Below are 1,036,240 nucleotides of genomic sequence, written 5' to 3' on the forward strand. Positions count from 1 at the left end.
TCCCTGTGTCCATGTGTTTTCATTGTTCAACTCCCACTTAAGAGTGAGAATATATAGTGTTTGGTTTTCTGTTCCTGTGTTAGTTTGCTGAGAATGATGGTTTCCAGCTTCATCCATGCCCCTGCAAAGCACATGAACTCATTCTTTTTTATGGCTGCATAGTATTCCATGGTGTATATGTGCCACATTTTCTTTATCCAGTCTATCATTGATGGGTATTTGGATTGGTTCCAAGTCTTTGCTATTGTAAATAGTGCTTCAATAAACACACGTGTGTATGTGTCTTTATAGTAGAATGATTTATAATCCTTTGGATATATACCCAGTAATGGGATTGCTAGGTCAAATGGTATTTCTGGTTCCAGATCCTTGAGGAATCGCCACACTGTCTTCCACAATGGTTGAACTAACAATGGAGATATTTTCTGGGAAATGCATTGTTAGGTGATGTCATCATTGTGCGAACATCATCGAGTGTACTTACACAAACCCAGATGGCAGAGCCTACTACACACCTAGGCTAGATGGTATGGCCTGTTGCTCCTAGGCTACAAGCCTGTACAGCATGTTACTGTAGTGAATACTGTAGGCAGTTATGACACAATGGTAAGTATTTGTGTATCTAAGCATGTTTAAACATAGAAAAGATACAATTAAAATATGGTATAAAAGATAAACAATGGTATACTTGTATAGGGCACTTACCGTGAATGGAGCTTGCAGGACTGGAAGTTGCTCTGGGTAAGTCAGTGAGTGAGTGGTGAGTGAATGGGAGGCATAGGATGTTACTATATACTACTGTAGATTCTGTTAATACTATACACTTGGGCCACCCTAAATTTATTTTTAAAAATTTTCCTTCTTCAATAAAAAATTAACTTTAGCTTACTAAAATCTGGCCTTGGATTAGGGCAAACAAAGCATGTCCCATTCAGCAACTTTTTTACTTTATAAATCTTTAAATGCTTTTTAACTTTTTATTCTTTTGTAATAACACAGCTTAAAACCCAAATACATTGTACAGTTGTATGAAAATATTTTCTTTCTTTATATTCTTATTCTATAAGCTTTTAAAATTAAAACTTATTTTATTTTACTTTTTAGACTTTTTTGTTAAAAACTAAGAAACAAACACACAAATTAGCCTAGGCCTACACAGGGTCAGGGTCATCAATCTCACGGTCTTCTACCTCCACATCTTGTCCCACTGGAAAGTCTTTGGGGGCAATAACACACATAGAGCTGTCATCTCCTATGATAACAACAACTTCTGGATACCTCTTGAGGGACCTGTGTGAAGCTGTTTTACAGTTAAGTTTTTTATTTTTCTGAGTAGAAAGAGTACACTCTAAATTAGCAGAAGAAATATAGCAAATACGTAAATCAGTAACAGCCATTTATTAACATTATCAAGTATTATGCACTGTACAGAATTGTATGTGCTAGACTTTTATAGGACTGGCAGCTCGGTAGGTTTGTTTACACCAGCATCACCACAAATACATGAGTAATGTGTTGCCTTATGACATTACGATGGCTATTATATTACTAGGCAATAGGAATTTTTCAACTCCATTTTAATCTTATGGGACAAACATCATTGGTGTATGTGGTCATGTGGTGCATTAATATATCTATATCAATATCTATCTATCTGTAGTCTAATTTATTAGATTATAAAATTGTATTGCTTGTAAGGAATGTTTAGTTTACCCTTTAAGCATTTGAACTCCTAGAAGAGAACCTTAAATATGTGAAATTTGCAAATATAGTTAAAATGCTTATGGAAATGACTAAGAACTTGGGGAATTAACTAACTTTGTAAATGGGAATGGCTATTAAAAGGAATTTAGCCTGTTTAGCTTAAGTTAATCAGGTATTAATAAAATAATAACTAAAAGTGACTCATATTTTATTAGAATTTCAAATAAAATCAAATGTCTTGTAAATTGCACTTAAAATTTAAGGCAGATGGGTTTTAAATTTTGTAACATTAATAAGTGACTACTAATTGAAAACCAAAGTGACTGTAAACAGTTCTTTCTCTGTACAAAGGCCCCCTTGGACTCTAAAAGGCTGCACATTGACACATTTTCATTCTGGATGAATAGAGGCTTTATGCAGCAATTCCCTGTTTACTCAGCCTGTAGCACTTGTCTAGACAGGACAATAGGCTGGTTAGTGCCAAATATGAAGGCAGCAGCAGGTTCCAAGAACTTGTGGTGCACTGTGGTTGTTGGACGTGATCTTCTTCTACGATTCCCGCCACTCTATCCCTTGCACAACATTCTTACTTAAAACCATTTTTTTTTTCTAACTAAAAAGAAATCTGGCCTTGGGTTAGGGCAAACAAAGCATGTCCCATTCTGCAGGTGTGGTTACTCTGACAATGGAGCCCAACTTGCATTGCTCAGTGGGCTCCATTTTCCCCGCTTCGAGTATGTGTTCTTCTGGTGAGAGACTTCAAGACCACCCTCCAGAAAAGGAAGGATTCAGTATTTTCATATTTTCTGGCAAATGATTTTAGGTTGTACTGACATCCTTTCTTGTTCAGCAGAACTTCAGTTTATTTATCTCGGCTGTAGCAGAATGTTGGAGATTCTGAACCTGCTGAAGAATCGTTCTATTCACGGTCCTCTGTTATTTTCCTTTTTTCGGGTCTAAATGGATTACCAGTGGAATAACAGCTATTTCCACCAGGATGGAGTGGGCTTGTTGGTTCTTCCTGGCATCTCCCTGTGTGAGGCTGCTGGAGGAGTGCTCAGCACTCACTAGTAGGTTTGTGAGTTCGGGATTTGAGGTAGACCTGGCTCTTGGAGTAGCCAGCAGGGGCTCCGCCTCTGATAACGTCCCGCCTATTCCTCGGTGACAGTCGCGTCTCAAGAAGTCAGGAGCCCTCCCATGTGCTCCTTCCTATTATAAAATCTCTATTACTTCAGCACAGCTTCCTTTGTCAACTGGTTTTATTTATTTATTTTTGAGACGGAGTGTCATTCCGTCGCCAGGCTGGAGTGCAGTGTCGCGATCTCGGCTCACTGCAAACTCCGCCTCCTCGGTGCAAGCGATTCTCCTGCCTCAGCCTCCCAAGTAGCTGGGATTACAGGCATGAGCTACCATGCCGGCTAACTTTTGTATTTTTAGTAGAGAGGGGGTTTCGCCATGTTGGCCAGGGTGGTCTCAAACTCCTGACCTCAAGTGATCCGCCCGCCTCGGCCTCCCAAAGTGCTGGGATTACAGGCGTGAGCCACTGCGCCTGGCCAACTGGTTTTATTTTAATTCAAAAATTTTACCTGATGCTCTCAAGAGTAACTTCAGTTCCAAAGCCCTCTTTTGACAGGAAGTGACAGAATTCACAACAAAGAGACGTCCCTGATAGCCAGACAGGCATACAGGGAACGTGTCACTTAGCCCTTTGGCTTCCAGAGATTATTTCTAACCACACAGAGTCCTCAGAGCGGGAGAGATTTGGGATTGCTTTCCAGCCAGGTCGCTGGGCACAGACTCAGCCCCCTGGGCTGTGCCTCCTGTTGTGTTTCCCCAAATGCCTGGCCTGGGCCTCGTCCCTGGGCCCTCTCTGCGTTCTGTCAACCTCCTCATGTGGGGCAGAGTGTGGTTGAGTCCCTGCCACTGTCTGGCCTTGGCATAGTTCTGAAAGACAGTGCTACTGGCACTTCAGTGTGCTACAAACCACCTGGGGAGCTTGCGAAAATGCAGGTGCTGACTCCCCGGGTCTTGGCTGGAGAGCAGGGGATGGGGATAGCTGAGGGCCTGGGTTTCTGTCGAGCTCCGGGTGATGATATGTTGCAGTTCTTGGACCAAAATTTGAATAGAAAAGATTGAAAATGTAGTTTAGGTCTCTCTCAATCTCTCTCCCTCTCTTTCGTTCTCTCCCTCTCTCTCCCCACTCTTCCTTCCTGCCTTTCTTCCTTCACTTTCCTCTTGTTAGTAAGACTCCTGTACCTAATTAAGGTCACATGATTTCTGTCTCTTCGAACTTGAGTTACACTTCAAAAATTCCCCCCTACACCTACACCAGGATTTAGGAAAAAAGATGTGTGTTTGTGGTGGAGATGGGCTGAAAAAACCCACTTTGTCATTCAAATGGCAGCCTTCTAAAATTACCTTCAGTCCAAAAACTTCTGCCCATAGTCCTTGTGGATTATTTATTTATAGTGTGTCAAATAAGAATCTAATCCTCTTTATATCACTTGTCTTTCCTTTCTTTTGAACAACAGGTCTCAATATTTAAAAAAAATTTTTCTCTTTAGAAAAAAATAATTTTCCTATTAAATTCTGGTGATATGACCACAACCGGATCCCAGGATCCCTATTGGTAGTCATCATTTATAATACAATTTAATGTTCTAAATAGCTTGCCTATTATGCTGGGGTGAGAAAAAATTATTCCCTACAATGAATGAATATTAAAATCAAAAGGATATTAAGTTTCTAGTCAATTTTGGAACTGAAAACTGCAGTAATTATTTTGTTTGTTGTGTGCTCTGTACATATATACCAGCTTTTTAATTCTTTCGTGTTATTCTTTTTCAACTTTTGTAGCAGCAGCTGATCTAGTGCACTTACCAAAGGTGCTCCATTTCCTTGCTGTGTTGTCATGTCAGATGTGGTCAATGATATCCTGTTTCTGTGGGAACAAGTGCAACTTCCTTCATGATGCAGAAGCAGGAGCTACCTCTGAGAATTAATAGATTCCATTAAAAAATGCTAAAAATTATCATTATAACTTTACAGAGAGGAAGGCTTAAAGATTAAACACTGTTGATGCCTCTCCACTCTCACTTTCAACCTCCAACATTTGCCAAGAAATTAGAGGCAGATCAAGAAGATGTTGCTCACATTGCTGATTCTGTGGCTCAGTACCCTCCAGGTGCCTTGGCACTCAGGTGCTATTTAGTCTAAGAAAGCATCTTAAAACCTAAACATTAATCAAGAAAATAATGATCATTTACCAATTATGACCTGAATGTACAGAAAATAATTTTGTTGTATAGAGGAGAAGATGTTTTTAAAAATGGGGGGAGGGATAGCATTAGGAGATATAACTAATGCTAAATGACGAGTTAATGGGTACAGCACACCAACATGGCACATGTATACATATGTAACAAACCTGCACGTTGTGCACATGTACCCTAAAACTTAAAGTATAATAACAAAAAAAAACAATTAAAGGGGGGAAAAAAGAGTAAACAATACCAATAAATAAATAAATAAATAAATAGAAATGGTGCTCTCTAGTTGTCAAACATTCTAGGTACATTAAAGTCACAGGTTTATACATATCAGGAGATGTGATCAAACCCAGCTCTAATTCTATGCTTCTTTACCTCTACTCTATACTATTTAATTATTAGCAAGTTTGTCCATTTTCTAAAGATAGTTTGTTGTCTACCAGTACAGAGTAATGGTTAAAACACTGACTATATAGCCAATATAACAGAGCATTCTCTCTCCTTGGGAAACTTTACTTTTAGTGAGGAAGAAAAACAATGTAATCATTTGAGCCTTTTTACAAATGTAACTGGTGTTTTGTTATTTGTATTGCTTTTGTTTTGCTGCTTTAATTCACAAGGTGGGTGGATAGGAGGTAGATGGATGGGGGCTGAAAAGTAATGAGGGTCAAGATGTTTTTCAATTTCCCAGCAGATGGAGAGCCCTACATAGTGTCTATAGGGCTCACTCACCTTATACCCAACCTATCCAAGGTGGTAGTAAATGCTTTTCTGCTTCTAACTGGGTGAGGAGGAATATTATGATTTGACTCAGAACATGGAAAAGAGACTTAAATGGGAAAGACAGGAGTGTCTAGCTGTGTGTGCATGCATGGGGGAGGGAGGAAGTACAGGTCTCCCTAGACAGAAGGAAGGTAAGGCGTTTGAGGGGTTGCTGAGTGTTGAGGAGTGGGGTGTGTAAGGTCGGGTGAATCTCTGCCTTAATGGAAAGTCAGTCCAGACTGGCCAATACATGCTGGGGCTTTTAGTAGGTTCAAGGGTCCTGTGGTCTTTCTGTAACTGGTGGAGAGGATTGCTGGGGTGGGGGTGGAGTGGTCCCTGAGTTTGCCAGGGAACCAGTACACCAGACCAGCATGCAACTGCAGCATCAATTTTCTGTGGAGAAACAGTTTTCTGGTGTTGCATAAATTCAGAATTCTTGGGTGATCTCATGAGGGTGTGGGGTGGGGAAGGAGCCCACAGATTAAATTCTCATGAGTCAAGAGGCTGAGAATTAGGAGCACATTTAGTTTTAATTTTAGGAATAATGGAATGTGACATTTTTTTTTGCACCTGAGTAATGAAGAGTGAAATTCCTGCTTGCTATACAAATAAACAAGCAATTGCAACACAGGGTGATGAACAATGTTGGATGAAGCATCAAGTTCACAGAGAGCACTTAGGAGGGCAGGGAAGGCCTCCTGGGAAGAGTTGTCTAAGCCAAGACTGAAGAACATTAGCCAGGAGAAGGGATGTTGGGAGGCACTAGGGAGGGAGAGGAGGAAGAATGCTCCAGACAAAGGGAATAAAGGCACAAAGGCCAATGGGAGAATGAGCAGGAGTACCTGGAAATGCAGCATGACTGGACAAGAAGTTATGGGGGGAAGATTGGCCCAAGGTGAGGTGAGCTGAGGACAGACCAGAAAATTAGGGATTTATCCTGAAGGCAATGGGGAAGCAATTGATGTGTTTTACACAGAGGAGTGACATAATAAGATTTACATTTTTAGAAAGATCTCTCCGACTATCAAAAGGAGAACAAAATGTAGGGGGCAGGAAGGACAACTCTATCTGAAGACTAGCCAGCTGAAGGGAGACAGGGCTTAAGGTGCTGTCAGGGCCATGCCCTCTCTAGTGCTCTAGGGGAGAATCTGTTCCATGACATATTCTTAGCTTCCAGATTGCTGGCAATTCTTGGTGTTCCTTGGTTTGTAAATCCATCACTCCAATGTCTGCCTCTGTCATTGAATGGCATTCTCCTTGTGTGTTTCTGTGTTTTCACATCATCATCCCTCTGTATGTGTCTGTGTCTCTTCTCCTCTTCTTATGAGGACACCAGTTAGATTGGATTTATGGCTCATCCTACTCTAGTATGAATTCACCTTGACTTAAGTAGTTATATCTGTAAAGAACTGATATGGTTTGGCTGTGTCCCCACCCAAAAGCTCATCTTGAACTGTAATCCAAATTATAATCCCCATGTATTGGGGGAGAGACCTTGTAGAGGTGATTGGATAATGGGGGCAATTCCCCTATGCTGTTCTCATGATAGTGAGTGAGTTCTTACAAGATCTGATGGCTTTATAAGGGGCCTTTTCCTGCTTCGCTCTACACTTCTCCTTCCTGCTGCTATATGAAGAAGGACATGTTTGCTTCCCCATCCACAATGATTGTAAGTTTCCTGAGGCCTCCCTAGCCCTGCATAAATGTGAGTCAATCAAACCTCTTTCCTTTATAAATTACACAGTCTTGGATATGTCCTTATAGCAGTGTGAGAATGGACTAATACAGTAAATTGGTACCAAGGGAGTGGGGTGCTGCTATAAGGATACCTGAAAATGTGGAAGTGACTTTGGAATCAGGTAACAGGCATAGGTTGGAACAGTTTGGATGTTCAGAAGAAGACAGAACAATGTGGGAAAGCTTGGAACTTCCTAGAGACTTGGAGGGCTTAGAAGATAGGAAGATGTCAGAAAGTTTGCAACTTCCTGGAAACTTGTTGAATGGCTTTGACCAAAATGCTGATAGCAATGTGGACAAGGAAGTCCAGGCTGAGATGGTCACAGGTGGAGAAGAGGAACTTGTTGGGAACTGGAATAAAGATGACTCTTGATATGCTTTAGTAAAGATACTGATGGCACTTTTCCCCTGGCCTAGACATCTTTGGAATCTTGAACTTGAGAGAGATGATTTAGGATATCTGGCAGAAGAAATTTCTAAGCAGCAAAGCATTCAAGAGTTGACTTGGGTGCTCATAAAAATCATTCCATTTTTATCCATTCACAAAGATATGGTTTGGAACTGGAACTTATGTTTAAAAAGGAAACAGAGCACAAAAGTTCAAAAAATTTGCAGCCTGACAATGCGATAGAAAAAACAACTCATTTTCTGAGGAGAAATTCAAGTCAGCTGCAGAAATTTGCATAGGCAATAAGGAGCCAAGATAATCGGGAAAATGTCTCCAGGGCATGTCAGAGGTCTTTGAGGCAGCCCCCGCCCCCATCACAGGCCCAGAGGCCTAGGAGGGAAAAATGGTTTCATGGGCCAGGCCCAGGGCCTTGCTGCGTCCTACAGTCTTGGGACTTGGTGGGCTGTATTCCAACCATGGCTAAAAGAGACCAAGGTACAGCTTGGATCATTGCTTCAGAGGGTATAAGCCCGAGGCCTTGGTGGCTTCCACATGGTGTTGAGCCTGCAGGTGCACAGAAGTCAAGAATTAAGGTTTGGGAACCTCTGCCTAGATTTCAAAGGGTGTATGGAGATGCCTGGCTGTCCAGGCAGAAGTTTGCTGCAGGGGCGTAGCCCTCATGGAGAACCTCTGCTAAGGCAGTGCAGAAGGGAAATGTGGGGTTGGAGAGCCCACAAAGAGTCCCCACTGGGGCACTGCCCAGTAGAGCTGTGAGAAGAGGGTCACCATCCTCCAGATCCCAAAATAGTAGATTCACCAACAGCTTGCACCATGCACCTGGAAAATGCACAGACACTCAACATCAGCTTATGAAAGCAGTCCGTAGTGGGGCTGTACCCTGTAAAGCCACAGGGGCAGAGCTGCCCAAGGCCATGGTAGCCCACATCTTGCATCAGCGTGACCTGGATGTGAGACATGGAATCAAAGGAGATCATTTTGGAACTTTAAGGTTAAATGACTGCCCTATTGGATTTCAGACTTGCTTGGGCCTATAGCCCCTTTATTTTGGCCAATTTGTCCCATCTGGAACAGGTATATTTACCTGATGCCTGTACCTCATTGTGTCTTGTAAGTAACTAACTTGCTTTTGATTTTATAGGCTCATAGGCAGAAAGGACTTGCCTTGTCTCACACGAGTCTTTGGACTTGGACTTTTGGGTTAATGCTGGAATGAGTTAAGACTTTGGGAGACTGTTGGAAAGGCAGTATTGTGTTTTGAAAAGTGAGGATATGAGATTTGGGAGGGGCCAGCAGGTGGAATGATATGGTTTGGCTGTTTCCCCACCCAAAGTTTCATCTTGAATTGTAATCTGATTTATAATCCCCATGTGTTGGGGGAAGGACCTCATAGGAGGTGATTAGATCAGATGGGTGGTTCCCCCTGCTGTTCTTGTGATAGTAAGTGAGTTCTCATGAGATCTAATGGTTTTCTAAGGGGGTTTTCTCCTCTTCACTCTGCACTTCTCTTTTCTGCTGCCATGTGAAGAAGGACATGTTTGCTTCACCTTCTGCCATGATTGTAAGTTTCCTGAAGCCTCCCAAGCCCTGTGGTACTCTGAATCAATTAAACCTCTTTCTTTTTAAATTACTCAGTCTCAGGCAGTTCTTTATAGCAGTGTGAGCATGGACTAATACAAGACCCTGTTTCCAAGTAAGGTCACATTCCAAGGTTCTGGAAAAGAAATGAATTTGGGGGATGGGAGGACACTATTCTTCTACCCAGTACAAGTTTCATGTGAGCACAACAAAGTTGATCACTGCTGGTTCTGAATTATAAGGCACCAGGCTGCTGCCTAATCAGTTATTTTCTCTTACAAAATCAACCCCATGCAAGTAGGGACTAATGTATTCCAGAAGTATGCCCCCTTGGGTAGCTTGCACATAGATTATCATATAGATTCACTTGGCTTTTTCAGATCTGGAAAGGCTGTAATTGAAGTTCCAAGGAGTAGAAAGATTACAACAAGCACTTGTTCACTTAAGTACATGCTATATTCTCCATTGAGACAACACACTGTATTTTTGACTCAACATAACCTATAAGAACTCTGTGGAAACAGAAGTCAAATATATATTATAATGGCATAATGCTATGCAAACATACACATCAATTTTATAAAATGCTAAAGAAAAGTTAGAATAATCTATTGTTTTAGGAAAGGAAAATACTTTTAGTTTTGAGGTCAAAATCTGTTTATAACCTGATAAGCTTATAATATATATGTAAGCTTATAATATAATATATAAGCTTATCAGAAAAATCAGAGAAAGCTTATATTTTGTCACCAAACATCAGTTTCAGCTATTTATCAAAATGATAAAACTGAGACATCAAGCAACTGAGTTTAATTCTTATTATGTCATATGCATATTTAGTGTGACACAGTCACAAGCTGTATGATTTACATGCTATATCTCTCTTCTTTCTTGCTTGCTTGCTTTTTTCTTTTTTCTTTCTTTTTTTCCTCTCTTCCTCCCTCCTTTCTTTCCTCCCTCCCTTCTTTCTTTTCCTTTCTTTTTTCTCTTCCTTCCTTCCCTCCCTCCTTCCTTCCTTTCTTTTCTCTCTTTCTCACTCTTTCTTTCCTTCCTTCCTCCTCTCTCACTTTTTCTTTCTTTTTTTTTTCTCTCTCTTTCTTTCTTTCTTCCTTTTCTGACGGGGTCTTGCTCTGTCACCCCAGCTGGAGTGCAGTGGCATGATCATAGCTCACTGAAGCCTTGAACCCCTGGCTGGGCTCAAGCAGTCCTCCTGCCTCAGCCTCCTTAGTAGATGGGACTATAGGTGCATACCACCACACCTGGATAATTTTTTATTTTTATCTTTTGTAGAGATGGGGCCATGCCATGTTGCCCAGGCTGGTCTTGAACTCCTGGGCTTAAGTGATCCTAATGCCTTGGCCTCCCAAAGTGTTGGGATTACAGTGATGAGACACTGTGCCCAGCCCTCCCTTTCTATAGAAGGAATATATCCCTACATATATGGTTAGATGGGTAGTTTAACATTTCCTTGCTTTTAGTATGGAGCAGAACACTTATACTTTATTGTATTCTCTGTGAATTCAGACCATATAGTCTATGATAACAACATTTATTTTGAAAATTAAATTTAGAAAAAAATTCAAAGGGCCTAGACCCATTTTTCTGGTCTGTAGAGAGAGGTCCTTTTGGGTCCTCAATCCATCATAAGACAGATGACTTATTTTATCTAATGAGAAGTCATATTTTGTCAGACTGCCGTCAGTGCTTGTATTAGCCCATTCTCACATTGCTGTAAAGAACTACCTGAGATTGGGTAACTTATAAAGAAAAGAGGTTTAATTAGCTCATGGTTCTGCACACTTTAAGGAAGCATGGCTGGGGAGATCTCGGGAAACTTACAATCATGGCAGAAGGCAAAGGGGAAGTAAGCACATCTTCACATGGCCAGTGGGAGAGAGCAAGCAAGGGGGCAGGTGCTACACACTTTTGAACAACTAGATCTCGTGAGAACTCTATCATGAGAACAGCAAGGGGGAAATCTGCTCCCATGATTTAATCACCTCCTACCAGGCCTTTTCTTCAACATTGGCAATTATAATTTGACAAGAGATTTGGGTGGGCGCACAGAGCCAAACAAAATCAGTGCTCTTTTCTAATTTGTCCATGAAATTTTTGAACTGGAAGGGTAGCACTGTGGTCCTACCCACAGCCCTCCAGGTTTACATCCCCCTTTGGTGAGAGCAATCAACCACATGCAGATCCATGTGGCTGTTCATCACTGGCCCCTGGGTTTCCCATGCACTTCAGGTAGTGGTTGATGAGATTTTGCTGTGTGTCCTGCTAAACCCAGTAGCACTTTGTCTATTTACCTCTTTTTATATGACTTGCTAGTAAGTAGGTGTGGGGGTAACCATGTTAAAAAAGAAATGAGGTTAATTGTAGCTGATTTGTTAATGTACCCACTATAGCTGTCAGTGATCACATGCTTTCTTTTTAGATGCTGAAAAAAGCTCTATTTGACAATCAGTTTTGGAATTTTGCCCAGGATTAACATCACCAATACATACGTCAAAGACATAATAATAACTCCCAATTATTATTTTATTGAGTGTGTCCCCTATGCTAGGCATTGTGTTAAGTGCTTTACTTATATTATCTCACTGAATTTCTACCACAAGCCTATGGAATTGATTTTACTCCCAGATGGAGGATGAAGGCCACAGTAGTTTAATTATTTTTCCAGATCCACATAGCTTGTAAGTGGCAGAGCCAGTATCATCCTCTAGCCTGTCTGACTTACAAACCCATGCTGATAACAACAGCTCTGGTTGCCCGATAATGTCCTATACAAATCAGTATCATTACACTTTCCAAATTTTTACTGTATTATCTGTTGAGTGTCTCCCTTCTCTGGGAACCATGTCTAATTTCTCTTTATAGGAAGGATCTCAAAAAGTTTTTGTTGAATAAATGTATTAACAATGTCTTTCTATTACTCAGAATCTCCCATTTGCCCACCCTTACGCAATACTTAGCTTCTTGTTCACAACAATTTCAGATAGTGGCTCAATTATGTCAGTGTTTCTGGCAGCTAGGGGTTCTCATAAAATTCTCTCTCATTCAAGACTTAACCAAAGCCTTTGTTTGAGCTTTTAGAATCTGATAAACATCACCTAGGGAGAAAACAAGGTGAAATAGAAAATGACTGGTTGTTTTTTCTTTTTATCCATTAACTTTTTAACAGCTGCCAAGTAAGAATTTATGTCTGCCGTATTCTTCATCTCTGAATATGAATTACTACCCTTATTGCCCTTAATCTTTTTCTTTATGAAATGGATGGTCATATTTAAATCAATAATACATTGGAGTAAGACACTTAGAACTGAGCACTTCTTGGCCTGGAGTCTCATTTGTTTATTCATTAATCAAATCACACTTTGGGAGGGAGAAGGAAATGGGAATAATTAATGGGTACAAAAAATATAGTTAGATAGGATGAATAAAGATCTAGTATTTGATCTTTATTCAACAAGATAACTACAGTCAACAACAACTTATTGTACACTTTTAAATAACTAAAAGAGTGTAACTGGAATGCTTCTAACACAAAGAAATAATGAATACTTAAGGTTATAGATACCCCATTTACCTTGATGTGATTATTACACATTGTATGCCTATATCAAAATATCTCATGTACCGCATAAAAATGTACCTACTATGTGACTGTAAAAATAAAAAAAAATTAAAAAATTAAAAACAAAAAAACCTAAATCATATTTAAGATGTAATTTTGATAATGTAAGAATACTGGGAGGAGAGTAAGTTAACAAATACTCCCTGATACTTAAGGAATTTTGAATTATGTGCATATTTATGGCAACCTCAAAAACAGGAGGAAAAGCAAAAAGATGACTATAGTCCTTAAAATGTACAGACACTCTTTTTTGGCTTTGGCTAACATGTACCCATTCTACTCTGCCTATTCTGCCTATAACATGTGTCTCCCACTGGATACATTCCCAACCAGGAAGGTTTGATAGTTATCTCTTTCCAGTCAAGAATTCTGTGTTTTGGTCAATAATTTGTAATAGGCTTGACATGTGATTCAGTGTGGTCTCTAACAGAAAAGTCTGCTTTAGGGAATAAACTGGATGGTGAAGGTCAAAATTTTTACCTACTCAAGGGTTGTAACTGAACTAATGGACTTAGCAAATGCCAAAAACAAGGAGTGCTCAGAAGGAGAGTCATTTGCTGAGATCCATTACTAGGAAGGAATAAGACTAGAGTGTCTCCAAGTCATAGAGGAACCAGGTCTAAAGTCAGCTGTGAATCTGGATTAAAGAGGATACCATGGCACACAAGTGGAAAGAGATGTTTCTAGATGGCGTCTGTCCACTGATCTTATCAGGAGATGCCCGTGCTATGTATCTCTTAACGTGGTGGTACTTCATTGACCCCTTTACATGCTATTTATACAGCTATTCAATCCATGCAGTAGATTTGTTTGTTAACCACCATTAGGAGGACATTGCTAGGTGTTAGGGATGCCAAAAATGATTGAAGTCAATGTATTTTCAGGGTAGCAAGTGAAGCAATCATGCCAAACAACACATCCGTTTTCCATCATAACATAAGAAACAAGCAATTAGAAAACTGTACATCTAAATCACCATTACAAGATGGAGAAAAAGGGATGCATTACTACGTGCTATGCATGATTATCAAAGTGCCTCTGAATGTTAAGGATTATGAACATGATGTATATGGTGCAGACCTTACCAAGATATACCATTTGATACATGTAAATAAAGTCTACTTTCTATACTAAAGTCACACTTTTGATAATAAATTATTATGCATTGAGTAATTACTCATGAAATTATTGTTCTTTAGTGCCACATTTGCCTTTCTCTCTCTCTTTCTATGCACACACACACACACACACACACACAACCATTATTAACTTTCTGGCTAAACCATTTGAAAATAACTTTCACACAATATGACCCTGACCTTTCACTCTTAAATACCTGATCATACTTCTAAATGCCTCCTAAGGACAAGAACTTTCTCTTACATAACCATAATTCAATAAACAAATTCAGGAAATTTAACAGCAATACACATTTCTATTACCCAACATACACCTCATATGAAAATTTCACCAATTATGCCAATAATTAAATGTCCTCTAGGGCATTTATTTTTTTGATCCAAGAGCCAGTCCAGGATCACACCCTTCAATTTTGTTGTCATGCCTCTCATGTCCTTTTCCTTGGAATAGTCCTCACCCTCTCTGTTCCTTTGATGAAATGGACATTCCTGAGGGGTACCAGCCTGTGTGTAGAATGTCCTTCAGCTGCGTTTGGCTGGGTATTTTGCCAGGTTTTTTGTGGAGTTCCTGGACACTGCCTCGTGTGCGATCTGGAGCAGGTCTCTTTGGTTCTCTCTGGCGCTGTCCCTGCTTTCCACGTGGTGGCCACTGTGCTCCTCCATTGCAAAAGAAAGCCCAGCTATTTCTGCTCAATCCTCTTATGCCTCAGAGAAAGTGCACTGCAGCCCCATGGCCATTAGATGGGTGCTTCTTCATTGCCCGCGGCACACCTCAGGCCAGGCTGTGGCTTTTACATAAAACTTCAGGGCTTGAGGTTAACACAAGTGTAATACAAAGAATAATGTCAAACTGCTGCTAAACATTGCTACTCTTCAAGCCCACATCCTAAATCACCATTTGAGAGTCTTTAAATAGAGTGATTTCTGCCTTAACGCTGGCCTGCCTCCATGTGGAGGGGTTGGCTCACTCTAGCACGTGTGCTCCCGCGACGTCCATGCTAGACAGTTCGGATCCAACAGATCCCCAGGCCTGGAGAGGGGAAAACATCATTCTCTACCCCAGCCAGTGACCACTTTGTTTCCTGATTTGGAAGGATTTTCTTCCCAGGAAGAATGACTCTAAGGACTCTTCTCCCTCTACCTGCTAACCTACCTCTAAAGAATTAGGCTTCTGTGACTCAGCAAGTCCAGTCCTCCCAGACCACACTGACTAAAGTTAGGCTGTCCAGTCTTATGTAACAGCAATGTGGGATAACCAGAAGCAGCCTGGAAGCACAGCCCCAAGCCAGATGCAATTCCTTTACAGCCTTTTCTCCAGCATGCGGTGAAGTGCAGAATGGTCTTTCACATGAACCCTAATATAGCCCTGTTTTCATTCCTGATCTCCTATAAACAAATGCAGGACAAGAACCCATACACACATTTCCCAAGAACAACCAGCATTTTTCAGACATAAATTCTAAATCTAGATTGAGGGGAAAAAATTTATACCTCTGCAGGAACATAATTGAGCTTAAGATATACCCAATTTACATTACTAAATAGACTGTCCAGAGCATTTGCATTTGGGTTACTGCACTGCATTTCGACTTTCTTTAAGAAAAATAGTGAGTACTTGCCCTTACACCTACATAATTAAAAGGCCCATTGAAATTATGTTTGTAAAAAACCGACTTAGCAGTTTGGCCCCAATGGTAGATTCTAGCCTTCACCCGACTGCTTGTAACTTTAAGACTGGAAGGCTTTCCAGCCTCAACTATTTTCACTATTTTAAGGCAGATTTTCCACACTGCACCTGGTTAGAGACAACATCCTTCAAATATGCCCTATCTTTCCCACTTATCACACTAAGCCCATCCTGCTGATTTCTCACTGTGTCCCTTATTTTCTCACTTCTAGGCACTTGCTTTTGTTGAATATGCTCCTCAACACTCCAGTCCCTCAAGATTCTACTTGGTCTTTAAAGACAAACCTAATGCTATCTCCTGATCTTCCCAACTGAATGTGATCACTCTTTCCTCTTAAAATCCCATAACACAAGATCTGCACCTTTCTCTTAGGGTGGTTATAATCTACCTTATGTCACAGTGATTTGGGTTCATGTTTCCTGTTCTACTAGGCTTTCTCCAGGTCAATGACAAACCAACAGTCATCCTGGCACCTCTCCCATTACCTAGCATGGTGCCTTGCAAAGAACAGGCATTCAAAATGCTTGCAGAGTTGAATTGAACTAAAACCTAGTGAATACAAGGTCTTACAGGAAATTTTAGTTCTGACCTAAATTACATAACATGGGAAACTTGAAAATATTAGTAAAAGAAAGAGAGAAGAAATGTTTCAGTCTGTTCATTTGCCAACTGCAGATGTGGCCAAATATTAACAAAGACAAGTATTGTAAATGAAGCTCCTTTATATCCTGACTTAATGAGCATTCAATGACACAGAGTAGAGCAACTGGATAAAATGATTCTTGGGCTGCAGAGTTTGAGGTTTACAAGAAAAGTGTGATCCCAGCTAAATAACAAATACAAAATTGCTACTGCTCTCTCTACCATTTAGTTGGCTGTACTGAAAGGAAAATTAAAAGTAGAATATAAGAATGTAATAGACACTAAACAAAGATCTTTAGTAACACATTTCTGATGATTACATCGCTGATATCAGATAGAGCCCCCAAGAGCCTTATTAGAGCTGACTATTGAGCAGCTGACTCTATCACAGTATAACGAGAAAGAAAAATGCTATATGGCAAATGCTACATAGGTTTCTCTTGGGGTGGGGGTAGGGGGGCTCACCTTTATTATGGGTAGATCCTTGAGAAGGCTGTTAAGAGAAATAAGTCTCTGTAGGTCTTCTGAGGAAGGAAGGAGACATGGAGAAATGTGTTTGCAACTAGAGTGGGGCTGAGGGAGAAGGGAGAGACAGGAAAGAGAGAACAAGGGACATGAAGAAATGCCATGTTCGGTGGAATATTATGAACGGCACAGGGTAACTCCTCTCTATGACCCTATGAACATTCAGAAAATTTGACAAAAAGCTTGAGGTGATTGGATTTCTTGTGAAAATCAAATCTCATGAAAAACTGGCCAAATTCTGCATCAGAATTTTTGTGAGAAAGTAGAGACAGTAAGTTCTGGTGCAGGGGACTGCGTGAGAGGGCATAAGTTCCCAGAAATCCTGGGGACTTCCCCACCCCATGGAAATTAGGGGCTTTGAAAAATTTCCCCCAGGGCACAGAAATAGAGAAGACCTTAGATAAAAATCAGCCTTATAGCAAATTTAGTGGCCACAGGTTTATCATTTAATATTCTAGGGGTATTAACCCAGGACCTATTTATATAAACACTGCCTCCATTGTAAGAAAAGAAAATAAAGCTTGAGGCAGTACAATGTGGCACATATGAGCATAGATCCTGGAGCCAAATGCCTGAGTCTGGTTCTGTGATCTTGAACTATGTGATCTTGGTAAGTTACCTGACACTCTGTGCATCAGTTTCTTCACTGGAAAAATAGGGATAATGAAAGCACCTATTTGTGAACAAAGAGTTTAACAAAACCTGTTATTCCTCTGGGAGACTTGAACATTGGTTGACTATGCAAGTTCTGTCCTGGTAGCCTGGAAAAAGTAGAAGTGTTAACTATATCACCAGCATCATTGTTTATGATAAGAATGAACCCTAATCAGTAAATTGCATCTGAACTTGGGGAATTAGAAGTGAACTGTAAGTATGTGATGGGGATGCCCTGCTTTGGGCTGCCATGAGTATGGTGACCCTGGTAACTGGGCCTGTGCTTTGCAGGATCCTTGTAGCTGTACCTATACAAGTCTTTTTTATATATATATATATATATATATATATATATATATATATATATATATATGCCTCATTTCATACTTTTTAAAAATTTGAAACATAGAAATAGGAAAAGGAAAAAATTTCTATAGGAGAGATTAACGTATAATCGAACAATCATACTCCCTTGTATTTACCCAAATGAGTTGAAAACGTATGTCCACACAAAAACCTGGACACAGATGTTTATAGCAGCTTTATTCATAGTTGCCAACACTTGGCAGCAGCCAAGATGTCCTTCAATAGGTGAGTGGATAAATAAACCATGATACATCCAGACAATAAAATATTATTCAGCACTAAAAAGAAGTGAGCTATCACATCATGAAAAGACATGCAGTGATATTAAATGCATATTACTAAGTGAAAGAAGCCATTCTGAAAAGGCTGTATGATTCTAACTAGATGACATTTTGGAAAATGTAAAACTGTAGAGACAGTAAAAAGATTGGTGGTTGCTGGGGGAGGGGGATCAGAAGGATGAATAGGTGTGGCACAAGGAATTTTTAGGGCAGTGACACTACTCTGTATACTAGAATACTGGTTACATATCACTGTACATTTGTGAAAAATCCGTAGAATGTACAACACACAGAATCCTATTGTAAACCATGAACTTTTAGTTAATAATAATCTATTAACATTGTTTCATCAAGTAAAACAATATATCACACTAATGGAAGACGTTAACATAATAACAGGGGAATCTGTGTGCCCATATAGGGCTGAGGGGGTATATGGGAAATTTCTGTACTTTCCACTCACTTTTTCTGAAACCTGAAACTGCTCTAGTCTGGTGGAGAATGAGGCTTCTAGGCCAGAGTAAATCCTGCACTTACCCCCTGTGGATCTTTTTTCCCTGAACCTGAGCTGTTGGACGACTTCAAAACTGCCAACTGCCATTGAAGGGAACAGTCTGAAGCTGCCCTGGGGTGAGCTGTGTTTCCGGTCTTACATCCTTCTCAACAGGCTGGTGGCCTGTGGTCACTTTGTAAGTCTGAACATCTGGTAGAGTCTAAGAAAACCACCTGTTGGGTGATGCACTATCTCAAAAGTGTTGTGACAATTAAATGAGGAGTTAACACAGGCAAAACACTCCGAACAGGGCTTGGGACATATAAGTGCTGTGTAATTACAGTTGTTGTAGGTGTGAGTGGTTGTGGTTTAACATTTTAATAATAAAATCTCAAAAAAGTATGAGTGATATGCCATCTGCAATATCATATATTTATCTCCACAGATATAGATATCATATATTCATTATATAATACCTTGCAAATAATTTTCTGCTCCTCAGGCAGCCCCCAAAATTCCATTATCTGGACATGTTTAAGTGATTACACCATGGAACCCAAATTAGGACTGCAAGTTTCCAAAGTCCAGCCTGCCCTCAGCATAGCTGAGCTCCCCTCAAAATGAACTAACTGACCCCAGAGCTTTTGAGTGACTATGTGTCTGAAATCTATGCTTTCCTTGTTATTGTATCCCAAGTTCCTAGCATGAAGCCTTGCACATATTCATTTATTCACAGACTAATGTTTATCAAGGGCCTACAATGTACCAAGTGCTGGGCTAGTATTAATAGTTGTTTTTATTTTTATTTTTATTTATTTATTTTTTTGAGATAAGGTCTCGCTCTGTTTTCCAGGCTGGAGTGTGGTGGCACAATCTTGGCTCACTGCAGCCTCCACTTCCTGGGCTCAAGCGATTCTCCTGTCTCAGCCTCCCAAGTAGCTGGGATTATAGGCACATGCTATCATGTTTGGCTAATTTTTGTATTTTTAGTAGAGATGGGGTTTCACCATGTTGGCCGGGCTGGTCTCAAACTCCTGACCTCAAGTGATCCATCTGCCTCGGCCTCCCAAAGTGTTGGGATTACAGGTGTGAGCCACCATGCCCAGCCTAATATTTGTTTTTTAAAAGTCCTAATTGAAAACATGAACCTTGTGTTGAACACATTCTATGTGCCACCTCAGAGCTGCTTGGCCTCACTACCTCCTGGGCCCTTATTGCTTGTGTCTCCCCTGCAGTCAGCTCCCTGCCAGTCTCACACTCTACAGCCTGAGGCCAATGTCCAGAGTCTTGGATGAAACACCAAGGCACAGGTTAAACACATCTGTCTTCACATACTGAAGGGGCCAGATGATGTCATGGAAGTTTATGGGAGTTAACTCTGTGGGGCAAACTGATGAATGAAGACGGCACATAAATCGCTTCTCCATCCCTCCCAACAATGGACTGTTCTGTGGTACGGTGCTCAGGGAGCGCATCTGGAGATGGCTCCTTTATAAAGAGGCTACTTACACACTTTGTAAAGTGTCTCTTTACAAAGGAGCAACCCATCTTGTGTTTCCCTCCGTTCCTTCCAACCTTACTTCCTTTCTCCCTCACTTTTGCTGCCCTGGGATTGAAACTCCCCCACAAAACATTAGCAATTAAAGTTTTGCCACAGGCTCTGATTTCTGGGCCACCTGGGCTAAGCCTTGCTCATAGATCCATGCCCTTAGTAATCCTAGTTACCCTTCTGTTTATTGTACCCTGGGTCCACTCCTTGCCCTCTCATTCATCACACATTCCAATTCCACTTGGCTCAGTATCACAACTTTCCTGAGTATGTCTCAGTGTTGATTCCACATACTCACACCCACCTTGGTTTATCCCAGTCTCCTTTGCTTTTGCTTTTCCAGCCTCCATTCCTCCTTCTTACAGCTAGTGATAGTTTTCTGTTTCCTTGGGGAATTTGCTACTCTCTTCCCCTTGGTCCCTATGGTTCAGGTGGGACTGAGCCTCCTCCCACATCACCCAGGTCCTGGCCAATCCGTGTATTCCAAAGACCCAATCATAGTGATTGGTTTGGACACAGGGACATGACTAAATCAGTCCAAACAGAGCTTGTCTTGAGATCTTTGCCAGAACTACTGAGGTTTAAAAGCTCTTTCCCTTATTAGAAAGACAAAGGAAGAGAGCTTGGATATGGAGAGAACCTGAGAACAGAGTCAGACCCAAGGTGGGGCAAGGGGTTGGCCTTTGATGGGGAGATTTCAGCCACTGAATTAATTCATGCCTGAAGTTTCCTATCTTCAATTTGGCTTTCTCTATCTACAACAGAAGGTGAATGAACTAACTGGTTCTCTCTCTATATAAATCCTGGGCATTAATATAAAAACCTGGAGTACCCAATGTAATACAGTGGAAGTGCTCACTATCACCTTGTGATCTGCATATCTTTCCACTGCAGGGTTATGGGATGGGCTTCAGTGAGTCATTTCACAGAGTCAAGGCTTGGGACATGGGCCCTGAGGGCACACACTCCACCTGGTGCTCAAGTGGCTGTTCCTTCCACAGCGCCGCCTGGCCTGTCTCGGCTTGTATCTTCCCTTTCCCCCCTGACATGTGTTTCTGTCTGAGTGCCTTGCCAGCAGTCTGATGCAACTTCTCAAATTCTTCATACTGCAGGGAGATTTTACGGCCATTTAGGCATACAGTTCTTCAGCAGCGCAGAGCAGGTGGAATTTCTGGCACCCTACCAGATGGGAGATTCAAGAGCAGGTCTTTTGCTGTGGGAGGTGGTGGCAGCTCTCAGAGAAACTTTCCAGCTGGACCACCCCATGCCTTACACGGTTGGATTCTGCTTAACATTTCTACTTGACTCATGTTCCTGTCTTTCCTAATTCTCCTCATAATGCAGTTTTACATCTGTTTCTGGGCTCTCCACATTCTCAAACTGCCCTGGGTAATGTTTCTTCACCCATCCTTGACCCTTCAGACTCTCCTCCTTCCTTTAAGTTGCCCCTTTAGGAAGGCAGGTCTTATCAGTTCTATGCCAACCTGATGAATAGGACCTGGCCACTGGCAAAGTTTAATTACTGTTTCTTCTGGCTCAAGATCACGGTGTCCCAGTGTGTCCCAGGCTAGAACCAAAGACAACTTAAAAACTCATCCTCTACCCTGCCAGTTGTCCAGCAGACCTCTAGAATTTATGTCTATCCTGCTGTGTTTTCAGAGAAGTGTCCTCATGCAGTGATCAGATGTGTATTGAGCAAAGTCTAAAGCACATTTGGGGCTATCCTGCTTGCAGATGAGTGAGTGGCTGATGGTGAAGTCTTAAAGCAAGACTGAAAAATATTTCCACTCATGCAATGCAGCAATTTCCTCTGACACGTTAGCCACTTTAGTCCTGCACAATTTCTGGAGTTTGCTTGGTAACCTGCACAGCAGCCATACCCTGTCTACTGAACAGACATACTCTGGGCAACCAGTTGAGTTTCAGGCAATATTGATGGTGGAATTCGGGTGTAATATGCATGGACCAAACAATAATCATAAACATCTTTCATATGCAATGCTCTGGCTAGTGGCTAGTGGTTTAAACAAGAAAACATTAAATGAAAACATTATTATAAATTGTGAAATATGCTTTGAATATTTGAACTTTGAATAAGCAAGAGTCAGAGACAGAATAATTGGGGAAGGTGTCTATTCAGGGAAGGCCTTTCTGAAGAGGTGACATGAGATACAGCAAAAAGTGAGAACAAAAGAAATGAGAAAGTAGAACAAAAAGAATGAGATAGAATGCAAACAGTTGAAGGAAGGGTGTTACAGCTAGAAAAAAACAGCCTGTACAAACTCCCTAAGGTAGGTATTTTACAGGAGTGGAAAGAAAATCAGTGGAGCTGAAGTATAATGAGCCAGGTGGAGAAATGATACAAGATAAGAATTGAGGCATGGGCTAGGCATGGTAGCTCACGCCTGTAATCCCAGCACTTTGAGAGGCCGAGGCAGGCAGATCACTTGAGCTCAGGAGTTCAAGACCACCCTGGGCAACATGGTGAGACTCTATCTCTACCCGAAGTACAAAAGATTAGTTAAAATAAAACAAAACAAACAAACAAAAAAAACCTTTCTTAAAAAAAAAAAAATTGAGGTATGATCAGCGGCAGAATGTAGGGCCCTAGGGAGCTCATATATAAATCCATGTGAGAAATGAAGGCATTGATGTGAGAGAATAAAGTAGAATAATTGAAATTCCAAGGTCACCCTTACTGCAAAATGTATGGAGAATGGGTTGTAGATGGCAGAAGAGGAAGCAGGGGAGCCAGTCAGGAGGCTGCCCCTGGGTGTGGCGGCTGCGGGGAGGAATGAAGGATTTCTCCATCCTCTTGGAGGTTGATCAGTAGGACTTCCTGTTGGGTTCAACAAGATTGGTAAGAAAAAGAAGAATCAGCATGACTCTTAGGTTTCTGGTTTAAGAGACTGATTCATGGTGGCGTCACTTAGTAATCCGGGAAAATCTGAGAGGTGAGTATATTTGTAGGGGTGAGTGAGAATCCATTTCATTTTGGAGCTGAGTTTTAGATGTTTGTGAGACAGCCAAATGGAGCCATCCAATGGGAAGTTGGAATACGCACCTGAAACTTGGGCAGATGTGTAGAGGTAGGGATTTGGGAATCATCAACATACAGATGGCCTTTAGAGCCACAGGCATGAAAAAGGTCTCTAGGAGGATGTGGTAAAAAAACAGGAGGGCAGAAGGCCCTTCACCCCAGTTCCTCCCCTCAAGTCTTCTACACATGTCCTAGTCCTTCATTCTTTAGGCTTCATGTGCAGAGGATACAGTCCACTTCTGCCCTCTCACATGGAGTCTGATGGCCCCTCAGCAAGTTGGCCAACTGTGGTCACCCTCTCAGAAAGCCCAACCCCCATGCCTTTATCTTCTATACCTTTCAGATAAGATTCCTGCCCCCTCCCCACCCACTCTCTAGGTCACCAAATGATCTTCATGGCAAGAGAAAAGGAAGGAAGGAAGAAACCCTAAACAACACTGCCATCATCACCCAGCCAAGCAGCTAAACCAATAAGCAAAACTACAGCATGAGCTTTCAGAGAGATTACCCTGCTGGCCAAGTCTTGGAAGATAATTTGCTGTCCTGCGATTTGCCTTTGGGGTGAATCATGCTTCCAGACTGCTCTCTTTTGACTTAGCAGTTAGTTTGTCAGCGTATAGCCTGGATCACACGGAAGGCTGGAATAAGAGAATTTTACCAGGACCACTCTTTGATGAGCATATGCTCCATTGACAATGGATCCTAAAGGGAAAATGAGTCCCGAAGCCAATATGCACCTGTAAAGACACCACATGTTTTTCAGTGTGGTGTGTGAGTTTCAGAGACCCCATTGTGTAATTCTCCACTCCTTTTATGTTAAAGGGTGAGGATCTTCTCTTATCTCTGTATGAATATTCCCTATTCCTGGCAGATTCCCCCTCTTACCTGCTGCCTCCCACAGCTCCCAGACTATGCCAGGAGCTAATTCCTGTACCAGAAAGAAGCAAACAGGAAGTGCCCTCTTTACGGCTGTAGATAACCCGCAGCATTGAGGTTTCCTTTCGGTGTTTTGCACCTCTGCTTCAGTTCATTTTGCCCTGCCCCTTTCCTTCCGGTGCAGCATCAGGCCACTTTTCTGGCCTTTCTCTGCAGTTCTTAAGGCCACATGTTTCTCATCTTCCCACTATTTTCCTTGACCAATCATTTTATGTGCTGCTCATACAAGTGATGTGATTCGCAACTTTGCCCTGAAGCTCAATTTGTTCATGCATCTGGGCTCCCGGCTCCTCATCAGGTTTGCAAACCTGCTGTGCAACCCAGACCCATAACTTCCGCATGTGCTTTGTTCCCCCAGCTCCAGCTTGTGGCCTATCTTTGTACTAAGCCACCACCCCCACAGTTCCTCTGCTGACATATAGTGTGCACATGAAAAACTGCTTTTTGTTTCATGACTGCTTTAAATACCTGGATCCTGTGATCCTGTGCTTGTGTCTCTGTGCCTCCTTACTTATGTATTTTATGACATTTTGACTCACCCAAAACTACTCCATCTCTGCTCCCCACTGAAAGGGTCTGCCTTCTGCAGCTCTTCCCTAGGGGTCAGCATTTATGTGTATCACTACTCCTAAGCAGGGTTACCCTTTTTTTTTTTTTCTGAGATGGAGTTTCACTCTTGTTGCCCAGGCTGGAGTGCAATGGCATGATCTTGGCTCACTGCAACGTCCGCCTCGAGGGTTCAAGTGATTTCCCTGCCTCAGCCTCCTGAGTAGGTGGGATTACAGGTGTGTGCCACCACGCCTGGCTAATTTTTGTGTTTTTAGTAGAGACAGGGTTTCACCATGTTGGCCAGGCTGGTCTCAAACTCCTGACCTCAGGTGATCCACACACCTCAGCCTCCCAAAGTGCTGGGACTACAGGTGTGAGCCACTGTACCCAGTCACAGGGTTACTATTGATTAGTAAAAGTGTTTCTTTTTCCTGACCTAGAAATGTCTATTTCATGTTAATTCATCATTCAGAGCTGCTTGGGAGACCTGCGTTCAGCCAGAAAAGAATAAAGCAAGGGTGGGGAATGATAAACTGATGGTGGTCCAGCCTTTACTGACATTTAATATTAAATCTATTTCATAGGTGTGATTAGTGAAACTCTTTAAGGAAAGGATGTGTGGTTGTCACTAGTGCTGTAAACTAAATTATTCTGGGTCTCCTGGATGCATATGGTTCAATTATACTTCTTTTCTCTGAAAAAGTTAGGAAGGGCTGTGTGAGTTGTTCGGGACAAAGAAATTTTAGCAGAAGTGATATGTGTTACCTTGGAGTGGAGACTTTAAGAACCATTGTAGACTTTGGCATACTTTCCTTTCTCTGCCAAGGCCGGCATCCTCTGACAGAAATACAGTGTAAGACATATATGTCATCTTAAGTGTTTTAGTAGTCTCATTAAAAAGGTTGAGAGAAAAAAGTAAAATTAATTTTAATAATATATCCAAAATATCATTTCAACAGGGAATTGATATTAAAAACTATTTGTGAGATATTTTATAGTCTTTTATATTCATATTAAGTCTTTGAAATCTAGTGTGTATTTTACAATTACCTCTCAGTTCAGAATAGCCACTTTTCAAGGATTCAACAGCCAGAGATGCCTAGTGAATGACAGCTGGACAGCACAGGCCCCAGTCAGCATGGAAGCACAGATAGAGCTTCTTTCTCTTCACCTGGCTCCCTAAGGAGAGTGGCATAGGCACAGCTGATCTGCAGCGGATGCATAGGTGGAAGTGAGAAGTAAGACTCTGTTGTTTTCAGACACTCAGACTTTAGGGTTCTCTGTTGCTGCAACATAAGGTAACTAATAGAGACGTTGATATAAGGTATTATATACTGATGTAACAATATGCTGAAATATGCGGTGCTATTAGCTACAGGAGCAAGCAATGAGTAGCAAGGAAATTCTTACCAACTAAAAGGATAGCAATTCACTTTAAGTAGTGGTAAGACATTGGGTAAATCACTTTTGAAAACTTAGAAGGTAGTAGGTAATGCACTTGCAGTTCTAGGGAAAGAGGTTGGATGACAACATTTAGAAGCATGTGTTAGTTGCCATTGGCTGCATTTATGGAGGAATTACAAGAAAAGAAATCAGCTGAAAAGAGAATTGTTTGATTTGTAAGTAAGAATAAAAGGGAATAATAGAGATTGTCCCCAAATTGTGCAATTCATGTGGCAGAGACTTATTGCTTATTATTAACCACATATGGCAAAAAATAAAATTAGGAAATTCACTTGAAGTCAAAGGCAGATTCAAACACAAATTATCAAATTTGTGTTTACTTACTACAGATTATCAAATCAAGGCCTGACCATGGAAACCTCTGAATGGATTAAATAACTCTTTAAATTGGATAAAAGAGCTTAAGGAAAAGATACTAAAACCCTCTTTCTTAGACCCAAGGAATTCATAATTTTATGTTTGTATTGTATCCTTACCTACATAGCCTACTAAACTTTAAATTTTACTATCCAAAAAACCATGAGCCAGGACTTTAAAAATCTATGACTTTCCTCTCCCAGACATTTATGCCTCTATCAACAAATGTTTAGGAAGGGTGATGGAAATCATCCCTTCAACCTGCAACACCACCAGCCTTGCCACCACAATCAGCCTTGAATATTCCGAAGCTAATTTAAAGGGTTCCTTTAATGTGCTTGTGTTGGTCATCACAGGGAGGTCCAGAAACCCAAGTACTATGGTTCGACTGTTTGTATTCCCCTCAAATTAATATGTTGAAATTCTAACCCTCAAGATGATGATACTAGGAGGTAGGACTTTTGGGAGGTGATTAGATCATTGAAACAGAGCCCTCATGAATGAGATTATTTCCCTTCTGAAAAAGATCTAGAGAGACCCCTTGTCTCTTCTTCCTGTGAGGTTAGAGTGAGAAGACAGCTGTCTATGAGGAAGCAGCCCTCACCAGACATAATCTGCTGGCACCTTGATTGTGGGCCTCCTAGCATCCAGCACTGTGCAATCAACTCCTCTGTGTATCAACCAGGCTGATCTTCACAGATGTAAATCAGGCTGTGCTGCTCTCCACTGAAATTTAGCAAGGGCTCCCCATTCCATGTATGATAGAAATTAAGTCTCTTTAACCCACTAGACAGGGCTCTTCATGCTGTGGCTCCTGTTTTCTTCTGCAGCCTCATTTCTTGCTGCTCACATCCTTATGTCTTATGCTTCAGGAACACCAAAGTATTTTAAGTTTCTTGCTCGATGCATGATACTTCTCTTTATTCAAACTTTCCTGGAATACCCTTCTTCCTCTTTTTTGCCTAGCTAATTCCTACTAATTGTTTAAAAACTTAATTCAAGTCTCATCTCAAAGAAGTCTGTGCAGGCTGTCAGAATTATTAGATGTTCTTGTTTGACCCACCCTAAGACCTTACACATCTACCGTTAAGGTTATCACTTTGCATTAAAATTATGTATTTATGGGCCAGGCATGGTGGCTCAGGCCTGTAACCCTAGCACTTTGGGAGGCCAAGGCAGGTAGATCACTTGAGCTCAGGAGTTCGAGACCAGCCTGGCCAATAGAGTGAAACCCCATTTCTACAAGAAATACAAAAGTTAGCTGAGGATGGTGGCTTGAGCCTGTAGTCCCAGCTACTTGGAAGCCTGAGGCAGGAGGATCGCTTGAGCCCAGCAGGCAGAGGTTGCAGTGAGCCAAGATGGCACCACCACACTCCAGCTTGGGTGACAGAGCAAGACCCTGTATCAAAAAAAACTATGTATATATTATATATCTATTATATATAAAATATATATATAATATATATATAATTTACATTTACGTATAAACGTTTCTTGAAGAAATGTTTCTGGAAGACAGAGCCAGTGATCACAGATAAGAATGGATGAGGAAACTCTTCCCAGAGAGTAAGGTTAGTAGAGGCTTCATAAATGTTTCCTGAGTAAGTGGCAAGTGAGAAGTTTGTTGTTTAAGTAGTAGAATCTGACTGTAATTTACATTCCCAGCATGGCGAGTGTATTTCTGTACCAATAATGGATCATAATTTCTAGAAGCTCTCATTTTTTACCTGATAGGCACCAAAACTCTGATGGTATAAGCTAGTCAGCTTTTCCTTGCCAGCTTATCAGAGAAGGATCTCAAATGCCTGATCTTTTACCACAGCTTGCTGACATACCCTGCCTGAAGACAGAGAGGTAAGAAGCCACAAGAGTTTTCGTGGTGGAGGGAGTTAGTTATGCGGTAATTGCAATAATGGCTTATCTGACTGTGCAACCATGGCCAAGGGCTTAACAGCCTTTGACATAGCTATAACGTTGAGAGTGTATTTTTGGACCGTGATGTGAAAAGCAGACATTTGTGAAGTTTTTATCAAATGCCAAGGTTATTGGGAATTTAGGAAACTGTCTGCCCAGGAAACCATATCATACCTTCTTCTCCCCTTGAAACTTGCATTGTCTCTTCCTTGTGACTACTCTGGGGCCCTATTATTCCTTTACTTGACACTTTGGCCATAATGGATTGGTTTATGAGTAGAAACATGGACCCAGTTGGACCAATCATAAAACTCGACAGCTCCAAATCATACCTGACTGGTACAAAGATTATCATCTGACCCAAGATTGACTAATAAAATCCAGGATTGTTGTGCTTGGTAAAAGAAAGTTTGGAAGTCATAAGATGTGAGACTTGGGAGACTTATTTGAAAAATTCAGGTATCTGTGAGAAAGAATGCAACCAACTTGCAAAAAGAAAAGAAATGAATTGTACATAGATGGTGAGGAACAGTAGCCTCACAATAAACATAATTTAAATGGATACCTCAGCTAAATGGCAGATTTATTTTATGTCATGGACCTACAGGATGATTCTAATATAAATGTAGCCGTAAATCTTAGATTATGAAATATGACCCATTATATTTACAGACAGAAGGACAGAATAAGAGAAGGAAAGTGGCACCAAGATAATAAATACCCCAGTGAAAGAGGCTAGATTTGAGCTTCAAACTATATCGGCAGAGCTCTGATTCCAAATCTCCTGCTCTGTTAAAGAGAAGAGAACCATAGATTCACCTCTATGGTGGAGTAAAGATGGTCACAAAATCTTTGACACTTTTCCCATTGTGAGATGGACTCTATGTCTCCTCCACTTGAACTTGGGTGGGCTCTGTGACTGGTCTGATGGATAGAATATGGTGGAAATGACACTGGGCGTGTCTGGCCTTGAGAAACTGACAGCTTCTGCTTCCTATTACCTAGAACACTGACTCTTGAAAGGCAGCTTCTATGTGAGAAGTATGACTACCCTAAGAGTACCATGTTGTGAGAAGCCAAGGCTATGTGAAGAGTCGGTGGAGGATGAGACACCATGTGGAGCAAGAGAGAGACCAAAGAGGATGGAGATGCTGGACAGATGAGTGAGACATAGGAGCCCTCTTAGAAGTGGATACCCGGCCCCAGTGACTCGGGCTGACAACACATGAATCAGAAACAAGCTGCCCAGCTACAGTCATCATGAATTCCCAACCCAAAATTTTAAGTAAATAATATAGTTGTTTGGGGAAACTAAATGATGGATAGGGTATTATGCAGCAATAGATAACAGGAACAGATAGACGACTAGAAAAGGGGTGCTGCCATCACAAAAATCTAAAATATATAGTATGGGTTTTTTTTTTTTTTTTTTTGAGACGGAGTCTTACTCTGTCGCCAAGGCTGGAGTGCAGTGGCACCATGTCGGCTCACTGCAACCTCCGCCTCCTAGGTTCAAGCAATTCTCCTGCCTCAGCCTCCCAAGTAGGTGGGATTACAGGCACCCACCACCATGCCTGGCTGGTTTTTATATTTTTTGTAGAGATGGGGTTTCACCATGTTGGCCAGGCTTGTCTCGAACTCCTGACCTCAGGTGATCCACCTGCCTCGGCCTCCCAAAGTGCTGGGATTACAGGCGTGAGCCGCCGTGCCCGGCCAATATATAGTATTGGTTTTGGGAATGGACAGTGGGCAGAGACTGAAAAAGCCTCAAGGAAAGTGTTAATGAAGCCTGGAGGACAGAAGGTCATTATCGTGGGTCGGCGGGAACATGACACTTATCGTATAGTAGCAGGAGGTTTAGCAAAACAGTCATCTGAGATATTCTGGAAAATAAAATATAGGCCTAATAAACTGATGGGTTTTGCTAAGTAGATTTCCACATAGAATGTTAAAAGTGTCACCTTGTTCTTTTATCCATACACGATAAAGTAAGGATGGGGGAAATCAGAAATAATTATTCAAAATTTTTAGCAGAATTTAGAGAAAATATATAGCAGTCAGGACTTGTTGGCTTCAAATAGGACTATTTCTCATATGTTTTCCTGATGGTGTCTCACTGTGTTGCTGAGGCTAGCCTCAAACTCCTGGCCAATCCCAGCGCTTGACATCCCAAAGTGCTAGGATTACATGGGATTACAGGTGTGAACCACCGCACCCAGCCTAAGAAAACATTTTTAAAGCCAGAAGTAGCCTCCAGGTAGAGATCAAAACCAGGGCAATAAGACAAAGACTCAGGCTAAAAGTTAAATCGAAGCTGCAACTGTAAATCCCTTTGATAAGACTTCCGAAAAATTTAAGTTGATGCTTTGTGGGCCCTTTCAGCTAGACAAAAGATTTTCTTTTTCTTTTTTTTGGTGGGGGGGATGGAGTCTCGCTCTTGTCACCCAGGCTGGAGTGCAGTGGCGCGATCTTGACTCACTGCAACCTCCCTCTCCTGAGTTCAAGCAATTCTCCTACCTCAGCCTCCCGAGTAGCTGGGATTACAGGTGCCCGCCACCACACCCAGCTTATTTTTGCATTTTTAGTAGAGACGGGGTTTCACCACGTTGGCCAGGCTAATCTCAAACTCCTAAACTCAGGTGATCCACCCGCCTCGGCCTCCCAAAGTGCTGAAATTACAGGCGTGAGCCAGTGCGCCTGGCCAGACAATAGATTTCTAGGATTTTAAGAGTGTGCCTTATGGGCCTATCTGTTAAACTAGCAGTTCCCAGCCTCTTTGGCACCAGCGCTCAGTTTCATGGAAGACAATATTTTCACGGACGAGGTTGGGGCTGGGAGGGGGTTAGGGGTGGGGGGATGTTTTCTGGATGAAACTGTTTCACTTCAGATCATCAAGCATTAGTTAGAGTCTCATAAGGAGCATGTAACCTAGATTCCTCGCATGCTCAGTTCACAATAGTGTTTGTGTTTCTATGAGATTCTAATGCCACCGCTAAACTGACAAGAGGTGAAGCTCAGGTGGTAACGCGCGCTCACCCGCTGCTCACCTCCTGCTGTGCCGCCTGGTTCCTAACAGGCCATGACTGGTACCGGTCTGTGACCTTGGGGTTGGGGACCCCTGTATTACACAACAGATTCTAATAATCTTAAGGATAATTGCCCCATTTTTAAGCAGCTTTGCAGAGGGCCCAGGGCAGAGAAGAATCTACCTCAAAAGGATTTGTGGCCATGACTTTTATGTAACACAACAGATTATAATTCGATACACAAGAAGCCCATGACGTTTTAAAAGAAATTATATCACCTTGGACTTGAAAGAGTCAGAATCAATATCAAATTAAAAAAAAAGCCCTTGGACTCCACCCCAAACTAATACAGCCAGGATTCAGGATGAGAAATTTACTCCGCATAAAACACAGGCTATTTCTTAAGGAAAAAGAGGACTGACTTACAGGACAAAACCAAGAGCCCAAAGGTCAGAACCAAAGGAAGCAGAGAATCACACCAAAGGTGCAGGACCGCGGCTGCATCCAGGAGCTGGCAACATCCACTACCTGAATGTCAGTGTTGTTCTGGAGCAGTGACAGCCCTGAGCCTCTCGCTTTCCCCCTTTTTGAAAGGGCGTGTTTACACATTTCCACCCATCATGGTATGTTGGAGTGTGTGTGTCTCTGTGTGTGTGTGTGTGTATGTGTGTGTGTGTGTGTGTGAGAGAGAGAGAGACAGAGAGAGAGAGAGAGAGTCAGGGGAAGATAATTTATTTCTCTATTTCCAGGATTTCAGATTGAGAGGACATGCACTTGAGGAACCAAACGGAAGATTTATTTGTACCTGGACCTGAGATCTGGAACCTTGAACCTAAGCTTAGTAACATAAGGGGATGAGACTTTTGGGGACTGCAGAAGATGATTAGCACATTTTCATGTGGGGAGAGTATTGTTTGTGACCACAGGGCAGAGTGTGGCAGATCAAAGGTGGCCACAAATTCTTTGACACTTCTCCCATTGATAAGTGGGAAGTTTGTGGTCCCCTGCTTAAATCTGGTTAGATTCTGTGGCTGTTTTGATCAATTGAATAAGGCCAAAGTGAAGTCGTGCCAGTTTCTTGAACCAGGTTTTAGGCAGTTGGCAACTTTCATTTCCTGTTCCTTGGAACTCTCAGTTTGGGGATCCAGCTACCCCTTGAGAAGTATGACTGTACTGACACTGCCATGCTGTGAGATGCCCGGCCATGCAGAGAGGCCCTGGGGGAGGAGGCATCATGCAGAGAGAGAACCAAAGAGAACCCATGTACCATGCATGAGTGAGAGTTATCTTGGAAGTGGATTCTCCAGTCCTAGCTGATGCCTCGTGGATTAGCAAGAAACTCAGAATGCATGATGCATAAAACCCCCGAGCAAAATAAACAGGCAGTTTTGAGCCACTGTGTTTAGGGTAGTTAATTACACAGCCACAGATGACCAGAACAACTTCTACTTGGAATTCACTATTTAATCAAAAGCACTTGCTCTTCCTGTCATGAAAATTGTTGGTTATAAAAAATTGGAGTTTGTCTGACCTCATGACTTCTGGCCAATAGAATGCAGCAGAAGTGATGTCTCCATTTTGAGCCTGGGCCTCAGGAGGCTCGTGTCCTTCTGCTCTTTCTCTTGGAAGCTTTGGAGCCTGAAGACACGAGTTATCCCAGCTGCCCCGCTGGCTGACCACAAACTTATGAGCAAGCCCAGCTGAGGTCAGCTGAGCCCAGCGGCCTAGAAGAACCCACCCCGTTGGACCCAGCCTAAATTGCCAACCCACAGAACCATGAACTGAAAAATGGTTATTGTTAAGCTGTAAGTTTTAAAGTGGTTTCTTAAATAGTGATAGCTAACTTTAATAGTGATACAACAGCCTTCTATTTGATTTACTGCCAACCAAGAACAAAGTGGAGAAATATTGGCTATGCTGTCTAGTTTTAGGGAATTTGTTTACTTTCATTTCTTTACACATTGGAGGATGAAACCAATTAACTTTTAGGATTTCTTTGTGACAGAATATGATGAGGAACATGGCAACACTTCTGTGACATTTCTGCCAAAAATAAAAACCTGAACCTAATTATAAGAAAACATCAGATAAACCCAAACCCAACGACATTCTTCAAAAGTGTCAAGGTCACAAAGGACAAGGAAACACTAAGAAACTCTTCCAGTTTGAAGGAGACTAAAGAGATGTGACACCAAAAATGCAACATGTGGTTCTGGCTGGATCCTTCGACTAGAAAGAGCATTATTAGAATGCTGGGCAAAATGTGGGCATTTATGGTTTGTTTAGAGGAGTGCACTAGCATTAACTTACCAGTTTTGGTGGTGGTATTGTGGTTATTTAGAAATGGCTTTGTTTATAGAAATTATACATGAAAGTATTTGGAGGCTTGGGGCTTCATGTAAATGACTTATTCTCAATAGTTCAGTTTACAAGTTTAAAAAGAAAAAGAATGTCATAGAAAAGAATTGTTTTGTTTTGTTTTGAGACAGAGTCTCAGTCTGTCACTCAGGCTGGAGTGCAGTGGCGCCTTCTAGGCTCACTGCAATCTCCATCTCCTGAGTTCAAGTGATAGAAAAGAATATTAATGTTGTGGCAGTTCTAATCCCATGAGATAATAAAGAACAGGTTTCTCCCACTTAAGGCAGTAATTTGTGTTTGATCAGCAGACTTACTGCCCTCCAAAAATACTCCTTGGGAGCCTATTTCCTATTATTTTCCCTCCATTATTTTATTTATTTATTTATTGGAGACGGACTGTTACTCTGTCTCCCAGGCTGGAATGCAGTGGTGCGATCTCGGCTCACTGCAACCTCCACCTCCCTGGTTCAAGTGATTCTCCTGCCTCAGCCTCCCAAGTAGCTGGGATTACAGGCGCATGCCACCAGGCCTGGATAATTTTTATATTTTTAGTGCAGATGGGATTTCACCGTATTGTCCAGGCTGGTCTCAAATGCCTGACCTCAGGTGATCCACCTGCCTTAGCCTCCCAGAGTGCTGGGATTACAGGCATGAGTCACCGTGCCCAGCCTCCCTCCATTTTTTAAATGAGAAAAATTATATGCTTGGCATATCAAACTAGAGCACCTAATCAATTTATATAACCTGGATCCAAAACACAGTCAAACGCCCATATATCAAAACATCATGCTAGTATGTAAAACATTTCAAACATCGCTCTCTGATCACCAAATATTTAATATGGTTATTAACAAACTGTTGCTTTGTGTGCAGTATCTCAGCCACAATCCCACTTGCTGTCACTTGATGTGCTTTTCAAAATGGTCTACACATGATGACATGATATGAGTATGATATTCTACTAATTTTGTTTGACTCAAGACTATTATTTATTCTTATTATTCTTTGTTAAGATTTATTTCCTCCATAGTTTAGTTTAAAATAAGGTATTGAATTTTAGGGAAAATTATACAATTTTCCTATATAAGCAGTGATAAAAAAGAGTGTGCTAAAATAAGTATGTTTGATGAAGTTTGCATAGTACAATCCAAGAAGTGTTCTAGTAAAAAAAAAAAAAAATTATCTACAAAGACATAGGGGCTGTGCCTGTATATTAAGAAGCCACAATCAGTTCAGCTGTACGTCTTAAATAGCTCAATAAAACAGAAGAGATTTACCCTCAAATGAAAGAATTACATCTATACTATATAACACTATAAATATTTGGCAAGTGAGTGAGATTATTGGCTAGCAATTGGGAAAATGGTTTAGACCTATACAACATTATGAAAATCAGTTTCAGAGAATTTACAAAGTTAAACACTTTAAAACAGAAAATCTAGAAGAAAGTGGAACTGAATTTCTTCATTTTATGCATTGGAAGAGTTTCCTAAGGATAGAAGCAACAGAAGTCAATAAAAGAAAAACACATGGATTTGGTTACAGTGAAATTTTAAAATTTTGTGTGTATGAGTTTAAAAGGAAAATAAACATTTACAGCAAATAGGAGACCAAGCATCAAATATTAAGAACTCACACAAATTAGCCCATCGCAGTGTCTCATGCTTATAATCCCAGCACTTTGGGAGGCCAAGGTGGGTGGATCACTTGAGGTCAGGAGTTCGAGACCAGCCTGGGCAACATGGTGAAACCCCCATCTCTATTCAAAATACAAAAATTAGCTGGGTGCGGTGGTATGTGCCTGTAATCCCAGCTATTCAGGAGGCTGAGGCATGAGAATCGCTTGAACCCAGGAGGGTGAGGTTGCAGTGAGCCAAGATCGTGCCACTGTACTCCAGCTTGGGTGATAGAGCAAGATTTTGTCTAAAAAAAAAAAAAAAGTCACGCTAATCAATTAAAAAAACATTAAGACAATGTAGAAAAGGGCACACCAAGACCATTTATAAGAGAAAAAATATGAAATTATTGGAAAAATGACTTTGCTTGTAGTCAGATAAAAATCATAACCCTGAGCTACCATAGCCATCTATTAAATTAAAGACATCGTTAAAAATATCACGCTATCCAGTGGCAATGAAGGGTGTGGCAAACTAGCTGGGAACTCTGCACATAACTAGTGTACAAATAAAATAACAGAGCCCTTTGGGAAAGTAATTTGGTATGCTGACCCAAAAGCCATAAATATTAACACATTTTGACCTGTTTTACTTTTGGAAGTTGTTATTATTCTTGCACAAAGGTGATCTTTGCAATATTGTTTACAATGGCAGAAGAAAGTGTGTGTGTTAGAGAGAGGGCAGAAACTAAACAGCTGGTAGTTAAGTAAGCTATGCTACCAACACTTCATGTAATGATATGTAGTCACTAAAATAGCTTTAAAAATGAACAGAAGTGGCTGGACACAGTGGCTTACACTTACAGGGATTACACACCTGTAATCCCAACATTTTGGAAGGCTGGAGCAATAGGATCATTTGAGCCCAGGAGTTCGAGACTAGCCTGGGCAATATAGTGAGACCTGATCATCTCTACAAAAAATTTAAAAAGTAACTGGGCATGGTGGCATGCGCCTGTAGACCCAGCTACTTGGGGGGCTGAGGTGGGATGATTGCTTGAGTCCGGGAGGTCGAGGCTGCAGTGAGCCATGATTGCACCACTAGACTCCAATCTGAGTGACAGAGTGAGATCCTCTCTCAATTAAAAAAAAAGAAAGAAAGAAAGAAAGAACTGGCCGGGTGCAGTGGCTCACGCCTGTAATCCCAGAACTTTGGGAGGACACAGGGTGTGGATCACCTAAAGTCAGGAGTTCAAGACCAGCCTGGCCAAAATGGCGAAACCCTGTCTCTACTAAAAATACAAAAAATTAGCCAGGCATGGTGGTACATGCCTGTAGTCCCAGCTACTCAGGAGGCTGAGGCAGGAGAATCGCTTGAACCCTGGAGGCAGAGGCTGCACTGAGCTGAGATTGGACCACTGCACTCCAGCCTGGGCAACAGAGTGAGACAATGTCATAAAAAAAAAAAATAAAACAAAACAGAAGTGATGATACAATGTTGAAAAAAAAGTAGAACCCAAAATTGTGTGCTCTGTCTGATTACACAACCTTAACAATGCATACAAATAAGTAGTGAGATTATACACCAAGATATTAACAACGGATGTGAGAAGTAATGAATCAATAAAAAATTCTTTAAAAATACTGTTTCTATTTTTCCAAATTAAAAGAGAACATATATTGTCTTTATAATTTAAATATATATATAAAGAAAGAGGTCAGGAGAGATGATGTTACAGTGCTTGTAGTCACCTGGGAAATTTTTCCTGTACAACTGTTTAATAAGCATCACCCAAAGTCCATGAAACAATCACACAGACGCTGATGACTGCACTCTGGAAAGCACAGCTGGAACATGACAGGCCGCTATAAAAAGCCAGTATCCCTTTAGGAGCTGATGACAACACTACCTAAGACTGAGGTCATGCACCAACCTGCCCAAGGAGTCTTTCCATGCAGTCACAGCTGCTGTAATACTTTAACAAGGCTTCATAAACACATCAAACGCTTACTGGCCAGGAAATAAGCCTGGTAGTTAGATATTTTTGTTTACGTTCAACATAAAGTGTGTCTGTGTTTTTCAACTTTTCATAAGGTTAAGGTCACAGTGTTTTTCCATTATAAAATTGCTCATGTAAGAAAAAAAATACCCACAGTTGCACCATAGAAAGTGTTTTTATTATAGGAGTAATCAGTAGACGTAGGATCCATTTTCTCCCCCAAATATCATTTTAAATGTTCAAGTTGCATTTGTGCTGGTAGTATCAAGGAAGTACACTGGTAATATCATTTTACTTGTAGTTTTGCTGCTCCTTATATTGGAGGATGTTTAAAGTGAATGTAATACAGTAGGGGGTAATCTTCCATTTAGCTTGATAATTCTATCAGCAAAATGCCAGGGGAGAAGGAATATCATGTTCTCTTTGAATTGCATTTTTGCAACCTGAGATTCAAGTTCAGGTTTCTTGGTGCACCCTTGGGCATTGAATATGAATTCATTATTGTGTCCAATTTCCTCCGCCTAGCCCCTAAGGCAAGTGCAAACGAGCCATCAACGTCACCCCCATGGCCGCTAGAGATCATATCAAAGGAAAGCGCAGAGTGATCCACTGCGCAATGTTCCACTGGTAAGAAGTTTTTTTTTTTTTTGAGATGGAGTCTCACTCTGTCACCCAGGCTGGAGTGCAGTGGCGCGATCTCAGCTCACTGTAATATCTGCCCCTGGGTTCAAGGTATTCTCCTGCTTCAGGATCCTGAGTAGCTGGCATTACAGGTATGCACCACCATGCCCAGCTAATTTTTGTATTTTTAGTAGAGACGGGGTTTCACCATGTTGACCAGGCTGGTCTCGAACTCCTGACCTCAGGTGATCCGCCTGCCTCAGCCTCCCAAAGTGCTAGGATTACCAGTGTGAGACACCTCACCTGGCCCACTGGTAAGAATTTATCCATTGGGAAGGACTGAAGGGAGAGTCAGGCTGGCCCAAATTGGAAGCTATTCGATACACTTAATATCTTCTAATTTAATTCACACCTTCCAGGTGTGGATTAAATCACATCAAGAACCACTGTGCTCTGATGATTAAAGGAGTAATTTCTTTTCTTTTTTCCTTTTTGTCACTGTAGTAGCAATTAGCTAGGCACTGCCTGCAAAGGGGAAAGCAGGCCTCATGCCAGGCTGCATGCTGCTGATGGGGTCACCACCCATTCTTAGCGGGAACATGGTTCTTTATGACAGGTGTGAGATTTGGCCTCAAAGAATGACTCACAAAAGCAAAAAGCAGATATAGGTCTTTCTAAAGCTCTTGCTTCTCCAAAAGATTTTTAAAACCCTCAGAGTATTTTATTTCCTATGATTTTGTAAGTCCCTAATAAATAATGATGGGCCTGTAATCCTAGCACTTTGGGAGGCTGAGGCGGGCAGATTACCTGAGGCCAGGAGTTCGAGACCAGCCTGGCCAACATGACGAAACCAACTCTACAAAAAATACAAACATTAGCCAGGCATAGTGGTGCACACCTGTGGCTCCAGTTACTCAAGAGGCTGAGGCACAAGAATCTCTTGAACCCACGAGGCGGAAGTTGCAGTGAGTGGAGATCGCACCACTACACTCCAGCCTGGGCGACAGAGAGAGACACTGTCCCAAAAACCCCCATAAAAACCAAAAAACAAAAAAAAAAAACCCACAAAACAATCAAGTAAAAATGAAAAAAAATGTAATGATGGGATTAATAAAGAAATTTCATTATTTTGTCCTCTAAAATGTGTGTGCCTGCTCTCAGATTGTCTTTTTGTCTTGGCTGCGATTCTGCATAAAATCTCTCACTGAAGCACTCAAAAGGCTGGTCCTGTGGGAAGAAAAATAGAATAGCGTTTCTTATTCTTTTTATTGGAGACTTAAGTGAAAATTTTCCTTCCTCTTAATGTAAGTTTTAGGGCAAAATTATTGAGAAAGACTTTATAAATCACCCATGAGTTTAATTCTGCACGAGAGAGTATTTTAAAAATAAAAATAATAAACATTATTATTAATAACAATGAATAATAATGAAAGCTAGCAGAGAGACTGTACAGTAACATGGTCAAGAAGTGGATGAGAGTCAGACAGACTGGTGTAGAATCCCAAGCTAGTAATGGTCAAGACTGAGATTTTACTGCCTCTCTAGAGGCCATTATTATTGATGGCGGTTTGTTATTTCTTGTATGGCTAAGGTGAATATGTAGGTGAGGAGGAGGGAGGTCAAATACCAAGAGAGAGCTGGAGAGGCTGCCAGGACCAGATTATGAAAGGCCTTGCTTCTGAGTTTGGATTGAATTATAAGCTTGACGTCCACTGGAAAAAATGTATCTTACAGAGAATGACATACACCTTGGACATTCTGGCTCATGATGGAGAATGCATGGCCAGGGCAAGAGTGGAGACATGACCTGCTAGGATAATACAGTGGTCCAGTGAGAGGTCACGATGTCAGAGACAGTAGAGATGGGAACAATGGGTATATTCTGAATTTATCTAGAAGTTAGAATCCACAGGACATGGATTGGATGGAAGTGTCAAGAATGAATACTACCTTACAGAATTAAAAGACAAGGTGTGACTCTCCTGGTGTCTGTTGTGTATTAACAGGGACCGTCTGACAAATGGTAACTTAATCCAGAAGAAGAGTAAATCTAGGTTGTTCTGTGCAGGCTTTTTGGACAAAACCCTTTTCAGGCCCTGACTGGTTGCTCAGCCCATTGACCCACAGGGCTGACCATCAGAGTACATTCAAGCGACTCATACTTTTTATAAGCTTTGGATTCATAATTGAAAAACCTAAATCTTTCATGCTGTCTTTTAAGTACAATACTAATTTTTCTTTAGTAAAGATTGTTAATTATATTTTCTTTACTAAATCTGTGTCTTTATGTAAAAGAGGAAAAATTAATCTTTACTTTAAAAATCCTTATATAATGTGTGTGTGTGTATATATATATATATATAGAGAGAGAGAGAGAGAGATTTTTTTTTTCTTTCAGGTAGAGTCTCGCTCTGTTGCCAAGGCTGGAGTGCGATGGCGTGATCTCAGCTCACTGCAACCTCCGCCTCCCAGGTTCAAGCGATTCTCCTGCCTCAGCATCCCTAGTAGCTGGGATTACAGGTGATCACCACCACACCCAGCTAATTTTTGTGTTTTTAGTAGAAACGGAGTTTCGCCACGTTGGCCAAGCTGGTCTCAAACTCCTGACCTCAGGTGATCCGCCCACCTCAGCCTTTCAAAGTGCTGCGATTAGAGGTGTGAGCCACCATGCCTGGCCTATAAAAAGTATTTTAAAAAATTAAAAGCAATTTAAATATCTAGGCAAGTTACCAAAATTTCCAGTTCATTAAATTGTAAGTAGCTGCATGGCCTGTTTGTAGCTTTCCCTTGGTGTGTTCTTTCTAAAGCATAAATCAGTCTTGAAAGAAAAAGCCAACGTTTCAAGTGGTATTTACTGAATGCAGAGCCTTGATACAAGTATGCAAATAAGTATACCACGATTGGATAGTATTAAAAAAATCAGAATTAACAGCCTGGGCGTGGTGGCTCATGCCTGTAATCCCAGCACTTTGGGAGGCTGAGGTGGGCGGATAACGAGGTCAAGAGATCGAGACCATCCTAGCCAACAGGGTGAAACCCCATCTCTACTAAAATACAAAAAAAAAAAAAAAAAAAAAAAATTAGCTGGGCTTGGAGGCGCACACCTATAGTCCCTGCTACTCAGGAGGCTGAGGAAGGGGAATAGCTTGATCCCGGGAGGCAGAGGTTGCAGTGAGCTGAGATCACGCCACTGCACTCCAGCCTGGCAACAGAGCAAGACTCTGTCAATAAATAAATAAATAAATAAATAGTAAAATAAATAAAAATCAGAATTAACAAATATCCCATTCTGACTTTGCTATAATTTTTATGATTAATAATATATTTTAAAACCCTGTTTGTTTTTTCCCCCTGGAGACTGATTTTTGTCTCTTTTGTTAACTTTATTGTTTACATTGAGAAATAATTCCTCAAAGGTAAGACAAAAAAGTTACTTGAAGACTTAATATTGTTTTAACTTAATATATTACTTTATTCTTCAAGCATTTATTCTTTGATGACAATAAACCAACCCTAGCCTTTTTTTTAAAAAGAGAAAAATCTGTATCATACTATTTATCTTTCTAACCTAGAGCATATCATTTAGGTCACATATACTTTCCAGAGTTATAAACCAGAATTTGTGTGTATTAACTTACTAATATCTTTAATGAATTGACTATAGTCAATAAACAGTTAATGTTAATGATGATAACCACTTGCCTCTGTGTTACGCTACAGCTTACGCAATGCTTTTTTTTTTTATCTTATTTATCATCTGAAATGGTCTGTAACATAAATGAACGAGGTATTAATCCTTCTTTTTAAACATGAGAAAACAGAAACTGAAGAGCCAAGTATCTTTCTCAAATATCAACTATTGGTAAGGCGGAAAGTCAGCCTTGAAAACAAGTCTCTGGGTAGTGCCTTTTTCTATCACAAACCATTGTCTTTGTCAGTTGCGAGTTAGTAAGTCCCAGGATATTTTTTTAGAAATAAATGAGAACAGATTCAAGATCATCCCTATACTAACATAACTTTTGTTTGCATTCCACTGTTGCCTTTTTGAATCAGAGAGAAAGTTTTGGGCTTTTGGTTAATATTTTGCAGAACTGTGGCCAAACTTGCATCCCCCTATTGTTGTGGGTTGAACTGTGTAGCTCAAAAAATATATGTCAACGTCCTCACACTCAGTACCTCATAATGTGACCTTATTTGGAAACAGGGTAATTGCAAATGTGATGAGTTAAGCTGAGGTCCTGCTGGGGTAGCGTGGGCCCCAAATCCAATAAAATTGTTGCCATTATAACAAAGAATGCCATGTGAAGAGACAGAGATGCACAGAAGAAGATATCCATATGAAGATGGAGGCAGAGGTTGGAGTTACACTGTCACAAATCAAGAAATGCCTGAGGCTACCAGAAGCTGAAAAGAGGCAAGAAGAATCCTCCTCAGAGGTTTCAGCGGGAGCATGGCCCTGCTGACGCCTTGATTTCAACTTGTAGCCTGCACAACTGTAAGGCAATACATCTCTATTGTTTTAAGCCACCCAGTCTGTGGTACCTGGTTATGGCAGTCCTAGGAAACTCATACACCTATGGAAGTGCACTGTGTTTGAGAAGTGTTGTTTTGAAGAGAATATGGCTGGGCGCGGTGGCTCCTACCTGTAATCCCAGCACTTTGGGAGGCTGAGGTGGGCAGATCACCTGAGGTCAGGAGTTCAAGACCAGCCTTACCAACATGGTGAAACCCCGTCTCTACTAAAAAATACAAAAATTAGCTGGGCGCAGTGGCACATGCCTGTAATCCCAGCTACTCAGGATGCTGAGGCAGGAGAATCGCTTGAACCTGGGAGGCAGAGGTTGCAGTGAACCTAGATCACACCACTGCACTCCAGCCTTGGCAACAGAGCTAGACTCCATCTCTAAAATAAATAAATAAATAAATAAATAAATAAATAAATAAATAAATAAAATATTTCTTCAAAGCTGTACAGAAATTTGTGGTTGCTAACTATGAAATTTTGTGACTAGCTAGATGTCTGCAAAGTTCATCATCAACGTTCATTAAGGGTCCCAATGCCTCACCCATGTAATCCAAGTCTTGGGAAGGCTTGTGCCATCATAAGATGGCACAAATGACCAGAGTGACCAAGGCAAGCAGGCAGTGATGAAGGGCCTGGGCAAGGAGTCTGCCTCCAAAGATTGCCCCAAGAAAAGTTAGAATTGGGCATTTCCAGGGCAAGTGATTCCTGACTTAGCTCTAGAATTCTCAGCTGGAAGTGAAGCTCCAGTGGAGCACTGGGATTCTTGGCTGTCCCTGTATTTCAAGGACATATCTTGGGCACAGTAGATGTCAGGACAAAAGTACAGGACTTTGGGGTTAATACTTGAAGGGCAAGCAGTGGACTGACGGTGACTACTGAAGACGCAGTGGACAGACCTGTAATTTCATTAATGAATTCATACAAAGACATGAGAATGGGAAATGCTGGTACCTCAGCTATGGGCTAAGCAGGTCACCTATAGGCTAACAGTTGATGATGGTATTGTTTCAAAACAGAATAATCCAGAATGTTTAGCAGTTTGTCTATAATTTAGATCCCAAGAGTCCTAGTCGAGGAAAGATTCATCCCTGCAACCCCCGACCCACCAGTCAGCTGAGGGCTTGTAGCAGTCAGGATCCTGGGAGAAAGGAGGTGACACTCTCTAGCTGAGTAATTAAGGTGATTTTAGTAAAAGTACTATTTGCAAATGTGTGGGCAGGATTTAAAAAGAGCAATAAAAGACTTTGCCCTACTTTAGGCTAGTCACAGCAGGGAGCCATTTCCACATCTAGGTGGGAAGGTACAGAGGAAGGGAGAAGTTACCAAGGCTGGGAGACAGCTGTGTGGATGAGGCTGCTGCCAGGAGCTGTGCATTCAGGAGAGGCCTGCACAAAATCCACAGGGCCTGGATGGAGCAGTGTCGGGGCAATAAATCCTAAGCCTCACTCTCCCCTCACTCCATCTCCTGCTAGGGACTCTAATTGGTAAACTCCAACTAGAAGTAGGAGGGCAAGGGAACCCATGGATGTAATCCACACAGTTAGCTTTTGGGGATGCAGAACAAAATGAGGACTATGGATGGAGGGAATAGCCAAGTAAATGAAGATAACCAGCACAGGCAACCAGGATCCTTCCAATTGCAAGTGACAGAACCTTATCAGAAACTAACTTAGATAAAAAAGGAAATTTATTGGAAGTTGCTATGGTTTGAAGGTTTGTGTCCTTTCAAAATTCATGTTGAAGCTCAATCTCCAATACAATACTGTTAAATAGTGTGGCCCTTTGGAGGTGATTAAGTCATGAGGACAGAGTTCTCATGGATGGATTCAGTGACCTTATAGAAGAGGTTAAAGGGAGCTCACTGGCCCTTTCACCATGTGAGGACACAACAACAAGGCACCATTTATGGAGCAGAAGACAAGCCCTTACCAGTCACTGAATCTGCTGGCACCTTGATCTTGGCCTCCCCAGCCTCTAGAACTGTGAAAAATAAATTTCTGTTCTTTATAAGTTACCCAGTCTTAGGCATTTTGTCGTAGCAGCCCAAACGGGACAAAACAGAAATTGGTAGTGAGAAGTGGGGTGTTGCTATAGATACCTGAAAATGTGGAAGTAGCTTTGGAACTGGGTAACAGGTAGAGGCTAGAAAAGTTTGGAAGTGATGCTAGAAAAAAACTATATTGTCATGAGCAGGACATTAAGGATGATTTTGGTGAGGGCTCAGAAGAAGAGGTAGGCAGTAGAGAATTCTTCAAACTTCATAGTGATTAAGAAATAATTAACAGAATGTTGGTAGAAATATGAACAGTAAGGGCCATTCTGATGAGGTCTTAGATAGAAATGAGAAACATGATACTGAAGATGGAGTAAAAGCCATCCTTGTTATAAAGCAAAAAACAACTTGGCTGAATTGTATTTGTATCCTAGTGTTTTGTGGAAAGCAGAACTTAAGAGTGTTGAATTAAGATATTTGGTGGAAGAAATCTCTAAGGAAAGTGTTGAGGATGCAGCTTGGCTTCTCTTAACTGCTTATAGTAAAATGTGAGAAGAGAGAAGCAAATTAAAGACAGAATTTTAACCAAAAAGAAGACAGAACATGATGATTTGGAAAACTGTCATCCTGGCTAGGTAGTAAAGAGTGAGAAAGCATGCCTGGCAGAGAAAACCAAGGGTGTGGCCAAAAGATCATTTGATGAGGAGATTAGCATGAATGAAGGAAGCCATGTGCTATTCATCAAGACAATGGAAGAATGACGCTGAAGGCATTTGGAGATCTTTGGGGCTGCCACTCCCATGACTGGCCCAGAGTGCCAGAGCCTTGAGGGCAGAACGGGTTCTAATGGCAGAGCCCAGATGGAAGTGCTCGTGTGACCTCGAGGCTCCTGCCTAGGGCCACCTTAAGTTCCTGTCCCCCACTTTCCAGTGTAGCGCTCCTCTGCTGCCCCACATGTGGCTCCAGTAGGCCCATGTGCAGTGCGGTCAGCTATGGCCACACCTCTAGAGGGCAAAAGCGGTAAACCTTGGCAGCATCCACGTGGTGCTAACTCTGCAGGCACAAAGAGCTTGGGGGCATGGCTACCTCCACCTAGATTTCAAAGGATGTTCTGGAGATACTTGGGGCCTAGGCAGAGAACTGCTGCAAGTGTGGAGCCACTACAGAGAGCTCCCACCAGGGCAATCTCTAGTGGAGTCACAGGAGGGGGGCACCCCTGAGACCCCGGAACTCTAGTGTTACCATCATGCAGTGCCAGCCTGGGAAAGCCACAGGCACATGATTCCAATGTGTAAGAGCTACTGCATGGGCGGCACCAAACCAAGCCATGAGGGCAGGGCTTACTGGAGCTTTGGGGACCCAACTGTACCCGCAGTGTGTCCAGAAGGTGGGGTGTGTAGTTAAAGAAGATTATTCTGGACACTTACGATTTAATGTTGGGCTGGGCGTGGTGGCTCATGCCTGTAATCCCAGCACTTTGGGAGGGCGAGGTGGGTGGATCACAAGGTCAGGAGATCAGGACAATCCTGGCTAACACGGTGAAACCCCGTCTCTACTAAAAATACAAAATATTAGCCAGGCATGGTGGCGGGCGCCTGTAGCCCCAGCTACTCAGGAGGCTGAGGCAGGAGAATGGCGTGAACCCAGGAGGTGGAGCTTGCAGTGAGCCGAGATTGTGCCACTGCACTCCAGCCTGGGTGACAGAGCGAGACAAAGATGTAATGTTTGTCGTGATGGATTTTGGATTTGATTGGCATCTGTTACTTTTTCTTGTTTTCTATTTCTCCCTTTGGAAAGGGAACGTCTATTCTATGCCTGTCTAAGCATTGTGTTTTGCAAGCAAATTTTTTTGACTTCACAGACTCACAGCAGGAGGGGGAATTTGACTCAGGATGAATCATACCTCAAGTGTCACCCATATCTGATTTAGAGCAGACTCTTCAGACTTTTAAGTTGATACTGGAACAAGTTAAGACTTGGGGGGCTATTGGGATGGAATGAATGCATTTTGTATGGGAGAAGGACTTGAATTTTAGTGGGCCAGGGGTGAAATGCTGTGATTTGAATGTTTGTGCCTCCTCCAAAATTCATGTTGAAACTTAATCTCCAGTGCAACAGCATTAAGTGATGGGGCCTTTAGGAGGTGATTCAGTCATGAGGGCAGAGCTCTCGTGGATGGGATCAGTGACTTTATAGAAGAGGTTGAAGGGAGCTCCCTTGCCCTACCACCGTGTAAGGGTGCAGCAAGAAGTCATCATATTGCAGCTGAGAGCAAGGCCTCACAAGACACTGAATCTTCTGGTGCTCCAATCTTAGCCTCCTCAGCCTCCAGAACTGTGAAAAATAAATTTCTGTTCTTTATAAATTGCCCAGTCTTAGATATTATGTTATCGCAGCACAGACTGAGGCAGAAATTGGTAGTGAGAAGTGGGGTGGTTGCTATAATAAATACCTGGAAATATGAAAGTAGCTTTGAAACTGGGTTATGGGTAGAGACTGGAACAATTTTAAAGTAAATGCTAAAAAAAAAAAAAAAAAAAAAAAAAAGCCTGTATTGCCATGAACAGAGCACTAAGGGTGATTCTGGTGAGCACTCAGAAGAAAAAAGAGCCTTGATCTTCTTAGTAATTATTTAAGTGGTTCTGATCAGATTGCTGGTGGAAATATGGACAGAAAAGGCTATTTTGATGAGTTCTTAGAAATTAAAACAAGGTATTGGGAACTGGGGGAACGGTCGTCCTTGTTACCACATGGCCAAAAACTGAATTACGTCCATGTCCTACACTTTGTGGAAGGCAGAATTTAAGAGTGATAAACTAGGATATGCGGCAGAAGAAATTTCTAGGCAGCAAAATGTTCAGGGTGGTGCATGGCTTCTTTTAACTGCTTATAAAATATAAGAAGACGAGAAAATGTGAGAAGAGAGAAATGATTTAAAGACAGAATTTATCATTAAAAGGGGAGTAGAAGTTAAAGATTTGAAAAATGTTCAGCCTGGCCATGTAAAGCATGAAAATAAGCGTGTTCAGGAGAGAACACCAAGGGTGTGGCCAAGCAACCATTTGATGAGGAGATTAGTATAGACAGGAGGAAGCCAGGTGCTATTCATCAAGAATATGAATGGGAGAATGACCCTGAAGGCATTCTGGAGATCTTTGAGGCTACCATGCCCATTACAAGCCAGGGTGACAGGGCCTTGAGGGCAGAATGGTTTCCAGGAAAGAACCCAGGATTCCCATGGAACATAGGGGTTCACTTAGGCCATCTTAAAAGTCTCTGCTCCCAGCATTCTTGTGCAGCCCTTCTCGGCTGCCCCAGTTGTGGTTTAAGCAGGCACATGTGGCTTGGAATACCTCTCTGTAAGGTACAGGTCATAAACCTTAGTGGCATCCATGTGGTGTCAATTCTGCAGTCTAGCAGAATGCAAATGCTATAAAGGCATGGCTGCCTCCAGCTAGATTTCAAAGGATGCCTTAGCGACCTGCAGAGCCCAGGCAGAGAACTGTCACAGGAGCAGGGGTGCCAAAGAGAGCCCCCACTAGAGACATGCTTATTGGAGTTAAGAGGGGAGGGCCACTGCAGAAAGTCACCTCTAGGGCAGTGCTCAGTAGAGCCATGGGAATAGGGCTGCCCCTGAGACTCCAGACCTGTAGAGCCACCAGCGTGCAACACCCGCCTAAGAGAGCCACAGGCACCTGACTCCAACCTGTGAGAGGTTTAGTGTGTGTAGTGTCCAGCAAAGCCATGGAGACGAGCCTGCAAAGAGACTTGGAGGTTTAACCCCTGTCCCAGTGTGTCCAGAATCCAGGACATGGTGTCTAAGAAGATTATTCTCGAGCCTCTAGATTTAATGTTGTTTGCCTTGTTGGGTTTTGGTCTTACCTGGAACCTGCTACCCCTTATTCTTTCCACTTTCTCCTTTTTGGAATAGAAATGGCCAAACTGTATTTTGGAAGCACATAAATTGTTTGGTTTTGCAGGCTCACAGCTGGAAGGAAATTTGTCTCAGGGTGAATTATGGCATGAGTATTATCTATATCTGATTTAGATGAGACTCTAGACTTCAGACTTTTGAGTTGATGCTGGAATGAGTTAAGACTTTGAGAAATGGAATGAATATATTTTGCATGTGAGACGGACATGAATTTAGCGGAGCCAGAGTGGAATGCTGTGGTCTGAATATGTCTCTTCCAAAATTCAGGAGTTGAAACTTAAGGGCAATGTGATAGTGTTAAGAGGTAGGGCCTTTAAGAGGTGATTGGGTCGTGAGAGCTCTTCCTCTCATGAATGGGACTAAGGCCCTTATGAAAGAGGCTTCAGGCCACGTGTGGTGGCTCACACCTGTAATCTCAGCACTTTGGAAAGCCGAGGCAGATGGATCACTTGAGGTCAGGAGTTTGAGACCATCCTGGCCAACATGGCAAAACCCCGTCTCTACTAAAAATACAAAAATTAGCCAGATGTGGTGGCACATACCCATTGTCCCAGCTACTTGGGAGGCTGAGACCGGAGAATGTCACTTGAACCTGGGAGGTGGAGGTTGCAGTGAGCTGAGATTGCACCACTGTACCACTGTACTCCAGCCTAGGTGACAGAATGAGACTCCATCTCAAAAAATAAATAAATAAAAAAGAGGTTTCACACAGTGTTTGCTTCTCTTGCCCTTATGTGTCCAGAATAGGTGGGTTCTTGGTCTCACTGACTTCAAGAATGGAGCCGCGGACCCTCACGGTGAGTGTTACAGTTCTTAAAGATGGTGTGTCCGGAGTTTTTTCCTTCTGATGTTCAGATGTGTTTGGAGTTTCTTCCTTCTGGTGGGTTCATGGTCTTGCTGCCTTTAGGAGTGAAGCTGCAGACCTTCGCGGTGAGTGTTACAGCTCTTAAGGTGGCGCATCTGGAGTTGTTCATTCTTCCCGTCTGGAGTTATTCATTCCTCCCGGTGGGTTCGTGGTCTCGCTGGCCTCAGGAGTGAAGCTGCAGACCTTCGCGGTGAGTGTTACAGCTCATAAAAGCAGTGTGGACCCAAAGAGCCAGCAGCAGCAACATTTACTGCAAAGAGTGAAAGAACAAAGCTTCCACAGTGTGGAAGGGGATCCGAGCGGGTTGCCGATGCTGGCTCGGGCAGCCTGCTTTTATTCCCTTATCTGGCCTAAGCCACATCCTGCTGATTGGTCCATTTTACAGAGAGCTGATTGGTCCATTTCACAGAGACCTGATTGGTCCGTTTTGACAGGGTGCTGATTGGTGCATTTGCAATCCCTGAGCTAGACACAGAGTGCTGATTGGTGCATTTACAATCCTCTAGCTAGACATAAAAGTTCTCCAAGTCCTCACCAGATTAACTAGACATGGAGCACTGATTGGTGCATTTACAAACGTTGAGCTAGACATAGAGTGCTGATCGGTGTATTTACAAACCTTGAGCTAGACACAGAGTGTTGATTGGTGTATTTACAATTCTTTAGCTTGACATAAAGGTTCTCCAAGTCCCCACCAGATTAGCTAGGTACAGAGTGCTGATTGGTGCATCCACAAAACCCGAGCTAGACACTAAGTGCTGATTGGTGCATATACAATCCTCCGGCTAGACATAAAAGTTCTCCCAGTCCCCACCTGACTCAGAAGGCCAGCTGGCTTCTCCTAGCAGATCCTGCACCAGAGCCGCAGGTGGAGCTGCCTGCCAGTCCTGCGCCATGCGCCTGCACTCCTCAGCCCTTGGGCAGTCGATGGGACCGGGCGCCGTGGAGCAGGGGGCTGCACTCATCGGAGATGCTTGGGCTGTGCGGGAGCCCACTGCGGGGGGGGTTGGGCATGGCAGGCTGCAGGTCCCGAGCCCTGCTTCACAGGAAGGCGGCTGAGGCCCAGTGAGAATTCGAGAATGGCGCAGGCAGGCTGGCAGTGCTGGGGGACCTGGCGCCCCCTCTGCAGCTGCTGACCCAGGTGCTAAGCCCCTCACTGACCAGGGCTGGTGGCGTCTGCCAGTGGCTCCAAGTGCGGGGCCCACCAAGTCCATGCCCACCTGGAACTTGCGCTGGCCCGCGAGCACCACGCGCAGCCTGCTGCTCTCCCTCCACACTTCCTCGCAAGCAGAGGGAGCTGGCTCTGGCCTTGGCCAGCCCAGAGAGGGGCTCCCACAGTGCAGCGGCAGGCTGAAGGGCTCCTCAAGGGTGGCCAGAGTAGACGCTGAGGCCGAGGAGGTGCTGAGAGCAAGCGAAGGCCACCAGCACATTGTCACCTCTCACTTACACCTTCTGCCATGTGAGGACACAGCATTTCTCCCTTCTGGGGATGCAACAACAATGCACCATCTTGGAAGCAGAGAGCAGCCCTCATCAGACAACTGAACTAGTAGCACCTTGATTTTGGACTTCTTAGTCTCCAGAATTGTGAGAAAATAAATTTATCTTCTCTATAAATTACCCAGTCTCAGGTATTTTGTTATAGCAGCATAAATAGACTATCTTAGGCCATTCTTGCATTGCTTTAAATAAATACCTGAGACTGGGTAATTTATATGGAAAAGAGATTTAATTACCTTACAGTTCTACAGGCCTTATGAGAGGCATGGTGCTGATGTCTGCTCAGCTTGTGCTGAGGCCTTAGGAAGCTTACAGTCATGGCAGTAAGTAAAGTAGGAGCAGGCACTTCACATGGTGAAAGCAGGAACAAGAGAGAGAGTTGGCAGGGAGGTCCCACACAGTTCTAAATGACAAGATCTCATAACAACTCACTCACTGTCACAAGAATAGCACCAAGGGGATGGTGCTAACCCATTCATGAGAAATCTACCCCTGTGATCCAATCACCTCCCACCAGGACTCACCTCCAACATTGGGATTTACAATTCAACATGAGATTTGGGTGGAGACAAATATATAAATTACATCGCAGGCTGAGACAAACACTCTCTAGTATGGTTTGGCTCTGTCCCCCCCCCAAATCTTATCTTGAATTGTACTCCCATAATTCCCACATGTTGTGGGAGGGACCTGGTGGGAGATAATTAAATCATGGGGATGGTTTCCCCCATACCGTTCTCGTGATAGTGAATAAGTCTCATGAGATCTGATGGTTTTATCAGGGGTTTCCGCTTTTGCATCTTCCTCATTCTCTCTTTGCCTGCTGTTATCCACATAAGATGTGACTTGCTTCTCCTTGCCTTCAGTCATGATTGTGAGGCTTCCCCAGCCACGTGGAACTGTAAGTCCAGTTAAACCTCTTTCCTTTGTAAATTGCCCAGTCTCAGGTATGTCTTTATCAGCAGCATGAAAATGGACTAATACAGTAAATTTGTACGAGTAGAGTGGGGTGCTGCTGAAGAGATACCCCAAAATCTGGAAGAGACTTTGGAACTGGGTAACAGGCAGAGGTTGGAATAGTTTGGAAGGCCCAGAAGAAGACAGGAAAATGTGGGAAAGTTTGGAACTCCCTAGAGACTTGTTGAATGGCTTTGACCAAAAAGCTGATAATGATATGGACAATGAAATCCAGGCTGAGGTGGTCTCAGATGGAGATGAGGAACTTACTGGGAACTAGAGCAAATGTGACTCTTGTTATGTTTTAGCAAAGAGACTGGTGGCATTTTGCCCCTGCCCTAGAGATTTGTAGAATTTTGAACTTGAGAGAGATGATTTAGGATATCTGGTGGAAGAAATTTCTAAATAGCAAAGCATTCAAGATGTGACTTGGGTGTGTTGAAAGCATTCAGTATTAAAAGGGAAACAGAGCATAAAAGTTTAGAAAATTTGCAGCCTGACAATGAGGCAGAAATTTACTTAAGCAACAAGGCACAGAATGTTAATCCCTAAGACAATGGGGAAAATGTTTCTAGGGCATGTCAGAGGTCTTCATGGCAGCTCCTCCCATCACAGGTCTGGAGGCATAGGAAGAAAAAGTGGTTTCATGGGCCAGGTCCAGCTTCCCTGAGCTGTGTGCAGCCAAGAGACTTGATGCCCTGCGTTCCAGCTGCTCCAGCCATGGCTGAAAGGGCCAACGTAGAGTTCAGACCATGTCTTCAGATGGTGCGAGCCCCAAGCCTTGGCAGCTTCCATGTGGTGTTGAGCCTGTAGGTGCACAGAAGTCAAGAATTGAGGTTTTGGAACATCTACCTAGATTTCAGAAGATGTATGGAAATGCCTGGATGCCCAGGTAGCAGTTTGCTGCAGGGGTGGGGCTCTCATGGAGAACCTCTGCTAGGGCAGTGCAGAAGGAAAATGTGGGGTCAGAGCCCCCACACAGAGTCCCTACTGGGGCACTGCCTAGTGGAGCTGTGAGAAAAGGGCCACTGTCCCCCAGACAGTGAAGCTGTCATAATCCACCGACAGCTTGCACTGTGCACCTGGAAAAGCCGCAGACACTCAACACCAGCCCATGAAAGTGACTGGGAGGGAGGCTGTACCCTGCAAAGCCACAGGGGCAGAGCTTCCCAAGACTATGGGAACCTACCTTTTCATCAATGTGACCTGGATGTGAGACATGGAGTCAAAGGAGATAACTTTGGAGCTCTGAGATTTGACTGCCTCTCTGGATTTCTGATTTGCGTGGGGCCTGTAGCGCTTTTGTTTTGGCCAATTTCTCCCACTTGGAATGGCTCTATTTACCCAATGTCTGTATCCCCATTGTATCTAGGAAATAACTAGCTTCCTTTGATTTTACAGGCTCATGGGCGGAAGGGACTTGCCTTGCCTCAGATGAGACTTTGGACTGTGGACTTTTGAGTTAATGCTGAAATGAGTTAAGACTTTGGGGGACTGTTGGGAAGACATGATTGGTTTTGAAATGTGAGGACATGAGATTTGGCAGGAACCAGGGGTGGAATGATATGGTTTAGCTCTGTGTCCCCACCCAAATCTCATCTTGAATTGTACTCCCATAATGCCCACGTGTTGTGGGAGGGACCTGGTGGGAGATAATTGAATCATGGAGGCAGTTTTACCCATACTGTTCTCATGGTAGTGAATAAGTCTCATGAGATCTTATGGTTTTATCAAGGGTTTTTGCTTTTGCAACTTCCTCATTTTCTCTTTGCCTGCTGCCATCCACGTAAGATGTGACTTGCTCCTCTTTGCCTTCCATCATGATTGTGAGGCTTCTCCAGCCATGTGGAACTGTAAGTCCAATTAAACCTCTTTCTTTTGTAAATTGCCCAGTCTCAGGTATATCTTTATCAGCAGCATGAAAATCAATGAATACACTCCGCATGCAAATTGCATCCTAAAAGTGCAATTCATTTGCTATTCCCTGGGAACAGCCCATGTCACCACGTCTGGTTGCCTCCTTTTCTTTCATCTCCTACCTTTCTTGGTCCTACTAATCACTCGAGACCCTGCTCAAGTCTCACCATCTCCATCAGAACATCCCTGCTCCTTCCAGGGGGAAGGAAACTTTCTGCCCCTGCTCTTTTGCTGTGTATCAGAAAGCTATTTACATATCTGTCAAGGCCACCTTTTCATCATGACTAGTGATCTACATCAGTCTCCCTCATGAGACTGCAAGATCCTAAAGGGAAAGTCTCCTATATTCTGGACACACTGCCATACTCACATGCCCACACCCACACCCACGCTTGTGCTTGGCACTGGGCTTATGTGTTTTTGATGGAAGGAATCTTGGGAGCTGTGGGAAGGAATGAGGACTTGACTCTCATTTTGCGCCCTCCCCCCACTTCACATACCCTCACTAGCTTTCTCCTTCTTCTCATGCTTCCTGTCTGCTCCTGGCTTTTCAGTGGTTTGTTATAAATATGGTCACTCTTCTTATCCACATTGGGATAGATTTAAGATCGAACTTTGGCTTTTAAAAGCATATGCCTAAGACACTGAGCTTGTAAATCTACCCTGGTTAAACATGTGACAAGTGTTGTAAAGCAAATGTGACTGTATTTCCTTTTAGAAACTGATGTTCCTCATAAATGTCAGAACTGAAATATTTTAGGGAGTTATATTTTTACAAGAACTTTTAGAAAAGTGTTGATTATTAGCCACATTAGTCAAAGGTGCATAGGCTCAAACATCATTTGCCTATCCAAAGGGGGAGCTCAGTCTGACCTTGGTAGCTGTGGTTGCATTATAACTTCTTTTGTTCAGAGACATTTTGCTTTGAAAATGGTTTACACTTCACTGTTCAGAAACAGAAGTAAAACTGTTCATAGAGTGGATTGAGGGTCAACGGGCTTTCCTTCTTTCTTTTTTGGTGTTAACCACAGATGTCTTTAACTGAACATGGCCTTTCTAAATGACCCTTTCAGTTTCTATAGCTACTGCTTTGTGGACTAAAGTTCAACAGTTTGTGGGTTGGCCAATTTGACTTGGTAACCCCCTAAGCACACTCTGGAACAAAGTAAAAGACATAACATCTCTGTGAAGGGATCTGCTGGAATCCAGGTAAACAATAAGCCCTGAGTTTTATGACTACCAGTTAATAGTACATCTGTTCCAGGCCCTAGAACAACCAAAATGCAGCTTCTAATTATTAAAGCCACCATCTTCGTTTGTCCAACTAAGTAAAAGAGAGAACGTTAACCTTTCTGTCACTTCCAGGACATCAAAAAAGCAATTCCCTCTCCCTCTTCTTTTCTCCATCAAACCAGGAAGGAAAAAGAAAAGAAGGAAGGAAAAAGAAAAGGAAGGAAAAAACCTGAATATTTTCTACAATCAAACAAGAGAAATTTTAACAACTTTTCAAGAATAAGTGTAATGTTTCCCAGACAAGAATCTTTAATATAGTTGAGTAAACCAGATACTCTAAACTACTCTTCTTTTAGCACTCAGCCCCCATAATGACATATTATTGAATCCACATTTTGACACTAATTATGATAATTTTTCTAGAAGCAAAATGGAGCAGTAGTACAAGGGATGTGATGACATTCAAAGTGGTTGTGACATGTTGACTGACAGAGGACCAAAAAGGAGCATTGAAGATGGCTTTACAGGTTTAAGCCTAATGACTGGGAAAATGTGTAACCGAAGTAGGAAATCAAGAAGGGAGCTAGTTTTATGAAGCGGTTGCTTAGTTCAAGTTTAGATGTTGGGTTTGAGGTAGAGACAGCAGTATGTTCAGTGGAGGCCTACGGGGGCAGATAAAATGGAGCCTACGGGATATTGGACGTAAAGTATAATGCCCCTTCTGGTGCTGCTCCCTAAGATATATTTTGCATAGGAAGTGCAATGGTCTTTCTTAAAATAGGGTGTATAGAGTGTTTCAGAGAGGCAAATGATCACATATTTATGGTCTGTACTTGTCAAAAGTGAGGCCTGAAAATTTTGGGGTTTGGTAATAATGGCCCTGTATTAGTCATTTTTTGCATCACTATGAAGAAGTACCTGAGGCTGAGTAATTTATAAAGAAAAGAGGTTTAATTGGTTCATGGTTCTGCAGGCTGTGCACGAAGCATGGTGCCAGCATCTGCTTCTGATTGGGACCTCAGGAAGCTTCCAATCATGGCAGAAGATGAAGCAGGATAAGGTGTATCACATGGTGAGAGTGGGAATAAGAAAGAGAAGGGGGAGGTCCCAGACTCTTTTAAACAACCAGATCTTGAATGAACTAACCGAGTGAGAACTCACTCGTCACCATGGGGATGGCACTAAGCCATTCATGAGGAATCCAACCCCATGATCCAATCACCTCCCACCAGGTCCCACCTCCATCATTGGGGATTATATTTCAACATGAGATTTGGAGGGAACAAACAGCCAAAGCATATCAGTGCCCCAAAATAAGAAATTAACACTCCATGCCAAGAAGGATAAAAACACCCAGAAGTATACCCCCAAGCCAGGAAGAAGGGAATCTAAGCTGGATAATGCTGATACAATTCCCACAACCACACTAGGTGTTACCACCAACTTCAGAGTGAGAAAGAAGCAGCATATCCAGAATCACCTATACATTTACATTCAAGTTACTTGTTTAATAAACTAGATGTAGTTGTCATTCTCAACAAATCCTTTGCCACATCCCTAGGTTAAGGAACCTCTCTTAAAATTATGTGAAGCTTGTGTTATACAAGGGTTGATCCCATGCACATCATCATTCAGCTGGAGGTTGAGAAGGTAAGGTTTTCAGAAGTAAAGGGAATATCTAAGTTTCTCAAATTTTCTGCATGGAGTATAATGTGTTTATTTTAAAACACACAATTATTGAAAAAAGTTATTAACAAGAAAACTTTCTGAGCCCACAAAATAAAAATATACTTAAATAAAAAAAAATGTTAGGAGGATAGAACAAGGTGAATGCAATCCTCCTTATAATAGTGTAGTTTTGTTAAGTCAGTGTGAGCATCTGGCCTTCTTTCCAAGGGTTTCATCTCCTCAAAGAGAGTTTATCTGTACACCAGGTTGTCAAGGCAGCTGAGAAACAAGCAATAGGCTTCAAACACTGGAACTAATCATATGAATGCCAGCTAACAGATTTCTTTCTTTTTTTTCTTTTCTTTCTTTCCTTTTTTTTTTTTTTTGAGATAGGGTCTGGCTCTGTCTCCCAGACCGGAGTGCAGTGGCGTGATCCCGGCTCACTGCAACTTCTGCCTCCCAGGTTCAAGAGATTCTCCTGCCTCAGCCTCCCGAGTAGCTGGGATTACAGGCACGTGCCACCACGCCCGGCTAATTTCTTGTATTTTTAGTAGAGATGGGGTTTCACCATGTTGACCAGGCTGGTCTCAAACTCCTGACCTCAGGTGATCCACCCGCCTCGGCCTTCCAAAGTGCTGGGATTACAGACGTGAGCCACGGTGCCTGGCCCAGCTACCAGATTTCTTTTACTTTGTGTAAAATATATATAATGTCCTGAGCCCAGCATTCACATTCTACTTTGGCTTACATTTTGAATACTGTTGTCCTTTCACAGATAAGGATGGTTATGAATGCATACTAGGTATGTTCATGTATGGAGTTATACGATCCACTGCTCATAAAAAGGTGTATGACCTACGTATCCATGTACAGGGAAGAAAGTATGCCTCTTTAAAAAACATAAATAGAGAAAGAGCTGCTCAAGGAAAAAGATCCTCCAAAACAAACAACAATCATGAAAAATCTTGATTATTCACATTTGAATTGAAATGAAAGACCAAATGTTTTGGATTTTTCTAGGCACTCTCCCGCAAGAAAGAAACAAATTTGAAATCCACCTGAACTGAGAGATTTACTGGAAATGTCATTGCTTTGTGCTCTGGCACTTTCTACAACGAGAGTACTTGTCAGTTGGTGGGGGTGGGGGGTGGGAGGCGAGGGGTGGGTAGCAGAAGGCTGAGGAAAGAGGATGCAGATGAAAGCAGCAACTGGCAGTGTGGATGAGAACGATGGGGCCAGGAGATGCCTGGGAGGTGAGGAGGGCCCAGTGCTGGAAGGCAGATGGGGTCCAATTCAGGTAATGAGTCAGGAACCAGGCGATCCAACTCAACGAGCAGGCATCACCCAAATTCTGTGGTGAGCAATGCGGTTCAATCCTGCCTTTGCCTTTTCAACTTGTGGCCTGGGCACAACGGAAAAAGGGAGATGTTGTCCTTTGGCCCTGACAACAATGCTTGAAAACTCTCAACACCAAACCTTGAGGGCAGTGGCCAAGACACAGGCTGTCTCAGCTCCTTTCTTGCCATGGATGTCTGCTGCCGTTCACATAAGCCCCTTGCAGCTGCCTGAGGTACTTGGCTAGAATTCCCACCTCCTGGGGCGCAAACCTAGTAGTTTGTGGACCCCTTGGCCTGCTTGTCTGCTCCCCTGCCTCTTCCTCTCTCTCCTCTGAGGCTGGAGCCCATCTCCCCACAAGGCCCTCCTGCTCCTCCACTCAGTGCTCTCCCATCTCTCTTTCTGACTGAATTCTCAATCCTAGCTCCTAAATCTGCACTGGATCATGAAAATGAAGATTGTGAGGTATTGCAAATTCTTCAACACTCTACATTCCTTGGAGGTGGGAATGTGTCTGTAATGTTTGCCACACGTGTCTAGCCCCTAACAGCGTCTGCATGTGCCTGGCATGGAGGAAACACTAACAAAAGAATGAAAAATTAAAGTGAGTTGGTTATGTAGTATTTACAGAGAGTAGGAAACTTGGATTTTTTTTTTTTTTTTTTTTTTGAGACTAGGTCTTACCCTATCACCCAGGCTGGAATGCAGTGGCTCAATCACGGCTCACTGCAGCCTTGACCTTCTAGGCTCAAGTGATTCTCCCACCTCAGCCTCCTGGGTAGCTGGGACCAGAGGCATGCTCACCATGCCCGGCTAATTTTTGTATTTTTTGGTAGAGACTGGGTTTCACCACATTGCCCAGGCTGGTCTCGAACTCCTGAGATCAAGCAATCCACCTGCCTCAGCCTCCCAAAGTGGTGGGATTGCAGATGTAAGCCACCGCTCCTGGAAGGAAACAGGTTTTTAACATAGATTGAAACAAAAACATTTTTCTGCTTAATGAGAAAATTAAAATAATGAGAAACTATGAAAAATTAAAAGAATGGAAAACCATATTTATGGTTGATTGAGATTTAAATCCCAAGTATTTCATCCTCAAGGTCCCTCAAATATGCCAAGCAGCCTCACCCTTCAAGGCCTTTGTGTTTGCTGTTCTCTCTGCCTGGAATGTCCCTCCATCAACTCTCCACATAGCTCCTGTGTTCTGCAATGAAGAAAAGGGAACACACGTACACTGTTGGTGGGAAGGCAGATTAATACAATCTCTATGGAAAACAGTATGGAGATGTCTCAAAGAACTAAAAATAAAACTACCATTTTATCCAGCAATCCCACTACTGGGTATCTACTCAAAAGAAAAATCAGCATGTAAAACAGATACCTGCACTCATGTTTATTGCAGCACTATTCACCATGGAAAAGATATGAAATCAATCTAAGTGTCCATCAATAGATGATTGGATAAAGAAAATGTGGTATATACATATAAATTCCATGGAATACTATTCAGCCATAAAAAGAATGAAATCATGTCTTCTGCATCAACATGTACAGACTCGAGGCCATTATCTTAAGTAAAGTAACTCAGAAACAGAAAGTCAAAATACTGCGTGTTCTCACTTATAAGTGGGAGCTAAATAATGTGTACACTTAGACCCAGAGACTGGAATAATAGACTTTGGAGACTCAGAAATGTGGGAGGGTGAGAGCAGGATGATGGATGAGAAATTACTTAATGGGTACAAGGTACACTATTCGGATGATGGTTACACCAAAAGTCCAGACTTCGCCACTCCACAGCGTATCCTTGTCACAAAACTGCACTTGTGCCCCCAAATCTATAAAAACAATTTTTTTTTTTTGAGACAGAGTCTCACTCTGTTGCCCAGGCTGGAATGCAGTGGCAGGATCTCAGCTCACTGCAAGCTCCGCCTCCTGGGTTCACACCATTCTCCTGCCTCAGCCTCCTGAGTAGCTGGGACTACAGGCGCCTGCCACCATGCCTGGCTAATTTTTTTGTATTTTTTTTTTAGTAGAGACGGGGTTTCACCATGTTAGCCAGGATGGTCTCAGTCTCCTAAAAATAATTTTTTTAATTATGAAAGAAAATAGCCTGGTATATTTAATTTTATTGGACTTAAATACAAACTGACCTTCTGTTTACAAACATTGTGACATGGGAGTACATACTCCTCATTTTAACATACCCTTTTGATCTTCATTAACCTATTCTAAAATATGTTACTGCTTACTTACTCCACAATATTTTATCTGTCGGCTAAATAAGACAGAACAGCTGCCTCCTAGATACATAGAATGAATCATAAAACTACATACTCAGGTTATGTGCAGCAAAAGCAGGGGTCTTCATACACACTCATGCTTAATCTTTAAATGCATCTTTTAATGGGGCTTTTGACACTCAAATAGCCAAAGTGCATTTATGAATTAATGCTTTTAAAGCAGCTCACTACTCATTCATGGATAATTCTGTTGACACTTGTTTTTTTCATATCTAATGGGAAGTTTCAAGCCTACTCCATGGGAAAGCATACATTGAATTTGGGGATTTATCGTGGTATCATATGTTAGACACCAGATTCTAGTCTTTGACTTCCCTGCTAAGCCAGAGAGCCCTGAAAAGTGTAAACACACTTGTCATTCCTGGGAGGTCACTGTTCAACATGGATATAAAAGGATTATAAACAAAGATCAGGATAATTGGAGCAAGGGTGGTGAGGGGTCAGGTCTGGGAAGTGATGATGATCTAGAATGCCCAGGGAAAATGGCATAGGTCATTGAACAGGGGCTGGATCCACAGAGTATTTTTAGTGTCCCAAGCAAGATTTAAACTTTTATCTTTAGTTATTAAAACATAAGGCAGAATCTCCTGCTATTTTTTCTCAAGGAAGAACTGTTACTAAAGCTTCTACAAAGAAGCCTAAGACCCCTCCCTCTCTTACCAGAAGCTAAACGTAACAAATAAGGACCCTGGTCTCTGGTCAGAAAACCATTCCCTTGGCTGGAGGAGAGTTACTCAACTTCTCTGAGCCTTGGTTTCCTTACTTGCTAAACAGAGTAATAATGTATATCATAGGTTGCCATAAATATTAAATGAAACTCGCCACGGTGGCTCATGCCTGTAAGCCCAACACTTGAGAGGCTGAGATGGGAGAATTGCTTGAGCCCAGGAGTTCAAGACCAGCCTGGACAACACAGAGAGATCACACCTCTAATAAAAATGAAAAATTAATCAGGCGTGGTGATGTGTATCTTTGTTTCCAGCTATTCAGGAGCCTGAAGCAGGAGGATTGCTTGAGCCCAGGAGGTCAAGGCTGCAGTGAGCCATGACGGTGTCACCGCACTCCAGCCTGGGTGACAGAGTGACACTCTGTCTCAAAAAGAAACCAAAAAAACAAAACCAAATGAAGCCCTCAAAAATATTAAATGAGATAAGGTACATAAAGTGATAAGCTTGGGACTCATGATTTAGTAAGCACTCAAGAAGCTCATATTAATGTTTACTTCTTCCACATTCTTCCTGTTCCCTTACTCCTCTCTGCTTCGTTTCTCCTTCCTTTGTTTTTCTCTCACTGTAGAGCCTGATTGTAATGATTGTTTGTAAGTATTTATTGAACATCAATCCATTATCATTAAATAATAATTCAGGAGAGTCAATATGTATGTGAGGATTTACTAAACAACCCTCAGAAGCAATGGGCTAGGAGATACAGGTCGGAGACTGTGCGTTCGGTCCCCCTGATGGGTGCACACTCCCACAGTGATGCAATGCAGGGTGTTATTCCATAGTGGGGGGCAACATAGCTTTTGGATGGCTGAAGGTGGCTGGCCTTGATAAAAAAGTAAAGGCCTACAGTAGTTGGAAGGTCTGCTCCCATTTGGAAGCCACAGGTTCCTGGGTAAAGGTTTTCTAGAGAGGGGACATGGGAAGAGACTAGTTTTACTGCTTCTTAGAATCCCTGAGACACTGGAGAACAGGCTTTGTGAACTCTGAAGTGGCAACTCTCTGAGGGCTGTGGCTAAGAAGAGGGCATACCAGGGAAATGCCTGTGTTCCCCAGAGGCATTCTGATCCGTTAGAGCTAGACATGGAGCTGGGGAGGCTGCTTCATGAGCCCCCTCTCTACCCTTTTCCCTGCTCATACCTTTGTCCTACCTGGTCTGCTCTCTGCCCCTGGCCATGCCCTTCACGGGACTACCACTTCTTGCCTCCATGTGTCTACTTCAGCCATGTTGAAATCCTTCCAGTTTCCTAAAGGGCTTTATTTATTTATTTGTTTGTTTGTTTGTTTGTTTGTTTATTTTGAGACAAGGTCTCGCTCTGTCGCCCAGGCTGGAGTGCATGGCACGATCTCACTACAACCTCCACCTCCTGGGCTCAAGCAATCTTCCCACCTCAGCCTCCTGAGTAGTTGGAATGACAGGAGTGTACCACCATGCCTGGCTAAGTTTTTGTATTTTTTGTAGAGATGTGGTTTTGCCATGTTGCCCAGGCTGGTCTCTGACTCCTGAGCCCAAGCAATCTGCTCCCTGGGATTACAGGCTTGAGCCACTGCACCTGGCCATCTTCTTTATTTATGAAAGGCAGAGCTGCTGCTTCTGCCTTTAATATTCTTTTTGGCCTACCTTCTATTTGTTGTCAAGACCCACCTCTGTGCAGTCTCCCTTCATCCCCATCCCTTCCACAAGGCGCCCCTGCAGTGTGCATGGTCTTGGTACTGTGGCCTTGTGGCCCTCATCAGTCAGTGTATAATTGCTAGGACCTCTCACTCTCCTGGAAGTCTGTTGAGAGTAGAGATGGTATTCATTTCTCTAATCTCTGTGTTGCTAACACACAGCACGGTGCCTGATGCATAGAAAGTGCTTAGTAAGTGTTGGTGGAGTAAACTAATAAGAATCTCCATCCTCCCTACATCCTCCATCTGAAAGTGAACTGTGACGGCTTCCCCCAAATAATTAAGTTGTGTTTAAAAAGCACAAACTTGGTTGGATGCAGTGGCTCACGCCTGTAATCCCAGCACTTTGGGTGGTTAAGGCAGGTAGATCACCTGAGGTCAGGAGTTCGAGACCAGCTTGAACAACATGGTGAAACCCTGTCTCTACTAAAAATACAAAAAATTAGCCAGGCGTGGTGGCGAGCGCCTGTTATCCCAGCTACTCGGGTGGCTGGGGCAGAAGAATAGCTTGAGCCCGGGAGGTGGAGGTTGCAGTGAGCTGAGATTGCGCCATTGCACTCCAGCCTGGGCGACAAGAGTGAGACTCCATCTCAAAAAAAAAAAAAGAAAAAAGAAAAAGCATACACTTTCACCTTTCTCCTTGGGTGTCAGAAAGATTAATGTCTATTTGGCAACGAAGATTTTGTAAGGAGACTTAGCTCTTTGAAGGAAAGGGGCCATGCATGTTTTAAAAGACATTAATGATTTTGATCTGTGGTGATTGCCACATCTGTCCTCGTACTCTGCTTGTGGAGAATACAAGTATCCTTCACTACTTAGGAAAGTGGTACAACTTTTAAATGACTAAAAATGACCCTATATTACCTTGAATTCTGGTCAGATGAAATAATTTTTAAAAGTTATTCTGACCAAGTAAAACAAATAAGATGAATTTGATTCACTTACTCTCTGTCCTCTAACAGGGGAGGAGCAACTGGTTTTTTTAAAAAGAATGTGGGCTGCCAACATTTCTTTTTTCTATCCTGAGATATATGTTCAGACATCACATGTCACATTGCCGTAGGCAGCAATTACAGAAGATGAGTCGAATACAGGTTCAGAAATGCATGCCAAAAAAAAAAAAGGTATTCACTAGGTATCAGTGGCTACTGTACTTGGCTTTTGGGAAGTCCACAGGGAGGTCCTTGCTAAGTAATTGTGAGGGTTTATTGAACACAAAACATCATTCCTCCAACAGTTTGCTGTGCCCCTTAATTCCTTTCAAAATAAACTCTTCCACTTACTCTTGTTCCAAGGCACCCCTTGCCATTGAAGATTGGCCTTCCCTGAATGATAATAGGTGGAGACAGATGAGTCTAATTTTGACCTACTTCCTAATAATGTCATCACCCAGGATTTGTCAAGTAATTGCTGAAAGTCCTAAAAAGTTTGAACAACATGGGGAAACTTCAAAGATGAGCATAAAGATATGCACTGCATACTTAATTGTTGAAATGCTTCTTATATCCCTGAGATGCCTCCAAGGAAATGTCCTTAAAATGTCACCATAAAGAGACAACATTATCACCGTCAGCAAGGAAAATTTCTACATAAGTTTCTAAACTACAAGATTAGAGCTTTGGCCAGCTAGGAGACAGTGTGATTGTTGTGAAAGAAAAGCGTGGACTTTGTAGTACAGGCCAGGTTCATACCCGCTCCCTGACTTAGAGGCTGTGTAACGTTGGGCAAATTACTTAACTTCAGGAAGACTCTCTTTCTTATCTTTACATTTGGGTTCCTAACTACCTCATAAATTTATTGTTTATTGAATCAAGTAATTAATAAATGTTTATTTATTGAGCTGGGTGCTAGAGATTTAAAAATAAGATACAGTGTTCTCCCTCAAATATTTCATTGTCTAGGAGCAGAAACTGTTGAATACAAAAATAATTGTAGCACACTGTGAAACTGTCTTAATGCTAGTAAGTTCAAGGTGGTACAAAGGAGAAAGTGATCAGGTCTACTTGGGACAATCAAGGAAGGCTTCAAAGAAGAGAAATTTAGGCATCATCTAATGTTTAACAGATGAATAAAATGGAAAGACATCAAGTGCAAAATCAACAGAATGCTCAATGGCATTGTAAACAAATTCAGAACTTCAAGAGTTCAGGAAATGTCAAGTTGTTCAGCATCTCTGTATATTTAAGAAGTGGAAGAAGCTTGGTGACCATCTGCAGGAGAAGGCATAGCAAAGAAAAGAATGACATTCAATTTTCTGTATTGAGTTGCTTTGCTGAGCCTGATGTCCTTTACTGAGGGACATAAGAGGAGATGGTAAAGATAAAGAGATAACATTGGGACGAGTTGAGTGTGAGAGTTCTTTGAAATGTCTGCATGAAATGTCTTGTAAACAGTTCATTGTAGTGTTCTGGAACTCAGAAGAGAAAACTGACCTGGAGATTCAGGCTCAGAACCCAGAGCCTTATTTCTAGGGCCAGATGAGCACTTGGATCTTCCCTCTTACACAGGATGGCTTCAAACCAGCAATATTAAGAAGCCTGGGTTGTAGGGGTAGTGTTCAAGAGAGAATCCACAGGTCAGAGTCTTGGGGAGAGGAGTGATATGCTTGAAAAACTCCTTATCCATCTTTTTTTTAAATCTGAAATTCAAATCTTTTTTAATTTTTTTTATTATACTTTAAGTTCTAGGGTACATGTGCACAACGTGCAGGTTTGTTACATATGTATACATGTGCCATATTGGTGTGCTGCACCCGTTACCTCATCATTTACATCAGGTATCTCTCCTAATGCTATCCCTCCCCCCTCCCTCCACCCCACGACAGTCCCTGGTGTGTGATGTTCTCCACCCTGTGTCCAAGTGTTCTCATTGTTCAATTCCCACCTATGAGTGAGAACATGTGGTGTTTGGTTTTCTGTCCTTGCAATAGTTTGCTGAGAATGATGGTTTCCAGCTTCATCCATATCCCTACAAAGGACATGGACTCATCCTTCTTATGGCTGCATAGTATTCCATGGTGTATATGTGTCACATTTTCTTAATCCAGCCTATCATTGATGGATATTTGGGTTGCTTCCAAGTCTTTGCTATTGTGAATAGTGCTGCAATAAACATACATGTGCATGTGTCTTTATAGCAACATGATTTATAATCCTTTGGGTATATACACAGTAATGGGATGACTGGGTCAAATGGTTTTTCTAGTTCTAGATCCCTGAGGAATTGCCACACTGTCTTCCATAATGGTTGAATTAGTTTACAGTCCCACCAACAGTACAAAAGTGTTCCTATTTCTCCACATCTTCTCCAGCACCTGTTGTTTCCTGCCTTTTTAATGATCACCATTCTAACTGGTGTGAGATGGTATCTCACTCTGGTTTTGATTTGCATTTATCTGACGGCCAGTGATGATGCATTTTTTTCATGTGTCTGTTGGCTGCATAAATATCTTCTTTTGAGAAGTGTCTGTTCATATCCTTTGCCCACTTTGTGATGGGGTTTGATTTTTTCTTGTAAATTTGTTTAAGTTCTTTGTAGATTCTGGTTATTAGCCCTTTGTCAGATGGGTAGATTGCAAAAATTTTCTCCCATTCTGTAGGTTGCCTCTTCACTCTGATGGCGGTTTCTTTTGCTGTGCAGAAGCTCTTTAGTTTAATTAGATTCCATTTCTCAATTTTGGCTTTTGTTGCCGTTGCTTTTTGTGTTTTAGACATGAAGTCCTTGCCCATGCCTATGTCCTGAATGGTATTGCCTAGGTTTTCTTCTAGGGTTTTTATGGTTTTAGGTCCGAGATTTAAGTCTTTAATCCATCTTGATTTAATTTTTGTATAAGGTGTAAGGAAGGGATCCAGTTTCAGCTTTCTACATATGGCTAGCCAGTTTTCCCAGCACCATTTATTAAATAGGGAATCCTATCCCCATTTCTTGCTTTTGTCAGGTTTGTCAAAGATCTGTTGGTTGTAGATGTGTGGTGTTATTTCTGAGGCCTCTGTTCTGTTCCATTGGTCTATATCTCTGTTTTGGTACCAGTACCATGCTGTTTTGGTTACTGTAGCCTTGTAGTATAGTTTGAAGTCAGGTAGCGTGATGCCTCCAGCTTTGTTCTTTTGGCTTAGGGTTGTCTTGGCAATGCGGGCTCTTTTTTGGTTCCATATGAAATGTAAAGTAGTTTTTTCCAATTCTGTGAAGAAAGCCATTGGTAGCTTGATGGGGATGGCATTGAATCTCTAAATTACCTTGGGCAGTATGGCCATTTTCATGATAGTGATTCTTCCTATCCATGAGCATGGAATGTTCTTCATTTGTTTGTGTCCTCTCTTATTTCCTTGAGCAGTGGTTTGTAATTCTCCTTGAAGAGGTCCACATCCCTTGTAGGTTGGATTCCTTGGTATTTTATTCTCTTTGAAGCAATTTGTGAATGGGAGTTCCCTCATGATTTGTCTCTCTATTTGTCTGTTATTGGTGTATAGGAATGCTTGTGATTTTTGCACACTGATTTTGTATCCTGAGACTTTGCTGAAGTTGCTTATCAGCTTAAGGAGGTTTTGGGCTGAGACAATGGGGTTTTCTAAATATACAATCATGTCATCTGCTTTTCCAAATTGAATACTCTTTATTTCTTTCTCCTGCCTGATTGCCCTGACCAGAACTTCCAACACTATGTTGAATAGGAGTGGTGAGAGAGGGCATCCCTGTCTTGTGCCAGTTTTCAAAGGGAATGCTTCCAGTTTTTGCCCATTCAGCATGATATTGGCTGTGGGTATGTCATAAATAGCTCTTATTATTTTAAGATACATATCATCAATACCTAATTCATTGAAAGTTTTTAGCGTGAAGTGTTGTTGAATTTTGTCAAAGGCCTTTTATATGCTGGATTACGTTTTTTGATTTGTGTATGTTGAACCAGCCTTGCATCCGAGGGATGAAGCCCACTTGATCATGGTGGATAAGCTTTTTGATGTGCTGCTGGATTTGGTTTGCCAGTATTTTATTGAGGATTTTTGCATCGATGTTCATCAGGGATATTGGTTTAAAATTTCTTTTTTTGTTGTGTCTCTGCCAGATTTTGGTATCAGGATGATGCTGGCCTCATAAAATGAGTTAGGGAGGATTCCCTCTTTTTCTATTGATTGGAATAGTTTCAGAAGGAATGGTACCAGCTACTCTTTGTACTTCTGGTAGAATTCAGCTGTGAATCCATCTGGTCCTGGACTTTTTTTGGTTGGTAGGCTCTTAATTATTGCCTCAATTTCAGAGCCTGTTATTGGTCTATTCAGAGATTCATCTTCTTCCTGGTTTAGTCTTGGGAGGGTGTATGTGTCCAGGAATTTATCCATTTCTTCTAGATTTTCTAGTTTATTTGCATAGAGGTGTTTATAGTTTTCTCTGATGGTAGTTTGTATCTCTGTGGGATCAGTGGTGATATCCCCTTTATCATTTTTTTATTGTGTCTATTTGATTCTTCTCTCTTTCTTCTTTATTAGTCTTGCTAGCTGTCTATCAATTTTGTTGATCTTTTCAAAAAACCAGCTCCTGGATTCATTGATTTTTTGAAGGGTTTTTTGTGTCTCTATCTCCTTCAGTTCTGCTCTGATCTTAGTTATTTCTTGCCTTCTGCTAGCTTTTGAATGTGTTTGCTCTTGCTTCTCTAGTTCTTTTAATTGTGATGTTAGGGTGTCAATTTTAGATCTTTTCTGCTTTCTCTTGTGAGCATTTAGTGCTATAAATTTCCCTCTGCACACTGCTTTAAATGTGTCCCAGAGATTCTGGTATGTTGTGTCTTTGTTCTCACTGGTTTCAAAGAACATCTTTATTTCTGCCTTCATTTTGTTATGTACCCAGTAGTCATTCAGGAGCAGGTTGTTCAGTTTCCATGTAGTTGAGTGGTTTTAAGTGAGTTTCTTAATCCTGAGTTTTAGTTTGATTGCATTGTGGTCTGAGAGACAGTTTGTTATAATTTCTGTTCTTCTACATTTGCTGAGGAGTGCTTTACTTCCAACTATGTGGTCAATTTTGGAATAAGTGCAATGTGATGCTGAGAAGAATGTATATTCTGTTGATTTGGGGTGGAGAATTCTGTATATGTCTATTAGGTCCGCTTGGTGCAGAGCTGAGTTCAATTCCTGGATATCCTTGTTAACTTTCTGTCTCATTGGTCGGTCTAATGTTGACAGTGGGGTGTTAAAGTCTCCCATTATTATTGTGTGGGAGTCTAAGTCTCTTTGTAGGTCTCTAAGAACTTGCTTTATGAATCTGGGTGCTCTTGTATTGGGTGCATATATATTTAAGATAGTTAGCTCTTCTTGTTGAATTGATCCCTTTACCATTACGTAATGGCCTTCTTTGTCTCTTCTGATCTTTGTTGGTTTAAAGTCCGTTTTATCAGAGACTAGGATTGCAACCACTGCTTTCTTTTTTGTTTTCCATTTGCTTGGTAGATCTTCCTCCATCCTTTTATTTTGAGCCTATGTGTGTCTTCTGCATGTGAGATGGGTTTCCTGAATACAGCACACTGATGGGTCTTGACTTTTTATCCAATTTGCCAGTCTGTGTCTTTTAATTGGAGCATTTAGCCCATTTACATTTAAGGTTAATATTGTTATGTGTGAATCTGATCCTGTCATTATGATGTTAGCTGGTTATTTTGCTCGTTAATTGATGCAGTTTCTTCCTAGCCTCGACGGTCTTTACAATTTGGCATGTTTTTGCAGTGGCTGGTACCAGTTGTTCCTTTCCATGTTTAGTGCTTCCTTCGGGAGCTCTTTTAGGGCAGGCCTGGTGATGACAAAATCTCTCAGCATTTACTTGTCTGTAAAGGATTTTATTTCTCCTTCACTTATGAAGCTTAGTTTGGCTGGATATGAAATTCTGGGTTGAAAATTCTTTCCTTTAAGAATGTTGAATATTGGCCCCCACTCTCTTCTGGCTTCTAGAGTTTCTGCTGAGAGATCCACTGTTAGTCTGATGGGCTTCCCCTTGTGGGTAACTTGACATTTCTCTCTGGCTGCGCTTAACATTTTTTCCTTCATTTCAACTTTGGTAAATCTGACAATTATGTGTCTTGGAGTTGCTCTTCTCGAGGAGTATCTTACTGGCATTCTCTGTATTTCCTGAATTTGAATGTTGGCCTGCCTTTCTAGGTTGGGGAAGTTCTCCTGGATAATATCCTGCAGAGTGTTTTCCAACTTGGTTCCATTCTCCCCGTCACTTTCAGGTATACCAATCAGACGTAGATTTGGTCTTTTCACATAGTCCCATATTTCTTGGAGGATTTGTTCATTTCTTTTTACTCTTTTTTCTCTAAATTTCTCTTCTCACTTCATTTCATTCATTTGATCTTCAATCACTGATACCCTTTCTTCCAGTTGATCGAATCGGCTACTGAAGCTTGTGCATGCATCATGTAGTTCTTGTGCCACAGTTTTCAGCTACATCAAGTCATTTAAGGTCTTCTCTATACTGTTTATTCTAGTTAGCCAATCTTTTTTTCAAGGTTTTTAGCTTCTTTGCAATGGGTTTGAACATCCTCCTTTAGCTCAGAGAAGTTTGTTATTACCGATCTTCTGGAGCCTTCTTCTCTCAACTCGTCAAAGTCGTTCTCCGTCCAGCTTTGTTCTGTTGCTGGCGAGGAGCTGCGTTCCTTTCGAGAAGAAGAGGCACTCTGATTTTTAGAATTTTCAGCTTTTCTGCTCTGGTTTTTCCCCATCTTTATGGTTTTATCTACCTTTGGTCATTGATGATGGTGATGTACAGATGGGGTTTTGGTGTGGATGACCTTTCTGTTTGTAAGTTTTCCTTCTAACAGTCAGGACCCTCAGCTGCAGGTCTGTTGGAGTTTGCTGGAGGTCCACTCCAGACTCTGTTTGCCTGGGTATCACCAGCAGAAGCTGCAGAACTGCAAATATTGCAGAACGGCAAATGTTGCTACCTGATTGTTCCTCTGGAAGCTTCACTGGGGGGGCACCCGTCGTTATGAGGTGTCAGTTGGCCTCTACTGGGAGGTGCCTCCCAATAAGGCTACTCGGGGTCAGGGACCCACTAGAGGAGGCAGTCTGTCGGTTCTCAGATCTCAAACTCCGTGCTGGGGGAACCACTACTGTCTTCAAAGTTGTCAGACAGGGACGTTTAAGTCTGCAGAAGTTTCTGCTGCCTTTTGTTCAGCTATGCCCTGCCCCTAGTGTTGGTGTCTACAGAGGCAGGCAGGCCTCCTTGAGCTGTGGTGGGCTCCACCCAGTTGGAGCTTCCTGGCCGCTTTGTTTACCTACTCAAGCCTCAGCAATGGCGGGCACCCCTCCCCCAGCCTCGCTGCTGCCTTGCAGTTGGATCTCAGACTGCCATGCTAGCAGTGAGCAAGGTTCCATGGGTGTGGGACCCTCCAAGCCAGGCATGGGATATAATCTCCTAGTGTTCTGTTTGCTAAGACCGTTGGAAAAGCACAGTATTAAGGTGGGAGTGACCTGATTTTCCAGGTTCTGTCTGTCACGGCTTCCCTTGGCTAGGAAACGGAATTCCCCAACCCCCTGTGCTTCCCAGGTGAGGTGATGCCTCACCCTGCTTTGGCTAATGCTCAATGGGCTGCACCTGCTGGCCTGCACCCATTGTCCAACAAGCCCCAGTGAGATGAACCAGGTACCTCAATTGGAAATGCAGAAATCCCCTGTCTTCTGCGTTGCTCATGCTGGGAGCTGTAGACTGGAGCTGTTCCTATTCGGCCATCTTGGAACCTCCTTCCTTATCCATCTTTAGAGCAGAACTGCCATCAAAGAAAACCTGCCCAAACCCAGTAAGCGCTGTTAAAATAGTTAAAGTTATTTTATTTTATTTTATTTTTGCTTGGGTTTCTTTAATATTTTGAATGAATACATAGACCATAGAAACACTTAAAACCTCATCTCTTTCCCGTTTACTTCTCTCTCATCACAGACTGCTCCTCCAACACTCCTGCACATTCTGCAAAGCCTTCTTCTAGTCCTAGCCCCCACATCGCCTGTCTCTACCTCCCTCCCACTTTCTCCTTATTCTATATCTTGCAATCTGCAAAGATTTCAAAGAAGTCTTTGGAAATGTTTGAAAAGAAGATTTCCAGTCTGGTGAGGCAAGAAGAGGCTTTCTGAAGACTGAGAAAGGAGAAGAAATGATGCCAGCAAAGTGAGGATTGTTTTAGAGGCCAGGAGTTGGGGAAAGGTTGGAAGGGCTCTTCCATTAATGTTTTTGTTCCTGTCACAGTGGACTCAAAAGCCAGGCTGATCTTCTAAATAAGTCATACATGCAAAGAGGCTTAGCAGAGAGCAAGGACCCTTGTACCAGGAAGTAGACGGCAACCAAATGAAAGAAGAAGGTTCTGATCAGTGGGTGAAAGATACTGCCCAGAGAAATTCCCTGACCTGCAGAGAATGGGTGAAGCAGCTTGTACAGGTTCTAGTGGTCTCTAGCACAGGGGAAAGGAGCCACTAAAGTGCTAATGAGGCCTGGACATCATTGGAAGAAGGTATAGAGTGAGAAGAAAACAAGAGTCAGGACAGATGCTTATGGAGCAAGTGGAAAAAAAGAGTCAATGAAAGATTCTGATGAGAAACTGTCAAGGATGTGGACGAGGACCAGGAGTGTGTGGTGTCCTGGAAATTAGGAAGTATTTTTTAAAGAGACAGTATCAAATATTTCATAAAGGTCAAGTTTGATAAGGAATGGAAAGTATCCATTGGGCGTGGCAATTGAGAAGTTACTGGTGACCTTAACAAAAGCATCTTTAGTGGAATGGTGGGAGCAAAAGGCAGTTTGCTCATTAAGAGTGAAACATGACAAGCTCCAGACATGAGGACAAGTCTCCTGAGCAGCCTGTCTGAGGAGTGGCACAGGACAATAGCTAGAGGAGTTTATCCCACCCTCCCTCCCTCCCTCCCTCTGTCTGTGTCTCCTTCCTTCTTTCTCTTCCTTCTCTCTACATTCATAATAGGCAAGACATATACTTTTTTTTTTGTATGAGATGGAGTCTTGCTCTGTTGACCAGGCTGGAGTGCAGTGGCGTGATCTCCGCTCACTGCAACCTCTGCCTCCCGGTTCAAGCAATTCTCCTGCCTCAGCCTTCCGAGTAGCTGGGATTACAGGCATGTGCCACCATGCCCAGCTAATTTCTTGTACTTTTAGTAGAAATGGGGTTTTGCCATGTTGGCCAGGCTGGTCTCAAACCCCTGACCTCAAGTTATTTGCCTGCCTCGGCCTCCCAAAGTGTTGGGATTACAGGCGTGAGCCACCACGCCCAGCAACATATACTTTTTTAAAGGCTGTTAAGTAGGATCTTGTGATGAAGAGTCTGAAAGTCCAGAATGGAAATGGCACAGATGGAGGCATTGACCTTGAATAAGAGAAGAAGGAAAGGAATATCTGTTCTTCTGAGGATGGAGGGCATGGATTAAGGGAAAGGTGTACATAGGAAGGTTTTGTGAGAAAGCAGGAGGTGATCAGTCAGCAAGTTGAGGGAGTTTGTCTGTTAGCCTCCAACCTCCAAGTTCTCTGCAAGGGAGCTAGCAAGATCATCCTCTGAGAGCAAAAATTAGGAGGCAAGGACAGGCTCAGGGGACATAGAGAGGTTTGGAATAATGACAGTAGAGAATGGGAGAGAGGGACAAAATAAATGGCACAGAGGGCTCACATGTGTGGGACCACATGTTTGTGAAACCAAGTATATTTGAAACTCATAATACATTTTTTCCCTGCTGCATCTGAATGAGGTGTAGAGATACTCATGTGAGATGTGCTCAGGGGTGGCAGGTGGAGGTAGATGAGGTGTTCAGTAAGTATCTGCTCCCCCACTAGGCAGTGCAGGTTGGTAGTACAGAAATATGCAACTGTGACTTTCCAGTGAGAAGAAATATTTCCATTTGATGAAGTTAATATCAAGGATATGAAGGTCTTCTAAAATTGTTGATTTCAGGCTGAGCACAGTGGCTCATGCTTGTAATCCCAGCACTTTAGGAGACCAAGGCAGGAGAATTGCTTGAGCCCAGGAGTTCAAAACCAACCTGGGCAACACAGTGAGACCCTATCTCTATAAAAAATAAAAATAAAAAAATTAGCTGGGTGTGATGGCATGTGCCTGTAGTCATAACTACTCAGGTGGGAGGATCACTTGAGCCCAGGAGTTTGTGGTTACAGCGAACCATGATTGTGCCACTGCACTCCAACCTGGATGACAGAGTAAGACCCCAATCTCTAAATAAATACATAAAAATAAAAATATATAATTGTTGATTTCAAGTTTGGGAAGGTAAACAGCAAAATATCAGGTGGTGCTACTTGGTTATTGGACCTGGGATTGTGACTGCCCTTATCTTGAGAACACAACAGAAGTAATTAACTTCCTTCCTGCTCTACCCAAGTCAAGGGAGACAAAAGAATTTCCAAAAGATCCAATCTTGACTTTGCAGATAACCTTCAAAGGAAGTAATAGGACAGTAAATTTTGGGAACATGCTCATGAAGTGTCCAGCACATGAGATCATTTATTACAATAATTGCATGAAAGCAGAAATACCTTTTTCTTAGAAAAGAGATCTGAATTCAGATAAGGCAGGAGCAAGAGTAAGAGAACAAGAGCCTGAATGAAACAGTTTGTCCTCTTTTGCCTGGTTGAGAAAGTAAATCAATCCTCTTGCAGGTAGGTGTCAAAGCAGGAAAAGGATATGAGGAATATTGGAAATAACGTCCAAGGATATGTGGAGACGGTCATGGATATGCTACTTCTTGAAATTGATGTTTGTGTAAGATTTCAGAAAGAAACCCACATCTGAGCCAGAGCTTCTCTTGTGGGATTGATTTTGATTTGAACTGGTAGCACAGCTCCCGTGTGAGTGTGAGTGGATGAGGTAGTGCAGGCCTGTTAGGAACTGGGCTGCACAGCAGGAGGCGAGCAAGCAAAGCTTCATTTGTATTTACAGCCGCTCCCCATCACTTGCGTTACTACCTGAGCTCTGTCTGTGGTCAGATCAGCAGTGGCATTAGATTCTCACAGGATCGCAAACCCTATTGTGAACTGCACATGCAATGCCATCAGATCTTGGTTGGGTGCTCCTTATGAGATGCTAAGGCCTGATGATCTGAGGTGGAGCTGAAGCAGTGATGCTAGCACTGGGGAGTGGCTGCTAATTCAGACTAACATTAGCGAGAGGTTTGACTGAACAGAGACCATAATAAATCAATTGCTTGCAGACTCATATCAAAACCCTATCAGTAGGTAGTAAGTGACAATTAAACTGCATCTGGTGGCGGGCTTTAAGTACGAATCTGACACTTATTTTAGTCTGCATGTGGTCTATTATTTTATTTGCCACTTCCATCTGTGCCTCTTTCCTGCACTGAACACTTGTCTCAGTCACAGTTTTGGTAAGTCCACAAGCTAACCCTAGCCAAAATCAGAAAAAAAAAACAAATGCCACTGGAGAGTTTCTTTGAAAAGGGGAAAGACCCAGTGATGAGACAGAAGAAGACTCTAAGACTGCCAACAAAAAGAAAGCTGCATTTAAAAGAAAATACTGAGTCCTACTTAAATTACGAGTTCATTGCAACAGGTGATTCACATTCTCCAAGCCCACTTATATAGTACGTGGTGACCAGATATCCAATGAAGCCATGAAGCCTTCAAAACTGCTTTGCCATATGAAGACCTGCACCCTGCCTTTGGAGTTTTTCAAAAGAAAAACAATGTGAACATGAAGAATAGAAGCAATTATTGAAGGCCAACACTTCATCAAATGTGTCTGCACTGAGAGCATCATTCTTAGTAGCTAACCACATTTCTAAACCTAAGAATCCCATTACTATTGGTGAAGAGTTGATCCTGCCTGCTGCTAAGGACATTTGTTGTGAACTTTTAGGAGAGGCTGCGGTTCACAAGGTGGCACATATTCCCCTTTTGGCTAGGATCATAACAGGCAAATTGATGAAATAACAGAGGATATTGAGGCACAATTGTTAGAGAGGATTAATGAGTAACTGTGGTTCACAATCCAGGTTGACGAGTCTACCAATGTTGACGATAAGGCAACAATGCTTGTTTTGTGTGATATATTTTTCAGGAGGATGGGCATGAGAATGTGTTATGTGAACTTTTGTTGCCAAACAACACCACAGCTACAGAACTATTCAAGCCGTTGAATGATCACATATCAGAAAAACTGAATTGGTCATTTTGTGTCAATATGTGCATGGACAGAGTTGCTACCATGACTGGATGGCTCTCTGGTTTCACTGCTTAGACCAAAGAGGTAGCTTCTGCATGTAAGTCTATGGACTGTGTCATCTATAGAGATATGCTGGTTAGCCGAAAAATGTCATCTGAACTTAACAACGCTTTGCAGAATGTGATTAAAATTATCAACCACATTAAAGTATATGCCCTTAACTCACATCTGTTTGCTCAGCTGCATGAGGAGATGGACACAGAACACACATGTCTTCTCTTATACACAGAAGTGAGATAGCTTTCTAAAGGTAGATCACTGGCCAGAGTTTTTGAGTTACTAGAGCGGCACCAGAGATTTCTTTTAGAAAAACAGTCACCACTGGCTGCACATTTCAGTGACACAGAATGGGTCACAAAATTTGCTTACTTGTGCAACATATTCAACCTGCTCAACAGACTCAATCTGTCACTTTAGGGGAGAATGACAACTGTGTTCAAGTAGGCAAATAAAGTGGCTGCCTTCAAAGCCAAAATGGAATTATGTGAGTGACGAGTGAACATTGGAATTTCTGACATGTTTCAAACATTAGCAGAGATTTTGAAAGAGACTAAGCGAGGGCCTGGTGCATGATCACTTATCTTAGCTTTCAAAAGAGTTTAAGCATTACTTCCAACCACAAAAGACCCCCAAACTGGGAAGGAATGGGTCTGTGAACCATTTCCAAATAAGCCAGATGGGTCAACTGGTTGAGATCACAAATGACAGTGACCTTAAAAGTATGTTTGAGACAACTTCAAATCACGATACCTTCTATATTAAAGTCAAGGCAGAATATCCTAAGATTGATACAAGCGCATCGAAAAGCTTGCTGCCATTTCCAACATCCTGTCTTTGTGAAGCAGGGCTTTCTGCAGTGACAGCAACCAAAATGAGATTATGAAGTAGATTGGACATAAGCAACACACTTCAGGTGTCACTGTCTCCCATCACCCCCAGATAGGACCGTCTAGTTGGAGGAAAACAAGTCAGGGCTCCCACTGATTCTACATTATTGGGAGTTGTATAATTACCTAATCATATATTACAATGTAATAATAATAGACATAAAGTGCACAAAAATGTAATGTGCTTGAATCATCTCGAAACCATCCCCTACTCCTGGTCCATGGAAAAATTGTCTTCCACGAAACTGGCCGCTTGTACCAAAAAGTTGGGGACAACTGATGTAGTACAAAGGGGAAAGAAATAGCTAACATTTGTTGAGCCCCTACTAAGTGCTAACAACTCACTTTTCCCCATTTGATTAACATAACACTGTGCCATAAATATGACTTCCTACATTTTATAGGGGAAAGAATCTGGGGCTCAGAGTAGTGTAAGAACTTGCCCAACTTTACATGCACAGACCGTCCTGTGCATCTCAGGTATGGACCATGGAGACAGGCAGAGCAGGCCTGGGATCTGGCTCTGCCACTAACCAGCCCTGTGACTTGGGAAACCAGTGAAAAGTAGTATCCAGGATGGTCAGTTTTATACGTCAGCTTGGCTAAGCTACTGTCTCCAATTACTCAATCACAGATGCTATTCCAGGCATCGCTGTCCTCAATCAGAGAACGTGTTTTGTAGATGTTGTTAAAGTCCATAATCAATTGCCTTTAAGTAAGGAAGGTTATTCTGGATAATCTGGGTAGGCCTGATTCAATCAGTTAAAAGGACTTGAAAGCAGGGCTAAGGCTTCCCTGAAGAAGAAAGTCCATCTGTGGACCAGCTTCCCTGAGTGCCTCAAATTCCAGCCTGCCTTTCTTAATGGCCTGCCCTATGGATTTTGGACTTCCTTAACCAACCCCACAATCAAATAAACCTACACATAAAAATTCTGAATATCTCTTGCTGGTTTGGTTTCTCAGGTGGAACTCTGATACAGTGCCTCCCTCATGTGTGGTGAAGATTAACTGAAGTCATGGTATTACCAGATGGGAAGCATTTGACATGGTGCTAGGAACATTCAAACAGGTTTGAAACATGGTCATTATTACTGTGAGGACTTGGCAAACACCAGGTTAAGCCTACATCTAATTGGCTCTCAAGCCTGACACTCTACCCAGCACAGACTTGGTCAATAGCTATAGTCACCAGTTCTATCACAAATTCAGTGGGACCTACCACAAACTCAATGTGACCTTGAGCTGGCTGCAAACTCGATGGGCCCTGGCTTCCTTCCTGTAAAGTGAGGGGATTGTGTACCAAATGATTTTTGTATAAACTTCCAGCTCTGATGTTGTCTGGGTCAGTTTTGACCTAATTGATCAGATTGTTATTAGGCCATGTCTACTTCCTCCAGCCACCAGACAAGATTTGTTCCATTACTGGTACATTCAGAGCTCTTCCTTCACAAATGGCCTTCTAATTACTGGGTGGTTTATGGCCCAAGAAAATGCAAACTGAGTTTAATATTAACTTGAGCAGAGCATTCATGTCAATTTAGTTCTAGAGCTCCCACTCTGCCCCAGACGATGGGCCATACAATATATTAAAAAAGCATTAAATCTGGTCCCTGCCCTTAAGGAGCACAGGGAGACCTCCAAAAATCAGGTCCTACTGTGAGGGAGTAGGTAATTAAGACTAAGCACTATAAGAGTTGATAGTAAGGAGGCAGTGAGATCATTCTGGGCTGGAATGATCAGAAAAGCTTAGCAGAAGAGATAGGAATTTAGATAGGTGACATGTGTATGTAAGAGGTAAGAAGGAAGTTAAATCTTCCACTTTTCCAGTGCATCATGCATCTCAAAATCCAATGGGTATGATTTTGGGAGCTCTTTACATTACTGTTTGTCTTTGCTGGCAGAGAATCAAGAAGCAAATGCCATGAGATTTCAGGCTTTCTCTCCTATTCTCCCTGACATCCTCATTAACCACCATTGTTCTGCACAAAGATGAGCATGCACAGTAAGTTCACTACATCACACACATTTATACACACGTATCTGCAGATGCCCTGACAGTCCCATCATTTGTGCATCTGGGGACTCCCATAGTAGAATAAGTTTCATTAAGGTGGGTGGGTCCTAATTAATGTTTCTCTTGTCTACTGCGTATATCTTACCTTCCACAAAGCAGGCCTTCAATAAATATTTATGGAATAAATAAATGAAAGTATAATCACTCTCCAGACTATGGGAGACACAAAGGGAAAGTTTCCCTATCTGAAACTTTCAATGGCATTAAAACCCTAATAACGGTGAGTCTTACACTTTGAAGATTCTTTGATTTTTAATGTCAGCCCAATCTAACTCCCTGCTCCCACTTTTAAAAAAATATTGCTTACATCCTACCATCAGGGCTTCTTATTCAAAGAGCCATTGATAGAACCACAGCCAAAAACTTGCTGGAGCTGAACAACAACAACAACAAAAAAAAAAACAGTGGGTGTAGGTAGAAGAAAAGTTATGCTTGAATGACAAGCAAACACCAGAAGGATTAATTTTACAAGCTCACCTTTGCGATCAGATAAAGGCAGCCTGACTTTTTAAAGACAATATTTATTTTTATCAGTTTAATAAACAGCTCTTAGCAACATTGATAGTCATCCTTCATGGACAAAAACAAAGAAGGCTTATTAACTTAAATTTAAATTGTTCACTAATCTTACTTCAGTTTGCTGCCTCTTTCATGATGATATTTTGCTAAATGAGTCTTAAAAAAAAACTTGGTGATGTGTGTAAACAAGCCAGAAATTCTCAAGACTGTGGTCTAATGAAAGCAAATAAATAGAGTTTACAAAATAATTCAGAACACTGAAAGAGACAGTGTTTGGGATGTAAATATAGATTTCTACAAACAAGCAGCTAATAATCATAAGTCAACATTCATAAGGATCACTCTAAAGACTGGAAGTGAAAAAAATATCCTCTGGATTCAGAAGTCTTCTAGCCAATTGCAAAATAATTCTGTCCATGGAGTTCTAATTTGATGATTATTAACGTTTATATTCCAACAGATTTCTGAAAACATGTATTGAGCACCAGCTATGTGCAATGAGTAGTTCTCAAAACACTGCATCCAATCAATGCAACCAGTCATTACTTATTTGCCAAGGACTGTACTATGAGTAGTATGGATAATGTAATGTACATATGCTGTTTTTGCCTGATCAGCCTCTATGAATTCCCCCTTCTTCTGTTAACAATGCCTGAATTTTCCTTTGGCCAGGCACTCTACTTTATTCCACACGCTGTGCTCAATACGACTGACCTCACCCTCCTAGCTCCAAGGGTCTTCAAGTGATCATGACTTGCTCAGTCCTATTTTGGCCTCAGTGATTGATTTAGAGATGGGCATAAATACAGATTGAAATAGAGATGGGTTTGGTTATATAAGCGAGGTCAATAAGACTAAATTCAGTGGCGGGGGATGTTGCTCAAAAACCTTGGGCAAGAGAAGCTCTCCTCCTGTAGCTTGCAAACTGTGAGGCTGATAAGCAAGACCCTGGTTAGGAAGAGGGTGGAGAGCAAGTCTGACTTTGTGATGGTGCTGCATATCTTCCACTTTCCCCAGGTCTACCCTCTCTTCCTGTCTCTCGGCTGACTACATAAACTCTTCTCTGGCTTCCAAATGGGAGTGCTGACGGAAAAATTGGGTTATTTATTTCCCTCTCTGTGGGGCCTCCTGGGACTGGCTGTGTCTCCCTACTGAAGGCTGCAGCTCTCTCAGGGAACTGTCTCCACACAGCTCTTGGTCTTCAGGTTCCAGCAGCCACTCTTGCTTTGCTCCTTCAGGGTTAGCGACAACAGTGTCCCACTATTACTTAATCTGGTACTTCAATATCCCTCGAATTTCCTAAGCCCCACCCTCATCTTTGTAAGTAGTCTTCTTTTTAAAACCCAACTGGACGGAGCCATCTATTTCCTGCCATAATCCCAACAGATACAATGCCAGCATTTGTGTTCTGGATCTAGACATGCCTAAAGATAGTGACACTCTTGGACTCTTTTCAGTTTCTCAAGCCAGTAAATGCCCTTTTTCCTTAACCCTGTTTGGTTTTTCTGTTGCTTACAACAGAGAGTCCTAATAGAGTCTGCTAGACTATCGAGATCACATAGACTCATACAAGACACTTTTTTAAAGGGAGCGGGCCTTGTTATGGACCGAATTGGGTACCCCCCAAAATTCATATGTGGAAGTCCTAACCCCAAATACACTAGAATATGACTGTATTCGGAGACAGGATATTTAAAGGGGTAAGTTAAAATGAGGCCTTATGGTGAGTCCTAATTCAATATGACTGGTGCCCTTATAAGGAGAAGTGGTTTGGACACAGACATGTTCAGAGGGAAGACCATGTGAAAACACAGGAAGAAGGCAGCTGTCTATGAGCCAGGACAGAGACATTAGAAGAAATCAATCCTGTTGATCCCTTTGTCTGAGACTTCCAGCCTCCAGAACTGTGAAAAAGTTAACTTCTATTGTTTAAGCCACCTGGTCTGTAGTACCTTTTTTTTTTTCTTTTTTGGGGCAGCCCAGGCAGATTCATCTAGGCACCTATGGACTAGAACTGGGGGAGACACTTGTAGAGGCCAGCGGCTGCCTCCAGCAATCTGAGCCAGCATGGCCTCCTAGCTGTGGCTGATATGTCTCTCCCTACATTGGGTCCATTTGCCTTGGCTACTCACTGGCCCATCTTCTGTATTTCCCAGTCCGAAGTAACTGAAACTAACTGACTTGGTTAACTACTGTCATTACCACTGGGTAAGACCTTTGCACAGGCCCACCTCATGGGTTTCTGGCAAGCAATGCATAAGCTGCCTTTGGGTCCTATGCCCACATCTGGTTCCACCAGTGGCTGCCATGTGTCAGGGACAGTTCCCTGATGGTCCCCTGTGTAGAACATGGTGGGGGTGCTCAGCTTCAGTGTGAAAGAGATGACAGACACAGGTGGCATTTGAAAAGTCCAACATTGGGTCCCCTGAGCGAGTGGCATTGCTAATTACATGAAAACATCAATTCCAACACACCCTGCTCAGATTTGGCCTCAGTTTTTACTGTGCAGCCAATTGCTCATTCCAGTCACTCACAAGGCCACTCTCTTGACCTTGAGTTTTGTGAGATTCCCCAGAATCCTTACCCCAGCCACTTGGCTGGCTTGAGTTAGTTTGATGTGAGTTGATGTTACTTTGAAACGAAAAAGGCTTGATTAAAATAGTTTCCAAAGAAAACTGCAATTTGGTCCAGGAAAGAGGGATCTGTTTATGAGTAAACATGAGTGTTACAGATTATTTACAGATTATTCCTGACAATGCCATCAACTGTATGACTGTGCGAGTAGTCAACTCTTCATCTAAATGAAATGGAAGGAAAAACAAACAGTGTTTTCCACATCCCAGGAAGGCTGCCAGAGGTTCTGAAGAAGGTATCTCATGGGTCTTCCACTCCTTTCTCAGGCAGGAATTCTTTTCTTGTAGTTCCTTGATCCCGAAAAGGAAAATTATTTCAAGTTTCCTGAATTGATCAATTGATTAATTGATGTTTTTTACTGCTCTACTGACTTTGCTTTCTTTACTTTGTTTTTTCTTTACTCACTTCCTGACACCTCAGAAGACAGAGGCATCTCTTAGTACAGGATTTAAGTGGATGCAGGATTTCAGTTTCATGGTCCGTGGCACAGATACCATGTGTTCGAAGGTTTAATTCATTTCTGTCTTTGGTCATTTCCCCTTTTGGGGAGTTTGTGGGTAGTACATGGTGTTGGCCTGCGGTGGAACATGAGCTTATAGGGTATTTAGGCTTTCAAGCCTGCTCTGCTGCCCAGTGACCCATCCAGCAGAATGTTTGCCCAGTGGGATTTCACAAGTGCCACAAAACAGTGACTGCTTCCCCTTTTGGCACAGGATGTTGATTTTTGTTAACCTATCTCTGTTCCACCCTTATATGTTTAGCGGGGGTGCTGTTCAGCAAATGTTCTCTTCAGCAAATGTTCTCTCTGTCTCTTTTCCTCACCTATATTAGGAGTATCATAATCTCTCCATTGATGTTGGGGCTGGTCATGGAGTTGTTCTGGCCAATAAATGTGAGCAGAGGCTTTGAATGTGCCTGCACCCTTTGCCTTGACTTCTCAGTCTTTTGTGTTCCTTCCTACTCTACCATTAAGAAGAGCTTGCCCCAGGTAGCCACTGTTCCTCCAATGTGGGTCCCAAAATGAGAGACTCATGGGACAGACCTGAGCCTCACCCACAGCACAGAGCAGGGCTGCTGTAGCTGACCAGCCAACCTGTGGGCAAGAAGTAAATGTTTTGGTACTGCAAACCACTGAGAATTTTTTTTTTTTTTTTTTTTTGAGACAAGGTCTCACTCTGTTGCCCAGGCTGTATTGCAGTGGTGCTATCACAGCTCACTGCAGCCTTGAGCACCTGGGATCAAACAATCCTCCCACCTCAGTCTTCCAAGTAGCTGGGACTACAGGCATGCGCCACCACTCCCAGCTAAACCCAGAAATTGTGCAACATTATCACAACAAAAGCTGATTAATACAGCTGGTAAAGTTTCCCAAGGAAGGGAGGAATGATTCTATTTGGGATTTAAAACTGAGGAAGTAGGTAGGAAAGAAAGTTGAAGGGCTTTTTTGGATAAGGAGGCACTCTATATCCAAAATCAGATTAGAGTATTCCAAACACCACACCCCTGAGAGATGCTAGAAATGTTTCCAAATGACTAGAGTCCAATAAAGTATTCTTTATGCAGTGTTTTATGTCAAACTTTAACAATTAGTGATACTATTAAAACTCAGGCAATGATATGCAGAAAATGGAATCTGGTCCCCTTCCTTATACTATATACAAAAATTAACTCAAGATGGATTAAAAACTTAAAAACTACAAAAAAACAAACAAACAAACAGAAGAAAATCTAGGCAATACCATTCAGGACATAGACACAGGCAAAGATTTCATGACGAAAATGTCAAAAGCAATTACATCAAAAGCAAAAAAATTGACAAATGGGATCTAATTAAATCAAAGAGCTTCTGCACAGCGAAAGAAACTATCATCAGAGTGAACAGACAACCTACAGAGTGGGAGAACATTTTTGCAATCTTTCCATCTGACAAAGATCTAATATCCAGGATCTACAAGGAACTTAAACAAATTTACAAGAAAAAACAACCCCATTAAAAAGTGGGCAAAGGACATGAACAGTCACTTCTCAAAAGAAGACATACATGTGGCCAAAAAAAATATGAAAAAAAGCTCAACATCACGGATCATTTGATAAATGCAGATCAAACCCACAATGAGATACCATCTCATGACAGTCAGAATGGAGATCATTAAAAATCCCAAGAAACAATAGATGCTGGCAAGGTTGCAGAGAAAAAGGGATGTTTTTACACTGTTGGTGGGGATGTAAATTAGTTCAACCATTGTGGACAACAGTGTGGCGATTCCTCAAAGACTTAGAGGCAGAAATACCATTTGACCCAGCCATCCCATTACTGGGTATCTACTCAAAGGAATATAAGTTATTCTTTTATAAAGATACATGCATACATATGTTCATTGTGGCACTATTCACAATAGCAAAGACATGGAATCAACCTAGATGCCCATCAGTGATAGTCTGGATAAAGAAAATGTGGTATATATACACCAATGGAATACTATGCAGCCATAAAAAGAAACGAGATCATGTCCTTTGCAGGCACATGGATGGAGTTGGAAGCCATTATCCTCAGCAAAGTAACACAGGAACAGAAAACCAAACACTGCATGTGCTCATTTATAAGTGGGTGCTGAATGAAGAGAACACATGGACACATGGCAGGGAACAACACACACTGGGGCCTGTTGATGGGGGGTCGGGGGGAGGGAAAGCATCAGACAGAATAGCTAATGGATGTTGGGCTTAATACCTGGGTGATGGGATCATCTGTGCAGCAAACCACCATGGCACACGTTTACCTATGTAACAAACCTGCACATCCTGCACATGTACCCCTGAACTTAAAAGTTGAAGAAAAAAAAACACCTAGGCAAAAATTACAGTCCCAGACAAGGTTCTATAATAAAGAAATACTGGGCTGGGCACGGCGGCTCATGTCTGTAATTCCAGCACTTTGGGAGGCCCAGGCAGGTGGATCAAGAGGTCCAGGAGTTCAAGATCAGCCTGGCCAACATAGTGAAACCCCGTCTCTACTAAAAATACAAAAAAATCAGCCAGGCGTGGTGGCGCATGCCTGTAATCCTAGCTACTCGGGAGGTTGAGGCAGAAGAATTGCTTGAACCCAGGAGGCAGAGGTTGCAGTGAGCCAAGATTGCACCATTGCACTCCAGCCCAGGGGGACAGTGCAAGACTTCACCTCAAAACAAAACAAAACAAAGCAAAACAACAACAAAAAAACAAAAACAAAAACAAAAAAAAACAAGAAATACCTTGGGAATCAGATAGAGATATAGAATCCTAATAAATGTTAGAATCTTATGTTCTAGAATGACCTATGTTAGATCATTTTTATGCAGAATACACAAGTATTAAAGACACACTTTCAACTGTGTTTTTATTATAAATACCTTGAAGATAATTGTTAAAACAGACATCTGAGACAAAAATTAACTTTTATATTTATAGAACAAGATTGAAAAGTTACTTGTTCATTTTTTGAACCATAAGTTTGCACCTGTTAAGATGAATATAGATATAATTAAAATCCTTATTATAACAAAGTTATTAGAGTATGCCAATAATGGATTAACTAATAATAACATTGATATTTATTTCACTCTGATACAAACTATATATTTAATTTCATGTTAAGCAACATTTGATGCAACAAAATACCTACATAATATAATAATACAGACTTACCCATGGAGTTTGTTTTCATAGGAGCTGATCTATGTTCAATGACTGCAAACCACTTGAACAAGTTTTACTTGTGTTTCTAAGAGACAGGTTTTAAATAACATTTATTTTTTATTTTTTTCCTGGCATTAACTGGGGACAATCTTGCCACAATTTTCCTTTACAAAACTACAAGGAAGGAACACTCAATATGATGTTCATGTAAAATATAATTACCTACTTTTCTTCCTTTACAACATGTACTCCAGAGACAGGATGACAAGCCAGAGGCACATAACGCACTGTCTGTCATTAATAACAAGTACATGCTTTTGAAATGATTTCACAGTAATGCTTATTCAAAATATCATTTATTTGCTTTTTTGACTATTTTATGAACATTATAGCCCCTCAACAAGTATTGCCTGTTTCAAAGCAATGATATAAATAGGAATTTATTGAATTAAAAAGTTCACCAGGTACAATTATAAATATTATAAATTTTGACATGTACAAAGTGTCATCTCTGCGCATGACTCTCAAGGTGGTCATGCTGGCAGGCTCATGGTGCCTAAGTCAGGATTGCGGAGAGCTGGGAGAAGCAGTTCTCCACCTTGCCCTAAAGAAGTGTCACTCATCCTTCGAGGCTCTTCTCAAAGACCACGTGTTAAATGAAGTCTTTCTAGTGTCTCCTGAGAAGACATGATCTTTTCCTTCTTTAAATCCATAGAGCATCTATTTTTTCTCTATAATAATGCTAATAATAGTAAAAATCACACTGCCTTGTGATTGAGAACTTCCACTATGCTTCAACCATGCTAAAGTCTACAGCCGGTGTCTTTCTTCTTTGCAGCACTCCTGCAAAGAAGGTATCATTCTTTCCTTTTTATAGATGAAAAAATTGGGCAAGGATTGGAATTCAGGCTATAACTGCAAAAATGGTAGTCTTAACAATGCTGTTTTCACACTTGATTTGCAGTTAAGTTATGTGTGACTTTTGTCTCCCTGCTCTGTGGGCTAGTTCTTCCAGCAGGTACTACTGTGACCCTTTCTATCCCATGGGAGTGTTTTGCATAGTAAGTAGTCAACAAAAATAAATACTGTATTTCTTTCTTTCTTTTTTTTTTTTTTTTAGACAGGGTTTTGCTGTGTTGCTCAGGCTGGAGTGCAGTGGGGGCAATCATAGCTCATTGTAACCTCAAACTCCTGGGCTCAAGTGATCCTCCTTACCTCAGTCTCCCAACTAGCTAGGACTACAGGTGCATGCCACCATGCTCAGATAATTTTTTAAAATTTTTGTAAAGATGCGGTCTCTCTCTGTTGTCTGGGCTGATCTCCAACTCCTGGACTTGGCCACCCACAGTGCTGGGACTACAGGCCTGGCTCTTGTGTCTGCCCAGTACTGTATTCCATATATTCCAAACAGCAGCCCCTTTTTCTACATTTAAGCGTCTCTTAAATTGGAACATATGTTCAATTGATGCCTCGATTTATATAGTAGTCTTTTCTTGTTTTCTTTTCCTAAAAAGCTGTTATTAGTTCTTAGTTGTCTCCTAACCAATTTAATCTTAGAATCAAGGAGTAGTTATGCAAATAAACTGGGTAGAACTCAACCTAATGAGAGACTGCTCAGAGAAAAGATCAAGGTAGATTTCTTTAGGTTTCTTAATGCTATAAGAGTATTAAGCACAGGGGGAATTCAGAGGATAATCCATCTGAAAATGAAAGGGAAGGTGATCAGAGGTGGCTTAGTAAAAATGAAGAGTCAGTGGTTTCAAGGGAACATACAGATAACGGCAAGATCTCATGAGGAGAGGACACTTCCAAACGCTTGCTTTCCTGTGATTCTAACACCAAGGTAAGCCAGAAACACAGCTGGAGGGTAACTGGAGGGATTCTGAGTCCATCTGACCCTGAACTACACATAATCCATTCCCCGATATCCTGGCAATAGCATTATAATGAGAAAGATCACATTAAAATGCTGCAAACAGTCTTTGAGGCAAGGACATGGGTAGTCTGTCTTCTAGCTGTAGCTGTAGCTGTAGCTTGAAGAAGTCCTGGGAGAGTTTGGTAGTGATGCCATGAAGGGAAATGATTAAGTATAAAATGATTAACAAGCCTGTGTTCTTTTGTCTCCTCCTTGTCTTGCTTTAGACATCGGCCTTATGGCTTGAAAGGAAATGTAGTAGATCATTTTTTTTTTCCATTAGCTTAGCTTGGAAGAGAAGAGAGAACTTTAAGTAGCTGTGTTGGGGAGAGCGGCTTGGGGTTCAGGGAGGTTTCATGTTTTTATAAATAGAAAAGACTTGAGAATGTTTTTATGCTGAGAAGGGAGAGCGAGAAATGAGAGAGAGAGAGAGAGAGACAGAGACAGAGACTGTGGTAGAAATTAGCTAAAGGGAATAATTGAAGGAGCAAGTTCTCAAAAGTAGCAGTATTAAATGGGGGCTCAGGTCACATAGAGAGGTATTATCCTTGGTCTGAGAGAGAATGCCTTTCCACTGAGCTGCAGGAAGGTGTTAAGAGTGGGCACAGATGTGGATGTATTTAGAGTAGGGTAGGGTTGAAATTGAAAAAGGGAATAGTTAATGGTTTCTGAGTTTTTTGCGGAGGAGATGAGGCTCACCACTAAGAATGAGAGGGACACAAATGAAAGGCTTCCAGAGATTGGTGAGAGTTTGCAATGAGTGTGCAGTGGACAGTGAGAGAACTGCCCTGTGCTGAGGGCATAATTGAGATTGGAGACTGTCTTGGTCCATTTATGCTACTATAGCAAAGGACCACAGGCTGGGTCATTTATATATAACAGGATTTTGTTTCTCACAGTGCTGGAAGCTGGGAAGTCTAAGACTAAGGCACTGGCCTTGGTGAAGGCTGCTCTGCTTCCAAGGTGGTGCCTTATGGCCACATCCTCTGGAAGGGTCAAACGCTGTGTCCTCACATGACAGAAAAGCAAAAGAGCAAAAGGGGCTAGTTTCTTCCAGCCCTTTTATAAGGCACTAATCCATTCATGAGTGATATGGTTTGGCTGTGTCCCCACTCAAATTTCATCTTGAATTGTAATCCCCATAATCCTCACATGTTGTGGGAGGGATCCGGTGGGAAGTGATTGGATTATGGAGGTGGTTTCCCTTATGCTGTTGTTGTGATAATGAGTGTGTCTCATGAGATCTGATGGTTTTATAAGCGTCCGGCATTTCCCCTGCTCCCACTCGCTCCGTTCTGCCACACTGGGAAGAAGGTGCCTGCTCCTCCTTTGCCTTCTGCCATGATTGTAAGTTTCCTGAGGCCTCCCCAGCAATGCAGAACCATGAATCAATTAAACCTCTTTCTTTATAAATTACCCAGTCTTGGGTCTTTCTTCATAGCAGCGTGAAGACAAACTAATACAATGAGTGATTTAGTCACTCTGCAAAAGGCCCCACCTCTCAGTACTACCACAATGAAGATTAAGTTTCAACATATGAATTTTGTAGAACTCTCAGGCCACAGCAGAGACCACTTGTACTTGGCGTGGTCTGTATGGCATTATGTGTTTCTGCAATTGTGACTATTTGGGGGTAAAGAAAAAGGAGAAGAGACAGATTTCTATCATGGGTGGAGAAAGTAGAAAAGTTTTCTGAGACAGAGACTCACTGGGAAAGTTAGACCAATATTAGCAGCAGTCTTTTGGAATGTAGGTCTTCACAGTGTGTCTCATGTTTGGTTTAAAGCACTTCCAAAATATCAGACAGTTATGTCTGAATGGAATCACACAAATGTATCACGAAGTCAAATATAATTTTTTTTTTTTTTAGTTTCTAAAATGTGTGGGTTCTTGTTCCTATATATAACTTTCTGTTCTTCAGAGAAGAGCCACATAGAAAGGGCAGGCATTGGTCTTATAGGGATCACCTTATAGGATCTAAACCAATACATGCCTTACACTTTACTTACAATACAGCATAAAATGCCTCTGCTAATGACTTGAGCATTGTGTTTCTTGGATCTGTGATCACTTATTATTTTAACCTTTCAAAGCCAATAGTTTTAGAGCATTCAACTCAAACGACTTTTATTGGCCTGGAAATGTTTTATTGCAGTTTGGCTGACATTTTCTTTTAATAATGTCATTAGCACTCCTTAAAAATGAATTCTGTTGGGGTATATAGTACTACCTTTGTTTTGAGAAAATGTTATGATTTTGTTTGTACATGAGGTGGGTCCCATAGCTACAAACATTAGCAATATGTTTCTGATTCAACAGAAAGATCTTTCTGATTCTACAGGCACGCTTCCATTTCTATTAAGCATAAATAGTTTGGTTGGTAAAAAGACCCGAATTTAGATGTACTTTTTCAGAATTAAGTTGAATTCTCAACATCTTTTAAGAGGGAGTCCAGCTTCTGAGTCACTAGGCTTAATTAAAATCTCTAGCACTTAGTCAGTTTATATGCCTTACCTATTTTGTAGGTTTAGCTCTCGTAACTGTTGTTATGCTGACACTGGTTTCCAGTGGGTCACTGAAATCAAATTAATGCAGGCCTCTGAAAAGTCAGACATCAATTGTGTTCATTCATTAAGATTCCCATATTTTAAAAGGTACAAAATAAGGAAAAGTGATTCTGTTTAACCTTGAAGTATCCTGAATGGATGGACATAGACTACGAGCATTTTAGTGGAAAAATAAAAATTATTTGTAAGAAAAATCCTAAAGAACAAAAACCAAAAGCAAAATAAGAACAAAATTCCTTTCTATACCAATTCTTTTCTGAATACGTAAAGACTCAAGGTCCAAACTCCATTTCCTAGGCCTTTGGAAATGCTTTTAGAGCGTACTCAATACTGTACATTCTGTACTACTATCGAGAGCACTCAATTTCTTGTGCATTCAATTTCTTGGTCCAAGTGCGGTAGTTCTCAAAGTCTGGTGTCCACCATCAGGCCTAGGAACCTGCTAAAAGTGTCAAGTCTTGAGCCTCACTCTAGACATCCCAAACTAGAAACTTGATGGGTGGGGCCTGCAATTTGTGTTTTAACAAGTCCTCAGCCGGGCGCAGTGGCTCACTTCTGTAATCCCAGCACTTTGGGAGGCCGAGGCGGGTGGATCACGAGGTCAGGAGTTCAAGACCAGCCTGGCCAAAATGGTGAAACTCCATCTCTACTAAAATTACAAAAAATTAGCTGGGCGTGGTGGGGGGGGTGCCTGTAAGCCCAGCTACTAAGGAAGCTGAGGCAGAGAATTGCTTGAACCCGGGAGACAGAGGTTGCAGTGAGCTGAGATCGTGCCACTGCACTCCAGCCTGGGCAACAGAGTGAGACTCCATCTCAGAAAACAAAACAAACAAACAAACAAAAAACAAAAACAAGTCCTCCAGGCACTCTTTGGTTTGCTCTAAAGTTTGGGAACTTCTGGCCTAGAGCATTGTTCTCAAGTATTTGTGTACACCTACACCACAAGCTCCTGGAGAAGCTTGACTTAACATGAGTCTCTCACTCAGGCCGTGAGATTTGGAGGCAGTAAATGCAGGAAGCTGTGTGGGAATCTGTATATATATATATATAAAGTAGGTGATTCTGGTGCAGGTGGTCTGTAGAACACAATTTGAGAAATTCTGCCTTGAAGTGGAATTTAAGTGTTGACAAAATTAGCATTTCCCCCCACAAAATCCTCCTCCATAACTAAGCAAAAACCTTTGAACTCTGACTTACAAATATCTATAGCTTTCACTTAGCCTGCAGAGTGCCTGCTTCTGAAGAGCTATGCAGGCTTCCCTCATCACTGCCATAGGGGACTGAAGCTTCTGTGTGCTCCAGGTGTGAGGCTTTGCCTGCCTCTGCTACAGGTGTGCACCTGTTTCAACACAGGGATGTATGCTCAAAGGATGCGGCATAACCCACACCTCCACAGAATGTACAGTATTGAGTATGCTCAGCCAAGACAAAACACAAGGAGAGATGTCATTTTTATTTGCCCTGAGATGATAGCTGGAGGAAGACTGCTTTGAGCAAAGAGGTTTGATCCCTGCATATCCTGCCAGAGGAATACCCTGTTCTAAGCAAGGTGACCTTTCAAGCAAGTTTTGAGAATTACTGATTTAGTATGCAAGGTATGCATAAATATATCTAACTGTGATTTGGGGTCAGACACACACTGCATATCTTTTTTCCATTGAACCTTTTATAGATCAGAGGTGAAAAAAGAGATTTTTTAATGCAGAAAGGTGAAGTTTGTGATGGCAAAAAAAGGGATTACTTGTGATTTTATTAAATCAGTCATATGTTTTCTTCAAGGTATTGGGACCAAATTCATGCATTAATAACATTACTTTGTTTTCATTGTATTTGTTTTTATTGTCATCTGACATTTAAGGCAATTAATACTGTATTTCTACTTATGTTAATAATAAAAAATACCTTTAAATAATTTTATTCCAGTAAAATGTATGAATTAATTTAAAGGAAAATGTTAAGTAAATATTAGTGCAGATGGCAATATTCTGAAGATGCCACATGAATAATCAAAGTGTGGGAAACCCTGACATTATTTTCATGAGTTCAGCATAATCCATTTTACCACTTTTCCAATGCTGAGCTTTATATTTGTTTTCTGTTATAAACAGTGCTTCAAAAAACCTCTTGTAGCTAAATATTTTTCATATCCATAATGGTTCTCTTAGGAGAATTCACAGATGTGGAATTGTTGGAAGAAAGGGCAATAATTATATTATTTTAAAGTTTAAAATTAGTGTCCATTAACCATTTCCCTAAGATTTTATGAAGACATTTAGGAAGTTAGTAAAGCAGTATTTATGACCTACGGGAATACTTTCTTCCTTGTTACTCAAAGGGTTGCTTAAGGCAGTGGCCTTCAAGTGTGTTCTGGGACCAAATGACAATTTCTCCCCAACCAGCAAAGCCCTGTGGTGGGGAAAAGGCTTGGTGGAAGATCTGGTTTGTAGTTAATGTTAAGTAACCTTTCCACTTAATTAGCTTTGTGATCTCGTGCAAGACACAACTTCTCTAAGCTATAATTTTCTCATCCAGAAAATTATACTGAAAATAATACTTTGTTTATCTCACCAAGTTGTGAAGATTAAATAGAGTGATATGTGTGAAAATAGCTTGTAAATGAAGCATGATGTAAAATGTTATTGGTATTATGAAAGCCCAATATATGTTCTCCTCTTGAGAGATTCTTAAAGCACAATTCTCTGACTTCACAGATACGTCGTCTGATGCAATACAGATACTTTTTAGTATCATATGGGGTTAGCGTCTAGAAAAAGTGAAGGGTATGAAATAATGAAGAATGAAATTCCAGTGAGACTCTATTTCTTTACAGATTGCTCCTCCCTGTCCCTTACTCAACACTAGAACCTGGTATAGCGCTGTAATCAATACTCTGTGTGTGTGTGTGTGTGTGTGTGTGTGTGTGTGTGTGTGTGTGTGTGTGTGTGTGTGTTTTAGACAAGGTTTCATTCTGCCGTCCAGGCTGGAGTGCAGTGGTGCAATCTCAACTCATTGCAGCTTCGATATCTTGGGTTTAAGCGATCATCCCCTGTCAGCCTCCTGAGTAGTTAGAACTACAGGCACGCACAACTACGCCCAGCTAATTTTTGTATTTTTTGTAGAGATAGGGTCTCACTATATAGCTCGGGCTGGTCTCAAACTCCTGGGCTCAAGTGATCCTCCCACCTCAGCCTCCCAAAGTGCTGGGATTACAGGCATGAGCCATCTCGCCCTGCCAACACTAACTCTGGACTTTCATTTGAGCTTTGCTGCTTATCATCAAATCTCAATGAAAACATTAGTTGCTCAGAAGTCACCTTACTTGTTAATCTAGAAATGGTCTGGTGGCTCAGGATTTCTGAGTCTGGGCTGGGACCAGAGCCAGCTACTCCTGGCACCTGTGTTGCTGGGGAAACATGATCTTCACTGAGACTCTGTTCTCTTCCCATAATGTACATTATCCAAATGGTCTCTTGTTGTGGGTGGATTCGGGTAAAAATTGTCTTCACCACGTGGGGCCTCAGTTTCCTCATCTGCAAAAAAAAAGGAGTTAGATGAGAATCTGGTCACTAGCCGGTCTTCTAGGTCTCTCCCCACAGTTAAGATCCCATAATTCTGCAGGTCAGTTTATGACCTGCAAAGGGATTCTTCCCTGAGGGCCCTCACAAGGTTTTGAATGGCAGAGCAAATGGAAATGGGGGAATGTCCTTCCCAACCTCCCACCATGGGCAGGAGAGGAAGTGTTGTCCAAGAGGGCCTCAGCTGGACCATCTGGAGGAGTGAGGATTCCACTCTGTGACATCACAATATCCAGCCCAGGTTTGACCTTGACAACTGGGAAGGAGAAATAACAGGAGGCGCAGTTACTGATATAGCCAAGGTGGGACACTACTGGAGGGAGCTAGAAGGGATCAGCCAGCCATGCCTCCAGTTCAGGTACTTGGCATTGCTAAGCTCAGAACAGGACTTGCCAGTGTCTAGATGAAAAAGAGGAGAGATCTCAAGGTGAGTGTGTCTCCAAGCTTAAGAAGAATAGTATAAGCACAGACGGCTTGTGCCCCAGCTGCGTTAGGGTAATGTAAGGTTCCACACGAGCAGAAGCAGAGCTGGGCGCATCTTGCCAACAGCCAGGCTGCTTGCCATGAAGCCGGACGGTGAGGACATTTCCGAGGCTGTAGTCCACTTGTGCTGCTGGTGATATATTTCTATTTAGAGGTTTTTTTCTTTCAATAGCTCCTCCCCGGATGACAGGGTAGAGTAAACAAAAATAAGTTAACTAAGGAAGTATTTTAATAGAAGCCAGTACAAAAACAAACAAAAGTAATAAAAGGTGCAAAGTTGTATTATGGGTTAGCAAGCAAGACTGACTCTAAGGTCAAGTTTTGAAAGTTCAAATCTTGAAAGGCAAAAGGATACCCCTATAAAGAGTAAAAGAGAAGGGCCTTTTGGTTGAGAAGTAAGTAAAACAGCTCTGCTGGAACATATACCGGACCCCCCACCCCGCCCCCAGCAACTCCTGCCAGTGAAATCATTGCTGGGGATGCGGACAGTTCTGTTTTCTTTACCTTGCCTTGGGGTTTTGGCTTCTACAATACTTGTTTCTTCCTGGAGTCTTGGGGCCCTGAGAGGCTCTGAGTGACGGCAAAGAACTGTTCTGTTTACCAGTGGGGCGGAGCATGGGGCCAGCGCCAGGCCCTGACTCATCCCCATGTGGACTCCCTTGGGTCTTAGCACACTGCGACCCCGGAGTTGGAGCACAGGACAGCTCAGGCAGGCACGCTGAGCTCTGCCTGCAAGGTCAGAGTTGATGGCGATGCTCCCTCAGTGGGAGTAAGAGTCCATGTTCTGACAGGTAGGTCAGTTACCCACAGGGGACCCCAACAGCCATCGACAAGAAGAGGAGGAGATGGATTCTCTATCCACAGGACACAACTCTAACTCTCCTTGGCCTCCAACACATCACGAATAAATATATCACAGCAGTAAGGTCAATACTCTCACACTCTATGAAAGTAGTAATAGTCCCCAAAGCATGTAAAACTGAGAGATCCAGATAAAAGCAAAATATACTTGCACATAAACTTCATAGCACACATTCAACTTCTGTACAGAAGTCACTGTGATTTTCACAATTAGGTTATGATCTAATCATAACCACTTAAGACTTGAACATTAAAATCTCATTGGCCCAGTTTTTAGGCTTCCTTCATTGATAGCCATTGAAAACTAAGTTTAAGCTGAACCTCAGATAATACCCACAAAACACAGAATGTCCTAACTCATCTCCATTTGCATTTGTTGACTGTAACGTTCCCTGATCCTTGTGTTAGTCACATGCTGCTGCAGCCTGTCGCATACTGCAGAATTTTAGAGTCGGAGGGGAACTAGAAGATCATCCATTCCACAGCTTCGTTTCCAGGAGAAACCACACAGAGAAGTGTCTCAGCTAAGGGTATCAAGCTAGTTAGTGCTGGGGACTAAAGTTTAAGCCCCCTCACTCTTAGCCTGGTGGCCTCTCCAATACACTCTGCCCCACAATGAATGAATGTATTGGTTCATATTTGAACTAACTCTTTGATTTTCTAAGTTAGAATATTCTAAAAGGAGGAAATCTCATTTATCACCTTGGTGTGGTTATTGGTAAAAGCAGATATTCTCCTAGCCTCTGCACCTCCATACAAGATAAGCTTTGGTCAATGACAAGAAAAAGCACTGAAGACCCCATTCAAAACACTGAGATAACAGTGAAAATAAAACCAGGGAAATTGACTAGCTACTGTAAATTGAGGGCTGATTAGAAGTAATCCTTTTTTTCTTAAAAAAACATGTATACAATTTACCAGATTTTTACTTTATAATAAATATACGGTCTTCCTGTGGCCTTGTCTTTTCCTGTTTAGGTAGATAATACTTTGTTTATGAATGTGTGTGTGTATACCCTTGAATGTACAGATGAGTAAACACTTTATCTGGCAGGTGTGGGGCTGGCTATTACATCCATCCGTGGTATCCGACCTACACTTACTTACCTAATATATCTTCTATATGAGCCTTCTGTGACTTATCCCATGAATTAATATTCTATTTGGAATTAACATGATAGTGTAGGAGGAGCCTCCTTAGACTTGTCCAGGGTTTGACATACATGAAGCTATATATGTCTTGCATCCGTAATTAATCTGCAAGTTTGAGCCCAGGCAGTCCCTGGGTGCAGGTAGTCAGCGTTTTTCCAATTAAATTTATTGCAAATGTACTAATATCAGCCCAAAGATCCAAATTCTGAAAGAAAATGAAATGAAATGAAGAATTTTTAAATATAAATAGAGACCTAACTTTTATAGTCATCAGCGCCATCATTAACCTTAGAGATGTCTGGTAAGTATTTTCTAGGCCATTAGATTGTTTTTTAGCCAACTAAAATGTGTACTTCCTGTAAGGATTTTCCATATGTTTCTGGTATTACATGCAGGTTGCCTTTAATAAAAGATAATTATGAAGCAATTACCAACAAGAAGGAGCATAAGAAAGAGCATTCCATCATGGCATAGGCTTTACACAGTTGTTGTAATAACTTTCAGCTTCCTTATTAATTTTAAAAGTTGTGTAATATACTGAGTAATTTTACACACACTACAGTGTATAACTGCAGAAGAAAGCTAATTGTGAAAAACAGAGGGATAAAAGAAGTTTTAGTTTCAGGATTCTTTTTTTTTTTTTTTTTAATGTTTTTTTTTTATTATTATACTCTAAGTTTTAGGGTACATGTGCACATTGTGCAGGTTAGTTACATATGTATACATGTGCCACGCTGGTGCGCTGCACCCACTAACGTGTCATCTAGCATTAGGTATATCTCCCAATGCTATCCCTCCCCCCTCCCCCGACCCCACCACAGTCCCCAGAGTGTGATATTCCCCTTCCTGTGTCCATGTGATCTCATTGTTCAATTCCCACCTATGAGTGAGAATATGCGGTGTTTGGTTTTTTGTTCTTGCGATAGTTTACTGAGAATGATGGTTTCCAATTTCATCCATGTCCCTACAAAGGACATGAACTCATCATTTTTTATGGCTGCATAGTATTCCATGGTGTATATGTGCCACATTTTCTTAATCCAGTCTATCATTGTTGGACATTTGGGTTGGTTCCAAGTCTTTGCTATTGTGAATAGTGCCTCAATAAACATACGTGTGCATGTGTCTTTATAGCAGCATGATTTATAGTCCTTTGGGTATATACCCAGTAATGGGATGGCTGGGTCAAATGGTATTTCTAGTTCTAGATCCCTGAGGAATCGCCACACTGACTTCCACAATGGTTGAACTAGTTTACAGTCCCACCAACAGTGTAAAAGTGTTCCTATTTCTCCACATCCTCTCCAGCACCTGTTGTTTCCTGACTTTTTAATGATTGCCATTCTAACTGGTGTGAGATGATATCTCATAGTGGTTTTGATTTGCATTTCTCTGATGGCCAGTGATGATGAGCATTTCTTCATGTGTTTTTTGGCTGCATAAATGTCTTCTTTTGAGAAGTGTCTGTTCATGTCCTTCGCCCACTTTTTGATGGGGTTGTTTGTTTTTTTCTTGTAAATTTGTTTGAGTTCATTGTAGATTCTGGATATTAGCCCTTTGTCAGATGAGTAGGTTGCGAAAATTTTCTCCCATGTTGTAGGTTGCCTGTTCACTCTGATGGTAGTTTCTTTTGCTGTGCAGAAGCTCTTTAGTTTAATTAGATCCCATTTGTCAATTTTGGCTTTTGTTGCCATTGCTTTTGGTGTTTTGGACATGAAGTCCTTGCCCACGCCTATGTCCTGAATGGTAATGCCTAGGTTTTCTTCTAGGGTTTTTATGGTTTTAGGTCTAACGTTTAAATCTTTAATCCATCTTGAATTGATTTTTGTATAAGGTGTAAGGAAGGGATCCAGTTTCAGCTTTCTACATATGGCTAGCCAGTTTTCCCAGCACCATTTATTAAATAAGGAATCCTTTCCCCATTGCTTGTTTTTCTCAGGTTTGTCAAAGATCAGATAGTTGTAGATATGCGGCATTATTTCTGAGGGCTCTGTTCTGTTCCATTGATCTATATCTCTGTTTTGGTACCAGTACCATGCTGTTTTGGTTACTGTAGCCTTGTAGTATAGTTTGAAGTCAGGTAGTGTGATGCCTCCAGCTTTGTTCTTTTGGCTTAGGATTGACTTGGCGATGCGGGCTCTTTTTTGGTTCCATATGAACTTTAGTTTTTTCCAATGCTGTGAAGAAAGTCATTGGTAGCTTGATGGGGATGGCATTGAATCTGTAAATTACCTTGGGCAGTATGGCCATTTTCACGATATTGATTCTTCCTACCCATGAGCATGGAATGTTCTTCCATTTGTTTGTGTCCTCTTTTATTTCCTTGAGCAGTGGTTTGTAGTTCTCCTTGAAGAGGTCCTTCACATCCCTTATAAGTTGGATTCCTAGGTATTTTATTCTCTTTGAAGCAATTGTGAATGGGAGTTCACTCATGATTTGGCTCTCTGTTTGTCTGTTGTTGGTGTATAAGAATGCTTGTGATTTTTGTACATTGATTTTGTATCCTGAGACTTTGCTGAAGTTGCTTATCAGCTTAAGGAGATTTTGGGCTGAGACGATGGGGTTTTTGCGGTTTTGAAGTTTCAAATCTCTCCAGTAAAATGAAACACAGGTATGCCAAGCAAACTTTTGAAATGTTTTCTCTTGAATTACCGGAGAAGATGCAGCCTTGACAAGTTTTATTTAAGAGGCTTGGAAGGAAAAAAAGCAAAAGGAAGCTACCTCTCTGAAGATCCTGAGAGAGCAGAGTCTCCTCTTGCTGCCGTCCCCTGAGGCGCCTTGGCAGGCGGCCACACTGGATCTCCGACACGCGCAGGACACTGCCTGTCATCCCAGCCCAGCCCCCATGCCCACTCTCCCAAGAATTGTGCAACAGGGCCTTTGTAACCTGAGGCCTGTGAAGTCTGTGGAGGAATGTGACCCAGAGCCAAGGGGCGTTGGTGCCACCAGGGCTGAGAAGGAGCTCTCCTGCTGTTTACCCTGCTATCCCATGGGAACCTCAGAAGGGGGAAGGTTATGCTCTAAAATGCATGGGGAGTCAAGTCCTTGGCACAGCTGTGAAGCAAGCACTCTAGTTAGTGTCTTTTCCCCTCATCTTTGCTGACCTCCGGAGGCATGCTTCATGCTGCTCCAGAGAGTAGAACCCAATGTGCTTTAATTTTTATTGTATTTGTATAAATATATGGGGTACAAGTGCAATTTTTAAAAATGCATAGATTGTGTAGTGGTCAAGTTTGGGCTTTTAGGATACCCATCACCTGATCCCCTCATCCTCCTTTCAAGCCACTCCTCGTCCTCCTCCTCTTAATTGTGTCTCCTACTGAAAGCTACAAGTTGTGGTCCCATTATTCCAATGCCCTGTAAGGGTAAAGGGTATCCTGCTGTCTGGGGAGCAGGGATCCATATTAAATGTGATGTGGATGGTAGAGTGCCAGGCACTGGTGGCAGGACAGCCCCGGAAATCTTTGAGATTCATTGATTTACAAAACCAGCTTCCTGCCTCCTCTCCTCACCTCTTCCATAGACATCTTCCTCCAATATGACAAGTACACAATCTGGCCACCATAATACTTGGGGTTGTCCCGTCTCTTCTGCCTGGGGAAAATGTTACGAGCTGAGTCATGAATACTGTCCTTTTAAGTTACCCAAACATCATGATGGCCACACAAATGGAGCTCTAACCAAAAGGAAGTGAAAGATTCACTCTCAGTCTTGCCATTTAAGTGGTGTGGAGTACTATGGCATGTAATTCACTATAAATGAAAGTTCCACATTTTTATATTACCAATATTGTTGTCACAAAAGGTGGTCTCAGGAAAACAGACGTTTTAGCCAGTTGAGAAGACAACTTACTTGGCAACTAGAAGACCAGTATTTTCGTCCTTTCAAGTATATTTAGAATGCAAAATCATTATTATTACGAGAGGGAAAGCCTTTTTTTAATGTTAGGATATGTTCCTCTGCATGGTAGGAACTGACGCTATCTCCCTCCCCGCATCAAGCTTATCTCCTCTCATACTATGTCCTTTCAAGGAGGTTGTTTTCCACACTCCTTTCTATGCCAAATGAATTCAATGTCAGTTTCAATCCCGTTTGTATTTTTGAAAACTTAATATGCACCTGGGACTGTACTAGGCACTGTGACAACAGCAAAATAAAATGTTTGACATAAGTTGGGCTCTTTAAGAGTTAAGAATTTAGTTGAGACAAGATGTACACCTGCAAAGAGTTCAAAAGCAAAGAGGAAACTACAAAACTATGTGAAAAATGTGCGCACTGTGAACTTCAAAGTGCCCCAGGGGCTCAGAGCGAAGAAGCAGTGTTGTCTGGAGTGTTCAGGTTGCTCATGAGGGCAGGTCAGCACTGGGACTTGGGAGGAATCTTGAAAGGAAGAGAAACAGACTATGACTGATTGACACAAACTTAGGGAGAAAAACAATTTCCTAGTGAAAATTTTGGCCCCGGCACAACCGCTCTTCTCTTACTCACCGGCGCTCATGTCCACTCTACCTGCGCTTTGACAACTCATTCTTGGCGTGCAAAGCAAATAATTCACTTTGCTTCATTGGGATATGAAAAAGAGGAGTCATGGAAACACAAGGACACCAGGAAGAATAAAATGAACTCTAACAGGTGGTTTCTGTGAACCGCCCTGCATGCTGAAACCAGGGCTGTGTCTGATTTTAATTAGGCACGAGGGCTTCTAGAGCCTACACCCTGAAGTCAACATGTTCCAAAACTAATTCATTATCTTTGGCAAACCTGTTCCCCCTTTGTGATTCCCACCTCAGCCAACGGGCCTCACCATATTCCCAGTTTCTCTGGCGAGGATCTCAGGTCCCCTCTGATCCCCGAGTCACTCTCTACTGCTGCATTCGGTCATTGAACATTGAGCCTAGGGGGTTGGATCTCCACATCTTTCCCGAACCCATCACCTCAGCCAGTTCTTCCTGCTGCCACCCTGGTCTGGGCCCTCATCTCCTCATCTTCCTCTAAGATCACTCATCTCTCCAACCTCATTTCTCTGCACTCGTTGGCCACGCCTTTCTAAAATAGAAACCGGCACTCCCCAGTTTCAAGTTTTTCCCGTTGTTTATAAAACGAGGACTAAACTCCTTTGCTTGGTTTTCAAGGCCTCTCACCTTCTCTAGCTTCACTGGACCAAGCCTCTCCCCTTGGCTACCCATTTATCCATTCTTCCCCACCTCTTATGCACCAGGTAGATCTGTCTGCCTTCAATTTTCCAGCTTGCCCAATACTTTTCTTGCCTCCATGGTCTTGCTCATGCAATTTCTTCAGCTTTTCTGATAGTTGAACTCCTAATCCGGCCTCCTCCAGGATTCCTGCTTCACATGGACCACTGCTTTCCTCTCTCTGCTTCCTACCTTCATCATTTGTGACATTCTCCTGACATTTAAAAAATTTGACCCTTTGCGCTGAAGGAGTGAGCCAGGTGGGATTGGGAGACCAGGGCAAAGGGAGTAGAAGAATGTTTTGAGACAGGGAACAGCATGTGTAAAGACTCAGAGGACAGAGACAATGGTGTATTCATGGAGCTAAACAGTGTATAGTAGTTAGTAGAAACTGGGTTTGAGTGGACAGGATGGCATTGGGAAGAAGTGGCACTGGAGGAAGAGGCAGGGGCAAGTCCGTGGGGCTGGCCCTGCTAAGAAGCTGGACTTTTAGCTAAAGATCAATGGGCAAGTTTGAAGAGTTATCAGCAGGGCAGTGATGAGATAACATTTGCATTTGAAAGGGATGTAGTATATGGGGACCAGAGAAAGACTGGAGAAAGGACTGTCAGTTAGGAGGCTGGCAGGAGATAATAAGCTTGGTCAAGGGTAGTGACCAAGTTCACTACCTCTATTCAAGAAACAGAGGAAGAGAGTGGACTTTAGAGCTTTAGAAAGGAGATGTGATTAGGCCTGGTTAATTGATCGGCCTGGTTTAAATGGAGAGGGTGAGTGAAAGGAGACACCTGGGTTTCTGGCATGGCCCAGAAATGAAACTATCCATGCCACAGTATCACTTCCTGCTGATGCCCTCTAAAGAGACTGGATCTCTCTCCCTTCTCAGAGCTGAAACTTTTGACAGTGAGGGTGGGGGTGGTCGAGAGCCCCTCAGACATTTGCTTTGGAGAAGACACTTCCAGTTGATATGGGGCCTGGATCTCATTCATTTGTTACAGTCTCCAGGGCAACTAGTTATTCAATAAACCTTGGTGAATAAACAACTGTGCCTATAAATACTGTTCCTGGTAGTCTTCCTGTTATGTTTTCTAAAAAATATTGGGCATTTTATCTTTTATTGCCCTTCATAGTGTAAATGTAATGGAGCCTGTCTTCCTCCCCAACTCAGATTTCAGTTGAAAGTCTTCATCAGGAGGCGAGTCTTCTGCCAGCCGGGTTATTTGATAGACTTCGTAGTCTTCATGGTGCTCCTTGATGGCTATTTAATGTCTGGTAGCTCAGAGTCATGACCAGAAAATCAACTGTGTCCTTTGACACCTTCCTGGGCCAATGTCCATTTCCTACATCTTCTTTTCTCTTCAAAGTCATGGCCTGTACAACAAAAGATTAAAATCCCCTGGAGACCTATGTCCTTTATTCCTACCTAGAACCTTAAAGGAACTAAACATACCATTTCTTCTGACTGCATCTTTTCTTATGAATCATTTCAAGGCATACTCATGTTGTCAGAAAGTAGTTCATCTCCAGAATCATGGGTCACAATGGACTTGCTGTGTCCTTCCCCTGCCACCACTGCCCCCTTCCTCTACTGGTAAGCCCACCTGCTAGAGTGGGGAGATCTCCTTCTCTTCCTCCTCCACCTGCAGTATGTGCTTTTGTGGCATGTTCTTTTTTTTTCTTTTCTTTTTTCTGAGACAGTGTCTTGCTCTGTCACTCAGGCTGGATTGCAGTGGCAAGATCTCAGCTCACTGCAACCTCTGCCTCCCAGGTTCTAGCGTTTCTTGTGCCTCAGCCTCCCGAGTAGCTGAGATTACAGGTGCCCACCACCATGCCCTGCTAATTTTTGTATTTTTCATAGAGATGGGGTTTCACCATGTTGGCCAGGCTGGTCTTGAACTCCTGACCTCAAGAGATCTGCCTACCTCGTCCTCCCAAAGTGCTGAAATTACAGGCATGAATCTTTCCTTATTCACATCTTGAGGCTGCTCACAGTCCTCCCTTGTGTCTGGAATCTCATAGTGATGGCTTTCTCCTGGGCTTATGCTCGTGAGAGCCCCTCACCACCTCTATAAGTTGCAGAAGCAATCATTGAGCACTTTCTTCAGCCACTTTAGCAGACAGTCAGGTTTGCATATCAGTGATTTCATCATAACTAGGGAATGGTAAAATCATAGTACAATTAATATGATTCTTTAATTTTAAAGAACTATACAAATAGAAGGTAGTTATCAATATAAATTTAAAAATGTCTTTCCCAGAGTTTAAGGTAATGATATTGCCACAATTGATACACACATATGTTATTATAAATGCTCATTTTAGAAGATGAAATATACCATCTGAATGGCATACAAATAATAAGTGCTACTTAGGTCATTATTGGCATTTCCTCCTACCTCTTAAACAACATAATTTCAATCAGCTTTACATTTAGACATCATTTCTTGCTTAGTTTTGACATAACAGAATTAGCAATCATTAAAAGCAACCTATTTTTTTTAAGCACCTACTGTATTAGTCAGGGTTCTTCAGAGAAGCAGCACCAGTAGGAGAGATGGATATATGTGTGTAATGTATGCATTTTGTATATACACATATATAAAATAAGGAGTTGGCCCATGTGGGTATGGAGGCTGACAAGTCCCAGGATCTGCACTCAGCATGCCTGAGACCCAGGAAGAGCCAATGTTTCAGTTTGAGTCTGGAGGCAGAAAAAAACCAATGTCCCAGCTCAAAGCAGTAAGGCAGGAGGGTCAATCTTTTTCTTCCATTCAGGCCTTCAGCTGATTCGATGATGGCCACTCACAGTGAGGGTGGGGTGGGGGGCAGCAACCTGCTTTACTCAGTCAACTGATTCAAATGATTCAAATGTTCATCTCACCCAAAACACCCACGCAGACACACCCAGAATCATGTTTGACCAAATATCTGGGCACTCTGCAGCCTAGTCAAGTTGACACATAAAATTAATCATTGCACCTACTATGTCATCAGTTGGCCTAGTAATTACCTCATTTAATTGCCACAAAGACCTCCCATATGGAAAGTAGTCTTATTCCCATTTACTCCACAGCTGTTTATTTAATAAATGTTTGCACATTTTAGAGATGAAGAACTGAGCCTCAGATAATTGAAGTAACTTGTCTAAGGCAGCACAGCTAGTAAATGGCAGGGCCAGGATTTCAACACAAGTCTAAAACACTCAGCTGGGTACTCTGAACCAGTATGGCCACTGCCTCCCAGCACTGGTGCTGTGCTCCCCACAGGCCCTGAGGGTTCCTCCTTAGGATGGAGAAGAGCTGAAGGCATTGGCCGCTGGCCAACACTCAGGGCAGCAGCAGGGCAGGCACACCTGAACATGTGGGACCTGAGTGCAGCTGGGAGCCTGGAGAAGGCTCCCCTTTCCTTTGCCTTTGAGATGACCCACAGAGCATGAATAGTTGCTGGTATTTGTTGAAAGCTACGTGCTCGTGCTTTGTGTGGATATTATTATTTAATATTCACAACATTTCTGTTCTTCTCACCACCCCACTCTGCTTGGGAGGGAGGCAGTGACAGTGCCCCCATGAGGCAGCCATGGGCAAGGACTAGGAGGCATCCTTTTAAACTGCTGTCCTCAGAGCCACCAAGAGTGCCCTAGGTTGCCTTAAATGGCCCCATGGGCCAGTCCAATCCTGTTCCATCTCTCCTCAAAATCTGCCCATCAAAACTGCTTAAAATGTGCATGAATCAATGATTCCGCAGGTGCGTGCTGCCTGCTGATTCACCCACGAGCAGGCCTGGGCTTTCCCTTCTTTTTATTTGCTCCTCATCGCTTGATACATTGCTGTTCCTCATTTTCCATTTCCACTAGAGCTTGGCAAAAACACTGTCTAGTTCTAAACATAACTATGAGCCCCTAAATAAATCTTGTATAAAAGGAGCTCCTTTGTCTTTGACTCCCTGCAGCACTCTCTGTTTGCTCTACGGAGTCCCCTTCATCGTGACAACATAAGCAGTCCTCATGGCATTGCCCAGTTAGCTTCGCCCACAGCAAAACTCTCATTTTGCAGAGGAGGAATCGGAGACTCAGGAGAGCATGGGCCTTCCCCAAGTTCACACAGTTAGAAGCCAAGCCATCCGTATCCCAGTCCAGTGCTTCTGGTGTATCCCACAGACATCAGTTCTTATGGGGTGGGATGGGCAGGTCAAAAAGCAAGACATCTGGAGGTGGCCTTGCAGGAAGGCACGCAGGCTGGCCTGGGGCCACACAGGAGGTCGGCACCTGTTTTGCATATTTGCCTCCATGTACAACCATGTGGGTGCAACACAAACAAAGGTACTGGAAGAGGAACTGGGATAGGGAAATACTTTTTACATTGGCAGAAGCAGATCCCCTCTGGTGTGCATGCTTTGCTGGAAGGCCCGGGAAAGAGCTGAGATTCCTAATTGACTAGAATATGACTCACTTAGGACTCCCATTCCCAGAGGAAGTGGCTTTGGCTCATATTATGTGTTTACAGAGAATCATCTCATCCATGTAAGCCCTCAGCACTGGATCCACCCAGCGGATTCTTCTCCATGACATCTTGGTGGGTCTCCAGACACGCATTTGGCTTCCATGGGATGATGTTTCCAGATCAGACCCTTGCTCTGCTCCCGAGCTGTGAACCAGATCACAGGAGCAGAGGGTGAACTGTCTTGTTTCAGCCTAGGACTCTGAGAATACTCTACCAGCCGAACACTTCCACAAGGAAACACAATTGGTGGTAACAACTCTCAGAGGAAAGGGAAATAAAACTGCTTCTTGCTTTCAAGATCATTCCGCTTTTTTTTTTTTTTTTTTTTTTTGGTAGCATAAAGGGTAAATAAACTTTAGATGCCTTGAGAGCAATTGAATCATAGTTGAGAAGGCAGCACACCCTAGAGGTGGAAAGAGAATTTGGATGGTGTCCAGAGATGTGGGAGCTCGTTCTGGATACGAAGGTCTCACTGGTAAAATCACTGCAACGCTTGACCTGGGATGCTCAGAATTGGGAGACCCATGTTCCTACCCTTGCTCCGTTAATAACTGTCTGATGTGTACATGAAACCCCTCTGAGCCTCAGTTTCTTGATTTATAAAGTGGGAATAATAACACTTGCCCTGCCTACCTGTCCCAGGTGTGTGGGTCAAATGACCCTATGTGAACACACTTTGTTAACAAGGGAGTATTCTCTCTATTGTTGTTGTTTTGTGTGTGTGTGTGTGTGTGTGTGTGTGTGTGATGTAAGTGGGAATGTCTTTTGCTGGAAGTGAGATGGGAATGCTGAGGAGTGGTGGAGAATGGTAAAAGATCTTACTGGGACACACAGAGGGTGCTGGGTAGGGTTGCAGCCCCCTAGCACTGGAGACCCTGGGTCTGCAGTGCCAGCATTCACCCCACCAGCAGATGGACATACAGTCCAATGTTGGCTGGGGTGGTGGATAGAGTTAGGAGTATTGACAAGGCAGCAGTTACAATGGTGATCTCAGAGATTTCACTGAACAGGGAAAGAGCTGAAGAAAGGGACCCAGCAGATAGGCTTGGGGAGCTCGGAGGTATCAGAGAAATGTAAGCATCACGTGCATGAGGGAGTTGTTGGCAAGGTGGCAGTGGTGGGCAGAAAGGCAAAGCTGGAGTTTCAGATTTGAGAGGTGGAGGGCATCCAAGATCTGACAAGGAAGGCGGTGCTGAAGGGCCCCAGGCCAATCACAAGGTTGGAATGGAGAGAGTAGAAGCTGAGTGCCAGGGTCATCTCAAAGAATATGGTGGAGTTGTCACACCTAGGGAGATGGGAAATCTGTGAGTGGTCAGGACATCAGAGGTGGGGGCAGGTGTCTGGAAGGGCTGGGAGGAGAAGGCTGATGCTGCTTTAGGGTAATGGAGGCCCAGAAAACAGATCTGCCTGGACGCATGCTCAGATTTGAAATTGGATATGAATTACATACAAATTGGTCATTTTACACATAGATAACCAAAAGTTGTTGGGTCATCTTGTCCTCAATAATACAAAATATGCATTAAAAACTGTGCTAAATAACTCCTTTTAGCTATCGACATTTTTCATAAAATAGCCCCAAGGGCATGGTTAGTATCAATGAAAGAGAGCCACACATTGCTGAATTTTCAGGAGTTTTGCAAGCCAGGTGTTATGTTGATAGCTTGAAATAGGCCTCGAAGGGAAATCAGCAAACATTACAAACCAGGGCTTCCCTCCAATAATGCCCCCACCATCCCTGGAAATCTAGTTATTAAATATTTCCCAGCACCACTGCCTAGGCATAAATAAAATCTCCAAATCTGCCCAACTTTACAATCCTGTTGTGGACTGAATGTGCTGCGCCTGTAAAAGAGACATGTCCTAATCTCTGGTGCCCGTGGATGTGGCCTTATTTCAAAGCAGGGTCTTTGGAGATGTCATTAAGATCTAAATTAAGATGAGGCCTTACTGGAGTAGGGTGGGCCCTTAATCCGATATGACTGGAGTCCTCCTTAGAAAAGGAGAAGAGATACAGAGAGATACACACAGAGTGGGGAAAACTATGTGAAGACGCAGACCCAGGGCAGAACAGCATGTGACATTGGAGGCACACCACAGTGACACAAACCAATGATTGCTGGCGGCACAAGAGGCCAAGAGAAAGACATGGAACCAACTCCCCTCAGAGCTCCAGAAACAACCAACCCTGCAGACACCTTGACTTCTGACTTCTGACTTCTGGCCTCCAGACCTGTAAGATGAGACATTCCTGTTGCTTTAAGCCATGCGGTTTGTGGTACCTCGTTACGGCAGCCTGGGGAATCTGACAACCCTGTCACAGCCTCATGTTTGGGCAGGAGGGCATGGAAGTTCTTCCACATGAACAGCAAAGGGAAGGTCGACTTTTACCTTTCCCTGTCTCTGCTCCTAGGGGACCTTCCCTCTTCCCGGCACCTCCAGCACATGTTTTCTTTACCATGATCTGGTCCTTCCCATTAGGTGCCAAGTATTGTGGGTCATGCTTCATGCTTTCCCTTCTAAATGGCAATCAGGGGTTGTAAACGCAGATGCCCCTGTGGGTCAGAGTTGTTCAGCGTGATGCAGGGAGAACTTTTTCAAATTGGAAAGTGCATTCTGTATTTAAATTAAACACCCCAATGAGCTGGCCAAGGAAAACCTGGCTGAGACCTGACATTTTGGGAACTCTTTGACGTGCTCTGAGAGGTGGAGGACATCTCTTAGCCTTGGCATTCCCCAGCAGCCCCCGGCAGCATTTATTCACTGCTGGTGAACTGGCTGATTGTGTCTGGCTGGTTCCTGGGTTTTTGTTGTCATTTGCTACCTGGATCTCTCAGGGGTCTTTTGTCTTGACCTAGCTGAACAGCGAATGGAGTGGAGATCTCAGAATTTCCACAGTTGCTCCAATGTTTCTCCCTTCAGACAGAAGCCTTACAAAAAAACCAGATTTTGTAGGTTATAAATCCCCCAACGGACAAGCTCTGGGATGCTATTGCAAAACTCTAGTTTCAGAAGAATGCACCAAGAGGGCGGCGTCCTCTCCAGACATGACCTGCCCCACCCGGATATTTCCAGGAGTGTTTTCCTCGGCAGCTCTCGTCATCTTAGGTGGCTGGGGGACAGGCATCAGGCACATGGAAAATCAAGGTTGATTTGGGGTGAGAAATATTTTGAAGTTGTAACTCCTGTTTACAGTTTCTTTCTTTATGAACACCAGAGGGCACCACAGTCATACTGAATGGTGGGTCGGCCTTGCTTTAGGACTGAAATCCTGGTACCCAAATTTTTTTTTCTTTTTAATTTAAGAACTAAGAAGTGCTGAATTGAATATGTATTCATTTGAATATTTTGCTCAGGCTTCTAAGAAAGTTGCAGAAGAGGCTTTTGGGGCCACTTGCTGGATGTTCACGCCCAGGGCCTGGGGCAGGGGGACCTGTGGGGCAGCACTCCTTGCCTGCCCTCCCACCCAGTCCTGAGATTGTCCAGCTCTGGTCGGTTCTGCGGCAGGGCTGGAACTGTGTCCCAGGCCAGAGCTACCTCGTGCAGGGACCCAGCTCGTTGCTTCCTGGGCTCATCCTTTTAAACTGGCTCTGTGAGTTGTTCCACTTAGCATCTGGAGGTGAGGCCTGGCCCTGGGGGAATGGAGGATTCCCCAGGGAAGGTTGAGGGATTGCTGAGGTTGCACAGTTGTTGCCTCAACAGCAGTGGGGCTTTGGCAACAGGGACCAGTTGACTGGTGTGTGTGTCTGGGGTCTTGAACAGTTTCCCACTGATGCCCTCTGGTAGCTTCCCACTGACAGCAGAGCATTCATGGTTCTGGAGAAATATAGAAAATTTTCTGTAGGCTCCTAAAAGGCTCTGGAAGGAGCAGGAGCAGAGCTACTGAGGGCATGAGAGGCTTCGTGGGTGCTGGGGGCTCTGTGAAGGGGTAGCTGGGCTGACCTCCAGAGAGACCTGAGACCTGGGAGGAGAGACCACGTGGGAGAGGTGCCTTGCCAGAGGTGGGCAGCAGAGGGAGATGCTACCAGCACCATCTCCTGTCTAATCGTGAGTGTCTGGGCCCCAAGAGGGTGTGTGTATGCTTGTGGAAGAATCTGTACCAGATGACACAACTCATTCAGACAGGGGCTTTTCCATTCTAACCTCTGGGACGGTCCACTCAGTGTCAGCCATACGGTTTTGGGAACCTTCCGATGACACTCAGCAGAGAGCAAGGCTGTTCTTAGCAACAGCATATTGTAAATAGCAAAGGAGCACTCGATCTGCAGGAAAGCAGACGGCTTTGCAGACCAGAAGCTCTACTAATGAGTTGATGGCAATTTAGTGAGCCTTGGCTGTTTGTATGAAAGAGAAAACTTCAACAAAATGAGGGGAGAACGTATATCTATAAAAGAGAGTATGAGGGCATGGCTGTGACCTCCACCAGCAAGTTGAAACGTTCCACTGAGAAGATCCACTGTGGATAATGGGAACTAGTGCAAGGCCATGATCTGCTTGGTGCAGTGGGCCCAGGAGGCAGGCAGAGGGACTGCCCTGCTTCCAAGACCAGTGACCGCTGCAGGGTCTACCTGGCCACGAGGGGGTTCCCTTTGTCATTTACAATTCACTTGCTCCATTCAGTCTTTTTATTTAACTGGGATCAAAAAGGATATAATTGGTAGCAGATCATTTGGATTCCAGTTCCAGATTTGTGACCCTCATGAGTGATGTTCAGGCTTGGCAGAAGTCACATGATCACACCTAACAGGTTACCTTTCTTAAAATGGGCACCTATTAATAATATCAAATAATGGATATGATATGACCTGTGAAGGCACTTAGGAATTGATCCAGTGTGACATAGGTGGTGTCATTAATCTCAGGAGGGAATCTTTAGCATTTCTTTCTCTTTCAAATATGTGTCTGTTACTTGGGCTGAGTGAGGCTCCATTTGAAGGAGGCTTATTTAGAGTTAAGATAAAGATATATCTTCAGGCCTATGCTTTTACCATCACCAAACAAATAGGATTGGAAAGTATTTTGGGTTCTGGGTACTCATGGCTTTGTAGACTGCTTAGCCACATTCAGACAACAATTTGCAGAGCAACTTCCATATTAGAACTTTTTGTGAAAAAACACAAAATAAAATTCAGTTTAACTCAAGAAGTATCCAAAAACATTCACTAAAAAGGACTACTTTTGTCCTGAGCAGGGAATACCATCCTTGTTTTTGTTTTCTACCTTTTTTTAAGCTAACGTTAGAGACATCTTGGGCTAATGGGAACAGGGAATAACTACTGGCAAAATCAGGGATCAAGGTTCTGTTTATGTTTTGTCAAACAAATACATCTGTTTGACCTGAAGCCTCCTTGGTTTATTACAGCAATTGCTTACTGTAAGTAAGCAACAAGGTGTTTAAATTTCACACATGTGAAATACATATTATGTTGCCTAGCAGGGGCCAAGACTCAGTCAATATTTTTTTGTAGCACAGTTCTCAGATTCTGAGCTTTACTTAACCAAAAGTTTACTTAACCAAAGGAAGCAAGTTCTTAACCTTGACACTAGAACTGTGAGTTAGACTTTATTAGTGAACACACTTATTGGTAGTTCCTTGTTTAAGTCCATTACCACAATGTTTTTCTTTAGCTTTAACACATGCACCATTTGGCACAGTCATAGACCGATAAGCAAGGGAATATAGCAGGCAGCAGTCCCCTGGAATTACAAGCTCCTGAAGCAAAGCTCCGTAATGGGTGACAGCTTGAGCTATGGAATCAACCAGCCTGATTTCAAAGCCAGAGTCCACTGTTCACTGGCTGGTTACCTTGGGCAATTCACTCAACCTCCTCAATCTTAAATTCCTCCTCTAGAAAATGAGTGCATAAAAACACCCACTTCATACTTTTTTTTTTTTTTTTTTTGAGATGGAGTTTCTCTCTTGTTGCCCAGGCTGGAGTGCAATGGTGCGACCTTGCCTCACTGCAACCTCTGCCTCCTGGGCTCAAGCGATTCTCCTGCCTCAGCCTCCTGAGTAGGTGGGATTATAGGTGCCCACCACCATGCCTGGCTCATTTTTTGTATTTTTAGTAGAGACGGGGTTTCATCATGTTGGCCAGGCTGGTCTCGAGCTCCCGACCTCAGGTGATCCACCAGCTTCAGCCTCCCAAAGTGCTGGGATTACAGGCATGAGCCACTGCGCCCAGCCCACTTTATACTTTTTAGGGCTTCAGTGAGATAATCTAGTCAGTGTTAGCTACTATCACTAACATCATCATCATCATCACTGCCTCTTAGTCTCCTAAAATACCCAGTATAGTGCCTTACACTGTGATAAAGGGGGAACAATTCCCATTTGTTGTATAACTCATTCCATCCACTGATGCATTTTAAATTTGGAATGAAATCTATCAGGATTACAGATTCAAATTCTTAAAGCTCTTCCAATGTACTTTGTTCCCATTTTGGGGGGCAGGGAGAGAGTAACTTCTTAAAAATTTTCCAAACTTCAACCCTAGAAAATAATCTATGTATATAAACGTTCTTAGTATAATTCTTGGCACATCGTAGTAGACATTTCATAAAAGTTCTAAGAGATAAAAAGTAAAATGGGTTTATATTTTATGATGATTTTTAGGGGAGACATAGGCTTCAAGAAAGTGACTTGCGGCCACACACAGTGGCTCACACCTGTAATCTCAGCACTTTGGGAGGCCGAGGCAGGCGTATCATGAGGTCAGGAGATCGAGACCATCCTGGCCAACATGGTGAAACCCCGTCTCTATTAAAATACAAAAAATTAGCCAGGAGTGGTGACACGTGCCTGTAGTCCCAGCTACTTGGGAGGCTGAGGCAGGGGAATCACCTGAACTCAGGAGGCGGAGGTTGCAGTGAGCCAAGATCGTGCCACTGCACTCCAGCTTGGCAACAGAGTGAGACTCCATTTAAAAAAAAAAAAAGTGACTTGCCCAGTGTTTAAGAAATAAGAATGTTTTTGGATACTCATTCTTGAGTTAAACTGAATTTTATTTTATGTTTTTTCACAAGGATGCCATTATCTTCAGTAAATGTTTTCTTGGGAAACTCAGGCAGTGGGAAATTCCTCTAGAGAGTTGCTGGTCGGCAGGTGTTTTCCACATTACTTGACTGGAGAGCTGTCGGCAGTCAGATCTCTCTGACATGGGGTAAACAGCGGCTCTCGATCCAGGCAGCTCTTTAGAACCGCCCCATGAGCCTTAAAAAGTGCATAAGCCCAGCCCCACTGAGCCAGATTTTTGCTTTGGGATAGTCTGGGTGGGCCCTGGGCGTCAGAATTCTTAAAATCTTTCCAAGTGTTTCTAGAGAGAGTTATAAATAGTTCTCTCTGCTTAGCCTTCGATAATTCTATGTTTTATACATGTTTATAGATTTCAGCACACATTAAAATTCTCTCCCCTTTGTAACTTCTCTTTAAAAGGGACTTTTTTTTTAACTTTGTAAAATGATAAAACATAATAGGAATTAACCAGTTTGTTCTTCTGAAGAAACATATAAGCACTTGATTTTACAGAAGAATTGCCAGAATTGTTCAGTAGCTACATCTTAGATAGAGTGGTAGTGACGGCTTTTTCATTTTATACAATCAAAGCAACCACCTGTTTTTTCCCTTTCCCAAGTAAGTTAACACAATGAATCTTGATCAGATGATTTATCTCTTTGAAATTTACAAGTGATGGCTTGAGTTTCATATATTGCATACTAATAACATAAATGATGTAGAGAGGTACTAAAAATAATAATATTAGTAACAATAATGCCTTTGTTCATCATGTCCTTGCACATCACATGTTCGAAACAAGTGGTGTTTGAGCCTGCTGAGATATGAAATTTAAAAGAAAGACTATGTAACCCTAATGCTTATGTGTTAGATAGCTTGGGTTGAATATTCAAATAATTGATCTGGTACCTGCTGCAGATTCTGTGGTAGTGCACCAGTCATTTCTTAAAATAGCCCTAACCATATGTGGCAATTGAAAGAGGTGTATAAGGGGTCCCTAGGAGCCCCTAAGGGAATGGTGAAGACCTCACAAATAGAGAAAACAAGGGAAATTAGCAAGTAAAACCCTCCTCCCAATCATGGTTCTATCTTAAGTTTCCTGCCTCAGAGACAGGACTTTTTGGTTCAATCTTGGAAGATATACTAAGTTCTTTTTTTCAAAACATAAATGATCCACTTGGCAATGCTTTTACAATACATTTAGTGCATTTTGAATCAAGGAATTGTTTAATGTGCTTACCATGAGTTATTTCCTTTTACAAATATCATTTGAAACTCACCATTTCTAGAAAGCCTCACCTGGTTACGTGGAATATGATCCCATTGATCTCTGGCTGTATCTTTTGATATCAGAAGCCATATGCTTATAGGCATGTAATGACGTCCTATGTATGACAGCACACATCAGAATGTCCCTTTAATTTCTCCGACTTAAGCACGTAGGACCTTTGAACATGCTCTTCCACCTGCTTGGAATATATCTGCTACTACCAGCAACTCCTTTATCTAGTTCTTTTCAGATCTCTGCCCAGTTGTTTTTGTTCAGGGAAGCTTTCTCTAATCTTCCTCTGTTCACTGATTTTACGTTCTTGCAGCATCTCTCCAAAGTCTCACTTTTCCACTTTTTTGAGTGACCATTTGATTGCTCACTGCCTGTCTTGGAAGGCTGTAACTCTTTGACTCACACACCCAGGGTCTGTGTTGACTTTTGTTTATCAGTATATTTCTAGAAGTTAGTCCAGTGTTTGAATTCAATAGGTGACTAATTGTTGAATGAATACTGCACTTTCTCTTTGAAACTCAGCTACAGTTTCACTTTGCTGAAGAGTTCTGCACTACTTAACTTTTTGAAACTAATGTTCTATGTAATACTTTAAAGATTAATGGTTAAGGAGAGTGATTCATTGTGCAAAAAGAATGACTTTTACTAAAAGTATTTCTTATTAGACTAAATTTGAAACATAAACTAAAACATACATTTTTAAAAAGCTACCCATAAGCTCACCATATTTACATAGCAACTATTTTTATTTCATCAAAGGACACTGTCCTTAAGCTGAAGTCATGCTGGAACTTGGGTATTTCATTCTAAATTTGTTTGTGTTTCTTCTTCTTCTTCCTCTTCTTCTTCTTCTTCTTCTTCTTCTCCTTCTCCTTCTCCTTCTCCTCCTTCTTCTTCTTCCTCCTACTCCTCCTTCTCCCTCTTCCCTCCTCTCTCCCCCTCCCCCTCCCCCCTCCCCCTCCTCGCACCCCTCTTCTTCGTCTTCTTCTTCCTCTTCTGTGATGATGGGCAGCTTCATAAACTCTGGCTGGAAATCCGAAGGTATCTAAAAAACTCTCAACTAGAGGTGAGAGTGCTCTGAATCATTCACACAAAATTGCCTGAAGCTGGGCTACCTGTCTTGGTAAACAGCACACTTAAACTACTCCTTCAGCCTCCAGGACCCCACTGTGCCAAATTCAGGAATAACACCTGTCTCATGTAAAACTTTTTTAGTCTGTAGGATCTTACTCTAAATCATAGGAATTGTTGTCTCACGAGACTTTTTAATGTCTGTGAGAGTATGGACATTAGCAAGAGATGCCTTAACTCTTAAAACCACCTCAGTCAGTACTGTGACTCAATGCCTCTTAACTAGGCGAGGGTTAAATATGCAGATTTGAAAATATTGGGTTAATAAATAGTGAGCAGTTAAAGTTTCCCCCTTATTAGTGTTGCATGTTCTTTCCAGTAATTTTAAATCAACTGATCAGTAGTAGCCTTAGATCAAAAAGGAAATGAAGTTTGAAGGAACCCACTTCACATGTAAGGAGATGAGCTTATTTCCTTAATGGAGAGTCCCGGTGGAGACGCTGGAGGCAGTTCCTCAGTGGTGTTTGGTTGAACCAAGCACCAGTCAACAAAGGATCAAAAGTGGGCTGCAGCATATATTTTGGTATCAGTGGATGCCTTGTAATTGCAAGCTTTACGGTCATGCATGTTTCATTCTCTCTTTGTTGTGTTTTCCAGAGGGATAACCAATTGGCTGGCAAAGTAACAAATGAAAAGTAACCTGACTCTATTGACCTGCTTAACCCTGCATGGGGGGGAAGGATGGAAAGGAGCAGCTGTTTGCTTTGAAACGGTGGAACAGGTATGGAACAGCAGCTTTTGCTGTTGCCTTCTTTTATTTCTTTGCACATCTATTTCCAGACCAGTTGAAAACAGCAAGTTGTTCCTGTTTGCGGACACAGAATCGGGGTTCCGGGTTCCAGGAACAGGTACTGTGGTTTACTAGTAACATTCTGACTTGCCCCATCTTCAGGTTGCCATTTATATAAGGATTAGTGCAATGAAAAGAACCTTTTTTTTTTTTTTTTTTCCTTTGAGATGGGGTCTCACTCTGTCACCCAGGCTGGAGTACAGTGGCGCCATCTCGGATCACTGCAACCTCTGCCTCCCAGGTTCAAGTGATTCTCCTGCCTCAGCCTCCTGAGTTGCTGGGATTACAGGCACCCGCTACCACAGCTAATTTTTGTACTTTTAGTAGAGACAGGGTTTCACCATGTTGGCCAGGCTGGTCTGGAACTCCTGACCTCAGGTGATCTACCCGCATTGGCCTCCCAAAGAGCTAGGATTACAGGTGCGAGCCCGGCCAAGAGCATTGTTTTCAAATAGCAAATAAGTAATCCTGCTAGGGAGAATTATTACTTTTAAACATAGGATTTGCATTTTGGAAGTTCATTTAGCTTTAAGATACATTATTTGGGCTTATGGGAATTTTGCTCCACTAAACAAATTTCTATGAAGGAATCATAGAAGTAATGACAAAGCAGCAAAACTTGTTGATTTCCCCAGTGAATGCCATGGAAAGTGTGTTTGCTGTGTTTAATGATCTAATCTCCTCTGCCCACATTCATTTTCTCAGTTGTGAAGGGACCCTGCCAAGAAAGGCATAGTTTGACTTTTTCTATTTTTTCAAACTTCACATAATAGATATAGGTGAAGCTTCTTTTGCTTCGAAATGAAGATTTCATTTCAACACGAAAGATTTAGAACCACACCCGTAGGACCCCTGGAATTAGAATCTTTAAAATTTTTGTTAACTTTGAGTCAGTGCCTATTGTCATTGGGGGGTTGTACCTTCTTTCAGTTACATCCATTATCAAGAGGCACCTGAGCAGTACCTGGTTTGGTAGTCACTCTATAGAGGTCAATGGTTTTTGTAATATTAATGGCTTTGTCGTGCAGCTAGAAAGTAATTTTAAGTTCAGAAGATTAAGTATCATGTACTAGATGTTCAAAATTAAATCACTTAATGACTTTTCTCGACAAGATTTTTCTCCCCATTGGATGCCTGATAGATGAGGGACTATGAATAAATAATAAAGACTTGAAATTTGCATAGGAATATTATAATTCAAAAGGTTACAGAAAAAAGAGTTTTAAAAGTTGTATTTTATATAAGGAATTTTAAAAGGTTATGGGCCCACTATTTAAGGTTATTTAAGGAAGAGATTTTATGTTATTATGTTCTCAGGACATAACATCTTTACAGTCATTAAAGGTTTCAATGTATTACTCTATTGAATCTGAAACTAAATATCATAGAAATCAATAATATATGAAGAATCTGGTTTCTAGCTTAACAAGGAGGCAGAAAAAGTAGTGTGTTGTTGCTGCTTGAGGCACAAAGCAGCTTTCTGGTCTTTTGGTTCCTTCATGTTTCAGTGTGTAGAGTCAGCCAACTACTTCCCACATTGACCAACTATCTTTTGCTTGCATTTTAACATGATGCAAATGGACTTTTTAAAAAAGTTTCTTCATTAAAAGATGTTGTCTGTCTGAAAGGAAATATTTGGGAATAGGGCAAAAGAAGATGAAACAGACAATAAACACTCTATACTACCCATTCTGAATATTGATCAATGCATATTATCAAACAAGTTGGCTACTGGAATTTCATTTAGTGGGAATAGATTATAATGTGATTCAATTTTTAAATGAAGTGATGATTGGAAAAAACATTATAAACCAAAGAATTAGCTAGCTACTGTGTCTTCCCGGGTGTGAGTTTTTATCTATGAAACTCTTCGAGAAATGGAATCTGCCTTTTTTTTTCATACTAGAAAAGGGAGGGTAGAGAAGCAAAGGCCTGGGGCAGAGAAAGACAGGCTCCAGGCTGTTTCCAGGACTGTTCTCTGGAAGGGGCTGGGAGCAGCCCCTGCCTGAGCCCATTTCTCTTTTTCCACACCTGGGATAATTTTGAAGGAGGGAGCCTTGGAGAAAACCATCCTCAAAGGGCACCAGAGGGCTCTGCAGGCTCCCCAGGGCTGCTTTCCTCACACAGGAAAAGATACTGGACAGGATTCAGGCACCCTCAACTCCAGAAACCTCGGAGTCTTCCTTTGTGAAAAGCATGAATGCTAACGTTAGGCTGCTTTGCTCACAGACATTGGTGTACCCAGTAAAAGTGCTGCCCAACGCCAAACCTAACATGCCCCCATCCTGTCACCACCCAGTCAGCAGGGAAAATAAGAACCAGGAGTTTGGGAATGGAGAGGTGGTAGGAGCATGTTTAACAAGACTAGAAACGCTCAGGGCTATGGCTCATGTGGTTCCTGTAGCCCTGAGCCACAGGGCTTCCTGGAAATCCTCAGGAGGTTTTGACCCAGAGACCAGGAATCTTCTTTCCTGTGTGGCTTACAAACTGGGCTCCCTGCAGAAGTTCTGAAATTCTTGCATAACCCACACATTCCTCTACTTCCAGGTAACTCTACTTTCCTAACTAACCCCTTCAGGAGCTCCCTCTTAGTCCACGTGCAGGCTCAGTGGCTGCGCAGAGGGAAAACACTTGCCACCATAGCCCTTAGATCCCACTGCGCCTTCCTGTGGCCCCTCACCGTGGACAGAGCTGCAGGGCCCCTCACGTCCTGCAGCTGGACACAGTGCAAGGCTGCTTCAGTTCAGTGTCACCACTATTCAGAGTTCTTGTGAGGATTAGATGAGATACTAGTTGGGGGAAATTGTAAATTGTAAAGTATCTTAGAAATGTCAAGTGTTATTCAATATGACACTCCAGTAAGAACATGGGCTTTAGAACCAGATAGCTCTAAATTCAAAACTTGCCTGTGTGAACCTGGGCAAGTTGCTTTACTTCAGGGAGACTCACTTCTCTCATCCATAAAATGAGATTGCAAAGGAGAGAGGTATATGCCCGCTGCCCCTCGGGGGCTACAGGCTGCTTGTCTTCTAAAGACTTCATATGACAGTATTCATCACCATATCATGAACTTACCGTGGTCAAAACAGTGAAAGGCTGTCCAGTTCTCAGCCTTGGAAGCTCAACCAGCTGAGATGGCGGCAGCCAGAGAGCAGGGCCTTGCTGAAGGCCACACTCCCTGCAGCCACGTTCTCCGGATGGTGCACAAACTTTGGATGTCCATTATTTTATGAAGGGAAATAGCTATCCTTGGATGAAGACCACTTGTGTCAACATGACCCATTCATGCCCTCCTTGTGGGTGGATCTCAGGGCAAGACAAATCATCAACAGATTCCAATTTATTCATTTACCAGGAGATAGAATTGTCCCTGAGACCAGTGAAAAGAACTGAATCCATGTGACCAGTGCATTCTCTTCCTTGAGGAAGACTTATGTAGGACGCCAGATAATAACCAAAAGGAGACTTGACAGCATGGAGTTAGATTAGTCGAATTTTAACAATGAGGGCCAAAATTGCTGGATGGGCTTCTCTCAAGAGCAACCGTTTGGCCAATGGGGCCTGAGTCCTTTTCCTCCTTCCTTGCAATAGTGCTTGGATGGCCCAGCCAGCATTGGCCTCCGCATTTGTTTTTCTCTGCCTGCCCATGTCTGCTCATCCTCCTGAATAACCGACACAAGAAGAACCTGACACTGTCAGTTACGATTATGCAGTTAATCAGGTTCTATCAGGTCTTGCAGGCCCAGGAGCCATTTATCTCTTTAAGATGATTTTATAAGATAGCTTCTTCCTGATCCAGCATGCACTGATCTCCCATTTTAACTCTCAGAAAACCGTTTTATTTATCTTACTCCTAAGCTTTTGGGGGTCCCTCTCTGATGTCCCTAAGTACCGATAACAGGATTAAATGACACCATATACGAAAGTTGTCATTCTGGTGCATAGGAGGGGCTCAGTAAAGCCTAATTCCCTGTTCTCCTTCCCTTTCATGCAATATGACAGCTCTTAAGACTTTTATGGAACATAGCCCTGTGCTATGTCAGTTGTATTTCAAAGATTAATATAAAATAGGATTCCAGCCCCTGAGGAGCTCAGAGTATGGTGGTGCAGGGACATTTAAGTGAATAATGTTTTGTTGAGCATAAAAACCCTGTTGTTGCCAGGCCCACTGGCTGTGGGAGTAAATGTAGCCTTCCTGGTATTCATGTATTCATTTTGCTATGCTGCTAGACCTCACCTGTACAAATACAGGGCCCCGCCTCCTGCAGAATCCTCCCAAAGATGTGCCAGTGCTCAGGGAGAGTTGCAGAGAAGAGCTTTAGTGTCCACCCTTTATCACCATTATCTCCATTAGCATTAGTCCACACCATGCCCATTTTAAAATTTGAATCAAGGATGTTTTCTTAACTCCAGCTAAAGTATATGCAAAGCAACCTGAAGGCCCCCCACTAGCCACCACCCAGCTGCTCACCCTCACTCTTCCTGCCCCTTGCTGGTACCCTTTCCTACACTGTGATTCTGGAGCTTCCAAACACCCCACATATTTCTGAGTATCCCTAGAGGGTATTGCAAATGTTTTCTGAAATGACTCTGGGCCTTCTGCCACCAGCCCTTCTCCTATCAGGCCTGGGGTTGGGGGAAAGGGCAGGCAGCAGTGTCAGCTTTCTGCCATGTTCTCTGTCGCTACTTTCTTCGTAGGAAAATGTTGGCCCAGCCTGGCCTGGGTGCTGCCTCTCCCTATGAAACGGTTTCAAAGTTGCAGATCTTTGTTCCCTTTAGTCTTTACAGAGGGCTTATGCAAACATCTCTTCAGTCTCTAAGTTCTCCCCCAGAGGAACTCAAAAACACATTATTGGGTAGGGCAGGGGACCAGTGGGCATCATCTGGTCTAAACTCCCCTCATCTTCTCTCTGAGCTAGATCCCAATCAAAATTTCCTCCCTCGTCTTTCAGTCCCCAAACCCAGAAGTCCTAATTCATGTTGATATATGCAAATAGATGACCAAGAAAGTCACTGGCCACCAAGACCATACAGATCTGAGGTTAGACTTAGATAGAAGGGCAATAATAGAAAAATATGAACCAAGTTCTACTGCAGAAGCAAGTGGTAGTGTTGCTTTCGGTTCAGGCTTCACCTTTTCTGCGAGGCCATCCCCTCCCACTCTCACTCAAGTTAAGCACTTGCTCTTGAATCACCCAGCGGACATTTGCCAATACCTAATATGTGCCAAGCACAAAGCGAGGCCTCTAATGGCATGGTTCCCAAGCAGAATCCTGTCCTCTATGAGATCCCTCGTCTGTTTGATCTCTATACTTGGTACTTCTCTGACCCTGAACACTAGTTTCATTTTGGCTTATACATTTGGATCCCATATTAGTCTGCAACCTCTCTGAAGACCTAGCCCACACTTTAGGCTTCTGAATAAATACTGTCATCTGAATAACAACATTTTGGTCAATGTCAGACTACATATACAATGGTAATCCCAGAAGATTGTAATGGAGTTGAAGAATTACTATTGCCTAGTGACATCATAGTTGTCATAATGTAGTGTGACACATGATTCATGTCTGTGACAATGCTGGTGTAAACAAACCTACTGCATTGCCTGTTATATAAAAGTGTACAATGACCTAGGACTTCATATTCACTCATTGCTTACTCACTGATTCAGAACAACTTCCAGTCCTTTGAGCTCCATTTGTGGCAAGTGCTCCATATAGGTGTACCAATTTTTATCTTTCACACTACATTTTTACGGTACCTTTTCTGTGTTTAGGTGTTAAAAAGTCGCCTACAATACTCAGTACAGTAACACACTGTACAGGTTTGTAGTCTAGGAGCAATAGGCTATACCATATAGCCTTGGTGTGTAGTAGGCTCTATTATCTAGGTTTGTGTAAATACACTCTGTGATGTTCACACAATGATAAAATCCCCTAAAGATGCATTTCTCGGAACATAGCCTCATCGTTAAGTGGTGCGTAACTGTAACTGAATTGTCGGCTGTGGGTGTTATCATAATCCGTGTAGTAGATTATCTTCAGTAACCTGTATATCTCTTTCCTGGATTAGTGACAGCAAGATCCAAGTAGGAAGCAATCAAAGTGAGTGAGTCATAGAGCACGATGCTCACAAGCATGAAAATTATGCTCCTCTGTGCCTTGTTAAAATTGATTTTACAACTATCTGTTGATTTATGGGAGTCATGACATCTCTTTTATTTTATGACATAGATGATGAAGAGGAAATACATTTTTCCCTCAAATTGAAACTATCAAAATGGTTTCTTTTGGATGTTGCATATAGAGAAAAATCGATAAAGCAGACATAACTCTTCTTATCTGTACTAGAAATGTCAACACAATACATTTGAATCTGTTGGGTTTGAATATCTTAGTTTATCACTATTATTTTCCCAAAGTATTCTTTCCCAAGTACCCAGAAGCCACATTCAACTTAAAGGCAGAGTAGGTGCAGTGATTTAAGAAACATCCACAATAGTTAGTCTGGCTTGACCATGCTCAGGGAGCTGCCACTGGTGTTTAATTGAGAGAGTATAATAGCACTTAGGAGTCCTGGGTGACAGTGACCAAAACCTAGCTGAAACACACAAGAAAAAATATGCATGTACATTTGTACATGGAGAGGAATTTTATTGGCTCAACCCAAGGAAGGGTTGATAGACAAGCTGTTGTAAGGTAAGAGTTGCAGGTGGACCCAAGAACAACCGGAGCCAGGAACTGAACCCCACTGAGGCTCTCACTCTCTTTCACCCTCTCTTAATTCAGGCCAGCCAACAATACCCAAATGTTCAATTGTATAGGTTTCACCATCTGATAGATAGTTCTATATTTTTAAAATCCTAGGGAAGGATTCTAATTGGTCTGGCTTGGGTCAGGTACTTCTTCCTGGTGGACTAACTGAGATCAGGTAAGGCCGAGGCAGGTCTCAGGAAAAGCACAAGATGCAGTGGGGACCTATGCACTCCCCAGAAAAAGAAAAGCTAAACGGCTAATAGGAAAATTATCTACGACTATGATCTCTGGCCAGAACTCCCCAAAAGGCATTTGTTAAGATGGCCTAGATGGCCTCTAACTCTATATTCTTCAGTCCTAGGATTTGAATTATTATGTTGATTTGTTCATTTATTTGACAAATAAAAATTGTGTATATTTATGGTGTACAGTGTGATGTTTTGACTTATGTGTACATACATGGTGGAATGGTTAAGGTAAGCTAATTAGCATACACAGTAGCTCATTTCTCATTTTGTTGTGTGGTGAGAACACTTAAAATCTACTCCCTAGCGATTTTCACATACATATATAATATATTGTTATTGACTATTGTCACCAAGTTGTACAACAGATTTCTTGAACTTATTCCTCCTATTTAACTGAAATTTAGTATAATTTGGACAACATCCCCCAGCCACTGCTTGTCCCATATCCACCACTTCCATTGCTGGCTAAATTTGGAAAATATATGAAAAAGAAGTTAAGCAAATTCCAGAAAAAAATGAAAGACCAAAAAGCTCTACATTTGCCTGGCCTTTGAGGATTGATTCTCAACAATTCTGAATTCACTGGGTGTTTAGATGACATTTTGCTTCTATTTAACCGTGTGGAGAAAGCCCTGTTCCATTTGCATGGCTGCCTGTATTCTTTAACACCCTGATTCAGAGCTCTGCTTTTGGCTCTCCTAACCCTTTTCTCCCCTCTTTTTGTAGTTGGTACACAAATATTCTTCAAATTGTCATTTTACAAAAGGTCAAAAATGAGCTGTCTTCCCCTTTAGAGAGTGGGAAGTAGTGTGCATAACCTTCATGGCTATTTTCTCCCCTTTAGTTTTGCAGCCTTAGAAAATGGCATGTAACATACCTAACCAAAGACAGCGGACTCTGTCAACAACAGGAGAAGCTCTATACGAAATTCTTGGTCTGCATAAGGGAGCATCAAATGAAGAAATTAAGAAAACCTACAGGTACGGATTTCAATGGTGACATTTCTTCTGCTACTAGTGAGTTATTTTGTGACTGGCAGATTCCTCCATTAAAGACATAAGCTTCTCACTAAGACCAGTAATCCAAATTTTAGATCCAATGTTCCCTGCTCTACAACATAGGAGTTAGGAATGGAAAGGCATGACAGTGATTTTATGAAAGAACTCACTGATGATGCTGGGCCTTAGGAAAGGGCAGCCTGTGTCTTAGACCTGCAGTGAAAGAGAGAGAGAAAGACAGAGAGAGAAATGAGTGAACCAACCACAACCAATTGCTGTCATTTTTTTTTTTCTTTCTTTGACAGAGTCTCACTCTGTCGTCCAGGCTGGAGTGCAGTGGTGCAATCTTGGCTCACTGCAACCTCCGCCTCCCAGATTCAAGCGATTCTCTGCCTCAGCCTCCTGAGTAGCTGGGATTACAGACACCCAGCTAATTTTTTTTTTTTTTTTTTTAGTAGAGATGGGGTTTCACCATGTTGGCCAGGCTGGTCTCGAACTCCTGACCTCAGGCAATCTGCCCACCTCGGCCTCCCAAAGTGCTGGGATTACAGGCATGAGCAACCGCGCCCTGCCAATCGCTGTCATTTAACCCATCTGATATAGCATCACTGAGTCAGAGGAATTCTTTTTTAATAAAAGGAGTTTGGTGGAATGCTGTATTTGTAAGCTATACTTCTCAAGCCCTTAATTTTGATCTTTTGTGGTCTAGTTCCAAGTTAGCTATTTTTGGAAAACTTTGAAATGTCTTTTTATTTTAAGTCCAAGGAATAAAAAAATGTTGAGGGAGAAATGCCATTACTACAACCCAAACATATGAGAGAAGCTGTCTGAAAATTAAAGTCAAAGGGGCAAATCCCCAACTCAAAGCACAAAAAAAATCATCTTCTTCTACACCGAAGTCTAGAAAGGCCTGTCAGTGACAGAAGAAGCACTGGTTTGGGGCTTCCTACTCCAGGAGACTTTCTGCACTGGTGCTATAGTATGTCAGTCCTCTAAGAATTCCATGATGATTTTAATGAATTTCTGAAAACTCTGTTATTTGTCCCACCTATAAGGCATGTAGCCTATCTGATACTTGTCTTGACAATATTTTGGGACCTCTTAGGGCATTTTGAGGTATTTAACTGTCTCTTGGCTAGTTGGAGGAAGAAAGATGTGTGGACCTTAACCACCTTCTGGACAGGAGAGCTGCTTTCAGAGAGAGAAAATCTTTCCAAGAGAGTGCTTGTTTGTTTGCTTGTTTGTTTAGAGTTAGGGCCTCACTTCTGTCACCCAGGCTGGAGTGCAGTGGTCTGATCATAGCTCACTGCAGCCTTGAACTCCTGGGCTGAAGCAGTCCTCCTGCTTCAGCCTCCTGAGTAGCTAGGACTTCAGGCTAGCTACTCAGGCTATCAGGACCACCATGCCTAACTAATTTTTTAAAATTACTTTTTTAAAAAGATGGGATCTTGCTTTGTTTTCCAGGCTGGTCTTGAACCCCTGATTCAAGTAATCCTCCCACCTTGGCCACCCAAAGTGCCAGGAGAGCTTTGACAGTTTCACATTGAAGTCTAAATTTGCTAAGACTCAGGCTCTTTCTTACATATAGTTTTAAGTAGATGAAACAACCAGAAACTTTTGACTTGTGATACTCTACCAGGAAGGACATGGTGATAACAGAAATAGTGGAATAATTTGTGCTTGTAAACATTTAAGATTCACCTGTGGGTTTTGGTGACTGATGATTAAACTGTTTTCCAACTTGCAAAAAAAAATGTTGAGTACAAAATTAATTTGCTTACTGTAGAAATTTTGCAAATTACCAAAAATGAAGGCAATAACATTTATCCATAATCCTACCTCCAGTAATAATTATCATTAATATTCTGTTTCCTTCTAGTCTTTTTTTTTCTATCTAGAAAAGACATTTAAAAATCAGGTTGTATTAGTCTATATTCTTCAACTACCTTTTTTTTTTTTTTTGAGATAGAGTTTCACTCTTGTTGCCCAGACTGGAGTGCAATGGCGCGATCTCGGCTCACCGCAACCTCCGCCTCCCAGGTTCAAGCAATTCTCCTGCTTCGGTCTCCCGAGTAGCTGGGATTACAGGTGCCTGTCACCATGCCCGGCTAATTTTGTATTTTTAGTAGAGACGGGGTTTCTCCATGTTGGTCAGGCTGGTCTCTAACTCCCGACCTTAGGTGATCCTTCCGCCTCAGCCTCCCAAAGTGCTGGGATTACAGGCGTGAGCCACCGTGCCTGGCCTACTACCCTTTTTTTTTTTTTTTTAACAAGGTCTTATCATGAAAATATCTTGATGTTATTAAATAGCCTGATTTTTAATGGCTGTGGCCTACGGTTATTTTGTAATTTATTTAGTCACATTGCAAGCTGTTATTGAACATGTAAGTTCTTTTACTTATTCCTTATACTTAATATACATATATTATAACACATATTTTCAATTACTTATTTTCTTATGCGGTATAAAGCTATGCCTTTACAGGAAAAAAATAATCAAAATATAAATAAATTTTCAGATTTTAATCAGTTACTTCTTGATTTAGTCTTGAATTAGGTTTTATAAACCTAAGTGCTTTTTCTTACTGTACAGAAGTTTAAAATTAGGCAAATTTGTTAGTCATTTATGACTTTTGTTTTACTATTATGGTTAAAAGACCTCTCGCAATTACAACACTATAAAAATATTCACCGTATCTTCTTCTAGCACATTTATGATTTTGCTTTGACACTAAATCTTGATCCAATTGGAGTTTATTTTGGCATAAGGAATGAGGTAGAATTCCAGATCTGATTTTTTCCCAAATCCTTAGCCCACTAATACTTATTGAGTCTCTATTTTTATCTATTAATGGGAAATTCTTTGGGTTAGGGTTGGAACCTTCACCATGTGGCAAATTGTAGGAACTGAAATGCCTTTAAGAAGCATGTTTTGAAGAAAAAATGGCAATGGTGTGAACTGCAATTTGGAACCAAATAGTTACATGAAAATGGTAGAGTCTGATAAAACTCAATATCAATCTTCTAGTTTATATTTCCCTTAAGGTGCTAGGGAGAGAAAAGTCTTTGCTGTTTCATTTTGCCCTAGACCTATCCAGAGGCGCGTGCCTGGGAGCTGCCCACACCTGTTGGTGGACGTCCTTGGCTGAAGATCACTGAATTTGACTGAAGGCTTCAGGCTGGGACACTGTGCTGGGGTAGGGGAGGTGGGAGGGAATGCCATAATTGCATTGTCAGTTAATTTTTGTAATATCTACAAAAATGCTCCCCAAAATGGGGAGGGAAAAAAGTGACATCCAACTTCCTTGTAATTTTTAAAATCCACTTTACTTTACAAATGTGACTCTTAATTGTCTTTATTAATTTTGTAAGCCAAAATTTCAGGTCATATGTTAATTAAGGCATTAATTATGCTGAGTTGTTTGCAAGTTTAATAATTACAACATAAAGTCTATTCATGTAATTAGTGTCTTGCTATTAATTTTGTTTTAATGTCATACAAATATTATTTTTTCAGGTGATTAGGGTACTAGTATGCTGCCAAAAGCATCTACTTCTCCCTAAATTACACATTTGTATTCTGCAAGTTATTCAAAATGTATGAGTAAGCTGGAAATCCACTGAGAATATTATTCTTATATTGTAGGATCTGGATCAAAGCAGTCACAATATAGTGAATTAAAAGTCAGTGAAATTTAATAAAATTACCAGCTGTTGAATCTATACACCACTTGGCCACTGTTATAATATTTGGCTGTGCTCTTGAAAACAAGGCTGAGTTAGAAGACTTCTTTCTTCTTTTGCATTTTATTTTTAAAAAGATAATCTTTCATTTGATTAAAAGGAAAACAGGTATATAAAAAAGTCTTTCTCTTACCTCATATCACCCAAGTCACTTTCCCAGGGGAAACAATATTATCAATTCTTTGTATACCCTTCTAGAGAGATCTTATGTCTAAATAAGCATATATAGACCAGGCACGGTGGCTCACACCTGTAATCCCAGCACTTTGGGAGGTCAAGGCGGGTGGATGGATCACTTGAGGTCAGGAGTTTGAGACCAGCCTGGCAAACATGGGAAACCCCATCTCTACTAAAAATATAAAAATTAGCTGGGCGTGGTGACGCATGCCTGTAATCCCAGCTGCTCGGGAGGCTGAGGCACGAGAATCGCTTGAACCTGGGAGGCAGAGGTTGCAGTGAGCCGAGAGCCGAGATCATGCTGCTGTACTGCAGCCTGGGTGACAGAGTGAGACTGTGTCTTGGAATAAATAAATAAATAAGCATATATTCAGAACTTCCAGTCTAAGAAAGATGATGTAGACTTTTCTCTCCCTGCTAAGCACAACTAAAAACCTTGGAAATAACACAAGAGACAACCAAAAGAGAACTCTGAAAGGTAGAAAGAGAAAGGTTAACTGGTCAGAAATCCCAGGTCACAGCAGCAGGGCATTTTATAATCCCCTCCACCCCAACCCAACAAAAGATAACCCAGGCCCAGCTTTTCCCAATACCCAATCTAGCAGAAGAAGGCATCCAGGTAGTCTCATTCTTCCTCCAGATTGAACAGAAGTCCTGCCAACAACATTAGACAAGCCCCACAGAAACAGCAAGGGGCACCAATTGAAAGCTCCCCATCAACATCTTGCTGGGAAATGCTGTCTTTTCCCACCACCAGTCTGGGACTCCTCTCTCTCACCTAGAGACCCCACTTGACAGAGGAAATTAGTAGGGGGATTCCACCACAAGCACCCAGCCCAGGAATGCTTTTGTCCCCACAGGCTGGAAAATCCCTTCACCTAAAGGCACCTGGCTCCTCAGCTACTACCAACAAGGAGTGTTGGGAGCCTCAGAAGCGGGAGACAAACCAAACAAACCAAAGAAGCACCGTAAAGACTCTGAAAAGTAGATTGTTATTGGAACCACTCACAAAAGTAGGCTAGAACCTGCATGCTAAACCTAAAGGGGGCTGCCTGCTAAAATAAAACAACTTAAATAGAACCCATTATCTCCCAACATGATAACCAAAATATCCAGATACAAACAAAATGACCCATCCTACAAAGAAGCAAGAAAATCACAACTTGAATAAGAAAAGACAATCAGCTAACTCCTGTGCTGAGATGAACCAGATGTTGGAACTATCTGAAAAGCATTTTAAAGTAACCATCATAGGCCGGGTGCGGTGGCTCTCGCCTGTAATCCCAGCACTTTGGGAGGCCGAGGCTGGCGGATCACGAGGTCAGGAGATTGAGACCATCCTGGCTAACACAGTGAAAGCCCATCTCTACTAAAAATACAAAAATTAGCCGGGCTTAGTGGCAGGCGCCTATAGTCCCAGCTACTCGGGAGGCTGAGGCAGGAGAAGGGCGTGAACCTGGGAGGCGGAGCTTGCAGTGAGCCGAGATCGCGCCACTGCACTCCAGCCTGGGCGACAGAGCAAGACTGTCTCAAAAAATAAATAAATAAATAAAGTAACCATCATAAAAAATTCAACAAGTAACGACAAATTCTCTTGAAGCAAGTAAAAAAAAATGGAAATTCTCAGTGAAGAAATAGGAATTAACAAAAAAGAACCAAATGGAAACTATAGAACCAAAAAATAACACAAATAATAAAACTAACTGGATGAGCTTAATAGTACAGTGGAGATGACAGAGAATAGAAATTGAGGACAGATCAATAGAATGTTCCCGATCTGAACAACCGATAAACAATAAACTGAAAACAGAGTCTCAGAAACCTGTGGGACAATAACAAAGATCCAACATTTATAGCATTGACATCCTAGAAGGAGAAGAGTGAAACAATGGGACTAAAAGAGTACTAAAAGAAGTAATGGCTGGAAATTCCCCACATTTGGCAAAAAATAGAAACCTACAGATTCAAGAGGCTGAGAGAACTCCGACAGGATAAACCCAAAGCAATCAATGCCAAGAAACATTATAATTAAATTTCTGAAAACTACAGACAAAGAAAAAAATTTGAAAGCAGCCAGGGAGAAACAATGCATGGCCAAACACCCATTTGAATGGCAGCATATTTCTCATCTAAAGCAACAGCAGCCTGAAGGAAGTGACAAAAGATTTTTCAACTGATGAAAGAGAAGAACTGTCAACAGAAAATTCTGTATCTGGTGAAACTATATTTCACGAGTGAATGGGGAAATACGTTCTCACATAAAGGGAATCTAAAAGAATTGTCACTAGCAGATCTCTTCTTAAAGAATGGCTAAAGGAAGTTCTTCGAAAGAAAGGAAATGATAAAGAAAGGATCTTAGACGATCAGGAAGAAGGAAAGAACAAGGGAGAAAGCAGAAATATGGGTAAATACAAAAGACTATCCTTTTCCTCGTGAGTGGTGTGTGTCCTCCCACCCTCGATGGTGGTGTGTTCTCGCTCCTAGCCTGTACTTTGTATTCCCTTAACAGTATATCTTAAAGATAATTCCAAGGAAAGATCAGTTCATGAAAGGTTTTCTCATTCTTTTCTTATTACCATGTAGTATTCCACGACATGGATGTCCCATGACTTAAATAGTTTCCTATTGATAGATATTCAGGTAGTTTCCCATCAAGTCTGTCTTTTTTTCTTTAAAGGCTGTCTTTTTAAAACCAACTTTTTGCTTCTCGGAGAGGGAAACCCTGTAGTCCAGAAAGGTAGATAGAGGTGGGGAAAGGGAAACAATCTTGGTTCCTGATCCCTTTTCCATATTTGCATGTCCTGATCCCAAACTCCTGGAGCAAAGATCTCATGGACCCAGCCAGATCAGATGCCCATTCATGTCTAACTAGCTCTGATTCAGGGAATCACAACTTCCCACTACCACTTAGCAAGGAGGTGTGATCCAACTTTTACTGGACGGGAAAGGGACAGTGTTCTCTAAAAAAGGGGACAAAGTTGGGAAAGAAATTTTCAGTATCTCCAGTTCTTCATTCTTTTACAGAATTAACCATAAAGCAGCCTCAAAGACCTATCTCAGTCCCTCCTGTGTCAATTTGTAGATCTTTATCATAGAGTCTTCCTGTGCATAAAGCACCTTTTTCCTCTTTCATCTGAAATTCAACCATACTTCATTAGTCAGCTGATAAAATGGAGTCCCCAGCTACCTCAAATGACAGCTGGGAAAGGTGACAAGAGGAAGGCTTTTACTGTGCCAATCCATCAGGTATTGAAGCTCTTGCCTTATTGACATTTTGTGAAGAGAAATGAGATCTTTTTTTTTCAAGGGATGCCAAGCTCTTTGTGGCAAAGCACAGTGAAAATATCAGGTACTACTGTGGATGAAAAAATATCCAAGTCTAAAATTATCCTGCCCTTTGGTGCTGCTGTTTAAAAACCATTTATCTAGCATAAGATGAATTTGTGATCCAAGTCAAAAGTGACATATCACAGGGTGAAACTCATGGTATGGTCTCATCCAGGGCCTTCATTATGGAATAAATCTGCCTTTAGTATTGCAGAGCATAATCATCCCAAAGGGGTTGAAGTCTAAGGCTCATTTAATCCAATTTTATCATTGCTAGATCATGTCACTTAATCTGACCAGTGTTTGCATGAGATAAGCAAATATTTTACCTGCTTCTCCCACTGCCTAAAATTCTTAAGTCTCCCCTTATCATGCTGTCTGAAGGAGACTTATTTGAGTTAATCTTTTAAATTCAGATAGGCCTAGAAGAAGTCATCCATCATTCATACATTTGCCTGAACTTTAAACTGGTGTGTCTTGCCTTTCCACCTAATTTAGATATCGCTCCAAGAGCCAACAGGAATTTTGAGTTAGAAAGCTAGTGTAGGAGTTGAGGAGGAGGGAGAGTCACTAGTGGACAGTGGGATGATTGAACAATTGGGGAGATGGGAGACTGCTGAAATAAGAAACTCAAAGCTTTTTCTCTACATAACCTCAATACTCAGGTTCAAGACCCTTTAAAGTGACTTGAGAACTTGGGTTCACTGAAGAGTCTCTGCCGTCCTTCTTCTAGGGGTCTCCTCTGCGGAAGTCTCCCAGGGCGTGGGAGGCAGTTCATCTCCATGTAGTGGCATTGTCCACCAAGCCATGTTGCCACCCTGTAGCTGATGCTGCTTTGCCATTTGCTGTGTGGGCATGTCCACAGTCACTGCTAGACATAACCTTGGGTGCTAGACTCTGCTGCTGCAGCTCCCCTGCCACTCAGCTGCATCACCCTGCCAGGCACGGTAGGCACAGAAGGTGCTCCTTGCCAACCTCTCAGTCCCCAAGTCCCGACCGCTCCTTCAGGCCCAGAAGCCTCTTCTGCTGTTTACCTTGAGAGCCGAGGGAACACCAAAGCCTGCTGGGCTGTACCTCTGGCAGGATTGAGGCTGGGCATAGTGGATGGCTCCTTTCCTCCTCTTTGTGATATGCTCTGTTAGAGCCCCCTATGAGTTCAAAGCATGGTAGAAAAGCTCCTTCCAGTTTTCCTTGTAGCTCTGTTTTTCTCTAGGACCCAGACACATGCTCAGGGGGTGAGCCAGACACTAGCAGTAATGTCGCTCTGCTTAGACTCTAGATCTCATCCAACAGACCCCCCTCCTCTTGTGTCAAGGTCATCACACCTGGCTCTTTCCTAAGATGCATTCTTTTCCAGAAGATTCTACAGTTCCCTCCCCAGACTAAGAGAGGTTTGTGTCAGGCTGTACCACTGGTTCTTTAGACGTACCCAGCTGGGGCTGTCACAGCCGTGGCTTGTATTCCTTTCTGGAAGCCTCTTCAGCTCTCTGGGACTTCTGGGAGGCCACTGCTACCAGCTTTCCAAACACATCCTGATGTGCCCTAACCCCGTGCAGTGAACAATGGGCGACAATGACTCAAAGAGCAGCCCTACCGTATTCCTGCAGCAAGTCCACCTGATTCTGTGTTGAACTGGGTAAATAAAGTGTATTATTTTACTGTTTGTTGCTCAGCAAGAACTGTGGGTGTGTGATTAGGTTTCCTCTTTTCTTGTTGGCACATAAAGGACCTTCACTCCAAAGTCATTAGATTGTTGATCCATACTGCTACCTAATGATAGCAGAAGCCAAGAAGGCTGATCAGAGCACGTAGCAACCACCAGTATGTCTAGAGTCTCTGACACTATCAATGGCTTTATACCAGCAAGTCTGGTTCATTATTCAACGAATATGTATTGAGCACCGCCTCTGTGTTGGCCACTGTCCTAGGTAAAATAGCAGTGAACAAAACAGACCTGCTTCCTTAAACCTGTTTTAAATAGGGCCAGGGGAAGGGGGAGGCTTAATAATGAACACATAAGTAAGACACACAACATATCAGATGTTGCTAAATGCTAGGAAGAAAAGCAGAAGAGGGTAGGGAGTGTTAGGTAGGAGTATGCTGGAAGTTTTACATTCTCTTTGAGATGTTCACATAAACACTAAAATCACTCCATTGAAGTGTATTCTAAATATAATGTAGCAGTTAAGAGCACAGGGTATTTCTGAGTGTGGTGGTGCTTGCCTATAGTCCTAGCTACTCAGGAGGCTAAGGTGGGAGGGTCTCTTGAGCCCAGGAGTTTGAGGCTGTAGTATGCTATGACTGAGCCTGTGAATAGCCACCGCACTCCAGCCTGGGCAACACAGAAAGATCCCATATCTAAAAATGAGTGCAAGGTATTCGGAAAGACCTGAATTCAACTCACTTTTCTCAGCCTCATTCTCTTCATAAGTAAAGTGCAGATAATGATCCAATCTCAGAGGGTTGTGGAGGATTACATGAGATGATGCATGCAAAATGCTTAGCCAGGGTTTGGCACATGGGTACTGGGTGCTACAAAGGATATACAAGGGCCTGAGAACCAACCATACATAATGGCAGTTTCCAAACTCAGCTAGGGCACGGGTGCAGGGTGACGTGCCAAGAAGTGTTGAGTATGTGAATGAGAAAGAATGGATAGAGAGAGAGAGAGAGAGAGAGTGTGTGTGTGTGTGTGTGTGTGTGCGCGTGTATAAGGGGTACTTAGATTATGTGACATTTAGATTCCATTGAATACATTTAAAAGAATGTTACAACTGTTTTATTTTAACATGCTGATGTTTATAATATGCTGAAAATTACATTCTTTGCATCTGTTTAATCTTATAAAAATTTTTAGATGCCAAGTTAAAAATGTTGAAGGGACACAGTTTCTCAATATTATTTTAAGAGGTGTCTAAGCAAAAAGAATTGAACTGGGGGTGGGGAGGACAGAAGAAACCCAAACATCCCACCGAGAGTGATGACAAGGAGGCATTCAGGTGGCTTCGGGGAGTGGCAGCCTGTGGGGGCGCAGCCGAGCCCCTTCCTGAGGGCTTTCCTTTGCTTCCTGGCCCACTGCGCTGTTCCAGCAGAGCACTGCAGCCTCACAGACAGTAGTTCCCTTGCTGCTTTTCTGCCTCTCCCATTCCATCAGTTCCTTGAGGGCAGACACTGTGCCTGGTCTCTCACTGTACTTTCAGCCCTAGCACCATGCTAGTATTTGCTGAATGCAAAAAAGAATTAGAAAATAGAAAATGTCTGGAAAATGTCTGTTTTCTCCTCGATTATAGTCTCAGCTTCTTCAGGACCATTTCTCAAATAATTAGTTTGGTCACTTTGCTGAACAGGGAGTTATTCACTGACCCAATAAACAGAGGAGGGGCAGATCAGAAAGGAAAGATACTAGCTTCCATCTGGGATCCAGAGCATTTTGTATGATTCTGGGACCTTCAAGTGAAAAGTAGTTAGGGGATAAGAAAAGGAAAACTAAAAAAACAGCCAGATATGCAATTTAGAGAATGTGTCTTCAGAGTTTAAAATCTCATTTGTAACATAAACATTGGTTTTTATTTACACCAATACATACATTTTTGAAGTGAGCTGGAAACAAGATTAAGATGCCCCAAAGTGAGGCTGACTGGTTTCTCTAGCATGTTGGGTGCAAGAGCCTAACAAAATGCTGGGTAAGAAATCATGCAAAGATCTAGCTCTTCCTTGGCTTTTTAGAGAGCCACAAAATTGGAGTGAGGCTGGCTGTGGTGGCTGTTGCCTGTAATCCCAGTAATTTAGGAGGCTGAAGTGGGAGGATCAATTGAGCCCAGGAGTTTGAGGCTGCAGTGAGCTATAATCATGCCACTGCACACCAGCCTGGGTGACAGAGCGAGATCCTGTCTCTAAACAAAACAAAACCCTAAATAGATATTAACGTATAGACAGGCTTGGTGGCATGTGCCTGTGGTCCTGGCTATTTGGGAGGCTGAGGTGGGAGGATCTCTTGAGCCCAGGAGTTTGAGGCTGCAGTAGGCCATGATTGCACCACTGCACTCCAGCCTACGTGGCAGAGTGAGACCCTGACTCTAAAAAACAAACAAACAAAAAATCAAAGTGAACTAGTTTTGCACATTAGCACTTGGGTCTCTGTGTCTCATGAATAAGCTTAATTCCTCCTTGTTGACAAGGTACCAAGTATTCTGATTCACATGACAGCAGAAGACTCAGTTGACTGTTCTTTTTCATTTGACTTCACATGGAATTTTCTAGAAATTATCTTCCGGTTCTGCAGAAATGAGTTGCCTCAGAGTAGACCAAAGTGAGGCAAATTCTGTTTTCAAAAGAAGCAGAAAAGAGTGCCATTTCCATAATAATCTGTGGCAACCCCAATCTGTGGTGCTTTTACCCATCTTTATTAGCAATTACAGGTGAAAACAGAGACTGCTTATGAATAAAGTGTAAATGTCAGGGGAATGCATAGTTAATAGAAGAATTGTAAATATTTACAAGGCAGAGTGATGATTCAAGCTCACAAGATTAATTGACATTAATCTCTATCAAGCACTAATTTGCTTCCTGAGTTCTAAAACCTTCCACTGAAAAGAAGAGTATGTGAGGCCATACTCACAGCCCACTTGGAAGAGTTGTCTTCCGGTGGGCTGCATAACCTCCCTTGTCCCTCGTCAAGTCTTTCACTTGATCGAACCTCTTAGTTCTTCATGCAGTGCCAATCTCAGTCATTCCTAGGTGCCAGAATCATTACGATCCGTAACTTTTTCACTCACTCATTCACTCAATATCTATTTAGTATTGGATAATTATTTATATTATACTATGAGAGATGAATATACATATAATATTCATTGTATTCATTAATATGAACCCTATGCTCAAGTTCATCTATCCCACTCACTGTACTCTCCCTTGTTTTGCTTGTCTTTGAGACATATCTTTTCAACCTTATTAAATTTTACTCTATGTAGTAAACTCTTTAAATTTACTGGCTCTGGTTTGCATGGTTGTGCAATCTTCTCCAGCAATGCTGGCCAGCAGAGAAACAGGAGTGGAATTAGTGGGTAGCTAATGTCATCTTCTTGGGGGTGAAACAGGAAATCAGAATGATTAAGAAATTGAGTAAGATGGTTTGAGTAGCATTCAAGTGCATGAACACAAGATTCAGCCTGTATAGTTAAGGAAATTGTCAGTGAGACTGCCAGTCTAGAAAAATAGGTCCTATTAGGTTTAAAAAGTGAGTTTGGGGAAAAATGGGTTTAGGAAGAATAAGAAAGTGAGAGCTTGACGTAAAGATCAGAGGATAATGCTGTTTGTTTTTGCACTGAGAAAACTGAAAGACTAGAGACACTGGGAGCCTGAAAAGAGCTATTGGCAGGGACTGCTTCTGAAAACTACCAGGACCTGCTTGGAGCTTTGTCACTGGAACTTAAGCCAGAAGCCGGCAGGAGGAAGGCCTAGAGAGAGCAAGTGCTTGCTGAGAGCTTTGACTAGAACCAGGGGTGCGAGCTGCTATTGAAAGTAGGAGACAAGATATCAGGCGGAGGAAGTCTATACAGCCATTTCTCCTACACCGCAGTCTTATCCTCCCTTGACCTTCTAGTTCAGTAGAGATTGCTGGCCTGAAGAAAAACCACAAATGTAAATTTTCCCCCAGGAAACATAATAAAGTTAGATGCCCAGAAACTTTTATTGGGAGCTTGGGCCAGATACAGATATTTTGAGCTGTATGCAGCCTACAGATTCTGAGTGAGCTGTGGGCTGGTAGGTTGTTGGAAAAGGATTATATTATACAGTACACAGAAATCTTAGTGGCGTGCTAAAAGCTGTCAGTGACCCACTGGTGTCAGAAGTTCAGGTCCTCATCCCCTAAAGTAGTGCCTTATGATTGGTGTTGGACATGTATTTTATCTACTGTGTTTGCACAAATATCCCAGTTCCTTCTACCTTATTAGAGAGGGTAATGAACTGGCTCTTAATCAGCCATAGGAAAAAACTGTAGTGACCAGAAAGCTACCTTAAAAAAAGATTAAGTATTGTTGTACTTTTAATCCTTACATTTAAAAAATCAAGTATAATTCCTCATAAAGTCAAGTTAATACACATTCTAGTAAAAATGTGGGGAAATACTTTTCAAGCGATGATTGAGACACAGTGGTTTCACCAACTCCACTACCACTAGAGGTCAGCACTTGACTCTCCATATGGTTCTGTACGAGGGAAAAGACCAATTCTCTGAAACAGATCATCATCTACGGTTCGTGTTGTTATCTCATGCCATCTGTCTTGAATCACAAAGGTGACTGCATCCCAGAAAATGAGAGAACACTCAAACAATGGTTGGGGTGAGTTGCTCAGATATTCCATCTGCAAATGTGAGAAAATCATAGGATTGTGTAATGTGGCCTTCAGTGTGTCCTCAGTGGGGCCTTGCTGGTCAAAGTACTTGAATCATGTACTATGGTAGCAGGTGTTTTAGAAATAATTACACAGCAGGGGTAGCACTGGCATCACAATCTGCAATTTGAAACCAAATGGTGCCCCGAGCTTTCTATTCTGTCCCTTATGAAGGACAGAGACTAATCCTGGCCCAGTGGCTCCTGAGTCCCTAAGCCCTGCTAGCATTCTCAGCCACATACTGTACTCAAGCTTCTTGTGGGAGGGCAGTTGTACTAGGTGCAAGTGCATGAAGTGGTTGTAGGGGGCTGTAGGGTTGAAGGATTTAGGGGCTGATCAAGAGAAAAGATATGACCACAAGAGGCAATAACACATCATAAGCTTTGTTGGTGCTTGGGTGCTTCGATATGGCTGTGTGAGAGGGGCCCTCATAGCATAAGACTGCCCAGGGGCTTTCAGTGAAGGGGCACCATCTGGGAGAGGAGGGTGAGGGAACTTCTAAGGAAGAGGGGGTCAAAAGAGGGGCTTACGGGTCTAGTTATGTCATCCAGCAGCATGGCAGGTCTTTTGAGTCAGAGAGCTCCAAAGAACTATAAAAGCTTGAGGTCTTATAACCACAAAGCTCCATCTTATCAAAAGCCAGCAGAAGTGGAGTGAGGTTTTGCAGGGTAGGTAAAGCAGACTGGCTCTACGTGGCTGGAAATCTGATGGTCAGGCTATTTTTTAGATAATTGGATGTGTTAAATAGACATTTCTCAAAAGAACATATACAAATGGCCAACAAACATATTTAAAAATGCTCAACATCACTAATCATCAGGGAAATGCAAACTAAAACCACAATGAGGTATCGCCTTACTCCTGCAAGAATGACCATTATTAAAAAGTCAAAAAACAATAGATGTTGGCACAGGTGTGGTGAAAAAGGAATGCTTATACATTACTGGTGGGAATGTAAATTAGTACAACCACTATGGAAGACAGCATTGAGATTCCTTAAAGATCTAAAAATAGACCTACCATTTGATCCAGCAATCTCACTACTGAATATCTACACAAAGGGAAAGAACACAGTATATCAAAAAGACATGTTCATACATGTACTTATTGCAGCACAATTCATGATTGCAAAGATACAGAAGCAACCTAAGTGCCCATCGACCAATGAGTGGCTAAAGAAAATGTGATATATATACATCATGGAATACTACTCAGCTATAAAAAAGAGAAAAATAATGTCTTTTGCAGCAACTTGGATGGAGCTGGAGGCCATTATTCTAAATAGATAACTCAGGAATTGAAACCAAAACACTGTATGCTGTCACTTATAAGCTAAGCTATGGGTACACAAAGGCATACAGGGTGACATAAGGGACTTCGGAGACTCAGAAGGGGGAGGGTAGAAGGGGGTGAAGGATAAAAAACTACAATGTATACTACTCAGGTGTTGGATGCACTAAAATCTCAGACTTCACCACTATACAATTCATCCATGTAACCAAAAACCACCTGTACTCCAAAAGCTATTGAAGTTTTAAAAATATTTAAGAATAAATACATAAACAGATGTATAAAAACCTGACTTTGGTGCTGGCAGGCTTTTGAGCTACTGGGTTTCAGCCTGCAGTGAAGAAATTTTTAAAAAGCTAGGGGCCAATACACAAAGGCTGTCTTTGGCTCATATGTGTAACAGCATGTAAGGCCTTTGGTGGGATTAACATATAGTTGAAAGAAGACAACGAAGACATAAGTGATCATCAGGAGTTTCCTGGTTCTCACTGACTAGGTAATTTGTACCAATTGTTCCTCCTGCTGACAGCAACTAGAAAAACTGAAAGAACACACCCCCCACCCTCCCCCACTTCCCACCGCCCCCCACCCCCACATATTTTAAAAGCATTTGCGAGTAAAGAATTACTGCTAACTGGGCCCTGATCTTGGAGAACAGAAGCTGAAAGGCTAAGCAGGACTTTAAAAAACAGCCCTACAGACAAAAGAGGAGAAAACTTGGACACTAGCCCAACAAGGATGAAGGTCCTGCAATTTTATTGAGATTCTGAAGTGCTGTAATCCAGGAGAAAGGGTAAATTAGAAGGAAATCTTCTGTGGTTGACAATTACTTTGGTGGTCATCAACAACCATGCCTGCTGGTTTTCATGTCCTTGTGTTGTAAGTCATGAATCTGGGATGGCTCTCTGACCCAATTTAACCCATAGAATATGGCAGAAGTGATGCTGTGCCTAAATATTAAAAAGGTCTACTAGTTTCTGCTTTTGTTTTAAGCTAGCCATCATTCCAGAAATTTAACTACCCCAAGACCATCTTGTTGTGAGAAGCCTCATCTAGCCATGAGGAAAAGCCACATGGAGAACAGAGTTCCCCAGACAGCAGCCCTAGCTGAGCTCCCAACCACAGCCAGCACCAACTTATTGGGATATATGTGAAGCCATCTTGGGAGCATATCTATCAGCTCCAATGAAGTTTCCTCAACCAATGCCAAGCAGAGCTCAAAATTGTCCCCACCAAGTTCTGCTCAATGACAACATTTGAGCAATTAAATAAAATGCTTGTTCTTTTAAGTTCCTAAACTTTAAACTTTATGTAGCTTGTTACAGAGAAATAAATAATAGGAACACCAGTCTTGTATGGACTGCAACTGAACTTCGAGTCATCTGGGTAGCCAAGGAAACCTTGATCTTTAATATTGGATTAAGATGATCTTAGTTTTGCAAAGACCACAGAAATCTGAAAATAGGAAATAAAAACACTTTCTGGTTTAAGATAATATCTTCTTAGTCCTCAAATTATTTCTTAAATATGTTTTAATGCAATGTTTGACACAGAGATAAGCATACAAATCAAGACAATATGAACAAGATTTAGCAGAAATAATAGGAACAGAGCCATGAGAATTTTAGACATTTGAATGATCAGATACAGATCTTAAAATAACTATCTATGACCAAGAAGATAAAATATGAGACTGAGAATTTTTTTTTAAAATCCTGAAAATTATGGAAAGGGATATTTCAGATTTGCAAAAGAAACAGAAACTCTACAACAGAAAATACAATCACCAAAGGAAAAAACCTTTACCAGGTTAGAGAGTTGACTAGAAGATAGCTTAGAAGAAAATACCAAAGAAGAATTACAAAAAGATGGAAAATGAAAAAAGATTTAAAAATAGAAGATTTATTAACAAGATAAAAACGAAGTTTCATTAACAAGAAAGAATTACAAAAGGATGAAAAATGGAAAAAGATAAAAAACATAGAAGATTTATTAAGTTAGATATAAGCAAGTGGAGTCTAAAAAGGAGAGTAGAAAGAGAATGAGGAAAAGCCATTTGAAAAAACAACATGTCGATTTTCCAGGTTCATGAAAGATATTAAACCACATATACTCAATAAAAGCAAGTAAAATAAAGACAAAGAACTCTATACCCAGGCACATCACAGGAAAACTTCCAGAATCTAAACATGTGTAAAGCCTTTATAGCAACCAGAGGAAAAAATACATATTACTTTTAAAGCACAACAATTAGACTTACAGCTGATTTTCCAACCAAGGTAACAGAAGCCAGAAGACAGAGGACAAAAGTCTTCAATATGGTGAAAGAAGGTAACTGATAACCTACAATTCTACATCCAGGGAAATTTTCAAAATTTAGTTGAAATAAAGACATATTTTTTTTTAGAGAAAACTGTGAATTAATCCCCAGTGGATTTGAGAAGAATGATAAAAGAATATATAATTTCTAAACCAACAGGGAAAAAAAGTAGAGTAATGAGAAATTAATCCAACAAGAAGGCAAGAAAGGAAAGGGAAAAGAAATATGAGTATATTTTAGAAGGGACAAGTAGAATACGGTGACTAAACCTGAAAAATATCAGAAATTACATTAAAAATAAATATAGACCAAATGCTTCAATTAAAAGAAAAAAGTCACTTTGAATAAAAAACTGACATCATATGGTTTTTACAAAAGACATATCTAATATTTAAGAATACAGAAAATTTGAAAATAAAAGGAGGGGCAAAGATGCTATGCAGATGCTTACCAAAAGAAAGCTGTATAGCTTTATTAAAATTAAAATGAAGACAGAAAGCATTACTACAGATAAGGAGCGATACTTCATAATGATAAAAATTTGACACCCTCCAAAGTCTAAACCAGGAAGAAGTCGAATCCCTGAATAAACCAATAACAAGTTCTGAAATTGAGGCAGTAATTAATAGCCTACTAACCAAAGAAAGTCCAGGACCAGATGGATTCACAGCCAAATTCTACCAGAGGTACAAAGAGGAGCTGGTACCATTCCTTCTGAAACTATTCCAAACAATAGAAAAAGAGGGAATCCTCCCTAACTCATTTTATGAGGCCAGCATAATGCTGATACCAAAACCTGGCAGAGACACAACAAGAAAAGAAAATTTCAGGCCAATATCCCCGATGAACATGGATGCAAAAATCCTCAATAAAATACTGGCAAACCGAATCCAGCAGCACATCAAAAGGCTTGTCCATCACGAACAAGTTGGCTTCATCCCTAGGATGCAAGGCTGCTTCAACATATGCAAATCAATAAACATAATCCATCAAGTAAACCGAACCAATGACACAAACCACATGATTATCTCAATAGATGCAGAAAAGGTTTTTGACAAAATTCAACAGCCCTTCATGCTAAAAACTCTCAATAAACTAGGTATTGATGGAACGTATGTCAAGATAATAAGAGCTATTTATGACAGACCCACAGCCAATATCATACTGAATGGGCAAAAACTGGAAGCATTCCCTTTGAAAAACAGCACAAGAAAAGGATGCCCTCTCTCACCACTCCTATTCAACATAGCAGTGGAAGTTCTGGCCAGGGCAATCAGGCAAGAGAAAGAAATAAAGGTATTCAAATAGGAAGAGAGGAAGTCAAATTGTCTCTGTTTGCAGTTGACATGATTGTATATTTAGAAAACCCCATTGTCTCAGCCCCAAATCTCCTTAAGCTGATAAGCAACTTCAGCAAAGTCTCAGGATACAAAATCAATCTGCAAAAATCACAAGCATTCCTATATACCAATAACAGACAGAGAGCGAAATCATGAGTGAACTCCCTTTCACAATTGCTACAAAGAAAATAAAATACCTAGGAATCCAACTTGAAGGGATGTGAAGGACTTCTTCAAGGAGAACTACAAACCACTGCTCAAGGAAATAAGAGAGGACACAAATGGAAAAACATTCCATGCTCATGGATAGGAAGAATCAATATTGTGAAAATGGCCATACTGCCCAAAGTAATTTATAGACTCAATGCTATTCCCATCAAGCTACCACTGACTTTCTTCACAGAATTGGAAAAAACTACTTTAAACTTCATATGGAACCAAAAAAGAGCCCGCATAGCCAAGACAATTCTGGGCAAAAAAGAACAAAGCTGGAGGCATCATGCTACCTGACTTCAAACTATGCTACAAGGCCACAGTAATCAAAACAGCATGGTACTGGTACCAAAACAGATATATAGACCAATGGAACAGAACAGAGGCCTCAGAAATAGCACCACACATCTACAATCATCTGATTTTTGACAGACCTGACACAAACAAGCAATGGGGAAAGGATTCCCTATTTAATAAATCGTGTTGGGAAAACTGGCTAACCATATGCAGAAAACTGAAACTGGACCCCTTCCTTACACCTTATACAAAAATCAACTCAAGATGGATCAAAGACTTAAATGTAAGACCTAGTACCATAAAAATCCTAGAGGAAAACCTAGGCAATACCATTCAGGACATAGGCATGGGCAAAGACTTCATGACTAAAACACCAAAAGCAATGGCAACAAAAGCCAAAATTAACAAATGGATCTAATTAAATAAAGAGCTCTGCACAGCAAAAGAAACTAGCATCAGAGTGAACAGGCAACCTACAGAATGGGAGAAAATTTTTTGCAATCTATCCATCTGACAAAGGGCTAATATCCAGAATCGACAAAGAACTTAAACAAATTTACAAGAAAAAAACAAACAACCCCATCAAAAAGTGGGCAAAGGTTATGAACAGACACTTCTCAAAAGAAGACATTTATGCAGCCAACAGACACATGAAAAAATGCTCATCATCACTGGTCATTAGAGAAATGCAAATCAAAACCACAATGAGATACCATCTCATGCCAGTTAGAATGGTGATCATTAAAAAAGTCAGGAAACAACAGATGCTGGAGAGGAAGTGGAGAAATAGGGATGCTTTTACACGTTAGTGGGAGTGTAAATTAGTTCCACCTTGTGAAAGATAGTGTGGCGATTCCTCAAGGATCTAGAACTAGAAATACCATTTGACCCAGCAATCCCATTACTGGGTATATACCCAAAGGATTATAAATCATTCTACTATAAAGACACATGCACACGTAAGTTTATTGCAGCACTATGCACAATAAAAAGACTTGGAGCCAACCAAAATGTCCATCAATAATAGACTGGATAAAGAAAATGTGATACATGTACACCATGGAATACTATGCAGCCATAAAAAAGAATGAGTTCATGTCCTTTGCAGGGACATGGATGAAGCTGGAAACCATCATTCTCAGCAAACTATCACAAGGACAGAAAACCAAAAACCACATGTTCTCACTCATAAGTGGGAGTTGAACAATGAGAGCACATGGACATAGGGAGGTGAATATCACACAGTGGGGCCTGTCAGGGGGTGGGGGGGTAGGGGAGGGATAACATTAGGAGAAATGTTTAATGTAGGTGACGGATTGATGGGTGCAGCAAACCACCATGGCACGTGTGTACCTATGTAACAAAACTGCATGTTCTGCACGTGTACCCCAGAACTTAAAGTATAATAAAAAATTGATTCACCAAGAATGTATAACAGTTATAAGTTTATGGGCTTCTAAAACACATGGCCTAAAATATACAAAACAAAGAGTTGGCAGAACTTTAAGGAGAAATCTGCAAACCTACATTCATAGTGGAAAGTTTTAACACATCTGGCTTGATAAATCAATAAAATGGCTAAGGATATAGAAGATTTGAACAAAACAATTAACAAACAAAATCAAAAACTATAAAAACAAAGTACCCAATAAGAACAGAATATATACCCTTTTCAAACACACATGTAACATTTATAAAAATAATAAGACATAAGGCAAGTCTCAAATTTTAAAGGATTTCAATCATACCAAATATGTTCTCTAACAGCAATGCAATTATGTTAAAGAGCAAAATTTTTAAATAGCTGGAAATTTTCCGTATGTTTGAAAATTAGGAGGTATAATTTAAAACAACTAGTGGCTAAAAATAACAAACCATAATTAAAATTATAAAATATCTATAATTCAGTGCTACATATTAAGATGTGAAATGCAGTCAAAATAGCACTTAGAGGAAAATTTATAGAGTTTAATGCACATATTAGAAAACCAAGCCCAGCAATAAATTTTAAAAATACATAATGACCAAACTGAGTTTATCCCAGAAACATAAGCTTCATCTAACATTTAAAAACTCAATCAATCACATTAACAGGCCAAAAGAGAAACAAGATATCTCCTCTATAGGTGCAGAAATAACATTTGGTAAAATTCAGCATCCATTCACTCATAGTGAATTCAGAAGAAGGACACCTGTTACAGCCACTTTTGACATCGTACTTGGGGTGGGGGGTCTTAGCCAAGGCAGTACAATAAGGGAAGAAATGTAAATGATATAAGGATTCGAAGGGAAAAAATCCAATTATCACTTGAGCTTATATAATTGTCTATGTAGAAAATTTAAAAGAATTTATAATTTAATAAAATTTGGACATGAGCTTGGGAAGTTGGAAGAATAAAAAAATCAACATACAACAATTATTTCAAACATAAAAATAGAAAAAAATTATTTTTATCTGCAATAAATAATTAGGAACATTTTTAAATGTCAAAACCACAAAAAATTAAGCTCCCAGGACTAAATCCAAGAAAATATACATAGAACATAAAGGTAAAAATGATAAAACTTTAAAATTCGTTAAAAAGATTGAAATAGGTCGACATACTATACAAAAGTCAATCTCCAAATTAATCTATAGAGTCAATGCAATTGCAATAAAAATCTCAATAGGTTGTGTGAATGTGCATGTGTTCATGTGTGTGTGTGTGTGTGTGTGTATGTGTGTGTGTGTAAATTGACAAGCTAATTCTAAAATTCATGTGGAAATGTACAGGACCCAGAATAACCACAGAACTCTTGAAGAACAGCAATATGGCAGAATTTGCTCTTTAAGATATGAAGACGTATTTTAAAGCATCACATGTTAGACTGTTATTGGCCCAGAAATAACCAAATTGACCAATGGAGCAGAATAGAGATCCCAGAAATCCAGGGAAAGGATTTTCTTTTCCTAATAAATGGTGCTACAAGAGTGGAATATCTATTTAAAGTAAGTGAGATTAGACATCTACCCTCCAGCACATTAAAATGTCAGGTATCAATGGGCCATAGACTTCCATATGAAAGGAAAAGCTATAAAGATTTTAGAGTTATAGAGAGTTTATAGAACAATATCTTCCTGAATTGAGGAACAAATTGGTTAATTCAGTAAATTAAAAGAAAGAATTTGTGATTACCAAGAGATACCATAAAGTAAAACAACAAGAAAGCCCCAGAATGGGAGAAGATATATGCAATACATATAACTGACAAAGAATTCATATCTAGAATATGCATTTTTAAAATACTACAAATTAATTTTAAAAACCAAAGTAAAAATTTGTAAAGGACTAACATGCACTTAGAGAATATCCAAACGGTATATATAACAGCCTCATATAAACCACGAGATTGACAGACATTAAAATATTTTAAGAGCTGGGGCAGCATGGTTAGAATCAGGCCTCAGGTGACTCAGAGACTGGTAGAGAGTGGTAGGTAGCAGTAGTTTGATTGCATCTTGAAGTGTTGGATGGGGCAAGGAAGAGAATGGAGCAAAACATTGTAACTCTTAGAATTATGTCACTGCCTCAAAATAGGAAGATCTTGAGGGCTTTAGATAATTATAACTATAAACCACATGTTTATCTTATCTGCCACTAATTAAATTCACTATGCATTTTAGTTGAAAGCTGTCATTAGATTTTGAAGTGGAAATTAGAGGCATTGAATGCTATTTCTAATATTAGCTATAGCCACATTGACAGGTGACCAAGAGTGTAGAGACATTTAGAATTAAAGGCTCACATTCTGGTTGAATATTATGTCACTTTAAGTATCAATGTAGAAATGACAACAAATGCCTTTAACAATGGATAGGTGCCTATTCTATTTAAAAATACTCCAAGCACTTCCTTAAACTCTACATTCTATAGTTGTTTCCTTGCTCTATGGACAACATGCAAGAGGGTGAGGCATTGCACGACCACCTCCTTGACGGTTGTGGAATTTTGGCAGCTGTCTCTGCTCACCATACTTCCCGAGGATTCCTCAGAGCCAAGAGTATCTGCCAAGAGGAATCAAAATGTTGCTGATGACCAGGAATTGGATGTGTTACAAGTGGAGGTGTTCCAGCTCTCCGAATTTGCCAACTCCATTGTTAGGAGTGTGATAAATGGATTGGGTGCATCTGCCCTTGTGAGCTGACAGAGATCCAAGCTGTTTAAAAAATGACAGGAAGCCACCCTAGAAACAAGAAAATGTATGTAAAGAGGCATTTTCCAGAGATTTCTTCCTTCCTGTTTTTTTGTTTGTTTGATTTGGAGTCTCGCTGTCGCCCAGGCTGGAGTGCAGTGATGCAGTCTTGGTTCACTGCAACCTCCACCTCCCGGGTTCAAGCAATTCTCCTGCCTCAGCCTCCTGAGTAGATGGGATTACAGGTATGTGCCACCACACCTGGCTAATTAGTAGAGATGGGCATGTTGACGAGGCTGGTCTAAAACTCCTGACCTCAAGTGATCTGTCTGCCTGGAGATTTCTTCCTTTCAAGGCAGAAATAACAGCCCTTTCATTTGATTGGCCTAGACATGATATCTTTGGAACCATGGGGGGGGAAATGCTGCAATTCCTATTTCAGGGCCCAGAGTGAGAATTCCAGGAATATTAATAGTGCTGAAATATAGTAAACATAAAAGTAAAAAAATGACAAAAGGCATTTTATGCTATTAGCAAATATTTCATTATAAATTCTGCATGTAAAAAAACATGTCTACAATGGTCCTATCTATAAGAATTTATAAATACCCCAGATATCTTTCAAAAAGGATGAAAATAAGTTTTGGTTAAATAAATTTAACACGAACCATCATTGTTTGATTTTTAAAAATTTATTCTGAGTTTAGGATTAGAATGGATTATACATCATGATTTATGCTTTTAAATATTTTGGTAATGTAAAGCATCCTGATGCTGAGCTCCTTAAATATTCATCTACTTCCTAATCAATAATAGTTCAGTTCCTAAAATAGATGTGATTTGTTCCATTTATCATGTAGATTGATTTATAAGGTGTACTCTACTTTTCTGCTTTACTTCTGGACTTACTGTTTTAAAATGAAACAATTTGTTCTAAACTAATACAGTAAACAAAAGCTTAAGGTGTGTTCCTACATAGACGTATGATAGGCACAGTAGGGAGATGAGTCAGGTGGAATTTCCAGCAGAGTCCCTCAGAAACTGCTTTCTGATCCACAGAGGAGAAGGCCTTATGCCCACAAGAAAATTTCTATAGATTATTAAGTGGAAAACCCTATTTAGAAAGAGGCCAAATATGCATTTGAATACAAAGGAAGTCACAGTATTTGTTCAGAAAACCAAGAGTTAGTTAGGACTTGTGGAAGATTAATGAAGGGGTCTTAATTTTGTTCAAGAGAGACTTTTTTGATAGCTGAGTTGAACTTTTAGAATATATGTTGTGACGTTCTGTTAATTCTGGAAAATTCTTCTGGTTCTAAATGGAAGTTTGGTGTAAACTGGTCCTGTTGCTGAAACTCTTAAAGGTCTGTAGGGGCGGGCTACTGATAGCTTCTTGGTAAAAAGAAACTTCGCATATTTGCCAACAACAAATGTCTCTCAGACTCAACAGTCATGCAGATACTGAGAATTCCTTTGGAAATGTGAGAGGAGAAATAGTACTATTGCGCCTGTGCATTCGAACCAAGGGACATCATTTAGTGAAAATGTACTTGTTAATCACCGCTAGTCTGAAACTCACCATTTCACAGTATTTGCGCTAATAAAGAATATACAAATGAACAGTGCCCTTCTAAAACGCCATGGTTCATTCTTGTCAAATAACACACTCTCCTTGTTTTTCTTTTATTTTAAAAGAAAATTGGCCCTGAAACACCATCCAGACAAGAATCCAGATGATCCAGCTGCTACTGAGAAGTTTAAAGAAATCAACAACGCCCACGCAATACTTACCGACATTTCAAAGAGAAGCATATACGACAAGTACGGATCGCTGGGACTCTACGTGGCCGAGCAGTTTGGAGACGAAAACGTTAACACCTACTTCATGCTGTCGAGCTGGTGGGCAAAGGTGAAACTGAATTTCCTTTCTTCACAATCTCCTGTAAGACCATGATATTAATCACTCTTTTAGATTCCATCTCAAAGGAAGTCTAACCTTCCTGCTATTAAACTCTGGTAAATAAAAGGAGATATTGCTTCCACTGAATGCTATTATTTAGGATCATTTCTGGTTTAGCTCATCAAATAATTGTAAGATACAACATGATTTAAAATACTTCTAGACATTAATTATATTTGAATTTGGAGCTTCAGATTAATTCTTTATAATGACTAAGTAAGGACTGACTCATTGCTCAAAACCAAAAATAATTTATTAGTGTGACAACTGCTTAATAAATTATTACGGGGCAAATTTAGCCATGTCCTTTTCTATCTATAGCATAGGCTACATCAGCAAACACAATACTGGGAAGAATGAGTGGTAATTATGTCAGAGACTCACTTGGAGCCTGCTGTGAGGTAGAGGAGAAGGAAATTAGGGGGAAAAGGTGAGAATTTACTAGTGGAGGACAGGGAATTGGAGAGGCAGAGATGGGGACAGAGAGCAAAATGGATACCTAGTCAAGAAAAGGGCGACATTTTTAAGGGCTTAGTGCAATCAGAATTGACTTTCGTGTGGTAAATTTTGTTTGGTTTCCTAGGAATCTCTAGTATATATATGTTTGGTGATGGTTTTTATTTGTTTGTGAATATTAATATCCTTATCTTCTGATAAAACTATGTTTACACATGGGTCATACATGTAGTCCATCAACATATTTTGTGGACGGTTCACATTCATATAAGTTCCAATACATAATAATAATTATTAAATATCTAAAAAGGCAGGTTTACTAGTAGTATCTGTTTGCTATTTTCTTCCACTAAATCTTGCTAAATTGAGTTTTATGTATGCAGGAAGACAGAGAATATGTTTTTGTACATCAGCATGCAAAAGGATTCTTGCAACCTAGCCTAATTTGCTTACTATAGTCCTCAGAGTTCTGTTTCTCAGGGATACCTGGGATTCCCCTTTGAAACCCCTTTCTCTGTTGTTGAAGACTTAGGGGAGAGACAAGTTCCTGTTGAGCAGATTTGGAATTTGGAATGAGAGTGTACACACCGACAATGTCATTTATGACAATAGATTGAACGTTCATAGGACAGTACAAGCTTTTGTGGGTTTGCGTGGGAACCCAACCTCTGGGCGTGACACTCTTTCCATGGGAAGATACTGCAGAGGCAGGTCCAGATAATTACACACATCCACCTGATGGCACCTCAGGGCCTGCCTGCATAAAAATGAGAATAAACTTCCTTGCTTTGGAAGCTGACAAAATTGATCAAAATTCACATGGACAAGCAGAATCTGCCCAGTAGTGTGAGAGATATGCAAAATAATTCCTGGTGTGGTTCTTTAAACATAAGACCACAGAAAAACATATCTTTTCCTTCTCCTTGTGCCAAAGCCCAATTTCACGGCACCCATCAGAATGGCCCTGCACGTAGCAATCATGTGATAAATATGCACTACATGAATGAATCAGTGTACCACAAAGATACATACTTATAAAAATATTGGACACCTACCTGTGCCTAGTACTGTACTAAGCACTGTAAGGGATAAAGCAAGTCTATTTCCACAGAAGGCAAACAATCAAGTTGGAATAAAGAACAAAACATTATATGAATGAAAAGAAAAAGTTCAGAGAAGAGAATAATATGGGAATTGCATGGTAAAAACAAAAAGGACAAAAATAGCTTAAAAAAGGGAGGAGTTTCTTGGGGCAATGGCTCAAGAACACTGCACAGGAGGCTGTGGAGACTGTTAGTGAGGTGGCGGGTGTTGTAGTTGTTTACAGAGTAATTTACCTAAGACTACGAAAATGTAAATTTTCCATAGCAAAGAGATTATATGTTTGAGGATGTGACTGAAGCTCCCCTACTCCAAGCCACCAGAGGCTCCACCTCAAACCTGGGGCCAGAATCAGAGATGAAGCCCAGGTCTATGAAGCAGGAGTGGGGCAGGTGAGGGCTGTCAACATTAAAGATTTCTACCTGAAGTTATTGAAGAAATACACAGGCACACAAGTCCTCTTTGTCCCTCTTGCTCCCTTAATTAGATAAAATCTGTGTTTCAATTAAAGGTGTATAAACCTCTTTCTTTCTATTTCAAATTACATATTTTTGATAAAATCTTAAATTGATTTTGCTCAATTCACAAAAACTGACTTTTTATAACTTCACATTGGAGGAGTTGAGAGTTTCTTTTAGTTTTTAGCTATAACAAACAGCGAGCAAACCTTTCATGTTTTTGGGGAAATCCTGCTGCTGTTCACCAGGTGGAGCAAATCATTTGTTTATTTATTACTTTATACAATCATTAATTCAGCTGGTATTTTATAAGCATCTAACACATACCAGGTACTAAGTCCTTCAGTAGGAGGAACTGAAAGATGACTAGCTGACAGTGCCAGCTTGCAGGAAGCTCACAGTCTAGTCCAAACTGATCAATGTTCTAAAAGTATCACTTAAAAAAAGCACCAAAGTAGAAGTCTGCATGAAATGCAACTGGGGACAAAGGAGGGAGTCATTGTTTTGGGCAGGATCAGGAAAGATGTCATAGAAGGGATCTTTAAGATGAGTCTTACACACCAGGTGGATATTTTGTTAGGTGACTGGGGAACTGGGAGGTGGACGTCCAGACAGATGAATCCACAGGGAGAGCAGAGTTATAAGGCAATGAAAGGCAAGAACAGGGCTGTGCTGGTGCAGGGAGGCATTGGCAGAGCCAGATCACCATAATAAGGATCTTGGCTGTATCTCAGAGGCAGGAGCGCCATCACATGGGTTCAAGAGAACATGTATTTCAGAAAGTTCACTCTATCAGCAATGCGCAGCATGGATTTGAGGGAGGCCAGAGGGGAGGCAGGGAGGCCAGTTGCGAGGCTGCTGAAGTGTCCAGACTAGACATAGTGAAGGTCTGTTCTGAAGCCCTGCTGGCCAGGATAGAGGCATGAGGGAGGATGCAAGAGACTTGAGGAGAGACGCTATCCAGGACTTGGTGACCAGCAGGAATGTGAGTGTAGGAGGGGGAGGTATCGGACAGTTCATTCTTTATCATTCTGGTGAGAATGATTCAGCTCCCCTGGGCAGGGGGCTTGCTAACTCATTTCACCTGCAGAGGTTTTGTTGGTTGGTTTTTTGGTTTTTGTCTTGCTTTGCTCTGCTCTTAGTAATGATCACCATATAGCTTAAGAATAAAAAAAGGAAGGCCATACTTTATTACTTTGGCTACAAGTCATTTCCTCTGAGTCTAATTTACTAGGCAAAACTTTACCAGGAAATTGGTTTCTAAGGAAGTGAAATAGTTCTTATGTGGAGTAAGGATGAGGGTGAAGATGTGGCCTGTGGGGTGAACTGTGAAGTGTTCAGGTCTCTGGGGGTACCTGGGTACAGACTTGATTTCATGGGTTCTCCCCTCACCCCATCACCCCTCATCCTCATTTTGCTTTACCTCTGTTTCCCTAGGCCCTGTTTGTCATCGTTGGCCTCTTGACGGGCTGCTACTTTTGCTGCTGCCTGTGCTGCTGCTGCAACTGCTGCTGTGGACACTGCCGGCCCGAGTCATCAGTGCCAGAAGAGGACTTCTATGTGTCCCCAGAGGATCTGGAGGAGCAGATCAAGTCTGACATGGAAAAAGGTGGGGTAGGATGAGAGCAGAGGTAGTGAGTGTCCATTCATAGGCCTGAGCAAGCACCAGGTCCCACGGGGACAGCTATCACTATAGTAGGAGAGCTCCCACAACCAAATGGGTGGAACTTCACAGACTGTCAGCTTTGGTACAGCTTCTGGGGAGAATGAAAAGATAGATACCTTTACCAGGCATAGAGAAAAGCAGTGCCTGATGCCGTTAGAAAGAAAATCATGAAATATGCTGATGATGAATCAAAGGAAATACAATTCAGGTCTCATTACAAGAGAGTGAGCACTGGATTCAGGGAGGATTGGGTGAGAATGCTCAGGGCAGGAGAACCAAGGTAGAAATTTTTTCACAGAAAAAGTATTTCAGCCGGTTCCTTTAAGATCTCCTTTGAAATAGAAGAAAGTGGGCATCAAAAAAAGTCACCAACCCTTGACTTTGCTTCTTTTTAATGACTTGATTATGAATTTGGGTGAACTAGGAGAGAGAAGTCCTTCTTTACCTGAAATATAGCTTCTTTCAGGAGTAGCCTCAAACCAGCATCAAGGATGGGACTATTTGCGTTGCTAACCCACCTCCGTGTGTCCATGTGTATGCATGACTGTGATGTAGTACTTGATTCTTCAAGTTCATGCTATCCAAAAATGAAAAAATTTTAAAAATGTAAAGAAAGATGAGATCTCACAGGATTCACAGCACCAGGAATACTTTACGTCCTCTGGGAAATGCCTTTGTTTAAAGAAGCTGGGGTCAGACCTGCCATTGTCCTGCTCCACCTTACAGCCAAGATCCTCCTGTCATTCTCTCCCATTATTCTCTCTCATAGTTATCCTGGAGTACAGACTTTATCACTGAATCCCCAAAAAACCTAGACAGCCAAATAAAAGAATTACTTGATAATTCAGACAGTGGCCCATTTTTGTCAGAACTGCTAAAATTAGGAACAGTGTACTTTTCTGGACTGTATTGTACTCTGATTCTTTTGATCATACTGAAAAGGAAATTCCAGGTTGTCAAGCACTGGAGACTAGTTAAAGGCTTCCACACACCTTTTATTCCCTATGAAATGCAGTGTTAAGTAATATCCAGGTATTACCCACCCTGACTCCAGCTCAGAGGAAGGGGTCTTCAATCATGTAAATTGTACAGATTCCCAGACTCTTTCAGGCTTGGGAGCTTAGAGAGGACAGAAGGAGTTTTCTTGAAACCTGGGACCCCTTGCTGTGGGGACCTGTAGGTGGCCAATCCAGCAAACAGAGGGGTTGTTCTGACCATTTTTTATTACTGACCTTGAAGCCAAATTGTGGGCCCATGGTGAAACAGAATTATAACTTTATTTTCCTTTATTCAAGATGTAAAAGGACAAATTAATCTTTTAATGGGGTCATTTATACCAAGAAGACCAAGCAAGCAGGATTACAAGTAAATGGGTTAAGGAGTAATGTATGCATGGAAACTCCTTTTCTTCAGGAAAAGGTCCGTGACATTGACACAACTTGCCTGAGAATGACAATCCTAGCATCTGAATCCTATCTGCTCTTGTAAAGGAGAGAAACTGTTACAAGATTATGTCAGGGGTTGCTGGCCCCATAGACCATAGGATCTCCCATAACATCCATCAGCCCAGCCCAGTACTCAGTCACTGACAGGACCAGAAGAGACAGCAAGATAGGAGAGTATCTTCAACATCCTCCACTGGGTCAACCTAACTGAACTTTTCCTTTACAGTGGGAAAACCAAACCTAGGTATCCCCTAGGATACCTAGGTTCAATCTAGGATTGAACCTAGATATCCCCAATCCAGTGTTTCACACTTCTCTGAACAGCCTCACAGTCTTTCCTGTTTTAAATTAGATAAAAGCTTCACCAGGTCATTTCAGTAGACCTTCTTTGTGGAAGATTTCTTTTCTGGAACAGAAATCCATACTAGGTGCCAGATTCCACCCAGGTTTCCTCCCTGCTGGGTGATTGGTGATGAATCTACATGTCTCTCACTGTTCTCAGCTCTGACACCCCAGAGCTATCAATTCCATCACAGAGGTCAGATCCTGGATGAAGTAAACCACGATCCTGTTTGACTATGTTAAGAATTCTTAACCAAAAGGAAAAGCTTTATCTTGTTTCTAAATATTTAGCAGCTCCTATGCAGGGATCCAGATTTTGTGGGACTTGAAATTTACACAATTTGGGCAAACCTCTTTAAGAAAAAGAACACAAAATTGATCTGAAAGTGAATATATATTTAGAATGAGAAAAAGAAATCACAACAAATTGCAAGGCTTAAATACTTAACAATACCATAAATTTCACAAAATCTAGAAAAATCGCAATTGTTTAATTAACTGTCTGGCACAGCTCTGCAACACGCTTCCCCTGAGGCTTTGTGGCTGCACATCCATTGATTGCTTCTTCATATTAATATAGCAATAATTTTGTAATATTTTCTTTTCTTTTCTTTTTTTTTTTTTTTTTTTTTTTTGAGATGAAGTCTCTCTCTCTGTTGCCCAGGCTGGAGTGCAGTGGCACGATCTCGGCTCACTGCAACCGCCGCCTCCCGGGTTCAAGCAATTCTCCTGCCTCAGCCTCCCGAGTAGATGGGACTACAGGCATGTGCCACCACACCCGGCTAATTTTTTGTATTTTTAGTAGAGATTGGGTTTCACCGTATTAGCCAGGATGGTCTTGATCTCCTGACCTTGTGATCCTCCTGCCTTGGCCTCCCAAAGTGTTAGGATTACAGGTGTGAGCCACCACACCTGGCCATTTTGAAATATTTTCTATGAAAAAAATAGAAAAATCTGCCTTTCCTCTAGCATGTTTGATCAAAAAGTTTTATTACTGGTAAATTAGAAAAGTTTATTTCAGCTTTACAACTCATTATTGATAATGTTGTCTACATTTTTAGGGATTGTTGTCAAATTCAGGAAAACACCTATTTAGTTTATTTCATATAGAAGATATAAGATTTGGAGGAATTTTCCACAGAACACCTTTGATTTGTACATTTCAAACCTTGTTGTCCTTACTCCAACCAGTACTCCCAGCATTAGAGCCCAATGGACACATTCACATTTTGTAACATCACCTCTGGTTTAGATTTTCATGTCCCCTCAGCAAGTGAATTGGCACAGTGAGCTGTAGGAATCTACCTAAAGTCATTTCTACACTCGTGGGGCTACAATAATTAACAAACAGAGTTGCTGCAAACCACAAAAACGTATCCCACTAAATTAAACTGAAACCTATCCCTAACTCTTTATCCCCTTAATCAAATCCCCAAAATGTCTACAGTCCCTCTGCTGCCACTCATCAGACAGAGAAATGTGATGGAAGGAAAGTCAAAGTGGAAAGAGATGTTTTTGTTGATTGTGGCCAAAATATCTGTCTTTTGCAAATAACACAAAATGTGAACACATCGTTAGGGCCCCAACAGGCCCTTGGAAGGCACAGGTGAGGGTCCCTGAGCTGAAGTTTCATTAACTGTGCAGTAAATCCAGCACTGCTCTTGGATCTACCCTCTCCTTATAAGGAACTATGCCTTATTTGCAGTTAGTTGTATTAGTTAGATTCACGTTTATACTCCACTAATCCAGAGCTCAGGCTGGTTAAGGATGAAAATCAGACTTCATCTGAAGACTAAGCTTTCTGGACTGTGGTCCAATAAATGGACTGGACTTGCATCTGCTCTGCAAAAGAAGGGGACTCACTTAAGGTTCTTTAAGAAAATACACTTGAAAGAGTCTACTAGCCACTTAAAAATCAAGTGACTCAAGACAAAGAATAAACAGCAATCATCAAGGTTTGAATCCATTAGAAGGCACTGGTATGACACTGGGGCTTTAAGAATCTTATTTTAATGATTCTGAAGTTTAATTCAAAAATGGCAAACTGTTTATCACTTGGGGAATCCTTCATTCTTAGGTAGGATCTAATAAAAAAAATCTTAGGATTTTAGACTTGGGAGGAATCTGAGGAATCAACCCTCACCTCTGCATGGCTTTTCTAGGCAGCTGCTCAGTTGAAAGCCGCCTGTGGTGGGGAGGTTTAGGACTTTGTTTATAAGTAAGAGATGCCCATAAAAATTCAGCCACCAAAGGAGGGCATAGAGTCTAACATAACTCTACAGTCCACCCTCAGGCACCACTCAAGGATACCAAAACACAATTACATTTATACAGTTTTTGTGTAAACTTTTTTGTGTTTTACAAAAATGTGGTATCCACATGTTATTATGCCCTTTTCCTGCATCTTTGCAGAGGAAAATTTTGATGAAATCATATTTATCAGTTGTTTTTTAAGTTGATTGTGCTTTTGTGGTGTTATGTTGAGAACTCAGACTAACTTTATGTCATAAAGACTTTCTCCAATGTTTTCTAAAAGTTTCTGAGTTTTATGTTTAACATTTAGATTTATGACGCATTTTGAGTTAACTTTCATATAAGGTGTGAGGTTTAGGTTCAGACTCTTTTTTTTTTCTTCTTGAATATGGAATCTAATTGTTCTAAGACCATTTGTTGAAAATGTTCTCTGTATCCTCTACATGGTCTCTACTATGTATCCTTTCTTCATTGAATTGTCTTTCCATCTTTGCCAAAAATCAATTGGCCAGGGCCGGGCACAGTGGCTTACATCTGTAATCCCAGCAATTTGGGAGGCGGAGGCTGGTGGATCGCTTGAGGCCAGGAGTTCAAGACCAGCCTGGCCAACACAGTGAAACCCTGTCTCTACTAAAAATACAATAATTAGCTGGGCATGGTGGCAGGTGCCTGTAATCCCAGCGACTCAGGAGGCTGAGGCACGAGAATTGCTTGAACCCGGGAGGCAGAGGTTGCAGTGAGCAGAGGTCGTGCCACTGCACTCCAGCCTGGGTGATAGAGCAAGACTCCATCTCAAAAAAATAAAAATAAAAATAAATCCGGGAGGCTGAGGCAGGAGAATTGTGTGAACCCGGGAGGTGGAGCTTGCAGTGAGCGGAGATTGCACCACTGCACTCTAGCCTGGGTGACAGAGCGAGACTCCATCTCAAAAAATATATATATATATATCAATTGGCCATATTTCTATGAACCTATTCCTATACTCTCTAGTCTGTCCCATTGATCTATGTGTCTATCTCTTCATCAATTCCACACTGTCTTGCTCTCTTGTAGCTTTAAAGTAAGCCTTAAAATCAGGTAGTGTGATTCTTCCAACTTTATTTTTTTTTACAAAATTGTTTTGGCTCTTCTAGTATCTTTGCTTTTCCATATAAATTTTAGAATCAAGTTGTCTATATCTACAGAAAAATCCTGCTGGGATTTTTATTGGAATTGCATTAAATTTGTAGATCAGCTTGGAAAGAATTGACATCTTTACTATGTTGAATATTCCAATCCATCAACAATATGTATCTCTACTTATCCACGTCTCATTTGATTTCTTTCATGAACATTTTGTAGTTTTTGGCATACAAAGCTGGTAATGTCTTGTTAAATGGGTACCTAAGTATTTCATTTTGGAGAGAGCTATTGTAAGTGGCATTGGTTTTAATTTTGCTTGCAGTTGTTCATTGCAAGTATTTACAATTTCTTTTTATATTGCCTTTGTATCCCATGTCTTTGCTAAACTCATTTAACAGTTTGGATTTTTGTGTGTGTGTAAATTCCTTGGGATTTTCTATGCAGACAATTATATCATCTACAAATAGAAACAGTTTTATTTCTTCCATTCCAATCTGTATTCCTTTTGTTTCTTTTTCTTGCCTTGTTGCACTGTCTAAGATTTCTAGCACTTGGTTTGCTGCTGTGCTGTCACTGTCTTAAAATTCTTAATTTTTGAATAAGGTACCTCACATTTTCATTTTGAACTGGGTTTGGCAAGTTATATAGCCACTACTGAGGATATTTCCTTGTGTGTACTATAAATCAGGATTTCAAGTTTGATGACTTTTGCCAACAGAAATTTTTCTTTGAAGGAACTATTAGCTACCTTTACATTTACATTAAAAAATCTACATTATATAAAGATGTTTAAAAGAACAGAGGAGCCAACCCTCACTGGCAAGGAAGAAGACAAAATGCCTCCAGAGCATAATACTCTGGTTTTAGGGAAGGGGAAAACTAATTAAGATGAGACAAGGTGGGATGGGGAAGACTAAGTGGAGCCAGGGCTTTATATTAATTACCCATCTAAATTCTATGTTACAGATTATTATATTGTACTTGGAGATTTGACCAGCATATGAAGATTACCACAGGAAATTAATTTTTCATACATGAGCACTAATTTTAAGGAAATATGGTTAGCAGTTCTTTCTTCTATTATTCTCCCCATCTTTTATCCAGAAATGTCAAGATGCAAAGTATAGTAAAACTGATATGGGGCAATCTTTACTCCAGAATAAAAGTAATAGCTACTTAACACTTTGTCTTCTTATACCTTACTATACTAAAAAATAAGAGAAAGGAACAGGGATTAACTAGGGAAATACATTTATGATTTGAATTCAGTTACTGTATTAGTCTGTTTTCACACTGTTATAAAGATACAACCAGAGTATGGGTAATTTATAAGCAAAAGAGGTTTAATTGACTCACAGTTCCTCATGGCTGAGGAGGCCTCAGGAAACTTACAATCATGGCAGAAGGTGAAAAAGAAGCAAGCACCTTCTTCATAAGGTGACAGGTGAGAGAGAGTGAGCAAAGGGGAAGTTCCACACTTTTAAACTTTCAGATCTCATGAGAATTCACTCACTATTGTGAGAATGGGATGAGGGAAACCAGCCCCATAATCCAGTCACCTTCCACCAGGTCCGTCCCTCAACTCATGGAGATTACAATTTGAGATAAAATTTGATAGGGACGCAGAGCCAAACCATATCATTCTGCCCCTGGCCCATCCCAAACCTCATGTCCTTTTCACATTTCGAAACCAATCATGCCTTCCCAATAGTCCCCAAAAGTCTTAACTCATTCCAGCATCAACTCAAAAGTCCAAGTCCAAAGTCTCATCTGAGACAAGGCACATCCCTTCTACCTATGAGCCTGTAAAATCAAAAGCAAGTTAGTTACTTCCAAGATACAATGGAGGTACAGGCGTTGGGTAAATGTTCCCATTCCAAATGGGAGAAACTGGTCAAAACAAAGGGACCACAGGCCCCAGACAAGTCTGAAACCTGGCTGGGCAGTCATTAAATCTTGAAGCTCCAAAATCTCCTTTGATTTTATGTCTCATATCTAGGGCATGTTGATGCAAGAGGTGGGCCCTCACAGCCTTGGGCAGCTCTGGCCCTGTGGCTCTGCAGGGTACAGCCCCTGCAGCTGCCTTTCCCAGCTGGCATTGAGTGCCTGTGGCTTTTCCAGGTTCTTGGTGCAAGCTATTGATGGATCTACCTTTCTAGGATCTGGAGGATGGTAGCCTTCTTCTCACAGCTCCACTAGGCAGTGCCCCAGTAGGGACTGTGTGTGGGGGCTCCAAACCCATATTTCCCTTCTGCATTGCCCCAGCAGAGGCTCTCCATGAGGGCTTTACCCCTGCAGTAGACTTCTGCCTGGACATCCAGGCATTTCCATACATCCTCTGAAATCTAGGTGGAGGATCCCAAAGTTGAGCTCTGGTCTTCTGCACACCAGGAGGCCCAATACCACGTGGAAGCCACCAAGATTTGAGGCACCCTCTGAAGCAATAGCCTTAGCTGTACCTTGGCCCCTTCCAGCCTCATCTGGAGCTGGAGTGGCTGGGATGCAGGGCACCAAGTCTTGAAGCTGCACAGAGCAGTGGGGCCCTGGCCCTGGCCCAAGAAACCATTTTTTTTTCTCCTAGGCCTCCAGGCTTGTGATGGGAGGTCCTTCTGTGAAGGTCTGTACATGCCCTGGAGACAGTTTCCCCATCATCTTGGCTATTAACATTCAGCTTCTCGTTACTTATGCAAATTTCTGCAGCAGGCTTGAATTCCTCCCCAGAAAATGGATTTTTCTTTTCTACCATATAGTCAGGTTGCAAATCCAAACCTTATGCTCTGCTTGCCTTTTAAACATAAATTCCAATTTCAAACCATCTCTTTGTGAACACATATAACTGAAGGCTTTCAGAATCAGCCAGATCACCTCTTGAATGCTTTGCTGCTTAGAAATTTCTTCCACCAGATACCCTAAATCATCTCTTTCGAGTTCAAGGTTCCATAGATCTCTAGGGCAGGGGCAAAATGCTGTCAGTCTCTGCATGAGTGACCTTTGCTTCAGTTCCCAACAAGTTCCTCATCTCCGTCTGAGACCACCTCAGCCTGGACTTCATTGTTCATATCACTATCAGCATTTTGGTCAAAGCCATTCAACAAGTCTCTAGACAGTTCCAAACTTTCCCACATCTTCCTGTCTTCTTCAGAGCCCTCCAAACTGTTCCAACCTCTGACTGTTACCCAGTTCCAAAGTCACTTCCATATTTTCAGGTTATCTTTATAGCAGTACCCCACTCTGCCTGTACCAATTTTCTGTATTAGTCTGTTATCACTCTGCTATAAAGATACCACCTGAGACTGGGTAATTTATAAACAAAAGAGGTTTAATTGACTTCACAGTTCTGCATGGCTGGGGAGGCCTCAGGAAATTTACAGTCATGGAGGAAGGTGAAGGAGAAGCAAGCACCTTCTTCACAAGGCGACAGGAGACAGAGGAGTGAGTGAAAGGGAAGTGCCTCACTTTTAACCTAATCAGATCTTGTAATAACTCACTATCAAGAGAACAGCATGGGGGAAACCGTCTCTATGATCCAATCACCTCCCTTGACATGTAGGGATTACTATTCAAGATGAGATTTGTGTGGGAACACAGAGCCAAACCATATCAGTGACCAAACACCACAAATTTCACTTTTGAGTACATGTTATAGGACATTATAACTATTTCTTAATTTATGAAATCCAAATTTGAAATATCAAATCCTTTCTTAACTGTTGACTTATAAAAACTATTAGAAATATTTTTCACCTGCCTTAAGATACTTTTAACAATTCTAATTATGTATCTAAGACTTTTTCTTGCATATTTATTATTATGTGCATATTCAAACATGCCTACTCCTTGACTCTAGCTAAAGTCTAAGATACCTTTTGATGATACAAAATTGTATCAATCTTTGTTCAATAGTGGTGGTACAGGGTGGGATTTGGTAGCAGAAGGGAGAGATTTGTTTGGGTTTTTATGTCCCTTTAAACTATATCGGAAAGTATAATCCAGCTTCTACCTTTAAGAAATAAAGGGGGGAAGTTCAAACAGTGGCATCTTCAGTATTCACTGGCAACTACAGAACTTATAAGCAGATTCCTATGTCTTTCTTAAAATAGAAATATACTCCCAATGAGATCCCAGGAACACAGAGGCATTCTATTGTTCTTATGAATCAATCAAGATCAAATGGAAGATAGATAGTGTCTTGGGGGAACCCTTCCCCAGTTTTGTTGTCTTTGAAAATTTGAAACCTTAAAGGTAAAAGGTAATAGGTACCAACTTATTTCCCTTACTTTCATATGTTCACAAATTAGGAGTTCTACATTGTGAAATTTGGGGTGGTATATTTTTAAAAAGCTCACTTAGACCCTATACTCCTCTAGCAGTTGAAGGCCACAATGAAATCAGAATTCCACTATGAGGGCTTTACAGACCATCTTGAGAGAGAGCCTTGTTTCATGGGACAATGTATGTGTATGTAGTGTGTGTGCGTGCAGGCATGTGTGTGTGTGTGTGTGTGTGTGTGTGTGGTAGAGAGAGAGAGAGAGAGAAGGTATGGAAGCAAGAGCCCAAATCGGAACCAGTTACCTCTGAACACCCTGGCAAAGCAAACCCAAAATATAAGATCTAAATTCAGTTTGGTTTTTCCAAGCTGAAGGCAGTAGAATGACATCCAACCAAAATTTCCAGCTAAACCCTAAAACAAACAAACAAACAAAAAAACTGTGGAGTCATGATTTCCCCAATTTTTTTTAAAGGAGGGAGAATAAAAGAGAAAGTGTTTTATATTATTGACCTTGGATCTAAAAATGTGAGATTCGGTGCATAGAAAAATCTGTTGACTGCTTAACTGTTCTTGCCACTCACCTGGATAAAACCCAAATACATTCACAACCACACAACCACTGAGATGAAGAGGCCATATGGCTTGTAATTAGACTCTCACTTTCGGCCAAGATATTGAGACATTTATTACATTTGCTATTTAGTATTCATCACATCTTACTGCCCAGGAAAAAGGCACCAAGGAAGAGATTAAATTCATCCTTCCCCTTTTTGCCACTCACCACTCAAGCTTCATCCTACCCCTTTCCCCCAGTCAAAAGGAATCAATTTCTAAAAATAATACATGGAAAACAATGCTTGCAACTAGTCAAGAATGCTTTGCTTCTTCTTTATATGAAAATATCAAGCAAGCACCATCAAGCTCTTGGGCCAGAGCAGTAAGACAGGCTTGTCAGCTCTGAATGCTCCCCCAAAAAGCAGCTCAAAGTGAACCCAAGATTTCTTTGATTTTTGGCCATCTAGGTTCAGTGAGCAAACTTACTGGTCAGGTTTATTGAGATAGTCTTTCAATAGCAAACATTTGCTGAGCACTTAGTATTTGCCTGATGCCATGCCAGGGGCTAGAGGAAATGAAGACATAGTTCCTGGTACTTTGGACCTTACAAACTAGAAGGGGAGAAGGGAAGACAAATATTAAGTAAATAATCACATGAAGAACTAGTTAATTTACAGGTACAATAAGCCTGCCAAAGGAGAAGCACAGGGGCTGTGAAAGTGAGCACTTGGGGCCTCACCTGCGTGCAGGTTGAGGACACTTTCCCACGAAGTGACATTTAAAGCAGAAGACTTTAAGAAGGAGGAGGAGTTGAGGGGTAGGGGATTCTGGGGATGGTGCACTCTAGAAGGGACCAATCTTAGTACAAGCAAAGAATTGTCACAGCCTCTCCCCATATTCTTGTGGATAAGATGGTGAATGGAGCTTTGCATGCCAGGCAAGGCAGGTAGAGTCATATTGGGCTGTTCTATTGAATAGTTTTATCAAGTAATCGAATGAAGCAGAAGTTGTGCAATGACTATTTTTCAAAGAAACCCAAACTGAGATATGCTTAGACAAAGGTTCAAACCATCAAAATGAAACATGATAAGTGGAAGTAGCTGGAATCCCCATCCCCAATGTACTAGAGAAGTGCAAGAGTGGTAGGATTACCTAGGAAAGGGGAAAAAGGACTTGAGAGACTCCATGGTGAAAAATGCAAAAATATAGAGGGGAGGTGAAATATTATTCAGCCGTAAAAAGGAATGAGGTACTGATACATGTGGATGCTACAATATGGATGAACCTGGGAAGATCATGCTAGATGGAAGAAATCAGACACAAAAGGACAAACATTGTATGATTCCATTTATATGAAATATTCAGAATAGGTAAATCCAAAGAGGCGGGAAGTAGATTGGTGGTTGCCAGGGCCTGTGGGGCAGGAAGAATAGGGAGCAACTGTTTAATGGGGACTGGGTTCCCTTTTGGGGAGATAAAAATGTTTTGCAATTAGACAAAGTGTGAGTCATACATTAACTGTATATGTACTCAATGCCACTGAATTGTTCACTTTAAAGTGGTTGGTTTTAAGTTATGTGAATCTCATCTCAATTTTCAAAATATATAGTAGGGGAGAGGGTAGACCAAGATTTGACTAGAAAAAGAAACTGAACACCCTTCCTTCAGAAAAGGAGAGTCCTTTGTTCTCTGCAAATTCACGCAGCACAACGAGTGGAGGAAATCACAGGCCTAAGCCAGGCATTAACATCCACGAAAAGGGACAGGGCAAAGGTGACTCAGCCTATTACACCAGCTACCTTGAGGGCAGTCTACGCCAGGAGCTAGGACAGAGGGCTGTGGAGTCAGACAATCCTGGCTCAGGCCTCAGCTCTCTAAGATACTGGTTGAGGTTCTCGGGGTAATTCGCCTAACTCCTTTATCTGTTATTGTTTTTCTCAAATATTAAATGATACAAATAAGTATGACCTGAGTTTCTACCTCAGAAAAAGAATGTTACCATCACCTTTAGAGCTCCTTGTTTGCTCTTCCCTCCTCAGACGTAATGATCTTAAATCATGTGTAACCAGTTCTTACTATTCTTTTTAGTATTACAACTATATTTATAATCTTAATGGCATATTGCTTGGTTTTCCCTATTTTTGAACTTAAATGAATAGATTTATATGCAATAATTATCTTTCTTCATCTTTATTTTTACTGTGTAATATTTCTTTTTTAAAAAAATAGTTTCAACTTTTATTTTAGATTCGTGGGTACATGTGCAGGGTTGTTACATGGGTATATTGTGTGACGCTGAAGTGTGGGGTACAGATCCTGTCACCCAGGTAGTGAGCATAGTACCCAATAGTTACTTTTTCAACCCATGTCTGCTTCTCCCCTTCCCACTCTAGCAGCCCGCAGTGTCTGTTATTCCCATTTTATGTCTGTGTGTGCTCCATTCAGCGTTGTCCTTCTGAGATTCATTCACATTGTGACTGTCATTCATGTATTTTCACTGTTGTATAATATTTTGGGAGAACATCCCATAATTTACTTATCCATTCTACTGCTAATGGACATTTGAGTACTGTCCACTTTTTGCCATTACAAACGGTGCTGTTATGAATGTTCTTGCATGTATTTTCTGGTGCATGAATGCTAGAGTTTTTCTAGGTATATACGGAGGATGCAATTACTTAGTCAAAGGATATGCACTTGTACAACTTATTAGGTAACATCAAGCAGTTCTGCAAAATCATTGCACTAATTTACATTCCCACTAACCGGTAACGAGAGTTCCTGTTGCCCCACACCCTTGCCTCCACTTGACATCCCCTGATGGTAAATGTGTGACAATCTAGTAGGTGGGAAATGGTGTGTCATTGTGGTTCTAATTTTTATCTCCTTGATTAAAGTTGAACATCTTTTCATATGTTCATTGCTCATTTGGGTTTCCCCTTCTATGAAATGCCCTTTCAGATCTTTTGCAGGTTTTAAAATTATATCATCTGCCTTTTCCTTACTGATTTTTAAAATATTCTGGGTATTGATTCTTCATTGATTATGTTTATTTAAAACATATTCTCCCAGTTTGTGATTTGGTGTTTTACTCTTTATGGCATTTTTTGATGAATCAAAGTTCTTGATTTTAATGTAGACAGACTTTCAGTCTTTGCCTTTACGTTTAGTGATTTTTGTGGTTTGATTAAGAAATCCTGTGCTACCTCAAACATATAAAGATGTTCTCCTATATAGATTTTCAAAGTTTTATAGTTTTGCCTTTTCACATATAAGAGTTTAATCACCTGGAATTGATTTTTACATGTAGTATGATGTGGGACTCCAATTTCATTTTTTTTCCAGATAGAAAACAAATTGTTTCAGCACACTGATTTCTAATTTTGGTTTTGATAAACATTAAGTTTCAATAGATATATGGAGCAGTTTCTGGGCTTTCTGTTCTAGTCCGTTGGTCTTTTTTTTTATGCAATACCAAGCCCATTTATCACAATCCCTAATATCTGTTTAAGCAAATCCTCCTCACTTGTACTTCAGGTGAGTCATATATCCTTAGCATTTTGCTTTCTTATATAAATCTCAAAATCAGGTTTTTGTCAAGTTATTTAACAAGAATTCCCTAAGCAAAACTTTTTAGGATCTTGGTTAGAATTGCAGTGAATCTACAGATCAACAGGTAGAATTGACACCTTTAAGAATCTGAGTCTTTTAATATGTGACATGGTATATTTCACCATTTATTAGCTTTCACTAAGGATGTATTTTCTATATCTTTATTACATTTATTTTTGAATACTTTACCATTTTTCTTACTACCAATCAATTATATATGTATTTTCCTACTTGTTTTCTGGCATATAGAAATGTACTTTTAAAAACATTGATTTTTGAATCCAAGAAACTAGGTAAACTCTCTTGCTAATTTTAATTATTTACCTGTAAATTCTTTAGGGTTTCTACTTAACTGTTTGTCTCATCTGTGAGTACTGACAGTTTTGATTCTTCCCCTCCATCTCTTATCATTTTTTATTTTTTTTAAACCGCACCAAGTATGTGAACCCAGTTTTTGTTTTGCCTTTCTGTGTTTGCCAAGACTACTAGTAAAATGTTGAAGAGAAGGTACTTTCAGGGTTGCATCATAATTAGTAGGTTTGCCGTAGGTTTTTGATCAGGTTAAGAAAATTGTCTTCTATTCCTATTTTGTTAGACCTTCATATTTGATCACGGATGTAAAATTTTTTCAAATATTTTTTCTTCATCAGAGATGGTCATGATTTTTCTCCTTTGATCTGTTAATGTGATGAATTATGTGAATTGGTTTTCCAATATTAAAACAACTTTGCACTCCTTAGATAATTAAATTCAGCATAGTCTTCATGTATTGACTATTGTATTATTTGATGAAATGAGCTGGTCAATATTTTGTTTTAGATGTTTGTGACAATATTAATGAGAGTGGTCTATAATTTCCCTTTCTCAAACTTTCCTTACTGTATTTTGTATCAAGATTATGCCTCATGAAATAAATTACGAAGTATTCCTTTGTTTTTTACTTCTCTTGGAGAGTTTGTGTAATACTGGGATTCTTTCTACAGGATTCTGAAGAACTTTCTGGGCTAGCATGTAACTGTGCAAATTTTAAACTATTGATTTAATTTACTTAATGTTTATAGACCAGTTAGGTTTCCCTTCTTTTTTATTTACAAAAAGAAAAAATGGTTTCTTCAAGATTTCCTCTTATCCTTCATACATCTATAGTATCTGCATGATTATTCTGTTTTTTATTCTTTACATTGGTCATTTCTGCTTTCTCTCTCTCTCTCTTTTTTTTAACCATTCTCACCAGATGTCTTACAATATTATCAGTCTTCTCAAATAAACAACTTTTGGTTTTGTTGATTGTTTCTACTTAATTTCTTTCTTTCTTTCTTATTTCTCAGTTTATTTTGTTCATTTTCTAACTTCTTAATTTTTGTACTTCTTAATTTTCAGCCCTTCCTCTGTTCTTACATTAAAAATTTAAGACTATAAATTTTGAATTTTCTTATAAGTTATACTTTAGCTTGACACACACACACACACACACACACACACACACACACATACAATGTTCTTATATTGTTCTCATCATCTGAGTTCTAAATATTTTCTGATTTCTATTATGATTTTTTCTTTAAGCTAGGCCTGTGTATATCTTAATTTTCAATCTTGGGATTTCGAGGTTACTTTTTGTTGTTTGTATCTAACTTGACTGCTCTGTGATCAGAAAATGTCAACACTATGATACCAGTGCTTTGAAATGTCTTAGGACTTGCTGTACAGCCTGGAACTTAGCCAGTTTTTATAAATGTTCCACATTGCTTCAAAACAACACATTCTGCATTTGTTATGTTCATTGTTCCATATATGTCTATTGAATAAAGCTAATTTATTGTATATATTAGTTTGCTAAGGCAGCCATAACAAAGTACTACAAACTGGGGGTTTAAACAACAGAAATTTATTCTCTCACAGTTCTGGAGGTCAGAAGTCAGAGATCAAGGTAGCAGGGTTGGTTTCTTCTGACACCCCTCTTCTTGTTTTGTAGCTGTTCATCTCCCTATGATTTCACATGGTGTTTCCTCTGTGTCCAAATCTCTTCTTGTAAGGACACCAGTCCTGTTGGATTAGGGCCCACTCTAGTGACTTCCTTCTAACTTAATTACCTCTTTAAAGACCCTATCTCCAAATATGATCACATTGTAAGGTACTAGGAATTAGGACTTCAACATACGAATTTTGGGGAGACACAATTCTGTCCATAACATAGTCCTTTTCAAATTCTACATAAGATTTCCTTGCTTGATTTCATGAGTTAGGTGCTGAAAGCAGTCAAATTTTCCACAGTGATGATGAATTTTTCTATTTCTCTATAAAGTTCTTTCGATTTTTGATTTATGATTTTGATTTTGAGGTTATGTTATTAGTATATATAAGTTTAGAATATTTACAGCTACTTGGTGAATTAAACATTTTATTATTATGGAGTCACTTCTAGCCCCAGAAATGCTTTTGTCTTATATCTTATTTTGTCCATTAAAATATACTTACATTAGCTTTCTTCCCACTAGTGTTTGTGTGGTAAATATGTTTTCATCATTTTAGTCTCTATTTTTATCCTTATTTTTAAATGTAGCTTGGGTTTTTAAAATTCAGTCTGACAATATTTTTCTTTTAAATAGAGTACTATATCCATTGGTATTTATTATCTTCAATATAATGTACTTTGATCTTTTTCTACTAACCTACTTTTCGTGAGAGGCAATAGAGAAATAGTCTTGAAGAGAACAGACCTCTGAGAAACACTGCCTTGGTTTGAATATCAGCTCTATTGCTCACTACCCGTGTAACCTTGGCCTAGTTACACAGTCTGTGCCCATTTTCTTATTTGTAAAATGGTTATAATAACAACCCTACCTCATAGCATTATTATAACTATTGAGTGAGTTAATATACATAAAGTGCTAAGAACACTGCTGGACATGTAATAAGATATATACATATACCTACTTTCTGGTAATTTTTTTATCATTATATTTATCACTTTAAGTTGACATGTTTTTCCTGTTTCTTTTTTTTTTTTTCTTTTAAATTGTCAGAGTGTCTTTTCTTATTTGATTTCCTTCTGTCCTCTGATTTGGAAATTATATTCTCTTTTCTGTTCTTTTGGAATTACCCTGAAAATTTATCAAATGTACTTAATTTGTCAAAGTTTAAAGTCAATTCTTATCTTTACCCTCCTCTTGAACAATACAAGAATTTTGTAACACGTTAACCCTGATCAACCTATTTCTGACTTATACATTATTTTTATATTTTAGATTTTTCTCAATTTTAAGCCTCGTAAATTTTTATTATTGCTTTGTATATTCAATAATTATTTGGTTTTACTGACATATTTTCTGGGTTTTTTTTTCAATTATTTTCTTTTTACAGCTCAATTCTTTCATCTGATAACTGTTTCTGCCTGAATTATATCTCTAAATTGGGTCTGCAGTTAGAAAAATTTGTTTTTACTGACTGAAAATATCTTTATCATGCTCTTTTAAAAAAGAAATGTAACTTATTAAGAGGGTTTGTCAAAAAATATAGGTTGATGTCTTCTTTCAGTATATTGGAGACATAGTTTCAATATGTTTTAGCTTCACAGTTTTTTTAGCTCCATAGTTTTAGCTTCCATATTTGCTATTGAGAAGTAAGATTGCTTTTAATATCCTTGTCTTTTCTTTTTTTTTGAGACGGAGTTTCGCTCTTGTCACCCAGGCTGGAGTGCAGTGGCACAATCTTGGCTCACTGCAACCTCCACCTCCTGGGTTCAAGCGATTCTCCTGCCCCAGCCTCCCAAATAGCTGGGCTTACAGGCACCTGCCACCAGGCCTGGCTAATCTTTTTCTGTACTTTTAGTAGAGACGGGGTTTCACCACATTGGCCAGGCTGGTTTTGAACTCCTGACCTCAGGTGATCTGCCTGCCTCGGCCTCCCAAAGTGCTGGGATTACAGGCGTGAGCCACTGCACCCAGCCCAAAATCTTTATCTTTTGTTCTGCAATGTGACTAAGATGTTTTAAATATGATTTTTTTGTTTTTCTTTGAGACAGAGTCTCACTCTGTCACCAGGCTGGAGTGCAGTGGCGTGATCTTAGCTCATTGCAACCTCTGCCTCCTGGGTTCAAGCAATTCTCCTTGCCTCAGCCTCCTGAATACTGGGACCACAGGTGTGTGCCACCACGCCCAGCTAATTTTTGGATTTTCAGTAGAGACAGAGTTTCACCATGTTGGCCAGGATGGTCTTGATCTCCTGACCTCATGATCCACCTGCTTCGGCCTCCAAAAGTGCTGGGATTACAGGAGTAAGCCACTGCACTCTTTAATTTATCCTGGCTTGTTCTTGGATCTATGGATTGGTGTATTTCATCAATTCTAGAATAGGCTCAGCCATCAAATCTTCAAATATTGTCTCTCTTTTTTTTTTCTTTCTGAAAGTTATGTTAGATATGTTAGACCTTATAATTCTATCCATCATGTCCTTTGACCTCTTTTATATTTTCTCTTTGTCTCTCTTAAATTTTGGATAATCTCTTCCAATCTGTCTTCTACTTCACTAATTCTTTCTTTAGCTGTTAAGCCAATTCATGAAGGTTTTTTCCATGTTTTAATCTCCAGAAATTCTGTTTAAAATTTTTATGATCTATTATTTTACTTAATTTATTTAATTACTTTTAAAACATAATTCTTTTGTATTCTGTGTCTGATAAAAGCAGTTATTGAAGTCTTTCTGGGTCTGATTTAGCCTTCTGCTGTTTATATTGGATCTTAGCATGCATTGTTTCCATATGTAATCTCTGTCTCTCTGTCTGTCTCTCTCTGTCTCTCTCTCTCTCTCTAATTCTCTGTCTCTCTCTCTGTCACACACACACACACACACACACACACAACTTCTATTTCTCTACCTCTAATAGTTTTTATTATGAGCTCATGTTTCTTGCAATTTTATAATGATATTTTGAGGCCTAGGTTGAAGGTGAGGTCATTCACTTTTGCTAAGTGCTTGAGAGCACATCTTGCACTGGACCTCTTTAAACTAAATTATCATCTTGAGGTTTCTCAGAACACAGAGGTATTGAAAACTTGGTCTGCCAACTTGTGTATTCATTGGCTTGCCATTGAACATTTTTGGGGCAGCTTTCTCAACTCAGCACCCAAATCAAAGGCTAACAAATCTCTCTGTAGATTTAGGAGTAGATTTAGTGATTTTAGAGAAAGCATAACCATTTTGGGCACTAGCTTTATGTGAGGAGATTTCTATTAGACTCTCCCTCTAAGCAAACTCTCAGTTTTGACTCCTGTCCCAACAAGGGCCAGTCATCCAATTGTACACTACATAATGCCAGGGTGCATCTTTCATATAAACTATACCTTTCCTGTAGATATACGTTGTAGTCTATATGAAAGGTGCCCTTTGATAATGTTCAGTTTCCAATCTGCACAACTGTATATGATGGTTCTGTCTGTATTCCCACAAGATGGTGAAAACTAAAGTTCAAGTTCACCAGGTTCAGCAAGTGCCCTCCAGGTGAAAGCTGGGTTTGGTGCTTTGGTTTTATAATTCCATAACTGACAAAATTTGAATAGAGTAAAGACAGTGCCTCCTCCCTTTCGAAGTCCTTAAAATGGTAGGTATATTGATATCTTATGAATTGAGTTGATTTGCCAGTCATGAATTCAACAAAAATACCTATCACTTGCTTCATTAAAAGAACTGTAACATGATGAGAGTGTTTATTGCTTTGCTTTGTTTATTTTTAGATGTGGACTTTCCAGTTTTTCTCCAGCCTACAAATGCAAATGAGAAAACACAGCTAATCAAAGAAGGATCTCGAAGTTATTGCACAGACTCTTGATATTGAGCCCTCAGAGAGTCCACAGTCCCTCCTCTCAGTTCAGTCTTGTCTCCAGATGGTCGTAGGGGAGCGTGTGGGGCATAAAGTGCTGTGAACTTTTCCATCTTGTTGTTTTATTTTTGGGTTAGGAAAACATGATTGCTATATAATTTTCTCAGTATGCAGACTTTCTCTCTGAGTAGAATTTCTTATGAAACACATTCAATTTGGGTGAATAAAGGCCTGAAGAGTTATTTTACCCTCCTTGCCTGATGTAGGACAGTGGAATTGTACAGCCTTTATGAACCTGCCCTTTATGTGTGGCAGATCTGATTCCTAACTGACCAAAGTAATATTCCAGAACAAAAGCCACTTTTCTTACATTTAACACAATATTCATATCTACCACGAACATGATCATCAAAATATATGAGAACTTATAAAGAGTTTTTGTGTGTGGAGCCTCTTCCGTGTCAATATTCAATAAAGTTATAGAAATGTTTCAAGAGCCAGAAAGGGATGATTTTTTTTTAAATCACATTTTTAAGGTATATTTTTGGAACATTAAAAATTGGCATTTACTGAAAACTGGAAACCAGGAAGAAACAGGTTTTGTGTGTACTTTTAGATTGGCTTAAAAACAAAACAAAACAAAACTTCAACCTGGTTAAATGTTGTAAGTGAACCAGAAAATCATTCTGAGCCTGAACCCGCCCCATCAGCATGTTGATCATTTTCTAGTAAAATAATTTTTGTATAACTGGCTCAGATTAGCCAGACTAAGGGAAAAAAAACAGATGAAGGGGTAGAACTCTATACTCTAGAGCCTAAATTTACACCAAAACATGTATCACCTCATTTTTGTTAAAATTAGTTGCCTTGACCAGAAATTGCTCAGCTCTGTGCATGTTACACAATTTAAGCCCAGAGGTCATCTCTGCATTTGCTTGTTTGATTCTTGTATTTATTATGTGGTAGAAACCATGTGCTATTTCTAAAATACTATGGCAGAAAAAGTGTTCGTTTTTCTAGCTCTTTCTTACTTTTTTATATAATATTGCATTTTCAAGATCTTGTTATGTTTTTATATAATATTGTATAAAATGCCTTTATCTTTTTTCTTGTTTCTTATTCCCACCCAAAAAATTATAGTTAATTGCTGCTAAATATATATTGTAAGTGAGAATTAGTGTTATAGCTCTGATAGTTCTGAGGTCATTAAAATTCCACTCTAACTCTTTAGTTACTGAAATTCTTTTTCTAGGCAATCAAGTAGACAGAGCCTTGGTTTGAAAGCTAAGAAACCTGGTTCTAATCTAAGCTTTCATTAACTAGCCTTGTGACCAAGTGAGATGAAAATAACATGGCTAATCTCTCTATGGCTCTGTTTTCATATCTGCCCTGACCACCTTCCAAGTTGCTGGATGACCAGATAAAATGGCTGAAGTGAAAGAAATCTGAAAAGTCAAATGTTCAACAAATGTAAGGTGGTTTTAAATGAATTTGTATATGTTGACGCACACAGACAAATGTACTATGACTCTTGATGCATATAAACTCTCTCACCCAACAAGACCCATGGAGACACCCAGTATTAACAGCTCCAGTAACCAGCAAGTGCTTGGAACGCTGTATTCAACAAACAAATGCTACTTTCCATTTGGAGGAAACAATAGGATAAATAGCGCAATCTGTGGATAATTTGAGCCATTCCATTTCCTTCCTGTGGCCTTTTTAAGCAAAAGGTCAGGTCTATTTTGAAAAGCAACTTACAAATTACAAAGCTCACCTTCTCTTTCTTGCCCAGACCTCATTTTCCTTTCTCACATGGAATTTTTTGCTTCCACTCCTAGTTCCCCAGGAAGCTGGTCCAAGAGTGGTTAAGATGAGAACAGGACATGGATCAGAATCAGAATCAGATGGTAGAATCAAATTGCTAGAGGGGTTCTGGCCAATGTTCCTCACAAAGGGCTAGTTTCTGGTTACAATGATGTGTGACAAATGCAAACACTTGAATACCTATGAATGAGGGAATGAATTCTGCAGAATACTCCTTCAGCTACAGAGATACAAGAATCCACTCTTCATCAGAGGAGGAGCTGCTGAAGTATATTGTGGGGGTCTACAGAAGTGCTATCCAAGAAGCACTGGCAGTCATTCTGAACCCACAAGAAGTCTTCCCTTAGCAGGGAAGCTTCAAGGCAAGAAGAGAAATGCTGAGCGTGAGCCTCATCAGTGGTCACACAGAGTCCAATGAACAGCCCGTGTCAACAGCTCACCACCTCTCCTGGGCACTGTGCTACTGGAATAGGAGACTTCTTAAAAAGTTCCATGAGTCATCCATTTATTTTTTTGCTGTCTTACAGTAGAACATAATAAAAAAATACATGTGCATTTTTCTTTACCAAAACACACACACACACACATATATATCTCAATTCTTTTAGAATAAGCGACATTCTATATCTAGAATGAAAAAACTGTCTATACATTAATTAACTTATTATTATTATTTTTTTGAGACAGAGTCTCACTGCAATCTCTGCCTCCTGGGTTCAAGCAATTCTTGTGCCTCAGTCTCCCGAGTAGCTGAGACTACAGTCACGTGCCACCACACCCAGCTAATTTTTGTATTTTTAGTAGAGACAGGGTTTCACCATGTTGGCCAGGCTGATCTCGAACTCCTGACCTCAGGTGATCTACCCGCCTAGGCTTCCCAAAGTGCTGGGATTACAGGTGTGAACAACCGTGCCCGGCTACATTGATTAACTTATTAGCATAATAGTTTTATATAAAATGCCTTCATTTCAAAAAAGTTTTTATTGTATTTGGCATGGAAATTATTTTTTTAAATCAATGTGTAACATACTAGAAAATCAGCTACCAAAACTTGAAAGATACATGTTATTCTGAGTCAAAGGGTAAAGTTTTAACAAAATAAAATGAGTTACCTTCCTACTCACATTCTGCATTTCTTAGCTCTCTCTTTTACCTCTTCCCTTAGCATCCCATCCCCCAAAATAGAGGATTTGAAAGTGTTGGCCTTAGGCTCATAAGTGCATTTACTTGTATTTGAGAAAGATGATTTATTCTTTCACAAATTAAAAATAAAATTTCTAAGAGAATAATAACCAAGAGTCGTAGTGCTTAGTACCTGACACTGCCCTAAGAGCTTTATATTGATTCATTTAATACAACAACCTGTGAGAGAAGTACTGTCACCATCATCATCTGTCATTTTCTAGACTATGTAACTGGAACACAGAAAAGATAAGTAACTTGGCTAAGAACACCTAGCTATGGAGTAGAGCAGGCTGGTCCTGAGGCCACAATATTAACAGCTGCACTATATAGCCTCTCCAGGATGACCTTGTGTTTCCAACTACATTTGTTCTTGAACATGAATCCTAGTCTCTTCCCCACTCCCCATCCAACTCTTTCCCAGAGTTCTCTGACTTTCAAGAGAATATACTCACTGTGTCACTCCCTTTATTAACTACCTTTCTCTTCAACTGCCCTTTGCAGCTCAAGGAGATTCCCCTAAGAAATCTTCCTTGTTAATTCCCTGTGACTTCCTCAAGAGCAAATCTGAAGGCTTCCTATATCTCTTACTTCACTCCCACTCCTTCCCCTTCCCCTTTTTCTTCCTCTCCCCGCTCCCCGCCACCCCAGCACTTCCTTATTTGGGAGATCTCTGTGGTCTTAGCAGCTATGTCTTTACCACCTTCTCTTCTCTGACTAACCCATAACTGCAACCCTAATCAAGTGAAAAGTTGGATTTTTAAAAAATTTTCAAAGTGATTCTAGAGCAGCTGGTTCTAATAATTGTGATTTTAAAAATTCTGATACATAACTTCCTGACATAATTTTCCAGGATGTTTAGATAGTGCCGAGAAAACTTTTAAAGATAAAATAGCAAACATATGTTGTGCTTACTATGTGCCAGACACGATTCTAGCTGCTTAATATAAGTTAACTCATGTAATTCACACAGCAACCCTATGAGGTAGGCACAATTACTATTTCCCATTTCACAGATGGGAAAATTGGGCAGCAGAGAGTCATTAATTAACTCAGGCTGTTAATAATGGGAGAGCCAGCATTTGAACTCAGCTAGTCTGGTTGTAGCATCTGTCTGCTTAATTACTATGCCACCTTGGTGCCCTAAGACATATCTGAATTCTGTAAACTTGGATTTACAACTGCTTATTTAATGTCAAAATAGTGTATACATTGAGTATGTTCTAATTTGTCCCTCTCACCAAAAGTGGATACCATAAGCTTATAAATCCAAGTTAATACAATTTGCTCTATTATTCTGAGTCCATAAGATTGGGGTGGGAACATTTGTTACTATATATAAAAATAAGGCATCTTAATATCACTCATACAATTAGAAGTAAAATATTTTCATGTTATCCATTCATAATAAAAGTGAAATTCTACCCAATTTCTCCATTGTACAAAATATGATACAAATTATGAAGTAAAAATATACCATTGAATCTGCCAGACTACTAAATTAGCAATGCTTTATTATTTTTCATAGTATTATACAAAGGAAATACAATTTGCAAATTTTTAAAAAGAACTTTGTTGCCATTTAAAATAAAGAACGTGTGTATGTTCATGTGTATGAATACATTTGTGTGTGTATATGTGTATGAATATATGTGTGTGGTGTGTGCATGTGTGTATATATACATAGATGTCTATATACCATAAGCAATTTATTTTGCTTCCGGTCATCTGTGTCATTTTGCCATTATAGGAAGCACAACACCTGCCACACTCCTGCTCTACTGTGCTTTATTTTTCTCTTTGGCATTCATTACTGTACAGCCTACTGTATATATTATTTATTGTCTTCTTATTGTCTATTTACCCTTCCAGAATGTGTGCTTCACCAAGATAGAGATTTCTGTCTGCTTTGCTTACTGCTGTATCCTTATCCTCAGCTCTAGAACAATGCCTAGCACATAGTACAGACTAAATAAACATTTAAATAAAAGAATAAATGTGAGTCTCTGAAGAAAACCTCCTGGCCACACCCTCCCACCACCACCAATCATACCTTTCGGAAAGATGCTGTATGAGCAAGATGATGCTCCCACTTCCCCGAGCATGGAAGACTGCAAGTGAGCTTTCAGGACTTACAGAGCCCTGGGAATGAGATGGGTTGGCCTTGCCATCTCCCAGTAGTACAAATGTTAACCCCCTTCAAAGGGGAGGTAGGCTGGGGCTTGGTCTCATTAAATATCTTTTGATGTAGTGATTTGGCATATAATTCAGGATTGCATTTGGGTGAATAATGCAGTCAATCTTCATTCCATATTTGTGGAGTTACCTACCTAGAAGAGGACAAACTTTCTTTACACAAACTGTAGGGGAGGAAATACTTCCTTCTGTCATCTTAGGTTCTGTGGCTGGGCCTAAGAATTAAACGATAATAGCATAAAACATATTAACAGGAGAAAAGCATACGCATCTTATTTAATATTTATATGTCCATGGAAGTCTTTATAAGAAAAATGAAGACCCAAAGAAGACATTAGGTCCAAAAGCTTAAGTACCTTTTTAAACAAAGAATGATAAATATTAGGGATGTGGCAAGACAAAGGGGCTTGGTCTGGGTATAGTAGACTGTGGGGTTGTGAGTGGCCAGGGGCATTGTTCAATATCAAAGAATTTTTTTAAAAGATAGTACCTTACTGGCAAGGTACTTCCTGACTTCAAGGATAAAGCATGGATGGAAGCAATCCAGAGAAAGGGTTCTCATTGTCCAGGCCTTCTTGTTGTGCAACCAAAAGACTGGCTGCTGGTGTTTTATCTTTTTCCTTCAAGGCTTGGTTGTTAGCAGCTTCACAGATAAGGGCAGTCTGACTCATAAACCCAATGGCGTTTGCACAAAACAGTAGAGGTAGCCTATCCCTTCCTGCCTTAAATCTTGGGGCTCACTTCTCATCCCTACTAATACATGTCCTTTGTGACATTTTTTTTTCCCAGAATAGGGCATTGTCATCTGCATTAAATACCATTCAGGCAGATCTCTTTTCTCCTCAATGATTTTCTTAATGACATCCAGAAATTCACCTGCTGCCTCTTGGTCAGGAAGCTGCTCTTGTTATCTTGACATTTTTAAAGCCAAAACTGCTTTCTAAAATTATCAAACCTTCCTTTGCTGGCATTAAATTCTCCAGCTTTAGACCCTTCCCCTTCCTTTTGCCTTAAGTTGTCATATAATGACTTTGTTTTTTCTGGAATTATATTAGAGTCTATAGGTATGTCTTTCTTAGAGCAATTCCGTACCCATGTAAAAGCTGCATTTTCAATACAAGATAAAGAGGTTTTTGGCAAAACGTGCAAGGGTTTCATGCCTGCTAGCCAGCTGTAGTGACGGCTTCACAAAGGTCCTTACACTGGATTCATTTATCTTGAAATGCCTGGCAACCACAGCTGTAGACCTCAATCTATGGTCCATATTAAGCAATTCAACTTTTTCTTTTTGGATCAAGACTTTTCTCTGCTTCTTGGGAGCATATCCAGCATCATGAGTGGCACTTCGTATGGGTCCTGTGGTGTTATTCAAGGTTTGTGGTATTTCACTACAATTAAAAAATCCTCGAGACCCACAAGAGATCACTTTTTACTGCCACAGGCAATTTGCTGGAGAGACAAACTGCTCATAGGGAGATTATTAAAGTCACGTACATGGCATTTTAAGCAGATATTCGAAATACTTGAGGTCACCACAGTAGCAATGGGAGGTGGCTATGAAATTATCACAGTAGTACAGTATGTACTATGGTTAATTTTATGCAGCTGTGATTTAATATTGCATCTTTATGTTTATTCACATTTCTTTTAACTGTGCATGGTGCCATGTACAATTTGGGTTTGTATAAGTTTTGAGAAATTTTAACTTCTTAAAATTTTATGGTAATACATGACAAAATAGACTACTATCTACATATATTTCATGCATTCATGATATACCTTTGTCTTAATTTTTTAATATTTGTAGGCTATTTGGCTCATGTCAAGTTTTTTCAAATTGTTGCAGATCTCCAAAAAAATTTCCAATATATTCATTGAAAAAAATCTATGTATGAATGGACCTACCCAGTTTAAATTCTTGTTTTTCAAGGATCAACTGTATTAAATAAGGTGTCCTTCAACAGAAACACACATAAAACAAGATTATCCATTGATCAGTTGACAAAAACATTATGGCCAGAGCCTCCGTTTATTTCCCCTGGGAGCAATGTTTTCAGCATTCACTAAATCAGAGTTCAAAATGACTTTATACAATGTAATTACACGAATAATGAGAATCAAGTGTACCTTCCCTGGAATTCCCCAGAATAGTTCCCTTTCTGACCTAGAAACAACATCTCTGTGGTTTCTCACAAATATCCTTCTTGGAGATGGTGCATATTTAGAGAAAACCATGGATAAGTCAGTAAGCCTGAATACAGCCTTGCTCCCCTAATCTGGATGGTCATCCTAAAGACATTGTTTAATCTTTCTGGGTAGAGCTTCCTGATCTGTAGAATGGTTTCCTTGACTGAAAGGAAAAACTTGAAAGCTCTTTAGTGCACATATGTCTAAGGAATAATTTTTCAAATAAACAATGGCTTTTTTTTTTCACATTTCACGGAGTCTTGACACACCTCCTTGGAGCACTGCTGTTAACAAATTTAAGGGATTTCACCTTTGGATTTAGAGGTGAGAAGAGAATAACCTTTAATAGATGAAACGCTTTTCTACTCCCAGAATGTCCATTTTCTGACCGTACTGGCATCAGAACCTGCCTTTCAACCTCCTTCCTCCCAGAGTAGCAGCTGCCAGCCCAATATCCCTAACCCAAGTGTCCATCTGAGGACAGAGAGACCAAGCAGTGCTACAGAAAGCCCTGGCTGTGATTCAGGAGGCCTAAGATCTCATATGCCACTTCTCCCCTCTGTTACCTTGGATAAGTCATTTCACATATTTGGGCCTCAGTTTCTTCATTCTTAAGCAATTTTTATTACAGAATATCTATAATTAGATGACAATTATGGGACACTCTGACCCATACGTGTTATGTAAAATAACTTACATATGGTTAAACAAAAATGTAATGATGTCAAAAAATGCAGAAACAAAAGCAAATTTCTTCACCATCCCCATATAGTTTGTTAGGGCTATCATAACAAAATATCACAGACTGGGTGGCTTTTAAAAAGATAAATTTGTTTTCTCACACTTCTAGAGGCTAGAAGTCTAAGCTCAAGGTATTGGCAGGTTTGGTTTCTTCTGAGACCTCTCTCCGTGGCTTGTAGATGGCCGTCTTCTCCCTGCGTCTTCCTGTAGCCTTCTCTCTATGCATGCATGTGCCTGCTGTCTCTGTATTCTGTTCTCCTTATAAGGACACCAGTTGTATTGGATCAGGGTGCACCCTAATGACCTCATTTTTGCTTAATTACCTCTTTAAAGGCCTTATCTCCAAATACAGTCACATTCTGAAGTACTAGGGGTTAGGTCTTCAACAAATAAATTGGGGTGGGGAGGGAAGACAGAACACAATTCAGCCCAACAACAAGCATGCCATCAATTTCTCAAAATTGTGCCATATTTCAGTTTGCTTTATATTTGAACCACGTATTTTTTATAAAGTTTTTTTTTGTTTTTTTGTTTTTTTTAGAAATCCCTGAGTATCTTCGTTCTGTCTTTTTGAGAAAAGTGACATGTGCCTTTATCATATCTCTAAGGTCTCCCAGATCCTTAATCACACTACTATTGTAAAAGAATCCGCTTCTTTTTGAAAAATAAACTTCCCAGAGCCCTCTAACTTTTTTTTCCTCCCCTTAATTTGTCCTGATTGCTTTCTTTGCCAGCTGCATCACTGTCAACCTGAGATTTTCTTTTCATTGAGTCCCTGGGTTGGTTTCCTTTTTTCTTAAATCCTGTGTACTCCTCCTTCTTGGATTCTTACTTTGCTTTGCTGAAGTACATCCATGGCATACACAGAGACATGCTGCTAGACTGCCTTTCAAGAAAGAACTCACTGCCCAGCTGCAAGGAGGATGGTTAACTAGTAGCCATCAGGTGTTAACTCCTCTAGCCAAGGTTCTAAGCCTCTGGCCAATGACTGAGCAAGGTGGTGATGCTAGGGCCCCACCATTTCTGCCCAACTTGAGACTCCTCCAAAAGGAAATCTTTGCTCTGGAGCCACCAAGAGGGTTGGCAGAAACTTTGTCGGGTCTGCATCACTGTCTAATGACTACCCCTACCCAATCCTGTGTCCTCCCCTTTTCCATTCACAGATGTTACTCCCCTGTAAAATGTTGTGCTCTAATTCTGCATGAGCTTCAGCTTACTGGAGAACCCATCCAGTACAACATCCTCAAATAATGTTTACTTACTTTTTATTTGTTTCAGAGAGGAATCATAGATTTAAACTTTATGAGACCTTGCAACTATGAACTATTAGTCCTCATATGTGATTGCTACTTTGATTGGCATACAATTCTAGGCTTAAAATTATTTCTTTGCAGAGCTTTGAAGGCCATGCTCAACTGTCTTCTAGCATCCAGTAATGATGATGAGAAGTCTGATCATAATCCAATTCTTATTCCTTTGTAGCTAGCCTAGTTCTTGTTTAGATTTTGCTTTGTTTTCCTCCATCTCTGAAAGTTACAGGGTTTCATCTTTATCCTCAATGCTTTTGAATGTCACTAGGCTGTGTCCAGGCATGGTTATTTTTCATTCATCCTAACTTGCATGATCCTTTCCATCTGATGACCAATGTCTTTCTTTTATTCTTACCCCTGCATTGTCTCTGTTTTCTCTTTCTGGAGCTCATATTAGATACTCTTTATGTCTTCAGGATCTATCTTTTCTTTTTTTTTTCTTTTCTATCTTTTTTTTGGTGTGTGTGTGTGTGTGTGTGTGTGTGTGTGTGTGTGTGTATAACCAGATCTCACTCTGTCCCAGGAGCTGGAGTGCAATGGTGCAATCAATCATAGCCCGCAGCAGCTTTGAACTCCTGGGCTCAAGAGATCCTTCTGCCTCAGCCTCCCAAGTAGCTGGGACTACAGGTAAACACCACCATGTCTAGCTAATTTTCGTATCTTTTGTAGAGATGGGGGTCTTGCTTTGTTGCCCAGGCTGGTCCCAAACTCTTAGCTTCAAGCAATCCTCCCGCCCTGGCCTCCCAAAGTACTGGAATGACAGGGGTGAGCCACTGTACCCAGTGTCATGTTTTTATTTTTTGCTTTCCATGGTCTGATGTCCTGGGATATATTTTCCATTCTATCTTCTATATCTTCATAGCTGATCTTTAGCCATGACCAGTATGTTACTTTTCACCTTAGCAATCATACTTTTAGTATTCAGGAACTCTCTTCTTCCCTAGTTGCTCCTGTTAATATCACTGTATTTTGGTTTTCATTGCTGTAACTCTCTCTTGGATGTCCTTGAGGATATCCCTAACTACTTTTTTGTTAAATAGTTCTGTTCTATTCTTTGCATTATTTGTTTTCTCCTCGGTCATTTATTTAACTTGTTCATCTTGGACTTTCTTTTTGAAGTTGTTGTTATTTCCTCCCAAATGTCTGGTAAACATAACGTGTCCTTCATGATACATTGCTATCTGTAAAAATGGCTGTGTCCTGCGGACTATCAGGCTTTGCATTTATGGTGCATGAGTGGAGAACAGCCATGCTGGCCCAAGATCCTCCAACCTGCCAACTCAAGAAAGAACTCGCTCTGAGAGTTGGGTACGGTGGCCTTCCTGTTCCTTCCATCTCTATTAGGCTCTACTCTGCCCTACTCCCTAGCCCTATACCACTCCACAGGCTCTAGTCTGGCAAATCTACTCTACTTAAGCCATTCTCCAGTGGGATCTCCCTGGCAAAAAATTCAGCAACGGCTGCACAACATTGTGGGCGGCTGACCTCTGTGCTGCTGCCTCTGTGCGTGGAGTCTCTTGTGAGCTCCATGGGGAGAATGGTTTTGTCTCTGCTAGCTTACAGAATGTGCATTTGGAGCTGTGTTTTTCTCCATTATAATCTCATTTGATTTTCACCTTGTAGAAGTTATTTAAAATCTCTATTTGTTACTTATACCTACTGTAGTTTTCCATGTTGCAATAGATTTTTTTTCTTTTGTGTATTTTTATCATCTTTTCAATGTACTCCTGGGGAGGAAGGGGTATAGTCGTATGCGCCCAACCTTCATACATGTAATCCTGATCCCTGGACACAGTGGGTGAGCACCTAAGTGAGGCCAAGAATAATGGAGAGTTTTGCAGTCAGGCCTGAGAAAGAGAAGTGACTCTCTGTGTGATAGACTGTGAAGAATAAAGCTCCAGAACTTTTAGGGTGGGGGACAGCACCATGTTTCCAACTGTGTGCACTAGAGCAGAGCTGAGAAACACTGAGAGAGAAACCTTTAAGAAGGCCTAGTTACATTTCATCTCTGCTTTCCTGGGGACACCCCTGTATCATTAAAATAAATGTCTTGCTTATACTAACTCTTGTGAATTTCTGTCACTTACAAGTAAGAAGGCCAAAAATCACACGTTTGGCCTCCCTGAAACCTATTACTCAAGTAAGGTTGGCTGTTGGGGAAGAGGGCTTGGCTAGGTATGGTAGCTCGTGCCTTAATCCCAGCACTTTGGGAGGCTGAGGCGGGAAGATCACTTGAAGCCAGGAGTTCAAGACCAGCCTGGGCAACAAAGCCAGAGCCAGGTGAGGTGGCACATGCCTGTAATTCCAGGAGGCTGAGGCAGGAGAAGCACTTGAGCTCAGAAGTTTGAGGCTGCAGTGAGCTATGATGGCATCACTGCACCCCAACCTGGGTAACAAAGCAAGACTCTGTTTCTAAAAAATAATGAAAATAATAATTTAATAAACACCCTGCTCGCCACCTTTGTAAAATAAGGAGAAGGTAGGACTAAAAGGAGGCACTTTTCTCTTAGCCTGATTTTCATGGTTCTGTCCACAAACTTGAGCCAGAGGGGTACAACTCACCTCCCCCACCTCTCAGAGGTCATTTTCTCAAACTCTCAGAAATGCTGTATAACTTTAAAGATACGTCGGCTTGTTACATGCAAAAATGGCAAAATGTTCACCAGGAAACAAAAATAATCTCATGTTTGTGCAGTCTTAAGGAAGCCGCTTTCCCACTTAAAAATCCAGCCCTTTTCTTTTCTCTAACTTCGTATTTTATCTTCCCTAATTTTACATTTTATTAAAGCTTTTACTTTTGGGAACTGCTATCTTACAGGGGAGATTTAAGAAATAATTCCAATCTCCCTTCCACAAATATTACTATAATAACATTAAAATAGAAACTCAGTTTGCCCAAACCAACATGATGCCTTCTTGGTTAAAAGATCTCTAAGGGCAAAACCCAGGTCGTTGGATGGTTTTTACGCTACGCTAACAACTGAGTGGGAATATGGCAGCAAACCTTAACAATTTATAAACGCTATGACCTTACAAAAATAGGCCGACGAAGCAGGATTATAAGCCTATCTGGGATTGAATAACTTTTTAAAATTAAACATAAAATAGGAACCAGATCAAAAAGACATTCTATGTGATCTTCTTCCCTCTCTTTGCTTAGCCGGGGGTTGGTGAGGGGACTTTCTCTAGGAACTTAGTGACTCTGATGTCTTAGTAGATGCGGTGGAACCAGCTCTGTCTACAGAACCCCGGGCTTCAGTGGCGTCTTCCTAACCCGGCTTGCCTGCCGGGGGCGTTCCGAGACCCTCGGGGCCTTCCCTTCACCCCGCGGGAGTTGGACCGGTGGCGCTGGTAAGGCCTCCCGGGCTCAAAGTGCAACGGACACTGCAGAAATCCAAACTGCTGGCATTCGCGGTTTGGGGACGCCAGAGGAGGTAATGATTTCTGGTTTGTTAACCTCAAGTGACAATAATGCCGAGCCAGGCAGGAGCTGGACCTACAATCTTCTGATGCGTGGTCAGACACGTTATCCCTTGCGCCACTGGCCTACCACGCTACTCCTTCAGTCGCCGTTGGATTACTGTGTGTTGAGAACACACTCGGCAACCACTTTAAAGGACAACGCAGGCTGGTAAAGGAAAAGTACGACAAGGGGGGGCGGTGGAATCGCAGGGTCTTGGCATCGCGGACCCCAGACACCTGGGTTGAGGGCCTTTCCCGGGTCAGTCAGGCTAGCGAGCCGGAGCGTTCTGTCTTTCTGCGCACGCGTAGAGCACACAGGCCGGCTCTGGGGCTCTGCGCTCCTCGGATTACGCATGCTCAGTGCAATCTTCGGTTGCCTGGACTAGCGCTCCGGTTTTTCTGTGCTGAACCTCAGGGGACGCCGACACACGTACACGTCCCTTCGATAGCTCAGCTGGTAGAGCGGAGGACTGTAGCTACTTCCTCAGCAGGAGACATCCTTAGGTCGCTGGTTCGATTCCGGCTCGAAGGAGACAAGTGCGGTTTTTTTCTCCAGCTCCCGATGACTTATGGCACTTTCCTTGGGTGCCTTCAGTGACACATTGCATTCCAACGAGCAGTTTGAAAGTCTAGCGCTTTCTCCCCATTTTGGGCCTCCCAGCCTGCACGGTAATTCTTTTTAGCCATTCGCCCTGCGGGAACGTGTCCGGGCAGGTTCCCAGCGCAGCTGTGGGTCTGCGCTTGGCCGAGCGACTGCCGGGTCACGACTTCTGCGTCTTCTTAACCCGTCTTTGGCATTGCCCGGGCCCCGAGTCACACAGGAGGCAGCGCCGGCTCCAGGGGGCCAGGCGGGGACCTTCTCCTCAGAGCCCCGGGCAGCTTCTGCGACCCGAGGGCTCGCAACGGCTGCCGTGAGGAGGTGGGGGGTCCGCGGGAAGAGGTATCTGGCGCTCCCGGAACCTGGGAATCAGAAAGAGAGAACACAATACTAAAAACACGAAGCCTAAAAATGACACAATGTTATGGAGACAAGGCGGCACCCGGGAAGCTGTGCCCGCTCCCTTCGATAGCTCAGCTGGTAGAGCGGAGGACTGTAGGCGCGCGCCCGTGGCCATCCTTAGGTCGCTGGTTCGATTCCGGCTCGAAGGAGAGACACCCCCCCCCCCATTATTTTGTTGCTTTGAACCAAAAAAGTCTGTCTTCAGCGCTCAATGTTCTGACCCTTCTCTAAAGGAACAGATAATAAGCCGTGCCCAGCCGTGGGGGATTAGCTCAAATGGTAGAGCGCTCGCTTAGCATGCGAGAGGTAGCGGGATCGATGCCCGCATCCTCCAGTTTTCCTTCCTGTCCCGTACGGTTTTTCTTTCGATTCTCAGCCCAAACTAGAGCTGAAAAGTCAGACGAAGTCAGGTGAAGAGTAGGGCGAGCTCCAGCTTACCACTCTAAAACTTCCCAGACAATGAGTGGTGGGCGCTAGCAGTTTATCCTTCTAGCTTTAAATTTTTAGACCCATTTAATTGGGGGGAAATTCACGAAACTGGTTATTTTTGCTTCAAAAATGGCGACAGATTGCCGTCACATGTATTATCACTCAGAATCCTTTATGATTTGTGATAAGATGTCTGCATTTCCAGGGACTCATCTGAGGCTAAGCTGCCCATAGTTCGGGGAGACCCACAGGGAAAACAAAACAAGAAACAGAGAACTTGGAAACGGACGCTGATTACTTTGAACGTTTGCTCAACCGAGGAAGCAGGAACTGTTCGGCCCCATCTCAAGTCCGCAGGGCGGACTGCCTGGCTCTGGGCAGATCCGAGGTGGATAGGACAAGGCAAAAGGTAGCCCTGGAGAGGTGAGTGGATAAAGTCCCTGGACACAGGGGCTGCCGTTGGAGGAGGTTGTAATGTCATTGTCCTCCTGTGGAAGTTAACTGTGGAGAATTAACTAGAGACCAGCGCTGAGAGAGAATTAATTGGATAAAAGTTCTATCTAGGACAGTCCTTGAGCGTAATTTTGTGAAGCAAACACAAGACAACAACAAAACGAGTAAAACCTAAACACACATCCACACACTCACTGAAAGATTCAGAGATTGCACAGAACACAAAGACTTTTCTGGTAATAAAATCTCCCTATCCTAATTTTCTAGAAAAAAAGCTGTTGAAGCCACCGCGCAGTTCTTACAAGACATAACACAAATCTTCCACACAAAGGCAGAAATACAGTATCAACCTTTGTGAGGAGTACAGCAAATAAATGATGTTTCTTTAGGGTCCTAGGCAACCTGTATGCTTTTGTTACCAGTGTATACAACATGGTATGGTTTATTGCTATCTTTCATTTTCTAGGGTGGTCTCCATTTTTACCTCGTTTTATTATTTTCAATAGTCTTTTAGTTGAATGTATTGTAAATTACTTGAAATATAACATCAGGATGTTCATAAAAACAAATTCACAAAGTAAGAAAAAGAATTATTTTATCAGATGACATGTCCCAGTTTCTAGTTTGGGATTATGGGTGTTCTAGCTGGCTGAGGGGAGGAACTGGCAGTGAAACTTTAAGTGACCGAAAGAGCAAGAAGTAAGTAGTAAGTCAAAGGAATAGGAAGTAATGCGCCCAAAACCCAGTGGAGGACACACGTTTCGGGGAGGTGACCTGGGCCAAAACTCAAAGGATATCTCAGAGTCAGCAACCCAAGCTGGGAATGGAATTCACATACAAAGCTCAAAGGTACAAATCAGGAAGCAGTAATGCATAGTGGTTAGTCAGGCAGGCTGTAAAACCTGATGGCCTTTCTTGGCTTTGCTACTTGTAGCTGCATGACCACAGGCAGGTTGCTTGACATTTCGGTGCTTCAGTGTCTTTGTTTCTCAAGTGGGGATATAATAATGATACCTACTTTTAATTAAGATATAACATGTAAAGGCCTTAGTACAGTGCCTGGCACATAGTAAACACAAAGTAAACATTAGCTGTTATGAGTGTGCAAGGAAAGAAGAAACAGAAACATAAAATGCCATTTCCCTGGCAAACTGTAGAGATTCGGACACATTTCAGCACCTAGAGGCCGGGCAAGCATAGCATCATACAGCGAAGGCCTGGGGGAATTAGTCTAAGGGTTTGTATATGCGTTTATATAAATATATATGGAAGTGCTTGGAAAGAGGTGCTTGGATCTACTGTGTAGGGAAAGTAGGAAGAACAATGCTAAAAATACAATATGATGGTTAGATATATTATGGTATGGCCATGTAACGAAATATATATAGCTCTCAAAATTATATTTATTAAGAACTTATATTGACATGGGAAATGTTAATAATCAAATTCTAAGAAATAAAGTAGGTATAGAGCAATATAAACAAGCATAAGTTATTTATAGAAAAGACTAGAAACAGGTCGGCATGGTGGCTCATGCCTATAATCCCAGCACTTTGAGAGGCCCGGGCAGACAGATCCCTTGAGCTCAGGAGTTCGAGACCAGCCTGGGCAACATGGTGAAACCCTGTCTCTACAAAAAATACAAAAAGTAGCTGCGTGCGGTGGCGTGTACCTGTGATCCCAGCTGCTCGGGAGGGTAAGGTAGGAGGATCTCTTGAACCTGAGAGGTCGAGGCTGCAGTGAGCAGTGATTGCGCCACTGCACTCTAGCTTGGGCGACAGAGGGAGACCCTGTCTCAAAAAAAAAAAAAAGAAAGAAAGAAAAAAGACTGGAAACATGCATTAAAATGTTAACAACAGTAATGATCTCTCATAAAGAGAACACCAGCCCCTGAGGCTTCAGTAGTGAATTCTACCAAACAATTAAGGTAGAAAAAAAATACCAATTATATACAAATTTTTCCAAAAAAACTGATGAAGAGGGAGTACTTTCCAACTCATTCTATGAAGTCTCTGATACCAAAATCAGGCAAAGACATTATAGAAAAAGAAAATTACAGACCAATATAGCTTATGAATGTAGATGCAAAAATTCTCAACAAAATTTTAGCTAAGTAAATCCAACAACATATAAAAAGGAAAATACATTATGACTAAGTGAGATTTATCCCAGGAATACAAGACTGGCTCAACATTCAAATTCATAACATTAAACAGATTAAAGAAAAAAAATCATGTGATCATCTCAGCTGATGCAGAAAAAGCATTTGACCAAAGTCAACATCCATTCCTGCTTTTTAAAACTGTCAGCAAATTTGGAGGGGAAGGGAACTTATTCAACCTGATGAAGGACATAAGTGAAACACATGCAGCTTACCTGATGCTTAATATTAAAGAACAGTGCTTTCCTCCTAAGACCAAGACCAAGGCAAGGGTGTCCATTCTGAGTTTTCAGCTCTTGCCAGGGCAATAAAGCAAAGGAAATGAAGTAAAAGACCTCCACATAGGAAAGGAAGAGGGAAAACTGTCTCTGTACGCACATCTAACTTTTAAACAATATTGGTTACATGTTGAAATGATAATATTTTAGATGTTCTGGGGTTAAGTAAAATACAATAATATTTTTATTTATTTTTAGATTTTTTAAATGTGGCTACTACAAAATTTAAAATCATGTATATGGCTCATATTTGTCACATACATCTTATTTCTCTGGACAGTGCAAGTCGGAGAGATAGGCAAGGGCCAGATCATATCAGGTCTTGGGACCACAGTGAGGATTAATATCTTTATCCTAGAGGTGATGTGACCATTAATAGGTTTTAAATAAGGGGTGACTTGTGAGAAGTGGATTGCAGAAGGCAAGAGTGAATTCAGAGAAATCAGTTAAGAGGGTCGGGTGGAGGAGAAGTGGGGGTGGGTATGGGTGGTGAGGGTGAAACCAACGTTTGGGGTTCAGACATGGGCCATTGGGAAGACCTTGGGCTAAAGTATTCGCTACTTGTTGGGACTGTCGCTGCTTATTTCTGGCACATATGTAATGAGTGTTTCTTATTGCCAAGAAGTGTTCAGAGGAGGCCGGGCACGGTGGCTCAAGCCTGTAATCCCAGCACTTTGGGAGGCCGAGGCGGGTGGATCACGAGATCAGGAGATCGAGCCCATCCTGGCTAACACGGTGAAACCCCATCTCTACTAAAAAATACAAAAAAACTTACCCGGGTGTGGTGGCGGGCCCCTGTAGTCCCAGCTGCTCGGGAGGCTGAAGCAGGAGAATGGCGTGAACCCGGGAGGCGGAGCTTGCAGTGAGCCGAGATCGCGCCACTGCACTCCAGCCTGGGGGACAGAGCGAGACTCCGTCTCAAAAAAAAAAAAAAAAAAAAAAAAAAAGAAGTGTTCAGAGGAAAGTAAAATATGTTTATTTTACTAACATTTCCTCAGAGATCTTTATGATGAAGTAAAATTTATAAACAACAGATTTGAAGAAGGAGTGATTATCAAATGAACAAAAGATTTCAAGCAGAAGTTGGCAAACCATCTAATGAAAGAAATGCCAGTGTTAGCTACTGTTTAGTGCTTTTCAAGTTCATTTCTTTTTGATTTTAGATTTTGTAAGATGTTTCTTTTCATTAAAAATTTAAAAATCACATATGCAAGCTACCTATTGCCAGGTAGACAGCTAAATAGAAAAGACTGATGACACAGGCAGAGGGAAAACATTTAGTATTTTGTAGATGTCATGGGTCAAGTCCTCAGTGCAAAGGGATGGCAAGAATCTTTGTATGGAAAGAGAGTTCTGGGTTATATTTTTTGGAATAACTTTTAAAGTTGTTACATGGAGGGAAATTTCTAAGCCAAATAATGGTTAGAAAGTGCTTTATTTGGGCCACACCCTGAGCTCTAGGATACCAAAGGAAATAACATTATGCCTTCTGTGGTCAGATGGGTTATATCTGGCAGGACTGATAACAGAGCCTGGTGCTTGGAACACCAGCTCATTGAAATCCCAGATGAAGTGTGGCCTTCTCTCCGCTGCTCATGAGTGGTGTTCTCACTAAAAAAGGGAGGGATGGGTGGATGGATGGTTGGATGGATGGATGGACAGGTGGATGCATGCATGCATGTGTGAATATTGCAAGAAAGAATTAACAGCCTCACTGGCTCAGTTTAAGAGGACCTGGTTTGCACAAGATTAAGTGTTGACCTTTGTTTTGGCATGGGATTAAAATAATTTTCAGATTATATTGGTGCTGGAGTTGACCTGAAAGTCTTGGTCCACTGGTGCCCTAGTGCTCCAGCCCAACTAAACTTCCTTCTTCAGCAATCACTGACTCTCTGCCTCCACATCCACATCATCTGATGTTCTTTCCCTGTTTTAATTCTTAGGCAGCCACCCTCTTTCTCACTTCCAGTGGGCACAAGAAAGCAAGAATACTTCCTTTCTACCTTAGAGGCTGAGCCAAGAGTAAGATCAGTCTTCCGACTCCTCTTGTTTTCTCTTTCATCAGGACTGCACTCTCTCTGCTCACTGTTTTGCTTCAAACCATATCGGTTTTTTATTTCCTTTTAGCTGTACTCTCCATCTAACCATAAGTTCTTTGTTCTGTTTGATGAACAAATGGCTCCTTAAACTAAGCCTGGATTATTTTCAAGTACCTGGACTTGCAATTACCTGCACCAAAGAGACAAAAGAGAACATGGGTAAGTGAAATGCCAAGGATGTTCTGGAATCTTCAGGATTCTTTGGGATTTTCTAATGTCTCCCGTTCTCAGAATGCTCTGACCTATTTTGACAGTTACAATGAAGAATCAGTGCTGCTCTTCTGACCATTCTGGGGCGAGTGGGGATTCACATCACTCTAGCCAGAGAGTACAAAATCACCAAAAGACGGTGACCCAGTTCTTGTTGGAGAGTCCTTCATATGCATTTGAATTTGCCCCCAATATTTTTTTATATCTCATGTTCTAGGGCTGGTTGTCTAGTATAATAACCACTATCCACATGTGGACATTTAAATATAAGTTTAAATTAATACAGTTTAAAATTTAGTTTCAGAGCTGCACTGTGCACATTCCAAGTACTCAAGAACCACAAGTGACTAGAGATTGGACACTACAGATATAGAACATTTCCATCATTAGCGGAAATTCTTATGGACAGTGCCCTTCTAAAGCATGGGTGTGGTGCAGCTTAGTGGGTGAGGTCATGGGCTCTGTGCTCAAAAGATGTGTCTCTCAGTGTGCATCACAGTTCAGCAGCCACGTGACTCAGGGCAACTACTTAACTTGCTCAGCCACAGTTGACTCAGTGGAGATAATAATACCTGAGACAGGGAGCTGTGACATGAAGTAATGGGTATTCAGTACATATTTATCATATTTGTTGTAGTGGTATAATAGTAAAAATAATTTTAGCATCCCTTTCCTCTCTTCCCTAGATGAAAAACACACTGAGCTCTTACTATATAATAAAGAACTTAGCTGGTCTTTGTCCCAAGTCCCTGAGTGGGAGCCTCTAAATCCTTAGAATTTCCCGAGTGACAGACATGCCTTTGTTATTCATCGTGGGCCCTGCTAGTTTATGCTAATGAGATAACTATGGACGGGGAAGGGGGGTTGGGGCTAGCCATGTCAGAAAGACCAACCATGAGATGAGAATCTTGGGGCTTTAAGCCATGTGATGTCAGCCCAACCTCCAGGGAGGCAAGGAGAAGCTGAAGATTGAGATCAGTCACAAAGCTAATGATTCCATCAATCATGCCTGCATAATGAAACCCCCATAAGAACTCTGGACACAGAAGCTCGGGTGACCTTCCCTGGTTAACAGCACTCTGTGTGCATTGTTACACATTCGTGTGCCAGGAGGGTGATGCATCCTGACTCCACTGGGAGAGGACATGGAAGTTCACATTTGGGACACCCTGCAACCTTGCCCTATGCATTTCTTCTTTTGGCCGGTCTTAATTTGTATTCTTTTTGGCTCTAATAAAACTGTAATCATAAATATAATGTTTTCCTGAGTTCTGTGAGTCATTCTACCAAACTAAGGGGGTAGTGGGAACCTCCAAATTTGTAGCCAGTTGGTCAGAAGTGCAGGACCTGGGAACCCCAGAGTTTGCTGTTGGTGTCTGAAGTCAGGACAGACCATGCCCTTTACTTGTGAAATTTGGCCTAACTCCAGGTAGGTCATGTCAGAATTCCATTGCAGATCTACATCTCTTTCCTGGGCCCTGGCCCCTGAAAAAGCCTGGTTCCATTTGGCCCGGCAGCTACAGGTTGAAAGAGGTCAAAAGCCTTCTCTTTTTGTTGTTACCCTTCAGCGTCACATCCACTGTTGGGTGCACACTCAGGTTCCTAGGGACCCATCTAATTTCCCCAGACATACCTGGGAGACTGGAAAACTGTTGAAAGAGGGGAAGGTGGTGGTGACTTTGCTTCAGTTTTTCAATGTGTCTTAACATACTCCAGCCCCAGGCTGGTGGGACTCAGAAACGAGGGACAACCAGGACTTCCAACCATGGCAGCTCCCTGTGTAATTGCTCCCGATCAGTTTCTAGCTTCTGTCCTGATGTGTGTGGTAAGAGTGGGGGTGGAAGTGGGGCAAGCAATGCAGTCCTTCTATATAAACCAAAATACCTTCAGGAGACTACACTTTGTTGAATTAAGTTTGACCTAAAGCTACCTTCATACATATTTTAGGTTTCACCTAAAGATTTCTTGTACATAGTGAACTGTCACCCAACTGGGTGTCTAAACAGACTGTAACGTGCTCTTGTAACAGGTCGCTGAGTCTCAGCCAATCCCAGGTGGTCAGCTGTTAAACTGGGTTCAAATAAGGCAAACGCTGAGCTGTTACCAATCCAGCTAACTCTGTGCCTCACTTCTGTTTTCTGTATATCACTTCCTTTTCTCAGTCCATAAATCTTATCCAACCGTAGGGCAGCCCTTGAATCACTGAATCTATTCTGGTTCTGAGGGCTGCCCCATTCATGAATCATCCTTTGTTCTATTAAATTTTGTTAATTTTAATTTGTCTAAATTTTTTCTTTTATCAGCTGGTTTTCATGTCCCTGCGCAGGCTCAGGTCCACTCCAAATCCCGGAGCCTGAAGATGACTTAAATTCTGATTCAAGTCCAGAATTTCCCCAACCTCCTGGACCCTGTGAATGATTTGGGAGTGAATAAAATGTTCTGATTTCTCCTTAGAGCAGAGCACTCCCTCCTGTGTCCCACTTACAGCTCACACACCCACCCCATGGATTGGTGTCTGAGAGCAGGGAGGAGCAAGGAATGGAGAAAAAAGAATGCAGAGAGGAAGGTGGTTATTATTCATGTTGGGAAGGGAAAATAAATCTTGGGGCCCCCAAATCACTAAGCTAAAGGGAAAAGTCAAGCTGGGAACTGTTTAGGGCCAACCTGCCTCTCATTCTATTCAAAGTCACCCCTCTGCTCACTGAGATAAATGCATAAATGGAGAGGCTAATCAGAAACTGAAAAGAATGCAACCATTTGTCTCTTATCTACCTAGGACCTGGAATCCCCCTCCCCGCTTCGAATCTTCCCGCCTTTGCTTCGAGCTGTCCCACATTTCCAGACCAAGCCAATGTTCATCTTGCATGTGTTGATTGATGTCTCATGTCTCCCTAGAATGTATAAAAACAAGCTGTGCTCTGATCACCTTGGGCACACGTCGTTAGAACCTCCTGAGGCCGTGTCACAGGCATGCATCCTCAACCTTGGCAAAATTAACTTTCTAAATTAACTGAGACCTGTCTCAGATTTTCGGGGTTCACAAGGTAAACCAAAAATATGATTCTAAGCCCCCCAACTCACTGATGGATGCCCCTTCTCGGCCAAGGTCATTCCAAAGTAAACCTAAAAAACTAGTTCAGGCCATTATGGGAAGATCACACATGACTCCTTCTAGCCTCTTCCTTTTAGAATTCAGGCTTAGCTGATCAGTATTAACACTAAAACAGAGATCTTAAGACTGAACAAACAGACTCTTTGTAGCAATAAGATACCAAATTCCAATCTGACTCTAGTATAGCATCGTATGACAGATAGCAGGCCCTGAAAGAAATTGAAGTATTTTACCCCAAAATATATTTCTTTGAAATATTTTGAAATGGCCCTGCAACACTGTCTCTTCTGAGGAAAATCTACATTCTATAGAGAATCCCTTCCTTTTGCAGGTCTTTTCCCTGATCCAGGAGAGATTTAACTAAGATTTAACTTCTATTCTCTCTGAAGCCTGCTACCCGGAAGCTTCTTCTGCACAAGGGCATTGGTCTTCACAACCCCTTATCTAAACCCAGACATATCTTACTATAAATTCCAGGTCCTTAGATAATATCTTAACTCTTTTAACCAACTGCCAATCAGAAAATCTTCAAATCTACCTATGACCTGGAAGCCCCCACTTTGAGCTGTCCCATCTTTCAGACCAAATTAATGTATATCCCCACATATATTGATTGATGTCTTATGTCTCCCTGAAACTTATAAAACTACACTGTAGCCTGACCACCTTGGGCACCTGTTCTCGGGACCTCCTGGGGCTGTCACAGGTCATGGTCCCCATATTTGGCTCAGAGTAAATCTTTTCAAATATTTTACAGAGTTTTACTCTTTTTCATTGACATTCATCAACTGGGCTCTTACTCCTGTGGGATTCATGCTGTTTTCCTGTGTAGCCTCCAGGGACAGTTCTAAGAAAAAGTAAAAGGCAGGGAGCAAGAAAGAACAGAGAGAAAAAAAAAGAGAGAGAAAGGAAGATAGAGATCAGCTCTGTAATCCCAGAGTTTTGGGAGGCCAAGGCAGGAGGATGGCTTGAAATCAGGAGTTCAAGACCAGCCTGGGCAACATAGCAAGACCCTTGTCTCTGCAAAAAATTTAAAAAATTAGCTGGGCATAGTGGTACACGCCTGTAGTACCAGCTACTCAGGAGGCTGAGGTGGGGGGATTGCTTGAGCCCAGGAATTTGAGGTTTCAGTGAGCTATGATTGCGCCACTGCACTCCAGTTTGGGCAACAGAGTGACCCTCTGTCTCTTAAAAGAAAATTCTGTTTCAGAGGTTTTTGTTTTTTTCTACAAATACTGCTAAATTAGGTTATGAACCCCACTCACTTATAGAGGGCAGAACTGAAATCCTCCTAGGTGAAGTCACTTTCCAAGACCACAAAGGGAGGTAGATGCAGAAGCTGGGAGAAAGCCTGACTGTCTCTGACTCACTCTGCAGCCTCTCACTACATCGTCGGTTACTCAGGCTCAGGCATCTGAGTCATCTGTGTGGATTCTACTTTCATAGCAGCCCCAGGGATCATTTCCTCCTTTCCTTCCCCACTGCCATGACCTGTGCCAGGGCTTCGCGACCTCTCACCTGGACTATTGGCAACAGCCTCTGATCTGGTTTTTAGCCAGCCACCTTCATGCTAATCTAACCCAATCATCGCTGAAAGATCAATCTAACCAACCACTGCTCTCACGGAAGTGTCCAGTGAGAAACTTTTAACGACTTCCTGCTGCTTAACTTATTAAGTGTTAAAAACTCTTTAGCACAGTATCCATGGCCAGCCAATGCTTGAGCGCGTGCCTGCACTCCAGCTCAAGCCACCGTGGCTCTGAGATCCCCTGCATGCCTGTGCATGCCCATGTTGCTGCTTCTGTGCCTTCTCTTGGAAAGCCCCAGCCATGCCCCACCTAACTACACGTCCATCCCTCTGAGATCCTCGGTGCAGCAGTTCAAACACTACCCCCACCCATGAAGCCCTTCTGATTCCTCTGACCCTGAAATGCTGTAGCTGTTGTGAAAGGAAAATAAATATTGGTATCCCAAAATCATTAAGCCAAAGGGAAAAGTCAAGCTGGGAACTGCGTCAGGCAAACCTGCCTCCCACGTTATTCCTAAATAAGATAGCTACAAAGATTTAAACGCTACATACCTCCCTTACAATTTGCACACTGGGAAATTCCTTATAGGCCCCAATATCTTTACCCTAAAACAGTTTTGTTGAATTTTACCCTGACAGTGTAAATTGACAGCTTATCTTCACAGGCATGGTACGAAGGACAGAACTCTAAGTCATCTCTCTGCTCACCTGAGACAAATGCATATCTGCTTTCTTCCTCTAATGTAAAAATGCAGACTCACTGAGCTAAAGGAAGACATAAATGACTATTATTCCTCTACCCACCGCCCAGCCCCAACATGTAAATTATGTATTTGGTGAAAGGCTGATCAAAGACTCAGAAGAATGCAACTGTTTGCCTCTTATCTACCCACAACTGAAATTTTTTTTCTCTTTCCCCAATATCCATTCTTTTCCCTTTAAATATTAAAGCCTTCGAAATCTTCTTTGGAGAAAGATGCAGGCCTGCCTCCTGGCACGCGCCCTTAACCTTGACAAAACAAACTTTCTCGATTGAGACCTGTCTCAGGTACTTTTTGGCTTGTACTCTTTATCACATTTTATTTTGTACTATGTTCTGTGTGTGCATGTCTCATCTCCACTCTTATACTGAGCTCCTTGAGGCCAATGACCTATGTCTTGTTCATCTTTCAATACCCAGAGCCTCACACAATGGAGACACACTACACATATCCAATGAATGTATTTTGAAGGAATGAATTCCTTCTAAAAGAAAAGACTCTGCTGCAATGTGCATGATTAGTCTAAGTGCTTTTACTTAGATAGCAAGGTCTTTTGCAGTAGAAACTTAATCTTTCCTAGAAAATATCCCACATATTGTACTCAGACCTCCCCTCCATAGCCCATGAATTGATAAACACAATTAACTGCCTAGGCTGGGTGAACCAAAGTAACTCAGTAAAAAAACTTTACCAGTTCCCGTCCTCCCTGTAGTTGCTAAATAAATATTGAAAGGACTAAGATAATTCTCTAAAGATCCCTGATATGCTTATGAATATATATAACTTATTATTAGTTAATAGAGCTTACTAGATTCTCAATAAGCTCTCCGTGCACACAGCACTAAGACCACACATAACTGACCTACACTTCACTGGTAATTTAATTCACACCAGGGATATGTTAACAAAATGTGTTTATTGCCCAAGGTTTTTAAAATGAAGGAGAAAGAAAGCCGAAATTTATCACATATAAACAGACTTGGATTTCTTTTTTATTTTTGATCTGATTTAAACATTTTTAAATACAATATGTATTGGTTAAACTGTTGCTTCACAAAATCCTGATGAATGTCAGAATCGATGTTTATGACTCAAGAGCAGACCAAGAATATCAGAAATGACCAGAGAAACTATGGTTTAACAAGTCACCTTGGAGGAAGGGGAAATGCAAGGGAGAATAGGTATTTTGGAGGCAGATGAAATGCAGATATGGAAGTAGGACTCCATTTATACTTCAGTTGTCAATGGCACTGGTAACTGTCCCCCAAGGGATGACAAAATAAAATAATAGATCTGCCACCTCCAGGTGCCTGCCAGTTACTACCTCATTACAGATTATTGTTGCAAACTATTATATAATTTAAGAATTTAAATAATCAGTAAAAGACTATCAAATTTTCTTTGTGTTTTTGGGTGTATGTAGGAGGTGGGGCAGTATAGGATGAAAGAGGGCCAAGGAAGAGGAAAGCAATGTGGAAGAGCAAACAGCATACTAGAGTTGTTTTATAATGTAACTTTTTTCTCAAATAATTAGATCATCCACTGGTTTTGAATTTTTATTTATGCATGTATTTATTTATTTATTAGGTGGATACCTTTATGGTGAAGGGATTTGAATTTAGCTTTTAAATTGGAATTTTTCAAAGACCACAACCCCAGCTGACAAAGATGAAATACTTAACATTAAGAAAGTCTTTTTGATGATTGCCTTTGTGAAGCCAGGATAACAATTTTCGAGACATGTTTTGTTCATTTTCACCTAAGAAGGTGCTATTAGGCTACTTTCCGTGACTCAATTCCTACACTCTCAAGACAGGGCTGGCATTAGTTACACAGACTCTGTGCTGCGTTCTGCCCCTTCCTGGAGAAGCCATCGCCAAGTTCTCAGTGAGTGCTCACAGAGGGCATGGTTCAGTGGCTAGGCATGCACATTTGCATTTGTTGTTGACAACTGTCAGCTTCGACCTCCTTCTCCTCACAACCCCGTCTAAATGGGGTTTGTAATCCTCCTTCCCACCCACTCTCTTCACTCCCTGGGGCAAGAATGTTGACTCCTGCTCTCCGTCACCTGTCAGGATCCATCCTCCTGTCACTGGCTTATATGGACACGTCAGCCCACCGTCACGTGACCGCAGGCTGCTAAAAACAGCTCCAGCACCCACTCCAAACCAGGGCCTGAAACAATGTCCTCCACCGAGAGAAACGTAAAGGACACTTGATCACACAATCCCTGGAATAATATCCAGGAAACACTTGCTGGAGCCACTCGCAGCACCCTTCCCTGGCAGCACACTTGGGGACAGCGAGGAGATGAGCGCATCTCTGAATTACAAATCTTTTTCCAAAGAGCAGCAGACCATGGATAACTTAGAGAAGCAACTCATCTGTCCCATCTGCTTAGAGATGTTCACGAAACCTGTGGTGATTCTCCCTTGTCAGCACAACCTGTGTAGGAAATGTGCCAGTGATATTTTCCAGGTAGGTTTGTTTGGAATTTGGTTGAGGGGAGGGGGTGGAAAAGATTCCCTCCTCTTGGAATCAAGTGCTTAACATTGAGGTGAAATCCTTTAAAAAACTTTATAAGGTTGCCGGGCGCTTTGGCTCACGCCTGTAGTCCCAGCACTTTGGGAGGCTGAGGCCAGTGGATCACCTGAGGTCAGGCCTTCGAGACCAGGCTGGCCAACATGGCAAAACCCCATCTCCACTAAAAATACAAAAAAAAAAAAATTAGCTGGGCATGGTGGCGGGCACCTATAATCTCAGGTACTTGGGAGGCTGAGGCAGGAGAATTGCTTGAACCCAGGAGGCGGACATTGCAGCGAGCGGAGATCGTGCCATTGCCCTCCGGCCTGGGCAACAGAGCAAGACTCTGTCTCAAAAAAAGAAAAACAAACAAACAAAAAAACTTTATAAAGTTGCATTTACTTTCAAGAAAAACACGTTTCTTTTAATGATTTGGTTTGTGTCCTCTTTACTCCCAAATCTAGTTTTATTTTAATACTAAGAATCATATTTTTTTTTAAGTCAAACCATTTAATGTGTTTCAAAACTATAAATGAGTAACTGCTGAAGACATGAGTGTGGAGTTTCTGGCTGGAACTTTTGGTTCTGAAAGTGGTGGACGGAAAAGCACCTTACGTGGACAATGGTATATTCGCAGATGACTGTGGATAAGGTCTGACCCTGTGTTTCAGGACCACTTGCTGAGAAAGCCCTGAGGGATGATCTTATGGCAAGCTTAAAGTAGAAGTTCATGTTGTTTGTAGTAGCAGAGAGTGAAAATAAGTCTCAGAGAAGCTGCTTGTGGCATTACCCAATTCCTTTTTTCTTACTTGGCAAGAACAGGCCTCTAACCCGTATTTGCCCACAAGAGGAGGTACCACCATGGCATCAGGGGGCCGATTCCGCTGCCCATCCTGTAGACATGAAGTGGTTTTGGATAGACATGGGGTATATGGACTTCAGAGGAACCTGCTGGTGGAAAATATCATTGACATCTACAAGCAGGAGTCCACCAGGTAACACTCTTCCACTCTTCCATGTGTCAAGCCCATCTGAAACTTGTTTTTGTTTGTTTGTTTTAATGGGTTGCTACGCTGAATGCTTGTTTATCAATCACAGACTGTTTTATGGAAAAATGGTTTTCCAAGTCAGTCCTTCCCAGTGAGACTGAGAGTTGCTCACAGCAGGAGAGAGGGGAGTTGGTGCCCATGCTTTTGTATCAATTTAAGAATGAAGTGACTCATTAACACCAATCCATTCCAGATGGTGATGCTGAAAGAGACATACTGCTGTCCCCCTCCACCTTAAAGCCTGGTATTACATCCATTTTACACATTTTGCACTTCACAGGCACTTTGTAGCTCCAGATCCCTACAAAGCAAAGAAAAAAAAATCTAGTAAATACTTAATAGAAAATTAATAGAAATGGCATCTTCCGAAGTAGCCCAGTTCCTAGTTCAGACAGTCTTGCCTTAAAATTGTTTGGATGATAATAAAAACAAAATCCTCTAACATAGGTTGTCACTGTATTTACTCTAAGGGAAGTCACAAAGCAAGGCAAAACCCTGGCCTTTAGGGACTTAAACTTCAGAGCCATGAGGAAAAAAAAGGGTGAAATTCAGGTTATGTTTCCCTATTCCTTATACTGTATTTACTGCATAGTCAGCATTCACTTGTTGATTGTGAATAACATCGTGATAGCATTATATATCTATCCATTCATTTTTAAAAAATAACAAAAAAGGCTTCTTATTCACCAAACCACATTGGCTATAGAATTCCTTTCCTAGACACAATGCTGCGGGAAGCTTATTCCTAGAAGGCACGGTGTGAAGAGCCCCTTTTCAATTGTGTGCAGGTCAGTCCAGTCCACAAAGCTTGATAGCAATATTGAGACCATCTAGAAATGGCCTCATTGTGATTCCATTAGGGGACACGTATTTATGGAACATCTGCAGAGCTCTAAGAGGCTTGTGCTCTTGGAAGGAAAGCTGTTCTATAAATCTAACATAATTATTATAATTATTATAGCTATTAATTTCCGCTAAAGATCCAAAACTAAATTAGACAGTACCAGGATCTAGATGGGTTTGGGGAAGAATTGCTGATGACATATTGCAGAGATTGCAGCTGGCTGTTTCCCTTGCTTCCAAAGTCTCTTGACAAGAACAAAAGTACTATTGCTGTTGCTGTTACTTTACAGATTTGATCTCATTGTATTTCACTACTTTAAAATACAAATACACACTTGTCTCTTAAAAACTTAACCAGCCAATTAAAAACCAATTAATTATGAGATTGATGCAAAAGTAATTGCGATTTTTGCAATTACTTTTCATGGCCAAAACAGCAATTACTTTGCCACCAACCTAATATTAAGAGAGTTTATATAACAAGAGTTTCAGTGCTAGTCCAGTGTCTTGCACAGAATAGTTGCTCCATAAATCCCAGCTGATTAAGCAATACCACAAATATTCTTACGTAACAAGTTTCAGAGCTAGTACAGTGCTTTGCACAGAATAGTTGCCCCATAAATCCCAGCTGATTAAGCAACACCACAAATATTCTTTCATGTTCTATTTATTGCAATAAATTTATGTTTTGTTACTTGTCACAGTGGGAACTTGAGACATGAAAAAATAGCAATACTTGTTATGAAATCCAGAGAAGAGATGTTAAAACTTGCAGTATTGGTAAAACTACAAAACACATCTTCACCTTAGCTATGAAGTTGGCTTGGTGCAGCTGCCAAAAATAGTACCCAGGCCTGGGAAGTAAATTGCGTAAAAGCAATGAACCAAATTTCCAACAATAAAGCTCATAGTTGAGTGAACTAGGGATGCTTTTGTGATTTTCTGTGATTTTGTTATGCTGTTTTTTCTTGAACTTGAGACTTTCCTGTGGGACAATTTTACTTGGTAGCAAAACCACAAGTTGCACAGAGCACTTGGCCACATGTCTGGGAGGAAACGCAGTTGTCCCCTGGGGGCAGACAGCCTTACTAGACCAGAATCTTGAGCCTCAGGGTACATTAGGTAACACTGGAATGACCTTGGATATACAGAATGAAAAGAGTTCAGCTGTGGCTATTGGAAGGGGGTCGGGGGGGGTGACCAATCACAGACTGGGATGTTGTCAGTCAACTCTGACCTCCTCCAGAAAGGCTGGAGACTGTAAGTCTCCACAAAACCTAGCATTCTTTTTTTTTTTTTTTTTTTGAGATGGAGTTTTGCTTTGTTTCCCAGGCTGGAGTGCAGTGGCGTGATCTTGGCTCACTACAAGCTCTGCCTCCCAGGTTCACGCCATTCTCCTGTCTCAGCCTCCCAAGTAGCTGGGACTACAGGCACCTGCCACCACGCCCAGCTAATTTTTTTGTATTTTTAGTAGAGATGGGGTTTCACCGTGTTAGCCAGGATAGTCTCGATCTCCTGACCTCTTGATCCACCCGCCTCGGCTTCCCAAAGTGCTAGGATTACAGGCATGAGCCACTGCGCCCAGCCAAAACTTGGCATTCTTATCCAGAATTCTGCATGGTGCCAGACTAGCCACAGTTGGGAGTGGGAGATGGTAAGAGAAGGTACTATTTTGGCTAATATTAATAATTAATATAATAATAATTAACTTTAAAATATAACAAGTAAAACTACTATGTGCTGCATGCCAGACACTGTTCAGGGTGCCTAACACATGAATCATGTGCAATTCTTTAATTCTCACAATAATCCGGTGAGGTGTTGATTATTATAATTACTGCTACCCTATTAAAGCTTTTAGTGCCTTAAAGTAATCAACATACACAACTTTTAGAATTCATTACTACTGGGCCTCTGAAGAGAAATGCAGTCTCCACTCTGTTCTCTCTTTACCCACCCCCAAGCCTCATTCCCCAGAGTCAACCACTTTTAATTCTTTTAGCTGTTTTTCTGCTATTTATCACCAATGACATGTGCATACTACTGGTATGCTCCTATTCTTTGATTTTTCAATTTTAGACATTTTCTATTGACTTTCCACTGTAGACAATTAGGACTGAGCCCTCACATGGCTGGGCTTTACCTCTACTTGGGAATTCTTTTACTCTCCCCCTGGGTTGAACCCCTTGCTCCCTGGATTCCAGGTCTCCTTGTTTGGTGGCTTACTCTCTTATTTCTATGGAGCACATCCTCAAGTAATCTCTTAAAACATGCACAAAGTCCTCCTCTTTTCAGCCTCTCCCAGTCTGTCACCGCCTACTTCCACCTTCAGGACTACTGGCTCCTGCAGTTCCAGAGCCTTTCCAGGGTTCCATAGCTCAAGTCAGCTTGCTTATTGTAAGCTTCTCACTGCAGGAATGTAACAGAACTAAGATGCAACTCAAGTAGGTCATGTCCCTTCATCCAGATGTTCCTAATTTCCAACATTTGGTTGACATCTCTCATCTGCTGTCATCTGTGCTCACTTTTTGTCCTTATTGATTTATGCCCTTTTATTTCCTTATCCTCATTTCACTGGGATTTCAGCAGAATAAATACATAAATACATACATACATATATAAATACATAAATAAATACATGCTTGTGTTCATTCTGCCACATTTAATTAGAAGACCCTTAATCTGATATTTGATACGAGTAAAAACTGAGACCAGAAGAGGTTAAGTAACTTGTCTAAGGCCACATAGCCACTACATGGAGAAGCTGAGCTGAAATGAAGCTTTAAGATCAGTTTGGGCAGGCACAGTGGCTCACGCCTATAATCCCAGCACTTTGGGAGGCTGAGGTGGACAGATCACCTGAGGTCAGGAGTTTGAGACCAGCCTGACCAACATGGTGAAACTCCATCTGTACTAAAAATACAAAAAAATTAGCCAGGTGTGGTGGCAGGCACCTGTAATCCCAGCAACTTGGGAGACTGAGGCAAGAGAAATGCTTGAACCCGGGAAGGTGGAGGTTGCGGTGAGCTGAGATTGAGCCATTGCACTCCAGCCTGGGCGACAAGCAAAACTCCATCTCAAAAAAAATATCAGTTTGACTACAAAGTTACTACTTCAATTGCCTCACCAAGACCAGATGCCCACTCCTCAGGAAACTCTAGGGTGGCCCCGGGAACCTCAGAGACCAGAGACAGCAGGCTACATACTTCTCAGTCTAGCCTACACTGAACGGTGAGGGGCCACAGCCAACATTTAGCACTGGGCCCTGACCACAGCTGTGAGCTTGGCTGCTCTCACCTCATAAACATGTATTTATGTCATTCTTTTACATGCCAAATCGGTCCCAAGTCAGTTACATGTTTGAAGTTGTACAGAGGTTTCATTATATGCTCATCTATGAGTAAGTGGTGCCTCTGGGGCTGGGCTACAACCTAAATAAGAAAAACCCAATGAGGAATATGGGAAATTGTTCTCAGTGTATACAGCACCATGAAAAAAATAAATAAATTGAATCACAAACAAAACTAAATGTAGAGCCTTATGGCTGTTTTCACATTTTCAATATTTGCATATACTGCATAGACCTGTGCTCTATGACGCAATCTCTGGTCACAGCTGTTGATATCAGAACAGCATGTGGGACCCAAGCTGCCCACTCTTGCTTAGCCCACATTAATAATAAGGTGGAGATACCTACGAGGGAAGGGTTTAGAGGGGAAGAAGCCTTTGACCAGGCAGAGACCAACTTGCCAGTCCCAACCCCAGAGGGCACTGTCATTTATTAAAGGAGTAATCAGGATGTGGTCTGGTCTCTTCCTCTGCCACTCAGGAGTGCCAGGTGATCCCAGGCTTTCCCCATATTTGCCATGCCTTCTCCAGCTGGGTGGTGTTACACTAGAGCACAGGGAATACTGTCCATTTAATAGGTCAAATTCCCTTTCATTGTCTCACTCATTTGTGCAACAAATATTTATGGAGCCACTGCCTCTGTGCAAGGCACTGTTCCGAGTACTGGAGATGCAGCAAAAAAAAAAAAAGACTCATCATGGCCCCTGCCCTTATGGAGCTGATATTCTAGTGGAGGAAACAGACAGACCTGAGAGGAGGATAATTTTCTCAATTGTGGAGTTGACTTCCTTATTTGAGTTCCAAATAATGTGGTCAAATCAGAAGGTCATAGACTTCATGGAAAGCATATTGCTGCAAGACCAGACAGAAATTCCTTTTGCAACAGTCAGATTCTAAAATTTTGAAACTGGAAGTCCGTGCAATTTTCTTACAAGACCCAGGGCTTCTCCCAATGTTTAGCCTAATCTCAAGTAATTGACGTCCACCTAGCAACTTATAAAGGAACATTAGCGTCTTACAGAGGCACATCAGCACGTTCTCTGCCTTTCTCTGAGTTCTGGGTCTGCAGCTACAAGATACCACACATCAAAAAAGATGGGTTTCAAACACTTGTATTCATGATTTACAGTAGGAAGTGCATTTTACATTGTGACCACTTACATATATGGACGGATATATATACACACACATATGTATATACACACATACACAAACACACACACACACACAAACACACATATACTTTTGTTTCAGTCACATATATACACACGTACACCTGAAACAAAAGTTTCGAACAGCAATACTTATTTTTACTACATGTAATTCACAGTATTTGCTATTCCATTCTATTTTTATTTTAACAATGCAGATCATAGCTCCCTAAATTGATTTCATGGCTCATAAAAACCTGTAGTTTTTAAAAATTGGATCTGTATAGCAACAAAACAAAATGTAGTCCCAAATCTAAGATGTTGCTAAATAACTATGTGTTTGGAAATTTGAAGAAAGCTTCTGGATTTGGATTTGAATTTTTTGAATACTTCTGAAAACTATTAGCAGCCTCAGTCATTAGATAGGATATATCAGAATTCCTGGGGTTTATATAAGGAGGTACACCCACACTTGCGTCTCATACACATTTGCATCCAACCAGTACTTGAATTAATAATCAGAAGATTTTGGTTCCATGTGAGCCACACCTATCCTCATTTCTTCAGGTGAAAAGGGTCTTTCCTGGGGCCAGAGGCTGGAGGGGGGCGATCTAGCTACTCCTAAAAGCTGGTGCAAACTCGACTTTTAGTTCATCAACAATTTCCTGTTCTTGGTCCATAATGGGAAAGTGTCCCTTGAGAAACTTGTGAGCATGTAGACACAGTGCTGGACCACGTTCCTGATGGCTCACCAGGGTTCGATATTCTACTTTCAGGAATTTCACTACCAGATTCTGAAACCTTAAATAACTTAAAATTGGCCATGTGGAAATACACCATGGAAATGGGCAAATGGTACAAATCAGGATCTCCACGTCTCTGTCCCTACCCCAAGCAGGTTGTTAGAGATTTGCCAGCACTCCCCTGCTACACCTGCAGGGAAGCTGAATTTGGTGGGCTCTGAGCATGTGAAAGGGCCCCTGGGGGTCTTCTGGAATAGAATTGCTGGGCATACAGGGAAGAGAAGGAATTTGCAAGGCAGAGCAACATCAGCTCTGCCTTGATGAGATTGCCCCAGTGAGAGCTGATGGACATTTATCTGCCTACCTCCTCCCAGGCCAGAAAAGAAATCCGACCAGCCCATGTGCGAGGAACATGAAGAGGAGCGCATCAACATCTACTGTCTGAACTGCGAAGTACCCACCTGCTCTCTGTGCAAGGTGTTTGGTGCACACAAAGACTGCCAGGTGGCTCCCCTCACTCATGTGTTCCAGAGACAGAAGGTAACAGAGCTGCTCCCTCCCTCCCGCAACCCCTCCCCATCCCCACACCTTAGGGCCTTCCTGGGGCCAGTGTGAGTGGCTCCCTGCGGTGGAGGAGGAAGCCCAAGCCACGCAGGGCCATGGGACACTGGAGGGCACACAAGGTCTGCAGGAAGACATGTGCACAGTTGTGCACGAGGCACACACCAAATTCCCTGGACGGTGGGGGACCAGGCGAGACAGGGCAGGGGTGCCCAGGTTCAGGAAGTGGTGCAGAACGGCACGATCCCTGTTTTTGTGCCCTTTGGAGGTTGCTGATGATGAGCAATGTTAGGGGACCCAGCAAAAGCTCAAACTGCTCCAGCTTATGTGAAGTTTAGACTACAGATAAGAAAAGGACAGCTTTTTACCCTAGTCACAGAATACTTTCCTTCATCCACCCATGAAAGATTTCTTTGGCCCTCCTCAATGCCTTTTATCCCGCACTCTTAGTGAGGGAGGGTTACACTGATGACATGCAGTTACAGAACAGCTTTAAAACACAGACTTGTGCTGGCCCTCCTGTCACCAGGGCCAGTTGCCTAAAAACCCCTCTGAGTGTGGTGTCTCCCCCTGACCCCAGGGCCTCAGCCATGGCCCCCTAATTCTGAGCAGACAGAAAGACAGTGTCTCCCTCTACACATTACCAACCTGCCAACCTGGTTTCATTCATGAGCAGGTCAGAATTTATCCATCTGGTACAGATAAAAGTGGAGTTGGGTACTCCAATAGGTGCAGCCACTCCAGGCACCGAGAACTTGAGCAGTTCCACTACTCAGTTTCTTTCATTTAGAATCATCAGTTCCACATTTGATCAGTGTTTTACTGTGAAGATCAGTGCTGAAATCAAATTTGGAAGCAAAACTCTTGGGCAACACCAATTACAGCTAGTGGCCACTAAGTCCTAAAGAAACAGATTTTGCAAATTATCCACAACATTTGTTTATTTTTGAATCCAGTTACAATTTATTCCCCCTTCTCTTCTGCCCACCTCCCCCAAAGCATAGCATAATAGAACTGGATGGTAGCTGTTTCACACTCCTTCCTTCAGAGCCTGGAGACTCATGTGAGATGGACAGAAGAACAGACTGGTGGGACCCTCACCCTTGCTCCTGTTTGGCCAAAGCAGCTTCACCTCCATATTAGCTTTCACTTGAAGAAGGTTCTGCAGCTTTAAAATATTTTATAATCACTGTTCTGGTCCAATCTTCTCCTTCTAAATGTGAGAAAATTAGGGTCAAAATTGAATATATGTTTTGCCCAACATCACAGAGAAGTTGGGGGTAGAGTTGGACCAAGCGCATGGGTCTCCCAAGTGCCCCTCCAGTGCTCCTGGTGGCTCCATCAGCCAGTCTTGGGAAGGGGGTAAATAGGAACAATAGAATCTCTTCCTAAGTCAAAAGAGCAAAGGAATTTAAAAGTTGACATTTCTCCCCTAGAACTAGTTCTTTGTTTCAGTGTGAAGTTTGTAATGACTTAGTCTAATGTGTGAGTGTTTGTGTCTGTATACACTATATTCTTATGCCCATAATAAGTATTTGTTGAATAAATGAGTATTTACTATACACATTTCCCAAGTAAAATTGACCCTTAGTTCCACTAGGCAAATAATTCCATTTGGGTCCCTGAAGTCACATATTGGTCTCCATGCTATTTATAAACAATACTTAGAATTCTTTAGCTTGAACATGTTGATCTTAATATTAAGACTGATGAAAACTGTGAAACCTTTCCCTGCACAAATGGATTCATACACAAAGGTTTGCTTGCAATATCAGAAGGTCCACAGGCCTCCCTGTTAGTCCTTAGGGGTTGCATGGATCCTAAATTAAGAACCTGTAAAGACAATATTATGACCAATTCACAGTCGGGGTGGCTAGGAAACCCCTAAGATATTGGGTTCATGTTTTCTCTTCATTAGTCTGAGCTCAGTGATGGCATCGCCATCCTCGTGGGCAGCAACGATCGAGTCCAGGGAGTGATCAGCCAGCTGGAAGACACCTGCAAAACTATCGAGGTGAGTCAGGTGACTCCCACAGCGTCTCAACCAAGCCTGCAATGCCTGGGGGTTTATGACTTCCTTAGTGCCACACTAGACATCCCTATTCTGACCTTTCATTCTTTGCTTCTAGAATGGCCTCCTTCCTGATATGTCTCTGAAATATTCACCTCCTGCACAGAAAGAGACATTATCACATGAGTCACTGAGGCAGATGTTACCACAATTACTAGGGCTGTTGCTGTATGTGTTGTTCTTTCTTCCTTTTGAAAGATTAGCTACAAGAAAATTAAATCCCCCATCATGGAAATCAGTGTTGTTGCTATTACAGCAAACTTTCCTGGTGGAAATCCAAACTGTCTTAGGAAATGCTCATCGGTGCTTTAGACAGTCATAGGCAGGTTTGAGCTGCACTTCTCTGCTCTTACAGCAGTGCTGCGAAGTGGCCATAAGGAGGAGAAAGATCTGCCTAGCTGTAGTTAGAGAATGGCTCAGTGGCTGGGAGCTCATGGAGGCCAAGAGTTTGAGCTCATTCATCTCCACTTGCCCTCTGCCTGGCCCAATGCCTGGCACATAATCAACACTGAAAAAAAAAAAAAAAAAAAATCTTGCTGAATGAAGAGATGAGTGGCCGGTTGTTTAGCTCATATTTGAGCTTGCCGTATAATAAATAGAGCAAATCTACTTGTCCCTCAAGATCAAATATAAAGTATGTCATTACCGGAGGCCTTTAAAGTGTGGAAGCCTAAAGAGAGTTAGCTATGTGGCAGATATCTTTTCAGGAATTGAAAATTCACTGACTAGTTACATCCGTGCTGCTCTGGGGCAGGTGCAAGACACCTGGGTTCAAGTCCAGGCCCTGGCTCTGTAACTGGAGCAGTCCATTACAATCTCCCTGCTCTAAGATTTGGGGTCATTGTTTTTGTAGTTGGACCTCTGTGCAGAGGGTGGAGGTATGATGCTGTTCAGTTCATGGCATATAGTTCTCATTGCTGTGTGCAAGCCTCTCTTGTTATCTATTTATTTCCCGTTATCCTCATTTCCCACTCTTGTTCTCCTCCCCATAGATTGCCACTCTAACATGTTTGATGTTCTGTTTGTATTCTTATAAAATACGTATTGTGTTATATACATGTCTTTTAATTTTATAAATGGTACTATGTGGTATTTTTCATTCTGCTTCTTACTTTTTAAAAAACTAAGCATTATGTTTTTGGGGTTTTTGTTTGTTTTTTGGGATGGAGTCTCACACTGTCACCCAGGCTGGAGTGCAATGGCATGATCTTGGCTCCCTGCAACCTCCACCTCCCAGGTTCAAGCGATTCTCCTGCCTCAGCCTCCTGAGTAGCTGGGATTACAGGCTCCCGCCACCATGCCCAGCTAATTTTTTGTATTTTTAGTAGAGGTGGGCTCTCATTCTGTTGGCCAGGCTGGTCTCAAACTCCTGACGTCCTGATCTGCCCGCCTCGGACTCCCAAAGTGCTGGGATCACAGGCGTGAGCCACCACGCCCAGCCAGCATTATGTTTTTAAGATCCATTCGTGTTGCTACAAGGAGATTCAGTTTCTCAGTTTTCTCCTCTGTAAAAATGGGGCAATCATGGTACCTATCTTATAGAGTTACTATGAATAATTAAATAAGCAGAAGCAAAATGCTTAGCACAGTGCCTGGCATGTGGTGAGTGTTCAATAAATACTATTCTTATTATTTTATCATTAGAAAGGCAAGTTCTATTCAAAGCTAAAGGCCATTTTCTAAATGAGGGCTTTAGGACATTAGCTATACTTATCTCATTTTAAATTTGCACACTATTAAAATCAATCTCGTTTCTTCTCCACACTCATATTCCTGAAAAGATCCATGATCAGTCTGGGATCCATTTATAGAAGGAAAGTTTTCTCTTGGTGAAGAGCCGAAAGAGATTAGGAAACAGACAGTACAAACTTTTTTCTTTGTACTTATTTACAGTAAAGGCAAAATACAATTTGGTCATAACACCGTGAATCAGCACTCCAGGGTAGTACCAAGCTGAGTCTTGAGTTTATAAATAGGAGCACGTTGCTTGTGGGTGAGCGAGGTAATCTCAGGGCTTTACCGGAGATGTCTGTTGGAAGGAACAGGCTTTCTGTCTGGGATGGAGAAGCTGGAGAATGCACAGGAGAAGAGTCCTGGGGGGTCCATCTGGGCCTTGAGCAATTTGATTCTTGAGCAAATGCAAATGATTAGGGCTCCCTTTAGCCAGCATCAGAGGACACTGAGTGGGCCGCAGAGATTTGACAACAGGTTTTCTTCATAGAAGCCGATCAGGGGCATGGTAGGAAGTGCTGTTTTTATTCACCGAAATGACAAGAAGGAACAGGTTTGAAGTTAAATCAGCAGAAGGGATTAGTGCAGATGTCAGGAAGAACGTCCTGGCAGGGAAGGGCAGGATCATTACCCCCATTCTTATTGGCAATACAATTCATTGAACATGACACACTTTTCTAATAAGCATTTTCACAGGTGGCTAGGGGAGGGTATGTAATCATTCCCTGCAGGACTTTATGATGAGGCTGCAAATTATCAGGAGTCTTAAAAGTCCATCCTTTTACCTGTTTATTTCATTTCTTTCATTTATTTCATACCTGTTTTTATAAGATGAAAAAACATAGCAAATATACGTTCTTATTTATTGTTTAGGATGTATATTCATATATAACAGTACAGAAAGTACAGTCATGCACCATGTAACATTTTGGTCAATGATGAACTGCATATATGATGGAGGTCTCATAAGATTATAATATCATATTTTTACTGTACCTTTTCTATGTTTAGATATGCTTAGATGCACAAATACCATGTATTACATTTTCCCATAGTATTCAGTACTGTAGCATGCTGTACAGGTTTGTGTCCTAGGAGCAATAGATTGTGCTATACAACCTAAGTGGGCAGTAGGCTCTGCCATGTAGGTTTGTGTAAGTACATTCTGTGATGCTCACACAATGGAACTGCCTAAGGATGCACTTCTCAGAACATACTAGTTAAGCAACCCGTGACTGTGGATATTTACATATAGCCTCCTATACATTCATGGGGAGAAATTAGGAATGAAAAACACCAAAAGTTTAAGGGCAGCGAATAGTGGGACTGCAGGTGATTTTCACTGCCTCCCTTATGTATTCCTGTATTCACATTTTTATAAAGTAAGTCTGACATTTTTAATAACCAGCAAAATAAAGAATAAGTGAATATGACTCACATGAGCATAGTTCTTTCAGATCAGTTTAGGTGGCTCATCTGGAGATGTAGAGATGTTCTCAAAGCCCCATGGAGGTCTCCGACTTTATGAATCCCTCTTGACACATTAACCTTTGTTTGAAGCATCCCTGAGGACAGGGGCACTTCCAGATGGCCACCCTGTGCATCTGTCATCGCTGGGGTGATCTCCCAGAGCCAGTTCCATATCAGTGGGCAAAGCCCAGAGGCTCAGCTTCTTGCCAGCCTGCAAGGCAGGACAACATGCAGCAAACCAGGTCCTTGGCTTGCAGTGAAATGGTCCTAGCTTGAGAGCCTGGTGGATTATCTACCAGGGTCAGGGCCACAGAGCTCTTGTGTCTCTGGTTCTGCCCGGGGTTCGTTTTCCTTTCTGGCTTTGCTCCCACCTGCCCAGAAACATGTTCTGAGAAGCTATGAGTGGTTCCTGGCCAGGGGGTGGAGAGCTGTTGTTAAAGAATTCTCTTTTCTGATTGGTGAAGAGTTCCTTAGGGATGGGAAATGAAGTAGTCCCTGGGGTGGGTATTATCCTTCCATAATTACACAGCCTCTCCCCGCCTGGGGCACTGACACCTGCCCCAGAGCCCTTTGGTGGCTGTGCTTTCCTTGCACATGTCTAATTTTGTCCTAATCATGTAATGTCACACAGGACTGGCCTGGGGAGGCACCTGTCCCAAGACCAGCCCTGAAGCAATGCTGAGCTTAGGGTAAATTACACTGTGGACTCCTTGTTATCCTTTAAGAATAATGTCTGCATTAACATGAATTTACTGTGATAATGAAGAAGGATTTGAGAATGCCTATAGTTGCAAAAGGGTGGTTTGAAAGGGGGAGTGGCATTTTCCTTCCATGCTGTGGGCTGATGGTGAATGAACTGAGCCGTGAGTCTTTTTACCTCCGCTTCTTGAGAGTGGCTTGGCCTAAGACGTTCCCTGAACTCCGGACTGCAGGCTGATGGAGGGCTTCTGGGCTGTTCCATGAGCCCAGCATGATCTGAAGGTTCACTTGCCTTTCTAGGCCTGGAGCTGTTCTGGAACAGAATGGAACTGGATGGGGGGCTGCCTGTAGGAATGGAAATGTCCACTGGGGAGCTCTCTGCTTCCAGGGAAACATGCTTGACTTTCACTTCTCATCCCTAGAGAACATAATCTACCTCTTGTGAACTTTACCAGTGGAACTTATCCTATGTCACTGGATACTTAAGGGCACAGGCTGTTAATACTGGCCATCCCAAAGGCAGGCTGGCAGGCCTAGAAACATCCCTGTTTTGTATGGCCTGTCTAGTGGAAACTGTTCCAAGTAAATAATAAATATTTGATATTGAGCATTTCCAATCTCTGAAAAAGGACAACTTGAATAAAACCCTCCAATGATTTTGCAGTGATAACAAATTCATTGTATTTCCAAAACAGTGATTTTACCCAAAATGACCATTTCTAGTCTCTGAGACATTGTCCATGCCATTACAAATATGAAGTATGAATATAATTAGAGTTGTTTAAATACCATGCCAGAATTTTAAAGGCAATATAACATATGTTTAAAAGAACAGATTTCAGAGTTTGAGTTTTAGTTCTGTTGCTTAATTACACGACACTGGGCATGTTACTTAAGCTTCCTGTCTCTCGGCTTCCTCAGCGTTACAGTGGGGATGATAATACCTTCTTCACAGCATTGTCATGATGACGAAGTTGAAATAAGAGGTACATTCCAGGGGCTTGGTAAATGTCACCTTACAGCCTCAGAGTCATCTTGGAAAGCACACACTTATTCTGATGATGTGATCCAATAGGAACCTCTAGAGATTCTGGAGCATCTTTTAAATGATGTCAGAAGACTATCAGGTCCTAGTTAATTGTGATGGCAGGACTGAGCATCTCCCTCTAGAGGGACACGTTGAGAATGAATGGAGCTACAAATGACTTCCGTTATTTATCTAAGAGGCTTTGTGGCAACTGGAAATATAGGCAACCAAGGGAGACTGAGCCTCTTCTGGGAAACATGGTGACTACCCACAGCAGACCAGAGTGAGATAAACATCTGCTCAGTCTGACAAGTGGCTTTCACTGAACCATGGGGTTCCTGTCAGAACAGGCCCACCTGGCCCTCAGCCCTTATAGCGTCTACTCAAGAAGATTCTAAATGATCTGGCTTAGCCCAGAAAAACCAAAATGCCAAGAACCCCAAGAGTAAGTGTTAGAAATCCCTCAAATTACCGTATAATTATCCTTCGAACATGGAGCGGCAACATGAAGTAGTAGAAAAGAGCCTGAGTTTGGAAGACCCGAGATCCACAGCCACTGAATGGAGTTGTTTGCTGAGCACTACACAAAGGGGCCAGCTGGTGGAGGGCTGAATCCCAGCCTGGGTGCCCAGAAGTTGGTGTCTCTGTAGTTTATCTGTCCCCTTTCTAGGGACACCCTAGTCTGTACTCATGGGACTTCTCCAAGTGCTTGTAACTGGAGCTTTATGAATGAAAGGCTGGATTTGATTTTCTTGGAAGGAACTTCTTACTTTAATGTAGTTCTTTTTTCAGTATTGTTAATCTACAGGCTGCTTTTCTTTTCTTTTTTGGAGGGTTGGTGGCAGGAAATCCTGTTTGCTTATTGAAGGGAATTTTGAAGTTCCTTATTTCAAATGAAGGTATAGCTCTAACAAGTATGTCTCGATGAATGTTGGAGGAATGTGGTGGAGATATGAATGGGCCTAATCAAGCCACAGTTGCTCAGTGACAAGTGGTGGGTCTAAGAGCTTATCTTCAGCTCTATTTTGGTCACAGAGCTGTGTTCCTTACATGGTAAGAGCAGTGGTCATTGTTGCTTTAGGTTTTTTTCCTATTGTGGCCATGGCACGTGTGCAAGCTAGTGCTGAGCTTTCAGGGCTAGGACATGTAATGTATATCTTAATGCTGTCGATGACACAAGACTTGCCAGGAACAGAGGGAAGCACATCATAGCCTAATGACTCTCTGAAACTTCTTCACATTTACCTGAAATTAGAGAGTCTTGGCACTGTAGAGTCAGAAGGGACTTTAGCAATTATATAATTCAGTCTTTCACTGTACAAATACAAACATACTAACAACTGTCCTGAGGTTCAATGGTTTCCCAAAGGTTGCATAGCTATATTTTACTGGTTTCTTGGTTTTTGGGTTTTTTTTTTTTTAACACTGAATGAAGCAGAAGCTTGGAATATCCACTTAAATACCTATTTCTTTGGAACAGAACAAAACTGAAGCTTTTGCATGAAGGCTGAATATTTCTAGATGCAAGTCACATTTTATTCATTCATTCATTCATTATTTCAATCTATATTTCTCGAGGGTGCATTGTGTGCCATGTTCTGTACACATAATGCTGGGAACTAGTGATGAGCTAAACATAAAAGGTTCTGTTCACAGGCATTTTTTATTCTAATAGAGGAGTTAGGCAGTAATCAAATGAACAACAAGATCATTTTAGAGAGTGATAATTACCTGAGAGAAAAGTGAACCAATAAAAATCTAGCCATTTAAAACAGTGGTATGATGGTGCTTTGCTTGGAAGGCTGTCTTCTCTTTTAATGTAAGGTCATCTATTGTTGATTTTTCTTTCCATGAAATGTTCTCTTTACAGTTGCATATTTTGTTTTTCTTATTACTACTAAAATATAAAGGTGGCTAGAAATTGGAGTCTGCCAATTTTAACATTTCCATGATGGCAACAGTTCAACAATGGCTTTAGGTCAATGTTAAATGTTACCTACTCACTTCTAAGGAAACAACCAAATGACCATTTGATTTTTTTTCTTTACATCCAGAAATGTTGGCATTGGTTAGAAACAAATATCCCACCCATCATCATCTTACCATTTCAATATGGGAGGGATGATCTTCACTTTATAAAATCATCCCTTTTTGGTATATTGCATCCACACTGCATTCTCCCTAGAAATGGGATGAATTTTATTTTCATTAAAATATTATAGACAACTTTAATTTGGTTCTCCCAAGAAGCCAAGAAATATAACTGTCCTAGCAGACCCAGGAGGAAGGCTGTGCAGCAGCCAGAGGCTTTGCATCAGAGTATACCCGGAGACCAATACCTACTTCATTTATGGTGGAGGTATACTTCACTTGCTAAGCACACTCACACAGGTGCACACACAGAGGATGTAGGAAGCACAGACATCAAAAGGAAGAAAATGGAGACTATTTGAAAAGATAAACTCGAAAGCTCAAAAAGTGTATATCTTGATTGAATTACTGTCCAGAGAAGAGGGGAGGTGTATGGCTCCGAATTGGTCTTAAAGATACATACCTTTTTACTCAAGTAAATGAAAAAGTATGCTAAAAGCAAGGAGCAGTCTTTGAGATGAGGAAGTTTTTGTGGAGAAGAGACAAATATGGTTGCTATCATGCTTTTGTAGGTAACAACAGTCCTTTAAAGTGTTCTGTCTGCAGACGTTTTCACAATGCAAAAGTCCACATTTTTTCCTATTCCATTTTTCAGGCTGCTAGAAAGTCACTGCTGAAAGTGTTGCAGATTCACATTAACAAAGGCACAGTAGGTACTGAAATTCAGAGTCATCACTGTCAGTAGCTAGGTGGCCTCTGAGAACATTTTTTTTTCATGGCACATATCTGTTCCCTCATCAGCTTAGAGGGCAAATTGATAACCTGAGGTGTTTATTGTTCCCTGACTTTCACAGCACTTTGATGGTCTTGAAGCCAAGAAAGATTAGGGGACATCTAAGTTAGTCTCTTGTGTGTGGGTTCTACCTCAAAGAGTGTGAAAAAATAGGAGACTTCATTTCATGGAGTATTTCACATTTGAATATGACATTAGGTTAACCTGAACATTTTGAGTTAATTTCTAAAAGTCTGTAAGTTCCAATTTCGTAATTCCAAAGAAGAGGCATGTATTTTTGCCGTTTCAGAAACAGATTTATCTAACTCTTACCATTTTTTGCATAGAATTATATTAAAAGCTAATTAAACAAGAGAAAAAAGTTTTTTCCATTAGGAATTAGAAAATATAATGATTTTATATTTATCATTTATGATACTTTTTTTTGTTCATTATTCTCCAAAACAATGGAAAATTATGGCAGGTTATTAGATCATACAATGCCAGGTACAAAGTCAGTGGTTGGTGAATTTTGTTGAAAGAACTAGGAATATAATTCTGAAACAATTTAAGATGCCTTGCCTTTAAAAAATCTACCTTAAGCATAGTGAATTTGGGTTTTGTTTTTTTTTTCTCTTTTGGAGGTGGAGTCTCACTCTGTCACCCAGGCTGGAGGGCAATGGCGCGATCTTGGCACACTGCAGCCTCCACCTCCAGCCTTGGCCTCCCAAAGTGCTAGGATTACAGGTGTGAGCCACTGCACCTGGCCAGTACATTTGTTAAAAGGCATATATTCCATTTACAAGCACTTCATATAATTTTTTAAAGTTACTTAAAATATGGGCCCAGCTGGGTGTGGTGAGAGTAGCAATGACCCAGGAGTTCAAAGACCTTGACTGTAGGCCAGGCACCAATAATAAATGGTCGGATGGCCTTGAGAAAGTGACAGCTCTGCTGGGTTTCAGTTTCCACATGAGTGACATGATTGATTTGGAGCAGGTTACTTCTAATATTCCATGCAGCTTCAAAATTCCACAACTGAATAATTCAGGTTAAGGAATTTGTACCTAAATTTAATAGACACTGATCCAGTACCAATATATGCCAGGTAATATTATAAGCACTTTACAAAGTATTTAATGATATAATAATTTTAATAAAGCATAGACCGCATATGGGGTAGCATTTCCTGCACTATGAAGTATAAACAAATGATAGTAGTTTTACTAACATTCAATATAAGTTATTTAAAAAAACAGAATAGAAATAAAATAATGCTTGGAATTGCAAGTAATATAGGAATGAAATTAGTTATTCCATTTAAACTGCCAAAAAAAATTATATGGTCAAAATAAGTGATTTAATCTTTATTTGACTTGAGAGAGTACACTAGATTACACATGCTTCACATCTGTCTCATTGTAAATGACTTGGCTGCCATAAACTTGAATGTTCTCACATATTAAATCACATAGGAGAAAATTTTTGTGAATCAAAGACTTTCTACCTGTATTACATCTTAATATAATACTCATATTATAAATGTTTCAAGTGCACAACTCATTTGGGAGAAACAAGCTGGAAACCATTATATGATCACAGTAGAGCTTCTAAATATCAGAGAGGCTTATTTCATGTGTACAGTGGGCACCTGGTTGCCTGAAGGTTGGAACAAAAGATAATACAGTGAAAGAGAGTTTGATTGGAAAGCTACTAATAGGTTTCAGTTTCTAGGCCTGGTTGAACAGTCCGACTCTCAAGCTAAAGGGCTGGAAATGAGTGGAAATTTGTCAAGCCAGGCAATTTCCACATCTTGACATGCTGCATGGGCCCTTGTTCCATTACTTTCACAACTGCTAGGACTTCAAGCATTTTCATCCCCTCCTCAACCTCCTTTACTCCTATTCCTCCTTAAGGTCAAGTTCAAGTACTAATTCCTCTGAGAAACTCTTCCTGAGTCAACATTTCTGGCTCCCCTCAAAGTTCCTCCACCTACACAAAGGGTTGGACAAAGATTCCATAAATGCTTCTAAAGCATCTGGTATAAATCTCTAAAATATTTACATTATTCAGCCTACCATATTGAATTACATTATTGGTCTATAGTCTTTCTCAGTGAACTGTGAGCTCCTTGAGAATAGGAACTATGTTAATTCTTTTTTGGATCCCCAGAGTCTTGACACAAATGACATGCATTGTTTGTTAAATCCATGAATGAATGGGTGGATGACAGTGGTAAGGCATTTACTATTAAAATAGTTGGCACCACTGGATCTCCATGCATTATAATTTGGTTGGGAACTGTGATGAGAATTGACTGTTCCAAGGAAGGCAATGGAGTAAGGGATGTATTTCTTGCACATTTGCAGAGTATCTTCATAATCAACAATTTGGTTTAGGTCATTCTCCCTGACTCCATACTGAGAATAGTAGAGAAATTGAGAGGAAATGAAACACATTAAAAAAAAAATCTATTCCGCCAGGATTGGTGGCTCACGCCTGTAATCCCAGCACTTTGGGAGGCCGAGGCGGGTGGATCATGAGGTCAGGAGTTTGAGATCAGCCTGACCAATATGGTGAAACTCCTTCTTTACTAAAAATACAAAAATTAGCCGGGCAAGGTGGCATGTGCCTGTAATCCCAGCTACTCAGGAGCCTGAGGCAGGAGAATCACTTGAACCTGGGAGGTGGAGCTTGCAGTGAGCCGAGATCGCGCCATTGCACTCCAGCGTGGGTGACAGAGCATGACTCCATCTCAAAAAAAAAAAAAAAAAAAAAAACCACAAAATCTATTCAACAGATATTTAGTGAACAGCTACTATCCAAGGTGCTCTGTGTCCTAGGCAGACCCAGATTCTACCCTCAAAAAAAATATACTTTGGATATTTAAGAAATTCACATAAAGGAAGAAAGCAATACATGACATAAAAGACTTCAATGTTTACCAAAATGAAAGAATATGTAATAAAGGGTATAGAATGGTCAGAGATGTCAGAAATAAATTTGCTGGATTCCCAAGAAGCTCTCACTGTGCGGGAGAGCTAGGTTAGATCACTATGGCTCACAACCTGCTCTCAGCTATAAAGGTCCTGGACCCAGAGATGGTCAAGTCCAAGGAGATTGGCATACATGCACACCAAGCTTACCAGGGATTGAAAAACCAAAAGGCCAATGACTAGATGAACTGGATAATTAATTATGATTTAAAGATGGGCCCAGACTAAAGGGATCTGGATGGTACTGGAGATACTTCAGCCACACAACACAAATGTGCAAGCCAGACTTCCAACACAGCCTTTCTCTCCAAGAGCATAGACCAGATACAGTATTACCCATTCTTAGGCAGTATTGGATAAATAGAGGATCTGGTAGATACAGATATATGCTATCAATGGTAACTATTATGAGATTTCAGAAAGTTAAAAGTTGCATTCAGCCATAAACATCAAGGGACACTTTATGGAAGAAGTGGTAGTCTGACAATGTCTTTGAAATTGCATAGAGTTTGCAGTGGTGACTTGGGGAAGAACACTGTAGACAGAAGGGAAAGCATGAACAAAGAAAGTGAGTGGTTTATTTTTGCTGGAATTCAGGGTATACAATGGAGGATAGTAGAATGTTATGAGAGAAATTGGAACCAGATCATGGAGGGGTCTTGAAAGCTAGTTAGGAAGTTTAAGTGTTATTCTTTGTGTAATAGGGAGTCATCATAGAAAAAAACATGATTAAGGCCGGGCACGGTGGCTCACGCCTGTAATCCCAGCACTTTGGGAGGCTGAGGTGGGCGGATCACTGTAGGTCAGGAGTTCAAGACCGGCCTGGCCAATGTGGTGAAACCCCATCTCTACTAAAAATTCAAAAATTAGCTGGGTGTGGTGGCAGGTGCCTGTAATTCTAGCTACTTGGGATGCTGAGGCAGGAGAATTGCCTGAACCTGGGAGGCGGAGGTTGCAATGAGCCGAGATCACACCACTGTACTCTAGCGTGGGCAACAGAGCTAGACTCTGTCTCAAAGAAGAAAGAAAGGAAAGAACAAAAAAACATGATTAGAACTGTACTCTGAGAAAATTAACTTGGTTGCAGTGTGTAAGTTGACTGGGAGGAGGGAATCCTAGCTGCAGAGGCCTTTGGGAAGCTACAAATTCTATATAGGAGGACTGAAACTAGGACAATATTGGTATAGGTGGAGCAGAGACTTTAAGGTACAAACCAGGAAGTATCATAGTATTTTCCTTGCATGCACACACATGCACACACACTCCAAAGCAAAATATAACCTATAACCTATGTAACCCAAATATAATATAAAAGAAAATCATTCTTTATTTCTATGAAATTCTCCATTTATAAAGAACAGAAGATTGAAAAACCATTGATTCATGTAGCCAATTTAATTGAGTTTTAGATAGTCTAAATATCAAATTTGTTAAAAATGGAATTTCCAAAGCACCAACATAGTGGGTATCCATACCTAAATAGACATCTTCAGGGAAAAGAAAAAAATATCCTACATAAGTAAATGTTCTTCTTTCCCAGGATAACTAGGTGATTTCTCCAAATCGACTTTGTTTCAAATACTTTCTAACATTAGCTAACCCAACTAATAGGAATGTTGCAGAAAACAGAAACAAGAGCTTTGTGAGAAGTTTGATTACCTGTATGGCATTTTGGAGGAGAGGAAGAATGAAATGACCCAAGTCATTACCCGAACCCAAGAGGAGAAACTGGAACATGTCCGTGCTCTGATCAAAAAGTATTCTGATCATTTGGAGAACGTCTCAAAGTTGGTTGAGTCAGGAATTCAGTTTATGGATGAGCCAGAAATGGCAGTGTTTCTGCAGGTAAGTCTCTTTTTGGCACCAAAGTAACAACCCAAAAGGTGGGTGTTGGAAAATTAGTTATCACATTTTTATTATTTTATGTACATTTCAGTTTTTATTTATTTTACCAACTAAAATATAAACCCCATGTGCTTATATATTAATCTATTTAAACAACTTAAATAGCATGTCTATGATACTGCTTAAATCTAATAGGGTTCTGTTATAAGACAGCAGTTATTTATGACATTTAGAAACTAAGCTATGAGATTCTCAGAGTCAACAAAGGAAATAATTGTCTTACCACTGTCTTTTGTGGAAATAATTTAAGTAAGACTATCTTTTGTTTGCTTTCACAGAATGCCAAAACCCTGCTAAAAAAGTAAGAACTTTTTATTTTATGTAAAAATGCATATTTTCACCTTTACCCAAGGCTATCCAATTTTCAACAGTGACAGAAAGTGGCAACTTGTCTTTGTTGCAGAATCTCGGAAGCATCAAAGGCATTTCAGATGGAGAAAATAGAACATGGCTATGAGAACATGAACCACTTCACAGTCAACCTCAATAGAGAAGAAAAGATAATACGTGAAATTGACTTTTACAGAGGTTTGTTATTCTTTTGACCATTTGGCCGAAGTTGCAGGTGTGTGAAAGCTGCCGAAGAGTTGGGTGGGAGGAAAGCGGGGATTCAGAATCACCTCCAGAATCAATGTCGACAACTTTACAAGGATCATATCCAATGTGAAGCTCTATTTCATTACAGGATCACATCGTTTGTTGACAGTGTTTATTTAGCTTTGCACATATGGTGCCTTTTTTTTTTTTTGATGGACTCTCACTCTGTTGCCCAGCCTAGAGTGCAATGGCACGATCTTGGCTCACTGGAACCTCCACCTCCTGGGTTCAAGCGATTCTCCCGCCTCAGCCTCCTGAGTAGCTGGGATTACAGGCACCTGCCACCACACCCGGCTAATTTTTGAATTATTAGAGAGGTAGGGTTTCGCCATGTTGGCCAGGCTGGTCTCGAACTTCTGACCTCAGGTGATCCACCTGCCTTGGCCTCCCAAAGTGCTGGGATTACAGAAGTGAGCCACCATGCCCGGCCTGGTGCCTATTTTAATGTCAGGTTGGGTATTTGACTCTTGATAAGCAAATGCTTCATAATTGATAATGATGATATCTCAACTTCAATCCTATGCACAGTGTTAGCCAAAATAATGTAAAGTGTCAGCAGGAGCAAGGTTAAAGATGAGATAAAAACAATACATAGGAGGCATGTGGGTTAGATATTGCAGCACATCAACTTAATCAAAATTTAGAGGACAAGAATAGTAACAACTCATAGAATAAGTCACAACCTGAACATAAACCTGGGTCTGTGTGACTAGTTATACTCCCTGAGCTATAACCACATTCCTACCTTTTGGCCCAGAAGTCCCATTTCTGAAATTTTATCCTGATTAAATAATTGAAAAGTGAAAAACAATCTTGGAGCTGACCAAAACTTTGATCACTTTGACTCATGCTAGCCCACCTAGATGATCACACCCCTCAGCTAGACCACTAGACCACTAGTAATGCTATGAGGCTGCACCAACATCCACAGACAAAATTTTAAAGGCAAATCTTTAGGATGTATCTTTTTAAAAAAATCGCTTAATATTGCCTGTCCTTAATGTCGCCTGAGGGAATATTAAGATCAGTGGGTCAGGAAAAGAGTCACGGCATTCCAGCACTTTGGGAGGCCAAGGCGGGTGGATCACTTAAGGCCAGGAGTTTGAGACCAGCCTGGCCAACATGGTGAAACCCCATCTCTACTAAAAATACAAAAAAATTAGCCGGGCGTGGTGGCGTACGCCTGTAATCCCAGCTACTCCAGAGGCAGAGGCAGGAGAATCACTTGAACCCAGGAAGCGGAGGTTCCAGTGAGCTGAGATTGCACCACTGCACTCCAGCCTGGGTGACAGAGTGAGACTCTGTCTCAAAAAATAATAAATAAATAAATAAATAAATAAATAAATAAATAAATAAATAAAAGAGTCGTGACATTAATTATGGCAAAAGTCAGTATTCACTGAACAACAGAGGTAGAAAGCTAAAATGACAAAAGGGCTTTGTATGTTTTCTGAGACAGGGAAGACAGTTGCACTTCCATTTAATCTGACAGAGATAAATAAGTGACAATCCCAGGCCTCCAGGAGCTTGCAGATGTGGCAGACTGTAATAAAAATGTGGACGGGCTCTGGAAGGTGAAGGGCATTATGCACAGCAGAGGTGAAGACTTTGTACTGGGGAGGAGAACAAGGAGGATAGGGATGGTTCCTTCACATTTGTCCAGTCCACATTCCACTAGAAGCACAAAGCCCTGGCACGGCACACTTGGACCATTGTCAAGTGTCTGTCAGAGAAAAACTCCCCAGCCTTGACCTTAACTAGGGCTATAAGCACTGGCCATTAACTGTGTCCATGGCTGCAGAGATAGTTATAACAATTTACAAGATACCTTACCTTACCAGAAGATGAAGATGAAGAAGAAGAAGAAGGCGGAGAAGGAGAAAAAGAAGGAGAAGGAGAAGTGGGAGGAGAAGCAGTAGAAGTGGAAGAGGTAGAAAATGTTCAAACAGAGTTTCCAGGAGAAGATGAAAACCCAGAAAAAGCTTCAGAGCTCTCTCAGGTGGAGCTGCAGGCTGCCCCTGGGGCACTTCCAGTTTCCTCTCCAGAGCCACCTCCAGCCCTGCCACCTGCTGCGGATGCCCCTGTGACACAGGTAACCCCTCCTGAGTCTCTTTCTACAGGGCACATGGGCGTGTCTCCTTATGGAATAGCCTAAACAATTTACCCTATTCTGCCTTAAGAAAAAGATAACTATATGCCAGACATTCGTATATGGTAGACGAAAGATTTCAGGACAGTCCTCATGTCGGGGAGAAAAGTCCTCTAGGTGATTCAACAGGTTCTTTGTTGTTATTGTTAGTTAACAAAATTTAATACAACTTTCCCACCAGTAATGCCCTCAAATCAAAGGCAATCTTTGTCTGGAAATTGTGTGTGTGTGTGTGTGTGTGTGTGTGTGTGTGTGTGTGTGTCCATGTCTGTGTGTCATGTTAATTCATAGAGAGCTGATATCATGGGGACTGGGTCTGCTCTTTGTTACTTAGTGAATGTATATGTAGGGTATAGGATGAGAAATAAATAGCATACAGAGTAAGAAATAAAAGTGATTATACTTTCAGAACTTTGAATTTTCTGTAGATAATTGAGGGGGTAAATAGAGAAACTACACTAGTTTATGTTCCTGTTGCTTACCCTGAAATACAACTTATGTATTTTTCCTTCAGTGAGCAAACAATGAAGCCTGGTTTTCTATGGATTTGTCATTTGATGAGATTGTGTGTTGACAGAATTGTTTAAAACATATCTTAAGAAATAAGCTCACCCCAGATGCTGCACCTAATTGGTTGACCTCATGTTTCTAATACGTCACCGTCCAGTTTTCAAGCCTTTGTGCAGACTCCATGATACTTCAGCAGACAGGATCCCAACCTTTTGAGTTTGCAGGCAGTGCAGACTCATCAGAGAGGAGTCCTGCTTCTGCAACTGCTTTTGAAGTGGATTGAAACAAAACTCCAGAGGGGGATCTCAGAGATGGAACTGTATTTCTATGCTCTGTCTCCACAGGAAACCAGGCTAAAATGCCATTTATAGTCTAGAATTTTTAAATTCTGAGCATTTCAGTTGTATTAAAATTGAAAGAGGTATAGTAACTAAGTGAGGGTTGGATTTGATCAATAAGATTAATTTTTGTTTTTTATAATGAGGTTTTTGGGACTCACGTATAAAGCCAACAAATTATTCTAGTCAATAGTTTGACCCTTTTCCCATATCTGATATTTTATAACCAACATTCACTGAGGTTTCTGCTCTCTGCCTGCCTGGGCTCCCAGTGAGTGAAAGACAAGCTCAGAAAAGAAGAGGGCACCCATCCAGATGCTGGACAGAGGGGCACTGTAGTCACCATTCTGCCCTTAGCGCTTCTGGAGGGTGGGATGAACTAAAACGGCCACCAAGGCACTGCATGCAGGGAGCGCACAGTGTTCAAACCCAAAGGGAACTAAAATCAACTGCTTTTTCTTCTTCTTCTTCTTTTTTTTTTTCTTTACTTTTGAATTTATCTGTCCTGATTAAGGGGGAGGTTGTACCCACTGGCTCTGAGCAGACCACAGAGTCTGAAACTCCAGTCCCTGCAGCAGCAGAAACTGCGGATCCCTTGTTTTACCCTAGTTGGTATAAAGGCCAAACCCGGAAAGCCACCACCAACCCACCTTGCACCCCAGGGAGCGAAGGTCTGGGGCAAATAGGGCCTCCAGGTTCTGAGGATTCGAATGTACGGAAGGCAGAAGTGGCAGCAGCCGCAGCGAGTGAGAGGGCAGCTGTGAGTGGTAAGGAAACTAGTGCACCTGCAGCTACTTCTCAGGTTAGTGATGATGCACTTGTGTCTATGCTTTCCCGCGCCCCCTAGGGTCCCACTGGAACAGGCCACAGCAAGAAGAAAAAGGGTTTTCAAAGGGGCAGAGAGAAACCTCAGCCAGGGGAAAAGTACAGAAACAATTCATCCCCCAATGTTGGCTTGTTTTGAGCTCTATATAAAAGAAAACATAAAACAAAACAAATTTGAGTTCACTCTCCTGGTGCATGGTGACCTCACACCTGGCTTCCCAGGGGAGGGGTGCAAGTGAGCCTGGCCCTTAGGCATGCTACTGAGCGCTGCTTCATCTGCAGTGACTGGCTGTGTCCCCAGTCCTCCTTACCAACGGCCACTTGCCCTTGCTCAGCCTTCCCTGTGTCCTCCTTGGGCTTCTAAAGACTAATCCCCTGCTTTTGTGTCATTCCCAGCAACCCCCAAGGAGCACACTTGAGTTTTAAGTCTGTTCTGGAGAATAACCTCTGATTCATGGATTCTTGGAGTGTGCTGGCTACAGCTAGACAGAGACAGTCTTGGCTTGATTAAACCTGTGCTTCCTAAGCATGTACTCCTGGGAGTGGAAAAGCACAGGTGCTCCTCCACAGAGATTTTTTTCAAGAGACTCTTTCTTTATATGATGAGTTTGAAGTCCATGTCTTCCCCCTAACACTTGGTTAGATGTTTGCATGTCTTGAAGAGTCCACAGAAGAAATCTTTTACAATTTCTTCACAAGGAAGAATGTTCATGGTGACTCCATACTCATGAGCATTCTTAAATGATGTGTAGGGTGTGAGTGTTGCCCAGGCAAGAAGCTGCCAGAAAGCACTCTCCAGTTCCATGCTCCTGGGTCATCAGGTGATTGATTATGAACCACAAACAACATGTTCTCAAAAATCAGACAATGACTTATTATTTTGATTGTATCTGCCCAAGAGACTTCAATTCCATGAGGTAGTAAAAGGAAATGATTTTGGAAAATTAAAAGTAACATGCTTTGGGGTTGGATGTTTATTTTCACAGATAAAATGACAAAAATAAATGTTTGGTGGGAAGAAATCTTATGAGGTGGTTTTTAGGTAAAAGATGCAGTAGACTGATTATTTCTAGAAAATGTGTGGCAATTCTTATACATGGTAGTAGAAGCTGTGTGCGGAGGGGCTGTTTTCTGAAAACAGTAGTGCACTACCCCATGAAGAGCACGTAGTAGGGCTCAAGCCAAAATGAAAAGTCCATTGAAATAATGTTGAAAATAATTATTTGTGATAATATCAGTGAAGCTTTCTTCTTGTTTTCTCACAGGAGTTAGTAATCTGCCTAGCGCTTTTGGCTTTTCTTATTCTTCACTACATCTGGAGTCAGATTCAGTGCTTGATTTTTACTTTAATGGGTAGGAAATATTTTCTTTTCCCTTGACTAACATCTCACATAGTTTCTTCCATAATGTTCCTCTTCTATAGGCCCAGAGATTAATTTCTCCCCAAATCTTGAGGCTCAGTCCTCCCAAAAGAACATTGTTCTCAGATTATACTGGAGGCCTCAAGCTCACACAATGCAATCGCCTCAAGACCTCTTTCTGAGGAGAATTGCTCCATTATCTATTCCTGCATGGAGGGGAACCTTGACTGAGAACAGTAACTCCATGGGCAATTATTCAGTAATCCAGGAGGAGCAAACCCTCCAGAATGGTCATTAGGGGAGGCCAGTTTCAAGTGTCCATAATGCGGTGAGGACTTACTGCTCGTAGAGAAAGGAGCGGCAAAGGACTCCTGCAGGAAAATGCAGGTTTCCATAGATTAAGTACAAGCATTTCATCTGCTTACACCAGAGATGCCCAGGAGGTGGCCAAGTGACTCCTCGTGGGATGATGTTCTAGGCAGTTCCTATGCAGGTGAGCAGGTGGGTTCTCTTTGAACCCTCAGACTCTACAGAGTTTCTCCTGGGAGAGGAGGTCCCTGAGAGAAAGATGCCCTGACTGAAGAAATATCTGGGGGATTGCAGCCACGTGAGACCTGAATGAATTAACAGCCAGAGGATCAATGTGCACTTACCAGCTATCAGGAATTAGAACCAAGAACTAAGCCATAAAGTCATCAAGCAGTCCATTTATATTATTTCCGAGTCACCGTTCTCATAGCCAAGCCTTTGCTTGATTGCTGTTATGAGGTTTGCTTGAGGACTGACATCATAATCCTTTAATACCCTTTTGAAAGTTCTCAGTTTAATTAATAATATTTAAAGATTCCAACTTCCATGTACTTTTGTGTAAATGACCCTGCTGGGCCTGAGACCCAACTCCTTGTTCCTGTAGCTCAAAGGCAGTTCAGGGTCAATGGTGCTGAAAAGCCTCGGCTATTTCTGGCTCACTGACTTTTCCCTGGGTTGACACTGACTCTTCTGGAAGCTCCCTTCATAGACTTTCTGCCTCATTAGCCATCTGCTCAGCAATGGCGGTGGCGTCTCCATTGGTCTCTGCCGTGTCTGGAACTGTGTGTGAGCAGGACCTGCCCACAATGTCCAATAGTCAGCTGGAAACCTGTGCACCCTAGAGTGTCCTGAGTGTCCTTACAGTCTGCTCAGCTGCCCAACTCCTTCAGACATTATCTGTGGTAAAAAGGAGTGGGAGGATGTATTGGCCATGGACTCAGAGGGGTGAATGGTGAGAGAGAAAACTCCATGCTTTATTGGAACCAGGACCTAATTGTGGATCTGAATAATTGTCTGAAGGGTTCTGTTTACATTCTGAGAATTCGGGTTTAGGGCTTTGTCACTACATATATGTCTTGTATTGCTTCTCTGAGGCTGCAGAGGGAGTGTCATGCTTCAAGGCTGTGATCCACTGAGCCCATGTCATGTATGCTGACATCCACGTGCCTGCCTAGGGAGAGGAGGGTGGGGCAGGTGGAGCAGGTGTGGGGAGGGCGTTGACATCCAGTATTGCAAAAAACCTTACTGTATAGTTCTTGGTGTTTGAGGAAGGGCCTTTCACATAGAGAAGGACACCTGTTCATGATGGAGTACTACTCTTTGATCCCAGAAATGGGATATGGGCAGGTTGATAGAGACCTCACTATAGTAGCAAATTCCCGGCCTCTGAGAATATTTTGCAGGTCTGATTCACCTTCACCACTTCAGAACCCAGTTTACCAGATTCATATTTGTCCAGTTCAAGGTTAGAGTGCTAGAATTTCACATTTCATCACTAGGCTTACCTTGAGTATTTAGGATGTGGTAAGAGTTCTCTTTGATTCAGTGGTGGTCTTATCTCTCTTTACTAGGTGGTCCCGTGTCAGAGTAATGCTGCCTTTAAAACTCAGAAGCATCTCAGGCTCACTTGCTGATCTGTAAACTACATTCAGCCCACAACAGCTGAACTGCAAACCTTTTAGAAGCAAATGCTCTATTTCCTGGTGCTTTCCTTACATCCATGTACACAGTGAAACATGCCCTCGATTTTACTGCCTGTGGTTTCTGGTGCTGAACAATTTCTGCTTTATCACATACCTTACCTTCTCTCTTCACCCAAGTACACAGGCAAAAAAAACCGGTCATGGCAAAAACCAAACATCAGCTTCCTCTACGAGTGATGGACAGGACCACTACTTTTTGTTAGATCAGAAGAGTGCTGTAGCTCCCCCATGGGCATTCTCTAAGAAAAAGCAAGGTTTGGATTCAGCCTTGTGGTGAATTTGAACTCATCAAAGGCCCCAGTTTCCTTGGGCTTCTACAGGATCTCTATTTGGTGGATTAACTCAGCAGCTGCTCTGGCTGATACTTGAGCTGGACACAGCAGCTGCCTCAGGGTAAGAGGATCTCCCCACCACACACACACACACACACACACACACACACACACACACACACACACACACACACACACACTGCAGCCAGAGCCAATTGCTTTGGAGATAGGGACTTTGGCATTGAAATCCTTGTAATTTCTCCCTCTATATAGAACCACAGCTCAGTATTTCACCAGAACACAAAGTTGCAGTGATAAGAGGCCCTGAAAGCTTTACTATATCATAATGATTTGTTGTTTCAAAAATATCCATTTTTTACATTCTATTCTTCAAGCCTGAAAAATAGACAAACAAATTGGGTAGAAATTTTGCCAAAGCTCAAGACTGTGGGGATCCAAAAGTTAGAAGAAAGGACTTCAGATCTGGTCCTGGAGCTGCTTCAGTGTCTGACTCTGGGCATCTAAATTCTTGAAGCCTCAGTTTTCTCATCAGGAAAATAAAGAGACTACTTAACGAATAGATTCATTTATTTTCACACTGGGCTGTGAAAAATCTAGTACTAGGAATTTTATAATTGGTTTCAGGTATTTTCATTGGGAGGGTTATGGACTTAGGCCTGACACAAGTCATTATGAGTGACAATAATTATAATAGATTCTCAGTGAGTTAGAGAGTCCATTGCATTTCTCAAAGTACATTTCTTGACTTGAAGCTCTTACATAAATCCCAATTTCCCAAACCATTTTCCAGATTTCTCCCTAGGCACTCATTTAGCTGAATGTTTACACAGCTGCTATTACCTCCTTCAGATTCCATGAACTCCACAGCCATGATGACTCCACTCTGAAGTCGCCTAAAGTTACTTACAGACCTCACTGCTCAGTAGAGCAAAGACAGGATGTACACAGCAGAGGCAGACACAGAACAGTCAGTGGATGAAGAAATGAAAGATGTGATTTTTTAAATCAACTTTATTGAGATATACATACACTAAAATTTACCCATTTTAAGTGTACAGTTCAGTGAGTTTGGACAAATGTGTAGCATTGTATAGCTACCACCACAGTTAAGATGTAGAATATTTTCATCACCCCAGAAAGTTCCCTCATGTGTCTTTACCATTAAATCCCTTCCCCGCATCCCTGCCTCTGGCAACCACTGATGTGTTTGATTGTCATTGTAGTTCTGCCAGTTCCAAACTGTCTTGTGAATGAAAACATACAGTATTGTATGCTTTTATAACTGGCTTTTTTTCACTTAGCATAATGCTTCTGAGATTTGTTTATTTTGTGGCATGTATAGTATCTCAGTTCTTTTTATTCCCAAGTGGTAGTCTATTGTGTGGGTATGCCACTAGTTATTTATCTGTTCATCACTTGATGGATGTTTGTGTTCTTAGCAGCTTTGGCTATAATAAGTAAAGCTGCTGTGAACACTCACATATAGGTCTTTGTGTGAATACATGTTTTCATCTCTCTTGAGTAAATGAAGGAGTGGAATTGCTGGATTGTATGGTAAGTTTGTGGTTAACTTCATAAGAAACTGTCAAACTGTTTTCCGTAGTGGTTATTCAACTTTTTCTGTTTCCACCAGCAAGGTAAGAGAGCTCTACCTACTCTACGTTCTACCAGCTCATGGTATTGTGTCAATCTTTCATATTTCAGCTATTCTGGGTGGATGATTATGCATGGTTTCTCCTTGTGGTTTTAATTTGCATTTTGACAAAGACTAATGGTTAGCACCTTTTCTTGTGCTTATTGGTCATCTTTATATTTTCTTTGGTGAAGTAAATGTACACATCTTTTGCCCAACTTTTTATTAAGTTGTTTATCTTCCTAGAAGTTCTTTATGTGTTCTGGATAAAACTTCCTTATCAGATAGATGTTTTGCAAATAATTTCTCCCAGTCTGTGGCTTTCCCTTTCATTTCTTTTAATTTTTTATTTTTTTATTTCAGTAGGTTTTTGGGGAACAGGTGGTGTTTGATTACCTGAATAAGTTTTTTAGTGGTGATTTCTGAGATTTTGGTGCACCCAAGCAGTGTACACTGTACCCAATGTGTAGTCTTCTATCCCTCCCCAACCCCTACTCTTTCTCCCAAGTCTCCAAAGTCCCATGTATTATTCTTATGCCTTTGCATCCTTATAGCTTAGCTCCCACATATAAGTGAGAACATACAATGTTTGGTTTTCCATTCCTGAGTTACTTCACTTAGAATAATAGTCTCCAATTCCATCCAGGTTGTTGCAAATGCCCTTACTTCATTCCTTTTTATGGCTGAGTAGTATTCCATGGTGTGTGTGTGTGTGTGTGTGTGTGTGTGTATCACATTTTCTTTAGCCACTCATTGACTGATGGGCATTTGGGCTGGTTTCATAATTTTTCAATTGTGAATTGTGCTGCTATAAACATGCATATGATGCAAGTGCAAGTATCTTTTTTGTATAATGACTTATTTTCCTCTGGGCAGATACCCAGTAGTGGTATTGCTGGATCAAATGGTAGATCTACTTTTAGTTCTTTAAGGAATCTCCAAACTGTTTTCCATAGTGGTTGTACTAGTTTACATTCCCACCAACAGTGTAAATTGTTCCCTTGTCACCTCATCCCCACCAACATTTTTTTTTAATATTTTGATTATGGCCATTCTTGCAGGAGTGAGGTGGTATCGCATTGTGGTTTTGATTTGCATTTCCCTGATAATTAGTGAGGTTGAGCATTTTTCTGTACGCTTGTTGGCCATTTGTATATCTTCTTTTGAGAATTGTCTGTTCATGTCCTTTGCCCACTTTTTGATGGGATTGTTTTTTTTTTTTTCTTGCTGATTTGTTTGAGTTCCTTGTAGATTCTGGATATTAGTCCTTTGTTGGATGTATAGATTGTGCAGATTTTCTTCCACTCTATGGGTTGTCTATTAACTCTGCTGATATTTCTTTGGCTGTGCAGAAGCTTTTTAGTTTAATTAAGTCCCATCTATTTGTCTTTGTTTTTGTTATATTTGCTTTTGGATTCTTGGTCATGAAGTCTTTTCCTAAGCCAATGTCTAGAAGGGTTTTTCTGATGCTATTGTCTAGAATTTTTATAGTTTCAGGTCTTAGATTTAAGATGGATTTAAGATCCATCTTGAGTTGATTTTTGTATAAGGTGCAATATGAGGATCAAGTTTCATTCTACTACATGTGGCTTGCCAATTATCCCAGCACCATTTGTTAAATATGGTGTCCTTTCCCCACTTTATGTTTTTGTTTGTTTTGTCGAAGATCAGTTGGCTGTAAGTATTTGGCTTTATTTCCGGGTTCTCTATTCTGTTCCATTGGTCTATATGCCTATTTTTATACCAGTACCATGCTGTTTTGGTAATTATGGCCTTCTAGGATAGTTTGAAGTTGGGTAATGTGATGCCTACTGATTTGTTCTTTTTGCTTAGTCTTTCTTTGGCTTATGAGGGCTCTTTTTTGGTTCTATATGAATTTTGGATTCTTTTTTCTAGTTCTATGAAGAATGATGGTGTATTTTGATGGGAATTGCATTGAATTTTTAGATTGCTTTTGGCAGTATGGTTATTGATTCTACCCATCCATGAGCATGGGATGTGTTTCCATTTGTTTGTATCATCTATGATTTCTTTCCACAGTGTTTTGTAGATTTCCTGGTAGAGGTCATTCATGTCCTTGGTTAGGTATATTCCTAAGGTTTTTTTTTTTTTTTTGCAAGTATTGTGAAAGGGGTTTGAGTTCTTGATTTGATCAAGAATAGCTTGGCTGCTGCTGGTGTATAGCAGAGCTACTGATTTGTGTATGTTAATTTTGTATCCTGAAACTTTGCTGAATTCATTTACCAGTTCTAGAGCTTTTTGGATGAGTCATTAGGATTTTGTAGATATATGATCCTATCATCAGCAAACAGCAATAGTTTGACTTCCTCTTTACCAATTTGGATGCCTTTATTCCTTCTCTTATCTGATTGCTCTGGCTAGGATTTCCAGTACTATGTTGAATAGAAATGGTGAAAGTGGGCATCCTTGTCTTGTTCTTGTTCTCAGGGGGGATGCTTTCAACTTCTCCCTGTTCAGTATTTTGTTGGCTGTGGGTTTGTTGTAAATGGTTTTTTATTACCTTAAGGTATGTCCCTTCTATGCTAATTTTGCTGAGGGTTTTAATCATAAAGGGATGCTGGATTTTGTCAAATGCTTTTTCTGCATCTGTTGAGATGATCATGTGATTTTTGTTTTTAATTCTGTTTATGTGGCATATCACATTTATTGGCTTATGTATATTAAACCATCCCTGCATTCCTGGTATGAAACCCACTTGATCATGGTGAACTAAATTTTTAATATGCTGTTGGATTCAGTTTGCTAGTATTTTGTTGAGGATTTTTGCATCTATGTTCATCAGGGATATTGGTCTGTAGTTTTTTTTTTTTGTAATGTCCTCCCCTGGTTTTGGTATTAGGGTAATACTGGCTTCATAGAATGATTTAAGGAGGATTCCCTTTTTCTCTCTCTTTTGGAGTAGGGTCAATAGGATTGGTACCAATTCTTCTTTGAATGTCTGATAGAATTCAGCTATGAATCCATCTGGTCCTAGACCTTTTTTTGTTGGCAATGTTTTTATTACCATTTCAATCTCACTGCTTGTTATTCATTTCTTAGAATTTTTTGAGGAGTAAACATTTTTAGTTTTGATGAAGCCCAATTTTGTTTTCTTTATAGTTTGTGCTTTTTATGTCCCATTTAAGAAAACTTTGCTTAACTCAAAATTACAAAGATTTCTCCAATGTTTTCTTCTAGAATTTTTATAGTGTTAGCTCTTAAATTAGGTCTAAGATCATTTTGTTAATATTTGTGTAGATGAGATAAGGATCAAAGTTTGTTATTTGCTTTTTGATATAGATATTCATTTATTCCAGCACTATTTGTTAAAAGGCTATCCTTTTCCTCAGTGAATTACCTTAATACTTTTGTAGAAATTCAATTGACCATATATGTGTGAGTCTATTTCTGCACTTGTATTTTGTACCATTGATATATATGTTTGTCCCTCCCCCAGTACCACACTGTCTTGATTATTATAGCTTTAATAGAAGCCTCCAAATAAGTCAATGTAGTCTCCAGCTTCAATCTAGTTTCCACAATGTTCCATCTTTAAAAAAAACCCAGCTTTTGGCTTTGTTGGTTTTCTCCATTTTTTGGTCAGTTTTTCTATTCTATTCATTTCTGCTCTTAATGATTTTCTTCATTGTGCTTACTTTGGGTTTAATTTTCTCTTCTCTTTCTGTTTGTTAGGGTTAAAGCTCTGATTATTGACATGAGATTTTTCTTGCTTTCTGATACAAGCTTTCAGTGCTGTAAAGTTACTTCTCATCACTGCTTTTGCTGCATCCCACAAGTTTTGATATGTTGTATTTTCATTTTTATTTAATTTAAAACATTTTCTAGCTTACTTTGTAGTTTCTTCTTTGACCCATGGGTTATTTAGATGAGCGGCATTTCGTTTCCAGATATTTGAAGATTTTCAGATATCTTTCTTTTTGACTTGCAGTTTAATTCTGTTGTGGAGAAAGACCAGAATATACTTTATATGTTTCCAATCTTTTTAAGTTTATTAAGATTTGTTTTATGTCTCAGAATGTGATCAACCTTGGTGAATGTTCCACATGCATGTGAAAACACAAGTGTTTTCTGTTGTTGTTGGGCATGGTGTTCTGTACCTGTCAATTAAGGCAGTTGGTTGATAGTGTTGTTTAAGTCTACTATGTCCATATGGATTTTCAGTTTACCTGTTTCATCAGCTTCTGAGAGAGGAATTTTGAGATCTTTGACTAGAATTGTGGATTTGTCTATTCTTACAGTATCAGTTTTTGCCTTATGTGTTTGGAAACTGTTTAGGTACATTCATATTTAGCATTGTTTATTTTCTTGAAGAATTGATTCCAAGATAAGTGTTTTTTTTTTTTAAAGCAAAACTTGTCTACCTCTCCTCTTTTTGTGTCTGCATGCTGAAATGGGTAGAGAGAGGGTCCTCATTCACATACAACATCTTCCAAGGTAACTTTAAAAAGACAGGGGTGGGGCACCTGGAGGGGAACTATGCTGACAGTCATTAAGGCGTTATTCCACATGGCAGGCCATGGGGAAGGCTTCACTGCCTGAGTCCAACAAGCCTGCGTCCCCTTCCTCCTTCAGCCACAAGCACGGCCAAGCACAACAAAGACTGGGACGGTTGAGGTGCCTGATACCTTTAAGTGTCTAAGCTGAACCTCACAGTCTGATAATTAGTTGTCACTGTTCTGTGGGGCTCTATTTTTAGTTTTGATATCACTTGCTTTAGAAGCTAATATCTCTTGTACATTTTCATGACATACCTGTGCCCTAGTTCATCCCTTGTTCTGTCTAAACCAGTTTCCACAAAACTGCAGAGGCCACCTGTCATGGACCAGTGACTTCCAGCACTGGCTTGTCCTCTTGGCTGAGAAAGTCCAATGGTTCCCAGCCCAAGTATCAACAAAAAGGTGCAAATAGTCCCTTCCCCTTTCCCAAGTGTCCCCAGTTTCTTTCTATCTGACACATAATTATCTCAGAGACAGCCTCAGGAACAAAGTGGGTTCCTCACACCTTATGGCTCTTCACTCTCAAATAGCAGCGATGCAGAGGGCAAGGCCAATAGCCTACTATAGGCAGATGCAGTGGAGAAAATGTCGCCAAGGAAAACCAGCCTGCAGTCCTCTTAGTCTCCAACCCAGGCTCTGTGATAGTTGTTTTGTAAGATTATAAAGGTGATCCCAGAGGAAAATAAAAAACATTACATTACAGAAAAAAGGCAGGGAGGAAAGGAAAATGGAAGGGAAAGGAAAAATGGGAAGGAGGAAAGAAGGAAGGAAGGAAGGAAGGAAGGAAGGAAGGAAGGAAGGAGGGGACTTATGGTTTAAATGGTTTAAAAGACTGGTAGCGGGTAAGGGAGGAAGGGGCTAGCAAAGCCTCTTTTCCCCCTTGAACCCCAGGGTTTATTTCCCAGTCTTTCAGAAACCAATACACGTGTCCCCAGACCTGAGCCTTTCACATCACTCAAGGTTCAGCGCCCTTGAAAATATTCATATTTTCCTAAGCCAGGATGGACAATGGGCCAAAGTTCCAAGGAGGAGCAACCTTTGTGAGCCCCGCATCTCTACTGGGTATAACTTGCAAAAAGATAAAAGCATTTTATGCAAAAGATTTTTGAGACCAAGCTATACATTCTTATTTCAAGTGCAAACGTCCACTCCAGCTGCCACTAGAGACTGAGAGGTGAGAGATGCAGGAGGCTAGAGGGCCAGAAGCTGCTTTTCTGAGGAAGATTAATTTCACAAGATATTACAAAGCATTAAAAAAAAAAACTAGAGACTAAGAACATGATTTCCCATGAGTGTGACTATAGGTCTCAGGTTCTTTGAAATGATCTATTTAATTTTCCAAAACAAACGGAAGTGAATGAAAATTTAACTCTGTTCTCTAAATTTAATTGAAGGATTCAGGGTGTCAAATTATTTTCAAACAGAGATCCCTACTGAGAGCAATTGCTATGTGTTTTACAAATTAGGAGATTCAAGCTTACAAGTTGCTGATATGCCAGGCGCCCTGACCGTGCTGGAATTTCAACTTGATAACAATAGAGAAAAACTGATCCGTCCTCAGGACTGGCCTATATTTACTCCAAAATATTGTCCGGGGCCTAATAATCCTGGAAATTATAAGAAGCTATGGTAGTGAGATGCAGACATTCTTACCTAGGAAAAAAAATTGTAGGAGAGGGTAACATTTTTTTAACAAGTAAGTTTGAATGAGACCTTTACATTAACATTATTAATGCTTTTTCATTTGTACCCTACAACTGCAATATTATTTTTCTGGGCTTTTTTTTTTTCCTACTGAGAAAGTGCCAGATATTGGGGGCCTTGGGGAAATTTACATCCAGGTCCCCACAGCTGGGCTGCCATCTCCTCAATCTCCTCAAGGCCCCCAATATCTGTCACTATATCTCCTATTAACTGTCAATTTGGGGGTTTTACCAGAAGGACAATAAAAAAGTCAATACTAAAATTGTAGACTACATTTCTCAGGATCAAATGGCATCCTAAGTAAATGTCACTTTAATAGGAAGCTAAAATGGATGTATCCATTTTAAAGAGGAAAATATAATGTAAATTGTGTGTGAGTAGGGTAATGAATTCATTCATTTCCCCTGGCAATCTGTGCCTACAACTCTACAATTCTGTGAACACAGCTCTGGGAGAGCTCTCTTGGGGAGCTGTTATGACACAGCTAGCTGAGCTAAGCTTCCTGTGTTTTCAAATTGTTTATTATTCTGATTTAACCTAAGACTTTTGTTAGTGCTGTACATCCTGTGGGATTTTTTCTGTCTTTATTTGTGTATCTCAGTGATTTTCATGGTACACCTCTTCTTCCACTACACTCCACGAAGTGAAGAGTTAGTCCACCAAGGTGTTAATGCATCTGAAAAAACAATGGCACGTGGCAGTGGCTGTAACAAATGTGTGCCCATTGCTTTATCATCTACAAAGTCTTTCATAAGGATTCTCTCGTTTAAACCTCACAACAGCCCACTAGAGTAGGAACTGTTAAACTTTCCCATTTTATAGTGGAGGAAAATGAGGATTCTAGAGGAGGCATGACTTGCTTAGGATCACAGAGTAGCTGGGAGCTTGTTGCCTTTTGATCTCTCGTCCTCCACCAAGTGGGGCATGCAGTGTAATGGAAGCCAAGTAGCATCTAAGAAAAGTGGATGAATCCCCACTTCACTTAGGTTCATGGGACTGAGGCAAAAATCAGCGTGACCAGGGGCTGTTCTGCTTTGACTCACCACTCAGGATAGATCGGCACAGCCTCACAAGAACAGGTGGGTCGTTTCTAGGCCTCCACTCCTGGCAGGGATGTAGCTGTCCACTGCAAATGAGGGCGAGCCGATCCTTCAGTTGCATCCCATGCTGTCAACCAACCTGCCTCTCTGTCTGCCTTCAGTGGAGAGGCTGACCCTGTCCCGAGTCTCAGGTGTGCAACAACACCAGCTGCCCTCTTTCCCTTTGGACTTCTGGTCTCTATGAACAACTCTTGGCACTTTATCCTAGAGTTACTTTGAGCAAGGTCCTCAAACTTCCTGAGTCTGAACTTTCTCATCTATAACTGATAGTAATACTATCGACCTCCCATGGTTCTTAAGGACAACCTGTTGGGTCTGTTTGCCTAACGCAATGTAAGAAACCCCTGTCTGTGAAGAATTAATGACCTAATTCTTCACAATCCAGTTCTTTTTTCAGGAAGAGCAAGAATACATACACTGTCTACATGACACAAAATTGTCAGCTCCATATCTGAGAAGAAGGCTGGCAGCAAGTTTTTGCCAGGCTGTGATATCAACTTCCATAACCTGTCCTCTCCACCCTGATCCCATCAATTCCTGGACAACACACTTAACACAAACCAAACAGTACACACCACAGCATCCTCCTCCACGTCAGGAAGAAGTGAGTTTAATTCCTGCTTGTTTGATGGGCCTCAGGAAATTATTCTCATTTCCGATTTTCTCTTAGCAAGAAGGAGGCAGCTGATGGCAACAAAGCCCCCCAGTCAGTTCACTCCACACACCCCCTTAATCACTCAGTTTGTATGGCTGTGAATCCTCCCAAGAAAAAATGCTTTTCTTTTTTTTTAGAAAAAGGATCTCGCTGACATCCAGGCTAGAATGCAGTGGTGTGATCATAGCTCATTACAACCTTGAACTCCTGAGTTCAGATGATTCTCCCACCCAGCCTCCTGAGTAGCTAGGACTGCAGGCATGTGCCACCACATCCAGCAATTTTTTAAAAGTTTTTTGTAGGGGTGGGGTCATGCCATATTGCCCAGGCTGGCCTCGAACTCCTGACCTCAAGCAATCCTCCTGCCTCAGCTTGCCAAAGCACTGGGATTACAGGCATGAGCCATCATGCCTGGCCAAAAAATGCATTTTAGCGAGTGTTTTCCTTCCAGGCTCTTTTTGGGGGTTCCTATTTTCTGCTTCCTCTAGCTGTGCTGTATTTTCACAGCTCTACATTTCATTCCTAACATACCTTGATTGCTCTGTCCCAAACAGAAATGTCTGCATTCCTGTGAAATAGACACCTATGATGGCAGAGCTGCCTAACAGAGTTTCTAAGGCTTTGACCCTTGGCTGTGAGTCAGAGATAGTGCCTCAGTTACTTCTCACCATGGGTGACTGGCCTGGGTTCTTGGCTGTACTCTCCTTCCCAGTTAGGAATCTGTAACACCTAAACTATCCAAGAGCCTGAGGTTCAGGAATGCTAAGTAGGAGAGCGGGCCAATGCTTGGGCTTGGTCTTTCTGAATAAACATTCTAAACTTGGTCTCAGCATTCCTACTCACACCTGCTTCCAGCATCTGGCTTTGGTTCTCTGACCCAGCCTAGCAGGTGCAAGATGGATACTGGGTGGTTGCCCACTCAGCAGCCTTAAGTCTAGCCGTACCCCTCCTGTCCACATTCCTTTAAGGCAAAGGCATTTCATGATAGATGGGCAAAGATTTCTTTAAATTGACCCAGAAAGACAGGCATTTAACATGCATTGGTAACCAGATCCTATGTCAGGTTGAATTTCTGACTGGCATTCCTTGCAGTACTCAGAGATTGAGGAAATGGCAGCCCAGCTGTGGGGGCCTTGGCGTAAATTTCCTCAAGGCCCCCAATATCTCCTCAATGGCCTGGCATCAGTCATCCCTCAGGATAAGACATGAATATTTCTAGGTAAAGTATTATCTGGCAGGGGCATACATGAGGCCATCATTATCCATTAATGTCTTCGTTGCAATGCATCTTCTCAGCTTGATTGCTATCGCTTGACTGAGCCTTAAGGAATGGAACACAAGACAGGTAAGCGTTAGTGGATCAGAGTCATGGATGATGTAGAGAATGATCATTTAGGGAAGGGTTGATGCTGGCATGTCATGGAGGCCCTGGGAAACTTAGAGACTCAAAGGCACTGGTCACTGATTAAAATAAGCTCACTCTTCTACTTTGGGGCAGCTAAAAAAAATAATGCCCCCCCACAAATGTGGCTACCCAAACTTGTGCCAGAGTGAATGTCAGGAAAGCATTTGTTTAGTTTCATTAGGTAGAAGAGGTGGGGTGAGATGCATTTGGGGTAAAGGGGGCTACTGGCATTGACCCCCAAGCTCAAACAAGCGCATATCCACCAATCTGCACCCAGTTATATTCCCTATGCTAAGATCCTGGGGACTAATCTGCACTCAAATGAATTTTAAAGGCAGTTTCATGCTTTCACTGTCAAGATTCTTGCCATGAGACATACTTTGGCTTTAAAAAAAATCACTCATCACATTTAACATAAAAATCAAGCCAAATCTCCATTGAGCATTTTACTTCCTTTTCTTTGACACCTTCAACTAAAAATTAACCTTCTGTTAAGAGCAGTAAGATTGTGTGCCTTTAGGAGCCGAGAAGGTAACATGAATGAAAAAGCAGGCCAGGTAACAGAAAAATGTTAATAGAAGCATAAATACAAGACATTGCTTGCTTTCCTTTTTACTCTGAGCATAGCAACTGTGTAAGCACAAAGATAAATGGCAACTGAAACCAGCCTTGCAGCAGGGGCAGCAAAGGGAGTGTTGAGCGCTGTGACCCTGACCGAGATGGGCAGAAGGGACGGAGCATTCCCAATCCAAGGCACAACACTGCTTAGCTCTCCATGCAAGTTCTGGGTTGTTCATTTTTGCTTTGTCCAAAGAACCTGCAAATCCATATTTTAATGTGATGTTGCCTGAATTTTTTTAAAATTTTTTATTCTAGTAAAGAATGCAGAATATAGATTTACCATCTTAACCACTCCCATTACACATTCTAAGTGTCTATAGTGTCTGTTAAGAGCAATAAGTTTGTGTTTCTTTAGGAACCAAGAAGGTAACATGAACGAAAAAGCAGGCCAGGTAACAGAAAAAAATGTTAGTATAAACAGTATAACAGAAAATGGGAGTATATAATGTGTATACTCCCATTACACATTCTAAGTGCCCAGTTCTGTAGTGTTAAGTATATTCACACTATTGTGCAACCAATTGCTAGAACTTTTTCATCTTGCAAAACAGAAGCACTGTACACATTAAAGAAAAACTCCCCATTTCACCCTTCCCCAGCCCCTGGTAACCATCATCCTAGTTTCTGTCTATGAATTTGACCATCTAGATACATCATGTAAGTGGAATCATATAATATTCGTCCCTTTGTGTCTGGCTTATTTCACTTAGCATAAGGTCCTCAAGGTTCATCCACATTGTAGCATGTGCCAGAATTTTTCTCCTTTTTAAGGCTGAACAGTGTTCCATTGTATTCCATTGATTCTTGACATGTATGTATGCATGACATTTTGTTTATCTGCTTCTCCAAGGATGGACTCTTGGGTTGTTTCTACCTCTTGGCTATTGTGAATAATGTTTCTGTGAACATGGCAAGTATCTGTGCCAGGTCCTTCTTTTTTGTTTGCAACGAATTCACATTAAAAAAAAATACCCTGCAAACATTAAGCAATTAGGAGTGAGGATGTGGTAAAATTGGAACCCTCATGCACTGCTGGGAGAATGTAAAATGGTCCATAGCAGCTGCTATAGAAAACAGTACAGAGGTTCCTCAAAAAATTTAACAGAGTTACCATAAAATCCTGCAATTCCACTTCTGAGTATATACTCAAAAGAATTGAAAGCAGGGCCTCACACAGATATTTGCACACTCCTGTTCAAGCAACATTATTCACAATAGCCAAGAGGCAGAAGCAACCTAAATCTAAAATCATTTCTTGTTGATGGGTGTTAATGAGCATGCACTCTGACAGAGCCTTGTAGACATCTGTCTCTGTGTACAGGACAGTTCCACGTTACGGACAGTGTTTGCCTAACCCAAACTGAGGTTCGTGTCTAAGTACGTTCTGTAATGTTTACATAACAACAAAATCACCTAAGGATGCATTTCTTTTTTAAAAACACTTTATTTTAAGTTCAGGGGTACAGGTTTGTTACATAGGTAAACTTGTGTTATGGGGGTTTGTTGTACAGATTATTTCACACCCAGGTAGTAAGCCTAGCGCTCATTAGTTGTTTTTCCTGATTCTCTCCCTCCTCCCACCCTCCACCCTCCACCCTCCGAAAGGCCCCAGTGTGTGTTTTTCCCCTCTATGTGTTCATGTGTTCTCATCATTTAGCTCCCACTGATAAGTGAGAACATGTGGTATTTGGTTTTCCGTTTCTGTGTTAGTTTGCTAAGGATAATGGCCTCCCGCTACATCCATGTCTCTGCAAAAGACATGATCTTGTTCTTTTTTATGTCTGCTTAGTATCTAAGGATGCATTTATTAGAAGGTATCCCTGTCATTAAAAAACATGTGACTGTAATATGGACTATCAATCTGTTGTTTACCTTTTTATACATATCAGACCAAACTGGAATGCAGGACAAGCTCCCAAGCAGATAGAGGAGATCAGTGCTTGTAATTCTCTGTCCCTTGTTCTGCTTCATAGAACATCACTATTCCCAAGAAATAGCACTTTCTGTGATAAAGGAGAGACAGCATTTAAGAAACTATTTGAAGGAACACATATACACAACTCCATCTCGGGAAGGCTGTAGGAAAAAGATCTGCTTTTGATTTGATGGGCTGTGCTTACAGAAAAGAGTTTTAGATCTTTAACTCATTCTTCCTTTATGAGGTAGCCATGTATGAAGTTGGGCCTCTTGGAGATACACTGGACAGTGTCATTGATGCCTGTGATTACAGCACACTGAAGGGATTAAATCATAGAAAAGATGCCCAATTCTGGAAAAATGAGATTGCAAATACTATTGTCTTTTCTTATTGGGGTGCTATTGTATATGGTTTGTCATAAACAGTACCCAGGGGATTCTGCATGGCAGAGGAGCCTCTTCACTGTTGAAAGAAAGGAGGGGGGAAGAGGGGAAGGAAGGAAGGAAAGAAGGAAGGAAGGAAGGAAGGACCAACCTAATATAAGTGAGGCATGTGTAAAGTGCTTTATGTGTATTACTTTATTCAGTCCTTACGACAACCTTGTAAGGTAGGTTCTCATCTCTATTTTACAGAAGAGAAAACTAAGGCTCAGAGAGTTAACTAACTTGTCCAAGTCATACAGCTAATAAGTAGTTTGTGTGGGATTCAAAACTAGGCTAAGCCTCTTTGCACAGAACTTTCTTTGCTGAGCTGGTTGTTGGGTCCTCAGTGGATATAAACAAGACCAAGGAGATGGTGCAATTATCTAAAGATACTCAGGATAACCTCTGCTATTGGATAACCCCCCACTCTGGTACTGGCTTTTCTTTTCTGAAAGATAGCATTGGTCCATATTGTTTGGAGGAAAACTTAATAATTTCCTGGAAACATGGAAGTGTAAGAGAAGCCAACCCAAACTATGTAATCCCAAATATGAAGGCAATAGTGGGTTAACAACTAAAACATTTTAAATGGAAGATAGATGTCAATCTCTAGTAGAGGAAAGCACAAAAATTTATACATATTCCAAAAGCAGTCCCAGGGGCTTGTTCGCTACCAGCAGTTTCCCAAAGGTTCTGCCTTCTGCAGAAAACACATTACCCAACTTGTGTCACCCTTCAACTATGTCAGAACAGCTGCCATGGAAGTTCCCTTTAGATTAGAAACTGCCTTCAAGAAAAAGAGGCCACAAAATGGACCTTGATGGTCTGTTCATCCAGGCGGAATTCGCTATTTGCTCAAATTGAATGGTTAAAAATAAGTCTTTTTATATATGCCCAGGTCATTTGGGCTTTCGGGGTTTTTTGTTGTTGTTGTTTTTTGCATAAGCCATACATGAGACTTAAGGGTTTGTTTTTTGTTTGTTTGTTTATTAGCCAGGGTAAGAGGATTATGGTGGGCAAGGAAGGAGTTGGACGTGTAAAAATAGGTGCAGGATTCTGTCAGGATAATGTTTATTTTACTTCACTTTCAAGGACATTGAGGTATCTGACACATTACCAACAGAATCTAGTAACGTTCTTTTTCAAAAAGCCCAATTTCGCTTGATGTTTCCACTATTCCTTCATAGAAAACTACCTATTTCAGTTTTATTCTACTGTGGCTAATATGATTTCATGGCCCTTTTTAACTTTCTATCAGGAAGCAATGTGGCAGTACAAAGGATTATCCCAAAGCCATAAAGACTTAGGATAATTTTATTGCTCTTGAAACATCATCCCCAAACATATGTTTAGGGTAAAATCTGGTAAAGTGCAGGCCAATAACTCATTTTGCTCTCAAGACTATTTTGAGTGGCAGTAAAACAACATACTTAACCAAAGTTCTGCTTTACTTGTGCCAGGTATTATCCATTCATATCGCAGCTTCATAAAATCATCCAGGGCTTCTGAGCTGAATGCATGTGGCTACCTCACTGCTTTGAAATCAGTGGCATTCTAATCTGGTGGGATAATTTTACCAGTGATGTCATCGGAACATGTTTGCTTATTTATCCATAGTTCTCCTAGGAAGGACGGTGTTTGTCATGGTACCTTGAAATGTAAAGAGTTTGAGCTCATAAAATCAAATTGCATTTCAGCAAGACTTCTTCCTGATTGTCCCTCATTCCATTAAGTTGTGATTTTTAAAGGCAAAACAACATAAGTAAATTTTGCTTATGACATAGATTAATCAATAAATTCAGAATTGCAACCTGTCTATCTCAGGTGCCTACAAAAGATAATTATTTCTTTAGACATGCTTATATTGGATTTGATTTAATATAGATATGGTTATTAGATTTTATTACCTAGAGAAAAAAAAATCCCATCATGATTTGCCCAAAATTAAGCCTGTAGTTTTGTAAAAATTATAGTAAGAAAATATATATGTATATGCATGCTAGAAACTTCTTCAGCAGTGGAGGGATTATATTAATATGTCCCACAATGTCATGTGGCATAGCAGTGCCATTTAAATTTGGAATTTTTTCAAATTCTGCAACCCTTTCTAAACCCAGTTCCTAGAGGTTTCAATGAGACTTTCATCTGAATAAATCATGTACAAGTGGACTTAAAAAAAAAAAAAACTAGAATAGCCTGAACTCCTTTTTCCCAAGAACTTCTCTCCACTGCATGCATTACTGTTCCTTCTTTTTGTATCATGAGTGTGAATTATTTTCATGACTCTTGGCTGTAGCCAAAATAATCTGAGCTTGCTTTCTATTTCTAATAATTATGTGCCATATAATAATATTGTTATTATAATAATAATTGTTATTATTATTATACTTTCTCCTCAATAGAAAAGTGACTGGACCAATCCAAAAAGAACAAACCTCTTTTTTCTCTGATTCCCATTTTCTTCCATTGCAGATTGGATTTGAGGCTCCTCCCCTCCAGGGACAGGCTGCAGCTCCAGCGAGTGGCAGTGGAGCTGATTCTGAGCCAGCTCGCCATATCTTCTCCTTTTCCTGGTTGAACTCCCTAAATGAATGATATTCATTCCAACTGCTGCCCCTCTGTCTGCCTGGCTGAGATGCATGTGGGCAGCAGGAAGCCCAAGTGAAATTAATATTATGCAGATGATGAAAGGGACCTCTGAACAGGATTTCTGCAAAAATAGCCCCAAACTGCAATTCCATATGACTTATCTAACATCTTGGGGGGAAAGAATATTTTGAGAAAATAGTTGCAGAAAGCACTGGAAATAATAAACTTGATCTTATACAAATCTTCTATTGTGTGGAAAATGTTGTGAAGGGTGTGTAGGTGTGGTACATGTGTATGTCACTAACAAGTGGCAAATGGTGAAAAAAGTGGTCACTATGCTTTTGTCTCTCATAGGCACTGACTTTTTGTTATTATATTATGGTAGCTTTCATTTCCTTTACTCTTTAACAGTGCAGGTGGTCAGTGAAAATCAGTGTCAACTCAGAAGTGACTGATTTATCAATACATGGACAAAAAGTAAATCATTGACCAAAGCTATGAAATGTTTCACAAAGTTTTCCTCTTTTGCATAACAGATGTCACTGGATGTACATTCAGAAATGTTCTTTGAATTTGGTGACACTTTCATGGTCCAGAAAGCTGAAGGCCTGGGCATCTCTTGTGACATTTTTCTAATATTAGTTTTAGATTTTCACGTATTAGGCACTTTAGTTGAATCTTCCAGCAAAAGCTGTCTACTTTCTCTTTTATTCACTGTGGCACCAATCTGGTAAATTGTAGAACAATTGCATGTGTTTAAATATATATACAAACATATCACACATTAAATATATATATATTTAAATCATGCTTTGTTAATATTTGTCCCACCATAATGCCTCCTTCAGAACATAAGTGTAACTTTATATGAACTCTTAAATAAATGATGTTTTTAAAAGCTTCGTCTTATAATGATTTATTCAATGTTCTGTATTATCTTATTCATCCATTAGTTAAGTGTATTTCAAGGGTCCCAGGATAAGATGCATCTTCATACAGACAAATTAATTTTGAAGTATTAAACATTTGATTGAATTGTTTAAAGCTATAACTAAACTACCAAAGGCAAATGCACTGTAAAACTAATTAAATGTGCTGTTCAGTTTTAGAAATGAACAAAGGTAGTTCCTGTTCCTAAGAATAAAAGTGATTAGGGTTGACATAAGCAAAAATGTGGAGGATATTTGTGTAATTATTAAAGTCAAAATGTTCTTCATAAGAAAATTTTCCTATGTGACATTTTATAATGACTAAATTTAGTCGTCTTAAGTGGAGATGCTATTAAGTTTCTCTTATTAGATGTAGTCATTGGAAAATAGCTTAGAAAAAATAGTTTTATGGTACCAAAGTAGTAGTTTGACAGAGTGAGTTTTTCTCATAGAAAAAGAATGCAGCATTTTGGCCATACAGTTTGGAGGAATTTCTAGCTTGACACTTCTCTCTTCCTCATCTTTTCCCCACTATCTCCAATTATTTCATATATTTTAATTGATCAGGGCTAAATGTTATTTCCATTATAAAATGATCTTCCCTTTTAGAATTACCATGTTTTAGAGCTGCTGGGAGCAACTTCCTGAATTATTAACTCAACCTCAGAGAAGTAGTCCATGGCACAGAGATGAGCCCAACGTGATTGCAGGGTCTGTGTAAGCCACTGACATATGTTTGCATTTTTAGTGGAAAAATATAATGCAGGAAGTTTTGCTTTTCTTTTCTGGTGCTGAAGACAATTTGGAGGAAGCTAAGAGAGTATTTCCAGTGTATGAGCACTGAAGAGAAACAGTAAAGTCATGATTACCTTTGCAACTTTTATTAAAAATATAAGTATTCAACATTCTCTTACACAACCAAACTGACCAAGGACTGGAAAGATGTTTTATTACTGAAACGTTTACAAGAGAAAGTTGTTTCAAAGAGCTTACAGATTTAGTCTTACCCACCCAAGAGAATGGCATTCTCTTTGGCTCAGACCACAACAAAAACAATTGAGTGACTTCTGTCTGCTTTTTCAAACAAAACGTTTTCTCACAGGTCTACATTCTCTTTAAAACACCACTATAAACACCTGGAAACGGAAACTAAACGTAGACAAAACGAATAACATTGTGTTGCTGCTGCACGTGAATACACTTTGTGCATGCTAAGTAAGGGGTATAGGCTCTCTCCCTCTCTCCCTCTATGTTTCAAGCTATATAAAAATAAACAAATGGCATAAGAGCAGCGCTATGGTACAGAATACTGTATTTTTTTAAATTTTTTTTGTGCTAAATGCAGATTCTTTTTGGCCAAACGCACCGTTTTATTTCCCAATAATCTCCATGAGTTTCCTGTTGCTGTGAGCTTGCTGTGCTAACTGCTCGGCCCTGGCCATTTCCAAGACTTCCCGGAGGAGGTGGAAGGTGAGATCCAGGGAGATGGGAGGCTCCTCGGACCGCCTTTCTCTCTCCGGTGCCTCCTGGTGGCCGCCGAGGGCATTCCTAGCGCCGCGCTCCGCGAGAGCCGCGGGGCTGTCGAGCGAGCGCCGAGGCAGCAGCAGCTGCTGCAGCAACACGCGGAAAAAGTTGGCGGTCGCCTGTTCCGGCGAAGGGCGGCTGCCGCTGCCTCCGGCGAGGAGCGAGGAGGCGGGCGAAAGGGGAGCGGCCGGGCTCTTGTTGAGGTTCCCCAGGCGGAGGAAGTACTCCTCTCCCATGCGGAGCAGGACCGGCCGAGCCTGCGGCTGCTGGGGCTGCTCGGACTGCGGCGGCGGCTGGAAGAAATCCAAGGGCTGAGGGTGCTGCGGCGCCTGCCGAGCTCCCGGGACCGGCCCGCGGCTCAGGAGCGCCCTGCATGGCGGGCAGGGCAGGAGAGCCACCAGCAGGACTCCCGCGGACACAAGCAGCGGCAGCCGCATGTTAGGGGCACTCGCTGCGGCACAGAGGTGGGCGGAGGGCGGAATGAGAGAGGGGAAGAGAGAAAGAAAGAGTTGGTTAGAGTTCGCTCAGCTGGGAGGTGCACACGGGGTCTTCCTACGGGACTGCCTTAGACGTGCTGGGCTTTGGCCTCAGTGATTCGGATGGGCGCTGTCCGCGGTGCTGAAGCGCCTGGGGAGCGGGGAAAGGGGGCGCCTGCAGGGCTCCGCACCTAAGCTCATGCGCTCACCGGCCAGGAGTGACCCTTCTTTCTAGACTCTGAAAGGACGGTCCCTGCGTCCTCTTCCTAACGATCCTCAAAACTAATTTTCCCGATCCTAGAGAAGAGCCACAGATTTAAGATCCCACCCGCGCTGACTACCTCCCTTCCGGATATTTCAGCATTTTCTTCCAAATTGAGAACTACTGCCTCATGGTCCTCCCTCTCCACTTCTGCCCTTGCTGCCTTATCTCGGGGGTTAGGATAGAAGGGGGTGGGGGAGCTCCTTTACACAGCCAGCAAGGAGCAACTGGCAGCACGGGTAACGAAGAGCAGCCGTCTAAGTTTGCTTTTGCCACATCCCAGCTACTATTGTAATCTTAAGGAATAGTCCGCGAACACGCGCGCACACACACACGCACGCACGCGCGCATACACACACACACATACGCATACACACATGCATACACACACACACACGCACGCACACACATGCATACACACGTACACAGGCAGGGGCAGCCGGCTCCGCGGCGCACATCGCGGCAGCTCAGGCAACGCAAAGTTGGTGGCGTGTTCCGTCCAGGCGCTCCCTACCTTCCCAGGCGCTTCGCAGGTGAGCCGGGTGCTGCCGCCTCTCTGCAGAGAGACGTCTCCGGGGGCTTTCTCTGGAGGTTGTCTTCCTTTCTCTTTACTGTTCCCACTCTCTTTTTCTTTCTCTCCTCTCTTTCCCCTCAGTCTCTCAATGGACTTGGTCTCTGAGTTTCTCCACTCCAGAGCCTGGAGTGGGATTTTATAGTGTCGACCCTCTTCAAAAACCACGCAGCATTTGCCTAATAAGCTGACGCTCTCTTGACAGCTCGATTGCGTGCTGCCTCTGCTCCTGCATAAATCATAGGGCCCTGCCAAGGAACGAGGGGCAGAATTTTGCTATCTCAACACTGAATCTCACATCCAATTATATCAACAGATATTTATCGCCTCTTGGTGACGTCAACGAGCCCTAAAATGGAAGGGCTTCTTATGACTTGTCCATTGACAAAAATTCTTGAATGAGATTTCCCAAGTGTGAAAACATATTGACCTCTTACTATGAAAGGCCATATTAGGGGTGTGCAAAGAGACAGCGAATGGGAGGAGGAAGGGGAAGTGGGAAGGAAGTGAGGTGTCCCAGTGCAGCCCTGCCAGGAAAGCAGCAGCCAGTTGGAGGGGGTGGACCTGGATGCCCCTTCTCCTAACCTCCCTGACCAGGTGTCTCTGACAACACCTCAGTATCTGGAAATATCCCTTTGCTAGAGACAGAGTCCCACCATCTTTCTGCCTGGAAAAGAATGAAGCATCAGGAGAGGGGTGTGCAGGAACATCCAGCTTTTAAACGTCTATCTGCTTTTTCCTCCCAAGAGCAAGCACATAAAGGAGTTATGAGCCTGCAGAAGCAAGGCCAATAAATCTCTCAAAATGCAGTTCAAGTTTTTTAGATGATGACAAGAGCTACTCCCATAGTGAAGGGGCACAAACCGGGGTTAGTAAGGGGTGCGGCAAAGATTTTAGGTTATCTCAGAAACTCTCTGCTCCTTTTTTTGTCTCTCTTCTCACAATCTAAAATTAATTGTGGACTCCCTTTTCTATTCCCAAATTAAAGAGAGAGGCGGCCAGTGAGAGATGCATGAGTTAAACAAGCTTTACTTATTCTACTGAATGCAAACTCAATGAGAGGCATCCATTCTAACTTCCTAATCTATGTTGAAAAAGGCTTAAACTGCTTGACTACAGGGCTAAATTCATTAGTTACATGTTTTCATTGGTCAATATTGAGTCTGTAAAAAAAAACTCGTTCATTTCACCTCCAAATACTATCAACATCCATAATAGTATCCACATCTGGGCCACCCAGGGTGGTTCTTTTTAATTATTTCTTTTTCCAAATCCAAATGTGCTTCATGTCAGCCTGTTAAATAAATAAATGCTCTCTGACATGTCGCAGAATGGAATGGAATGCTAAGCCTGTAAAACTATATTCAATTTTTGATTAATTGACACTATCATATAGGTGGGAGGCAGTTACCTCTAATTCTGCAATTCAAAATGCAATTCCAAGTTCTTGTGCCTGTGATTCAATTCAGCTTCCAGATAACCATCAGAGTTGTTTATCGGAAATTTCCTGCTCCTCATTTCTGATTACTTCTGCTGCTTCCTTTGTAGCTAATGTGACAAATGATGCAATGCATATTTCAACTTCCATTTTGGGTCTATACCAATCCACAACTGCTCTTAGGAACAAAGGGAAGGCAGGGAGAGAAATGTTGACAGTTTGCAGAGAAGCCAGCCCATAGTTGGATCACTGCACCATGTTATGTACTTTTGACATAAGAGAACAGAGAGAATGTGCCTACTTGGAAAGATGTGAGTTGTTAATAGAAGATCATGATTATGGAAAATGGTTGAGTTTCTGGGAGAAAGCTGTGTTTTATATTGGTAGGAAAGCACACAGAACCTTAGATTTTGTTATTGTGGGCTTTTTTTTTTTTTATTAAGCTGGAATGGGTTCAACATTTTTGCTTACTTTCCTTTATGAACTGTTTTCTGACCCTGTTAGCAGATTTCAGCTTGGATGTCAATCTGGAGGTGAAACGTTGACTTGGAATAGGAAGTTTCAGTGCAGTAAATGGACACAGAAGATAAACTAGGAAAGGGATGTGGTTATGAGTTTAGCTGGGGAGGTCTGGGAGGTTCTTCCAGAGAAGACACAACAAGTTTTGGGCTCTGACTAAACCCATGCCCATACAAATCTCTCTCCCATTGGGCTATCTGGGGGATATTGTTTTAGTATAGCTCCCTCATCACTGTTGAGTCCTTGCTGTGAGGTTTTCTTGGGGTAAGTCATTAATAGAGCCAAAGTGGCTCCAACTAGGGAGTAAGGAAAAAAATGTTCCTGAACCCCAGAGGAAGAGAAGCTATGCACAGCCACAATTTATCTGTATTTGTCTGTTCTCACACTGCTAATAAAGACATACCTGAGACTGGGTAATTTATAAAGGAAAGCAGTTTAATGGACTCACATTTTCACATGGTAGGGGAGGCCTCACAATCATGGCAGAAGGCAATGGAGAAGCAAAGACACGTCTTACATGGTGGCAGGCAAGAGAGAGCATGTGAAAGAGAACTCCCCTTTCTAAAACCATCAGATCTGATGAGACTTATTTACTATCACAAGAACAGCATGGGAACAACCCACCCTTATGATTCAGTTACCTCCCACCAGGTCTCTCCCACAACACGTGGGAATTATGGGGGCTACAATTCAAGATGAGATTTGGGTGGGGACACAATCTAACCATATCATTATCCAAAATGTATATCTCATTAAATCACGCAGTTTTCACATTAGAAATGACTTAAAGAGATCACTTGGTTTAAATGAGAACCAGAGAAGTTAAGTGACTTACCTGAAGTCACTCAGCAAGTTAGTGGTAAAGTGAGAATTAGGAACCAGCTCTTTTGATTGCAAGCCCATATTATTTGCATAATGTAACAATAACCTTTGGACTTTCTTTTCCAGCAGAGGCACACAAACTGAGGTGAAAAGATGAATTTTAAAATATTTTAGAGCTAGAATCTCACTTTCTTGCCCAGGCTGAAGGCACTGTGATACTCACTGCAGCCTAGAACTCCAGGACTCAAGCGATCCTCAGACTCCTGAGCAGTTGGAATTATAGGCATCAATCACCATGCCTGGCCTGAGAAGATGCATTTAGATAAAGTAATATATTCACACACCAATTGTGGAGTAGCTTTTTATACATTTTCCTTATTTGATAAACTAAGGCATGAGAATGCAGAAATTCTCTGTGCATGCTCATGTCTGTGGCACCTGATTTTCAATCTGTGTGTGCATACATTGCAATTTACTTTTCAGTATTACCAAATTAAAAGCATTAATTTGATTATTCTGCCTAGGTGACCTTTGAAAAAAGTGATCTTTGGATACAGTATGGAGGGTGAAAGGGATTCTTAAAATTATAATATAGATCTATGATTTGAGAAATAACATAATGCAGATAACTTAAATGTGCTATAAACTAAATATCCAAATACATAGAAATCACCACTGACAGATCTGATCTTACATGTAAGAATAACTTCTGGAAAGGAGTCATTGGAGAATCAATTTCAATGCTTTTAGAACCTAAAAACACAATCCAAGAAACATGGGCACAAAAACAGGGATTACTTCATGTTTTAAATCATATTTTTCAATGGCTACATAATATACGGTATAGGTAAATTAAAACAGAGCCAACACAACAGTCTAATAAAGAAATATCAGAAATAATAGGTAACTAGTGGGCATATTTTTGTCACTTGTATCACCTTGTACCTTCACAAGCTTCTATTAGCACAGCTCGTGGTGAACAAACACCATCTCCAAGTTGGCTAACAGAAACATTTGTTGAAATGAATCTACTGTTTCCAATGAGAGCCTTCAGAAATGCCTAGGGTGGACAGGTGGTTTGGTAATTGTTTGTAACTGTTCTTTAGATAGATTAAGTAACTGCCTTCTGCTTCCACAGGAGGACTGAGGAAAGGCCCTCAAACAGCAAAATATCTAACTGCTTCACTGGCAACAATAACTTCTGTTAGTCTCTTCTGATTATCAAAGCCATATGTGCTCTTTGCAGAAAACTTAGAAAAATCAGAAAAGCATAAAGAATATAAAATTCCTCAGAATATCTGAATCTAAAGATCATCACAGATAATTAATATTTTGTTGTTTCCCTTGAGCATTTTTCCTGAGCTCATAATCATAATTTTGATAACACCATGTTCTTAATACTGAATCTCTGCTTAAAAAAAAAACTCTCATTTTAACATTTAAAATAATTGAGAGAGTAAATTTTAAATGTTCTCATCACCAGAAATTGGTAAGTAAGTGAGGTAATGGATATGTTGATAACTTGATTTAGCCATTCCACAATATACGCATATATCAAAACATGTCATACACCATAAACATATACAATTTTTATTTGTCAATTTACATTAATTAATTAATTCATTGCAAAATAATTTGTTGAAGAAATCTTCCCCAGATTCCTATATTAGGTTCAGCACCTGTGCTTCATATTTTCCTAATAGCATGAATGTCCTTCATTGTAAAGCTCACATTTTGTTATAGTTACTGGTACAATATGTACCTCCTTTGCTGGACAGTAAACTGTGTAGCAGGGCTTTGATCATCTTTGTAAGTTGCCATATCCATTTCTCTTGCCCCAAACATGGTAGATTTCCAGTAAGCCTGTTGAATGAATGAAATGCAGAAAATCTGTTGAATGAATGAAGTATAAAAATTACCCATAAACTGTACATATTATCCAGACATAACTAAATAACATTTTATAGTTAAAATTTTATAATCTACTTTTTTCCATTTAAAATTATATCTCAAGCATTTTCCTATATCCAAGTGAAATCCTTTTTTTATTGCATGGTATTGCATCAATATGTGCCAAATTTTCTATTCATTCTTCATTGTTGATCACTGCCCTAATGACCTGCTTTTTATTCTTTTTCATCTTACCCTTGCACTTTTAAGTAATATACCCACAGAATTATTTCTTGAGTCTTCAAATATAAACAATATCTCTTAACTCCCAGATTGTAAGATGAGATTATTTATCCCTTCAACTTTTCAGACACCCTCCTGCACCTTGATCTCTCAGTCTCTTTCATCTATACTTCTACTTCTAGATTGTCCGTTAATTATTTTTATAATCATAGTTAAATCTCCCATGCTTTTATGCTTTTACTATAATTGATTCTACACTTGATCTTAGCCAAAGGGCCAAGAAGCTCTAGATAGATATAGATAGACAGATGATGATAGATAGATAGATAGATAGATAGATAGATAGATAGATAGATAGATAGATTCTAAAAGTAGGAAGTCAATATAGTTTTTAATTATTGACTATGAAAGTTGTTCACTGAAGAATAAGATCATAGACTCTGATTACATTTCCTATCTTGTTTTTTTTTCTACAATTTTCAATTGACACTTTTATATTTTTTATAATCCCAGTTTGGTTTTTTCCTAGAATTACGAACTGCCTTAATTTTGTTCTCATATTTTTTCAAATTTTCAATCATGATAAGTAATCTATTAAGTCCTCCCCCTCTTTTTAAGACCTTGATCCTTGAGCATGCTAACCTGCTGCTTTCAAACTAGTTACTTTCTAAATCTGATGCATAGGTTTCTTCCTGGGACTTCTCTTTTCTTCTTCCCTGGATTGAATTCCCTGTCCGGAATCACAGGACTTTTTCCCTTTTGATTTCTGAATTTTATTTTGCTGGAGAACATCCTCCGGTAACTTTCTAGGAAAGGATGTATGAGAAGCATGTTTTCTGACTCCTTGCATTCCTGAAAATTGTTATATTTTACCCAGATATTTGAGTGATGCTTTACCAAGGTATATAATTTCAAGTTAAATATAATTCTCTTCTAGAACTTAAAGTATTATTCTCTTGTGTTGTATTATCCAGTGCTGCTGATAAGAAATCCAGTATCATTCTAATTTTCCTTTTATTTCTTTCTTTTTTTTTCATGGAGTCTCACTCTGCTGCCTACGCTGGACAGTGTAGTGGTGCGATCTCAAATCACTGCAATCTCTGCCTCCCAGGTTCAAGCGATTCTCCTACCTCAGCTTCCCAAGTAGCTGGGAATACAGGCATGTGCCACCATGCCTGGCTAATTTTTGTATTTTTAGTAGAGATGGAGTTTCACCATGTTGGCCAGGCTGGTCTTGAACTCATGACCTCAAGTGATCCACCCACCTCAGCCTCCCAAAGTGCTGGGATTACAGGAGTGAGCCACCATGCCCAGCCTGATTCTCATTTTTCATAGGACCTTTTTTCTTATTCTCTCTTGAAGCTTTTAGTCTCTTCTTTTTTTGTTGATGTTCTGAAATTTTAGAATGGTCTTTGGGTCTTTTTTTCATGTACTCATTTTAATTTTGAGGTTCTTACTCTTCAATGGTGAAAAAAACCTCCTGTATTATTTATATTATAATTTTTTCCATTTTCTCTATTCTTTCTTTTTAGGGATTTCTGTTATGAGATGTTCTCCCCTCTATTGGCCATCTGTGTTTACTATTTTCTGTCATGTTAGAACTTTTAGTTTGCGATTCTGCTTTCTAAGATATTCTTCAATATCTTCCAGCTCTTCAGTTACTTTCATTTTACAACTGTATATTCAACCTCCAGACTTTTTATTCTTTCTCCATTCCTTTTTAATAACTCCTGTTCTTGCTTTACAGTGGAATGTTCTCTCCTATTTCTTTAAGAATGTTAACTAGAAGGTTTCTAAGTTTTCTTTCTTTCCCTGAATTATCTCTTCCATCTGTGGTCATTTAAAAATCTTTATTTATCTTAATTTCTCAATTTTATGCTGGAGATCTTTGTGAAATCCCTGAAGGCGACCCTGTGTATGATTGGTAGCACCCTCATGTTTAATAATTATTCAGTACAAAGTTGATGAAGAACTCTATATGCAGGGTAAGGAGCCTGCTTCTCGCCAAGCAGCCTTCCTTCCAGGGTGATCACATGGTGAGCTAGTCTTTACTTGGGATACCCATGAATGTCATATTGTAGAGAATTCCTCTCTGTAGCCATTCAATTTTATTTAAGAAAAATGTATGTATTAGTTTTCTGAGTATGCCATAGCAAATACCAGACTGGATAACTTAAACAGCAGAAATTTATTTTCTCCCTTCTGGAGGCTAGAAGTCCAAGATCAAAGTGTCAACAGAGTTGCTTTCTTCCCAGGCCTCTCTCCTTGGCTTGTGGTTGGCCATCTTCTCCCTGTGCTTTCACACGGCCTTTCCTCTGTGCATGTCCCTGCTTCCATCTTCTCTGCCTACAAAGACATCAGCCATATTGTATTAGGGATAACCCATATGACCTAATTTAACCTTAATTACCTCTTTAAAGGCTCTGTTTCCAAATACAGTTACATTCTGAAATATGAGAAGTTAGGACTTCAACATGTGAATTTTTCTACATCTAGGAGACACATTTAGGCCAATAACAGTATACCTGGCAATGTTTATTTCTTTATTTGCTTGTTGCCTAACAGGCAGACATTTGAATGTCTGGCATTCTTCACATGGGATGAGAAAAGTTGGTGGAGAGGTTGACTCTTCCATATATAAACTTTCAGGTATTCTCCGTATTTTTGACCCTTTTCTCACTCCTGTCTTTGGCGAGACTTGGAGGTTCTGAGCCTTGAGCCCCTCCTAGGCTCTGCAGATGGACTCCTCCCTCAGCTGCCTGCCTCCTACAGCCTCTTCATCTGCATTTTCCTCTGGAGACACAGCATCTTCTCTGTCCTCCTCCTTCCTGTCCCTTTGTGGACCCCTTACAGCTGCTTTCTCTCCCTTTCTTCCTCAAACACCATCTTCTCTGCTCTCATTATTTCAGAAGTTTGCTAAACCCTCTCACTTGCTTACGTTATCCTGTTATTTTCATCATTTGGGTTTATACTATCATTTTAATGGAGTCTCATAGAAATGAGAGGTAAACACACAAGCATTTTGGAAAGACCCCTCTGAATGCAGTATGGAGGGTACATTGGTGGGGCAAGAAGGCAGAAAAGAGACTTATGGTCTTTGGGTTATTAGCCTTGGGCCTCTGCAGAATGAGCATCACAGGCCCAGGATGACAGGAGGTGCGGAAGGCAAGGGCAGCATCCCAGGAGCCCAGGACTCTCTACCAGTGGGCAGCCACATCGCTGTCCACGGTTTGGTGGGGAAAGTTCCCCATCAATCAAAAATTCTGTCAGCACCCATGAGTCATCACTGAGTGTCTTACCTCCTTTCCTGAGAAAATGGCAAGGACTTTGTTACCTGTGCATCTATTTTTCCATAAGTTGAGAAGTAACTGACCCTGGGAAGATGACTCAGAGCATCAGAAAACCAGCACGTTTCTGCTTCTCTTACAAGCCCTGGTCTTGACAGACACGATTGCCCTTTCTATTTACATCATAATACATTGATTGTTCTGTTTGAGACTCCAGGTAATGGATGGAGGGCAGTGAAAGGATGTGTGTGAACTTTCTGTCATGAAAGACAATTTACAGGAACTAATCATCTTACAATTGTTGCTCAGAAAAAAGAAATTCATCAACCAGGCACCCCCAAACAGGTATTTATATTCATGAACATCACTTAACTCTGAAGAAAGAGTTCCTTCCCAAAGAAGCCTCCTAGGAATGTTGCTGGTGTCATAAAAAGGGAAGGGAAAAGTTAAAGAAAACCTAAATTCATATTTTACTGCAGAATTTGTTAGTGTTTTTAAATTTTTATTCAGCAGTGTAAATCCCTAAGTCTTTAGCATTTCCCAGACTCATTTGACCACAGAACATGTATATCATTGGACTAGCTGGGAAATATAATAAGCCCAAAGGCATTTTATGAGGAGTCCAGCTAGACTTTTTTTTCTTTACCATTTGATATTTAAGTTCATGATTAGAGCTACTAGTAATTTTCTACCACTCCAAGGAGAAAATTTTAAATGTCACTGTTTGCCTTTGAAGAGAGGGTCCCAGGGTATGGAAACTTGTCTGTTTTCACTGCTTCTGAGGATTACCTGCCCTGGGAAAGGTCACCTTCAAACAAGAAGCTGCCAAACCTCTGCTTACCATGCATAAAATGGTCAACTCTGTTTGCATAATCACCCTTGAAGGGTGATTATGGCAAACCTATGTCTGAAAAAGAAAGGATCTGATTTTCCACATTCACTATTCTTTTTGCATTTTAGGAGTGATCTGAGCAACAGCATTGTCAGGATAATAGAAAAAGACTTAGCGGCCCTAAGCAGCAGTGATGTTTAATGCCCCTATTCATATAAAGTTAAATATAGATACATATTTGAGCCTCACCTTATTTTCCAACTTGTTTTCTTTGTACTTTAATTCCTAATAGCTATAAAGTTCCTGGTCAGAGGAAGGAGTTGGTCTTTACAGAAATGTAGCCCAGTGGAAATCCATGGACCTACCTTGCAAAGGAGAACCCTCTTAGAGTAGGCAGGCGTGTCCTAGACAAAATTGGTTGCAATGGATGAAGTTGGGCTTTTCATAAGGGAAACTCAGTTATTCAAGAAAGAGCAAGCAATGAGGGCTACAGAGGTGGACAGAAACTTGGGAGGCCAACATTCAGGAGCTGTGGATTTCAAAGATGTTACAGGTTGTGGGTTCAGACCTTTCGCAAACCTTGGAACAAGATCTTTTCATCTTCAAGGCTTCTGTTATCCATCTGTAGAACATTCTTTTCCATTTTGAGAGCTAGTTATTTTTGATCGTGTGTGTGTTTATCTGTCTGTCCTCCAGTTCATTTATGAACTTACCTCCCACTTCTTTTAGTCCATGAATCCTAATATACTGCTTATGCATGGTACATATTTGTTGTTGGGGATTGACTATGTGTGTCCTACTTAGGAGAAAGGCTACATCAATTCAAGATGGTCTTATAACTGTGAAAGCCAATGAGTCCTTGAAGTGTGATTGTGGGAAACCTATGTCTGAAAAAGAAAGGATCTGATTTTCCACAGTCACTATTCTTTTTGCATTTTAGGAGTGATCTGAGCAACAACATTGCCAGGATAATAGGAAAAGACTTAACCGCGCAAAGCAGCAGTGATGTTTAATTCTCCAATTTATATAAAGTTAAATATAGATACATATTTGACCCTCACCTCATTTTTCAACTTGTTTTCTTTGTACTGTAATTCCTAATAGCTATAAAGTTCTGCCTTGTGCTAATGTACTTTTATCTTTCCAGAGAAAATGATACTTGTAATAAAGGGATGTTTTTTATTTGAATGGAGAAATACAATTATATAACCTGATAGATTTATTCTATAAAAGTGCTATTCTGCTTTTTGAAGTAGGACAGTGCCTTGGACTAAATGTTTGTGTGTCCCCAAAATTCATATGTTGAAGCCTAATCCCCAATGTGATGGTATTTGGAGGTGGGGCCTTTGGAAGGTAATTAGGTCATGAGGGTGGAAACCCCATGAGTGGGATTAGTGCCCTTATAAAAAGAGACAGAAGAGATGATCTCTCTTCCTCTTGCCTATGTGAAGATACAGTGAGAAGTCATCCATCTGCAAACTAGGAAGAAGGCCCTCGCCAGACACTGGATCCACTGGCAGCTTGATCTTGGATGTCCCAGCCTCCAGAACTGTGGGAAATAAATGTTTGTTATTGAAGCCACCTAGTCTATGGTATTTTTTTTTTTTTTGGCAGCCCGAACTGATTAAGGTAAGCAGCATATCTGATTCTTGTCTGTAATGGAATTTGTTCTAATATCTTTACTTAAATATTTCACTAAAAACAAAGCACTTCAAAGCAGCTTTACAACACTTTTCTGTGGGGACACACTAGACTTCTAAGTATGACATTTGTCAAGCTACCTGAATACAGGTCTGACTCTTGCTTTCTAGCTGGGTGACCTTGGGCAATTTATTTAAATTTTCCAAACTCATTTCCTTTTTTTTTTTTTGTCAAACCAGTATAAAATGTAAGTCCCCTTATTTGTTTCTCTTGTGGGAGTAAATGAGATAGTGCACTCAGGGCCTAGTTATAAGTATTCAATAAACATTTGTCGTTGTTGTTGGGGTAATGATGTGTTGCTTGGTACTGTTGAAGGTGGCAACTCTGTCTAATCTCAGGTCCTCCAAGCCTACCATTCTGTGCTCAGTCACAATAAGTGTTTATTAATGAAATAAAAGAATAAGATAAATATACTCACTAGGTTTTTCTTCTAATATTAGAAGCTTTCAGCCACCTAGTTGATTGAAGATTATTTTTTTCAATTTATAGACTATTTTATAACAGTGATTTTAGATTGACAGAAAAAATGAGCAGAAAGTAGACAGTTCTGAGAGATTCTTTCTCCCCACCCCATACCACCCCTCCCTTTAGTTTTCCCCTATTATTAACATCTTGCATTTGTTTCAATTGATGAGCCAATATTGATGCATTATTATTAACTAAAGCCCATGGTTTCCATTAGGGTTCACTGTTGGCATTTTATATTCTGTGAGCTTTGACAAATGCATTGTCTCATGTATCCACCATTACAGTATCATACAGAAGAGTTTCACTGCCCTAACTGTCCCCTGCACTTCCCCTATTCATCCCTTCCTCCCTTCAGCCCCTGCCAACCTTTCATCCTTTTAGTTTCTGTAATTTTGCTTTTTTCCAGAAAGACATGCAGTTGGAATCACACAGTATGGAGCCTTTTCTGACTGTTTTTTTTTCACTTACACAATATATATTTTATGTGTAAGTTCCTCCATGTTTATTCAAACAAAGCTATGTTTTTACTTAGGAATAAGGCCATTGCTATGGGAATTATCCATTTGGCTAATGTTTCTCTTCTTAGTAAATGCTCACTTAAGAACTAGTTCCTTGTTGAAACCCCTATTCTTAGTCTAATTCATTAATTTAACTGAAAACAGGTACACTTAAAGGGGAATTTTGCATCTTAAGGAGAGGTTAAAAACAATGATTAAAAATGATTAGTAATTAAGTAATTAGTAATTGGTAATGAACTGCTAATTAAAAGTAAAATTCAAGAGTATATGTATACCTTTTTCCTTTCATGATTAATAAGTCCATCATCACTTCCTGGTGGGAGCCTTGATTATACCACAGGCTGTTAGGGACCTGTCAGATTCTCCTAAGGTAACATGAGTTATTACTCATAGCAAACTGGCTGGAAATTCTTTTTTTATTATTACAATTATCTATAACTTAATTGCTTCTGGATGACCTTACTATCACTCCATTCTTGGTCTCTCTTTCTAAGGTCAGGGTAATAGAAAAGAATTATTCATCATAAGTTTTAAAACTCCCCTTTTACTAATCTTGTCTGTCTCCCTGATTGGATCTCTGGAGGATCCTCTTTTTCTCCAGCTTGAGATATGGGGGGAACCCACCCCCAGTATTTCAACGTAGGTTCTTTCTATTTTGCATAAGTGTCAGTCAGCTGAGAAATAAAGAGAAAGAGTACAAAGAGAGGAATTTTACAGCTGGGCTGCCAGGGGTGACATCACATATCGGTAGGACCATGATGCCTGCCTGAGGCTCAAACCAGCAAGTTTTTGTTAAGGATTTCAAAAGGGGAGAGGGTGTAAAACAGTGAGTAGGCACAAAGATCATGTGCTTCAAAGGTCAAAAAGCAAAACAAAGATCACATGCTTCTGAGGGAACAGGACAAAGGCAAAGCAGAACTACTGATAAGGGTCTATGTTCAGCTATGCACGTGTTGCCTTGATAAACATCTTAAACAACAGAAAACAGGGTTAGAGAGCAGAGAACTGGTCTGACCACAAATTTACCAGGGCAGAGATTTTCCCCACCCTAATAAGCCTGAGGGTACTGCAGGAGACCAGGATATACCTCAGTCCTTATCTCAACAGCATAAGACAGACACTCCCAGAGCGGCCATTTATAGACTGCCCCCCAGGAATGCATTCCTTTCCCAGGGTATTAATATTAATATTCCTTGCTAGGAAAAGAATTTAGTGATACCTCTCCTACTTGCACATCCATTTATAGGCTCTCTGCAAGAAGAAAAATATGGCTGTTTTTGCCCAACCCCGCAGGCAGTCAGACCTCATGGTTGTCTTCCCTTGTTCCCTAAAAGTCACTGTTATTCTGTTCTTTTTCAAGGTGCACTGATTTCATATTCAAACACTCATGTTTTACAATCAATTTATACAGTTAACACAATTATCACAGTGGTCCTGAGATGACGTACATCCTTAGCTTACGAAGATAACAGGATTAAGAGATTAAAATAAAGACAGGCATAAGAAATTATAAAAGTATTATTTAGGAACTGATAAATGTCCATGAAATCTTCACAATTTATGTTCCTCTGCTGTGGCTCCAGCTGGTCCCTCCATTCAGGGTCCCTGACTTCCTGCAACAAGGAGATGGGGACAGCACAGATACAGCTGTCTTCATGCCTTCCCAGGAGGCCAGCCCCAGATGAGCAGGCCTCTTCCAGACTTAATTTCCTTGATAATTTTGTGTTCATCTTGTTCCACTAGATACTCTAAGATACAGTTTCTTCTGCAGCCCTTCAGCCTTCCCTCTCAGCTTTTTAAAGTTTATACCCTTCAAGCACTTACAAACAGTATGTCACTCCACTGGTCTTAGTTTAGAAAATGCACAGATATATTTACTTGGCTTTTGGAGTGCTTTTTAAAAAGCCACCTTCCTGGGCCCTTGAACTCTTCATGGACGGGGGAAAGAGAAGTTTCTTCACCAAACTGCCTGAGGCTGGGTGGTTTGGATTTCTTTAAAAGAGCTGTTGTTTCCTTCCTGCTGTCATTTCTGCATCTAATCATGGAGGCAGCTCCTGATCAAAGAGCATTGTACTGGTGAGGCACTCATTCTCCCACATATGGGCTGACCCCCTGGTGCTGAGTGAGTGAGGTGAGCCTGGTCAGAATGGGGTTGGGGGCACCAAGAAAGAGATAGCTCAATGTAGGGCCCTTGTGTCCATGCAAGTTTCATTCACATCCCCAAAGCAGTGTCAAGCCCCTGAAGCCACATCAACTCTCCAATACTAAGCCCCTAGGTTCTTTGAGCAAAGTAGTTGACTAAGAACCAAGAAGAAGATGAAGAATAAACATTAACAATGGCTGAAAATTGAGGTTTTAGGTTTTTTACGAAATACAAAAATGCCAATCACATTTGTATCTGCTGGGGTTTTATCAGAAATCTTCCAGGGGAACTGTGATGGTTAATATTGAGTGTCAACTTGATTGGATTGAAGGATGCAAAGTATTGTTCCTGAGTGTGTTTGTGAGGGTGTTGCCAAAGGAGGTAACATTTGAGTCAGTGCACTGGGAGAGGCTAACCTACCCTCAATCTGGTTGGGCACCATCTAATCAGCTGCCAGTGTGGCTAGAATAAAAGCTGGCCGAAGTTGGAAAATAAGATAAGAACACGTGTTGAGTCTGCCGGCCTTCACTTTTCCCCTGTGCTGGATGCCTTCTGCCCTTGAATATCAGACTCCAAGTTCTTCAGCTTTTGGACTCTTGGACTTACACCAGTGTTTTGCCAGGGGCTCTTAGATCTTCGGCCACAGACTGAAGGCTGCACTGTCAGCTTCCCTACTTTTGAGGTTTTTGGACTCAGACTGGCTTCCTTGCTGCTCAGCTTGCAGACGGCCTATTGTGGGACTTCACCTTGTGATCATGTGAGTCAATACTCCTTCATAAACTCCCCTTCATGTACACATCTGTCCTATTAGTTCTGTGCCTCTAGAGAACCCTGACCAATACAGGAACTAAAAGGGGCTAAGCAGTTCTCAGAACTAACCACTGAGACTTTTCCTCTGGGAACTCTGGGGCACTACAGCTCCTTCTCTTTTGGTCAAAAAAAGTGCAATCATGGCTTCTCTTGTTTATGATTCTTCTAGAAGTTTTATGTCTTTTCTTTCTTTCTTTTTTTTTTTTTCTCTCATCCTCTCTCTTGGAACTCTGCTAGGAAGTAGAAGTGATTATCCACATTCCATAGAAGAAGAAGCGGAGCTCAGAATGGGTAAGTAACTTGGCTGATGTCTCCCAGCTGATATGTGGAGGGGTGTTGGGGTTCCCAAAGAGCCCCTCCTTTCCCTTTCTCTCCTCCTTCTCAATCTGGGGAGGGGTGGGACAGTATCACATGGTTGTGAAGGGAGAACCCCATATGTATGCCATGCTACCAGCTTGCCTCTTCCCTCAGCACTGACTACAAGGTGTGATCATGAGGAATATTCACCGTTTATGCTCATATTGTTCAAGAGAAGACTAAACCAGCAGGCTCAGCCAGAGCATCCCTGGAAACTTACCTGAGCATTATCCATAGTAATTCTTCTGTTTGCTGCTGGGTTTCCTTCATCAATTTTAATCCTTACACCTCTTCTGTAAAAACCATGCTCAACATCCATTCTGTCCATCCTTAGTGGGGCCATTCCCAGGAGCAATGGTTACAACCTACTAACAAATGTGCTTATGCAGATCCTCAAAATAGAGCCAAACCTCCCCACATCTTAGGGCCTGGGAAAGATTTGCACTTTCTCGTTCTATAATGGATGTTATAAGTTGATGTTGATGCCTCACATCAGTTTCCAAATTAATATTTGCTATATGGAGCCTTGCTAATTAATATGAATCTTTGATGAAGTTTCAGATCAGCTATTTGAAATGGGAGGAAGGTAGAAAGCAACTTGCAAATTCTGTGCATAATGAGGTGAGGAACAAGCTCACATAATGAAGTAAACAATTAGGCAACATTTGCATGATTCTTTTTCTTCCAACACAAGACAAGACACAGGGAGCTGATTAGCATTCTGCCTTTGCTGTGAGTCTTGCTTCTTATTTCTCCACCATTTGGGAGGATTCTCAAAGCCAAGCACAGGTAACACTGTTTTGCCAAAATTTTCTTATATTATCCAAGGGACTGCCAGGCAGCAAAGGTTACCCTGCCAAAGTCAACCTGACACAGGTGACTTCTGTTTCTGTAACTTTTCCCTCAGCTGATACACTTGTATCCAGAGAAAGGCCCCAATTTAGGTTCTGACCTCTGAATGCCAACCAGCCAGAGAGTACTGAAAACAGTTATTACTCAACCCCAACATTTACTGAGCGTCTACTATGCCCTAGAGCCTGTGCTAGAGGTGAAGATAAAAATGAATAGGTGAATGTCCTGCTGCCTTTGAGGTATCCTCTGCCCACTGGAGGAAGAAGCATTAAAGACAACATTTATGGTGAGCACTCTGCAGGTACAGAGGAGGGAATCTACCTCTGGTCGGGGAAGGAGGAAGGGTTCGAGAAAAGCTCCCAGAGGAGGCAATGCCTGCCATGAGACTGGAAAGAGGATCAGGAGCTGGCCAACGAGCAGCAGAACGGGGCTCATTCTAGACAGAGTGCTCCCAACATAAGCAAAGCTGTGAGGAAGTTCCCAGTGTTCCAGAAACTACAAGTGGTTTCCTAGAGAGTATGAAGTTGTGCACACAGGAAAGCTCTCACAGGTAAAGCTAGACATGTCAGCAAAGGCCTGCTCCTGAACCTGAGATGTGGTTCTTGGTGGACAGAGTCAATGAGGGCTTTTAACAGGGAAAATACATGGGAGGATGTATATTTTAGAGAACACACTCAAGCTTGTTGGGCTAGATGGACATGTCAAATAAAGATGATAATGAGCATATTGGGTGTCCACTGTGTGCCAGGTACAATGCTGGGATGGCAAGGACACAGACACCAGTCAGAAATCTTCCAACTAAGGTGGGTCCGCTGGGAGCAGCCCAAGGTGCCAAAGAAGCTGTCAAACAGCTTGATGAACAGACCCGTGCCTTCCCAGATCCAGATCCCAGCTCTATGGGTTATTAGTTATGTGGCTACGTAGCTCATGGAACTTCTCTGTGTCTCAGTTTCTTCATTAGTGAAATGAGGAAAACAGGACCTACCTCATAGAGGTATTGCTGTGAGGATTAAATGCGTAGATGTACGTGATGTCCTTACTTTGGCTTCTGGAAAAGTTAAGTGATTTCTAAGTGCAGTTCACATTATCTGAACAATGGTAAGGACTGAAGACAGAGCAAGAACATCAAGGCATGTTAAGAACAAGAGGTATCAGGGGAACCCGCTCCCAATATTTCAACATAGGTTCTTTCTATTTTCCATAAGTGTCAGTTGGCTGAGAAATAAAGAGAAAGAGTACAAAGAGAGGAATTTTACAGCTGGGCCGCCAGGGGTGACATCACATATCAGTAGGACTGTGATGCCCGCCTGAGTCTCAGAGGAGCGAGTTTTTATTAAGGGTTTTAAAAGGGAAGGGGATGTAAGAACAGGGAGTAGGTACAAAGATCACATGCTTCAAAGGGCAAAAAGCAGAGCTACTAATAAGTGTCTAACAAAGATCACAGGGCAAAGAGCAAAAGCAGAACCACTGATAATGGTCTATGTTCAGCAGTGCACGTATTGTCTTGATAAACATCTTAAACAACAGAAAACAGAGATCAAGAGCAGAGAACTGGTCTGACCACAAATTTACCAGGGTGGAATTTTTCCCCACCCTAATAAGCCTGAGGGTACTGCAGGAGACCAGGGCATATCTCAGTCCTTATCTCAACTGCATAAGACAGACATACTACAGACTATACTACAGATATTCTACAGACTATACTGAAGGAGACAGGCTGGTGGAATCCAGTGCTTCCGTAAGAGTTAAGCACTTTGTAACTACAATTGTCATTATCTGAACTAAGGTAAGGGCTGGAGGCAGAGCCAGAGCTTCAAGAAGGAATTGGCTAACACAAAAGCAAGAACATGGATTCTTCTGAGAAGTAAAGAAAGATGTTTCCCAAAAGCAAGCACTTTGTAGGTGGCGATGTGTTGATGTGCTGGGTCTGATAAAAAGTGATCCCAACAGAAAGTTCCTCTCATCTCCAGCCTAGGAAATCTTTAGGCCTTCACTCAGATCTTCACTCAGGCCTTCCCGGACCACCCTCTCAAAAATTTTCAACCGCTTTCTCCTGCACACTTGAACTCTCCCTTTCTGCTTGTTCTCCTTGGCACTCACATTCTATCTCACTGAATTATCTGATTTCTTGTTATCTTCCACCCAAGGATGTAAGCCTCATTAAAGGCAGGGATTTTTGTCTGTTGTGTTCACTGTTGTAACTGGAGTTAAATGCTGCTTGTCACAAAGTAGACATTCAATAACTATTTGTTGAATGCCTGATGAATGAAATCCTCATGTTAGTACTATTGGAACAGAGAATAGGGTACATCTATTGGTCAACTAGCATTCAGAAACTATCTGCTGGGCCCTATGGGCGATATTGAAAAAGAAAACAGAAATTCTATCATCAAATTTTTAATATTTGAAGAAACAAAATGAATGAGCCCATGTGGTAAGAAGATGACTGAACCCCACTCTCCTTCTTCTAAAGCTGTGCTTTTTCTCCCTTGCAGTCTCATCTCCAGGCAGCTGTCCCTCTTCTGGATCTCTGGCAACTCCAGTTCACAGCACCCTTTCTCCTCCTAGCCTAGGATCCAGTGCCTTTAGCAGCCCAGTCATGCGACTCTCTCACACCAGCCTGGCACCTGGGTGTCGCCCGAAAGCCTCCTCAGAGCTGTCTTTGATGAGCACCACCTGCTGCCTGTCAGTCCAACTGCGGTGGAGATGGTTGGGGTCAAATCCCCATTGTCAAGGTGATAGGAGAGACCTCAGTGTGCTTTGTGGATGCAGAGGATGAAAATCAGCAAAACTGAATGAGCTGTGTGCTGTTCTTAGAGGAAGCACTAGGTAAACTATTCCAGTACAATTCTGTTTATTCTTTTCTGTGCAAACCCAAATTTAGTGTACCCAATACACATGCATATGAATACATACCACATAGAAATGCACAGACATCACACACACCCACAACACTCAGACACAGGGATGTGAGTGTATGCATGAACACATACTCACACTCACACACCATTGTAAGGCTTGTCCTCATCCTAAGAGTTTAACGTAATAGCTTTTTTAAAAAAAATTGAATAAATGAATGAATGAAATCATTATTTTATCTGTAATCATTTAACAGAGGATGGAGAATAATAGCCACCCACTCTCAACCATCCCAGTTTTAAACATTTATTAATATTGGGGTTTATTTTTAAAAGAAATTCAAAAACTTAGGGTAAAATGTTCCCCCAAAACTTTTACTGTTGCCTGGGTTTATTATTTTTCAGAATTCAATAAATTTTTCAGAATTGTTTTTCCTTTAAAGAGTGGAAACTTCTGAAGAAAATAGCCATGTTACCAATGTCGTCACGCTGAAGCCACAGAGTCAAGTTAGTGGCAATGGCCGTGGACTGGGAGCCAATTGAACTGGGTTTCAATCCTGCCTTTTTTTTTATTATTTTTAAATGCAACTGTATGCAAATTGCTTCTTCTCCCTGAGTCTCCATTTTCTCATTTATAATTTGGGGAGCGGGGTAGAGAGTCTTTACTTAAACATAGGGCATTACCCCTCCATACATCCATATTTATGTGCCCTCTTAAGATCCTTCTAAGATATTTTTAAAAACAAAGGCTAAGCTCTTTAACCATAAGAACCCACTGTGGATGCAGGACATCAATACATTTCCAGGGGGGAAGACATTGGGTCATTGGGTAGGTGCTGACTGATCAAACAAGGTGGAGGAAGCCACAGGAGACAGTAACAAAGAAATAAATACAGCCATGCACCTTACTGAATCTTGGAGAGACTTGGGATTCTGGAACACCAGTTATAATTAAGCATCGGAGCAAGCCACAGATTGATTCTGGACTGGCATGATTTTGCCCCACCCTCAGGGGACATTTGTCAATGTTTGGAGACATCTTGAGTATCATGACTGGGAGGTGCTCCTGACACCTGGGGGTTAGAAGCCAGAGATGCTGCTAAACATCCTACTATGCACAGGGCAGCCCCCTTGACAAAGAGTCATACAGCTCAAAATTGTCAAAAATCTTAAAGTTAAGAAACTCCACTCTACACCCAAGAGTTGATCTCCCACTCTGAAACCTTCTCCATATTTGAAGACTAACAGATATCCATCTACCTCACTGTTATGGGCTGAATTTTTCTCCTCAAAATTTATATGTTGAAGACCTAATCCCCAGTACCTCAGAATGTGACTGCATTTAGAGATGGGGCCATTAAAGAAGTAACTAAGTTAAAATGAGGCCTTTAGAGTAAGCCCTTATCTGATCTGACTCATGTCCTTATAAGAAGAGGAGATTAGGACACACAGAGAGACACCAGCGATGCACATGCACAGAGAAAAGTCGTATAAGGACACAGAGAGAAGGCAGCCATCCGCAAACCATGGAGGAAGGCCTCAAAAGAAATCAACTCTGCCAACACCTTGATCTTAGACTTCCAGCCTCCAGAACTGTGAGAAAATGAATTTCTGTTGTTTAAGCCATCCAGTCTGTAATACTTTATTATAACAGCCCAAGAAAACTAATACACCCACTATGCAAGTAATGAGAGGGTTCTTCTCCAAAGAAATGGGATGAACACAGAGAAAAGACCTCCAATCTGGTAATTATGGGTCCCCAGAATTATTGCCCACTCCCCTGCATCACATTAAAGGGAACTGCCAACCTACAATCACTGTTCCCCACCCACCCACCCCCACCTCACACATACACAACACACAGCTCAAGATCAGCTTATTGTCTGGCTCTTAAATGTGATGTAACACCCAAAGATCTCTGAGGAACATCTACAACCCAAAAGAGAGAAACCAAGATTAACAAGCAGCATATGCAACGTTGGAAAGAAGAGAAATAATTTGGAAACACAATTTAACCTTTAAAAACTCTTTAATAAATATTCTTAGAAAGAGTAGTAAAAAAAAATATTGCATCAACAAAGTACAACTAGCTAACAAGGAAAAACTATTGAAAAATAAATATATGAGCCCGAAATTCTAATAGTAGGTAAAATATAATAAAACCAATGTTGTAGAACAAAGGCAAGAAGATGTAAGAAAATGAGAAAGGTAAGATGTGTTGAGGATCAGTCCAAGAGGCCCCACATCTGATCAATAGGAGTGACAAAAAGAGAAAAACAAAAAGAAAGAAATCAAAGAATTATCGCAAAGGATTGTCCCAGAGTCAAAGGACATGAGTATCCAAATTAAGAAGCCAATCAAGTACCCAAGTGCTCAAGTTGACAACTCACATATGTGCATACACATGCAGACATACACACACACATCTAGACCCATCACTATAAAACTTCAATACATCCATAATAGAAGATACTGAGAAGGTTTAGCAGGAAAGATAGAAATGTAAAAGATACCTGTGAAAACCAAGAACTTCAACCAGCATCAGACCTCTCATCATCAGCCACACTAGGTCAGAGAAGATATATTCTGCACATGAAGTTGCCAGATGCCCCCAGGAGTTCTGGGATTCATGCCTTGGGTGGTTGGCTTGAAGTCCTTGGCCAAGCCCTGATTCCAGGAGGGATTCCTGACAAGTGAATTGCTCCTGCTGCCCAGTGCCATATTTATTTCACAGAATCCTATGAGATTGGGTGGCCAAAATGGCAGCGATATGATGATTTTAAGTGACTCTCAAATACATCACACCCAGGACAAGTTCAGTGCTCTGAGTACTGATGATGGTCCATCACTGAACCTTGGCCTGAACTATATGTGTGAGCCCCTAGGTGAGCTCTCATCTGGATTTGTTCTGTAGTTTCACTTCTGATCTTCAGCACCCAAGTGCAGCTGGGGTGGCAACAGGCATCCTTTACTCCATTTGACTTTACCACTGAACCCAGGGTGGTCATCCCACTGTCCCATTCATCTAACAGGCAGTCTTTTGACAATGGCTACATCTTTCTCTACCTGGTGCTTTCAAGATCTTTGCTCTGAAACAGCAAGGGGCTTTTCCAATTGATGTCCTCCCCTGCCTCCACAGATGTGGGGATATCAAGCACTCCTGGATCAGTTGAAGCCATTCCTGATGAGAGATGTTCCTTGTGCCAATGAGGCTGCTCTTCTCATTCATTTAGTCCTCTCCACTGGTGGCAGTGAGTGGAAGGCAGGAGTGCAGTTAACATGAAAAGAATCACTGTCTAGGAATGTAGTAATTACAGCATAGAGTTTAAGAGAAGATAGAGTTGGAAGACATGCTCTATGTTCAGATTATAAACAGTAAATTCAACATAATCAGAAAACAAATTATTGTTCACATTTTCTTGCATACTCTGGATAAGACTTGCATTTTTGGTCATCAACAATGAAGCACAGCAACAACTTTTGAGAAAGTCATTGAAAGCCAGTATTCATGGTGCAGCATCATCTATAACAATATAACCAGACTTCAATAAATTGTATTGCAAAAGTAGTACAGATCTATATTGTTCATTGTAAACAAGTTCCCAAGAACTTGGCATTGTGAGTAATGACAGTATTGCTACTTTTCTTCATGACTGGAGATATGGAATTAGCCAAGAACACAGAGATAGTGCCTGGACATTATGAAGAAAGAATTTTCACATGCACTGATTAAGTAATGAATATGTAAGTACCTCATCTGTATCCATTATTCTGAATGACTTTCAATAAAACACTATACCCCACGTGGGTCCATGAATTTTGTAATACTTTCTTAGTCAAATTATTTATTTAGAAAAAGGTCCCACAAAAAAATATTTATCTGAGGCCCCACACATCTAGGAGCAACCCTGTTGTTAGGGAATTACTTAAGGGTGTGCCTCAGCCCAGCAAGTAAATCAAGAAAACAGAAGACTTGGGGTCCAGGAAACAGGAGATTCAACCTAGAAAAGCAAAAAAGGCAAATCTCAAGATAAAAAATATAAACCCCAGTCTAGATGTCAACCAGTGTTGATCAGAAGGGAAGAACAGAGTTTCTGGGGGGAGAGTAGAGAGTCCCTGTGGAATGGAGAGTTACTGATCTTAACAGTTTCAAGGTCAAGCTCTTAGACTGCACATGTACCCTAAAACTTAAAGTATAATAATAATAAAATAAAGAATAGCTAATATAATTTTAACATTTTGAAATAAGTAAAAGATAAGGCAAAATTGCTATGAAGAAAAATAAAGGCAATTAGAAACTCTTGGAAAAACAAAATGCTGTACAAAACAGGAAACTAATCAATGTATTCCACTTGATTCTACAGTAAACCACATTTACTTAGCTAAACACTGTTAATTGATTTTAAGCTTTTATACACAACCTATAAACAAGGCATGAGACACAATTGTGCTCATAAATAAAATGTAAATGTCATCAACTTTTAACAACAGAGAGATAAAAATTCAAATGATAAAGACTGGGAAGTGAGAAGTAATGCACAGGGGTGAAGGAAAAGTTGGATGGACTCATCTTTCAAAGTTGTGAAAATCAAGGATTCATCAAAATGTGGAATCAAGGATTACAGCCCAATGACAAATGTAGAAATAAAATTGTATACGTTTTACAGTTACAAAGTTATCCCATGGAGAAACTAAATGTAGTGATAAGACTATATTGGGAGGATGGGTAGAGAAATGGGGAGTGTAATAAACTAAATACTCATATATTAGAGCAGTACATACTAGACAACATATAACATTGAATTCCTTGAATTTATCAGGATATTAGCTTCTAGGGAATGGAATTTGAGACACAGTGGGGTAGGAAATTGCTACTTTTCATTATAAATATTTGATTTTAAAAGTATATACAGACGTTTCTTTCATAAAATTAAATTCTAAATACAATTTTTTTAAAAGGTGGCTATACAAGATTATTTCTAAGGTTTCTTTTATATCTAAAACTCATAGAAAGTGCTCCCAAACCTGAGTCTACTCAGGAGGAACCCTGGAACTTTTCCCTTCAGAAAGTCTGGTATATATTCAAGCTGACTGTCTGATCAGGAGCCAGTTCATGCCACTAGGAACCTCACAAACATTTTGATAAATGTCAAATTTTCACTCCTGACCTTATTTTATCTTCTCAACAGCCCTCTGAAGCAATTATTATGATCATCTGCACTTCAAAAATGGGATTCAATGGGACTAAATTAATTGTCCTGAATGACATAAGTTTTAAATTGTTAGAATGAGATTAAATTCATGGCCTCACCACACTAAGTCATTTTCTCTTCCATCACATTACGCTTTTTGTTGAGCAGAAAGAGAAAGTAAGAACAATTATCTGCCCAAGAGCCAATCCTTCAGTAAGATGTCGATATAAATGCACTGCCCTGAGGTTATAGGGTAACTCCTTTGGGAATCTGATGGAGCAGGCTAGCAAACTACAGCCTCCTTCTCCACTTGGGGTCATGAATATCAGCCATCTGACAACACACTTCACCAAGGCTGTGAGGCTTATAATGACCTGGAAAGACTCATCCTAAGTGATTGGCACCAACACAGTGTGCAGCATCCAAAGGGCACTGGATGAGACCATTTAGACCCCAACTGAGCACTGTTCCTTATCTTTGACCCACTCTCATTCTTGACGTCTTTTGCAAGTCTCAAGTCGTGATGAGACACTCCTGCATTTCTCTCTCGTGCTGCAGTGAGAATGCTTTCAGCACAGGCAGCCATTCAGAGTGGGAACTCCAGGAACACTCTTGAGATGCCACTCACACCTGCCAAAGAGAACTCCCAATACCTGTCTTCCCAGAATGTGCTGTCCACTCAAGTTACCTGCATCAAACTCATGCTTGGTGCTGCTGGGCTGCAGAATTTCTAAAGAAGTTGTTTACTGGAAATATTATCACACAGTCCTTTACCTGCAGAAACTCCATGAAACACTGGACAGAGCTTACATAAATTTCCACTGAAAATATTACTTACTCCAAGTGGATCTGCCACATGGGTAATTGCAGCCTCGTAGCAACCTTGTGAAGTCAGTGTGGTCCCCCTGGCTCCCACATGGTCCCTCTGGCTTCCTTTTCCCTCCTGGGATGCTGGCTGCTCAGAGGTGGACTTCATGGTTCTCCCCCAGGTGGGCCAGAACAGCATTGCCTCCTCAGATCTCTTCCTTCTTTCCCCTTATCTCAGAGCTACGCTTAGGAGACAGACCAGTGACTTGATAACTAACAACACCAGATGGTAGGTATTATTGTATTGCCCCTCCCGATAACATGCTTGCATTTTGCAGGTGATCTCTGGTGCCTAAATTTAAAGGCTTGGCAGATGGAGGAATGTGTGGGCCCTATGTGACATAGGCCTCTTAGAAGTCCTATGGTTAATTGCCCTGCTGTAGAAATATGCAACATTTTTCTTTAGACACCTATATGTTTATCAGTATTATATTTTGGTATTATTTTACTTTTATAGTCAAGTCTTATTGGTCATAGTATGATCCACTTTCTCAAAAATATACTGTTCAGTAAAATAAACTCAGAGTAATGATAGAAATCACCCCCTAACTCCAAAGAAATATATATACAAAGTTTCCTTGATATGTAGACTTCTATTTTTAATTCATGTTGTTTTTGATATTCAAAAGAGACATAAAGGAAATACTTTTAAAGGCTCAAAGTCATACTTAAGAAAAAACATGAAATAAAAAGGTAGCAAAATAAGTATGAAGAAAAGAGCAACTTACATATAAATCATCTAGAATCAATTTTTATACTAGACTCATATATTCTAAATGAGAAAAAATCTACAATGCTTTAAATAAACACACAGGCTTTCTCCTTTCAGAAGGTAAAATATATAAACTTAGCCTAAATTTCTTGAATGGATATGCAATAAACTATTTATAACATCTTCCCTGTCCTACTTAACTTATGACTAATCCTAAACAATTAGAGAGTCAGATGGCTGAGTATTTAAAGAAGCAAACATCTCAAATAAACAAAGGGTCATTTCTACCTGAAATCCAGAGCCCCACATCCCATATAGCTATGGGTCCACTTAGCAATAGCTACAAATGGAAGCTGCAGAAGTAATTCTGCAGAATCCTGCAACCTAGAAGTTAGGAAAGATGAGAGTCCCTTAAGATCTGGATAGTGTAGTCAGCCTGTGGGGCCAAGGAGGACTCCCCAGGTACCTGTAATAGCTTCAAAAGCAATTTTCAGATTTCTGTAAATTTCATGAAATTCTTCCCAGGTGGACCCTCCTCTGGAAAATTGGAAAACAAAAACTTACACCCACTCACTGCTGATTCTTTACAATGCTCACATCACTAAAATCTCTCAATCCCCCCACGATAAAGCTTTTTCTAAAGCGAGGCTGGGTCTGCCCCCAAAGCCTATCATTTCACTAACATTTAAAAATATTTTCTCAACATTCTCAGGCAGTGTTCAAAATCGGCCTGATATATATAGAGCCTCCTTTGTGGAATAACAAGATTATTTTTATCATTTTCTGATTCTCAAAAATCTGACCTGTCACCAAAGAACTTCTAAAAATATCAGGATGATAATGATATCCTTCGTCATATCCTCCTGGCTTACGGCTGCATTTGTAGAGCTGGGTTTTTATTTATTTTCTGAGGGTCCTCTCTGATCACAGTACTCATCATTTCATTGCTTCAAGAAGATGTGAGACAGAACAGCTATCTTGGGAAGGTGGTGGATTTTGTTTCCACCTTTAAAGACAAGGAGTTTTTGTGCAATATTCAGTTCAATTCACTCTCTGCCTATCTTTTAAATCTCATATTTTTGTTGGAAATATATTGGAATAGATCCTAGAAAACAAATGCTGACTGAGGAGAAGCATTTGTTTTTTTCCCACAGCCGATTCAATTCAGCAGCAGCATTACTGAGTGCCTACCATGTGCCAGGAATATAAAGATGAATAGAATATTCTTTGCCCTCAAATAGCTCATAGCCTACAGGACAGACAGTCCCATTAAGAAATAACAAAGTATCCTGTGAGAAGAGCTATAGTCTTATTGCTGTTTATATAAACTTACAAGAATGGGAACACCAAAAAGGGAACTACAAATATGGTCTAGAGAAATCCGAAATGTAATGGGAAACCAAAGATATTTTCAAGATAGATGCTGACAATTTCTTCCTCGGAGATTGTGTCCCATTCTTGATATATCTGGGGTTGAAAAAAAAAAGACCTTGTTTTAGAGAATTGTGAGCAGCATCTGCTCCTTGGGTAGAATTTAGAAAGTATCCTTGGGAATATATTGGTTTTGGTAAGTCTTTTTCAGTCATGTGTAGATAGAAGTACCTACTCACTGGCCTTGCAGGAGCCCTGGACAAAAGGAAGCTTCCAACGGCAGATGGTTCACCTGGAGAAGGTTCACTACTCTAGCCGTGACAAATTCTCTCTTCACATTGGGCACGCTGTATCAATTATCTTGTCAACTGTTATATTGTCTATCGTGTCATCAATGGGTATTTCCTTCTTTTGGCTGTAGATTTGTGGGGGATAAGATGAAGACTTCCGTGCATTAAGAACCCTGGACCCTTGTTCCAGTGGCAGCAGGCTGGGGCCACAGGAGAGACGGAACCTATAGAGCACTGCCTTTAAAGGGACATGATGACAGAATTCAGGAATAGTGATACATGGTACCTTATTTTAGGTTTTCCTTTCCTCCGTATCAAAATTTGTTAAATACTATTACCTCTTGTTGTTGCATTGGTAAGCATTGGAGAGTAAGGAGCAAGTACTGTATTCTTGCTTTGGAGTAAAATGGACTAAAAAAAGGCTAGCAAATGATCACAAGTGATCGTGAAGAAGCTGGGAGCAGCAGACCAGAGCAAGAAGGCACACAGGGTAACCAGAATGGACTTAGGGAACATGTGGGCCCTCTCTGAGCATTCTCAGGAATATTTAGGGAAGGAGGCAGGATGACCCATTGGCCTCAATCAATTGGACGTTAAAAGAAAGAGGTGCTGTTCCCCAACTCCTCCCAACCCTGACACATGCCTTCACATTGCAAAGGCTAAAAGAACTTTGGAATAATCTCCATTTTTCAAGAAACAACAACAGTTCTGGGTTTTGAAGAATGAGTAGATGTTCACTGGGCGGAAGAGAGAAAACAAATGAGTAAAGACTTTTAGGGAAAAACAAGCATACGCTGGAATGGCTAAAGCAGAAATCTCAACCACAGTGTCATGACTCATGGATCTGTTTCCTATTCTAAGCCTGTCTGAGGTTCCACATCCAAATTGCCTTGCTTTTCTCTCTTGGCAGCATGTGCCTTACAGATATGCAGCTTTCTACTGTCCCTAATTGGCTAACCAGCCTTCCATTTTTTTCCAACTTCCAAAATTTTGGTTTTCTCTTTCATCATATCTCCCCTCTCTTGTTCTTATAGGTTCATGTATTTTAAATTATTTTACTGTGAGGTTTTGGACAAGAGTGGAGATAAATGCATGTGTTCAATCTGTGTTCTCCTTTCCCAGTTATATTTTATTTATCTATTCATTATTGTTCCACGTAATGGAGAAAAACATGATACCAGGATCTTGATTAGAAGTAGCACTCGAACCCTAAAAGGGCTTATAAAATCACAGACCCTCACTCAGGGTTAGAATGAGCTGTAAAAGTCAACCTGTCTAAGCTCCCATCAGATGCTTAATTCTGGAAACTCCTTTGCTTGCCTATTATAAATTTAACTTATTGAGTGAAAATGTTGAAAAGCTGTGTTATTATTTCGCTTATCATCATTCATCATGTTTAGTAATTATCAAAATAGCTGCCACTTATGATGCACATTCCATACACACCACCCTGTGCTGAGGGTCATTTATGCCTCCCAACAGTTCTATGAGGGAGGTGTTATTCCACTGTCCCCACTCCCTGTTTTGCAGAGAAGGAAACTGGGATTTAGCTCAGGTTTAACTCACTTCCCAGTCTCTTGTAGTTTGTCCATGGCAGGCAGAGCCTAGTTTTAGACCACTATCGGGTTCCAAAGCTTATCCTCTCAGCTGTGATGGTTTCCAGATTTAGGACTATGTGACTCTGAAAGAACTGCATTGTTCTGCAGGGTGGCTGGCGTGTGCTTTCTTCTTTTCTCCACTGACAGCTTTAGTCGCTGATGTTGTTGCCATTGCCCACATTTGAATCCTCAGGGTTATGACCCACTGTAGTCCCAGGCTGACTTCTGTCTGCTACCCAGATGACTTTTTTTTTTTCAATTGATACAAATTTAGGAAACAAAAAATAATTTTAAAATTCATTTTGCCCAAACAATGCAGGTAAATATGTTGTCAAAATGATGTACAATGCACTTTTAGGCAGTCTATAAATGGCACTGCATTGATTATCAATTACATCCATCATATCAAATCACCATTGTTAATACATTGAGTACAGTTGAATTAAAATGTTGACCAAACCAAAAATTTCAGGTTTGGTGGGTTTGGTTTTTTGTCTGTTTGTTTGTTTGGTAAAACAACCACATACTTTTTCCTGTCAATTTCAGTGGTTGAGGGTCTACTGTTAAAATAGGCATATAAAGATAAACTACCCATAACCCCAAAGCAGATAAGACAGGACCAAGTCACAGCTCTGTGCTTGCTGCGTCTTTTGAGCAATTCACCTAACCTCTCCAAGACACTGTTTCAAAATCTGTAAGAAAGAACCCTAACACACAATAGCATTTTGAGTGCAACTGAGACAATATATGTATAAGTGGTCAGCACAGAGTTGGAGCTTAATAAAAGCACGTTTACTAGCTTTATCCAAGAGTCTCCAGCAAGTGTTGAAAAAATACTTTTGGAATAGATTTGATAATGGGAGATAGACATTGAGAATACATGTAAACAAATAGAAGAGCTTGGATGCCTGAAATCTCATATATTCATAAAGCATCTCCAAGATTCCCAGGGTTGGCCCCTCTAGTTCTGACAGCTATACTAGTCATGGGACTGGACTCAGAAACTCAGAATTGCCAGCCCATTTAACTGTGTCTTGATCTACAATGTTGTGTGAGGCACGCAGTGTTGCCTGTGACCTCCTATACCTCCATCGCTGCTAGATGCAAACCCTGCTCAGAAAAACTATGAACATGCACAGTTCAGAAGATATGAGAATTGTCTCCTAGAGTCACTATGGGGGTCTTCTGAGGATAACAAACACCATGGGAAAGGCAACTTATTAAGGTACATATTACAGTCTTCTAATGTCTAAAGCCAGCTAGACATACATTTAAATCCCAGCAGAAATTCTCTGAAAGGTTTGCCTCCACCCTAGGTCTTCCAACATTAGAAGAACTTCAGAGAGAAAGTAGGACATTTTGTCTCTCTTGGGTATTTGGGAATCAAGGTGCAGACTTGGGGTAGCATTGGGGGTCCCATGAAGAATTGAATACCTAGGCTTATATCAAAGCCGCCCCTACCTATACATGCTCCCCAGTGGCCCCTGTGGCCCAATATTCCAAGAATGGCTCGGGGAATGGCCAGCTCCCCCACAGTCATTTCAGATTGGAGCAGGCTCCTTAGAAGTCCTTGGTGTCCGAGACTTAGTCCCACAATGGATGCTGGATATGGGTCAACATCCTGGATTCATGGAGAGAGGAGGGCATGTGGCAAAATATAGTTAACTTACATTATTTCTTTCCTCATTATCCCCTCAATTGTCCTTATCCTAGAGACATGTACCTCTCAGTCAAGAAGTCATTCTGACTCTCAAAGACTCCTACAGGAAGGGGGTTGCTAGTATGGCACCATGAACAGGGTTCTTAGTGGGCTGAGAGCTGAGATGGAGCTCCAGTCCCAGGTCTGTCACTGATGGAATACATCAGTCAAATTACTTCATCTCTCTGGGCCTCAATTTGTTTGTTTGTTGTTTAATTATTTTTAAAACTTCTTCAGTGAGAGCAGGGGTCTTGCTTTTCTCTATATGGGATTGGATCGTCTCTCTTGGCCCTTCTAATTCCAATTATCTCTAATGTTTCTATAAATCTAACAGGAATGAGCTGAGCTAATAGAATCATATGGCTAATAGGGAACATTTCATAGTTAATACCACAATCAAATACTTCTGTTTTCTCTGTTGAGTATTTGACGGAACCAAGAGTTATAGGCTGGGATTTCTGGATCCTGTCTGTGTTGTACATGCAGAAAAAATGTTGAGAGCTGTGGCCTTTAAGCTGTTGAAAAGACGTATTTCTCATAATCTAGGTAGCTTTGACACTACGCACCACAGCCTGACAATTAAATTTCTCTTTCTCTCTCTCCCTAATTTCAACCAGTTGATATGCCACATTGAAAGTTAAACCATTCTGATGCGAAGACATCTCTTTTCTTCAATCAGAACCCAAAAGGCTGTCAGTGCCAGTTTCCTCATTAGTAACCAATCTGCTTGCCCAGACAGTGCCTCACAGTTTGCATCCAGTGAAAATGCTGCTCCCTGAGAACAGAGGAGCAAACACAGCTGAGGAATGGAGTAGAGGTTTGCAGATGGCCCCAGGAGCTGAAATTAAATGTGCTGCTCACCTCATCAAGACAGGGGAAGTGAGTGCTGTTGAAGCTTAAGAGAAGCGCTACTGATCAGTGACATGTGCATAGTGCCTGAAGAACATTATCCTTGGCTGATTCAACGAATCACTCAGCTCAAGTCTTGGCTTATTTCTGCTTTTTCCCTTCATTAGGTGCTCTTTTGAATCAGTACAAGCAATGCAGTCTTCTCTAAGGTAGCTGCTGCCACCTTAAAGTAACTAATGAGCCCCATTCCTTTTCTGCCATTACATGGGAAACACACAGTATACACCAGGCATCTTAATCTTCCACTTTAGCTTACTGCAGAGCACAAGAGGCTGTCTAGAAACTTACTCTGTATTACTCCAAAAAGCTTTAAGGCCCTTGAGCAAATGGACCTCAAGGAAATCTGCTGAGGGTGGTTTGTCACAAAAAACAAAGGACCCCCAAGTCAGATGGCCATTAGTCCCAATAGAGGAAGTAAAACAAAGAGGGCACCAAAAGAAAAAAAAAATGGTTTGCACAGAATTCCATGTGAATATCTTAGTAATAGTAATAGAAGTGAGCAATGGAAGGTGGAACAAAAATTCTGGAACTCTGGAAGGTCCTAGCCAGAGAGAGCTCTGGATCTGAAGGGAAGGGAGGTGACTGGAGATCCTGCAGAGCCCACTTTTTTGCAGGCATCATGATGTTCTCTTCATCCCCCTCTGCCCCAGCTGATGTAGCCAGTGGTTCTTCTGCTCTGCAGTCTGAGGTCCTTTCAAAGAGATGAGTGAGCAATATTCTGCCTTCAAAGGCTCCTTTATTCCTTTTTTCTCTCTTTAAACAGGGATCAGAGTTGAATGACCTTTTTGGAGATTTAGATGATAGTACCCCACTTTACTGTAAAAGAAAAAAAAGAAAGCAAGAAAATAATTTGTTGCATTAAAACATATAACCAGGAAGGCCAAGAGAGTGGGTCATTTGAGGGTACGGACACTGTAAGTCTCAACAAGAAGAATGCTTACTGCATGTCCTCTGAATACCTGAATACTGTCTTCTGTCACAGCCTGGTGGTTATTTTAATGCAAATACTTTATTTTTAATTTTTTACTGAAGAAGATATGCATAGGGAAAAGTGCGCATTTAAGTGCATAGCCTCACATAATGAACACACTCAGGCAACTGGCACCCAGAAACAGAAAGACACGGGAAGCCCCTTCCCCAAATCTCCTCCAGGCACTCTGCCCCTGAAGAATAACTATTATCTGGCCTTAAAACAGCATAGATTAATTTTGCTGTGTTTGTACCTGATATAGCTGAAATGATGAGTGTGATCGCTTGTGTCTGTATTATTTCCCTCATCATTGTTTGTGGGATTCATCCATATTGTTGTGTGTAGCTTATATCAGTCTCCTCACGGCATGTACCACAGTGAATATGCCACAGTGTATGCATTCTGCAGCTGAATGGCATCTCGTTAGCTTCCAGCTGAGGGCTATTTCAAATAATGCTGCTACCAATGGCTTGATACATGTTTTTGGTACACATAAGTAGCAAGTCATAATTTTTAGTAACACTTGTTGTATTAGTTCATTCTCATGCTGCTAATAAAGATATACCTGAGACTGGGTAATTTATAAAGGAAAGAGGTTTAATTGACTCATAGTTCAGCATGGCTTGGGAGGCCTCAGGAAACTTAATCATGGCAGAAGGGTAAGCAAACACGTCCTTCTTCACATAGTGGCAGCAAGGAGAGGTGCTGAGCAAAAGGGGGACAAGCCCCTTCTAAAACCATCAGATCTTGTGAGAACTCACTCAGTATCACAAGAACAGCATGAGAGTAACCACCCCCATGATTAAATTACCTCCCACCGGCTCCCTCCCATGACACGTGGGGATTATGGGAACTATAATTCGAGACGAGATTTGGGTGGGGACACAGCCAAACCATATTACCTGGCCTGAAAGAGGATGCTTACGTATTTTTCTGTTTTCCAAGTCCCATTTTAGAAATCTCAGTAGGAAAGTGTGCGTTGAATGTATTTCAGAATCTATTAGAAAAAAAATAGGAAAATAAGATGATTTGATACTCACATCATCTCTCCACAACATTTTGGCAGTTTGTTCTCCAAAATCAAGCAGCAATGACTAAGATTACATGGCAGCTCTGATTTTCATAGCTGTGGGACCACCGCATTCTCACCTGATAGCCTCTTCCAGCCTCCCAACAACAACTTGTAATCACCTCAGTCATGTTGTCTATTTTTAGCTCATATAAAATTCTTTCTCTTTTTTTCAAAAATACTTTTTCCAAGTCTAATGTTGTCCTCCTAAAAATTCTCTGGTGATTTGAAAATTAAAATATAAAGATACACTAGTTCAGCCTAGTATCCCGTTTTCAAAATGACCCTGAAAAATGTTTTATGGGAATGAGGAAGAGAATAACCTTTCTATTTTCTCAGAAGAGATCCTGTATTCTGTATTTTAATATGGAAATCAAAATGAGCTATTTGAAAAACAAAAAAAGAAAAAGCTGTTCCCAGGCTGTGTGAGGGAAAAAGCTGGAGGTGAGGAGTGGGGTAAAACATGGCTCCCAAATTCTTTACCACTCCTTCCACCAAGAGGTGGAGTCTGGGTGGTGCATGACAGCTTGACCAATTGAGAAGCACAGACAAGGCACTGTGTAGCTTCAAGCCTGGGTCTGAGAGGGCCATGCAGCTCCCTCTCGGAATCCAGTCACCATGCTGTGAGATGCCCAAGTCACGTGGAGAGGCCACATGGAGAGGCCAGGTGTAGGCTTTAGTCAACAGTCCCAGCTGAGACTGGCCTTTGAGTCATCCCAGCTATTATGGGTTGAATTGTGTCCCCAAAGTTGATATGGTGAAGTCTAACCTCCAGTCCCTCAGAATGCACCTAATTTGGAAATAAAGTCATTGCAGATATAATTACTTAAGATGAGGTCACATTGCAATTGGGTGGGCCCTTAATGTGTCCTCACATAAGAGACACATTAAGTGTAAGACACAGACACATGGAGAAGACAGCCATGTGAAAATAGGGGCAGAGACTGAATGATGCTGCCTCAAGCCAAGGGACACCCGTGGTTACCAGAAGCTGGAAAAGGCAAGGAAGGATCCTCCCATAGAGGCTTTGGTGGGGTATGGAACTGCCGATGTGTTGATTTTGAATTGTGAGAGAACACTTTTCTGTTGTTCCAAGCCATTCAGTTTATAGCATGTTGTTATAGCAGCCCTGGAAAACGAATACCCCAGTCCAGATGCCAAATGTGAGAGTAATGCCAGCCCCAGCTGACCAAGTCTTCCCAGATGAGGACCCAGCACTGGCGAACACACAAGCCATCCCCACTTGGCCCTGTCTCAATTACTGCCCCCACAGAATGAGTGAGCATGATACAGTGATGGTTATTTTATGCTTCTAAGTTTAAGGTGGTTTGACTTGCCCTGATAGTAAGTGGAGAAGAAGACATCACAGTTTCAGACCCAGGTGCCTCGGTCTACACTACACAAGGGGCAGACTAGTCATCTCTGCTGTGAAAGTGTGCTGAGCCCCAGGGTCCTTTGACAAAGAAGAATAGCTCAGTTGATCATCCCGCAAGAAGCATGAGCATTGAACCAGGAATAAGACGCAATGTGTATTGACAATTTACTAAAAGCCAGGTAATCCTCTAAGGCAAGCTTGTCCAAACCACAGCCCACGGGCTGCATGTGGCCCAGGACAGCTTTGAATGTGGTGCAACATAAATTCATAAACTTTCCTAAAACATTATGAGATTGTGTTTTTTGTTAGTTCATCAGCTATCGTTAGTGTTTGTGTATTTTATGTGTGGCTCAAGACAATTCTTCTACTTCCAATGTGGCCCAGGGAAGCCAAAAGATTGGACACCCCTGCTCTAAGGATTTCACATGGATTATCTCATTTTGTCTTCCCAACAGCTCAACAAAGTAAGTCCTATTATGAAGGTCATTCTTATAAGTGAGGACACTGAGGCACTAAAAGGTTTAAAAAACCTGCCCAGAGTCACAGAGTTAGTACATGGTAATATATAGGCTTCACACGTAGGGAGATGGCACCAAGAATCAAGAAGCTTACCACACTCATTGGAAAGAACTGATGTGATGGGGCTAGTTTCCAGAGGAGGACAGTGGCCTGAGTGTTTATCCACTTAATGGACATTTCTTGAGCTCTGCTGTGTCACTGAACCATGCTCTTATGGAAGGCACAATCTAATGGGGGATTCAGACATGTATGTAAACTCACAGATATCTTTTCTTTTTAGTTTAGGCCAAGGCTAAATTATTTCAAAAGAAACTGTTGTAATTAGGAAAATGAGAGAAAATAATGCAAACAAGAAAAAGGGAGCAGTGGGGTTCCCTTGCTGATAGAAGCAAAGAGAAAGTTGAGATCAAAGACAGTTATAGTTCTTAACTATGAACAGAAAGTTTGGGACAAGTCAAGCAGTGGAATGAGAAATTCAGCAGCAGCCCGGTTCTGTGAATCTCAGCAGTGCACTATAGACTCTCCGGGCCCAAGGTGTCCGATTAGATCGGACCCAGCCCAGCTGGGACAAAAACACTCACAAGCACATCTAGATGAGCTCACTTTTGGACTGCATTTTTCCCTCAATCAAAATACATCTTTTGGGGTCTCAAAGAAAAGGAAAAGGAGGAAACAGCAGAGATAATACCTCCAGTAGGAAAGGGCATTCTCTGGCTCTCCCAGTGCTCAGGACAGCCTGAGCTGTCTTCCCCGGAATGGTTACCGGCACTGATGGGAAAACACTTTCCAGACTTGAGGCATGCCTGTCATGGTGGCCCTGGCTGTCATCCAGCCACTCTAAGGTGTTGCCCTCTTTTGCAAAATTGGCAGATATAGGTCAATGAAGCCCCTGACCTTAGCTCACTCCCCTGGACTTTTGTCCCTCCAGCCCATCACGACTGCGTTCACCATTTCTTCAAGTGGAATGTTCCTTCGACAACTTAAAATAGTTTCAAAAAATGTTTCACAGAAAAGAGAAAAGGTCAAGGTTACAGGAAGCTGGCTCACCTTTTTTTTTTTCTTTTTGACCACTGTCAGAAAATGATTTTGTGAGCTAAGATAAGGACTTTGATTTTTATTTCTGAAATATTTTATTACTGTTTTAAAAAGAGACCGTGAAAAGCACTTCAGGACGTTCAGTTAGGGAAGAAGTGACCTGGCCCCAGTCCATGGTTTCCTCACACCCTCCATCACCTCCAGTGCCTGCTCCTCATCTATAGGAACTGAGGAGACTGGAACCCCTAAAAGCCAAACAGCTTTCTAGCTTCTGTTCACCAGGCAGCAATCCATTACCTACTGATTTCAGAATAAGGGAAACATATTTCCAGTAGAACATACAGTATCTTCCTTTGAGGATCTTTTTTTAACCTCCATTATCTTTATTGCAGCCAATGGACATAGAGGTAGGGAGACAACCACAGCACAGGTGGAAAGAGTTCCAAATTCTCCTAGTTCCCCCTGTGATGTGCGCTAAAGCTCTCAATGATATTTGCCCTTTCAACATAAAAGTCAATCAGATAAAATGGAAGGATGGAAAGTCAATAGATGGTCCACTGGCAGGAAGACTGTCTTTGCTCTCTTCTCACATGCAGATGAGGGACATTTCCCTCATCTAGTTACCTTTGGCGCCAGAAGCAGTGTACTTCGTGATTGGGGCAAACTCTGGGCCAGATCTTGTGGTCTGAAATTCAGACTCTGCAGTTTACTAACTGTGTGATTTTGAGTGACTGCTTAATCTCTCTGGGCCCCTTTTCTTCATCTGTAAAGTGGGGGTAATAATGGCATCCACTTCTTAGGGTAGTTGTAACCAATAAATGAGTTAATACAGGAAAGGCCCTTTAATAACTATGCCATAATGTTTTTGCTATTAGTTTTATTCCTGTAAGAAAAGGAGCCAAAGAGTGGAATAAGATGAGTTTATATTGAGATCCTAAAAGACAGAAAGCTAGTCCCTGTTTCTCAATCCTCCTTCTAAAGTCACTTTAACCATCAGCTCCCATCTATGCAGACAGCAAACTCAGCAACAAGAAAGAGCCCTTAATACTTCATCTCAAGTCACCAGAAACTCATAGGAAGGCACAGAAGACCAAGTTACAAACTACTCCTTTCATTCCTGCATACATTCTCTATACCTGTTGACAAGCTGCCCTGTGGTGTATCATCTGTAGGGCCAATTAATCAAGGATTATTTGAAAAACATTTTGGAAGAAAAAAATCAAGCAATGGATAAGGTTGAGCGGATTTGCCTAGCTGTCAAATTGCATAATGCCAAAAAGTAGAGTGAGAGGAAAGTGGGTAAGAAGAGCTAAACCATAAGGGTTCCCTTCCTTCCACTTTTGTACCAGGCCTGCCCTTATTTCATAATCAGTTTTCTTACTGGCATGGTGGTTCACACCTGTAATCCCAGCACTTTGGGAGGCTGAGGCATGAGGATTGTTTGAGCCCAGGAGTTTGAGACCAGCCTGGGCAACATAGTGTGACCCCATCTTTACAAAACAATTTAAAATTAACTGGGGATGGTGGCATGGGCCTATAGTCCCAGCTACTCAGGAGGCTGAGGTGGGAGGATCACCTGAGCCCGGGAGGTCAAGGCTGCAGTGAGCAGTGATCACGCCACTGCACACCAGCCTGGGTGACAGAGCAAGGCCCTGTCTCAAAAAAAAAAAAAAAAAAAAAAGTGTTCTTTCACGGTGATGTGTCTTAGTCCTCCTCCATTACATGTCTGTATTCCCTAAAGTCTATATCCTTCCTCCTAGCACAATGTCATACACATATCTCTCTTTTTTTTTTTTTTTTTTTTTTGAGACAGAGTCTTGCTCTGTCGCCCAGGCTGGAGTGCAGTGGTGTTATCTCGGCTCACTGCAAGCTCTGCCTCCCAGGTTCACGCCATTCTCCTGCCTCAGCCTCCCGAGTAGCTGGGACTACAGGTGCCCGCCACCACGTCCGGCTAATTTTTTTGTATTTTTAGTAGAGATGGGGTTTCACTGTGTTAGCCAGGATGATCTCGATCTCCTGACTTCATGAGCCGCCCGCCACAGCCTCCCTAAGTACTGGGATTACAGGCTTGAGCCACCGAGCCCAGCCATATCTCCCTTATTTTTCCAAAAAAGAATGACTGGATGGATGGATAGATGAAAGAAACATATATACATATGTGATAGGTAGATATACAGATGATTGAGAGAGAGATGTGAGTTTCTTCCTATACTTAATCCATTTGAAAGACAAGTATCTAGTTTTTCACAAATATTCACGATCTCAGTTATGGAAATCTCTGGGTTTCACCCGAATCAGTTTTCTGTGCAGGCATAGGCTTCTTGTGTATTTCATTATAACACAAATTTTCTTTTCAATTTCCACTAAAATTTTATCTCTCATTTGATGAGCAATTTTCATACTAGCTGAGACACCAGCTGAAACTGTTTTACAAAGTGTTTTTTCTTTATTTCTTTCTTTGGAGAGTATATGGTGAATTGCTTGTATTCATAGGACCAGGTCACTGCTGAATTTTACATTCTATTGTTTCATTTACCCCAGACTTTGGTTTTCTAGTTAAGAACTAAAACTGTCTTTGATCTCAACTTTCTGTTTACTTCTGTCAACAATACTTGGTCACCTTTCCTTTCAAATCTTTTGTGTGTTTTTTTTTTAAACACAGAAAAATCAGTTTTCTTTTACTTCACGAATACCACCATGAGATGTGGAGGCCTGGGCAGTCAGCTAGATGAACTCACTTAGCATCTTGACCTCAGACCAGTCTGGAAATATGACACCTCATGGCACTTGGTCCCTACTTGAGCCCCCATGACATAATGTCTCAACTTGCAAGTCACCTTCATACATATTTGTATTACTTGTCTCAGCATAAATGAAATGCTTCAGTAACAACCAAATCTCTTATGTATAACCATCTAAAGAGAGGTATCAATATTTCAAAACATTTTCTATAAAGTAAGATAGTGAGCAGATTTGGGGGTTTTGTTCTCCAACTTTTTTTCCAGTGTCTATTGGAGATAACACCATTCACTTTAAGCTTTAGAGATGAAGGAATATTTTTAATAAGGAGTGATGTCAAATAGTGTATGCTATAAAGTAGTATGTGTAACCCAAATACAGTATCCTTGCTTTCCAGTTTCTATTCAAGAGTTCAAAAACGAGCCTGTTGGATTTCTGAACTTGATTTTGAGGCTTGAGCATATAGAGTACTACTTGCTTTTCTGGAATTACTTGGCTTGAGTTACACCCTGTGAAATGTTCCAGGGATTGCTGTCTATTCATTTTGAATCTATCTAATTCTAAGATAAATCAGATAACACTAAAGATACTTCCTTTATTGCCCAGAAATAGATTGAGCTTCAATTTCAAGTCTGTTATTAAAACTGCAAATGCTTCCCCTAGGAAATCTTCTTCAAGATTGTCCTTGAAGAATGGAAGCTGCTCCTGGGCTGAGTATTCTTTTTTCTTCCTCGTTGGCCCTTGATCTTTCTGCTTTCATCTTGATCTCAGCCCAGCTTGTGCCTCATTAAAACCACCTCACTGTGGACTGATGAATGAAAAGGAAATCCGTGCCATATAAAAGAAACCCCTTCCTGACAATCCAGCACCATAAAAGACAAAATCTCTTCATTGATAACAATGCTAACATTGGGGCAACACTTGAGTGGATTTTCAAAGCCCTCAGTTCCATGGGCATTCTCTCCTTAGAGCTCTGAGGTTGGCAATTCTTACTGTGAAGTGGTGGCAATTATCCATCCAGACCTCTTGACTGTTGTGAGACAATCCTAGGACCTCCATTCAGGGCATTAGATGTAACTAAGCTTCTAATTATCACATTATGCAGCCTGGAAATAAATTGAAATCTGAGATTTCATTCAATTAAGAAAAGGCACCCGGAGTCCACTTAGCGATGCAGTGCCGACTAGAGCTGCTCATGGCTGACCCAGCTGTACCTAAATGGCGATGTGGCTTCTCCACCATGCTCACACTTTACGGTGATTGCTTTGCCCAAATCAATTGGGCAGCAGTGTGTCCGTTATTAAGAGACCTGTATAAGTCCATCCTTTTCACAAAACAGACACTCTCACATAATCATTGAGGGGTGTAAGCATCATTTGAGTTTACAGCAGTTTTCCCAATGTCAGATGTCAGAATGCCCTAAGGTGCCTGTTAAAATATCCTACTCCAGACCCACCAAAGCAAATTTTCCAGGAGATTCTTATGCTCAGGAATGTATGGGAAACACCAGTTTCATAGCAATCTTTATCTTAAAAATGGGTGCAAAACCACAATTCACTTTTATCCCAAACATTTATGAGGTGAATAATGTATCCTTTCTGCAATATTCTCTGGCAGATACAAAGAGAAATTAAATAATAAATCAATAATAAAATACATCCATGTTATGTACCAGGTGCTTTGTATAGTCATCTCCAGATTTTCACAACAAATATATGAGGTTAATTGTAGTTTCCCATCTTACGGATAAGAAACTGAGGCTGAGAAAGAATAAGTCACTTGCTTAGTTGCATAGCTGGTAAATGGTGGAACCCCAGTCATTCCAGCTCCTCATCCCATGTGCCAATCATTACTTTCCTGGTTTCCCTTTCTCCTCGAGCAAGATAAGATGTGTGCTTGGAGCACAATACAAGACAAAATGTGTGTGGGCCCCGTGAGGCTGGAAATGCCAAGTTCTAACAGCGCTAAGCGAAGAACTGTTGATGTAGTCTCCATCGAGTCAGAAAGACTTCAAGAAGGAAGCAAAGGGGTCAGGTAAGATGAGGTAGGTGGGAAGAAGGGAGTGTTATAGGGAGGAGGAAGGGCAATAGGGAAAAGAGGATATTGCTTTTTAAAAACAATAACCATAAGCATTTATTAAGCACTGAAATGCCAGGCAGTTTCTCTGTGCTTTAAATGTGTTCTCACGTTTAGTTTAATGCTCACATCAGCCTAGTGAGAGCAGGGACTCAAAGCCCCCTTTCGACTTTTTTAAGTCCGTTGTCACAGAGAACAACTAAAGTTCTGTCCACTTCTTTCCTTCCCTCCCCTTGTCCCTTGTGAGGAAATTCACACTCCAGTCAGGAAATTCACACAGAGTGAACCTTCTGCAGACAGGCCAGCTGGTGCTGGGAGAGGGCCCAGTCCAAACGTTGGGAACCCCAGAGAAAGCTTTATTTCATGTTGCTAAGCAAATGCTGAAGTATGTGGAGCTTAGGTAAACCACTTGAAGTGAACTAAATTGTTCATAATAATTAAATGTTCCGGGCTCTTCAGAAAGTTCCACGGCCATTAGTCATGTTCTTTGATCCATGAACTTGCTCTCCTCAGAATGTGAATCAGAGGTGAGGCCCCTTTGTGTGTGACACTGAAGGGCCCTGAGACAGGGGTGGGTGCGGGTGACGGGGGTGGTGGGTTAAGCATGGCCAGCGCTGCTCAGAGAGACAGGACCATTTCTCGGCTTTGTAACTGTCTTTAATGTTCTTTTTAAAAACTTTACACTAAGAATTGCACAGAACTGGGGACTGGACTTAAAATGATTGAATTTGGTCTCCCTCCAGTGCCCCATCCTTCCCTTCCCTGGCACCCAGCATCTTTATGCCCCAGGCACCAACGCTGTCAGGGGAACCTGACCCAGGAGGCAGACTTGTCATGTGCTGCAGCTGATATTCTTCCTCTCTCACTTCCTTGCAATCTCTTATCAAAACTCACCAGCATAGAGTCCCATTCCATCACTGCTAAAGGATAATGATGAGAAAGGAACAAACTGTCCCTGTTCTAGGAGGCACATCACAGGTGCTCTTCAAAAATTAACTCTTCCAATATTCACCATAACTTTAGGAGTAAGAAATATTTTAATTGATGAGGAAAATAAGGAGGGGTTGAGTGATGGAAGTTTATGTTGTTAATAAGCGACAGAGACAAGATATGAATCCAGGACCAAGTCAAAAGTCAATCATTTTCTACTGTACATGAGTTAGTTTGGGTCCTTGGAGAAGCAGATGCAGAGTCAGGATTAAACATGTAAATGATTTACTGGGGAGCCCATGTTAAGGAAAGGGGAGGGAGCAGGAGCAGGCAAGGAGATCCTGCAGGTGGAAATGCAGGTCTGGCCCCTGTGAAGGAGAGAGAAAAGGGCAGGGATGGGCTGGGAGACCGTTAGCCACAGCACAGTTCCTAGAAAGGTTAGGCCAGCTGATGGGGAGCCCTGAGCCAAAGTTGCCTGTTGGAAGAGTCCTACATCTCTAGAGAGATCTAGAGGTCTTTAAGAGCATTAGGACCATGCCATGCTCAGCCCTGGGCTGGGAGCAGCCTGGGGGATGTTGGCCTCACTGTGAACAGGTGGTAGATCCAGACAGGAGCTGCTGGGCTGTCAGTCAATGTTCTCTGCAGCAGGAGATCCGAGGTCTGAGTTGTGCCTCTTCATGGCCACCGCAGTCACAGTTACCCACACGGCAAGATCTACTTTACACAGATTCAGGAAGCAGCTCCTCCATGGATCCCATAGGTCACTCTTCCTGAGGAGAGATTTAGATGAGAGAGGTTAGGAATACGAACTACAGTGCTTCTTGTTAGTCCTGGGACCACATCTGGTTCTCATCCTCTGCCTCCTCCACTGTCCGTTCAAAAGTCCCTCATCCTCAGCTATCACCTAGGCAGGGCTCAGAGGACAGGGCTGTGACATGTGTCCATTCACAGTCGAAATGGGGCACAGGAGTATTAGTAGGTATCCAAGTGGATGCCCTGGGTTCTGGGTTATGCAAATTCTTCCCTGTCCCCATTGTATAGAAGCACCCTACCTCCTCCTGCTGACAGGGGCAGTGACGCCCAGCAGGATGGTGAGCCCTCTTCCCACCAGCTGGTCCTTCAACACAAGGAGTCCAAAGTGCCTTTGTGGCAATCTTAGCTTATAGTGCAATGGGACCCTTGTTGTGCCCTCTTGCAAGAGAACACCCCCCACTGGGAACTCCCAATTGTGAGAAAAGGAATCATAAAATCCCTGTGTACCTTTAGGAGTGATAAGTAGAGTCACTCCTGCTTTCACCTCTTGGTTCCAGACCCATGCATTCTTCCATAAGGAACACAGTGGCATATATAGGCCTCTGATTTAACGTATGCATGGCTACAGCCTGGAGGATGGCTCCCACTCTCCGAATGCTGCCTCCAAGCTGGCTTTTGAGCTATGCCTTTAGGAGGCCATTCCAGTCCTCCACAAGGCTGGCTGCTTCTGGATTGGATGTGTGATACATGGTCATGGGACCACTCCTGTACCCACAGCTAGTTCCCTGGTCAGGTGTTATATTGTGTGTGAGCCCATACCTGTGAATAGGATATTCTGTAAGTCCAGTGATCGTGCTAGCTGAGGGGCTGACATGGAGAGGCAAACCATGTCCAGAACAGGTGTCTATTCCTGTGATAATAAGTTGCCAACCCTTCGGGATAGGAGGGGCTCAATGTAGTTGGCTTGCCACAAGAGGCTATCTGTCCCCTCAAGGAATATTACCATAACAGGGGTTCAGTGTATTGTCTGTGGCTGACAGGTTGCACACTCAGGCAGCAGTAACTCCCATGCTAATTGGGACTCCCTGCTTCTGGGCCCAAACTCAACTTCCATCTCCTTCCCTCCGTGCATGTGCCCTTTCTGCCAGTTATGGTGGCTGATGGCAAAGGCTGCTAACCTCATCTGGCTGAGCCACTTTGTCTACTTGGTTATTCAAGTAACCAAGTAACCAGGTAAATGCTTTCTGGTGCATGCTACTATGTGATACAAATGTGTTCCCACATCAGTACATCCATTCCCATGCCTGTAGCCCAGACCTCCTTGTCTCCAGTCTCCCAGTTCTCCCCTTACCAGATGTCCAAGCCATTGGCCACTGCCCAAAAATCTACTTCTGTGATTTATATTATCATCCCCTACCTCAGAAGAGCACCATCAACAAGCCCTGTAGACTCAGATTTCCCAACAGACATGGTGACCACCGTGTCATCTGGGCCCTCTCTGGGAATATAATCCTCTGATCGGTCTCCTGGTCTTGCATAACACACCCACTCTAGCATACCTACTTGCCTGCGCTTTTTTATGCCTTCCTCTACTGTCTGCCGAGGAAACTCTTGTATTTTCACTTTGCTCAGCAAGGGCCATCACTCTTTCCAGGTTTCTATGAGCCACTCTAGCAATGAATTTGCCTCATCCCCCAGGGTGGTCACTAGTATTCAATCCCATGTCTCAACAAAGGTGCCCAAGAAAATGAGTTTTGTTAATCATACACTCCAGCCCCTTTGATCCAGCACCCTCAAAATCTATTTCCAGGAGTACTCCTCTGATAGCAGCTATATTCTAGCAAGTCCTGAAGCCTCTTCAGTGTATAATCTCTTTCCTCCTTCTCAAGCCCAGCAAGTTCTCAGCCAGATAATGCTGGGATTTAACCTGATGTTCACCTGGCAGCCAGGTGAGGACATGGGAGCAGCTCCTGTTGACCTGTGGAGGAGAGGTCTCTGCAGCCTCTCCCACAGAGGGGAAGCACTAGCTTGTTCTAAGAAAGGGTAGGTTGCCTTGGCAAACTCAGAGGATTTGGGGCAGTCTTCAGAGACCTCCACTTAGATGTCTCCCTTCCATATTCCAGGGCCCCAGGTTTTCTCATCCAGGGCCCTGACCTTAGCATAATGGACCTGCTCTGCAATTCTAAGTAACTGTCTAACTGATAGACGCTGCTCAGCTGTGTCCAGTGTCAACTGCAGGAGATGGGGGTCTCTTTGTTCACTGCCAAAGAGAACCTCTGGCTCTCACATTTAGCCTTTAACTGCTTGTCAAGGCCTCAGCTTCTCACTAGAAAGGCTCCCATCTCATCCTCTGCAGGGCATCAGGCAAATGAGTAGTAACCAGCCAACCCCACTGATCTTGCAGACATCTCCCCCTGCCCCTACAATTTTCAAACTCCTGAATCATTACTCCTGCAAGGTGGCTCTCATCACTGGGGAGTTTTCCAGGTTACCATGGGTAAAAAGTTTAGTATTTGGGCCTTCACTCTGTGCCAGAGATCACTCATTTTCTATCTATCACACAGGATGGTGCCCCCTTTGCCTTCCAGGCTGTGAGTAAGCCCATCTCACAACCTCGTTTTACCACCTGTCTTTTCACCCAACTCCTGACATCACTTGTGTTAGTTTGGGCCCTCCGGGGGTTAAGTATGCAAGAGGCTTGTTGGAGGAAGTGCCTGTGAAGGATAAAGGGGAGGGAGCAGGAAGAGGCAGGCAGAGCCTTCAGGCCACAATGCAGGTTGAATTCCTGCGAAGGAGACCGGGAGGGAGGGGACTGGATAGGAAGAGTCTGGGACTGCAGCACAGTTCCTAGAAAAGCTCAGCCAGCTGATGCGGAGCCCTTGAATCAGAGTCGTGTGTCGGAGGAGTCTTGCATCTCTCAGGAATGGACCAGTAGTAATACCACCACCATGGTCAGTCACTAGCTGGGAGCAGTCCACAGGAAATGTGGCATAGGGGCAAACACAGTGGACAATCCAGAGTGTTAACTGCTGGGGGCATCAGCCAGTGATGCTCCCTACAGCAGAACTCAGCAGTGCATTTTCATGAGCACCTCAATAATACACTAATGCCCAGACTAAGTCTGGCTATGATGTTAAAGATAGATAAAACCTAGATAACATTCACATTTTGATAGCTATATATAAAAAAATTACAACAATAGAGAATAGAGGGATTTTAAGATGTATAGCAGGACCAATGGGAAAAAAATAATTTGGTGCAATTGAATCTCCCTTGGCCCTCCTCAAATCAGATCACATAGGAAGCTACTCTGTATGGTGCCATTTTTGAAGAAATACATGCCCTTGATAACCTTATAAAATGGAAATGATACCATTTTAGAATTCAAAGGAAGGTGGTTCAATTAGGGAGTTGGGAATGAAATGCTCAAAATAAAGTCATTTCTGCCTTCCTATCTTGGGCAGAGAGGTGAATAGCCTTACAGTTGAATGAAGCAATTTTTCCACCTGCATTTTTAATAGCCAGGGAAAGAGAATGGTGATGCCAGTCTGCAGAGACTCTTAAAATTGGAAGGGACCCAATAAATCATGTTCATTGTACATTGACCTCCTATTTAGCAGTAAAACCTGTGCAAGATTCTCACCCTCAATTCCTAAGGGGTTAATTGTCCTAGACTTGCATGCCTCCAGTGACAGGGACCTCACTGCTTCCCGAGATAGCCAATTTTGTGGTTAGACTGCTCTAGTTTTATAATGCTGCTTTCAAAAGTAATAGAATCAGCACTCTTTGCCACACTTGGCCATGTATTATCAAATATTATCTCACTCAGGGAGGGAGAATTTTTTTTTCTGTTTCATAAAAGGGGAGCCTGAGATTCAGAGTGACTAAGTGATTTGCTCAATGTCACACAACTGGAATTCAATTCCAAGCCCAGTTCTGTTCCTCCATCTCCCCGCAAACGCCTTAGAGTGTGCTTGAATCTGTCTCTAATTTTCACTTCTACTGATTCTAGTTCACACTCAGAAATCTCACAGTACAAGCCTACTCTTATCATACACATGATGTTCCTTCCAGTGTCTGGGTCAGTCCTTGCATTATACTGTATGTCATTTTAGTTTCCAGGTTAAATGCCCAATTTCAACTGTTTCTCAAATGCCTCATTCCCAGATATCCTCAGACAGTCTCACCCAGATGCATTTCAGGTTTCTAATATCCCTTTTAATGTGACACATCTTGAACTGAGCACATCCTCCAGGCATATTATGACTTGTGCGATGTGGAAACAAGCTATCACCTCTCTTTCCCCACACACTGTACTTCTGTTGATGCAATGACATCATGCTATTGACTCCAAAAACATATAAGCAATTAATGCCACTAAATCCTTTTTCACACAGGCAGCTATTAAATTGTATCTTCCTCATTCTGTACAGGTACAATGAGTTTTTTGAATCATATTCATTCTGCTTAACTTAAAAATGTTCCAAAAATATTGTTCCAGACTGTTAAAATTGATAGTTTTGGGGTTTTTTATTTGTTTGTTGTTGTTGTTGTTGTTGTTGTTTTTGAGACAGAGTTTTGCTGTTGTTGCCCAGGCTGGAGTGTAATGGCACAATCTTGGCTCACCGCAATCCCCGCCTCCTGGGTTCAAGCGATTCTCCTACCTCAGCCTCCCGATAGCTGGGGTTACAGGCATGTGCCACCATGCCCGGCAAATTTTGTATTTTTAGTAGAGATGGGGTTTCTCCATGTTGGTCAGGCTGGTCTCGAACTCTCGACCTCAGGTGATCCACCCGCCTCAGCCTCCCAAAGTGCTGGGATTACAAGTGTGAGCCACTGCGCCTGACCAAAATTGTTAGTCCTGTTAACATGATTTCAATGCCATTTTCAATTTCAATTGAAGATGACCTGATTTCAGATGCTACCAAATCACATCATCATCAATAAATTAGTATTTTTTGAGAGAGCCTGTCCCACTACCACATATTGCAGCGCCTACTAAAATGTGATATTTTTTAGGCCTGATACAGTGACTCATGCGTGTAATCACAGCACTTTGGGAGGCTGAGGCGGGTGGATCCCTTGAGGTCAGGAGTTCAAGACCAGCCTGGCCAACATAGCAAAACCCCGTCTCTACTAAAAATACAAAAATTAGCTGGGCATGGTGGCATGTGCCAGTAATCCCAACTACTTGGGAGGCTGAGGCACGAGAATCACTTGAGCCTGGGAGGCGGAGGTTGCAGTGAGCCAAGATCACGCCCACTGCACTTCAGCCTGGGCAATGCAGTGAAACTCCATCTCAAACAAAATGTAGTATCTTAGTCTATTTTATGCTATTAGATTAGAATACCACAGACTAGGTAATTTATAATGAACAGAAATTTATTTGGCTTGCAGTTCTGGAGGCTAGGAAGTCCGAGATCAAGGCATGACATCTGGTAAGGGCCTTCTCATTATGTCGTAGCATGGCAAAAGGCATCAAATGGCAAGAGAGCACAAAAGAAGGCCAACCTTAATTTTATAACAAACCCACTCCCACAACAACATTAATCTATTCGTGAGGACAGAGCCCTCATGACCTAATCACCCCTTAAAGGTCCTACCTCTTAATACTATCACAATTAGCCATTAAGTTTCAATACCTAAATTATGCAGGAGACACATTCAAACCACAGCATTCTACCCCCTCCCCCTTATGTGCTTCTCACATGCAAAATATACTCATTCCATCTTCATAACCCCAAAATCTTAACTTGTTCCAACATCATAAGTCCAAAGTCCAGTGTCTCATCTGAATCAGATATGGATGAGACTCAAGGCATGATTAATTCCAAGGCAAATTTCTCTTTAGCTGACAGTCTGTGAAATTAACAAGTTACACGCTTCCAAAATATAATAGTGGGACAGGCCTAGGATAGACATTCCCATTGCAAGAGGGAGAACTAGGAAAAAAGAGAGGGGCAACTAGTTCCAAATAAGTCCAAAACCCAACAGCAAAAACAACATTGAGTCTTAAAGCTGGAGAATAACCTCTTTGTCTCCATCTTCCCCATTCTGGACATGCTGGGGTGGGAGTTGGTCCCCCAAGGCCTCAGGCAGCTCCACCCTTATGGAACTCTGTGCCAGGAATCAAGGTCAAAGACCAAATACAGTTTATTATTATGCCATAGCCCAAAATGAGAAACAGCCCTGATGTCCTTCAACAGGTGAATGGTTTAAAAAATGTGATATAACAATATCATGGAGTACTACTCAGCAATTAAAAGGAATAAGCAATTTATGCTCATAACAACTTGGCTTTGCTGGGCTCAGTTCACCCAGCAGCTCTAATAGATTGAAGTCTTGTCCCTGCAGCTTTTCCAGGCTGGAGTTGCATGCTGGTGACCTTACAATTCTAGGGTTTTTGAAGCTGCCACACTCCCACAGCTCTGGTAAGCATTGCCCTCATAGGGACTCTCCATGGTGGCTCTGCCCCTATGATAAGTCTCTGCCTGAGTCCCTAGGCTGTCCACAATATCTTTTGAAATCTAAGTGGAGGTTTCCATGGACCCACTGCCCTTACATGGGGTTGAATCTGAGTGTCTGCAGATTCAGCACTACATGAATGCTGCCAAAGCTTACTGCTTGCACCCTTCAAAGCTATGGCATGGGCCACACTTGGGACTTCTGGAGCCATGGTTGGGGAACTTGAGGAGCACTGCACCAGAATGTAAGGAGCAAAGTCTCAAGGCAGTGCAGGGTAGCAAATGGTGAGGTCCTGCAGGCACTGCTCTGGAAACCTTGCCCTCAAAGTCCTAGCTTGCCCTGAAGATCTCTGAAATGACTTTGAGGTCATTCTCCCATTGTCTTGATGAATAGAATCTGGCTTCCTTCTATCCACATTAATCTCTTAGAAAATGGTCACTTGGCCACACCTTTAGTATTCTTCTTCCCAACATGCTTTTTTAATTCTCTTACATGGCCAGGCTGAGCATTTTCCAAACCTTTTCATTCTGCTTCCCTTTTAATTATAAATCTCATATTTAAAATAATTTATCTCAAGATGGCCAAATAGGAACAGCTCCAGTCTGCAGCTCCCAGCGAGATCAACACAGAAGGTGAGTGGTTTCTGCATTTCCAACTGAGGTACCCAATTCTTCTAATTGGAACTGGTTGGACAGTGGGTGCAGCCCACGGAGGGCAAGCCAAAGTGGAGTGGGGCATCACCTCACCCGGGAAGCACGAGGGGTCGGGGAATATCTTCTCCCCTATCCAAGGGAAGCCATGAAGGACTGAACCTGAGGAACCATGCACTCCAGCCCAGATACTGCGCTTTTCCCATGGTCTTTGCAACCTGCAGACCAGGAGATCCCCTCCGGTGCCTACCCCACCAGGGCCCTGGGTTTCAAGCACAAACCTGGGTGGCCGTTTGGGCAGTCACCGAGCTAGCTGCAGGAATTATATTTTTTTTTTCCATACCCCAGTGGCATGTGGAATGCCAGTGAGACAGAAACGTTCACTCCCCTGGAAAGGGGTGCTGAAGCCAGGGAGCCAAGTGGTCTGGCTTGGGGGGTCCCACCCCCATGGAGCCCAGCAAACTAAGATCTACTGGCTTGAAATTCTCACTGCCAGCACAGCAGCAGTCTGAGATCAACCTGGAATGCTGGAGTTTGGTGGGGGGAGGGGTGTCCGCCACTGCTGAGGCTTGAGGAGGTGGTTTTACCTTCACAGTGTAAACAAAGCCTCTGGGAAGTTCAAACTGGGTGGAGCCCACTGCAGCTCAGCAAGGCCCTTGCAGCCAGACTGCCAGATTTCTCCTCTCTGGGCAGGGCATCTCTGAAAAAAAAGGCAACAGCCCCAGTCAGGGACTTACAGATAAAACCCCAGCTCCCTGGGACAGAGCACCCGGGGGGAAGGGATGGCTGTGAGCGCAGCTTCAGCAGACTTAAATCTCCCTGCCTGATGGCTCTGAAGAGAGCAGCGGACCTCCCAGCACACCATCTGAGCTCTGCTAAGGGCCAGAATGCCTCCTCCAGTGAGTCCCTGACCCCCATGTTTCCTGACTGGGAGACACCTCCCAGTAGGGGCTGACAGACACCTCATACAGGAGAGCTCTGGCCGGCATCTGGCAGGTGCCCCTCTGGGACGAAGCTTCCAGAGGAAAGAACAGGCAGCAATCTTTGCTGTTCTGCAGCCCCGACTGGTGATACCCAGGCAGACAGGGTCTGGAGTGGACCTCCAGCAGACTCCAGCAGGCCTTCAGCAGAGGGGCCTGACTATTAGAAGGAAAACTAACAAACAGAAAGGAAAAGCATGTCCACTTAAAGACCCCATCCGAAGGTCACCAACATCAAAGACCAAAGTTAGATAAATCCACAAAGATGGGAAGAAACCAGTGCAAAAAGGCTGAAAATTCCAAAAACCAGAACGCCTCTTCTCCTCCAAAGGATCACAACTCCTCACCAGCAAGGGAACAAAACTGGATGGAGAATGAGTTTGACAAATTGACAGAAGTAGGCTTCAGAAGGTGGGTAATAACGAACTCCTCCGAGCTAAAGAAGCATGTTCTAACCCAATGCAAGAAAACTAAGAACCTTGAAAAAAGGTTAGATGAATCGCTAACTAGAATAACCAGTTTAGAGAAGAATATAAATGACCTGATGGAGCGGAAAAACACAGCATGAGAACTTTGTGAAGCACACACAAGTATTAATAGCCAAATCCATCAAGCAGAAGAAAGGATATAAGAGATTGAAGATCAACTTAATGAAATAAAGCAAGAAGACAAGATTAGAGAAAAAAGAATAAAAAGGAATGAACAAAGCGTCCAAGAAATATGGGACTATGTGAAAAGACCAAACCTACATTCGATTGGTGTACCTGAAAGTGATGGGAAGAATGGAACCAAGTTGGAAAACGCTCTTCAGGATATTATCCAGGAGAACTTCCTCAACCTAGCAAGACAGGCCAACATTCAAATTCAGGAAATACAGAGAACACCACAAAGATACTTCTCAAGAAGAGCAACCCTAAGACACATAATCGTCAGATTCACCAAGGTTGAAATGAAGGAAAAAATGTTAAGGGTAGCCAGAAAGAAAAGTCGGGTTACCCACAAAAGGAAGCCCATCAGACTAACACCAGATCCCTTGGCAGAAACCCTACAAGCCAGAAGAGAGTAGGGGCAATATTCAACATTCTTGAAGAAAATAATTTTCAACCCAGAATTTCATAGCAAAACTAAGCTTCAAAAGCAAAGGAGAGATAAAATATTTTATAGACAAACAAATGCTGAGAGATTTTGTCACCACCAGGCCTGCCTTACAAGAGCTCCTGAAGGAAGCACTAAACATGGAAAGGAACAACCAGTACTAGCCACTGCAAAAACATACCAAATTGTAAAGACCATCAATCCTATGAAGAAACTGCATCAACTAATGTGCAAAATAACCAGCTAGCATCATAATGACATGATCAAATTCACACATAACAATATTAACCTTAAATGTAAATGGGCTAAATGCCCCAATTAAAAGACACAGACTGATAAGGATAGAGTCAAGACCCATCAGCGTGCTGTATTCAGGAGACCCACCTCATGTGCAAAGACACACATAGGCTCAAAATAAAGGGATGGAGGAAAATTTACCAAGCAAATGGAAAGCAAAAAAAAAAAAAAAAAGCAGGAGTTGCAATCTTAATCTCTGATAAAACAGATTTTAAACCAATAAAGATCAAAAGAGACAAAGAAGGGCATTACATAATGGTAAAGGGATCAATGCAACAAGAAGCATTAACTTTCCTAAATATATGTGCACCCAACACAGGAGCACCCAGATTCATAAAGCAAGTTCTTAGGGACCTACAAAGAGATTTAGACTCCCACACAATAATAGTGGGAGACTTTTAACAACCTGTCAATATTAGACAGATCAACAAGACAGAAAATTAACAAGGATATTCAAGACTTGAACTCAGCTCTGGACAAAGTGGACCTAAAAGACATCTACAGAACTCTTCACCCCAAATCAACAAAATATACATTCTCAGCATCTCATCACACTAATTCTAAAATTGACCATAAATTGGAAGTAAAACACTCCTCAGCAAATGCAAAAGAATGGAAATCATAACAGTCTCGCAGTCCACAGAGCAATCAAATTAGAACTCAGGATTAAGAAACTCACTCAAAGCCGCACAACTACATGGAAACTGAACAACCTGCTCCTGAATGACTACTGGGTAAATAACATAATGAAGGCAGAAATAAAGATGTTCTTTGAAACCAATGAGAATGAAGACACAATGTACCAGAATCTCTGGGACACATTTGAGGCAGTGTGTTCTAGAGAGAAATTTATAGAACCAAATGCCCACAAGAGAAAGCAGGAAAGATCTCAAATTGACCCCCTAACATCAAAATTAAAAGAACTCCTCTCCCTCTCCCTCTCCCTCTCCCTCTCCCTCTCCCTCTCCGTCTCCCTCTGCCTCTCCCCACGGTCTCCCTCTCCCTCTCTTTCCACCATCTCCCTCTGATGCCGAGCCGAAGCTGGACTGTACTGCTGCCACCTCGGCTCACTGCAACCTCCCTGCCTGATTCTCCTGCCTCAGCCTGCCGAGTGCCTGCGATTGCAGGCGCGTGCCACCACGCCTGACTGGTTTTTGTATTTTTTTGGTGGAGACGGGGTTTGGCTGTGTTGGCCGGGCTGGTCTCCAGCTCCTAACCGCGAGTGATCCGCCAGCCTCGGCCTCCCGAGGTGCCGGGATTGCAGACGGAGTCTGGTTCACTCAGTGCTCAATGGTGCCCAGGCTGGAGTGCAGTGGCGTGATCTCGGCTCGCTACAACCTCCACCTCCCAGCTGCCTGCCTTGGCCTCCCAAAGTGCCGAGATTGCAGCCTCTGCCCGGCCACCACCCCATCTGGGAAGTGAGGAGCGTCTCTGCCTGGCCACCCATCGTCTGGGACGTGAGGAGCCCCTCTGCCTGGCTGCCCAGTCTGGAAAGTGAGGAGCGTCTCTGCCCGGCCGCCATCCCATCTAGGAAGTGAGGAGCGTCTCTGCCCGACCGCCCATCGTCTGAGATGTGGGGAGCGCCTCTGCCCCGCTGCCCCATCTGGGATGTGAGGAGCGCCTCTACCCGGCCGCGACCCCGTCTGAGAAGTGAGGAGACCCTCCGCCTGGCAACTGCCCCATCTGAGAAGTGAGGAGCCCCTCCGCCCGGCAGCCGCCCCGTCTGAGAAGTGAGGAGCCCCTCCGCCCGGCAGCCACCCCGTCTGGGAAGTGAGGAGCGTCTCCGCCCGGCAGCCACTCCGTCCGGGAGGGAGGTGGGGGTCAGCCCCCGCCAGCCCAGCCGCCCCGTCCGGAAGGGAGGTGGGGGGGTCAGCCCCCCGCCCGGCCAGCCGCCCCGTCCGGGAGGTGAGGGGCGCCTCTGCCCGGCCGCCCCTACTGGGAAGTGAGGAGCCCCTCTGCCCGGCCAGCCGCCCCATCTGGGAGGGAGGTGAGGTGGTCAGCCCCCCACCCGGCCAGCCACCCCGTCCGGGAGGGAGGTGGGGGGTCAGCCCCCCGCCCAGCCAGCCGCCCCATCTGGGAGGGAGGTGGGGGGATCAGCCCCCTGCCCGGCCAGCCGCCCCGTCCGGGAGGGAGGTGGGGGGATCAGCCCCCCGCCCGGCCAGCCGCCCCACCCTGGAGGTGAGGGGCGCCTCTGCCCGGCCGCCCCTACTGGGAAGTGAGGAGCCCCTCTGCCTGGCCACCACCCCGTCTGGGAGGTGTACCCAACAGCTCATTGAGAACAGGCCATGATGACAATGGCAGTTTTGTGGAATAGAAAGGGGGGAAAGGTGGGGAAAAGATTGAGAAATCGGATGGTTGCCGTGTCTGTGTAGAAAGAAGTAGACATGGGAGACTTTTCATTTTGTTCTGTACTAAGAAAAATTCTTCTGCCTTGGGATCCTGTTGATCTGTGACCTTACACCCAACCCTGTGCTCTCTGAAACATGTGCTGTGTCCACTCAGGGTTAAATGGATTAAGGGCGGTGCAAGATGTGCTTTGTTAAACAGATGCTTGAAGGCAGCATGCTGGTTAAGAGTCATCACCACTCCCTAATCTCAAGTACCCAGGGACACAAACACTGCGGAAGGCCACAGGATCCTCTGCCTAGGAAAACCAGAGACCTTTGTTCACTTGTTTATCTGCTGACCTTCCCTCCACTATTGTCCTATGACCCTGCCAAATCCCCCTCTGCAAGAAACACCCAAGAATGATCAATAAAAATAAATAAATAAAGAAAGAAAGAAAGAACTCTCCAAAAATTATACTAAAACCCATTTATCACTTTTGCAGACATTTTTAAATTCAGTGCAGTGAAATAGGGTGTTAATGAAAGATTGTAATAGAGTAGAAGTCAGTAAAGTGATGAAAACATTTTCTAAAACTTGACATGATCATTTACTGGTAAAATCACTCTCTGGTAGCCGATACTTTTTTCTTTTCTGTATGCCCTTATAGATGAAATACAAAACAAGTGCTTAATAAAATATATCACCAAAATTAAAAGAACTACAGAAGCAACAGCAAACAAATTCAAAAGCTAGCAGAACACAAGAAATGACTAAGAGCAAAACTGAAGGAGATAGAAACACAAAAAAGCCTTCAAAAAAAATCAAAGAATCCAGGAGCTGGTTTTTTGAAAAGATCAACAAAATAGATAGACATCTAGCCAGACTAAAAAAGAAGAAAAGAGAGAATAATCAAATAGATGCAATAAAAAATGATAAAGGGAATATCATCACCAATCCCATAGAAATACAAACTACCATCAGAGAATACTGTAAACACCTCTATGCAAATAAACTAGAAAATCTAGAAGAAATGGATAAAATCCTGGACACATACACTCTCCCAAGACTAAACCAGGAAGAAGTCAAATTCCTAAAGAGACCAATAGAAAGTTCTGAAATTGAGGCAGTAATTAATAGCCTACCAACCAAAAAATGTCCAGGACCAGATGGATTCACAGCCGAATTCTACCAGAGGTAAAAAGAGGAGCTGGTACCATTCCTTCTGAAACTATTCCAAACAACAGAAAAAGAGGGACTCCTCCCTAACTCATTTTATGAGGCCAGCATCATCCTGATACCAAAACCTGGCAGAGACACAACAAAAAAAGAAAATGTCAGGCCAATATCCCTGATGAACACAGATGCAAAAATCCTCAATAAAATAGTGGCAAACCGAATCGAGCAGCACATCAAAAAGCTTATCCACCACTATCAAGTCAGCTTCATCCCTGGGATGTGAGGCTGGTTCAACATACACAAATCAATAAACGTAATCCATCACATAAACCGAACCAATGACAAAAACCACATGATTATCTCAATAGATGCAGAAAAGGCCTTCAACAAAATTCAACACCCCTTCATGCTAAAAACTCTCAATAAACTAGGTATCAATGGAATGCATCTCAAGGTAATAAGAGCTATTTATGACAAACCCACAGCCAATATCATACTGAATGGGAAAAAACTGGAAGCATTAACTTTGAAAACCAGCACAAGACAAGGATGCCCTCTCTCACCACTCCTATTCAACATAGTATTGGAAGTTCTGGTCAGGGCAATCAGGCAAGAGAAAGAAATAAAAGGTATTCAAATAGGAAGAGAGGAAGTCAAATTGTCTTTGTTTGCAGATTACATGATTGCATATTTAGAAAACCCCATCGTCTCAGCCTGAAATCTCCTTAAGCTGATAAACAACTTCAGCAAAGTCTCAGGATACAAAATCAATGTGCAAAAATCACAAGCATTCCTATACACCAATAACAGACAAACAGAGAGCCAAATCATGTGTAAACTCCCATTCATAATGGCTACTAAGAGAATAAAATACATAGGAATACAACTTACAAGGGATGTGAAGGACCTTTTCAAGGAGAACTACAAACCACTGCTCAAGGAAATAAGACAGGACACAAACAAATGGAAAAACATTCCATGCTCATGAATAGGAAGAATCAATATGAAAATGGCCATACTGCCCAAAGTAATTTATGGATTCAATGTTATCCCCATCAAGCTACCATTGACTTTCTTCATAGAATTAGAAAAAACTACTTTACATTTCATGTGGAACCAAAAAAGAGCCTGCATAGCCAAGACAACCCTAAGCAAAAACAACAAAGCTGGAGGCATCATGCTACCTGACTTCAAACTATACTACAAGGCTACAGTAAAAAAAAAAAACAGCATGGTACTTGTACCAAAACAGATATATAGACCAATGGAACAGAACAGAGGCCTCAGAAATAACACCACACATCTACAACCATCTGATCTTTGACAAACCTGACACAAACAAGCAATGGGGAAAGGATTCCCTATTTAATACATGATGTTGGGAAAACTGGCTAGCCATACACAGAAAACTGAAACTGGACCCCTTCCTTACACCTTATACAAAAATCAACTTAAGATGGATTAAAGACCAAAACATAAGACCCAAAGCCATAAAATCCTAGAAGAAAACCTAGGCAATACCATTCATGACATAGGCATGGGCAAAGACTTCATGACTAAAACACCAAAAGCAATGGCAACAAAAGCCAAAATTGACAAATGGGATCTAATTAAACTAAAGAGCTTCTGCACAGCAAAAGAAACTAGCATCAGAGTGAACAGACAACCTATAGAATGAGAGAAAATTTTTGCAATCTCCATGTGACAAAGGGCTCATATCCAGAATCTACAAAGAACTTAAATTTACGAGAAAAAAGCAAACAACCCCATCAAAAAGTGGGCAAAGGATATGAACAGACATTTCTCAAAAGAAGACATTTATACAGCCAGCAAACATAAGAAAAAATGCTCATCATCACTGGTCATTAGAGAAATGCAAATCAAAACCACAATGAGATACCATCTCATGCCAGTTAGAATAGCGATCATTAAAAAGTTAGGAAACAACAGATGCTGGAGAGGATGTGGAGAAATAGGAACGCTTTTACACTGTTGGTGGGTGTGTAAGTTAGTACAACCATTGTGGAAGACAATGTGGCAATTCCTCAAGGATCTAGAACTAGAAATACCATTTGACCCAGCCATCCCATTACTGGGTATTTATCCAAACGATTATAAATCATTCTACTATAAAGATACATGCACATGTATATTTATTGTGGCACTATTCACAATAGCAAAAACTTGGAACCAACCCAAATGTCCATCAATGATAGATCAGATAAAGAAAATGTGGCAAATACACACAATGGGATACTATGCAGCCATAAAAAAGGATGAGTTCATGTCCTTTGCAGGGACATGGATGAAGCTGGAAACCATCATTCTCAGCAAACTATCACAAGAACAGAAAACCAAACACCACATGTTCTCACTCATAAGTTGGAGCTTAATAATGATAACATATGGACACAGGGAGGGGAACATCACACACTGAGGCCTGTTGGGAGGTGGAGGGCTAGAACAGGGATAGCATTAGGAGAAATGCCTAATGTAGGTGATGGGTTGATGGGTGCAGCAAACCACCATGGCACAGGTATACCTATGTAACAAAACTGCACATGTACCCCAGAACTTAAAGTATAATAATAATAATAATAATAATTTCTCTCTTCTCTCTTTTCACTGTAAGCAGCCAAAAGAAGCCTTGCAGTGCCTTGAACACTTTGCTGCTTAGATATTTCTTCTGCCAGATATACTAGTTCACCACTCTTAAATTCTGTTTTCCATAAAACTCTAGGGCATTGACACAATTGCACAAATTCTTTGCAACTGTATAGCAAAAATGGCCTTTACTCCAGTTGGTTTTTTTGTTTTGTTTTGAGACAGTCTTGCTCTGTCACCCAGGCTGGAGTGAAGTGGCACAATCTCAGCTCACTGTAGCCTCTGCTCCCAGATTCAAGTGATTCTTGTGCCTCAACATCTTGAGCAACTAAGGCTACAGGTGTGGGCCACCATACCCAGCTAATTTTTTTGTATTTTTAGTAGAGACAGGGTTTCACCATGTTGCCCAGGCTGGTCTTGAACTTCTGAGCTCAGGCAATCTGCCAGCCCTGGCCTTGCAAATTGCTGCCATTATAGGATCCTTCGGGGGTGGTTTTTCTGGTGAGAAATCCCTGTGGCCGGTGGCGCCTTTGCCTGAGTTTTGCTTAGGCCCACTGGACTCATTCTGCCCACCTGACCTGGCAGGCCGAGCTTGGCTCGTGCTACCAGCCTGGATCCCACGCCTGTCAAACTCAAGCCAGGTGCGGAGTAGCAAGGGGTGTGTGAGCAAGCGAGTGTGGGGGTCTGGCCACGGTGCACAGTCAGGTACGCCGGCTGCTGCAGTGGGGCAGGTGCACCAGGTGCTGGCACAGGCACAGGCTCTCTGTGAGGCTATGGCCAGACCAGGCATGCTACAAGCAGCTTCCGTGGCTGTCACCAGGGAACACAGTGGCACCCGGAAGCTTGGAGACTCCAGGAACCACAGGGCCCCAAAGACTGAGTCACAGCCCTGGCTCAAGGAGCTCCCAGGTCTGGGCTCCCTAAAAGGCTACAGTTCTCTCCTTCTCTTCAACTGCAACATGGTGAGCAAGTGGCATGTTTCCGCCCTGTTTCTGTTATAGCTCTTTCAGCCCTGCCACTTGGCAGGTCCCAAGTTTGTGTCCTGTGTCCAGGAAGAACAAGGTACAAAGACAAGTAGAGAGTGAGCAAAGTCAAGAGGAGCTTTACCAAGTGACAGAATAGTTCCAAGGAGGCACTGGGGTGGATAGCTCCTCTCCTCAGGTAGATCATTCTGTCATCTCTGCAGCTCTCAGCACAGAGGAGGCCCTGGAGTGGGTAGCTCCTTTCTGCAGCTGGTCATCCTGACGTCTGCAGTAGGTAGCTACTCTCTGCAGCCAGTCTTCCCAATGTCTGCAGCTCTCAGCAGAGACAAGACCCTAGAGTGGGTAGCTCCCCTCTGCTACTGGTCATCTGGACATCTGCTCAGCTCTGGCTGAGCCCGGGGCAATTATGGGCCTCAGAGGGTAGGAAGTGCATGCTGATTGGTCCATGAGCAGGCCCAGAAAAGGCACCACAAGTTCTCACTCCAGTCAGTGGGACTGGCAGCCTGGCCCCCAGCCTTCAGGCGCTCCCTGGCCTGAAGTGCCAAGCTGCCCTCAGTGCCCCCATTGGCTTCCCTCCTATGCTTGTCAGTGCCCAAAGTACAGAGGGGGTCAAGGTGGCAGGGGCTTGGTGTGTCAGCACTGCCACAAGTGTGTGCATACCTGGCCAGGCTGTGACAGCATCTGGGTCTGGCCCTGACTTTGCTCTAAGATCAGAATGGGCACCAACAGCAGGGAGAAGCCATGCAGCAGGAGTAGGCACTTCCAAGCCTGCAGGGGCAGGAGGTGCCTTCCTGGGCTCCCAAGAGTGCAGGGATGCCTGGGTCCACAGCCACAGTTTGGGCAGCTGCACCCAGGGATTGGGGCTCTTACCTGCTCCATGCAGCGGAAGCCCAGGTCCATGGTGACAACTTGGGCAGCTGTGGCTGAACCAAGGGAGCTCCCATCCCACCAACTTGAAAAGGATGGGGATCCCACTTGTCCCTGGCTTCTGCCAGCTCTGTGGAATGTGCAGCCCTGGCCATGCCTCTCCACTGCAGCTGGCAAAATGGCAGCAGCTGCTCCAGACTAGCTGCCATTGCCATCACTAGGATTACAGGTGTGAGCCAGTATGCCCAGCCTTTACTCCAGTTTTTAATATCTTGTCCCTCATTTCCACCTAAGACCACATCAGAATGGCCTCTACATCCTATATTTCTACCAATCTTCTGATCTTAACCGCTTAAGAAATTTCAAAGAAGTTTCAAACTTTTCCTGTAGCTCTTCTCTTCTAAACCTTCACCAGAATCACCCTTAGTGCTTTTTTACAGCAATACACCTTTTTTCTATTATTGCTTGATCCTCGTAATTCTTCTAGCCTCTACTCATTCCCCAGTTCCAAAGCCACTTCTATATTTTCAGGTATCTGTTATAGCAACAGCCACACTTCACACTACCAATTTTCTGCCTTAGTCCATTTTATGCTGCTATAACATAATACCACAGACTAATTTGTAATAAATAGAAATTTATTTGGCTTACAGTTCTGAAGGCTGGGAAGTCCAAGATCGAGGGACTGCATCTGTTGAGGGCCTTCTTGCTGCCTCATAATATGGTAGAAGGCATCACATGGTGAGAGAGTGAAAAGGAGGGCCAAACTCACTTTCATAACAAACCCACTGTCACGATAATGGCTTTAATCCATTCATGAGAGCAGAGCCTTTGTGCCCTAATCACCTTTTAAAAGTCCCACCTCTCAACAGTGTTGCATTGAGGATTAAGTTTCCAACACATGAACTTGGGGGATACATTCAAACCATAGCACCTGGTTCTCTCCCTCCCCTTCTACTATCCTACCTGTCATAATGCTTCACTCTCTCTCCCCACTCTGTGCAGCCACTGGACCAACAGCAGTAGCTTCATCTGGAGAGCTTCATAGAAATGCAGACTTCTGGGACCCATCTCAGTCCTATATAATCAGAATCTGCACTTGAACAAAATTAAATTGATTTTATTTGCTCATTAAATTTTAGATGCTCCAGTCTAACATACTTTCAGCAGGTGATCTAATTCCCTGCCTCCAGTTTCTTCATCTGTCAAGTGAAGGAGAAGGAGAAGAAGCTCTCTAAGAGTCCTACAGCTCCTAAGTTCTCTAATGCTCTGCCTTCTCTCCTTCATAGTTGCCTTGAATTTTCCCCAGAGTTCTCCTGTGGTTCTACCATGAAGGCAGGGAAAAATTGATGGCAGATATAAAGATACATTTTATCCCTTTCAATATTAATAACCATAAATGAGACTTTTTAACTCAGGAGAGGCAGGGCACTGGTTTTGCAGCCGAGTCATTTGATCTCTGTCCTAATTGAGCACATGACTTTTAGTCGAGTTCCAGAAATATGACACTTGCACTGAGATCTGTGCCACAAAAAGGCTCAGAGATGTGTTTTGTCTTGTCTACCTGGGGTGAAAAAATGAAAGACACCTCCCCATGGGAGAAAAAAGCACAGACTTCTTTGGAATCAATTGATCTAAGTTCAAGTTCTAGCCCAGCCCTTTATTTTATGCATTTTTCAGTATGCTCATCTTAAACTGGGATTGCTGTGCCATGGGTTGCTGTGAGGCTTACATGAGATAATCTCTGCAATGGTTTGAATGCTTCTGTTTCTGTCCCCTTAGAATTAATGAGTTGGAAGCTTAATCTCCAGTGCAACAGTATTGGGCAGTGGAGCTTAATGGGAGATGTTTAGGTCATGAGGGCCCCATCCTTATGCATGGGTGAATGCCATTATAGAAAGGGCTGTGGGAATGAGTTCACTCTCTCCTGCTCTTCTGCCTTGTGAAGACACAACGTGCCTCCACTCCTGAGGAAAAAGTGCTCAAGGTGCCATCTTGAAAGCAAAGAGACCAAGCCTTAACTTTCAGTGCCTTCATCTTGGATTTCCCAGCCTCCAGACTGTGAGAAAATAAATTTCTATTCTATATAAATTACCTAATCTGTGGTATCCTGTTAAAGCAGCACAAAAGAGACTATGACAAACTTTGTGACATGCTTAGCCCAGAATGAGCTCAATAAATTATCTGTGTTTTTGTTATTGTTACCCTTTCATTTCTAAAACAGGGAAGCATTTAATTATCCCAAAGGGTTGGTGTAAGTACTAAATAATATATACAGATACATTTTAAAAATAGTTACAAATTACCCAATATTTCCTTTTTTGTTTTTACTTTTATTGATCATCCATAAGGGCAAATACTGAGCAAAGGTCTTAAGTGTCCACCCCCTAAAAACTTGAAGATAAAAATGAAGGTAAAAAGAAGATAAGCCAAAAGGAGGCATGGCTCCATTCAAACTTGATGCCCCTACATAAATTTGAAGGGTCACCACCAATCAATATTTAGCTTTACCAATAATGTTTATTAATATTTATCAATCTTATTAATCAAAGTTCTCCAGAGAAACAGAACCAATAGGATGGGGCTGCTCACTGAGGGAGAGACGGAAGTATTTATTTTAAGAACTTGGCACATGCATTGTCGGGGGCAAGTTCCAAATCTGCAGGCAAGGCCAGCAGGCTGCAGACTCAGGGAGCTTACGGAAGAGTTGATGTTGCAGCTCGAATACAAAGGCAAAATCCCCTCTTCTTTGGGGAGGTCAGTCTTCAACTAATTGAATGAGGCCCACCCACATTATGGAGAGTGATATGGTTTGGATCTGTGTCCCCCGCAAGTCTCGTGTCGAATTGTAATTCCCCAGTGTGGGAGGTGTGGCCTGGTGGCAGGTGATTGGATCATGGGGGCAGAGTTATCATACACCCTTAGTGCTATACAGTGAGTAAGTTCTCATGAGATCTGGTTGTTAAAACTGTGCAGCACCTCTCCCTCTCGTGCTTGTGGTCCTGTTCCTAGCATGTAAGACACCTGTTCCCATTTTGCCTTCCACCACAAGTAAAAGCTCCCTGAGTCCTCCCCAGAAGCAGATGCTGCCATGCTTCTTGTAAAGCCTGTGGAACCATAGCCAATTAAATCTTTTTTCTTTATAAATTACCAGTCTCAGGTATTTCTTTATAGCAGTGTGAGAATAGACTAATGCAGAGGGTAATCGGCTTTACTCAAAATTCCACTGATTTAATGTTAATCTCTTCCAAAAAGTATATTTGCGGCAACATCCAGACCAGTGTTTAAACAAATATCTGGATGCTGTGGCCTAGCCAAGCTGATACATAAAACTAACCCTCACACTATGCTATATATAAATAGGTGTGCCATACAATTTTTATGATATCATTGTCTTCTCAGCTCCATAGGCCTCTTATTCTTTCAGATAAACCAGTGGATTGCTTGGTTCTGTTTGTTCATGCAACTACAATAAGGCACTGATAGGTCCCTTTTATTTATTTATTTATTTTTAATTTAATTTAAATTTTTCTTTTTTTGAGATGGAGTTTTGCTCTTGTCACCCAGGCTGGAGTGCAATGGTGTAATCTCAGCTCACTGCCACCTCCGCCTCCTGCCTCAGCCTCCCAAAGTAGCTGGGATTACAGGCACCCACCACCATGCCCAGCTAATTTTTTTGTATTTTTAGTAGAGACGGGGTTTCTCCATGTTGGCCAGGCTGGTGTTGAACTCCTGACCTCAGGTGATCCACCCACCTCAGCCTCCCAAAGTGCTGGCATTACAGGCATGAGCCACCGCGCCCGGCCAATAATTTTCTTTATGATAGAAAAATTTTAAAAGTTGGAACAAATGGCTCTGACAGCTTTTCTATTTTTTCTCCCCTCTCGCTCCTTATTCTGTTAGTATTTAATATCATTTTAAGTAACAGAGAGAACAGATAACTACCATTCCCTGTAGGTGATGATTTATTCTAACAATATATTTTCCTAATTTCAAACTAATTTTCCTTCTCCCATTAGCTATGGTAGATCTGTCAAGAGAATGTTATTGCATTAAATGATAGTTGTGTCATGGCCAGTTGCAAAGGCACCTTCTCATGCTCAGGGGTCATTAATGGAATCCATCTTCAAGAGGTCAGCTCATCCCCTCAGTGCTCTGCTGTGCCCAAAGACAGTCAGTCTAAGACAAACGGGGTTAGTTGTCCTATGAAGACTTCATTAGGCACTTTAAAGTCTAGACAGAAAAATGAGTTGTCAAGGAAACTGGTTAAACTCATTAAAAAAAGATGATCCTAGTATAGTGGACTGACAAAAAAAAGGGGAATTTTTTTTTAAAGATGCTTGCTTTTACTTATATAATAATCTTATAACCATTGCTACTGCCCCCCAGTAATGTTTGTTGTGTAAATGCTGTTAACACAGATGTCCCTGCAGCATGGAACCACAGCCTACATGTGCTGTCCCTTTAGGAGAGATTCTCATAAACCTTTAAGTGACAAAATTCTTCTCTTACAATATTAAGGGGATTAAATAACACATACAAAGTGGCTTGAAACTGTAAACAACTATTCTAAAATAAAAAGTTTATTTAATTTTTTAAAAAACTGGCTTGGAAGCCCTTGGGAATCCAATCTTACCTGACACAGATAAATAACCAAGCGTAAAGAACATCCAGTAACTGTATGTGCTGGATTCAGACAACGTCCTCTGATGCTCATACCCACACCTTGAAAGGCTCCCGCATCTCATGCATAGCCCACTTCCTTAAACCAAAGAAATCCTTGGGTTTACAGTGCAGGGCACAAAGCTGTACCACAAAGCACATCTGTTATAGCTTCTAGAGAGATGATTTGGCAATAATGAGTTGTGAAGCTGAAAGAAACTTTTCTAAACCATCAGTAATAACAATAGTACATTTTGATCAACCATGAGAAAAAAAACTAAATTGTCTTTCTATTCTTGCTGTAGAAAATATTACAAAATTGTCATAGGAAGAGATAGTAAAGAATTTACAGCCAAAAATGTAAGGGAAAATACTATAGCAAGCGTCAGGTATTTAATTTTGTAATGTTTATTACTTCTACCCGTTTTTTAAAACCTGTATTTTGCTGCGATTTGTTGGTATTTACAATTCTGTATCTCGTTTTGTATCTTTCACTTTATATTCTTTGTCTTTAATAAATATCAAAATTTTACCAGCTTTTGCCCTTTCAAAATTGAGTTCTGGCTAGGTGCAGTGGCTCACGCCTGTAATCCCAGCACTTTGGGAGGCCAAGGCAGGTGGATCACTTGAGGTCAGGAGTTCGAGACCAGCCTGGCCAACACAGCGAAACAAAGCCTCTACAGAAATACAAAAATTAGCCAGGCGTGGTGGCGGGCGCCCGTAATCCCAGCTACTCGGGAGGCTGAGGTAGGAGAATTGCTTGAACCCAAGAGGCGGAGGTTGCAGTGAGCAGAGTTAGTGCCACTGTACTCCAGTCTGGGTGACAGAGTGAGACTCCGTCTCAAAAAAAAAAAAAAATGAGTTCTACACTGATTGTAGATTCTCCCATAGGAGAAAATGTGATGAAAGTGGTGATATTGGGAGGCAAACAGGAGATTCAGGTTTAAATCCTATCCAAGTTTCTATCTCATAGTGATTATTCCTTTTATTCCCACAAGAATACAAATTTACCTTAGTTTGAGAAATACATAATAATCTTTATACAAGAATTGTCACAAAACAGTAGTGTCTGTCACACGGTAATTTCAATATAATAGTTACTAAATGTTAATTAAGAAAATGCTTATAATACATGCTGTGGCAGATTCTATTTCCTCCTTTTCTATAAATAATAATGAGAGCATATACTTTATTTGAGCTAATATGACTGCATCATGAATTCTTAAGTGGAAGACAATACAATATAAATATTAGCAAAATGAAAACTGAAAATATAGCACCCAAGTAATGATAATTAACAAGATGTGTTCACCTAAATAAAACTCTCATGCTATTAATTAAGCCCTCATAATTAAAAAAAAGAAAGGAAAAGAAAGGAAGGGAGGGAAAAGAAAATTACCTTTCATCAGCTCATTAGAGACTGGTTTTAAGAGAGAGTAAAGAGAAAAATAAAGAGGCAATTTTTTAAGCATAATGCTTTGCGTCTTTAAACTAGAAAAAAATTTTTTTGGATAGTTATTTATTTACTTATTTATTTATTTTTATTTTATTTTATTATTACACTAGAAAATTTTTAACAAATTAAAAATTTGGTTCCTTGAAGATGATGCAATCTAGATGGAGATGAAAAACAAAAAACACACATTATCATATTCACAAGGTGAAATGCCAAAGTATAGGTAGCATTATAAATATGACACTATTGTGATTTATTAAATCTAAAGATTGTCATGATTTTATAAAATCACTTCTAGACAAAATAGCAATGTTTGTGGATTTATTAAGAAATTCCTCACCAAGAGTTTTAATAGCATCTGGCTAATAGATTCTATCACAACTTTTGCCAACTTTTCACTAAAATGTTTACATAAATACTTGGAAAACAAAAAATACATAGCAAAATTACAATAATTGTCTTAGTCTGTTTTGTGCTGTTACAACAGAACACCTAAGACTGGATAATTTATAATAAACAGAAATTTATTTGACTCATGGTTCTGGAGGCTGGGAAATCCAAGATCAAGGGCCACATCTAGCAAGGGCCTTCTTGCTGCATCATCCCATGGTGGAAGGGCAAGAAAGCACATGTAAGAGAGCAAGAGATTGCTCAATTTCACTAATCATTAGGGAAATGAAAATTAAAACCACAATGCAATACTATCTCACACCTGTCAGAATGGCTATGATTAAAAAGTCAAAATAACAGACACTGGTGAAATTGTGGAGAAAAGGGAACATTTGTACACCGCTGGTGGGAATGTAAATTAGTTCAGCCACTGTGGAAAGTAGTCTGGAGATTTCTAAAAGAACTTAAAGTAGAACTACCATTTGACTCAGCAACCCCATTACTGGGTAAATACCCAAAGGAAGAGAAATCATTCCACTATAAAGGTGCATGCATATGTTCATTACAGCATTATTCACAATAGCAACGATGTGGAATCAACATTGATGTCCATCAACAGTGGACTGGATAAGGAAAATGTGGTACATATATGCCAGGGAATAGTACACAGCCATAAAAAAGAACAAGATCCTGTCATTTGCAGCAACATGGATGGAGCTGTAGGCCAATATCTTTAGTGAATTAACACAGGAACAGAAGACCAAATACTGCATGTTCTCACTTATAAGTGGCAGTTAAACATTGAGTACACATGGACACAAGAAGGAAAGAACAGACCCTGGGGCCTACTTGAGGGAGAAGGGTGAAGATCAAAATACTACATATCAGGTAGTATGCTGATTACGTGGGTAACAAAATTACCTGTAAACCAAACCCCTGAGACACACAATTTACCCATGTAACAAACCTACATACATACCCTTTGAACCTAAAATAAAAAGAAGAAAAAAAAGAGATGGAACTCACACAGCCCCAAGTGCTTTTAGCATCAGCATTAATCTATTCATAATGATGGAGCCCTCATGACCTAAACACCTCCTCTTAGGTCCCACCTCCCACACTGTTGCATTGGGGCCTAAGTTCCAACACATGCTTTTTGGGAAACACTTTCAGATTATATCAATACTAGTTGGAGAACTAAATCTGTCTCTCTCAGAGGTTGGCAAACCATGCAGACTGAACAGCATTTGAAAAACACAATTAACAGATTTATATATGAGATAAAAAGTCACTGTGTGCACCACAAAAAAGAATGCATATTTTTCTGAACTCCTATATATTATAAAATAAATCAACTAAGCATGAAATTAACGAGCCAGAAAGAGAATAACAAAATAAGTATCAACAGAAGGAGAATGAAGGAAAAAAGAAGCACAATGTAGGAAAAAATTAATGGAATAGAACACACTGAAGAGTAGACAAGATCAAGAAAATCAAAAGCTAGTTCTTTCAGAAAACAAATGAAACAGATAAACCTTTGGCAGTTCCAATGACAAAAAAGAGAAAAGACATAAATTTAAATATGAAAATAAAAAACAGAATGTAATAGCAAATAGAGATACACAAGAAGATGTTAGAATTATAAGAAAATGCTATGTAAAATTTTATAGAAATAAATTAGAAAATTTAAATGAAATGAATAATTTTTAAGGAAAAGATAATTGTTAAAATTAACTCAAGAAAGTCTTAGTCTGTTTTCTGCTGTTATAACAGAAAATTGCATAGATAAATAACTGTGGCGAAAAATGAAAAAGCAGCCACAGATCTATCTAATCCTAATATGAAGGCATTTAGGCCACTAAGTTTGGAGTGAGTGTTATAAATTGCTTGAGAAACAGATCGAATGTATGATATTCACATCCTTTCAGAGCACAAATAGGAAACTTCTCAACTGGTTCTGCTAATCTATCTGTGTAGATAAAATTGATTTCATCTTGGATACTAATCTGCCAGGTTGACTTCTGATTAGCCCCAGTTGTTGTGAGAAGTCAGGGACCCCGAATGGAGGGACCGGCTGGATCCGCGGCAGAGGAACATAAATTGTGATGATTTCATTTTAATATGGACATTTATCAGTTCCCAAATAATACTTTCATAATTTCTTAGGCCTGTCTTACTTTAATCTCTCAATCCTGTTATCTTCGTAAGCTGAGGATGTACCTCACCTCAGGACCACTGTGATAATTGTGTTAACTGTACAAGTTGATTGTAGAACGTGTGTTTGAACGATATGAAATCAGTGCACCTTGAAAAAGAACAGATAAGGACTGAGATACACCCTGGTCTCCTGCAGTACCCTCAGGCTTACTAGGGTGGGGAAAAACCCAGCCCTGGTAAATTTGTGGTCAGACCAGTTCTCTGCTCTCGAACCCTGTTTTCTGTTGTTTAAGTTGTTTATCAAGACAATACATGCACTGCTGAACACAGATCCTTATCAGTAGTTCTCCTTTTTCCCTTTGAAGCATGTGATCTACTCCCTGTTTTTGCACCCCCTCCCTTTTTGAAACCCTTAATAAAAAACTTGCTGATTTGAGGCTCAGGTAGGCATCACTGTCCTACTGATATGTGATGTCACCCCTGGCGGCCCAGCTGTAAAATTCCTCTCTTTGTACTCTTTCTCTTTATTTCTCAGCTGGCTGACACTTATGGAAAACAGAAAGAACCAACATTGAAATATTGGGGGCGGGTTCTCCCGATATTTTTGAAGCCTCTTAAGCTCATTTATCCATTGTGCCTGGAGCTGAGGCGTTAGATCAGGTGGCAGAAACTCTTTCTGGACTAAACCCCACGACTTGGATTAAGTCTATTGGGTGCTGCACTGTAGGAAATTTTGGAATCATGTTTCTCTGTTTAATCGGCTTGTTTTTAGTGTGCCAGACCAGTCAAAGAATCCTGCCTCAAAACCAAGAGAATGTACAAGCCTTCATCGCCATGGCACTGTTATATAAAAAGAAACGTAGAGATGTTGTGGCAAGTCAGGAACCCTGAATGGAGCGACCGGCTGGAGCCATGGCAGAGGAAAATAAATTGTGAAGATTTCATTTTAATATGGATACTTATCAGTTCCCAAATAATACTTTTATAATTTCTTATGCCTGTCTTATTTTAATCTCTTAATCCTGTTATCTTCGTAAGCTGAGGATGTACATCACCTCAGGACCACTGTGATAATTGTGTTAACTGTACAAGTTGATTGTAAAATGTGTGTTTGAACGATATGAAATCAGTGCACCTTGAAAAAGAACAGATAAGGACTGAGATACACCCTGGTCTCCTGCAGTACCCTCAGGCTTACTAGGGTGGGGAAAAACCCAGCCCTGGTAAATTTGTGGTCAGACAGGTTCTCTGCTCTTGAACCCTGTTTTCTGTTGTTGAAGATGTTTATCAAGACAATACGTGCACTGCTGAACATAGACCCTTATCAGTAGTTCTCCTTTTTGCCCTTTGAAGCATGTGATCTACTCCCTGTTCTTACACCCCCTCTCTTTTTGAAACCCTTAATAAAAAACTTGCTGGTTTGAGGCTCAGGTGGGCATCATGGTCCTACCGATATGTGATGTCACCCCCGGTCGCCCAGCTGTGAAATTCCTCTCTTTGTACTCTTTCTCTTTATTTCTCAGCTGGCTGACACTTATGGAAAATAGAAAGAAGCTACATTGAAATATTGGGGGTGGGTTCCCCTGATATTTTTGAAGCCTCTCAAGCTCATTTATCCATTGTGCCTGGAGCTGAGGCATTAGATCAGGTGGCAGAAAGTCTTTCTGGACTAAACCCCACGACTTGGATTAAGTCTATTCGGTGCTCCACTGTAGTACATTTTGGAATACGTTTTTCTGTTTAATTGGCTTGTTTTTAGTGTGCTGGACCAGTCAAAGAAACCTGCATCAAAACCGAGAGAATGAACAAGCCTTCATTGCCATGGCACAGTTATATAAAAAGAAATGGAGAGATGTTGTGGGAAGTCAGGGACACCGAATGGAAGGACCGGCTGGAGCCGTGGCAGAGAAACATAAATTGTGAAGATTTCATTTTAATATGGACATTTATCAGTTCCCAAATGATACTTTTATAATTTCTTATGCCTGTCTTATTTTAATCTCTTAATCCTGTTATCTTCGTAAGCTGAGGATGTATATCACCTGAGGACCACTGTGATAATTGTGTTAATTGTACAAACTGATTGTAAAACATGTGTGTTTGAACAATATGAAATCAGTGTACCTTGAAAAAGAACAGAATAACAGCGATTTTTAGGGAACAAGGGAAGACAACCATAAGGTCTGACTGCCTGCGGGGTCGGGCAGAAAGAGTCATATTTTTCTTCTTGCAGAGAGCCTATAAGTGGACTTGCAAGTAGGGAAGATATCAGTAAATTCTTTTCCTAGCAAGGAATAATAATATTAATACCCTGGGGAAAGAATGCATTCCTTGGGGGAGGTCTATAAACGGCTGCTCTGGGAATGTCTGTCCTATGCGGTTGAGATAAGGACTGAAATACGCCCTGGTCTCCTGCAGTATCTTCAGGCTTACTAGGGTGGGGAAAAACCCAGCCCTGGTAAATTTGTGGTCAGACAGTTTCTCTGCTCTCAAATCCTCTTTTCTGTTGTTTAAGATGTTTATCAGGATAATACCTGCACCAAGGAACATAGACCCTTATCAGTAGTTCTCCTTTTTGCCCTTTGAAGCATGTGATCTACTCCCTGTTCTTACACCCCCTCCCCTTTTGAATCCCTTAATAAAAAAACTTGCTGGTTTGAGGCTCAGGTGGGCATCACAGTCCTACTGATATGTGATGTCACCCCCCGTCGCCCAGCTGTAAAATTCCTCTCTTTGTATTCTTTCTCTTTATTTTCGACACTTATGGAAAATAGCATCTACATTGAAATATTGGGGGTGGGTTCCCCCGATACTCATTCTCATGAATGCCTCCTGATTTCTTCTTTATTTACTGTCCTTAGTGTAAGAACATGTCGACCTCAATGTTATCACACAAGTTACAGGCTATGATGCATACAGAATTCATACCTGTTCTGGACAGTCACCTTAAATAGTGTGGCTGGAGCATGCATGCCCTTTCCCTGTGGCATATAAATCCTGGGTCTTGGGGGAACAGCGTGGAGATCTACCTGTCTTATGGCTGCCCAAGACCATGATCTGTTTGTAAGTTCCCTCAATAAAGTCCCCTTTACCAATAAACTGGATTTGTTTGCCCCCTTCAGTTTCTTGGTTCCTTTGGCATTTGGGTGTTGCTTTGCACATACGGCCCTTTCATAGAATCCTATCCTAACTCTAACACCATATTTGGGTAAAAATAGCAGAAACACACATACACACACACACACACACAACTATAGGTCATTCTCATTAATGAGAATAACTATAAACATTTCTATGTGAAATATTAGAAAATGGAGTCAGCACTATTGTTATTAAATATGCATTATGAAAAAACAGACTTTATTTCAGAATTGTGAGGATTATTAGAATCTCAGTAGCTGTAATTCACAAGATTAACAGATTATGTGCAAAAAATTGTGATGATCTCCAATTACTCTAAAAAATATTTCATGAAATTTTAAACCTCTCTGAATAAAAAAACACATTATGAACAGGAATAAAACTTTCTTAAGGTAAAATATATCTACCAGAAACATAGAACAAATATACATAAAGTTTTTGTTGAAATAACTTTTATTAAATTCAGAAAACAAGGGTGCAGGTGGCTAGGCAGTATTTACTGACATTCTCATTGAATGCATTGAGATGACAAAAAGAAGTGTGAGAGCAAATTGTCGTTATTTGTACAAAATAATATTGTATAATCCAACAGAATCAACTGAAAACTATTAGAATTAATAAAAGAGCAGTAAATTTGCAGAATATAAAAAATCAAAAATATCTTTCTAAAATTCATTATTGCTTATATATAAATACATATAATATAAATATGAATATATAAATATATAAGCAACATATATAAGCAATAATATATTTATATATTAGTAATAATCAATTTTATATAGTAATATTTTATATTATATTATAAATAATATATAAATAATAAATATATAAGCAATAATCAATTTTAAGGGGATATTTATATATATTAGCAATAATCTATTTTAAAAGGTCATAAAAAAGGATACAATTCAAACTAATACCAATAAATGAACAGAAAACCTAGTAAAATATCTAATAAGAAATTCTTAAGACCTATAAAAATTGATGGAGCAACATAATAGAAGATTGGAAAAAATAAGAAAGAAAGCCATTTTTAAAAGTTGTCCATTATCCCCCAAATCATCTATAAATTTAATTAATCTCAACACAAATTCCAATAGAATATATATACATATATACTATACATATATATATATAGAGAGAGAGAGAGAGAGAGACAATAGGTTTTTGAAACAAAAGAACAAAATCTTTCCCTATAAGATTTTAAAATATACTGTAAGGCTATTAGTATTGAAGTAATATAGTAAAGTATAATGAAAGGAAATAATAACCCCCATGGGTTTATAGTGGGAAAGAACTTCTGTAGCAAAAGGCAGATTCACAAGAGAAAAACAAGCAAAGGTTTATTAACATGTATATTTCATATATACATGAGAGACACGCAGGGAATGAGTAGTTCTCAAAAAGGTGGCTTTAAATTTCAGCTGTAAACCAAACAGTATCTGAGACAGGTCTCAATCAGTTTAGAAGTTTATTTTGCCACGATTAAGAATCATGACCCATGACAGCCTCAGGAGGTCCTGAGAACATATGCCCGAGGCAGTTGGGTTACAGCTTGGTTTTATGTTTTAGGGAGGCATAGGACATCAATCAATACATGTGATGTATACATTGGTTTCATCTGGAAAGGTCAGACAACTCAAAGTGGGGTGGTGGGGCTTATGGGCCATAGGTGAATTTCAAGATTTTCTGATTGGCAATTGGTTGAAAGAGTTAAGCTCTGCCTAAAGAGTTGAAATCAGCTTAAGCTAAGGTAAGGGGTTGGGGGTTGAGGGAGGCAGGGCTTTTGTCATGTATATGAAGCCTCCAGGTAGCCTGTAGCCCACTTCAAAGAGAATAGATGTGACTGTCTCTTATCAAAGGTACCAGACTCTCTGGCAAGACCTAATAAAGGAAGAGATTCTCTACAAAATGTAAAATTACCCCAGCAAGAGATATCTTTGCAGGGCCATTTAAAACATATGTATTTCTTTCAGACCACTGCTATCTGTCATGTGATGCTATACTGGAGCCAGGTTGGAATTTGGTATCTTATGGCTACAAAGAGTCTCTTCTGTCAGTCTTAAGATCTCTATTTTAATGTTAATGCTGATCAGCTGTGTGCCTGGACTCCAAAGGGAGGAAAGGATCACTAGGCATGTCCAAACCCCCTTCCTGCCACGATCTGACCTAGATTTTCAGGGGTCGTTGGGTCCCCTTGGGCCAGAGGAGGGTCCACTCGATCAATTTTGAGGGGATTATAATTTTATTTTGGGTTTACATAGCTTATATAGCATCTTCAACAAAAACAAGTGAATTTCAAGAGAAGCAATATGAGAAAGAAGGACTTTGAATCTCTAAGAGCAGCAACTTGTGGAAATGCAAATAAATGGCAGATAAATGCTAGTTGGTAAAGCTCTGGTACAAGCTCTAGGTCAATAAGAATTCAAAGTTGTTTTTTGTGGATGACCTTTGCTCTCCCTGGTAGAAAGGTGGGCAGGATACCTTCTGTCTTTGTAAATCTATATCCTGGACCTATGGGAGGCAAATAGGAGGCTGGCAGAGAGCTTTCTTGCATTTGCTTCTTCTGAATTGCCTTCAGCTCAACAATCCTTCATATTTTGGGGGGCTTATTCTGCTCTCCCTCAATAGGTTCAAAAATAGACAAATTAAACAATAGAAAATAATTAAAAATCCAGAAATAGTACTGTGTGTCTCTTTCTGTCTCTCTGTGTTCCTCTCCTACCCCCTCCACCACACCCACAAATGCATGTTTGTAAGCACATACCCTGGAATTTAGTTTATATTAGATGTGACATTTTATATCAGAGGCAGGGAAACACAATGGAATATTCAAAAACAATTTGAGAATTATTCAGGATTCATTTGAGCAAAGACATTACATTTTTATTCCTACCTTACACCACAGAAAACTAAATTCTGGAGTAAGAGCTAATATTTAAAGCAAAACATTTTTTTTAAAGTTTGAAGAAAACATGGAATAAACTTTTACACTCTTGTGATGGGGCAGTGTCTAAACAGGGTACAAAACTAAAATAGCATCAAGGAAAAGATCAATTAATATAATGAAAAAAACCCTGAGTTTAATTATGTATGACAAAAGACTTTAATGAACTAAGTTAAAAATAAGAGTTTGGGAGAAAAAAACCTGCAACCTACATAACAAACAAAGGATTAATACCCAAAATATGCAAAGAGCTTCTACTGCAATCTGCTGTTGCAAAATTATAACTGAGAAAATTATTACAGTGAAAGATATCTGACCTAACAAACTCTATCCTGCTTCTAACCTCCAAGCTGTCCTTGGTCATTCCTGGGCATAGGCCAAACTAACTTTGGGAGGAACTTAGTTTATGGTTTAACTTTGAAACAAAGACTATAACAGCCCTTTCCCGAAACAAACCACTTTCCTGTCTGGGGACTAGACTGCCCTTGTAGGATTAACAAATTAGCCACAAGATTATAAATTATGGATTAGGAATCATGCAGCTAGAGGCTGCAAGATTCTGACCCTCCCCGAATTGCTCCCAGATATAACATCACTATTGTAAAACCTAAGATCAGTGCTTGAGATATTTTGCAGACCCTGCAGTTAATGGATCAGTTGGCACCACCCAATCAATAAACTGACTCGTCTTATGGTCTTGTGGATTTGAGGTCTTGTGGCCCCTACCCAGGAACTGACTCAGTGCAAGAGGACAGCTTTGGCTCCCTATGATTTCATCTCTGACCTAATCAATCAGCACTCCCAACTCACTGGCCCCCCCACCCACCAAATTATCCTCAAAAAACCTGATCCTCAAGTTGTCAGGGAGACTGATTTGAATAATAATAAAAGTCCAGTCTCCTGTACAGCCAACTTTGCATGAATTAAACCCTTTCTCTATTGCAATTCCTCTGTCTTGATAAATCAGCTTAGTCTAAGCAGCAGGTAAAGAGAACCTGTTGGGTGGTTACACAAGAAAAAATAGCCCATAAAAATAAGAATAAGTGATATGAACCAGTATTTAAAGATAAAATACAGTGTCCAATAACTGTATGAAAGATGCTCAACTTCACTAATAGTTATGGAGATGCAAATTAAGCAAGATTTTTTTTACCATAAGATTGACTCCAAAGTCTTAAATAGTCACAATATTTTATACATTTTTGTGGGGGTGTAGTGGGGATGTAAATATAGGAGACCAGAATATGCCACCTCAAAATATGACTATAGGAGACCAGAATATGCCATTCCAAAATATGCCTTGTTGGCATAAGGATTATTTTGAGCTGATTATTTTGAGAAATCGCAGACACAGAAGAAGCTCTGAAAATAAGAGTAGAAGTTATGCTTTTGTATCGGAAATTTACATCTCTGAAGGAATTCTCCATTTGTAAGGGTGTCTCCCTCTCTGTACCAGGAAGGGAAGTATTATTCTAAATCAATAGAGACTCTTATCAATGGAGAAGGCATCCACTTAAATCTGCATAACAAGACTTACTCTTGTCTATTGTCTTGCTTTTCCTGGTCATCTACCTATAACTGGCCTTCCCTAAACCCTCCTTTCTTTGTTTCAGCAGACATGGTATTTAAATATGAATTCAAAGCCAACTCTTTGAGATTTAAAAGAATCCTTTCTCTGGGTATCTCCTATGTATATATGAGGTATACAGGTTAATATACTTCTGTTTGTTTCTCTCTTGTTAATCTGTCTTTGGCTACATGGGTCCATCCTAACTAAGAACTATAAGAGTAGAGGAAAACATTTATTCCTCCCTACAGAAATATGGTACATTTGACCACACTAAATCTGGCTTTCCTAAGGTCATTCTCTCAGCTCTAGCCTTTAAATCTGAGAAAAGAAAATGGCATAATGTGAAATTTCCATTATTAAAGACCAGGTCCTTCTCCAGAGGAAGAAAAAATAATGTTTAAGATAGGAAATAATTTCATTTGAAATCTTTAAGAGAACATGTTCTCAGTTCTTTCATACATAAAGACAAAAGTAAACAGAATGTTATTTGAGATGAACAGATATTTTCATGCAAAGTTGCCTGAACAATTCATCCAGAACCCTGGATCATCACCACCTCAGCAGTGAATACTAGATGAAGTACAGAATATGTATAAAGAGTTCTTCTTTCACAAGCTATCCAGTCACTTAGAATCCAAATACAAATTTATATCCTAATTCTGGAGGCTGTTCTTCAGTGCATTTTATTTTAAAATAAACTTACAAATCACATAACATCCCATAACAGTGGGAAAATGAAGCAGTCTTGGGTAAATACCATCTCTATTATTTCAAGTAGACAGCATATTTGGGCCCTTTACCTTATCACCACTTATAAGAAATCTACACTATACAAAACTCTTTCTTCCATATCAACTCAGTAATTTGCAACATAGTCACCAATGTAAATGTAAGAGGAAAATATATGAAAGGAAATAATCCCCAGGGACACACACACACACACACACACACACACACACACACACACACACACAGGTGTCATCAGAAATGGAAGGAACACATTTCCAATGTGAACAGAAAAGTAAAAATATGTCCATCTATTAAACATTGCCTTCCGTTTCTTCATATATTCATTCAATGGGCATTTGGGGGAAGGGCGCTAAGCACTGTTCTGAGAATACAAAGATGAGTAAGGCACAACCCTTCAAAGACATGGTCTAATGGGAGAGGCAGACAGATAATTACAAGGCAATATTTTCACTGCTGTAAGCAGGGATATGTGAAGAAGTATGAGGGGGCATAGACACAGGAACTGTAACTACATTTGAGAAATCAGAAAATAAATACATAAACATTTGAGCTCAGTTTCAAAATTCCACATTATGCAATAGCACTAGTTAAAGCTCCAGAATTATGCAGTAGAATTTCTATTATGTCTGACATAGGAATATTAGTCATCAAAAGCAATAGCTGAAAGCACCAACCTAAAGATATGAATAGAAAGTAAGAAAGGTCTTGTAAGGTACACACATTTGAGGAAATTAGAAGAGCTAACAAGCTCAGAACAAAGCAAGAATATCCATTCTTGCCAATTCTGTTCAACATTACAATAAGTACAATGAAATAAAAAGGCAAAAATTGGAAAGGAAGAAATAAAACTATCTTTGTTCACAGATGATATAATTGTGTATGTAGAAAATCCTAAGGAAACTACCAAAAATACTAGATGCCAGGCACAGTGGTTCATGCCTGTAATCCCAACACTTTGGGAGGCTGAGGTGGGAGGATTGCTTGAACTTAGAAGTCTAAGACCAGCCTAGACAACATAGCAAGACCCTGTCCCTACAAAAAATTTTTAAAATTAGCCCAGTGTGGTGCTGTGTGCCTGTAGTCCCAGCTGTCAGGAGGCAGAGGTGGGAGGATCGCACAAGTGCAGGAACTCTAGGTTGCAGTGAGCCATGAGCACGCCACTGCACTCCAGCCTGGGCAACAGAGTGAAACGCTGTCTCAAAAATATAGATGTACATATATACTAGAATAAGTAAATTTAGGTCAATGTACATAAATTAACTGTACTTTCATATAGCTGCAACAAACAATTGAAAAATTAAGCAAAAAAATTTACAATAGCATCAAAAATTTAAAATAATTATGAATAAATTTGACAAAGGTTGTCTAAGACTTCATGTTGAAACTACAAAATATTGCTGAGAGGTATTAAAGACTTCCCAAATCAATGAAAATATATACCATGTTCATGGATCAGAAGACTTGACATTGTTAAGATGTCAATTCTCCCCGAATTGATGTATAGATTTACTGCAATCCCAATTAAAATCCAAAAATGTTTTTTTGTAGAAATCAACAATTTGATTTGAATATGAGAATATGAATGACAGAATGACAGAAAATACTCAATACAACAATAAAAAGGAAGAATGATGTTGGAGGATTTGCACTACTTGGTTTTAAGATTTCCTATAAAGCTACAATAATCAAAACACTGTGGTATTTATGTGGTATTGATTGCCGCTGGATTGACTGGAAAGACACTTAAAGGAAATTTCTGGGACAAAGTAAATGTTCTATATCTTAATTGATGTGGTGACTTCACAGGTGTATAGTTTATCAACATAAACATTTGAATACCCATAATGTACCAGTTTGTCTTAACCACTCGAGATGCATCAGTAAAAAACAACAAAAAAGGAAAAGACAGAGATGCTGTCATGGAACATACATCTTAGCAGGGGTTAGGGAAGAAAGAGAGACATATAATAAAGAAAACATATAATATAGAAATTATATGGTTTTTTAGAGGGTAGCAGTACTGTGGAAAAAGAAAAAGTCCAGTAGGTTAAAGGGCTGGGAGAGTGCAATTTTATAGTACGTTGTCAGAAAAGGCCTCACTGGGAAGGTAACAGTAAAGCCAACACTTGACAGAATAGAATGAGTTAGACATGCTCTTACTCCCTAGGGGAAGGAGTGTTCCTAGGAACTGCAAAGATGCCAGTGTACCTGCAGAAGAGCTTTCTTAGTGCAGCACCACTCAAACAGAACTGTTCTCTAAAGATATGGCAAGCACATCCCTGAGTGGCTCCACTTGAGCTTATCACAATGAGATTTACACTCATCAAATCTCATTCCATGTGCTTTTGACTTACTATTTTGATGTTGCATGCATGAAGCAGGAGGTAAATTCCCTCACTGTTGAGTTCTGGTCAGCAACCTAGGATGGAAGGACATTGGTACACCCTCAATATGTCTGATTTTATTTCTGAAAGGTCAAAACCAAAACCAAAACAAAACACAAAAATACAAACAGTGCTCATTTCCCAGTGGCTCTTGGGTCCTGCATTGGAGGCAGAGAGAGAGCAATTGGGGATAAATAAGAATGCTATAAATTCTTGAGAGCTCTCCAGGGAGAAGTAAGCTGCTTCTGAAAGAAAACAGTAGGACAGGACCATAGCCAGGATCTACACAATTTTGAAAAGAGTTGACACTTACTGAGGTCCCAGAATATTAGTGCTATGTGGTCATGCAAAGTGGGAATTTATTTTGTTGTTCTTCAGAGTATTCTGGAAGACAGTCTATTTATCTTGTTTTGTCCAAAAGGGGCAGCAGTGTTATGACTATACACATCATTTGTCCACCCAGTTTGAACAGCTTCCCTTAGGACATAATTCAGATGGCAGAGTGGATGATACTAGCCTTTATCCCCTTGACACAAGACAAAATATATAGATAGCTATCCACAACCAGAATAGCCCTGAAAGAGCTCAAAGGCCCATTAAAGATCTTTTATGTGTGAATATTCTTTTTGGTTTTGTTCCACTGTGTTCCATCTACAGGAAGACAGTGGAGCAAAAACAAAAAGAATATTCACACAGAAAAGATCCCTGCTGAAGCTGGCATACCTGAGAATTCAGGAGACTGCTAGGAACAAAGAAGAAAGGCTGAGGCTATCAGCCACATGGGGGGAATTACTGTGGTCCCCAGTGACCTGCTCTACAGAGGACACTAGCATCATTTGCCATTGAGGTAACCAACAGCCATTTCCTCCAGGGAACCCCAGAGAGGAAGACACAGCTGCGCACCCCTCCTGCCCTAAGCAGCAGCCACTGTTGAGCTGCTTTAGGAAAGGAGCTAAGGGAGGAGACCACCCCTCATATTGTCTTATGCCCAATTTCTGCCTCCAAAGAAAGAAAAAGTGAAAACTAAAAGGCAGAAATGAAATCCACAAGCAGACAGCCCGGCGCCACACCCTGGGCCTGGTAGTTAAAGATCAACCCCTGACCTAATCGGTTATGTTATCTATAGATTACAGACATTGTATAGAAAAGCACTGTGAAAATCCCTATCCTGTTTTGTTCCGATCTAATCACCAGTGCATGCAGCCCCCAGTCACGTACCCTCTGCTTGCTCAATCGATCACGACCCTCTCACGCGCACCGCCTTAGAGTTGTGAGTTCTTAAAAGGGACAGGAATTGCTCACTTGGGGAGCTCGGCTCTTGAGACAGGAGTCTCGCTGATGCCCCCGGCCGAATAAACCCCTTCCTTCTTTAACTCGGTGTCTGAGGAGTTTTGTCTGTGGCTCGTCCTGCTACAGAGCCACCATCTTTCCCAACCCTGCACTTGTCCTGGCCCCCAAGCTGGGACTGAACTGCATGTGCCCACACTGCAGACTTGGTCTCTGTGGCGACACTCCTCTCACCCACATCTCAGACACCACAGCCATCACCATGGTGAGCTAGTTCACACTCTGGACCCTGGAGCCAAGCTCTTACTGCATACACTCAAACTCTGGACTTCAGCTCAGCCACTACAGAAAGGTAGGCTCCATGCTAACCTTGGAGCCACTGTAACTCCGTCTCAACCTGTGTTCCTATTCTGGTTCCCTGGCTACTTCACAAGTACCCACACCTTACATGCTGTTGGCAATGTGGCAGCAGGAGTGCTTGAACCCTAAGGACCAGTGCCATAGCTGCCCCACATCCCAGAACTGTAGTCTCTTCACACATACCCGTGCTTCAGGCCTCAGCCCTGTAACTACTCCACAGGCAACACACTTAAGACACTGGTGCCACTGCCACTTCAGGTGGGCCTGCAAACCAGACCCAGTGCCAACAGGAATCCCTTTAGCCAAAACTTCCACAGTGGAAAAAAAAATAGATCAGGAGAATCTTAGTAATCATTACGATCATAGACCCCAGCAATCTTCACCACCACCGCAGACATCCACAACATTGAGTGCTGAGGATCTCTGCAATCATTGTCAACACTAACCTTAGCTGACAGAGCTGCACAATGACTACACGACTGCATCCTCATTGGTGCCAGAACCACTGCACCCCACTCAGCAAGCACCCTCACACCCTTCCACCAGAAGAAAGTATTTTCATAGCAAAATTAGCCTTTAAAGTCTGCAATAGGTTACTGCTCCACCAAACAGGCAGACATCAACATAAGGCAAGAAGAAACATGACAAGTCAAAAAGACATAACACAACCAAAAGAACACAATAATTTCCCAGTAGCAAGCCTCAAATAAATGGAGATATACAAACTGCATGACAAAGAATTCAAAAAAAATTGTTTTAAGGAAGCTCAGTGAACTTCAAGAAAATACAGAGTAATAAGTCAGTGAAAGCAGGAAAACAATAAATGACCAAAAATAGAAATTTGGCAAAAAGATTAACATTATTTTTAAAATTAAATAGAAATTCTGGAGCTGAAAAATACAATGAAGAACATGAAAAAAATGAATGTGATAGTGTCAACAGCAGAATTGATCAAGCAGAAGAAACAATCTGTGAACTCAAAAATAAGTTATTTGAAAATACACAATCAGAGCCAGGAAAAGAAAAAAATGAAAAGGAATGAAGAAAGCATACAGGATTTAGGGGACAGCATTAAAGAGTGAATATTCAAGCTACAGGTGTTAAAAGAAGGAGAAGAGAGGAAAAAAGTATAAAGTATACTTAAAGAAATAATAGCAAAAAACTTTCCAAATCTGGGAGGAGATAGAAATAGCCAGGGATAAGGAGGTCAAAGGTCTCCAATCAGATTCAATAAGACTACACCAAGACATATTATAACCAAACTGTAAAAATGAAAGACAAAGGGGAAACTCTGAAAGCAGCAAGAGAAAAGAAGCAAATCACATATAAGGGAGTCCCAATAAGGCTAGCAGCAGAATTCTCAGCAGAAATGTTACAAGCCAGGAGAGAGTGGGATGATATATTCAAAGTGCTGAAGAAAAAAAAATTAAGAATAAGTAAACCAAGAATACTTTATCCACCAAATCTGTCTTTCAGAAATGAAGGAAAGGTAAAGATTGTCCCAGACAAGCAAAAGCTCAGGGAGTTCATTACCACCAGAACTATCTACAGGAAATGCTACAGGGAATTATTCAAAATAAAAAAAGATGCTAATTAGTAACAAAAAACATAGAAAAGTATGCAACTCACTTGTAAAAATATGTACACACTCAAATTCAGAATATGTTAATACTGTAATGATGGTGGGTAAATCACTTATATTGTTAGTATGACAGGTTAAAAGACAAAACTGTTAAAAAATAGTAATAGCTACAATAATTTGTTAAGGAATATACAATATAAAAAGATGTACATTGTGACAACAAAAACATAAAGTGTGGGTGACAAGAGTAAAAGTGTAGAGTTATTTTATGCAATCAAAGTTAAGTGTTATCAGCTTAAAATAGCTTGTTATAACTACAAGATGTTTTATGTTAGCCTTATAAGGCTAACCACAAAGTAAAAACCTATAGTAAGTGCATAAAATGTAAAATGTAAAAAATAAGGAATCAAAACACACTAGTAGAGAAAAATCCTCTAATAACAGAGGAGGAAGACAGGAAGAAAGAAACAACAAGAGAGAAAAAAAGAAATGATCTACCAAACAACCAGAAAACAATGAACAAAATGTCAGTAGTAAGTCCTTACCTATGAATAATTATCTTGACTATAAATGGATTAAATTCTCCAATTAAAGACAAGGATTAGATGAATGGATAAAGAAAAAAAAAAAACACAACTATTTGTTACCTACAAGAGAATCACATCACCTTTAAAGACACATATAGATTGATAGTGAAAGGATGGGAAAAGATATTCCATGGGAACAGAAAACAAAAAGAGCAGGGGTACCTATACTTGTATCAAATCAAATAGATGTAAGCCAGAATATGTAAAACAAGACAAAGAAGGTCATTATATAATGACAAAGGGATCGATTTATCAAGAGGATATAACAGTTATAAATATATATGCATCCAATATCAGAGCACCTAAATGCATAAAACACTATTAATAGATCTGAAGAGAGAGATACTGCAATACAATAATAGTAGGGGAATGCAATACCCCACTTTCAGCAATGGACAGATAATCCAGATAGGAAATCAACGAGGAAACATTGGACTTTATGTATTAGACTAAATGTACCTAATAGACATGTATAGAACATTCTATCCAACAGCAGCAGAATACACATTCTTCTCAAGCACATCCAGGATAGTCTCCAGGATAGATCATATGTTAGACAGAGATCAGTCTTAACACATTTGAGAAGACTGAAATCACATCAAGCATCTCTACCAATCACAATGGTATAAAACTAGAAACCAATAATAGGAGAGATTTCAGAAAATTTACAAATATGTCAACATTATAACAACATTATCCTTAATAACATGATCCTTAGTAACATAAAAACATAGAAAAGTATGAAACTCACTTGTAAAAGTATGTACACACTCAAATTCAGAATGTGCTAATACTATAATGATGGTGTGTAAATCACTTATATCTTTAGTATGATGGTTAAAAGACAAAACTGTTTAAAATAGTAATAGCTACAATAGCTCAAAGAGGAAATTCAAGGGAAATGTTAAAATATCTTGAGACAAATTAAAATGGAAACACAAAGGGCCAGGCACAGTGGCTCAGGCCTGTGATCCTGGCACTTTGGGAGGCTGAGGTGGACGGATGACCTGAGGTCAGGAGTTCAAGACCAGCCTGACCAACATGGTGAATCCCCATCTCTACTAAAAACACAACATTAGCTGGGCATTGTGGCGCATGCCTGTTATCCCAGCTACTTAGGAGGCTGAGGCAGAAGAATCGCTTGAACCTGGGAAGTAGGGGTTGCAGTGAGCCGAGATCACGCCATTGCACTCCAGCCTAGGCCACAAGAGTGAAACTCCATCTCAAAAAAATAAATAAATAAGATAAAATGGAAATACAAAGGAATGCAGCAAGAGCAGTTCTAAGAGAAAAGTTTGTATTAATAAATGCCTACATCAAAAAGAAAGATCCAAAATAACCAACTAATGTTACACCTCAAAGAACTAGAAAGAGAAAAACAAACTAAGCCCAATGTTAGTAAAAGGAAGGACATAATAAAGATTAGAGCAGGCCAGCGTAGGGCTCACGCCTATAATCCCAACACTTTGGAATGTTGAGGCACGATTGCTTGAGCCCAGAAGTATGAGACCGGCCTGGGCAACATAAGGACACCCTGTCTCTACAAAATAAAAATAAATCAGCCAGGCTTGGTAGCATGCACTTACAGTCCCACTACTTGGGAGGCTGAAGTTGAAGGATCAGTTGAGCCCAGGAGTTCGAGGCTGCAGTGAGCCATGATCATACCATTGCACTCCAGCCTGGGTGACAGTGAGACCCTAGCTCAAAAAAAAAAAAAGATCAGAACAGAAATAAATGAAATAGAGAGTAGAAAAGCAATAGAAAAATAAAAAATATAAACATAATTAAGAGTTGGTTTTTTGAAATAATAAAATAATAAATTCAGATAGATTAAGAAAAATAGAGGAGACAAATAAAATCAGAAATGAAATAAGAGATATAACTGATGCCACAGAAATACTGAGGATCATAAGAAACTACTAAGAAAAATTATACACCAACAAATTGGAAAACCTAGAGAAATGAATGAATTCCTAGAAATAGAAAATCTGAACAGACCAATAACAAGTAAGGAAATTGAATCAATAATTTAAAATCTCCCATAGAAGAAAAGCCCAGGACCATCAGGCTTCGCTGTTGAATTCTACCAAACATTTAGAGAACTAATGCTAATTCTTCTCAAATTCTTCCAAAAAATTGAGGAGGAGGGACTACTTCCAAACTCATTTTTTGAGGCCAGTATTACCCTGATAACACCCAGACAAGGACTGTACAAGAAAATAAAATCACAGGCCAACATCCCATATGAACATAGATGCAAAAATCCTCAACAAAATACTAAAAAACCAAATTCAGCACTGCATTAAAGAATCATTCACCATGCAAGCTTGTCCAACTCACCTTATTTTGTTGTTGTTGTTCTTCTGTTTTGTTTCATGTTAGGTTTTTAGCAGCCTGAAACCATGGTTTTCAGTTTCTGTCTCTAGTGATAAGCAGAAAAGAGAAATGAGAAAGGGGCTTTACCAGCCCTGCCAGAAGCAGAAGCTAAGAACCCATGACAGGGACACCTTTGGACATCCCTGTAGGGGATTTAATCCTGGGGTACAAGGATGCTTCAATGGATGCAAATCAATAAAATGTAACACATCACATTAAAAAAAGGACAAAAATCATGTGATCATCTCAATAAATGCAGAAAAGGCATTCAAAAAATTCAACATTCTTTCATGATAAAAACGCTCAAGAAATTATGTATAGAAAAAATGTACCTCAATCCAATAAAAGCCATATGAGACAAACTCATAGCTAACATTATACTCAATGGTGAAAGACTGAAAGCTTTTCCTCTAAGATTAAGACAAGGGAGCTGGGCATGGTGGCATGTGCCAGTAATCCCAGCTACTCAGGATGCTGAAGCAGGAGGATTGCTTGAGCCCAGGAGTACAAGACCAGCCTGGGCAACATAGTGACATCCCGACTCTGAAAAGAAAAAAAAAAAAAAAAAGAGCAAAACAAGGATGCCCATTCTCAACACTTGTATTCACATAGAACTGGAAGTTCCTAACCAGAGCAATTAGGCAGGAGAAAGAAATAAATGTCATCCAGATCAAAAAGGAAGAAGTTAAATTGTCTCTGCAGATAACATGATCTTATACACAGAAAAACCCTAAAAATCTCACCAAAAATTTGTTAAGACTAATAAATGAATTGAGTAAAGTTGCAGGATATAAAATCCACATAAAAAAATCAGTAGCATTTCTATACATCAATAATGAGCTAGCTGAAAAGGAAATCAAAACAATTGCATTTATGACAGCTACCAAAAAAAAATACTTCAGAATAAATTTAACCAAGGAAGTAAAAAACCTGTACACTGAAAACTATAAAACATCGATGAAAGAAATTAAAGACACAAATTAATGAAAATATTGTTTTGTTCATCCATCAGAAGAATCAATATTGTTATAATGTCCATACTCCCCAAAACTACAGATTCAATGCAATCTCTATCAAAATTCCGATGACATTTTTCACAGAAATAGAAAAGATAGTCCTTAAATTCATATGGAACTACAAATGACCTTAAATAACCAAAGCAATCTTGAGCAAAAAGAACAAAGCTGAGGGCATTATACTACCTGATTTCAAAATATACTACAAAGCTATAGTAATCAATACAGTATGGTACTGGCATAAAAAACAGACACATAGACCAATGGAATAGAATAAAGACCCAAAAATAAATCCATGCATTTATCGTCAACTGATTTTTGATCAACATGCCAAGAATATACAATGAGTAAAGAACAGTCTTTTCAATAAATGGTGCTATGAAAACTGGATATCCACATGCAGAAGAATGAAATTGGACCCATATCTCACCTCATATACAAAAAGTAACTCAAAATAGATTACAGACAGAAACACAAGACCTGAAACTATAAAACTACTGGAAGAAAATGTGGGAAAAGCCTTCTTGACATTGTATGGGCAAAGATTTTTTGGCTATGACCCCAAAAGCACAGGCAACAAAAGCAAAAATTAACAAATAGATTACACCAAACTAAAAAGCTTCTAAACAGCAAAGGAAAACAATCAACAGAGTGAAGAGGCAACCGAGGAATGGGAAAATAAATTTGCAAACCATACAACTATATGAGCTAGCTGAAATATGAGCCAACTGAAAAAGAAATTAAGGGGTTAATATCCAAAAAATATAAAGAACTCATATACTCAATAGCAAAAAACAATCTGATTAAAAATGGGCAAAAGATCTGAAGAGACTTTTCTCAAAAGAAGACACACAAATGGCAAATAGGTATATGAAAAAAATGCTCAACATCATCCTTAGGGAAATGCAAATTAAAACCACAAGGTATCACCTTACACCTACTAGAAAAGCTATTATCAAAAAGATGTAAGGTATAAGTGTTAGCAAGGATGTGGAGAAAAGGAAATCCTTGTACACTGTTGGTGGGAATGTAAATTAGTACAACCATTATGAAAAACAGTATGGAGTTTCCTCAAAATATTAAAAATGGAACACCATATGATCCAGCAATATCACTACTGGGTATAGATCCCACGGATATGAAATTGGTATGTTGAAGAGATATCCACACGCTTATGTTCATTACAGCATTATTCACAATAGCTAAGATATGGAATCAACCCATGTGTCCAACAACAGATGAATGGATAGAGAAAATGTGGTACATATACACAATAGAATATTATTCAGCCTTAAAAAAGAAGGAAATCCTGTCATTTGAGACAACATGGATAAATCTATAAGACATTATGTTAAATGAAATAAGCCAGGCACAGAAAGACAAATACCACATGAGGTCGCTTATATGTGGAATGTAAGAAAGTTAAATTCATAGAAGCAGAGTAAAATAGTGGTTACTCTAGGCTGGGGCTGGGAGGGAGATAGGGAGATGTGGGCCAAAGGATACAAAATTTCAGCTGGATGGAAGGAATAAGCTCAAGAGAGCTACTGTACATTATAGTGACTACAGTTAATAACAATACATTGTATACTTGAAAACTGCTCAGATCAGATTTTTAAATGTCCTCACCACACACACCAAAATGATACGTGAGGTAATGCATAGGTTAAAAAGCTTGATTCAGCCATTCTAAAATGTATACATACATCAAAACATCACACTATACACCATAAATACACACAATGTTTATTTGTCAATTTAAAAAAAATTTTTTAACAGTTTTCCTAAACAATGCCTTTCCTTTTTTTTTTTTTTTTAAGCTTGGGCCATCCTAAAGGCAGCCAAAGAGTAGTTGGAAATAACTGAACTGACACTATGAAGTATCCCACAGATCCCTAAATAGTTCAACATCAATGCCAAAAACAAAAAAAAGCATAAATATTAGACACCAACTCCTATTCTCAGAGACACAGCCCCGCCTAAGAGAGACATGTCCAGAAATCACAGCAGTAGTGGAGCCTGTGTGTGGAGGTAGGAAGTGAGAAGAAGGAAATTTGGCTACTATAGTTCAGCCCTGTTATTCATAACACGCTTGAGTCTAGTTTTAGCCAATTCCTGTCAAACTGGCCTGGCCTGTCATTGCAAATTTAGTATCAAGCTACTGATGGAGTTTAATGACTTGGTAAGAAATATAGATCCATCTATTTCATGGCAGCTGAGCCGCAGTTCTATTGCTTTAAGGAAACATTTGGTATTGACTTAACATGATGCTTATTAAATCTAAATCAAATGTGAATTAATCAACTTGAAAGTATTGTCTAATTTTCTTATTGGTATTAATGCTGATATCCCATAACAAATGCTTTGGAGTGAAAACACTTAACCTACATATATCGCCCCAAGTTTCCTGTATTGTTTTAATTTAACTGTATTCAGTTTTAATTTGTGTGACAAGTTTCACCTCACAAGGTGCTTCCTCCTGTTTAACTATTTCTAAGTGCACATGGAGGTCTATTTACATATTAATTTCTGCTAGAATTACAGACATATCCACCTTCACTTCTCCTCCCCAAAGGATCGAAAAGGCCTCTTGAGTGGCCATAAATGTCTCATTATAAACACTTAATTTAACACTGCGTCACAGTTAGAGTCAATCTGGCCTGCGCTCTCATGCCAAAAAGCAAAACCTTTCAAGCTGTGCATTTTTGCTATTAACTTTCCACTGTGACTTTAGAATCTCAATCAATTCTTTAAGAAATGCAAATGCTCTTTTTTCTTTGGCTTAGCAGTAGCCACTGGGAAATACATTTGTATAATTCCTTCCTGGCCATGCATGGGCTGTAACAATAATCAAAGCTACCAGGCCAGAGAAGATATTCCAGAACATACTCAACTTTTTCCAACTTACTGTCAGAGGCCATTGAAATTTCAGCCTTCTACTTGGCCCAGCCAGGAAGATAGTGAAAGTGCCTTTAACCAAATCCAAATGCAGGCTGTCTACAGGATTAATCTTTTGTGAGATGGAGTTTCACACTTGTTGCCCAGGCTGGAGTGCAATGGCATAATCTCGGCTCACTGCAACCTCCACCTCCCGCGTTCAAGCGATTCTCCTGCCTCAGCCTCCCAAGTAGCTGGGATTACAGGCGTGCACCACCATGCCCAACTAATTTTGCATTTTCAGTAGAGACGGGGTTTCACCATGTTGGCAAGCTAGTCTCGAACTCCTGACTTCGGTGATCTGCCCACCTCGGCCTCCCAAAGTGCTGGGATTACAGGTGTGAGCCACCGCATCTGGCCCAGGGTTAATCTTAATCTGTTTCTCCAATTATATTTCCACTAATGCTACTGAACCCTTGACCTCCAATCCACCCTCTGCTTTCCTGCTAGGGTGCTTTAGGGCCCTTCATGTGCTGACCCAGACAGCCCCTCCAGGCTCCTCATCTTCACTCCCCCCACATACCTATGCTCATAACCCCAGTAACACACCTGTGCTCTACTCACGGTATCACAAGCAGTTCCCAAACTCACCATGGTGTTGTTGCCTCCCCACCTTTTACACATGTTCCTTCTGCCAGCAATATCCTTGTGCCCCTGTCCATCTCCCACCCAGCCTTCCAAACTCAGTTCAAAAGCCCTTTCCTCTGTGAATTCTTCACTGATCGCACTCTCCAGCCCTACCAAAGTCGAGCATTTTCTCCTCCGATTCCTGTAGCACTGTGGGACCTTCTCTATCCTAACATGTATCATATCATATTTGATTATGTATTTACATGGCTGTCTCCCACAAGGCTGTGAGCCCATTAAAAGTGGGATTGGCTTTTATCCTTGTATCCCCAGCTGCTTGTACCATGCCTGGCATCTGGCAAATAATCAAGAAATCTTTATGGAATAAACAGAAAAAGGTGATATAAATGTAAAAGGAAAAAATTTCTCAGCACTCCTGTGCATGTAGAGGAGGCAGGTGAATTCCACATTTATGGCGATGGATAACCTGTGCTTAGAGTGGACCTAAATCCCTGACCAAGAAAAGAAGTTTGGAAATGACACCATTATTTGCAGATCCCCTCTCACCAGTTGTTATGTCTGTGCCTCATGGGACATGGGCAAGGATCATGGAAGAATTTACATATATATATGTAAATTAGCTGTGTGGTTTCCTGGTGGCTGGATCTCAGGATAAGGGGATTGAAAGCTAAAAACACTAAAACAAATATGGAAAATAACAGAACCAAAAAAATGACCGAATGGGAAAAAAATGCCCTTGACCTTACCACAGTTCCTGATTCTCTGTGGTTATGGGATTGGCAGAGCTTGGATAAACTAAATCAGTGGAAAATCCCCATATCTTATTTCCATTTCCAGCCTCCTACCAAGAAGGCTTTTTCCTAGCTAATAGCACTGACCTTCCCTGTCAACCTTCATGTAAAGATGCTAACGAGCAATAATAATGTGAAAGAGGATGCAACAAAAGGGAGAAAGAGAATCAAAAGAAACAGAGCTTTCCATAGCTGGGCCATTCATTTCCTCCCATGAAAATGCCTCAATGTCTGATTTCCGCTCCTAAGCCGCCGGGACCATGATGCTGGTCCAGACCAGTCGTTTCAAAGTGGATTTTCTCAAGTCTGTGAGGTGATTCCCAGTAGCACTGGGGGTGACAAAGGCTCTCCACCCCTCACCTTCAACCAGAAAGTGTCAGCTTTTTTTTCCGTTTCAAAGTTGGGCTTATATGGAAGTTTCTGTGTGAAAGCAGAGTTCTATAGCTAAAACAAACAAAAACAAAAACACCAGTCCAGAAAATGAGGCCGTTTGCTCTGATAAGATTCCATCTGGGTTTTATATAGTTAAAAGGGCCTCAGACTGCAGTCCAGCAGGCTGGGAGGTAACCTGTAGCTCCCCGTCTGCATAGTATAAGAGAAGGAACCCCAAAATTAGACAAGAGACCAGGACCTGAACCCTAGGTGTGATTCACTCACTAGATGTGAACATTTCCCCTGCAAGAGTTCCAGGCTCCATGAGGGCAGCAAGCCTGTTTTGGACCTCATGGGACCCTCAGGGCCTAGTGCAACCTCCACCTCCCGAGTGCAGTACTACTCCACCACGTAGTGCAGTACGTGGGAGATGTTAGCTACTCGACAGCTAGTTGTGGAGCTATTGAGAACTAGCTCAAATGACAAGTTTTCCTATGCTTGTTTCTGAAATTCTAGATTCTCAACTTGCTATAGTAGCCTTTCTAAGCTTTAGTGTCTTCACTGAGAAAACAGCCACAATAATAATACTTACACCAGAGAGTTGTTTTAACGATTAAGATAACTCATGTAAAATGTATAAGCCCAATGCCTAACATAAAATTGTTTATTATTGTTGACAAAAAGAATAAAACTCTGTAAAATATTTGAAGAGATTTATTCTGAGCCAAATATGAGCGACCAATGGCCCATGACATAACCCTAAGGAGATCCTGAGAACATGTGGCCAGGGCGGTCGGCATACAGCTTAGTTTTATACATTTTAGGGAGACATGAGACATCAATCAAATACATGTAAGAGGTACATTTGTTTGGTCTGGAAAGGCAAGACAATGCAAGCTTCCAGGTCATAGGTAGATTCAAAGATTTTCTGTTACGTTGAGTTACGTTATTGCCTAAAGACTTAGGAATGACTGGGTTAAGATAACGTGTTGTGGAGACCAAGGTTTTGGAGCAGGCTTTGGAGAAAATAGATTGTAAATCTTTCGCACGAGACTCTTAAATAGTCTGTTCTATCAGTAATTCTAAAAGGGAAGAGGTTATAATGAGATATGTCTGATCCCCTCTTCCCATCATGGCCTGAATTAGTTTTTCAGGTTAGTTTTGAAATGCCCTTGTCAAGAAGAGGTGTCCATTCAGATAATCTAGGGACTTAGAATTTTATTTTTGGCTTACATTCTTTTTACAATGAATATTACTATTAGTACCCCCTAAGCAGGATTGAAGTTCCTCCTTAAAGCACTTTCTTTTTAACCTCTTAAAAGCAAGCCAGTTGGAGGCTGGAGGCGGGGAATACTAAGCAAATTCCTTAACTTCTCTGAGTCTATAGTTCCTTACCTTAAACAGCATGGTACTGGCACAAAAACAGACACTTAGACAAATGCAACAGAATAGAGAGCCCAAGAACAAATACACACACCTACAACCATCTGATCTTCAACAAAGCTGACAAAAACAAGCAATGAGAAAAGGAGTCCCTATTCAGTAAATGATGCTGGGATAACTGGATAGCCATATGCAGAAGACTGAAACTGGATGCCTTCCTTACACTGTATACAAAAATACACTCAAGATGGATTAAAGACTTACATGTAAAACCCAAAACTATAAAAACCCTGGAAGACAACCAAGACAATACCATCCTAGAAGTAGGGATGGGCAAAGATTTCTCTTTCTTTTTTTTTTTTTGAGACAGCGTCTGGCTCTGTCGCCCAGGCTGGAGTGCAGTGGCGCGATCTCGGCTCACTGCAAGCTCCGCCTCCTGGGTTCACGCCATTCTCCTGCCTCAGCCTCTCAAGTAGCTGGGACTACAGGAGCCCGCCACTGCTCCCGGCTAATTTTTTGTATTTTTAGTAGAGACGGGGTTTCACTGTGTTAGCCAGGATGGTCTCGATCTCCTGACCTCGTGATCCACCCGCCTCGGCCTCCCAAAGTGCTGGGATTACAGGCGTGAGCCACCACGCCCGGCCGGGAATGGGCAAAGATTTCATGACAATGACAGAAAAGCAACCGCAATAAAAGCAAAAATTGACAAATCGGATCTAATTAAACTTAAGAGCTTCTTCACAACAAAATAAACTATTAACAGAGTAAACAGACAAACTACAGAATGGGAGAAAATTTTTGCAAACTATGCATCTGACAAAGGTTTAATATCCAGCATCTGTAAGGAACTTAAACAAATTTACAGGAAAAAAACAAACAACCCCATTAAAAAGTGGACAAAGAACATGAACAGACATTTTTTAAATGAAAATATACATGCAGCAAACAAGCATATGATTTAAAGCTGAACATCACTGATCATTGGAGAAATGCACATCAAAACCACAATGGGATGCCATCTCACACCAGTCAGAATGGCTGTTATTAAAAAGTCAAAAAATAACAGATGCTGGTGAGGTTGTGGAGAAAAGGGAACACTTATACACTGTTGGTGGGAGTGTAAATTAGTTCAACCATTGTGGAAAGCAGTGTGGCAATTCCTCAAAGAGCTAAAAACAGAACTACAATTCAATCCAACAGTCCCATTACTGGGTATATATCCAAAGGAACATAAATCATTCTGCCATGAAGATACATGCATGCAAATGTTCATTGCAGCACTATTCACAAAAGCAAAGACATGGAATCAACGTAAATGCCCATCAATAATAGACTGGATAAAGAGAATGTGGTACATATACACACATTTTATGGAATATTGTGCAGCCATAAAAAAGAACAAGATCATGTCTTTTGTGGGAACATGAAGGGAGCTGAAGGCTATGATCCTTAGCAAATTAATGGAGGAACAGAATACCACATGTTCTCACTTTTAAGGAGCTAAATGATGAGAACCCGTGAACACACAGAAGGGAATAACAGATGCTAAGGCCTGCTTGAGGCTGAAGGCTGGGAGAAGGGAGAGGAACAGAAAAAGTAATATTGGGTACTAGGCTTAGCGCCTGGGTGATGAAATAATCTGTAAAACAAACCACTGCGCTGTGAGTTTACCTACATAACGAACCTGCAAGTGTACCCCCCAAACCTGAAATAAAAGTTAAAAACAAACAAGCAAAAAGGGTAATAATGCCTTCCTTTCAAGGTTGTTGTGGGAATAAACAAGTTAGCATGGTGCAATGGTTAATTTTATGTGCAACCTGACTGGAGTAGGGGACACCGAGATAGTTGGAGAAACTATTTCTTGGTGTGTCTATGAGGTGTTTCAGAAGAGATTAGCATTTGAATCAGTGGACTCAGTAAACACGATCCCTCACCACAGTGAGTGGGCATCATCCAAACTGTTGAAGGCCTGAATAGAACAAAAAGGCAGAGGAAGGACACATTCTTTCTCTGCTTGAGCTGGGACATCCATCTTCTTCTGCCCTTAAGAAGCTCCTGCTTTTTAAGCCTTCAGACTCCAGGACTATACCAGCACCCTATCCTTACCCTCACCCCTCATTCTCAGGCCTTCAGACTCAAACTCAATTATACCACTGGCTTTCCTGGTTCTTCAACTTGCAGACAGCATATGGTGGGAATTCTCAGCTTCTATAATCACATGAGTCAATTCCCATAATAGATCTCCTCATCTATATCTAGATCTGTATCCATATTCATATCTTTATCTATATCTATATATCTATGTATATCCTGTTGGTTCTGTTTCTCTGGGGAACTCTGAAAAATACACAGATATTCATATAGTTGGATTTCAAGAATGATTAGCCAATTGTCAATCAATAAACTTATCTCAATGGTGACAATGCTGAAGGCTGCACTCTTGAAGTCTAGTCTGAGTCAACATACATCATTCCATTCTCACCAGCTAAGCATGATTGGTCTTATTTTATGATGAAGAAGCTAAGGCTCAGAAAGGTTAAGAAACTTGCTTGACATCAGCAACTACTAAGCAGAGTGGCGGGATCAACACTGAACTGCACCTCACCCCAGGCACACACAACCTCTTCCCTACTTCAGTCCTAGCACTCCTGGAAGCCTGGCCCCACCTACACCTGCCCAGCCCCATCTGTACTGTCCCCAGGAGGGATGTGTGTGTGAACAAGAACCTTGCCCAGCATCCTGAGGTTGGGACCCAGAGCACCTGTGCCCTCCATGAATCCCTCAGCGGTGAAGACTGACACGAATGCCACAGCAGGCAGGGGGAGGAACGCCCCTTAGGTTGCCTGTGAGAGAGGCGTATGTGTCATCCACCCATAAGCAAGCATGAAGATCATACCATCTGCATTTTAAATTGGCCTCATTTCTACACTCTTTTGTTTCCACTTTTACTTTTCCTCTTTCTTTCTCAACTTTTTCCAATCCATATTTTATGCATGTTTGTTAGATACTTTAAATCATATTAGGAATAAGTTAGGAGTGACATGAACAAGCTGGCAAACAAGCTCTGCAGAAGGTCCACTTGAATGCCCCAGGAAAACCAAAACAGACCAGGGTAGAAGCTGCCCTCCCTTCTGACAGACCCCAGTGCAGCCCTGCTAGTGCCAGGTGAGTCACCCAGGAGAGCCCCACATCCCACCTGCCTCACAGAGCCTGGAGAAACTGAACGAGCTGCCAGCTGTCCTGGATGTGGAGCCTCCAGGCAAACAGAAGACAAGGGAACCGAGGCTTGGCCACCTAACCTTGTAAAATAGAACAATTCAGGTAGTAGACGGAATCCAGGAGGAAGGGCTGGGAGGAGCTAGGAAGAAGGTCCTGGGGGCTTGTTCACTAAGCCCTCCCCTGCCTGACAGCCACCGGCACCCTCCAGATGGCAGAGGGGTGGGAACACAGGACGCCTGTACCTAGTGCCCTGTCCCAGGGAACAGGACTTAGGCATTATTTTCAGAATGAGGCGGAGGAAGCGTCTACCTCAAATCTTGCTAACTGTTCAAGGGCCAGTGTCATCAGTGCATGGCCAAATTTGAAATTTTGTCTGAAACCAACCTAAGCTTCAGGTTTGGGTGGGTGCTGGTGATATTTTAATTGCACAAGGTGGGAGGGGGTGTATTTTTAACATGTAAATTAAATCGTATATCTCCCTTGCCTAAAAGTCTCCAACAGCTTGCTATGCCACTTAAAACAAAACCCCAAGACCCACAGCTTGGTCTTGCCATGCCTGCCTCTGGGAGCCACCCTGTCAGCCTCACCCCTTTCTCACTGCACTCAAGTGAGCACCCTGCTTGTCTCTCATCCTGGGACATCCCCCACCACCCTGATCTTTTCCAGGATGGCTGCCAGGACTCAGCTGAGCCAGAACCTCCTCCATGGGGTCAACCTGAAGGAGTTCAGGACACACCACTCCAAAATATGCTGCTTTAGTATACTGGTTACTTTAAGCTGAAGACATTTGAAAACCAACAAATGCTGGGAGAGGCTTTCTCTGAACTCCTCTAATCTGCCTAAAGACATATCCTCCTAAAGGAATTCCATTGTCTTCAATCCCCTCCCCAGGAGTTTTCATCAACCAGAGAAACTGGACCCTTACCACCGGACAGGATGTTAGAAGTCCACACCACGCCCACACAAAACTGGCCCAAACTGTCATTTCTCCCTACTCTTCCAAGGTCTCATCTGTCTTTCCTAAAAACTGTTTAATCTGCCCTAAGTGGCCTACTTCCCCTTCCCCTTCCCCTAGGGAAACAAGCTCTCACATCTTACTGCTTTTTGGGATATTCAGTTTTTATCCTGGGATGCTCCTGTGCACGTAATAGTTAAAATTAATAAATTTGTTGATTTTTTTTCTCCTGTTAATCTGCCTGTTGTTCGTTTATTTCATAGGCCCAGCTACAGAACCCAGGAGAGGAGAGGGGAAGTCTTTGTTTCCCCTAACACCCTCCCCCAGCCCCCGGAGTCACTGTCCTGTCATCTCCAGGGTTATTTTTTCATGGCAGTGTCAGCATCCGAAACTACTCTGTCTTCACTGGGCTCTTCCCTCCAGAATATGAGCTCTGTGAGAGCGGGGCCTTGCCCCTTCGCCTCTTCAAGCTGTCACAGTGTCCAGCCCAGAGTCCACTTGCACTTCGTAGGTCCTGCTCATGCCACCCTCTCCCCTTGGGGAAGCCTCATCCAGCAGAGGAACTCGCCCAGCACCATACTGCACACACGGGGCACTTGAACTGAGCAACCTGGCCCCACAGCAGGCACTTGGTCTCCATAAAGTGCTGCCTCCGCAAATATTTGTCTCAGAAAGGCAAAAAAAGCAAGAAATCCAGAAGTGTCAGGGTTTTTTTGTTGTTGTTTTTTGTTTGTTTTTTGTTTTTGTTTTTGAGACAGGGTCTCACTCTCACCCAGGCTGGAGTGCAGTGGTGTGATCTCAGCTAACTGCAACCTCCACCTCCAGGGGTCAAACAATTACCCTGCTTCAGCCTCCCGAGTAGCTGGGACTACAGGCGCCCGCCACCACGCCTAGCTAATTTTTGTATTTTCAGTAGAGACAGGGTTTTGCCATGTCGGCCAGGCTGGTCTCGAACTCCTGACCTCAGGTGATCCGGCTGCCTCGGCCTCCCAAAGTGCTGGGATTACAGGTGTGAGCCACTGCACCCAGCCTGTCTCCTCCCATGTCTACAGCTGTCCACATTTCTAGCCACACAGACTCTATCCCCCACCTGCAGGGCTCCCGGCCTTCCCTGATTCAGCTGAGGAGCCTTGGCAAGGTGCCCACAGAGGATGCTGGGTCTCTGGGAGCTTGGACCATGTTCTTCCTGCTCATCTGCACGTCAACCAGGGTGCATCGAGCACGTGGCACAGCATCTGGCCTGCAGCCACCCCTCAGTAAAATTCTTGTTGAATGAATGAATAAGAGTGAGCCTGGAGGAAGATGGGTAAGCATGATCGAATGCCTCTGATCCCTGATAGGACAGTACATCATGGCACCACTCAGGACCACTTCAGCAGTCCCCAAACTTAAACATGCCCTCAAGTCTCCCCAGGGAGCTTCTTAAAAATGCAGATTCCTGGACCTCACCCTGCAGATTGTGGAGCTGAGACACAGCCAGGTTTGGGAATCATGGCATCCAATATTAGGAGCTGAGAGATGATTGGACACTGTATGCTTGGCCCAGTGCAGGCAGGAGGATCACTCGTGTCCAGGAGTTTGAGAACAGCCTGGGCAATATAGTGAGACCTCATAAGAGGAAGGAGAGAAAGAAAAGAAAGAAAGAAAGAAAGAGAGAGAGACAGAAAAAAAGAAGAAGGAGGAGGAGAAAGAGAAAGAGAGAGAGAGAGAGAAAATTATATACTTATTCTCCCCCTTAGTTGGTCAATGGCTCTGAATTTCTGGATCGTGATGAGGCTGTGCCACTTTCTGTGCGGTACAGAGCCGGTGCCCTCTTGGGCACTTGGTAAATTGTGAATGTATATTAATAGTCATAAAGCTTTTCCCTTTATCCTTCCAAGCTTCTGCTAAGGGGGAATCCAGTTCTTCCCTCTCACTGTGAATGGTGGGCTTACAGGTCTTGAAAAGAGCATAAAGGAATTAGCCTGGTGATGACAGGAAAGTGAGTGCATCCTTCCTGAATGCAGCCAGCAGCTGCTGGGAGAGACTCCAGGAGACCAGCTCAGGCTCAGAGGAAAGAGAGTGTGTTCTTCAATCAAACCATATTAAGTGCCACAAGAGTCACTTTAAAAGGAGGTGACAGAAAAACACAAAGGGAAAACTGGTCCTAAGGTAATGTGGGCCTGAAATCGAGTCTTAAAAAAGAGACAGTTTGGGAAAAGGGGAGGTATGAATGGAGAGAAATCAAATACTGAGCATGACCTCCCAGCAGAGAGTTGAAAACAATACAGCAGGCTTTCCAGCAGGGAAGAGTTTATTAATAACACTGATAATATAATGAAATGTACAGTTGTGAGGCGCTTCTCCTTCAGAGAGGTCAAAGCATTTTCCTGTGTGGCCAAATCCCTCTGCAATCTGATTCAGTGGTTTCTGTGGCTGGGACGGAAGGGAGGAAACTGAGGCATGGGGAGACGGGTGAAATTAAGCCTCCTGCACCATTCACAGCAGATCAGACCCATGTGAGATCAGACCTCCTTGAGCCCAGGCTGGGTCGCGTGCTAGCCTGTGCAGAACATTGGTGCCTCCCTCCCTGAGCTCCTCCCCTTGCAGCAGTCTCTGCTAGGCTGCCAAGGGGGCAAGTGGGCTGTGTTGATGTTCCTTTGTACTCGCATTGCTCTTAGGATAAAACCCACACTCCTTAGTATGGCATCAGGCCGAGGTCTTCATGATTAAGCAATACCCTCCTCTCCAGCCTTTGTTACAGCAGCAACTAGGAAACTAATACCTGACTCAGGGGTCATCCAGGGGTAGAGAAAGAGTATCCTAATCATTTCCTGCAGCAAAAACAAAATACCTGAGATTGGGTAACTTATAAAGAACATAAACTTTTTATTTCTCACAGTTCTGGAGGCTGGAAAGCCCAGGACCTGGGCACTGGCAGATTCCATGTGTGTCTGGGGAGGGCTGCTCTCTGCTTGCAAGTTGGTGTCTTGTTGCTGCATCCTCCAGAGGGGAGGAGCACTGTGTCCTCACACAGCAGACGGGACAGGAGGGATGAAGTTGCCCCTTCAAGCCCTTTTATAAGGCACTAATCCATTCATAAGGGCCAAGCCCCCATGGCCTACTCACCTCCTAAAGGCCTCACCTTGCAACACTATTGCATTGGGAATTAAGTTTCAACAGGAATTTTGGAGAAGACACAAACATTTAAACCATAGCAGAAGGAAAGGGGCCCCCTCCCGCTCCAGCCCCTTCAGCCTCAACTACTATGGTGGCCCCACATGCCTGTTCCTGTTTCTCAGTTATGCCAACAAGTGCGCCAGGGTCCCCGTCTCCACACCGGGGCTGGGAGTGTCCAGCCCTCTTTCTCCACCTGGATAGCCCCTGAGTTCTTGTATTCGTTTCCTAGTTCCTTCCTAACAACATACCTCAAATTGGGTGTATTAAAGCAACAGAAATGTATGGTCTCAGTTCTGGAGACCAGAAGTCTGAAATCAAGATGCTCGCCAGGGCTATGCTCCCTCCGAAGGTGTGAGGGCCTCTCTCCCAGACTCTGGTGGGTCCCTGGCTTGTGGCGGCATAACTCCAATCATCACATGGCACTCCCCCTGTGTGCGCGGCTGTTCCTGTGCCCAAACCTTCCCTTTTTTTTTTTTTTTTGAGATGGAGTCTCGCTCTGTCTCCCAGGCTGTAGTGCAGTGGCGCGATCTCGGCTCACTGCAAGCTCCCTCTCCCGGGTTCCCGCCATTCTCCTGCCTCAGCCTCCCAAGTAGCTGGGACTACAGGCGCCTGCCACCGCGCCTGGCTAATTTTTTTGTATTTTTTTAGTAGAGATGGGGTTTCACTGTGTTAGCCAGGATGGTCTCGATCTCCTGACCTCGCGATCTGGCCGCCTTGGCCTCCCAAAGTGCTGGAATTACAGGCGTGAGCCACCACGCCCGGCCCGAACCTTCCCTTTTTTATAAGGACACTAGTCATACTGGGTTGGAGCCCATTCTAATGACCTCATTTTAACTTGATTACCCCTGTAAAGGACCTAATTCCAAATAATGGCACATTCTGAGGTACTGGGGCTGAGGATTCCCACATATCTTTCTTGCAGGGAACACTGTTCCACTCATAATGGTCCTAAAAGCCATAATTTGAGCATCACCCCTAGGCCGGGCTGGGCTGAGTGTCCTTCCCCTGCACCTCTCTGGTGTCCTGCCTGGTCCTCATCACACCACATTATGAAGCCCACTTGTCTGTGCTCCCCACTTGCCTGTGACTCTGAGAGAAGAAATGGAGGCTTCTCTCAGATCCTACTCAGGTGGGTACATTGTGGGCATCAAACATGTTCCAATGAATGAACGCAGACAGTGATGGATCTTGCCAACGGTGGTGCTGGCTCCATTACCCGCCATCACCACAGGAGTACAGGTGAACACATGGTCAGCAGGCTTGAGTGACCTCTGTCCAGACTCCGGCCTCAAGGACAACTAGGTGAGCTGGCAAATTTAGTCCATTTGTCTCATGCCAACCTGGTCCCGACAGCTGGAAACTTCAGCAAAGATGGGGGCCCACAGGATGGCTTTTCAGGAGCTCCAAACCATTGTCCTGAATGTCATCTTTCAAGTTGTGATCATGAATGGCTGCCAAGATGAAGAGAATTTTTTTTTTCTAGTTGTTTTTCTCCCTGATCTTTCTCAGCACCCCATGGACCCATTCTTCTAGATGAGAGCCCTTGAAGGGGAACAATAGCAGAAACTCAAAGCTGTTGCTAAAATGTGCAGCTTGCTTCTGTCCCAACATGCAGAGCAGTTGCAGGGCCGCCACTCACCCATTACTTTCTCATATTCTCTCTGCTGCAAGTCAAAGGCCCACTCGGGGCTGGCTCACGTCCCTGTTGTGGCTGGACCAGTCAGGACATTGCTCAGTGCTGGGTTTCTGACTGTAGCATCTGGCCTGTTCAAAGCAAGTTTTGAAATTAAAACCACTATCTTTCTACCCAGCTGTGGTAAAAATGCTGAAGATTAATTTGGAAGTGTAGGTCACAGCTGTTCTTCAATAACTGGCACATCTGTGTGGACGCTCTTATTTCTGTCTTAGTTCTTTCCTGCTGCTCTAACAACATACCTTAGACTGAGTAATGTATAAATCACAGAAATTTATTGCTCACAGATCTGGGCATTGGGACGTTCAAGATCAAGGAGCTGGCAGGTTTGGTGTCTGGTGATGGCCCATTTCTAATGATAGTGCCTTCTAGCTGTGTCCTCACATGGTGAAAGGAGCATGCAAGCTTTCTCAAGCCTCTCTTATACGGACACTAATGCCATCTACTGGGGCTTTACCCTCATGACTTAATCACATCCTAAAGGCCCTGGCTCTTAACACTATCACATTGGAGATTAGGCTTCAACATATGAATTTGGGGAGGACACAAACATTCAAACCATAGCAAACTCCAATTTAATGAACTATAAGATAAAGCTGTTTTCTCCAAGCTGGGCTGCTCACTCAGCGGTAGAACATCAATGAGCGTTGTATTTGCATTTACCCTTTTGTTCCCAATGTGCTCTGGTGGGTTTGCGCAGCATAACTCCAAGTTGTCTTATCTATGTCTTTTGGATGTGCTAAGATCCTTCCCAGGGAATGCAAAACACGTGAGCAGGGTGTTGCTGGAAGCGCCAGCACAGGTGGGAAGGATCCAGCCACTTCCCTTCTCCAGGGGTTCCTTCATGTTTTCAGGGATGTGAGTTCCCCATCCTTAGAGTACAGCCTTTGCTTTCCATCACTGATTGTTACACTAATAATTAACAATAATAGCGATCATTTACTGAGCAACTTCACAGCACCCTCCAAATTAGGCCCCCTTGTCCACACTCTATTAGAGAAGAAGCCAAGGGGTTATTTGCCAAACACTGACATGGTCAGTAAGTGGTAGATCTAGGAGTCTGGCCCCGGGTGGTTCAATTCTAGGGCCTATTTTGTTGGCTGAGTCACCATCAACTCCTATGGGTCTTGAGAAATCAGTCAAAAACCAAACTTTGAATTGAATGAGATGTAACCCTGTCCTCTGCACATCCGGCACAAAGCACATGAGCTGATCTTACTGACTGACATAACTGGACTGAATCTTCCTCAATTGTTTTCCCCATTCCTGTCCTCCAATCATTGACGCAGATGGTGGGATGAGGCAAGAAAGCCAACTGAGTGCAAGCACAGACTGAAGCAGCACCAAAGAGAAGAAAATAACCTCCTTGTACCCAAGTAAGCCTCCAGCAGATTGGGCCCTGTGGGGATCCTTGCACAGCCTCATTGTAACAGCTGTGCCCTGGGTTCTTGTCTCTGCACTATCTATAGACTGTGCACAAATGACACTGGTTCCTGCATGCCTCACAGGGAAAGTAACTCAGCTCCTACCAGGCGAGCAGAGACGAAAATATGTCATAGGCTTCTATAGAAGTCATTCTTGTGCCAAGGCCAAAGGACAGGATGGATAGGAGACCAGGCTTTGTAGGAACTCTATATATGGAGAGAGGAAGTGAGAAATGGCCTCAACTGACTCCAGAGACCAGACATGTGAATGTTCTTCATTTTAATTGACTTCTAATTCACACACATGGACCCAGGAATGTTTATAAAACCCCACTTCTGACGTGGACTTAAAGCCTCAGTGACCCTGCAGGAGGAGCTGGAGGTGCTAAGGGAGTGTCAACCCCCCACCCCCACCCCCCCACTGCCTAGAGCCTTCCAGTGGCTCCCATTACCTTTGGGAGGAAGTCCAAGCTCTTTGACCAGTCATGAAGTCTGCACCGTGTGGCTTCTACACCAGCCCAGGTCACGGCCACACCTGTGCTCCTGGGCTTCTGTAGATTCTCTAACACGTCTTTCTCTCCTCTCTCCAAAGTAGCCATTCCCTATACCAAGCACACTCCTTGCCTGCTGACACCTGCTTATCCTTTGCCTTTCTCCTCCTGAGGTTGTCTGAGCTCCCCAGAAACCCAGGTCAGTATATTTCCTAGGTTCTCTCCTAGCCCCTCTGCTCCCCTATTGAAGCACTCATCAGGATGGTGGAAACTGCTTGTTACTCAACAGAAAGCTCCCTGGAGGCAGGGTCCAGATCACTGTACCGTTACTGTCCACAGAGTGGACAATAGCATGGAGAAAACATTAACTGAAAAATGGATGGAGTAAATGAGCACAGGGGTAAAGCTTGATTTTTTCCTTCTGCCCCTGAAAGTCCTCGTCCACTCATTGTTTTCTTGTTGACAGGGTCCATCCAAGAAGGGAATGCCAAGGATCCACCCAAGTTCTCTGGGTTTTGACTGTATCACATCGAAAAATATAATCTGGCTACTATAAAAAAGACTAAAGATAACAATTGTTAGTGAGGGTGTAGAGAAAAGGGTACATTGTTGGTGGGAATGTAGATTGGTAGAGCAATTATGGAAAATAGCATGGAGGTTTCTAAAGAAATTAAAAATAGAACTACCATATGGCCTAGCAATTCCTCTTCTGAATACATACCCAATGGAGATGAAATCTACCTTGTAAAGATATCTGCACTACCGTGTTCATTTTAACATTATGTATAGTAGCCAAGACATGGAGTCAACCTAAATGTCTGTCGATGGATGAATGGATAAAGAAAATGTGGGGCTGGGGCCAGTGGCTCATGCCTGTAATTCCAGCACTTTGGAAGGCCAAGGCAGGAGGACTGCTTGAGCCCAGGAATTCCAGACCAGCCTGGGCAACATAGTGAGACCTCATCTCTACTAAAAATACCAAAACATCGGCTGAATGTGATGGTGCATGCCAGCAATCCCAGCAACTCAGGAGAGGCTGCAGTGATTGCACCACTGCACTTCAGCTGGACAACAGAGCAAGACCATGTCTCAAAAAAGAAAAGGAAAAAAAAGTGACATATATATACATATATATGTGTGTGTGTATATATGTGTGTGTGTGTGTATATATACATATATATGTGTGTGTATATATATACACGTGTGTGTGTATATATATACATATATATATGTGTGTGTATGTGTATATATATGTATATATATGTGTATATATATGTGTGTGTATATATATATATGATGGAATATCATTCAGCCTTAAAACAAAAAGAGATCTTGTCATTTGCCACAACATAGATGGACCTGGAGGACATTATCCTAAGTAAAATAAGCCAAATACAGAAAGAAAAATAGGATCTCACTTGAAAGAGCTCAAAAACACCGAGATAGAGAATTCAACAGTGGTTACCACAGTCGGTGGAGAAGAAATGGTGGAGATATAGGTCAAAGGATACAAAATAGCAGATGTGTAGGATGAACAAGTCTAGAGATCTAATGTACAACATCCTCATGTTAATAAAATTGTAGTGCACTAGGGATGTTTGTTAAATAAATAGATCTAAGCTACTCTTGTCACAAAAGAGTAACTATGTGAGATGACAGATCCCTTCATTTGCTTCACTATAGAAACCCATATGTCTATATGTATCCCACAACATCAAGTTGTAAACCTCAAATATACACAATATTTACTTTAAAAACAAAACATTGTTAGCAAATTAAAAAAAAAAAAAGAAAATACAATCCATAAATCTGGGCCCAGGCTCCATCCATCAGACACCAAAGGCCACACCTGCCATCATCAATCATGGGGCTAATCCTGCTGTCAGCACCAGGAAGTGAGGACAGGGATGCAGGCCCAGCAACTCAGGGACACAAGCTTTGGCAGCTTGCCTTTGGATACTCAAATAGAGTGTCTAAGAAACAAAGAGGGCTGGGCGTGGTGGCTCACGCCTGTAATCACAGCACTTTAGGAGTCCGAGGCCGGAGGATTAGTTGAGCCCGGGAGTTTGAGACCAGCCTGCGCAACATAGGGAGACCTCATCTTTACAAAAATAAAAATAAAATAGCTGGGGGTGGCGGTGTGCACCTGTAGTCCCAGCTACTCAGAGGCTAAGGGGAGAGGATCACTTGAGCCTGGGAGGTCGAAGCTGCAGTGAGCTACGATTGTGACACTACACTCCAGACTGGGCAACAGAGCAAGACCTTCTCTCAAAAAAAAAAAGGAAAAGAAAGAAAAGAAAAGAAACAAAGCGGACTTCTGTATATAGTGGGTGGAGAGATCATAATAAAATGTTACTTTGTCATTTAGACATATATGAATTTTTCACCTGGTTTAAAGATATACTAAATTTTCTTTATGAATAAAAACATGCTGCCAATTAACATTGACCTGCTGAAAAGAAGGAAAGCCAACTCTGCTTCTTTTTAATGTCTGAGTAAGGTGGCAAATAGGTCTCTTTATTAGTACGGTTAATGTGATTCGGCCAGAGGCTATTTCAGCATTTTCCTGCCTTTGGAATTGTCTGATTAGGACTTTGGGGGAATAGCAGCAATGTGCCTGTGAGTCCTAACTGCAGCGTCTGCCCTCATAATAACTACATGGAAGGACTCACGCCCTCAACATCCTCCAGAAGACAGCCCAGGGAAGACGCCTTTTAGGCTGTCCACCCATCTCTCAACAGTCTCTCTTCTCTGGAAAGCTAAGTGCCCCAGACATGTTCGCACTCTATTACCACCCCTCCTGGTACTGGGCAACTAGATTGGGCTAGAGCTGGAAATTTGGAATCAGGTCTATGAGCATCCAGTCTCAATCTGGGCTGGTCCTGTGAGCACAGGAGATTAAACACACACACACACACACACACACACACACACACACACACACACACACACGGAAGAAGAAGAACAGGGGCTCTGAGGACAGCCAGCTTCTGCTGAGTGGACCGAGCAGCAGAGAAAGTCCATGTGGAGACATGGAACAGGAGGCAGCTGTGAAGTGAGCAACGAGGAAGGAGAGAGAGGAGGACTTCCTGGGTTCCCCTACTGCTCCCTCCCTGCCAACGCTTTCCCCTGTAACCCCTGGAGCCCTGTCCATGGCAAACCAATCACTCCACACCCTCAAACTCCATAGAGTTCTGCCTCCCCGTGACTGACATCCCTTGAGGTGATTGACAGCGGCTCACAAAGCCACTGACCTTGGTACTGCACCATGTTTATCTCCCAGATCACAACTGCACGGAAATGTTGCTTTCCCAGCACCCAGCCCAGGATTTAGTGCAGCAGATGTGCTCAATAAATATTTATTGAGTGAGTATCAAAATAACTTTCCTTGAAGGCTTCTCGAGTGGAGGTTGTTCATTCACTCCCCTCCCACACGCCATGAAGACAGATGGACATTCTTCCTGCTTCTAGACATCACTCCTCCTCTTTTATTAAAAAAAAAAAAAAGTATCAACAAAAAACCAACAACTACTCCTCTCTGAAGTTTCTGACATCACAGTCATCCACCCATCTCAACTTTATTCCCCAAATCAAGTTATCTCCATCCTGCCAGGCACCTCACAGCCTATGGTTTGATTCCATCCCCAACAATTCCTCCTCAAGGTTTCACAGAACCCATTTCAGAACAACACTTGGGAATGGCCTGGTGAGAAACTATGTGCCTAGTCTCAGGGTTACTCTGCGACTGGGACTAAGTATGCCAAAGAGGAGAAGTGAGTCCATTGTGTGAGTGTGGCTCATGCAAGCAGCTAAAGTGGAAAATCAGCTTTGAAAAAAGGCTCTTTTAATAATAAGTAGAGTTCTTAGTTCTCTATTAAAATTGAACTGGGTAAACATTACAGCTGTTAGCACTTCTCTAAGACAAGTACTCATTTAGCACCATGGATAATAACCTGGATTTTTTTTTTTTTTTTAGACAAGAGTGTTGCTCTGTTGCCAGGTTGGAGTGTAGTGGCATGATCTTGGCTCACCGCAACCTCCCCCTCCCAGGTTCAAGAGATTCTCGTGCCTCAGCCACTGGAGTAGCTAAATACCCTGAATTTTTATATTCCATCAAGCACTGAGACAGAACAACAACATCTATTTCTCTCCCTTTTCACACTGTACAAAACAAAGATAAGGAAGATGCCTCTGGAATGATGATAGGTATGTTGGTACATTGATCTAGTCTCCTTTTATAAGGCTCTGATTAGTTCTGTGTGGCTCAATTAGTGCAATTACATCCAAGGGGAGAAGTCCTACAAAGAAAACTACAATTAAACACAGTACAGCTACCTTTGCCTCTCTTTGAACCCCTTGCATTTTTTGGTTTCTGCATAACTGAGAGCTGTGCATATGGAGAACTTAGCACAGAGAGCAATGTTGGCAATTGCTAACTAACATTGCTAAGGAGGACTTAGCAGTGTAAGTGCCAGAGAGCTTCTTCTTGTAGAATCAGAGAGCAGGTCAGCCGTGTGATCCCCTGCCTGCAGCAGAGGCTGTGAAGGAAGAAGCCTCACATGCCCAGCCTGGCAAGCAGGGTGCAACTGCCCCCTCTCCCAACAAAAGATACCTGGCTATCACCAAATTGCAACATCCCTGGTGCCAACCAACTAGATAATTCAGACCTAAGTTATTTCTAGGAAGCTTGAGGTAAATTTATCAGACTGTTGCCAAAGTCTATGCTTTACTTATAGACAGGAACATATGGGCTGATTGAACCATTTCCAGAAAGACAGTCTGGTCATTGGGAAATCTGACTGATGAGCGCTGGGAGGGAGAAGTGACATCGTTGACAGGAAAAAGGAGAAACTTAAAGGAGCAGCAAGGCTCTCCTCCTCATAGAGAAGAGCAATGGACCAGACAGAGGCATCCCAAGAGTGACTGGAAAGTTTCAGGAATGTCAGTGCCTTTAGAGTCATGGGTTTGTTTGTTTTTTTAATTTTTAATTGCAAATTGTAATTGCAATATATTTATAGCACACAAGGTGACGTTTTGATATATGTATACAATGTGGAATGACTAAATCAAGCTAATTAATATCTCCATCACATCACATCCTTATTTTTAATGGTGAGAACATTTGAAATTTACTGTCTTAGCAATTTTGAAATATGCAATACATTATTATTAACTTTAGCACCATGCTGTGCAATAGATCTCAAAAACTTATTCCTCCTGTCTACCTAAAACTTTGTACTCTTTGACCATCTCCACATGGATATAGATGCAAAAATCCTCAACAAAATACTAGCAAACCAAATTCCACAGCCATTAAAAGAATCATCTACCATGATCAAGTGGAATTTATTCTTGGGATGCAAGGATGGTGTTTTAAAGCCCTAGGCCTTGTTGAAGGGTACTTGAATTTGTTTTGATAGAAATGGTATCTTGTTAGTTTTAAATTAAAATAATCCGCACAGTGATATTCATCTTATCCTGTTTATAACAGTGAAAAGCTGGCATTCTATGTATGAGAGAACATAATTAAATAAAATAAGGTAACTCCACTCAATGGAATATTATGATGTAATCAAGCCAAAGATTTGAAAAAGAACAGTATACAATGGAAAATGCTTAAGATGCAATGCTAAGTCAAAATGTGAAGGGAATCAAAGTGTGCATAATGTTTATTATGATTTCACATTTTTTAAATAAAATTTAAGCCAAAAAATACATGGCCTGGCACAGTTCACCAGTGTTTAGGTGGTAGGATTACAGACTTTTTTCTTCCTTCTGCATACCAGTATGTTTCAAATTTAATGAGCATGCACAGTTTTTAATGGATATATTTTATAAAAAATAATTACTTGAAAATATAAGTAAACTATCTCAATAGCCACACCATAAAAATCACAGGGAATCAAAATATGAAGGTAAGGAAACCACTCTATGAAACTAAACTATTCACCTGTTGGAAGGTGAAGGAAAGCTGAAAAGACTTACAAGTTAGCAGGGCAATTACTCTCTGGAAGAAAAGAAAAACATGAGACGGATGCTTCAGACAGTACCCCTCTTTTGCTTTACCACAAGGAAAAGAAGGAGCAAACAATGCTTTTCTTCCGGGAACTAGAATCAGGTGAGAAGGCTGTCCTTCGCCTGGTGCATTTTTTATTTTGATTCCCCTGGACTTACAAGGGTTTTCATACCCTTCCTGCTCTGAAACTCCCAGGAACTAGAGTCGGAACCCAGGTACCACATATATACTGAAACAACTGCAATTTCAAAAGAGGTTTGCAGTCCATTGGGAGTGTGTTCCTGCAGATGTGAGCTCTCTGTGAGCAAGGATCAACTTTGTCTTATTCACTATCGCAAACCCGATGCCTAGCACGGTGCTTGATTCCAAAGGATGTCTCAAAGCACGTTTGTTGAATGAATGTTTTTTTCAATATTTTCTCAGAATCAGGGTTTGCCTAAGCAGACACTGGAGTTCAAGGTTAGTCGAAAATTGTATTTTATCCTATTTAGGTGTTTTTTTTTAAATATGCTATGGAAACATGTTATTTAGACAAATAATTTTACTATTTTAATTAGTTCAAAAATTGTTCCAATTAACGTGTGGTGTTACCTTTAACATAGTTATTCACCCGTAGGAGAAAGAAGTTGAAGCCAGTCAGCACTATCCACCTAGTGCAATTGATCTGGATTATAGACAGGCTGCAAAGAAGGACATCAACAGCCTCTGGGATACTACACTTGTAAACCCCAGCCTACCTCGTGACAACAATCGTTCTATTAACCCTAACCATTTCTGGGAAGGATGCCTGTGGGACTGCCGTTTGGCACCACGGCTGGGAGGAAAACAGGAGCCGCCACGTTTAAACCTCAGAGCTAATAGGTGGACCAGGATAACTGGTGCCAGACAGCGTCTCCCATGATGCCCTGCTCTGAGACTCTTCCCACAGGCACCACTGGAAGCCCAATTCAGTCAAAATTGCTTTTGTGCTAAATTGCTTTTCCTGTCACCAGTTTACAACACGTCACTGGTTCTTGTGCTACACAGGCAAATTCAAAGATTTCACTGGCTTTTTCCTGTCCTGTCAGCTATCCAGCTGTCTACCATCTCCACAATGAAGGGCTCTGCAGCTCCTCCGAATGAATATAATAGTAAAAATGCTTTAAGTAAGTGAGGTCCTGGCAGTGTTCAAGGGCTTCCTCATTCAGTATCAGACCCTCACGTTAACCTTCACAGGGTCAGAATTGAGAAATGTAATTAGAAAAACCTTTAAGGAAATGGATTGTTGAGTTCAGCAAGAAGAGCCACGTTAACAATATCTTTCAAGTGTGGGAATGGCTTCTGCACTGTGAAGAGCTAATTCTCATCTCCTCTAAACCAAGAACAAGAAGAGCCTCGTTCAAGAGGAGGGCATCGTGGGAGACACTGGCTGGCACCAGTTCTCCTGGTCCAGCCACCAGCCCTGAGGATTAAACAACTGAAACAAGAAGAGTTTCAGTTGAAACTTGAGGGATTTCATGTAGATTTCACTTACCTTTGGTTCTGTGACATTCTTTCCCTAGGATTCTCATCTTTCTGAGAAGTTTTTAAACAATTCGGTCTGAATGCAGAAGACGGAGCAGATGGCCTTTAAGGACCTTCATCTTTAAGATGATGGACAATTCAGGAGCTTCAAGAGGAAACTGTACCTTGTCCTTTGATGGTCATTTCAATGCTAACAAACATTTTTAAAACACCAGGCACATATTCTCATACAGATGATGGCCTGGCAGCATTCTCATCCATTTCAACCTACTGATTGATTTCTTCTCTTCCTTATTGAGTACTGTCCACTTTTCCTCCAACTGGGGCTCTGGCCCTTTCATCCTATTCAGGTCCTTGTGCACTCACACTATTTCCTCTGCAATAAAGGAGGGTCTATTCCCCTTAAATTATACAGTCCCCTTAAAAAGGAAGATTATTAACCACTATGTCTTGGTCAGCTTCCAACATGGGAAATTATTTTGCCTCCCTACAATTTCCCCTGTCATTCTAATTAGAAATTCTATTTAATATCCCACTCAAAATAAAACCTGTTGCAGAGGGGGCTGCCTCAGAGGGACCTGCCTTTTCCAGCACAGGGGAGGCAACATTTCCGAGATGCATGACTAATACTCCTCGGGCAGAGGCTGAGTACATTGGGTTCCTTTGGGAGCAAAGGTACCTCCAAAAGATCAAATTAGTTTTCATTTTATGCCTGAGGGAGGCAATCCCACAAGACAGATTTTTTTTCCCTCCAGCATTTTGCAGCATATTCTCAGATTAAGAATCAAGACAAGAACTGCTTGGTAATATTGTGTGGATGACGCATTACATGGGGCTGATTCTGTGAGATCATGTCATCTTGTTCTGTTAGAGCAACTCGATGTGCCTTCCCTGTGCACCCCAGCTCTGTGAGTCACCGCGTGATATATGTCCAGGAAATGCAAAATGGTGCTGAAGACTAAAACAGTGCTAAAAACTCAGGATTAAAAAATTGAGGCTTCCGGCCTGGGAATGGAGAGTGAAAAAAGTAAACTCTGAGGTGGGGAGCAGGTCTTCACTTCTGTTTTTCTTTTCATTTGCCTCTATCCTTATTTTTGGTGTTATTTAAGTATAGGATCCTCAAGGGATCATAGTTTATAAATAGGCACTGTAGATAGTAACTGTTTTTGAAGTTTTATTTGCCTCAAAAATGAAGTTTATTTTCACCCCACATCCTAAGAAGATTTTGTTATCAGAAAATGACTAAATATCTGTGTGTAGAATGTACAGGATGAATGCTAAATAACATTGGCTAAATAAGCTCCACTCATGCCTGGAGAGTCCTGTAATACAAAACAATCTCCATATATACAAATTTACAGCATATTTGAATGACAATAGAATGAACAAACAATCAAAAATAATCTAACAAAGACCAAATATAAATTTAGTCTTATCCAAATACTTTCAACAGAAAAAAAACTATGTGCTGGACCACAAACAGTGAGAATCCAAAGTTTAAAATCTTAGGCCGAGCCAGGAGGATCACTTGAGCTCAGGAGTTTGAGACCAGCCTAGGCGACATTGTGAGACCTTGTCTCTATTAAAAAAAAAAAAGTTTAAAATCTTTTCTTCTTCTGCCTCTGTCTTCTAAATTTCAGTAAATAGAAGAATTGGTGAACCTAAGTTCGGTGAGGCAAACTTGCAGAAAAAGATAGAAACAGCAGAGATTAATCAAGCCAAGATGTTAACAAGGATAGAATCTCTTCCTGTCTCAGTTGACCTTTCCAACCTAGTGCATAATGCTTCTCACTCCAGGATCTTAAGGCACTAGGACAGCCACACAAATTAGCAGGAGTCCAGACCCCCAGGGTTGAAAAGCAATCAGACAGAGTACATGATAAATACCACCCATTCCTCAAAACCACCATCCTTCTCCTGTTCAAAATATACTTTAATGGGCAGGGCAGCATCTTTCTGGGCTTTGAGTGCTACAGGCCTGATTTAGACCAAAGTCTGGTTAAATCCAAAGAGGTTTGCCCCATTAAGCTGCCACTGTGTTCCATGGAGGGTGAATTACTCAGGGTAGTCACTTCAACAGGCAAAATACACTGGAACCATTATTGGGTTTGGAAGTCAGCAGACCAGGCAGAACCTGAAGGATCCTCTGTACCCAAACACTCACACCCCAGAGGAACTTCCATTCTCTCTGCCCCACATTCCACTTGTCTGACAACATGGGGCAATGAGGGTCACTCAGGTACCCTGTACTGGGCTGGGGCTGAGGACCCAGTGGGGCTGCCAAAGAAACGTCATGTTATGGATGCACATGTGCCTTTACAATGCATTTTCTTTGGCTTGGCAGCTGAAGCATGGTATGCATAGGTCACAGATGGTGGGTGGCAGGTGGAAAACTAAGAACCAACTTTGCTTTTTCCCAATTTTCAGGGCCAGCCATGGGAAACATCACTAGTGGTCCCAAATGAGTTCAAAGTGAGTGCCCTGGAGGAAATAGTAACTATTACAACTATGAAATATTCTCTCAACATTTGAGAGTTATAATGATGTTCATCCAAGAGCTTAGACATCATGGCAATGGCATGGCCTAAAATCAATGTACAAGACTAAATGATATGTGAACAAGTCTGAGACAAGATGACTCCCAGGCCTGCAGGTTTAATTATAGCTTGATTGAAAGTAATTATTGTCTTAAAAAGCCATGTCAATCACAAAGATTGGTCAGTCATGGAAGGTATTGATATTTATAAAAGATAATTTAATCATTGCATAGATAGACATCACAGATACCTGGAAATGGAATACCATAAACCCAAGTTTTCTAAATTACCCTTGGCTAGAAAAGGTAACTGAAACCAGAGGCGACGATTCTTCATTAGCTAATTTTTTCTTAACTTTGAGATAACTATAGATTCACATGAAGCAATAAGAAACAATAGAGAATAATCCCATGTACCCTCTACCCAGTGTCCCCCAATAGTAACATCATGCAAAACCATGGTGCAATATCATAACCAGAATATTGACACTGACAGAGTCAAGATAACATCTTCACTACAAGGATCTCTCATGTTGCCCTCTTACAATCACATCCACTTCCTTCTCCCTTGACCTCTCCCTTAGCCCCTCCCACCTCTGCCTCATTTACCTCTGGCAACCACCAATCAGTTCTCAAGTTCTATAATTCTGTCATTTCAAAAATGTTATATAAATAGAATCACACAGTATGTAATCCTTTGGATTTTTTTTTTCACTCACAATAATTCACTGGACATTTATCCAAGTTGCTGCCTGTACCAATAATTTGTTCCTTTTTACTGTGTAATAGTATGGATATACCACAGTTTGTTTAACTGCTCACCCATTGAAAGACATTTTTTATTATTTCCAATTTGGGGATATTATGAGTAAAGCTGCTATGCACAAACATTAAGAAGTTTTCATTTCTCTGGGGTAAATGCCCAAGTGTACAATTGCTGGGTCATAAGGTAATTGCATGTTTAAGAAACTGCCAAACTTTTCCACAGGTTTTGTACCAGCTTACATTTTCACCAGCAATATAATCCAGTTCTTTTCATCTTCTCCAGCATCTGATATTGTCACTATTTTTTATTTTAGCCATTATGATAGGTGTGTAGCAATATCTCATTATGGCTTTAATTTGCATTTCCCTAATTCCTAATGATGTTCAACACATTTTTCATGCGTTTATTTTCCATCTGTATATCACTTCCAGGGAAATGTCTTTTTGTGTCTTTTGACCACTTTCTAGTAAGATTATTTGTTCATTTATTATGCTATTGAGTTTTGACAGTTGTTTATTTATTCTAATACTAGTGTTTTGTTGGATATATGGCTTGCAAATATATTCTCTCAGTCTGTTGCTTTTCTGTTATTGGCTTAACAGGGTCTTTCACAGAGCAAAAGTTTTATATTTTAATCAAGTCCAATATATCAATTTTCATTTTATGAACCATGTTTTGGTGTCCAGCCTAAGAACACTTTGCCTACCCCTAGATCCTGAAAATCTTATCCTGTGTTTTTTCTGTAAGTTTTATAGTTTTGCATTTTACATTTACATTCACAATCCATTTTGAGTTAAATTTTATGTAAGCTATGAGGTTTAGATGGGGTTAATTTTACTGTGTCTGGATGTCAAACTGTTCCAGGACCTTTTGTCATAAAGTTTATTCTCCCTGCATTGAATTGCTGTGGTACCTTGGTCAAAATCAGTTGGGCATATTTGAATGGGTCTTTTTCTGTGTCTTCTATTCTGTTCCATTGACCTATGGGTCTACTCCTCCCCTTCTGTTCCTCCATGAATAATACCAAGCAATCTTGATTACTGTTGTTACATAATTAGCCTTGAAATTGAATAGCAATTTCTTTCACCTTATTCTTCTTTTTCAAAATTGTTTCAGCTATTCTAGTTCCTTTGCCTTTCCATATAAAGTTTAGAATAACCTTGTCTATATATTTTATCAAAAGTCTTGTAAGGATTTTGATAGGAACTGCATTAAACATGCACAGCAAATTGGAGAGGACTGACATACTTTCCATCCTGAATTTTCTAATTCATGAACATCTTGTGTCCATTTATTTTGAGCTTTGATTTTCTTATCAGTATTTTGTTTGTAGTTTTTGGAATAAAGTCCTGTTTGTATTTTCTTATATTTATGCTATTTTTTATTTGAGCAGTTGTAAATGGCATTTTTCTTTTAATTTCAGCACACTTTTAGTGTTCATTACTAATACATAGAAAAATAATTAACTTTTCTATGTTGATCTTGTATCCTGTGACCTTGCTGAATTCAATTAATAGTTCTGTTCTATGAGTTGAAGTCTTCTTCTCCTTCTCCTTCTCCTTCTTCTCCTCCTCCTCCTCCTCCTGCTGCTGCTGCTTCTTATGTAGGTTCATTGGGATTTTCTACATAAACATTCATGTCATCTGCAAATAGGGACAGACATATTTCCTCATTTCCAATATGTGTGTCTATTATTTCCTTTTCTTGCTTTGTTGCACCAGCTAGAACTTCCAACACTATGCTAAATAAGTGGTAAGAGCAAACATCTTTGCCTTGTTCCCATTTTTAAAGAGAGGCATGTAGTCTTTCACCATTAAGCATGATATTAACTTTAGGATTTTGGTCAATTCACTTTATCAAGTTGAAGTTCTTTATTCTTATTTTTCTGAGAGATTTTTTGAACAAAAAATGGGTGCTGAATTTTTTCAAAAAAACTTTTTGCATTGATTAATATGATTATGTGATTTTTCTTCTTTAGCCTGATACTATGGTGGATTACAGTGTTTGACTTTCAAATGTTGAACTAGGCATGCATTCCTGAAATAGACCTTATTTGGTCATAGAGTATGTTAATTCTTTTTATAGAATTCCAAATTCTGTTTGCCAATACTTTATTAAGATTTTTGTGTCTATATTCACAAGGGATGTTGTATTCATCTGCAGTTTTCTTTTTCTTTTTTGTACTGTCTTTGTCTGGTTTTGGTATCAAAGCAATACTGGTTTTTCATAAAATGTTAGAAGTGTTCCCTTCTCTTCTATTTTCTTGAAAAAATTGTGTAGAATGGTGTTAGTTCTTCTTTAAACACTTGTTAATAGTCTCTGATGAAAATTTCTAAGTCTGGAGATTTACTTAGGACTTTTTTAATGAATTTGAATTCCTGGATAATTATAGGGATACTCAAATTGTCTATTTAATTTGGGTGAGTTATGGTAGTTTGTGTTTTTCAAGGAATCAATCCATTTAATCTAAATTGTCAAATCATGCAGAGTTGCTCACAATATTCCCTTATTATCTATTTGATACCTGCAGGGTCTTTAGTGATATCCCGTTTCATTCCTTATGTTGGTAATCTGCATATTACCTGTTTTCTTCTTCATCACACTTGCTAGAAATGTGTCAATTTTGTTGATCTTTTCAAAGAGCTTTCTTTTTGTTCCATTGGTTTTCTCTATTTTTAATTTCATTGATTTCTGCTCTTTATTATTTAATCTATTTTATTTGTTTTGGATTTATTTTGCTCTTCATTTTCTAGATCCTTGAGGTGATAGCTTAGATTATTGATTTCAGATTTTTTCTGTTTTCTAATGAAAGCATTTAGTGCTATAAATTTCAATCTCAACACTAATTTAGCTGTCCCACAAATTTTGATATATTATACATTAATTTTCATGCAGTTCAATTTTTTTACTTCAATATAATATTTGACCTATGGATTATTTAGAAGTGTGTTATTTAGTTTCCAAGTGTTTAGAGATTTTGCTGTTGTCTTTCTTTTGGTGATTTCTGGTTTAATTTTATTGTGGTCAGAGAACACATACTATAGGAGTTCTATTCTTTTAAATTTGTAAGTTTGTTTTACAGCCTAGCATATGGTCTATCTTGGTATATGTTTCAGATGCATTTTTAAAAAATGTGTGTACTCCTGTTGTTAGGTGGAGCTTTCTATAAATATAAATTAGATTCTGTTGGCCAATGATACTGTTGAGTTCTTCTGTGTCCTTGCTAATTTCCTGTCTAGTTGTTCTATCAATGTTAATAGAGAAATATTGAAATCTTCAACTATAACTATGAATTTGTCTATTTCTCTTTTCAGTTCTATCAGTTTTCACTTCACATATTTTGCAGTTCTGTTGCTTGGTGTGTACACCTTCAGGATTACTATCTTTTCTTGGTAGATTGGCCTTTTGTTATTATATAATGTTCCTTCTCTGTAATTTTCTTTGCTCTGAAATCTACTTTATATGCTATTAGTATAGCCACTCCTGATTTATTTTGGTTAACATTTGCATGATATATATTTTTCCATCTTTTCACTTTCAACCTTTCTATATCTGAGGTGTATTTCTTATAGACAGCATATAGTGTGTTGTTTCTTAATATACTCTGCCAATCTCTGTCTTTTAGTTGGTATATTTAAATGATTTACATTTAATGCAATTATTGATACATTATGGTTTAAGTCATTTTATTTTTTGTTTTCTGTTTGTTCTCTCAGTTTTTCATTTCTCTTTCCTATTTTCCTGTGGGTTACTTGAACATTTTTTAGAATTCCATTTAGATTTATCTATATATATTATCTATAAATATATATTTAAATGTATCTTTTTGTATAGTTTTTTTAGTGGTTGATTAGGTTTTACATTATATATTTATAATATATACCTCTACTGACACCATGGGTTTCAGAGATGTGGTCTCATTACCACTGAGTGGTGATGAAAGTCCTGACTCTCTTCTAGGTTTCTTCTGACACCTGCCCAGGTAAGGTTCTCCTTGTTGTAATCTGGTGAGGATGAGAGTCTTTGTCATAGATTTTCTGTGGTGTTTAACTGGAATAGAGTGGTTTCCTAAAAGTTTTTTGTCTTGCTAAGCTGCCCTGTACCTGGTCCTTTGGCTACAGAAAGCAGTTTTGTGTGTTAGGGCATGCGTGTGTGTGTGTGTGTGCGTGCGTGCGTGCGCACACGTGGTGTTTCCAGGTTGCCAGCTTATTACACTTTAAGTCTGAGACTTAGACCAAAAAAAAAAACATCCAAGGAACCTACCACTATGTTGTTCCTTGGGTTCTGAGGTCTCTAGCTGCTCTGCCTTCTTCCATCTTTCAGAATCTTCTTATGTTAATTTTATAAACACTGTGTAGGGCTTTTTAGTTGTACTTAGCAGAAAGAATAGGGAAAAGTATGTCTACTCCATCTTCCCAGAAGAAATGCTTCCTCTTTAGCTACTTCATGAAGAATATTTAAAGAAATAGAAAGACAATTGGCACAGGTGTTTTAAAAAGACAAAGCACCACCTAGTCATTACATTGTCAGGTAAATAATATACTAATTATCATAAAATTAAAGTTTAATCTGTATTTATTCTGATACGTGGCATCAGAAAATTGGGTTTCTTTTTAAGGCAAAGACAAGCTTTCTTGTTGAATAGTTTAATATTTAAAAACTTGTTGAATTCTAATTTTGGCATCATAAATATTATTATATGAAAGTATATTTGTACCAACTTGCTAGTAAATGCTTATATTTGTGGCAAGTTACAGATAAAACAAGTCTCAATTAAATTTTGCCACAAATATAAGCATTTATTAGCAGCTAGCACAAAGCAATTGTTTTTTAGCTGGAAGAAGTCCTAGGCTCCGTCTTCTTAAGTGTTCCGACTATACCTTGCGTTTTTTAAAATATCAAGAAAAACATTAATTCCAGAAGCAAAATTTGGTTAACCTCTCAGTCAGTATCAAGTGACCAGAATCTTCCAAATTGTGGGAATTTAAGAGCATATCATATTCAAATCTCAAGCGCCAACCCCATGTGTAAAGGGAGATGGGCTTCCTAGCTTCTTACGCTCTTGTGTGCAGACTGGGAAAGCATCTTTAAAATATTTTGGTCAGTCCATATATCTTACACACCAATAATTTTAGGGAAAAATAAACAATTTCTAAAAGCCATTGTACAAAATAGCAAACCACTAATTATTACCCCATTTACAATGTTAACAAAATATCTGGTCCCAGAAGTAAGTTCAAGAGATCTGTTGTACACGATGATGACTATAGTTAACAACATGAATATTGTTTACATGGCAATTTCTAAAAGTAGATTTCAAGTGTTCTGACTACATAAAGTGTTGTGTAAGGTAATGTATATGCTAATTAGCATAGCTTAGCCATTCTACAATATCTACATATATCAAAATATCATGTTATACATCATAAACATACACAATTTTTCTTTTCAATGAAAAAAATTAAAAATAATAATAAGCTAAAATAAAAATGTCTGTAGAGTATGTTTTCTGGTTAAATATAAACTAACCATCCCTGGAAACACACATTTTACTTGGGGCAAATGACTGCCTAAATTTAAGTGGAGTCCAAACAATTCAAATGCATGTACATATATCACATGTATATGTTGAAGTATTTAAAATATAATTATTGACCCCCTAGTTCAACATTGTTTTAAATAACTTATTATTCTTGTTTTCAACAACCCACTTGGAAGAAGCAACACATTCACATGAGGAATGATCCATATGACTCCTCCACACCAAAAATTGTAAAGCACATTACTATCATATTTGTATGCTGTTGAAAATCTTTTTGCCCTTTCTCTCTCTCTCTCTCTCTCTCTCTTTCTCCCCCCTACCCCACGATTTTGTTTTGTTTTGAGACACAGTCTCGCTCTGTTGCCCAGGTGGCACAATCATAGCTCAAGGTAATTTCAAATTCCTGGGCTCAAGTCATGAGCCTGCCTCAGTAGCTGGGACTACAAGTAGCTAGGACTACAGGTGCATGCCACCACACATGGCTAATTTTTGTATATTTTGTAGTGAGGGGGTTTCACCATGTTGCCCAGGCTAGTCTCAAACTCCTGGCCTCCAGCAATCCTCCTGTCTCAGTCTCCCAAAGCACTGGGATTACAGGCGTGAGCCACTGCACCCTGCACCCAGCCCCTTTTCTCATTTTGTCATGAAAACATCCACTAATGTTACTCTAAGCATCACAGACTGCAGAGTCAATCTCAGAGGTGGGAAAGGACAGGAGGAAGGTAGTAGTGGACAAAGCATTTTACCTTTTCCAGCAACGCAGTAGCTGGTGGCCACCTTGTGTTGTAGAGTCACCTTTTATAAGCCCCTGGTTCTCTGTAAGCTTCTGAAAGTCAGTGCTTTTCTGAAGCTTATATTAGGGTGGAATACATACAGCATTCTTTAGAACGGCTATTTTCAGACTTAAAAAAAATTATATTCTAGTAGAATAGGGAAAGGGGTTGTTAAAGCCCACCCATAAGCCTACCACTACGCAGGCCCCTCCCATGTGCTATAGGCTAAACGGTTGTATTTCCCCCAAATTCATAAGTTGAAACCTAATCACACAATGTGACGCTATTTGGAGGTGGAGCTTTCAGGGGGTGAGTAGGTCATGAGGGTAGAGCCCTCATCAATGGGATTAGTGCCCTTATGATAAAGAGACCCCAGAGAGCTCTCTCACCTCTTCCACCATGTGAAGTTAAAGCAAGATGACAGCCATCTATGAACCAGAGCAGGCCCTCACCAGACACTGAAAATGCATCTTGATCATGGATGTCCCAGCTTCCAGAACTGTGAAAATAAATTTCTGCTATTTATAAGCCACTCAGTTTATGGCATTCTGTTATAGGAGCCCAAATGCACTAAGACACCAGGAAAGTGGTCCTCAAAATGTGGGTGCTGTTGCACATTTACCAAGTCAAAATCTCTAGATTTAAGTTCTAGAGCCAGCATATTTGTCAACCTTCCAGGTCACTTGAGAGACCTCCACCTTCAGGTCTGTGGATCATGGTTTGAAAATCACTGTTACAAAGTTAGTTTAATAATTAATACAATACAGAGAAAAAAATCAAATCTTTATGGGAAATATTAAATAGAAGCAGAACAACCAAAAGCTTCAGTCACAGTGAACAATTAAAGGGCAGCCACCACAGACAGCATCCTTGGAGCCCAGAGCAGTCCCAAGCCCAGCCCCGGGTACCTTCCTGTCACTTCTGCTTCACTAAGAAGTGAATGGTAATACAGGAAATGGTAGGAGTATCCTTTCAAACTCCTTTCTTTATGAAATAACCTTTTTTAAAAAATGGTAACTAACAAAGTCTTATTGAAACATTTTATTATGGATACTTGGCATTTAAAGGGAAATCTATTAGTCAAGCAATGGCATTAATAAAAGGCATTTCTTCTGAAGTTGACAACAATTATTCAATTGATCAGCACCATCAGCTACATCGATCACTGCTGGGACATGGGTAGCATTCCAATTGGAGCACAGAAAGGAGGGTGTTTGGAGGAGTGTACTGTGTAAACCAAATACAAGTAAACAATTACCTATGTTGTCACACCTGTAACCCCAGCACATTGGGAGGCCGAGGTGGGCAGATCATGAGATCAGGAGATCAAGACCATCCTGACCAAGAGGCTGAAACCCTGTCTCTACTAATAATACAAAAATTAGCTGGGTGTGGTGGTGCACACCTGTAATCTCAGCTACTCGGGAAGCTGAGGCAGGAGAATCGCTTGAACTCAGGAGGTAGAGGTTGCAGTGAGCCGAGATGGTGCCACTGCACTCCAGCCTGGCAACAGAGCGAGACTCCATCTTAAAAAAAACAAAAAAAAAAACAAAAAAAAACAGTGTGTCACCTCCATCTTACAGATGAGTAAAGCACCGTACAGGGAGGTTAATGCTAAAGCATTGTCAACAGGTAATGTTAATGTTAAGTCAATTTTACATAAACTACTATGTCTTCAATAAGTTTTCCTCGTTTTTGCATCACTTTGCTTGTATGCAGGGATTTCACAATTTGGCATATAAAAACATAGGAATATTTAATCATACTCTTAATTCTAAAAACAAACCAGAATGTCCCAAGAAAGGAATAAATTTAAAAATATACATTTTCAAAGAATATTTAGTGGAATGAGGAAATTTCTTGATACAATCATAAGTAACAAAAAAGCAAAGAATATAAAACTATATTTTCAATTTCAGCATAATTCATTTGATCCCAATTTTGTAAACATGAGCACATGTTTATGTAGCAACATGTTGAAAAAAGACTGGAAGGAAATATACCAAAAATGTTAACGTACTTGATTTGGGGTATTAAGAGTAGGTTTTTTTCTTTACACATTTTTTGTTTCAAAATTATCTATAATAAATATTCATTGTATAATTAGAAAAAATGTAATGTGTTTTAAATGACCAAGTTTCTATTCTTTGAAATAATTCTAGTATCCTTTCCACTTATTTATGCATAATTCATGTCCTGTGCAGTAATAAAACTACCCCCAACCCATTTCAAAATTTCCTCCAAGCACAAGGTCATTAACCCCAAAATGAAACAAATTGAAGCTTTAAAATTCTATAGTCCTAGGCCTCTATATGTATTGCCACATTTACTTCATACATAGTGAAGATACAGAAAAATAAGGAGTTTTACCACGGACTGGTGTGTCTGCAATTTTGCCGTTCACATTCTGTTGTATTAACTTTAGGCTTTATAAAGGAATATTTCAAATATTGACTATTGAGACTTCACCTGTTAGACAGGCATTGCTTGGGGATATAAATCATACATACATCCTGTTCCTAATTAAGGAGGAAGACTGTCCCATGTCATTGGAGACAACAGAATGAACAGCTGCTTCTGCAATGTCAGCTCTTGCATCAGTCAAAATGTTGCTTAGAAACGCTTGTGAGGATTAAGATGAAGTTATATATACTGTTATCTATACCTCAGTCCCTGGGGCTGAGGACAGCCACCAGACATACCTGTACAAGACAAGGAAGTTTGCGACATTAAATCTTTATTTCAATGGCACACTGTCCACGGAAGACAGACATATGCAAACCTACCCACAAAGTCCAAGGAAGCTGAGAGGCTGAAGAAAGAAGCTGACAAGTCCAGTTTCTCCAAAAGAAACTTTTAATAAGGACTTATAAACAGAAGCCTTGTCTGTGTCTTCAGCAGCCGCAAGACAAGAGGGTGGGTTTTTTTGTTGTTGTTGTTTTTTTTTGAGACTGAGTTTCGCTCTTGTTGCCCAGGCCTGGAGTGCAATGTCATGATATCAGCTCACTGCAACCTCCACCTCCCGGGTTCAAGCGATTCTCCTGCCTCAGCCTCCCAAGTAGCTGGGATTACAGGCATGTGCCACTACGCCCAGCTAATTTTGTATTTTTAGCAGAGACAGGGTTTCACCATATTGGTCAGGCTGATCTCCAACTCCTGACCTCAGGTGATACCCCTGCCTCGGCCTCTCAAGGTGTTAGGATTATGGGCGTGAGCCACTGCACCCAGCAAGAGGATGGATTCCAGTGCCATTATACCTTCCAGACACAGAGCTTATATACCACAGGGAAAGGGTGTACATGATTCAGAAGGGATGTGTCAGACAACTGAAGTATGATAATCTCAAGGTTGTTTAGACTTAAGGACAGGATTCGTGGCAAGTACATGCTCTTACACAAGGGACAATAGATAAACTGGAAATCTTAGAGGGCTTCCCAGAACAGGGTCAATTAGGAGTCAACATGGTGGGTTAGCATCCAAGATGGAATTGTTTTAGCCTCCACACATATATAGCAAAGAGAGGGCTTGGACTTTATGAAGGGAAATGAAAAAGGAATTCAGATTCCAGAACTGCTTTATAGGAGAGGTTTGTGGGTGGGAATCTCATTAGGACCAAAAGCACCTTGTCCTGAAGCTACAGTCAAACAGTCCTGGTTCAAGTCCCAATTATCCCACTAGTTACCTTTGTAACTATTGATGAACCATGCAACTTCTTTGATCCTTATTTTCTTCATTTGTGGAAGGAGAATCAAAATATCCAAATAAATAGGATGATTATGGATTAATGTCATTATTGCAGGAGTGGGTTTGTTTAAAAAGTGAGTTTGGCCCCCTTTTGTCAGCTGACACACTCTCTCACCATGTGATGTCTTCTGCCATGTTACGACACAGTATAAAGGCCCTCACCAGATGTAGCCCCTCGATCTTGGACTTCCCAGCCTCCAGAACCATAAGCCATGTATTTTTTTTTCCTGTGGAATACCACAGCATACCAGTCAGTGATATTCTGTTACAGCAGCATAAAATGGATCAAGACAAATGATTAGTGGGATGCATATCAATTTAGTGTGCCGTGATTAGCATTTTTAAAGTGAAATGTAATGGACTAATTCGAGTTCATCAAATGCAGTAAAGGTAAATTTCATGAAATTCTTGTTTCAATTTTATACATAGGCATACATTGGTATATGTATACTGGATTATGATGTAAAATGTGTTTCTTCCTGAGTCAAGGTCAAAAAACTATGAAAACTACTTCTTTAGATAAAACTAGATTTAAAAGTCCCCATCCAAATGCTCACATCACAATGATTCAGCGTTTGAAGGGAATAGAATAAGAACTTATTAGAAATAGTAAGGACAGGATCCCAAGTGATTGCTGGGCCAGCCTTGAGTGTGTCCACACTCCACTGGACCTGTTGATAATGTGTAGTGAGCCAGGTTGGCTTATCACCAGCAAAACAAACCCTCAGATTGAATTTGGTTCCCAGGAAGCTGGGTGATAGCAGCTTCCTTCATATTTTCCAGGAAAACCACTAGCCCCCTCAACTGGGGTGCCCCACATTTTGTTCACCTCTTGCTCTGTGGCACTCTTCACCTGGGACCTGCTTTCTTACCTCCCTCCCTCCTGCCATAACACACCTGGTGCTGGGCCTTGTTCTCACTCTTCCCTGCCTGAGCTCACTCAGTTCTGTGGACTTGTCTGCTCTGCCTCCAGCTTCCCCATTGTTTCTACCCTGTGCCTCCAAGTCCCCAACCCCATTACATTCTCTGGCCCAGGACCAACACTTCACCACTCCCTCACATCCCATAATCTGCCCCAAAATGAAATTGATTTCCCTAGCTCAACTCATGGAATGAGAACAGATGAAACTCCTCTCCAACATGGACACCTTTCAATAGTTTCCTTGTCTTTACATTTAACTTATCTTGTGTGTCTTCACCTATCACCAGAACAGAACAGCAAGATGAAGCATTACCAGAAACCCCCTTCTTGTGGCACTGGCCTCCTAATATTGCCACCAGCTGCAGGCCAGGAGTTCCACTCTTTGTAGTACCTCCCAGCTTATATGTGCCCACCAGGATCTCAGGCATGATTGGGCAGGGCCTTGCTGAGGTCACAGCAGCCTATGTCTACCACTGTCATGTGGGAAATTATCTGGATGTCACTATACGCTCTAAATATACTACCAGGATATCATGGGATTGTTTATGAAAATTAATTTATAACACACAGTGAGAAAGAAGGGGAAAGAGACCACAATAAGTTAACACACTCAGGGATGGGTATTAGAGAGGATAGGATGACCTTACTGCTTGAATCCTGGAGGTTAGCAATGTTTGTCTTCTCTGTCTCTCTCTCTCTGTCTCTCTCTCTGTCTCTCTCTCTCTCTCTCTCTCTCTCTCTCTCTCTCTCACACACACACACACACACACACACACACCACATATACATCATTAGCCTTTCCTACTGATGGCATGGTTACAAGGACTAGAATGGAGATTTGAGCAGGAGGACTCATGGATGGAAGATTCCCTGGGCCAATGACACACAATTGGCTGCATTAAAGAGATTCAGCTGCTGCTCACCATTTAGCTGATGAATCAACCTAGGTTTATTTGTGTTTCTTGGGCAAATGGCACATGGGCAGAATGGGTGCTAAGAATTAGGACCTTATGAATATTATGTGTTCATCAAATATAACCTAAATACATGTGCCTTTTTTATATTTAGAATCTCATACATCACACATATGTAGTGTATAATGAATATTTAAAGTCTGTAGCCTCATGAATATCAGGGATCTTTTGGTCTTTTTAGCCCTTCCTATCTCTGTTTAGCCCACACATGCTCTACTGACTGACTGCTAATCTATATCTAACATGCCCTAAAATGTGTCACCTATGGTTTATAATCATATTCATCTTTTACAATAGAATTGAATATTCTCAAAAGCAAATACACATTACAACCACATTGCCCCTAATTGCCACCTCGTAATTCTAATCAAAGAAAGAAATGAGTTTAAGCCAACAGAATTTATCTGCATAGACACAGCGAATTGGCCTGGCATCCAGAGCAAGCCAGCTGGGTTTAAACCTCTATGAGCTGTGTGACATAAGTCAAGTCACTTAACCTCCCTATGTTTCAGTTTCCTCAGTCATAAAATGAAGATGATAATGCTATCTACCACCTAGGGCTGTTGTGAAAATTAAATGAAATAATCTCAGTGAAGTACTTAAAATAGTGCCCACAACATAGTAAATATCATTTAAAGGATACTATTATTGTTTTCCATAGATCCCTCACATAGTCACCTGAGAATATCTATTCACCTAAGCCATCATCTCGACTTGATGTCATCTCTAGGTCTGGAATCTACTTCCATCCCCTTTAAGAAGTTAGGATGGTGCTTGTCTTATCTCAGGTTGTGTTTATAAGTCAAGATAAATGTAAATACGACACAATTGTAGTACAATGAGGTCAGCCAATGAAAGGACAATGCATAGAGTGTTATAATTTCCAGATTCCTCCCCTATTGTTTCTCCTGTGACACACTACAAATTTCCACAACTTTACCCTTCTCTATAGAACTCACAATTTTCATTTTCCATAGAACTGATTTCACTGATTTCTCTGATTGTAGTTTTCTGTTCTTTTCCTTTCCCTATTCAGTTTAAAGCTGTTAGCTAGCTTCTGAGCAAATGAATTTCACCTCTCCATCCACTCTGTACTCTCAGCCAAAAATGTATCATCCTGGTGTCTTAAACTAGGGTTCACACATCCAAACCCCACTTGTCAACACTACCTGCATAGCCATTCACTTCCCTATGAGATCTTCCTCTATCATCCAAGTCCCATCCAAAGGTAAAAAGGATGACTAATTATAATAGTCACTATCTTAGTCCATTTTGTGATGCTATAACAGAATACCATAGACTGGGTAACTTACAAGCAATAGAAGTGTATTTCTTATTATTCTAGAGGCTGGGAAGTCCAATAACATGGTGCTGACATCTGGCAAGGGTCTTCTTGCTGCATCATAACATGGCGGGAGGCATCACACAGTGGAAGGGCAAAGAGAGCAAGAGAGAGCAAGAGATAGAACTTGCAGCCTCATGCCCCTTTATAATTGCTATTAATCCACTAATGAGGATGGAGCCATCATGGCCTAATTGCCTCTTAATGGTCTCACCTCTTAATACTGTTACAATGACAACTAAATTTCAACATGAGTTTTGGAGGGGACATTTAAACCATAGCAGTAACTATTTGCTGAATGCTTGCTATGTGACAGGGAATATGCTCAGAGCTTTCCAATCCTGATCTCTGATCCTGGCATCACAGGCATTATTGTTATCCCCTATGGGCTTTCTGAATAAGTGCCCCTCATAAACTCAGAGAGAGGAAAAATTAAAATATATTCAGAGTTAAACTGTAAAATCAATACATAATAAATCAGAGATATGCTGTCACCTTCAAAACCCAGAAAGTGAGGAGTCTTACATTAATTGACTAAAATCAGATAGAATGTGCAAAGTTATCTAATGAAAGAATGTGGCACAAAAGTTGTAGTGAAAAGAAGTCAGCCTCTGTTGGTTGTCTCAACTCCCTACTCCCTTGTCACTTTCCACTATATGGGATAGAAATACCAAACACTTGCCTTCCCAGCCTTCCTTGCAGCTGGTGAATGGGATATAAGGAGCCATGTAAGAGGGTCACCTAAGGGGTCCTTGTAACACAATTCTGGTTGGTGGGAAACAAGTGGAAGTCTGCTGGGGTTGTCCAAGGTAGTTTTTTATTTTCTCATAAAAGGGACAGATAAGTATGGTGCTACTCCCATCTTTTACTGCCTTGAATGAGGGATGTAAAGGCTGCAGCCAAAAGAATATGACATTCAGATTCAAACTAATCTGAGTTCAAATCTCAGTTCCCCCAGTTACTGGATATATGATATTGGGCAAATTCCCTAACATGCCTCATCTGTCGAATGGATTTAAAAATGCCTATAGGTGTTCCAATGAGTAGGGAATGGTGCACTATATGTTCTTATGCTTGAGTCTTCAGCTGACACAGTAACTTCAAGTGGCACTTCTTTTCCCTTTGTGTCTGCTATTGACCTATAATTTACCAAGAAAGTGTCCTAGTCTCCCTCTGGAACATCATCTGCCTGCCTCAGGGACAGGCAATCCCACCTGTACCACCCCCATCCATCCCAACCTAAAAAAGAAAAGGAAGGAGCATCCAGGCAGGGTTGATAGCTGCATTAAACTGTCAAAGGAGTAAGGAAAAGGCAGAAAAAGCCTGAAACAAGTTAAATTCCATCTAGTGTCATGTTATATGCCTAAAGCCTAGGACAATGCAGTCACTGGGCTCAATAAACATTTGTTCAATCAATCAATCAATCATACATAGAAAGGACTACTTCTGTCCACATTTTCACACCAGCCCAGGAGAAGAGGAAAATCAGAAGTGAAGAAGAAAGTTATCCCTTAAAAGTGTGCTGGAGAGAAGGATTGGCCAACAATTATTAGGTAATCCTAATATTCTGGAATAATCTTCTGTTACATGTCAGTGTGCATGCCCTTCACTAATTTTTATCAGCTTACCAAAATATTGAATTTCCTTATTTCCATTTGGTATTACTCGCCTTATTTCTTCAGAATTTCTTCAGAATTCTGACACACTGAGGTACTGAGAAGCAACTCAGTATTTCTTCAGTATTTCTTCAGAATTCTGAAGAATACAACTTCAGTATTTCTTCAGAATTCTGAAGAATACAACTTCAGTATTTCTTCAGAATTTGGTATTACTCTCCTTATTTCTTCAGAATTTCTTCAGAATTCTGACACACTGAGGTACTGAGAAGTAACTTTCCTCAAGCTTGGTGGCATCCATTCCTCTTTTAGCAAGAAGATTAATGCAGAAGAGTCCCAGTTTCTGTTGGAATCACGCTGTCTCTTTCCATACCTCTTAGTGGCCTTGGGTTTCCAAGTGAGCTTTTCCTTCTGGGCTGCCCTTGCTAAGTGGCTTGTTAGGCTGCCTTGGTAATCTGAGCTTCTCATCCAGGCATTCCAGCACCACTGAAGCTTTCTATCCCTGCTTCTGCTGTCTTGGGATATGCCATTGCTGCTGCCAGGACAGCCAGTTGCTATTGCCAGCAATTTACCAGCAATCAGCAGCAATTAGCAGCAGCCTAAGTTAGCACTTACATTAGAAACCACTCCACAAACTCAGAGAGAATTCTGAGATTTAGAGAATGGCTTACCTCTTCCCATCCTCCAGTAGCAGAGAAAAAACCTCACACCTACCTCCCCAGCATAAAGAGGCTGCCTGTGTATGCTAGATCTTGCAAACTCACAAGGAGTCATGCCTTCTTGGGGGCTTGCAATATATCTTTCTGGAGCTCCCTTCTTTAAACGTGGTTTAGCATATTCAGGTATAACCAGGTGGCAAGTGGCTAGCTTCATGCTGTCCTCAGTGGTGAAGGCTCAGAAGCCATTCCCTTTGAGCTCTTTCCATTAGGAAAGTAGCACTGAGGGGCTTCCCAGGGGCTGTGAAAGAAAAGACAGTGTCGTCTCTTGGAAATAACCAATCAGCAATCTATCTACATATCATTAAACAAACATCTATTGAGCCTCTTCTATGTTTCAGGCACAGTGCAAGCACTGGTATTCAGAGTTGAGGAGCTCACAGCCTAGAAACAGAGAGCTCTAAGTAGACAGTTACAATACAGTGCAATATACGCTGTGATAGCAGGAGGCGTTGAGTGCTGGGAAAGCTTATAAGACGGTACCCAAGAAAATCTTGAGGAGTTGATGCTCAAATTGAGCCTTAAAAATAATAGGAGCTATCAGGGTAAACACAGCAGAGAGCACATCATGTGCAGATGATCTGAGACAAAAAAAAAGAACCTGGGGTATTTGGGGAATTGTGCTTTCAGTTGAGCCAGTAGGTCAGGAAATAGAATGGGCAGAAAGTGGCAAGAGATGAGACAAAAGAGAGTCAATGAGGCAAAGGACAAGAGGCTTTTGGTGAATTCTAAGGTTCTTTCAACCACTATCTCTATTATCTTGAAAATGAGCTATGGAAGAGTAAGTAAGCTAGGGCCCAGGGAGATCAAATGACTAGGTCAATGTCATACTAATAGTAAGTTAGGATAAGAGACAGCACAATGAGATGATGGGATAATAGTAGTTCACATATGTGTAATATTTTACAGTCACCAAGCTCCTTCACTTATCATATTTCAACAACATACAGGAATGTAAAAAAATCAAAAGACCTAGGTTGTCAACATGTCTGAACCACTGCCTGACTGTGTAAGTCCTTCACGGCTCTGGCTCTCACTTCCGTCAGTATGTGATGAAGAGACTGGCTCACTAATTCTCCTTCTAGCGCTAACACTCCATATTTCTAGAATCTGATACTAAAGAGCTTTTCCTGCTGTGTTCCTGCCACCTATCAAAAGGTGACTTCTCCTACAAGGACCTAAAGTTATGATTTTCTGAAGGTTTTCAGGACAAAGCTAACTCACATTTCTAATCATAATCCATTTCCCACTTAAACACACCAGTCACAATCTAACATCATTGTGATGACTAATTTTAATGTGTTGACTTCACTAAGCCAGGGGATGTCCAGATATTTGGTTTGGCATTATTCTGGATGTGTCTGTGAGGGTGTTTCTAGATGAGATTGACATTTAAACTGGTAGACTGAGTAAAGCAGATTGCCCTCCCCAGTGTGGATGGGCCTTACCCAGTTTGTTGGAGGCCTGAATGGAACAAAGTTGAAGGAAGAAAGAATTTTCTCTCTATTCCAGTCTCCCAGCAAGGATATTTGTCTTCTCCTGACTTCAGACTCAAACTCAGACTAGAACTTACACCATTGACTCTACTGGTTCTCAGGCCTTCAGGCTCGAACTGGAACCCAGGTCTCCTGGGTTTCCAGCCTACAAGCTGTAGATCTTTGAACTTCTCCACTTCCATAACCACATGAGCTAACTCCTTATAATAGAGGTACAGATCAAGAGATGGAGATGAAGATAATAGAGACAGAGATTAGAGATAGAGGCAGAGTTATATTGCCTATTATTTCTGTTTCTCTGGAAAGCTCTTGCTCATACAATCACCCTTATCAAAACTTTCTGCAATTAAGCCAAAAAACAAGGTGTATTCATAATTTCCAGAAACCTCTCTGATCCCAAAGGAAGCATTATCTCACTCCAAACAAATTGTTTCATGATATGAAACCAAAGGCCCAAAATGATGCTTTTCTTTCTTTTTTAGTTTAAATTTGGGCACTGAACATCTACAAGGACTTTCCATAATAAAGAAATAAATACATTGTGCCTTTGCCTTTCTTATCATTTATTATTAAAAACATTTACAAGAGAGCAGGCTCACATTCTTTAGGAATCCATCCAGTCCTGCTGGTAATTCTCATTACGAGGTCAGGAGCACAATACTAGAGGCCCTTCATCTTACGCTGAATGGAACAAAGGCTGTCACCTCCATAGGATTAAAGATGCAGGCAGGAACTACTCACCAGGAGCAAAAGGACTCCTCAGCAGCAGAGATTATGTTTCATGCAAATGTTTTGAGACACAAGGGAAAAGAAAAACAGAAAATGTAACTGGCTAAGTTTTCAACAATGGTATTCATTTTAAAAATAAGGGTTATGTGCTTCAAGGGACTGTGCTCCAGGGTGGGATCTAAACATGAAAAAACTCAGCCCTTGTCCTCAAGGAGGGTATTAGTCCATTTTCACAGTGCTATAAAGAACTGCCCAAGACTGGGTAATATATAAAGGGAAGAGGTTTCATTGACTCACAGTTCAGCATGGCTGGGGAGGCTTTAGAAAGCTTACAATCATGGTGGAAGGCGAAAGGGAAGTAAGGCACCTTCTTCACAAGGCAGCAGGAAAGAGAATGAATGCAGGAGGAAATACCAAACACTTATAAAACCATCGGATATTGTGAGATCTCACTCACTATCATGAGAACAGCATGGGGGAAACTGCCCCCATGATCCAATTACCTCCACCTGGTCTCTCCCTTGACACATGGGGATTATGGGGATTATAAATCAAGATGAGATTTGGGTGGGGACACAAAGCCTAACCATATCAAGGAACTTGCAGTTGAACAGGGAAGATAAAAAATGAAAATAGAAGCCAGAAGGAGAGAGGTGCCACAAAATCAGAGTGAGTTGAGTTCAGAGAGGAGAGAAATCCCATCACCCTGTGTGATTGTGACAGCTGCTGCAAATGGGGCAGGGCAGGACTTCAGCAGGAGGTGAGGGTACAGCATCTGCTCTCCAGGTTGCCTGCTCCCTCCACCACAGCCAACAATTATATAACTCTCACACCAAACTCTCCTCGACTTAGTTATTTCTATCATAGCACTTACAGGCACACCTCATTTTATTGTGCTTTGCTTTCATGCACTTTGCAGTTAACTGTGTTTTTTGCAAGTTGAAGGTTTGTGCCAACCCTGTATTGAGCAAGTCTACAGGCACCATTTCTCCAACAACATGTGCTCATCTGTTAGTATTTTTTAGCAAGAATATATTTTTTAATTAAGGATGTATTTTTTTAGTCATAATGCTATTGCACTCTTAATAGACTACAATATAGTATAGTGTAAACATAGCTTTCATATGCACTGGCAAACCAAAAAATTCATGTGACTCACTTTATTGTGATATTCATTTTTTTGTGGTGATCTGGAACAGAACCCATCATCTTTTCAAAGTATGCCTGTATTACCCTCTAGACTTTCTTTTTTCCTTTCTTCCCTCCTTCATTCCTCTCCTACTTTCTTTGTTTATTGTATGTCTCCCCCACTAGAATGCAAGCTCTATGAGAGCAGGACTTTGTCTTGTTCTCCTCAGCACCTAGAACAGTGTCTGGCATAGAATAGGTGCTCAATAAATGTGGAAAGGCAGGAAGACAAGTTAGACACACAGGAAAGAAGTAAGAGGGGTAGGGAGGAGATAATCCACAGAAATTGATTCATGTCCCTACTCATCTTTACCTTAGATCCTCTTGCCATTCCAAAGTTTGATGTGTATTACTTCCACTGAGAGATCTGCCCTGTCTTCAGCTCACCTAATTCTGGACCTGGCCCTAAATTCCTTTACCTCTTTATGTCTAGCCATTCCCCACCAAAATACACAGTTGCTTGCATATGCCATTCCAGCTCTCCATGCCTGTGCTCCTGGTGCTCCCTGTGCCTGGAATATCATCCCTCTTCACACCTCTCCCTCCCAAATAAACTCCAGCTCATTCTTCAAATTCTAGAACAGTGTCTGGTACAGAATAGGTGTTCAATAAATGTGGAAAGGCAGGAAGACAAGTTAGACATTGCTCTACAATGTAGCAATTTGAAAGTATCTAACAAAATGTGAAACATGCATTCCCTTAGACCCAGCAGCTCCACTTCTATAAATGTATCCTTTGCATTTTCTCCTGGCACAGAGCAAATGTTACTGCCCCAGGGAAGTCCTCTCTGCTCTCTGAAGCACATAGAGCATCGCTTTCGGGTGTCATTTATCTCACAGTGTGGAAGTAAGTATTTCATTTGTTTAGAAGGTCCACTGTAGGGGTGGCCTGCCCCTCCACACCTGTGGGTATTTCTAGTTGTGTGGGGTGAGAGACTGAGAAAAGAAATAAGACACAGAGACAAAGTATAGAGAAACAATAGTGGGCCCAGGGGACCAGCACTCAGCATACCAAGGACCTGCACCGGCACCGGCCTCCAAATTCCCTCAGTTTTTATTGATTATTATTTTCATTATTTCAGCAAAAAGGAATGTAGTAGGAGAGCAGGGTGATAATGAGAAGGTCAGCAAAGAACATGTGAGCAAAAGAATCTATATCATAATTAAGTTCAAGGGAAGGTACTATGACTGGACGTGCATGTAAGCCAGATTTATGTTTCTCTCCACCCAAACATCTCAGTGGAGTAAAGAATAACAAAGCAGCATTACTGCAAACATGACTCGCCTCCCACCTAGGGCGGTTTTTCTCCTATCTCAGAATTGAACAAATGTACAATCGGGTTTTATACCGAGACGTTCAGTTCCCAGGGGCAGGCAGGAGACAGTGGCCTTCCTCTATCTCAACTGCAAGAGGCTTTCCTCTTTTACTAATCCACCTCAGCACAGACCCTTTACGGGTGTCGGGCTGGGGGACAGTCAGGTCTTTCTCATCCCACGAGGCCATATTTCAAACTATCACATGGGGAGAAACCTTGGACAATACCCCGCTTTCAAGGGCAGAGGTCCCTGCAGCTTTCCACAGTGCATTGTGCCCCTGGTTTATTGAGACTAGAGAATGGCGATGAATTTTACCAAGTATACTGCTTGTAAACATTTTGTTAACAAGGCACGTCCTGCACAGCCCTGGATCCTTTAAACCTTGATTTCATACAACACGTTTTTGTGAGCTCCAGGTTGGGTCAAAGCGGCTGGGGCAAAGTGGCTGGGGCAAACCTACAAATTAACAACATCTCAGCAAAGCAATTGTTTAAAGTACAGGTCTTTTTCAAAATGGAGTCTCTTATGTCTTCCCTTTCTACATAGACACAGTGGCAGTCTGATCTCTCTTTCTTTTCCCTACAGTCCACTTCTCATATTGAACCTGAAACCTCATGGAACTTACATTCTTGTGAGGAGATAGACAAGAATGTAAGTAAGTAAGAGCAAATAAATATTTAAATGCACACTTAGAGCTATGAGGAAAATAAAAGACGGTAATGCCATCTCTAAGGAAGGAATAAGAATCTCCCTTTCCTAACTTATTGTGTGTTTACTGTTGGTGTATCATGGTTGTTGTCTTTTCAAACCTGAACTCTCCTCTAAGTGTCTGCACAATGCACTTTGATATTCTGTAGTATCTTACAAGAACCTGTCTGCCCAAGTACACTGAGATTTCAGAGGGCAGAATCCATATCCTCCACATCTTTTATCTGCTCCCATGTCACCCAGAACAGGCCACACAGCAGGATTTCAATTACTATCTGGTTGATGGGTCATAAAAATAACTTAGAGCACATGCGTTACTGACAACCAGTCAGAAGCATCGTCTGTGAATAAAAAGATCACACATAGACAGTAATGAATCCAAAAATGAAAATGCAGACTATCAAATTTAACAGAGATCTGTGCCTGGCCCTTGAGTGGTTCAAATAAAAACCTATGAGGCTATAGGGCAGTATCACTCTTATATGTAATTTGAATGTATTGTCTTTAAAGTACACATGTGACTTAGTAAGAATCTTAATTTTCAAAGACTATGGAAACCTACAGAAAGTGAATTATGTACAACCTCTGATTCTATAACTTCCATTTTCTGTTTTATGATGGCCTTACAGGAGAAAATAATTGCTATCATTAGAAAAAGTATATTTTTAAAAATAAAATGTTAATAAATTCCCTTACAATACTAGAAAACGTATTTTTAAAATGTTTATTTAGGTCATCTTTGATTTTTCTTTATTCATCAGCATTTTATAATTTTCGGTATACAGATGTGGCCATGTTTTGTTAGATTTATATGTAACTATTTCATTTTCTCTGGAATAATTATAAATGGTATTTTATAAGAACTTTCAGTTTTACATAGTCATATGGTATATAGAAATACAAGTTATTAAAATAACAATAGCCAGATTATGTTGCTACATGTTTTGTATTAATATTACAGGTTAAGATTAGGACAATAATCTTTCTTTTATAAGAGACTTTGTTAGCCATGCGTGGTGGCTCAAGCATGTAATCCCAACGCTTGGGGAGGCCAAAGGTGAGAGGATCGCTTGAGGCCAGGAGTTTGAGACCAGCCAGGGCAACAGAGTGAGACTCTGTCCCTACACAAGGTAAAATAAAATAAAATAATAATTTTAAAAAGAGATTTGTTAGTGTACAAGATGGCCCAAATCTTACTCATTTAGTAATATCAATTTCCTGCATTATTCACAACTAGCATTCTGGAAGAAGCCAGTCACAAAAGTCTACATATACAGAGGGAATAGCTAAGGGTACAAAGTTTTTCTGGGTCGATGAAAATGTTCTACAGTTGACCGTGGTGATGGTTGCATATATGTGTGGAGGTACAAAAAACCATTGAACTGTACACTTTAAATAAGTGAACCATGTAGCATGAATTGTATCTTAATAAAGCTATTTTTTTAAGTTTGCTCTGTAAAAGACCCTGTAAAGAGGATTGAAAACGCACAGACTGGGAGAAAATATTTGCAAACCACGTAACCAACAAAGGACTTCTACCTAGAGTACATAAGAGCTCTCAAAAGTCAACAGCTTTTTTAAAAGCCAATTTGAAAAGACATTAAGAGACATATTTCACCGAAGAGAATATTCAGATGGCAAATAAGCACAGGAAAAATGTTCAACATCATTAGGCCCTAGGCAAATACAAGTTAAAACTACAATGAGATGTCACTACACATCTACCAGAATTCATTTTTAACAGTGATAATCCTAAGTGATAGCAAGAATGCAGAGAAGCAGGATCACTGATACATTGCTGATAGGAAGGTAAAATGGAACAGCTGCTCTGAAAAACAGTTTGGTAGCTGCTTACATAACCAAACAAGTGCCTACCATATGACTCAGCAGTTTCACTCTTGGACATGTATTCCAGGGAGATGAAAGCTAATATTCACATAAAAATTTGTACACATCTTCAAAAAGCTAAATATGGAATTACCATATGACCTAGAAATTCCACTTCGAGGTATATACCCAAAAGAATTGAAAACAGGAATTCAAACAGATACTTGTACAACAGTGTTCATTGGAACATTATTCATAATAGCCAAAAGGTGAAAACCTACATTTCCATCAACAGATGAATGGCTAAACAAAATGTGGAATGTACATAAATGGAATTTTGGTCATAAAAAGGAATAAAGTTCTGATAAATGCTACAACATGGGTGAATCTTGAAAATATGCTAAGTGAAATAAGCTAGACACAAAAGAACAAATATTGTATGATTTCACTTATAAGAAATATCTAGAATAGGTAAATTCAAAAAGACAGCAAGATTAGAAGTTACCAGGTACAGTGGGGAGGGAAAAGTAGAGAGTTATTGCTTAATAATTACAGAGTTTGTATTGGGGTGATGAAAAAGTTTTGAAATAGATAGTGGCGATGGTTGCACAGATTGTAAATATAATTAGTGCCATTAAATTGTACACTTAAAAATGGTTTAAATGGGCCGGGTATGGTGGCTCATGCCTGTAATCCTAGCACTTTGGGAGCCTGAGGCAGGCGGATCACGAAGTCAGGAGTTCGAGACCAGCCTGGCCAACATGGTGAAACCCCGTCTCTACTAAAAATACAAAAAAGATTAGCCGGGCATGGTAGTGGGTGCCTGTAATCCCAGCTACTTGGGAGGCTGATACACGGAGAATTGCTTGAACCTGGGAGGCAGAGGTTGCAGTGAGCCAAGATAGCGCCACTGCACTCCTGCCCAGGAGACAGTGTGAGACTCCATATTGAAAAAAAAAAAAAAGGTTTAAATGGCAAATGTAATATTTTATCGTAATACAAAAATGTAAAACAAAACAAACAAACAAACGAAACTAAATATCTCCCTACCATATGACCTATCAATTTAACACTTGGGTATTTATCCCAGAGAAATGAAAACTTACATTCACACAAAAACGTGTATATGACTGTTTATTGCAGCTATACTCATAATAGCCCCAAACTGGAAACAACCAAAATATCTTTCAAAGGGTGAGTTGTTTAAACAAAGTAGTACAAACACACCACGGAGTACTACTCAGCAATAAAGAACTACTGATACACACAACGTCCTGGAACAACCTCTAGAGAATTATGCTGAGTGATAAAAGCCAGTCCCAGGAAGTTAAATTCTGTATGATCTCATTTACATAACATTCTCGAACAGCAAAATTATAGAGATGGAGAAAAGATTCATGGTTGCCAAGGGTTGTGGGGGAAGGAGGGAAGTGGCTGTGTCTATAAAAGGGTAGTACAGGCCAGGTGCGTTGGCTCAGACCTGTAATCCCAGCACTTTGGGAGGCTGAGGCAGGTGGATCACCTGAGGTCAGGAGTTCACAACCAGCCTGGCCAATATGGTGAAACTCCATCTCCACTAAAAATTCAAAAGTTAGCCAGGCACGATGGTGGCGGGCTCCTGTAATTCCAGCTATTTGGGAGGCTGAGGCAGGAGAATCACTTGAACCTAGGAGGCAGAGGTTGCAGTGAGCTGAGATTACGCCATTGCACTCCAGCCTGGGCGATAAGAGCGAAACTTTGTCTCAAAAAAATAATAATTATTTTTTAAAAAAGGGGGGGGAGGAGCCAAGATGGCTGAATAGGAACAGCTCCAATCTACAGCTCCCAGTGTGAGTGACGCAGAAGATGGGTGATTTCTGCATTTCCAACTGAGGTACCGGGTTCATCTCACTGGGGAGTGTCAGACAGTGGGTACAAGACAGTGAGTGCAGCGCACCGAGCATGAGCCAAAGCAGGGTGAGGCATCGCCTCACCCGGGAAGCACAAGGGGTCAGGAAATTCCCTTTCCTAGTCAAAGAAAGGGGTGACAGATGGCACCTGGAAAATCAGGTCACTCCCACCCTAATACTGTGCTTTTCCAATGGTCTTAGCAAACGGCACACCAGGAGATTATATCCTGCGCCTGGCTCGGAGGGTCCTATGCCCACGGAGCCTTGCTCCTTGCTAGCACAGCAGTCTGAGATCAAACTGCAAGGCAGCAGCGAGGCTGGGGGAGGGGTGCCCGCCATTGCCGAGTCTTGATTAGGTAAACAAAGCGGCCAGGAAGTTCGAACTGGGTGGAGCCCACCGCAGCTCAAGGAGGCCTGCCTGCCTCTGTAGACTCCACCTCTGGGGGCAGGGCATAGCCAAACAAAAGGCAGCAGAAACCTCTGCAGACTTAACTGTGCCTGTCTGACAGCTTTGAAGACAGTAGTGGTTCTCCCAGCACACAGCTGGAGATCTGAGAAGAGACAGACTGCCTCCTCAAGTGGGTCCCTGACCCCCGAGTAGCCTAACTGGGAGGCACCCCCTAGTAGGGGCAGACTGGCACCTCACACAGCCGGGTACTCCTCTGAGACAAAACTTCCAGAGGAACGATCAGGCAGCAACATTTGCAGTTCACCAATATCTGCTGTTCTGCAGCCTCTGCTGCTGATACCCAGGCAAACAGGGTCTGGAGTGGATCTCCAGCGAACTCCAATAGACCTGCAGCTGAGGGTCCTGACTGTTAGAAGGAAAACTAACAAACAGAAAGGACATCCACACCAAAACCCCATCTGTAAATCACCATCATCAAAGACCAAAGGTAGATAAAACCACAAAGATGGGGAACAAACAGAGCAGAAAAACTGGAAACTCTGAAAATCAGAGCACCTCTCTTCCAAAGGAATGCACTCCTCACCAGCAACGGAACAAAGCTGGACGGAGAATGACTTTGACAAGTTGAGAGAAGAAGGCTTCAAACGATCAAACTACTCCAAGCTAAAGGAGGAAGTTCAAACCCATGGCAAAGAAGTTAAAAACCTTGAAAAAAAATTAGATGAATGGCTAACTAGAATAACCAATGCAGAGAAGTCCTTAAAGGACCTGATGGAGCTGAAAACCACGGCATGAGAACTACGTGACAAATGCACAAGCCTCAGTAGCCAATTCGATCAACTGGAAGAAAGGGTATCAGTGATGGAAGATCAAATGAATGAAATGAAGCAAGAAGAGAAGTTTAGAGAAAAAAGAATAAAAAGAAACGAACAAAGCCTCCAAGAAATATGGGACTATGTGAAAAGACCAAATCTACATCTGATTGGTGTACCTGAAAGTGATGGGGAGAATGGAACCAAGTTGGAAAACACTCTGCAGGATATTATACAGGAGAACTTTCCCAATCTAGCAAGGCAGGCCAACATTCAAATTCAGGAAATACAGAGAACGCCACAAAGATACTCCTTGAGAAGAGCAACTCCAAGACACATAATTGTCAGATTCACCAAAGTTGAAATGAAGGAAAAAATGTTAAGGGCAGCCAGAGAGAAAGGTCAGGTTACCCACAAAGGGAAGCCCATCAGACTAACAGCTGATCTCTCAGCAGAAACTCCACAAGCCAGAAGAGAGTGGGGGCCAATATTCAACAATCTTAAAGAAAAGAATTTTCAACCCAGAATTTCATATCCAGCCAAACTAAGCTTCATAAGTGAAGGAGAAATAAAATCCTTTACAGACAAGCTAATGCTGAGAGATTTTGTCACCACCAGGCCTGCCTTACAAGAGCTCCTGAAGGAAGCACTAAACACGGAATGAACAATCAGTACCAGCCACTGCAAAAACATGCCAAATTGTAAAGACCGTCAAGGCTAGGAAGAAACTGCATCAACTAATGAGCAAAATAACCAGCTAACATCATAATGACAGGATCAAATTCACACATAACAATATTAACCTTAAATGTAAATGGGCTAAATGCTCCAATTAAAAGACACAGACTGGCAAATTGGATAAAGAGTCAAGACCCAACAGTGTGCTGTATTCAGGAAACCCATCTCACGTGCAGAGACACACATAGGCTCAAAATAAAGAGATGGAGGAAGATCTACCAAGCAAATGGAAAACAAAAAAAGGCAGGGGTTGCAAGCCTAGTCTCTGATAAAACAGAATTTAAACCAACAAAGATCAAAAGAGACAAAGAAGGCCATTACATAATGGTAAAGGGATCAATTCAACAAGAAGAGCTAACTATCCTAAATATATATGCACCCAATATTGGAGCACCTAGATTCATGAAGCAAGTCCTTAGAGACCTACAAAGAGACTTAGGCTCCCACACAATAATAATGGGAGACTTTAACACCCCGCTTTCAACATTAGACAGATCAATGAGACAGAAAGTTAAAAAGGATATCCAGGAATTGAACTCAGCTCTGCACCAAGCAGACCTAATAGACATCTACAGAACTCTCCACCCCAAATCAACAGAATATACATTCTTCTCAGCACCACAACACACCTATTCCAAAATTGACCACATAGTTGGAAGTAAAGCACTCCTCAGCAAATGTAAAAGAACAGAAATTATAACAAATTGTCTCTCAGACCACAGTGCAATCAAACTAGAACTCAGGATAAAGAAACTCACTCAAAACCGCTCAACTACATGGAAACTGAACAACCTGCTCCTGAATGACTACTGGGTACAAAACGAAATGAAGGCAGAAATAAAGATGTTCTTTGAAACCAATGAGAACAAAGACACAACGTACCAGAATCTCTGGGACACATTCAAAGCAGTGTGTACAGGGAAATTTATAGCACTAAATGCCCACAAGAGAAAGCAGGAAAGATCTACAATTGACACCCTAACATCACAATTAAAAGAACTAGAGAAGCAAGAGCAAACACATTCAAAAGCTAGCAGAAGGCAAGAAATAATTAAGATCAGAGCAGAACTGAAGGAAATAGAGACACAAAAAACCCTTCAAAAAATCAATGAATCCAGGAACTGGTTTTTTGAAAAGATCAACAAATTTGATAGACTGCTAGCAAGACTAATAAAGAAGAAAAGAGAGAAGAATCAAATAGATGCAATAAAAAATGATAAAGGGGATATCACCACCGATCCCACAGAAATACAAACTACCATCAGAGAATACTATAAACACTTCTATGCAAATAAACTAGAAAATCTAGAAGAAATGGATAAATTCCTCGATACATGCACCCTCCCAAGACTAAACCAGGAAGAAGTTGAATCTCTGAATAGACCAATAACAGGCTCTGAAATTGAGGCAATAATTAATAGCTTACCAACCAAAAAAGTCCGGGACCAGATGGATTCACAGCCAAATTCTACCAGAGGTATGAGGAGGAGGAGCTGGTATCATTCCTTCTGAAACTATTCCAATCAATAGAAAAAGAGGGAATCCTCCCTAACTCATTTTATGAGGCCAGCATCATCCTGAAACCAAAGCCTGGCAGAGACACAACAAAAACAGAGAATTTTAGACCAATATCCCTGATGAACATCGATGCAAAAATCCTCAATAAAATACTGGCAAACCAAATCCAGCAGCACATCAAAAAGCTTATCCACCATGATCAAGTGGGCTTCATCCCTGGGATGCAAGGCTGGTTCAACATGCGCAAATCAATAAATGTAATCCAGCATATAAACAGAAGCAATGACAAAAACCACATGATTATCTCAATAGATGCAGAAAAGGCCTTTGACAAAATTCAACAACCCTTCATGCTAAAAACTCTCAATAAATTAGATATTGATGGGACGTATCTCAAAATAATAAGAGCTATCTATGACAAACCCACAGCCAATATCATACTGAATGGGCAAAAACTGGAAGCATTCCCTTTGAAAACTGGCACAAGACAGGGATGCCCTCTCTCACCACCCCATTCAACACAGTGTTGGAAGTTCTGGCCAGGGCAATCAGGCAGGAGAAGGAAATAAAGGGTATTCAATTAGGAAAAGAGGAAGTCAAATTGTCCCTGTTTGCAGATGACATGATTTTATATCTAGAAAACCCCATTGTCTCAGCCCAAAATCCCTTTAAGCTGATAGGCAACTTCAGCAAAGTCTCAGGATACAAAATCAATGTGCAAACATCACAAGCATTCTTTACACCAATAACAGACAAACAGAGAGCCAAATCATGAGTGAACTCCCATTCACAACTGCTTCAAAGAGAATAAAATACCTAGGAATCCAACTTACAAGGGATGCGAAGGACCTCTTCAAGGAGAACTACAAACCACTGCTCAGTGAAATAAAAGAGGATACAAACAAATGGAAGAACATTCCATGCTCATGGATAGGAAGAATCAATATCGTGAAAATGGCCATACTGCCCAAGGTAATTTATAGATTCAATGCCATCCCCATCAAGCTACCAATGACTTTCTTCACAGATTTGGAAAAAACTACTTTAAAGTTCATATGGAACCAAAAAAGAGCCCGCATTGCCAAGTCAATCCTAAGCCAAAAGAACAAAGCTGGAGGCATCACGCCACCTGACTTCGAACTATACTACAAGGCTACAGTAACCAAAGCAGCATGGTACTGGTACCAAAACAGAGATGTAGACCAATGGAACAGAACACAGCCCTCAGAAATAATGCCGCATATCTACAACTATCTGATCTTTGACAAACCTGACAAAAACAATAAATGGGGAAACGATTCCCTATTTAATAAATGGTGCTGGGAAGACTGGCTAGCCATATGTAGAAAGCTGAAACTGGATCCCTTCCTTACACCTTATACAAAAATTAATTCAAGATGGATTAAAGACTTAAATGTTAGACCTAAAACCATAAAAACCCTAGAAGAAAACCTAGGCAATACCATTCAGGAGATAGGCATGGGCAAGGACTTCATGTCTAAAACACCAAAAGCAATGGCAACAAAAGCCAAAATTGACAAATGGGATCTAATTAAACTAAAGAGTTTCTGCACAGCAAAAGAAACTACCATCAGAGTGAACAGGAAACTTACAGAATAGGAGAAAATTTTTGCAATCTACTCATCTGACAAAGGGCTAATATCCAGAATCTACAAAGAACTCAAACAAATTTACAAGAAAAAAACAAACAACCCCATCAAAAAGTGGGTGAAGGATATGAACAGACACTTCTCAAAAGAAGACATTTATGCAGCCAAAAGACACATGAAAAAATGCTCATCATCACTGGCCATCAGAGAAATGCAAATCAAAACCACAATGGGATACCATCTCACACCAGTTAGAATGGCGATCATTAAAAAGTCAGGAAACAACAGGTGCTGGAGAGGATGTGGAGAAATAGGAACACTTTTACACTGTTGGCGGGACTGTAAACTAGTTCAACCATTGCGGAAGAATAGTGGCTGTCTCTGAGGGGGTCACAGGAAATGGCTGAGAAGGAGCCTGAGGGAAATTTCTAAGGTGATGGTTAATGCTCTTCTGTTGATACAGATGGGGTGTATGTGTTAATCAAAAGTCATTGCATGTTACATTGAAATTTTGTGAATGTAACAGAATATAACGTTTACCTCAAGAACGACTAAGAGATATGGAATCTACAGTAAGAATTAACTGAATAAATATTGAACTCTAATGATAGGCATACCGAATGAAGTATTTAGGGGAGAAGTGCAGTCTGCAATTTACTCTGAAGTGCATTAAAAATTACAATGAATATACAGACAGGTAAATGGTTAGGTGGTAAAACAAATTTCAAAATATTAAATATGGAATCTAGGTAGTGGGTGTATTAGTATTTGCTATAAAATTCCTTCTGTCTTTATGCATCTTTATGCAATTTTACATGATACAGTGATGGAGGAGGTTAGCTGATACTCAATAAACATTAGTTAAGTTGGATAATAAAAATGGCATGGTATCATAGACATCTAGTGGTAATTAATTAATTTTTTCCAGCTCCCCACCGAAAAAGTTATTTTCATCTATTGGAAACTTTTCTGACACTGACAAGCACCTTAAAACAATGACTTGTCTATATTGCTTTTATTTGTAATAGAATGCTTCAGGAATGTTCAGGCAATAGCCAGAAGACAGTGAGGCAGTGATTATTCTTAATTCCACCAGGATATAATGATTTTTGACTGAAATTTTTCCAAAAATGGGACATAGTAATAATTGTTGGACAAGGCCCAGGATAAGAATGAATTCTCATACTAAGAGCCAAACATTTTAGCCAGATAACTGACACTTAGGCCTAGAAATAATTTATCAACCTTTTTGAAAGTGCAGAACCATATTCTCTCAAATTACAGAATAGTATACTTAATAAACAGTCAGCTCAAACATAAAACAGTTCCTTGATTTAAATAAAGCCAATTTTATTTTTTCTTTAGGAGCAGGTGGACTTTGACTATTTTACCTCATTTGGTAACTGTACTTAACATTCTACAAGTCAGGAAATTTTATTCTCTATTAGATTTATGAATCGGGCACCTAGCAAAAGCAAAAATAAATCTTCTCTAGAGAAATATAACTTTATCTTAGACCTCAAAGAATTATTTTAAAAAATAAATATATTCATACTTATATACATACATACATATACAGATTACAATCGAAAAACACAAAACACAGAGGGAAAAAAATAATCGAAATTCAGCAGAAAATGTAGACATTAAAAAACAGATATACAAACACTTCAGATAAAGGAATTATCTGAAGAATTAAAAAAAAAACTCTGCTTGTTTTATTTAAAGAAATGGAAATCAAACTTGAAAATATTTGCAAGAAATAGGAAAATATATTAAAAGGTACCAAGCAAATGTGAAAAAGAACAGAATGAAACTTCTAGAAAATTGTAGCAATTGAACTTCAAAACAAAACAGATGGGTTTAAAATTAGAGTACAGAGAGCTAAAGAATAATTAGTAAACTGGAAGATACAGCAGAAGAAATTACCCAGAATGAGGAGAAAGACAAGGAAAATAAGAAAGACTAAAAGACATAGAAGCTATAGTGGGAAAGTCTAGCAAATATTTTATCAGAGTCCCAGAAGAATAAAACTGTCATTACTGGATGATATAATTGGTTTTGTGGAAAATCCATAATAACCTAAATTAGATTTATAATAATCAGAGAATTAATAGCAGGGTTGCTGGATATAAAATAAATAAGCATTTGCATTTCTACATTCCAACCAAAAAAATTACAAAATGTAAGCATAAAAACATCATGTACAGTAGCATCAAATGTATGAGGTCATTAAGTCTGTCCTAAATTATGCAAGACCTTTATAAAGGAAATTACAAACTTTATTGAAGAACACTAAAGAAGACCCAAATAAATGAAGGCATATACCATGGATTTGAAAACTAAATAAAGATTTCAACTACTCTCGGTTTTAATCTGAAATCCACAAGTGAAATCACAATCACAATCCCAAGAGGTTATTTTTGCAAAAATCTATAAAGAGATCTAAAATTTTTATAGAAATGCAAAGGTGCAAAGGACCCAAAATAGCCAAAATAATTTTTCAGAAAAAGAACAAAGTTGGAAATCTTATATACAATATTTATTATAAAGCTACAGTAATTAAGACCACGTGGTATCAGGGCAAGGATAGACAAATAGACCAATGGGATATAATAGAGTCCCATAACAAGCCAAGACACATATGGACATTTGGTTTATGACAAAGGTAACACTGTACAACAGTAAGGGAAACAGTCTTTTCAATAAATGGCGCTGTGTCAACTGATTACTCATATGGGGGCAAGGGGAGGGGAGAATCTTGACCTTAAACAAAAATCAATTCCTGATGAATTGTTGATCTAAATAGGAAAGGTAAAGTGTAGAAAAATATCTTCATAGTATTTTGATAGGAAAGAACTTCTTAAACAAGACACAGTAAGCATGAACATAAAGGGAATGATGAATAAATTATATTACATTAAATGACAAGTTGAAAGTCTAAACTTACCAAAAGCCACCATCAGGAAAGTGAAAAAAAAATCACAAAGAGAAGGTATCCAGAACACCTATAATTGACAAAGGACTACTATCTAAATTGCAATTTTTTTAACTTCTGAAAATCACTTAAAAAGGCAATCCATTCAAAATGTCCCAAAGACTTTGAGTGGGCAATTCAAAAGAATATTCAAATAGCCAATAAACCTATGAAAATATTCAATTTTCTTGTTACTCAATTTCATTAGTAATAAGAAAATGCAAATTAAAGCAATTATGGAATATTACTGCATATCCACCATCAAAATCTGACATTATATGGGTTTTTCGGGAATATGGTTCATTAGGAAATTTCCTACATTGTTCTCAGGCATATAAATCTCTAACTACAGTTCATTCTTTTTATTTACAATTGTTATATTCTATGAAGTTGCCACAAACACTGAATTAATCAATATTAAACCATTGCTCTTAGGGGAAACACAGGGTTAGATTTCTCAGAGGCTCTAATCACATTTTCATCAATCAATCAACATATACCCTTGTTTTATGTGATTTTCTGTTTAAAGACAACTTATTTAATATATACTGTTGATTTCTAAACCTCCCAAGTAGCTGGGATTACAGGCACCTGCTACCACACCCAGCTAATCTTTTTTGTATTTTTAGTAGAGACGGGGTTTCACCACGTAGCCTTCAATCCAATCAAGTTGATACTCAGTATTAACTATCACAGCACATAATTCCCTCAAATGCAACCTTTATCCCTCTGCCCTATCAGGACTGCAATGGCTATTAGTTAACAAAAACCCATTTTCCTCTCTCTCCAAAACCAAACACCTTTGCCTCCTCCCTCACCAGCATTCCCTATCAGGCCTTCCCAGGGGCTACCCTTGCTAGCAGCTATTCAATTTGGAAAAACAAAAAGTTGGAACAAAAAGTTTGTCCAGGATTCAACCCCCAACTTCTCAAGGCTTGCTACCTTCAGTGTCAAATTTTGCCTGTCAAACCCCGGTCTTTTCTGTGTGAAACAAACGCTTTTATCTTTGCCTGCAGGCAGGTGGGTCAAAAACATACACCCTGGTGTTTCAATCTGTAAACATTAGACCATTCAGGCTCCTTTAGTAATCCCTATTTCCTCCTTCTCCACACACACCAAGCAAACTATACACTTCATTCCCCTGTTGGCAGGACTAAACATCTCTGCTGCACTCAGCATTGGGACAGCAGGTTGCCCCTTTCTTAGAGCCCCTAATCTTCCTCCTCCTAATACTAATAATTAGCTAATGTATACTCACCTTCATATCCTGCTTTATCTCCCAAAGGCTGAACTCCCTTGTCCAGACAGCCACCCAGAAACACAGTGATACCACCCTTCTCTTCCACCAAGTCCAGTATCAGCGCCTCCAGGAAAAGAACTCTGAAGTCAGACACCCACTGCTTCAAAACCCAAACCTTGATTACAGAGCCCCTATTCAGCAGGAAGCAGCCAGACAATCAACAATTCCCCTCTTCCTTTTATACTAAAGTAGAAGGCTAGAATGTTAGTCCAAACTGTACCATTTTGTAAGCCCCCTGCCATTCCTCAGACCTTGGTCAAAGTGAAACATCCCACGGGGGTTCGGGCCGTGAGAAACACCCTGCCTAACCACCTGACCACAAGCCGGACAAAGCCCCAACTGAAGAAACATTCTTATCATACCCTACCAGGCAAAGGTCCGAGGAACATCCTATCACATCCCACCTGAAAAGGGGCCAAACCACCTGATCATAGGAACATCTTATCAATATCTTGCCGGGCAGCAAGCCATACTGCCTAGACCCCTCCCGCCCATACCGATAAATACCCCAGCCTGTAAGCAGTGGTGGGCTCTGGCATTAACCTGGTCCCCCACTTCCGCAGGTGTCTGCAATATACCTGTGTTATTGTTGAGCCACCGTGTGTGTGTGTGTGTGTGTGTGTGTGTGTGTGTGTGTTTGTGTGTGTGTGTCTTTCTTTAACCCTCGCCTTCCCTTCAAAACCTAATAGATGGGACAAGACCTACCTACAGAGACTTAAAAAGCCTTTCCTAATGTTTAAAAGATTACCACCTAAGAGCATACATTAATTCACTAGACTTTTCCTAATATTATACTTGGGTTAGAAGGGCTTTATCACATTGCTAGAAGAAAATAATTGATGAATAGAACATATCTACACCCATCCATGAAAATGGAAGTTACCAAATGAGGTTATATTGGTCAGTCTAAGAGCCTTTTGGCTTAAGCTCACACATGCGAATCACAGCAGTCATTAAACTAGCCAAAACCATAATCTCAACTCCAAAAGTTAATGCATGAAATTGCATCTGACAGAATTATCTAGAACCTTTTATCTAGAAGCATACTACTGAGAGCTCTAAGCACCCTAGATAACAAACATCAAAAGTAGAGCTGTCTGAACAACAATGTCAAAGCCCCAAAGGGTAAAACAAAATAATCCTCACAGTAACCAACTTCTCTTTAGGGTAAGTGACAGGAGTCTGACTTGGTTTTTGCTCATGATATTCAGTAGAGAGGACTTTCATCTATTCATCCAGAAGTTCACCTCTGCCCCTCTAGAGATGAGTGTCCTTGAACTAAACATGTAACTTCTCTTGTCTCTAGTTTTCTCATATATGATACTGAGAAACAATAAAATCTTAAATCCCCCAGCCCTCTTGAATGAATGAATGAATCCTCCAACCCTCTTGGCCAAGAAGACCCCAGAGGATCTTAAAACTGAGTTCCCAGCCCTGAGAAAATGAGAGATTGAACACACCTCTTACACACCCCTCTCGCTAATGGCCCTTAGGCTTTCTTCCCTAAAAGTTAAGTAGAAACCAGCCCTTTTGAAAGACTCTCTCCACTGCCTATATCAACCAACTTCCTGATGCTGCCCCTTCCTCTTGCGTTCTCCACACCACAATCCACCAGCATTCCTTCCTGATGAGAGACCACCAGCCACACTGTTTCTGGGCAGTTTACAGAGGACATGCAATGAGGGTTTTTGTGTCCTCTGCTTCACTCTTTGATGTCAGAGCACCAAAAATTCCATCTCTGGATCATACTAAGGCCGCAATTTTTTTAACCTATAACCCACGGAAAGGCATGAAGTTCCATTGCGCATGTGCATGTTTCTCCCTTCATAAATATTCCTGACTCCTTGGCTCATGCCTGTAATCCCAACACTTTCGGAGGCCGAAGGGGGCAGATCACCTGAGGTCAGGAGCTCGAGGCCAGCCTGGCCAACATGGTGAAGCCCCGTCTCTACTAAAAATACAAAAATTAGCCGGGCATAGAGGCACATGCCTGTAATCCCAGCTACTTGGGTGGCTGAGGCAGGAGAATCTCTGCAACTCAGGAGGCGGAGTTTGTGGTGAGCCAAGATGGGACCACCGCACTCCAGTCTGGGCGACACAGCAATACTCTGTCTCAAAAATAAATATAAATAAATAAATAAATATTCATGACTCCTCCTACAGCTTATTGAATATGTATATTTGGCCACCCTGTCCTGCATAAATCCCTGTCTTACTCTTCCAACCCTCAAGGTGTCTGTTTCCTGCTGGAGACTGGAGGTTAAGCTTCCTAGCCTGTCAGAATGGCTGCTCTGCGGGCTGCAAACCTTTATAAGAAATGAAGCTTTCCTTTCTAAATTTGAATTTCATCTTTCTTCAGTTGACATGATAGAAGTTTCAGGCCAGCAGATCTCTACATTCCTTTCCAGTGCTAAGATTCTCTGAAACCTAGACCCATGTGTTTTTAAAGAAGGAGACCCCTTCTCCTTGACTCTCCACCTGCAGATGCGTCTGCATTTAAGTGATACATGACCTGACAACCAAAGGAAATTTTAGGATCCAAAAGCAATCGGAATCTCAAAGAAATTATTCTAATTATATATAATATCACCTTATGTAAACTGACTTTAAATGGAGGTTGTTATCCATATATCCCTCGGCATGGAAAGCAGAAACCCAGACCTCAGGGGACCAAAAGGGAGATATGATTAAGTTGAAAGAAAACCTCATATTTGATGTATAATCACTTTTTACAAAGTTTCTGAAGGGTCTTTTTTCCAACCTGCTTCTCGATGTCCCTTCTGACACTTGGCAGAGGAACTCATTTGGCTTCCAGAAGTATAGGCTGACATTTGTAATCCATGTTTCCGATTATAATGCTAAATGTGAAGAAATAAAATCAATGACCTTTGATTTAAGTAGATCCATAAGCATATCCAGTTGCCTGGTCTGCCTACCACAACAGCTACAGATTACAAGTTTCACCTTAGCCCTTCAAAAGCATTAGTAGAGTGATTAGGTCAGAAGCCTCAACAGCTAATGGCTTACTGCATCACTTTCCTGTTAGCACTGGCCTGTGGGTTCTGTGCCACAACATTGGGTCTAGGTGAAGAGAAACTGACCCTGAAATGCAATCTCTGACCTTCACAGCCTAGCGGAACTAGCAAGCACAGAAGAAGTGATTTTTTCAGGGCCTATGTGGAGATTGATGTTAAATCTACTTTGCTGTTTTAATGAACTGTTAGAATTGAGGATCAAATGATTTCATGAATTCTTTGGACTTGTTGAGATCATATCTCCTCAAATTTGAAACTCTTCATCACACTAAGCCCAACTCCCTTCCAGAAGTTACCTATCCTAAGAAAGTCTTGATGGGATTCTTTATTGTACTAAAGAGAAAAGATATTCTGGATGGAAATTCCTTAGCTTCAATTGCAAGAATGATGCTAGCTAACAACCACTGAGTGCTTACAATGCCAGGAACATAGTGTTTTACACGCATTCTCTCATGTAAAACTTGTAACAAGTCCAAGTGGTTGATACTATTGTGAATCCTCACTTTGCAGATGAGGACACTGAAGCACAAAGAGATTAAGTTATCTGCCCAGGATCACATAGGAAGGAAGTGTTGAGTCTGGGACTGGAGCCCTGGCATCCAGACACCTTGTCACGGTGCACATCTTTTCAAAACATCTCTACACATAGTGTAACATTCTTGCTTCCAGTCCTGTATTATAGCAAACATAATTTGGGTTACCTTCTTAGCCTTTAGAAATTCCCTTTCTCCAAGAACTGCCTCCTTACCACCCACAACGGGGGTATTCCTGTGTACCTCCCATTGACTCTACCCTTCTGCTCATAGCTGAGTGGGTCATGAGTGGACACCCAACCAAACTGTGCCAATCAGAATCTCTCTCAACAATTTAAACAGACAGCCATAGCCCCAGAGCATTGAGAATTGATTCACATTAAAGGCCAAGTTCTGGAGTGAGGATAGAGTTGCTGAGGTTCCCAGAGCTGCCTTGCTTAGCCCCTTCCTGCATTCTGGTTATTCGGGTTTTCTAGAATTCCATGAGTTTTCTTCTCATTAATCTAAGTTCAAGAATCCTAACTAAAACATATTCATTTATTCATTGAACAAACATTTTGAGCATCTATTATGTGCCAGACACATAGTTGAAAATATAGTGAGTAGAGGCAAACATTAAAACAAGTAACCAAATAAATGGATATGTAGTTACCAGTTGTGAAAAGTGCTATAGCAGACAAGTATGGCTGCTATAAAAGGCTCCTGGAAGGGGAATTACTTCTGTCATAAATGAGATCCTGAATGTAAAGTACTTAGCCCAGGGCTTGGCTCCTGATAGGCTTTCAGTGTACATTCTTTGTTCAAATTATTTCTAAATAATAGTTCTGGCACAGTGCCTTCCTGGTTGAGGCCAATATCATACCAAACTACTCTAATTGGCTGCTAATTTACTCCCTGCCTTTAGTTTCTACTGCTATATTATTATTCCCAAAATATCTCTTTCATTATGCTGCCTATTTGTTTCCCATGCCAAAGAATTTGGACTGTTTTCTGTAAGCCAGCCTCAGGACTCAGATGGAAGAAGTTTACATAGGCAAGACCGGTGTTCACCTGCACCCCCACTCCAGAGGAAAATAAAAGTGCTTGTACCACCAGGGGAAGGGGGAACGGAGGCCAGGCAGGTCACTACAGCACTCATTATTTCCACTGAGCTGATTAAGGAATTCCGTAGTCCAAGCTGCCCAGATAGGTAGGGGAGGTGAGGAGGGAAGGACAGAGGACAGGTAAGTCCATTCATCTTAACACTGGAAAGACAGCTTTGATTACTCAACCAAATTTCTACAGAGATGGTCAGTTCAATGAAAATGTTCTGCCATCTCCTCCATCTTCCTCCCGGGAGCTCCAATAGGTATGTGTTGTGTTGAGACATTCTCTGTTGGGGGGTCCACCAGGTGTCCCTCTGCCATTTTTCTCTCCTCTTGCTTTCTTTCTTGTCTTTCATCTCTCACTCTAAAGTATTTTGTGACATTTAATGTGGCCAGACAAGACAACAATCAATTATACAAGGACCTAGCTGGTTTACAATGGGAATGATTGCTACAGGAAATAGGGTTTATTCCTGGAAAGGATAATTAAGCCATAATAGCTTTATTTTATGAATCATACCATCCTGTGTGAAAGTAAAGCACACCTTATTAAAAAAATCATTACTGTTCATAAAACCAAATCCAAGTCTGCCCCTAAAGAAGTAGTGAGTTTGGTGGAAAAACACTCCTCTCTCCAGAGAAATACTATGAAATGACCCAGGATCTAGAAAATGTGCTTATAAGCTAGCACTTAGGTGTCAACTTCCCTGATGATCAGCTTTTCTTTTCCCTCCAGTTTTGAAATATAAGTTAAAAGCAATCCTTTGAGAAACTTCATCAGATATGGTAGAATTAAAGCAACATTCCCTGCCTCCATACTGGTCTGTCCACCCACCTCATTCACTTTGTGTTGGGCACCTCTCACCCTAAGTCCAAAAACCTCTCCTGTCTTCCTTATCACCAATGTGAATTCTGGCAGGCAGAGAGGATGTTTGTCCATGGGTTCATGGCATTTGTATTCCAGCTGCATGCTCCACCGTCCTCCCATCACTGACCCTTACATTCTGGCATCCCTTCTTCAGGATGCCAAGTGAAAAGGAGCTGATTTAGAGATTCTCAAAGACTTCCTCTGGTGAATGACAATTTCAAAAGCTATCATGCATTTTTTTTTTCATCCTTGAAGCCCTGGGGAGCCTGACAGAATAAAGTGCAGACACTTTAGAAAGGATAAATGCCACTCAAGATAGACCTCAAAATAAACCCATAGCTTTAAGACTAAGGGCAGGAACGCCTCACTTCACATTTATTGAGCCAAGCGCTTGCCTCGGACCTAAGGATTCAAAGATTAATACCACACAATATTTGCCCTTAAGGAACTCACAGTCTAGCAGAAAGACAGGCACCTTAAATATCTTTAGGAACAATATGGGTCTATAAAACTTTGAAAAGTATACTTGCTGTTTTGATGCCCAGTGTTCATTTCAAATTTTGACTTCCCCAGTGAATTCAGTCCGGGTAGAATGAGTAACTCATGGTATTCTGCCCAAGACCCAAACTCAGTCAACTAGATACCAGTCACGGAAAATCATGTACAAGGTTCTATGGAAATGCAGGGGAGGGATTCATAACTGCCAGGAAATGCCAGGGATGGCCTCCTAGAAGAAGCAATGCTAGAAGTGAGTCATGATAGCCAATTAAGAGTTAGAGAAACAGGGTCAAACATGAGGACATTCTACGAAAAGCATGCACAGAAGAAAAGACAGAAAACTTTTAAAACAGCACATTTGGAGACTAGCCAGTAGCAGGCGTGAAAGGAGTAGAAGTTGAACATGAATGTATATTATATCTCAATAAAAAGTTTAAAAACAATTCTAGTGCTCAGGCCTAACCCCACACCTATTGAATCAGAAGTTCCCCCAGGTAATTCTTTTTTTTTTTTTTTTTTGAGACAGGGTCTTTCTCTGTTGCCCAGACTAGAGTGCAATGGCCTGATCTCGGCTCACTGCAAACTCCGCCTCCCAGGCTCAGGTGATCCTCCCACCTCAGCCTCCCAAGTAGCTGGGACTACAGTTGTGTGCCACCACACCCAGCTAATTTTTGTATTTTTGGTAGAGACGGGGTTTCATTATGTCGCCCAGGCTGGTCTTGAACTCCTGGACTTGAGCGATTTGCCCACCTCAGCCTCCCAAAGTGCTGGGATTACAGGCATGAGCCACTGCACCTGACCTTCCCCAGGTAATTCTAATTGCAGTCTAAAAATCCCAGCACCCTAGGCAATAAAAGGCAAACACCTTTGCTTGCATAGCAGATCCTTCAGTCTGGTACTTGACTTTACTTTCCACTTCTTTTTTCATCTCTTGTTTCTTTTGCTTTTTCATGCCAACAATACTAAAATTCTTATAGATCCACAAACTTACCATGTGAACTTGCCCATTTACAGCAGCTCGTCCTTCCAGGAGGGCTGGCCTCCTCCTGGTTGGCCATCAGGAAAGTTGTCATTCTTTAGGGCCCAACCAGAAGCCCAGCTTCTCTGGAAAGCCTTCCCTGACTCCACTGCACATGAAAGAGTTTCTTCTTCCCATTCCCCCAGCATCTTCTCCCTCTCTCCATTGGAGTGACTGTCTTACTCTTTTGTAACAATTTCCACAAGTCCCTCCACAATAGACTGAGCAAGGACCTTGTCTTCTCTTATTTTGTATCTCTAGCCTAGTGCACATGATCAATACCCAGCAAGTATTTGTGAAAATATGGCAAGGAGGAAGAAATCCACCCTCCCCTTGTCCTGAAAACACCGGATGTACTGGTCATCATTTCTCTCACTCAAGTAAAAAACCTTAAGGTCATTAGAACTTCTTTTGGGAATAGTCAGGGAAGAGGAATCTTTACTTAAATTTGGTTAGGAACTATCTAATTAATCCAAAGCTAAGGAGGTGGAACAGACTGTCCCAAATCAGGTCTTTTTGATATTTCATATAACAACCCCTTGGCCTTTGCCAGTGTTGGAGAACACACAGTTCAATAGTTCTGTCTTCTCAACTAGACCACAGGCCCCTGGGGCCAAAACTGCATCCTGCTCACTTCGAATTCACACGTGACAGACAATGTCTGGCTCAGAAGAGGAACTCACTAGGTGTTTAGGAAGCAAAATAGTTAATGAATTTTAGTCCTGTTGCCCAGATAGGCAACATATCTTAAGAATTCAATCTGCTCTCATGTCCTCCTTAACAGCTGTCACCATCTTTTCTATCTCTTGGAATTTCTTCTTTCCTTCAACAAATTTGTACCAAGAACCTACTTTGTCTAAGTGCTGACATGCAGCAGTAAATTTTTTTAAATGATAATAATAATCTCTGCCCTCAAAGAGCTATATTCTAGTGTGGAAAACAGACAGTAAAAAGGAAAATCAATACCTAAATATTACTTCAAATAACAAGTACAATGAAAGAAATAATGAAGATGTTGGGATATAGCATTTCTGGGTTGAGCAAGCCCAGTAGAACCAGCAAGAAGAATCTATCTGTGCTATGCTGACAATAAGAGACCAAGAAAAGGCTTTCCTAAAAAGGCCCAAGAACCCTCTCTGAAACACAACTGGCACAGGAGACATGGCCCTAGAGGTGTCCTTTGTCCCTACCAGGCCTGAGACCTCTCCTTCACCTAGAGCCACCAGCCCATCATGCAGGCCTGGCGAAGCTACTTCCACCACCTCAGGCAGCACCACCAGAGATCAGCTAAAGCCACAAGGGCACCAGATAATTCAAGCAGACAAAAATGGCACCACAAAGTCTCTGAAAATTAAGTTGCTATTAAAACCATAGCCCATCCATAACCATTGCTTGGTCACAAAATGAGAGGAAAAAAAAACCATAGCCCACAAAAGTAGGCCAGGACTTGCATGCTAAACCTAAACAGAGTGACTGCCTGTCAAAATAAAATATTTAAATAAGATCCAATACTTCCTGATATAATAGCCTAGATATCCCACATATATACCACACACAAGATAACAGTTTTCTTGAAAATACATAAAAATAAAATTCAAAAAAACCTTTTGTCCCTTTATTGGAATAAAATTAACCAGTGAGCTTAAAAATATAAGCTTCTGGGTCAGGTGATTACTGTAGAGAGAGGAGTTAGTAAGGTCTCTCCTTGAAGATGGTGTCTAAGATCGCAAGAAAATGATTTCGAGGTAGAATGAGTAACCTGTGCAAAGATCCTGAGGCAGAAAAGAGCTTGGTTGGTTCAAGTCTTCTGCCAAATCTAACTCATTCATATATGCACATTTCCTCATAGCTTTTGCTCCCTAAAATACAGATTCTTTTTTCCATATGAGTTTTACTAACACTTGCTGTATGGAGAAATACCCATGCAATAACAAAATCAGCAAAAAATGGGGAAGTTACTGAGAACCCAGTAAACCCACAGAAGTCTCAGAATCAATGGGGCATGAATACATCTTGTGCCTCTTCCCTGCATCTCTTTGTAAATAACTCCATAGAGGGTGCTACCTTTCTACCCTACCCCTCCCCAAGGCACGTGCATGCACACACACACACACACACACACACACACACACACACACACACAATTCAGTCTTCCAGCTCACTCTCCTATCTTGACACTTTTCATTTGGAAAATGAATGTCAGTTTGTGAACTTTTTAAGTGATCTTAAATTAGTGATTCTCAACCAGAGCAATTTTGTCCCCCGAGGGACACTTGGCAATGCATGGACACATTTAAATTGTCACAAGTTGGAGGTGGGTGCTACTGGCATCTAGCGGGTAGAAGCATCTAGTAGTGCTGTTAAATGCCCTACAATGCACAGAACAGACTTCCACAACAAAGAATCATCTGGTCCAAAATATTACTGGCCTTATTGATTAGTATAATTTCTACCTCAAGAGAATTCTAAGACCTGTCTCCCAATCCAGCATCTGATCCCAATTTCTCCTTGAAAAATCATCTTAGTCATTCCCAGGAGATCTAAAATACCGCGAGCAGTAATTCCCAAAAGCTGCTCTATGTGTTATATGACAAAATTGTTCTGAGGTCAAATAAGTTTTAGAAAAGTTTGGTCAAACAGAGATAGGTTCCTTTTGTACAGTACTTCTTTGAAACTGGCTAGGTCAATAGCAATGGCTAAGGCCACAGGTCAGAATGAAAATGAGCACCCAATGTTACAGCAAGAGCTCTTTAATGACTACCGAAGACAAAGACAGGGAGACAAGTCTAGAAATTCTGCTGATGGAGGCTGGAACAAAATATCGCTGTTTTTACTCACACCCATCATCTTCACCCAGGAAACTAACTGGGGAAAGTCAGGGAGACACATGGTAACAGTGGTAACAGGGGCAAAGACTCCTAAGTAGGAGTCTAAATCCAAGGTGCATTAATTTCCTAGGGCTAACAAAGTTAGCAAACTGTAACAAAGTTCTACAAACTGAGTAGCTTGAACAACAGAAATGTGTTGTCTCAAAGTTCTGGAGGGTAGAAGTCTAAGATCAAGGTCTTGGCAGGGTTGGTTCCTTCTGAAGGTTGAGAGGGGAAGATGTTTTAGGGCTCTCTCATTGGCTTACATATGGCCATCTTCTTCCTGTATCTCTTCACATAGTATTTCCTCTATGTCTGTCTCTGTGTCCAAATTTCCCCTTTTATAAGTACATCAGTCATATTGGATGAGGGCCAATTCTAATAACTTCATTTTAATTTGATTACATTTAAAAAGACCCTTTCTTCAAATAAGGTCCCATTTCAAAGTACTGAGGGTTAGGACTCCAGCATATCTTTTTGGGGGATGACAAAGATTCTCTGCTTGGCTAAATTTTAATCAATCTCCTGAACCTTCCCCTAGGCCCAACTGTGCACTTCCTTGTAAAATCCAGTTTTAGCAAGAACTCTGCTAAGTCAGTTTAGTAACAGCCCCCTACCCTCAATATCTGATCACCCTATCATACCTCTACCATACCTCTGTTGACCACCCTGGCCTGATCTTCAGCAAGAATCCTATTAGGTCGGTTTAGCCAGAATACCCCCTTACCCCTGATGTTTCTTCTTAGTAATTTTCTATTCACCAACTCCAACCCTGCTCTTGGCTATAAATTCCCACTTGCCCATGCTGTATTCAGAGCTGAGTCCAGTCTCTCTCCATATATTGCAGTGGTCCCTATGCCTGTCTCATTGGTTCTGAATAGAGTCTTGTTTACCATGTTTTGACAAGTATTGAATAATTTTTTCTTTAGCAGGGGACACAGTTCAACCTATAACACAAGTCTAGTCCAAACTCTGTATTGCCCCGTGGTTGTAGTTTCATGGCCTAAAATCCTTTCTTCAGGCTATTAGTGAGTAGTGAGTGAACATATTTGATTTTGGCTACTCGGTGTAGAGGCTGTCAAAAGCTATACAGTAGGAGAGAGGAAGGAAGAGAAGCTGCATGTTGAATAATTGAGGGCTAATTATGGACATTTGGGCCTTACAAGGTAAATGAACTGAGCTATCGCAAACATGTCAGGTTTTACCTTCAGACTTAGTATAACAAGAGTTTAGGAAAAGGCAGCCTGTTCTTCCCACTGTCAGAAAAAATCCCAGAGTCTGTCAGGCCTCAGACACGAAGCTCACATCTGCTGGGAGCCCACCTTTAGTGGCCCCTTCAAACCTCTTCTGTCCCCTACACCTGCTGACATTTATTCATGTGAAATGGCACTGCAAAATGTAGCCAGCGTGTTGATCCTGACCTGAAAGTTGTCAGCACTCATGCACCTCCCTCACAGGCACTGCACTTCCCAAGAGAACAGGCTGCATCCCTTAGGAAATTTGTGCCTCAGAAACTATTTGGTAGCAGGTATGGACAGATAATAAATGAGCTACTGAAGCTGATCTGCTCTGGAGTTTGACTGGGGTCCATGACCCAGGGAGAAGTCATTCCGTAACAACTGTCACTGATAACCATATGGTGCCATTCACTTCTGCACATTTACTTCTCTCTGAAATTTTTAATTTATTTAAAAAACATTCACAATATCCTTACTATGTGCCAGGGACATAACAACTCTATGATAGATACAACTTCTAATCCCGTTTTACAGATGGGCAAGCTAGAAGGCACTGAGCAGTTAAATAATTTGCCCAAGGTCACACAGCCAGTAAGTGGAAGAACCCACCTTTCAATCAGGCAGCCTGGTTTCAGAATCCACGTTTTAACCATGGGGTGCTGCTGCCTCTGCATTGACTTTGAGGTGGGAGAGCTGGGGTGGGAGGTTTCCAAAGATACATGACAAAATTTGTTTAGAGATGATTATTGAGGCAACCCCTGAGTGTTCCATTCTAAATTCTAAATGTATGGACACCATTCACAGAAAATCCATGAGATAATAGAAATACTATTTCTATTCCCATTTACAATTTGGTAAACTGAAAGAAACAAGGATATGAAGTTACCTGCCCAAAGTAGGATGCTTATAATGGTTCCAAAAATAGTGCTACATATTGGAGATATAACCATGGTAAGTGGGGTCCAGTAAAGGAGGTGACCAGGGATCCTGCCCTAACTGAGTTCCACCACATGCAGGGACACAGATGAGTAAACAGGCAACTGCAACACAGTGTGGGAAGAGCCAAGGTAGGGTTCTGTGTAATATGCAAGCATGGGGAGGCAGCCTTTTACTATCCCTTGTGATCTTGAAATGATTTCCTTGAGGTCTGATATTTTGGCTTAAACCTGAAGATTGACTTAGGTAGACACAGAGGTAGAGAAAAGGGGACACTGTTCCAAGGGAGGAAACTGACTTGTAAAATCAGGAAGCAAGACCAAGAAAAATGGTTCATTCCAGGAGCTGAAAGATTTTTGATATGGCTTGGTGTGTGGAATGCAAGGAAATGGAATGGCAAGGTGTGAGGTGAAAAAATAGTGTTAACACCCTAAGAGCAATGAGGACCACTGAGTTAGGAGGTAGGGTAATATGAGTAGGCCTACAGTTCAGAAAGACAAGAGCATGAGTTGGTGGGAGGAAGATTAAAGACAGAGAGATGCTTCCCACTCCTGAGAGTCACTGCTGTAAAGAGCTTAATAGAATGGTGGCCAGCATTAAATTCACTGATTGATTATCTACAGGCAGTGAAAGAGAGAGAAATGTCCAATGTGATTCCTGAGTCTCTGGTTGGAACAATTATGTAAATAATGGTGCCATTTGCTAGCTGGGGAACACCAAAAGAGAAACAAGTTGGGGAACAGCAGTAAAAATGAGTTCCATTTTGGATGTGTTTGGTTTCAAGAGCCTGTAGGACCTCCAAAAGGCAAACGGATAGATGGGTCTGAGCTAGACATAAATCTGGAGCTGAGATGAATATTTAGAGTTAGCAGCAAACAAGGTGGATATAGAAACCAAGAAAGTGGATTCACGACCAGGAAGAGTGAACTAAGGAAAAGAGAAGAGGGTCTCAGTGGACATATCATTTAAGGGCTGGCCAAGAAGAGGAGCCTACAGAGTGGATTGAGCAGGGTCATTCAGAGAGGTAGGAAGAAGCCCAGGCAAGTTGATATCATGGAACCCAAGGGAAGTGAAAGGAATGTTTTCACAGTGTTTGGGCTCTAGACAGGTCAATTAAGACAATAACTGGGAAGTACCCACCAAAGTAAGCCATACTGGTAAAGAAAAATTCTTGTTTCTGAGGGTTTAGGAAAACAAGAGAAAGCCATCTGAGGAGAAATGAAAAACTCAATAAGCAATGGTTTCTGGTCCTTCACTGTTCTGGACCTGGCTGGTAATTGGATGGATGAGTCACTCAAGACCTCTGGGTGACACTTGCAGCACAGGAACACATCTTCAACTTTATTTGGAGGCATTCATGTAATAGTTTCTAATGTTGAACTAATTTTCTATCTTTGGGTTCTTTGTCAGCAATTTCTGAAGAAACCACATTATAGTCAGGGACAGAGTTGGATAAAATCGCAAAGGAGAAAATTTTACTTACAGATCCTTAACTTCCACCTCCTGCTAATGCTCTAGTGTCCTACATTTCATCTCCCGAGTCACCACAATCCCTAAAGGCAATAGTTCCCACAGCTGTGTGGGCTGGCAGCCACATTAAAACTTTTCCCAATATACCTTCCTCCCTCTGCAGCATATCAGACACATCTTTCCTCTGACTGTCTTCTTTAGAGCCCCATGAGCATGAGGTAAACTACCCAGAGGCATAGTAATGTAATAAACAAAGTGATTGCATTAGAATCAGAAAAACCTGCATTTCACCGCTTATCAAAACTATGCAACATTTGGCAAGTCATTTGTCCATTAATCTCTCTGAGCTTCAGACTACCTACCTCTCAAAGGTATACAGATTAGTTGAAAGAATGTGTGTAAAAGCTTTTTTTAATGCAGTATAGATTATATGCAATTTTCCAAACTGTATCTCATAGAATTCTGTGTAGAACAACAGAAGTTTGTCTTGCATGGAGTCAGATTTGTTTGGTGTTTGGTGAAATTATGGACCCTTTTCATGCAAGTATCTGTGAAAATGTGATTTCTGTCTGAAATTCTTGCAGGAAAGAAACATCTCATTTCTGGGTCTGTTTGATTCTGAGAGGTTATGAGCCTCAGGAGGAATTTCCTGTTACTTCATGTTTTAGCAACCCTTATAGAAATAGCAAACACCTAGCATTTTGATGGTGCTTTATTTTGTCCAAAGTACTTTCGCGCCCACGATTTGAAGTTACCCCAGGGTATCTGTTCCAAAGTGTGATAGCACTAAAGATTGAAGACAGAAGTAAATATGAAAAACCCAACTGTCTTCTATTAAGCTGAAGGGGAGAAAGCAATAATTTTCACAAAACTTTTAAGTCTGTAGTGGGCGAAACTGCCTTTGCAAAGATTATGACAGTGAGAGAGTTTAGCATGGCTGACCCCGTCCTGCTTCTAGCCTCACAAGCTGGCTGTCCTTACTCATTCCAATAACCCAAGCTAACCATGGGAGGAATTTAGTTTATAGTTTAACTTTCAATCAAGGATAACAATAGTCCCTCCCCAAAACTAACCCCTTCCTTGCTCAGGGACTGAAACCTCCTTTGTAAAACTAATGAAAGGCCACAAGATTAGGATTATGGGAGGGACCTGAATTCTGCTAAAATCTATGCATGGTTAAATGATAACTAGTCATTGCTTGCTGCTGTAAGTTTCCTAATCGCCCCAATAGAAAACATTGTCATTGTAAAACTTAAGACTAGCATTTGAGATATTTTTCAGACTTTTGCATTTAGACAGACCAACTGATGCCACCCAAACCCTCCAAGACCTGTGACTCAATCAGTCCCATAATCTCCCTCTAGAAACCGACTCACAGCATGAATATAGTTCCAACACTCCTATGATTTTATCCCCAACCCATCAGCAGTGCCCATTTCCTAGACCCTGCCCACCAGAGTATCCTTAAAAATCCTAGCCTCCAAGCTTTTGAGCTTTCAGGGTGGCTGATTTGAGTAATAAACTCTCGTCCTCCTGTTTGGCAGGCCCTGTGATAATTAAACTCTTTCTCTACTGCAACACTGTTTTCTTGGTACATTGGCTTTGTCTGTGCAGCAGGCAAGAAGAACCCATCGGGCAATTACACTGGGACAGTTTCCTGTTAATAAACAGCAGAATAACAAGAAAGAAAAAAAAAACAAGTGTTTCTATCTACATGTGCTGTGCTCATAACACAGGAGAAACTTCAGTTCAAAAGTATCTCACAAAATGATGGGTCAAGGTCCCAGCTTATATAGCATCTCTAACAAACAACAATACATTTAGAAGTGAGAAGACAAAGGCATAAACAGCTTCAGGCTCCCAAAAGGTGGGAAAACAATGGGAATGTGGTAAAGTCTGCTCCCAGATTTTTCTGCCTCGAGTGGCATCAGTCTCTGAGCTAATCAGGCAGAAAGGGGTGAAAGAAGCGCCCCCTGCATATTTTTCACAAGAATTTTTACGGCCTGACACATGTGAGAAAGGAAAGTTCAGAGAGTCCTTTTTTATAATTGCTGCTTCCAAATTGTCTCTAGCTCAAAAATGTTTATGTCAAAGAGGCATATTTGGCGATGAAGTTCTCTGGTTTCCTTCAATGCCAAACATAAAGCTGAGAAATAAAAATAAAATCCTAAGCTCCCCAACCAACTCTTTTTGGCCCAGAGTAACCTTGAAAACTGAGTTCTCAGCCATGATAGGATAGGAGGTCAGACAAGCCTCTTGTTATACCCCCTCCCTCACAACTAGAATTATACTTTCTTCCCTAAGGGCTAAACAGAAGCCAACCCTTTCAAAAGATTCCACTGGCACAGTGGCAAACATCTGTAATCCCAGAAATTTGGGAGGCCAAGGAGGGAAGATTGCTTGAGCCCAGGAGTTCAAGACCAGCCCGGGAGACATGGAGAACCCTGTCTCTACAAAAACCTAGCTGGGCATGGTGGCACATACCTGTAATCCCAGCTACTCAGGAGGCTGATGTAGGAGGATAGCTTCAGCCCAGGAGGCAGAGGCTGCAGGGAGCTATGATCAGCCGCTGTACTCCAGCCTGGTGACAGAGCAAGACCATGTCTTAAAAAAAAAAAAAAAAAGGACTCCACCACTGCTTTAACCAACTGCCTGACGCTGCCCCTCCTTTTGTTGTTTTGGCATACCAACCAACAGCATTTCTTCCTGCTAAGAGACCACTGACCACGGAGCGGTTCTGGCCAGCCTATAGAGAATGCATAGTAAAGGTTTTTGTGTCCTCTGCCTCGCCTTTTGACATCAGAGGGCCAAAAATTCCACCATCAGATCATCCTAACACCGCCATGTTTTGTACATGGGACCCATGAATGAGGCATGAAGCTCAATTGCACATGTGCACATTTCTCCTTTCATAAATATTCATGACTCCTCCTCTGTCTTATATATGTTATATATATTAAGCCATTCCCCTTAGCATAACTTCCTGCTTCCTTTGCTCCTCCCTCGAGGTGTCTGTCCAGCTTCTTACTGAAGGCTATGCTTCCCAGCCTGTCAGAATGGCCCCCCTGCAGGTTGCAACGCTTTATGAGAAATAAAGCTCTCCTTTTCAAATTTATGACTCTTATTCTTCAGCTGACAAAGTGGCAAAAATGTAAAACAAGGCAACTCCTCTCACAAATTTGTATTTGGACAAATATAGTTAGATTTCACAGAAATGGGTTAACTATATTAACACAAAATGAGTTTTTTATTATTAAGATGAATGCATGTGTAACTTTTTAAATTTCTCAATTTTAATTTCAATATTATAAATATCAATAGATATAACTCACATCAACAAAAGCAGAGAGACTCAATTGTTTGTAAGAGTGGACTAAGGTCTTAAGACAAAAAGTTTGAAGACTGCTGCCCTAGTGTAATGCCCAGCAAAATGGAATTTTAAATATTCTTTATGGAAAGAATCATCATTTGGAAATTGCCAGTTGTTGTTTGGTTTTTGATAGTAGTGACACTGAGTTGTCCTGAAGCCTTGCTTATTTCTGGACAAGTCACCAAAATGGCCCCTTGAGTCACTCAACAAACACGCTAGCACCAGGGCCCCACTCCCTGTCCCCACACACATTCCATTAATGGATTAAGCTTGAAGGTTGCCTGAGGGGTGGATAAGTTTGCATAAGAAGCCCAGGGGCTTTGTGAAAAAGAAGGAATTGGGAAATCCATCTCATTTGCTTCCTGCTTTGAAGTTGCCATACTTATGGAAGTTATGAAAGTTAGGAAAGCAGTACCCTCAGGGTCACCCTGGTGTTAGGGCTCAGATGGTCAAAGGGAATCTCACCAGGCCGTAGAGGCAGCTAACCACAGGGAAGTGCCTGTTGATCCATGAACAGACTAAAAAAGCCACATCATTAAAGGAAGTTCTCATTGAGATCCTTGGGCTACTTAGGCATGAGGCTTCCATGAGTGAAGGAGGCACTACTCTCCCACCCTGCCTGAGTCAGTACTGCCAAAGCAGCAGTGGCAGTGCCAGCAGGCTTTGTATGTGGCAACCTCCACACCACCTCACTTTCTGCAGCAGACAGCCCTTGAATGACCCTACCAGATGCCCACGCCGGGGCAGTGACAGTGTGCTTAGGGTACTGAACACTTAACTCTCTCCAAGGCAAAATGAACCAAGGCTCACAGCCTGGATTAAATCACTGGGAATCAGGAACTGGTCACAGGAGGGCTCACCTCCCACCCTCACCTCAGACCCAGAACCTCCTACTCAAAAGTCAGATCAGGCCTCAGGTGTACCAATTAGGGGTGACATCTGAGTCTCTATGGGTGACATTGTTTGCACTCTAAACTGATGACATCAGACATCTCATTTTCAGCTTCATTCCTGTGGTAGGCAGAATAATCTCCCCCTTCCCCAGAAAATGTCCACATCCTAATCCCTGGAATCTGTGAATATGTCACCTTACATGACAAAGGGACTTTGCAGATGTGACTAAGTTTGAAGCTCCTAAACCAATAAGACTATCTTGGCAGACCCTTAAAAGTAGAGACCCTTTCCAACTGCGGAGAGAGAAAGACAGGATGACAGAAGGAGGTGCAGAGAGAGGCAACAAGAGGAAGGCTCTGCCAGCCACACGGAGGAAGGGGCCATGGGCCAAGGACACTGGAAAAGGGATAGAAACAGATTCTCCCCCGGGGCCTTCAGAACTGAAAGTAGTTCTGCCAACAGCTTGATTTTAGCTCTGTGGGACCCACATTGGAACTTCTGACATCCCAGAACTGTAAGATAATAAATTTGTATTGTTTAAGCTGTTAAGTTTGTGTTAAATTGTCACAGCAACACTAGAAAACAAATACAATTACAAAAAAAAAAATACAATTACCAATCAGTGCCTTGCCTTGCTCAAAGCGAATTCCTAAACTCTGAGAATTGTGTGTGGAAGTAACTAGAAGGGACCAGCTGAGCCCAGGTAAATGGACGTCTCTGGAGCGGCTGAATGCTGGGATCCCATCAGCAGGAGACACCGCAGGAAATGTGGCAGGGAGCCCTGTGGCCGGTCACCCCCAGGCCCAGGAGCAAGTGATGCTGAAGATTATGTGAAAGATCATTGACCTCTGTTGCATACACGCTCAAGTCTTCATTAATTTTTTCTTTTTCTTGAGACAGGGTCTTATTCTGTTACTCAGGCTAGAATGCAGTGGTGCGATCACAGCTCACTGCAGCCTCAACCTCAACCTCCCTGGCTCAAGCAATTCTCCCACTTCAGCTTCTCAAGAGGCTAGAACTACAGGCACGCATCACCACGCCTGGCTAATTTTTTATATTTTTTTTGTAGAGACAGGGTTTTGCTATGTTGCCCAGGCTGGCCTCAAACTCCTGGGCTCAAGTGATTCTTCCACCTTGGCCCTCCCAAAGAGCTGGGATTACAGGCATGAGCCACTGCGCCTGGCCTAGGTCTTCATTAAGTATTGAGGTTACCTTATGAATCATCTAGTCCTTGCATCTGCTTGATTCTCCTCCATCAAATGACAAAAGTTATTTTTGTGACATTGTAAACATTTTGTTTGCAAGTGGAGGCCTTGCTCTTGGCTTCCCAGAGGACCCAGGGGAGGTCTTCTCATATTTAACAGTGGGAATAATTAGGACTTCCTCATGGAATCCTCATAAAGATTTAATAAATGATGCATATCAAGTACTTGGCACATCTTAAGTCCCTAATAAGTGTTTTTATTATGATGGAGCCTGGGTACGTCTTTCAAGGGGCCCAAGAGTTACATTTACTTCATTATAAACCGGGCAAATGATACTTAAGGAAAGATTCATCCAGATGTTTGTGCCTCTCCCATCAGTGCAGCTGACGGAGCAAGTCACAGCTGCCAGCCAAATTAAAGTTGGATCATGGCTATTCCCAAGAGCAAAATTTATCCTCAACAACTCAAAGAATAATATTTAACGCTTACTGGGTAATATGGTTTAGCTGTGTCCCCACCTAAATCTCATCTTGAATTGTAGCTCCCATAATTCCCACGTGTTGTGGGAGGGACCCCGTGGAAGATAACTAAATCATGGGGGCAGTTTCCCCCACACTGTTCTCCTAGTAGTGAATAAGTCTCACAAAATCTGATGATTTTATAAGAGGTTTCCTCTTTCACTTGACTTTTAGTCTCTCTTGTCTGCTGCCATGTGAGATGTGCCTTTCACCTTCCGCCATGATTGTGAAGTCTCCCCAGCCACATGGAACGCTGAGTGTATTAAACTTCTTTTTCTTTATAAATTACCCAGTGTCAGGTATGTCTTTATCGGCAGCACAAAAATGGACTAACACACTGGGGACTGGCCATGTGGCTCTGTCTTGCAGATCTGGAGTAAAGCACAGTGCAGAGAGGTTAGCAAATTGCCCACAATCACACAGGTGGGAAGTGGTGAAGCCAGGGCACAAACCCAGTCAGTCTGCTCAGAAATCCATGTCTTTAGTCACTGAAACATACTATCTCTAGATGAAGCCATAATATGAAATAGAAATAGTGATAAATCACACCTATTATGTACTGATGTCCTCACCGAGAAAGAGACAAGTATTAATTGGTTATTAATGACTTAAAGGAGCCTACCTTCTCAAAAGGTCAAAGATTTCCTGTCAACTTTTCAATACCACGATGTGCAACAGGTTTAACTGACCTTACTTAACTACTTCTGTTGGGTGTTAAGCAGTGTTTGAAATTTTTGAACAAAACTAACACAGATGCTCCTTGACTTACAATGGGGTTATATACCAATAAACCCATTGTAAGTTGAAATCACTCTAAGTGGAAAGTGTATTTAATATAAACTCATCATAAAGCCAAAAACTTCTAAGTCAAACCATGGTAAGTTGGGGACCGTCTATGTGCTGATGAGGTTCAGGATATGCTACCCAAAATATGGCACCTTGGCATATTGAATATTTTATGCTGAAGGAATTTGAGAGATAACATATACGGGAAGGTGTCTGAATTTCCCTCCCCCTCTCCCCTGCAGCAGGTCATAAAACCTAGAAAGAGTTTTCTAAACTTCCCCTGAAGCAGGTCATAAGACTCTCATGTGAGAGGCGCCCGCCCTATACCCAGGTGAAAGGAGCATCCTTTTCCCTGAAGACACAGAAGAATCTGAACAAACAGGCCCTGCTAAGTTTCCCCCAGTTTATTACCACTGATCACAATCTTTGCCCTATCGTTTCTCCATGACCGTCGACTCTTCATCAAGCCTACTATAAAAACACACTCAGGTTTAACAGTTCCTCAGGGTCTTCACTTTTTATAAAGTTTCTTGTGTCACATAAAACTTATATTAAGTAACTTTGTGTGCTTTTCTCTTGATGATCTGTCTTTTGTTATAGGGATCTCAGCCAGGAATCTAGGATGGTTAGAAAAAAAGATATTTCTCTCTAACATACCTTTTAATATTATTTCAGGAGGAACATGAGAAGTACTTTTCAGATGAGTTATTCTTCTTGGTTCTATAGGCCCAGGATATTGTGCAAAGAAGGAAGTGGTTTGAGAAGCTATGGAAAGGAAATATTAATCCAGACATAGACCTAGGACTTGAAGGTATCCATTTAATCCTCTCTCCTTTGAGTTTCTCCCTAGGAATTCTGCTAACACGGTTTCCTTGCTGGGTAATTGGTTATCTTGCTTTTCAGTGGCTGCCCCAGTGAACCCAGCTGGGTTGTTGGTTGATCTCATCCCTAAGCCATTACTTTCTACTTTGCACTTTCCCTGGCTAGATCTCAAGAGGCTATTTAAACACTAATTACTTCTCTTAGTCCCTCATGAAGGAAGCCCCCTCTGAGACCAGGGAAGAGTCATTTGAGGTGTAAATGAGAGAAAATGTCATAGGAACGGGAGGTTTGAGCCCCTTCCTCCCAGCCTGAGGCTGTGTCTTTGTAGCTGCCCTTCCAGTGCCAGTTTGTCTGGGCTCCCCTGTGATTTCCTTTCTTCTTGTGTTTCTTAGTACTCCTGTAAGATCGTCAGGGTATTTGGGCCAGACTATGAAATTAAAGTCCTTTACGCTTAGTTTTCTTCCTTTCCCTACTCCTCATTCCACCATCTCTGCAAACACCATCCCTGCAAAACTACTCTGGAAATATCTTAACCAAAGCTTTTCCCCCAGATGAGGCAACATAGCTGAGTCTGTCATATAATTTGGTGGGTAATTGGTCCTTTGTATCTAAGCCAACTACCTCCTGCCTGCATCACAGATAATATAATTAGCAGCATAGGTAAGAAAATATGAGTAGATTATTTTTTATATGTACATATTCATAGATTTAAAGGTGAAACGATATGATGTCTATAAGTTATGTTTAAACAACTCAGCAAAAATAGATGAAGCAAATATGACAATGTTAATTAAAAATCTAGATGTGTATATTGCATGTTTATTATACTATTTTCTCTCCCACTTGGAGTATTTGAATTTTTTAAAAAAGTTTTTTTAAAGAATAAAGAAAATTAAGGAGGAAAAAAGAAAAATACTGTGGTAGAGGACTATTTCTGATGTCCTGCAACATATGGTTCCCGTCAAGCCTATACCTTGAGTCTACACCTTCAGCTTGTTGGTGTTTATTTCCAAAGCCTTCATTACCTCAACAACACTAAAGCTCGCAACCTTCTGTCTGCTCATTACTCTTGGCAGGGCCTGCAAACTCTCAGATTCCCTCTTCAGTTGCCTCTTGCAGATCTTCAATCAATTACAGCCCCAAAATTGCAAACTGCAGCACTCCAAGGTGGAGTCTTATGTGTGCCCCTGAGCCTCTCACCTGTGCATTTGCCTAACAGGGCCAGGTAGGGTCAGACAGCCACAACTGTGAGCATTTCACGGCACCTGGCAAAGGCTGCTGGCACCCTGCTAGGGCTGTTCTTCACACTGCCCATGTCTATTCTCACCACCTTCTTTTGTTCAAGTTGTTCTGTTACACTGGATACCCTCCATCCTTTTCTCAATTTCCAAATCCTATCTTTCAATACTCAACCAAGTTAATATACTTCAATCTTTAATAAATCCAAAACGCTACCTGTCCATCTGAGTTTCCGCACGGTAGCCAAGTTTACTCTCACTTGTGGACAAGGTAGCAGTGGTCACTCCCCACTTAGTGACTATGATTGGATCACCCAAATCTAACTGTTGACCACCAGCTAAAGAGCCCTTGAACTTTCATCTAGAGGGGAGCAATACAATGATGGTAGGCAAGGCAAGATTATCATTGTACAGCAACTTTGCATGGAAGTTAGGGCCAGGTGTATGAATAGGTTTCCTCTTGGAGGCTGACATGGTATCAGTAGTCATGACTCGAAGGGGAGGAGGATTTTGAGACTCCTATCAGGACTTGGGAAGGAGTGACATAACTAATTTGTGATATTTGCCATGGATACAGGGATGGGGGAAAGTGCCAAACACTATGTATTTGGATCCCTGGCTCAGGTCAGTAGGATACCAACAGTTCACTACAGCAGATAACAAATAGAAATTTAAAAAGCCAAGAGCATTAAAGCATCTACCAGATGATGCACTTTGAATTCAAGATTTCTGGAGGAATGCAAGCGTAATTAGGGAAAAATAGAATCTTAAATAATGGTCAGCCACCAATACCATAGCAATTCAAATGATGTAACTGTCGCCTCATTGCACCATTGTATTCATTCAACCACTCATTTATCCATTTAACAAATGTTTTCTGAGAACCCACTAAATGTACCACATACTAATATAAACAAAATATAGCAGGTGTTACAGCACAGTGTTTAAGCATGGGCTCTGAATATCTTAGCTTCAAATCCTGACTCTACCACTTACAAACAAGTTTTCTAAAGTTACTTATAACAGTGTCTAGCACATCAAAAGCCCTCAACAAATGTCAGTGGTTACTATTATGATCATCATCATGATCATCTGGTAGTGGTAATAAAAGGAAGCTAGTGATCTAAGAAAGGAATACAGTATAGGAGTCTTCATGGGAGAACTAGTTACATATTCTGATAGAACAATGCACTCTTTTTGTAACATTTATTTTACTCTAATTATTCAGTATTTGTCTTCCCTGCTAGCTTGTAAATTCACAGGGGCAAACAACATGTCTGCTTTATTCTCTACTATATCCCTGACCCATAATAGATGCTCAGCAAATATTTCTTGACTGATTATGCTAGTGAATTAGTATACAAGAACCATAAAGAGGCTGACACCACTCACCGGTCAGCTCACTCTCCCCTCTCCGAGGGTGTTACCCCGCTTAATAAACCTTTTGCTGTTTTGCTTTAAAAAAAAAAAAATACGTAAAGAGAAGTGCAGCACAAACAGAGTGAGACCACTCAGGGGCCGTAATCATTCAGCCCTTGCATGAGGGCAGGTTTGGGATTGTCAGAGTCATTCGAACCAGAGCGACTCCATTTTGAGTGAGGGCTAGGAAAATGAGGCTGGGACTTGCTGGGCTGCATTCCCAGAAAATTACGCATTCCTAGCCCCTAGATGTTTATGGTTAAGGGAACAAATTAATAATGTTTACTATAACAAACTCAGATTTGGGAGCGTCCAGATATCCCAATATCTGGAGAACAAAGGCATTCCTAATTTTGCTTTAAAGATAATATTATCAATTCTTGCAAAATATAGTAATGAAGAAAATTAATCCTTTATCACAAACCTTTGTAGCAGAACACCTCCCCCCATATATACAAGCATTGTACCTAGGGTGGATGCGTTCCTCCTCGTACTTTCAGGAACGTCCTACTCTGTCTATAGAGCACCTGTCCTTTCACCACTTTACTTTCTTAATAAACTTGCTTTTACTTCGCACTGAGGACTCGCCCTGAATTCTTTCTTGCACGAGATCCAAGAACCCTCTCTTGGGGTCTGGATCGGGACCCCTTTCCGGTAACAGGATGAAGAGTTTTAGTCACCAGAAGAAACACAGCCCACTTCATAATTTTTGAATTAAAGCAATCCTATTAAATGAACATAAGTTCAATAGGTATTTTAATGCCACACATAATCAATTATGCAAAAAGTTTTTCTGATTTTCCATGGATTTCAGTGAAGAGGGAATTCTAATATAGATGTTATAATAAAACACAATGAGCCCCTTCTCTTCTCTTCTATAAAGGCAAAGATATATTTTCCAATTCATTTTTGCTGCAACTTCCCAAAGCAGACTCAAAGCTTGCCAAACTCAAATATTGTTAGAACTCGAACAATTCCAAAGCTGACAGGAAGGCCAGTTTTTAATCACCTCTGGGATGTTCACTTTCAGTAAAGATATTTAGGGCTAAGAAAGAAAAAGCCCAAATATAGCTCTAAGATGTTGAGCTATCTACTTTTATAACTCCCTTGGTGATAGAATTGTTGTTGCTTTTCAAATCCTGCTGCAGTTTGACCCTTCCCAGTAGGAACTTGGTGATAAATAATGCCTTTAATTGCTTTTCCTCCTGCCCTCGCAGCTGGTAGGAGAAGTGATGTGTGTATCACAAAGAAATGCTGAACCAAATTTTAAGGACAGAAAGGTAGGGATGTAGCTGTTGGGCTCTGCCTTCTTCCTGCATGGTGGGGGAGCCTCCAAACCTCTCTTTGTTAAGGACAGCAGCTCAGCCCAGGTGCCACTGAGTGGTCTTGTTCCCCATTGTCATTGCCGCTCCAGCTTATGACTGACAGAGAAGACTTCCTAGAGTCTCAGCCTTTGGTCCAGCTTTCCCCATCTGCCTCAAAGCCCTGGGGAACGTGAGTTAATGAACCAATGAACTGTGTTGCCTTCCTGGTATCCTTTGCTGATAGTTATTTGATGCAAGAGCTCAGGGACTCAAAATGCCTCTTTTAGGTCACAGGGAACCACGGCTTTTCTGATGCAGTCAATCAACTTGGAGTGTGCAGCAGGAGCTAAGGCTGTATGAATGGTGTCCTGCCTCAGTGCCTCTGCTGGAATCTGATCAAATAGGGAAGCATCGAGGAGGGGAGAGGGTGATGATGGGCAGTGAATGTGGCTTTGACTTACAAACTGACCTTCATATCATTTGAGATGATACAGTAATTTTCCCAAAAGACAAATTGAATTTATATCATTAGTTTCCCCCAACTAGTGAAATCCTTTCTGATAACTTTATTCTTTTGCTTTTAATACTGACTCCTTAGGAGAACTGGTATGGATGGGGAGGGAATAGAGGGATTGGGACAGCCTCAAGCAGTAGATTGCCTTGAACTTTAAAAAGACAAGGATCTAAAACTCCAAGGGACTCTTGCCAAGAGAACACATACAAGATGTGCAGAGACTTAATGATTGTAAAATGTATCCATGGGGTAATAGATGTCATTTGTCCCCTCTGACTCTTGCTTCCTCTTTGATGTAGTTTACTTAAGATTTCATAGAGGAAACTGAGAAACAAGGTTACATTATACACCCTACAGGATTCAACTTAGAATTACTCAACTTGGGGATAAAGAAAATGTGGTATATATACAAAATGGAATACTAGTCAGCCTTAAAAAAAAACTAGAAAGAAAATTCTGTCATTTGCAACAACATGGATGGACCTGTAAAGCATTATACTAAGTGAAACTAGCCAGATACGTGATCTCACTTATCTATTAATCTAAAAAAGTGGAACTCATAGAAGTAGAGAGTAGAATGGTGATTACCAGAGGCTTGGGGCTGAGGGGAGTGGAGGGATGGAATCGGGAGTTGTTGGGCAGAAGATATGAAGTTTCAAATAGACAGGAGGAATAAGTTTTGAGATATATTGCACAGCAGATAACTATAGGCATTAATATGTTTCAAAATAACTAAGAGAGTAAATGTCAAATGTCCCACAACAAAAAATAAGTGATGAGATAGATATGTTAATTAGCTTGATTTAATCATTTCATATTGTTTACATATATCGAAACATCACATTGTACCCCCATAAATGTACACAATTATGATTTGTCAATTTAAAATAATATTAATTTTAAAAATAGAAACTTTTTAAAATTATCTATTTGATATTTCAGTTTCCCCCAAGTCCCTCTTCCAGCTAACTACCCCTGGGGCATTTCTCTCTGATTCTGGCATCTTCCTCCACAATTATGAAAACAATTTCACTGCACTCCAGTTTCTACCATCAAGTTCGCATACCCCAATTCATCTCAGGTTCTGCTGAACCAATGGTCTTTCAGTTAACAGAACCTCCCCCCATGAAAAGTAATTGCTTACCATTTTTCATTACTTGCACAAGTGCTTCAGGTTAAAATAAAAGAAGCCATCTGGATATCACCCAGTTTCTGCTGTGTGTGGCTGGTGAGGAAAGTTGAGAGGCAGAATGGCGAGATGGAGAGAAGGTAAAGCCCTTCCCCCAAAAATGGGCCCAATAAACTAAATATTGTACTTATGTCTGAGTTGTCTCGGGAATTTTAGTTTTAAGTTTTCTAAAGACCAATCCCCTTAGGAAAATTGAGAAAACAAAATATACTATTTCTATGACAATAGAGAGATGTCTAAATCTATATGTTGACTTCACTAAGTGCATCTTTGTGTAATGGTCCAAAGTCTCATTTTACTAGATGAACAGTAATTTAAATGTTTAAAAATGAAAGTATCCTGTTTCAAAATGTTGAATTTGCATGAGCTACTGGCTCCCTACCACAAAATCAACTCTGAAGGAAAAAAAAAAAGGAAACTTAGATTTACAAAAGAGTGACTATTCTTTTCTTGCATACTTAGAATATTAACAAAAATTGAACATGTGCCAGGCTATTAAAATAACAATACATTTCAAATAATTAATACCTTACAGACTTGGCTCTCTGACCATAATCCAATAAACTGTTAAATCGTAACAGAAGAATAACTTTTTCAAAAAAACTCACATGATTAAAAAGTAATGTATTACCAAATAAGTCTTTGGTTAAAGCAGAAATAAATATTTAGAACTGAATGATAACGATACTACAAGACAAAATTTTGAGGTATGCAGCTAAAGCTGTACTTAGGGAAAAGTTATAGCTTTAAATATATTTACCGGGTAACAAATATCTAAAATAGGTGAGTTAAGGATTTAACTCAAAAAGTTGCGAGTTACAGAGCAAACCCAAAGTGACAAGAAAGAAGCAAATAATAAAGATAAAAGATTTTTAAAAACTAAAAATAGAAGACAAATAAAAAGTTAATTTTTGTAAGATTAATAAAATAGGGTCTTGGCAATACTAATCAAGAGAAAATGAAAATAAACAAAATGCATAAAGAAAGAAAATATCTAGACCCAACAGAGGATTACTTAAGCAGCTGTACATTGACAAAGTTGAAAATCTAGATAAAATGGAAAAATACCTAGAAAAATGTAAATGGCCAAACTTGGTACAGGAAGAAATAATGAACTTGAATATATGAATAAGTATAAAAGAAATTGAATCCGAAAAAATCCCAGTCCCAGATAGCTTTACAGCTAAGTTCCAACAAACTGTCTTATAAAAACTGTCTTGTAGGCTGGACACAGTGGCTCACGCCTGTAATCCCAGGACTTTGGGAGGCCAAGGTGGGCAGATTACTTGAGGTCAGGAGTTCGAGATCAGCCTGGCCAACATGATGAAACCCCGTCTCTACTAAAAAATACAAAAAATTAGCCAGGTGTGATGGTGAGCACCTGTAATCCCAGCTACTTGGGAGGCTGAGGCAGGAGAATCGCTTGAATGCAGGAGGCCAAAGTAGCAGTGAGCCAAGATCGTGCCATTGCACTCCAGCCTGGGCAATGGAGTGAGACTCTGACTCAAAAAAAACAAAAAACAGACAAACAAAAAACCTATCTTCTACAAGTTGGTACAGAAAATAGAAAATGAGTAAAAGATGCCCAGCTCATTTTATAGTGCTAGTGTAATCTTTTACTCAAAACTAGATAAGAAAAATGGAAAAAAGAGAAATTATAGGCCAGTTTCATTTATAAACATAGTTGCAAATATCCTAAATATTAGCTAACTGAACTCGACAGTGTATTTTTTAAATGCATAATAATCAAGTAAATCATATCTTAGTTGATGGACTTCATGATATGCTACCTGAAAATACGACAGCTTGGCATACTGAATATTTCAGCTGAAAAAGTTTGAGAGAAAGCATATGCAGGGCCCGGCACGGTGGCTCAAGCCTGTAATCCCAGCACTTTGGGAGGCCGAGACAGGCGGATCATGAGGTCAGGAGATGGAGACCATCCTGGCTAACACGGTGAAACCCCCGTCTCCACTAAAAATACAAAAAAATAGCTGGGCGTGGTGGCAGACGCCTGTAGTCCCAGCTACTCGGGAGGCTGAGGCAGGAGAATGGCGTGAACCCAGGAGGCGGAGCTTGCAGTGAGCCGAGATCACGCCACTGCACTCCAGCCTGGGCGACAGAGCGAGACTCCATCTCAAAAAAAAAAGAAAGAAAGAAAGAAAGAAAGATAGCATATGCAGTAAGTTCTCTCTGACCTTCCCCTGACCTTCTTTCCTGAAGCAGGTCATAAGACCCTCATGTGAGAGGTGTCTTTTCTGTTCCTGGAGGAAAGGAACATCCTATCTCTGAAGACACAGAGTCACAGAGAAGAATCTGAACAGGCCTTACTAAGTTTCCCCCAGTTTATTACCATTAAATTAGATCATACTCTTTTAGCTCTATCCTATTTCTCCATGACTCTCCACTCTCATCAAATCTAGCATTAAAATGCATCGGTTCACCTGTTTCTGCATCCTCATTTCCTTTTGAAGTTTCCCGTGTCACATAAAACTTACACTAAATAAATTTGTAAGCTTTTCATGTATTAATCTGTCTTTTGTTATAGGGACCTCTGCCATAAACCTAGGATGAATAAAGAAAAAGACATTTTTCCTCCCCTATGCAGGGATGCAAAGGAATCTATCTGTGTAATTATTCATCACATTACAGATTAGGGAGGAAAAAGGCATATGATCAACTAAATCAACTTTTAAAGCATTTGAGAGTATGTATTCAAAAAACTTAAACTCAGAGTCTTGAAAATATATTTGTCCACCCATGTTCATAGCAGCATTGTTTACATTAACCAAGAGGTAGAAGTAACTCAAGTATCCATCAATGGTTGAATGGATAAACAAAATGTGGTATTTATTATACAATGGAATATTATTTGGCCTCAGAAAGGAAGGAAATTCGGACACATGCTACAACATGGATAAACTTTGAGGACATTCTGTTCAGTGAAATAAGCTAGTCACAAAAAGACAAACATTGTACGATTCCACTTATATAAGGTATCAAGACAAGTTAACTTTGTTGAGACAGGAAGTAGAATGGTGGTTGCCAGGGGCTGGAGGCAGTGTGGAATGAAGAGGTATTGTGTAAAGAGTAAAGACTTTCCCTTTTGCAAGATGAAAAAGTTCTATAGATTGGCTGCAAAACAATGTGAATATACTTAACACTACTCAAGTATATACTTAAAAATGGTTAAAATAGGAAATCTTGTGTTCAATGTATTTTACCACAATTAGCTAAATAAATACATACATGTATATGTATTTATACATGTATACAACATGTATATATTTCCTCTCCGCTAAAAAATAATAAGCTACAGAGATAGCATTGCAGGTTATTAGGGGAAATAATAGATTTTTTTGCATAGACTTTATTTTTTAGAGTTTTAGGTTCACAGCAAAATTGAGTAGGAAGTACAGAGATTTCCCATACACTACCTATCCTGGCACATGCACAACCTCTCCCCCATCAATATCCCACACTAGAGTGGTATATTTGTTATTATCAATGAACATACATTAACCTTATCACCCCAAATCCATTAGGGTTTTACATTAGGGTTCACTCTTGGTGTTGTACATTCTATGCATTTTCACGAATGTATAATGACATGTATTCACCATTATAGTGTCATACAAAGTAGTTTCACTGCCCTAAAAATCCTTGTCAGCATTTGTTGTTGTCAAGGCATAGATTTTTAGGACACAGAAATCACTAACTGTTAAAGAAAATATTGAAAAATTGTGCTTCAGGCCAGTCTCAGTGGCTCACACCTCTAATCCCAGTACTTTGGGAGGCCCAGGCAGGCGGATCACCTGAAGTCAGGAGTTTGAGACCAGCCTGCCTAACATGGTGAAACCCCATCTCTACTAAAAATACAAAAATTAGCCAGGCGTGGTAGCACCCACCTGTAATCCCAGCTACTCAAGAGGCTGAGGCAGGAGAATTGCTTGAATCCGGGAGGTGAAGGTTGCAGTGAGCTGAGATTGCGCCATTGCACTCCAGCCTGAGCAACAGAGCAAGACTCTGTCTCAAAAAAAAAAAAAAAGAAAGAAAGAAAAAGAAAAGTTGTGTTTCATAAAATTTAGAAATTCTGCTCATTAAAAGATATAAAAAATGAAAATGTGGCCGGGTGCAGTGGCTGACATCTGTAATCCCAGCACTTTGGGAGGCCAAGGCGGATGGATCACCTGAGGTCAGGAGTTCAAGACCAGCCTGGCCAACATGGTGAAACCGCATCTCTACTAAAAATACAAAAATTAGCTGGGCTTGGTGGTGGGCACCTGTAATCCCAGCTACTTGGGAGGCTGAGGCAGGAGAATTGCTTGAACCCAGAAGGCGGAGGTTGCAGTGAGCCAAGATCCTGCCACTGCACTCCAGCCTCGGTGAGACTGTCTCAAAAAAAAAGAAAAAAAAAGGAAACATCTATAACACATATATCCAACAAAGGACTAATGTCCAGAATATCTAAAGAACTCATGAGTTAATAACAAAACAACCAAAAACTACATAACAGCAAAAGATTTGAATTGACACTTCATGGAGCTATATATACAAATGGCCAATAAGACATGGAAATGTTCTCAATCTCTTTAATCATTATAACAATATAAATTGAAACCACAATGAGTTACCATTTCATGCACTAGGATGGCTAAAATTAAATGACAACAGCAAATGCTGACAGACACAGAACAATTGAAGTATCATATATTGCTAGTAGAATTGTAAAATGATGCATTTTGCTAAACTGTCAGTTTCTTATACAGTTAAATATACACCTACCCTATGACTCAGCAATTTCATTCTTAGGTTTTACCCAAGACAATTAAAACATATGTCCACCAAAAAACTACTACAAGAATATTTATTGCAATGTTATGCCCATCAACAGAAGAGTTCATAAGCAAGTTGTAGTTTAGTCACATAATAGAACGTTACTCAGCAGTGAAAAGGAATAAACTATTGATGCACACAGCAACAGAGTGAATCTCAAAAATATGTTGAGCAAAAGAAGCCAGACACACTGAAATACATACTGAACAATTCCATGTATGTGAAGTTCAAAGACAGGCAATTAATCTATGGTGATGGAATTACAATATTTTTGTGTATGGGGGTTAAGAGTTGACTGCCTGGTGCATGAAGGAACTTTCTGGAGCGATGGAAATGTTCTGTATCATTTTTCTTTCTTTTCTTTTCTTTTTTGGAGACATGGTTTCTCCGTGTTACCCAGGCTGGTCTCAAACTCCTGAGCTCAAGCGATCCTCCCACCTTGGCCTCCCCAATGTGCTGGGATTACAGGCATGAGCCACTGTGCCCAGCCCAGTGGTCTGTATCTTAATTGAGATGGTATTATATGAGCATATGCATTTGTCTAAACTCATTTAATTGTGCACTTAAGATCTGTACATATCACTGCTTGTAAAATCACCTCAATAAAAAATATTGGGGTGATATCATTAAGAGGAGGAAGAGATATTGTCGAGTAAAAGCTGTAAAAGTTCACTGTGGGGAAAAAAAACGCAGTGATCAAGAGAATCAAAGTAGGTACAAAAATCACACATCTCACTGATGAAAACAATGTTCATTGAGCTTGACTGAAATGAAGCTTTTCCATTTTATTTAGCTGCAGAAAATATTTTCTGAATCCTATAGGATGAATCTTGACCAAAATTGATTTTTTGAAACAAACTGGTCTTTAGTGATTTTATTTTCTTTTTTGTGTATGTATATGATGGTTAAATAACCAAAATGAATATAATAATCATTTCTAAATAATCAAAAATAAACCTGAAAATAACTTTATGTTAGTCTGGTTGTTGTTTATGAATAATTAACATGATTGTTTTAAATAAATTTTGACTTAAAATTCACCCAGCAGCCTTATTACAACCTCCTACAGGTATCCTGACATAGCTGCAGCATTGTCTTGGGAAAGGTACAATGTTCTGTTCATTTATTTTAAGACCATTTTTCATTCAGGTAATTACAGGAAAGATTCAGCAAGCATGAGACAAAGCACTATTAAAAAGCTGTGAATTCCTGGGTCTCTAAGCCTAAGTGTTGTTTCTATTTTACATTCTAATAACTTGTCTTTTTCTATTCCCTCTTTATTAAATTCTGTATTCACCTTTTTAGAACTCATCTGACATATATTACAATCAGATTTGCCAATGTGCTAAGTCAAACAGTACAAGGTTTGTCATCAAAGTCTCCCAATCCTGTCTTCAGTCATTGGTAAATCTAATACATTCTATTTGTTTGTTTGTTTGTTTGTTTGTTGTTTTCCTGAACCTGATAGTAACTGAACAAATTCCTTACTTTAGCTGAAATGGCCCATGCTTACTCTTGGACAAAAGGAGTAAAACATTATGTTCCAGCATAAGTAAAACCCTTAACTCATATCTCCTTTTGTAAAAAAAAAAAAAAAAAAAAAACTGTAAGGACTAATTTCACTTGCTGGTATTCAAAAATGAGTAGCATCAATTTTCCATATTCAATACAATTTGTGTCAAATTTTAAAAACCAAATATCTGTAACTCATTTCAAAACCCTCAAAGTTGGGGATTCTCTGCAAATCACTATTGTATTGGATAGGAAAAAACTTTACTTCCCAGTTTAGGTCAATTGAATGTGAGTTGCAGAAGGGCCAGGGCAGTATCTTCTCAGTTCATCATTGGTAGCATCATGCCTGGCACATAGAGATGTCTGTTAATACGTAATAAATGAACAAAGTAGCAGCCATTCTCAACCAAAGGGAACACCATGAGACATTGCAGTGTCATGATCTATTGAGAGATATGTTGAAAGTAATTAGACCTAATGATAAAGAAACCTTTTTGCCCTAATAACTGAATTGTTTTAAAACTTTGAATCTTGACAATTTTTAGATTAATGGAAGAGTTGCAAAGATAACACAGACAGTTCCTATGTACCCTTCATCCCATTTCCCCTAATGCTAACATGCTACATAACCATGGTGCATTTATAAAACTGATAAATTAACATTAACAATACTATAAACTATAGAATTATTCAGATTTTACTGGTTTTTCCACTGATGTCCTTTTCCTGTTCCAGGATTCGATTCAGGATACCATGTTGCATTAAGTCATCCTGTCTCCTTATAAACTCAACTCTGACAATTTGCCAGCCTTTCCTCATTTGCTTTTCATGATATTGGCTCCATTTGGATTTGTCTGGTGCTTTCTCATTATTAGACTGAGCTTATAGATTTGGAGGAATAATACCATATACCACAGAGGTGAGGTGCCCTTCTCATCACATCATATAAGGGATACATCATGTCAATACAACTTATTACGGGTGATGTTAACATTGATCGTTCAGTTAAGGTAGTATCTGCCGGTTTCTGTGCTGTAAAGGTATTTTTTCCTTTCCATACTCTAGTCCTTAGAAGCAAGTTTCTAAGTCAAACTCATAATAAAGGAGACAGAAATTAAACTTCACCTCCTGGTAGAAGAATTTGGGAGTGTATGTCAAAACCCACCATTAATAGTAATTAATAAATGTATTTGGGAAATTCCTTTCCAGCTATGCAAATACCCTGCTTCTCCTTAAAGTCTCACCTACTAAGAGTAGTATTCATCAACGGATTTTGCCTATAGTAACTATTGTGGTACCAAGAACACTTTTTCATTTATTTATTTTATATAAATGGTACAACAATTGAAAGTTACTTCTATAATATCACTGTCGCTCCAACAAATAGTGTCCGTTGCCTACCTGTTTTCTGACTGCAAACAGATCTTTAGCTTCAGAAGAGCTAATCCCCTCTGCCATTTCCTTTGCAATGTTTGGTTTAGGACTTGTCCTGTGACAGAATTCAGACTAATGAGACATGAGAGTAAGTCTTTTCAGGAGGTTCTAACAGATTCTTCTTCACTTTCAAAAAGAGTCACAAGGAAGGGATGTTCTGTCTTCTAAGCTTGAGGCTTTGTAAGTGAGGATTTAGTCTAGCACTGCGGCAGCCACCTTGAGGCCATGAGGGAACAAATCTGAAAATAAAAGCAAACACACTGCTGAAGATGGCAGAGTTGAAGGATGCAAACAACCCGGTCTTGATGCTGTGGATTTGCTAAATTAACCAACTCTGAATCACTCTAAATCCTGATTTCACTTTGTGACATAATCAAGCCCCTTATTATTTGACTGATTTTGAGTGTGGCTTGCAGCTGAAAGCTCCCTAATTGATGCACTCACTTCATTGTGAGAGCCTTTCTTGAGAAGTGGAGAAAGGGACAGATTTATAGCCCTTAGTCATGAATTGTACACAACCCTGGATAGGCACATTGGTCTTTGTTCTGGATACACACTTGACTGGGGCTTGTGTCACTATATCAGGGGAGGGAAAGATTGAGAAAAGTAGCTGTATGAAAACATACATGCTTCCAGTGTGAACTTCTAAGAGTTGGCTTCATAAAGATACGTTCAAAATAATTCTTTCTGGAATTTTTGGCAAGCAGGTAGTTTCATTATCCTCTGTTTCTCTTTCTTTTTGTTAAATTTTCTTTCAAAATATTTTTCAAAATTTTCAAAAATTAGTATATAAAGCTCAGAATAGAACTAGAATTATGCTAGGTAATTAAAGACACAAGATGTAATATGTGACCTTTTTTTTTTAATCTATGTGTTTAAAAATTCTTGTGAATCTGTTATCATAAGTTAATTGAAGTCCTTCATACTATCTTTTTTAATTTTTTTTTTTTTTTTTTTTTTTTGAGATGGAGTCTCACTCTGTTGCCAGGCTGGAGTACAGTGGTGCAATCTTGGCTCACTGCAACCTCCACCTCCAGAGTTCAAGTGATTCTCCAGCCTCAGCCTCCTGAGTAGCTGGGACTACAGGTGCGTGCCACCACGCCCAGCTAATTTTTGTATTTTCAGTAAAGACGGGGTTTCACCATGTTGGCCAGGATGGTCTCGATCTCTTGACCCTGTGACCCGCCCGACTCGGCCTCCCAAAGTGCTGGGATTACAGGTGTGAGCCATGACACCCAGCCTTTAATTTTTTTTTTAAACCCAACACTATTAGCGGTGTTAGGAACCTCATACTATGTTAACTCACTGGGTGATCTCATCTACTCCTTGTTTAAATAATTATAGGCACTACTTAATTCTCTTTTGAAAGAAGTCAAATTACAATTGCTACCCTCGTTTAAAGGGTTATCTTTAAAACCTTATTACATTATGTAAATGTACTCAATGCTCACCGCTAGTCAGTTCATACGACAGCTTTTCCATTCCTAATTTTTTAAGTGCAATGTATTATTTAATCGTCTATATCTCATCATCAAATGTATTTTTCCAAGCAGGGCTCATTAATATGCTGAGATTATACATATTAGAAATGTCTTTCTGTTATACTTATTTTGGGAGGATAACTTGACTAGGTATAAAATTCTTACCTTTGAATTCTTTATAAAAATAATTTCATTCTTTTCTCGCATTTAATGTTGCTGTGAAAAAATCTGAGGCCAGATTGACATTTTCTCCATTGTAGTTCTTTCTTAGTTTCACTGGCTATTGGAGACTTTTCTTGATCTTGAAATTTAACAACTTCATCAAGATATGCTGTCTTAATCATTACATATTCCTTTTTATGTCGATCAGATGCTTTCTAAATTTCAGGAAATGTTTCTTCTACTGTGTATTTTAATATTTTTCTTTCTTTACTTGTTTTATTTATTTACTGAAATAAATTATGCTATGCTTCTATTGAATCATTTTTCTGTCTTCCATAGCTATCATCATCTGTCTAATTAATGACATTTCTTTGGTGGTTTTTGTTTTATTTTGTTTTGTTAGATTTTCTTAGGACTGTTCCATAAATCCTTGACAATTTTTTTTTCCATCAGTATCCTATTTCTTGCTGCTTCCAAGGTAATTTTAATTTTTGCAGTGGATTCTTTAAAAAAATTCTTTGCAGAGTTCTGTCAGTTCATTTGTTATGTGTTTGAGTAATTATCACTTCCTTGAGCTCCTTTTTTTTTTTTTAACAGTCCATTTTCCCATTAATTTCTCTGAAAGCATGGAGAAGGTGTTTGCCTGAAATCTTCTCTTTACTGGGATAATTTAGCTGAAGTATAATCTGTATTGACCTTTTCTGTGTTTTATTACTTTCTTCTCTTTTATGGTGGCTGTGAATAGATCTTATGCTGAATCCTTTCTGATTATTATTCAATATTGAATCAGTATAATTCTCATCAGCAATGATCTTTAATAAAATAGTATAAGAATGAGTAATCTTGGGCAGTTGGCGAATTTAATTTTCGTACATTTTGTCTGAACACTTTCCAATCAGTTATCCTGGGAAGGAGATCCTTTCAAGTTTGAGGCTTGTTCCTTCAGTGCGGACACCCTGCTCTGGAGCAAGGTTGATGAAGCCTAGCTGCTCATCCGCCCAACGATCCGTGACTGGGCTACTTGGTGGACTATGGCCAGAGCCGTGAAGCTGACTGCTGCTCCCCCTGCCTCTCTCCACGTAGTTTCCCCAGGTTAGGAAACATAAAGAGCAATGTATTCACTTTCCAGAATTTTCCTCCGTTGGTTAGAGGTTTCACTCTGTTTAACAGAAATACTTCATAACCTGTTTGGCATTCTTTCCTAGTTTCATTATAGATGATATTTTCATAATATTTTCTATTCTTTATGATAGATTACTTCAAGAAGACAAGGGGAGTAAACATTACTCAATTCCACCATTTTTAACTGGGACTCCTCCCATCATTTGTTATGTGTCTGTTTCTCTCACTACAGTGGGTGCCCTTTGAGGGCAGGAACTATGTCTAAAATGTATATACCCCACGTCTGATATAGAAGAGGTACTCAGTAAATATTCATTGAAGGAATGAATTTCACTGAGACACTGAATGATATTGTTTTATGTACTAACAGCTGTCCTGCTTATCTAGAAGAGTATGTTATAGAAGAGCAAACACTGCAGGTAGTGGAAGATGAGGGGGTCAGCAGGTGTATCAGTTTTGTTTGGTGTACATCCAACAAAGGGAAGCCTAAGCCCTTTGTTCCTCTCTGTATTCAGCAATCCTCACTATTCACAGATTCCATATTTGCAAATTCGCCTACTCACTAAAATTACTTGTAACTCCGAAATAAATATTCCAAGCACTTTCATGGTCATTCATGAACATGTGCAGAGCAGCAAAACTTTGAGTCCCCTAACATATATGTTCCCAGTTGAGGCAAACAAAGCAATCTCTGCCTTCTTGTTTCAGCTGTCATACTACAAACAAGTGTCCTTTTAGTGCTCTATTTAGTGCCATAATTTTTAACCGTTAGGCTTTTCTTTTTTTATTGATTTAACCATTTAAAATGGCCTCCAAGAAAACTGCAGAAGTGCTGTGTAGTGTTCCTAAGTGCAAGGGGGTTGTGATGCACCCTACGGGGAAAATACATGTGTCAAAGAAGCGTTGTTCATGCATGAGACATAGTACTGTTGCCATGAGGGCAATATTAACGAGTCAACACTATACATTACAAAAGATGTCTTTAAACAGAAACACACATAAAACAAGGTTTTTTATAGATTGCTTAATGAAAATTGTGAACAGTGGCTCACAGGAACCTAACAGTATTTCCTGTAAGAGCAATAGTTCAGTATTTCCTAATTCAGTGTTTGCAGCAGCTTTATAGAATATAAGTACCACAGAGAGCAAGAATCAACCATCTTATATCATATATATGGGAAAACTCCAAAATTTATACCTTGAGTTTTAAAAATGCCCTGAAGAGCAGGCACACTTATGCAATTGCCTTTTGATATATTACTTAGATATGTAATAAGCGTCTCAAACTTAACAGGCTTGAAACAGAATTTTGATTTTTTTTTCCTTCCCACAAACCTCTTTTCTCCCAGTCTTCCCCAAATCTTTAAATGTCAATCCTTTCCACCTGGTTGCTCAAACCAAAACAATGAATCATCCTCAATTCTTCTCTTCCCCTCACCTTTCATATTCATTCCAACAGCAAATCCTGACAGGTTTACTTCTCTCCCAAGTCCATGTACTATCTCTGTCTCCATAACTACCATCTCAGTTCAAGGCACCATCATTCCTTCACCAGAATCCTGTGAGAACTGCCTACCTGTCTAACTGCTTCCACTCTAACTCTCTGTAATTCACTCTTCATGCAGGAGCAAAAGTGATGCTGTTAAAATGGGGATCAGACCATGTTACTCCTCTGCTTAAAATTCTCCAGTTGGCCAGGTGCAGTGGTTCACACCTATAATCCCAGTGTTTTGGGAGGCCAAGGTGAGAGGGTAGCTTGAGCCCAGGAGTTTGAGGCCAGCCTGGGCAACACAGTGAGACTCCTGTCTCTCCCAAAATATTTAAAAATTAGCTTTGTATGGTGGTATGCATCTGCAGTCCCTATCAAGAGGCTGAGGCAGGAGGATCGCTTGAGCCCAGGAGTTCAGGCTCCAGTGAGCCATGACCTCACCACTGCACTCCAGCCTAGGCGATAAAATGAGACCCCATCTCTAAAAAAAAAAATTAATCAATTAAAAATCTCCCCCAGTGGCTTCTTGTTGCATTTAGGATAAATCCAAACTTTTCACTTTGGCTCATAAGGCTCTAAACAATCCAGTCCCTACCAATATCTCCAAGCACATCCCCTGCCACCCTCCCCTTCCTTACAGTTTCCAGCAAAACTGGCTTCCTTTCTGTTGCTTCAACACCTCAGGGTAGAGTTGTCAGATTTGGCAAATAAAAATACAGGATGATGAGTTAAATCTGAATTTCAGATTAAAAGGAATACTTTTTTAGTGTAAGTATAAACTATAAAATATTTGGGACATGCTTATATTAAAAAAGGAGTACTCATTGTTAATACGAAATCCACATTTAACTGGGCATCCTGTATTTTACCAGGCAAGTCTCATCCCTGCCTTATCCCTTTGCACTTGCTGCTATCCCTTTTTCCGGGGCTCTCTGCTCCCAAATCATTGTCATTTAACTGAGCTTTCTTCGTCATCCAAATCACAGAGCAAATATCGCCTCCTCAGAAAAGCATTCTCTACTCACCCAATCTATATGGCTCCCGACACACACGTCTCCCTGACCCAGCCACTATCTCATTTCCTTGTTTTTTTCCTTTTTGACACATAAGCTCTATTAAGACCGGCACCTTGTCCATCCTGTTCACTTTTGTATTCCCATTACCTGTAACAGTGCTTGGCATATAGTAGATGTTCAGTAAAATACTTGTTTAATAAATGAATGCCCTCCTAACACACTAGCCTAGATAACATCTATAAATTTGAATAAACTGTAGGTCATAGAAGGTGACTCAGCCCTTTTCTTATTAAAGTGGAGGGAACCATCATTAGAAGAAGCCATATAAATTGAGCATACATTACTCGAATTATAGCCATGCTAGAATTATTTTAAAGTTATTAGATTTCTCACCAGAAATATGTTAAGAAAGAAAACAGCAATTCTAAATTTTGGAAGTGATGTGAATCATTCAAATTATCACCCCTTTAAAAAAAGAAAAGAAAAAGAAGCTTAGAATTTCTAGGAAGCCAAAAAAAAGTCCCTAATTAGTTATTTAATGATTATTTCTTGTAAGTAACATATTAACTGTAGGCCAAATGTTCGAGATAATAAAGCTCTATTTTGCATAAGCTTTATGGACAGTTTGAAGTAATCCTCTTGAATATAAACTAATACATATTTCCATTTTTAAGAAGAATAGCTAGCTTTAATGTAATATTTTATAAAATATTTTCAAATATATAACTCCACTTGATCACTCTAGGTGATAAACCACACTAGCATAAACCACTATTTATGCTATTATGCTAGATCACTCTAGCGTAAACCACAATTTTTCTATATTTAGTTATTATAGAGGAATTAAATTTAGTATTACCTTTGCTTCTATGATACTGTCGTAAAAACCCCAAGTACAACATTTTCCTAATGGAAAATGTCCTCTGATTGACCACAACCCATTTACAATGCCATTTTCAAGAATGCTTTGCTACAAAAAAATAACAACTGCCTTCAAATGGCCAGCTTTTTAAATACTAAACCCCTATTGATTTTCTTTTGCTTGGCTCAAAATAGTGTTAACGCATTTTAATCTGAATTTCCTGATTTCCACTGTTTGCATTCATTGCAATAAGGGAACTAATTATTAGTTCTTTGGGATACTGTCAGTGAAGGAATGCCAAAACAGCTATTGCACAGCACACATACAGATTCCTCAGAAGCATGGGTCCCATGTTCTCATACTTTAAACCCACATTACTTAGTTTCAAACTTTAAAGTTGAGCCATTTTTAATTCCTCTTGGAGGCAGTTATGGAGGGTAACTCTCTGTAGAGTTAGTTGCTCCCCTGATGATTGAGTGATTAATACCTTTGGCATAGGGATGACTTCATCCAGGGACCTGGCAACAGTCCCCCTTGCTTCCTCATCCTTAATCTTCAATTCTCTTACACTGCTATGCTGAACTTCTTCAGCACAGACTGTGGGAAGTGAGCCACGGAGCCACTGAATTAATTGCCATTGCTCCCAGCACGCCTGGTAGTCTGGCAGCAGACAAAATCACGTGACCGCAAAATGGCTAATTCAGGACATCAGCCCATTATGGTAGGTGCCCAAAGGGAAAATGACTGGAAAAGGCCACAGTCTCAATTTATCCTTGGCCTTTTGTGACCTCTCTATAACACTTGACTCAATACATTTTTGTTCTCTTTGTGCCAAATAACACTACTACACAACGTGGAGTGCTAATTATTCCAATTTACATGAGCTAAAGGACTGGAGCTTTTTCCCTAAGACCTTTGGACAATCACACACATTGCATTTCAGCTCTAAGCCTATCCATTCACTATGCTACATCTTCCTATCTTTGTCTACATAATGTAAAGCAAACCTTGTCCTCGTTTTTAATCTGACTATCCCCCTCCATATCACCCGGGCAACATCAGTCCTACCCTGAATTGGAGAGGCAAGGTGGCTCCTGGCAGCTTTTTAGCTGGTTCAGATCAGGGAACCTGAAGACTCATTCATTCACTGACTCATTCAACCTTCATTTATTAAATACCTACAAGGCACTATGCTAAGTACTGTGAGGAAATAAAGATGATTCAGAACAAGGGTTTATCCTAAAGAGGTTTACTGTCTACCAGTAGATATTAAACATGTATAAACAGCTACCATAATGCCAGGAGAGAGGGTGACACAACCCATAGAGAAAGAGAGCCTTGGCTGGGCAAGGTGGCTCATGCCTGTAATCCTAGCACTTTTGGGAGGTCAAGGTGGGTGGGTCACTTAAGGCTAGGAGTTCAAGACCAGCCTGGGCAGCATGTCTCTACTAAAAACACAAAAATTAGCCAGGCATGGTGGCATGTGCCTGTAATCCCAGCTACTCAGGAGGCTGAGGCAGGAGAATCGCTTGAGCCCAGGAGGCAGAGGTTGCAATGAGCTGAGATCATGCCAACTGCACTCCAGCCTGGGCGATGGAATGAGACTCTGTCTCGGAAAAAAAAAAAAAAAAAAACAGAGAGCCTCCCTAGAGCGATAAAGACAGCTGCTGAGTGCCAGCCGGTGGGATCTGAGACATTTCATAGAGAAGGAGGTGCTTGAGAACAAACAGGGTGTGAACATTGGAGAGGGAGAGAAGGGCGTTTAAGCTGAGCTGCAGGCCTGAGCAAAGGCACAGCTGTGGGGCAGAGCCCTGGAGCCGACAGCATCCCCCGACAGTTCAGTAGGCTCCAAGAGTCCCAGGCTTAGAATCAAAGCTTTGGGTCAAGCCCCAGCTTTGCTATCTTTTAGACCTGTAACCTTCATCACTTAACTTTTCTGAGCTTCAGTTTCCTTCTGTAGATTGGGAAAGATAATTACTGTTCAAATCTGCATGCAGTTGTGCAAATAAAATAGGATAACAAAGAAGTTGAAGTTCATGATTACAATTAAACTCATGTTCCCTTTTCTCAAGACCATTTTCCCCAGTTACCCTGGGTTTCTGCCTCCCAATTTGTTCCCACAGTTTTCCTCACCTTGTCGTCAATATCCCATCCTCCTCCAATAGAAAAATAATAATATTAAATAACATTAAATAGCCATCCCTGCATCTTCTGAGGCTGAGTGCAGGAGGTATTGTTTCCCTTTTGAAGATGTCTCCAGATTGACACCCTAGCTAAAACTATCCACAGAACTTATACCCTTTGATAAGCTCCAGGGAGAAACAAAAGCCTTCCAAATTCCAGGACAATGGAATTGTTATTTTGGGCTTTTCTTTCAGTGTCATTTCACTGTATTAGATAGATAAATGAGATGGCCTAATTATGGGTTAAAAATCATAGATATCACACCTGTAATCCCAGCACTTTGGGAGGCCAAGGCAGGCAGATCACCTGAGGTCAAGAGTTTGAGATCAGCCTGGCCAACATGGTGGAACCCCATCTCTACCCAAAAAAAACAAATACAAAAATTAGCTGGACCTAGTGGAGCACACCTGTAGTCCCAGCTACTCAGAAGGCTCAGGCAGGAAAATCGCTTGCACCCAGAAGGGGAGATTGCAGTGAACCGAGATTGTGCCACTGCACTCCAGACTGGGCGAAAGAGCGAGACTCTGTCTCAAAAAAAAAAAAGTGAAGGACACATGTAGATCCTCAAATTGTTTCTTCTAATCATCAAATTAGGATTTCTGTTAACTTTAAGTTACAAATCATGAGCAATTATATATGCATAATGAAACTATGAATACAAGCCTATAATCATAGCAGAACTGAGAAATATAAACATCCATGCACATTCAAATAATTACATTGTTGATCTTGATCATTTGAAATTCTGTATCAACAGAGGCATGTCTTTCTGGGTCAAAAAGCTAGATATAGAAAAAGGGAACTCCTAGGGACAGGATTTATGCTTTTCCCAATGCCTGATACCATACTTGGCATATGCTAGATGCTCAAGAAATAATCACTGGACAAATGAATTAATTAGTGAAAATTATATCTCTATCTTTCCTCTACTCCCAAATTCCATCACAAACTGGATGGCTCATTGCTACCTTAAACTCAACAAGATTCAACCCAGGCCAGGCATGGTAGCTCACAGCTGTAATCCTAACACTTTAGGAGACCAAGGCATGTGGATCACCTGAGATCAGAAGTTTGAGACCAGCCTAGACAACATGGCAAAACCCCATCTCTACGAAAAATACAGAAGCTAGCCAGGCATGGTGGTTCATGCCTGTAATCCCAGCTACTCAGGAGGCTGAGGCAGGAGAATTACTTGAACCTAGAGAAGTGGAGGTTGCAGTGAGCCAAGATCGCACCACTGCACTCCAGCCTGGGTGACAGAGTGAGACTCTGTCACACACACACACACAAAAAATCCTTTTTTCATGATTTTCTATTTCTATCAATTTTCTGAGTCACCCAAGCTCAAGTCTGCATTTGGTTTTTCATCTCATACTTAGTCACTTTCTATCAGTTACCAATTCCTATTGATGGTTTTTAAAGGGTAAACCTCACATCTGTTCCTTCTTTTTTCATTCATTCCACTGTTGACCATCTAAGAACATGAACCAATGTTTCTCCTTATGTCTGTGATCATTTTGCTCCCTGGGGCATAGGGAGGTGCTTCCTTCATGAGATGAACTGTCTAAACATTTTAGCCTAGCATGTTCAGCATGACCAGAACAGACACCACATGATCAGATCCAGAATTACCTTTCCAGCCCTAATCTGTACAGGTATGTTACATATACTTTATTTCCTGATTCCTCTGGATTAGTTGTCCCCCTCTCCAGACTCTGCTGCTTTACTCGAGCCTGGAGAGTCTTATGTACCCTTGATATCCAGCTCAAATATTTCCTCATCCATAAGTCCTCAGTGACTGCCATCCAGAGTAAGCACATCCTTGTCTTAATCTGCTCAAGCTGCTATAACAAAATGCCTTAAACTGGGTAATTTATAAACAACAGAAATTTATTGTCCACAGTTCTGGAGACTGGAAGTCCAAGATCAAGGTGCCAGCAGATTCAGTGTCTGGTGAAGGCCTTTTCCTCATAGATGTGTCCTCACATAGGAGAAGGGGAAACAGGCTCTTTCAAGCCTCTTTTTTTTTTTTTTTTTTTTTTTTGAGACGGAGTCTTGCTGTTGCCCAAGCTGCTGGATGCAGTGGCATGATCTCAGCTCACTGCAACCTCCACCTCCCAGATTCAAGAGATGCTCGTGCCTCAGCCTCCCGAGTAGCTGGGACTATAGGTGTGCACCAACATGTCCATTAATTTTTGTATTTTTAGTAAAGATGGAGTTTCACCACATTGGCCAGGCTGGTCTCAAACTCCTGGCCTCAAGTGATCTGCCCACCTCGGCCTCCCGAAGTGCTGGGATTACAGGCATGAGCCACCATGCCTGGCCCAAGCCTCTTTTACAGTTGCACTAATCCCATTCATGAGTGTGGAACCCTTATGACCTAATCACTTCCTAAAGGCCCACCTCTTAATGTCACCAAATTGGGGATTTGGTTTCAACGTGAATTTTGAAGAGACATAAAATTCAAACCACAGCACCCCTCCATAAATTCCCAGACTACTTAAATCAAGTCTCTCTTAAGAAACTTACCACATTTGACTTTGCATTTTTAAAGATTATGCACTTATTTTGATCATCCTCACTAGGTCATAAATTCATCTACTTGTTAAAAAACACGCATAGAATACTTATTGTGCTCAAGGAACTGGGATAGACAGTGATGCTTCAGCAATGAAGAAGACAGTCACAGTCTCTTCCCTGATGAAGCTTCCTTTGCAGCAAAAGAAATGGGAATTTTCAAAAAACCGTAAAAAAGCCAGAGCAAATGAAGGAGAAAGTAAATGAGGCAAATGCAGAAATGTGGACAGAACCTGCCTATGAAGGGGCCTTGTAGGTTATGATAAAGAATGTAGTATTCTTCTCAATGTGCAGGAAGCCATTGATGGGCTTTCTGCAGAGGAAAGACATATTGGGCTTGGGTTTGTCAGAGGCTTCACTGGCTGCTATGTGGAGAAGAGGCTGTAGAGAAACTAGTTAAGCAGACTACTCGCATATCTAGGCAAATATCAATCGTGGCTTACTCTAGAGTGGTAACAGTGAAGATGCAGAAAAGTAGAGGCATCAGAGGTACTCTCTAGAGATAAAGCCTGCAGAATTTGTTCACGGATTGAACGTAGGAGAAAGGAAAACAAGAATTAAGATTGAGTCCTAGCTTTTTGACCTGAGCAACTCTGTGGATGCCATTTACTGAGTAGAATATGTTGAAGAAAGAACCAAGGTGATGAGTGATGAATAGAGAGGCTTGAGCATGTTTGAATGCTGATGGAAATCAGCCATTGGAGAGAAGGCGAGTGAAGATACAGGGTAAAGAAGGAATCAATCTTTAGTGGGCCCCAGAGTTGCAAAGTCTGGGCTACCTGCCAACATGGGCACTTAGGGGCTAAGTGTCACTAAGTTCATGGAACCTTAGACCATACACTTCGGCCAGTCAGGATGGAGGGAACACTGGGTTATACATGCATGAAAGAGAGGATGAGTCTGTTCAATGACCACAATTCTCAATCCTAATCTTGACATCTTTCAGAAGCAACACTAAAGGAAGAAATTTTAGAACATTTTTTGTCACTGTTCTCTATCCAGCCCTCTCAAAAAAGAAATCTTCCCTGGAAAAAAGGTAGGTTGCAAAGCAGTATGCATTGAGCAACCTGCAAACATACACACTCTCATGCATGTGTGTGCACACGCACACACACACTTTATACATATTTGTAAATAATTGAGGACTGCTATTAAAATGTAAATGTCAGTATCTTGATGATTGGATTATAATTAATTTTTTCACTGTATGCACTTCATAAATTTTCTACAATTAATATGCCATTTTTGTATTAAGAAAAAAACTAATAAATTTTTTTGTTAGTATTTATTAGTAAATTTAATAAATGAACTTATTGGATAAATATCTCAGCTCTCAGCCACACCCACATTTTGTGTGATTCTTCAAGAAGGAAGAGACTGGCACAGGCAGCTGTGTGGTCTGACTCAAGGCATCAGATCTGTCCAGTTTGCTGGTCTCCCCTCCCTACAAGGAGTATGCACGTCCTCCCCAAGTCACTTGCTGCAGTCCCAGCCTCTGTCCTCTACCTGCAAGAGTCCAGTCAGGGTGCCCACTGCCATTTCTCAGATCATCATTTATAATTTTTTATTTTGTATGTCTTAATATGTATTATGTTTAAAATTCAAAAATACAACAGATAGATAGTGAAAACTTCTTCTCACACCACCCTTGTTACCCAAACACCCAGCTCCCCTTCTCTAGAAAACAAATGTTACCAGTTTCTTGTGTAATCTTCTAGACACAAATTGTAAAAGAAAGAATTTTTTAATTGTATTACATATAAATCAGTGTTTACTTTAGAAATATTAGAAAATGCAAATAACCACTAAGAAGACAATAGAGTCATCCCTCTCACACTGTTCATGTTTGGATGTATGTCATTCCAAATTTCTATATGCTTAAATTAACACCTATGTTTATCAATCATTTATCAATATGCTCTCTCAAATTTAGATCTATAACCTTTTTTAAACAAATATGTCGTGAATATCTCTCCATACAACAAAGGTTCTACATATTACCTTTTACTTGTACAATAGTATTCCATTATTTGAACACAACATTAAACAATTCATTTTTGCAGGACATTTAGATTGGTGTAAAATTTTTTTAATACTGTGATGAATATCTGTGTGTTTTTATTTGTATTTATCACTGATGATATCTACAGCATAAATTCCTAGATGAGAATTGCTAGGTCTTTTCAAGCCTTCATGAGAACTGGCTCTTTAGTTTTGAAAAGCTACTGATTCCTGACTGGCTGTGAGAAGAAACCATTTTCCTCCTTCTTTGTCATTACCTCCATGCCCAGCACAGTGTTAATAACATAATTTAGAATTGACAAAATACTTTTTGGATGTGTTAGCCAAATTCACTTTAAAATAGCTAAAATTTCCTACCACTCACTCCCTGTTCAAACCTCTCCCAGTACCCCTCCTTCCTCAATTCCCACCCAAGGAGGAAGCCACATTTTTTTGAAGCCATGAGCTCAAACACAGAATTAGAGAGAACATAACTACTACAAGTGCTTTTTTCACAAAATACTTCAGCTGAAAGTGACTGACACTCATACATAATTCAGTTACCATTTACTGAGAGCCTTCTGTGTACTATGCCAGCTATGCTATTTATATGATCTCCTATTTTATGAGGGATATTTTATTATCCTCAATTTATAGATAACAGTTAATAATTTTTTAAAGGTAGCTGACATTTATAGAGTGCTTACTATGTTTCAGGCACTGTTCTATGCATCCCATATTCATTCATTCAACAAATATTTAGAACCTGCTATGTGCCAGGCATGGTGCTAGGTGATAAAGAGCGGTGAGAGAAACAAAATTCCATCGGAAAAGGGAAATCAATTACAAAGAGAAACAAGGAAACTGTAAAATGAGCAAGATTCTGAAAGGGAACAAAAGGAAAAATAGAGCAGGCAAGGGGGACATGACACTCTCATGAACCCTTATAGGGGCTGTATGCAGTAGAGACTACTATTACCTTCATTTCAGCAATTTAGAAAAAAACAATTGAAGGAAAGAGAGATTAAGTAACTTGTCCAAGTTTTATGGAACTAAAGTAGATGAGTAATGGATGCACCAAGGGGACCTCTGGAGGCTTTAGAGCCCCCATTCAATGTCCATCCCATTCAATGTCCATCACCACCTCACCCCCAGACTTTGAAATGAGTAATTGATGTTTTTTCAGTCTTGTGTAAACAGCCCTGGGGCACAGCCTCAAAGCTCCAACACCTACCATGCCAACACAACATCACCATACAATCATTCCAGCCACCGCTTTGTGGAAATGAGCAGCCCAGAAACCGCTCTGTGGAAGTGATCACCCAGACACTGCCCTGTGGAAGTGAGCGCCCCAAACACTGCTCTGTGGAAGTGATCAACCAGACACTGCTCTGTGGAAGTGAGAGTCCCACATACCACTCTGTGGAAGTCAGCACCCCAGACACCGCTTTGTGGAAATGATCACCCCAGACGCTGCTCTGTGGAAATGAGCACACCAGACACTGCTCTGTGGAATGAGAGCCCCAGACACTGCTCTGTGGAAGTGATCACCCAGACACTGCTCTGTGGAAGTGAGCGCCCCAGACATTGCTCTGTGGAAGTGAGCACCCCAGACACCGCTCTGTGGAAGTCAGCGCCCCAGACACTGCTCTGTGGAAGTGATCAACCAGACACTGCCCTGTGGAAGTGAGCACCCAGATACTGCTCTGTGGAAGTGATCACCCAGACACCGCTCTGTGGAAGTGAGCGCCCCAGACACCGCTCTGTGGAAGTGATCACCCAGACACTGCTCTGTGGAAGTGATCACCCAGACACTGCTCTGTGGAAGTGATCACCCAGACACTGCCCTGTGGAAGTGAGCGCCCCAAACACTGCTCTGTGGAAGTGATCAACCAGACACTGCTCTGTGGAAGTGAGAGTCCCACATACCGCTCTGTGGAAGTCAGCACCCCAGACACCGCTTTGTGGAAATGATCACCCCAGACGCTGCTCTGTGGAAATGAGCACACCAGACACTGCTCTGTGGAAGTGAGAGCCCCAGACACTGCTCTGTGGAAGTGATCAACCAGACACTGCTCGGTGGAAGTGAGCGCTCCAGATACTGCTCTGTGGAAGTGAGCGCCCCAGACACTGCTCTGTGGAAGTGATCAACCAGACACTGCTCTGTGGAAGTGAGCGCCCCAGACACTGCTCTGTGGAAGTGATCACCCAGACACGGCTCTGTGGAAGTGAGCGCCCCAGACATTGCTCTGTGGAAGTGATCACTCAGACACCACTCTGCGGAATTGAGTGCCCCAGACACTGCTCTGTGGAAGTGATCACCCAGACACGGCTCTGTGGAAGTGAGCGCCCCAGACATTGCTCTGTGGAAGTGATCACTCAGACACCACTCTGCGGAATTGAGTGCCCCAGACACCGCTCTGTGGAAGTGAGTGCCCCAGACACTGCTCTGTGGAAGTGATCACCCAGACACTGCTCTGTGGAAGTGAGCACCCCAGACATTGCTCTGTGGAAGTGAGCGCCCCAGTCACTGCTCTGTGGAAGTGATCAACCAGACACTGCCCTGTGGAAGTGAGCACCCAGATACTGCTCTGTGGAAGTGATCACCCAGACACCACTCTGTGGAAGTGAGTGCCCCAGACACTGCTCTGTGGAAGTGATCAATCAGACACTGCCCTGTGGAAGTGAGCGCTCCAGACACTGCTCTGTGGAAGTGATCACCCAGACACTGCTCTGTGGAAGTGAGCGCCCCAGACACCACTCTGTGGAAGTGATCAACCAGACACTGCCCTGTGGAAGTGAGCGCCCAGATACTGCTCTGTGGAAGTAAGCGCCCAGATACTGCTCTGTGGAAGTCATCACCCAGACACCGCTCTGTGGAAGTGAGTGCCCCAGACACTGCTCTGTGGAAGTGATCAACCAGACACTGCCCTGTGGAAGTGAGCGCTCCAGACACTGCTCTGTGGAAATGAGCACCCCAGACACTGCTCTGTGGAAGTGAACACCCAGACACCACTCTGTGGAAGTGAGCACCCCAGACACCGCTCTGTGGAAGTGAATAACCAGACACTGCCCTGTGGAAGTGAGCACCAAGACACTGCTCTGTGGAAGTGAGCGCCCCAGACACTGCTCTGTGGAAGTAATCACCCAGACGCCACTCTGTGGAAGTGATCAGCCAGATGCCACTTGTGAAAGTGAGCGCCCCGATGCCACTCTGTGGAAACTCAGCAGCTACCACAGTAGATGAAGAATAAAACTGGCACATGATTTGCCAGTGACAAACAAAGAATTATCACTCATCCCAAAGACGACCCTGGCAGACATATATGATTAACTCAAAGGGGACACCAAAGGCTTTACAGACAGCAAACAGAGAGAAGTGAAGCTGCTTGCCCAAGGTCATACAGGTAACAACAGCTGGGGCCAGATTCCAGCCCACATCTCTCTGGTTCCTAAAGCTGAGGGAGATGACATGCACCAAGGCTCCAGACTGTGCCAGGACACCCTCTCAGAGCCGCAGCCTGCGAAGAGGTTGGCTGAAGGGAGAGGGGGTTTGAAGTCTGAAGTACTTTTCCACTCCCTAAACAATTTATTGGTCTTCTCACCCCCATCCTGTCATTAACAGAGCTTCAAGAGCTGTTCAGTCTCCAAGCCATTTTGCTTTAGGAAGCTTTGATTTGAAAAATGAGATAAGTAGTTTCAGGGCTGTCATCAATAGGAAATTAGGGGATAAAAAGAAATCTATTTAAATGGCTTTTAAATATTCACAAGGCGAGCCATCGGGTCTCTGCCCTGTTCCTCTGCTCTGCTCCCCCTGCCCAGATAACCTGTCACATCAGTATAATGAATACAAGCTGTGCGGGTAGCAGATGTCGCAGTGGCAGGAGCACCGCCAGCAATGGCCTGAGCTCCTGCCCCCGCAGGAACTTGTTTCTTCAGGGAAGTGATTCCATAAAGGGTCTTTGACAAGGCTTCTCTCAAACAGCCACAAGACAAGATGCACTGGAAAATAACAGACACAAAGAAATGACAATCTGATTTAAAAGAAGCTTGTAAAGGAGTATAAATAGGTAAAACCTCTTTGGATGAAATTTGTGAAATGCACCAGAATTTAAATATGGATTCCCTCTGACCTCGTAATTCCACTTCTAGGACAATTACTAGAACATGTGTATGTATGCATATGCAAGGAGATGGCAGACACACTTTGACATTTGTAATCTGAAAAACCGCAAAGTAAATGTGCATCAATACAAGCATGTTTAAATGAATTATGTATATTATACAACAGTATATATTGTTTAGTGAGTAAAAGGGATAAGGTACACGTGTTTCAACAAGGAAAAAGGGCTGCAAATATTATTCTATGCAAAAAAGTTGGGTGCAAGGCCATATGATACAATCCCATTTATGTAAAATATACAGCTACATATTAATATTTGCATTCAAAAGACCAGAAAGATATCCACCAGACTGCCCACAGTTATTAATTCTGAAGAGTGGAATGGGGCTGGGGCTGGGGCTGGGGCTGGGGAAGAACTGCCTTTCACTCTTCACTTTATGCAGCTCTCCATAAGTAGAATTTTGACAAGTAGATGATATTTTAAAATTTTTAAAGGACTAGTAGGCCTCATACTTTTGAGATCAGCTATTCTTAGAGAAAAATTAAGAAAATCAGACACAGACACATTAGCAAATGAAGCTTTAAGCTTATAATTATGTGTTTCATTTCAGCCCTTTCAACTGAATAAAATTTAGTGTCATAAATAATAGAATTATGAAGAATTTACTTTGGGATTTTCAGTCCCCATTTGATCTCAAACTGTTTAACTTAATATATACTTGGTTTTCAACTTTATTAAGGCAACCTTAGTTTTATTTTACTTTCTGATCTGCAAATCCCTTCACAAGCCGCCTGCATACCTGCCTGATAGGTATTGCCACCTGGATGTTCCCACGGACTCAAAACTAACATATCTCCCCCTGTGTCTTCTAAGGACATTCCCATTCTACCCACCAGCTGAGCTTCAAACTCTCATTCTTTTTTTTTTTTTTTGTAATTTCATTTTTATTTGTTATTTTAGGTTCAGGGGATACATGTGCAGGTTTGCTACATGGATATATTACATAATGGTGAGTTCTGGGCTTCTATGAACCCATCACCAAAATAGTGAACACTGTACCCAGTAGGTAATTTTTCAACCTTCACTCCCCTTCCACTCTCCCCACTTTTGGAGTCTCCAGTGTCTATTATTTCCACCTTTACGTCCATGTGTACCAGTGTTTAGCTCCCTTACAAGTGAGAATGTGCAGAATTTGATTTTCTGTTTTGAGTGAAACTCTCATTCTTGTTGAGTCACCCTCCATCTTGCTGCCTCAGTAAACTGGTGGTGAAGTACTTCTTGTTCTTCATTCACAGTATCTTACGTCACTTTGCCATTTCCAAGGCCAGCTTCTGAATGCAGGCCTTTATTACAGTGTCTATAATAGCGTACTTGCGTGCACTCTCCACTACACCCCACCTCTACCCCTCCACCGCCATGACCCTTAATAGAACATAAGCTCCTCCAATGAAGAGTTCATGTTCTATTCATCTCAGCACCCAGTATCCTGATAGGGCAGAGTGGGTGCTACATTAATATCTTTTCAGTGAACAAATGGGTGGAAAGGAGTAGTCGATCTTTATTTCTAATAGGTTCTCCTCTTCTCATCTCTTCATCCCCCACCCATTTTCTGCAACTTTCCTCCCTAGTTGATTATTCAATAGCAGCAGCAGCATTGGTAATTTGCCACTTCTCAGATGACAGCATAATCCTTTCAAATTCAGCCATGAATGGAGTTTGGAGGGCTTTATTTTGATATATTCAGTGGTTTTCAAAGAAAACTTGAAAAATTCAAAGCCATAGAAACTGAAAAACTCCAATAGGCCCTAAACTTTCATTGAGACTCTTACAAAACAGTAGAAATGTGCATTTATGAATTATCTGAGGGTTAAAGACCAAGGTCCCTTAATTATCCATTGTTAAATATGATTTTATGAGGGGAATGCACAAGCATTAAGAACAGAATCGTGTAATTTACAAATCACTTCTAAATAGTTCTCTATGATTTCAGCTTATTAGAGGTTGTTAATATTCTATTGCTCAGAGGTCATGAGCACATTCTGCTGGCGGTATAGATCACAGAACAGAAAGTGACAAGGGGAGAATGTGAAGTATCCCAATTATTATTTCTTTTAAAAAGGGCTGTCATGACCTTCTCCTCAGAGCGTGAACTGTATCTTGCAAAGTCTGACAATGCTACAAACTTTCTCCATTAGCCTGGCTACTGTGGGCTGAAGGGGAAATTACCTAAATAGAATAATAGCTAACATTTAGCATATGCTTACTCTGTGCCTGGCATAGTTCTAAGAGCTTTATAATAATTCACAAAATCCTGACAAAACTTTATGAGATAGGCTCATTATTCCCATTTTATAGATGAGGACACTGAGACCCCACCGTGCCCAAGGTTACATAGCTTCTAAAAAGGGACCCAGATGTGGTTACATGGAAACGCACCACCCAGCCCCCACTTGGAGGAAGGACTTGTGCCATCTTTGGGGAGTGCTGGCAGCAACAGCCTCCAGCTGTCAGCTCATTCAGGGTGTCCCTCAGATGCAGAGAGACTTGCCCAAGAGCACACCATTCCCAGGACAGCCCAAACAGATGGCTGATTACAGCAGAGATATAAAGGTCTGACTTTTGGGGCTCTCTGGAGAACAGTTAAAATGGGTTTTACACAATCCAGGTCTCCCCACGGAGTGACCTGAAGCTTTGCTGAATCTTCTGCTCCTCTCTCTGTCCAAATCTGCTTCTTTCCTCTCCTTTCCACAAAGGTTGACCCTTATAATACCCTGCAGAATGAACTCCATCCAGAGACCCCAGCCCACAACATCAGAATTGGAACCAGTCATCTGACTCCACAGCCCTCACTCTGAGCTCTCTAATGTCTTCCCAGATAGAACAGACAGAAAGAAATCCACAAATCATTCTAAAGCAAGCTTGTCCATTCCACAGCCTGCGGGCCACAAGCGGCCCAGGACGGCTTTGAATGCGGCCCAGGATGGCTTTGAATGCGGCCCAACACAAATTCATAAACTTTCTTAAAACATTATGAGATTTTTGCGATTTTTTTTTTAGCTCCTCAGCTATCGTTAATGTTAGTGTATATGATGTGTGGCCCAAGAAAATTCTTCCGATGTGGCCCAGGGAAACCAAAAGACTGGACACCTCTGCTCTAAAGCCTCATCTTAGCCAATAATTTTCTGCCTCTGCTTATACCAGGCATGTGTTAGAACCGTTAGCATAAGCAACTTGTGGCATTATTTGGCCAAATTCTGGAAGGAGGAAAAAAATACCTGAAATCTTGGCTAATCTCTACACCAATATCAACCCCCAAAATATAGTTTTCTGCATTTTGAATATCCTGAAATATACCTACCCATTATTCTTAAATCCATAAATGACACACCAATCCATTTGCTTTTCTCTTCTTCTGTTCATCTTATGCTACCCACCGCTTAAAGCGTGGACTAAATGTAGGCCGGCTGACAAGTTGTAACGTTTCTGCTCACTCTAAATGGCTGATTGCACACTGAATGTCTTTACTCAAGTAACTTGAAACTTTTAACTTTTCTGTGGAAAAATGCTAGTACACAGAGGAAACAACAGTGAATTTATCTCACTCTTCTTTCTTACAATATAAACACCTCACAAATGAAAGCTATAAAGAGGAGGGGAGCCCCAGAAGTTCCCAGAGAGTTTCCCTAATATCACAAGCTCCTAGGTAAGCACCAACAGGGCCTCCCAAATTCTAATCAATCTGATACTTGGGCATTGATCTATGTACATTAACGAGACCTCAAAAATTCGTATCCTTTCATACATATGCATCTTTTGGATTCCACATTTCTAATATTTATACTAATAATGCAAATAGGGAAATAACTGCTGAAAGTGCTGGTATCTATTCTTGATGGCTCACCAGGAGTATTTCCACAAGTCACTTCTTATTTCTGTCTCCTCTCTGTCAAGGAGCCCACAGCTGGCTCTGTTCGCCATCAGGAGTTCACACCCACAGAGATTCTTTGATGAGAAACAGGGTAATGCTTCATGTCTTGACCTTGAGGGTCAAGAATCAAATATTAACACTAAAGATAATGCACCAAAATACAAAACGTGGATGACATAAATTTTTTAGAAGAATTAAAATGGTATCCAACCAGACAGAAAGAGAATGGGAGAGAAGACAATAGCAGATGAGAGATTTCAACATATTTTGGAAATATGGAAATCAGGTAGAAGATTACGTCTTAAGTGAGTGGACAATGTTCAAGCCTTCATGCCTGTAAAAAGGGAATTCAGCCCAGAAAAGAACTTTGTGCGTTGCACAGCCCCTGAGAAACACAGCACTTTAAAGCAAGAATGAGGAATGAGGCTGAAAACAGGCAGATATCTTTCAACCCTGGACGGACTGGCTGATTTTCAGCTTCCATTCTCTACTATATAGCAGGAGGACACAGGACGTGGGAGAGAGGCCTTGGGGAGGCAAGGGAGGAGAATGGAACTAACATATTGTCTGATATGCTGAAGATTTTTGGAAAAGATTATTGCTAAGCATTTGTCATATGGATTATGACATATATATTCTTGGTCACAGTTCTGGCCTTAGGCAGGTCATAGCTCAGTTAATAAACATAGCCTGCAGCCACAGCCAGTGCCCCTTCTCCCCAGCACATGACCTCAATTCCCAACCCCACCCAAGTCTCATGCAATGAGCTCTGCTTGTCACAGAGGAATCTTGATTAAATTTGTCCGTGACAGAGTTTATCAAATATATGTAATGAATTCTTTTGAAAACAAATTGTTAATGCCAAAACTAAAATAGTTTTTATCGTACATTAATTAAATATATACAAATACAAAACTAGCTTTATGTAGCTTATGTTTCTGGCTATTGTAAAAGTATAAAAACAAAATAAATTTACAAAATAAATAAAACACAATAGGTAAGAAATTGGGCACTAAAATCAGAATGTCCGAGTTCAAACTCTACTACCACCATTTATTAATTGTGCCTTTTTGAATGTTACTTAAACTCCCAGGCCTTGGTTTCCTCATCTGTGAAACAGAAATTATAATAATTCCTATCACACAGATTGCTTCAGGATTAAATAATACATGCAAAGTATTGAGTCCTCAGTTAAGGTAAGCCACAGAGTTTGTTACTTTTATTATGACCAAACCCAATAAAATGCAAATTGAATTAGTGTAATGTAATACATGACATTTTGCTGAAACCAAATAGCTAATATGAATATGGTACTGAGCTATGGCACAAGGTCTATATTTATACAGGTTGTGTATCCCTTATCCAAAATGCTTGGGACCAGAACTGTTCTGGATTTCAGAGTTTTCTGGATTTGGGGATATTTGCATTATACGAGTTGAGCATCCCAAATCCAAAAATTCAAAATCTAAAAGCTCCAATGACCATTATCCTTGAGCATTATGCCAGTGTTCCAAACGTCTCAGATTTTGGAGCATTTCAGATTTTAGACTTTCAAATTTGGGATGCTCAACCTGTACTACCATCTGTATGATGATTCAGTTTACACACTGTATTCCTACTACTGGGAAAACTGCATTTGCTCAGTACACCATGATTGCATATGACCTTTTTCTGGAGTGAAATTCGTCATTGGTGCATTGTTTTCATCTATTCTACCCTAATCAGGTTATAACAAAGTATTAGCACAAAGGGAGGCTCTGAAATTGTGCATCTGTATTTGGTAATAAAATAGCCATACAAATTAGTCAAAATTACAAATGTTTATATCATATTTCTTCAATTGTCATTAAAATGAAAACACAATCAAAAATTTAACACCAAAACTTCTAAGGATCACTGACCTATGATAGGAAGCCCAGAAGAAAACTAACTGGGCTGGGTGCCAGAATTGAGATCCTAAATTACATGCCAACTATAGTAAGATAAAGATTCATAAATATAACTGCAAACTCCTACACTTATGTCCTAAAAATAAACCATACAAGTATAGTTGGGAAGACATATCCTGATAAGAGCACGTATTTTAAGAACCCAGGGATTGTTTGATTGTCAATAGTGCGATGTACTTGCCAAAAAACTAATGAGATCTTGGATACACTGACAGAAACACAGTCTCCAAAACAAAGGGAGTTCTACTCTGCTCCATGCAGATGGAATCATACTTAGAGTCATGTATTTGGCTCCAGATAAGGCCCTTTAATAAGCTCATAGACAATTTAGAACAAATGTATTATGGTGATTAAAACCATGGAATTCAGAGTTTGAAAGATGGAAATCGGAATATCAGCTCCAGCAACTCAGCATGTTGGTTCACCACTCCAAGCCTGAGCTTTCATGTCTGCCAAGTGGAGATATTAATAATGCATATCTCCTGATATTGTTGTGAGAATTAAATAAAAAATTCCTAGTGATATTTACTGTACTCTAAAGGTAGAGTGCTAAACACAATGTCTAGCAAAGGTAGTAAGGTTTTCAAAAAATAGTCTAAGCATTTTTAAGTACAGTGGATATCTTTAAGTACAAAGAACAATGAATTTTTTTGATTTCATATAAAAAGTAATAGAACTCAGAAGAATTAGCGGTGAGAAGAGTCATCTTAAAAATCACATGGGGTTGCTCTGCTCAAATATTTGAAGGTTGTTACACAGATGAAAGAACTACTACCAGGGAGACAGTTTTTTTTTTTTTTTAAACTCACCATAGGAAGAATTGTTCAATGAGGAGCTCAAAATCTAAGTTGCTGCCACAGGAAGTGGTGAGTTTCATAGCAGTGGGGACTTCCATAACTACCCTGAGATCCTCCAATGCTCCTCCACCCCGTGAAGTCTCTCTGAGGATGTGTCCATCAATTTAACGTTCACTTCAAGGTTGGAAAATCTGAAAATCAAAATCTGTATCTCCCAGTCCCAAACCCTGTCCAGTGTTCCCTAGGCAAAATGCTCTTTTCTCTTACAAACTAAATGAGCCAAAGATGGTTCTCATTTGGGGAAAAATTGAGAGGATGTCATGAGCCCATAGCAAGGTCCTCAGCTACTTCAGCATATAGCCCAAACAAAGCCCAAATCCCTTCTGGATTAATCTGACCCCATTCTGTGTAAGTCTTTCACTTCTAACCCAGTGGCACTTACATTGTCAATTGGAAGACTATTATTTTTGCGATTGTTGGCATATCGTACTCTCGTTGATCCAGAGAGTGAAGCCAGGATCTATGGGTTAAAGTTTTATGGTAGCAGCTTTTCATTTAATAAAAGAAATAACTTTTTTTGGTGGGGGTTGGGGGGAACTGTCTCGCTATGTCGCCCAGGCTGGAGTGCAATGGTGCGATCTCAGCTCACTGTAACCTCTGCCTCCCAGGTTCAAGTGATTTTCCTGCCTCAGCCTCCTGAGTAGCTGGGATTACAGGTATGTGGCACCATGCCCCGCTAGTTTTTGTATTTTTAGTAGAGATGGTGATCTAGGTTGAAATGATACACACCTGCACCTGCTATAAACACTTTAATTTAGAAACTAAAACAAAACCTCGATTTTTTTTTTTTTTTTTTGAGACAGGCTCTCACTCTATTGCCCAGGCTGGAGTGCAGTGGCATAATCATAGCTCACTGCAACCTTGAACTCCTAGGCTCAAGTGATCCTCCCACCTCAGCCTCCCAAGTAGCTAGGACTACAGGTGTGCACCACAATGCCCAGCTAATTTTTTCTATTTTCTTGTAGCTATGCTGCCCAGGCTGGTCTCAAACTCTTGGCCTCAAGCAAAACCTTAATTTCAAATAGTGCTGTTCCTATTTTCTTCACCAGGGATTAGTGTGTTGTAATAATAAATGTTATCTGTACATCATAAGGAAACAGCTGTTTTCTAAGAACACACACACGGGCTGGGTGCAGTGGCTCATGCCTGTAATCTCAACACTTTGGGAGGCCAAGGCCAGTGGATCACCTGAGCCCAGTAATTCAAGACCAACCTGGGCAACATGGCAAAACTCCATCTCTACAAGAAAATACAAAAGAGATCAGCTGAGCATTGTGGCGCACATTGCATGTGCCTAAAGTCCCAGCTACTCAGGGGGCTGAGGTGGGAGTATGGCCTGAGCCCTAGAGGCAGAGGTTGCAGTGAACCAAGATCACACCACTGCACTCCAGCCTGGGTGACAGAGTGAGATCCTGTCTCAAAAATAATAAAATTAAATTAAGTAATACATACATAAATGACAAAGAAAAAGCTTCTTTTATAAAACTTCATGTGAAATCCTGGAGGATCAATATCATCCTCCAAAAATGTATAATAAGGCTTGACTGTGGTTCCTGCTTTCATTCTCAAATCACGAAAAGAATCACCCAGTAGGACATGAAATTTAATGCACACAATGTAGGTGGAAACAAAAACGTATGTAAAAAGGAAGCTATCACCAGATCATGCCAAAACTGGACCTGTAGTAAAACTCTGCCTTTCTGACTTCCTTGTGCAGGGAGCAATCGTGTCCCATGGAACAATCTTAATCTTGCAGTGTCACCAGGCACTTACGTGAGATGCATGGAGAGGCTGTTAACACACTTCCTTCATATTGTTAAGAGTATAGCCGGGCGCGGTGCCTCACGCCTGCGATCCCAGCACTTTGGGAGGCCGAGGTGGGCGGATCACGAGGTCAGGAGATAGAGACCATCCTGGCTAACAAGGTGAAACCCCGTCTCTACTAAAAAATACAAAAATTAGCCGGGCGTGGTGGCGGGCGCCTGTAGTCCCAGCTACTCGGGAGGCTGAGGCAGGAGAATGGCGTGAACCCGGGAGGCGGAGCTTGCAGTGAGCGGAGATCGCGCCACTGCACTCCAGACTGGGCGACAGAGCAAGACTCTGTCTCAAAAAAAAAAAAAAAAAAAGAGTATACACCACCTCCAGAGAAGGTTCATTCTCTTCCATTACAAAAAGCATGATGGTCTCAACCCCTAGCATTTCCTCTTTAATAAGAGCAATTTGTACATAAGCTGAAAAAATGTCATTAAATGCACTTCCTGTAGTCATGCAGTAATTTAGTTGCCATGGTAATCTTGGGTAAACTTGAAAAATACTTTGGATGGGCCATTTCTAATGCTTGTTTCTAAAACTCTAGAACTTTTTAAAGTCCTGGAGGATAAAGAGACTGAAAAGGCTTTTCTCTTTAATGCCTAACTGTGGACTCAGCAAATGTAGCACAGCTCTTCACAATATGACAGCCATTACGCTCCTGACAATGATCACTCCATCACTTCCCACCTCAAGACAGGCTTATACGTTATCCCTATCTTCCCGATTCAGTGAAAGCACTAACTTTGGACTCTGTGGCAGTGAAGGGAATTAATTTATGAAATAAGCACTTTCCCATAATAGCCCCCAAAGCTTTTCACAATTGAACACTGTCATTTGGGCCTACCATCAATAATAGAGTGACAAAGTACACTCTGATGCAGTTTAACAAAGGAACAGCAGACAACTCGGGACTTCAACACATTCAGGCTGCTGCCCAAGAAAGCCATTGTTGGCTGAGAGGCTCTGATGATTCACAGCTCTCACTCACTCTGTTCATCAACCATGTCAGGGCTCAAAAGGTTTCAGGAAACACTGTCAGGAAGACTTTTTGGCTAACAGCTACATTTGACAACTGACCTTTAATCTTTATTTCACATTATCATCCTATCATTAGCCAAGGATAATACATGAGCATTTTTCAAATATGATTTCATGGACTGAAGATTTTCTAAAGACTTTTCATCCAAAGAAAGACACTATTATTATTAGCTTCACCAGACTCTGACTATATCCTGGATTTCTTAAAAGGTCTCAATTAAGTAAAATTAATGATTTCATTAGAGTTGAGTAAGCAGTCACACACTGTTTCCTTCTTTTTGTAGAGGCTCTTTTGGCCACATCAAAATACGATAACACAAACTAAAGCAGCACAGGCTGCACGAGAGAAAAAGCCCTGACCTGGAAGACAAGAGTCTGCTTTGACCTTCAGCAGACCATTTCATATCACTTTGTCTATTGCTTCATCTGTAATATGTGAGGATTGAACTGAAAAGGAGGGCATGTGGCTCCGGTCAGTGTAGCTGGAGCAGAGGAAGAAGTGAAATATGAGCAAGATGAGTTTTGGACAAGTAGGCAGGGGCCAGACCATGCCCTGCAGGTCTCGTCAAAGATTCTGATATTTGCCCTAAGAGAAGTAGGATTTAACCCACTGAATGACTTAAGCAAGGGAGTAATATGCTATGATCTCCAATACTTTGAAGACCAGAGCAGAGACATGGAGACCAGTCAGTACACTACTTCAGTAGCCCAGGTAATGAATAGTAAGTGCTTAGGCTAGGGTGATGGCAATGAAGATGAAAATAAGAGGGTGGATTTTATTTAGGTGGCATCTTCGTCCATTTGTGCTGTGATAACAAAATACCTGAGTCTGGGTGGTTCATAAAAAACAGAAATTTCTCAATTTCTGGAAGCTGAGAGTCCAAGATCTAGGCGCCAGCAGATTCAGTGTATGGCAATGGCCTGGTCTCCACTTCCAAGTTGGTGCCTTGTTGCTGTATCCTCCACAGGGGAGGAATGTTGTGTCCTCACAGGGTGGAAGGGATGGAAGGGCAAGAGAGAGGCAAACTCCTTCTGTCAAGTCCTTTCATAAGGGCATCTAATTCTGTTCATGTGGGCAGAGCCCTCATGATTCAATCATCTCCTTAAAGCCACACCTCTTAACAGTCTTCCATTGGGAATTAAGTTTCCACATGAATTTGGGGTGGGGACAACCAACCATCATTCAAACCATAGCAGGTGGTAAAATCAGCAGGACTTAGCAATGGAGGGTATGGGGAGGGATTTGTCAATAATGCCTCCACGCTGGGCGCGGTGGCTCATGCCTGTAATCCCAGCACTTTGGGAGGCCGGGATGTGAATACCGGGCCTTAAATGTCTTAAATGCGGGAGAGAGTACTTGGCCCTAGATTTGCCTGCCTTCATCTTTCTTCTGACTCCAACCTCAGTTGGAGGCAGGCAGATCACGAGGTCAGGAGATCAAGACTATCCTGGCTAACACGGTGAAACCACCTCTCTACTAAAATTACAAAAAATTAGCCAGGCGTGGTAGCGGGCACCTGTAGTCCCAGCTACTCCGGAGGCTGAGGCAGGAGAATGGCGTGAACCCAGGAGGCGGAGCTTGCAGTGAGCCAAGATCGCGCCACTGCACTCCATCCAGCCTGGGTGACAGCGAGACACCGTCTCAAAAAAAAAAAAAAAAAAAAAAATGCCTCCAAAGTTGATGGCCCAAGTAACTGGCAGGTTGCTCATGCCATTGGTGTGAATAGAAAACACTGGGAAAGAACCAGTTTAGGAGAGTTTTAGGAGAAAGATTGCAGGTTCAATTTTAGACAAATTGAGCTAGAGGTGCTTCTAAAATGTTCAAATGGTCATGTCAAGGCAATAAATGGGTCTGGAGTTTAGAGAAGGAATCTGAGCTGGAGTTAATTTAACAGTCATCGGCATATGGAAGAAAACTGAGGCCACTGGTATGGAGCAAGTATGGAGTTAGGAAAGAAGAGGCCCTGGAGCCAAGCTCTCAGGAGCTCCATCAATTAACCACTGAGTATAGAAGCACGAGCTTTAAAGGGAACTGAGAAGGGAAAGGCCACATAAGTGAGAGGAAAACCAAAATGTAGTGTTACAGAAGCTAAGGGGAAAAGTATTTTTTTTGGACGGAGAAAAAAAAAGTTTTTTTTTTGGAGAGTTCAACAATGAATTAAGTGACTGGAGGTCACTGATAATCTTAACTTTTTCAGAGGAGTAATGAAGTCAAAAGCAAGATTAGAATGAAGTTTTTAAAATTTTTAAAATTAACCCAAATTTGCATATAGCATTTTACCCTAAAAGAATCTCAGATAAAGGGGAGTCACAGAAATAACATTCGAATGAATCATGTCTCAAAAAGAAAGATTGCATTCTGAGCAGGATTCTGATAAAGACTCAAACTACTTCACTTTAAAAAAAAAAAAAAAAAAAAGCTCCAGTGCATTTATACATCTCAGGATCTCAGGGGCAGCACCCCTGGGTGGAGACTTCAGTTGAATATAGGGTAAGCCTTCATGATTCACAAGCCCAACAAATCTTAGAGCTTTATTATACTATGTTCTTAGATTCTGTGCTAGGAAACCACAGAATTCAGGACACTACCTTCCTGCAAGGACCTGGGGTACTTAGTCACCATCACAGACATTTGTAGAGCACAATCTATGTCCAAGAGACCATGCTTGGTGCCACAGCTCAAAGAAAATGTCTGTAGATTGGTTCGAACCTAAGGAGGGACTCACCGGAGCCTTTCCTGGGTATGACAGCATGCTTACTCTCTCCCAGTTCACAATCTAGGCCAAATGGGAGATGACTACGGTTATTGAAAGTATTAGATCTTGGTTCAAACAGCTCCTTGAATAGGATAAAATGATCCTGGTGATAATGCCACCTTCCTCTCCCAAGTCTTTTTTGGCAACTGTGCTTATTACTCATTCATTCATTAATTCATCACTTTCTAGTCATTCAACTACATATCAGGCTCTGGGACTGGTGCTGGAAATTCAGTGGTGAGCAAGATGGGCATGGTCTTAACTCTTGTGGAACTTACCAGATAGAAGACATCCCCCTGTTCAGGATGTATTGGCCCACACAGAGCTAAGAGATCAGTAGCCATGATTGATCTATCAGCCTTTCGGAGACGGCTGTGTCATGCATGAGGGCCCATCTGTAGCCACTGTGCAAACTGTTTGGAGAAGTGAGAGAGCCTCTAAGGAGCCAAGGAGAGGTTGGGGTGGGGTTGGGAGTTGAAGTGTATCAACCCACTGATAAAGAAGGGAGATCATACCAGCAGCACTTTATTTTTAGAACTATACATGCTGCAATTTGGAAGGGATCTCTGGTGCCATCTAATCTCCTCCTACTTCCTCAACACAGGACTCCCCTCTACTGCAGCCCCTGCATTCATTCAGCCTGTTTTACAAGGCAGCAGCTTCGTTGCTGAACAGTGGTGTTATAATGGTCCCCATTCCACCCCTCTGCTTGGTCCTGGGATTACAGGTGTGCACTACAACGTCTGGCTAATTTTTGTATTTTTAGTAGAGACGGGGTTTCACCACGTTGGCCAGGCTGGTCTCAAACTCCTGACCTCAAGTGATCCACCTGCCTCTCTCTTCCAAAGTGCTGGGATTACAGGCATGAGCTGTCTGGCCCAAGTTATTACTTTAATACCACAATGAATCATAGATAATGTTACAGCAAAATACACCTGACGCACTCATTAAAACAAAGATCACATTTGCATAGTTGCTGTCCATAGAAAGATACACACAGAGGCAGCTGGAAAGCTAATGAGGTTGTCCAGATGGCAGCATCTTCCTCATGTGGTACATGTGTTCCAGGAGCTTTCATGGGACTCCACAGCCTCCGCCTGCCTCCTTCCCCTCCCTTCTCCTAGAAGGATAGTCTAGACTAGCATTGTTAACCGGAAGATTGTACAGGAGGATAGAAGCAGCATTCTGATGAATACTGAAGCTCATTGTGAGAGAAGGTGCCATTACTGGAAAAGAGGAGTATTTAAGATGGGTATTACTAATAGGAGTTAGGCCAAGGGGAGCCCTCAGGCAGGGCATCATCTGATGTGATGGCTGGCTTCATGTATTTGAAAAAGGGAGCGATTTATTTAGTGCTGCTCCTGAGGGCAGTATGGAGCCTGCTGAACCAGGGCCCATCACAGTGGACCAGCCTGGAGTGTTCAGGGCCTGCAGCCTGGGTTTCTCCCCTTTCTTGCTCCATATTCTTAGAAAAGTTACTTACTCTTTGTTGATCTTGGTTTTCTTTTTTTAAAAAATATTTTTACTTTCTTTTTCTGTGAATTTGAGACAGCATAGATCTTGGTTTTCTTATCTGTAACATGGAGATAAAGAATAATGCCTACTTCATGGGGTATTGTAAGAATTTTTTTAAATTTTTTTTTTGTTTGGGGGGCTACAGGATCTTACTCTGCCACCCAGGCTGGAGTGCAGCCTCAACCTCCTGGGCTCAAGTGATCCTCCCACCTCAGCCTCCCAAGTAGCTGGGACTACAGGCAGGCAACACCACGCCAGGCTAATTTTGGATTTTTTGTAGAATCAAGGTCTCGCCATGTTGACCAAGCTGGTCTTGAACTCCTGAGCTCAAGCGATCCGCCTGCCTCAGCCTCCTAAAATGCTGGGATTACAGGCGTGAGCCACCACGCCCGGCCATATTGTAAGAATTTAATGAGGTGCTACTTATAAAGCATTTGGCATAGTACCTTGGCAAATAAGTTGTTTATATTATTAGAGGCCAGAACTACCAAAGGTGTCTGCTTTTTGTTCACTGTCTTAGATGCGGGAGAGAATATTTGACCTTAGATTTGTCCGCCTGCATCTTTCTCCTGACGCCAACCTCAGTTCCTCCTCTGACTGCCTCTCTCCATCTGTATTGCAAAACACCAAACTCTCTGCCAAAGAACACATGTAAGTGACCAAAACAGCAAGAATTGCTGATCTTTACTCTCACAGGCACTGACAGTTGCCTGGCAGGATCAAGGGAGAGCTTATTAAGAGGGAGGGTTTTTTGTCATTACATATGGTTGGATAGGGAGAAAGTATGGCCCACTGGAGGGAGAGCTCCAGTCATTCTCCAGAACACAGAGTGGGAGTCAACACATTCTGAGTCAGTCACCAATACAACTTTTGGCCAAAACCCATTTTCCTGTCTTTGATTTCACCATATGACCCCTGCTGATTGCTCTGACCCTTCCCACCACAATGCGCACTTACACCTATTTCACCCAAATCACATAAGGCTGGTAACAAAGAAGTAACACCATGGGCCACCACTTGGCCAGGTTACCTTCCTCCTCCTGACTCTAAAAAAAGGTACAATGGAGAATGCACAAATTTGACAACAACAAAATCAATGGAATAGCTACATTCTTATGACAAATTATGCCAAGTCTGAAGGCTTCTGAGCATTTCCTGTTGTCATAAAGGCAAAAACACATTTCATTATTTAGAAAATCTGAGCATCAACAAGATAACAAGTCTGACCTTTGTATCCAAGCCCTTTATAACTTTGGGGCCAGAACCGGTAGAATGGGGAAGAGTCCACTCTGTTCTCTTTAAGTTCTTCTGGAGAATTTCTGCTCAATTCACTCTTCTTAAAATGTCAAACTCCTTATATCTATATATACAATCCTTTGCCTTATGAATTAAGGTCCTCTGACTCCTGTACCTTCAGTGGACCAATGACAGTTTCAGGATTTGAGCAGCTAAGCTTGAGTGTGAATTCAGTCTATGCTCTCCTGGGGTTTCCAATCTGTGCTGTACTTAGGTTTTGTTTTTTCTTTTTTCTTTTTTTCCCCACTGTCTCACTTTCCCAATGTACTTAGGTTTATTAAATGAGTTTACGTATCTCAAATACAGGATAGTTTTTGAAACTGAAATATCTTAAATTTATAAGAAAAACTTGGCCTTCAGATTCACAAATAATCCAAAAACTTATAAATAATTAAAACCTCAACCTTCTCCTTCATGAAAAATTTAGTCAGAATTCTTAATAAAATAAAGTGATTTAAACTCTAGCTCATATAACATAGGATTAAATATTTCTAAATCAGATTGCTCAAAAGATACAAAAAGCCTCAATAATTCATGGACAGTCAGGAATGAGGTTGAGCTGAATGAGCAGAAAAATGATGTATAAGATTAGACACAGCTTGGTCTTCCCAAGCAGGTGGCACAGCAACACTTCACCTCTCACAGCAGCAAAAGCAATTCACCATCATATGCTACTATCTTTTTTATTTAAGAATAGCATTTAACAAGCTTATTTTAGAATCTGATTCATTTTCATTTTTAGGAAATTTAAAGGCCTTAAACCTTCTCCATACTGTGTGTGATTACACCTAATTAAAGTTCACATCTTTCGCAGAAAGGTGGGATATCAGTTCTAATTTTACGCACTGGTGTGATGGAGGGCAGAAGGCATTAGGCTGCAGGCCAATAAACCCAGGTTTATTCCTGACTTGGTCACTACTTTTCTGGATTTTCTTAAATGCCTCAGTTTTTCCATTCATAATATATGAGCATTAATGTCTGGCCCTTATCAGAATTCTCTATGGCAAATTATGTAATCACCTTTCATTTTAAAACTATTTAAACTATTGAGCCCGTACTGTATGATAGACACCATCCTATCTGCTATAAATAAAGTAAGGAACAAGAAAGTCATACTCTAACATTTGTTACATTTGTTCAAAAAATTTGTACTGCTATCCAATAATTGATATGACACTTTCAGGAACCTCTGAAGATACATGAAGTCAATAAGTCAACCAACAAGTCAACAAACATTTGTTGAATATTTACAATGTGCAAGACATTGTATCAGATACAATTATAAATAAAAATGTACCTCACTAGACGTATGCTGCTAGAGGATACAGCTCACGTTCATCATTACACCCTGTATCCCCGAAGTCTAGCATAGTGCCTCGTACTCAGCAATGCTCAATAAAGAATTGTTGAATGGACAAATGTATGACTGTGGGAGTGAAAAAAACAATCAAGGGCCCTGCACTCAAGGGGTTAGAATTTAATAGGGAATTTAAAGCATGTGTGCATCCACTCATCAACTACAATAAATAATAGTATGCCATAAAAAGACGCAAAGGAAACAAAAGAATTTAAAGCGGAAACTCTAACAGATACTTGTACACCAGTGTTCATAGCAGCTTTATTCACAATAGCCAAAAGTTGGAAACAATTCAAATATCCATTGATAGATGAATGGATCAACAAAATGTGGTGTATACATAACAATAAATTTAATTCAGCCAGAAGGAAATTCTGACACGTTACAACATAGATGAACCTTGTGGACATTATGCCAAGTTAATTAAGCTAGGCCCAAAAGGACAAATATTGTATTATTCCACTTACATGAGATCCCTAGAATAGTCACATTTATAGAGACATAAAGTAGAAGAATCATTACCAGGGGCTATGAGGGAGGGGGAATATGGAGTTATTGTTTCATGAGTAAAGGATTTCTGTTTCAGATGATGAAAACGTTCTGGAAATGGATGGTGGTGGTGGCTATGCAATGAGAACATACGTAATGCCACTAAACTGTACATTTTAAAAACAATTAAAATAGTAAATTTTATGTTATGGATTTCAGTACAATTTTTTTAAGCCATGAAGAAGCTTGGGAGGCACTGAGAACATCTGCCTGGGATAATCAAGGAGGGGTTTTCTAGAGATGGTCCTATTTGTGCTTGCTCTTCCTGTTAATCCCTGCAAATCAAAGTTCATACTGTGGATAATAAGAAGCAAGCATTCATTTTCATGTGGTTCACCAGCTTTATATGATTCCTTATACAAGAAACTAGTAAGACAGGTTGCTCTGGGAAGAGGCACTAGAAGCCTAGAGGTTTAGGGATTTGATGGCCTGGGGTAGAAAAAGACTTACTTTTCACTGTGCATTTATTCCTTTTTGTTTAAAATACAAATATTTGCATTTCCCTGATCATTAGTGATGTTGAGCATTTTTTCATATGTTTGTTGGCCATTTGTATGCCCTCCTTTGAGAATTGTCTATTCATGTCCTTAAGCCCACTTTTTGATGGGATTGTTTGTTTTTTCTTGCTAATTTGTTTGAGTTTGTTGTAGATTCTGGATATTAGTCCTTTGTCAGATATACAGATTGTGAAGACTTTCTCCCACTCTGTGGGTTGTCTGTCTACTCTGCAGACTGTTCCTTTTGCAGTGCAAAAGCTCTTTAGTTTAATTAAGTCCCAGCTATTTGTTTTTGTTTTTATTAAATTTGCTTTTGGGTTCTTGATCATGAAATCCTTGCCTAAGCCGATGTCTAGAAGGGCTTTTCCAATGTTGTCTTCTAGAATTTTTATAGTTTCAGGTCTTAGATTTAAGTCATCGATCCATCTTGAGTTGATTTTTATATAAGGTGAGAGATAAGGATCCAGTTTCATTCTCCTACATGTGGCTTGTCAATTATCCCAGCACCATTTGTTGAATAGGGTGTCGTTTCCCCACTTTATGTTTTTGTTTGCTTTGTTGAAGATCAGCTGGCTGTAAGAATGGCCAAAATAAAAAAAAAATCGATGTTGGCATGGATGTGGTGAACAGGGAACACTTTTACACTGCTGCTGGAATGTAAACTAGTACAACCATTATGGAAAACAGTGTGGAGATTCCTTAAAGAACTAAAAGTAAAACTACCATTTGATCCAGCAGTCCCACTACTGGGTATCTACCCAGAGGAAATGAAGTCATTATATGAAAAAGATATTTGCACACACATGTTTGTAGCAGCACAATTTGCAATTGCAAAAACGTGGAACTAACCCAAATACCCATCAATCAATGAGTGGCTAAAGAAACTGTGGAATACTACTCAGTAGTAACTGTGGAATACTACTCAAATGGAATACTACTCAGCCATAAAAAAGAATGAATTAATGGCATTCACAGCAACCTGGATGAGATTAGAGACTATTATTTTAAGTGAAGTAACTTAAGAATGGAAAACCAAACAGCATATGTTCTCACTCACATGTGGGAGCTAAGCTATGAAGATGCAAAGGCATAAGAAAAACATGTGGATTTGGGGGACTCAGAGGGTGAGGGATAAAAGACCACAAATTGGGTGCAGTGCATACTGCTTGGGTGATGGGTGCATCAAAATCTCACAAATCACCACCAAAGAACTTACTCATGTAACAAACACTACCTTTTCCCCAATAACCTATGGAAATAAAAATAATAATACATTTTTTAAAAAATACAAATATTTTTTAAAAACTTAAATGACTCCTGATCCTCTTTTAAAAGATTCTTGGCTGGGTGCTGTGGCTCATGCCTATAATCCCAGCACTTTGGGAGGTCAAGGTGGGCGGATCACCTGAGGTCAGGAATTCAAGACCAGCCTGGCCAACATGGTGAAATCTCATCTCTACTAAAAATACGAAAATTAGCTGGGCATGGTGGTGGGAGACTGTTATCCCAGCTACTTGGGAGGCTGAGACAGGAGAATCGCTTGAACCCAGGAGGCAGAGGTTGCAGTGAGCCAAGATCATGCCATTGCACTCCAGCCAGGGTGATGAGAATGAAACTCCGTCTCAAAAAAAAAAAAAAGATTCTCAAAATTTGGTCTGAAAGATACAACAAAATTGTCTTAGTTTCATAAAGCCAATGTTCCATATCAGAAGCTTTCATCAGATAACTACCAAAGCATTCTTTCATTTTTAACTCTAACTGTCCCTTCTGGGAGTCATCAATTTTGTAACTATGAAATCTCCCTCCCTGCTAATCACCACTCAACACCCATATACTTGTTTCCCATCAGTCAGAGGACCAGATTTGGGTATTTCTATTTTAGATAATACATGATTGATGTTCTTATACTGAGGCTTGAAACAAAAAAGATACTGAAAAACAGCCACACTAGGGATGAAATTATAAATATACATATTAAACAGTCGGTTAAATATAAAAAACTAATGAGAGAGGAAATGGGGAGATGTAGGTCACAGGATACAAAGTAGCAAGTAAGATGAACAAGCCAAAAGATCCAGTGTATAAGATGACGACTGTAGTTAATAGTAGTGTATTGTATTCAGGAGTTTTGCTAAATGAGTAGATGATAGCTGCTCTTGCCACAGGGGGAAAAATGCATAAGTATATCAGATAATGAATATGTTAATTTATTCTACCATATATATGTGTATATATATACATATGTGTACACATTTGTATACATATATCTAAAATATACACAGTAAAATTTATTTTTATAGAAAGAGCTAATGATAAATTATGCAGATAGTAAAATTTTAACCATCAATCCTTCCTCCCTGGTATGATTAATTCAGGGTCTTGGTTCAGCTCTTTTACACTGTGTTTCAATCTCGGGTCCTCTTCTAAATGAACTGTAATTTATTCATACATTCCTAAGGCAGAGATATTTGTAGTGGCAATGCCTCAGATGAAAAGACTACTTTTCTTATATTCCTTTGCAGCCAGGTGTGGCCATGTGACTGAGCTCTACTCAGTGAGAACTGTTGTGGCACGTTCTGGACGATGCCTCAGTGAGGCGATGCGCATCTTTTGCCTTTCCTTTGTCTCCTGGGAAGTGATTTTGAGGATAGAAGGTATGCGCTGAGGATGATGGGACAGAATCATGAAGCCTCCATCCAAGACTTCGCTCCTTCCTATGGATTTCTTTTATGTGGGAGAATAAATAATTGTGTGGTTGAGCCACTGTTATTTAGAGTTTTTATTATATGCTATTTATGTAAGTTTTCTTTCTCTTTCTCCTGCACATTCTTTACTCTTCATGCTCACTCTTCTTTTCTGTAATTCCTGTACTTTTGAACACTGTGAAGTGTTCTGTTTTCTGGAAGCTTTACCTTTCCTGCACACCCTACCCTCTGCAATCCACTCTGTCTCTTGCTTAGGGCCACTACTAAGTGCTCTCTTGTATCCCTGGCTGCTGTGGCTGCTTTACCAGCTCCACCATGCTGCATTCTCAACACAAAGTGCTATCCACTCTGCAGTTCTGTCATTTGCAACTAGTTCCCACTAGGAATGTCAGCTCTCAGAAGGAAGGGACAGTCTAGTCCATGGCTATATTCCTAGAACTTTGAACAGTGCTTGACTTTTAGTAACCACTTCATAAATATTTCATCCCATTTACTCAGCAAATGTTTGTTGAGCACCTAGTATGTGCCAAGTACCTTTCTAAGCACTAGGGACACATCAATGAACAAAATGGATTAAAAAAACTGCTTTCCTGTGGCACTTATATTCTACTGTGGGAGAAATAAAAATAAATAACACTAAACCAATCCATCAATGAAAAAATTAAATTAATAATCCAGCATGTTAGCAGGGAGAGGTGCTATGGAAAATCAAACAGGGCAGAGGAGATTGGCAGTCTCACAGTGCAGAAGAGGGGCAAGTAGGGAGGGGGTCAAAGTTTAATTAAAGGAGTTAAGAGTTGGCCCTTAGAGAAGGCAGTGTTTAAGCCAGAACTTGAAGGTGGTGGGAAAGGGAGCCATTCCGATATCCCAGGAACAAGCACTCCTGGCAGCTAGGACCATGAGGGAACAGCCCGTGCAAAGAGCCTGTGGCTTCAGGTAATAGTGAGGAGGATACTGAGCCTAGAGGAGAGTGAGTAGGTGGGAGGGAGGTGTAAGAAAAGGTCAGAGAGTGGCCAGGCATGGCCTGTAATTATCATGGGATTATCATGCCTATAATCCCAGCGCTTTGGGAGGCTGAGGCAGGAGAGGATCGCTTGAGGCCAGGAGTTTGAGCCCAACCTCGGCCACAGAATGAGAACCTGTCTCTAAGAAAATTAAAAAAAAAAAAATCCAGGTGTTTTGTGGTGGTGTGTACCTGTAGTCCTAGCTACTCACGAGGCTGAGGCTAGCCTGGGCAACAGAATGAAACCCTGTTTCTGAAAAGGAAAAAAAAAAGTCAGAGTTTTTTTTTTTTTTTAACGGAGTCACTCTGTTGCCCAGGCTGGAGTGCAGTGGCATGATCTCAGCTCACTGCAAGCTCCGCCTCCCGGGCTCACGCCATTCTCCTGCCTCAGCCTTCCAAGTAGCTGGGACTACAGATGCCCACCACCACGCCCGAAAAAGTCAGAGATCTTGAACCGTGTAAGTCAATCTCTGTTCTTTGGCTGTCACTCTGAGTGACATGAGGAGCCATGGCAGGGCTTAGGGCAGAAGAGAAGAGAGATAGGATGTGACTTTAACTTTAGAAGGATACTCTAGCTGCTGTGTTGGGAACACACTATAAAGAAACAAAAATGGAAGCAAAAAATTAGGAAAACTCCAACAACCCGGGTGAAAGACGGCTAAAAGCATGGACCAGGATATCGCAAAAGGTGGGGGAAATGTTCAGATTCTAGATATATTTGAATATAGAAGCAAAGGAATTTGCTGGCCAATTAGATATGGGGAATGAAAAAAGAAAGAATCAAGGATGACTCCAAGTTTTTTGGCTTGGCTCCCTGGAAAAATGATGTTGCCATTGACAAAACAGGGAAAACCACAGATGAAGCGGACTCGGAGGGAGGATTATGGTATGGCTGCATGAAGGGGGAGACTTCTATCAGACGTTCCAGCAGAGATATCCAGTAGGCAGTTGGATATATACACCTAGAGCTCAAACAAAAGTTCTGGGCCAAGAGTATAAACTTTGGAGTCATCATGAGCAGATGAATAAAGGGCTCTTTTTGTCATCACCTGAAAAATTATTTACCAAATTTCCTTCTTCAAGGAAGCTTAACATTTTGTAGCTGAAGGAATGGCTTCTGAAGAGTATGAATAAGACCATTTATAAAAGAAACCAGTCAAAACCTCACCCTATGATGCTTCCCATTCTTTCATTTTAAAGTAATGTTTCACAAAACATTTCTGAAGACCCCCCGAATCGGAATAAGATCAACTCTTGTAATAAGTACCATTATGATTCTCATGCACGCTCAAATCTGAAAACCACCCACTCTGCATGTGTAACTCTGTGGCATACAGTGTCATTTGGCAGTTCCCATTTTCATACCTGTTGTGGCCACTAACTGTAGGTCACAAACGATGGGCACAGCCTAAGGGCAGAGTCACTAGGAATCCCTGATATTCAATTCATTTTATAATAGCCATAGACTAACACATGTTAATAAGATTTATCAATATTCAAAGAAATATTTTTCCGAGCAACCTTCTGAATCATTTCCTGCATCATCTCCATAGCAACTCTGATCATTCACCTTTAAGTTGTATTTCTCTTGCTCTGAGCTATAACAACTTTGGTGTGGATGAGCATTAATGTTTCAGAAAAGATGCTGCTGTTTCTCAACCATATGTAATTCTCTGGTCTTAACATTTAGAAACCTGCATTCCCATGAGAGTTTTCCAGTTCCTTCTAATCTTGACTTTTTTTTTCTTTTACTATTTTTTGCTTGCTGATGATGTTTAAGAGCACATGAAACTATACTATAGTCTGATGAATTGGAAAGTCCTCACAAAGTATAACTGGTTACTCAGAGAAACACACCAGACACTTGAAAGGATTACACAGGTTCCCTTTCAAGAAAATGCTAATTCCAGGAGATTGCACAAACACACTTAACAGGTTCCTTAGGTAATTATTTTTAGGCTCAGATTAGCCTATAGTTACTAAATAATATTTTCAAAATTGCAGAGAAGGCATAAACCCAAAGATCTCTGCAAGTACTCAGAAGGTGTGGCCGTTGTGGCTAGCGCTCCTGCATGGCAGTTACCAGTTATGTCAGTGTGGGGTAGTCATGGTGGGGTCTCCCCCATGCTCTTGTTAGCTGTGCCTCATCTGGCTTTGTTCAGGTACATTTCTTGCCTGGCCCTTTTGGTATTGGACTTAACCATTCCTACCTAGATTCATTGTTCTTATAGGTTTAGACCCTGGAACTACATTTCCAATCTCCTATATCACGAAAAAAGAAAGAAAGAAAAGAAAAGCCACTTGACTCAGCATGCCATGCCATGGAGACTCTGGTAGAAGAGAATCTTTAGAAAGCATTTGCCCCATTTTTTACATCATAAAGCCCAAACTGTGGTATCTCTAGGGCTTTTTTTCCCAAAATTTTAATTATTTTTGACTTTAGCTTTACTGGACAAAAGATTTACATTTTAAAATATAGTAGCAATTTGTCATGTGTCTCAAATTTTAAAATGATACCACATTATACTTTTATAACTTAATCGTAGAAAACATTAATCAATTTGATACATGGGCTGCAACAAAATTTCACAAAAGAGCCCAGGGACTGAGAGTCCAGAGCAGCAATTAGAGATAATAAGGCACCATGGGGTTTTGAGAGAGCCCAAGCCTGAGGTCGCTGGCCCCGAGCATCTCTAAAACGGGCTCTGATCTGACTTTTGTAACCCAAAGAAGACAGGAGCCAGGAGGGGAGAGGGCAAATGGTGCAGAGTCAAAAAATGCAGGCTCTGATGACTTCCTGAGAACTTTCTAGGCCCAGGCTTTGGCCTTGCTTCTGGCGCTGGTGGACGAAGACCACTGCTGAGGCTGACCAAATACTGTAGTCAGAGGAGCAGGTTTCCAAGGGGCCCATCCTCTCCTCTGCCTGCAAACCAGAAGACAGCAGCACTGCCAAGTAAGGAAACACCGGCATTTTCTAATTAAACTCCTGAGCTTACAACTCTTTCTTGGCAGGCAGAAAGCTTGCAAATTATATCACTTTTTATTTCCCACTGATTACTACTAAGTGTATCAGAAAGGACTGCATAAGGATTGAGGTATCCTTTGCAATTTCTGCCTTCCACTTTATTTTGATGATACTTCATCAGATCTTGTTTCCTCCTGGGAGGCACTGGGTCTTATTCCCAAAATATTGAGGCATATGGTTGCTCTTCTTTTTCTACATGGGATAAGTAGGCCATATGTGGCCAAAGAAGAACATTGGGACCAATATGGGAGTATGACAGGAAGGGATTAAATACATATGTCAATGTATATTACAACATCTGGAAAGTTCTGCCAGACTTCTTATAATCGATGCCTTCCCAAGGTAGCATTTTGTCTTTCTAGTTAGATTAACAGTCCCTGCAATGCAATGATCTTGTTGTCTCCCTATGGCACCTGTGCTCTATTCCATTAGGCATTTACCAAGTATTTGTTGGCTCATGACTGATACAAGCTCAAAAAGGGAAAAAATTAAGATATCCCATCATATATCCATTTTCAAGGCTGCAAATAGCATGAGATGCTGTCACGGAGGCTGAGCAGAAAAACTGCAGTGTGCAGTTTACATCTGTAGCTAACCTGGGACCTGTAAACAGGGAGAAAAATATAATGTAACAAAATGTTCTTAACATTTATTTTCTTAGAAGAAACTGAGAAATTGAGATTCAGAAGCTATTGATAGTGTCTGCTAAATTGTCTATTATTAAATATATTGTCAAGGGAATAAACCCTTTTGATGCATATTGTAAGAAAACAGCTTTAAACAAGATACCAAGAGGAGGGAAAGAGAGGAGAATGGATATTTGGCAAAACACTCTTTGTTAAAATGGAAGTTGCCATTTCCCGTTTATTATTATAGCTGTTAAAAGACAATGAGGACAGCCAGGTGAGGTGGCTCATGCCTGTAATCCCAGCACTTTGGGAGGCTGAGGCAGGCGGATCACTTGAAGTCAGGAGTTTGAGACCAGCCTGCCAACATGGTGAAAGCCCATCTCTACTGAAAATACAAAATTAGTCGGGCATGGTGGTGCACGCCTGTAATCCCAGCTACCCAGGAGACTGAGGCAGGAGAATCACTTGAACCCGGAAGGCAGAGGTTGCAGTGGGGCGAGATCGCACCATTGCACTCCAGCCTGGGCAGCAGAGTGAGAGAGACTCCATCTCAAAAAAAGACAGTGAAGAAAACAAAAAGTAATAGTCTTTAAATATTTCAAACTATTGTGTACATATATATTAAATACATATTTAATTCAAGGTGCACTATTGCCTTATTTAGCAATTCTTTTTACAACAGTGCCTTTGCACTAAGGCAGCTGGCTCCTCTCTGGACTTCTGCCTCCAGGTTCCTTCCCTTGACTGCCACTTCGGTGAAATGTCCATCCATCTACAGGCTTACTTACTGCATTCTATCAGCTCTTTAATGCCTGTAGCTCCTAAAGATAATTCACAGAATTGCCCCAAAGGGATCTCTAACCACTTTAATAAAAATTTAGAAAATAATTTAATTCCCATACAGGAGCATTTCCAATAAGTCAATATGGATGAACTCTAACCTGGCCAAGCATGAGACAACAGCCTCCAGGCACAGCCCATGTTTGCTAGAAATATCAACGTGATGCTTCAAGCCATGGGGAGCAAGATGGGCAGTTAGACTCTCTGTCTTTCCAAGAACTCAGAAGAAGCAGAAACAAGAGCTGAGCCACAGCATCACCACCACCATCTTTAGGCCAGAGTAAGATGGATGCAGCTAGAGGCTGCTGGCTGACCTCCCTCTGTAGGTCCAGCCTCCTCGACCTCCTCCCTGGCCCATGCATGTCTCTCAATTACATCTTCTCTGCCAACTACCATCCTTCTCCTATGGTCCAGGCTCACATCATTCCTGCCTTGCCCTAAGGCAGCCGGCTCCTCTCTGGACTCCTGCTTCCAGGCTCCTTCCTCTGGACTGCCACTTCGGTGAAATGTCCATCCACCTACAGGCTTACTTACTGCATTCTATGAATTCCTTAGTGCCTGCTGCTCCTGGAGAGCAAGAATGCTGACTTTCTCACTCCTATATCCCCAGTGCCTGGCATGGCTCGTTGGTATACAGTAGGCCCTCAGTACTTGTCAGCTGAATAAATATAGAGCAAAGCATGACATGCAAACCCCTTCACAATCTGGCCCCACTTAATCATAACCTCATTTCCAGCTATCCCTCCAAATGACCTAGCAGCTCTGAATTATTCTGTTTTTCAAACACAGGATACACATTCATATTTCTGATATTTGATGAAGATACTCTCTGATTAAAATATCCCTCATTCATTTCTATTCTATTACCTCCCAATTGATCTTGTAAAGTTCAGACTCACAAATCTGATGAATGAATGAATGAACAATTCTCCTTAAGTACCTGCCTCTATTCCTGTATCTCACTGACGAGACTTCCCTGTCAACACAATTCTCCCAGTCTTACTCCTTCCTGTCAAGATTTGTATTCCACCATATTCTAATTTTAACTAAAACTACCTCTGTGATCCTAAACAAGACTTAGTTTCCTTATTTGTTTAAAAAAATGTAGTTGGGAGACAGATTATGGGGTGACATCATCTGGGTCCACATTTGTAATACTCTCATTCTTAGGCTTCTTGAAACTGTCTTCTATATATCTTTTTACTAATGATTTCCTTTTTTTTAGATATTGGTAAATATCTAAAAAATTGATCTAGATATTGGTAAATATCTAAACAAACTGATAAATTGAAACATATTATCTATAATAATAATGATGTCTAATTTGGAGAAAAAAGATAAAACTAAAAAAATTTTAAAAATCTGAAAATGAGAAAATATATATTCAGGGAACAGAAGAATAATTCAGAACTTATAAAACACTCTGTGTATGGAGGAAAAGCTAAAAAGGGTGGCCCCTTTCCAGCTTTAGAAATGTAGGTTTGGGCTGGATTATGAATGCTTGCATATATCATGTTTCATTCAACATCATTTAACAAACAAAATAAACAGCCAATGGGAGAAGAGAGAGAGAGAGAGAGTGTGTGGGTGTGTGTGTGTGTGACACCATGGTAGAAGCAATCCTACCCATATCTGAGACATTTAGTTCCTAAGAAAATTGAGCAGAGCAGCCAGTGATGAATGCTTCTGCTATCTTGTTTACAACTCCAAGAGGACTTGGCTGCTGCAGAGAAAACCAGCTTCTCTGCCCAAGCCTGGGGTAACGCTGGGATAGCCTGAGGGAGAACCAGAAAACAGACCACTGAACCTCCACAGCACTGAGGAAGGACCATGCTGCTCAAAAACGCCCCAAATCCCACTCCAGATGGGATCCAGCCCCTACCAGCTGACATGAGCAAGCAAAGAAAGTTTGTAGAACATAACGAACAGGTGGCTCCTGCTGAGGCAAATTTGATGAGGGAGAAAACCTGGAGAGAACTTTAATAAAAATGTAATGTCAATTCTTGAGTAGATTCATTTAAAGGGATGAAACATGTTTTGGCAAAATAAAAAATAAATATTACTTCTGAATTTAAAAACCAAACAGAATACCTACCCCAGCCCTGCCAAAAAAAAATACTACTGCTGCTGAAAACTAGTGACCAGGAGTAGTGAGCTAGAAGATCAACAAGATGAAATGGAGAAAATATCTTACAGCAGAGAGAAAAATACAAATAAAAGGAAATTAGCTCCGGTGTGGTGGCCCATGCTCGAATCCCAGCACTTTGGAAGGCCAAGGTGGGCAGATCTCTTGAGCCCAGGAGTTTGAGACCAGCTTGGGCAACATGGCAAAATCCTATCTCTACAAAAAATATAAAAATTAGCCCACATTGGTGGCTCATGCCTGTAGTCCCAGCTGCTCAGGAGGCTGAGATGAGGTCACTGGAAGGTAGAGGTTGCAGTGGGCTGAGATCAAGCCACTGCACTCCAGTCTCGGTGAGACTCTGTCTCAAAAAAAAAAAAAGGAAATCATTAGTAAAAAAATATAGAAGACAGTTTCAAGAAGCCTAATATGCAAATGAAAATAAAGGCATTTCAGAGAGAAGACACCACAATAACAGAAAAAGAAAAAATAAGTTTCCCTTTCTTTTCTTTTCCTTCTCCAAGCTGAAAAAAAGACTTGACATTTCAAATAGCAGGGGCATACGAAATGCCAGACAGGATTAATGAAAAATTACTGTTCTTTAGGCAAATTCTGGTGAAATTTCTGAACTACACATATGAAGAAAAAGTCATACAAACTTCTAGAGGGAGACCAGGTTTCAAGTTACTTTAAAAGGAAAGAGAATCAGAACTGGTATCATATTTCTCATTGATAGTATTAGAATCTCAAAGGAAAAAAAATACTATTTAGGGATTTTTGAAAGAAGAAAATTATGATCCAAGAAGTGTATGCCTGGCCAGAATATCATTTATATGGAAGTCAAAGAGCCCTCTCATTGGTGGGCCCCACCCCCACCAACTTCCCTCACTTTGCCTGTGCCTGAGCAAGTAATAAGCCTTGAATATCTTGCAGTCACGGCTCTGGTGTGGTGCCTTGACAGGGATACATTCAAAGAGAGAAAACAACAAGCTCAGCAGTGGCAGGGTCAAACCACAAAAGAAGTCAAAGAAGAGCATTTTCAAACATAAAAGGACTCAGAGTTTACACCAACCATACACCTTTTTCTGGGGAAATCACTCAAGGCAGAACACTTCCGAAGAAAATTAAATCTAAATAATAAATTCATTGTAAAAGAAGATAAAGTACACAGAAACAATAGAGATCAATGAATCTAGTAAAATATGTAGTTATACCTAAATGCATAGTGATATTATATTTATGTAACGTAAGAAAAACAGCACACTTCTCAAGAGCAGAAATAGAAACAAAAATACAGGGCAAAACACTCTTCAAAGTGCTGAGAGAACAGAACTGTCAGTCTAGACTTGCAATTTCCACTAAACTATCTTTCTTTACCTGGAGTAAACTAAAGACATCTTCAGATAAACAAAAACTGCAAGAGTTTGCCATCAGCAGAACTTAACGAAGGAATTTTATAAGAATGTACTTCAGAAAGAAAGAAAACAAACCCAAAATAATTTTTTTTGATTCATGTAGCTTCTGAGCAAAAGAATTTTTAAAAGACAAGAAGGAAAAATCAGCAAAGATATTGGTAAATATCTAAACAAACTGATAAATTGAAACATATTATCTGTAATCATAATGATGTCTAATTCGGAGGAAAAAAAGATAAAACTAAAATACTGGTCAACAAAAGTAAATAATTTGAAGGAGGATAATCAAAGTTCAGTATCTTCCAATATTCAGTAGGCAGTGTTAGGATATTGACTAACCTTAAACTTCATTAAGTTAAATATAAATGGAAACAATCCAGGCCGGGCACGATGGCTCACGCCTGTAATCCCAGCACTTTGGGATGCCAAGGTGGGTGGATCACTTGAGGTCAGGAGGAGTTCGAGACCAGCCTGGCCAACATGGTGAAACCCTCTAACCACTAAAAATACAAAAATTAGCTTGGCACCATGGTGCATGCCTGTAATCCCGGGTACTCAGGAGGCTGAGGCAGGAGAATTGCTTGAACCTGGAAGATGGAGGTTGCAGTGAGCTGAGATCGCACCACTGCACTCCAGCCTGGGTGACAGAGTGAGACTCTGTCTCAGGAAAAAAAAAAAAAATCCAGAAAACTTTAAAAATAAAATAAAAACAGTGTCTAACTTCTAAACAATTAGAGAGAAATAAATAGGAGAATAAACACAAATTAACTATCATTCAAAATAAATAAAGAGATAAAGGAGACAAGCAGTACAAATAAAAAGCATTAAGTTCAAATTCAAATATATCCTAAATTCCAATGAATATTAAGGGGTTAAACTTTCTGCTTAAAAGATACTGTCAGGTGAATTTTTAAAAATCCAGCTACATGCTACTTACAAGAAACATACCTAAAATATAAAGACAGAGAAGTTAAATTTAAAAAGAAAAAATAGGCCGGGTGCAGTGGCTCAGGCCTGTAATCCCAGCACTTTGAGAGACCAAAGCAGGAGGATCACTTGAGCCCAGGAGTTCAAGACCAGCCTAGGCAACAAAGTGAGACCCCATCTCCACATGAAACAAAAACAAAAAATTAGTTGAGTGTGGTGATGCACACCTATCCCAGCTACTCGGGAGGCTGAGGTGGGAGGATCATTTGAGCCTGGGAAATCAAGGCTGCAGTGAGCTATGATTGTGCCACTGCACTCCAGCCTGAGTGACAGAGCAAGACCCTGTCTCTAAATAAATAAATAGAAAAAATATATTCCAGGAATATACAGAGAACTGAGTACCACAAATCAAGATATGTAGGAAGTGGTGAAAGTAGCACTGGAAAGGAAGGTATAGCCTTAAATACTTACATATTTTTTTTAAAAAGTCTGAAAATTAGTGAAGTCAAACATGTAGAAGTTTAAAACAAAGAATAACCAAAACATCTAAGTTGAGAGAAGATTAATAAAAGAGCATAAATAAGATAGAAAAGAAGGATATAATGGAGAGTATCAATTATGTGGAAAAGTGTTTTTTTGCAACTAATAAGACAAAAAAACCCTCTGGTAAGATTGAGCAAGAAGAAAACACAAATGGCAAAATGATATAAGGAATGAAATGGTGGCTATAACTATAGGTAAAGAGAAGTTTTTTTAAGAGAGACTATTGTAAAACTTTTATGCCAACTAATTTTGAAATTGCCGGGCACGGTGGCTCACGCCTGTAATCCCAGCACTTTGGGAGGCTGAGGTGGGCAGATCACAAGGTCAAGAGATCGAGACCATCCTGGCTAACACGGTGAAACCCTGTCTCTACTAAAAATACAAAAAAAAAATTAGCAGGATGTGGTGGCGGGCGCCTGTAGTCCCAGCTACTTGGGAGGCTGAGGCAGGAGAATGGCGTGAACCCAGGAGGTGGAGGTTGCAGTGAGCCAAGATCACACCACTGCACTCCAGCCTGGGCGACAGAGTGAGACTCTGTCACAGGAAAAAAAAAAAAAAAAAGAAGAAGAAGAAATAGAAAAATTCCTAGAAAAATATATCTTACCTATGTTGTTTTGAAAAGAAGTCAAATGACTTCATCTTTTAAAATAGCATCAGAACATTAAAATCTATTCACAGTAAATACCAAGCCCAGATTTTATATGTGAATTCTATCTAACTTTCAAGTACCCAGATGTTCCAACATGACACAAATTTCACCTCTTTCAGAAAAAAGAGGAATACTTCCCCACATATCCAATGCAGTTACTATAACACTTATATCCAATCTAGACAAGGATAATACAAAAAGAAAAAATTACAGGTCCACCTTACCATGAACATAGATGCAGAGATGCAAACCAAATGTTAGCAAACCAAATCAAGCAGCATTTTAAAAAGATAATACATTGTGATTAAGCTGGGTTTATCCCAGGATGCAAAATTTATGAAATGTATAAACATAATTTACTGCATTAACAGATTAAGAGAGAAACCCATATGGTAATTTTCATTTATACAGAAAAGTTTTGATAGTATTCAACACTTATTTATTTAAAAAAAAAATCTCTGCAAACTAGGAGTTGAGTAGAATTTCCTCACCCTATACAGGGCGTCTACTACAAACCTATAGTAAACATCATTCTCCATGGTGAAACAGTAAAGCAGGATTCCTTTTTAAGGATTCCTCTGAAAATCAGAAATAAGACAAGGACACCTACCATTACCCATCCACTGAACTTTACACTGTTGGTTCTAACTGTGGTAAGATACAAAAATTAAAAGGTATAAGGTTTGGAAAATAAAAACCAAAAATACCATTATTGGCAGATGATATTATTTTTGTACCAAACACATACAAATAAATTATTAGACTTAATAAGAGAGTTTAGCAAGGTAGATGAATATAAAATCAATATTCAAAATCATTATTCAAAATCAATTGTACTTTTTTACACCATTAACAGTTAAAAACATACCCTATTAAAAGATATCATTTATAATAGAAGCAAATATCTGGGGTGCCTAGAAGCAAATCTGAGAAAAGCCATGCAATACCTTTATGGAGAATTATTGAGACATTAAAGAAAGCCTAAATAAATGGAGAAATATGTCATGTTAATATATAGAAAGATTCAATAATGTTGAGATGTCATAACTTCTCCCCAAACTCATGCAGATATCCCAATAAAAATCTCAACAGTGCTTTCTCAGGAACTTAAACCAACTCTAAAATGTGTATCAAAGAACAAAAGCCTAAGATTAGAAAAGGCATTTCTAATAAGAAGAATGAAACAGCATTTTCCCTACTGGATAGCAAGACTTATTAGGAAGTTATACTAATTAAGACAGTATTGGCATTGATGCAGAAATAGACAAAATAATGAAACCACATAGAAAACTAAGAAACAGAACTTTGTATACGTTAAAATGATACATGACAGAGATGGCATTGCAAGTTATTGGAGGAAAGAATGGACTTTTAAATAAATAATACTGCAATGACTGTGTATACGGAAATATAAAAATTGGATCCCTATTTTACACCAAATACAAAAATCAATTCTAGATATATTCATGCGTAAAAGATAAAACTTAAGACATTTTCTAAGAAAAAAGGATAATATATTTATGATCTCAGAGTAGAGAATATTTATTGTATAAGACAGAGAAATCACCAATAAAAAGTTACTTTACACAAATGTGACTATAATTTTTTTTTTTTTAAGACAGAGTCTTGCTCTGTCCCCAGGCTGGAGTGCAATGGCATGATCTCGGTTCACTGCAACCTCCACCTCCCGGGTTCAAGCGATTCTCCTGCTTCAGCCTCCCAAGTAACTGGGATTACAGGCATGTGTCACCATACCTGGCTACTTTTTGTATTTTTAGTAAAGACAGGGTTTCACCATGTTGGCCAGGCTGGTCTTGAACTCCTGACCTCAAGTGATACACCCACCTTGGCCTCCCAAAGTGCTGGGATTACAGGTATGAGCCACCATGCCCAGCCAGACTATATTATAATTAAGAACTGCTGTCCATAAAAGATTACTATAAAGTTATAAAGTAATCCACAAACTGGAAATCCGTGTGTGTGTGTGTGTGTGTGTGTGTGTGTGTGTGTGTGTGTGTGTATACTACAGAGCTCCTATAAACTAACAGGAAAAGAGGAGGAAAATGAAAAATAGTCAAAGGATACAGAACTATAGAAAATAAATATATCATGAGATGCTAATTTCACTAGTAATCAGAAAAATGCAATGAAAAACAAATGAGATTTTTTTTTTTTTGACACAGGGTCTCTTGCTGTTGCCCAGTCTGGAGTACAATGGCACAATCATGGCTCACTGCAGCCTCAACCTCCTGGGCTCACGTGATCCTCCCACCTCAGCCTCCCAAGTAGCTGGGACCACAGGCATGTGCCACCATGTCCAGTTAATTTTTAAAAAATTTTTTGTATAGACAGGGTCTCCCTATGTTGCCCAGGCTGGTCTCCAACTCCTGGGCCCAAGCGATCCTCCTCCCTTGGCCTCACAAAGTGCCAGGATTACAGGCATGAGCCATGCTGCCCAGCCAAGATGCCATTTTTTTAATCCACAGCACAGGCAAAAAAATTAAAACATTGATACTATTCGAAGTTGGCAAGAGTGTAAATTGATACAGTCCTTTTGGGGTTTTCTTGGTTTTTTATTTTATTTTATTTTTTATTTCATTGTATTTTATTTTTTATTTCAATAGGTTTGGGGGGAACAGGTGGTGTTTGGCTTCATTAATAAGTCCTTTAGTGGTTATTTCTGTGATTTTGCTGCACCCATCACCCGAGCAGTGTAACCTGTACCCAATGTGTAGTCTTTTATCCATCACCCCCCTCCCACCCTTTCCCCCGAATCCCCAAAGTCCATTGTATCATTCTTATGCCTTTGCATCCTCATGGCTTAGTTCCCACTTATGAGTGAGAACATACAATGTTTGGTTTTCCATTCCGTGAGTTACTTCACTTAGAATAATGGTCTCCAATGCCATCCAGGTTGCTGCAAATGCCATTATTTTGTTCATTTTTATGGCTGAGCAGTATTCCATGGCATATATATACTGCATTTTCTTTATCTACTTGTTGATTGATGGCATTTGAGCTGGTTCCATATTTTTGCAATTGCAAACTGCGCGGCAATAAACATGCGTATGCAAGCATCTTTTTCGTATGACTTCTCTTCCTCTGGGTAGATACCCAGGAGTGGGATTGCTGGATCAAATGATAGACCTACTTTTAATTCTTTAGGAATCTCCACACTGTTTTTCATAGTGATTGCACTATTTTACATTTCCACCAACAGTGTAAAAGTGTTCCCTTTTCACCACAGCCATGCTGACATCTATTTTTTTAAATTTCTTGATTATGTCCATTCTTGCAGGAGTAAGGTGGTATTGCATGATAGGGTCCTTTTGGATAATAATTTTGGAGTGTTCATCAAAACTAAATATGGAGTACCCTTTGATCCCACTATTCTATTACTCAGGTATCTATCCCAAAGATGTACGAAGATATACAGTATATGCAAATACGTTCATTGCAACAGTGTAAGAATGAGAAGGACTCTAATGTCCATCAATAGAGATAGTTAACTAAATTACAATGCATTCACATTATGGAATGCAATGCAGTTATTTTAAAATTTAGTAGATTTAAACATACCGATACTGAAATAGCTGTAAGACATTCCCAGAGATCATAATGCTCACCAAATGTTATATTTACTCCTGTTTCTAACACCTCTTGCATTTAAGCAAGTCCACATGATTAGTTCTGGCCAACAGGCTTAGAAAAAAGGTAACGTGTCATTTCTGGGCCGAAATAGCAAAAACCTCATATCCTTCTCTGCAGCTGCACCTCTACTATGACAGCAACCAAAGAGGGTGCAGTTTTTAAAAGCGAAAACTCAAAAAGCCTAGGACCCTGAATAACTCTGTGAAGCAGCGATGTCCCCTGACCAATCCATAAAATATGAATAAGAAATAAATTGTAATTGTGTTAAAACCACTGGAACTTTGTCATCAATTTGTTACTGTAATACAACCTAGCCAAACCTAATTAATATTTGTTAAGCGGTGGGGGAAAGCAAATCACAGGAAAAAAATTAAAAAGTATTATCCTATAAATGTTTTCTAAACTATATGTGTGTGTACCTTCTTATATATGAATGTAAATTATCAAAGGTTAACAATTTTTATCTCTGAGAAGGGGAAGTCAAAATCTCAGGAAGAGAAGAGATAAAATGATAAGGAATTCCATGCTTCTGTACTGCCTGAATTTTTCAAAAGCATATTTTACGCATTGCTTGTATAGTTAGATATTTTCTAAAGAAAAAAGCTAGATTGCTTTTTAAATATAATCTAGGATTGCTTCCAAATCTTCCAACGTTTCACATGTACCATCCCCATTAACATCTCTTTTCTACTCTCCTCTCTTCCTCAAATTGGAGAGTGGAAAACTCCAGACTAAGAGGCTGGCTCTTCGATATAAACGACTCAGAACCCCAACTGATAGCCTTTTCAATGATGCTGTGTGGGAAACAAGTTAGCATTATTACCTAACAGAAAGTTTACAGTTTGCATCACTTTTCTGACAATGCCTGGAATTAGCAAATTAATTAGACTCAGAATTAGAATCCATTCTTGTTTTGTTACAAGCATAATTATATCCCACTATCAGGAAAGATTCTTCTAGGCCAACCTTCAACATTCATGATTAAAGTCTAAGTCACTCTCTAATGAAGGATGCCTTGCACAATTAGAGTAAACTGGGGGAAAGTGCATATGATTCTTCCCTAAAGCATCCATTTCTAGAGATGCCAATCCTTCCCACTGATCCTTTAGCACTTTATTCTAAAGTACTCTTCCCCTAGGTTTTCTGCTATTTTCCTATCTTCGCACTAAGAGGTCTGTGACATTATCAGCTATTGCAAAGGAAGCTTTGGGCAAAGTAAATGGAGAAGTCTTTTTATCTTTAAAAGGTTATTTGGCTAAGCAGTTTTAATATTTTTCCTAAATAAGAATGTAGTATATTTTATGGGATATGTAGTTTACTAATGTATTTTATTCAAGTCATCTACAACCACCTTTACCTCTTTTAAGTTCCTTCTGAAATACTTCAACAATAATTCACATTCTATTTTAGGTATTTGTCTTTATATGGACTTCCATGGAGTTAAGCTAATGGTCTTTTGACTATTTTCGAATATCACAATCTGGTTGGGATCATTTGCATATGAGATATTTTTAGAGAATAGTTTGAACCATAAATTTTAAAACTCCAGTTCTATTAAGCTGAGATTTTGATAACTCAAAATGAAGGAAATGTGAATGCCTGAAGACACCTACAAAATAGTAAAATAGCAGATAAACCAATCTGCTATTTAAAGGATGTAACAACCACATTCAATACCAAGTTCAATACTAGTAATAAAAGCTAACATGTAACAAATACTTTCTATGTGCCAGACATGGTGCATACATTATCATATTTAATCCTCACAATAGGATGAAGAAGATATTGCAATTTTTCTTCAGTTTACAAATGAGAAAAATGACCAATATGTTGGTCAGTGTAGTAGTTTGCTAGGGCTGCCCTAACAAAGTAACACAAACTGAGTGGCTTAAACAATAGAAATTAGGCCAGGCATGGTGGCTCACGCCTGTAATCCCACACTTCAGGAGGCTGAGGCGGGCAGATGACTTGAGGTCAGGAGTTCGAGGCCAGCCTGACCAACATGATGAAACCCCATCTCTACTAAAAATACAAAAATTAGCTGCGCATGGTGGCACGCGCCTGTAATCCCAGTTATTCGGGAGGCTGAGGCAGGAGAATCACTTGAACTCAGGAGGCGAAGGTTGCAGTAAGCCAAAATTGCACCATTGCACTCCAGCCTGGGTGACAGAATAAGACTCAGTCTCAAAAAAAGGAAGGAAGGAAGGAAAGAAGGAAGGAAGGAAGGAAGGAAGGAAGGAAGGAAGGAAGGAAGGAAGGAAGGAAGGAAAGGAACTTTCTCATATTCTAGAGTCTAGAAGTCCAAAATCAAACTGTCAGCAGGGTTTGTTCCTTATAAGGACCATGAAGGAAGGATTTGCTCCAGGCCTCATTCCTTGACTTATAGATGGTTGTTTGTCTTCTCTATGTCTTCACATCATCTTCCTTCTTAAGTGTCCACGTTCAAAGTTCCTCTTCTTTTTTTTTTTATTTTGTTTGGGTTTTAAAAATTATTATTATTATTATTATTATTATTATTATTATTTTAGAGATGGGGTCTTGCTCTGTTGCCCAGGCTGGAGTGCAATGGCAAATGTCAAAAATGTTGCAAGAAATAGGACAAACATAATTTTGAATTCATAGTTGAGCTTTCATGAAAGGAAAAGATAGTTTCAGAGACCAAAAGCAAAGAAAGAACTAGAAACTAGAGAGAATGTTACAGCAGCCCTGGGAGGGTGGAAAGGATGGGTGCTGATCTCCAACACCTAGCGATTTGGATTTAACTGCTCATGGGAAAAGACCTCGGGCCACATGAGGTGGGAAATTAGAAACAACATCCCCAAATAGGCCTAGATGAAAGGGTAAACTAAAAAAAGTAAAAATCCAACCAGTAATGGAAGTAAATTATAATAAAGAAGCTTGAATGGCATAACCTGGATCGGGTGTGAAAAAAATATTTTACCTGCGCTTGAAATGATGGATACCCCATTTACCCTGATGTGATTACTACGCATTGCATGCCTGTATCAAAATATCTCACATAACCCATAAAAACTAATTTTGAAAATATTTTAACTCAATTTTGCTATGGGCTCCTTCTTATGTGGGTTTGGGGTTTAGATTTACATAACCCAAATGATCTAGGAGCCCCTAAACCAAGTTATTAATTTTTAAAAAAGGTTTCCAGCTAACAATGAAGCAAATTCAAAACTTCTCTGAGAGGACATGCCCTTAATCCAGATTACACAGGATTCCCACAGATAAAGCCTTGCCAAAAACAAGTGCATAACTCAAAATTACCAAACACATGGAAAATCAATCAACATACACAACAAAAGCAGTATTAGGCCTTCGGAGTGTTTAGATAATAGAGCTAACAGATGGAGACCATAATACATGTTCTAAGTAAAGACCTAAAAGACAAACTTTAAATATGAAAAAAGCCCAAGATACTATGTGAAAAGAACAGACTTGAAAACAAAACAATTAGAATTTTTACAAATCAAAAGTCTAGCGTGCTCATTAAAAGTTCAATTGATTATTTATTTATGTATTTATTTATTTTAGAGGCAGGGTCAAACTCTGTTGCCCAACTTAGAGAATCACAGCTCACTGCAGACTTGAACTCCTGGGCTCAAGCAATCCTCTTGCCTCAGCCTCCTGAGTAGCTAGGACTACAGGCACATGCCACCACACCTGGCTAATTTTTATAAATTAAATTAAAACCGCAATTACTTTTGCACCGACCTAATTTTTTTTTTTTTAAGAAATGATGTCTCACTATGCTGCCTAGGCTGGTCTCAAACTCCTGGCCTCAAGCTATCCTCCCATCTCAGTCTCCCAAAGCACTGGGATTACAGGTGTGAGCCACTGCACCTGGCTCTCAATAGATAGTTTACAAAGCAGTTAATATAAATATGAAGGGAAAATTAGTGAACTGGGAAACCAACCTGAGGGAGTACCCTGAAGACAGCACACAGAAACAAAGCAAAACAAAGGCCTAATGTATTTATTCATATTCCTGAAAAAGAAAAAAGAAATGGCAGGGCAAATACTCAAAATGAGAAAGACTAATAATGTTAATGAAAGACATAAACCCTCTGGTTCAGGAAAGAGAAATCCTGAGTATGGTAAATACAAAGAAATCCACAGTTAGAACTATTTTGGTGAAACCACAGAACCCGAAGACACTGCGAAGACCTTGGATGAAGCCACAGAGAAAACAGAAGTAAGTAGACAATGAGATAGAGTTTTGGGTGCAAAATGTTTATTAGGGATCAACTCCCAGGAGAGGAAAAGGGTGGAAGGAGAACTGAGCAGAGGGAGAAATCACACTGTGATGTGGCCTGACAAGGCCTCAGCCAACCCAGCAGGGAGCTCAGAGGAAAGAGTAACCTTTCAGAGTGTCCTGCACTGGGCTGAAACGGGTGGCCAGGTCTGTCTATCCCTGCCACGCTCAGTTGCAGAAGGCAGGTATTCCATAGAACATGAGTTCAGGGGAAGCAGTTCTCTGCAGCTGAGACAGATCTGAAAAGAGCTGACAGGTAGAGGCTGTGTGATGGTCACAGTCCTCCCCATCTGGACAGGAAGTGCCTCCTGGAAGAGGGATCTGGGAGGCACATCTCTGCATCTAACATAGGAGTAATCTACATGGAATGACAATTCAACTGACAGATTTTTTAGCAGCAGCAAGAAAACAAAACAAAATAAAACAAAAGATAATGGGATAATATCCTCAAAGAACTGAAAAAAAACAAAAAACAAAAAAGAAAAACTGGCAGCCTGGATTTCAAATCCAGCCAACTTACCATTCAACAGTGAGGGTGAAATAAAGCCACAGGAACAAAGACTACAAGTGTTTACTACTAATTGACCCTCACCAACAAAACTACTAAAAGATGTGTTTCAGGAAGAAGGAAAATGAACCAAAAAGGAAGGGCCGAAATGTAAGGAGTGATGAGCAAAGAAATATATAACCATATGTCCAAATTTCACTATATAAAATAGTGTTTTGAAGATGATTAATCTGTAGTGCCTAAAAACAAGATGGAACTAAAACTCAGGAAAATAGTAGTGTTTATGAAAAAGAGTGTCGTCAGAGTTAAACCATTCAAAAATTCATATATTTGATAGGAGAAGGGTAAAGTTGTTTAACTTTAGATTTAAGTCAATTATGCTGTCAACACTTAAAGGATCACCCCAGAAGGATAGAAATTTCCAAACCATAGGAAGTTAAGGTTAAAATGTAAAAGAAAACTCAAGCGAGCTATTAAAATGTAGGAGCAGAGGAAAAAATAGAAATAGAAAAGTCCAGGTAGACAGATAGCACAAAATAAGATAGAAATAAATTCAATACATCAGTAATTACAATAAATATAATCTAACTGTATTAATTAAAAGTCAGATATTGGCAGTTTTCATATAAAAAACAAATCAACAACAAAATTCAGATATATATTGCTTAAAGAGACATATAGCTAAAGCAAAAGGATGCAAAGAGGTTGGAAACAAAAAAATGAAAAAAGATGTACCAGGTACACACTAACCAAGAACAATATAGCTATAGTGTCATTGAAAGCATTTTCAGGAATAAAGATGTTCGCTATGTTATAATAAAAAGATAAAAGGAAAACACCACCAGGAAGATTCAGCAATTCAAAATGTTATGCTTTTAATATTAGAGCATCAAATACAGAATGGGAATTTATAATCAAAGTAGAAAGTTTCAACACATCTTTCAGTAACTGATAGATCAAGAAAACACAAAATTAGTAAGAACATGGAAGATTTAAATAATAAAGTTAAGAAAATACCATTGTGGTTATGTCTTCACTGGTCTAAAACCTTCCATGACTCCCTATTGCCTATAGCATCAAATTGAAATTCTTCTTCTTGATCCTAAAGTTGCACCACAGTTGGCACCATCCTGACCATTTGCCAAGCCTATTTCTTACCTGTCCCCAATACAAATCATCTATTCTAGGCAAATCAAATTGCTAGTGAACCAGAAAGAAGAAGCTTTATGATGTAGTGTTTATGTGCATGGACTCTGAGATCGGACTGCAAAGGTTCAAATCCTGATTCTACAAACTATTAACTGCATAGTAACTTAATAACTTAATCTTTATGACCCTCAGTCTTCTCATCTATAAGATGAGGATATTGATAACATCTACCTCTTAGGCCTGTTGTGGGATTTATAAAGACAATCAGTGACTGACATATTATACTTGCCATAAGAATTAGCTACATCCCTTTATTCATATTGTTACCATCTACTGGAATGCTCCTTTCCTTCTCCTATCTATTAAAACTCAGGCTCCAAAGCCAACTCAGGAACTTCCTCTTTCATAAAGCCTTCACCAGTTACTCCCTCCAGCCTTCATTTATCTCCCTCTCCTACAATACAGTAGTTCTTAACCTTGTGAAAGAGGGATAGGGAGTCACAGATGCCACTGAGAATCTGATGGGAAAAAATCTTCTATTCATAAAAATGCACATGCATACACACATTTGCATAAAACTTCAAGGGATTCATGTCCCTCTGAAGCTCACCCATGGAACCCCAATTACAAACATCTGACTTCAAGTCTATGCTTCACCATCACCTACCCTGTTCTCCTGAGGCCATCTTAACAAAAGTACGGACAGCTAACAAGGAGCTGGAAGAGGCACAGAGAGAAGCTGGTGAAGCTCACTTCATACATAAGGAAATTCACAGAGAGATAAAGTGACTGGCCAAAGCCATATACAACTATGGAGTGACAGAGATGGAGCTGGAGGCTGTCTCCTGACTACCCCTATAGAGTTCTTTGCAAGTGTGCTTGATGAACTAATCTCCAACTCACAGAACTCTAAAACTAAGAAATCATGTTAGCCCATTTTTCAGGTGGGGTGATGATCCCTTAGGGAATTTGTCTCCAGGTAATCAGGCCAAAAGTCCCAAGACTCATACTCAGAATAATAATTACTAAACATACTAGTAGTGTTTGGTTTTTGTTTTCTTTTACTTTACTTCCTTGTATTAACATTTCCTCACTAACTTTCTCTGAAGCAATATCAAACTAGGAAGCACAAACCTGTCCCAATGTTATTATTTGGGGAAGGTAATTTTGAAGCTGTCTTTAAAACTTGTCTGTAACTGTAACAATCAAAGGACATCATCAGTTCTAGATCTTGAGCTAGAAAAGAGATAGTCAATCCACAATCTTTCCATTCTCAGATTCAACTTTATAAACATAAATATTTTATAAATATCTCCTCTATCTTCTTCTCTATGACATTTTTCCAGAACAAGTAACAAACAATAAAATGGACTATACGCTGCCCATTCTCTCTTTAAGGGCAAGCAAAGAAAAAAGAAAAGAATTACAAATAAGCTATGAAACACAATAATCAGCCTCCACATAATTAAAAACTGATTGACATCTGTATAGTCACAGACTCCTTGTGCACACAGGAAGCTGTTTCACTAAGTGAAATCATACAATCAGCCTAGGAAATGAGATAAATGACTCAGAAAGAGGGGGAGGTTTGTAAAATGAGATATACTGGAAAAAACTTTAATCAACAACTAGGAAAGAAAGCACTTTATAAGAAAACAACATTGGAGCACCTGAAGTATGTAGGTTTGAAACAAAAGAAAAGGATCATAGAGATGAATTGCAAAGGCCACCTCTTCAAAACCCTTCATTCTCAAGATAAATAAGGGGAAGCCTGAGACCTAAACTTTGTTTCCTTTGAAATTCACAGGCTTTCCAGGGAAGAAAATCCAGGATACACCATAAGAAGTCAGCTTCCTCAGCTAAAAATTCACAGTATTTTGGATAATGAGGCAAGGGAAATAAACATTAGGAAATGCAAGGAACATTATTTATACATTCTAAATAAGTCCTATTTAGGCCTGGGGGAAAGCACCTATGCTACAAGCAACTGAATCTTCTGCATCCCCAAGCGGCCCAGGGAGCTGACAAGACTGGTGCACTCTCAGTGGCTGACAAGTACACAGTGACACCTACTTGCCACTAAGAGGTTCTTTCCTTTGCTGTCTTCCTTTGGCAAATAAAAACACTTCAAAAAGGAAAAGTGTAGGCTACAGAACTGACCACATATGTGGTCAGAGTTTTGGTTTTTCTATCCATTGTTTTCACTTTTCACGGATGTGTTCTAAAAAATAATGGGTTAATAATGTTTAGAAATAATTCATGGTTAAGAAGGGCCAGGAATTTGTGTTTATTCGGCATAATCACAACTTCATAACTTCCCTGTGTATTCTTAATATTGCTCTAGTGGGAAGTTTAAAAGAAAGATTTGATTGGCAGTCACTTCATTTAGAAAGGATTGATATTTCATACATGGTCTATGACTACAAAGGCAAATTGAAGGCTGCATGGCAACAAGGTTGCTTTCCTTAGGGGAAAGGTATTCCGGACTCAGCTGCCTCGTCTGGAGTAAATCTACTCTAAAGCAATTTACAAAAACTGTTCAGGTGTTACTGATTAATAAAAACCTAAAAGGATTTTTTACTCATTGTAACTTTAAATTCATAAATTAAAATGTAATTAAAATGATAGATTAATAAGCAGATCTAAATATTCTGTTATTAGATTCTTTGAGTGCAAATATCCCTAAAATTCTGGAAATTCAGCTTTCCATTTTATATCAGTCTTTCATCCATGTAGCTGATCTGCTTATAGAAGTAAAATCTAAAGACCAATACCAATCTCATTCTCTTAGGATACAATGATGATGTTTTATGAATAAAAACTATCAGCTAGTGGTGCTTACTTACAGGTGGTAATAAGATTGTGGCAAATGCAAAAAGCTGCATCTAGCAATTTTTGGAAAATAAAAACCATTGTGTCTTTTACAGCATTGGAGCTCAGAAAAACAATGCCCCAAAGTAAGGTGCTTTGATATGCTGAGTACTTTGAGCCGAAGGATACTGGAAGGACCCTAGAAACAAAGTCTCTCTCTGGGCTTCTCCTGCCCTCCTGTCTCCTGGTCCCCCTTCTACCCTAAGGCAGGCCATAGAAATCAGAATTCCTCTGCCCCACAGTGGGTCATAGAAACTAAACATATTTCTCTCAACTTCCATTGCCTTTCTGCATATGAGCTGGCCATAAAGAAATTCTCTGGTCTACCTTGTCTGATAGTAGATCATAAAACCCTTATTCCAGAAGGGGTCCTGCTCTATACCAGGGAGGAAGGAATGCCACACAGAGAGGCCAAGAAGAATCCAAATAGTCAGGCCTTGCTGGGTTGTTCCCCTTCAATCTATTACATTAGATTATTTCCTTTTTGTCCAATCCCATTTTTACATGGTTGTCCACTCCTCATTGAATCTAAGCATAAAAATGGACAGTTTTCCCTTGGGTCTTTGAGTCTTCATTGTGAATGCTTCCGTGTCACGCAAAATTCTGACTGAATAAATTTGCCGTGCTTTTGTCTTGTTAACCTGTCTTTCATTATAGGAGTGTCAACCATGACAACCCCCCTCCTTTTTCTTTCTTTCTTTCTTTTTTTTTGAAATGCTCCATTGGCCAGGCTGCAGTGCAGTGGCCCAATCTCGGCTCACTGCAACCTCCAACCTCCCAGGTTCAAGCGATTCTCCTGCCTCAGTTTCCCAAGTAGCTGGGATTACAGGCGCCCGCCACCACGACTGGCTAATTTTTGTATTTTTAGTAGAGAAAGGGTTTCGCCATGTTAGCCAGGCTGGTCTCAAACTCCTGACCTCAGGTGATCTGCCCACCTCGGCCTCCCAAAGTGCTGGGATTATAGGCATGAGCCACCACTCCCGGCAGCCATGACCCTTTTGAGGGCTGAGGAAAGGTATCACAGCATTTTCACCCTGCAACAGAGACCAAAACAACTTAAATCAGTTCCAAAAGTCTACCATCAATTTTACTATCCTAAAATCCAAAGTTCTTTATAGGTGAATGTACAATATTTCGTCGTTTTTCTATCTGCTTCTACATTAACTACACAAAATGCTGTATCTTCTTTGTTCCTCTTTAAAATAAAATAATAAACTTTTAGTACAGGTTTCTCACTAAGACTGAAATACATAAATACAAGTTTTGTCTATGATTAAGAAATTTTTTTCTTTTAAGTACTTCCAAATTAAAATCTCAAATCAGTAAAAATGAGCCATGTGGAAATAATGTAAGCATTTCAAGGGCCCTTTTCTCCTATTTTATCAAATTACTGGCACACTGAATTTCCTAGACAAAAATACTTTTATAAACTATGCTCACAGCAGGATTAAAGAATGGTTGAATCATCCCTAACAATTTCCGCTACCAAAAAGAGGCAACTGAAAAAACAGACATTTAGAAAGTAAATCCAAGTTAATGTGGCATCAAAGAATGAAAAGGAAATTTCTTACAAAAATGTTTTACTGACCAAAGTAGTTATGTTTTGAGGGAACATGAAAGGTATTGCTTTCATGGCTTTAACCTTCTTATTCCTGCTTTGGGAAAAACTCTCCCTTCCAGGTTCACTTTACAATAATTGCTGCTTTTTCTGCCCTGCACCTCACCTCACTTTTCCCTTTCTTGAGGAATGTTCTTAAGGCTCTAGAGAGAGCTAAGATAGAAAATAAGAGTGGGAAAGAAATACTTGGAAAACAAGCATAAGGAGGACTATCATGACATGTGACTACAAAAAAAGTTGCTTGGGGCCAGATCATAAACATCCAAGACCAAGAATAGTCATTATTTCATTAAGGAGAAAGGAGGGTCTTTGAGAAGAGTGATTTGGCCAGATGCACAAAAGGTAAAGCTTCAGGACTGCCCTGAAAAGAGTATGGAAGCAGGAAATGTTGGGATGCTCCTAGGATGGTTCCCAGGATATCAGTCAGGGCAGCAAACAGGCAGTGGTCAAGCTGGGTAATTTAAGAAAGATAAACAAAGAATACTTGCAGAGATGTGGGCAGTTTAAGGAAACTGACAATAACGGTAGTGCTGCATTAGCAGAGAACTATAATCACTCCTAGGCCTGCAGCAACCAAGGGAGCAGCTAGAGGAGCAGGAGGAAGATGGCTGCGTGGACAGGGCTACCTGATGGGAGCTGTGGCCTTTTGATGGACTTTTGATGGCAATCTGCATGCGTGCCCTCACTCTCTTCACGCCTTCTGATCTTCTGTCACTGCCCCTGCTGGCCAAACCCAGTTGGAAGCCAGGGACAGAGTGGAGAAAGAATATGGAGAAGCAGATGAAAGAGATCCAGTCTAGGAAAATAGTGGCAAGGTCATGGCAGTGGGAATGGAAAAGGTACAATATAGAGATAAGCCAAACAAGACTTTTACATTGATTGGATTTGGAGATAGGAAGAGAAAAGTCAAGGATGATGTCATAGTTTCAAGCCCAAGCTCTAGACTAGAATGATGATAACATCAACTCAATGTCGGCATAGTGCCTCAGGCATCAAAGGCCTTCTATAAACATTTCCTGGGAGAAAAAGAGGGGAGGGATGGACGGATGGATGGATGGATGGATGGATGGATGGATGGATGGATGGATGAAGGAGAAGCAAATCTGGGAGATGATGATATGTTATGTCGTTTTAGCCATATTGAGTTTAGAATATGGCGGAAAAGCCCAGTAGGTAGTTGAAGATTAAATCCTAGAGCTCCGAAAAAGAAAGAAAAATGTACCTGTAAGAACCAGCTGCACAAAAGTGGTAGCTGGCACCATGCAAGTGGATGACATGTCACAGGGAGCACATAGAGAGAAAAAGTGGGATCTGATGACCAAACTTAGGATCTCTCTGTATTTACGGGATATAAGGAAGAAGGGAAACCAACAAAAGAAAAAGACAATATATACCACCATTTGCTGTACTATTAATATATATTCATATATATTTATACATCTCTGGTAGGCCTCCTTTTTCTTTTTTTAATGAAGGAGGTTTTTATTTATTTATTTCAGAATCAGGAGATGCTCTGTTGCCCAGGCTGCAGTGCAGTGGCACCATCACAGCTCAGTGTAACTTCAAACTCCTGGGCTCAAGGGAGCCTTCCTCAGCCTCCTGAGTAGCTGGGACTACAAACGCATGCCACTACAGCCAGCTAATTTTTTTACTTTTTGTAGAGACGGGGTCTCACCATCTTATTCACGCTGGTCTCAAACTCCTGGTCTCAAGGGATCTTCCCGCCTTGGCCTCCCAGTGTTCTGAGATTACAGGTGTGAGCCACCACGCCTGGCCAGAGCCTGCTTTCTCTGGGCACTGTATAGTCTTGCCTAAAATAAGAATGATACAAATGCAACCTGGAGACCACAACTTACCCACTTACCTCAGTAAGATTTTTTTTAAGCCCGAAATCCCAATCTTACTGTTTTTGCTCACCTTGAATCTAACACAATCAATAGTAATAACCTTTAATTAGATAACCCTATAGTGTTTATGCTTTTAAACAATCATTTTGTTGAATGCCTAATATGTGCCCAGCACTATGTGGAAGTAAAAATCAGTCTCTAGTCTTCAAGGAAATTAAAATCAGTTTAGACTATAAAAAACCACTGAATATGGCTGGGCAAGGTCGTTCACGCCTGTAATCCTACCACTTTGAAAGGCCAAGGTAGGTGGATCACTTGAGCTCAGGAGTTTGAGACCAGCCTGGGTTACATGGCAAAACCTGGCTCTACAAAAAATACACACACACACATGCACACAAAGAGCCAGGTGTAGTGGCACGTGCCTGTAGTCCCAGCTACTTAGGGGGCTGAGGCAGGAGGTCCACTTGAACCCAGGAGGTTGAGGCTGCAGTGAGCCAAGATCGTGCCACTGCACTCCGGCCTGGGTGACAAAGTGAGACCCTGTCTAAAAAAAAAAAAAAAAAAAAAACACTGAACATAAAACAGAGTTCAATTAAGAGCTGACCTGTATGATCCAGATCATACCATTTAACACTTGTCAACCTATGCTCTTTTTTTCCCAATTCAGAAGATTGACAGAGAAGCTAACTCCTACATAACTGGTACTTCCTATTAAAGGTCCAATGACGTTACATTATATAGTCAATTTCTTTTTACCTTTCTTCCCCAGTATTCCATAAGGTCTCAGTTATCTTTGCACCTAGTGTCTGCCACATGGTAGCCATTCAATTAAATGTTTGTCAAGTGAATGAATGAATGAGAAACCAAGCCAAGCCCATAGCAGTCATATCAATACACTCAACTCTCTCCTATGGCAAATCCCAAAGGTTTAAGGCTCAAGGCAGTTAGCTAATATGGTCTTTGACCTAGCCTTGGCTACATGGGATGACTGATGTTAAAGCCTTGATGCTGAATGTTAAAGTAGGTTCAAGGGGAAAAAAAAAACAGCAAATTCTAAAATGCTTCTGGATGAGAAAGGCTAGCACAATGCTGAAACTAAACTGAGTCTATTTGCTAATTGCTATTAAGTTAATTTCATTGGTTAATTCTCCAGCATAACCCCCTCTAGGATAAACCTGGCCCCCAGTGAAAGGAAGATAAACCCTGTAAACCACGCAATCAACAGTGCCTCTGATACTCAAATGTACATCCTAGTCACCTACAGATCTTATTAAAATAAAGGTTCTGATAAATTACATCTAGAGTGAGGCCTGACGTTCTGCATTTCCAACAAGCTCCCAGGGGATATTATGCTGCTGGTATGCAGACCACACTTTAATGAGTATCAAGAGCTTGGACGACATTGCAGAGAATAGATCTACAGACTTAAAACCAGAGTTAAGATATCTCTTGTTCTTATATTCCCTAACTGCATAACTTTAGATAAGTCATTTCACCTCTCTGAGCCCTCCTTGTTTCATCTGTGAAAATAATATAGTTAATACAATAATTAATAACATAGTTAATACTAATAGCTAACACATACTGAGTTCTTACCATGTAGCAGTAACTAATGTTTTATGTTTGTCAATTTATAAATAAGGCTTAGATCAAACATCCTCTCCAAGTAATGGTGACCTGATACCTGATTGTAGGCCGTTTGACTCATACTTAACACCATGTAGCACTTACCTCCCAGAGCCTATGAAAATGAAATAATAATCGGTATTTGGCTAATTTGTACTGAGTACTCATACGCTCCAGGCCCTCGTCTAACCCTCCCTTGGACGATATTAACTCATTTATCTTATAACCACCCTAGGAAGTATTATTATCATTATCTCGCAGGCCTTAAAACGGCCTCAACAAGTAAAATTGCTGAAGGACCAACAGTGGCACAGTCAGGATTGGAACCCAGGCAGTGTAACTGCAGAGCGTGGCTTAGTTTCAGCACTGTACTAGATTAATTGAACTAGACTAGGTTCTGTAACTGCAGAATCCCGGATCTCCGAGTCAGCTAGCTCACTAGGGTCGGTGCACACCCGCGCCCACTCGGGGTGGCTTCATTGCCAGAGCCACTGACTCCCAAAACAAAACGAATCTTCTACAATTAGCTCTATGTGTATCTTTGGGATGTTATCTTTCTCGGGCCACAACTAGGAACCCTGAAAGCCGACTATGACTCCAGTGAAACTATTTGGCCCTAAGAAGGGTGATTGTCTAAACATCTTCACAACGGATTTACACTGAAATTGTAACACGCACTTGATTGGAACCCCACACCACAGGCAGTCCCAGGAATTTGTACCCGCCCCGGTCCCGGACCGCGCCCCTGGACAAACCCTCCGGCCCGCCCCTCCGGATTGAGCCCCAAGACTGTCCCCGGACCACCATCCTAAGACCACTCCCTGAACTGCCCCCCCCAAGACCGCCCCCTAGATCGCCCCCCGGGACCGCCCTCTCTAGACCGCCTGCGAGACTGTCCCCGGACCGCCCCCTGGACCACCCCCTAGGCGGCCCCCCGAGCTGTCCCTGGACCGCCCTCTAGACCGCCTCCCGCCCCCTGCATCCTGGGAATCGTAGTCCCAATCCTGCTCTGGAACTAGCAGTGCGGCCTGCTCGGGCCAGCTCCGCCTCTATCTGGCGCCAGCCTAAAGGTCCCGCTTCTAATCCCATCATCTCTCCATACCGCCCTCTGCCGGCCTTTCCTCTGGTCGCCCGGATTGCGAGCCGCTTCCGGACGCTCCGGAAGCGAACCTTTCTTTTCCGGATTGGGCATCCCGGCATCTGCACGTGGTTATGCTGCCGGAGTTTGGGCCGCCACTGTAGGAAAAGTAACTTCAGCTGCAGCCCCAAAGCGAGTGAGCCGAGCCGGAGCCATGGAGGGCCAGAGCGTGGAGGAGCTGCTCGCAAAGGCAGAGCAGGACGAGGCAGAGAAGTTGCAACGCATCACGGTGCACAAGGAGCTGGAGCTGCAGTTTGACCTGGGCAACCTGCTGGCGTCGGACCGGAACCCCCCGACCGGGCTGCGGTGCGCCGGACCCACGCCGGAGGCCGAGCTACAGGCCCTGGCGCGGGACAACACGCAACTGCTCATCAACCAGCTGTGGCAGCTGCCCACGGAGCGCGTGGAAGAGGCGATAGTGGCGCGGCTGCCGGAGCCCACCACACGCCTGCCGCGAGAGAAGCCTCTGCCCCGACCGCGGCCACTTACACGCTGGCAGCAGTTCGCGCGCCTCAAGGGCATCCGTCCCAAGAAGAAGACCAACCTGGTGTGGGACGAGGTGAGTGGCCAGTGGCGGCGGCGCTGGGGCTACCAGCGCGCCCGGGACGACACCAAAGAATGGCTGATTGAGGTGCCCGGCAATGCCGACCCCTTGGAGGACCAGTTCGCCAAGCGGATTCAGGCCAAGAAGGAAAGGGTGGCCAAGAACGAGCTGAACCGGCTGCGTAACCTGGCCCGCGCGCACAAGATGCAGCTGCCCAGCGCGGCCGGCTTGCACCCTACCGGACACCAGAGTAAGGAGGAGCTGGGCCGCGCCATGCAAGTGGCCAAGGTCTCCACCGCCTCTGTGGGGCGCTTTCAGGAGCGCCTCCCCAAGGAGAAGGTGCCCCGGGGCTCCGGCAAGAAAAGGAAGTTTCAACCCCTTTTCGGGGACTTTGCAGCCGAGAAAAAGAACCAGTTGGAGCTGCTTCGTGTCATGAACAGCAAGAAGCCTCAGCTGGATGTGACTAGGGCCACCAATAAGCAGATGAGGGAGGAGGACCAGGAGGAGGCCGCCAAGAGGAGGAAAATGAGCCAGAAGGGCAAGAGAAAGGGAGGCCGGCAGGGGCCTGGGGGCAAGAGGAAAGGGGGCCCGCCCAGCCAGGGAGGGAAGAGGAAAGGGGGCTTGGGAGGCAAGATGAATTCTGGGCCGCCTGGCTTGGGTGGCAAGAGAAAAGGAGGACAGCGCCCAGGAGGAAAGAGGAGGAAGTAATAGTTTCTAACTGTCGGACCCGTCTGTAAACCAAGGACTATGAATACTAAATGTTAAGTTCTAGGCAATTATACGGGGACTCAGAAGGACCTGGCCGCTGCCTTCATTGAGTTTAAAGGGACAGGATTGCCCTTCCGTCAAGAAAGTATGTAAGTGTTGGACTGCACAAATTAATGTTTTTCCCACAACCGAGACTTTGGAGATTAAGAACTTATTTGAGGATTTAAGAATTAGGGAAATAATTTGGTGGAAACCGGGAATGAGTTCTATTCTTAAACAGCCTTTTTTTTTCTTTTTAATGTTGGATATACGGCGAGGTAGAGTTGGCCATATTTCAGAGACTTAGATTGACGTATATGTTTCTGCATTATTTTTACAACAAGTTTGTGTATCAGAGCGGGAGTGCGGGGGAGGGAAAGAAAACAAACAGTTTCAGAATTGAATAGGCAAGTGACTGTTTTAAAGATTAAGTAATAAAGATGTCTTATCTAGTGTGACTTTTAACTTTCTGACTACTGGGTAGAAATTGTACTTGAAGCCGGTTACCTGGATACCTGGTACAGATTATTTTTGTTTACTTTCTGAAAAACACAAAGCAGGCCGTGCGCAGTGGCTCACTCCTGTAGAGTCCCAGTACTTTGGGAGGCCGGGGCGGGCGGATCACCTGAGGTCAGGAGTTCGCGACCAGCCTGGCCAACACAGTGAAACCCCATCTCTACTAAAAATAAAAAAATTAGCCAGACACGGTGGCTGGTACCTGTAGTCCCAGCTACTTGGGAGGCTGAGGCAGGAGTATCGTTTGAACCTGGGAGGCGGAGGTTGCAGTGAGCCCAGATCACGCCACTGCACTCCACTCCAGCCTGGGCAACAGAGGAAGGGGCCATCTCAAAAAAAAAAAGCAGTTCAATTATAATGGTTTCAGTGATACCACTTCTAAACTTATACTTCTTTTGGTATCAAATATAATATTCAAAGTAGTAAAACTGATGTCTGTTTTTTAAAAAGATTTTATGCCTTTCAACACTGAACACATGGATTTCCTGTAAATGATCAATTTGGGCTTCATTGACTAATGGTAATAATCCTCATTAATCCAGAAAACACTTAAATCTTTCTCTACGTTTATATCCCCAGTTGTTTGTGTGTGTGTGTTTGTTTTTAAGCTTGACGTCAGGTATAGTTTTGTTTGGGGGAAGAAAGAAACAGACCCATAAGATCCTTAATTAGGACATTATTATCTTTTTTTAAGTTCCGGAGTAGATGTGCAGGATGTGCATGTTTGTTACATAGGTAAACGTGTGCTGTGGTGGCTTGCTGCACCTATCAACCCATCACCTAAGTATTAAGTCCCTCTGCCCCCTTCTATCCCCTGCCCCCAGGCCCCAATGTGTGTTGTTCCCCTCCCTGTGTACATGTGTTCTCATAGAACATTATTTTTTGATTCATTTGTCAAGTTGGCCTGAGCTGGTTTGATTAGGAGGTGAAATGTTTATATAGCTGTCCTTGGTCTTCCTGTCCATCAATCTTTTCCAGTTTGATCGCAGTAAATTCATTTCTGTAAAACTTAATATCTCCCATAAAGGATTCAGATTTCATAATAACAGATTACTAAAAATGCAAATGTTTAGTTGTTACTGTCTTTGGATACTTTCTGATAAAGTTGAGCTTTATCGTTAATCAGCTTTTCCACTGGGACATGGCAGATATGGCACAGCCAAGCCCTCCCGGAGCATAGTCTAATCATGGCAAGTTTTAACTATTGATGTAAGAGTTTTAACTATTGATTTTGCTTTCATCAAAAGCAAAGCCATTCACACAGTATTTAACAAAAACCCTCGGGCTCTGCTAGGTTCTTGTTTACTGTTAAAACAGTTTAAAGGCAGGGTCTTGATCACTTAAAATACTCTTAGAAGGGAAAGTAACATTTTAAAGGATTAACAGTGGAAAAAGAATATCCCTGTTCCTCTTCCTTCCCCCAAGTCCTCAACATGTGAAAAATAGAGTTGATAAGTAAGGAGATTTAAGGCAGAACCCGAGGCCTACGGAGCAGTTACCTTCTACGGCAATTTCAAGGGTGGATGGTGCGAGCGCCGCTGGGGCAGCTGGCGTTCTGGTTCTTACTCCGTGGGAAAATGGCCCTGAGCCCGACTGGCTTGAGGCTTAGACAGGTGACCCCGCGAAGCGGGTGGGCAGGCGCGGCCGAGGGGCGGGAGGCGGGCAGCCTCCGTGATTGGCCGGCGGAGGGGGCGGTGTAGCGACCCGAGGAGGGAAGAGGACTCCAAGCGCCATGGCCGCTGCCGCCCGAGCCCGGGTCGCGTACTTGCTGAGGCAACTGCAACGCGCAGCGTGAGTGCGGGGCCGGCGGGCGGGCAGGGGACCGCAGGGTGCCCACGCAGCCCCCTGGGTGTGACCCGCTCAGATCCTGCGCAGTCTTCTCCGCTTACTTTCAAGAATTCGGAGAATTTGGATACCGCCCTGGGCTCCCACCGCGCGCCAGGCGGAACAGCGAGGTCACAGAGTGCGCGATGCAGCCTCTCAGGGCGCAGTGAGGCAGCCTTTACTCTGCTTGTCTACCGTTAAAGAAACTGAGGCCCAGAGAGGACCTGGTCCCACATCGTAGCAGGCAGTGGAGAGCTTGGCACGGTGGCCAAGACAAATTCATGTATGCAATTGACACATATTTATTGGGCATATATTATGTGCCAAAAACTATTCTAGGTTCTGGGGATACAAAGATGAAAGGCTCTGGAGCAGTTTGAGGTCTAGTGGGGAATGGGATGAGGGGACGAGGCTAAAACCGGCTATAGCAGACTGGGTGTAGAAGGGAAGGATGGATGTGAGAAGTCGCAGAGTCACACTTCCTGGCATGTACAGGGAGTCAGGGTATTCAATGTCATGACACGCCTGCCTCCCAGCAGAAATGTGAGGTACATCCTGGTCACCTGATAAATACTTGCTGACTGTGCAAGTGCACAAGTCTGCCTGGGAAACATGGAAAAGTTTGAGCTCACAGGTGCAGATCAGTAGGAGGAAAGGCGAGGGACTGGCGAGGAACGTCAGGCAGAGAGAAGAGCAACACCAGCGATGGAGATGCAGTCCCAGGACACAAAAGACAAGTAGACCTACCTTTATAAGAGGAGGTAAAGATGGAGAAGACGGCTGATAAAAGACCATGAATAAGAATATAGCTAATACGATGAGCCCGGCAGTGTCTTACACACTTTGAATGGACTATCAGTATAATAGTAACTCTAATCCTTTCACTGACCCTATGACACACGGTATTGTCATCCTCATAGATACGGAAATAAAGGCATGGAGAAGAATTTGTCCAGTGTCACACAGCTAAGCAAATGGCACAGTCATAATTTGAACCCAGATACTCTGGCTTCACAGTCCTTGTTCTTAGGCCTGTAGTAAGGAATTTGAATTGTGTGCTGTAGATAATGGAAAGCCATTGAATAATATTTGTCACCATTAAACACTGATACCTTAAAATGTCCCATGACAAAAGAATTACATGGCCAAATAAGTTTGAGAAGCTCCTTACTGCTGTATTGCCCTCTTGGAGAATCAAAATATACATTAGACATGCAGGGCTCCAAGAAGCTACAAAAAATACTAAAGCTGTGTTCAAATTTTTGGTTGTAAACCTGTGTCATCATAGAACTCTTTGTCACACAACACCATTTATATCCCATGGAATCAGTGTCACACACAGAATATGTTTTTGGAATGGTTGCATGAAAAGGGAGTATGGCATAATCAGAACTGTGTTAGCACATTCTGGTGGAAATGTGGAGTGAAGAGGAAGGACTAGAGGTCATTGTCCTGCTCCAGCCTGAAGATAATGGCTTCATGCACGGAGAGGCAGTTCCTTGGGTAGATAGAAATGCTGAGAGGTTGGTTAGAATCCACAGGATTTTGTATCTGAATAGTGAAGAGTTGAGATTTCTGGCTTGGGCATCAAGTAAACAGTGGGCTCATTTACCAAGGCAGGGATTGTAGGAGAGTTAGTGTTAGGAGGAAAATGGCAACTTCAGTCTAGGGCATTTTGAGTTGAGCATGCTTCTGGTACATTCAGATGGAGACCCCAGTAGGTGATTGAATGTATTGTTCTGGGGCTCAAGAGTGAGTTGGGAACACATCCATCCATGCGTATGGAGGACAGTTGAAGCCCTAACAAAACTCTAACCTAGAAGGAAACAGCTGAGGGTGAATTCCTGGGGAGCAGCACTGCCACAGCAGGAGTAGCAAGATGGTGCTTTCTTCTGCACATGCTTATTATTCTAATAGGGTAAACATTTTAAAAGTGGGAGATTTCCAATGAAAATCTTGGAAAATTGGAAAATGGCATCATTGGGCACATGTTTCATCTGGGCAAAGTGGGCTAGGGCACGGGGTGATGTGTGGCCATTTCTATTGGACAGAGCATGCACTCTGGGCTTCTGCCCAACACATTCCATAGAGCAACTGCGCTGACAACTGAATGGAGGGGAAAGAATCAGCACTGAAGGAGACAGAGGCAAGGCGTGCACTGGCCAGAGAGGTTGTGGGAAGGCCCTGGAGGGCAAGAGTCACATTCCGTCTCCAGATGTGCAGCCCTGCACAGGGTGGTGGGTGCCCATAGTCCCAGCTACTCAGGAGGCTGAGGCAGGAGAATCACTTGAATCTGGGAGGCATAGTTTGCAGTGAGCAGAGATCAGGCCACTTCACTCCAGCCTGGGCTACAGAGCAAGACTGTGTCTCAAAAAAAAAAAAAAGATGTGCAATGCAGCCCTGCTTTGACTGTGTTATCTCTGGGGTACAGCAGGGAACAAAACAACCTAACCACACCATGCATGGGGCACAGGGGATAGATGACAAACTAGTTAGTAAAATTGAGAGTACATTAGCTGTTGAAAGTTATTACAGAGAACATAAAGGAGGCTGGGATGTTGAAGGAAGGGATGCAATTTTTGAGGTGTTCAGAGCAGCCCTCACTATGTTAGTTTCCTACAGCTGTTGTAACAAACTACCATGAACCTGGTGGCTTAACACACATTTGTCTTAACAGTTCCAGAGGTCAAAAGTCTGAAATGAGTTTTACTAGGCTGAAGCCAAGGTGTGAGCAGGGCCACACTCCCTCTTGAGTAAGGCTCAGAGGTGCTGCAGAATCCACTTACTTGCTTTTTTCCAGCTTCTAGAGCTCTACCTTCGGTTCCTTAGCTTGTGGCCCCTTCCTCCATCTTCACAGCTGGCACTCATCTTGCTTCAGTGCTCACATTTCTGTCTTTTGGGTCAAATCTCCCTCTGCCTCCCTTTTATAAGGCTATGAGTGATTGCATTTAGGGCCCACACAGATCATCCAGAATAATCTCCTCATTTCAAGATTTTTTTTTTTTTTTTTTTTTTTTTTTTTGAGACAGAGTCTTGCTGTCACTTAGGCTGGAGTGCAGTGATGTGATCACGGCTCACTGCAATCTCGAATTTCTGGCCTCCTCAAAGATCCTCCCACCTTAGCGTCCCAAGTAGCTGGGACTACAGTGCACAACATCATGCGCAGCTGATTTTATTTTTTGTAGAGATGGAGTCTCACTATGTTGCCCCAGCTGTTCTTGAACTCCTGGCCCCAAGCAGTCTTCCCATCTTGGCCTCCCAAAGTGCTAGGATTATAGGTATGCGCCACAACACCTAGCAAGATTCTTTTTTTTTTTTTTTTTTTGAGATGGAGTCTCGCTCTGTCGCCCAGGCTGGAGTACAGTGGTGTGATCTCGGCTCACTGCAACCTCCACCTCCTGGGTTCGAGCGATTCTTCTGCCTCAGCCTGCTGAGTAGCTGGGATTACAGGCACACACCACCACACCTGGCTAATTTTTGTATTTTTAGTAGAGATGGGGTTTTGCCATGTTAGCCAGGCTGGTCTTGAACTCCTGACCTCAGGTGATCCACCAGCCTCAGCCTCCCCAAAGTGCTGGGATTACAGGTGTGAACCACTGTGCCCAGCCAGGATTCTTAATCATATCTGCAAAGTTCCTCTTACTATGTAGGGTAACATTCACAGATTCCCAGGATTAGAACCTTATCTTCAGGAGCGATTACTCAACTCAGTGATTACTCACTGAGAAGGTAATGGTTGCGGAAAGACCAGTGGATGCAGAGAGCAAACCCTGTGGCCTTCAGGGAAGGTATGCAGAGGTGAAGCATACCTGGGTATGGAACAGAGTGAATAAGGGGGAGATGGGAGTGTGGGGCCAAGGGTGACCCCAAGATTCTCCGGCACGAACAACTGGAAGGATGAAATTGCCATTAGATGGGGATGGGGAAGGCTGTGGGAAGAGCAGGCTTGAGAGAACACCAGGAGCTCAGTCTCCCATAGGGAAAATGTTGCCACTTCATAGACATCCAAGCAGAGATGCCAAGTGGGCAGGTGAACCTGGACTTCGGGAGAGATGCCCAAGCCAGAAAGATAAATGTGGAAGTCATCAGCATCAAAGGTATTTGAGACCATGAGACCAGGGGAGGTCACTAAGGGACTGAGTGTGGAAAGAAAAGAAAAAGTTCCAGGACTGACCCCTGAGCCGTCCAGGGTCAGGAGTCAAAATCATGAAAAGCAATGAAAAGAAATGAAGCCAAGAGCAGCCAGTGCGATGAGAAGAAAACTGAGTGGTGCCCTGGAAGCCAGGGAAGAACATGTTTCCAGGAAGGAGGGAGTGAACAGGAGGATGCCGCTGACACATCGGGTACCGTGAAGACAGAACTGAACTGAGCAGGCTGGTTAGCTAGTGGAGGGCATTAGTGAGCTGGGAAGCTGGTCAGTTGAGTCGGGGTAAAAGCTGATGGCAGGAGGTTCCAGAGGGAATGGGAGAAGATAAATCGGAAGAATGGCTATAGCCCGCTGAAGGGAAGGAGAGAGGTAGAAGTGGGAGTGGGAGAGGAAAGAGGAACAAGAGGTTTCTGGTTTTGTTATGTAAGATGGAGGAAATGTGCTTATGAATAAGCTAAAAAAATGCTGGTGGCTGATGGATAATGTCTAATAGGGAGGGGGATTTTGATGATTTAGGGGACAGAAGGGAGAGCTGCTGGCAGTCCTTGAGTAGATGAGAGGGGCTGCGATTTAGGGAATGCAAGACAGATTGGGTTTTGCTGAGAGTGTGGCTAAGAGGTAATCAGTGATGTCAGCAAGGAAGCCAGAATAAGGGGGCCAGAGCCAGGAGGGCAGGTAGATGAGGTCCTGCTCTCCCCAAGCCTCACTCTGCTTCTCTGAAGGAGCCCAAAGAAGCCCATCAGTGCCTTCAGGCCATCCTAAGAAGGCGGGAACCCACAGCCTGCCCCCACCCCCCTCCCCCAGGCCCTCTGTCTTGGCATGCCAGGAAAAGAGAAGAGAGGGTCAGGGGAATGAAAATGTCTACATTCACTTATTTATTCATTTACTCGCTCATTTAATCAGTACAAAAGGCTTACTTTATGCCTGGCACTTACTTGGTGCTAGCCACAGGGGATAAAGTTGTGAGAAACAGTAGATCCTGCCTGGGCATCACTAAATTCACAGTCCACAGGCAGAAAGAAGCAGAAAAACAGCACCAGTGTGGTACGTTTTAACACGGAGGGAGGCTCCAGAAAGGGTGTCTCTCTGCAGCCTCGGGCCTCAGGGAAGGCTGCCCAGGGGAACTGACAGGAAAGAACAAAAGTTATCCAGAAGAAGAGGCAAGGAAAGTATGTTACAGGCAGAGGAAATAATAACGGCAAAGTTCTGGAGGAGAGAGAGAGACTGTGGCTCATTCAAGGAAAAGAAAGATGTTAATTTTTCCGGGAGCCCAAACCCAGAGATGGAGTGAGTTGAGGGGCCAGTCAGGCAGGGGCAGGCCTGAACTGTATGTGAGAGCCATGGGGAGCCATTGAAGCAGCTTTCAACAAGGGAGTGACATCATTGGAAATATGCCCCGACTACAGTGTGGGGAATAGAGGTGGCAGAGGTGGAGCCACGAGAAGCCAGTTGGGAATTTGGTAGTCATACACATGAGAGGTGATACTGGAACCAGAGAGTAGCAGGTTCCCAGGAAAACTGGGTGGGCTTGAGTGGAGACATGTTTGAGGCCTTGGTGCATAATGAGCTCTAAAGGGTGAGGGAGGAGGAAGGGTCAGAATGGCTGAAGGCAGCCCAGGACAGAAATGAACATTTAAGGAATGGGCAGAGTGGAAAAGGAGCCAGTAAAAGAACAATTAGAGGAAGCCCAGACAAGTAGGGGTCCTGGGAGCCAGGAAAAAGTTCCACCTGCCCAAAAAGGTGTGGCCACGCGTTTCATGCTGCTAGAGTGAGGTGCTACGAGGTCTGAGAAGTGAGGACACAGCCAGACAGCTGGACTTGCAGACACAGCAGCCTGATTTCAGGGGCCAAAGAATGTGTCCGAGACCCAGAAACGAAGCCAGCAAATGTAGGTCGGGAGGAGAGAGAGGGAGAGTGAGCCCGCCAGAGGGGGTAGGAGGTGGAAAAGTTTCAGGCGCAAAACTCTTCAATAGGCTGAAAAAGATTGAGTGAGGGGGAGGACTAGGAAATACAGGACAGGTAGAGGTCCCGAGAAAGCAAGAGGGGACAGGATACAAACCACAAGTAAGAAGTAGAAATAATGAATTGAGATAGCCTCAGAGCTTGGGGAAGAAAAAAAAAAGGTGGCGGGGGGTGTAGGGAGGAAGCAAGGGTTCCCAGGAGCGTTCACGTTGGAAAGTTTTGAGTTTGGATTTTTTTTTCCTTCCCTTGGCTCACTTTTCTTGTCATTAGAGGGCATAAAGCAGGGAAAGTCTTCCAACCAAAGCCCACCGTGAAGGGACAAGCCTGGCCTGGCCCGCGTCCTCTCCCCCGGCGCGCGCGTCGGGAACCACTAGATGGCAGCCGCGACTCGCGCCAGCTCTCACTCGCCCCCGCGTCTGCTTTGACTTCGCAGTTCGAATTTTTGAGATCTGGACGGCCACTGAGATCAACCCTTTTCCTTCCTCCCCAACCTTCCCCCTCGGGTGTTTTAATTCCAGATTTGAATTTTTGGCGGGGAGAAGGAAGTGATGCACTCAAGTATCTACCGAGACCCAACCACTGGACAAGGTCTTCTGGGCAACCCAACGAAACATAAAACCGTCTTCCCAGCCTCGATCAGAGAGCGAGCAGGAGAAAGAGAAGCCAGAGGAGAGACTGGGACTGTCCAGGAAATAGGAGACGACCAGGACAGGAAGAGGGACCACAGCCAGGGGAGGGAGGGTTTCCAAAAAGGAGGACGTGGGAAATCTGTAGAGAAGTCGACCGAGAAGTGAGATGCGGTGGCGACCTCGGAGCGCACCGGGTGTGCGCGCAGCTGGGGCCTCTGGGGAGCGGCGCGGCGGGGACGGAGGAGAGCTCGGAGCCCGGGGCTGCAACTGGGCAGAGAAAGATGGGGACCAGGGAGGTCTTTGGGTCCAGGAAGTTCTCCTGGAGGCTCAGGTCTAGAGCCTGCCTGAAGAAAAATTAGACATCTTGAAGACACTGGGAAATATATAAGGCAAGTTCCCAGCATAGGGTAGTAAGTAAGAAGAGGCACACAGAGTTAACCTTGGGCCGATTTGGTCAACGCTCCTAACCCAGTAAGAGCTGGGGCTTCATGGAGACCAGAGACCCCCATCTTAAACTTGCATGTACCCCCAGAGCGTTTATCTCAGCTGCCCGCAGGCATTTGATAGGAATTGCTAGAGTAAATGAATTCGTGAAAGAATGATGCTACAGCGCTGGGAAGACGCTGAGTCAACTTTTTGTCCATCGTGATTTCTGGGTCTATATATATTTTTTCTATTGTACAGTGTCTGCCAAGAACTACCAATTTGATAGCATCTTAGCACTAGACTGCAATGTGAGTTAGCTTAAGGCTTTTCATTTTTTGGTCTCTATTTTCACCTTAGGTTTTTTTTGCTGTCGTTTTTATTTTCCCTAGGTGCCAGTGCCCAACTCATTCTCATACTTACTCCCAAGGTAATACTTCTGTATTTTTAAACTAGCCACAATTTTGGTTTCTGCATTTGGCATTATAATACATTTGGGTAGTGTATGTAAAGAAAACCAAGGCATGTGAGAGCAAGGTCCATGAAAACAGTTACCATTTCACTGTGAAATTGATAACACGTAACTCTATACAAAGTTAGCTGAATGTATACTACTAATCACGTGTTTGTTTGTCTCAAATATCTATTTAATGCTACTTACAACGCTTTTCTCTTTTAATTACTTGCCAAGTCTAAAAATGCACAGATAGGATTTTAAGAATGTCTGAGTTTGTCAAACAGAATTAATCAAGATGAAGTCTTTGGAAGGTTCTAAGACATCTCTAAAAACTGGAGGCTAAAGAACAAGAACAAGGTGGTTCCTAGAAAGAAAAACAAAACTTGTTTGTATCAGTCTTTAAAATAATATTGTATTTAAAATAATATTGTATTTCCTAATACTTAAAAATAATAACAAACCTTCAGTTACCACAACATCTTAGTCATTACCAAACACCAAACACTGTGGTCCACAGAGCAGCAGGAAACTCAACATAGTTTCAGCATGTCCTAAGAATGTCACATGGATTACTGACACAACCACTGATTTTGTCTCTTCTAAGGTCAGATCTAAACATTAAGGCAAGAGTTGGAAAGGAAAGAGGCTGACCATCCAGGATCCTAAGCAGAAACCCACAGAGAAGCCTGTTGGGGAGTTAGAACAGAGAGAGTAACTCGCCAAGGGCTTTCTCTTGCCCAAGGAGTGACTCACCCTTCAGGACAAGCCAAGGGACCTCCCTGTCCATCATTAACTGTCATCTATGAGACAGAAACATATCCAACCTTTAAGGCCCTTCTGAACATATACAGAATTTTGTCTTCAGCTGATTTTCTCGAATTCTTAGTTGGTTTCAACAATTAGTTAATTTCCTATTTGAGGGAATAAAATTAATAATTTACAGAAAGATATTCTCATTGTTTTCCAGGATCATATTTATGTCTTTAAAATTTAGTAACAGAAATATTAGATTTTTATATACAGAGAGAGAGACAGGGTCACCCTCTGTCACCCAGGCTGGAGTACAGCGGTACAGTCGTAGCTCACTGTACCCTCAAACTCCTGGGCTATCCTACCACCTCAGCCTCCCACGATGTTGGGATTATAGGCTTGAGCCCCTGCACCGGGACAGATTATTTTTTTTAAGCCTAGAGGAATCCAATAAGTTTGAGTTTTGGTTAAGGATGCCTTTGCACTCAGGGAGCTGAAGGTAGATTGTTGTCCACTTCTGATCTATTTTCCTTAAAAAAGAAAAAGCATAATGAAAATTGTTCTGTAGACTTTATCGTATGACTGACCAGTATTGATATAAATAAGTATTGATAAAAACAAGGATAAAAATCTTTAATTAGGTCCCTTTCATTGTTCCAATATGACAGAAAATCATTTTTACCATAATTAAAACCTAATCCTTTGCAAGGAAATAGCACCTTATAAAAATGTTTATTAGGCCGGGCACGGTGGCTCACACCCATAATCCTAGGACTTTCGGAGGCCGGGGTGGGTGGATCACGAGGTCAGCATTGTGAAACCCCGTCCCTACTAAAAATACAAAAATTAGCCAGGCATGGTGGTACACGCCTGTAGTCCCAGCTGCTAGGAAGGCTGAGGCAGAAGAATCCCTTGAACCTGGGAGGCGGAGGTTGCAGTGAGCCGAGATCCCACCACTGCACTCTAGCCTGGGTGACAGAGCAAAACTCCATCTCAAAAAAAAAAAAAGGTTTATTAAATTTCACCAAGATAAATAAGCTTTTTATATGCATAAGCTTGAGAAATGTAAATATCTTACTGTGATAAGTTATCCCTATGAATTAAAAAAAACAATTCAAACAAGTTATCACAGTTGCTATAAGAAGTGTAAGCAAGCCTCTAATTCATGAACTTACTAATAGTTGTTCTGTAATAGTAACCCAACTCTAAACCAGGGGATTTTTTTCCTAGAGGATTGTTACACATTAGATTTTCAAACACATATTTTAAATATAATGCAAGAAATGTTTTATTATTTTCACAAATTAGGCTCAAGTTAGCATTACATTCTATCTTTTTTTTTTTTTTTTTTTGAGACGGGGTCTCACTCTGTTGTCCAGGCTGGAGTGCAGTGGCGCGATCTCGGCTCACTGCAAGCTCCACCTCCCAGGTTCACACCATTCTCCTGCCTCAGCCTCCCGAGTAGCTCGGACTACAGGCGCTCGCCACCACACCTGGCTAATTTTTTTGTATTTTTAGTAGAGACAGGGTTCTACCATGTTAGCCAGGATGATCTCGATCTCCTGACCTCGTGATCCACCCGCCTCAGCCTCCCAAAGTGCTGGGATTACAGGTGTGAGCCACTGTGCTTGGCCGCATTACATTCTATCTTAAAATACAGGTATTGATTTTAATTTGATGTGCAACAGTGAAACCTGGAAAAAATATATTTTTGGTAAGACTTCAAAGGAAATACTTATGTTCACTGCTGGATTTTACTATCAAATAACATTTATGCTTTTTTTTAAAGACCCACTTTGATGCTAACTTTTACATTTCTAGCCCCTGGACTTTCACCTTCTGGGAAAACAACAGATTATGCCTTTGAGGTATATTCACTCAATCCATTATTTCTTTTATGAATGACTAGAAAAAAATAAAACTAGAATATTTTGCTAATGAATTATTATTTTATTTTAAATCTGTTATTAATTCACATTCCATAATCTCTATTTGATCAGACCATATTTAGCAAAGTACCTGGTTGGTATAATGGAATATAAACCTTCTGAGATCATGGCTAATGTCTAGAGTGCTGTCTTTGTAGAGTCACTAAAATAGGATAAATTCCCAATTCTACAAATTCTCCAGTACATATATGTTATGTGTTAAATCTTTAGTTTTTTAATTATAACAATCCCAAAAGAGGTCAAAGTAAAGTAACAATTCTGGTGTATTTTTATCACACTGTAATTACATAATTACTTATAATTATTTGTTTAAGTCCCTGTCTCCTCCTAGTCCAGGAATTTTTTTTTTTTTTTTTTTTTTTTTTTTTTTTGGAGACAGCCTCACTCTGTCACCCAGACTGGAGTGCAGTGGTGTGATCTCAGCTCACTACAACCTCCGCCTCCTGAGTTCAAGCGATTCTCCTGCCTCAGCCTTCTGAGTAGCTGGGATTACAGGTGCACACCACCACACCCAGCTAATTTTTGTATTTTTAGTAGAGACAGGGTTTTGCCATGTTGGCCAGGCTGGTCTCGAACTCCTGACCTCAGGTGATCTGACCACCTCGGCCTCCCAAAGTGCCAGGATTACAGGCATAAGCCACCGCGCCTGCCTTCAGGAATGACTAATTAAAATGTCACCGGGGGCCTGACAGTTAACCAAGAGATGACCAGGCTGGGTGATGCCATGGTGAGCTCACTGAAGGCACAGGCCCCATCTAAGGTGTGACTCCACTCAACCTTATAAGATCACTGCCATATGGGAATGCATTCCCAGTTTGCTGGATTATTCAAGAGAAAGTGAAATTCAGATGGTCTTATTAAATTTTTTATCCTGATTTTTAAGCATTATTAGTCAATTCAAAAAAAAAAAGAAATTTAAACATAACACAGATCAAATAAAATATATTTCAGGCGAAACATGACCCATCATCCATCAGTGTAAAAGCCTTTCTCTCACCCGTAAACTTTATGAGGCCCTGTGTCTCTTATTCATAGTTGAGTTACCAGAGCCTACACAGTGCCTCGAACATAGAAGACAGTAGCATTGACTGGGTGGCAGGTATGCAAGGGTGGGTGGATGAATGGAAAGTAAGACATTTGAGAGTTATTTTACAGGTGGAGTTGGAAGAAGGTAGGCATTTGAAGCTAAGGGAACAGTTGAGAGTTTATGATGTGTTTGGGAAAAGACAAGTCATTCAAATGACAGGAGCTGAAGTTTGCTTAAGGAAGTGTGGTGCGTCCACACTTCTTTAAGTGAGACCAGGTGGGAGATGACCTGGAAGACCATGCTAAGGAGTGTATACTTTATGCTCTAGGCAACAAGAAACCATTTCAGGTTTTTAGAAATGGACTGGCCAACTCTCAAATACTCCCTACACCTAAACCTTTTTATTTTTTTCAGATGGCTGTTTCAAATATTAGATATGGAGCAGCAGTTACAAAGGAAGTAGGAATGGCAAGTATTCGAGATGTCTACGGTCTCCTACTGTAAATGTTACATATCTCACAAGACCATGCTAAATGACAACAATCACATCCTCTATTTTTAAAAATGTACAACGTGAGTTTGCCAGAAGAGTCTATTGCAGTTCTAGTGGAGTTGAACCTAACTTATAGGTTTTCTTGTAGGACCTAAAAAACATGGGTGCTAAAAATGTGTGCTTGATGACAGACAAGAACCTCTCCAAGCTCCCTCCTGTGCAAGTAGCTATGGATTCCCTAGTGAAGAATGGCATCCCCTTTACGGTTTATGATAATGTGAGAGTGGAACCAACGGATTCAAGGTATTCTTGTATTGTTGTTATTGTTTCTTTACTTTAAGCAGAAGCTAACTGTTGATTAAAACTTGCCCCCAACCAGGCGTGGTGGCTCACGCCTGTAATCCCAGCACTTTGGGAGGCTGAGGCAGGCAGATTGCTTGAGGTCAGGAGTTCGAGACCAGTATGGCCAACATGGTGAAACACTGTCTCTACTAAAAATACAAAAATTAGCCAGTCATGGTGGCAGGCACCTGTAATCCCAGCTACTTGGGAAGCTGAGGTGGGAGAATCGCTTGAACCCAAGAGACATAGGTTGCAGTGAGCGGAGATCGTGCTACTGCACTGCAGCCTGGGCAACAGAATGAGACTCCGTCTCAAAAAAAAAACAAAAACAAAAAAAACCCCACAAAACTTACCCCAAGCCTTAGTTAATGGCATGGCAATTTATTTCTGAAAAATATAACATACTGGTTTTTATTTTCTCTTCTCCAAGCTTCATGGAAGCTATTGAGTTTGCCCAAAAGGGAGCTTTTGATGCCTATGTTGCTGTCGGTGGTGGCTCTACCATGGACACCTGTAAGGCTGCTAATCTGTATGCATCCAGCCCTCATTCTGATTTCCTAGATTATGTCAGTGCCCCCATTGGCAAGGGAAAGCCTGTGTCTGTGCCTCTTAAGCCTCTGATTGCAGGTAAAGACTGTTTATTTCTTTGTTTGTTTTATTTTGCAATGAGCAATAGATCTTAAGAAAGATGCAAGCCAGTCCTTTTAACATACACATTTCGAAAGCTTTCTGGTTTGTTCATTTCAAATCAATGCCTTGTTTGGAGAACAATCATTCATTTTAAAATTCTGATCTTCATTATTGTATAGATAAAGACAATTGGGGTCAGTGGAAGGAAAGTTTGCAGATTTAAGCTATGGGGTCACCATGTGGAAAAGGGGGAAGGTCATCACTGACATATGATGAGATCCCTCTGTCAGCAGCTTTGTCCTTTAAACTGCTCTCTGTTTTGTCCCATTTTGCCAGCCACTGTAGAGTTTAAGGAGAACATTAGCTGTTATTTTTCTGGTGTTGACTCAACCTTTTCTTCTACATAATGGCTCTTCAGCTGACCTCAGGCTTTGTCTCTTCCCTGGGACATGTGGCCAGCATGGCCCATCATGCTGGGTGACATCTGCTCTGTGGCTACCCAGGGCACAGACGTACAAATCCAAATCAGAATAGCTCATTTGTTCCACAGGGGACCTTGAGATTTTCTAGTCTTTTCTTCTCTGCCATTTTTATGGATGCTAGCATATTACTATTTAAAGTTTTATAGCTAACATGCACTAACTGGTAACTGGGACATATCCTCAGTTTAAAGTTTTGCCCTTTCTTCTCCCCTCTCCTGCCCTATTGTGAAGAGGCCTTGTGATGGGATGTGAGTAAGTCGATGGCAGATGAACTGCTGTGTTGTGAATGAGGGATCAGCAGGGAGCAGCATAATTGGTGTCTGGCAAATGGAACCCTCTGGTGAAACTGTGTCAGCATCACACAGAGGGGTGATTAGTAAAGTTTAGAAACTTGACAGAACCACAAAACCACGGAGCCCAGCAAAGGCAGAGCGTCACTGTGCTTGCTGCCAAGAGGGAATAAAGATGTCTTTTAGAGACAGCAAATATGAGTTTTGTTACCAGAGGTGCTGGGCAGCCTGCATTGACCCAGCTGCAGCTGCTTAAGCTCTGGCCCCCAAGGAGCCTGAGGTTCCCAGAGCTCACTGCTATTAATACAGCACAGTCATCACACACGTGCATGATTAACATACATACATGTTAACAAAGACACAGAAGTCATACATGCATGTTAACACAGGTACAGAGATCACATGCACATTAAACACACATGTATGTTAATACAGACAGACACCATATATATTAACGCTCATATTTATGCAGAAGCAGGCAATATGCATATTAAACATGACCATGTTAATGCAGACACATACATGCATATTAAACACACATGCATGCTAAACATGCACGTATGTTAATGCAGACATGGACATCATACATGCATGCTAACACATACAGAGGTCACACATACATATTAAATATACATACATATTAATACAGACACAGACATTATGCATATTAAACAACATAAACATTCATCCAGCAGTCATGATACATGTCAAACATGCAAGTGCATTAATTCAGGCATAGACATCAATGTACATGCTAAACATACATGCATGCCAATATAGATACAGACCTCATGCATGCCTGTTAATGCAGATACAGACATCATACACATTGGACTTACATGCATGATAACACAGACACTGACATCCTCCATGTTAGATTACATACATATTAATGCAGACACGGACATCATACATGTTAGGTTTCCATACATGTTAATTCATATATATCATGCAAACAAGAGGGTCAGCAAAGTTTCCTTCTCTAATTTTGTTCCTCAGTCCTAAGGCTGAATTAGGTATCTCCACTAACCTTTATTTAGATGCTTTATTAAAATTAATATTATTTTGTTCAAGTGCCAACTACCTCAGGAACCGGGAGTGAAACTACTGGGGTTGCCATTTTTGACTATGAACACTTGAAAGTAAAAATTGGTAAGAACCATACTTTTGAATTATCTCCCTTACCTTTCAACTCCACACTCTTCTTTAAATCCTAATATTTAAAAATCAAGCAGTTATGATACAGTTAGAATAAGCCCCAATATTCTATAGAAGAGCAAGGTGACGAAAGTCAGCAACAAAGTATTGTATATTTCAGAGTAGCTAGAAGAGAGGACTTGAAATATTCCCAAAAAGTACTCAGAGTGATGGATACCCCACAGAGCCTGACTTGATCATCACACTTTCTATGTATGTAACCAATACTCACATGTACCCTGTAAATATGTTAAATATTTTGTATCAAGTTTAAAAAGAAAGGAAAAAATCAAGGAGCCAAGGAAAGGGTTTGTATATATACACATTTTCTTTCCTTTTCCAAGTACATATAAAAATATGAAACAATGTAATAAACTTCTTGAGAATTACTGCTGAAAGCATATTGAAATGCCATGAATCTTAATTGGCCATTCTCTGCCCAAGTTACTGACTGTATACCAATGATAAATGGCTGTTTCCTTTCTCTGACATATTTTTTACATTTTAAATCAATTTTATTGAGATATGACTTTTGTATAATAAAATGCACACATTTTAAGAATCTGGTTTGATGAGCCTTGACAAACATATATGCTCATGTAACCACCACCCCAATCAAGATACAAAACATTCCCACCACTCCAGAAAGTTTCCTCATGCTCCGTCCCAGCCAATCCCTCCAGTCCTTTTCCCAGGTAACCTCTGTTCTGCTTTCTGTCTTCTTAGTCATTTTTATGCCGTCTTCTCTGTCTCAGACTCTTGGCTAATGCGGTAGAAATGTCTCTCTTTTTAGTCTGGCTCAATATCCTGCTTTCAGATCTTCGTAGCAGAATAAATTGACATTTAACTGCACACTTTTAGTAACTTTTCTTTTTAAAATTAAATTGCACTATCCTTTGACATTTCTTAAGTTGATGATAATAATGGCCAACACTTACATTCTACCTTACAGTTTCTAAAGACTTTTACCTAATATTCTCTCATTTGATCCCTACAACAGCTCAATGAGAGCTGGAGGCCCTGTGCTATTATTATAGTCTAATCTTACAGAGAACTCAGAGAGGCTAAGTGACTTGCCCAAAGACACAAAGTAAGTTGCAGAGCGAGGACCAGTGGTGTGCTAGTAAACTGGCTCTCTGGCATTTAATAATAAACAAGTAAGCCCTGACTTGTAGTGTTGGCCCATTTCTGTGGTGTAAATACTCTCACCATGGCCAGTGACATCACTCATCCAGGAGTAGGAAAGAGATGCATACACATGGCCCTTGGAAACCAGTAGGAGCCAGCTCCAACACACCACTGAAAACCCCAGGTTTCTGACTCTAAATCACTTTCCATTGCTCCTTACTGCCTCACTACATGAAAATGAACCTTTTCTCATATTTTTATTTTTAGGGTGATTTATTATCCTGAAGTCATTTTTCTTCTTAAAATGATGCCCATGGCTTTAGCCTCTACTGAAAATCCTTATGTTTTAGGCATCACTTCGAGAGCCATCAAACCCACACTGGGACTGATTGATCCTCTGCACACCCTCCACATGCCTGCCCGAGTGGTCGCCAACAGTGGCTTTGATGTGCTTTGGTAAGTGCTGGTGCCTCCTGGAGGGGCTTTTTTAGTACTGGGTCTATGGATAGTATTTTGTTGCTCAACGCACATGCTAAGTATTCATTGATTAGCACCCCACAACATCCCTAGCTTTGGCTGTCATTACCCCCTGTCCTAAATCAAACATTCAAGCTTTAGAGGTTGGTGACTAGGTGACATCTGGTGTGGGCCACAAACCTGCTCTTCAGGATGGATCCCCCCCAGCCACAGCCAGGGACATAGGGATGCCGCTAAAGGGGCAGTTGGAGCTGGTGTGCAGCATCTCAGGGGATAAAGGGGCAGTTGGAGCTGGTGTGCAGCATCTCAGGGGATAAAGGGGCAGTTGGAGCTGGTGTGCAGCATCTCAGGGACACACCAGCTACCTTTATGGCCTCACTAACTAGGCAATGCCCAAGGCTTCATGTCATGGAAGAGGGCAGGGAACAGAGCTAACACCTCCAGAGCACCCCCAGACCATGCACATTGTGTTAGCACCTCACATACATCACTTCACTGCAGTTCTGTGTGATACAGGACCTTTGTTTTATTGAACAAGAAAACTGGGTTTGAGATGTTTAGTGACTTGCCCATAGTCTTACTGTATGTTCCCTCGGCTTCAGCTGCTTTGTGCCGATGGCCCCCTAATCAGTATTTCTATCACAGACCTTGCTCCTGAGCTCCAGGCCTCATGGAGACCCCACAGGCACTTCACATTCAGCATGTGCCAAATGACCCTTGTTCATCTATGTGCACATGCACATTTTTTTCACATTTTAACACCTCTGAAATCAGGACATAACTTAAAATCTGTGGCATCACAGTATGTTTTCATCCTCCGTGGTACCTATTTTAAAAACGGTGCAGGCTGGGCACAGTGGCTCACGCCTGTATTCCCAGCACTTTGGGAGGCCAAGGTAGGAGGATCACTTGAGGCCAGGAGTTTGAGACCAGCCTGGGCAACAAAGTGACACCTCATCTCCACAAAAAAAAGTTTTACAAATTAGTCAAGCATGGTGGCACATGCCTGCACATCCCTGTACAGTGACTGTCACATCCTAGGTACTTGTATACTGCTAGTTCACACAAGCAGGAGGTGACAGAGTTAGAACTCACATCCAGGTCCCCCAGGGCCATGGTCTGCTTCCCTCACTATGTTATGCTGCCTGCCAAGAGACTGTAGAAAATTGTGTCTAACTCCATTCTGGTCAATATTGTCAGAACTTTGATGAGCTGTTCCCTAATAACCTGGAAATGAGGGGAATAAGGTTATCCTTCCTAACTGTAAAGTACATAGTAAATACATCATGACCCAAAGCAGCCACCCTTAAGTGGGTGACTCACAGGCCCAAAGGCTTCACTGTCAATCAAAGTGGGGAGTGGGCTCAGAAGGCAGGAGAATAATGGCAGTTGCTCTTTCAAGTACTGCCCAAGGGAAAGAACACCTGGCCTGAGGAATCTGCCCATAAGGCCCAGTGGCCTGTTCTGAAGGTGGACAAGCCATGTATTAAATCTTCGAGGTAACTCCCCTCATTAGGACTCCATGGACTTCTGGTCATAAAGTGGCCATCCTAGGGCTTGACTGTAGGGAGAGAAGGTGCCATCGGGAAGACTCTGATGTCTGCTTAGCAGTTATATTTCTTGTCATAAAGCATTAAACTGACTTCCAGGCTTTACACATAGTTTCTGTGAGCTTAGCTCAGTGAGTCCACCCCTGAGAAACAAATCTGCACTTGGATCTGGGATCTGATGCAGTCTAAATGTGCTGCAAGGCAGAGGTCACACTCTGACTACAGTGGCCTCACCGGCCACCCCAACTTCCCCATGTGGACACCTCATTCTTGCATTATTCACACATTCCCCGCTTAGAACCACAAAGCCTTCATATCCATCTACAAACTAATTTCCAAAACAATTTTCTAATGATTGGTCCAAAAAATATTATCTGCTTCTCATATGTAGAAGAGAGTAATTCCTCCATTCTAGGGAAAACGAAAACTGTAATTCATGCAAAACATGGGGTCATCTCCCTTCACAGTCAAGTGAAAGGAGAGTGTCCCAGAAACATTACAGAGGCCCCCATGGGGAATTATACTGAAAACTATAATTCATGCAAAATATAGTTCATGTTACACTGTGTTTCCAGTGCATCACTGATGTAGACGGTGATGTCTGTTCTCTTCTGCAGTTGATGAGCTAGAAGTCATGGCAGGCCAGCAGGTGGAGGCAGCTATGAAGCTTAGTTCTTGAAGTAGCAAACTCTGAGTTTACGGTACATAAGAGAAAAAGATCTGCTTTTTCTTCAGGCCAAGAATTAATAATAATAGTGAATACTAAGGTATACAATGTGCCAGGTACTCTTCTAAATACTTTACATGTGTCAACTCATCGAATTTTCACAGCCACATCATGAACCAGTACTATTATTTATCCCTGTCTTAGAGTCAGGGTAGTGCCTCACACCAGGTCCGCAGCAGGAATATCTTGTTCCAGGATTGACATCTGGGCAGCTGACCCCAAAGTCTATATTCTCACTCATTACACTGTAATTTTCATAGAAATCTGGTGTAGCTATGACCCACTTTTGGTAATATGGTATTTGATCAATGCAAGGTATAAAATGGTAAATATCTTCCATAAGGAAGTCATTTTTTAGATTCAGTGCTTTTTTGTTGCTCAAATATATAATTCGACACCATAAAAATGTATTGACACTAGAAAAGGTCCATATATAATCTTATACATACTACTCAAAAATACTGTAATGCTGTTAATGTAAACTCAACTGTATTAATTTATATTATAAGTAATGACTGTTGCAGGCAAGAGGTGGGCTGGTAGAATGTACTGTGATCATCAGTGTTAGATAATATATCCACTGTGGGTTGAGTGCCAAACAGCTCCAAGACAGGTTGTGATCTAAATGGAGGGAAGGAGGAAGATGACGCTTTCCATCTGTGTACTTTCAATATTTCTTTTTAGCCATGCCCTGGAGTCATACACCACCCTGCCCTACCACCTGCGGAGCCCCTGCCCTTCAAATCCCATCACACGGCCTGCGTACCAGGGCAGCAACCCAATCAGTGACATTTGGGCTATCCACGCGCTGCGGATCGTGGCTAAGTATCTGAAGAGGTATGTCACCCCGAAGGGGATAGAAATAGAACAGGAGGCCCACATTCTGCCAGCACGTGAAACATGACATGCCTGAGCCTGAAATATCCTGAGCAGGTCTGTTCCAGAAAAGCAGTCAGTGGATGCGCAGAAGCCCCAGACACCAGCAGCCTCTGGAGGGACCCAAGGGACAGGCAGATGAAAACTGGGTCCTTCAGTCCCTAAAAGGCAAAGGCAGCCAGGGGACAAACTAGGAGCCAAGCTAGGATGAGGGGTGGTGTCCTTTGAGATTTGGCTCCCCAGGGCAGAAATGAGACCCACACTGGCAGATGTTGGCTATGCCCATCCAGGCCCTGTCCGAAGACACACAGAATCCATCCTTTGAGTTAACTCAAATGAACTAAACTTAAGACATAAATGTGGGCTGGGCACAATGGCTCACACCAGTAATCCCAGCACTTTGGGAGGCCAAAGCAGGAGGATGGCTTGAAGCCAGGAGTTCGAGGTTGCAGTTAGCTATGATTGCACCACTGCACTCCAGCCTGGGTGACAGAGCAAGACCCTGTCTCAATTTAAAAAAGAAAAGAAAAGAGTAGAGATTGCTGTCCCAGGAGATATAAAAGGCAGAAAATGTAAAAAGATTCCTAAGAGGTTGTGACAGATTTATGAATACAAGTATATACATACATGTATAGCCATAGGCTACAGGAGAGCAAATAGCAATCAGGTCCTGAGACAGCAAAGATATACTTAGGATGAAAGCTGATACCTGAGATATTAGGACATACTCAAAGTCAGACTCACGTTTGTATTTATACATAATGGACAGAACGGCCACAGGTAGGCTAGGCCTAGACGTGAGCACGGTGCTTCCTCTGGCCTTGAGCTAGAAGCTCCACTGACAAAGGAGCCTTGGAATTGCATTTGTAGCAGAGCAGCAGGAAGGAACCCAATACTATTTCAGGTTTGTGGGGGACTCCCAGGACAGCACAGCAGCACTTGACTAGATCCAAACAGACACGCATCATGGGGAGCCAGTTTGTTTGACAGGGACAGAGGCTTGGCAGTGGCACAGCGGTGGTAGATAAGGAGAGATGGACAGAGGAAAGGCTGAAAGCTCCATCACCTGCTACTTCGCCTTGTCACTGGGGGAATAAGGAACTAACATGGGGTTTCAGAAAGGAGGCAGGAACACCCAACCATTCCACATGAAAGGAACATTTCAAATGAAAGGGGAAAAAAGGCTGTGCTTTTTTATTTCACCACAGGAACTCTTACGCAAGGCAAAATTGCAAAAAAGCCCACATGAAAAGTAGGTTCCCTTGACAGTCTTCAGGCTTCTTCCCTGGGGCAAGGTTTTAGCAGTGAGTGCAGGAAGGCTGTGCACAATCAGAAAGGGGCTTTTGAGAATTGACTTTTCCAAAGTGGCACTGGGGACACCCAGAGCAAGCTAAGGCTCATTCGACAATAACATCCACTTCCTCAATAATGTTGGCATAGAGGTGCAGCAACCACAGATATAAAGAGGCCCCCAGTGGGTCCAGTGGGAGGCAGTGTCTCAGAGAGAAAGAGCGCTGGCCGGCAGGTAGCCCCGGGCATCTGAGAATGTTTACATCCCTTCACAGGGCCGTCAACAGCACTGACAAATGAAGAAGAAGAATGAGTCTCAGGGCACCTTCCTGGAGTGGCCCTCGCCATCCAGGGACCAGCGCGTTGCCTCCCCCGGCGCTTTTACATCACATGAGCAGCTGACAGCGTATTTATTATGCCTTTGCTGAAACAGTTGATGAGAAATATGTTTCCCTTCAGTTTTCATTTAGAAGACAAGGCGTCGTTTGAATAACTTGCCTGATTTTTCTTCCTACCGAGTAGCATTTCTTTTTTTTTCACCATATCTTTCCCTAAGGCAGCTCCTTATTCTGTAGGAATTGCCAATGTTGATGTGTTATTGTTAGGTATTTATATCATTCACAGGGCTGTCAGAAATCCCGATGATCTTGAAGCAAGGTCTCATATGCACTTGGCAAGTGCTTTTGCTGGCATCGGCTTTGGAAATGCTGGTGTTCATCTGTGGTGAGCAAGTCTGAGATTTCATTTCTTTACTCAAGCTATTGCTTTAAAAAATTTTTAATGTTTATAATTCAGGACAGGTGGTAAAATTTAAATATGCTATAGAAGGAAGAAATTTAACTTTATGTTCCTAAATGTATTCTTCTTTTTCTTTTTTTCCTTTTTTCACCACCAGCTAAAGTAGAAACCTAAATGTATTCTTAAATTGAATGTGGTTCCTAAATGTATTCTTTTGTGTTCCTAAATGTATTCTTTTTCTTTTTTTCTTTTTTCCACCATCAGCTATAAAGTAGAAACCTAAATGTATTCTTAAATTGAATGTGGTTTACTGGGTTTTTTAATAACATATTTTTAAGGTATAATTCACATACTATACAATTCACCCATTTAAAATGTACAGAACATTAGTTTCTAATATATTCACAAAGTTTTGCCACCATCATCAATTTTAGAACATCTTATCACCCCAAAAAGAAATCCCATACCTCCTAGCTTCATCCACCAATCCCCCCACCTTCCCTAATACTTAGCAACTACCAATTTACTTTTTTTCTTTTTCTTTTTTCTTTTTTTTTTTAAGATGGAGTCTCACTCTGTTGTCCAGACTGGAGTGCGATGGCGCAGTCTTGGCTCACTGCAACCTCCACCTCCCAGGTTCAAGCAATTCTCCTGCCTCAGCCTCCTGATTAGCTGGGATTACAGATGTGCACCACCATGCCCAGCTAATTTTTTTATATTTCTTAAGTAGAGACGGGGTTTCACCATGTTGGCCTGGCTGGTCTCAAACTCCTGACCTTAGTTATCCACCCGCCTCCACCCCTCAAAGTGCTGGAATTACAGGCATGAGCCACCACGCCCAGCCTACTTTCTATCTCTGTAGACTTCCCCATTCTAGACATTTCATGTAAATGGAATCATAGAATATGTGGTCTTTTGTGTCTAGCTTTTTTCTTCTCTATGGACATAGGTTTTCCTTTCTCTTGTTATATAGGTAGGAGCAGAATTGCTGGGTCATATGGTAATTCTGTGTTTAAATTTTAAGATACTGACAGACTGTTTTCCACGGCATCTGCGCTGTTTTACATTCCCACCTGCAGTGGGTGAAGATTCTGATTTCTCCACATACTCACCATGTGTTGTGGATTTTTTAAACTTAAATGTAGGATTTTTCCCCCAATCTGTCACAAAAGAAAGGGATCAGAATGCTTGTCAATAGCCCAGAATTAATCTCTTTGATTGAAACTTTATTGGTATGTTGCTTTAAATTGAAAACCATTGAACTTTAAAAATTAAGAATAGGCCTTTGCTAGGGTGAGCGCAAGGAATGATCAGCCTCTGATGATCTACCACTGATGGGAGCATAAATTGGCAACACCTTTCCAAAAAGCAAGTGAGCAAAGTGTACCCAGAGCCTGAAAAATATTTATGCCCCTGGCCCCACCAATTCTCTTCTAGGAATCTAGCCTGAAGAAATACCCATGGCTGGGCACAGTGGCTCACGCCTCTAATCCCAACAATGGGAAGCCGAGTTGGACGGATCCCTTGAGCTGAGCCCAGGAGTTCAAGACCAACCTGGACAACATGGTGAAACCCCGTCTCTACAAAAGAAAATACAAAAATTAGCCAAGTGTGGTGGTGCATGCCTGTAGTCCCAGCTACTCAAACACCTGTAGTCTCAGCCACCCTGAGGCAGGAGGATCGCTTAAGCCAGGGAGGTCAAGGCAGCAGTGAGCCAGAATTGCTCCACTCCAGCCCAGGCAACAGAGTGGGACCCTGTCTCAAAAAAACCCAAATAAACAACAACAACAAAAAAAACTATAATATTTTCCTATTTGTTCATCAATAGTTCAAGAGGATATAAAAAATTTTTCACTAAGCGTGGTGGCTGGATCCTTCCTCACTTGAGCCCAGGAAGTCGAGGCTGCATTGAGCTATGATCACACCATTGCACTTTAGCCTGGGTGACAGAGTGAGATACCATCTCTAAAAAAAAAAAGAATTTTTCAGTAAAAACAAAAACCATAATGCCTTTTCTTGATGTCAACTAAATCTAAACAAATCCTTAAGGTAGAATTTAGCAAGAGAAATCAGTCAAACCAGAACTGATTAACATAGCCTGTCAGGCTAGAATAATCATTTCTGACTGGACTCTGTGAGTATGTAACATTTGAAGGGATCTGTCAGTTACTGGTGGGACAGATCACTGATGGGTCAAGCTTGCACGTCATCAAATACAGCACATCCTGACTCACAAAATTCCCCCGACATCATCTGGGAGCACACTGCCAAGGAACTGCCAGGGAAAAACAGAAAACACATGCCCAGAGCTTATTACAGAAACTTCGAAGTGAATTACCGAGTCTTTGAGATCGTAATGTTAACTAATGGGTTCAGGGAGCTACTTCTGGATCAATACTTTTTAATGTCATACAATTCTATGAGCATTTGAATTTGAGCATTTTCAGAGGTTTTGTTAATGAATGCACTACATGTCCTAGACATCATAATATATCCTTATATCCAAGAAAACAGAACATATCACTTTTTCAGGTAATGATACTGTCTAGAGGCCGTGACAGGCATCCCCATAAGAGTATCTTTCTATTGTTGACTTGAATTTTGATAACTGTGTATGAACATAAGGATTTTCTTTCTTTTCTAGCCATGGAATGTCTTACCCAATTTCAGGTTTAGTGAAGATGTATAAAGCAAAGGATTACAATGTGGATCACCCACTGGTGGTAAAATCATAAGAATAAATTATTTAATTAAATATTATAATCATCCCAATTTCCATAAATATATTTGCCAATTCTCGCCTGCTTAGAGTATGGGGTAAAGTAACTTAACATCTAGAATATGCAGGGAAGAACAGCTTTGTCATCTGCCGGTCACCGCATTTCGTTTCTCCCCAGCCCCATGGCCTTTCTGTGGTGCTCACGTCCCCAGCGGTGTTCACTTTCACGGCCCAGATGTTTCCAGAGCGACACCTGGAGATGGCAGAAATACTGGGTATGAACCATTACTCAAAATTCTGTGACCGGCCAGGCACGGTGGCTCCCATCTGTAATCCCAGCATTTTGGGAGGCTAAGTTGGGTGCATCACTTGAGCCCAGGAGTTCAAGACCAGCCTGGGCAACATGGCAAAACCCCATCTCTACCAAAAAAAAAAAAATAGCCGTGTACAGTAGTGCAAGACCATAGTCCCAGCTACTTGGGAGGCTGAAGTGGGAGGATCATCTGAGCCCAGGAAGTTGAGGCTGCAGTGAGCTGTTATCATGCCACTGCACTCCAGCCTGGGAGACAGAGTGAGACTCTCTCTCTCAAAAAAAAAAAAAAGAACCATAAAGGACAATACCAAAAAATATTGCTTTGCGATAGCTTAATAATGAAATGTCAGGCTGGGCACAGTGTAATCCTAACACTTTGGGAGGCTGAGGTGGGAGGATAGCTTAAGCTCAGACGTTTGAGACCAGCCTGGGCAACATAGTGAGATCCTGTTTCTTTAAAAACATTTTTAAAATATAAATATATGATTAAAAATGTCAGTGACTTGACCAAAGCCCTATCTAGCACTAAAATTCTGTCATTATTATGTTTCTGAGAGTATTGAGAGTATTTGTAGTAATACTGTTTCCTGTTTTTATCTCAAGGGAAAGTATAATTATTTTTATATTTTTAATGTTATAAATGACTTTTGCTATGTTCGATAATAAAATGAATCTGTATCAGGAAGCAGGAGTAAATTCCTAATTATAGAGAATCAAAACAACTGGAAACTTTTTTTCACCAAAGCCTGCAAAGGTCCTGATCAATTAGAAACTTTATAAAAATATCCTGAAAGAGGAGTCTGTTTGCCATACTGTAGAATAAATAATGTCAATAATAAGATATCCACAGTACCTTTTGAATCTTACCAGAAATAAAATGATATTCAGGATAGCTTTAATGGTAAGTAAAATGTTGGTGTTTTGCTAATACAAGAACTCTTTTAAGTAGACTTGAATATTTTATTAACTTGCAAAACATCTTATTCCGCCACTTGTGTTTAGTTAGGGCAAGAAGGGAAAGGCTAAAAAGAAAACTTCATTATGCTCTCCTAGCCCAGCCGTTGGAGAGATTATTTCCAGGGAGGTAGGAAGGACCGCAGACATCCTCCTGCAGGAGCTCCCGCTGAGTCCCAGGTGCTGTGCTGGGAATGTTAATGACACAAGCCCAGGGCAGAGAGGGGCCAGGGGCTCCATTTCCCAGAGGGTGCTGAGGGGAAACAGTGCAACTTTGCCAAGGATCTGTGTCCCTTTTCTCTTTCGGACTGGAGATGTTGTTCAGCCATATTTTGGGACTCAGCTGCCTTTGTGTATATTCAAAGCATGTAAATAAGAAGAGAGAGCGCAAATCATAGGCTACATTTATGATAAATGGGAAAATCTTAGAGAACTTAAAGTTAACACTCTAGGCAACTAGCAACACTACTGAGAAGGGAGTTCCTCTGTTAGACAAATTCCAGGCTGGAAGAACCCACTGATTCTTCCTTCTTGAATGGGAAGTTTTAATGTTATCTACACTTAGCTATCCCACACGATGAAATATTTTGATTCTCCATGTCATCTTAGATTTCTTAGCTTAGAATACTGATGTATTCTTTTTCCTACCATCTCTTTTTTTTCTGTAACACTTCATAGGAAAATGCAGAGATTTCGATGGTGTTTTATGGCAGTATTCCCAGGAACATTAAAACTTCATAAACTTCGTATCATGTGTCACCACTCCACCTAATCCATATTTTAGCTGCCGCTGGGTAATACAGACTGGTCTTGTCAGGCAAGGTTTACCTTTCATCCGGCTGCTCTCCCAGCCAGCCCCGTATCTGGTTCTATTCATACCTTTTCCTGGATTCCTAAGAGTTCTCACTGTCATGGAAGAGAAAGCTAAAAACCGATTTAATAATGTGCTTCAATATGGAGGTGAAAGTAGTCACGATCTCCTTTTGAACAATACAAGAGAAAGTGGACTTAGACTACTGTGGGAGGCATTTTGCATAGACTTCATATAATGCTACACTCTGTAGAGGGCTTTACTTCTTGGCAGTGAATGTGTTTGGCTAGAATATATGAGAATGTAGGGTGCTAAGGGTTGTGAAATCAGTTCCCTTCCTCTGGGAACTTTCTCTGTCACCCTGCCTGAGGGCAGAACCTCCCGCGTGGCTCTTCCAGATTGCCATTTCCATGATTATGTGCATTATTTTTTAATTTTTATTATATATATATATATATATATTTTTTTTTTTTTTTTAACAGAGACAGGGTCTCACTGCTCAGGTTGGTCTTGACCTCCAGGACTCAAGTGATTCTCCTGCCTCAGCCTTCCAAAGTGCTGGGATTACAGATGTGAGCCACCAGGCCCGGCCTCTTAATTACTAATCATGTAAAAATTCTGCCCTTATGTATCTTCTTTCATCAATACCATTATTATCTGCATATGAAACGCTGTTTTCTGAGAGCCTTCATGTTCTTTGGTCCTGCCCAGCTGGTTCTATAATATTTATTTAGAGGAACCTACCCTGCCCTTTGGCAACAGAATCTAAAATTAAAAGTTTTATAGCTATAGAGGACAAAAATTTTCCTCCCTGTTCACACATAATCCATTTTTATCATGCTTATTTTCTTTTTGGTGGTTAATTTTAGAGCTTTTGTACTTCTGTAAGCTTGTCTCACAGGGTGTTTGCAAAGGATTTGTCTTTTTCTAAGATGTTGCTGTGGGAAAAGACGTTGAACACATCATACACCTCTAGATGTCAGCAAATTCCAAGCCTTGAAATTACATAAGCTGTGTGTTCTTCAAATATTCATTCCTCCATCCCAGCACCAGCCGACTTTCTTGCCTTGTTCTGCACCTCTCTTCTTGTCTTTGTTCCTCTTCTTCCTACCACACAAGGGGCAAGTATGTAGGACTTGGCAGCCCCTCCGAAATGTCAGAGCTAAGTGAGCTCCCCCAGCCAACTTGGGCCCTCCTGGGGAGGCACACGATGGCCCCGTGCTGGGCGTTAGGGAGACCCCGTGGGTGTGCATGGTGTATTCACTGATCTTGTGACTGAACTCCACCCAGAGCCCGTTTCTTCCTCTCTCCCTACAGTCAGCACTTTATGTCTTCTAGGAGCCGACACCCGCACTGCCAGGATCCAAGATGCAGGGCTGGTGTTGGCAGACACGCTCCGGAAATTCTTATTCGATCTGGATGTTGATGATGGCCTAGCAGCTGTTGGTTACTCCAAAGCTGATATCCCCGCACTAGTGAAAGGAACGCTGCCCCAGGTAAGAGACCGGCAGGCTCCTCACTCCCTGCGAAGGAGCCTAGCGCCTCCAGAAAGACATGCTGCATTGATGGCGGGCTAGCAGGGATGGAAACCAGGGCTCCCCGGTGGTTCTCGGGTCTCCTCCACAGCAGACAGCAGTTCTGTCCTTTCCTGGTGCAACAGGGCCAGGCCCTCGCCTTTCTGTTCATCCATACAGCTGTAGCTGAGGTGAGGCTTTTATGAAAATTTTCATGAAGGGATGGATCCTTTATGAAAATTCAAGGCAAAAACAACCAAACTGATCTTGAACTATGGCAAAATTTCCCTTTTCCCCATTTCTGTTCTTTGAAGGGCTCCTATAAATAACTATGTGAAGCTGTTCCAAAAGGACCACCAATATTATTTTCCATTGTAAAAGAGTTCCAGGTCTCTACTATTTTGTGAAGAATAGGCATAGCCTTTCAATTAACACTATCACCAAATTGCTTTCGATGAATGTGGGAGATTGTATACTTGATACATATCTGTGTCACTATGGGTCTGATTTCATTTCTTAAATTTTTGTGAAGAATGTGAATGGAGCTGCATCCCTAATTCGGTAGAATCATACTAGGTGTAAAGTTTGCTCTTCTGAGGTTCTCATGAAGAACTCTGATCCCTCAGTGGACCTCTCTTGAGCTAGCACATCAGATCCTAATAGGCCAAGGTCCTGTTCATTGCAATTCACCATAAAGCAGAGAGCTCAGAGCATGAGTGCTTGGTTGGTGGACCACACCATAGTCGCCATGCCCAGAATACTCCTTTAGTCCTCTTGGCCAATATGGGAAAGGCAGAGGTCACCTCAATGCTATGAGGGTATGAGGATAAGGATCTTCTGCCACAGGCTAAGGCATTCCCTGACCATGGAACAGAGTTAGCAGCTGAAACATCCACTCACACAGCAGCCTGCTTGCCACAAGTGCTGGTGCTTTTCCCTCACCCCACTCCAAGTAGGCAAGGGCCTCAAACTAGCTTCTTCCTCCCCACTTCGCTAGTGCTTAGAATGTTGACAGCCTCACCACTCACTTAAGATAATATTTATATAGATTGTGTTCATAGACTCATGTGTCCACAGGAGCCAGGTAGAGAATAGCAGTGAACAATGTCATGTAAGGCCTTAGGGAGTGGTGGGGACTTTGGTAAGCCAGAAAGCACGTGACCCATCTAACTGGGTGAGCAGCTCAGCTGCAGTTTATCATCACCAAGCAGAAGATCAGGTCCCAGTGTTGGTAGAACTACCAACTCTCAAGAAAAATCAGCAATCCGGATGTTTGTGTTGAATTCCCTGGTTTCCAATGCACAAATGAAATGTAGTCCGTGAACCACCAGTTTCCCTGATTTGGATTCAGGCTCAGTGAATTCAATTGCATCTACAAATAGAAATGAACAAGAAACAAAGGAGTCTCAAAGTATAGGAGAGACCCTGGGCTAACCCACAAACCCTTAATTCTAACCCATACGTCCAAGGGACCAAATCACTAAAAAAATCACACTCTCTAACGCCCTCACAGTTATTTTATCCAAGCCTACCAGCCTGTAAGTCCTGTGAGGGCAGGAATCTGTCTGCTTGGCTCATCCATTTTCCATTGCACCTAGCACAGGCTAGTAAACATGTTAAACGAACACATACCTCCATTCCTCTCCTCCTAAGTCCTCTGTCTAGGTAAGCTTTAATGGCTGACTGAGGATAACTTTTTGAAAAGTTTCCTTAGACTGACTAGGACTCAACCAAAGACAGGGGAGCCATGAAAGCTCAGGGACACCGTAGACTGAGTGGTCATAGTGATTTTTTCCGGAGGGAGGGACAGGGCTGGAGTGCAGTGGCATAATCACAGCTCACCACAGCCTTGACCTCCCAGGCTCAAGTGATCCTCTGTCCTCAGCCTCCCGAGTAGCCAGCACTATAGGTGTGTGCCACCATACCAGGCTAATTTTTTTAACTTTTTTGTACACAATAGGTCTCACTGTGTTACCCAGGCTGGTCTTGAATTCCTGAGCTCAAGCAATCCTCCTGCCTTGGCTTCCCAAAGTCCTAGGGTTATAGATATGAGCCACAGTGCCTGGCATTCACTGCAATTTTAATGTAGCTTCTGGCTTTATGGCATGGTCCCAGTGACACTGTCCACCCTGCAAGGGGCCTTCCAAAAGGTTCTGTTTGTTTAGCCCAGGAAAGTGTTCAGGAAAATGTGTGGGTCCATCTCTAAGAATGGTATCCATGATTTTCAGATGAAACTGTCTGATACCCTTGGCGATTTGATTGCTGACCATCAGTACACACTGACAGGTGTTTACTCTTCTAATTCTACTGTGGTCAGACTGTCACTTTCTTTTGTTTGTTTTGTTTTTTGTTTTTGAGACAGAGTTTCACTCTCATTGCCCAGGCTGGAGGGCAGTGGTGCAATCTTGGCTCACTGCAACCTCTGCCTGCCGGGTTCAAGTGATTCTCCTGCCTCAGCCTCCCGAGTAGCTGGTATTACAGGCACACACCACCATGCCCAGCTAATTTTTGTATTTTTACTAGAGACGAGGTTTCACCATGTTGGCCAGGCTGGTCTCAAACTCCTGACCTCAGGTGATCCGCCCACCTCAGCCTCCCAAAGTGCTGGGATTACAGGCGTGAGCCACCACAACTGGCCCAGACTGTCACTTTCAAAAGCTATTCCACGTAGCAGCAGATCCAGCTTAACATTTGAGACCACTAAAATAGCACTAAATTAACACTAAAATAGCAACTTAATTAGGTATCATTCTGAATGCCTCAGTGCACATGCAATACTGGGAAATCACAGATAGCAAAATCTTAATTGGACAAAACCAATTTCTTAGTTTTACAAAAATGGGAGGTAAATGGAATCTTTTGGATATAAGTTCTGTCTTAAAGTAGGAAGCCAGATTTTCCTCAGGCTGTATTCATAAAACACCCCAAGGCATCTGCTGCCTTTTTTCCTCTGATCATGTTTTCATGATTCAGAGAAATATAGTTAATTTTAATTAAACTAGCCCTAGGTTCATTTGGAGTCTACGTGATTGAGATATGTGTATATTCACAGATCGATAGGACTTTGGTAGGAATCTTAGAAATAAGCTTGTCCATTTTGCAGATGAATAACTACTATGGAATTTTGTTTGTTTGTTTGATGGCAGTGACTGTTTTACAGGAATGCTGTGGCCACTTCAGAGTTTTACACATGCAATAGACTAATCTTCGCTTATTAGTATCTCCAGGATTTAAGGTAGTGAGAAGAATATACTGGCTCCTCCAAAGAACGTCACCAGAAAGGTTATTCAATGTAGTTGACATTTGATGAAGGTTCTTTTCTGTTCAGCAGTGAAGGATTGGTTTTCTCTGGAAGAAACAACCAGGCCAGTATTCTTGACCAAACACAGCCCATACTGGTGGCAGCTAATAGCAGCCCTGTGTACAGAGGCTTTCAACTGCCATAGCCAGGCTGCAAGGGGAGCAGGCAAGAATATATTAATCTTCCAAGCTGGATTTCTAAAACCCCTGGAAAGAAACATTTACATTTCAAATCAAAACATTTCATTACTGAGGAGCGCTGTCTACCCAAATGAGCACTTCCACTCCCTGGTAGACAGGCCAGCTGAAATGTTGTTATTTCATGAACGTGCTAAAAGTAGATGTCTGAATTTATTTCGTTCCCATGTTAATGAGTTGTCCTTCACTCTTACATGCCTATAAATAATAGCACATCATTGCTTAACATATCTTAATTCTGAGAGAGTTTAGCTTTTTTATGGCAGAGCTGATATGTATAGGGACATATCACAAACTTTATGTCCTTGTCCTGTTTAACCAATCACTGGGGGCCAGAAACGCGAAACAGAAACTCAGCTCAGGCTTGGCTTCAAATACTTCTAAGAGTCCTGCACCGCTCCACCAAAGATAAACAGGATCATGTCAAGGGCCTTTGAGCTCATCAGATAAGACTCTCTCCCATTATGAACAACGTAACTTGCCATCATCTGCAGTTACAGCAAACACTGAACTTCAGTTCTTGACCCTGCACAAACACATACATAATGAGACCCTCTGCCTTGCTATGGATTTCCAAAATTCCTTAGGGTCTCTTAAAAATCTGCTGGGATGTGAAACTTTGTCTTTACCTCACCCATACTCATAGGCATTGTCCCTCACCCCTCTCTCATCTGTCCCTCTATCCTTTCTTCCTGCTTTAACTTATCTTTTAAATTGTGATAAAATATGTATAACATAAAATTTACCATTTTAACCATTTTTAAGTGTACAATGCCATGCCATTAAATACATGCACAATGTTGTGCAACCATCACCACTATCCATTTTCAGAACTCTTTTTTTAATCATGCCAAACAAGTGGTGTGTCTGTTAAACACGAATTCCCCGTTCTCCCCTTCTCACAGCCCCTGGGAACCTCTGTCCTACTTTCTGTCTCTATGAATTTGCCTATCCTAGGTACCTCATGTAAGTGAAATCATACAATATTTGTCCTTTTGTGACTGGCTTATTTCACCCAGCACAGTGCCTTTAGTGTTCATCCACGTTGTAGCATGTGTCAGAATTTTATTCCTTTTTTATAGCTGAATAATGTTCCATTGTATGGATATACTACATTTTGGTTATGCATTTACCTATTGATAGACACTTGGGTTGTTTCCACCTTTTGACTATTATGAATAATGCTGCGATGAATATTGGTGTACAAGTATCTATTTGAGTCCCTGCTTTCAATTCTTTGGGGTATATACCTAGGAGTAGAATTGTTGTATCATATAGTAACTCTATGTTTAACTTTCTGAGGAACTGCTAAACTGTTTTCTATAGTGGCTGCACCATTTTACATTTCCATTAACAGTGCACCAGGGCTTCAGTTTCTTCACATCCTCAACAACACTTGTTATTTTTCTTTTGTGTGTGTGTAATAGCCATTCTAATGGTGTGAAGTGGTATCTTATTGTTTTGATTTGCATTTCCCAAATGACTAAGGATGGTGAGCATCTTTTCATGTGCTTATTGGCTATGTATATATATATATTCTTTGGAGAAATAACTAATCAAGTCCTATGCCCATTTTTGAATTGAGCTGTTTGAGGTTTTTTGTTGGTGAGTTGCAAGAATAATTTTTTTCTTTTTTTGAGACGGATTCTTGCTCTGTCATCAGGCTGGAGTGCAGTGGTGCAATCTTGGCTCACTGCAACCTCCGCCTCCTGGGTTCAAGCAGTTCTCCTGCCTTAGCCTCCTGAGTAACTGGGACTACAGGCGTGCACCACCACACCCGGCTAATTTTTGTATTTTTAGTAGAGATGGGGTTTCACTGTGTTGGCCAGGATGGTCTCAATCTCTTGACCTCATGATCCACCCGCCTCGGCCTCCCAAAGTGCTGGGATTACAGGTGTGAGCCACTGTGCTCAACCAGAATAATTTTTATATCCTGAATATTAATCCCTTATCAGATATATGATTTGCAATTTTTTTTAATTTTGTTGTCTTTTCACTCTCTTGACCATGTCCTTTGATGCACAAAAGTTTTAAATTTTTATTCAGCCTAGTTTATCTGTTTTTTTTTTTCTTTTTTCCCTGTGCTTTTTCTTTTTTTTCTTTTAGAGACAGAGTCTTGCTCTGTTGGCCAGGCTGGAGTGCAGTGGTGCAATCTCGGCTCACTGCAATCTCCACCTCCCAGGCTCAAGCAATTCTCCTGCCTCAGCCTCCTGAGTAGGTGGGATTATAGCTGCCCACCACCACACCCAGCTGAATTTTTTTTTTTTTTTTTTTTTGTATTTTTAGTAGAGACAGGGTTTCACCATGTTGGCCAGGCTGGTCTCGAACTCCTGACCTCAAGTGATCCGCCTGCCTCAGCCTCCCAAAGTGCTGGGACCACCGCACTGGACTCCCTGTGCTTCTGGTGTTACATCCAAGAAATCATTGCCAAAGCCAATATTCCTAAAGATTTTTCCCTAATTATTCTTCTAAGAGTTTTAGGGTTCTAGCTCTTACATTTAGGTTTTTGATGCATTTTGAGCGAATTTTTTTAATACATCCATCCTTCTTTTCATTCCTTTTACCAGACAAAACAAATACCTACTGTATACCATGCATTGTACGGTATACTAAAAGAAGGAAAATAAAGTCCCTTTTCTCCTTTGTGAAGCTTACCTTCTAGTGAGGGGAGACAGTGAACATCTATAAATAAGATGTAAATGAAATCATTTCAGATAATGATTAGTGTATGAAGGAAAACCTGCATAAGGAGATAGAGAGTGATCTCACGGGGAAAGTGTGGAGAGATCTCCAGCCAGGGTGTTGGGAAGGTGCATGATGATAGGCCAATGCTTTCTAGGCAGAGGGGAAGGGCCCTGAGGCAGGGTCAACGTTAGCATATTCAAGGAACTTAAAAGGGATGGTGGGACTAAGTGAGGTGTTAGAGCTGGGGCAGGAAACAGAGCCAGATCGGGGTAGCCTTAGAGGCCATGGTTTTGTTGTAATTGCCACAGGCATTTATCTGCGAGCATTAAACACAGGAATGGTAGGATTCAGTTTATACTGGAAAAAAATCACTTTGGCTGCTGTGGGGAGAATGACCTCTGGGGGGCAAGAATGGAGCAAAAGTGGAAACAGACCTTTCAGGAAGCTTCTCAAGCTGGACAGGCGAGTGATAGCAGTGTCCTGGATTCCGGTTGTGGTACCACAGGAGGTGAGAAGCGCTCTGACTGGGGCTTCATTTTGGAAGTAGGACTGACACTCCTGCTGATGAGTTGAACTTGCAGAGCAAGGGAAAGGGGAATCAAGTGTGGCTCCTGGGTTTTGCCTGAGCTACTGGGTGTCATTTCTGAGATGAGAAAATGGTAGGAGCGGTGGGGTGGGAGAGTCAGAGTTCTATCTTGTATATGTGAACTTTGAGACTCCAGTATCCCCCTCCCCACCATCTTCACTAATTCAGCAGATAACTGTTGAGCATCTACTTACTATGTAAAGCCCTCTGGTAGGCGCAGGGCAGAGAGCAGTGCACACAGCTGAGCCCCTGGCCTCACAAGTTTCCCTTCCACTAGCTACACTCCCAAACACATGCCAGCAATAGAAAACATGCCCAGAGACCCATGAAAATGGAACCTCAAAATGGACATTCCTCAGTTTCATGCAGGTGCCAGGGGAGTCATCGCTGTACATTTTAGCCCCTGTCCCCGAGAAGCTACTGACCAGAGTATAAATAGAAGTAGGATGTGCTGGATGTCTTCGCTGAATTGACTCAATAATCATTGGAGAAATTAACAAATCACTGGATTTGCTTGGGAACATAGAGATAAAACCTTAGTTAATAGAAAAAAACGGAGTCACTTGTTGCACATAGCATGAACATTAATGTTCTACTGAAGTCCTTTTGAATATGCCTTAAGTCCAAGTTGCAAAATACATGGTCTTAGACTTCGGGGACGACCCAGTTCTCTCTCAGAGCTCTGTGTGTACAGAGAACCTGGCAGAGGTGGTTGACTGACCTAGTTTTGTCATGATAAGGGTGTTTTCCCCAAGATTGGTTTCGGCAGAAGGCTGTTGCCAGGGCGTAAGGCAAGGGGCAGTGGCTTTCGAAAGCTCTGTGGGGAAAGAGGTATGATGTGATAAACCTCTGAGATGGGGATCAACTCATATGAAGTATACAAGAAATACCGTTTTTAAAGATATGGCGTTTATCAAGTCATTGATTCTTATGACCAAGTTAATTTCCATAACTTTGTAGCTTTTACAAACTGCCTTTTCAAAGCCCTGGGTAACTTCTTTCATTTACTGTTTCAGGAAAGGGTCACCAAGCTTGCACCCTGTCCCCAGTCAGAAGAGGATCTGGCTGCTCTGTTTGAAGCTTCAATGAAACTGTATTAATTGTCATTTTAACTGAAAGAATTACCGCTGGCCATTGTAGTGCTGAGAGCAAGAGCTGATCTAGCTAGGGCTTTGTCTTTTCATCTTTGCGCATAACTTACCTGTTACCAGTATAGGTGGGATATACATTTATCTTGCAGGAAATTCCCCAAAGCTCAGAGTCCAGTTCCTTCCATAAAACAGGCTGGACAAATGACCACTATGTTAGACCCCCAGGCTCGACTTCAGGGGTCAGTGTTCCTGTCCCAAACCCCACACAGAATACTCTGCCTCTGTTTCATGTAGCAAATGAGCAAAAACTCAGTATCTATCAAAAGTGTAAATTATATTTCCTATGCCTAGTAATTCACTTCATGTCTAAAAATTTATCTGATAGAAACACTAGCACCAGTACATACAGAAGCATGGCAAGGATGTTTCTGGCAGCACTTTTCTAATAATAAAAGATTTGAAACAACCTTAAGTATTCATTATTGGTATATAGATCACTTATAGTATACTAGACAGTGGAATACTATGGTACTGTTAATAAAGATGAAGTAAATCTCTTGGAAATGAGTCCATAATATACTGGGAAGTTGGCAGAAAGCAAGCTACCAAATAATTATATATTAGTATGATCTGATTTTTACTTTTTCAATTATACATAAACATATATCTACATATACATACAAAAGAAAGATACACATCAAAATTTAAAAGTTATTACTGGAGAAATGGAATTTGGGGTGTGGAGAACTAAGAGAAAATGTTCACTTTATTTATTTATTTATTCATTTATTCATTTATTTTTATTTATTTTTTTGAAATGGAGTCTTGCCCTGTCTCCCAGGCTGGAGTACAGTGGTACGTTCTCGGCTCACTGCAACCTCCACCTCCTGGGTTCAAGTGATTCTCCTGCCTCAGCTTCCTGAGTAGCTATTTATTTATTTTTTGAGACAGGGTCTCACTCCTATTGCCCAGGCTGAAGTGCAGTGGTACAATCATGACTCGCTGCAGCCTCCACTTCCCGGGCTCAGGTGATCCTCCCATCTCAATCTGCTGAGTAGCCGGGACTACAGGCATGCACCACCATGCCTGACTTATTTATTTATTTATTTTTGTATTTTTTGTAGACACGGGGTGTCGCCATGTTGCCCAGGCTGGTCTCAAACTCCTGAGCTCCAGTGATCCTCTCGCCTTGGCCTCCCAAAGTCCTGGGATTACAGGCATGAGCCACCACTCCCAGCCTCATTTTTTATTTTATAAACTTCTGTATTGTTTGGATTTGCTACAACAAGCATATATTACTTTTCTAACATTTATAAAAGAGAAGGGAAAGGAAAGAAAAATGTCATTTTAATGTTTTAGGTCAGATTCGTTTTATTTTATAAAAATACTAGTAACGTATTTAAAAGGTAAAAACAAATCCACAGGGGTAAAATATTAGAGACCAATCCTCTGGTGAATAAGTTGGTTTTTTTGTTTTGTTTTGTTTAAAAAAAAAAAAACAAAAACAAAAACAAAAAGCAAAAACTAACATCCTACATGGTTATTCCCTCTGGAAAAATGTTTCTGGTGCTCTGAATACATTAATTCGAAAAGAAGCAGTTTTGTAGGTTACAGATTACAGCATGCAAGTAGAATCCAACTAGTGTGATACTCTTCCTCCCTTTTATTCCCAGGCTACAGAAACCTGGACAGCTCATTTTTCCTTTCAAAAGTTAACCCACTGAGGTTTTCTTGCCCAAGCTTTGGCAGTATAGATCTCAGAGTACTTGCAGATTTACTCACATTTTAAATTGAATTAAATTTTTAATCTTATAAATGAGTAATATAATTACTTCAGGATTTTTTTCAAACAGATGAGAAAAGCATTACTGTGCCATTCAACTTGCCTAGGCCACTTGATCTCCATAAAGGTCTTTATTTTGTTGAGATTTTAAAATAATGTTTATTGGGGGTTTTCTCTAACTACAGACATAAAATATATTCGGTACCAAAAACTGTTAATACAAAGATAAACACAAAAGAAAATCATTGTTCATACTGCACCATCCAAAAGATAGCTATGTAAAAATTTTGTATATGTTATTCCAGTAATTTTGTATGCATAAATATATGTTGTATAACTAGCTATATATGTGTACATTTTTTACTTAGAAATGGTATTATTAAGGTGTAATTTTAATTTCTACAGAACATTCAAATTTTTTTATACCAAGTGCCCCAAACATAGGCTTAAGATGGTGCCAGTAGAATTTCAGCTACACCTTGCAGATCATAGCTAGCTAAAATTTCTTCTAGCTCTTCAGGAGAATCCTGGAGATGAGGGCAGAAGCTGGGCATGAATGAGGCAGAGAACAGCTAAACTCTGCCAATCTGAGATCCTTCAGGAAACTTCAGTAAAAGTTGTTAATGAGAGTCTCAAAATATATTTAGCATGGCAAAAACTTATATGTATACACATACACATATATTTTTCCCTCACCACCCCCACCTCAGAAGCAGTCTAGGTAAGTTTGAGAACACTTATAATATATTAGGCAATGTGATATGACATTATTAGAAGAGCATTAGGCTAGGGTTCAAGGGCCCTGGATTTTGTTTCAGTTTTGTCTGAGTCTTAGTTCATTCAACTAAGGCCTCTTCCAGCTTGAAAATGCTATGAGGCCGGGCACAGTGGAGGCTGAGGCAGGAGGATTGCTTAAGTCCAGGAGTTTTGAGACCAGCCTGGGCAACATGGCATGGTGAAACACCATATCTACAAAAAATACAAAAATTAGCTGGGCGTAGTGGTGCATACCTGTAGTCCTAGCTACTCAGGAGGCTGAGGCATGAGAATCACTTGAACCTGGAGGGTGGAGGTTGCAGTGAGCTGAGACCACATCACTGCACTCTATCCTAGGCAACAGAGCAAAACTCTGTCTCAAAAAAAAAAAAAAAGAAAAGAAAAGAAAAGAAAGAAAGAAAATGCTATGACTAGGTTTTATGTATTACCTGGTCCTTAATGTGAGATTTTCGAATTGGGAAAATTCGATGTAAAATAATTTGAGATACAAATATGCATTCTCCCCCCATCTCTCTCAAATGTTCAGTGCCTTTGCTAACAGTAGCCAGACGTCTGAATGTGACTCACCAAGAGGAGTGTTTGGTATTCATATTGATGATGACTCTGTAGAGGAAGAATTTAAAGGTCAAGCATGAAGAAACAGATTTAGGAAGACTTGGTGTTTTTATCTGGATACCCATCATTCTGGCCCTTACAATTAGAGATTATGGAAAAGGTGAGTTTTGTGACTTACTAGCTATTAAAAGAGGATAAGCTAGATTAGGCCCATTTCTGTAAATCAAACATTTCATGTTTCAGAGACAATAATTAAGTGTATTTTTTCTGATTCTGTATCCTATTTTTCTATAGATGTCCTTTAAGAAAAATTCTTAAGAGTCGCAGCTCCATTTATGTGGATTAAAATACCTACCAAGGCAAGGACATTTAATAGAGTGGTATTCAAGAGTTTGGAAAATACTATGTTCATAAAACTATCATCATACGGTGGCATTTTCACTTAAAATACATGCATATCCCTAATTTATTTTTTGATACAGAATACTGATTTGTTCCAAATAGGTCATGTTTCTATTTATTGTTGAGTGCCACAATAAATAGCTGGCTCGTTTTGCACTCCTGTCCCTCTCTATGGCATTGTTCGAGTAGCTGTGGACACAGCTGTGGGGTGTTTTCAAGTGGTCAGTGAAGTAAGTCTGCTCTTGTAAAATACAGACAAGTACAGTATCAAAATAGCGCGAACGCGCAAAAATTGCTTTCCTGGCCTTTTAACCCTGAGAAAGATTAATGGTTGTTTGGATTAGAAACTGTACCCTAATGAGGGGGCTGTTGCCTCTGGGGAGTAGGTATGAGAAAGGGGACTGTTCACCTCCAGGTCATCGTTGCACAGGCTGCGAGTCTCTGACGACCCGCAACACCACTCCAGACAGCTGCCCGGGCTCTGCCAGTAAGTGCCTGGTCCTCCGGGAGCTGTTGAGGGGACCAGGCCATCACCATCACAATGGCCTGGGGGAGGCAGTCTCCAGGACCAAGCGCACTTTGAATGGACAGAAATTGGTTCTTAAAGCCCTAGGTTGAATTACTGGCAGCTGGGGGTGGGAGGGTCTAGTTTCTCGTGCTATTATTCTACTGTTTTTCCAACCACTCCAATCACTCTCAGAATAAATGCAATCGCCTAACAAATTGCAATAACTGTTTTGAGATTTCGTCCCCTCTGAAATGCCTCATGAAGCTATGCGCACAACAGCTAACTTCAAAGTAACCCCACTTCATTCTTTCTGGCTTTAAGTTTTTGTCTTTTTCAGTTGGGTGCTTTAAATTGATTTTCCAATTTATAAAATTGGAAACTGATTAAAATAATCATGAGAGAAAAGGAAGAAAAAAACAACTAATCATCCTATTACCCAAACACAGCTGTTAACATTTGACATATTTCCTTTCCATCTTTTCCATTTGGGTGGTGTAATCTCTTAACACATGACATTTTAAGGATTTTCTATGTTGTTGCATAATCTTCATAATCATATGCAAATGTATGCAATAGTTTATTAAATAAGAATTTAATAATTTATTCTTATTATAGGTCATCAAATTGCTTCCAAATTTTTATTCCTACCAATAACTTAGCAATGAATAGATGAATAATGTTTATATGGCATCTTTCACATTCTAAATTAATTTGGTAGGTTAGGTTCCCCTAAAGTCAATTTTAACATTACAATATAGATTTTTTTTCCTTTTTCTTTTTTTAAGAGATAAGGTCTCATTCTGTCACCCACAATGAAGTGCAGTACAAGATCATAGCTCACTGTAACCTCAAACTCATGGGCTCAAAAGATTCTCCTGTGCCTCAGCCTCCCCAGCAGCTGGGAGTATATGCAAGCACCATCACACCTGACTAATTTTTAAAATTTTTTTGTAGAGATGGGGTCTCGCTATGTTGCCCAAGCTGATCTCAAACTCCTGGCCTCAAATGATCCTCCCACCTTGGCCTCCCAAAGTGCTGGAATTACAGGCATGAGTCACCACACCTGGCCTGATGTAGACATTTTTATGACTCTTGGTTCACAGTGTCAAGTTACATATAACTCAGAATTGCCTTAAATATTGCTTCCCCTCTCATTCAATCTTCTCTTCAAAATAAATACTAGTGCAAAGCAACAAGAAATGAAACAAAGTTCATTTGCAAGTATGGACCAGACTAGACTATTTGTGCCAACCTGCAAGTCAATAGTGGTTTTTTTTTTAATGTCAGTACAGCTTAATGGTTCACAGGGATTACAATTTTCAGATAAACTTAGGAAAATTTGGTGTTATATCCTTGCCTCTTCGGTGAAACTTTAAGACCCCAAATCTCTTTTTTACTTACTTTTTTTTTCTTCTAGAGCCCTCTGTGGCCCCCTAAGCCTGTAGGTCTGTGTTTTTCAGTTTTGCTGGCCGAGAAAAAAGACCCAAGGGAGTAACATATTATTTTCTACAAGGATGTTCTAAAACTGCTCAGGCCTGTGAGTGAAATGATTTGCTGCACTGCAAGGGAGGTGAGTGAGACCAAGGAACTACACCCACCAAGATCCCTTCCAAGGGTCTAAGTTGCTTCTCTAATCAGAAACCTCTCAAACCTTTGCGACTGTGCACATAGGTCCCATGATGGCTTTGGCAACATTTACCTGGGACCAGGGTGAACTTCGTACCATGTATTGCATATGAGAAAAGAAAAGAATGTTTGTCAAACAAACCACTATGTTTTATTTTATTTTATTTTATTTTAGTGTTGCTGGTAGGTGTGTAGTGAGTTCTCAGTGTGTGTGTGTGTGTGTGTGTGTGTGCAGTTTTTTTTTTTTTTTTTTGGACAGGGTTTCACTCTGTCTCCCAGGCTGGAGTGCAATGACACGATCTTGGCTCACCACAACCTCTGCCTCCCGGGTTCAAGTGATTCTCCTGCCTCAGCCTCCCCAGTAGCTGAAATTACAGGCGTGTTGCCTCTACGCCCAGTTAATTTTTGCATTTTTAGTAGAGACAGAGTTTCACCATGTTGGCCAGGCTGGTCACAAACTCCTGGCCTCAAGGGATCCCCCCGCCTCAGCCCCTGAAAGTGCTGGGATTACAGGCAGGAGCCACTGCGCTCGGCTTCATTGTGGTTTTAATTTGTATTTCTCTAATGGCATGTGATGCTGAACATCTTTTCACATGCTGATTTGCTATCTGTATCTCCTTTTTGTTGAAATGTCTGTTCATGTCTTTTGCCTATCTTCTAATTGGATTGTTTTGTTTTGTTTTTTTACTGTCGAATTTTGATGATGCTTTATATATTCTAAATACAAGTTTTTTCTTAGATATGTGGTTTGTGAATCTTTTCTCTCAGTCTGTGGCTTGTCTTTTTATTCTCTTACAGGGTCTTTCACAGACGAAAGGTTCTTAATTTGATGAAGTTCAGTTTATCACCTTTTCCTTTTTATTCATCATGCATTTGATGTCAAGTCAAAGAACTCTGCCTACCCATAAATCTCTAAGGTTTTCTCCCGAGTGTTTTCCTAAAAATTTTAGTTTCACATGTAAGTCTGTGATCTACTTTGAGTTAATTTTTGTATAAGGTGTGAGACTTAGGGGGGTGTGTGTGTATGCATGCACACATGAGCACACCTAGGCTATCTCTAGTATCATGTGTTCATTTGTTGAAAAGATACTCTTTCCTCCATTAAATTGTTTTTATGCCTTTGTCAAAAATCAGTTGGGCATATTTGTGTGGGTCTGCTTCTAGGTTCCCTGTTTCATTTCAGTGTTCCATGTGTCTGTCTCCACCAATACCACCCTGTTTTGATTACTACAGCTAAATAGTAATCCTTAACATTGGTAGAGTGATTCCTCTCCTTTACCCTTCTTTTCCTTTTTTTCTTTTCTATTTTTTTTTTTCTTTTTTGAGACGGAGTTTCACTGTTGTTGCCCGGGCTGGAGTGCAATGGCATGATCTTGGCTCATTGCAACCTCCACCTCCTGAGTTCAAGTGATTCTCCTGCCTCAGCCTCCCAGGTAGCCTGGCCTATCCTTCTTTTTCAAAACTGTTGTAGCTATTCTAGTCCTGCACATTTCAATATAAATTTTAGGATAACCTTATCTATGTTGACAAAATATTCTTGCTGAGATTTTATAGTAACTGCATTAATCCTATTGATAATTTGGTGACAGCTGACATTTTTAGTATGTTGATTCTTCCAATCCAGAAATCCAGTATATCTCTGCATTTATTTAGGTCTTCTTTGATTTAGTTAATCAACATTTAAAAATTTTCAGGACACAGATCCTCTACACGTTCTGTTACATTTCTATCTAAGTATTTCATTTTCTTTGGAGCAATTGTAAATGGTATTGTGCTTTGAATTTTGGTTTTCACATGTTCATTGTTAGTATACAGAAATGTGATTGATTTTTATATGTTGATCTTGTATCCTGCAAACTTGTTGCACTACTTATTAATCCTAGAAGTTTCATTGTGGATTTCTTATGATTTTCTATAATTATCCACCTGTGAATAGGGACAGTTTTATTTCTTCGTATCCAATAAATATGCCTTTTATTTCCTTTCCTGGTATTTTTGCCCTGGCATACTATTCTACTACTATGTTGAATAAGAGTGGTGAGAGCAGATATCCTTGTCCTGTCCCCTATCCTAGGGGGAAAATATTCAGACTTTCACACTGAGTATGATGTTAGCTATAGGTCTTTTATAGATTCTCTTTATCAAGTTAAGGAATTTGTGTCATCTTTTAAAGGTGTTATAGTAGCATGGTAGCTTTTCTTACTCTGTGAATTTATGCTTAGATAATTTACTGGATTTAGGTTATTTTTGTAATCAAGAAACAGAGCAATCTTTTCCATTTTCATTATAATTCTGTTAGGTACCCGTGCAGGTATTTCTGTTTGACAGATAAACTTTTTAAAAACAGAGACTGCAAGAGGTAAAATGTCTTGCCCAAATTTATATACAAAGGACCATTGTCAGACTAGGTCCTAGGGCATCAGTTCAATTACATTTATTGTAAACCTAATACTCATAATATGATTGAACCCCTATGTGCCAGGCACTATAGCTGCTTTACATGTTTGTGTTATTTAATGCTCAAAACATAGCTATGCTGTTACCATAGAGATTTGCTCAGTCCCTGTTATGGACTGCATGTTTGTGTCCTCCCAAAATTCATAAGTTGAAGCCCTAACCCCTAATGTTTTACAAATGATTATACCAAACCTTAGAGAGGCTGTATAACTTGACTATGGTCACACTACTAGCAAGTGGTAGCAAGTGATTTGGACCTAGACAAAGATCTTGCTCTTGACAACCACCTAGTGTCAACTCCTATGCCAGGTTCTGCAGCTACAAAGATGAATAAGACTCAGTCCCATCCCTTAAGGAGCACACAGTCCATCAGGGGAAACAATCATATTCATAGCTTGATTCCTGAAGAAGCAGCAACCCCAGGTGGTAAAATGCCTTACCAATATTAGAGGCACTCAGTAATATTTGTTGACTGAATGGCTAAGTGGAATGGCTGGCTTCTTGGACAGATCTAATGTTTGTCATACCTTATGTAAAAGATAATTCTTTCTAGCAGAAAGTAGAAAGAGTTCCTTAAACCCAATCATCCACCTGCCTCCAGTTATCCTGATCAGTTTGCACAACTGTGCCAGACAATAATGACTAAAAACTCTTAAATATAAAGAAAGAGACTGCCATATCATGGAATATCAAAAGAGAAAAGATGGCATAAACTGGTCATCCAGAAAGAATAGCAAACTGTTCACTCACAGCTCCATGAAATAGTCAAGTTCAGCTACAGCTGCTGCCCAGGGCAGCTGTGATCTCAATGTTTCCAAAACTCCCACCATTTCACAAGACCTCCAACACCAAGCTCACCTCCCCTTCTTCCCACAGGGCAGAGACTCCAGGAGATGTTGTGGAGGGATGCTCTCCCTTCCCACTTATGACCTTCTTCTTTCGTGGCTCCTCATAGGCCTCCATTTACTCCTCTTCCTGTTTTTCCATTCTGCTATGCTATTACCACTGGATTTACTCAGTCCCTGCTATGAACTGCATGTCTGTGTCGTCCAAAAAATCATATGTTGAAGCCCCCACCCTTAATGTGATGGTATTAGGAAGTGGGGCCTTTGGGGGGTGATTAGTTTTAGATGAGGTTATGAAGGTGGGGCCCCCGTGGTGGGATTAGTGCCCTTACAATGGAGATAAGGGACCAGAGCACTCTATCTCTACCACGTGAACACACAGTAAGAAGTTGGCTGCCTGCCAGCAGGGAAGAGCGCCTTCACCAGGAACTGAATCATCTGGGGGCTTGGTTTTGGAATTCCCAACTTCTAAAACTGTAAGAAATGGATAGTAAGCAACCCAGGTTATGGGTTATAGCAGTCCAAGCTAACTAAGACAGTCCCAAAGAGGAAAAAGAGAAATATGAGTTAACATTGATGCAATGTAGATTACACACGTTCTATTCTAAGCACTTTACATATTTTTCAACCTTGTCATTTCAACAACCTTATGAGTTATTATCACACCTTCCTCTTCACCCCAAACACACAGACACACTCGCATGCCCCTTGATTCAGGCCCTCCACTTCTCACCTGGATTACTGCAATTGGCTTCCTAACATTTTCACTGCTTCCCTTTTTTTTTTTTTTTTTTTTTTTTTTGAGACGGAGTTTCACTCTTGTTGCCCAGGCTGGAGTGTAATGGCGCGATCCCGGCTCACTGCAACCTCCTCCGCCTCCCAGGTTGAAGTGATTCTCCTGCTTCAGCCTCCCTAGTAGCTGGGATTACAGGCATGTGCCACCACACCTGGCTAATTTTGTATTTTTTTTAGTAAAGACGGGGTTTCTCCATGTTGATCAGGCTGGTCTCGAACTCCCAACCTCAGGTGATCCGCCCGCCTCGGTCTCCCAAAGTTCTGGGATTACAGGCATGAGCCACTGCGCCCGGCCTGCTGCTTCCATTTCTTAACCTCCTGCAATCCATTCTCCACCCTGCATCCAGGAGGGTTTTGATAAAAGATGAATTGTCTGACCACAGCTTTTCCTTACTGAAAAATCCCTCAGTGGCTTCTCATTGACTTCAAGAGAAGGTACATGGCCCCATCAGACAGGCAGGGCCAGCATAGTTTAGCCTCTTCCCCCATTTTCAGCCTCCTGTCTCCCCAGCTTCACACTCCCTCAGGAACCATCTCAGGCCTCCATAGCTTTGTTCAGGCTCTTACCTGTGCCTGAAATAACCTTCCAAACCTCATGGCAAACTCCTGCCCATTCTTCACTCCTTAGCCCTGTCACCTCTTCACCACCCTTCTCTCCAGGGAAGTCAAGGAACCCTAATTTGAGGTCTCCTCTGAGCTCTCAGAACATCCTCTGCAGGCCTCCACTTACCACTCCGTGCTGTAAACACATCTTACAAGCATTTGTGTTTTTGTCTATCTCCCCATCTAATCTATTAAGAGGGGGAGACTGTCTTAATCATCTCAGATCCTTATCATCTAGCATGATAGCTGCCATATACAGCAGTACATTAAGTATTTGCAGAATAGAATGAAAAAGAGAGCAACACAACCAGTCTTATTTCTTTTTCTTACAGATAACCTGATTTTTCATTGGCTAAAGTCTCTAATTTTTTTGAGAAAATAAATGTGAAGCCTGCATGCCCCCAGATACTCAGCTATAACCAATGAATGATGACACCAAGGTCTCTTGCCTGTTACATCCTGATATAAAACCAATCTGGCAAAAAGAAAAAAGCATCCAAGGTCCACTTTTAAAAGTCATGGTCAGACCAGGCACAGGGGCTCAAGCCTGTAATCCCAGTACTTTGGGAGGTCAAGGCAGGAGGATGCCTTGAGGCCAGGAGTTCAAGACCAGCCTGGGAAACATAGTGAGACCCCATCTCTACAAAAAAATTTAAAAATTAGCTAGACAAGGTGGCACATGCCTGTAGTCCCAGTTACTCGGGGAGCCAAGGTGGGAGGATTGCTTAAGCCTGGGAGGTTGAGGCTGCAGTGAGACATGACTGTGCCACTACTCTTCGGCCTGGGTAACAGCGCGAGACCCTGTCTCAAATAAATAAATAAATAAATAAATAAATAAATAAATAAATAAATAAATAAATAAAAATTTACGGTCCATAGTCCATTGAGAATGTTGGGAGGGCAGCCTGGGGGATCCACAGAACTGAGGAACCTCCTTTTACAAATCAGTGTACAGAGAACCCACTAGCTAAACCAAAGAGGAACAACTTTATAAGAACAGACAGCTATTTATCCACACAAAAGAAAATCTTCCTACCAGTAGTAACGCTATTAACATCTCAGCAGCTTTTCCATTATAAATCTGACATTTCCTCCTTCTTCAAAGCCTAGTTTGAGTGCTTGTGATTTTTTGAAATGAGATAATAAAGCCATCAACACACAATAAACGCTATGCACTATCTATAATCGGGGGTCTCCAGAGTATATTTTATGTTAAAGAAAATATTGAATTACTAGGCCTTTCTTTTTAAATCCCTTAAAGCCTTCAGCTTTAGAATGAAAGACTCAAACTCTTCTCTGGGATCTTAATTTTTATGTGGCTTCTTATTACTTTTTTATCCCTTCTAAAACTCTAAATCCCTTCAACATAGCTTTGGCCCCTTCCACAGCTGAACTGGCAGCAGGCTGATCTTTTTATTGGTGGGTAATGGATTTAGTTTGATTGCTGACACGGGAACAATGAGAGGATAAACAATTCCATTTGTGGCCATGAAATTTCCCATCTGTTGAGTGCGTTCAGGACTGCAGAGCACTGGGCAGAGACAGATGAATGAGCCCGCCACGCCTGATGTTAAGGACATCCGTCATACAAGCTGAACATGTGGCTTCATAAATCAACAGCTAATAGCAACTCTGGTTGCTCCTGTCATTAACAAGCCATCCGTTTAAATACATAAGAGTTTGCCATAACATTCAGCCTAGAGACCTGACTTGCAATTCTGATCTCACCAAAAAACCAGAAGTAGTAAAGAAAGCCAAAAAAGCATAAGTAAAAAAAAAAAAAAAAAGTTCAGATCCACACTAAAATACTTACAGATGTAATCATACGATGTCTGGAATTGGTTACAAAATAAAATGGGATGAGGGAGTGGGTGGACACATAGATGAAAAAGCTTGGGTGGTGTGTAGATTAGGGTGTGTGAGCAAGGCACTCAAAGCCATCACAGCGAGGAACCATGTTGCTTCCAAACATCCTGCTCACCAGTAAACCAGAGATTGGAAAAACACACTAGGCAAAAAACCATCAAAATCAGGACTGAGGCCGAGCGTGGTGGCTCATGCCTATAATTCCAGCATTTTGGGAGGCTGAGGCAGGCAGATCACTTGAGGTCAGGAGTTCAAGACCAGCCTGGCCAATATGGAGAAACCCCATCTCTACTAAAAATACAAAAATTTGCCAGGTGTGGTGGCACATGCCTGTAGTCCCAGCCACTCAGGAGGCTGAGGCAGGACAATTGCTTGAACTTGGGAGGCAGAGGTTGCAGTTTGCTGTCATGGCACCACTGCACTCCGACCTGGGTGACAGAGTGAGACTCTGTCTCAAAAAAAAAAAAAAAAAAAAAATTCAGGACTTAAATACAACATTAATGTGGGTGATTTAGCCCAAGAAGAGCAGTTGTATGATGGCTATGATGAAGAGTATGATTGTCCCATTTTAGATGAAGATAAAGAGTAGTTGATGAGTTAGATAACCAAATGACAGAAGGTAGAGTTATTGTTTATTACCATGTTGGTGACTTCTTCCCTGAACACTGGCTTCATATATTACAGTTTTTGTGCTGAGAACAGATACCAATGTACTGTATGAAAGACTTGAAGCAAGGGGTCATACTGAGAAGAAACTAATAGACAATACTCATTGTAAGATTTTTCAAGTTCTTTATTAATAAGTCACAGCATCCTGTAAGGAAGAAATTGTGCATCAGCTGCCAAGCAATAAATCATAAGAGCTAGAAAATAATATAGATCAAATACTGAAATGGATTGAGCAATGGACCAAAGATCCTAACTCTTGACTTATAAGACTAGCTACTTTACAATCATTCTTATTGATATCTCTTTGCTGACATCATAGAAATTGTTCAAGAATAAGTAACACTGTATTAAAATCATGTTGCAGGGCTCACCAGTAAATAGTATAAAGGTGGTCCCAGCTACTCAGGAGGCTGAGGTGAGAGGATCTCTTGTGCCCGGGAGGTGGAGGCTGCAGGGAGCCAAGATCACACCACTGCACTCTAGCCTGGGTGACAAAGTGAGACCGATCTCGAAAATAAATAAATAAATAAATCTAAAGACAAAAGATTTTTTTTAAGTTTGGCAGTGAGTTGATAATTGTTAAAGTTCAGTGATAAGTAACTGAGGGTTCATTGTACTATATGCTTCACTTTTCACCTTTGTATATATTCACAATGATTCACAATGAAAAGTAAAGCATAAAAGATAACATTCAAAGATAACTGGAAAATGGTAGCTTCTTTTTTTTTTTTTTTTTTTTTTTTGAGACAGGGGCTTGCTCTGTCACCCAGGCTGGAGTGCAGTGGCGTGATCTCGGCTCACTGCGGCCTTGATCTCCTGGGCTCAGGCAATCCTCGCACCTCAGCCTCTTGAGTAGTTGGGACTACCTACAGGTGCCTGCCACCACATTTGGCTAATTTTTGTATTTTTTTGTAGAGACAGAGTTTCACCATGTTGCCCAGGCTGGTCTTGAACTCCTAGGTCTAAGCAATCCACCTGCCTTGGCCTCTCGAAGTGCTGGGATTACAGGTGTGAGCCATTGTGTCCAGCCTATTGTTTAGCATAAGCATTTTTGCCTAATTTTATCTTTTTTTCAAAGAAAATGAAAAAAATGCTTATATAACAGTTCAAACATTTAACGCTTGTTTCAAAAAAATACATTATTAAATTTCACCCATTTCTTTGAACTTTTAAAGTGTGAATACGATACCACTTTAAGTTAGATACGTATGGCTGGGCATGGTGGCTCACACCTGCAATCCTAGCACTTTGGGAAACCAAGGCTGGAGGATCCCTTGAGTCCAGGAGTTCAAAACCAGCCTGGGCAACATAGCAAGACCCCCATTTCTACAAAAAATAAGATAAAAAAAATTAGGCATGGTGGCACATGCCTGTGGTCTCAGCTACTTGGGAGGCTGAGGTGGGAGAATCCCTTGAGCCCAGGAGTTTGAGGTTGCAGTGAGCTGTGATCATCCCACTGCACTCAGCATGGATGACAGAGCAAGACTTGCTCAGTGATAATAATAATAATAATAATAATAATAATAAGTTAGCCATGTGTCTGGGACTGTATTTCTATGGAATATGCCGCTCTAGAAGTTCAGCATGAGCTAGGAAAGAGTAAGGGTTGCAAGCCACCTTGAAGGAACTCAGAGGCTGTGCTGGCCCTTGGAGTCAGCAGAAAAGGGACAAGAGTCACTTAGCATCCCCCCTTGACTATCTAGGGGCCATCTCAAACTTCCTGGGTACAAAACTGAGCGCCTGATCTGTAATGGACGCCATAGTCACTACCCAGATTCTCTGGGACCAAGGCACCCTTTCCCCAGCTGCTGAGAGTGTTGGTGACTGACAACCCAACCCCACTCCAGAGCTTGATTTCCATGGAGAGCCACCTTGCCTGAGGCCTAACCCTTCCCAGAACTGCCTCCACTCAGCGACAGTCAGTTAGAAGGTCAAGTATGAGACCTGGCTGACTTGCCCCATTGGAGTAACTCTGAAGGGCCTGCCCAACTTCAGAGTTGCCCCATGGGGTTGGTTAAGTCCCTTCTTGGGACCAAGTGGCTACCCAGCAACTTCCTCCACCACATCCTTCTTGTTCCGTTTCTCTCTCAGGTATTGATCACAAGAGCACTGGCCAGCAAACCTCCTGCATGCTCATTTCATCTGGTTCTGCTTCCTGTGAACTTAACCTGCAACATGATCTTCCTCCCAAATCTTTTCCTCTTTCCATTTTCCGCTGGTGCCATCTTTTACTCCTGTCTTTCTCTCACACCCGTAGCCTAGTATGGGTCAGAAATCCTGTTGGTTCTACCTTCAAATTATATCCATAATTTGACCAGTTTTCAGGGCCCCTTTGCCATTGCCCCCGATCTGCGCCCCCATCCTCTCTCACTTTGGGTGTTGTGATGGCCCCCCCAGCTACTCTCCCTGCTTCAGCCTTGCTGCCCTTGAGTCCCTTTCAGCAGAGTAATCAAAACAGAGGTCTCGAGTCAGGTCATGTTGCAGCTCTGCCCAAAGCCAAGTCACTCAGAGTAATGACTAAATCCTTACTAACCCAGCACGCCTGGGATAATCCTAGTTTATATCTGTTGTCCCAGCATAATTTTAACAGTGACCACTTAGCCCCATTTGGATTACAAATTATGTGGTCACCCTACCTCCTGCTACCTCTTGGAAATCACCTCCTACTACCATCCCCGTCCCCACTCACCCCATTCCAGTGACTCCAGAATAGTCCTCAAAGAGATAGAAAAATCCCTGCCTCCAGGCTTTTGCGCCAGCTGTTTCCTTGCCTGAGATGCTCTTCCCCAAGATACCTGCAGCTCCCTCACGCCAAGAAAGCCTCTTTTTTTTGTTGTTTGTTTGTTTTTTTGTTTGTTTGTTTGTTTGTTTGTTTGAGATGAAGTCTCGCTCTGTCGCCCAGGCTGGAGTGCAGTGGCACGATCTCGACTCACTGCAAGCTCCGCCTCCCGGGTTCACGCCATTCTCCTGCCTCAGCCTCCAGAGTAGCTGGGACTACAGGCGCCTGCCACCACGCCTGGCTAATTTTTTTGTATTTTTAGTAGAGACGGGGTTTCACCGTGTTAGCCAGGATGGTCTCGATCTCCTGACCTCATGATCCGCCCGCCTCGGCCTCCCAAAGTGCTGGGATTACAGGTGTGAGCCACCACGCCCAGCCCAAGATCACCTTTTTAATTAGGTTTATTTTCCAGGCCACCCCATTTAAAAGTTCAAGTATCCATGCCAACCCCTCATATTCTCTCCTCCTTGCTTTATATTTTCTCCTTTTTTTTAAACCTTATCACTCTCTAATATGCTTTATATTCTACTTACTTATCTTGTTTATCACCTGTCTCCCTCAAGATAAAGGCCAGGGATGCTGCTACACATCCTAAAATGCACAGGACAGACTTCACAGCAAAGAATTAGCCAGGCACAGTGGCTCACTCTGTATTCCCGGCATTTTGGGAGGCCGAGGCAGGCAGATCACACTTGATCCCACGACTTCGAGACCAGCCTGGGCAGCATGGTGAAACTCCATTTCTACAAAAAACACAAAAATTAACCAGTGAGTCACGATCGTGCCACTGCACTCCAGCCTGGGTGACAGAGTGAGACCCTGTCTCAAAAAAATAAAATTAAAATAAGTTGCTTAAGGAATTATTTGGCCCCAAATGCTGATAGTGCTGCAATTGAGAAATCCTGCCTTAGACCAATCACTAAGCTTTTCTTGGCCTCACTTTTCCCATCTGTAAAATAGTGATACTACTACTGGGCCTAGTCATACGACTGTGAGAATTAAATAAAATAGTGAAAGAGGCCAGGCGCGGTGGCTCACACCTGTAATCCCAGCACTTTGGGAGGCCAAGGCAGGCGAATCACAAGGTCAGGAGATCGAAACCATCCTGGCTAACACGGTGAAACCCCGTCTCTACTAAAAATACAAAAAATGAGCCGGGCGTGGTGGCGGGCGCCTGTAGTCCCAGCTACCCAGGAGGCTGAGGCAGGAGAATGGTGTGAGCCCGGGAGGCAGAGCTGGCAGTGAGCAGAGATCGCGCCACTGCACTCCAGCCTTGGCAACAGAGCAAGACTCCGTCTCAAAAAAAAAAAAATGGTGAATGAAAGACTCATAGCATAGTGCTTGGCACATAAGTGCTATTTTTTTTAAAGGATTATTAAGTTCAGGCTGTGTCTGATTGTCTCAGTCATTGCAGAGCCTAACAAGTAAGTTTTAATTCTGCTCCTTCTCAAGCCCTGGCCGCATCTTCTAACACATGAGCATCCCTGGTTGCAGAAGAATGAGGCAGGTTCATTACCAGAGCCAGAAAACTCACTGCAATAGGCTTGCCTGATTTAGCAAATAAAAATACAGGATGCTCAGTTAGATTTGAATCTCTGTTAATAAAAAAATAATTTTTAGTATAAATATGCCTCATGCAGTATTTGGGACATACTTATAACTTTTTAAACCTATTTTCTATTTATTGTAAAGTCAAATTTAACTGGATATCCTGTATTTTTTCTAACAACCTGACATACCAAGCACCTGCTCTCTGATTAAAGGAGTTCTCTTCACAGACAAAGAACATCACTTTGCATAAATTAAAGATTGAAACCACCTCTCTTTCCCTCAGAGGAACTGAAAGGAGAATGTTATGCTTGCTAAAATTACAAATATATCTCCAATTTCACAAAATAAGCCACTGAAGATTACACAACAGAGGCTTCTCAGAGGCCCACAGCCCGGTGCCCCACTAATCTGCCAAAACTGGTACTCTGAGATGGTGGATAGCCCAGGTTTTGGAGTCATGACTGGCTTGGGTTAGAGACTCGCTTTCGTAAAACCATGATAGGAGCACCTTGCACGGTTGTTGTAGGGCTCATGTATAAAGTGCCTGGTACATAGCAAGTGTTCGACAGTAACATTGTCAGCATCTTGTCTGGGTTTGACCCCTGTGAGGTGATGGATGAACACTGTACAGCATGAGCCAGGAGGCCATACATAGGCCATCACTCATGTTGAGAGCTGCCACCCCTCTGCTCAGCCACTGAATCAGCACCCTATGGGTGCTTTTAAAGCCACATACTTCTGGGAACCACTCCAAGATTTTGGAATTAGAAAGAATGAGGCTGGGATCCAGGCTTGTGAATGTTTATCAAGATGCTCCATTCACCAGTGGTGAGGATAAGCATCCCCTAAAGAGCTTGTTTAAACAGACGCTGGGCCCTGTCCCACAGTTCCTGCTTTGGCAGACGGGATGGGGCCAAGAACTCGCATGTCTAACAAGTTCCCAGAGATGCTGATGCTGCTCTCTGGGGACAATTTGAGAATTACTGTGCCACATCCGTGGCTCTCAACCCCAGCATTTTTTTTTTTTTTTTTTTGAGACAGAGTCTTGCTATGTTGCCCAGGCTGGAGTGCTGTGGTGTGATCACAGCTCACTGCAGCCTCAACCTCCCGCAACCCTAGCATATTTTAACCACCAAAGGTGTTTTTAAATACCTGTGCCTGGGCCCTTAGTAACTGGATTTAAATAGTCTAGGGGAGGACCTGAGCTGCTTACAATTCTAATGTATCCTGGTCAGGAACTTCTGCTCTCCTTAAGGCAATTCTGCTCTAACTCCACAGTGTGCCCAGGACCAGTCACACTCCATCCCAGAACTTCAGAACCAGAATCTGCATTTTGACAAGATCCCCTGGTGATTCGTACCCATGCTAGAGTCTGAGCGCTGCTTAGGTTTCAGCCTAAAGGTAGCTTCCTCAGACAGGGCTTTTTTTTTTTTTTTTTTTTTTGTCTCACTCTGTCGCCCAGGCTGGAGTGCAGTGGCGCAATATTGGCTGACTGCAACCTCCACATCCTGAGTCCAAGGGATTCTCATGCCTCAGCCTCCCGAGTAGCTGGGATCACAGGCACGCACCCAGCTAATTTTCCTATTTTTAGTAGAGACAGGGTTTCACCATGTTGGCCAGGCTGGTCTCGAACTCCTGACCTCAAGTGATCCACCCACCTCAGCCTCCCAAAGTGCTGGGATTACAAGCACGAGCAACCGCACCCGGCCCAGACAGGGCTTCTTCTAGTGCCTTTGGTGGGCTAGATCTTCAGAGCTCTCAGGCTGGAGAAGGAAACACAGCCACTCTCTGGTCAAGCAAGTGGCAAGCATCTTACAGAGAATCCTGGAAAGAAAGAGTCTCCCACTGTGGCCAGGCACGGTAGCTCACACCTATAATCCCAGCACTTTGGGAGGCCAAGGTGGGAGGATCACTTGAGGCCAGGAGTTCAAGCCTAGCCTGGGTAACATAGCAGGACCCTGTTTCTACCAAAAAAAAAAAAAAATTTTTTTTTAAATCAGCCAGGTGTGGTGTCATATGCCTGTGGCTCCAGCCTCCAGCTGAGGCAGGAGAATCACTTGTGTACAGGAGTTCAAGGCTGCAGTGAGCTGTTACCAAACCACTGTACTCCAGCCTAGGCAACAGAACAAGACCTGTCTCTAAAAATAAAAATTAAAAAAATTAAAAAAAAATAAAGTCTTCCATTGACATCAATTGACTGTCCTTTCTGTAAATGTAGAAGCCAAATGTAAAAACAGCAGTAAGTGAGCACTGGTGTGCAGTCAGCATGAAACCCTCAGCAGTGAGTTCCCTGGACCTGGGAAAAGAGGAACCCAGATCAGAACAGAGTTGACCTTAGGCTTAGCCTCATCCTGGACAGGAGCTGTCACCAGTACTCACAGGTGTAGCATATACTTACTGCTGCATATGGGTTACACTGTTTGCATTCCAAAATGAGGCCTCAGCCATCCACCTCTCCACGAACTGCAAAGCACCTGGGCTAAGACGACCCTAATTGTCAAATACGATCAAGATTCTGGGCTCTGAGCACAAAAGCCAAACAAGATCATTTCGGCAAAAAATTAAGACTGATAATATCAAATATTGCCAAGGGTGTAAGGAATAAGCCCCTCATGGCCTATTACTGAAAGTGTCAACAGATGAAGAAATTTTGGAAGGCAATTTGGAAAAAAAAAAAACCCTCAAAATTTAAAACATGCATATGCTATGACCTGCACTTCTGCAGCTAGTAATGTAACCTATAAAAATATTAGAAGACATGTATAAAGATACATCACAAGGGTGTACTTTGCTGCATTGTGTCTAATTTTAAATAATGGAAGTAAGCCATGGATCTATCAAGAAGAGTGGATAAATTTCTATAACACAGTGATCTCCTACATATCTGCTAAAAGAACTATAAATGTCCACACACATGTGTGTGCATAGTGTGACTCCATTTCTATTGTTTAAAAATCTCATTCATGTATATGTAAATATATGTGTGACTAAGCATGAAAAATATCTGCAAAAAAACCTCCAATCTGTAAACAATGATTGCTTTTAGGAAGTGATACTAGGTTGGGGGAAGTGGGTTTCACTTTTTCTGTATACTCCTGTATAATTTTTGAGTTTGTTATAATAAGTGTGTACTATTTTTACTATTTAAAAAATATTTCAAACAGGTAAAAATGATCTCTTGAGAACTGTTTCTCTTTTTTTTCTTTTCTTTTTTTTTTTTTTTTTTTTTGTTGTTGTTGTTGTTGCTGAGGCTGGAGGGCAGTGGCACAATCCCTTTATGCTCTGTCTCAATCCCCATTGCAGCCTTGACCTCCCAGGCTCAAGCGATTCTCCCACCTCAGCCTCCCAAGTAGCTGGGACCACAGGCACGTGCCACCATGCTCAGCTAATTTTTGTATTTTTAGTACAAACAAAGTTTTGCAGTGTTACCCAGGCTGGTCTCGAACTCCTGGGTTCAAGTGATCCACCCACCTCAGCCTCCCAAAGTGTTGGGATTACAGGTGTGAGCCACTGCAGCCCGCCAAGAACTGTTTTGCTCTGGACATGCTTCTTCACATTATTGAGCCTGTTTCAGGCTCAATAACTGTGATTGATTAAATTTGGGTTTTCTTAGCTAACACCTAATCCAGTCTAGATCCCTTGGAATTAAGTCCAAGTAATCCTGATGGGCTTTTGGGTTTCCCTGAGTGTTCTTAATTTCAGTTTAGCATCATGTCTTTGAAACGTTGTGTCTTTTAGGCCCTGCCCTTTAATATTGGCTATATTAAGCACGTGGTTAACCAAAACCCTAGATTCCTTTTTATTAATTTGCTGCTAAAGCATGTCACCCCCATTCTGTACCAAATCAATTATTTGTGTTAATGTAAAGATAGATGATTACATTTAGTTTTGTTAAATTTCATCTTGTAGATGTTGGTACAACAGTCCAGTCTGTTAAAACAATTTTAGATCTCCACTTCTATTGCAGTAGGTACTCGTCTAAACTTTACATTATCTAAAAATGTATCACTGGGGAGATCATAAAATTTATAGACAGCAGGCACAAAGAAGACTTTTAGACGCTATCCTTTTTATTTATTGTTATTATTATTTTAGAGACAGTGTTTCACTCTGTGTCCCAGGCTGGAGTCCAGTGGCACAATAATGTAATAGCTCACTGCAGCCTCGAACTCATGAGCTCGAGGGATCCTCCCACCTCAGCCTCCCAAAGTGTTGAGATTACAGGCATGTGCCACTACACCCAGCTAATCTTTATTTTATTTTATTTTATTTTATTTTATTTTATTTTATTTTATTTTATTTATTTTATTTTATTTTATTTTATTTTATTTTGTAGAGAGGTCTTGATGTGTTGCCCAGGCTGGTCTCAAACTCTTGGCCTCAAGTGATCCTCCCACCTCAACCTCCCAAAGTGCTGGGATAACAGATGTAAGCCACCACACCCAGCCCTCCTTTTTAGTTGAAAATGACCAAAACCTATGTACACTTAAGCCAACAGGAACTTTATCAGATGGAGACTGAGCTATCTCACTATCTCACTGACTCCAAGATAGGCATGGCATTGGCCTGAGAGAGGTAAGGCGGGAGACGTGCAATCCTCCCTCCCTCCTGAGCTGGGCCTCTTTATTCTCTGTCTCAATCCCCAACACCCTTTCTCACTCTCCCAACACTCCCTTCACCCACAGTCCACCCTCCCATCCCACTGGCCCTTACTGGCGTGTGTACATGACCACAGACCCACCAAGTATGGACCATGGTAAAAGCACTTGTGCCCGCTTCCAGCTAAAACTCTTTACACTGGATGTGCATTCAGGCCCCAGGCCTCTGCCAGACCACCAGTTTCACTTATTTATACTGACTTCCCTTCAATTTTACCCCCTGGGCCCTGAGAAACATCCCAGATATTCAGAGTTTACACCTTTCCTCTGGCCCCAGACCAAAGCCCAATTTCTGTTTCCACAAGGCAGTAGTTTGGGTTAGATGTCCACTGTGGTCCAGACAAAGGTGGCAAGAGGACAAGTTCAAGGAGAATAAACATGGCTTCCCAGAGCCATCCTCTGTGACTGGGTGCAATTCTCAAAGAAAGAGGTATATAATATTGACGACTACCTGATGAGTAAATGCCTCAATTTGTTTACTATAGAGATATCAATGGATGCCAACTCCAGGTCTAAGACATATGGATCAGGTCCACTCAAGTTCAAAGTAATGGAAGGCTTTGCAGTGGGAAAGTTGTCAGAATCAAAATTGGGTCACTTATGTCAGCCTTAACAAAATAGAGCCAGGAGGTCATGGAGGTAGGGGGAGGCTCTCAGGCATGATTTGCCTGATAAAAGGAACTATCACAGGAAATGTTATCAAACCATAGTTTGCTACATGAGTCACACAAAGACAGCTAGCGGCTTGTACAAGAACACTTGCCTGACACACTGTCTCCACTAAAGAACTGACAACAACTCCTGTCATAAACCCTTGTAACCAATGTTCTGTTTGTTTCAAAACAATCTATATGTACTCTTTTGCCTTTAAAACTTCCCCTTACCTTAGCCTCCCTGGATGTGCCTAAGATTTGTCATAGCATCTGTGTCCTGCAATTCCCAATTAAACTACATATTTTTAGAGAGCTTCTCTCTGTTATTTGGGTTGACAGGAGATAAAGAATAGAGTAAAATTTACTGGTTAAGTACTTTTTCTTTTTGAGATGGGGTCTGTCTCTGTCGCCCAGGCTGGAGTGCTGTGGGGCAATCTTGGCTCTTTGCAACCTCTGCCTCCTGAGCTCAAGCAATCCTCCCACCCCAGCCTCCCGAGTAGCTGGGACCACAGGCACACACCACCACGCCCGGCTAATTTTTTGTATTTTTGGTAGAGATGGGGTTTCGTCACGTGGCCCAGGCTGCTCTCAAACTCCTGAGCTCAAGTGATCCTCCTGCCTTGGCCTCTCAAAATATTGGGATTATAGGCGTGAGCCACTGAGGCTGGCCCGGTTAAGTACATTTGACTTTGGAGTCAAACTAGGGATTAAATCCTAATTCTACCACAAACTAGATATTTTAATCTCACAAGAGTTACTCAGTGGCTTTATGCCTCAGTTTTCTCACCTATAAGATGGCAAATATAATAGCTAGTCTTATTGGGTATTCGTAGATATTAAATGAAATTATATATCAGACTACCTAACTTATAGCAAGCATTTAATAAGTGGCAACTCTCATTATTATTATTTCATCACCATCAGTATTAGTATGAAGAAATGAAGCTGTAACAGTGTAATAAAATGCAGTGGGTTTGGCATGATACATATGTTTCAACCATAACCTTATTTGTGTGTATATACATAGAGAATATATAAAATACAGGGCATACATAGGATATCATATGCATATGATATCGTATATCTAGCTGCCCTGAGATTTTGTTTTCACCTGTGTCTGTAGCAATGGCTTGCTGTCACTTCCATTGGTGTACTGGACTGTTGGTACTGAATTAAATGAGACAGGGAGTATTTAGCTGCTCTCGCCTTCCCTCTGATGGATTGTTTCTCAGTGATTGATGTTTATCCTTGTGCCTCTTTCCCCCCTCCAAAAAAATCAAATACCATCAAAACCAAGAGTCCATCAGACCCCAGAGACCTGAGGATAAACCGTAGTAAGGCAGCACGTGACTGTCCTTCCCCTCCTGCCTAAGACGCCACGTTAAGGAAACAGTCAAGGACAATTTCACTCACCCTTGGAAGGAATCACGGTGGTGAAAACTTCTATGTTCTCGTCACTGCAGCTGTAAATCTGATGCATCATTTCAGCCTCCTCTTCCCAAAGTGCCTGGGAACTGGAGGCCTCTGTCTCTGGACCCCTAGTCTCGAGGCATCCTAATCCAGTCCGGCTCAGGGATCATTGTACATGTATCACATATACGATATCATATATACAGATGATATATATGATATCATATAAACACATGATATATATGATATATATACACATGATATATATGATATATACACATGATATATATGATATTATATACACATGATATATATGATATATGGAACAGTATATAACCTGTGACCTCTATATGTAGCATAATAGGATTTATAAGATAATAAATATATAGGATAAATGTATTAGGATATATAGGGTAATACAAATATATATAGGGTAATACAAATATATACATATGCTATATATACATATATCATATATACAAATATATATGATATATATACATACACAAATATATATGATATATATATATACACATACATATATACATATGATATACATACATATATAATAAATATGATATACGGGACAGTATATAATCTGTAACCTGTATATGTAGCATAATAGGGTTTATATAATATATTAGGATATATAGGGTAATACAAATATAACTTTCTATAATTTGCTCCTTGAACATGGGGCACTGCCTGTTGCCATGTCTCTGTGAGCACCTAAGGGTTATACGCGGAGGTACCAAACACAGGACCCTTGAGAAATGTCAGCCTTGTCATGTAATGGCATGAGGGGAAAACACTGGAGAAACAGTCCTTTTGTTTAAAATAGAAACTTCTAAGAGAGCCAAGTTAGCACATGACAAATTACTGAATATCCCGTTCTCCTGGAGGGGAGAAAAAAAAAAAAGCCCCTTCATTTCTGAAATGAGAAAGGGAATTGCTGGTACCAAAATTCACGTTTCCTTTTTGGTGGAAATTCTCCAGCCAAGCTTGGCGCTAACAGAGTAGGCGATTTCACTTCGTCGTCACCTCACAAAAGGCTTCCAAATTCACTGCGGCAGACACCGCAAAATAAAAATGTTAAATACATCCTAGCTGGGAGGGGATTGAAGCCTCCAGGCTCAATCAAAGGTTTGCAATAATAGGATTCATTTAAAAAAAAAAAAAAAAAAAAGGACAGATGGGTTTAGAAAATGTTGCAGTGAAGACTGGAACGAGATGAGCTCATAGCACCAGCCTGTCTTTTGTGGACCCGCACAATGATCCCTGAGCCAGACTGGATTAGGATGCCTCGCGACTAGGGGTCCAGAGACAGAGGCCTCCAGTTCCCAGGCACTTCGGGAAGAGGAGGCTGAAATGATGCATCAGATTTACAGCTGCAGTGACGAGAACATAGAAGTTTTCACCACCGTGATTCCTTCCAAGGGTGAGTGAAATTGCCCTTGACTGTTTCCTTAACGTGGCATCTTAGGCAGGAGGGGAAGGACAGTCACGTGCTGCCTTACTACGGTTTATCCTCAGGTCTCTGGGGTCTGATGGACTCTCGGTTTTGATGGTATTTGATTTTTTGGAGGGGGGAAAGAGGCACAAGGATAAACATCAATCACTGAGAAACAATCCATCAAGGGGAAGGCGAGAGCAGCTAAATACTCCCTGTCTCATTTAATTCAGTACCAACAGTCCAGTACACCAATGGAAGTGACAGCAAGCCATTGCTATGCACACAGGTGAAAACAAAATCCCAGGGTAGCTAGATAGAGACTTTCATTTTTTCCAGTGAGCAAGTGGGTTCTGAAATGAGAACAGCTGGCTTAAAAGTATGATTTCTAACTGTGCCATGCAAAGTGCGGAGAAATACTCCCGGTGGCTGCTTGAAGTCCAGTGAAGCCGTCAGAGAGCGCCCTGACCCTGGGCTGGCTTCTCCACAGAACCCAGGGCCACCTTGCAAACTTAACCCGGAACTAATGCTGCCAGAGAATGCGACACGAGAGTCTTGACTTTATAAGCTCTTGTGGTCCTCAGTGAACGGTGTTAAGGGCTTTGTGTGAGGGTTCTGATGACTCCAAGTGTCTGGTTCCTGGTCAGTCCCCTCAGCCTCTCCTAAGCATGGCCCCCTCTCCTGCCGCCTCTGTTCTCTGCCTGCGCTCCTGTCTTGCCCCCTCCCATCCACCTCCATGACTCAGGCTTAGCCCCTGGTCTCATTGTCAGCCTTGAATGAAGTAGGCTGGGTGTTTGCTGGTGTTGTGAGCCCACATTCAAACAATTCCTTTCTTCCCCTGTGTCAGCCGCTGACAGGGCCATTGCACAGTGGGGCAGGGAGAGATTCCGTTTGGCCACAAAGAGACAGCCTGCAGGACATAAATTAAGCTTTAGACATTTACTGCCAGATCCAGAGAGAGGGAAAAGAGCTGGGAGTCTGCTGCCCACGTGCAGGAGTTGGAATTCCCTCTGGAAACTCTGAAAGTCCAAGTTGACCCTCGGAATCAGCAGTTTCGCTTTTGGGTGGAACTCCTCTTACCCCTGGATGTTCACGGTGGCATTGATTCTAAGAAGGCACAACTGAAAATAACCTGAGTGTCCATGAAGAGGGGAATGGTTAAAATGTGGTGCTGTCATGCTGTGGAATACTATACAATGTCAACAGGAATAAACTAGATGTATGCCTGTGAACATAGGTAGATCTAAGCATAATGCTGAGTGCCAAATAAGCAGGCTGAAAAATTATATATGTAAGATAGCATTTCTGTAAATTTGAAAATATAAACCAATACTATATATTGTTTATGGATATGTATCTAGAGAAAAATACAAAAACATAGACCAGAAAGATACAGATAAAATTAGTGATCTCAGTAGTCTTGGGAAGGTAGGGAAGGAGAATTAGGGAAGGGTAGAAAGAGAACCAAAACATTGCCTCTGATTTTGTATTTCTTGTATATGAGAAGAAAACAAAGTAGAAGGAAATATGAAAATGTTACATGTGTTTATTTTCTATCATTTACTTCCATTTACAAAATTTTTAAAGGAAGAAAAAGTCAAAACGAAGTGGTTAAGAGACTGCTGCCACTTCTGCACTGTGTGACCTTGGGCAAGCTACTTAACCTCTCTGGGCCTGAGTTTCCACTGCTGTAAATGGGAGAAACAACTTATCTTCCAGGATCATATGGGGAATAAATGAGTAAATATATAAAGCATCTAGAACAGTAGCTGGCATGTAGTAAGCACCATTAAATACATCACTTAAAAAGTGATTTCCAATTTTATTTTGTATTTAGAATAATCAACATGATCAGTCAAAGATAAATATTTAATCTTATCTTTTTTCCCTTCCCATTTTCATTCATGGCCACTTCCTTGTGGTACAAGAGTAGCTATCTTGTGAAGTTGCTGTAAAACCTTTTCCCAACCAAGTAACATGTTTAATGGTTAATTTCTTTAAGCTTTTTTATAATTGTGGCAAAATATGCATAACAAAATGTACCATTTTAAAAACTATTTTTAAGTGTACAGGTCAGTGGCATTAAGTCTATTCACATTGTTGTGCAACCATCACCCCCATCCATCCTAGCACTTCTTCATTATCCCAAACTAAAACTCTGAATCCGTTGAACACTAACTCATTCCCCCACTCTTCCAGCCACCAGTAACCACCATTCTACTTTTTGTCCTACAAATTTGGTTTTTTGTCCTTTTGTTTGTTTGTTTTTCTGTCTCTATGAATTTGACTACTCTAGGAACCCCATATTAAGAGGAATTGTAGACTATGTGACATTTTGTGTCCGGCTTATTTCACTTAGTACCATGTTTTCAAGGTTCATCCATGTGTGGCATGTATCAGAATTCCATTCCTTTTCAAGGCTGAGTAATATTCCATCACATACAGACACCATATTTTGTTTATTCATTCATCTGTTGGTGGACATTTGGGTTGTTCCCAAACTTCAGCTCTTGTGAGTAATGCAGCTATGAACTTTGTACTCAAGCCAAGTAACATCTTCAATCGCAACGACCCTGTCTCTTTTTCCCGTCCCCTCCTCTATGCCCCTGCCTCGCCACAGATTCAAACCTTCTCAGTGTTGTTACTGTAGCTATGTCAGCCTCGCTGATGTTGTCTAAAACCATTTCTTTCTCTCTGTCTTTGCAGTATCCAGTCCAGCCAGAAGAAGAGCCAAAAGCTCTCAGCACCTCTTGACCAAGAATGTAAGGAAACTTTAGTTTTGATGTTCTTTGGTTGACTTTCATTTAAAAAGCAATGCCAGGCTTCTTCTTCACTCTCGCTCCCCAGCTCTCAGTGGCCAGGAGGGTTTCAGTGTTCCATGTGGTGCGTGCTGCACTCTCCGTTCTCCACTTAACCAAAATAATTGACAAATGTCAACCAGACACCAAGTGACCCTGAACTGGACCACTTATTCTGCCATTTTCTCCAGGCACAGAGAGTAAGACTTGTTTTATGCACACTTTTTTTTTCTTGTTTAAACAGAGTTCACGATGTGGACATAGCATTCCTGATCTAGGTGTTTTCCTATTGTTGGCATTCGTAATGTTCCATTTTTTTACTATTATTAATAGCACAGCAATGAATGTATTTATATAAAATACTATTTTTTTTTTGAGATGGAGTCTCTCTCTGTCGCCAGGCTGGAGTGCAATGGCACAATCTCTGCTCACTGCAACCTCCGCCTCCAGGGTTCAAGGGATTCCCCTGCCTCAGCCTCCCAAGTAGCTGGGACTACAGGCGCACGCCAGCACGCCTGGCTAATTTTTTGTATTTTAGTAGAGACGGGGTTTCACCATGTTGGCCAGGATGGTCTCGATCTCCTGACCTCATGATCCATCTGCCTTGGCCTTCCAAAGTGCTGGGATTACAGGCATGAGCCACTGCACCTGGCCAAAATACTATTCTTTTGGATTAATTCCTCAGAGCATAGGCCTCAAAGTAGAAAAAAAAGGTAAAAGGATAAGAACAATTTCATCCATCCATCTACTCCTTCATCAAATATTTGCATTCCTACTGTGTGTGACAAACATTGTGCTAGATGTAGAGAATTGTGATTTGCTCAAACTAGTTCTTTTTACAGTTTTGTCACATACTGTCAGGAATTCTGAACAATTTGGGGGCTTCCAGTAATGCTTGTCCATTTACCACCAACATCACCAGCATCGGCTTTCCTCTTTTTGTATTATGTTTTGCTGCTTTAACATGCATATGCATTACTCTAAAATTAGCTTACATGTCTTTAGAGCCTAATAATGCTGTGCAATTCCCATTTTATATATAAATTTCTTTACATAAAACTGGCAGTACATCTTTGCGCTTTAAAGTTGAAACTGAGTTGTCTCCTCTTGGTTGTACTGGAGTTTCTATTTCTATGACAATTTTTCATAGGATAGCATTTCAATTTTTGAAGTATCTCAATTTTCAAAAGCCTATTCTCCATTAAAAATTTTTTTCGACTGGGCACTGTGGCTTACACCTATAATCCCAGCACTTTGGGAGGTTGAAGCAGAAGGTTAGCTAGAGCCCAAGAATTCGAGGCCAGCCTGGGCAACATGAGACCCCGACTCTACAAAAAAGTCAAAAAATTAGCCAGGCGGCCAGGCGCAGTGGCTCACGCCTGTAATCCTAGCACTTTGGGAGGCTGAGGTGGGCGGATCACCCGAGGTCAGGAGTTCAAGATCAGCCTGGCCAACATGGAGAAACCCCATCTCTACTAAAAATACAAAAATTAGTTGGGCATGGTGGCGCATGCCTGTAATCCCAGCTACTCAGGAGGCTGAGGCAGGAGAATCGCTTGAACCTGAGAGGCAGAGGTTGCAGTGAGCCAAGATTATGCCACTGCATTCCAGCCTGGGCAACAGAACAAGACTCCGTCTCAAAAAAAAAAAAAAAAATTAGCCAGGCATGGTGCTATGCTCTTGTTGTCCTAGCTACTTGGGAGGCTGAAGTGGAAGGATCATGTGAGCCAGGGAGTTCGAGGCTAGAGTGAGCCATGGTCATGCTACTGTACTCCAGCCTGGGCAAACAGTGAGACCCTGCCTCAAATAAAAAAAATAATAATAATGTCCTTTGAATGAGATGGAGTTTTACTAGTTGTTGTTTCTATATAACATGTACATATACTATACATGTAAATGTATACATGTATATAAATGTATTACCTTTTTATTTCCAAAAGCAGTATATGCTATATAAAATTTTATACAATACAGTAGTCCCCCCCTTATCTGCAGGAAATATGTTCCAAAACCTCCAGCGGATGCCTGAAACCATGGATAGTACTGAACCCTGTATCACTATATCCTTTAAATCTTTTGTGTGTGTGTGTGTGTCCTTTAAATCTAATAACCAAGATGGCTACTAAGCGACTAACAGGTGGGGGTTGTCCACAGAATGGAGACCCTGGACAAAGGGATGATTCATGCCCCGGGAGGGGATATGCAGATTGGTGTGAGATTTCATCACACTGCTCAGAATAGTGCAAAATTTAAAATCTATGAAATATTTCTGGAATTTTCCATTTAATATTTACAGACTCTACTTGACCAAGGGTAACTGAAACCATAGATGAAAGGGACTACTGTATACTATCAGCAAATCCTGAGAAGCTGCAGAAGAGAGGGGTTAGGTATGTAGACTTCAGAGTCAAATGGCCTGGGTTTAAATCCCAGTTCTATCCATTTCTAGCTATGTGACCTTGAGCAAGTTGCTTAGCTATTGTGGAATTCAACTTCCTTAGCATTAAATGAGGATAATAAGAGAACATTTCTCAAGAACCATGGGAAGGAGCAATGATTTTTTTTCTTCTGCAACAAAAGCCACATTTATTTTTTTATTTTTTTCTCTTTTTTTTTTGGCAAATGATTTAATGCATATAAAATGTTTAGTCCAGAGCCTGACACATATAAGCATTCAATAAGTATTGGGTTGGTTTTTTTTTTTTTTTTTTTTTTGGCGGAGGGGACAGGGTCTCACTCTGTCACCCAGACTGGAGTGCAGTGGCGTGGTCTCGGCTCACCACAGTCTCAACCCCCTGGGCTCAAGTGATCCTCCCTTCTTAGCCTCCCAAGTATCTGGGACTACAGGCATGAGCCACCATGCCCAGCTAATTTTTGTACTTTTAGTAGAGACAGGGTTTCACTATGTCACCCAGGCTAGTCTCAAACTCTTGGACTCAAGTGATCCACCTGCCTCTGCCTCCTCCCAAAGTGCTGGAATTTGCAGGTGTGAGCCACTGTGCCCAGCCAGTTTTGTTTTTTTGTTTTTTGTTTGTTTGTTTGTTTGAGACACAGTCTCACTCTGTCGCCCAGGCTGGAGTGCAGTGGCACCATGTCGGCTCACTGCAACCTCCGTCTCCTGGGTTCAAGCAATTCTTCTGCCTCAGCCTCCCGAGTAGCTGGGATTACAGGAACTCACCACCACGCCCAGCTATTTTTTTTAATATTTTTAGTAGAGACGGAGTTTCACCATGTTGGCCAGGCTGGTCTCGAACTCCTGCAATTTGCTTTTTTCTCTTAATAAATCTTGAATATCTTTCTATGCCAATTCATCTGTATAGCTCTACCTTATTCTTCTTTTATATACACATTTTTAAATCTTTATTTATTATTAATATTATTTTTCATAGGGTTTTGTCATGTTGCCCAGGCTGGTTTTGAACTCTTGGGCTCAAGCAAACCTACTGTCTCAGCCTCCCAAAGTGCTGAGATTACAGGCCTGAGCCACTGTGCCTGGCCTACCTCATTCTTTATAGCGGCTGTATAATACAACATTGTATGAATGCTCTATAATTTTTTTTACCCAAACCAAACCTGAAGTTTTCTAGATTCATTATTTAACCAAATTATCGATAAATAGGGTTCCCCATTTTTTCTATTAAACAATGCCACAACAAATTCTTGAACATATTTTTATGTTCTTAAATGATTCCGAGGATAAATTCATAGATATGAAAATCCCAGGCCAAAGGAGATACACATTGAAACAATTTTATAGCCACTGACAAATTCCTAGCAATTACATTTTAAAATACCTTTTCCAGAACAGCTGAGCCTATACTGTGTGGCATCAATGTTGTTAGTCTTTGACAATCAGATAGGTAAACATATCCTGTTTAATTTTATTTCTATAATTATTGATGTGATTCTTCATCTTTTCATAGATGTATTGATCATTTCAACATTTTTTCCCCTACGGTTTCTTACTCATGACTTTTGCCTATATTTCTCTCAGTTATACGCCTTTTTCTTATTTTAGATTTAGGGGGTATGTGTGCAGGTTTTTTAGATGAGTATATTGCATGATGCTGAGGTTTGGGCTTCTAATGATAGCATCGCCCAAGTAGTGAACATCTTACCCAATAGGTAGTGTTTCCACCCTTTCCCTCTTCCCTTCCTCCTCCTTTTCGGAGTTCCCAGTGTCTATTAGTCCCATCTTTGTGTCTGCCTGTACCCAATATTTAGCTCCCACTTATAAGTGAGGGCATGTAGTGTATAGTTTTCAGTTTCTGTTCTGTGTTAATTTGCTTAGGATAATATCCTCCAGCTGCATTGCATCCATGTTGATGCAAAGGACATGATTTTTTTTTTTTTTTTTTTTTTTGAGACAGAGTCTCACTTCATTGCCCAGGCTGGAGTGCCATGGCGTGATCTCAGCTCACTGCAACCTCCGCCTCCTAGGTTCAAGCGATTCTCCTGCCTCAGCCTCCAAGTAGCTGGGACTACAGGTGCCCGCCATCAGGCCCAGCTAATTTTTTTTGTATTTTTAGTAGAGACGGGGTTTCACCATGTTGGTCAGGCTGGTCCCAAACTCCTGACCTCAAATGATCCGCCCGCCTCGACCTCCCAAAGTGCTGGTATTACAGGTGTGAGCCACCACACCCAGCCAATTTTGTTCTTTTTTATGGCCGTGTAGTAAAAATACAGAATACTTCATGAATTTGCGTGTTACCCTTGCACAGTGGCCATGCTAATCTTCTCTGTATCATTTCAATTTTAGTGTATGTGTTGCTGAGGCAAGCACTGTATGCCTTTTTCGAGAACCTTTTGTATGTTAAGAAAGAGAAGTGTTTTTAATGGATGGAAAATTTGATTGTAGGGCAACTGATTCTGATCCTTCTCATGGTCCCTGAAAACTCAATCCCAAAGTCTAGAAGGAAAATGCTCCCAACTTTCAAGGAGCAATGGGTGAGGTGTTCTCAAAAATGGAAAGAGAAGGGGTTGTCTGTGGGTAATTTGGAGTTTAAGAAAGTTTCACCACAGATCTTTCAGTCTTTTGGTCAGGAAGTTTGGCTCTTGTCTTCCCATATTCAGTCTTCCTCCAGGTGGACAGCACAGGAGTGCTCTCTGGCTTTTTGCACTTTCCTCTGAATTTCTAATTTCCCCTAACAGTTTAGCTTAGCCCAGCCTCTGCTTGTAAAACTCAGCCCCAGCCACACAGACCATTCAAATTAGAAGAGAGGCAAGGTCTCTTAGTCCACCTCCTACTTTTGCAGATGGGAAAAGTGAGTCCCAAAAAGGAAAGAATTGTCTCTGGTCTCTTGTGTCCCCAACCAACTGACCCTTGGCTTCCCTTTGAGTCTTTGTCTTCTCCAACTTGGTGATCTAAAAGCAATTGTGATTGATTATCTTGATGAGGAAAATAATTCTTATTTTGCAACTGTACCATATTTACAACTTCCTATGTCCTCAAATTTGTATTTGTATCTCTTCTTATCCCTTAGACTACCATGTGAATGGATGTCAGGTTCCTTCTTCTCAAATACCTCTTTCCTCCCTGAGCAATCCTTAATATCAGCTTTCCTTCTTCTCTGATTCCTCTTGAATTGTATTTCTTCCAAATTCAAGGCAAAGCCTCACACTGTTCCTTCTCTAGACGGCCTCTCCAGTCTTTAATTTTTTTAATTCTTAGACAATTTTATGGACATTTTGACCATCCTGATGCCCACTATCATAGGAGTAACTCAAGGGGATAAACTTACACAAAGGTATGAGTCAGTTAAGCCTTCTGGCATGGAGCCACGACAATGAAGATTCGTGGCCCCTTCAGAATAAGCAGGCGGTCAGCCATCAGAAAAGATGGATAAATGAGATTGCAAAGGTCACATTCTTCTCAGATTTCAAGCTTGTAAGGAGGAATATATGTGGGGTTCTCCTGATTTTTTGAAATGCACAGAGCGCCGTGCACAGTGGCTCGCACCTGTAATCCTAGCACTTTGGGAGGCCGAGGCAGGTGGATTGCCTGAGGTCAGAGTTTGAGATCAGCCTGACCAATATGGTGAAACCCCATCTCTACTAAAAATACAAAAATTAGCCAGGCGTGGTGGCAGGCGCCTGTAGTCCTAGCTACTTGAGAGGCTGAGGCAGGAGAATTGCCTGAACCCAGGAGGCAGAGGTTGTGGTGAGCCAAGATCATGCCACACTGCACTCCAGCCTGGGTGACAGAGTGAGACTCCGTCTCAAAATAAACAAAAAAAGAAAAAGAAAAAGAAAAGAAATGCACAGAGCAACCAATTGCACTTGCACTTGTAAATTCCTATCTGGATGTAGGCTGTTCTTCTTCCTTTTTTTTTTTTTAAGATGGGGTCTCACTCTGTCCCCCATGCTGGAGTGCAGTGGCATGATCAAAGCTCACTACAGCCCCCACCTCCTGGGCTCAGGTGATCCTCCCATTTCAGCCTCCCAAGTAGGTGGGACTACAGGCATGTGGCACCACACCCAGCTAGTTTTTGTATTTTTTTGTAGAGACAGGGTTTTGCCATGTTGCCCAGGCTGGTCTTGAACTCCTGGGTTCAATGATCCGCCACCTCATCCTCCCAAAGTGCTGGGATTACAGGCATAAGCCACTGCGCCCAGCCTGAATGTAGGCACTTCTATATTCAGGTTTACCAAGAGCACCCACTTAGGAGGCACGAAACCATGGTTCTCATCCTGGCTCTGTCCCTTACAGTTCTGTGGTCTTGAGTAAGACACATGGCCTCTCTTGGCCTCAGTTTCCCTATGTATAAAATTAGGCTAGAATTGGGCTAGAACATTTCTGTGAATCCCCTCAGCCCCAAAGCATTGTAATTCTCTATTATCTCCGTCTTCTTGACTGTCTTTCTAACTGTCTATCAGAGATCTAGGTGACAAATAAGGAGAAGTGTGAATCAAAGACGTCAGCAGATGGGATCCTGAGGCTTGTGTGTTAGCCCGTGTCTTCTGCTTTTCCTATCTTGACCTCTCTATGACCAGCAAGGAAGTATTACTTTATTGTGATAATGCTTGTTACTCTAATACATTCCCCAACTTCAGCTGGCAGTTTGCTGACCTAAGAAAGGAAAATTCCAGCATTCAACCCTTCTCTCTCCTCCTCCCTGCTCATTAACATCCCATACCACCATCCTAATTCTCTAATCTTGCTCCTATACTCAGGATGCTAAAGAGCCTCTACTCAGACCAGTGTGTTCTAAGACCATCAGCAGCAAGCCCAGACTGTGTCCTATAGTCCAGAAAATAAACCAGGCTGTCAGGAGCCTCTCAGGAGGCCACATCCCATCCATTCAGCCGTCTGTTCCCTGGGACGGGCCTAACACACTGAGCTGCAACCATCTCAGAGCCTCCATTATTGTGGAAAATGAGAACCAAGTATCAGGCCCAGCTAAGAAACAGGAAGGCTCAGAGCTGGGCTCTTCTCCTCTTTCATTTCCTGCTACTGGCATCCTTTGGTGGGCTGGAGAAGAGGAGGCACTGTCCCCAGTCGCGACCTGGGAAATAACTGGCCTCCTTGCCACCCCCAGGAAACCTCCTACATCCATCTGGCTGCTGGGCTGAGCAGCTAATGCCACTCCACTCTCTCCCTCCCCATTCTCCCTCCCCACTGTGCAGAGAAGAGATGGGGAGGTGGTGGTTCTTGTTCCTGAAAGGGAACATTTGTCTCCCTTTCAGAGAAGGAAATATTGGAAGGCAGCGGCAGTCTTCCTGTGGACTCCAGGCTTCACATCCTGCCTTACTTCCTCCTTCTACAAAGTGGGTCTGAAAACTCCACAGCAGCCCTCACTCCTCCTTTCCGAGAGCGATGCTGAGAGAATGAAAATAAAATCAGGAACAGCTGTGATGAAAGGGCTGCCCACCACCGCCCCCCCACCCCCAGAATGAATGACCCAGTGTCCTGCCTATGTATAAACATGCAGGATCGAAGCCCAAACTACCAAGATTCCCCTTCACGACTCTCCATAGTAAGATAAAATGGCTACTATTTGTCTCAAGTTTTTACACTTAAATTATCTCAATGATTTAAGTATTTTTATTACAATTTTTTCCAAAAAAATACCATTTTTAAGGCCCATTTTGGTGGACTCTAACAGAGTAATTTCCCAGTATAACTACTCAGCAGGTGGTGATGACTGAAAACATTTTAGCATTGGGACCTTTGTTCCAGCTTATCAAGATTTCCGTGCACAGAACCACACACAGTGGAAATTCATCTCCCAGCTCCACCCTGACCCAGGCACTCTGCACTGGGAAGTGGGGACGCGGGTAGGAGAGCACCCCGTGCCCCCTGCTCCATTTTGCCAGCAGCTTCTTTATTTTTAAAAATCTGAGACTAAGTTGGGCCTGAGCCCTCTCCCTAGGTCTTCGCTCTGCTAGAGCATCCAAAAAGTTGTCCTCTGCATGAACAAGGGCGTTGTCCACTCAGCTACAAAGACTGTAAGACCTCGATCTCCAGAACTGTCCTGTTTCATTGCCTGTCCTGTTGTCAAAACACGTCAGGCGACCGGGCAGCTGGCCTGCCCGTATCTCTGGCCTGATGGCCCAGGCTCCTGACCCTGTGAAGGGCCTGCTGTTGAGGAACACCCCTGCCCGCTCCAGAACCCTCATTTGCTTGCCCCATGGCACCATTTGGCAGTCTGAAGTCAAATAAAACAGTCACTTCTGGCCGGTTTCCTGCCCAGATTTTGTCGCTGTTCCTAGAATTCACTGGAATCACGAAGGATCCAGAAACTCCCTCGATGCGAGCTCCATCTGCAAAGCTCCTGCCCTGGGGTTCCATGGGTCCCTAGGCCCGAGCAGAGGAGTGGGCTAACCGCGTTTCCCCCGCCCGGCAGGTGGTGATCGAGTCGGACCTGTACACGCACCAGCCCCTGGAGCTGCTGCCCCACCGCGGAGACCGCAGGGACCCTGGCGACCGCCGCAGGTTTGGGCGGCTCCAGACCGCGCGGCCGCCCACAGCCCACCCGGCCAAAGCCTCTGCCAGACCCGGTACGTGAGTCCCGGCCCCAGCTCCCCGCACCTCCCTGGGCGCAGAGACCCACTCAGAGCCACCACAAGCCCAGGTCAGGGCAGCGTTGGCGGTGGCTGCGGCCTCAGTCGCGCCAGGTGACCAAGCACCTGTGCTTTCCCAAGTAAATGCTGTTTCCACCACAAAAGCACCTGCTCTCAGGCCTCACCTTAGCCTCACACAGCATCTTCTACCTATAAAACAGTCACTCCTAGGTTTGCGTAATGAGCAAAGATGCTCTTATCTAATCTTTTTTTTCTTTTCTTTCATTGAGACAGGGTCTCACTGTGTTACCTAGGCTGGAGTGCAGTGGCAGCAATCACGGCTCACTGCCCTGGGCTCAAGCCATCCTCCCGCCTCAGCCTCCCTGGGACTACAGGTTCACAGCCACCATGGTCAACCAATTTTTTTTATCTTTAAAAGATGGGGTCTTGCTGTGTTGCCCAGGCTGGTCTCGAACTCCTGAACGCAAGTGATCCACTGGCTGAGGCCTCCCAAAGTGCTGGGATTACAGGCATGACCCACTGAGATGGGCTGTTATCTGCTGTCTTCCTCCACAGGAGGCCCTACTGTATTCTAGAGAGAGTGTAAATCAGAATGCTGTGGGGGAGAGAAAATCATGACCCATGAAGCAAAGGAGGATCACATAATTTATTTAACAGAGAGAGAGAGAGAGAGAGAGACAGTGTGTGTGTGTGTGTGTGTGTGTGTGTGTGTGTGTGTGTAAAATTGTACAGGCTCTTCATAAACTGCCATCATAAAATCTTACCATTCTAAATTTGAATAACCTAAACAACAATCTATAACAAGAGTGTAGGAGTAAGTTTGTCTTGAAAACTGGAAACATTATAGTTTTACCTTGGATGCTATTTTTTTTTAATGGCTTCCACCCCAAGCAGATAACCAGGAATCTGCCTCTAGCCCACCCAAGTCTATGGTGGTATTGTGCCTTTAATTGCTGGTTTAGGTTATTTCTGTTATGCCCACAACCTAAAGTTATTCATATTTTACCTCCAAAAATACACAATAGAAAGTCCAGGGTGTCCTTCTGAAAGCCTTCGGGCGTTGGCAACTTTGCATATTATAAGGACTGAAATAAGACTCTACTGCGTATAGTCCCTTCCTCCATCCAACTTTGAGTTTTCCATTTGTAGATGCTAGACCAGGCCACCAAGATTTCTTTGATTGCTAAGAACCTAATCCTGCTCCTCTGATCCTTTGCATAAGAACTCATACATCAAGCTATATTCTCTATTAAGTGGTTACATACACATATATGTATGCAGAGTTTGAAAGCATTAGGAAAACCACAATCTGCCTTGCAAATTAAGACGAGATAGATTTTTCTCTGTGTCTATATATAGGTGGGTGGGTGGGTGGGTGGGTGCATGTGTGTGTGGAAAGAAGAAGAGACAGAATATTTATCTTTTCTATAAAATCATAAAGTGAATTTAGAGCCATGCTTCTCAAATTTTAATATGCAAAAGAATCACCTAGGAATCTTATTTTTATGCAGATTCAAATTTAGTAGGACTGGGTAGGCCCCAAGATTTTATGTTTCTAACAAGCTTCCAGATGCTGCTGCTCTGGGCACAACATATTGAGCAGCAAGGATTTAGAGAGGATCTAATGTGGTGTTTCTCAAAGTGGAGTCCCAGGAGCAGCAGCAGCAGTCTCTGGAAAATTGTTGGAAATGCAAATTTTATTGAATTAGAAGCTCCAGGTTTAGGGAACATTAATCTGTATTTTAACAACCCTCTCCCCACCATCCCTCACTGCCTCCGCCCCACGTGATTCTAATGCACCCTGAACGTAGAGAGCCTCTGATTTACTGTAACTGCCCCTCTGCCAATTTCCAGAAGAAACCGAAACCATAGAAACTGTTTGACCTACCCAAGGTCGCATTGCTTGTGAGCAACAGAGCCAAGATTGAATCTCCGGTCTTTTGATTCCCTAGCTAGTGCCTCTTCCCCACAGGGAATGTCTTTCCAACTGTCGAGTTTTAAGGATCACTTTCATTCCTTTCTAAGTAGTTTGTGGAAGCTTGGGCTGCCTGAGTCAGTCTTTTATTCTGAAAGACAAGAGCAATAAGTTATGATATGGAGAGAATCTGCCCAGCACGTGACAGTCAGCTCATGCAGGAAATATGCCAGCGAGGTTTCAAAAAAAGAGAGAGAGAGAGAGACTGAGCTGGGGATTGGTTCAATTCCTTCACCTCCTCCAATCTGATAGATTCCAGAGTGGGTGGGAGGGAGGGAATGTTTCTGAGTCAAAGCCAGACCATCCTCCTGTCAAGAAAGGTGCCTGTTTCCAGGGAGCTCAGATTTTGGAACTGCTTTTTTCCTGGGCCATAGAAGGCACCTGGATGCAGTAGCCGTCTCACCTGGGAGAAAGATGCTCTGGGGAATCCTGGGAATTGTAGGAACTCTAAATGCAGAGACCTGACTGAGAAACTCTCAGGTGCCTGGAAATGGGGCAGTCCCCAGTCCTGGGCCTGGGAGAATTGGCTGCCTCCAGGACTTCTTCAGAGATGTCCTCAGGCACCTCAGAACCAACTTGTTCAAGCCTTTCCTCTTTTCTCAGTGGGGGCCATTATCCACCGTCCCAGCAAATCCCTGGGATGTTTCCCCTAATGCCTCCTTGTCCTCCCCACACCTTCGACATGAAACACTGACGGCATCCACTCCTAGGTATTTCTCTCCTAGCCCTCTTGGTACCTACCTCAAGCCACCCTGGCTCCCACTCCCTTCATCTCGGCTGTGTAGAGAACATCGTCAGTGAAGGGCCCAGCCTCCAGCCCCTCCCACCAGGCTACCAGAGAGGTCCACTTGGAGCAGAAATCTGCCCCTGTGCTCCCTCAGCTTTAAGTGCTGTGTCCGTTCCTGGCCCCTGCCCTCCAGACCACACTGACCTCTCCAAGGCTACCTCCTATGACACCCCTGTCCCCACCGTTCTATCACGTAGAACAGCCCTGAGCTGGGGGTAGTTCTGTGACAGCTCCATGATATCCTGCTTCCCAGCACTTTCCCTGACACTGTTCTCTCAGCAGATTGCCTTCCCTGTGTCTCTCCACCTGGCAAACTCCACCTTCTCCTAGCCGGGGTAGAGGGTTACTCAGTCAAGCCTCCTTAACCCTGCAAGACCACCCAAAGTCAGTTTGCTACTCCCTAAATCACCCTTACCTGGCTTCATCATAACTGTTATGTATCTCTAAAGCCTCGTTTCCTTGACTAGAAAGTGCGGACTATTCCAAACCAGCCTGGGCAACATGGCGAAACCCTATCTCCACAAACAAAAATTAGCCGGGCGTGGTGGTGTGCACCTGTGGTCCCAGCTACTCTGGAAGCTGAGGTAGGAGAATTGATTGAGCTCAGGAGGTCAAGGCTGCAGTGAGCCAGAGATTACGCATGCCACTGCACTCCAGCCTGAATGACAGAGTGAGACCCCGTCTCAAAAGAAAAGAAAGATTGTGGTGAGGATTAAATGAGATAATACTTTTACGGTTTATGCTCAGCACAGTGCCTGGCGTACAGACAAAAATGTGAGCTGCTATTATTATTAGTTACGCCAGGGCTCCATTCATTATAGTTTAATCTTGGTAGTCTTGTAATACTTTATTTTATTTGCATTGAGGTGTTTTCTTGTGGAAGGGGAGTTATTTCTAGATGCTGTAGTACAATCAGATGGGGCTTGTCCTGGGACATCTGCCCCCAGAGAGACCTGTGCTGAAAGCCAGCTTTCCCCTACGTTTTATCAGCTACCTCAGCTCAACACTTGAATCCTTAGAAGCTTCAGAGTAAAAAGTACTCAGAATTAGGTTGGGGCATCAGGAATAAAGGCATTAGAAAGAAGGTTCTCTAAGGTTCTCCACCCATACATCTCGTAAAGCCAGTGTCCCAGGATTCTGATCTGATACACTCCAGTCCTTCCATGTTATGGGGCTGCACTTCCTTCCCAGCACAGGCATGACTTCTCTGCTCATTTTTAGAGGGGTGTCCACAGCACCGTGTTAAATAACTGATCCCAGCTATAAAGACTTAATTCCAAGAACCTGTTTAATCTCTTGTGATCTGAGGCCTTGGGAAGGAAGGAAGAGCTGAAGGCACATTCTGAGCACCTACTGCATGCAGACACAGTGCTAAATGATCCACATGTGTGATCTTATTTTTAAATAGACTTTATTTTTAGAGCAGTTTTAGGTATACAGCAAAATTGAGCTGAAGGTACAGAGGTTTCCCATATACCTCCTGCCCCCTCATACAAGCACAGCCTCCCCCCATCAACATCCCCCACCAGAGGGATATGTTTGTGATAGTCAATGAACCTACATAGACACACTGATCTTATTTAGGCCTTAGTTCCAGCTCCCCTAGAAGAGTGACAGTTGCCTTGTGGCCTGACCCTCCTGCCTGGTTTTGCTGCTTGGTACAAAGGCCTTTAGAAATTCCCTGGCGTGGTTGATTGGCTAACAAGGTAATTGATGCAGGGCCAGTGGGAGGCAGAACACAGAGTACCACTGAGTAATATCTCCTCTGTTCAACATTGCAGTGGGGATTTCTGAACCCAAAACATCAAATCTGTGTGGGAATCGAGCATATGGAAAATCTCTGGTAAGTAAAATAAGCCTGCTTAGTTGTATCTGTTGTGCATTAAACTTCTGGTCATGTCTGATTCTCCTGTGCCATGAAGAGAGACTCAGTGTTCTTTGTTCCAGGCCTGAGGATTATTAGAAAAGCATAACTGGCAGTTCTTTGCTCCCAAAAGCTCTCAGTTGGCCCTAATTTGTACCCTTGTGGAATATCCCTGGCTGCTTCTCTCTTTCTTGTGAGAAATTCCGCTCTTAGGCAAACAAAAGAAGCTATTATCCAATAGACATCTTATACATGGTGAGGGGTGGGGGCAGGATGGACTGGTTTCTATCACAGGACCCCGCCAGGTAGAAATGCCTGACTAATTCCCAGGCACAGCCACAGGGGAAAAGAGAGGCGAGGCTCTCGAGCACTATGAAACACAAAACACCAGTGTCTTAGTTAGCACAGGCTGCTGTAAGAAAATACCATAGACTGGGTGGCTAAAACAACAATTTCTCACAGTTCTGGAGGCTGGGAAGTCCAAGATCAAGGTGCCAGCAGATTCAGTGACTGGCGACGGCTCTCTTTCTGGCTTGCAGATGACCACCTTCTCACTGTGGGTTCACATGGCCTTCCCTCTGTGCATGTGGGGAGAGGGAGATACCTGGCATCTCTTCCTTTTGTTATAAGGGCACTGATCTTATCATAGAGTCTCCACCATCATGACCTCATCTAAACCTAATCACCTCCCAAAGGTCCTGCTCCCAATACCATACATCCAGGACTAGGGTTTCAACACCTTGTAGGGGGCTCCGGAACAAGCATTACCCACTCAGACTGGTCTGAGTCAGGCTGAAATGACCAAGCTTTTATGTTCCCTTCTCACTCCATCAAGGCATGTGGGCTGTCCCAGGAAGGGTGTGACCTTGACAAGGTGGCCCTCTACAGCCAAGCCCACCTGAAGGAGCTAAGAGCTTTCTGCTACCCACCCTGCTGTCCTCCCTCCCACAGCTGGGCAGCTGTCCTTCCTTGAAGGGGATGGGGTGGCACATTTTCAGGCCTATCAGTACATCTCCCTCATCTCTGGGCAGGAATGTCGGGTTCCCTCTTGGTTAGCAGAGTCAGCAGTGGCTGGAGGTGAGGTCAGCTCAGGCATCCTAGACTCTTTGAGTATCCGCTGTCAAGATCCATAGGTGGTGCAATGTGAGAACCGGAAGAGACCCAAGTTATTGTGCCAGGCCCTCATCGTCACAAACAAATTGGACAGAGATATGGGTGCTTCGCTCCTGGTCTGGGCAGGAGACCTAATCCAGGGAATCTCATTTAGGCCATCACTATTCTAGGAAAGCCACACACAGGGCTGTTTCCCCTTCCCCAACCTGGTACTTAGGGGAAACCAGGAGGTCTGGGCAGTTGATGTCAAGGGAAGATTATCAGGCTATGACAGCTCCAACAGCTGCCCTCACCTGAGCCAGAGAAAAAGCAAGGTCAAGAGGAGGCAGGTAGCTTATGATCTTTGACTGCCTGGCCCCAGCCCTTAAGCTGGCTTCAGACAGTGCCCTTGGCAGACAGGCAGTGACAGCAGGAGTCCAGAGGAAGCTGGGAGGGGATAGGGTGGTGATGGGGATGTAGTTACAAAGAGGAGGAATAAGAATGAAGAGGAAGAGGCCAGGCACAGTGGCTCACAGCTGTAATCCCAGCACTTTGGGAGGCGGAGGCAGGTGGTCACCTGAGGCCAAGAGTTTGAGACCAGCCTGGCCAACATGGCGAAACCCCATCTCTACTAAAAATACAAAAATTAGCCGAGCGTGGTGAGCCATGCCTGTGATCCCAGCTACTCGGGAGGCTGAGGCAAGAGAATCACTTGAACACAGGAGGCAGAGTTTGCAGTGAGCCAAAATCTGCCACTGCACTCCAGCCTGGGAAACAAGAGTGAAACTCAGTTTCAAAAAAAAAAAAAAAAAAGAATGAAGAGGAAGAGGAGGCAGCACAACAGACCCTTCCTCAGGCCTGGAGATAGTGGGGCTAGGGTCTCACAGCTTATCAGAAATCTGTGACACCAGCATGGGAGAGCAATCCAGGGCCCACACAGCTAAATCCAAGTCCGTGCAAAGTGTGCTGGGTGAGATTGGCCTAAGGAAAGGGGAAAAGAGTGGGAACAAGTCCTTTCACCCAGAGATAAGGGGGTGCAAGTGTTCACCGGCCCATGGCATAATGGGAAGGAAGCGTTTGCACGGACCACAAGGTGGCACAGCAGCTCTGCCCACAGTCGGCCAGCTTGGGATGGGAGGAGGGGTGAAGAAGGTGCCCTTGACCGGGAATTTCCAGCAATTTTAGGAATGTGGTGACTTGAAGCCTTGGATAGGGCTTAGGGGGAAGAACACAGCACAGAGTGTGTCTATTGTCTAAGCAGCCTCTGGACTTAGCCCTGTTTAGGCCATTGGTTAATTTTCAGTTAACTCTCCATGTTCCTGAGTACTTGTCACTCCTTTGGGAGGGCTGAGGAGGGCTGCCAAGGGGTCCAGTCCCAGACCCTGTTACCCACATAGACACTCAGTGCTGTGGGGACCTGAGGACAGAGAAAGATCAACTTGGGCCACCAGCCTCAGGGAAGGCTTCCTAGAGGAAACAGCCTTGAAGGGGAGACAGATGAGGCCTCAAGTCAGAGGGTGAAAGAGGAGATATTGCTGTGCCAGCATCAGAGAAGGGAGCACCCGCTGCTGGGAGCAGAGCTACTGACACACGGGACCAATGGGAGGCCGAGCTGCGTAGATAGAGGGCGTCCTGTGCTGAGGAGCCTGGAGGAGCAGCTGCAGAGTCAATCTGCCCTGCAAGGTGGGTGGGCGGGGTTGGAGTGCCTTATGCTTCTACAGTCCAAGGAGGGGCATGAGGAATGTGGTGGATCTGGTCGGAAGCAAGGAGGTCCGAGGTCACTGTCCCTTGAAGGCTGCAGCGGAGGAAACGGAGAGGCTGGGCTGGCCCTACCCTACGTAGCCTAATCAAAGCAAGAATCTGCAGGATTTAGTAACAAACTGGACACCAGTGATGATGGAGGTGTGAGGGTGGCAGTTGCCATATAAGACTGAGCTGCGCGGTCTCCAGTTTCTCATTTCTCTCTCCTGAGTTTCTCTAGGTCAGTGGCTCAAAGTGGAGTCCCAGGACTAGCAGCACCAGCACACCTGGGGAATTGTTAGCAATGCAGATTCTCAGGCCCACAGCAGACCCACGGACTCAGAAGCTGGGGTGGGGCCTGGCACTGTTTATCAAGCCCTCCAGGGCAGTCCCACACCTGCTGAATGATGAGGACTATGCCCAGGCGGTGGTGGTTCCATTCAGTCCCCCCACTTGCAGACAGCCTCAGTCAGGGCCAGAGTGGGAAGGCAGATGCATCCTCACACTCCCTCCCGCTTCCTCATGACAGATACCGCCAGTGCCCCGGATCTCAGTGAAAACTTCAGCCTCTGCCTCATTGGAGGCGACAGCCATGGGCACAGAGAAGGGAGCTGTTCTGATGAGAGGGTAAGTGCTGCGTCTCTGGCCCCACTGCCTGTGGCCTCCCACTGTCCTGATCCTTCCTTCCCCAGAAGAGCACCAGGCCGCCTGGTTGACAGACCCTCGAGAGGCCAACACAAACCCATGCCAGCTGCAAATTATCTTTTAATGAGGCCAATAATCCTGGGTCTCTGCAGCGCCTCATCAACTGTTTCCCTAGGATTAAGCAGGAGGGTTTTTCATGGTTTCCACTTCATTAACGCCACTCTTTAGGCTTGGAGAAGTCATTTGGGAGGTTTTTTGGTTAATTAGATGAATGTAATCACGAGCCATATTCAGAACCTCCCATAGGCATGCAGGCGTCAGAAATATCTCATGAGTAAGTTCAAGATCCCCTGCCCACCGGTTAAGAAGTGTGTCAAGTACAAAGGTTTCAAACCACACTTGAAACTGCAGTGAGACTGCTCGCTTTCATCCAGAACCGGCAGCTAGGGAGGCAGGAGCGGATAACCCCCGACACCCCTCAGTGACACTGCCTTCTGCCTTGTACCAAGACAGTGAGTCTTCAACTCGATTCAGCACATACCTGTATGCCCTGGACTACATCCTCCACACCGCAGGCAGCAGAAAAGGCGTTTCAGGGTGGTGAAGGGTTGGGTTATTTTCTCAGATCTGCTTTCTAGCCTGGAACTGCCACCAACCCACCACGACTTCAGGCAAGTTATTCAGCCTTCCTGTCCCCATCTGTTCAAAAACAAAAAGGTAAAACAGGAATCACAGGGGGTACCCATCTTAGGGGGTTGTGGTGAGAATTAATTTTTTGGTTTTTGTTTTGTTTTGTTTTGAGAGGGGGTCTCACTCTGTCGCCAGGCTGGAGTGCAGTGGCGCAATTTTGGCTCACTGCAACCTCTACCTCCGGGGTTCAAACAATTCTCCAGCCTCCCAAGTAGCTGGAGCTATAGGCGCCCGCCACCACGCCCAGCCGATTTTTGTATTTTTAGTAGAGATGGGTTTTTGCCATGTTGGACAGGCTGGTCTCAAACTCCTGACCTCAAGTGATCCCCCTGCCTTGACCTCCCAAAGTGCTGGGATTACAGGCATGAGCCTCCACACCTGGCCTGAGAATTGAAAGAGATAATATGTGGAGAGCTTAGCACAAGCTGTTGTCAACGTGTTTCAGGAAACTTATCTAGTAGTTGGGAAGCTATGCACTTGGGAACATGTTGGATGCAAGCAGGCGGGGCTCCAGACTACACTGTCAGCCTGAGCGCTGCACACTTTGAAAGCACTGGGAGGTCAGAGCAAGAACAGGCTAGTGGGGAGCACTTCTGAATGACAGAAGATTGGCTAGAAAGAATTATAAAAACCAAGTCATGTGTTACTCAATGTATGGGGACTTAATTGAAGAAAACAAACAAAAAAATTTTCTTTGATTCTGTTATATCCAATAAATATCCAAAAAGATTGGATCATATTTATTTTACCTTAATGAGGTACAATTTTTAAGTGGCAATAGCTGTTGCTGGCTGCTGGTGTAAACCAGCAAAAATTTCACTGTGCCATGACAGAGGCCAACCTTTCAGTCCACGTGGCTGCGTTGCAAAGGGTTCTAAATGGCTCCCTTCTCTCTAAACTCAGTCATTGTCATTTCAATTTGTTCCTGGACCCTAGTTACAGAAAAGAAAATTAAGCCCACCATTTCTTTCACCTAAGGGGAGCAGGGGTTAAGGCATGAACACATGTTGAGGCCCACAATGTGCCAGATGCTTCACTCTTTCATTTGCCTCCTCCAAAAAGCCCCATGAGTTAGATGAGATTATCCCCATTTTGCACATGAAGAAACTGAGGCTGGTAAAGGTTAAGTCACTTGCCTGAGGTCACACAGCAGATGGGAAGCAGGATTCCATCCCAGACCTCATGCTCTTTCAATAGCTACTGTTTGGGGAACTGTCCTTTCCAGCAAGTTTGTTCACATAGAGGCTGAAGGGGTAGGTATGCAGAGCCTTTGGCAAGACCAGACCCAGAGCAGGGGGACAGTAGCAGAACTTGAGATCCCATGAACCAGTGTGTTCAGGGTCACCTCCTCCATTCATGCCATGGGAAGCTTTCCCCAAGGGAAGACGTTCCTGTGAGGGTCCCAACAGTGACCTTACAGCTACGTGGATCCCGGTCACTGAGGAGGAGCAGAGGAGAGAGAGCTCTGGCCACTCTTCTTAAGGGCAAAAATGAAGTTTGGCTTGTGAGCAGACCACCCTCCCCACCCACTCCTGGCTTTTCTTTAGATCCAGACATCTCAAGAAGATGACTGAAGAGTATCCAGCCCTTCCCCAAGGAGCAGAAGCCTCTCTACCACTGACAGGCAGTGCTTCCTGCGGCGTCCCCGGCATCCTCCGGAAAATGTGGACAAGGCACAAGAAGAAGTCTGAATATGTGGGAGCCACCAACAGCGCCTTTGAGGCCGACTAAAGGTGACCCTCTTCAAGTGCCCTGTGTTGGCCAAGGTTCCCCGGACAAGAGGAAAAACCTTCAGGATTGAAACTGAGCCACACGCACCTCTGCTAGTAGCTGGTCCAAACCCATTATCCTCCCTCACTCATTGATTACCCTGGGATAGGGCACAGGAAAGAAATGTCCCTCGAAGGCAATATAAAACTGCCCCTTCTTAGAATTGCTAAAGCCATTGGTCTGAAAGTGACTTTGGGAGGTCATAAAGTTTGTATCTCTATCTTTAAGCAAAAAATTAAACTTTCCCAGCTCATTTTAAAGACCTCCAAGGAAGGAAAAAAGCAATTCCTCTGTCTTCCTTGTGAGTTGCTCTAAAGTGTGTGATTTTCTAGTGTAAATGGACTTTGAGGCACTTGTAAACACAATGGTTCTTACTGTTTCCATTACTGCATTTACTTCACCTTGACAAGGTACAATTTTCAAGGACAAAGCACTATATATAAAGTTAGTAGTTCTAATATCCACTTGAGAGTATACTCAAGATTGATTTTCATGGCCATTTGGCATGATTGCATGAATTCTCTATTCTTTTATGTGCAGTTTTTCTATAGAAAAACATTAAAAGTTAAATGTTGACTGCTAATGTTTTCTGAAGTGGCATAGTCTAGTGGAATCAATAATCCCTTGCTTTGGTATAATAATTTGAACTTTTGAAAGTGCTTTCTCATCCGTTATCTCTTATCTTCACAAAACCCCTGTGGAAGAAAGCACAATTATTCCCAATCTGCAGAGGGGGAAATGGAGGCCTTCAGAGATTACAGGACCAGATACCAGGTAGTGGAACCAGACAGCAGGTCCTTAACTTCTCTCCAGTGGACTCCCTGCTTTGCCTACTCTCTAGCAACTGACTTGGGGAAGTTTTTAAATGGTGAGAGTGTGTCTCTGGGGGCAACCATTGAAAAGAAGACTCTGATATGTTGGAACAAGTAAGGGATTTGAATGAAATACACTATTATATCTTATATGTTAGCTTGAACCAGAAAAAGTTGACATTTTTGTAGGTCAAAAACAATTGAGCATCAATTTCATATGGTTCAACCTCATATATGATACTATGCTTTTCTTCTATCAGTGAAAATGTCATCATCAATTCCATTGTCAACATTAGTAGCCTTAAAACAATAACATAATAATAATGATGATAATGATACTTATAGCTATCATCTATTAAATGCCTATGTTTCAGGCATGATACTAGGCAATTTATATATATCATCCTAATCTTTCTAAAAACTCTATTAGGTGGCCCTATCCACTTAATAGATGCCAATTCAAAGAGGTTAAATGATTAGACTAAGGCACCTAACTTATGTGAGTGTCAGGCTTCAATGCCTGTGTTAGAGCTACTCCTTCACACAAAATAGTTCAGAACATAGAGAAGGACCAAGGTTAATAAATGATTTTCATCCCAAACACTAAACATGATTGATGGGTAGAGGCTGCCCGAAGTACTGTGTAAAGATGGAATCTGAGATAGAAGAATGCTGTGGTCAATTAGTAATTCTTGCCCATGGAGGGATTAGTGACACATGCCTTGTATATTTGTCATCTGTGGCCTAAACTCTGCCCCTGAAGGTTTGTTTTCTAATTCAGAGGTTTAAATTAATCTAGCCCACTTAATAAAACCAGAGATCCTATGGGAAATTTAGCCTAAGACAGTGCTGGAAATTGCCATATGTTGATACAAAGAAGTGTTTGGCCACATTACAGGTCTCAGACTCAACTGCTATGTGTGACTGCCGCTCTGTGCCTATGTCTTGCTTTTTTGCTGAGTTCCCTATTTCCATATCTCCAGGTGAATCCATGAGAAGCGAGAGGGTGGCTGAGAGGCCTGGGCCTCTGGGATTCCACCTTGCTATCTCTGCTCTTCAACCATTGTTTTAGACTCTGAACACCAGATCCTCATATCTGAAAGTGATTTGGAGACCTGGGCATCAAGTGCTCTTTTAAGAAGGGGCTATCCCAGAGGACTGTTCAAAAGTCTCATTCAATAGAGATGTTGGAGTCCAGAACAAAGTTAGGGAGCAAACCAGTAACCTATGCTGGTCGTAACAGAGGATCCTACAATTACGTTTGTTTTTAAGACAGGATTTTGCTGTGTTGCCCAGACTGGTCTCAAACTCCTGGGTTCAAGAGATCCATCCTCCCACCTCAGTCTCCTGAAAGCTGGGATGACAGGCACATGCCACCACACCTAGCTCCTTACAACCATTTATTTTAACTTATTTCATTTATAACTGGTATCTTTCATTTGTATGTGGCAGCTAGAGATTTATATAGGATGGAAGTAATTTATTTTTAATTTAAATATTTCATGTTGAACTGTTTGCCTTGTATGGAACATTTTACTTGGCCAATTCAAATAAAAATAAAGTCAGCTTTGTTTGTGACATTCATGCACCACCATAAGAGCATGCCTGAGGCTCCCTTGTTGAATAAAAGAGGCGACTTTCACGAAGGGAAAGAATTAGGAGCCTGTACCTCACTGCTCCTTTAAATGAGAGGGATGGTAAGAAAGAACCCAGCGTGTTCTTTCCATCCTAAGGCAAAGTCTGGTTTTGATATTACGGGCACTGCTCAGCAGTTAACAGGAGGGTCACTTCTGTCAGGGCCTGGACTGGCCTGACCTGTCCCCCCTGGGGTCAACCTCCTCCTGCTGATGCTGACTCCTTGGTCCCCACCATAAGCCCCAGGGGGTCCAGTGGTTATTGCCAGCCTGCTAGTCTCTCACCCTTGATGGGAGGAAGATGCAACCTTCCTGCTCTGTGCCCACCTCTTGTTCAGCCTCGCTAGAGACTGCCCCCATGACTCATGTCACAGCCACTTGCAGAAGGACGCCAAGGCTCGCTGCAGCAGGCCGTCCGGGAATGGCCAAGCCTGGAGTCTTCTCGAGCCAGAGGCAACAGGGTTTCCAGGACATTTAGGGTAATAAAATCGCCTCTGTTAGGACCCAGTCCAGTCAAATATTTCTGTTCTTACTTGAGCACTCACTGTGGCGGTTCCCCCACCCCACCCAGCACTCAGGTTGTCTTTTGAGCTGGCAGATGGGCAGTGGGTAGGAAAAGCAGCACCAGCCAGAGCCTGACTTTAAAAGGAATCATGTGACACGTTGTCTCCTTGAAATTGGCAGAGACCGAAGGACAAGCAAGGAAAAAACACAGGCAGAAAGATGACTCTCCTAAGGATTAGAATTTGCATTGAGTTTTGCAAACCACTGAGAGCTTTGTGATTGAATCCATCACCACAATGCGCAGCAAGAAGGCTCTCATTCTGCAGACCAGGCCACATGCCTAGAAATTTATTTAAATTTTTTGTTACTTTGGACCTGGGACAATATTCATACCTTTTAATACCCTTGGTCGGGAGGGAGCAGGGAGGGTGAGAAATGGCAGCAGAAGGAGCCTGACATGCAGCAGGTCATCCGTTGGGTAGCTGAGCTGCACCAGCCACGTCCCTATGTCCTCGTCGGGGAGCCAAGCCAAGAGGATCCCACTGCCCCCATTGTGGGCCCTTCCCACACCCCTCAGACTTCTCAGGACCTGGGCAGTTTTGGAGAGCCAAGCGCCATCTCCCCAGGCCTGGGCTGGCCCCTTGGAGCACAGTTGCCATAAGGCTCATCTGCCTTCCCCGGAAAAGTTGCCCAGAGGAGCCCAAAGGGGGATAGGAGGGACCTCACTTTTCCAGGAAGGACCAGGATCTGGACCCTGCCTGGCCCAAATTAGGCAGGAGTACCCAGAGTTCTGAGCAAATGCTGACCAACGTTTTGGACTGGATCCACAGAGAAGCACACTGAGTTTTCTATTCAGCTGCCTGAGCCCTGGGCATTCTTCAGAGAGAGGCCCCAGTTCATCTTCAACCAGACTCCTCCGAGCTCAGGATTCACCTCAGTCAGGCAATTGAATGATTGGCACAGGGTCTGGGGACATCAGGAGTTAATCAGCAGCCCCCAGTGGACAAGACACAGCTATTTCTAAAATCACAAATGCCCCAGTGACTGTTCCAAGTGTGACCACACTTCCCAGGTGACAACATTCAGATAAAGGCAAGCAGGAAAGCAAACAGTGGGAATGGTTTTATTGCCTCACCAGGACTAGTTTGGCCACAACAAACCCTGCTGAGGGTAGGCTTGCTCTCAGTTTCTCAGTGTCTTCACCCACACCCCACAGTCCCCCATCTTCCCTGTTCAAAACACACACACACCCCTTTTCTTTCTGTTCCTTTCCCTGGTTTCCCCCACATTCTGCTCCTTGACCTCTGGCAGGGCCTGAGTCCTCACCATGTCCTCTGCCTGCCAGGGCTCCCACCTCCTCCTTCCCACTCGGGGCCTCCGTCCTGGGTGCCCCAGGCTCTGACCTTTCTTCCAACTGCCAGAAACACTCACTGGCTCTGAGAGGTTCAGATGCTGTTGAACCTCATGGAAACCCAGTTTCCTCAGTAGTTGAAAAGAATGATTTTTTTTTTTTTTTTTTTGAGACGGTGTCTCACTCTGTCACCCATGCTGGAGTGCAATGGCGTTATCTCAGCTCGCTGCAACCTCCACCTCCCGGTTCAAGCGATTCTCCTGCTCCAGCCTCCTGAGTAGCTGGAATTATAGGTGCCCACCACCATGCCCAGTTAATTTTCATATTTTAGACGGGGTTTCGCCATGTTGACCAGGCTGGTCTTGAACTCCTGGCTTCAAGTGATCCGTCCGCCTTGGCCTCCCAAAGTGCTGGGATTACAGGTGTGAGCCACCACACCCAGCCCTCAGGTGTTGAAAAGAAAATGTTTTATCTTTCTCTAAATGTCCTAGGAAAGATTAAATAAAAAAATCAATGCTGACATGCAGCTGGTATGCACCAGGACGACTGCACATGTGTGAAAATGTCCGTATGCCTCAACACTGTCTGGTACCAGCCAATCCCAGAGCTCCCTGAAGCATCCCCTGTCCCCTATTGGCCTGATTACCCAAGCCCTCCCCAGGACTCTTCGCTGACCTCCCCAGGGATCAGCAGCTGTGGGTAATGCCTGACACTGTATTGGGGGGGTGGGCAGCAGCAGGGTGAGGGTGGTTTCAGGACCTGCCCAGCATGGTGGCTGGCATTTATCCTCATTGGTCATTTGTCCATGCTCTTCCTGTTAAAAATTTGGACTGTCCTCTGGAAGCAATGCATTTGGGTGCACCTGTCTTGTAAGTTGAATTATAGACCACATAAGTAACAGGCAGGCTAAGATAGAGAGGGATCACCCCTTAAACTGTCATCAGTCATTTATGCCTTAGAGTAAGTGAATGAAGGAATGGAGAGGAGGTTTTCGTAGGGACTGGCAGGTAAGGGGAAAGGAAGGAGGTGTAATACCAAGGGAAGGAAGTGTTAGGAGCCCAAATGGGGAAACAACTTCAGGCTATTTCTCCTCACTGCCTAGAGCCCTACTTATCCTCCAAGCCCTACATGTTCCCCACCAGCATTTTAAATTCCTTGGATTCAAGGTGCAATACTCCCTGGAAGCAGATGTCCTCCATGAAGAAGAAGGGAAATGGGCCCCACAGGTGGTGCTGCAGAGTCCCACTCGCCAGCCACGGACACCACGGACACCCAGGACAGTGTAGACGGGTGGGACAATGGACCCTGGATGGTGAAGGAGCACCAGATTCAAGGCAGAATGCCTGGCCCCAAGACTCAGCCCCACACTTACTGGAGAGAGAGAGAGAGAGAGAGAGAGAGAGAGAGAGAGAGAGAGAGAGAGAGAGAGAGAGAGAGAGTGTGTGTGTGTGTGTGTGTGTGTGTGTCATTGGTCAAGCTGCCTGAGTTTCTTTGAGTCTCTATTTCCCCTCATCTGTGAAATGTGGATTAAATTACCTGCCCAGCCAACCTCACAGGCTGATGAAAGATCAGAAGAGAGCTGGTGTATAAAAGGACTTTGTAAATTGTGAATTGCACTTCTAACATATGGTGTTATGCTAATCCACTCCATTCAGAAAGAAGCAGATCTGGGCGTGGGGAGAAGTGACTCAGGCAGCTGAAGACAGGAGTGAGGGCTGAAAAGCTAGGCGGTGACTGAAAATAGAACCGTTTTCAGAGCTCCCGTGCCAGGTTCCTGGGACCGGGCTCGCCAGCAGCTGGCAGGCAGGGGCTCCAGGCTGGCCAGGCCCCAGCTACCTGCTCCCCAGTGCTGCAGCCCGAGGTGGCCAGACGCCCCACCTGGTCAGTGCAGTCCAGCGACCTCTGCTCACAAGCAAGAAGTGGAGGATGAGGACCAGTTTTTTGAATTCAAATGACTCTCTCTCCTGGAGCCGCCTGCTTGCTGCCAAATGCAGCTTTTGGCTTCTTGCCTGCATTCCTACCAGCAAAATTAGCCCACAGATGAAACCTACAAAGCACATTGGCCCAGGAGACCAGAGGCCCTGCCTGCATGCTCCAGCCCCACGAGGGAAGTGTCCCCTGCCCATCCTGCCTTAGCTGAGCCCCAGCCCTCCTATTTTGAGGCAGGTAACAGGGCCGGTACCCACAGGACTAAGCACTACTAAGCCATCAAGGTCCGGGGCAAGCTGACCTGTGTGGGTGTAACTAGGCACAGACTTGATGTTTCATAAACAAACATTCCTTCAAGGCATTTCTGCTGCTAGCTCAGGCCAAGGAAAGCAAGGTAATAACTCAAGGAACAGTGACCTCACCAGGAAAGCAGGCTCCTCAGTCTCACACACAAATCCCACATCCCCATATATCCCAGACTCAGTGTGTCATGAAAAATCCCCAAGAGGCACTCCCCTGTAAAGGGAGCAGGTAGCCAGTTGAGAAGCAGGCTGGGAGCAGGGAGGGAGCTTTTTTCCAGCTGCCTAGAGATACCACCATCTCAGGAGCAAGGAGTGGGCAGTGCAGAGGGTCTCTGCCCTCTGTGGGTCCTGCCCTCTTGCCACCACAGAAAGAAAGCAGAACAAAGCCGAAACTATTTGTCATTTTGGCTCTTTCAGGTCCTGGCCAGGCTCTGTGACAGCATGCTGCCTCGGCAGCCACTGGGAGCTGGAGCTGGAGCTGGGAACTGGGAGCCAAGCACTGGGCCCTGTTGTGAAACCACTCAGCCTGGTCCTGTTTCATTTCCCCCATCTGCTGCTTTGTTCTTCCTCAGGATGTGGTGAGAGGTGGAGACTGGGGAAGGAAGTAGGAAGAAGAGAGGCCTGGAAGTCCTGGCTGTTTATTCCCTGATCCTCCACCCTGAGAAGAGAGAGGGCAGAAAGCCACCCTGTCTCTGAACCTGGGTAAATGCACCCCCCAGGTACCCACCTGTGTGCTGGAGGCTACTTGAAGCTACAGGCTAAACCCACACATCTTCCTGGGCCCTCCAGTTGGGCCGCAGTGGACTTTAACACATTAAGACAAATACAACTGTATTAACAGAAGCTAACATTTATGCTTTACATGTGCTGGACACTGTGCTAAGTGCATCAAGTACCTCAGCTCATGCAATCCTCCAAACAACACCATGGGATGGCTCTTTCATTTACCCTATTGGTTTACAGAGGCTTAGAGAGTTCATGAGGTTGCTTGAGGTCACATAGCTATGGGTGGCGGCCCAGAGATGGACTCAGGCAGTTGGACTGCAGAGCCCACTGCAGGTAGATGTCCAATTTGTACACTGCCCGAAGGTGCCCTACTAGCGACAAGTACTGTGTGCATGGGCACTGCCTCCACTCAAAGACAGCACTGTCCACTTGCTTCGAGGGGTCAGCTTCCTAAAGTGGCAAAATTCACTTGAATATTTCAGTTAAAAGTTGAGTTCTCTTTGGCAGTGTTAGTATCAAAACACCAATAGCTATATGTAACTATGTAACTATATGTAACTAGTTATATACATACACTCTATAACTATATGTAATTGTTATGTAGTCATATAATTACATATAGTTATTGGTGTCATGGTACTAATTTAATATTCTGTTAAATTGAGTTAAATTGAGTTTAGCCTAAAGCTGCCTCCTTACATCTTCCTAAAGGTTTCTCCCTACACAGTGAACTGTACCCTAAACTGGACGTATAAACAGACTGTAACCTACTCTTGTTTCAGCCCGTCACAGACGGCCAACTGTTCGTACTGTGTTCAAGTAAGGCAAAAGCCCAGCTGTACCCTGTGCAGCTGTACCAGGCAAGAATCCAGCTGTGTCTGGTCCTCACTCCCACTTTCTGTATATCACTTTCCTTTTTTCTCTCCATAAATGCCCTCCGACCACACAGCAATACCAATAGAGTCTCTCCAAACCTATTCTGGTGTGGAGGACTGCCCGATTCACAAACAGTTTTTTGCTCAATTAAACTCTGTTAAATTTAATTTGTCTAAAGTTTTTGTGTTAACGCCTTCAATTTCAGCCCCTTTCTCAAAGGTCACCGCTACTATCAAAGTGGTATTTTTATAGAATACAAACACGTATATGATTGACTTTCAAATGGCTCAGATGGGAAAAAGTTATTTGAACTATACTTTCAATTTATCTGTAAGCTTAGGATTGCTTCAAAGTTAGCTTTTTTTTTAAGTTAACAAGAAAACAAATCAGAAAAAAAAAAAAAGTCTTCAAAGAAAAGTTGCTCCTAGGTTGAACCCCCCAGGGTATATCTTCTCTGCTGTTAGAGGCACTAAAGTAAAAAGGTGTGGGAAGTGTGCCCAAGCCAAGCTGCCTGGAAACGCTCCAATCCCTATTTATGCTCTGAGCTCCCTGGGAGTGGTGGGGTCCACCCCCAGGTCTCCTTCCTCCCCCAGCCCTGCACCTTGAAGTTCCAACTGCAGATTCTCTACCTCCTAGACACTCACCGCCCTGCACCCACACACCATCCCCCAGGCAAAAATGCCTGCCAGGGTCTCATCACATTTTATTGATTGCAATAGAAAACCACTCTAAAAAAGAACTGGTTCTGTACTCTGGGTTCCCTGTCCATAACGCAGGGGCTTTTCTGGCCTTGGTTAATAGTGGTGGAGAAATGTGGCAGGGATAGAGGGGTGAGAACGTGCCAAGTCCAACAGCGGCATCCCCAGCCCAAGAATGTCCAGGCTATCAGAGTGTGGTCCCTGCACAACTTCCACATCATGAAGGTTGTGCCTACCTGCTCTTGAATTGTTTTAGGTCTCTCTTGACTCAGGACAAAGGCCACAAATATTTTCCCCATTTTCAATGATCTGTTACTATTGCACAATTTTTCATTCTAAGGACCAAAAGAAGGGTGGAGACTTCAGTGTTCCTGACCAGAACTACAGCTCATGTTCAGAAGGAGGAAATGCTGCCTGTGGCTTCAGGGAGGCAGGAGGACCAGGCAGGCCCTCAGCCAGCCCCTTACTCGGCAGGTGAGCTGCTTGCGAAAGACAGTAGCTCACTTGTCATCCCAGTGTCCGGGGCAACAGCACAACAGTGCAGAGCCATACAGGTCAGCGCCCTGGCCTCCCCAACATAAAATCTCCCCGGCCTGTGCAGTGGGAGGGGCAGGGCACAGGGGAAAAAGACAGGTAGGCTTCTTGATGTGAGAAACTTTCTCCAGCCTGGGGGCATTTCTAGTCTCTTTCCTCTGCCTGAAAGTGCAGTCAATAAAACCATGAGCCTAATTCCCACCCAAGTGATTATTTTAGTCCTGGGTACCTCCAGAATGAGAGGTCCTTTCCCCCACCATGAAACCTAGATTTATGACAAGGATTTAAGAAACACACCCTCCTCCACAATTTAATATTGTGTTTTGAAATGCAAACCCTGTGTTTCCTACAACAAAAAGCAAAAGTCATCCTCCGGAAACACAGAATTCAGCAGTGCCTAAGTTGGACTTATGGGGCAGGCAAAAGGAAGAGGAGGTTATGTACTAGAAGAAGTGAGCTGGGAATTAGATGTGGGAATTTGAGTTGGCAATCAGAAAGAAAAAGAGAAAAGGGAAGAGCTTGAAGCAGCTTAGATGATTTCAGACACAATTAACTCATTATTCAGTAAACCATGCTGCACACTGGGAATGTAAACATGAAATGCTCCTGCTCCTGGCCAGTGTGACAGTCTAATGGAAGATACTGACAGAAACAAACAAGAAAACCATGTGATCTGTGTTAGACATGTTTACCTTGCAAAGGGAAAATACAGTAAGTCTCTGACTGGGAGATTCAGGGATATTTGAGCTAGGTATTGAAAGATAAGTACAAGTTTTGCCAAGAAAAGAAAGGGCAAGGGCCTAAGGGCATTCCAAAGACAAGTCACTTAGAAAGCACTAGAAGAGGCCGGGCACAGTGGCTCACACCTGTAATCCCAGCACTTTGGGAGGCTGAGGTGGGAGGTTCACAAGGTCAGGAGTTCGAGACCATCCTGGCTAACACGGTGAAACCCCATCTCTACTAAGAATACAAAAATTAGCCGGATGCGGTGGCAGGCGCCTATAGTCCCAGCTACTCGGGAGGCTGAGGCAGGAGAACGGCGTGAACCTGAGAAGCAGAGCTTGCAGTGAGCTGAGATTGCACCACTGCACTCCAGCCTGGGCAACACAGCGAGACTCCATCTCAACCAAAACAAACAAAAAAAAAGAAAGAAAGAAAGAAAGCACTAGAAGAAAAGGTGACAACAACCCAGTTTGGGAAGATTTCTCTTACTGTGAGAACAGGGAGCATCCCTGGGCAAAATGCCTGGGCCCTTCGGCAAGGGGCTTGCGAAATGGCAATACAGGTCAGCCAGAACTCAAGGGGATGTGGGCCAGGGAATAGAGAGAGAATGGTTTTGACTGTACTTTGCATATAGGCTCTCATCTTAGATTACTTACCCATAAAATGTGGATAATAATTGCCCTTCTGCAAAGTTAGAGTAAGAATATACATATGGTTGAGGTATCTTAAGCAGTCAAACTCATAGAAACAGAAAATAGAATGGTGGTAGCCAGGGGCTGGGGAAGTGGTGAAATGGAGAGTTGTTATTCAATGGGTATAGAGTTTCAGTTTTACCAGATGAAAAAGTTCTAGAGGTCTTTTGCACAACAAAATGAAAATACTTGGCCAGGCATGGTGACTCATGACTGTAATCCCAGAACTTTGGGAGGCTGAGGCTGAGAACATTTACAACTAATTTTAACCTAAATGCAGCCTGAGAACTTGTTTTTAAAAAAAAAGTCTCTTGTGCTTATAATGAAACCATCACATTAACATCAATTGCTTTACTTTTTGTATATAAACAACAAAACTTAGAAATAAAAATGAGTGAGATTAATTTAGAAGAAATAATACTTGATCTAAATGAAAAGTCATGCTTTACTAAGTCACATGGAAATGCAGCTCCTGCAGCTGCATCATCTTTCTGCTCAGTCTTCTTAAAATTACAACAAACTTTTGAAGTAGATGCTGATGGGTGTTGTCTGCTTTTCCTGGTCAGTGATGTCACTATGCCACCCTCCCCTATGGTGGACAGACAATAAATGCTGACAAAATGTTGTGCAAGTTACGTGTTCATTGCCAACAATCTTGAGACATGGAAAGCTGGTATCTAATTTTTCATTAAACAAGAACTTTCTATTTTTTTTAGCTGGTTGTTGGCAGAAAGTCTTATTGCAAAATTTAAAAAGCATTAAGTGTATTCATTTCCCATTGCTGCTATAACAAATTACCACCAATTTAGTAGCTTAAAACAATGCAGGCTGGGCGCAGTGGCTCATGCCTGTAATACCAGCACCTTGGGAGGCCGAAGTGGGTGGATCACCCGAGGTCAGCAGTTCGAGACCAGCCTGGCCACCATGGTGAAACCCCGTCTCTACTGAAAATACAAAAAAAAATTAGCCAGGCGTGGTGGTGTCTGTAATCCTGGCTACTTGGGAGGCTGAGGCAGGAGAATCACCTGAACCCAGGAGGCAGAGGTTGCAGTGAGCCCAGACTGTGTCATTGCACTCTAGCCTGGGCAACAAGAATGAAGCTCTGTGGGAAAAAAAAAATGCAAAATTATTATCTTACAGTTACAGTTCTGGAGGTCAGAAGCCCCAAATCAGTCTTACTAGGCTAAAGTCAAGGTGCTGGCCAACCTGGTTCCTTACGGAGACTCTAAGTGAAGAATCTGTTCCCTTGCCACTTATAGTTTCTGGAGTCCATGTGCATTCCTAGATTCATGGCTCCTTCTTCACATCATTCCAACCCCTTGCTTTAATTGTAACATCTACCACTGACTCTGAACTCCAGTAGTCTCCCTCTTATAAAGACCCTTGATTACATCAAGCCCACGTGGATAATCCACAATAATCTACTCATCTCAAGATCCTTAATTTAGTCACATCTGCAAATTCTTTTTGCCATGTGTGGTAATGTATTCACAAGTTCCAGGGATTAGGACATGGACATCTTTGGGTATTGGAGATGGTGGAGCATTAGTCAGCTGACCACAATAAGCAATATAAAAACTAGATGTAGTTTTACATGATACAATACGTGACACAACCAATGTAGCAGATTTCCGACTACTGCTTATACACTCTGAGCTAGAACTGCTTGGCCTCTATTTCCCAAACATATTGAAAGTACACGTAGCCTATATTTTTCCAGATTTCACATTGACCCCATTGACTAGCAGCCTGGCACTTTGAGCATATGGCATCACACAGGCCAAAATATGGGTCACAGCACAACTGACTGGTACACTGAGTCACCAACAACAATCAACAGCCAGTACCGCAGCATCCACTACCACTGCATCCACTACCACTGCCTGTGACCAGAAGGAATTAGTTGTCCCTAGCAGCTCCTGTCCAAAAGCACTTTATTTCATCAACAAACACCCTGCATGCTGTCCTTGAAAAGGAGGTGCTACTTATGCTGCATCTAGAAAGCTTCAAAAAAAAGGTGGGGGGTGGGGATGAAGGCTGGGCATGGTGGATCACACCTGTAATCCCAGCACTTCAGGAGGCTGAGGTGGAAGGATTACTTGAGCCCAGGGGTTCAAGACAAGCCTGGACAACAAAGTGAGACCCCATCTCTACTAAAAAAAAAAAAAAGTTAGCCAGCCATGGTGATATATGCCTATAGTCCTGGCTACTGAGGAGGCTGAGGCAGGAGGATTGTTTGAGCTCCAGAATTGGAGGCTGTAGTAAGCCATGATTGTACCACTGCACTCCAGCCTTGGCAACAGAGCAAGACCCTGTCTCAAATTTTAAAAAATAAATAAAGATGGAGCAAGCTTGGTGAGTAAAAAGGAAAAGAAAAAAGAAAGAAAGAAAGAAAAGAAAAGAAAAGGGACAGGTATGCCCAGCTGCCTTTCAGATGTAGCCATGCGTTGAAGGGAGATCTCTGGCTGCTATGCCATCTCACACACTGTTTGCCAAGACCAGCTGGAAGTAGGAACCTACCAAACCCATCCCTGCTTATCTCTGTGCCAGTAATAAGAATACATCTTTTAAAAAGAAAATCTGGGACAAAGGCTAATCTGGATGGGATGTTAGAATAAAAGGCAGAGCAGGGACTGTCCCAAGCAAACCAGGACCTAAAATCTTACCTTAGTAAGTGAAAGAAATTTTAACATTTCCTTTAAATTAGAAAGAAAGCCAAAATTTAGCTAAGCGGTGACTAATAATAATTGAGTTTAACAACAATGGGATTTTAACTAATGTTGAGTTACTTTAAATTATGTAGTATTTGTTTATAAGCAGAAATTAATCATAAATAGCCTATTTTATTTTATTTTATTTTATTTTATTTTATTTTATTTTATTTATTTTGAGATGGAGTCTCGCTCTGTCGCCCAGGCTGGAGTGCAGTGGCACCATTTCGGCTCACTGCAAACTCCACCTCCCGGGTTCAAGCGATACTCCTGCTTAAGCCTCCTGAGTAGCTGGGATTACAGGCGCCCACCACCACACCTGGCTAATTTTTGTATTTTTAGCAGAGATGGGGTTTCACCATGTTGGCCAGGCTGGTTTTGAACTCATGACCTCAAATGATCTGCCTGCCTCGGCCTCCCAAAGTGCTGGGGTTACAGACATGAGCCACCGCACCCAACCATAAATAGCCTATTTTATAAAAGAGATATATTTTTAGAAGAAAACGTTATGAGTCTGAATTGTAGGGTGATCTGTGATCTCTGTTATTCATACATCAATCAAACATAAGCAAGGCAGCACCTATACTGGCCGCTACCCAAATCGTAATCGCTACACCAAGAAACAGCCTGGCAACCCAAAATCTATGAAGTGATAACAAATAGGAACTCCCTTCTGGTCAAAATTGCCCCTCAAGTCAATATCTGTACTCCAGCACTGCTCCTGCATGGGACCCTTGAGAACACACATTCCCTTTCTTCAAACTCTTCTTCCCATGCTTCTTGCTGCAGGGCACTCCTGGGTCCCCCCTCATCTCCTTGACCTCTTTCCTGGCTCCTTGGCTGGTGTTTCTTCCTGCTTCCAGGCTGTGACTGTAGGTGCCCCCTAAAATTGAGGCCTCAGCCCTCTGTTCCTCCTGCATTACAATCACCCTCTTGGAGAATTAACCCTTGTACCACTACCTTTCCTCTATCTAACTCAAGTTTCGTCTCCTTTCCTGACACCCACCCAAACACCAGACTCAAGTCTTACACTTTCTTTAAGTTTCAGCTCAAGTGTGTCTCCAGACCTCACCGCTATTTCCCTCCTATGAATTCTAATAGCGTTTATAATCTACACCATGCAATCTGAAATTTAATTTTATTTGTTTGTTTAGTTTTTTGAGATGGGGTCTCACTCTGTCTTCCAGGCTGGAGTGCAATGGCGCAATCTCAGCTCACTGCAACCTCTGCCTCCTGGGTTCAAGCGATTATCCCGCCTCAGCCTCCAGAGTAGCTGGGATTACAGACACCCGCCACCACGCCCAACTAATTTTTGTATTTTTAATAGAGACAGTGTTTCACCATGTTGCCCAGGCTGGTCTCAAACTCCTGACCTCAAGTGATCCACCTGCCTTGGCCTCCCAAAGTGCTGGGATTATAGGCGTGAGCCACCGCACCCCGCCTAATTTTATTTATGTTCCAAGTTTTTCCCTGCACGTTTCATGGGTGTACATTTACTCCCTTCCCAACCAAAATGAAAGCTCTTCATGCACAGAGGTGAGGCCTTTCATCCATTTATTCACCTAGTATTTATTGAGAATTTACTATGTGCCAATGCTATTCTAAGTACATAAGTAAACAAAACAAAGATCTCTGACTTCTTGGAGCTTATATTTTAGTGGGTGGAGTAGGGGGCTGGGGTAGGGGTAAGGAGAGACAGATAATGACTAATAAACAAATAAATAAGTACATTGTCTATTGTCTAAGTGTATTCAACAGCTTCACATGACTGGTAGCAATAGTATTGGACAACACAGGTCTAATGTCTTCATTCCCTGGATTTCATTTAATTAATTTGGAAAAAATGTCACAAGTAAATCAAGCTGACGTATTTGTATTCATTTTCTCAAATGCAAAGCAATCCTCTGAATCTGCATTTTTCATACCACATTGCAGGTGGTGGGAGTAGGCTAGGATGGTTGATTTGTTTGCTTTTTATGTAACAAGAAAAGCAAATAACAGAATGACCACATTGGCAAATTCAGGTGCACAAGCAGATCTACCAGGTGTCTCAGGGCTTGCGCTCTTAGGGTCTAAAAGGGCTTTGCTATTTAAAAAACTGCAAGAAAACAAATTGTTCTGCAGACTCTGAAGGGCAATTACTAAGGAGAGGTTCCAAAGACATTTGGGAGATGACGTCACCGGAATGAATGGACTGCTTGCCACGGTTTTAAAGAGAACAGCCCTCATTAGACCCCACAGGTTTCATACAATCCCCATACGACTCTCTAATCAGAGACGGAGCAGGCTGTTTACAGTGTTTGTGGTGCAGTTATTTTGACAGGACAGCTATTTTGACAGAGCCTCATGGAAACTGCTCCATGAAATGGAGCCTCCTTCTGTCTGGTATCACAGAACCCTGTAAGCATCCCTGATGCTTGCTCTGCCTCTGGCCACCATGGTTTATAGGGAATTTTTGCTCCTTCTATTGCTTTTGGTTCCATATTAGTCATCTAATTTATTTATTCTTAATGAAATATATAAATAACATGCAACATTCGTGTGAAAAAAAGGTAGGCTATCACGCTGATGTGTACTTAGAGAAACTCCCTAGATGGATATTTTCTTTTTTTTTTTTTTTTTGACAAGAGTTTGACAAGAGTTTTACTCTTGTCACCCAGACTGCAATGGCGCAATCTCGGCTCACTGCAACCTCCGCATCCCAGGTTTAAGCAATTCTCCTGCCTCAGCCTCCCTGGGATTACAGGCATGTGCCACCACGCCTGGCTAATTTTTGTACTTCTAGTAGAGACGGGGTTTCACCATGTTGGCCAGGCTGGTCTCGAACTCCTGACCTCAGGTGATCCACCCCCTCTTGGCCTCCCAAATGCTGGGATAACAGGCCGGCCCAGACGGATATTTTCTAAACTGGCAGTATTCATTGCTTCTAGCGTGGGATCTTAGGGACTTGGGAACAGGTATAGTGAGAACAGTATTGCTCAAGATACACCCTTTTGAACTCTGAATATTTTTTGTATCAAATGCATCTGATTTTTAATCTTGTTTTAAAATTTATTTGTGAGCAGTTTTAGATTTACAGAAAAAATGGGCAGAACACAGAGCTCTCACATACTCCCTCACCCCTCCACACCCTATTATTAATATCTTGCATATTAGTGTAGTACATGTGTTACAATTGATGAGCCAATATTGATACATTATAACTAAAGTCCTCTAGGCCAGGTCCCTCACCCCTGTAATCCCAACACTTTGGAAGGCCAAAGCAGGCACTGGGATTTGAGGACAGCCTGGGCAACATGTACATTTAACAAAAATTACCAAAAATTACCAAAAAAATTAGCCAGGTGTGGTGGCGCAAGCCTGTAGCCCCAGCTACTGGGGAGGCTGAGGTAGGGGGATCACTTGAGCCCAAGAGGTCGAGGCTGCAGTGAGCCATGATAGCACCACTACACTCCATCCTGGGGAACAGAGCAAGGTCCTGTCTCAAAAAACAAACAAACAAACAAAGTCCATAATGTACATTATGTCACCTTTGATGTTGTACATTCTATGGGTTTCGACAAATGTGTAATGACATGTATCTGCCATTTCAGGATCAGACAGACTAGTTTCACTGCCATAAACACCCTCTGTGCTCTCTCTTCCTGTTCATCTCTCCCTTCCTCTCTCTCTCCACTGGACCCCTGGTAACAACTGGTCTTTTTATCATCTCCATAGTTTTGCCTTTGATTTTTGTTTTAACCATGTGCATTTTTACTTATTTAAAAAAATTGTTTTAATCTTAAGAATATTTTTGAAAAGTCCATTCAAACTAGGTTAGCTTTTCAGGGGATGCCCCTCCTCCAAACCGTCATCATAAAGGAATGTAACCTATTAACTAATGCCAATACAAAATATGTTGAGAAAACTGTTAGAAATGTAATTGAGCATTCTCTGGGCAGCCTGTTGCTAAGGAAAAAGGATCACATTGTCTCCAGTATCCTCGCCTCCTACCCCCTGCCCCCTCTAGCGTCTGAAAAATAATTCCACTGACATATTCAAGAAACTTAGAAAAAATAGACAGATTTGCAAATCTGTCATAAAATATGGGTGTTGCAACTCAAAGAGCAAAATCAGAGGACGTGAGATGTAGAATTCTCAGGACTCAAGCAGATTCTCAGAAAAGAAACAACCCTCACCAAGCATAATGATGCACTTCCTGAGGGCCCGCATGTGGTAAACACAATCATGGTGTTGTTATTCGTGGTTTTCCATCAGCGACTGCCTGCCCCGGGGACCTGACACAGCCTTGGTCCCCGCCTTCCCCGATCCCTGTCTCAGAGGCATCCAGGGCACTGGCATGGAGGGGAGGTTCAGCGACCAAATGGAGCTTGGGATGGATGAAGCTCTTCCTTTATTGATAATAAAGTCAGTTGAAAAAATCAGTGTTGTGTGGGGTTTTTTAATGACTTTTTTAGGCTTCTTTTAAAAGGCTGTATCAAATATGCTTATGCCAAAATGATAATGTCAAAATGCCAGGTGCCCTCCCAGACTTAATGAGATGCTAGCCCACCTGTCACTCCAAGGAGAGGGAACAGAGGCATGCACAGGGGGAAGGACCTTTCACAGGGGGAAGCCAGCGTGCAGCAGAGGGGATCAAACATTCAGTTATACTGTGGCGCCATAATATGTGTCGTATTTTACACACACACAGGATTAAATGCTCACCTCAACAGAGCAGATTTACTCATTATGCATTCCCTCTAGAGACTATCAGAATTTCTGAATTATCAAAATCAACACCAGATATCAATACCAGAATTATCAAACTCAATCTTTTTCTTGCTTTTACTTATATACTGTGCTTTAAAACCCTGGTGCTGTAGGCAGCCATGGTGATTAGAGATCAGTTCTACAGCTCCATGATCTTCCCATCAAAACACATGTCAGTTAACTCCCTTCAGGACTGAAAGGTTTGTCTCCAGAAACCTGCAAGGGGTATGACAAGTGCCAAATGTGGGTCTGGGGTCTCCTAAAGAAAGGGCTGTGACATGACCAGAGCAAGGAGATTGGCTCTCTGGAATAGCACGCGCGCGCGCATGTGTGTGTGGGTGTGTGTGTGTGACTGGGTTTTGCTCTGTTGCCCAGGCTGGAGTGCAGTGTTGCAATCATAGCTCACTGCAGCCCTGAACTCTCGGGCTCAAGGAATACTTTCAACTCAGCCTCCCAAGTAACTTGAAATACAGCCACAAACCATCACAATCGGCTAATTTTGTGTTGTTGTTGTTGTTGTTGTTGAGGCCAGGTCTCACCACGTTGCCTAAGCTGTTCTCAAACTCCTGGGCTCAAGCAATCCTCCCACCTCAGCCCCCCAAAGTGTTGGGATTACAGATGTGAGCCATCATGCCCAGCCTATAGCACCTTTTGTTAGTGAGTTTAGGAAAAGCAATTGAGTCACCCTAAAGCCTTAATCTTTACAAGAATCACCTGATGAGTTTGTAGAAATACAAATTCCTGGGTCCCTATCTCAGATTACCATAGGTTAGGGTAGAGGAAAAAAAAAAAAAACACAGGGAATTCAGATGCTATCAGTCCAATTGGCCCTAAATTGTCAGTGAGTGAGTGAATTTCACTTGACTTCCTTTCACTTTCACTTCATTTCACACTTTCACTTCATTTCACAATGGCCCATGTTTTTCTGGAGAAGAAGCTGAATCCTAAAGGGCAGCCTTATTTAAATAGTGAGACACATCATTGAATATTTACTTGTAATTTATATATTGCCTGTTTCTGGAATTGCTGAAGCAGTCAATGCTTGAGCAGGATTGCAAGGAGAGATACATATTAGGGAAAACTAGAAGATGGGGGACCTTACATTTGTGAGTGGCTGGTATCGGCTCATCCCCGGTTTTCACAAATACACATTCTCATGTAGTCCTCCCAGCAACCTCATTTTCTAAATGAGAAATTGGAGGCTTAGAGAGGTTCAATAACTTGCTCAAGGTCACACAGACACTAAGTGTGTTTCTGTCTGCTTTGATCCCATATCGGTCCAATACCCTACAGCTGCAACCTATCTGAAACTCTAAACAAGAAAGCGTGAAATCACTTGTATTTAAAATTAACAGAAAAAGAAGAAAAAAAAAAAAAACCTTTTGAAAATGTTTGCACCAGATGACTACATGAGCATGGCCAGCAAAACCTCTCTTGAAAGGGGAAATAATTTGGCTGCTTGTGGTTTAGAAACATTGCCCCACCCTCAATGCTGTACCTATCAAGTCAGCAAGCTCCCTACTAACTGTGCCCTCCACTTGAGTCATGAATATGCCAGCAACAGGAAAGGAAGGGGAAATTCCATTAAACATCTGAAGTCTTGTTTCAGGAATGAGTGACTCAGAGGCCACTGACAGCTCCCGGCCCTTATGAAGAAGCCACAGGCAATCAGTGAGCACTTGACGGAACTTGGGCTTCCAGAGCACCAACTTCTAGAGGATGGTTGATTTCTGGGCCCCAAGTCTGCAGTCAAACATTTCAGAAACCTCTGGGGCAAGTGCTTTAACTTCCCTAACTCTCGGTGTCTTTGTGTAAAATGAAGATAACACCTACTGCACAGAGAAATTGTGAGGCACAAAATAAGATAGGGAGGTAATGACATTGGCACACAGTAGGTACTGGAACGATGGGAACTCCTGATTGCCAGGAGAAAGGAAGAAGCATAATAAACAGCAGTCAGTTAAAGTGCTCTCCTCTTGACTTCATTTCTTCAACAACCATAAGTTGAGCGCTCACTGAATGCCGAAGACACAAAGGAGAAGGCAGGTGGGCAGACGGATTGAGCTCCCGTGATGATGCAATGTGATCAGTGCAGAAACCCAAGAGGAGCAAAGAGGCAGGGCTGGGGAGGAGAACTGATGAGTTCTGCCTGGGGCATCAGAAGGACCCAGGGGAGCTGGGCTTGGGCAGGGCCAGGAGTAAGAGGTCACTAGCTAGACAAAGAAAAGGTGTTTTAGGCAAAGCAAAGAGCATAAACAAAACCACAGATGACAGAGAATGTGTTCGGGGATTGGAAAATGGTCCATTTGACAGGAGAAAAGTGCATGATGGGGATGGGTGGATGACGAGCCTGAGAAGGGGAGGGGCTTGGAATGCCATGCTAAGCCCAGGATTTTGACTCTGGCTGGCAGTGGGGTGTCATAGGACGCTCACAAGAAAAGTGAGGTGCTCTGAGGAGATCTCTCAGAAAAGCCCTCACTGGCAGCTCTGAGAATGACATGATGGATAGTGCCAACATGTTGAGAGTGACCGAAAAAAACAAGGAGGGAGAAAAACAAAAGAAATGCTAAGAGCCTGGATGCTCCATAGGTTCTATAATTAGCACTTGAATAATTACATGAATCCATGTACAGGGATTACAGGGAGAAGCCTCCAGAGGCCCCTTATATATGGTGACTGCCATATGCTAATTCATGTGTCCTCCCCGGTGGCACATTCCAAAGTATGACCAGGAACCTACAGCATCCAAACGGGCATTCAGTGCAGTCCATCCAGAATGGACTCTCTTCCTAGGCAGTGAGGTCAGCTCCTGAGGGAGGGAGGCTTCCATAGAACATCTTGCTTTCTTTTCCTGGACTTAGCTTTCTCTGAAGGGCACAATCATGCCCTGGAATAAAGAATACAGTCTTTTCTTTCTTTCTTTTCTTTTCTTTTCTTTTTTTTTTTTTTAGAGATAGCGTCTTACTCTGTCACCCAGGCTGGAGTGCAGTAGCATAGTCACAATTCATTGCAGACTCAACCTCCTGGACTCAAGCAATCCTCCTGCCTCAGCCTCCTAGGTAGCTGGGATTACTGATGCACACCATCACACCCAGCTAATTTCTTAATTTTTTTTTTTTTTTTGAGATGGAGTCTCACTCTGTCACCCAAGCTGGAGTTCAGTGGCACCATCTCGGCTCACTGCAACCTCGGCTTCCCAGGTTCAAGCAATTCTCCTGCCTCAGCCTCCTGAGTAGCTGGAACTACAGGCACATGCCATCATGCCCAGCTAATTTTTTTGTATTTTTAGTAGAGACAGGGTTTCACCATGTTGGCCAGACTGGTCTCAAACTCCTGACCTCAGGTGATCCACCCGCCTCAGCCTCCCAAAGTGCTAGGATTACAGATGTGTCCAGCCTAACTTCCCACCAAAGTGCTGGGATTACAGATTGTGTCCAGCCTAACTTCTTAAATTTTTATAGAGACAGGATCTCAGTATGTTGCCCAGGCTGGTCTCAAATTCCCGGGCTCAAGCAATCCTCCTGCCTCAGCCTCCCAAAGTGCTAAGATTACAGGCATGAGTCACTGCGCCCAGCTTGGAATACAGTCTTATAGTTTTGTTTTGCCCATTAATTCACCCATGTGTTCATTCATTTAACAAACATTTGTGAAGACCTGCTCTGTGCCAGCAGTATGAAGGCTATAAGGAGAAATATGGAGACATAAGAAAGGGATGGCTCCTGTCTTCAAGGAGGTTACTTCTAATGTATGGCATGGCTATAATAAAATGAAATCTGCTACATGGGCCTTTAGAACAACACAAACAAGATATTAAGGGAATTCAAAGTGAGAAAGGTGATTTGAGAACCTTAGTTACTATACATAATTGGAAAATTATCTCTAGATCCTTGCTTTTTGAGGTATGGCCCATGGAACCAAAGCAAAGGCACCACCCCGGAGCTCATTAGAAATGCAAAATTACAGACGTTGAATGTGGATCTGCATTTTAATAAGATCCTCTGGTGGTGTGTGTGCACATTCAAGTTTGAGAAGCACTGGTTTGCAGCCCATGAGGCCTTAAAGCTTGCTTTAAATAGTCTAAGAAAAAAAATAAATGATAAGCACAAAGTGATCAAAACTACACTCCTTGTATTGTGAGATTAACCTAACCACAATATAATCTTTCAAAATTAGTACCTCTTTTCCTTAAATACGTCTTGTATTTCCAACTCTTCTGTTATTCCACCTGAGAGGTATACAGGTGTGTGGGCCTCAAATAAGAAGGAAAAAAAAAGAGAAGAGGAAAGAAAATAGGTCCTTTCTGGAAGGCAGACAGCGTTGGCAAGCTAGCAGCAGATTCAGTTCTGGAAAATAAAGCCCATGTGCTTTGAGGTGGTTGGGGAGTCATTTGCTCTTAGATCTCCATTTCACCTGCCTCACAGCTGTCCTGCTGCATGCTTCATCAACATTAGGGCAGGCATGTTTGTGCCAGCTTCTTTTCATATGTCAATCAAGGGACATTTGTTCAGTTACTTACTACATACATTGCATGAGCTAAATGTTCCAAGGTACATAAAGGCATAATCAAAGATGAGTAGAAATAATGATAAAAATAGGTAGGAAGCAAGTAGTAACAAAAGAGAGGTACAAACCAAAGACTGTGAATGTTGAGATAAGGGAGAGAAAATTCTGGCTCAGGAGATCCAAGAAGACTTCATGAAGGAGGCAGCAGAACCAGTTGAGCCTTGAGCCTTGCATGATAATTAGGATTTGAAGAGGAAGTTATGGGGTTAGGGCATTTTTATAAGGGCATCTAGCTCAGAAAAAGAATGGAGGTGAGAAGATAAAGGGTTTCTCTGAGGAGATGAAAGGATCTGATTGGGGAATGTGAGGAAGCAAGCCAGAAAGGAAGGCTTGGGATTAGCTCACGGTGGCCCCAAGTGCCCAAATGTGAGTAGCAGGAGTCACCGAAGCGTTTGAGTGGAGGAGTGACATGATCTTGTCTGGACTTTGGAGCTCTTGTACACCAGGAGTTCTTGGCAGGTGAGGGAGTAAGTGGGATGGTTAAGAATTCTTCTCTGGCTGGGCACGGTGGCTCACACATGTAATTCCAGCACTTTGGGAGGCCAAGGCAGGTGGATCACCGGAGATCAGGTATTCGAGACCAGCCTGGTCAACAGGGTGAAACCCCGTATCTACTAAAAATACAAAAATTAGCTAGGTGTGGTGGCACATGTCTGTAATCCCAGCTACTCAGGAAGCTAAGGCAGGAGAATCACTTGAACCCTGGAGGTGAAGGTTGCAGTGAGCCGAGACCATGCCACTGCACTCTAGCCTGGGTGACAGAGTGAGACTCCATCTCAAAAAAAGAAAAAAAATTCTCCTATCCTCCCCTACCACTCCCAGTTGAAGACATAGTTATTATTCTCTTCTAGCCCACTAACCTCCGCCTTCCTGCCAGCCATGTGATCAGCAAGTGCGCAGCATCCAAGTTACCAGGGGCTGGAGTTGAGTCCAGCCCCTACTAAGGCCTTGTCTGAGGCTTGGGAAGTGACCCGAGCTTGGTTCCCAGGAAGACAAAGGAGACCAGGGAAGCTAGGATGGTAAGTATGAAAGACGGTAAGTATGAAAGCCACTGATTTACTCAAGTCCAGGGTTTTAATGGTTATCATTGGGCATAGTTGTCAAAAAGGAAAGGATGATCAGATAAGAAACCTCATTTGACAGTCAAATGTGTCTTTGTACCTGTGTTTGTTTCTGGGTATGTGTTGTTCTAGGAAGAAATATTCAGTTCCCTTTTCTGGGAATCTGATTCCTCTGACACTGCTGCTTCTTCTTTCTCATGGTAGACACAGACTTGGGAACTAGATGGAACTATAGGATCCATTTTGCTCACAGCTTCCCTATTTAATGGAGAAGCCAAATGACTTGTCTAGCTCTGCAGTTGGCCAAGCCTAGAGTAGGGCCTTTGTGAAAAATAAAAATAAAAGAAATATCAAACATGAAGCTGGAGGAGCGTCTCTGGCATCCTCCCATTCTTGAAAGTGGGGGCTTCTCTGTTACACATGCCCTCTAGACTGCTGCAAGCTGGGGAGGGCCATTTCCAGCCTCATTCTGGGCTGCAGGCCAGGGGTAAAGGGCCTCCACACGGGGTACCGGGGGTGGGGGAGAGTGCCTCTGACCACAAGTAGGCCGCCTGCCTGCACAACCCAGCCTGGATGTCCCCACCCCATCCTGATTCCCATCCTGTGTTCTGAGATGCCTGTTTTCACTCATAAAAACCGAAATGCAACAGGACTTTAAACTGTTCAGAAGAGAACTTTGTGTTAAGAAAATGCAACTTCTTCTGCTTGGCCTACACCAAAGTACAAAGAGATTGGTGTGAAATGGCTTTCTCTTGGGAGGAATGGAGCTAAGTGAGACATGTTCAGTTGCTTCCCAGGGACATGAGAAGGAGTTATTCTTCTCTTTGCAGAATGCTGGTGGAGAATCACTGTATAGGGCAGTAAAATCCTTCCTAATGAAGTATTTGGGGCTTACCTTTGCTCAAGAGGGAAAGAAGGACATCTCTTTCTCCAAGTTGTGGCCACAGGTCTCACAATGTCAAAATATCTCCTAAGGCCTTAACTGTCTTATGCTTTGATATAAAGGAAAAAAGGAAATGCCAGTTAAATAAGGCATAAAGGTCATTGGCAGATTTACCTTGTTTCCTTTTTTTTTTTTTTTTTGAGACAGAATCTCACTTTGTCACCCTGGCTGGAGTGCAGTGGTGCGATCATAGCTCACTGCAGCCTGGAATTCCTGGGCTCAAGCAATCCACCAGCCTCAGCCTCCTGAATAGCTGGGACCACAGACGCTCAACACTGCACCTGGCCATCACTCTCTTTTTAGAAGAGCAACAACACACCATGCAAACACAGATGGACATCTGTGCATACTACCCAGGATGATGTGTTAGAAATGCAGGATTGGGTGGGAAGGTGAGATCCAAACAGGCTGGCTGTTGGCAAATATGTCAGAAGGGGCTTTTAGGGTTCCCCTGTGGAGTCTTCTCTCTTTGCCCCACCCCCGACAGCAGGGACCCTCTGCTGAGCTTTCACCCAGGTCTGCCTGTCCTCTCTCTCTCTCATCCTAACTGCAGACCTCTCCCGATTTTCATGCCTCAGTGTACTTTTGGGCCAAGAGTCATTGCCTGCATGTAATGACTGGTCCCTGCTAAAGGGATGAGGTGAGCTAATAGACTCGGGTCACCACCACAGATGTAACCAGGGCCTTCTGGAGAGAGCACCTAGACCTGAAGAGGACAAGTCAGTGGAGCAGACGCTTAGAACATAGAAGGGGCCTTCATACAGCTTCCCTCACATCTACTGGCCCAGGACAGTGGTGTTCTAGAACAGAACACCCCATTCAAATCCAAACGGGGCATTTCCCAATCTGTGTAAACGGTGGTCAAGCTGCAGCCCTAGATAAATCACGCTTACTATCATCAGTTCTGCTGCCAGATCTGAAGAAACGGCCACCAGGGGTGGCAGAGGTCAGGCGACGTGCGGCTACAGCTGGAGCATGGCTCTGCTTGCCTGTGTCCTACCCTCCTCCCCTACACACACCACGCATCCACACCTGGTCAGGGGTTGGCCCACGTCCTCCAGTTGCCAAGTCTTTCTCTGGCCAGGAACACTGGGCCAAGAGGTACCTTGGGAGACTCTCTCTGGGGGTCCCGGTGTCCTGTCTGTCTGCAGATGCACACACCCTGGGCGCTCCTGGGGCGGGCCCTGGACAGAGGGATGCAGCGCAGATCCATCCTGGCTGACACCCTGCACTGAAGACTCCTAACAATGGCCCGGGGCCAGCCGCGCTCACCCAAGTGCAAACATCGCTCTAGTCTCTGCCCACAAAGGCCAGATGGAAACTCCCCCTCATTTGTTGGCTCAGATCTGACAGAGCAAAAGCCTTTTATCCCAGAGGAAAGAGCCGGTTCTGAGCGGCAACCCCGCCCCCGAGCACACACAAAGTCAAAAAGACGTTTGTCCGAAGGGCCTGTCACAGGGAAGACGTTCTTTTATTTATTTCGTTTTTAAATAATTTTCTCTTCCCGCCAAAATGTCCGTAGTAGTAGCAGCAGCAGCAGGTCCACGGGGAGCCTGCCCTCGGTCCTGCTTGTCACATCCCTAATCGCGTCCCATCTGGTGTCTGGCGTGCACAAAGGCCGCCCGTTCCGGCGGGTTGTGCATTTATGCAGCGCAGCGGCCGCCCCGCACCAGGCCGACGCGACACACTTCTGGCAGGTGCGGGCCAGGGCCATCCGCAGGCTACATGCCCGCCGCGCCCTCAGCCTCTCCAGGGCTCGGGCCACACAAAAGGCGCCGGGTGCTGCGGGCTTGGGCCCCCTCCCGCTCCGGGCTGGCACCGGGACTGACGGCTGATGTGGGTGGACTGGCCCTCAGCGAGAGAAAGGGATGCGTGAGCCCTGGGACCCCAGCAAGCCTTGACAGTGCACATTAAAGTGTGCGCCTCCGACTCAGCAAGTCGCCTCTCCTAGAAGTACATCCTGGGGTGTCACTCAGAATGGTCCAAAGACACGCCAAGTGCCAGCACCACTATTTTTTGTGTAATAGCAAACATTTAGAAACAACTCTGACAACAAAGAGTTAGGTTACATAAATTGTAGAAACATACATACTATAAAAATATTATGTAGCAATTTAAAGATGCTAAGAATAAGACCTACTATTTGATAGCACAGCAGGGGTGACTATAGTCAAAAAAACTTCATTGTACATTTTAAAATAACTAAGAGTGTAATTGGATTGTTTGTAACAAAAGGATAGACCCTCGAGGGGATGAATACCCCATCTCCATGATGTGATTATTACACATTGCATGCCTGTATCAAAACACATCATGTACCCCGTAAATATATACACCTACTATGTACCCACAGAGTTTTTTTTATTAAAAAAAATAAAAAATAAATGTTTTAAAAAAGATTAAAGGTGCTGAAGACAGGTTTATATTACTATCAAAGGACATCCACAAAAACATTCTTAAATTGAAAAAGCAAGTTATAAAATAATATGGACAGTATGATTCTATTTTGTTACTATATGTGTGTGTGTGTGTATATATATATATATATATATATATATATATATATATATATACTTACATATGTGTGAATGGATGAAGAAAAAGTATATACACCAAGATGATAATAGTGATTATTTCTGGGTTGTGTGTTTATGGCTGAATTTATCTTCCTATTTTTTATCATCTGCGTTTTCTGACTTTTACATATTTTCTATAACTAAATGTGTCACTTGTATAATAAAAAAGAAATTTAAAAAAATGAACACTGGAGACAGCTCTCTTTTTACATATAGATGTTATTGAAAGCCATGGACTGGATGAAGTCACCTGAGGGGACAAATACACAGAGAGGAAAAGGGGGCCCTGGCTCAGCCCTGGGGACTCCAGTATTTAGAAGTTAGGCACCCAACGAGGAGGAGACAGGAAAGGAAACCAAGAGGGCAGCCAGAGAACCGGAGAAGAGCTAGAAAGATCCCAGAGGCCGAATGAAGGAAAGGGTCAAGTGGGCTCTGCCATGAGCCCCTAAGAGATCAGATAAGAGAAGGACTGCAAACTGGGCACTGGTTTGGCAAGAGGTGATTTTATCAGAGTAAGAGGGAAGGTGAAAAAGTGGAGTTTTGCTGTGAAGAGCAGCAGGGTAATAAATGGGGGATACAGAGCGGGCTTGGGTCACGGGAGGGTTATTTATTCAAAGTGAGAGATATTTCCACCCTATTGTAGATGATAACCACAATCAGGTAAAGAGGGGGAAATAGTCTGCTAGTGTGGGATGCTGGAGAGAGAAGGAAGGCATGCAGGGGCAACAAGTCACGGTGGGTGACAGGGTCCAGCTCACAGGGTGGGTGGGCCTCAGAGCAATGGATGATGCACCCTCAGGAAGCAGAGTAGAGAGTATAGGTGGGCACCTCTGCAGGGAACTTGATGAGTGTAGGCCCAGCGGGAAGTGGGGGGTTGTGCTGGCAGGCAGGGGCAATGAGGTATTTCTGGCTGGTTGTCACTATTTTGTCTAAAACACAAAGCAGCGACCAAGAGTGAATGCAAATCTGAAGAGAGAGGAGAAGATGGAAAGTTCCCTCCTGAGAGGGAAGGAGCTGACCGCCCACGGGCACGGGGTAGGATCGTGCAGCCATGCTGAGGGACTGCTTTAGGTCTGTGGGCATGAAGTGCATTTCATAAAAGGCCAGTCAGCACCATTGTGCATTTTGCTTTTGCAACCTGCTGGTGCTCCTGAGAGAATGGTGAGCCCTATGGAGGAAACCTGCCCAGGGTGATGTCAGAGATGACAAGGGGCACTGGGGATGGCTGCCCTGCAGAGAGTTTGTCACCTTGGAACATTGGATTGTGATGTTCTTTAGCCTCTTGCCGGAGAGAGCTTGTCCAACCCCAGCTTAAAGCCTAAGCCTATTCTGACTCTTTTTTTATTTTCATTTTTTTTTATTTTTGAGATAGAATCTTGCTCTGTCATCCAGGCTGGAGTGCAGTGGTGTGATCTCGGTTGACTGCAACCTCCACCTCCCCGATTCAAGCTACTCTTGTGCCTCAGCCTCCCAAGTAGCTGGGATTACTGGTGTGTGCCACCAAGCCAGGCTGATTTTCATATTTTTAGTGGAGACAGAGTAACACCATGTTGGCCAGGCTGCTTTCGAACTCCTGGCCTCAAGAGATCCACCATCCTCAGCCTCTCAAAGTGCTGGGATTACAGGTGTGAGCCACCACGCCTAGACTTATTCTGAGTTTAAGACTTAACTTAGGGGTTACACCCCGTAAAAGCTAAAGAAGGGGCTGTCACTAAGCACATGAATTATAATTATATCTTTGACTCTGTTTCTTCTTCTTCCTTTTTTTTTTTTTTTTAACAAGGTCTTGCTCTGTCACCTGGACTGAAGTGCAATGGTGAGATCTCAGCTCACTGCAACCTCCACCTCCCTGGTTCAAACAATTCTCTTGCCTTAGCCACCCAAGTAGCTGGGACTACAGGTGCACGCCATCACACCTGGCTGATTTTTGTATTTTTAGTAGAGACAGGGTTTCCCCATGTTGGCCAGGCTGGTCTCAAACTCTTGGCCTCATGTGAGCCGCCTGCCTCGCCTCTCAAAGTGCTAGGATTACAGTTGTGAGCCACTGCACTCAGCCAGTGACTCCATTTCTGAAAGTAGACTAGGAGTTACTGGGGCTAGAAATGATTATTTCTATCTCCTGAATCCCTAGCACAGAACTTTAAAAATATATAGTAGGAGCTCAATAAATACATGTTGGAGGAAGGAGGGGAGGGAGGGAAGGAAGGAGAGGAGGGATGGAGGGAAGGAGGGAGGGAGGGAAGGAAGGAAGGAGGGAAGGAAGGAAGGAAGGAAGGGAGGAGGGAAGGAAGGAAGGAAGGAGGAAAGGAAGGAAGGAGGGAGGGAGGAAGGGAGGGAGGGAAGGAAGGAGGGAGGGAGGGAAGGAAGGAGGGAGGGAGGAAAGGATGGAAGGAAGGAAGGAAGGAGGGAAGGAAAGAGGGAGGGAGGGAGGGAGGGAGGGAGGGAGGGAAGGAAGGAAGGAAGGAAGGAAGGAAGGAAGGAAGGAAGGAAGGAAGGAAGGAAGGGAAAAGGAATAAGATTCTCTGTTTTAGAATTGAGGAAATCAAAGCCCCGAAAGTCTTCTATATAAGCCTTCCAATTCCAAATCCTACCTATAAAACCAATCAAGAGTTACATAGAATTTTTTTTTTTTTGAGACAAAGTCTTGCTTTGTAGCCTAGGCTAGAGTGCAGTGGTGTGCCTATTGCACACCTCAACCTCTTGTTGTTGTGGCTTACTGCAGCCTCAACCTCTTGGGCTCAAGTGATCCTCCCACCTCAGCTAAGTAGCTGGGACTACAGGTGCACACCACCACACCTAGTAATTTATTCTATTTTTTGTAGAGACAGAGTCTCACTTGTTGCCCAGTCTGGCCTTGAACTCCTGGACTCAAGTGACCTTCCTTCCTCAGTCTCTCAAAGTGCTGAGACTACAGGCATGAGCCACTCTCTGGGGCCAAATATTTGTTATATTATCAAACACAAGATTAGAGGTAGAGTGACTTTGCATATGACTTGCTTATGTTTATTGTTCCTGTATGATTATGGATAGCATCACATTTCAAGTTCCAAACTGTCCTTAGTTTACATAGTAAATTATATGACCATTCCAGTTACAGCTGCTCTTTCTCTTTTTTTTTTTTTTTTTTTCTAAGACAGGTTCTTACTCCATCACCCAGGCTGGAGTGCAGTGGTGCAATCATGGCTCACAGCAGCCTCAACCTCCTGGGTTCAAGCAATCCTCCCACCTCAGCCTCCCAAGTAGCTGGGACTACAGGTGTGCACCACCACACCTGGCTGATTTTTAAACATTTCTGTAGAGAAAGGGTCTCACATTTTTGCCCAGGCTGGTCTCAAACTCCTGCGTTCAAGCAATCCTCCTGCCTAAGCCTCCTGAAGTGCTGAGATTACTGGCCACAGCTACTCTTAAGTCAACAAAAACCCTCTGAGTCACCCTCCCCTATAAACTCTTTCTTGTCCATGGTTCCTGTTAGTACCTCAGAACCTGTTGGAGTCATTGCTGAACACTGAATACAGAACTGGGGTGGTTACACGGGTCAAAGCTTTCAGAGCACTCTTCAAACTAAAAATGCAAATTTTTTCATATTTCTCATGTGATTCAATATCAGATTCTCACTTTTGACCATCCCTCTATAGCCTACAATATTACACATGGATGTGAACTAAGTTATGGCTTTTTAAAAATGTTTTGCTGCTATCTTCTTTTGTTACATTTTATTGGTTATACATGCCAAACAAACCAATTAATTTTTAACAGCTTTATTGAGGCATAATTTACATACCATTAAATTCACTCATTTCGAGTATTCAATTCAATAATTTTTGATAGGCTGGGCATGCTGGCTCATGCCTATAATTCCAGCATTTTAGGAGGCCAGTGAATTGCTTGAGCCCAGGAGTTCAAGACCAGCCTGGATGACATGGCAAAACCTCACTGCTATAAAAAAATATACAAAAATTAGCTAGGCATGGTGGTATAGACCTATAGTCCCAGCTGCTCGGGAGGCTGAGGCAGGAGGATCACTTGAGCTCAGGAGGTCAAGGCTGCAACGAGCTGTGATTGTGCCACTGCACTCCAGCCTGGGAGACAGAGTGAGACCCTGCCTCAAAAAAAATAAAAAAATTTTATAAACTCACAGAGTTGTGTAACCAACACCACAGTAATTGGATTATTTTTATTTATATAATGGAAGTCATGCATATCTTGAGCTATTATATGAGTTATTTAATGTACAAAACCCCAAACATATATTCTCTAACTCTCTTTCTTTTTCTCAACAATTCAATGCTGTAATAACTTATATCTGTCTCAGGAAATGACTTCCTCTCAAGCCTTAGGAAAATAAGTGGGGATTATAAAATAATGACCATATTCTTGAGCATAATAGTACTGTTAGCAGCCTCAAATCCATAGGGGTCTGCAGCAACCTCAATTCTTGCCTCCTCAGAAGAATTCAACCGAGGGGCATAAGGCAGAGTGACAGACCCAGGCAAGTTTTAGAGCAGGAGTGAAAGTTTTTTAAAGAAATTTTGGAGTAGGAAGGAAAGAAAGTAAAGTACACTTGGAAGAGGGCCAAGTGGTGACTTCACAGATTCAAGTGCCCTGTTTGACCTTTGACTTGGGGTCTTATACATTGGCATGTTTCTGGGGTTTTGCTCTCTTCTCCCCTGATTCTTCCCCTGGGGTGGGCTGTCCACAGCTCAGTGGACTCCCAGCAGTTGAGAGGAGCCCCAGGAGCAGTGTTTACTGGTGTTGTACATGCTCACTTGAAGCATTTTTGCCTTACCAGTCAAGTGTTCCTGGAGGAAGGTCATATAGCACTTAAACTCCGTCATTTTGCCTCTTAGTGCTCATGCTGGAGCCTGCTCACCCAACTCCTAAGATCTTATTGGGAAGCTGCTAATCACCAGTTTCAGGTGTTTCTATCTATTGGGAGACTGCCTTTGCCTGGTGCTGGTTGTGACCAATTTTTTTTTATAGAGACGAGGTCTCACTATATTGCCCAGGCTGGTCTCAGTGATCCTCCCACCTCTGCCTCTCAAAATGCTGGGATTACAGGAGTGAGCCACTGCCCCTGGCCACAATTATTATTTTAGAGAGACAGTTTAATAACCACCTGACCATCACCTCATGGTTGCCTGACATTTCTGGTGAACACAGGGTTGGCGGGGGGCCTTTCCTGCCCTGCTCGTGTCTGACTAGCTATCCACTGTAATAGTACTTTAGTATTTTTTTTCCAGAACACACTGCATTTTATGTTTTCACAAAAATGAGGAGAAATAACCATAAGTGAGAAGATAGCTCTGTCCTTACAATGTGGGAGAAAGTCGATAGCTGACATCTGATGATTTAATTACATGGCCCACAGACATTCTGCCTCCAGGGTTCCTCTCATCACTATCACCCAACCAAGCATTCTACCTCCTCAGCTACTTTCTTTTTGTGGTTATTACTAAATAGATATCCTGTGTTGTCATTTAAAACCATTGCCACTGGGTTATAATAAGAGAAGAAAATCCAGGCAGCTGCTAAGAATGCAGTGGCTTGTTTTCCCATGGGCCCCTTTGTTCTTTACCACGGCTTGACATTCTGTGTGAGGATTCCAGGCTTGAAACTGCTAATTCACTGTCTTTCATCACAGAACCCAAAGAGACCCCATCATGGCTGCAATGCCCCGTTTAACTGAAATGTACCATTAACCATGCTCTTATCCATTTAATATAAAATCAACTACTCCCGTCAACTACTGTGACTAGAGTTTCTGATATCAACATGCCAACAAAACAATGGCAATGAGAGCTAAATCTTACTTCCCACCAAGCTTTGTGTCATAGTTCACTGGCCACCGAACATATTCAAGAACATGAACAGTCAAGGAAATGCTGGAAGAGAGTGAAAGAGATCTTTCTAGGGATGGGGGTTTCTTATTCAAGAACCCCAGGAGTGGTTCCCCAAATTCTGGATTTCATGTGCCTGTAAGATTTCAAAAATATTAGGGGTTTGGAGAATAGGTTTGGGGTTTGGCATATATTGCCAAATTAGGACTATCCTCATTGTTTCAGAAAGAAAGATTATTATGCAGACACCCCAAAAATAGAAAGAATGTGTTCTCAGAATGAATGACCATTCTATAAGTTAATTAACTTTTGTTTTACTTAAAAACTTATTATGCCCACCAACTTTTCTCAAATAAAAGTATAGCTTCACCCAAAATATAATTGCCTTTCATATAGACAACGAAATTTTTGAAATGCTTGTTTGTACTCAGCTACAGAAAGGAGATCCTGGATGGGCATGGTGACACATGCCTATAATTCCAGCGCTTTGGGAGGCCAAGGTAAGAAGACACTTTAAGCCAGGAGTTTGAGACCAGCCTGGGCAACATAGCGAGATCCCCATCTTTCCAAAAAAAAAAAAAAATTAGCTGAGTGTGGTGGTGCATGACTGTAGTCCCAGCTACTCAGGAGGCTAAAGTTCAAACATCACTTGAGCCCAGGAGTTTGAGGCTGCAGTGAGCTATGATCACACCACTGCACTCCAGCAAAACTCCATCTTTAAAAAAGAGAGAGAGAGAGAGATCCTGCCATTTCCCACAACATGGATGGAAAGGACCTGGATGACACCTTGCTAAGTGAAATAAGCCAGACACAGAAAGAAAAAATACTGCATGATCTTACTTACATGTGGAATCTTAAAAAAAAAAAAAACCCAAATACACAAAGATAGAGAACAGGGACAAGTGAGGAGGGGAAGGGAGAGAAAATAGGGAGATGTAGCAAGTACAATGTGAGGACCAAAGTTAATAAAATTGTACTGTATTGGGAATTTTTGTTAAATAAGATTTTTAGCTGCTCTTGTCACACACAAAAAAGGAACTATGTGAGATAATGTATATGTTAATTTGCTTTACTATAGTATCAATTTTACTATCTATACATATCCTTTAATATCACGGTTTGTTTTGTTTTGTTTTGCTTTGTTTTGTTTTGTTTTGAGACAGGATCTCACTCCTGTAGCCCCCACTGGAGAGCAGTGGTGTGGCGCAATCTCAGCTCACTGTAGTCTCAACCGCCTGGCCTCAGGTGATCCTCCTACCTCAGCCTCCTGAGTAGCTGGGACTACAGGCACCCAGCTAATTTTTTTGTTTTTTTAGTAGAGACAGGGTTTCGCCATGTTGCCCAGGCTAGTCTCAAACTCCTGGACTCAAGCAATCTGGCCACCTCAGCCTCCCAAAGTGCTGGGATTACAGGCATGAGCCACCATGCCCAGCCAATATCATGTTTTAAGCCTCAAATATATACAATACAATTTATTGTTTAACAAAGAAAAACATTTATTTCTAATTATTTGCCCAGATTGAAAGATTGATTTTTAAAAATCTCAAACTGAATTCTAGAATTCAGGCAATATTTGGTATTGCAATGATCTAATGAATTCCATTCACTCTATGTTCCTATCCCGCCCACCTCCCAACCCTTAATTTGTATTATGGTCTAGGGAAACACGCTATTCTTTCTAGGGAAACAATGCTATTCTTTCTCCACCAGCAAGCTTGAGAAAACATTTACCTTTAAAACCACATCATAGCAAGACCCTGTCTCTACAAAAAAAAAAAAAAAAAAAAGAGAGAGAGAAAAAAAATTAGCCAGGCTTGGTGGTGTGCATCTGTGGTTCAAGCTGCTCAGCAGGCTGAGGTGGGAGAATCTCTTGAGCCTGGGAGGTCGAGGCTGCAGTGAGCCATGATTTCACCACACACTCCAGTCTGGGTGACACAGCAAGACCCTGTCTTAAAAAATAAAAACCATATCATAAAAAGTTACAGTGAGAAAACTATTAGGTTGGTGCAAAGGTAATTGCAATAAATAAAGGACCCAAACTACACAAAGAAGCTACCACTAAATCTAAAGTGCTCAGAAATTGCGGTAAATTTTGATGTTATCATCACATCTATTCCCCAGACTCACTATGACTCTCTGGTGCCATTCATATAGTTTCTCCTTTGGAAAGTGAACAGTAAACGAAATAATAAATATATAAATTACATTTACTACTTCAAATTGGTTAAATACCTCAGAGGTTTATCACCCACTGGCTAGTCTCAAAGAAGGGAGGTCAGACGCAAAGAGCAGCCTTCAAAGACGTGGGTAGCGGGGCCAGGCTGGAGGCACAACGTCCAGGAAGAACGGAGGAAAGTCTTTTTCCCACCTCCTCCAGAACTCCAGACTTCTTTTGCTTCTTCAAACATTTCCTGTTTAACTTTTCATTTTGAAATGATTCAACACTAAATGTAACAAGAATACTACAAGAAATTTCTTTTCTTTTTTTTTTTTTTTTTTTTGAGACGGAGTTTCACTCTTGTTGCCTAGGCTGGAGTGCAGTGGTGTGATCTCGGCTCACTGCAACCTCCACCTCCTGGCTTCAAGTGATTCTCCTGCCTCAGCCTCCTGAGTAGCTGGGATTACAGGCACATGCCACCACACCTGGCTAATTTTGTATTTTTAGTAGAGATGGGGTTTCACCATGTTGGCCAGGCTGGTCTTGAACTGATCTCAGGTGATACACCCACCTTGGCCTCCCAAAATGCTGAGTTTACAGGTGTGAGCCACCGTGCCTGGCCAATACAAGAAATTTCTGAATCGTTCTTCAAACCAGGTCCACCAATTGTTGACGTTTTAGCCATGTTTGCTTTATTATCCTCTTTCCCTCTCTCTCTGTATGTTTACACGCATACATGCGTGTGCACACATACTTGCATATGCACAGGCACAAACATTTCCCTTGAACTGAGAGTTACTCCTTTATCCCTAAATACTGCTCCTTTATTAGAAACAAAAATATTCATTTAAATAGCCATACTACAAAGATCAAAATCATGAAAGTTAATTCTGATACAATACCATTATCTAATATATTAATTTTATTTAAGTGTTGCTAATTGCATGGACTGAATCTGTCTTTCTACAATTCATATGTTGAAACCCTAACCCCTGGCATGGCTGTATTTGAAGATGGGGCCTCTAAAGAAGTAATTAGGGTGAAATGAGGTCCTGAGCGTGGGGCCCTGATCCGATAGGACTGGTATCTTTATAAGAAGAGACACCAGAGCTCTCTCCTGCCTGTCCACACATGCATAGAAGAAAGGCCGTGTGAGGACACATCAAGAAGATGGCTGTTTGCAAGGCAGGAAGAGAACTCTCTCCAGAAACCAAGTTTGCCAGCACCCTGATCTTGGACTACCAGCCTCCAGATCTGTGAGAAATAAATGTCTGTTGTTAAGCTACCCAGTTCATAATATTTTATTATGGCAGCCCAAGCATGGTCCCAATAATGTCCTTTATGGCAATTTTTTGCTCTGGCCTAGCATCTGATCTTCCCCCAAACTCTTGAAGCGCTCCGTCTCTATCCCTTCCTTTGGTCCACAGCAGGAACTGCCGTGTGTTTTTGGTAAACTTTTCACATGCACATGTCCATCTTTCTGGGGGGAGCTGTGAACAATGTTAATCTTCACTTTTGTCTTGTACTTCTGTGATTGCCACACATGGTCCACACAGGCTCTTGCACACAGAGGCACTCAGTAAATACTTGTTGATTGATTGGATGGGAATAAGTTATAATCACTAGCTGTATTAAAGCTTGGGGCCAATGATCACTATGTGAGCCATTTCTTGGTAGCCCGTCTTGCCTATTGCCAGCACAAACTTTCCTGTTTGTAACACATACTCATAGGCTCCCAAACTCCTTCAGTATAAAAGTTCAATCTCTTACCAGGATTTTAAAGGCCCCTTAGGGTCTGGCCCCAGTGTGCATTTTTACAACATGATTTCTTCAACCAAAGTGGAGCCACTTGGCAGTCCTTAAGTACATCCTTAATTTTCCATTCTCCAGCCTTTTACTCATTTTTGTTCTCTCTGCCTAAAATTCAATTCCTCCATCTCCATTGATTAAAATTACCCTCTAATATTGGAGCCCAATATTGGAGTAGGGCAAAATTTCAATCATTCTTGCATATATGCATGTATACATTTATTCCACAAATAATTATTGAGCATCTACTATATGCCAGGCACTGTACTATGTGCTTGAATTACAGTATTGAATGAGATAGAAATGATTTGCTGCCCTCTTAATCATCCATACCTCTGCTAATTGGGCACTCTCTTCTGCAAATTTGAGGCAGGGTTTCTATTTACAATGACTTGTTTTCCTGATATAATAATACAGTACTTGGTCATTTGGCCAATACAAATGCCTCATCTTTGCAGACAATTCCGTAGTTGATAGGCACATACACACTCATTAGCTCATTTCATCCTAACTCAGAGGTTAGTAACAAAGATATACCTGTTCCCATTCTATAAAAGAGGAGACTGAAATTCAGAGAGGTTAAGGTAGCCAACATAGGCTACTGTCAGATCTATCATTCCTCTAGAGATCTCTCTCTAGGATGAGAATCCTGGCCTTCTTTCTGACCCTTTGTGCAATATCAACACCTCCTTTATATACAAATGAAACTAGGTGTTAGAGAAGGGATAAGCAACATTAGTTCTACTTTATATGTAAAAACCGGCTGGGCACAGTGGTTCACGCCTGTAATCCCAGCACTCTGGGAGGCCAAGGCGGGCCGTCACTTGAGGTCAGGAGTTCAGACCACACTGGCCAACATGGTGAAACCCTGTCTCTACTAAAAATACAAAAATTAGCCAGGCATGGTGGTGCCCACCTGTAATCCCAGCTACTCAAGAGCCTGAGGCAGTGGAATTGCTTGAACCCCGGGAGGCAGAGGTTGCAGTGAGCCGAGATCATACCACTGCGCTACAGCCCGGGGGACAGAATGAGACTGTGTCTCAAAACAAACAAACAAACAAAAAACAAAACAAAAACAATATGTAAGCACAGTGGATGTCAAGGATCTACTGCAAAATAAATGCAAGCTAGTGGTATTTGGAAATAAAATTCCATCTTAGTTCTTCCATCAAGAAAATATAAATGATATATCAATGCCTTCAGAGAAAATAAACTATTTGCCAGAATTTATCTGAATTTATAAGTTTGATTGTTGGTAACTTGGCCTTGCTTTATAAACATTTAAAATTTGAACAACTAGTATTATAATCTGTTAAATCAGTAAAAATTTTAAATTCTTCTGTATGTCCAGTTTCATCTTACACTATTGAAATACCTTAGCATTCAGAAAATTTAGGGAAAAAAAGAAGATAAATCACTAATCTACACATTTTAATACATAGTTCTTAGCCTGAAAGTGTTTCCTTTGAGTCTTTTATCAGATGTAAGGTTTTACACTATTACAATTATAATTCTCATGCCCTGCCTTTTCTGATGTCCTATTTATACTTTTCTGTGTTTCAACATAGTCTGAAAATAGAATAGGTCTTGGAATCAGAAGACTGAAATTCAAAACCCAGCTCTATGACTTACCACCTGTTTGCAAAAGCACATGCAGGTTTTATGGGGCTCAAAGCTTTTACAGTTTGGGGACCCTTTCTTTAAGAATACAAAATTAGAAGAATTGACTGTTTCTTTGGAATTAAAAAGGAAATCACAACACATTTCTGGAGATGTGGAGATTTCGATCTTTTCTTCTAAGAGCTCTTTAGGCAATTTACCAGAAATGCTTATATAGAAATGCTTTCCAATTGCAATCTGGTTTCCCCTCCTATATCTCACACTGTGTGACTCCCTGCGCTCACAGGAGTCCATACAAGCCTTGATGTTTAAGCTTCATTTGCTTTACAATAAATCCACCTCTACCAGTATGATCTTGGGCAGGTCAAATAACTTCTCTGGTCTTCAGTTTGTTCCTCTGTAAAATGGAATCATTATATTAATAGCTACCTGCAGAAGTTACAGTGAAGACCAAATGAAACCATGCAGAAACTAGTGCTGGAAAGCACGGAGCATCACCCAGGCCGTTTATCATTCCCCTAATGCCAGCCCTGCAGTGCTCTTATGGAGACCAGCTTCTTTCCATTATATTATTGTCATTTTTCAACAAACAATCTATGCCTTCCTTTCTTATGTCACTTTTAATGGATTTTTAGACTAGTAAATGTTGTTCGTTTTTACAAATCCTTCTGTAGCAATTTATGGCTAAAATGGCAATTAAGTAAAGCAACTCTTTATCTGAGTGCTATCCCTTGGTTATTTCTTCAGAAAACAATGCCTAATAACATCTGATTTTGGAGGAAATGGATTAAAGCAACTAGGAAAGAGGTTAGAGGACTCAAGAGATCCAACGGCTCTGGCCTGTGAGCAGACGGGCCATTCATAACTTTGTAGTTTCTCATTCAGAGCAGCCTCCGATGAATCTCCTGCCCAAGCTGGTCTGCTTATGGAACAAAAGGCTGGCAACGTGTGTGTTTCACGCCTCACTGCTCAGGGCTGGCCTCTCTGGTGGCCTGCAGTCATCAGAGGGACTTGCCACCCTCAATTATTTGGCTTTTACAAATCACTACAGGGAAATCCAGCCTAGGCAACACATAAACGCTTTCCTTCATACCATCGGGAAGCTGCCACAATCCTTTTATTGTTTAAGTAACCGACAAAGGTTTCTATTGACTATTTCCTGTTACGGCTTCCTCACCAAGGAAAGGCACCCTTTCCTGCAGTGACTTTTCAAAATGCTGTGGAAACCCTGAGAGTGATCATTGAAAGTTGTCCCTAAGTCATTATTCCATGGTTTACAACATAATTCCCTCAAAGGACGATTTGCAGGTGGCTGCATTTTACCTGATATTCTCCCAGCTCTGAAAAATAATACACAACCTTGGAAAAGGTGATAATACCCCAACAGGCGAGAGATGCCAACTTGTCTCATTCCATTTTAAACAATTGTGAAAGAAATGCTTCTGCAATTACAACTACTCCCACCTCAGCTGAGAGCTACCTCACTTTATATAATACTGGAAGAAGGAAAGGGTGGAGAGAACTGCAATGTGGGCAGAAATGGAGGCTTGGCACCATCTCATAAGCAGATCTGGGCCTAGGGGACAGGAAAATGGGCCATATATTAACCTGGGAGTACTGGAAAGAGGAAATAAGTTACCAATTAGCTAATTTTATTTATTTATTCATATTTTTACTTTTATTTTTATTATTTTTTTGAGACAGGGTCTCACTCTGTTGCCCAGGCTGGAGTGCAGTGGTGCTCACTGCAACTTCTGCCTCCCAGGTTCAAGTGATTCTCGTGGCTCAGCCTCCCCAGTAGCTGGGACTACAGGCATGCACCACCATGCCCAGCTACCAATTAGCTAATTTTAAAGAGTAAGAAGAAGCTGTTGTTGTTTTTGTTAAGAAGCAGCTGTTACTTCCCAAGATTTCTCTAAATTTTAATTTTCTTTCACATATAAAAGAGTGTATGTTTAAAATACATGGAGATAGTTCAATACATATAAGCAAATTTCCTTAAATATCATATGTCTAGCAATTACGCATTCTGTAAGAGATAGAATTGACCTCAAATTTTCAATTAAATTTATTAAAATAGAAAAAAAATTAGCCAGGCATGGTGGCGAGCACCTGTAGTCTCAGCTACTTGTAGCGGCTGAGGTGGAAGGATTGCTTGAGCCCAGGAGGTTGAGGCTGCAATGAGTCAAGATCATGCCACTGCACTCCAATCTGGGTGACAAAGTGAGACCCTGTCTCAAAAAAAAAAAATTATAAAAATAGAAAAAAAAATACTTGCTTTACCAACTTTTGGTTCTATGGCAAACCTCATGATCCCACCTCTCAATATAATATGGTCCACCTATTTATTCCACAGTCCAAAGGCATGAGAAATTTACACTAATACCTATAATTGTTCTTCCCAAAGATTCAACCCAGGTTTCTTCTTTATATCTTGAATTTTGGCTTCCATATTCTTCAAACATTAAGCTAAACTGATTTTTTTTTTGGTAGTATCAGTATAGCTTTATGCATGGTGATTTCTAATAAGAAGAGTGTGCCCAGCCCAACCAAATTCAAAGTTAAAAGTGTCTAAGGGAAATCAATAAACACAATCCAATGTATTTTATTACATTGTTTTTAAAGAAAGAATTTACCCATTTACTTATTGAGTTCACTGTTATCATTAAGTCCTAAAATAGTATTTTAAAAAAAACAAAACTTGAAATGATTTGAAAAGCACATAATGACAATTATTGGGTAAATGTTAGTTAATATGAACTCTAAATAAACAATTAAACAAAATTTATTAAAATAGAAAAAAATTAGCCAGGCATGGTGGCGAGCACCTGTAGTCTCAGCTACTTGTAGGGGCTGAGGTGGAAGGATTGCTTGAGCCCAGGAGGTCAATATGTTGACAATTATAATAATGGCCCTGACTGTATACTGGGTTTGATTTTAACATTTACTTAAAGGACTCTAGAGTTTATTGAAGTAGTATTTGATTTTTCTAGATTCAATATAGTTATAGAAACAGATTGTAGATGTGTATAGAGGAAGTGAATTAATTCACAATTATTTTGGTTCTATGGCAAACCTCATGATCCCACCTCTCAATATAATATGGCCCACCTATTTATTCCACAGTCCAAAGGCATGAGAAATTTACACTAATACCTATAATTATTCTTCCCAAAGATTCAACCCAGGTTTCTTCTTTATATCTCTTATAAAGAAGTGCAGTTGATAAGGTACAAAGTAACTAGTGGACCACATTAGACAGATGACTATCTTGTGACAAATGATTTGGTGAATATGGATATTTTGGTGGGGGCGGGAGTGAAAGTATGAACTTTGAGGCGGAGATTCAGAGATGGGTAATTGTGAATATTTATGGAGAACTGCGAGTATGTAGCTTGGCTTGAGTAAATGATTCATGCAATGAGGTAGAGTTAGCACTTACAGGCCAGGCGCGTGGCTCATGTCTGTAATCCCAGCACTTTGGGAGGCTGAGGTGGGTGGATCACTTGAGCTTAGGAGTTCAAGACCAGCCTGGGCAACATGCTGAAACTCTGCCTCTACCAAAAATACAAAACTTAGCCAGGCATGATGACTCAGGCCTGTAGTCCCAGCTACCCAGGAGGCTGAGGTAGGAGGATCACTTGAGCCAGGAAGCAGAGGTTGCAGTGAGTTGAAATCTCACCACTGCACTTCAGCCTGGGCAACAGAGCGAGAGCCCATCTCCAAAAAACAAACAAACAAAAAACCAAGGAAATAAAAAGAGTTTGGTCATACACATAAAAATTTAGTATACGTAGCTCAAGGAAATAATTATTTCATGTAAAAATTTAGTATAAATTTATTTTACCAGGAGAAATGGGCCTAACACTTGCTGGAGAATAATGAAAAGTTCTGAGTGCTAGCTTTGTAGACTCTTACAAGTAAGCATATAAATGGAAGAATATAGAAAATGATTCATTGGCCAGGCGTGGTGGCTTATGCCTGTAATCCCAACACTCTGGGAGGCCAAGGCGGGTGGATCACAAGGTGGCGCACACCTGTAGTCCCAGCTGCTTGGGAGGCTGAGGCAGGAGAATCGCTTGAACCCAGGAGGCGGAGGTTGCAGTGAGCCAAGATCGCGCCACTGCACTCCAGCCTGGGTGACAGAGCGAGACTCTGTATCAAAAAAAAGAAAAGAAAAGAAAATGATTCATTATATTTTGTTCTGGCTGAGCACTTTTATTTTCCTGTTATAACCTAGCTTTCATTTTTTAAACTTGTTATTAAGGCATAATGTAGATAAAGTACACATACCATTAATAGTAGAGCTTGATTTTTACAAACTGTGAACACATCCATGAAATCAGTACCTGGTGCAAGAAGTGGAGTATCGCACACTCAGAACTGCCCCGTGCTCCTTCCAACCTTCCCGCCCAGGACCACCAGGACCATCACTATCCTGACTTCTAACAACATGCATTAGCTCTGCCTGTTTTTGTACTTTTATATAAAGGGAATCATACACTATGTCATCTTTCGTGCCCTATGCTTAAAGAATCAAACTAAACCTTGGATGATTGAATCCCAGCTCAGTATTTCACTGTGAGTTTGGAAAGCCTCTTAACCCTGTTTCCACATCCAGAGAAGTGGATTATAACAGTGTTTGCCTCATAGGGGTATTGTGAGGATTAAGTGAGATAATGTATGTAAAGGTTTTAGCACAGTGGGTGGAGTGTGGCTGCAGCTGCCACACTGTACTCAAACTTATAGTCTGTGAACTTCCCGGGTAATGCAAGACTCCAGTCAATTCTGAATATGAGAGAGGGAAAAAATCCATGTCATCTGGGCAGAGTCCAACTATTCCTTTATTCACAAATGAGCATCTACACATACAATAGGGAACTTGGCTATTTGATCCATCTCACTTTTGGCCAAAGGAGAAAAGACATTTCTGTTACATACTTATTCATCTCCCCTTCTAGAATATCAGCTTCCTTAAGGGAAAGGTCATGCACTGTTTACCATAGTATATGCAGTGCCTAGCACAGGGCATCGTAAGCACTTAGCTAAACTGAATAAATAGTTAAGTACTAACAATATTAGGGCTTAGGACATTATGTTCAAATCTGCTCAAAACTTCTGAGCTTTGTTTGGCAAAATCACAGTAGTTAAATCAGAGTAAAGTGAATCTCCTGCCTTCTTTCCCTGTGCTGGCCAGGAAAATCCAATCAAACCTAGCACATTCTGTACTTGGAACTTGAGTTAAGCATACTAGGTCTGAAAACTTCAGAAATAAGGGCAGTACACACTACTACTTTTAATACTATTTGCTCCAAACTCAACAGCTTTTGACGTACTTAGACCAACACACTAAAATATTTTCAAAAACACTCTCTTCCTAGCACATCAGTCACAAGTATTTTCCAAGTGCACTTTATCTTGATTTTCTACTGATATATTTCACATTATTGACAATATCCATACTCTCTAAAAAAAAAAAAAAAGGCCAGGGGAAAGTGCAATGTTCCAACAGAATTCTACTTGGTTCAATTTATCTCCTACTACTTAATTAAAAATAAATTTTCACTTCTCACCAAGTAGGAGGCACGTCTTCAAATACTATCATCAGTTTTACATTACAAATTAAAGGTCTGATTGGCTGGCAAGCCTACCACTATAGAACTGGATAAGTCAAGCAGGAAATTATCTGGCTATAAAATGAACTGAAAGATTTTAAGAAAGTAATACAATTTATTGGCTGTGAAGCAAAACTAGCTTCATGCAGATAACTATCAAAGCTATTTATAATTCATAGTATAAAAAAGTATGGTTAATATTCTGAGTCATGACTAATTTTTTAAATTACTTAAATTTAACACTTGGCGAGATTTTTCTAAGCACCATGCTAGACACAGAAATGAAGGAGTTATAAATAGCAATCCCTACTCTTCAGAAATGCAGTCTGGTGGGAAAGTTTTATGGAAGCACTAGGATAATCAGGAAATGACTCACAGGCCCATGCCTTGAAGGCTAAGATTTTAACAGGCTAGGGAGACAAAGAAAAGAAGTCATACAAAGAGGGCCCGGCGCGGTGGCTCACGCCTGTAATCCCAGCACTTTGGGAGGCTGAGGCGGACAGATCAGTTGAGGTCAGGAATTGGAGACCAGCCTGGCCAACATGGTGAAACCCCATCTACTAAAAATACAAAAATTAGCCGGCGTGGAGGTGCACACCTGTAATCCCAGCTACTCCGGAGGCTGAGGTAGGAGAATTGTTTGAACCTGGGAGGTGGAGGTTTCAGTGAGCCAAGACGGTGCCACTGCACTCCAGCCTGGGCAACAGAGTGGGACTCCATCTCAAAAAACAAAAAAAAAAAGTCATGCAAAGAGGGTATTACAAACACGGGCCTGGAGATAGGAGTGTGCACATATGTTCCTGGGAGATCTAAGTCGCCAGTATGACTGAAAAATGAAGTGTGGAAAAGTTGGTCATGTCCAGGTTAGGGAGTGAAGGAGAAGGAGAATTATTATTATTTAGGCAACAGAGAACTATGGAACGTCGTTTTTTATATTTGTTGCTGTTTACATATAAGGAGAAAATGTGCCTAGTCCTCTCAGTTTTATTTCACGCTATAAATTAAGAGACTGGCATTATAATTTCATATATCAGTCATAAACTTGAGGTAAGCCTTCTACTGAGAGGTAAACTCACTTTTAATGAGTTAATTTCCTCAGACTTCGGAGCCTACAAGGCTAAAGATAGAATCTAGATGGTGATGAATTTACCGAGGTAATAGAATACCAAACAGCCCTGCCTGGATGACCAGTGTGCCTTTCCCAGATGACACCCTTATGCCACTGCTCAATTTCTTGACATTTCTATAGAATGGAGACAGAGGCCATATGCAGGCTGAGAATTCACAGCTGACTTCAATGTGGAGGTGGGTGATTACTCAGTGGGTAAATGAAGGGAAGGCAATACCACTAAGTGACAGAACAAAGGGCAGGTCAAAGTTGGGAAAAAGAGGAAATCTGCTTTGAACATATGTTTAAGGCGCCAACAGGAAGTGTCATGTGAAAGTATCTGAAAGACAGCTGGAAATCTGGTTTTAAATGAGGCTCTATAAAGGCGCAATGTTGTATTTATTGGTAAAATCACCGTAAAGAGAGTTCTAAATGAGAAAAAAGGCCTAAGAACAGAATGTTAAGTCTCTAAGGATTCTATCAGTCCTTATAAAGCACAAAACCAAGTGAATGAGCAATGCCAAGTCAGCTTGTACACAGATGCTTTATTTTGGATGTTAATATGTCAACATTGTATGCAAGATTCTCTTACAATGAAGTTTTCCATATATCACAAAACTCAATTTAGTCAGGGTAATTGCTGTATTAATGTGAAAACCTTACAATAAAATGCAGTATTATGTATGTGTAGTCAGTTTCCATGCAAGTATGGCTGCTACATGTTATGTCTGGCATTTGTATAACATACTGAAAGAAACTCAGAGGAACAAAACAGTATAAAGGTGACTTAAGATGCCTGACATGTTTAAGATAAAAAATCTTGCAAAAAGCAACAAAGCAGTTAACTGAAGGATTCAACCAGTACCAACCCAAATATGTATTATGTCCAATAAGCCCAGACTTATCCACAATATATTACCATTTAGGATAATTTAATGCTCAAGAAAAAATATGCTTTAAAAAATATAGCCTTACAAGATATTATACTTTGGTGATTGCAGACTATGTATATCCAGGTAAGGGCTACATTAAAAACAACAACAACAAAAAACCATTATGTGCTATTAGTTCAAGGTAACTGAAATGATCCAGTATGAGTTTGCTACAATCATTGGTTTCACTAAGTGAAATTTCTGTGAGAAGTTCATTAATTAGAAAGCAATCAACATACTTAAACATGCTAAGAGGATTCAAATTGGTTTATCTATTTATCAATAAGGCATAATCTTAGTACCATACATTTTCTTCACTTCTCACTATATATATATATAAATATATATATATATAAAATATGCAAAAACTAGCAAGTAGATTTAAATAGCTTAAAACCCTTTTAGGTCTACTGTTCAAGAGCTAAGCATTAAAATACTTAGTATTTCCATTTCTATTAACATACAAACAGAGCAGAAAATCTTAACCTGCTTTCATTTTGTTTTATAAGGCATAGTAGTATTTTGGTATTTGCAAGAATTTGCCTGGTAATGGTTGATTCCATTTAGTTAACTTGAGAACTTGCCATCATTTGTTTTTTATCTTTTCACACAGTGCAAGTGGTGGTCGCTCTTTCCTTCTCTCGTAGCAGCAAGCCGATTCTGCTATTTTCTATAGCAGCATACTTCAGGAGTGGAGAGGGAGAGAGTGTGTCAATTATAAATAATTCAAACTACAGTGTACAATTCTATTTACCTGTCAGTGTTTAAGTTGACAGCACACCATTATATGACTGAAAAAAAATTACATATAATCTCTACCACAAAAGCAAATAAAAATTCTTTCAAGAAGAAATAAAATAAGTGCAAACACCTAAAACAGGCAACTGAAGCAACTGTTGTAACCTGTAGAGAAACACAAAACATTTAAAAAAGGACAAAATATTTTTATAAATAAAAGATAATGTTCTCCACTTCTGAAACACTGAGTAAATATAAACTTCTAAGTGCAGACTGTTTTTAGGGACCAAGGTACCATATTATTTTTTAAACAAAATGCAAAAATTTCAAACACATATACAAATCACCAGATTAATGTATATGACCACCCCCGATATAATTTAAAAAGAAAATATTAAATTATTATTTAGTACATTTTTAGAACTACTTTATAACCAGCATGATTTAAAGGGCATAGTGCAACATTTAGGTAGATGTGACATACAGTATAGATATTGTATTCTTTGCAGCTATAACTTACTACTGTTTCATACTTAAAGTCAAAATTATTCTTTACTGTGTTAGCTGTAATAACAGGAAACAACATTGGCTTCTAGGCACCCTGTATACGTATAAATATCTACATTTAAGCTTTAAAAATAAAAATAAATTATAAAAACAGACTTCTTTCCAATTTACAAAGTTCTCCTGCTCCTACATACTGTACAATACATTCAACAAAACTCTCAGCTCCTCTGAGATTAAGAAAATACTATTTACTAATAAAGAAAAAACTCTTTTTTGAATGCTTTTTGTTTTCAGTACTATGCTCAAATAAATACATTTAACACTGTAGTTAATTTTACTGCTTCTGAAAAAAAAAACAAAAAATTAGTAGTGCAACTTTCTATCCTTCCTTTAAATTCCTTTTCAATGTGTTTCTTTGTAAATGGTAGCCTAAGTAAATCAGCACATGGGCAAAAGTACTTCATAAAATCATGTGTGCTTTCCATACATAGACTAATTTCAGAAATCATATATACTCATACACCTATCTATAACAAAACTGCAGCATCAAGAGAGTAGCAACATATATCTTGTGAAGAAAATATATGAGAATTTACTTTTAGAAATCCATGAACATTCTATTATTTTCCCATCTTGTTCTTTAAAAACAATTTTTAAAAATCTCATCTCTTAAAAAATAAACTATGAAACTATCTACCCCTTAAGTGACTTACTAGCTTTCTGCCTACTATATAGAATAGAAAAAAGATGCTGTATTAAAAGGGCTATCTTACAACTTTAAAAACAACTAATTGAGAAAAATTTCACTGCAACCTAATTTAGTAGAGACTGCAGTAAGGGAGTGGGGCATTTCATCAATTTTAATAACAATTACAGTATGAGAGCTCTTGAAGTACTACTGGTAGCTGTGTAAGTACTCAGATATCTTCTTGCTTGTTCAGTCATAATAAGTTGGTCTTCTGTCTTCCCATAAACCACTGTTTCCCATTCACAATTTGACTAGAAAGGAAATATTAATAGTGACATGAAAATTATTAAAATAGCTATCTATATCACAATTAGACTCTTAAAGTCAGTTATTTTAACTGATTAGATATTTTATAAACAATAATTATAAAAATGTTTTAACAATGGCACTGTATTTTTTTAATAATAATGTTTTAAAATATATACTGAAATATTTTTTATCAAGTTTTTAAAAAGTCAATTATTTTAGCTATCTATATTGCTTACAGGCCTATGGAGGCAGTTTAAAAGTCTTGTCCCCAATAATTCCCCCCAAATCAAATGAGTCTTAACATGGAAATAAATGTTAGTCTTTATTGCTTCAAAATTTTGCAAAAGATTTAAAGAGAGGATGTAATGTCAAAAAATGAGCCAAGAATGCTTTATTTACAAATTAGGAAATATATTCATAACAAAAAATCAAGCTTATGTTTTTTTCCTTCCCTTATTTTAAAGATTACTATGTTATAGATGTGATCTTCTATATAATAACTTTCCCCAAAAGTTCTATGTTAATTAAACGCCAGGAACTCAAATCATTTTACATGGATTAAGAGAATGTGCTACATGGCTCTTAGAAAGCAGTGGCTGAAAACAGATGTAAGGTGGTCATATGTAATTGCCAAAGACGTTTTCAAGGTATGCTTCAATATCAGGAATACTAGTGCTGCAGTCACTGTGGCATAAAGAAGAAAATTTCCTACTCAATGAACTCTCAAATTCTCTGGGGTAAACTCTTAATGCAGTAAAAATTTTTCCAACCTTCATTTGCAGTTACACACTGGTCGTATCCCAACAGAAAAAAAAAAGGACTTTGTTTTACAACTTCTGAGCCAAAAAGTTCACTGGAAACCATGGTACCAACAAAATCATGCTGAAACTGCTTCCAACCACTTACCCTTTTTCAGAATAGCAATTAGGGCTATACATATTTGTTACAGGAGAAGAGGTGCCAGAAGTAGATTTATATATCTTTAGTTTAAAAAAGATACAGTGCTTAGGAAATCACCAGACCAGTCTTTGGTTACAGCTTCAATTGTTTAGTTTATATGTGCCCTGATGAATGAGTCGCTCAAACCCAAATGTGAGTGATAAAATAATGGTAAATGTTTAGTTACTGTTACAATCAATTTTGAATTTAAAAGAAAAAGTATAATTTGTGATCAGTAAATCCAAAGTGATCATTGACTAAACAAAAACAAAAATCACTAAAGAAATTTATAAATCCATACCTGAAGATTCTTTTCCAATTTGACAACTTTGGAAGTGTTAGGGTTTGGTTTCTTTTTAGTAAGTGTATATGTTTTGTTGGTTGAATTTATATCTTGTTTTTCAGGAATCAAGTTGCACCTATTGTCATGTATTTCCAATAATGGTATCATTAATAAGGATGTAGTAAATCTATTTTCTGACTAAGAGAGAAAAAAGAAAGAGGAAAATAACTAATTCAAAAATGGAGACAAATGGAGGGACTACTGAGTAAGTGGTAATGGAAGCCCTGTTTATTTCCCTCCAAGAAAGCATTTGGCTCTGATGAAATTTCTAGTAATGTAGTAATATTATTTTGGAAATGAACCAAAGATAAACTTTGATATTTAAAATCTTGAGAACTACGATTTTTTGACATCAGATATAAGGCAGCTAACTCCTCTCATAACAAAAGAAATATAAAAAAAAGTAAATAAAATATTCTCTACAGTGAATAGTTTCTCTGTGAATTAGGCAAAATGATACTAAGATAAAAATTCTCCATGAATTTCTAATGAACTGGCTACACAATGAGTAAGAAATAAGAACCTCTAGGACTTAAAGCAACCATTTAAAATAACAACAATAATAATCCTTTACAAACCTGCATGTCTGAAATGTCTTCAGTCAACAGTTGAGTGCCTGATTCTTCTTTTTCCCAATTATCTAAGACTAGTGATTTTCTGACTTTCTTCCCAGAAGCGGTATTCTAGAATGAGTAATTTATGTAGAAGCTTTATGGCAAAGTCTCTTGGATACAATAAGACTTTTATTAACAATAATACTAGAAGATTACCTCTTGTTTGCAGCTTTTGTAAGCAGGTTCATCTTCCTCTTTGAGGAATAGGTCTGTTCCAGTTTCTTCTTTTAAAACTTCCCGAATATCTTCTTCCAAGAAAGCAAGTGGCTGGGACTAAATTGTTTTTTAAAATGTTGTAAAAAGTCATTTATAGCAATTCCTTTTTCTCCCTATATATAGGAAACCCATCTTTTATACTTGTCCATTATTGTCATAATTTTCTCCTAGCCCCTATAGATACATTAATTAAATTAATTCATGTTGTGGCAAAACAATATTATACATTTGCAAGTACTGAGTAAAGAATAGCAATTTCTTCTTTCTAGGCTACTAAACAAAAATCTTCCTTTTGGGGAAACCACTGTAGCTCCTGCTTCAGGTCAGGATCTTCAGAATTAAACAGAAAAGAAAGATGTTATTTCTCAAGTTTTTTTTACATAAAAACAGGAAATATAGAACATATTGGGAATACACTAGCTCTTATTCTACTTTTATTGTACTTATTACATAGTATGTAATTACTAGTTAACACGTTTGTTACCACCAAGATTGTGAGATACTTGAGAGCAATGGTCAGGTCATTTTCATCTTTGTATACCTAGCCTAAGCAAAGAGCTGACACAGTATCCAAGAAGACAGAGAGAGTGAGTGTGTGTGTGTGTGTGTGTGTGTGTAGTGTGGGAGGGTAGGTTACAGAGAGATAGACACTTGAGTGTCAGCTGAGTGATGAAATAGTCTCAAAATATTATTCATCTAGCTTTCTGTCAAATAGGTAAGCACAACTTATAACCCAGAAAAAATTTAAAAATTATATCTAACTTATACCTTTCATAACCAAGATATACTTGAAAAGGTAATAAAACCTCTACTAAATAAAAGAACTGGCAGCACTTAATAACCAGCAGCTGCTGGGCATGGTGGCTCATGCCTGTAATCCCACTTTGGGAGGCTGAGGCGGGTGGATCATGAAGTCAAGAGATCATGATCATCCTGGCCAACATGGTGAAACCCCATCTCTACTAAAAACACAAAAATTAGCCGGGGGTGGTGGTGTGCACCCCGGGAGGCTGAGGCATGAGAATTGCTTGAACCCAGGAGGCAGAAGTTGCAGTGAGCCGAAATCACGCCACTGGACTCCAGCCTGGGCAACAGAGCCAGACTCCGTCTCAAAAAAAAAAAAAAAACAACAACAACAAAACAAAAAACAAAAAAACACCAGCAGCTTATGTCCCCAGCCAGCAAAGTTAGAGAGAATGGTATTCATATATAAATGAGATTTCACAGCACTTACAAAAACTTTTAAGATGAAAACAAATGTTAAAAGTATTCTCATCTAGACTGAGACATACAGGAATTATGTTAGTGTTTCCGTATACTTCTCAAAGAGCTTATTATTATTATTTACTTATTTATTTATTGAGATGGAATCTTGCTCTGTCACCCAGGCTGGAGTGTAGTAGCATAATCTCAGTTCACTGCAACCTCCACAACCCCCACCCTCTGGTTCAACCGATTCTCCTGCCTCAGCCTCCCGAGTAGCTGGGATCAACCGAGTAGCTAGCACAACCTGCCACAACGCCTGGCTAATTTTTTGTATTTTTACTAGAGACGGGGTTTCACCATGTTGGCCAAGCTGGTCTCAAACTCCTGACCTCAGGAGGTGATTTGCCCACCTCAGCCTCCCAAAGTGCTGGGATCACAGGTGTGAGCCACCACCCCCGGTCTCAAAGAGCTTTTTAATGATGGTATTTCACCAAGAACATAAAGTATTCTTTTTTCAAATTAACTTTTAAGTTCAGGGGTCCAAGTGCATGTTTGTTACATAAGTAAACATGGGGGGTTGTTGTATAGGTTATTTCATCACCCAGCCGGGCGCAGTGGCTCATGCCTGTAATCCCAGCACTTTGGGAGACCGAGGCGGGCAGATCACGAGGTCAGGAGTTCAAGACCATCCTGGCTAACATGGTGAAACCCCGTCTCTACTAAAAATACAAAAATTAGCCAGGGTGGTGGTGGGCACCTGTAATCCCAGCTACTTGGGAAGCTGAGGCAGGAGAATCGCTTGAAACTAGAAGGCAGAGGTTGCAGTGAGCCGAGATCGCGCCACTACACTCTAGCCTGGGCAACAAGGGTGAAACTCCATCTCAAAAAAAGAAAAAAGATTATTTCATCACCCAAGTATTAAGCCTAGTACCCATTAGTTATTTTTCCTGATCCTCTCTCTTCCCACCTTCCACTCTCTGAAAGGCCCCAGTGTGTGCTGTTCCTCTCTATACGTCCACATGTTCCCATCATTTAGCTCCCATTTATAAATGAGAACATGCAGTATTTGGTTTTCTGTTTCTGTGTTGGTTTGCTGAGGATAATGGCTTCCAGCTCTATCCATGTCCTTGCAAAGGACATGACCTCATTCTTTTTTATGGCTGCATAGTATTCTATGGTGCATACGTACCGCATTTTCTTTTTTTTTTTTTTCCTTAATTTTTTTTGAGGTGGGGTCTCACTCTGTCACCCAGGCTAGAGTGCAGTGGTATAATATCAGCTCACTGCAACCTCTACCTCCCAGGGTCAAGCGATCCTCCCACTTCAGTCTCCCAAGTAGCTAGAGCCACAGGTGCACACCACCATGCCCAGTTCATTTTTTGTATTTTCAGTAGAGATGGGGTTTCACCATGTTGCCCAGGCTGGTCTTGAATTCCTGAGCTCAAATGATCTGCCTGTCTTGATCTCCCAAAGTGCTGGAATTACAGGTATGAGCCACTGCATCCAGCCCACATTTTCTTGATCTAGTCTAGTATTCTTAAAAAGATCTGGAGGTTTTTCTCCCTTTAAGAATACAAATGTCCTAGAATAGGGCTAAGACAGATTAATTCATTCACTAGCAAGAATTATTCTCTTAATTGTTCTAATGTGTCAAAAGCAAAGAACTCCTGCATTTAATACTTTTCAGGTTTGATACTACCAAACTTAATATTTCTACAGTTTTTAGCCTTTTGAGTAATTTATAGTAAATATTAAAAGAATCGGTTTATTAAAAGGGCAACAGATATTTAAGATATACCTGATTAAAATTCCAAAGCCAATCTCCAAGAAGTGCATTTGACTCATAGTAAGATACAAAAGAAAGCTAAGTGGTTAGCATATAGTAGATGCTCAGTAAATAACTGGAGGAGGAGCAGGAGAAATGAAAAGTCAGCTTACTGCAAAGAGATGTATGAGCCTATAGATATTCTAGGAATTTTAATTTATAAATCATTGCCTTCCTTTTATCTTAAATTGCTGATGCAAATAATCTATTTTGGCAATGGTCAAATTCTATCCAAAGAGCTGTGAGTGCTGCTGGTATTAAATTTAAAATGTCAGAAGGCTAGTAAACAAATGGACAAGGACTTTAGGTATTTGAAACCTATTACAAATATACTTTTGTTTTTGTCTTTTTTTTTTTTTTTCAAACAGAGCTGCACTCTGTCCTTTAGGCTGGAGTGCAGTGGCTTCATCACCACTCACTGTAGCCTCCACTTCCCAGGCTCAAACAAACCTCCTAGGACTACTACAAGAGCATACTACCACACCCAGCTATCAAATTATAATTTTTATTCCACTTATATGTTCACCAAATGACCCTGACTCACTGCAGAATTTTTAAATGCTTTCAAATCATTGTTTACTTGTCTAATCCCCAATTAGTCTACATGACCCTATGAAGGCAGGAACCATACTTGACCTTTTCAACATTCTTTCCATCCCTAAAGCCTAGTACAGTGCCTGGAACCTATTAGGCACTCAATCAATATTTGCTGAATTAATGATGAATTTTTAAAATAAACAGCAAAACACTGAAACAGCCTAAATCAATCAGGTAATTCCATACAATGGAATATTATGCAAACGTTAAAAATTATGGGATAAATATATACATTTACTTGGTTAAATTAAAAAAGTGTTATAAAATAATAAAGTGTGGTCATACTCTTGTTTTATTAATGTATACGCATAAATAAAAACTCTAGGAAGCTCTAAAGGAAATATGATTGTTCACAGCAGTACATGGAGCTAAATGACAAAAAGACTTGATCAACCCTACTACGTACCCTTTAACACAGTATTTTGAAAAAAAGACTAGAAGATGTGCGTGTGTAACATGCTTTTGGGCAGAAAATTAATTAAATCAAGTAAACTAGAATTTGTTAATGAATCTAACCAAAAAGTGACTAAAAATAGAAGAACATAACTAAAAAACCCTGGAAGTTACCAATATTTTAAAAATCGTATTTCTAAAGAACTTGTCAGAAATCTGTATCTGCCTAAAATGCCCATCACTGTTCCAAGGTATTTCAAAGGTGGTAAGATATATGAAAGCACAGTAACTAGAACACTTCCCAGTCCTATTCATTCGTGAACTACTACCACAAATACTATTATTAGAATAATAGCAGCAACCAAGCACACAGTACTTGAAACTCAGACAAGCCCCTTTAATTACATCATCTCTTTCAGCTTCACAATAACAATTTGGGGTGTGTTTTATGATCTCCTTTGCATAGAAAAGGAAACTGAGCCTTTTCCTAATTAGTTTCCTAAAGAGGTACCCTGATTAGTTTCCTAAATATTATCATGAAAGTGCTTCAGTATATCAAAATATTAAAATTATTTTATTCTAATACATGTAACCATGACTGAAACTACTAAAATGTATATTTCAGTATTAAGAAAAGTGTTCCGACAGGGCGCAGTGGCTCACTCCTGTAATCCCAGCACTTTGGGAGGCCGAAGGTGGGTGGATCACGAGGTCAGGAGATCGAGACCATCCTGGCCAACATGGTGAAACCCCATTTCTACTAAAAATACAAAAATTAGCTGGGCGTGGTGGCGCAAGCCTGTAGTCCAAGCTACTCAGGAGGCTGGGGGAGAATCACCTGAACCCAGGAGGCGGAGGTTGCAGTGAGCCAAGAATGAGCCACTGCACTCCATCCTGGTGACAGAGCAAGACTGCGTCTCAAAAAAAAAAAAAAGGAAAAAGGAAAAGAGTTCCACTGACACCTGATGTTTTCTCTAGATGCTATAAAGTTAAGAATTCAAAACAAGCCAAGCAAGGGTTTATTTACAAGTTAAAGAAAAAGGTGAACACAAATTCAAACTTGAAAATTAGGCCAGGTGTGGTGGCTCACGCTTGTAATCCTAGCACTTTGGGAGGCCGAGGTGGGGGGGAGGGGGGTGGATCACCTGAGGTCAGGAGTTCAAGACCAGGCTGGCCAATGTGGTGAAACCCCATCTCTACTAAAAATACAAAAATTAGCTGGGTGTGGTGGCGGGCACCTGTAATACCAGCTACTAAGGAGGCTGAGGCATGAGGATCACTTGAACCCAGGGGGTGGAGGTTACAGTGAGCTGAGATCGCGCCACTTCACTCTAGCCTGGGCGACAAAGTAAGACTCCGTCTCAAAAAAAAAACAAAAAAAAAACCTTGAAAATCAAAAGATAAAGCTTTGTATCTGTTTCAGTAAATATCTTTTTTTAAATGTTAAAAATCAAAGTGATAAAAATCATAATTTGTGTTTTATTAAAATTAGGAAAATTATTAAAAATAAAATGAATATACATACCACAATTTTAAGAGGTCCATATTTTTTCTCCTGAGCAGCAAGCGCATTCTTAAAAGGAGTAGGAGTTCTTGGTGTGGTACCCAGTATAGATCTTCTAATAGTAGGTGTTCTAAACCTATCCAGTCATTTAGATATTTATGTTATAGTCACGATCTGATTTCATACAAGTTAATGAAAGCAAAGCAATTTAAGCACACGCTAAATTTTCTTACACATATATATATGCTTCATTTAAACATTCTAAGACTATTTTAAAGTATGCCCACCTATGGTAATTCTGATTTCAATCAATCATCTTAAAATAGAAAAAAAGAATTAATATAGAAAAAAGTACTAGAAATGTTTGAAAAAGTACTAGAAATGATTGAAATCAAAGTTTGACACTATATTTCAGTTGGTTTTCACTGTCCTAAGGAGAAAACATAAGGTTATGATTTAAAAAAAAAATTCTGGCCGGCCACAGTGGCTCACACCTATAATCCCAGCACTTTGGGAGGCTGAGATGGGCAGATCACCTGAGGTCAGAAGTCCAAGACCAGCCTGGCCAACATAGTGAAACCCCATCTCTACTACATACACAATATTAACCAGGCATGGTGGCACATGCCTGTAATCCCAGCTACTCGGGTGGCTGAGGCAGGAGAATCACTTGAACCCGGGAGGCAGAGGTTGCAGTGAGCCGAGATCTCACCATTGCATTCCAGCCTGGGCAACGAGAGCAAAATTCCATCTCAAACAAACAAAACAAAACAAAACAAAAAAAATTCTAAGTCCTGTAGGAATAGGAATTATGATACTTGCTATTTATATGCACAAAAAGCTAATCTACTTTAACACTGTGCTCCCCATTTTCTCTAACACAATTATTTAATACCTACTTACCCTACATTTTCCTTTTGATCTTTGGGAGTTGTTTCCTTATGAAGAGGAGTTGTAATGAGAGCTTTCTGCCCACAAATAGGGGTTGATGTAAATGAAGGATTTTCTATATTAAGTTGTTCATTACCAGGACATGTGTTGAAAAACTAGAAAGGGAAGAGAGTTTAAAGACGACTTCTAGAACATCAAAATCCCTACACAAATATTAAACTGATAAGATTTTCAAATTATTTCTTCATACCTCTTAAAAAAAGCTTATGAATAATATTACACTTATACTCCATGGAAATTATGCTCCATGAGGGTAGGAATTTTTGTCTGGTTTGTTCATTTTTGTCTCCCCAGCTCTTAGAACAGTGTTTAGCACATATAGGAATTCAAGAAACATTTAACAAATATTCAAAAGTTACAAAAAAAATACTAAAAATTTAAAAAACAGTATATTATCAAATAGAGATCTATAGAAACCATAAACAGCTGCTGTGTTAAATGTAACAGTTTTGTACAACAGTGTGTAACTGAAAAAACAAGTTTTTTAGCTCTTATTAATAAATGACCTTAAGTGGCTTTTTCTATGAGAGTATTTTAATTTAGAATATAATAATAATGCTTTGCTGATAAGAAATACAGCTGTCTGGCAAATTTGCCTATCTAGAACACAGAACAGAACCTCTAAGCAGTCAAAACTGGCATAACAGAGTCCATTTTCTAAATTATATAATTTACAATTGTGAAATACTAATTTATTTTTGCAGTCAAAAGATTAGAAACAGTGATATGAAGCCATAGAAATGGCTTCAAAGCTACTTATAACTAGAATGAAGTCTAGCTCTGTCACTTCTGGCTCTGAATACTTGAATTTATTTTACCCTAAGATTAGTAATCAAACCCTCTTTTACACGATAAAATCCAAGCAGTTTGCCATGGGAAATAAGCATCTTTCAGCCACTTCTACCTTAGAATTCACACTTCAACAAAAATTGCTAGCATGCAAAACTCCAGAATAGAAAACTGCTAGTATGCCCAAGCCTACTTCACTTTCTCCAGTGCTTTTTAACTCTGAGAGCAGGGCTGGGAGTGAACAGACTATTCACATTGTAGTCTACAGAAATGGCATCCCCTGAAGCATGGGTGCACAATTTTTAGAGATCTGTGTTCTGCCAGATCCTGCTTATCTCCCCAGCCTCAAAATATACCTCCAATAATATCCCAGCATTCTCCATGTTTGTTTGACCATTAAACTCCCTTCTTCCTCCTTAAACTTTGTAGCCTCTGCCAAACACTTTCAGAAAACATCAGCTTCATCTCTTACTAACTGTTGCCTTTGACAAGTGGCTCAACTTCAGAATTTTATTCCACCTAACTCCTTTTGAAAGAGCATTAACTGAGATGCTATAAGAAGATTGTTTGGAGGCTGGGAGCAGTGGCTCACGCCTGTAATCCCAGCACTTTGGGAGGCCGAGGCGGGCAGATCACCTAAGGTTGGGAGTTCAAGACCAGCCTGACCAACATGGAGAAACTCTGTCTTTACTAAAAATACAAAATTAGCCGGGCGTGGTGGCACATGCCTGTAATCCCAGCTACTCGGGAGGCTGAGCCAGGAGAATCACTTGAACCCGGGAGGCGGAGGTTGCGGTGAGCCGAGATGGTGCCATTGCACCCCAGCCTGGGCAACAAGAGCAAAACTCCATCTCAAAGAAAAAAAAAAAAGCGTTTGGCAAACAGCCTGGAGCATAGCAAGTGTTCAATAGGAAACTGTCCTAACATAAACATCTACTGTCCAGGGATATTACAAGAGGAGAAAGTAAGTAGGTAGTTCTAGACATCCTTAGGAAACCTCTTGACACATTAAATTCTTACAGTAAGCAATTATCTAAGTTTCTTCCAAAGAACATTAAAAGGAAAAACCTCAGTGGGCAAACTAAACAAATTACTCTAAATAGGTAAGGCCACTTTAATCTTTATCAGGTATATCTATCGAACAGTAGTCAGTCAGGAAACCGGATCTTAGTCTCAGCCTTGCATTAGATAACTTTGGGCAAATCAATGTTACCTTTCCGGGCTTGTTTTCTGATGAGTTCTATAAAGATATGGGACTACAAGATAAAGAAAATGTCCCTCTAAAAACTGTAGTATAATATCATGTAGAACCGGGAGCAGTGGCTCACGCCTGTAATCCCAACACTTTGGGAGCCAAGGCAGGTGGATTACTTGAGCTCAGGAGTTCAAGACCAGCTTGGGCAACATGGTAAAACCCCATCTCTACAAAAAATACAAAAATTAGCTAGGTGTGGTGGCACGCATCTATAGTCCAGGCTACTTGGGGGGCTGAGGCGGGAAGATCACTTGAGCCTCGGTGGTTGAGGTTGCGGTGAGCCGTGTTTGTGCCACTGCACTCCAACCTCGGCAACAAAGTGAGTCCCTGTCTCCAAAATATAAATAAATAAATAAATAAATAAATATTTGCAGCTACTACATTTTGTGAGATACTTTCTATTCTCTCAGAGTTCAGTATTCTCAAGTATACATTTAAACACATTATTTTTATATGTTATCAAAGCTACCAACTGCTAGTAAGGATGTTAAAGATCTAATTTAATGTAACTCATTGACATTTAGAAACATAAACAAAATGAACACCACTACCTGTGAAGGAGAAAATGGTAGTGTTTTCAGTGGTGTATGTTTTAGCGCCATATTACCACCATCGTTCAATGAGCCATCCCTAAGTTCGCTGCCTGGGGAATGACCCACTCGCATTTTTCTCTTCTTTCTGAGGATGGCTGGTGGAGTGCTAAACTTGGCTATATTTGGGGATGTTAAAGGAACAGCTTCACTGTTGCCACCATTACAAGTGTTTTTTTTCCCTTCAAGTACAAGACTGACGTTAAATTGGCATTCCATGGCTCCTTCATTGTGCTGAATTCTCATTAATTTAACTGGGGTGGATTTGATAGGAGAAGCAGCAGCATCAGAAATATCAAAACTGGTAACGTCACTCCATGCTACAGGATCCTGCAATAAATTAAACTGTTAATAAAGTTAATGCTGTAACCTAGTTAAATCTGCTCTTGAACACAGGATGATGATTTCCACAGAGTTAATTAACAACTCATTTTATCAGTAAAAATGCTTTCCTTGGACATTTTTTTTAAGCAAGACCATTTAAGAGGAACAGATTATGGCTTTCCTATGATTCCAAAATACATAATAGTTCATCTAATTCAGTAGTTGAAGCTTACTGTCAAAGTACTTTAAGAACAAATGATAAGTTATTATCAAAAATTAAGTTATTATCAAAAAGTATATTTCGTCATAAAACTTCACATTCTACTGCACATCAGGAAGACACCATCAAATTCTGCATAATCATTTGGTAATGTGTATGGAACGTGTTAAAAATGGTGATATACTTTGATCCAGAAATTCAATTTAACCTAAAGACATAATCATGATTTTGCACAAAGCTTTATATGTTATCTGTAGTACTGAAAAAGTAGACACTAAGCTTATCCACCATGATCAAGCAGGCTTCATCCCTGGGATGCAAGGCTGGTTCAATATACGCAAATCAATAAATGTAATCCAGCATATAAACAAAACCAAAGACAAAAACCACATGATTATCTCAATAGATGCGGAAAAGGCCTTTGACAAAATTCAACAACCCTTCATGCTAAAAACTCTCAATAAATTAGGTATTGATGGGACGTATCTCAAAATAATAAGAGCTATCTATGACAAACCCACAGCCAATATCATACTGAATGGGCGAAAACTGGAAGCATTCCCTTTGAAAACTGGCACAAGACAGGGATGCCCTCTCTCACCACTCCTATTCAACATAGTGTTGGAAGTTCTGGCCAGGGCAATCAGGCAGGAGAAGGAAATAAAGGGTATTCAATTAGGAAAAGAGGAAGTCAAATTGTCCCTGTTTGCAGATGACATGATTGTATATCTAGAAAACCCCATTGTCTCAGCCCAAAATCTCCTTAAGCTGATAAGCAACTTCAGCAAAGTCTCAGGATACAAAATCAATGTACAAAAATCACAAGCATTCTTATACACCAATAACAGACAAACAGAGAGCCAAATCATGAGTGAACTCCCATTCACAATTGCTTCAAAGAGAATAAAATACTTAGGAATCCAGCTTACAAGGGACGTGAAGGACCTCTTCAAGGAGAACTACAAACTACTGCTCAATGAAATAAAAGAGGATACAAACAAATGGAAGAACATTCCATGCTCATGGGTAGGAAGAATCAATATCGTGAAAATGGCCATACTGCCCAAGGTAATTTATAGATTCAGTGCCATCCCCATCAAGCTACCAATGACTTTCTTCACAGAATTGGAAAAAACTACTTTAAAGTTCATATGGAACCAAAAAAGAGCCCACATCACCAAGTCAATCCTAAGCCAAAAGAACAAAGCTGGAGGCATCATGCTACCTGATTTCAAACTATACTACAAGGCTACAGTAACCAAAACAGCATGGTACTGGTACCAAAACAGAGATATAGATCAATGGAACAGAACAGAGCCCTCAGAAATAATGCCGCGTTATCTACAACTATCTGATCTTTGACAAACATGAGAAAAACAAGCAATGGGGAAAGGATTCCCTATTTAATAAATGGTGCTGGGAAAACTGGCTAGCCATATGCAGAAAGCTGAAACTGGATCCCTTCCTTACACCTTATACAAAAATTAATTCAAGATGGATTAAAGACTTAAACGTTAGACCTAAAACCATAAAAACCCGAGAAGAAAACCTAGGCATTACCATTCAGGACATAGGCATGGACAAGGACTTCATGTCTAAAACACCAAAAGCAATGGCAACAAAAGACAAAATTGACAAATGGGATCTAATTAAACTAAAGAGCTTCTGCACAGCAAAAGAAACTACCATCAGAGTGAACAGGCAACCTACAAAATGGGAGAAAATTTTCGCAACCTACTCATCTGACAAAGGGCTAATATCCAGAATCTACAATGAACTCAAACAAATTTACAAGAAAAAAACAAACAACCCTATCAAAAAGTGGGCAAAGGATATCAACAGACACTTCTCAAAAGAAGACATTTATGCAGCCAAAAGACACTTGAAAAAATGCTCATCATCACTGGCCATCAGAGAAATGCAAATCAAAACCACAATGAGATACCATCTCACACCAGTTAGAATGGCAATCATTAAAAAGTCAGGAAACAACAGGTGCTGGAGAGGATGTGGAGAAATAGGAACACTTTTACACTGTTGGTGGGACTGTAAACTAGTTCAACTATTGCGGAAGTCAGTGTGGCGATTCCTCAGGGATCTAGAATAGAAATACCATTTGACCCAGCCATCCCATTACTGGGTATATACCCAAAGGACTATAAATCATGCTGCTATAAAGACACATGCACACATATGTTTATTGAGGCACTATTCACAATAGCAAAGACTTGGAACCAACCCAAATGTCCAACAATGATAGACTGGATTAAGAAAATGTGGCACATATATACCATGGAATACTATGCAGCCATAAAAAAGGATGAGTTCATGTCCTTTGTAGGGACATGGATGAAATTGGAAATCATCATTCTCAGTAAACTATCGCAAGGACAGAAAACCAAACACTGCATGTTCTCACTCATAAATGGGAATTGAACAATGAGAACATATGGACACAGGAAGGGGAACATCACACTCTGGGGACTGTTGTGGGATGGGGGGAGTGGGGAGGGATAGCATTAGGAGATATACCTAATGCTAAATGACGAGTTAATGGGTGCAGCACACCAGCATGGCACACGTATACATATGTAACTAACCTGCATATTGTGCACATGTACCCTAAAACTTAAAGTATAATAATAATAAAAAAATTAAAAAAAAATTTTTTTTAAAAAAATGAAAAAGTAGACACTACCTAAATGTCCAATAATAATAGTTGGGTAAATATATTTTCTTATATTCATTTGATGGAATACTACAAAGCCCCTAAAATTCAAATTTAGGCCAGGCATGGTGGCTCATGCCTGTAATCCCAGCACTTTGGGAGGCCGAGGTGGGAGGATCACTTGAGGTCAGGAGTTCAAGACCAGCCTGGCCAACATGATGAAACCCCATCTCCACTAAAAATATAAAAATTAGCTGGGTGTGGTGGCAGGCACCTGTAATCCCAGCTACTCAGAAGGCTGAGGCAGGAGAATCGCTTGAACCCAGGAGGCACAGGTTGCAGTGAACTGAGATTGCACCACTACACTCCAGCCTGGGCGACAGAGTGAGATGCCATCTTAAAAAAAAAAAAATCAAGTTTAAAAAAGGAAACAGAAACATGCTCATGACAGGGTGGAAAACAAAAAAAAATCCACAAATATAATACAGAAGTGTATTTTTGGGTTTAAAAATATAATGTTTTCTGAGTATAGAACACAGACTGAAAGGAATACATCAAATTATTAACTCTGGGTTTATGAAGGACTTTAATTTTCTTTTTTATAGTTTTCTCTAGTTTCCAGCTTTCTCTAATGCACTTGTATAACTTATATAATAAAAAATGAATTAAGTTTTTAATTTTTAAAAATTCCTCACAAGGCACATACTTGAGAAAAATTTAAACTTTTTTCCCCTAGAAGCCACTGCAAAATATCAGAACAAAATTAAGCATGGCATACAAAACATAAAACTGGTCAATGTCCAAAACTGAGTTTCTGAGCATGAAATCATATAACTAAAATTGAACTTTTGATAATCTTACAATTTTTTACTTACAGATTCAATAAGTTCTAGAGTCTCTGCAAATTCTGGGATGGTCTGCAAAGAGGATAACACAGCGTTTGCCTCCACGGCCAGGAACTTTGTGGGTGAATTCTGCTGAGCAGACACAGGCTGATTTTCATCCATACTGTAAAACTCACTAGTGTGCTCGTCAAGGCTATTTAGAGTATTAGACATGTTATCATCCATGAGGAAACTACCAGACCAGCTAGAAAAACTTCCAGGCTGCTAAAGGTACAAAAGAAATTTGAATATTATTTGTCATTCTCAATGTAGGCATAAATTCAGATTTCAACACATTTCAATTAGGCTAAAAACATAGTAGCAAATATTTTGTCTTTCCTCAAAATTGGTATACTTTTTTCATTAAACTTCATGCTTTGACTATGTTTCTTTTTTCTAATTAAAATTTTTAATCTATACAATCATGATGAGATAAAACAAGCATTTACATACAACATAAAGTCCAAACTCTTAGAATCTGGCTACTCCCTTCCTTCCAAACTTCATTTCTCAACACTTCTACTCAAGAGCTATATATTTAAACCTTATCATGTGTATCTATTTATTCCTGGTAGTTATCAGAAATACCCAACTATAGCACTTGCAATTCCCCAGTGAATTATATACTCTTTTGACCTGGAGTGCCTTTGCACATATTGCTGCTCCCTCTATCTATTAATAAAATGCTCTGTAACCTACTGACCAGGGAAGCTCTTCTTTTTTTTTTTTTTTTCTGAGATTGGAGTTTTCACTCAGTTGCCCAGGCTGGGGTACAGCGGTGCTCTCTCGGCTCACTGCAACTTCCACCTCCTGGGTTCAAGCAATTCTCCTGCCTCAGCCTCCCGGGTAGCTGGGATTACAGGTACCCATCACCACACCCGGTTAATTTTTTGTATTTTTAGTAGAGACAGGGTTTCACCATGTTGGCCAGGCTGGTCTCAAACTCCTGACCTCAGGTGATCCGCCCACCTCAGCCTCCCAAAGGGAAGCTATTCTTAAGACACAGTTCAAATACTGGAAAGTACTTCATCTGATTATACACTTTTATCTGCTTCATTTATAATAATGTCCTAATTCATTTATCTTGCTAATATATAATCATTGTCCTTCAAGGCTGAGTTCACTTAGGACTTCTAGGAACCCTTCCCTGATGACAACAATCTAAATCAAGCACCTCTCCTGTATGTTACCATAAACTTTGTGACTTACAAATTGTCAAAATTCAAAGACAGAATTCTAAAAATAGCAAGAGAGAACAGGTACGGTGGCTCACGCACATAGTCCCAGCACTTTGGGAAGTCAAGGCAGGCAGATTGCTTGAGCCCAGGAGTTTGAGAACAGTTTGGCCAACATAACGAAACCCCATCTCTACAAAAAATACAAAAATTAGCTGGGCATGGTACCATGCGCCTGTAGTCCCAGAACTCGAGAGGCTGAGGTGAGGGCATCACTTGAACCCAGGAAGTCAAGGCTGCAGCAAACTGTGATCACACCACCACACTCCAGCCTGGCTGACAGAGTGAGACCCTTATCAAAAGAAAATTAAAAATAAAAACTGCAAAGTAAAAGTATTACATCCCATATATGGAAATCTTTATTAGATAACAGCAGATTTATTTGAAAAAATCTTACAGGCCAGAAGAGAATGAAATGATATATTTGAGAAGCACTGAAAAAAGAAAAATGCCTGCCAAGAATACCCAGCAAAGCTATCCTTCAGAAATGAGGGAGAAATAAAGTCTTTCCCAGACTTTTTCTTTTTAAATGGTGGGAATTCATCACCACTAGATCAGCCTTACAAGAAGTGCTCAAAAAAGTCCTATACCTGAAAGCAAAAAGATAACAGACACTATTATGAAAATATGTAAAAGTATAAAATTCACTAGTAGAGCAGGTACACAAAGGAGAAAGATAAAATAATCAAACCACTGTACTACAGAAAACCACCAAACTGCAATAATAAACATTAAGAGAGGAAGAAAGGAACAAAGAATACACAAAAACAGAAAATAATTAACAAAATGAAAAGAGTAAGTCTTCACATATCAGTAATAACCCTGAATGTAAACAGATTAAGCTCTACACTTAAAAGACATAGACTAGCTGAATGGATTAAAAACACATGACCCAACTATATGCTGCCTACAAAAACTCATGTCACCTGTAAAGACACATACGGACTGAATGTAAAAGGATGGAAAAAGATATTCTATGCAAACAGAAACTAAAAGCAAGCAGGAATAGCTATACTCATATCAGATAAAGCATAATTTAAACTAAAAACTATAAAAAGAAGCTGGGCATGGTAGCACATGCCTGCAACCACAGCACTTTGGGAGGCCAAGGTGGGCTCAGGAGTTTGAAACCAGCCTCGGCAACATGGCAAAACTCCATCTCTACAAAAAAAAAAAAAAAAAAAAAAAAAAATTAGCTGGACATGGCAGCACATGCCTGTGGTCCCCGCTACTTGGGAGGCTGAGGTGAAAGCATCACCTTAGCCTGGAAGGTCGAGGTTACAGAGAGCCAAGATCACAGCACTGTATTTCAGCCTGGGGGGACGGAGTGAAACCCTGCCTCAAAAAAAAAAAAAAAACCCTATAAAAAAAGACAAAAAAGGTCAATATATAATGATAAAGGGATCAATTCAGCAAAAGAATATAATTGTAAATATATATGCACCAATATCAGAGCACCCAGCTACATCAAGCAAATACTATTTGATCTAAAAGGAGTAATAGATTCCAATAAAAAATAGTTGGAGACTTCAACACCCCATTCTCAGCAATGAAAGATCATCTAGACAGAAAAATCAACAAAGAAACAAACATTGGCTTTAAATTGCACATTTATACTGAATGAGCCTAACAGACATCTACAGAATATTTCATCCAATATCTGCAGAATATACATTCTTTTCATCAGCACATTCTTCATGACAGACCACGTATTAGGCCACAAAATAAGTCTGAACAAATTTAACAGAATTAAAGACATATCAAATACCTTTTTGGACCACAATGAAATAAAACTAGAAATCAATAACAAAAGGAACTTTTGAAATCGTAAACGGAAATTAAACAACATGCTCCTGAACAACCAATAGGTCAATGAAGAAATTAAGAAGGAAACCAAAACATTTCTGGAAACAAATGAAAAGTAGAAACAAACATACCAACACCTATGGGATACAGCAAAAGCAGTATCAAAAGGGAAGTTTATAGAAATAAATACCTACACCAAAAAAGTAGAAACATTTCAAATAAACAATGTAGCTAGAAAAATAAGAACAAACCAAACCCAAAGCTAGCAGAGGAAAATAAATAATAAAAATCAAAGCAGAAATAAACAAAACTGAGACAAACAAATACAAATAATCAATGAAATGAGAAGTTGACTTTTTAAAGAAATAAACGAAATTGACAAACTGCTGGCCAGACTAACCAAGAAAAAAAAAAGACCCAAATAAATAAAATCAGAAACAAAAAAGGAGACATTACAACTAATACCACAGGAATACAAAGGATCATTAGAGGTTATCATGAATAACTGTGTATCCAATTAGAAAACTTACCAGAAATGGATAAACTTCTGGATAGATATAACCTATCAAGATTGAACCAAGAAGAAACAGAAAACCTGAACAGACCAATTACAAGTAGCAAGACTGAATGTGCAATAAAACGTCTCCTATAAAATTAAAGCCCAGGACCCAATGGCTTCATTGCAGAATTCTACCAAACATATAAAGAAGAACTATCAATTCTTTTCCAATTCTCTCAGAAAACTGAAGAGTAAGGAATTTTTCCAAACTCATTCTACAAGGTCAACATTACCCTGATACCAAAACCAAATAAAGAAAACTGTAAGCCAATATCCCTGATGAACATAGATGCAAAAAGACATTCACCAAGATCAAATGGAATTTATCCCAGGGATGTAAGGATGATTCAACATACATAAATCAATAAATAAAATCAAATATCAATAGAATAAAGATTATCTCAATAGACATGAAAAATCATTTGATAAAATCAACATCCCTTCACGATAAAAACTCTCAACAAGTTAACTATAGAAAAAACACACAATAAAGGCCATATATGACAAAACCACAGCCAACATCATACTGAACAAGGAAAAGTTGAAAGCTTTTTCTCTAAGATCTCAAATGAGACAAGGATGTCCATTTTCACCACTTCTATTCAACACAGTACTGGAAGTCCTAGCCAAAACAATTAGGCAAGAGAAAAAGAAAAGGCATCCAAAATGGAAAAAAGGAAGTCAAACTGTCCCCATTTGCAGACAACATGAACTTATATATAGAAAACCCTATAACCCTATATAAAGCTCCTCTAAAAAAACTCTTAGAACTGACAAACAAATGGGGTAATGTTGCAGGACAAAACATCAACACACAAAAAATCAGTCGTGTTTTGGCTGGGCATGGTGGCTCACGCCTGTAATATCAGCACTTTGGGAGGACAAAGCAGGAGGATCACTTGAGGTCAGGAGTTCAAGACCAGCCTGGGCAAGATAGCGAGACCCCCATCTCTAAAATTAAAAAATAAAATAAAATAAATCAGTAGTGTTTCTATACACCAACAACAAACTAGCACAAAAAGAAATCAAGAAAGCAATGCCATTTACAATAGCTACAAAAAAATAAAATACGTAGGATAAATTAAACCAAGAAGGTAAAAGATTTCTACAAGAAAAACTACAAAACACTGATAAAAAAAATTGAAGAGGACATGAAAAAATACAAAGATCTCCCATGTTCAAGAATTAGAAGAATTAATATTGTGAAAATGACCATATTACCAAAAGTAATCTACGGTTCAGTGCAATCTTTATCAAAATACCAACGACATTCTCCCCAAAAGTAGCAAAAACAATGCTAAAATTCATTTAAAAAACTACAAATAGCTAAAGTAATCCTGAGCAAAAAAACAAACAAACAAACAAACAAAAACAAAGCTGGAGGCATCACACTAACACGCTTCCAAATATTCTATATAGAGCTGTAGTAACCAAAACAGCATGGTACTGGAACAGAATACATAACCCAGAAATAAATCCACGCATTTACAGACTCTCAACAAAGGCACCAAGAACACTGATGGAAGAAGAGAGAGTCTCTTCAATAAATAATGCTGGGAAAACTGGATATCCATATGCAGAAAAATGAAACTAGCTCCCTATCTCTCACCATATTAAAAAAACCTCCTTTTTTGTGAAAGAAGAAAATCAATTCAAAATGGATGAAAGACTTAAATTTAACACCCAAAATATAAAACTACTAGAAGAAAACATAAAGGCTGGGCACAGTGGCCTCATGCCTGTAATCCCAGCACTTTGGGAGGCCGAGGCAGGCAGATCACTTGAGGTCAGGAGTTCGAGACCAGCCTGGCCAACATGGTGAAACCTCGTCTCTCCTAAAAATACCAAAAAATTAGCTGGGCGTGGTGGCAGGCACCTGTAATCCCAGCTACTCAGGAGGCTGAGGCAGGAGAACCTCCAAAAGGCGGAGGTTGCAGTGAACCGAGATCGCGCCACTGCCACTGCACTCCAGCCTGGGTGACAAGAATGAAGCTTTGTCTCAAAAAAAGAAAGAAAACATAGGAGAAATGTTTTAGGACATTGTTTGGGCAAAAATTTTATGGGGAAGACCTCAAAAACACAGGCAGTAAAAGCAAAAATAGACAAATGGGATTATATTAAACTAAAAAGCTTCTGCACAGCAAAGGAGGCAATCAACAGAATGAAGAGAGAAATGATGTACAGGATGGGAGAAAATATTTGCAAACTATTAACCAACAAAGGATTAATATCTAGACTAGACAAAAAAATCAACAACAAAAAATACTAATAATAATCTGGTTTGGGTTTTGTTTTTTGGTGTTTTTTTTTTTTTTTTTTTTTGAGATAAGGTCCGGCTCTGTTGCCCAGGCTACACTGCAATGGTGCCATCCCAGCTCACTGCACCCTCCACCTCCCAGGCTCGAGCCATCCTCCCACCTCAGCATTCTGAGTAGCTGGGACTACAGGTGCTCACCACCACGCCTGGCTAAGTTTTGTATTTTTTGTAAAGATGGGGTTTCACCATGTTGCCCAGGCTGGTCTCGAACTCATGAGCTCAAGCAATCTACCCACCTTAGCCTCTCAAAGTGTTGGAATTACAAGCATGAGACAAGGCACCCAGCCAATAATCTGACTTAAAATAGGCAAATGAGCTGAACCAATATTTCTCAAAAGAAAACATACAAATGGACAATGGGTATATTAAAAAATGCTCAATATCACTAGTCATCAGGGAAATGCAAATCAAAACCACGATGAGATATCATCTCACCCTTGTCAGAATGACTATTATCAAAAAGACAAAAAATAACAGATGCTGGCAAAGATGTGGAGAAAGGGGAACTCTACTGTTGGAAGGAATGTAAATTAGTACAGCCATTATCAAAAACACTATGGAGGCTCTTCAAAAAACTAAAAATAGACTATGATATGATGCAGTAATCCCACTACTGGGTATGTATCCAAAGGAAAGAAAATCATATATGTACTTCCATGTTTATTATAGCACTATTCACAGATATGGAATCAACCTAATTGCCTATCAACAGATGAATAAAGCAAGAAAATGTGCTGTGTCTGTATATTTATACACACACACATACATAGACACATAACCACATAATACTATTTAGCCATAAAAATAACATGAAATTCTATCATTTGTGGCAACACAAATGAAGTTGGAGGACATTATGTTAAATGAAATAAGCCAGGCAGAGAAAGATAAACACTGTAGGTTCTCACTTACATGTGGAAGCTAAAAAAGTAGATCTCATAGAAGTATAGAGAAGAATAGTGGCTACTAGAGGAGAAGAAGGGGAGCCAAGGAAGGGAAGCGGAGAAGGGAGAGTAGCCAAAGGTTGGTTAATGGATATATAAGTACAACTAGAGAGGAGGAGTAAGTTCCAGTGTTCTATAGCACTATAGGGTAACTATAATTAACAGCAACTTGTTGTATATTTTCAAATAACTATAAAAGCAGGATTTAAATGTTCCCAACACAAAGAAATGATAAATGTTTGAGGTGATGGATATGCTAATTACCAAGACTTGACCAAGACACATTGCATACATGTATCAAAATAGTACACTGTACACCCAGAAAATATGTACAATTATTGTGTCAATTAAAAATAATAATAAAAGCAAAAAAAAAACCCTTGTGCCTTATTTTATCATATACTATCCTGTTTCTTGTGTAGGTTCCCACTGCAGAGTAAAACCTGAAGTCAGAGACTATGTCATTTTTCTTTATCTCTTTAGAAATGTACACTAGGCAATTTACTTATCTTGCAAGCCTAGTTTTCTAGTGTTTTATAATTAAAAAATAAGAAAAGAGGCCTTGAAGAGTTATGAATGAGAAACAACATGTAAAGTGTGTAGCATTTTTCATGGGGCCCAGTTATCGCCCTCTTTGTGTGTTGGATCTTTTTCTCACCCGCATACCAACTGAAAGGTATGTGGTTTGGAGGGAACTCCAAACTTTCTGAGATGATGAAAATGTTCTATATTTCCAGCTGCTCAATATGGGAGCCACTAGCCATATAAGCAACTGATATGTGGCTAGTGCAACTAATGAACTGAATTTTAAGTTTTGTTTAAAATTAAATGTGGCTAGTAACTGCCATATGGTAGACAGCACACTGGAAGTCTATAGGAAGCACTGAATAATGGTAACTATTACTACTAAAAGTAAAAATTTTCAGAATGTTCTAGGGATTCACTATAAAATGTTACATTTCAACCTAAATAAGGTAATAAAACACTGTTGCAAAGCAAATTCGATGTGTTTTATAAATAAAAGAAATTAAAGTAATCTTATTTCATTTCATTATTTTCCATTTCATTAGCATAGCCACCTTCTGACTTGACAATCACTTTCAGGAGACAGCATGGTTTTCCTCTCATGCTGGAGGGAACACGTGGTTCCCTCCAAACCACATACCTTTCAGTTGGTATGCAGGTGAGAAAAAGATCCAACACACAAATAGGGCGATAACTGGGCCCAGTGAAAAAACCATAGGTTACAATCAGACAGACCTAAATGTGAATCTCTTTTTTTTTTTTTTTTTTTTGAGACAGGGTCTCACTCTGTCGTCCAGGCTGGAATGCACTAGCCCGATCTCAGCTCACTGCAAACTCCACCTCCCAGGCTCAAGTGATCCTCCCACCTCACCTTCCCAAGTAGCTGGGACTACAGGAGCGCACCATCACACCTGATTAGTTTTTGTATTTTTTGCAGAGACAGGGTTTCGCCATGTTGCCCAGGCTGGTCTCGAACTCCTGGCCTCAAGTAATCTGCCTGCCTCAGCCTCCCAAAGTGTTGGGATTACAGGCGTTGAGTCACTACATTCGGCCCTAAATGTGAACTCTCTAATGAAATTCTACCCACTTAACAGAGTTAACATCAGGATTACCAAGCATACATATAAAACATTCACAAGAGTAGAGCTCAATGGATACTCAGTAAAATGGCAGTCAATATTGTCACATAACTGTTTAGGAAAAAAAACTTTAGGGAGGGCACGGTGGCTCATGCCTGTAATCCCAACACTTTGGGAGGCCAAGGCAGGTGGATCACGAGGTCAGGAAATCAAGACCATCCTGGCCAACATGATGAAACCCCGTTTCTACTAATAACACAAAAATTAGCTGGGTATGGTGGCACATGCCTGTAATCTCAGCTACTCAGGAGGCTGAAGCAGGAGAATCGCTTGAACCAGGGAGTTGGAGGTTGCAGTGAGCCGAGATCACGCTACTGCACTCCAGCCGGGCGACAGTGTAAGACTCCAACACAAAAAGAAATTAAAAAAATGCTTCATATGGGTATGGAGTCTATTCTACTGGCTGCAGCAACTTCCCTCTAGATTTCAGAATATACACTTATTCAACCAAATCTTTATGAGAACAGATTTTAGATAGTGAGTTCTAAAAAGAAAATAACTTTCTTCCTTTTTAATGCAAAATATTCATTCCTTTAGTTATATTTTTCCTGTTAAATTAAAAAAGGGTAAGATTCTATTAAAAATCCAAAATGGTTTAAACATGATATAATCATCTACAAATGCTGATTCTCTAACCATAATTCTTTGTGGCTTTTTTTTTTTTGAGACAGGTTCTTGCTCTGTCACCCAGGCTGAAGTGCAGTGATATGATCATAGCTCACCGCAGCCTCAAACCCCTGAGCTTAAACAATCCTCTCCCTCCTCAGCCTTTTGAGTAGCTGGGACTACAGGCACGTGCCACCATGCCTGGCTAATTTATTTATTTATTTTTAAGATGGGGTCTTGCTCTGTTGCCCAGGTTGGAGTGCAGGGGTGTGATAACTGCTGACTGCAGCCTCGACCTCCCAGGCTCAAGTGATCCTTCTGCCTCAGCCTCCTGAGTAGCTGGAGCCACAGGCATGTGCCACCATGCCTATCTATTTCTTTTTAAATTTTTTGTAGAGATGGGGTCTCACTATGTTGCCAAGGCTGGTCTCAAACTCCTGGGCTTAAGTGACCCTCCCACCTCAGCCTCTCAAAGTCCTGAGATTACAGGCATGAGCCACCAAGCCCAGTCTATTTGTAGCTTCTTAACAAAACAAATTAACTTTAAGGTAAGTATATGTCAGGTCTTCCTAGTTGCTCATGGTTTTTGCAGTTTCAAAACAGAAACTGCAACATAGGGAAATCTCGTCTCTACAAAAAGTATTTTTTTTTATTAGCCAAGTGTGGTGGCACACACCTGTGGTCTTAGCTACCCAGGAAGCTGAGGTGGGAGGACTGCTTAAACCTAAGAGGCTGAGGCTGCAGTGAGCCATGATCGTACCACTGCACTCCAGCCTAGGCAACAGACCAAGACCCTGACTCAAAAAATCCCAAAAAAACAAAAAACAGAAATTGCTTTTCTTATGGTATATATCTTGCCTATTATAATCAATAAATATCATTTTTATTAATATCCTCTTAAGTAGTATAAAGACATCACCAGTTGCCTCATAATACTATTTCAAGATCTCAGGTTATCTTCTTAGTAATTTTGCCTGAGTTCCCAGTCACTCTCAATATTCTGTCCTCTCATTCAGTCCCAAACAAAAAATAAACAAACAAACCCTTTTCTAAATGTAAAAAGGGGCAAGGAATGGTGGCTCATGTCTGTAATCCCAGTACTTTGGGAGGCCAAGGTGGGCAAATCACTTGAGGTTAGGTGTTCAAGACTACCCTGGGGAATATGGTGAAATGCCATCTCTACTAAAACAATTTTAAAAATTAGCCGGGCATGTTGGTACATGCCTGTAATCCCAGCTACTCAGGAGGCTGAGGCAGGAGAATCACTTGAACCCAGGAGCCTTCTGGGTAGTTAGGACCACAGGTGTGCACCACCACACTTAGCTAATCAAAAAAAAAAAAAAAACTTTTTGTAGGGCCAAGATTGCACCACTGCACTCCCGCTTGAGTGAGAGAGTGAGACTCTGTCTCAAAAAAAAATAATACTAATACTAATAAAAATAATAAGGCTCAAGGCATTATTTTAAATTTTTAAAAATGTTATTTAAAGGAAGGGTAGGATGAAGGGAGGGACAGGGAAATATATGTTAAAGAATACAAAATCACAGCTAGATAGAAGGAACAAGTTCTAGTGTTCTATATCACTGTAGGATGACTACAGTTAACAATATTAAATAGTTTCAAATAGTTAGAAGCAGGGATATTCAATGTTCCCAAGACAGAGAAATTATAACTAATTTGAGATGATAGATATGCTAATTACCATGATCTGGTCAGTATACATTACATGTACAGAAACATCACTGTGTACCCCACGAATATGTACAATTATTTCCCAATTTAAAAATTTTAATTTGGTTAGGTGCGGTGGCTCACGCCCTAATCCCAGCACTTTGGGAGGCTGAGGCAGGAGGATCACGAGGTCAGGAGATCGAGATCATCCTGGCTAACACGGTGAAACCTAGTCTCTACTAAAAATATAAAAAATTAGCTGGGAGTGGTGGCAGGCGCCTGCAGTCCCAGCTACTCAGAGGCTGAGGCAGGAGAATGACGTGAACCCAGGAGGCGGAGCTTGCAGTGAGCCAAGATCACGCCACTGCACTCCAGCCTGGGCAACAGAGCAAAACTCTGTCTCAAAAAAAAAAAAATTTTTTTTTAATTTAAAAACCTAAGAAAAGTTATTTAAATATAAACTTGTATCTTTCTTTTAACCAATCTAGCATAACCTGCTTAATTCTACTAGAATGATTACCTTTGATCCTAACTTAACACTCCTAGTTAGTCTCATCAGCCAAATCTTACACAATAGTTTTCACATGTGGTAACCAACACCCAACATCTATATAAAATTTCTTCTTTTAGAAGAATTGTTTAGAGAGCATAAAATCTAAATGTTCCTTTTTCCATATATTTTTAGTGTTATTACTTTTTTAAATTTACTGAACTCATATTCTAAATCTAGTAAATAGGAAAAAATTTTCAAAGAGAATAAAAATAATTTTGGAGCTCATAAATCCCTCTACATCTATTCAATTCTTTATTTTAAAAAGAATTAAACCCATCATTACATGGAATGTCTAAAATAAAGCCAAAGCCTAATCTAAACACACATAATTTTCACAAATATATATGTGTGTATATTTATATATATATACACACATATATAAGATTTTACTTTACATCTGCTTTGCATTTATGACTCAAGAAGTATCCTAATACAGAACATTGTAAATTATGCTCAAAGAAATGCATATCAAAATCAGGCAACCTTGGGCCAGGCACAGAGGCTCACACCTATAATCCCAGCACTTTGGGAGGCCAAGGCAGGAGAATCACTTGAGCCCAGGAGTTTGAGACCAGCCTGAGCAACACGGTGAAACCCCATCTCTACAAAAATAAAAAAAAATTGTCAGGCATGGTGGCAGGCACCTGTAGTCCCAGCTACTTGAGAGGCTGAGGTGGGGCATCATTTGAGCCCAGGAGGTCAAGGCTTCAGTGAGCAGTGATTACACCACTGCATTTCTGCCTGGGTGACAGAGCAAGACCCTGTCTCAAAAAGAAAAAGAAAAAAACAGGCAACCTCAAAGTTGCAAATTAAAAAAAAACAAAACTATTTTTACTCCATATTAAAATCTGCAGTCATACTGAGTATGCTTTCTAGCTGATAAAAATGACAAAAAGCATATATGAAAGATTCTAACAATACAAATAACAAGCTTATTTCTTACTGATGGAATTCGCTTTCTTCTAACTTCATTCTCAGCTGACATAAGAAGCATCTCAAGTTCCTTTATTTTCTTTTCCTTATCAGGATCTTCATCAATGAAGGGTTGCTAAAATAAGTTAAATAAAAGAGAAAACAGGATGCTTATATAATTGCTTTATTATTAGTATTCTCATTTTTATTTTCTTCTATGCAACATGAAATATACTTTTTCTAATAAAGCTTAATGCTACTAAATACTAACTACTCATTATCACAATCCCTCTGGTATCTAAAGAGGTGCTGGCAAATATTTTCAACTTAAAAGATTTGGGAAAATTTTAATGACTTAAAAAATGTTGCATCATCTCTATCAGCTGAAATGTATGTCTGAAATATTTTATATTTTTAAATCTTAATAAATATATTCTATACAATTTAGCAAAAATATGTCCATTCCCAACTTGAATGCTTTACCTTGAAAGAATGAAATGACTACCATACTGGTATCATCAATCACATTTGTACAGTTTATATTTCTTCAAACTCACTTACACACTTTCTTCTTTATAGTTAGAGTACTCCAAGTAGGACAGATCGTATTATTTTTATACTAGTTTAATAGATGAGGAAATAGATACTATTAGGCTTTTAAAAATGTGACTGAACACATTTCCTTTGGTTTTCGTTATAAATAAAAGTTACCTGAATAAAGGCAGAAGTAGGCTGAACATGTTCTATACAATTGCCTTCAGGTGACACATACTGATACCCAGGGATCTAAAAAGTAATTAATGCATTATTATCATACATATAATGCTATAAATGTTGAAAATCTGAAGCAAATGACAAAAACTTTTGACACAGTATCAATATAAAAAACTTAGAAAGTACCTGTATTAATTTTGAAATGTTATACCTATAATACTTTCTTATCTATTAAATAACTACAGCTCCACTCCTAGAATCTATGATTAAAAGTCGTAACACTTAGAAAAGACTTTTTTTCAGATGAAATATGAGAATTACTTAGCCTAGATTTATCAGCCAGTTTATTAAATCTGACATTCACCAAATATATTTAAACATCTACTATTAGAAGGGTTGCTCTATCTCCTAAAGAAAACAAAGTAATTGTGTTCCTATGTGTCCATATGAATGAAGCACTCACAAGGACAGAGACCTGAAGCAAGTTTTTCAATGTTCATATCTCCTACTTTTATCACCACCCCATGCCAAAGTCTTCTTCTATTACTTGTCTTAGAAAAACAATCAGAATCACTCACATACTTTTAATAGATATACTGATGATAGGCTAAGTATCATTCTGCTTCTTTTCTAAAACATCTGTAATAAGAATTTTCAAGATACATATAAATTTAGTAAGCAGTAGTGGAAAGAAATATGAGAGGAGGTGTTTTTAAAAGCCTTAAAATCGGGGCCGGGTACAGTGGCCCACCCCTGTAATTCCAGCACTTTGGGAGGCTGAGGGGGTATGGTCGCTTGAGCCCAGGAGTCCAAGACCAGCCTGGGCAACATGGCAAGACCCTGTTTTTACAAAAAATAAAAAAATTAGCCAGGTGTAGTGGAGCACGCCTGTAGTCCCAGCTACTCAGGAGGCCGAAGCAGGAGGATCACATGAGCCCAGAAGGTTGAGGCTGCAGCGAGCTGTGTGCGCACCACTGCATTCCAGCCTGGTAACAGAAAGAGATTCTGTCTCAAAAAGAAAAAAAAAAAGCCTTAAAATCAAAAACCATAAATATGAAATTGTCTGCTTTCCGTAATGGTCTACCTAAATCACTATATAATGCAGAATCATTATGTATAACTTCTAACATAGAGCTTAACTTTTAGAATACTCGATTAGTACCACTTATTGCTCAACTTGGTAACTCTAATGAATTAGAAACGTATCTTTCCCAAACTTTTCATGAAAATCTGTGACAGTATTTTAAACCCATCTATTCTTTTATCAAGTCACACATATAATAAAATTATTTTATTAGTTTAAATTAATTGAATAATGAATATATCTAAATTAAAAGGGAAACAATTCTTACAGTATAAGAAATATCCTCATCTTTCCAACATATTTAGATTAAGACTGTTAAATACTCTGTTGGCCCCATGTATTATCTTTCTACGAGTTAAAAAAATAAATTTAAATGATAAACTTTCTAAGACAGAAGCAGAATGTTTCAGTTTATGCTGCTGAAATCTAGACTCTAAAGAAAAATGTGAAGAAACATAATAAAAACCTTAAGGTATTGAGTATCAGCAGATAATTATACTGTCTTCACATGTTTTCCTATTGTTAATGAAAATGTCATTACTCTAAGTGGTTCTTTTAAAATGATGCTTAAAAAACTTAACAATGTCCACAAAATGTCAAAAATCAAATCTGAGGCATAGTAAGCACAGATTTTTAATATCTTGCCCAATTTTATCTTTTGGTAGAAAACTACTAAGTCCTGACTTAATCTTTACAATTTATGTGACAAGAACCAAGAATTGCTCATTGTGAAAAATGGCATAACAGGTAGACAGGGAAATGTAAAACAAATCTCATGAAGACTCCTACACTAATTTCTTCCAAGTAGAAAAATGCACTGTAAGGGACAACATAGAGCTTGCCCCATTTTGAGCTCGTGTAATACCTACTTTAATGAATCATCTAAACAAAGACTAAAATTACCCAAGTGATTAGTTATTAGGGGGAAAAGCAAAGTTGAATGCCAGCAAAATCCAATTAATTACCACACCCCCAAAACAATTACTTATTTTTGCTACTTTCTCTTTTAAGCCATTTTATATATACCTACCTCTTAGAGATAAGCAATACTATAATTACGCCAAAATTGTTTAAATGGAAAGTACAATAGAATGTTAAAGCACAGATGACCATTAGCTTTGAATCATAAATGAAGATTCAAAGAATCAGAGTATTAGGAAATGTACATAGTTTCTTGATGTAAAAATTACATATAAAAGGAAACATTTTAATAAATTTGTTCTCAAAATATTTATAAATCAAAGTTACACATTTTTTTCAGTTTGTCTATTTACCCCTTAATACGCATTGTATTTGTCCTATTAAGAAACCAAACATCTTCCCATATAGCAACTTAAGAAAATTTTTTAAATAATAAAGGTATTAAAAGTATGTGCCTGAACAGGTATGTAAAACTGATTCTGGGTTTGCATATGATCCATAGCTGCACAAGGTTTGTGTTGAAGTTTAGATGAAGATCGTTCTGATTTTATTCCATCTTGTAAATAGCCCTCCTGTTCCACTTTTCTTCGCATAGTAGAATTCCAATGATTTTTGATAGAATTATCAGTCCTAAGAAAGGAAAGGTATGATTTAAAAAGAAAAAAGGATTCCACAGATTTCAACACTGTGTTAACTTGTACAAAGTGCTTAAAACAAATTTTTACACTGATGAAATTAGATACTTTTTTCTTAATTTTTCTTTTGGAGTTTCTACTCAGGAAGATAGGTATTTTTTAAAAATTCAAAAGATAAACTGTATGTGCATATGTCAGGCATAGTTCTAAGCACCAGAAATATTGCAGTGAGTAAGGCAAAGTAGGTCACTGCTCTCGTGGAGCTTACACTCTCCTTGGAAGTGTGGGAGTGGGAAGGAAGGAAGAATAGAAAAACAAATAAATGAATAAAAAATTCACTACAATGCAAATAAAGTAGGATAAGAAAAGTGGGTAACGGAGTAATTTTGGTTTGGTTAGAACAAACCAGCTATACGAGAACAGAAAGAAAAAAAGAGCATTCCAGATAAAGAGTATAGCAAGGGCCAAGGTCTTAAGCCAGGAACAAACATGATCATGAAAAGCAAATCACAAACTAAAGAATCCCAGTATTCTTTTTCACTTCTTAGAACAAAATATTTATGGTAAGAAAGAGTTAATTGGCTCCCTTCTTATCTAAGGTTCCCTTTATAAAAATGAAAATCTTCAACCTATGGTTACTTGCAAATTTCATCCCTCATAAAATATACACACATAAAGCAGGTTTTCAGTAAATGTTAAGGCACTAAGCTAGGTTCTATGAAAAGTAAGAAGACGTATAAGAGATTAAAAGCATCTAGACCTGGTTTAATAACTTGAATAAAAAATTTAACACTATGCCTTAATATCTTATCTATAAAACAAAGATAGCAATGTTTGCTCAGTATACTTTCCAAGTCTATAAAAATTAAGAATACATGAAAAAGCACTTAATGCTATAAAGTACTATACAGATAGAGATTACAGCAACAAAAGACAAATGCGTATCTTCTAAGTTATGAATTTTCACAAGGTTGTTGGTCTGCTGTACTAAACGCTATTAGAAAACATATGAACCAGTACAATGTAGAGTGTACTTAGCACATCACTGCCTCTGAGGAAAATTTGGTATTTTAGCCACATGAATATATATACTACTTCCATGGTTTGGATCATACCATAATTAATTAAGATTGAATTTTCCCCAACACACTTTCATAGCAGTTTACTGTAGCTAGCATATCATTCCCTGGTCTTACACATAGAACGCAATATGAAAGAAATCTTAGATTTAGATTCTTTTCCAACAGAGTTTATACAAAGGGGGTCTCACTTGATTGACACTGATATGTCAACATGATTTTAGGAGTGTATTAAATGTTTATATAATCTAAAATCTATCATTTTATTGTACAAATTATTGCCATAAAATAATTCATTAAAAAAGTAATCATACCCTTTACCACAGAATTTAGTACAAATGGTCCCAAAGGTTGCTTATGTTATATAGTCTACATTTTAATTACAAATTTAAAAAATAAGTCATCGGGGACTTGCAAATGTATTTAACAGTAAGGTAATAAAGGTCATGTTTAAGTACAGAAAAATATATATACATTTATATAAGCACCTTCCTGGAAGTAGTTTGGCAATTTCTGCCCAACGATTTCCCAACCGCTTATGTGCTTCATAGATGATCCTGTCCTCCTCTTCTGTCCAGGAAGATTTCTTTACCTCAGGATTCAGATGATTATGCCATCTTTCTCTACACTGCTTGCCTATTCTTCCTTTTAAATGTTTTGCAATTAAAGACCATCTTTTTGGCCCATATTTCTGAACTAATTCAATAACCTAGGAAACAGAAAAACAAAGTTTAAAAAAGCATTACCTTCAAAGAATTTTAAAACATAATTCAAGAATACCATTTTAAATAAATGCATTAAATCCAAGCCACAACTACAATTTGTTAAAAAAAAATTACCAATAAATACCCCTTTAGCATTTGCCAGCTTCAAAAATTGATGCCAAACTCATCTAAAAATCCAAGGGGCTAATTAAAGACTCTTGAAATTCAATTGCTTTCACACCCTATTAATTTGAAATAACTGTAAACATGCTGAAACTTGTACATTTTCTACTCCTACATCTAAAAAAAAAAAAAAAAAAAAAAAAAACGCTTCAGCCAAAAGCAAAAAACAAAAATACAATTAGGAAGCAGAAAGATTCTACCAAGTTATTGGTTGTCATTTCTTCCTTTCTCAAACTGAAAGGACACAGATTACATATTCTTTTTTCCACATTTTACAGTTGTTTTTATTTCACCTAAAATTGCAAGAATAGTTATTCCAGCCCACTTTACCTCACTGCCCTATGTCAAATATCATCTCATAAACATTTTATATTGGTAGACTAAGTTTAATATATGTTGATATTTTCACTATATGTGTCTATTTACTATCTTTAAAACTAAAATTTCAGGCTTTGGTAAATGCATTTTTAAACAAGATCACACATTTTAAAACTTAGGAGTAGCCATCAAGTAAATCAGTGCAGTCTAGGTGAAGTAACTTTAAAGTTTGTTCTGGCTGGGCATGATGGCTCAGCCTCTAATCCCAGCATTTTGAGTGGCCAAGATGGGCAGATTGCTTGAGCCCAGGAGTTCAAGACCAGCCTGGGCAACATAGCGAGATTCCATCTCTACTTATTTAAAAAATTTAAAAAATAAGAACAACAAATAAAGTTTGTTTTGAGCAGGAGTAAGGATGCTCTAATTCCTCAACTGCATTAGCAACCTTTATGACTTAAAGGGCATTAACTAAAGAGTGCAGAAACACTTCTATTCATCTCCAACTTCATAGTACAAACAATGACCTTGGTTTTTAAATCACAAAACCTTTGGAAACATGATGCTCTGACATCTGTCTAATCCTGGGACTCATTATAGGTTAAGAGAAAAAGTTAAGAATGACTTCCGTGCATATCAAGTTATTAGATGTAAAAATAAAATGAAAATCTGTTTTAAAATGTTAATTAGATTTTTGACAAAAAACTATACCCTAATAGTTGTGAAACTGAGCTCAAAACAAGGTAACTAACCTTACAGCAAGTATTTTTCCTTCTGCAAACCAAACTCTCAGAAAGAAAGGGCTGTATGTTATACTTGGTTTGACTCAATTTTCTAAAAACCCAACAACATTTCCAGACACTTAACATTCAATTCTTATGCAAGTAGCCTCCGGAGAACAAAATCAAAGTGACTTAAACATGTACTTCATATGTCAAAACAACACATTAAAAAGAAAAAAGCTAGTCTACCTACATAGTGAATATAAAGAATATGAACACATTACCCTCTGATCTTCTTCTTTAGTCCAAGGACCCTTTATCAATTCAGGATTTAAAACTTTCTGCCATCGATGCTGGCACTGAAAATCAGAGCGATTCTGAAAAAATTTAGAAGATTTTGTTATTAAACAACTGTCTTCCAGAAAGCAAGTCAGCCCGAATTTATGTCTCACATCCTTAGAACAAAGACTTCAAGAATAGTGTATTCAATAGCATTCTTTAAACATGTAACATTTATGTTACATATCTCTGCCCCAATTATGTTTTTTCTTAATTATAGTAGTCAACAGGGCTTAGACTACAAATAAAAACAATTTATTTAAAACTAAAGTGTGTATCTTTACACTACACCTTATAATACAGAAGCAGCAAAGATAAAACACAGATAACTGAAATAAAGAAATGGATTTAACACTGAGGAATAAAAAGCAGTGGACAGAAAACTACACAAAGCTGACATAAGAACTCAAATAGTGCCAGGCGCAGTGGCTCATGCCTGTAATCCCAACACTTTCGGAGGCCGAGGTGGGTGGATCACCTGAGGTCTGGAGTTCGAGACCAGCCTGACCAACATGGAGAAACCCCGTCTCTACTAAAAATACAAAATTAGCCGGATGTGGTGGTGCATGCCTGTAATCCCAGCTACTCATAAGGCTGAGGCAGAAGAATTGCTTGAACCCAGGAGGTGGAGGTTGCGGTGAGCCGAGATTGCACCATTGCATTCCAACCTAGGCAACAAGAGCGAAACTCTCATCTCAAAAAAAAAAAAGAAAAAGAACTCAAATAGCCTATCAGTCTGGATTCACGTAGTTCAGCAGTACCTAACTATACAGTTTTAAAGAAATGTAAAGGCATTGCTATACTACTGCATAGGATCAAAAGGATGTTATAAATTATGATTCCAAGTTATTAAGAAAACATTACATAGTCTACATAGAAGATGAATGTTACATTTCAATTAAATTGGTTAAGTGTTGACACTTAAAAAGAAAATGAATTCACTAAATTGGTTAAGTGTTGACACTTAAAAAGAAAATGAATTCACCAGAATAAGAAATCCTACGCAGTATCTGGGTAGAAACATCTCAAACTCCAAAAATAATAAATGAAGCCTTATTTTAGTCAGTCCAGAACCTGGTAACTCCTATACATTACAAGGATAATGACACCTAACACTTTATTAGTGATTCACAGTTTACAAAATTGTTAGTTCATAAGCAAGATTACAGAAAATCTAGAGACATATAAAGGGACAGATAAAAATGTTTTGTCTACCAATGGCTCTTTTGCCCAATGTACTTAAAATTATTTTTATTCAAACTCAGCTTCATTTATGGCTTCTGTACACCAACGCTAATCCATTTTAAGGCTGACACTTTCTTCAAAATAATCAGGTTGCTCCTGTATGTCCTTGTAGCATTTCTGTTAATGCTAATGTAAATAACTTTTCTAACCTAGCTTCCATTTATTGAACACCTGCTAAATATTAAGAATTGTGCCAAACATCCTATATGTTATTTCTAGTTCTACACAACCATACTACAGAAACAAGTATGATTATCTAGACATTATAGATAAGGAAGGTGACAATCAAAGAGGCTAAGTAATTTTTCCACGCTCATGGAGCTGACATTTGAACATAATTCAAACTGACTCCAAAATTTATGCTCTTTCCATTACTTGATCTCAATTTTTGGGTTATGTTGAAAGTCATATGACAATATAGAAAAAACATAGTTAACATGGTTTCTGAAACCCAAAGTAGTCAATATTTAAATTCAAATATGTATATTTTCCCTCACTACTCACAGTGTATTAAGGATACAAATAAGAGCATATGTGAGGACCAGGCGCGGTAACTCACGCCTGTAATCCCAGCACTCTGGGAGGCCGAGGCAGTTAGATCACCTGAGGTCGGGAGTTTGAGACCAGCCTGACCAACATGGAGAAACCCCGTCTCTACTAAAAAAAAAATACAAAAAGTTAGACGGATGTGGTGGTTCATGCCTGTAATCCCAGCTACTCGGGAGGCTGAGGCAGGAGAATCGCTTGAATCTGGGAGGCGGAGGTTGCAGTGAGCCGAGATCGTGCCATTGCCCTCCAGACTGGGCAACAAGAGCGAAACTCCGTCTCAAAAAAAAAAAAAAAAAAAAAAAAAAAGAGTACATGTGAAAATACTTCATAAATTATAAAGTTATATAACGAACAGCAGGTGAATAGTAGTATGGTAAACAATAGGCATAATAGTTTTTAAAATCAACATTTTAAAAGGTAAGCCTCAGATGATAAGCTTTTTTTAATAGGGCTTTTCTGGATTTTTTGGTTAGCTATCAAATATCTCAATATATTTCTCACAGAATGTTTTAACGTGTATTAGCAAATATTTATAAGGTCCCACATACATTTATTATCATTTTTGTTTTAAGTTAATAATCTTTTTAGGCCCCTGGATAAACGCATTACTAGAAAACCAGACTCTAAACCAGACTCTCCAAGCCATTAGCAACCAACTAGAGGCAGACCAAACCAACAGGGATGTTTTTAGGAAGGAAACCTAAAATTAAAATATGTAGACACATTTTTGAAAAATAGCAAATTTAACCCAATGCCTTAAACCAGCCATGTTAGAAATATAATTTAATATTTCACTTACTTGAAGATGACTAGCAATTAGAGTCCAATCATCAGTTCCATGTTGTTCAACCAACTTCTTTAATTTATCATCCTATTAAAACAGTACAAAAATTAGAAAGCTTTCCCCCCGTCCTTTTCCTCTACCCCTAAATATAGATAACTCTCCAATTCTATTAAGGAATATCTGGTAACCATAGAATAACTAAAGCCACCCACTATAATACAAATTCTTCCATTTATTATACTGTTTCTCTAAGTTCCAATGTCATCAGTTATTCATGTCTCTGGTTGAAGAAAAAGAACGTACAGTTAATTTGATGCATATCTTTTCTCATATTTTGTTTTTAAATATCTTTCATAACTATAGCAGCATTTTTTTTTTGTTTTTGAGATGGAGTCTCGCTCTGTCACCCAGGCTGGAGTGCAGTGGTGCAATCTCGGCTCACTGCAACCCTCTGCCTCCCAGGTTCAAGTGATCCTCCTGCCTCAGCCTCCCAAGTAGGATTAGGATTACAGACATGCGCCACCATACCAGGCTAATTTTTGTATTTTAGTAGAGACGGGGTTTCATCATGTTGGCCAGGCTGGTCTTGAACTCCTAACCTCAAGTGATCCGCCCATCTCGGCCTCCCAAAGGGCTGGGATTACAGGCGTGAGCCACCACACCTGGCCGTATAACTATAGCAGTATTAACCAATAAATACATGTAAGAAACTATGAAACCTTGTCAGATAATTACCTCGTCCCTTGTCCATTTTACTCTGTTCCAGAGTTTCTTCAGTCCTTTTTGTTGTGGTACTTCATAATCATGATCGGCATACTGAAGGTCATCATCCTCATCCTCACTACAAAAAAAACACAATTTGTGATATCAAGAATTTTATTTAAATTTGTAAATTCAAACACTGAACTTGTGTGTGCAGGTATGACTGAAGAAATCATACAGACTACAAGTCATATTCACAATGAAATTATTCAAAGTACAAAAAATTAAGAGTCAGACAGCGGGGTGGGGTGGAGCTATATATATATATATATATATATATATATATATATTTTTTTTTTTTTTTTTTTTTTTTTTTTCTGAGACGGAGTCTCGCTCTGTCGCCCAGGCTGGAGTGCAGTGGCATGATCTCGGCTCACTGCAAGCTCCGCCTCCCAGGTTCACGCCATTCTCCTGCCTCAGCCTCTCGAGTAGCTGGGACTACGGGCGCCCACCACTACGCCCAGCTAATTTTTTGTATTTTTAGTAGAGGCAGGGTTTCACCGTGTTAACCAGGATGGTCTCGATCTCCTGACCTTGTGATCTGCCCGACTCGGCCTCCCAATGTGCTGGGATTACAGGCGTGAGCCACTGCACCTGGCCTGGAACTATACTTCTTACTGACACCAAACACATGAGGTTGGATATGCCACTACGGGAAAAATCATAACCTTGTACGTCATGTTAAGGAATTTGACCTTTATTCTTTATTTGACCTTTATTCTAAAGAGTTAAATAATTTTAACACAGCAAAAGACAAAAGACAGATATCTTGTGTTTTAGAAAAATCAGTGACAAGAGTGTGGTGAAACTGAAAAAGAAAAACCAATTAGTAATCTTCACAACAACCCAAGCAAGAAATTATTGGGGCCTGACAAATGGTAATGGTAAAATATAAACCGCAGCCAATTAAAAGACACAATAGAAGTGATCCAATTAACAATACCAACAATAAAAAAAATTTAACATACAAGATAAAGGTACAGTAAGTGACAAGACACTGTTGTGAGACACAGATGTCTTGAACAAATGGAAGAACATTCTGACTTTTTTTTTTTTTTCCAGACAGGGTCTCAGCTTGCTCTGTCACCCAGGCTGGAGTGCAGTGGCACAATCACAGCTCACTGTAGCCTCAAACTCCCAGGCTCAGGCAATCCTCCCACCTCAGTCTCCCGAGTAGCTGGGACTACAGGCATGCACCATCATGCCCAGCTAATTTTTTCTATTTTTTGTAGAGATGGGGTTTTGCTATGTTGCTCCACCCGCAATGCTGGTCTTGAACTCCTGAGCTCAAGTGATCCTCCTGCCTCAGCCTCCCAAATCCCACGCTTGAGATTACAGGCATGCATCACCATGCCCAGCCTCCTGACCATATTATTGGATAAGAAAACAATATTATAGATATGTCCATTCTCTAATTTAGGGAGATGTCCATTCTCCCTAATTCATAAATTAAATTAAATGAATAAAAATACCAATAGACTTTGGGAGGCAACTAGACAAGCTGAATCTACAATTCATATGAAAAAAAAAAATCAAGAAGAATGGCAAGAAAAGTTTTAAAAAAGAATAATCAGAGAATTACCACTACCCAATATCAAAATACACTGTAGAGAAATAAAACAGAATGGTACTACCACACGAACACACACATAGATAAATGGAACAGAACATTTAGAAAAGAAAAAAGACCCACATGGAATTTGGTAAATTATAACAGTAACATTTCAAATCAGTGGAGTAAAGGTAGACTTTTCAATAAATGGTGTTAAGACACTGGGTAGCCATTTTTTAAAATTAAGATGGGCTGGGCGTGGACACCTGTAATCCCAGCACTTTGGGAGGCTGAGTCGAGCAGATCATTTGAGGTCAGGAGTTCGAGACCAGCCTGACCAACATGGCAAAACCCTGTCTCTACTAAAATTGCAAAAATTATCTGGGTGTGGTGGTATGTGCCTGTAATCCCAGCTACTTGGGAGGCTGAAGCAGGAGAATCGCTTGTACCCAGTGAGCCAAGACTGCACCACTGCACTCCAGCCTGGGCAACCAAGAGAACCTCCATTTCAAAATTAAAAAAAAAAAAAGATGGTGTCCTACTTTACAATAAAATAAACTGGAGTGAAGCAATTATTTACATTTTTTACATGAAACCATAATAGTACTATAAGAAAACAGAAAAGAAGTCTACTTTTCATATCCTTGAGTAAAAGACAGGTAAATGTGACAAAAATCTGGAAGTGATAAAATAGATCAACCAAGGTAATGATATTAGGAATTGAAAGAAATATATTAAACTGAGAGATATTTAAAAAGTAGAAAAGAAAGGATTTTGCAACTGATAGATGAGGGACATGGAAGAAGGAGGAATTAAGGATGACTCCAAAGTTTCTGGCTTTGAAAACATAAGTAGAGCTATTTACTATGGAAAATGATAGAAGGAGAAACAGAACTTTGGGAGAGAGAAGAAAATGGGGAGAGTATGTATAGTTTGGGACTAGCTGTTTTCAAGGTACTTGAAAAATACACAGGTGGATGTCTGGAACAGCACTTCCCAACAGAGACATAATACAAGCCACATATGTAATTTTCTAGTAGCCACATTTTTTAAAAAAAGAGAAATAAGTGAAATGTACTTCAATAGTCAATATTCCTTAGCTTAATATATCAAAAATATAATCATTTCAACATGTAATCAACATAAAAAAGTATAAATGAAATGTTTTACATATTTTTTTCTTACTAAAGTCTTCAAAATCTGGTGTGTGTTTTGTAGTTAGAGTTCATTACAATTCAGACTAGCCACAGTTCAAGAGCTCAATAGCCACATGTGGCTAATGGCTATCCTACAGGGCAGAGCAAATCTAGAAGGCAAATGAGCATGTGGACCTGCTCAAATACAAGGTCTAGGGTAGAGATGCAGTTTTGGCCAGCATACAAAGAATAGCTGAGGGCACAGGATGACCCAAGGAAAATTAATAAAGTGAGGAAGGGGCCAAAGTCAGAACCTGAGTTTTGATGGAGTAAAAAAAGAAAAAGCAATTTTAAAGAATAAAGCCCCATAAAAAAGGGCAAGCCTTAATGATAAACTGAAATACAAGGCCAGGCGCAGTGGCTCCCACCTGTAATCCCAGCACTTTGGGAGGCTGAGGCAGGCGGATCACCTGAAGTCAGGAGTTCAAGACCAGCCTGGCCAACATGGTGAAACCCCTACTAAAAATACAAAAATTAGCGGAGCATGATGGTGGGTGCCTGTAATGCCAGCTACTCGGGAGGCTGAGGCAGGAGAATCACTTGAACCCGGGAGGTAGAGGTTACAGTGAGCCGAGATTGCACCATTGCACTCCAGCCCAGGTGACAGAGCAAGACTCCGTCTCAATAAATAAATAAGTAAACTGAATTAGAGGATTCTGAGTAGGCAGTGGACTGAATAAAGTCATGGCATCTGAAAATAACACAGTCTACCATTTATTTAAAACTTTCTAAGTAGTCTATTAAATTTTTCTCTTAAAGCCTCACAACTGGAAGAGGGGAATATTATCATTATTCCCATTTCACGGAATAGGAAACTTTGACTCAGAAATGTAACCTCTTGCCCACAGTCACTACTTAACCGCTATACTACGACATACTGGAAAAATAGGGGGAAAGTGCTAGGAAGCTGGAAGATACTAAAGACAAACCTCAAGTTCATTTTGGAATCAGAACAAGGTTCTGGTTCTAACTTAATTACTCACTCTGTAACCTTGAACATGTTAACCTCTCAGGGGTTTAGTTTACTTGTTTGTAAAATGATAATAATACCACCTACCTTATAGTGCTGCTTTAAGGATAAAATTAAATGAGAAAACATATATAACACCTCATACAGCACATGGCACAGAAAGGTGCCTCAATATTAGTATTACGTGCATAGGCTGATCACCTAATAGTATTCAAAATTATTTTTGCCTTACTAGATTCAACTCTTTCTCAAAAATTCATTCTGATTTCACAGAGCAAAATTTGAAGATTTGTTTAACCTTACTCTAATATAGTTAAGCGCATGCAAGTAGTTTCTAATATCTATGTAAGTTATGTAATTTTAATCTTACAAAATTGAAAAATGAAGGCCCAGATTTAATATATACTGTCTATAGATCCTTTGTAGGAACGTCTAACTTCCATTGACTTGTCAATTCCATTGGAACAAAATTCTTCATATTTGACCAGGCAAAACACCAAGATTCTCCCATTCCCCTATGATCTGCTTCTACAGTTCAACACACTTCAATAGTCCAGTGTTCGCTCTCCCTGAAGCCATTGTCTATTTGTAACAATAATCCACCAGTTCTCCTTCCATACATGGCTGTTTTTTTTTTTTCTTTTTTGAGATGGAGTCTTGCTCTGTTGCCCAGGCTGGAGTGCAGTGGCGCAATCTCGGCTCACTGCAACCTCCACCTCCCTGGTTCAAGCAATTCTCCTTCCTCAGCCTCCCAGGTAGAAGGAATTACAGGCGTCTGCCATCATGCCTGGCTAATTTTTGAATTTTTTTCGTAGAGACGGGGTTTCAGCATGTTAGCCAGGCTGGTCTCGAACTCCTGACCTCAGGTGATCCGCCAACCTTGGCCTCCCAAAATGCTGGGATTACAGGTTTGAGCAACCACGCCTGGCCCATATATGGTTGTTTTATTAAACTGTGTTAAAACAACAAAAAAAAAAAAAAAAAAAAACTCTACAGGCTTGATTAAATATCTGATACATGCAGCCATTTTCAGCTATCAGAAATATCACCTGATAGGCCAATATTAAATTGTTAAGTTCGACATGCTTCAGGGTCCAATGACTTCATAAATTTCTAAGAAAGCTACCGAATCAGATAAAACACCACACTGCAGCTTTCTGTCCTATTTGTATGTACTAAGAGCACCTACCTTTCTTCTTTTTAATGTTTATCACATTTGCCAACCTCCACATCCAAAAAGTAAGCTCATGAGTGCAGACCATGTCTACCACGTTCACCTCTCAGGACTAACTAAGCACAGTACCTGCCACTCAAATATTTGTAAAACTAATGAACAATCTTCCCTAATCTTCCAGCTTCACCAAGAGCTCTATATTCCAAAATTATCTCACTCCTTTCCAACCCAACCAAAACTTCCACCTTCTTCAATACATGTGATCTCAAAGTGGATCTGAGAAAGAAAACTTTTTAACAAATGAAAATACCTCTAGGAAGAGGTAAAAGCATTCTTATTTGTTAAAGAAGACTTTCAAAACCCAAAAAAAAAAAAAAACACCTCCAAGTGGTAGAATTTTAAGAAGCAGAACCTGCTGAAACAAACATTTTAAATATTCAATACAGAAAAGGTTATTTGAAGGTATCTACTGTACTGTTTAACCTTTCTTAGAAATGCCACCAGCAACATTACCACTTCCTGACACCCCAAATAGCCCTCAGGCATGCTTTTCACAGGGTCTCTTTCTTTTCCTCCCTCTCTTCAGATCCTCAAAGTTTCCATAACAGTATATTTGAGACTGCTTTAAAATACAGGTTATTTCTAAGTCAAAATAATTTTTACCTTGGGAATTTGCCCATATAAATCTTGAGTATTCACAAATCTACATCACATTTAATCATACGAAACCCACTTTAAGGTTCTTACAAAATATTTTAAGGATATGAGTACAAAAACATTATTTTGGTCAAAAAGCTGAGTTTTCAAAGAGTAATTTTCCTAAAAACTAGTTCATTTTAACTGTAAAATTTTGCCCCTTACTTTTTACCCACATACTTTATTGTGAGAAATTTCTATTTCTACATGAGGTTTCATTCTCTATTTTGCATTTCAGCATGGTCATCAGTTTCAGACACTGAGTTATATAGCCCATTCAATGTTCAGTAAGCTGGGCTTTTTGAATGGGTAAGTGTGAAGAAGCAAGTAGAATTCTTAGAATTATCTACCACTCTGACTTTCCTAGAGTCTACCTACTTCTTAGTTATAGCATCAAGTTATCTCTACATATATATGAGTATTGAAAAGACAATGTTAACTTTCCAATACATGAGACCAAAAAAAAGATCCTAGATATCTATCAACATCACTAGCTACAAAGAAAGATGCCTGAGAATGTGTATAATTTGCAAAGAAAACAGGGAAAGGATAAAACCCCACAAATCACTGCACCAATATCCCACTTTCACCATTTAACAGTGAAAAAGTCCCATCACTGAAAAATGGTTAGATATCATCAAAATGGATCTGCTCTATTTGTCTACTTTTACATAATCTTTTGACATTTCTGTATTATAACAATCAATGCTGGTAATATGTAATAATTTAATAAAATTGGCTTCCTACTATGTAGTTAAATAAACCATTCCTAGCCTAGTGTAATTATCTAGAAGACAGCAAAATAAAGTGACATTATTTCTCTAGTCACAAAGCAATAATAGATTAATTTGGTCTTTGGCTCTCCAGCCCAGGACTCGGTTTCCAGAATGATTCTGCCAGTTTACCTAAGTCAAAGAAAATATTTATGTGATAAATGTCTAATACATAACCAAACTACTATATTCAAATGGAAACAGTTTCATAGACTGTGAATTAAAGTGATTAGGGTGATTATAAAACAGTCAAAGGAAGCACACAAAAAAATTGTAGAACTCATTAGGCCAGGAAAATAGTTTAAGAGTAACTTTACATTGGTGTACAAGCTAACAGGACATGATAGTCATGACTTTGTCCGTGAAATAACACGCACTTGATGAAATAATTCACATGTGATGTTAAGATAAAACATTTAGAAGTTCAATTTTAGAGGATAACAATTATATCACTTAAACCAGTAAATGAGGTATTCCAAGGAGGAAACTGAAATTTTTTTAAATTTTTTATTCTAAAAGAAAGAGAAATACCGGTTCTATAAATTTGCTCTAGTAAAATCGCATCAAGTTGATAATATTTTTAATCACAAATTAACTCAAGTCCGAAATCTTTATCACAGACAAAAAAAAAATCTTTATTATACAATCTTGAGGACAAGTCCAATCATATTCAAGGTATGAAAATTTACCAGGTTGATTTAATAAAGTGAAATTAGGCCACCCAGTGGTTAATATATGTACTGCATACATGAATATTTTATTTCCAAATCTGGACTGTGCAAACTAGCAGTATTATAGTAAGACAAACTTTACAAAACCTTTGATCATTATTAACAGCAATATTGAGGAGAGTTCTACCTAGTAATTCCATAAACAAAAACATTGTGAGAAAATTTCTATTTCATTAGTATGTATATACTTTTAAATAAGATTACAAAATGTCTTCAAATATATACATTAAAGCTAGAAACTACCTTACAGACCATAAAATCCAAACTCTATATATTAACCAGATGAAAAACTGAGGCAGAGTTTACCTGCTTCCCCAAACAATATTGCCAGTTAATGACAAAACCGATTAAAAGATCAGTTCTCATATTTCAGTATAATTTCACTCCCACCCATTTTGCTGGAAACAACACAGTAAAATTGGTTCCTATACACACACATATACATAACACTGCAAAAAACATCTTCTATTTCAAGAGCTGGCTTTTATCTTTTCAGGTTAGTGTAGTCATAGGTCATCTCAAGTGTAAATAATCTGTTACTAGTAAACAGGTTTCTAAATGACATTTTTTAAAGCTTACTTTAAAGGGTAAAACTGACTTTCGAATCTAAAATTAATTACGTATATATAAATATGCTTAAAAGTTAAATATATGTTAGTAACAGATATATTAATTTTAGTATTGCCTGTAAATTGTCATCGCAATTCCCAGTGGGATGTAAAATTATTTAAAGTCACAATACAAATGAGTCTTCCTTTATGTAAATCTAGAGGACAGATACTACGGCTATCTTAAAGATCAAAACAGCTAACATCCTGCAGTTGTTCACACTTGAGGTAACACTTAGTTTTCTACTCTTAGGTTTTTTTGGGTTTTTTTTTTTCAGTTCACATAGGAAACATATATTACAGGATTTACGCCTATGCTCTTAGGCAAAACTTTTATACAGCAAAGTATAGTTTTCACTTGAACGCTTAAGTGGTTGTATACTGGAGATCTCAAATTACAACTTGAAGTAACTGAATTATTTCTTTTCCCTTTCAACTATAAATTGAGTTCAAATATATTAAGATACTTAGGTAAAAGGCAAGAGAGATTTTTCCCAATGACATTATTTTTGCTTCAAAACAATTCACACTCTATCCTCTTTTGTTTTTTGTTGAAGCACAAAAGCAGAGCATCTACTATCTTCTAAGATATGTAAATCATATTTACGTGGGCAAGAAATGTAATTCAGAGTATGAAACACATTTAAGTATGAAGACTTAAGAGATACATCATTCAGAGATGATAATTTCTCCCCACATCCTCTATCTGTATACTCCCAGGGAGAGTATAGCTTCACCCCACCACATTTAATTACTCCAGATTTACGACCCTTTAAATCATTCTATCATGTTTAAATTAACTTACACAACTGTCAAGGGATAAATGTCAAAAGTACAATATTTAGATTTCAAGCTCACAGTATTCTCAATAAAACAACTTATATATGCAAACTAACATTAAGTTGTTTCTCCTTTCTTTGTCCATTATTATGAAACATACACTTCACACATATGAAATGGACAGAAAACCCATGGGGAGGGGAAGGTTCTGACATTTAAACATTCGTGTCTAGCCATAATTTTAATTTAACTAAATGCTGATGACAGAATTAGCCAAGAAACTGTTTCAAATAAGATTAACATCAATACTGATAAGTAGATAATATCACACATTAATAAACTTGTTATTGAGTTAACATATTCAATTGTCATCTTATTTTTAAATTTTTTTATATTTAAAAATTCAAAAAGCCTAAACCAGTACTTCGGCAATCATAATTACAAGAGCTTTAAATATCTATCTTTTCTGAAGATTGATGTTAATTGGGTCCTTGAAGTTCTAGAAGGGTGGTTCTTTCCTGGGTGATTTTGTCCCCCAAAAGATATTTGGCAATGTCTGGAGACATTTTTACTGTCATGACTGAGGGAAGTGGAGTGTTACTATCTCTACTGGGTAGAAGCCAGCGATGCTGCTAAACATCTCCCCATTACAAAGAATTATCTGGTCCAAGATGTCAATAGTGCAAAGGCTGAAAACAGTTTTAGAGGGGTCTGTGTACACATTTATTTCATCTCAAGAGTTTGTCCTATAACTTACTTCAAAACTAATAAGCTTACAGAGACTTAAGGATTTCTGCAGAAGCATCCTGCACACAGCAGATGCTTAACAGAAAACTAAGGAAAAAACAATTATGTATAGTTACTGCCAATTTTTAGCAGAACTCTGCAATGAATGACCCCCATTACTAAATTTCAACTTAGGAAATACATCTCTAGTTAAGATTTTGGGGCTGTGGATCTAGATAAATAAATATTTGGAAATCCTGCCAAACATCTTTTCAGGTTTATTTGATAATGCTGAAAATCGGAAGACATCCTATATTTTTGTTATCTAAGCAATTACTCCACATAATTTATGAGTAGCTGCTGTAATGGCATGTAAACGAAAATTAGATGCATAAATTCATCCTAGCACATTTTCCAGGCAAAGGTGGAAAAAAGTGCCTTACCTCTGTGGAACACTTAGGTACGGTCAGAGCCAAACACAGACACTCAAAATATTAAGTGAATCAAACACATTGTTTTATTTCAAGATCAAGCTACTAGTTGTTACTACTAGTTGTTACTATGTGACATGGTCCCAAGAGAGGATATTAAAATATACATATATACATAAAGCTGAGCATATGGGTATAGGAATTACAGAAAACATCAAAAAAGTCCTCTCAGCTATTCCCCAGAGGATTTTCCACAACGTTTCAAGATAGCCAAGTTGGCAGAGGGGTGGCCGCCCAGGTTCACCGCGGAGTTCCTATTTTGACTGTACCGTCATTCAGAAAAGAGTCGCCCGAACACCATTTTCAAGTCCTCCCGGCAGGACACAGTCAGTTTTCTCTGCGTAGCGGACTCCCTAAAAGCGCTCGACTTACCTGGCAAGAAACCTGCCTCGAAGAAGTGGCAGCATGAGGTCAGAAATCTGGACGCGCATTACGGGGAGAGTCACCGAGAAACCTGGGCATCTCTTACGTCCCGCGCCTCAAACACCCTGGTCCCCAACTCTCCACACGTCGCAGCTGCCCTCCGGTCATCGAGGCCAAGCGGCCGCGGGGACGCGGGAAGAAAAACCTCTGCCCTCGCCAGGGAGGGCCTTATGGCGGGAGGGGGCAGCGGGATAGGAAAGAGAATCTGAGCCGAGACGGCGCCGACAGGCCTGGGCGAAAGGGGTGCCACCCACCTGCGCGACCTCTTCGCCATCCTTCAAGTACCGCATAGGAGCAGGCTGGGCGGGGACGCGGGTCAGCCTCCTCCAGCCTCCGGCGAATGCTCCTTCTCCCCGATCCTCTAGCCGCTTCCCTCGCTCCCTCTGGAGGCGGCCGAGTGCGGAACGCACGTCCTCGACAGGGCAGGACGGAGGGACAGCGGGGGCGGACCGCGACCCGACCCCGACCCCGGCCCGCAGCGCCGCTCTTAGCCCCGGCCCGGCCCGGCCAGGGATACCCCCAACATGTCAGGAGGCGCGATCCCGCCCTCCGCCGGCTTCTCCCGCCGCTTGTCAGCCTCCCTGCCCTGGCCCCAGCCCGGCTCCGCCACAGGCGCCCGACCCCTGCCCTCTCCCCCGCAGCTAGCAGTTCTGCAGGGCTCGCAGTCTCCTGCAGGGTTTTGTCCGCACCGCCGAATCTCGCGCCCAGCCTCCCTCAAGAGCCGCCGTTTGAATCTGCGCACGCGGCCCTGAACCTCATTGGCTGTGGGGGCCGCACGCGAAGAAGCGAGGGCGGGGAGGGGAGAGCGCGCGCGGCTGAGGGCGGGGCTGGGGAGCTGGAAGCTGGGACTGGAACTCGCGGGAGTCGGGGAAGGAGCCGGGAGCCAGGGGGTGGGGCCGCGGGTGGGGCCGTAGGTGGCGCATGCGAGCCGAGCTGTCATAGGACCCGGAACGCGCCGAGAGGCGCACCGCGCGGGGCCTGCTGGGAGAGCGAGTTCCTGCGCTCGCCGAGGAGTGGGTCCGGAAGCGGCGCCGGAGCGGGTCCGGAAGCGGGCGGTGGAGAAGTCCAGTTGCCCCAAAATTCTTAGGGTGAGCGAACCGAGTTTCTGGCGGGGTGGGTGGTCCCGCGGCCCACCAAGGGAACGTCTCCGCAGCCTCGCCTCGGCGACAGCTCCTGGCTCCTTAGGTGTCTTCCGCCTCACTAGTTAGGATGCGCGGTCTTCAGACTTGAGACAAATCTAACCATAAATTTGCGCGGCCGTTATTTTTTAAGCAAAAATGTGAGCTATTTTTACCCAGACATCATAGTTACGAGAGTGACGAAGACTCTGGCAGGAAACCAAATATCACCTGTTTTCCTCAAAAAGCAGCAGAAGAGTGACAAGTGAAAAAAGTTCCTAGCGGGAGACGTGCTTGGAACCGGAGATAATCTGTGTCTACCGCTGGTCTTCAAGGTGCTTAATTTCGTGCCCGCTCTACAGGAAATAACGTGCGCGGCGGAGGAGCCCTGTCCTGGAGAATAACGCGTGAAGAAGACAGTGGACTGGGCATTTCGTCCAGATGAATGAGCATGGTAGTTAAGTGTAGAAGGTGACCTTCTTCCCTCTGGAGAGACCAGGGAGGGGGGAACCACCGGAGGAGTTTCTAGCGGTTGCAGCTACTTGAGGTTCCAGTCTAATAACTACGAACTGTTCATTTCAAGTAGCATTAAAGTAGATTTGCTACAGTAACAATTACACTTGGCTAAGGAAAATTTGCAAGGCAACATGGTCTATTGCATAGAGCACTGAGCCACATGTTAACACTGTAACAAACACTTGCTATTTTGAAATTTTACGCTTCATCTTTTGCAAATCAGATGCAGGTGCAGAGTGAATTAAGAGGAGCTGAATTAAGAGAGAAGCTTGCATGCACTGCTGTCAAAACCTAAACACACTGGCTTTTTTTTTTTTAACAGTTCCTTTTTTCAAGGTATAGATTCTGGGAAGGTAAGGGAAGATAAAACAGCTTTTCTTTTTCTCTCCTGTTTTTTTTTTTGTTGTTTTTTTTTTGAGACTAGGTCTCACTCTATTCCCCATGCTGGAGTGCAGTGGCACAATCATAGCTTACAGTAGCCTCGAACAGCGATCCTCTTGCCTCAGCCTCCAAAGTAGCTGGGACTACAGGCGCGCGCCACAACACCTGGCCAAGCGTTTCTTCCAGATCATTCCTTACTGGGTTGCTGGTTCAGTAAAAATAAAAAAATAAAAAATAATTTAGAAATGAGTTCCCAAATTTCATTATGTTCCCAATGTCATTTGGAATCACTGTTTCACTGTTTTCTTATTTACCCCTGGGTCGTACATTACTTCACTTATTTATATCTAACAGGAAGCAGAGCTTCTGCTATATTTTAGGCTGTATTCAGTTTTATACAGAATACCTTTTTTAGAGCTTGAAGACAAATGTTTTAGATTTTGACAGTAAAACAAATTTCCCTCATTTTTACATATAGAGAAAAGCAATTCCCAGAAAGATAACATTGTGAAATTACTGAAATCAGTTATAAAACTCAGGGCAAAGTGTGGAATTAAAGTGGTTCACAGTCATTTGAATACACATACTCAGATGTATTCTAAACTAAGATGAGTTTTTTTTTAAGCAAACGTTTAGAGATTTTATTCAGAGTATATAAAGAACTCTCAAAACTCAGTGAGAAAAAAAGCATTTAAAAAATGGGCAAAAGATTTAAACAGATTTCACCAAACGAGATATATATATACATACACACACACACACACACACACACACACACACACACACACGACAGGCATATTAAATGATGTTCCACCTCATTAGTCATTAGAGAAATGCAAATTAAACCACAATGAGATACTAGACTACACTTCTGTTAGAATGAGCGGGGAAAATGACTGACTATACAAATGTTGGTGAAGATGAAAATGCTGAGCAAGTACAACTTGCATACATTGCTGTTAGGCATGCAGAATTCAGCCATTTTGCAAAACATTTATAGTGGCTTTGTTTTGTTTGTTTTTTAATTTTTGTGGGTACATAGTAGGTGTATATATTTGTGGGGTACATGAGATGTTTTGATACAGGCATGCAATGTGAAATAATCACATCATGGAGATGGGGTATCCATCCCCTTGAGTATTTATCCTTTGTGTTACTTTTAGTTATTATAAATTTTAGTTATTTTAAAATCTACAATCAAGTTATTGACTCTAGTCAACTTGTGCTGTCAAATAGTAGGTCTTTTTTTTTTTTTTTTTTTTTTTTTTTAGACAGTCACTCTGTCACCCAGGCTGGAGTGCATTGGCGCGATCACCACTCACTGCAACCTCCACCTCCCATGTTCAAGCAATTCTTGTGCCTCAGCCTCCCAAGCAGCTGGGATTACAGGCATGTGTCACCATGCCCGGCTAATTTTTGTGGTTTTTGTTTTTTGAGACAGAGTCTCACTCTGTCACCCAGGCTGGAGTCCAGTGGCATGATCTTGGCTCACTGCAACCTCTACCTCCCGGGTTCAAGAAATTATCCTGCCACCCCAGGCTAATTTTTTGTATTTTTAGTAGAGATGGGGTCTCACCATGTTGACCAGCCTGGTCTGGAACTCCTGACCTCAGGTGATCCTCCCGCCTCGGCCTCCCGAAGTGCTGGGATTACAGGCATGAGCCACCATGCCTGGCCTAATTTTTGTATTTTTAGTAGAGACGGGGTTTTGCCCTGTTGGCCAGGCTGGTCTCAAGCTCCTGACCTCAGGTGATCCGTCCATCTCAGCCTCCCAAAGTGCTGGGATTACAGGCATGAGTCACTGACCCTGGCCTTTTCGTAACGTTTTTAGAGATGGGGTCTAGCTGTGTAGCCCAGGCTGGATTGCAGTGGTGTGATGATAGCTCACTGTAACCTTGAACTCCTGGGCTCAAGCAGTCCTGCTGCTTCACCGTCCTCAAGTGCTGGGATTATAGGCATGAGCCATCTATGCCTAACTAGGGCCATTCTTTAGAGATGCTGGTGTGGTTACTAAAACAATCTTCCTTGGGCTTCTTGCACTCCTATATACATCTTGCTGGGTGTGCCTAGATTGCAAGGCCCTGAGTACTCTTTTACACAGGCCATTTCTAAGGGTTATTTGCAGCTAGTTGCCTTGAGAGATGAGGTAACATCTCAGTCCAAGACAAAAACTAGGTTTACTTACTGCTTACTATAAAAGCAGTGGATTCCCAAGTTGAGTGTTTCTCAACTGTAGCACAAATCCACTCTATGCATGACATCCATCTGGTACCATTACATTGCCCCATGGGACCTGAAAGCAAGAATAACTGGCACAAATATGTTGATGCTCAAGGTGTTTGCTGTGCTGTAAGTAATACCAACACTTTGTCCCCAACCTTAGAGTCTTGTGTCTTCTGGTAAAAGGATCCATGAGCCAGTAACAGTTTAACTTAGCTTATAAGTAGGGTAAAATCAAATCCCAGACCTGACAGCTAGAGTGTCATGAATGAAGGGGCACTCACAACCCCTGTCACTCTCCTTATTATATATTAATCTTCATGAAGTAAATTTTTATTTTTCCAATTCAAATTTTTATTTTAGAATTCCTAAATTCTTCAGCCCAATTTTTACTGGATAAAGTGTACGTCTTGGGATTGAAAATAACCATCGGACAGGTGCGGTGGCTCACGCCTATAATCCCAGCACTTTGGGAGGCTGAGGCAGATGGATCACCTGAGGTCAGGAGATCGAGACCATCCTGGCCAACATGGTGAAACCCTGTCTCTACTAAAAATAAAAAAATTAGCTGGGCGTGGTGGCGTGTGCCTGTAGTCCCAGCTACTCAGGAGGCTGAGGCAGGAGAATAGCTTGAGCCTGGGAGGCAGAAGTTGCAGTGAGCCAAGATTGCACCACTGTACTCCAGCCTGGGCGGCAGAATGAGACTCCATCTCGAAAAAAAGAAAGTAACCATTGTCAGATACAACAAGAAAAAAAGAAAGAGAGATAAGGAAAGAGGGAAGGAGGAAGGGAGGAAGGGATCAGCACCCTTCTCTCACAGCTATAGTTGTGTTGGATGTGAAGCTCCAGAGACATAGAAAGCATTCATAGCTAATGGTGACCCCTTTCTGCTTTGTGAATGGCTGGCTTTTTCTTATTTGGTAAAAGGATAAATCTTTGAAAATGACAATCTCAACATTCTGATTTTTAGTTTTAGAAAAACCTACTTTTAAGAGCTGCAATACTGGACTCAAATACTGAAAAGCTAGTGATACTCTGCTGTTCCTCTTTAGTGAATTACTGATAAATATCACAGTAAACAAATTAGTGCAAAGTTGGTTCACTTGTACATATTCATGTAAATTACCATAAGAGGGAGGTAGTGGTATAATATAAAATTTCTGCACAGAGCACATAGCACCTGGTGCTATAATAAAGATTGAGAATCCCTATTCTTATAAAAGAAATGCTTATTAATCTTATTTATATCTTATTAATATTATTTAATTCAATTTAACGAACAGTTCTTGAACACCTACTCATGCTACACATTAGTACTACAGAGATTAATTTTGCTCTCAAAAGCAGTCTCAAGTATAGCACCTTAATCTGTTACCAGGAAAGTCAAGCATTCTATCTTCTAAATTACTCTTATTTTTCAACTAAGTTAATTTTTTTAGGTAGAACTAGCTAAAAGAAAGTAACTTAAAGTAATAGCAAAGTCAGATTTGAACATAGATCTCTAAATTGAGAGAACCAACTTAAAAAAATTTAATATATGAAAATGTACTTTAAAATCATGTACATACACATAAAGGACATACTCATTATTATTATTATTATTATTATTATTATTTTTTTTTTTTTTTTTTTTTTTTTTTTTTTTGAGACGGAGTCTCGCTCTGTCGCCCAGGCTGGAGTGCAGTGGCGCGATCTCGGCTCACTGCAAGCTCCGCCTCCCGGGTTCACGCCATTCTCCTGCCTCAGCCTCCCGAGTAGCTGGGACTACAGGCGCCCGCTACCACGCCCGGCTAATTTTTTGTATTTTTAGTAGAGACGGGGTTTCACCGTGTTAGCCAGGATGGTCTCGATCTCCTGACCTCGTGATCCGCCCGCCTCGGCCTCCCAAAGTGCTGGGATTACAGGCGTGAGCCACCGCGCCCGGCCACTCATTATTATTTTAATAATACCTGCAAAGTATGTTTTAGATTAGCTATAATTTGGCAAATTAATTCTCAATATTAAAATGAATAGTCTTTTCCTCTACTATATAAATCTACAAGTCTTCTCCCAATTATCCTTCCTTTCTTTCTTTCTTTCTTTTTTTTTTGACAGGGTCTTGCTATGTTGCCCAGACTGGAGTACTGCATGCAGTGCAGTGACACAAACAGAGCTCACTGCAAACTCCTGGGCTCAAGTGACCCTACCACCTTGGCCTTCCAAAGTGTTGGGATTACAGATGTGAGCCACTGAGCCTGACTCAATTATTTTGAATTCAGATCTATTAGCGAGTTCATATTCTATTACTCTCTCATACTCTAGTAATATGATCCATTCATTTAAAGTGTACAATTTAGTTTTTAGTATCTTCAAAGAGTTGGGCAACCATCACCACAATCAGTTTTATACCATTTCAATACCTCCCCCCAAAATCTGTACCCATTAGCAGTCATTCCCCATTTTCTCCCGAGGTCCTCAGCCCTAGGCAACAACTACTCTACTTTCTGTCTCTTTGTTTGCTTTTTAAACAGGGTAGAGATAAACAGATTTATGTTTCAAAAGATACCCCAGGTGACCATGTGGAGGATAGATTGGATTGGACATGACTAGAAGCTGGGAGATGAGTTAAAAGATTTGCTGTAACTGGGTGAGAGACAGGAGCTTAAACTGATGCATTGGCAGTGGTGATGGAGAAGACAGGATAATGGAGAGAGAAAAAGGTGAATCCAAACTCTCAGGTTCTTATTTGAAAGACTGGCTGACTGGTGGTGCTACTAATTTGGAATAGGATACAGGAGTAATTATAGATTGGTGGGTAGGAAGTGAGTTCCATTTTGGAACATGTTGAATTTTGGGTATTTGGTGCTTCCAGATGGAGAGAGATATAGTTCATGAGTGGGGTTGGGATTGAAAATAAAGATTTGTGAATCACAGGATGTGACTGAAGTCACGGGAGTAGATGAGATTGCCTAGGAAAAGATTGTAGAGGGAGAAACAGGGCTAAAAGTGAAGTAATGGGAAATGTCAACAAGGAACAGGCAGAAGAGCAAGGCTTGCAAAGGAGTTTAAGGGATAGAAATCATGGAGGTGATATAATATAAATCAAGGAATGAAAGTTTCAAATAAAAGGAAGAAATGAGCTCAAATGCTGTAGAAAGTAAATTGGGACTGATTTCTTTCTACAGGTATATATTGGATTTAACAGGGTTTGGTGACTTTGTGGCCACAGTTTCAATGGCATGGTGGTAGTAAAAGTCAGATTTCAAGAGGACTGACAACTGATTAGGTAGTGAAGTCAAGGCACTCTGAAGATATTTGAGAGAGAGGGGAAGGCAAGGCAGTGATACATGGTTATGGAGGGAGGGAGGGAGGGATGGATGGATGGATGGATGGATGGATGGATGGATGGATGGATACATTTAAAGCAATGATTTCAACCCTACTGGAGCCAATATCCCCTTTTTATAACAGCATTTTCTATTCCCTGTACCATACTAAAATGAAATTCATAAATAACTTACACATTACTTTTTTAAAAATTGTTTTACTGCTCTACCTACAATATAGAGGACAGACAAGAAATTTATAATAAAATCTCTCTCAGGCACAACTAATACAGCCAATATATATAGGTAGAGTCACTATGAACACAATATCTACAAATACGGACATCCATACATGGGCTGTATTAGTGTCTTTGAGCTGGGTTGCCTTCAGTAATGTGATTTTCTAAAATGGGGAGACAACTCTTGGTTCAGCCTGAACAAAATAAAATACAATATTTCCTTGGTTTACATGGTAGTTGCATTTCTGGAAATACTCAATTATTTTAAAATAGTACAAAAAACAGTTGTGCACTTCTGTATAAAAGGAAGTCTGGTTCTAGCTTACGTAATTATAATCAGGTATTTCACTTACATGACTGGTTGAAAGGTGAATGGAATGCAGGATACTTCTTCCTCGTGCAGGGCTGTCTCACACATTGCAAGAGCAATGTGTTCCCAGTCCCAGCACACTAAATGCCAGTAACCACCATGAAGAAGCACAGATTCCCCCTAAACTTTCAAAAATTCACTGTGCCCATTAGTAATGCCTGGACATGCCAGGCCAGTAGAGAAGGAGAGGCTGGAAAAAGACAAGATAGATTATTATCTCTGTTAAAGTAGAAGGTGATAACATTTAGAATGGAGGTAGAAAGATCAGAATTTAAGAGAAGCACACATATTCATATCTTGGTGGATGTCATGTTTCCCACCAATTAGTAATAACCCTGCTTTGAGGATTTTGTGGCATGCTGGTAAGTTATCATTTTAATGCCCTGAATACCCTCTTCCCTAACTTGGAGTTCCTATCCTTCATTTTGAACCCTCAGTTAGTAGGCTTATTTGTTGTAAATGAGGACTAGAATTTGAACATTATGGAAAATTACTTTTTGAAGAGAAACATTACTTTTATTATTACAGGCCAAAAATGTTGAAAATTTCAGCAAAGGTATATCAGTTTCCTATTGCTGCTGTAACAAATTACCACAAATGTAATGGCTTAAAACAATACAAACATGGCCGGGCGTGGTGGCTCACGCGTATAATCCCAGCACTTTGGGAGGCCGAGGCGGGCGGATCACGAGGTCAGGAGATAGAAACCATCCTGGCTAACAACGATGAAACCCTGTCTCTACTAAAAATACAAAAAATTAGCCGGGTGTGGTGGCACATGCCTGTAGTCCCATCTACTCGGGAGGCTGAGGCAGGAGAATCGCTTGAACCTGGGAGGCAGAGGTTGCAGTGAGCTGAGAGCATGTCACTGCACTCGCTCTGCGCAACACAGCGAGACTCCATCTCAAAAAAAAAAAGAAAAAAGAAGAAAGAAATACAAACATTACCCTAAGGTTCTGGAAGCCAGAAGTGCAAAAAGGATTTCACTGGGCTAAAATCAAGGTGTCAGGAGGGTTGTGTTCGTTTTCTGGAAACTCTAGAGGAGAATTTGTTTCCTTGTTTTTGCCAGCTCCTAAAGGCAGTGTGCACTCCTTGGCTCACAGCCCCTTCCTCTATTTTCAAAGCCAGTGGTGTAGCACCTTCAAATCTTTCTCTGACTCTCCTGTCTGCCTCTTCCATTCTTAAGTATTCTTGTGATTATACTGGGCCCACCTGGCAAATCCAGGTTAATCCCTCATGTCAAGATCCTTAAGTTAATCACATCTGTAAAGTCCCTTTTGCCATGGAAGGTAATATATTCACAGGCTCTGGGTATTCGGTCATGGATACTTGAGAAATCATTATTCTCTCTACCACAAAAGTATAGAGCAAGGAGTCTTGGGTTTAAATAGGGACACTAAAACTTTTCTTTCTCTTTACAATTTTTCTTCCTATGCAGTTCAAGTGCTCTTATTTTTAACTTTAAAAGCCAAACTAAGAATTCTATAACTGCTTATGTTAGACAGTGTGATTTCTATTCATAATTTCCATCAAATTTAAAATAGCACCCTAAATGTAGACTGAAGATTAGCAAAAATATTGGTGGTGAGGGGACAGAGAATGGAGCAAACATTTCTCTATCCAAGATAGAGTTCTGAACCTGAGTTTTGTTTTCAGATTGAATACATGGTTTCATCATATCTGTCCAGGTACTTTTATTTTTTGGAGCTATTTCCTTCTAGGATTGATTGATTGACTGATTGATTGATTGATTGATTTTTTTGTAGACAGAGCTCGCTCTGTCGCCCAGGCTGGAGTGCAGTGGTGCGATCTTGGCTGACTGAAACCTCTGCCTCCTGGATTCAAGCAATTCTCCTGCCTCAGCCTCCGGAGTAGCTGGAATTACAGGTCTGCGCCACCACGCCTGGCTAATTTTTTGTTTTGTTTTGTTTTGGTATTTTTACATGTTGCCCAGGCTGGTCTGAAGCTCCTAGCTCAGGCAATCCGCTTGCCTGGGCCTCCCAAAGTGCTGGGATTACAGGTGTGAGCCACCGTGCCTGCTCATTCTAGGATTAAAAAAAAAAAACATAGCTGGACCTGGTGGCACCCCTCTAGTTCTAGCTACTGGGGAGGCTGAGGTGGAAGGATCCCTTGAACCCAGGAGTTTGAGGCTGCAGTGAGCTATAATCACACCACTGCACTCCAGCCTGGGTGACAGAGTAAGATCCCATCTCTTTAAAAAAAAAAAAAAAGTATAGCGTTCTAGGTACTAGATTAACCAGGGCTTGTCAAACCAGCATAAGCAAATCCTGGGAGTATTGTCCTTTCGTTACAGGAGGATGGGAAGCAATAGGTACAGCTATACGGGTGGTGCATATTCCTGGGGAAGCAATTTAAAGATTTAGAGTAGAAAATGAATTAGGCATTTTTATTATTTACATAATAAAATACAAATATATTTATCATATTTACAAACTGAATTTGTAGAGTTAGAACAATTTTCAAAGAAAATGCCAAAAATTAGCCAGGTGTGGTGGCACACGCCTATAATCCCAGCTACTTGGAGGCTGAGGCAGGGAGAATTGCTTGAATTTGGGAAGCAGAGGTTGCAGTGAGCTGAGGTTGCGCCACTGCATTCCAGCCTGGGCGACTGAGCGAGACTCCATCTCAAAAAAAAAAAAAAAAAAAAAAAAAAAAAGAGTGAATAGTGGGACATAAAACAAGATAGCTGAAGTGTCTATTAATCTTGTCCACAATCTATTCCTACTTTCTTCTTGCGGAATAACTGCTAGTGAATTTATACCCAGGCAAAAACAAGAGGCTTGTTCTCCAAATAAATTAAATTACAATGACTGCCTTGATTTCACTGGGTGAAAAAATAGGTGAAAAAACAATTACAACGTTTGCCTTGAAAACACTCCAACTTCTAATTAGTGTCCCAGAAAAAAAAAACCTTTTCATTTTATTTTTATTTTTTTAATTATTCTAGGGAAAGTGAAATCTTTTTCATTTTAACATTTGGGACCACCTTGGCTATTTATTAGTTTAATTAAACTATAGATTTTTAAAAAGGCACTTATGGCTAAAAGAACATAACTTGAATCCCATCAACCTTGACAATGTAAAAGTAATAAATAGGATAGCTGATAAAAAATTAGGAAGTAGAATGAGAAGATAAGGGATTTCAGAAAGTGTAAAAATGCTAATTGCCTCATTTTTCATAGGGAGAGTCAAGAGATAATGTTTGAAATTGGTGGATTAATAAACAGAGACCTAACTGTATTATTTAAAGTTACAGAGAAAACTAAAAAGGGCAAGGGAACTAATATTTTTCACAACGGAGGAATAAAATACCGTCTAAAGTCGACAAATCAAGAGATTATACCTATATCTTATTTAAGTTGTAGTAACCACTGAAGATAAAACGGTTGATTTAGTGATTGGGATGGGAGAAGTGGGTGCCTTCTATAGTTTTGAATTATTTTAGCCATGTACATGTATTGCTTTGAGGATAAGTTTTTTCTGTTTGTTTTGTTTTTGAGACGGAGTCTCGCTCTGTCGCCCAGGCTGGAGTGCAGTGGCTCGATCTCGGCTCACTGCAAGCTCCGCCTCCCGGGTTCACGCCATTCTCCTGCCTCAGCCTCCCGAGTAGCCGGGACTACAGGCGCCCGCCACCACACTCGACTAATTTTTTGTATTTTTAGTAGAGACGGGGTTTCACCGTGTTAGCCAGGATGGTCTCGATCTCCTGACCTCATGATCCGCCTGCCTCTGCCTCCCAAAGTGCTGGGATTACGGGCTTGAGCCACCAAGCCCGGCCGAGAATAAGTTTTAAATGGGAAAAAATTAAGGGCTATTTGAATGAGAACTTTTCCAGATAGTAATTGTTCTAATTACCCCATGTACCAAAAATAAATTTAATAACATTGTAACATTTACAAAAGAGCCAAATCACCTGCCATAAGAAAGATCACATAATGATAATCTTAAATTGAAATGGAATACTGTAAGCACAATTTAAGATAGGCATTTGATTACTAGCCACTTAGGCAGTACCACTGCTTAACGGAAACAGAGGTGACAGATACTGGTATAGGCTGGGAGAAGCTATAGGAAGAAATGAAACTAATCTTTCTAGGTCGGGCACCATGGTTTGTGCCTGTAATCCCAGCCCTTTGGGAGCCGAGGTGGGTGGATTGCTTGAGTTCAGGAGTTCAAGACCAGCCTGGGCAACATGGAGAAACCCCATCTCTACAAAAAATACAAAAATTAGCCAAGAGTGGTGGCATACGACTGTAGTCCCAGCTACTTGAGAGGTTGAGGCACAAGAATCGCTTGAACCCATGAACAAAGATCATCCGCTGCACTCCAGCCTGGGCAACAGAGCCAGACTGTCCAAAAAAAATAAAAATGCCAGGCGCGGTGGCTCACGCCTGTAATCCCAGCACTTTGGGAGGCCGAAGCGGGCGGATCACGAGGTCAGGAGATCGAGACCATCCTGGCTAACACGGTGAAACCCTGTCTCTAATAAAAAAATACAAAAAATTAGCCGGGTGTGGTGGCGGGCATCTGTAGTCCCAGCTACTCGGGAGGCTTAGGCAGGAGAATGGCGTGAACTCGGGGGGTGGAACTTGCAGTGAGCCGAGATCGCGCCACTGCACTCCAGCCTGGGAGACAGAGCAAGACTCCGTCACAGGAAAAAAAAAAAAGAGGCTGGGTGCTGTGGCTCATGCCTGTAATCCCAGCACTTTGGGAGGCCGAGGCGGGCAGATCACTTGAGGTCAGGAGTTTGAGACCAGCCTGGGCAACATGGTGAAACCCTGTCTCCACTAAAAATACAAAAATTAGCCGGGCGTGGTGGCGTTTGCCTGTAGTCCCAGCTACTTGGGAGGCTGAGGCACGAGAATCACTTGAACTCGGGAGGCAGAGGTTGCGGTGAGCCGAGAACGCACCACTGCACCCCAACCTGGGCAATAGGGCAAGACTCAGCCTCAAAAAAAATAAAGAAACTAGTCTTTCTATAGTCCTGGTCATGTTGAAAGAAATCAGAATAACTGAGGGCTTCTAACCCTCTAATTTGATTCTGGCTTTACTGTTTTGCTTACGTTTGTGTTATTCATCTATGTATCTAATTTACATTGGTCATATTACAAAGACACCTTTTCATTTCAAAGGAGAAGCTTATGTATCTGGTTACTTTTGTATACTCAGTGCAGAATCTCATTCCTTGCTAAAGTTTTTTCTTTTTCTCTAGCAACCCTATTTTCAACAGTTTTCTCAAAGTTCCTCATCCTTCTCTATTCAGCTGGCTCACTGCCCCCTTAAAGGATCTGGAGTCTAAAGTACGGCAAACATAAGCATCCCATTTAATTTTGTTTGATGAACTGACCTAGTTAGTAAGTTATTTTTGGAGATACTGAGTCTTGCCAATTTATTTTTTAAGAGACAGGGACTCACTCTGTTGCCCAGGCTGAGTGCCGTGACACAATCATAGCTCACTTATAAACTTCCCCAGCTTCCTGAGTAGCTGGGACTATAGGCATGCACCACCACACCCAGCTAATTTTTTTCCAATAGTGTTAGGGTCTCGCTATGTTGCCCAGGCTGGTCTTGAATTCCTGGCCTTAAGTGATCCTCCCATCTCTGCCTCCCCATGCACTGGGCACTATCCTCCATCCCTGGCCAATTAGATTTTTTTTTTTTTTTTTTTGAGACGGAGTCTTGCTCGGTTGCCAAGGCTAGAGTGCAGTGGCGCCATCTTGGCTCACCACAACTTCCGCGTTCCGGGTTCAAGCAATTCTCTGGTCTCAGCCTCCCAAGTAGCTGGGAGTACAGGTGCACGCCACCATGCCTGGCTAATTTTTGTATTTTTAGTAGAGACAGAGTTTCACTATGTTGACCAGGCTGGTCTCGAACTCCTGACCTCGTGATCTGCTGGCCTCAGCTTCCCAAAGTGCTGGGATTACAGACATGAGCCACCGCACCTGGCTGGCCAATTTGATTTTTAAGTATCCTATCAATTATTTAGGTCTCAGATGGTACATCACCTCTCAGGAAGCATTCCCTAACCATTTAGCAGGTCAGGTTAGTTCCTCTTGCAGCATAATCCCACATCACCCAATGCTTCCCCAATATGTAGTTACTTGCTTATTTAAATGTATCTCTCTCTCACTAAAAATGTAAATGTAATGAAGGCAGGAAGTGTCTTTCTCAGTTTATTATTCCTTCTGTTGAGCAAAGTACCTGACACATGATTCCATAGAAATAAACTTTCTAGTTGAGATGCATATAGCCCATGAACTATTTTTTGAGAAACATCACCTTTGGGAAACCTCCCCTCCAAAGCAGCAGACCCACTTAGTAAACAAGAATTATTTTAGGTCCTTGAAAAACTGGACTTTAACCAGTGATTCTCAAATGTACCCAGGTTAGTCATCTAAGAAATTCTGAAACTCTTCCTTAAAGCACCTCCAAATTTAGAGGAGGCAAGAAAACAAATCCAAGGAAGGAAGAACTTGAGATGGAGGACTAGGGTTCAGGAAGGGAACTAGTAGGAAGTGAAATTAAAGCTGTTGCTCATGCCTGTAATCCCAGCACTTCTGGGACTTGAGACTAGCCTGAGCAACATAGGGAGACCCCGTCTCTACAAAAAATAAATTAGCCAGGTGAGGTGACATACATCTGTAGTCCCAGCTATTTGGAAGGCTGAGGCAGCAGGATCACTTGAGCCCAGGAGTTTGAGATTGCAGTGAGCTATGATGGCACCACTGGGCACTCCAGCCTGCACAGCAGAGAGACCATCTGTATTAAAAAAAAAAAAAAAAAGCCAGATACTCTATACACTGAAATCAATTAAAACCATGTTGGTGTATCTAAAAACAAGCTAGATTTAACAATAAATGTTTGTAAAGACTTATGTGACCACCAAATTTTATTCCTTTGCTAAATTACAAATGTAGCATTAAAGTTAACAGCATAGACTATGGAGTCTTAAACATCTGGATTTAAATCTCAACTCTGCCACCTAACTCCAGGACTTCAGGTAAACCAACTAATCTATATCAACTTGTTTCCTAAAAGATGATAATGATAGTACCCAACCACAAAGGCTTTTGACGGTTAATTATTGCATGTAGTGTTCAGCCTATTGCCCAGATACAAGGGAAAGAGTCACTAAATGTTAGCTATTACCAATGTGTTTTGTGCTTGTCTCCATCATTGGGATGTAAGCTCTAAGGACGCATGGAATTTCTCTCATTTGGAACTGTTTCCCAAGTTTTTAAAACAGGCATTTTATCAGTACTTGTTTAAAATAATGAATGACCCCTCTATTTAGTAGAGACCCCGTCTCTACTAATACAAAAATTAGCCGGGCATGGTGGCGGGTGCCTGTAATCCCAGCTACTCGGGAGGCTAAGGCAGGAGAATTGCTTGAACCTGGGAGGCGGAGGTTGCAGTGAGCCAAGATGGTGCCACTGCACTCCAGCCTGGGCAACAGAGCGAGACTCGGTCTCAAAAAAGAAAATTAAAAATAAAATACTGATTCCATAAATCAAATATAAAAATGTCATCACTTTATAGGTAGACTTTGTACTATACCTGTTTCTGTAAATAGAACAAACAGGAATAATCCCCCCAGATTCCTACACAATTTATCTGTTTCTCAAATAATTTACGTGGTATGACAAATGGGCCAAAGACAGGTTTACTTCTAGAGTGTGCAAATTTGAAGAGCCCATATGTTTTTCACCTCAGTGTATCATATACAGTTCAGAAAATCAATTAAAGACTTACTTCAGTTTTTCTATATACATTTTTAATGATTAGAAACAATTGATTATTAAGTCAGAATTGCAGTTGCTGGGGTCTGAAAGAGCCAGACAATAAAAATAAAATCCATAATGAGCTGTTATAAGTAGGATGTTTATCTTATTTACTAAAGAGTTTTTGAGAATTCTATTCTGATGGTATGTGACCAATGGCATGCATATACAAGACCTCAAGTCCAAGTTTGGGATAACTGTAGCCAACACCTAAAGGAAAGGTAATTATGTTTTAGTTTACATGGGGCTCATACCCATGTCACTTGTCCCATCAGCACTATGCCCTCTGCAAGTAAGACTATGACGACAATGGTCGGCAGAACAAAAGGTTGACAATTGTGAAACCACAAGGTTACAGAAGAAATTGAGGCCTTGAAAGGCTCCAAGACTTGCCTTGGGTCACAGAGCACACTGTCGGTTTGAGATTCTCAGTGTTGCACATGGTCATAAATGTTTGAATGTACAACCCCCCATTTTTTAGTCAATTATGTACAAGTAAAATAAGTTTTAATGTAACAAATTATTTAAATAATGTGTGCCCTGTGAGGATTTATCCCACTTAATGGCAACTGAACTCTACCACATTACATTAACATATAACATAGCAAATATTTGAGTGTTTACTATGTGTCAGGCACTCTTCTAATCATCAGATACGTGTTAACTCATTTAAGACAGCCACCCTGGGAGCAGATGTGATCATCATCCTCGCAGAGAGGAATGCACAGAGAGGTCACAGAAAGCAGCGTACCAGGAGTCAGACCTAGGCAGTCTGGTGTCTAAGGCTATACTCTAAATTATTGAGTTAAATGATCTAATAAAATGTATATTAAGCATATACAATAAAACTTGGAAGTAAACGTGTTGACTGCTAAGCTACACAAACGTTATTTAGTACTATTATCTGTATTTCCTTTCATTTCCTTATCACTAACCAGTATTTTTTTAAACCACCACAAAATCAAGTTCTCTGTTAGAATTTGCCTTCATTTTTAAATATTCAGTAAGCATTATGGCCCAATTATGTAATATGTCTAAAGAAATTTTGCTGGCAGGGTGCGGTGGCTCACGCCTGTAATCCCAGCACTTAAAGAGGCAGAGGAGGGCAGATCACTTGAGCTCAGGGGTTCAAGACCGGCCTGGGCAACATGGCAAAACCCTATCTCTACAAAAAATACAAAAATTAGCCAGGTGTGGTGGCACATGCCTGTAGTCCCAGCTATTCAGGAGGCTGAGGTGGGAGGATCACTTGAGCCCAGGAGGTTGAGGCTGCAGTGAGCCCTGATCATGCCACGGCAATCCAGCATGGGCAGCAGAGTGAGACCGTTTTGGTTTTTTTTTAAATTGCGCACTCTTTTTTCACTGGGTCCATTTCATCTAGCAATGAAATCTACATTAAGGGGAAAAATCACTATTCCTGTACGATAACCCGCTTAAGTTCAACAAGAAAACTTTATTATTTAAGAATTTCTTTATAAAACTGAACTATATGTTCATGCATTATAATTCCAGGAAACTAAAGAACATAAAATTACCTTTAAAAGCTAATGTGGAGAATTTCAGGGGAAAATCAGTATTAACTTATAGTTTTATTATTGATATAAAAGAAAACTTCAAATACTGTACAGTAAGGTGTGCTGTAGAACACTATAATACACTATTACCAATTATTCATTACTCAAATGTAATATATACAGTAATCACGAAATCGGAAAATAATGGGCAACAGCCAGTGCCTTAAGGGTGAAATAACATCTATACTATTTTATTGAGCAGTTAAAGCACTTGCTATTTTTCTAAATATTTACACTATTACTGCTTATGTTTACAAATTCTAAGTATCATTTCCCTCCAAAAAGTAGACTTTCCAGTTCTTGGCACTAATTCTTAGTCAAATAAGCCTGAAAATACTGGCAACCTTTTCAGTCTTGCATTGCTCTACCACAGGCATAATAAGGGCTCAGGACGAGATTTCTGCATTCTAAAGAAAAGTAGGCAATACCTTAAAAATTTAAAAACTAAGTAATTGATACTCACAAGCAGGTAACATCAACTAAAACTTTTTTCTTTACTAATTTTTCCTTTTCTTTTACAAGAGAATAATCATTAATATTATACTACAAAAGCATGTAGTCTCCATAATTAAAAAATTAAATGTCAGATATACAAGTAATGGCATTTTCTCCAATAATTCATAATTTTTACAATTTCTGCTATTTTGGAACAAACATTAAAATTCCCACGATTTAAGTATCATTAAATATGAACTGAAACACTTAGCATCTCAAAGAATTATCAAGAATGGTAGAACTTGTAATTAACTCTATAACTTACATGGGTGATATAGTTCCCCTTTGTTGTTTTATTTCTTAAATATACATTCTACTAAGGAATATTTTCATGTGAACAGCTCTGGTTTGAAAAATTAATTTATACTGTGAAGAGCCTTAAGGTTGTACAATTTTGTTAAATTATATGATAACCTTGAATGGTAGGATGCATTTACTCAACTTAGAATATGGCGCTATTATTATTATAAATGGTGGTTTTTAATTCACATTAAGATAGGTGGAATTTAATCCAATTTTGCAAAGGCTTTGTGTTTATAAAAATCTTAAGATGGAAACCTTGCTTTGAGAACCATAAAACTCAAAATCTGTGTAGTATTTTAAGTATGAACCAATTGAAATTACTGTTGAAAAATGAAGACAAAACTGTATTGATATTCTGAAATAAACACTTTATGCTGCCACTATATTGACCAGTTGAAGTGTAATTAATGACAGAAGTAAATTTTTTACCTAAAGGTTAGTTATTAGTGAGGTCTACATATTTAGAGAGTTATTCAGTAGCAGATAGTATTGGTAGGTAACTACATAAAACAATACTTTTATACATTTTGCATTTAGTAGCTAACATGTGATGTCAGTACAATTCTCAAAAACCTGTCATTAGTAGTATGAGTTGCTAGCAAGTGATCTTCCCTGAGGTAAGAGACCATATGCAAAAGTCAGTGTTCATCTCCAATGAAGATACTTAAAAATAATGGCAATAAGGACCTGTGGCCAGGAATTACAGATGCATTTCAGATTGATATCTTAATTGCAAGCAGTAGGCTTGACTGTAAAAACCAAACTAAAAATCACTGGAAGACACAGAGCCAGTATCAGTCAATAGCATTTGCTAACTTTCTCAGGCCTCTACCCTAACATTTTCCAATAAAAATATCTGAAACAGAGTGAAGCGGGAGAAATGGGTTTGCTCTTTAACTAGTTCCTGAGTAACCATTCTCATGGAGTTAATTATATTCTATCTTAATATATGGCAGCATCTTGTTTTCTTCAATTTACAACAATTTCTCATTACCAGTATTCTAGATACATACTATCTTCAACACTACCTGGACTTTAGGTCATCAACTTAAATTTGGTATGATTAACTATAAAATGGATTACTGAAGAAAAAATTTACAACTTTATTTCAATGTTTAGTGAAGCACTGCAAACAGAATTGCAGGAATGCATTTTAGTTATAATGTTACCTCTAGGGCTAAAAAAAAAAAAAAAAACAAATTTACCTGAGATGTCTAGCTTGCACGCCAAGATGTGGCTATATCACAAATGGCAGTACTAGAAAAATAACCATGCTATAGTCATGTATTTGGTTATGAAAACCATATGGAAAGACAAAGGATGATATTTAAAAACTTAAAAGAAACCCTATTCTAAAACTTCTTTGTGAGGATACCTGGCCTACTTCTCAAAAACCATCAATTCACCCCAACCAAATTTTCAGCTGATTTGAAAGAATTTCAAGAAATTTGATCACTTATCAGAATTGAGCCTTTTATTCATTTATCAAGGGAGAACCCAAACTATTACTGTACTATTCATACCTAACTGGCTTTTAAATAGCATTGCTGTAGCTAGAGAAATTAATAAAGTTGTCAGAGATTAAGTCCATCTTCTAACATTCACATACGCATTCCAATTTGCACTAAATGTAAGAATAGGGAGATAAAGTTTGTTTCTGGTATTTTATGTTAATGCTATGAGATATCTGTCAGTTATCAATGAAGAAAATATTTGTTAAAGAAGATTATATCATTTTACATGAAAGCAGTGCATTTTTTGCTTAAACAGTTTTCCTGTATTTAAATCCCCCCAAAAAAAGTTCCAGTGGCTGAAAAAGCCAAAAATAATTATAGTGGTTAGTGAAGTGATATTTGTAATTCGTAGTTTAATACACAGAAGCCACCTTTACTAAGTAGTAAATAGTATTTGGTAGCTACAGCTCTTATTTTATGCAAAAATAGTGTACAATATAAAAGTTTAAAAATTTCCTGCTGTTTTGATAGGGAGAAAATTTAGGATGAAGATAAAATATAAAGACAAACGTGATAATGTGATAAAAACTAACCCAAATATATATTTTGCTCAGATACACCTGTAAAATGTCTAGATTCTCCATTCTTTCCTTATTTAAAATAGAGTAGTTTGTTTAAGAAGTGGATTCAGTTAGAGATACTTTCACAGAAAGATGACCAAAATCTGCCTTATCTGGAAACACAAGTTAAAGTACTGTCTATATCCCTTATGAATCAACAGGCAGAGATTTTTAAACATCTGATAAAATACTTTCTGACATACATTTTCTTAGAATTACAAACACAGTTCTGCATCTGTTACATGTGCAAACAGAGACAGCCAGGCTTTGAATGCTCTAGGTAAGAGATTGTATTAACATATATTTTGTCTTTCAGCCATTCAAATTCAACTTAATTTCAGTGAACAGAGAAGAATATGGGTTGAAATGTACACTTCAGGATACAGATTTGCAGAATAAAATAAAATAGTGCAATACCAATCTCAGGATAAACACTCTTCTGTTGTTTTTAAGGAATAAGCATGAAAGCTGCTTCTCAAGGAAACTGGCACTGAAGATTTGATGAATACACTAAGCAAATACCCAGCTGATCAGGGTGTGATGCAGTAAAATTTGCATCTAAACCCAAGTGAAGCCAACAAATAAACTCTTATGGATTCTGAAAAAAAAAAAAAAATTTTGGCTCAAAGGGGCATAAATACACTTAGCATATACAGGCTTAAATACCACTGATCAAAATTGTAGAACAATTAACTCATTCATAAAGATAAACTCTTATTTATAAATTCTCTACTGCTACCATTATTTCTTTTTCTACCACACTTTGCAATCAACTTTTCTGCAAGATTAAAAAAAAAAAAATCAGGTTGTTCTTGACCAAGCCAGGAATCAAAAATAATGGTAACATATTAATAGAGCACACACAATTGGCTGTGGCTCAGACAGCAACACAACTGAATCACATTGACCTCATCAATCTAGAAGAAATTTTTCCCCAATCTTGCACAAATCAGCAAAATGTTATATCGTTACATTCTATTCTCAAGATATTTTCGCCAAGAAATCTCTATGAATGTGTTTACGTTCATAGAAACATTTGCATTCCACTGTCTAATAAATAATTGTATGAATTTTAAGATACAATTTAGTTCAGATAAAATTCAAGTTTACATAAACCTTTTGACACTAGTATATGAGATGGTTACCTTGATGACATCAACATTAGCACAATCTCATTTCCCCTCCATTTGTAGGCTTTTCAGAAATCAAACGTATTTAAGTAAGAGAATTTTCATGTTGGAAACATTAAGACTTTCATGGAATTAAAATTACAAAGAACTTCCAATGAACCACATATATGGAAGAAAGTCATCTCAGCAGATCTAACAGCTAATTTATAGAAATTCAGAGCCAGCCTGGGCAGCAGTATATTAAAAGCTATGGCCAATCACACACTTGCTATCATGCACTGAATAACAAGATATAATCTTTGAATTATATACGTACAAGATTTTTAATGACTAATCAAGTTACGTGGCCCAGCCAACAAATATTACATATTCACAATAAACATTCTGCCTTTATTAGCCTCTAATTAAATCAAGAGTGATCCATTGGCTCAGTTGTGTTAGTCATCTCAGCATCTTGACTATCCATCTCTTCAAGCTCCTCCACGGAATTTCCCCTTTGTGCTTTTGACCTTGTGGCAAAGGCTGCTCCCAGTGCATCTGCTACACAGCCATCAGTTGTTTCTGTATTCAAATTTTCAGTACCACCAGTTAAAGGAAAAGATTCAGGCAAACCAGTCTGAAGACTCCCAGACTTTGCAGAAGAACTCACAACTTCTGTTTTCCTTTGAGGAAGATCAGATGGTGACTGCTCTGTACTTTGATCCCGAAGGTGCCTGTCCATTGAAGCCTGAATAGAAGAAACCATTTCCTGCAATTTTTTTCGCTGGGCCTCAACCAAATCAGGATCAAGCTGCCTGCCGTCTCTCATTGTTACTACTCCAGGAGCTATTCGAATAAGCTCACTATTACTAGAAGAAGCTGTGAATACAGAAGGCTCTGTTTTAGTGGAACTATTACTAAAGTCTGTCCCTGTATTATGCTTTCTTACAACTGAAGTTTCCCTAGCTCTTGGATCAAGGTGTGGGTTACCAGATGCAGTTCCTAAAGAATGCCCTTTTCCCTGAAAGGCAGTTACGTTATGAAGTTGCTCAGATTTCTTTTTCACTACTCCACCACTACCTAGTTTTAATAGCCCATGTGAGGGACTTGATTCCCTACTTCTTGTAGTAGCCTCTGCTCGAACCTGACTTACAGCCTCTTTAACTAAATCTTCAACATCAGGACCAATGGGGAAATGTCCTGCAGCATCCACACACAATTCCAGTCTATCTTCAGAAGCATTATAGACAAAGGTTTTGCCAGGCAGATGTGGAAAAGTACAATGCTTGCCATCAGCCATACCTAAAAAGGGGAAAAGATATTTAACATATTAAAATCTTAAGGTATTAATAAAAGTGTAGTCAAGACAATTATAGTTAAAATAATGAATTTTAAATAACAATTTACAGATAACAGCTTTCAAAACAAAATTCATTCAGATTTATTGTATTACAAAAAAGAACCACCGCCATAGACCCTAAAGTAGTTCTCCCCAGAGAATCTTTTTTAAAAAAATTTTTTTGCTATCTTAACTAACAGCAAAGTTAAGAATGGGGCTTGAGGTCACACAGTGGCTCACACATGTAAACCCAGCACTTTGGGAGGCTAAGGCAGGTGGATCACCTGAGGTCAGGAGCTCGAGACCAGCCTGGCCAACGTGGTGAAACCCCAACTCTACTGAGAATACACAAAATTAGCTGGGCATGGCAGCAGGCGCCTGTAATCCCAGCTACTTGGGAGGCTGAGGCAGGAGACTCACTTGAACCTGGGAGGCAGAGGTTGCAGTGAGCTGAGATTGCGGCACTGCACTCCAGCCTGGACAATAAGAGTGAAACTCTATCTCAAAAAAAAAAAAAAAAAAAAGAATGGAGCTTGAGGCCAGGTGCAGTGGCTCATGCATATAATCCCAGCACTTTGGGAGGCAGACAGGTGGATCACTTGAGGTCAGGAGTTCAAGACCAGCCTGGCCAAAATGTTGAAACCCAGTCTCTACTAAAAATACAAAAATTAGCTGGGCATGGTGGTGTGTGAGCCTGTAGTCCCAGCTACTGGGGAGGCTGAGGCAGGAGAATTGCTTGAACCCAGGAGGCGGAGGTTGCAGTGAGCCAAGATGGCGCCGCTATACCACTATACTCCAACCTGGGTGACAAAGCAAGACTCCATCTCAAAAAAAAAAAAAAAAAAAAAAAAGGTTTTGCAGGTGTTTCCAGATTGCTACTGAGATGCTTTTCCTTGGCTATCCCTAGAAAGAATCATAGTTCCACACATGTTCATCACAGTATTACTTACAATGAAACAATGGAAAAAAATCTAAATTTTCAACAAGAAATAAGTAAATTATTTCCTATCTACCTGTTGGAAGTATATGCAGTTATTAAAATTTAGATAAATAGGCCCGGCACAGTGGCTCACACCTGTAATCCCAGCACTTTGGGAGGCCAAGGTGGGCAGATCATGAGGTCAGGAGTTTGAGACCAGCCTGGCCAACAGAGTGAAACCCCATCTCTACTAAAAATACAAAAATTAGCCAGGCATGGTGGTGCGCGCCTGTAGTCCCAGCTACTCAGGAGGCTGAGGCAGGGAGAATTGCTTGAACCCAGGAGGTGGAGGTTGTGCTGAGACAAGATTGCACCACTGCACTCCAGCCTGGGCAACAGAACAAGACTCCATCTAAAAAAAAAAAAATTCAGATAAATAATGCTTGAACCCAAGAGGCGGAGGCTGCAGTGAGCCCAGATCATGCCACTGCACTCCAGACTGGGCAACAGAGTGAGACTCCGTCTCAAAAAAAAAAAATTTAGATAGGAAGCTGTGATGCCTGATATATACAGTAAAATGTGCATGATGCTGCAACAGCAGGAAACAAATATAAGTACTATGATTACAATCTTGCCTAAAACATGTATGTATAAGACAAATATTTTTAAATGATAGGTGATGTTTCCCATTTCTATAGTTTCTGCACGTTTATATTGTTATTAAAAAACTCCAGCCAGGCGTGGTGGCTCAGCACATTGGGAGGCTGAGGCGGGAGGATCGCTTGGAGTTTGTTTCCAACAAACAAAGGCTAGGAGTTTGATACCAGCTGGGCAACATGGTAAGACCCTGGTCTCTACAAAAAAAACAAAAGGTTAGCTGAGGGTGATGGCATACACCTATAGTCTCAGCTTTTTGGGAGGCTGAGGCAGGAGGATCACTGAGCTCTGGAGTTTTAGGCTGCAGTGAGCTATTACTGAGCCACTGAACTCCAACATGGGTGATAGCAAGAAACTGTCTAAAAACAAAACAAAACAAAAAACAAACACCCCAATTTAAAATATATATTTAAAAATCAATGGATATGCCGGGCACAGTGGCTCACACCTGTAATCCCAGCACTTTGGGAGGCCTGGGCAACAGAGCAAGACTCCATCTCAAAAAAAAAAAAAAAAAGATATACTTTAAATACAACACAAATACTGTTGTGATACTTCTAAGCATAATTGTTTAGGGGTTTTTTTTGGCAGGTATAGACAGAATGTTCAGATTTTATATAGTCCTTCAAATTTTAATTCAAATTTTAAGAAGCAAGGCACATTAAAATTTCTCTATCACATATCAACAATTCCATTACTTAGGGCCGGGCACGGTGGCTCACACCTGTAATCCCAGCACTTTGGGAGGCTGAGGCGGGCGGATCACAAGGTCAGGAGATCGAGACCATCCTGGCTAGCACAGTGAAACCCCATCTCTACCAAAAATACAAAAAAAAATTAGCCAGGCGTGGTGGCAGGCACCTATAGTCCCAGCTACTCGGGAGGCTGAGGCAGGAGAATGGTGTGAACCCAGGAGGTGGAACTTGCAGTGAGCCAAGACCGTGCCATTGCACTCCAGCCAGGGCGACAGAGCGAGACTCCGTCTCAAAACGAAACAAAACAAAAATTCCATTACTTATATATGCTAATGACATGTATAGTATTTATAGTTACATTATTCTTTACATTAAAAACCCAGAAACTACCCAAAAGCTCATGAGCAGAACAATGAATTGTGTTAAAAACAATACAACAGAATACTATGCAGCAGTGAAAATGAATAACCTACAGTTGAACTCATCAATACAGATGTATCTGAAAAAGTGTTGCTAAACTAAACAAGTCAGCCAGGTTTGGGGCTCATGCCTGTAATCCCAGCACTAGGGGAGGCAGAGGCAAATTGACTACTTGAGCCTAAGAGTTCCAGCCTGGGCAACCTAAGGAGACCTCACCTCTACAAAAAATTTAAAAAATTAGCTGGGTGTAGTGGCATATGCCTGTAGTCCCAGCAACCTGGAAGACTGAGGCAGAAGGATCACTTGAGCCAGGGAGGTTGAGGCTGCAGGAAGTTGTGATCATACCACTGCGCTCCAGCCTGAGAGTAAAACCCCATCTCAAAAAAAAAAAAAAAAAGGCCAGGCGCGGTGGCTCACGCCTGTAATCCCAGCACTTTGGGAGGCCAAGGCGGGTGGATCACGAGGTCAGCAGATCAAGACCATCCTGGCTAACACGGTGAAACCTCATCTCTACTAAAAACACAAAAAATTAGCCAGGCGTGGTGGCGGGCGCCTGGAGTCCCAGCTACTCAGGAGGCTGAGGCAGGAGAATGGTGTGAACCCAGGAGGCAGAGTTTGCAGTGAGCCGAGATCACGCCACTGCACTCCAGCCTGGGCGACAGAGCGAGACTCCTGTCTCAAAAAAAGAAAGAAAGAAAGAAATCATAGAAGAAGGTATACAGCATAATTCCATTTTTATAAAGTTCAAACACAGGCAAAGTTGAGTATTATATAGTTAAAACTAAATTTGCCATTCATTTCTTCATTTCTCTGTACAAAAACCTGCAAGAAAACTTTCTCTCTCTCTCTCTCTCTCTCTCTCTCTCTCTCTATATATATATATATACATATATTTTGTGGGGGACAGGGTCTCACTCTGTCAACCAGGCTGGAGTACAGTGGTGTGTGATCATGGCTCACCATGGCCTCAGCCTCCTGGGCTCAAGTGATCCTCCCACGTCAGCCTCACCAGTAGCTGAGACTACGGGCACATGCCACCACACCTGGCCAATTTTTCTATTTTTAGTAGAGACAGGGTTTCATCATGTTGCCCAGGCTCGTCTCAAACCCCTGGGCTCAAGCCATCTGTCCGCCTTGGCCTCCCACAATGCTGGGAATACAGGCATGAGACACCACACCTGGCCGAAAACTTACTATATTTTAAGCCAATTAATTTTATTCTTTTTTTTTTTTTTTTTTTTTTTTTTGGTGTTGCTGGGGTTGGGGGAAATGGTGTCTGCTCTCAGCTCTGTTGCCTAGGCTGGAGTGCAGTGGTGCGATCTCGGCTCACTGCAGCCTCCTCCTCCCAGGTTCAAGCGATTCTCATGCCTCAGCCTCCTGGGTAGCTAGGATTACAGGGGCCTGCCACCATACACAACAAATTTTTGCATTTTTTGTAGAGACAGGGTTTCACCATGTTAAATGATCTGCCCACCTAGGGTGGGCAAAGTACTGGGATTATAGGCATGGACCACTGTACCTGGCCTGAGCCAATTAATTTTAGAATACCTTTCCAAAAATGAAGAACAGAAATAGTAATAGTATAGTTTAGTTATAATGGGCAATACTGTTTTTCAAATGTAGATGTAACCATCTATATGTTAAGGTGGATTTGAATAAAATAAGAGAGTTATGTATGCTCCTTTCCTGTTTTTGGAAGACGGAGGTAAATGGCTGGGGTTGAGAGGGGCTTGATACGTTTTGATTCTTTGACCACAGGATGATGATGATGATGATAATAATAAATGGGAGCTACATGATGAGAACATATGGACACAAAGAGGGGAACAACACACACTTGGGCCTTTCGGAGCATAGAGGGTGGGAGGAGGGAGGATCAGGTGGGTGCTAGGCTAAATATCTGGGTGATGAAATAATCTGTGCAACAAATCCCCATGACACAAGTTTACCTAGGTAACAAACCTGCACTTGTACCCCGAACTTAAAAATAATAGTAATAATTTGCCACATGAATCTGTTATAAAAATATAGAGAAAAATTTACCACAAATATCAGAAAAAAATTCTATTTTGGAAGGTACTTTTCTGAGGATGATCCATTTCAAATGGCTGTGTTATAGTCAGAATTTTAATTTTGTGAACAGCTAGAATTCTAATAACAACAACAAACATTTGCTAAGTATTTATTAGGTACCAGATCATTTGCTAACTGCTATACATCCACCATCTCCTTTGATCCTCACAATCACCCTGACATTATCATACCCACTTTACAAATAAACTGACACTTAGAAGTCAGAGTGTAATACATCCAGAATTTGATCTCAAATGTTCTGACTCTGATACAGAAAGGAGGCAGGTAAATACTAGGCAGAAAAGGGCAAGGTCCCTAGTGGAGGCCCACCCTCAAGCCTGGACCCGCGGCCCAAAGTGAGAACATGTATTCCTGTTTTTCCGCTCAAATGTTGCTTTTTGGCCTGCCCTGCCCCCCATCCTGTACCCATAAAAACCCCAGGCAGACCAGCAGACTGGCAGAGTGGCAGAGAACGAGAGAAGAGAAGAAACAGCTGGATGTCAGAGAAAAGTAGCTTGACTTCAAAGGGATGGCTTGACGGGGGGTACTTCAGGGAAGAGTTTGGCCGGGGACAGCTGAACTCCAGGGGAAGACCACCTTTCCAGTCCATCCCCTTTCCAGCTCCCCACCCCACTGAGAGCCACCTCCACCACTCAAAAAAATCCTCCACATTCACCACCCTTCAATTTGTTCGTGCAACCTGATTCTTCCTGGATGCCAGAGAAGAACTTGGGTACCAAGAGGGTGGGTGCAAAAGGCTGTCACCCTGACCCTTCAATGAGCTGTTAAGCACTTAAGCTATTTGTGGAGGGGAAAGATAAAAGGGCACACTGTTAACACATGCCCTCTGGGGCCCTGGGGGCCACAGGTACCCCCCTAGATGCTGCTGCAGGGCCGCACAGAGTTCTACTCCTGCTGGTGCCCAGAAGCACTCATCCCGGCCCCTGTATCTGCTGACCTGTGTGCTGCCTGTCCCATGAAGGGTTGAGAGCTGCGGGCTAAGTAAGCAAGCCAACCCCTTCACAAGCCCCTCGGGGGTCAAGGGAACTATCCCGTTTCAACTCCAGAGCTCTAAACTACCTCTTAATGATAAATACCACATGTAACATTCTAGGAAATATGACAACTCTATTGAGATATAGTTCACATACAATTCACCCATTTTAAATGTATAAACAAATGGTTTGGGACATATATATATAGTTTTTTTTTTTAGAGACAGAGTTTCCCTCTATCACCCAGGCTGCAGTGTGGTAGTGCAATCATAGCTCACTGCGATCTGGGTTCAACAGATCCTTCCACCTCAGCCTCCCAGTGCTGGGATTACAGGCATGAGCTACTGTGCATAGCCAGTTTTTAGCGTATTCACAAAGTTGTGGAACTTTTAGAACAGTTTCATCACCCCAAAAAGAAACCCTGAACCTTAGCAGTCATTCCCTCTACCTCATTCCCAGCCCTAGGGAAGCCACAGATTCACTCTCTGTTTCTCTAAGTGTTCCTATTCTGGATATTTCACTATATGCTCTTTTGTGACTGGCTTCTTTCACATGGCATAATGTTTTCAAGGTTCTTCCATGATGTAACAAGTACCAATACTTTACTACTTTTTATTGCCAAATAATATTTCACTGTATGGCTATAACACATTTTATTTATCCAATCATCAGTTGATGGACATTTTAGTAACTTCCATTTTAGGCTATGATGAATAATGCACCTATGAACATTTGTGTACAAATTTTGTGTGGACATATGTTTCCATTTATCTTGTGTATACACCTAAGAGTAGAACTGCTGGATCATATAGTAACTCTACATTTAACCTTTTGAGGAACTGCCAAAGTTCCCAAGTGGCTGCATCATTTTTACATTCCTACCAGCAATGTATGAGGGTTCCAATTTCTCTACATTCTCGCCTACAATTCTTATTATGTGACTTTTGGACCACAGCCAGGCTAGTGAGTATGAAGTATTATACCATCCCATTTTTCTTTTGATTTGCATTCCCCTGATGACTAATGATGTTTAGCATCTTTTCACGTGTGATTGGCCATTTATATATTTTCTCTGGAGAGAAATTTATTCATATCTTTTGCCCATTTTTAACTGTTATTTGTCTTTTTTGTTTAGTTGTAAGAGTTCTTTATATTCTAGATACAAATCCATTCTCAGATACATGTTTGCAAAAATTTTCTCCCATTCTGTGGTTGTGTATTTACTTTCTTGATAGTATAATTTGTAGCACAGAAGTTTGCTTTTTATTTTTTTCTCTTGTTATTTATGCTTTTATTTTTGTATCTAAGATTATGCCTAATCCAAGGTCAATACAGTTTATGCTTATGTTTTCTTCTAAGAGTTTTCTAGTTTTAGCAGGTAAACTTAGGTCTTTGATCTATTTTGAATTAATTTTGTATATGGTGTGAGGCAGAGGTCAAACCTGAGGTAGACATCAAACTTCAATATTTTGCATGCTAATATCTAATTGTCTGAGGACCACTTGTTGAAAAGACTATTCTTTCCCCGCTGAATTGTCTCAGCAACACAGTTAACATTTAAAAAATAATTTCAAACTAGAAACAAAACTATTTTGAAAATAGTAAAGATAGCCATCCCCATGCCACCCCCTTATCCTTCAACCCCCTCCCACACACAAAACACAACTGAAGGAAATTATTTGCAGTTGCATGGAAGATAGTGCATATTGATCCAGATTACTGGAATCCCCATAATCCATCCTAATTAAATACTAACTTCTAAAAACCACTAATTAGTATCAATATATTTCAGAAAGTAGAATTTAAAAAAAGAAGAAAATAAAACAAAGTAGAATGAAATGAAAGATAAAAAGTTTAAAAGGGATGTAAAAAGGCCAGGCATGGTGGCTCACACCTGTAATCTCAGCACTTTGGGAGCCCGAGGTGTGCAGATCACCTGAGGTCAGGAGTTCTAGACCAGCCTGGCCAACATGGCGAAACCCCATGTCTACTAAAAATACAAAAATTAGCCAGGCATGGTGGCACATGCCTTTAATCCCAGCTACTTGGGAGGCTGAGGCAGGAGAATCACGTCAACTCGGGAGGTGGAGGTTAAAGTAAGCTGAGATCACGGCACTGCACTCCAGCCTAGGCAATAGAGTGAGACTTCATCTCAGAAAGAAAAAAAAAAGATGTTAAAAAAAAGGGAAGGGAAGGGATGCTTAGAGAGAAATTTATAGCTTTAAATGCCTACATTAAAAAAAAATTTGTAGGCTGGGCATGGTGCCTCATGCCTGTAATCTCAGCACTTTGGAAGGCCAAGGTGGGTAGATCTCTTAAGGCCAGGAATTCAAGACTGGCCTGGCTAACATGGCGAAACCCTGTCTCTACTAAAAATACAAAAATTAGTTGGGCATAGTGACGCACACCTCTAATCCCAGCTACTCGGGGAGGCTGAGGCATGAGAATTGCTTGAATCCGGGAGGCGGAGGTTGCAGTAAGCCAAGATTGCACCACTGCACTCCAGCCCAGGCAAGAGATTGAGACTCTGTCTCAAAAAGTAAAATAAAGAAATAAGAAAAAAAAGAGCAAATTAAACCTAAAGCAAGCATAAGGAAGGAAAAAATAAACATAAAAGCAGAAATCAATGAAACTGAAATCAGAAAAATAACAAACAAAAAAAACCCTATGAATCCAAATGTTTCTTTGAAAAGATCAACAGCCAGAATGGACAGCCAAAAAAAAAAAAAAAAAAAGAGGCACAAGTTGCCAAGATCAGAAATGAAAGAACTACAGATTTCTACAGACATTAAAAGGACAATAGGGGAATACTAGAAACAACTTTATGCCAATACAGTTGATAACTTGGATGAAATGGGCAGATTTCTTAAAAGACAAAACTAACAAAGCTTACTCAAGAAGAAACAGATAATTTTAAAAGTACTCTATTAAAGAAATTAAATTTGTAGCTAAAAAACTGCCCAGCAAAGAAAACTCTAAGCAAAGATGGTTTCACTGGTGAATTCTACCAGTTAAAACTATTATAAAATCTACCAAAAAACAGAAGAAAAGAGGAGGCAATGCTTCTCAGTGCTATTTTATGAAGCCAACATTACCCTGATTAAACAGTCATTACAAGAAAACTAGATAATTATCCTTCCTGAACACAATCACAAAAACACTCAACAAAATATTAGCAAATTAAATCCAGCAAGTAAAGTTCGTTCAACATTCAAAAAAATCAATGTAATTCACGCTATCAACAAACCAAAAGAGAAAAACCATATGATCATCTTGATACATGTAGGAAAAGAGCATCTCACAAAATTCAACCTCCATTCATAATATAAACTCTCAACAAACCCAGGAATAGAAAGAAATGTCCTCAATCAATCCTCAATCTTACAAAAGGTATCTGTGAAAAACCTGCAAGCTGAATGCTTCCAAGATATGGAAAAAGGAAATAATGTCTACTCTCACCTTTCCGACTCAACACTGAACTAAAGGTCCTAGCCATTGCTAATAAAATTGTCTTTTATTTCCAAAACACATGATGATCTACATAGACAAGGATCTGCTAAAAGTTGCTAAAATATGTGAGTTTAGCAAGGTCACACATGGGGTACAAGGGCAATCAAGGGCAATGTAAAAAAAAAAAAAAAATTTTAGGCCAGGTGCAGTAGTTCACACCTGTAATCCTAGCACTTTGGGAGGCTGAGGCGGGCGGATTACTTTGAGCTCAGGAGTTTGAGACCAGCCTGGGCAATACAGTGAAACCCCGTCTCTACAAAAAATACAAAAATTAGCTGGGTGTGGTGGCCCACATCTGTGGTCCCAGCTACTTGGGAGGCTGAGGCTGGAGAATCGCTTGAGCCCAGTTGGTGGTGGGACACAGGTGGTGGGGGTTGCAGTGGGCTAAGATTGCGCCACTGCACTCCAGCCTGGGTGATGGAGTGAGACCCTGTATCCAAGAAAAAAAAAAAAAAAAAGAGGCCGGGCATGGTGGCTCATGCCTGTAATCCCAGCACTTTGGGAGACTGAGGCAGGCAGATCACGAGTCAGGAGTTCGAGACCAGCTTGGCCGACATAGTGAAACCCCGTCTCTACTAAAAATAAAAAAATTAGCTGGGCATTGTTGCGTGCACCTGTAGTCTCAGCTACTCGGGAAGCTGAGACAGGAGAATCGCTTGAACTCAGGAGGCAGAGGTTGTGGTGAGCTGAGATTGCACCACTGCACTGGCGCAATGGGCAACAGAGCAAGACTCCATCTCAAAAAATAAAACAAAAGAAAAAGAAAGCCAATTTTATTTCTATGTACTAGAAATGAACAATAAGAAAATTGAAATTTGTAGAAGCATCTTTTACAGTATCATCCAAAAAACAAATATTTCACAGTATAAATCTAACAAACTATGTGTCAGACCTATCTGCTGTAAACTACAAAATTTTGATGAGAGATATTAAAGACTTAATGAAGAAATATAACATTTTTGGTCAGGCACAGTGGCTCACGCCTGTATCTCAGAACTTTGGGAGACTGAGGCAGGAGATGGCTTGAGCCCAGGAGTTCAAGACTAGCCTGGGCAGCAATATGGCAAAACCCTGTCTCTACAAAAAAAAAAAAAAAAAAAAAATTAGCAGGGCGTGGTGGTGCGCACCTGTAGTCCCTGCTACTCAGAAGGCCAAGGTGGGAGATCAACTGAGCCAGGTAGGTCAACGATGCAGTAAACTGTGATTGTGTCACTGCACTCCAACCCGGGTAACAAAGTGGGACCCTGTCTCAATAAAACCAAAAACAAGAAATATAACATCTTCATGATTCAAAAGACTCGTTGTCAAGATATCAACTGTCCCCAATTTGATCTATACAGATGCTCCTCAACTTACAACGGGTTACAGCCAGATAAACTCAAAGTCAAAATGCATTTTTTTTTTTTTTTTTGAGACAGAGTCTTGCTCTGTCACCCAGGCCGGAGTGCCAGCAGTGTGATCTCGGCTCAATGCAACCTCCACCTCCTGGGTTCAAGGGCTTCTCCTGCCTCAGCCTCCCAAATAGCTGGGATTATGGGCGCATGCCACCACACCTGACTAATTTTTATATTTTTAGTAGAGACGGGGTTTCACAGTGTTGGCCAGGCTGGTCTCAAACTCTTGACCTCAAGTGATCCGCTTGCCTCGGCCTCCCAAAGTGCTGGGATAACAGGCCACTGTGCCTGGCCCAAAATGCATTTAATACCCTGATAAACCCATCATAAAGTCAAAAAGTCCTAAATCAGGCACAGCCTGTATATTCAATGCAATCACAATAAAAATCCTGGCAGACTCTTTTTGAAGAAATCAAGCTGATTCTAAAATTTATATGGATAGGCCAGGCGCGGTGGTTCACGCCTGTAATCCCAATACTTTGGGAGGCTGAGGAAGGCAGATCACTTGAGGTCAGGAGTTTGAGATCAGCCTGACCAACATAGTGAAACCTTGTCTCTACGAAAATTACAAAAATTAGCCAGGTGTGGTGGTGTACGCCTGTAATCCCAGCTACTCAGGAAGCTGAGGCAGGAAAGAATTGCTTGAACCCAGGAGATGGAGGTTGCAGTGACCCAAGATCGTGCACTCCATCCAACCTGGGTGACGGAGTGAGACTCCATCTCAAAAAAATAAATAAATACAGAAGTTCGAGACCAGCCTGGGCAACATGGTGAAACCCCGTCTCTACTAAAAACACAAAAAATTAGCCGGGTGTGGTGGTGTGCACCTGTAATCCCAGCTACTCAGGAAGCTGAGACAGGAGAATCACTTGAACCCAGGAGGCAGAGGTTGCAGTGAGCCAATATCTCACCACTGCACTCCAGCCTAGGCAACAGAGCAAGACTCTGTCTCAAAAATAAATAAATAAGTAAATTAAATAAATAAATAGGCCAGGCATGGTGGCTCACGCCTGTAATTCCAGCACTTTGGGAGGCCAAGGCGGATGGACCACAAGGTCAGGAGTTCAAGACCAGCCTAGCCAAGATGGTGAAACCCTGTCTCTACTAAAACTACAAAAATTAGCCAGGCGCGGTGGCAGGCGCCTGTAATCCCAGCTACTTGGGAGACTGAGGCAGGAGAATGGCTTGAATCTGGGAGGCAGAGGTTGCAGTGACCCAAGACTGCGACACTGCACTCCAGCCTGGGCAACAGAGTAAGACTCCATCTCAAAAACATAAGTAAGTAAATAAGTAAGTAAATAAATAAATAAATAAAAATAATAAAATTTATATGGATAAACAAAGGACTCAGAACACCCAAAACAATTCTGAAAAAGAAAAAAAGATGGAGGACTCACACTGATTTCAAGAATAACTATAAGATACAATAATCAGGATTATTACTGTACTGGAGAAAGGAGAGACATATAGATCAACAAAACAGAAAAGAGATTCTACAAATACTAATAGAACCACACATATAGTCAGTTGATTTAAGAAAAAGTAACTTCACTGAGGTATATTTTGCATATCACATAATTCATCCTTTTCAGGTGTATGACTCATGGTCAACTGATTTTTGACAAATATACCAAAATAATTCAATGGATAACATAAAGCCTTTTCAACAAATGGTGCTGGAACAACTGGTCATCCATACATTAAAAAATGAACCTTAACTCATACCCTGCAACATATTAAAAAATCAACTTGAAATGGATCATAAACCTAAATATAAAACCTAAAACTATAAACTCCTAGAAAAAAACACAATTGATTCTCCCACCTCAGCCTCCTGAGTAGCTGGGACCACAGGCACAAGCCCAACTATTTTTTATATATTTTTTATATTTTATATTTTTTATATTTTTAGTAGGGATGGGGTTTCATCATGTTGCCCAGTCTGGTCTTGAACTCCTGAGCAATCCGCTCACCTTGGCCTCCCAAAGTGCTGGGATTACAGGTGTGAGCCACAGTACCTGGCCAGTTACAGGTCTTTTAAAATGTGACACATCTATATCATGGAATACTACTCAGCAATAAAAAGGAATAAACTCTAGTTATTCAAAGTGTTTTTAAAAAACGAAGGAATAAACTAACACATGCAACAAGACAGATCTCAAAAGCATATTAAAACAAATAGGCACATTTTTTCTGTATAGGGCAACATTTGTGCACCATATGGTTTCTTTCACAAGTATTCAACTCTGCCACTGTAATGTGAAAGCAGCCATAGACAACATGTAATCATGAGTGTGGCTGTGCTCCAATAAAACTGTCTGTCTGTCTATCTATCTAATCTAATCTATCTAATTGATCATTTATCTAATCTATCTAATCTATCATCCATCCGTCCATCTACCTAATCTGTCATCTATCTGATCTAATCTATCCAATGTATCATCTATGTATCTAATCTATCTATCTATCTATCTATCTATCTATCTATCTATCTATCTATCTATCTGAGTCTCACTCTGTCACCCAGGCTGGAGTGCAGTGGCATGATCTTGGCTCACTACTACCTCCACCTCCTGGGTTCAAGCAATTCTCGGGTCTCAGCCTCCCAAGTAGCTGGGACTACAGTCGTGCACCACCACACCCGGCTAATTTTTTTGTATTTTTTGAAGAGATGAGGTTTTACCATGTTGGCCAGGCTGGTCTCACACTCCTAGCCTCAAGTGATCTGCCCAACTCGGCCTCCCAAAGTGCTGGAATTACAGGTGTGAGCCACTGTGCTCAGCCCCAGTAAAACTTTTAAGTATTCAGCCAGGCACAGTGGCTCACACGTGTAATCGCACACTTTGGGAGGCCGATGCAGGAAGATCACCTGAGCTCAGGAATTCAAGACAAGCCTAGGCAACATAGTGAGACCTTGTCTCTACAAAAAATGTAAAAAAAATTAGTCGGGCATGGTGGCTTATGCCTGTAGTCCCAGCTACTCAGTAGGGTGAAGGATGAGGATCACTTGAGCCCAGAGGATTGACGCTAGAGGCTGCAGTGAGTCACGATCATACCAGTGCACTCCAGCCTGGGCAACAGAGCAAGACTCTGTCTCAAAACTAGTAATAATAATAATAATAAATTATATAAACAGGCAGCAGGCTGGGTGCAGTAGCTCATGCTTGTAATCTGTCGCTTGTAATCCTAGCACTTTGGGAGGTCAAGGCGAGAGGATTGCTCGAGCTCAAGAGTTCAAGACCAGCCTGGGCAACATGGCGAAACCCCATCTCAACTAAAAATACAAAAAATTAGCTGGGCATGGTGGCACATGGCTGTGGTCCCAGCTACTTGGGAGGCTGAGCTGGGAGGATCACCTAAGCCCAGGTCAAGGCTGCAGTGAGCTATAACTGCACCACAGCACTCCAGCCCAGGAGATAGAGTGAGACCCTGTCTCTAAAACAAAAAAACAGGCAGCAGACTTGAGATGGCCCCACAGGCCACAGTTTGCCAATTCCTGTGCTAAATTAAAGATGCCGGACACAAAAGGTCACACTATAGGATTCCATTCACATGGTAATATGAAAAAGGCAAACATATAGGAGCAGAATCAAATCAATGGTTGTCAGGGCCTGGGATTGAGGAGAGTTGAATACAAAGAGGCACAAGAAAACTTTTTGGAGTGATGAAAGTATTCTATATTTTTATTACGGTGGTGGTGTTGGTTACATGACTATATATGTTTGTCAAAATTCATATACAGTATACAAAATTCGTATACTTGTAAGTCTGAAAAGAGTGAATTTTACTGTTTATAAATTATGCCTCAATAATCCTGTCTTAAAAGAAAAAAAACAAGGCTTTTTTTGGTCTCTGATTAAAGAAAAACCAAGAGAAGAAAACATTTTTTAGAAAATTATCAACGTTAATTATCAAGAAAATTCAAACACTGACTGGATATTTGGTGACATAAAAAATACTGTTCTTTTTTTAGGTTGTAATAATGACTTTTTTTTTTAAAGAGTCCTTATCTTTAGAAATACATATTGAAATTCAAAGGAGAAAATGAGAAGGAAAAAAAGGAAATATGTACCAATGTACTTACAGGTGAAATTATAGTATATCTGAGATTTACTTTAAAATAGTCCAATTAAAAAGGGGACAGAGATGTACTAATCATTATTGAGGCTGGGTAGTAGGTAAATGGGGATTCATTACATTACTCTTGCTACTTTTGTATATGTTTGAATATTTCTACAACAACCAAGTTGGAAGGAAAAAAAAGTGTATGAGGAAGAGATGAAAACAACAAGATTATGCAATTAATGCCTACAGTGGCCAGGTAGGTGAAATAGATAAGCCAGAACGGTAAATCTGGGGCCGAAAGCATTAACATAAAATCTTTGAAAAAAATGTGTGAAGTCCAAACACATGGCCTGGCAACCTCTCTCCTAAGACCACTCTGAAGATACAGACATACACTTGTACACAAGTCTATCTTTACAAACAATGTATGCACAATGTGAAAGAAGCTAAATGTATAATGAGCTGTATCCTAGAACTTAGAAAGCAATAAGATATACGCTAAATATGGCCAAACATAACAACAACAACACAAACATTATCTGGTTCTGGAATACTAGCATTATAAACAAATCTGCTTCTGATTTCACAATTTGTCTTTAGTTGTTAGGAATCATACACATGGCCGGGCGTGGTGAATTGCTTGAACCCAGAGGCGGAGGTTGCAGTGAGCCAAGATAGCGCCATCACACTCCAGTCTGGGGGACAAGAGCAAGACTTCGTCTCAAAAAAAAAAAAAAAAAAAAAAAAAAAAAGAATCATACACATGGCCGGGCACAGTGGCTCATGCCTGCAATCCCAACACTTTGGGAGGCCAAGGCGGGCAGATCACCTGAGGTCGGGAGTTCAAGACCAGCCTAATCAACATGGAGAAACCCCCATCTCTACTAAAAATACAAAATTAGCCGGGCATGGTAGCACATGCCTATAATCCTAGCTACTCGAGAAGCTGAGGCAGGAGAATCGCTTGAACCCAGGAGGCAGAGGTTGCAGTGAGCCGAGATCGCGCCATTGCACTCCAGCCTGGGCAACAAGAACGAAATTCCATCTCAAAAAAAAAAAAAAAAAAAGAATCATACACCCATACACATAATTTAAGTGAGAAAAGAATAGCAACAAAGTGATAGATTTTTAGTAATACTAGCAGAAAACATAGCTGACCATATCAGGGTAATAATTCATTTTAATTAGGCAAACTGCTAAAAGAATATAAACCTAAAATTAACTTTGAAAATATTTTAGTAGAAAACTATATGAACTTTCTTAATCTTAAAACAGCTTCAGTAGAGCTATTATTTAAGAATAAAATCAAATTAACTATACCCATGGTTTTCTTCATAATACTGTAGAATACACCACCCTGCTGAAACATGTGAGGAAGTCCCTTTGCATAAGACCATACATCTTCTCCTGTAAGACAAAAACAGATATAGTATTAGCAACAAACAAAAGAGTTCCATCCAGGGCTGCTTTAGTAAGGATTAGCCTAGAATAAACATCAAGGCAGAGCTCCTAAATGAGTGAAACAGCCTGACACGCCATAGAGGGATGATACTGAGTGACAGATTGTGGCATACTAGAAAATGCATGGCCTATCTAAATGTGCCAGCCACTGCCAAGTGCTGTCATGGAAGAGTGCACGCCTAGTGTCTCAAGACCATGTGGCTTTTCAAGAGAAGCCCAAAATTCAAGTTTTTAATATGAATTCTCCCAATTTTAAAATGTGGGAACTAATTAAAAAGCATCTTTAGAACTGCATGAGTCAACAAACATGGTGGCTCATGCCTGTAACCCCAGTACTTTGGGGGTCTGTGGATAGCCTGAGTTCAGGAGTTCCGATACCAGCTTTGGCAACATGGCGAAACTCTATCTCTACAAAAAAAAAAAAAAAAAATAGCTGGACGTGGTGGCATGTGCCTGTCATCCCAGCTACTTAAGAGGGCTGAAGCAGTGGAGTGGCTGGGGGGAACCCCTTGTGCACGGGAGGTGAAGGCTGCAGGGAGCAGTGTTTGCATCACTGCACTCTACCCTGCGTGACAAAGTGAGATCCTGTTTCAAAAAAAGAAAAAACCACAAGTCAAGATAGTCAATATTATGATGAACAAAATATATCTGAAGACTCAATCCAGCTCAAAGGAAACTAGTCTGTAAACTCTGTACTAGAACAGATAAGATTATTGAAAGATATTTTTGGGCCAGGCATGGTGGCTCACTCACACCTGTAATCCCAGCACTTTGGGAGGCCCAGGCAGGCAGATCACCTGAGGTCAGGAGTTCGAGACCAGCCTGGCCAACATGGTGAAACCCTGTCTCTATTAAAAATACAAAAATTAGCTGAACGTGGTGGCGTGCACCTGTAGTTCCAGCTACTTGGAAGCTGAGGCAGGAGAATAGCTTGAACCCAGAAAGTGGAGGTTGCAGTGAGCTGAGATCGTGCCATTGCACTCTAGCCTGTGCTACAAGAGCAAAACTCTATCTCAAAAAAAAAAAAAGATATTTTTGAAAGTAAAATACAAAATTGTAAATATAAATTTTATATTTATATTAAAACCAAGAAATAAACAGAAGGGGCTATTTCAGTACTTATTTCAGTAAGAAATTTCAAATAAAAAGTAAAGAATGATCATCACTGTTGAAGAAATCAATAAAGAATGGCAGGAACATAACAGTTACTATGGCTGTTTTTATTTGCTTTATAGTTTACATTCTAATCTGCTAATGTATACATACTACTTTTATAATCAGGAAGTTTTTAATTTTTAACACAAAAAATTAACTTTTGTCTTCCCTACATGAAGATTATATTGTTGGACCTGAGCTCTGAATAGTTGTGACTGACACTGCTAATTAATCACTATGTACTTACAACATCTCAGAGTTCTAATCCCACCTCACATTCATAAACAGGGTATGACTTTATGTGGCAGTTGGCTAAACTTACCTTCACTATACCAGCTTAAAGTAGACAAGTTTTAGAAGACTTGACAATTAAAGTTTCAGTTAATCAAAACATTTACTTATAAACATTTACTAATGATGCAGTACTACTAGAATAGCTATATTTAAGGATGGACACACAGAAGTTTAATATTAATAAGAGTCCACAAATAAAGAAATATTAATAACCACTAGTGGTGGCTCTGATTGCTGAGCTTACTATTAAACCTCACTTGGATAAATTATTTCTATGATGATAACCTTTCATTTCGTTATTGTCAATGTTGTCCTAAATGCACTTAATATTTTCTAAAATATTCTAGTATAGCATTTATTTGGAAGACATATCAAAAAAAGATAGGGTGGTATTTAATTTTTTTGATAAGAATCCAAACAGGGCTGGTCTAAAGGTAGTGAGTTATCTCAACTGACTGTTCAGTTACAGTTGGAACTGCTTATTCTACCATTTCTCCCCTTCTCACTACCTGCACTTGACTAGTCCAAACAAACAAAAACCACAAGAATGAATAGGTGCCAAAATGGTGAACTCCTCAGAACTGACCAACTGATTAATAAGAAAAATCACATCTCTTAGGTACTTTACATACCTAGTTATTCCTAATTTAAACAGGCAAATCACTTACTCTACTGCAGTGTTTGTCAACCTTGTTTTCATTATCTCCCCCTAAGGAGCCTTTACAGGCATTATTTTCCTAGTCCTCCCCATGTCCTCATGATATTTGAATTACACAGATATACCTTATATCTGCTTATGTACTGTATATACATCTTAGTTTTATATATTAATCATAAGATTTTTTCACCCTTCCTCCTCCAAGAACAAATTTTTACCCCCTTCAAAGCAATATGGCCCCACTGTTCCATTGCTTTAAGGGAAATACCATGTAAGCCTCTATTATCTACCAAGCTCTGAGCAGGCTCTTCACATAGTTTCATTAACTCATCACAACTAAGCTCTACAGACAAGGAAACAAGCTCAGAGAGCTTAAATAACTCTTCCAAGATCACACAGCTAGTAAGTGGGAGAGCCAGGATTTGAATCCTGTGTATCAGTCCAAAGCTTATACCCTCCTTTCCATTGACATTAAACCTCTACTGAAGGTCAAATTGGCCAGGCTCACGCCTGTAATCCCAACACTTTGGGAGGCCGAGGCAGGCAGATTACCTGACGTCAGGAGTTCAAGACCAGCCTGGCCAACAAGGTGAAACTCCGTCTCTACTAAAAATACAAAAATTAGCCAGGCGTGGTGGCACATGCCTGTTATCCTAGCTACTCTGGAGGCTGAGGCAGGAGAATTGCTTGAGCCCAGGAAACAGAGGTTGCAGTGAGCCGAGGTCGTGCCACAGCACTCCAGCCTGGCTGACAGAGCAAGGCGCACACACAAAAAAAGGTCAAGTTGTGTTTCGGCAAATTTGAAAGAACTATCCAGGCTTTTCTTAATAGAAATTCATGGCATCAACAACTGGTTGGAGAAAAAAATAGGTAATCTCTTTTGCTAAACAAATATCTCCACTGAAGGTCATGTTTGTTGGTACCAAAATGAGGAAAAGGATTAGAGATCAGGAAGCAGGGTTTTGACACTTTGCACAAGTCCTGCACCACTCTCCTATGGCTCTCCACTGCATTTCTCTCCAACCCTCCTAACGCCCAGGTTCAATGCCTGGATTACTGCCACTTCCTCACAGCTGGTTTCCCTTGAGTCTTATCCCCCATAAATCCCTCCTCTATACAGCATTCAGAGTTAAACCTATAATGGTTCCCCAATGCCGTATGGCAAAGTCCAAGTTCCTTTTCCATGGCATACAAGGCACTCTAAGAGTTGGACCTTGCCTTTCCCATCTGACATCATACCATACCCTTATTTTTACAATGTTATACCACCACACAACTGTTCCTGTTCCCTAAAGGCCAATAATTGTTACGTATCATTTAAAACTCAATCTAGGTATCACTTCCTTTAGGATTCTTTGGAGTGTTGGTTAGGTAGGTACCCTTGTTTGATGCTCCTACATATATGAATACCACAGCCCTTATCACACTTCAGGTTAATTAACTTTTCTGTTTTACCTTCTAGACTAGGTTTCCCTTTTATACTTTTCAGATTCAGGGAAAGGTCAGTGGCCTATCTGACTTTTTACCCCCAGGGCCTCGCACAGTGCTGAACAGATGGCAACACTCATAGTATTGGTTGAATGAATGTATAGATGCAAGCTTTTCTAACCAGCCTTATTTTGTTGTTTTCCTGTTTTGTTTTGTTTTAGGCTTTTAGCAGCCTGAAGCTACGGTTTTAATTTCTGTCTCTAGTGATAAGCAGAAAAGCGTGATGAGGAAAGGGCTCTACTGGCCCAACCAGAAACAAAAGCTAAGAACCCATAACTGTATTATCTACCTTAGACACCCTTGGCGGAGTGAATATTATAAACGAGGTTTTTCCTTTTAAACAGTGCCTTAAAGCAATCCAGAATAAACTTAATCGAAGCAGCATGATGATAACCATTCTTCAATGTTACATATATAAAATACAACTAATGATTATATGCTACTGACTTTTCCCTGAATCTTGTTTTCTCTTCAAGAATCTAATAAAACAAAATAATAGCAAAAAAAAAGGGAAATAGTTTTTCTACCATTTTATTCGAAAGCAAACTTTTAGAGAATAGGAACAGTTTGGAAAAGCCTCTAACAATTATGTTAATTTATATTTTTGTTAGTCTCCAATTATTTTTACTTTATAATTCAACTGTTTCTTCATACTACAAAAGTAAAAATACTTCTATCCAATGTACTGTGTATATATAAATGTAGAAAAAAAATCTATACTACTGCCTTGCTTCCACAAATCCTTCCCCCCTCATAACCTTCAATCTTCTACCTGAAACAGTAGCTATATATGGCAGTGGTACTATGAACGCTTTTTCTTTTGGTTTATCCAATTTTTTTCCTATTTGATGTGAATAACTTTTAATTGTTTAAAATATGTTAAAATACATTTTTTAAAATGTATTTTTTCTAATTTTTTTCTAATAAAATTATGGAATTAAAAGTTTAAAGTCAACATCAAAAAAAGTTTAAGAGGTCACCATTCTAATTTTTAAATTTTAGGTATTTATTTATTTTTTGAGATAGGGTCTCGCTCTGTCACCCAGGCTGGAAAGTAGTGGCTCAATCATGGTTCACCGCAGCCTTGATCTCCTGAACTCAAGCAACCCTCTCACCTCAGCTTCCTGAGTAGCTAGGACTACAGGCGTGTGCCACCACAGCCGCTAAGTTTATTTATTTTTTGGAGACAGGGTCTCCCTGTGTTGCCCAAGCTGGTCTTGAATGCCTGGTCTCAGGCCATCCTCCTGCCTTGGCCTCCCAAAGTGCTGGGATTATAGGTGTGAGCTACTGTGCCTAGCCTTCTAACTTTAAATATTTAAAAAGGCAATTTGAATTTTTTACTTTGCAATTTATGAGGCAAAGCAGTAAATTTAAAAATCTAATACCTATATGAAATGTATTTTTATTTATTTATTCATTTATTTATTTATTTTTGAGACAGAGTCTTGCTCTGTCGCCCAGGCTGGAGTGCAGTGGCATGATCTTGGCTCACTGCAGCCTCTATCTTCCAGGTTCCAGCAATTCTCCTGCCTCAGCCTCCTGGGTAGCTGGGACTACAGGCACAAACCACCATGCCCAACTAACTTTTGTATTTTTAGTAGATACAGGGTTTCACCATGTTGGCCAGGCTGGTCTTGAACTCCTGACCTCAGGCGATCCGCCCCCTCGGCCTACCAAAGTAGGCCTGGGATTACAGGCTTGAGCCACTGCACCCAGCCTATTTAATTTTTGAGACAGAATCTTGCTCTGTCCCCCAGCCTGAAGTGCAGTGGCGCAATCTCTGTTCACTGAAACCTCCACTTCCCGGGTTCAAGCAATTCTCGTGCCTCAGCCTCCCGAGTAGCTGGGATTACAGGTGTGCGCCACCACTCCCGGCTAATTTTGTATTTCTAGTAGAGATAGGGTTTCTCCATGTTGGCCAGGCTAGTCTCAAACTCCTGATCTCAGACAATTTGTCCATCTCGGCCTCCCAAAGTACTGGGATTACAAGTGTAAGCCACCATGCCCAGCCAAAATGTATTTTTAAAGCCCCAAAAGAAACACCCAAAACGAACTCTGAACTCAACTATTTATGACCATAAAATGAAGTACTTGTTTATTTAAATTTAAAATTTAAAGAAACAATTCAAAATTTTTTAATAATTTGAATAAATGGTTCCAAATATAAAGTAGGAACACAGGACTGTTTCAACTAGACAGAATTCCAAAGGTAAAGGTATTCATTTGCTGAAAGAATTGTTGGCATCTCTCTACCCTTCCTGACGTAATCCTCACGTTTAAAAGTTTATCTACCCTATTGATAGTCAAAATGGTTTATAAAAAAGGCATATCTGTTTCTTGCCTGAAATTCAGTCCCCTTAACGGTATATAGTCACACAACTTTAGTGTCACCAGCAGCATTAATGAATATTTTTATCATACACAGACATGCACACAAACTCAACAGTGTTTAAATGTGTACAGAGTCTGAAAGGACACATCCCAATTTATTAATAATGATTTTATCTGGGGAGTACAAATGTTAAGAACTACCATATTTTATAGGTACTTGAATTATTTGAATTTTAAACATTATATTGTAATTGAAAAAATATTTAAAATAAAAGTGATCAAAGTAGTTGGAACAGAATCTATTATTATCTAGATTTCCTTTTCTATCTAGAAAGGAATAACATCAATATTTGACTTAATTTTCAAAGTATAATTATATAAAATCACCATTTACAATATATACATTTATCTTAAGATACACCTATGCATTATTTTTTATTCAACTTTATAACTGCTCTCCCATTACAAGTATGCTACATATAAATCAACAGAAGGGCTATCAGAAGGCATAGAAAGAATAATAATATGCAGCCAGACACGGTGGCTCACGCCTGTAATCCCAGCACTTTGGGAGGCCCAGGTGGGCGGATCACGAGGTCAGGAGTTCGAGACCAGCCCAGCCAACATGGTGAAACCCCGTCTCTACTAAAAATACAAAAATTAGCCAGGTGTTGTGGCAGGCGCCTGTAATTCCAGCTACTCGGGAGGCTGAGGCAGGAGAATCGCTTGAAACTGGGAGGCAGAGGTTGCAGTGAGCCGAGATTGCACCACTGCACTCCAGCCTGAGCGACAGAGCAAGGCTCCATCTTGGGGAAAAAAAAAAAAAAAAAGAAGAATATGCATAAGTACTATCTAGATTTGAAACTGCCCTTTACCCAACATTTGAAAAAAAAAAAGGTGCAATAATAATATTCAGTTGTCACCTAAAAAATAAGTGTCTCAGTCCCAAGCGTGATTCTGGAAAATTCTTTTTTTCTTTTTTTGAGACAGAGTCTCACTCTGTCACCAGGCTGGAGTGCAATGGCATGATCTTGGCTCACTACAACCTCCGCCTCCTGGGTTCAAGTGATTCTCCTGCCTCAACCTCCTGAGTAGCTGGGATTACAGGCGAGCGCCATCATGCCCGGCTAATTTTTGTATTTTTAGTAGAGACGGGGTTTCACCATCTTGGCCAGCCTGGTCTCAAACTCCTGACCTCATGATCCACCCGCCTCAGCCTCCCAAAATGCTGGATTAAATGCGTGAGCCACCGCACCCAGCCGATTCTGGAAAATTCTAAGGCATTTACGACATCAAGAGGTATTATGAAATTACAAAATATTGTGTATTTTAAATATATATATACGTTAAAAAGCCACACAATTCTTTCAGGAACAGAGAAAGTATATCAAAATGAAACAAGTTTCTCAACTCCTGAAAGGTTGGTACACTTTGTAGTAAAGCAAGGAAGTGTCATGTAGCCTAATTTCATTTAAGTAACTCCAAACTGACAAATTCTGTTCTTCACCTAAATCTGTCCTTACCTCTAGGAAAACAAAAAAACAAACAAAACTAGAAACTTAATGAAATATAACACTAAGAAAAAATAAATTAGCCCAAATATTTATGGTGGATAATGTACCACCTATCCTGTCTACCATGAAAGAAAACCTACAAATAACTGATCTACAAGAAATTTTTTTTTTTTTTTTGGAAAGAGTGTTGCTCTGTTGCCCAGACTGGAGTGCAGTGGCGCAATCTTGGCTCACTGCAACCGCACCAGGTCTACAAGAAATCTGAATGACATATTTTGCAAAGCCAGAGTTAGTCTTTTAAGTATTATATAAATAATGAAGATGACTGTCTGCAAAAAATTAAGTTCAATTACTTTGTGGTCTGGATAAAAGAGATTAAAAATGTAAAATATTATGGGTAAAATATTGTTATTCCATTTTATAGTTCCTAAGATTCAAAGTTACTAGGTTCCATGAATGACTTGTACTAAGCCAAAGACTAATACACCTACTTATTGTTTTATTAATATAAGTAATAGACGATCTAATCAATGAATATCCTACTTAAAAATGAAAGAAAAAGCTCATGTCCCTGGCTATCATGCAGTCAGCCCATTTAGTGAAAACATACAGGCCGGGTGCAGTGGCTCACGCCTGTAATCCTAGCACTTTGGGAAGCCGAGGCGGTGGATTGTCTGAGCTCAGGAGTTCGAGACCAGCATGGGCAACGTGGCGAAACCCCATCTCTACTAAAAATACAAAAAATTAGCTGGGCGTGGTGGTGCGCACCTGTAGTCCCAGCTACTTGAGAGGTTGAGAATCACTTGGACCCAGGAAGCAGAGGTTGCAGTGAGCTGGGATCACACCACTGCACTCCAGGCTGGGCGACAATCTGTCTCCAGAAAAAAAAAAGAAAGAAAATATACAATCCCCATGTATATATTTGATTCTTAATCAAATGAGAAGTTCTAAAATGCTGTGTTGGTCCTATTTGGGGATTTTATAATTTTTATGTATTTAGAAAATAAAGCTGGAGATCTGCTGATGAAAGCTAAAAAGTATGGAACTCCTTCAGCTGAAAGCCTGCAGGTAAGTTAATGGAGGGCAAGCACTGACTTTCATTTATCTTTGTACACTCAACATACATACAAGTTCATAGTATACACTGATTTTGCTGAAATAATTGCATTCATTAATCCAACAAGCATTTACTTGGTACCTACTATGTGCCAGGCCCTGAACTAGGAAATAAGGTATTGATTAGTGAAGAAAATAGGGTTCAGTCTCTGTCTTGATGGACTTTATAATATAGTGGGGGAGGCAAACAAATAATTAAACCAACAAATAAGATTATTAAAAATTGTGATAGATGCCGTGAGGGACATCAACAGGGTACACTGATAGAGGGAACCTACTTAGAATGGTCAGCAAAGTTTTCTCAAACCCTTACAGGGTGGTGGTATTTAAGCCTAAACTTAAACGAGAAAGAACCAGCTATTTGAACAGCATAAAGTCTGATGAGCTATATTCTAAACTAACATAACACAGCTTAGCTCACATTTGGTAATTCACAAAGTAATTTCTGCACTTTGAAATCTGTAATCTTCTAAACAAGCTCTGTCATTTTCTAGTCCTCTCCAATCTAAACATCAACAGTTCCCCAGTACTCTTTACATATGGTTAGTATTTATCCCCAAACTGAATTTTGTAGGAACATCTTTTTTTTTAAATTAAGAATATCTTCGGCCAGGCGCAGTGGCTCATGCCTGTAATCCCAGCACTTTGGGAGGCCGAGGAGGGCGGATCCCCTGAGGTCGGGAGTTCAAGACCAGCCTGACCAACATGGAGAAACTCTCTCTCTATTAAAATACAAAAATTAGCTGGGTGTGGTGGCACGTGCTTGTAATCCCAGCTACTTGGGAGGCTGAGGCACGACAATTGCTTGAACCCAGGAGGCAGAGGTTGCAGTGAGCCGAGATCGCACCACTGCACTCCAGCCTGGCGACACTGCGAGACTCTGTCTCAAAAAAAAAATCTTCTACATAATTCAAATACAGTCATAAGCGAACTAGAGGAAGAAAACTAAGATTTATAAGGGACTAATATAATACAGGCTATGCACTTAATACTTCAATTTAAAGCAGAAAGTATCTCAAGTGATATCATTACAAAAGTAACACAATGCTCTCTTTTACACCCAAATTTTGTGTTGGTAGTGGAAGAAGTTTTAAAGAAATTTGTGGGTTTATACAGGCATAAATGCTGGATATGAAGAGGGAAGGGATCAGAATAGAAAGACATTATCTTGGTGAACTCATTGCAGTCCATACTCTAGGTTCTCTCAGATATTCAGGTCCAAGAACCTCCAACCAAACTCAGAAAGTATTTATACACCAGAATTATATTTGATTAATTTTCATTATGAAATATATTATCAACCAGGCACAGTGACTCACGCCTGTAATCCCAGCACTTTGGGAGGCCGAGGCGGGCGGTTCATGAGATCAGAAGATTGAGACCATCCCAGCTAACACGGTGAAACCCTGTCTCTACTAAAAATACAAAAAAATTAGCCAGGTGTGGTGGCACATGCCTGTAATCCCAGCTACTCAGGAGGCTGAGGCAGGAGAATCATTTGAACCCAGGTAGCAGAGGTTGCAATGAGCTGAGATCGCGCCACTGCATTCCAGCCTGGGCGACAGAGTGAGACTCTGTCTCAAAAATCTATATATAATCATACCGATCAGATTTTTTTTTTTTTTTTGAGATACAGTCTTGTTCTGTCGCCCAGGATGGAGTGCAGTGGCACGATCTCGGCTCACTGCAACCTCTGCCTCCCCGGTTCACAAGATTCTCCTGCCTCAGCCTCCTGACAAGCTGGGACTACAGGCTCCTGCCACCACACCCGGCTTATTTTTTTTTTGTATTTTTAGTAGAAACAGGGTTTCACCATCTTAGCCAGGATGGTCTCGAACTCCTGACCTCGTGATCTGCCCGCCTCAGCCTCCCAAAGTGCTGGGATTACAGGCATGAGCCACCGTGACTGGCTCTGATCATATTTTTAAGACTACTGATCATAATCCTGCCCATGTCCGTTTATTAGTCTACAATGGAGAATACAGCTTTCAAAGTGAACACGTCCTTATCTGCACTGTCACCTGTACATCAAAACTTGTTATCAGGAAGCTAAATAAGTGTTACGAATAGATGCCTGATGAACATGGAAATCAGGCAAAGGGATAGAGATGTTTCAGCCAGGCCACAGTCAGGATTGTTCAAATATTCCTACCCCTCGACAGAGATTACCTTTCTAGTTACCAGAATTTTCATGAACCCCAGATGATGTACCTTTTTCCTTTGTACAGCAGTATATGAACATTGCCGAATTCTGCTTTTCACTTTTTTCAATGTTCAGTGCTGACTGACCATCCATTCCATTTCTGCAGATACAGCCTTTCTTTAGCTGTGTTAATGTCATCTATTTAATTCAATTAAAAAACATTTCAGAGTGCATACTACCTGCTGAGCACTATTATCAGGTTCTGTGCATACAAGGATAAAGGTAAGAGCCACATTCTCAAGAGTCCATCTTCTATTGAGGAAGATCTTCTCTTTCCTGTTTTTGACCTGGGAGATTGAAGGTCTTTTATTTATTTACTTATTCATTTATTTATTTATTTTTTGAGACAGAGTCTCGCTCTGTCGCCAGGCTGGAGTGCCGTGGCGCGATCTAGGCTCACCGCAACCTCCAACTCCGGGGTTGAAGCGATTCTCCTGCCTCAGCCTCCAGAGTATCTGGGATTACAGTCACAGGCCACCTAGGATTTGTATTTAAGTACACTAGCATTCGTATTTAAGTGACCTTGATCACAAGGTCAGGAGATCAGGACCATCCTGGTCAACAAGTTGAAACCCCGTCTCTACTAAAAATACAAAAATTAGCTGGGCATGGAGGCGTGGGCCTGTAGTCCCAGCTACTTGGGAGGCTGAGGCAGGAGAATTGCTTGAACCCGGGAGGTGGAGTTTGCAGTGAGCCGAGATGGCGCCACTGCACTCCAGCCTGGAGACAGAGCAAGACTCCATCTCAAAAAAAAAAGAAAAAAAAAAAAGAAATATATAAAGTGCGTAGGACAGTTCCTGACATACTCCCCAATTCAATTACTATGTCTGGCAAACTAAAATCAACAATTCCGGGTTCTAAATTTGTGCAGGGTTTTTAGATCCCCTATTTACTACTCCCCCAGATAAGCCAGGAGTAGTATTCATTTTGATAGATTAAGGCCCAAATCACTGCCATATAGTACTATCAGAAAACAGAATCAAAACCCAGATGACTTTTCTCGTTGAAAGCTTTAATCTCAGCAAAAATAAAACCCTTCCAGTAACTAACACATTTAAATTTTACTTCATACTTTAAGACTTAGTAAAGCATACTAAGTTATTTCAAAACAAAGACTAAGCAAATATAGACACTGTAAAAAGTACACCATTGAACAGTATCCCAAATCATCTAAAGCTTTAAATTACACATTTGGTTAATATATTTTTCTTTAATTTATGCTGATTAAAAACAAATACTTCTTTACACCATTACCATCCATCTCTGTTTATGTTTCTCATGAACTACAACTTATAACAGTTCATTATAATTGATGGCAAAGACTTGAGTAGTGAAATTACTTAAATACAAATCCTAGTGTACTTACATACAAATCCTAGTGTATGAGAAAGAAAAATGTGATGAACTGGGAAAGGAAGAAAATGAAATGTAAGAGACTACTAGGTGGGAGTGCAGTGAGAATATAAACACCAGAAACTGCAATTCATCAAACAGGAAGTGCTGAAATCACATGACATACAGGAAAATAAAAATTAAAAATAAATGAAAAAGGGGCAAGGTAGGCAGGATCAATAGAGCCTACCAAAAAATTTAAAACGCTTTAAATAAATACAAGTCTGTTTTTTAAAAAGCAATTGCAAGAATAAGATATATTTAAATAATCTGTTGACTATTATTGAGGGACTACCTTAACTTTCTATTTTCCTAATAGTTACTCAATAATCCTATTAACATCTATCAACTGTTCAAAATACTAAAAATAATTCTCTCCTGAAATATATAATTAAAAACTTACAATGGCTACAGATTTCTTTTCCCCCAAAGATAACAGGAAAACTCAGTGTATTATATTTACAATTAAGATATACCATCAGAATTAAATTCATCTTACCCATTAATGTTGCTAAAAGACACAAGGAGTACATTTCTTTTTCAGCTTGCTCCTGAAGTTCCTTAGATGACAGTTTACCAGTAACAGCAATATCTTCTTGTTTCACAGTGTGGGCTGAGTGTGCTGCAGCAGACTGACCACCTTCAGCTTTACTTTTTAGAATTTCTATTGTAATTCTGTCGCCATGCTGTAAAGGAACTGGTTCCTTTTCCATTCCTGCCTGTGGTGGCATTAACTCTTTAGGAGGAAACCCGTATCGAATACACTGTAAATATGGAGGAATGTTGAATTCTCTGGCTATACTTTCCTGAAGTTCAAAAAAGGTTGTTGAAGACTTAAGGGTAACCATGGACTGTCGTCCATCATTAGTTGTGATTCGGATCTTCTTCTCCTTAGAAGTTGTCGGTGAATAGGGAGCCTTGGTAGGTGTAGCAGGTGCAGAGGATGGACCATCACGAATGGTACTGGGAGAAACAGTCCTGGGTTGCCCTTTTTGTTCTTGTTTTAACTTCTCTGTTTTCCGTTTCTGCATTACAGAAGCCTGTTCCGTAATATTCTGTTGAATAGTTCTTTCAGTTTTACTCATGTTTAACTCCTCCTTGTGCAAAGTTTTTGTTTTCTGTCCAGTAAGAATAATTTTAGTTGGGAGCTGAGACTCTGATTCTTGTCCTTGAACATCTCCAACTCTTTGGGCGTGAGCACCATCTATATTTACAGGAGTATAATCATCGGGATTCTTTTTGGCAGTCTGATGCAATATAGTGTGGACAACTTTCTGAACTAGGATTTCACTCCCAAATTCACCTGGAAAGTGCTTGGTAACAAGTTTCATTGCAACATCGTAAACATTACTATTCAAAGATGAATCACTTTCATACTGGAACCAATATACTGTTTCTCTGACCACTCTTCCACCCCATTCTAAAGTAATAGGGAAAGCTTCTGGTAGATTGTCATACTCCTTACCATCCCAAAAGTGTTTGAATCCACAACCACATTTGCCACCAGTGGACCTAGAATTAGTTCTGTCTCCATCCAAATACACAATAGACCCATCTCCTCTGACCTTTCGCACAGATGTGCCATGGCACCAATTACAAGCTGTTAGGTTACTCATTCCATAGTCTGGTACCAGAACATCTTTCACTGAATCATATGAGCAAACCAAATTGTTCAAGGGAAAGCTGTAATTTTTGTCAGTCCTCAGCTGTCCATGAGTACTTTTTGCCAGGTTATACAATTTCCCTCCAGGAGCCAACCACTCTGGAGGAACATGAAGTTCAGAAAGGGCACCACAGAGCAAACATTTGTGAAGGCGATTATCCATTACTGCTTTTTTAGCAGCTGCTGTGACTTCCTCAGGCTGAACTCCTATCACTCCAGTCCTTCTGTAGAAATACTGATGGACATCAGCAACCAAACTAGGATGGATACCATGTTTGTCCATAAAGACTTCTTCCATAGCAGCAACAAGCCTAAGTAAGTATTTATCTTGCAAACTTCTGTCACCTCCAATAACACAACCACCATCCTCTTCAAGTTTTATGTACTTTTTAATAAGGTCCTGAGGCACACCCCATGCTTTAGGAAGCAAATTCATAGGCAGTTTGGGCAAAGCAGCCCCTTTTATGCCTACCAAGGGGATATAATGGTTTCTACCGGAGCTGCTCCATGCAATACAGATTGGTTTGTTCAAATGACCATCTTTCCCAGTGCACTTCTCTGCAGGGATGAGCCCAGGTAGAAAGGTGGCTGAATAATCACCAGAGCTTCTCATGCCACTGAGGGAATCTAACAGAATAATAGGACGATGTAGCACATTGGCAAGACCAAATATGTGGATATTCCTCAGGCCCAAGGGAACACCCTCAGGTGGTACAAACAGAGGGTCACACTCATTGATAATGTCCTCCCACTCAGCAGCATCAATGAAGTCATGGAACAGAGCTTGATATCGGGCCAGGTGCTGCTGAAAGTGCTGTTTAAGATTCTCTCTTAAGGCATGCCAGAAGAGCTCTCGGCCTACTAGAGCCCGAGACACAGCATGCACCAAGCAGTGTCCATCCCCGTCCACATGCACTGGAATGAGACATTCCTGGCTTTTATTGGCCCGCTTAATGTCCTCCAGAGTGTCATGCAAATACAGGAGGCTTCCGGAGCGGTCCTTGCCATAGCCCACAGTGTTAACATGCTCTGGTTCTATGAGGAAGGCGCGGTCACCCAGTAAGGCGCAATCGAACAGTTCGCCCTGGTTCATGTCCCGGAGAAGCTTGGCCCGGCCTGTCTGTTTGTCCATTCCATAGCGAGCTAATATGGGCGACAACAATTTGCAGTGATAGTTGGAAAGGCCCATCACCTTTACCAGTTCCGTGTTCTTCTTGGGTGCCCCCGTAACCCCGAGCAGCGCGTTCCGCAGCAGGTTGTGTAGCACTACGTCCGGGTCGGTCACCTCCTCAACCCCCAGCAGCTGTTGCTGCTCGTGCCGCTGGCCGCACTCGGTACACTCGATGCTGACAGAACCGGAGGCCGGGAAAAATAGACGCGCCTGACACTTCGGATCCGGGCAGCTCCCGGAAAGGATTCTCCGGTCTCTCCGCTTCAAAAGCCCCCCCGAAGCAGCCGCCGACGCCAAGGACGACGGAGTCTGTGGAGCCTCAGGGGGAGGAGGTGGCGGCGGCAACGGAGGCGGCGGCGGCGGCGGCTGAGACATAGCTCCTGGCTCTCGTGTCTCGCTCCGCGTCCCAGGCGACCCTCAAAAGCTCATAGCCCAGACCCCCACCAACCCGACTCGGTCCAGTCCAGGCCCAGGGCGAAGCACTTTCCTTTCCCTACCAGCTCTTCCTCCTCCTAAGCGAAGGCGGAAGCGCCGGACGTTGTTTCTCTTCTTACTTCTCCACTGCCGTAGCCGTTGCCCCGAACGTAACGGCCACCACCCCACCCCGCACTCACACTCACTCACTCTCGCTCTCTCTCCCTCAGACACAGACATACACGCCCTCATTGAGTGTGCGCAGGCGCAGCTTCCGCTCTGCCCTCTGGGAATTAGAGTCTTCCAGCCTCTGTGCTGGCCATCAAGCCCTAGGATCTTGAGTCCAGAAGGAACTACAAGTACCGTGAGGCCAAGCGGTTCAGCGCTAGAGGAGAGGAGGAAGAGGACGGCAACAGGAAAAGGGGCGAAAGAAAGATGGTGACTCGCGTTGCCTGCCGGTAGTTGTAGTTTTACTGGGCTCTCCTTCGTCGTCTTCCCCACTCTGCAGCCCAAGGCAAAGAGTCTGAGAGACCACATTTCCTAGGATGCCGTGCGGTGCGTCTAGCTGCACTTCCTCCTTAGGCGGAGGGGAGGATTCAGGGAAGCTTGGTTAAAAACAGTTATGGCAGTGGGAGTCGAAGCGAGGGTCTGAAGTTCACGACTACTAGAAGGGGAGGGGAGTGGAAAGGCTCTCAGTGAAAAAGGTACAGTAAATAAATGTCCAGGGATATTGGGGGCTGGGAAGTTGAATAAATGGTCTAATCTAGGCTGGAGGCCATAAGGGGGAAAACAGTTGATTCTCGGAAGCTCTGCCTTCTCCCCCTCTCTAGTGCGAATCACTGAGGCGCCATTTGATTTCTCGTTTCCTGCATGTTTTGGCAGTTTACAGTGCAAATAACGGTACCTTGGATGTCTGTAGAGTTTTGTGTGCATATACAAATTCTCTTAACTAGGTTTAATTTCATTTGCTCTTTACCACCCTACTCCCCAGAGAATAATAAGAGCCATCATGTGTTAAGTTCTTAATATGTGTCTGGACAGCATTTGCATAACACGATATCATTTGATCTTAAAAAATAACCTTCTTAGGAAACAGGCCCAGAAAGGAAATGACTTGCTAAAGTTCACGCAGCTGATAAGTGAGTGGATAGACATTCAGATCTCAACCTGTCTTCTTTTTACAGATCAGGACATAGGCAGGAAAGGTTAGGCCTGTATTACATAGAATAGTAACTAGCATTTGCTTACTATTGCCTTATAGTTTACATATTTAATAATATGTTCACATGTATCATCTCATCCTCACACCAGTCCTGTAATACCTTTACCAGGTGGTGTTGACTTCATTTACAATCAGGGAAACTGAGACTAAAAGGAATTAAGTGACTTGCCCAAGGTCAAGTCACCAGTTATGCTGGATCCCAATCTCAAACCTTGAGAGTGATTTTTACGCTGCTGCTTACCAAAAAATCCCGGCCGGGCGCGGTGGCTCACGCCTGTAGTCCCAGCACTTTGGGACGCTGAGGCGGATGCATCACGAAGTCAGGAGATCGAGACCATCCTGGCTAACATGGTGAAACCCCGTCTCTACTAAAAATACAAAAAAATTAGCCGGGCGTAGTGGCGGGCGCCTGTAGTCCCAGCTACTTGGGAGGCCGAGGCAGGAGAATGGCGTGAACCCGGGAGGCGGAGCTTGCAGTGAGCCGAGATCACGCCACTGCACTCCAGCCTGGGCGACAGAGCAAGACTCCGTCTCAAAAAAAAAAAAAAAACCCAAAATGTTAGGCTCAAATCTTTTGCTAGGCCTTAGAGTCTCCTCTTAGTGATGAAGGGATGTTTAATGTTAAGGAGGCAACAGCTTTATTCTTTTTTCACTTGGGTAGGAAACTGCCTCTTCATACAGAACAATATTCATATGTTAATTGAAAGCTAGTATTATTTTTGTACATTCATCCTCTTTCACTTATTACGGAAATTCTTGCTTTCTGGAAGTTTAGTATCACCTTAGGTAAGTGGACTACCTCAAAATTTCTGAAACATTTGGCACCAACTAGAAACATTAGTGAAGTCCATGAGATCATTTGAGTCTTCTGTAGCTGCCCAGGAAACCGCCTGATTAGGTTGTGTGTGTGTGTGTGTGTGTGTGTGTGTGTGTGTGTGTATGTATGTATGTAGAACTTGATGCTTTGAAATGAACCATCTGCAAAATAGAGGCCCATAAAGGGTATTAGTTTTGATGTGCACCTAATTGCTACAATTTTCTTGAAAATAAATATTTGAAAGAGAAATCCTCCATAATGGACCTTAATTACAAGAGAAGTGATTTTTCCTATCTTGGGATATTTTTCTTTCTTTTTTTTTTTTTTTTTTTGAGACAGAGTTTCACTCTTGTTGCCCAGGCTGGAGTGCAATGGCGTCATCTTGGCTCACCCCAACCTCCGCCTCCCAGGTTCAAACCATTCTCTTGCCTCAGCCTGCCGAGTAGCTGGGATTACAGGCATGAGCCACCACGCCCAGCTAATTTTGTATTTTTAGTAGAGACGGGGTTTCTCCATGTTGGTCAGGCAGGTCTTGAACTCCTGACCTCAGGTGATCCGCCCGCCTCGGCCTCCCAAAGTGCTGGGATTACAGGCGCAAGCTACCGTGCCCGGCCGGAGGGGGTATTTTTCAATAAAGTTTTTCTCAGAGAATTCATGCAAGAAAAGTTGTTTATTCTAACAAGTTTGGTGGTAACTACACAGATTGGTTTTGGCACTGATTTTTTATTAACAGTTGAATGCTTTATAAGTAGAGAAATTGGGTATCTCCTTTAAGTGGAGATTATTTTATGCTGTGACGAAAATGTTACACCTGCAGTGAAAGTTTTTCTCATACAGAATCCAAATAATTGAATTAAAGCTTTGTAGCACATGAGATGACAACAGTCTGCAATTCTAACACTGTCAGGTACTTTTATATCTTAACAACACCAGGCCAAATTTTTCTTATTGATGATACATATACATAGTGAAGTAGATTTTTAAAATTGTATTTGAATATGTCATTCTGAACCATACTATGACAAAATAATCACTTCCCACCCCACTGAAGAAATGAGAAGCCTTTTTCTGGCTTGTCTAGATCATTTAATAAGTTTGTAGATGCACTCAAAGTTCAGAAAGAAAGCTAACATAAAGGGGCAATGAAATTAACCATGTCAAGTTTAATATGTGAATTAATTCTTTATTACTAGCACTTAGAAGGCATGGATACCTACAAAGAAAAAAAATTGTTAGGTCAAAAATAGGACATACTGTTTCTTATAAGACCGGAGGAGTGTAGAAAGCCTCTCCTGCTTATGCAAGATCTGCAGGCTTCCTTCCTCTTTTCCTCCCAAATTCCATGATCTTGCCTAATGAAGATTAACTTAACTACCTAATTAACTTTCACAGGATTTTTGTGGGGTAGATAATAGTTCTTGTTTTTAGTAGTCCAGATGAAAAGAATAAGCTGGGCCTCTGACATTAGCTGTGCTGATACACGTCTCTTCTACCACCATCACCCCAGCATCACTAATACCTAAATTGCCAAAATTCAGTTAAAATAGAAATTCATCTTTTTCATAGTTTCTAGTATGGCACTTGTAAACTCCCTATATTGCTTTTAACAAACTTGGTAAATGTAAATGCAGAAGTCATCCACTTTTACCAACAGAACAACCATCATTGTTCTTGATCTTTTATATTTTATATATATAAGGAAGGGAATCATAACTTTGGGGATTGCTGTAAGTTGGCCACATACCTGCCTATATAAACTATACATCTTTACCAAGAATTGACTGTGTTCTTCCAGACCCGTGCCACGTATAGTCAGACTTCCAGTCACAAGCTTCGACTGAAGCTCAAAGTGGATTTGGGAGGGACTAATTATTGAAGTAGGTATTATAAGAATTTAAAGGGATGCAAAATTTCATCTCTGTCTCAAAGAAGCTTAGAGTTTAATAGAAGAGGGAGGCTAAACTAAATTGTTCATAAATATAAGTAGAATAAAGCATGTAATCAAAATAATACAGGAAATATCACAAATGCTATGAAAATTTAATTGAGGGCAATTTATTATAGGGCAGTGTTTTGAGTATATCATCTTAATCTTTAAAACACTCCTGTGATACAGTATTGTCCTTATACGGATAAGATTTAACTCTAAAAGGTTAACATCGTTTTTATTACCACCAGCTATGAAATAGAGCTGGGCTTCAAATCAAGGTTTTCCTTGTTCAGCACTCACTCTTTCCACTACATCACAGCTGCTTACTGATTTGAGAGAGAATTAGGCAAGAAGTCAATACAAACTGGTGACCAGTAGCCAAACTTGGCTTGATGTAGTTTTGTTGGGTCAGCAGGAGTTTAACTTTATTTTTTTTGAGATGGAGTCTCGCTCTGTCTCCCAGGCTGGAGTGCAGTGGCGCGATCTCGGCTCACTGCAAGCTCCGCCTCCCGTGTTCGCGCCATTCTCCTGCCTCCGCCTCCCGAGTAGCTGGGACTACAGGTGCCTGCCACCACGCCCGGCTAATTTTTTTGTGTGTATTTTTAGTAGAGATGGGGTTTCACCGTGTTAGCCAGGATGGTCTTGATCTCCTGACCTCGTGATCTGCCTGCCTCGGCCTCCCTAAGTGCTGGGATTACAGGCTTGAGCCACCGTCCCCGGCCTTTTTTTTTTTCTAATGTGAATGTGTTTGAGCAGTGGCCAGTATTCCACTCTTTAAGACCTTACACCAGGGCCCCTTGAGACAAATGACCGAGTACAGAGCTGCAAGTCATTCCTTCGCACAGTAGTCCTCAAGCTTTAATGTGCATCACAGTCTGGAAGGCTTGCTAAAACACAGATTGCTGGGCTCCATCTTAGAATGAGTGTGTCTGAGGTGGAGCCTGAGAATTACATTTCTAGCAAGTTCTCTGGTTGCAGATGCTGCCAGTCCTTGCGAGGATCACACTTTGAGAATCACTGCTTACCAAACTTGTAGGGCACTTTTGGGGAAGGCTTGTTGTGTTTCTGTTGTTTATAATACAAAAGGAATTGCTTGTCAGAATGTGCAGAAATAGGTTAAAAAGAAAATTAAAATTATCTATCAGAGATTATAATTGCTAACATTTTTAATGGACCATTCAAGCTCCTTTTTTCTATGTGTGTATAGTATGTACTTTTTTAAGAAACCAAAATTATATAATAATAATAATAGCTATTAACACCTTTTTAGCATCTATTGTGCACCAGGGTCTTTACATGTAGTATTTACTTAATCCTTTTAATATCCTTATGAAGCAGGTACCATTACTATCATTCTTATTTTTCAGATGAAGAACTTGAGGCACAGAAAGGTTAAGTAACTTGTTCAGTGTCTCATTGCTAGTAGGTAGCATAATCAGGATTAAAACCAAAGCAAGGCCAGGCTAACACCTGTAATCTCAGCTCTTTGGGAGGCCAGGACAGGTAGATCACTTGAGGCCAGGAGTTCGAGACCAGCCTGGCCAACATGGTGAAACCCTGTCTCTGTTAAAAATACAAAAATCAGCCGGGCATGGTGCCTGCCTGTAGTCCCAGCTGCTTGGGAAGCTGAGACAGAAAAATTGCTTGAATGTGGTAGATGGAGGTTGCAGTGAGCCAAGATCACGCCACTGCCCTCCAGTCTGGGTGACAGAGTGAGACTCTGCCTCAAAACAAAAAACAAAAAGGAAAACAAAAAACCAAAGCAATCTAGTGCCAGAACCACTCTGCTATACTGACTCTTCTACTGTGCATATTGTTTTTCACCTGTATTGTATAATCACATCATGAACAATCTTGATATTAGACATTTCTTGTTTAACATTTAATTTTTTAATTTTATGTAATTTTTTGTTTAAGAGACAAGGTCTTGTTATGTTGCCTAGGCTGGAGTTGAACTCTTGGGCTCAAGCTATCCTCCTACCTCAGCCTCCTGAGTAGCTGGGACCTCCAGCACGTACCACCACACTCGGCCTCTTGTTTAACATTTTAAGTGAAAGCCTGCTTTTTTCTCTTAAAATATTTGAAACGTTTAAAGATATACGCAAAAATAATGTAAAAAAAAACTCATGCACCCACTACTAGATTTAACAAAAGTTAATTTTTCTGCATATTTGCTTCATAATCCCCCCCTCTTTAAAAAACACATTATAGGCCGTGCGTGGTGGCTCACGGCTGTAATCCCATTACTTTAGAAGGCCGAGGCAGGTGGATCACAAGGTCAGGAGATCGAGACCATCCTGACTAACACAGTGAAACTCCGTCTCGACTAAAAATACAAAAAATTTGCCGGGTGTGGTGGCGGGCAAAAAAATTAGCCGGGCGTGGTGGCGGGCGCCTGGAGTCCCAGCTACTCGGGAGGCTGAGGCAGGAGAATATCGTGAACCCGGGAGGCAGAGCTTGCATTGAGCCGAGATTGTGCCACTGCACTCCAGCCTGGGCGACAGAGCAAGACTCCATCTCAAAAAAACACATGTTGGCCAGGCTGGTCTTGAACTCCTGTCCTCAGGTGATCCATCCTCCTCGGGCTCCCAAAGTGCTGGGATTACAGGTGTGAGCCACTGCACCTGGCCCAGTGAGGTGGATTTTTAAAAGTAAAAGAAAAAAATTGAGTTCCAGAGCTAGAAGTTCCATCCTCAGTCTGTCTGAAGCATGCCTCCTGCAATCCTTTTTCTTTTTTAAGGACCAACAAAGTCATCACTACAACATAAAGGACCCTGTGTAATCAGGCACCTGGCTTCTCTGACATTATTTCCGTGGCTTGTGTGCTTCAGCCACACTGGCCTCCTTGTGGGTCCTCAAACATTCCAAGTACATTCCTGTCTCAGGACCTTGGCACTTGCTCTTCTGCCTGGAAAACTCCCAGGTAGAATTTATATAGTTGTCAGCTCAAATCTCAGTTCCAGTGAGATGGCTTTTCTAACCAGTGTCTCTAAAACAACACCTCTATCCTTTTTCTCTCTTCCCCTATCCCACTCATTTTCTTTTCTTTTCTTTTTTTTTGGCTCTGTCACCCAGGCTGGAGTGCAGTGGCATGATTTTGGCTCACTGCAACCTCCCCCTCCTGGGTTCAAGCAACTTGCCTGTCTCAGCTTCCCAAGTAGCTAGGACTACAGGCGCCTGCCACCACACCCGGCTAATTTTTGTATTTTTAGTAGGACGGGATTTCACCATATTGGTCAGGCTGGTCTCGAACTTCTGACCTCAGGTGATCCACCCTCCTTGGCCTCCCAAAGTGCTGGGATTATAGGCGTGAGCCACTGCGCCTGGCCCCCACTCATTTTCTTTATACCACTAATCATCAGGAATTATATGATTACTTGTCTGTTGTCATCCTTCCCCACTAGACTCTTTAGTAAGGCTTTTCATAAGGGCAGGCAGTTTGTTGATTGTTGGATTCCCTGTGCCAGGCATATATAGCCTGAATAGATATTGTTGAATGAATTAATGGCTATCATCTATGGCAGTGTGTTTCAGCCTGATATTCAAGCATAAGTTCCTGGAGAATCCACCATTTGGTTGCAGTTTAAAAATGTTTATGTTGTCATTTTGATGCTAATCTAAAGCAAAGTCATATTGTGATTTTTCCAGATGAGTACCTTAAAACATGAAGTTTTGAGAGCCTGAATTCACACCAAGTTTAGGATTTTGTTTTTATCAGTTGAAAGCCAATGAACATTGTGACAAAACGTGTAAGGTTTCACGATCATTTTGAGAAAAGAGGTGGGAGAGTTGAGTCATCACATGTCACACAGTAGCCCATGGCAAACTCAGTGCTGTAACTGTTGGTGCCACGTTCCTACTAAAAATAGAAATTGCACATAACACACATGCACTTACATATATTTGCAACAACTTAGTCACTGTAAGTAAAGTAGTAAATACACAATGAGGAATTTTTTTTTATTTCCCAGGAAGGCTTAAATTAGATACCATATAATTCAGATTTAAAATAGTCGAAAAAATACTAACCTTATCTTAAAGTGAGTAGACTCTAATCGAGTGATATTCAAATAAAACTGGCTTTCCAGGGTTTTGTAGTGCCAGAATTTTTGTTAAAATTTGAGATCTGATTATTTCAAACTAGCAACAGAAGACCAGGAAGTTAATAATGCAGTGTATTTGTGCAAACAGCTGTTTTTGCATTGACATTATTAAATGTACAGAGGGCCTGGGAGCAGTGACTCATGCCTGTAATCTCAGCACTTTGGGAAGCTTAGACTGGAGGATTACCTAAGGCCAGGAGTTCAAGAACAACTTGGTCAACCCCATCTCTACAAGTAATAAATTTAAAATTTTTAAAAGTTAGCCAGCTGTACTGGTGTGTGCCTGTAGTCCTAGCTACTCAGGAGGTTGAGACAGGAGGACTGATGGAGCCCAGGAGTTTGAGGCTGCAGTGAGCTATGATAGTACCACTGCACTCCAGCCTGGGTGACAGGGAGAGATGCTGTCTCTAAAATAAAAATAAACATACAGAGACACATTTAACGTAGAAATAGATCAGAAGTTGAATCTTAATGCTCATAAAGCTAACACTTTACAATTCAAGTTACTATTGATTTTATTTTATTTAATTTATTTATTTATTTATTTATTTGAGACAGAGTCTCACTCTGTTGCCTAGGCTGGAATGGAGTGGTGCAATCTTGGCTCCCTGCAATCTCCGCCTCCCAGGTTCAAGCGATTCTCCTGCCTCAGCCTCCTGAGTAGCTAGGATTACAGGCATGTGCCACCATACCCAGCTAATTTTCGTATTTTATTTTATTTTATTTTTGTAGAAACGGGGTTTCGCCATGTTGGCCAGGCTGGTCTTGAACTCCTGACCTCAGGTGATCCGCCTGCCTCAGTCTCCCAAAGTGCTGGGATTACAGGTGTGAGCCACCGCGCCCAGCCGAGTTACTATTAATTTTAAATGGCAAAACCAAACAACCAATATTGTTGGAGCAGAAGAATGCTTATCACTGCAATTCTATTACCTTTGCCTGTTACCTGTCTTTATTTTCCCTTTATTTAGAACCTGAAGGGTGCTTTTAGGGTGGAAGAATATAAAGTTTAAGAATTTGCTTAAGTGAAACACTTGTTATATCTTCATTCTAGTAACATTCTAGTTTTTGTAGAAGGGCCTGATCCCTCTCTCTGACCCATTTAACTCTGTCTCCTAAACACAGTCTAATTCAGTTCCTTTTGTATGACATAAAAATCAGAATAAGAAGTACCTGACATACTTTCTACATCTGTAGTTGCGGAAGACATTTTAATAGGTAAGAGCAAAAGCACAAGCCTGCATACTTCTTTTTTAACCCTGTGGATCATTTAAATAAATCCTTTCGTATTATTCCAAGATATAAGTGCATTGTGATGATGTATAAGAATTTAAATATAAGGCAGTCTGCAAGCAGGGTTTTTTATGTAGATGGGCAGCAGTTTATTGTAGGAAATTATGTGTATGTACTTAAATTAAAGCATCAGCACTAGGTGTCCGCAGATTACATCAAAGAGGGCCTCAAATTGAGTATCAGTAAAATCGCAAGAAATGGACTACATCCTTTACAAGGACACCTCTGGTACAACATTTTCCTGTTCAAACATTAATTTCCACATAGCCTGGCATTTGGCAGGTTATGTGCCATGAATTCTGTGGATATTAGTAGGCATCATGTTGAAGGAAGGGTTCTGTAGTCAAATGCGGACTAAATTAGTTTTATTCTTTTTCCACTTTAGGTCTTCTCATAGCCTTTCTTTGCTAAGGACATTGTGACTCTCCAGAGAGCAACAGTGATGGCTCTAGAATGTCTAGGAAAAAGAAGGGCTTAATGTCAGGAGTCTGCTTGGGGCACACAACACTAGAAGATGTCCTTCTGCACATTGTTTCATATCGAGTGTGTATTTTGTGGTGATCTGGGATGCTGATAGAAATAATTGGATGTTAGTGCCCTAAGCCACCTCTGCACTATTTTTTTTATTTATTTATTTTTTGAGACAGAGTCTCGCTCTGTCACCCAGGCTGCATTGCAGTGGTGCAATCTTGGCCCACAGCAACCTCTGCCTCCCAGGTTCAAGCGATTCTCCTACCTCAGCCTCCCAAGTAGCTGGAATTACAGGCACCTGCTACAACACCCGGCTAATTTTTGTAGTTTTTGTAGAGACGAGTTTCACCATGTTGACCAGGCTGGTCTCAAACTCTTGACGTCAAATGATCCACCTGCCTCAGCCTCCCTAAGTGCTGGGATTACAGGCGTGAGCCACCGCGCTTGGCCCTCTCTGCGCAATTATTGATATGTAGCATTTTCACACTTCTATGGCCATGAAACCATTTTGAACCTGTATCAGAGGCGCACACTTTAGGAAAAACCAATACAGACAATAGTGCCTCTTGTTACAGTTTTTGCTTTTATCAGTGTGTTGGAAAAGGTCCTCTTTATCCCCAAGATCAGTTAATGCTTCCTTATGTTGTCATTTCTGTGGGCTTTTTTCCATTTAATGTTTTAATCCAGTTGAAATGTATTTTTGTATATGATGTAAAAGACATTCAACTCATTTTGTGTATGTATTTATTGATTGAAAAATGCCAGTTATTTCCAAACCTTGCGTTAAATGTGTTTTTGTTTTTCTTTTCAGGTATGGAACCCTTCAGATCAAAGCTTACCAATAAATTCAGTATGTAGAACAGATTAACGTAGTTGAAATGAGGAAGAATGAGAGTTATCTCAACCAGCCAGCACCCCCTATCCCCATTCCCACACTTTCCCTCATGGGAGGCTGTCGGGAGCACTTCGAAAACCACTGGAAAGGCCGGGCACGGTGGCTCATGCCTGTAATCCCAGCACTTTGGGAGGCCAAGGCAGGCAGATCACCTGAGGTCAGGAGTTCGAAACCAGCCTGGCCAACATGGCGAAACCCCATCTTTACTAAAAATACGAAAATTAGCCAGGTGCGGTGGTGCATACCTGTAATCTCAGCTACTTGGGAGGCTGGGGCAAGAGAATCACTTGAACCTGGGAGGCAGAGGTTGCAGTGAGCTGAGATCGTGCCGTTGCACTCCAGCCTGGGTAACAGAGCGAGACTTCGTCTCAAAAATAAAAAAAAAACCCATTGGAAAAATTCATCCTCTCATAAATGACTTGAAATGCCACCTCCGTAATACACTACGTTAAAAATTTTACATACTCAAATTGTTTTTCTCTTTTTGTGCCAGGTCATACTTTAAGGAGCCCAAGAGCTTTATAACATAACAAAAGAAACTGAAATGTCTAATAAATGTGTACATAACAATATGAGTTGTTTGTGTTTTTTTGGCCTATAAAATTAGCATAGATCTTTAAAATAATATACAGTATTGGTAAGAGCTGAATAAATACCTTTAATATAGAGAAGGTTTAACTTAGTAAAACTATGTTTGGTAGATAATGTGTGTCAAAAGTTTACAATGCTCATATCCTTTGATCCAGCATCTCACTTATAGGGTTTCACCCTAAAGAAATAAACAGAAATGTGTGAAAAAAATTTGCTGTTGTTTATATTATTGACAAAATTGAAGATATCAATAACAGTATGAGACTGGGTAAGTGAATCATGGCACATCCCCATGAGATGGGATACTCTTCAGCCATAGAAGTGATATTGTAGAAAGAAAAATATTGAGTGCTTGTGATGAACCTGGCACCATACCAAGCACCTCATTTATACTGTCTGAAGCCTAACAATACCCCATACGATAGGTATTATTATTCCCATTTATAGGTGAGAACACCCTCAGAATTCTAAGTTAGGTAAAGTTCAGCTAGTAAGGTAGTGTTGGTAGTGTAAGGTAGTGTTGCTGGAATTCAACACATGTCTACTCTTAACCCTTATTCTTAGCCACTGTCATGATACAGGAAAATACTATTTACTGATAAGTTTCTAGTAATTTAACTGACATTAAACACATGAAAACTATATGCAATTCCTTCCTTTCCAAAGTTCCTAGGTTTGGTAATTTTTTATCCTAAAATGAATTTATATGTTTTTTATTGCTTATGGAAGTATTAGATGCCTACTCTTAAGAATTCAAACTGTACAGAAGATTATAAAGTAGCTGCATCTTTAGTCATAAATTATACCCTCTGTATATGATACGATAGATTCATAGGCTCTTTCTGTTCCCTCAATTCTGTTCTTGCTGTGGTATCAGCTTGTGGGCCCTGGTTGGGGATAGAGATGAACTAGAAAGGCAAACTGAGTGGGGTGCAGGTGTGAGTGGTTGACTTTCACCACAGGTGATTAGAAACACTGATTCTGGAGCCAATCTGGCTAGATGGAGTCCCAGCTCTTACTTACCAGCTGTTTGGACTTGGACAACTAATAGGAGTGCTTACTGTGTGTGATATGCATACATGGTTTCCCCATTTGTCTTTATGAGTTAGATGTTTTTATTCCCTTTTTATACAGATGACAAAACTAAAATTCAGGGAGGTTACGTATGGAAGTAGAATGAATCATTAGACCCATTTCTAGGACTACAGACAAGATAAATACTGAAAGCTGCTTGTCCAGGAGATAGCAAAATGCTGACAAATGAGAAACAGACCTGCATAGCCATCACACCCTCTAGAACCAAGGGGTAGTGTTTTAAGATAGAGGACTGGGTGAGTATCAGAAAGCTGTGCTTTGAAAACCTGACTGCTTTTAAGTATTTCCTGTTTTGTTCTCATTTTGTAGGTATTAGAATTATTTCTGAATTATCAGTCTCTCATTTGTGCTTTGGAGAAGCAGAAAAGGCAAAAGGGGTCTTTGGCCATCTTCTGCTGGAGCTTCCAGGGAGGATGTGTCTCCAAGAGACCAGATGTACCGAGTTTGAAATCCCAGAAGCCCAAGAGGAAAAGAATCACAGGGAGGAAAAGACTGTCCAAAGGCTTCTGGAGTCTTCTGTTCTCTAACCTTGGAAGGTTTTGAACAATATTTCTCAGAGGATAGCCTTTCACTTATTCATCTGTCCAGCATGACTCATCCCCGGGAGTGTTGAGTAAGTGAAATTTTGCTGTATTCATGTTTTTGTGACTTATAAAATAGGATGATAAGGAGAGAACATGAACTCTGGAGTCAGACCTGTTACCTCGGACATGATACTCTTAGCTTTGTCATTTAGTATTTGAGTAATTTTGGGCAAGCTAACATCTCTGGTCGTTCTCATCTGTAAAATGAGAATAAATGAAACCCACTAACCAGAATTGGTATGAAAATGAAATGTGGCAGAAAAAAAATGAAAGTGAATAGTATCACCACTGACACACAAGCACTAAAGGCCCTTCCTGTCTCCATCAGGTATGGATTTGGGGCAACATTTGGCCAGGTCTTGTTTATCTTTCTGTTCATCTATTCTGTCTAATTCAGTGCTTTGTTTACAACGAATGTCTTACAAATGCTGACTGAACACTAGCATACCTGCATGAACAACAGGTAAATAAATTTTAGATGTGTTTTAATGTTTATTAATCTATCCTGTCAGAGAAGAACTGCCAGTTATAGATAAATATGATGCCAGGTCAGGGCTGAAGAGTTGGGCAGGTTGTTATCTGCATGGGGTCACTAGGTTCCAGTGGAGAGGTGGGGGCTAAGCTCTCACCCGCTCTGCAGCCACCTGGCACCCGGTTTCAGTTTCCTGAAAGGGAGCCTTCTACTTGCTGACGACTGCCTCATCTCTTCTGAGGTTTCCTCTGATAAACAATTTTCTCTGCTTTTTTTTTTTAATTATGAAATACTTAAAATGTAAAGGAGATAATGTGACACACATTTACCCATAATTGAGATTGCCATAATTGCTATAACTTTTTCAAAATTTTGACTTAATTTCAGACTTTTAGAAAAATTGGCCAGGTGTGATGGCTCATGCCTGTAATCCCAGCACTTTGGGAGGCCAAGGTGGGTAAATTACTTGAACCCAGCAGTTCGAGACTTGCCTGGGCAACATAGTGAGACCTTGTCTCTACTGAAAACAAACTAAAAAAAAAATTAGCCAACCATGGTGGTGCATGCCTGTAGTCCTAGCTACTCGGGAAGCTGAGGCAAGAGGATAGCCTGAGCCCAGGGGAGTTGGGGCTGAAGCCTGGGTGACAGAGGAAGACCTTGCCTTCAAAAAAACAAAAAAAAAGAAAAGAAATTCTTTATATTACAAAGAATTCCCATATACCTTCCACAGTTTCCCAAATGTTAATATTTTCCCACATTTGCTTTATCCTTGTCTCTTGATATTACATATGCTGGTTATATTTTTCTGAACCATTTAGGAGAAATTTGCATACATGATGACTGTTTCCTCCTAAATACTCCAGTTCTTATTTTCTAAAAATAAGGACATTCTCTTACACAACCACAGAACAATTATCAAAAGCTTGGAAACTAACATTGATACAATACTTTAATCTACATACCTCATTCAGATTTCACCAGTTGTCCTAATAATGTAATAAAATTATTTCTGGATTATGTCTATCTCATTTATAGTAAAAGAAAATCCTGGATCATGCATTGCACTCTGTTGTGTATCTTTAGTCTCCTTCATTCTGAACACTTCCTCAGTCTGGCTTTATCTTTCCTAACATTGACGTTTTATAAAAATACAGGCCAGTTTTTTTTTCCTTTTTGAGATGGAGTCTCAGTCTGTTAACCAGGCTGGAGTGCAGTGGTGCGATCTTGGCTCCCTGCAACCACCGCCTCCCCAGTTCAAGCAATTCTCCTGCCTCAGCCTCCCAAGTAGCTGGGACTACAGGTGCCTGACACCACACCTGGCTAATTTTTTGTATTTTAGTAGAGACAGGGTTTCACTGTGTTGCCCAGGGGTGGTCTTGACCTCCTGAGCTCACACAATCAGCCCACCTGGGCCTCCCTAAGTGCTGGGATTACAGGCGTGAGCCACCGCACCTGGCCCAGGCCAGTTACTTTTGCAGAATATCCTTCAATTTGGATTTTTCTTCTCTTTTCTTCCCTTCCTCCCTCTCCTCTCCTCTCCTCTCCTCTCCTCTCCTCTCCTCTCCCTTCCCCTCCCCTCCCCTCCCCTCCCCTCCCCTCCCCTCCTCTCCCCTCCCCTCCTCTCTCTCCCTCCTTCCTTCCTTCTAAAGCATTTTAGGTAGAGCTAAAACTTCACCTCTTCACCCATCTCCTGCTCTCCCTGTCTGTTTTTTCCTTTGTCAAGGAACCTGCTTTCTAATGTGTTTTTGTCCTTTTACTACATATGATAAGATCTATAGATACTGATTTTTGGTATCTATTGAGACTTGCTTTTTGACCCATTACATGACCACTTTTATAAATGTTCTGTATAAGAAAGAATGTGCACTCTTCAGTTCTTTAAATGAGTTAATAAGTGTAAAGCACTTACAACCAGTGCCTGTTTCATCATGAGCACCATGCAGTGTCAAATTTTTAAAATAATAATATGAACGTACAGTTTTATATAAATCCAATAGCTCAAATTTGTTAACTGTCTTGTTCATGTTTTGTATGTTTGAGCTCTCAATCTTTAGATAAGTTCATTAAAACCTCCTTGTGATTGTGATATATACATTTTTGCATGTCTCCTACCAACTTTGTCTCCCTGGCGTGGGAGTGAGAGAGGTCCAGGCCAGTCGTCTGGATCCTGTCCCCTGATCCTTCCTGTAAGTGAGGGCTGTGCTTCACTGCACAACAGAGAATTAAGACAGAAGTCTTGGCACTGACTGAGCAGAAAGGGCATCACAGGGACATAGAGATTAATGAATTCAAACAGACTGAGAATCACAGTGGCGTTGCCATCTCCCCTTTTGTAAGCTTTTGCACTGCAGTCCAATCATCACTTGCTGCCCTCTGATATTTCTTCTCTCAAAATGCCTCTTCTGTTCTCTCAACACTAATTCCTCAGAAGTTTAGTCCAATTTTTTGGATAGTAGCCACCAAATTCCCTGTTTTTAACATTTCAAAACTACATTTCAATATTCACCTGATACTTATGGGACCAGAAGCTTGAAGAGAAATGTTTTTTAACTGATTAGATAAATATTGAATATTGAATATTGAACATCTGGCTCTCGGAAGGTCATGGACCAGGGCAGACCTTGGCCACTAAGCTCTGAAAGAAGCCACGAGGCTGGAGCACATGCAACCAGGTGGTGTCCGAAAGACAGGGGCTAGCTCCCAGAGGGCCACAGGAGAGTTTTGGATTGTGTTCTAGGGATGGGAATCCATTGAAAGGTTTTAGGAAAAGAGTGAGGCCAGGTGCAGTGGCTCACACCTGTAATCCCAGCACTTTGGGAGGCTGAGGTGGGTGGATCACTTGAGGTCGGGAGTTCAAAACCGGCTTGACCAACATGGTGAAACCCTGTCTCTACTAAAAAATACAAAACTAGCCAAGCATGGTAGTGCATGCCTGTAATCCCAGCTACTTGGGAGGCTGAGGCAGGAGGATCACCTGAACCCAGGAGGCAGAGGTTGCAGTGAGCCAAGATCGTGCCATTGCACTCCAGCCTGGGCAATAAGAGTGAAACTCCATCTCAAAAAAAAAAAAAAAAAAAAAAAAGAGAAAAGAAAAGAGTGAGATGACTGGATTTATGGTCTTAAATGCAGCTGTAGCTAGTAGGTAGAGAATGACTAGAGAGGGTCAAGAGTGGAAGCAGGAGCCGGGTGCGGTGGCTCACGCCTGTAATCCCAGAATTTTGGGAGGTTGAGGTGGGTGGATCACTTGAGGTCAGGAGTTCAAGACCAGCCTGGCCAACATGGTGAAACCCCATCTCTACTAAAAATGCAAAAATTAACTTGTGTGGTGACACTCACCTGTAGTCCCAGCTACTCAGGAAGCTGAGGCAGGAGAATCACTTGAACCTGGGAGGCAGAGGTTGCAGTGAGCTGAGATCACACCACTGCACTCTAGCCTGGGCGACAAAGTGAGACTCCGTCTCAAAAAAAAAAAAAAAAAAGAATTGTTTACACAGTTCATGGTGACCACCATAGCCACCTCATAAGTCTGGAAGGTCTAGTGTTACAACCATAACTCCCTCCCCTTATTTGAATGTTTTGAGTATTTTGTTAAAAACTTTTCATTTTGAAAAAGTCAAACTTACATAAGAGAATAGCACAATAAACATCCATGAATTTGATTCAATAATTCTTGTTTGCCAATATTCACATCACCTGGCTTTTTTTTCTTTGCTGTAATATTTTAAAGCAAATCCTAAATAATATGTAATTTTGTTCCTTCATTAATCAAGGATCCATCTCTAAGATGAACATTTTCTTACATACTACAAAGCCATGTTCATGAAACTAATAATTTATTGGTGATATCTAATATGAATTCCATAACCAGATATCCCTGATTATGTCAAAAATATCTTTTTACAGTTGGTTCGTTTGAATCAGGATCTGACTAAGGTCCACACAATGCATTTGGTTGTTAGATCTTTTAGTTCTCTTTTAATCCAGGACACTGCTTTTTTCCCCTCCTTTTTACTTTCACTCTCTTTAGAAAATGTATCTCATTGACTCATAGAAACTGAATTAATTGTCCTTTAAAAGTCTCAATACTATTATAAATAACAAAAATTATTAAATTAAAAAAAAGGACTAACCCTGGTGTTTGAGGCTTAACTTTAAACTTCAGCAAGTCAGATTATCACTTTGGTATTGGAATGTTCTTTGAAGTATCTGGCATACAGTCCAGTCCAGTGAACCATAAAAACTTCCTACTTGGCACACATATTGCACGTTGTTTAATAAGAATGCTTATTGCACATTAATAAGAAGGCTTGTGCTTAGTGTTTTTTGTTTGTTTGTTTGGAGATATAGCTTTGCTCTTGTCACCCAGGCTAGAGTGCAATGGTGCGATCACAGCTCACTGCAACCTCTGCCTCCTGGGTTCAAGCAATTCTCCTGCCCCAGCCTCCCAAGTAGCTGGGATTACAGGCACACACCACCATGTCCAGCTAATTTTTGTATTTTTAGTAGAGACGGGGTTTCACCATGTTGGCCAGCCTGGTCTCGAACTCCTTATCTCAGGCAATCCACCCATCTAGGCCTCCCAAAGTGCTGGGATTACAGGCATGAGCCACCACACCCGGCCATGCTTAGTGTTTTAATTTATCATCCAGTCTTCTCAGGTGCTTGACCTGCTTACTGTGATTTGTCAACTGTTACTAAGTTAACAGAATCTAAAAATAGCAAACAGTTTCTCAGACATTTTTAAAAACCATTAAGATGATGCTTCAGTTTGCTAACCTCAGTCTTCACTTCAGAAATTAGAAAACTAAAAATAGCTGAAATGAAGGTAGCATCAGTAAAAACCAAGTTTGTTTGCACTTTGAGGATATATAGAAGGAGCCATGACCAAATAACACATGTATTCTTCCACCCAGTGTCTGTCTTCACCAAGAAGGACGACTTTGATTGGCTGTAATTGGCCACTGTTGCTAATGGAGTAGAGAGAGTCTTGCTACATGCGGGAACTAGAATTACATCACTGCGTTTTTTGGCTTTGTTTCTTCAATGGGTTGTAGTGTATGAATATTATTACAAAATAAAATGATTTAAAAATATCCATCTAATGTTAATCGTTTTGAATTATTTACTGATTTGATGATTCAAAGCCAGTGTATGTTTACAGAAAATGGAGATTTTGTCTCCCATTGAATTTGTGCTCATACATTCTGGGCTTAATACTGATTCTACCACTTGCCAGCTCTATGACACTAGAGAAATCATTTAACTTTTCTGAGCCATAGTATCCAATGTGTAATAATCACATCACAGTAAATGGAGTATCTATCACCTAAAGCATTTATCATTTCTTTGTGTTTGAGACAGTAGATTAAAAATTTAGCTTGGGTAATTCTGGGTGTGTTTATTGGATCAGGCCTTAAACTAGGAGGCATTTTACAGAGACACATTAGTTACTTTGAGATGAAAGAGGGTTTAGGAGCCAGGATCCTTGAATTGTCAAACAGCCAGTTACTGTGGCTTCAGCCACTCCTCCTTGATCCCTATAACAGATAAGTGTTTAGAGGACCAGGCTGGACAGACACTGGCCATCAATACATCCAGAACCTTGACGTAGTGTCTGGGATGAATTGAGTGGATGACCTCCCCACATCTTCACTGATAATTAGTCACTCCCATAATTAGTGTTCCCATAGCTCTTTGGATTCATCATATCCTGCCTTGTATTATATTTGCTTGTATACAAATATATACCTTCCACTAAAATATACGTATGTTGAGTAGGGATCACATTGTTTATCTTTCTAACTTCCTGTGCTTAGCATAGAACTTTTAATGTAGTAAGAACTAGGTAAGTGTTTCATTTAATTGAATTGGCACTCAGAGCCAGAAAACATCATAGCCAGTTATCCTGGTGCTGTTTATTAAATAAGCCAGTCTTTCCCCACTGATCTAAAGTGCTACTTTGAACATGTATGAAATCTTAAATGTATGAACTTGAGTTATTTTGTGGATTCTGTTTCACCCCACGGCTCCACTTGTCTTTTCCTTGTCAGTACCATTCTGCCCTGCTTACAACGTAGTCTCATAGTTCTTTTTAATATCTCATAAGCCAAGTCTTATTTTGCCACAGTTGTTTTTCAAACTTTCTTGGCTATTTTCTTTCTTTCTATCTTTCTTTCTTTCTTTTTTTTTTTTGAGATGGAGCCTCACTCTGTCGCCCAGGCTGGAGTGCAGTGGCGTGATCTCGGCTCACTGCAAGCTCCACCTCCCGAGTTCACACCATTCTCCTGCCTCAGCCTCCTGAGTGGCTGGGACTACAGGGGCCCACCACCACACCTGGCTAATTTTTTGTATTTTTAGTAGAGATGGGGTTTCACCGTGTTAGCCAGGATGGTCTCGATCTCCTGACCTCGTGATCCGCCTGCCTCGGCCTCCCAAAGTGCTGGTATTACAGCGTGAGCCACTGTGCCTGGCCGGCTATTTTCAAACATTTGTCTTCCAAATAAACTAGAGAATCAACTTTAAAAAATTGCCATTTGGATTTTAATAAAAATGGCATATAATTTATAGGTTGATGTGAAGATACTTCCCTTTTTATTTTTATTTATTTATTTTTTTGAGACGGAGTTTCGCTCTTGTTGCCCAGGCTGGAGTGCAATGGCGTGATCTCTGGCTCACTGCAACCTCTGCCTCCTGGGTTCAAGCAATTCTCCTGCCTTAGCCTCCCAAGCAGCTGGGATTACAGGCATGTGCCACCACACCTAGCTAATTTTTGTATTTTTAGTAGAGACGTGGTTTCTCCATGTTGGTCAGTGTGGTCTCGAACTCCCAACCTCAGGTGATCCACCTGCCTTGGCCTCCCAAAGTGTTGGGATTACAGGTGTGAGCCACAGCACCCGGCTGATACTTCCCTTTTTAAATGGGTTTTAACATTTCTTATTAATTTTGTTTCAGGGTATTTTATAGTTGTGATTATTATAAATGGGATTTTAAACATATTTTTAAACTTTCTCATGTATACAGATAAGGAAACTGAGGCACAGAGAGGGGAGGTAACTTACACTGGCTCTCACAACTGGTAAGAGGCAGTCAAATGTGTCATGTTCCAAGGCCAATGCCTCTTCCTGTGTCTTCCCTGATACCAATTATTTTCTTTTTTTTTCTTTTTTTTTTTTTGTTTTTGAGACGGAGTTTCGCTCATTGCCTAGGCTGGAGTGCAATGGCGCGATCTCGGCTCACTGCAACCTCCGCCTCCCGGGTTCAAGCGATTCTCCTGCCTCAGCCTCCGGGGGTTACAGGCATGTGCCACCACCCCAGCTAATTTTGTATTTTTAGTAGTGATAGAGTTCCTCCATGTTGGTCAGGCTGGGCTTGAACTCCTAACCTCAGGTGATCCGCCCACCTCGGCCTCCCAAAGTGCTGGGATTACAGGCATGAGCCACTGCTCCTGGCCTATTTTCATTTTTCATTGCATTTTGAAACTTTAAAAGTTACGTGAGACATAAGACTTTATATTGCATTATTTTTCTTTCTTTTTTTTTTTAAACAAAGAGTTTCCCTCTTGTTGCCCAGGCTTAAGTGCCATGTTGCAATCTTGGCTCACTGCAACCTCCGCCTCCTGGGTTCAAGTGATTCTCCTGCCTCAACCTCCCGAGTAGCTTGGACTACAGGTGCCCACCACCACACCGGCTAATTTTTGTATTTGTAGTAGAGACAGGGTTTCACCATGTTGGTCATGCTGGTCTCGAACTCCTGACCTCAGGTGATCCACCACCTTGGCCTCCTACAGTGCTGGGATTACAGGCATGAGCTACTGCGCCTGGCTGCATTCCTTAACTAATCAGTAGGCTGTCTGATAACATACTTTTTAAACTGCTTTTTCATCTCCTTTGGCCACTTGTCCAATAGACTAATGGTGTTAATTATGTATTTGTAAGAATGCAGTTTACATATTGGATAGAAAGTTTTTAAGGATTCTGTTTTTCCTCATATCTTCTTAAATAGCCTTGGGTCTTCTTGCTCACCAATTCCTCCTTTCCTCTAATTATTCTAACTTACATCTTCTGTAACAACTTCTTATCTGAAAATTCTACTGCCAGCACATACTACAGTATATTAAGTATTTGTTGTTATATGGAACATCCTTATCTTGTTAGTGTTATAGTAGTAGTAATAGTAAATAATAATAACAGCTCTCAAACACTGAGTGCTTTCAGGTGCTATATCTCATTTAATCCTCTGTGACCCAATAAGATATCCTCATTTTACAGATAAAGAAGTAGTCGCAGACAGATTTACCAACTTGCCCAAAGACATGCTATTAACAAAAGGAAGACCTGTCAAATTCCAAAGCCCATGTTCTTCATTATCATGCTGTCTGGTCCTCAAGTGTAAAGTCAAGTCTCTGTGGGGAAAACAAAAAGCTCTTTATTGTGTTAAGAAAGAAAACTTCCACACTAATTTATTAAAATTCCTACACCATTTTATTAAAGGCTTTAAATAAAAAAGATTTTCAGTTTTATGAAATATTTTCTCAGCATTTGTAAGAACTCTGCTGCCTGCCATCTCCCATGCCTACACTGGCTTCCCATCTCTTGGGGTCCCTGGGCATTGCCACTATGACCTCCAGGGGGCACTGTTTCCCCTTTATTATTGAGGCTCAAGCATTTGACTCATTTCCTGAAGTACAGATGAAACAAGCAAAACTTTTAAAAACTTTAACAGGCCGGGCTGGGTGGCTCATGCCTGTAATCCCAGCACTTTGTGAGGCCGAGGCAGGTGGATCACTTGAGGTCAGAAGTTTGAGACCAGCCTGGCCAACATGGTGAAACCCCATCTCTACTAAAAATACAAAAATTAGCCGGGCGTGGTAGCGCATGCCTGTAATCCCAGCTACTCCGGAGGCTGAGGCAGGAGAATTGCTTGAGCCCAGTGGGCGGAGGTTGCAGTGAGCTGAGGTCACGCCACTGCACTCCAGCCTGGGCAACAGAGTGAGACTCTGTCTCAAAACAAAAATATAAAAATAAAAACTTTACAAAGGGCTCCAGGCAAACAGAATGCAAAGAGTACAGGAACTAATATACAACTAGATAATTCGGTTCACTAAATGCAGGGTAGACATTTCAGCACTTGACACTGTAAAAGGATTCCTCTTTACCTTGCTTCCTACTACCTGCACAAAACAGAAGCCACCTTTTCCTAAACTGCATAATGTCCTCAAGCAAGCTAAATTCTTCAAAAGCCAGCTCCAAGATTGGTAAGACCAGTTCCAGCTTTCTTCTAAATTCCAGTTTCCAGGCTCTGTATCTGCCTCCTCCCTAGATGGTGGGCCCTAAGCTTTTCGGCCCTCTTCTAGGAAGACGGCATTGCTGAGCTCTAAGGTTCTAGTTTTACCCTGTTGCTGGGAGATGGTTATCTATGGTTCTCTGTGTCCCTGCTTGTCTGGCCTTAGAATGTCAAGAATGCAAGCCCTGACTCCTTTTATTATCTATTACTGCATAACAAATTACCCTAAAACATAGGGGCTTAAAACAACATTTATTTTCTGACAGTTTCTGTGGGTCAGGAATCTGGATGTAGTTTAGCTGGGTGCCTCTGGCTCAGGGTCTCTCACAAGATACAGTCAGGGTGTGGGCTGGAGCTGCTGTCACCTCAAGGCTTGAGATAATCACTCATGTGGCTGTTGGTGGGCCACAGGTCCTCACTGACTGTCGGCTAGACATGCAGGTCCATCCATAAGGCAGCTTGCAACATGGCAGCTGATGAGATGATGCCCAACACAGAAGCCACAGTCTTTATAACCTCATCTCTAAAGCAACTTCTCATCTCTTGTGTCATATTCAGTTAATTAGAAGTGAGTCAATAAACTTAGCCCACAGTCAACTGGAGGAATTACAGGAGGCAAGAACCATTAAGGGCCACCTTACAGGCTTTCAGCCACACTATGCTTGATCCAAGCCATTTCCTATGGTTGTGTTTGCAGTGAGCAATCTTGAGGAATGAGGTAACATCTCCCTCTGGGACAAAAAGCAATCTCACTGCTTGTTATAATAGCAGTGGGTTCCCCAAGATTATTGTTGTTCGTCAGCTGCAATGCAAACCCACTCTCTAGGCCCATGCATGTCGCTCCTGTGGAACTGGGGACTTGGGAGCAAGAGAAACTGATACAAACATTCTGATGGGCATGGCTTTTTTTTTTTTCCTGTACTGTGAATAATAAACTTCTTTTTCTCTGGCGTAGATGTCTCCTGTCTTCCTCCAGCATTCACAAACCAGGAACGGCTAGCTTTTTGACCTGTAAGTAGCATAAAATCAAATCACAGACCTGACAGTTTGACTCAGCAAGACTTTAACAGAATGCATATAGTCCTTCAAGAACCAGCATTCACACACGTGATCCACATACATATTATACATTTTATTTAACAAACATGTGTTCCAGGTATTATTCTAAGAGTTTATAGATATAAACTCATTCTATCCATGAAGTAAGTACTATTAAAACTCCCTGTTTTATAGATGGGGAAGAAGATGCACAAAGATGTTAAGTAACTTGCCCAAATCAGGCAGTTTTTAAGTGTCAGAGCCCCATTATTCAAACAGAAACAAATACAAACAGTGGGCACAATGGCTTATGCCTGTAATCCCAGCACTTTGGGAGGCCGAGGTGGGCAGATCACCTGAGGTGAGGAGTTCGAGACCAGCCTGGCCAACATGGTGAAACCCCATCTCTAGTAAAAATACAAAAATTAGGCCGGGTGTGGTGGCTCACACCTGTAATCCCAGCACTTTGGGAAGTCGAGGCAGGCGGATCATGAGGTCATGAGATCGAGACCATCCTGGCTAACACGGTGAAACCCGGTCTCTACTAAAAATACAAAAAAAATTAGCGGGTGTGGTGGCACACGCCTGTAGTCCCAGCTACTCGGGAGGCTGAGGCAGGAGAATCGCTTGAACCCGGGAGGCGGAGGTTGCAGTGAGCTGAGATCGCGCCACTGCACTCCAGGCTGGGCCATAGAGCGAGACTCCGTCTCAAAAAAAAAAAAAAAAAAAAAATTAGCCGGGCATGGTGGCATGTGCCTGTAATCCCAGCTACTCAGGAGGCTGAAGCACGAGAATTGCTTGAACCTGGGAGGCGGAGGTTGCAGTGAGCCGAGATCATGCCACTGCACTCCAGCCTGGGCAACAGAGCGAGACTCCATCTCAACAACAACAACAACAAAGAAATACAAACAACATTGCTACAGAGTCTATTGACCCACTGTATCATGCTGACTGTGTTAAGGGCTAGGAATGGATGGGGCAAAGAGAAGATAAGGGAAATGATCAAACAGTTTAATTCCTCAAAACAGTTGTTGAGATAATCAATTTAAAGAGCTTTTTATTCCTAACATATTACAGTTTTTATTGCTTTATTATTCTGGTCATATTGATACACACTTTGATTCAGTGTGCTATACTTGGCTTGTTAGGATTTGATCGAGAAAATTTGTGTCTATATTCAGACTATGTATTCAAAAACGGTTTGTCTGCAAAAAACCTACCCATGAAAGTTTATAGCAGTTTCTTTATTTATAATAGCCAAATTGGCAGCAACCAAGATGTCCTACCCTAGGTGAATAGATAAATAAACTGTGGTACATCCATACAATGAAATATTTTTGGCGCTAAAAAGAAATGAACTAGCAAGCCATGATAAGATGCAGGGGGACAACTTAAATGGATGTTGCTAAGTGAAAGAGACCAATCTGAAAAGGCTACATACTGTATGATTCTAACTACATGACATTATGAAAAAGGCAAAACTATGGAGACAATAAAAAGAACAGAGGTTGGTGGTAGGGAGGGATGAATAGGTGAAAGATACAGGATTTTTAAGATAGCAAAACTAAGCCAGACATGGTGGCTCACATCTGTAATCCCAACACTTTAGTAGCTGAGGCAGGTGGATTGCTTGAGCTGAGAAGTTGGAGACCAGCCCAGGGAAACAGGGCGAAACCTCCTCTCTACAAAAAATATAAAAATTAGCCGGGCATGGCAGCATGCACCTGTAGTCCCAGCTACTTGGGAGGCTGAGGTGGGAGGATTGCTTGAGCCCAGGAGATCAAGGCTGCAGTGAGCTGTGATTGAGCCACAGCACTTGAGAGACAGAGGGAGACGCTGTCTCACATATACACACACACAAAGTGAAACTATTCTGTATGATACTATAATAACAGATACATCATTATACACTTGTTAAAACCCATAGAATGTACAACACCAAGCGAGAACCATACTGTAAACTATGGACTTTGGGTGATAAAGATGTTTCAATGTAGGTTCATCAGTTGCAACAAATGTACCACTTGGGTGCAGATGTTGATAATGGGGGAGGCTGTGCATGTGTGGGGGCAAGGAGTAAGTGGGGAATTTCTGTACCTTCTCAGTTTTACTGTAAAGCTAAAACTGCTTTTAAAAAGTCTTTAAAAATAGTCTATCTTTGAAACTTGCAGCGTACTTTAAAATGTAAAATATTGGTAATGGTGTGATTGTGTATAATAAGTTTTTGTTAACTTCACTCTTTACCTGTGCAAGTCCCCCATGCCCTTGGCCTTTCCTTTCTGTCTGTTACCTCCTCCTTTCCTAGGAAGTGTAAATGGCACGGTCCCCACTTGGGCTCTCTTCCTTTACTCCATTGTCCTTTTCTTAAACCTTCGTAAGCCAGGTTCAATCCAGCTGTCTGCCTCCTCCATGGCTATATCAGGGCTGCAGAGCTTTGCCGGAGAAAAACCACGATGGTGAAGATGACGCCCTGTATACAACTCACAGTCTCCCACCTGGACTCATCCTTCAGTGTTTCTTCCTTCCAATTATTTCTGTTTCTCAAATCAGAGCTTTCTACTTCAAACGTGTATAAGATTTTTTGGGGTATATTTTTGTTTTTTGAGACAGAGTTTCGTTCTTGTTGCCCAGGCTGGAGTGCATGGCGTGATCTCAGCTCACAGCAACCTCCGCCTCCCAGGTTCAAGCAATTCTACTGCCTCAGCCTCCTGAGTGGCTGGTATTACAGGCATGTGCCACCACGCCCGGCTAATTTTGTATTTTTAGTAGAGATGGAGTTTCTCCATGTTGGTGAGGCTGGTCACGAACTCCTGACCTCAGGTGATGTGCCCGCCTCGGCCTATCAAAGTGCTAGGATTACAGGCATGAGCCACCATGCCTGGCCCTAATTTGTTTTCTATTTGCTGCCATAATAAATTACCACAAACTCAGAGGCTTAAAACAACAGAAATTTATTACTATACAGTTCTGTAGGTTAGAAGTCTGACATGGGTTTCACTGGACTTGGCAGGACTGTGCTCGTCTTTTGGAGGCTCTAGGAATGAATCCATTTCTTTGCTTTTTCCAGCTTCTAGAAGCCACCTGCATTCCTTGACTGTGGCCCTGTTGTCCACGTTCAAACCTAGCAATGTTGCATCTCGCTGACTATTCTTTCATAGTCACATCTCTTTCTCTGACTCTTCTATTATTGCCTCCCTCTTCCACTTTGCCCAGGCTGGAGTGCAGTGACCTGATCGTGGCTTGCTGCAGCCTCAACCTCCTCGGGCTCAGGTCATCCTCTCACCTCAGCCCCCTGAGTAGCTGGGACTACAGGCACGGATGTCACAAAGCCCAGCTAATTTTTTTGTAATTTTTTTAGAGATGGGGTTTTGCCATGTTGCCCAGGCTGGTCTGGGACACCTGAGCTCAAGCGTTCCGTCAGCCTTGGCCTCCCAAAGTGCTGGGATTACAGGCATAAGCCACGGCACCTGGCCCACTATTTTTTTTTTTTTTGAGACAGAATTTCACTCTTGTTGCCCAGGCTGGAGTGCAATGGCCTGATCTCAGCTCACTGCAACTTCTGCCTCCCAGGTTCAAGCAATTGTCCTGCCTCAGCCTCCCTAGTAGCTGAGATTACAGGGATGCACCACCACTCCCAGCTAATTTTGTATTTTTAGTAGAGACGGGGTTTCACCATGTTAGTCAGGCTGGTCTTGAACTCCTGACCTCTGGTGATCCGTCTGCCTCAGCCTCCCAAAGTGCTGGTATTGCAAGCATGAGCCACCATGCACGTCTTTGTGTTTTGGTGTTTTTTTGTTTGTTTGTTTGTTTTAAGAGACAGGATCGGCCAGGCGCAGTGGTTCACGCCTGTAATCCCAGCACTTTGGGAGGCCGAGGAGGGCAGATCACAAGGTCAAGAGATGGAGAACATCCTGGCCAACATAGTGAAACCCCGTCTCTACTAAAAATACAAAACTTAGCTGGGCATGGTGGCGCACACCTGTAGTCCCAGCTACTCGGGAGGCTGAGGCAGGAGAATTGCTTGAACCTGGGAGGCGGAGGTTGCAGTGAGCCAAGATCACGCCACTGCACTCCAGCCTGGCGACAGAGTGAGAGTCCGTCTCAGAAAAAAAAAAAAAAAAAGAGACAGGATTTCGCTGTGTTGCCCAGGCTGGAGTGCAGTATCACAATCATATCTCGTTGCAGCTTCAAACTCCTGAGCTCAGGCGATCTTCCTAGCAGCTGGGACTACAGGCACGAACCCCTCTTCCACTTTTAAGGACCTTGTGATTACATTCAACCCACCAAGGATATTCTATCTTAAGGTTAGCTGATTAGAAAACTCAATTCTGCAACCTTTATTCTTTGCTATGTAATGTAACGCATTCACAAGTTCTGGGAATGAGAACATGGACATCTTCAGGAAGCCATCAATCTGCCTATAATAATGGGTATATATTTTATATATGTCATTTACATAACAGTTCCCCTTATCTGCAGGAGATACATCCCAAGACCCCTAGTGGATGCCTGAAGCTGCAGATAGTACCAAACCCCCTACATATACTATGTATTCTCCCATACAATCACATTGTATAGGGCAGGCAGTGTATATAGCATGAATACACTGGACAAAGGCATGATTCACATTCAGGGCAGGACAGAGTGGGATGGCACAAGATTTCATCACACTACTCAGAATGGTGTGCAATTTAAAACTTATGAAGGGTTTATTTCTGAAATGTTCCATTTAATATTTTTGGACCACAGCTGACCATGGGTAACTGAAACTGTGGAAAGTGAAATCGCAGATAAGGGGAACTACGTATAATATATCTTATACAGTAGTTGGTATAAAATTTTAAATTTTACCATGAATTATTTTCTTACTATGGTTTTATCTCACTTAAACCTCACAACCCTATGAAGTAAGAGCTACGTTTACAAATGAGAAAACTAAGGCTAAGAACGTTAGGAAATGAGGCCAGGCGCGGCGGCTCACCCCTGTAATCCCAACACCTTGGGAGGCCAAATCACCTGAGGTCAGGAGTTCAAGACCAGCCTGGCTAACATGGCAAAACCCTGTCTATACTAAAAATACAAAAATTAACCAGGTTTGCTGGCATGCGTCTGTAATCCAGGCTACTCGGGAGCGGGAGGCACGAGAGTGGCTTGAACCCGGCAGGCAGACGTTGCAGTGAGCGGAGATCGCGCCACTGCACTCCAGCCTGGGCAACAAAATGAGACTCCATCTCAAAAAAAAAAAAAAAAAAAAAAAGAAAGTTAGGAAATGTATCTGGGGGAGGGCTGGTAAGCAGCAGAATGAGATTTGAACCCAGGGCTGTTTAAAGCCATATTCTTCATCACTATGCTATGCTGAAATTGGTTCAAATTGTATTTTTCTATTTTCCAAGAAAAAAGATTATTATAACGAAAATTGGATTCTGTTTTTGTCGGAAGAATAGTTCAAGGACTGTGAATCAGTTAAAATTTAAATAAACATATTGTCTTTCTGAATAACAAAATTGCCTTAATGTGCAGCTTATATTTTTTTGAATTGAATTTTATATGATCACAGACTTTTGGTAACTGTTTTTTACTTTTTATCCCATGCCCTACATTTCTAAACTGTTAGTACTGCTTGCTTTTAAGAAACCAAACGCTGGCCGGGCACGGTGGCTCACGCCTGTAATCCCAGCACTTTGGGAGGCCGAGGCGGGTGGATCACCTGAGGTCGGGAGTTTGAGACCAGCCTGACCAACATGTAGAAACCCCGTCTCTACTAAAAATACAACATTAGCCGGGCGTAGTGGTGCACACCTGCAATCCCAGCTACTCGGGAGGCTGAAGCAGGAGAATCGCTTGAACCCAGGAGGCGGAGGTTGCTGCGAGCTGAGATCGTGCCATTGCACTCCAGCCTGGGCAACAAGAGCGAAAACTCCATCTCAAAAAAAAAAAAAAAAAAAAAAAAAAAGGAAGAAAAAGAAAAAAACCAAATGGGTGTAAGTTCTTCCTAGGACTGTGAGTTTCGAGTTTGCTTATTTGCAGAGTTTAAAAGTAAACATGACCCCAGGAAGTCATGTGGTCCAGTCTCTTCCCTTGAATACCTCAAATCACCATTTTTTCATTGCTATTTAGGGAGAGGTAGAGGATTCCATTTTAGGCATAGAGAATTTTCATTTCCCTGATCTTAGTTGTCTGCAGTATTTTCCTCTACCTGTTTTTCAGATGATTGTTTTTCAGTGCAATAAGTAGCAAGGAAATGATTTATCTCAGCAGATAGATAGTAGCAATCTATCCCAATCAGGTGTTGAAATAGCAAGTAATGAGATGAAATCTGAGAGGTGGTTGCAGCCAAATAAAACGCCTGTAAAACTTTCAAACAGTATGGTACCAGGCATAAAGAAACAGCACAAAGCAGAAATGGTGCAACAGAAATGTAATATACTGAGGAATACATTCAACAGTGGAAGCAATCCACATAGTACAAGGAAAAAATTAAGGTGCTTTTTTCATTTTTCATTGTTTTATACCAAGGATTTAAAATCCCCTGCAAGGCCGGGCGCGGTGGCTCACGCCTGTCATCCCAGCACTTTGGGAGGCCAGGGCAGGCGGATCACCCGAAGTCGGGAGCTCAAGACCAGCCTGACCAATATGGAGAAACCCTGTCTTTAATAAAAATACAAAATTAGCTGGACATGGTGGCGCATGCCTGCAATCCCAGCTACTCGGGAGGCTGAGGTGGGAGAATTGCTTGAACCTGGGAGGCAGAGGTCGTGGTGAGCTGAGATCGCGCCATTGCACTCAGTCTGGGCAACAAGAGCGAAACTCTGTCTCAAAAACTAAATAAATAAATAAAAATAAAATAAAATAAAATCCCCTGCAAACACAGTGCATCTTTGTGCCTTGTACCTTATGTCTTAACACAGTGCTTTGCAGAGGAAATGTTTGTTGAATCAGTAACATTTATATGCACTTGACTGTCATAAAAGCACCTTGCAGATATCTAGAAGAGACATCACAAATGGCTCATTTAAACTATACAAAAACTAAGTGGCTGTTCAGATGGCCAGATTCAGATTCAAATTCCAATCCCTAGCACATTATTAGCTATTTAAAGGCCTGGATTAGCTGGGTGTTGTGGTGTACACCTGTAGTCCCAGCTACCCAGGAGACTGAGGTGGACAGATTACTTGAGCCCAGGAAACTGAGGCTGCAGTGAGCCAAGATCATGCCACTGCACTCCAGCCTGGGAGACACAGCCTTGAGACCCTGTATCAAAAAAAAAAAAAAAAAAAAAAAAAAAAGCCTGGGAGTGGAGTCAGGGGAAGGAGGTACATGCGAAGGTTTGTTACATAGATAAACTCATGTCATGGAGGTTTGTTGTATAGATTATTTCATGACCCAGGTATTAAACCCCAGTACCCAACAATTTATAAAGTGCCATTTGAGCATGGTGATGATATTTTAATATTTTACCTCTCTGAGCCTAGCACAGTACCTGGCACACACTAGGTACTGAACAAATAGTTATTGGATGAAGGAATATATATATATATAATATATATATTATATTATATATAAGTGTATATATATTATATATACACTTATTTTATAAAAAAAAATAAATATATTTTTTTGAGACAGAGTCTCGGTCTGTCACCCAGGCTGGAGTGCAGTGGTGTGATCTCGGCTTACTGCAAGCTCCGCCTCCCAAGTTTATGCCATTCTCCTGCCTCAGGCTCCCGAGTAGCTGGGACTACAGGCGCCCACCACCACGCCCGGCTAATTTTTTGTATTTTTAGTAGAGATGGGGTTTCACCGTGTTAGCCAGGATGGTCTCGATCTCCTGACCTCGTGATATACCCGCCTCAGCCTCCCAAAGTGCTGGGATTACAGGCGTGAGCCATGGCGCATGGCCTAGACGTTACATTCTTAGATGATATCAAACCAAGGAATAGGGATGTAGAAGGTAACTAACATTATGCATTTTTTGTTTGTTTTGAGACAAGGTCTCACTTTGTGGTCTAGGCTGGAGTGCAGTGGTGCAATCACAGCTCACCGCAGCCTTGACCTAACTAACTCAAGTGATCCTCCCACCTCAGCCTCCTGAGTAGCTGTGACCACAGGTGAGCGCCACCACTCCTACCTAATATTTCTATTCTTTTTTTTTAATAGATATGATGTCTTGCCATGTTACCCAGGCTGGTCTGGAACTCCAGGGGTAAAGCAATCCTCCCACCTCGGCCTCCCAAAGTGCTGGGATTACAGACATGAGCCACCTTGCCCAGTCACATTATCCCATTTTGCTTTTTTATGCATTCCATTCATATAAATGTTGAAACATGTACACTCACATGTAAACTATGTATTTGGATGTGTGTGTGTGTGTGTTGTGTGTTTTGAGATGGAGTCTTCCTCTGTCACCCAGGCTGGAGTGGCAGGGGTGCGATCTCGGCTCACTGCAACCTCCCAAACTGCCTTGGCCTCCCAAAGTGCTGGGATTACACGCCAGGCCTAAACTATGTATTTGTGACCTCTTATATTAATACATTGTATGTATTGTAAAATATAAACCCCAAATTTTAAAATATAAAATAACCAATATATTTAAAGTAATTTAATGGTATTTAATTTTCTGTCAGCCAGGCTGGAGTGCAGTGGTGCAATCTTGGCTCACTGCAACCTCCATCTCCCAGGTTCAAGCAATTCTCCTGCCTCATTCTCCCAAGTAGCTGGGATTACAGGCGTGTGCCACCACGCCCGACTAATTTTTGTATTTTTAGTAGAGATGTGGTTTCACCATGTTGGCCAGGCTGGTCTCGAACTCCGGACCTCAGGTAATCCGCCTGCCCCAGCCTCCCAAAGTGCTGGGATTACAGGCGTGAGCCACTGCGCCCGGCTTAAAAAATTTTTTGTAGAGACAGGATCTCATTCTGTTGATGTGCTCTCCACCTTCAAAGCCTGCAGTGTTGCATCTCTCTGACCATTCTTCCATAGTTACATCTCTTTCCCTGACTCTATTCTATCACCTCCTTCTTCCACCTTAATTTTTAATTTTAGAGATGAGGTCTTACTCTGTCACACAGGCTGGAGTGCCGTCGTGCCATCATAGCTCACTTCACTCCAGCCTTAAACTCCTGGGCTCAAATGATCCTCCTGCCTTAGCCTCCTGGGTAGCTAGGACTACAGGCCTGCACCACCACAGCTGGCCAATTCTTTTTTTTCTTTATTGAGACAGGGTCTCACTCTGTCACTCAGGGTGGAGTGCAGTGTGATCTCAGCTCACTGCAACCTCTGCCTCCGGGTTCAAGTGATCCTCCCGCCTCAGACTCCCAAGTACCTGGGACTACAGGCATGTGTCACCACACCTGGCTAATGTTTTCTATTTTTGGTCAAGACAGAATTTCACCATGTTGCCTAGGCTGGTCTCGAACTCCTAAGCTCAAGTGATCCACCTGCCTTGGCCTCCCAAAGGGCTGGGATTATAGGTGTGAGCCACCACACCCAGCTCCAGCCATTTTTTTTTTTTTTTTTTTTGGTAGAAATGGAGTTTTGATGTGTTGCCCAGGCTGGTCTTGAACTCCTGGTCTCAAGCAATCTGCCCACCACAGCCTCCCAAAGTGCTGGGATTACAGGTGTGCGTCGCTGCACCTGGCCTTAATAGTATTTTTTTTTTTTTTGAGATGCAGTCTCGCTCTGTCACCCAGGCTGAAGTGCAATGGTGTGATCACACCTCAATGTAACCTCTGCCTCCTGGGTTCAAGCGATTCTCCTGCCTCAGCCTCCCAAGTAGCTGGGATTACAGGCACCTGTCACCACGCCCGGCTAATTTTTGTATTTTTAGTAGAGACGGGGTTTCACCATGCTGACCAGGCTGGTCTTGAACTCCTGACCTCGTGATCCGCCCACCTTGGCCTCCTAAAGTGCTGGGATTACAGGCATGAGTCACTGCGCCCAGCCCAATAGTATTTTATTAATAGTAGAAAAGACTTTTTGGCCAGGCACCGTGGCTCAGGCCTGTATATCCCAGCACTTTGGGAGGCCGAGGCAGTGGATCACGAGGTCAAGAGATCGAGACCATCCTGGCTAACACGGTGAAACCCCGTCTCTACTAAAAATACAAAAAATTAGCTGGGCCTGGTGGTGGGCGCCTGTAGTCCCAGCTACTCAGGAGGCTGAGGCAGGAGAATGGCGTGAACCCGGAAGGCGGAGCTTGCAGTGAGCCGAGATCGCGCCACTGCACTCCAGCCTGGATGACAGAGCAAGACTCCATCTCAAAAAAAAAAAAAATCTTGATTTAACACTTTGTGATGCAGTCATTAGAAAGTCTAATTTTAAGTTTAGTTATTCTAATACTTCACTTTAATGGCTGTCACAGGTGAGAAGATATTTTGAAGAGATATTTCATAAAGATATTTAGATTTAAATGGAAGAGATGCATTGTTATTGGCTATATCTATTAAAGTACTCATTTTCTTTTTCAGTCCCATCATCCAGTTCTGTAAAGGTTTTTGTCGAAGTTTGACTAGTAAATTTCCATTCTCTCTGCTGTCAGTCAGTAATTCCTTCCTTCCTTCCTTCTTTCCTTCCTTCCTTCCCTCCTTCCTTCCTTCCCTCCTTCCCTCCCTCCCTCCCTCCTTCCCTCCCTCCTTCCTCTCTCAATCTGTCTCTTTCTTTCTCTTTAATAGAGACGGGGTCTCGCTGTGTTGCCCAGGCTGGTCTCAAACTCCTGCGCTCAAGTGATCCCCCACTACTCAGCCTCCCAAAGTGCTGGGATTACAGGCATGAGCCACTGTGCCCAGCCTCAGTCAGTAATTCTTGCAAACGAATTTAAAGACACTGCCTTTTATTTTTTCATCAAATAAATTTTAAGACCCACTGAAATGCATTAACTGGAAAATGTTTAAACAAGTAGAAAATTGTGTTTCAAAAATTCCAGTGCAATATATATATTAGATAGAGTTTTAATAGGACACGAACACACACACACACACAGTTTCCCATGCAACAAAGTCACATACTGATGGAAATATTTCCAAGACACTCTCTCCAAACTGTTTATTTCAAAACCCATCTACACTAAAGGGAGTGGGAAGGAAGGAAGTTAATCTCTCACTCATTGCTAAAACTTTACCTTAAAAGAAAATGTGCAGCCGAGCACGGTGGCTCACATCTGTAATCCCAGCACTTTGGGAGGCTGAGGCGGGCAGATCACCTGAGGTCAGGAGTTCGAGACCAGCCTGGCCAACATGGGGAAACACTATCTCTATTAAAAACACTAAATAAGCCAGGCAGGGTAGCGCATGCCTGTAATCTTAGCTACTTGGGAGGCTGAGGGCAGGAGAATCACTTGAACCCAGGAGGCAGAGGTTGCAGTGAGCCAAGATCACGCCATTGCACTCCAGCCTGGGCAACAGGAGCAAAACTCTGTCTCAAAAAAGAAAAAGAAAAAGAAAATATGTATGTTTAATATCCTCTACATAGAATACAACCCACAGGGATTATCACAGAAAAGGTAAAGAAATCTGAATCACTTGTATTTTTTGTCAGCGAAAATGCATAATTCTTCTTCATAGTCAAATACTCTTTTAAGTAATAACAACCAGAGCTTGTGTAAAGCTGATTTTGGTAGTAGATATTATACTAAGAGATTTTTATATACATATGTATCAACTCACTTCATCCCCAGAACAACTCAATGCAGTAGATACTATTATCTCCATTTCACAGATGAAGAAACTGAACCTCAGAGAGTTAAATGATCTTCCTGGGATTACATGGCTGGTGATGGGAGAACTGTGGTCAGAACCTAGGCAGTGTGTGTCCAGGATCTGTGCTTTTGACCTCGAGTATGTTGAATACTTTGCTAGAAAATAAAAAGTTTTCACAATCACTCCCCATCTCAGTATAAGGTATTATGTAGATTCTATTGAAGGGATTTAGTTTTACAAAATCGACCACATCAATGATGTCCTATACTACATACAACTTCAATAGACTGATTGTGGATGAACTAGGGCACCCAGTCAACCCTTTTAATTGTGAAAAGTCTGTCCTTCTCAGGTTACCTCACACAGCACACCTCTGACATGACTGACAAAGGACTGTATGAGCATGCCAGTGTCACATTTATGTTAAATAATAAAGCTTAATTTCTTTCTTTCTTTCTTTTTAGACAGGGTTTCACTCTGTCACCCAGGCTGGAGTGCAATGGTGCGATCTTGGCCCACTGCAACCTCCGTTTCCCAGACTCAAGCTATCTTCCCACCTCAGCATTCCGAGTAGCTGGGATTACAGATGCACACCACCATGCCCAGCTAAGTTTTATATTTTTGTAGAGACGGTGTATCATCATGTTGCCCAAGTTGGTCTTGAACTCCTGAGCTCAAGTGATCCACCCGCCTTAGCCTCCCAAAGTGCTGGGATTTCAGGCATGAGCCAACCTGGTCTGTTTCTTACTTTTTAGAGAAAACAAATGGATGTTGTAATATTTTCTTTCTGTTCTTTCTGAACTTGTAGTAGATTGCCTTGAGGACCCTTTGGATGTCCAGTCTCCACTTTCAATACCATTCGCCTTAGCAAATATGAAGAAATTTAAAATTATCCAGGAGAAATACAGTTTCAGTAAAACAAATGCAGAGGAATTACATAGGATAATCAAAACAACTTCTTAAATATAATTTGAGAAATAAAAGGAGGCTGAGTTTAGATTTTAAAATCTGATAATAATGAAATGTGATTTTTTTGAAGTGTAATTTTAAACGTAAGATTAATACAAGGCTGCATTATAAGAGTGTCGGCCGGGCGCGGTGGCTCACGCCTGTAATCCCAGCACTTTGGGAGGCCGAGGCGGGTGGATCATGAGGTCAGGAGATCGAGACCATCCTGGCTAACAAGGTGAAACCCCGTCTCTACTAAAAATACAAAAAATTAGCCGGGCGCGGTGGCGGGCGCCTGTAGTCCCAGCTACTCGGGAGGCTGAGGCAGGAGAATGGCGTGAATCCGGGAAGCGGAGCTTGCAGTGAGCCGAGATTGCGCCACTGCAGTCCGCAGTCCGGCCTGGGCGACAGAGCGAGACTCCGTCTCAAAAAAAAAAAAAAAAAAAAAAGAGTGTCAACTGGCCAGGTGCGGTGGCTCACGTCTGTACCCCCAGCATTTTGGGAGGCCAAGGTAGGCGGATCACCTGAGGTCAGGAGTTTGAGGCCAGCCTGGCCACCATAGTGAAACCCTGCGTCTATTAAAAATACAAAAATTAGCTGGATATGGTGGCAGGTGCCTGTATTCCCAGCTACTTGCGAGGCTGAGGCAGGAGAATTGCTTGAACCCAGGAGGTGGAGGTTGAAGTGAGCTGAGATCGCACCACTGCACTCCATGATACTAAGGACTCACTTGATCCTTTATAGAGTTCCATGTCTCATACTGGGCATCTCCTCTAAAATCTAAAGAAAACATGGAGAATTTGGGAAAAACTCCTATGAGAGTCATAAAATATTTTTTAAAATGACAGAAAAAGTTAAAAGAGCTGGGGTTGTTTATCTTAGAAAACTCAGGGGAATTTAAGAGTCTTCTTGCGTATGAAGAGTTATAATTCCTTAAGGTCTACTTAAGTCTTTGACACATCTGGCTGGGCCAGACACAGATTCCTTAGAGAATTTGTTAAGGAAATAACAGCAATGCACCTCTTTATGCCAGAAGCTATTAAGCCCTTGCATTTGAAATAGGTTCAATCATTAATTGCACATAATAGAAGTAAATAACTGAGTCACCAAATGAACAGTGTTTAAGAAAAGCTATTATTCCCCACTGATAAGCAACTAAAATAATAGTTATCTTCAAAGTCCACCTAGCAGGTTTAGTCCACCTACCCTAATATGATCCCCTGGACGTAGAAACTGCTGACACGACTTATGTAAATAAATTATTGTCAACTATTAACAGACTTTTATTTTATGTACATAATAGACTAAATGAGATACAGAAAAAAAGAGAAAAATGAATGATTTATATTTTATTCTTGACATTCATAAAAACAAGATTGGAAGACAATGAGATTTCCCTAATAGGAAAGTATAATAATATTATTTTAGATAATTAATGGTCTTAGGGAAATTTAAAATAATTTCTAGCTACTTTTTATCAAAAAGCTGATGCTAGCAGTTTAAGTGTTCTGATCTCCTAACACTTCCCCTTGATTTTTCTCATGAGTCTAATACAGAAAATGAGAAAGTCCTGTGATCTGAAAAGCCTTATATTTGATCCTAATGTAGTCTTGTTTTAAAATAGAGTTTCCTACCTGTTATGAAACATACTTGAACTTCAAGCATTTCAGTTTTGAGTTTGAATTGGCTAATTTGGCCCAAGAAATGACGTTCAGCTTTGGGCCTCCCACCTATACCCTACCCCACAAAATGAACACATGCTGAACCCTTTTCAAATCATAGAAACAAGTTAATTCTGCTCTGTGCTAAAGAGGCGTTAATTGCTCTCAATTTCAGTTCCCATGTGTATCTGAGGGTTTTTTTTTTTTTTTTTGAGAAGGAGTCTCACTCTGTCACCCAGGCTGGAGTGCAGTGGCGCGATCTCAGCTCACTGCAAGCTCCACCTCCCGAGTTCACACCATTCTCCTGGCTCAGCCTCCCAAGTACCTGGGACTACAGGCGCCTGCCACCACGCCCGGCTAATTTTTGTATTTTTAGTAAAGACGGGGTTTCACTGTGTTAGCCAGGATGGTCTTGATCTCCTGACCTCGTGATCCGCCCGCCTCGGCCTCCCAAAGTGCTGGGATTACAGGCATGAGCCACCGTGCCTGGCTAATTTTTGTATTTTTAGTAGAGACGGGGTTTCACTGTGTTGGCCAGGATGGTCTTGATCTCCTGACCTCGTGATCTGCCCGCCTCAGCCTCCCAAAGTGCTGGGATTACAGGCGTGAGCCACCGCGCCCGGCCCTTTTTTTTTTTTTTTTTTTTTTTTTTTTGAGACAGAGGCTTGCTCTGTCCCCCAAGTTGGAGTGCAGTGGCGCAATCTTGACTCACTGCAACCGCCCCCTCCCGGGTTCAAGTGATTCTCTTGCCTTAGCCTCCCAAGTAGCTGGGATTACAGGTGCACCATCACGCTCAGCTAATTTTTGTATTTTTAGTAGAGACAGGGTTTCACTATGTTGGCCAGGCTGGTCTCGAACTCCTGACCTCAAGTGATCCTCTCGCCTTGGCCTCCCAAAGTGCTGGGATTACAGGTATGAGCCACTGCACCTGGCCAACTGAGGGGTTTTTTTGTTTTTGTTTTTCAGACGGAGTTTTGCTCTTGTTGCCCAGGCTGGAGTGCAATGGCTCAATCTCAGCTCACTGCAACCTCCGCCTCCCGGGTTCAAGCGATTTTCCTGTCTCAGCCTCCCAAGTAGCTGGGATTACAGGCACATGCCACCATGCCGACTAATTTTTGTACTTTTTTTTTTTTTTTTTGAGACGGAGTCTTGCTTTGTCTCCCAGGCTGGGGTGCAGTGGCGCAATCTCGGCTCACTGCAAGCTCCACCTCCCGGGTTCACGCCATTCTCCTGCCTCAGCCTCCCGAGTAGCTGGGACTACAGGCGCCTGCCACGGCGCCCGACTAATTTTTTTGTATTTTTTAGTAGAGACGGGGTTTCACCGTGGTCTCGATCTCCTGACCTTGTGATCCACCTGCCTTGGCCTCCCAAAGTGCTGGGATTAGAGGCGTGAGCCACCACGCCCAGCCTAATTTTTGTATTTTTAGTAGAGACGGGGTTTCATCATATTGGTCAGGCTGGTCTCAAACTCCTGACCTCAGGTGATCCGCCTGCCATGACCTCCCAAAGTGCTGGGATTACAGGTGTAAGCCAGCGTGCTCGGCCACTGAGGGTTTTTTTGGTTGTTTTTTTTTGTTTTGTTTTTTGTTTTGAGATGGAGTCTCGCTCTGTTGCCCAGGCTGGAGTGCAGTGGCACGATCTTGGCTTACTGCAAGCTCCACCTCCCAGGTTCACGCCATTCTCCTGCCTCAGCCTCAAGAGTAGCTGGAACTACAGGTGCCCGCCACCACACCCGGCTAATTTTTTTGTATTTTTAGTAGAGACGGGGTTTCACCATGTTAGCCAGGATGGTCTCAATCTCCTGACCTCGTGATCCGCCCACCTAGGCCTCCCACAGTGCTGGGATTAAGGCGTGAGCCACCGTGCCCGGCCAGTTGTTTTTAAACAGAGGGTCTCCCTCTGTTGCCCATGCTGGACTGCAGTGGGGCAATCATAGCTCACTACAGGCTTGACCTCCTAAGCTTAAGTGATCCTCCCACCTCAGCCTCCCAAGTAGTTGGGACTACAGGTGTGCACCACCATACTCAGCTAATTTTTTTTTATAGAGACAAGGGGAGGGGTCTCACTTTGGTACCCAGGATGGTCTCAAACTCCTAGGATTAATGGATCCTCCCATGTCGGCCTCCCAAACTGCTGGGATTATAGGCGTAAGCCACCACTACTGGCCTGAGTTTTTCTAACTGTATCTTGGGTTGCTTTATGTTTTATTAAATTGTTTTGCTCAGAAAATTTAATAAATTAGTCAGCTGGGCATGGTGGCACACACCAGTAATCCCAGCACTTTGGGAGGCAAAGGTAGGAGGATGACTTGAGGCCAGCGGTTTGAGACCAGCCTGGGCAACATAGGGAGACCCTGTCTCTACAAAAATAAAAAATTAGCCAGGCGTGTTGGTGTGCACCTGTGGTGCTACTTGGGAGGCTGAGGTGGGAGGAGTGCTTGAGCCTTGGAGGTTGAGGCTGCAGTGAGCCATGGTTGTGTCACTGCACTCCAACCTGCGCAACAGAGTGAGACCCTGTCTCTAAAAAAAAAAGTGAGACCCAGTCAAAAAAAAAAAAAAAAAAGAGAGAGAGAGAGAGAAATTTAAAAAAAAAAAAAAGAAAATTTAGGCCAGGCTCGGTGGCTCACACCTGTAATCTCAACACTTCAGGAAGCTGAGGTGGGCGGATGAGTTGAGGTCAGGAGTTCAAGATCAGCCTGGCCAATATGGTGAAATCCTGTCTCCACTAAAAATACAAAAATTAGCCAGGTGTGGTGGTGTGTGCTTGTAGTCCCAGCTACCTGGGAGGCTGAGGCAGGAGAATTGCTTGAATCCAGGAGATGGAGGCTGCAGTGAGCCGAGATCACACCACTGCACTCCAGCCTGGGTGACACAGCAAAATTCCATCTCAAAAAAAAAAAAAAAAGAAAATTTAATAAATTAGTCACTTTTGTTTCCCCATATTTTTACCCATTTTTACAGCAAGGTTTTCCTTTTAATTATTACAATCTGAGCCAATTCATAGTTAGGATTATGTTTTTAACTATCTTCTCCACAAAAATGGTTTTCTTTTATTTGATACTGTGGGATGTTGTGATTAGAATGTCAGCTGATAAACATAGCTAGAAACTATAGCAACAACTTATGGTGTCTGACCCACTTAAGCATGTGAGTCTTCAGCAGAATGAGGGAAAAGATACCCTAAAAGCAATGCAAATAATATGAATCAAAACCATCCTTTGCGAGGCTGGGCGAGGTGGCTCACACCTGTAATCCTAGCATTTTTCAAGGCCGAGATAGGAAGATCACTTGATGCCAGGAGTTCAAGACCAGCCTGGGCAATATAGTGGGACCCTGACTCCAAAAAATTTTAAAAATTTGTTGAGGTGGTGGCGCAAGCCTGTAGTTCCAACAACTCAGGAGGTGGGAGGATGGCTTGAAAGCAGGGAGTCGAGGCTGCAGTGAGCCGAGCTCACGCCACTGCACTCCAGCCTGGTGGGTGACAGAATGAAATCCTGTCTCAAAAAACAAAACAAACCAAAAAAAGTATTTTGCTTTTGTAAGCATATAGTTGGTAGGATTATTCTTACCTCTCTAGACTTAATATTTTATCTGCTATAAAACAAGTATTCCTTTTTTTTTTTTTTTTTTTTGCTGGAGTTTCGCTTTGTTGCCCAGGCTGGAGTGCAGTGGTGAGATCTCGGCTCACTGCAACCTCCGCCTCCCGGGTTCAAGCGATTCTCCTGCCTCAGCCTCCTGAGTAGCTGGGGTTACAGGCACCCACCACCACATCTGGCTAATTTTGTATTTTAGTAGCTACAAGATTTCACCATGTTGGCAGGGCTGGTCTTGAACTCCTGACCTCAGGTGATCTGCCTGCCTCAGCCTCCCAAAGTGCTGGGATTACAGGCATGAGCCACGGTGCCTGGCAAAAAACAAGCATTCTAATGAATACCAGCCCTCACTAATGGAAGTGGTATTTCTTGTATTTTTATGCCCCTCACTTCTTCCAAGGTTCTGATAAAAGAACTACAAATAATAGAGGGCTTTATTATGATATAAAAAAGTAATAATGCTTCCACATAAGGCACCATTTTAGAGAAAAGGTTTCCCATTTTGAATAGTGGAGGATGAAAACCAAGCATTCATTTCATTGGAATATATGATCTAAAATAATCGTAATAACCACATTATGTGGCTGGGTAGTTGGGGTTTTTTTGTTTGTTTTTTGAGACGGAATCTCACACTGTCGCCCGGGGCTGGAGTGCAATGGCGTGATCTCAGCTCACTGCTACCTCCACCTCCCAGGTTCAAGTGATTCTCCTGCCTCAGCCTCCCAAGTAGCTGGGATTACAGGTGCCCACCACCACACCTGGCTAATTTTTTGTATTTTTAGTAGACACGGGGTTTCATTATGTTGGCCAGGCTGATCTCAAACTCCTGACCTCGTGATCCATCCGGCTTGACCTCCCAAAGTGCTGGGATTACAGGCGTGAGCCACCGCCAAAATTTCTAAAATCTGGCCATTTTAATACTATTACAAATAAAACATATATAATATTGGCATTTTAATATATGTTTTAGAGCTAATAATGATGAAGATAGCAGTCACTTGGTATTATGTTCCAGGCATTCTACTAAATTCATTTGATCCTCATAGCAATTTCATGAGATTAGCACTATTATCTCCGTTTTACTGAAGAGGAAAAAGCACTATTATCCCCAGGTTACTGATGAAACCGGTGCTCAGAGAAGTGAAACAATTTGCCCAAAGTAGGAAGTGGCAAACCAGGAGTTAAACCTGGGTCTGTCCAATTCCAAAGCTTGTGTTCAAAATCTCTACACTATAGATAAAACAGATGAACAAAATATTTGCTCTATCTGAATGAACAGAATCATATTTTCAAAGAAAGTATTGGGACCCATAGTCTGATAAAAAGCTCTATTTTTAAAATTTATTTACATGAAATATTTCATAAAGGTATAAACATCAGCTAGACATTTAGCTGAACATTCAACAACTTTTTTTTTTACAGTCTAAACTTGGAAACATAACAGAAAATGGGGATATAACCTATATCTCTATCAATAGGTGAACACAATTAATCAAAGTGATCAGCCTTAGCCAGGTGCGGTGGCTGAAGCCTGTAATCCCAGCACTTTGGGAGGCTGAAGCAGGTGGATCATTTGAGGTCAGGAGTTCAAGACCAGCCTGGCCAACATGGTGAAACCCTGTCTCTACTAAAAATACAAAAATTAGCCGGGCGTGGTGGCGCACACTTGTAATCCCAGCTACTGGGGAGGCTGAGGCAGGAGAATTGCTTGAGCCTGGGAGGCAGAGGTTGCGGTCAGCCGAGATCACGCCACTGCACTCCAGTCTGGGTGACAGAGTGAGACCCTGTCTCAAAAAAAAAAAAAAAAACCAAAACAACAACAACAACAACAACAAAGTGATCAGCCTTAAAATTTGCCCTTAAAACCAATTTTAGACTGGGCATGGTGGCTCACGCCTGTAATCCCAGCACTTTGGGAGGCCAAGGCGGGTGGCTCACCTGAGGTCAGGCGTTCAAGACCATCCTGGCCAACATGGCGAAAATCTGTCTCTACTAAAGATACAAAACATTAGCTGGGCGTGGTGGCAGGCACCTGTAATCACAGCTACTCGGGAGGCTGACGCAGGAGAATCGCTTGAAACCGGAAGTTGGAGGAGGTTGGAATGACCTGAGATTGTGCCATTGCACTCCAGCCTGGGCAACAAAAGTGAGACTCCATCTCAAAAAAAAAAAAAAAAAAAAAAACTAATTTAATTACAGTGAAAAAGTCCTTAGTAGTTTGTGAATATATTTACCTCCTCTAGCTTTTTGCAAAATCTAGCTATTAAATTGCAGCTCTCAGATTGTAAAGGCAAAATGCCTAACATGTTGTCTGTTGATCAAATGAACCCAGCCTGGGCAACACAGTGAGACCGTCTCGTCTCAAAAAAAAAAAGAAAATACATAAAATGTTTGTGGGAGGTGATCTCTGTGTGTGTGTGTGTGTGTGTGTGTGTGTGTGTGTGTGTGTGTGTTCTTCACAATAGGACAAATTTATCTAGAAATGTAATGGTTCCCAGATGTTTATTTTTTTAAAAAGTCAAGATGTGGTGATAGCCAGGTATTTGTCTCTAAAGTGAGAATGATGTTATTCCACTTGGAGTTTATTGACACAGAACTTCCTTTTGTCTGAGAAATCTTCAGCACTGTGAATATGGCTTTAATTAAGAGATACACTCATCACTTGTTGATTTTGTTACAAGGGAAGAACTCCTCTAATGTATGTGGATTGCTTTGTGGACCACAGTAAAACATATAAAGGACCACCGGCAATGTATTGTTTTGTATCTACTGCATTCTTATATTCATTTCTGAAAACTACTGTTTAGAAAGTTCTGTAGGATTACTGAAGTACAAAAAGTATTTGGATTCACAATCCACTTTTTAAAGAGAGGCCACATTGTGGTTATTGACATTAAAAATGAATGTCCTAACCCATACTTGTGGGGCTAAATCTTTGAATATCATTTTAAAACATGAGGAAATGTCTTCTGAATTTAGGGAAGTCACACATAGATCCCAGTTCCTCTAATAACCTTTGGCAGTTTATTTGTTCATAGATTTGTGGCAAATTCTCTGGAATCATATGATCTAAAGTACAAATCATTGTCTCAAAATCTAAGGCATGATATGCACATGGGAATCTTTAAGTACTTGTCTGAGTCTATCTTCAAGTGATATCTGATAAGACCTAAATTACAGTAGTGTTGTGGGACGAAGAAAACAACCCACTCTACTTCAAAATCTTAACCACTTGACTCCACATCCATTGAACCATGTAATTCTTAGTTCTCCACTCAGCTTCTCTATCTGTTAAAAGAGATAAACAGATCTAAAACGCAGCTTCTGTAATTCAAGAATGAGTAATAAGGAGCTGTAAAGTGTGCACTCAGCTGACTTGGAGATTAATGGGAATAAAAAAAAGAGTCAGTAGATCTAAAAAGATGTGTGGAAAGGAAATTTCTCTGCACACAGGATCTGCCAATTTGTGAAAGTTCTCGACTGTTTATAAACACAAGGGCCGTAACTCTGCTAATGACAAAAGTGGAAAACTGTCCAAATAATGCTAAATGAATCACAGTTGTTCTCAATTATTTGGATATTTAATTCACTCCTCTGAGTTTCCAGTTTACACCAAGCCAACCCCCCCAACACCACGGGCCCACCCGGGGGGTCCTGATCCCTGCACACACCAGGTCATCTCTGTTGGGCCCCGGCGCTCTGGCCCGCGCCGGTCTTGGGCCCCAGGGTAGCGGCCACTGCGGGCGGAGCAGAGGGAAACACCAGAGTCTGTGACTCCAGACAGGACCCACTGTGTCCTCTTGAACTTTGCACAGCGCGTGACGGGGGCAGACGGTGCACCGTGGCCCGGCCTTTCGCGGGGGTCCTCGGGGAAGAGAGAGGAGCGCGGGTTTCCTCGGAGGCCTGAGCGGGACGCAGCCTGCAGCCCCTCCCCGCACGGGCTGCCCCCGGCCCGCCGCTCGCGCCGCTCTGCTGGGATCCGGCGCCTTCCCCGGCTGTCCTCGGCCTCCCGCGCGCTCCGCGGGAGGAGCCGCCAGCGGCCGTGACGCGTCAAGGAGGAAACGCCGGCGCCCGGCGGCCCTGCCGGGAAGGAGGAAGCGCAGTGCGTTCGGCTCCGCGCCCGCCGCGCCGGGAGCAGCACCGCGGGGCCAGGTAGGTGCGGGGCCGGCGGGAGGGTCCGCGCGCCCGGGACTCCGACGGCGGCCCGGGGCGGGAGGAGACGGGGCGGGGCGAGGGCTGCCCGGGCCTCGGCCGCTGCCTGTCCTCGGAAAAAGCCGTACCTCCGCCCAGCCCCCGGCTCCCGGAGAGTTTGTGGTCTTTGTTTCCACGAGGTGAATTCAGATCCTGCCTCGAGATTCCTAAACGCCCAAGGGGCGTCGGTGGCTGGACCTTGTTAACCCCCACGCAGCCGCCGAGCCTGGAGGAACTGGGAACGCCGAGCAGGGAGACCCTATCTGAGGTCGAAAGTGGGTGCAGGTCACCTGCGAGGGTCGGGGAGGGGGCAGCCGCCAGAGTGGGGTGGATGGAATCGTTTAACCTGTTGTCAGCGGATCTGTAGTAAAAGACCTTAATACGTTGCGTCTTTTAAGTTCTCTGTAATTTGAACCCTTACGTCTCTTCAAGTGAATCTGGCCCTATTAATTCTCACAGTTTTAGCTTTGGAATGTACCCACAAGAAGTGCTTTGAGATTTTTAGATTCTGTCATTTTTAGTCATCGTTACTTGGAAAGAGAAAAGAGAAAGGAATCATCTCTTGAAACTTAAAACGCTTTCATTGAGTTGTGCACAGTGACTTCTGAACCATGAGTAGAATTTCAGTCCTGCACCAGAGACTACTTAGTGTGCACTTGGGTGCAAAATAAATACAGAGCACTGTAATTTCTAAATCTTTTGTCAAAGTGAAAAATAGACTGTTGTGTATTTTGATTCTCTCCCTTCTCACCAGATTGAGACTTCACCCAGCCAATCTGGGAGGTGCCTTTTTTTATTTACCAAACACTTACATAGCCCTTACTATGCGCTGGGCTCTTTCTAAGTTCTTTATAAATATTAAATCAAATTCTTAACTTATCATATTATAGCGGTTCTAGCAATGAAGAGGCTATCCATACTTTAGTTCCCCAAATGTCATTGGAAGAGCTGTAAACATTAGAGGAAGTTTTAGGCATGTTTTAGCACCGGGTGTGCCTTCTGGTCCCCTTGGCTACCACTTCTGTAAGACAAGCCACCACCCCAGCATTTCCCTGGGGTAAGGGAGCCTGGAGCTCCTGGGAATGCGACCTGTTCAAAGCAGATGTTGGCCAGAACCTGAATGACTTGTGTAACATGGTCTCTTTCAACTGCCGTTGTGCCCATCGGCTAACTCTGGAGACACCAGAACTTCCCCTTCTTTAACTGCCACTGCATGGAGCCTACTTTTGTTTTTGAAAAGAGCTTTGTTCCTGATCTGTTCGACACTGTTTATATGACATTATTTATATGACATAGTTTAGATATGAGGGTCAGATTGAACTTGAAATGTACTATAAAATAGAACATTTTTGTTTGCACACATCAACATAACAAATAACGTTTTGTAATTTTACTGCTATTTGCTCTTGGAAACATTGAATTGGTAGGTCAGCCTCATAGGTGTACCTTTTGTGATTTGCAGATATGCAGAGAATATTTTTTCAGAATAACATGCCCTCTTCAAATGTGCACCATTAGAGACCCAATGTGGTGACTAAGATAGACATGATTCTTGTTATTGTGACTATGAATGTAATGTCAAAATCTGCACATCAGACTAGCTTTCTGACTCCCTCACTCCCTTTCTGTGCCCCCCTCCCTTATCTCTCTCTCATATATTTAACTTTTCAGAGAGATGATTAAGTGAGCCGATAAGCCTTATTTAATAGGATTATGAAGTGTCTCTTGAAGCAAGAAGGCTCATGTTCCTCTGATATATTAATAATTTATGACACAACAGGCATTAGTGTCATTTGTGAATTCAGTTTAGTCGGATGACCCCTAGCATTTTCATGGCTTACAAAGTGCTTCCAGACATACTCCTTTACCTTTCAGAGAGATCTTGTATGGTTGATCTCTTAATTACTTTTTATTACCTGTTTTTACAGATGAAGAAACTGAGGCATGGAAATGTTAAAGTGCTTTAGCCTGGATTGCACAGCAGGTGAGAGGCAGAGCTTGAATGGAGGGCAGGTGTGTGGACAGTGCCTGGCACGTGCAGGCCTGTAATAAACATCTGTGGAATGAATGACTCCAAATGGCTTCAGATATCTTGCTCTTTCAAAACATGTCTCTCAAAATACCGTAGTAATTGATTTATGCCTGAGAGATTTCCAGGCCTAATCCAATGCCTCTCTCATTTCAGACAGTATCTAATACAGCACATTTTCTACAAAAAGGATGGGAATCCCTTTGGACTTATTTCTTAAGATTTGCCACCTCTGGTTTTTGAAAAAGAAAATAGGTTGGGTATTTTTTTCATCCTACCTTTTTTCTCTAGTTTTGAGAGTTTAGAACGGACACATGGTATTTATGTTTATGTTGACAGCTTGCTTTCTTTCTTTCTTTCTTTGTTTTTTTTTTGAGACAGAGTCTTGCTCTGTTGCCCAGGCTGGAGTGCAATGGCGCAGCCTAGGCTCACTGCAACCTCCGCCTCCCGGGTTCAAGCGATTCTCCTGCCTCAGCCTCCCGAGTAGCTGGGGCTACAGGTGCATGCCCCCATACCTGGCTAATTTTTGTGTTTTTAGTAGAGACAGGGTTTCACCATGTTGGCCAGGCTATTATCAAACCCCTGACATGATCAGCCTGCCTTGGCCTCCCAAAGTGTTGGGATTACAGGCGTGAGCCACCGTGCCTGGCCACAGCTTTCTTATCTTTCTAAACTACTTAGATTTATGATCAAGTTCAAACTCAATGATCATAGGTATTGTAAATATTTTTGAAATAAAACTATGTGTTTTATTGAAATGTTGCAATGAATTTAGCATAAAGGGTCTTTAAAAACACACACAAAATTCCTCAACTATTTATATGCTTTAAGTATAGCCCTTGGTACCTAAAGTATGTGATTTCCAGGTGGATAACCTTCAATTAGAGGGGATAATATGGCCATTACCTGGCAGGAGGAATTGAGAAGAGTTATCAGGGAGATATGAGAGATGGGATGGCCTTTCCCATGAGGTGTATTAGGCAGTAAGAAACCCTTAATGAAGCCAGACTGAGTCATCTGCCTGTCAACGTTCTTCTGTGTGGGAGTGGAATAAAATACCTTTGAAACCTGTCTTGTTTCAGAAACCACTTTACCTTTTCCAGTTCTCATGTTTTCTCTTTTTGAAAAAAATTAATGTAAATTACTGACTAAACTGCTGATTCATGAAACTCAACTTATGTAACATGTTATTCCTGACAGATGTAACAGCTCCCATATTATTTTAAGCGACTCAGTGTCTCTGTTTTCCTTTACCTTTTCCATTTCTCATGGTGGAGACTTTGCTCTCATTTCACTCTCCCCTGCCCAGTATCATGGAGAAAAGTGGTAAATCTAAGAGGTGCTACTTCCGCATCTTGTAGTTCACGTCAAAGTAGTTTTAACTCAATGCTAACTTTCAGTTGTCATTGCCGAGGAAGACAATGTGGAAATCAGATGTTGAAGGCCAATTCAAAGCGTCACCCAGTAAAATTGTATTGGCTGTCTGAAGCTGAGCTAGAGGGTTTTCAAAGGGAATTAGGGCAGTGTGCAGTATCCTTGCCTTTGGAGAAATAGTAAAGGACTTGAGAAATTGGACAAAGTCCTGAAAACCTGCCTAAGTTCACCTCCTGGTGGCCACTGTTCTTCTATTACGCTAAAGCAAAATCTGCTTTCTTTGGGCGGGGGGGTTGGGGGTGACTGAAAGAAACATGAAGATACAAGGGGAATTGTTAGAGGATGAGGGACTGATAATATGTAAGACGGAAAATGGAGATGTGTGTGAAGTAAGTGATGTTAGTGAGGTCTTGTGGCAGAGGATTCCTGTGCAGTGCAGCTGTGCTTCTCCTAACAGGGCCATACATATAGGAAAGACCTATATGAAATGAAAGTTTGAGAAGAACTAGAAACATCTCTTGGCATGATGTGATATTGGTGGGCAGAGTTACTTTGTACCATCAAGTGCAGAAGTGTTCTTGTAGGTAGCTTTCTTCAAGCCACTAAGCGAGCTTGTTGGCAGATAATTAAAATGTAGAGGCCAGGCACGGTGGCTCACACGAGTAATCCCAGCACTTTGGGAGGCCAAGGTGGGCAGATCACCTGAGTTCAGGAGTTCGAGACCAGCCTGGCCAACACGGCGAAACCCTGTCTCTACTAAAAAAAAAAAAAATACATAAATTAGCTGGGCATGGTGGTGCATGCCTGTAAGCCCAGCTACTTGGGAGGCTGAGGCAGGAGAACCTCTTGAACTCAGGAGGTAGAGGTTTCAGTGAGCCAAGATCGTGCCATTGCACTCTAGCCTGGGCAACAAGAGTGAAACTCTTTATCTGAAAAAAAAAAACAAAAAAAACAAAAAAAACAAAAAAAAAACGCTGGGCTTGGTGGCTCACGCCTATAATCCCAGCATTTTGGGAGGCTGAGGCTGGTGGATCACCTGAGGTCAGGAGTTTGAGACCAGCCTAGCCAACATGGAGAAACCCCATCTCTACTAAAAATACAAAATTAGCTGGGGATGGTGGCGCATGCCTGTAATCCCAGCTACTGGGGAGGCTGAGGCAGGAGAATGGCTTGAACCCAGGAGGCAGAGGTTGCAGTGAGCGAGATCGCACCACTGTGCTCCAGACTGGGCAACAGAGTGAGACTCCTTCTCAAAAAAAAAGAAAAGAAAACTGGATTTCATATGTAATATATTCATATACAAAAGTAGGACTCACTGATTAGCCAGTCTACAGACTGCTGAATGAAACGTATTCAAGGACAGTGGTGCTTCATAAGTTTGAAAATGAGAAGGAACTTTACTATTCTAGTTCTGTTTTTAATTAATTATTATTATTATTATTATTTGAGACAGAATCTCGCTGTCTTGCCCGGGCTGGAGTGCAGTGGCATGATCTCAGCTCACTGCAACTTCCACCTCCCAGGTTCAAGCGATTCTCGTGCTTCAGCCTTCTGAGAAGCTGGGTCTACAGTTGTGCACCACCATGCCCAGCTGATTTTGTATTTTTGGTAGAGATGGGTTTCACTGTATTGGCCAGGCAGGTCTCGAACTCCTGGCCTCAGTTATCCACCCGCCTTGGCCTCCCAAAGTGCTGGGATTACAGGCGTGAGCCACTGCGCCCGGCCTACTCTAGTTATTTACCTCCCTATTTTTTTTTTCTTTTTTTTTGACATGGAGTCTCAGTCTGTCACCCAGGCTGGAGTGCAATGGCATGATCTCGGCTCACTACAACCTCCGCCTTTGGGGTTCAAGCGATTCTCCTGCCTCAGCCTCCGAAGTAGCTGGGACTACAGGCGCCTACCACCATATCTGGCTAATTTTGTATTTTTAGTAGAAACAGGGTTTCACCATGTTGGCCAGGCTGGTCTCAAACTCCTGACCTCAAGTGATCTGCCCACATCGGCCTCCCAAAGTGCTGGGATTACAGGCATGACTCACCGCTCCCAGCCTACCTCCCTATTTTCTAACCAAAAATAGATAGAGGTTAACTTAAAAAGATTCAATTTCCAACTCAGCATCTATACATGCAGATAAATATATATATGTGTATATATATACACACATATATATATTATGTGTGTGTGTGTGTGTGTGTGTGTATGACCAGTATATAGTCTATAGAATCTAATGCACACGTATGTAGTTTTTGTTTTGTTTCGTTTGTTTTTTTTGAGACAAACTCTCACTGTGTTGCTCCCACTGGAGTGCAGTGGCACGATTTTGGCTCACTGCAACCTCTGCCTCCCAGGTTCAAGTGATTCTCCTCCCTCAGCCTCCTGAGTAGCTGGGATTACAGATGTGTGCCACCACGCCCAGCTAATTTTGTATTTTTAGTTGAGACAGGGTTTCTCCAGGTTGGTCAGGATGGTCTCAAACTCCCGACCTCAGATAATCCGCCCACCTCAGCTTCCCAAAGTGCTGGAATTACAGGTGTGTGCCACCGTGCCCGGCCACATGTATGTTTTATATATGACCAGCTCAAAGAGAATTTTGGAATCATATTCTTAGTTTTCCGAGAAAATGCATGCATCTTTCCCCCCCGTTTTAATTTTAGTTTTGTCTTCCATTTTCTAAATTTTAAATTGTAAAGGTATACAAGGCTGAGGTGGGAGGATTGCTTGAGCACAGGAATTCAGTGTTACAGTGAGCTATGATTGTGCCACTGCACTCCAGCCTAGGTGACAGATTGAGACCCTATCCCCCCCAATAAAAAAGTATGTATGCTCTTAAATTCAAGCAATTGAGAAGCATATGTAATAAAAAAATACATCCTCTCCACTCTAATTTTATCTACAGAGATTACTGCTACTGCTGCTGTTTTTATACCCTTCTAAACTTTTTTCATGCTTACATAAATTTGTGTATCTATATATGTACACAAGAGTTTTTTTTTTTAAATGGGGATTGTTTTACACAATTTGTTGTTTTGTTTTTTCTTTTATTTGTTTGTTTGTTTGTTTGTTTATCTTGTGACAGGGTTTTAGTCTATCTCCCAGGCTGGAATGCAGTGGCACGACTGTGACTCACTGCAGTTTCGACCTCTAGGGTTCAAGCAATCCTCCTGCCTTGGCCTCCTGAGTACTGGTATGTGCCACCATACCCAGCTAATTCTTTTTAATTTTTAATAGAGACAAGGTCTTACTATATTGCCCAGACTGGTCTCGAACCCCTGGACTCAAGTAATCCTCCTGCCTCTGCCTCCCAAAGTGCTGGAATTGCAGATGTCAGCCACTGTGCTGTGCCCATCCTGTTTCTTATTTAACACTATATATAGACATCTATAGATCTATATCGTTAGTTTTGATAGCTGCATAGTATTCCGCTTTATAATTGATTATCAATTTTCTGTTATTTCTGTTGCTGACATATATACCATTTTGAGTCTTTTAAAATATATTTAAATCACCAAAGTAATACTTTTTTGGACAAATAAAAGAAGAAATAGAGAAAATAAGAATTACCAGTAAATCTATCGCTCATTGGCAAGCGGCTATTAGCATTTTGGAGTATATCCTTCTAGGCTTTTATTTGTGTGTGCATGTGCATATCTTCAATGCCATTTTTAAAAGTTTCTCTTATACAGGCTTGCTTTGTTGGTTAGAGAATCACACTTACGTAGCCAGCCAACGTCACAGATTCCATGCACCTTTGAACCAGTTATTTTACTGTTTCCTGGCCACCTGCCATGCCCCAGCCCTGGCTAACACTCTTGGAAATTTATACTACCGCTCATAAAGGGAATGAGGGTGTGTGGATAGACTGACAAATCCATCCAAATTAACATAAAGCGCATGTTCTTCTAATGAGAGTCCGTCAATATTCGTATTATAAGTTCATCTAAGATACAAGATATTTAAGAAGAGAAATGATAGGATGTTCACATGTAATTGATTGTAATCACTAAAGGAGAAGCAGAAATAATTGACTTGAACCAAGGAAAAAGTGGCTGTTCTAAATTTCAGTTAGGAATTAGAACAGCTGGCATGGTAGCTCATGCCCGTAACCCCAGCACTTTTAGAGGTTGAGGTGGGCAGATCGCTTGAGCTCAGGAGTTTGAGACTGACCTGGGCAACATGGTGAAACCTAGTCTCTACAAAAAATATAAAAAATTGGGCCAGGCGCAGTGGCTCACGCCTGTAATCCCAGCATTTTGGGAGGCCAAGGCGGGTGGATCACCTGAGGTTAGGAGTTTGAGACCAGCCTGGCCAACATGGTGAAACCCTTTCTCTACTAAAAATATAAAAATTAGCTGGACATAGTGGTGGGTGCCTGTAATCCCAGCTTCTTGGGAGGCTGAGGCAAGAGAATTGCTTGAACCCGGGAGGTGGAGGTTGCAGTGAGCCAAGATCGCACCACTGCACTCCAGCCTGGGTGACAAGAGCAAAACTCTGTCTCAAAAAAAAAATTATATATATATATAATTAGCCAGGTGTGGTGGCACACACCTGTGGCCCCAGCTACTGGGAAGGCTAAGGTGGGAGGATTGCTTGAGCTGCAGAGGCGGAGGTTTCAGTGAGCTGGGATCATGTCACTGCACTCCAGCTTGGGTGACAGAGTGAGACCCTGTCTCACAAACAAAACAAACAAAAAAGAAATTAGAACAGTTGAACTGGAGATGTTTTGAAATACTCGTCTAATAATGAGTACATTGTTTACAGTATAATTGGTTTAAACAGCACCGCCACCAATGGTGGGAATAGGTGACCTTGAAGTTTCTTGTGATCCTATCATAGGCTGTCTCAGAGTCAGTAACACTTGACTTAGTATAATTTCATGCACACAGCTCCCTCTTCACATACTAAAGCCACCAGTCTTTCCAGATAGCATCGGTCTGTGCTGACATCTCTCCATCCATCCCCTTTTCTTCCCCCAAGGTGTGAGTACACAATCTACAACACACAGTGTATAGCAGGTGTGGGCTCCTGCACCCTTTGTGGCCTCCCCTGCTCTCTGAGAGTTTGCTCTCCTTTATAAACCTTGTTCTTTTTTTCTCTTCTTCCACCTCTTGCATTAAGAAAAGTTCTGTCTTTTCTCTATCCCACTCTCTTCATGTTGGTCTTAAGCAAAATGGATACTAATCATGGTAATACATTTAAGAGCAGGCCTTTAAGAAGGAAAAGGAAAGCTTTTAGTTTGGGAAGAAACATAGACATTATAAAGAACTAGTGGTTTCAACCTTTGAAGCCCTTGAGAATACCTAGTAATTCCTTTCAAAATATCCACAGAAGTCCACACCCACCTCCTCTTCTCTAAATAAGCTCTTTTTCCTTAAGCATTGGCATGAACTATAAAATTTAAAGCTATTTATAATTTTTTTTTTTTTGCTCATGTCATTGCAACAGCATTGTTTTGTGCTATTTTTTTTTCCCAGTTAAAGATGACAGTCATGTTATGGGTTGAATAGAATGTTTTGGTCTTGAAAGCTAACTCTCAGATATGACCACTGTTCCTTTTAGAAAATATATGCAAAGTTCTATCAGGCTTTAAAATAACCTTTTTGTTTTCAAGTAAGTTAAAGACTAAGAAGGGTATCTTGGGCCAAAGGTTAGCAATCTTTGAGAAGTGGTATGTCAGGATTCCCAACCACTTCCTTCCAGATTTGTATCAGTAGAGATATACACTGGTGAAAGCTTGGATCAGATCCTTGGGACTTACAGAAGAAGCAATACTGGTTCAGGAATGCTAGGTCCCTGCTGGAGACTCTTACAAGAGTTAGGGATAGAGGATCAGGCCCTGGAAACTGACTGCATACCAACTTCAGCTCGCCTGTAAAGGTGCGTGGGCCAGATGGTATAGGAAGCTCTGCGCCGAGACAATAGCTACTTAAGCTGCACTGAGAGTAAAGGCTTATTTTCTCATAAACATTATTGGAAAAGCTTTTGTAAGGATGTTTTTGTTTTTGTTTTTCTTGTTTTTTGTTTTCTTGAGATGAAGTCTCACTCTGTCACAGAGGCTGGAGTGCAGCGGCGCGATCTTGGCTCACTGCAACCTCTACCTCCCAAGTTCAAGCGGTTCTCCTGCCTTAGCCTCCCAGGTAGCTGGGACTACAGGCATTTGCCACCACGCCTGGCTAATTTTTGTATTTTTAGTAGAGATGGGGTTTCACCAGGATGGTCTCGATCTGCTGACCTCGTGATCCGCCCACCTTGGCCTCCCAAATTGCTGGGATTACAGGCGTGAGCCGCCGTGCCCAGCCTCTGCAAAGATGTTTTTATTCAGCCTCCCAACAACATGGTGCTAAAATTGATGATGGCTTAGACGCGAAAGTGCTATATCATTTACCTATTTAAACTGGTACTGTATTAGGTCGTTCTTGCATTGCTATAAAAAAATACCTGAGACTGAGTAATTTATAAGAAAAGAGGTTTAATTGGCCCATGGTTCTGCAGGCTGTACAGGAAGCATCTGCTTCTGGGGAGGCCCCAGGAAGCTTGCAATCATTGCAGAACATGAAGGGGGAATAGGGACATCACGTGGCGAAAACAGGAGCAAGAGCAAGAGTGGTGAGGTGAAGGTGCCACACACTTTTAAATAATTCACTGTGGTGAAGACAGCACCAAGCCATGAGGGATCTGCCCCATGATCCAAACACCTTTCACCAGACTCCATCTCCACCATTGGAGATTACAGTTCAACATGAGATTTGGGCAGAAACAAATATCCAAACTATATCAGGTACCATTGTTAATAAACATTCAGAAGTAAGATTTTGTTCATATATATATATATATATATATATATATATATATATATATATTTTTTTTTTTTTTTTTTTTTGTAAAAGGGTCGGCTGGGCACAGCGACTTACGCCTGTAATCCCAGCACTTTGGGAGGCTGAGGCGGGTGGATCACCTGAGGTTGGGAGTTCGAGACCAGCCTGACAGGTGAAATGCTGTCTCTACTAAAAATACAAAAAAATTTAGCCAGGCATGGTGGCTCATGCCTGTAATCCCAGCTACTCAGGAGGTTGAGGCAGGAGAATCGCTTGAACCCGGGAGGCAGAGGTTGTGGTGAGCCAAGATCACGCCATTGCACTCCAGCCTGGGCAACAAGAGTGAAACTCCGTCTCAGAAAGAAAAGAAAAAAGAAAAAAGGTCTTCCTCTGTCACGTAAGCTGGAGTGCAGTGGTGCAATCTTAACACACTGCAGCCTCAACCTCCCAGGCTCAAGCAATCCTCCCACCCCAGCCTCCCAAGTAGCTGGGAATACAGGCATGTACCACCACATCCAGCTAATTTTGTTTATTTTTTGTAGAGATGGGATCTCACCATGTTGCCCAGGCTGCTCTCAAACTCCTGGGCTCAAGTGTACCCACATCCTTAGCCACCCAATGTGCTGGGATTATAGGCATGAACCACTTTGCCCAACTGTTATAATTTGTTAAAAATAGCTCTCATGTTTTGTAATTCTACATGTCTGTAGTTGTACACAGTTGACAATTTAGTCCATTCTGACACAAGTACCTTTCTCTCATTTCTAATTGATCTCTTTTTATCCCCCTCTCTCTTCTCACCAATATTTGGTTTAATTTTTTGTGTATCTGTAAGGAGATTTTTTTACTGATGAAAGACAAGATAGTCCAATGTTTTAGCAGAGAAAAGTTTTTAAGATTTATTAGACTGCACCCCCTTTTCCCTTTGAACTTTGTCTTCCCTTTATATTTCTATTATTTCTGACTTTTGCTAACATTAACATAATTTATTTCTAGTCTTCCTTTTAATTTTTTTATTAGGACTACAGGCTCATGCCACCATGCCCAGCTATTTTTAAATATTTTTTCTAGAGACAGGGTCTAGTGAGGATCCTGTTGCCCAGGCTAGTCTCAAACTCCTGGCCTCAAGCTATCCTCCTGCCTCAGCTTCCCAAAACACTGGGATTACAGGCGTGAGCCTCCATACCCAGCCTATTTCTCCTTTTAAAAGTCCACTAAGGCTGGGCGCGGCGGCTCACGCCTGTAATCCCAGCACTTTGGGAGGCTGATCATAAGGTCAGGAGTTTGAGACCAGCCTGGCCAATATGGTAAAACCTCGTCTCTACTAAAAATACAAAAATTAGCCAGGTGTGGTGGCGGACACCTGTAGTCCCAGCTACTTGGGAGGCTGAGGCAGGAAAATTGCTTGAACCTGGAAGGTGGAGGTTGCAGTGAGCTGAGATCGCACCACTGCATTCCAGCCTGGGTGACAGAGCAATACTCTGTCTCAAGAAAATAAATAAAAACTAATAAAAAATAAAAATAAAGTCCACTGAAGTGTAAACTAAAGTCTTTGTCCCACTGAAATTATTTATTGCTTTCACTGGACATGTTAGGATTAAAAATTTGCCTGTGAGATGCAGAACATTGTGTATAAAATGCTACCTTTTGTGTAGAAAGACCAGGAAAAAATAAGATTATGTTTTGCTTGACTACATGTAAAGGGACTCTGGAAGGACACATAAGAAATTGGCATTTTGGTTTGGCATGGTGGCTCACGCCTGGGAGGCCAAGGCAGGTGGATCACCTGAAGTCAGAGGTTCGAGTCCAGCCTGGCCAATATGACGAAACCCCGTCTCTACTAAAAATACAAAAATTGGCTGGGCACGGTGGCTCACACCTGTAATCCTAGCACTTTGGGAGGCCGAGGCGGGCGGATCACAAGGTCAGGAGATCGAGACCATCCTGGCTAACATGGTGAAACCCCATCTCTACTAAAAATACAAAAATTAGCTGGGTGTGGTGGCGGGCATCTGTATGTAGTCCCAGCTACTCAGGAGGGTGAGGCAGGAGAATGGCGTGAACCCAGGAGGCGGAGCTTGCAGTGAGCCGAGATCGTGACACTGCACTCCAGCCTGGGCGACAGAGTGAGACTCCGTCTCAAAAACAAAACAAAACAAAAAAATTAACTGGGCACAGTGGTGGGCGCCTGTAATCCCAGCTACTTGGGAGGCTGAGGCAGGGAGAATTGCTTGATCCCAGGAGATGGAGGTTGTAGTGAGCCGAGATGGTGCCACTGCACCCTAGCCTTGGGTGACAGAGTAAGAGTGTCTCAGAAAAAAAAAAAAGACAGTGTTTATCTCTTTGGGGTAGGGGATGAGAACTGGGTGGATAGGGATGGGTGGGAAGCCGACTTCTCACTATTTTTTTTTTTAACCCTGTGAATATGTAACCCATTGTTAAAATAATGTTTAAAATCATGTCCCGGAGTTTCCTGACTTAAAAAATAGATCTATATATATCTAGCGTTCTTTTTCCATATAAAGTCATTAGTAAAGTTGTGTTTTAATTTTTTTTTTTTAAGAATGCATGTATAGTCTAGTCTCAAAGGACCAGTAGTAATTTGCAGGTGCCTTGCCATGGCTTTGTTCTCCTTCAGCACTCTCAAATGCTGTGACTAAGATTCATTATGAAGCCTTCCATTAGGAAATTCTCATACTGCAAATACAGCCAAACCTTAAATTATTGCTGGCTTATTGGAAGAACCATTTAATTGAAGTTATCTGCGGTATTTTGCCAACTGGATACTCAGTTGTTTCCTAATAAAAACTCTTAGATAATACCATTGCAATTACTGCAACATCAGTTTATCTTCTCCCCATGATATCTTGTATCTTATCATCATGGTTATAATTTACCTACTTAAGATGATATGAGTTTGGTGCTTTTAGAAAATAAAGGTTGGTTTACTTTTAGTATTTAGATAATTGCGCCCTTTTCAAGTTGTACACGCTAAGCCAAATATTTTCTTTCATCAGGATTTTTGTAGTTTTTATCATGTATGACCTGTATTTTACCTCTCAGAGAACAAAGAAAAAGACACTAATATTTATTGAGTTTCTTCCGTATGCTGGGTGCTTTAGAGACATTATTTTCTTAAATACTCATAATAACGCTGTGGGATGGGTAGGTCGTTTTATTTTGTAGATGAGTCACTTGAGCATAGTGAGGTTTCCAAGGTTGCTGTTTGTGGCAACACGAGGCAGAGCTGACCTGAATAGGTCTCTCTGGCTTTACCATGAGGTTCCCCGGTGTTAACTGATAAGGGGGTAAAAGCTGACTCCTCTCAAAGCCCCTCATCCGAAAGAACAGGCAGAATTTATTAACAAATAACCCATAGTACCATCTGCTGATGAGGCAGTGGTTAAATGAGCTTGAAAATGGGCTTTCATTTTTACTTTATCATTGTGAAATCATATTAATGTTTTAATCTAGAAACTTGTGCCAGATTTCAAGAAGAAAGCTGATTAAAATGTTTTAAATATGTATTTTATACCTAATAGAAAAAGACTAAATATTTTACATTTAGCTGGGTGTGGTGACATGTGACTGTAGCCCCAACAATTTGGAAAGCTGAGGCGGGAGGATCGCTTGAGCTCAGGAGTTTGAGGTTACAGTGAGCCATGATTGCTCTGCTGCACTCCAGCCTGAATGACAGAGCAAGACCCTGTCTGTAAAAAAAAAAAAAAAAAAAAAAGATTTAAAAGCTGATTGTGTTAAATCCTGAACCTATAGAATTTGAATATCTTATGCTGTTATCTGCAGAACTGTCAAACTCTTGCTATTAGTAACCAATGTCCAGTGAACTTTACCAGTGATAACAAGTACTGTTGTCATATTCTAAAACCTAACAATGATAACCAGTACCACTTATATTAATCCATGGAAATAGAGCAATAATTTTGTTGATTTTTGTTGCATGTTAGCTAAGTTCCTATTAACCAAGTAAAGATGATAGAACATGTTAGATCTGAATTCCTTTTTGTTTTTTTTGAGACAGGGTCTTCCTCTGTTGCCCAGGATGGAGTGCAGTGGTTCAATCTCAGCTCACTGCAGCCTCGATCTCCTAGGCTCAAGTGACCCTCCCACCTAAGCCTCCGGAGTAGCTGGGACTACAGGTGCACACCACCTGGCTAATTTTTGTATTTTTTGTAGACACAGGGTTTTGCTGTGTTACTCAGGCTGGTCTTGAATTCCTGGGCCCAAGTGATCCACCCACCTTGGCCTCCCAAAGTGCTGGGATTCTAGGCATGAGCCACCATGAGCCAGGTCTGAATTCTTGTATACTACATTATCCTATGATTCTCTTATTTAATAAAAAGTATCATGATCCTGGGCAAAGATGGTGGTATGGTCTGGATGTGTCTCCCACAGTGCATGTGTTGGAAACTTAATCCCCAATACAACAGCATTGGGAGGTGGGGCCTTTTGGGAGGTGTTTAGCTCACCAGGGCTCTGCCTTCGTAAATGGATGAATGCTGTCATGAAAGTGGGAGTGGTTTTGTCCTCTCTTGCTTTCTGCCGTATGAGGACACAGAGTTTGTCCTTTTTGCCCTTTCTACCTTCCTCCATTCAAGGACACAGCAAGAGGCCCTCAACAGGTGCTGACACCTTGATCTTGGACTTTCCAGCCTCTAGAACTGTGAGACATAAATTTCTGTTCTTTATAAATTACCCAGTGTCAGGTATTCTGTTATAGCAGCACAAATGGACTAAGACAGATGGTGAGAAAGACGCTGAGAAAATTCAAATGACTGGAAAAGTTTAAAAAGAAGTAAAAAGTCACAAATAGTAAATGGAGAAGACAGAATAAACCCACAGCATACACTAGAGTAATTTACACTTAACACTTAAAAATAACAGCTTTATTGAGATATAATTCATATACCATTAAAGTTGCTTTTTAAACCACAATTCAGTGGTTTAGTCACAGAGCTATGCAGCCATCACCACTATCTAATTCCAGAACTTTCATCATCCCCAAAAGAAACTCTGGACCCACTGTCCAGTGACTCCCATCTCTCCTTCCAGCCAGCCCCAAGTAATGACAAATTACTTTCTTTCTCTGCAGATTCACCTAGTCTGGACATTTTATTTAAAAAATGTGATCATACAATATATGATCTTTTGTGAGTGGCTTCTTTCACTTAGTATAATGTTTTCAATGCTTATCCATGTTGTAGCATGTGGTACTTCATTTCTTTTTTTTTTTTTTCCAAGATGGAGTTTCACTTTTGTCACCCAGGCTGGAGTGCAATGGCGAAATCTCAGCTCACTACAATCTCCACCTCCCGGGTTCAAGCATTTCTCCTGCCTCAGCCTTCCAAGTCACTGGGATTATAGGTACCCACCATCACGCCCAGCTAATTTTTGTATTTTTAGTAGAGACAGGGTTTCACCATGTTGGCCAGGTTGGTCTCGAACTCCTGACCTCAGATGATCCGTCCACCTTGGCCTCCAAAAGTGCTGGGATTACAGGTGTGAGCCACTGCTCCCAGCCATTTCTTTATATTGGTGAAAAATATCCTGCTGTTGGGATGCCAAGGTGGGAGGATTGCTTGAGGCTAGCTGTTCAAGACAAGCCTGGGCAATAGAGTGAGACCCCACCTCAACAACAACAAGAACAGCAACAATAAATAAATAAATAGCTGGGTGTGGTGGTGTGTACCTATAGTCCTAGCTACTCAGGAGGCTGAAGTGGGAGGATTGCTTGGGTCTAGGAGTTCACCCAGTGAACTATGATCACACCACTGCACTCCAGCCTGGGCAACAGAGCGAAACTCTGCCTCTTAAAAAAAAAAAAAAATCTGGACTGGGCACGGGTGGCTCATGCCTGTAATCCCAGCACTTTGGGAGGCTGAGGCGGGCGGATCACAAGGTCAGGAGATGGAGACCATCCTGGCTAAGACAGTGAAACCCTGTCTGTACTAAAAATACAAAAAATTAGCTGGGCGTGGTGGTGGGCACCTGTAGTCCCAGCTACTTGGGAGGCTGAGGCAGGAGAATGGAATGAACCCAGGAGGCGGAGCTTGCAGTGAGCCGAGATCGCGCCTCTGCACTCCTCTCACGCCTGTAATCCCAGCACTTTGGGAGGCCGAGGCAGGCGGATCACGAGGTCAGGAGATCGAGACCATCCTGGCTAACACGGTGAAACCCTGTCTCTACTAAAAATACAAAAAATTAGCCAGGCGTGGTGGCGGGCGCCTGTAGTCCCAGCTACTCGGGAGGCTGAGGCACGAGAATGGCGTGAACCAGGGAGGTGGAGCTTGCAGTGAGCCGAGATCGCGCCACTGCACTCCAGTCTGGGCGACAGAGCGAGACTCCATCTCAAAGAAAAGAAAAAAGAAAAAAAAAAATCCTGTTGTATGAATATACCATATTTTGCTTATTCATTCATCTATTGATTGATGTTTGGGTTGTTTTCACCTTTTGGCTATTACATATAATACTGCTATGAATATTTTTGAGTATTTATATGAACATATATGTTTTAATTTCCCTTAGATGTATACCTAGGAGCAGAAGTGCTGGGTCATATGGTAACTCTTGTTTAACTTTTTGAGGAGTTGCCAGACTGTTTTCTAGAATGCCTACATTTATTTATTTATTTTTATTTATTTATTTATTTATTTATTGAGACAGAGTTTCACTCCTGTCACCCAGGCTGGAGTACAGTGGCGCGATCTTGGCTCACTGCAACTTCCACCTCCCGGATTCAAGTGATTCTTCTGCCTCGGCCTTCTGAGTAGCTGGGATTACTGGTGTGCACCACCACACCCAGCTAATTTTTTATATTTTTAGTGGAGATGGGGTTTCACCATGTTGGCCAGTCTTCAAACTCTCGACCTCAGGTGATCCACCTGCCTTGACCTCTCTAAGTGTTAGGATTACACCAGCCACCCAGCACTTTGCGTGAGCCACCGTGCCCAGCCCTACCTTATTTTACAATCTCACCAGTAATGTATGAAGTTTCACATTTCTCTACATCCTCACCAACACTTTTCTTTCTTTCTATTTTAGCCATTTCAGTGCATGTAAAATGATATTTCATTGTAGTTTTGATTTGCATTTTCTGAAAGTCTATTGATGTTGAGCATGTTTTCAGGTACCCATTGGCCAACTGTGTATCTTCTCTACAGAAATGTCTATTCAGATTCTTTCCTTATTAAAAAAAATTTGGTTCTTTTATTGAATTATATGAATTATTTACATATTCTGAATATATGTCCCTTATGAGAGATATAATTTACAAATTTTTTTTATTCTATGGGTTTTCCTTTCACTTTCTTGATTTCCTTGGAGCACAAAAGTTTTAATTTTTAATGAAACCCATTTACTCGGTTTTTTTCTTTGTTGCTTGTGCTTTTGGTGTCACATCATCTAAGAAATTATTAACTCAAGGTCACAGAAATTTACTCCTATGCTGTCTTCTAAGAGCTTCATAGTTCTAGGTCTTTCTTTTAGATCTGTGATCTGTTTTGAGTTAATTTTTGTTTATGGTGTGAGGTAGGGGTCCAACTTCATTCTTTTGCATGTGTATATCCAGTTGTCTCAGCACTGTTTTTTGTTTGTTTGTTTGTTTTGAGACAGTCTCGCTCTGGAGTGCAGTGGTGCGGTCTCAGCTCACTGCAGCCTCCCCCTCCCATGTTCAAGCAATTCTCCTGCCTCAGCCTCTAGAGTAGCTGGGATTGCAGGTGCCCACCACCAAGCCTGGCTAATTTTTTTTTTTTTTGTATTTTTGGTAGAGATGGGGTTTTGCCATATTGGCCAGGCTGGTCTCCAACTCCTGACCTCAGGTGATCTGCCCGCCCCAGTCTCCCAAAGTGCTGGGGTTACAGGCGTGAGCCACCACACCTGGCCAAAAGTATTTTTTAATTTTCTTTGTGATTTCCTCATTAACCCATTGATTACTTAAAAGTATATTGTTTAATTTCCACATATTTGTGAATTTACCAGATTTCCTTTGTTATCCGCTTTCTAATTTAATTACATTTTTGTCAGAGAACACACTTTGTATGATTTTTGTACTTTTTAATTTAATGAGGACTTCTGAGGACTTCTTATGGGATAATATGTGGACTATCTTGGAGAATGTTTCATGTGTATGTTAGAAGAATATGTATTCTGCTGCTTTAGGTGGAATGTTCTATAGATGTCTATTAGGTTTAGTTGGTTTATAGTGTTGTTCATATCTTTTTCCTTGTTGATCTTCTGTCTAGTTATTCTCCTAAATACTTTTCAAAGCACTATTTTAATGTTTCATATTAGAATAAATATGAAAATTCGTTACCAAGATAAAAGGCTCAAATGGAAACGTGTTATTTTAGTGGGCTATTCAAACCAAATTAAATTTGAAAATTATTTACTTTCTTTACCTTTGGATATTAACATTTATTTATTTATTTATTTTGTTTGTTTGTTTGTTTGAGACGGAGTCTTGCTCTGTTGCCCAGACTGGAGTGCAGTGGCTCGATCTCAGCTCACTGCAAGCTCTGCCTCCTGGGTTCATGCCATTCTCCTGCCTCAGCCTCCCGAGTAGCTGGGACTACAGGCGCATGCCACCACACCTGGCTAATTTTTTGTATTTTTAGTAGAGACAGGGTTTCACCATGTTAGCCAGGATGGTCTCGATCTCCTGACCTCGTGATCCGCCTGCTTTGGCCTCCCAAAGTGCTGGGATTACAGGCGTGAGCCACCGCACCCGGCCGGGTATTAACATTTAAATGTAACTTATGTTTAGTGGTATTTTCTCAAGTCTGTGATTCTTTTGTGTCTGTGTATTAGGATTTACTAGTAGAATGTGCTGGAATATTTTTTTCAAACATTATTGCCACCCATCTCAAACTAGCATTCATATTTTGAGAACCTTATTTATTAGGAATTAAAAGTTTACTTGCTAACATGGTTGAGAGGACATCTCAAAAAAAATGTGACAGAATGTGCTCCATCTTCACGACAATTAGAAAAGGTAAACAGTTAAATTTTCTTGTTTTTCATTGGAACAGTATTTAATTTGCACCTACAAGAATTATATGAAATAGACATGTCAAAATTTGCAGTGGTAGAAAGGCCATGTGAGATCTAGTTGGTGGAGGCAATTAAAAATGTTTCAACATATAAACACCGGTAAATTCTTTTCCTCAACTAAAAATATTTGGACATTTTAGTGCCATCAACCATGAGTTTGTGAAAATGATATAATTTAACTTTGCTTAGCTGGGCATGCTGGTGTGTACCTGTAATCTCAGCTACTTGGGAGGCTGAAGCAGGAGAATCACTTGAACCCAGGAGGCAGAGGTTGCAGTGTGCCAAGATTGTGCCACTCCACTCCAGCCTGGGTGACAGTACGAGACTCTGTCTCCAAAAAAAAAAAAAAAATTTAACTTTGCCTTGTAGCACATATAAAAATTATTTTGTATTTTAAAAATAAATTGTTGTCTGGGCACGGTGGCTCATGCCTGTGTTCCCAGCACTTCGGGAGGCCGAGGTGGGTGGATCACCTGAGGTCAGGAGTTCAAGACCAGCCTGGCCAACATGGCAAAACCTCCTCTCTACTAAAAATACAAAAATTAGCTGGGCATGGTGGTACACACCTGTAATCCCAGCTACTCAGGAGGCTGAGGCAGGAGAATTGCTTGAACCTGGGAGGCGGAGGTTGCAGTGAGCCGAGATGGTGCCACTGCACTCCAGCGTGGGCAACAGACTGAGAGAGACCACATAAATTTTATTAAAAAAAAAAATTATTGTTTTGATATTATAAAAAAGCAAATATACACATTGCAGTGATTTTTCAAACTGCACTTGTAGTTAGAGTGATCTCTTATTTAATTAATCCTATTGTATAATAATGACCATATTGGAAGGCCATTCAGCCTAGGCTGGTAGAGGGTATCAGTCAGAATGCAGAGGAAAAATTCTACGAAGTGTGCATGGTACATATAGCCAGAAAAGCCGAATCATTTCGGTATTATTGGAGGGGATAGCAATTCAGGAGAAAGTATAGATTGGATAACAAACAGAAGAATCCAGCAAGAATGTGATAGTGGGAAAAAGTATAGAAGTGGATGAAGGAGGAGGAAGCTGCAGTAGGCTTTGCAGGTCTTGGCAAAGAGGCTGGTGCCCAGAAATGCATTCCTAGGCCTTCTAAATCTATTTCTACTTCTGGGAGGGAAATTTCTGAGAATGAAGTGTTGTTGAAATACATCTTCTTCAGTAGTATAGTTATTATTGTAATTGAATTATCTCTTTCCATTTTGATCATGTGGCAGTCACCCCTGTTAGCAACACTGAATGTCCAAAGGAGTAAATGTGATTGTTTTAGTAAGTCTTTTCTAATCCTGTGAAACGATTTAGGAAAGAAATAATGGGTGTAAAAATGCTTGACATAATGAAGGGCACAAAGTAGCCATTTGATAAATAAATGTTGGCTGATATTAATCTGTTCATCATATTTAATAGCTGTAGGGAATCTGGAAGGCTTGGGTTCTACCATTAGATTCACTAATTTCAGTAACTCTTAGTAAGTGATTTTATTTTCTTAGATTTTAAATTACTCAAAGTTCCTTCTACCTCTAAAATTCTATGGTTCTATTAAACTCATGTAGAAAAAAACTTTAAAGATTATTATTTTAATAGAGGTGGAAGTTTTTGTTCCCAACTTTTTCAATTTTAACTAGGGTACACTGCATGAATAAGATTCTTTATAGCATTATCTAAATCCAAGCACTGATTTATTTGAAAACAAAGGGTTTCTTTGCAGTGTCATTTAGCTTGGCATTGCTATGAATCCAAGAATTATTCTACATGAACCAGAGAACAGTAATGCAGTTGTACTTAAATTTAGAGTTCCACACAGCCATTCACCAGGGATGAATTGAGGTGAACAAGTACATCTAATTTAATTTGCAAAAGTTCTAAAATGTACTGATGGATTTGTTGCAGGAATCACAGTGAAAAGCAGTTTGGAAATGTGGCTCAGATCATGCAAAGCTGTTGGAGAAACTATCGCTGCTTTTTGTTGTATTACTTTCTGGATCTGTGTGATTTCTGGTAAAAATTGATAGTAACATAAATTTATTAATGCTTTTTTTTCTTTTTCTTTCTTTTTTTTTTTTTTTTTTTTTACCATTTTGAAATGATGTATGGTGTGATTGTTAGAGATGGATCAGCATGATTGGTCATCTTGGTTTTTAAAGGAAGCCAGTGCTTGGCTTCAAATAATGCTATGTGGAATTTTATTTATGTGGTATACCTTGCTTAAAAATTGTAAAAATTGTTAAAATTGTGAAAACCAAAATAAATTTTCTTTCCACTTCTATTAAAATTTTCTTTCCAACTCTTTACACATTCATTTGAGGTTTCCTGGGAAAAGTAGGAGGCAAACCATCCAAAGGTACTGTGGGTTTTCTAAAAAAATTTTAAATTCTTGCTATTAAAGTTCGTTTATCATAATTCTATACACAGTACTCCCCCTTATCCATAGTGTTGCTTTCTGCAGTTCAGTTACTGGAGGTCAACTGTTGTCAAAAGTAGGTGCAGGGCCAGGCATAGTGGCTCACACCTGTAATCCCAGCACTTTGGGAGGCTGAGGTGGGCAGATCACTTGAGGTCAGGAGTTCGGGACCATCCTGGCCAACATGGTGAAATCCTGTCTTTACTAAAAATGTAAAAATTAGCTGGGCGTGGTGGCGCACACCTGTAATCCCAGCTACTCAGGAGGCTGAGGCAGGAGAATCGCTTGAACCCAGGAGGTGGAGGTTGCAGTGAGCCGAGACTGTCATTGCACTCCAGCCTGGGCAGCAGAGCAAGGCTCCATCTCAAAAAAAAAAAAAAAAGTAGATATGTACAGTACAATAAGATGTTTTGAAAGAGACCACATTCACATAACTTTTTTTACTGTATGATGTTATAATTTTTCTCTTTATTATCAGTTATTGTTAATCTTTTACTGTGCCAGATTTATAAATTAAACTTTATCCATAGGTATGTATATATAGGAAAAAACATAGTCTATGTAGGGTTTGGTACTATCTGTGGTTTCAGGCATCCACTGGCGATCTTGGAATGTATCCTGAGGATAAGTGGCCAATAGTGTAGACTGTTGATATGTATAGTTCAGTTTTAAAAGGAAGGAAAAGTGGAAAACAAGTTGCAAAACACAAAATTAGGTAGTGAATTGTGGTTACGAATCATTATTGTTGATTGTGTAAGTTTGTACAGAAGTAGAAGAATCTATCAGGCGTATAGCTCTCTTAAAATGACAGATTTCCCAAATCCTTAATGAAAAGGATGTTGTATATATTTAGCGGAAGTCTCTTCTCATGCGCTTTTAATGGTTAAATTATAAAGCTTGGGTCCCCTGGAGAAGGTTTCTGGGTAAGTGATTGTGCTGAGCCTATGTATCTGTTGGGCAATTCTGTACTACCCTATGTGGCATTTGCCCCTAAGCCTTTCTAGGACCTACCAGATATAGCCCTTTTTTAATAGACAGTATTAAATAGAGTTTCAGACTTATTTTTATAGATGAAAAAGCAAGAAGCACTTTCCCATTTCACCTGAGGTAGTTAGCTACAGACTTGACATTTTCACATTAAAAAGCCATTTTTTTCAAATGTCATTGAATTGTGTTTTCTTATTTTCTTTTTTTTCTTAACCCTTCAGAATTACATCCAAAATATCATTAAATTTTACTTCTCAGGTTTCAATTTAGATGTTTCTTTCTGTGATTAAAGAATGATGAATCTTTGAACAGTGGCACTCAATAGATCTATCCAAATGTTGGTGTAATAATATGAAAAACAGAATACTGTCTTTAAAATTTACATGTTATAAGATGGTAACAAATGGAATGAACGTCATTGATGCAGCCATTGTTATGTGTAGAAGTAGCAAGTTGGCTTCAGTGACTCATTATCTATTTTTAGCTGCTGTGGGGGATTATATTTAACAGTAGTTAAGAATGGGGGCTGTGGACTTACCCAGATTATAGGTCGAATGGTGGTTCATCTATCATGAGTTTCTTCAACTATAGAATAGGCATAGTAATGTGACATACCTCACAGGATTGTTATTAAGCTTAGAATACAGTTGGCCCTCTATATCTGAGGATTCTGCATATGCAGATTAAAAATATTTTTAAAAATTAATATAACAATAAAAATAATACAAATAAATGTAGTACAGCAATTACTTACATAACATATACATTGTATTAGGTATTTTAAGTCATCTAGATATGATTTAAAGTATACAGGAGGATGTGCATAGGTTATATGCAAATACTGTTTTATTTTTGTAACAAAGTTGGTGCTCAATAAATGTCAGTAATTAATAATATATATATATTTTTTGAGACAAGGTCTTGCTCTGTTGCCCAGGCTGGAGTACAGCGTTGCCATCATAGCCCACTGCAGCCTTGAACTCCTGGGCTCAAGCAATCCTCCTTCGTTAGCCTCCCCAGTAGCTGGAACTACAGGCACATGCCACCATGCCCAGCCTTTTTTTTTTTTTTGAGACTGAGTTTCACTCTTATTGCCAAGGCTGGAGTGCAATGGCGCAATCTCAGCTCACCACAACCTCTGCCTCCAAGGTTCAAGTGATTCTACTGCTTCAGCCTACCGAGTGACTGGGATTATAGGTGTGTGCCACCATGCCCAGCTAATTTTGTATTTTTAGTAGAGACAGGGTTTCTCCATGTTGGTCAGGCTGGTCTTGAACTCCCGACCTCAGGTGATCCACCCATCTCAGCCTCCCAAAGTGCTGGGATTACAGGCATGAGCCACCGTGCCCGGCCCACCCAGCTACTTTTTAAAAAATTTTTAAAAAAATATTTAGTAGAGAAGAGGCCTTGCTATGTTCCCCAGGCTGATCTTGAACCCCTGGGTTCAAGGGCTCCTCTTGTTTTGGCCTCCCAAAGTATTGGGATTACAGGCAAGAGCCACTGTGCCCAACCAATAATATTCCTTTTTTTTTTTTTTACAGGCGTGAGCCACCACACCTGGCCCGATATTCTTAATAGATAAAATTTTATTGCCTTGACTTTGTTTCTCTGTTAATTACTTCAAAGGAAGATATGTAACACAACTTTTTCTTCATTAAAGCCTAAGAAGCCGGCCAGGTGTGGTGGTTTATGCCTATAATCCCAGCACTTTGGGAGGCTGAAGCAGGAGGATCGCCTAAGCTCAGGAGTTCAAGACCAGCTTGGGCAACATGGTGAGACCTCATCTCTTAAAAAAAAAAAAATTCTGAGAAGCAATAAGGAAGAGTTCTGGATAATAGCAGAGGAAAATTCTTTAAAGATGACTCCTGATATTAGGTGATAAGCCCATTCCCCCAACATTGAACCTCAGGTATCTGACTTTAGCCTATTGCCCTTTCTTTGGCCTACACTAGCTCTCTTTGAATGATTAAGGCTACTCTTCAGGCTGTATTATATGCATCTTGTGTGGATTAGCAGATGCATGGCTCCTACCCGGACCCAGACCCCTTTATCTTTTTTTTTTTTTTTTTTGACAGAGTCTCGCTCTGTTGCCCAGGCTGGAGTGAAGTGGCATGATCTCGGCTCACTGCAGACTCCACCTCCCAGGTTCAAGTGATTCCCTTGCCTCAGCCTCCAGAGTAGCTGGGACTACAGGCACACGCTGCCATGCCCGGCTAATTTTTTGTGTTTTAGTAGAGATGAGGTTTCATCATGTTGCCCAAGCTGGTCTTGAGCTCCTGACCTCTGGCCATCCGCCCACCTTGGCCTCCCAAAGTGCTGGAATTATAGGCATGAGCCACCGCACCCAGCCCCGGACCTTTATGTTTTATCCTTCAGAGTGGTATGTCTATTTGTCTAATACTAGATAGCTACCTTAATATAGTTCTACCCTGCAGGTAGTTCAAATTCAACATTTATAAAACAAAATATATTGTCTCTACTATTCTCCTGATGTCCCACCCCCACATTTTCACCAATTTCATTTTCCTTTTACTGTCCCTCTTCAATTTATGGTCTCATCATCCACCCAGAAACCTGAGAGGCATTCTAGACTTCTTGGTCTCCTTTACTGCCTGTATTTCATCATTTACAAAGCTCTCTTGATTTTACTTGGTAAATATTTCTCAAGTCTATCCCATCTGTACCATTTCTACCATAGTATTTTGAAACCCTCATGATGTTCTGCTTCTTTCAGTGGCCCCCTCTTAAATGATATCTCTATACTTAATTGTGACACCCCCCATTCTCCATATTGCTTTAAAAGTGCTCTAAAGTGCAGATGTGACCGTTGTCATTCCTATGCATAAATACCATCTTCATTTCCTGCAAGATCAAGTCCAAGGTCCTTAGCATGGCTCGTTAGCCACATTGTGATCCTCTGACTTCTGCTTATCTACTGGCATTCCCCGGCTATCAGCTCCAACAATGGTAGTTACTTCTGCACAGACTATTCTAATGAACCCCACTTGTGCTTGGAATACTGTCCTTCTGTTGTTCACTAGGCAGAACTGGCTCAAGATCCACTTTCTTTTTTTTTTTTTGAGACGGAGTCTTGCTCTGTCACCCAAGCTGGAGTTCAGTGGTGTGATCTCAGCTCACTGCAAGCTCCGCCTCCCGGGTTCACACCATTCTCCTGCCTCAGCCTCCCGAGTAGCTGGGACTACAGGCACCTGCCACCACACCTGGCTAATTTTTTTTTGTATTTTTAGTAGAGACGGGGTTTCACCATGTTAGCCAGGATGGTCTCAATCTTCTGGCCTCGTGATCTGCCTGCCTTGGCCTCCCACAGTGCTGGGATTACAGGCGTGAGTCACTGCGCCCAGCCTAGAGTCACTTTCTTTAGGACATCTTTCCTGTAACCATTTTTACCCTTCATACGCTGCCTCCCAAAACTGAAATGCTTGCCTTTCCCCTGTGTTCCCACTGTCCCACCTCTGGATACATCTATCTTAACAGATTACTGTAGTTCATTTTGCGTTGCTGTAACAGAATGCTTGAGGCTGGGTAATTTATAAAGAAAAGAGAAACCTCTTTATTTGATTTGGCCCATTGTTCTGAAGGCTGGGAAGTTCAAGGACATGGCGCTGGATTCTGACAAGAGTTTTCTTGCTGCATTATAACATGGTGGAAGGTCGAAGGGGAAGCAGACATGTGAAAAGGAGCCAAATATGAAGGATGTCCTTACTTTATAACAACCTGCTCTTGTGGGAAGTAATCCATTCCCAAGAGAATTAATCCAGTCTTGTGAGAGCAAGAACTCACTCAATACCACACAAATTTATTTATTTATTTATTTATTTATTTTTTGAGACAGAGTTTCACTCTTGTTACCCAGGCTGGAATGCAATGGCACAATCTCAGCTCACTGCAACCTCTGCCTCCTGGGTTCAAGCAATTCTCCTGCCTCAGCCTCTCAAGTAGCTGGAATTACAGGTGCCTGCCACCAGGCCCAGATAATTTTTTGTATTTTTAGTAAAGACGGGGTTTCACCATGTTGGCCAGGCTGGTCTTAAACTTCTGACCTCAGGTAATCTGCCTGCCTCAGCCTCCCAAAGTGCTGGGATTACAGGCATGAGCCACAGTACCCAGCCGACACTGGGTAATTTATAAAGGAAAGAGGTTTAATTGACTCACAGTTCAGCATGGCTGGGAGGCCTCAGGAACCTTACAATCATGGTGGAAGGGAAAGCAAACATGTCCTTCTTCACATGGCATCAGGGGAGAGAAGAATGAGAACTGAGTGAAGGGGGAAGCCCCTTATAAAACCATCAGATCTCATGAGAACTTATCTACTTACTTACTATCATGAGAACAGCATGTGGGAAACTGCCCCCATGATTCAATTACCTACCACTGGGTCCCTCCCACAACATGTGGGGATTATGGGAACTACAATTCAAGATGAGATTTGGGTGGGGACATGGCCAAACCATATCAGTTACACTGACAGTTAAATTTCCATATAAATTTTGGCAGGGACAAACCTCATAGAAACAATAGCACACATTTTTGTACCAGAATTATCTCTTCCAGATTTCATTCTCTGTACTTCTGTAGTCCATAAGGAAGTCTGCAACTCCCTAAGACACATTCAGCAGGCTTCAGCTCATCTCTAGAGGTGGGAGTCATAGTTGTCATTAAAATTACTTATTGATACAGAAACATTAACAAATTTAAAAAAGAATAAGAAAAATGTGATTTGGTTCTATGAAAATAATGTTAAGTTCCATCATTTTATATGGTTTCTTTCTCATTTGTACTTAAGCATCATTGACTTCCTTTACTATACCAGACACATTAATGTAGCTTGAGTCTCAGCAATTTTTATCCATTTCATTATATGTCAGCTTATAGTTTATGATTTTTTATTATAATATAGTGCAGTTCATGGAACATAGTAACACCTCAAATATATTTGTTGAGCTAATGAATACTAAGCTCTGTTCATGCAAACTCAGCCTTTGTGCTTGATTGCTCATCTTAGTATGGTCATCTGCTCACACCTTAAAAAGTAGGCTGAGGCCGGGCACAGTGGCTTACACCTGTAATCCCAGCACTTCGGGAGGCCGAGGTGGGTGGATCACCTGAGGTCAGGAGGTCAAGACCAGCCTGGCCAACATGGCGAAACCCTGTCTCTACTGAAAATATAAAAATTAGCCAGGTGTGGTGGTGCACGCCCGTAGTCCCAGCTACTCAGGAGGATGAGACGAAAGAATCACTCGAACCTGGGAGATGGAGGATGCGGTGAGCCGAGATTGCGCCACTGCACTCCAGCCTGGGCGGCAGGGTGAGACTCTGTCTCAAAAAAAAAAAAAAAAAAAAAAAAAGTAGGCTGAAGAACAATGGAGGAAAAAATTTCCCCCATTCCATCCTGCATACCAGAAGAGACTAATCTTCTTAAAGCCCTGTTTTAATTGCATGCCTACCTTTCTTAACCCACAATAGCTCTTTATTAGTTCAAGTCTAAACTCCTAACCTTGCCTTACTTGTTTAACTTAATTTTGGGTAGACTTTCTACAGAGTAAGTCTGGACAGTTTGATCAGTTTACTTAATAGGCAGAGTAGGCAGGGAGTACAAATTGGTTGCTCTTTCTTAGAGCAGATTTTGACTTTTCAAGTCTAAGCTTTAGTCTCAGAGTATAGACTTTAAAATTATATGTTGGGGCCAGGCACGGTGGCTCACGCCTGTAATTGCAACACTTTGGGAGGCCTAGGTGGGCGGATCATTTGAGGTCAGGAGTTTGAGACCAGCCTGACCAACATAGTGAAACCCTGTCTCTACCAAAAATACAAAAAGCTGCATGTGTTGGTGGGCATCTATAATCCCAGCTACTCGGGAGGCCTCTGAGGCATGAGAATTGCTTGAACCTGGGAGGTGGAGGTTGCAGTGAGCTGAGATCGCACCGCTGCACTCCAGCCTGGACGACAGAGCAAGACTCCATCTCAAAAAATAATAATAATAATAATTATATGTTGGTGGGGCTGGGTACAGTGGCTCATACCTGTAATCCCAGCAGTTTGGGAGACCGAAGCAGGCAGATTGCTTGAGCCTAGGAGTTTGAGACCAGCCTGGACAACATAGTGAGACCCTGTCTCTATTAAAAATTCAAAAAAATAAGAAAAAAAGAAAATTATATGTTGGTGCACTAAACAAAAGCTTTGTATTCACCAAATATTTATTGAGTGTCCCCCAAGGGATAGGCACAGTACCAGTAGATGGGGCTTTGGTAATAATCAAGATCAACATAGCCTCTGTCCTCAAGGAAGTTACGGTCTAATTGTACAGGTAAATAAACAATTATAATCTAAGGTAAAAGGTGCTAGGATGGGGGCAGTGCCCCAGGGCCCCTTAGCAAGGGCATCTGATCTAGCTTTGGGATCAGGTTTCTCAAACACAGTGACGTCTAGTTTGATGTCAGTCCTTGGGAAGTACATTACAAGTCAAAGGAACATCAAGTACAAAAGCCTAGTGGGAAAAGAGCCCCAGATGCTTAAAAAAGTGGGCAAAGTTTCTTAAGGCTGAATCTTAGGTACAAAGAGCTATCTGTATTACTGTAATAGATCATGAAATGAAAGAAAGGATATCTCTTTTTCATATCAGAGACTTGCTTGCTCTTTTCCTCAGGGCCTAAACTGTTCAAATCATTTTTTTTATGAAGGTTTAGGAGAAAAAAAATCAAAATGAATAAAATGAACTTCATTTGGTTCACTGAACACCTATCTTCATTTCTAGTCACATGTTATATATTTCTCCATTAATTTTTTGTCTGTTTGTTTTTTAGAGACAGGGTCTCACTCTGTTGCACAGGCTGGAGTGCAGTGGCATGGTCATGGCTCACTGTGCCCCAAACTCTTGGCCCCAAGGGATCCTCCCACCTCACCCTCCTGAATAGCTGGGACTACAGATGTATGCCACCATGTCTGGCTGATTTTGATATTTTTTGTAAAGATGAGGTCTCACTGTGTTGCCCAGGCTGATCTTGAATTCTTGGCTGTAAGTGACCCTCCCACCTCAGCCTCCCAAAGCACTGGAATTATGGGCATGAGCCACCATGCCTGGCTCTATATTTTTAATTTATGTAATTTTTATGCATATAAAATTAATAAGTCAGTCTTTATGAGATGATGTAGACATCACTGCAGTTTGCTGGCATACCACTGCCCCACATTTTTTGTATCTCCATTGCTGTTGGAGTAAGATCAGACTCAGCATATTGGTCAAGTCTATGACCTTTCATGGTTAGTCTCCAATCATGCCTTTCTGTCTCCATTTTCCACTCCTCTCCTTCATTCAGACTTGCCATTTTCTCTGCTATGCCTTTAGCGCACACTTTGTTTTCCTGCTTTTGAGCCTTTACTTACCTTCCTTTCACCTGTAACAGCCTTTTTCCCATTCACTGCCTGTCAGTCTGTAATTCTATTAAGTCTGTAATTTTCTTGCCATCCTCCCTGCCTCCACCAATTCTCTACTCCAGAAGTGTTTTATTTTTTCTTTTTAATAGAAGAGACCATAGTTTTTTGCAGTGTTTTTAAAACTGTGGGTTGCAACCCATTAGTGACTCATGAAGTCAATTTAGTGGGTTGTTAGCAGCATTTAAAAGCCTGGAATAAAAGAAACTTGAAAATATCAAAATGTATATAAAAAAGAGATAATATTGTTTCATGGCACTTTTGTTGCACTTCTGGCTCACCATGTAAAATGCTTCTGGCTTATAATGTAAAATGTATTTCATACTGTGGGTCTTGGTCAAATAATTTGAAAAGTACCAGTCCATATCCTATCTATGGATTAGCTCTGCAATTACGTTATATATTACTTAAGGACAGGGACTTCTCACTCAGGCTGTAAATATTCCACCCTCCCCACTTCATATAGTAACTAGGGTGCTCCTTTGTCCACTATGTTCATTGTTAAGTGCTAATGTTATTTTTGTTTTTGTTTGAGATGGAGTTTTGCTCTTTTTGCCCAGGCAATGGCGTGATCTCAGCTCACTGCAACTTCTGCCTCCCAGGTTCAAATGATTCTCCTGCCTCAGCCTGCTGAGTAGCTGGGATTACAGGCAAGTGCCACCATGCCCAGCTAATTTTTGTGTTTTTAGTAGATACAGGGTTTCACCCTATTGGCCAGGCTGGTCTCGAACTCCGGATCTCACTCACCTCGGCCTCCCAAAGTGCTGAGATTACAGGCGTGAGCTACCGCTCCGAGAGCTAATTTTTTTTGTACTTGTCTCTAATTCTTCCTAAGCCCTGTAGCAGCCTTGCCATACAATTTTCCACAGTCAAATCTAGCAGACTGGAATCTTTCAGCTCCATTTCCCTGCTGGAACCTTCCTCCAGGAGTCCTCTGTCCTTTTGTTCCAATCTGGGATGCTGCTGCACAGTTGTCATCCTGGAAATGCTCTTTGCCTCTTACCTGGGCTGGATCCTTTGCTGCTTCTTTTTTTGGCTTATTCTGTACTTGTGGTAGATCACATAGTCTAATAGCTTACTGAGACAGCGTGCATGGGAGGTAATTTTTTTAACCTTATACTATTTGAAAGTATCTGTAGTCTCCCTTCACAATTGACCGATAGTTTGGCTGGTTATAGAACTCTGGCTGAAAATTGTTTTCCTTTAGACTTTTAGAGGCATTGCTCCCTTGTCTTCTAGTTTCCACTGTTGCTGTTAAAAGGCCATGCCATTCTTATTCCTGAACTTTTGTATGTGACCTGTTGCTGCCTCTCTGGAAGCTTCTAATATCTTCTTTTTTATATATTTTATTTTTCTATTGTGCTGTGTACTCAATGGACCTTTTAAATCTGGAATTTCTTGGGAAATTTCTTATTATTTCTGTTATTTGGTGAAATTATCAAATATATATGCATATATGTGTGTGTGTGTATATATATATATATATATATATATATATATATATATTTTTTTTTTTTTTTTTTTTTTTTTTAGATGGAGTCTCACTCTGTTGCAAAGGCTGGAGCTCACTGCAACCTCTGCCTCCCGGGTTCAAGCAATTCTTCTGCCTCAGCCTCCCAAGCAGCTGGGATTATAGGCATGCCACTATGCCTGACTAATTTTTGTTATTTTAGTGGAGATGGGGTTTCACCATGTTGGCCAGGCTGGTCTTGTACCCCTGACCTTAAATGATCCACCCGCCTTGGCCTCGCAGTGTGCTGGGATTACAGGCATGAGCCACCATGCCTAGCCTTTTTTTTTTTTCTAGATTTTTGATTAGTTGTGTGTGGGACCTTTTGGATTGGTCCTTCAATTTTCTTAGTTTTTTTCCTCTTGCCAACCTTGGCATTTTTTGTCTGTTTTCTGTAAGTCTTTGTCAATTTTACTTGCCAACATTACTATTGAAGTTTTTGTTCTAACTGTAATTTTTAGTTTCTAAGAAGTCTTTCTTGTTCTCTGTGCTTTTTTAGTCTTTTATTTTTTTAAAGTTTCTTGTTCGTGTTTCATACATATACCTTCTATCTCTATGAAAATTGGTTTTTCTTTTAATAGACAAAACCCATTTGTCTATTCCTAGCATTCTATTTCCTGATTTTATTTATTCTAGTTTTTTTGTTTCATTGTTTTGTTTGTTTGTTTTCACTTTGATCCTTTATGTTAGAGGTTTTCCTCAAGTGCCTGATGATTATTTAGGAATGAGACATTAAAAGAATATGTTAGAAACTGAGTAAAAGTTGGCCAGGCACAGTGGCTCACACCTGTAATCCCAGCACTTTGGGAGGCTGAGGCAGGTGGATCACGAGGTCAGGAGATCGAGACCATCCTGGCTAACTTGGTGAAACCCCGTCTCTACTAAAAAATACAACAAAAATTAGCCAGGTGTGGTGGCGGGCGCCTGTAGTCCCAGCTACTCGGGAGGCTGAGGCAGCAGAATGGCATGAACCCGGGAGGAGGAGCTTGTAGTGAGCCGAGACCACGCCACTGCACTCCAGCCTGGGCAACAGAGAGAGACTGTCTCAAAAAACAAAAACAAAACAAAACAAAAAAACAACAAAAACTGAGTAAAAGTTTTGTGTATCTGGGTGGGACTTTGTCTTAGTCCATTTGTGCTGCTGCTATAGCAGAATGCCTGAGACTGGGTAATTTATAAGGAACAGAAATTTATTTCTCACAGTTCTGGAGGCTGGGAAGTCCAAGAACCATGTGCCAGCAGGTTTGGTGTCTGGTCTCTGCTTCCAAGATGCCACTCTGAATGCTGCATTCTCCAGAAGGGAAGAATACTGTGTCCTCATATGGCAAAAGAGTGAGTGGAGGACAGTAAACCCTCTCCTACAAGCCCTTTTTTTAGTGGCAGTAGTCCTAAACACCTCCCAAAAGAGCCCACCTCCCAACACCTGTGCTTAGGGGATTAAGTTTCAACTTGAGTTTGGAGGGGACAAAACGTTCAAGCCATAGCAGATTTATTAAAGCTGAGCCAGCTTTTTTGATAGGGACCACCATAGATTATAGCAGCAGCAGCTATTTTCTCCAGAACTATTCAGGTTTTCTAGAAAAGCAGCCTCTTATCTCTTGCCCATTGCATCAAATTCTGGGCCTTTTCTCCGATTCTGCAGATTAGGTTAGCTCATTCCTGTCTGGTGTTCTCTGCAGGCTCTTAGGTTTCGCCCTCCAACCTCTGCCTGTTCTCCACTCTTCCATTGGCTTTCTGTCTTCAGATAGTGTGGGCTTTCTCTTTTCTTTTGCATTTTCCCTCTTGTTTTGAGGGGAATTCTGAGAGAAAAGATGAAACATCTTTTTGCCAACATTTCAAAACAAGTCATTTCCTGAACCTTTCAACTGACCAGTTTCTCTGTCTACATCATTTAAAATGGAGAGAGCTGGGCATGGTAGCTCACACCTGTAGTCCCAGTTACTCAGGGAGGGGAGGTGGGTGGTGAAATGGGAGTTTTGCTTGAGGCCAGGAGTTTGAGAACAGCCTGGCAACAGAGCAAGATCCTGTCTCTACATTTTTTTTTTTAAAGGCAAAATCTCATTCTGTCACCCAGAGTGGAGTGCAGTAGCATAATCATAGTTCACTGCAGCTCTGAACTCTTGGGCTCAAGAGATCTTCCCACCTCAGCTTCCTGAGTGACTGGGACTATAGGCACACGCCATACTACACCTGGCTAATTTTTCTTAATTTTTTTTTTTAGAGACCAGGTCTCGCTATGTTGCCCAGGCTAGTTTTGAACTCCTGGCCTCAAGTGATCCTCCCACCTTTGTCTCGAAAGTTACTGGGATTACAGGTGTAAGCCATCATGTGGGCCTAAAAAATATATATTTTTTAAATGGAGAGACTATGCTAATGTTTCTTCTACTCAGGGCTGTTGACACCTAATTAGTCAACGTTAATGTATTTACAAAGATGAAATCCTGATGGAAGTATTCACTGGCATACTGTTTTCCAGAGGGTATAGAAATAAAATCTATTATATAGATTTTAAATTGCCTTTTAGAATTTCTCATTTCAAAAAAAAAAGGGTTTTTTTTCCCCATGGTAATTTTAGATTTTGACAGGCTAGTGTTTGTTCATCTTTCATGGCCAATTCAAATATCCAGAGTATGACATCAGGAGAAGATTCATAATTCAAAGCATGCTGAATGTAGCTTTCTGAAAGTTGTTCTCATGGTATTAAGGTGTGAGGTTTATTTTTAAAATAGACTTTTATTCCCTAACCTCATTTTAATGGTTTTGTTGTTGTTGTTGTTTTTGAGCATAGAACCATGGTTTTTCCATCTCAGAAACTTGTGTCAAATTTCTTACCAAGTAATTACTTAGAATAAAAGACTATCTTCAAGTAGTTTAAACAGCCACACAGTTTTCTGAATATATGGTACAGAATGCCTGTTTTAGAAAGTCCAGGGCTAGACTTGCAGGAGAACTAAAGGAGACCAAGATCTGGTATGGTGCCATATTATGAAAGAATGGTCCTATGTGTGATCATTTAGACTTCTTTGACTTTTCTTTTGCCATTTTTTTTTTGAGACAGGTTCTCACTTTGCCACTCAGGCGAGAGTGCAGTGATGTGATCTCAGCTCACTGCAGCCTTGACCTCCTGGGCTCAAGTGATCCTCCCATCCCAGCCTCCTGAGTAGCTGGGACTACAGGTGTGTGCCACCACGCCTGGCTAATTTTTAATTTTTTTGTAGAGACAAGGTCCCATTATGCTGCCGTTTTGTACCACTTTAATATAAAGCTAAAAATCTTCCTTATCTTTTAAACTTTTAGCCACTTAGTAATTTCATTTTTTAAAAGTCTATTTGATTTGTTAAGTCTCTATTAAAAATGATGCAATGTGCTTTGCTGTGTAGCACAGCAGACAGAACACAAGCGTTAGTGTTGGACAGGCCTGGGCTTGGATTCTCGCACTGTGGATCACTAACTGTGAATCTCAGTGAGTTACTTAATGTTTCACTTTCCACATCTGTCCAATGGAGAGTTCATAAGGTTTTCCTTATTGGGATTACATGAGGTAATGCTTGTAAAGGCCTCAGCACCAGGCTCAGCTCTTGTTATTGAGGTATGTGAAGCATCTAACACACTGCCTTTTCCTCCTACTCTGCCTCCTACTTACTCAGGATGTTCTGCTGAGTCAAAGCTAGCAGTAGAAAATTATATAATATAAATCCTTTCTTCTCATTCTTAGAAGATTTAATTTGGAGATCGTTTTGGTAAATTTAAAAAATACTGCCACTAAAGTAGTATTTATTTATGCTCGAAGGTTTCTAAAGAATTGATCCCTGACTGTGCTGAACTGGCAACCTATAAAAACAACAGTGAGTTGCTGGAGGGAACTCCACATTTTTGAAATAATTTGTTTGCTAAGCTACTCGAGTTTTGGGTATTACCTAGGGGAATTTATAAATATGTCAAGCCTTGATAGATTTTTCCTTCTTATGTTAATGCACTATTAATATGCTGGGCTCATCCTGCCTGTGGGCCATGTGTCATCCCTGCTGTTACCGACATCACCAGCATCTCGATCCTCCTGGACCTGACCTCGTGCTCATTTGCTGGCGAGGAACCCACAGGACCAGGCCAGCAGTGCCTTGGATTCACATTTCCTTCTAACACCACTGATTTAGAGATCAATAAACTCTCTACCCTGACAAGTAGAAGGAGTAGGCTCATCAATTTTAATTTTGAAAATTGCCTACATACTGTTGTCATCACTTTGAGTTACTTTTAAAAAGATGGTGGACTCATCAATTTGAAACTTGTCATGTCAGAGTTGGCCATTAGGGACTTCTGATTTTGATATTAAATTATTTCCTGTAAAATTCTCACTAGATTTTATTTATTTATTTATTTATTTATTTTAGACAAGGTCTCTCTCTGTTGCCCAGGCTGGAGTGCAGTGACACTATCTTGACCCACTGCAACCTCTGCCTCCCAGGCTCAAGCGATCCTCCCATCTCAGCCGCTTGAGTAGCTCTGGGACTACAGGCGTGCATCACCACGCCCGGCTAAATCTCTAGATATTCTAAATGAATGAATGCTTATGAGAGAAAATATGGTTAAGAAAATACGAGAGTGGAAGGGATGGACCCATATTGTATTATTCAGAAAGTTATTCAGTCAATATACGTCAAAATGGGCAAAATTGGACTTGTTTCATCTTATAGAAAAGTTATTTTTGGCTGGGTGCGGTGGCTCACACCTGTAATCCCAGCACTTTGGGAGGCCGAGGCGGGCGGATCACGAGGCCCGGAGTTCGAGACCAGCCTGGCCAAAATGGTGAAACTCCATCTCTACCCACTACACTCCAGTCTGAGCTACAGAGTGAGACCCTGTCTCAAAAAACAAAAACAAAAACGAAGAATAACAGTAAAAACCCAGCTATTCAGTTTCCTGTTCTCTTGATGGACACTTGGGTTGTTGCTAGTTTTTCGCTAGTACGAACATTGACTTCTGGCACACATCTATTGGTGAATGTGAGCAAGAATGGAATTGCTAGACCAGTTGCTTAATTTCTGAATTTCATATGAAACGTGATTTGCTTTTCTTTGAATTTAAGGAGGATTTGAGATTGAGATAATTTGGTTCAAATCAGTGGTTTGATAATGTTATATCAATTTTAGCAATTTTTCTAGGAAGAATAGTTTCCTTTTGAAATTAGAGACGATTGATTTATTCAGAAAGGCCAGCAAGTGAGGAATTTGAGATAATTTAGATATGTTTATATATAGATGCAGAAATATAAAGATATGAGACATGGTTTCAAGAGTTGGAATACAATAATAATAATGGCCAAATTATATTAAGTATGTAAAAAATAGAATGACTGCCTTGGTACATGGCAACTGAGTATCAGCCTCTGCCTGGAAATAGTTTCTAGGGTGTGTGTGTGTGTGTGTGTGTGTGTGTGTGTGTATGTGTGTAAATCTCTAAATATGAGAGGTGAAAAAATTACCTTCAGATTTCTTGGGTTTGGATAAATAAGGAATTCTTTTCTATACATTCAGCCTGCCTTGATTCCCAGTGCATCTTCTACTATATGGAAGTAACATGCTGAATCAGTTTTTACTGTGACATTTGAAATTCTTCAAATTCAAGGAAGAGATGAGTCAATAATGGCTATCATGATAGTCAACTTTGCGATTAGTGTTTATTGCCAATGCTGTCCTTTGTACATATCTGGAAATGTTTTACAAATAAAATGTATGTACATTTCTGATATAATGCCTTCCTTTCTGGAAAATTCTTATAACAATCTAACATCGCTCACTTTAAAAATGTCCTCCCTTCCTTCCTAGTTCTCTGCTTAAGACATTTATTTTGCCCCAGCCTGAGCCAGGCACCTATTTGTCTAGGTGCTAGAGATACTATCCAATCCTGCCCTCAAAGAATGTAGAGTTTAGTGGGATAGAAGAATATGTAAACAGGCAATTGCTAGGCATTATTCTTTGATGAGGATTGGTTCGTATTTAGTCTTAAGAAATGTGATAGCCAGGCATGGTGGCACGTGCCTGTAGTCCCAGCTACTCGGGAGGCTAAGGCAATGAGAATCACTTGAACCTGGGAGGCAGAGGTTGCAGTGAGTTGAGATCACGCCACTGCACTCCAGCCTGGGCAACAGAGTGAGATTCCATCTCAAAAAAAAAAGAAAGAAAGAAAAGAAATATGAGGTGCTGGGTGTGGTAGCTCACACCTGTAATCCCAGCACTTTGGGAGGCCGAGGCAGGTGGATTTCTTGAGCCCAGGAGTTTGAGACCAACCTGGACAACATGGCAAAACCCCATCTCTACCAAAAAATATAAAAATTAGCCAGGCATGGTGATGGTGCACCTATAGTCTCAACTGCTTGGGAGGCTGAGGTGGGAGGATTGCTTGAGCCCAGGAGGCAGAGGTTTCCGTGAGCCAAGATCGCGCCACTGCACTCCAGCCTGGGTGATACAGTGAGATCCTGTCTCAAAAAAAAAAAGGCCAGGCGCGGTGGCTTACGCCTGTAATCCCAGCACTTTGGGAGGCTGAGGTGGGCGGATCACGAGGTCAGGAGATCGAGACCATCCTAGCTAACACACGGTGAAACCCTGTCTCTACTAAAAATACAAAAAAATTAGCCGGGCGTGGTGGCGGGCGCCTGTAGTCCCAGCTACTCAGGAGGCTGAGGCAGGAGAATGGCGTGAAAAAAAGAAATGAGAGGAGTTGTGGGAAAGCGTCTGCTTTTCGGATATTAAGAAAATCTGTTCTTTGGCTTAAAAATGCTCATTAAATTTAAGTACTGGTTTACATATTCATTTTTATAGGGCATTTCTGTACATATATTTTCAGAGCTTAAATGAAAAAGAAAACTCATTTGTTATGAGCTTCTTAAAATACCATTCTATTTTCTTATTTGTACTTCATGAAAAAGGAGAACTCTTTTCTCATTGCCTTAAGTACTTTTTTAATATCATGAGTCATCACTTCTGGAAAGTTCTTATTCAGAAAATACTTAGCTGTCATTGAGCACATCTTATAATTATGTTAATGAATTATAAATATGGTATGACATTTTGAATTATTTTGAATTATTTAAAACAATACATGGATTTCTTGAATCTATCTACACTTAATAAATGTGGATATTGTAATACTATCTTGCTTCACTATAAGAAAGAATAGGTACACAATAGGAATAATCTCTGATTATTAAAAATCATTCATTTTATTTATTTATTTATTTATTTATTTATTTATTTATTTTGAGACAGAGCTTCACTCCTGTTGCCCAGGCTGGAGTGCAGTGGCGCGATCTCGGCTCACCGCAACCTCCGACTCCCGGGTTCAAGCAGTTCTCCTGCCTCAGCCTCCCGAGTAACTGGGATTGGAGGCATAAGCCACCACAGCCGGCTAATTTTGTATTTTTAGTAGAGATGGGGTTTCTCCATGTTGGTCAGGCTGGTCTCGAACTCTCGATCTCAGGTGATTCGCCCACCTCGGCCTCCCAAAGTGCTGGGATTACAGGCATGAGCCCCCAAGCCTGGCCTAAAAATCATTTATTGAAAGGTCAATCTTTGAAGGACTATAATGTGACCAATAGATTTTGGCCACAAGGAGAGCATTGTGCCATGTGCCAACAAAATGGGATGTCAGGGTGGAAGCTGATGACGTTTCGTTGAAGAGTGCGTAGTAGAGGGGGAAGACAAGACAGCAGGTGTGGACTCTGTTCATTCAGTAAAACTTACTGTATGTGTAGTATGGTGACCAACCACCCTTGACTGCGGTAGTTTCCTGGAATGCATGACTTGGCAATGTTAAAACCAAAAGTCTGGGGCAATCTGGGGCAATTGGTCACCTACAGGGCAGATATTATGCTAGGTTCTAAGGATGTAAAGGAAATAAACATGCAAAAAGAGAATTATTATGTAGGATGATAATTTAAGATAGCATTAAATTTAGGGGGCTATGGGAATACCCCCTATGTAGCAGAAGATGGTCAGAGAAGGCTTCAGGGAGAAGGTGATATAGTTGAAATGAATCCAGAGAAAGGAGTAGGAGTTACCCTGTGAAAAACTGGGGGGGTGGGGGAGACAGAGCATTTCAGGCAGAAAAGTGTGCTGCATGTGGTTTTTAGAGAAATGCAAGCTGTTTTTTTCCAGAAAGAGAAGAGGAAGTAGCTAAAGGGGGCCAGGTGCTTATCCACAGTGGTTTGAGGATGTAGGGGATGCTGAGGGAGATTAAGCCTGATGTTTTCGGCGAGACAAGGACATTGCTTGGGGAGAAGGGAGAGTAAAGGGAAGTGGGGAGTTTGAAGGGAGTGGGAAGTCACAGGTTTCTTTATTTTTTTAGAGACAGGGTCTCACTCTGTTGTCCAGACTGGAGTACAGTGGCATGATCATGGCTCACTATAACCTCAAACTCCTGGGCTCAAGCCTCAGCCTCCCACTTCAGCCTCCCAGAGTGTTGGGATTATAGGTGTGAGCCACCATGCCTGGCCAGAAGTTACAGATTTCTGAGGTAATCAAATGAGAGCATATTAGGTGAAAAAGCTCTGAATATTACAAACATTAAAATAAATAGCTAACACTTATTGGATGCTTGTTTCAGGTACAACAACATTATTATATTTAATTATCACAACAATCACGAGATAGGTACCATTATTATTTCCATTTTGCAGATGAGAAAAACTAGGCAAAAAAAGTTAAAACATGCCCAAGGTTACACAGTTCCTAAGAGGTGGCAGCCAGAATTCTGTAGCTTCCATGAAGCCTACAACCTCTGCATTTAATGCATTTCCATATGTGACCTTATGTGATACTCACAACCACCTCTTGTGCTAGTATTATTCCTAGATGAACCAAGGTAGAAGCTTGTCCCAAATCACATAGGTAGTCAAGATATACAGTTAGGCAAATGCATAGGAGAGGACTAGGGGAAGATACTCGTAAATTGCTGAGACTTTGCTTTTCTCTGTATTATATACTTTCCCAGCTTGCAAAAACTATTTTAAAAAAGAATATGGGCCAGGCACGGTGGCTCACACCTGTAATCCCAGCACTTTGGGAGGCCCAGGAGGGTTGATCACCTGAGGTCAGGAGTTTGAGACCAGCTTGACCAACATGGAGAAACCCCGTCTCTACTAAAAATACAAAATTAGCTGGGCGTGGTGGTGCCTGTATTCCCAGCTACTCAGGAGGCTGAGGCAGGAGAATCACTCGAACCTGGGAGCGGAGGTTGCAGTGAGCCAAGATCGTGCCATTGCACTCCAGCTTGGGCAGCAAGAGCGAAACTCCCTCTCAAAAAAAAGAAAAGAAAAGAAAAGAATATGATCTCCCCCTCTCCATACCTCCAAAATATTCTAGCCACTCATTTGAATTCCAATCCACGTTCTCCTAGAAGTCATGGATATCACTTCTTAACTCCTAACCAAATCACAAGATTGTTAATAGACTTTAAATGCCCTTATGACCTCTGAACTCCAATTGCCCTCTAGGCCCCTGAGTCTTTTGGCAGTGCTGGAGGCTCTTTGGAGCTTTGTTTGATTTGTAACCCCCTTTTGCAGCATGGGAGAAAACTTTAGAGGCCTGGAGGTGGGACTCACATAAGCTTCAGCAGAATTGGTTGTTAAAGGAAAGGTTGGGATTAACACTCCCATCAAAGGCACACAAGGGTCTTGGCAGCATGGGGTAGAGTTTGGGATATTCACAGATCAGGGCTTTTCTGTTTAAATTGTGACCAATGTTGGCTTTAGATAATTTCCTGCATTTGCAAATGAGGAATGAGAGATAATGCAAAAACTAAGGAACATTGCACCATTTTTACGTTGCTAATTAATGATTGAGACAGGACTGGACTTAAGACTCTACCCGCTTAATTCAGTACTGCAGTGGGATTAAAAGTCAGTGAGGCTTGACCACCAAGATTACTGATTTGCTGGGACAGGTTGAGTATCTTTTATCCAAAATGCTTGGAACAGGAAGTGTTTTGGATTTCGGGTATTTACAGATTTTGGAATATCTGCATATACATGATGAGATCTCTTGGGGATACGAATAAAGTCTAAAGACGAAATTCCCATTTATGTTTCATATACACCTTATGCACACAGTCTGAAGGTCATTTTATACAATATTTTAAGTAATTCTGTACATGGAACAAAATTTGTATGCATTGAACTATCAGAAAGCAAAGGTGTCACTATCTCATCGCCCACGTGGACAATCTCATCACCTATGTGGTCGATCTGTACTTGTTTGGCATCACCATCATTTCTGACTCTGAATTTATATGCTAGTGATAAGCAATCATTTTCTCCTGCTTATACACACATTAACACTTAACAGTTACCAATATGACACACCATTAATACAGTGAGAAAATAATGTGTTTAGGGTAACTAGGCAGCACAGTAGCATCCCCAGAATACCTGCATCAGCTGTTTAACAACAGCAACAAGGCCAGGCGTGGTGGGTCATGCCTGTAATCCCAGCACTTTGGGAGGCGGAAGCGGGTGGATCACCTGAGGTCAGGAGTTCAAGACCACCCTGACCAACATGGTGAAACCTCGTCTCTACTAAAAATACAAAAATTAGCTGGGTGTGGTGCAGCACTCCTATAATCCCAGCTGCTGGGCAGGCTGAGGCAGGAGAATCATCTGAACCCAGGAGGCGGAGGTTGCAGTGAGCCGAGATCACACCACTGCACTCCAGTCCGGGGGACAGAGTGAGACTCCATCTCAAAAAAAAAAAAAAACGAAAAACAGCAACAACAAATAACAACAGGCTGTCAGTCTCTGCCTGTGATGCTGTGTTTTGATTAAAAGATTGTTGTACAATAACCCCCTTGGGGATGTTAAGTAAAACTGATAAAACTGTGTTGTGCACCTGCGTTTTAACTGCAACCTGTCGCATGATGTCAGGTGTGGAATATTCCACTTGTGGCATCATGTAGACACTCAGAAAGTTTTGGATTTTGAAACATTTTAGATTTTTTGAGTTAGGGATGCTTAGCCTGTACACCTCTTCCAGATGGTTGCTGCTGGTCTCAGAATCCTTCCTGGTGGTCTTGCAGATCTTGTTTTCATCTCTGAAACTCCCCCATTTTGTAACACCATACAGCACTCCCGTACTCATTGAGTGACCCCAGTATGTCAGGCACTATTCTAAACCCTGTAGGCCCAGTGGTGAACATGACAGACGCAGTCCCTGCCCTCATGGCTCTTAGGGTTTGGTAGGTGAAACAGTTATAAAACAGTTAAATGACTATTTACTTTCATTTGTATGCTAAATGATATGTATTAACAGGGTAAGTGTAGGCTCCTATGTGAGTATAACAGGGACCTTCACTTAAGTCAGGGGTCAAGGAAAGCTTCCCTGAGAAAGTCCAATTTAGGCTGATTCACAGAGAGCGAGAAGGAGTTAGCCAAAGTGTGATAGCCTGAATTGTGTCCCCTCAAATTCATATGTTGATGTTCTAGCCCCCAGTATCTCAGACTGTGACTGTATTTGGAGACAGGATCTTTAAAGAGGTAATAAAGTTAACATGAGGTCCTATGGGTGGGCCCTAATTCAGTATGACCATTGTTCTTATAAGAAGAGGAAATTTGGACTTAGCTACGTACACAAGGAAGATGCTGTGAGGACACAGGGAGAAGGCAGCCGTCTACAAGCCAAGGAGAGGAGGCTCAGGAGAGACCAGCTCTGGTGGCACATTGATCTCAGACTTGTGCCTCCAGAATTGTGAGACAATGCATTTCTGTTGTTTAAACCACCCAGTCTGAGGTACTTGTTTATGACAGTCCAAGCAAACTATATACCAAACAAAAAATAGAGATGTGTGTTCCAGATGGAGTAAAAAAAAATGTATGAAGACTCAGAGGAGGGTTATGTGGGCTGGTTTAGTACTTACAAGGACTCACTCCATCTATGAGGAGCACAGGAATAAGGGGAGGAAAACCATGGTATCCACATTTACAAAACCCCAAATCCTTTTAAGTTATGGGCTTACAAAAGACAAACCAAGAATCTTGAAATTGAGGCATGCATCTACTTTTTTTTTTTTTTTTTTTTTTTTTTTTGAGACAGGGTCTCACATTGTCACTCATGCTGGAGTGCAGTGGTGCGAATATAGCTCACTGCAGCCTCAATCTCCTGGGCTCAAGTGATTCTCCTGTCTCAGCCCCCCAAGTAGCTGGGACTATAGGCACATGCCACACCATACCTGGCCAATTTTTGTATGTTTTAGTAGAGACGGGGTTTGGCAGGGTCTCCCTGTTGCCCAGGCTGGTCTTGAACTCCTAAGCTCAAGCAGTCTGCCTGCCTCGGCCTCCCAAAGTGCTGGGATTACAGGCGTGAGCCACTGTGCCAGGCCAGCATCAACTATTTTTAAAAAGATAATAATCTGGACATGTAAGATTTATGTATTTATTGATGACCCAGTCTCCCTTAACCTTATCACGTATAGATCTGCTTCTAAGTTTATTATATACTTCTGAGGTTCTTTGCCTAGAAGGATGTTTTTCTACCTTTCTGCCCCTGAAGATTCAATGCATAGTGCAAAAGGGCAGGAATCCTACCTACGTGATCCCTTTCCTAACTACTCAGGCCCTATTTTTTTTTTTTTTTTTTTTGAGACAGGGTCTCGCTCTGTTGCCCAGGCTGGAATGCAGTGGCATGATCATGGCTCACTGCAGCTTCAACCTCCTTGGCTCAAGTGATCCTCCTCCCTTAGCCTCCTGAGTAGCTGGGACTACAGGCATGTACCACCACACCTAGCTAATTTTTGTATTTTTTTTGTAGAGACTCAAAAAGTTCTCACCATGTTACCCAAGCTGGTCTCGAACTCCTGGGGTCAAGTGATTCTCCTGCCTAGGCCTCTCGAAGGGCTGGGATTACAGGCATGAGCCACTGTGCCTGGCCCTCAGTCCCCATTTGTCTTTCCTCTTTCAATGGTTGTATGGGCCAGTGTTTCTCAAACATTTTGGTCTCACAGAACTCCTTACACTCCTAAAAATTACTGAGTACCCCAAGGAGTTTGTATTTATATGGGCTATCTATTTGTACTAGAAGTTAAAACTGATAAATTTTAAAAAAAAAATTAAATAAAAAAATATGGCCAGGTGCAGTGGCTCACACCTGTAATCCCAGCACTTTGGGGGGCTGAGGTGGAGAGATCACTTGAGGTCAGGAGTTTGAGACCAGCCTGGCCAACATGGTGAAACCTCGTCTCTACTAAAACTACAAAAATTAGCTGGGCATGGTGGCGGGCACCTGTAATCCCAGCTATTTGGGAGGTTGAGGCAGGAGAATCGCTTGAGCCCAGAAGGTGGAGGTTGTAGTGAGCTGAGATCACGCCACTGCACTCCAGCCTGGGAAACAGAGTAAGACTCCAGCTTAAAAAAAAAAGTGTATATATATATATATACATATATATATATACACACACTATATATATACACACACACTATATGTATATATATACACACACACACTACACACACACACACACACACACACACCCTTTACATGTTAACATTAAAAACATATTTTTAAGGCCGGGCAAGGTGGCTCACACCTGTAATCCCAGCACTTTGGGAGGCCAAGGCGGGTGGATCACCTGAGGTCAGGAGTTCAAGACCAACCTGACCAACATGGCGAAACCCTGTCTCTACTAAAAATACAAAAATTAGCCAGGTGTGGTGGTGGGTGCCTGTGATCTCAGCTACTTGGGAGGCTGAGACATGAGAATAGCTTGAACCTGGGAGGCGGAGGTTGCAGTGAGCCGAGATCGCGCCATTGCACTGCAGCCTGGGCAACAGAGTGAGACTCTGTCTCAAAAACAAACAAAAAAGTATTTTTATAAAAAATAACCTTTTCCAAAGCTGAAAAAATTAGTAATTAGCATTATATTATTTGTTTGCAAATCTCTTTAATATCTGGCTTAGTAAGTGACCACTGAATCTTTAAACCTGTTTCTGCATTCAAACTGTTACAATATGTTGTTTTAAGTGAAATATCTCTCTATATCTATATATAGATATATAAATCAGGTCTTACAGAGATATGTAGTTGGAAAAAAACAGGGTATTTTTAAAGCCTTTTCAAAAATCTTGGCTAAGTAGTAGCTTCTTAGATATTAGATACAATGTGGATCCTGAATCCATATTAATGCACTTTTTTTGAGATGGAGTCTTGCTATATTGTCCAGGCTGGTCTCAAACTCCCGGGCTCAAGCAGTCCTCCTGCCTCAGCCTCCCAAGTAGCTGGAACTACCAGCATGCACCACCACTAAGGGCTCCATATCAATACATTTTTATGCTCAATTACATTAACATGCATTTGTCATTGTATTAGTTTCCTAGGACTGCTGTACAGACATAACAGATTTACACCAGCTTAAAGCAACAAAAATTTATTCTGTTACAGTTCTGGAGGCTGGAAATCAAAGGCTGCACTCCCTCCAAAGACTCTAGGAAACAATGGGTTCCTTATGTTTTCCTAGCATCAGTGGCCCTCTGCCTCTGTCTTAATAAGGCCTTCTTTTTTCTTTTTTCTTTTCTTCTTTTTTTTTTTTTTTGAGACAGAGTCTCACTCTGTCTCCCTGTCTCCCAGGCTGGAGTGCAGTAGCACGATCTCAGCTCACTGCAACCTCCGCCTCCTGGGTTCAAGTGATTCTCCTGCCTCAGCCTCCCAAGTAGCTGGGACTACAGGTGTGTGCCACCATACCCAGCTAATTTTTTATTTTTAGTAGAGATGGGGTTTCACTATGTTGGCCAGGCTGGTCTCGAACTCCTGACCTCACGCGATCCGCCCACCTCGCCCTCCCAAAGTGCTGGGATTACAGGCCAGGCGTGAGCCACTGTGCTGGGCCAATAAGGCATTCTCTTCCACGTGTCTCTGTGTCTTCTCTTCTGTCTCTCTTTTTTTTTTTGAGACAGAGTCTGGCTGTGTCACCCAGCCTGGAGTGCACTGGCATGATCTTGGCTCACTGCAACCTCTACCTCCCGGGTTCAAGCAATTCTCCTGCCTCAGCCTCCCAAGTAGCTGGGACTACAGGGGTGCACCACCACACCTAGCTAATTTTCGTATTTTTAGTAGAGACGTTGTTTCACCATTTTGGCCAGGATGGTTTTTGTTTGTTTGTTTGTTTGTTTGTTTGTTTGAGATGGAGTCTCGCTGTGTTGCCCAGGCTGGAGTGCAGTGGTGTGATCTCAGCTCACTGCAAGCTCCGCCTCCTGGGTTCACACCATTCTCCTGTCTCAGCCTCCCGAGTAACCAGGATGGTTTTAATCTCCTGACCTCGTGATCCACCCGCCTCGGCCTCCCAAAGTGCTGAGATTACAGGCATGAGCCACCACGCCCAGCCCCTCTTCTGTCTCTTAAAAGGACCCTTGTCATTGGGTTTAGGGTTTACCTGGATAATCTGGGAAGATCTCCTCTCAAGATCCTTTTTGTTGGCCACCATTCAATCTACTACAACCGCTTACATTTTGAGTGGATTTTTGATGCATGCAAGGCTTTGTAATTTCTTTAATTAGTCATTTGGAAAATATTGGTTCACTGATTTATGCAGACCTTCCAAATATTCACATTTCATGTAACAATATTATAAAAATCACATTTGTTAGTATCACTAAGTGAGTGCCTCAGAAAAATTTCTCAGTGGAGGAGAGCAGACGAGGTCATGGTGGCAGAAACTAATTTTCCAAAGCTCTACATTTGGCTTGAAAGCTTGAATTTTATCACTGCCAACAAATACATTGAGTTGTTTTCCTTGATGTGACAGGCTTACTTTGTTCATTTTCTTTTTTCTTTTTTTTTTTTTTTTTTTTTTGAGACGGAGTCTTGCCCTGTCACCCAGGCTGGAGTACAGTGGCACTATCTTGGCTCACTGCAAGCTCTGCCTCCCGGGTTCACACCATTCTCCTACCTCAGCCTCCTGAGTAGCTGGGACTACAGGTGCCCGCCACCACACCCGGCTAACTTTTTGTATTTTTAGTAGAGACAGGGTTTCACCATGTTAGCCAGGATGGTCTTGATCTTCTGACCTCATGATCCGTCCGCCTCGGCCTCCCAAAGTGCTGGGATTACAGGCGTGAGTCACTGTGCCCGGCCACTTTGTTCATTTTCAAGAAAGTGTCTGCCAAATACTTAAGTTTGGCAAATACCATCATTTGTCCGTCATCATTTCAAGTAAAAATGAGATTCTATGAAAAAGCAGCTAGTTTAGATTGCATCTCAAACAATCACACAAGGGCTTTTCTTCTAATCATAAGATTTTGATATATAGCAGAAGTGCTTTATGTATACTTTCTGTTTTGTCACACAGGACATTATAAAGAAATGTACTAAGCCGGGCGTAGTGGTGCATGCCTGTAATCCCAGCTACTTGGGAGGCTGAGGCAGGAGAATCGCTTGAACCAGGGAGGCAGAGGTTGCAGTGAGCCAAGATCTCACCATTGCACTCCATCCTGGGCAACAACAGTGAAACTCTGTCTCAAAAAAAAAAAAAAAGGAAATGTACTCAAAGGTCAAGATTGAATAAAATTAGTAATCTTTACTGCTTTATCAAGGACATTCCTTTTAAATTTTTATTTAATTTTTAGAGACAGGGTCTTACTCTGTTGCCCAGGCTGGAGTATAGTAGTACCATCATAGCTCACTATAACTTCAAACTCCTGGCCTCAAGCAATCCTCCTGCTTCAGGTTTCAGCCTCCTGAACAGCTGGGACTACAGGTGCATGCCACCATGCCCAGCTAGACATTCTTAAGTGAACCTGATTTTTGGGTTTTTTTGTTTTTTAACTACAAGTGATGGTGAAGAATACAATGACTACAAGAAATGTGGTTTCACTGCCTGGATTCCTGCCAAGTCACCAGTAGTTCTAGTCACTATTGTTTTTGTACCATCAGTGCAAATGTCAACACAGAGAAAAAGGCAAATAACATCTTTGTGTTATTATAAAAATAGTTTGGGCTGGGCATGGTGGCTCACGCCCCAGCACTTTGAGAGGCTGAGGCGGTCAGATCACAAGAGGCTAGGTGTTTGAGACCACCCTAGCCAAAATGGCAAAACCCCGTCTCTACTAAAAATACACAAGTTAGCTGAGTGTGGTGATGCATACTTGTAATCCCAGCTATTTGGGAGGCTGAGGCAGGAGAATCACTTGAACCCAGTTGGCGGAGGTAACAGTGAGCTGAGATTGCATCTCTGCACTTCAGCCTGGGTAACAGAGTGAGACTCTCTCTAAAAAAAAAATAAATAATAAATGTTTTAAAAGAAAAAAACCCACCTTTTTATTATATAAAATTTCAAACATAAAAAAGTCATCTGAATAGTATAATTAGCCTTCATAAGCCTACTGCCCCGTTTCAACAGTTAGCTAATTATGGCTAAATCTTATTGCACTCCCCTGCCCCTACACACACATAATTTTGAATCAAATCCCAAACATCAGATTGTTTCATCTCTAAATATTTAAGTATTAGCTCTATAACATAGACTTTTTAGACTCTTTTTTTTTGAGACGAAGTCTCGCTCTTGTCCCCCAGTGCAGTGGTGCAATCTCAGCTCACTGCAACCTCTGCCACAGGCGCCTGCTACCATGCCCGGCTAACTTTTGTATTTTTAGTAGAGACAGGGTTTCACCATGTTGGCCAGGCTGGTTGTGAACTCCTGACCTCACGTGATCCACCCACCTTGGCCTCCCCAAGTGTTGAGATTACAGACGTGAGCCACCGCGCCCGGCCTATAACAGACTTTTAAAAAACATAACATCAGCTGGACGTCAGGAGATCGAGACCATACAAACCAACATGGTGAAATCCCATCTCTACTAAAAATACAAATTAGCTGGGTGTGGTGGCATGTGCCTTTAATCCCAGGTACTCGGGAGGCTGAGGCAGGAGAATTGCTTGAACCAGGGAGTTGGAGGTTACAGTGAGCCAAGATCGCGCCACTGCACTCCAGCCTGGCGATGGAGTGAGACCGCGTCTCAAAAAACAAAACCAAAAACAAAAATATAACATCATCACACTTAAAAAAAACCCACTGATTTTTTTCTTTTTATTTTTATGATTTCTTATTATTGGCTATCTAGTCATGTTTGAATTCTCAAATTGCCTCATAATTTTTTTAGTTGTTTAGTCTAATCAAGATCTAAATAAGATCCATACAATTGGTAATTGATATCTCATTTTAAGTCTTTTATTCTGTATATCTGCTGCCTTTCTTTTTTCCCTTATAATTTATGTAATAAAGAAACCAGGTCATTTAGCCTGTAGGATCTCCCACTAAAGTTTACTGATTGCATCCCTATGATGTCATTTGACATGTACTTCTGACCCCTGCAGTCCCTATAAATTGGAAGTTAGAGCTAGAAACTTAATGAGATTTAGATTCAAGTATTTTGGCAAGAATACTGCATAGTGATGTGTTTTTCCATCAGGAGGCATAAAATGTTTGGTTAGTGCTCTTTTTATGAGATAAGCAGCCATTGATCATCATTGCCTACGTGCATTAATTCATTAATTAATTCATTGCAAAATGGCAGCATTCTGCCTTTATGCATTACCTGGAATTCTTCTGTAACAAGAAACTTCTCCTCATTGACTATTTGGTTACCTGGAGTGCAGTTTATATTGGAAGGCAGGATATAGGCTTGATTCTTATCTTTTATTTACCAGTTTTCAAAATAATGAGTTAGTTCCTTATGGTTATCGAAAGGTAAACCATGAGGTTTGTTTTCTATTTTTTAGTATCTTTGTAAATTCCTGGATTTACATGTTCGATATATTTCAATTCATAATGGTGATTCTTTTTTATGATCGATTTTGCCATCTTTGAATTAGTTTCTGAGGTTTTTCACATGACTCTGGTAGTCATTGATATCATACTGGAAAGTAAGGAAGTTAGGACATTCCAGGCTCATCTTGTACATTTTCTGCTGCAGGTCTGCAATCAGCCAGTTCTCCAAGGAGCCCTAGTTCATATTAGTGGGAAATATTTAGGGACCATAATCTTGGTACTAGGGGTGTTCATTTCCCTAGATTGGTCACTGATTTTAGCTTTTTCCATGCTAGAGCTAGGAAATACATACATATAAATATATATGTGTATTTATATGAATATACATATATTTATGTACACATAAAATATACATATGTATATTTTAAAGATAAAATACAACATATATTCATACTGATACTTCCAATTGAAATTCAGTACTACAGGTTTTTTTGGTTTTTTTAAACCCAAGTTCATCTGTATCTCCTTTCTCCTACATCAGAATTCCTGGTTCTTAAGGATAGGAACATAATTACTAATTTTCTTCCTTTTTAAAAAGTTATTATTACTGTTATTATTATTTGAGGCAGGGTCTTGCTCTGTTGCCCAGACTGGAGTGCAGTGGCACGATCTTAGCTCACTGCGGCCTCAACCATCAGGGCTCAAGTGATCCTCCTATCTCTCAGCCTCCCGAGTAGCTGGAACTACAGGCATGTGCCACCACACCCGGCTAATTTTTATAGAGACAGGATTTTACTGTGTTGCCTAGGCTGGTCTGGAACTCCTGGGCTCAAGCGATCTGCCCACCTTGGCCCCCCAGAGTGCTGGGATTACAGGCATGCACCACCACACCTGACCCATTTTCTTTATTTTACAACATGAACATGATCTCATATAATGATTACCTGAATAGAGTTTAAGATTTTTTTATAATTTTTTTTTTACAGTTCTTTTGTCCTTTGAGTTTATTCCACTAGGGAAAGATATCCTTTATTTTGAAGTTATTTGAAGGAATTCCCCTTATCAGTTAGGTCAATTTATTTAATTTTGGGAAGGAACCATGTTAAATGTTTCTGCTTTTAGTCCTTATTATATTTCCCTCCACATCTCTAAATAATAAAATTATATTGTACCTTTTCTGAATTTAATTTGTACATTATCTTTTGTTTTTGTTTTGTTTTTTGAGAAAGGGCCTCACTCCAGTTGCCCAGGCTGGAGTGTATTGGTCTGCTCTTGACTCACTACAGCCTCAACCTCCTGGGTTCAGGTGATCCTCCCACCTCAGCCTCCTGTAGCTGGGACTACAGGCATGCTCCACTACGCCTGGCTAATTTTTTTTTGTTAATTTTGTCAGTAGAGATGGGGTTTCACCATGTTGTCCAGGCTGGTCTCAGGCAATCCACAGCCCTTGGCAACTACCAATCTGTTTCCCGTTTCTATGGAGCTAAGTGTCTGTAACATTATGCTAAATGAAATAAACCAGACACCAGAGGTAAGAACTGTATGATTCCATTTATGTGGAATATAAATATAAATATAGCATAATGTTTTCAAGGTTCATTCATTTTGTAGCATGTATCAGTACTTCATTCCTTTTTATGGCCGGGTAATATTCCATTGAATGTATATACCACAGTTTATCCATTCATTGGCTGATGGACACATGGGTTATTTTCACCTCTTGAGTATTGTGAACAGTGCTGCTGTGAACAAACATGTGCAAGTAAGTATTTGTTTGAATACCTATTTTCAGTTTTTTGGGGGTATATATCTAGAAGTAGAATTGCTGGGTCATACAGAAATACTGTGTTAAACTTTTTGAGAAACCTCAAAATTGTTTTCCACAGCAGCCACACCATTTTACATTTTCACCACCAATGTACAAGGCTTCAACTTCTCCACATCCTCACCAACACTTAGTTTTCACTTTTTTGATTATTGCCATCCTAGTGAGTGTGAATTGGTATCTCATTGTGATTTTGATTTGCGTTTCCCTAATGACTAATGTTGTTGAGCAACTCTTCATGTGCCTGTGGCCATTTGTATATTTTCTTTGCAGAAATGTCTACTTAAGTCTTTTGACCACTTTAAATTGGATTCTTTGTCTTTTCTGTTGAGTCAAACAAGTTTTTTATGTATTCTGGATGCTAGACTCTTATGAGATAATGTGATTTGCAAATATTTTCTCTCAGTATTGTTCAATTTGCTCTTATTTTTGTTGTTGGTGAGTTGAAAGTTGAGGTCATTGATTTGAGATTTTTTTTCTTTTCCAATATGGGCAATACCTTCTAAGTCCTAGTTTAGTGCACTCCACAACGTTCGATATGTTATTTTCATTTTCATTCAGTGCAAAATATGTTCTAATTTTCCTTTCAATTTCTTCTTTGACCCATGGGTTATTAGGGCTGTATATTTGGATTCAAAATATTTGGATTTTGGCCAGGCATGGTGGCTCACGCCTGTAATCCTAGCACTTTGGGAGGCCGAGGTGGGTGGATCACCTGAGGTCAGGAGTTTGAGACCAGCCTGACTAACACGGTGAAACTCTGTCTCTACTAAAAATACAAAAAATTAGCCGGGCGCCATGGCGGGCACCTGTAATCCCAGCTACTCAGGAGGCTGAGGCAGGAGAATGGCATGAACCTGGGAGGCAGAGCTTTCAGTGAGCCGAGATGGTGTCACTGCACTCCATCCTGGGTGACACAGCAATACTCCGTCAAAAAAAAAAAAAAAATTGGATTTTTCCAAATGTCTTGCTGTTATTGATTCCTAATTTAATTTTATTATAGTTAGAGAACATACTTTGTGTGATTTGAATTGTTTTAAATTTATTGATTTTATGGCTCAGAATATGGTCTGCCTTGGTGAATATCTTGTGTACACATGGAAAGTATATATATTCTATTTTGGGGTGTTCTACAAATATCAATTAAGTTGGCCGGGTGTGGTGGCTCACACCTGTAATCCCAGCGCTTTGGAAGGCTGATGTGGGTGGATCACTTGAGGCCAGGAGTTTGAGACCAGCCTGGCTAACATGGCAAAACCCTGTCTCTACTAAAGATACAAAAATTAGCTGGGTCTGGTGGCGTGTGCCTGTAGTCTCAGCTACTCGAGAGGCTGAAGCTGGAGAATTGCTTGAACCTAGGAGGCAGAGAGGTTGCAGTGAGCCGAGATTGCAACTGCATTTCAGCCTGGGCGACAGAGCAAGACTGTCTCAAAATATAAATAAATAAATAAATAAATAAAATCTCAAGATGGTTAATAGTGTTGTTTAGGTCTTCTATATACTTGCTGATTTTCTCTCTACTTGTGTTATTATGAAAGGGGTTTTGAAACTTCTAACTATAATTGTGGGTGTGTCTATTTCTTCTTGAAATATTTTCAGTTTTTGTTCATATATTTTGAAGCTCTGTTATTAGGTACGTAAACATTTAGAATTGTTGTGTCCTCTTGATAAATTGGCCCCTTTACCATTATTAAATGACCTTCTCTTTCCACGGTAATATTATTTGCTTTGAAACGTTCTTGATATATTCATATAGCTGCTCTAGCTTTCTTTTTTTTGAGATGGAGTTTTGCTCTTGTTGCCTAGGCTGGAGTGCAGTGGCGCGATCTCCGCCCACCGCAATCTCTGCCTCCCGGGTTCAAGCAATTCTGCCTCACCCTCCTGAGCTGCTGGGATTACAAGCATGCACCACCACACCTGGCTATTGTATTTTTAGTAGAGACAGGATTTCTCCATGTTGGTCAGGCTGGTCTCAAACTCCCGACCTCAGGTGATCCGCCTGCCTCAGCCTCCCACAGTGCTGGGATTACAGGCATCAGCCACCACACCCGGTCAAGTTTGTCTTTCATATTGCTATTTGTTTTCTATTTATCTGTTCTTCATTTCATTTTTCTTCATTTTCTGCTTTATTTTGGATTAAGCATTATTATCCCATTTTATGTCCTTTGTTCCCTTATTAGTTATAACTCCTGTTTTTCCTTTTAATGGTTATTTTATTTTAGGATTTAAGTATATATCTTTTTTTCTGTTAAACAAATAATGCTTTATTAATAGAAATATACACAAACTCTAAAGCACTAAGAAATTTAAATATCTATGTCAGAGCAAACAGGTGGCAATTCAACATCCAGGGTCAACAGAATGCTTAAAGGAGACTGCAACAGATTGGATTTCCATGGTGGAGAGGGCATCTTCAAAGGTGAAGGGGGGCCCAGCTGAAACAGCTTTTCAAGCTCTCTCTCCTCATCAAGTATCATGAGAGGCACTTCACTCAAGGGGAGATGTGCAATCTGGTGCTCTTCAGGCAGGTCAAAACTCTCGAAGCCTAGAGGATTGAAGGGAAATAATTTTTCTATTTCTGGATAGCCATCATCTGAGGCAGGAACAGAGTTTTTTGCTTTAACAGTCTTCTCAGTCATCTTTTTGGCAGAAAAGCTTGGCTGTTTTTGTTTGAGGGGTCCATTGGTCTTTACTGACTTTTCTGTAGCTCTGTTGACAGTTCCCAAAGCCTTTCTGGTAGCTTTAGGTAAGGATGTGGGAGCATCGAATGTTTTGCCAAAACATGATATTGAAACTTGAGATCTCCCATCTAAGGCTTTGATTGAAGGTCCAGACCCCAGCTTCAGCCCATCCTTTGTAGCCACAAGGATGCCTGGTTCTTCGTTTTCCTTATCAACATAGATCAGAGTAGCCATTCTGGATTATTGCCGCTCTCAACCAGATTTAAGTATATATCTTTAATTTATTACAGTCTATCTTCATTTGAATTATACCACATCACTTATAGAATACTTACACTTATAGGATATATCTTACAATGGTATACTTCCATGTCTCTAATGCTAGCTTTTATAATACTGTTGTCATATATTTTACTGATACATTAGATATAAACCCACCATAAGTTATTACTATTCTTGTTTGTTAACTTTTAGAGATTTAAATTATTAAAAAATCAAAATATGTTTAGTTCTGTTGTTACTATTTCAAGTGCTCTTCATTTCTTAGTAGATCTTTATTTCCAGAAATCTGGAATAACTTTTCTATGTCTGAAGGGCTTCCTTGAATGTTTCTTGTTGTATGAGTCTACTGGTTATGAATTTTTCAGCTTTTTTTTTTTTCAGTCTGAAAAAATCTTTATATAGCTTTACATATCTTTGATTTTGAAGGATATTTTTGGTAGGTAAATAATTTTAGGTTGACAGATTTTTTTATTCAGTACATTATAGATGTTGCTCCACTTCTTGTACTATTTATTTATTTATTTATTTTGAGATGGAATCTTGCTCTGTCACCCAGTCTGGAGTGCAGTGGTGCCATCTCAGCTCACTGCAACCTCTGCCCCCCAGGTTCAAGTGATTCTCCTGCCTCAGCCTCCTGAGTAGCTGGAATTACTGGCGTGTGCCACCACACCCGGCTAATTTTTGTATTTTTAGTAGAGTCAGGGTTTCACCATATTTACCAGGCTCGTCTCGAACTCCTGACCTCAAGTGATCTGCCCGTTGCCCTCCTCAGCCTCCTACAAGTGTTGAGATTACAGACATGAGCCACTGTGCCCAGCCACTTGTACTATTTCTGATGAGAAATATGCTGACATTTTTACCTTTGTTCCTCCATATATAACATGTCTTTTCTTCTGGCTGCTGTTAAGACTTTATCACTGGTTTTTAGTACTTTTATTGTGATGTGCCTTGGTGTAATTTTCTTCATGTTTCTAGTGTTTCAATTCATTGCACTTGTCAGATCTGTGAGTTTATAGTTTTCATCTAATTTGGGAATATGTCAGCCATGATTTCTACAAATGTATTTTCCTATCCCATCCTCCAACACCATCTTTATCTTCTCCTTCAGGGAATCTAATTGCAAGTATATTAGGCTGCTTAAAGTTGTCCACAGCTCATCGATTCTCTTTACCTTTCTCTTTTTTTTTTGAAACAGAGTCTCACTCTGTTGCCCAAGCTAGAGTGCAGTGGCACAATCTCAGCTCACTGAAACCTCTACCTCCTGGGTTCAGGTGATTCTCATGCCTCAGACTCCCAAGTAGCTGGGACTACAGATGTGCGCCACCATGCCCAGCTAATTTTTGTATTTTTGGTAGAGACGGGATTTTGCCATGTTGGCCAGGCTGGTCTTGAACTCCAGACCTCAAATGATCCACTCGCCTCAGCCTCTCAAAATGCTGGGATTATAGGTGCGGGTCACCGCACCCGGCCTTAATTCTTTTTTCTGTCTATATTTTAGAAAGTTTCTACTGCAGTCTTCAAGTTTACTAATCTTTTCTTCTGTAATGTCTAATCTTCTGTTAATCCTATCTGGTGTATTTTCCACTTTAGAGATTATTGTTTTCATCTCTAAAAGTTGGATTTAGAAATTTTATGCTTTCTTTGTCTCTACTTAACTTTTTGAGTATATTACTATTGTTATTATTATTATTATTATTTTGTAGAGATGGGGTCTCCCTATGTTGCCCAAGCTGGTCTTGAACTCCTGAAATGAAGGAATCCTCTTACCTTGGCCTCTCAAAGTGGGATTACAGGCGTGAGCCACCAAGACCTGCCTACATTACCATTATAATAACTGTTTTAATGTCCTAGTCAGCTAATTCTAACATCTATGTCAGTTGCAGGTCAGTTTTAGTGATTACTTTTTTTGTTTGTTTTTGAGACGGAGCCTCGCTCTGTTGCCCAGGCTGGAGTGCAGTGGCGCAATCTCCGCTCACTGCAAGCTCCACCTCCCGGGTTCATGCCATTCTCCTGCCTCAGCCTCCCGAGTAGCTGGGACTACAGGCGTGCGCCACCACACCCGGCTAATTTTTTTGTATTTTTAGTAGAGATGGAGTTTCCCCGTGTTTGCCAGGATGGTCTTGATCTCGTGACCTCGTGATCCGCCTGCCTCGGCCTCCCAAAGTGCTGGGATTACAGGCGTGAGCCACCGTGCCCGGCCCCTAGTGATTACTTTTTATCTCATTATTGGTCATATTTTTCTGTTTCTTTGCATGCCTTGTAATACTGAATGCCACATATTCAATATTGAATGTCAGACATTGTGATTTTTTTCCTTGCTGAATGCTGGATATTTTTCTATTCTTACAATTATGCCTGGATTTTGATTTGAGATAGAGTTAAATTACTTGGAAATAGTTCAATCCTTTCAGATTTTACTTCCATGTGTTTTTTTCTGTTTTTTGTTTGTTTGTTTGGCAGGACCCAAGCAGTATTTATTCTAGGGCTAATTCCTCCCCAGTCTAAGTAAGGTAAGACTCTTCTTAGTATTCTACCTGCATTGAGTTGGGAACGTTTGTAGTCTACCTGATGGAACAGCCACTATTCCTGGCCCTCTGTGAGTTGCCAGTGCTATTCTGTCTAATGCTTTCATATGTTTTTTTCTTTGCTGTACTTTTTATAGTTTCTTCACATGCATGCACTGATCTGCGTTGTCAAATTCTCAGGGAGAACCTTCTGCAGGTCTCTAGGGTTCTCTGTGCACTTAACTTCCTCTTGTATACTGTCTTGTGAACTCTAACCATCTTGTTCTCCCTGGATTCATAGCCCCATCCTCTCAACTCAGGTAGTCTGCTGGGCTCTCCTTCATTCCACTCCCTGTATCATGGTGTGTAAGGTATCTGAAAGTAGTAAGCTGCGGGTAAATTTTGTGTGCTTAGGAATCATTTTCTTTCACAGCCTGATACCCAGTATCTTGAAAACAGATGTTTTATATATTTTTTCTGTCTCTTTTTCGTTTTTCCTTTTGGTTGGTTCAGGTGGGAGGGTCAATTTGGTCCTTGTTACTCCATGTTGGCTGGATTCAGAAGTCCCCTAAGGCCCCACTCTTAATAGTCACTTCACATTTTGAGGAGAGGTAGAGAAAAGTTTCAACAGTCTATTACCAATAGCCTCTGGTACAACCCACTCTATAAATGAAGTGTGATTGTTATTTAGTCTATTTAATGCTTCTTAAATCTCTAGAACATTATAAAGGTTTGCCGTGACTAGTGATTTATAGATTGTTTGGGACAGACTTCAGAACTCTGGGGCCTCCCTGAAATGTACTATTGACATTTTCAAAACACAAGGGGCCATTGATAGATTGCAAATCAGTTTTCACTCTTACTTGGTAGTCATTTTGCAAACTTGGTTCTGTTTGTATTGTGCCATCTGGTTAAGGTTGCAGTTAAGGAAAATTTACTCTCTAAAGACCTTAATAGGACATAGAGCTTGCTAACATAGGGAATTTACTGTGATTCAAGGGTTTATTTCTAGAACACTGAAAACCTTTCTAGTCCAACTCCAAGAAATGCTGTGTGATTCTTTTTCACTTATTCTTGAGGATTTCTTTGAAATTAAAAGAGGAAGCTCTCCCTATCTTATTTCCATGAAAAAGAAAAGACCAGTATTTTAGTATTTAGCGAAGGAGAGAGAGGGCTTAAGGAAAGTTGAAAATAATCATGGACTGATTAATATATTTTTAAGCATTTACTATGGGTATACCACTTGTTTGGGCAATGAGGTGAAGAAGAATAGGTAGATTACTTTTTATTTACCTCCATGAATCTCAAAGACTTAGTCTTCCAAAAAAGTCTTACTTAATAATAATTTACTTCTCCATTTTTATGAATCAGTCATATGTAACTGCCAGTCAAAGCATTTGGTTATCATGAAGTAACTGGTGTTACTTCAGTATCATAATATTTCAGATAAAAATAGAATCTTGCTGTTATAGGTAATCTGAACAGCCTAATTATGGATGAATCTATAATTTCTTTTAGCCTTCTTAAGATACTGAATTTTTTTTTTTTTTTTTTTGAGATGGGAGTCTCGCTCTGTCGCCCAGGCTGGAGTGCAGTGGTGCAATCATGACTCACTGTAGCCTTGACCACCTGGGCTCAAGTGATCCTCTCACTTAAACCTTCTAAGTAGCTGGGACTAATTAGCCAGGGACCATGTCTGGTTAATTTTTTTATAGAGACGGAGTCTCTCTGTATTGCTGCGGCTGCTCTCGAACACCAAGGCTCAAGAAATCCTCCTGTCTTAGCCTCCCAAAATGCTGGGATTATAGGCATGAGCCACTGTGCCCAGCAAGATAAATATTCTTTTTTTTTTTTTGAGGCAGGGTCTCTCTCTGTCACCCAGGCTGGAGTGCAGTGGCATAATCTTGGCTCATTGCAGCCTGTACCTTCCAGGCTCAAGTGATCCTCCTACCTCAGCCTCCCAAGTAGCTGGGACTACAGGCGCGCACCACTACACCTGGCTATTTTTTTTTTTTTTTTTTGAGACAGAGTCTCGCTCTGTCGCCCAGGTTGGAGTGCAGTGGTGCAATCTCGGCTCACTGCAAGCTCTGCCTCCCGGGTTCACGCCATTCTCCTGCCTCAGCCTCCTGAGTAGCTGGGACTACAGGTGCCTGCCACCACGCCTGGCTAATTCTTTTGTATTTTTAGTAGAGACAGGGTTCCACCATGTTCACCTGGCTAATTTTTTTAATTTTTTTGTAGAGATGGGGTTTCACCACATTGCCCAGGCTGGTCTCAAACTCCACTCTTGAGCTCAAGTGATCTGCCTGCCTCGGCCTCCCAAAGTGCTGGGATTACAGGTGTGAGCCACCATAACTGGCCTGAGATAAAGATTCTAAATAGCAGAAAACAAAACAAAGTAGCCCTGCTACATGGTAACGTGAGTGGTGCAGATCCTAAGTATTATAGCATTTTATTGCATACAGACATCCCTGAGCTGGGCTACTGTAGTCAAGACCGGTAGCTAGGACTGAGAAGAGGGTATTCCAGCTAGGAGGCAGTGGGTTTGCATGTACAGTGGGAGGGATGTTAGTTGTAAGTTGTGGATTCTGTACATTGAGGAGACAGTCTGTCCAACAGATGAGTACACAAGAGAGTGAGTTGGAGATTAGGTGGGAAATGTAGGTTAGGATCAGATCAAACACCCTGAGTTCTTTGAATCTGTTCTTTATACAGAGATGGCAGTGAAAATGGAAGAGTCATTGAAGACTCTAAAGGAGAAAGCCAAGGACCTGGTGACCAAACGTGAGGACTGAGAGGGAAGAGTCAAAGGTTTTGAGTTAGGGCAAGAATGATACAGTATTACCCCCTTATCCAAGGGGATACCTTCTAAAACTCCCAGTGGTTCCCTGAAACTGCAGATAGTACTGGACCCCATCTAAACTATGTTTTTTCCTATATATACATGCCTACAATAACATTTACTCTCTAAATTAGGCACAGTAAGAGATTAACTACCATAACTATTAATAAAATACAACAATTATAACAATATGTCAGCATCACGACTCTTGCACTTTGGGGCTATCATGAAGTAAAATAAGGGTTCCTTGAACACAAGCACTGTGACACCTCTACAGCTGACGTGATAATGGAGATGCCTACTAAGAGACTAGCGGGTGGGTAGCATCTGCAGCATGGACAAACTGGACAGAGGGAGGCTTCACATTGAGGGTAGATGGAGTGGGATAGCGTGAGATTTTATCACACTGCTCAGAACAGCACACCATTTAAAACTCGTTTATTTCTAGAATTTTCCATTTAATTTTTTCAGACTGTTGGTCAAAAAAAGAAAAGGGAAACTGTTGATAAGGGTATGTGTCGGGGACTGGTGTACTATTATTATTACAAACAGGAAAGTTGTAAGGGAGAGGTTGAATGAGTGATGCCGGAGATCCCTGAAGCTTTTTCTAAAAATTCCCAATTTCTCTGAGTGGCTCCTGACTAGACAATACTTCCCTGCATCCTTTCCCCTCTCCTATGAGTTGAGCCTGGCAGGACAAACTTTAGAGTATGAGAGGGCATTTAGAGCCCATGAGGTCACCAGGCTAAATCCCCTCGTTTTACTGATAAGCAAATTGAGGACTTCAGATATTGTGACTTCCCTTAAGGCTACAGAGCTAGGCTGGCCTCTTGGCATTATTTTCTGAAATTTTTGTAATAAAGGTTACCGTATGTCAATCCTGCTTGCTGGCAAAGTGAGCCCTTTGTTTCCCTGCCATATTCATTAGTTACATTATTTTTATTTTAGAAACAGGGTCTTGCTATGAGGTCCAGGCTGGCCTGGAACTCCTGGGCTCAAGTGATCTTCCTGACTCAGCCCATGGAGTAGCTGGGACTGTAGGAACTGCGCCCTACTCGGTTATTGGCTTGATGCTTCCAGCCGTTTTTCACTGTCCAGACTCAGATGCATTAATAGTTAAAACAAGTCGTTTCGAGGATTCTGGTTTTCCTTTATCTGTACACGCAGACGCAAACCTTAGAGTAGCACACTACGGACATTCATGCCAAACCCGGCCGCGTCTGCTCTCTCGTGATGCGCCTGAGCTGTTTGAAGGGAACGAGATTGATTAACAATTTAAGCTCGGGGTGAGGATTCTTACTGGGAGCCGACTCCCCAATTTTTGAAGTAAAGGATGTGTGGTGGAGACTAGTAAAGGAATTGCTTCGTTTCTTTGCTCCTCTGAATCCCATTCCTAATGACGTCTCACGCCTGGAGCCCTGAATTCGTGTGTGACTCCTACCCCGCCCGAGGAAAATGAGATTATGCCAGTGTCTTGAATGAGCGCGGTTGTTTTGAGATCTACACTTTAGCGGGAACCTGGGGAGAGTGCCTTCTCATTCCTTGCCCCCGCCCAAGGCTCTCTTCACCTTCCCCGCGGGGGTCCTCTCGTTTTCTGTCTCCCAAATGCTGGCTTCCCGCCTTTCCTCCCCCGCTTATTTACTTAATTAAGGCCCTGGGGCTGCACCCCACCGGCAGCTCCTTCGGGGGTGTGGCCGAAGAGCTCCGAGGGCGGGGCTGACCGAGCCATATTCGGGCGTGGCCGGTGGTGATTGGTGAGGGCGGGGCCTGCCGCAGGGGGCGGGGCCTGCAGGTTTGGCCCCCGCAGGGAGCGCAGCTGGCGCCGCTGGGAGCTGGTGGCGCGGCGCAGGTCCCGGCCGAGTGTGGCGCAGCAGTGGCGGCGCTTCCCATTCGCCATGCGCCGGGGGTGGGTGCCCGAAGGTAAGCGTGTGGCTCATCGAGCTTGCGCGAGGAACCCTTGGCGGAGAACAGCCCCGGCACTGCGCGGGCCAGGTGGAGGGACCCCGGGGGCGCGGGAGGCAGGTGTGGTGTGACGGGCCCCGGTGCCATTTCCGCGCCCATCACGAGCGCGGGGCGGGGCGCGCGGGCGGCCCCTCCTGTGAACCCCTGAGAGGAGAGGCGGGCTCCACACCCGGGCGTGCTGCGACTTCGCGGCACTCATTCACTGCACTTGGTCCGAGACAGAAAACGTTTGAGTTGTTCCACACACACCCCCTCTAAATGTCGAGAAGCCCCAGGTACTGTCAAGTTTGTATATCCTTTAAAATATAGTTTGTGGTTCAGGACAGGAGGAGAAACCCGATAGTGAGCTTGCGGTGGGGCTTTACTTTTACTTTGTGTTATTCAGTTTGTAAGAAAGGTGTAGTAGAAACGGGACTGTTACTTAAACATGGACAGCAGGGGTTACGTAGGGAGTGTATCTTGGAGATGAAGCACGCAGACTTCGGAGCTAAAATCATGGTTTTGAATCTACTTATTAACTGCGAAAACTTGGGCAATTTGCCTAACTTTTCTATGCCTTAGTTTTAGCGTATGTAAAATGGGGATAATGATAGTTCTAACCATACAGCAGTTTTTGAAGATTAAATGAGTTAATACCTGGCTCATAGTCCACAATAAACTTTGGCTGTTTTCTTTGTTATGCATTCAGATGGGCATTAATCTCAAGAATTGTCATCACCGGAAAACCTACGTATATTCTTTCCTCAGAGCTGTTGCTAGAAATGCTTGGGGATTCCTTTGGAACAGTTTTCTTAGACCGAGTTCCACAAGAAAAGGTCTCTTACTTTTCTTTCACTAGGGGTGTTACCTGATGTGATCATCCACCTTGTTCCAAATCCCATCCACAGAAACTTCAGTCTCGAAGGCTGTTCCAAAACAGGGATCAAAAAAGAGGCAGCGCCTTTAAGGTGAATGTAGCCTCATTTTAAGCACCAAGTTCAGGCGGGTTTGTTTAAAAGCAGTTTATATCGCTTTATACAGAACTTTTAAGTTGTGCTATTTTGGGTGGATGCTTATTTGTACTATTATTGCAAAACTAAGTAAACCAGAGCACCCCCAATACATAAATAAACATCATAGGAACCATAGCTTGCTGCAGGGAATCTCAGAATTGAAAGGAATCTGAAAAATCAGACCAGCTGGTCTTTACAGATAAGGATGAGGCCAAAGACTCAGAATCAATAAATGGCAGAGCTTAGGCTAGAATTCAGCTCTGCTGATCAACAAAGTATAAAATCAAATGATGATGTTATTTCTAGTTTTGATGATAGTTACTATCTTTATCTTTGACAGTTTTATGGTTCTGTGAATGGCTTTCCTTTCCAGCACTATCCTGCTTGGTAGCTTAATTGCATGATTCATAATCATTCTTCAGTAGTACCTTTGATTTAAATCACAAGTCTCAAAGTTGCTACATTAATTATTGCTTTGAGAACAAGATGATTGTCTTCTTAAGCTTTGTACAAACATGTTCTAATGTGCTTTGGTTTTGTCCTTTTAAAATGCAGCCCTCTTCTCCCAGGTAGGGAATGTAAACAGCCAGTATAAACAAATTGACCTACTAGGCAGTTTTTTTATCGCTGTTTTATTGGCGAAGTTTTCTTGATTGGGTAGGAGTCAGGAAGTGGAACCCTGAATGCTCACCCAAGGAAGTAGGACTGGGTCCCAAAGAGATAATGTCACAATGTGGCTGCTAAGTTCAAAAGCATTGTGGAGTGAAATTATTTTGAGCTACTGTTTTGTTAGTTGCTGACTCTTCCCCAACTTTTTGTATAGCTCACTCCTTCACCTCTGGGTGTTTGTTTAGATGTTACCTTCCTATTTAAAATTGCATACAACACCACACTTATATATTGACCTATTGATTGACTTATTCATTATCTGTTGTCTGACATGAGAGCGTAAGTTCCATGTGGGTAAAGTTGTTTGCCAGTTGTGTTCACTGTTGTATCCTAAGTGCTTGGAAATAGTGCCTGGCACACAGGAGGTACCGAATTCATGGATCTGATGCAGACATTTCCAACAAGACTAGTAATTATTTACGCCAATTCACTGTCATTTTGCCCTATTTTCCCCTCCCTCCATTTTATTTATTCCTAGTTACCCAGGAATAAAATCTTGAGGCAATGTTAATTCTTTCTTCTACCTTTGTACCCCACATGCAAATAGCTACCACGTTATTTCATCTGTCATTTTTGTTGCAAACCTGCCTCTCCTGTTGTTGCCAAGCCCATTTCTTCATTCCCTTCATTTTAATTTGACACTTACAGCCCTGCAGTTCCCTTTTCAAGTGACTTCACATCCTTACCTGCAGAATGAAATCCAGAGTGAAAAGCCTGACATTCAGAATTCCCTACAACATGATTTAAAGCCCACTTTTACAGTCTGTATCTCCTATAGATGAAGAGATGAGTTCCAGTTTAGGTTTGTAAATATGACAGTAGAATTAAGGCTTTAATGGTGATGTCCTATAAAATCCCAAAATGAGTGTTGCTTCATGACAGTTTCTCTTTCTGTTTTTATTGATGAGTTAATCTTTTTCTCCGATGTGGGCAGGGATTTAGACATAGTGGACTAGTGGCTGTTGCCTGTTTCTAGTGAGGACTTCTGCTGCCCTTTCTGTTTTGAGTTCCCATTCTGCAAACCCCCCCTCACATGCGGCCCCTGCCGTTCCCTACCAAATATCTAGGTAAGTTCAGTTGGAAGTGGTTTTTTCTTTCTCTGAATGCTGGTGACTATCATAGAGAATTTAGCACAGTCTACTTTGAATTTGAAAGCTTCGGGCATTGGTCTTTTCTTCAGTGCTTCATGTCCTGGAGAACAAGAAGCATGCACACACACATTTCAGTTTCTTTTAAAGGAAAAATAAGACCCACATCTGCTTATCTGCTTCTTTTTCTTTTTTTCTTTTGTTATGGAGTCTCGCTTTGTTGCCCAGGCTGGAGTGAAGTGGTGGCGCGATCTCGGCACTTGGCAAGCTCCGCCTCCCGGGTTCACGCCATTCTCCTGCCTCAGAATCCGGAGTAGCTGGGACTACAGGCGCCCGCCACCACGCTCGGCTAATTTTTTGTATTTTTAGTAGAGACGGGGTTTCACCGTGTTAGCCAGGATGGTCTCGATCTCCTGACCTCATGATCGCCCGCCTCGGCCTCCCCAAGTGCCAGGATTACAGGCGTGAGCCACCGTGCCCAGCCACTTAACTGTTTTTTAAACAAACATGAACTTAAAATTATATCAAACAGACCTTTAAATCGTTAAATATTGAGCTTCAACAATTATTTCTACAGTATAGACAAATGAAGAAGATGACAAGGAAAAAGTCAGTACCAAGTAAAAAGATACAAATGAAGACACTGAGGTCTGGATTTATAGAGGGGAGTGGGTGTAGGGAGAGCAGCATGTCCAATACGCATGTAGATGGATAGGCAGATGTTTTTAAAAGTACGCAGTAAATTCAGGAAACCATCAGGAGAAGACAACTTTATTGAGCAATATCTGCAGCTTAGGATTTTGTGGAGTATTATTCCTAAAATATATTTTGTTTTTGTATTTCTAGACACATGGAATACTGTTTCTTTGCTTTGTTTCTATACTGGATAGGACTGAAGATTCTCTTTCTCTCTGGTCTGCAGAAAGTAATTTACTTTCTTTCCTTTCATTGTTTAATCTTAAAAAAAACTTCATACCTTTTTCCTGATTGTCCTGGATGTGTGGAGAAAGGTATATATGCCAGAAGTTTTTAGTCCTTCAGAAAAAGGTGGTAGATATGAGATACTTGAATTTACTATTGTTGAAGTTTATAGTTTTACTAAGTTTGATATCAGCATTTAACACATTTTGCTGAATTTTATATTACAAGCATATCCTTTCACATATTCCAGTTGAGTCAATGATTTTATTTTACTTGTGACTCAGATTAAAACTTGACTCGAGCTTGTGTAAATGTTTCTGTCACTTAATTTTATCTTTTCTCCTGTGGCCTTCCAAACCTCAACTGAAGTTTTTCCATTCTAGGGCATACATTAACTTATTTTTGTTGTTTTTGATTTTAGGTGCTTATAGATGTAGGTCTAAATTTATTTTACCGTTCCTAGAATGAAGCAGCAGTTTCTATTGTTAGGTAGGGGGGAGATATATATATATGTATATGTATGTGTGTGAATATATATATATATATATATATATATATATATATATATATAAAACACATTTTTTATATATATACGTTTTATACATATACACATATATACATTTTATACATATATATGTATAAAATTAGGGCATATATATATATACCCTAATTTTTGAAATGTTAAAATATTAAGGTAAAATTCTGCATGTTGTCTTTACTAATAACATAGCCACTGTAAGGTCAGGATTTGAAATTAAGTAGTATAATTTAAATAAGTATTATAATTTAAATATGTAATTGGTTGTAATTTTTGTGCTTTGGGAAATTTTTACTAATGTGATAATAGTTTTAGTGTCAGGAGAATTTTGAAAGCAAATATTTACTTGAGAGTAAAGTTTCCTTTATCACACTGCATAAGCATCTGTGTTTATCCTGAGTTCTCCTTGATTTTATAAAGCCTTAGTTAAGTGTGTTATCAGATAGAATCATTCATAAAAATAATAAAAAATGAGGGTACACATGCTGATATACTCCCAGCACATGGTAAACACTACATAAGTATCATTAAATAAGTAAATCTATATTTTTAGGGAGGATTTTATTAAGATACCATAGCATATTAGTACATATAGTACTTGGAGTGATCCAGTGAAGAGGCAGAAATTGATGATTCAGGAGACTGATGAAGGAATAATGAGGCATTGGTCACTGAACATCTCACTAGCACACTTTGGCAAGTTGGAATTTCTAAACGTCTCTCTCCACCTGTTGAATAAGTCAATGAAAGGTTTTATTAGGGCCTTCTAAGTGCATGGCAGTCAATAAGTCACAGTTCCCACACCCTAGTCAGGGAGGCTCTCAATAAGCAAGCAACTGAAATCCTAGTTGCAATCCATAAATGCTGAAATGGAAATAAACAACATGATGAGGGAGGATTAAGTTGGGGAGGGAGCACATTAAGGTGGCCATGAAGTTTGTTGGAAGAAGTGACTTTTGAACAAGGCCTTGGTGTTAAGAGCTGATGAGAGTGTCCCAGACAGAGGGGCCACTGGTACAATAGACGAGATGGGAGAGGGCTTGGAAGGTGTGCGAAATAGGAAGGAGTTTGTTCTGGTATGAGTCTAGTGAACACAGAGGCGAGAGGCCCTGGTGGGTGCAGCTGGAGAGTTATGCAGAATAACATTAGGCCCTGTGGGGGACTGTAGACTGTCAGCAATAATCCACAGTTTGGATTTTATTCTAAGAGTGATGGGAAGCCGTGGAAAGGGGGTTAAGCAAGGAGTGAAATTATCAGATTTACAGTGATAAAAATAAATTGGTCTGGCTACTGGGGAAAAAATGGATTGGAGGGAGTTTAGAATGGAAGCAGAGAGCAGGTTGGAGGTTCTCCCAAGAGACTCTATGAGACATGATGGTGATTTTTGTCTTTGTGGGTTTTGTTTTGTTTTGTTTTGTTGGGCCTGGACAATCTGAATTCTGCCAACCTCTTCAGTTCAGAACCAGCTTGACCGCAGGCCCCATCCATCTGCCAGTCACCACAGCCCTCTAGGAATTGGCCTTGGGCGTGTTGTATGTTCACATCTGCCTGTAAGATATGCTTGGAGTGTGCCTACAAATGGAAAAGCTTGGGAGTTTTGGAATACAGCAGGCATTCTGGTGGTTGGGAACCCAAGATAGTGACCTTGGGAGGCTGAGAAGGCTAGGACAGCCTTGCTGCCACTGCTACCATCTCTACCAGTCGGTTCTGGACCAAGTGGAGGGACATGACATGGTTGAAGTAAATTTAGGGCCTTCCTCCTTATCCTAGTAGTATTTTGTTTTTTTGTTTTTAAAGAGACGGGGTCTAGCTCTGTCACTCAGGATGGGAGTACATTGGTGCAATCATAGCTCACTGCAGCCTCAAACTCCTGGCCTCAAGCTGTCCTCCGGCCTCAGCCTCCCGAGTAGTTGAGATTAGAAGCATGAGCCACCATGCCTGGTTTATTTTAGCAGTTTTATCCCAGTGTGGAGAAAACAAAGGGCTGTCAGTGGTTACTTCCACTTCCTCACCGAGGCCCTTCTCTAAATGTCTGTAATAAAATGGAGCTGGCTCATGTGACTTTAGTTGAGGTTCTTGGACACTCTTCTCAAGTTGTTGGTGCACAACACTCTTCTTCAATATTGTTTTAGTGCCAACATTGGCTATTTTGCCTGTACTTTATTTTTAATTCATATATCACTTTTATCAAGAATCGGATAAGTAAAAGGTGCTTAAATAGAGATGTAGTAAACCTAGGAAAAACTGGGACAGCTTTGTGATTACAGAATGATGGAAAAATCAAAGATGGGGGTGGAGTGGGAATTAGAGGAAGGATGTATCAGTAAGGAAGGAAAACAGGAAAAAGTTGTAACTGATTCATCATGTGATGTGTGAGGGGAGGGGAGAAGGCTACTATGTATCTTTCATTGGCAGAGCCTGTTTTGTTTTAAAATCTGTTCTGCAGTGAATTTAATTTACAGATGTGACAAAGATGTCCTTTGTTTCTGTTGAAACATTTGGGATGTATTTGGAGCTAGTATCCTGAGAGGCAGAAATAAACAGATACAGATTATATATACTCTTACAGTAGACTTTCAGTAAAGTAACCAGTTTGGGGTTAGAATTTGCTGGGAAGGTGCTTTTAATGTAACTTAAAACGAAACCTATTCATAGGGTCTATTCTCTTCTCAGAAATTGTCCCCATCCCAATTCCTTTTCTTATTTACTAGGTCATTTCCCCTTGCCACATATGTATGCCCAGGGTATGTGTATGGCTTTTTTTTTTTAGACTTTTTTTTTTCATAGCTAAATTAGGAAAGTACAGAGTTCCCCATATATCTGTGCTGCCACACATGTCCAGCACTCCCCATTGTCAATATCCCCCACCAGAGTGGTACATATGTTACAATCGGTGAACCTATGTTAACACATCGTAGTAACCCAAAATCCATAGATTCCATTAGGGTTCACTCCTGGTGTTGTACATTCTGTGGGTTTGGACAAATGTATAATGACATGTGTCCATCATTATAGTGTCACAGAGTATTTTCACTGCCTTAAAAATCCTCTGCCTAGTCATCGTTTCACCCTGTGCCCCAGCCCCTGGCAGCTGCTGATCTTTTTACTGTTTTCCTAGTTTTGCCTTTTCTAGAATGTCATATAATTGGAATCTTGCAGTATGTAGCCTTTTCAGATTGGCTTCTTTCACATAGTGATATGCATTTAAGGTTTCTCCATGTCTTGTTATGGCTGGATAGCTTATTTCTTTTTAGCACTGAAAAGTATTTCATTGTCTGGATGTACTACAGTGTATTAATCTATTCACCTATAGTAGGGCATCTTGGTTGTTTCCAAGTTTTGGCAATTATGAATAAAGTTGCTAGAGACATCCATTTACAGGTTTTTGTGTGCACGTAGTTTTTAGCTTCTTTGGGTAAATACCAAGGAGTGCAACTTCTGGATTGTATAGTAAGAATATGTTTAGTTTTGTAAGAAACTGCCAAACTGCCAGAGTGGCTGTACCATTTTGCATTCCTACCAACAGAGAATGAGAGTTCCTGCTATTCCCTATCCTCACCAGCATTTGGTGTTGTCAGTGTTCTGGATTCTGACCATTTCTGAAAAGTATGTAATGGTATCTCATTTTAATTTGCATTTCCTGGTGACATGATGTGGAATATGCTTCTTTGCATTTGCCATCTGTATGTCTTCTTTGGTGAGGTGTCTGTTAAGGTATTTGGTTCATGTTTTAATCAGATTGTTTTCTTGTTGTTTAAAGAGTTTTTTGTGTATTTTAGATAACAGTCCTTTATTGGCTGTATCTTCTGCAAATGTTTTCTTCCAGTCTGTGGTTTGTCTTCTCATTCTCTTCATGTTCTTTCATGGATTATGCCTTTGGTGTAGCATTTGCAAAATCATTGCCATGCTTGTGGTCATCTAATTTTTGTGTGTGTGTGTGGTTTATTTTTATTTTTATTTTTGTTTTTTAAGATAGGGTGCTCTGGCACCCGGCCTGGAGTACAGTGATGCGATCTTGGCTCACTGCAACCTTCACCTCCTGGGCTCAAGCTATTCTCCCGCCTCAGCCTCCCGAGTAGCTGAGATTACAGGTGCATACCATCATGCTTTGCTAATTTTTTATTTCTTTATTTTTTTGGTAGAGATGAGGTCTCGCATATTGCCCAGGCTGGTCTTGAACTCTTGGACTCAAGCAGTCCTCCCATCTCAGACACCCCAAGTGAGGGGATTAAAGGCCGAAGCATAGTGCCTGGCCATTTTCTAGATTTTCTGGTACATTATATTCTAGGAATTTTATAGTTTTGTTTTTTGTTGTCGTTGTTTGTTTGTTTGTTTTTTGAGACACAGTCTTGCTCTGTTGCCCAGGCTGGAGTGCAGTGGTGCAATCTCAAGGCTAGCTGTAATCTCCACCTCTGCCTCTTGGGCTCAAGTGATCCTCTGGTCTCAGCCTCTCAAGTAGCCAGGACTACAGGTACGTGCCACCATGCCCGGCTAATTTTTAAACTTTTTTTTGTGGAGACAGGCTCTCACTATATTTCCCAGGCTGATACCGAACTCCTGGGCTCAAGGGATCCTTCCGCCTTAGCCTCTCAAAGTGCTGGGATTACAGGTGTCAACCATCACCCGGCCTACTTTTGCAATTTATGTGCATGGATTTTCTTTTGTATCTTCCTTGACCAGCCCTGTTAGTGCCCTCCTTTAGGTGCCATTGTTTCTGAACACCCAGTACCCTGTTCCCCTGCTGAGGAAAACTTGTAGCTCTTCACAAGCCAAATTCCTTCCTTTTGGGACACGTTTGTTTTTATTTCCCTTTATGCCTTGGTGTGAATCACCAACTCACCCTCCCTGCTGTATTGGGTAAGAATGGGAAGTGATACTTATGAGTGTATCTACCTTCTAATCTGAGTAGGGTCCTCTAGTCAATATCAAACAATCTTTATGATGGGTTAAGGAAGTAGGGTTCAGAAATTCTGTTTATTTTTTAGAGGTAAAAGCAGAAGAATCTTTTGACTTTTTTTATATAAAAAAATTTTTTTTGACTGCCCTGAAACAAAGACAGGCAATACCCAAGGACAGTAAGTAGCATATAATAGACAAAAAAAATGGATACAATGATGAAGGAAAAAATCCTTTTTAGGAAAAGCTTTAATGTTCATCTATTTTAAGCAATATTTGGATCAGTAACATTTTAACATAACAAGAATTTGGGCAATTTTTTATCATAGCGTTTCACCCATATTGCTATTTTTTTACAGACCCCAAACAAAAAAATTTTAAGTCTATGGATGCTTTTTTAAAAAAAGATGAACTTTCCCCCACCTTTTTAAAAAAACTGTATCCTTGATAGTGTCTTTTCTTGTGTCCTCCTTATTTCATAATTAGCCCTTGGTTGTCATCGTGATGGGGCCAACACTCAGAGCCTGCTGTGTACCAAGCTCTCAGTTAGATGTTTACATGTGATGTTTTTCAAGAAAGGGAAGCCAGGCTCCTGACCAAGTGCTGTCCAGACTTTGACCCTTCCTGGTGGCAGAATCAGAAATCTGCTTTTCCTGTGCGTGACTTTCTTTCTGTAACGCAGTTGCCTGGTGGATCCCTGGTGCTCTCTTCTCTTCAACTCTGTATCTGCAAAGATGATTTAGAAAAGGATGCATGTAACAACATAAGAAGTTGAGGGCTACGGTATGTGAGCTGGGCTCACATGAGAGTGCTTTCACCCACAGCCACGTGACCATGTGGAACTACTCTTCGTAGCTGAGGTTTCTTCTTCATCTGTAAAATGAGGATAATGATATTTACCTCAGAGGTTGCTATGAGGACTCATTGATGTGTTAGATGTGAGCGCTTAAAACAGCCCTGGCATTAGTGCTCAGTAAATATTTATTTCTCAACCTTCAGCCCTGTTGACGTTTTGGGTCAAATCATTTTTTGTTGTCGGGCAGTCCTGTGCATATTGTAGATGCTTAACATCATCCCTGACGACCACCGCCCGCCACTCCCCCACCCCACAAGTTGTGACAACCAAAAATGTCTCCCGACATTGCCAAATATCCTCTAGGCAAAATTGGCCCCCGATGAGAACCACTGTATAATCTTTACTAGCTGTTATATTACCCTTGCAGATTCACCGTTCCTCCTAAGATTTGGCTGGCCTTGAAAAGTGTTGCCGTCATCTGACCCATTTCTTTCTGTCTTGTTGGACTTGTCTGAGTTGATTCATGAGTTGAAGAGTAAGTCTAGTTCTTCCATTCTAACGAACTTAAGCCTCTTTGGAAGAGCTGTCACCTACCCCTGGCAAGCCAGCTGCCCCTGAGCACCAGACTACAAAATTATCTTCTGACTGTCTAGCAGAGTGAAGGCAGATCCTTTTCCTGTTCCTCTTTTGAAAAGCTCTACATATATATGAATCTCCCAAAAAGTCCCAGTTTTAATCCCCATGAATGACATAGCTTTTTGTTCTATTCTTTCTTAGTTGTGGGTTTTTATGTCAATCCCCTTCTTACTCTGTTTTATTTAGCTGCCTGGCCAGAAGATGATTTTGCAGAATTTTAATTGCTTCAGTTTTATAGAATAAATATGTACTACATGTATAGTAATAGCAGGGTTGCTTTTTCATTTTACTTTTAATCACTTAAAAAAATTTATGAACTTTCTTCCCAAATTGGTTGCCAGAGGACTCTGTAAAGCATGTACATGTGGTGGAGGCAGGGTAGTATAATGGATAGAAGCCCTGAAGTCAGACCACCTGGGTTCAAATCCTGCTTCTGCCATCTGGGGCAGGGTCCTTCATCCTTTCATGCTTCAGTTTCTCCTCAATTTCTTCTAGTTAGGGCTATTGTGAGGAGCAACCAGATTGGCACATGTAAAGCACAGTCTGGCTTATAATAAGCTTAGCCACTAAGTATTATTAGGTTGCCAGTTCAATTTAGCTTGAAGGAGAGGAAAATCTTACTTAAGGAGAGTTGATGTGGTACAGCAAACATGCACATAGAGATTTTGGAGTTGGACAAATTTGCGTTTGAATTCTAGCTCTATTGCCTGTTAGTTGCATATTAACTTGGGCAAGTGATTTAACCGCTTTATGTTTTTCTTCAGAGCAACATCTTTATTCCCAATATATAATTTTGGCTTCTCTTTCCAGATACAATTGAGGCAAGTGGGTGGAATCTCTTTCAAACATCTGCTTCCATACCTGCCTGGCTTTATTTTTAGCTAAGCTGTACAGTCTGCGGCTGTGTCCCTTCTCTGTACCCTCTCAGTATACCATGTGTACACATAACATCATACTTAACAAATTTTTATGTTGCTTGTCAGTCTTCCCTGTTAGGTAAGTTCTGTGAGGGTAGGATTTTCTCTGTCTTTTTTTTTTTTTTTTTTTTTTTTTTTTTTGAGATGGAGTGTCACTCTGTAACCCAGGCTGGAGTGCAGTAGCACCATCTTGGCTCACTGCAACCTTCACCTCTTGTGTCCCAGTTCAAGCAATTCTCCTCCCTCAGCCCTCCGAGTAGCTGGGATTACAGGCATGTGCCACCATGCCCAGCTAATTTTTGTATTTTTAGTAGAGACGGGGTTTCACCATGTTAGCCAGGCTGGTCTTGAACTCCTGACCTCATGACCTGCCCTCCTCAGCCTCCGAAAGTGCTGGGATTACAGGCGTGAACCACTGTGCCCAGCCTTCACTTTGTCTTTTTATTGCCTAGTGCATGATGAGCACTCAATAAGTGTTCATTGAATTAAGGAATAAAAATAAATTCAAAACAAATTGTTATACTTTAGATCTGATTTATTGGTTACTTTTACAGTGCTAGGTCTTTTACGCTATCTCAAATCCTTAAAGCAACCATATGAAGTCAGTCTTGCTTCTGTGAAGACAGATCCTTCCCTAAGGGCTGTCTAATCCCCCCTGTGGGATGGTGGGATAGTGGGCCTTAGTGTTGGTCTTTTCTGTTGGGGTTGGGCTGTCAGCACTGGCAACACTAAATCAGTCTTGGTGAGGGGAAGGCCAAATTGTTGAGTCTCTATATAGCCTCCACACCTACTGCTTTGGCCACTTTGTCATCGGTCCATTGAGCAAGCAATGGGACGATTGGGAAAGAGGCTGACTGACATCCGTAAGACAAGTCATCTTGACCACATGATTATTGAGAGCCTGTCTGTAGTGGGCATTTATGTGAGACACAAATATGTTCACATTCTGTGCTGTAGTGAAAGGTTCATATACATATTTCTGCACACCTCCCTTTAAAAAATATATAATTTTCCAATCTTGTTCTTTCCAAGTCACTGACCAGCAGGCCATCCATTAGCCACTGCCCAAGGATCATCATAGATACGTCCCTTTGGCACTCCTCCTTACAGGTAAACCACCACGTGTACTGCTCAGAGTTCTGCCCACTGGGAAGATTTCCCTTCACCCCTCTCTTTCAGGCCATCCCTGAGTGGGGCTGCCTTTTCTCACTTCTGGCCGGTGCCAGCACACTGTGCATGTCCATCCATAAACAAGCGTGCCTTTTTCCTGTCCTGCTAACTGGCCTTAGGATCCTCCCTATGAGGCCTTAAATGTGGGTCTAGAAAACTTACAAGAAGGAGGAACAAGCAGTAGGGGAGTCTGGGCTGTTAATCCCTGCAGTTTACTTGTGCCGTCCAGACCTGCTTAAGCCCAGTCTTGCTTTTACTGTACCAAGTGGATTACTGCTGTACATGTCCAGTTTTATGATTCAGTGAACCAGACAATACTCTGTTCACGATGGGCTGTTGTTTTTACATAGTCTCTTGGTTTTCCATAGGCGGTCATTGCATCTCTTCCTGGGCCTAGTAACAAGCCAGGAACCACAGACAGTGATTGCTGGCAAACCCTAAGGGTCTGAAACTCTTACCCTTTTCTTGGTGCTTGTTAGAGAGAGGGGTCCTTAATTCATTCCTGTTTGCCATGTCATTTCCAGTACTACTGGGTGTGCTGAGGCATAGGCTCAAGGGTTAGGGCAGCTTTCATTGCTCTAGAACCTTCTCTTGGAATGGGCTTCAGTAAAAACTGGCAGGCTCATAGGTTACCCAGTAAATGGGTCAGAACAGCATATCCAAGTATTGAAACTCACTATTTGTTTTACCTCTTTCTCAGTGGAAGTGGTGCAAGGTGTAGTTATTTCTCTCACTTGAGGTGGGATATCCTGGGTCAGACCAGGGAAATCCTAGAAGCCATCAGTGTAGTGAATCCCTGAACTTTCATGAGTTTTTTTCCATCCTCTGGCTTGTGTATGTGTCTTACACAGGTGTCCAAGGTGCTTGCTAGTTTTTGTTCACCAGGTCCAGTTAAGATAATGGTATCCATGTGATGGACCAGTGTGGTGATCTGTGGGCTGTCAAGATGATCAAGGACTCTCCAGACTATATTATGGCAATTCAGACATAGCCCTCAGGTGAGACAATGAAGGTATACTGCCTTTCTGCCACTTCATGCAATTTGCATCTCATTGTCCTTACTGATGGTGATAGAAAAGAAGGCATTTGCCAGGTCAGTAGTCATACCAGATGTCCGGGATTATGCTAATTTTATTCAGAAAAAAAAAAAAAACACTACATTTAGAATCTCAGAATCTCATTTGTAATTGGTATCACCATCTGATTAAATTTATGGTAATCCATAGTCATGTTCCAAGTTCTTTCCAGCTTTGATCTAGGTAAATGGCCAAGTTAAATGGGGATATAAAAAGTTTTAACACCCCTGCATCCTTTCTGTTTTTGATAGTGGTACTGATTTCTGAGCTTCTCCCATGGAAGTGGTATAGTTTTTGGTTACTTTCTTAGTAGGAAAAGGGGAGACAGTTCCAGAGTCTTCTTCATGGCCTTTTCTCCCATTATAGCTTTTATGACATGGGACAGGGAACCAATATGGGAATTTAGCCAGTTACTAAGTATATCTGTTTCCACTATAATTCTATTACTAGGGAAATAAGCACAGGATGGGCCTATGGTCCTATTGGACCCACTGTGAGATAGACTTATTCCCTGACATTACCTCTGGAAGTCCCACTTTGACTTGTAGACCATGTTTTGGGTCTCTAGGAGATTAGTGGTATTTCAGAGCTAGTATCCAGTAACGCTTGGGAGGATTATATATTCCTATTTCTGTAGTGGACAATCATCCTGGAAAATTGCTGCAGGTCCTTCTCAGGAAAGGCCTGGAGAAAGATCAACAGTATATGCCTGTGGCCGTTTAAAGGGTCACAATATGCTGGGTGTGGTGGCTTATGCCTACAATCCCAGCACTTTGGGAGACTGATATGGGCAGTTTGCTTGAGCTCAGAAGTTCGAGACCAGCCTGGTCATCATGACGAAACCCCATCTCTACCAAAAATAGAAAAATTAGCCAGGCATGGTAGCACATGCCTGTGGTCCCAGCTACTTGGGAGGCTGAGGTGAGAGGATTGCTTGAACCCTGGAGGTGGAGGTTACAGTGAGCCAAGATTGCGCCACTGCACTGCAGCCTAGGCAACAGAGTGAGACCCCATCTCAAAAAAAAGAAAAAAAATAGGTCACAATAATCTTATTAGTCTTCCTTGATCTAAGATCCTTTGAATATATTCCTATATGTGCTCTCCACACTCCCACTGGTAAATAAATTGTTGAGATCCTAAAATATTTTGTCATAAAGGCAGTTTTCTCCCAGAGTAGACTTGGAACTTCTTTCTGGGGTCTTTTGGGTTATGAGACAATGAAAGATGGTGGGAGTAGATAGTGAAGAGAATTAGCATCCCTTGTGAAACAACTTGAAAAGAGTTTTATTGAGGAGGAGGCGTTGGGATGCAGGGTCTTCTGAGAGATACAGGCAGCTGCTTTCAGCAAGGAAGTTCAGCTGAATTTGGGGTTCAGCATTCTTAGCCTCATCTATGCCTACCCAAGTACCTACATGTAGGATTCAAGTCATTGTCCTTTCCAGCCAGTGCCGTATGTTAACACATGAGACTTTGCAGGATTATATATTGAATTGGCTCTGCAACCCTAGACATCAAACCCTGGGCTTGATCTTTAGTCTTCTCAGCTTGGCAACTGTAAGAGATGAAGGGCTCGAATAAAACAGCCATGGATTTTCTACCCATCTCTTTGGGAATTCACAGCTTTAACTTTGTCATTTGCTTTGTGCACATTCTCAAGAACAGCCGGAAGCAGCCCCAGCCCACATTGCAGTCTCTGAAGTCAGTGTTTTTATCAGCTGCTTGGACTATGAGCACTCTCCACCTGCACTCCATCCTGTGACACCATGCACAGGTAGTTGAGCAATCATAATGTCACTGTGTGCCATCCCCACCCTCCACAGGAAGGTTTTCAGGACACTTGTCAAATACACATTCCATTTTTGAGGCTGTGTTTCCTGGGGTCATTCTTGGTACCAGTTAACTGCATCAGTTACATGACATGCTCAAAAGTAGTTGAAGGGAGTTTAACAAAGGGACTGTTAACTAAGATGTTGTGGGCAGGATTAGAGGAACCAGCATGGCATGTTGAAGCACCTCTTTACTAGCAAAGTCAGGAAGCTGTTATTATTCCCAGGCCCTTCAACTGTAGCTGTGGAAGAGGGGCTGCCTGCTAGGAACTGTGGGCTTAGGTAGATAAACCACTGATGTCAGAAAGGGACCAGGGGAACAAATACCTTAGCGCCTTGCTCCTCTTACCCTCTAATTTGTTAGTGACTCTCATGGCTGAACCCAGCCAGAGGACAAAAGCAAAGTGTGCTACTTTAGTGTGCAGTCCATAGAGCTCAGACTTCTGGACATGTGGCTGGGTGGAGAAAGAGTGGCGTTTGGGTCTGGAAGGGCAGATGGAGACTGTCAAGTGCAATTGCCAAACTGGAACCTTTGGCTCAGGTTTGAGTGTGCTTCTTGAGTGTAGACTTCTACACTTAACTCCCAGCTGTACCTGTTCTCTTAGATGTCCCCGGGGTACCTTACAGGAGACAAGTTGTCCTGCCTACCATCTCTTTCCTTCTCCTTTATTCCTGATGCCATTTAATGTGCTATCTTACTGTCCCTTCCAAAAGGAGGACCTGAGGAATTCTGCTTCTGTGGGCTATAGCACAGCAAGGCACAAACAGATAAAGTACCAGCAGGACCTGCCACCCTGAGCCCCACGTTCTCAAGGGAGAGGTGTGGAAAGTGTAGCTCATAACCTTCACCTTCTGAATGTCTCTGCTGTAGGAGGAGAAGCATGGGTTAATGTGGCTTCTGAGGTTCCAGGACAGGGCCAGTCTGCCTTAGAAGTACAATAGGTTCCACCTGCTCTCATGCTTAGACAGTAGATTGCTGTGACAGGTGGGCCAGGCTCTGGTCAGGTGCTTCCCTGGTCTTACTGGGGCAAAGCAGCTACTATTATGGGGCTTTAGAATGCTATAATTTACAGACAGATGTTGTACTCTTTGTTGAGGAGAGACCAATTACATGTCTGTATGTTCTAACAACTAATTCAGCTACGTAGAAATCTTTCTGACTGCTGGGCGCAGTGGTTCACGCCTGTAATCCCAGCACTTTGGAAGGCCGAGGCAGGTGGATCACCTAAGGTCAGGAGTTTGAGACCAGCCTGACCAACATGGAGAAACCCCATCTCTACTAAAAATACAAAATTAGTTGGGCGTGGTGGCACGTGCCCGTAATTCCAGCTACTTGGGAGGCTGAGGCAGGAGAATTGCTTGAACCCAAGAGGCGGAGGTTGTGGTGAGCTGAGATTGTGCCATTGCACTCCAGCCTGGGTGACAAGAGCAAAACTCCATCTCAAAAAAAAAAAAAAAAAAAGAAATCTTTTTGACTGCATTTCCAGCAGCAAATCCAACAAGGGAAGCTTTGAATCATCTCAAAGGAAGCATTCTTATAATCAGTTAAAACTCATTATACCTGAATATTCAATGCCTGCTGATATATATTTTAAATCATTACCTGAATATAATTTATTTATAGTGATCAGATCTGTTACAGTGACTTCCTGAAACTAAACATCCAGGGCAATTATCCAAGCAAACTGACACTTTAAAAAGTATTATTTAGTCTGGGTGCGGTGGCTCATGCCTGTAATCCTAGCACTTTGGGAGATCAAGTTGGGAGGAATGCTTGAGCCCAGGAGTTCAAGACCAGCCTGGGCAATGTAATGAGACCCTGTCTCTTAAGAAAAAAACAAAAAAAAAGTATTGTTTGAGCCAGGTGTGATGGTCTGTGCCTATAGTCGCAGCTACTTGGAAGGCTCAAGCAGGAACATTTTTTGGTGTGCTCTTGAGCCTAGGAGTTTGAGGCTGCAGTGCAGCATGATTGCACCTGTGAATAGCCACTGCATTCTAGCCTGGGCAACATAGCAACACCCTGTCTCTAAAAGAAAGGTATTATTTGGTGTCATGTGGTGTCAGAGTATGGGCTGCTGTGTGTAGCAAAGGTGACATCAGTGTGACATCTCTAGCCCTTTGTTCATGGGGTGGGATGATATTAACATACTACATTTATTTTGTAGGAAGATCTACTGTAGTGTCTCTGACCAGAGGTTCAGTACAAAAGAATCATCCACAGTTATAATGCAGCATAGTACAGTGGTTAAGAGTTGGAACTCTGGAGTCAGATGGCCTGGGTTCAAATCCGGGATGTACGAATTATTTCACCTCTCTGTGTTTCAGTTGCCTCATTTGTAAAATGAGTAAATAGTTATGTACTATACAGGATTGTAATCTGAATTGTTCAGCACACTTGACCAGTTCATCCTGATACAAGAAGTCTGAAAACCACACTTTGGTTACCTCCAACTAGATCTTTTCTAGGTGAGAGTTAGTCCCTAGCCTACGTGAACTGAGGTGTGTAAGTTCCTAGAATTTCCTAATAGTAAGAAAGGTAGATGGGCTGCAGATATTTGTGGCTTGTAGTAGGAACATAACAAACTAAATCTCTAACCTGGGCTGAGACTGATGAGCAAAAGTAGGTTCCTATCAGAATAAACGAAAATTAGTCCCATGCTTAAAGAATGACAGTCATAGTATTTTAAAGTTGTTTTGCTAATCACTTTTTTTTTTTTCTGTTGGTTAAGGTTGCATGATGGAATTTGAACATTACTTCAAGAGGTTTTGTATTTTGGATTAGTTAATTGGGTTTGTCCTCTGCTGACTGTTTCTTCGGATGCATTTTTTGGTGTGCTCTTGAGGGATTAAATGCAAAGAGATCACACCATGGACTACAAGGAAAGCTGCCCAAGTGTAAGCATTCCCAGCTCCGATGAACACAGAGAGAAAAAGAAGAGGTTTACTGTAAGTATTTAACATAAAGCATGTGGGAAAAAAGTTGAATGTAGAGAATATTTTCATTTCTGCTTTTCTTCTCCAACCTAGAACACCCCCTTCCCCATCTCCACATACCTAGATTTTACTTCTTTCACATGATCTGTTCTCCACAAAGTCTTCTGTGGCTACCGTAATGGAATAAATTTTCCTTTTTTAGTGTCTCTTTACTTATCTTCTTGGAGAATTGTATGAAACTATCTAATTAATCTTCTTAACAGAAAATGTGCATGTGCATACACATGGATCTATGCACACACTTATAATTTTGTGTGCACTGTCAGGAATTAATGGACTCCTGAAGTCATCGATTCCATATTAAGAACTACTGTCCTGAAATGTTTATAGTATCTCTCAGTTTTAAAATATTTAATTCAGTATTTTATTTTTTTCACCTTAAAGGCTAAGCCATTTCTAATTTTATCGTTTATCACTGTAGTATCTACTATAGGGCTTTATAAAGAGTAAGCACAATGAATATTTGCTCAATCTGTGTATCAGTTTTTATTATTGGAGAATAGTCACTTTTCTAATTAGTGTGCTGAAACATACAATATTGTATTTAGTTTCAGTAGTCCTATTAGTATATACAGAGGTCTTGTGCCCTCCTCCCCCTGAAAAAAAAAAAGCCACTTATTGTGTCTATTACTGATCTGCTCTTCCTTGTAACTCCCCACCCCCCTCACCTACTGAGTAATATGAAGAAATTCATTTAGCCCAATTCTGTTTAATACTTAGTCTATCTAATAATTTAACCAGGTCTCAGGATAAAATGCTTAGCCTCTCTTACTTCTACTTTCTTTCTCTTACTTGAACACGCATCCTCCTCAGGTTGGCATCATGGTTTATGGGAGGAGAGGTGTCCCCTTTCACAGTATTGTTGAGTTGGTGAATGACCTCATGGTAGCCTGGTGAAGCCTCTTGAGTTCTTGTCGTCCCTCTAGATCTTTGCCATTTGAGCTATAAAGTGGCTGGTCTGGCAAATAGCCTGCTATGACTGACCTGGTAACCTGGGCATTTTGCTGGCATCCATTGCTGACACCTGCAGTTGATGAACTAACCTGTGATCTCTTTGTTGGCTTGACCAGGGTCTTGCGGCAACTCACCACTGACTCAGTACCTTGGCCCTTGATAGCTGTAGAGCCCCCTGAGGCTCTGACATGTCCTTCACCTGCTCCTGGCTCAGTGATCCACCCCAGCCTCTAAAAAGGGGGTTACCTGGTCACTGCCAGTTGAGTCCCATGACAGGTGACTTTCAATTCAGAATCCCTGTCACAGGGCAGTTGAGGAAATCTCTCTGCCTTCTTAACTAGGTGGGGCTGAGTGCCGGAAAATGATGGTTTTCTCTCAAGGTCCCAGACAAGAAGCAGGGAAAGCAGTCCCTCTGTCCTCTCTTCCTTAACAGACACACCTGCCACACTTGGTACCACATCCCAGAGCAGAGAAATTGCAATGTGCGTCTGACCATTGACCCCTTCTCAGCCTCTATATTGCAGGAATATCTTCAACAGTAGGCATTTGTTGCACATTTGTATAAGCAAATTTTTAGCAGTATCACATTGAAGGTAAACAAAGGTTGATATACCTTGAATAAAATGGTAGAGTGTGTGAAAGTTTTTCTTCCTTCCTTCCCTCTCCTTATTTTTGCCTTTGGGCCATTCTTTTCTCGAGGGGATACCTCCTGCCAAGTTTGATGGAAGTTCACACATAGCAAATGTCAGCAGCAGTTATCTCGTGTCCTTTGATTTTCCAGGCTGGAGGTTATTTCCATGTCTTCTGTGGGATGGTCGAGGAGACCTGTAGCATTTCTCTTACCCAGCTGTTCTTAGGCTGTGCACTGAGTTCTCAAAGGCCCTATCTAAATCACCTTATTCGTTTACTTCCTTCAAATTCTCAAATATTGCCTTATTAGAGAGGCATATTTTGACCACCCTATAAAAAATAGCACCTTCACACCCCACCCTACCCCTCTCACTCTCTATCCTGCTTTCCCTCCTGCCACATTTTATGTTTGTTTATATGTGCCTTCTTTGAGTAGAATGCAAGGTTCTTTGAAGCAAGAACTTCTTCACTATTGTTTCACCAGCCCTAGAACAAAGATAGTAGGAATTCAAATAAGTATTTGTTGAATTGTTCATCTGTTATTTGCTGGTCACTACAGTGCAGTCCTCAATCCTCAAGAAATTTGATTCTGTCAGTGCAGATAGACCCCATCCCACCCAACACAGATGCTGTGTTCAGCCTGGGTACTCATGTTATCGATAATATTTTTATTTATTTTATTTATTTTTTTGAGACAGAATCTCGCTCTGTCGCCAGGCTGGAGTGCAGTGGTGCAGTCTTGGCTCACTGCAACCTCCACCTCCTGGGTTCAGGCTATTGTCCTGCCTCAGCCTCCCAAGTAGCTGGGACTACAGATGCATGCCACCACGCCCAGCTAATTTTTTGTATTTTTTGTATTTTTTTTTTTTTTTTTTTTTTTTTTTTTTTAGAAGGGACTGGGTTTCACCATGTTGGCAAAGTCTATCTCTTGACCTCGTGATCCGCCCACCTCGGCCTCCCAAAGTGCTGGGATTATAGGCATGAGCCACCACACCCAGCCTGAATTTAAATTTAATAGAAACAGGGTCTTGGTATGTTGAGTAGGTTGGTCTCGAACTCCTGGGCTCAAGTGATTCTCCTGCCTCAGCCTCCCGAAGTGCTGGGATTACAGGAATGAGCCACCACACCCAGCCTTGATAATATTTTTATACTCTAGTTTTCATAGGTAGTTTATGTAGTTCTATACCATGAAGCTTCTAACAGGGAAATGTGTTGCATTCTAGGTGTCTTGACTTAAACCAAGTCTAAATTATATTTTTATTTATCCACTTGACAAATTGTGAGTTTCTATGTTATGTTCTAGGCACTGCAGATACAGTGGAACAAGAGTGACGTTAACCCTAGCTCTCAAGGAACTTTCATTATACAGGGACAAGACAGACAATAAGGAAATATGCAAATAAGATAATGTCATATTGTATTAAGTATTGTACTGTTTCCTGTGAAATCTAAGGATTTCACAGGAAATCTAATCTTGTTTTTTTTTTTTTTACCAATGGAAATATTTTTAAGGATTTGAATAGTTTTTTGTTTTTGTCTACTGTTTTATTAGTACATATTTAATAAGCACTTGTTTATAAATCATGCTGTTAATTCATAATTTTACAAGGCTTTATTTGTCTTCTGTAAATATATTTGCTGCAGAGCTTCTCCAGCTTGTAACGTAGACTTGCTCCTGGTCTTGGCTGTATTTGGGTAGCCAGGGGAGGCCACCTGAACTTTCTAAGATCCATTCTTCTCACCGAGTCAGCACAGATAATTCAAGAAACTCACAATCATATAAACCTAAGTGTTTTATTCTCTTACAGCAGTTCTGCTTCTAGGCTTGTCTGATCCCAGTGCCGTGTGAGATAATCTCTTGTCTAGTCTTATTCAGCGTCGCTGGCACCTTGGCTAGGTTTTTTGCCCTCTACTTCTGCATGCTGTCCATGTGGGAGGTATCAAATTAATTCTAACATCTTACACATAATAGCTTCCTCTGAGACAACCAGATTCCTTCTCGGTTAAGACCAAAAGGGCCAGATTACCATCCTGCAGCTCATGTAGGGTGTCTCATGTATAGTGGGGGGTTGTAATATTTGTTCTGCTTACTTCATAGGGTTGTTGATTATGATTATATGAGGTTATGTATATTTGAAAATATTGAACATGGAAGATAATACTAGGAAATCTGAGGATAAATTCTTATTAATAGTTTGAAAACTACTATGTGAAAGATGACCTAGAAGGAAGAGAACTAACAATTGAAGGTTTTTTATGTAGCAAGTATCACTTTTGAAAATACTTTGTAAGTTCCAGGTAGTAATTACTGCTAGGGAAGAAGAGAGGAAAGTGGCAACAGTTGAATCTATCGTATTTTATTCTTTGGCAAAAAAAATCTGAAGCAAGAATGGCAACATGTTAGAATTCAATAGATCCAAATAATGAGCACATGAGTGTTGACTATGTTATTCCCTGAAAATTACAGAAATATTTTGTAACATTTGAAAAATAAAATATCACCTATTTTTTTCTGACCTCATTTTCTTCCCATCACAAGAAACCACTTTTTTTTTTTTTCCAAGTCATGATCTCGCTTTGACACTCAGGCTGGAGTACAGTGGTGTGATCTCAGCTCACTACAGCGTCGACTTACCTGGGCTCAAGCAATCCTCTTACTTCAGCCTCCTGAGTAGCTGGGACTACAGGCGTGTACACCATGCCCAGCTAATTTTTAAATTTTTTGTAGAGACGGGGTCTCCCTATGTTGCCCAGGCTGGTCTCCAGCTCCTATGCTCAAGTAATCCTCCCACCTCAGCCCCAGAAAGTGCTGAGATTACAGGCATGACCCACTGAACCCAGCCAAGAATACCATTTGACAAGATTCAATAAGTGCTTTAATTGGTATGTTTATGTATCTTAGAGAATCATATAAAAATGTTAATATCAGTTTCGGAATATGAAAACATCAGCCTTGGTGAAAGAGCCAGACTGTCTCAAAAAAAAAAAAAAATTAAAACAGGTTTCATGTATTTAAGTAGCTAATGGGTTTTTTGCAATTAAATTGTGTTATATTATGTAATTTTTTATTTCCACAGGTTTATAAAGTTCTGGTTTCAGTGGGAAGAAGTGAATGGTTTGTCTTCAGGAGATATGCAGAGTTTGATAAACTTTATAACACTGTAAGTAATCGTCTACAAGATTTCTAATTAAAAGAAAGCACCCGAGAAAACCCAAAATAAGAGAGATGTATTTGAATGATTAAATTGATACTCATATGTTAATATGTCAGACAGGCAGACAAAGGTAAGAGATTCTTCAAAAACATCCTAACTTTGGAATGCTTTCAAAGAAAGGGTAGAGAGAGGACTGCTGAACAATTCCAAATAAACCATTAAAAATATGAGAACTAGATAAAATACCTTTTAATGTCATAGAAAATTATAAGTCAGTTCTTTCTACCTACCTCTCTGATAATTGTTAATCATCATGGTATTTCTGGTTAAATTGCCTACTGTAAGCTTTATGTTTGAAAGTCTGTCATGAACCTATCTCCCTTCCATACTTTGTTTCCATTCTTAGAGATATGTCTTAGGTTCCAGATTTTAAGTAGCTAACACAATTGAAATGAGTGTTGACTTTTAGAGTTCTGACAGCTACCTAGGTGGTAAGATCTAAGAGACCATTAGCTATTTAAATTACTACAACCTGTTTTTATATTTTCATAACTCAGATATTAAATAGAATTCATAATCTACTGATGGCAGTACATACAGTACATACTTGCTAAAGTAGGCAGCAAAGAGCCAGGCACGATGGTTCACATCTGTAATTCCAGCACTTTGAGAGGCTGAGGCAGAAGGAACATTTGAGCCTAGGAGTTGAGAGGGTACCAGTGAGCATGATTGCCCCACTGCACTGCCATCTGGGCAATATAGCAAGACACCATCTAAAAAAATAAAGGCAGCAAGACCACCACAGTCACTATAATACCATATCTTCCACAGGTAGCAGTGTTTGTGGATAGTGTTGCCTTGAAGATCATACGTAGAAGCTAAAGCATGCCTCTTGAGTTACTAATAGCTATTATGGAACTCCAGGTCATTAAGACAGTCCTGGATTTAAAGCTTTGCTTCAGTTAAGAACAAAAGCAATTGTGCCTCAAATCCCCAATGTATTTATTTATTTATTTATTTGAGAGAGGGTCTTGCGCTGTCACCCAGGCTGGAGTGCAGTGGCACGATCTTGGCTCACTGCAACCTCTGCCTCCCATGTTCAAGTGATTCTCGTGCCTCAGTCTCTCAAGTAGCTGGGATTACAGGCGTGAGCTACCACGCCTGGCTAGTGTTTTTGTAGTTTTAGTAGAGACGGGGTTTTGCCATGTTGGCGAGGCTGGTCTCAAACTCCTGGCCTCATGTGATCCGCCCACCTCGGCCTCCTAATGTGCTAAGATTACAGGCATGAGCCACTGCCCTTGGCCTCAAATCCCAAATTGAAATTCCTCTGCTCTCATGTAATAGTAAATAGGGATCTCCCAGTGTCATTGTTTAATGAATGGTAGATTACTAGGCATCCTCTGGAAAAACTCTTGTTATATATTTAAGAAGGGAATTTTGGGCCAGGCACGGTGGCTCACACCTGTAATCCCAGCACTTTGGGAGGCTGAGGCGAGTGGATCAGAAGGTCAGGAGATCGAGACCATCCTGGCTAACATGGTGAAACCCCGTCTCTACTAAAAATACAAAAAATTAGCCAGGCGTGGTGGTGGGCGCCTGTAGTCCCAGCTACTTGGGAGGCTGAGGCAGGAGAATGGCGTGAACCCGGGAGGCAGAGGTTGCAGTGAGCCGAGATTGTGCCACTGCACTCCAGCCTGGGTGACGGAGCGAGACTCTCTCTCAAAAAAAAAAAAGTGGCGGGGGGGGAGTTTTTTCATTTCTTTTTTTTTTTTTTTTTTTATTATACTTTAAGTTTTAGGGTACATGTGCACAACGTGCAGGTTTGTTACATATGTATACATGTGCCATGTTTGTCTCTTGATTTTAAACATAGGAATAAATATATGCCTGTGGGTTATTATTTGTAAGATATTTTTGAATATGAGGAAAGTTACACATATATATCAATTAAGAGATAAATTCCTAAATGGGTCAGAATAAATCAAACAATGTCTAGCTGTACCACTTCCTGTGTTTTGTTAAGTCATGAAAATTAGATTTCTGATTCATCTTTATTTAGCATTTCACTATGTATGTATTTGTTCCTAATATTCAAATCACTTGCTACTTGAAATTGAATTTCTGAAGATAATACTACAATTTAAAAATATTTATTTTTGCCTATGTAAAATTAATAGGGAGACTCCATCTCTACAAAAAAAATAAAAATAAAAAGTTAGCTGGGTGTAGTGGCACATGCCTTATAGTTCTGGCTACTTTGGAGGCTGTGGTAGGAGGATCACTTGAGCCTGGGCGGTTGAGGCTGCAATGAGCCATGACCATGCCACTACACCCTTGAGACCCTGTCTCAAAACAAAAACAAGAACAAAACACCTATAATGTTGCTACTCAGAAATAACTGTTAACATTTTACTGTTTTCTTCTGTTCTTTAGCTTTTCTTTAATGCACACGCAACTGCACTTACTAAATACAGGTTGAGTATCCCTTATCTGAAATACTTGGAACCAGAAGTGATTTGGATTTCAAATTTTTTCAAATTTTGGAATATTTGAGTTATACTTATCAGTTAACCATCCCAAATCTGAAAATCTGAAATCTGAAACGCCCCAGTGAGCATTTCCTTTGAGCACTCAAAAAGTTATTGGTTTTGGAGCATTTCAGATTTTCAGATTTGTGATATTCAACCTGTATAGTTTTAGATATTTGCTTAATCAAAGGATATTGAGATAGGTTTTTTTTCTGTAATTAAGGTTACACTGTTGAAACAACAGCCAATGAGAGTTTGTACATGGAAATATCTTTCATAAGTTTTTAGTGATTTTTTAAAAAATGGCTTATTTTGGAGGCTGAGTTTGGGTTGCAATGTTAGCTCATTTTGAAACTCTTGAATACCCATTATTTGCATGTTCAGCATGTCTTTGAGGAGTGTGTAAATCCAACTGTACCCACCAGGATGCCTGGGTTATGCTCGGGTAAAAATGACATGACTGTAGTGTCTGTCTGTCTCTGTCTCTGTGTCTTTCTTTCCCTCTCTCTTTCTCTCTCTCTCTCACACACACACACACCCCACATACACCACATACATTTGAGACTTCTTTCTGTCTTTTGCTTAAAATATTTCATAGGCTAGATTTACCTTCTAAAGACGTCTTTTGTGAAACTCTTCATAGAGGAAGGGGTGTAGGGAATGTCATCTAAAAACTCAGCACTGTGGAGATCCACACCGGTAGTGTGTGTTCATGATGTTTTCATGATTTTAATAGCTGGTGATTAATTAAATTGTTAATATTTGAGTATCTGTAAGCATAAAAATAAAATAGGAAAACTTGTTTGGGGTACCTCCATCCATGATTACTTTCATTCTCTCTTCTGTGAAACATTCCATCTTTGGATTTTTTGTAGAAGAGTTTCCTTAACTTGTAGTTCAGTTTTTATCATTCATCTCCCTAATTTCTTTTGTATTTCTTTTCACCCTTTTTTCATTGTTCTTATTTCATCACTTTCTATGTCTCTCTCTTTTTATGTACCTCCTTCTAATTCTGCCTCCTGTGGTGAGGGGCAAAGAAAAAAATAGGAAAATAGTTATTGGTTGGATTCTTTGAAACTACAGAAATCAGGTTGAACCTGGTCTGGATTTCCCTAAGTTCAAAAACACAAATTATTTTTCTGTCCTTTTAGAATAAAAGAAAAGAAAAAAATCTCTAGGCATTTTAATTGTCAACTTCAATGTGTCCTTTATGACTAGTTTATATTTTAAACTTTTTATTATAGAAATTGTCAAACACAGGCCAGGAACAGTGGCTCACAACTAGTATCCCAGCACTTTGCAAGACTGAGGCAGGAGGATTGCTTGAGCTCAGGAGTTCAAGACCAGCCCGGGCAATGACATAATGAGACTGTCTCTACAAAAAATAAGACAACTTGCTAGGTGTGGTGGTGTGTGCCTGTGGTCCCAGCTACTCAGGGGGCTGAGGGGAGGATCACTTGAGCCCAGGAGGTCAGCACTGCATTCCAGCCTGGGTGATAGAGCAAGACACTATCTTAAGGGAAAAAAGAAAGAAAGAGAGAGGGAGAAGGGGATGGGGAGGGAAGGGGAGGGGGCGAAGGAAGGAAGGAAGGCAGGTAGGAAGGAAGAAGGAGGAAGGAAGGAAGGAAGGTTAATTATCAAACACATACAGAAGTGACATACTAGTACCAATTCAGAAAATAACATTATGTTACCATCCAGCTTCAATAATTACTGATACGTGGCCATTCCTGGTTCATCTCTATCCCTAGCCAGCCCACCAGCCCACCATAATTTTGACACAAATTTCAGACATCATATCGTTTCATCTGTAAATATTTTAGTATACATCTTTAAAAGATAAAGATTCTTAAAAACAAAACATATACACAATATCATTACCACATCTAAAAATAAATGAACAGCAGTGCCTTAATATTGGATATCCAATTAAGGTTTATGTGACTGATTGATAAGTCTGTTAAGTGTCATTTAATCACTAGGTTCCCCCTCTGCCTTTCTTTTCTTTCCTTTACACATTTTTTGTGTGTGTGTATGAAAAACAACAAGGTCATTTGTTTACGTATTTTTCAGTCTGCATTTTACTGACAGCGTGCCCCATGCTGTAAAGTGATTAGTACATTCCTCTGTTCTTTGTATTTCCTATCAGTTGGCAGTTAGAGGTGTTGTTTTTGGGTGTTTTTGTTTGTTTGTTTTTGGTGAGACAGGTTGTTGCTCTGTCACCCAGGCTGGAGTGCAGTGGCGTAATCACGGCACACTGCAACCTTGACCTCCCTGGCTCAAGTGATCCTCCCACCTCAGCCTCCCAAAGTGCTGGGATTACAGGCCTCAGTGAGCTACTGTGCTCAGCTAAGATACAGTTTTTACATGTGTGTGTGTATTTTTGACATCAAACTTATAATGAAAATATAACTCATTTTTATGACTTAACTGCCCCAAATTTAATTTCTTCAGGGCCGAGTTTTCCTTCTCTGAAGACAAGCATATCTGATAAACAAATGTATTAGAATATATATATAATTATTTTTTTTGAGACATGGTGTCTGTTGCCCAGGCTGGAGTGCAGTGGCATAATCATGGCTCCCTGCAGCCCCAACCTTCCAGGCTCAAGCAATCCTCCCACCTCAGCCTTAGGAGTAGCTGGGACCACAGGCATATGCCACCATGCCTGGCTTTTTTTTTTATTTTATTTTTTAGAGACGAAGTTTCACTTATTAGAATATCAATAAGGGGAAGGTTAGAGCAGATAGGGTATTGAAAGCAAAATTCATCTGCTTTCTTAGAAATTTATTGTCAATCTATTCATGTAGAGAAAACACCAAGATCATATCTTCTCCTAAGATAATAAATGAGTAATATGTATTTGGAACTGTAACAGCACGTTCTAGCCTTAGCACTTGCCATACATGATCTCCTTTAAAACTCACAGCAAATCTGTAAGGTCATTGTTAAAATTATCCTCATTTTATAGGCAGGAAAATGAGACGCAGATGTTGAGTATTTTATCCTAGGTCACACGATACTAGGTATTTTATTGGGACTAAAAAAGACGATTAGTTTGTGACATTTTATTGGTATAATTTATGTTATACTTTGGATGATCATAAATTCAAAAGTATGTCTTATGATGGATTTTCTTTAAAATAAGATTGTATTTGGCTTTGATGTGTGCATAACTAGAAGACTTATAAAATTAGTTCATATAATGTTATTTTTAAAAATTTTAGTTAAAAAAACAGTTTCCTGCTATGGCCCTGAAGATTCCTGCCAAGAGAATATTTGGTGATAATTTTGATCCAGGTAAGAAACAACTTCATAGGCCAGCTATGAAGTGATTGTTGAAGTTTGAAGAAGTAAATTAATGTATTCATTGCACTGTATAGCAGTGCAGGACTTTAAAAGATCTTATGCTCTGTGAAAATAATGCCGCAGGAAGGTGCTTACTGTCTACTAGGCATTGTTTTAAGTACTTCATGTGTTTTAATTCATTCGATCCTGACAACTTCGTGAGGTGGGTATTGTTGTTATCACTATTTTTATAGATAAGGAAATAAAACACAGGTTCATTAATTTGCCCAGGACCACATACAGATAGTAAAGGGCAGATGTGGAAGTTAAATTCAAGCAGTCTGACTTCTATATAAATTTATCTGTCAATGGGCTGGGCACAGTGGCTCACACCTGTAATCGAAACACTTTGGGAGGCCAAGGCAGGAGGATCACTTCAGGCCAGGAGTTTTGAGACCAGCCTGGGCAACCTCATCTCTACAAAAATTTAAAGATTAGCTGGGCATGGTGGCGTGCACCTGTAGTCCCAGCTACTCAGGAGGCTGAGGCGAGAGGATAGCTTGAGGTCAGTAGTTCAAGGCTGCAGTGAGCTGTCATCATGCCATTGCACTCCAGGCTGGGTGACAGAGCGAGACCCTATTAAAAAATTTTTTAATTGATCCTTCAGGTTAATTTGGGAAACTTTACAGACTTTAAATCAGTATCATGAAGAATATTCACTTTTGTATTCAGAAACATTAAATATATACTGTGTACATAGTAACTTGTAGGCCTCTGAATGGGATACCAAAAAGATATCCTAAGCCGGGCACGGTGGCTCACGCCTGTAATCCTAGCACTTTGGGAGGCTGAGGCAGGTGGATCACAAGGTCAGGAGATCGAGACCATCCTGGCTAAAACGGTGAAACCCCGTCTCTACTAAAACTACAAAAAATTAGCCGGGCATGATGGTGGGCGCCTGTAGTCCCAGCTACTCGGGAGGCTGAGGCAGGAGAATTGCTTGAACCCGGGAGGCAGAGGTTGCAGTGAGCTGAGATCAGCAGCACTGCACTCCAGCCTGGGCGACAGAGCGAGACTTCATCTCAAAAAAAAAAAAAAAAAAGAGAGAGGGACATCCTATTGCTTACCCTTGGGGAACCCATGGACACAGAGGGTCTCAGCATCTAGCACCTCTATGACTAAAGCTGCAGGCATGGAATTTTCCCCTAGAACCCAAGAGATTAATCCAGGTCACAGATGGCTACTTACAGGGAAACAAAAGTCTTCTTATCCACCAGAAATTCTATCAGAAAAGTCATCTATCTCTGCCACAGATGAATCCTGAATGGATTGCCCTCCTTCCCCAACTAATTTGCTTGTAACCTTGTAACTGGTTAAACTGATAATACCTCACATGTCTGTGTAAGAAAAGAAAGAGAGAGATCTTGGTCACTACTCAAGATAAAAGCTCTAAGGTCCCTTATATTGAGTGTGCTTTCTCTCTCCATCCTAACTTTATACCATTCGTTTTCCTCCCAGACCATATCACTGTGTCCTATATAATTCTGCCCACCATTAACGGACTGCTCTTTATCCTGCACCTTTTTCATATTTCTTCTACATTCTTCCTTTAATTAAAACATTTTTTCCCCAGAGGCTGCTTTGCCTATAGCCCTCTCAACTGGAGGCTTATTATTCTTTACACTTTATGAACCTCTGGTTTGGAGAATGTTCTTACTTCCCTGGTTACATACAGAGTTTTTTTTTTCTCTCTTTCTTTCTTTTTTTTCCCCCCTTGGGAGTATATAGCACATTTCATTGTAATTGCTAATCTGTCTTACAGTAGGCTGTAGATTTTCTGAAGGTGCAGACTTATGTCTTTTTTTATTGGCGAACAGTGGCAATATACTGGTTTTAAGGTATTATTTTATTACTTTAAAACTGGCAAATACTAGGTTTTAAAGTATTACTAAATATATGAACCCATTAATAAAGAGAAGCAAGAGAAAATTGAGTTGGCACAACAAAGCCAGATTATATTCTGTAGACCTGTGGCTTTTGTACTCCTGCTTTGTTTTCGCAGCGGAACACTTTTTTCCCAATTGAAATCTTACAGAGAGCAGATATGGTAGCTACGCCTGTAATCCCAGCACTTTGGGAGGCTGAGGTGGGCGGATCACTTGAGGCCAGGAGTTCAAGACCAGCCTGGCCAAAATGGTGAAACCCCGTCTTTACTAAAAATAGAAAAATTAGCCAGGCATAATGGTGCATGCCTGTAGTCCCAGCTACTCGGGAGGCTGGAGCAAGAGAATCACTTGAATCCAGGAGTCGGAGGTTGCAGGTGAGCCAAGATCGCACCATTGCACTCCAGCCTGGGCAACAGAGCAAGACTCTGTCTCGAAAAAAAAAAAAAAAAAGAAAACACAAAAGAAATCTTATGGAAATGTAATATGTGAAAAAAATTTAAATGGAGCTGCTTTATTGGTATAACAGTGAAGTATCTCCTTGGAGCACAGGTTGAAAAGCATCTTCATGGGTAGCGTGTGGGCCTTAGTGGCATTTGAGCAAGATGTGAAACTGACAGTGTGTAATTTATGGTGGGCACAGCAGAGGAGAGACTGGGAGACTTGTTAAGGGAATAGTCCAATAGCCCTGGCATTAGATAATGAGTATGGGGACTAGGGTAGAAATAGGGTTTAAAAATGAGCAATGTACAAGAACTCCTTTAATGAAAAATCTGGAATACATCTTGATGATTGCTTAGGTAACACATATAGAGAAGAGGAGAGATAATTGGAGGGTCTGCCCTGGGTGACTGAGACAATTAACTAATTAGAAGTGGCAGAAAAATATTAAGAAATCAAACTACTAGTGATAATATGAGACTTGAACTTGGGTTGGAGTTCTGTAGAGCCCTTAACTGAATCCTTAAGACAATCATTTCATCAAGGAAAGAAAGCAAAGAAGTAAAAGACTGGCAACATTGCTGCTTCATTGTTAAAGGCAAGATACCAGGCTGAATGCTCTTTGGTACTTTGTTTTGATGAATTAATTGACACTAAAAACTGATTTTTTTGAAGAGCTGTTTGTCTATCCTGCGTATATTTAATATGACTTGGCAACAGTGAAAAGGATCATATGTCACAGAGATATTAGAAAGTCCTGCATTGGGGAAATCAGATCTAAGTCAAATTCAGAAAAACAGAGATGGATAAGATGCTCATTTGGTTATACTTTGGGGATACAGGCATTCCCATATTTTTCTGGTGGAATAAAAAGTGTTACAATCCATGTTGAGGGGAGTTTGGTAGTGTTTAGAAAAACTGTGAATGCATTTTCCACTTTGGCCAAGAAATCACATTTCTAGGAATCTGTCCCTAAAATAAGCTGCATATGATATAATGTACACACAAGACTGTGTATTGTGACACAATTTTTAACAGAAAAACTGGAAACAATGAAAATATTTTTCCAGTGGAGCTAGATATAACATACTTGTAAAAAGGAACAAAAAAGCTCTTTATGTATTTTGCTATGGTGTGATCTCCAGAATATACCATTAAATGGAAAAAAAAATCACAGTGCAGCAAATGAGTTTGTATGGTGTGTATTTTTTCTGTAGGAAAAGGTATGGGGATTCAAAAGGAAATAATGGAAGAATAAATAAAAAACTAATAAAACTAGTGACTTTAAGGATGAGGGAGAGATTGGGAAAGGCAAAAGGGGTGGAAGTTAGATGCCCTTGAATGAATTTTGTTCATACCTTTGACTTTGGAACCATGTACTATTTTAAACAATTTAAAAACAAAAATAAAAATGCAATAACAAAGCAGCCTCTAACAACTGAAAATAAACTGAAGGAAAAAACCTAACTTAATTTAAGTAACTTTAAAACATGGGATTTTGACTGTATATTCTTCATGGGATATATTGCTAAGGATAAAAACAAAAACCCATGGACAAATTTTACACTGCATTCATTAGTGTTATATGGCGTTGTTATTCTGTGATTAATGTTACTGTCATGGGAACCAAGATTTTAAGCAGAAGAGGAAAGTGATACAAACAAAATCAAAGATTTTAAGTAAAAATCCTGTAATTTTTTTTTTTTTTTTTGAGATGGAGTTTCGCTCTCATTGCCCAGGCTGGAGTGCAGTGGCATGATCTTGGCTCACCACAGCCTCCACCTCCTGAGTTCAGGCGATTCTCCTGCCTCAACCTCATGAGTAGCTGGGATTATAGGATGCGCCACCACACCTGGTTAATTTTGTATTTTTAGTAGAGATGAGGTTTCTCCATGTTGGTCAGGCTGGTCTCGAACTCCTGACCTCAGGTGATCCACCCACCTTAGCCTCCCAAAGTGCTGTGATTACAGGCGTGAGCCACTGCACTCAGCAAAATCCTGTAATTTGTAACTTAATTTGGAAATATAGTTTGAAATAATTATTTATTTATTTATTTATTTATTTTTTGAGACAGAGGCTCTCCCTTGTTGCTCAGGCTGGAGTGCAGTGGCGTGATCTCGGCCCACCACAACCTCCACCTCCCCAGTTCAAGCGATTCTCCTGTCTCAGCCTCCTGAGTAGCTGGGATTACAGGCGTGTGCCACCATGCCCGGCTAATTTTGTATTTTTAGTAGAGACAGGGTTTCTCCATGTTGGTCAGGCTGGTTTTGAACTCCAACCTCAGGTGATCCACTGGCCTCAGCCTCCCAAAGTGCTGGGATTACACCACCACCACTCCTGGCTCATAATTTATTTTTTTACCTTAGTAAAAATATTTTCTAGCACTCTCTCCTGGAAATGCCTAAAAGCAATAACAAGTAGTAACCAACACCCCTAGCATTCAGATTGTGATCTCTAAATACCATTTCCCTCTCAAAGGAACCAGAGTTTGCTGAAGAAATGGTGATCCCAGATCTGGGGCAGGAAATGTACAAGATGATCTCAGGGCAGCTTGCCTGAAAGCAGGGAAGCTATTTAGGATGACTGAAGTTTGATCAAAAGAACACAGGAGCCCAGTTGTCGGGGCTTTCACTGAGCAAAGATTAGACAGAATGGTGAAAGTAATTATCATAGCAGGTTAGAGCACATCAGTATAAAGACTTTCCAATTTACTTTGCTTGTTTGGGGAAAAAAAAAACCTTATGAAATGCTGTAGAGGTTACGAGAGTAAATTTATTCGCCAAATCAATAAATTAAAAAATCAAGGATTTATCTTGCCTTTGTTGTATGAAATGTAATTTATTTGTACCAAAGAGATAATGTTGGAAAATACTTCATAGCAGAATCACAGTTCATAAATAGAAGAATCACAGAATGATAGAACTGGAAAATCCTCGTACAACTTCTGATGAATTAATAGTTCTAGGCAAAGATCATCAGTGATTTCAAGACTTTACTAGGGCAGAAGGATCTGCTTCTAAGATGGCTCACTCATATGGTTTTTGGTAGAAAGCCTCAGCTCCTTGTGAGTGGGCCTCTTCTTAAGGGGCTTTGCGTGTCCTTACACCAAGGCAGCTGGCTTCCCCAGAGTGAGGGATCCAAGAGCGCTAGCAAGGAGGAAGCCTCGGTGCCTTCTATGACTTAGTCTTGGAAGCCACATGCCATTACATCCACCATATTCCGCTCATTAGAAGGTAGTCATTAAGTCCAACCCCCGTTCAAGAGAGAAGAAGAACTAAGTTCTACCTGTTGATTGGAGGGAAATAAAAGAATTTATAGACATTATGAGATAGTGATTTCATGGCTTTACTGTTTTTTTAAAGATACTGCCATTTAGAAATACACACTGATTTATTCCCCCCACACCAAAAAAAACAAAACAAAAATCTGCCTGAGAATTGCTTTAAAATATTCCAGAAAAAAAAAAAATAAAAGGTGAGGAATGAGGATAAATGAAATTGGAATAGCAGAATGTTGATAAATTTTAAAGTAGGCGAATAAGGTTCTCACCTTTTGTGTACTTGTGAAGTTTTTCATAATAAAAAGTTAAAAATAAAGTCAGCTGGGAGCGGTGGCTCACGCCTGTAATCCCAACACTTTGGGAGGCCGAGGTGGGTGGATCGCCTGAGGTCAGGAGTTCTAGACCAGCCTGGCCAACATGCTGAAACCTCGTCTCTACTAAAAATACAAAAATTAGCCAGGCGTGGTGGCATACACCTGTAATCCCGGCTACTCTGGAGGCTGAGTCAGGAGAATCGCTTGAACCTGGGAGGTGGAGGTTGCAGTGAGCTGGAATCATGCCATTGCACTCCAGCCTAGGCAACAAGAATGAAACTCCGTCTCAACGAAAATAAATAAATAAATAAAATCATACCTGAGAAAAACATTCTGAAATTCCCTTTTTAACTTATCTCATGGTTGGTAGCCATTCTATGGGGTTTTTGCTTATCTTTTTGAGTTCTTATACTGCAGTTTAAGCCTATGTCTTCTTTTTCTTTTGTCTACTTTATTCTAGTGTTTGCCAATCTCTATAAGATACATCTTACATACTTGAAGGCTGATTTTAAGAATGATCTCTGCCTGTACTTTTTGTTAACATTTTATTATGAATTTAACGACTTTTTAATAGGATGCACCCAGAGGAAACCATACTTTTAACTTTATTTATATATATGTTTTTGAGTCAGTGTCTCTGTTGCCCAGGCTGGAGTACAGTGGTGCGATCTCAGCTCACTGCAACCTCTGCCTCCCAACTCAGGTGATCCTCCCACCTCAGCCTGCTGAGTAGCTAGGACTACAGATGTATGTCGCCACAGCTAGCTAATTTTTAAAATTTTTTTGTAGAGACATGCTCTCACTATGTTGTCCAGGCTAGTCTCAAACTCCTGGCCTCAAGTGATTCTTTTACCTAGGCCTCCCAAAACTGTGGGATTACAGACGTGAGCCACTGCACCCAGCCTTTTTAAAATTTCTAATTGAAATTTCCTTTGAATTCCAGCAGATACATTCATGTAACTTCTTCATTGGAGAGATTTTTAAAAATACATATTTCTAACTATAGTTCTTAATATATAGGCCTTATATAAATTCTTGGCACTTATCCTATACATTATAGTCTTACCTGGAATTTTTTCAGATATTTGCAAACTTAGTGTTGATCTAAAAAAGTAAGTTTGGAATTGCCCCTGAATTCTGACTGCTACTGGACTTCTTCTTATATAGGGCTTTACATAGTGATTTTGAAACTGTTTAGTCAGTAATGAAATGGCAAGCCTAGAAACACTTAGAGCAGCATGGGCTATAGCTCACTGAAGAAAGGAAATTCCTCTCTTCACACTGGCCTTCAAAAGTAAAATATATCTTCAGTAAGCATCCACAGAACAATTTAAAGCTGTTTCCATGTAGTTATTAGGTTTTCTTTGAATATCCTAAATGTAGTCATTCATTTTAGTTCTTCATATGTTACTAAATTCAGTTCTCGAGAAATAACTGTGTTTCAATTACAGTTTTTAATGTAAACTTCACATGTGCTTTGCTACCTAGTGACATTATAAATGTCCTTGGAAGAGTTTAATGAGATACCTACCTGAAATTCTTCAAGGAATTCTTAGACGAACAAGAAAAAAGTACCAAGTACATGCTTCTGGCTCCAAAAGACCAGACCTGATTTTATATTTGTTTATATTTGTATGAAGCCATACCTTACATTTAAGAAATGGAAATAAACCTGGAAATAACCCATAATTTTGGTGACAAACACTATACATTATACCTTTATTCAGTAGAAATAAGTTTACTAAACCAAAACTCATTGTCAAGTGGAATATTTTTTATGGGTTTTTATCCAGACATTTGCCGTTAGGAGACAGTTTCTCAAATCAAATGTGTTAAGTTTTTAGAGTATATTTCTTAAGAATTGGCTGGGTGCGGTGGGTCACGCCTGTAATCCCAGCACTTTGGGAGGCCGAGGCAGGCAGATCACAAGGTCAGGAGTTCAAGACCAGCCTGGCTAACATGATGAAACCCCGTCTCTACTAAAAATACAAAAATTAGCCAGGTGTGGTGGTGCGTGCCTGTAATCCCAGCTACTCGGGAGGCTGAGGCAGGAGAATCGCTTGAAACTCAGGAGGTGAAGTTTGCAGTGAGCTGAGATCGCGCCACTGCACTCCAGCCTGGGTGACAGAGCAAGACTTTGTCTCAAAGAAAAAAAAAAAAGAGGGTTTAGGATAATGGCTTTTAGACCGCCCCAACCACTAATAATAACAACAACAACAAAAGTAATAGTATCTAATGATTATTAGCTATAAATAATACTCTTAACATCTGCCAAACATGCTACTATAAACTTAGATGCATTATCTCATTTAATCCTATAACAGCATTATGAGGTATAAATATTGTTACTATCCACATTTTACAAGTAAAAATATGAGTCTTGGAAAAGTTCAAGGTTAGGAAGTAGGAAAGACAAAGATATTTGAATAAAGTTTTCTAATTCCAAGAAAAGTGTGTATTTCAAAGAAAAGAAAGGTTTGTGCTTAATATTTATTCCTAAATTGCTATTGCATGAGCTTCAATTATCAACAAACAAAACACTTCAAAAATACTGGACAGGCTGGGCACAATGGCTCATGCCTGTAATCCCAGCACTTTGGGAGGCCGAGGAGGGTGGATTGCTTGAGCCCAGGAGTTCAAGATGAGCCTGGGCAACATAGTGAGACCCTGTCTCTACAAAAAATACAAAAATTAGCCAGGCATGGTGGTGTATGCTTATAGTCCTGGCTACTTGGCAGGCTGAGGCAGGAGGGTTGCTTGAGCCCAGGATGCAGCGGTTGCAGTGAGCCTAGATCACACCACTGCACTCCAGCCTGGGCAACAGAACAAGACTCAATCTCAGACGAAAAAAGAAAAATTTTTAAAAAGAAAATACTGTACAATTACTTGTTAGGAAAGTATGCCTGTGCATTTTTTTAAGGTTTTTTGTTTGTTTGTTTTTCACAGTGGAAGTTAAACTAGAGTTTTGGCGATATTCAGTTAACCAATTAATCATTATTGCCCAGTTGCAAAGGATTTCCAGAAATCCTTATTTTTTTAAATTACCGTGATTTTCAGTCATCAGTGTCATAGTGTTAATTTTTATTCATTGTTTGGTAGTACGTGAGGAGTTGGACAAAGCAATGTGCTTCTCCAATTTTTGTAATTAGTCTATTTAGAGTCCATAATAGGCAGTTTTGAGAACTTTCTTTTTGGAGATAAATTGTCTGCTTAATTTTAATATATAACTACATATATGTAATATATAATTATATATTATAAATACAATGATTCATATATATAATTTCTAAGTATGTATTCCTTGTGTGACAAGTAGCATGAATTTAAAAATAGCTTCTTAATCAAAATTCACTATCTTGTGCTTGTCTATTATATAACTGTTGATGATAATTGCATAGTCTGACATAAATAATCCTAATAGTTTATATCTCTCTTCCAGATTTTATTAAACAAAGACGAGCAGGACTAAACGAATTCATTCAGAACCTAGTTAGGTATCCAGAACTTTATAACCAGTAAGTAATTTTTGTTGCGTTCTAAAGGGACATTAAAACTAAACCTAAGAATACTGAATAATCCTTATATAAATTTTGTTTGTTCTATGAAATGTTACTGTGCTATATATGTTTGTAAAATCTTCTTTGAGCATTTTCTCCCTGATACTCTTTCTCCCCTTTTCTCTTCATCTTAGTTATTTTCTTTTTTCCTTTTGTACTTGCATTAGTTTTATAGATTATACTTGAAATGAATTTGCATAATAAATTAAAGCATCTTGCTAATTATTTGATATTATATTTTATCTATACCTTCAAAAAGCATTTAAGTACCTGCTACTTGCATTGGGAATATAAAGCTAAGTGTCGTCCCTACCGTCCAGAGGCACAGGCTCCCAGTGTAGTGGGCAAAACAGGCATATATTAATAAACAAGTAATTGAAGCTGGATAATTTTTATGATAGAGGTGCTAGAAGATAGCAGAGAAAGGTGTAGGCATATCTTCTTGAGGAGGTAAGGAAGGCTTCCTGCAACTTAAAGGGTGTGTAATCATTCGAGAAAAAAAGAAGGCTTTCCAGGCGTAACAGGATACAGAAAGCCTGAACCGTCAGGACACTTAACATTTCATGGTGACTGGAGCTGAGTAGATTTTTGGAAAGAAGACGAGATTGAAGGAGTTGTCTGGGGTTGGGTGCACATGCCACCATTTCTGCTTCACTTGGGACAGTGTTCTGTTGACCCACATGAGGCCTCCAGTCTTTCTCAACACAATAGTCCAGCAGCCATTAAGATAAAGGCGCTTTCCCAGCCCTGTGGGTGTCTCATGCGGACAGGTTTAAACTTCTTTCTGTAGGCCAGTAGCTCCCAGCTAGGAAGATAGAGGGTTGTATCAGAAATACCTACAAAAACATTGGTAGATATATGGTTTGGCTTGTGTTTTCATTTTTGAGTCTGGTAGTTGGTTTATGAGTATTCATTACATTTATTGTGGTTTGTAATTTATGTTATAGTACTTGTATGTATAAAGTATTCTAAGAGGAAATGAAGAGGATAAAATATTTGGAGAGCTTTTCTGCAGCTCACCTATCTCTGTAAACTAAAGGTTGCCTATGGGCAATGGTGTAAATATGACACACTTTAACAGTCTTTTCGGAACCACAACATTGAAGAACTGTATTTTTGAGTAATTGTTCTAAAAATGATGATTACCATTTATATGGTTCTTTATAGCTCACAGAGGCCTTCTACTATTCTGAACAGGCCCTCTGATCTGCTTTTTAAATTTACTTAATTGAATTTACTAAATTACTAAAATGCTAAAACTGGATCTCCTCTGACAAGGTCTTCTGGTCAGAGATATGGATTTCCCCTGATGCTCCCAGGTAAGGCAAGGGTCAGGCAGGTCTCACAGCTGTGGTCACACCAGCATTAGACAGTGCAGTAAGAACAGGTATCCTCTGCCACCTCTGGCAGGTGGCAGAAGGGCATGAAATTTGGTAGGATACTTGAACTCACAGTTCCCTTGTCTAGTCTCTTCCTCAGTAAAAAGTCTTACTATTTGGCTCTTTGTTTTTATTTTCTTAAACATTATGCCTTTTCCTGGGGATATACGCTATGCTATCTTCACCTTAGACCCACCCTTCTATCTCTAATTGTTGCTGTATACATTGGAGATTACTTTGAATTGGCATATTACTGGCTTGTGTGAAATGTAATTCATGCATTCAAAGCTTGAATTTGTCTCTTCCTTTGACGAGCGGGCATGGAATAAGTATGCAATAAATGGTAGTGGTTGTTACTTCTCCTAGTATTTTAAGTTACTCAGAACCCCTAACACTATATAATATATAAAGTATTCATTCTGGATCTTGATGTGCAGTATTATAAAGATGTTATATTTGGCATTAAAATTAAACTAAAAGCAATTGGATTATTTTAAATTGCCAGTTTCCAAAATCTTATACTGTGAAATACACAGTTCTTGAGTGTACAATTCAATGGATTTTTAAATATATATACACCCTGTAACCATCACCATTCCATTCATGATAGAAGATATTTCCAGCACCCCAAAAATAGTCAAGAGTTTTTTAAACTTAATTTTTTTTTTGAGACGGAGTCTCACTGTGTCGCCCAGGCTGGAATGCAGTGGTGTGATCTCAGCTCACTGCAAGCTCTGCCTCCTGGGTTCATGCCAGTCTCCTGCCTCAGCCTCCCCAGTAGCTGGGACTACAGGGGCGCACCACCACGCCCACCTAATTTTTTTTTGTATTTTTAGTAGAGACGGGGTTTCACCATGTTAGCCAGGATGGTCTTCATCTACTGACCTCATGATCTGCCCGCCTTGGCCTCCCAAAGTGCTGAGACTACAGGCGTGATAAACTTAATTTTTTAACTGGCATTTTCTTTTTAGCAAAATGTGACATTTCCTTTTTTTTTTTTTTTTTTTTGTGTGTGAGACGGAGTCTTGCTCTGTAGCCCAGGCTGGAGTGCAGTGGCGCAATCTCAGCTCACTGCAACCTCTGCCTCCCAGGTTCAAGTGATTCTCCTACCTCAGCCTCCCAAGTGGATGGGATTACAGGTGCGCGCCACCACGCCTGGCTAATTTTTGTATTTTTAGTAGAGACGGGATTTCACCATGTTGGTCAGGTTGGTCTCAATCTCCTGACTTCGTAATCTGCCTGCCTCGGCCTCCCAAAGTGCTGGGATTACAGGCGTGAGCCATCGCACCCGGCCAACATTTCCTATTTTCTAGATCTTTTCTGCTGTTGACAGAATTTTAATTTTCACGCTCTTCATTTGAACATCAAGCTGTTCTTAAGACAGTAGAAATTTAAGAGGGCAAGAAGAGAAGCCAGTCAGCAAGTGTATCTTGAGCACCTCCTATATACCTGTTATTACTGTTAAGGAAACGTACTTTATTTTTATTTTTTATGTTTTTGAGACAGACTCTCGCTCTATCGCCTAGGCTGGAGTGCAGTGGCGTGATCTCGGCTCACTGCAACCTCCGCTCCCTGGGCTCAAGCAGTTCTCTCACTTCAGCCTCCTGAGTAGCTGGGATTACAGGTGTGAGCCACTACACCCAGCTAATTTTTGTATTTTTAGTAGAGGCGGGGTTTCATCAATGGGCCAGGCTGGGTTGGAACTCCTGACCTCAGATGATCTGCCTCCCAAAGTGCTGGGATTACAGGCATGAGCCACCGTGCCCAGCAGGAAATGTGCTTTTAAAATAGCTTTTCTTCTGGCCAGGCACAGTGGCTCACGCCTGTAATCTCAACACTTTGGGAGGCCGAGGCAGGCGGATCATGAGGTCAAGAGATGGAGACCATCCTGGCCAATATGGTGAAACTCCATCTCTACTAAAAATACAAAAATTAACCAGGCATGGTGGCCTGTGCCTGTGGTCCCAGCTACTTGGGAGGCTGAGGTAGGAGAATCGCCTGAACCTGGGAGGCAGAGGTTGCAGTGAGCCAAGATCGTGCCACTGCACTCCAGCCTGGCGACAGAGTGAGACTCCATCTCAAAAAAAAAACAAAAAAACAAACGGAGTTTCACCTGCCTCAGCCTCCCGGGTAGCTGGGACCACAGGTGTGTGCCACCACACCTGGCTAATTTTTGTATTTTTAATGAAGACAGGGTTTCCTCATGTTAGCCAGGCTGGTTTCAAACTCCTGACCTCAAGTTATCTCCCCCCTCGGCCTCCTGAAGTGCTGGGATTGTAGGTGTGAGCCACCACGCCCAGCCAAAAAAGCTAATTTTTAAGATTACTTTATTAAAAACAAATTTTAAAATCATTTTCAAACTATAATAAAATGTTAGTATTTCTCTCATCTCTGGATGAAAAAGGGTTTTCTGAGCATATTGTCAGTGAATGACATTATCACAAAGTAAAACAATGAAAAATTTGACTAATAAAAACTTTGTGCACGGTGGCTCATGCCTTTACTCCCAGCACTTTGGGAGGCTAAGGCAGGCAGATCACTTGAGCCCAGGAGTTCAAGACCAGCCTGTGCAGCATGGCAAAACCCCCTCTCCAGAAAAAAAAGGCAAAAAATCAGCCTGTCATGGTGGCATGTGCCGGTAGTCCCAACTGCTCAGGAGGCTGAGGTAGTGAGGTAGGAGAATCACCCGAGCCCAGGAGATCCAGGCTACAGTGAGCTGTGATTATCCCACTGCAGTCCAACCTGGGTGGCAGAGTGAGACCCATCTCTAAAACAGCAAAAGCAAAAAAACAAAGCAAAACTTTTGAACCCCCAAATCATAAGTAAGTAAAATTGAAAACCAAAAATATAGAAAAAGCTTTCCATGATAAAGGACGATAGATAAATACATTTAACATAGAAGGAACCCATGCAAACACTTGACACACCAAAACAAAACAAAACAGAACAAAACACATTGAATGGTTCACAAAGAAGGACACAGAAATGGCTTACTGTCAGAGAAACTAAACATTTCCTTGTGTATTTAAGAAATGAAATGGAAGCAGAAATACCTTATTTTAATTTTATTGCATCATAACAAAGAGAAAAGTGCCCAGATCAGGACTGTACAGCTCAATAAATTATGAGAAATAAATGTAACTGAATTATATCATCCCCTTAGGCCAAAAAAGAAAATATTATGAACACCCCTGAGATCTCTTACACATCCTCTTTCAATCTCTGTTTCTTTCTTCCTTCCCAAAGGTAACTACCAGCCTGACTTTTAACAAAACAGATTAGTGTGTGCCCTGTTTTTGAACTTTATATAAATGGAATCATACAATATGTGTTATCTGTCTGGCTTATTTCCCAGCAATGTGAGAGTCATCCATGTTGTCTCATTAACTATAGTTTGCTCATTTCCATTGCTGTATAATGTTCCATTGTATGAGTATACCACAGTTGATGCATTCTACTGTTGATGGGCATTTCAGATACTAATATTTCTATTTTCTGACTATTATAAATAATATTGCCATTAGCATACCTTTTGGTGCACATGTGCCAACATTTCTGATATATCTTGGAGTAGAACTTGTGGGTTGTAGAGTATATGTATGTGTTTAACTTTAGTGGATAATGCAAAATAGTTGTGCAAAGTGATTTACCAGTTGTACACTTTCCATCAGCATGTGAAATCACGTTGCTTACCTCATTAACACTTAGTATTGTTAGTCTTCCATTTTAGCCATTCTGGTGAGTGGGTAATGGTATCTTACTGTTGCTTTAATTTTGCATTTCACTTATTACTGTAAGCAATACTGAGTACTTCCTCTTTAAAATACAGTTTTTCACATCAAATTATCCAAGATGTTAATATAAAATGTAACATTTAATGCTAACCAAGCCTGAGAGTCTTCAGGATGTTCATATACTGCTAGAAGAGTATAAATTGGTACAGCTGCTCTGGAAATCAGTCTTACAAACTGTATTTGTTTAATACTGTAAAATGGTTTATAATTCAGACGAGTAATTTTATTTTTAAAAATCTGTTCTGAAAGTTGTAGAGTTCTAATACTATGCACAAAGATTGTCAACTGCAGCATTGTTTATGGTAATGAAAAGTTGGAAGTCATACCCTCAAGTGGAAGAATCATTGAGTAATTTTTAGTACATTCATGTTATATATCATGTATCTATCAAAAGTGATTGTTTACAAAGTTTTTAACAAGATGGGGAAATGTTTATTATGTAATTTTAAAGTGAAAATTTAAATATATTGTGATCTTAAATGTGCAGAGAAAAAGACTGAAATAAAATATGCCAAAATGTTAACAGTGGTTGCTTCCATGTGGTAAGATTGAAAATCCCCACCCCTACATTTTATAAACCTTTTTTATTAAGTTAAAAATTCACCATTTTAATTATTCTAAAGCATACAATTCAGTAGTTTTTGTTTTTTTTGTTTTTGTTTTTGTTTTTTGTTTTTTGGTTTTTTTTTTTGGAGACAGAGTTTTGCTCTGTCACCCAGGCTGGAGTGCAATGGCACCATCTTGGCTCACAGCAGACTCCGCCTCCTGGGTTCAAGAGATTCTCCTGCCTCAGCCTCCTGAGTAGCTGGGACTACAGGTGCGTGCCACCACATCCGGCTAACTTTTGTATTTTTAGTAGAGACAAGATTTCACTATGTTGGCCAGGCTGGTCTTGAACTCCTTACCTCATGATCCACCCGCCTCAGCTTCCCAAAGTGCTGGCATTACAGGTGTGAGCCACTGCACCCAGCCCAGTAGTTTTTAGTGTATTCACGATGCTTTACAACCATCATCACTAATTCTATCACCCCAAAGCTAATCTAACATTTTCATCACCTTAAAAAGAAACTTTACCTCCAAATTATCTCCTCCCCCAGCCCTTGGCAACCACTATTCTACTTTCTGTCTGTACAGATTTGCCTATTAAAATGAAATTATATACTAGGTGACTTTTTTTTTGCCTTTGTTCATTTAGCATAATATTTATGAGCTTCATTCACGTTATAGCATGTGTTAGTGCTCTTCGTTCCTTTTTATGGCTAATATCACATTGTATGGATAACACCACATTTTGTTTATCCATTCATCTATTGGTGGACATTTGGGATATTTCCACTTTTTGGCTATTATGAATAATGCTGCTATGAGAAATCATGAATGAGTTTTTATGTGAACATATGTTTTTATTTCTCTTGGGTCTTTGCCTAGGTTTGGAATTGCAGGGTCATAAGGTAACTCTGTGTTTAACTTTTCAAGGAACTGCCAAACTGTTTTCCACAGTGGCTGTACCATTTTACATTTACACCAGTCCAATTCTTTTTATTTTTATTTTTTTCCTATTTTGTTTATTTATTTTTAGAGACAAGTTGTTGCTTTGTCACCCATGCTAGAATGCAGGGGTGCAATCTTGGTTCACTGCAGCCTCAGCCTCCTGGGCTCTAGTGATTCCCCTGCCTCAGCGTTCTGAGTAGCTAGGATGACAGGTGCACACCATCATGCCTGGGGTTTTTTATTTTATTTTTTGTGGAGACAGAGTCTTGCTATGTTGCCCAGGCTGGTATCTAACTCCTGGCCTCAAATTATCCTTCCGCTTCAGCCTCACAGAGCATTGGGATTACAGGCATGAGCCACCACTCCTGGCTAAGGCCTCCTCTTTTTAAAAATAATTTTTCATCTTTTGAGTTTCCTGGAAATAATCAAATATTATTTGATTAAATAATTAAGGACAGATTGGGGAGAGGGTGCCGGGTATGGAGATTTAATTATTCCCCACAGTCGTCATGAGTCCATCTGTGGGCCATCTCTAATTTTAGTCCGTTTTTTTCTCTTCATCCTTCTTCTTCATAGCCATTTCCTCATCCCCCTTGTTGATACCCACTTTAATGTGTTTGATATATGTCCTTATATGTCTGTGTATCTTTGGTAAACAGACTGATGCTTTATGTCTATGAGTATTTTATATATATATATAAAAATGATACTGTGTTATAGTTTCTTGCTTCTCGCTGTTGACTGGTATTCCCTATAGGCAGTTACCATAGTTGACTTACTCATTTCCCTGGTGGTAAATGTCTATTTTGCTTCTAACTTACTGTTACAGAAAATGCTGCAATGAACATTATAATTACATGCCTTTCACTGGACCTGCACATAATTTTTTTTTTTTTGAGACAGAGTCTCGCTCTGTCACCCAGGCTGGAGTGCAGTGGCACAATCTCGGCTCACTGCAAGCTCCGCCTCCCGGGCTCACACCATTCTCCTGCCTCAGCCTCCCCAGTAGCTGGGACTACAGGTGTCCGCCACCACGCCCGGCTATTTTTTTTTTTTTTTTTTTTGTATTTTTACTGGAGACGGGGTTTCACCATGTTAGCCAGGATGGTCTCGATCTCCTGACCTCGTGATCCGCCCGCCTCTGCTTCCCAAAGTGCTGGGATTACAGGCGTGAGCCACTGTGCCTGGCCAGCAGCACATAATTTTTTCTATGGTTTACCCCAAAAATTAGAATTTCTGGGCCCAGGGAAAATACATACACAGTTTTACCAAGTATTGCCAGATTGCTTTTCAGAAAAGTTGCTTCATTCTGAATTGTCACCAACAATATTTGAACATTTCTCTTTCCCTATTTTTTTTTTTTTTACCAACTTTTGGTATTATCTGTCTTTCTAACTTTTGCCAGGTAACGGACATAACGTGATATCTCATTATCATTTTAACTTATATTTCTCTGATTATTAGTGAAGTTAGCCATCTTCACAAATTTGCTGCCATTTGGGTTTTCTTTTCCATGAACTGCCTGTTTATATGTTTGCCCATTTGTCTATTGGTTTCTCTATTAAAAAAAAAATTAATTTGCGTATTACATTTATAATAATGAATATTAATGGATTCTGTTTTACTTTCTTACTGTAAATACTAATATAGTTATTTCTATTTTGATTTTCATTTTAAAAGGGAGAAAGGCTGTAGAAATGCTTTTGAAGTTATAATAAAGTTAATTTTTGTTTTTAGTCCAGATGTCAGAGCATTCCTTCAAATGGACAGTCCAAAACACCAGTCAGATCCATCTGAAGATGAGGATGAAAGAAGTTCTCAGAAGGTAGTAAGAGGAATTGCCTTTCTTAATAGAAAAAATACTATTCCAAAGGTGAAATTAGTGGCTTTAGGACACTTACTTCAAATGAAGTAATTTCATCCATAGTAGAGTTTCTACTATGTAGAACACATAAAAACAAATGCATATACCTCTTACAGATCACTATTTCTTTTTTCTTTTGAGATGGAGTCTCACTCTGTCACCCAGGCTGGAGTGCAGTGGCATGATCTCAGCTCACTGCAACCTCCACCTCCCAGGTTCAAGCGATTCTCCTGCCTCAGCCTCCCCAGTAGCTGGGATTACAGGCGCCTGCCACCATGCCTGGCTAATTTTTGCATTTTTTCAGTAGAGATGGGATTTCACCATGTTGGTCAGGCTGGTTTCAAACTCCTGACCTCAAATGATCCACCTGCCTCAGCCTCTCAGAATGCTGGGATTACAGGCATGAACCACTGTGCCCAGGCCACAGATCACTATTTCTTATAAAACCTATAGAATGAGTACTTTTTTACTAAAAAGTAATATAGGTTAATCAGACAAATTTGAAAATAGGTAAAAAGAAAAGTATTATCCATATTATTGCACCCACACCTAAAAATTTTTAACATCCTGGTGATTTTCTTTCCAATCTTCTCTAATGTATAGGGTTTTAAAATTACTTAATTTTAATTATGCAGTGTATACAGTTTTATATTCTGCTTTCTTCACTTCACATCTTATTTTATCATTATTGCCACCCTTGAAACTATGTTGAATTTTGGCCAACAGAAGAGGCCTTCTTGACCACATTACATCCCACTTACTCTGCATTGTCAGGATTTTATATACAGAACAGTCAATACATACATGCCAGTTGGCATCAACTAACTTTTATTTCTGTGATATATGTACATAATTAATGTGTGTTCCTAACAGAGAATAGGGTAGCCTTGTTTTTTTTTTTTTTTGTTAATTTTTTTTGAGATGGAGTCTCGCACTGTTGCCTAGGCCAGAGTCAGTGGCGTGATCTTGGCTCACTGCAAGCTGTGCCTCCCAGGTTCAAGTGATTCTCCTGCCTCAGCCTCCCTAGTAGCTGGGGCTACAGGTGCCTGCCACCACGCCCGGCTAATTTTTGTATTTTTAGTAGAGATGGAGTTTCACCATATTTGCCAGGCTGCTCTCAAACTCCTAACCTTGTGATCCTCCTGCCTCGGCCTCCCAAAGTGCTGGGATTACAAGCATGAGCTGCTGTGCCTGACCAGTGTTGTTTTTTAAACTAGATGTGATAGCAATAAGTAAAATAAGCTTGTGTCTTATTATGAAGATGTTTTCAACATTTACCATTCGAAGGTTATGTGGGAGAAGTAAATTGTAATAATTTAACTGTAAGTATTATTATGTAGCAATTAAATTATTATAAATGTTATATAACTATATCTACATAATTTAAACTTTTAAACAACTATTATTAAATATATGCATGAAAATCAGAGATGATGGGTTGAAATACAGTTTTTCTTTATAATGCCTTTTAATTTTGTTATGGTTCTGTTTTTGTGATTTAAAAGATAATATGGTGCATTGGAATATTACTGTCCTAGAGCTAAAACCTTCATTTTGAAAAAAGACATATTCCTTTTTTGTGACTACTGGAAAGTAGTAATTTTCCTTCTCCAATACCCCAAGAAGATTCTCAGTTAAGAGAACAAATGTTACTTTTACATCTGTGACATGGTTGCTCCTAGGACAATGTAAAAAGCTTTAAAAAAAATCTCTGTAGCTGGTCAAAAGAGAAACAACAAACTGGGAAAAGATTTGTAACAAATAAGGCATAAGAAGAAATAACGTCTGTGTGAAAAGCCCATACAAATGGGTTTTTGAAAAGAATGATACTTAACACCATAGTAGATAAAAGGAAATGGGGCATGAAGGAATACTCTTAGTAAAAAAACATAGAGGAAAATGTTGAACGTTGATGCTATTAGCAAATGAAAATCTTAGAGATTTTTATTGCTCTACCAAATTAAAAAAAAATGTACAGTAAAATATTGCAGAACTGATAACAGTAAGGTAAAACAAGCACCCTTGGTCATCATTGGTGTCATAATTTTATGCAACTCTTTTGGAAAGCAATTCAGCAGTACATATCAAATATAAAAATATTCACATCAGGAATTGATGCAAATGGAATAATCCACACAGAAAAAAGCAAAAGATGTTCATTTCAGTATGATCTGTTAAAAACAATATTAGACTCAACCTAAATATTGACCAGTCACTTAGTGTTTGTCCATATATGTTATACATTTTAAATTATTTTTCAAGATCAGATGTTAAGCTTTGACACATCAAATGAAATCAGTATTTAAAACATATGCATATTCACACAGTATGATTTACAGTCAGTTTTTTAAAAAGATATGCAAATACTATATGAAAGTAGTGTAAATATTTGCAAAATTATATATTGGTAAGGTTATGGATTTTAAAAAACCTTTTTCCTAATACTTTTGACATTTTCCAACTATTAGTATTTTTAATTGAAAAATGAATGATTTCAAGTAATGTTTTTAAAATCTATGTAACCATGATTTTCCATGTTTTGCTTGCTACTCATGTGAGACTAGGTAGGTTTAGGTTATTTGAAGCCTATCTTGCCTTGCAGTGGAAGACAGCTGCAGACAACTCGAAGATAGAACCAAGCTGAGAGATTTCTGGGTTCTGCCGCTGTTGGCTTTAAATCTGAGTTTTGTTCCTTTTTTTCTTTTTTCATCCATAGTGTCTGAAACTTCCACTAGAATCCCTTGAGGTTTTAAAATACAGATAAAAAGAATCTCTTTTAAAAAAGGAAAAAGCCATACTTTGTTGTATAATTGTAACTACTTATTAAGGACTTTTTTTTTTTTTTTTTTTGAGACAGTCTCGCTCCGTCGCCCAGGCTGGAGTGCAGTGGCATGATCTTGGCTCACTGCAAGCTCCGCCTCCCAGGTTCATTCCATTCTCCTGCCTCAGCCTCCCGAGGAGCTGGGACTACAGACACCCACTACCATGCCCGGCTAATTTTTTGTATTTTTTAGTAGAGACGGGGTTTCACTGTATTAACCAGGATGGTCTCCATCTCCTGACCTCCTAGAGTGCTGGGATTACCGGCATGAGCCACCTCGTCTGGCCTATTAAGGACTTTTAAGTGAATAACTAAGTGAAGTTCCTAGCTGGAATATTTTAGAGGGCATCTGGACCTACTCCCTTATTTACACAGAGAAAAATAGAGGCCAAGGGAAGTCAAGAAACTTAAATGATCTCAATTAGTATTCATTCTGTTAATAAATTATACCTCACCCTCAATTTAGTGACTAGATGTTGTCTTCAAAAATAGTAAGTACAATTGTCTAATTCGATATCCTAATACTTTTCATCATTTCAGAAATGTGCTCCATTAGGGGAATCCTTGCCTAAATAATAAAATCTAATTACATATTAACATACTTCAGGGGACAAGTTGTTCATGTTGTTTAATCTGCACTATATTTAATCCTCTTCCTTCATCTTTTTTTTTTGAGATGGAATCTCTCTGTTGCCCATGCTGGAATGCAATGGCTCAATCTCGGCTCACTGCAACCTCCCCCTCCTGGTTTCAAGTGATTCTCCTGCCTCAGCCTCCCAAGTAGCTGGGACTACAGGCGCACGCCACCACGCCAAGCTAATTTTTGTATTTTTAGTAGAGACGGGGTTTCACCATATTGGCCAGGCTGGTCTCGAACTCTTGACCTCGTGATCCACCCGCCTCGGCCTCCCAAAGTGCTGGGATTACAGGTGTGAGCCACCACGCCTGGCCTTCCTTCATCTTTATAAGAAAAATTTATTGAATGGAAAATTAAACCAGTTATCTGCACATTCATTAACAGAAGAAGTGTATTGAAATTACAACTCAGTTTGAATTACATTGTAAGAGTCTAAGGAACACTGAAATATTTTTTTCTTCCGTTTTTATTATGATTTGTTTTGATTATTTTGTAGCAGTTACTTAGTAGAAAGGAACACTGTAATATTTAAACATTAAAGGCAACTCTTAGTTAAAACTATGCCGCAACAGGACTAATCTCATTTAATGAATTTTTTATGTATAGGTATAACAACAGGAAATAAATTTGAATTGTAACTACAACACTGGTGCCAATGTTGTTTTTTCATGAGAAACTTCTTTATTTTATTTTATTTTATTTTATTTTGAGACAGTCTCATTTTGTCACCCACGGTGGAATGCAGTGCCGCTATCTCAGCTCACTGCAACCTCTGCCTCATGAGTTCAAGGGATTTTCCTGCCTCGGCCTTTCGAGTAGCTGGGATTACAGGTGCCCATCACCACACCCAGCTAATTTTTGTATTTTTGGTAGAGATGGGGTTTCACCATGTTGGCCAGGCTGATCTCGAACTCCTGACCTCAGATGATCCACTCGCCTTGGCCTCCCAAAGTGCTGGGATTACAGCCGTGAGCCACCACTCCCGTTCAGAAACTTCTTAAGAACTTTTGAAGGATGAGATGATTTGCCCTTTATTTTAAAAAATAGTTTATATTCTAGATATTACAAATTTGAAATGAATTTAAGTAAAAATAAATACTACATATGTCTATAATAAGAAGTTTGATAAGATAAAATTTTCTTGGCCTGGTGCGGTGGCTCACGCCTGTAATCCCGCCACTTTGGGAGGCTAAGGTGGGTGGATCATCTGAGGTCAGGAGTTCAAGACCAGCCTGGTCAACATGGCGAAACCCTATATCTACTAAAAATACAAAAATTAACCGGGCATGGTGGCGTATGCCTGTAATCCCAGCTACTCGGGAGGCTGAGGCAGGAGAATCGTTTGAACCAAGGAGGTGGAGGTTGCAGTGAGCCAAGATCATGCCACTGCACTCCATCCAGCCTGGGCAACAAGAGTGAAACTCTATCTCAAAAAAAAAAAAAAAAAAAAAAGTATTGGTTCTGATTAGAGAAGTTTTTAAAAGCTTTTTTATATTTATAGCTTATATGAAGTATAATTATATATTATATAGAACACTAGTAAAAGTATACATATTTGAAACATTTATAACTGATTTAATTATCTGAATGTATAAAGAGGTTTAAAGTTCATTTATGTGAAGCAGAATTTACTGACACGTGGCTTTTATAAAAAATGATCACTGATAGGATTACTAGATTAATCTGGGATTTTTGAGTTAAAATTAGAGCTAATTATTAATGAACTAGAATCTTTTATTACTTAAATTTCTTCATAGCATACTAGGTAAATAAAGATTTGCTTCTAAATTAATACCAGGGCTTAAGCTTACTGTGTTAACTGTTGCAAAGAGAAAAGCCTGTATAAAATGTTGGCACTACCACAGTGCTAGAATTAGAAAGAAAAGGCTGAGCACGGTGGCTCACAACTGTAATCCCAGCACTTTGGGAGGCTAAGGCAGGCAGATCACGAAGTCAGGAGATCGAGACCATCCTGGCTAACACTGTGAAACCCCGTCTCTACTAAAAATACAAAAAAATTAGCCGGGTGTGGTGGTGGGCACCTGTAGTTCCAGCTATTCGGGAGGCTGAGACAGGAGAATGACGTGAAGCGGGGAGGCGGAGCTTGCAGTGAGCCGAGATCACGCCACAGCACTCCAGCCTGGGCGACAGAGGGAGACTCCGTCTCAGAAAAAAAAAAAAGAAAGAAAGAAAAGAAAAACACTGCTGTCTATGTTTGCTTTGTCTGTATTTACCTACCATCAAATTAAAATTGAAAACCCAGCATTTGCAATCATCATTGTCATCATCCTATCATTTCTGTCTTTGATAAACTGTTTGAAAACTTGAAAAACAAAAAGCCATTTTTAACCAGTTTTTTAGAAAGTGATCCCTCTTAAATTGCAGTTGCAATACCCACCTCCTCAAAGGAGCTTTCCTCAGTTTATTTCATTTATTTGCCAACTTAGAGCTTGATTTCTGGCTTACCTTTTTTCTTACAACAGTTCTTGAAAACTACCATGAGAAAAATGATTATGTTTTTGTCTATGTGTATTTCCAAGTAAGTCTATACCCTTACTGAGAATCAGGACTTTGGGTTTCTTTAACATGGCAACAAACCAAATATTTGTGGTACAGTTATAAATACTTTATTTCAAAACATTAATTAATTTTTGAAGCTCCAATAAGAATGTTGTTTTTCTTTCCCCACCTTCACAGCTACACTCTACCTCACAGAACATCAACCTGGGACCGTCTGGAAATCCTCAGTATGTTTAATTTGCTTCAAACAATTTTTTAACTGAATTTTAGGAAGATCTTTTTTGAGCGTATGCAGATATGTATAATTACACTAATTTAACTGTAGGCCTTTGAAATATAACCATAGTTACAGTGAATACAGTGCTGTCATATGCTTGTATGCTCCAGCTTTTCACTGCTTTAGGATAGCCCTGAGGAATTTTTAATCCACAGATTGTTAATTGGGTTCTGCTATTTTGTCATTGTCACTTTTCTGGGTGGGTGGGTGGGGGGTGTGTGTGTGTGTGTGTGTGTGTGTGTGTGTCTAAAATCAGTAGACCATATTTCCCAAGGGACCACAAGTCCTATGAGGTCCTCTGAAAAAAAGCACCCTTGCAGGCCTAATTGACATTCTGCTGGTGTTTGGTGTGATTGGTGCACCCCTGTTGTTAGCCAGCTTCTTCCAGAGGAGTCATAATGGACATTAGCATATTAAAGGCTATTAAACTTTGTTTACCGAGTTTCTCCCCATATTCCCAGGCTAATTGATTAGTAATGTCTGCCATGGATTGGAGGAGGAATGTGGTCTTGCTGCCCTTACTTGTAATTATCCTTACAGGCGTATTACATTTACTCTGAAGTGTTTTTTTATTCTAGGCTTTCCCTACCCTTTCCCTACCCTTTTGCTCTACTTGGAGAATGATTATAGGCAGATGGGAGAAGTGGTCCAAGGACTGCGTCCTGGTACACTTCAACATTATGAGATCAGGAAAGAACTGCTAACAGAGACTGAGAAAGAGACAGTAAGATAAGAGAAAAACCAGGAATATGGTTTCCTGAAGTCAGGGGAAGAGTGCCTAAAAGAGGAGGGAGTAATTATCTCTGTTAATGTTGCTGATAGGGCAAGTAAGATGAAGATTGAAAATTGACCACTGGATTTCATGAAGTCATTGGTGACTTTTAATGAGCAGTTTCAATGGTGTGGTGGTTGATATAAGACCCTGATCAGAAAGGGTTCACAAGAGAACTAGAGGAGAGGACAGCGGGTAGAGACAACGAGTTTACAAAACTTACTTGAAGAGTTTTTGCTTCAAAGGAAAGCAAATAAATACGATGCTAACTGGAAGTTTGGTTTTAAGCATTCTTTTCTGTTGTTCATAGCATTGAACAAAAATGGCAGCACAAAAAATGGATTTTTTTTTTTTTTTTTTTTATTGAGACAGAGTCTCGCTCTGTCGCCTAGGCGGGAGTCCAGTGGTGCAATCTCCACTCACCGCAGCCTCTGCCTCCCAGGTTCTCCCTCCTGAGCCTTCTGAGTACCTGGGATTACAGGCAGCCACCATCATGCCCAGCTAATTTTTGTAGAGACAGGGTTTCACCATGTTGGGCAGGCTGGTCTTGGAACTCCTGATCTCAGGTGATCTGCTTGCCTCAGTCTCCCAAAGTGCTGGGATTACAGGCATGAGCCACTGTGCCTGGCCAAAAATGGAAATTTGCCTGAAGTTAAGGTTCATCTCCAGCAGTTAACAGTGAGGCTTGGAGTATGGCCTCAGCTCGCCTATTTACTGTTTGAGGGACCTGCATGCTTTTCACTGTTAGATTTGTTTACAAAGTTATTTCAGTACCTCTGCATATCTTTAAAGAAGAAAATAGTTCAAAGAGCAGGTTTTTGAAGAAGAAAAACATCTAAATATAGTTAAGTGTTTATCTCACTAGTCTTTACCTGTCATTATTTAACCTAGTTCTGGTTTTACTCTCATGTTTGAATTAACGATTTTTTGATGATTAAGCAAATTTCAAATCTAAATGGATTTATTCCCCTCTTCCCATACAACTTATGAATTCAGACCATGTTGGAGGAAACGGCTCTTTTGGCTGCTTAAGCTCCCCTTTCTGCTGCCGTGTGTTTTTGTCTACATAACAGCCAATGCTGTTTTTACCTGATAGGTTAAGTTAACATAAATAAAAGGGCAGTCTTGCTTTTCTCTTCCTGGTTTTCCTATATTACCGTTCATGAGAATAAGCTGAGAAGTATTTTATCTTTAATGTACAATAAGTGGTTTATATGAAACACTGTAATGACTTTTTTCTCCATCAGAAATTATTCTTAGCGTCTTTACTAGGTGATCCAACTAGCAGCTTCATTTTCAGAAGAATTACCACGTTATATAGTCCTTAGAATGTATCACTTATTTATATAGTTATTTAATTTCCTCAACAACATTGGACCATGATTAATAAAATTGGTTTAGATAGAAGCTATTTCAAGTTCAAAACTCTACATATAGGATATGCATATATCCTTTTCTCCCAAAGAGAGTATTATTGAAGTTCCTCTTAAGCAGAACTTAATGAGGCTTAAAGTTATGAAATGTTTTATCTGATCAGAAAGTAGATATTACTATACATATTACCTACTGTGCATGAAAGATGAAGTACTCAGCAGGAAAGCTAGAGTTAATAGGCTGAAGTGTTTTGTGCCTAACATTTATTTTTTAAAGAGGGAGGTGCTAAGAAATGTTTAAAAGTTAATATTTCCAATTTCTAGGAGGCTAATTCTTATTGTTAATTTATTTCAGTGCCAAACCAACTGACTTTGATTTCTTAAAAGTTATTGGAAAAGGCAGCTTTGGCAAGGTAAGAGTGTTTTGTGAGGTTTTTATTTGGTTTTGGTTTTGGTTTTTTTTTTGGAGACAGGGTCTCACTCTGTTGTCCAGGCTGGAGTGTAGTGGTGCAGTCATAGCACACTTGAACTCCTGGGCTCAAGCCATCCTCCCACCTCAGCCTCCCGAGTAGCTGGGACTATAGGCACACACCAGCATGCCTGGCTAATTTTTTCACTCTTTTGTAGACAGGGCCTTGCTCTCTTGCCCAGGCTGGTCTCAAATTTCTTTCCTCAAGTGATCCTCCCACCTTGGCCTCCCAAAGTGCTGGGATTACAGATGTGAGTCACCATCCCCAGCCTAAAGTGTTTTTATTTTCTCATTCAGTAAATAAGTACTTAAGGAATTTATGCTTTATGTGTGTGAGCCACAGGACTTTTTGGTTTCAGGATATGGAATTAAGATACTTTCCCCACCCTCAAAATACTAACAATAATTAGGGAGAAAAGGCATCTACTCAAATTCTATAATAAAGTTCACTTATTCAGAAGGTGTTTGTTGAACACCTACTGTGTGCCAGATACCCTTCTGGGCCCTGGTTAGAAAAATTATGGAAATTGACATGGTTACTACCTTTGTGGTGCTTACAATCTCGGTGGGGGGATAGTCAATTTAAAATATTCAGTCAAGTAAATAAGTACAAATAATAACAGCAGTGCAGGAAATGAAGAATAGGGTGAAATGACAAAGGACAATAGGCAGCTGAGGGAAGATTCCCACTTACATAGCTTCTCAGAAGACATGCTGTTTAAGCCAAAGCTGGAAAGACAAAAATGAGCAGCTGTGTAAATAACAGTTTGAGAAGGAAACGAATGTGTAAAGACCCTGCTTATTTTCTTATGGTGTCAGATGAATCATGTAACTTGACAGTATAGCCATACCAAGGAAGGAGAATCACTTAAGGCCAGGGTTAACAGGAAAGTATCATAGATGAAGTTATCAGAATCATCGAATATATTTAAGTGCTTTTTTTACAGTGTACTTCAGTCTTTAGTAAAAATGGAATATGTATGTGTTTAATCATATTTTGCTATATTTGTAGCTTTTGGTAACTCTAGTTTGTTTTCTGGGTTTCCTTGAGACTAGAAACTGTGGCTATGCAATTAAACCCATGTATGTTTATTCACTCAGCAAATATATATTATCCACCTGCTACATGCTGAGTATTGTGCTAGTATAAGCAATAGAAAGTTAGAAATTAATCCTGCTCTCAAAATCCCCAAAATTCTATTGGAATGCTTGACATAGTTGTCATTAAGAACAAAAGCATTATCTGTCATTAAAAACAAAAGCATTGTGGCACATACCTGTAATCCCAGCTACTTGGGAGCCTGAGGCAGGAAGATCACTTGAGTTCAGGAGTCCAAGACCAGCCTGGGCAACATAGCAAGACCCCATCTCAAAAAAAAAAAAAGTCATTATCTTTTGGAAACTTCATGTTTAGATCTAGAGTCTTATCAGGATTTGGTTCTTGCATATAATGTGAGGCATAGCGTCACAATTCATTTTTTTCCATGTGGATAACCAGCTGATCTTATACAGTTTATGAAAACTGGTTTTTTTGTTTGTTTTGTTTTTTTTTTTGCCATCTGATGGGCCACCTGATCTGCAGGGCCACCTTTATCATGTATTCACTATTTACACCTTCACAGATCTGTTTTTAGAATTTTTTTTTTTTTGAAGACAGAGCCTCACTCTGTTCCCAGCCTGGAGTGCAGAGTGCAATGGTGGGATCTCCGCTCACTGCAACCTCTGCATCCCAGCTTCAAGCAATTCTCCTGCCTCAGCCTTCCGAGTAGCTGGGATTTCAGGCACACGCCACCGTGTCTGGCTAATTTTTGTATTTTTAGTGGGGACGGGGTTTTACCATGTTGGCCAGGCTGGTCTTGAACTCCTGACCTCAAGTGATCTGCCTGCCTCGGCCTCCCAAAGTGCTGGGATTACAGGCATGAGCCACTGTGCCCACCCTCTTTTTAGATTTTAAGTTTTGTGTTTCTGTTTCTACATTGCATTTCTGTTCATTTTCTGTTCATTGGCCTATCTGTTTATCCTGACACCAGTACCACATTGTTGTGACACCTGTAGCTTGATATCTAACAGAATTAAGTCCTCCCTTCTTCTTCAAGAGACTATTCTTAGCCCTTTGCATATCAATATAAATAAATTTCAGAATCAACATATCAATTTCTGCAGAAATTCTATTTGAATTTGATTGGGATGGCATTGACTCTGTAGATCAATTTGGGAAGAATTATCATCTTTACAATATTGTGTTGTCAAATCCGTGACCATGGTATATTACTTTGTTAATGTAGCTCATCTTTAATTTTTCCCAATACTATTTTGTGGTATTCTGTTTAGAATTTTTTTTGAGATGGAGTTTCACTTTTGTTGCCCAGGCTGGAGTGCGGTGGCGCAATCTCGGCTCACTGCAACCTCTGCCTCCTGGGTTCAAGCGATTCTACTGCCTCAGCCTCCCCAGTAGTTGGGATTACAGGCGTGTGCCACCACGCCCTGCTAATTTTGTATTATTAGTAGAGACAGGGTTTTTCCATGTTGGTCAGGCTGGTCTCGAACTCCCGACGTCAGATGATCCACCCACCTCAGCCTCCCAAAGTGCTGGGATTACAGGCGTGAGCCACCACACCCAGCCAGGTGTTTGGTTTTTTATGCTGTTGAAAATTGGTGTTAATTCTTGAAGCTGAATATATGCGTTACCTATGACACATTGGTTCTACTCCCTAGTTTACATATCCAACAGAAATGAATATCCACTAGGAAAGGTATATACAGGAATGTTTATAGCATCATTATTCATAAATAATCTAATCTATCAGCAAGAGAGTAGATACATTGTAGTGTGTCATATAATGGAATATTCTGCATAACAAAATATGAGAACTATGCTATATGCCACAATGTTAATGAATATTTCATATAATTTAGAGTGAAAGAATTGAGACAGACAGCTTTATCCATGTGATTCTAATTACGTGAAATTCAAAACAGGGCAAAAGTTATCTGTGTTATTTGAAGTTGACATTGTGGTAGTTAGTTACCTTTGAGAAGGAGAAGGGTGAGTCATGACTGGGATTTAGCAAAAGAGAGGCTTTAGGCTACTGGCAGGGTTTTGTTTTGTTTTGTTTTGTTTTGTTTTGTTTTTTTGAACTGCATACTGGTTACATAGGTGTATTCACTTTGTAGCAATTTATTGAGCTGTAGTGATGAGTTTTTCTGTATGTATGCTATGTTTAATAAAAAAATTTAAATCTTGCAAAATGATTAGAAACCAACAAAGTGCACTCCTGTAATCTTAGAAACCAACAAAGTGCACGCCTGTAATCTCAGCACTTTGGGAGGCCCAGACGGGTGGATCACAAGGCCAGGAAATCGAGACCGTCCTGGCTAACACAGTGAAACCCCGTCTCTACTAAAAATACAAAAAAAAATAAATTAGCCCCGTGTGGTGGTGGGCGCCTGTAGTCCCAGCTACTCGGGAGGCTGAGGCAGGAGAATGGTGTGAACCCGGGAGGCGGAGCTTGCAGTGAGCCGAGATCGCGCCACTGCACTCCAGCCTGGGCGACAGAGCAAGACTCTGTCTCAAAAAAAAAAAAAAAAAGAAACCAACAAAGTGCAGTAAAACAAAAGAAGGCTGGGTGCGGTGGCTTACGCCTGTTATCCCAGCACTTGGTGAGGTCGAGGCAGGTGGATCACTTGAGCCCAGGAGTTTGAGACCAGCCTGGATAACATGACAAAACCCCATCTCTACAAAAAATTCAAAAATTAGCCAGGTATGGTGGCACACGCCTGTAGTCCCAGCTATTTGGAAGACTGAGACAGGATGATCACCTGAGCCTTGGAGAGGTCAAGGCTGCAAGTGAGTGAACATTGCACCACTGCAAGATACTCTAGATTTCTTCAGATTCTTTAAAGCGTCTGCATGGGACCCAGCCCACTATAGAAATCCATGGCACTTTTTCTTCTGAACTCTTCTGAATTTAAAACCTGTTAAGAAAAATCTCAGTATGAAACAGTACATTTTGATTACCTAAAAAACATTTCCTTATCCTTGTTAATGTAGCCATGAAGTTTATAACAATATTTTCTACAGGCAATATTTTCTCCTGGAAGTACAGGAGACTTCCAGGATTCAGGGCTGGAGCACATGCATGCATACACACACAAACTTCTCAAGCAGTGTAGATTTGGGCACTTAAATTTAGTTTAAAAAATCTCAAATATCAACACATTAAGTGACAAAGAAAAGGTGCCTGATTACTTGATTTTTAAAACAAAAACATGATCTAGGTCCCTTATGGACTTTCTTTTTACAGAATTTAAGAAGTATTGATGTGTTGACAAGTGAATTATTTCTATCAAAATTTGAAATTTCTAATAGTATACACTAATGTTTAACTATAACAGGTTCTTCTTGCAAAACGGAAACTGGATGGAAAATTTTATGCTGTCAAAGTGTTACAGAAAAAAATAGTTCTCAACAGAAAAGAGGTAAAATAAAATAGTTGTTTCTCTCAAGCCCATTTTCTCAATTAAGAGAGCTGTTTTCTAGTGTATAATACAATTGATCTTTTGCCTTTTTTCCAGCAAAAACATATTATGGCTGAACGTAATGTGCTCTTGAAAAATGTGAAACATCCGTTTTTGGTTGGATTGCATTATTCCTTCCAAACAACTGAAAAGCTTTATTTTGTTCTGGATTTTGTTAATGGAGGGGAGGTGAGTTTTATAATGAGTTTTCTAATGTTAATAGTTTAGAAAAATAGCATAAAGTCAAAGTTTTTCTTGTAAGTTTTAGAAGGACAGTATAAAATCAGTAGCTTTTTATAGCAATAATATTCAAGGTACTGGCTGAGTACAGGATGTGGAGAATTGTAACACAGAGCTTTTAAGCATATGGTATAGTTGAGAAGGTTCATAAAAGAACCTTGATATGAAGCTGCTGGCTTCATGGACAGGTTTGTCACTAAACTGTATAGCAAGAATAACATATTGAAATATTAGAATAAAATGTGATTTGTAATTTAGGCAATTATCTCAACAGTTGCATACAAATATTACTCCAGCTTCTCAGTTTCCAAGATGTGCAAATTATTAATCAGATGAGATAATCCTCTAATAAGGGGCTCTGTGGTGGTAGCTTGGCTCAGTGACTCGCACCTTTAATCTCAGCTACTCAGGAGGCTGAGGCAGAAGGATCACTTGAGTCCAGGAGTTTGAGGCTACAGTAAGCTATGATTGCACTGCAGCCTGGGTAACAGAACGAGACCCCATCTCTTTAAAAAAAAAAAAAAGGCTTTATGATAAAGTCTGTTTTGGAAATGTTTCATGTTATATCCATTTCTTGGTGATTCACAATATGCCTCAGCATGTTAAAGACTTCGAGAAATTCTGCCTTAAACAAAGTCAGGATATCTTTTTTTTTTTTTTTTTTTTTTTGAGACAGCGTCTCACTCTGTCACCCAGGCTGGAGTGCAGTGGTCACAGCTCGCTACAGCCTCAACCTCCTCAAATTGGATATCTTAAGAGAATTTTTTAAAACCGTGCAGTCCCCTTTTTTGTTTCAACCAATCTCTTAAGTATTACACAAAACTCTGATTCAGATGGATATTGAAATACACTTTGGGAAATGCTGCTATTACAATAATTACAATAATAACTAACTTCCATTGAGTATTACTTAGTATCCATCACTCTGGCTCTTTGTACATATAATTTTACCTTCACAACAATCTATAGTAAGACTGACTGAGGCACAGAGAAGCTAGGTAGCTTGTAGAAGTAATGTGGTTAGTATCAGAGGCAGGGATTGAACTGAGGCAGCCTGATTCCAGGATCTAGGCAGCTGACCTCTCAACCCTCACACCTTTCTAATTTGTTTGGTCTTTGAACTGTGAATGTCTAAAAAATTTTTTTAACTAATAGGTATTGTCATATCTTTACAAAGGGATCTTTCATTCCCCAATCTCTGAGCAGAAAATGACTATTTCAGCATTTAACTGTAGAAGAAAGGAACTGTAAGGAAAATTAGTTAATATTCTGCAAAACCGAAAGATGGTCAGACACACCTAGATCATTTTGGGGGAAGATTGTAAAAAGAATGATTATTCACCTTTCTACATCTGTCACAAAAGTCCCTTAAGGCCAGGTGTGGTGGCTCAACACCTATGATCCCAGCAATTTGGGAGGCCGATGTGGGTGGATCACTGGAGCCCAGGAGTTCAAGACTAGCCTGGGCAACATGGCGAAACCCCATCTCTACAAAAAAAATAACAAAAATTAGCTGGGCATGGTGACATGCCTCCGTAGTCCCAGCTACTCAGGAGGCTGAGGTGGGAGGATTGTTTGAGCCCAGGAGGTTGCGGCTGCAATGAGCCATGATCACACAACTGTACTCCAGCCTGGGTGACAGAACAAGACCCTGTGTCAAAAAAAAAAATTCCCTTAAGACTCTTCAGTGTAGAGGCAAGATTATCCATCTCTCAGGCATCCTGATTCATTGATGCAGGTGACCCCACATTGTTTTCACCTTGAAGGTTGTCGTTTAATTTTGTGTGTGCCCAAGTGCTGACAGATAAAGAGAATTTATTGAGGCTTGGCACTTTGCAATTATTTTACATGCATTATGTCAGTAAATCACAACTCTTTCAGAAAACACTATTATGCCCATTTAATTTGCCATGGCATTTATATTAAATGCCATGAAATTTTCTTTCTTATTTATTTATTGAGACGGAGTCTCTCTCTGTCACCAGGCTGGAGTGCAGTGGTGCGATCTCAGCTCACTGCAACCTCCAACTCCCTGGTTCAAGCGATTCTCCTGCCTCAACCTCCCGAGTAGCTGGGATTACAGGCACGTGCCATGACGCCCAGCTAATTTTTGTATTTTTAGTAGAGACGGGGTTTCGCCATGTTGGCCAGGGTGGTCTCAAACTCCTGACCTCATGATCCACCCGCCTCAGCCTCCCAAAGTGCTGGAATTAAAGGCGTGAGCGACCGCACCTGGCTGAAATTTTCTTATTTATAAATAAGAAAATTGAGGTTCGGAGAGGTTAAATAACTGTCTCAATGTTACGGTGTTCTAGTAAGTGTCAGACCCTGCATTTAACCTAGATATCTCGACTGCAGAGCCCATTCTTAAGTGCCACCTTGTGTCTTTGAAATGTTCATGTGAAGCATCTAAGTGCAGGTGAGATACCACTGCGAGCTCCCTGCTTTATGTGTGGTTTCTTCGTGCTCTTTTAGGGCTTTGCTTCTGAGACCTTTTTGTACAGTGACTGCTCACTGGCAAAGAATGGAAGAGGAAGGCTTGTCATCTGAAAGATGCAAGATAATGAAAAAAGGAGAATAAAATACAATAGAATGCCAGGGTGGGTGGAGGAGAAGTTGAGTGGGTAATAGGTAGACAAGGGTTAAAGATGAGGAGAAAGGATAGGAGTGTGGTTTCCATACATTATTACTCTTATTTTCCCCCAGTGTTCATACTTAAAAATTTTAACTTTGACATACGAATACTTAGCTTTGTATACTACTTCATATCTTTTTTAGAGCAAAGTAGAATAAAAACAAATAAGTTTTATGACACTTGGCAGATGAGCAAGCCTCTCTGAGCCTCAGCTTCCGATTTCCTGAGTCAAAATTGTTGGCTAATGTCCACATAGGAGATATCAACATTGAGGTGGTGGTTAAAACCAACAGAATGGATAAAGTTACCTGGGAAGGGTATTTGGAGAAAAAATAACACGTGGACCAAGGGCAGAAACCCTGTCATCCCTGCATTTTCCGAGGCCAGAAAGGAGCAGAGATGGAATTCACCAAGACTCAAGGAGAGATTTTTGTCTTAGAAGCCAAGGGACCCAGTGGAAACTTCCCCCAGGCAGTAACCTTAGTTAAAGGCCAGGTTATAAGAAATAAATTAAAAATTAGGAAGTATAAGAAATGAACTAGAAAGTCCAACTGCTGTTTAGCTGCAGCCGGTTGCTGCTGCTGTGAAGTGTAGGCCTAATGGTCCAGAGCTTATCTTTTTAAAAAAAAAAACTAAAACCATGAATTTTTACCCCCAAATTCCCAGTTTTTAATGTTATCAACTAATTCAGATTTTTTGAAAAACAGTATTTGGCTCAAGTAAATTATATGTATGGAGATATATATATATATATATATATATATATATATATATATATATATATATATATATATATATTTTCATATGGGTTATATTTGTTCTGCTGGGCTCTAGTTTTTAATCTCTGAATAGTGTTTGTTTTTTTCAAATGGAAAACATAGTCCAGAAAGGCCCTGTAAGATAATTACATGGCAGTATCAAGATCGTTGATCTTCATCGATAATCTTTTCCAGAACAGTTGCCTGGAAGGGTGAGGACATTTTTGCATTAAGTAGTAAATGGGAGATGAGTGACATTAGCAAGGGTAAACAAAGACACGTGGTTGAAGAGAGAGAATGATTGTTAGGTGGGGACATGGATGAAGGGGAGTCACATTTCTGTGCCTTGTTAACATTTTTAGCTCACATTCAAAGTAACAAAGAACAATTCCTACCTTTGTATTTACCGAATATATTTGTTTAATGCTATGTGTGAATGATCCTAACATTCTCTCTCCCCCCACCCCCACAACCAATTTGACAGCTTTTTTTCCACTTACAAAGAGAACGGTCCTTTCCTGAGCACAGAGCTAGGTTTTACGCTGCTGAAATTGCTAGTGCATTGGGTTACTTACATTCCATCAAAATAGTATACAGGTACAATTTTAAAATATACTTGTAAAAATTGTATATAACAATATTTTATTTCGGTTTGTATTCAGTTTTGCGTTTCTTTCCTTTTAATTTGATAGAGACTTGAAACCAGAAAATATTCTTTTGGATTCAGTAGTAAGTATTCTCTTTTAAAAATCTACTAGTTCTCAATTTTTGTTGTTGCTTTTATGCTTAGTGCAAAAAAAGTCTCAGAGATTCTGTACTGCGTTATTTTATTTATATAACATTCTCAAAATGACAAAACGGTAGGGATGGAGAACAGATTAGTGGTTGACAGGGTCCAAGGGGATAGAGAGTGCAAAGATAAAGGGGTAGCATTAGGGAAGTTCCTTTGGTGGTGGTTACACAAATCTATACATCTGTATTGCGTAGAGCTACACACACACACAAAGCATGCATGTAAAAAGTGAAAACTGAACAAGGTTGACAGTCTGGTTAATAGTATTGTACCAATGACAATTTCCTCTGTATACTATTTTGCAATTTCATATGGATCTATAATTATGTCAAAATAAAAGGAGTTTGAAAATTGTTAATTTATTGGCCGGGTGTGGTGGCTCACGCCTGTAGTCCCAGCACTTTGGGAGGCCAAGATGGGTGGATCACTTGAGGTGGCACGCCTGGGCAACATGGCGAAACACCATCTCTACTAAAAATGCAAAAATTAGCCAGGTGGCACGCGCCTGTGGTCCCAGCTACTCAGGAGACTGAAGCATGAGAATCGCTTGAACCCAGGAGGCAGAGGTTGCAGTGAGCCGAGATCACACCACTGCACTCCAGCCTGGGCAACAGAGTAAGACTCTGTTTCAAAAAAAAAAAAAAAAATTAACTGAAAAATTGTCAATTCATATTTATGCATTGTTTTATCTTACTGCCCCTGTATTTGTCAGGGACATGTTGTCTTAACAGATTTTGGGCTTTGTAAAGAAGGAATTGCTATTTCTGACACCACTACCACATTTTGTGGGACACCAGAGGTAAGAAATATATCTCATTGTCATTTATATAATCATGTATAAAATGCAAATATGAATTACAGATTGCATATATAAATTTAAAATAAGAAAAGTAGAATAAAAACTGTCATTTCAGCTTCCAGCCAGCTGGAAATACCTGATAATCATGCCTTGATAGTTGGGTATTTTTAACTGTGATTGTTAGATACTGCAAGACCCTTTTGAATAATCCAACAAATATAAATTATGTTTATTTGTTTTTAGTGTTAGAAGTTTACCTTAGGCTTCTTTATGCATTTAATTATATTTCTTTTTTTGTTTTTGTTTTCTTCTAAGGTAAATATTGTAGAAAATTATATTTCTAATCCTTTAAAAATCACAAATCAGTGATGAAAGTGTTCTTTCTGTGACTATGTTAACAACATTGAATCACACACTTTAAATGGGTGAATTGTGTGATATGTGACTATTTTAATAAAGCTGTTTTTCTTTTAAAAAATGAGCTAAAGCAAATATGGCAAAATATTAACACTTGACTATATCTCAGTTGCAGTTTATTGGTTTCTCTTGTTTTTTATATGCTTGAAATATTTTGTAACAAAATTAAGTGTTTACTTACTAGAAGAAAATAAAGCAGTGGATATGGAAAAACAAATCACAAATCAGAATTTATTTATCAGAACATCCCATTTTCTAATCATGTTAGCTAGCAAAAAAAGTATCTATTTGTGACAATAGTAATGATCCTTACAAATCATGTAAAAGCTTTATTATTCATACTTCACACACATAAACAAGTTTAGTTTATTTTGAACTGTCCAAATTCCAAGGTATTTATAATGATTTTAGGTACCACATAATATTTCATCTTTATCGTGGAGTACTTGCAAATACAATGTTGAAAACGTGTGAGAGAATGGCTTCTAACTGAGTTCAGAAACTTAACTAAAAGTATCTCTAAGTAATAAATATTTACCTTGAAATGGGTTTTTCCTTCTTTTTTCTGTCTAACCCTAGTGCTTGTATATATTTATAACCATTGTGTTTTGGTTTCTGGATGAAGAAACATTCTTTGTTATTGTATATTAATTTCATAGTTAAAATATTTTGCCATTTCTTTTCTTTTTCTTTTCCTTTTTTTTTTTTTTTGAGATGGAGTCTCGCTTTGTCATCCAGGCTGGAGTGCAGTGGCGCAATCTCAGCTCACTGCAAGCTCCGCCTCCCAGGTTCACGCCATTCTCCTGCCTCAGCCCCCCGAGTAGCTGGGACTACAGGCGCCCGCCACCACGCCTGGCTAATTTTTTGTATTTTTGGTAGAGACGGGGTTTCACCGTGTTAGCCAGGATGGTCTCGATCTCCTGACCTTGTGATCCACCCGCCTCAGCCTCCCAATATTTTGCCATTTCTTTAGATCACATAAAAAAGCTTAAGAGGAAATTATTTTCTTACATGTATTTCATATGGGAAGAGGTAATATATTTTGGAATGTAAAATTCAAGTTCACTGTCTTAGATGTGTTAAGTTGTGATCAGTCTAAATTTCCTACAAATTAAAATGTAAATAGACATCTACAACTTATACAAGTTTTCTAAATAATATGTTAGAGAATTGCTGTTATAATTCTCAGATGAGAATGCAATTCTTTCTTTTTTACTGAAAAGAAAAAAAAGGATTATAATTGCTACATTAAGTATTCTTGCCGGGTGCCGTGGCTCATGCCAGTAATCCCAGCACTTTGGGAGACCAAAGTGGGCAGATTGCTTGAGCCCAGAAGTTCCAGACCAGCCTGGGCAACATGGCTAAACCCCCGTCTCTATGAAAAATACGAAAAACTATCCAGGTGTGGTGGCGCATGCCTCTAGTCCCAGCTCCTCAGGAGGCTGAGGTGGGAGTATCACCTGAGCCCAGGAAGTCAAGGCTGCAGTGAGCTGTGATTGTGCCACTGCATTCCAGCTTGGGCGACAGAGAAAGATCCTGTCTCAAAAAAACAAAAAAATTATTTAAGGGGAAAACATGAATAATGACCAAATGAACTTCTAAAATAATCTTTGAAAGACTTTCCCCACAAATACCTACATCACCTATTGGGAATTATAGATTCTACCTTCGCGATACTCTTATTTATTTTAACTGTATCACAGTTTCCAAGGAGAAATGCAGAATACATGTATTGTGAAGTGTTCTAGTTGACATTAGCTAAGAACCACTGGTGTAGAATGAGAATATCCAACCCACTGGAAATCTAGATAATTTGGTTTCAGTATGATAGCAACAACTAAAATTTGTTAAATTTCTCAATTATTTATAAATTTTGTCTTGATTTGTTTACTGACTTGCTCTAATATTTTATTGTTTTCTATAGTATCTTGCACCTGAAGTAATTAGAAAACAGCCCTATGACAATACTGTAGATTGGTGGTGCCTTGGGGCTGTTCTGTATGAAATGCTGTATGGATTGGTATGTATTTCTATACCTCATTATTCCAATGTATTATCATTGATTTGATTGTCTGTCTGTCTCTCCCACCTTAAGAATCTCATGGACACTTAGATAACACTAACAGAGCAGTAATAGTCTGGTTAAATGAACCCAAACCCACATTAGGAATAAGGACAAAAAGAGGCTGGGCATGGTGGCTCACGCCAGTAATCCCAGCACTTTGGGAGGCCAAGGCAGGCAGATCACTTGAGGCCAGGAGTTCGAGACCAGCCTATGCAACGTGGCGAAATCCCATCTCTACTAAAAATACAAAAAATTATCTGGGTGTGGTAGTGCATACTGTAGTCCCAGCTGCTTAGGAGGCGGAGGCCCAAGAATCGCTTGAACCCAGGAGGCAGAGTTTGCAGTGAGCCAAGATTGCACCACTGTACTCCAGCCTGGGTGACAGAGGGAGACTCTGTCTCAAAAAAAAAAAAAAAAAAAAAAAAAACCCTTTTTATTTGTTACTAGTTTTTTTAAATTAATATAATTGTTTCTCTGCTATTCTAATAACTACTTCAGATGTTCTTACCCCCTTGGCATTTTTAGAAATAGACAACTGGTTGTAATATTAAAATTATCTGCTTCCATTCAGTTTACTCAAATATCACTCTAATTTTAAGATAATGGACAAAAAATGATTTTGCATTTATCAATAAATTACTGTATTTCAGAAGATCTTTTGGTTTTTGCCTTTTATTTTGTTTAATAGATTTAATTAATACACAGGTGCTCAGCTTTTCCCATGATTGGAGATCACTCTGTTCCCATCCCTGAAAACACCATGTCTTAAAAATTTTCTTGAAAAAAGTGATGTTTATGCAGTCAGTTTGCCCAGTTCTTATTTAGTTAAAGACACATAGGCTGGCCAGAGCTTCTGATTAATGAGAATAAAGTTTTTTCACTACATTGAGTTAATATTATTCCAACCCAAAGCAAACAGTGTAGGCATTTTAGTTAGCTCAGATAGCTTTATAAGAGTACATGTATGTTTTTCTGTAGGCTTTTTGACATGTTTAGAAATAGTTCCTAGACTCCCTTTGTGGTCCCCTAAGTGTCCAGCAGCCTCATGCTGGGAACCATGTGCGAATCCCTGAGGCTGCTGCTACCGCTGATGTTAAATGCCACTGTCAGCCAAGACCTGAGCTGAGTGTCTATTTGCTTTTTATTGAAAACTGTGGCGCTTACAGTGAAATTCAGCACATGAAGTACATTTCAGAGCGTTTGTTTTATCTTGCTAGTTTCGAATGATAGATTCCTGTGAAAGCCAACACCATCTCTTCTTTGCCCTTGACTGTGACCTGCATGTTAAAAGATCTAGTTTTCTGGTTATGCTACTGACTTAGAACATTGGAAAACCACTTTATACCTGATTTCCCTTTAAGCACTATTTATTTGCCATCTTGATATTTCAGAATCCTTCAAATTTATTTAGAGGACTTTGAAAATATATCATTGCACATAAAATGCAGTTGATTCAAAAGAGAACATTTAAAACATACATTTTATTAATCAAACTTTTATTGTTTTAAAATGAAGTTTTATTTTGGCCAGCCACAGTGGCTCACGCCTGTAATCCCAGCACTTTGGGAGGCCAAGGCAGGCAGATCACCTTAGGTCAGGAGTTCAAGACCAGCCTGTCCAACATGGCAAAACCTCGTCTCTACTAAAAATACAAAAACTAGCCTGGCACAGTGGCATGCCCCTGTAATCCCAGATACTTGGGAGGCTGAGTCAGGAGAATCACTTGAACCTGGGAGGCGGAGGTTACAGTGAGTGGAGATCATGCCACTGCACTCCAGCATAGGCAACAAAGCGAGACTCCGTCTCAAAAAAAAACAAAAAACAAAAAAAGTCATATTTTAAAAGATAAGCTTTTTCTTTCCTACACAAAGGAAAGGAAAAGTGGCAAGCCTATAAAACTCCCTTAACTTTAAAAATTATGTATACTTTAATTTTTATTTTTACTTTTTTTGAGACAGAGTCTCACTGTGTTGCTCAGGCTGGAGTGTAGTAGAATGATCACGACTCACTGCAACCTTGACTTCCCAGGCTCTGATGCTTCTCCCACCTCAGCCTGCTGAGTAGCTTGGACTACAGGCATGCACCACCCCACCTAGCTTGCTTATTTATTTATTTATTTATTTATTTATTTATTTATTTATTTATAGTAGAGACAGGGTGTCGCCATGTTGCCTAGGCTGGTCTCAAACTCCTGAGCTCTAGTGATCTGCCCACCTCAGCCTCCCGAAGTGCTGGGATTTCCAGTGTGAGCCACTGTGCCTGGCGTCACTTTTTATTTTGTAAACTTCTGTATTGTTTGGATTTGTTACAACAAGCATATATTACTTTTGTAATTTTCACAAAAAGAGACTGAAAAGAAAAAAATGTCATTTTAATGTTTTAAGTCAGATTCATCTTATTTTATAAAAATACTGGTAACTAATATTTAAAAGGTAAAAACAAACCCACAAGGGTAAAATATTAGAGACCAGTCCTCTGGTGAATAAATTGGGTTTTTTTTTGTTTTTGTTTTTGTTTTTTAAAAAAGAACAGTAACATTTTACATGGTAATTCCCTCTTTGGAAAAATGTTTCTGGTGCTCTGGACACATTAATTCAAAAGGAAGTAGTTTTGTAGGTTACATATTACAACCTTGCAGATAGAACCTGAGTAGCATGATAATCTTCTTTCCTCTTATTCCCAGAGTACAGAAACCTGTACAGCTCATTTTTTTTCTCAAAAGTTGTTACTTTATTTATTTGAGATGGGGTCTCACTCTGTTGCCCAGGCTGGAGTGCAGTGGCGCAATCTCAGCTCACTGCATCCTCCGCCTCCCAGGTTTAACCGATTCTCATGCCTCAGTCTCCTGAGTAGATGAGACTACTGGCGTACACCACCATGCCCAGCTGGTTTTTTATTTTTTCAGTAGAGACGGTTTCACCATGTTGCCCAGGCTGGTCTTGAACTCCTGGCCTCAAGCAATCTGCCCACCTCAGCCCCCCAAAGTGCTGGGATTACAGGCGTGAGCCACCACGCCTGGTCTTTATTTTTACTTTAAACCTTTATAATTAGATGATTAACTAGCTAATGCTTGTGTTGAAGCTATACCCCAAGTCTTTTGGCTGTTGCGGTGGCATTTTTAATTCTGCAAAGTACAGTCATAATATTATCTCTGTCATAAGTACCTAAGAAACATTATCTTCAGGCCTCCATCTCTACTAGAAATCCCTTTGTTTCAGTGAGTTTATTCCCAAGTCTGAAATTAATGTTTGATCTGTCTTGAACTTCTATTTCCAATGATTCTGTCATTATGCCTATGATAAGGTTGGTGGTTTTCTCTAAAACAGGTACTACTACAAGTTGTATATAATTTAACAGCTGTCTACAAGGTGCTATTGAACAAACTGGCCCTAATTCATTCAGTGAACACTTATTAAGCTCTGTGATGTGTTCGGTTTTAGAATCTCTTTGCTTCAGGAAGCCACACTGCAGGTGTCTACACGTCCCAAGAGGTCCATACATTTTTTCAACTGACTGCTCCCTCAAGATTAAAGCCATTTTAACCCCATTTGCGCATAATTTGTTTACCACTAAGTTTATTTTGCTTTTTTTTTTTTCCAGCCTCCTTTTTATTGCCGAGATGTTGCTGAAATGTATGACAATATCCTTCACAAACCCCTAAGTTTGAGGCCAGGAGTGAGTCTTACAGCCTGGTCCATTCTGGAAGAACTCCTAGAAAAAGACAGGCAAAATCGACTTGGTGCCAAGGAAGACTTTGTATGTAACAGCTTTTCTAGCTCCAGCTTTATTTAAGCTTATTTAAAATTTGGAAATAAAGCTTTATTTTATATGGTATTTAATGGAATGAATACAATATGCGGAGAATAGCAACATGGAAAAAAAGCATACTTGTCTCCACAGTTTTCACCTGTATTTATATAAAACTATGTAGTATTTAAAGCACTTTCTGTTGCATACACTTTTGCCCTATCCACCACATACACTTTCGCACCCTATTATTTACTTGATTTTCATTTATTACAAATTCCCCTCCCCTTCTTTTTAAAAAGTGTTGTGTGGCATATTTTCACTACCTAAACTTTCTTTTGCTGTTTTTATTGCTAAATAATACTAACATTTTCATGAACTAATAACACAGAGACTAACCAACTAGTAAGCTTTTTGTTGAGGGTTTGGGACTATCTAAAGTCTAAATCATTTCCTTTAGCAGGAATTTGTTAAGTGCCTCCTGTCTGCATGAGGTAATGTCTTTTGCCTTGAACACTAAGTCACTTTTTTTTTTTTTTTTTTTTTTAAGAATTTGGTGAGACCTCCTTGAGATAATTAGGGAATCTGCATGTTTGTTTCAAATAAGGGTAATTAAATTTGTAGTGTAGTTACCGGCATTATGTTAGTGTGTCAGTAAATGCACAAAAATATTGAGGAATATGAACTTTTGAACTGCTTTCTCAGATATTCTTGGAGGCTGCTTATCAATTTTGAACTTGAGCTGTGAATAAAAGACTTTGCTGCTACTGCTTTACCCCTGCTCCCCAGTTCAGCTGGTAGCTCTGCCAACAACTTCCTTTCCGTTGTTCCAGACAGTCTTGCTAATATTTCACACCTCCTTGTCCCTTGGTCCATTTATTGAATTCATTGACAGAGATTGCAGCTCTAGATGAATCCAACTATCATCTCATGGGCTGCTGAACAGTGCTAAAGAAGGTAACAAACTGGGCATATTGGAAGCACTGTGAACCTCGTCTGTGCTTCCCCACTGTCTGGTAATACTCTTTGTTTCTCTGTGTAGCTTACTCTCTTCCTCTCTGTATTAACTATTTCACACCTTCTCTCCAGACTTCCCAGATTCCTTTTCTTCTTCTTCACTTTTAACAGATGATCTTGCCTTCTATTTTGTAAGGAAAATAGAACCATTAGAGTGGAGCTAACTTAGCTTCCTGCTATCAAATCCACAGACCTATATACACTTGCAGGATCCTGTCATTTTCTTCTTCGTATTGTAGTGGAAAAGGTCTGTTTCCACCTGTGCACTGTATCCTGTCCATTTGTAAGGAACCCTGTCCATGTTTGTTTGTTTTGCACAAATAACTGCTCCCCTTTTTTTCTGGTTCCTTCCAGTCAGTAATTAAATGTTATCAAATCTGTTGCTTCTTAAGCCAAAAAAACCCTCAGTCTTACTCTCCTGAGAGGTACTACTCTATCTCCTTCCCTTCTTAGCCAAACTTGTTGGAAGTTTTCTTTGTTCAGTCTCCCTTTCCCAAGCTCTTTCATTTCTCAATCTACCACAAAATAGCCAGTAGAATTGCTGGATACTACTTTTCCTCAACTTATGCCGCCCTCAGCAGCATTTAAACTTGCAACACTCTCCTGTTCCCTAGCCTTCTGCAAGAGCACACGTGCGTCTCATCTCAGGCTTTTCTTTCTGTATTTCTGGACCGTTCTCCATTATTTCCTGTGTAAGCTCCTTTTCAAACTTCAAGTGTTGCAGTGCCCTGTCGTCCTAAACCCTCTTTTCTTCCGTGCTGTCTTCCTGGGCAATCTCAATTGGTCCCATGGCTTTAGTTATCTATATGTTTTCATCTCACACATTTATATCTTCTGTACTCTTCAGCCCTCTCTTCTAAACTCTAGACTTACATAGTATCTGCCTGCTCAACATCACCACTTGGAGTTCCTGAGAGTACCTCAGATGCCGCTATTGTCCCCCTGTGCTCCCTTTTGTATTAAAGGACATCACTGTCCATGTGGCTATTCTGGCCAGAAATCTGAGAGGCATTCTTGATTCTTCTCTCTTCCTTACTTCCATATTCAACAAACAGCCAGTTCCTTTTTGCTGCCTGAATCTTTCCCATATCCAGACATTTCTAGCCCCACTGCTACTACTCTTGTCCTACTCTTTGTCATCTTTAGTCTGGTTACAGTGGTTGCTATTTTTCCCTTATCTGGTCTTGACTCTTCAATCTAATTCTCCCTGTAGCCAGGGTGATGTTTTGGGGGAATATTTTTTTTTTTTTTTTTTTTGAGACAGGGTTTTGCTCTGTCACCGATGCTGGAGTGCAGTGGTGTGATCACGGCTCACTGCAGCCTCAACTTCCCAGGTTCAAGTGATCCTCCCACCTCAGCCCCCAAATAGCTGGATTACAGGCATGTGCCACCACACTGTTTTGTAGAGATGGGAGTCTCATCATATTGCCCAGGTTGGGTTTGAACTCCTGGGTTCAAGTGATCCTCCCACTTCGGACTCCCAAAGTGCTGGGATTATAGGTGTAAGCCACTGCGCCTGGCCCAGGGTGGTGGTTTAAAAAACATTTCTCACCAACCTGATGCTTTAAAAAACAAACAAATAGAAAAACCAGTTGTGACATTCTCATAACTAAATCCCCTTGATGGCTTCTTATGACCCTAGAGCAAAATCCAAAATGTTTCATGTAGACCTGATATGATACAGCCAGTTTAGCTCTTGAGCTTCACCTTATGTGACAGTCCCATCCCTCCCTACACTGCAGCCATATTGGACTCTCATTTTCTTGACCATACTAACCTCTTTGCCACCTCAGAGCCTTTCTGGAACATGCTCTCCCCATTCTTTTGTCTGGCTTAATTCTTACTCATTTTTCAGACCTCTGGTGAGATACCACTTTCTCTAAGAAGTCTTTTTTAACCCACCAAATTAGGTTGGATCCTACTTTATACACTCCTGTGGCACCTTGAAGGAAAAATAGCTAGAGTCAATACTGTGCCATTGTTTGGTAATACCAACCCTGAGTGGGATATTTTTTTATTAGTAGAACTCATGACTGATTTTATTTCTACTCCACTGTATAAAGCTCTCTGCCCAACTTCTTTACCCACCTACTCCAGTAATAACACTAATTCTTTGTAACTCTGTAGTGCTTTATTCTTTTCATAGCACTTTACATCCATACTTTACACTGATCCTTAAAACATACTTCCCCTGAAGTATTAAGGGCAGAAAGGTTATCCCCATTTTACCACTGAGGAAACTGACTGTGAAGAGAATACAACTTAAGTTTAAGTAGGTCATTCTAAGTAACTTTCTTTCAGTCTTTCTATTGCTTACATGAATAACATCATTTTGCCACACAAATAACATACACATGTTCCTAAAAAGAGTTATTGAGGGGCAAAATAGTAATAGTTTGGCTTCATAAAATTATGCAGTTAGTACTTAATATATTCTTCGGCATTAGTAAAACAAATTTTTTTTAATATTCCAGCTTGAAATTCAGAATCATCCTTTTTTTGAATCACTCAGCTGGGCTGACCTTGTACAAAAGAAGATTCCACCACCATTTAATCCTAATGTGGTAAGTATATATCCAAATCTTTCTTTCTAGAATCGTGAAACTTAATAGCAGTTCATTGTAAGTTTGAAACTAGATCTCAGAATCACCTGAATTAAATGGAGTCATTACCTAAATATTTGTGAAATATGTCACTCAGGGTTGTCTAGTATAACTAATAACTTCAGGGAGACCAGTAAGATTATAGTTAGATTAGGTTGATAAAAATGTCTTCCAGCACAGTAATTGTAAAGTGTTTCTTTGGAGCATGTATAAGAAAAGAATGAACTCAACAAGTCAGCCAGGCATGGTGGCTCACACCTGTAATCCCAGCACTTTAGGAGGCTGAGGTGGGCAGATCACTCCCAGCACTTTGGGAGGCCGAGGTGGGTGGATCACTTGAGGCCAGGAGTTCAAAACCAGCCTGGCCAACATGGCGAAACCCTGTCTCTACTAAAAATACAAAAAAAAATTATCCGGGTGTGGTGATGCATGCCTTTACACTCCCAAACTACTAGGGAGGCTGAAGCATGAGAAACACTTGAACTCAGGAGGTGGAGATTGCAGTGAGTCGAAATTGCACCACTGCACTCCAGCCTGGGTGATAGAGCGAGACCCTGTCTCAAAATAAAATTAAAAAAAAAAAAACAGGTATAGACAAACATTATTAATAAAATCATATTAATGTAAATTGTTACTTTCTTGGGAAAACAATAGGATAGTATTATAAAAATGTTCATGTTAGCTAGACTTGTTAAATCTACTTGATGGAAACATTTCACCTAAAGATAATTTGTTTAAAGCAAAAAGCCATATTAAAGATGAGCTTTATACTATTAACAGTGTTAGAAAATTTTGGAAAATACAGTAAATACATAACAACAGGGAAATTGTTAATAATCATCAGTAGGCCAGTAATGATGTTAGTCACTAATGATAGCTTCCTTTGTATAGGGATATACACTTTGTATGTGTTATAATATATAATTTACTCTTAAGCTACCAGCTTACTACTATTACTGTTTTTCTTATTACACATTTTATAAATGAGGAAATAGAAGCTCAGAGATGTCTCATAGCTGGATAGTAGAGCCAGGATTCCAATATATGCGTGATTCCAGAGTCATTATTCTGTTTCCTTATGCTCTGTTGTCTTTTCTTGTTAAATTATATAAAAATGAGCAAGCACTTAGAAAATCCTTATAAAGTTACATGAAAACATGGTAATTACAATTTTTGTGACTTATAATTATAGCAGTAAAAATAAGGATAAGGACTAGAATAGAATATAAGCCAAGACTGATTTGGAGTTTTAAGATCATAGGTGAATTTATTTTCTTTTTTTAAGTTTTTTGATGTTGCTGCAAAACTTAAGGAATCCTTTTTTTTTTTTTTTTTTTTTTTGAGACAGAGTCTTGCTCTGTCGCCAGTCTGGAGTGCAGTGGCGCGATCTTGGCTCACTACAACCTCCGCCTCCCTGGTTCAGGAGATTCTCCTACCTCAGCCTCCCAAGTAGCTGGGACTACAGGCATGCGCCACCACGCCCAGCTAATTTTTGTATTTTTAGTAGAGATGGGGTTTCACCATGTTGGCCAGATGGTGTCGATCTTTTGACCTCATGATCCACCCGCCTCAGCCTCCCAGAGTGCTGGGATTACACGCATGAGCTACTGTGCCCGGCCAGGAATACTTTTTTAATAAATTAGAGCAGATAAGGAGATCAGGAAAGTATTATTTAATAGTCTATCAGGCTTTGTTCCAGGTTAATTTCTATACATAGCTCATAGCTGGTATTAATTAATAGGTGTAATATTTTACACCTACATACATAATATTTGTAGACTGACTGACTTCATGTAGTGCATCCAGGAATGACTCCATTAGGAATAATTTCGGTCCCAAATTTCTAGAGTTTGTGGTAGGAAACTAAGACTCTTAAGAATTATTTTATTTTTCTCTTTAGACTAAGTATCTTAGCAGAATTTAATTACATTCAAATAAATATATCATCAAGCATGTTGAAGAATGTTGAAGGGACTCCTAAGCAACACTGGAAATGGAAACAGTATTGACTTCAGACTCAGATAGCTCCAGCATTGGATCCCTGCTCTTCTATGATTAACTAGAAGTTAAGCTTCTCTATACTTTTTTTTCTTTCACAACATGAGCTTTGAGGTTTAATTTAGGTAACATTTGTAAAGCACCTCAGTGCATTGCACACAGTAGATATTTAATTAATAATACCTTTTTTTAATTCTTTTCCCTCTGGGAATGTTTTCATTAAATATTTATTGGTAACTTAGAAAACACAAGTAGAACATGGGCTCTGTCTTCAAGAAAATTACAGTTAAGGGGATAAAATATATAAAGAGAAGAGTTAAATAATTCTATGTTTAGTGCATATTAGGCATTCAGTGTTGTGGAATTAAAATATGTAATGTGAGGCAAAAAAGCAGATGCCTCATAATAACTTATGATTGCATCTGTGGGAAAAACAGTTGACAGAAATAGTCTTTGATGCTTACTCTTTCAGTGAATAAAATGAATTAGTTGATTTTCCAATCGGTTAGTGTTTTATATTTTAATAGGGTAGTTACTAGGGAAAGGGAGAGTGGGGTTATTGACCATGCTAAGCTTCAGTATTTCTATGATGAATGTTTCTAGCAGTTACTGAGAATTATTTCAAAATCTAACAGGTTGCATAAAGTATTTACTTCAATTATATGTGTCCAACTAGTCTACATTAAAAAAGGACTGGAAGCAGTTTATTTCTCTGTTTACAATGGGTAAAATGCATTCTGGATTCTCTTTTTTTAGCCCACAGAATTGAGGTTATACTGCTAAATATTTAATTTATCCTAATAAGAATTGGTTGCTTAATTTTATTCTCTCAGCAGCTGATAGAGAAAGGATAATAGCAGTGACCTAAAATGGGCTAATACAAACCATGAATGGGTACATTATTATATTTTAATCTTTTTTTGCTATAAAACTTATCAACAAGTAGTTTTTGATACTTTAAAAGATTTCTCATTATACCATTTCGGAACAACCAACACAAAACAAGTGCCTCCAAAATAAGCCGTATTTAGGTAGGATTTCATTGAAGCTCCATCTGAAATCCTGTAAGTTACTATGAAGCATATCCTAACATTCCATTCTATGTTGGGTACACCCAGGTTTTGATCCTTGCCTCCACTTTAATCCTCAGAAAAACTTACTTTGTTGCTGCTTTCATTTTGGCATCTCTTAGAATACAACTTGCTAAGGGTTTTGACTCCCTTTTTGAAATATTGACTATTCTGCATAGCTAATAGTTTACAGTTCTGTGGCCTCAGTCCCTACTTTAGGAATTTCTGTTTATTACATATAAAATTTTGGAAAAGTATGAAAACAAAAATTGACTGCTTGGTGGGAGAGGGCTCACCAACATTTCAAATTAGAGGTTCCCCCCAAATAATCCTTAAAGTAAAAGTATAGCATAGAAAATAATCCCTAAATTAAAAGTATGGCATAGTCCTGCCCTGAAGGGGGTAGATGTGGTATTGAGCTGTGATAGGAGTGGCTTGGCCATGCTCCAAGTGGGTCATTCAGAAGCCACATCTGAGAGGTGGGTCTGGACCTGGGGGGAGGCTGGCATCATTCTAACAATTCTGTAAGCTGAAAGAAAATATTCATTTCTGGGTCAATGAATCACTCTTATTAATGGTTGTTAAAATTAGTTAAGTGTTAAGGGATTGGGTGTGGTAGGAAGGGATTACTATGAAAATACAGGGGTCCAGAAAGGACAGATTGGAGTGAGGGTGCATATTAGTACCAGGACATATTTATGTTATACATTTCCAAGTGGAGGGGAGAAAAAAGGAATTAACTTCTAGTGCGTGCCCACTGTGTACCCAGCATTGTGTTAGGTCCTTGATATGCATTGCCTTGGTTCCCAAACCCTCTGAAGAATTAAAACCTAGGTATGGGCTGAACACAGTGGCTCATACCTGTAATCCCAGTACTTTGGGAGGCTGAGGCAGGTGGATTTTTTGAGCCCAGGAGTTCAAGACCAGCCTGGGCAACATGGCAAGACCCTGTCTCTAACAACAACAACAACAACAAAAAGTGAAAATTAGCTGGGTGTGGTGGCACGCACCTGTGGTCACACCTATTCCAGGAACCTAAAAGTAACCCTTGCAAGACCTAAGATAATGTTTTTGTGTATAATCTTTAAGTGAAGAATGCTTTTTAAAGCATGACCCAGAAGCCATAAGAGAAAAAAGTTGGTAGATTTGACTACATAAAATTTCATTTCATTTCATTTATTGATTGATTGATTGAGACAGAGTCTTGTTCTGTCGCCAAGGCTGGAGTATAGTGGTGCAATCTCGGCTCACTGAAACCTCCGCCTCCCGGGTTCAAGCTGTTCTCCTGCCTCAGCCTCCCAAGTAGCTGGGACTACAGGTGTGCACCACCATGCCCAGCTAATTTTTGTATTTTTAGTAGAGATGGGGTTTCACCATGTTGGCCAGGCTGATCTTGAACTCCTGACCTTAGGCAATCCGCCTATCTGGGCCTCCCAAAGTGCTGGGATTACAGGCATGAGCCACCGCACCCAACCGACTACATAAGATTTTAGTATATGTGCTGCCGAAGTGAGCACTGACCACATAAAATTTAGAAATATCTGCATAAAAATTACTATAAGCAAATAACAAACTGGGAAAATTTTCCTTAACACCTAAAGCATTCTTACTAGTCAATGGGAAGAAACACCAACAACCAATAGAAACATAGACAAAAGACAGAAAACATGAAGTTACAGAAAAAGAAATACAAATAGCTTTCAATTATATGAAAAGAAGTTCATACTGACGGTTGAAGAAGTGCAATATTAAACCATAACAGGTTACCATTTTTCACCTGGCAGATTAACAAAGATCAAACAGTTAGCTATTCTAGGGTTTGATGAAGTAGGTGTTCTCATACAGTGTTCTCAGTACTTTACATGTATCCTTTTACTAAATCCTGACAACAATCCTATGAGATAGTACTGTAATTTTCCATATATATGGATGAGTTAACTGAGGCACAAAGAAAGTTAAATAACTTTTCTCAAAATTAAAGTTCCAGAACTAGAATTTGAACTCTAACTCTCAGATACTCTGAAGGCAGAGCCCTCAACTGTTCTTTTTTTTTTTTTTGAGATGGAATCTTGCTCTGTCACCCAGGCTGGAGTGCAGTGGCACGATATTGGCTCACTGCAACCTCCGCCTACCGGGTTCAAGTGATTCTCCTGCCTTAGCCTCCCAAGTAGCTGAGACTACAATAGCTGGCCACCATGCTGGGCTAATTTTTTGTATTTTTAGTAGAGATGGGGTTCCATCGTGTTAACCAGGATGGTCTCGACCTCCTGACCTTGTGATCCGCCTGCCTCATCCTCCCAAAGTGCTGGGATTACAGGCATGAGCCACCGTGCCTGGCCCGCTCTCACTCTTAATAAACCACATAGTACAGGTTGAGTATCCTTTATCTGAAATGTTTGGGACCAGAAGTGTTTTGGATTTGGGATTGTTTTTTGGATTTTTGGATTTACTTACTGATTGAGCATCCCATATCTGAAAATCTGAAATTCAAAATGCTCCAGTGACTGTCATGTAGATGCTCAAAATTTTTGGCTTTTGGAGCATTTTGGATTTTGGATTTTCAGATTTGGGATGCTCAGCCTGTATTATTCCTGTCAGTACCAGCCATGAGCCATGAGGGCATTATAAAGGCAAGTCAGAGAACATTGCCATCATTTGAGTGCCTTCTACATGTTAGATTCTGGAAATTTTATTAACGCATCAGATCCTTGCAATAACCTCAGGAGGTAGGTGATAGTATTCTTACTTTATGGAAGAAGAAACAAGCTCATAGAGATAGAGTAGTTTATATAACGAATTACACAACTGTAATCCAAGCACTTTGAGAGGCCGAGACGGGCATATCACTTGAGGTCAGAAGTTCGAGACCAGCCTGGCCAACATGGTGAAACCCTGTCTCTACTAGAAATACAAAAATTAGCTGGGCATGGTGGCACATATCTGTAGTCCCAGCTACTCAGAAGTCTGAGGCACAAGAATTGCTTGAACCCAGGAAGTGGAGGTTTGAGTGAGCCAAGATCACGCCACTGCACTCTAGCCTGGGCAACAGAATGAGATTCTGTCTCAAAAAAAAAGGACAGCTAGCAAATTTTGTAGCCAGAATCCAAGAGCCCATGCTTCAAGGATTGTATATAAGAATTTGATGAGGAAAAAACCATACATACGTACATACATACATACATATAAAACTTCTAGCATTCTTTGTCTCTATGGGGGATTTTCTCATATGGGAGGATCTAGCATTCTGGGTTTTTGTGGTCTCTGCTCAGTTTGTAGATGTACCAGGCTGTTATCCTTTGCTTATAATATCCACTCTGAATTTCTATCAGCACACCCTCAGTTAGACTTAATGACTTGAACATTTTAAGGGTTCCCTTCCCTGTAGAGCAGAAATAACCTAGAAATTCAGGGATGGACTTTAAGAATGAATCACCTGAATTTGTATCCCAGTTTTTATCTATAAATATATTGGGGCTGGGCATGGCGGCTCATGGCTGTAATCTCAACACTTTGGGAGGCTGAGGTGGGAGGATTGCTTGAGCCTAGGAGTTCAAGACCAGCCTGGACAACATGGTGAGAACTTGACTCTACTAAAAATAAAAAATAAGCCAGGTATAGTGACACATGCCTGTGGTCCCAGCTACTTGGAGAAGGCTAAGGCAGGATGATCCCTTGAGCCCAGGAGGTCGAAGCTGCAGTGAGCTGTGATTGTGCCACTGCATTCCAGCCTGGACTACAGGATGAGACCCTGTCTCAAAAAAGTGTGTGTGTATGTGTGTGTGTGTGTGTGTGTGTGTGTGTGTGTGTGTGTGTGTAGGAAAGGTAGAGTCTATTAGCTTGTATCAGATTTGTAAAGGAAAGTTAACCACTGCCTTTGAGCCTAAGCAGCCATCATGCTTAATTTTCATATCAGGACTCGGAAGCCCTCCAGAGCTAAGGGTGCCCTAGTCAAATGCTTCATTGACAGTCTCTGTAGCACAGTAAGAGTCATCTTTCACAATTTTACTTATAACCAAGAACCTAATTAAATAAGTGATAACAAAAAATTATTATTTTACTTATAACCGCTTCATTTATTCATCAGAAGGCTTTACCCACCCATAATTGAGAAACCAGATGGACAGGCGTTTTATGGAAGCTCAAATACAAAATGCTAGGACGGGTGCGGTGGCTCACGCCTGTAATTCCAGCACTTTGGGAGGCTGAGGCAGGTGGATCACGAGGTCAGGAGATCAAGACCAAGACTGGCTAACTCGGTGAAACCCCGTCTCTACTAAAAATAGAAAAAATTAGCCGGGCATGGTGGTGGGCGCCTGTAGTCCCAGCTACTCGGGAGGCTGAGGCAGGAGAATGGCGTGAACCCGGGAGGCGGAGCTTGCAGTGAGCCAAGATGGCGCCACTGCAGTCCAGCCTGGGTGACAGAGCGAGACTCTGTCTCAAAAAAAAAAAAAAAATACAAAATGCTATCCTGAAAACCTACCTGAGACCTTTTTCTAAACTTGGGTGTAGTGTGAGGCAGTGATGGGTAGAGAGAAAGGGGATCAGTGACAAGCCTTGAGATTTAAATTAACAATGAATCTCTGTTTGTGAGCCTTCCTTACTTTTCTGTCTCCTCCCCCAACTCAAAAAGAACCTTAACTGTTAGAATAAGCTTGTTCAGTGCACAGTCTGTGGGCTACATGAGGCACAGGATGGTTTTGAATGCGGCCCAACACAAATTCTTAAACTTTCTGTAAAACATTATGAGACCTTTTTTGCATTTTTTTGTTTGTTTTTTAGCTCATCAGCTATTGTTAATGTTGGTGAGTGTGGTCCAAGACCATTCTTCTTCTTCCAATGTGGCCCAGGGGACCAAAAGATTGGACACCCCTGTTTTAGGAGGACAGATAACTTGACCTAAATAATAAAGGTCAGGAAAGGAAAAGCAGAAAAGCGTTTCAAGGGAATGAATTAGGAAGACATCTAACCTTGCCAGGAATAAACACACAAATTCATAAAGGAGTTGTAATAAAGGACTAAATTGGGCCAGGCGCGGTGGCTCACACCTGTAATCCCAGCACTTTGGGAGGCTGAGGCAGGTGAATCACAAGGTCAGGAGTTCGAGACCAGCCTGGCCAACATGATGAAACCCTGTCTGTACTAAAAATACAAAAAGTTAGCTGGGCGTGGTAGGTGGGCGCCTGTAATCCCAGCTACTCGGGAGGGTGAGGCAGGAGAATTGCTTGAACCCAGGAGGCGGAGGTTGCAGTGAGCCAAGATCGCGCCACTGGCATGCCAGCCCAGGTGGCAGTGTGAGACTCTGTCTCAAATAAATAAATAAATAAAGGATTAAATTAATGAAAGAAAAGCTAAGGTGAATAATACTGTGCTTTTGATGTTTTAGGCTGGACCAGATGATATCAGAAACTTTGACACAGCATTTACAGAAGAAACAGTTCCATATTCTGTGTGTGTATCTTCTGACTATTCTATAGTGAATGCCAGTGTATTGGAGGCAGATGATGCATTCGTTGGTTTCTCTTATGCACCTCCTTCAGAAGACTTATTTTTGTGAGCAGTTTGCCATTCAGAAACCATTGAGCAAAATAAGTCTATAGATGGGACTGAAACTTCTATTTGTGTGAATATATTCAAATATGTATAACTAGTGCCTCATTTTTATATGTAATGATGAAAACTATGAAAAAATGTATTTTCTTCTATGTGCAAGAAAAATAGGGCATTTCAAAGAGCTGTTTTGATTAAAATTTATATTCTTGTTTAATAAGCTTATTTTTAAACAATTTAAAAGCTATTATTCTTAGCATTAACCTATTTTTAAAGAAACCTTTTTTGCTATTGACTGTTTTTTCCCTCTAAGTTTACACTAACATCTACCCAAGATAGACTGTTTTTTAACAGTCAATTTCAGTTCAGCTAACATATATTAATACCTTTGTAACTCTTTGCTATGGCTTTTGTTATCACACCAAAACTATGCAATTGGTACATGGTTGTTTAAGAAGAAACCGTATTTTTCCATGATAAATCACTGTTTGAAATATTTGGTTCATGGTATGATCGAAATGTAAAAGCATAATTAACACATTGGCTGCTAGTTAACAATTGGAATAACTTTATTCTGCAGATCATTTAAGAAGTAACAGGCCGGGCGCGGTGGCTCACGCCTGTAATCCCAGCACTTTGGGAGGCTGAGGCGGGCAGATCACCTGAGGTCAGGAGTTGGAGACCAGCCTGACCAACATGGACAAACCCCGTCTCTACTAAAAATACAAAATTGGCAGGGTGTGGTGGCACATGCCTATAATCCCAGCTACTTGGGAGGCTAAGGCAGGAGAATCGCTTGAACCCGGGAGGCGGAGGTTGCAGTGAGCCGAGATCGCACCATTGCACTCCTGCCTGGGCAACAAGAGTGAAACTCCATCTCCAAAAAAAAAAAGAAAAAGTAACAAAAGGAAATTATTTGTTTTTGAAATACCAGTTCAACTTTGTGGATTATTTTTCCTCTGAAGGAAAAGAAAAGGCTTAATGGTTAGGATTTTTAAGTATTCCCAAAGATCTGAAGGGTAATAAAATGTACTGGATTTTTTAAGGTGGTACCAAAAATGAATGTCTGTCATATATTTATATTACAAATACATTATATTTATGTTCTATTCATCTTTTGAATGTTTAGTATGCTATTAAGTCATTCTGAATCTTTGTATTTGCTTTTGCAAATAGGTATTTCAAAGCTCTTTTCCTAACTGGTTAAGTAAAATAAAAAATTGAGCTTTCTAGAATATTTGCCTAATTGGGAATTAAAAAGTAAAATAATAGGCCAGGCATGGTGGCTCATGCCTATAAGCACCCTGGGAGGCCGAGGCAGGCAGATTATTTGAGCTCAGGAGTTTGAGACCATCCTGGGCAACATGGCGAAACCCTATCTCTACAAAAAATACAAAAATTAGCCAGACATGGTGGCACATGCCTTTAGTCCCAGCTACTCTGGAGGCTGAAGTTGGAGGATGGCTTGAGCCCACGAGATGGAAGTTGCAGTGAACTGAAATTGTGCCACTGCACTTTTCAGCCTGGGTGCCACAGCGAGACCCTAGTTAAGAGAAAAAAAAAGTAAAAACAAATTGTGGGTCAAAGTAAATGTATACAGTTTTATTACAATGTAACAAAAGTTGAAAATCAGGCAGATGTGTATTCAGTATCCAATTCAATATATCTTAGAAAAAGCACAGGAAACAGACCTTAAAATTGTAACCTACCAACTAACTTACATGCTTATAAAAGTAAAGGAGAATAACTGGCCGGGCACGGTGGCTCATGCCTATAAAATTCCAGCACTTTGGGAGGCCAAGGCAGGAGGATCACTTGAGCCTATGAGTTCAAGACCAGCCTAGGCAATGTAGTGACACCTCATTTCTATTTATTTTAAAAAAAAGAGAGAGTAACTACAGAAGAACTTTAAAAAATAAAAAATAAGCTTACCTTGGATTCTTGGCTTAGAGTAGAGGTTTTTTTTAAGTTATGGAGGAAACATTTTTGTAAAAGTTTAATGACCCACTTTAGATGCTCCAAGAACAAGCATCCCTTCCATGTATGTCTTGAGAAAGAAATCACAGAAGCATTTCTCACCAATACTCTTTGGCTTAAAATGTTCAGCAGAATTGGGCAGTGGGGGTGACTTTTCTTATATTAATAATATTTACATCCAATACACTGAATCTTCCTTTAGAGGTAAGACTTTAATATCTATACTGTAAATATTTGGTTTATTTGGCACTACTGTAAGTTTTGTTTTTCACAAAGCTCTTATTATGAAGCAAAATAAAAATTCTAGTTTCTTGTATGATTTTTTGTACTCATTCATTCCTGTTAAGCTGCCAAAAATTAAAGTGCAATATTGTATATTTTTAAGAACAAATTTAAAATAGAATTTTGATGTTTCTCAGATCACAAGAAATACAAATCTATATAGTATAATAAAATCAGCAAAAAGATCAACTAATGTCTGTCATTATTTGAAATTGGTAATGGTTGCAATGGTCATTATAAAATGAATTATTTATATGTGTGTGGGGGAAAAATAAAATGTGAACAGAAATTATTTGGACACATGAATTACTAGATTATCATAGGCTTATGTGTATAATATTCAGAGAGCAAAATGTTTTCTAAGTTTCAAGTTTACCTTTTCTCTCATAGCATAAGTCTTTTAGGAAAATGTATGCCCTTTGAATAACCATTTCATGGTTATTATCAAAATATACCAAAGGTCTAAATGAAGACTATAATATTTTTAATGTTACCCATACCTCCCATTTTATTGCATATGGTACAAAATAGGGCTTCCCAACCATTGTCACATCATAATACACACTGAAAATTACCAAATTTGTCACACTTGGGGAATAGGTGTCCAACGATGCAGACAGTGGTAGCAGATCCTCTGTATGAAGTTTTCATATGCAATTTACAAAGAAAGCCAGCAAACTGTTCAGATATCATTTCAGCAGGAGTAAACATTTGAATGAGAGTTTAAATATTCTGAATTTTTATCACTGAAAAATTTATCATTACCAATATCTTTAGCATGTTTGTAACAAATATATTGATTTTCCACAGCCAAATGATACTACAGAACTGTACACAAACATTTTGTAAGTCATTCTTTTGTGTATAATGTACTCTATGAAAAGTAGGGATAGGCATGAGCATTTTTGGTAATGCTGTAATGACCTTTTCAATACAGTGTTAAAATTGATAACTTCATCCCTCATACAAGCAGTTTGGAAATTAGGTCTGTTTTTTAAAGTGGGATTTCCCATTCATTCATTCATTCATTTATTGAGACTGAGTCTCACCCTGTTGCCCAGGCTGGAGTGCAGTGGTGCAATCTCGGCTCACTGCAACCACCACCTCCCAGGTTCAAGCGATTCCCGTTCTTCAGCCTCCTGAGTAGTTGGGATTACAGGCATGAACCACCACACCCAACTAATTTTTGTATTTTTTAGTAGAGACAGGGTTTCACCATGTTGGCCAGGCTGGTTTGGAACTCCTGGCCTCAAGTGATCTGCCTGCCTCGGCCTCCCAGAGTGCTGAGATTACAGGCATGAGCCACCATGCTAGGCCTAGAGGAGGATATAACAATTCTAAATATATGTGCACCCAACACTGGAGCACCCAGATTAAAAACAAAGCAAATATTACTAGGTCTAAAGAGAGATATAGACAGCAATACAATAATGGGGAATTTCAATATCCCCCTCTCAGTATTAGATCACCTAGACAGAAAATCAAGAAACACTGAATTTAAACTGGACTTTAGACAAATAGACCTATCAGATATTTACACAACGTTGTATCTAACAACTGCAGAATATACACCCATTTCTTCAGCACATAGAACATTCTCTAGAATAGACCATATGTTAAGCTACAAAAGAAGCCTCAACAAATTTTTAAAAATCAATGTATCAAGTATCTTCTCAGACCACAATGGAATAAAACCAGGAATCCATACCAAGAGTAACTCTGGAGACTGTAAATATGTGGAAATTAAACAACATGCTCCTGGACGACTGACCGACCATTGGGTCAACAAAGAAATTAGGATGGAAGTGGAAAAAAAATTTTTGAAACAGATGAAAATGGAAACATGACATACCAAAACCTGTGGGATGCAGCAAAAGCAGCACTAAGAGAAGCCTATGGTAATAAATGCCCACATCCAAAAAGTAGCAAGGTTACAAATTAACAATCTAACAATGTACTTCAAGGAACTAGAAAAAGCAAGAACAAACAAAACCCAAGATGAGCGAAGAAATAATAAAGATCAGGGCAGAACTAAATGAAATAGACTAACCAATATAAAGGATCAATGAAGTAAGTTGGTTCTTGGAAAAGATAAAATTAATAAACTGCTAGCGAGACTAGCCAAGAAAATAAGAGAAGACCATCCAAATAATCAGAAATGAAAAAGGAGACATTACAATTGATACCACACAAGTAGAAAAGATTATCAGAAATTATTATGAACAACTATACATAGGAAAACTTAGAAATGGATAAATTCCTGGAAACATAAAACCTACCAAGATTGAATCAGGAAGAAATAGAATACCTGAGCAGACCAGTAATGAGTAGCAAGATTGAATCAGTAACAAAAAGTCTCCCAACAAAGAAAAGCCTATGACTGAATGGAATCACAGCCAAATCAAAATGATAATACACCACAATCAACTGGGATTTATACTTGATCCTATGTCAAGTATATGTAACAGATGCAAGGATGGTTCAACATATGCGAATCAATACACATGATACATCACATCAACAGAATGAAGGAGAAAATACATAATCATCTCAATAGATGGAGAAAAAGCATTTCATAAAGTTCAACATCTCTTTATTATAAAAACCCTCAACAAAACAAGGCATAGAAGGAATATACCTAAAAATAATAAAGGCCATATATGATAAACCCAGAGGTAATATAATGAATGGAAAAAGTTGAAAGCCTTGCCTCTAAGAACTGGAACAATACAAGGACGCCCATTTTCACTACTTCTATTCGACATAGTTCTGGAAGTCATAGCCAGAGCCATCAGGCAAGAGAAAGAAAAAGCATCCACGTTGGAAAAGAGGAAGTTAGGCCAGGCACAGTGGCTCACATCTGTACTCCCAGCACTTTGGGGGACCGAGGCAGGTGGATTGCTTGAGGTCAGGAGTTTGAGACCAGCCTGGCCAACATGGGGAAACCCCGTCTCTACTAAAATACAAAAATTAGCTAGGCGTAGTGGTGGGTGCCTGTAATACCAGCTACTAGGGAGGCTGAGGCAGGAGAATCGCTTGAACCCAGAAGGGAGGCAGAGGTTGCAGCGAGCTGAGATGGTGCCACTACACTGCAGCCTGGGTGACAGAGCGAGACTGTCTCAAAAAAAAAAAAAAGGAAGTTAAATTGACCCTCTCCACTGATGATGTTTTTTTTCTTTTTAGACATGTTCTTGCCCTGGTGCCCAGGCTGGAGTGCAGTACTGCAATCATGGTTCACTGTAGCTCAATCTCAGGCTCAAGTGATCCTCCCACCTCAGCCTCTAAAGTAGCTGGGACTACAGGCACACACCTGTAGTTTATCATATGTGATAAACTAGCCAGTCATGCCTGGCTAACTGCATTTTTAGTAGAGATGAGGTATTGCTGTGTTGCCCAGGCTGGTCTCGAACTCCTGACCTCAAGCATTCCTCCCTCCTCAGCCTCCCAAAGTGTTGGGATTACAGGCATGAACCACCACGCCTAGCCTGATCCTATATCTAGAAAAACCTGGCCAAGCACAGTGGCTCATGTCTGTAATCCCAACACTTTAGGAGGCCAAGGCAGGCAGATCTCTTGAGTCCAGGAGTTGAAGTCCAGCCTGGCTAACATGGTGAAACCCTGTCTCTACAAAAAAATAAAAAATTATCCAGGCATGTTGGTACACGTCTACAGCTACCTACTTGCTCCCCAAGTCACAGCTACTTGGGGAGCAAAGGTGGGAGGATCGCTTGAGCCCAGAAGATCAAGGCTGCAGTGAGCTGTGATTGCACCACTAATGCACTCCAACCTGGGCTGCAGAATAAGACCCTGTCTCAAAAAAAAAAAAAAAAAAAAGAAAGAAAGTAAAAGACTCCACCCCAAAACTCTTAGGTTTGAAAAATGAATTCCGTAAAATTGCAGGATACAAAATCAACACACTAAAATCAGTAGCTTTCTTTTTTTTGCTGGAGTCTCACTCTGTTGCCCAGGCTGAAGTGCAGTGGCGCGATCTCGGCTCACTGCAACCTCCACCTCCTGGGTTTAAGCGATTCTCCTGCCTCAGCCTCCCAAATAGCTGGGATTACAGATGCCCGCCACCACGCCCGGCTAACTTTTTGTATTTTTAGTAGAGACACGGTTTCACCATGTTGGCCAGGCTTGTCTCGAACTCCTGACCTCAGGTGATCCGCCTGCCTTGGCCTCCCAAAGTGCGGGATTACAGGCGTGAGCCACTGCACCCAGCTAGTAGCATTTTTATACACCAATAATGATCTAGCTGAGAAAGCAAGTAAGAAGGCAGTTCCATTTACAATAGCAACAAAGCAGCAGCAACAACCAAAAAACACCTAGGAATAAATGTAAATAAGGGGGTGAAAGATCTCTGCAAGGAAAACTACAAAACAGAGAGAAATTGAAGATGACACAAATGGAAAAACATCTCGTGGATCATGGATCAGAAGAATTAATATCATTAAAATGACCATGATGCCCAAAGCAACCTATAGATTGTATGCAATTCTTATCAGAATTAGAAAAGCTATCCTAAAATTCATATGGAACCAAAAAAGAGCCTGAATTGCTAAACAAAGCCTGAGCAAAAAGAGCAAAGCTTGGCTGGGTGGCTCACGCCTATAACCCCAGCACTTTGGGAGGCCAAGACAGGAAGATGACTTGAGCCCATGGCCACAAAGAGAGACCCCATCTCTACAAAAAAATTTCAAAATTAGCCAGGCATGGTGGCATGTGCCAGTAGTCCCAGCTTCTCGGGAGGCTGAGGCAGGAGGATCACTTGAGCCTGGGAGTTCAAGGCTGCAGTGAGTTGTGATCACTCCACTGCACTCCAGCCTGGGTGACGGAGAAAGACCCCATCTCAAAAAAACAAACAAAAAGAAAAAAAAAAAGAACAAAGCTGGAGGCATCATTACCTGACTTTAATATATATTACAAGGCTGGCTGGGCATGATGGCTCACACCTGCAATCCTAGCACTTTGGGAGGCTGAGATGGGCAGGTTGCTTGAGCCCAGGAGTTTGAGACCAGCCAAGGCAACATGGTGAGACCCTGTCTACAAAAAATACAAAAAAAATTAGCTGGGTGTGGTGGTGCACACCTGTAGTCCCAGCTACTAGGGAGGCTGAGGCAGAAGGATCTTCTAATAGATTTTTCTGTATTTAATACATCCTTTAAAATACCTGTTAAGTCAGGTGTGGTGGCATGCACTTATAGTTCCAGCTATTGCAGAGGCTGAAGCGGGAGGATCCCTTGAGCCCACGAGATGGAGGTTGCAGTCAGCTGAGATGGCACCACTGCATTCCAGCTTGGGTGACAGAGTGAGACCGTGTCTAAAAAAATTTTTTTTAATTATCTGATGAAAATATGTCATGGCAAAAATAAACAGAATTTAAAAATTAAAATTAAAAGAAAGCTTTGAAAAAAATTTTAAAAATAAAAAATTGGCCAGGTGCAGTGGCTCACACCTGTAACCCCAGCACTTTGACAGGCCAAGGCAGGTGGATCACCTGAGGTCAGCAGTTCGAGACCAGCCTGGCCAACATGGGGAAACTCTGTCTTCACTAAAAATACAAAAATCAGCCAGGTATGGTGGCAGGTGTCTGTAATCTCAGCTACTCAGGAGGGTGAGGCAGGAGAATCACTTGAACCTGGGAGGCGGAGGTTGCAGTGAGCCAAGATCAAGCCATTGCACTCTAGCCTAGGAGACAAGAGCAAAACTCCATCTCAAAATAATAATAATAATAATAATAATAATAATAATAATATAAAAACAAAAAATAAAAAATAAAAGCTTTGTGTTTCTCAAAACTCAAAAACTCATAAGACAATATGTAAGAGCCGTTCATTTTGCTACATATGAATTATACCTCAATGAAAAATATTAAAAGGCAAAAAAGCTATATGAAAGGCAAAAATAAAAATAATTCATAATTCTACCACCTTAATATTTGAGCCATTTTACCAGATTGCATGTAATTTCTTTCTGCTGTTTAGTGATGTTTTGTAAAAATAAAGTATTGTAAGTATGTAGCAATAAGCAGCAATGGCATTTTGACTCTAGATATCGCTATCATTTTCAGAGAGTTTGCAATGTATAAAATGTGCTGAATTCTTAAGGTTTTAAATTCCAATTTTAGGTCTAACAGATTTTTTTTTTCTAAGAGTCTCACTTTTTACCTAGGCCAGAGTCCAGTGGTGCAACCATAATGCACTGCAACCTCCCACTTCAGCCTCCCTAGTAGCTGGGACTACAGGTGCATGCCACCATGCCTGACTGTGCAGATATTTTATAGGATGTATTAAATACATAAAAATCTATTAGAAGATTTTGCTGGACTTGGTTGATATAAAACTATTACTCTGGTGCAGAAACGAACGATGTTATGCTATGAACTGATTAATCAAAACTTTAAAATAGCCAGACGCGGTGGCTCATGCCTATAACAATCCCACCACTTTGGGAGGCCAAGGCAGGAGGTTCACCTGAGGTCAGGAGTTCAAGACCAGCCTGGCCAACATGGTGAAACCCCAACTCTACGAGAAACTCAAAAATTAGCCAGGCGTGGTGGCATGTGCCTGTAATCCCAGCTACTCGGGAGGCTGAGGCATGAGAATTGCTTGAACCCAGGAGGCAGAGATCATGCCACTGCACTCCAACCTGGGCAACACAGTGTGACTCCATCTCAAAAAAAACTTTAAAATATATGGATACCCTCTAGAAGAATTTATTCTACTTTAAAATACAATGGCCATCACCAGACCATAGCCTATTCCCATCTAAAACTGTAGTTATTACCACAGAATTGTAGTACAAGACAATTTGAACATCCTCATTGTTGTTGTAAATTGATTTCTACTCTGAAAAAGTATTTTATCTCACAACTAAAATAGATTATATTCTCCCAGAGAAACAAACTCTGAGGTGTTTTGCCACTCCTATTATATATGAAAAGGGATGACCTCAATTACTTTTTCATGGAAAATGATCCAACCCAATGCAATGGAGCAGAGTTGATAACTGTATCAAGAACACTAAAGGTTGAGGCCAGGCACGGTGGCTCATGCCTGTAATCCCAGCACTTCGGGAGGCTGAGGTGGATGATTGCTTGAGCCCGGGAGTATGAGACCAGCATGGGAAACAAAATGAGACCCCTGTCTCTACGAAAAAAAATTTACAAGTTTGCCAGGCATAGTTGAAGTCTTAGCTACTTGGGAGCCTGAGGTGAGAGGATCACTTGAGCCAGGAGATTGAGACTGCAATGAGCCCTGATTGGGCCACTGTGTCCTGGGACACAGGTAGACCTTGTCTTAAAAAAAAAAAAAAGGAAATACTAATGGTGGAGAAGCAGGTACAATTTAAGGGTTTGGGGTTTTTTGGTAACAGTTTCTTTTTTTTTTTTTTTGGAGACAGGGTCTCGCTCTATCGCCCAGGTTGGAGTGCAATGGTGCGATATCTGCTCACTGCAACTTCTGCCTCCTGGGTTCAAGTGATTATCCTGTCTGCTAATAGTATTAATCCAGAGTAGCTGGAATTACAGGCGCGCGCCACCACACCTGGCTAATTTTTGTATTTTTAGTAGAGATGGGGTTTCACCATGTTGTCCAGGCTGGTGTCCACTCCCGACTTCAAGTGACCCACCCGCCTTGGCCTCCCAAAGTGCTGGGATTATAGGCGTGAACCACCGCACCCGGCCAACCTCAATAAGATTTAATTCAAGTACTGTACAATTCAACTATTTAAAATGTACAATCAACTGGCTTTCAGTAGATTCAGAGTTGTGTGACTATCACCACAATCAATTTTAGATCATTTCCATCACTTCTAAAAGAAAACCTGTGTGAATTCATGAACAACAAAAAATATGGTACACACACAGTGGAATATTATTCAGCCTTAAAAAGGAAGGAAACTCTAACATGTTACAACATGGATGAAACTGGAAGATGTTTGGCAAAGTGAAATAAGCCCATCACAAATGGACAAATACTGTTTGATTCTATTTACATGAGGTACCTGGAGTAGTCGAATTCAAGGAAGCAAAGACTGATGGTTGCCAGGGGATGAGGAAGAGAAGAATGGGGAGTTGTTTAATGTGTATGGAGTTTCAGTTTGGGAAAATGAAAACAGTTCTACAGATAGTGGTGATGAGTGCACAGTGTGAACGTAGGTAGTGTAACTACACTTTAGGATGGTTAAAATTGTATATTTTATGTATATTTTACCACAATTTAAAAAGAACAAGAAATCCCATACGCATTAGCAATCATTCTGCATTCTCAACCAACCTCTGGGCAACCACAAATCTGCTTTCTTTCCTTATGGATTCGCCTATTCTGGACATTTCATATAAACAAAATTACACAACATATGGCCTTTTGTGTCTGGCTTCTTACATAGTGTTTGCCAGGTTCATCCATGTTGTAGCATGTATTAGTGCCTCATCACGTTTTATGGCCAAAACCATTCCATTGTATGGCTTACACCACAGTTATCCATTAATCGGTGATGGGCATTCATATTGTTTCCACTTTGGGGCTACTATGAATAATACTATGAACATTCGTGTAGAAGTCTCTGTGTGAACATATGTTTTCAATTCTCTTGGGTGTATTTATAAATACCTAAGAGTGGAATTACTGGATCATAGGGTAACTTTATGTTGAGTCCTTCGAGGGAATACTGGAATGTCTTCTAAAGTGACTAGACATTTTGCATTCCCTGAAGCAGCGTTTTGAATTTTTTAAACATAACATCATTTGCCTGAGATAACAACAAAAACCAAACGTAGACCTATTTTTTCTCTGCTTCGCTGGGAGGGAGCAAGAGTGAAGCTATTAAAACGTAAGGGAACAAGCCCGGCTAGTTCCCCTGCTGACCCGAGGGCGCGGGCGGTCCCGGCAGGCCCCGCGACGCAGCCAACGGCCGGGACGTGCGCGCATGCGCGCTAGGACTCCGCTCCGCCTACGCTGCAGGCGGAGAGCAACCGCCAAGCTTGGTGGGAGTCAAGGTGAGTGCAAAGCACTACAGCGCTGGGGTCCCACTAACTCGAGGTCACCGCTGTCAGTGGGAGGGGTCCTCATGAGTCTGGACTCGCTTTCATCCGCTTTGGTTGTGAAGTGTTTTCCTGCAGTCTTCCCCTCACCAGTTCATCCCCGGTGCTGACAGGGCACGGAGAGAAGACAGAATCCGCGCCTGTTCCACGTGCAGCAACACTCGGCGTTCGTTAGACTAAGGGAAGACAGGGAGTTAGAATTTTATCCCTGTTCCCTCACTTAACGCTTTTCCACAGGCTTCTATGTCTTTTCCCGACTTAATATGCCTCCGTGAAAACGCGTCCACTCCCCAGGGCCTCCGCTTTACGCAGTGACACCCAGACTTAGCTCTAACTCTTTTGATGCCACCGAACTCCAGGCCCTGATTTATGGCCCCCTCCTGCTTACATCTATCAGGGAATCCCAAGAGTCCTCAAAGTCAGGATATCTCAAGGGAACTTTTCCTCATGTCCTTAACACTTCTCCTTGGGCTCTGTATTTCCATTAGAGCAGCAGCATCCACCCATACCCATATTAAAACCCCACTTAGCTTTCGATTACTCTTCTGCGTATTGTAGACTGATCACCAGGTCCAGTGTGCAATCTTTAAAATTCTAGAATCGATCTCCTCCATTCCATTTCGTTCCTAATGCCCTGGATCAGGCCATCCAACTTGTAGGAATATCCCAATAGGTAGAAACTGATTATCAGCTCTCCCGCTATTCCAACCTACTTTCCACATTGGCAGCAGGCACAGGTTTCCAAAATAAAAATCTGACTATGGGCTAGGCGTAGTGGCTCATACCTGTAATCCCAGCACTTTGGGAGGATGAGACAGCTACCCAAGAGTTGGAGACCAGCCTGGGCAACACAGTAAAACTCCGTCTCTACAAAAAAATTAAAAATTATCTGGATGTGGTGGCACGTGCCTATAGTCCCAGGCTGAGAAGGGAGGATAGCTTGAGCCCGGGAGGTAGAGGCTGCAGCAAGCCGAGATCACGCCACTGCAACTCCAACCTGGGCAACATAGTGAGACCCTGTCTCAAAAAAAAAAAAAATCTGACTATAATACTAACCCCCTTAAAAAAACTTTGATGGCTTCCCTTTGCCTATATAATCTTCAAAAGCGTACATAATCTGGCCTCACCCAACCATTTAATTACCAATAGTCGCCCTTCATTCCACCCCAGAAACCTAATGTTCTAGTGCAGCAAAGATGTGATGTTCTGAACACAACACACATTTTGAGATCATTGTCCTTATGGCCACGGAGAAATAAACGCTAAAGTTTCACTTTTATGTTGTAGCAAAAAGGACAGTCTTAATTGGTTTTCTTTGGAAAGTAGCCTGAACTCCACGTAGTGGGTGTGTGGATCCAGTAGTGTAAAACTGATAATGAGGGTGGAAGGTGACCTCCATCTCTGGAACACTTTCTCTTTCTCTTCACCTCTCCTCCAATTAGTGAAATAGTCGTCTATCAAATGTCACCTTAAAGTAGAATTCATACCTTCTTCCCTATGACCCCACCATCTTCAATGAAAATGTCTTAAAATAATGGAAAATGTTATGACCCATATACAAGGATGACCCCAAATTTTGTGAAATATTTCATATATGTTGTTCCTTTCATGCTACCTGGTATATTCATATTTCTATTACAGCACTTAAATTGCCATGTAACTGTTTACATATATGTCTTCTCTCACTGCACTCTTTCTGAAGGATAGGGACAATATTTTACTCATCTTAGTATCCTTAAGTGCCTAGGACAATCTAGTATCCAACCTATAGTAGGTGCCAAATAAATATTTGGTAATGAGGCCGGGTGCGGTGGCTCACGCCTGTAATCCCAGCACTTTGGGAGGCCAAGGCGGGCAGATCACTTGAGGTCAGGAGTTCGAGACCAACCTGGCCAACATGGTGAAACTCCGTCTCTACTAAAAATACAAAAATTAGCTGGGCCGGGTGACACATGCCTATAATCCCAGCTACTTGGGAGACTGAAGCAGGAGAATCGTTTGAACCCAGGGGTGGAGACTGGAGTGAGCCAAGATAGTGCCACTGTACTCCAGCCTGGGCGACAGAGTTGGGACTCCATCTCAAAAAAAAAAAAAAAAAAAAAACAACCTGGTAATGAATGAATAACGTGTTAGTCATTATTTCTGACTTCTCTGTCTCTGCCTAGCAACTTCTTGAAAGGCAGGATCCAATCTTAATCATTTTATTTTAGCACCTATTAATCATTTTATTTCTAGCACCTGTTACAACTACTGACATATATTGTTTCCAATTAGTATTTGCTGTCTTTCAATGAATTTCACATATTCCATTCTTTACTCATTACTGTGGTTTAATGTTTTATGTTGGTCACTGACACAATATTTAAAATTGGAAGGGGCTTTAATCATCTGATACAACACTTTCCTTTCCTACAGATAGATACTGAGCCAAGAGAGGTCAGATGATTTCCCCATAGCAACCAGGAAATGCTGGGTCTAGAACCAAGTTCTCAGGTTTCCCAGTTTAATACTAATTCTACTATATTTTGTTACTTAGATTGAATTTATGAAACAACTTTTACCAGTTTCATTTTTTAAACAACACCTGGAAAGGACCCTCATCATCAGATATTGTTTATTTCAACAAACATTTTTGGGAGTACCTCTGTTAAGAGACATTTGAGGTTCCTGTTTTTAAGTTTTCGATCTTGTGGAGGATCTCATAACAGTCTTGATAAAAATGTTATTTGGGCTGGGCGCGATGGCTCACACCTGTAATCCCAGTACTTTGGGAGGCTGAAGCTGGCGGATCACGAGGTCAGGAGATCAAGACCATCCTGGCTAACACAATGAAACCCCATCTCTACTAAAAATACAAAAAATTAGCCGGGCATGGTGGCACACACCTGTAGTCCCAGCTACTTGGGAGGCTGAGGCAGGAGAATCGCTTGAACCTGGGAGGTGGAGGTTGCAGTGAGCTGAGATTGCGCCACTGCACTCCAGCCTGGGCAACAGAGCGAGACTCCATCTCAAAAAAAAAAAGAAGTTATTTGGCAAAAGAAAACAAAAGTTTTGTTTTCATTGGGTAGGAATGTTTTTAAGTTGGAAATTTTGCCTAGTTTTAGTTCACTGTCAACTTTAATAATTTGTAAAGTCTTATTAGAGATTTTCAAAAATAAAATTAATTTTATTTCTAGGTTTTCACATCCTTTCTATGAGTTTCGCCATCTATAGCTTTTATCAACAATTGTGGTTTAATCAATTAGAAATATTAACCAGGAGAAAATGTCAAATCTAAAAATGAAAGAGGCGGCCCTCATCTATCTTGACAGAAGTGGAGGCCTCCAAAAGTTTATAGATGATTGCAAGTACTACAATGGTACGTTCAGCAAAGGTGAGTTATTTTTAAAACTTTCAAATAAACTCCTACACATAGCTATCCTGACTTTTACATTTGTATATTTTCATAGATTCAAAACAAAGCTATGCTGTCTATCGATTCAAAATTTTAATAAATCCCTCTGATGTTGTTGAATTAGATGCTGAGCTTGGAAATCACATTTTACACCAACCTTTAAAAGCTGCTGAAGTCTTTCAATCAGTAAGTCAAAAAAAGAAATAATTTTATGCCACATGGAATTTTTGGTAACTTTTTTTGTTTGAAATCACAGGTCTGTTTTATTGCTGTTAAGACTCTCTCATTAATTGGACAATTGCAGACTGAAACGCAAGTAAGTTTTAGTTACATTTAAGCAAACTCAGGTACAGATTTACATGATGACTTGTAAAAAAATATTTTTATATTCATAGACTTTTTATTTAAAAGGATACTACTTTTTTTCAAAATTCAATAGAATATCTTACATAGGCATCTTTATTTCTTGTATTATCCTTTATAACATTAAACACTTCTTTTTTTTTTGAGATGGAGTCTCGCTCTGTCGCCAGGCTGGAGTGCAGTGGCACAATCTCAGCTCACTGCAACCTCTGCCTCCCGGGTTCAAACAATCCTGCCTCAGCCTCCCAAGTAGCTGGGATTACAGGTGCCCACCACCACGCTCAGCTAATTTTTGTATTTTTAGTAGAGACAGGGTTTCACCATGCTGGCCAGGCTGATCTCGAACTCCTGACCTCATGATCCGCCCACATTGGCACCCTGAAGTGCTGGGATTACAGGCGTGAGCCACCGCGCCTGGCCAACATTAAACACTTTTATAATAAAACTTTTCAAACATACCCAGAAGTAAAGGGAATAATACAGTGAACCTTCATATATCTACCACTCAACTCAGATTCAATGTTATAATATTTTTTCATACCTGCATCATCAATTTTTTTCTAAATTATTTTAAAGCAAATCCCAGATATTCTATTATTTTATCCCTACATACTTTAGTATCAACCTGTAAAAATTATGGACATTTTTCTTCTTTCTTTTTTTGAGAAGGAGCTTTGCTCTTGTTGCCCAGGCTGGAGTGCAATGGCGTGATCTTGACTCACCACAACCTCCACCTCCTGGATTCAAGCAATTCTCCTGCCTCAGCCTCCCAAGTAGCTGGGATTACAGGCATGTGCCACCACACCTGGCTAATTTTGTATTTTTAGTAAAGACGAGGTTTCTCCATGTTGGTCAGGCTGGTCTTGAACTCCCGACCTCAGGTGATCCACCCGCCTCGGCCTCCCAAAGTGCTGGGATTACAGGTGTGAGCTACTGTGCCCGGCCATGGACATTTTTGTTATGTTACCAGAATGTTATCACCCTTACAAAAGTAACAATAATTCCCTTGGTATTATGTAATATCCAGTTTACATTTAAATTTGCCCAATTGTTTCAAGAATATCTTACAATAGGTTTGTTCCAAATCAGGACCAAAACAAGGTTCACACATTATAATTGGTTCTTACATCTCACTAAGTCTCTTTCAATCTAGAGCCATTTCCTCTCCCTCCCTTTTTAGACCATTACCTTTTTGAAGAAACTAATTGGTCCTACGTTATATAATCTTGATTTGTCTAATTGCTTCCTTGTAGGGCTATTTATCTTATTTCCCAACCTCATATTTCTAAAATAGAAGATGACTGTAAAGGCTTTTTAGATTCAGATTCAAATCACTTGACAAGAATACATAATAGTATAATGTATTACATATTGTGCTATATCAGGAGGATATAGTATCTATTGTTGCACTTTTAACAGTGTCACAATTGATTAGTGGGTTCCTGTGATGTCATTCTCATCTCTCCATTATACAATTTCCCATCAACTTTCACCTAATGGTTTTAGCAGCCATTGATGTTCATTGCCTAGAATTCGTTATTTCATTAGGAGATGCAAAACTGTAATTTTTCTAATTTTAGCATTCTTTCTGAATTAGCTGAAATTCTTCTGTAAGAGTAATTTTCTCTCATCAGCTATTTAGTTACTCTGAAATACAATTTGTACAGGAAAGGCAGGGTAAATGTTTGATTCTTTGCCTTTATAAAGAGTAATGAGTTGAAATCTAGCAGCTTCCAATAATGGCCAATATTTTTTGAGGGGGAGGGTTTCCATTTTTAAATATAAGGAACTCATGAACTTTTAAATATATATGGTATGTTTCAGTGAATCTTTGTCATTCCTTTTGATGCTCATATTAGCCTACCTTTTGTCACTGGGGGTCCCTTCAAGGTTGCTCCTATGTCCTTTTGACACAGGCCATTTGTTAGACCATACCCCAAGTCCATCTGCTATATTTTCTATCCCAGGCCTGAAATCAGCCATTTCCCCCAAGGAATCCTGATTCCTTTTAGTAAGAAATGATACTTAACAAGAGATCACAATCTGGGCACTAGGCGTGCTTCTTTGCTACCTGGTTGACATTGTTTTATTTTATTTATTTATTTATTTTATTTTATTTTGAGATGGAGTCTCACTCTGTCACCCAGGCTGGAGTCTCACTCTGTTGCCCAGGCTGGAGTGCAGTGGCGCGACCTCGGCTCACTGCAAGCTCCGCCTCCCGTGTTCATGCCATTCTCCTGCCTTAGCCTCCCGAGTAGCTGGGACTACAGGCGCCTGCCATCACACCCGGCTAATTTTTTGTATTTTTAGTAGAGAAGGGGTTTCACCATGTTAGCCAGGATGGTCTCGATCTCCTGACCTCGTGATCTGCCCGCCTTGGCCTCCCAAAGTGCTGGGATTACAGGGTGAGCCACCGTGCCCGGCCCTGGTTGACATTGTTTTTTAAGTCTTTTCAGTGGATATGGTCAGAAATTGTGTATATTTAAGGAAAAATTTAAAGTTCATAATGCTATTTTCAATTAAAATATTAGATTACAGGATTTTTACTTCTTTAATTTTATACTTGAATGTTGTTTCTCTAATGCTTAAAATTTTGGTTCCTAAGAACAATAACATATCATTACTTGACTTTCTTTATAATATACTTACTATATTGTAATACAAGTCAAATTGGATTTGCAATTTTCATTAATACCATTTTTATGTTCTTATTAGATTAATATAGTGCTGAAATTAACACATTTACCTCCCCTGCCAAGTTATGGTCTTGATCTTTGTGAGTTTCCACTTGATTATACATCTCAGAGATTTTATATGATGCAAGGAATTGTGATTGCAATGACAACTATAACCAAGTATACACAAGGGGCAAGATTTCTTTGTTCAGATGAAGCATGCCCTCTTTCAAAAGGTAAATGTTAAATAGGAAAATCAAAGCATTAAGCAATTGGCTAGGCATGGTGGCTCACACCTGTAATCCCTGCACTTTGGGAAGCTGAGGAGGGAGGATCACCTGAGCTCAGGAGTTTGAGACCAGCCTGGGCAACATGGAGAAACCTCGTCTCTACAAAAAATACAAAAATTAGCCCAGCATGGTGGCACATGCCTGTAGTCTCAGCTATTCAAGACACTGAGTTGGGAGGATTGCTTGGGCCAGGGAGGTCGGGGCTGCAGTGAGCTGTGTTCATGCCACTATACTCCAGCCTGGATGACAAAGAGTGACCCTGTCTAAAAAAAAAAAAAAAAAAAAATTGAACAATTTATTGTTTAATCCTAAATCATATTTACAATTAGTTATAAAACACAAAATAGAAAAAAATTGAATAAAAATTTTATGTCTCCTAATGTTTATATATTTACTTTGCATAATCTTGAAATGCATTTTTTCTCCTTTTCTCCCCCGCCCCCATCTTAACAAGTGCACCTATATTGCTGAAGTACTTGCTCTTCTCACACATTATTTCATGACGTTGTGAGTGAAACGTTTAATGTCCTCTCTCAACCCTTTGGCTTAACTTCAGTTTAGTCCTTCTGCAGGACTTCAAAATTATCCCCACCACCTCTAATTGGGTTGATTGACCCTCCTCTCTTCTCTCTGAACACGCTGCAAATGAATACCACAGGTGGAAATTATCTGTTTCTCACTGCCACATATAGAAATTGTGTGCTTAAGCATCCATATTGCCAGTGCCTTAGCACAGTGCCTTGCAAAAAACAGCTGTTAACTGTTAATTGAACTACCCTGAACCCAAGTGCAAAACTGAATTAATTCCGTTTTGAATTAGACTAATTTTAAAGGACTGTAATAGCTACAATCTGTGTCAGTAATAAAAGAAAAAAGAAAATATAAAATTAAAAATTAAAAAATGACAACAACAAAAGAAACAAAATAGATAGCTAAATCTGAAAGCAAATGTATGTTACCACTGTTTTCTTTCAGGATTTCAGTATATAAGAGTGCATGTGCCTGGTGCTACAGAATCTGCAACGATAAGAAATGACTTTTTGTGTAATCTATGTGCATCTTCACTTCAAGAAGACAGAAAATTTAGAGTACTTGGTGGTAATATGCATTTATATTTTGTAATTATAATTTTTAAAATAGTGTCTGATATTTCAATATGGAAATTAAATTGAATATATATTCTAATATCTAATTATTTTTTGCTCTTTGCTTTAAGATAAACAAATAGTTGAAATAATTGCCACAAAGGCACTTCGTGCTTTTCAAGGATATTCTAACAACCAGCCATTTAGGTTTCAATCACTTACAATTTTCCTAAGAGGTAAGTGAATTCTGTTTGAACTAAAAAAAAATTGCTATAAATATGTAATTGGCTGGGCACAGTGGCTGGCTCATGCCTGTAATCCCAACACTTTTGGAGGCTGAGGTGGGAGGATCACTTGAGGCCAGGAGTTTGAGACTAGCTTAAGCAATATAGTGAGACCCCATCTCTACAAAAAATTAAAAAATAAAAAATTAGCTAGATGTGGTGGCATGTGTCTGTAGTCCTAGCTACCTGGGAAGCTAAGGTGGGAGGGTGGGAGGATCGCCTAAGCCCAGGAGTTGGAGGCTGCAGTGAGCCATGATGGTGCCACTGCACTCCAGTCTGGGCAACAGAGAGACACCCTGTCTCAAAAAAATAATAATAACAACAAAATAATAAATGAAAAGCTGGCCAGGCGCGGTGGCTCACACCTGTAATCCCAACATTTTGAGAGGCCTAGGATGGTAAATCACCTAAGGTCAGGAGTTCAAGACCAGCCTGGCCAACATGGTGAAATCCCATCTCTACTAAAAATACAAAAATTAGCCAGGTGTGGTGACGGATGCCTGTAATCCCAGCTACTCGGGAGGCTGAGGCAGGAGAATCACTTGAACCCGGGAGGCAGAGGCTGCAGTGAGCCAATATCGTGCCACTGCACACAAGCCTGGGTGACAGAATGGGACTCTGTCTCAAAAAAGAAAAAAAAGCAATTGACTTGTTTATGCTTATAAATTATAAATGGCACTTCTATAGCTTAAGAATCACAAGTCTTCTAATTCTTGAGTGTTTTAAAAGAGTCATATTTAGTTAATATTATCAATTATTCATTCAGTCATACAACACTCACTTAAAATGATATTAGGACCTAATGTGTCCCAAGCACTGAGCTAAGTCCCAGGGTCACAGTTATTTTAAGACAATGGGATCTCCTATTATTCTGTGTGTGTGTCTTACATAAATATTGGAGTTATTGTTCAGCTCTCTGGGGCTAGAGAGAAAAGAGAAAAAAAGGAAGACCACTCTGATCTTCACAGAGATAAGTTAACCCTTGCTCCTCCCTGTAAACCTTTCTTTCATAGCTTTACAACCAACCAACTTCTAACTGTGGAATGGAGGATCAAAATTTTTAGTATGTTTTTTAAAATAAATTTTGAACTCATCCAAAGTGTTGCCCAAGCTCTAGGTATGAGAGAGGAACCTAGTATAATGCAAGAGGGTAGACTTTGAGGGTAGGCAAACCTAAATGTGAATTTCAGTTCTGCTTCTTACTAGTTATTTAGCCTTGTGCAAGCCATGTAACCTCTCAGTTTCTTAATATATAAAGTACAGATAAGAATATCTTACATGCTGGGCATGGTGGTTTACACCTGTAATCCCAACACTTTAGGAGGCTGAGGCAAGAGGATTGCTTGAACACTAGAATTTGAGGTTACAGTGAACTGATTGTGCCACTGCACTACAGCCTGGGCAACAGAGCGAGACTTTGTCTCAAAAACAAACAAAAAGCCATATTTTATAGGTTAAATAATGTTTTTACAAGTACTTACATGTATTGTAGACAGGAAAATTATTTTCCTCTCAAATAAAATTATCACTTATAAGGTCATTTTTATTAACATTCCTTTTCATTGAATAGAAAAATGTTTCATCTTATATGGAATAATTTTATTTTCTTTTGACCATATTATAGAAGAGTGTCTAGTTGCTATATCACATGCTTCTTGAAGTTAATTCATCATAGCACATAAGAATAAAAATTTATCAGCAATAAAATTGCATCAGATTATATTATTAGTGTCACTCTATATGGATATTATCCTAAACAAAAGTAAATACTCCTAACTCAACTACTGAATTGTTTTACTAGTTCTGGATCTTTGAACCATATGTTCATGTACAAAGTTCATTTAGTGAATATGTATTTTCTTCTGTCTTTAATAATTTTAGATGAATCAGTGAATAAAATGAATATAGGAAATGAATATAAAATTATTGGAATTCCAACCTGTGTAAAAACCTCACAAACTGCTGTCTGTATAGAAGCAAATAGCATAACTTTTTGTAATTCAAAAGGTAAGGAAAATTTTAGTATTATATATTAACAAATATTTAAATTTAAATCTATTTGTTCAGCAGATAAGTATTGTTTGCCTATGTGCTAGGCATTCCTCTAAGCACTAAGAATACAGTTGTAAACAGGACAGTCAAGGTTTCTGTTCTTAAGTCACATGGCAGACAGTCAATATACATATAAAGTAAGCAAAAGACAATTTCAGATAATAAGTACATGAAGGAAATAAAACAGGATAATGTTGTGGAAACTTTCTAGCATATAGGACTTATTTCTTTGGGCTAAGCCTTATTTTAATTTTTTAAATAATTAATAATGAGAAAAATGTTTCAAGGTTAGAGATTAGTCAAAGGATTTTTCTATACCACTAGCCAAGGCAATTCTGGGTTAACTTTTGTGGTCTGAGAAGGAGAGCTCAATAAAGTAGCATCCTTGGCTGGGCGCTGTGGCTCACGCCTGTAATCCCAGCACTGTGGGAGGCCGAGGCAGGCAGATCACGAGGTCAGGAGTTCAAGACCAGCCTGGCCAAGATGGTGAAACCCCATCTCTACTAAAAATACAAAAGTAGCTGGGCATGGTGGCAGGTGCCTGTAATCCCAGCTACTTGGGAGGCTGAGGCAGGAGAATCGGTTGAACCTGGGAGGCAGAGGTTGCAGTGAGGCAATATTGTACCACTGTATTCCAGCCTGAGTGATAGAGACTCCGTCTCAAAAAAAAGAAAAAAAAATAAAAAGCGTCCTTTTCCTCAACTGAATTCTGAACCAAATCAAGAAATAAGATAAAGGCAGATGAGGACCAAAATATCACCTTTATTACTGATAATTTCCTTTAACAACTCCAACATGCGTTAGCATTATGTAAACAAAAGTGGAGAGCAGACCTATTCTTTTAACTTGGCTCACAAGTATCTAAATATAGAAAAGGCTGATTAAATCTTGAATAGAGTTGGATTTTTTTGTAATCCGTATGTTCCCTGAATGGGCTATATATATTCAAAGTGATCCCCAAATGCAGAAGAACCTGAGAAAACAAAGGAGGCAGACAAGTCCAGTTTGTCATTATAGGGTGGTTTTACTGGTGAACTTAAGGACAGAAGCATGATCTTGGGCAGCCACAAGACAGGTAGATCTCCATGCTATTACCCCCAGACCCAGGAATTAGATAGGGAAAGAGTACACATGCTTTAGAGGGATTGGATAGGAATTGATATAAGGACAGGATTTACAGTAGGTATTAATTTATCAAGGTTGATTGATCTAAGGGCAGGATTTATGGTAAGTATGTGCTCTTGCATGAGGAACAATAGATCAACTGGAAATCTCCGAGCTTTCGCAGATTATCAGAAGTCAACATAGCAGATTAGCTTCCAAGATGAAGTTTCTTTTCTTTTTTTTTCTTTTTTTGTTTTTTTGAGACACAGTCTTGCTCTGTCACCTAGGCTGGGGTGCAGTGACGCAATCTCAGCTCACTGCAACCTCCACCTCCCGAGTTCAAGGGATTCTCCTGCCTCAGCCTCTCAAGTGGCTGGGATTACAGGTGCTCACCACCACGCCCAGCTAATTTTTGTATTTTTAATAGAGATGGGGTTTCACCATGTTGACCAGGCTGGTCTCAAACTCCTGACCTCATGATCCGCCCACCTTGGCCTTCCAAAGTGCTGGAATTACAGGCATTAGCCACCACACCTGGCCCAAGATGAAGTTTCTTTAGCCTCCATACTGTGGATAATCATCAGTAGTAATAGAGACCCAAGTTGAATTTAAATGCAAGTAGATTCTAAATACTTCTACTTACTTGAAGAGAAAAGCTTCTTAAAAAAACAAAAATGTTAAAGAAAGAAAGCACTGATGAATTATAGAGGGTTTAGTGATCTTTTAAATATTTTCTGCTAAGTGTTTAAAAATTTATTGATTTGGTAGCAGAACATGACTTTTCTGTAGGTGGAGAGTGTGCTTTCTTATGCTGAACTCCAGAATGAGATGTATTTAACTACCCAAATGTGGCAAGAGCTGGACTAAAGTAGGCCTCTCTTAGTCCATGGGCATGGATGAGTTAGAGGAAATCACTGCTTTTTGATGGCAGCCCAGAAAGAAGGAGAATGGGACTAGGTTATACATGCACAGCTGTTCCACCCAAATTACCAATTGGATAAATCACTCATTCCTTTCAGGAGGTGGAGAGTGAGAGGATGGAGAAGATCTAGAATTTTACAGTATACTACAGTACAGCACTTTCAAAGTAGTGGAATATAAATCTTTCCATTTAACAGCAACATTCAAATATTTCCCATTCTGCTTATTATTCCTCTCTGAAGGTGATACATAGAAATATAGGAGCAAACACAGCAATGCAGGCGCTCTATGATCTGGTTTGCTCACATAGATCTTAAAAGGAGAAGAATGAGGGATTTGCCTACAACCCACAGCCAATCTATGTGGACACAAAGGGTGACTTCTTCCTTCTATTACGTTCCTTGAGGTAGAAATGGTAAACTAGCATGACCTCGAATCATAATTTAATATCATTCTAAGAATTTAAAGGCCAAGCACGGTGGCTCAGGCCTGTAATCATAGCACTTTGGGAGGTCAAGGCAGGGGAATCAATTGAGGCCAGGGGTTCAAGACCAGCCTGGGAAACATAACAAGATCCTGTCTCAAAAAAAAAAAGAATATGGTATTATTGGAACTATAATTTGATAACATTTTAGATAAAGGGAGTCAAATATCTATAATGTTGTCTTGTTTTAAAACCCTTTCTAATATATATGTTAATATTTACTTTCAGTTCCTTCAGGAATTAGTGACAACTTCAGGTGTCTCCTCTCCTTAACTTCCAGCTCATGCTGGAAGTTTACAGCAATACTTGCCAATATCTTTGCATCACAAATTACCCCTCCTGGGACTTACAATTTGCTCAAGCTCTGTTTGTTGATGAGTCTAGTACAGACAACTGACCGTAACAAGGAACTGGAAGATTGCCTGGATATTTTAATTATAACAAGTGATACTCTACTCATAGACAGGTATATATGTGACATGAATTTTTACAAATATTAATTGGTCACAGATTTGCATACATCCTTTCCATGAGCATTATTACAAGAAGAATATTTAGAATTTTTCTGAGCCAGTATAAGTATTTAAATCAATCTTTATCAATAAAATTCAAAACCTTTGAAAGATAAATTGATAAGTGATAAGTTGAATTACTCCAATTTTCAACCTATTTCCCCACTCAGACCTTTGTAAATAAATACATCCTTCCCAGCCTTCCTTTCCCCCTATTCCCTAGCTCTGTATTCTCTTTCTGTACTTTGTTTTGAATAGTCTTCCCCCTAAGGAACAAACTAACCATTTTCTTATTTTTCTTCAATATTCCATCAATAATATTGACTCACTGCATCCAGATAAGGCTGTCAGAAGTGCCATAATTACTATCTGGGGGGAACATCATCCTAACTTTGGAGTAAGCCTCTATTTAGCATTTTGTGGCTCCCCACTAGCAAGTACCCTTTCCTTAAAACTTGCTTAAATATTCACAAAGTTAGAAATAAGCTCCCTATTTAGTATCTTGTATGCAAATCCAAAGCAAAAAATAAATTTACAAAATGAATTTAAAATAGAAAAAAATAAAATTGAAATTAACAATAATTTAATTGAACAGATTATGTTTTGCTAAAATTAAATTGCCACTGGTGATGTAAATATGGTACCAAATGCCGAGATTGTACCACTTTATTCTTCTACTGACAGAATTTTTTTCCTCACAGCCTCACCAGCTCTGGGTATTATCAAACTTATATTTTTGTTATCATTATTTTTTGAGACAGGGTCTCACTCTGTCACCCAGGCTGGAATGCAGTAGCATGTTCATGGCTCACAACAGCCTCAACCTCCTGGGCTCAAGTGATCCTCCAGCCTCAGCCTCCTGAGTAGCTGTGACTAGAGGCGCACGCCACTACACTGGGCTAATTTTTTAATTTTTTATATAAACAAAGTCTCCCTATGTTGCTAAGGCTGAACTCCTGGGCTCAAGCGATCCTCTCACCTCATTATCCAACTTTAAAATTTTGCAATCTGGGCTGGGCGTGGTGGCTCAAGCCTGTAATCCCAGCACTTTGGGAGGCTGAGGTGGGTGGATCATGAGGTCAGGAGATCGAGACCATCCTGGCTAACACCGTGAAACCCCGTCTCTACTAAAAATACAAAAAATTAGCCAGGTGTGGTGGCACGCGCCTGTAGTCCCAGCTACTCAGGAGGCTGAGGCAGGAGAATTGCTAGAACCTGGGAGGTGGAGGTTGCAATGAGCCGAGATCGCACCACTGCACTCCAGCCTGGGCGACAGAGCGAGACTCTGTCTCAAAAAAAAAAAAAAAATTGCAATCTGATAGGTGGAAAATTGTATTTTATTTTAATTTGCATTTATTTAATTGGAAATAATTTTTGCATCATATAAAACTTATTAAACATGTATTATTTTTCTATGAACCTCCCATTCTTGATCATTGTTGTTTTTATTATGTTGTTTATCTATTTATTATTGATTTGTGATGCATGTAAATTAAGGCCTTTCTTTTTCTGTTTGCCATTAACCTTTAGACTTTTTAAATGATATTTGGGGCTGTGTGAGAGATTGGTTTGTTTTTTTCTTTTTAGGTAAAATTTACATACAGTGAAATAATCAGATCTTATCATCATCACTAAAAACATTGAGTTTTGACAAATTTAACATACACTCCTTTAATCACCACCACAATGAGATATAGAACATTTCTATCACCCCAGAAATTTCCCTCCTTCCCTCTTCCAATCAGTTCCTATCTTCACTGGTGATTTCTGTCACCATAGATTAATTTTCCTGTTCTTGAACTTCAGATAATGAAATCATACAGTGCATCCTCTTTTGGGTCTAGTCTCTCTTACTCAACAAAATATTTTTGAATTGATCCAATTGTGTACATCAGTAGTTCATTGTTTCTGTTGATGAGTAGCATTTCATTATACGAATGTACCAAAATTCATTTATCTATTCTCGTAGTGGAAGACATTTGGTTTTGCATGTTTTGACTATTATGAATAAAGCTGCTGTAAACATTCTTGCACAAGTCTTTTTGTGGACATGTATTTTCATTATCTTGGGTAAATACCTAGGAGAAGAATTGCTGGGTCATAAGGTATATGTATAACTTTTTTTTTTTTTTTTTTTTTTTAAGACGGAGTTTCACTCTTGTTGCCCGGGCTGGAGTGCAATGGCACCATCTTGGCTCACTGCAACCTCCGCCTCCTGTGTTCAAGCAATTCCCCTGTTTCAGCCTCCCGAGTAGCTGGGATTACAGGCACATGCCACCACACCTGGCTAATTTTTGTATTTTTAGTAGAAATAGGGTTTTATCATATTGGCCCGGCTAGTCTCGAACTCCTGACCTCAGGTAATCCACCCGCCTTGGCCTCCCATAGTGCTGGGATTACAGGCATGAGCCACTGTGCCTGGCCTATAACTTTATAAGAAACTGCCAGTTAGCTGAGCGCAGTGGCTCATGACTGTAATCTCAGCACTTTGGGAGGCTGAGGCAGGCAGATCACCTGAGGTCAGGAATTTGAGACCAACCTAGCCAATGTGGGGAAACCCCATCTCTAATAAAAATACAAAAATTATTTGGGCATGGTGGCATGCGCCTGTAGACCCAGCTACACTTGGGAAGCTGAGGCACGAGAACTGCTTGAACCCAGGAGGTGGAGGTTGCAGTGAGTCGAGATAGTGCCACTGCACTCCAGCCTGGGCAACAGAGCAAGACTCAGTCTCAAAAAAAAAAAAAAAGAAAGAAAGAAACTGCCAGTTTTCCGAAGTGGTTGTACCATTTTACATTCCTACCAACAATGTAAAGAGTTCCTCTTGTTTCCATCCTCATCAACATTTGGTGTTGTGAGCCCTTTGCATTTTAGCCATACTAGTGGGAATGAAATGATATGTCATTGTTCTAATTTGCATTTCCGAGGTGACTATTGATTTGAACTCTTTTTCATGTGCTTATTGGCCACTCATATATCTCTTTTTATGAAGTGTCTGTTTTTATAAAGTGTTTGTTCATTTGTTAGTTTAGTTGTTCTGGATGCATGTCCTTTGCCAAATATATGTATTATAAAATTTTTCTCCAGATATAAAGCTTTTTAAAAATTGTCTAAAGGTATCTTTGATGAGCAGGCTTTTTAAGTTTTGATGAAATTCAATTTATTATTTACTTTTATGCTTAGCGTTTTCTGACTTCTGTTTAAGAAATCCTTGTCTGGCTGGGCGCGGTGGCTCATGTTTATAACCCCAGCACTTTGGGAGACTGAGGTGGGCGGATCACCTGAAGTCAGGAGTTCGAGGCCGGCTGGCCAACATGGTGAAACCCCGTCTCCACTAAAAATACAAAAAAAAAAAAAAAAAATTAGCCGGGCATAGTGGTGCGTGCCTGTAATCCCATCTACTGGGGAGGCTGAGGCAGGAGAATCATTTGAACCTGGGAGGCGGAGGTTGCAGTGAGCAGAGACTGCCACTGCACTCTGGCCTGGGTGACACAGCAAGACCCTGTCTCAAAAAAGAAAAAAGAAGAAGAAATCTTTGTCTATCCCAAGGTCATGAAGAGTTTTTAAATGTTTTCTTCTAGAAGCATTATAGTTTTAGTTTACTATTTATTTATTTATGTAGAGATAAGTCTTGCTAGGCTGGTCTCAAACTTCCAGGCTCAAGCAATCCTCCTGCCTTAATCTCCCAGAGATTGGTAGGAGGTATGAGTTAAAGTTAATGTTTTTCCTATGCATTTATCCAATTTTTCCACACTAATTGTTGAAAAGATTTTCCTTTCCCCATTAAATTGTTTTGATACCATTGTTCAAATTCAATTGAACTAGGCAGAATCAGGGTATAAAATTGAACTGGATGTAAATCTATTTGAACTCTCTTTTCTAATACTTTGATCTATTGTTCTATACTTATACCAATACTACACTCCCTTGATTATTGTAGCTTTATGTTCAGTCTTGAAATCAGGTAATGCAACTTTATCTTTCATTTTAAAGATTAAAAAAATTTTAGATCCTTTGCATTTTTAAATAAATTTTAGAATCAGTTTATTTTTATTTTTGAGACAGGGTCACGGTCTGTTGCCCAAATTGGAGTGCAGTGGCACAATCATGACTCACTGCAGCCTCAAACTCTTGGGTTCAAGTGATCCACCCACCTCAGCCTGCTGAGTAGCTGGGAACAGAGGCGTGAACCACCACATCTGGTTAATTTTTTTAGTTTTTTGTAGAGATGAGGTCTTGCCATATTGCCTAGACTGGTCTTGCACTCTCAGGCTCAAGTGATCTTCCCGCCTCGGCCTCTCAAAGTGCTGGGATTGCAGATGTGGGTTACTGAGCCCAGCCAAATCAGTATGTTAATACCAACCAAAAAGAAGCCTTTGAGTATTTTGATTGGAACTGTATTTAACGTGTAAATCAATTTTGGGCAGAATTAACATCTTAATAATATTGAGTCTTCCAATCCATGAATGTGGCATATCTCTCCATTTATTTAGGTCTTCTTTAATTTCTCTCAGTGATGTTTTTATAAAGGTCATGCAAATATTTTGTTAAATTGGTTCTAAAAATATTTGATATTTTTGATGCTACTAAAATGGTAGTGTTTTCTTAATTTCATTTTCAATTGTTTGCTATGAATATATAGAAATACAATTGATTTTTATATTTTGACTTTGTATTCTGTGACCTTCTGTGTATCAGTAGTTTTAAAAGTTCCTTAGCCAGTTCCAATGTGTAGCCAAATTTGAGGCTCATTGTTCCATATCACTAAGTGCTCAGCCTAGCTGCCTATTAGAATCACCTGGGAGAATTTTTAAAAAATATTTATCACTGTGTCTCACCCCCAGAGTTTCTAATTTAAGTGGTTTGGGGTGGCACTTGGCATTGGAATTTGTTAAATCTCCCCAGGTAAGGTTAGTGCAGGCTGTGGTTGAGAACCACTCCTTATAGGCTTGCAAAGGTTTCTTTCTAAATATCGCTCTCTCTCTCTCATTTTATATATCTTCAAACATCCAAATTCCTTAGAATAGAACATGCGCTAGATATATTTTATACCATCTACCTATCCACATCTCACTCTTTTGCACTGCATGTCTATGCCTACTTTTGTATCACCCCCTTTTGTGTCACATGTCTATGTCTACTCATCATAGGTGATTGCACTAGGAAGCTGTAATTTCTGTGGCAAGGATTTGAAAGCTAAGCTAAGGTAATCATATTCCTTTTTCAGAATTTAAATTTGGGATATGAAGAGACTGAGGCAATTAGCAAAGAGGTTAGAAACCAAAATGACATATCAGCAAATGCCATGAGACAGGCAGGTGCCTCATGCCTGTAGTTCCAGCTACTTGGGAGACTGAGCAGGCAGGATTGCATGAGTCCAGGAGTTTGAGGCTGTGTGTGCTATGACTGCATCATTGCATTCCAGCTTGTACGACAGAGCGAGACTCTGTCTCTTAAGAGAAAAAAAAATTTTGGCTGGACACAGTGGCTCAAGCCTGTAATCCCAGCGCTTTTTGGGAGGCCAAGGCAGGAGGATAATTTGAGCTCAGGAGTTCAAGGCCAGCCTGGGCAACATGGTGAAACCCGTCTCTCCAAAAAAAACAAAAAATTGAGCCAGGCACGGTGGCTTGTGTCTGTGGTCCCAGCTACTTGGGAGGCTGAGGAAGGAGAATCGTTTGAGCCTGGGAGGTGGAGGTTGGAAGCTGAGATTGCTCCATTGCACTCCAGCCTAGTGACAGGCAGAGGTTGCGGTGAGCTGAGATCACGCCACTGCACTAGAGCCTTGGCGACTGAGAGAGACTCAAACAGAACAAAAGAAAACAAAGACAAACAAAAAACCCCATAATTGCCATGACAGAAACAGCAGAGTGATAGTTTTGATGGGACACTAGCAAGCCTAATGCAAAAATTCTGAATAGGCAAAAGAAAGCAATCCATAAAAAGAAGAAGGCCTAATTCAAATGTCATCTCTGTGTAACTTTCTCTGACTCCCTTCCAGGAAGAAATAATACACCCATGGATGTTCTTTTGTTGTTGTTGTTTTTGAGACAGAGTCTTGCTCCGTCACCCAGGCCAGAGTGCAGTGAAGTGATCTCGGCTCACTGGAATGTCCGCCTCCCGGGTTGAGGCAGTTCTCCTGCCTCAGCCTCCCAGTAGCTGGGGTTACAGGCATGTAATTACAGGCCCACCTAATTTTTGTGTTTTTAGTAGAGATGGGATTTTGCCATGTTGGCCAGGCTGGTCTTGAACTCTTGACTTCAAGTGATCTGCCTGCCTCGGCCTCCCAAAGTGTTGGGATTACAGTTGTAAGCCATTACGCCTGGCCACCATGGATGTTCTAAAGACTTTTTTTTTTTTTACACGGAGTCTTGCTCTGTCACCAGGATGAAGACATTTTTTAGTACTTATCACATTGTGTTTTAGTTTTTTATGTCTCTCTTTTTAGACTGTGAGCTTTCCAAGTTAAGGTCCAAGTCTCGTATACATTTTTTTGTTTTGTTTTTTGAGACAGAATCTCACTCTGTTGCCCGGGCTGGAGTGCACAATCTTTGCTCATTGCAACCTCTGCCTTCCAGGTTCAAATGATTCTTGTGTCTCAGCCTCCTGAGTAGCTGGGACTACAGGCATGCACTAGCATGTCTGGCTAATTTTCGTATTTTCAGTAGAGACGGGATTTTACCATGTTAGTCATATATATTTTTATCCCTAGCACAATAGCTGGTGTATCACAGGTGCTCAGTAAACACAGAATAAAATTAAATTTAATACATTGTGACTTTTGAAAATTAAATAATAGTAATGAAAAGTTTATTTTTTTTCCCTAGGCTTCTGAATTTTAGCATAAACCTTGTCCCCCGTGGTATACGTCATCTAGTCTCTACTGAAATTTTTCCCACTCTATCCAGGAATAAGTATGGAACTGGAGCAGTTAGCATTCAGGCTGGCAGTGCTTTGCTAGCTAAAGGTGGTATCTGCTTTATAGGAGACTTGGCTTCACACAAAAAAGATAAACTTGAACAGCTTCAAACAGGTAAACAATATTTTTTAAATTAATTTTCACCCGTTTAACCTATACTCTCATCCATGTTGAGATACTTAACAGTTAAGATAGTATTGCAGTTGTTTGAGGGTTTAAGAAATTATGTTAGATGGCATTTCTTATTTTGGTTTTATAAGCTAAACAGAAATTTAATGTGCAAATGCCCAGTTTTAGCCTTTGCTCTCAGTGTGCTAACACATGAGCTTGTAATGGTCCAGATTTATTTCCTCTTCTTGTCTAGTGATAGCATTAGCTACCACTTCCAGTATAAAGTTGAAAAGTAGTGTTGAGAGAGGACATCCTCGCCTTGTTCCTGATCTGAGTGGGAAAGCTTCAAGTTTCTCACCATTAAGTATGATGTTAGCTGTACATTTTTTGTAGACATTCTTTATCCGTGGAAGTTCTTCTCTATTCCTAATTTTCCGAGAGGGTTTTTTTTAATCATAAATGGATATTGGATTTTGTCAAATGCTTTGTCTGCCTCTGTTAATATGATCATGTCACAGGATCCTTCGGGTGTTGCTTCTCAAGCCAGAAACCTCTATGTCCAGCAGCACCTCTGCTTGAGTTTCACTCCTGCCTGCTGGGCTTGTTCTGCTCACTCAGCCTGGCAGGCTGCACTTGGCTCACACTACCAGTCCAGATCCCATGCCTGCTGAGGATAAGCCAGGAGCGGAGCAGCGAGGGGTGTGTGAGTGAGTAAGCACAGGGTCTGGCCACTGCACATAGCCAGGCACACCAGCCGCTGTGGCAGGGCAGGCAGCTCCAGGGGCTGGCACAGGTGCTGGCTTCATGCAAGGCTGTAGCTGGAACAGGCATACTGCAAGTGGCTTCTACTGAGGGCCCTGGTGTCTGGATGAGGGGAACAGGATGGCACCTGAAAACTTGGAGATACCAGCAACGGTGGAGCCCCAAGGGGCTGCAGGGAAGCATGCCACAGCTCTCTCGTTCCTGCTGCCCACAGCTCAGCAGATGGTGGGGCACATGTTAACAGCTCTTTCAGTCCACTGCTTCACTCCAGCCTGTGGCTCCTGGGCTGGCCCAGCCCATCGCCACTTTCTGTTGTGGGGCAGCCACCCAAGGCTGGCAGAAGGCAAGAGGATTATAGTGTTACAGCTCTGACTCAGGAAATCCTGAGGTCTGGGCCTCCAGAAGGGTCATTGCTCTTCACTCCTGCAGTCCAGCAAACAAGAGTGTGTCACCACTCACAGCTCAGTGAGCTGGCTAGGAAAGTGTTACAGCCCTTTTTGCTCCCACTTGCAGCTCAGCAAGCCTGCCAGGAGAATGTCATGGCCCTTTTCACACCTGCCATTCAACAGGTCCCAAGTTCTTGTTCCACGTCCAGGAAGAATTAGCTTATGTGGACAACTGGAGGGTGAGCAAGGTGGAGAAGAGTTTTATTGCATGGCAGAACAGCTTTCAGTGGACAGGAGACCTGAAGTGGGTAGCTCGTACCCCCAGGCGGGTAGTCCCAACCTGTGTTTGAGTCTGGCTGAGTCTGGGGTTTTTATGGGCTAAGAATGGAGGAAGTACATGCTGATTGGTCCATGGGTGGGCCCAGAAAAAGCACCATCTGATTGGCTGAAAGGCATCAAGGAAGTTCTCACTCCAGGTGGTGGACTCCACCCAGAACTGGCAGCCTGGTTTTCAGGCTTCAGGCTGTCTCCTGCCTGAAGGTTGGGTTCCACCAGGGACCTGCCCCTATCTGCCCAGGAACCTGTCTGCCTCCTGCCATCATCAGTCATATGATTTTTCTCATTTAGCCTGTTGATATGATGGATTACATTAATTGATTTTTGAATATTGAACCAGCCTTGCATACCTGGGATAAAGCTTACTTGGTCATGGTGTATAATTCTTTTTCTACATTGTTGGATTTGATATGCTATTATTTTTGTTGAGGATTTTTTAAATCTATGTTCATGAGAGATATTGGTCTGTAGGGTTTTTTCCTTATAATGTCGTTGTCTGGTTCTGTATTAGAGTAATACTGGTTGGGCAAGATTTATAACTAGCAAGGATATGGACAGCCATGGACTGGGCAAAGAGTAGTCAGAACCTTGCCTTCTTGGCATACCAGCATGAATGTATAAGTGTGCTCAGGGCACATAGCATATTGCTTCACTTTATAAGAGAATGCAGAAATTAGCTGGGCCCAGTGGCTCACACCTGGAATCCCAGCACTTTGGGAGGCTGAGGCAAGAGGATTGCTGGAGGCCAGGAGTTCTAGACCATCCTGGGCAACACACTGAGACCCCATCTCTACAAAAAAAAGCAATAAAAGCAAAATGAGGGTGTATTAGTCTGTTTTCATGTTGCTGATAAAGACATACCTGAGATTGGACAATTTACAAAAGAAAGAGGTTTATTAGACTTACAGTTCCACATGGCTGAGGAGGCCTTACAATCATGGTAGAGTGTGAAAGGCACATCTCAAGTGGTGGCAGACAAGAGAAGAGGGCTTGTGCAGGGAAACTCCCCGTTTTAAAACTATTAGATCTTGTGAGACTTATTCATTATCATGAGAACAGTGCAGGAAAGACCTGCCCCCATGATTCAGTTACCTCCCACCAGGCCCCTCCCACAACACGTGGGAGTTCACGATGAGATTTGGGTGGGGACAGAGCCAACCCATATCAGAGAGTGTAGAACTAGACCCACATTTTATGGTCAGTTGATTTTTGACTACAGCACCAAAGCTAGTCAGTGGGAAAAGGAGTTTTTTTCATCAAAGGATGGTGGAACATCTGGCTGCTACAGAGGAGGGCCTCGGTACAACTGCACTTGGTTCCACACTCGTGAAGTTGGCCCTGCTAGTATGTCCTCTCCCCACAAGAACTTGGCATTTGGTTTAAAACTCTGCTGTCATCATATTCAATTTTTAATAATTTTATCTTTGTATTGTAAGGAAGTCCAACGAGATAATGGCACTTGACTGTGAGTAGAGGAGACACATGGATGCCTGTTTTTACTGTGCCTTACTGCCCTATTTCATACAGCATTTGTGATCACTATGCAGCATTCATAACACACTTAATTTGTACTTTCTCTGATTGTTGCTGGACTCCCATGTGTCATGGGTGCACTATAAGCCAGTGCTTATATTTCCATATCAACACATTTTCAACTGAGTAAGAGGGAATGCTAATAACCCCAAGTGGCCATGCTTTTCATTTGAACTAGGTGTACTTCTAATACAGAAAGAAGGCAAAGGCCTTTCAAGAAACACAAATGACCAAGTAGCCATATCATACTCTTTCTTACTTGGTTGCTTCCCTGTATTTGCCAACCACTTACACTGAAAATGACACAGGAGGAAAGGGAAAGATAGGGCAAATCCATAGTTCCTTGTCTTTTCAGTCCTTCCTCACTTATCAGTAAGCTGAAGGTAGAGAGTGTTGGTGAAATGTATGCATATCAAGAAGTAAAATAAAAATTGTTTTGTGCAGCATTTCCACTGTCCTGGTAAAAACAAAATACATATGCATATGCAAAATACTATTGGTTCCACTTATGAGGTAAATGCCCATATATTTGCATTATACAATATAAAGATAAAAGTATTGTACAATATAAAGATAAAAGGTAAAATTTATGTCAATATAAAATTTTAATTTTTCTTTATTTAGAATGGCAATACTACTATTACATTTTTTGTAACAGTTTTATTGAGATTTCACACATCATACAATTCCCCACTGAAAGTGTACAGTTAAGTGCTTTTTAGAATATTCACAGAGTTGTGCTACTATTACCACTAACTTCAGAATATTTTCATCACCCCAAAAGGAAGCCCCATACCCATTAGCAGTCAACCCCCAGTCCCTGCCTCCCGTCACCTACTCCCTCACAGTCCCTGGCAAACACTATTTGCTTTCTGTTTCTGTGTATTTGCCTATTCTGAACATTGCATAGGCAGTCTTCCCTCAGTATTCTCCAGGGGTTGGTTCCAGGGCCTCTGCAGATACCAAAATCCACAGATGCTCAAGTCCCTTATATAAAATGGCAGAGTATTTGCATATAATCTATGCACATCCTCCCATATACTTTAAATCATCCTTGGATTACTTATAATAGTCAATACAATGTAAATGCTTTGCAAATTGTTATACTGTGTTGTTTTTTATTGTTGTTATTGTTTTATTTATTTATTGAATATTTTTCATCAGTGGTTGGTTGAATCTACAGATGCAGACAGACCCTTTGGATATAGATGGCTGACTATAAATGGAATCAAATGATATGTGGTCCTCCGCAATGGCCCTGGCCTCTTTCTTCTTCTTCTCCTTCTTCCTTCTTCCTTCTTCTTCTTCTTTCTTTCTTTTTTTTTTTTTTTTGAAACAGGGTCTTACTCTGTTGCCCTGTTGCCCAGGGTGGAGTTCAATGGTGTCATCATACCTCACTGCACCCTCCAACTCCTGGGCTCAAGCAATTCTCTCACCTCAGCCTCCCAAGTAGCTGGGACCACGGTAACATCCCACAATGCTTGGCTAATTTTTTGTAGTAACAGGGTCTTGCCACGTTGCCCAGGCTGGTCTCAAACTCCTGGGCTCAAGCAATCCCCCCGTGTCAGCCTCCCAAAGTGCTCCATATTTTTTGTTTGGGTTTTAAGTGGGAGGTGAGGGGACAATGAATTTGGCTTTGAACATGTTGAATTTGAGATATATTTCCCCCCAGTCATTGTAGTTCATATTATCTCTGTCTTTTCCTCTCTCACTCCCACATGGATGGCCTGCTTTCTATCATTTTCCCCACATAAAAGAACAGGATTTAATTTTAGCCTCTCTTGTAAGTCTGTATTATATGACCAATCTCTTAGCCCCCTGCCTAGTCCACTCAGGTGCCCAGCCACAATTCCAGCTACGTGCTTTGGACTCCTGGTTCTCATCAAGTCATGGGACACATAAGGCTTCAAATACATATTTTTTATGGCAGAACTTAGAGCATTGTCTTGCAAAACAGTCAAATTTACTTTCTTTCACTATCCAAAGTCTACACAGTATAATTATATATAATAATGTGTTAGCAATTTGTAGACATTTAGACCAAAATGAACTTAAATAACAAATGGATAATGTCTTCTGACTTAGTTCTGGAGAGCAGAAGCATCACAGTGTACATCCCAGGAAAGAAGTTTGGGGAGGATATTGATCAACAGATGACTTTTCCAGTTCAGTGCAGTTTTTGGTCTTTTGTTGATGTGGATTCATCTTCAAGGAGAAATGCACAGAAAATCAACACTCTAATTGGTCAGATGGTAAGGTATATGTATATTTTATTGTTAGAATGTTGTTCAAGGAATAAAGTCATAAATTTTAATACATCTTAATATTTTTGTTATTAACCTGTTTCTATACTTTATTGAGTACCAGAACTACATGATGACCCAGTTGTTTAAAAATTGTAATGTTTTTTAACCATGTAGATCAGATATCTGCTCACTGGAAATTACTATTTGAATAGGTAACTAGAGAGTCTTTAATGAATAATGTATAAGAAAATACTCACTAAAGAGGCTTTAAAAAAATCAATCACTAAAAAGTTCCCAGATTATTAAAAAATTACCTTAAATTATAATTAATATGATAAATAATAACTTTAATAATAACAACATATAATAATTACTTTGTAATTAATTATTTCCAAATTGTGAAAATTACAAAGTTTAATGTTTGCCTGTTACCTTTTGGTTTGATGTAGGATTGCAGTTTGATTCCAGCTAACCTTGTGGAGGCATTTGGTTTATTGATTAACTGCAACGAGTCATCTCCCTGCCACCCATTTCTTCCTACTGTGCAACACACTTTGAACAAAGCCATTAATCCTGAAGGGCTGTTTTATGCGGCTTCTAGACAGTTCACAACTGAAGATTTTGAAAAGGTAAAGGTGGATAAAACGGTTACCCAGAATGCCTGTGCTAATGTTTCTCAAATTATATAGAAGTCCTTTTGAGTGCTGGATTTTCTTTATTTAGGATTCTTTTATTCCATCTTGGTTCCAGCTTTTAAACATTTTAAGGACATTGCATAGAAGTTATTTAGGGTTAGGCTGGTGTGGTGGCTCATGCCTATAATCCCAGCACTTTGAGAGGCCCAGGCGGGTGGCTCACTTGAGGCCAGGAGTTCGAGACCAGCCTGGCCAACACAGTGAAACCCCGTCTCTACCAAAAAATACAAAAATTAGCTGGGCGTGGTGGTGGCACCTGTAATCCCAGCTACTCGGGAGGCTGAGGCAGGAGAATCAGTTGAACCCAGGAGTTGGAGGTTGCAGTGAGCCGAGATCGCACCACTGCACTCCTGCCTGGGTGATAGAGTAAGACCCTGTCTCAAAAAAAAAAAAAAGAAAAAAAGAAAAAAGAAAGAAATTATTTAGAATTATTTAGGGCTATAATTAAAGAAACAACTGTGTTAGGTAATGAATATTAAAATTTTCAGTTTTATTTTTGTACCATTGTCCAAATCAGCACAGCTGAAAGAATCTCAACGAAAGAAAACCAACATAGAATTTTTCTATAGAAAATTATAATAGGCTATATACAGTTATCTGCATTTTACTGTCTATTCAAAGGGATTGTCCTTAGATGAATACCTTCGAGTCCTGACTTTAGGGGATATATAGCATGATTCACTAACCCATTTTAATTAATTACCCTGACATTATCAAAACATATGTGACATGTTCAGAGAACCTGAGAGTAAGTGATGTAAATTTAGTAATAATTCTCATAGCTATTAAAGGTACTCACATATTTACAACTGAAACCTTTTTAACTACTCAAAAATCTGTCCAAGTAGAGTTCACCTGTCTGGGTATGATAGATAAAAGGCAGGGAATATCAGAAAGTGGAGGTCTGAGTCATTAAAATTTTTTTTCATATCTATCTTCCTTGTGAGCATACTGCATGAGTAAAAGGTTGAAAGGCGAAATCGTCTTAAAAATGAATTATGAATATTGTTTATTCACATAGATTAGAATAGAAAAAAGAATAATATTTATAATATAATAAGGTTTTGGTTTTGGTTTTATTATATAGGAAAAAAGTAGTCTGTAGGAGTTAGGGTACTAAATATGGACAGGCTAATGGCCCTGACAAATGTTGCCCATTTTTTTACCTGAGAAGCCAAAACAATCTAGATTTATTAATTATTCAGGTATTTACTGAATACTTCACAAATATGAGCCTATTTCCATTCTTTTATATTCTCATAGATATATAAACTTTCTCTTTAGTTTATCATTTAATTGAGATTAAAAACAAGATATAGGCCAGGCAAGGTGGCTCACGCCTGTAATCCCAGCACTTTGGGAGGCCGAGGAGGGCAGAAACCTGAGGTAGGGAGTTGGAGACCAGCCTGACCAACATGGAGTAACCCCGTCTCTACTAAAAATACAAAATGAGCCAGGCATGGTGGCGCATGCCTGTAATCCCAGCTACTCGGGAGGATGAGGCAGGAGAATCGCTTGAACCCGGAAGGCGGAGGTTGAGGTGAGCCGAGATTGCGCCACTGCACTCCAGCCTGGGCGACAAGAGCAAAACTCCGTCTCAAAAAAAAAAAAAAAAAAAGATACATAAAATAGTTAAGGAACAATTTAAGTGCTAAGCTAAGTGGTGCTGACTCAGGTATTTTAGGAATTCAGAAAGGAAGATACCCATGTAGAATGCAGAAGCTGGGAAAACTTCATGGAGGAGGCTGGACATTAGTTGGGCTGTAAGAAAGGGTAAAATTTAGATGCACAAAGGATGGGTGTTCCAAGTAGAATTAACAGTAGGAGTAAAGACTTAAAAGTAGAAATTAGTGTACATGGAAAACGATAAGACCAGCTTGACTGGAGCAAAAATTGTATTTTGGAGTCATAGGATTTTGGCATATTTACAATAAGTCTTGCACAGGCAAAAGATTTTATAGTTGGTTTGTCAGACTATAGAGAACAGTTGTAGAGTGAACTGTAAAATAGTAAAAAGTGAAATAGTAAAAATGGTTTCTCTGGAAGATAAATCTGTCTATTACACAAATCAAAGTGGATGGAATTTGTTGCAGCCTGAGCTCTCCAGAACACAGACTGAGATGGAGTTTAGTGTGCCAATGTGTATTTGAGAGGGCTTTTCTGTCAATACCTACGGACTTTATAATGTCCTCCCCGACTTCTGCCTCAATTACTCATGTGATGTGGACTGTCCTGAGGCAATCCCTGAAGGGGCTGACAGCACTCTCAGTAGCTGGGGCAACAAGTCCTTTCCTGAAGGAGGATATTGGTGGCTCATCATCATGCCATCTTAGAGAGAACTTAGAGAGGGTTATTGATGCTATTAATAGTATATCCAGTTCTGAAAGCCTGGAGAGAGTTGTGGAGAATAAAGAAAACAAAGAAGCCAGGATATACATCCAATCCAGGACATGTCCAATCTAGGACATGTCTCTATGCTTTTCTTTTCTTTTTTCTTCTCTCGCTCTGTTACCAGGTTGGAGTGCAGAGGCGCCATCTTGGCTCATTGCAACCTCCGCCTGCTGGGTTCAAGTGATTCTCCTGCCTCAGCCTCCCGAGCAGCTGGGACTACAGGTGCCCGCCACCACACCCGGCTAATTTTTTTGTATTTTTAGTAGAGACAGGGTTTCACCATGTTGGCCAGGATGGTCTCAATCTCTTGACCTCGTGATCTACCCACCTCGGCCTCCCAAAGTGCTGGGATTACAGGTGTGAGCCACCGTGCCCAGCTGTCTCTATGCTTTTTTAAAAGTTAAATTTAAAATATAAATTTTAGGCCGGGCCTAGTGGCTCACGCCTGTAATCCCAGCACTCTGGGAGGCTGAGGCGGGCAGATCACCTGAGGTCAAGAGTTCGAGACCAGCCTGGCCAATATGGTGAAACTGTCTCTACTAAAAATACAAAAAAAAACAAAAGAAAAAATTAGCTGGGCATGGTGGCACACACCTGTAGTCCCAGCTACTCAGGAGGCTGAGGCAGGAGAATCACTTGAACCAGGAGGCAGAGTTTGCAGTGAGCTGAGATCGTGCCACGGCACTCCAGCCTGGGCGATAGAGCAAGCCTCCATCTCAAAAATAAATAAATAAAATAGGCTAGGCGCGGTGGCTCATGCCTGTAATCCCAGCACTTTGGGAGGCCGAGGTGGGCGGATCACCTGAGGTCAGGAGTTTGAGACCAGCCTGGCCAACATAGTGAAACCCCATCTCTACCAAAAATACAAAAAATTAGCTAGGCGTGGTGGTACGCGCCTATAATCCCAGCTACTCGGGAGGCTGAGACAGGAGAATCGCTTGAACCCCAGAGGCTGAGGTTGCAGTGAGCCGAGTTTGCGCTATTGCACTCCAGTTTGGGCAACAAGAGCGAAACTCCTTCTCAAAATAAATAAAAAAAAAACATATAAATTTTATAGTTAATAGCAACCTTTCTCCAGGTGTAGGTAGTGTCAGAAAAAAAACAGTAACCTTATTATAGTTAATTTTTCCTGCAGTTATCTGAATTGAAAAAACTAGAAAATAACTAGGATAGTAAAAAATTTGGAAATTACGTCACAGAGAAGAACTTTGGGAACTAGGAATCACTGACTGTGAAAGAAAAGAAAAGCACAAAACTCAAAAAAAACAGTGATAATCATGTGTTGCAGAATTATTCTCTACCCAAATCTTACTAAATCACCAAAGCCCACCTTCAAAGCAGTTAACACAATGTTTCCCCTCATACCAAACGTTGTGTTCTTTAAAAGGAAGGAAGGGAAGTAAGGAGGGCAAGTAGCTCTAGGCCAATGAGAGAAACTTACGAGGAAAAAACTGTCAGAGAATTAAAGCTATTCAAAGGAAAGTTAGCTTCTGAGGGAGGTGAGCCTTTAACTGGGAGCAAAGACGTTGTAAAGTCATTCAAATATATTGCACAGAACATTTCTGCACTGAGAGGGAGGAGATTATTCTGGGTAAACTTTAATATCGTTTACAAGTATAACACTGTGATTTAAAGTGTTCAGTGACTTCAAGATGGCCCCAGACATTTACTCTTTTTTATGTAATAAAATATGCAAACTTGTAAAAATAAAGTGCCAGTATACTTTTGATTTCTGTTATATTGATTCCATAATAAAGCTTGATTATCTTGGATTTTTCACACTTTTTAGCTATTGGCTTTTGCAAAGAATTTGAATGTAGAATTCAGCTTGGAAGCAGAAAGAATGACCCATGGCTATTATCTAGCAAGTCGCAGAATCAGAACAGGCTCTGTATGTGGATCAAAGCTGTCAGCATCTGCATTAAAATATCTGTAGGTATTCAATTCAAGATTTTAAAATCAGCATTGAGTTTCAAATGATATGTTTAATTAAATTGCTAATTTACCTATTTCACTTGTTTCTCTGCTTGATTGCTAGTTGGTTGGTTTGTAAATGGCCTTGTTCCAAAAGGACTAAAGGCTTCACAATTCCTTTTGTTATATCATGTTACATCATTTTAATCTCTAATAATTTTTTTACTAAACTGATTTTTATTGGATGCCATATGAGATATGTCTGGGAAAAGTGCACTGATTTCAAATGCAAATCCTTGTTTTTAAAAATGTGGCTGTTGGGCGGGCACGGTGGCTCACACCTGTAATCCCAGCACTTTGGGAGTCCGAGAGGGCAGATTGCCTGAGGTCAGGAGTTCAAGACCAGCCTGGGCAACACAGTAAAACCCTGTCTCTAATAAAATACAGAAAATTAGCTAGGCGTGGTGGTGCGTTCATGTAGTCCCAGCTACTTGGGAGGCTGAGGCAGGAGAATTGCTTGAACCCGGGAGGCAGAGGTTGCAGTGAGCTGAGATCATGCCACTGCACTCCAGCCTGGGCGACACAGTGAGACTCCGTCTCAAAAAAGAAAAAAAATATGGGTGTTGGTCAGGCGCGGTGGCTCATGCCTGTAATCCCAGCACTTTAGGAGGCTGAGGCAGGTGGGTGGCTTGAGCTCAGTTCAAGACCAGCCTCAGGGCTGGGTGCAGTGGGTCACACCTGTAATCCTAGCACTTTGGGAGGCTGAGGTGGGAGGATCACTTGAGCTCAAGAATTCAAGAACAGCCTGGGCAACATAGTGAGACCTCATCTGTATTTAAAACAAACAAACAAACAAACAGAGCAGCCTGGGCAACATGGTGAAATCCTGTCTCTACCAAAAATACAAAAAACTAGCTGGGCCTGGTGGCAGGTGCCTGTAGTCCCAGCTACTCAGGAAGCTGAGGTGGGAGGATTGCTTGAGCCCATCAAGCGGAAGTTGCAGAGCACCTAGATATGCCACTTTACTCCAGCCTGCGTGACAGAGTGAAACCCCCTTCTCAATTTAAAAAAAAAAAAGCCTGGCCTAGTGGCTCATGCCTATAATCCCAGCACTTTGGGAGGCCAAGGTGGGGCGATCACCTGAGGTCAGGAGTTTGAGCCCAGCCTGGCCAACATGGTGAAACCCTGTCTTTACCAAAAAAATACAAAAAAAATTAGCTTGGCGTTGTGGCACATGCCTGTAGTCCCAGCTACTCATGAGGCTGAGGCAGGAGAATCACTTGAACCCCAGAGGCGGAGGTTGCAGTGGGCCGAGATTGTGCCACTGCACTCCAGCCTGGCGACAGAGCAAGATTCTGTCTCAAAAAAAAAAAAAAAAAAAATATATATATATATATATATATATATATATACATATATCTTTTCATATGTAAACTGAGACTATGTGAGTTCAAATACAAAACATATTTTTACTATAGAGAAAAGAACATTATGAGAAAATAGAACTCTTAAAGCACGGTAGTGCACACCTGTAATCCCAGTACTTTGGGAGGCCAAGTTGGGTGGATCACCAGAGGTCAGGAGTTCACAACCAGCCTGACTAACGTGATGAAACCCTGTCTCTACTAAATACAAAATAATGAGCCAGGCATGGTGGCACATGCCTGTAATCTGAGCTACTTGGGAGGCTGTGACACAGGAGAATCACTTGTACCTGGGAGGCGGAGGTTGCAGTGAGCTGCAATTGGGCCATTGCACTCCAACCTGGGCAACAAGAGTGAAACTGTCTCAAAAAAAAAAAAAAGCAAACAGTGTAATTTGATCTGAGTATTTTAAATGTTACTTCAGGAAACAGAAAGCATTATGTAATTCTGTTTTCCATTTTGAAACATTTATCAAAGAGTTGACTTCTACTTGGCTTATCTTTAGCATTTTTTCAGCTCTATGAAGATAAATATACAGTTGGGGAAATTAACTAAACATGTCTAAATCTTACAGATTTATACTTGACATTTTCTGCCAGTTCTTCATCTGTCTTATTTTATATTGCAGTTGTAACAATATATTTATTTATTTATTTAATGAATTATTTTACTCCTGGTTCTACTTAACAATTATTTTGAGATTACACTTTAATACTATATCAAATAAAGAAATGGTCTATCAGTAGGGGACTGTTTAAACTATGGTACTGCTACATCACAACACAGTGAAGCTGTGATGCAGCTATTATTTCAAAAATAAAGTAGTTAATTTTAATATGATAACTCTACTTTTTCGCATTGTAGAAATAAATACTAAGGGTGGTTTGTGAAACAGCAGAGTAAATAAACCCCTAGCTAGAAGAGTCATAAACCTTGAATTTTTTTGCCATTTCTACAGACAGGTACCTAATCACAAGCATCTTTGCTTTTCTAGAGAAGTGGAGCTGAACAATACTTTCTAAAGGCTCTATACATATTCTGTCCCGGTCAACATTTTTAGAAGGATCTTGGATGAGGATATCAGAGACATGATAATTACATTTATAAATGAGCAATATTGGAGAGAACTTCACAAGCTTGAACTGTGATCTTAATCTAAAAGAAGAAAGTTAATAGGATAAATGTAAAGCCCTCTGTTAGATGCCCAGACTCCCTAGTATAAGTGTGAATTGATGAGAAAATGGTAATGTGGCTTAATATGAAAAGATATGAAAAGGATTTGATATTTCATTCTTTTTATGTTTAATAAGAGTAAATAATGTAATATGGCTATTAATAATACTGAGAGTTGGGGTCATATTAATAGAATATATATCAAGAGCAACAAAATGCTAGTTATGCCTTATCTCTAATGTGATGGTCAAAACTGCTGTCGTACTGCACTGAAAAGGAGTATTAACCAAATTAGGTCATGAGGAGAGTAGCCATCATGGTAAGGAGCTGAAAATTATGTCTCATAGCATAGTAAAGGAACTAGAAATATTTAACTTGGAGGAGAGAAAACACGGAGCAATCAAAAAGTTATCTTTGCATATCTGAAGAGCATCATATTAAGAGGTCTCAGAAGACAGAACAAGAGACCTGTGGGTAGAAATTGCAGTGAAACTAATTTTAGCTTAGATTGATAGAATCTTGGTTATAGTTAGTTATGGTTATAGTTAGTTGCAAAACTTTCAAATGCCTTTACTTATCTGCCTTTTACAGCTGAGTTTCAAAAAATCTCATACATTAAATGATTTATACAAAGTAATACAGCTAGTAAATTCTAGAGACTCAGCCTAGGTTTTCTGATTCCCAAGTTCAGCAGTCATTCAGATACATCACTTTTGCTTGAAGGAGATCTTTCAAGTAATGGAAGCTGGTTAAAAAATTAAAAATAAAGGAACGGATTGCCTCATGAAGCCATGAATGCTAGGAGAGGTCCAAAAGAGACTGGAAAATGAATAGCCCAGGATGTTGTAGAGGAAATTTAGTTTTCTGATGAAAGTTTGAACTTTGAATTCCAAGATCTCTTCCAATGCTGAAATTGCAAACAAAAATCTTGCAAATCTATGAGGATTTTAGATAAATGAAGGACTAAAAGAAAAAGTCAAGGATTTGTCTGTAAAAGATATTTAGTTAGATTAATTTTCCCAACTGTGTATTTATCTGAACAAAACTTCGGGAGGGGAGTGTGGAATGATAAATAAAAGCCAGGATGGAAACCAAAAGGATACTGGCTTGTTCTGGAACAGTCTATTTAAGTCGGTGGGGAAAAAAAATCCTTTGAAAAGAAACTAAAAATTTTTTTAAAGTAAGAATATGCTTTAGGTGTGGCTAAGGTTCATATATATCTCGATTTGTTCCTGCCAAAATATATATTATTTTTATAATATCAACATATTTTCTTTGGCAACTATTTTCTTTTTTAGCGTTTTCCTATCTGAAGCCCATGCACGACTGAACTTAAGGAACAAAGTGCTTAAAGAAGATGTGCTGATTGCAGCCTTACTATTTGAAACATCCCTCACATTGAAATATGGTAATGAATTAAATTATTAATGATCACTACAAATAACTTTTATTTAACCTTAAATATTCTTAGTTGGTTAAATTAAAATGTTACATATATTTTTAAAATATTATTTTAAAGAATAACAAATCTCTACCAGGTAAGGCCTGTTTTAATTTGGGCATTTATTAACTGTTTCTGGGTAGTATCATCATCTGATATTAAATTCCTTATTATGCATGATTGTTTTCATATTTGAACATTTGCATTGCTTAAAGAATTCTGGGGGAAAAAGTACTTACTACAACACATAAAATGATTTTAATTTATCTTCCTTTTAAAATAACTTGCAACATTTAGGTATCAAACAATCCCCCACAGTGGAGTTAGGCAACATAGCAAAAGAAAATCTGATCATCAGCTGGGTGTGGTGGCTCACACCTGTAATCCCAGCACCTTGGGAGGCCGAGACAGATGGATCACAAGGTCAGGAGATCAAGACCAGCCTGCCTAATATGGTGAAAACCCGTCTCTACTAAAAGTACAAAAATTAGCTAGGTGTGGTGGCAGGTGCCTGTAGTCCCAGCTACTCAGGAGGCTGAGGCAAGAGAATCGTTTGAAACTGGGAGGTGGAGGTTGCAGTGAGCTGAGATTGCACCACTGCACTCCAGTCTGGGTGACAGAGTGAGACTCCATCTCAAAAAAAAAAAAAAAGAAAGAAAGAAAAGAAAATCTGATTATCTTGTATCACCACCTTTGCTGAATTACTAGTTTTAATACTATGTCTATAGCATTTAATTTTTTGAAATGAATGGCACTTATTATGCTTTTGCTAATAAACACGCAAAAGAGGTTTTTAAGGTAAGGGTAAAGGAGAGTTATTCTCCCAAAGTTCTTGGTTGAATTAGATGAGACATTAATTTTGATTAGCGATACCATTCTTCAAACCAAACCTTGGTTCCAGCCCTGGGACTTAAAGAATGTATTAACACTAGCTTTCCTGTGTGTATGTGCTGGTGATTACATTTGCTTTAAATTACATTTATATTGTAATACCTGTTTGCAGAGATCCATTCGAATATTAGAACTTTGTTCTATTATTGTCTAAAGTTCTATAAATTGTTCTATAATTGTCTTTGTTCTATAAATGTCAAGCATTCTTAATCTAGGATCCATAGATGCTTGGTATAGGGGCTTGCAAATCCCTAAATAATATACAAATGTACACATGTGTGTGCCTTATACATTTTTTTCCGAGGAACATAGAGCATTAATTTTTATGAAATAGAGATTTATGGCCCCTAAAAGAGGTTAAATATCATCCTGAATTAGTTTTATTTACCAAAAGAGAATAACGCTGGTTCCCAACCAATACTAAATAATAGTTAGGGAGGATATATATATGTTTTTCATTTCAATTTGCTTTATCTTTTTTTAATTAGCATTTCTTTTTTAAATTATTATTTATTATTATTATTATTTTTTTTTGAGATGGAGTTTCACTCTTGTTGCCCAGGCTGGAGTGCAATGGCATGATCTCGGCTCACTGCAACCTCTGCCTCCCAGGTTCAAGCAACCTCAGCCTCTTGAGTAGCTAGGATTACAGGCATGCGCCACCACGCCCAGCTAATTTTGTATTTTTAATAGAGATGGGGTTTCTCCATGTTGGTCAGGCTGGTCTGGAATTCCCGACCTCAGGTGATCTGCCTGACTTGGCCTCCCAAAGTGCTGAGATTACAGGCGTGAGCCACCGTGTCCCACCTATTTTTTTTTTCTCTTTAAGTTCTGGGTTAAGTGTGCAGAACATGCAGGTTTGTTACATAAGTATACATGTGCCATGGCGGTTTGCTGCACCTATCAACCTGTCATCTAGGTTTTAAGCCCCGCATGGTATTTGTCCTAATGCTCTCCTTCCCCTTGCCCCCGCCAACCCCCAACAGGCCTCAGTGTGTGATGTTCCCCTCCCTGTGTCCGTGTGTTCTAATTGTTCAGCTCCCACTTATGAATGAGAATATGTGGTGTTTGGTTTTATGTTCCTGTGTTAGTTGGCTGAGAATGATGGTTTCCAGCTTCATCCATGTCCCTGCAAAGGACATGCACTCATTTTTTATGGCTGCATAGTATTCCATGGTGTATATGTGCCACATTTTCTTTATCCAGTCTATCATTGATGGGCATTTGGGTTGGTTCCAAGTCTTTGCTATTGTAAATAGTGCTGCAATAAACATACGTGTGCATGTGTCTTTATAGTAGAATGATTTAAAATCCTTTGGGTATATACCCAGTAATGGGATTGCTGGGTCAAATGGTATTTCTGGTTCTAGATCCTTGAGGAATCGCCACACTGTCTTTCACAATGTTTGAACTAATTTACAGTCCCACCGACGGTGTAAAAGCGTTCCTGTTTCTCCACGGCCTCACCAGCATCTGTTGTTTCCTGGCTTTTTAATGATCACCATTCTAACTGTTGTGAGATGATATCTCATTGTGGTTTTGATTTGCATTTCTCTAATGACTAGTGATGATGAGCTTTTTTTCATATGTTTGTTGGCTGCATAAATGTCTTTTTTTTGAGAAGGGTCTGTTCATATCTTTTGTCCACTTTTTGATGGGGTTTTTTTTCTTGTAAATGTGTTTAAGTTCCTTGTAGATTCTGGATATTAGACCTTTGTCAGATGGAGAGATTGCAAAAATTTTCTCCGGTTCTGTAGGTTGCCTGTTCACTCTGATGATAGTTTCTTTTGCTGTGCAGAAGCTCTTTAGCTTAATTAGATCCCATTTGTCAATTTTGGCTTTTGTTGCAATTGCTTTTGGTGTTTTAGTCATGAAGTCTTTGCCCATGCCTGTGTCCTAAATGGTGTTGCCTAGGTTTTCTTCTAGGGTTTTTATGCTTTTAGGTTTTACATTTAAGCCTTTAATGCATCTTGAGTTAATTTTTGTATAAGGTGTAAGGAAGGGGTCCAGTTTCTGTTTTCTGTGTATGGCTAGCCAGTTTTCCCACTACCATTTGCTAAATAGGGAATCCTTTCCCCATTGCTTGTTTTTTGTCAGGTTTATTGAAGATTATCAATTTGCTTTATCTTTACATGCTTCTCCTAGTCTATGTTTAAGACCACATTTCATTAAGTCTAAGACACATTATTTTATGTGCTGTAAAGAAAAAATTCTGCCAATTTTACCATGCCATGCCATCAATTGTTAAGATACAACTGGAGTACGGTAATAAGATGAAAATATATGTCTTTGAATTGAAGAATTATAGTATTATTATATTAAGGACTCCTGTGATAGAATATGGTTGAGTTTTTTGTTTTGTTTTGTTTTTGAGACAGTCTCACTCCATCACCCAGGCTGGAGTGCAGTGGCACAATCTTGGCTCACTGCAACCTCCATCTCCTGGGTTCAAGTGATTCTCCTGCTTCAGCCTCCTGAGTAGCTGGAATTACAAGCATGCACCACCACACCCAGTTAATTTTTGTATTTTTAGTAGAGATGGGGTGTTGCCATGTTAGCCAGGCTGGTCTCAAACTGTCAAGACCTCAAGTGATCCACCTTCCTTGGCCTCCCAAAGTGCTGAGATTGCAGGTGTGAGCTACCACGCCCAGCCATATGGCTGAATATATTTACTTAGTGACTGACACAGTTAGGCTTTTTGTCCCCACCCAAATCTCATCTTGAATTGAAATCCCCATAATCCCCAAATGTCAAAGGAGAGACCAGGTGGAGGTAACTGAATCATGGGGGCAGTTTCCCCTATGCTATTCTCATGATAGTGAGTGAGTTCTCACAAATCTGATGGTTTTATAAGGGCTCTTCCCCCTTCGCTTGGCAGTTCTCCTTCCTGCTGCCTTGAAAGAAGGTGCCTTGCTTCCCCTTTACCTTCTGCCATGATTGTAAGTTTCCTGAGGCCTCCCCAGCCACGCTGAACTGTGAGTCAATTAAACCTCTTTCCTTTATAAATTACTCAGTCTCAGGCAGTTCTTTATAGCAGTATGAAAATAGATTAATACAGTAAATTGGTACTGCAGAGAGTGCGGTGCTGCTATAAAGATACCCAAAAATGTGGACTTGACTTTGTAACTTGACAACAGGCAGAGGGTGGAACAGTTTGGAGGGCTCAGAAGAAGATAGGAAGATGTGGGAGAGTTGGAACTTCCTAGAGACTTGTTGAATGTCTTTGACCAAAATGCTGATAGTGATATGGACAATGAAGTCCAGGCTGAGGTGGTCTCAGGTGGAGATGAGGAAGTTGTTTGGAACTGGAATAAAGGTGACTCTTGCTGTGCTTTACAAAGAGAAAGACTGGCGCCGTTTTGCTTCTGCCCTAGAGATCTGTGGAACTTTGAACTTGAGAGACATAATCAGAAATTGGAACTTACATTTAAAAGGGAAGCAGAACATTGAAGTTTGGAAATTTTGCAGCCTGATTATGCAGTAAAAAGGAGAAAACTCATTTTCTGGAGATAAATTCAAGCAGGGCAGAAATTTGCATAAGTAACAAGAGGCCAAATGTTAATCACCAAGACAATGGGGAAAATGTCTCCAGGGCATGTCAGAGGTCTTCACAGCAGCCCCTCCCCTCATAGTCCCAGAGGCCTAGGAGGAAAAATGGTTTTGTGGGCCAGGCCCAGGGCCTCCCTGCTTTGTGAAGTATCGGGACTTGGTGCCCTGCATCCCAGCCTTGGCTAAAAGGGGCTAACGTATAGCTCAGGCTGTTGCTTCAGAGGGTACAAGCCCCAAACCTTGGTGGCTTACACGTGGTGTTGGGCCTGCGGGTGCACAGAAGTCAAGAATTGAGGTTTAGGAACTTCTGCCTAGATTTCAGACAAAGTGTGGAAATGTGTGGATATCCCTGCAGAAGTTTGCTGCAGGGATGTAGCCCTCATGGAGAACCTCTGCTAGGGCAGTGAGGAAGGGAAATGTGGGGTTGGACCTCCCACACACATAGTCCCCACTGGGTACTCCCTAGTGTAGCTGTGAGAAGAGGGCTGCTGTCCTCCAGACCCCAGAATGGTAGATCCACCAACAGCTTGCACCATCACCTGGAAAAGCTGCAGACACTCAACACCAGCCTGTGAAAGCAGTGGGGAGAGGGGCTGTGCCCTACAAAGCCACGGGGGCAGAGCTGCCCAAAGCTGTGGGAGCCCCTCTCTTACATCAGCATTATCTGGATGTGACACATGGAGTCAAAGGAGATCATTTTGGAACTTTAAGATTTGACTGGCCAGCCACAGTGGCTCACATCTGTAATCCCAGTACTTTGGGAGGCTGAGGCGGGTGGATCACCTGAGGTCAGGAGTTGGAGACCAGCCTGGCCAACATGGTGAAACTCTGTCTCTACTAAAAATACAAAATTAGCCGGGCATGGTGGCGGGTGCCTACAATCCCAGCTACTTGGTAGGCTGAGGCTGGAGAATCGCTTGAACCCGGGAGACGGAGGTTGTAGTGAGATGAGATCATGCCATTGCACTCCAGCCTGGGCAACAAGAGCAAAACTCCATCTCAAAAAAAAAAAAAAATTACTGCCTCGCTGGATTTTGGACTTGCATGGGGCTTGCAGCCCCTTCATTTTGGCCAATTTCTTCTATTTAGAACAGGTGTATTTACCCAATGCCTGTACCCCTGTGGTATTTAGGAAGTAACTAACTTGCTTTTGATTTTACAGGCTCATAGGTGAAAAGGACTTGCCTTATCTCAGATGAGACTTTGGACTTGGACTTTTGGGTTAATGCTAGAATGAATTAAAACTCTGGGGGACTGTTGGGAAGGCATGATTGGATTTGAAATGTGAAAGGGACATGAGATTTGGGAGGGGTTGGGGTGGACTGATATGGTTAGGCTTTGTGTCCTCACCCAAACTTCATCTTGAATTGTAATCCCCATAATCCCTACATGTCAAGGGAGAGACCAAATGAAGGTAACTGAATCATGGGGGTGATGTTCTTGTGGTAGTGAGTGAGTTCTCATGAGATCCGATGGTTTTATAAGGGGCTCTTTCCCCTTCACTTGGCACTTCTCCTTCCTGCTGCCCTGTGAAGAAGGTGCCTTGCTTCCCCTTCACCTTCCACTATGACTGTAAGTGTCCTGTGGCCTCCTCAGCCATGCTGAACTGTGAGTCAATTAAACCTCTTTCCTTTATAAATTACCCAGTTTTGGGCAGTTCTTTATAGCAGTATGAAAATGGACTAGTACGGTGACTATTTTGTCAAGACTTTCTTGAAGTATTTACTGAGGGAGGCCGAGCGTGGTGGCTCACGCCTGTAATCCTAAAACTTTGGGGGTCCGAGGCAGGCAGATCACCCTAGATCAGGAGTTCAAGACCAGCCTGGCCAAGATGATGAAACCCTGTCTCTACTAAAAATACAAAAATTAGCTGGGTGTGGTGGCAGGTGCCTGTAATACCAGCTACTCAGGAGACTGAGGCAGAGAATTGCTTGAACCTGGGAGTCGGGGGTTGCAGTGAGCCGAGATTGCACCATTGCACTCCAGCCTGGGTGACTGGGCGAGACTCTGTCTCAAGAAAAAAAAAAAAAGGATTCCCTTCAAAAGATTACTGCTCATTGACAATGCACCTGGCCTCCCAAGAGCTCTAATGAAGATGTACAAGGACATGAATGTTGTTATTATGCCTGCTAACATGCATTCTGCAGCCCCTGGATCAAGAAGTAATTTCAACATTCAAGACTTGTTATTTTAGAAATACATTTCTTAAGTCCATCACTGTCATGATTCCTCTGATGGAGCTGGGCAAAGTCATTGAAAACCTTCTGGAAAAGATTTGCCATTCTAGATGTGATTAAGAACATTCATGATTTATGGGAGGAGGTTAAAATATCTACATTAACAGGAGTTTGGAAGAAGTTGATTCCAGCCCTCCTGGATGACTTGGAGGGGTTCAAGACTTCAGTGGAGGAAGTAACTGCAAATGTGGCGGCAACAGCAAGAGAACTAGAATTAGAAGTGGAACCTGAAGATGTGACTTAATTGCTATAGACTGATGATCAAACATGAACGGATGAGAAGTTGCTTCTTATGGATGTAAAGAAAGTGGTTTCTTGAGATGGAATCTATTCCTGGGGAAGATTCTGTGAACATTGTTGAAATGACAACAAAGGATTTAGAATAGTCCATAAACTTAGTTGATAAAGCAGTGGCAGTGTTTGAGAGGATTGCCTGCAATTTTGAAAGAAGTTCCACTGTGGGTAAATATGCTATCAAACAACATCACCCTAAAGCCCATCAATGACAGACTGGATAACAAAAATGTGGCACATATACACCATGGAATATTATGCAGCCATAAAAAAGAATGAGTTCATGTACTTTGCAGGGACATGGATGAAGCTGGAAATCATCATTCTCACCAAACTAACACAAGAACAGAAAACCAAACACCACATGTTCTCACTCATAAGTGGGAGTTGAACAATGAGAACACATGGACACAGGGAGGGGAACATCACACACCAGGGCCTGTTGGTGGGGAGAGCTAGCGGAGGGATAGCATTAAGAGAAATACCTAATGTAGGTGACGGGTTGATGGGTGCAGCAAACCACCATGGCACGTGTATACCTATGTTACAAACCTGCACGTTCTGCACATGTACCCCAGAACTTAAAGTGTAATAAAAAACATAAATAAAATAAAAATGACCAAAAAAAAAAACCAACATCACATGCTACAAAGAAATCTTTCATGAAAGGAAGAGTCAATTGATGTAGCAAACTTCATTGTTGTCTCATTTTAAGAAATTGTCACAGCCATCCCAACCTTCAACAAACAGTATGCTGATGTTGATCAATCAGCAGTCATCTACATGGAGACAAGACCTTCCACCAGCAAAAAGATTATGACTTCTGAAGGCAGAGGATGATTTTTAGCATTTTTTAGCAATAAAGCATTTTTAAATTAAGGTATGTTTGCATCTTATTTTTAGACATAATGCTATTGCACACTTAGACTACAATATAGGGTAAATATAACTTTTATGTACATTGGGAAAACAAATAATTGACGTGGCTTGCTTTATTGTGATATTCACTTTTTTGTGGTGATCTGGAACTGAACCTGCAATATCTCTGAGGTATGGCTGTATATATTAAAGTAAAACTGTAAAGGTAATTTGAGGTTAATTATAATTTGAGGATTGATGTATTAAAATTATAGTGTGTTATATGTTCTCATAATATGCCTCATAATTATCACTATTTGAACTAAATATTCGTGATCTTTTTTCCAATATGTGAGTCAATAAATATTTATTGAATGATAACTAGGTGCTAGGCACTAGTTACATAGTAGTGAAAAAAGTTGCAGTCTCTGCCCTGGTAGAACTTACAGCCTAGTGAGAGAATAGACATTAAAAAGTGAACACATGGGCCGGGCGCAGTGGTTCACGCCTATAATCCCAACACTTTGGGAGGCCGGGGCAGCGGATCACTTGAGGTCAGGAGTTTGAGACCAGCCTGGACAAATGGTGAAACCCCATCTCTACTAAAAATACAAAAATTAGCCGGGTGTGGTGGTGTGTGCCTATAGTCCCAACTACTTGGGAGGCTGAGGCAGGAGAATTGCTTGAACCTGGTGGGTGGAGGTTGCAGTGAGCCGAGATCGTACCACTGCCCTCCAGCCTGGGTGACAGAGCAAGACTCTGTCTAAAAAAAAAAAAAAAAAAAAAAAGTAAACACATGGTGGGGCATCATGGCTCATGCCTGTAATCCCAGCACTTTGGGAGGCCAAGGCAGGAGAATCACTTGAGCCCAGGAGTTCGAGACCAGCTTGGGCAACATGGTGAGACCTCCCATCTACACAGAAAAAAAATTTTTTAATAGATGGGTGTGATGGTGTATACCTGTAGTCCCAGCTACTCGATAAGCTGAGGTGGGAGGATGGCTTGAGCCCAGGAGGTCAAGGCTGCAATGAGCCATGATCATGCCACTGCACTTTAGCCTGGGCAACAGAGTAAGACCCTGTATCCAAAAAAAAAAAAAAAAAAAAACTAAAGACACTAATGAATATATAATACAAATTGAGATCGATGCTATGAAGAAAATCAACAGGATGTTATGAGAAAGAACAATGGAAGGGACTTACTTTGGATTTTAGGGAGACCTCTCTAAGGAAATGATATTTATTTAAGCAGATAGCTGAAGAATGAGAAGTCAAATTAGAGGGGAACCACATATGCAGGTGTTTTCAAAACACTGAAAGAGGGCCAGGGTGGCTAAAACATAGTAAGCCGAGTAAGCATCGTAGTTGAGGTTAGAGAGGAAAGTAAGACCAGACAGACCATGGTAGAAAATTGGGATTGTAATCCAAGTGCAATGAGGAACAGAGAACTAATGTGTTCAATTATATTTTTGAAATACCATGTTTGGAGTTGATATGGAGAATGGGTTGGAGGTATGGAGAATGGTTAAGAGCAGAAAGTGGGAGACCAGTTGTTGTAGTCCAGTTAGATGATAATGAGAGATTCAACTAGGTAGAGTCAGTAGAAATGGAAAGAAATTAGTGAATTAGAGATACACGTTAGATGCACAAACCAATAGGTTGTGCTCATGAACTAGATTTAAGAGTTGGGGGCAGCGGAAGGGAGGAGAGGGGGTAATTAAGGAAAACTCCCATGTTTCTGCCTTGAGTAGCTGGGTGGATAATCATGCCATTTATCAAGATTGGGGAGAAAGAAAGAAAAAGAGCTGGGAGAAAAATCAAATTATAGATATAACTTTGAGATATTCTATAGGCTGAGCACAGTGGCTCACATCTGTAATCCCAGCACTTTGGGAGGCCAAAGCGAAAGGATTGCTTGAGCCCAGGAGTTTGAAACCAACCTGGGCAACATAGCAAGACCCTAATTAAAAAAAATAAAATAAATGGCCAGGAGCGGTGGCTCACGCCAGCACTTTGGGAGGCCAAGGTGGGCAGATCACAAGGTCAGGAGTTCAAGACCAGCCTGGCCAACATGGTGAAACCCTGTCTCTACTAAAAAGACAAAAATTAGTTGGGCGTAGTGGCGCGCGTCTGTAATCCCAACTACTCGGGAGCCTGAGGCAGGAGAATCGCTTGAATCTGGGAGGCAGAGGTTGCAGTGAGCCAAGATCATGCCACTGCACTCCAGCCTAGGTGACAAAGCCAGACTCCGTCTCAAAAAAAAAAAAGTTTTATATATTTATATATATATTTATATATTTATATATGTTTTATATATTTATATATTTATATTTACATATATTTATATATATGTATATATGTATGATTTTTGTTCATTCCTACTTAAGCAGTGGAGGAAAAGTGTGAGTATATATATAACTTTTTTTTTAAAGGAGATATCCTACGGATATATCAATAGAGAGATAAAAGAATCTGGAGCTTAGAGAAAAGCTCTAACCTAGGAATATAATTTAGGGATCACCAGCATAGAGGTGGTACTCAAAGCCAAGGAATGGATGAAATCACCTAGATGGAGACTAGTGGGAACCCCAGGACTGCCCTTGAAGATTCCAATATTTATAAATGGGGTTGTGGAGGAGGAACTAACAAAGGAGGCTTAGAAGCAGCCTAGAATGTAGAAAGAAAATCAAGTGTTGTGTGATTTTCTTTCTAAGAATGAGAGTTTTTCCAGAAAGGGGCAGAGTGGTCAACTGAATCACATGCTACTGAGAGTTTGAGTAAGATTCAGTTTGGTAACCTAAAGGTTGTAGGTAGCCATGATCAGAGATATTTCAGTGGCGTGGGAATGGAGATGAGGCTATGGAGACAGCACACATAGACAAACTATGAAGATGAGGAAAGAAATGAGGGAATTGCTGGAGAAGGATGTGTGGTTCAGGAAGGAACTTTTTTTTTTTAAAGATAGAAGGTATAAAATCATATGATGTGCAGTAAAGAGTAAACTAGTAACACTATAGAAAGACAGGAAGATCAACAAGTGAAGTACAAAAAAGGTGAGAGGGGTTAGGATCCAGGGTACATGTATTGGCCATTTTACAGATGGGAAGAAAATGGATACAGAACCAAGTAGGTTTGTAAGTCTGGCCATATACTTTACTTGATGTCATCAGCTGAAAATGAAAGGTTTGAGGAGGAAAGAATGGAATATAATAGTTATTGTGGGGGCTAGAAGAGAAGTGTCCGAGGGAAACTCAGCAGGGTTGCCAGGCAGGTGATCGTTTGGAGTTACTGTGATTCACTTAAAGGGAAAAGAAGAAATGCCAGTTGTGTGATTTTCTGCCTAGCAGCCTTCGTGCCAGCACAAGATGAATGGTTGGGTTCGTGCAGAGTTGAGGTTTTGATAGGTGAGTGTGGCAGAGTGGTGCTGAGGGGCAAAGGAGTGGAGGGACTGGCTAAAGGGAGGGACTTTTAAGCTGGTTAAGGAAGGAAGTGAATTAGAGGAAGCAGACTGGGGGTCTCTGTAGACCTGAAACATTTGAGCAAGTGAACTGGAAGCATAGGAGGTAGAGTAGGGGAGTGGGTTGTGGTTTTGAAGTAAGTGGGAACTCAAGGTTTTGAAGTAAGTTTCTGGTGATACTAGTTTCCTATGACCGTGGGATGTATGGCTGAGGCGGAAGGGAAAGGTGGGACATCGCAAGGGAGTTAAATGGGTTATCCACATGAAAATCACTGAATGTCAGGTATTAGGGGAGAAAGGAAGATTTTGAGCAAAGTGCTAAGAGCTGCTGGTTGACTATAGAAGGAGAAGGATAGTAAAACCAGGTGGCACTGAGCATCAAAGGAGAAAGAATTTTTTACCAAAAGGGAAGCATGGGAAAGAATGGTCTGGAAGCAGCAGAGGGGCAGCAAGCTAGGCTCTGACTGTGTCTTGTGACACTATGTATATGGGATGTTTGGGGAAAAAAAGCTTCATTTTGGAGAGGCACAAGGAAAGCAGTGTTCTTAAGAGATAGTAAGCTTTCAGAGAAGATCAGGTAGGAAAGGAAGCAGTCAGAAGTCTGAGGCTGTTCTTATGAGGCTCTAGGAAGGTGGGCACTGCTTGGCACAGTTGCTAAACTGTACTCTTGGCCTGTCACATTAAGTACTTGTTCAATGAATTAATGAATAAAAGAGAAGAGCTTACCTCCTCATGGTCAATTTTTAAATTGAAGTAAAATATAAAATCTACTTATTTTAACCATTTTAAAATGTTCAGTTCAGTGTGTTTAGTACATTCACATTCACACTGTTGGGCAACCATCACCACCCTTCGTCGCCAGAGCTTTTTCATCTTCCCAAACTGAAACTGCGTACCCATTAAACAGTAATTCCTCGTTTCCTCCTCTACTCCTCCTGGGAGCCATCACTCTACTGCCTCTATGAATTTGACTATTCTAGGTACCTCATATAAGTGGAATCATACATTTGTCCTTTCATAACTGGCTTATTTCACTTAGCATAATGTTCTCAAGGTTCATCCATATTATGCATGTATTAGAATTTCCTTCCTTTTTAAGGCTGAATAACATCCTTTTGTATGTAAATAGAATGTTTCGTTTATCCATTCACCTGTCAATGGACATTTCTGTTGCTTCCACCTTTGTCTATTGTGAATTACACTGCTATGAACGTGGGTGTGCTAATATCTCTTTAAGATCCTGCTTTCAGTTCTTTTGGGTATATACCCAGAAGTGAAAGTGCTGTATCATACAGTAATTGTTTACTCTTTTTGATGAACCGCCATCCTGTTTTCCACAGTGGGTGCACCATTTTCCATTCCCAACAGTGCACAAAGCTTCTAATTTCTCCACATCCTCTCTAACACTTGTCATTTTGTTTTTTATTTTTATAATAAATCCTTATAGGTGTGAGGTAGTAGCTCATTGTAGTTTTGATTTGTATTTTCCTAGTGATTAGTGATGTTGAACATCTTTCTCATGTGCTTATTGGTCATTTGTTTTTCTTTAGAGAAACGATATTAGTTCTCCGCCTATTTTTTAATGATTATTTTCTTACTGTAGATTTATAGACCCCTTTATCAGAGATTTGATTTGCAAGTATTTTCTCCCATTCCATAGGTTGCCTTTTCACTGTTGATTGTATTGTTTTATGCAGTTTTAAATTTTGATATGGTCCCATTTATGTGTATTTTCTTTTGGTGCCTGTACTTTTGATGTCACATTCAGGAAATCATGGCCAAATCCAAAGTGAATCTGTCCTTTCCCCTAGAATGGTCTTGAAACCCTTCCATAGATTTATGTTGTCTGCCTTTATGTGAATGGTTTTAACAACTGAGAAATGTACTACAATGTCTTTATCTTTGATCGTCCACTTAGCCGTTATCAAATAAAGATTAGTATTTCTTACCTTCCAGTACCTTTTCTCCCTACTCCTGTCACCTCCTCACATCACTCATCAGCTTCAAAACTATAATGACTATTTCAGTAGAAGGCAAGTTTCTAGTTCCAAACTTTAAAATATAAACATCAACATACTTCTTCCATTGGCCCTGGTACCAATGCGTGTGCACTTACTGAACCTGCTTTCTGGGTTTCAGAAAACAAGAGTCAGATTTCAATAATGATTATTGAAATACTCTACTGAATAGGTCAGAACTTAATTTTTTGACTTTTATTTTTCACAGAACCACATGGGCTCAGACTTAATTTTTAAGATTCCATTAAAATATTTTGGTTGAAAATGTGATTTCATACTTGTCATTTTAAGGAGTATTTGTCATTTACACTCTATTATCTTCTTCATTTAGGGGCCACTGTATTTTGTGTTGCTCCGAATGCAGTATTTCCATTTGAACTGTATAATGAAGAATACTTAGAGCAAAGGGATCTCTATCTGACTCAGTGCCAACAACAGCTGGAACAATTTATTGCCACATATGGACCTGGGACAACTATTTTCTCTAGTGATGAATAAGCAATTTGAGGAATTTTTGTTCATTCCTACTTAAGCAGTGGAGAAAAAGTGTGACTATTTTGAGAGTGACTTTGAAGTAATGCTTTGATAATACTCTGTACAGGAATATATTACAATACTGTTTTTAAAAATATAAAATATAGTCCCCTCAAAACTAATTGCTAATGGGATAAATACTAATCCAAACCTCTAAAACCAACAGAATTTTAAAACTTAGAACAATGTGGACAATTTAAAGTGATAAAGTTGTCAAGGAGAATACTATAAAGAAAAACCTGGTTAGCCCAGAATACCAGTGGTGAACAGATAAAAATGTAAATGTTGCAATTTGAGCAGTGTGTAAAATGGCAACCTTTATGTAGTTCACTCTACTGTCACAAGATGGCAATAACTCTTTACCTACAAATTACTCTAAAACATTTTTCTTCCACTTGTGAACTTGCTAAACTGATGAGTAAATACTTTATATAACCCGAAGCTTCAAATGTAAGGCCTTTTCATACTTTATTACTGGCCTGTCCATTACATACTACTGTTTTAGAAGCCCTAAATATGGAATCGGGAAAAGCCTTGGAAGTTTTCCATACGTATACGCTAGGTTAAATGAAAAAAATACTTTACACGGAAACAAGGAGCCAATAACTTATAAATTGGCTCTCTAACCCTAACTGGTTACAAGAAAGGCTCCAAAAGGCAAAGAAACCAACTTGCAAATCTAGTCCTCATTTTTGGAGGGAAGATATCTGCTCTGAAAAGATAGGGGCACCATGAGAAAACAAATCCATCTTGTAAAATTTATAAATCCTTTTTAGTTCAGTTTCCATAACTTTAATAAAAGATCAGTTCTATTCACAGAAAAGCAAAATGTCATTACCAAATTGCCACTTTATTAACCAAGATGTTACCATGCATCAATTCTTTCAAAACTGGTCCCTTAACAGAGATGCTTAACTGTACAGCTGGACCTCTCCCACTCTCCACAGGACCCGGAGGAAGTTGTTCACTATTACTGAATACCTACTAGTAGCAGGGAGTAAACAGTATTAGTTTTCAGAAGCCAAAGGTAGTGTTTTTGTTTTTTGTTTTTTTGAGATGGGGTCTCGCTCTGTCATGCAGGCTGGAGTGCAGTGGTGTTATCTTGGCACTGCAACCTCCACCTCCCGGGTTCAAGTGATTCTCCTGCTGGGATTACAGGTGCACTCCACCATGACTGGCTAATTTTTGTATTTTTAGTAGAGACAGGGTTTCACCATGTTGGCCAGGCTGGTCTTGAACTCCCGACCTCAGGTGATCTGCCTGCCTCAGTCTCCCAAAGTGCTAAGACAACAGGTATGAGCCAACACGACTGGCGACTGTAGTTTTCAACAAAATACTTACATATTACAGTTCTATAATGTTAAGACGTTTATTTTGTGCTTCTCAAATACTACATTTCAAACATGTCTGGCTCTCTATGGGGGGAAGGCAAAACACATTCCTATTTTATAAAACTAGGATCCTTTTACAATTGGAAAGTTTAAAAACTTTTTTTTTTGGAGACAGGGGCTGTCACCGTTTGGAGGGTTGTGGCGCCACCTCAGCTCCCTGCAGCCTTGACCTTGCAAGTAATTCTCCCACCTTAGGCCTCCGAGTAGCTGGGACTACAGGGACATGCTACCACCCTGGGATAACTTCTGCATTTTTTGTAGAGATGGAATTTTGCCATGTTTCCCAGGCTGGTCTCAAGTCATCCTCCCATCTCAGTACCTCAGCTTCCCAGTGTTGGGATTACAGGAGTGAGCCACCATGCATGGCACAAAGATGGCTTTTATTTACTTATCTATATTTATATATACATATTTATATGTAGCTGTCACCCAAGCTGTAGTGTACTGATGCAATCATAGCTCACTGCCACCTTAATCTCCCCAGCTCAAAAAACCCAACCTCAGTCTCAAAGATGGTTACTTCACCACAAAAAAATTAAAATGTTTAAGTTTCTCATTAAAGAGTAGAAGTGTACATTCAGAAACAATTATGGGAGGTAATTCATTAATATTAAATATGCCAACGGTATTTTAAAGGTTATTGGAGAATTAGAAGGGGGTGGGGTGCAGGACGAAAAATTAATGGGTGCAATGTACACCATTCAGGTAATGGCTGCACAAAAAGCTCAGACTCCAAACTACTTCATATACCTATGCAACAGAACTGCACTTATACCCCCCAAATCTATACTGAGGGAAGTGACTAAGATGTTGCTATACAGGTTTTATACCATTTATCATATAAAAATTATAACCTTGGTAAAAGGAATTTATAAGCTAGTACTCAACAGGAGAAAAGATTTAGCTCTAAACCTTCACCCAGATATAAATTCAGCTTTAGAATTCTTGCCAATTTAGTCCTAGACAGACTGGTCTGCTCAGTCATTTCTCTTAACATAGCATATTGCTTAGTTATTACATGTACTAGTATTAGGATGACTTTTTTGTTCACAAAGATGAAAGCAAACTGAATAAAAAAGGTGAAACCTTTATCTGTAAGGGGGAATTTGATTGCTATTTGGTATTAAAGAGTTTTAAGATTCAACCACCTGGTACAACAGCAGGCTCTGAAGGGGAAGCCAGACAGGGAACCTAGAGGTACAAGCAATGTCTCCCCAGCTGTCAGCCTCAATGAGAATCACCACCCATAAATAAGCTAATTATTGACAAGATTATAATCTTTCGAATATGTTCAAAACAGGTCTGACTAGTGACTATGAGAATGGAGCTATTTAGAGTTGATTTAAAAGAAAACACTTTATTGTTCAGCAATTAAAAGTTAGCCAAATATGTATTTTTCTCCATAATTTATTGTGATGTTATCAACATCAAGTAAAATGCTCATTTTCATCATTTGCTTCTGTTCATGTTTTCTTGAACACGTCTTCAATTTTCCTTCCAAAATGCTGCATGCCACACCTCCAAAACAAAGTCAGAAACCACAGTGAAAATCATTCCATACTCAAAGTTCTCATATAACCTCAATATTCACAAGTGCCCCTCAAAAAACTAATGTTGAGAATACCACACATGCAAAAGCAACTTCAACAAGAATCTGCCCCCACCCTTAAGTTTATCAGATACTTTCTGAACTGTCAGCAGACATAGTTGCTTGACAAATCACTTACTTGAGGTAACGAAGCAGAAGTATTTTTAAACATGACAGCTAAGAACATTCATCTACAGCAACCTATATGCTAAAAACAAAGAATATTCACCCTTAATTAAATTATTGCCTTACATACATGTCAGTAATTAATCAATGTACAGTACTGGCATCTCAGTCTTAAAATTATTTCTTCAAAGACAACCTCAGCTGGGTAAACGGCAAAAAGTAATTTAAGTCATCATTGTGCCAGCTATTAAACCTATCTGTCAAGAATACATCACATAACTAACATTAATTAAATTTAGGTACCTCAATACATGCCGCGTGATCCTAGTAGTTTTTTCACAACCTTCTACAAGTTTTTGGAAAACATCTGTTATGATGACTTTCATACACCTTCACCTCAAAGGCTTTCTTGCACCTGGAAATTAAATATTACATTTCGAATTCCCATTTTTATTTGCATTTTGTTGGGCATCTTATATGTAGGAATGGTCCAAGAAGAGAATCTCATTCCTTTAGGAACTGTACTTGCAACCTACCTTTCAGACTCCCAAACCACTTTTTAATAAAAAAGTACTATTATTCTATTACCTGTTTCTGCTTTTTTGATAGTCAGTACTGACAAACCCAAACCTCTGTAACTGAGTATGTTTGTCTCATTAGTACCTAGTATTTCCACAAATGAGCTTATTCCAAACTGGAAACAGGAGCCATTAGCACTGGCAGGAAAATGGTGGAAACATTTCATGATATCCTTCACTGTGGCAGTTTTGATTTTAAGACATAATGGTCATAGTGAGTACACAGCCGTTGCTTTTCTGTCTCACAGCTCGACAAGGATGAGCTATGAGCCAGGTTAGATGTATAAAAACTAACGTGAAGACCTTCACCTAAAAACATTATAACGGCAAACCTAGCAGTTTCAGAGCAGGGATACCTATATTGGCATTTTTACTGGACACATTCCTGTAAAATTAAGTCCCAAGTTAACTAAAAACTGCAAAGAACATGGACTGGGGCAAAAAATCATGTCATACAGCAGCCCAGGAGAATAAATCATTGAGCCAGGCAGCAATACGAAATGATTTATGAAGACATACAAGGTTGGAGCTTGCAAAAACAATCATTTTCATGTGCTGAAATGCTGAAAATGTTTCACACAATCAGTATTAGGAATATAAACTACTGGTTTTGAATAATTCAAAAAAAATTAACTGAAACAAAAAAAGTTTCAGTTTAATATTATGATTCACAGGAACTACAGACAACTACATGCATAATCCTGTCTTTACAAAGCTTAAAAAATGGGCCGGACACGGTGTCTCCCGCCTGTAATCCTAGCACTTTGTGGGGTCGGGGCGGGTGGATCACCTGAGGTCAGGAGTTCTAGACCAGCCTGGCCAAACCCCATCTCCACTAAAAATACAATAATTAACTGGGCATGATGGTGGGTGCCTGTAATCCTAGCTACTCGGGAGGCTGAGGAAGGAGAATCGCTTGAACCTGGGAGATGGAGGTTGCAGTGTGCTGACATCGCGCCACTGCACTCCAGCCTGCACGACAGGAATGAGAATCCATCTCAAAAAAGCAACAAAAAACCCCACAAAGCTATCCACACCACCCCCCTCCCCCACAAAACCCAAAAGACTGATGGGCACAAAATTCCAAATGGTGGGTACCTATGAATAGGAAGCAGGGAAATGTAAACAATAGATACCCTAGTATTGGTAATATTATAGTTCTCAAATGTATCGGTGGATTCTTTTGTATTATGCTTCAGAACTTTCCTGCACTACCAATTTTATCAATTATTTAGTTTGAAAATTTTTAGAAGTCCCAGCACTTACCAGTGAAAACAGAATTCAAGCTACTGAAGCCTCAAAAATAATAATACCTAAAATATTTCAAGGATAAGCCATGACATTCGTCTTCTTGACAGTTAATGATTATTTCAGACGAAGCAATGCATTTCAAATTTGAAGAAAAAAAAAAACCTATACGAAGTCTCACTGATGAAATTTTAAAATTTGTTTCTATGGCCGGGCGCGGTAACTCACGCCTATAATCCCAGCACTTTGAGAGGCCTAGGCGGGTGGATCACGAGTGGTCAGGCTGGTCAGGAGTTCAAGACCAGCCTGGCCAGATGGTGAAACCCCGTCTCTACTAGAAATACAAAAATTAGCCGGGCGTGGTGGCAGGCGCCTGTAATCCCAGCTACTCGGGAGGCTGAGGCAGAGAACTGCTTGAACCCCGGGAGGTGGAGGATTCAGTGAGCCAAGATCGCGTCACTGCACTCCACCCTGGGCGACAGAACAGACTCTGGCTCAAAAAAAAAAAAAAAAAAGTTTCTGAATAGCTAACAGGTTTTCCCAGCCTCCCAGTTGCTGACCGGTTTCTTCTGTATTATGTCCAGAAATACACATCTCTATGTAAATACAAGCATCTCCGTGTGTAGCAGGCATTTAGCCTAAGGGCCTCCTATACTTGCACGTGTTGTTCTCCAACCTCCATGCCTTGACTTTAGCGCGTATTACGAAGGAAGGTCCAGGAACAAATACTGACTAGCTCTACGAATGGGTCGAGACTAGTAATGACTCAGTAAACTGCGCTCATTACAGTTTCAAAGCCACTCACAAAGTACGGTTAACTAAGGGTCGTCCTGACACCTAAGGGATAATCACCTTCCTATTTATAAAACGCTCCCTTTTAAGGAAAACAAGCTGCCTAAGAGCCTGAAACCGCCAAGGCCGCACGCACAACTTTGCTGGGGACACAAGAGAGATCTGGCCAAGACCGGGTGGAGCACGAAGCCTCCCGACGGTCCCTTGCAGGCACCTCCTTAAGTCAGAAGGCCCTTGCCCAGTTTCTGAGCAGAGGACAGCGAACCGGTGTTGACGGAGAAAGGTCAGCTAAGCCTTCCAGGTGGTTACTCACAAAACGCGACTGCGCAAATGGCTTGTGGGGAAAGCTCGTGGGCCTTGGGGGCACCGGGAGCGTAGCCTTTTGGCCTACGCAGCAGCCGCCCGCTCCGCTGCGCCCGGGGAAGGGACAGGGGCCGCGCTGGGCACCCATATGGCGGAGGAACCCGGCACGTAGAGGAGTTGGACCTAAGACCGCGATCACTCTCACCTCGCAGAGCCCAGCTACGGGCCCGCAGTCTCCGCCGCCGCCACCACACCGGCATGACTAACGGCTCTTCGCGCTTCTTCCTCCCTCGCCGGTCGCGCGGGAAAGGAAGAGCGACATCGGAAGACAGCTCTTAGGCACTCCGGTGGCCCCGCCTCTTCCGGTACGCGGCCCCGCCCCTCCGCGGGTGCGAAGGGGGGCTGAGTGCACCGGCTCTGGGGAGGGGGCGGAGGGGAGATGAGACCCGCACCTTAGCCCTCTTCCCTGGTTGCGCGGTGCGGCGACGCTGTGTGCCACACAGCAAGTTTATGTGGGGGCTTTGTGACTTCCCGCAGGGGCTTTTCAGGCTCAGGAGTAACTCTGCTAGAGCTAGTCAATGTTTAATTTACCAGTTTGCAGTGGATGCAAACGAGCAGAATATGCCCTAAAAGGCCGGGCGCGGTGGCTCAAGCCTGTAATCCCAGCCCTTTGGGAGGCCTAGGCGGGAGGATCACCCGATGTCAGGAGTTCGAGACCAGCCTGGCCAACATGGTGAAACCCCCATCTCTACTAAAAATACAAAAAAATTGGCCGATTGTGGTGACGCGTGCCTGTAGTCCCAGCTACCCGGAAGCTGAGGCACGAGAAATCGCTTGAACCCGGGCAGCGGAGGTTGCAGTGAGCCAAGATCGCGCCACTGCACTCTAGCCTGGGTAAGGCTCCGTCTCAAAACAAACAAACAAACCAAAAAACATATATATAGCATTCATAAAGCAGTTACCTACCTTGTTTATGAACATGTTATAATTTGCTGTTGATTTTCACGTCTTATTACTTCTGTTTTTCTCATTGTATTATAGAATCCTGACTGCAAAGCACTGGGCTTGATGCTGGAGCAGAAAGGCTTATGATCTTGTTGCCAGAAAGAATACACATGAAAGCATATGATTAAACAATCTACTCACTTAAAGATAGGTCATCTCTCCTTAATATTTTTGGCTTTTGTTTTGTTTTGAGGCGGAGTCTCTCTCTGTCGCCCAGGCTGGAGTGCAGTGGCTCGATTTCAGCTCACTGCAAGCTCCGCCTCCCGGGTTCACGCCATTCTTCTGCCTCAGCCTCTCGAGTAGCTGGGACTACAGACGCCCGCCACCACGCCCAGCTAATTTTGTTGTATTTTCAGTAGATCCGGGGTTTCACCGTGTTAGCCAGGATGGACTCCATCTCCTTACCTCGTGATCTGCCTGCCTCGGCCTCCCAAAGTGCTGGAATTACAGGTGTGAGCCACTGCGCCCGGCCAATTTGTTTTTGTGTTTTGGTTGGTTGGTTTTGTTTTTAGAGACAGGGTCTCCCTCTGTTGCTCAGCCTGGAGTGCAGTAGTGCAGTCATGGCTCATAGCAGCTTCCATCTTCTAGGATCCTCAAGAGATTCTCCCACCTCAGTCTTGAGTAGCTAAATGCTCACCACCATGCCCTGCTAATTTTTAAAACGTTTCGTAGAAATGCGGGGGTCTCACTATGTTGGCCAGGCTGGCCTCCAACTCCTGGCCTTAAGCTATCCTCTCGACTTGGCTTCTCAAAGTGCTGGGATTACAGGCATGAGCCACAGCGCCTGGCCAATCTCTCCTTTAGACACCGGAAATCTAAGAAACGAATACAAAATCCGGTACAAAATTTCAATTTGTCTCAAGTAACATAGAGTATGAATATCTAAGCCTAGTAAGCCTAGCAAAACAAATTGTGATTGTACCTCCTTTAACAAAGGATTGCAAAGTATTTTACAGGAGCTTAAAAATCTTTGCTTGGGCCTCCAAATGGAAGCCGTTTCTCCTGTTAAGTAGTGACATGGACCTCAACCTGCTTCTTGGACTAAGATTCCTGGCTGGATGTTGCTTCCACAACCTAATTTTGCAACCTGGGCTGTCACCTCCAGTGTGAAGGGGAAGCTGTGGGAGCCACCATTACTAAAAGGTATAAGTGAGAGTTAGTTTGGACATTAAATCCATAGATGCTAAGGCAACAATTTAGGCAAGTTCTTGGTGTCACTGAGTGCAGGGCCATATGATAACTGGAGGCAAACATGGACAATTCCCCTGCCATGGTTCCAGAGAGGATAGCTCCTGCGTTGCTAACAGCTTTGTGTTGTCTCCTGCAGGCATTCACAGGGCATTCATTGACCTCTACTGGGAAGAAATAGCTGAGCCGGGTGGACAGATTAGGAAGGGGCCACTGCCTTATTGACTTACTATGTTCTTTCTTCAGAAAGGATATAATTAAATATCTTGACTAAAATTTAGATGTTGCCAAAACTGTGCAGCCACCCATTTCAGGTTATCATCTTATGTCAGTTACTTTAATTAATAATGTCATTAAATGTATGTTTTCAACTGCAAGTAACAAAATATGCAACTAAAGTAGCTTCTGGAAAATGAGGAGTATATTATTCTATATTACAAGAAATCCAGAGGTAGATGGCTCTCGGGTTGATTGATTTAGCAGGAAAACACTGTCAGGGTTGCTGGTTGAATTCTCTGAGATTCTTGGTTTTCCCTTCATAGTTGCAAAAAGCCTCCCATAGCTGTAAACATCATATCTTTTTTCTTTTTTTTTTTTTTTTTGAGACAGTCTTGCTCTGTTGCCCAGGCTGGCGTGCAGTGGCAGGATCTTGGCTCACTGCAACCTCTACCTCCTGGGTTCAAGCTATTCTCCTGCCTCAGCCTCCAGAGTAGCTGGGATTACAGGTGCCTCCCGCCACACCCAGCTAATTTTTGTATTTTTAGTAGAGATGGGGTTTTATCATGTTGACCAGGCTGGTCTCGAACTCCTGACCTCAAGTGATCCACCTGCCCTGGCCTCCCAAAGTGCTGGGTTACAGGCGTGAGTCACTGCACCCAGCTATGTCTTCATATAACAACATTCAAAGGTGGGAAGGAGGGACATTTCACATGTTTCTCTTTTAACCAGGTTGGAAAATCTTCCCCAGAATGCCCACAGTAGACTTGTTTTCAGGTCTCACTGGCCTTGATTGGGTTACAAGTCCAGGCATTATCAGCTTATAATATGGGAAAGTGGACTCTGACAGAAAGGGAAGGGAGACGCCTGTTTGGTGGGCTGCTAATAGTGCCTGCACACAGGGGAAACTTTAAAGTGTGAGCGTATTGCTGTGAATCCATGAGCTCAGTTCTCATTACTATTCAAAGTGAGAGAAGATTACAAGGATATGATGAAAGATAGAGGAATTCTGACAAAGAATGGGTACAGATTTCCAGTTCCACTTCTGTTACAAAAGCAAAAATAGCTTTTCTTTAGCATAGCTTTATTGACATACAAAAACTGCACATATTGAAAATGAAAAATCAGATAAGTTTTGACATATGTGAAACCATCACCTGTGAAACCATCACCACATTCAAAATAATCAGCATATTCATCATCCCTAAACATTTCTTCATTCCCTAATCCAAAAGTCACCCTCACATCACTCCCCTCAACTGCACCAGGGAACCACTGATTTGTTTTCTGTCACTATAGATCAATTTGCTTTTTCTATAACTAGTTTAAATGAAATCATTCAGAATATACTTTATTTACAGTGTTATTGAGGTATTATTGACATACAAAAAACTGCACATATTTAATCTATACAATTTGATGGGCCAGTATGCACTGTGTTTTGGTCTGGCTGCTTTCACTCAGCATAATTATTTTGAGATTCATCCATGTGGTTGTGTGTTACAATAGTTAATTCCTTTTTATTGCTGAATGGTATTCCCTTATCTGAGTATACCACAATTTTTTTTTCTGTTTTTTGTTTGTTTGTTTGTTTTTTGAGACAGAGTCTCGCACTGTTGCCCAGGCTGGAGTGCAGTGGCAGGATCTCAGCTCACTGCAACCTCTGCCTCCTGGGTTTAAGCAATTCTCCTGCCTCAGCCTCCCGAGTAGCTGGGACTACAGGCGCCTGCCATGAAGCCTGGCTAATTTTTGTATTTTTAGTAGACATGGGGTTTCACCATGTTGTCCAGGCTGGGCTCAAACTCCTTGCCTCAAGTGATCCGCCTGCCTTGGCCTCCCGAAATGCTGGGATTACAGATGTGAGCCACTACACCAGGCCCCTGTCTTCTTCCTCTTCCTCTTCTCCTCCTCCTCTTCTTCCTCCTCCTCTTCTTCTTCCTCCTCCTCCACTTCCTCCTCCTCCTCTTCTTCCTCTTCCTCCTTCTCCTCTCTTCCTTCTCCTCTTCCTCTTCCTCTCTCTCTTTTTCTGTTGAAGCCTTTGTATTTTTTCGTCTCTATTGAAGACTTCCTTGACTTCCTCTCTTCTTTGAGTTCATTTCTTGAGTCTCCTCTTCCTATGCAAAACTTTTTTTCCTATAGTTTCTTGTTGGAAAAATGCAAAGTTTAATGTTCACTACTTTATGTTTTGCTGTTAGTAAAGGGATTTTTGGAATTTAGAACTCCCTTTTCCCTTTCGAGTCTATCATCTCCAAAAGGGCTTAAGAAAGTTAATCTAGAGACTCAGAGTTGCCTAGAAGCCTTGATTACTAGTGTCCATCATTTCCCATTGTACTTTTAAAATATTCACTTGTGTGTATGGCCAATTGATTTTTGGCATGGGTGCCAGTACCATCTATGTGGAAAGGACAGACTTTCCAACAAATGGTGCTGGGAAAACTGGATATCCAATGCAAAAAAATAAAACAAAATAAAATAAAGAAGTTGGACCTTTATCCGATATTATATTTTAAAAAAACTCAAAATGAATCAAAGACCTAAATTTAGGAGTTAAAACTATAAAATTCTACAAGAAAACATGGGGGACAATCTTCATGACACTGGATCTGGCAGTGATTTTTTGGCTATAACACCGAAAGCACAGGCAACAAAAGGAAAAATAAATTGTACTTCATCAAATTAAAAAATTTTGTGCATCAAGGGATACTGACAAGAGAGTGGCCAGGCTAGTCTCCAACTCCCGGCCTTAAGCGATCCTCTTGCCTTGCTTCCCAAAGTGCTGGGATTACAGGCATCAGCCACAGCACCTGGCCAATCTCTCCTTTAAAAACTGGAAATCTAAGAAACAAATACAAAATCCAGTACAAAATTTCAATTTGCCTTAAGTAACATAGAGCATGAATATCTAAGCCTAGCAAAACAAATTGTAATTTTTGTTCTTCATATATTCCAAATATTTTCTCCTAATCTGTGGATGGTATGTATTTAATAACACTGAACCATACACTTAAAATTGGTTAAGATAGTAAATTTTGTTACATGTATTTTACTACAATAAGCAATTTTTTTTTTTTTTTGAGATGGAGTCTCACTCTGTCGCCCAGGCTAGAGTGCAGTGGTGTGATCTCAGCTCACTGCAAGCTCCACCTCCTGGATTCAAGCGATTCTCCTGCCTCAGCCTCCCAAGTGGCCAGGATTACAGGTGCCTGCCACCACTGCCTGGCTAATTTTTGTATTTTTAGTAGAGACAGGATTTCACCATGTTGGCCAGGCTGGTCTCAGACTCCTGACCCACCTCAGCCTCCCAAAGTGCTGGAATTACAGGCGTGAGCCACCACATCTGGCCTACAATAAATAATTTTTAAAAAGACATTTTAAAAAGGAAAAAAATCCACCTATCTTCACATGGCTTATCTCATTTTCTGCTTCTCCTTTCTGGTGATGCTCCAGTCACCATGGCCTACTCTTAGTTCTTGGAACATGTCAAATAATTTTCACATCCTAAGGCCTTTACTGTTGCCTGGAATTCTCTTGTCCCAGATTTTTGAGTGGCTGACTTCTTTCCTTTTTTTAATCTCAATTTTAATGTCAACTTCTCAGAGAGGCCACATTTCCCCTACCTGTCTAAAGTGGGCCAACTCCAACACATCTCCCTTTTAATTTCCTTCATTAACACTTAGCATAGGCCGGGCGCGGTAGCTCACGCCTGTAATCCCAGCACTTTGGGAGGCCGAGGCGGGCGGATCACCTGAGGTCGGGAGTTCGAGATCAGCCTGATCAACATGGAGAAACCTTGTCTCTACTAAAAATACAAAAATTTAGCCAGGCGTGGTGGCGCATGCCTGTAATTCCAGCTACTCGGGAGGCTGAGGCAGGAGAATTTCTTGAACCATTGCACTCCAGCCTGGGCAACAAGAGTGAAACTCTGTCAAAAAAAAAAAACACTTAGCATAATCTGCAATTTTCTTATTTATTTACTTACATACTTTTACACCCTCACTGCATATAAATCCTGTAAGAGGAAAGTTCTTGTCTTATTCACCTTTTTATTCCTGGCACCTAATACAGTCCCTAGCACTTAATAAATATTTGTTGAATGAATAAATAAATGAATCACACATATGTGCTGATTTGGAAAAATTTTCAAGATATTTAAAAATTTTAAAGCTAGGTGCAGAAGGTATTTGGAAAGACTACATTTTTGGTTAGATTTAAAAAATGCAGGGCGGGAGGGAGGATCACTTGAGCCTAGGAGTTCAAGACCAGCTGAGCCACATAAGGAGACCCGGTATCTACAAAAAATAAAAAAATTATCTGGGTGTGGTGGTACGTGCCTGGTGGTATAGTTGCAGCTACATAGAGTCTGAGGTGGGAGGATAGCTTGAACCCAGAACATCGAGGCTGCAGTGAATCTGATCTCACCACTGCACTCCAGCCTTGGTGACAGAGTGAGACCCTGTCTCACAAAAAAAAAAAAAAGAAAAGAAAAAGAAAAAAGAAGCATATATATGATTGTTAATGCATAGGACTTTTCTTTAAGAGACTACAAAAGCACCTGTTTGTGGCTGGGCATGGTGGCTCCCACCTGTAATCCCAACACTTTTGGAGGCCAAGGCCGGTGGATTGCTCAAGCCTAGGAGTTCCAGACCAGCCTGGGCAACATTGTGAAACCCTGTCTCTACAAAAGAAATACAAAAAAATTAGCCAGGTGTGATGGCACGTGCCTGTAGTCCCAGCTACTTGGGAGGCTGAGGCACGAGAATCACTTGAGCCCAGGAGGTGGAGGATGCAGTGAGCTGAGATCGCACCACTGTACTCCAGTCTGGATGACAGACCAATACTCTGTCTCAAACAAACAAGAAAACAAAAAATAACCTGTTTGTAATTTTATAATTAATGCCTCTAGGAGTGAAACTTGGGTTTGTGGGGAGAGTGATCTTTTTATTTTTTATTATATCATTCTTTCCTATTTGGATTTTTATTATGCATATGTATTGATTTTGTAATTAAATTAAATTGAAAAATACTATTAAAGTAGTACATTTTCTCTGCAGGGTGCAAAAATAGACCATTTCTAAGATTTGCCCCATCAGTCCATTATTTCTTCATCCTGAGTGGCATTATAAAAAGGGTTCAGCATTTTCCAGCAATGAGTGCCTCCCTGGGGGTCGCTGGTCTCTAAGTTGCTGAACTGAGCTAATGCTGACAATTGCAAATACAACTAAAACCACTTCAAGGGGAAAGTTTCATGGTTTAAATGTGATATAGTTAGTTTATCAAAAGTAACTTTTAAAAAATAGCGCTTCTTTGATAATATAATCATGATTACCTTAGGAAGTTTACGTTTTGTAGATAGACATACATGTCGATTCAGGGACATATAGGGTATTATTTTTTATGGGCTGTCATAATCTATAGTCTGCACTTACATATGTGAATCTCATTAGTAATTTAATACATTTGGCCCTCGGCCCTTTTTCATATTAGTGAATGATTTAGAGAGCCTCCCATGTCCCCTAGATGTTTGCAGCAGAAGATGGGGTTGGAACTGGTAGGAAGTTGGCTGTAATAACCACATCCTTGTGCTTTTCCTTGCTCAATAGTAAGCATGTCAAAATAGAGTTAATCCAAGAGAAATGTAAATGACCCTAGTCATAAATGCATGACTTTTCTATATAAGATTCTTTTACCTCAAGCAGAATTATTTTTAAACATAATATTGACATTGAGATAATCATAGTATTTATACCTCTCGTCAAGGTTAAAGTTCCAAATCTGTGGAAAAATACATTAAATTGTCAGAAACTAGGGCACTGATCTAAATGAAAATTGATTCTTAAAACTTGAAATATATGAACTTTACTGAGATAATTTTGGTGAAAATTAACTAAATTACTTATACTTATGATTTCTGCCAGGATCCAAAATAATGAGGTAGCCACAGTGGCTTTAATTGTCAATGTGAGACACTAGTGTTTTCCTTTTCTGTTTAAACATCTAAATTTTACGTTATGAATAAACTTTGCAAATAACTACTTAAATACTACAAATTCTGAATGCAAAGGAATGTTTTAAAATTATTCAAGCTGGCCAATGAGACCTGATGGGAAGTCTGCTAGGGAACTTGAGGGAAGGTTTTCTTCTGTGATGAAGAGACACATATGGGAAGAAATGCCTCTTCTTCCCATTAATATTCTCATCTAGACACTGAAAGAACACCTGGCCCTGCTGCAAATGTCTTGTTAAATGAGGGGAGTTTATCTGAGATGGCAAAGTGGAAAAGAGAAGGAGCCCAGCAACATAAAGACATCTAATAGTCACCAAATTAAATAGAATGAACTAGCCAGGGAGCCACTCCAGCGTAGGCTTCTTGTTACGTAAAATAATAATTTTTTTTAACTCTTAAAAAAGTATTCAAGAATGATTACACAGAGAGTCCAGAATGTGGAAGTAATTGAAACATTCAAACTAAGGTTAAATTATGTTATTCACACCTCAGCGATAATATAATATAAATTATGTCCTGAAATTAACATCCCATTAAAGCTTTCAACAAATTACTATAAGGAATCAGCAACCCTTTTCTGAAATTTTACCGGCTTCACTTTTTTTTTTTTTTTTTTTTTTTTGAGACGGAGTCTCGCTCTGTCGCCCAGGCTGGAGTGCAGTGCAGTGGCACAATCTCGGCTCACTGCAACCTCCACCTCCCGGGTTCAAGCAATTCTCCTGCCTCAGCCTCCCGAGTAGCTGGGACTACAGGGTTGTGCCACCACGGCCGGCTAATTTTTCTATTTTTAGTAGAGGCGGGGTTTCACTGTGTTGGCCAGGTTGGTTTCGAATTCCTGACCTCATGATCTGCCCACCTTGGCCTCCCAAAGTGTTGGGATTACTGGCTTGAGCCACGTGCCTGGCCACCATCTCATTTTTAAGGGACAATAAGTATGCTGTTCTCAAAAGTCTCCAGGGGAAAAAAATAATGATCGACAAGGAAGATATTAACTGGAAGGAACAGTTAACTAGAGGGCATAATGTTGCAATTGCAGCCAGGTAGAAAACTGATTTGAATATCCTTCACGTGTGTGTGTATTTACATACATGTTCTTGTGTGTTACATACATATATGTCAGAGATTCCTGTGCCCCAAAAGACAAAAGTCACCTTTTAGAGAGTGTCATCCTTCTGTGTGTATGAGCCCTCTCCCAGGAACCTGGAAACTTTGGTCCACTGGTGAGGTTACACATGGACATGGGCTCCCTACCCCCTTGATAACCACACAGGACACAAAAACAGCAAGGCCCTGTTTAAAGAAAATGAATGACTATCTTCCATTTTGCAACAACCATCATCTATAAATCTTGTAGTTCTTCAAACAAAGAACATTTTCTCATGTGGATAAGCCTTTACTCTCTGGCTAGCTGCTATACCTTATCTAGGGCCTCCACCCCACCAACCCCCCCCCCCACCCTCCCCCTCGCCAAGGTGGGGTATCTTGGAGCAGAGGTGCTTAGAGACGATAGGTGGATTCAAACACTCCCTGATTTGTTTGTGGTGGGTTAAGTAAGTGAAGTTTTGTCTAAAAACTTGGGGTCACCAGAAAGGAAGTTACAGTCTGGCCCGTGGGCATGACTTCTTCCAGACCCCTCAGGAAGAAATTTAGAACAAAGAACGGAGGTCAGATTTCAGTCCTTAGTTCCCCCGCATCTGAGGTCTACATGCCAGCAGATCCACCTGGTGGGGGTCCAGGTTTCTGAAAACAACTCAGATACATGTGCTAAGATGTTGAGACCTATAATTCCAGCTACTCGGTAGGCTGAAGACAGAGGATCGCCTGGGCCCAGGAGGTCGAGGCTGCAGTGAGCCATGATAGTGCCACTGCACAAAGTGAGACCCTTTGCACAAAGTGAGCTACCATGCCCGGCAAAGTATCATGTTTTTGTATTTTTAAAAATTGATGTATGGGATTCTAATCTTTTCTCTTTCTTTCTTTCTTTTTGTTTTTATGGAGTCTCACTCTGTCACCCAGGCTGGAATGCAGTGGTGCGATCTCGGCTCATTGCAACCTGCACCTCCTGGGTTTAAACGATTCAGCGATTCTCATGCCTCAGCCTCCCCAGTAGCTGGGATAACACGCCCCCACCCCCAAGCCCGGCTTATTTTTGTATTATTAGTAGAGACAGGGTTTCACCATGTTGGCCAGGCTGGTCTCGAACTCCTGACCTCAAGTGATCCACCTGCCTCGGCCTCCCAAAGTGCTGGAATTACAGGCATGAGCCACTGCGCCTGGCCTGATACTGATCTTTTATCAATTAACAGATATACATTGCAAATAACTTCTCCTGGTCTGTTTTGTTTTTTAGTAGGTTTATGGAGTTTCATGTTCTTGGGAAGTCTGTGCTTCCCAGGAGCTCCCCAGCACCCAACACCTCAGCATTTCTATAGAAGATTTCTGGTAACCCTTACGTCCAAATCCTTTAACATGCCTTTCAAGGTCCTCGTTGATTTGAAAATTGGAAGTAATACAGTACTTATTCCGAGGATTTTGTGGGTTAAATGAAATAATATATATGAAGAATCCACCCCCCTCCTCAATGCACTTTCCTTCGAAGTATCATGTTTTACTTGCCTGCTTTTTCCTCAGTCTAGAGGTTTCTTTTCCTTTCTTTTTTTTTTTTTTTTTTTTTTTGAGACAAGTCTCACTCTGTCGCTAAGGCTAGAGTGCAGTGGCACCGTGTCAGCTCACTGCAACCTCCGTCTCCTGGGTTCAAGCAATTCTCCTGCCTCAGCCTCCTGAGTAGCTGGGATTACAGGCGCCCACCACCACGCCCAGCTAGTTTTTATATTTTTAGTAGAGACGGGATTTCACCATGTTGGCCAGGCTGGTCTCGAACTCCTGACCTCAGGTGATCCACCCACCTCGGCCTCCCAAAGTGCTGAGATTACAGGCGTGAGCCACTGTGCCCAGCCTAGAAGGTTCTTTTCATCCCTCTTTGCCTTCCTTGATCTCTTACAACTGAGTTAGTTGCCCCTGGCAGACACTTTTTGTTTTGTTTTGTTTTGTTTTGTGTTTAGAGATGGGTTCTCACTTTGTTGCCCAGGCTGGATTCAAACTCCTGGGCTCAACAGTTTGAGCCTCCTGTTTCAGCCTCTCTCACATTCGGTCCATAGCATCCAGAAATAGTGTTTAACCAGTGATCTGAGCGTCCCTTGGCCCAATCAATATGACGCAAAAAATTAACCATCATGTATGTCTAGCAAGGGCAGCATGCTTCTGGAGTCAGCCACTGTAAGGCAGCTTCCTGTTTGGCAAGCAGAGTTCAGATCATGGCAGAAGTATCAGCTACCTTGGCAGCCCAGTTCCATGGAATGGATTTAGAAATTGTTACTATAAATCCAGCCCAGGTTAGTTTCATCTCATGATTCTGTAAGTCACTAATAACCTATAAGCTTCCTTCCTCTCCTCTCCTCCCCTCCCCTCTCCTCTCCCTCTTTCTCTCTCTCTTTCTTTCTCTCCCTTTCTTTTCCCTCCCTCCCTCCCTCCCTTCCTTGCTTCCTTCCTTTCTTTCTCTCTCTCCTTTTCTTTTCTTTTTTCTTTTTTTTTTTTTTTTGAGACAGGGTCTTGCTCTGTCACCCAGGCTGGTGTGGTGGCTCAATCACAGCTCGCTCAGCCTCATCACCCTGGTAAGCCCCTTTCTTTTTAAACTAGCTAAAGCAGATACTGCAGCCAAACTCAAACTGATATACCTTCCTTACACATGGAGGTGACTTTATGACCCAGTTCTGGCCGATAAAAAATAAGTGGAAGCAGCCAGGCGCAGTGGCTCACGCCTGTAATCCCAGCACTTTGGGAGGTGGAGGCAGGTGGATCACAAGGTCAGGAGATCAAGACCATCCTGGCTAACATGGTGAAACCCTGTCTCTACTAAAAATACAAAAACTTAGCCAGGTGTGGTGGTGGGCACCTGTAGTCCCAGCTACTTGAGAGGCTGAGGCAGGAGAATGGTGTGAACCCGGGAGGCAGAGCTTGCAGTGAGCTGAGATCACCCACTGCACTCCAGCCTGGGCGACAGAGCGAGACTCTGTCGCCAAAAAAAAAAAAAAAAAAAGTAAGTGGAAGCTTTGATTACACTAAGCCACCTTACCAGTCCTGGACTGCCTACTTATGGATTTCTTTTCTTTGCTTTCTTTTTTTCCTTTTTCTTTTTTTTTGAGACAGAGTCTCACTCTGTCACCCAGGCTGGAGTGCAGTGGGCCATCTCAGCTCACTGCAATCTCTGCCTCCCTGGTTCAAGCGATTCTCCTGTCTCAGCCTCCCAAGTAGCTGGGACTATAGGCGCCCACCAAGCCCGGCTAATTTTTTTTTGTATTTTTAGTAGAGATGGAGTTTCACTGTGTTGGCCAGGCTGGTCTTGAACTCCTGACCTCGTGATCTGCCCGCCTCAGCCTCCCAAAGTGCTGGGATTACAGGCGTGAGACCCCAGCACCCGGCCTGGATTTCTTTTAGAGAATAAATTTTTAATTTACTAAAGCCACTATAGTTGGGTCTTTCTTATTAGCAGCTGAATGCAATTCCTAACTAATCTAGTAAGCAATGAACAATGCCTGCCGTAGCATTAAAAAAACATTTGTGGGCCAGGCATGGTGGCTCACGCCTGTAATCCCAGCACTTTGGGAGGACGAGGCGGGTGGATCACGAGGTCAGGAGATCGAGACCATCCTGGCTAACACGGTGAAACCCCGTCTCTACTAAAAATACAAAAAATTAGCCGGGCGTGGTGGCGGGCGCCTATAGTCCCAGCTACTCGGGAGGCTGAGGCAGGAGAATGGCGTGAACCCGGGAGGCAGAGCTTGCAGTGAGCCGAGATCGAGCCACTGCACTCCAGCCTGGGCGACAGAGTGAGACTCTATCTCAAAAAATAAATAAATAAAATAAAAAAATAAAAAAATTTGTGGACCAACTGATGATTGATGAACAAAGGCACTGAAGCGTGAAATAGCTGTGTGTGTGTGTGCACATGTGTTTACTAATAACTAAAATGTAAAATAGGAAGTGGTGGAGGGCAGTGACATAGGAAGAGGGTTCATAAATCAAGTTAAGGGGTTAGACTTCATCCTTAGATCATGGGATACCACTGAAGGGATTTGAGCAAGTATGTTATATCTTCAGGTTTGCATTTTTTGATAGGTTACTTGGGTGCAGCCAATACTGAAGGCTGGGGAAACTGTCAAGGCTACAAATTATAAGGTAAAAATGATGAATACCTGCAATAATTATTCTTACATACATTTACAAATGTAAGTATATCAATAGGGATTTTTGTTTGTTTTTTGTTTTTTGAGAGGGAGTCTTGCTCCACCGCCCAGGCTGGAGTGCAGTGCCTCAATCTTGGCTTACTGCAACCTCCGCCTCCCAGGTTCAAGCGATTCTCCTGCCTCAGCCTCTTGAGTAGCTGAAATTACAGGCACATGCCACCACGCCTGGCTAATTTTTGTGTTTTTAGTAGAGACGGGGTTTCACCATCTTGGCCAGGCTTGTTTCGAATTCCTGACCTCATGATCCACCCGCCTTGTTTCCCAAAGTTCTGGGATTACAGGTGTGAGCCACTGCACTCGGCCTGGTAGGGAAATTTTTTAACATGGCATTGCTAAGTCAGAGTGTGTATACTTATAATAGTGGGAGATACTGTCAAATTACATTTAAAAGAGGTTATGCTTCCAACAGTACAAAAGTCCTCATTTCCTCACCTTCACTAATGATGAGTATTTTTTGTATCATTGACAGGTGAAATATGTTCTTCCATTGCTTTCTAAATGTGTGTTTCTTAATTATGCCTGAACTTGTGTATCTTTTCATAAATATATTGGCTGGTTTCTTTTTTTTTTTTTTCCTGAAACAGATTCTCATTCTATTGCCCAGGCTGGAGCGCAGCGGGACAATCTCGGCTCACTGCAACCTCCACCTCGTGGGTTCAAGTGATTCTCCTGCCTCAGCCTGCTGAGTAGCTGGGATTACAGAAGCCTGCCACCATGCATGGCTAATTTTTGTATTATTAGTAGCGACGGGGTTTCACCATGTTGGCCAGGCTGGTCACGAACTCCTGACCTCAAGTGATCCGCCCACCTCAGCCTCCCAAAGTGCTGGGATTACAGGCGTGAGCCACCGTGCCCGGCCCTGTTTGGTTTCTTTCTATGAACTGCTGTTTGTTACCATTTGTGGAAGTTTCTCTTTTTTATTTTTTTTTGTGGGGGTAGGGGGACAGAGTCTCGCTCTGTTGCCTAGGCTGGAGTGCAGGGGCTCGGTCTTTGCTCCCATTTGTGCAAGTTTCCACTAAGTTGTTGGTGTTTTGCTTTTTTGAAATCTGAGAACTGATTTTATGTAAAGAGATTTACTGCTTTATCATGTGTTGTGATTTTTTTCCTCTGGCTTGTGTTTTGTCTTTTGACCTTGTCTTTTGTTTTGTGAATTTATTTTTATGTAGTCAAAATTAGCCATCTTTCCCTTTAAGGCAGCTTGCGGGTTTTTGTGTCACGCTTCACCTTACATGTTTAACTCTTCATCAAATGGAGCTAATGAGCCAGGGAAGACACACCTAGCTTGCACTGAGCTGCCTACATGCACTTTCTCAGCTATTATTTCATATCAACTTTGTGAGCTAAGGGGAAGAGGGCAAAAGGCAAGGGAAATGTATTGAGAACAAACCCTATACCAAGTGCTTACCACAGTGAGAGACCTGCAGCAAAGGACAGTGTTTTCCAACCAAACTAGGGGTGCAAACTCAAGTGCTTTAAGCATCCAGGCACTAACGGAGTAGGTAGTCTAGGACAGGAACCAGGCTCTCGGAGCCATACTGTCTGGGCCTGAATCTGGCCTCTGATTAGCTGGACAACGCTGGGCAAGTTTCTCAAGACTCTTTCCTAATCCATTTGCAAAGGTCCAGGAAGGTCCTCAGTACCAACACAGTCATTTTGGTGTGTTCTAAACTATAAGGTCAAATAAGTTGGAATACTGAGCAATTAGGTGTAAACTGTTGATGCAGATAGTCCATCTCTACTGTATAATTGGGTTAAAATGTCCATACCATGACTGGAATGTGAGGAAAATAACGTAGCTTTATGTCCTGTATCCAACCTCATCTTGTTCTAGAATCCTCACTCCTGAAGAGGAAAACTGCCAAACAGATCCCTTTTGATGTTAGTCTCTGTTCATTAAATATTCAGCCAAGTAAAAGTTGAAGCTCTATCAGTGCTGTTTACACTCAATGGGCTTCCTGCCTGTCCTTCTCCATTCATCCCTAGATGGCTTCAGGGAGCAGTTGTGAATCAAAAGGACATGGAGGGAGGGACTGCAGGCTCCCATGCTGTCTGTCCTCTGGGTCTAGACTGCACTCTGACATAGTGTGTCTGTCACTACCTGGTCCCTCAGGGTCATGCTGGCATCCACTGCTGAGATCCTGCATCCTGCTTACAATGTCCCCTTTTGGGGGCCCTGTACTCTGCGGCCTCCTGTGTCCTGGCATCCTGGCCTGAGTACTCTCAGCAGCTTGTGACCTGTGGCAGCCTGCGGTGTGGGGCTGCCCTCAGGACCCTCCCTCAGCCATTGCTCATCTTGCCTGCCCAGGGTGTGGCTCTGGGCAGAATCTAGGGCTTTGTTGGGCTTTGTCTAGAGAACTGTGGCAAGGTCAGCCCTTGTCTCCAATTTTTCACTACCCCACACTTCCCTATTTTTCTCAAGATGGACACCAGTGGAGGTTGACACCTCCACTACCTCTCAGTGCCTTGGCCTCCCTTCCCTGTTAGCACCTTTAGTAAAACTCCATTTATAGACCTCCAATCTTGGCGCTTATACATAGAGGGCAGCTTTTGGAACTTAAAATTCCATTTTCTCTCTTCATAAAGTCTGAAATTTAAGTCTATTATCTTGCTTGCTAGGGACTCTCAAAGTTATTTTTGCATTTTCTTTTTTTTTGAGACAGTTTTGCTCTCATCACCCAGGCTGGAGGGCAATGGTGCTATCTCCACTCACTGCAATCTCCACCTCCTGGGTTCAAGCGATTCTCCAGCCTCAGCTTCCCAAGTAGCTGGGATTATAGGCGCCTGCCACCACGCCCAGCTAATTTTTGTATTTCTAGTAGAGATGGGGTTTCACCATGTTGGCCAAGCTGGTTTCGAACTCCTGACCTCAGGAGATCCACCCACCGCGGCCTCCCAAAGTACTGGGATTACAGGCACGAACCACTGCGCCCAGTCTATTTTTGCATTTTCAAAGGCGTACAGAGGCGTACAGTGACTTCATTCTAGGAGGAATCTGCCCTTAACCAAGAGGGCCTTAAGTCAATGAGTTAGGGAGGCTGAGGGCCACAGATCAGTTTAGTAATGAAAAATATATTATCTCCTCCCTCCTCTAAACTGCTGCATGCCCTAAGGATATTTACTAATGTGAGAGTCCCTAACTCAGCTGGGTGCGGTGGCTCACGCCTGTAATTCCAGCACTTTGGGAGGTCGAAGTATGTGGATCACTTGAGGTCAGGAGTTTGAGACCAGCCTGGCCAACATGGTGAAACCCCGTCTCTACTAATAATACAAAAATTAGCCAGGTTTGGTGGTGCGAGCCTGTAATCCCAGTACTCAGGAGGCTGAGGCAGGAGAATCACTTTAACCTGGGAGGCAGAGGTTGCAGTGAGTCCAGATTGTGCCACTGCACTTCAGCCTGGGTGACAAGAGTAAAACTGTTTCTCAAAAAAAAAAAAAAAAAAAAAAAAAAAAAAGTCCCCAACTCATCGCCTATTAAGAAGTAGAAGCTAAGTCTTTTGGTACGATCTATTTCTTCTTCAACCTCTTCTTACCTCCCCTTTCCCCCTTCCTCAAGTTTGATTAAACCTCTATCTTGAAAAATAATGGGAGGCTGAGGCAGGAGAATGGCATGAACCCGGGAGGCAGAGCTTGCAGTGAGCCGAGATCGAGCCACTGCACTCCAGCCTGGGCAACAGAGCGAGACTCCGTTCTCAAAAAAAAAAAAAAAAGAAAGAAAAATAAGCTCTTACCTCCCACCACTGAACCATACTGTCCATTCCTGCAAGAAGCTCTATTTCCTGTCAACAAAGAAAAGGAATGTGCTAATGTAAGCAAAGTGTGTATCCCTAGAGTAGCCACAAGTCTGGGTGGGCTCACATAGGTTAGGGGAAGAGGAGAGACCAGTAGTCATTGCTTATGGCAAGTTTTCTGTCTTCTGTTAAGCCATCTCCACTACCACCATCACCCTAGACATTGTCCAGTGTCCAGTCTCTGGCACTGGCTGGCTGGAGAGGAAAACAAGACCACCTGGGCCCAGTCTTCATTACACCAGGTGTGGCTGCTCTCTGGATCTCTCAGACCGAGTGTGGCTCAGCACTGGCAGCTTTAGTTGTTCTGGTCTGGTTCTAAAGTCAGGTCTCCTCTTTGAGGCAGTCTCTCCTGTGTGTCCCTATAACCACACACTATAGCAGGACTGGACACTGGTGGAACTGGCCTCTTCTTTCTAAATGGGGGATCTGAAAATAGCTTCACACCTTTCCTCCTCTCTTGACTCGCCTGCCTCTGCCATTGCATACCATTATTTTTACTTGATTGTAGCCCATGTTTCAAGATGACTCTGGTACAGGGTCTTATGGCCGCAAGGTGGTACAGATGTTCTACACACAGAGTAGGGACACTCTTGCACAGGCCTACTTTTTAAAAATACAGCTTAATTAAAATTTTTTTTTTTTTTTTTCCTGAGACAGGGTCTTACTGTCTCCTAGGCTGGAGTGCAGTGCCACAATGATGGCTCACTGCAGCCTCCACCTCCTGGGCTCAAGCAATCCTCCTACTTTAATCTCCTGAGTAGCTGGGACCACAGGCACACGCCACCATGCCTGGCTAATTTTTTAATTTTTTTGTAAAGACGGGTTCTCACTACATTGTCCAGGCTGGTCTTGAACTCCTGGGCTCAAGTGATCCTTCCATCTCAGCCTCCCAAAGTGCTGGGATTACAGGCATGAGCCACTGCACCTGGCCTTAAAAAATTTTTTGTTCCACATCATATATCCATCTACATAAACAATTAAGCTACTTTGGCCAGGTGCAGTGGTTCACGCCTGTAATCCCAGCACTTTGGGAGGCTGAGGTGAGCAGATCACTTGAGGTCAGGAGTTCGAGACCAGTCTGGCCAACATGGTGAAACCCTATCTCTACTAAAAACACAAAAATTAGCTGGGTATGGTGGCAGGTGCCTGTAGTCCCAGCCACTCAGGAGGCTGAAGCAAAAGAATTGCTTGACCCCGGGAGGCAGAGGTTGCAATGAGCCAAGATGGTGCCACTGCACTCCAGCCTGGGCAACAGAGGGAACTCTGTCTCAAAAAAACAAAAATGGAATTAAGAAACCTTATAATAGCAAACATTTAACATTTTTAAGTTAGTGATTTCAGAGTCTATCTGAAAATAAAAATGGTTAAAATAAATTTTTCTTTAGACATCACATTGCTTGAAATGGCCCCCAGTTTCTAATGGCTAAAAAAACTGAAGATGAGTGATTGAAGTTCATCCCTGGGACATACTTCTTGGCCCTGGGAGGGAAGGAATGCATGAGATTCTTTAGTAACATTCATATGCACAAGAAATGACTACTGACATAATCTTTAATAGTTAGGATTATTCTTCAGTTTATTATTTAAAACCTTATGACAGCTAAAATGCTAAGGTATAATTTATAATGAAAGCATTTGAGTGATTGAGGTATATTTCACTGAGCTGGTTTGTCTTATGAGTTGAAATTAAGACTTGTATAAACATAAAAAGGGAAATCTTTCCCAGGTTTATGTAGTTAGGTAAGAATACTTAATGTCCCTCATTCCCAACTGTGCTGCAGTGCCATCTGTGCAGTGCTCAGAGTCTATAGGCAGCAAATCTACAGGATTTAAGCGACATTTATTTTTCAGTACAACAGCTGCATATAAGACCACCAGCTAGCATCACATAACAAAAGTACATATTATCTTTGAGATACACAACTTTACAGTATTTTCCTAGTGCTTTTAAAATTTTACAATCTTAGCTTTTGAGTTCTTTTAAAATGACAGTAACAAAAACAAAATGAAAAAATCAAAAGTGCATGTATCAGAGAAAAACAGCAATACTATAGTGTGTCTTACATCATCTGGGAAATTAGGTAATCAATCACATCCTCCAGCCATAATAGGCTGGAGTGCAGTGGCATGATTATGGTTCATTGCAGCCTCAATCTCCCAGGCTCAGGCAATCCTCTCACCTCAGCCTCCTGAGTAGCTGGCACTACAGGCACACACACCAAGCCCTGCTATTTTTTTTTTTGTATTTTTAGTAGAGAAGGAAGGGGTTTCACCGTGTTGCCCAGGCTGGTCTCGACCTTCTGACCTCAAGTGATCCTCCCACCCTGGCTTCCTAAAGTGCTGGGATTACAGGCATGAGCCACCTCGCCCGGCCACCAGCAATGATTTAAAAAAACTCAGCCGGACGCGGTGGCTGACGCCTGTAATCCCAGCACTTTGGGAGGCTGAGGTGGGTGGATCACGAGGTCAGGAGACCAAGACCATCCTGGTTAACATGGTGAAACCCCGTCTCTACTAAAAATACAAAAAAATCAGCTGGGTGTGGCTGCGGGCACCTGTAGTCCCAGCTACTTGGGAGGCTGAGGCAGGAGAATGGTGTGAACCCCGGAGGCGGAGCTTGCAGTGAGCCGAGATCATGCCACCGCACTCCAGCCTGGGCGACAGAGCGAGACTGTCTCAAAAACCAAAACAAAACAAAAAACAAAAACCTCATTAATTTGTCACCAGGTTAAGACAGAATCTGCTAGTGCTAGAGGAGTCAAAGTTCCTAGCTTTTCAAATAAAATACACAATTGATATAATTTGCAGTAACCCACACATAGTAAGAAAAGAGCATTTAGATTAAGCCATCTCTCAAAATATCTAATATATAAATTGAGATCAGAAGCAGTCTGATTTGTGGTTTCTTCTCCCTGCCAGCTAATAAGAACAATACAATTATACATGGAGCCAACAAGCCACTTGTCTTATCATGTCATGATAACAAATATAAATCACGTGTTCATTTCTAAGTGAATCATGTTGGCCACTGTAAAGAGATGTTTTGTATTAGATTATTTCCTCAGTGGTGGCTCATGCCTGTAATCCCAGCTGTTTGGGAGGCTGAGGTGGGTGGATCACTTGAGGCCAGGAGTTTGAGAACAGCCTGGGCAACATGACAAAACCCCATCTCTACCCAAAATACAAAAATTAGCTGGGCATGGTGGCGCGCCTCTGTAATCCCAGCTACTTGGGAGGCTGAGGCAGGAGAATCGCTTGAACCTGGGAGGTGGAGATTGAAGTGAGCTGAGATCTCGCCACTGCACTCCAGCCTGGGCAGCAGAGTGAGACTCCATCTCGAAAAACAACAGAGGCTGGGTGCCGTGGCTCGTGCCTGTAATCCCAGCACTTTGGGAGGCCGAGGCAGGCGGATCAGTTGAGGTCAGGAGTTTGAGACCAGCCTGGCCAACATGGTGAAACCCTGTCTCCTACTAAAAATACAAAAGTTAGGTAGGCATGGTGGTACATGCCTGTAGTCCCACTTACTCAGGAGGCTGAGACACGAGAATCGCTTGAACCCAAGAGGTGGAGGTTGCAGTGAGTGGAGATTGTGCCACTGTACTCTAGCCTGCGAAACAGAGTGAGACTCTGTCTCAAAAAAAAAAAAAAAAAAGCGCGGTAAAAAAGAAGCTAACACCAAGTAGGTATCTATCGTCTAAAAAGATTTTCAAAAGTAGCTTCGGTGTTTGTTAAATATCCAAAGAGAGAAACGCAAATTTAACAGACTAATTTTCAAATTAGTACTTTATTTTTATAATACCTCTTATCATGACCATTCACCATTAAAGCATTAAAAGAGCATGCTCTTTTGAATCTGAGTGAAAATATGCAATTTCTCCTCTGTAAACATACCAAAACCTATCATCATATCTAGCAATTTAATAAAATGTTATGAAAATCTGTAACAAATACACTTCTTTGGCATTAATACAACTTGTAACTGGATGAGAAGAATTAAAAAGTAATACCATCAAAGGCAAAGCTCTACTAACTATTTAACAGGATGACTTAGAAATCTAATTATTCAACACATAGTTTTTTCCCCAGTTAAATGCTTTAAAAACTAGCCAAACTAATAAATCTTAAGAATTATTAGCAAGAAAATCATTTTTCTGAAATTCTTGCTGTTAAATTTAGTGTTTACAATTCAGTTTGAGGTAACTTTGAAGAAGTTTTGATTTCATTCCTTAGGATAAAGATTCTTTTTAGCACTTCTTATGTCAATAACTTATAATAGTGAATGGCTGAATCCAAATCTCATTTTACTTTTTATTTCTTTCCATGAGTAGGTAAATATGTTTACAAATATTTAAATATGCAAGTACTTTTCTACATATTAATATGTAGAGAACTATTATATATCTTTCTTGCAAAAAGATATGCTTCTGTCACATTATGAGTATATTCACATTAAAACAATAAAACTGGGCCAGGCACGGTGGCTCTAGCCTATAATCCCAACACTTTGGTAGGTGAGGCAGGAGGATTTATTGAGCCAGGATTTCAAGAGTAGCCTAGGCAACACAGTGAGACTCCATCTCTACAAAAAATAAAAGAATTAGCCAGGTGTGGTGACATGCACCTACATTGTGAACTCTGCTGTCCGCTGACACCTGGTCTCCTGTTCACACTGGACTGCAGGGATTCCCAGTGCCTTCCACAAGTTGCAAACACTGTAAGATACAGAATAACCCTCTAGGAAGGTGACCAAGCCCTGTCCTCTGAGCAAACCATTTCTAATACTCCAAACAAGTTTTCTAAGAGGGAAAAGTAACTACTTATTGAATTTATTGCATCTTCATATTACTGCAACAGTTTTCTTCAATTGAAATGGTGTCTTAGATCAACTTAAGAACAGTATGGTTTTCACAAAAAAGGAATACTCGTATATTATAAACACAGATTTTTATCTTTTTAAACTAGGAAGACTGCACCAATAGATATGAACTTTTCTGTTTGTAATAGATACACTATAGCAATATCTATATTGCATTCTTTAGCTATATACACAATTGTTTGCTTTCATGTGACTTTTTTCTAATAATTTCTCTTGCACTATATAGTAGTGACTCTCACACTGAACAGATAAGCTGTGTGTTTTATATAACACTGATTATTTCATTCCACATTTAGACAGATAAACCTGAACATCCAACTATGGGTTCACATGTAAACTTTCAGAAATTTTGTTATGTCTCATATAATAAATATAGAATTATGTCATAGTATTTAAAAACAATAGCCACCACTTCTACCAGCCCCCACCAGGGGAGAGCCTAAGGCTGTGAGTCTGTTGGAGTGTTGTCATGATTTGTTTTTTCTCCAGAAACAGAATGCTTCAGAAACTGACCAGTAGCACCGATGTACAATCTTGATCGCATGGGCCATTTCTGAAAAAGATTATTTCAACAAGAATTCAAAAGTTAGTATCTATGACATATATTAACATGGTCTACAATGTTAAAGATTGTAAATAGCCCAATGCAAATGCAATATTATGTAGCTAATAACAATTATAAGTATGAAGTATAAGAAACAACAAGAAAAAATGTTTATTAATGCTAACAGTAAAAAACAAAAATATACTCAGACTTTGATTAACATTTTAGAAGTAATATGTGTGCTTATGGACAAGAACTGCAAGAAATCATGAAAAATAAATATAGTTAAAGTGTAGAAAAATATATCTGCCCGTAATGTTTTAATTTTAAACTAAACCTAAAACAAAATTAAGACTAAAACTAGATCCTGGGCTTTAAAAATATTTTTAAAAGTTCCAATTTTAGTATATGTGCTGCTGAAGTGAGCACTATATTTTAAAAAGTTCTATGTGGTATTATGTGTCTATAGATGTAAAAGGACCACAATGAAAAGTGTCAACTATCTATCTATCTATCTATCTATCTATCTATCTATCTATCTATCTATCTATTTTTTTTGAGACGGAGTCTCGCTCTGTTACCCAGGCTGGAGTGCAGTGGCACAATCTCGGTTCACTGCAACCTCCATCTCCTGGGTTCAAGTGATTCTCCTGCCTCAGCCTCCTGAGTAGCTAGGATTATAGGAGCATACCACCAAGCCTGGCTAATTTTTGTATTTTTAGTAGAGACAGGGTATTACCACGCTGTCCACGTCGGTCTTGAACTCCTGACCTCAAGTGATCCACCCGCCTCAGCCTCCCAAAGTGCTGGGATTACAGGCGTGAGCTAAATCTTATCTAGCTAAAAAACGATATCTAGAAGTCATAAATATTAGAATATTTGGTATGATACTAAGAGAACATCCTGATTAAATGTCTGTATGTATTGACATCATCTAGCTCTTTTTTTTTCTTTTTTTTTTATTATACTTTAAGTTTTAGGGTACATGTGCACATTGTGCAGGTTAGTTACATACGTATACATGTGCCATGCTGGTGCGCTGCACCCACTAACTCGTCATCTAGCATTAGGTATATCTCCCAATGCTATCCCTCCCCCCTCCTCCCACCCCACCACAGTCCCCAGAGTGTGATATTCCCCTTCCTGGGTCCATGTGATCTCATTGTTCAATTCCCACCTATGAGTGAGAATATGCGGTGTTTGGTTTTTTGTTCTTGCGATAGTTTACTGAGAATGATGATTTCCAATTTCATCCATGTCCCTACAAAGGACATGAACTCATCATTTTTTATGGCTGCATAGTATTCCATGGTGTATATGTGACAAATTTTCTTAATCCAGTCTATCATTGTTGGACATTTGGGTTGGTTCCAAGTCTTTGCTATTGTGAATAATGCCGCAATAAACATACGTGTGCATGTCTCTTTATAGCAGCATGATTTATAATCCTTTGGGTATATACCCAGTAATGGGATGGCTGGGTCAAATGGTATTTCTAGTTCTAGATCCTTGAGGAATCGCCACACTGACTTCCCACAATGGTTGAACTAGTTTACAGTCCCACCAACAGTGTAAAAGTGTTCCTGTTTCTCCACATCCTCTCCAGCACCTGTTGTTTCCTGACTTTTTAATGATTGCCATTCTAACTGGTGTGAGATGGTATCTCATTGTGGTTTTGATTTGCATTTCTCTGATGGCCAGTGATGATGAGCATTTTTTCATGTGTTTTTTGGCTGCATAAATGTCTTCTTTTGAGAAGTGTCTGTTCATGTCCTTCGCCCACTTTTTGATGGGGTTGTTTGTTTTTTTCTTGTAAATTTGGTTGAGTTCATTGTAGATTCTGGATATTAGCCCTTTGTCAGATGAGTAGGTTGCGAAAATTTTCTCCCATTTTGTAGGTTGCCTGTTCACTCTGATGGTAGTTTCTTTTGCTGTGCAGAAGCTCTTTAGTTTAATTAGATCCCATTTGTCAATTTTGTCTTTTGTTGCCATTGCTTTTGGTGTTTTAGACATGAAGTCCTTGCCCATGCCTATGTCCTGAATGGTAATGCCTAGGTTTTCTTCTCGGGTTTTTATGGTTTTAGGTCTAACGTTTAAGTCTTTAATCCATCTTGAATTGATTTTTGTATAAGGTGTAAGGAAGGGATCCAGTTTCAGCTTTCTACATATGGCTAGCCAGTTTTCCCAGCACCATTTATTAAATAGGGAATCCTTTCCCCATTGCTTTTCTCAGGTTTGTCAAAGATCAGATAGTTGTAGATATGCGGCGTTATTTCTGAGGGCTCTGTTCTGTTCCATTGATCTATATCTCTGTACCATGCTGTTTTGGTTACTGTAGCCTTGTAGTATAGTTTGAAGTCAGGTAGTGTGATGCCTCCAGCTTTGTTCTTTTGGCTTAGGATTGCCTTGGCGATGCGGGCTCTTTTTTGGTTCCATATGAACTTTAAAGTAGTTTTTTCCAATTCTGTGAAGAAAGTCATTGGTAGCTTTATGGGGATGGCACTGAATCTGTAAATTACCTTGGGCAGTATGGCCATTTTCACGACATTGATTCTTCCTACCCATGAGCATGGAATGTTCTTCCATTTGTTTGTATCCTCTTTTATTTCATTGAGCAGTGGTTTGTAGTTCTCCTTGAAGAGGTCCTTCACATCCCTTGTAAGTTGGATTCCTAGGTATTTTATTCTCTTTGAAGCAATTGTGAATGGGAGTTCACTCATGATTTGGCTCTCTGTTTGTCTGCTGTTGGTGTATAAGAATGCTTGTGATTTTTGTACATTGATTTTGTATCCTGAGACTTTGCTGAAGTTGCTTATCAGCTTAAGGAGATTTTGGGCTGAGACAATGGGATTTTCTAGATATACAATCATGTCGTCTGCAAACAGGGACAATTTGACTTCCTCTTTTCCTAATTGAATACCCTTTATTTCCTTCTCCTGCCTAATTGCCCTGGCCAGAACTTCCAACACTATGTTGAATAGGAGTGGTGAGAGAGGGCATCCCTGTCTTGTGCCAGTTTTCAAAGGGAATGCTTCCAGTTTTTGCCCATTCAGTATGATATTGGCTGTGGGTTTGTCATAGATAGCTCTTATTATTTTGAAATATGTCCCATCAAGACCTAATTTATTGAGAGTTTTTAGCATGAAGGGTTGTTGAATTTTGTCAAAGGCCTTTTCTGCATCTATTGAGATAATCATGTGGTTTTTGTCTTTGGCTCTGTTTATATGCTGGATTACATTTATTGATTTGCGTATATTGAACCAGCCTTGCATCCCAGGGATGAAGCCCACTTGATCATGGTGGATAAGCTTTTTGATGTGCTGCTGGATTCGTTTTGCCAGTATTTTATTGAGGATTTTTGCATCAATGTTCATCAAGGATATTGGCTTCTAAAATTCTCTTTTTTGGTTGTGTCTCTGCCCGGCTTTGGTATCAGAATGATGCTGGCCTCATAAAATGAGTTAGGGAGGATTCCCTCTTTTTCTGTTGAGTAGAATAGTTTCAGAAGGAATGGTACCAGTTCCTCCTTGTACCTCTGGTAGAATTCGGCTGTGAATCCATCTGGTCCTGGACTCTTTTTGGTTGGTAAACTATTGATTATTGCCACACTTTCAGCTCCTGTTATTGGTCTATTCAGAGATTCAACTTCTTCCTGGTTTAGTCTTGGGAGAGTGTATGTGTCAAGGAATTTATCCATTTCTTCTAGATTTTCTAGTTTATTTGCGTAGAGGTGTTTGTAGTATTCTCTGATGGTAGTTTGTATTTCTGTGGGATCGGTGGTGATATCCCCTTTATCATTTTTTATTGTGTCTATTTGATTCTTCTCTCTTTTTTTCTTTATTAGTCTTGCTAGCAGTCTATCAATTTTGTTGATCCTTTCAAAAAACCAGCTCCTGGATTCATTAATTTTTTGAAGGGTTTTTTGTGTCTCTATTTCCTTCATTTCTGCTCTGATTTTAGTTATTTCTTGCCTTCTGCTAGCTTTTGAATGTGTTTGCTCTTGCTTTTCTAGTTCTTTTAATTGTGATGTTAGGATGTCAATTTTGGATCTTTCCTGCTTTCTCTTGTGGGCATTTAGTGCTATAAATTTCCCTCTACACACTGCTTTGAATGCGTCCCAGAGATTCTGGTATGTTGTGTCTTTGTTCTCGTTGGTTTCAAAGAACATCTTTATTTCTGCCTTCATTTCGTTATGTATCCAGTAGTCATTCAGGAGCAGGTTGTTCAGTTTCCATGTAGTTGAGCGGTTTTGAGTGAGATTCTTAATCCTGAGTTCTAGTTTGATTGCACTGTGGTCTGAGAGATAGTTTGTTATAATCTCTGTTCTTTTACATTTGCTGAGGAGAGCTTTACTTCCAAGTATGTGGTCAATTTTGGAATAGGTGTGGTGTGGTGCTGAAAAAAATGCATATTCTGTTGATTTGGGGTGGAGAGTTCTGTAGATGTCTATTAGGTCCGCTTGGAGCAGAGCTGAGTTCAATTCCTGGGTATCCTTGTTGACTTTCTGTCTCGTTGATCTGTCTAATGTTGACAGTGGGGTGTTAAAGTCTCCCATTATTAATGTGTGGGAGTCTAAGTCTCTTTGTAGGTCACTCAGGACTTGCTTTATGAATCTAGGTGCTCCTGTATTGGGCGCATATATATTTAGGATAGTTAGCTCTTCTTGTTGAATTGATCCCTTTACCATTATGTAATGGCCTTCTTTGTCTCTTTTGATCTTTGTTGGTTTAAAGTCTGTTTTATCAGAGACTAGGATTGCAACCCCTGCCTTTTTTTGTTTTCCATTTGCTTGGTAGATCTTCCTCCATCCTTTTATTTTGAGCCTATGTGTGTCTCTGCACGTGAGATGGGTTTCCTGAATACAGCACACTGATGGGTCTTGACTCTTTATCCAATTTGCCAGTCTGTGTCTTTTAATTGGAGCATTTAGTCCATTTACATTTAAAGTTAATATTGTTATGTGTGAATTTGATCCTGTCATTATGATGTTAGCTGGTGATTTTGCTCGTTAGTTGATGCAGTTTCTTCCTAGTCTCGATGATCTTTACATTTTGACATGATTTTGCAGCGGCTGGTACCGGTTGTTCCTTTCCATGTTTAGCGCTTCCTTCAGGAGCTCTTTTAGGGCGGGCCTGGTGGTGACAAAATCTCTCAGCATTTGCTTGTCTGTAAAGTATTTTATTTCTCCTTCACTTATGAAGCTTAGTTTGGCTGGATATGAAATTCTGGGTTGAAAATTCTTTTCTTTAAGAATGTTGAATATTGGCCCCCACTCTCTTCTGGCTTGTAAGGTTTCTGCCGAGAGATCCGCTGTTAGTCTGATGGGCTTCCCTTTGAGGGTAACCCGACCTTTCTCTCTGGCTGCCCTTAACATTTTTTCCTTCATTTCAACTTTGGTGAATCTGACAATTATGTGTCTTGGAGTTGCTCTTCTCGAGGAGTATCTTTGTGGCGTTCTCTGTATTTCCTGAATCTGAATGTTGGCCTGTCTTGCTAGATTGGGGAAGTTCTCCTGGATAATATCCTGCAGAGTGTTTTCCAACTTGGTTCCATTCTCCCCGTCACTTTCAGGTACACCAATCAGACATAGATTTGGTCTTTTCACATAGTCCCATATTTCTTGGAGGCTTTGCTCAGTTCTTTTTATTCTTTTTTCTCTAAACTTCCCTTCTCGCTTCATTTCATTCATTTCATCTTCCATTGCTGATACCCTTTCTTCCAGTTGATCGCATTGGCTCCTGAGGCTTCTGCATTCTTCACGTAGTTCTCGAGCCTTGGTTTTCAGCTCCATCAGCTCCTTTAAGCACTTCTCTGTATTGGTTATTCTAGTTATACATTCTTCTAAATTTTTTTCAAAGTTTTCAACTTCTTTGCCTTTGGTTTGAATGTCCTCCCATAGCTCGGAATAATTTGATCGTCTGAAGCCTTCTTCTCTCAGCTCGTCAAAGTCATTCTCCATCCAGCTTTGTTCCGTTGCTGGTGAGGAACTGCGTTCCTTTGGAGGAGGAGAGGTGCTCTGCATTTTAGAGTTTCCAGTATTTCTGTTCTGTTTTTCCCCATCTTTGTGGTTTTATCTACTTTTGGTCTTTGATGATGTGATGTACAGATGGGTTTTTGGTGTGGATGTCCTTTCTGTTTGTTAGTTTTCCTTCTAACAGACAGGACCCTCAGCTGCAGGTCTGTTGGAATACCCTGCCGTGTGAGGTGTCAGTGTGCCCCTGCTCGGGGGTGCCTCCCAGTTAGGCTGCTCGGGGGTCAGGGGTCAGGGACCCACTTGAGGAGGCAGTCTGCCCGTTCTCAGATCTCCAGCTGCGTGCTGGGAGAACCACTGCTCTCTTCAAAGCTGTCAGACAGGGACATTTGAGTCTGCAGAGGTTACTGCTGTCTTTTTGTTTGTCTGTGCCCTGCCCCCAGAGGTGGAGCCTACAGAGGCAGGCAGGCCTCCTTGAGCTGTGGTGGGCTCCACCCAGTTCGAGCTTCCAGGCTGCTTTGTTTACCTAAGCAAGCCTGGGCAATGGCGGGCGCCCCTCCCCCAGCCTCGCTGCCGCCTTGCAGTTTGATCTCAGACTGCTGTGCTAGCAATCAGTGAGACTCCGTGGGCGTAGGACCCTCCGAGCCAGGTGCGGGATATAATCTCGTGGTGTGCCGTTTTTTAAGCCGGTCCGAAAAGCGCAATATTCGGGTGGGAGTGACCCAATTTTCCAGGTGCGTCCGTCATCCCTTTCTTTGACTCGGAAAGGGAACTCCCTGACCCCTTGCGCTTCCCAAGTGAGGCAATGCCTCGCCCTGCCTTGGCTCGCACACGGTGCGCGCACCCACTGACCTGCGCCCACTGTCTGGCACTGCCTAGTGAGATGAACCCGGTACCTCAGATGGGAATGCAGAAATCACCCGTCTTCTGCGTCGCTCACGCTGGGAGCTGTATACCGGAGCTGTTCCTATTCGGCCATCTTGGCTCCTCCCCTCGACATCATCTAGCTCTAACCTTTTGGTAATCATCACATTTGAATTACTGATGGTGATTTTTCTAAATTCATCTTTATGGTGGGCAATCTCTCAAACAATATAATTTATTGCCAGACAGACATAATGATGAAAAAACATATTACATGAGTAGTTCTTTCAGAATAAAACTCTTTTGGGAGGGAGGCAGGTGTCATATAATCAGTTAAGTTCTAAGATCCTTGGAATACTACTTTTGTTTTTTTTTACTACAGAGAGGGACTAAAAAAAAAAAAAATACAACTCCTAAAGGTCAGCAATCTGGTCCCACACTCTCCAGGGAGCAAGTGCTGCCTTATGTAAGCAGGCTACTTATCTTCATCACGGAACACACACAGGCCAACTGCTAGTTACATAGCACCATAAAATGTTTTTAAATGCCTGGTAGATAATCCACAGTGCTCAAATAGAGGTACAATTATTAACATGCCAAAGAACATTAAGAGCTCTGGGTTCACAACCCAAGTTGCTAATATTAGACTCACCCAGAGAGCTTTAAATAAATACTGATGGCAAAGTCACACCCCAGACCAATTAAGTCAGAATGGACTATTACTTCTGTTACAGAGTTAATAGAATGTAAGCAGAGTTAGATCTTAGATGGAATAATATAAACTCTCATTGCACTTGTGAGCACAGTTATTTTCACCTAAACTGGGACTCCAAATGTAAAACATAGCCATAAAGAATAAGTGGGCATGTGATACTATCTGGAAAGTTTTGTTCTGTGGCAACCAACCAAAGTCCTAATTTTTATTTTTTTAAATTTATTTTATTATTATTTTTTTTTATGAGACAGGGTCTCATTCTGCTGCACAGGCTGGAGTGGTAGTGGTGTGATCATGGCTCACTGCAGCTTAAACCTGCTGGGTTCATGCAATCTTCCTGCCTCAGCTTCCTGAGTTAGGACTACAGGTGCGTGCTACCACGCTGGGCTAATTAAAAACTTGTTTGTTTGTTTGTTTGTTTGTTTTTACAGAGGCAGAGTCTCACTATGTTGCTTTGAGTTCAAGGGTGGTCTTGAACTCCTGGGCTCAAGTGAGCCTCCTGCCTCAGCCTCCCAAAGTGCTGGGATTACAGGTGGTGAGCCACCATGCCTGGACTCAATTTTTAAAAATAATACATATGCATTCCTATACATTCTAGGTGTATCATTGTCAGTGGTCCTGTTCCTGGGATCTTTGCCAAAGATAAACTAATGTGTTTTTTATTTTTATTTTTTTTGAGACAGAGTCTTGCTCTGTCACCCAGGCTGGAGTGCAGTGGCAGATCTTGGCTCACTGCAACCTCCACCTCCTGGGTTCAAGTGATTCTCCTGCCTGAGCCTCCCAAGTAGCTGGGATTACAGGCATGTGCCACCATGCCCGGCTAATTTTTGTATTTTTAGTAGAGATGGGGTTTTGCCATGTTGGCCAGGCTGGTCCCGAACTCCTGACCGCAAGTGACCCGCCCGCCTCAGCCTTCCAAAGTGCTGGGATTACAGTGTAAGCCACCACGCCCAGCCAAACTAATATGTTTTAGAAACTGGAGTGAGGTTTATCTGATATATCAAGATCTGGCATTGTTATATCAGATTAAAGTCCTTCATTATGCTGAAGACCCCAGTGCTGTAGTGTTACAGACTGAATGTTTGTGTCCTTCCAAAATGTACATGTTGAAGCTCTTACCTCTAAGGTGATGGGATTTAAAGACCAGGCCTTTGGGAGGTAAAAAGAGTTAGATTAGCTCATGAGGGACTAATACCCATTTAAGAAGAGGAGAATCGGGCCGGGGGCAGTGGCTCATGCCTGTAAGCCCAGCACTTTAGGAGACTGAGGCGGGCAGATTACAAGGTCAAGAGATCAAAACCATCCTGGGCAACATGGGAATCGCTTCAACCCAGGAGGCGGAGGTTGCAGTAAGTCCAGATCGCACCACTACACTCTAGCCTGACGACAGAGCAAGACTCCGTCTCAAAAAAAAAAAAAAAAAAAAAAAAAAAGGCTGGATGCAGTGGCTCATGTAATCCCAGTACTTTGGGAGGCCGAGGTGGGTGGATCACCTGAGGTCAGGAATTTAAGACCAGCCTGGCCAGCACGGTGAAACCCTGTCTCTACCAAAAATACAAATATTAGCTGGGCGTGGTGGTGGGCATCCATAATCCCAGCTACTTGGGAGGCTGAGGCAGAAGAATTGCTTGAACCCAGGAGGCGGAGGTTGCAGTGAGCCGAGATCACACCACTGCACTCCAGCTTAGGCAATAAGAGTGAAACTCCATATCAAAAAAAAAAAAAAAAAAAGAGGAATCTCTCTCTCTCTGTGTACATGTAGAGGCCAAGTGAGAACACAGAGAGAAGTGGGCCATCTACAAGCTAGCAAGATAGCCCTTCCGAGGAACTAAACCCTGCATCTTGATTTTGGATTTTCCAGTCTCCAGACTGTGGGAAAATAAATTTCTGTTGTTTAAAAGAGCCAGTCTGTGGTATTTTGTTATGGCAGACTAATACATATAGTGAATAGTGTAGCACAGATATCAACTTTAAGTGCATAATTTGTGGCTACATTATATACCAGTGCTTTGAAACCTTTTACCTGCCCCATTTTCATAAGCATAAAAATCTCATGCTCAAATGTCAAATGTAAATTGAGAATTATATGAACTAAATACACTTGAAAGCAAATAAAATTAAAATACTACTGAATGCTCTACTGGTGGTCCTCTTACATGCTATCCAGGTCCCACTGTGTTAAGAATTGCTAAAAAAAAAAAAAAAAAAAAAAAAAAAAAGAATTGCTCTAAATCATTCAGCCAAGTGTGGAGACAAATGAAGGCGTCTATTTCATCCTTGCTAGGATAAAATTAACGAAGCAAACCTAAAATTGTATATGTGAAATTGTGCCTCCTTTTTCATGGATTAATAAAATAAATATTCTTTTTTAAGAATATTGTGTCCTTGATTTTCAAAAAGGCTTGTAATGATTTTATTGAACTTAATTTAATGTAGACACACAGTTTTAAGAGTCTGAAATTAAAATGTACATAGAATATTGGTTAGGTTGCATGTCATCAGGATGCCAAAAAAGCCAGTTGACTGATTTACATTTTCTTTTCAACAGTTTGTTTCAGGATTGTGCAGATTAACACAATCCTTACTTAGCTCTACTTTCCCTCATAGGGTATCTTTAAAACCATTTACTGTAGTTTCATTAAGCTTAGAAAATTTAGCAAACTCATAATTAACTAGAACTGAACCTGAAACTGAAGACCTTAAAAATCCCAGCTCTTGGGAGGCTGAGGTGGGTGGATCATGAGGTCAGGAGATCAAGACCATCCTGGCCAACATGGTGAAACTCCATGTCTACTAAATACAAAAATTAGCCAGGTGTGGTATTGCACGCCTATAGTCCCAGCTACTCGGGAAGCTGAGGCAGGGGAATCACTTGAACATGGGAGACGGAGGTTGCAGTGAGCTGAGATCGCACCACTGCACTCTAGCTTGGGTGACAGAGAGAGACTCCATCTCAAACAACAACAACAAAAAAGCACTTAATTAAGTGACTCAAAAGTAACAAAACCCTGTTATCTATTTTTTTCAATTATTGTTTACCTATCATAGACAATGATTATTAAATAAGGGGCACAATAATAAAGTCATCTGTGTTTTTCTGCCAATGTAGAGATCTGAAATACACTCCTGTTTCTTAGCGAATCACTGCCTTTTGGGCAGCTGATGCTGATGGAAATAAATTGCTCATACCCCACAGGGATTAAAAACTGCCATTTCAGGCTATGCACCAGGTTCCCAGTCTCTTAAACTTCCAGTTTCATTTGAGATGTTTGTTTTCTTTTTTGAGACAGGGTCTTGCTCAGTTGCCCAGGCATGCAGTGGTGCAATGTAGCCACAATCTCTTGGGCTCAAGCAGTCCTCTCGCATAAGCCTCCCCAGTAGCTGGGACTACAGGTGCACACACCACAGCCACCTAATTTTTAAAATTCTTAGTAGAGAGGAAGTCTTGCTATGAAATGCTCTTAAAGTAAATCCCCAACAGTGGTAATGTGCTAACAATACTGATAATAAGGACTGATGATTCAAAATAATGGCCTTGAAATATTTGTTAAAAAGCTTTGATCATCAGGGTAAGACCTAACACTATGTTGTAAGGCAGAAAAATGAAGTCATTTTAGAACACTTTTTACAAACAATAGTTTATAATGAGCCTTTAGTTGACCATAAAAGTATAAATAGTTAGGATATTTTAATTTCTTTCGCATTAATCAAAGGTAGACAATGTTTAAACATTTTGGTAGTGTCTGTAAAATAATGTGTTAACAGTTAACAGGCGGTTTCAATTATGTACATAACATCTCTTTCCTCTGAACTTCCGTAGCACATAATTATAGTTCTTTTATGGAAAATATAACATTCTCACTTCCAACACTGTTATTTGTTTCTTTGTCTTTGTCTCAATAATATGTTCATATAGGAAAGGGACTGAGTCTTATTAATTGTGTTCACTCCCCTAAAATAGTGCTTTGCACATAGTAGGAATTCAATAAATGTTTGATTTTAAAACATGCTTGATTTTAGTCACTTGTTCAAGCAACATTAATTTCATTTAAAAAAATAATCCTTGGCTTTGGATCATTATCTCTAGAGTTGTCTTTTAAAATAAAAACAATCAATATTTACAAATAAAAACAGTTATGATTACAAAAACATTTGGTACATGAATCAAGTGCAAAAAGACGCTTGCTATGCTTATTATTACATGGAAATGATGCTTCCAACATTATTCATTCAAAAAAAGCATTCCAAGAAAATAAGTTGAAAAGCATCCTGACTTCTCATTCTGAATTATATCTCCCATAAAGTATTTAACAGATGCTCTTTGTATTACAATCTACTTCACATTAAAATAAACTTCCTTAGAGTATATGGCAAATGTCAAGTCAAAAGAAATTTAATATTAATGGTATATTCGAATAGCAATCTAATGAACACGGTAATACAAAACCCCTTAATAATGACTTTTCTGCTGAGATTATAAAACTTACAAATGAAATAAAGTCTATCGTAATTATAATGATATTTCATGTCTTCATATTTAATATTGAAATCATTTAAGTCTATCATTATGATTATATTTGCAAAGTAAATTTTGTTAAAACTTATCACAGAATTGTAAGTTCAGTTAATATCAGAGGGTGTGCTTTACCATATTAAATAATTTATTGAACACTGATATACTTAAAGCTAAGTCTTAAGTCTTAACTTTGCATTTGTGTGTGTGTGTGTGTGTGCGCGCGTGTGGCCAAATATTTCAGGGTGGTGGAGCCAAAACTGAAAATTTAGGTTTAGCAAGTAATGAGATGATGCATTTGGAACAGAAAAATCAGTGTAAGGTTTCAAAACAATCAAATCTAGAAGAGGAGGATGATGCAAAAACTGAATACTGCAGTAGGTAACGAAGCATAATCATATATACCATGTTAAGTGAAAACTGTGACCATTTTACCAATATGTAAAGAAATTACGCAAAATGGATTCTCTTGTCTAATTTTGTACATGAGACTTTGAATTTAGTAATCAATTCACTCAACATACATGCCAATCTATTACGAACGTATTTAAAAACACTAGTTTTTTCTAACACTTTTGGTAGCTGTCAAGTCTATGATATTTAACCTTTATTTAAACGGACAAATTTTACTCCATAGAGATGCAGAATGGTCTCATTTGTTCTTATTAGTTTTACCAAAAAATTTCAACAGTGTTTTCCTAGAATCACTTAGGGCCATTACTCCAGTGAAATCTTTCAAATATCCCATAAAAATCAATGAAAGCGTAATTATGTAAATAAAAGATGCTTAAAAACTCTCAGAGGGTCATACATATAACTCAGATATTAAACATTATCAGGATGTGCAACCAAGCCCCCATTTCTCACCTTGGTAGGCACAAAAATCCTTCGGAGGCATCCTGTAAGAGGCTTGCGAGACTCTTACCAAGCCACCCCGGCTTTAAACGCCTCTCCAGCCACCTGTGAACCGCGAAGGAGCCGGCTTTCGCGGCGGGGACCTTGCCACCAGTACCCTCGCGGGCCGAGGTCGTTCTCCCGGTCGGCTTCCCGCCTCACCCGAAAAGGAATTAGAGCATCTACCCAAGACGGTGACTGGCAGGGCAGATCAAGGTGTCCTGGTCTCGGCCCCAGCCCCGCGGTGCGCCCCGCCCGCTTACCTTGACCGGGTGCAGGTAGCCATCGCCGCGCAGGGCGCCCAACCCGGCGTCCGCCGGCGCCTCGGCGTCGTCCTGCAGGCTGCGGGTGAGATGCGCGATGTAGGTGGTGGCCAGCAGCAGCACGTCCAGCTTGGACAGCTTGGTGTCGGGCGGCACGGACGGCAGCGTGCGCTGCAGCTCCAGGAAAGCGTGCCGCAGGGTCTGCACCCGGCTGCGCTCCCGCGCCGCATTCGCCGCCGCCGGCCGCCCGCTCCCGGAACGCGAGCCGCCCCCAGGGCCCGCCGGCCCCGGCCCGGTCCGCCCGGGACGCGAGTCGCGGATGGCGGCGGCCAGGGGCGCGGGCTCGGCGCTGGCGCTGAGGGGGCTGCCCGCTGGGCGGCCGCGGTCCATGGCAGCTTCCCGCGCCGCGCGCGCTGCAAAGGACCGAAGGTGCGGTGAGGCCGGGGGGCGGTCGGGCTTAACCCGAGAGGCGCAGCCCCCTGGTTCTCCCCGTGCGCCCACCAGCAGCCCAACGGGGCTAAGGGCGCTCTCAAGCGAGCTCGTTTTGCCTGGGACGCGATTTGCTTCCGGACGTCTGGGGAGAGTTGCGGAACTCCGGAGTTCTTGGGCTTCCTAGAAGGATAAGAAGAGGCGCAGTGCCGGCTTTGCTTTTCAGGGGCAAATTAAGCAAAAGGTCTACTCTACCCGGGAAGAAAGATCTCGGAAGCACAGCTCAGGATCAGCACTCGTTCGCGCTTGGGTGACTTTATCCAACCCGGCACGCACGAGAGGTGGCGCGGCTCCTTCTCGCCGACGCCGCGGAAAACCACGGCTCACCAGCCGCCCTCGGCCTTTCACGCCAGGGGGGATTTCTGCCCGAGGAGCGGGGGACCCTTAGCCTCACCTCGGGGTACGGCACCCGCCACCGTTCCGAGCCCGAGAGCTGCGCAGTACGCGTCTGACGGGCCCCTCACCTTTCCTGGAGCGGCTGAGTGGAGCTCCGCTCCGTCGTGAGGGCGGGCGAGGGGCGTGGAGCAGGGCCTGTGTGGCCAGGGCCGCGCTGGTCACTCCATCCTCGTCCGGCCGATGCCCAAGTCGACGGCTGTTTCCAACCTCCGCTGGCTGTGACTTTTATGCGGGCGCCCCGCGGCCAGGCGTGTGTGCTCCGACCGGCTAAGGCAGGTCGGGCGGAGGACCTGGCCCACCGGAGAGGCTACGCCGGGGGCTGAGGCGGCTTAGAGGGTCATTAATCAAACCCTCCGGCGGGGCGGGCTCGGGGGCGGGGCGTCCTCCTGGCCCCGCCCCTCGGCTCACTGCCTCACGCTGCTTTCCCCGAGGCGCCTCGCTGAGGGCGGCGTGTGGAGAGTTTGGGGTGTCTGCCGCCGGCTGCGGTGGGGCCGGGCTGGAGGCCGCGGGTGAGGCCTGTGGTTAACCTCGCGCTGCCGAGGTCTTACCTCCTCGAGTCCAGTCTGATTCCAGGCCGCTTCCAGGCCGGTGCCCAGCTGAGGCGGGAACGCTGCAGTTTGGTTGAGCGTGACTTTTAGGCTCTGTGAGGAAAAGTCGAGCGCGCCACATCGAGGCGCTAGCCGTTTATTCTACCACAAGGTAAAAGATTCATGCTGTCCTAGTTACCCTAAAGCTGGGAGATACACTGCACTTCCTACCAGACCCCGAATGCTCTCAGTGTCTGTAATTCTTTAAGAAGTTCCTAGAGCAGACAGCCCTTGGATCGTGGGCACTTCTCCCCGGGGACGGGGACCCTGCTGACCGCCTCCGCTGCCCCCGCGGGGGCCACCGCTCTTTAATTATTTGGGCGAAACATTCTTTTCTGGTTTTGCACTTGTGGACTCACGGGAAGCGTGACTTGCAGCGAGGCAGGACCCGATCCCAGGCTTCTTTAGAAAGCGGACGCTGCGCCCCAAGGCCTGTTCAGAGCCGCCCCAGGAAGCCGTGGGTCCCCGACCGCCCCAAACCGCAGCGGTTTCTGCAGGTCCTGGACCCGTCGCCTTCGTAGGTGAAATCTAAGTACTTTTCAGCAACATAATTAGAACACACTCGAAACAATGCCTGCAGTTCTCCGAGTAGGACATTTTCTGTTTTTGTGTTTGAGACAGGGTCTCTGTCGCCCAGGCTGGAGTGCAGTGGTGCCAT

The 1,036,240-nt window shown here is 41.1% G+C and overlaps 12 protein-coding genes, 11 long non-coding RNA genes, 4 other non-coding genes and 3 pseudogenes across 74 annotated transcripts, besides 69 other annotated features; 16 read left to right on the forward strand and 14 right to left on the reverse strand.

Annotated features, from left to right (window-relative positions):
• Positions 3,058-3,576: an enhancer, noted in NCBI's record as "H3K4me1 hESC enhancer chr8:66842558-66843076 (GRCh37/hg19 assembly coordinates)". NCBI's record gives its function as "activates a minimal SCP1, AML or CMV promoter by ChIP-STARR-seq in primed H9 embryonic stem cells {active_cell/tissue: H9 hESC(primed)}" and the evidence as "EXISTENCE:reporter gene assay evidence [ECO:0000049][PMID:30033119]".
• Positions 3,577-4,095: an enhancer, noted in NCBI's record as "H3K4me1 hESC enhancer chr8:66843077-66843595 (GRCh37/hg19 assembly coordinates)". NCBI's record gives its function as "activates a minimal SCP1, AML or CMV promoter by ChIP-STARR-seq in naive and primed H9 embryonic stem cells {active_cell/tissue: H9 hESC(naive and primed)}" and the evidence as "EXISTENCE:reporter gene assay evidence [ECO:0000049][PMID:30033119]".
• LOC107986950 (uncharacterized) lies at positions 12,790-24,460 on the reverse strand. The gene is made up of 2 exons (XR_001745947.2): positions 24,356-24,460; positions 12,790-15,262 (listed from the first exon to the last, which is right to left on the reverse strand). It is a non-coding gene; the product is annotated as an uncharacterized LOC107986950 (long non-coding RNA).
• Positions 18,771-19,000: an enhancer, noted in NCBI's record as "active region_27466". NCBI's record gives its function as "activates an Ori minimal core promoter by ATAC-STARR-seq in GM12878 lymphoblastoid cells {active_cell/tissue: GM12878}" and the evidence as "EXISTENCE:reporter gene assay evidence [ECO:0000049][PMID:35858748]".
• Positions 21,134-21,263: an enhancer, noted in NCBI's record as "active region_27467". NCBI's record gives its function as "activates an Ori minimal core promoter by ATAC-STARR-seq in GM12878 lymphoblastoid cells {active_cell/tissue: GM12878}" and the evidence as "EXISTENCE:reporter gene assay evidence [ECO:0000049][PMID:35858748]".
• Positions 21,274-21,373: an enhancer, noted in NCBI's record as "active region_27468". NCBI's record gives its function as "activates an Ori minimal core promoter by ATAC-STARR-seq in GM12878 lymphoblastoid cells {active_cell/tissue: GM12878}" and the evidence as "EXISTENCE:reporter gene assay evidence [ECO:0000049][PMID:35858748]".
• Positions 21,514-21,663: an enhancer, noted in NCBI's record as "active region_27469". NCBI's record gives its function as "activates an Ori minimal core promoter by ATAC-STARR-seq in GM12878 lymphoblastoid cells {active_cell/tissue: GM12878}" and the evidence as "EXISTENCE:reporter gene assay evidence [ECO:0000049][PMID:35858748]".
• Positions 23,029-24,228: an enhancer, noted in NCBI's record as "MED14-independent group 3 enhancer chr8:66862529-66863728 (GRCh37/hg19 assembly coordinates)". NCBI's record gives its function as "activates an origin of replication core promoter dependent on BRD2, BRD4, P300/CBP and CDK7 cofactors, and independent of MED14, by STARR-seq in HCT116 cells {active_cell/tissue: HCT116}" and the evidence as "EXISTENCE:reporter gene assay evidence [ECO:0000049][PMID:35650434]".
• A 28,346-nt stretch (positions 24,461-52,806) lies between the features above and the next one.
• LOC105375883 (uncharacterized) lies at positions 52,807-94,216 on the reverse strand. 6 transcript variants are annotated; one of them, XR_929008.3, is made up of 7 exons: positions 94,159-94,216; positions 93,758-93,968; positions 90,386-90,470; positions 85,966-86,041; positions 71,566-71,702; positions 59,366-59,441; positions 52,807-52,891 (listed from the first exon to the last, which is right to left on the reverse strand). It is a non-coding gene; the product is annotated as an uncharacterized LOC105375883 (long non-coding RNA). The 6 variants fall into 6 exon arrangements; XR_007060944.1 differs by having other exon boundaries at positions 90,386-90,446; positions 94,070-94,216; XR_007060945.1 differs by lacking the exon at positions 52,807-52,891 and adding an exon at positions 59,147-59,182 and having other exon boundaries at positions 94,070-94,216.
• Positions 87,704-87,763: an enhancer, noted in NCBI's record as "active region_27470". NCBI's record gives its function as "activates an Ori minimal core promoter by ATAC-STARR-seq in GM12878 lymphoblastoid cells {active_cell/tissue: GM12878}" and the evidence as "EXISTENCE:reporter gene assay evidence [ECO:0000049][PMID:35858748]".
• Positions 87,713-173,980, forward strand: DNAJC5B (DnaJ heat shock protein family (Hsp40) member C5 beta). 4 transcript variants are annotated; one of them, NR_146171.2, is made up of 7 exons: positions 94,288-94,440; positions 116,223-116,346; positions 124,266-124,401; positions 129,201-130,744; positions 149,395-149,608; positions 153,112-153,283; positions 172,672-173,980. NR_146171.2 is itself a non-coding variant. In NM_001349432.2 (6 exons), exons 3-6 carry the CDS (start codon positions 124,283-124,285, stop codon positions 172,764-172,766), a joined length of 600 nt encoding a protein of 199 aa, NP_001336361.1. In that variant the 5' UTR covers positions 87,713-87,799; positions 116,223-116,346; positions 124,266-124,282; the 3' UTR covers positions 172,767-173,980. The 4 variants fall into 4 exon arrangements, 3 of the variants coding, with proteins under 3 accessions (NP_001336361.1, NP_149096.2, XP_011515922.1); NM_001349432.2 differs by lacking the exons at positions 94,288-94,440; positions 129,201-130,744 and adding an exon at positions 87,713-87,799; NM_033105.6 differs by lacking the exon at positions 129,201-130,744.
• Positions 99,189-99,483: a silencer, noted in NCBI's record as "tiled region #3041; HepG2 Repressive DNase matched - State 8:EnhW". NCBI's record gives its function as "represses a minimal TATA promoter and a strong SV40 promoter by Sharpr-MPRA in HepG2 cells {active_cell/tissue: HepG2}" and the evidence as "EXISTENCE:reporter gene assay evidence [ECO:0000049][PMID:27701403]".
• Positions 105,297-105,356: a silencer, noted in NCBI's record as "silent region_19250". NCBI's record gives its function as "represses an Ori minimal core promoter by ATAC-STARR-seq in GM12878 lymphoblastoid cells {active_cell/tissue: GM12878}" and the evidence as "EXISTENCE:reporter gene assay evidence [ECO:0000049][PMID:35858748]".
• Positions 136,949-137,243: a silencer, noted in NCBI's record as "tiled region #492; K562 Repressive non-DNase unmatched - State 22:ReprW". NCBI's record gives its function as "represses a minimal TATA promoter and a strong SV40 promoter by Sharpr-MPRA in K562 cells {active_cell/tissue: K562}" and the evidence as "EXISTENCE:reporter gene assay evidence [ECO:0000049][PMID:27701403]".
• Positions 185,408-185,457: an enhancer, noted in NCBI's record as "active region_27471". NCBI's record gives its function as "activates an Ori minimal core promoter by ATAC-STARR-seq in GM12878 lymphoblastoid cells {active_cell/tissue: GM12878}" and the evidence as "EXISTENCE:reporter gene assay evidence [ECO:0000049][PMID:35858748]".
• Positions 185,528-185,607: an enhancer, noted in NCBI's record as "active region_27472". NCBI's record gives its function as "activates an Ori minimal core promoter by ATAC-STARR-seq in GM12878 lymphoblastoid cells {active_cell/tissue: GM12878}" and the evidence as "EXISTENCE:reporter gene assay evidence [ECO:0000049][PMID:35858748]".
• Positions 185,773-186,424: an enhancer, noted in NCBI's record as "H3K27ac hESC enhancer chr8:67025273-67025924 (GRCh37/hg19 assembly coordinates)". NCBI's record gives its function as "activates a minimal SCP1, AML or CMV promoter by ChIP-STARR-seq in naive and primed H9 embryonic stem cells {active_cell/tissue: H9 hESC(naive and primed)}" and the evidence as "EXISTENCE:reporter gene assay evidence [ECO:0000049][PMID:30033119]".
• Positions 185,773-187,077: a biological region, named in NCBI's record as "H3K27ac hESC enhancers GRCh37_chr8:67025273-67025924 and GRCh37_chr8:67025925-67026577".
• Positions 185,988-186,037: a silencer, noted in NCBI's record as "silent region_19251". NCBI's record gives its function as "represses an Ori minimal core promoter by ATAC-STARR-seq in GM12878 lymphoblastoid cells {active_cell/tissue: GM12878}" and the evidence as "EXISTENCE:reporter gene assay evidence [ECO:0000049][PMID:35858748]".
• TRIM55 (tripartite motif containing 55) lies at positions 186,086-248,220 on the forward strand. 8 transcript variants are annotated; one of them, NM_033058.3, is made up of 11 exons: positions 199,864-200,171; positions 201,039-201,211; positions 207,725-207,890; positions 209,830-209,925; positions 222,380-222,613; positions 222,952-222,974; positions 223,077-223,201; positions 225,112-225,362; positions 226,782-227,069; positions 228,358-228,445; positions 247,206-248,220. In NM_033058.3, the coding sequence occupies exons 1-11, from the start codon at positions 200,004-200,006 to the stop codon at positions 247,214-247,216; spliced, it is 1,623 nt and encodes a 540-aa protein (NP_149047.2). In that variant the 5' UTR covers positions 199,864-200,003; the 3' UTR covers positions 247,217-248,220. The 8 variants fall into 8 exon arrangements, with proteins under 8 accessions (XP_011515919.1, NP_149047.2, XP_016869397.1 ...); XM_011517617.3 differs by lacking the exons at positions 199,864-200,171; positions 201,039-201,211; positions 228,358-228,445 and adding exons at positions 186,086-186,331; positions 187,297-187,514; XM_017013908.2 differs by lacking the exon at positions 228,358-228,445 and having other exon boundaries at positions 201,034-201,211.
• Positions 186,102-186,194, forward strand: TRY-GTA5-1 (tRNA-Tyr (anticodon GTA) 5-1). The gene is made up of 2 exons: positions 186,102-186,138; positions 186,159-186,194. It is a non-coding gene; the product is annotated as a tRNA-Tyr (tRNA).
• Positions 186,148-186,687: an enhancer, noted in NCBI's record as "active region_27473". NCBI's record gives its function as "activates an Ori minimal core promoter by ATAC-STARR-seq in GM12878 lymphoblastoid cells {active_cell/tissue: GM12878}" and the evidence as "EXISTENCE:reporter gene assay evidence [ECO:0000049][PMID:35858748]".
• Positions 186,425-187,077: an enhancer, noted in NCBI's record as "H3K27ac hESC enhancer chr8:67025925-67026577 (GRCh37/hg19 assembly coordinates)". NCBI's record gives its function as "activates a minimal SCP1, AML or CMV promoter by ChIP-STARR-seq in naive and primed H9 embryonic stem cells {active_cell/tissue: H9 hESC(naive and primed)}" and the evidence as "EXISTENCE:reporter gene assay evidence [ECO:0000049][PMID:30033119]".
• Positions 186,723-186,811, forward strand: TRY-GTA5-2 (tRNA-Tyr (anticodon GTA) 5-2). The gene is given in 2 exon segments: positions 186,723-186,759; positions 186,776-186,811. It is a non-coding gene; the product is annotated as a tRNA-Tyr (tRNA).
• Positions 186,924-186,996, forward strand: TRA-AGC8-2 (tRNA-Ala (anticodon AGC) 8-2). Its single transcript has one exon. It is a non-coding gene; the product is annotated as a tRNA-Ala (tRNA).
• Positions 196,253-197,452: an enhancer, noted in NCBI's record as "P300/CBP strongly-dependent group 1 enhancer chr8:67035753-67036952 (GRCh37/hg19 assembly coordinates)". NCBI's record gives its function as "activates an origin of replication core promoter dependent on BRD2, BRD4, P300/CBP, MED14 and CDK7 cofactors, with strong dependence on P300/CBP, by STARR-seq in HCT116 cells {active_cell/tissue: HCT116}" and the evidence as "EXISTENCE:reporter gene assay evidence [ECO:0000049][PMID:35650434]".
• Positions 196,253-197,694: a biological region, named in NCBI's record as "P300/CBP strongly-dependent group 1 enhancer GRCh37_chr8:67035753-67036952".
• Positions 196,564-197,129: an enhancer, noted in NCBI's record as "H3K27ac-H3K4me1 hESC enhancer chr8:67036064-67036629 (GRCh37/hg19 assembly coordinates)". NCBI's record gives its function as "activates a minimal SCP1, AML or CMV promoter by ChIP-STARR-seq in naive and primed H9 embryonic stem cells {active_cell/tissue: H9 hESC(naive and primed)}" and the evidence as "EXISTENCE:reporter gene assay evidence [ECO:0000049][PMID:30033119]".
• Positions 196,657-196,716: an enhancer, noted in NCBI's record as "active region_27474". NCBI's record gives its function as "activates an Ori minimal core promoter by ATAC-STARR-seq in GM12878 lymphoblastoid cells {active_cell/tissue: GM12878}" and the evidence as "EXISTENCE:reporter gene assay evidence [ECO:0000049][PMID:35858748]".
• Positions 197,057-197,306: an enhancer, noted in NCBI's record as "active region_27475". NCBI's record gives its function as "activates an Ori minimal core promoter by ATAC-STARR-seq in GM12878 lymphoblastoid cells {active_cell/tissue: GM12878}" and the evidence as "EXISTENCE:reporter gene assay evidence [ECO:0000049][PMID:35858748]".
• Positions 197,130-197,694: an enhancer, noted in NCBI's record as "H3K27ac-H3K4me1 hESC enhancer chr8:67036630-67037194 (GRCh37/hg19 assembly coordinates)". NCBI's record gives its function as "activates a minimal SCP1, AML or CMV promoter by ChIP-STARR-seq in naive and primed H9 embryonic stem cells {active_cell/tissue: H9 hESC(naive and primed)}" and the evidence as "EXISTENCE:reporter gene assay evidence [ECO:0000049][PMID:30033119]".
• Positions 199,410-199,682: a silencer, noted in NCBI's record as "fragment chr8:67038910-67039182 (GRCh37/hg19 assembly coordinates)". NCBI's record gives its function as "represses an EF-1alpha promoter that drives an FKBP-Casp9 reporter gene in an ReSE screen in HepG2 liver carcinoma cells {active_cell/tissue: HepG2}" and the evidence as "EXISTENCE:reporter gene assay evidence [ECO:0000049][PMID:32094911]".
• CRH (corticotropin releasing hormone) lies at positions 249,111-251,199 on the reverse strand. Its single transcript, NM_000756.4, has 2 exons — positions 251,028-251,199; positions 249,111-250,226 (listed from the first exon to the last, which is right to left on the reverse strand). The coding sequence occupies exon 2, from the start codon at positions 250,210-250,212 to the stop codon at positions 249,622-249,624; it is 591 nt and encodes a 196-aa protein (NP_000747.1). The 5' UTR covers positions 250,213-250,226; positions 251,028-251,199; the 3' UTR covers positions 249,111-249,621.
• Positions 250,085-250,154: an enhancer, noted in NCBI's record as "active region_27476". NCBI's record gives its function as "activates an Ori minimal core promoter by ATAC-STARR-seq in GM12878 lymphoblastoid cells {active_cell/tissue: GM12878}" and the evidence as "EXISTENCE:reporter gene assay evidence [ECO:0000049][PMID:35858748]".
• Positions 252,621-259,383, reverse strand: LOC112268029 (uncharacterized). The gene is made up of 4 exons (XR_002956713.2): positions 259,296-259,383; positions 255,626-255,726; positions 254,558-254,616; positions 252,621-252,695 (listed from the first exon to the last, which is right to left on the reverse strand). It is a non-coding gene; the product is annotated as an uncharacterized LOC112268029 (long non-coding RNA).
• Positions 258,251-261,696, forward strand: LOC124901954 (uncharacterized). Its single transcript, XR_007060948.1, has 2 exons — positions 258,251-259,628; positions 261,567-261,696. It is a non-coding gene; the product is annotated as an uncharacterized LOC124901954 (long non-coding RNA).
• Positions 259,199-259,809: an enhancer, noted in NCBI's record as "OCT4-NANOG-H3K4me1 hESC enhancer chr8:67098699-67099309 (GRCh37/hg19 assembly coordinates)". NCBI's record gives its function as "activates a minimal SCP1, AML or CMV promoter by ChIP-STARR-seq in naive and primed H9 embryonic stem cells {active_cell/tissue: H9 hESC(naive and primed)}" and the evidence as "EXISTENCE:reporter gene assay evidence [ECO:0000049][PMID:30033119]".
• A 3,152-nt stretch (positions 261,697-264,848) lies between the features above and the next one.
• LINC00967 (long intergenic non-protein coding RNA 967) lies at positions 264,849-270,054 on the forward strand. Its single transcript, NR_039979.1, has 3 exons — positions 264,849-265,702; positions 265,993-266,046; positions 269,460-270,054. It is a non-coding gene; the product is annotated as a long intergenic non-protein coding RNA 967 (long non-coding RNA).
• A 1,778-nt stretch (positions 270,055-271,832) lies between these two features.
• Positions 271,833-505,101, reverse strand: LOC102724687 (uncharacterized). 7 transcript variants are annotated; one of them, XR_929012.3, is made up of 6 exons: positions 505,019-505,101; positions 336,988-337,069; positions 330,802-330,866; positions 293,759-293,943; positions 284,356-284,427; positions 271,833-283,276 (listed from the first exon to the last, which is right to left on the reverse strand). It is a non-coding gene; the product is annotated as an uncharacterized LOC102724687 (long non-coding RNA). The 7 variants fall into 7 exon arrangements; XR_428359.4 differs by having other exon boundaries at positions 284,333-284,427; XR_001745952.2 differs by lacking the exon at positions 505,019-505,101 and adding an exon at positions 413,580-415,952.
• Positions 300,801-301,626: an enhancer, noted in NCBI's record as "H3K27ac-H3K4me1 hESC enhancer chr8:67140301-67141126 (GRCh37/hg19 assembly coordinates)". NCBI's record gives its function as "activates a minimal SCP1, AML or CMV promoter by ChIP-STARR-seq in primed H9 embryonic stem cells {active_cell/tissue: H9 hESC(primed)}" and the evidence as "EXISTENCE:reporter gene assay evidence [ECO:0000049][PMID:30033119]".
• Positions 301,627-302,450: an enhancer, noted in NCBI's record as "H3K27ac-H3K4me1 hESC enhancer chr8:67141127-67141950 (GRCh37/hg19 assembly coordinates)". NCBI's record gives its function as "activates a minimal SCP1, AML or CMV promoter by ChIP-STARR-seq in primed H9 embryonic stem cells {active_cell/tissue: H9 hESC(primed)}" and the evidence as "EXISTENCE:reporter gene assay evidence [ECO:0000049][PMID:30033119]".
• Positions 324,575-325,414: an enhancer, noted in NCBI's record as "OCT4-NANOG hESC enhancer chr8:67164075-67164914 (GRCh37/hg19 assembly coordinates)". NCBI's record gives its function as "activates a minimal SCP1, AML or CMV promoter by ChIP-STARR-seq in primed H9 embryonic stem cells {active_cell/tissue: H9 hESC(primed)}" and the evidence as "EXISTENCE:reporter gene assay evidence [ECO:0000049][PMID:30033119]".
• Positions 399,596-399,796: a silencer, noted in NCBI's record as "peak7057 fragment used in MPRA reporter construct". NCBI's record gives its function as "represses an SCP1 promoter by STARR-seq MPRAs in K562 erythroleukemia cells {active_cell/tissue: K562}" and the evidence as "EXISTENCE:reporter gene assay evidence [ECO:0000049][PMID:32103011]".
• Positions 458,301-458,480: an enhancer, noted in NCBI's record as "active region_27477". NCBI's record gives its function as "activates an Ori minimal core promoter by ATAC-STARR-seq in GM12878 lymphoblastoid cells {active_cell/tissue: GM12878}" and the evidence as "EXISTENCE:reporter gene assay evidence [ECO:0000049][PMID:35858748]".
• On the reverse strand, positions 492,322-501,712 carry RRS1-DT (RRS1 divergent transcript). Its single transcript, NR_040434.1, has 3 exons — positions 501,677-501,712; positions 498,777-498,912; positions 492,322-496,517 (listed from the first exon to the last, which is right to left on the reverse strand). It is a non-coding gene; the product is annotated as an RRS1 divergent transcript (long non-coding RNA).
• Positions 501,138-501,207: an enhancer, noted in NCBI's record as "active region_27478". NCBI's record gives its function as "activates an Ori minimal core promoter by ATAC-STARR-seq in GM12878 lymphoblastoid cells {active_cell/tissue: GM12878}" and the evidence as "EXISTENCE:reporter gene assay evidence [ECO:0000049][PMID:35858748]".
• Positions 501,398-501,487: a silencer, noted in NCBI's record as "silent region_19252". NCBI's record gives its function as "represses an Ori minimal core promoter by ATAC-STARR-seq in GM12878 lymphoblastoid cells {active_cell/tissue: GM12878}" and the evidence as "EXISTENCE:reporter gene assay evidence [ECO:0000049][PMID:35858748]".
• Positions 501,628-501,997: an enhancer, noted in NCBI's record as "active region_27479". NCBI's record gives its function as "activates an Ori minimal core promoter by ATAC-STARR-seq in GM12878 lymphoblastoid cells {active_cell/tissue: GM12878}" and the evidence as "EXISTENCE:reporter gene assay evidence [ECO:0000049][PMID:35858748]".
• On the forward strand, positions 501,749-503,468 carry RRS1 (regulator of ribosome synthesis 1). The gene has a single exon (NM_015169.4). It carries the CDS (start codon positions 501,867-501,869, stop codon positions 502,962-502,964), a length of 1,098 nt encoding a protein of 365 aa, NP_055984.1. The 5' UTR covers positions 501,749-501,866; the 3' UTR covers positions 502,965-503,468.
• Positions 503,267-503,316: an enhancer, noted in NCBI's record as "active region_27480". NCBI's record gives its function as "activates an Ori minimal core promoter by ATAC-STARR-seq in GM12878 lymphoblastoid cells {active_cell/tissue: GM12878}" and the evidence as "EXISTENCE:reporter gene assay evidence [ECO:0000049][PMID:35858748]".
• Positions 505,073-505,492: a silencer, noted in NCBI's record as "silent region_19253". NCBI's record gives its function as "represses an Ori minimal core promoter by ATAC-STARR-seq in GM12878 lymphoblastoid cells {active_cell/tissue: GM12878}" and the evidence as "EXISTENCE:reporter gene assay evidence [ECO:0000049][PMID:35858748]".
• Positions 505,239-541,642, forward strand: ADHFE1 (alcohol dehydrogenase iron containing 1). Its single transcript, NM_144650.3, has 14 exons — positions 505,239-505,310; positions 512,897-512,934; positions 515,533-515,579; positions 517,102-517,155; positions 517,329-517,483; positions 517,953-518,149; positions 519,999-520,076; positions 521,600-521,705; positions 524,688-524,840; positions 526,794-526,892; positions 529,552-529,630; positions 529,805-529,901; positions 533,043-533,200; positions 541,004-541,642. Exons 1-14 carry the CDS (start codon positions 505,252-505,254, stop codon positions 541,085-541,087), a joined length of 1,404 nt encoding a protein of 467 aa, NP_653251.2. The 5' UTR covers positions 505,239-505,251; the 3' UTR covers positions 541,088-541,642.
• Positions 518,604-519,253: an enhancer, noted in NCBI's record as "NANOG hESC enhancer chr8:67358104-67358753 (GRCh37/hg19 assembly coordinates)". NCBI's record gives its function as "activates a minimal SCP1, AML or CMV promoter by ChIP-STARR-seq in naive and primed H9 embryonic stem cells {active_cell/tissue: H9 hESC(naive and primed)}" and the evidence as "EXISTENCE:reporter gene assay evidence [ECO:0000049][PMID:30033119]".
• Positions 530,779-531,307: an enhancer, noted in NCBI's record as "OCT4-NANOG hESC enhancer chr8:67370279-67370807 (GRCh37/hg19 assembly coordinates)". NCBI's record gives its function as "activates a minimal SCP1, AML or CMV promoter by ChIP-STARR-seq in naive H9 embryonic stem cells {active_cell/tissue: H9 hESC(naive)}" and the evidence as "EXISTENCE:reporter gene assay evidence [ECO:0000049][PMID:30033119]".
• On the forward strand, positions 553,762-554,221 carry LOC100131770 (TAF9 RNA polymerase II, TATA box binding protein (TBP)-associated factor, 32kDa pseudogene; annotated as a pseudogene).
• Positions 558,442-558,601: an enhancer, noted in NCBI's record as "active region_27481". NCBI's record gives its function as "activates an Ori minimal core promoter by ATAC-STARR-seq in GM12878 lymphoblastoid cells {active_cell/tissue: GM12878}" and the evidence as "EXISTENCE:reporter gene assay evidence [ECO:0000049][PMID:35858748]".
• VXN (vexin) lies at positions 566,301-591,259 on the forward strand. The gene is made up of 6 exons (NM_152765.4): positions 566,301-566,453; positions 569,172-569,227; positions 578,110-578,263; positions 582,831-582,892; positions 586,275-586,372; positions 588,628-591,259. The coding sequence occupies exons 1-6, from the start codon at positions 566,384-566,386 to the stop codon at positions 588,809-588,811; spliced, it is 624 nt and encodes a 207-aa protein (NP_689978.2). The 5' UTR covers positions 566,301-566,383; the 3' UTR covers positions 588,812-591,259.
• RNU6-1324P (RNA, U6 small nuclear 1324, pseudogene) lies at positions 573,940-574,046 on the reverse strand (annotated as a pseudogene).
• Positions 578,920-614,900, reverse strand: LOC124901955 (uncharacterized). 2 transcript variants are annotated; one of them, XR_007060951.1, is made up of 4 exons: positions 614,694-614,900; positions 586,932-587,089; positions 583,374-583,491; positions 579,970-580,353 (listed from the first exon to the last, which is right to left on the reverse strand). It is a non-coding gene; the product is annotated as an uncharacterized LOC124901955 (long non-coding RNA). The 2 variants fall into 2 exon arrangements; XR_007060952.1 differs by lacking the exon at positions 583,374-583,491 and having other exon boundaries at positions 578,920-580,353.
• Positions 614,292-614,808: an enhancer, noted in NCBI's record as "H3K4me1 hESC enhancer chr8:67453792-67454308 (GRCh37/hg19 assembly coordinates)". NCBI's record gives its function as "activates a minimal SCP1, AML or CMV promoter by ChIP-STARR-seq in naive H9 embryonic stem cells {active_cell/tissue: H9 hESC(naive)}" and the evidence as "EXISTENCE:reporter gene assay evidence [ECO:0000049][PMID:30033119]".
• Positions 619,546-619,595: an enhancer, noted in NCBI's record as "active region_27482". NCBI's record gives its function as "activates an Ori minimal core promoter by ATAC-STARR-seq in GM12878 lymphoblastoid cells {active_cell/tissue: GM12878}" and the evidence as "EXISTENCE:reporter gene assay evidence [ECO:0000049][PMID:35858748]".
• MYBL1 (MYB proto-oncogene like 1) lies at positions 634,910-685,953 on the reverse strand. 10 transcript variants are annotated; one of them, NM_001080416.4, is made up of 16 exons: positions 685,554-685,953; positions 675,153-675,258; positions 674,433-674,504; positions 671,785-671,877; positions 670,065-670,285; positions 668,318-668,492; positions 665,855-665,929; positions 665,175-665,279; positions 652,868-653,101; positions 648,742-649,110; positions 646,099-646,241; positions 645,217-645,331; positions 639,611-639,727; positions 639,419-639,523; positions 638,799-638,978; positions 634,910-637,560 (listed from the first exon to the last, which is right to left on the reverse strand). In NM_001080416.4, exons 1-16 carry the CDS (start codon positions 685,571-685,573, stop codon positions 637,432-637,434), a joined length of 2,259 nt encoding a protein of 752 aa, NP_001073885.1. In that variant the 5' UTR covers positions 685,574-685,953; the 3' UTR covers positions 634,910-637,431. The 10 variants fall into 10 exon arrangements, with proteins under 10 accessions (NP_001073885.1, XP_011515835.1, XP_016868944.1 ...); XM_011517533.4 differs by having other exon boundaries at positions 648,742-649,125; XM_017013455.2 differs by lacking the exon at positions 685,554-685,953 and adding an exon at positions 685,249-685,526 and having other exon boundaries at positions 648,742-649,125.
• Positions 662,015-662,215: a silencer, noted in NCBI's record as "peak7058 fragment used in MPRA reporter construct". NCBI's record gives its function as "represses an SCP1 promoter by STARR-seq MPRAs in K562 erythroleukemia cells {active_cell/tissue: K562}" and the evidence as "EXISTENCE:reporter gene assay evidence [ECO:0000049][PMID:32103011]".
• Positions 664,790-664,948: a silencer, noted in NCBI's record as "fragment chr8:67504290-67504448 (GRCh37/hg19 assembly coordinates)". NCBI's record gives its function as "represses an EF-1alpha promoter that drives an FKBP-Casp9 reporter gene in an ReSE screen in K562 erythroleukemia cells {active_cell/tissue: K562}" and the evidence as "EXISTENCE:reporter gene assay evidence [ECO:0000049][PMID:32094911]".
• Positions 685,720-686,239: a silencer, noted in NCBI's record as "silent region_19254". NCBI's record gives its function as "represses an Ori minimal core promoter by ATAC-STARR-seq in GM12878 lymphoblastoid cells {active_cell/tissue: GM12878}" and the evidence as "EXISTENCE:reporter gene assay evidence [ECO:0000049][PMID:35858748]".
• LOC105375884 (uncharacterized) lies at positions 686,284-688,593 on the forward strand. Its single transcript, XR_929015.3, has 2 exons — positions 686,284-686,387; positions 686,780-688,593. It is a non-coding gene; the product is annotated as an uncharacterized LOC105375884 (long non-coding RNA).
• Positions 686,470-686,609: an enhancer, noted in NCBI's record as "active region_27483". NCBI's record gives its function as "activates an Ori minimal core promoter by ATAC-STARR-seq in GM12878 lymphoblastoid cells {active_cell/tissue: GM12878}" and the evidence as "EXISTENCE:reporter gene assay evidence [ECO:0000049][PMID:35858748]".
• Positions 686,660-686,739: an enhancer, noted in NCBI's record as "active region_27484". NCBI's record gives its function as "activates an Ori minimal core promoter by ATAC-STARR-seq in GM12878 lymphoblastoid cells {active_cell/tissue: GM12878}" and the evidence as "EXISTENCE:reporter gene assay evidence [ECO:0000049][PMID:35858748]".
• Positions 686,750-686,799: an enhancer, noted in NCBI's record as "active region_27485". NCBI's record gives its function as "activates an Ori minimal core promoter by ATAC-STARR-seq in GM12878 lymphoblastoid cells {active_cell/tissue: GM12878}" and the evidence as "EXISTENCE:reporter gene assay evidence [ECO:0000049][PMID:35858748]".
• A 12,628-nt stretch (positions 688,594-701,221) lies between the features above and the next one.
• VCPIP1 (valosin containing protein interacting protein 1) lies at positions 701,222-739,966 on the reverse strand. The gene is made up of 3 exons (NM_025054.5): positions 736,984-739,966; positions 724,193-724,279; positions 701,222-708,107 (listed from the first exon to the last, which is right to left on the reverse strand). The coding sequence occupies exons 1-3, from the start codon at positions 739,691-739,693 to the stop codon at positions 707,236-707,238; spliced, it is 3,669 nt and encodes a 1,222-aa protein (NP_079330.2). The 5' UTR covers positions 739,694-739,966; the 3' UTR covers positions 701,222-707,235.
• Positions 724,787-724,836: an enhancer, noted in NCBI's record as "active region_27486". NCBI's record gives its function as "activates an Ori minimal core promoter by ATAC-STARR-seq in GM12878 lymphoblastoid cells {active_cell/tissue: GM12878}" and the evidence as "EXISTENCE:reporter gene assay evidence [ECO:0000049][PMID:35858748]".
• Positions 724,847-724,986: an enhancer, noted in NCBI's record as "active region_27487". NCBI's record gives its function as "activates an Ori minimal core promoter by ATAC-STARR-seq in GM12878 lymphoblastoid cells {active_cell/tissue: GM12878}" and the evidence as "EXISTENCE:reporter gene assay evidence [ECO:0000049][PMID:35858748]".
• Positions 725,097-725,146: an enhancer, noted in NCBI's record as "active region_27488". NCBI's record gives its function as "activates an Ori minimal core promoter by ATAC-STARR-seq in GM12878 lymphoblastoid cells {active_cell/tissue: GM12878}" and the evidence as "EXISTENCE:reporter gene assay evidence [ECO:0000049][PMID:35858748]".
• Positions 738,854-738,913: an enhancer, noted in NCBI's record as "active region_27489". NCBI's record gives its function as "activates an Ori minimal core promoter by ATAC-STARR-seq in GM12878 lymphoblastoid cells {active_cell/tissue: GM12878}" and the evidence as "EXISTENCE:reporter gene assay evidence [ECO:0000049][PMID:35858748]".
• Positions 739,164-739,683: an enhancer, noted in NCBI's record as "active region_27490". NCBI's record gives its function as "activates an Ori minimal core promoter by ATAC-STARR-seq in GM12878 lymphoblastoid cells {active_cell/tissue: GM12878}" and the evidence as "EXISTENCE:reporter gene assay evidence [ECO:0000049][PMID:35858748]".
• Positions 740,054-740,563: an enhancer, noted in NCBI's record as "active region_27491". NCBI's record gives its function as "activates an Ori minimal core promoter by ATAC-STARR-seq in GM12878 lymphoblastoid cells {active_cell/tissue: GM12878}" and the evidence as "EXISTENCE:reporter gene assay evidence [ECO:0000049][PMID:35858748]".
• Positions 740,331-754,266, forward strand: C8orf44 (chromosome 8 putative open reading frame 44). 3 transcript variants are annotated; one of them, NR_161218.1, is made up of 4 exons: positions 740,331-740,436; positions 749,480-749,637; positions 750,377-750,689; positions 750,954-751,030. It is a non-coding gene; the product is annotated as a chromosome 8 putative open reading frame 44 (long non-coding RNA). The 3 variants fall into 3 exon arrangements; NR_161216.1 differs by lacking the exons at positions 749,480-749,637; positions 750,954-751,030 and adding an exon at positions 752,456-754,266; NR_161217.1 differs by lacking the exons at positions 749,480-749,637; positions 750,377-750,689; positions 750,954-751,030 and adding an exon at positions 752,456-754,266.
• C8orf44-SGK3 (C8orf44-SGK3 readthrough) lies at positions 740,331-934,757 on the forward strand. Its single transcript, NM_001204173.2, has 19 exons — positions 740,331-740,436; positions 752,456-752,759; positions 763,440-763,495; positions 866,351-866,567; positions 871,277-871,360; positions 877,110-877,182; positions 886,588-886,663; positions 895,107-895,194; positions 901,389-901,438; positions 903,989-904,046; positions 908,498-908,581; positions 908,678-908,809; positions 912,738-912,850; positions 912,946-912,982; positions 913,759-913,845; positions 916,187-916,282; positions 919,928-920,083; positions 923,566-923,655; positions 932,146-934,757. The coding sequence occupies exons 4-19, from the start codon at positions 866,472-866,474 to the stop codon at positions 932,314-932,316; spliced, it is 1,491 nt and encodes a 496-aa protein (NP_001191102.1). The 5' UTR covers positions 740,331-740,436; positions 752,456-752,759; positions 763,440-763,495; positions 866,351-866,471; the 3' UTR covers positions 932,317-934,757.
• Positions 785,225-785,694: a silencer, noted in NCBI's record as "silent region_19255". NCBI's record gives its function as "represses an Ori minimal core promoter by ATAC-STARR-seq in GM12878 lymphoblastoid cells {active_cell/tissue: GM12878}" and the evidence as "EXISTENCE:reporter gene assay evidence [ECO:0000049][PMID:35858748]".
• Positions 785,516-934,757, forward strand: SGK3 (serum/glucocorticoid regulated kinase family member 3). 3 transcript variants are annotated; one of them, NM_001033578.3, is made up of 17 exons: positions 785,516-785,568; positions 866,351-866,567; positions 871,277-871,360; positions 877,110-877,182; positions 886,588-886,663; positions 895,107-895,194; positions 901,389-901,438; positions 903,989-904,046; positions 908,498-908,581; positions 908,678-908,809; positions 912,738-912,850; positions 912,946-912,982; positions 913,759-913,845; positions 916,187-916,282; positions 919,928-920,083; positions 923,566-923,655; positions 932,146-934,757. In NM_001033578.3, exons 2-17 carry the CDS (start codon positions 866,472-866,474, stop codon positions 932,314-932,316), a joined length of 1,491 nt encoding a protein of 496 aa, NP_001028750.1. In that variant the 5' UTR covers positions 785,516-785,568; positions 866,351-866,471; the 3' UTR covers positions 932,317-934,757. The 3 variants fall into 3 exon arrangements, with proteins under 3 accessions (NP_001028750.1, NP_037389.4, NP_733827.2); NM_013257.5 differs by lacking the exon at positions 785,516-785,568 and adding an exon at positions 847,940-848,054; NM_170709.3 differs by lacking the exons at positions 785,516-785,568; positions 916,187-916,282 and adding an exon at positions 847,940-848,054.
• Positions 826,723-827,257: an enhancer, noted in NCBI's record as "NANOG hESC enhancer chr8:67666223-67666757 (GRCh37/hg19 assembly coordinates)". NCBI's record gives its function as "activates a minimal SCP1, AML or CMV promoter by ChIP-STARR-seq in naive H9 embryonic stem cells {active_cell/tissue: H9 hESC(naive)}" and the evidence as "EXISTENCE:reporter gene assay evidence [ECO:0000049][PMID:30033119]".
• PTTG3P (pituitary tumor-transforming 3, pseudogene) lies at positions 840,064-840,769 on the reverse strand (annotated as a pseudogene). Its single transcript, NR_002734.2, has one exon. The product of NR_002734.2 is annotated as a pituitary tumor-transforming 3, pseudogene (transcript).
• Positions 847,644-848,144: an enhancer, noted in NCBI's record as "H3K27ac hESC enhancer chr8:67687144-67687644 (GRCh37/hg19 assembly coordinates)". NCBI's record gives its function as "activates a minimal SCP1, AML or CMV promoter by ChIP-STARR-seq in primed H9 embryonic stem cells {active_cell/tissue: H9 hESC(primed)}" and the evidence as "EXISTENCE:reporter gene assay evidence [ECO:0000049][PMID:30033119]".
• Positions 847,644-848,310: a biological region, named in NCBI's record as "H3K27ac hESC enhancer GRCh37_chr8:67687144-67687644".
• Positions 847,811-847,860: a silencer, noted in NCBI's record as "silent region_19256". NCBI's record gives its function as "represses an Ori minimal core promoter by ATAC-STARR-seq in GM12878 lymphoblastoid cells {active_cell/tissue: GM12878}" and the evidence as "EXISTENCE:reporter gene assay evidence [ECO:0000049][PMID:35858748]".
• Positions 847,881-848,310: a silencer, noted in NCBI's record as "silent region_19257". NCBI's record gives its function as "represses an Ori minimal core promoter by ATAC-STARR-seq in GM12878 lymphoblastoid cells {active_cell/tissue: GM12878}" and the evidence as "EXISTENCE:reporter gene assay evidence [ECO:0000049][PMID:35858748]".
• Positions 850,673-851,174: an enhancer, noted in NCBI's record as "H3K4me1 hESC enhancer chr8:67690173-67690674 (GRCh37/hg19 assembly coordinates)". NCBI's record gives its function as "activates a minimal SCP1, AML or CMV promoter by ChIP-STARR-seq in naive H9 embryonic stem cells {active_cell/tissue: H9 hESC(naive)}" and the evidence as "EXISTENCE:reporter gene assay evidence [ECO:0000049][PMID:30033119]".
• Positions 903,036-903,236: a silencer, noted in NCBI's record as "peak7059 fragment used in MPRA reporter construct". NCBI's record gives its function as "represses an SCP1 promoter by STARR-seq MPRAs in K562 erythroleukemia cells {active_cell/tissue: K562}" and the evidence as "EXISTENCE:reporter gene assay evidence [ECO:0000049][PMID:32103011]".
• MCMDC2 (minichromosome maintenance domain containing 2) lies at positions 943,506-999,117 on the forward strand. 9 transcript variants are annotated; one of them, XM_011517469.3, is made up of 15 exons: positions 943,506-943,566; positions 946,788-946,969; positions 947,061-947,191; positions 947,262-947,321; positions 950,084-950,279; positions 951,309-951,431; positions 951,550-951,654; positions 953,584-953,709; positions 956,492-956,729; positions 963,600-963,805; positions 968,905-969,071; positions 969,515-969,694; positions 973,941-974,083; positions 977,961-978,070; positions 999,008-999,117. In XM_011517469.3, the coding sequence occupies exons 2-15, from the start codon at positions 946,876-946,878 to the stop codon at positions 999,013-999,015; spliced, it is 1,887 nt and encodes a 628-aa protein (XP_011515771.1). In that variant the 5' UTR covers positions 943,506-943,566; positions 946,788-946,875; the 3' UTR covers positions 999,016-999,117. The 9 variants fall into 9 exon arrangements, with proteins under 9 accessions (XP_011515771.1, XP_006716490.1, NP_775789.3 ...); XM_006716427.4 differs by lacking the exon at positions 999,008-999,117 and adding an exon at positions 991,738-994,783 and having other exon boundaries at positions 946,788-946,984; positions 947,130-947,191; NM_173518.5 differs by lacking the exon at positions 999,008-999,117 and adding an exon at positions 991,738-994,783.
• Positions 943,723-943,792: an enhancer, noted in NCBI's record as "active region_27492". NCBI's record gives its function as "activates an Ori minimal core promoter by ATAC-STARR-seq in GM12878 lymphoblastoid cells {active_cell/tissue: GM12878}" and the evidence as "EXISTENCE:reporter gene assay evidence [ECO:0000049][PMID:35858748]".
• Positions 994,425-998,276, reverse strand: SNHG6 (small nucleolar RNA host gene 6). Of its 4 annotated transcripts, none has more exons than NR_152600.1 (4): positions 998,172-998,276; positions 995,349-995,460; positions 995,059-995,120; positions 994,425-994,849 (listed from the first exon to the last, which is right to left on the reverse strand). It is a non-coding gene; the product is annotated as a small nucleolar RNA host gene 6 (long non-coding RNA). The 4 variants fall into 4 exon arrangements; NR_002599.2 differs by having other exon boundaries at positions 995,059-995,127; NR_152599.1 differs by lacking the exon at positions 995,349-995,460 and having other exon boundaries at positions 995,059-995,127.
• Positions 995,209-995,284, reverse strand: SNORD87 (small nucleolar RNA, C/D box 87). The gene has a single exon (NR_002598.1). It is a non-coding gene; the product is annotated as a small nucleolar RNA, C/D box 87 (small nucleolar RNA).
• Positions 998,056-999,255: an enhancer, noted in NCBI's record as "BRD4-independent group 4 enhancer chr8:67837556-67838755 (GRCh37/hg19 assembly coordinates)". NCBI's record gives its function as "activates an origin of replication core promoter dependent on BRD2, P300/CBP, MED14 and CDK7 cofactors, and independent of BRD4, by STARR-seq in HCT116 cells {active_cell/tissue: HCT116}" and the evidence as "EXISTENCE:reporter gene assay evidence [ECO:0000049][PMID:35650434]".
• Positions 998,248-998,447: a silencer, noted in NCBI's record as "silent region_19258". NCBI's record gives its function as "represses an Ori minimal core promoter by ATAC-STARR-seq in GM12878 lymphoblastoid cells {active_cell/tissue: GM12878}" and the evidence as "EXISTENCE:reporter gene assay evidence [ECO:0000049][PMID:35858748]".
• Positions 1,013,431-1,013,932: an enhancer, noted in NCBI's record as "H3K4me1 hESC enhancer chr8:67852931-67853432 (GRCh37/hg19 assembly coordinates)". NCBI's record gives its function as "activates a minimal SCP1, AML or CMV promoter by ChIP-STARR-seq in naive H9 embryonic stem cells {active_cell/tissue: H9 hESC(naive)}" and the evidence as "EXISTENCE:reporter gene assay evidence [ECO:0000049][PMID:30033119]".
• TCF24 (transcription factor 24) lies at positions 1,019,236-1,035,326 on the reverse strand. The gene is made up of 4 exons (NM_001193502.2): positions 1,035,064-1,035,326; positions 1,034,612-1,034,722; positions 1,034,111-1,034,523; positions 1,019,236-1,020,899 (listed from the first exon to the last, which is right to left on the reverse strand). Exons 3-4 carry the CDS (start codon positions 1,034,498-1,034,500, stop codon positions 1,020,786-1,020,788), a joined length of 504 nt encoding a protein of 167 aa, NP_001180431.1. The 5' UTR covers positions 1,034,501-1,034,523; positions 1,034,612-1,034,722; positions 1,035,064-1,035,326; the 3' UTR covers positions 1,019,236-1,020,785.
• Positions 1,027,590-1,028,162: an enhancer, noted in NCBI's record as "H3K27ac-H3K4me1 hESC enhancer chr8:67867090-67867662 (GRCh37/hg19 assembly coordinates)". NCBI's record gives its function as "activates a minimal SCP1, AML or CMV promoter by ChIP-STARR-seq in primed H9 embryonic stem cells {active_cell/tissue: H9 hESC(primed)}" and the evidence as "EXISTENCE:reporter gene assay evidence [ECO:0000049][PMID:30033119]".
• Positions 1,035,307-1,035,356: a silencer, noted in NCBI's record as "silent region_19259". NCBI's record gives its function as "represses an Ori minimal core promoter by ATAC-STARR-seq in GM12878 lymphoblastoid cells {active_cell/tissue: GM12878}" and the evidence as "EXISTENCE:reporter gene assay evidence [ECO:0000049][PMID:35858748]".
• Positions 1,035,797-1,035,866: an enhancer, noted in NCBI's record as "active region_27493". NCBI's record gives its function as "activates an Ori minimal core promoter by ATAC-STARR-seq in GM12878 lymphoblastoid cells {active_cell/tissue: GM12878}" and the evidence as "EXISTENCE:reporter gene assay evidence [ECO:0000049][PMID:35858748]".

The sequence above is a fragment of the Homo sapiens genome, chromosome 8, assembly GCF_000001405.40.
Source record: "Homo sapiens chromosome 8, GRCh38.p14 Primary Assembly".
Lineage (NCBI taxonomy): Eukaryota > Metazoa > Chordata > Mammalia > Primates > Hominidae > Homo > Homo sapiens.

Bases quoted from the DNA above. Each gene is read 5' to 3' on its own strand.
- MCMDC2 (NM_173518.5), top strand. From the start codon at position 946,876: ATGTCAAATCTAAAAATGAAAGAGGCGGCCCTCATCTATCTTGACAGA. The intron at 951,432-951,549 runs GTAATATGCATT...CTTTGCTTTAAG, and splicing joins AAAATTTAGAGTACTTGGTG to ATAAACAAATAGTTGAAATA. The intron at 956,730-963,599 runs GTATATATGTGA...TTTTTTCCCTAG, and splicing joins GATACTCTACTCATAGACAG to GCTTCTGAATTTTAGCATAA.
- TRIM55 (NM_184085.2), top strand. From the start codon at position 200,004: ATGAGCGCATCTCTGAATTACAAATCTTTTTCCAAAGAGCAGCAGACC. The intron at 222,614-222,951 runs GTAAGTCTCTTT...TTGCTTTCACAG, and splicing joins AAATGGCAGTGTTTCTGCAG to AATGCCAAAACCCTGCTAAA. The intron at 222,975-223,076 runs GTAAGAACTTTT...TCTTTGTTGCAG, and splicing joins GCCAAAACCCTGCTAAAAAA to AATCTCGGAAGCATCAAAGG.
- TCF24 (NM_001193502.2), bottom strand. From the start codon at position 1,034,500: ATGGACCGCGGCCGCCCAGCGGGCAGCCCCCTCAGCGCCAGCGCCGAG. The intron at 1,020,900-1,034,110 runs GTAAGCGGGCGG...AATCTTTTTCAG, and splicing joins GCTACCTGCACCCGGTCAAG to AAATGGCCCATGCGATCAAG.
- DNAJC5B (NM_001349432.2), top strand. From the start codon at position 124,283: ATGGCATGTAACATACCTAACCAAAGACAGCGGACTCTGTCAACAACA. The intron at 124,402-149,394 runs GTACGGATTTCA...TTATTTTAAAAG, and splicing joins GAAATTAAGAAAACCTACAG to AAAATTGGCCCTGAAACACC. The intron at 149,609-153,111 runs GTGAAACTGAAT...CTGTTTCCCTAG, and splicing joins TGTCGAGCTGGTGGGCAAAG to GCCCTGTTTGTCATCGTTGG.
- CRH (NM_000756.4), bottom strand. From the start codon at position 250,212: ATGCGGCTGCCGCTGCTTGTGTCCGCGGGAGTCCTGCTGGTGGCTCTC.
- MYBL1 (XM_017013455.2), bottom strand. From the start codon at position 685,307: ATGCGCGTCCAGATTTCTGACCTCATGCTGCCACTTCTTCGAGGCAGG. The intron at 653,102-665,174 runs GTAAGAAATAAG...TTGTACCTTTAG, and splicing joins GAAGAAAGCGAATTCCATCA to CAGCCTGGAAGTTTTTCTAG. The intron at 639,524-639,610 runs GTAATCTTCTAG...TACTCATTCTAG, and splicing joins ACAAAAGCTGCAAACAAGAG to AATACCGCTTCTGGGAAGAA.
- VCPIP1 (NM_025054.5), bottom strand. From the start codon at position 739,693: ATGTCTCAGCCGCCGCCGCCGCCGCCTCCGTTGCCGCCGCCACCTCCT. The intron at 724,280-736,983 runs GTAAGATGAATT...TTTGTCTTACAG, and splicing joins TCTTTTAGCAACATTAATGG to GAGAAGATGTATGGTCTTAT. The intron at 708,108-724,192 runs GTATAGTTAATT...TCCCCTTTTTAG, and splicing joins TATTATGAAGAAAACCATGG to GTATGGCTGATGGCAAGCAT.
- C8orf44-SGK3 (NM_001204173.2), top strand. From the start codon at position 866,472: ATGCAAAGAGATCACACCATGGACTACAAGGAAAGCTGCCCAAGTGTA. The intron at 866,568-871,276 runs GTAAGTATTTAA...TTATTTCCACAG, and splicing joins AGAAAAAGAAGAGGTTTACT to GTTTATAAAGTTCTGGTTTC. The intron at 908,582-908,677 runs GTAAAATAAAAT...CCTTTTTTCCAG, and splicing joins TAGTTCTCAACAGAAAAGAG to CAAAAACATATTATGGCTGA.
- ADHFE1 (NM_144650.3), top strand. From the start codon at position 505,252: ATGGCCGCTGCCGCCCGAGCCCGGGTCGCGTACTTGCTGAGGCAACTG. The intron at 520,077-521,599 runs GTAAGAACCATA...CTTATGTTTTAG, and splicing joins ACACTTGAAAGTAAAAATTG to GCATCACTTCGAGAGCCATC. The intron at 524,841-526,793 runs GTATGTCACCCC...TATCATTCACAG, and splicing joins GTGGCTAAGTATCTGAAGAG to GGCTGTCAGAAATCCCGATG.
- VXN (NM_152765.4), top strand. From the start codon at position 566,384: ATGATGCATCAGATTTACAGCTGCAGTGACGAGAACATAGAAGTTTTC. The intron at 578,264-582,830 runs GTACGTGAGTCC...TCAACATTGCAG, and splicing joins CAAAGCCTCTGCCAGACCCG to TGGGGATTTCTGAACCCAAA. The intron at 582,893-586,274 runs GTAAGTAAAATA...TCCTCATGACAG, and splicing joins GAGCATATGGAAAATCTCTG to ATACCGCCAGTGCCCCGGAT.
- RRS1 (NM_015169.4), top strand. From the start codon at position 501,867: ATGGAGGGCCAGAGCGTGGAGGAGCTGCTCGCAAAGGCAGAGCAGGAC.
- SGK3 (NM_001033578.3), top strand. From the start codon at position 866,472: ATGCAAAGAGATCACACCATGGACTACAAGGAAAGCTGCCCAAGTGTA. The intron at 895,195-901,388 runs GTAGTAAGAGGA...CCACCTTCACAG, and splicing joins ATGAAAGAAGTTCTCAGAAG to CTACACTCTACCTCACAGAA. The intron at 901,439-903,988 runs GTATGTTTAATT...AATTTATTTCAG, and splicing joins GGACCGTCTGGAAATCCTCA to TGCCAAACCAACTGACTTTG.